The sequence below is a fragment of the Triturus cristatus genome, chromosome 8 (assembly GCF_964204655.1).
Source record: "Triturus cristatus chromosome 8, aTriCri1.1, whole genome shotgun sequence".
NCBI classification, from domain to species: domain Eukaryota; kingdom Metazoa; phylum Chordata; class Amphibia; order Caudata; family Salamandridae; genus Triturus; species Triturus cristatus.
Window position 1 is genome coordinate 1,117,461,311 of NC_140591.1, and position 938,826 is coordinate 1,118,400,136.

Below are 938,826 nucleotides of genomic sequence, written 5' to 3' on the forward strand. Positions count from 1 at the left end.
TGGCTGGAGGAGACTGGGGCCCCCTCTGTGAATATGTTTTTATAAGGACTGGTCCAAGTTCAATTGCCAGGTGGTCTTATATTTTTAACATAACCTTATTATGCAACTTTTTTCTTTTTTTAAAAACCGATTTATTTTGTTTAATGCATGATTAATTAACAGAAGGCACCTTGTGAGCAAGGAGTAGCCAATGCCTGTTTGAGATTTGCATTTGTCAATGTCCTCCTAACCGTCAAGCAACGTCCAACTTCCCAACCTCTGCCCTTAGTTTCAACTTCTCTTACAATTGCTGATTCTCACCTGCACAAGGGGGTTGTCCCATTTCTGCCCCTTAACTCCTAAATGGCCCAGTTTATTCCCACGAAAACTCCCTGCTCCTTGTCGTACAAGAACAAGCTCATCGCCCTCCATCTAGGAGAGCAAGATACTTTTAAGAGGCCCTGGAACATATAGTCAGATTGCAGCTTATATGGCCCATCAAACTGAGAATGTGCCCTATTAAGAAATATACTGGTCAAGCGTTCCAAGGCCATGATGTTAAAACATCTTTAATGCCATGAATGAATGACCAAGGTACTTGCTTCTTCGATTGGAAGCGATTGCTAATTCAATCAAACTTATGCATGCACATGTACCAATTTGTCTCTGCCCCAGCATCATAACCCCTGGCTATAAAGGCACAGGGTACTCCAAAATAATTTTCAATGCTGTCGCTATGCCTCCCCAAGAGGTTCGAAATTTACAGCACACCCATCAAACATGCATAATATTCCCTCTCCTGTCACATCCCCTCATGCCCGGCTGTCTGGTACTAAGGATGGGGCCCCACAGATGTGTAGTGATGGTCATAATGAAGGTTATAGTGGACTCCCTGATTCCAAATACATGCAGAGCTTTTGGGAAAATCCTTCCACAGGGTCTCCCAAGCCCGGTCTACAATCTGTCTACTCAAATATTCCACCACTTATATATATGGGCCTATGCATGAATGGGGAGCTAATTCTTGAGAAGAGTGTAAATTATGGATATTACACCCTAGACTCAGCCAGCTTTAGGATTATGATGTGAAATGGGACATTTAAGGATTGCAAACCCTTTGTCTGAGTTGGCCTCATCAACATCAAAATCTATTTTGCTTTGTGTAAAGGATTTGATGTCTCTTCCTTGAAAATTATATGCAATCATTTTGCAATCGCCCTCCCCAACTGAAATGAGGCGGTGTGGAAATGTATCATGGAAGGCCCATAAACATCCAGGAAGTAGAGCATTGAATAATTGTGCTTTATTTCATGCTGAGCTCCATCCACAGCTCCTGCTCCACCGGTTCCTCATCTCAGGTCTGTGGCACTGGTTGCATCTCTTAAAAAAATTCTACCCCATTCTTTCACGCATCATGACAGAATCAGAATAAAAAGTTAATTCCATTGCTCTAGATACCACAGGCTGCTCTTTAGTGCTGGGGTGAAATCATTATTAAAGTGTATCCGCATGTTTAGGGGTTGGCAAAGATCTGAGATATAGTTTCTGCGGTAGTGTACCCAATGTGTCTGAGATGGTCACCGATGGTGTGTTGGTGTGCTGAGATGCACAATGAGTGACATTTCTTTTTGTCCAGCCAAATTAAGTCCCACCACAGTCTGACAATCACTGCAAGATCCATAAATTCCCATGTTTTGTCAGATTCTGATTGTGACCACTATGTAATTATTCTAAGTTGAGCTGCTGAGTAATACATATAAAGGTTTGCAAGGGTATGCCTCCCTTCAGTCTAGATTGTTTGCAGCAGTCACAGTGGGATTCTAAGCCTAGATATACACAAACCAATATACAAGTCTTTGCAATTGATCAATTAATCTACCTTCTAATTCAGTTCAGAGAGCATAAAATATGTACAATTTGTTCATCTTTATTGTGTTAATCCTCCCCACTCCGGATATCAATATTGTCGAACATCTCACAAGAGCTTTTTTAATTTCTCTTATTTAGGGGCAATAATTGGACTCATAGAGATCAACAATGTTTGGTGTGACATTGCCCCTAAATATTTGATGTGTGACATGTCTACCTTATAGGCAACTGCTCTCGCAGTAAGTGAACTATGTCCAGTGGGAGCGTTAAGTTCGAGGTTTATTATTTCTCTGTGGTAATTTTTTAACCTGAAACTGCCTCAAAATCATGAATGTGACTTAATAAGTGCAGGTAGGGACATTTGAGGGTCTCGAGATGACAGAATCCCATAGTCAGCATAAAAGACAATGTTTTATTCTTCTGAGTCAAAAGGGATTCCCTGCATGTTCACAATTTGACAGATGTGGCATGTTGATGGTTCTATGCTAAGGACAAGGAGATAGTGGACATCCCTGGCACATGCTTCTATACAGTCGAAAAGTTTATGACAGATACTAATTCAACTCAGTCTTTGAGGTAGAGTGTTGATAATTAGCCATCACCATTGGTACATATCTGGGGCCGAAAACTACTGCTCTGAAGACCTTGGTCAGGAAGGTCCAATCCACCTGGTTGACGGGACTGGATTGTCCACTTATTCAATCAAGCATTTCTCAGGGTGGCTGAACTTAAGCCACTGGAATCCATTTTTTAAGTCAGATGGCTACTTCTGGCCACTTTCTCCAGATCTCCCTGGCTAATTGCAGCAGGCACAGTAGATGCTTTAGGAGACAATGAAAGAGAGAATGGACAGCTTTTGTACCATCCTGGCATTGCCGGTCAAAAGATTTCCCTGCAAGGGAAGTTAACAGTGCTGGTATCTCCTATTTTTTGGACCTTTACAACCAGGTTGAAAATTTGCTTGATATTAACATGTGTCTGTCTATTTTTAATAAATCGCAACTGATCACCCTGGATTAAACTATTGGCCAGAATGTTAGTGAACAGCTTCGTATGCACATTGAGAAAGACTATGGGCCTATAAGAAGAGCACAGCTGGATGTTTTTGCCCAGTGTAGGTAGCACCTTGCCTGAGGCTTTATCCATGCGAGGAGTCACCAACCCAATATCCGCTAGATAATTAAAGAAATTTGTCACTTTTATGATCAGCGGTTATATATAGGTCTTGCAAAAAAAAGTCCTGTGTAATCACATTAGTCCTCCCTCTCTTTTCGCATTTAGTTTGAGTAATTGTGTTTCTAAAATATATTGTTCTTTGTGACAGCATGAGTGGTTCCCTGCTGAGTAAAGAGTGTTGTTGTGACCCCTCAACACTAATACTAATAATTTTGCTCATCTCTATGCACTATCTTTCCATTGACTGTTATGATATCTATGATGTACACTTTTTCCCCTTTTTTTTTTTTTACCGAAGAATGTTTCTTCAATAGAAACAGAGCCATTTCCGCCCTGTTTGTATATTTGGCCTTTATTTGGCCTCTAGTTGCAGTCATCTTTTGCAACTCATGATGCATGATTTCTCCCTCTATCTCCTCTCAAACTTTCCTATCTCTTCAAATTTCTGGATTTATAAGGCTCTTAATCTTTGATGATGACAGCCAAGAATGCGGACGTGCTCCCTTGAGCTCCCGGACCCTTGTGCACGATTGCCGGAATCCTTGTTGCTGCCACTGCTGTGGGGCTCATCCACGGGTCCCTTATGTAGCTGGGGCAGCGGAGCATCACCTGATGCCTGTGTCTTCCACCAATCGACTTCCTGTGCTACAGACTGGCAGGACCCTTTTTGTGGCCGGGGTGGGGCAGCAGTGGTGGTGAAGCCGCAGTCAAACAGGCCCATCCAAACCTGAGGGGTGCGGCTTGGTTGTCTGGGTCACTAGAGGTCCTGCATCAAAGACTCCTGGTGCCTTTTCCTGCCGCCAGCTCTGGACAGAGGAGAATGGTGAGGCCTGGGCTGCTGTGAGTCTGAGCGGGCCCAGCCGTGTGGGCCCAGAGACACAACACCAGGGTCATTGTATACAGAGCCCTGATACTCAGGATGGGGTATGGGTAAAAGAATCACAGTAGTGAGGTGCATTGGAGCGTAGCTGCCAGCTCACGCTCAGGCCCAAATGAAAATGGACAGATTCACAGCATCCCTGCCCCATGCTGCGAAAAACACCAGCCATGGAGACCTGACCACACAACAGTCCAGACTTCCAGGCAGGCCAGAGATAGTCCAAGGTGTCCAAGACCCCGCTATCACCCTAAAAACCAAATCAGCGAGGTCAGAGAGGATGTGAAAAAAAAAATGTGGTGCTCCTGCTGCAGTATTTTAGTAATGTAGCACAGAGAGTTACAAGCACTGAGGGGTGCATATCCGAGTTGGAGGATTTAGTGGCCTCTGTCAAGGCAGAGGTGTTCCGCTTGTCTTCAGCCTCCCGAATCCTGGACGAGCAATTGGAAGATGCTTAATACCTCACTTGCAGGTGCAATTTTAGCTTCCTGGGATTCCCGGAGGGGATGGTCCCAGAGGCCTTCCTGGAACCATGGCTAGAGACCTGGGCCCAAAGGCTTCACTCTTCGCTCTCCGCATGCTTTGTGGTTGAGTGGGCCCACAGAGCTTTGACAGCACTGCCTCATCGGAAGCCCTTTCCTGGTCAATTATCGCCAAAGTGTTTAACTACAGAGACAGAGCCACAATCCTGAGGACAGCTAGGCGACCCAAGGAGCTTCCATACCATTCCTCAAAGATCCTCATATTTCTGGATTATATCAGAAAAAAAAGCAGCAATGCAAATCCTTCGAAGTGGTCAAACTTAAAATACAAACCCTAAAGATACCCTACGTGCTTCTGTACCTCAAGTTGCGAATGCTTCACAAATCAAGATCACTTTCCTTTGATACTCGGAAGGTGGCGTGGGAGTGGGTGGCAGAAAAGCGGTCCCATCACTGTCATTCCTCCCCCACATAGACCAGCCAAAACACAGCGGATGGGGATCAGGCGGGTGCTCTCCCAAGAAGTTGCATTAAACGCAAATGTGGCCGGGAGGCTCGGAAACGCATGGGTGCCTGCTCAGCATCCTCACCCTCAGACACTGACTGTGCAAACTCAAGCAACACACTTGCACCATAGGCTGCCAACGGCAAAATGACTTGCTCACAGGATCTTGGGCCAGTGGATCCACCCAGAGACCTTACTGGGGTCTAGGGATGGCTTCAGATACTTTGCAATAACACCCTTTGGCTCCAGCCAAACTATGGATGGCATGCTTATGATGTGGATCACCAGCAACACACAGTCTCCTACGTTTATTATGCTTTCCCAGAGGGACCAGCTGGTACACTGTAGCCTTAAATACAAACGTTTGTTCGGTATTATTGATTGTTAGGGTGAAAGATGCTTCTGTGGTGGACGAGTAGGGTGGGTGGTGTTGGGGGTGCGATGTTTAGAGGAGGTGGCTTTGACCCTGTCAGGCTAATTTCACTCAGCAATGCTCCAAAATGCCAGCCAAGGACACGCAGTCAGTGCCTCAGTCGAGCTACCAAATGTGTAGCTCGGGCTGCGCTCCCTTGGGGAGCACTGGCCACCTCTCCACTGGAGACCCGCCTCCTCGGTGTCTAGACCATGAGCACATTTAAGTTCATGACATGGTACATCAATGACCTCAATGACTGCATCATGAGGTGGGCAGGTGTGGGGCATGCTAGGGGCCACTCTCCATGATATTCTTTTAATGCAAGAGACTCACCTCATGGGCACCAACTTCCCGCTTCTGATCTGATACGGTTATGAGAAGGTATATAACGCAGGATACGATAGAGGTGCCAGGGGGATTGTTATCCTCCTACACAAATGCATGTCACTGACAATCACCCACATGGAAAGGGATGCTCACGGTAGGCACATAGTGGGAGGAACAATTGTGGGTGGGTTTTGCAACTTAATTAGCATCTATATCCCTCCACAATCGACGCGTAGCAGGCGGAGGTGCTACTGCTCTTGCACAGTCTTTCACTTATTGAGGGGGGTTTAACATGGTAATGTCCATGACCAGGACAGCTCAAGACTTCTGGGGTCCTCCCTCGCAATTGGGACATGTCTGAGGATATGGGCTTCCAGTCTTGGCCTATACAACATGTGGTGAGCATGTCACCCCTTGGGGCAGGAATACACCCACACTTCGGTGGCCGACAAAACCAGAACTTGCTCTGACCTGTTTCTCCAACCTGCAGTGCATCTGATTGGCATGAGAGGCATGTACATACTACCCAGGGGAATTTCAGACCACTCTCCTGTTATGTTCTATGTGGGGGGAGCCCAGGCTGGCCATTGATCGGTCTGGAGGCTCAACGCTTGGAGACTGGTGGACCCAGTGGTGTAGGAATGCCTAACACAAGAGCTAGATAACTTTCACAAGCTAAACAAAGGTTCAGTCCATTCCCCAGGTACCCTATAGGTGGCAGGAAAGCCTGCATGCAAGAAGTGGTGCAGTACTATCTCAGAGCATGGGACCCCCAGGTCCTACACCATGGAGGGCCAGATTACCCACCTGGAGCAGGACTCTGAAGGGGTGGAGAGGGAGCTACGCCAAGTAGCGATCAATTGAGCATCTTTCAAGCAGCTGTGTGTAGATGAGGCATGTAAATGCTAGATCGCGTTCCAAAGCCTGCTCTATGAGTGGGGCAACAAATCCGGCAACTCCTTTACTGGTTGGCCACCCATGATGCAGTAGAGCAAGAAGTCCCACATATTAAAAGCCAGACCCATGGTAGAATAACAGACACCTACAACACTGCTAATGCCGTCACAAAGTACTATGAAAGGTTATACGCAAAAAGGGATAGGCCACCTTCAGAATGCTCCAATCCCCTGATAGCGGACTTACTGCTGCTCACTTTATGTACAGCAGAGAGAGCAGGTCTAGATCATCTTATCTAACTAAATAAACTGGAGGCGGCCCTTAATTAGATAAACTCGGGCAGGACACTGGGCCCTAATGGGTTCCTGTTTGAATACTATTTATGTCTCCGGCTTCTCCCCTTGCCTGGGCTGTTGTCCATGCACACTGATGCCATATCGAAGGACCATTTCCTTGCAGGCCTCAACTTGGTCACAACTGTAGTGATTCACAAGGCGAGGTGTTCCCCCCCACCCGCCGACAACTGTGCCTCTTATCGTTCAATATCTTTAATCAATAGAAAACTCAAACTGTATGCTAAGATCCTTGCCAACTGACTTCTTATGGTTATACCATCCCTAGTGCACCTCAATTAGTGCGGCTTCATGCCCCAACAGAGTATAAGGCACTGTATCCACAGAGTTTACTCTGTGGTGAAATACCGACATTTACTACCTGGCACTAGTGCTTTCCTGCTTATTGACTTTGAAAAGGTATTTTACTCCCTAGATTAGGACTTCCTATAGGATATTCTTAAACTAATGGTCATCGGGTCCTGGTTCCTTTCCTATGTGAAAACATTCAATGCTTCTCTTAGGGTTCAGGTACAGGTCAATGCAGTCCTCTCGGACTCCTTTCTTATACAGCCAGATATGAGGCAGGGGTGCCCATTTTCCCTGTTGCTCTTTGCCCTGGCAATGGAGCCCATAGCAACCTGGGTTAGATGCGACACCCAGGTGTGAGGGTTCTAGTGGTCTGAAGGACCATGTTGCCCTGTATGTGGATGATCCTCTCGTTCGTTTCACGGCTGGGGTCCAGTGATGGCTCTTCTGCTATGACGGACGAGCGTCACCCCACTGCTTTCAAACAGTGCGGGAAGAGAAAACATAAAATGCTAATAACTTTCAGTTATTATCAATTAATGCTTGTGCTGCTTTGCGGGCGGGCGGGTAGGCGGTGCTGCTCTGCTCTTGGACCAGGGCAGGGGACAAGTGATTTGCCCACTCCTAAGTGCGCAATGACTGTCATGCCCACTTTCCCTGTTCTCCATGCAGGCTGCATTACAGCCTGTATGGAGAACATGCTCAGGCCCCTATTCCCTGGTTGGGGGTCAAACCAGGATGCTCAAAACCAATCACAATGCTGCATTGCAGCGTTGTGATTGGTCAGGGAAGCCTGGGTGCCTACCAATCACAACTCTGCATAGCAGCATTGTGATTGGTCAGTGGGGCCTGACTGTGCTTCCTGATTCCTGAGGCATGGGGCAGGGATGCAAGACATGGTAGGAAGGTAAGTTAATTTAATTCTTTTTTATTTTTGTTTTGCGGTCCTCGTGCGACCCGCCAACGACCCCCTCCGTCTCCCCGCACCTTCCTTTTCCCCTTTACCTGCCCCTTCCCCTTTCCCTTTCCTTTTCCCTTTCCCTTTCTCTTCCCCTTTCCCTTTCCTTCCCTCCCTCTCCCCCCTCACCCCCCTGCACCTCCCCCGGAAGCCATGCCGGCGGCCACTGCCAGGGTCCACTGGGCCACAGCTCCTACAGATCTTGGACCTATACAGACGGCATCAGGACTACAGGTTAGTTGGGGCAAGTCTCTTCAGGTCCCCCTGATTAGCCCTATAGTAGAGCTGCGATGGGGTGCCCACAGTCGGATCAGTCAGCTGAGCTTTCAATACTCAGGAATACGTATCACTGTATTCCCTGAATTATCCTGGTCCTCCTCGTCCTTGAAGCTCTACACCCTGGTTGCTGAGATGTAGAGACACCTGGACAAATGGAGAAGCCTACCCTTCAGCATCCTAGGAAATGTGACCCTTTTTAAAATGCTGATCCTGCTGCTGTTCTTATGTATTTTTCAAAACTACCCCCAGATGATCCCTGTTCGATGGTTTACTGCACTGCAGACAAAGATACGTGCTGTCCTTTAGGCAAACAAAGTCCTTGGGGTTGCCTTTGGGAAGTGCGTACAATCCACATTTGATGGGGGACTGGCAGCAGCAGATATATATCTGTATTACTGGGCCTCCCAGGGGGTGGTTTTGAATGATTGGCTCCATGGGGGTTGAGCTGTCAAACATGCCTTGTAAGAGAATAATGAACATTCTGTACTGTGCTCCGATACTTCGGTCCGTACCACCACTCGTGTTCAGTCCTGCTGATATGGAGGGCAGCACTGCTGCGCTGGACACTGTGGAGTAGGAAACTCACTAAGCAAACCCCTCTTTGGAGGGGAAGATGGCTGTGACATGTCTCGTCTGAGGGCTTCATTAGATGGGACCTCAACTTGAGCTCCACACTGGAGGACATGTTGCAGTCCTACCAGGACCTCAAGGCAGACTTTCACCTTCATCAGAACAAATTCTACACATTTTTACAACTTTGGCACGCTCTCACATTTTACACAGACTTACTCCTAGAGCTACCAGACTACAGCCACTTGGAGGCTAAAATACTCATGAGATCATTGGGACGGGGAGTATCTTCCAAATTTACAAATCGCTGGTTATTTATTCCCCTGACTGAATGCCCTGGGGAGGGCTTGGTTGGAGGCCTGGGTGGGCACCATGGAAGATAGTGAGTGGAGAGAGGCCCTCATGACTCCTAGGGAACAGGTCACATCAGACAAGCTCCAATGAATCCAATTAGGGTACCTACATGCCACCTATTTGACACCACAGCAGCTGTGGAAGGCACAGGATCGCGCCTCAGCTGTATGTCCCAGATGGGGGGATGACCATGGGAGTGCTGCCTACTGGGGTGCTGTGTTCCAGTTCTTGTCCTGTGTGTTGGACCGCCCTATTGTCCCCATGGTGCAGCTTGCACGGCTGGGCTCAACGGAAGACTTGTGTGTGGGGGGGTAGAAGTGACTTTGTGGACTTGGGCACCCTAATAGCTAAAAGAAGATAAAAGGCCAGCGTTTGGATCTTGGCAAACTCTCCCCACATCGATACCTGGCGCGCAGAAATGGAAGATCCTATTTAGACCGCGAGAGGTTGCCCAAATAAACATAAGAGGATATCGAGTTGCTGGTGGAATTACTATGGACTGGTTTTATTGGCGCATACGAATTGCTTAATTATCATACGTTGTATTCATACCTGGCTCTGTCACTGAAAGATTGTTGCCTGTATACTATAAATGCAATAAAATTAGTTTTATATCAAAAACAAGTGTGGTGCACTTTCCCTGAACCACTACCTAAAGCTCCACAGACTACCTCTGTGGGTGTAAACCCTGGCCACTCTTTAGTAGCGAAATAACCATCTATCTGTTCCTCTGTCTCCTCTTTATAAATCGAGTCCCGGATTAAGAACGGATGCAGCCATCACTTAAAGGTCCTAGTTAATTGCAATTCCATATCTAGCTTCAGCATGGCTGGAGCATGATCCGATACTGATGTTAAGCAGACATCAGCTGTTTGACATGGGGAATTAAAACAGAACATAAGTGCGTTTCGTGTAGGTGTGAAAAGTAATTTTATTAATTGGTGTCCTATGTAGTTCCTGCCACAAATCCCTCAGATCCATCTCCCGAAGTGTGTTCTTGAGTTTCTTAGAGAGTATGCCTGACTGCCCCCCTCCCACTCCAAACCACAATTTGTCTCATTGATTATCCCTTACTGAGTTGAAGTCCTCAGTGACTAGACTGTGTCCCTGTACAAGAGCTGTAATGGTCTTCAAATTTCACAAAGAGTCTTGAGCTGTTTTGGAGGCATACACCTAGGCAGTAGTTGTTGTCCATCCCACGTCTAGACCCCATAGAAGTAACAATCTTCCCACCTTATCCATTTTGCAGTCTGTTTGCATGAGAGGGAATCCTCATATCGTGAATATAGCCAACCCATTATGATTTGTAGCTGCGGATGAGTAGAGGGCCACTGCGAAAGTCCTACCCTTCATCCAGTTCTGCTCTCCTCTTTGTAGATGAATTGCGATTCCTTATTTTGCGCAAGCATTTAGAGAATCGCAATTTGCGATTCCCTAAATGCTATGCTAGTAGGCATCGCAAATTGCGATATTGCCTTAAGGAATCGCAAATTACCACCAACTTCAAGTTGGAGGTAAGTTGCGATTTCCTTTAAAAAAACACCTTTTTGCTTTTTTCAAAGTGCCATGTGGCACACATACATGCCCTTAGGGCATGTATGTCCGTCACATGTGCACACATGCACAATTCAGGGGTGCAACAAGGTGTCCTTTTGGAACCCTTGCACCCTTGAAATTGCGCGCACAATTCCCATTCATTCCTATGGGCCTCTTGGCCCATAGGAATGAATGGGAAGCCATTCCTTATGTGCAACTCACAATTTGCGAGTCGCAAATAAGGAATGTGTAGGAATCGCAAAAATTATTGCGATTCCTACCTACATAGCATTTTGCGAGTCCTTAACAGCGATTCCCTAAAAAGCGCAATTAATGACTCGCTAAACTGATTTTACCTACATCTGGCCCTATTTCAGGTTCAGCTGACAGGGGTGACCTTCAGATGCCTCTCCTTTTCACTAGGGCATTCAATCCTCCTTTAGAGAAACTATCATTACCATACATGGTTTAGGAGTGTGGTGTCCTCTCTAGGAAGTTTGTCTATCCTGTTTCAGGCACCTGTTGTGCAGCTCCTCCACTTTCATTAGGGTCGTCCCAAGTCTGGCTTCTATGTCTCCCATTTGGTAATCAGAGATCATCTTCAATCCCTCAAGGCAGACTACTTTTTCTTCTACCCCTAGCACTCTTGAGCCTACCAACTCCACAGCCCGCCTCCCTTCAACAGTCCTCACACACAATTCTGGATTTTGTTAACATCACTGCTGATTTTGCCATGATGTTCCTTCTTGAAGGTAATCAGGGTGTCAGCTTCAGTGATAGACATGGTGGGCTCTGAAGTTGGGGCTGCTTCTTGATTGCCCTGACTTTCCCCCTGCATCTATGTTAAGATAATGAAAGGTTCTTCACAACAGGTGATGATTCAAGCAGTCTTTAATAAGTCAAGGATAAAGACCACCAGTCCGGACGCAGGTCAGGTTATAACTGACTCTGGCAGACTCTATATTCTAAATGGAATATTCAAGTTACTAGGTAACATAACAAAGGATTATATTTAAAGTGGTAATGTTCAACGACAACACATCTCCCACCCATGAAAGGAAAAAATACAATAATAGAAAGGAAAAAAAAACATACACAAGATAACTTGAATGAATAAAACAGGGATCAATATTGTAATCTGACTAAACTACTTTAACTCAAAAGAACTCACATAAATACTTGAAACAATAGAAAAGCACAGCTTACCAATGTGAGTACTACATCATGAGATAATCACGATGCCAAACAGTAGGAGACCTTGATCTTCTAGTAGTGTGTCCCTGTTAGACCTGGCACCTTGGCGTGAATCTCCCTTCCACTTTGTGTCGCTGTGCCTCATGTGTTTTGCTGGTGTTAGCTGCTCAGAGCACTGTGCCACTGCCAACCAGTGCCACAGTGCAAGTGCTCCCTATTTAAAATGTATATGTTGGTTGGATTCCATGATTGGCTTATTTGGTTTACTGTCAGACCCCAGTAAAGTGCACCAGGAGTGCCCAGGGCTTGTAAATACAAATGCTGCTGGTGGGCTTACAGCACTGGTTGTGCCACCCACAGAAGCGGCCTGGTAAAATGTGTCTAAGGTCTGCCACTGCAGAACCTGCGTGCAGTCTGGTACTGTCATGCTGACTGGGTAAGTGCACCCACTTCCCCATCCCTAAACCTTCCCTTAACTTCATATTAGTCACCCCTATAGTTGGCCCAAGGGCAGGGTGCATTGTAAGCATAAGGTAGGACACGCCCTGATGTGTGTGGCATGTCCTAATAGTGAATTAAAGCCATTTTCGTTTTTCACTATTGTAAGGCTACCTGTTCTCCATAGGCCAGAATGGGTTGTTAGAATTGTTACATCCTATGATCCTAACAGACCCAGGGAACATGGTAGAAAATCGAGTTTAGTATGCCTGAACTCAGAATAATAAAATACATCTTTTAGTAAAGTTTATTTTAATATTCTGTGTTTGCAAATACCACTTTTAGAAAGTTGGTATTTGCTCGCCTAACCATTTCAGCCCACCTCTGCTATGATGTGTATCTGCCTGAATAGAAAGGCAGAGTCATGTCAACAAAGTGCTCAAGAACTGGTTTGGACTGGGCAAAGGCCCCTCTATCCCAGAGGAACAAAGGAATTAGGGGTATAAGTATTGGGACCCTGCTCCCAAGAAATTAGATCCTGCTTGACAAGAAGAACCTCTGCCTGAGGAGAAGGAACTGGGAAAGCTGTAAGGAGGAGTACTGTCCCTGACCTGGGAGATTGGCCTTGCTGCTGAAAGGAGAGGAGAAAAGACTACAAAGACTTTATTTCAGCTTGTGCTTAAAAGATCTCCAAGGGCTTGTGCTGAGCTTGTCCCCTGAACGAAGTCCCAGGACCAGTGGACTTCACCCCCCAGTTCCCCAGAGTCTTTTGGAAGTGCCTGCTGCTGTTGTTGGCAACAATACACAATGTCTCAACAGGCAATTCACGTGAGGGGACTATTCAATAAGTAATCAATCCTATAGCACAAGGAAGGACAAGAGAGACCAAAAAAAATTTGTGAGAAGTTGTTATTTCGCATATAGAGACACAAAAGCACAAAATTGCGGTAACCATAACAACCAAAGTGCACTGAAAGTGTAAAGTGAGTAAACGGCGCAGTGACAACTGTGGTAAAAGACAACAATCGGCGGCACGAACACTCCGAGAAATGATATAGGTCAACAAAATTATTTCACATTCACAGACATAATTTCATTCTTTATGGTTGACCATTGGGCTGGCCGCAATTGGCGTTGCGGGGTCGACGGCGTTTCGACCTCTTTAATTTGAGGTCATCATCAGGACGATGGTTAGGTGACTTATTAAAAGTGCTCTATAGATATAAAGAGATAGAAGGAAAATCAGTAAGGCACGTCTAGGGTAATGTTATAGAGATAAGGAAAGACAATAATAAAGAGGTATCAATGAATGAAGGTAAGAGAAGTGGATCGGACTGTACCGATAGCCGAGAACTAATCAAATACCAGGGTAAGGACCTAAAAGGAAAGGACAAAGGACGTCAGGTCAGCGTGGTAAAGGGCCTGGGCGGGGAGGGGAGGGGGGGGCGGAGCAGGAGGGTTTTGACACGAAGGACTTACCAATTCGAAGTCCAATTTCCAAGAAGGGAAGGAGGTGGGGTTGAATGTGCATACGGGAGGGAGGCAGTGCCCTACAAAGTAAGGAAAAAACAAGGGGAGTAAGGAATGGATACCGCCAGCAAGACAAGGCATCCGGCAGGATAATCGGGTATTGGCGCGGAACTTACCGGGGAAAGCAAGGCAGGATCGCGGGATAGGAATAAATCACGATGAATCCTACGTGTAACAGGTAACAAATACGAGTGCTGGTCTTAATCCAAGCCGCTAGATGGGATACTGGCCGGAAAACAAATATATCAGGAAATGGTTGCAGAGACCGGTCATGTGAGAGTGATGGCGGGTCTCCTACGAAAACACTAGAGCGTAAGGGCGGGGAATAAGTGCCCCGGGGGTACCGAATTCAAAGTGAAGAGAGGGGAATGGAAGAGAAAAACCAACAACGGACAGTGAGGGAAAAGGCCACAATAGACCCAAGAACCAAAAAACCGAAGAAGAAAGCACCCGAAATGTGCATAAGAATTTCTAACTGTAATATTCATACCATTAAGGATACTTTTAAATTGGAAAATTATAGTAAACATAGTAAACAATACTTTGCACTGGAGTACAGCCCTATTACATATCATTCTATTGAAAAAGCTTGGTGGTACAAACAGATTCAGTTCCATTAAATAAACAATTTCTGTTCAATCAATTAAACTAACGAGAAAAACACAGGCGGGCAGTAAGGAAATTGAAGCGGCCATAGAACATTAGAGTAAAAACATACATAAAAATTAATTACAATGCTTATTCAATTATCTACACTTAAGAGATGCATACGAAATTATAATTAGGGTGGACAGCAATTCCAATAGGAATTCAGGATACAACGGAATTATTGGAAAAGTACAGCAAGTATCTTGATAGTTACGAGAAAGGGTAGTATAGAAATATACGACAACAAAGGGTATAATTAGATCAAATTGACAAATCAATCAAAGCAATTATTTTCATTAGAGATAGAAAGGTAATAAAAATTCTGACAATATTGGTCTTAGTTACAACATGACATTATGTACAAAAGCTGGTATTATATACAAAACGGCAAAGTGTGGTATACAGATCTTATAAAAGGAAAGGATTCTACGTTGTATTAGTGAGTATTCCATTCGTCAAGAGAATTCAAGCCTTGAGCAACAGAGTTACAACGTGCAATCCAATGGCATTCAGATTTGTTAAGTAGGAGTTGCAGATTACCACCGCGGAGTGGAGATGATGGACAATCTATGACTTGCCAAGTCATCTCTGTTTCCAAATGATTATTTTCTTTGTAGTGTGTTACCAATGGGGCAGTGGTTATATTGCATCTAATGCGGCTCTTATGTTGGGAAATACGTTCTTTCACCATTTGTGTTGTTTGCCCTATGTATAGTAAATCACATGGGCAACGAATCGCATAAATTACATTTTTAGTACGACAGTTTGAAAAGTGCTTCAGTTGGTATGTGCGCTCTGGGGTAACAAAGACCTTGGTGTTATTGGTAAGTTCACAGACGTTACAATTCTGACATTTGAAATGACCAATAATGGGCGGTAAGCCCCACAGCGTAGTAACGGACTGGTCTTTCTTTTCTTTACAAGGCCATGTAATGGCATGGACCAATTTGTCTGCGAGGTTATTGCCTCTTTTATAAGACAGTAATGGTGGTTCAGAGAAATGTGTCAAGGAACGGAGCAAAGTCCAATTCTTTTTGAAAATTGTACCAACCTTGTTGCTACATGGGCTGTAGGTGGAAATTAATGGGATGCGTGTATTTTGTCGTTTGGTAGAAGGGGCGAGAATAATCTCCCTATGGCTATACCATGCACGTTTAAGTGCCCTTTTAATGAGGTGTTTCGGATAACCTTTATTGGTCAATTTTTCTGAAAGGATGGCAGCCTCACGGAAGTAATCTTTGCGCCACTTACAATTACGACGTATGCGCAAAAATTGCCCATACGGTAATCTATCCCGTAGACCCCATGGATGGTAGCTGGAGTATAAGAGCAAAGTATTGCGTTCCGTAGGTTTTCGGTACAGAATTGTCCCTATAGTACCGTCCTCTGCATGTAGTGTAAGATCGAGAAAGGGAAGGTCATTTTTCCTAATATCAGAAGTAAATGTAAGATGTGGTTGGTTGTTGTTGAGCCAAATGACAAAGGAGGACTGTTGTTGGGCCTTCTGAGGGACTGCGTGTCGCAAGGAGTTGGAAGCGCGACTCGAGAAGGAGAAGCGTGCCGCCTTCGGAGCTGTTGTCGTCGCATCTCGCAAAGGGTGTCGCCGCTGCAGCATCGCATTGAGCGGAAGCGTCTCGCATCATTCCGGAAGTATCTCGCAACGCCGAAGAAGCGTGTCGCCATCGCAGCCATCGTAGCTGACGCATTGCACCGCATCAAGAGAAGAGTCTCGCATCGAGGAAGAAGCGTGTCGCCATCGCAGCCATCGTAGTTGTCGCATTGCACCGCATCAAGAAAAGCGCCTCACATCCACGGAAAAGCGTGCCGCCGTCGGAGCTGCTGTCATCGCATTGCGTAAAGGGGTGACGCCGCTGCAGCATCACATCGAGCGGAAGCGTCTCGCAAACGTCGGAGAAGAGTGCCGCTGCCAAGGCCGCTGTCGTCGCATCGCGTAAAGGGGTGACGCCGCTGTAGCTGACGCATCGAGTCGAGTCTTCTCGCAACATCGGAGAAGCGTAACGCATCTGGATGATCTTCACGTCTTTATTTCTTTGCACCAAAAACTTCATCGCATCAGCATCGTTGCAACACTTTCGTTGCCCTGCGTGTCGCATCTAAGGTACATTGACAAGTGTCGCATTTAAGAACTTAAGAGAACTAAGCAAACTTCTACCATCTAAAGTAACAGTATTGTGTATTTTTGTCGTTTAATGGTCTTGTGGTAACTCTATATAAAGAATCCTTATTTTTAATATAAAAACCTGTTTGGTGTCCATCAGTAGTGTTGTCACTTGGTTACTGTATGTTTTCACAAATGCTTAACCTATAACGCTCTGAGATAAGCCTTGTCTGCTCGCGCCAAGCTACCTAGAGGGTGAGCAGGGGTTATTTTAGGAGTGTAACCCCTTACCCTGACTAGAGGAAAGGTTCCCTGCTTGTCACAAGTACCTACCAGTGCCAACCAGAGAACCCGGATTCTAACATTGGTGGTCAGCGGTGAGGATTCTGGACTTGCATTTGTGACTCATGTACAGTAATTGGTGAACACTACTTAGTGAGTGCAGACCTTAAACGCAACCAATACTTGTTGGTAGATTTCTTTTGGGACTGTCTATTTTTGAGCACTGCCAAGCTTAACCATGGTGGAAAAAGCAGCATCCATAGTCTCTGTCAATACTGAATTTGAATGGGAAGAAGAGAAATTGGATAGCTACACTGCACAGCAGCTGAAATTCTTCTGCAGGAAATTTAATGTTTCTACAACTGGATGTAAAAACAAGGCAGAGTTTTACAAGGCGCTGAGGGCCTGGGTAGAAGCAATGAATGCCACTGATGATGAGAATGCAGATGAGCAGCTGGATGGGCCAGTGGGTCCAAGAGGAAGGAGATCCCCTTCCCCTGCAGGTAGCAGTGTTTCTCGTAAAAGTTTATCTCCAGAGGAGTTGGCAGACAGGAAGGAAACCAGAGCTCATGAAATAGAGATGGCCAAACTAAATGGACAACTGGCAATGGAACAAAAAAGGCTGGAAATGGAAGAGAAAAAAAGCCAAATGGAGCATGAAATGAAAATGAGGGAGCTGGAGTTGAAAGCCCAGGGCTTGGGAAGCACTCCCTCTGGGGGCAGCACACCTCCAGTGCAGGTAGAGTCCAGAGTGTACATACCCAAAGATGTAGTGAAATAATTTTTTTTAAATGATGACATAGGGCAGTGGTTCAAAGCCTACGAAGTAGCCATGTCCTCCCACCTGGTCCCTGAGAAGGATTGGGGAGCGGGGTTGTGGGGGCGGTTCTTGAGTGAAGGGCGGGACACACTGCTAGATTTGCCCTCAGAAGTGTATAACTCTTACCCCCATATGAAGGAAGCTTTAATGGCTAGGTATGGGTTAACCCCTGAAATGCATAGACAGAGGTTCAGGGGTTGCACTAAGATTCCCAATAGTACGTATGTGGAGTATGTGACTTTTTTTTGCAGAGCACTGGATGGTTGGGTGAAGGGTAGCAAGGTTGATAATTTTCAAGGGCTTCTTGATTTAATAGCATGGCAGCACTTGTCCAGTAATTGTTTTCCTGAGCTATGCCAGCACCTGATTGATAGTAGGCTGACTAACCCTAGGAAGCTTGCTGAGGAGGCGGACCGCTGGGTCAGTACCAGGGTCCACAAGGGTCCCGTGGGAGACTCCGCCAAAGGTGGGCAGGGTCCCCAGCAGAAGAGCGGGGGGAACAAGGGTAAACAGAGGGAGTTCCAGAGGAGGCCCCAAAGTAATCCCCAAGGGAACCAAGGGAAAGGTTCTCAGCCTCCCCCACCCCAGAAACCGACTGGGGCCCGACAGGTACCCCTGTACAAAGAGGGCCCCCAACCTGTTACAGATGTGGTGAGCTGGGTCATTTTGCCAATCATCCCAAGTGTCGCCAGTTTGGTAAACCAGCAACCCCTGGTGCAACTCCCCGGCAGACGGCTAGTGTAGCCCTGGGTGGAGAGATGGGTGTCCAAGGTGGGTGGGGTTCAGTAGAAATGTCCCTGGTCTCATTAGGAGACCGTGAAGTGGTCCCCAAAAACCCAGGTGTCTGAGAACACTAAAAAATACAGGCAGTGGGTGACCATAAATGGCCATAGGGTTGAAGCTCTCAGAGACACAGGAGCCAGTGTGACGGCTGTCAAGCGCCACCTGGTGTCTCAGGAGCAGGTTGTCCCAGGAGCATTCTATCCGGTTGTTGCCGCCGACAACACCGAAAGTCACTGCCCGGTGGCTCAGGTTCCCTTTGAGTGGGGGGGGGTCTCTGGTACTCTTCAGGTAGCTGTGAGGCCCGCCATGCCTGTAGACTGTCTGTTAGGGAACGATCTGGAAAGCACACCTTGGGCTAAGGTGGAGCGGAGTGCTCACCTGGAGATGTTGGGTATGCCAGATTGGGCATGTGTCACCACACGGTCCATGACAGCGAGTAGAGGTGCTCAAGAGGACCTGGAGCCTGAGAGGGAGGCCCAGGAACTGGCCTTGGGGAGAAGAGGCAGGGGGCGCGGGAAACCAGCCCCCAAAGTTCCCACGGTCCAGGAGGAAGCAGACCTTGAGGGGGATGCCCTGGTACCTACAGGGGAACAGATAGCTGAACTGGGGGACCTGCCTGATATGACCCATTGGCAGCAAGAAGGAGGACCCTCCAGGGAGGAATTCTGCAGGGAACAGAAAGAGTGCCCTTCTCTCGTGGGTATGCGGCAGCGGGCTGCAGACCAGGCAAACAGTGATCAGTCTGGAACACATTTCATTTACTGGGAGAACGACCTCCTGTATTCTGAGCCTAAGGTTGCTGAGCCTGGGTCAGCCCGTGTGCTGGTGGTACCCCAGCACTTCAGAGCCTTCCTACTGGGGCTGGCTCACGATGTGCCATTAGCAGGACATTTGGGACAGGACAAGACCTTTGAAAGGCTTGTCACCCACTTCTTTTGGCCCCAAATGCGCAGTAGTTCAGACACTCACTGCAGGACCTGCCAGACTTGCCAGGCAAGTGGGAAGAGTGGAAGGAAACAGAAGGCTCCACTCCAGCCAATCCCTGTGGTCGGTACCCCATTCCAGCGAGTGGGGATTGACATTGTGGGGCCACTGGACCCCAGGACAGCGATGGGCAATAGGTTCATCTTGGTCCTGGTGGACCATGCCACACGGTACCCGGAAGCCATCCCTCTGAGGACAGTGACGGCCCCCGTGGTGGGACGTGCACTGATTGGAATTTTCTCCCGAGTGGGATTCCCTCTAGAGGTGGTGTCTGACTGAGGTACCAATTTCATATCTGAATATATGAAATCCCTTTGGCAAGAGTGTGGTGTAACCTACAAGTTCACCACACCTTACCACCTCCAAGGAAACGGGTTGGTTGAGAGATTCAACCGAACCCTAAAGGGCATGATAATGGGTCTTGAGGAACCCATGAGGCGTAAGTGGGACGTCCTCTTACCATGCCTTCTCTTTGCTTACAGAGAGGTGCCACAGAAGTCTCTGGGGTTCAGCCCCTTTGAGCTGCTGTACGGACACCCAGTGAGAGGACCTCTAAGTCTGGTCAAGGAAGGCTGGGAGCAATCTCCCAGGAAACCTCCCCAGAATGTATATAGCTACATGCTGGCCTTCAGGAACCAGACTAGGCGTTTCAGGGAACTTGCTGAGGCAAACCTGGAAGCCAGCCAGGAGGAGATGAAGCGGTGGTACGACCAGAATGCCACTCTGGTAGAGCTTCAGCCTGGACAGAAGGTATGGGTCTTGGCCCCAGTGGAGCCCTGTGCGCTCCAGGATAAGTGGACTGGTCCCTTTGAGGTTGTGGAGCGCAAGAGCCCTGTCACCTATTTGGTGAACTTGCGGTCTCCAAGGAACCCCTTGAGGGTCCTTCCTGTCAACTGCCTCAAGCCCCACTTGGAGAGGTCCCAAGTGGGCATGCTCTTAGTGACAGATGCTGGGATGGAGAAGCAGACCGAGCCTCTTCCTGACCTCCTGTCAGCCAAGGAGCAAGATGGGTCAGTGGATGGTGTCATCCTCTCTTCCACTCTGACCCCTGAGCAACAGAACGATTGTCGCCAGTTACTGGGACAATTCTCTGACCTGTTTTCCCTGATTCCCGGTGTCACTGATTGGTGTGTCCATGATGTGGACACTGGGGATAGTACACCTGTGCGGCACAAGACCTACAGGGTAACTGACAGGGTAAGGGCCTGCATCAAGGAGGAGGTCTCCAAGATGTTTGCCCTTGGGGTAATTGAGTCCTCAAGCAGTCCTTGGGCCAGCCCAGTGGTCTTGGTCCCAAAGGCTGCAGCGCCGGGAGCCACACCCGAACTCCGGTTCTGTGTCGACTACAGAGGACTCAATTCGGTCACCAGGACTGACACACACCCCATCCCCAGAGCTGATGAGCTCATAGATCGGCTAGGGGCTGCCAACTACCTCAGCACGTTTGATTTGACGTCTGGGTATTGGCAGATCGCCTTAACCGATGGGGCCAAAGAGACGTCAGCATTTTCCACCCCTGATGGGCACTACCAGTTCCGGGTTATGCCCTTTGGGATGAAGAATGCCCCTGCCACCTTCCAGAGGTTGGTCAACCAGGTGTTGGTTGGACTGGATTTGTTCAGTGCAGCCTACCTGGATGACATCGCAGTGTTCAGCTCCACGTGGGAGGAACACCTGCGCCACCTCTGGGAAGTGTTGAGGGCGCTGCGGAGGGCAGGCCTCACGATCAAGGCGTGTAAGTGCCAGATCGGGCAGGGTTCAGTGGTGTACTTGGGGCACCAAGTTGGGAGTGGCCAGGTGGCACCCCTTCAATTCAAGATAGAAACCATCCTGAATTGGGAGTCGCCCAAAACCCAGACAGAGGTGAGAGCCTTCCTAGGTCTCACCGGGTACTACAGGAGGTTTGTCAAGGGATATGGCAACATTGTTGCCCCCTTGAAAGCGCTGACTTCAAGGAAGCAGCCCAGGAAGGTGATTTGGACTGACACTAATCAGAAGTCTTTTGAGGCCCTGAAAGCTGCTATGTGCACGGCGCCCATGCTTTTGGCTCCCAACTTCTCCAAAGAGTTTATCGTTCAGACAGACGCTTCAGAGCATGGTGTGGGGGCTGTTCTTTCACAGATTAATGAAGAGGGCCTAGATCAACCTGTAGCCTTTATTAGCAAGAGGTTACTACTACGGGAACAGAGATGGAGTGCTATTGAGCGTGAGGCATTTGCTGTGGTCTGGGCGCTGAAGAAGCTAAGACCCTACCTGTTTGGGTCTCACTTCTGGGTTCAGACAGACCACAGGCCCCTCAGATGGTTGATGCATATGAGGAGTGAGAATCCAAAGCTGTTGAGGTGGTCCATTTCCCTACAGGGTATGGATTTCACGGTGGAACATCGACCTGGTACAGATCACGCCAATGCTGACGGTCTGTCCAGATTTTTCCGCCTTAGTGATGAGGAACTCCCTGGCGTAGGGTAGTTCTCCCTACTTTTCAGCTGGAGGGGATACGTGTTAGACCTGGCACCTTGGCGTGAGTCTCCCTTCCACTTTTTGTCGCTGTGCCTCATGTGTTTTGCTGGTGTTAGCTGCTCAGAGCACTGTGCCACTGCCAACCAGTGCCACAGTGCAAGTGCCCCCTATTTAAAATGTATATGTTGGTTGGATTCCATCATTGGCTTATTTGGTTTACTTTCAGAACCCAGTAAAATGCACCAGGAGTGCCCAGGGCTTGTAAATACAAATGCTGCTGGTGGGCTTGCAGCACTGGTTGTGCCACCCACAGAAGCGGCCTGGTAAAATGTGTCTAAGGTCTGCCACTGCAGAACCTGCGTGCAGTCTGGTACTGTCATTCTGACTGGGTAAGTGCACCCACTTCCCCGTCCCTAAACCTTCCCTTAACTTCATATTAGTCACCCCTATGGTAGGCCCAAGGGCAGGGTGCATTGTAAGCATAAGGTAGGACACGCCCTGATATGTGTGGCATGTCCTAATAGTGAATTACAGCCATTTTCGTTTTTCACTATTGTAAGGCTACCTGTTCTCCATAGGCCAGAATGGGCTGTTAGAATTGTTACATCCTATGATCCTAACAGACCCAGGGAACATGGTAGAAAATCGAGTTTAGTATGCCTGAACTCAGAATAATAAAATACATCTTTTAGTAAAGTTTATTTTAATATTCTGTGTTTGCAAATACCACTTTTAGAAAGTTGGTATTTACTTGCCTAACCATTTCAGCCCGCCTCTGCTATGATGTGCATCTGCCTGTCTGGTGTGTGTGAGTGACAGGGCTGGGGAAACCCAGAGGGGCAGGGCTAGGTAGCCTGGTGGTGAATAGAGAGATTGACATCCAGATGGGTGGGAGGAGTGCACCTGGACTCTGAATAGGGCTGTGCTCTGCCACCACAATGCTGGCTCCACCTCCTGTGGAGCGGCTGATGTCTCTGCCCTGCACCCTGAATAGAAAGGCAGAGTCATGTCAACAAAGTGCTCAAGAACTGGTTTGGACTGGGCAAAGGCCCCTCTACCCCAGAGGAACAAAGGAATTAGAGGTTTAAGTATTGGGACCCTGCTCCCAAGAAATTAGATCCTGCTTGACAAGAAGAACCTCTGCCTGAGGAGAAGGAACTGGGAAAGCTTTAAGGAGGAGTACTGTCCCTGACCTGGGGGATAGGCCTGCAGTGGTTGCCTTGCTGCTGAAAGGAGAGGAGAAAAGACAACAAAGACTTTATTTCAACTTGTGCTTAAAAGATCTCCAAGGGCTTGTGCTGAGCTTGCCCCCTGAACGAAGTCCCAGGACAATTGGACTTCACCCCCCAGCTCCCCAGAGTCTTTTGGAAGTGCCTGCTGCTGTTGTTGGGCCTTCTGAGGGACTGCGTGTCGCAAGGAGCTGGAAGCGCGACTCGAGAAGGAGAAGCGTGCCGCCGTCGCATCTCGCAAAGGGTGTCGCCGCTGCAGCATCGCATCGAGCGGAAGCGTCTCGCATCATTCCGGAAGTATCTCGCAACGCCGAAGAAGCGTGTCGCCATCGCAGCCATCGTAGCTGACGCATTGCACCGCATCAAGAGAAGAGTCTTGCATCGAGGAAGAAGCGTGTCGCCATCGCAGCCATCGTAGTTGTCACATTGCACCGCATCAAGAAAAGCGCCTCGCATCCACGGAGAAGCGTGCCACCGTCGGAGCTGCTGTCGTCGCATCGCGTAAAGGGGTGACGCCGCTGCAGCATCGCATCGAGCGGAAGCGTCTCACAAACGTCAGAGAAGAGTGCCGCTGCCAAGGCCGCTGTTATCGCATCGCGTAAAGGGGTGACGCCGCTGTAGCTGACGCATCGAGTCGAGTCTTCTCGCAACATCGGAGAAGCGTAACGCATCTGGAAGATCTTCACGTCTTTATTTCTTTGCACCAAAAACTTCATCGCATCAGCATCGTTGCAACACTTTCGTTGCCCTGCGTGTCGCATCTAAGGTACATTGACTTAAAGTGTCGCATTTAAGAACTTAAGAGAACTAAGCAAACTTCTACCATCTAAAGTAACAGTATTGTGTATTTTTGTCGTTAAATGGTCTTGTGGTAACTCTATATAAAGAATCCTTATTTTTAATATAAAAACCTGTGTGGTGTCCACCTGTAGTGTTGTCACTTGGTTACTGTATGTGTTCACAAATGCTTAACCTATAACGCTCTGAGATAAGCCTTGTCTGCTCGCGCCAAGCTACCTAGAGGGTGAGCAGGGGTTATTTTAGGAGTGTAACCCCTTACCCTGACTAGAGGAAAGGTTCCCTGCTTGTCACAAGTACCTACCTGTGCCAACCAGAGGACCCGGATTCTAACAGTCCCCCAGAACAAATCTCCCCAAATACATTATTAGATTGAGCAACAGGACCAGAGGCTTGGTCACTTGAAAAACTTGGTAAAGAAGAATGATTATAAGCAGTCTTAAAAAACCTGGTTTTACCACCATTCCACTTGACCAACCTGGACATAGTCCAAACCTTTCCAGAATTAAGACGTACAACATTCTTTCTCACTTCCACAATCACAAATGTACCCATAAACCTGGAAAGACCCTTTTTTTTATCAACCCTGGTCTTCTGGCCAGGACGCTATCTCCAACAGACCACTTTTTTTTACACACTCTATTTTTTCCATCATATCTGACTTTATACTTTCCTTGATGAATTAATCTTCTATACTGTATTCTCTCTTTAGATTGGCACACACTTACACTCCTCCTTAACCAAGCTGGATTCAACTTATCATGAGGTTTTCTCATGAAAAAGGTGACATCAAAGTTACATTATTAGGAGTATTGCGATGAGCCCAAAATGTCTCCCTGAGCAAGGATTTTAGAGAAGATTGGGTCTGCAAAGCTCTGTGAGCACAATTCTTCACAATTTTGTTCATGCTTTCTGCTAAACCATTAGCTTGTGGTAAATACAATGCAGTTTTATAATGTTTGATAGACAAATCCTTAAGAAAAGTACACATTTCTTGAGAAACAAATTGTACCCCGTTATCGAATACCTTCCCTAGAAAATTCTTCTGTAAGGAATTCAATCACGGTTCGAGTATTAAACATGGGCACACATTTGGTTACAACCCATTTGGAAGTATAATCTACCAACAACAGTACATAACGTTCATCCTGTCGCATAAGATCAAAAGGTCCAGCAATATCTAAACCCAACTTAACCCAAGGTTCAGTGGGAATTTCCACAGGAGAAAGAGGAGCTACGTAAATTTTCCTACTTTTATCATTATTGGAATATTCCCAACAATCTTTAACAACTTCTTCCACTTGATGATCCATACCAGGCCACCAATACCATTCACGGACCCTAGCCTTGGTCAGATTCCTACCTAAATGTCCTTCGTGTGCTAAGTTAATTAATTCACTCCAAAGACTACGAGGGGGTATCATTCTCTCACCTCTGAGTAATTTCTCATCAATTATGCACAACTCATCTTTCACCTGCAAGAAAGATTTGTAAGTGTTTGGCACCTCTTGGTCTGAAGGCCAACCTTTGACAATCCAATCTTTAAGTACATCCCATTCCTTGTCTTCTCGACAAGCTTGAGCCCATTCATCAGCATGAACAGCAGATTCATAGACCCATGCTACCAAAGAGTCTTCAACTCCATCTCCAACATCATCTAATGGCATCCTAGATAAACAATCAGGTGGTAATGTTTTTGAGCCCGGAACATATTCAACTCTAAAGTTAAACTCAGTTAGTCCTTCCATCCATCTTTTGATGCGAGGGGACAGATTTTCAGCCTCTCTACAAGAAAATATCTGACAAAGTGGTCGATGATCTGTTTTAACAAGTATGGGTATACCCCATAAGAAAAACTTAAAATGATGGATGGCCCAATATACTGCCAAAGCTTCACGCTCCACAACAGAATATCTCTCCTCAGCACCTCTCAAAGAACGTGAGGCAAATGCTATTATTTTTGTTTCTCCATCAACAACTTGAGACAATACCGCTCCTAGTCCCCTCATACTTGCATCTGTAATTAAAATGGTCTTTATGCAAGCATCAAAATGTCCAAGTGTAGGCATTTTGCCAATAATTTCCTTGATGCTATTAAAAGAAATTGAACATTCTTGAGACCATTCAAACCTAGTATTTTTTTTTAACAATGATCTTAACGGTAGATACAAGCTAGCAAAATTTGGAACAAATTTTGAGCAAAATTCAGCAAGCCCCAAAAAGGATCGTACTTGATCCTTATCTGAAGGTTGTGGTAAATATTCTATTACCTGGACTGAATTTCATACGGAGTCTTAAATAAAATAGCTCAGAATAATAAGAGGCAGAATCCGTGGTATAAGAGGTTTCTGAATGGGCTTTATTCCAAAATGGCCGACTCGAGTCGCGGCCTTCAGGTTCCGTCACCACGGGGGTTCAGGAAGTGAAGTACATACTTTATTGACAGGAAATTGCTTTTATAGAACATACATTACAATGAAACCAATGTAGAAGGCGTAACAATTGATAAGAGAAACGATACTGTAAGTGCGTAACCGAAAATGGGCGTAATAAGGAGTAAAAAGAAACATGATTGGTTATGATGTTATGCATAGGTGGATCTATAAGATAATACTTGGCATAGATGCGCGCGCAGCGGCATGACGTGTAATTGACGTGTAACTAGGGGGTGAAGGGGACTTGACATTTAGCTCTACATGTGGAGACAAAAAGTCTGGGGGGTCAAGTCAACCTAATCCCAAATCATATCTAACATCCTATGTTTAAAGAACTATGTTATCCACAAGGAAGGACTCTCGGACAGAATCTATTCTATACTGACTGTGTGTACGTGCACAAGCGTCTAAGTGTCTATATGAGATGCGAGAGGCAGAAACTTTCCATGGCAACAGGGCTATGATTTACTTGCATGAGGACAGAAAAAAACCGAGCCCTTTGCTTGGAAGCAAAAGGAAATGTTTACCTAAACTACTAGACAGGAATGCATCGGGTGAGGAGCAAAGTAGATAATTCGAAGGTGAAATACAGCTTCTTGGCAGGCAGGCGAAACTGGCCGAGGTAGGCACCGTTAGCTGCACAGGAAGTAGGACAAAGTTCATGGATACAGATGCGAGCTTAAACTGATGCTGTTAGAGGCAGAGAGCAGGGAAAGGCTTTGAGGACAGAATCGGGCCTACTCTGCCTGAACTGCAAAAATGGAGTAACTTAGCCATATAAAGTCGGTGGCCTTTCATACTTAGGAATCGAATATCCAGCCCATTGATGGCGGATCTGACAGAGGACATGTTGATGGTGGACGCACATGTGTTTGCGTCTTCGAAACTGGAACTGGAGGGAACATACATGTGTTTGCAACATGCACATAGAACCGTTGGGGTCCAAGATAGGGGACATAACTGATCAGGAAAATCCACATTTCCACATTCCCTCCTTGTCCCCTACTTGCCCGTCAAGAAACATCAATCTTCATTAGTCCATCGATTTGCTCATGGAGCATCATTTCTTCTTCTTTCTTTTTCCGGGATTTTGAACGAAAACCTTGATGTGGAATACACGATGTGGCACACAGACCACAAATCGCTGGTCCACATTGCAGGCATAAGCAGCAACTGAATAGTATAAGAAGGCCAATACCTAGGAAGGACAGAACTCTCCATCCCCAGGCTGATATCACACTCCAAAACCACCCGGACCACGTCCACGTGCCTGGATTCTCGTGTATCTGGCTCACAATCTTATGAAGGCGTGTTATAGCTTTATATACAGATGGCGAATTTTCTGGTATGAATATGCAGCAGCTGGATCCGATGACCCTACAAGCTCCGCCCCTATCGGCCAGGATGACGTCAAGGACAAGACGATTCTGGAGAACAACAATTCTCATCACCGATTGTTCCTCTGTCAAATTGCCTAGGGCGGCTATAGTCTCATTCACTACAGCTTCAAGAGTCTTGGTTAGCCTACGTATCAGCTTACTATTTGAAATTGTACCTATATAGGGAAAGATACCTTTATTGAAATCTACATACTTGTCCCATGTCGTCTCAGTATAATCGACAACTGGGAGATCTCTTCGCTCTCTATTGTGTACTAAATGAACATTTCGATAATAATCAGGAGGAGCTAGGAAAACAGGTGGCAAAAGGAATGCTATGTAACAGGTACCATCCCAATCTAGAGGCAGACGTATATATGCGGTCTGATCACATATAAAGTAGGAATGGCGAGAAGATCTAAATGAAGATTTACCTTGATCACTATATTCTACTGTAGTAACGCATTTGCTATGGCCCATATGTATGGAACCAACTTTTCTTACACATAATTCACCCTTAACTGGAAGTACTGACATAGTGGGCAGAATTAGTTCAACTTCGGATTCGACATTCAGAATCATAAGATTAGGTGTAAAATTACCTAATCCATACACTTCATTTTCTAGATCAGTTCCTGTTCTACTGGGGTGACCCTTCTTATCAGGGTAACAGACTTTGAATAAAACTAGATTCAGATTTCCCCATATCCAATGGTGTTGATAAACTGCCGTGTCTGAGTCTATGGAATTTAGTAAACTAAACCATGCTCCATAGGAGCCATTATGTGTGAACGGATGGGGGAAGAAAGGCAGAACTCCTTTGTTATTCTGATAGGGAGGGAGTCGGCCACACACCCAACAATTAGTGGCATTACTAGTCTGATGGGAATGGTGTAACATACTAATGAAAGTGTTATTACGCAGCGCAAGTCTATAGGATAATTCATGTGGGGGTAGGTCACTAAAAGAATGTTCATTAGTTATATTGAAAATATGTTTAGAAACAGGATAATACATATGCAACAATATACTTGCAGTAATTATTATAAAACTCAAGAAAAACAAAATTAATAATGTCACTATACAGTGGCTACGCAGTGCTTTACAGTATGCATGTCGTTTCAACATTGTTCTTGATTGTTCATGATTCAGACTCAAGGGATACATGTCGGGGACAGATTCAACCGCTTCACCTTGGAGAGGACTTAAACAATCAAATCGGCCGACGGCCTGGGTCTGAGTTTTAATTTATAAAGGTCTGTGCTACTGGCCTCAGCCAAAGGTAGCTTTGAGTCAATGGGTGAAGACACACGAGGAGGACTGTTTATATCCGAAGGAAGTCCATGAAATTTCTTGATGTGGCTTGAATGGATCCAACCCTTTCTTCCTTCGATCTTCACGGCTGTCCTTGTGGTCAACAGGACCAGCTTAGGTGTCTTCCACCTGGGCTCCAGTTGAGTCTTTCTGTCAAAGTTCCTCACAAGGACATAATCGCCCGGGATTACGTCATGGGGTTTCACCTCAGTGTTGTCAGGAAAAGCTGCAGCTACCTGTGAACGACAAGATTGTAGTGCAGACATCAAGGAAGCCAGGTAATCTGTCAGCATATTACAATCAACATCAGTTATTTTACGGGGTATAGGCGTCCCCCACATATTCGGTGGTCTACCAAAGATCACCTCATAAGGGGATAGCCCTGTTCGAGAGTGTGCTACCATTCTTATGTAAAATAGTGCAACTGGTAAGGCTACTATCCAGTCAACACCTTTCTCCTTACATATTTTTGACAATCTGATTTTCAAAATTTGATTATGTCGTTCCACGAGACCTGCTGCCTCGGGGTGTCGGACACAATGAAACTTCCACTGATATCCCAGCAAAAGTGAAACATGTTTCATTAATTCGGATGAAAAAGGCTGGCCGTTATCCGAATATACAACACGTGGTAAACCGTACCGTGGGAAGAATTCTCGAACTAGCTGCTTGGCAGTAGTCGGGGCAGTGTAATCCGATACTGGGTACGCTTCAGTCCATCGGGAAAGAGCGCAGACAACTACAAGAACATATTTGAATCCTCGACATCGTTCCATCTGGATATAATCCATCTGGAGGACTTCAAAAGCATGATCGGGAGGCTGAAATCCACCCTGCTCTACGGGAACACTTTTTCCTGGGTTGAACTGACAACATATCATACAGGTACGGACTTTTTGTTTAGCTGCAGTTCGTAGATGTTTATTAAACCAAATGTGTTGAATGCTGTCTAGCATAGCTTTTTCTCCTAAATGCGCCGGACTGTGAATTGTAGCTATAATGGCTTGGACCATAGAGTCAGGAAGAAACCATACAGATTTCTCCTTTGTCACCCATCCCTGATCTGTCTGGATCCCTCCTAGTTCAGTCCATTTCTTTATTTCTTCTGTTGTGGCATGTGACTGTATGTCAATTATATCAAGTGCGGGATCCTTAATCGTCATACACTGTATTGGTGTCCGAACTATTGTCTTTGTCATGTCGGATGTGCGAGTCTGAGCAGTCTGTTTAGCTGTTCTGTCAGCTAAATCATTGCCTTGAGAAATGATATCAGTAACCTTCATGTGTGCTTTACATTTCATAATCGATATAGCTGTGGGCAGATGGATTGCGTCTAACAAAGCATGAATGAGAGACCCATGCTGAATATGGGTCCCATGAGAAGTTAAATAACCCCTCTCTCGCCAAAGCACCCCGAAGTCATGTACAACTCCGAATGCATAACGTGAATCAGTGTATATGTTAACTTTCTTACTTGTGGCTTGAATACAGGCTTGTGTTAGAGCAATAAGTTCTGCTGCTTGGGCTGACAAAGTATCTATACAGTTTGTTTCAATAACCTCAGTGTCTGTTGTGACTGCATACGCGGCCACTAAATCTCCTGTACTTGTTCTCATGCACGATCCATCTACATATAACGTCAGGTCTGGATCTAACAATGGAACGTCTGTTAAGTCTTGTCTGGGTTTCGTCTTTATTTCAATAACTTCAACACAATCATGAGCTAGTGGGTCTGTTCCAATTACAGGTAAAAGTGTAGCAGGATTCAATGTATTACAACGTCGGATCTCTATGTGTGGCTGAAACAATGTCAGTTCATAACCGGTAAGTCTTGCTATGGTCAGGTGTTGTGTTTGCGTTCGGTTCACAAGAACTTCTACTGCATGTGGTACTTGTACTGTCAATGGATGTCCTAACACTATGGCATCGCTTTGTCTGATTGCTAAAGCTGTTGCTGCCACTGATTTCAGGCACGCAGGCAAAGCCTGAGCTACGGGATCTAATGTACTAGAGAAATAAGCACATGGCTTGTGTGATCCTGCTTGTTCCTGAGTGAGTACTGACAAGGCAGTACCTTTGCGTTCTGTAACAAAGAGTGTAAAATATTTGCTGTAACATGGTGTCGCTAAAACAGGTGCTTGACATAGAGCTTTCTTTAAGCTTTCAAAAGCTTGTGTGTGATCCTGAGTCCAAGGGAGGACAGTCGATGTGGCTGCCTCCTGTGTTGTCAACTGAATGAGTGGTTTTGCTAGAAATGCGTACTGAGGGATCCACTGCCTACAATATGAAGTGAGGCCTATGAAAGCCCGCACCTCCTTTTGTGTCTTGGGTATTGACATGTTAGCAATTAACTGAATGCGATCTGGTGTAAGCTGCCTTCCCTCCTTGGACAGCGAGTGACCAAGATAAATAACTCGCTGGACACAGAATTGCAGCTTAGAAGGAGACACCTTGTGCCCCTTGTCGGCTAGAAAATGTAAAACTGTCAGAGAAGCCTTTTCACATTCGGGCTCGCTTCTCGCGGTGATCAGCAGATCATCGACATATTGAAGCAGTGCAGTGTTAACTGGCATGTGGATACTGTCGAGTTCTCGTTTCAGTGCTTGGCTATAGATGCTGGGGCTTTCTGTAAATCCTTGAGGAGCGCGTGAGAATTTAAAACTGCGCCCATTTAAACTGAATCCGAACAAATATTGACTTTCCGGATCTATGGGGACGCTGAAAAAGGCATTCTTGAGATCAATTACAGTAAAGAATGTTGCTTCGGAATCAATGGCTGTCAATAATGATGAGATATCGGGGACCACAGGGAATTGTGGCACAATGCATTTGTTTAATTCGCGTAAATCAATAACTAATCGATATACTGGCGGGGCTGTAGGATCTGTTCGTTTAAGAATCGGAATTATCGGTGAATTACATACATTGGAGTCTGTTTCTACAACTACTCCTTGGGCAATTAGCTCGTCAATGATTTGTAGTAAAGCCACTACAGCATCTTGCGGTAACTTGTATTGTCGCATTCGTGGTAGTACCACTCCTGCCTTTAATGTGACTCGGTATGGTGTAATGTTCATACAACCAACATCAGTAGGGCCTTGTGCCCATAGATGTGCTGGTAAAGTCTGTAATCGGCGATCCATGTCTCTGGATACATAATGACCTTTAAAATCACGTAAAAACAATCTTACTCCTTCCGGAGAACAACAGATAATAGCCCCTAGGGCTTTCAATGTCTTTATACCTAACAGGTTTTCTGGACAAGATTTGGTAAGCAATAAATCAGTAGTTCGTGTCAAGGGACCAATCGTAAGTGGAAGTGGCTGTGATACCTCATTAACAATAGGCTTTCCTGAGAAACCAAGGGAAACATTTTGAGAGCCTGAGAGGGGTGCCCCTGGAACTTCACTACGCTTTATTGTTGTTCGACTTGCCCCCGTATCGAGTAAGAATTTTCTGTCTTGACCTAATAATTCACTATGTACATAAGGTCCTTCTTGATCTACAGGAATCTCAATAAGGGGTAAGTCAACTTCCCTCTCTAGGCTAGTTCATGCGTAACGTTGATACTCAGGATATTCATACTGTGCAGTCTGATACATTTGTCGTGTTGTGGTTTGTGTGGCAGTAGCAGGCATCGGTGGTGCAGCTGGCACAAACTGTATGGGTTGTTGTAAGGCTGGCATAGACTGTTGCTGAGCTGGCATGGACTGTCCATGCTGCGTAGCTCCTTGTTCATTCTGATCCTGTCTGAGTGGTCGTGGTCTTTCTTTCGCAATACCTATAGCTATATTACGCTTCAGGACTTGACAATCGTGTACATAATGGCCTAGTTGTTTACAGTAATTGCATGTTCCCTTTACAGGAACTGCTGAATCTCCGGAATGTGTCACACCCTTTTTGTGACCATCCGCTGGTACTGTCTGGGAAACTAGCATTTTCATTTTTGTATCCTTCATACGTCTTTGTTCGTGTTCTTGTTCATCTCTAATTCTATTGTGATGATACTGTAACATTTGTAGCATTTGTGACGGAGTGTTACTTTGCCAGGTACTCTCAAATTTCAATATCCTATTCTTCACTGGAGGCAATGCATTTTCCACTAATTTTGTCACAAATAAATGTGGATACGACTCACTACTTGCTTTTATACCACTATTTACACCAAAACATTTTTCAAATCGGGCATAATAATCACTTGTGTCTTCATCATGCTTTTGTTTACAGGCTGAGATTGCACCCCAATCTTCCTTTTTCGTAGTTAATAAACGTGGCAGTACTTGTACTAGTAAACCTGGTAATGCTTTAACTTTATCCCCGAGCCCTGAACCTGCAGTTCGGGCCCTTTCCTCTGCTTCTAATGCTGTCCAATCTATTTTTTGGTCTCCCACTTCCCACTCTTTTTCTTTCAGCTTTTCATAAATGCCAGCAGGCATTAGCACCTTTAATATCGTCATAATATCAGGATAGGTATACTCTCCCATCAGTAACATGTCTTTAATTTCTCGGTGAAAACCCGCTGGGTCTTTGTCATGACTGGGTACTACTTTCTTCATTTCTAACAATTCAATTTTTGTTATGGGTGTGTATACAAATACACGGTGAAACTGATTGTCTTCGCCTTTTATTGGGTGCACTTCTCGTAAGGGATTTTGTCTATCCATGTAATACGGCATTCTTTCCTTGCTGGGCAGCGAGAAAGGATCTGGGCTTACAAAAAGGACGTACTGTTTACGTGACACTAATATTTCTTTAATTAACTTGTTACTAGAACCTCTCCATCTATTCGTGAGTAGTTCAGTTAATATATCAGGTAAAGGACCAGGATCAGCATGTTGGCTCTTATATAATATAAGGAGTTGCTGAATCATATAGATTCCAGCTAAACGTTGTTCATCTGGACTGAGGTTAAAAAACGTGTGTGCTACGGTCTCATCACCGTATTTTCCAGGACTGTCAATCCAGTGGACGGCTGATCTGGCTAATTCTTGCTCATCCATGGAATCGAGGAGGTGGTAACCCCTTCGTTCTCGGAGTATTTTATCTGCGGCTTGAAACAAATGTTCAGGAGACTTCAGATTTATTATTGGCGTCGGATACGTCCTGCTATTATTTGGACATACAGAGTGTATTGGATCAGAAAAACATCTAGTATTATTACAGGATCTTCCTCTACCTACATAGGCTATGGTGTCCGATTGTCTTACGGAATCCCCTGATTCGGACATTTCATCTTGCTCGAACTCGTCTGTTTCCAATCTTTCTTCATGAATACGTTCTATTTCTTTACGGATCTTTCGGCACATGGCTATTATACAATTTTGCTTATCGTGTCTCCCTTCTGATATATTCTGGCTCCATCTTGTAAGAATAAGCATTGCATTCGGGTCTACCCCCGGTCGGTCTTGATTTCTGATCACACAGTTTATGAGGAAACGTAACAGTTCCCCCTGTATCTCTACTTTCTGGAATTCCATAGCTCTATTAATACATTCTGGATCTCGCCCTGTTTGAACAAAATGATATATTTTCTCTAGATGCGCAGTCATTCCTGGTAACTTCGCTAAATATCCTGCGGCTCGTCTGATGCGTAATGATGCCAGGACCATTTCGTCCTCTTTACCGACCACTGGGTCATATCTACAATCTATAAGAAGTTCCTTAAGCGCACGTTCACTTACGAATTTGGGTGTACGTGAATGCGCTGACTCTTGAAAAACAAGTTTATTTATTCTAGGTGGCGTAAAAGTATTGCTAGCACCTCCCGTGGCCCCATCTGGGGCGTCGGGTGTGAATGGATTCGTCGAACGTGACACAGCAACTATAGGTGTGGACACAGCCATGGAAGTACCTGTAGGGACAGATGCGGAGACAGATGTGCTTGCCGGAACTTGTGACTCGACTTGTTGCTGTAGGGATACGGGTGCTGGATCTTGGCGTTGGACCTCCCTGGTATGCGGTCTATGTGGGGCGGAATTAGCATACTCGGGAGCTGCGTCATCTAAATATGAGGAAAGAAAAACATCTTCCGCTGTTCTAGGGTGCCCCTTAGGATGTGCCTTGATTGGAAACAATGGGGGTGGCAAGTCTTTTGGTATCTCTGGAGCAGCCTTAGGTAATCCTTCGGCTAGAAGGGGATACATACCATTCATAAGGGCATTTCTCTGTCTATCCACTTGTTCTGATTTCACTCTGATACCTTCCTCAATTAATAGATTTTCTTGAACTTTATTTGAACTTTCTTTACTCTTCTCTTCCTGTCTACGTGCTTTTTCTGTACGTCTATGAGATTCTTTACGCCATAACTCAACAGCGTCTTTCTGTGACTGTCTGACCTTTCTTTTCCATAATTCTTCCTCGACTTTCATGATGCACTCTGCATCCCAGGTTCCCGCTGCGGGCCACCTTTGACTTTCTGGCAATCCCTTGGTGTAATCTACCCATAAATCAAGAAATAATATAGCGTCTAAGCCATGTTTGTGATACATGAAGTGCCCTGGAGTATCCCTAGGAGGAATAGGGACGGCTTCTTCGAGTACCCCTTTCCTAGTAGTGATCTGTCTTAATTTCGAAAAGAGCGGCATATTGACAACTGATCCGATACTTAATTTTGAACACACTTAATACAAAAGCACACTAATGAACAGTCATTCATACCACAATATGCAGGACGTTTTAACACATTAAACATTTAACATGTAAATGAACAACAATGATGATCGTCTGCAAAACTAAATCACCAAGCATAATTCTCGACAATAACTAGATACTTCGGAATACTTGATATACTGCTAAACAGTACATATACACTGCTAAACAGTGCAGACCGGATTTGTGTACCCAAATCCGTCTTGACCGGCACAACCTATGTGCGCGTCAACACGCCTCCCCGGCGATGGTACTCACCGGGTAGCTCCTTGAAACGGAAGGCCTCGGAGAATGGACTGGACTCGATGACTGCGGACATCGGACCCTCTGGACATCGGGACTTCGAAAACCTGGTGGGCCTCTGTATACCTCGGATCTTGCTCTCTCAGCTAGGCTCTGGTCGGGATACTTCGCACTTCTCACCGCCTCGTCTGGGTTGATCGCAGCCTCAGTCGCCCCCGCTTGACCGGAGGGAGCTACAGGAAATCCTGCTGGTACGCGTTATGGTCCGTCCAGCTGTGGCAGGAGACCGGGCCTGCAACACACCGCCGGCGCGTGAGATGAGAAAGTGTCCCTGTTCGGGCGCCATTATGTGGTAAATATTCTATTACCTGGACTGAATTTCATACGGAGTCTTAAATAAAATAGCTCAGAATAATAAGAGGCAGAATCCGTGGTATAAGAGGTTTCTGAATGGGCTTTATTCCAAAATGGCCGACTCGAGTCGCGGCCTTCAGGTTCCGTCACCACGGGGGTTCAGGAAGTGAAGTACATACTTTATTGACAGGAAATTGCTTTTATAGAACATACATTACAATGAAACCAATGTAGAAGGCGTAACAATTGATAAGAGAAACGATACTGTAAGTGCGTAACCGAAAATGGGCGTAATAAGGAGTAAAAAGAAACATGATTGGTTATGATGTTATGCATAGGTGGATCTATAAGATAATACTTGGCATAGATGCGCGCGCAGCGGCATGACGTGTAATTGACGTGTAACTAGGGGGTGAAGGGGACTTGACATTTAGCTCTACATGTGGAGACAAAAAGTCTGGGGGGTCAAGTCAACCTAATCCCAAATCATATCTAACATCCTATGTTTAAAGAACTATGTTATCCACAAGGAAGGACTCTCGGACAGAATCTATTCTATACTGACTGTGTGTACGTGCACAAGCGTCTAAGTGTCTATATGAGATGCGAGAGGCAGAAACTTTCCATGGCAACAGGGCTATGATTTACTTGCATGAGGACAGAAAAAAACCAAGCCCTTTGCTTGGAAGCAAAAGGAAATGTTTACCTAAACTACTAGACAGGAATGCATCGGCTGAGGAGCAAAGTAGATAATTCGAAGGTGAAATACAGCTTCTTGGCAGGCAGGCGAAACTGGCCGAGGTAGGCACCGTTAGCTGCACAGGAAGTAGGACAAAGTTCATGGATACAGATGCGAGCTTAAACTGATGCTGTTAGAGGCAGAGAGCAGGGAAAGGCTTTGAGGACAGAATCGGGCCTACTCTGCCTGAACTGCAAAAATGGAGTAACTTAGCCATATAAAGTCGGTGGCCTTTCATACTTAGGAATCGAATATCCAGCCCATTGATGGCGGATCTGACAGAGGACATGTTGATGGTGGACGCACATGTGTTTGCGTCTTCGAAACTGGAACTGGAGGGAACATACATGTGTTTGCAACATGCACATAGAACCGTTGGGGTCCAAGATAGGGGACATAACTGATCAGGAAAATCCACATTTCCACAAGGTACAGGTGCTTTAACTACACCTTCAGCTAGGTCTAGCTTTGGACTGATCCCTTCTCCTGAAATCGTATACCCAAGATAGTTCACAGAGGTTACACAAAATTTACATTTTTCTTTCTTGATTACAAGTCCTGAACTTTGCAATCGAGAGAGAACCTCTCGCGAATGTTTGTCATGTTCCTTCTTATCACAACCATAAATTAACATGTCATCTTGAAATACTAATACTTTATGTAAACCTTCCAGAACTTTACACATGACTCTTTGAAAGCAAGCAGCTGCCGAGGCTAAACCAAAAGACATGCGGATAAATCTGTAAGCCCCCATGGGTGTGTCAAAAGAAGTCAGATGCTTGGACTCCGGATGGAGCATCACTTGGTGGTATGCTGACGATAAATCCATCACGCTGAAAAATTTCGCATCTTTTATTAGTGCCAGAGTCTCTGAGATATTTGGTAGGGGTTGTCTATCCACCCAGATGTGTTTATTAAGTTCCCTCAAGTCCACACACATCCTGACACTCTTTCCACCATCCTTGGGCACTAAAACCACTGGAGCCAACCATTCCAAACTCTCTATCTCCTCGATGACACCAGCTTGAAGGAGTTTTTTGATTTCATGTTCTAAAGGCTCCAGCATTAAATGTGGTACTCTCCTCACTTTTGAGACAAAAGGTTGAGCTCCGTGCTTCAGAACAATTTTGTGTTCAAAATTCTTCAATAAACCCAAATTGTCACTAAAAACCGTGGGAAATTCTTCCCAAACGGCGTCAGATAACTGACAGGTAGACAGCAATAACACTTTTTCAGACGAGTTAGGATTCAAGGTGATACCCATATCTCTCTGATGTCTCCACCTCAACAAGTTATCTCCTCTTCTTGCCACATACACTTTACCAACAGTTTCTCTGTCTTTAAATTGAATTTTCATCACAACATACCCTAAAACATCAATCTTTTTACCACCATAACCAACTGGATTAATGTCAGGTGGGGAAAGCTCTAAATTCTCTTTGTCAAATTATATTTCCCAATTCTTATCTCCTACCATTGTATATGGAGACCCAGAGTCAGATAAAACTGGCAATTGTTTTCCTCCAACAATGATGTTACAGACAGGCATCTCCAAGGCATCACCATCCACTACACCACCTTCTTCTTTAACACTTAACATAAAATGTCCTTGTTCTTCCACACAATATACCACTTGAGTCTTAACACAACGACACATACGTGCATAGTGTCCCTTTTTGCCACAGTTTTTACATATTGCAAATCTTGCAAAACAACTTTGACTATTTGATAGATGTCCTTCACTTCCACACCTAAAGCACTTGAAACCATTTTGGAAACGCCCTGTATTTTGGTAATCACTATTGCCAAATTTCGTACGTACATCAGCACTGTTTTGTTTCTTAACATCACTAACCTTGTCGCAAGCACTATTTTCGAATTTTTTTTCTTGTCATCATTTTTTTTAATTTCATTGACAGCTACTTCTTCATTAGGCACTGCGTCATTCCTAACATCTTTCATTTCACGCACCCACATATTAGTGTTTTCTAGGCTTTCTACAATAGCTATTGTCTCTTTGAGATCAGGATTTTTAGCTAAAAGTTTTTGCTGAACTTTCACGTCATTAGTACATCTCACAATCTGATCCCTTATTAAAGAATCTGTAAGTTGTTCAAAATTACATGTGCGAGCTAAAGTTTTTAAGGTCGCAACATAGTTTCCAATTTTCTCCAATTTGCCTTGAACCCTCGTGAAGAATTTATGTCGTTCTAGAACAACATTTATCCTAGCTCCAAAATGCCTCTCTAACATCATAACCGACATATCATAAACATTCTCAGGTTCACCTTCACCGCGCCCCAAAACAATCTCATCTAGGCTTTCATAGACATGTCTACCCTCAATTCCCAGGTTGTGTAAAAGAACTGCCTGTTTCCTAAGAGCAGAGAATTTTTCACCACCAATGGCCAACAAATATGAATCAAATAATAGTTTCCATCTACTCCAAGGAAGAGTAGGGTCACCTTTATCAGTGAGAAACTGTGGAGGTTGGGACATGTTAGAGGATGACATAATAAGTATGCACAAGAAAGGTAAATTATCAACAACAAATAAACTGTAAAAGTTGCATACACAGCAGCAATCAATGTCACATTAAAGTAGGTGGAAAGATAGGAGTAAGAATCTTTATAATGGTAAGTAGTTACTAATTATAATGTTTAGAGGATTCAAGATTTTACCCAAGAATTATGGCATGCATAGTCAGGAAGTTTTAAATCCACAAAAGGTGTGCGCATCACCGCGCATCTCCAATGGTGAATAAATAATGAATGAAATAGATGTGTGCTTCACCGTGCTTCTCCGCGCTTCACCGCGCTTGTTGTTCATGCAAAATTGTAATTTGGTGTGCGCGTCACCGCGCATGTGCAGAGGAGTAGTGGACTTCAACTGGTGAAGGGCGCACTGCTGTGGAGGCTAAACCCAGGGTGTGCGCATCACCGCGCATGAGCACATCATGAGGAAAACAAATATGCCCCGGAAGCATAGAGTGGCTCCCTAAATGCGTAGCACCTCTTGAGAAACTCTTGTCACGTCGCTTCACGCCTCCTCACGCAGCCGCACGTCACAGAAGCTGCTAGACAACAACGCTCGCCAAGAACAGCACGGATCCGGTGATCACGAGAGGCCACGCCATTTGAAATGATGCAGGTAACGGTCAATTTTGGGAAAGTCAGATTTTTGTAGATAATAACATATAAGTACCGCGAAGGCAAGGTTTCTTGATATTGACTTACAGTTTCTATGGTGAAATTGTTGTTCCTTGAAAAATAAATGTTCCGTCAACGCTGCAAATCTGTCAAATCTTGAATTCGAATCTGTGAGTTCCTTAGGGAACTGGTGGTCAATGCTTGAATACCTGTTTTCCCGATCGTCGCCAATGTTAAGATAATGAAAGGTTCTTCACAACAGGTGATGATTCAAGCAGTCTTTAATAAGTCAAGGATAAAGACCACCAGTCCGGACGCAGGTCAGGTTACAACTGACTCTGGCAGACTCTATATTCTAAATGGAATATTCAAGTTACTAGGTAACATAACAAAGGATTATATTTAAAGTGGTAATGTTCAACCACAACAATCTACCAGTCAGTGTTTGACAGGTGCAGGCATGTAGGACAGGAGGCCTTTTTGTGCTTTCTTATTTAGCTGCATATAAATTCAATAAACCACACAAAAATATGGTGATATTAACGATCAATGAGTAGGCTGCAATAACCGGACATAAGAAAGCCAACACTTATTATATTGGATGAGGAAACCTCAGCCACACTTTTGGGGCGTGCCTTAATATAGGCAACCTTATCCTCAACCTAACAAGATGGTACTATCAGTGTGAGGGAATTCAGAATAAGAGTAGCCTGGTGATATAGGGATCCTAATTATTATATAAAACAACCTCTTTGTAAACCCAAGGGAATTACTTTAATAAATGGTACACAGGGTCGGATTAAAAATTGAAAACTGCAGAAGAGATTTGAGTACTATGTCTCTATTATCCTTAAAGGTGCAGACATGTTTCCGCCAATAAGGTAGCCCATAAAGGGTCACAGGTTTTCATCAGGGAGATGGGGATCCCTCCTATAAAAGTCCCTCACAATTAGGTAAGAATGTGTTTTAGGAAGTGTATTTTAACACCATAGCTTTGGGTTGATATAACAATCTAGTCTCGGCAGAAGAGGACACATTTTGCAGTAATACATTCTTTAAGAGGTATGACCGATGGTACACCTATCCCATCAGAGTAAATACTGATCCCCCAGAATCAGTATTGCCACAGGGTGGAAGGCTCCAGCTGGTAAAACTGGCAAACAGGTAGTGAGCACCTCACTGCTATTGCAAAAGCATACAAATCTGAGACTACTTTATTGACACTCTGTTGGAGTGGCCTTTCACCCTTGCCTTTTTGATATCTTTATTGTTTCTTTAAACATCTAACAAGAGCATAATTGTGTTGCCACATGTTGATAATTTGCAACATATGTTTTATGTACACATGTAAATAAAATACTTAGGGCCATAAGTACATAGGCCTTTGCAATTCCTAATGTGCGAACCACAATTTTGAGGTGTTAGGAAATGCAAAATACTATTTCGGAATGTACGAAAGGCATTTGTGATGGTGCAAAAGGCGATTCTTACCTAGTAGAAATTGCATTTTGAAAATCGCAAAATATGAAATCGCAAATAGAGATTTTCAGATTGCTAACCACATGTACAACGTATTTCCTAATTGCGACTAGTCACAAAATGGCCATTTAGGAAGTACCATGACCATTGATTTCGATCAGGTGGTAATCAGGTGCACACTATAAAAAAGGCACCACAAATGCATCAGGCTCTTTCACACTGGCAGCTTTGTATGCTCTGACAAGGAGGATGAGGATTTTGGCTGGGAGGCAGAGAAGGAGTAGGAGACTGAAGAGGATATTCAGGGCGAGGGTCACCCTGTTTGAACGAAATGAGGAGGAGATTTATGAGAGGTACAGACTCAGTAGTCAGGTAATACTTGATTTAATTGCTGAGTTACAACCTCAGCTACAGACCCTAACACTCAGAAGCAATGCATTCCCACCACATGTGCAGGTATTGTGCTGCCTACACCTCTTAAGCTTCTTGCAGTCACCAGGGTGTCATAGTAGTGGCATGGGGAGCTCACAAAGAGCCTTTTCCTAGTTCTTCCAAAGTTTTCTGGACATCATGGTGAGCAAAGTAAACCAATATATATTATTCCCCAATACACTCCAATTATTGCAACAAACCAAATTGATGTTCTACGCCGGTAGCACAGTACCCCAATGTATTTGACTGTGTTGATGACACGCATATTGCCATATGACCCCCCCATAAGAAACTGAATACATATCAAGGAACAGAAAAATCTCACTCTCACCCAATGTGCAGGTAGCCTGTGATGTCGCCTGTATGATAACAGACCTTGTGGCCAGATTCCCAGGCAGCACTCACAACTTATTTATGTTTTGCCACAGTGGAATAGAAAAGTGACTGTCACAGGGTGAATTTGGCGATTGTTTCTGTGACGAAGCACAACCTGCTGACCCGTACTCCCTCCCCCACTTTGTTGATCGCATACCGCCTTACCTGTCACCATGTTCCCTCCTCTATTTTCAGACTCCTACGCCTGAGGCACGCTTTCCCTTTAAGGCCCTGCTTCTCCCGGCCACCCTGGTCACTCACGAGACCTGGTCAGCTGATGTTTCTGCCTTCAAAGAGTATGAGACGGAGGAACTGGGGAACTTGTTGTGGAGTCGTTCTGCCTGCATTAGAGAAGCCGGAAGCTGAAGTGCGAACCTTCCTTGTGGCACCCGGCTTAGGAGGACTGCGGAGCTTTGCTGAGCCGAACGTGGTGCTGGAAGCCACAGCCCAACAGACGAAATGGCTGTCCAACGAGGACCAAGGAAAGAGGGAGCCGGACCCGCTCTGGCAATACGCTGAAGCCCGCCACGGCCCTGGAGGGTCGTGGCTAACAAAGGTATGGGGCCAACTGGGGGCCGTGTGGGACAAAGGGAAGGCGGGAGGAAAAGGCGGGACACCCGTTAAGCCGCCGGGGGTCATGTTCCGTGCGAGAGTAAACACACAAGAAAACACAGCACGTCACTGGTGTCGGTCGGGTGTTTGCTCCTCCACTCCCCCTATCCTGGTTTTTATGTGTTAGAAATCAACGTTCCCCTTGCAACTTCTTTTCTTTCTTTTTTTTTTTTTTTTGCTTACTGAGCCACGGACTGGTGGGCATTACCAGACTAATTCCTTCTTGTCAGTAGAAGAGAAGCCACAAGAACCTCCCGATAACACCCTACTCTCTGAGGCAAGAGAGTGACGACTGTGTCTAGAGACATTCAAGTCCCCATTGCGATCTATGGTCTGTGTTTGGGGAACGTACAAAAGAAATAAAACCCCTTGTGTTTGCAACTCAGTCCCAGTCTCCTTGACTTCTTCTCCTCTGCGCCACAGTTTCCTTCTAGGTAAGAGAATTGCAGGCTCATTGAATAGAGTGGCTAGGACAGTGTGCGTAATGGGACCTAATGGTATTCCTTCTCATGCTCTGAAGGTGGCAGTGCATATGCCTTACGGCCCTGGATACTCACACCGTACCTGAAGTGAAAGGCAGTACAACAGGGCACACAGGACAACGCGTTTTATCATAGAGAGGACCTTTGGGATCCTGAATTCCAGGTTTCACTGTCTCCACGGGACTGGCTGGGCACTACTGTACAGACCAGATACATGCTGCAAGATCATTGTCACATGTGCCATTCTGCACAATATCGCAATGAAGAAGGGACTGCACAACATCTCCATGTAGCCTGATTCTGACTGATGATGAGTTGCCACCACAACAGGTGTAGCAGGGTGGTATATGTCCAGCAGAAGAACATGCAAGTCAGACAGAGATCATCAACAACTATTTCTGAGGTAAGAGTACTCAAAACATCTAATAACGAGACATCACACATGATGGTAATGCTTGGTGCATAACTGAGAGATCAACTTTTATTCAAGTAGCAACAACATTGTTTCTCTCAAGGACCAACTGGAAACTTGTGGATGTAACATTGTTAAAAAGTAACAACAAAGCAAATAATGCCAAACAAACGTAAGGTGACTTTTTCCTCTGAGTGTATAGTGGTTCACTTCTTTCAGCCTCTGGGGTTGGGTGACTTGTCAGCAACACTGGGCTGTGGGACTGTTGACATGTCAGTCCCAGAAGTGTATTGGCTTGAGCATCTAGAACTGCATGCATCTTTAATGGACGTACCACTGAGGCTGGAGCCCTCTTCACTCTCAGGTGGGGGCAGGGTGTTGGGGATACAGAGGTTATGGGTCTGGATATTCTCAAGGGGTGTTTGAACTAGCCAATGTGCAATATCCTGACAGCAGTGGCTCATGTCAGTATGAATTTTTACAGTCCGCCTTGTGTCAGGCCTCCGGAGTATCAAGTAACAACTGTGGGGGCAACACTGGCTAAGGCTGGTAGCCCAAAAACGAAAAGACTGACTGAAAAGAATCGTTGGACAGAGTTAATTAGACAACGGAATTCCAAGATGGCCGCCGCTGCAGAAGGTGCGACAGCGGTCTAGTCTTTCTCTCCACTGATGTCCAGAACCCAGGTGAAGCGCGCGCTCCATGAAGTAATTTTCGAGTGCGCAGCAAGAGTTAAAGTTCCTGAGTATTTCGTCGGGTGTTCGCCCGGTTACGTTCCGCTTCCCGTCGGGAGTAGGATTGAGTAGAGTTAGATTCTTGAGTATAGTTTTGTAGAGCAACACAGAATAAATTCCGAGAAGACGAACTTCTCGTTTTCGGTCTTCAGTATAGTTTCCAGTATCCAGTCAGCAGCTTGTACGAAGTCATCTCAACATCACCTATGAACCGAAGAACAGTAGTCCGAAGCTAAGTATAATTAATTATCAAAAAGTCGAGAGTAAACTAATGAATTAGAAAGAGTGTATTAGTATATTATAAGTATACTTACCAGACTAGAACTAGAAGCAGAACCTAAAAGAAAAGAAAAACAAAAGAGAGTAATATTACAAGGACAAGGTGTTCATCAAAAAATATACGTAGATAAGGAAAAACTACTTACCGAAGAGCAGGAGCAGGAAGATAACAACACTTACCAGAGAGTAGTATTCAGTACCCAGTAGGAAGATATTAGAACTCTCGAAACAATTTATTTGAAGAAAGAAATAATCTCGTAGAAACAGTTAAGAATTAAAGATTCATGGACAGCCTAGATTGATGTAATCCCCAACACCGAAGCTACCTCAGAAAGTAAGTGAAGTAATAGAAATGAAACATAATATATACTATTCAGGCTAATTAGGCAGTGGTAGTGACTAAGATTCATTTTCTAGGTAATGACACAGTGAGGGGGCTTCCAAAGAAAGAAAGAAGTGATTAAATGCCAAATACATACAGAGGAGAGGCGCAGTACTTGAAAACCTAGGGTGGGTAAAACAACAGATAATATAGAGAGAGTAGAAAATTAGAGTAGAGTAGGTATTTACGTTGATGTGTTACTTGTTAAAGGTTCTCATAGAAGAAGTCTGCAGAATTGAAGACGAAGTAGACGAGCGAGAGAGAACCCAAGTTTTCAGGACCAGTCTCTTCTTGATTTATTTTTTTATCCACTCCCCCTTCCCCCTTGAGGGTAATATTGGAGTCAAGGTATCAATTCATTGATCTCCGGTTTAACTTTGAGAGGGAGTTGGGAAAAAGCGTCTCTGTTCCTGTGCAAGCTCTGAGACAGTTAAGTATTAGATTCTGACAGAGTGAAGTGCCCAAGTGGTATACTTGCACCCGGACAGAGATGACTGAAGGAATTAATTTACAGACCTTGGGACCGGTCTTAGAGACCATTCAGAAAGAGTTAGTGGTTGTAAGAGAGGAAAACCAAAACCTTAGACAGGAAGTATTAAACTCAAGAAAGGAGACAGCAGAATTAGCTCTGAGATTGAGACAGCCATTGGTTTCAGGAAGAGACACATTAAGTCCATCTGTTGAAGAGCCGAATAGAGTAACCACACAAGTAATCCATTCCCTGTCCCCAGTTATCCCGTTGGCTCCTCCAGAGCGATTTAGTGGGGATCCACAAAAGGCACAGATATTCATTACTCAGTGTTCCTTACACTTCATGTGTCGCCCTTCCATTTTCCCTGATGTGCAATCAAAGGTGGCCTTTATCTTATCGTACTTGAGTGGTGATGCGGCGTCCTGGTCCATGCCTTTGGTCTCCCGTGACGATCCTTTATTGCAAAATTATGAAAATTTCAAGCAAGAATTTCTCTGAATATTTGATAGGCGGAGAATATCCCAAGCAGTTGATAATGAATTACTAGACTTAAGGCAAGGTAACCGAGATCTAGTGGCATATTTAGCACAGTTTAACAAACTAGTAGTCGAGACTGACTGGCCGGAGAGCAAAAGAGTCGCAGTATTCTATAGAGGATTAAGAGATGAACTCAAGGATGTGTTGGCACAGATACCAAATCGACCTACGGAAATCTCGGAGTTGGTAGATCTGGTCTTAGAAATAGATTTCCGTCAAGGGGAGAGAAGAGGAGAAAAAAGAAGAGAGTTACGACCAATAATTCCAAGGTTTGATCGGGCCCGATCAGACGGAGCTAAAATCGCGGAAGGACCGGTGAGTTCAGAACCCATGCAGATAGGAACTATAAGAGGTCCTTTGACGAAGGAAGAAAAAGAGAAGAGAAGGGCAGGCAATCTATGCATGTACTGCGGTTCCAGTGGACATTTCATCAGAGGGTGCCCAAAGAAACCAAAAACTTCTTTAAGACCGAAGGAAAACTCGCAGCACCACCTGTAGCCGGAGTTGGACCGGTGGATGCTAATCAAAAATCAACTCCAGAAGAACATCGGGTGGCAAACACCTTGCAATCATCAGCCCCACATTTAATCTTATCTATGATGCTTAAGTTTCGACAGATAACATTGACAGAGGTATCGGTAATGATAGATTCCGGAGCAACAGGAAATTTTTGCGATTTGAAATTTGCTGCAAAAGTGGGATTACGAGCTATACTGAAATCGAGAAGTGAACTAGTCCGAACAGTCGACGGAACGAACCTATCCTCCGGGCCTATTGTAAGCCACACAGAACAGGTGCAATTAATTTCCAGTGATGGACACAAAGAAGTCATCCAATTTAACCTAATTGATGCACCCCAATTTCAGCTCATTTTAGGTCTCCCATGGCTCACAGAACACAACCCAACGGTGAATTGGAGTTCTAGAGCGATAGTGATGGATTCCGAGTACTGTAGAAAGAACTGTTATGGAACAAAAGAAAAAACTAGAGAGTGTATCCAGCTCAAGCTTTGTGTACGACCGGACCATCAGTGAATGTCATAGATTCCCAGGAAATACCCACTGAGTACGAAGATTTTGCTGATGTTTTTAATGAAACGAAAGCAGAGCAATTGCCACCCCATCGGGTGTACGTTTGTAAAATAGATCTGGAACCAGGTTCTAATTTACCTTGCAGTCGAGTCTATGCTCTAACTGAAAAAGAACACCATCATTTGAAGGAATACTTGGACAAATATCTGGCAAATGGGTTTATTCGCCCATCCCAGTCTCCGGTATCTTCTCCCCTCTTCTTTGTGCCTAAGAAGGAAGGAGATCTTAGGACCTGTATCGACTATCGTGCAATCAACAAGATCACCAAGAAAAATCGATACCCGCTTCCTCTTATTTCTGTCCTACTAGATCAGGTGAAAGGAGCGCAGATATATACCAAGTTGGATCTCAGAGGAGCCTATCATCTTGTGAGAATGCGTGAGGGAGATGAGTGGAAGACGGCTTTCAGAACAAGATTTGGACTATATGAATACCAAGTTATGCCATGTGGCTTGTGCAATGCCCCGGCTGCTTTTCAGCATTTCATTAATGATGTTCTCAGTGAATACATCGATCAATGTGTGATAGTATACATTGATGACATATTGATCTATTCGTCTGACACCAGCCAACATCAAGAACAAGTAAGAGTAGTCTTACAAAAGCTCAGGGAAAATAAGTTGTTTGTAAAGCTCGAGAAATGTGCGTTCAATGTTACACAAGTGGAATTTTTGGGTTTCGTTCTATCCCCAACAGGAATAAACATGGATGAGCGAAAAATCAGGGCAGTGGCTATTGGAAATCTCCAGAATGTGTCAAGGAGGTTCAGAGCTTTATCGAATTTGCGAATTTTTATAGAAGATTCATAAGTGAGTTCTCACGGAAGATACTTCCATTGACACGTCTACTTAGAAAGGGGGTTCACTTTGAGTGGAAAGAAGAATCGGAAAGAGCCTTTAAATCTTTAAAAAAAGACTTTACCACAGCTCCGATACTCTTGCATGCAGACCCTACAGAGCCTTTCTACGTTGAGACGGATGCCTCCGATTTCGCAGTAGGAGGAGTGTTGTCCCAACGACACAAGATAACTGGCCAATTACACCCAGTTGCCTACAGATCACGAAAATTAACGCCAGCGGAAGTGAATTATACTATAACGGAGAAAGAGCTACTGGCTATTAAAGATGCATTTAAGGAGTGGTGGCACTTTCTCATGGGTGCACAACATCAAGTAACAGTATTTACAGATCATAGAAACTTAAAATTTCTGAAGTCAGCCAGGACTCTAACCCCAAGACAACTGCGATGGTCATTGTATTTTGCGGACTACGACTTTGTAATTACTTACCGGCCCGGCGCCCAGAATGGGAAGGCTGACGCTCGATCTAGAATAGGGACGAATGAACAAAAGAATCAAAAAGAAAATCAGACTATAATTCCAAGTACAAAAATAATTGGAGCTACGATCTCTTCAGATCTCAAAGAACAAATAATCAAAATTATGAGTCCCATCGAAATGCAGAATTGGATAAGAGAAGAACCAGAGAGAGAAATACAACATCAATTACCTTATCATAAAGGAACTTTATACTTGCCTACCAAGGAGTTACAAAATCAAGTAATGGCGGAGTGTCATGATAATCTCTTGGCAGGACATAAAGGAGAAGCAAAAACCGAAGAACTAATTAAAAGACACTATTGGTGGCCACACAGAGACATTGAAAAGTACGTTAAGACCTGTGAAATCTGTGCTCAGGGAAAATCGGAACGACAAGCACCAAAAGGGCTACTCCAACCCTTACCCACACCACCTTACCCATGGCACACTGTCACACTAGACCTTATAGTAGACTTACCTTTAAGCCAAGGTTACAATACCATCCTAGTAATTGTGGATGCATTTACAAAAATGGCACATTTTCTGGCCTTAAAAGGGGTTCCCACTGCTAAACAGTTAGCTAACCACTTTAGTACGCAAATAGTAAAGATTCATGGGGTACCCAAGGTGGTTATTTCAGACAGGGGCACACAGTTTGTGTCCCATTTCTGGAAGGCATTTGCGGAAGGTCTAGGAATTGAGGCTAGATACTCGACTAGTTACCATCCTGAAACTGATGGGCAGACAGAGAGGGTGAACCAGGAATTGGAGCAATACTTAAGATTGTTCCTTTTGAAACAAGAAGGTGAATGGTCAGAATACCTATGGGCTGCAGAATTTGCACACCATAATGCCAGAAATACCTCTACAGGTTATTCCCCGTTTTATCTGAATTGTATCAATTCATTGATCTCCGGTTTATCTTTGAGAGGGAGTTGGGAAAAAGCGTCTCTGTTCCTTTGCAAGCTCTGAGACAGTTAAGTATTAGATTCTGACACCTTGCTAGCATTGTTGTGGTTACTGCCTAGTGGTTGATCGATTGGGTGAATGAATCAAAGCTTGGAAGGTATTGCCTGTGCCTCTGTATCTGCACACAGTGCTCCTTCTCCATTGCGGCTAGCCACCAGTCCTGCCCTGTCTCAAATTTCTGCAGTGACCTAGACATTCGTAGCAAATGCTGTGGGGTCCCTGCATTGCGATTGTCCCTCATCACTGTCCACAAACTCTGCTGGTGGTGAGATGGCTGGTCTCCTGGCAGTTGGAGTAGGGGTGATGGGCTGACGGGGGTGATGGTGTTGTGACCACATCAGTGTCAGTAGCTCTTTGGCTGCTATGGTTCCTGACCTGTTGAAATGCATGTAAATAGTTTTTGTAAATAAATGGTTAATGTTTGCCCACAATGCGTTGCGACCCTGCTAAATGTGTTTGTGACATGTTTATGCTATACATATAGGTTTGGTGTAGTCATCAGAACACTGTACAACCAGAAACTAATATGTACTACAACTCCCATGATGAATTGCTAGGGTTGGGCAAGCATCTCAATGGAGTTGTTTGTGCTGGGATGTATGATATATGGATTTGCAAACATTATGTTTTGCGAGGTAAGTAAAGGGAAGATGACTTACCCTGGCTAATGCCTGCTGGATAGGAGATGTTGATGTTAGCTACTCCCATCACATACTCCGGTTCCAGAGTCTCCTCAATGAGTGTCTGCATGGGAGTCGGAGGGGGTTGTTTTAAGGGTCCTCCATTTGATGCACATCCCTCAGCCATCCTGCTGGCCACCTTCTCCTTCATGCAAGTTCTCAAGTTATACTACCTTAAGCAGATCTCTGGGATGGTCCTCTGGATGACTCCTAGGGAGTTAACCTTCTCCAGGTTGCTGGTCCAGATCCTTGTTTGTTGGCTCTCTGGGTCGGTAAAGGAGGCCTTCCCAAACAGTTTGTCTATATTGGAGATACACTCTTCTGTAAGGAGCTCCAGCTCCTTCTCAAATAATTTTATCTTGCTCCCACAGTCTTTGTTCCCATCTTCAGTAACCATGGTTTTATCCAGGAATGGTGTGATGCACTGGCAGTGGTTTGTAAACTCCCTGGTCTGTCATCATCATTCTGCATCTTGAAAGCACGGTTTCCTAATTTGCGATTTGCTTTTAGGAAATCGCATTTTCGCGATTTCCTATTTTGCGATTTCCTATTTGCTAATGCAAATCCATAGAAATTTCTATTTGTGGAATCGGCAGTTACATAATTCCGTTTTGTGATTCCCAAATAGTGATTTCTGTGTATTCAATATTTGGAATTCACAAATCTGAAATTTCATATATATGGCCCATAGAATCACAACAGTTGCGGATTAATATAACAAATATTAAATGATATTCTATTCAATGCTAGCCTTCTTTTAGGCGAATCTTTACAGTTACATGTAGTAAGACCTGAAATAATGACATTTATGTTGTCTATAGGATGCAGTTTTGCTATAGTGAAAGCAGTGTGGTGATGAGCCTGTACTCAGCTGACCCTGTCTGGGCAGGCATTGGCTGTGTCGGCTCAGGTGTAAGTAGTATGTAGTTTGATGTGTCAGTACAATTACAGTGATACCGCTGTGGTTCTAGGAACTAGTGCCTAGTCTGGTCAATAAATCTTAAATATTCAGGGCAGCTAGTTGCCTCAGTTTCAGTCTAATTCTTATGGAATCATGTCCTATGTCAGTGCAGCTGGGGCACTTCTACCAGTTCTGTGTAGTTCTGCCATTCTTTCAGTGTCCACTGTGGTCCCCTTTGACAGATATGACTTCCAAATAGAGAGTTCAGGGACTCTGGCGGAATGCTAGTACATTATTATCACTTTTTGCCCACTAGAAAACCAAGTCAATAATTTTACATCATTATTTGTCATTCTTTGGTCCCGATATTAAGGCAGACTGGTATGTCACCAGGAAAAATAGAGCACTGTTACCCGTCAGAATTAATTCTGTTCATGGCTTCTCACTAGAATATTTGGAGGACTATATAGTAAAACATCATGTGAAAGAAATCCATTCCTTCCTACAACTAGAGCAGGTGTCAAAGACGCCTGGGTACAGTCTGTGGAGTCTGCAGGGCATAAGAGGTGCAGGGTGTACATTATTAGTTTGTAATCATTTCCAACTAGCATTGCTAGTGACCCTTTTGGTGTATGGCGCAGTACAGATTCACATTTGCTGTCTGATCGATCTTTCTCCAAATCTGCGTCTATGGGAGACGACTAAACCTCCCCTCTCCCCTCCCCCACCCAAGACTGATCGACTGATCTCGTCCATCTTCCCCGACATCTTGGGAAATATTAGTCGGGATCCTGCCGATATTCACTGAGACACATCAGAAGCATTTGAAGACTTCCGGGTCTTGCCCCAGACAACAGGAAGGATGTCGGATTAGGGGCGGTTTGTTTTGAAACATACAGGATAACACTCACCTTACATAGTCCTCAGGCCAAAAATTGAAAAAGGCCAAAACACATCAACTTTTGTACCTATAAGGAGTCGACAAGAGATGAAAAACGTTTGATACAAAAAACACCATTCTAAGCCATTAGACCTTTTGGATACTAGATTGGATGTTAATTGTATACACATGTGAACTACCTACAAGATGGATCCAACAAACATACAAAAAAAGATATGGGCTGTCAATTGGTTGTGAAAAAATAAATGAGGAAAGAGTGTACAATATATGTTTAATGATTGTATACATTTTGAAATGGTTGATGACACATTGTTTTAAAGCATGTGGTGGTAATAGACACTCATTTGTAAAAAGGGAATATAAAACATGAACAAAGTAAAGCTGCAGCTATCCGGAGCATTTTTTTTTACACAATTTCTAGAGTTGCAATTGTAATACTCCAATTGTAAATAATAGTCTATTGTTTATGGAGTAATACACACAATTTATCCCTCACGAGCCGTTTTCCTTATGGTTGCCCTCTATTTAGACTTGAGCATGCCAATGTTCACCAGGATCAATGTGCTTATTTTCTTTTTTAATATATTTCATTGGTTTTAACATTATACCTATTACAGTTCAAAATGCTAACAAATGCATATGCGGAGTACTAATCGGTGCAATTTTCAATACATCAGTTAGAAACTGGAAAGTGTGACAGGCGCACTTGTTATTTATATTTGTAATTCCGTATTCATTATTGGGATTGATCTAGACATTGTAAAACGCACCACATCATATAGGACAAATAAACACAATAAAAGTAATTAACATACCACTCTACTAACAAACACAGCATTAGCTTTAATAGACAAAAGCATACATTTCATTGTGAAACAGGAATGGAGGAGCACCTTTACAATAGCAATATGATGGTAGGTGTTAGGCGGCTACCCAGGTCAGTCATGAGTCTTGGAGATGAGGGAGGCAATGAAGTCAATGTAGGAGGAAGCAATATGATAAAGTCAGAACCATAACAGTATGGAATGCATTTTTGTTACCTCATTTAAGTGTTTAGTGGGGGGTTATAAGCTGCATTTGTCTGTTTCTAGAAGTTTTAAGAGGATGACATACCACTTCATGGAGATGGGGCATTTACAGAGGCCTGTCACTTCTTCTCGCTGCAGGGCTAGACTTTCAACTGTTGCCCAACAAATCAAAAGTGCTGTCAGAGGACCCAAGAAGGAGGGACTGCCTCCATCCAATTAAGGGTGAGACTGCATCAGATCAGCAAATCGAACTCCCACCCAATCATTTTTACAGCGCTTAAATGGGTGAAGTGCACTGGCCTACGAGGGCCCGTTTTACCATGTGGGCACACTTTCCCTGTTTATGGTACAGTTCACCTTAAAAACGGTGCACCGGGCGCAAACAGGGAAAGTGCGCCCTATTATGGTGAATGTGCTGAACTCAGGAAAGCCACAAAGTTGCGCTGCCTTGTGTGCAGCGCATTCAGGTGAAATATGGAGCGGCTGCTTAAAAAACACTCTGTATTTCAGAGTACAAGAGGGTGCCGCCTGTACATTCAAGAGGGGAGAGAGATTCCCTTGCATGCAGGTGCAGTAAGTCACTGCTACCACCTGCAAGGGGATGCCTGAGGGGTCCATGGAAACCCCTTTCTCCCCTCCAGAGAGTGGCCTTTAGGAGACACATATGCATATGAGGGAACGCCCTCTGATAGAGCTGGTGCTACATATGCACCAGCGCAATCTGTATTACAGAAGGGGCCGCACATGCCTCGGCGGGTCCTTCAGTAATACTTAAGTGCCCTGGGGGTTCACATGCCTACCTCTCTGTAATAGGGCCCCAGGTGACTAGTCCCCGATATTGTGTAATCGTATGTAAGTGTATACTATAGAGCACCAATATGTAGTTAAGGATGGGCACCTCCATAGTATATGTTGAAAATCCTCTTGGGGATAACAACAGGTGGGTACAAAGCAACTGGTTATACCGGAACATACAACTTAGCGTCTCAGGAGTAAGGTAAGCTGTATGTAAAATAAAGAATTCACTGTTTTTGATGCGCGCATTGCGAGAAACATTACAGAGGTAGGTGATGGCCTTTTCCCATTCAGTACCAAAAATGTTCTGCTAAAATCAGCTTTCCAGAGCCCATTGAGTTGTAACTGTATATGGTCCCCTAGTGCTCGGTATAGCCAGCCGATGGAATGGCGGGCCACCCCATGGTGAGGAGCACCTGTGTTAATGCATGGGTATCTTATCCACCAACGCACTGGATCACTGCATATCACAGGGCAGAACTATTTGATTGTATGTTACAAAGTGCCCTCTATGTAGATTATATTAATTTGTTAATTCATCAAAAAAGAGAAGATTACTTTATTGGAAAAGATCACCAACAGTGTGAAAACGCATAACTCTTCATTGGCGTAAGTCTTAGTTTGTTAAAAATCCCTTATCCTTAGAGAAGCCTAGCAGTTGGATTGCCAGGGCATAGGTCCCAAAATGTTTAATTTGTTAAAAAACTATAGTAGAGGCACCCATACCATGTGTGCTAAATCTCAAACAAGTTTAGCCTGGCAAAAAGAGATGTAGCGGGTGTCAATGGGCATTGAGTAATGAACGTATTATTCAGTGACAAAAAAACAAAAAAACACCCCCTTCCTAAGCAGCAAAGCAGCAAATGGCTCTATAGCTAGTGCTAAAAGCAGAGAAGACAGGTGACAGTCAAGTCTAGTCCCTCTGCAGACATCAAATGGTTTGAATATGAGTTTACCAACGTGGTATCATCCAATGCTGTAACTTTGAGCAATGCTCTCTCAGAGCATCCTATGACTCTGAGGTTCTAGAGTGTATAGGGGAGAGTGGATGGAGTCTAGAGGCAGCGACAGTTACTAATGCTGTTAGATGTTTATGATGAACTCTTTGAAACTATTCAGTTTATAAGCCCTTGCTTTGGAATCACCTGGATTTCACACCAACTCTTACTCGGGATCTGGGGAGGAGTATAACTGTAGAGTTTAATCATAGCAGTCAGCCACTAAACCCCATTTTTGCTAGTTCTCCAAATAAATATTCCCAGTTAAGCATGTCAAATGTCTTTTTTCAATTCCAATATGAGGCAAGCAGAGAGAGGGAATAAGGGAGGGCACTCTCCATTAATCTGTAGAGCGTGTGAATATTAAACAAGGCTTTCCTTCCGGGCACAAAGACATTTTGATCGGAATGGACCAATTCACTTTCTTCTAACTCAGCATATCCAATGCACTACCCTGTGTCTCACCCTATACCTTTATCAATATATTTTCTACCCCAAGTTTCTGACTCATCTCAAACTTCTTTCTTCTAACCTTTCCAATGCACAACCCTATTTCTCACCCTATACCTCTATCAATATATACTCGACATCCACTCTCTCATTTATCCCAAACCCCATTACACTACTATGATCCCCAACATAACCCTTTCTAGACTCTCCCCTACTCTACCCCTCCTCACATCATTTGACACCTCTTTTACTATACCGATCCCCAAAAACAAGCCTTTCTAAACTCTTCCCTCTGACTTTTCCCCTCCACATCCCTTTTTACTCATCCCAAGCTCCTACTGCTATGATCCCAAAACAGCCACACACAAAATCGAAATCCTTCACTTTTCTATCCCTCCACTATCCTTTTCAATCAAAATAATAGACTAACATGTCCACTTCTCAAATTTCATATTTCACTCTACTAATTCACCACTAATCCTTTATGGGTTCTAGAGTAGCATGCTACTCGCCAAAAAAGCACTTCAACACCTCATCAGGGGTAGCAAGCACTATATAAATGCAAACCTTTTTCCCTTTTCTATCCCTCGCCTATCCTTCTCAATCCAAATAACTGACTAACATTACCACCACTCAAGTTACTTTCATATTTCACTATACTAATTTAACACTAATCCTTTATGGGTCCCGTAGTGGCATGCTACTTGACAAAAAAGCGCTTGAACACCCCATCAGGGGTAACAAGTGCTATATAAATCCAAACCTTTTTCTCTCTTCTATCCCTCCGCTATCTTTCTCACTCCAAATAACTGACTAATATCCACCACTCAAATTAGTTTCATATTTCACTATACTAACTCACCACTAATCCGCTATGGGTTTCCGGAGTAGCGTACTACTGGCCAAAAAAAGCGCTTCAACACCCCATCAGGGGGAACAAGCGATATATAAACACAAACCTTTTTTTCCCTCTTCTATCCTTCCACTATCCTTATCAATCCAAATAACTGACTAACCTATCCACTACTCAAATTACTTTCATTTTCCACAATACTAATTCAACACTAATCCTTTATGGGTTCCGGTGTAGCGTGCTACTCACCGAAAAAGCGCTTTGACGCCTCGTCAGGGGTAGTAAGTGCTATACTAATGCAATTACAATACAATACAATGTGGGAAGAATATTGCTAAATATGTTGTTATCCATATTCAATTTTGCCATGGGTCTATAAGAAGTCATAAGGGTGCGATCAGAGCTAGACCAGCAGAGCCTCCTGAAGGGAATGCGGAAGCATCCCTTTGTTAATGGCTGTTTCATACAGCTCCAATAAGTGGGGGGGCCAAGATCATCGAAGGTCTGGTAGAACTCCTATGGGAAACCATCCGAGCCAGGCCAGTCCTCTTTCATCATCCACTTGGTCACTGCCATCATGAAAGGTAGAATAGTATTGGAGGTATATGTTTAGTATTTCTTGTTGAGAATAAAACAAGTGACCCTGCTTTGATCATATCAAGACTTTTGGTGTCGATATATTATCTTGTTTTGTCAACCATGCAAGCAGCCTACTCGCTCAATCAGCACTGCATGTTTGTCTTAAACAGCATCTAGGGATGCCCTTTTTTCATGGTTGTGACATAAGTGGTGCAGCGTAAATTTAGCTACACCTTTACACGTCACAAATACATAACATAAACGTGCACTTAGCACACGTTTTTTGTGTGATCTAATGACTAAAGAAAAGTGTTGCACTCAATATAATTATTAAAAGTGCATTCACTAAAGGGTTATAGACTTTACTCATGCAACTGTGTGCCTTAACTGTGTTAAATGATTTATTTTTTGAAGACTTGAATAATAAGCTATTCTTACTTATCAGATGGTTACTCACTATAAAAAACAAAAATTATTTATGTAATGTGTGCACTAATGTTTTATATATTGCATTCAAATGTAGTTCTTAGACCTACTTACACTTACACATTTGTATGCCACACATAAGATGAATCTAAGGTAGTGACATTTTATATTCATATGTGTTTAAATGTGCACACACATATTAAATGTGCACCATTGAGTTAAAATTTTAAAACTGCCTTAACTAGGCCTGTTTTCCATGCTGCATAAATAATGTTTTCTGTGTTCTGCTTACATGACTTTTTACCGTGCAGGTACAATTTTCATGCTTTGTCAGTTGAAGAATAGATACAATACTGTATAAGAAATAGAGAGAGAGCCTGAGAAGAACACCTTGATGGAGAACATGGAGAGCCGGAGCATTAACTGAAAGGTCCTATTCAGCATTCTTGCAACATAGGACAATGTCATTCCCATGTCGTTCCCATGTCCAGTGTGCGATACTTCGTAAATGTTACAGCTTGCCACGTGAGAATGGGAAAGGACAATGAAACCCGGGATGATGTGAACCGAGGGGTGTTGCACGTGAGACTTGTGTGTAATATCAAGTGTTCACACCATCTGAGTTTAGGCATTCTTCTTCCCTTTGGACGCTGAGAGGTTTAGACCTCTGTGCTTTCCCTTGATTATCTGCTAAGTGTGGTTTAGGCTAACACTTATTACACTTACCCAAGAAGACTCTTGACCAAGCCTCTGAAATGCTGACACCTTCCAATCCTTTTCCCTGCCTTGTTTTGTTTTCCCCTTCACCAAATTTTCCTAGCTTTGAGATTCTCTTTAGATGGAACCATCCTTTTAAGTCTGGACTTTAATTTAGATAATTTTAGATTTCCTCATGTATAGAATAGAGAACTAGAAACTCTTCTCTGTGCATCAAATCTATTTATTGATCTTTTGTAGTACTGTGACTGAACTTCTTCTCTGCTTAATACTGGTATGCCTAAACTTCTTTAGGAGGTTGGGTTTCTGGATTGTTATTCTGTATCTTTACATCATGGTGCAAAGATTTGCGTACCTTAATTGACTGCTACGTTGTAATAAATCTTCTTAACTATAGTTACTGATTCCTGGTTCTTACTGTGTAGCCAAACATGTTTATTGAAATTTGATTAACATGTTAACAACTCCCATCACCTCTCAGGCGACTAAAAAGGTCCATCAGAGGACCAATGGTAAGAGGGTTGGCCCAGAGTGCTGTATCACAAGCATGGGACTTGCTGGAAAAGAAAGAAGGTTCTGAATGAGCAAAGTGCCCATTGCAGATGGAGCGATCAACAGAATGGCGTCATTGCCGCCCTCGCTCCCAGAACGGGACTCTGCCTCAACTTAGCTGATTTGTGTTGCCACAACATAGCACATATTCTATTTTTCTCTAGAGCCCTCAACTGCAGGAGAAATTGTGCCACAACAGCAGATCAGGCAAAATGACCAGATGAACAAAAGCCAGCAGTGGCATACCGGGCAGACAAGAAGAGCCCATGGCGATCTATTACCGTGCCGCCCTACAAGTGACACTCATGTGGGGAGCCCCATGGCAACACCAACTCATTCAAATCTCAGTCCATAGTTGTGTAAGCCAGTGATTGTTTATGCAAGGCAGTTCTCACCCTGCAGTGCACATCAAGCACTTCAAGTCGGGGAGGCAGGAACAATAACCGGGGCCAGCACCTTCACTGCAGCCTCTTAGTCCCCCTCAGTTGAGGCTATAGATTAAATCAGCCAACAAAAACGAGTGCAGTCCAGAGCAGCCCAAACCAGTACCCTACATGCGGTGTAGCCCCAGGAGATGCCTAGCACAGCTGCTGCAATCATAGGGGCCCACTAATCACTGGTTCGAGGAAATATTTCTCTGGGGTACTCAGCAGCATTGCTCCATAGCAGCAGGGTGTTCCCCCACCCCAATGCCACAAGCCCTACAAGAAAATGCGGGGTTGGCTCTGAGCCACACTCTCTTGCCCTGTTTGTTCAGGGCACCTCAACAAAGAAGCACAATTGGGAAAAGCGGCTCTGCTCTGCAGTCCAGCAGACCCAGTTCAAAGCCTAGCGTTCGTCCAGCCAGGTCAGGCCTCCATCACTCGTCTCAGGCCCAGACTCTCAATTTACACTGTCATTTCCAACTTTATCCCTCTCGGCCACTCTGGTGTTAGGTTACCCCCAGTCACAATAAAGAGGGACTCTGGATGCCGGTAGGTGGCCAAGGAATGGCAGACAAATATGGAATTGAGAGTCTCTCGGTACGTACCTCTCTCAAAATGCATTCGCCATCTTAGATGTTCTAACTATGCCCCACCCCAGCTCCTCTTTGGTTATTGTCTTATAAAAATGGGCTACTCGTTTTTTGGCACCACTGAGTATAAACAATGCAGTATAAACAATGCATGAAAGACCATGGCTAGGTAGGTGGGTCATACATTTCATGTGCCCAGGGTAGTCAGGCTGCTATTGTCATTAAAAGGTGCATCACGATATGGTCAATGGGTATGTCTTTTTCCAATCTGAGTTCTGTTAATCCAAGCAAATGGGTGCCTGCAAATCAATCACCTTTATGTATCACCTGTCACTGACCATAGTTCTTTATGGGCACCTATGTTCCTCATCTCAGGAAAGCAAGGAAGGCACAACAATAGTAGTTTGGGAGCATAAAGTTCCTTTGATGCATCCTAGTGAGGTATCTGGACCAACAGAATCCGACAACCTGCATTAAGTTGGGGGTTCACACACCTTCAAGCTACAGTCTTTTAACAAGGGATACCCAGCCTAGGGACTAGCATTTGTTTTTAGCCTTCTTCGACCATGCCTCAGGTAGCCAACCCAACACCCACTCTAACTGGGCCACTGGTTAGTAAATTGCAGGGCTGGAACTTCTAGCACCCACTGTGAAATCTGGAGTTGCAGTTACAGACTATTAATTTGAAATTAAGAAAACCTTAGAAGTCAAGGTCTGAAATTAATCATTATAAGATTCGAAGCTGCCTCATTTTGTCATATGCTACTAACATTCTACATGGGCAGTGTGGAAGTACCGTTGAGTTTTAAGTGACAAATACAGGGTCAGCTTCCAAGGCATCAAAGGATACCGCCACTGCATCCTCGGTTGTCCTGGTGGACCCATTTTCCAGGTGAAAGTGTAGGTTAGATATGTGCTAAACTGTGGTGAGCCCAATGGCGTTTTTCTTCATCTCTGTGGCCCATCAGCACAGCTGAAACACTCCTCAGTGGGTTTACCCTGGGCATCCATGCCACTTTTAGAACTGTCTATTTATAGGACTTAATTATCTATAGATTCTCTCACAACTGAGAACATTGGCAATTTCCATGGCCATGTTATAAAGGCTTTTGACCTTATTATTGACTAGTAGGCTCAGTCTGCTGTGGGCTCAGACCTTCCCATCCACCTCGTTTGCCACCCAATCGGGGATCGCTGAATTAGCCAAATACTTAAACAGAACCACGGGACAAGTGTTCAAAGGTTGCTTCACTAGTAAAGGGTCTCAAACACCTTCATAAGTTATTACCTTTTCACTTTCTTTCAGCCATCCACATTCAAGCGCAGACATGCACCCAAGGTCTTCTACAAGATATTTGATTTTATGTGCTCACCAGAAGTCATAAAATACTGGGCATCAGCTGTGGCAGACACGATTCTTTGCAGAGTATTATTACTTTATTACATTTCCTCAAGGTAGTTAAAAAACAGAAGGGCCGGACTGGTATTATTACCTGGTAGGACATTTTCTGAACTCGTCAGTTACTTCTTTCGAAGGCTCTTAGGGCTAGTTAACAGGATAGCTGTTCCACTGAAAGGTGGGTTGCCTGTCAAGTGCACTCTGCTCAGTCTTGAAAGTGATTTTTGGAGCAATAGTAGACAAATATAAGGCAATTTCTCTTCTTTTTTTTTAAAGTCACTTGTAAAAAGATGTTTTTGGTTGTGGACTATGCAGAAAGAGATCACCAAATGTATACAGCTCGGTGAACCTTGTTCTCAAATCACAACTGACCACACAGTTCTCAAAGAACTGTTGCAGCCTATCCCCACCTCACCATTGGCACACATTCACATTAGACTTGATTGGTGATAAGCTGCAAGATCAAGGTTAAACTGTGTTTTTGGTGGTCGTGGAAAGGGTTTCCAAAAATACTCTTTTGAGGCCTCACTGATCTACATCAGGTGCAGCCGTTTCCATAGTAAATCATTTGGCTAGACAGCTTACCTTAGTGAACGGTCTCAGATCAGGAACAATAGCTCACGTCACAATACTGAAAGAACTTATGTTCAGCTTTGTAGATGTCACAGAAGTTTTCTAACAGCATCCATGCACAAACTGACAGTCAGACAGAATGAATGAATGAATGAATAAATGAATGAAAGGCCCAGTCTTTAAATTCATACCTTTGTTATTTGGAGGATGAAGCTACATAGCCCTTCCTGGGTGGCCATCCTTATGCTGAATTCGCTTTTAATATTAATGTAATCACAATTCGACACAATTTTCCCTATTCTATTGCAATTGTAGTTTATACCTTTGATCTCGTTCGCTGCACACACCGCAAGGTTCTGAAGTACAAGCATGTGAAGATAAAGTCATTTGAAAGTGCTTAGCTGACAAGTGTTTGTGGTAAATAACATGCAAAGGCAGGCCCAGGTTGTTTTTTCACCAGGCATTTCCACAGAGGGCTGGAGCTTTGGGAGACAGTTTTTTAGGGCAGAGGCCACTTTAGAGTAAAACAATTATGGAAACGGTAACTTGGTTGTGAATGCGAGATGTTAAACAAGATCTGTCTTTCTACTAAAAATCCCAAAATGTGTTGAAATTGAAACAATGCTGTACTGGACCACATGCCTACAGAAACGTTTCAGAGTATTGGGCAAAGTGGGCAATTACCCGGGCCCCCAACTCAACTCACCTCTGTCTATTTCTAAATGTAAATCCCCTTTCCTTTCTTCGCCTACCTCCACCTCTTTCTCTCTTTGCATTGTGGCATCTTGAGGACTTTTGGAGTCCTCAGAAAGAAGAATTTCAACAGTTTATGTGCAAAACCCATTTCAGAAAGTTTGTTTGGCATCATGTGGGCTACAACTAGCACAAAAGTGGGTAAGTCAGTTCAAAGTAATTGTGAGCAGGGGGCCCTAAAGTATGTGGAGCAGCGTAATTTTGATCCCATCCTAAGACACGGTAGGAGTGCATTATAATGTTTGTGTAGTCAGCACTCAAATACATTCTGTCATTAATGTTACTAAGAAAAGATGGGTTATTGTATATTTAAAGTACTCCACGTAAAACTAATTGTACCTATAAATTGTGTGCATAGAAATGTGACTAATGAAGGTCTTTGGAACATTTACATATTAATATTCGAGACAAAATTAAAGTTGAGACCTGTTTCGTAAAAGTTAATAAAATAAAGTGTATGTGTGTAGACTATTGTTCAGGCATTTATACGTGTAGCAAGAAACTATATTCATAATGGTGTACTTTGAAATAACATAATTTTCGTAAACTTTTGCAATTTATTCATGCGTTAAGAAACTGCATTTGCTATTTTTGTAGAAATGTGTACATATTTGAACCCTGGGCTGTATTAAGTTGACATGATTTGTGGGCCTCGAGAACTGTCTTAGTACAAGCTCACATTTAAAGTCTAACATGTAATTTGTATTTAACTTTCAATGTAGAAAGTGTTTTTTTTTGCTTTTTTTTGTTTCTATTGTAGGTGTGGACAAAGCCTTATTAGTTAGAAAAAAAGGGTTTTGTTTTAGATAGCAAAGTACGAAAAGATGGATTTTGGCAAGGAGAAACGAGGTAACGAATAACTAGGCGAGTTCCCATGGAGGAAGAGAAGCATGGCCAAGGACGAATGAAATAGCAACTTATCAATGTGGGAAAAATGGTGCTAGTTACCAATTTATGTTGGACTCGTGGAAAGTTACTAGAGATTAGTACATGACTTACCTTGAGTGCAACTAATGTCTTATGCTTTAACGTAGTAAGGGGCAGCAAGACATCTTAGGACTTCATGAGGTTCAAACCTCCACTTCTGCTTTGTGTGGCTTCATGCTACTTGTCCCTAGGTTGGAGTTTCTTCTACTGAAGACTCTTACATCTGACACCTTTCTATTATTCATACTTACTCAATGTTTCTTAGTTTAGGGTTGTCCCTTTTAGGGTAGTGTAGGGAGAGCGAGCATGCTCAAGCTTACCTTTGAGAATCATTTGATGCAATTTACTGTTCAATTATTTTTCCTGATTACTTGTATCGTCATAACTGAATTAAGCATATTCTTCTTGTTGTATAGGGTAAATCTCTTCAGGAGATTTGGATTCATTTGGTTTGTTCTATATTTCTATTTTGTGATGTTGAGATTGATTTATATCAATCTATTTTTGAATTTATAATTGACCCTTACTAATCTCAGTTTTAGTTGTTGAGTGAATTATTGTGTGACTAAATTTAATTACACTGTATTGAAATTGAAATTGTGATTGTTTCTTCCCTCTTACCTCTCAAGCAGCTAAAAAGACCATCTGAATGAGTAGGGATATTTAAGTGGGCCAAGCTCTCTCAGTTGTTAGCAAAGTAGAATAGTTAGCTCTTGAAGAAGAGGGAGATAGAGTTTAACTTAGAACATTCTGGACTCAACCCCAGTGGCTTTAGTCCAGAGTCCAGGATCGAGACGTGGAGAAAAGATGGAGTTCCAGTGGCGTGCGTTGAAACAGCGGTGTCGGAGGAGTGAGTACTAGTAGGGTTGTGTGTATGAGGATTATGCTTAGCTTGCTTTGAAATAGTAATTGTGTGATGTCTGGCAGTGATTTTGTGAAAGTTGTGGGAATGTGCTGTTAAGTTGTTGTTGAAGTTGTCATCGGGTCCAAGGTGACCTAAGATCCCAGGCTATTTAACAAAGGTGAAGAAGGCACCGTGTTGTAATTGTCTGCTAACTTTTTGTAGGGATTGTCATGAGACGTCGTCGACGGGTTATTTGAGACAGGGATCTTTTGTATGCAAGATAGAGTTGTGATTAGTGTGGTAGACCTTTTTGCACAGGCGGGAAACTATATTGATTGAAGTGATTCCCCGCTGGTCCATGTTTCATTTGTGAATGTGTGTGTTCATTGGGTGACTGAATTCTGATGATTCTTTTAGTGGAGGAGACAATTGCTATTTGTTGTTTTTCATGTGATTAGTGTGAACAAAAGAGCGTGAGGAGTTGTGAAGGAGGGTGAACTGCTGCAAGCAGTGAGAGTGACGTCTGAGTGTGCCGCGCTGGGATAGGTCAGTTAGTGTAACGCCACTCTGGGATTGGCTGTGCCTGTCATTTGGTGCCACACTGCTATTGGTGTTTTTGTTAACAATAGTCCCTAGAGTAATTTTGGTTAGGAAAACTAATTCTACATAGACTTCAGTGAGACCTATGTGAGTTTCTCCTGTGTCCAGCCGGACAGAGGAGCATTTAATCTTGAATATCAAAAAATTAGAATAGTGAAGACTGATGAAACAAGGGCACAATCCTGTACCGAGTTTTCAACAGAGAGGAAAAAGGAAGATCAAGAAATTAGAGGAAAATACAAAGTAATAACAGGCAAAAAGGCTTTGGAGCGATCATGGGGGCTTACAATACATTAATCAACTTTAAGTAAGCTCTACCAAATAGTATCCACAATACATTTACATATTCGGTACAGTGTGGAACTATTATAACAAGTCGACGTGACGTTTCGATCCCTAGCTCCTAGTATAATGGGATCATCATCAGGACTATAGGATATTTCAAAAAATGCCTGGTTTGATTTGTAAAGCCTGTGGACGTTAATTGAAGGAAGGAAGGGGAGAATAAAATACATAAAATCAGCATTAGGTATGATAGTACTCAAAAACATGACAACAGTCAAACGGCAATTGTGTGCTCAGGAGTAGTGCCGCATGCGACAGATGGTGATGGAAGTCATAAGTGACGATGCCATAATTTAGTAGTGTATATGGCAATGATGGAGTATCAGCACGAAGATTTCGTGATGGGTGATATCATGCTGGGGGTTGTTCCGCAAGTATCGGTTGCTTGAAGGAGTGCCTGGTGTTGGGCAGGAATTGTGAGTTCATTATTCAATAAAACCTTTGGAACGATGAAGGAAGGTTCATGCGTCGGTGCGGCAATTGGTGTGCGAAGCTGCGGTCGTGCTGTGATGGAGTGCGCGGCAAAGGAAAATGGTGGTGGTGACTGGATAGAGACGTGCAAATTGCATAGCCTGGATGTTTATAAAGGAAGTGATAATTACCTAAAGGGGGTAATGGAGTGTGAATTGTGTCAAGGTATGACAACAATTGATGGTTGCAAGTATTGCGAGTTCCGCTCTGGTGGGAGAGCGGACGTCCAACAAGGCGGCGGGATAGTTCAGCCTGGGTGTTGGATCTGTAAATAAGTCACGTATTAGGAGGTGCCTAGGTTGGTGACCGGTTAGGAGACAGTCAAAAGACGAGGTCATGCTTACCAATTGGTAGTTAGGGGGGGGGAAGAAAGAAACACGCTTGGTTGTGGGAGCGCGTCTGGTGCGATGTCTGGGCGGCAGCTAGATAGACTGTCTGTGGTACATCAAGGGCTAAATAGCTGACCGTGGATAGTTCAACATCGGTATTGAATCTGTAAATAAGTCACATATTAGAAGGAGCCTGGGAAGGTGACCGGACCAGAGACAGTCAAGTGAGGAGGTCAGGCTTACCATGTTGGTAGTTAGGGGGTAACACGCTTTTAAAACAATGGATACAGGAGCGCGTCTGATGCTGTGTCGGGGCGGCAGCTAGATAGGCTGTCCGTGGTGCATCGGAGGCTAAATGGGGCTGGAAAATTGAAATCAAAAGGCAGAATACGCAAATGGACAACGGCATAGAATGCACTGAACACAAGGCTTGTGTCAGGAGTTGCTTCTGTGAAGGGCCGGCCCAGGGTTAGTCAACGAGAGAATTTAAGAATGCTTACCGCAATAGGAGGTTGTGGCGGTACGCGTGCTTCGAAAAATGGATGGCGAAGCGCGTCTGGTGCAGTATTCAAGCGGCAGCGGCAAGGGCTGTCCGCATTCCTTGTTGGAGCTAAATGGAGGGGAAGGCTCGTTAGTTGAAGGGAAATGGGGCGGTGGGTAGCAGGGGTTGTGCGGGCTTAGCGCTTACCTCGACCGAGTCTCGCAGCCACAATGGGGAGTCCGAGTCAACCGGCAGTGGGGACTGGGCTGGAGGATGCAATGTTTGGTATTAATAGAAACAATGGTGAAAATAAAGGTAGGACTGTGTCGGGATGGTGCCGAAAACGGCGTGAGTGTGGGGGCCATTTTGGAGTGGGGAAAGAAGTGATCATGTGACTTAATAAAGTTTTGAGAAATAAGCATTAACAGTTAATTATAAGTCACATCGGTTATGAAAACATGGTAAAAATGCAAAACAAGTACAATTAGCAAACAATTTGCATGTAAGTAGTATGTTTTTGGCTGTTTTGTAGAATAATTCACTTTCAGCCATTTCAAGGGTGTACACAGAGGGAAAGTCTCTTTGTGAATAAAGTTTTAAAGGAGCGTTGTCCAATCTTCGGACCTGTTCAGGCCTTTTCGAATTGAATCATAGGTGATATTTGCTTTTAGTTCCTCTTTGTTTAAGATCTGGGCCATGTTGCCCCCACGTTGTGGTAGTTTCAGCACTTTCAACACTGTCCAGCGAATATCATCCTCATTGTGATTGGCCTCTCCGAAATGAGCGACGAGTGGCGCATTTGGAGTCTTGCACCGGATTCGGCTTCTGTGTTGGCAAATTCTCGTTTTTACTCTTTGTGTTGTTTGGCCAATATAGACCTTTTGGCATGGACACATGATGAGGTAGATTACATTCGCAGTGTTACAGTTGGAAAAGGAATTGCTGAGTGAAGTGATGTTATTAAACGTGAAACTTTTCCCTTCCATTGAAAAAACACAAACATTACAATTTCTGCATTTGAAATGCCCTAGAATGGGCGGAAGGCCCCAAGTACCCTCTAGAGTGGAAGTATTGACAGTAGAGGGTAGAGCAGCACGGATCAGGTGATCCTTTAGATTTTTGTTCCTTTTAAAGGCAAAAAGTGGTTTGTCTAATGTGAGTGTTCCTACGTTCAAAATTGGCCAGTGGTGGAGTATCATTTTTCTCAGTTTATTAGAAACTGGCGAAAAAGTAGTTACACAAGCTATTCTTTGTGTTTCTTTTTTAGGTTTGGGGGTCAGCAGGATTTCCCTTAGACAATACCATGCACGTTTAGAGGCATTCTTCACGATTCTCTTTGGGTAGCCTCTTGCTTTCAATTTTGAGGAGAGATAGTTTGCTTCTCTGAAATAGTCGGTTTTGCAAGAGCAATTTCTCCTTATTCTAAGGAACTGAGAGTAGGGCAAGGAGTCTCTGAGGGCCCTTGGGTGATTACTGGTGTAATTCAGTAGGGTGTTCCGCTCTGTTGGTTTGCGGTACAGCCGTGTGAGTAATTCACCTTCTGAGTGGAAGATTGAAAGATCTAGGAAGGCAATAGATTCTTTGTCAGTCGTGACAGTGAATGATAGGCCTGAACAGTTATTATTCATCCAATGTACAAAAGAGTTTAAGAACTCCGTGTTCTCTTGCCAGATTATGAAGATGTCGTCTATATATCTGCGCCAGAAGCAAATGCACGGAAAGAAAGGATTTGAATCAGTGAGGATGACATTGGATTCTACTTGGTCCATAAACAATACTGCCAGATTCGGGGCAAAAATTGTACCCATTGAGGTACCTTTGATTTGTTGGTAGTAGGTGTTGTTGAAAAGAAAGAAATTACGTGTGATGCAGATTTCAAGGAGTTGTAAAATGAAAGTAGTTGGAACGGCATGGGGACGTGGTCTGAAGTCAAGGATCTTTTTTATTGCCAACAGGGCGGTTGTCTGTGGTATGTTGGTATATAGTGATTCAAAGTCCATAGTACATAATGTTTCAGATGCAGGATTGTATGGATGGTGTTCAATGAGATTGATCATTGCCATTGAATCCCTAACATAGCATTGTGTATTGGGAACAAATTCTTTGATGAAGAAGTCTACATATGCGTCTAATGGTTCTAGGATTGAACCACAGGCTGAAACAATGGGACGGCCTGGGGGGTTAGTTGTGTTTTTGTGGATTTTGGGGAGTGTGTATATGACTGGGGTGCGTGGTGTTTTTACATTTAGAAAGGTGAATTCTTTTTTGGAAAGAAAACCAGTACGGAGGCCCTCTGTGGTTATCTTATGAATTAATTCCTGAATCTCTTTGGTGGGATTTTTTGCCAGTAACAAGTAGTGATCTTTATTGTCCAACTGTCGTTGCATTTCAGCTATGTAGGCTGCCTTTTCCTGAAGGACTATACCACCACCTTTGTCTGCACTTTTGATGATTAGCGAGTCATTCTCTTTGAGTTGACCGATTGCCAATTTTTCTTTCAATGTAATATTGAAAGGAATGAAATGTTTGTTGTTCTGAATAATGGCGAGATCTTTTAGGACCATTTTTTCAAAGGTGATTATTTCAGAGGGGATCATTCCAGCCGAGGGTGAGAAAGTGGATGGTGGACGGAAGGGAGTGTTTCGAATTTGTTCTGGGGTTGGGTGTAGCTGGAAAAAGGCTTGGAGGCGAATACGCCTAAAAAATCTGAGAAGTTCTGTATGTAATTCCATTAAGTTGGGTGGCACTGTAGGGACAAATGATAAGCCTTTTTTGAGGAGGGAAAGTTCGTCTGTGGCAAGTAAATGGCTTGATAGGTTGAAGATGGGAATGGTATCAATGTATTGGGTGGGAGGATGATTGCCGGTTACCATTGGTAGAAGTTGTTGCGAGTCCTGCGTTCTCCCGGTGGGTTGTACCACCTTTGGTTTCTCTTGCCCCTTCCTCGTTGTGGGGGGTCTTGGGGGCCTCTACCTAAAAAAGGCGGTTGGTGGGCACCTCCACGTCTTGTGGTGCTGGTGCCTTCACATGGGTCGGAACTGTCAGATGATTCTGTTGATGTTTCTGAAAACCCTACAAGATTTTGACGTCTGTTGTATCTGCCCCAGGGGCGATTGTTTTGATAAGTGCCGTAAGATCTATTGGTATAGAAGTCTTTATGTAAATATGGATAGGTAGCCTCTATGTTATAGGATCTAAGATCTTTTTTGATTTTATTTGACTTCTTATTTTGCTCAATTCTATGAAAGTCTGATACAGTTTTCTCAATCTGTTCTAGTAATTTCTTTGCCTCCGAAGTGGGATTAGAATCCTGAATTTGTTTGTAGAGGTCTGAAATTTCTGTTTCTAAGGCTTTTAATGTTTCTGTGGCAATATCTATACCTAATACTAGCATGTGGCGTGAGCATGTAGTTCCTATATAGCTAAAGTTTGTTATATACTTAGGGTTGTCGGTAAAGATCCCGGGAATATTGCGTACCTGTAAGCCAAGGGGGATGACTTCTGCTTTGAGATATTCTGTGAGCATTAAGACCATGAGTTGTAACCGGACCTGTTTTTTCTTAAGTTTCTCCAGTTGCTCGGGTATTGAGGTGTTAAGTGTTGTGGGTATATCTGTGGAGTCAGATAGTAAAGAAGGACCTGAGCAGAGTTGTTTGATATAGTCGTCGGTGTAAAGTGGTGCAAAAGCTGACATATTATGATCTTAAAATAGATTGAGGAGTGAAGTAGGAAGTTATAAATAATATTAGAAAGTAAAGTGGAAAACAATACTAGGTAGGCCCGACCTAAAATCGGTTGGGGAGGGTAGAGCGAACCCTTGCAATCCAGCGATTGCGCTATGTGACAGTATAAGTAACAAGGGAACCCGGTAAAGGTAGCTAAGGACCACGGGTGAATTCGTATTTTTGTTAACAATAGTCCCTAGCGTAATTTTGGTTAGGAAAACTAATTCTACATAGACTTCAGTGAGACCTATGTGAGTTCCTCCTGTGTCCAGCCGGACAGAGGAGCATTTAATCTTGAATATCAAAAAATTAGAATAGTGAAGACTGATGAAACAAGGGCACAATCCTGTACCAAGTTTTCAACAGAGAGGAAAAAGGAAGATCAAGAAATTAGAGGAAAATACAAAGTAATAACAGGCAAAAAGGCTTTGGAGCGATCATGGGGGCTTACAATACATTAATCAACTTTAAGTAAGCTCTACCAAATAGTATCCACAATACATTTACATATTCGGTACAGTGTGGAACTATTATAACAAGTCGACGTGACGTTTCAATCCCTAGCTCCTAGTATAATGGGATCATCATCAGGACTATAGGATATTTCAAAAAATGCCTGGTTTGATTTGTAAAGCCTGTGGACGTTAATTGAAGGAAGGAAGGGGAGAATAAAATACATAAAATCAGCATTAGGTATGATAGTACTCAAAAACATGACAACAGTCAAACGGCAATTGTGTGCTCAGGAGTAGTGCCGCATGCGACAGATGGTGATGGAAGTCATAAGTGACGATGCCATAATTTAGTAGTGTATATGGCAATGATGGAGTATCAGCACGAAGATTTCGTGATGGATGATATCATGCTGGGGGTTGTTCCGCAAGTATCGGTTGCTTGAAGGAGTGCCTGGTGTTGGGCAGGAATTGTGAGTTCATTATTCAATAAAACCTTTGGAACGATGAAGGAAGGTTCATGCGTCGGTGCGGCAATTGGTGTGCGAAGCTGCGGTCGTGCTGTGATGGAGTGCGCGGCAAAGGAAAATGGTGGTGGTGACTGGATAGAGACGTGCAAATTGCATAGCCTGGATGTTTATAAAGGAAGTGATAATTACCTAAAGGGGGTAATGGAGTGTGAATTGTGTCAAGGTATGACAACAATTGATGGCACCTCCTAATACGTGACTTATTTACAGATCCAACACCCAGGCTGAACTATCGCGCCGCCTCGTTGGACGTCCGCTCTCCCACCAGAGCGGAACTCGCAATACTTGCAACCGTCAATTGTTGTCATACCTTGACACAATTCACACTCCATTACCCCCTTTAGGTAATTATCACTTCCTTTATAAACATCCAGGCTATGCAATTTGCACGTCTCTATCCAGTCACCACCACCAATTTCCTTTGCCGCGCACTCCATCACAGCACGACTGCAGCTTCGCACACCAATTGCCGCACCGACGCATGAACCTTCCTTCATCGTTCCAAAGGTTTTATTGAATAATGAACTCACAATTCCTGCCCAACACCAGGCACTCCTTCAAGCAACCGATACTTGCGGAACAACCCCCAGCATGATATCATCCATCACGAAATCTTCGTGCTGATACTCCATCATTGCCATATACACTACTAAATTATGGCATCGTCACTTATGACTTCCATCACCATCTGTCGCATGCGGCACTACTCCTGAGCACACAATTGCCGTTTGACTGTTGTCATGTTTTTGAGTACTATCATACACAATGCTGATTTTATGTATTTTATTCTCCCCTTCCTTCCTTCAATTAACGTCCACAGGCTTTACAAATCAAACCAGGCATTTTTTGAAATATCCTATAGTCCTGATGATGATCCCATTATACTAGGAGCTAGGGATCGAAACGTCACGTCGACTTGTTATAATAGTTCCACACTGTACCGAATATGTAAATGTATTGTGGATACTATTTGGTAGAGCTTACTTAAAGTTGATTAATGTATTGTAAGCCCCCATGATCGCTCCAAAGCCTTTTTGCCTGTTATTACTTTGTATTTTCCTCTAATTTCTTGATCTTCCTTTTTCCTCTCTGTTGAAAACTCGGTACAGGATTGTGCCCTTGTTTCATCAGTCTTCACTATTCTAAGTTTTTTGATATTCAAGATTAAATGCTCCTCTGTCCGGCTGGACACAGGAGGAACTCACATAGGTCTCACTGAAGTCTATGTAGAATTAGTTTTCCTAACCAAAATTACGCTAGGGACTATTGTTAACAAAAATACGAATTCACCCGTGGTCCTTAGCTACCTTTACCGGGTTCCCTTGTTACTTATACTGTCACACTGCTATTGGTGGTCACGTTGTTACGGAACTTGAAAATATTGAGTTTGGTCTTGATTTGCAATTGTTCATAAGAAGGTTTGAAAATGAGATGCTTCAGAGGGATATAATATGAGGAGATGTGGATGTACCTACTAAAGTGGGCGAAGAGGCGCCACCAGAAGATACGCCATCTCAAACAATGTGGGGCTCAACACTATTATTTGGTTTAAAATTGTCACAAGATCACAGAGATGAAAGGCATTTCCACATTATTGCACATTTAATTTGAGGATATTTGACAGTCTGAGAGGAATATTGTTTGCAATGGAACCATTACCTAGACCTACACAGTTTAAAGCACTTAATGCATGGCTTCACGCAGCGCATGCAAAATGAGGAGACCATTATCAAGGGGGAATGCAAAAAGCAATGCGTGCATACACAGATGCGAGATGGGATGAACAACAAAAGAGATGGAGGGAAGATATGATCGAGGGAGTGAGATTATACCCTGCCATAACGAGTGAGGGAAGTGATACTATAAGAGAAAGACATGGTAGAGAAAAGAATAAAATGGCAGATGGGCATGAGGACAGTGACAGCGGTGCAAGTGACAGCCTTTTGAATGGACTGTTACCAGAACGTCCACCCCCTATAATCAGTTACATCTTGGAGGTCGGGGAGATATAGATGTAACTAATAGCTCTGGAGGTGCTTCAGCTCTGGTAGCTTCAAGCTCTGGTGTTGTAGGGGTCATATCAACAGGCATGACACAAGCTGTTGCGGGAGGGAATATGGAAGCATGTGCTCCTGGACCTTCGGGAATTTTTATTTTTATTTTTTTTTAATTTTTTTGTTGAAACCGTTTATTACAAGACTCAAAAATATACAAATATGGGCCTACAACCTTCCGGCCGGCCGCTAGCAGTGAAAGGAGCATACGATATACATTTATAAAACACATGGTGCTGCGGCCGAGCATGCACAGGAGGTAACATCATTGCGAGCCACACTGTCCTGACCCCACTATACGGTTCCATTTTAAACGTAAAGAACAACAACTACAAACGAACCCACAAGGCAATCCTCAATTGGAAATAGCAGCACGTGCTCCCCTGGAGGGGGGATCCTAGCCATCCATAGGAATCTCACGAGGGGGGAGAGATCAGAACTAGGGCTGGGTACACCCAATGCCCAGGTACCGGGGGGATGAGTTGGCTAAGGGGACGGGGCCGGCGACGGATCGGGCAATAACGGTGGAGCACAGATTCCCCCGCGGTAGGCGTTCCAGGGGCCCCACACTTTCACCCATGTCGCAGGCTTACCTCTCGCCACATACACCACCTTTTCCCGAAACATGCACCAATCCATATGTTCCTTCCAGGCCGAGACAGTCGGGGGCCTCTGGGATCCCCACAGCTGGGCAATATCACGCTTGGCAACCATATACCCCAGAGTCGCCCACCACGTCTGCAGCACCGAGTAATCGGTAGGCTCCCACACATTCAACAGGCATCTCCTCGCTTCGGGCAACAGCGCCACATGCGTGACCACTCGCAGCACCTCATGCACACCACGCCAGAACCCCGCCACCTCCGGGCACTCCCACAAGATATGCAGAAAAGTCCCCAGCGCACCACACCCGCGCTTACACAAGCCGTCCTCAGCGTAGCCCATACGCAGGAGCTTTGGCCCCGTCATGTAGACCCTGTGGAGTATCTTGAGCTGGACGAAGCGAAGGCGAGCCGGTATGGCCACCTCTTTCGGGGAGGCCACCGCGGAGATCCAGTCGTCGTCGTCCAGCTCCAGCCCATCGGCTACCCAAGCCTCACGGAGGGCAAACAACAAGTCTGAGCGGTCGTTGATCAGTTTTTTGTAGATCAGTGAGATCGTGCTGTCAGGGACGTGTCCGTCCAGCACTCTATCCTCCAGGGGGGAACACTCCGGGATGGAGGCAACGTCCGGAAAGACGGAGCCCAGCGCATGTCGGACCTGCAAATACCGAAAGTATTCGCTGCCCTGCAACTGAAATTCCATCTGCAGCATTTCAAACGTTTTAAATCCTCCCCTCGTCCAGAGATCCCCCACTTTGCTAATGCCTATTAAGTCCCACTGCTCAAAGCCCTTCGAGGTCCACAAGGAGCCCAACCGCTCAGACGCATATAGTGGTGACGCCCGGGTCAGACGGTCCTTCCACCCCATAGCTGCATTGGCCGCGTGCCACACTCGCACCATGACACGCGTGGGCCCCGTTAGGCGAGCGTCGGGCGCGCTAGAATAGAGCGCTCGATAATGGTCACCACCTGGAAGTAGCATCCTATCCATTTCAAACGCCGGGTTTAAGGCTGGCCCATATAGGCCCTGATTAATCGCAGCTAGCTGGGAGGCCCAATAATACCGTTTAATATCCGGGAGGGCTATCCCCCCATCATACCATGGGAGCGTCAGCTTAGCCAGGGCAGTACGTGGCCTCCCGTCCCAGAACAGACGGCGCTGCAAACTCTCCACTTCGCGGAAGTAGCGCGCCGGGACGAGGTCCATAGTGTTCTGCAACGCGTACAGGAAACGCGGCAGCGACATCATTTTAAACAATGCCGCCCGGCCGAGCGGCGAAAGCGGCAAACGCCGTCAGCGCGCGACATCCTCTTTCAGACGCTGGAGGGGGGGAAGCAAGTTCCGATCATACCGAGCCTCCGGGTCCAGAGTGATGAAGACACCCAGGTACCTAAATCCCTGCGGGGCGACCTGGATCGGACAGCCCCGCGGGAGGATAGGAGCCTCCCCGGAGAGAACATACACACACGATTTAGCCCAGTTGATGACCAGACCGGAGTTACGACCGAATGAATGCAAAACATCAACCAGTACTATGAGTGATTTACGTGGGGAAGCTAGGTACAAGAGGATGTCATCAGCGTATAGGGATACGCGGTCCTCATACTCAGGGGTCCAGCGGAGACCACGGATGGAAGGCTCCCACCGCAGCCACTCCGCCAGGGGCTCCAAGGCAAGTGCAAAGAGGAGCGGCGATAAGGGGCAGCCCTGCCGCGTGCCCCGGCCCAGCTTGAACGGAGCTGACACTCTTCCGTTCACCACCACCTGCGCCAATGGGCCCGAATACAGCAATTTGACCCAACTGATGAACCCTGGGCCGAATCCAAACTTCGCAAGCATCGCCCAGATATATGGCCACTCAAGCGTGTCAAACGCCATGGTGGCGTCTAAGGACGCCAAAATGGCCGTCTCCCGTATGAAAGGGGCACGTGCGAGCACACCATGCAAACGCCGCAGATTAAGGGCTGTGTTGCGATGGGGAATAAAGCCCGATTGGTCCTGATGAACCAAAGCGCCCACCACACCGACCAGCCGATTGGCCAGTACCTTGGCGAGAATCTTGGGCTCCGCGTTCAGTAGCGAAATGGGCCGATAGGATGTAACCCGGTCCCGAGGTCTCCCTTCCTTGTGGATGACCACGATTGTAGCCAGACGCTGGTCCAGTGGGAGGGAGCCCACCGAGTGTGCCGCCAGGAACATAGCCCGGAGGTGGGGTGCCAGCGTATCCGGTCGCAACTTGTACAACTCGATAGGGAGACCATTCGGACCCATGGCCTTGCCGGAAGCGACCGAGCGTATGGCGAGGGCGATCTCGTCGGAGGTGGGAGCGGCGTCCAACGACACCCTGTCATCCCCGGAAAGGGACGGCAGCGCGATATCACTGAGCAGGGCACGGGAATCCTCTTCCGAACAGGGAGACACCGGGGAATACACCCCACGGAAATAATCCGCGAAGCAGGAGACAATTTCTTCTGGCTCAGTTACACACACACCATCCGTTTTCTCAATCAGCGGGACCACACGATTCGCTCTCTCTTTTTTGTCCAACCACGCTATAAGTTTACCAGCCTTATCACCCACATCATACAGTCGCCCCTGTTGCTCTCTACTGAGGCCCCTGGCCGCCTCCGTGACGAGGGCCCTATAGGCCGCTTGCTTGAGTTGGAGGACATGCAATGCGGCATCCGTCACCCCACCTTCTAAATTACCCTCCAACTCGGCTATTTCAGCCTCCATCCGGGTCACCTCCTCCCGCTCGCGCCTCCGGGCGTGGGAAATAAGGGATAGGGCCTCCCCTCGGAGTACTGTCTTGAAGGCCTCCCATAGCGGTACAGCCGAAGGCACAGACCCCACATTCTCATCAAAATATCGCTGAAGGGATTTAATCAATTCGCGCAGGTACCAAGGATTGATTGGGACCACCCTACCCTCACCCCTCGGAAAGACATCTAAGTGCAGTAGGAGCGGGGAGTGGTCCGAAATACCCCGTGGCAAATGGCGCACCTCTCCCACCCTCCCAACATAAGCCGCCGGGACAAGGACATAGTCTAGTCGTGAGAGACTACCATGGGCTCCCGAGTGGAAAGTGTACTGCAGCTGCGTGGGGTGTTTTAAACGCCAGCAGTCCACTAATCCAAATGTATCCAAGAGGCCGGGTAGCCACGCCTGTGCCCTGGGGAGGTCCCTAGGGGGGTGACGATCCACAGTCCCAGATACCACCGCATTAAAATCCCCCCCCACAACTAAAAGCCCCCCCGGAAGGCCAAGGAGAAGGCGCCCAAGGTCCGCAAAGGTGGTCGACTGCAGCCCCGGTGGGATGTATACTGACACAAAGACAATCACTTTGCCCTCCAATCTTCCCACCAAGACCGTGTAACGTCCCCTGTCATCGTGGAGCACCTCATCAAGCTCCAACGGGAGCGAGTTCTTCACCATGATGCCCACACCCCTTGAGCCGGACGTGAAGCCCGAGTGAGCCACTAGGCGATAGCCACGCCGATTCATGGCGCAGAAGGAGTTGCCAATAAGGTGTGTCTCCTGCAGAAAGACTACATCGGGCGAGATTCGCTTCAAAAACTGCAGGACCACACCCCGTTTGATCCTGTCCCCCAGTCCATTCACATTCCAAGACAACAAAGTTAGTTCCCTACCCCCCATCATGTACAAAAGCAATCATTCGTCCCCCGGAGAGCACTTTAGAACTAACACAAAAATACGTTTGCCTTGTGATAAAAACGAACAACACCCCATCCCCACCCACCCACCCCAACAGAACTCCCCCCTCCCTGCACCCCTGCATGAGCCCAAACAGCCCCCCCAACGTGCAGTGTGCCTGTCGCCCCATATATAGTTAGACTAACTAAACCCCCTAGAGGAGGAGGGAGAACCCCCAATAGACCCAACACAACCTCCATAGGAGGGGAACTTACAAAAACCGACGCAGAATCAAAAGTGGCAACATTTTCGTCCAGAGTGAGGCCCAATATTAGATCCTCAGTCCCGATCCAGCGTGCCGTCTCCCCCCGCCGCCCCCCCACGCCCCCCCGATCACGATCCCCGGGCAGAGTATCCAGCCAGTCCCCGGCCGCTTCAGGACGATCAAAGAAGTGAGTGCGACCATCCACCTCCACACGCAGCTTGGCCGGGAAAAGCATGGCGTATTTGAGGTTTAGGTCCCGAAGACAGCGTTTGACGCCTAGGAAGCTCAGTCTTTGCTTCTGGACCGCTGGGGTGAAATCAGGATAAAAATTAACCTCCATATTGTCGAGCTTGACCGGTCCATGCAGTCTGGAGGCTTGCAGGATAGCGTCTCTATCCCGAAAATTGAAAATTCGGGCGATGAGAGGTCTCGGAGGGGCTCCGACCTTCGGCCTTCCCCCGGGAACCCTGTGGGCCCTTTCCACAGCGAAGAATTTGCTCAGCCCCCGTGGCTGGAGATGGGTAGCAATCAGGTCCTCCACAAAGAGATCCGCCGCCGCCTCCTCGCGTCCCTGGGGCACCCCAATAATACGGACGTTGTTCCTCCGTGCCCGACTCTCGGAGTCCTCCAGGCGTCGATCCATCAGCGCACTCGCCTGACTAAGCCGGCGCACCTCTGTTTGCAAGGCCGCCACATCTGTCGTTAGGCCCGATGCGGTGTGGGCCAAAGAATCTACTCGGTCGTTGGTTTTGGAAAGATCGGCCCTCACCAGGCCAACATCCACAAGGACCGAGTCAATCTTCTGCGCCAGTGTATCAAACCGCTGGCCCACCGAGGCCTTCATCTCGGCAATGGCGCCCATGACATCTCGCAGAGTCAGATCTGCGGGCAGGTCTGGGGCAGCAGGAGGGCTCTCAGGGGACTTGCGCGGTCCATCGGGAGATCCCTTCTGAAGGGTATAGCGGTCCATACTGTTGGCCTGATGGACGGCGCCACGCCGGGTCGATTTGGTCTTTGCCCGGTCTCCATATTGTTTCGTGGCCATGGCCACCAGTCTCCCAGTCGCACCAGCTACGTCGTGTAGGGCAGGAAAGCAGGGCCACGAGCTCCGGGGGGGCCCCCTCAGAGCAGTGGGGTGGATCACAGCCGGCAGGCAGGCAGAATCTCCCAGCAAGGCCATACCACACAAACACCAAGGGCTCCGCGACCCAACCTCGCAGAAACGACAAGGTGGTGCGAAAGCGAAAGTGCGGGGTACGCGAGTCGCCAGGCCCTGCCTGCCGCTGTTGTTGTTCACTTTGTCACTGGATCACCCCACAGCGCAAATCCGGGGTCTGGCGAGGGGAAGGCCGCAAACCTCAATCGGTGCTCACTCCGGTGTCCGAGGTCCGATTCGGAAGCGGAAAACGGGTGCCACCTCAGCTCGGGTTCACCAACATAGTCCCCTCATCCAGGACAGGATAATTTCAGGATAATCGTAGGAGGTTGCGGAGGTCCTCGGGAGCCTCGCACCTACGTGGCCATCTTGGTTGCGCGCTAGGCTCCTCGGGAATTTTTAATTCTAATTTGGCTTCAAGGATTCCAGATGCTCTTACATTACCGATTACCACAGATCCTTTAGTCCCCAAGTTTGGTTAGGAATGTAAGTCCGAATATGCCTGTTCCTACTGAAGTGAGGGCATCAGAGAAAAGAATGGACGGCCCCAATGCGAGATTTGTTCCATTAACTCAGATGAATGCAAGTTCACCTTGTGCAGCGAGGGTAGCTCCCTCTGCAGTACAGAATGGATCTGGACCCTACGGTCCTTTCCTGGATTGGCAGGTATGGATTCGCCTGTATGAAAAACACTCACATATGTATGTAACAGTACACCTCAAGAAAGCACTGCCCCAAAAAGAACTTCTAAGGGCCAACATATAATTGATGTTCAAGATTTAAAGGCAATGGTTTAAGTCCCACAATAATAATTCAAATAAGATAAGACGAGCCGTAGAACTATAATATCGGCTGTAAAGGTAGATTCGATTGATGTAGTTAAATTACAAACTGAACAAGATGAAATGATAAGTGGGAGTATAGAGCTTAATCAAATAGATACCTACCAACACAACTAATTGTTATTCATGAGTAAAGATGCTACTAGGAGAGCGAGGCAGGCTCACAAGATATTATCTGAACTGGCTCAAAGATATGGTGTTGACATAGAACGAACAAAGGCAATACAGAAGAACTATAGACTTGCATTCAGCAATCAGGACATAGAGAACCTGAGATTACCAGGGTTGAAGACCCAAATCTGAAAATTAATTTTGAGCGTTCGGATTTGGAGCTCATTGGACAAATGGGAAGATAAATGGGCTAAAAGAAAGGGTTCTAAAAGAGCAACAGGAGAACCACCTCCCTTAGGGAAAGGGAATAGGTGTCAAGGCTTTCCTTTTGCAAGAAGTACCAAGTGGAGGTTATGTGTATGTGCCTTGGAGTAGAGGTGATCTTGTGGCATTTACCGATGATTTCCCAAGATTGAGAGAGAACCCTACAGAGTGGTACTAACAGGTTGATCGATTTGTGAAAATTTGAAAGATGCTGTGGATTGATTTGAATACACTGTCCAAGATTTTAGTCCCTAGTGATTTGTGGTCTGCATGTAAAATAGCTACAGAATGGCCCGAAGGTGAGCCTGAGAGGGATTCGGTGACACATGGCCCTTCACCTATAGTGATGAAGAAATATGATCCGTTGATTACATGGTTGGAGGCTAAAGTATCCCTGCAGGATATTGATTGGGTAAAGATTGTCAGGACGACTCAAGTACCTAAAGAGATGATTCATGCATTTTATAAAAGGTTGCTGCAGGCTTTCAAACAGTATAGTGGGGTGGACACCCTTGAGCCGAAGGGTATGGAATAGTTTGTGTCCAGATTTGTGACTGGGTTGAGGCCTGAAATTCATATAAGGATTCAACAACATTTTATTTGTGGCAGAAAAAAATCAGTCGACAAAATTCTGTGTTATGCTAAACATTTTTGTGATAAGATTGATATGAAGCATAAGAAGTTGAAGGAAAAGTTGATGGTGGCACAGATGAAGGCTGCTCAAAGAGGAGGTAAAATTCAGCCTTATGTAGGGAATACTGTCCCTATGTAGAGAGTCTACCAGACAGGGGTTCCAGTGCAACAAGGTGGAGGATATCAGGGGCAGGGAAGAGGAAGAGGTGCTCCTATTGATCCAAGGACTGGAGTTGGTGTTGCCACCTTTAAGAAGTCCAATCCATGTAATTTTTGTAATAAATTGGGGCATTGGAAGCGTGCATGTCGCCTTAATCCTGCAAATCAAGAGCAGAATTGATGGTGTAGTCAATGGCAGGGTAATGGTATGCAACCTCACAAAATGCCCAGACTGAGATCTCAGAATTTAGTTGGTCTCCAAGGTCCCGTAATGCAAGTGCCACAATGCTGATGCTATAGTAAGCTGTAAATACCATTTAATTTAACCAGAACACAGACATAAGTGGGAATCAGAATATGTGCAATGGTAACAATCCATTCCAACAGTACCCCATGTTTGAGACTCCTAATGGATACGGTTCAGGTCAGTCCTTATGATCAGGGCCAGCTCTAGGGCGGTGCGATCGGTGCCATCGCACCAGACTCTGACTTGGGGTGGGGGTGCCTTGTTTATTGTTTTAGAACCAGCTGGTGCCGCGTTCCTAATTCCAGCAATAAAAATGTCAAGGTAACTCATCTGATGAATGTTCTTCCTGGAGAGAGAACGGAGCTTTGTCTAAGAAATGTTGACTCATAGACCGTGCAGAGGGTTAATATGTCTGCTGTAAATAACGTGTCCCATTCATATCACAAAGTGCATAAGATATACATTTTGACAGAGAAATACTGTTGTTACTTGTATAAGTTAAAATCCTAATATATTAACTGACATCAAAGAGCTGCATGCAAACTGCAAGGAATGTGTTAGAGCTATGTGTGTTTTTTGCCAGTCTTTTATTATCCTAATATTGCAAAAAAGGTTAATTTATGTACAAATCAATTCTTAAAATTAAAGACAACCCCTAACATTGGTGTAACATTTTAAATTCTGAATTTGTGTTTCTCCAGACCAAAGACTCTTAAACTATGCTGCCTACCAGAATGGATGACATTTTACTCCTACACTCATTTACACATGTATGGTTGTCTCTGTGTAATGTGTGTGTGATGTAAAGTGTTCTGACACCTTAAACTGGTATGAGTCGCGCTATAAAACTAAATTAATCTAAGAGACAGTGGCTATTGAGACTAGCGGAGCACTGTCAAATGGTGGTAGTGTGGGAATCTGTGGCGGAGGTGGTCATTGGGGGAGCGCCAACAAACATTGCCGCACAGGGTGCCACCAGAGCTAAAGCCAGCCCTGCTTATGATGGTGCCTGAGGGGGAGGAATACTGTACACTTGGCACAGTCTTAGAGGTATACCAGAGCCGACCATACGTTGAGGCTGATGTAGATGGCCAAAATATCACTTACTTGATCCACACTGGTGCTCACCACTCTACTGTGAGAACAGTAGAGTTTCCGAACCTACCCCTCTCATGAAAAACAATCCAAGTTGTAGGAGTTGCAAATAAAAGGTTGTCAAACCCCCTGTCTGAAGAAGTGCCTGTTAAGATAGGTACATTTGAAGATAATCATCAATTTGTGGTGTGTGATTCAAGTCCTGGGTGTCTTTTAGAACGTAACCTGTTGTGCAAGTTAAATTGCACCATCTTTTGCACAGCAAAGGGTATTGAGCTTCAGACAAAGGATGAGGATATTGCCTTCATACTGTCAAATCAAAATGGCCACGTTTCATTGTTCCCCATGTTGACGGTAGAAGACTTACCATCCGATCTCAGAGACACAATGAGAAACCTAGTTTGGGACTTTTCGGGAAAGGACATTGGACTCATGAGAGGAGTTGAGCCAATCTGTATCTACGTGAAGCCAAATGCTGAATATCCGAGAACCCCTCAGTATAACCTGATGCTCAAAACAGTTACTTGAATTACACCTGTAATGGAGACTATGATTGAGCAAGGTATTCTGAAAGAGATCCTGGGGAGTCCATGTAACTCACCTATTATGGGATTGCAGAAGCTAAGCGATAAGTACCGCATAGTACAGGATCTCCGTGAAATTAACAACATAGTGGTTCCTTGTTGTCACATGGTACCAAAATGTCTTGTAATATTGTTTCAAATTCCATGTGAGGCTGGATGGTTCACTGTTATTGATCTTTGCCAGGCATTTTTCTCCATTCCCTTACAAGAAGATAGGCAGTTTTAATTCGCTTTTCGGCTGAGGAATCGTGTTTCAACATGGTACCATGTCCCACAAGAGTATACAGAAAGTCCTTCCATATTTAACCAGATCTTGAAGAAGAATCTGGAGTCTCTGGTCATGGCCTGCAATTATGTTCTAGTCAGTACATAGACAACCTCTGGATCTCAGCAAACACTCGAGAAGCATGTAAAACTGATACCATTGCCTTGTTGAACCATTTGGCTGAGAATCGACATAAAGTGTCCCAAACAAGTTGCGGTACTGTATGACAGAAGTCAACGTACGTAGGACATAAATTGTGAAAGGTGTGAGAAAGGTGTCACAAGAAAGAATATCGGCGATCATGCAAATTAATCTTCCTCGTACGCAGAAGGAAGTCAGGATATTTCTGGGAATGGTGGGCTACTGTCACCATTGGATACCCAGTTTTTTCCTTATGGCCAAACCTCTGCAGAGGTTGACACACAAGGATGTGTCCAATCCAGTGCTCTGGGACAGTGATTGTTTGAATGCATTCCTGGAGTTCAGAGAGAGTCTATGTCGTGCTCCTGCACTGGGAATGCCTGACAATGATAAAGCGTTTTTGCTTTTCTGCAGTGAAAGAGAAGGTTGTGTTCTCTCAGTGTTGACTCAGAACCATGGAGGTGCCCATAGACCAGTTGCCTACTTCTCAGCTACTCTAGACCCAGTAGCGTCAGCATTGCCTGGATGTCTCAAATCCATTGTGGCAACAGGTGTCAGCATGGAGAGATGCGGGAATATCGAAATGGGTCAACCTTTGACTGTTTATGTGCCACACTCTGTTGAACTATTGTTGACCAGAACACGCACACAGCATTTGACGAATAGCAGGCTCACCAGGTATGAACAAACTATCTTGGCTGTCGCAAATGTAACTTTGAAGAGATGTTCAGTTCTGAACCGTGCCATCGGGGCTTCGCCCTACCGGACATTAGGGCATACTATAGAGCGGCCCATCTCATTGTTGTTAACGAATGGAACCACGCTCCGAGCGACCATCCCACATATAGGTTGGAAAGACTGCAATTTAGAGAACATACACAATTACATCATATATATTATAAGCTACCCAAAGGGTGCTAAAGGCATGGAAAGGTGCAGAGAAACAAATTAAATGGGACAGGAAAACTACCAGGGAGATCCCCCTGTGGGAGGGTACACGAATTGCCGAGATCAGAAAACTGAGAGGCTTCAAACAGTGGGATTAAATAGGGATCTCTAAAATAGGAGATATAATAGAAAGAGGTGCATTGGCTCCATTCAGCTCACTTCAGGCCACACATCAGCTCCATGACACTCAGTCCTATGCCTATCTCCGCCTGAACTGAAGGGCTAGATGCAGAAACGCTGCCAGAATATGACCCACTAGAAGGCAGACTCCTACAAGAGGAGATGCCTAAGCAAAAATATATGGCTGGGCAACTTGTGCAAACCAAATAGGTCTTACAAAAAAAAAAAAAGCAGATACAGAGCGTTTCTAAAGAAATACAAGACCGCCCTGATTAATACCAAATCTGCCTTCTTTGCCAGTAAAATCGAGTCCTCTGCTAATGCTCCCAGGGAGATATTTAGAATTGTGAAATTGCTGACTAAAGTCCCCGACCCACGGCCTGACTCGAACGAAGCTGGCAGTCGATGTGAAGAACTGGCGACTTTTTTCTGCACTAAGATTAAAAAGATCATTGATACGCTTCCCCCACTATCTTCAATCGCCTCTCAAATCCCACATGTTAGTCAGAATCTATCGGATCACCCCAGGCTCTCCTCCTTCTCTCCTCTTAGGGAGGATCTTTTGCCTACTCTGCTGAATACCATCAAGAGTGGTTCCCCGTGTGATCCTGCTCCGATGAGCATTTTAAATGCAGCCCTTTCCACCGTCAGCAAACCAATTGTGAATATGGTGAATGCCTCTTTGAATTCAGCTATTGTGCCTAGAGAATGGAAGATAGCAATGGTTAGGGCCTTGCTTAAGAAACCCAGTTTGGATCCAGGGGACTTTTCCAACTACCGTCCTATTTCTCTATTACCGGGCATTAGTAAACTGACTGAGACATTCGTCAATTCACAATTAGCTTCCTTTTTGGAAACTAATAATTTGCTGCATCCATCACAAACTGGGTTCAGGAAAGGACAGGGAACAGAAACTGCCTTGTTGAGGGTGGTGGAGGATGCCAGGAGGATTCTGGATGGTGGTGGCAGCGCAGCCATTATCCTCCTGGACCTCAGTGCCGCCTTCGACACAGTTAACCATCACATTCTGGTCTCCCGCCTCAGCAATATGGGAATCGCGGGCAAGGCTCTTAAGTGGCTGGAATCCTTCCTTGAGGACAGATTTTTTAAGGTCTTTGAGGATGATCATTGCTCTGGTCCGGTCCCTTTACAGTGTGAGGTTCCGCAGGGGTCGTCCCTCAGCCCCACATTGTTCAATGTGTATATGGCCCCTTTGGCGGAGATAGTGGTCCCCTTTGGGGTCCAGCTTGTGAGTTACGCCGATGACACTCAGCTGGTGTTCTCCCCGAATCAGTTCAGACAGTCTCCGCTGCAGTTACGTAACTGTTTAGAAGCTGTGGCATGTTGGATGGACCAATCCCACCTCAAACTGAATGGCGGGAAAACAGAGCTGCTGTTGCTGGGACGGTAGGCTAGCTTTGACAATGCGACCTTCTGGCCTTTGTGTATGGGGCCGGGCCCTACTTCTAAACCAGAAATTAAAAGCCTTGGGCTCTGGCTCGATGCGGAGCTAACGTTCAGAACTCAGGCTAAGAAGGTTGCTGCCACCTGTTTTGGGATTTTAAAAAACATGCGAAAAATCCTCCCACAACTGCCGGAAAGGGCTAGAAAAATCCTAATACAATCTCTGATCCTTTCCAGGATAGATTATGCGAATGCCTTGTATTTAGGAGCACCAGCCTCCACTACCAAACGGCTTCAAGTCGTTCAGAATGCGGCGGCAAGACTTCTAATGGGCGTCAATCACCGTACATCAGCTAAACCCGCTCTGAAATCTCTTCACTGGCTTCCGGTGAAAGAGCGGCTTTTCTTTAAATCTTTGTGTATGGCACATAAACTCATCCACGGGAAAGGTCCTCCCATCTTGGAAAATTTGGTCATCCCTCACAAATCCCCTCTAAATCTTCGATCCAATGATCAGAACTTGGTAGTGATCCCTCGAATTAAGAGATCCCGTTCTGGTGGGCGTCTCTTTTCACTAAACGCCTCCAAACTTTGGAACTCCCTCCCTCCTATGCTTCGCCAGGAGCCTTGTCTGCTTGTGTTTCGGCAGAAGTTGAAAACCTGACTCTTCCCGAGGACTTAAGCTGTTTTCTGGTCTAGTTAATGGCATTTCTATTTTTCCTTGGGTTACCTTTGTTGAGCGCTGGGATGCTTTCGAGTAGCCATGCGCTATATAAGAGCTTCTTCAATTCTTCAATTCAATTCAATTCAAAGTAACTAAACGTATTTGTAATCTTGTGGTGCTCAAAAAGAGAGAGCGGCCACTAGCACTCTCACAATGGCTGGGAAACCCAGTCTAAACAATGTACTAATAGTCCAGAGCACAACACTCCAATAATATTCAAGTACAACAAATGAAATCCATTCAATTCTTCTTAATTTCAGTCCGATTTATTCTTTTGATCTTCGTTCATCAGTAGTCCCCTTTAGCTAAAGGGAACTAGTGATGAACGAAGATCACGGAGTGCGGTACATTTATACATACCCTCCGGGAATGCAGTCAGATCTAAACATACTGGCATAAGATTGTGAGGGAGCTTAATAATATATTAGAAGTCCAACTTGAGATGGATGCTAAGTTCCTCCTATTGGGAATCCCTTCTGATGTGGATCTGCCACAGCATAAACTCATGTTGGCTAATTTGAGTGGAGAACATGTCTTGATTTATACATGGTTGCGGAACAAGTGACATATAAAGCAAGTGGTTGCCCTCGAAAATTTTGGGAGATATGGGCTCCTTGGATAGACTATTATGGTTTGGATATAGGAAGGGAGGGGGAGGAAGTGACTGTGACATTGGGAAGATCAAGATGAGAGCCTTGACAATTGCAATTCCTAACCCATTGTCTGTAATTGTGGATAATTATGTTGTGCCCCTCGGCTCTTGTATATATGTGGTGTTTGAGCTCAAATGCATGCTCTCTTTCGGAGGAAATGTGGTTAGGTTATTTGCCCTAAAATTTAGGCTATGTCCTGACTTCCAACTTGTATAGCGTTTTCATTACTTATTTGATTGTGAATTTAAATTACAAAATATAAATAATAATATATATATTTTTAAAGTTCTGATCCCTGCCACTTTACTTCCATTACCTGATTGTAATGTTGATGAGATTGAAGTAGAACATGACTGTCTTGATGTCACTGAACAGTGCACCAAGCCACGGCCCAATATAATGGACGAGCCCTTACCTGAACCTGATTACACCCTATTTGTAGATGGTTCTTGTTTGAAGGATAATGAGGGAAACCTGGGGGCTGCCTATGCTGCCTGTGTTGTTGCAGGAGTGGTGGAAGCTGCCTGGCTTCAAGGAGTATCCTCAGCGCAGGTGGCCAAATTGATTGACCTTACACAAGGATACTGTGTTTCAGACCAGCTAAGGGTGACAATATTCACTGATAGCCAGTATGGCTTGGGTGTTGTTCACAACTTCGGACAGTTATGGTCTCATAGGGGATTCATGACCTCATCAGGGTTCCCCATCCGCAAAGGAGAAAATGTGAGAAAACTGTTAGAGGCTTTACAAATGTGTAACCAGATTGCTGTTGTCAAATGTTCTGCCCATTCTAAGGGAAACAATTTTGTTACAGCTGGGAATCATGCAGATGAGGTTGCACGTTACCGTGTCCTAAATGTTTGCACTTTCAATGGTGAATACAAAATGAGGAGCAGATTAAATCAATTTCAACCTTCTGATGATCATTGCTGATATATGGGATAAAGTGAAGAGATTGCAAGAGAAAGTTACTGAGCAGGGTTGGATTACAGCTGGATGTGTGAAACAAGATGATGACATTTGGGTTTCAGGAGATGGGAGACAAGTACTGCCCAATAGTTTGTTGCCGCTGATGGCAAGGCACTACCATGGGTCAACACATGTAGGGAGGGATGCTTTGGTGGGATTGTTCAGGCAAACCTTGTTCAACCCAAAGTTCAGAGTGGCATTGTGTCATATATGTGTGACTTGTCAACAAATGTATGTGGTTAAAAAGACTGCTAATACATTGAGTAACATAAGGAGAAATGGAGGTCCTTTCAACAGGATGCAGTTGAATTTTGCTGAAATGGCAGTTTGCAATAGATTGAGGTACATCTTAGTAGTGGTGTTCATTTTCTCATGTTGGGTGGAAGACTATCCGACTAGGAGATGTGATATCCTCACGGTAGCTAAGCTGTTGTTGAGGGAAGTCATTCCAAGATTCGGATTTCTCACCTCTTTAGAATCAGACCGAGTGACTCATTTTAATAATGAGGTTCTAAGAATGCTACATGCTGCATTGCAAGTGGAGCAGAGATTGCATTGCAGGTATTGGCCTGAAGCTTCAGGCATCATGAAACAGGTCAATGGCACTCTGAAATCAAGGTTGGCTAAAGTGTGTGCTTCGACGTCTCTGAAATGGCCTCACGCATTGCCTCTTGTGCTGATGAGTCTTCGCAGTGCTGATCAAAGGACAGGATTGTCATCCCATAAGATCATCATTGGAAGGACTATGCGATTGCCTGCTGTGAATATGCTCAGAGATGATTAGGTGCTAGACTACTGTAAAGGACTGGCTGAGGTGGTTCATTCTGTATCTCACCAGGTTGAAGTAGCTACAGCCCGCCACATCAGAAGCAGTGTCATGAATCATGACCTTGGTCCTGGACACTGGGTCATTGTGAAAAATCATGTGAGAAAGTAATGTCTAGAGCCCTGTTGGCTTGGTCCGTACCAGATGATCTTGGTCACTACGACTGCTGTCAAGTGCGGTGGCCTTCCTAACTGGATGCATGCATCCCACACTCGTAGGGTTTCATGTGCCCTTGATGAAAAAGCAGCACATCTCCCAGAAGAGGCACCAGCAGGGGTCAAGAGGCTGTGTTGGTGAATGAGTCAGATCCCTACCCCAATGAAGGAATTAGTGCTGTGGGACCACATGTGGTGGTGGAAGGAAGCTGGCCAAGAAATCAAGCGAGGAGAATACTGAAGTTGTCTTCTGAAGGAACCCTTGGACAAATAGCTGAATAATCTGGAGCATCTGAGCTGATTGGAGACTAAAGTAAAGGGCCTAATCTAAGAAGGTCCTAGAGATTGAGTGTGCCTTGTAGGATATATTCATCTCCTGAGTGGATTTATCTTATTACAATGGATATGGCAAGGGAAAATTTTGGAGATTTTGGAATAATAGTGGAGATTTATCTGGAGCTTTTGGAACTTGATCTGAATGTTCTACTTACTTTTGAACTACCTTATCCGACAAGACTGGGTGCCTTGAGACACCTAGTACTGAAGGAAGCCGACTTCCCCTGGCTGGATTCAGAGAAATTTCCTGTGCTTGTTGATGGACTGGAAATAATGAATTAGACATACTCATTAATGAACTTGGTCCCTTTATCATTAGAGATGTTGAATGAATTTTGTTTTGACTTGCTTAAGAAGATTACCTAAGCCCAAGTGGAAGAACAATAAAATCAGGGTTGCAATCTAGAAGAACACGGAGCAGGGCTAGGGAAGCCTCATGACGATTGTACATGCCTTTGATAATAGTTTTTAAGCAATTAAAGACTGATCTTGCTGTTTGCACAAGTGGAGACCGACATAGAAGATTCTGTTGCTGCTATTTCTCTACTCACTTGGTCCGAGTCAAAATAGTATGAAAACTAATAATTCTAACTGTAGATGTAGGTTGATAGTAGGTGCAGTAATAACAATTATAGTGTTGGGGTTAATAATACTGTTTGTAGGATTATAATCAGAATCCACTAGCGCTGTAGAAGAAAAGCATACACCTGGGCAGAACTCATCACATGAAGTAGATGGAGGTTTACACACATTAAGGGCCTCATGTAGGTAGCCAAATACCGGTCGGTAACGGCCGATTTTCGGTAATTATACCGTTACCGACCGGTATTTAGGCTTTTGGTATGTAGGGGGACAATTTCTGTATTCGGAATTTACCGAATCGGTAAAATTACTGAATCGGTAAAATTACCGATTCGGTAATTTTACCGATTCGGTAAATTCCGAATACAGAAATGAGATGTAGGGGGACTGTGTGGTGTGTGTGGGGATTCGTTATTTACCACCAACTAATAGTTGGTGGTAAATGACGAATATGTGTGTAAATGCATTATTTTGCCCGTAGATGTGTGCAATGTGGCAGACACACATGCCCTCAGGGCATGTATGTGTGCCACATGTGCACACATGGCCGACTCAGGGGTGCAACAGGGTGTCTGTCGCGAAGGAAGAGTCTTGACTCACCGTCAGCAGGGTACAGCAGGAACGATGCGTTGCTAAGAGGCCCTCTCCCCACAGGGGTGACACCCCTGCGTGCTCATAAAACACCGCATGTATGTCACCCTTCTAGGGGGAAGGGTAAAAAGGGAGAAAAGAACAAAAACGAAATAATCTACTGCTGGCAGGCTCAGGCACGGGAGGTCCTTGCTAGATACTCTTTCTCTGGGAAGGTCCACCCCAAGAAGCCCTGCAGGTGGGACAGAAGCACACAACACATCAGACGCGCGCTCTGCTCCTAACCCCCCCCTTCTCTAGCTCCCCTCCCTGTTATACACTTACTTTGGCCAGTTTATGCTTTTCCATTAAGTCTGCAGGTTGAAGAAACAAACGTCTTCGTACAGTACTCAATGGTACTCAATGGTAGGAATGTTAATAGTACTTATCTGCAGTGCGGGAATACTGGATCTTCCTTGGTTACTTCACCAGGAAGTCTTCCTGAATCTCGGCATGCCCAGCTACCGGCGTCTCCCGGGTGTCCTTGGGGAGTCGGCCAGGTAGGGATGCACGTCCCCGAGAGGGTAGGGCGGAAGGGAACAGAGAGCCGCGCTTTCGCGGTAAGTTGGGGGGTGTGCGGTCGTCACCGCGAAGCAAAGGGGGAGTAGCGGTTTATATTCCTGTAGCAAAACACCATAGAACCGGGTAACGCGTAGAGCGCGTCACCACCAGGTAGGCGAGTGTGTACCACGCACCCGCCCTTCTCTCCGGGAAAGGGAGCAGCGCTCACCTCAGCTGGGCTCGAGGGTTTTTCGTTCCTTGCCGCGCTCTGGAAGGGCGGCAGTGGTGAACACGGGCCAACGCCCGTGATGAATCCGGGAAGTGGGGAGGTTCGAGCCGAACTTCTCGCTCCGTAGCAACGAGGCCAGTCAAAGGGATCTCCGTCTGAGACCCGGAAGTACTCAAAGTGACAAGCCCCGCGTTGCAGGTAGGCGGAGCTTATAAAGGCCCCGCGCGACTCACCCGAGGAGTCTGGGAAGTGTAGTTTCTAGTCGGGCTCAAGCCTACGCTGCGCCTCAGCTATCGCCTCCGTCCCTGCACCCTGACAGTGTCAATGTGACACCCTGCCACCCTTGCATGTGCTCCCCCATTACCGAATCGGTATTTACTGATTCGGTAATGAGGCATACCTTCCCATCAATGGGAAGGTATGCCTCATTACCGATTCGGTAAATACCGATTCGGTAATTACCGAATTTTTCCGAATCGGTAATATTTACCGACTAATTACCTACATAGCATTTACCACTTCATAAATACCGAATCGGTATGATTCGGTATTTATGAAGTGGTAAATGCCAGCCCACCTACATAAGGCCCTAAGAGAGCAGAACTTGCATGTAGATTTACTTACAGTAGATTATACATTAAACATTTACACTAGGTTGTTTAATGAGTATGTTGATATGATAGAAGCCGGAGATTGTTATGTTTGGATGCAGTTACCTGCTTCAGTAGTCAAAGGGATTACTTACCATCATATACCCCTGACATATGGTATCACTCGTAGTTTACTGTTGAGTATTTACTATGGAAAGGGTAATTTCCAGTACTACTATTCTAATTATGATTTAGTTCTTTTAGAAGTTCCTTTATTCAAACACTTGAATAGACATTCATATGCAGCAGCGGTCCCTGCAGGTAACAGAGGTGGGGCGGTGGGGCCGGGTGGGGGAAATTCCGACAGACGATGCAGAGGGAAAATTAAAAAATAATTCGTTTTCCCTCAGCATCGTCCATAAGAATACCCCCCCTCCCCCACCGCCCCACCGCTGTTACCTGCACGGACCGCGACTGCTCATAAGCTCAGATTACTGAAACTGTCAGTAGATATTTTGCCACAGTCAAAACGCGAGACACTGCTTATGCACATAGACATAATTTAACCTCTATTCTCAGTAACATTGAGAAGAAATGTATAAATCAAGTAGAAGATAGGTATAGAGAAGTAAAGACTAATGCAGCTAAAGAAACACATTTTCCCATTTGGTCACAAGAAGAAAAGGATCACCAGACAGCAGGGAACACAGGAGCATTGACATTAGATTGGCCACACCAAGGGAAGCTGTACATACAGAATGAGAAGAATGAACATGATACTATCCTTCTAGGGAAAAGTGAATATGATCTTACCTTTGAGATGTGAGGATCTTGGAAGTTGTTTTTGGATGGTGGCGATCCTGTGATGCCTGAAGTTTATTTTATTTGTGGGAAGAATGCTTATTTCAAATTGCCTAATAACTGGCATGGCACATGTTATCTAGGAGTAGTGTTTCCAAAGATCTATCATCTAGAAATTTTCGATCATCAAGTTTGGAAGGAAAATATATGTCTAAATGAGGTGCGAGTGCCGGCGAAATTGTGAGAGATATTTTTGGCACTATAACACCAAATTTATGGGTGATACTGAATGATATGAAGACTGTAGTTGATAGGTTATCCACTAATACTGCTGGAGCTCTATTGCTTGTAAATACTGGAATGGTTGCTTTTAGGTCCATAGTTTTGCATGATCAGCTTGCTTTAAATATTCTGCTCGCAAAAGAAGGCGGAGTCTGCCAGATGTTGAAGGTTCAACAATGTTGTATTTATATTCCAGATAAAAGTAAGGATTTACAGAAGTATATAAAGAATATTTCTGACATACAAAGGGAATTGAGTGGATTGGCAACCGCAGGTGTTTGGGATTCAGTTGTTAATGGGTTTAGTGCCAAAGGTAGATGATTTGTGAACTTGAGAAGCAATATATTTGGCTTCATCTTGAAGCCTCCGTTCACAGGTCAAATTCTGATGGGTCCTCTCAGCCTTTCATCCTTCTGAGGACGATAAAATGAGTACCATTGAGTTGGGTAACAATAAACACCTGTTATTCAGCGCCAAGATACCCTTGGGTGAACGTGCGCTTTACAAATACACATGTTATGTTATCATTGCTCTTTGTGTATTGGTTGTAATGTTGACAGTGAAAGTGTACAGGATTTATAAGGCACAGAAAGGAATATCCCAGAAAAGAGAAGATATAGAGTTGGAGAAGAAGCAGAGTGAATATTATAATGAAATGAAACATTAGGAGGAATTCAGGCGAAAAGCAATTGCCACAACAAGAGTTTAGATTAGTTCATCTGATAAAATCAAACAATAAGATTAAGAGATTATGTGATGGCTTGATACGCCATCAGATGGGAGAATTGAAGCAGCGTAATTTTGATCCCATCCTAAAATCCTGTAGGAGTGCATTATAATCAATGTGTAGGCAGCACTCAAATATATTCTGTGTGATTAATGTTCCTAAGAAAAGATGGGGTTTTGTATATTTAAAGTACTTCACATAAAACTAATGGGACCTATAAATTGTGTGCATAGAAATGTGTCTAATAAAAGTACAATATTTACATATTAATATTCTAGACAAAATTAATGTTTAGATTGTCTCATCGTGAAGTTAATGAAATAAGATGTATGTGTAGACTAATGTTCAGGCCTTTATACGTGTATCAAGAAATTATATTTATATTGGTGTACTTAGAAATAACATAATTTTTTAATCTTTAGCACTTTATTCATGCGTTAAGAAACTGCATTTGCTATGTGTGTAGAAATGTGCATGTATTTGTAACCCTATGCGCTATTTAGTTTACATGATTTTTGTGCCTCGAGAGCTGTTTCTGTACAAACTCCCCTTAAAGTCTAACATGTAATTCGTATTTAACCTTCAATGTAGAATGTGTTTGTTTGCATTTTTTGTTTCTTTTGCAGGTGCGGACATAGCCCTATTAGTTAGAAATAACGTTTTTTTTTCAGTTAGATAGCAAGATATGAGAAGATGGATCTTGGCATGGAGAAATGTGGTAACTAGCATGGAGGCGAGGTCCCATGTAGGAAAAGAATGGTCAAGGATGAATCAAGTATCAACTTATCGATGTGGGAAAGGTGGTGCCAGAAACCAATTTATATTGGAATCGTGTAAAATTACTGGAGATGAGCATGTGACTTACCTTGAGTGCAACTAATGTCTCATGCTGTAATCTAGCGAGGGACAGAGAGATATCTTAGGACTTTATGAGGTACAGACCTCTGCTTCTGCTTTGTGTGGCTTCATGCTATTTGACCCTTGGTTGTAGTTTCGTCTACTGAAGACTTTGACAGCTGACACTTTTCTAATATTCATACTTACTCAATGTTACTAAGCTTAGGGCAGTCCCTTTTAAGGCAATGTAGGGAGAGATAGCATGCTTATGCTTTCCTTTGAGAATCGTTTGATGCAATTTAATGTTCAATTCTTTTTCCTGATTACTTGTTTCGTCATAAATGAATTAGTCATATACTTCTGTTATATAGGTAAATCTATTCAGGAGATTTGGATTAATTCTGTTTGTTTTATATTATGATGTTGAGATTGATTTATATCAATCTATTTGTGAATTTGTAATTGAACCTTACTAATCCCAGAATTAGTTGTCGAGTGAATTATTGTGTGGCTAATCTCGGTTACACTGTATTGAAATTTAAATTGTGATTGTTTCTTCCCTCTTGCCTCTCAAGCAGCTAAAAAGACCATCTACTTGAGTAGGGATGTTTAAGTTGGCCTAGCTCTCTCATATGTCCCAAACAAATACTTAAGAAAATACTGCATGGGCGTTTAAATGTGGCTATTCACATCTATCTTGGTGCAGTAAGTATCAGAATACAAGATTAGTCAATTGTTACCTGGAATACTGTTCTTCCACGCCCAGAACTGCAAGGTCTGGACTCAATATGGTTTACGCTAGTGTCTAGAACTATTGAGCAGTGTCTCAATTTGTGTTTGTTTACATCCATACATACAGTTGTTAAAGGTGGTGCAATGCACTGGGCATTTATGGTCTTGGCGAGTGCATTCGACCTCAAAACTTTGGCTACAAATGGTGGCCCTAGGGGTAGAATTAATAATGTTTTATGCAGTTTCCTTCATGATACTACTGTCTGTGTGTTTTAGGGCATCCGCTGTGAATGTACTAATTAATTTAAGTTTGGCAGGGGAGTCCAGCAGGGGGCGTGTCTTGGCCCCTTTTCTATTCGCCTTGTATATTAATGAGTTTGAAGGTTTTTGGTATCAAGGGGCAGTATATACATATATACCCCAAATGGGATTAAGTCTGGTCCCCGTGATTCTCAATTCCGATGATTCCGTTTTAATGTCATTGTATGTCTGATGGTCTGCAACTACCCTTCGACTCATTCACATACTTTACGGAGCAGTTGGATTTACAAGCGAACTGTGCCTAATAGTTTGTGATGACTGTGGCCCTCAATCTGTTAAAACAAGGACCCATTTTAACAAGACACTGCTGTACAAAAAATAAAAACATTTCAGTATTTGGGGTTCCTTTGGATTCTGCTTTCCATTGGGATCATCTTCGGATGGTGACAGAACATCAATTTGAAAGAGCGATCAAAGTCATTTTTAGATTTTCTAATAAACTGGGTTAGATACCCTTTAGAGACATAATGAGAATTTGTAAAACAAATGCAATGGTATTTCTACCTATGGGGCCGATCCCTGGGCCAAAACGGACTTAAAGGGATTGCAATCGGCAGATAATGCCTTTTCATGTAAGCAACTATCTGTCCCTAAAAGTGCTTTTATTTGCCATGCTGTGCTAGGGGCAGGGGGGGGGGGGGTTTGGAGGAACATATCAAGCTCTGTCTTCTTGAACTTTATCTGGTCGAAGCAAGAAGCCAGTCTTAATCGTATGGTTATGTCTGACTGCTGAGCCCTGGAACATGGCTATTAAAATCCCCTGACTGAAATATGTAACGGGGATTCGATTGGATAAGGAATCCAGAAGTTTTTTCCTCCCTGGATTTAGGCAATTTTCGTTCTAAAGAAACACTAAGGGGCATATGATCAAGAAACGGCATTAAAATTATCGCCGCTTTAGCGGCAGAAAACTGCTGCTAAACCGGCGATAATGGGCTTGATAATATGCCCTTGAGAATTGGAATTCTCACGGGCATATTATCAAGCCCATTATCGCCCCTTTAGCGGCAGTTTTCTGCCGCTAAAGCGGCGATAATTTTAACGCTGTGCTTGATAATATGCCCCTTAAATTCTTATTTTCAGAATAATGCAGGGAGGCCAGGATTTATCTTTACAGAAGCTAGTAAATCCATCATGTGTGCTTATAGTGTTTTTTTCGCTCTGGTGTCCGTAAGTACGTAGACACCTAGTCCACACACCTTAGCGCGTGTGTAGGTACAAAATAACTTTTTTCACTTTCCACGTGGCTCTACTCACTTTGCCACTCACCACTTTCACCGGTCCTGAAAAAAGCCCCACCTACATTCCTCTGCAGGCTGAAACATGTAGACCTATCACATAGACAACTACAAGATAATTATTTCTGTTTTTAGTTGCACCACTAAGAATTTTGTAATCATATCCTGAGCCGCCATTAATAAAATTAGAAAGGCTAGGATTCTCAGAGATATTTTTAATCCACATCACATCACACCTTTGCACCACACCAGCTCCGCTGTAATCAGGCGTCGTAGCACAACCGGGGGGCATTCAGCCACCCCGTTGGGACCCCGATGATGAAGCATGACACCAACCAGGTTGGTGTGTGAGGGGTCTTTTAACTAACCCAGTGGGTTCCCAAACACTGCCTGGCAGTGACTGTACCACACATACTTGGGTTCGTCCATCATTGTTTATTCATATGTATTTTATTGTCAGGTAGTTTAGTTTACTTTAAGTATCTTTTGTGCCCTGTATGCCGAATAAAGATTTTCTTGATTTGACTGGACTGAAAGTTAGAGAGTGGTTGTACCATCTCCCAGGATGGAAAGATTCTCAACACTGGTCTTGGGAGGGAGGAGAGGCTGTGCCATCTCTATGTATTCTCACTACGCCACTGGAGTCAAGCTATCCTGGCTGATGACGGCTGATAGCCAGAAACCGGTCCTAGGATGCTTGATTCCGGTCCAGGGAAGACATGGCTTGGCAGTTCGGGCGGGACTGTTCCCATGAGGCACAGGGTCAAGACTGATTTGCATATGGCCATGTCTGAACTGGGGTGGCGTAGTGGGCAAAAGAACGATGGATTTAAACCAGATCTCTTGACTGGGGGAGAATGTCTGCATTGTCAGCATTCCGTCCATCATTTGTTTGTTGTAACGCTTTTCGCCCTAAGTGGGATGGGTATTCCCAGACGTGGGACCCGTGCTGACTACGCCACTGGAGTCAAGCTATCCTGGCTGATGACGGCTGATAGCCAGAAACCGGTCCTAGGATGCTTGATTCCGGTCCAGGGAAGACATGGCTTGGCAGTTCGGGCTGGACTGTTCCCATGAGGCACAGGGTCAAGACTGATTTGCATATGGCCATGTCTGAACTGGGGTGGCGTAGTGGGCAAAAGAACGATGGATTTAAACCAGATCTCTTGACTGGGGGAGAATGTCTGCATTGTCAGCATTCCGTCCATCATTTGTTTGTTGTAACGCTTTTCGCCCTAAGTGGGATGGGTATTCCCAGACGTGGGACCCGTGCTCACTACGCCACTGGAGTCAAGCTATCATGGCTGATAGCCAGAAACCGGTCCTAGGATGCTTGATTCCGGTCCAGGGAAGACATGGCTTGGCAGTTCGGGCTGGACTGTTCCCATGAGGCACAGGGTCAAGACTGATTTGCATATGGCCATGTCTGAACTGGGGTGGGGTAGTGGGCAAAAGAACGATGGATTTAAACCAGATCTCTTGACTGGGGGAGAATGTCTGCATTGTCAGCATTCCGTCCATCATTTGTTTGTTGTAACGCTTTTCGCCCTAAGTGGGATGGGTATTCCCAGACGTGGGACCCGTGCTCACTACGCCACTGGAGTCAAGCTATCCTGGCTGATGACGGCTGATAGCCAGAAACCGGTCCTAGGATGCTTGATTCCGGTCCAGGGAAGACATGGCTTGGCAGTTCGGGCTGGACTGTTCCCATGAGGCACAGGGTCAAGACTGATTTGCATATGGCCATGTCTGAACTGGGGTGGCGTAGTGGGCAAAAGAACGATGGATTTAACCCAGATCTCTTGACTGGGGAGAATGTCTGCATTGTCAGCATTCCGTCCATCATTTGTTTGTTGTAACGCTTTTCGCCCTAAGTGGGATGGGTATTCCCAGACGTGGGACCCGTGCTCACTACGCCACTGGAGTCAAGCTATCCTGGCTGATGACGGCTGATAGCCAGAAACCGGTCCTAGGATGCTTGATTCCGGTCCAGGGAAGACATGGCTTGGCAGTTCGGGCTGGACTGTTCCCATGAGGCACAGGGTCAAGACTGATTTGCATATGGCCATGTCTGAACTGGGGTGGCTTAGTGGGCAAAAGAACGATGGATTTAAACCAGATCTCTTGACTGGGGGAGAATGTCTGCATTGTCAGCATTCCGTCCATCATTTGTTTGTTGTAACATCTCTATGTATTAGGCATCATTATGATAAGGCTACTAAAATTTGGAGGATGTTATACACCATACATTGGTGATTGAAAGTGCTCTCAATTAGCTGGTGATTCAATCTGCACCCACTTACACAGGGATGGGGAAAACATGTTAATGGTACATGTTGTTCTCAATTCCAACACACATAAACAAGAGGAAACACCTGAGATCTGCATCTGCCACTGTTATCTCGTTGTGGTCATCTCCTCAGGATTAGACAGGGACGTAGCTTCCATTTGTCCAGTGGCACTAAGACCCAGAGACCTGAGGGACCCACTGAACCCTGATTACTGCAGTATTTCACAGTTCACAAAGTGGCCAGTGGGCCCATAATCATTTTCTTCCTTACATTAGGACCCATGGCACACTGACTATGCCACTGTGATTAGCAGTCGATCGTGATTGGGGTTTTTGTGGCAAGCTTTCATCGCAGATGTATGTCAGCCTCGACTCATAGTAAAAGGGTGAATGATGTCAGACTGTTAGCCATGGCTACTGCATGTTTGCTGGACCCCGGGGATGGTGTTCCCGGGGCCATAATGGCCCGTGGAGAGGGGCTGAGTGGCCCTCCCTCCCCCTCTTAACAATGCCAGGTCCCAGGGGATGAGGTTCCCGGGGCTGAAATTGGCCTTGGGATGGGGACCTGGCATGCCCCCCTCCATCTCAAAATAATACTGGCCCCAGGGAATAAAGCCGAGCCCTCTGGGATGGGGTCCCCAGGGCTTAAATCGGGCCAGGATCAGGGACCATGCTCATCCTTTTTCCCTTCAAAATGTTGCCAGGTCCCGGGTATGGGGTTCCTGGGGTCGAAATCAAGATGCCCCAGGGAGTCAACCCCCGTGTTAAAACTTTGTAAAATGTGGAGGGGGCGACCCTGACACCCTCCCTGAGCCACTAAAGGCCCTGGGGAGCCCACCCCCATAGCAGATTCCTTAAAGGGAGAGGGGCCACGTGGACCATTTCCCTGAGCAATTAATGGCCCCAGGGACCCATCCCCCGGGTCCAGCTCAGATGCTATGTTTTGGGGAACCCACCCCCGGAACATAGAGATTTCCATGCCTGCAACAGCGTGGGCAGGTAAATCTGTGTTTGGTCTCACTTGGCCGGACTATATTCAAAGCTCCCGCAAGCGTGACCAAACACCTTGGGGTATATTCACAAGATCGTGTGATAAATACTGCAAGAGTAGTGTAACGCAACTTTCAATATCGCAGCCCATCCCGGGAAAATAACCCCGTGACAACGTAGGATTCACAACAAGGCGGTAGCATGCCATAGTCTGCCAAAACCGGGGACAATGTCTGCGGTAAAACCACCTCGATGGAGATAAAAACACAAACCACAACACCAAAAAATCTGCGATGGGCCAAAGCACGATGAGGAAATCCGCGATAAGCAGTGCCAGGCCTGCAACACACACCTGGCAGGTGGGAAAAATCTCCATATAAGCAGAAAAAACACCCACACACAAACTGACCTACACCCAAGCACCATGGAGGCAGCCGGAGCAGGCGCAGAGGACAAGCGCAACCCCACAAGCACCCCGGACGACCAGCCTGGGACCATGAGGACAGGGAAGGGCAAGGACAAGAAGATGAGGAAGACGTAGTTCAGTCCGCAGGCGAACAGGATCATAGTCACGAAGGTGATGGAACACCATCAACAACTCTTCGTCACCTCCAACGTGTCACTGGGCACCAAAACTGCAATATGGCGGGACATCGTCGACAAGGTGAATGCCGTCAGAGAGCAAAAGAGGACAATGGTTGAGGTCAAGAGGCGATGGAATGACATCAAGCGTAAGACCAAGGAGAAACTCTCTGCCAACCAGGAGGCAGCAATGCAGACTGGAGGTGGGGGCCCAGCGCCACGGCAGGAGCTGGATGACATGGAGGAGCTGGCGTCAACAGTCATCAGCGTGGAGACTGTGGCCGGAGTCGGGGGACCGGACACTGTTCGACAGTACACAACACAACCGCAACAGGGTGAGTGACCACCAAGTACTGGGGGGACGGGTGGAGATGGCCACGATGGCACACATACACAATCAAGCACAGCACAGTGCACACCCACAATGACTCTGGGTCATCGCCCAGATCTACAGACTTTCACAATGTACAATGCCATGCTGTCTGAATGTCAACATGTACCATGCGTCTACACACATGTGGAAACATAGTAATACACCATCTTCCCTTCACATCGCAGGGGCACTGTCAACACCTCCTGCAGAGCAGTCCCAGCCAATCTTCATGGCTGGTGTTGACGAGGAGGACAACACCAGCATTGATGCCCAAACCATCCAAGACATCATTCACTTCATCCGCCACTCACCTCCAGGCTCAGGGCAGCCCAGCTACATCGATGAGACTCCACCCACCACCCAAACCATCCAGCAGTGGGCACCCACAGCCCCAGCACCCTCCCAAGACCTCCAGGAACAACACATGGCCTTCCAATGCCATGTGCTGGAGTGCCAGATAGAGACGGCTGAGCAGGTGCGGGTGGGCTTCAGCATCATGGCTGCCAAACTGGACGCCATCCTTGGGTGTCTATGTCCGCCCCATGGTCTCCAATGAGCCCTGACTGACATCGCTGGAGTCATGACGCAGAGAGTAGAACAGCTGTCCACTCAGAGTGGATCTAGCGATACTAGCCGTGAACTTGCACACATACAGAGGCTCATGGAGGACATGGTGCGGATGGAGGCAGAAAGGATGGCAGCCACCGCTGCACATCATCGAAATGTAGCTGGGATCTATCATGCCCTACAGACCACCATGGCACTGATGAATGCTGCTGCCCCCACACCATCCACATCCCCGCTCCCTGGTGTGTCAGTGCCTCCCTGTGCGGCAGCCGGATCCACTCAGGCCCCTGATTTGTCAGTGGCACACAGTGCTGCAGGCATATCCACTCAGGCCCCTGATGTGTCAGTGGCACACAGTGCGGCAGCCGGTTCTGCAACACCCACAGGTGGGGCAGGGCACACACCCGGGGACGAGGACGTAGATGGGACTGTGGTCAGAAGGACCAGGCACTAGCATTCATTACTGCCACCTGGCCTGTGTCTGCTTGGTCCCGCACATGGCCTCATGACCTTCCACTGACCCACGATACACTCCGCTGCACTCACCTTCGACAGCGACATGGACTGCCACTTCCGGATTGGTGATGAATGACACGGCGACCAGGCTGCGGACTGTTCCCTTCCCTTCAGCAGGACTTGTCATTCCCGGATGGACTCTGGCTGGCCCTCCACGGGCCCATAGTGTGTAGTGTGCTGGGCATTGCCCTGAACCGCCCTGAACCGCTCCGGCTGCATAACTGCACTGCATGTGCAATAAACATCCATTGACGCACTGCTGTGTCATGTCCATCATCAGTCATGTATGCATGTGTGGATGAATGTAGGGACAGTGATTTCCCTTGCGTCAATGATGGTCATCCTGTGGGATGCCAGTCAGAGGGTGCTACATTGCATTTTGTGTACCGGGTCCCGTGGACACTACAACTGAGACACACGCATCACTCACTTCCTTGTCCCAACATGGACTGAACCATGCCCAGAGCCCACGTGTCATTGTGGCAAGCCCTGCGCTGGTCTGGCGTACGGCAGGCCAGACCACTCCGCTTACGCTCCGAGGGGGGGCCCTCATTGTTCCCCGTCGCAGGCGAACTCACTTGCGGTGTGCAGGTCACTGGTCTAGTTGTCAGCAAGTCACAGCCACTCCTTGAGGGCAGGTTTGCACGCACACCACACCCATCCGGCACAGGCGTCACAGGCCATGTGACTCCTCCAACATAAGGGGCCAACGACATCACATTCTCCTCTGCCCGTGGTGACTGGATGACGGACGCCACAGAACCCAATCATGAAGGACACATGAGTTTTGTTGCGCACCGGGCTATTGCAAACCCAGGCCTGCATACAGCATGGGCCGACCACCACATGGCGCTGACTGGGGTTGCACAGGGTTAGTCGCACCCGGCGCATTGCGGCAGGCAAAGGCACCCCGCCACGGGATGGTGACTTTGGGTGCACTGAATCAGTGGCACCTTAAGCTGCTGAGCGGGTGGGCACACTGCGATGATGCCCCGTCCCGGTGGTCCAGGCAACTCAGGTTTCGTGTGCCCTGCTGGACCGCAGTGTAGGCCAGAGCCAGCGGGCAGTGTGGGTCTACCGCTACGTGGCCTCACTTCCGGGTCACAGACTTTGTGGCACCCATTGGGCTGATAGGGTGTGCAAAAGACACACAACTGATGTACGTAATGCTGAACAAATCAAAACTGAGTAGGTGTTCAGCCTGCGATGTTGCCGGGTGCACTGGTATGTCCTCAGCCATGGAGTATTCCAGACCCAGCAACACACGTGAGACCTGGTGGCCTGCGGAGCGTGGCTGCATGGTGTGGAGAGTGCCATGTCCGCAGGTCCCGGGCTTGTGGCGGCACGTGGTGGGACATCCAGTCTACATGCCGGTGGCGGAAGGTGAGCAGTGAGGCCTAGGTGTGCATGGGCGGGCATGCTCCGTGGACGGAGGGTGCCTTTGTGATGCCTCTGCCTGGGTGTGCATGGGCGGGCAGGTACTGTTGTCTTGTGCGAGTGTGTGTACTGTGCCAGTCATGTATCTGGACTCTGTTTCAGAAGATGGCTCTGACTCAGATGTGTGACCTAATGGACTGCACTACATGCCGGCAAATGGTTGGAAACACACTGGTGGCAGCAGGTGAGCAGTGTGGCCTGGGTGTGCAGGGGCGGCTCCCTCTCTTCTCTCTCTCTCTCCCTATGTTCTTCTCTCTCTCTCTCCTGCCTCTCTTCTTATCTCTCTCTCTCCCTCTCTTCTTCTCTCTCTCCCTCTCTTCTTCTACTCTCTCTTTCTCTCCCTCTCTTCCTCTCTCTCTCTCTCTCCTTCGCTCTCTCTCTGTCCTTTGATGTGCGCAGGACACACCTTCTCATCATGTTTTTTGTCTTGCAGGCTGTGACCTACGGACTGTCCCGCGGGAAGCCGCCATGTGTCTTCATTTATTTTCGGTGTTCATTTTAATAAAGTTTTATTTGTTGCTTCGAAAGTAAACGTGTGATGCTCATTTCTGTGACAACACATGCATTTCAACTGTTGTGATTGTGCGACGTCATGCAGAATATTTTGTACATGTTTTTATGTACCTGATGTGGCAGGTCTTTGTGGGGGCGGGGGTGCCAGGGAGGGGTGGTCCGGGGGGTGGTGTGGGTGGTTGTTGTGGCCCTCTTGTGAGTCTGGGCCGCATAATGAGTGGCTCCATGGCATCAGTTGCCCTTCCGATGTGGCCCTGGGCTGGTCTCCCTTTTGTGGTGCTGGCTGCTGTCCGATTTAACACCAGGTCAGAGCAGGTGTAGTTTTCCTGGTGCTAACGCGCCTTATCCCCGGTTTTGTGTTTTTATTGCCAATCTGTCTGGTGGTTGAGAATGGTGAGGAGTGGTGTGGTTGCGGCTTTTGGCACGGGAACGCCCACTCTGCATTTCATTAGCGATAGCTGCGGGGATCCTCTGTGGCGATGTTTTTTGCGGCTGCTATCGCAGGTAAACTGGTGCTGTTAACACCAGCTTGTGAATCGGGTGGTACATTTATCATGACTTTGGCTGCGATAAAGTGCAGTTAATTCGGCGATAGCTCCTTGTGAATATGGCCCCAAGTGTGCTCCCTGTATATGGGAGCTTAAAAAATGTATCTGTTTGCCTGCCCGTACTGAAGCAGGCAGGGAAACAGATGAAAATATTGCTCCCACCTGCAAGGAGCAGCATTAGTATCTGCTCCTCGTGGTGGGAGCACTGCCTGCTCCCGCTGTATGTGGGGAGGTGGCTGGGGCCATGGGGCTTCCACCACAGCCCCCAACAACAGCATGGTGGGAGGCCTGGGTGAGCAACAGGACACCAACTTCTAAAAGGTGTGGACCCCGGTGCTGGCATCCCCAGGGCTGAAATAGGCATGCACATTACATTACAAGCTTGTTTTACCTATGGCGTTGTATGTATGATAGCAGTAATGACACTTCAAAGTATTCTGGGCTCTTCTACATTTACTTTCATAGCTCTAATGACACACCCATTTACAGAGCAATGTGTATAAAAGAAGCATGAATTATGTCATCAATTATGTAATTTGATAATTTGAGATGTCATCAGTGATGTCATAAATGATGTCATAGAACATGTCATAATTAATGTCGTATGTGAGGTCAGAAGCAGTGCATGGCAGGGGCGCAAATTATAATTAGTGCTGCAAACTAAAACTGGTGAATTTCTGCATTTTATTTTTTAGTTTAAAACATTAATGTTGGGGGTGTGGCCAAACCGCCCACAAGATGGTTGCAGGTCTGTGAAGCTCCGCTCAGCGTCTGAGACTTTTCTTTGCCTGAGGCAGCAGTTTACCTTTCAGCAGGGAATGCACTTAAAGTTTCTGTGCATGAACGCGGGGAAAGGAGGTATTTTTCTTTTTCAGCTTCATTTAAGCCATTGTTATGCAGTTCCTCTCCCGCGTTGCGCACCTCAGCCTCGGTGGTCACAGCCGCCATTTTATTAATTAAGGAGCGTGGCGGAGCTTGTATTCTCCTCGCACTGTCGCACTCACTTCTTTTTTTTTCTTCTGAAGATGTAGGATGATTTTTTCCACTACTGTTTATCCTGAGAAGGACATAGAAGAGGAATGTTGTTACTCTGATCTATGGACTTCCCTGGAAAATCGGCTTTTTATGTCTTTCTCCCCTGTTTAAGGCCGTCAAAGTAATTACTACCGACAACCACTATGTTTTAAAAAAGGTGGGGTTTTTTGGGGGGGGGGGGTTTGAAGGGGTTGCACCCTTGACAGTTTGCCTTATTTGACCTCTTGCAAGTTGTGAGTTCAAGAGTACAAGTTAATCTGACTATTTCAATTCTTCCTCAATAACTCGTGTTGTGTAAATTCTTGCTTTTTGGATGCGTTTGGGATCTTTGGGCAGCGCACACCCTCCTACTGATTTTTAGTTGTGTGGCATTTGAGACTCTTCTCCTGTGGCTTTTGCTTTTGCTTTCTGTATGCTTTTTGAGTCCTCTCAATCCTCAAGCCAAAAGGCTGTCACCTCATCCGTAACTATGCCTTCTGTCTGCAAGGACTCTAACACGCCTACGAAGCAACAAAAGAAAGATCCTGGCTCTCCTACAAAGTCTCCCTTACCTTTGACTTTGGATGAATTTGTAGAGGAAATTAAGCTCTTTAAACCTTTTGTCATGGAAACTAATGCCACACTTCAACGTATTCAGGAGAAATGGTCTAATCTAGAGTCTAGAGTGTCAGATGTTGAGCAACTGATTAGTGATATACAGGATGAGGCTATCAAGATTGATGGTATAGCTAAGGAGATAGCGCTTTTGAAAAAGCAAACTGAAGATTTGGAAAATTGGAATAGGCGCAACAATCTCCAAATTTATGGCATTTCGGAAGGAGGGGAAGGGTCCGACATGCCTTTCTTAGGATCCACAAACCTAAGTTGATTGGCCTGAAGGAAGGAACACTTCTTAATTTACAATGTGCACATCAAATTATCCCAAAACCTGTCGGAGCTTCATCTTCTGGACACCCTAGAGGAATTATTCTTCTTCTTTTGGAATATACTGAGCTATTTATGGTTTTATCGGTGGCCAAGCAAAGGAAGCAGATGTTATGGTCTGGTCAGAGGGATCCCAGGATGTGGCACGTACAACTGCAGCTCGTTGAAAAGAGTTTCTCTCCTTCCGCCCTGATCTAGAATCCATAAATGCACGATATGGTCTTGTGCATCTATGCTTCTTCAAAGTCACCTATAAGGAACAAACTTTTTCATTCGACTGCCCAGATGACTTGAGGGAATTTATTTTTCAGCATAAGGGTAAAGCAATGGATCTTGGGAAAACCTGAGCATTTCTTTTATTGTTTCTTAATTTCTAATATGGTTGTATTTTATCTCCCTTACTTTGAATTTACGACGGTTAATCCTTCAGGGAGATAATTCTATTGTTAATAATGTTAATGTGTGTATTTTAAAATATTCTTGGGTTATTGTTGATACATCTGTTTAATTTGTTTTCCCACTTAACCTTATTATTTCTTTTATTTTTTCCCATTAACAGATGTCTTTTGTCTAGTCCAGATTTCCTTCCTTGGTGTGTTTTCTCCCATGTTCTTCCCTTCCTAGAACTATTGGTTATATATTATCCTCATTTGTTGGTAAGTGGTAATTATTGGTCATCTATGCGCTTTCATTCTTTGTTTATTTATTTGTATCACTTGTTTCTTTTCAGTCTTACTCATACGCTTAACTGCTGTCTCTTTCTGTATTTTTCTTTTCTTATCTATTGATAATGACTGTCTTCGTGGTCATTGTTGTCCAATTTTGCAGATTTCGGTCTGCTGTCCATCTTCTTTTTTGCGCTTCTCTACCACTCCATTTTATGTTTTTTCACACTGGATGTGTTCCACTTTCTTCATGACTGAAACCACTTGGCTTTTTGTCATCCTCTTGGTTTCTATTGGACTCATTGTTTCTTTCTCCATCCTGTTTGCTTTTTCCTATTTTTCTTTCTCTTTTTTTCTTTTTATATAGTCTCTTTATTTATTATAGATCTTTATTGGATACAAATGTTATCTTATTTCTTGTGATTGTCATTTTGAAATGGTTGTGTTGTTCTGGTTCATTTATATGGTTAGCTTAATTCAAATTGTATTATACTATGTTTTTAATGGTAAATACTCTTAAGGTTATCTCTTGGAATGTCAAGGGCTTACGTAACCCTATTAAGAAACAGAGAGTTGTCACTCACTTATACCGTCTTAAATGTATTATTGCCTTATTATAGGAAACACACTGTAAAGATGTAAACTCATTGTGTAAAAATTGGGTTGGTCAAGAAGTCTGTTCTCCAGCCCTTGCTCACAAAAATGAGGTTATTATATTAGTTCATAAATCCCTTTCTTTGGAAGGAGAGAGATGTAGAAGGGTAATAGGTCCTCATACACGCTACTATCCATCATACACCTATTTCCATTTTGAATAGTCATGGTCCTGCTGGTATTGATGTGCAATTTTTGTGAACGAATATGGGTTATGCTACGCTCCTGTCCAAACGCAAATCTCATAGTAGGTGGCAATTTCAATCAGATTGTAGATCCTTTCTTAGATAAAAATTCCCAAGTTAAATATGTTCCTAATAAGATGCAGAAAACATTTACGTGATTTATTCACTTCAGACGTTTGGTGGATGCTTGGAGGCTGTATAATCCAGACACTCTGAAATATAGTTTTTACATGCCCACTCCAATCCAGAATTGATTATTTATTTCCTCTATTTTAATTACTGCATCTACTCATTCCCTTCCACCACAACAATAGCAGGTACAAGATCTTTCCTTTCTAGATGAGACTATTTCAATTTCGGAAATAAAATCCGCACTTGATGAACTGGCCAAAGATAAAGCCCCCGGTACGGATGGATTTTCAGTTGAATTTTATTCTTGCTTTTCACATCTTTTACTCCCACATGTACTTACTCTATTTCAGTATTTTCTTTCACATAACGAAGCTCGTGGCACTTTATTGGACGTTATGATCCATTTAATTCCTAAAAAAGATAAAGATCTATCCTTGTGTGCCAATTATAGACCTATTTCTCTTATTAATTCAGACTGTAAACTTTTTGCCAAGATTTGAGCTATTAGGACTTCTCTTATTTCTTATATGGTTGGATTAGAGAACACTGGATCTGTAAAAGGTAGGCACATGACTGTGAATTCTAGAGTTTTTTTTGGACATTTTACTTAATCTATAATACGCCTATAGGTGCTGTAACTTTGGATGCCGAAAAGGCTTTTGACCATGTAAATTGGCGATTTATGATGCATGCTCTGAAATGGCAAGGTTTTAGTCCAACGTTTCTCAAATATATAACTATATTATATTCTTCTCCAATGACATCCGTCGTTCTAAATGGTATCCAGTCTTCGTATTTTCCTCTTTTATGGGGAACCAGACAAGGATGTCCTTTATCTCCTTTACTCTATATTTTGTCCTTACAACCATTTTTGCATACATTTAGATACTCCTCTTCCTTTCATGGTTTCCAATATAAAGACACTGAAATCAAATTCACAGCCTATGTTGATGACGTGATCCTTTATGTTTCTGATCCCAAATAATCAATACCTGTTTTTGCTAATCTTCTATCATCTTATTCTACGTTATCTGGATATAGATTGAATTTTTCAAAATCTGAGGTTCTTCCCTTTATTAAGTATTGTTTGAAGAATAGGTTTGTTTGCACAGGGCTTAAATGATCCCCCACAATTTATCAAGTGTTTGGGAATTAAATACTCTACTTTCCTGGCAAACACCATTCAGATTAATTTAGATGATGTCCAACACAAAATTCCTCAAATGAGGGGAAAATGGTCTTTTTTTATATTTGTCTTGGTGGGGCAGGCTGGCCACTATAAAGATTATGTTTCTGCCCGTTCTTAATTTTTATCTGTCCATGCTACTTATTAGGCATCCTTTAAATAAATGTAAGATACTTAATAGGTCGCTTGCTGTTTTTTTATGGAGTGGGGGAAAAAACGGGCATTTCTTTAATCGCCCTTCATAAACCTAAAGAATTGGGTGGCGTAAAGTTTCCAAATTTTCAACAGTATCATACTGCTTTTGTCCTACAGCAAGTCTTACCTTATATTAGGGATGAGGACTCTTTACCAAATAATGTTTAATGTAATCTGGAAGATTTGCTTATATCACCGTTCCTTTTCCACTCATTAGCACATTTTTCAAAACCTCCCCGGGCCTTTTCCACTCAGTTTATTAAATATTCTATTATAATATCTTCTCGTATTTTTACACGACACATGTCTCCAATGTAAGAATTTTTGGAATCCTCTATTTGGCATAACAAACTCATAAAAATTGCGAATTGTACTATTTTTGGGAAAGAAGGTGTTCTCAAGGGCATAATTCAAGTCAAACAATTAATGTGTGGTTTGATTCCCCTTTCTTCTTTGATAATTCAAATTAAATGTGGTCTTTCTTCTGCTTATAGCTCCAGGTATGAGTTTTTCAAGAATGCTGTTTTGCAAGCTATTTCCATGCTCAAGCAATCACAATCTCCTATCCTTTCCTGGCCTCCTGAACCAATTATTCTTGCCTTATCGCTTAAAGCATCCTATATATATATATAAATATTTGCACTACATTACCCCTTCTCGTCCCAAATCTAAAACTGAATTAGTGTGGGAGACAGATCTTCAGCGTTCCTTTCCTTTAAAGGTCTGGGGATTCATCTGGAGCAAGATACACCATTACTTCTTTTAATGCCAGTACTACACAAACCCTTTATTATTTTTATAACAGTTTGTATATTACCCCACTTTCCTTGCATAAATACAATCCAACTCTTTCAACTATATGTGGGTCTTGTAACTCCCTCCCTGGCACATAGCTACATATGTTTTTTCATTGTCCGCCAGTTACAGCCTTTTAGTTTCAGGTCTGTAATACTATTTCTACTATTTGCTCTATTAATTTCCCCTTTGTATTCAACGCATTTTATTGGGGGAGCTTCTCATGCTCTTGGACAGTTAGTTGAAAATTCAGTACATTTGCTTACCTGTCACTTGCCATTGCTTTACAAGTTATTACATCCAACTGGAAGAATGCCAAAAACGTTAATGTTACTAGTTGGTGGAATCTTCTTTCTTCTCATCATAGATTTGGTACAACATTGGTTACCTCTACATTACAGATGATTAATAGAGAACTCTTTTGGTCTCCGCTCACTGACTACTTAAACATTTTCAGCCCCCATGACTGTTTTATCCTTTCCTGTTTAGTAGAATATACAGTATATTTAACCAGTTATTATATTTAATAAGATGTTATATGACTTTAGTTTATTATATGATACACATATAGGACATGTATTCATATTTTCTGCATTCTCATCCTTTCAAGTCTCTTTCTTTGTTTCTATTTCTCTTTTCTTTTTTACACATTATATAACATAAAATACAATTTTGTGAGTGCAGAATTATGATATTATCTTAATAGGTTAATGTATACTTTATCTTTTCCTTTATTTTAATACTATTTCTTGTAAGTACTTTTTTTGGAATTACTCTATTTCATAACCTGGGAGTTTAATTTTAAAAAGAAATTCTTTACACTTTATTAAAGCTTTTATTAAACGAACAAAAAAAAAGTTAATGTCATTGACAAATTCACCTTACTATAACCTTTGGTTTTTTCAGGAGAAAAAAATAAATAAAAGATGGATTGATAGATAGATTTATATTTCCCACTGGCAGTTGCCAGTAGGTAGTTTTAGTTTGGACCTAGTTGCCATAGGAAGGGTGTTTTTTTTGTGTTGCTAATAACTTTGGCACCAATTGACGATAACGCATTAAATTTTCAAAACTAGTTTGCCATTCACTTCAGCTGCTTTCTGGAAAATGTGGAGTTGATCCATCAAGCAGGGGCCAAGAAAAAGAAAGGGTCCCAAAACACGTTTTCCCCATGCAATTTACCATAGGAATTTTCGAAAGTACTACAGCCCGAAGTGCTGAAAAGAATTACACCAAATTTTGTAGAAAGCTACATATTGGTCAAGAAAGAGTGCTTTTTAGGTCTCGCTGAGCCCAGCGCATGCGCTGGCTCGAAGAGACATTTTGAATGTGGGAATTTCAAGTGCTGCTGGCTGGCCTAACGCTTGCGTTCACGCGATCATGCACGCGCGCAGCCGGCCGCCAGCAGCACTTTGAAAACTCGTGCGTCATCGTGATTGCGATCACTTTCGCTTTCAGAGCGATCGCGATCACGATGACGCACGCGCACACACAACTCCCGCTTCTCCCCCTCCCCCACCACATATTGCATCTCCAGCCGCAATGCGCGGCAAACGCTTGTTTGTATTTCCTGGGGTAACATGCTGATTTCTGGTGCTTACCGGATCAAACTTTGCATACCCCAGTAATTACTGGGTGATTTCCCTCCCCCACGACGCATATATTACGGCATGTTTAATGTGCAGAAATTCATCAGGGATGCACAACTCCTAAATTCGACCCCTACTGCAAACATCACTTTGCACAGGGATTGCAATGTAATGCCCGTCACAACTAGATCCTTACTTTCGTTTCTTGCCAGTAACCGGTTCAATAAATGCAGGTAGCAGTAGTTTTCCATATTCACTTGTTCAACAAGGCAATATAATCATATTAGCCACAGCGAATGCTGTCATGCTGTGTAGTGTTTGTGGACTGCAAGGATACTGGTGGCTCGTCTTTGGATGTGAGATACTGGCACCATACCGTTTCAGACAGGCGTGCAGCCGGCAGCTCACCTCGGAGGACTTTAGTGCTTCTAACAGCCCCACTATTTAACAGTATTTTATGTAGCATGCCGCCCAGGTTATTCAGTTATCACATGACCCTGTATTTACATGCACTCAGTTGAATGAACATGTGCATATGTGTCTCGCTGGATTGTGTATTTTAACCGCGTCATTTTCTCTGAGTTACATTGTCCTTTTCGTCACATTTAAAATGGTGCTTTTCAAACCCCCTATACAGCATTGATAATTATTTTAAACAGAAGACTATTTTGGGGGGTAAAATAGACCACAATTACCCGAATTTAGTTAAAATTACACCTAAAGTGCCACGTTTTAAAGATTAACATCTCTGGTCATGATTTTTCGTGTTTTATGATTCTTGTTTTCTAAATGATGCCTCACCATAGAGCACAATTTCGCAAAAGCGGACAACTGTCTCTGCCAGGCGCAGCAGTAGCACTTTTAGCAAGTAACGGCTATTTATTCATTTTATTGTTGGTGGGCTTTTTTTTGTTGCTACTAGTGCCCAAGCACCCAGGACTTGAATACTGTGATAATGAAGAAAGCAAAACTGCTACCAACAGCAGGCACTTCGAGGGCGACTAGATTTTTGTAAAAACCAAAAATAGAGACTTTCCACAAACCTAGAAATAGGACTACCATTTGCATTCATGGCCGGAGATGGAAATGATTAATTAACAGTGCAATAAACACAGAAAATACAGGCAATGATGCATTAAGGGGTCGTCATATGCTCACAGCATCATCTGTGCTAATTAGTTTTCTGTTAAGGGCAGCTAACCAATTAAGTATCAGAACACATGGAAACTTGCCTCCTGTGTTTAGTCACCTGAAAACCGAACGTGTTAAATGTTGTGAAATCTGCCAGGACACATGGTGAAACAAGCATTTGCAATGCAATAGGTCTCGCATTTACGCGAGTTTAAGCTATTGGCATTGTAAATGACAATGCCTTTTATTTATGTTTTAAAAACAAAAATAAAAGGCATTGTTATTTACAATGCCAATAGCTCAAACTTGCGTAAATGCGAGACCTATTGCATTGCAAATGCTTGTTGTAATTTGGTGTAAATCTGTTTAGTAGTTTTAGAGTTTTCATGTAAAAAGTTTTATGTATATCTAGAGATGCAGAAACACCGTTGATCCACCATGGTGGATCAGCTCTCTAACAAAAATGGCGTGAAGGCTGGCCACAACCTGAAAGGAAAGTTCCAGCAGCCATTTTGCATATCTCCACTAGGTCGCCAGGGGGGGAAATAAAATGTAAAAGTCATAGAAGGAGTCAGGTTACTGGTACCATGACCTCCATGAACCTGATGGAGGGGTCTGCGAGGGGTCCCTCATGGGCAAGAACTTGCCTAAAAATATTTTTTAGTGCACGAGGGTCCGCGGATCCACCGTGGCACTGAGAGTGACCCCCTGTGTGCTCTGCGACGGATCCAGACCCAAAGTAAAAAAACATATGCACCTACTCACAGACCCACACACCTACTCACACACATACTCTTACCCACCTACAGAACCACTCACACACCAATACAGCTACTCACAGACCCACAAAACTACTCACATGCCCACTTGCAGATCCACACAACCACTAATACGCCCACACCCATACAGACCTACTCATACAGAACCACTCATACACTGACTTGCACACCCACTCACACAGACACTCACAGACCCACACAGCCATTCACAGACCCACACAGCCATTCACACACCCACTCATCCCCACAGACCCACAAGACCACTCACACACCCACTCTTAGACCTACAGCCACTCACAGACCCACACAACCACTTGGACTCCCACTCACAGACCCACAAAACCACACCCATACAGCCACTTGCACACCCATACAGCCACTTGCACACCCATACAACCATCCACACACAGGTAGTGATAGACTTATAGAATTTGCAGTAGCATATGTTTGTATTAAATGTGTTGTTGTTTTAGTACTAAAGGTGTGTGCTTTTGGTTGGGAAGGGACCAGCAAAACTATAAAATGAATGAAAAAATAAAGAAAGACTTGGTGCATTGCATTTATAGAAAGACTAAAAGGTTACCCTTCCTTAATTTTTTTATTTGCAGTTTTAAAATATATAATAAGAATGAATGTGTAAATAAAATGTATTTATAAACCTATGAAAATGTAGATTAGTAAATTGAACTGATGGGTCAAATTGTAGTACAATTTATATTAAAAAATATTAAATTCACACAAAAAAACAAAGGTTAATGGGACGTTATAGTTAGGAAATAAAATTTAAAAAACTCAGATTCACTGAAACAAAACAAATATTACACGGACGTTATACTTAGTTTCAGATTTACGCACGCAAATCCTTAGAAATTCAACAATTCTAATTACTTGAGCTAACTATAAATTTCGCTCCTTGCAATACACTGACATCACATATTACATCACTCATGACATGGACAGTGACATCACTGATGACCTCTCAAATAACATCATTTAACAAAGTAAACAATATACGTCTTAAAATACTATTTATGTATATTTTTTTAAATAGGAAAAGGAGACAGGTGAGAGACGTACAGCAGAGAGCTCACTGTAACCTTATCAACTACTACACGCACTTATCACCCAGGAGAGAGTTCTCAGCTGATTGTCCTGTCTCTTCTAAAGCACTATTCTAAATACTATTGACTAAAGTAAGACATCTAACCGTACAGGCTAGTCTTTCGTAAACATCATCATCACCATTCATCAAACTAGAAAGAGGTTTTAGTGCAGATGTACATTTTACACAAACCACTACGACACACACCCAGTAGAGAGGTCTTAATGGACAGGCCACTGTGTCCCAAACCACTAGCCAAATTATTATTCATCCCGGAGAAAAGTGTCAGCAGAGAGGTCAGTCTGTTGCAAACCACTACTACACTGAGCTATCACCCTAGAGAGAGGTCTTAGAAAACAGATGAATTTATTGCAAACTACTACTACACTCATTCATCACAAAGGAGAGAGGTCTAACCAAAGAGGCCAGTATGTTGTAAAACATAGCAATACTGAGCCATCGGTGTGAAGTAAAGTCTCAATGAGCAGCTTAGACTGTTGCAAAGCACTCCCATACACATACATCAGCAGGGGACATGTGTCAACATAGATGCTAGTTCACTCATAAATAGTAGGCCCGCTTTAAAAACTGGACTTTAGTTCAGATGATACATGCACGAAATACTAACACTCAGTAGGACAGAAAGAATAGTCATTTAACTTGTACACTGACTCAGTGTATATCTTTCAGTGTCAGAAACTTTGGCAAAACACTCACATTTACTGAATGATGTCTTTGAGATGTCATCAGTGATATTACTGATCATGTCACGAGTGATGTAATATGTGAGGTTGTAAGAAGTGCATTGTGGGGAGCGCAAATTATAGTTAGCTCAGGTAAGTATAACTGATGAATTTCTATATATACATATAGATGTCCTTTCAGCCAGCTCTCTTAACGCATTTGTCTGTTCAAGTGTAATTAACATTTTGCTTCCACCCTCCACCGAGTACAGTAACATGATGGTCATTTATTGGCTTTTTTGCACTGAGTGACTGCATTTTGTCTGATCATATGTGCACAGCCACCTGAAATGGACTGTATTTCAGTGCCATGACTGAATACCTGGAATGCTAGGTTACTTATTTATTTTTATATATTTTAGCATAATACCTGGTGGCTTTTTCTAGGGCTCGATTAATACGTGTACTGGTTTCCAGGGTTACATTTCCCAGAATTACCATCAGGTGGCGCTGACAGCATGCGTATATATACAGATACACCGTGTTGGAAATTGCTTGTTATTCAGGGTAACTAGCAGCTAGTCGATGTACTCCCTATTCTGCATACGATTCCGCAAGAATTCGGTTGTCCATTTCCATCTGGACTCTTCCATCTCCGATGCGCCCATGATGACGTCATATGCATACAGGGGCTTGCCTTGTAGAGCATTTAGAGCGAATGCAGACCTCGAGGGAGTACAATTGTTTTCATACACATGAACTAGATTTGTATCAAGTGTACACTCAAGATACAAATGCTCCATAAACCAAAAAGCTGCAATTGAGATAAAAGTACATCAAATGTTTCTTAGAAAGGAATACTTGAGGGATGGTTATATGCATGCGTACCTGATACATGTTACACCATACCACTACTTCGGTCACAACAGCTTAAATCGGATCCTGTATAAAAACAAACGTCACTCTCGTATAGTATTAAAAGATGCCACGATATGAAGATTTCCTCAAAATGCCATGCTATGACAATTGTAAGTGAAAGCCTTAAATTGTTTACGTTAAAGTTAAGTACCTATGTATATTTACAAAAATAAATCTTGAAGCGATGCGAGAGATAAGCTCCTGAAGCATAGCAGGTACTTGTACAGTTCATGAAGAAAACTGCCTCCTGCCAACAAGTATGTTTCTACTATTGAATTATATGTCTCCAAGTATAGGCAGTTAGTTAACAATTCAGCAAATAAATAATGTGATTTCAGATCTCTGTATTACTCGATTCTATGGCAGCGTGCTAGGGTTGGAAATTGTTTCACTATGGGAGACCACAAATTGGGGGGTCGAGGTGCAGCAAAGGAAAGGAGGTGGGGGTCGAGGTGCGGCAGGGGAAAGGAGGATCTAAAAAAGCAGAGTCTAACAGTCAATTTATACATTTATGAGAAAAAAGACCTGCTACAAAGAAATTGGCAGTGATTAACACAGTTCTTTTAGAGTTCTTTATTTTGTACATCCACAGTTTTGACTCAAAGTAGAAGAGGGTTAATGTGCCTGCTACAAAGCAGATTGTGTAACATGCATATAACAGATTTGTATTTTATTTAGATAGGTAAGAGGGCTACTGCTTTTCACACAGAGATCATTGTATTACTTCCAGGTCATAAGTTGCAAGCTTTCTAATATAGCACACTGACCTATTTGCCGGCATCAAGGAGCTGCTTGCAAACTTTAAGTTATGGATTTCAATCCTTATTGTTTTTTCCTAAATAAGTTGTTATTCTAAGAATGCAAAGAAGGATTCCTTTGGAAAACAAAATAAAGTGTTGTTAGGACTTATAATCGTAATCACTGTGTTACGTTTAATATATCCAGACTTTGTGGTTTTCTCAATCATTGACCCCTAACATATAATTTTTACAAGTATGGATGATATGTGATTCCTACATGTTATACCCCTCATTATATGTAACATTTTCTGTACATTGATATATAGTTGTATGATTTATTGTGCAATTGTGATTCCAGTAAAGCGCTCTGGTACCCCACACTGGGATGAGTAGCACTATAAAAGAAATAAATAAGAAATGGAATATGTGCCATTTAAATTAATATGTGTGTAATTACTCATACAGACAGATAAATATCGCATTTTTATAGTGCATGCACATCTCCTGTTTAGGACATTAAACTAAGGGCCTGATTTAGATCCTGGTGGAATTGGTCCAGCCGTCACTTATTTGGTGGTCTTCCCGCCTGCAGTCTTGGTGGTCCGCCTGCTCTATTTTGATGTTGGCTATTGCATAGATGAAAGACCGCTGCGGTTCCGCCGACACCGGCAGGAAATCTTGACTGCTTTGACTGCGGGATAGCCAAAAGCGGCTATCGGAGGGATCACCTCCAGTTTGTCCGCCGAGCCAATCACGATGGGGCTTACCGCCAACCCAACGATGGTAGGAAAACCTCCACACCAGAGTTGATGGAATGGAATGCATATAACGCACAAACTCACCTTCCCACTTCCTGTACCACCGTCGACCTGATCCTACACGTCCAGCCCCTGATGGCTGATCAAGATGCAAATCAACACTGTTGTTGCCAGAACTGAAGGTCACCTTCCCCATTACCGGTTACCTTTTTCACTTGGAAGTTCACATTTGCTCAGGAATCATGCATTAAATTACTCACACCAGCAATAGCATATCAATGTGCAACGCTCTAATGTTGACGTTTAAGAAATTTAAAGTAACACACCTGTATACCCACATTGTGTTCATAAATTTGGTGCCAACTGACCAAAACGCATCATGATATGAGGAATCTGTGAGCAAAATAAAGAAAATCGCACTATCACAAGAGGAGTTTGTGCTCTCTTTCTTTCCTCGCCAGAATGGAAGTGAAAAGGTGCGTTCTTTGAACCGTATATATATATATATATATATATATCTCAAACAAAATACTGGCTCTCCCCACTTCCAGCCGGACCAGTTAGGACCTATTTTCCATAGGCAATCCGCAACATTCTATTCCCAATAAGTCTGGCGCCGGTCGACGAATCTTCGCGAAATTTTCCAAACTTTTGGCCAGCTCCGGTCTGCTCCTATCCTGAAAGTTTCGTGGTGATTCGTCAAGCGGGGGCCGAGAAAAATGGGGGGTTCCAAAACACGTTTTCCCCATGCAATTTCCCATAGGACCTGTTGACGCAGCTACAGCCCGAACTGCTGAACGGAATTACACCAAATTTGGCAAAGAGATAGTCCTCAGTTCAGACTCTTGTCTTTTGCATAAATGGTGTAAATCCGTTCAGTAGTTCCTAAGAAAATTAGAGTGAAAAAGATAGATATATCTATGGCCTCCGAGGATCCGCGCACCCTCTGCGAACCGAGCGCGCACCCTCTCGATCACGCGCTGAATGCTAATTGGCTGTCAAGTGTCTGTCTACATTCGAAACCAAGAACTAGAAGTTCGGTAGAAGCGAGGCTGATTATGTTAGGGAAATAAGTGTGTGAAAGATGTAAAGGGGGCAGGGTAGAAATACTCTGACCCTCTAGTGTTGCTTAGGGGGTCCCAGAAGGACCCCCTGGGGCCCCCTTTTTTTTTTTAAATGGCAAAAGGCGCGCAGGGTGCGGATCCGGCCGGAAAAAAAAAACCCCGAAGCGCGGGCTTCCGCGCTTCGTTAATAATTAGCCCCCGGGGGGGCCAAATCCCAGGGGCAAATCCTTTAAGAATGAATGGGGTGGGGGGCTGTGTGGCCCCCCTCCTGGAGCCCTTGAGGGCCCTGGGGACCGTCACCCCCCAGGGCCGGCTCCTACAGTGTCCTGGGGTGCCCACCCCCAGGACACTGTTGTTTGCTATGAGAGGGCGGGAGTCCCTCGCCCTCTCATAGCAAACTTCGTTTGGATTTTGAAAGAGAGAGCAGGGAAACCTGCTCTCTCTTTCAAAATCCAAACGATATTGCTTTTCCACACGGGGAGCTGCATGTTAGCAGCTCCCCATGTGGAAAAGCAATGCCGGCTCTCAAAGGACGCGGGGAGCTGGCTGGGACAGTGGGGGCGTTGGGGCTCCCCCCACGGTCCCCAATGTTTTTTAATAAACCCCGGGGGATGGGGTCCCCGGGGATAATAAAAATTAGTGATAGGGGCTATTTTGTTTTTACGGTAAAATTAGGAGTCGCGCATCCTAACGCGTTGGGTGCACGGTCTCTCACGCATTGGGTACACGGTTTCTAACACGTTGGGTGCGCGGATCCAAGGAAAAAAAACCTGAAATTTTTGGGAGATAAATGTCAAGCTTAAGTGTTTCGTTCTTGAGTGGCTCTAAAAAGAGCCTTTGTGTTCATTGAGAGTTTTTGGCACTTATAAGTACCTATACAGAGTCTAAAGTTGTTGAGGAAGACTCTGTTTCCTTCATCAGTAAAGTGTACTCCATCTCTCCTATACATCTCTTGCATATGAAAGCGCAGATGGTTATTGTAAATGGACCCCATTCTACAGTCTCGGAGAAAAGCAGAAACAGATTTATTCACATGTTTCCTAGATTTCTCAATCTGTGGACAAAAATGATTGGACCAGTTCCATTTATGCCTTTGGCATATGTTAGAATACACAAAGGCAGTTTTGGGAAAAAGTGAAATCAATTCTGCAAAGGTGTCCTTCATTAGCATTTCCAGACCTACCCCAGTCAAAGTGCCTAGGTCATTGCCACCACAGTGCACTATTATGAGGTCAAGGTGTTGGATATGCATAAAGGATTTTACAAATGGCATCAATTGGTGCCACTTTAACCCTCTCTATCCAATCCATTTAATGTCTACATTTGGCAAACCTAGGTCTTTGTGAATGCCTTTGTTTTCTGCATACCTTTGGCTCCAGAAAATATAGCTGTGTCCCACAATCCACACTATAAGCATCTTGAAGGGAGGTCTGGATGCACTCAGATGGTCTCTGTAAATGAAATGGCAGTTTGAAAAGTAAGATTTTTCTAAAATGGTGGCTAAGATGCAGTTTTGAAAAAAGACAAGATCTCATTGGTTGTTTGACAACCTTCTACACTGAAAGGTAGGGTGCATGTTTCTGTTTTTTTAACGCATGATTCTTATTGGTTAACAAAAACTGATTGAAAGGAACATTATATATGATAAGCTAATATGTTGAAAAGTCAAGCACACTTGCTGTTTTGATTAGCAACATTGTGTGCTGAACTTGTGACCTGTGTGCTCAGTTCAGTGTTCCATGACCTGTTTCTATGGTAACAGGCAGAAGGCAGTTTGGAGATAGGGTTCAAATTTATGTCATTTGGTAAGGGTTGAAATGTTTAACCAATAGAAATGTGTGTTAGCTTTTGAATTTATGTGGAAAGGAATGTGATTTGATGTTTACATGTATATGTGTGGAAAATGAGAGGGAATCTTTGCCATTCTTTGGTTTTGCTGACAGGTGCACAGTGCAGAGATTCTGTATAAGAAAATCTGGTGTGTGACTGATATACTTCTTAATCTACAAAACAACTTGAAAGGTAAGTTATTTAATTGTGAGGGAAAAAAAAAGTCTATTTTTATTTTAATCAAACTAATGTGTTTCTCCTGCTAAAGTGCAAGGAGTACTTTTTTTTGTCTACATTCTTATTGACAGTGTGTGTGCATGTAGAAACCATTCTGTGATAAGCATTTGTGTTTTTCATGTGTTTGCAGACAGATAACTGTGCTGTTTTTATATTTTGGTACTATTACAAACCAGTCATTGTTTATGAATTTGCAAAATGAGTCATGTTTCTACACTAAAATGTAGTATTCGTAGATTAAGAAACGTTTTTTGGTATAGTGCAAAGGATATTGTTGTTTGTCTAGAATCACACAGTGAGTCTGTGTGCATTTAGGAATCATTTTGAGAGAAACATTTTGGTACTAATGTGTAGTAGAACATTTTCTGTAATGTGTGCAGTCACCTTAGATCTTGTAGACTAGTAAATGTATTTTGTACAAGGGATAGTTGGCTGTCTACAATCACACTGTGAGTCTGTGTGTATTTGGATAAGCATTATGAGAGAAGCATTTGGTAATATCATGTATTTGCTTGCAGATAATTGTTTTAAAACCGGTCATGTTGTCAAGTTTTAGTAGCATTAGAAGCCAGTCTTTGCTTATGCATTGATAAAATGAGTCAGGCTTTGACACTAAAGTGCAGTACTGACATATGTAGATTGTGTGCAGTATCCTTACCCCTTCCAGAGTAGTGAATGAGTTTTGGTAAACTCCTAGGGATAGTGTTGCTTGTCTAGAATCACACTGTGATTTTGTGTGCATTTGGGTAACCATTGTGAGAGAAGCATTTGGTAACATCATGTATTTGCTGACAGATAACTGTTTTAAAACCTGTCTTGTTGTCAAGTTTTAGTAGCATTGAAAGCCAGTCTTTGCTTATGCATTGATAAAATGAGTCATGCTTTGACACTAAAGTGCAGTACTTAAATATGTAGATTGTGTGCAGTCTCCTTACCCCTTCCACAGTAGTGAATGAGTTTTGGTAAACTCCTAGTGATAGTGTTGCTTGTCTAGAATCACACTGTGAGTCTGTGTGCATTTGGTAACATCATGTATTTGCTGACAGATAACTGTTTTAAAACCTGTCATGTTGTCAAGTTTTAGTAGCATTAGAAGCCAGTCATTGCTTATGTATTGATAAAATGAGTCAGGCTTTGACACTAAAGTGCAGTACTGAAATATGTAGATTGTGTGCAGTACCCTTACCCCTTCCAGAGTAGTGAATGAGTTTTGGTAAACTCCTAGGATGGCGTGGCTTGTCTAAAATCACACTGTGAGTCTGTGTGCATTTGGGTAAGGATAGTGAGAGAAGTATTTGGTAACATCGTGTATTTGCTGACAGATAACTGTTTTAAAACCGGTCATGTTGTCACGTTTTAGTAGCATTAGAAGCCAGTCTTTGCTTATGCATTGATAAAATGAGTCAGGGTTTGACACTAAAGTGCAGTACTGAAATATATAGATTGTGTGCAGTCCTCTTACCTCTTCCACAGTAGTGAATGAGTTTTGATAAACTCCTAAGGATAGTGTTGCTTGTCTAGAATCACACTGTGAGTCTGTGTGCATTTGGGTAAGGATTGTGAGAGAAGCATTTGGTAACATCATGTATTTGCTGACAGATAACTGTTTTAAAACCTGTCATGTTGTCAAGTTTTAGTAGCATTAGAAGCCAGTCTTTGCTTATATATTGATCAAATGAGTTAGGCTTTGACACTAAAGTGCATTACTGAAATATGTAGATTGTGTGCAGTACCCTTACCCCTTCCAGAGTAGTGAATGAGTGTTGGTAAACTCCTAGTGATAGTGTTGCTTGTCTAGAATCACACTGTGAGTCTGTGTGCATTTGAGAACCACTGTGAGAGAAGCATTTGGGTACTTCATATCTTTGCATACACATAACTGCTTAAAAACCTTCCCTGTTCTCAAGTTTTGGTAGAATTAGAAGGCAGTCATTGTTTATGTATTCACCCAGGAACTGTCCTTGTAATACTGTAAACATTCAGTTAATATCCAAGTAGTAACGGAGTGAGGCAGGCCTTAGCACATGCATTGATTCAAATGCTTATCCACTATGCATGCAGTCCTCTAACCATCTACCCAGTTCTCTTTCACACCTTTAATTCCACAGTCAGTATCCATACACTTCCAGCAAACACCCTGTCACTCCCCTTGTACTCCTCTAGTGACCCATTCAGCACCATGTACTAATCCATTCACTGCGCCAAAACCCAAACACTTATACACTCACCCAGGCACTCTCCTTGCAGTACTCTAATGATTGTCAGTACCCAGGTACTCATGCAGTGACCCACGCCTTAGCCCATGGAGTGCTTCAAACGTCTGTCCAGTATGCATGCAGGCCTCTAGTCACCTACACACTTGTCTTTCACTTGTTCAGTTAACTACTCAGTATCTATAAAGTCCACTTGCACACCTCTACTGACTCATCTGGCACTATGTAGTAATCTTTTCACTGCACCAAAACACAAAAACTTAAAAAGATTAACCCAGGCACTCTCCTTGCAGTAGTGTAATGATTCAGTCAGTACCGAAGTAATCATGCAGTGTCTGAGGTCTTAGCTCATGGACTGTTTAAACGTCTATCCAGTATGCATGCAGGCCTCTAGTCACCTACACACTTGTCTTTCACTTCTTTAATTAACTAGTCAGTATCTATATACTTCAATAAATACCCTGTCACTCATCTTGCACTCATCCAGTGACTGATCCAGTACAATGTACTAATCTATTCACTGCGCCAAAACTGAAAAACTTAAAAGTTTTACCCAGGCACTCTCCTAGCAGTAGTCTAATGATTCAGTCAGTTCCCAGGTACCCATGTAGTGAACCATGCATTACCACATGGACTGCTTCAAATGTCTATTCAGTATGCATGCAGTCTTCTAACATACTATGCACTTGTCTTTAACAGCTTCAATTCCTCAGTCAGTATCCATGTACTTCCAGCAAACACCCTGTCACTGCCCTTGCACGGTTCCAGTGACTTATTCAGTACCATGTAGTAATGCATTCACTGCGCCACAACTGAAACACTTATAAATTCACCCAGGTATGCTTCTTGCAAAAGTCTAATCATTCAGTCAGTACCTAAGTACTAATGGAGTGAGGCACGCCTTAGCACATGGATTGATTCAAACGTGTTTCCCGTATGCATGGAGGCCTCTAAGTACCAACACAATTGTCTTTCAGACCTTCAATTTCCCAGTCAGTATCTATAAACTCCAATGAACACTCTGTCACTTCAATTGCACACCTCCACTGACTCATTTGGCACTAAGTACTAATCTATTCACTGCACTAGAACCCAAAAAGTAAAAAGATTCACCCAGTCACTCTGTTTGTAGTACTCTAATGATTCAGTCAGTACTCAGATAGTTTTGCAGTGATCCAAGTGTTACTCTATGGACTGTTTCAAACGTCTATCTGCTATGCATGTAGGTCTGTAGCCAGCTACACACTTGTCTTTCACACCTTCAATATCCCAGACAGTATTCATACAGTTTCCGCAAACACCCTGTCACTCCCCTTATACTTCTCCAATGACTTGTTCAGCACCATGTGCTAATGTATTTACTGCACCAAAATACAAATACTTATAAATTCATCCTAGCACTCTCCTTGCAATACTCAAAACATTCAGTCAGTATCCAAGTACTATTGGACTGAGACAGGCCTTAATATATGGATGGATTCAAACATGTATCCACTATGCATGTAGGTCTCTAATCACCTACTTGTCTTTCACACCATCAATATCCAAGTAAGTATTCATACACTTCTAGCAAACACCCTGTCACTCACCCAGTGTCTCTCCTTATAGTACTGTAACCATTCAGTCAGTTAGCATGTAGTCTTTTAGTGAGGCAGGCTTTACGGCATGAACTGCTTCAAAGTAGTATGCACTATGCATGGAGTGTTTTAACCATTGTCACACTTGTGCTTCAGGGCTATAGTTGCTTAGTCAGTATTTATATAAAATGTGTTTGTACAGTAATAGAATAGTATAAATTTGAAAGTTATTAATATACATTTATTTGTGATTCTTTTTTACAGATACTGTTTTTCACCGTTAAAATAGAGAAATCATGCCAGAAAAAAAAAGAAAAAGAACAGAGACAGGAGAATTACTTGAAGAAACATCAACCACAAGTATTGAATGAACAAGATAATGTGGCTAAAAAGAAAAAATCTTCTGGTAAGATCACAAAGCAATTTATTAAAAATGTTTGTAGGACCAAGCAGAATGTACAGAGTGCTGAAACCTCTGAGAATACTTCAACTAGAAAAAAAATTCAAAATAAGAGGAAAAGCAAAAAAGCAAATGGACAGTCAAAGGAGACAAAGTATGGTAAAAGAAGGCAAAATCAGTATAAGGAATTACGCCAAAAATGTTTTACACGAGAGTAGTACATAATTTGCTGAAAGATGTGAAGAAATATAAAAGGAGAGCTCTATTTTATAAAAACAAGAAACATATTGAAACCATTGTTGAAAAGGCTTTTGAAGTAAAAAGGAAACTATTCATTTTAGTATAAACAGAATTCGATCACTAGATAAACCAATCCATTTAATGAAGGCCAAAAGTAGGAGAAAAAGAGTAATTAATAGAAAAAAAAATTGTGATGTTTTTTTTGGGAGAATGGAAACAGATTTCCAGTTCAGAGCCTTTCTTTAATGAAGAGAGTTATTTACAGTGCAAAAAAATATTGTATGCAGTTGACACCAGTGGTCGAGGTTATGAGGTTAGAGATGGTTGTCCAATTGAGAAAGAGAAAATGGTTGAAAGAAATGCAGAAATGATAGCTGATGAAGTTCTAGGGAGACGTCCTAAACACCCTGTGTACTCTTGGGATTGCAGTAGTATTTGTAGTTTACGACAAGAATCTATTGATAAATTATGTAGGTTTTTACGAGCATATAGTAAAAAAAGTGTTAAACAAAAGATTAAGGTGTTGCAAGGACTAGACCCTTGCAGAGTGAGAAAAAATACTGGTTTGCAAGGTCATTCTCTGGCTTGTCTTTCTAGGAAAGTTTGTCAAAGTGTTTTTCACCATTTCATGATGCTGGCAGTACATCATACTCAAATGCGGAAGTTAGTGAGAAGATTGTATTATGCAAAAAGTCCAGCACTAAAGTTAAATGAGTTGAACAGTGCTCTTTTACGTGGGTCAGTATCAGATGTGAAGAAGGTTTGTGATGATATTGAGTTTTGTTACTATGGTCCTCAGCAAGGGAGTGCAGAGACACATTAGTAGAACAAAATGTTGAAGACAATGTAGAACCTGTGATTACAAAAAATTTTGAGGATGAAATCACAAAGTTTAAGGTAATTTCAGGTGAAAGACCAAATGTTTCTTGTATTTGTTGTCGGCGAAGTCACTATAAAAATCAGACTAGGGGTGTCAATCTGTATTTAAAAAGTGAAACGGAAGATAATGATAAGTGGAAGGAATTTGCAACTTATTTGTTGGTAGAGGATTGTCTTGATTTGGGATCTGAGCAGCATATTTGCAAATATTGTTATAACAAATTAGATGAGAATAAAATACCTGCTAGAGCTGTTCATAGTAATCTAGAGTTGGTTGCTATTCCTCCAGAGCTGATAGATTTAAATACGTACAAGTCTATTCTCATTCAATGTGTGTACCCGTTGCAGGCTATTGTTCGTATGGAGCCTAAAACAGGTAAATTACCTCCATCAGAGTTACAAAGAGGATTGAAAGGAAGAGTTGTGTATTTACCGTTAGATTTAAAGAAAAATATTGAAACTATTGGTGTAGACCATGAAGAAAATGAACCACTAGTCATTCTAGTTAATAGTGTTCCTACTAAGAATAAGAAAATCTGGCAAGAGTTAGTGGATGTTACAAAAGTGCAAAAGGCATCATTGTATCCGATAAAAAATAATGAGTACTATAGAAATGTGTTTGTAGGAGAAGAAGAAATAGATTTAGCACAAGATACTGAAACATTAAGTGGACAAATTGAAAAAGTGGACATGTCTAGATGTGAAGAAATCTATGAACATTACAGTGTACATCCACTTCATTCCAAAGAGGTGATGGGGAATACGATTGAGTTGTTCCAAATGAAAAAAGCAAGAGAAAGTCCCATGAGTGTATGGGAAGAGAGCTTGGAAGCTCGTTGTTTCCCGCAGTTGTTTCCAACAGGAAAAGGTGGACGATATGATGAACGTCCTGTGCAGATTCATGCATCTGAATATCGGACAACAAGATTATATGCAGAAGATCCAAGATTTCGACAATGTATCCCTTATATGTTTCATCTTCTGTTTGAAAGTGACTTGTCTGGACTTTCATATGCAGTAAATCACATTTTATAAACTGGAATGCATCAGCAAAATGTAACTGCAAAGGATTCTATGGATAAAGTGCATTAGAGAGATGATCATTTAGAATCTCAGTTGATTAATCTGATGGCATGTCAGCGTGGGACTAATGAATATTGGTACCGTCGTCATGGAGAACTGAAATGTAGGTTACGGAACTTGGGAACTCCTACATGGTTTGTTACACTAAGCTGTGCTGAATATGCTTGGGATGATTTACTTGAATTTCTTCGACAGGCAAATTCCAATATAAAAAATAATGTATACAAGACACCTGGAGAATTGTGCTCTTTGGATCCTGTTAATGTATGCAGATATTTCAATCATAGATTTGAAGCTATGATGTCTTTCATCTGCAATAAAAAGAATCCTCCTCTTGGAGAAGTTGTGGATTTCTTTTGGAGAAAGGAGTATCAAGCAAGAGGTGCTCCTCATATACATATGTTGTTATGGATCAAGGACGCCCCCAAATTTGGAACAGATTCAGATGAAACTGTTTTGTCTTTCATTAAAGATTATGCCACATGTGCTGTACCCAATAGCAGAGAAGATAAAAATTTAAAACAACAAGTCTTACAATTCCAAAGTCATAGGTGTGGAAAATACTGTCGACGGAAGTACAAGTCAAAGGATAAGTTCTATACCAAATGTCGTTTTGCATTTCCACGTCCTGTATTATCCAAAGGAAGAGTGAACAGTTTTATGTCAGCTATGCGACATACCATCACAAGAAAGTCTCCAAAAAATACCTACAACTTAAGAAGAAGCGAAGAATCAAAATACATAAATGACTACAATCCAGTTATTTTATCTATGTGGAATGCTAACATGGATATTCAGTATGTTGCGGACAATTCCATTGCTGTTGCTCGATATGTAACGTCCTACATTACTAAATCAGAAAAGACGGAATTGAAAGAAATGTGGGAAGAGATTTCTCACGAGAAGACTATAAGTAAGAAATTATACAGTTTCAGTTTGAAGATTTTATCGCATCGTGAAATTGGAGCATATGAATGTCCAGATCGGTTATCATCTGCAAGTCTATATTCCAAAAGTAGAAGAATCATTTGGGTGAGTCTAGGACTTGTAGGAATGCGAAATCGGGTACTGAAATCTGTTCAAGAAGTTGAATATTTAGCAAAAAAAGAACCAGAAAGTACAGATATTTTGCAAACGAATATGTTGGACACATATTACCCAAACAGAAGTCATCATCTTGAGAACATGCGTCTCTATGAAGTGCTGCAAAACTGCACTTTTAAACGGAATACAGGGAACATCAATGATGGAAAACATGCAGTGATTGGTTCCGAAGGATGTCTGGTGAAACAAAGGAAAGGAAATTTAATTAATCACAGGAAACTCAGTTGCGACACTGCTGACAAAAGGGAATTTTACTATTTATCCCTTTTGCAAATGTTCAAACCGTGGCGTTCAGAACTGGAATTACTTGGAGATTTTCAGAGCTATGAAGATTCCTTTAATGCTTGTAAAGATACCATACAATGCAGTGCTTTTGCAAATTATGTGAAAATATTGAATGATGAAATTGATCAAGAAGCTACAATTGCAGCTGAGATTGCTAGAGACAGTTCTCAAGACAGTCAAAGTTCTGCTGCACTGAGTCAAGATCCACTAGGACAACCAATTGTTGAAAATGAAGCAGCGACTGCCATGAATGAGGTGGAAACAGCAATGTATCAAGCTCAAGAAGATGTAATACAGTTAGGAAACTTGGAAGGACAACTAAATGTTGAACAGAAACAAATATATCAACAAGTGAAAGAGCAGATTGACCATGGATTACTTCATGAAAAGAAATGGTGCTCATGTATATCATTTCAACCTATCCGAATGTATGTGAGTGGTCAAGCTGGAACAGGAAAACGTTTATTAATTAAAGTAATTACAAGCTATCTGCAGATAACAACTGAGTCGCATTTGTCTTGTGTTGTCACTGCTCCAACTGGGTTGACAGCACATAACATTAAAGGAATTACTTTACATCGTTTACTAATGCTACCAGTAGAGCATGAGAACAAATTGGAATACCACATGCTATCTGGAGAAGCTTGTTGTGAAGTTTTAAGAGTCCTGAAGAAAATGAAACTTCTCATTATTGATTAGGTAAGCTTGGTCTCAAACTTGATGCTTGCCTTTGTGCATTTAAGAATGCAGCAAATTCTTAAAACAAAGTATGACGTGTTATTTGGAGGAAAACACGTCATAGTTTTTGGAGATCTACTGCAACTGACTCCGGGAAAAGGACAACCGGTATTTAAAACACTTGCACATGAAGATACCAGAAAGTCTCTTGGTAGTGTTGGTAACATGAACATTTGGACTAATTTTTAATACAAAGAACTGACAACAAATATGCGACAGGCAAATGATGCTGAATATGGAAGTATTCTTCAAGATATAAGAATTGGAATTCTGACAGAACATAGCAAACAAGCTTTGGAGAGTCGATTACTTTGCAATTTGTTTCCAAATGAAAATGTAGTTCCTGAGAAAGTGTACATGAAAAATGCAGAAAATAAATCAGTGATCTGCTTAATGCCAAAACTGCGCGAGTGTTCCATATTCAACGAAGAATTATTGAAACTGGAAAATGAAGAAATTATAAAAATGGAAGCCATCGATAAAATAGAGCATGAAGGAATCACTATTATTTTGACGGGAAAGTTGAAAACAAAACTGGATTCTTTAGAAAAAAAAATATCTAAAACAGCTGATTTACAAAAGACACTATATGCATGTGTAAACTGTCGGGTAATTTTAAAGCGTAATTTGGATGTAGAAAAAGGTTTAGTTAATGGAGCAATGGGTAAAGTGGTGGATTTTGTTAATTATCAGAAAAAAGAAGGAATTGAATTTTTAAAAATTAAATTTGATCAGCTTGAAGAAGTTAAAGAAATTGGTCATTGTTCAGTTTGTTTTTTGCTTGTTAAAGATTTATATGTCGGTTAGAAACAATTTCCATTTTCTCTGGCATATGCAGTGACTATTCATAAATCTCAAGGATTAAGTGTAGACAGTGCATTAACAAACATTGGATCTACCGCATTTAAAGAGGGTATGGCATACGTTGCTTTGTCGTGAGTCAGAACATTATCTGGTTTGTTTTTGATTGATTTTGATGAGACAAAGGTTACTGCAGATGCAAACTGTGTAAAAGAGTATAATAGGTTAAGAAGGGTGTATGCTCCAAATTTAGGTAAATATCCTGTATTTGAAAAGCGTGTGGTTGATCGAAAAAGAAGGTTTGAGAATATCTGTTCTGAAGGTGTAGAGAAGGAAAAAGAACAAGATAATGTTGTGATTGCAAGTAAAAAGAAAATGGACATTATTGAAAAGATTGTTGGTGATCAGTTTGAAAATAGTTCAGGTGTCAACTGCTATGCTAATGTAGTGGTCAATGTTGTTTTTTATATTGAAGGTTTGCAAGAACAAATTATGCAGAATCGGCAAAAAAGATTTTGTTCTCTATTGCATTCTGTTTATGTAAAATAGAAACAGATACAAGTAAAATACAATATGTTTCAGATGTTCGTAATCTTTTGGATGTGTGTTCTGGTTCTACACAATTTACACAAAATATCCAACAAGATGCTCAGGAATTTTTAATGTATATGCTTTCCATTTTTGAAAATGAAGGTGTAGAAATTGAAAATATTTTTGGCCTTTCTTACAAATGGGAACATCATTGTGAAAATTGCATGTATACATGTACCACTAATGTAGGCACTGAAAGATTTCTGTATTTAACATTACCAGACTGTAAATCAGTGTCTTTCAATAAATTAGTTAAAGGTGCAAATCAAAACATGGAGTGTAGCCAATGTAAATCAGAAATGTTATCCACATTATTTTTAACAAAATATGGACTATACATAATTTTAATGATGCAACATTGTACAGCTGATGGAAGAAAATTGGATACTTTAATAAAGCAATTTGTAGCAACACAACTATCAATATCAGGAAGGACTTTTGTAGCAATTGCAATGATTTTCCATGATGGTCCTTCCACAACATCTGGACATTACACTGCCTATCTAAAATGTGACAAAGGCTGGACACTTTGTAATGATTCCCAGTTGGTTTTCAAACAACGTTTGCCTAGGGAATTACCAAATTGCAACCTAATATTTTTAAAGTCAAAGTTTTAGGAAGATAATTCACTCTTTGAGGAATTTATTATAATTTAATAGGATTACCATTGGACAATTTACATAAAAAGGAGTGCAAAAATACCATTTGGCCTCAAGGAAAGGTATATGTTTGAATTATGGACTTTTTCGTGCTCATTAACTCGGTGAGTATTTTAAAGCGACAACATTTACAGTTTTTATAAGCTAAAGTTATAAATTTGTTTTAGCCATAAGCATTTCATATATGTGTGATTTATATTTTCTGGTATTTTACTGAGAATAGCATGTTGTTTTTTTTTAAACAATCTTTTTGATTGATGAGTACGATTGAAATCACTATTTCTAGTGAAATTCAATATATTCTGAGAACAGCAAAAAAGGCAAACAAATTACTTTGTTGAAATTATGCTGTGTTGTAAAAAATGTATTATTACATGTTATAACTATTTTTTCTTTTCTTTCACAGATCCTAATTCTAAAATAAGCAATTTACATCAATTTACATTACAAAAAAAATCAGAAAAAAATGTGTACCATTTTTAATTTCTATTACTGTGAAGGTAAGTTTAACTAAGTATTAATATGCAGAATGGGCAGATCTGCAAGAAGCTACAAAGTTTGAACACGTTTTTAAAAACACTCTGTTTATACCTATGTAGTTTTGAAATCTGTCTGTTATCGGATATCATGTGACCTCCCAAAAAACAGATTGAGTGGTTCATAATATTTCCCATTGTACCTATTGCAGGACCGCAATCGTTTCAATCATTCTTCTTTGAGCATCTTTGCAGACAAAACTCTGTGCTTACCTTCTATCATTCGGAAGCAATTTTAAAAACAGAAATATGTCACTTTTTGTAACATAGTTATTGCGCAAGACACTCTTTCATCCTTACAAAGAGAGGAAAAGGCACTCTGTGTACTTTTTCTACTCCATGTAAATACAACCTCATCATACACACCACTTTGCGTTGAAAGGGTGTTCTATAAGTGTTGTTGTGCGTGATTGCACTGAATACCCATAGAACAAGACACATCTCCAGATTTATCATAAATCTCGATATGTGTGTGAATGCTGCACCATTCTCCAATTGGTGTAGAAAAGCACAACAAGGAGAATTGTTTTAACTTCTCCTCATTTTAAAATCTTCAATGCCTGCTAAAATGTTCAGCATACATTGAAGGAGAAAAATGCGTTTTCTGATTGTTTTTGTGCAGGAAGGTGTGTCTTCCTGCACAAAAACAAACAGCACATGACACAGATATCCTTGCACTATGGGGCAAGTGTGCCTGTGTCACCACATGGCTGCAATTTAAGCAGCCGTGCAGAGAGAAGCATAGATTTGCAACATATTTATGTACATATGTTGCATCCCTGTGCTTCGGAAGTACTACAGCACACTGCAGTTAAAGAGGTTACTGTGTGATGCTGCAGCACTTCCTCATAGTTCTGCACTTATACATTCACCATACGCTACTAATGCATTCATTCAGTCAATTACATACTACACATACATTCATCTAAACTTTCACACACTAACAAACAAATATAGCTCTTTTTATAAACCAGGAAAGTTAGTTCTTAGAAGAACTTTTTTTTTCTTCTTTTTTCTTTTATATTTTTGGGGGGTTTTTTGAACAATTTTTAAATTAGTTTGGTTTTTCTTGAAGAAAAAAAAGGAAAAAACAGAACTGGAGGAACAAAGCAATGAACTTCAGGGGAAAGAAAAAAAACAAAAAAAAACTAGCAATGGTGACTCTCTTGCTTTCAGCAGATAAGATCGATTGACTGCTCTCCATAGCATTTTACGCAGAGCACTTTCAGGGTTTGAAACTGTGGACTGATGTCCAAATTTTGTACAGAAGGATCCACCCTTGAAGTGCCTGGCTGCGATGGTTCTGAAGGAGCAGGAACAACTCTCATTCTGTGGCATTCCTGTCGAGCAAGGTTCACTGGATGAAGGGTCCTCAGATGCTTCATCATACTTGCAGTTCCGCAGGAATATTGTTTGTTCCGATCCCCACGGGACAGCACCCTCTGGCAGATCTTGCAGGTTACTAAGGTGGCATTGGTTTTCGTTTGCCCCTCAGGAAAGGTGAAATATTGTCACACCACAGATGAATATCGTGGTGGGCGTGGTGGTTCTTACAAAAAATCATCCTCAGATGAATGAGGAAATCCTGGAGATGCCTGCTGCCCTGAAGCAATTGTTTGTAAAAAAAAAAAAAAAAAGTTTGAGCTAAGTGTAAACTTAGTCCAAAAAAGCTTCTTCTAAGCAAAGAGATGCTCCTCCAAAGAAGGTCAAATAAGAATGATTGAAATGGGTGGGGTCTTTCAATAGTTAGAACAGGAAGTGTAATGAACCAATCAAATCTCTTTTTTTCAGGTCACATGGGATCCGCGCACCGTGCGCATAGGCAGCACGCACCCAGCGCGCATCCGCGAAATTGAATTTAAAAGGAATATAGGATTAGAAGTAAATATATATTACTTTTATGAGTAGTTTAGAGTTTGTCTTCAATTAATATTCACATGAAATACATATATATATATGTTTTTTTAAATGTAAAATATTTCGCGGGATTCGCGCACCCACAGCGTCATACACGCACATGACGGATCGCGGAAGCGCGCAAGCGTTGCGTAATGTGCATCGTACTTGTCGCGTATAGGCGTAGAGTCGCGTACTGGTCGCATTGCAATCGCGCACCAAACACGTACCCAACGCATACCGTACGCGGATGATTTCGCGCAGGGATCGAGAACGGTGCGCATAGGGTGCACGAATCCCCCCAAAAAATGGGGGAAAAAACAAACAATAAAGTATTGAAAATATAGTTTAAAAAATATTTTTAAAAATATCAAAAAAAATTAAAACATTTAAAAAACATTAAATACAATATTTTTTAATTTTTAAAAGAATTAATTGTAAAAATAAGTTAAAAAAATGGTGATAAAAAAGTATTTAAAAAAACATAATTAAAGGAATTGACACACTGAAATAGAAAAATTTAGAAATCCAATGAAAATCATTAAACATCATAGCTTTAGAGATAAGTTATAGATAGGAATTAGCATTTAAAAAACCTTTGAAATTCACTGAAAAAACCATAGGTTTCATGCACGTTATAGTTAGGAATTGGCATTTAAAAAACCTTTGAAATTCACTGAAAAAAACAGGTTTCAGGGGCGTTATAGTTAGCTGGACATATCCCTCGTACAAAACCCTAGAAATTCCCCCGTTATAGTTAGTTCAGCTAACTATAACTCGCGCCCCCGCAATACACTGCTGATGACGTCACATATTACATCACTCATGACATGGTCAGTGACATCACTGATGACATCACTGATGACATCTCAAATGACATCACTGATGACGTCATCCAGTGAGTGTGTGTTTCTGTAAAGTTTAAATATGTTTAATATATATAGGGAAAGGCCTATGGAAGAATGAGTGGGTGTATAAGTGTGTGAATGGATAATTCTGTAGGTGCGTGACTGACTATAAGTGAGTCATTAAACGTATCTTACTTCCGGCTAGTGACTAAACTGTGTGAATGTCTGTATCTGTCTGTCTGTTGGTGTATAAGTGGCTGCATGGTTTTGTGAATAGCTATATGAGTGTCTATATGGGTTATTGATTGGTTGTCTGAGTATCTGTATGGGTGCCTGAGTGTTTGTGTGGGTGGGGTGTGTGTGACTGTGCGTAGATGTGTGAGTGGGTGATTCTATGGGTGCATGGTTTTAAGAGTGCATCTGTGATGGACTGTATGGTTGGGTAAGTGTATGTATGCGTGTGTTAGTGATTGAATGTATATCTCAGTGGTACATGTGTGAGTAACTACATATGTGAAAGGCAGTATATATGTGTGTGAGAGTATATAACTTGCTATATGTGAGAGTGTGGGATTGTGAGAGTGGCTGTATGGATGAGTGTGTGCTTGTATCAGTAATTGTATAAGAGCGTAAGAATGTGGTAGTATTTTTATGAGTAAGTGAACTTGTGTGTGTATAACTGTATAGGTGAGTAAATGGGAGTGTGAATAATTATTTGCATGACTGACTAGGTGTGTGAGTACCACTATGGGTGATTGGCGGTGTGTGAGTGTCTATATAGGTGTATAAATGCATATGATAGTCCTGTACTGAGTGACTGTAAGTATGAGTGACTGCACAGGTGAGTGAGTGGATGTGTGTGTAGACCTAAGAGTCAATGAGTGGGTATGTAGTTATTGGTATTGGAGTATCTATGGTTTTGAGAATGGCCGTCTGAAATTTTGAGTCGGTGTATCAAAGGTTATATTAGGGTGTGAGAAGATGCACTAATTTATCACATGGATGATGTCATCAGTGATGTCATTTGAGATGTCATCAGTGATGTCACTGACCATGTCATGAGTGATGTAATACGTGACGTCATCAGCAGTGCATTGCGGGGGCGCGAGTTATAGTTAGCTGAACTAACTAGAACGGGGGAATTTCTAGGGTTTTGTACGAGGGAAATGTCCAGCTAACTATAACGCCCCTGCACTTATGTTTTTTTCAGTGAATATATATATATATATATATATATATATATATATATATCTTACCTACTGGCAGTCGCCAGTAGGTAGTTATAGTTAGGACCTATTTTCCATAGGAAATCCGCAACATTCTATTTGGAATAACGTTGGCGTCAATTGATGAATCTTCGCGAAATTTGCCAAACTTTTGGCCAGCTCCGGTCCGCCCCTATCCTGAAAATTTCACGGTGATTCATCAAGCGGGGGCCGAGAAAAAAGGGGGGTCCCAAAACACGTTTTCCCCATGCAGTTTCCCATAGGACCTGTTGACGCAGCTACAGCCCGAAGTGCTGAATGGAATTACATCAAATTTGGCAAAGAGGTAGTCCTCAGTTCAGACTCGTGCCTTTTGCTTAAATGGTGTAAATCCGTTCAGTAGTTCCTGAGAAAATCAATAGTAAAATCACAGATATATCTGGGTGGAGCCTAACCACACATCTCATCGTGAGATCTGATTGGCTGTCAGCACTTCATCCAAGAAGTGTTGGCAGCCATCTTGGGACCAATATACATGATAGCACCTTATTAAAAAGCATTGCAGTTAATAGAAGGTTTTAAGACTTTAGTTACATTCTAAATCATTTGTTGATGGTACCATACTCATTTTAGGAATTGTGGTGTGTTCTAAGGTGATTTTACCATGTGAAAAAGCCTTCTGCTGTGATATCATGAATCATGTTTGAGAGAAAACCATTTTCTCATGCTTTTCCCACAGAGGTTTGGAAGGTGATCTATAAGCTAAACTGAGAGCATATTTTCTGTAAATTCACATTATCTTTCTCAGTCGTGTGAGAATGAAGTCTGGCATTCTCAGTAAAACATGTACATCCAACAAGGGCAGAGACTGTCAGTTGATTCCTTTGTGTTCTACTGCAGCTTCCCAGAGTGTTCTAAAGAACAACTAGAGCGCTAACAGTCCTACTTATGACAAACGTATGGCACACCTGAAGCCATCTTGGTTGGAATAAAGTGGTAACTCTTAAAACATTTAATTTAAAAAGGAACAAAATGAGGGGGTTCATTTTGCCATAGAAAGTATGATTAGTGCTGCAGAAAGAAAAGTTAGGGCACATTTTGAGTGACTTGTCAAATTCACTTCTATTTCATTAAATAATTCGGACATGCAGACTGAAACATGCACTTTCAATACCAGCAGCAGACTTCCCTGGTGAGCAGTAGCTGTACTACAGTGATCTAATAAGCAACTAGAGTGCTAACATTCTGAATTTATGGCAAATGTGTGACACATGTGAATGCCTTCTTGATGGAATCAAAGTAAAAAACTGAAAGTATTTCCTACGGAGGAGACTGTAGTAAATGAGGAAATTAGGAAACTTCATAACAAATAAGTCTCCCAAAATGGCCACCAGAGACAAAAGATCCCAAATGTAGCTCAAATATCACCCAGATGTAGCCCAAGTATAGCCCAATTACAGAATGTCCCAGAGTGTTCTAACGAACAACTAGAGCGCTAACAGTGTTACTTATGAAAAAAGTATGGCACATCTGAAGCCATCTTGATTGGAATAAAGTGGTAACACTTAAAACATTTAATTTACAAAGGAACAAAATGAGGGGGTTCATTTTGCCATAGAAATTATGATTAGTGCTGCAGAAAGAAAAATTAGGGCACATTTTGACTTCTCAAATCCTCTTCTATTTCATAAAAAGATTCTGACATGCAGACTGAAACATGCACTTTGAATACCAGCAGCAGACTTCCCTGGTGAGCAGCAGCTTTACTACAGTGATCTAATGAGCAACTAGAGTGCTAACATTCAGAATTTATGGCAAATGTGTGACATATCTGAATGCCTTCTTGATGGAACAAAAGTAAAAAACTGAAAGTATTTCCTACTGAGGAGACTGCAGTAAATGAGGAAATTAGGAAACTTAATAACAAATAAATCTCCCAAGATGGCCACAAGAGACAAAAGAGCGGGAGGAGCCAAGATGGCGACCGGGATGGCAGCGTAGGCTCCCGGCTCTGTGAACCTCCGCGTCCTGCACAGATATCCTGCATGAGATCCTTAGTCTGCGCTATATGCCCGTGTTGGTGAATGATAGCGGCAACCGATCGTGTGACTCCGAAGTTTCTGGCGGCGGTATCGCCGGAGAAATGTCCAGTTGAAGTTTGCGGCCTGTGCAACCCTGGAACCGGGACCTCGAGTGGACAACATGGCCGGGCGGCAGTTCAACAACAGCGGCCTCTGATGACTGGGTGGAGTCAGCCTAGCCGGAGCGGTGCTAATATCGGCCTACATTTCGCCGTGGTCGTTCCTACCACGAAGCGTAGCGGAACGAGTGCATGCCCGAGGTGACTAATCCAAGATTCCCCGGTGATTGTCTCAGCCTTCGCGGGTGAGCCGCCCGGCCGCCGCCCGTAACTCGCCCGTATTTTTGCGGACTGCTCCCGGATTTTCGCGGGCGCAGGTCCGTGGAGGGGATGACTGTTGCCCGTGACCACACGCCGGATATATTTTTTGCCTGCCCCCGAAACCCTGATTCCAGTGACATGGAACCTGAGGCGCTTGTCCCTGAGTCCTGGTCCCAATCTGGGTTGGCCCTACCCGGCGGCCATCTTGACAGGACGAAGTCTACTATCCTGTACACTGGGTCGCAGCACGATTGGAAGTGTGCGACTATGAGGAGCGTCGAGGTGCGAGCGCCGAGAGCTGTGCTGGGGTATGGTGATCTTCTCGAGGCTCTCGGTGCCCTCCATTCCACCTTGGTTCACGGCGCCTGGGTATTGGGGAGTAAGCTTGATGGGGTGACATCAGCGTTGGAACAGTTGCTGCCTGCCTGTCCCCAGGTACACGGGGAATTCCTACACCGCACACAAGAGGACAGTGTCGTGGCCGCCCCTGTGGATAGTGACCAGCTGGAAACTCCGGACAGTATCTTAACGTGTGATCGGCTGGCTGTGGGTCTGGTCTGTTCCGGAGGTATTGGACATGAGTGGGGGGTGGTGGCCTTGTCCCGTGCGCGGCCTCCGGCAACCCAGGCAACATTCAAGCAACGGTCGCCTGCTCTGGCTGATTTCGCTTTCTTGGACCTTGTGTGCGGTGCAGATCCTGGGGCAGCACTGGGAAAGATGACTCTCCATACTGCTGACTGTGTCGGTGATCAGAGACTTCCACCCTACCTGTGTGTGTCGCTTCCTGTTCTCCTTTGGACGCTCCTCTTCTTTGTAGCATTGGACATGGCACTGGGTCGATGGGTATGCATGGGTAGATTCGCAAAGAGTGGCCAAGGATAAGGCTGATCCTTCAGAGGTAGTTATCTAATAGGCGGGCGGGCTCAGGGGTTGCGTGCTCTCACGGCATAACTGTTAGTGTATTAGGCGCATAATGCTCCCCATTCTTCTTTGACTTGGTCGATTCTGTGTTGCTTAATGTTTGCTTTAGGGGAAAACAAATTGTGCGGGAGGGAGAAGCCGGGGGCATGTTTTGAAGGCCCTCCTCCAGTTTATTAATATTCTCTCTACCCCCCCGTCAGGGGGGGTTTCTTTTCCTACTCCTCTTTCTCTGTTTCTTCTATATTTCGGGTCTGGTTCCGGGGCGACAGGCACGCTGCTGGGGGGGGGGGCCGTACTCATCTGCAGAGGTGCAGGGTGGGGGGTTGGGGGAGGGGATCTTTTAGTCTTTAACCTCCTTTTTTCCATGGCCTCCTTTTTCTTCTCTTATTCTTCTTTGTCTTTCTTTTCTGGGATCAGCATGGTAAAACTCCTTCGTCGTTAATCGCTGCGTTTTCACGTGTGCCACAATTTCCGTGGTGTTTTCTGGGTTTTAGGGCAGTGGACTGCAGGTGTAAATGGCCGTGATATTCCTCCACATCCTGAACTTCTTGTTTCAGCGCCATTGACTAGATAAATTGCTGTTTATTGTGGACGTTTATTATTCTGCCTGCCATTTCTTGCCGCCGGGAAACTGTTTGGCACCTGATCCTTCCATTCTCCCTTATTATAAAATGAAAACCTTTTGTATCATGGTCTCCTACTTGGGCTGTTTAGTGGCCGAGAGTATACCAGCATGGAGATTCTGCTCCCCGAGGTGCTGCCTGTGATAAATATTGATTTTTGTTACTCTGACTGCTTAGCGGCCGGCCCCGGGGGTTGTAGGCCATACTTGTTATTGGTTGAAATGTCAATAAAGGTTTTTCACACAAAAAAAAAAAAAAAAAAAAAAGAGACAAAAGAGCCCAAATGTAGCATAATATCACCCAGATGTAGCCCACATGTAGCCCAATGACAGAAGTGTGCAAAACACTTATTTTTTGTGTATTTGCAGTTTTATATAGTGCAGACTTGTCAGGTATTGTAGTGCTTTACATGAGCATTGGTTACATCACACAAGATCAAATTCATTTTGGTTGTAGACATGGGGAGATTAAGTGATTTGACCAGAATCACAGAATGTTGAGCTGAAGCAGAAACTCCAACCTGGTTCCCCAGTTGCATAGTCTGCAGTTCTGGAAGTAACACCACATCCTCTCCCCTAGGTGCAACATTTAATCAAGTGGTCAACTGGATAAAAAAACATAAAGATTACAAATAATTTAAAAGTTCTTTGTCGCTATTTGAAAACTCAGAAAATATGTCCTAATTTTAGTTTTTTAGAGCACTAACCATAATTTTGATGCAAATAAGACCCTCTCATATATGTAATTTCTAAAGGAAATACTCTAGGTATTACAGTTTTGATTACATCAAGATGACGTCAGGCGTTCCACACTTTTGTTTCTTACGCCGATGACACCCAGCTCCTCTTCACCTGTGAAAGGGGTGCGGACTTCGATGGAGGTAGGATCCAGGGTTGCCTTGAGGCTGTGTTTCAGTGGTTCCATCATAACAGCCTCAAGTGCAACTCGGATAAATCCGAGGTCCTCTTTTTTGGGTGCAGCTCGGACCCGGACTGGAAAGTGTGGTGGCCTGAGAACATGTTTCCACCAGCAAGTTCGTCCCAGGTAGCGAAAAACCTTGGGATTAAGATCGACAATGGCCTCACACTACGCTCGCAGGTGATCGGTCTCACAGGCACCTGCTTTGGCCTTCTCCGGATGCTCCGCAAGTTCCTTCCCTTGTTATCGGAGGAACACAGGAAGATCACGGTGCAGGCAATGATAGGCTCGAGAATAGACTATTCCAACGTTCTCTATCTTGGCCTGCCTGAATACCTGCTCCAACGTTTACAGGTCGTTCAGAATTCGGCAGCACGTGCTATTTTTGGACTATCTCGCCGTGCCAGAGCCTCGGGCCTTCTGGAGGCTTTGCATTGGCTTCCTGTCCGGAAGCGGATAGTTTTTAAAACTCTCACCCTGGCACACAAAGCCTTGCACACTTCTGGAGCAAAATATCTTCAGAAAAGGCTGTCATTTTACCGTCCTGCCAGATCGCTTAGGTCTGAAGCCTTGTTTCTTGCTGTAGTGCCCCGTGTGAAGAGAGCTCGCATCGGTGGCCGCTCCTTTAAACTATTAGCGCCTCAGCTGTGGAACAAATTGCCTGTGTCCCTGCGCAGCACCTCTAACTTGTTGGCCTTTAGGAAGGGGCTTAAAACTTGGCTTTTCACTTCTTAGTTTCAGGTCCTATCAGGTTTCCTCTGTTTCTGGTTCTGTTCTTTTTCCTGGTTGTGTTTTGAGATTAGTGTGCAATTCAAAGCGTCGGGACACTCTTTTGAGTAGCCGCACGCTATACAAAATACCTGTATAACATAACATAACATATAACATATAGAATGTTAGCAATATAGTTGTTCATTGGGATACTGTGGAGAGGCAGAGGCCAGGGGCACGGACTCTGAAAATTGAAGGCAGGTAGGAGAGTGCAGACGCAACAATTTGACCATACTGGGCAGGCAGGAAGGGCAGTGGCAGCACAACAGACTATGAAGGGCAGTGGAAAGGGGACAGGGGCAATAAACCAACAATACAGGACTGGCAAGAGAGGCTGTGGCAATATAATAGACCATTGTGGGCAGAAGGAAGAGGCAGTGGTAGTACAACCATACATGCCAACAAACCCGTTTCAGCCAGGAAACGTCCAATGTTTTTAAGCTCAAATGGGCTTTATTTGATCAGTCTCCTGTCTACAATCTCCTCTTTTTCAATGTAACTCAAAGGGGAAAATCAATACCCCAGTATTTTTTCAAAATGTTCGCAAGTATGGTACATTGGATCATGGTAGGCAGGAGGAATTGGGGTAGGGACATGGACTCGGATAACAGAGGACAGGAGGGACATGGAGAGGTGCCCCAAACTGACCCTACAGGGCAGGCATCAGGGTTTGCAGCAGCACAATACACCACACAGCGCATGCGGGACGGGAGTGCAGCACAACAATCCATAGAAAGCAATAGGGAGGGGACAGGACCATGCACATGGACAACAGAGAACAGAGGGGAAAGAGGCAATGGTAGCTAGCTGACCGTAATGGACAGACAGGAGAGAAAACTGCAGCATAACAGACCATAAAGGGCAGGAGGGACGGATCAGGGGCATTACAATGGAACAGACAAGCCAGGAAGGAGGGAATAGGGGTCTGCACATGGAAACAGAGGGCTGGGGGCAGGGCAGGAGCAGCAAGATGACCATGGTCGTCAGGCAGGATGGGCCCTAGAAACAAGACACACCATGGAGAGCAACAATGAGACTATGATGACATACACACAGACCAAGGAGGCAAGGTGGGAGGGGGTCAGGGGCAGCTAGCTGACCACACAGGGAAGGTGGGAGGGGCCATGGCAGCACAGAAGACCATGCATGTCAAGCGGGAGGGTTAGTGGCAGCACAATGGCTTTGATAAGCAAGAAGGAGGGTGCAGGGGCATGCACAAAGGACCATGGAGGATAGAAGGGAGGGTCAGGACTTGGGCACAGACAAGAGAGTTCAGGGGAAGGGGCCTCACAACAGACCGCGCGGGGCAGGCAGGAGGAGCAGTTGCAGCACAACAGACCAGGGAGGGCAGAAGGGTGTGTCAGTAAAATGGACCATGGAGGACAGGAGGAAGGGGATAGGGGCATGGCATGTGGACAGGCAGGGTGGAGGTGGCAGGGACAGGATACAATCATCTGACAATGCTATGCAGGTGGGAGGGGAGTGGCAGCTCAACAGAACACACAGAGTAGATAGAAGTGGCAGGTCTATGGAACATGGTGGGCAAAAAGGATGGAGCAGGGGCATGCACAAAGACATCGGAGAGCAGGGGGAAGGAGAATAGGGGCAGCAAGCTACGCACAGAGGCTAAGCAAGAGGTCAATGATGGGCCATAGAATTGGGCAATGGAGGGCAGGAGGAGTGGACTGGTACATCATGCTAAATGGAGGGCAGTGGCAGCACATCAGACCATGCATGGCAGGAGGGAGGAGGCTAGTCCATGGATTCACACAACAGAGGATAGGGAGGAGGTGGATGGGGCAGCAAGCTAACTGTTCAGAGAAGGTGGGTATTAGGAACTTTATTGTTTTTAAAATGCGTGTCTGTGCGAACTACTTAAAATATGAACAAGTATGCAGCATAATCTCACTTTTATTCAGGAAGAAGAGGACGTTTGTGACTGTGACTCTGGGCTCACTTGGCAGAAACACCCTCTGACCCTCCACCCCCCATCGCAAAATGTAATGCCCGTGAAAAGGGTAGGTGGACGCAGTGTTATATAGAACATAGTCCTGAGAGCACGATTGAAAATGAAAACTAGATATAGTATATGGTATAAACTATGCACCAAAAAGTGTGATATAAGATGAACCGGGCGTGAAATATAATATGCAATACATTGTGCGCAATGACAGATTCATTGGAGAGCGCGAGATAGCACAGGCACAAGCGCGTGCTATGCGATATGCGCCTTGGAGTGTAATATGCACAGGGCAGTGTTGTGTAACCTAACTAGTCTCTAAAGGTGTAATATAAAATATGTGCTGGGGAGTGTAATGTTGCATATGCACTGTGACAAAGATATGGATCCCAGATTGTAATATGTATGGCATAGCGCTGTGCGTTATAACATAGGCATCGGGGAAGGCACGTTAGATGGGGCAATATAACCCGTGCGAAGGCAAGTGTGGCATGACATATTCACGGGGTGGTGTTACAGTGCACATGTGCTAGAAAGTGTCATAGCATACGCATTAGCTGGTGGAATACAACACAGAGGTGTGAGACACTCGACGGGCACTGGTGGGTGTAACACAGCATTGGGCACAGCCAGGAGCACGCTGTGACTCTCAAGTGAAGTTTGTCTCCTCCCCAGAGAGTAAAATAAAAAGTATTACACATCCGGCGGTGGATGTGTGTTTTATTAACCGTAAGGGGGGTTTCTTGCATAGTTTGGTTGAATTTTTGTCGAATCCCCTTTGATTGGCTTGGTGTGGGTGTATATTAAATGTGCCCCTCAATAGCTACCCATGTTTGTATAGATAAACAACAAGGGTGTCTACTTGGAGAGTACCCACCGGCGGGGGCGCCGGGATTAGGCACGGTAGGGCGTCAGACACGTCAGAGCTTCACTAGCGGTGTAAATACATTCCATGTGGATTCATTCTATGCATAGTCACCTTTTAATGAATATCACGCAAATCGTCATGGTGATAGGTACATACGGTTTGTCCAGCATGTCCTAGGTGTTTCTATAAATATATATTTTTTTTAAATAATAAAAAACAAAGGCCGGCCCCGGGGGATGGGGTCCCCAGGGCCATAAGTGGCCTGAGGAGGGGGGCAACGCAGCCCCCTCCTAAAGAATTTGTTTTAAAAAAGGCCATGACCCGGGGGTTGGGGTCCCCGGGGCCGATTAAGGCCTTGGGAGGGCCAAATTAATTTTTTTCAACCAAAAAAATTAGGGTGCAGCCCCTGGGTGATGGGGTCCCCGGGGCCAGTAAATTAGAAAAAGAAGGGGGGCCACACAGCCCTCCTTCTTAAAAAAATAAAATAAATAAAAGTCCGGCATCGCGCCGGAGGCCACGCCCCCTCCTTGCAGCACTCTGCAGACGCGCCCCCTGGCCAGTTGTAAGTTGGGGAATTAATTCCCCTTCAATACTGAGGGTCCCGGAGGGCCAACTAGCCCAACAGGTATCTCCAGGGAGCTGCGTTGCAGACAGGTGTTCTGAGTCCACGCCCCTTTTTACACCTCTATGCAACGCCGCTCTGTGGCGCTTACTGGAGGTACCTAGTGGGCTAGTTTGACCCTAGGGACCCTCAGGATTCAAATAAACTTAATCTCCCAACTAAAAACCGCCACAGGGCGTGTTTACACAGTGGTGAAGGGAGGGGACGGGGCCTGAGTTAACGTGTGCAAACAAGCCCTGTGGCGCGTTTTAAGTTGGGGAAATAATTCCCCTTTAATCCTGAGGGACCCTGGGGGCCAACTAGCCCACCAGGTGCTTCCAGTAAGCGCCAATGCGCTGCGTTGCAGAGAGGTGGTCTAGGCCGTGCCCCTTTTTACATCTCTCTGCAACGCAGCTCTGTGGCGCTTACTGGAGGTACCTAGTGGTCTAGTTGGACCCTAGGGACCCTCAGGATTCAAGGGGACTTAATCTCCCAACTTAAAACGGCCACAGGGCGTGTTTACACAGTGGGGAAGTGAGGGGACGGGGCCTGAGGTGACGTGTGCAAACACGCCCTGTGGCGCGCTTTAAGTGGTAGTTTTAATCCCCTGCCCTATTATATACTAGGGGCTTACAGAGGAGGTCATGCTGATCACAGGGGGACCCCAACGCATAGTGTTCCCTAGTGTATGTAGGTGTTTTCACTGTATTCTGAGTGTCTTTTAACATAGCACTGGCTCTAGGACTGGTTAGTCAGATTCAGTTAACACCAGTATCCGTCTGAAAAAGTTGAGGGTACAGGATGATTTTGCAACAAGGCTTCTTTCTGCTCTTCTGTTTGTTCTTTCTGCACGTTATCCTTCTTCCTGCACTTTTCTTCGTCTTTGAGGACTTCTGTTGCTTCTTTCTGCATTTCTTTTTTTTCTTTCTGTGCGTTTTTTCTTCTTTCTTCACATGTCCTATCTCTGTAGGCATAGTTAGAAATTAGCATTTAAAAAACCTTTGAAATTCACTGAAAAAACCATAGGTTTCAGGCACGTTATAGTTAGGAATTAGAATTTAAAAAACCATAGAAATTCACTGAAAAAACCATAGGTTTCAGGGTCGTTATAGTTAGCTGGACTTTTCACTCATACAAAACCATTGAAATTCCCCCGTTATAGTTAGTTCAGCTAACTATAACTTGCGCGCCCGCAATGCACTGCCGATGACGTCACATACTACATCACTCATGACATGGTCAGTGACATCACTCATGACATCATCCAGTGAATGTGTGTTTTTCTGAAAATTACATATGTTTTATATATGTATATCTCAAGGTCGATGGAAGAATAAATGGTTATATAAGTGTCTAAATGGATGATTTGTTTTTGAAAAATTGATTGTATAACTGACTGATTAAGTATATCTCAGTGAATACATGGCTTAGTGAGTAATGTTTAAATATGTAAATATCTGTTTCAGTCTCTCACTTTGTGTATAAGTGGCTGCATGGGTTGGTGAGTAGCTACATGTGTGTCTATATAGGTTATTAGTTGGTTTTTTGAGTATCAGTACGAGTGTCTGTATGGTTCGGTGGGGGGTATTACGTAGTGCATAGGTGCATGAATGAGTGACTCACTGTATGTGTTGAAGACAGCATGTATGCAGGACTGTATGGGTAGATGAGTGTGTGCATGGGTGTGTTAGTGAGTGAATGACTGTCTCAATAGTGTCTATATGAGTAACTACATATGTTTTAAACTAGTATATGTGACTATTGGTGTATATAAGTGAGTATATGTGAGAGTGAGAGATTGAAAGAGTTCCTGTATGAATAAGTATGTGTTTCTATAAGTCATTGTTTAAAAGACTAAGTATGTGTAAGTTTCTGTAGTGGTGTGTGTATAACTGTATATGCAAGTAAATGGATGTTTGATTCTTTATTAGCATGAGTGACTATGTGTGTGAGTAACTCTATGGATGAGTGGCGTTGTGTAACAGGATGTATAGGTGTATGAGTACATATGATGAGTGAGTACATGTATGAGTGACTGTATAGGACTGTTGGTGAATGAGTGGGTGTGTATGTGGATCTTAAAATTACTGAATAGGTTTCTTGTAACTGATATTGGTATGTCCATTGTTTTGAAACTTTTAGTTTCTATTTTTGAATGTGTGTCATTTGAGATGTCATCAGTGATGTCATGAGGGATGTCACTGACCATGTCATGAGTGATGTAATATGTGACGTCATCAGCAGTGCATTGCGGGCGCACGAGTTATAGTTAGCTGAACTAACTATAACGGGGGAATTTCAATGGTTTTGTACGAGTGAAAAGTCCAGCTAACTAGAACGCCCCTGAAACCTATGGTTTTTTTCAGTGAATTTCTAAGGTTTTTTAAATGCTAATTCCTAACTATAACGTGCCTGAAACCTATGGTTTTTTCAGTGAATATATATATATATATATATATATATATTCATCAATGTAACATTCCCCCCCTGTGTAGTACAAGATCTGTATTGCATACAATGTCAATTTGCACATAATGTTACAAGGTGTAGTGGATATGTGTACATACTTATCGTTAATCATTAAATATTGTCTCAATATCTATTTGTTGGTGCTAGTGTACACTACTATAGTGAATGGCTGCACTTAAATTCTAATGACCATCACATACCATGTAAACCAGTGTATGTACTTAACATAGTAGACATTTAAAAAGTATGTAGTAGTTCCTATCATTATGCTAAAGAAAAATATGTACTACACATTTTACACTGCAACATTGCTAGGAATCAACACAAAGGATAAATAATGCCAGGATAAACTTTCTGAAAAGACATTTCTTGATTTATTCACAATGAGATTACTTTCTCAACTTGTTTCATTCAAACAAGGCAAATGTCAGTTCATATTTTGGCCACAAAGTCCTGTGCACAGGTGTGCTGTGGCACTCAGCTTGCCTCTAATTGCACTGCCAGGAGGACCTCCCTGGGAAAGAGCATCTAGTGGGCTGAGCAGGCCCCTCAAAGATGTTACCTTGAAGAGGGGCTGGGTTTGTGAGGGGTGGTCTTGGGTTAGAGAGGGGGAGTGTGTCTTTGGGAGGAATGGCCTTGCTTTTGGAATTGGGCCTCTGCCTTTTTTGTGGGCGTACTGGCAGGTAGTAGGGGTGGTTCCTGTCTTTTGAGGGGTGGGTTGGGATTTGAAAAGATGGGTTGGGGGTGGAAGAAGTAGGTGTGCATGTGGGAGTGGTGGGTTTGGGTGTGGCAGGGCTCAGGGCAAGGGCAAACAGAAGACTCACAGGGAAAATGGGTAGGCTGTTCGGGAGAGAGTTGGGGTTGGGAGGTAGAGGTAGTGGATGTGTCTGTTGTGCATGTGTCTGTTGAGGGTGCAAGTGTCTATGGGTTTGGTGTATGTCGTGAACGTTTGGATGTGTATTGCTTTGTTGGTGTGTGTTGTATGGATGAGTGTGGGTGGTTCTGTTTATTGGGTGTGCATGCTTTGGAGATGCTGAGTGTGGTTGTAGTGGATGTGGTGGTGGGTGCAGTTTCTGTGGTTGTGCTGGTGGTGGTGCATGTGGGTGTGGTGGTGAGTGTGGTGTCTGTGATAGTGCTGGTAGATATGGGTGTGGTGTCTGTGGTTGTGCTGAGGATGTCAGTCTGTTTGGATATGCGCCTGTGTTTGAGTATGCTGCTTGGGTCTGTGTGAGGGGGTGTGTACAAAGGTGAGCTTGGGATAGGTCTATGAATAGGAAAATTGGATAGGGGAGGGAGGTGGGGCACAAGGTTGGGAGGCTGCAGTCATTGAGGAGGTCAGACCTTGAAAAGTCCTCCGACGGCCAGACATAGCCTTGTTAATGCCTTCCAGGTAGGCTACCATTTGTTGCACTTGGCAGCCAAGCCCCTTGATGGCATTCAGAAGTGCAGTCTGGCCTACAGAGATGTTCCTGAGGAGGGCAATAGCCCCCTCACTCATTACAGACAGAGGGACAGGGGCAGTGGGTGAGGTGCATGCAGCGAAGGAGACACAAACCCTTTTAGGGGTGCGGGTGTGGCCAACAAGGGGGAAGCAAGAGGGAGAGTGGAGATGGTACTCTGGGTGGCAGACAAGGATGCAGGTGGGACAGGAGCAGTAGGGTCCGCCACCACTGCAGGATGGTCGCTGGAGGAGGCCTTCAAAAAATATGTAAAGTCACGGATTGTCTCCGTTGCACTCCCCTCATCCTCTGCGAAACTGGCTCCTTCGGTGTCAGTGGTGTCCACACTGGAAACATAGTGGTCAGCTGCTTCCCCACCTATGTTGGCAACTTCTCCTTCACCTGTCCTTGATGCTAAAATTACATTTACAATAGTGTTACTGGACCTATGTAAACAGAACTGATCATGAACTTTGATCACAAAACAGTTCCCAAGTTTACAAATTTCACCTGCTTCAAGTCTCTCAAACTTTGGTTCTACATTAGCATAACCTCATGCATGTAGGCAACATTTCCAGAATCCATTTGGTCACAGTTATGTCATGCTCTATGATTGCTCCTATATCATGTCTCATCTTGTCTCTTATCCATTATTACATCTCTCCAGGAACTTTTATACACCTCTGAATGGCTGGCCTTTGTAGTTTAGAATAATGAACTGATGTCACCAAAAATGATATCAGCCAAAATTACCTTTGTGCAGTGTGTTCACTAGGCCCTAGATTCTGCATACGTTCCATTTTTATTAAGTAAAATATGAAGACGTGTCAATAAATACTGTAATGTTTACCAATATTAGGATAAACTGAAAGCTGGTTACTTCTGTTTGGCCATTTCACCAGGGTAACACTTACTTCAAGTCACATATGTATATGTCATTTGTCAAAAATAAAATATGAATTCTGCACTGAAGTAGCTTAGCAATGTATCACATACTATGTAGATACCTATGCTGTTGAAGAACGTCAAACAAATATGTGGGTGGATTGCCAAATTACTTACGTAGCATAAATAAATACATAGCCCTTGAAACATTTCCAATACAACTCAGCACAGAGCAATACACATGTATCTCGGCGAAATTGTCTCACTAAATATGCTGGCTTTCAGTGTAGTCAAAAATGTATAGAACATCACATGTCCAGTGGTCCAGTGTTGTAGGTCCTCCCACGTCTTGCAACAATGGATGCTGTGCCACACCTTCCTGGCATTGGCCTTCCATATGTTCCACTTCGGGTGGGTATTGATTTGTATGGATAGAAAGAAATGAAAGAAAAAAGATATGATTTGGTGACTATGTTTGTCTGTATTGATGTAACACAATTTTTCTACATCTATCACTAGCATAACTCATAAGTTTGCATGCAGCATGTGTATTGTCACATGCTGACCAAAATCAATGTCGTAATACACACTTTTGTACTGGCCTGTTACCTACACTCATCCCATTTCATGGGCTAAACATCAATCCAGGCATGTGACACCATATAGCCCAGGGGGGCACTACATATTATGTGATATGACCTACTTCTGATCAGGGCAAGATTGTGACCTACTGAAGGCTAAGAGTCCTGAAGTTTGGACATGACACACTTTGAAATGGGAGAAAAATTAAATGAAGTGTTAGCTAAAGAAGTTAGATAACTCTCCCTTTCTAATGTCCTTTTAGAAGCATTCAGGGGTATTTTTTTAAGCACACCCCAATTTTCAACCTGGAAAGGATATATGTTTATGACAGATGTAACCCAATGCTTCAGTTTTTTGTCCCTGTGACTCAGACCCAGCCTGGCCCATTATCCTGACAGCACTGCTCATTACGGGCTCTGTTATCTACAGCCTGATGTCACATGAACACATCCTTTCCTGTCAGGAAAATCCTAGCTGTAGTCTCCCTCCCTAGGCATAGGATCAGTGTTTGGCATAAGGTTCGGAGTTACCCACGCTGGAGACGACAGTTGCCCTACCTTCAATCTCTCCTGGCGCTCCTCTTGAAGACTTTCTCTATTAAGTAGCAGTGCAGAATTCCAAGACGGCGGCTACGGCGGCGAAAGAGGTCAGCGGTCTATGCTTCCTCTCTCCCTGACGTTTGTTGATTGCTTCACCGGCGCTCGAGCGCTGCTTTGAGCACTTCAACCGAATCCTTTGGCAGCCTTCCTTAGCGCTGGGTTATTTTTGGTTACAGGAACTCTAATACTCCTTGACAGCCCTCAGTTTCTGTTTCGCCTTCTTGTGGGCGTTTTTGGTGTGCACACCGAGGGGTTCTCTCCTCTTGCCATAATTACTTTTGATATTTTTGGACAAGAATTAGACCTTCAGCAGTTTCCCTGGAAACCCGACTTTCTGCATTTCGCTTCCAGAATATTGACTCCAGTTGACATTTGCCTTCCCGGTGAGACTAACTCTGCAGAACTAAAATCCGAACCTTGAAGTAAGGTCTTGTTTATTATTTCATCACAAACTTTCTCAGTATGTAGCACTCAGAGACTGGCTTCAATTCTACCATACATATTACGAGAGAGAATCATTATTTCTACATTGTTTAAAAATTTTGTGCCGAGAGAAGAGCAATTGTCTCAGTATTAAAAGGTACCTAAGAACTAGACATTATATTCATTCATATTATCTTTATTTCGACATACATATGTCATAAAAGAATTGAATACGATCTAACAGAAATCACTAACAAATTCACAATATAAATATACATTAAATAACAAAATTAACCACAATAGTAAAATCATCGTCATTGCCTGTGGAAGATACTACTCCATCATTTGTTATCATATACAATGAAAATAATATCATTGGGAGATTAAACCTCTTCTAATGTTCCACATTGCAACTAAAAATTTACTGACAGCAAAAACAGTCAATGGAGATAAATCTGATTTTAGAATACGATATGCATCCAAATGTTTCCTAAACCCCCATTTTTTGCATATGGGAACAATCCACTTTTTCCTGGGCCTCATATAAGAGGGACAGAAAAAGATTACATGGATATCATTCTCCAACTTTTCTGAACAGGCAGGACAATTTAAGGTAGTTGGTGGGTGCCATCTACTCGTAAGAGCTCTGATTGGTAGGGAGTTGTATCTCCATTGGAGGAACAGTTTCCTGAGACCAATGGGGTTAATGTCATCTAACACTGTCTCCAACTTATAGTAATCTTTCATCAATAAGAATGAGCTTGTCATTGAGCCCGCTTTAACACTTGATAGGTGAGCAGACAGATTACATTCATAATAGATGCTGGCCAGATTTTTACTTGATATATTCATACAAGCCTCTTCCGGATTGGACCATAATAAAGGACAACCCAATCTCTGAAACTCATTCTTTATGTAATTTATCCATGGGAGTTTCTGAATAATTGGATATTTTAATAATTCCGCAAATTCTTGCCTGTAGATGGTGAGTTCTGGGGTTACCCATAGACGCCTCCAAAAAGATAGAGGCTTTAAGCCTAGTTCCTCCTTTATCGATCTAATTCCCAAGTCAAGCCTGAGAGGAAGAAGGGGGGAACTAGTAGGAAGGGACAGTAAATTCCTAAGGAACTTATTTTCCGTTGCAACAATTGCAGGAGCACAATCCTGTCCCCACAACTCGCCGCCATAGGTTACTGCCCCACGAGCCTGGATTTTATAAATCTCAAGTGGGGGACCGATAGGTTTTATCTGGAATTGATTCCAGAGTTTAATAATTCCCCCAGCCTTTTGAGATAACTTTAAATGAGATTTAATCTGATGTTGAGTCCAGGCCAAATTTTCATTTAGGGTCAGTCCCAGATACTCAAACATCTGGACTCTTTCCAGGGTTACACCATCTATAGTCGGATTTGGGCGAAAGGTCTTGGGAGGATTAAAGACCATAAACTTTGTTTTGGCTGTATTTATTTCCAGCCCCCGTTCATGACAGAATGAGACAAACCCATAGGTGACTTAGCAAGTAGCAGGGTATCATCAGCAAACATGATCGCTGAGATCCCTGTACCAGCGAGTCTTGGTGCGTCTCTGTTGGTAACCTTATTCAAGTGGGAAATGACTCCATTTACATAGAGACAAAACAGGGTTGGCGCCAGGACACAACCCTGTCTAACACCCCTTTGAACGGGGAAACTAGATGATAAATTGCCATCTCTTCCACATCTGACCCTTGCAAAGTTATTGGTATGAAGTCGTATTATAATATCCAAGAGTTGTGGTGGGATGCCTAGGTCCCGTAGTACAATCCAGAGTTTCATACGTGGGACCAAGTCAAAGGCCGCACGAAGATCTACAAAGACGGTGTAGAGGGAACCACCCTCAACCTTAACCGCCTTCCAAAAAAGCATCATTAATCTGAAGATTTGATCAGTAGTTGAGACACACTTTCTAAAACCCGCCTGATAATGGCTGAGAATCTCAAATTCCTCCACCCAATCCAAGAGACGATCTAAAATAAACCTCGCAAAAAGCTTCTGCCCGACATCTATTAAGCTGATGGGCCTATAATTTGCCGGGAGCAGAGGCGACCCCTTCTTAAAGATAGGGACTACCTCCGCTCCAAGCCAAGTAAAGGGGAACGACATACCCTCAGCAATTGCGTTAAATATTGTTAAAAGATAGGGCGCCCATACCCTGGGCTGATGTTTATAGAGGTCTCCAGGGACCCTATCCAGCCCTGGAGCTTTACCAGCAGGAAGCCTAGATATAACGGTCAAAACCTCACCCAAGGTAAAGGTAATCACTGGAGTGTCGGCAACATCACTCGTCAACAATCGTGCCGATAGAACCTCCCAACTGGAACGGTCCCCCCTATAGAGCATGCTAAAGTGGTCTTCCCATACTTCTGGAGCAATATTCGGGTTAATTGCTGGATCGGGTTCAACTGAACCAGTAGTCACGATCTGCCAAAACCTCCTTGAGTCCCTATCAGCTAAGGCAGTTGTAAGAGCAGCCCAGTTCTCATTACCCCATTCAAGCTTAGCGTGGTGAATTCGATGTCGATAAGCACGTCTCTTAAGTTGGATGACATCCTTTTTTGAGTTCTCTTTTAGCGCATCCAACAATTCACTCTTCGCTAGTCTGCATGCCTGGTTATACCAGGAATGCTTTCTTCGTACAATTCTTCTACTGGGAACTACGGGGTTTAAGATATCTATTAGGGTAAGAAATAGTGCCTTATTAAGTTCACCCAGTTTTCCAAAGGAATCAGACTGGGGTTGTTCCTCCATAAGAGCAACCATATCTTCCAGAGCTAAACTAAACCTAGCATATATTTTTGCCAAGTCATCTCGGTTACTCTCCAATTTTTCCCATCTTACCCTACGTCTATTGTTAGAGAGAGTAAGGCTGTTAGTTTTATTAGGTTGGAATAGGGCTTCACCCTTACGCAAGGCTGGTAGTAGAAAGTCCAAGATTAGGGGATTGTGGTCGCTCTCTCCTCTAGGGAGCACCCTAAAATCCTGGACTCGACTCCACTCCTTGCATTGGACAAAAATGTAGTCAAGGCGAGCCTCCCTACCAAATTTATTAAAAGTGGGCCTGGAGGGATTATCAGATTTTGTTCGTCCATTACATGCTCTAATCGAATGAGCCAGTGCTAGAGAAGTAACTTGGACGGCCAAAGGTGCCCAAGCTCGTACTGTGGGGCCTGAGACAGGTGGAATTTTCCATAAATCATCCTCCTCCTGTTTTATGGCGCCCAACAAGCCTTCGAGTGGTTCAAAGTGAGAGTTAAAATCTCCACCCACCACTATCAGAGTATCGTCCGGAATTTTGATCAATACCGTAGATAACTCTTCAATGGTCCTTGATTCAGCAGAAAGACTGACCGGTCTTGAATAAACATTAATCAAGGCCATTCGTAGGCCGGAACGCCAGTCCAAGAGTACACACTGGACGTCCTCAGACCCTGTATTTAGAACAGTAGGACTACAACCCAGATGGGTAGCGACCCAAATTGTTAAACCCCCAGATGGTCGGCCCCTTCCTCCCCACCTGGCTGGGACTGAGAATGAAGCAAACCCCAAACGATGATGCTCTTCCCTGGCCCATGTTTCCTGGAAACAGCATATGTCTTGGAGGTCTATAAATGAGCCCCAGTCGGGGCAATTAAGCTTGTTAGAGAGACCAGCTATATTCCAGGAGAGGATTTTTAGTGAAGGTGGGCAACTATGAATAGCAGGGGACTTTTCAGAAGGAACTTCAATAGTTGGGTTCGGGGTTGGTCTATAATCCCTTGTATCAAGAGGAGAGGCCACCAGGTGCAATTGTATACCATCAAGGTCAACTCTCCCACTCCCGTTCTACAACTGAAGTCAATCAACCTCCTCAAGGCAACTAAACCTGTTATAACCAGAGAGGTCATCCCAAGTAGGGGCATTGTACCTAATATACCCATGCCTTCTACTTTGGGAAGTGGATCCCACCCTTGTCCATTCTTCAATATTCCCTGAGTGGGCACCTGTATTTTGTAGTGGATAAAAGAACGATAGCGGGAGAGATTGGATAACTGAGGCTCCTGTGTTCCCCACCCAATTAGAAATATATGACACAATCTGTGGATTTCTGAAGTTCACCAGGACACAGTCACCCTTAATTTTCTTCGGGGTATTTCCCAACCAGGTAATCCTTCTAACCATCAGGACATCAGCTCTCATGGTCGGAGGGAGTGGTCTATAAATGTTCAGCCAACTGGTCACTTTATTTTTAAGCGAATCATGGGTTTCTAGATCCGGTTTAGCAATCTCAGGAACTCCGCTCAGGACTATTACATAGGGGGCTGCCTCAGGGGGGAGGTTCACAACATTTTTCCAAATTGGTCTACCCAAGTCTTGGTTGGTGATGCCACAACTCTCATTAGAGACTTTCCCTGGTTCATTTAAATTTAATTTGGGTAAAGAAATAGAGGACCTTGCAGTAGATCTTAATTGTTTATGTGGGAGTGGCGGCATGACAACAGTGGAGGATGGTTCATTTAAGGAGGTTAGGGGTACATCTATTGGGATCATTTGGGTAGCTATTGTGGGTTTTGACAGCCCTGTAGAGTTGGTAACAATAGGGAAGAGAGGTTCAGCCATGTTCGCTCGTGGGACGCTACGTATAACATTGTCCCTTGAACAGTTATCAGTAACCCCAAGGCGTGGGCACTGGAGGGTGGAGAGGGAGGGGGCTGGGGGATAGGGACTGGGGAGGGGAAGTGATGGGGTGGGGGAGAAGGGGGGAGGAAACTTCAAAGCGGAAAGCAGGCACCCTACTATGTTCGCGGCAAATGTACAGATTGAAATATGGTTCAGTACAATGATATACTTGCCACCGCTGCCCGGCCTCTGGGATGTGGGCTCACAAGCTGTGTACGACTGCCTAAATGGCCACGTAAGAGAAGGCACTGGCAATAGCGGTGCAGGAATATTATGAATGTACGCTGCTTATTATATTGTTCTGCAAAAAAAACGGTTTTACAAAAAAAAAAAAAATAATCAGTAACCCCAAAAGGCATTGCAACTTCTTTCAATCTAACCTCAATAGTATCTAATCTAGAGATTAGAGGGTCTAAAAGGGGTTTCAGGGCATTTGTGAGAGCGTTAATTATACGGTCCTCAGCTACACCACTTCCCGTTCCCGATGAAAGAGAGGGAGGCTGCAATTGATAAAGGGTTTGCACAGGAGTTGGGGTAGGTGTTACAATTGAATTTTCAGTCAATCTTGTATCCACTGAGGATGGAATTAGCATTGAAGCGTCAGAAGTACAATCTATTCTAGGCTTTTTCCCTCCCTTAAACTTCCTTGCACATTTCCTTTTAGATGCAGCTTCCTCCCGAGTCCCTCGTGCAGATACTAAATTAAGTTCACTCTCTACGATTGGAACAACTTCAGGCAAAGGGACAATTGCGCTCTCGAGAATCGGTTGAAGTGAGTCTCGTCGTGAAGTTGTACTAGTTCTAAGTTCCTGCAAAACTGATTCAATCGTTTGGTCAATGCTGTCCATTAAGGCAGTATGTGAATCATCCATACCACCCGGGGATCTAACAGTTGCAAGCAAACCCAGGGAGGATCTTCTAGTACTTTCAATGCCCTCAGAAAGACGTCTTTCGAGAATATTTAGCTCATTATTCATTACTGAGTTAGCCCTCATAAGAAAACTATCCAGAGTGCCTGACACCAGTGGGGTTAGGGGCACGATTTTCTTCCGCATACTTTTGGTTGACATTAGCACGTACTGATACCGGAGTGCCGACGGCAGCCAAGAGAGGGGGCCCGGTCCGGTCTTAACCGTGCTTGAACAGGCTTAAACGGGCCCGCCCTTTGCCCGGGCTTCGCCCCGGTCTGCGCCCCGCACGCGTCCCGCTCACGCGAGACTAAGTGTGGGTGAAATAGGCAGAGGGAGGAGTCGGGAAGAGGAACCAGGTGCAGCAGGTGAGTAGTACGCAAGGCGCCCTGGTCCTCGCAGTCCCGAATGTAGAAGGTTCAAACTAAAAACACCGTTTCCTCTAAAAGCAGCGTGTCGTCCTCAGCAGCCGCCGATCAGGTCCTCGATAAAAGCCCAGCCGATGAAGAACAATGTCAAAGCCTGCGAGCGGCACCTGCGAAGCGGGGGCCGCGAGGCGTGAAGTAGTTGACAGGGGAGGAGTCGGGAAGAGGAACCAGGTGCAGCAGGTGAGTAGTACGCAAGGCGCCCTGGTCCTCGCAGTCCCGAATGTAGAAGGTTCAAACTAAAAACACAGTTTCCTCTAAAAGCAGCGTGTCGTCCTCAGCAGCCGCCGATCAGGTCCTCGATAATAGACCAGCCGATGAAGAACAATGTCAAAGCCTGCGAGCGGCTCCCGCGAAGCGGGGGCCGCGAGGCGTGAAGTAGTTGACAGGGGAGGAGTCGGGAATAGGAACCAGGTGCAGCAGGTGAGTAGTACGCAAGGCGCCCTGGTCCTCGCAGTCCCGAATGTAGAAGGTTCAAACTAAAAACACCGTTACCTCTAAAAGCAGCGTGTCGTCCTCAGCAGCCGCCGATCAGGTCCTCGATAAAAGCCCAGCCGATGAACAACAATGTCAAAGCCTGCGAGCATGTTCAGTTGGGGAATTTGTATAAGTTGAGTTTGCTTGCGTCGCCCTCTACAGGTACTAACCAAAACTCCATCACCCAAAGATAGGAAGACCCGAAAAGCTCCTGCGAGGTGTAGGAAGAACAGACCAGAATTGAGGCAGTCTCTCTCTTCTCTCTCTTCCCATATTCCCCTTCCCCCGGTGGTCTGCGGCAGGCGTAACTTCCTAGTCGGCAGATTGCAGGGGGATTTGTAAAATACTCTTCTGCTTCTGTGGAATCAACTGGCACAAGGTTAGTCGGACATTTCCTTAGATTTTACATGCAAAAATAACCTTGTGCCCAACTAATTAATTATCTCAAGGATGTGTGCTACTCTGAAGGGGCTACTGGTAGCCCCGATACAACTGGTTGGAAAGCCCTGATATAGGCTGAGTGATATTTGGGACCATACACATAGCTAACATCTTTCCCATTATGTTTGTAGAGAAACTTTTTTATATACAGTTTTGAAGGGTATATCATGTGTTTCCTAATTTCAATGCGGTTAGTTTACAATGTAGCACATGTAAATCAATCATATAAATGGATACATCTCTCAATACACACCAGTTATAATCTAAGGCATTAAACACAAAACACAATAATGGTGTAAGTTAACATTTTGAAGTACTTTGAAATCCCCAACATTACTGTCCTCTGTAAGGAACAAAATATATGACCTTTCACATCACTAACTACACTTCACTCAGGAACTCAAAGGGACATTGTAGCCTGTGTTTGTGGGAAAAAAACAGTTGGACAGATTACTATATACATTTCAGACATGTAACTGTTCCTCTGGTGAGCCATTGAGCTGGCCATACAGGGAGAGGACCTCCTGTGCCAGCAAATCCAGCTCCTCCGGGAAGCAGGCAGGAGCCCTCTAACTGACTCGACCTGGCATTGTTGCTCCCAGAGGCAACACACACTAGCAGAAGTTTTGGTGGTCTTGATGGCAGCTGTGTTAGGAGACAAGTGAGCTTTTTTCCCCAACCGCTGCGTACATGTATGCGTCGTACATGATAGTCAGTGTAGATGGACACAGCCATTGGCCGTCGTACATTACTTTCACCAAAGTTGGCCTATGGCTGTGTCTTTGTCATGGAGTTTCCCACTTACTTTGTCTGATTCCAACTGTCCTATCGGTGAGGTCAGGCACCCATTATTTTAGAAGTTTAAATTGGTGTGTTTGAGACTGTTAAGTGCATCACCACCACTCAAAACGGGGGCTCGTTTGTTTACATATGCAAAATTTGATTGACACTCTGTTTTACAAATAAACATTTTTATGAACTGCGTTACTGAGCTGGCAAGCGATATTAGTGCAGTGTTGTTTACACCTCCATTGACGGTATTTTTAGAAGAAAATGTTAAAAATATTGTGTAGATAATACACTTTAAATGTATTATTTACAATTTTTGTACAAGTAAATTATAATAGCCTATAAATATAATTTGTGAAGAATAAATTACAAAAAGCTAATTTTAGATCAAAATATGCAGTTAAATCTAAATATTTTGTAGAACTACATGACTGTAGTGTTAATCACCAAACATGTTGCTGAGGAAAAGGTGTCAAATGTATTTTTCAATGCAGACATGTGCAGAACCCTGGGAGAGTAAGGAGATGTCCAGTGTATTATGCATTTCCAGACCTTGCCACCATGGAAGAAAAGGCTATAACCAAGAAGTTCAGATTGAATAGGCAAACTATACTGGATTTATGTCATTAGCTGGATCAGATCTTCAGTCTCACAACAGAAATCTCACTTCTATTACACCAATTGTCTAAGCCATGGCAGTACATCATTCTGTGGCCACAGGATACTTCCAATACACTGTGGCAGTATATGGTAGAATGTCACAACCAACTTTCAGTGGTGTGCTACAAGAACTTCTATCGTCAGTGATGAGACACATTAACAGCTTCATCCAGTTTCCACGGCAGCAGGTTTAGCCAATTTGAAGGGTGACTTTTATGGTTTAGTTTGCCTGCATCATGTGGCTGCCGCAATTGATGGCACATATATTGCCTTAGTGCCATCACATACCACAGGACAGGTTTAACGGAATCTGAAATACTTACATTCAACAATTTGCAAGCTGTCTGCTTACGGGATTTGTACATCACAAGCGTCTGTGCACGTTTCCCCCAGCTCTACCCATGATTCCTTTGTACTACAGAACAGACCTATATCCGTGCAAATGTCTCGAATTGGACATGAGAGGGCCTGGCTTGTTGGTTAGTATAGTCTTTCATTAGAATGTTCGGGTGCTTCTAATTGCATAATTTGGAATTATGTCGCATTATGTTGGACCTTTTTGTCTTCCATCTAGGTGATTCAGTTTATCCCAACTGACCATGGTTGTTGGCACTGTTGAGAAATACAAAAACACCAGGTGAATTTCACTTTAATAAGGCTAATGAAAGAACACAGCAGCCAGTGGAGCAGGCTTTTGGGCTCCTAATGGCCTGATTTCATTGCTGGGACACAACTGGTGGATCCCTTCTCTATTCATCTGATGAGGTGTGCCAAATCACCATAGCCTGCTGTATGCTCCACAATATTGCCCTCTGACAGAGCATCCCTTACATCACAGAGGATAGAGACCATGAAGAGCCACCGGGTGAGGATCCTGATATGCCAAATGAAGATGATAGTGGTAAAGAGGAAGTAGTTGACTTACGTTAGATGTCATTGACAACTTCTCATGAGTGTAAGTATATGTCTACATTATCTTTCACCATTACACCAACCATTGATTTGGTGATGAGAGAAGTATGTGGTGGTACTTTGTTAGGAAAGGCAAGTTCAGGGAAAATCAGGCCAAAGGTATTTGTTGATCAATGTTTTGACACATTTACTACTGTGTTCAGTTACACTGTTTATCTCAGATTTTTTGGGAAACGGACCCCCCCCCCAAAAAAAGTTGACTTTGTGATGAGGCCATTATGTTTTGTGTGATTGGTAATCTTTTTGTTTTGATCTATTTTAGGTTCTTTCACCATGCCATCTTCATTGGGACATTTCAGAGTTGTGACATCTGCAGGTATATGGTGCTGTTCCCAAGTACAAAGGGAACCTGGGCTGATTCTGGGAAAGACCGGCACTGACTTTGGGTGTACAAATCTTGTACCAAGACAACATGCACTGTTTTCGAATGGAAGATTCGAAGATTACATTGGACTTGTTCTGTCGCTTATTTGCATTAAAGCAATATGGGTGCCATCAATTGCTCAAACTGCATAGGGGAAAATGACTTTTGAAAAATCCTCTTTGTGTGTAAAGTGTAAGAAGGTGTTGATGTGTCGCATCATTGTTGGACATACTTCTTGTGGCACACTACTGAAACTTAGTTGTGACATTCCACCAGAAGCTGGAACAGTGGTTTGGAATGATCCAGTGTCTACGAAATGTAGCGCTACCATGTTCTTGTTTCTTGGTGTTATTGATGTGGCATTCCTTATGTGAGCCAGAAGATCTGGCTCCAGCTGACAGGAGTCAACAATGATTTGCCTATTCCATCTTCTTATTGTTTTAGACATATCTCCTTCCATGTTGGCTAGGTCTTGACCTGGAAATGTGCAAACTGGCACTGAGTATTAGTGTGTTGTATGGATTGTTATGTTAGTGCAAATGTTGACAAACAAGTATTGGTCAAATGGAATAAACATAGTGGTATATGATTGAATGGTATGACATTTTTGGGGGTCATGTTTGAGAACTTGAGATAAACATTACCTACAAGTAAATTATCTAGGTTTACACAATCATTAGATTTTTGTCATTGTCAAGTTATGATGGAAGTAAACAAATGCATTGATAGAGTTAAGATATACAACACCAGTCTATGAGTTTTTGAGTTGCAAAAGTATTGCACTAAATGTAATAAAATTAAAGAGGGTGAAGATACAAAATATCAGGGTGCCCATATTTTGAGGTGTGAGCCTCCATATGATGATTGAGCTCCCTGCAACTGCTTCATCTCCCGAAGCTCGATGAGTACCTGGCCCATCATGTCTTGGGACTAATGGTAGATTAACAAGACTTGGTCGATGGTGGTCTGGGTGATGGTGACCCCAGAGGCGTCACTATGCTGGGCCACAAACACCCTCCCATGACCCCTACCCTCATTACCATGTACCTTTGGCCAAGTGTGCCCCATTCAACTAGTTGCTGGGTGAGCTGGAGTTGTTGGTGCTGTGTTCTCAACATCACCCAGGACTGGGGGCCACACAATCGTTTTCACAGTGGTAGGAACACAGGAATTGGAGTCTGGTTTGCTGAGTTGTTACAGCTGGGATGGGAGGTGTCGGTGTGAGCACAGTGAATGTCAATGGAGCCGTCTGCCGATAGTGACAAGATGGACCAGGATCCTCATCATCCTCCACATTACCAGAAGTGTTGTCCTCACTGCCGGCTTGATCCTGGGCTGGAGTGGTCTCTTTAGTGGCTGATTCGTACTTATGTGCACGGCCAGTTGGCCCTATTGAGAACATTCCTGTTTATATATTGAACTTTATTGGCATTTAAGAATAAAAGACAGGCAGTTTAAAAACAGGAAGTTACCGGATATATATTTAAACCCCACCTCCACGATCACAATAAAGCAGCAAAACTGCACCTCCAGCCTTTTCCTATGACATCCAAGAATGGGGGGGGGGGGGGGGGGGGGAGGGATAGAGCACAACCACACGAATCTAATGTTCTTGGAGGATCCCAGTACTCCACCTGGGAATGCAAAAAAAATACCAGCAAATAGGATCCATTTCAATCACATTATATGTTTGGTGAGAAGATCCTCTTCCTCTGCTCTGTCCAAGGATTCCCATGCCAATATTAAACCGTTTAACTCCCCCCCCCCCCCACCACTTTTCTCCCCCCTCCTCAACACAGTGTCAAATACCTTGTGTCTCTGCCAGATTGTATTGTTTATGTGCATCCTAGATATCCAAGGGTGTCCCTATTTTCCACCTACCATCAACCATCCATCAATCAGTGCTCTGTGGGTATTAGAGTCTCCTGGTCATTCGCATCCTGAGGCTCACCCGGGGCCTGTGGTTACCGTAGCTCGGACAGAATAGATGCCCATGCTCTCACAATACGCTTTTTCGCTAACACCAGCCCCAAAAGGACAAATCTTCTACTCAAATTCAAATTTTTGGGAGCGAGCAGGAAGTAGCCCCAGTAACACTGTTCGAACCTCTTTGGGAACCACCCAACCTGTAGCTCCTTTTAAGTGTGCAAGTATAGTCCCCCAATAGGGGACAAGAGTTGGACAGGCCAGTGTCATATGCAAAAATTCAACTGCCGTCAGTCCACCGTGGGGGCCCACTTTCGAGCGGCCTGGGTAGATCCTGTTTAGCTTCCATGTGGTAAGGTATGTCTGATGTACAAAATTGTATTGGATGAGTTTAAACTGCACATTGGTGCTTACACCCAGTTCACCACCATGGACTCTCAGCCACTCCCGCTCTGTTAGAGGGTCTCTAACTATAGCATCCCACTTTGTTTGCACAGGTAGGGTCACACCCGGAATGTCATCTCAGAGGGCCCAGCACAGATGAGACACTAATCATTGCCCATGGGCCATATAGAACATTATCTTAAGTACATTGGTTCGGGGAGTTCCTTGGGGAAGGATGGCCAGACCTCCAGTGCGACCTTTAAGATCTTCTCTTACTGTAGGAACTACCCTGCCCCCAAAGCGAAGTTGGCCTCGGCCTCCCCTGCGTTATAAAGCGCCCATTTTGTAGAGGTCTTCCATCAGCTGGCACCTACCCTTTTTCCATTTACGCACCGACAAGGTGTCAGCTATGCATGAGAAGGGTCTTAACACTCACATTGGCATGTCCGGGGCATAGGTTGCGTGTCATACCACTCACCGAATCATGGCCTCCCATACAGCGGCCACCAGCTGTATTAGGTAAGGAATTAGGATCTCCAGATCCAAGCATCAAACGTTCTGGCAAGGAGTGGACACCTTGCGTGCCTGCCAGAAGTTGCTTCTCCCAGTTATCACTGTCCAACCAGTGGACCGCATTTTGAAGATAGGAGGCCATGTAATAGAACTACAGGCAGGGAACCTCAAGCCCCCCTCCACCCCATGTTCTCTGTAGTGTTGTTAGGCATACACGTTTGTGTCTGGGGCCCCACAGGAGATCCACCAGCAGCCCATCCACTGTCAGGAAATAGCACCTGGGGACTATATACAGAGAAGGTTGTAATGCTTATAGACACGTGGGCGGAATTATCATTTTTGCAGTTGCTATTTCTACCCATAAGGGACAGAGGTAAGTTGCTCCTAAATTGTATGGAGCCACATATACCCTCCACTACTCTCCGCACATTGAGATCTAAGTAAGAGGAGGCTGTAGTCGCTAGTCGGATCCCCAGGTATTTAGTCCCCTCAGTCACCCCCGGGAACCTCAACCCAGGCATCTCATCCGTCGGTCTAACTGCCAATCTCCCCAGTGGGACCAGTTTAGAATTCCCTAGGTTAATATGGAGACCCGAGACATCGCCCAACTTCTACAGCACCTTGAAGAGGATAGGCACAGAATGTGCCGGTTGGCAAAGGTACACCAGCGTATCATTGGTGTGGGACTAGGCCCTTTTTGGCTAAAGTTCCCTAAACCTTTTACTTTTCCCCTAGACCTTTTTTCTGACATTTGTTGCCAACTTAGATGCGTTGGACACCTTGCCACTGCTAAACAGTGTCAAAGTGCAAGTGCTCCCTGTGTAGAGTGTAATGGAGATTGGCTGTCCATTATTGGTATGTTTGCTTTCCTAGTAGAGTGCACTATGTGTGCCAGGGCTAGTAATGCAAATGCTACTGGTGGGCCTGCAGCACTTATTGTGCCAACCACTCAAGTAGCCTTGAGAAGGGAACTCAGGCCTGCCATTGCAGGGCCTGCGCAGTTTTCTAAACTGCCATGTTGTTCTGGTAAGTGCACGCACTTACCAGACCCTGCCCTTCCCTTTCCATACACATCAGGCACCCCTATGGTGGGTCTAGGGTACCCCCTGGACAGGGTGCAGTGCATGTGAAAGGTGGGACATGTACCAAGGTGTGTACCATGTCCTGGCAGTGAAATAATCTCCATTTCATTTTCACTGTTGAAAGTCCATTTTGCCCATTAGAATAGAATGGGAAGGCTGTGTAATATGTTTTTCAGCCTATCTTCCCAAAGGCTTAAGATGGAAAGGTGAAGTTTTGTATGACTGAACTCACCCTGCAATAACACATCTTTTTATGAAGATGGTTTTTGCATTATGTGTTTGTAAGCCACTCTTTCAGAAGTGGCTGGGTTTTTGTGCGTTAAACAGGTCTGCGTGTCTCTGCCTGGTTGTGGATTGACTGGCTGGATTTGAAAGCGATAGGATCTGGGGAATGTCTTGACCCAGGGGAGGAGGCGAGATAGCACAGGCTGACCTGCATCTGGAGTTTGTAGGGGGAGGAGTAGGCCTAGAGGTGAAGAGGCCTGGGCTGGTGCTATAAAACAATCGTCCCATCTCCTGCTGGGTGATTGAGAATCCAGATCCCCAACTAATCAAAGGAAGAAGGTGTCACTGGTAGGGAGGCACCCAGAACTGGTTTGAGCAGGGGTCAGTGCCCCCTGTAACACAAAGAGTTCAAAGCCATTGAGTGGTATAACTATGAGAGCTGAAGCCCCGGAACTTTGAAGAATGGCTTGATCAAGTGTGAACAAGACTGAAGCTACTTCGTTGATCACGAGGAACCTTTGCCAAGGAAGAAGTAACTGAAGAGACTGATGGCTAGGACTGCTCTTGCTGTGTGATCTGGGGCTGGCCTGCAGTTTGCGGTTTCAACTAAGAAAAGCCTGTAGGGACTTTGCTGTGTCCCCCTGCTTGAAAGGCTTTGAATTGTGCTGTGTCCTGAAGTAACTATCCCAAAGGGCCAGAGGTGAGCTGGCTCCCTGTTTGGAAACACAGGAACACAAAAGTTTCCAGAGAAGACTCTCAGATACGCTGTGGGTGTATGTGTTCTGTCTAGACTGAGACCTTCGCAAGTTGTGCCCTGTGATCTTGGGCACCTGGAGTTCCAAATGAGACTCAGCGATGCAGTGTGCATGTGCTCTGTGTAGCCAGAGTCCTTCGAGAGGATCGTCCTGTGAACGTGTATACCTGGGGAGCCAAGTAAGTCTCAGCGACGCAGTGTGCGTGTGCTTGGGGGCAGCCTGAGACTTGTGTGGATTGGCCCGTGATCGTGTACACCAGAGGAGCAAGTGTGTCTCAGCGACGCTGTGTGCATGTACTTTCTACCGGCTGAGACCTGCGCAAATTGTGCCCTGTGATCGTGGGCACCAGAAGATCAAGTGTGTCTCAGCGATGCTGCGTGCGGGTGCCGTGCGCAGCCTGAGACCCTCGAGGAGTTGTCTGGTTATCGTGCACCCGGAGTTCCCGTGAGTCTCATTGACTCTGAGTGCGGGTGTAGCGTGCAGCCTAGGATCTTCCCATTGCCCGGAAATTCAGAGAAATTATATTGGAGGCCTAAGTCGCTGGACGAGGAGAGGCAAGTGGGTTCGCGCCCCTCAGGTAACGTGTGTCGACTCCTGCGGCGGGGTGCGGGCTCGTAGGGAGACGCTCTCAACCTCTCTCTCTCTCTCTGTTCTGCAGCGCGAGCCTCTGCTTCAGCTCGGATTGAGGCCTGTGTGCCAAGGGAGTGGCAGCACCGGGGCCTGAGTGCGAAGCTGCATTCACTGCGTTCTAACTTACCCGTGTGGGGGGGCAACTGAAGTCGGAGATTAACCGCAAGCCAGCATGAGTGGCGGAGAAACCGCCGGAGGCACCGTGAACGGTGCCGGAGTAACTTACGTACTGCATTACTTCTGCATAACGGAGTCTCTGATGATTGTATAACACATTGCTTTATTTCTGCACGACGGATTGCCTGTTTTGTCGTTTTGCCCATTGCATTAGTTTGCCTAACGAACTGCCTGATAGATGTGTTATGCCTTGTCTTAGTCCTGCATCACGATCTGTCCAGTCTCTCAGTGTCTTCCACCAGGATGCCGTCCAGCACAAATTTTCCTGTTTGACCCCAGGGAGCAACAACTAAGCCCCGGCAGTGGTCACCACACTCCCGAGGTTACCCACATCCAGGTTGGGGGCCCTCGCTCAGTGAATGCCTCTCAATTCCAGGCTCAGGGTGCTCAGCAATTCAGGTCAGTCACACTTCTCGCAGGCCCCCAGACAGCTCTCTTCCTAGTCTTTCCCGCTGCCACAGCCACTGCGCCGTCCAACAGCCAGAGGCTGGACCCGCCTGTCTCCTCCTTTGTTGGACCCAGTCCTGCAGGCCAGTCAGCTTGGTACCACTGACCCTTCACTGCCACATTCCAAGTCTCCAGAATCACAGCAGGGATCTGGTCAGTAGTTCTCACCTCAGACCCAGTGACAGCATAGTTTTAAGCCTCCCATTTGAATTCCCGGCCTGTGCTTAAATCGATACTCTATGCTGCCCCTGCAGGTCCGTGCATGAGGGAGGGTCTCTTCGGCATCCATATCATCCGCAGTTTATGTCCTTTGCATCACGCCGCGGGCCACAACCTTCTGGGGCGCCACAGACGCGAAGCGTCAATGCTCAGCAGCAGCCGTGGGTGGACCCTCAGTCCCGGACTCGCCTTCGGCACGCTGCCTCCGCGGCACCAGGGTCACGCAGGCAAAGGTCCACAACATGCGACCGGGGGGCCTTTAGGGAGGACCCTCACCGCCTTTCAAGGCCCAGTCCTCTCAGGTTTGCGGGGCACTCAGTGATGCCGCACTGCTGCTGTTGGCTTCACCAGTCATCCTAGGGTCACACCACCCGAGGGACCAGGGCTCACAGCGGCTCCCCGGAAGGGACAGGAGATTGGTCAGGCAGCTTTCCGCACAAGCTCACCCGCATCGGTGGGGTCCGTCTCCCCAGCGGGTCTCTTAACGCCTGGGCACTCATCCCAAAGCATGTGCTGGAGGCCTCTCCCCCAGCCCTCCTAGGGAGGAGAAAATGGCGCCGCTGATGTGCTAGACCGCTATTCCACCTCAGCCAATTACACGCTCCAGGCAGTCGCTTTCAATTTCACAAGCAGCAGGGAGAAAGCAGGAGTTCACTGAGATTTACTGCAGGGGATTAGCTGCTATGGCACTTCAGGATGCTGCTAGATTCCATTCATGTCGACTCAGCCATCTTGTCAGGCCACGCCCCACATTGAGAACATTTTTATTAGTAATAGTGTGAATTGTACATTCAAATCTTTTGAAGCAACAAATGTAGATACCTAGAAGACAAAATGGATATTGATTATTATGAGGAGAGCTTTTTGTGGTATTGCACATATTACCCTAACTTTTAGCAATTTCAAAGAGTACAACTTCAAATAAACCGGTATTAAGATGTCCTGAAATGTTCATGAAGTGATTAGAAAGTATACCCAACACTTCCCAACCATTCAGCCAAACACAGTGGAGAGGTGAAATGTGTAATTGACAATTCCAAAGGCCTGTCTAACTTAAAAGCAGACATTTCCACAACTTGGCTGGATGTTTGGCATTAGTCATAATGTCAACAGTGAAAAGTCCGTTTTTGCAAGTACCAATTGTTTTCAGCATAGTAACTTACATAGCTTACAATTCTTGTGTCAACACAGTTTGGGTTGTAAAAGTCATGGCATCAATTCTATTGGCTGAGTACAGGACTACATTCAGAAAACAACACAAATCATTTTCAGAAGAGAGCACTTAATAAGGATTGATCACTACATGACACTTTACCTATGTTGACAAAAAAGTAGTGGCAGCTGGTGAAGTATGACAGTGGTGGAATGGGCTTGGCCGCGGGTGGGGGAAGGAGGGGTCACGTTAGGGGGGCATGGCATTTTTTGGGAAGCTCGTCGCCATTTACTGTGCAAATGTTATTTAACAAAAATTAGATAAAATGATGCAGCGTGTTGAAGCATGCTTACACTATATTCTAGCCACATATTCAATATGCACTGAAAAATATTAGCAACATTGAAATGTTTTCACACTATACTGTACAGATAATGTACACAAACAGTACAAACACAATATAAATGCACAGTATGCTACACAGGCTGCACAAACCCTATACAGACATGTAATCACAATAACTGTACATTAATTATATGCATACATACTGTACACATGCACAGGTCACAAGCAAATATACCGTATACAGTGTGTTTGTGTGTGCGAACTAAATAAACCAATATAATTCCGAGCACAAATACCATTGCTACTCTAAAAAATCCTCTACAAGCTAATACTGGTCACAATATGCTGAACAAGTAGGGCATTTAAACACACAGCATGCCCAAAAGTTGCAGGATACACACTGAGTGCAGTAAGACAATAGTGTACAGTGAAAGCATGCACTTAAAAAATGCAGCAAGCAGACCAGTGGCAGGAGACTGAGGTCGGAGAAGACAGAAGTAAACTATTTTAAAAGTCAATAAAGAACATCAACTACACAAAGTCTTTATAGTAGCGTCAACTATCCAATCATCCCCTGATGGGAAAGATAATTGAAGTTTTCTTTTCAATCGGATTTTACTGCAAGGTCATAGTCAGAGAGAGTGAAAAAAAAAAATGGGACAAACACTATTGCTCAAATGCAAAATAAAATCCTGAACTTTGCCTCCCCCAGGTACATACAAGCCAATACACATATTGCTCGGACTCTGAAGGGCACAACTTTCAGGCCCGGGCTTTAAGGCTTTTAATAAAATACTGGCTGCAGGCTACAAGAAAATAGATAAGTGACATTAACATGTGTCCACTTAGAATAACGGCTGTTGATGTTATGTTCCAGACCACAAACATCCAAGGACTGCATTTGCATTTGACAAATAAGGCTGAGTAACAGATTGAAATAAACAGTTTACTTGTTGCATTGCCCCATCAGACGAACGTCATCCGATATCCTGCTGCTTGAAATCAAGTGCATCACAATTATTTTACTTACAAAATGTGTCTTGATGTAAAGCGGTTGAAGGTACCTGCAGGTTAAACCTTGAGCATCGGCTCAATGAGCAAAATGTTTCCAATATACAAGCGGTCCCCAGCCTCCCGTTTTAACTCTTTGCTGATTAGAGAGTGCAACAGTGCTATAAATGGTTCTTGCTGTTTGGAGCATCCTAAATATTTATCAAGTGATTTAAAGCAATTTATTTATGTCGTAGGCTCACTGACCTTATTATGTTTGTAGAGTTCAATATAGGAACTTTCCAAGCGTTTCTGCAAACCCCACATAGATAGTTCAATAAAAATATCTGCTGCTTTCAAAACGGTCCAAACAGTATGAAGGAGGCAATAATTATCCAAGCAACCAAACGGACAAGAAATTTGAACACGCCTCCAATAGCTGCAACAAACCCAGGCCTAGCTGGCTTTTTTGCTACCTCACCTGGTGACACGGAGGGAAGCTTCAAGCCAGGCGAGTCAGCGATACGGACTCCTTCACATAGACACGCGCACCTCTAGTGCGCAACACCTTGTCCTTCGTTCCACCGTCCCCACGAGTGCTTGCTGGCAGTAAATCTGAGCACACACCGGAGCTCAAATGGCGTCCAGCTTAAACTGCAGCACAGAATGCGGACACCTCGAGTCTGCGCATTGTGTCTTCAAAAGTCCTGATGACAAACAGCGCAGACTCTGCCACACCGTTTCGTGACTAGTCACAGGATAGGGCCCCACCCCATCCTGTGACGAGTTAGAAAAGGGTGTTGTGACAATGCTCTCCACTCCCTGATTAACCTGGAGGTCAAGCTCCACCACAGGGCTTGAGAATTAAATACCCAAGGCTAACTTTACACACACGTCATTAGGGGATGGAGACTGGTTATGGATGTAGTGCCGAGCTAATGACCTGACAGGCCTCAGGGCTGTGAGATTGTCAGCCCGGCAAACACTCCAGACTTTCGGCCCGCCCAGGGGAGCATATTTAGGGACTGTCATGTCACTGTCATCACAGCAACAAGGAGTACGGTGAGTGGGAGTATACAGCAGCTCCCAGCAGAATAATTAAATGTATACACTGTGTGTACAAGTTTCTTTTGTTTAAAGAAACAGTTGTGGCATTGCTTCAAAGCTTTCCTTTTGACCATGAATGTAAAGGGGGTGGAGCCCCGACGCCCTCAAACAGAAACCACAGCTGCAAGAGAGAATGAGTAATATAACACAGCAATGTTCTTTTGAGAAAACAGAAACAGGGCCTCATGGTAGTTGTGGTCATTTCAAAGACAAACAACTTACCAACACTTGCACAATGGTTAGTGGAGCATACCTGTGGAAAATATGCACTGGAAATGGGTCAGACAATTACAATATGACGCAAAAATGGGTAATGGGTTATTTGGTGTTGCAACAATTACAGGCACCATACCATCAGGTGACTCGCAATGAAGATTAACACCTGTAATCCTAGATGCAACACAATACATTCACACAAACAATCTAAATAATTTGAAACTGATAGTTTGGGTTTCTTTGTTATGAAAATATGTGCAGAACACATTAGAAATAGCTGACTTCAAAGCAAACAGGACATTGATGTTTAGTGAGAGTCTGTAAAGTGTACCTTACCAGACTCTACTCCACCAGGCATTCCTGTCAAGGTCTCAGTATGTAGGATCTGCAAGACCTTCTCCTCCCAGGGCATAGGTTGTAAAGGGGTAATGGCAGAACAACCACCAGGCCTGTTTGCCTCCAGGTGATGCTTGGAGGCCGGGGAATGCACCCTCCCCTGCAGGTTGTTCTACCTCGTCCTAATTTCCTTCTGTGCATGCAGGTTGTTAGCTACAGCACTTACTCTGTTGACTATTCTGGCTAACATTTGCCTTTTCTGCAATAGGGGTGTATTTTGGACTCAAACTCCAAAAATTGTGGCTCTACTCTTATGATTTTATCCACCATGACAAACAACTTGCTGTCAGTGAAATGGGGATTTTTGTGGCCTGGCATTGTGCAGCAAAATAATATTTTTTTTAAATATTGACCCCAAGGTGTAAAATTAAAAAAGATGAAGGGGCAAATAACAAGGGCAAGAAACAAAAAAACCTGCCTTAACTTTGAAAAGCTCTGCTGACAAGTGTTGTGGTGCAGTGGGATGGCAAAGGGTCATGATCTGAAATGGAGTGTGCTTTATGGTATGGTATGCAGGTGTTTCCATTTGGCCAATGGCTATCAAATGTCCTCTACTGGCATCCATCCAATGGCCACATTGATGGTGCATTTTTGTGCGTGTACTGTGACGGACTCACTGTCTGATAACTGCAGCTAGAAGACCGCCAGCACAACTGTAAAATCTAAATCTTCTCAGCCAGATACTACTGCCCTGACAGCAATGGAGTATTATTCCCCAGCATTGGAGTTTTCCACTTCGGTAGCGGTGTGTAGTGACCGCAGCGGGTAACACTCTGTCGATGCAGGCGGCAAGGTAGCCAGCATGCATCTAAATATGGTGGGTCAAAAACTGTGGACTCGGCGGAGCAATAGGGACCGCAGTGGGACGGCAGTAAGAGCGCCAAGATCCTAATCAGGCCTAAAGTAAAAAAATCTGCCTCTAATAGTTTCTCTGAAGTACTTGTGAAGTGATATCAAGCCTGTGCTTTCTTATATTGTATTGGTGTTTACATGTTAGGCTCTAGATGGCTTTAGATGGCTCACAGCCAGGATGGCACTGAACAAAAGGTGATTCGACGGCCCTTTAAAAACAGGCCTTTGTTTTGTGTACAGTTCGATGTTAAAATAGGAAAGTCCCATTGCTGCTTGTATGTTGCTGCTCCGAACGAAATGCAGACAACTTGCCGGCACTGTTGAATTATTTCCAGTGCAGGAAACTGACACCAGGACAAATTCAACACGTTTCCCTGGGCCCAGAAACAGCTGCCGAAACCGGAATCCGACGGAACCCCCCCCCTTTCCAACATGCATGGAAGGCTATTCTATCACCCAATATTGGTTTGTCCCAAGCGGAAAAAGGCAAATTTGGCAATTATGGGTAAGTTATCGAAAAGTGAAATAAACATTGTTCCTATAGGAAGCAAAATTTGCTAATAAGGAAAAGAGGGTTTCATGTTCAGTAATAGAATTTAAGGGAATTGAAAAGTTCAATCTAATTTACTTGAAATATAATCAAATCAGCTTCCACAGTACTGATTTTCTGATTTGAAAGATGCTAACTTTTATCCTCAAAATCAGCATGCGTGGAAGAGTTTTACCATCCGGCTTCCTTGACAGGATCTGGCCACACTCCTTGGCTGGAGAAAACGAGGATAAAAGAATGTGAGTTCTGTCTTGTCAATCTTCAAACTGATCTGGGTTGAAGGATACATTTCCAAGCACATGCATATAGTAGCAAGTGCTATGTGAGGATAACCAAACTTGAGAATATCATCACTGTAAATGATTACATCCAGAAAACTTCTGTTGTTGCTAATATTCTAAAATTGAATTATGTAGCAGTATAGCCTAGATGTGTGGAAAAATGTGTAATGTACCGTGGCTGTAAAGTGAGTCCAAGCACCAATGAAACAGCAGATCTTATCAATGATTTATAGTCCTGTTAATATCTTGCTCAATCGATGTATTTGGAACGTGAATATTAAAGCATTCACATACCTTGTCTGAGTTTCTCTACAGGACTGCAACTAAGGAAGTTGCGTGCAGAGTTGAACCAATCATCAGATATCCTGATTCAGCAAACACAGCAGTTCTTGTTCTATCTGGCAATTGTGGTCCAAAGTACGTGAGAATGCAAAAGCATAGTGATAGCATAATTTCCAAAGTTGGGATAGTGTAGTCTTTTTATCTTTGTCCTTTACTGTGTTGGCCATCTGAAGAACTTGTGCAATTTTCTCTGCCTCGATGATGGCAGCATGTGTTTTCGCCGAGACATGAGTTAGGTCCATCTGATGAAGTTTAGGAAGTGATAGAGGCTCCGTTAACAGTTTTGTACACAATCTCAAGAAGCAGCAGCCCTCAAAGTTGTGTTATATCACCTCTACATTGTAGAACTTGTGGAAATCACAGTGGATAACTTACTTTTGTATATCTGCTGCAAAATCACACATGCAATCCTTAGGAAGTTTGCAGACCCTTTTGAAACCCAATGTTGCACTTGGAATCAAACCTTTCTCTCAGGCATTTCATCAGTTCTCTGCAAGTTAACTCTTCTGGAGAAAAGTGACAAAAGGAGCAACAACATCAACCTCAACTATAATAATGAGATAATCCCAGACATTCTCATTGGTATTCTTCATGCAAGTGGCCAGTAGCAAATTCTCAAACTTTCTGTGTTCCTTCTCCCATCTGGGGCCAAATGAGTGGAAGTCAGACGAGTCGAAAGGAGGCAAGCTGTGCATGATGGCCCCTGAAATTAAATCATCAGCAGACATATCAGTGGAAATTGATAAAAGTTATCAGACACTTTTGCCCTGTACATCCTGAATTCCCATATTGACCAATCGTAGTAACAAATTGGCAGTATGGTACTTTTCCAGGCAATTGGTACCAAACACGAATCACTGGCAGGAATGAGACTGAGCTGAAAATGTTCTGAGGTTGTTGCTTGTGGTGCACTTTCTGTAGAGTTTGATATAATTGTTGACCGGCTCAGGATAGTGGTCCACTCATCTTATGGGCATCTGGTCTACCCCTTTTGAAAGATTTGCCAACAGGCAACCATGCTTGACTGGAAATGTTCACCCCAAAGCAAGACGGTAATATTTGTGCAGAAATAGCGCCAAGTTCTAGCCTCCAATGAGGGTAATGTTTCTTTGGAAGATTGTCTAGAAAGATTGTACTATGCAATTATAACAACACAAATATCGCCATATAAAAGTCTTGGGCGTTGTGGTCCAGCTCAAAGCACCACAGGCAAACCAGATGGTGGTCTGTGAGACATCTGTCTGTGACAGGATCCTCAGTGCTCAAACCTCACTGGTTTCTTGGGGAACAGCCCTACAACACCATGACAAACTCTCCAGAAAAAGAATCTTGGCAAAACGTCAAAAATAGTTAGTCAAAAAATGACTGGAGGTAGCTCTCTCTGGATCTGCGAACTGAAGTGGAAAAAAAAGAACTGATGTCAGCCCACTGGTGTGGTGTCTATGTAGGCATCACACACGTCAACTGCTGTTCGTTGCTCAGATATTATTTTAACCATGCTACGGCTGTCCCTCTAATTCCAATATCATTTAGTCTGGAAAGCAGAATATTGTGGTGTATTTTCGCAAAATGCTTCAAAAAGGTTGAGGAGAACAAGAGCATTTGGACCTCAGGTATCCATTATCCAGCGCAAATCAACTAGTACTGAGACAACCACCAGCTGTGGGACAGTAAATTATGTTAAATGAATTCTTGAGTTTTGAAGAAAATAAAATGTTGAAATAGCTTAAATGGGTAGGGAAGAAGGGGTATTTGCCAGACATTGCTAGGGTTTGTAATTTCTTTTTTTTGTACAGGAGTTTGATTACTGTTTTTTCCCCAGTTATCTCTTATGAGTTTAGTGGGCCATGTCTATAGGGGACAGCCAGAGTGATGGCTCTGTTTTTATAATTCTGTTTAAATGGGTTTCAGAGGCAGGGTGCAATTTATAAAAAAAAAAAAAAAAATGCAATGTAAGTGGTCGAAAGGCTTGAATGAGAGAACTAATGGTGTTATACGTTTGTAAATGAGAATGTGACTTCACGTACACATTTATTTGAGGAGCAACAGTAAATATCGAATTTATGCCTGATAGAGTATGTATAGGATTGATGATGTGATTAATACCATGTGTAATTAATTACTTTGTCTTGATTCTCTATTTTTATCTTGTGAGATGTAATTACAAAAATGAAAATAATGCATATGTAGATATTATAAATATATTTTCACTTCCTCTTTATTGCCAGCGAATATGAATCAATTTTAATCTTTTTGTCCCTAAAGAATCAATAGGAAATCATGAATCATGTGTTGGCCATTACAAAAAATACTTAGAACCCACAGCAAATCATATCTATAGTTTACATAAGACAGTATTTTTGGTATGGGTAATCAGCAGATTGGTGTATTTGTATAAATGTTTATGTGGTTGTTGTACTCTTGGTGTAGGTGTTCTGTGTTTGTGGGATGTGAACTTTCTGGGTGGGTTTGTGTATGTGTGTAAATATTGTCTGGATGTGATAATCTGTGCATCTCTGGCCTGTATGTTGGTGTGTGGATGTTTGTCAGAGTGTTCTTGTGTATGTACTAGAGGATTTGTGCATCCGTGTGTGAGGAAATCTCTGTGATTGGCTGTTCAAGGATGTAGTCAACATGTGCATATGGCACACCTCACACAAAGTTCCTTTGCCTCCAAGTAAGTGAGAGAATAGACAATGGATCTATATATGTGACCAGACATATCTTTCAACCTGAAACACACACATATATAGAGATTGTACATGTATTTACTGGTGTGGGGTTTTCCTCTGTAACAACTATATTTTAGTATGATAAAAATTAACATAATGTCCTTAAGGGCTGTCCTAGCTCCCAAATGTGAAAGCATGCATAAAGATAATACATCTTTCAGTTATTGCAGTGAAAGTTCTTGATATGTGGTTTTCTAGGACCAAATATATTTATGCTCACTTAATTTAAGGGTGTTTTTTTAAAACCTATATTGAAGAAACAGTCTAGAAAGTGTATTAATTTTTTTAGTTATGTAAACGTTGCATTTAAATTAAGAGCACCAATGTTTTGGAAATATTTTTAGTGCAGTTAAACAATGATGAACAAAAAGTACAACATACAACTGCTTCATTTAAGGATTTAATTTAGACCACAAATACTGTTTTCCTTTTTGTAAGTACAATATAATACAGTTGTTATTTAACTGCTGGTGTTTTACCTCAAGCCATGAACTGAATGGCATGCTGTGCTGTCAAATCTTTCTTTCTCGCGAATAAAATGGTATTTCACCACTCCTCTCCAAAGTATAAAATCATGCAAAATCTACATTCTCTATGAGACAACCAATACAATAGTTGAAGCCAACATCCTACAAATAGCCAGAGCTATTTTGTGAGTACTGTCTTGCAATGTCCATCCTTTAGCCATTATTTTCCATAAGCTGAACAAATATGGGACTCTCATTCCGGTCAACGACTAAGCCCCATCACTGTTGAAACAGTTGACGTTGAGTGCTCAAGTATTGGCCAACAATGTCTTCGTTCCCTGAAGCAGTTCATATTGAAAGCATAGTCCAGTTTAAAATGTCTTTTTAAAACATTTTACGCTTTCCTCCAGAGATTAACGGTCGCGCGTATTCCACAAAATCATCAATAAGAACAGGCCATGCTCCTGAAAAAAAAAGTCGAGATTACAAACAAGTATATTAAGCATGTGTTTGAATAGTATACAAATAGAAAAAGTATTGTAATTCAGACTCTACAATATTATCCCACATGTACCAAAGTAACCAGGATCGCCTAGGAACAGCAGTGGTAAGAAGAATCTAGTGCATATAGCTGAAAAAAACTACAGCAAAAGAAGTTAGGGATGAATAATTACAGGCCAATAATACACCCATTCATCTAATTTTGGATTTTAAGTGGTTTTCACTATCAATGTTTTATACAAGGGTGATAAAAAAAAAGGTGACACACACAAATTGGAGGCGATTTGGAAAGGAGTATTAAAATGACATCAGCCCTAGTTTCAATGTGCTTCGTGCATGTTTTAGAGGTAAACTGAGCATTGTGCAACAAAAATGGTCACCTAAGTGTACACAAAACAATTGCATTATTTGGCAATTACGGGAAACTGTCATGGCACAACAGTAAAAGGGTAACTGCTAACATTCAAAATGTTCATCATCATCCAGCAACATTATAGACAAAACTCATAAAACTCTATACTGGATGCCACACTTTTCTTCCTTTTACAATGAACCCGATCGTTGTATGTGAATGAGCAATACAATGAAAAATGTCAAGAAGGAATAATATATTGCATATATAAACATTTATACGTTTTTTTACTTTTAACACACCACAAAGTCCTTAAGCGTTCTGGTAATCCATATTTTATGCTCTCATCTTAGTTCCATTGATCTAGTTGGATGTGTTTCTACTTGACAACTTAGGTAACTTTTTCTGCAGCCCCCACAACATCATTTCTACTTCTCACCAAACAAACCACAGTCATCCACCAGATGCCTAGTTAAACCCAGTGCTTCATTTGTAAAAGAATAAGTGCTGATGTCCAAAGTATTCCTTAAGAGCCTGCTGCCTGTGCTGTTGAACGTCAGAGTTGCCATATAACAATGATATCTAGTCTTGGTTCCATCCCATGCCTCGGTCATCCATGACCAAATGTTCCTTGTCAATTTCTATCCATTATGCAGGCTCTTTTTCATCTCAACTTTCTCCCTTTGCCATGGTTTCTCCATCTTCCTCTATGTCTGGCTCTCTGTCTCTTGTTTTTGGTCAAGATCTGATGATGAAAAATAAGACCCGATCCTAAAGAAAGAGCATTGTGGGGTCCAGCTGCAAATACTGGCTCAAATTAAGCAATGCTTTTACTCTATACCTACAGCAGATTTATGCAACACTCAATTGAGCATGGAGTCAAATGTCCAACATTCCACCTTGTACGATGCTATCAAATCATGGTCTTGCCGCATGACAGTCAGCATAGGGTTAAAAAAAATCTCAAGTGTCCATTACACCACCAATTAGGTTTCTTCAGTTCCACCTATTAGTAAACTTGCATCTGCATTGCTCTTTCTCATACTTCATTCACTTTTCAATATTTTTTCTTGCGTCATTTACCTTGCTACAGGACAACATTGAACACCTAGTGATGTTGCAGTATTCAATGGTGCCACACAAAACGAAAATACAGAAAGAACACAATCTGACCATTTTCCTGCAAAAGTAATCTAGCGTTTCTTTGGGGGAGGGGATGATAAAACAATTGTTGAGATATGCCTCAGCTTCTGAGGCCTTTCAGTGCTTCCCTGAAGTCCTTAAATATGTGTATGAACTGGAGCCTCATGGTCCTAATCTTTGTAATAACTGTAGTCCGAAGACAATGGGATGATAAGAGTTAGGACGAGCACCACTAGATGGGTCCACGTGCTCTAAGTTGGACATGTTCTTTCAAATTGTGCATGGGGGAGGCCTGCCAGGCTGTCTGAAGGATGCACTCTCAGTGAAGAGTAACCAAACAAAATGTTCTTATATCATATTATATATATATATATATATATATACACAAATTCACTGAAAAAACCATAGGTTTCACACATGTTATAGTTAGCGGAAATTTTACTGATAAAAAACCAGTGAAATTGCCCCGTTATAGTTAGTGCTGGCAACTATAACTCACGCGACCGCAATCCTCTGCTGATGCTAATACTGTATTTAGACACTTATTTGCCCATGTCTTCTTCCATACATTTTTAGCTATACATATATTACAAATATTTTTTTTTCATAAAGACACATATGTCATCAGCAGAAGATTGCGGTCGCGTGAGTTATAGTTGCCAGCACTAACTATAACGGGGCAATTTCACTGGTTTTTTATCAGTAAAATTTCCGCTAACTATAACATGTGTGAAACCTATGGTTTTTTCAGTGAATTTGCAAGGTTTTTTAAATGCTAATTCCTAACTATAACGTGTGTGAAACCTATGGTTTTTTCAGTGAATTTGTACGGTTTTTTAAATGCTAAGTTACTTTACGCCATTCGAGGCGTGCGCGCCCACTTAACGCAGTTCGTTCCGTGCACGGTTTTTATCAACTTTAATAAGCCCTGTACATTTGGTGGCCTTCGGCCACCAAAAGCACAGGGGGTGGGATCAATGTGGATAGTGTTTTTTTTATTTCGATTTTATAATTTCATGTTGCCAAAATTTAGTTTTTTTTAACTATTAATAAGCCCTGTACATTTGGTGGCCTACGGCCACCAAAAGCACAGGGGGTGGGGTAAGTGTGGATAGTGTTTTTTTTTTTTTTTTTTTTTTTACCGTACGCTTACGGTAAGCGTACGGTAAGCGTACTCGGCGAAATTGCCGAAAAAAAAATAAAACCGTTTTTGCTCTTGGGGGATGTTTGGGGACTCCCTCAACATGACTATGTGGGAGGGAGTTGTCAAAACAGCCCCGTAACATGTTTTTGGCCATCTTGTTTGATAAACAACACTCAGTGCGAGAGACAAAATGGCGGCCGCCGCTTCCTGGTTTCGGCCGATTCGAATGTTTACTAAGATCTAAGAGCCAATCAGAATCGCGCTCGCCACCGTACGCGTACGGTAAGCGTACCGTAAGCGGGCTCAGATATATATATTGATTTAAAGGCTATTTTCTCAGAATCTACTGAACAGATTTACAGCAAACCTACAAAAGGCACTTCCTTGACCTAGGGACTACCTCTCTGCCAAATTTCTAGTAATTCTGTTCAGCCGTTCGGGCTGTAGCTCGTTCTAAAGGTCCTATGGAAAAATGCATGGGAAAAACGCGTTTTGGGACCCCCCTTTTATCTCAGCCCCCGCTTGACGAATCCCCCCGAGACTTTCAGGGTAGGAGCGGAGCATAGCGCCCCACCTATTTTGAGAAATTCGCGAGGATTCATCGACCGGCGCCAAAGTTATTCAAAATAGAATGTTGAGGTTTTCCTATGGAAAAGGGGTCCTAACTATAACTACCTACTGGCGACCGCCAGTAGGTAAAATATATATATATATATATATATATATTCCAATCGAACTTGCTCCGCAATTGAAGATACCCACACAACGCTATGTTTCAACCTTCTTTATTCGGGAGGCAGCAGCGGACTCAGGGAGGACCTCACAGCGCAATGTTACACCACTTGCCTACGCGTTTCGAGAGTCAATCTCTTCCTCATGGCATGGTGTTGGTCGGGAGAGTGGAAGCATGGCCATTGATTTTGCACAGGTGATAAGCAGGTCTTAATCCCGCCCCAGTGGGCGTGTTTGTTGCAAAGCACCCTGGTAGATGTGGTCCAGAGTAATAATGAAGGTCCATAGTGGGTGCCATTACCATCAACCCCTTAGTGATTCTTGCCCATCGGGTCGCCGGCTGTCCCCTTCCGAGTTCGTTGCTGTAGTGATGCCCCTGCGAACAGGTACGTTGTTCCGTGTCTCGTGCCTCAGTTGTGGCACACGGATCTGCGGCGAGCAGCGGGGTTATCTTCGTGACCCTAGCTGGCCACACATATTCCAATCGAACTTGCTCCGCAATTGAAGATACCCACACAACGCTATGTTTCAACCTTCTTTATTCGGGAGGCAGCAGCGGACTCAGGGAGGACCTCACAGCGCAATGTTACACCACTTGCCTACGCGTTTCGAGAGTCAATCTCTTCCTCATGGCATGGTGTTGGTCGGGAGAGTGGAAGCATGGCCATTGATTTTGCACAGGTGATAAGCAGGTCTTAATCCCGCCCCAGTGGGCGTGTTTGTTGCAAAGCACCCTGGTAGATGTGGTCCAGAGTAATAATGAAGGTCCATAGTGGGTGCCATTACCATCAACCCCTTAGTGATTCTTGCCCATCGGGTCGCCGGCTGTCCCCTTCCGAGTTCGTTGCTGTAGTGATGCCCCTGCGAACAGGTACGTTGTTCCGTGTCTCGTGCCTCAGTTGTGGCACACGGATCTGCGGCGAGCAGCGGGGTTATCTTCGTGACCCTAGCTGGCCACACATATTCCAATCGAACTTGCTCCGCAATTGAAGATACCCACACAACGCTATGTTTCAACCTTCTTTATTCGGGAGGCAGCAGCGGACTCAGGGAGGACCTCACAGCGCAATGTTACACCACTTGCCTACGCGTTTCGAGAGTCAATCTCTTCCTCATGGCATGGTGTTGGTCGGGAGAGTGGAAGCATGGCCATTGATTTTGCACAGGTGATAAGCAGGTCTTAATCCCGCCCCAGTGGGCGTGTTTGTTGCAAAGCACCCTGGTAGATGTGGTCCAGAGTAATAATGAAGGTCCATAGTGGGTGCCATTACCATCAACCCCTTAGTGATTCTTGCCCATCGGGTCGCCGGCTGTCCCCTTCCGAGTTCGTTGCTGTAGTGATGCCCCTGCGAACAGGTACGTTGTTCCGTGTCTCGTGCCTCAGTTGTGGCACACGGATCTGCGGCGAGCAGCGGGGTTATCTTCGTGACCCTAGCTGGCCACACATATTCCAATCGAACTTGCTCCGCAATTGAAGATACCCACACAACGCTATGTTTCAACCTTCTTTATTCGGGAGGCAGCAGCGGACTCAGGGAGGACCTCACAGCGCAATGTTACACCACTTGCCTACGCGTTTCGAGAGTCAATCTCTTCCTCATGGCATGGTGTTGGTCGGGAGAGTGGAAGCATGGCCATTGATTTTGCACAGGTGATAAGCAGGTCTTAATCCCGCCCCAGTGGGCGTGTTTGTTGCAAAGCACCCTGGTAGATGTGGTCCAGAGTAATAATGAAGGTCCATAGTGGGTGCCATTACCATCAACCCCTTAGTGATTCTTGCCCATCGGGTCGCCGGCTGTCCCCTTCCGAGTTCGTTGCTGTAGTGATGCCCCTGCGAACAGGTACGTTGTTCCGTGTCTCGTGCCTCAGTTGTGGCACACGGATCTGCGGCGAGCAGCGGGGTTATCTTCGTGACCCTAGCTGGCCACACATATTCCAATCGAACTTGCTCCGCAATTGAAGATACCCACACAACGCTATGTTTCAACCTTCTTTATTCGGGAGGCAGCAGCGGACTCAGGGAGGACCTCACAGCGCAATGTTACACCACTTGCCTACGCGTTTCGAGAGTCAATCTCTTCCTCATGGCATGGTGTTGGTCGGGAGAGTGGAAGCATGGCCATTGATTTTGCACAGGTGATAAGCAGGTCTTAATCCCGCCCCAGTGGGCGTGTTTGTTGCAAAGCACCCTGGTAGATGTGGTCCAGAGTAATAATGAAGGTCCATAGTGGGTGCCATTACCATCAACCCCTTAGTGATTCTTGCCCATCGGGTCGCCGGCTGTCCCCTTCCGAGTTCGTTGCTGTAGTGATGCCCCTGCGAACAGGTACGTTGTTCCGTGTCTCGTGCCTCAGTTGTGGCACACGGATCTGCGGCGAGCAGCGGGGTTATCTTCGTGACCCTAGCTGGCCACACATATTCCAATCGAACTTGCTCCGCAATTGAAGATACCCACACAACGCTATGTTTCAACCTTCTTTATTCGGGAGGCAGCAGCGGACTCAGGGAGGACCTCACAGCGCAATGTTACACCACTTGCCTACGCGTTTCGAGAGTCAATCTCTTCCTCATGGCATGGTGTTGGTCGGGAGAGTGGAAGCATGGCCATTGATTTTGCACAGGTGATAAGCAGGTCTTAATCCCGCCCCAGTGGGCGTGTTTGTTGCAAAGCACCCTGGTAGATGTGGTCCAGAGTAATAATGAAGGTCCATAGTGGGTGCCATTACCATCAACCCCTTAGTGATTCTTGCCCATCGGGTCGCCGGCTGTCCCCTTCCGAGTTCGTTGCTGTAGTGATGCCCCTGCGAACAGGTACGTTGTTCCGTGTCTCGTGCCTCAGTTGTGGCACACGGATCTGCGGCGAGCAGCGGGGTTATCTTCGTGACCCTAGCTGGCCACACATATTCCAATCGAACTTGCTCCGCAATTGAAGATACCCACACAACGCTATGTTTCAACCTTCTTTATTCGGGAGGCAGCAGCGGACTCAGGGAGGACCTCACAGCGCAATGTTACACCACTTGCCTACGCGTTTCGAGAGTCAATCTCTTCCTCATGGCATGGTGTTGGTCGGGAGAGTGGAAGCATGGCCATTGATTTTGCACAGGTGATAAGCAGGTCTTAATCCCGCCCCAGTGGGCGTGTTTGTTGCAAAGCACCCTGGTAGATGTGGTCCAGAGTAATAATGAAGGTCCATAGTGGGTGCCATTACCATCAACCCCTTAGTGATTCTTGCCCATCGGGTCGCCGGCTGTCCCCTTCCGAGTTCGTTGCTGTAGTGATGCCCCTGCGAACAGGTACGTTGTTCCGTGTCTCGTGCCTCAGTTGTGGCACACGGATCTGCGGCGAGCAGCGGGGTTATCTTCGTGACCCTAGCTGGCCACACATATTCCAATCGAACTTGCTCCGCAATTGAAGATACCCACACAACGCTATGTTTCAACCTTCTTTATTCGGGAGGCAGCAGCGGACTCAGGGAGGACCTCACAGCGCAATGTTACACCACTTGCCTACGCGTTTCGAGAGTCAATCTCTTCCTCATGGCATGGTGTTGGTCGGGAGAGTGGAAGCATGGCCATTGATTTTGCACAGGTGATAAGCAGGTCTTAATCCCGCCCCAGTGGGCGTGTTTGTTGCAAAGCACCCTGGTAGATGTGGTCCAGAGTAATAATGAAGGTCCATAGTGGGTGCCATTACCATCAACCCCTTAGTGATTCTTGCCCATCGGGTCGCCGGCTGTCCCCTTCCGAGTTCGTTGCTGTAGTGATGCCCCTGCGAACAGGTACGTTGTTCCGTGTCTCGTGCCTCAGTTGTGGCACACGGATCTGCGGCGAGCAGCGGGGTTATCTTCGTGACCCTAGCTGGCCACACATATTCCAATCGAACTTGCTCCGCAATTGAAGATACCCACACAACGCTATGTTTCAACCTTCTTTATTCGGGAGGCAGCAGCGGACTCAGGGAGGACCTCACAGCGCAATGTTACACCACTTGCCTACGCGTTTCGAGAGTCAATCTCTTCCTCATGGCATGGTGTTGGTCGGGAGAGTGGAAGCATGGCCATTGATTTTGCACAGGTGATAAGCAGGTCTTAATCCCGCCCCAGTGGGCGTGTTTGTTGCAAAGCACCCTGGTAGATGTGGTCCAGAGTAATAATGAAGGTCCATAGTGGGTGCCATTACCATCAACCCCTTAGTGATTCTTGCCCATCGGGTCGCCGGCTGTCCCCTTCCGAGTTCGTTGCTGTAGTGATGCCCCTGCGAACAGGTACGTTGTTCCGTGTCTCGTGCCTCAGTTGTGGCACACGGATCTGCGGCGAGCAGCGGGGTTATCTTCGTGACCCTAGCTGGCCACACATATTCCAATCGAACTTGCTCCGCAATTGAAGATACCCACACAACGCTATGTTTCAACCTTCTTTATTCGGGAGGCAGCAGCGGACTCAGGGAGGACCTCACAGCGCAATGTTACACCACTTGCCTACGCGTTTCGAGAGTCAATCTCTTCCTCATGGCATGGTGTTGGTCGGGAGAGTGGAAGCATGGCCATTGATTTTGCACAGGTGATAAGCAGGTCTTAATCCCGCCCCAGTGGGCGTGTTTGTTGCAAGGCACCCTGGTAGATGTGGTCCAGAGTAATAATGAAGGTCCATAGTGGGTGCCATTACCATCAACCCCTTAGTGATTCTTGCCCATCGGGTCGCCGGCTGTCCCCTTCCGAGTTCGTTGCTGTAGTGATGCCCCTGCGAACAGGTACGTTGTTCCGTGTCTCGTGCCTCAGTTGTGGCACACGGATCTGCGGCGAGCAGCGGGGTTATCTTCGTGACCCTAGCTGGCCACACATATTCCAATCGAACTTGCTCCGCAATTGAAGATACCCACACAACGCTATGTTTCAACCTTCTTTATTCGGGAGGCAGCAGCGGACTCAGGGAGGACCTCACAGCGCAATGTTACACCACTTGCCTACGCGTTTCGAGAGTCAATCTCTTCCTCATGGCATGGTGTTGGTCGGGAGAGTGGAAGCATGGCCATTGATTTTGCACAGGTGATAAGCAGGTCTTAATCCCGCCCCAGTGGGCGTGTTTGTTGCAAAGCACCCTGGTAGATGTGGTCCAGAGTAATAATGAAGGTCCATAGTGGGTGCCATTACCATCAACCCCTTAGTGATTCTTGCCCATCGGGTCGCCGGCTGTCCCCTTCCGAGTTCGTTGCTGTAGTGATGCCCCTGCGAACAGGTACGTTGTTCCGTGTCTCGTGCCTCAGTTGTGGCACACGGATCTGCGGCGAGCAGCGGGGTTATCTTCGTGACCCTAGCTGGCCACACATATTCCAATCGAACTTGCTCCGCAATTGAAGATACCCACACAACGCTATGTTTCAACCTTCTTTATTCGGGAGGCAGCAGCGGACTCAGGGAGGACCTCACAGCGCAATGTTACACCACTTGCCTACGCGTTTCGAGAGTCAATCTCTTCCTCATGGCATGGTGTTGGTCGGGAGAGTGGAAGCATGGCCATTGATTTTGCACAGGTGATAAGCAGGTCTTAATCCCGCCCCAGTGGGCGTGTTTGTTGCAAAGCACCCTGGTAGATGTGGTCCAGAGTAATAATGAAGGTCCATAGTGGGTGCCATTACCATCAACCCCTTAGTGATTCTTGCCCATCGGGTCGCCGGCTGTCCCCTTCCGAGTTCGTTGCTGTAGTGATGCCCCTGCGAACAGGTACCCACTATGGACCTTCATTATTACTCTGGACCACATCTACCAGGGTGCTTTGCAACAAACACGCCCACTGGGGCGGGATTAAGACCTGCTTATCACCTGTGCAAAATCAATGGCCATGCTTCCACTCTCCCGACCAACACCATGCCATGAGGAAGAGATTGACTCTCGAAACGCGTAGGCAAGTGGTGTAACATTGCGCTGTGAGGTCCTCCCTGAGTCCGCTGCTGCCTCCCGAATAAAGAAGGTTGAAACATAGCGTTGTGTGGGTATCTTCAATTGCGGAGCAAGTTCGATTGGAATATGTGTGGCCAGCTAGGGTCACGAAGATAACCCCGCTGCTCGCCGCAGATCCGTGTGCCACAACTGAGGCACGAGACACGGAACAACGTACCTGTTCGCAGGGGCATCACTACAGCAACGAACTCGGAAGGGGACAGCCGGCGACCCGATGGGCAAGAATCACTAAGGGGTTGATGGTAATGGCACCCACTATGGACCTTCATTATTACTCTGGACCACATCTACCAGGGTGCTTTGCAACAAACACGCCCACTGGGGCGGGATTAAGACCTGCTTATCACCTGTGCAAAATCAATGGCCATGCTTCCACTCTCCCGACCAACACCATGCCATGAGGAAGAGATTGACTCTCGAAACGCGTAGGCAAGTGGTGTAACATTGCGCTGTGAGGTCCTCCCTGAGTCCGCTGCTGCCTCCCGAATAAAGAAGGTTGAAACATAGCGTTGTGTGGGTATCTTCAATTGCGGAGCAAGTTCGATTGGAATATGTGTGGCCAGCTAGGGTCACGAAGATAACCCCGCTGCTCGCCGCAGATCCGTGTGCCACAACTGAGGCACGAGACACGGAACAACGTACCTGTTCGCAGGGGCATCACTACAGCAACGAACTCGGAAGGGGACAGCCGGCGACCCGATGGGCAAGAATCACTAAGGGGTTGATGGTAATGGCACCCACTATGGACCTTCATTATTACTCTGGACCACATCTACCAGGGTGCTTTGCAACAAACACGCCCACTGGGGCGGGATTAAGACCTGCTTATCACCTGTGCAAAATCAATGGCCATGCTTCCACTCTCCCGACCAACACCATGCCATGAGGAAGAGATTGACTCTCGAAACGCGTAGGCAAGTGGTGTAACATTGCGCTGTGAGGTCCTCCCTGAGTCCGCTGCTGCCTCCCGAATAAAGAAGGTTGAAACATAGCGTTGTGTGGGTATCTTCAATTGCGGAGCAAGTTCGATTGGAATATGTGTGGCCAGCTAGGGTCACGAAGATAACCCCGCTGCTCGCCGCAGATCCGTGTGCCACAACTGAGGCACGAGACACGGAACAACGTACCTGTTCGCAGGGGCATCACTACAGCAACGAACTCGGAAGGGGACAGCCGGCGACCCGATGGGCAAGAATCACTAAGGGGTTGATGGTAATGGCACCCACTATGGACCTTCATTATTACTCTGGACCACATCTACCAGGGTGCTTTGCAACAAACACGCCCACTGGGGCGGGATTAAGACCTGCTTATCACCTGTGCAAAATCAATGGCCATGCTTCCACTCTCCCGACCAACACCATGCCATGAGGAAGAGATTGACTCTCGAAACGCGTAGGCAAGTGGTGTAACATTGCGCTGTGAGGTCCTCCCTGAGTCCGCTGCTGCCTCCCGAATAAAGAAGGTTGAAACATAGCGTTGTGTGGGTATCTTCAATTGCGGAGCAAGTTCGATTGGAATATGTGTGGCCAGCTAGGGTCACGAAGATAACCCCGCTGCTCGCCGCAGATCCGTGTGCCACAACTGAGGCACGAGACACGGAACAACGTACCTGTTCGCAGGGGCATCACTACAGCAACGAACTCGGAAGGGGACAGCCGGCGACCCGATGGGCAAGAATCACTAAGGGGTTGATGGTAATGGCACCCACTATGGACCTTCATTATTACTCTGGACCACATCTACCAGGGTGCTTTGCAACAAACACGCCCACTGGGGCGGGATTAAGACCTGCTTATCACCTGTGCAAAATCAATGGCCATGCTTCCACTCTCCCGACCAACACCATGCCATGAGGAAGAGATTGACTCTCGAAACGCGTAGGCAAGTGGTGTAACATTGCGCTGTGAGGTCCTCCCTGAGTCCGCTGCTGCCTCCCGAATAAAGAAGGTTGAAACATAGCGTTGTGTGGGTATCTTCAATTGCGGAGCAAGTTCGATTGGAATATGTGTGGCCAGCTAGGGTCACGAAGATAACCCCGCTGCTCGCCGCAGATCCGTGTGCCACAACTGAGGCACGAGACACGGAACAACGTACCTGTTCGCAGGGGCATCACTACAGCAACGAACTCGGAAGGGGACAGCCGGCGACCCGATGGGCAAGAATCACTAAGGGGTTGATGGTAATGGCACCCACTATGGACCTTCATTATTACTCTGGACCACATCTACCAGGGTGCTTTGCAACAAACACGCCCACTGGGGCGGGATTAAGACCTGCTTATCACCTGTGCAAAATCAATGGCCATGCTTCCACTCTCCCGACCAACACCATGCCATGAGGAAGAGATTGACTCTCGAAACGCGTAGGCAAGTGGTGTAACATTGCGCTGTGAGGTCCTCCCTGAGTCCGCTGCTGCCTCCCGAATAAAGAAGGTTGAAACATAGCGTTGTGTGGGTATCTTCAATTGCGGAGCAAGTTCGATTGGAATATGTGTGGCCAGCTAGGGTCACGAAGATAACCCCGCTGCTCGCCGCAGATCCGTGTGCCACAACTGAGGCACGAGACACGGAACAACGTACCTGTTCGCAGGGGCATCACTACAGCAACGAACTCGGAAGGGGACAGCCGGCGACCCGATGGGCAAGAATCACTAAGGGGTTGATGGTAATGGCACCCACTATGGACCTTCATTATTACTCTGGACCACATCTACCAGGGTGCTTTGCAACAAACACGCCCACTGGGGCGGGATTAAGACCTGCTTATCACCTGTGCAAAATCAATGGCCATGCTTCCACTCTCCCGACCAACACCATGCCATGAGGAAGAGATTGACTCTCGAAACGCGTAGGCAAGTGGTGTAACATTGCGCTGTGAGGTCCTCCCTGAGTCCGCTGCTGCCTCCCGAATAAAGAAGGTTGAAACATAGCGTTGTGTGGGTATCTTCAATTGCGGAGCAAGTTCGATTGGAATATGTGTGGCCAGCTAGGGTCACGAAGATAACCCCGCTGCTCGCCGCAGATCCGTGTGCCACAACTGAGGCACGAGACACGGAACAACGTACCTGTTCGCAGGGGCATCACTACAGCAACGAACTCGGAAGGGGACAGCCGGCGACCCGATGGGCAAGAATCACTAAGGGGTTGATGGTAATGGCACCCACTATGGACCTTCATTATTACTCTGGACCACATCTACCAGGGTGCTTTGCAACAAACACGCCCACTGGGGCGGGATTAAGACCTGCTTATCACCTGTGCAAAATCAATGGCCATGCTTCCACTCTCCCGACCAACACCATGCCATGAGGAAGAGATTGACTCTCGAAACGCGTAGGCAAGTGGTGTAACATTGCGCTGTGAGGTCCTCCCTGAGTCCGCTGCTGCCTCCCGAATAAAGAAGGTTGAAACATAGCGTTGTGTGGGTATCTTCAATTGCGGAGCAAGTTCGATTGGAATATGTGTGGCCAGCTAGGGTCACGAAGATAACCCCGCTGCTCGCCGCAGATCCGTGTGCCACAACTGAGGCACGAGACACGGAACAACGTACCTGTTCGCAGGGGCATCACTACAGCAACGAACTCGGAAGGGGACAGCCGGCGACCCGATGGGCAAGAATCACTAAGGGGTTGATGGTAATGGCACCCACTATGGACCTTCATTATTACTCTGGACCACATCTACCAGGGTGCTTTGCAACAAACACGCCCACTGGGGCGGGATTAAGACCTGCTTATCACCTGTGCAAAATCAATGGCCATGCTTCCACTCTCCCGACCAACACCATGCCATGAGGAAGAGATTGACTCTCGAAACGCGTAGGCAAGTGGTGTAACATTGCGCTGTGAGGTCCTCCCTGAGTCCGCTGCTGCCTCCCGAATAAAGAAGGTTGAAACATAGCGTTGTGTGGGTATCTTCAATTGCGGAGCAAGTTCGATTGGAATATGTGTGGCCAGCTAGGGTCACGAAGATAACCCCGCTGCTCGCCGCAGATCCGTGTGCCACAACTGAGGCACGAGACACGGAACAACGTACCTGTTCGCAGGGGCATCACTACAGCAACGAACTCGGAAGGGGACAGCCGGCGACCCGATGGGCAAGAATCACTAAGGGGTTGATGGTAATGGCACCCACTATGGACCTTCATTATTACTCTGGACCACATCTACCAGGGTGCTTTGCAACAAACACGCCCACTGGGGCGGGATTAAGACCTGCTTATCACCTGTGCAAAATCAATGGCCATGCTTCCACTCTCCCGACCAACACCATGCCATGAGGAAGAGATTGACTCTCGAAACGCGTAGGCAAGTGGTGTAACATTGCGCTGTGAGGTCCTCCCTGAGTCCGCTGCTGCCTCCCGAATAAAGAAGGTTGAAACATAGCGTTGTGTGGGTATCTTCAATTGCGGAGCAAGTTCGATTGGAATATGTGTGGCCAGCTAGGGTCACGAAGATAACCCCGCTGCTCGCCGCAGATCCGTGTGCCACAACTGAGGCACGAGACACGGAACAACGTACCTGTTCGCAGGGGCATCACTACAGCAACGAACTCGGAAGGGGACAGCCGGCGACCCGATGGGCAAGAATCACTAAGGGGTTGATGGTAATGGCACCCACTATGGACCTTCATTATTACTCTGGACCACATCTACCAGGGTGCTTTGCAACAAACACGCCCACTGGGGCGGGATTAAGACCTGCTTATCACCTGTGCAAAATCAATGGCCATGCTTCCACTCTCCCGACCAACACCATGCCATGAGGAAGAGATTGACTCTCGAAACGCGTAGGCAAGTGGTGTAACATTGCGCTGTGAGGTCCTCCCTGAGTCCGCTGCTGCCTCCCGAATAAAGAAGGTTGAAACATAGCGTTGTGTGGGTATCTTCAATTGCGGAGCAAGTTCGATTGGAATATGTGTGGCCAGCTAGGGTCACGAAGATAACCCCGCTGCTCGCCGCAGATCCGTGTGCCACAACTGAGGCACGAGACACGGAACAACGTACCTGTTCGCAGGGGCATCACTACAGCAACGAACTCGGAAGGGGACAGCCGGCGACCCGATGGGCAAGAATCACTAAGGGGTTGATGGTAATGGCACCCACTATGGACCTTCATTATTACTCTGGACCACATCTACCAGGGTGCTTTGCAACAAACACGCCCACTGGGGCGGGATTAAGACCTGCTTATCACCTGTGCAAAATCAATGGCCATGCTTCCACTCTCCCGACCAACACCATGCCATGAGGAAGAGATTGACTCTCGAAACGCGTAGGCAAGTGGTGTAACATTGCGCTGTGAGGTCCTCCCTGAGTCCGCTGCTGCCTCCCGAATAAAGAAGGTTGAAACATAGCGTTGTGTGGGTATCTTCAATTGCGGAGCAAGTTCGATTGGAATATGTGTGGCCAGCTAGGGTCACGAAGATAACCCCGCTGCTCGCCGCAGATCCGTGTGCCACAACTGAGGCACGAGACACGGAACAACGTACCTGTTCGCAGGGGCATCACTACAGCAACGAACTCGGAAGGGGACAGCCGGCGACCCGATGGGCAAGAATCACTAAGGGGTTGATGGTAATGGCACCCACTATGGACCTTCATTATTACTCTGGACCACATCTACCAGGGTGCTTTGCAACAAACACGCCCACTGGGGCGGGATTAAGACCTGCTTATCACCTGTGCAAAATCAATGGCCATGCTTCCACTCTCCCGACCAACACCATGCCATGAGGAAGAGATTGACTCTCGAAACGCGTAGGCAAGTGGTGTAACATTGCGCTGTGAGGTCCTCCCTGAGTCCGCTGCTGCCTCCCGAATAAAGAAGGTTGAAACATAGCGTTGTGTGGGTATCTTCAATTGCGGAGCAAGTTCGATTGGAATATGTGTGGCCAGCTAGGGTCACGAAGATAACCCCGCTGCTCGCCGCAGATCCGTGTGCCACAACTGAGGCACGAGACACGGAACAACGTACCTGTTCGCAGGGGCATCACTACAGCAACGAACTCGGAAGGGGACAGCCGGCGACCCGATGGGCAAGAATCACTAAGGGGTTGATGGTAATGGCACCCACTATGGACCTTCATTATTACTCTGGACCACATCTACCAGGGTGCTTTGCAACAAACACGCCCACTGGGGCGGGATTAAGACCTGCTTATCACCTGTGCAAAATCAATGGCCATGCTTCCACTCTCCCGACCAACACCATGCCATGAGGAAGAGATTGACTCTCGAAACGCGTAGGCAAGTGGTGTAACATTGCGCTGTGAGGTCCTCCCTGAGTCCGCTGCTGCCTCCCGAATAAAGAAGGTTGAAACATAGCGTTGTGTGGGTATCTTCAATTGCGGAGCAAGTTCGATTGGAATATGTGTGGCCAGCTAGGGTCACGAAGATAACCCCGCTGCTCGCCGCAGATCCGTGTGCCACAACTGAGGCACGAGACACGGAACAACGTACCTGTTCGCAGGGGCATCACTACAGCAACGAACTCGGAAGGGGACAGCCGGCGACCCGATGGGCAAGAATCACTAAGGGGTTGATGGTAATGGCACCCACTATGGACCTTCATTATTACTCTGGACCACATCTACCAGGGTGCTTTGCAACAAACACGCCCACTGGGGCGGGATTAAGACCTGCTTATCACCTGTGCAAAATCAATGGCCATGCTTCCACTCTCCCGACCAACACCATGCCATGAGGAAGAGATTGACTCTCGAAACGCGTAGGCAAGTGGTGTAACATTGCGCTGTGAGGTCCTCCCTGAGTCCGCTGCTGCCTCCCGAATAAAGAAGGTTGAAACATAGCGTTGTGTGGGTATCTTCAATTGCGGAGCAAGTTCGATTGGAATATGTGTGGCCAGCTAGGGTCACGAAGATAACCCCGCTGCTCGCCGCAGATCCGTGTGCCACAACTGAGGCACGAGACACGGAACAACGTACCTGTTCGCAGGGGCATCACTACAGCAACGAACTCGGAAGGGGACAGCCGGCGACCCGATGGGCAAGAATCACTAAGGGGTTGATGGTAATGGCACCCACTATGGACCTTCATTATTACTCTGGACCACATCTACCAGGGTGCTTTGCAACAAACACGCCCACTGGGGCGGGATTAAGACCTGCTTATCACCTGTGCAAAATCAATGGCCATGCTTCCACTCTCCCGACCAACACCATGCCATGAGGAAGAGATTGACTCTCGAAACGCGTAGGCAAGTGGTGTAACATTGCGCTGTGAGGTCCTCCCTGAGTCCGCTGCTGCCTCCCGAATAAAGAAGGTTGAAACATAGCGTTGTGTGGGTATCTTCAATTGCGGAGCAAGTTCGATTGGAATATGTGTGGCCAGCTAGGGTCACGAAGATAACCCCGCTGCTCGCCGCAGATCCGTGTGCCACAACTGAGGCACGAGACACGGAACAACGTACCTGTTCGCAGGGGCATCACTACAGCAACGAACTCGGAAGGGGACAGCCGGCGACCCGATGGGCAAGAATCACTAAGGGGTTGATGGTAATGGCACCCACTATGGACCTTCATTATTACTCTGGACCACATCTACCAGGGTGCTTTGCAACAAACACGCCCACTGGGGCGGGATTAAGACCTGCTTATCACCTGTGCAAAATCAATGGCCATGCTTCCACTCTCCCGACCAACACCATGCCATGAGGAAGAGATTGACTCTCGAAACGCGTAGGCAAGTGGTGTAACATTGCGCTGTGAGGTCCTCCCTGAGTCCGCTGCTGCCTCCCGAATAAAGAAGGTTGAAACATAGCGTTGTGTGGGTATCTTCAATTGCGGAGCAAGTTCGATTGGAATATGTGTGGCCAGCTAGGGTCACGAAGATAACCCCGCTGCTCGCCGCAGATCCGTGTGCCACAACTGAGGCACGAGACACGGAACAACGTACCTGTTCGCAGGGGCATCACTACAGCAACGAACTCGGAAGGGGACAGCCGGCGACCCGATGGGCAAGAATCACTAAGGGGTTGATGGTAATGGCACCCACTATGGACCTTCATTATTACTCTGGACCACATCTACCAGGGTGCTTTGCAACAAACACGCCCACTGGGGCGGGATTAAGACCTGCTTATCACCTGTGCAAAATCAATGGCCATGCTTCCACTCTCCCGACCAACACCATGCCATGAGGAAGAGATTGACTCTCGAAACGCGTAGGCAAGTGGTGTAACATTGCGCTGTGAGGTCCTCCCTGAGTCCGCTGCTGCCTCCCGAATAAAGAAGGTTGAAACATAGCGTTGTGTGGGTATCTTCAATTGCGGAGCAAGTTCGATTGGAATATATATATATATATATATATATATATATATCAATACCATAATTTCCAGGTTGTGGGAAGGGGGTCTCATGACTTATCAGAAGACAATTGTCTACTGACTGAAATTCTGTGGTCTACTTGAACGTGATACAAACAGATGATCTCAATTAACCTGCTATTGGATACATTGAAAAATCGCTGCTTGGGGGATTCACTGTACACCGAAACTTCCAAACCACATCAGATGGCCAGGTTGACTGTTGGATGACATTTATAGGGGACAACAATGTACTGTTTCTCCCTTGTCTAAATGAGCTGTTGGCCTATCTTGCTTTCAAGAAAGAGAATCAAACCCGTGGTTGATTTACAATCCCAATACACCCCAGAGTGTGTGACATCATACAGATGAAATAAAAGTATTGTGCTATTCAGGGGGGTGACCAAGGGATGAGTCTTTTTGTAGTTAGCGTTAACCGTTCATCCATCTAATATTTAAGTTGTATGCTTGTTAAACTTATTACAGACATGTATGGTTGAGTAACAGGGCGACGCTAGGGGAACTGGGTACAGCAGAGGAATTCCTTGGGTCACAGTGAGGCATTATGTCAGTGTATTGAGATGAATTTGGACGCACTTGTTAATCTTGGATGGGACAATTAGGCTCCTAAAAAAATGTGCAGCTGGGTTGGTCCATGTTCTAAGAGGTAAAATTCAATATGGGAAAGGTTGTAAATCCGTTGTCATTAACTTTTGGAGCAGAAACATGTAAAGGTCGATTACTGGATGGGTGATGCCTGTTTTACGCTGACTTTCAGTTGACACCTGGATAGTCTGTAAATAAACCCAGCCTGTATATTCTGAGGAAGTTGTGATAACTAATATCCATATAATGTGTGTTGCCTTACTCTTTGATTCCTGCTAAACATTGTAACGGGGTTATACACCTTTAAATTAAAATTGCACATATGTTTTTACAAAGTCACAGTCAAGGAAACGCAATCCTCAGATTAGATGAATTCCTAAACTTTGATTAATAATGTACATTATGTATAAAAAAAAGGTGGCGACCTATATACAAGCTATGACAAAATCATTCTCCTCTTTACCACAGCAGCAGCAATTTCTGAGAGAGAAAGTAGTTGGCTATTAAGCAAAACCCTTGCGAGGTGGCTGAAATGCTACAGTGGTGTTTAAAGGAGGGACGTTAACCTCTGTACTTCTGTCTAATACAAGATGGCAGGTGGATGGCACACCAAGCACTGAAAATGAGTGACCGTGCTAGACCCCGACTGCATGCACTAAAGAGCAGAAACCATCCAATGGTTGGTGGGGCTGCTTAACCAATGCCAATGGGTTCTGTGGCCACCTGGGCTGACTTGCGTACGGAGGCTGGAGCCAGCTGAGAAGAGGAAGAGGGGACACACCGCTTTACTCTGCAAGCCTTGGTGTAGGCCATGCCACGAGATGAGGGCAGTGCAAAGCAGAGTTGATGAAAGATGGTGCTGATCCACAGTGGAGGGTGAAGTAGGCTATCTTTTCTCTTCACAGTGGCGCAGCAGAGAGAGAGAGATGTGCGGAGAGGGAAATATTGATGCTAGCAACCAGGCCAGAGTGCATCAGGATATAAAGGAGACCCTTTACTCTACTTTTAAACTAGACCAATAACCTAGCTGCCTCACTCACAGGATGGGTAGTATATACCCAACTATACAACTGTACTCAACTATTGACTTCTATTTCTGACTACTCTCAAAGTCTCCTGCGAGATTGGGTTGCCCTTGCTCTGCAAGAACACAATTGTTCTGGATGAATTTTACACTGATGGTAGTAGAGAAATGGAAGTTTTGCAATGGTTGACTATTCCCCACACAGTAGATGCGGAGGCTCAGCTGCTTAAAATGGCTGGTTGCATGTCCTGCGCAGCTTCAATCCAGAGTACTGTCAAATAAGTTACACAAGCTGAAGTAATAAGAGACTAGAGTCTAAAAACTGCAAGAAATTTGAAAGTGTCAGTCAGTCAGTCAAAATATCTTTATTCGACTCAATTAAAGTCATACAAAGAGATTAAAAAAACAATTCATACAAAGAGTTAGGAACATTTCATACGTGTTAAAATATGACAATAAAATAATTTACATTAAAACAAATCTAGGCATACAAAAGTTAAAAAGGAATAACGATGGATCTAATGGGTGTGTTTTTTCATCCTAACTGCAGCTACCAAGAAATTGGCTATACAAAAGGTAATATGTATGTTGGGCAATGATTGCAAGAAGAGCAGAGCCGGTCTCACTTGTGTGAAGCCCGCCTCCTTCAAAGCTGATACCAGATATTTTTTCCTTGGCTCTAAATAAAACCCACAAAACATAACAAAATGCATGGTGTCTTGGGGTGAGAAATGATCGCAACTGCAGGGTGAGGCTATTTCCGGTTTTTCCCATGTTTTAAAAGTGCCTAAATAAAAATGTAACAAATTAAACCTGAACTTGGTTAAAAGAAACCTATGGAATGGAATTGTAACAAAACCAAGATACGGTGCTAAAGAAAATGAATTAACGAGTAAGTAATGGCCCCTTACTGATGGTTTCACTAATTCCCTTTCTTCACGAAGTGCTCTTGCCCTCCCCATAAAATGCTTTTTGACAAGATCGATGTCTTGGACCTTGATATCTTGGGGGGGAAGTAAAGAGCTCTGGTCGTCCCAAATCCGAGAATACCTTCAACAGATAGGCCAGCCAGGGGATCTTTTTACAATGGTCTAGGGACAAGACGTCGGACATGATCTTATGGTTCAGTGGAAGGTCTTCATTAAGCCACGTCTTTAACCAAAAGATCAGGGGAGCCATATTCAGCCCATCAGTAAGGAAATCTAGGCCCACCTCCAAGTGTATTGAGTAAGTTGGTGTTGACTGCGGCACAGAGAGGAGTGTCCGTATAAATCTGTTCTCCGCTCTCTGGATTGGTTCCACGTTTACATAGCCCCAAATTGGTGAACCATATAACGCAACGGCGACAGGTTTACTCTTGTAAATTTTTAACAACGCTTCCATGGGCCTGGCACCTAACCTGCCCGCAAAGCCCATGAGGGCCGACGATCTAATAACCGCCAACCTCTTCGCCCTCACTTGAGGACCCCAAGTTCCTCTCTGGTCAAAAAGTACCCCCAAGTAGGGAAAAGTGTAAACTCTAGAAACCATATCCCCTCTACACGTAAAGGTTTTTGTTCTCCTCTTACTACTTTCTCGGCCCACCAACATGGTATGCGATTTACTAGCATTTATTTTTAAATCAAGCTGTTCCATGAATGTGCCAAAGGCATTTAAGAGGCGTTGAAGGCAGACACCCGTGCGCGCAATTAGCACGGCGTCGTCCGCGTACAGGAGCGCTGGGATCTTAACTGCTCCCGCACGCGGAACGTCGACTTCCTTCTCCTCCAAATGTGCACCCAGACCGTTAATATAAAGTGTGAAGAGCAGAGGGGCCAATATGCAGCCGTGCCTTACCCCCTCAGGGATTTGAAAAGGGACGTGCACCTACCCTCATTTGTGACTTGTACGGCCGAAAAAAGCTCCTGGTGTAGGGAAGCCATAAATCTTACCAATGCCTCGTCGATCCCCATTTTCAGCAAGGTCATCCATAACTTAGCCCTGTTCACCAAATCGAAGGCCGAGGAGAGGTCCATGAATGCTAAAAACAAGGCCCCTCCTTGGCCACCGTATACTTTGATATGAGCAGGTGTAGGTTGGAGCATTGTTCGATTGTGCCTTTCCTCTCTCTAAACCCATACTGGATCTCTGACAACCCTCCACAACTCTCAACATTATCCCTCAGCCTGGACAAAAGGACTCTGCCTAAGATCTTCACCGACGAGTCCAAGAGGGATATGGGCCTATAACACCCGGGGTCGTCCCGCTGGCCCTTTTTAAAGATGGGGACGATGGTGGATATGTCCCAGGAAGATGGTGTAGGGTTGCTATCAACGGCGGTAAAGACATTGGCCAATACCTCTGCCCACAACTTTGGGGCATGTATGAAAAAATCGGCTGCCACCCCGTCGGGGCCCGGGGCCTTATGCTTGGTTGTGGCCAAGATAGCTTTCTCCACTTCTGTACTATAGAAATGAATAGGAGTGGCGTCTAAAGTGGCCAGCGACACATCCTGGGTTGCCTGATCATTAACCCCATACACATTTTTAAAATGATTCAACCACTTGTCATCTGGGATGACACAGTCCATGGCCTAGTTATTTTGGTCGGAAAAGAATGGTTGTTTAATTATTTCCCAAAATTTCCGACTGTCCTTCAGGACAGCCACGGATAGGAGATTTTCCCAGGCTTCCCGTTTGATGCTTTCTTGTCTGATTTTTATAGCTGACTTATAGGTTTTCCTCAATCTAACAATCTCGCCCCTTACCCTAGGTATTTTTTTCAAAGCTACCATCAGAGACCTGTGTGCTTTTGAACATGCGGTGTCGAACCAGCGCTTCTTATTCGGTTCTCCTTTCTTTGGTTTAGCCAGGAGATCATGCGACACCTGCCCACAGATCGACTCAAAGGCCCCTATAGTCTCACAACCCGGGGCACGAGGGTTCTGGCAAACCTCAACCTGTTCCTTAATTTTCGGGAAAACCTCAGCATAGAAGTTTTCTGGGACCACCTTAGCCCACTTAACTCTCCTACCCTGATCAGAGGTACGCAAAGTATGGTCCGACCTCACTTTCCCCGGATTTGGCCCCATGTAATCTCCCCAAGCCACTTCAAGTAAGACAGGGTTATGATCACTGTGGTGAGATAACACAGTGCAGTAGGAAAGCACCTGGTTTAGAATACCTTGTGTGGTGAAAATATAATCAATTAAGGTTCCGGGATTGGTGCCCGTGAAGGTAGCTATTCTTGGGCCCCCCTCTGGTTCGTACAAGTTGAAATTTGCCAGGAAGTCCTCTAGCTCTTCTCCCTCTGTGGTATGTTCAAAGTGAGGTCCCTCGGGACCATCACCCCATTCCTGGTTACTTAAACTGCATGCTAACGTGCAGGGATGAATGTTAAAATCGCCTAGTAGGATATACTCTGTGTCAAGCTGAGTAATCTGGCTGCCTGACCTTAATATAGCGTCTAAAGTGGCGATATTGCTACCGCTGTAGTCCCTATTCCCCGAGTTATAAAAATTGATGTATAAGGACCTCCTAGTGGGGTTAATCTCTCTCTCTACGATAAGTATGTTGTGCGAGTCAGTACTAATCGGTTTTAGGGGGCCCTTCAATTCTAGAGAGAATAACAATAACAGGCCTCCCTTAACTCTGCCGCTGCGGCTAGGAATAGCTGCCTTGGCGAAGCTAGTGAACCCATCCCACCAAAAGCTAGCAGTTGTATCCCAGGTTTCCTGGAGGGCAATAATGTTATGTCTTACAACAAAGCTTGACCACTCCTTATCATTACGTTTGGAATTAAGTCCCGCTACATTCCAACATAGTATCTTGCATGTTTCTACAGTTCTCTTCGCCACAAAATCAGTCAAGGGGACCCCATCTTCTGCTCGTAGGTGGGGGCTTCCATTAGCCGATAAGTTGCCCACTCTCTCTACTGCATTTAACTGATCATGCGAAATATCATTATCATTAACAATAACATTCTCGTTCTCCTTAAGGGAACCACCAACGATCACACCCACAATTTGGTCAGGAGCGGTTTCTCTTTCTGGAGCAACTTGCGCTTTGCGGCCTTCCAGATTAATTGTCTCAAACATGTCTATACCATCTATAAGACCTCTGCCCCTATCTTTGGTGTGGCTTATTATGCATGGGACCCTTGATCCATTTTTTAACGTATTTGGGCCCCCCATACGTCAATCGCAATCATTTAAGTTTGCCAAAACCCAATACCTATTCACTGTACCAAACCCCCAATCATAGGGTGGGGCCTCCAATCCCCATCCATTTGTTGCTACATTCCACCTTGGTAATGGGGTATTGGGACGCATCCAAAACTGCTCATCAACCGGCCAAGCTCCAAACCCATTTCCACAGATCCCGGGGTCATTTCGGTCATTTACCGGGACACCTGCCCCCCACCTATTCATTATATTCCAGTTTGATCTAGGGGTCTTAGAAAATAACACATTCTGATGATCACCTGGCCCTGCAGCGAATCTATTTGCTGGGCCAATACCATGGTCATTATGTATGGGTCCAAAACCCCCACCCCATCTGTTACTTCTTGTGACCCACCCTGGTCTTGGAATATTTGGATGGATCGCGTTTTGCTGCTCACTATAGAAAAATTTTAGGGTGAGAGGGATTATAGTTCCACTTCTTCGTTGGGGGGGAAATATATTTGACAGGACATTTGGGAGCACGTCTGCGTTTGAGAAATTTAACACTACACAGTCCCCCTTGAACTTTTTTTCCCTGTTCCCAATCCATGTCATCCTCCTCGCCATTACAATTTCCCCTGCCAACTGCTCTTTCCCATAATGTGCCATCTGCATGTTGCTTGACAGCCAGTGTAACGCCTTGCTTGTCAGAGATGAAATAGATTCTGTCTGACCAGGGGGTAAGATGGGTACATTCGCTAGTACCAGTACCAATGGTGAAGCTTCCACTATAAATTGTGTGGGGTTATCCCCTAGGGATGGCAGTGTTGGTGCAGTAGATGGGGGTATAGGGGCCTCTCTTGCTGCTTCCTGACTAGGTACAGCTGGTGGTGCCTGACCAGGCGGAATGGTCTCTGATAAGCCTTCATCTGCTACTATATCACCCCCATTATTTCCCAACACAGTGTCTACTGGTTTAGTGACAATGGTTACTACATTCTCTATTTCTTCTATTAGCTTACGTTGCAATCCACCTGACCTTTTCACCTCTGCGGTAAGCTTATCAATTTTTCCAATCAGTTGCTTAATGATAGTCTTTATCTTTAGATCTATCATATCCGCTATCCTGTCAAATAGATCATCATCTATAATTTGTCTAAGGTTATCTCCCTCATGCTCTTGTTTTTTTTCCTTAGACTTTGGTGGGGAAGCGGCCCTTTTCCTCCCTGACCGTGGTCCCCCGCGTTTAGGCTGACTTTTTCTGCAGGTTCTCACCGTGCTAGTCACAGGCACATAGGGTGAGGATTCCTCTGCTATGAGTTCCGCCTGAGACTCGGGGTCAGACTCTGCGTTTGTCTCTAGGTCAACCAACAATTCTATGCTTTGATCATGGTTTCCGACGTCAAGGGGGTAGGTGTCAGGGATGTTCGTGCTGGGGTCTTGCGATAATGTATCAGTCATTTGCGCACTAGTGGAGGGGCTTGCTAAGTGAAGGTCAGGGGATTGACTCAAACCTAGCGATTGCCTTCTGTCACTGTTTATTTTATTTACCACCTGAACCAGATAGTTATCTATGGTGTTAAACGTATCTAAAGCTCCAGAGACGATTTTCTTAGGCATAATTTCTGTTGGTAGTAAACACTGCTATACGACACAAACAAATAACAACAGAATAAGTGCGCGCTAACTACAATCACATGAAAACTACTTTGATAAAATAGGTGGTATAGTCTTACTTCAGCCGACTAGCTTTGATAATTGTGCGGGCAGAGTGGCGGGCCCAGTCCAGTCCCGGCCAGTCTAGGACTGTCTAAGACTGTCCCGGGCTTCGCCCGCGCTGCAGTCCACGCGCGTCCCGCTTACGCGCAAGGGAGCTGGGCTAAGTAGGAGGAAGGGGGCGGGAAGAGGCACCAGGTGCGCGCGATGTCCTGGCGCAAGCACCTCTGGGCCTCGCAGTCCCGCTCCCGCTAATCAGAACAGCACAGCAAAGCCAGGAATGGAGCACACGGGCTCGAAGACTCCACCAAAGTTCCTTCAATTAGGGAAATGTCAAAATAATACGGAATTCCTCCCCAGAGCCCACTTGGTAGAAGCTTCTGCGAGCGGCTCCCGCGAAGCTGGGCTAAGTAGGAGGAAGGGGGCGGGAAGAGGCACCAGGTGCGCGCGATGTCCTGGCGCAAGCACCTCTGGGCCTCGCAGTCCCGCTCCCACTCCCGCTAATCAGAACAGCACAGCAAAGCCAGGAATGGAGCACACGGGCTCGAAGACTCCACCAAAGTTCCTTCAATTAGGGAAATGTCAAAATAATACGGAATTCCTCCCCAGAGCCCACTTGGTAGAAGCTTCTGCGAGCGGCTCCCGCGAAGCGGGGGTCGCGAGGCGTTAAAAGGCCTTCAGGGAGGAGGGGCGGGAAGAGGCACCAGGTGCGCGCGGTGTCCTGGCGCAAGCACCTCTGGGCCTCGCAGTCCCGCTCCCGCTAATCAGAACAGCACAGCAAAGCCAGGGATGGAGCACACGGGCTCGAAGACTCCACCAGAGTTCCTTAAATTAGGGAAATGTCAAAATACCACGGGATTCCTCCCCAGAGCACACTTGGTAGAGGCTACTGCGAACACCTTATCTGCCCGAAGACACCCGTGTATTTCTTAGAAAACTTGAAAAGTAAAACACCAGCTAACGACGTTCTACAAAAGACACTTACTCAGGCTGTATCCCAATCTGTTGCCTCAATGAATTCCAGAAAAAATGCTCATGGAACAATGGAAACACGGGAAGCAGCGACTGCTCCAAATAATGAAACCGCTCAGTAAGCCTGGAACTCACAAGTCGGACAAAGCAGGCAAAGTAGGCTGGCCCCCAGCCTCAAGGACCTCGGGTGCCTCGACAGTCCGGCGATAGTCTGATATTGTTCCAGTATAATCCGGCAAAAAGCTTTTGAAAACAACGGAGCAAGCTTTTCCGACATCCAGCGTCCTCGCCTGCTCCCGCTCCTGCCGATCTCCGGCGGGAGCGGGAAAGTGAAAGTAAAATGAAGATGGGAACTGCAAAGGAAATGCTCAATGCTAGAGAGGTAGATTATATTCCTCAATGATGGGGAAGGAGAAGGTAACTGGGGGAGGCAAGTATTGATGCAAGGAAAATGAGGTGTGCTTGCATACGACGGTAGCCTATGGGTCTCGCAACGGGCACTTGATCTATATTTAAACATCTGAACAAGCAGTTTCCCCGACGCTGCACCACTCGGGTTGGAGAGTTTGCACAAAGGAAACAGAGGAACAGCCAGGAGGAGCATACATGAAAAAGGAACTGTAATGCATGACGTAACCAGTGTATTGATTGAACGAAACCCTTTGAAGTTTGGAGTCTAAATGTATTGTCTGGTAGTTTGTACAGGAAACTCATAGTGAAAATGTTCAAATGTTTAAGTGGGTTGATGCCCCAGAAAACATGTTTCTGGAAAGAGAACTTAATTTTTAACAATGTTCGGCTTTCCCCAGCCCACGATTCTGACAGTTGCAGGGACAACCAAGCACTGTCAAAGGTCAAAGTGATGTCCTTTCTCACTAAAGAGTAACAAGGATTCTGGGTACTCTGTCTGCGACTGCAAGTGGGCCTCCCAATCACTCCTCTACTCTACTATAGCCCAAAGGAAACGGAGTCCAAGTACAGTACAACAGCTATCGCAGCTGCATTAAAAGGGTTGACTATCCATCCAGGGTTGTGAGTACATAAACAACAAATTATTAATATCTAAAAACATAATTAAAGCAAAACAAAGTCAAATGGTGAAAAAACACACACACATTACTATGCATGATATAAATGGCAATTCAACACAATACAGTAATATCCCAGGGTCCCTGCCTATGAACACTACACATCACCTGCAATCACTAGATACTCTTGTACACCGAAACACTCCTGAAATGGAGAAATAAAACACAATACCTATGTATATATGTATATGTATTTTTGCAGCGCAAACCAATCTAAAACGCAGCAGATCACTATACATTGTCCAAGGCTAGCATAAAGTCAACAGGTAAGGAGAGCTCTGGGCTCTGGATGATTAATGCATTGTGATGGAGTGTTCTTAAAAGTGCAGTCTTCAACTATTTCTTATATTGGAGGCAATGTTGGGATGGTCCTGATGGATATGGGGATGCTGTTCCATATATGGAAAATACCTGCTCTTTTTATTTTTTTTTAAAACTTTTCTTTCACACTTCCTGTATGCAGTCTGGTGGTGTCCTGGCTGCAGGTGTGCCGAGATGATGATGCGTTTGCAAAATAAGCATGTTGTCGGTTGTGATTCCTTTCTAAATGATGCAGCTGGTTTTGAAGAAGGTGTAGGCCAACAAGCGGAGCCAATGGATTTCGAGCACTATCTGAAGTGCTGTGCAGTGTAGGATGCCTCAAAAGGATGCCAGTATGAAGTCTGGGAGGACATGTAGGGGTACTACCACCTTCCAGATGCGACAGCAAGAGGTCTTATACAGCAGTTCTGAAGTCACTTTCTGGAAGAAATGGTTTGATTTTATTCAGAAGAGTTAGCTGGTGTCAGGCTACGTTTGTTTTGGCAATGTGTTCCTTGAGGGGGAAGATGGTGTCCAGGGTGAGTCCAAGTGACTTGGCATTCTGTGAAAGTCAGGGTTTGAAGCCATCAGGGTTAATTTCATTGAGCCAGGTTTGTACTGTATTTTGCATGTTTTTCTTGGCAAACACATGATTGGGGTGAGCTTCACATGGCCGCTGGATGATGTGCAAGTAGTGTCTGAGGCATTGGATGTCTGAAGCAGATAAGACTTTTAATTAGAGTTGTGATTCATATTGGTAAATCTTGATGTGGTTATCTGTGAGTAGATCTCCAAGCGGCTCATTGTAAAGGTTTAACATAACAGACAGTATTGAACCCTGAGGGACAGTACAGGTGATAAAGATCTTTTGCGCCCAGAAGGCGCCCTTGTGAACAAACTGGTGTCTGTTGGAAAGGCAGTAAAGGACATTGCTGGTGAATCCCATTTGAGACTTTAGGGTAGGTATGATGATGGGATGGTTGACTGTGTTAAAGCCAGCTGAGAGGTCTAGCAATATCAAGAGTCAATTTTACGTGTTGAAGACTGCTTCTGTCAAGTTTGCATTTGTTGAATAAAAGTGGATTCAAAGAAACTCACAAGACTCCTGGATGACTGCATCATGACGTTTTGATCCATTACTTGAGAAATACATAATCATCTGTGAATTTTGGAACACATTATCTTTCATAAAATTTGAAGCTCCTTTTCATTTGTTGTTTTGTACTTGTGTTGAGGTGGCTTCATAGCAGTGGGGCCACAAAAGAGGAAACTGAATTTGAATTAATCACACACCAGTGCGCCTTTTTGAGCCCACATTGCTAGTGTGCTGTTTTTATATCATTGATGAGTCCACGGCCCTGACCACAAAGGCAAAAGTATCTAGACATGCTCTAATGATATGTTGGGTGGTGCTGCAGGGAACACGCAAGGATTGTATTTAGTAAAGAGCAAACTGTACAACTACCCTCTCTGGAGATGAATGGGCTGACAAAAAGGCTGTTTATCCATGTGCTGACCTGTATCCGCTTGCTATCAGGCAGTTTTACCCAGGGCTGAGGGAGCATTCTACAAGGGAGTCTTTACTTGTTTCAGAGTGCCTTACTTAAGGGCAACATGGATTCCAACAATGATATGGACGGCTGGAGGACTTCAGTCAGGATGTTTGAGTCCCACAGTATGAATGGGCAAGATGCAGCGCCTCAGCTGCCTCCTTGAGGACAGAGTGAACAGAAGCCACCTACAGGGAGGCCAGCCATGAGGGACACTCCAATTCATGGGACGTGTTCACTCCACTTGCATTCTGCAAAGCAAAGAAGTCTGTTACGTTGTAAGAGACGGATGGCAGAAAGTTGCCTGCTTCAATGCTCCTGTTTGTATTGTGCTATACCATCTCCAGCGTATGAAGTGTATTCGAATCAACACTGAAAATATAGTTCATCATCTGCCAAAAGCATTGGAGTGAGGTGGTGTCTAGCTGTTCTTCCCTATAGCTTTCTTCCTCCACTATCCTCTGGGTCCTCCCCTGCACCTCATTAGGGTAGCTTATGACTTTATAACAGGCTGCTCTTTAGAAGGCACTGGTGTTTGTACAGGAGCTCCTGGAGAGTTTTTGAGCACCATATGAGATCCTGTGATAACAGGAGGATGTATGGTGCCAGGGGAGGACCCACCAGTGAGAACCAAAACAGAGCCCAGAAAGGACCCATGGTACCCTAACGGGCACGGATGCATGTCGGAAGGAACATCGCTATCACAACATTGAGACAGAGGGCTGGATAAGCCCCAGAATTGAAAACTCCAGATGAGCTGGTGTCAAAGCCTTACGTGGTTTTGGCAGAAAAGTGATTGGCGGAGCCTCAGGGGCTGGTGCCACAGTGAGAATTTCCTTGGATGGGTTAATGTCTCCCAGTCCGGTTCCAAAGGTGATTACGCCGGGGGCAGAGTGTGCTGAAGGGACTTACTTACTGACTTCAAGCAAAATCAAGGTGATTAATCTCCATGCTTCCTCTTCTTATAGTGCATCTTTTTTTCTTCCTTAGAGGACTAGGACAAAGTAAAGGAGCATGATTTGGATGGGGCACCTAGACCTGGAGCATGACTGGCATCAAGCACCAACCTCACCATGGACCATAAATATGGTTTTGGGGTGCATGCGGATGTACTTATCGCACTACCTTGAGTAGTGCCTCGACACTAAGCACCACATATAGACTTTATGGGGGTCCGAGATGGACTACTGCCTATTAAGTATGGAAGAGGGCTTAAACCATAAATTATTGAGAGGTTACATTCCTTCAGCCCAGTACTGGGACCACAGCTAAGAGTGCGGAAAAAAGGGAATCAACGTCAGTGTACTGGGCTCCAGGGACATGTTGGCATCACTTTCAGTGCTGAGATGGAGCCAGCCCCCCCCCCCTTACAGGCATGAAAGAGCTATTGAAAATTTCTGGATGTAGCCTGACGCATGACAATTTTAAATGAGGAATTTTCTGGTACAACCTTTATCAGAAAATACTTTTCAGCGAGATGGTTCTTAAATGTGAGTGCTCGTGAAAAACGATATGCAACCTGCAAGTCAATAGAACGAATCCTTGGGTGGGCCACACCGACATTTATATTATTAAGGTCAATAAAATAAGTGATACCCCTTGATAATGAAGCACAAAGAGACAAGTAAAGTGGAGATGTGCGCTACAGGTAAATGTTATATGGTGAAACTGGCCTAGTTATATACACTTATCCAGATTAGACGATCCTGCTAGCTGGGATTAAAATTGTAATCTATTAACTTTTGTTAAGGTAACAACAATCATTACAAATGCAAGACAAGTCTGTCTACATGTCCTTAACATCACTTTGCAGCACGACTGGTGAAAACAGAAGCTACGTCACTCACGAGTAATGCCACAAACACCATAACTGCAGGACACCTTATAAACCATGGAGTGATGATGAGGGTAACAATATTTTTATGATGCTGCTTCACAAACTGAACTGTTTCAAGTCAAATGAACAATGGGGGCTATTACCAAACTCTGTGGTATTAACTTTGCAAATCAGATCATTGAAAGGCTGAGTGGGTCCTGGGGCAATTCTAATCCATGACCCCCACATTACCTAATAGGTATAAAACTCAGTGGTATATGGAACCACTCAGCAAAAAAACAAAAGAGATTCCTCAAGTAGCATTTTCTACAGACTGTATTAAAATAGAAAGAGAAAAACAATTAAAATAAAAAGAAATCCCTCTTCAGCAACACTTGGCAAACTAAAGCATTAGCTGAAGAGATAACCCATAGTTGAGCAAGGCAAAATACTGAATAATACGACAGCTTAATTAAATCATATTGCATTATTTACCCGTTAATGAAGTTGCACATTACCTTCTTCATCATAGTTCGACATATCATCTGCAATTATATTTCCGAAGTCTAAAAGAAGATTCCACGTGTCTTTAGGAATTGACCTTTTATGATGCTCCTGAATAACAGACACAAACACATAGTAAATATTCCAGATGGGGATGAGCAATAATGCACAGCAGAAATGAAGGAAATGTGCTAGTGCTTCTAAGTATAATTCGTTAGGGCTCATCACGAGCGCCCAGGTATCGAGCCTGGTATTTCGCACCATCAGAAATGAAGATCGGGAACAACGCATCTGATTCCCACAGTTATTCATCAGTTTCAGTTCCATCTTAACATTTCAGCTGCCATTGGGACCCAGCTCATGTGCAAAGGTACCAAAAAGCAGCAGTATCATTGTCAGTAACCAAATCAACAAAGGACAGAGCTTACTTTCAACTCCAGGAAGAAAAATGAATTAAACTTATATTAAATTCGGTTTGTGAAACATGCAAGTGATACATAAACGAAATTTGCAATTTTATTAAACTTTGAAACAATTCCATACGACTGCAGAGCGATTGTGAAGTTGTTTAATAGATGAAAAAATTTATAGAGTGCAACGGTTTCCCTAATCGTATTTCTATAGTGCAAATCTAGCCAAAAGGCAACAGAAGGTTGTACATGGTCAAAGACAAGCATAAAGTCAACGACAAATAGAAATATTAGGAAGTTGGGTTGTGGATGGTGAATGCATTGTGATGTAGTGACCTTTAAAAAGAGGACTCTTCAACTCTTGCCTAAATTCTAGCAGTATTTGGGCAGTTGTGACTGATACAGGGATACTGTTACTGACCCTGGGTGCATAGATGGAAAAGCCCTGTCTTTTTTCTTTTTCTTTCTTTTTTACACTTCTTAGCCTGCAGCCTGATTGTGTCCCGACTACAAATGTGCTCAGAAATGCTAGAGATGGTGAGCTTGTCTCCAAAGTAAATGTGGGTGCTATTCAAGATGGCTTTGTAAATGAAGCATCGGGCTTTGAATATAGTGTGGACTGGCAGTGGGAGCCAAATGACATTCAACAGGTTGGGGGTGATGTTATCATATGTCTACAGGGCATAGATACAACGTGCTGCCGTATGCAAGACGTGCCAGTGTGGAGTTTGGGAGGTTGTGTTGTAGGGAATTCCCACCTTTGAGAATCTGGAGTACGAGGGCTTGAACAGCGGTCTGAAGTTGCTTTCTGGAAGAAATGGTTTGGTTTTCTTCAGATGAGAGAGCCGTTATCTGGCGCAATTGTATTTTGGCAATTTGTTTCTTGAGGGCGAGGTTGGTGTCCAGGGTGAATCCAAGTGACTAGGCATTCAGTAAAAGGTGGAGTTCGAAGCGGACAACAGGTATGTACTGTATCTTATTTGTTGTACTTGGCAAATGACAGTAATTAGGTTTGATTAGGATGAAGATGCAGGTAGACGTTGGACATCCAGGCCTGGATGATGTTCATGCAGTGTTTAAGGTGTTGGATGTCTGAAGCAGAGGGGACTTTCAAGTAGAGTTGTGTGTCATCGGCATACTGCTGAATTTTGCTGGTATCTGTGAGTAGAGCACAAAGTGGCTCCACATAAAATTGAAGATGACAGGATACAGTATGGAACCCTGGGGGACTTTGCAGGTGATAGGGATGTATTGTGCCCTGAACGTGCCCATGTGAACAAACGGGAGCGACCTGGAAAGGTAGGATTAAGACCAGTGAAGGACAATACCAGTGAATTCCATTCAAGACTCCAAGGTGAGTAGGAGGGAGGAATGACACTGTCAAAAGCAGCCAAGAGCGTCAGTAATATCAGGAGACTGGGGCCATCTTAATTTCTGGTAAAAAGCGCATCAGTCTCTTTGCTGCAGCATGATCAAAAGCCAGAGTGGTAGTTGTGCAGGAGATAGTTTGCACTTATGTGTTTGTGGAGTTGAAAACAGACTGCTTTTTCAGTGATGTTGGTAAGGAATTGTCAGTGAGTGATGGGCTGGGAGGTGAAGAGGTCATCAGGGTATAGGGTAGGTCTCTTTAGGAGTGGAAGGATCTAGCCTGTCTTGAGTGAATCAGAGAAGATGCCTTAGGTAAGGGAGGCACTGACAATACTAAGTGGGAGGTAAGAGAGGGTCCCCATAGAGAGCTTTGATGAAGACTTTAATAAGAAGTGGCTTTGAGGGAGTTGAGTATGTCAATGAGATCTGGGAGAGATAGGGCTTTGTTTTAAAAGCTAACCACTGTAGGATGCAGAGGGAAGCCTGGGAGAACCTTTGTTATGTTTTTTAGAAGAAGGAAACATAGGGAGAGAGTTTTCGAAATGTGTTCTTGAAAAGAGAGATTTATATTAAAGATATTACCTAGATTCCTCACAGCAGCGATAGCAGGTGCCGGAGAGGCAAGCTTTTCTGGCAAACAATGGGATTCTGAATGGCGGGATAACAAAAACACAGAATTTCTGTTCTAGGGTGAGTTAAGCCTAAGTGAGTTGAAATGTATGCATTGAGTGATGGCAGACATACGTTTGAAATGAGTCTGGAGTAGGGTCAGGTCACCATCCAATCTCAGAATGAGTTTGGTTATCGCCAACGTATAAAAAAAAAGAAAGGCTGAACGAATAAGGTTAGCAAGTGGTGTCATATAAAGAGTGAAGAAGGTTTGGCTGAGAGCGATACATTGTGGGACCTTGCTCGGGATCTTTCTAAAGCTGGATTTAAACAGTGGCATATATACTGTTGGAGACTGTCAGAAAGAATGTATAACAATCTAAGACACAGCATCCCATGTTCACGTCTATGAGGCAGAAAGAGAGAATCTTGTAGGAGACCATGTCCAAAGCTGCAGAAAGATCAAGCAGAATTAAAACAGAGGCAGTAACCGAGTCGAGGCATATGCACAGGTCGTCAGAGACACCAACGAGAAGGGATTCTGTTATATATCGGAGTCTGAAACTGGACTGAAGGGGCTCATGAGGAGTAAAGTAGATCTTCCATCTGGGAGGATAGGAGAGGGCTAACTTATGCTTCAATAATGTTAGACAGAGAAGGTGGGAGAGACATTGATTTATAGTTGGACAGGGTGTGGGGGTCAGTTTTTGGCTACTTGAGAAAAGGGAGTATTAGGGCCTGTCTCAACTTAGTGGGGACTCATCCAGCTGACAGAGAAAGACTAAAAAGTTGAGTAAAGACTGGGGCAAATCTAGTCCATTTTTGGAGCAAGATTACCCAAGATCTAGAACGCATAGCAGGAAGAACACACATAGGAGAATTACCCAGGTGTATGTTGGGCTTGGGCCCTAAACCTAGGACCCAAAAAGCTGACACTAGATTCATAGACCTGGGGCTCGTCGTTGACAAGCAGGCAACAGCGAGGCACTGGAAATTGCCTGCCCAATAGCCTTCTTCCAGTGATTACCACGCTTATTCACCCAGACCAATGCCACTTTATGCCATTCCACAGCAATCGTCATTGTATTTGCAGAGTCCATGCTGCTTTGCCCATTATTCAATACTTTCTGAACCCAAAGCACTCCTGCTTCTCAACATTGAGAAAGCCTTTGATTCCCTACAATGGGTATTTTTTTGTTTCAAATCCCCCACCAACTGGGATTTAGATCCTGCTTTATCTCCTTTATCAAAGTGCTTGATGCCCAGCCTTGCAGTCAAGTAAGGGTCAATGGTACCCGCTAACTGACATTCCTGATTGGCCAGAATGCCCACTCTTCCCGCTTCTGTTCACCCTTAGCATCATGGATCAGATGTGATGCACAACTCTGGGGATTCCATTGGCAAGCAGGCTTTGAGGATCGCATTGCACTATACACTGACAACACCCTCATCTTCATGAGTTGCCGACATACCTCAGGACCCTGCCTCCTCCAAATACTAGGTTTGTATGGAGAAGCCTCAGGACTCCAGGTCAACTGGACAAAGACGCTTCTAGTCCCTCTGAGGGGGCAACAAAACTAAGTTTGACTGGCAATCTCTCATTCCGATCCGTTCCCTTAGCTTTCAGTACCTGGGGGGTATACATTTGGCTGGAGCCTCCACCATAACCTTACTAAGCAGGACAAGGCCAGCCTCCACCATGACCTTGTATTGATCCATACTAAGCAGGACATACCCAGATGTACAAGCTTCTCCCTTAATGGACTTGGGTGACTGTATCTCTTTAAAATGATGATCCTCACCAGACTCCTATATATCCTTCAAAACGTAACCCTACTTATTCCAGGAAACTGGTTTGAAAGTCTTCTGGCACGGATACAAGCCTTTCTCTGGGAGAATAAACCGCCAGGATAGGTTTCTAGTTCACTTATGAGGGAGGCATAGGTAGGGAGAACCCACGCCTCTATTACTGGGTATCCCAGATTCAGGTAGTTAACGACTGGCTGTTTGGGGGCGGGAATAACCACCACTTTTTGGCCTGGAGTGCCCATACACGCAACACATCAAGGGACTGCAAACTGGCAACCCTCCTCCTAAAAACACTCACAAAGCTCACTTGCGTGCCAGTCCTCTGTAGGCGGTCGACTCTTAGATGAATCTAGTGGGACCGCACAACCATGCAGAAAACCCCCTATGGCACGGCACATGGCTCCTGCAAACAACTACATTAGAGGGGCTCAGCCGATGGCACCTCATCTGAATATGGCTCTACAACGAACGAGTTGTTCACGCATTCCATATCAACGCGGTTGTTAGAGCGACCGTGTTGTTTCAACGCAAACCATTACATCAAGTCGTTGAAACAACTTGAGATGTAATGGTAAGCATGGTAACAACGCGGTCGTAACAACCACGTTGTAAAGGAACCGCGTTGTGGAGACAGCGTTGTAAACACTGTTTCCCCCTCATCTGCATCTCCAAACTGGGTGATATCTTGACAGAGCCACATATTAAATTCTTCTAGGAGTTACAGGTTGAGGTCACTTCATAAATCCAGTTCTACAAATACTTACAACTATGCCAGACTCATAAGCAGTGAGGAAAAACAAAGTAGGTAACACAAGTTCAAAGGTAATCAGCCCACCAAGCTCCAACTGACTGTAAGCTAAACCACTAGAGGCCAAGTGTGCTAGAAAATGAAGAATGTGCACTACATCTGCATCCACGGGATTAAGACTCCATTGCAAACACCAACAGGTCCATCTACCCCATGCGGACCTGTATCTCTTGACTGTGCTGGCAGCCCAGGCCTTGGACATGAAGATTTCAGCCTTTTCCAAAAGGCCCGGGACTTCCCATCGTCCCCTTAGGCCCTTCTCAGTCATACACGGAGACCGCTACAAAGGCTTCGAGCCGCCTGGACGGAAGACAGAGGCCGCCCCTGGGCGGACAAAGATTGGGAACGAATTTTAGCCAGTGCCACACATGTCCCACGTAACTCTAGATTCAAGCTAATACAGACGTACATATTACACAGGGCATACCTCTCACCAGATAAAATCAATAAATATTTTAATATAAATACTTCTGAATGCCCGCGATGCCGCCTCCTAGGTGCCAATTTGCTCCACATGCTGTGGTCCTGCCCCAAGCTTCACACTTACTGGCGAATGGTATTGGCAACGCTCACTGCGTGCACAAACATGGAAGTACACGACAACTGGGAGGTCTGCATCCTGGGGTTCTATAAAAGAAACAAACAGCATAGAGCGAGCTTCCGATTTAGAGACCTGGGACTCATAACGGCGAAGCGTCTTATAACCAAACGATGGAAACACAAGGACCCGCCAGAGATCTCACACTGGCAGAAGTCCTTAGAAGTGTGGGCACAGGCGGAGAGCAGATTGATGAAAAGAGAGGAAGCGCACTCTTTTTTGGGATGAGAATACTGTGAGAGCACGTTCTGGTTGGAAGCGTGTCACTCGAATTGCACTCCGGTGGAGAAATTAATCAAGCGAAGTTTGTATGTAGTTCATCGATTTATTCAGTTCACATGAATTTAATCATTCCTTTGAAAAGGTATCGTTATTACTGACGATTGTACATCACAAACGAGTATATTGTATTCATAACTCGGTATAGCCCAATGCATTTCGGGCCGGTACGGCCCTTCGTCAGGGGCAGCACTAAAAGGGAGGATACAAGGGAACAGCTTTTACTCAATATGAAAGTATCAACATTGTAAAGAGCAAAGTGCAAGAAACGTGAATTAACATTCCAAATTAGCAGGTTTAACTGAAAAAACAACGAACAAGAGTGTGTACAGAATTCGAGAAGTGTACTTGAAGTAAGGCGATGGTGCGTTGATGCATACGTTGTACTATGTCAAAGAACGTTTTTTAAAAAAAAAAAAAAAAAAAAAAAAAAGAATTGTGAGTAAGATGAATTCGAGTCGGTGGTGAGTCGTGTAAAACGAGTCTAGTGTTTGGCTAGATTACGTGCAGACAAAGAACAGCAATGAGCATGAAACCGTATGAGAGAAAAAGTAAATAACGTAAGTGGGAAACGTGACAAGTGCAAGTGATCAAATTGTGACGGGTATAGAGATTAATTAGGTAAGCGGAAATTACACGAAAATCAAAGGAAAGGGGTGATAGAAGAGTTTGGGTGCCAAATGAAAAAGAGCGCCAAAAGTGTATTAGTAGACGCAGAGCAGCGCGAGTATAAAGAAGCATAACGGTATCATCAAATAGCGTATTCTACTTACGTGATGCTAGATCGTTCAGAGCAGAGCGGTCAAAGGTGCCGGTTTCTCAGCAAGTCAATAGACTGTAAAACGCGCGCGGTTTTTAAAGGGTGTCAGGTGATAATTATCACTATTCAGGTGTGGGAGGCTGCATAGCCAGTCGTGTGCGTCGATGTTAGTCAATGTGTCATCCAACGTGTGTGACGCCGATAGGTTAGTTATGGGAGGTGGAGACCAATCAAAATAGGAAAATACAAGCCTGTTACAAAGTAACAGCGACTGCGTAGTAGCGTGTAAGAAGTTACGTAAATGGTAGAAAGTGTGTATACGATCAAAACGTGATAGTGAAACAGTCAAAGAGGAATGTAAGAAAAGAAAAAGTGAAAAGACACAAGTGTACAAGCAAACGTAGTCTGGAAAAAAGTAGTGAGCCCAATGGTAAGAAAAAGTCATGTCAATATGTTAATCCAACTGATAACAAAGTAATATGAAATGAGTAAGTAAGAGTGTGTGCGGGGTAAATACAGGAACCAAATAAGAAAATATAGCACATAATACGATGGTAAATGCAGACATACAGTACACTGAAGGATGCTGACATACACTACTCATAAATAATAATAACTGGTGCAACGCAAAATAAACAACTAAGGTAAAACATCAGGGGATACAAGGTTGTGGGGTCCCGGGTCTCATGGGTGTATGCCCATATGATTCATATCAAGGTGTATTCAGAATACCGGAGAACAGATCAGAGTCAAAGAACATTACAGAAAGCAACCTAGATCAAAACGATCATTAAGTCCTTTAGGATGAATCGAATCAAGTTTGTTGATCCAAAAAACTTCACGTTGTAATAGATGTTGGGTATTATTTTGTTCTTTGACATAGTACAACGTATGCATCAACGCACCATCGCCTTACTTCAAGTACACTTCTCGAATTCTGTACACACTCTTGTTCGTTGTTTTTTCAGTTAAACCTGCTAATTTGGAATGTTAATTCACGTTTCTTGCACTTCGCTCTTTACAATGTTGATACTTTCATATTGAGTAAAAGCTGTTCCCTTGTATCCTCCCTTTTAGTGCTGCCCCTGACGAAGGGCCGTACCGGCCCGAAATGCATTGGGCTATACCGAGTTATGAATACAATATACTCGTTTGTGATGTACAATCGTCAGTGATAACGATACCTTTTCAAAGGAATGATTAAATTCATGTGAACTGAATAAATCGATGAACTACATACAAACTTCGCTTGATTAATTTCTCCACCGGAGTGCAATTCGAGTGACACGCTTCCAACCAGAACGTGCTCTCACAGGCGGAGAGCACCACCCTACACAGAGAGGAGACGGCAGGGTTGAGAAAGCATCCCATTGCACAGACTTGGGATGACATGCTTAAGCAGCTGGCATGCCCCGGTACCTCACAACAGCCGTTGCCCACACAACAGGTGGGGCCTAATACTTGATCCGGGGCTAGATAGTAGAGAAGGAGTCACGACTGTGGGTTATTTCGCCCAGACTGACTGGAGCAAACCGAAACCTTACATTCCTTAAGCATGTTAAATGTTAGTAGACGGCTACACACTCGCCACAGCAATAGTAGGGGCTCTGCATGTTCACTAATGACACACCAATTGAGACACGGCCGCTCAAAGATGGCGAACACATCAGGCACTGAAGGCGTATTCCCTTAGCACACTGACATCTCGTTTGTTTTGGTTTTATTGTTGAGTATTGAAAACATTGTTCAGATGACCTGAATTCTGTCGCACTCTAGAATATTGCTGGTAATGGACAAACTGAACATTCCCAGCCTTGCATTCGATTGGAGATGATAGAATGTGCGGGCAGTTAACGCCCAGGATAATTGGCAGCTGGACAAGCATCCATACACAATGGTTAACGGCGACACCAAGGTTATGCGAAAGATATGTAAGCTGGCGGCTCTTTACAGAGTCAGAGACCAAGTAATGTTATATGGAAAGTGATGCTTGTTGATGCTAGACAATAGACATGATGAATTATACAGAAAAATGTATTAATAAAAGATATTCAAACAAAAATGAGACAACGAGCCCTCCTGAATCAATGGATGCGAAGCTTGGTCGGGATTCGGGAGGAGAGTTGGAAAACCAGGGGGGTGGGATTGGAGAATGCCAGGAAAGTTCCAGAAGAACTGGAAACCAAACTTGTGATCTCCAAATGGGAGTGATCAGAACCACTTTCGCCACCTCTCTCCTGACCTGCCCGGAGGTCCTTGTAATCATGGTGAAGGGACGGGAGGCGTAACCCTTCTCCCAGCTTCAGTCCAGGAGAAAAGCATCCGTGGCCACTGCCAGTGGGTCCAGTCTCCAGCTGAAGAAATGGGGAAGCTGATGGTCTAGTCTCGAGGCAAACAGGTTCACCGAGAAAGGCCCCCATTGGTCGCGCAGGATCGTAAAGACTTCTGGTTCGAGCCTCCGCAGACCTGAGTCCTGGAAATTGCGGGACTGGAAATCGGCCACCTGGTTCTCCTGGCCCGGTAAGTACTCCGCCATAACTGACATCTGGCGCTCTAGGCAATACTGCCAAAAGCTGGCGGCGAGGTCCGAGAGAGCTTTGGAATGAGTGCCCCTTAATGATGAACTCGGCGCCCCAACTGTACCGAAAGACTCAGTAAAAAAAACAAGGAGTCAGGTGGGACAAAGACTTCGTCCTCTCAGTCCAAATCAGGCAAGTTTTGGCAGCATGCTTTGGGAAGATGAAAACCATCAGAAAATGTACGGGCTTTCTGCCGGAAGAAAGCAGAAATACCACGGTCCATGCCCTGGTAACTTCTCATCTCGATTACTCAAATGGCCTCTACCTGGGCCTTCCTTGATTTTTTTATCAAGAGGCTCCAAATGGTACAGAACGCAGCTGCCAGGCTAATCTGTAAAGTTCCTCTGCGCCAGTATATTTCCCCACAGCTCAAACAACTTCACTTGCTACCGGTTGCCAAGAGGATTGAATATAAGGCCCTAACAATTGCTTTTCATGCCTACCATGGCATGGGCCCCCTGCTACTTGAGAAAAAGACTCCAGCCGTACCGACGTTATCTCACTGTCCCCGGTTTCTCCAAAGTCAGGCGGGGGTCAGGTCCTTCTCGTGGGGTCTGCCAAGCTTTGGAACAACTTGCCTCCCCACTTAAGCATGCTGAATTCAGAATTAGAGTTCAGAAAAGTGCTGAAAACCTGGCTTTTTAAGCAACAGGATTAACTGTGTTGGTCCTTCTGTTCTGATGTCTGCTACATTAGCGCACCTCATTTGAGGTAACCGTGCGCTTTACAAATATCTATTATTATTATTATAGATGTCTTCGCTCCCTCCGGAAGGATAGATTTTAAACCTTTATTTTGTCCTCAAATGACATCAAATATGACCATATCCGATGGTCATACATGCCCATAATGGCTAATGCCTTGGATACCTGCATAGTCATAGCTGCCATAGCAGAAAAATGCTCTCCGATGTTATCCAGCCTCCTACAATCCTGGTCAGGAAGGAGGAGCTGAACATGGCGTTACTGTTTTTTTTTTTTACCAACGTTGTGCCGCCTGTATAAACACTGAATCTAGCTTCGGATGACCTATTAGACAAGCTGGAGACTTGTATGGGGCCTTATATTTCTTGTCTAGCTTAGGTATTACAGGTGCCACTGTAGCATGGATTTTCATGATTTTAAGACCTTCTTCTTAAATATACTCCACAATGGGTAAAGACCTCACAGATTTCTTTGAGGTTTCTTTGAAATCATATAGGGAACAGTCTGTTTGTTGAACATATACTGGCAGATCAAGTCTTTTAGCAGCTCCTTCCAAGAGGGCCTGGAAGACCCCAATATCATCTGGTGACGAACTGGGCAATGGAGGCATTAGGAGGAGTTTATTGCTGCTGTTGGGGTGTTGTTTCCGTTTTCCAAAAAACTCTTATAATAATCCTTAAGCATCATGTGTAGGTATGTAACAAGGCTATAGGAGCCTGCATCATTGGTTTTTGAAATGTCTGTTCTTCAAAGGTTTCCTCATAAGGATAATTATTGTGAATCTTCTAATATGATCTTCTGTCATGGTGCCTTTCACTAAAGGAGAAATACCCTTTCAAGTAAGATCCTGATCAAATTCCAGCCCCGAAAGGTCCATCATCTTCATCCTCGTTTGAACCTCCAGTTTCTAGAAGGTGTATTAGTGGCAAAGGGGAATCCTTGCTTGGTGAGCTTTGCTCTGGTCTTAAGGGTTCAGTAATGGCAGTCGATGAAGCTGGCTTCAAGGTCACAGCCAAGGGGTTGGTATAACTGGTGCGGTCGTAGATGATGGCACCGATGTATCGGCCGGACACGATCAACGACTGTGAAGACCTCATTGGGATCAAAAATTATTTTGAAGATGCAGTTGGCACCATGGTACTAGAAGTCGTCGATGGAGACATCATAGCCCAGTTAACAGTGCCGTAGACGGGTGTGATCTGAGAGGAGGAGCTGAGGCAGGCTTTTATACATGAGCAGAGGCTAAGGCAGATTAAAAAGGAGTGGAAGGTTCCAACGTGGATTTGTTTTGATTAGATGAGCCTACAGTTGCTGTATGACCAGACTTTTCCTGTGTTGGACTCCTGTTAGCCAGTCTTATTTCTGTCTCTTTTAATAATTTCTTAGGTGGCTCCCACTCAACTCCTTACCATGTCATTCTTTCTTAAAGGCCTTTTTCTCTGGGGTTAGTGATCCTTCCTCTCCAAAGACTGGATTTTCTGTAGTTTTTCTCTTTTAAAGCCATAAGAGAAGCTTTGTTTCTCTGTCTTTTAAAGTTTTGGTCGAAAAAGTCCTTAGATTAGTGATCGGAGTATAAATAATATAGACCCTCCTTGTGAGGAGCCTCAGAAAACATCCTCATCTTACCATAAGCCTTCCAGGGCATAAACAGACAAGTTGCATTTATTTATTTATTTTAAGTACTTATAAAGCGCAGACTGTCACCATTGCAGGCATCCTGGCGCTGACAGATACCGAGGACAGAGCGAGAGAGGAACCAGCAGGCAGATGGGTTAACCAGGAAAAAGCCAGGTTTTAACCTTTTTTCTAAACGGCAAGAGTTCATTGGTGTGCCTAATCTCGATAGGGAGGGTGTTCCAAAGTTTGGTGGCAGCCACCTCAAAGGATCTACCACCAGCTCTAACCTTCCTGAACCTGGGGATGACTAACAATTTAGCATCAGAGGAGCGCAGATGTCTGGTGGGAACATACCATCCAAACTTAGTATTAAGAGAGGCCGGCCCGGTACCATGGAGGGCCCTAAAAACAATACAAAGGGCCTTAAACTGGATCCTTTGTCTGAGAGGAAGCCAGTGCAATTTGGCCAAGGCTGCTGGTCCGTGCGAACTTCTCGGCAGGCCCAAGGCCAGTTTAGCAGCAACAGTTTGCACCCTTTGGAGCCTGTCCAGCAAAAACTCAGGGGACCCGAGCAGGAGGGCTTTGCAATAGTCCAGCCTGCTCAGAATGGTACATCTAACCACTAGGGCGCGAGCCTGAGAGGGTAAGAGGGGCAGGACCTTTCTTAGAGAGCGGAGAATGGCAAAGCAGCAGGCCGATGTTTTTTGAACATGGGTCTCCATGCTAAGCCTGTGATTGAGCATGACCCCTAGATTATGGACCGAGTCTACAGGCTGAACATTGGACCCTGATTCCGGGGGCCAAAAATTAATGGGGAATGCACGAGGGATCCTTGAGCCACCGCTACAGAGCACCTCAGTTTTTCCTGCATTAAACTGGAGTGAATTATCCTTAAGCCATTTGGAAGTGTCCCGTAAACAATTATGTAGAACATCCACCAAAATAGAGTCCTCTCCATCCAAGGAGAGGATCATCTGCGTGTCGTCGGCATAATTGACTGTTTTAATGCCGAAACTTTTGATAAGAAGAATTAACGGCCTAAGATAGACGTTAAAAAGTATGGGGCTGATAGCAGAGCCCTGGGGGACTCCGTGCAGAACCGGGGAAAAGGCAGATTGAAAAGGTGGAAGGGATACTGCCTGCTGCCTGTCCTGCAAAAAAGAATGAAACCATTGCAGTGCCAATTCCCTCACACCGGCCTCCGACAACCGCCTCAATAAGATCTTATGATTTACCGTGTCAAAGGCGGCAGACATATCAAGCAATATCAAAAACGATGCCTGATTCCTATCTGCCCGCCTCTGCAGTTCGTCCAGAGCGGTGATGAGGGCTGTTTCGGTCCCGTGGGCCGGCCGGAAGCCAAATTGGTCCCCATCAAGTAATGAGTGATGTTCCAAATGGTAGGATAGAGAGTGACTGACCACCCGCTCAACTATTTTAGCAGGAAACGGCAGCAGTGAGATGGGCCTGTAATTTTTAGAGCAGTCCGGATCTAAGGATGGTTTTTTTTAACAGGGGGGAGACCAGCGCTTGTTTCCAATGAGCGGGAACAGAGCCCGTCATCAGAGATTGCTCACAGATAGGGTGGAGATGGGGGAAAAGTTCATCTTCAAATTCCTTCCAAATTTTGGGAGGCACAGGGTCCAAAGGAGACCCGGATGCAATCGTTCTTGCGGTTTGGCTAAAAATATCGTATGTGAGCGGAGGAAACCTGAGAAGTAAATCTTCGGGGGTCCTATCAAGTTCAGGAGAGAGATCTATTGAAGCTACAGGATGCAGAACTGGGGGAGAATCAAAGTCCAGAGGGGAGTCCAGATCTTTAAGGATAAGTTCTATTTTCTCCTTGAAGAAAGTAGCCAGATTGTCACAAAGGTCTTGAGACAGGACAATCGAGTTTTTGCAGGATTCCGGGTTAGTGACGCTGTTAAGGATATTAAAAATGCTCCTAGAATTATTAGTAGTATTACAAATCAGAGAGGCATAGTGATCTGATTTAGATTTTTTCATGAGAGTTTTATAAGCATGGACCTTAGTCTTCCACGCTTCTTTGGACGATCCCTTATAGTCACGCCTCCACCTTCTCTCTGCTTGTTTACATTCAAGCTTTAATAGTTTAAGGTCTTCGTTAAACCATAATGCAGAGTCTTTACCTCTGTAAGTCCGTTTTTTAAGAGGGGCATGGTTGTCGACCACCTTTAAGATCCTGGTGATAAGAGAATTGTAGTTGTCATCTGTACTATTGTTCTTCTCGAAGAGCTGTTGCAAATGGAACACTTCCCCAGAAAGGTGCCAGAGTGATAGAGCTCTCCAGTCTCTACAAGTAATTTCCTTGGTCGGTGCCTTATGGGAACCAGCCAATTTGCAAAGAAAAAATTTGACCAGGGAGTGATCAGTCCAGTCCATTGGGAGGGTTTCCCCCATGACCACCAAATCAGGTGCCGCAAAGACCAAATCGAGTAAGTGGCCAGCTTTATGGGAGGCTTTAGAGACCAGTTGAGAGAGGCCCAAGCTATCACAGGTAAGAAGTAGGTTCTTGAGAGCTAAGTCAAGGGAGCCATTGTCCCAAAGATTGAAATCACCAATTATTAATAATTTCTGGTGCGAAAGAGCGATGTTAGTCAGGGTGGTAGTGAGCGCTTGTTGTTGCCGAAGACAAAACGCCCCTGGTGGGCGATAGCAAACTATCCCTGTAATGGTTGTCCCAGAGTGAGTCTGGATCAAAAGCCCTAACAGCTCAGTACCCAGAGTAGGGTCAAGAATGAGGACTTTAATACTGCAGGAAGCTCTAAAAATAACACCCACACCCCCGCCTCTACCCGTAGGCCTAGGGGAGTGGAGAAATTTAAACCCGGGAGGGCAAGCAAAGCCAGGGTCGACCAGGCAGTCTGGACGTGTCCAAGTTTCTGGCAGAATGACTACAGGCAGAGTAAGATTCTTCTATAGATGGAAAAAGAGTTGAACTGAAGGTCACCAGAGGTGACCATAGCAATTTTCCAGCACAACTGAGCAGAGCTCAGGAAGACTTCCTGTCACACAAGGTGTGGCAAGAAATCAGTCGTGTGGTGGCGCTTCAGGAGAGGAACAAGACAAAGGCTGCGCTCTGATTGGCTGAAGTTTGGTTCTACCTAAAATTATGTGGACTGGCATACAATCTCAGGGGATTTGGCTTTACTGTTTATTGCCGTTGGTTACACTGCTAATTAGAATTACAGCATGCTCCCACCTCCACGACGGGGAAGATGCAAGCATGTGAATCTATGAAAGATTTGTATTTAACAAGGACAAAGTCTCAAAAGGTAATATTCAAATAGGCTAATAGATCAACATACACAAGTTCAAGTTCAAGTTCAAATAACTTTATTCGATTGTAAACCTTACAATCATAAAAGCACAATTCATAAACATACAATTAAAATCAGACCATCCATTTCATTTATACAGCAGGAATTTACATAATCAATATAAGACAAAAGTAACAGGCAGAACAAAGCATGTTTAAGAATATAAATAGTTATGACAGGGTTAAAAAGATTAAAAATACATAACAACAATAACAGCATAATTAACCCTCCATGCTTTTCCTGAAGGTAATTGCTAATTTCAAAAAGCTGCATACAAATAAGGTGCAGTCACTATTCAGGAGTTGAAGGTAATAAAGTGCTGGTTTGATCTGTGTAAATTTCAGTTCTTTCAGGCATGGTTTTAAAAATAGCCTCTGAGGTACTATATAATAAGGACAAATAAATAAAAAGTGTGCCAGATCTTGCGGAGACTTCCCGTCGCAGCCGCAAGCTGGCAACACTTGGCCTCGATGAGCCCCACTCGGAACCGCTAGTAAGTAATGAAACAAGTCAAAACGGAACCTTGTTAATAGGTAACGTTCGTAGCTAGACATAGGCCATGATAAATATGGTTCCATTTGTAGACAGGTTTTAAGTAAGACATGTTTCCTAACACTGTCTTTCTGGAACTCAACCTCTTCCCGGGCAAAATTCCTGGTTATCATAAATATATTTTTCACAAAAAGGGCATCTATTTTAGTAATGGAATTTGGGGTTAGAAACAGGTCCGGCCGACCTATTTCAGTAAAACAGTCTTTAATGTACTTCAACCACGGAACCTTGAGCCTACCATCCCATGTTAAAGCTTCTTTTAGTATGTCATGGGTGAGAGGTATATCATTATTTAACCAGCAGTTCAACCAGCATAATAGGGGTTTTACTGCTATTCTGTCGCTAAGGTGGGGCACACCTAACTCCTCGTGTACCGAGAAGTTTCCGGTTCCCCTTGGGAGCCTCAGTATCTTCTTCAGAAAATTATTTTCTGTAACCTCCAGGTCTCGCGTCTGGCTGTAGCCCCAGAGCTCGCTTCCGTAGCAAGCAACGGCAACACTTTTAGCCTGGTATAGTTTAAGTAAGGCAGCCACCGGACTATTGCCCATTTTTCTCGCGAAGCCAAGTATGGCTGCGTTAACGCGGGTTACCTCGCCCTTCTTCTTGAGAACAGCAGAGCCTCAAGATAATTGGTGATCAAGAAGAACCCCGAGGTATGAAAAGGTTTTGGTGGTTGGAATTTTTTCCCCATTTATGTTGAATAGATTAGGTTTTCGCGACCCTAGGCCTATCTTCATAGCATAGGACTTAGAATTGTTAATACTTAGGCCTCGAGACTCCATAAAATCAAAGAAAGAATTTAAAAGTGTCTGGAGGCCGATTGCTGTCCTTGAGATAAGGACAGCATCGTCCGCGTATAGCAGAACTGGAATGCCTTTTCGGCCTACAAAGGGGTAATCCGCTCCAGTTCTTAACAAGTATTCCTCCAACTCGTTAATATACAGGTTGAAGAGGAAAGGAGCCAGGATACACCCCTGTCGAACACCCCGATTAATTCTGATATCCCCCGTCACTTTCAGGTCTTGGGTATATCGGACATTTGCTCTTGTGTCGGAGTGCAAGTCAGCCAGTAGATTAATTAAATTCTGCTCAACGCCCATCTTTAACAAAATGTCCCATAGTTTGCCTCTGTCCACACAATCGAATGCGGACGATAAGTCCATAAAAGCCATATGGATGGTTCCCTGTCGGGCCAGGGTGTATTTACCTATAATCAAATACAATTTCAGACACTGAGTTACTGTCGAGTGACCAGGTCTGAAGCCGTATTGTATTGGGGATATAACTTTATTCTCGTTGGCCCATGCTGTTAACCTATTCAGAATTACGCCCCCTACCACTTTGGGTACAGAGTTAATTAAAGATATTGGCCTGTAGCATAACGGGCTGCTACGATCGCCCTTTTTAAACACGGGCACAATAGTAGAGAGCCCCCACGACTTTGGACATCCGTGGGCCACAGCTGCATTTATTACAGCCGTAAGCACAGGGGCCCATAATGAAGTACAAGATTTAAAAAGATCCGGGGGCAAGCCTTCCGGACCTGGAGCCTTATTTCCGGTTAACCCTTGAATGCCCTTTTCTACTTCGTTTACTGAAAAACACAAAGAATTCTCCTTAGAAGTTAAAAAATCATTTTCTGCCTGTTGTTCATTGCTTTTAAAAATTACGCTGAAGTGAGTGACCCAATGCTCCTCAGGGATATTTGTACCAAGTGCAGTATCACTGGGAATATCGAACAGGGGTTTATTAACAATTTCCCAGAATTTACTGCTATTGCCCAGGACTGATGGGTCAAGCAGAGACTCCCAGGTACAAGCCTTAATTTCATTTTTCCTCTTAACAAGTGATTTCTTATAAATCAGTCGCAGCTTTTTAATTTGACCTGGATCTCTAGGTTTAATTTTTAACGCCTTTTTCAGATCTCTGCTTGCTTTAGAACATGTATGGTCAAACCATTAAGGGTTATTTCTAGCATGTCCCTTCACTGGAACTAGTAGCATGGATCCTACTGAAGACACCACGACCTCAAAAATAGCTAAAATTTGCTCAGGTGACGTAAATGGTAACACACAAACCGCAAGTTCCTCACCACATGACTTATTAATTTCAGTGTATAGGTTTTCATGATTTACCAAATGCCATTTCAATCGGCGTTTGCCATTTTACATTTTAAAATTCCTCGGTCTTCACAATTCATTCGCTGTTCAAAAACCCCTCCACCCAATCTAATGGTTAGGGGATTATGATCACTGTAGATATTCATTTGGATGGTGCATCCAGAAGCCTGATTGGCAAGGTCGGCAGATAACAATAAATGGTCTATAAAAGATCCCTGACCTGATCCTTTAAATGTTGGAACATCAAAGACCTTGGACGCAGGCACCATGGACATGGCTACAGATAAATTATTTTCGTTCAGAAGATCGTTAAGACAAAGTCCACGCCTAGAGTGGTCAAAATGGAAACCATTCATACTATTACACCCCAGGGATCCCATAGAGGTAACTCGTGGATTACCACATGGGTGTACATTAAAATCACCTACAATCAATAAGTTACGTGACAGTGTACCTGCTCCTTCTCTCAACATCTCTTTCAGAGGCAGTATATTACATTCCCCTTGACTGTTTATAGCATTATAAAAATCAATTAGTGTCAGGGCATGTTTCCCTCTCTTCAATTCGAGCACTTGGATATTCCGATTTACATGATACCGGTTACTTATTTGGCAGGAAAGTGCCAGGTTAATAAAAATGGCCAGGCCCCCCTTAGCTCTTCCACTAGTTGAGGGGGCTGCTGGACTAAAAAAGCTTTGGTAGCCCTCAATGAAAACATTATTATCTTCCATCCATGTCTCTTGGAGGCATATAACTGCATATTTCTTGACAAATGCCAACCAGGCAGAATCACATATTTTATCAACCAAACCTGCTACATTCCAGGACACTAAACTCGCATTACAAACATCACCGTGGTCTATTCCAGTGGCGGCTTCTGTAGTTATAGGTTTTGGAAGCCAATTTTGTTCTACGTGTGTGTCTCCCATGTGTACTATTGTAGAGGAACTTGGTTCTATATGGACTGGTGGAAGAATAAGGGCCTCGGGCAAATCATGCAATATACTAATGTGCTCGTGTGATACGGAACTGTCCGTTAGAGAGTTTGCATCTGGTTCTATCTGGTTGTTAGTAACTAATTCATCAGTTGAAAGGGGAACAGTTGCTGCTTGTGTAGACCTAATTTCCCCATGCCCAAAGTTATTTTGTATGTAACCAGTATATGTTGGTAGGGCTGGAGCAGCATGTAGTCAGTCAACCCCCTCCAAACCATCCTGCTCATGAAAAACATCAAACCTATTTGAAGTAGGTACATTGTAGTAGGTGTTAGGGTATTTTGGTTGGGGGTGATCACGATAATGATACAACCCATGTGGGGCCTCCCATCTATCATGATAGGTTACTGGGTGGTTGACCTGTCTGGCCTCCCAGGATGTATCTCTCCTATACTGTCTTTGATCTCCTACAGTATAATGACCGTAGTTCCTTGATGTTACTCCATTATGATCATAAGTTTTCTCTTGCTCTGAAGTGGGGTATAGATACACTTTGTTTAAACTGTGAGCACTTGAGGGATAGAAATAACTTAGATCCATGGTACAGATCAAGCTATTAATCAGGCCATCCTTCCATCTAGTTATGTGGCTTGCTACACGATTATCCTTGAAGTTGACCACAATACAGTCACCCTCGGTGGATTTGAATCTATGACCCCACCCAATCAACCCTCCTGACATTTGTTATTTTACCACTAATGTGGGGAGGGATCGGTCTATGGGCGGTTAACCAATGGCTCACTTTATTTTTCAAATCCCCATAACTCTCTATCTTGCCCACTTCTAATTGCGGTACACCTATCATTACTATGGTGTATAGGTGGGATTCAGGAGGGGGATTAATGTGAATGGGTTTTTTAAATTGTGTCAACTTGGGTGTTTGCACTAGACGTGTGGCAATGGCTGTATTATCTATTAATATAGGCCTTTCAGGCTCAGCTTGGTCATCAAGTGAGGCAGGGAGTAAACCTTCCGCAGCCCATTCACTCTCATCGCTACCAGTTGTAGAACTATCTGGGATAGTGGGCAGGGTCGACGCTACTATTGGTTCATTATTTACACATATGGGCGTGTTTAGATCGTTATGATCTATGACGCCCAAAAGAGAAGTAGATGCCAAATTAGAACAATCAATTTCTGCGTTATTCTTGGATCGTGTCTTTTTAGTGTTAATTTGATTTCGTTTGCCATTAGCCAGTAAAAAAAACTGTCCTTCTGTGTAGGTGCAGTAAGAATTTTTAACATGCTCATAGTATCCTTTTTTTGAGACTTCTCAAACTTCACTAAAGTTTGCTCTAAACCAATGATTTTTTCACTAATGGGCTGCAAAAGTGATCTGACTAGCTGTGCCATTTCTGTCAAATATAATTTATCTAAAGTACTTGCACTTTCAGTCTGACATGTCTGGTCTATGTAAGTTTTGGTGTTCTCTGGCTGTGTTTCATTGGGCAAAAATACGCCCTGATTTGTAGAAGTGGTAATCATATTAGGTGTTCTGATGAGTGGTTTAGCCAGTCGAAAATTTAACCAAACATCCTTTGCTGAGGGCTTATGATTACCCAGGGGTCTGTATGTTTTCCTTACAATAGATTTGGTTTTTTTCCCAAAACGCCGTTTCTTCTTTTTTGGGGAGAGCGGTTTATCAGCTACTATTTTATTTGCGAGGGGTGAACTTTCAGCAAATACTTCCCCTGGGGAATGTGATGACATAGTTCCTGGTTGAAGCAGACACAAATTATCCCCGGAGTTAGAGACAAACAAAGGGCTTCTTTCTATACTATTTAATAAAATGGGTGAGCCTAGTAATGCATTTTTCCTACTACTTTTGCCACTAGGTAACCCTGAAAAGGATTGCAGCAAAAGTGATTCCTCCATATTAATAGAGGACTCCACAGTGTTATTATTAGCAGTGGTGTGCATTAAGAGATTGGGAAAACACATATTTGGGGTCAGTGAAAGACGCCTCTCTGTATTTTGTATTGCATCTGCAACTACACCTATGGTCTTTTGTAGCATCAGGTCTATGGCTGTCAGTGACGGTAATGGTGTAGATGGAACAGTTTTGTTTCTAGTCGACGATCTTGTGGCGACGGAGATCTTTCTTGCTTTAGTCATCATGTATAATGAGTCCGAGGAGACAACTATAACACTAAATGTTTATAGGACTGCGATTAGAAACTATGACAAACCACGCATGCAATATTACAACCAACCGAGACACTAGTACTGTCAATATGAGTGTTTACCCAGGATGGTGGAGATGTTAAGGGGGTGGCCCGTCCCGTCACCTTCTGTCCCCTGAGGGCCACAGAGGGCCCGCCCTTTGCCCGGGCTTAGCCCGGCGCGTCCCGTGCGCGTCCTCGCGGGGCGAGGGACCACCGGACTTTTGAGCATCTCCTGTCACGTGTTCCGCTGACAGCGTGCCCCAGGGGATCGTGGGTGGTGTAGTCCTCGTTGCCGGCGGAGCCAAGCCCGGCCGGTTCGTCGGTGGAAGCAGGGGGGGGGGGCGGAGCCAAGCCCGGCCCCAGGAACAGTGGTGCTACAGCCAGCAGCAGGCAGAGAGAAGTTCACGGAGCAAGCACACAGGGAGACAGAGGGCTCAGCACCAAGCGGACTTTTGAGCACCTCCTGTCACGTGTTCCGCTGACAGCGTGCCCCAGGGGATCGTGGGTGGTGTAGTCCTCGTTGCCGGCGGAGCCAAGCCCGGCCGGTTCGTCGGTGGAAGCAGGGGGGCGGAGCCAAGCCCGGCCCCAGGAACAGTGGTGCTACAGCCAGCAGCAGGCAGAGAGAAGTTCACGGAGCGAGCACACAGGGAGACAGAGGGCTCAGCACCAAGCGGACTTTTGAGCACCTCCTGTCACGTGTTCCGCTGACAGCGTGCCCCAGGGGATCGTGGGTGGTGTAGTGCTCGTTGCCGGCGGAGCCAAGCCCGGCCGGTTCGTCGGTGGAAGCGGGGGGGGGCGGAGCCAAGCCCGGCCCCAGGAACAGTGGTGCTACAGCCAGCAGCAGGCAGAGAGAAGTTCACGGAGCGAGCACACATACACATATAGTTGCAAAAAGAAAAGACAAGGGATACTCCAAGGTTAAAGGATGTGCCAGATGCACTATGTATTTAGAGTAAGTATCGGGAAACAGTAGTATCAGCACTGTGTACACTGAATGTGAGTGTAACCTGAAAACAGTTTGTGCACATACGTGCTAGTGACACACAGGGTGGACGACACAAGTGACAGCGATAAACGGCGCAGGGTGAACAGTAGTGAAAATTTTTACAAGGTAATTTAGATTCACAAACAATTATTTATAAGAGTTTACAGATAATTTAACACTTTGTGAACCAGACGTTAGCGCCAAAAGTTGCGCTGAGAAGTCAATGGCGTTTAGAATCTTGATAAGTCAGGGTCATCTCCAGGACCAGGTTACCGTTGTATTTGTGCTGTACAAAGCAAAGTAACGAGGTGAGAGTGAGACAAGAAGAGTAGGCAGATAGAAAGGAATATATCAGGGTGGTTTGATTTACTCAGAAATACCTGATGAGGGAGAGTGGATCTCTGGTAATGGGTCCAAGGCCCAACGTTGGTAATGTACTACCAGCCGGAGTACATGAGGGATATACGCTGAGAGAAGGTGGACAAAAAAGAAGTAGAGGTTTAATCAATAAGGAGGGGGTTGTTGGGAAGGGACAAACTCCAAGGTGGGAGGGTCAGGGTGAGAACTCACCCACAGAATTCAGCGGTTAGCACCCCAGAGATTGAGAGGATGGAAGATCACACACAGGAGTCCCGTGTGTAAGGGAGTAGGTAGCCACTTGCCGTCGATATAGGTGAGCGGCGATATGGGTGAGCGTCCAGGGGCTGTGAAAATTAATGAAGAAAACCATAAGCGGGCGTGGTGGAACAACAAGAAGCAAGCGCGGGGAAGGAAGTGCGCTTACCTGATGGAAGGCTGGGAATGTGTGTGCAACTGTATGGCCTTTACTATGTAAACAGTGACTACTGGCCTGGTAGTGGTTGGGCACTGTCGTATACTAGTCAAGTCAAAGTAACTTTATTTGGGATACGAGAACTATAAAAAGATTAACAGCATCAAAAGATAAAATACAACACATCAAAAAATAACAATAAAATCTAAATTGAATCATAAAATTCTAGCTATATCATGTCATTCTTTTCGTAAAGAGTCAGATTAGGAGAAAACTGTTATCCTAATGGTCTTCATACAGTTTTACTCATGGTGAAGAGACATTTCTAAAGCGCATGGCTACCCGGGGGCATCCCAGCGCTAGTAGCAGTGCGACTTCAACCACAGGCAGAGTTAAGGGAACAGATATGTTTCAAGTTGCTTTCGGAAGGAGAGATAGTTAGGCTCCAAACTAATCTCAGGGGGCAGAAGATTCCAGAGTTTTGCTGCAATATAAAAGAAACGACGACCTCCACTACATGATGTTCTTATTTTTGGAACTACCGCTAGATGTTTATTATCAGACCTTAAAGTCCTTGTAGAACAATAAGGTCGTATAATGGAGCTGATGCTAGGGGGGCCTTTTCCTGTGAGAACTTTGTGTGAGATACACAGGGCTTTAAACTGGATTCTCTCCTGGATGGGGAGCCAGTGCAACATTGCAAGTGCAGGTTTAGCTGATATGCGCTTAGAGGTGTTCGTGAGCACACGTGCAGCACAGTTTTGCACTACCTGCAATTTTCTGGTAGTGGTTAATGGAGCTCCCAGATAAGGAGCATTTGCATAGTCCAGGCGTGACAAAATCAGTACCTGGACCAGCAATCGTCTCACGGTGAAGGGTAGCAAGCGAAGAATTCTTCTTAGCATTCTTAAAATCCCAAAGCAGCAGGCTGCAACCTTACGAGCCTGCTCTTGGAAATCAAGATTGCAATCCAGCCATACACCTAAGCTCTTGATTTGTTCTTTAGGGACAGGAGGTTTTCCTAGACAGCTGGGCCAGAGCGAGTCGATGTTCAACATTTTTGAGTTACCCAGGAGCACTAGTTCGGTCTTAGCTCCATTGAGTTTTAAATAGGAGCTATCCATTCAGCTCGATAACTTTTCAAGGCAGAAGGCTGATCCTGAGGCATCCTGTTGATTAAGTGAAACCACCAATTGGGTATCATCAGCATAAGTGATGATCTGAATGCCAAAAGGTGTTACCACTTCAGCCAAGGAACTCATGTAAACATTGAATAGAGTGGGGCTCAAGGAAGAACCCTGGGGAACCCCACATTTAAAAGGCATTTGCTTTGAGGAGGTCTCTTTGTTGAAAACTACAAACAATCTGTCCTCTAAAAAGGACTAACCATTTTAACGCAGTACCTGCAACTCCTGCCTTTCTGAGTCTTTGGATTAGCAGATCGTGGTTTACTGTGTCGAAGGCTGCGCTGAGATCTAACAATATAAGGGCAGCGCAGCCCCCTCCATCCAATATTTGCCTTAGCTCTTCCACCACTGTTAAGAGTGCAGTTTCTGTGCCTTGGTGTGGTCTAAACCCAGTTTGTGAGGGATGAAGACAATTGTGATTTTCCAGACAAGATGACAAGATATGATTTACATGTTTTTCAGCTAGTTTTCCGATTCCTGGTAAAAGTGAAATCGGACGATAGTTTGCCATAGTGCTTCCTAATCGCAATAGAACCCCTTATATAAATAACTACTGCAGAGCATATTTCAGCGGTTGCTAATGACTGAAAAAATTTGACACTGACAGGACGTAAGCCTGTCTGACCACCCTTCTTGGCGTGGAAGTGCCAGCAGAAAGTGCCCAGAGCATAAACAAAATCTTGTTAAATAAAATCGAACTGAGAGTTGATAGAAAAAGTTAAATAGAGTAGTAAAGGGGCAGGTAACAGGTGAGGTTCTCCCATATTGCCATTGACCTAGTGAGCTACGCCTCTTTATTAATGATCTTGGCATTTGGAGGAATACTTTCAGGGTTTTCAAAAAAGTGTTCAAGACCTATCTCCTGATATTTTCTACTCAGATAATGGAATCAGGAAATCTTTAAAACTTTATCTGATTTTAAGCAGTCTTTGATGACATCTCTTGAAAACATCAAATCATCCAAGAGCCAAATCTTAACCCATAAAAGCAAAAGGGCACTGCCCATATGGTCTTCAATAAACTCGAAGTCCAATTCCGTATGGCAAAAAAGGGAAGGAGCACTTTTTGGTAGCATCAATAAGGTTTTAATAAATGTATCTTCAATTACTACGAGCTAATTGTTTTTATCATGGCCCCAAACCCCTACCCCATCCGTGGCAATAGGAAGACATTTAGCTCTGTAAAGGGCAATTAATTCCTTCACAGGCTTGTGCCCTAGTGTGCTGGCAAAACGAAATATGCATCCACAGCCCTCCTTGTCTGCTTGCGCTCTGGTGTTTAAAAGTGCTTCCCATTTCAGCTGATTATTAAACAGTTACCCTGGTATGAGAAATTGTTAACCTTGTCTATCTTCTTACCCTGGACACTAAAAGGTTTAGATTTAGTGGTCTTAGGACCACATACCATTACGAATGATTTGATAAAAATTCACTTTTAAGTCGAGAGAGGTCATAAAATCAGTAAAAGCATCCAGTGATCTCTGCAAGCTCATTGCGGTCTTTGCTAATAAAACTGCATAAGATAAAAGAGGAACAGGAGTGTTGCCTATTTTGGGGGAATCAAGTTCCCTATTTAATAAGAAAGCCTCCAGCCCATTTGTGTGAATTAAAAATAAAAAAGGGGCTAAAATACATCCTTGCATAACTACCTCCGTTGAAATGATTGGTTGAGTTTTCTCCCTTTTAATACCATATCTTATGGTGACTGTTGTGTTGGAAAGAAGCCTACGGAGGAGGGTTACTAAGGCTTTTTAAGCACCCATGCCTTCCATCATGGCCCATAGTTTATTTCAGTTGACAGTATCGGAGGTGCTAGATAAGCCCATGGAGGCCAGATGAATCGAGCTCTTAATGGACCTAACGTGCTTATTAATGATTAAGGAAAGGTTAACACACAGTTCAGTTGTACCCGGCCTCCTCTACAACCATATTGTGTATTGGACATAATCCCCTTAGAGGTTGTACAGTCTTCCAGGCATGCAGGAAGGACCCTGCCCAAAACGTTTAGTGTGGCGGCAATCAATGAGATGGGCCTATAGCATGCCGGGTCACTTCTATCGCCTTTTTCGAATAACGGGACCAGAATTGCGTTCTTCCATGACGCTAGCAATGGGCCAATAATGGCTGCTTTAAAAACATTTGTTAGCAACGGTGCCAACAACTTAAGGTTAGTTTTTAAAAAGTCAAGGGGCACCCCATCCGGGCCAGAGGCTTTCAGGCATATGCCCTGTGTTAAGGCCACCTCCACCTCCCCAACAGCGATTGATAAACTAAGTTGTGTGGCTAAGGTTAAATCAATGGGTATTACCCCTGTTTCTTCCTCTAACACCTTGTGTAAAGAATTAAAAATACGTGAAAAAATTACCTGCATGTTCTGCAGGGATTGATTACTTTCATGGAAATGGTTATAGATATGCATATTGTCCAACTACTTCAATGAGCCAATACAAGATCACTGCTTGTTGTTTTGCAAAATGACCAAATAAATCCTGTTTAAAAAACACAAATACGTGAAAAATGGGTTTCCCATGTCTCACCCGGCATCAAAGAGTTTATCTGCCTCACTTTTTTAGTAAACAATGGACGATATATGATTTCCCAGAATATTTGGGAATATTTGAGAGCCTGCTTTTTCCAGGTTCTCTCACGCCCTCCTCCTCAGATCCTTCTTTCTATCTTCAATCACCTTATTATATTTGTTCCTCGTTATTTTAATTAGCTCTCTATCACAGGGGGTAGATCTTAAAGCACCTTTTAATTCCTTATGGGCCTTAGAGCATTTAGAATTGAAGTATCACGCCTCTGGTGGTTGCTTTTGGGTAGCCTTCCTGGTCAACTTCTGGGTTACATTACAGCACAGTAGCTCGAATGCCCGAACCAGTTCTACTGAGTAGGAATCAGACTGCAAGCACACACATATTAAGTTATTGTTGGTTATAATAACATTTTTCTCAATTTTTAATGGGTTTACTTGTTCCCAATTCAGTCTAATTCCTTTGCTAGTGTTAAAATGCTGACGAGCTCATGGTTACGCACCTGCGCGCTACGAGAGGTACTTTACCTGAGAACACTTATTTTAGCAGCCTACACAGCAACCCTACACACTTACCTACTCCCTGCTGACGAGAGGCAACTACCTCGAAACACGTGTCCAGGGATGGCTAACGCTACTCTTACTTGCACTCAAGACTCGGGCATAGGCATACCCGCCGACGCTGACTTCAGGGACCACAATTCTTTGGGGCAACATGCTGGTAGGTAGAGCAGTGTGCGACCAATTGGACTTTTGCTAGTGTTAAAATGGATGGGGCGTTCATCGCTATGCCCCATTTTTGGTTTCAAGTTAAAAGTGGTAATAAGAGGATGATGATCGCTTGCACAATTTGGTCTGGCCTTAAAATCCTGAACAAGAGTGGTAATATGTGTCATTAGCACGAAGTTAATAGAGCTAGCCCTACCACCCCCTGTAAACGTTGGGTACTGCGCGAGAGAGTTCCAATCATGATTGTTTAAGAAACTTAAATCATTTGCCACAAGAACAGAGTTTAATGCTTAGCCCTGAGGAGAGTGAATGAAATGAGTCAGGGGCTGACCCTCATTGTCCTCGCACACCCGATGAGAGCTGAACTTACAGATTGTACAATAAAAATCCCCAACCCATAAAACACATAGTGGTTGCCACTTCATATGGGCTTGGGTAATTTCCATTTGCAGAGACTATTCCCTTTGCCCTACTACTGTACCCGACTGGATACTAAAGTTTCTCCCTTTGCCCACTTGAGGAAGGCACGAATGCGGATACAAAATGACAAGGGCACTGCATACAAATACGAGATTCTTTACAATAAATGTATGACCACCACCTTGATGACGGGAAAACTTTAAGCATCTTAATCTATGAAAGATTCAATACTTGAGAATATCCCTTTTCTATGGTTTCCTAATAGCATAATTGTTTAAATAATGTTTTATTGTGACTAAAGAAGAATCGCATTTTTTTCACAAAAGAGGAGTTAACACTTTCATGGTGCGTTGACTTAAGAAACCTTTGTTTTGGATGGTTCTGAGGATGAAAGTAGTTGAGGTAGAAACTTGCAGGATTAGTTTAGTAAGTGCAGCAAGCTCAGCGTTCATTGCCAGAATGTGTGTGCAACTGTAAGGTTTTTACTCTGTAAATACGTGGTTGGGCAATGTTGTTTAGTATTACTCTATTACTTTCCCTACTACTGTACCCCAGCTGGTCAATAACGTTTCTACCTTTGCACGCTTGACTTTCCAAGGAAAGCGAGTCAAGCAGCCAAGGCTTTCTGCAGAAAATGTCAGGCTGGAACTCGGATACAAAATTACAAGTTATTACATTTCAGTGAAATAAATATTCAGTAAGAGCTATACCTTTGAAAGTAATATGCATTTATTAACAGGTACCATAGGGACAGCAGTTAAAATAATGATAATGACAAAAAAAAAAGATAACCATAGCACTTTTGGGGGCTGGGTTACGATCATAAATACTATCCTAGGGCTTGCCTGGTAAGGAACTACAAAAAAAAAAAAATACAGTGTCCTGTAGCCTATGTTAGCCTAATGGGAAAGGTTTTGACATTCCCAGCAGACCTCCCAGGTTCCCAAACTCAGGATTAAAAACATGGTAGTGGACAGAGACAAACCAAGGAATCCCAGCCCCACAGTGTTATGTGCGTGCATCAATTGTAATAAGGTTTATTTTCTAGCAAGAACATACTTTTGTCGGCACTTTTTAACTCCAGAACTGGGGTTTCTAGAGGATCAGAAACCTGGCCACCACAACTAACAGAAAAAGATATATACACCAAGTGAAAGTTTCTATATTATATTTGATGGAAAACAAACACAACACATTAGTACTTTTAGTTAATTGCGTGTAGGAACAAGAAATGGGAATTACACCTAACACCTGTGATGGCACAGTATTTGCTTACTGCCCATTTTGCCAAATGGCATGCTGAGCAGCAACTAAGAACCTCTGCTTCTGTCTGTCTTGGGCAAGTTTCAGTACAGTGCCCCAGCTGTGGCTCAAGGTGATGAACTGTGGTGTAAGTGTACTAACGTGTGTGTTCACATATGACGAGTGGAATGTGGGAGGAACTTTGCTTTCTTAAAATAAGCGCTGGAGTAACAGCATCAAGGGCTATTTGTGCTCCTGAGAGCCAGCAGCACTGACACACAGCCAAAAGGCAGAAGAGTGAGGCTGAATGAAGTCCACGCAAGCTCACAACAATTACAAGGAAATCAAGTGCCACATGTAGGCTATGAAACTATCAGACGGAGTCCATATGGCTGTTAACAAGGAAATAATAAAAATGTGAAAGGGCAGGGAACGTTCAGGCAACGTTAGGCAAGGAAAACAAAGCGGTGATGGAAATAATCAGTAACTGTACCTTAATAGATGATAAAAGTAACACAGCTGAGTGAGATAGGTGCAATCAGCTCACGTAACCATAAGGGAGGCTTTACAATGCCAAACTAATGGAGGGTCCAAAGTGTGTTATCATTAATCCGCAATAGAAAGTGTTGATGATGCAAGACAGCGACGGGGAGCAGTGCTGAAACCACTGATGAAAAGGTGAGCAAGCTGGTGATTTAATAAGAATGGATTCTCAATTTTGGTTCTTGTCTCGCAATTTAAACGGACCAAAAGGAAATTCTCACACATGAGAAACAGAGGAAGGTTTGTCAAATTTAGATTCTACACAATAAAAAGCAAAGAGGAATGGAAAACATGGCAGAGGTAAACATGCACCAAATACACATTGTTTGCTACCCTCACAATGGTGAAAGGCTACTGACTGACAGGTGTTAAGCAGCACAGGCGCAGTAGCGGCAGCATTCAGTGTAGTGATCAGTAGAAGTGAACAGATTTTTTTACCCGTGTCACTGGAGTGAGGTGTATAGGCTCAATCATGTAAAGTTCCTCCACTGTGTGCTTAACTCACCCTTGGTCTACATTGAGTTAGTATGCAGTACTGTGTGGTGCATGTGTATTGTATGCATGTTTTGAGTGTGTGTGCGCCTATGAATGGTACATTACATGAAAGATCTTGGGTTCCGTTTTCAAGGCCCAGGGCTGACTGAAAGAGCATGAGGAGTTAGAGGAATTCCTCCAGCGAGATTTAAGGATTGCTACATTCCTGTGGGCTGGGAGGGACACACATTGGAGGAAGGAGAGTCAGACTCTTCTGAACACTTCAACGGGTGTTATTTGATTCAGAGAGAGGTCACTGGAAGGGGGCCTGAGGACATATTAGGAAGGAGATGGGGCTGATAAGAGAATCCTAATGAGTAGGACCGAGGTGCTGAGGTAACATTTTGATACACAAAGCTGAAGCGAACATTTAGGTGTAAACCTTTAGTCACTCCCATGGCCGGTGGTGTGAGTCAATCAGATTTGTAGTCATTCCTACTGTGACAAATTGATTTCTGAAGGGAGTGCAGAGGAGGGGGCACTCCAAAAGAAAGCACCGATCAGGTTGTTGCATGTGTGTAGGTTCAAATTGGCAACCCTGTAAGCCAGTGGTGGCCGCTGTGAAATTAGTCATGCTGATTGGCCGATTGCTCATGTGCCATGTGTAAGTTGGCGAGTCTGTATGCCAGAGGGGGCTGCCGTGAAGAGGAACCTACTGTGGTGCTGAACAGCCCATCAAGAACCAGGTGTGGTGCCCCCATACGCCAGGGGGAAGCCATCAGAAAAAGACCAGGATCGTCGACTGGTTGATACCATAGTCGTGAGGAAAGACTGCCAGGATGATCAGTGCGGTCCAGAGTCCTGACTGAGGATCTGAACCAGAAGCCGCAGGGGAAGACCAAAGGAATCCTACAGTTGCATTGGAAGAGCACCGAGAAGACGCAGATGTGGTCCTTGCAGAGCGGCATGTGCGATACTAACTAGAGACAGCCACAGTGCCAGCAAGAGAGACATTCTCGGAGACTCTGGTCAGACAATCCCTGCTGGTGCGGTTAAGACTAAGTGAAGGGACAGAGGCCCTGGGGAACTGGTCTGTCTGATAGCGCTTCGGCGCTGGAACACTTTTGACTTTTAGAACAGAGTCAGAGTAGGACTCTGGAGACTTGGACTGCTGGTGGGACCTAACCTGAATGTTGCCTATAATGAATAGGGGACCACCACTACCACGAGTGAGAGGGAAGTGGGACTTGGGGGACTTCCTATTAAATACTCAAGCCCTGACCTCAGGGGGTTATGTGTATTGTTTGTCTATGCCATATTTCACTTTGTGGTTATAAAAGAAAGTATTTGACTGGACAATCATTTATTGCTGATACTGAAGGTATTTTGAGTTGCGATCCTGTGTTCGTCTGCCTCCCCGCCATCGCAACAGTATCTACCTCCCACTAAGAATGCTTGGACTGCTCGACCCACACTACAATTGAAAGTCAACTGCTGAAGGGGTACTTGGTCCTGTTGCTCAGGACCCATAGTAGGCCGTGCCCCATGACATCAGGAGTAGAAGACCTCAACCCCCAGTGTTGGGCCCAGTAGCTCCTGCTTGCCCCATGGCCCTCTGAACGGGGTTCTGACACAAATCAAACAGTATTTCACCACAAAATATAGATAGATGAAAAAGCTGTATTGAACGAATTGCTTGCCATTCATTCATGTGCAGAAAAACTTGAAGCCTACCAGGGTGCATTGATGCAAGTTAGATATGACAAGAAACGAGACCACTTCACTTGTAGAGGATAGTTTATAAAGTGAATAAAAGCAGACAAACCCCATTGCACGACCGTGCACAATTACTGCGAAAAAGACCCATGCAACAATTGCAGTTTAACTCTGTTCAGTTTCCTGAAAAATGTAACACAAATGATCGAGTAATAAGTAAGACGTTTTCAGGAATATTTCTTTAAGAGAAAGGATTTTTGATAGGACAGATACATGGCAAAACCACTAACATGTTTTACAGTGAGATAGTAGAATGTTTGATTACTGTGGAATATTTTTGATTTGCATCAACTTATGCATTAAGAACATTTTTAATTTGTAAGTTGAGGCGAGTCATGATGTACACGTCTATGGTATATAAAAAGCAATTCATATACATATATATATATATATATATATTTTATAAGGGGCAATAATTAACTTTTGTACAGGTCCAAAGTATACCAATTCCTAAAAAATATTCAAGAAAAATATTCCGCAGTAAAGAAATACAAAAACTTAAAATAAAACTGGTTTAGACTAGTGTGGGCAGGTCATAACTAAACATCATCAACACTGATATTTTAAAAACATGATACACTGCAATAGACTGCCAGTGCCTTTACTCACTGGTCAGTGGTAAGTTTTCTCGCGTTGCACCTCAGATATATACGACAAGACCATACTCACTTTACTAAACAGTGGGACGATAATCTATGACAATTACGAAATAAAACATCAATTGCAAAAGAAACCACTACATCATAAGTTCATGATAAGTACTGTATGTGGCAAAAAATGACAAATAAAAGTGGAAGACAACGACCGTAAGTTATTTGTGCCCTCAATTTTACCACAATGAGCTGAAATAAGGCAGGTGAAAACGAAAAAAACAACAAACTAAACGGAAAATCTCCACATCTGCCTGGTGATTTAAATTCTTAGAACAATTTGCATTACATTATACACTCGACCGAGTCTTCACCCCTACAGCTTTCAAGCACTGGCAGTAGCCAGGTATAATCCTTTAAGGCAGCATAACTGTACAATGTATGTCTTAGTTCACAATAAATTCAATTTTTACTTACCAATAAAAACGTATTCCAGAGATCTAAAAATTTAAACCTTCCCGACAAAACTAAATTCCAATATGCAACTGCCATTTCTAAATCTGAAAAAAACAAAGAAATGTTTCAGAGCATTTCAAATAAAAAATAAAAAAAACAGTGCTGTGTACATGGCGGATTAATATTTATTTTTTCCATTATACATCTGACATTCTATACAAGTATGTTAGGCACTTTTAAATGTATTTCTAGTTGCCACCGCAAAACCTGCTAACACCTTCATAACTAGAATTTCAATTTGAATGCAGAAATTCACACATACCTTTACTTAAAAGATTTTAACCCATGTTTGGTTCTAACAGAAGGTGAATTAATACTCGTAAAGGGAATTGTTTGTGCGTAATATTACACTATTTTTTGGCACTCCAGGTGAGGGATGTTTTCTTAAGTTGGTCAGCACCCACTAACTTGAAAGTTGTGGGCAGTCACAAAAACTAAGCTGGTGCATTCCTTCCCTGGATGCAATTGAAGGTTTCTTACAGTCAATTGCAGGAGTAAGTTTCTATCCAGGGGGGCTGTGACAAAAACGATTGGCGATGATGTAATGGCAGGAGCTTCTTCAAGAGCAAACAGTTTACATGCAGAAAAATGAAAGAAAAGGCTCTACAGTCCAAATACCCTTGCATTATATTTCTACATACGTACTGCACAATAGTTCCATCTATACATGTGTAACACTACGCATGTAAGTAGTCTTGGAAAGCTTCCCCGCAGTAATCCTAGAAAATGCCATGTATTGTCTCCCCCCCCAAAAAGGTGTATGCCTATAACACTGAATCAGACCCTGTGTATCTACCAATGAAGCACCCACACACAATCAGGAATACAAATAGGCACACACTTTGCACACCAAAACTACTTTGCAAGCATAGCTGAAGATGACAAAGAAGGTGGGGGATTCCAGGCGGAAGTTGGAATTATTTGGGGTATAGCATGTGTGTATCCAAATACTGGTAACAGACACATCTTATGGAATGCAGGAGTTTTAATTGGTTTTAGTCACTAAATTTACACCTATATGGTACTACTGCACTTTAGTACAATTGAAAAAATTAGATTAATTATTCACTTTGGAAAATTGAACTGTGCTGCATCTTTTTTTTGTAATCACTTTTCCAATTCCTTTTCCTCAAAGGAATTTTAGTAATGGCCATATGCATGGGTAACGTTCACCATGTACCCATATTAAGCAAGGTTCTACTCTTTTTTCGTACCCACCAGCGAAGGAACAATCATTTATAGAAAATAGGGTAGAACAGTTTATCAACTACTCAGATTGTCAAAGGTTAAACCACAGTATGGCGGTGCCCTCTAAGTTAGGTATTTGTACCTTTTAGAAACTAAGCTGCATGAAAAATGTAAAATCCTTATCAATCCTTATCAAAAATACATGTCTGATCGCCACATGAAAAAGTGAATTGGAATATCTGAAGAAATAAATTAAGGAAATCCCAATTTCAGATCTGTGAAAATCCTCACTGTCCAAACCTACGAAAATGGCCCAAGTGCCAAAGACAACGTAAACTACTGCAGAATGCAGACGGTGAAAAAAATAAAAAACATTTCAAAGAAAGTTTAGAAGAATTAACGGGAGCATGGTGACATGTCAAACCCTCGAGATAGTAGGGACTTTTATCGCAGTAAGCATAATGAGTACTTCTTTCAATTTGATCTAGAATTCAGTAGGGAGCAAATGGTGAGCTTTCATGGCTGGCTTAATATTGATCCCTGTCTCTATGGATGAATTAGGTTTAAAAGTATATATTTATAAAACATTAGGAAACCTTTTTTCAAGTATCTATTTTTAATCTGGATAAAGAATCTCGAGTCTGTAGCTACTTTTTTTTCAGCTATCACACAAGAATAGAGTAAGCTTTAGGATAAATGGATGTCTCGCTACAGACAGCTCTCACAAGATACACTACACAACAGCATAAGAAATTATAGAAAAAGGGGATCTTTTTTCTATATCTGCAGCCATTTGCTTGTCTAGGTGAGCCCCTTCAGGCATTGGCTCAGTAGGTTGTCCATCACTCTGTGGATCAACCCATGCCCTTTTGAGGATGTTCACATACTCTTTGCTATACCTTTACATTGGAAAGGAAGCCACAGTAATAGAACCTCTCCGGCACAATGTGACCTGTATAAGGAGGCTTGTCTCTCCGTTCAATCCTGTTCAACGCTTACATGATTCACTACACCAGCATTCTCTGCGCACACAGCATTAATGTCCATTCCTACATCGATGGCACTGAACTCATACTCTCTTTCTCGGAAAAGACTCCCAAATCTCGGAACAAGTTCGCCGCCTACATTAATGGAATCACCAACAGGAGGAAAACTAACTGTCGCAAACTCAACACCCACAGGACTGAAGTCGTGATCTTCAGAAAACCACCTCGTCTGGGTACTCTTGGTGGCCGGTCGAACTTGGACATGTATAGCCAACCAAGCACCCATACCAAGACCCTCTGGATCATCAACAGCAGCAAATGGCGCATGACCACGCAAATCAATGCTGTCACAGCCTCCCGCTTCCACACCTTGAAGTGGTTGCGGAAAATCTTCAAATGGCTCCCAAGCAACACCAGCAAAACCGTCACACATGCCTTTGCGACCAGCAAGCTGGACTATGGGAACTCCCTTCATACCAGAATCAACAAACAACTCATTTGAAGACTAAAAGCCATCCAGAACTCAACAGCCAGATTCACCCTCAACCTCCCACACACATCAAGCTGCACCTCAAGGAGCTCCAATGGCTCCCTATACACAAGAGTGCACAGGCTCACCCTCACCTTCAAAGAACTAAGTAGCATTAGCCCTGCCGAACTTAATAGCCATATCTCCTTTCATAAACCTTCCAGACTCATCCGCTAAGCCAGACTGCTTCTCACACAGCTCACACATACACAGAATTAGATCTGAAGGTTGGGCCTTCTACTACATCCCTTCTGCATCACATCAGAGCTTCCTCCTCTCTTCTCGAGTTCCTCAAGAAACTAAAGACCTGGGTGCTCGGGGCGTGGCTAGACTCACACCTGCGCAGCTCCAGAATATCCGCCGGGTGTAAGTGCGCTCTACAAATGCACATAACATAAAAAGGAGGGCAGGTAGGTCCTCTGCTGCTTCCACTGCCTTGTGACATCCTCTGCTTTGACATAATTGCAATAAAATTATATATTTTTTTTAAAAAGACAGCTAATGGCCAGGAGCACTGGGAACCGCTAAGTACTTCATCTGCAGCAGCAGAATTACTGTAATAAGGGTTTAAAGTAATTTTGAAAGAGGGCATCTTAGAGTGGGCATAATGCATATGAATTAAATTACATATAATCAATAGTAAAACACTTTGATACTGGAAAAAAGACTTTAATTTCATATGTAAAGTCGCACAGTGAAATTAAGGAGAGGGGGAGAAAGTTGGGGGTGTGGGGACTATCATCCTTAGAAGTCACTTAGGAGGGACACCATTAAGGGCCAAACAGTGACACAAACTAAAGTGTACTCGAGGAAGCACACACAAATCATTTACAGATGCCCAAAGCCAATTTAAATATGGCCATTAGAGTCTAAGCTTCCTGGAATTAATTAATCAAATATCCTCAATGATATGCTTTTGCAGGAACAGCAGACACAGAATGGGGCTAGAGTGATTTTCTTTTGCTTAAACTACAGGACAAGTTCAGGGCATCTTCGCTCTCATGTCACAAAAATAATCATGGAACTGATGTAACGTCTGCAAAAATTAGAATTTTAAATATAGCTATGTCAAAAAGATTTAACACAATGGTGCCACTGTTTTAGAATATGGAAAACGTAGTCTCTAAGGCGTAGAATAAAACAGAGATGGGTCCCACCAGAGGCAGTGGCCAGGTACAAAGTGGTGCAGCACCACACAACCACTTCAATCTAAAAACACATGAACATCATTGAAGCACATTACCAGCTCATTTACTACTACCACTACTACTACCTGAATTACCAATCTCTGTACCAAACTCTAAGACCCCTGCTCAGTGACCACAATAAGAGTAAAACAAGAGACCTTATGACTTTAAGGAGACGAGTAAAAATCAGTCTGCATTCTAACCTCATTCATTGTGTATTCTGAGCCTTGGTTTTAGCTCTTTACAAATATAGAAAAAAAGATAAGACTCAACTGATTCTTCGGTCCTACTCTAAGTCACTGATGTATAAAAGTTTACCAATTTAAAGTAGCTAAGGAGATGTGTTGTCATTTTGGTATTCTCATTTATTTGGTTCCGTAATGCAGCAGCATGCTTTTATAATCACTTGAAACTTGAGATAATACCACCTGTCGGTTTAGTTGTATGTTTTTTACTCACCTAAACCTTTCTGTCCAGGATTTTTAGCAAAATTAAATGTAAACTGATAAAAGTCTTTGAACTTTAGTGCATCCTTAAGTTCTTGTTCTAATCTTGGCAATACCGCCTTCAGCTTTTCCGTGCTGTCGCACCTGTTGAACAAGAGAATGCACAATGGTGACATTTTTGTGACAGACATTACCCCATCGATTACTTGGAGCAAACAAATCTTTTAAAATAGCAAATTTGTGAGAGGTAGCAATCATTTTTCAACTGACGTATTTTCTTTGAAATAGATTAAATGCTCTGCGGTGCATTTGTTTCACCACCCAGCAAACCTGAGAATTGAGCCCTCGGGTTAAGCCATGATACCACGTCAACCACATGCCAGACACACCTACAACCCACTAGGAAGACAAACGCAACGCCATTAAAGCATTGTTCGCTGTCAAGGTCAACAAGACAGCCCAAAGCAAATCACCAGACAAAATAACAAAATAGCCCAGCTTCAAGAATCTCTCAAATGCAGCAATCGCTGCTCTCAAGGTAACTGCTAACCAAGATTTCTTCCCCTCGATCCTCCCGAAATGCCTCACTGGATAACTACTGAAACTATTTCTCTACACTGTAAACGATTCACTCACAGGAGTGGTCATGGCATTCACAAAACATGGGAGATTCCCACTGCTTAGACTTGCCAACTTTCAGCCAGACAACTTAGCATCCCAGCAATCTTTCTCTCACCTAACCTTCAACTGCAATACAATACAACAATCACTGAAAAAGTCAATAGGTTTAGCTACTGCACAGAGTATAGATAACAGACGCTCACGAACAGTCACCCAGAGCAATAGGCGACATGACACAAAGGCCAACTCAAAAATAGGCACCCAATGCACACAAACAACATTTACAGGTACTTTTAAAACGTAACCAAAGGGCATACAAACACCCTTTTCACACATCAACAGATACACTGGCACCCAGACAAAGAAGACATAGCAACTCCTACTCGGATAGGCAGCCACACACGAAGTTATGGACAAAGGACATAGAAGCACACGCAGCTCATAGAACAGGCCAACACGCAGAGAGCTGGATAGATAGATGGATGCCAGACAAAGTTAAAACAAGCATTTCCAAAGCAATAGGTCACGCATTTGTTAAAAGTTAGAACTGTTGGCATTGAAAATAATAATGTTTTTTACTTTTGTTATTTTATTTGCAGTGGATTTATTATATTTGCATAGCACTATTGCCAATGGTATGAAAAAAGCAAAAGTAAAAAACATTGTCATTTTCAAAGCAAACAGCTCCAACTTTAACACATGCAAGATCTATTGCATTGGAAATGCAATCGGTCTTGCATTTGTTGGAGTTATTGGCATTATAGCTGCCAATATTTTTTACCTAGCCATGTTGCAGGGTGCAGTACCATATGATGGTAAAAGAGGTCAGATGGGACCTTATTTGGCCACATTTAGTACAGCACCCTGCAAAGTTGGAGTTATTGGCATTATAAATGCCAACTTTTTTACCTAGCCATGTAGCAGGGTTCAGTACCATATGTGGCCAGAAGAGGTCCCATGGGAACTCTTTTGGCCACATATAATACTGCACCCTGCAGAAGACATGCTATATCCACCCAACCACTAATGCATTGCACGCAAGACAGAACTAAGAGGACATATATACAATTAGTTGCTTTGAAATGTGACAAAATAATTATTATATTAAATCCTGATTAGGTTGGAGCTGATGAAGGGAAATTTTTAGAAGGTTGCCAGCCTTGCTTAGGACGAAGCATGTGTCCACCCTGAAGTCCTTTAAGAAAATAGTGCTCTGAGGCTGTAATTAAAACCTAGGGAGTAACAACACATATAACAAGGGGGTGTTCTCATTGGAGTTTATAAGAGGAGACAAGGCTGTACTAAAAAGGGACTACGAAGCCTATTGAACAAATGAAAAGCCACCATTTACAGAGGACAGGGGCATGAGCCAATTAAAAAGATGGGTGGAAAGTGGGCGGAGCTTCATACCCATATCCTGAATACTGCATGTCTTGAAGAGACAGCGCTAGCGCTGTCTAGGCGAGACCTAAAAATAAACAATGGCGTGTCAACGCTTATTCAGCTCTTGATCTCTCCTAGCAGCAATCACTTTCAGTACAGTCCACTTAAAATACCCATTTCATTATGTTTCCTGCATAAAAGGTTCCATGGCAAGAAGACAAGAATCAATAACAGCAGAAATACACCCTAAAATACAATGTAAACACCTTAACAAAAAAAAGAAAGGTTTTTCGAGCATATTCAGGCCATTTTCGAAATCTCTCAAACTGAGATAGGTGACTTTTCTGAAGCTTAGTAGCCAGATATCAGCAGGCACACCTTTCAGAGCATTCTGTCTTGATATGTGGGACACAGTAGGCACAGATTTCCAAAGCACAATGATAGGTGTGGGTCCACCATGTTAAATTCAGTGTAGAGATCCAAAATGATCAGTCCTGCTGCAGCCCCACTAAATCAAGAATGTCAACAATGACACAACCCAGAGAGAGGTTTTCTGTTTCATGTCGCAATCGTTTGGTAGTTAGTTACGGATGCCACTAGGGCCAAAGACAGGCTTTCAGGAGTGGACAAACCAACCCTTCCTAAAAACGAATCTGGTACCACCTCAGATAATAGGCTAGAATTACATAGCCGTGCCGCATAGCTCGTAATACAAACCCCACTGACAAAAGAACTACTACAGGGCAGGGATCCACTGGGGAGAAAATTCGGCTGCTCGAAATGGAGGCTAGAACAACATAATCTGAGCTAAAATTAAGATAAGCAGGAAGGCTCCGATAATTTTTCTGGGAATGGATAAGTGCACGATCCGTTAGAAGAGAACATGTCCCTAAAGTTTTATGGATTTTGAACTTTTAAGAGAAACAGGAAACTAGTTGCCTGTGAAATCTATGTGAGAAGAGACACAGTTTGCTAAATGTCTACATGATATAACACAGACAGAGGAGTTATCAGACTGATTGAGTTTTTCAACAGAGACTCTTAGGTTTTGCCTATTTGGGACCTTTCCAACAACTATTTAATTGGACTGATTTTACGAATTATTTTCGCACATTTGGTTTAAGTTTTTCTCCAGGCCCACTCAGCTAGTCTAGTTTCAAATATAATCTCTCTTAAGGAATACATATGCCAGATAATTTGGGGTCGGGAACTTCCAGAGGAGGTTTTTGTTTTGTTAGTATTCCATTATTTAAGGTGTCACAAATGACTTCATTCAGCATCTCTAGCATACCATCAGAGTTGCTTGGACAGCCTTCAATCAGGCATTCTTAAAATTCCTTTATGGTACATCCAAGACCAACTTACTCTACAGGTTAAGGGGGGGGTGGGTGGGTGGTGGTGGGGGGGGGAGGGGACGGAGTGTTGGTCCTAAACTGAAAAAGAAGGCGATCAGTCCACCAAAGGTGAGGAGGGACTTGTTCCCAAAATATCTGCAGGTGAACTCACTGGAAGGAGCAAAAATTTCCAGGCTGAAAATCGAGAAATTAGAAAAAGCAAACAAAAGTCACACAGACAAAGCCTTCCTAAACTAGATCTGTGCCCGATCCGTCCAGCATTACAGAAAAGAGTTCTCTTCATGGAATGCCTCATCCATCATCAAGGAAGTTCTCAGCACTCACCAACTACTACAGTCCAAAACAGAAAAACCTTAACCCTTCTACTTTTACCGCTTTATTAGGAGGATCTCAGTACATTTCTCTCCGGACTCAAACCAAGGAACTGTGTTGCTTCAGAGCTATGACAGTGAATCATGAACACCAGCACATACATGCACACACACACATTTAAAAAACTAAATAACTTAACACCAGCTCACTACAAAACTGAGTCACACAACAGTTCAATTAAAAAGGAACAAATGTCAACTAAGATCATCTCAATAGCAGGGCTCCTGAATCTGCAAATTCATGACTGATGAAGTCAAAGCACACTCAGTAAAAGGATGCTGAAGCATATATGTGATGTACATACGCACACTGGTAGTATCCTGCACGTCTGAACAACAACAGATGTTATTAATCATAATGACCACATTCCATGCCATTTTTTTTTTATGGATCTTAACCTCTAACAGGATGAGATCACTTTTTTTTTTTTTTTTTTAAACAAACCCTTTAATTAAGGTGGTGTTTTCTACTGTGAGTTCAGACGGTTCAAGAGAGAACATATGCCTGTTAAGTAATTTTATCTTGCGAACAGCACTTTTTCAACAGTAGGAATGTCTGCAGTATATCAATAGTTACTGGACATATTTGGTACAATAGCCAGTGACCAAAGGAAACCACTACTCACTGAGAAGAAAACTCTGGATTTTCACGCTTACACTCCTTCATGTTACAGCAGCAGTATTAAGCCAGTATAGGAGACTGACCTCCAGAGGCCGCATTATACTTGCGGCGCGTATTCCTTAATTGCGCTGGGGGCACCTTTTAAAAGGTGCGCCCAGCACAATAAAGGAAAATGCGCTTTATTATGATGAATGTGCTGCCCCAGAGCAGCCATGAACTCGCACTGCCCTGGGGGCAGCGTATTCATGTGAAAAACAGAGTGAGTGCTTAGAAGCCATTCTGTGTTTTCGCAGTGCAGGCGGCAAACCGGCTGGACTTTCAAAGAGGGTATCTAAGGGTCCATGAGACCCCCTTCTCACCCTCTACAGGGCTGCTTTCAGGGGAGCACTGATAGTGCGCCACCTTTTAGGTGGTACACTGTCAGTGTGCCTCCGGAGAGTGTCTTTGCCTCTGCGTTTGCATCTGTAATAGGGCATGGAGGCAGAGGCAAAGGGATTCCCTCTTTTGCATAGGACATGCCCACATGCAAATGAGGAAACTCCCCCTGAAGATAAAGCTTGCGCTTTATGTGTGCCTGGGCTATCGGTGTTACAGAAGGGGCCGCACAAGCGTCTGCGGCCCCTTCTGTATTACCAAAGTGCCCCGGAGTGAGCAAAGCGGCCGCAAACACCTGTTGTGTCCCCATGGGTACTTTGAGTAATACGGCCCCAGATCTACATGGTGATGTCAATCGCTCATGCATCCACCCTATTTTTACCCCTCTAGGAGTCTCATTCTGTGTACCTCTACAAATGATTCTTTTGTAACTTCAGATCCGAGGTGCAACTTTACCAGAGTTGTGGTGGGTTGCTGTGAATGGAAAGAACTCAATGACTAAAGCAGAGAAGATATTTCATTGATGAATATATTGTTTTACCTTACATTCACCTTTCTAAAGCTTATTAACATTTCTCAGGAGGAACCAGGCAAACAGTAGGAAGCCACTTGTCTGAATTCAAAAAAGCGTCTTTTTATTGGCTATCCTAAATGAACAAGAGGTCTGAATCTGGAATTTATGCAATAAGCCGGGATTTCAAAATACATGCGGCATATAAAAATCGATGTGCAGCTGATACTGTATACCTATGACTCTCTGAGAAGAGATATATGAGATTAAGTACCCTCTGCTATAAGGATATTGACTGAAGTGTTCCATGACCATAGAGAGGAAAGAGGCAGAAGGCAAAGTTCCTTTATTAAGTCATGGAATTCCGAGATTACTTTAAATATCCTTCTTATAAACAAGCAGAGGGTACTTTATTCATTACACTATAAGGCCATACCATCACCCTTTCCAAAACCTGCTTAAACCCAAGGTGCCTTGATCCTGATGTTCAATGCAGACAAAAAGAATAAAAGCAGAACCCGTACTGTGAAATGAAACACGCCAAAAAGCAGTTAGTCGTTTTTGCAAATAATGTATTAGAATCTGTTGTTGTACAACAGGTTAAAGAAAGAAAGAATAAAAGATAACATCCAGAATGCAATAGAAGCTCTGTAGGTTTGTGTGCCTGGACAGGCTGGAAGGAGTCCCCAACGCCCAGACTGCTTGCATATCTTCTGGGTTGGAAACCTCTAACAAATGTAAGCCTTGACTGACGAGAAAGAGTAGAGTTTACTCGGCCAACTACAGTCCGACTTCTTTTTTGCAGTTTTATATAACGCAATCTCGCACCATAGGTATTGGAATGCTTTACATGAGCACCAGTTACATTACAGGGCACCTTAATTGTTTGTAGTCATGGGGAGATTAAGTGATTTCCCCCAAAGCACAAGATGTTGAGCCGACGCGAGACTAGAACCTGGTTCCCCCATCTCCAAAGTTGGCCGCTCTGGCCATTATGCCACATCCTTTCCCCAGAGAAAATGATCTATGGATTGAAGTAGAAATCCTAGATTTGCTTTAAAATGAAGGAAGGGAGTGTGTGGAGTGCAACACTTTCATAAAAATATATCACACTACTCAGAAGCAAGCCTGGTGCTGACTGCTGTTGTTGGCTATTGTGAGACTATCTTACAGCTTGTCTTCAAGTTAATAAACTTCACTATGAAGGCATAATTTACTGCACACTTTGGTGTCTATTATGGCTAACACCGGTCTGAGAATGCTCCTGCACTTCAGTACAGCTTCAACAAATTACCAGATGGGGAAATTGTATCAAGGAGCTTTCCAAACCAGTTACCAGGAAAGCTTTCACTGTAAATCCCTCACGGTCACCATTCCACAATTGAATCTTCTGGCCTTTTCTACTGTATCCCGAGGTGGAAAGGTGATTCGGGAAAGGACCATAAATTGAACATTCATTGGAAGATAAATGTGCTGTGCTTCCTTTCATGTGGAAAAGTCTGCCTGCCTCCACTTTCTCCACCCCCGCAGGTTAAGCAGCAAGAAGAGATGTAAACTGTTCAAGTCTTCACTTCAAAATCTCCAAGGCCAACTGTTACAGTGCTTGGTAGGCAATGATGTGATCGAGAGATTCAGATTCCTCAACGGAATAAAGTAGTAAAGAGGAAAGCATTGTTCACCTAAATACATTTCCTAAAAGGCATGATCGCAGTATGGAAATAATCCAAGGGAAGCTCTTGAATAGCAGAAATATATTTTTCTATGGCGACTTAGTGACTGCTTCATGTAGACTCCCAGCAAGGATTATGGTGGCAAAAACAAGATAAACAATGAAAAGGGAAAGGCTAGATATCAACAAAGAATATTACTCCGAAGACAAGACATTTTTGACACATTTCAAATAGGACTGAGAAGGGCAGATAGTCATCCAAGTATCATCAGGTAGTGCATGAAGAGTAGGTAACAGGAGTGGGCATCTCCTGGACCCATTATGGCCATCAAAACTTAACCCATCAAAACATGCCCTCAGGTTTTCAGTCTGGGAACCAGCAAATCATGCATTAAGGGCTAGGAGAAGCCTCATGTGAAGCCTCAATAGGAATCAATTTTGATACCAATGTTTTTTCTTTGACAGTGCATAATACAAGAATACCCCTTGCTGACAATTTGTGGAGGATAGATATTTTAGAAGACACAGTATTAAACACGCTGGTGTATATAGGCACAGCAAAAGAGATGTATGTGAGAGGCTTCTGTGTGAGAGAGCAAGCTCTATAGGAAACTTAGAGGGGAAGATGAGAGAAATCTTTTAAAGAAATAAGGCAAGACTTTATTTCTGGCGCTATTCATACTAAAGTAATACTGTAACCCTGGTAAAGAGATCTGAAGGGAGCTTTATTCTTGAAAGAATGTGCCTTCTACTGCAACCGCAGCAAGAAACCTTGAGAAAACTTGTGGGACAGAAGTCAGTCCAAAAGGAAGTACTTTCAACTGCAAAAGTTAATTGCGGACTATAAACCTCAGATAAGGAATGTGATAGGGAATTATTGGAATATGAAAATAAGGGTACTGTAAATTCAGAGACACCAGGCAGTCATGAGGCTGTAGGGCAACAAAAATGTTTAAGAGGATCATGATCTTGTATTTATCTTTTCTTAGAAATGTGTTCAATCACCAAAGCTTTAAGATAGGCCTAATACCTCTGCCTTTTTGGGGGAATCAGAAACTATCTGGAGTAACATCGTTGATTTCTCTAGTCCAAAGAAACTATGTTCACAACACCCTTGGCTAATAAGGAGACAATTTGCTTCATCAAGAGGTGTGAGAGGGTGGGACAAGCGGAGGATTGGAAATGAAGGAGGAGTACCTGCAGAAGAGCAGGACTATCCCAATTTGATTATCTGAACCCATAGATCTGGTGTTCTTCCCTGCTTTCAAGTAAGGAATTAAGTGAGTCTGGCCCCAGTAGGTGTCTTGAGATGGAGGACACGAGTCAAACCTAATTCACTATAGAAGAGGCCGAAAATGCCAACACCGACATGCCTCATTTTCAAGTGAATTATGTTCCTTTTCACTGGAAATGCATGAGCCATCAATATTCATGTCCAAATTTGGGGAATTTTAGAAGCTTTTCATACAGTTGATTACACTTTGCTCTTCATGAGTGAATTCTCGAAACTGCAGAACAATGAGATATCTCCTTTGCTTCTGACTAATGACTCATAAGGGATTCTTCAAAAGGCACTAAACCCTCAGTGGCCCATTTTCTTGTTAAACTTTCCAGAAAGAGAGATGTTTTTGCCATAGCAACCTGAACCCCCATCGAAGGCGTCTCTGCCGCTTTGTGGATCACAACAGAAAACTGCAAGTGATCTGCTGTAGGGAGATCTTCCGGTGACTACAAATCATCAAGAGAGGTATCCAAACAACTAAGACCCTGTAGATCCACAATCAGTTGCGTTTTAGTATCCAGTGGAACAACAACGTAATCTCCTTTGCGGTAATCATCCTCCATAGGGAATATACCTTGACACATTTGAATAGGATATGAATAAGATCTGCTGCAACTGCCGCCTTAAAAAAACAAAGATGAACTGTCTGTGCTTTGAGCAAAGATTGCTAATATGGCCTCCATGAAGTATGAACATCAGAAATCCTTTTAGGGAACGAAACAGGCTTCAGCACTGGAGTCTGCTTTGAAGAGGATATCCTGAAGAGGAATAAGACATTTCATTAGATCTTCAGCACCGAGCACAATGCTCAAAAGGAAAAAGTCTATAATCTCTTGTCCACCTTGTGATGGTGTTAAGGCAATTTGGTACAAGATCAGGAGTGGGCTCCAGATGGTTGTCTAAAGGGAGACCACAAGCAATTTGATTAGCCATCACTCATTTTTCCTTCCTGTCCCTGGCTGCTTTGGGATTCATGGAAAGGGAAACATCACCAAATTTCCTTTGTGCCGAGGACCCAGACACCATAATATTCACAATGTGGTTCCAATACCAATATTGGTTGCAGAGAAGTAGAGCATTCTCAATCAATCAATTAGGATTTGTAAAGCGTGGCTGCTTCACCAGTGCAGATGTCGAGGCGCTGTGAGATTATGCTGCAGCATTACGGTGCTTGTATCGGGGAGATATCCCAGAAAAATATCCAAATATTGACAAATGCCAAAACATTGGTGAAGGATTCCCCAACAACCCTAGATTCCAGATCTATAGAAGCATGGCAAAAAGGAACTGGCATCAACAGATCCTGCGCACTTTAATTGTACAAGTGTGTGTCAACTGTGTGAACACTGATTGGAATGCCACATGGCGCCCCCTAGGACTGGTGATAAGGAAAGTCTTGAAACTTTTCAAATCCAGTCTTTTACCCTGCACAAAGGTTCACTTAATAAAGAAGCAGGAGTGAGTATCCATTAGAAACACTTGCAATTTTCAGTCTGCTTCAGGGATTTGGTTCAGACCTGATCGACAAAAAGGTAACATGACCGGATTCTGATTCCAAGTAGCTAGCTGTACATTTCCAAGGTAATGTACTGACTGGTTTTGTATCGAACAGGTAATCTATTTTGAAAAGACTAAACGTTTTTATCACTTGGTACACAGACACATGCCTGTAGGAACCCTTTCTTAACCTGCAGGGACAGGTTTCATGAATGCATTGGTCAGCTACCTTACTAATACCAACGGTCTTTACAGCAGTACCCTGTCCACTGTCAAAGCCATCTTACAGGTATCTGATCTTTTGAGGTCTCCAGTAGAGTCTGCACAATACTGTTCGATACGTCTTTTACCTTTGTCACTAGTTATTTACCATGAACAACAGTTTAGTAGCTTGAGGCTATTCTAGATTAAAATGCTAGTAACTGGGGCTAGACAGGTCTTTTGTAAACAAAACGTTTTTTTTGGGGGGGGGTCAGCTTTGGGAGGGCATTGATCCTTTAAGCCATCAATACCCAATACATGACCACTATATGTGGATATTTTCCCTTATGATACTGTCCTGCCTTCTACTTTTTCGGAATTATGGCCAGGTCTACGTTTTCCAGCCAAGAGGGTGGATTGCATGTGAATTCAGAATAGCATTAGGCTTCAAAACTATTGTTACAGGTAGGTAAGTAGTTTCATTCACCTTGTGAGCCTATTCTTTGTGAACCTGTTCTAGAGTCACATCAGATGCCGTAAATCAGTTCTGCAATAAAATTCCTTCTAAACACAGAGGTTTGAAAAATTATTAGTTGCAAAAAAATACCTAAGCGGTCTCTCGCTGAACATTACGTCCTGACGAGAAGGAATTTCTTACGGAGTAATGTTATGTGGAAGTATGCATGAACGACCATGTAACAGCACCATAGATGCCAATTGATAACATTTCCGAGAAAAGATGAAGCATTCTTCTTTCACGTGTGCCTTTGGTTTTGCTTGTAAAGGCTTTCAGCTAAAGAGTATTAAATCTGAATAGTTTTCAAAATCCCTTTGGGAATCCGACCTTTGTTTACAGACGTCCCCATTCATTGTGATAAAGAATGTTGTGTCCAGTAGACTCTCTTAATTGCTTCAATGTAATACATTATTGCCCTTTTAAAAGCTGTATAGCCCTTACTGCTGTTGAGGGATTCTGAAAGAAAACCAGCAACTGAATAGTTTAATTAAAGTGAATATCAGAAATGATCTAACTCCAGGTGATTGTATCGTCAGGACTCTTATGTAAGGTGGTAACTGCTAATAAGAAATCCGCTTTCCATGTTAGATGTTTTAGAATAATTTTATGCATTAGTTTAAAAATAACCTATTTAAAAAAGTGTTTGGATTCTATATTTGAGACAGCAGTCAGTATGGTGGACATACTGTTTTTTTTTTAACGGGATCCAATACACATGCATTACTGCGACTGAAAAGAGTGATCTGTTCTCAAGTACCCATATGCCAAAACGGCTGTCAACATACTGTGACTGAAGCACAACTTAAATTGTTATTTAGTAAATCAATAAATCTCTCATCAGGTGTTTGTGTCTGTCATTATTTTTCTGACACTATGAAACAAATGGTTTCCATTTTGCTGCAGAATGCCTAAATGTGTGGGCTTTCTTGCAACATGCACAACTTCACCATCGCTGTGCCATATTTCGGGTGTTCAACTCAAAGACTTCAGGAGCCATGGTTCTAAGTTCAGCATATGTGATTGTGGATGTCTCAGCCACTCCCCCTGCTACATGCCTTATTGGTGCCTTTCTCCCTCGACATGTCCAGCAGGTGCGAGTAGCATGGTTATTAGTGCAAAGATCTTTGACAAACTCCTTTACCCAGCATTCAACTTGAATGAAATTATGGGCACCTGGACACAAGGTGGGTGATTAGTATAGCGGGCGGATCGCCACCGCCCCTATGGTGGTGGCAATCCGCCTGCCAAAAGTCACCGCCCGCATAACTCCCCCACCCACACATTATGCCTACTGGGCAGAAAATCACAGCAATATAGTCCCATTTTACTATGATGGCAAAGAAGTGCCTTTCCATGGTGGAGGCTCTGCCATGGAAAGGCATGAGGTTTTTTCTTTGGGGCCCGTTGCAGGCCCGCAGGGTGTGGGGAGGGGTGTGTGGGATGGTGCACATGGGGGGTACCTATGGTACCACTCTGCATTTGCATGCACAAGGTGGCAGGCACCGCACGGTGCCTGCCACGTTGTGCATGCAAATGCGCACCATGCATATATTGCATTGATGTGGGTGCTGCTTCCAGCACCACCCGCCACAATGCAATGTATGCGGGACGCCACCGCCACCGCGGCGGTGGCATCCTAATTGCCGGTGCGGGACCGCCGCACCACTGGCGGCCGGTCCTAGCACTGCTAGGGTGGCGGGCGGACATAAGTCCACCCGCCATCCTAATAGGCCCCAAAGTGTTCTCATTTTGCTTTTGCATATGTTGACAACAAAATGATGTTTGTTTTCCTCCACTGTGCAAGTATCTCGTCTACTAGTGGGTTGTGTAACTCCCATTAGTGAGATATTCCTATTTGCCTGCGTATGGTATCGGCAAAGCAATTTTTTTTACGGCTAAGAAGTAACCAGGTAAATCATGCAGAATTGATCACTGCCAATACTCTTGTGGTAGTTTACAGGGATGATACAATTACCTGCTCCTTTTTAAATGCATTAACATGGTGTTGCCTGCCTGTCACTGTACAAATGAACCACACACTTGTCGAAAATGCTGCTAAAACCAGAAAAATTGTCCTCAAGTAAAATCAATTTATTTATTTTGCAGTCTTCCCCGAAAGTCTTCGCTTCTTAGCGAATACCGGGGATTTAAATTCATCAGGTTTGTGTTTGCTTTGTCCAGTGAAACATCAGTAAGCCGGATTTAAATGAATTTTGAGTGACAAAATCTGTAGACAAAGAATAAGTGCTGGGTACAACTTGCCAATTATCTATTGACCATTGCAATTCAAATGTTTTTTGTGCAAAAAGGTTACTTTTTCTATTTTATACCTGTAAGACCAACAGGTAAAAAAGATTTTGAGTACCACAGCAATAGAAGCTGTAGAAGTGTGAATGCTAAGTAAGGCCCTTTAACAGGCTATTCTATTTCTTAGACCTGGGGACAAGATTGTTTAGCTTTGTGAAAAGAATAAATCATATTATGTAACCAAGAGCATTTAAAGTCTACAATAGTAATCCGTTTTTCACAGAAACAGACAGCACATGCTCCCGTTCAGTTGTATCCTTGCATGCCTCTTGGGACAGGTTTTCAAGAGTTTAAAGTTTATTGGTGTAGTGTTATAAACATCTGTCTTTTTTATATTTCGTGCAGTAAATGTTTAGATTAACAGGTCAACGACAAGCAAGAGACATGAAACAATGCAGGAGTGAGAGAAGGGAAGGAAGCGAGAGAAGGGAAGTAAGCAGGCAACAGGGGAAGAGAAAGCAAAAGTACAGAGAAAGAGTATGCTTGTCCGGCCCTTTTAGGGGGCTACAGGGCAAGCAGGGACTACTGGGTTTCAACCATCAGGGTTGAGGTAATTTGCCTCTGATGTCCAGAGGTCCATCCTATTATGACTCTGCAAACTAGGCCAAGTACAACCAGTGGCGGCCAGCACAGGTAAGAGCGGTGTGGCGGGGGTCAGGTAGGTTGACGTACAGCAGTGGGGGGGAGGGAACACCTACCTTGCGCTCATCATATCCCCAAAGCGACGACCACAAGCTAAGTGGTTTTATTTTTTAACTTAATTTAACTTCTCCCATTGTATGTCTACTTACCAGAGTCTCACTCTGCCACGCGCAGCCTCACCACTCTTACCTGTGCCGGCCGCTACTGAGTACAACCCTTTCTGCACTTGACTCTCAGTGGCAGAAATGGCGAGAAGTCATAGGCTTCTCAGAGAGTTAGTGTGGGTGGTGCTCGAGCTCAACAATACATTAGGAGAATTCCAGCACATTGCTAAACTTTACAAGAAGAGAAGTACTTTATTACACACTAAAAGGCAATACTACACTTTTATTCACCGAAAACAATTTAGTGTCTTTAGGTGCTATCTGAGTTGATGTTGCACCTTCTAACACTCCCTCCCACCCCTTCCTAGCTCTCTGGTTGTGGACACCCCCTCCCACACCCCCCCAAGGAAAATCAAGTAGTAGCATGAATAGATCTTAGGTGCATATTAGTCACCTCCAAATAATATGTGCAAAAAGTTTCATTTCAGTCTCCTACCACTTCTCGCTTAGATTCTGTCTTAACAGGTCAACCTTGCCTGTCTTGACCCCTCAAGCATGTCTGCATACTCCGGCTGAGTGGCAGGTCTTCGTCTTTTCCGCCTCAGGTGTTTGGGCCACACACAACAGTGCACTTTCTCCGAGTCTATTTCAGTGTAGGTGCTTGGTGAAGCGTGGGCCGGACCAGACTGACAGCAGGTGTTCCTGGCTTCAGTGCCATGATGCTGGGCACACACTTGTGCCGGCAGGTCCCTGAAGAAGCCTGGATAGTTATTGGTGGCGGGTTTTTAACTGCAGTCACCCTCAGTCTAGTCATAAGTTTAGTTGCTTGTTTGCTGCAGCTCCCATACTGGGACACACAGATGCAGCCAGGTTTGGGCTAGCAATAGTCTTCTGCTATTAGTCCTACATGGGCTGATAGTAGCTTGTTGTTGCGGCCATGCACAGGCCAGTCACGATGTGGGCAGATGATGACACAGACAGGCCGATCACAAATTGTGCAGATGAAATCATGTACAGGCATATCCAGACACATTATCACAGCCCTGACTAGACCTCTGCAATTGCAGTATCTGTTCTACCAGGAATTGGCATGGAGAGACTGAGGGGACTCTGACACTTGGGCCCAACAGTTCTCTCTCCAGCAGTCCTCTGTTCAGTGTGCCCCACAGGCACCGGGAAGGGACTGGTCCTTGCTCCTTGCTCCTTTTACAGTCTTTCATTCTGCAGAGTTGGCAGGCTCCTTCCCTCTCGCAGCAGGCAGGCTTCTCGGAGCTTCAGGACAGGCATAAAACTCAGAAAGAGTTCCAAAGCCGAGGTAATTTCCCCTCACCTTTGGGAGACTGCTGCCAGGCAAACAAACGCCAGCCCTGGTTGCACAGCAGTCCTCTGGGGAGTATTCCTTTCTTGATCTGTAGACTACCTGTTATGGGAACAGCTAGCAGCGTCCCACATTTACACACAAATTCAGACAGGAGACTTGTCTGAAATTGTAGAACCAGATTTAGGTGGTTTTTAGGTCTCGCCTGAGCCACCGCATGCATGCGCTGCTCTGGCGAGACATTTAGTAAGCAGGGTTTTGTCTTTCACAGGTCATTAAGTGAAGTGCATCGCGATCACTTTCACTTTCGCAGCGCACGTTAGAAAAGCCCACTTAGCCAAACAAACAAATTAACATGAAGCGCACCAGCCATCCGAGAAGCGGGCACAGTGCAACAAAAGAAAGTTTGTTTACACAGGCTATTGGATGGAAAATGCAGGTTCACGGGCGGCTGGCGTGCTTCATGTTAATTTTTTTTATGTTTTACATTTTTTTCACAGTGGCTGTACATGGCCGAGACAGCCTCACACATATGCCACACTTACTTTTTAACAATGCTTCTTTGTTGGATGTGAGACGTGGAAACTAGTAGGCTGTATGCCCGGCTTGCTGGTCGCCTGTCGACAGCTTGTGGTTGTGCACCAAAGTTGCGGGGGGGGGGGTTTCAGGATATCTGCCTCCTGCAGTTGCTACCCTGTTTACCTGCTGCACTGGAGGACGATGTTATGGAACCTCTAAGTGTCTGGCTACAGGCTTACAAAGTTGGAGAGTTTTGGGCTGGTTTCAGCATCCTCACACGCTCGCCTTTCCAGTGCCAGGAATCTCCACCGTCCCATCTGTTACTCCGAGCCCTCCCCATCAGGTAAGGCACTTTGTAAATCTGTCCATTTAAACAAACAGCCTTGGCACTTTATAGATCACCCACTGTGCTCATTTATGTGACTTACGCCATTTACAGGTTTGCTATTTCCTGTGTCTAAGGAGCTTCAACACGATGAATGGCTGAGTCGGCCTGGTTGAATTTTAACCTCCTGGCTAAACATATTTTAAATTGTTCTGGATCAGGTGTACGCAGCTTGTCCACATCTGAATATTTATTTGGCTTCTGCGTTGGGTGTTTTCACCTTTTATCTTTGTATGTGACTAACAGCTAGTGCCAGGATGCCGCCTCAGGTTGTATTTATACACACCTGATGTGGCTATTTGACAACTCTGATTTGTAGCGGCTATTCGACCGAGTGAAATTCCTTACCAGAAGGCTTCCTATGGGAGTGTCCCTCAATATAAAGTAAAATGTAGTTTCTCTTCTCACCCCTGTGCTTCTTCCTCATCTGTCTTTGTAAGCTGTCTCCGCAGCAATGAAAACAAAACACTCTGCTACCAAGCAATAACAAAATATGGTCAAACCCATCTCATATTCATTGCCACTATTTTTATTTGCTGTATGTATTATTTTTCCATTCATTGCTGCCTTTTTCCTAATACCTATTCTACATCTAGTCCACTCTACAGAAAACTCAAAGTAACAACAATGATTACATCTGAAGGAGATTAATTTTGACTGACCATGTACCAGTATTTTACTTTGACATTCAATAATAAGAATGCCATATTATCATCACATTTTTCCCATCCACTTGATAAAGCAGGTTACCTGTGCCTCAACATATTTTATGAATACCGTTGCCTATCAAATAAGCATTCATGGGCATTTTGTGAATTTCAAATGTAATGCAAATGGGGAACTATTAAAGAATGAACGTCCATAAATTAAAACTCAAGAGTACACAGCATCTTCACGTTGATGGCAATGAACAAATACTGTAGATTTGCTGCTAGCACATGTGCAGCTCCTCGCAACATGTGTGGTGGAGATTTGTGCTCCAATTAAAATATTTCTCTTTAACATGGACATTTGAAGGGTTTTGGGGGTCCAAGGCCAAACGAATTTTTGAGTCCCTGGTTTGGAACACCTTTGAATTTATGATCCTGTTTCATGTCATTTATGTCCTCTTTAGCCAGGACCCTGACAGTGCACAGGCACACTCGTTCTATTTTATTTACATTATTTGAGCAGCACATATCTAGCCATGGAAGACAGTGGAGTGTATTACACAGCACAGTAAATGTGCAATATCATGGCGTGCTTGTTAAAAAATAATGATCATTCATTTGAACACTTTATTTTCAACATTGTGATCGCCAAATCGTGCTTTCTACGACTCTAAAAATGCTATCTCCCAAGACATTACCTACCTGCATGGCTTAATGTGCAGGATAGAACTCAATAGATGGAAGTTTTTTTGTGCTACCAGTTGGTAGTCCACACCTGACTCAGTTATTGCAATAAATGACGAAAGGGAGGGGAAACTGGATACATTTTAAGCCTTTAAGTTTTAAACAATTTTCTATTATGCTGATTTTATGCATTGGCTGCTTTCGCTACAGCTTGCACAATCTTAACACATGAAATGTTTCGTTGATCTGTGAAAGGGGATTTCTGGAAATTAGAAACATGGATTGGCAAACCATGCCTTTCCGCCCCATTTCATTCACCTTACCTTTTTCTGTTTTGCTCTGCTCTCGTTTGTTATTTTCTTCTCCTGTTTCTATTTGCTTGTCTCTATTTCCCGCTTTCTTTACTTTGTTAATCTTCGGGCAATTTTGCTTTCTGTGACTCTTTTTCATCATTCTGTCTTAATTGTGCCATTTCCATTTCCCCTTTATTTTATTTTCACTCCAGTTGTCCCCTTTCCACATATTCGTTCCATCTCCATTTAATCTTCCTCCTTTCTCTTGCATCCTGTCTGTTTCCAAATTCTTTCCTCTTTCATTCCTTTGGTAGGTAAAAGACATTGTCATCTACAACGCCAATACCTCTAACTCTCACTAATGCAAGACCAATTTGCATTGCAAATGCTTGTTCTTCAAATGTCCTTGTTAGAGAGGTTGTAAAGACTGTGTTCTTACTCATTTCCATACATTTAGCTGGCAATTTAGATCATCCAATTTGTGTCCGTTTCCAATAAACAAATGTTTAGCTGATTCTCTTCGTAGACATTTAAGGGAACATGATTGTATTGCACTTTAAGGGCATCTTCTTTGTTTTATAAAAAACAAATCAAATTGTTCCATACAAAACGGACACTCTATAGCTAGTGGGTTTACAGCGGTGGTTGGTTTGTTAGGTTTGTTTTGGAGTGACATGCAGAAGAAAAATTGGGCCAACATATACAAATTAACGGGGCACCCAACAGCCCAAGCTATCCTAGTTACTCGAGAAATCCGTCACAAAAAGGGCATGCAAAATGCATGAGAAGGCACCTATGCGAGTAGATACAGTCCTCAGACCTGAAGCTTCAAGCCAGCAACTCACTATGTCTGACACACTGACTTAAAAGAGAAACACTCTTTCACTCCACTAATTGCATATCTCCACAAGCACTTTGGTGTGCGCTAGAAACCTCTGGACCGCTGGGAAAGTCATCTCAGGACTACAGAATGTGCTGCTCAGCCACAACAAAGTCAAAGTGTGCGCTATATTAACGACACAGAACAAATGCAAAAAGTCCTTTTCAGAGAAGCTGTGTGTTGCTAGGTGGAAGAGGAGACTTAAACTGTTTTCCCTTTCTTTTATTCTCTAAGCCTTACACCACCATCCATTGGCTTGACTGAAAATGACCGAGCCTGTCTGGACACAAAAGATATCTGAAAATCAGCAGGCTTCATGAGACACAAGATGGCGGACTTTGATTGGGATCCATCGACATCCAAATCCCAAATAGCACCACACTAAGACCACAACGAGAGTCAATGAAAGTAAAAGAGATCCTATGTGGAGGTACAAGTATGTAGGTCCATGGGTGATGCTGTACTTGTGAGGCTGAAATAAGCAGAGAAAGCTTTTTCAGACTTGTAGTGGTGGATGTTACATTGGAATGTGAGGCTGTACTCGTCTCTGTGCATTGCACCGAGGCATGCAATACTGTAGACTAACATAGCATGGTGTTTTTGTCATATAAAGGCGGTACAAGAGAATACTGGTGGTACATGCACTGGCCATAGGAAGCTGCTCCTGGGATATGATGTTAGTAGATAGGTACATCAGACTGATCACAGGTATATTAAAGCTGTTACTGACATATGACACTGGTACCCAGCCATAAGGATATGGTATGATCAAATCCAGCGCATAATGCTTTCCAGGGATATGACAGCAGCACATAGAATACAAGGGCATAGGTGGCCATGCAACAGTGAACTGAGACATATTTTTTTGAGGGGTGTGAGTGATGATGTATTAAATGGGCACATAAAGTAGAGCATGTGAATTAGTGTGTGGGCAAACATGGCCATTTGACTCGGTATTTGAAGCTTTAAAAATAGCATACTGGGTGACACTGTGGGTCAAAATCAGTATATCCAAAATAATTTAAGTTGAAAGTTGAGTGATTATTCATTTTGCTTTCAGGAAAAAAATAGCTGTTGTTACAGCATCATTTCCATGGTCCGAGAAGGTGCGTCCTGATTGTTATGGTGACCATGTATTGCCTCGCGGGGGAGAATTGCTCATACAAATAGCTTTTCATTACATTATTATTCCTGTTCTTTACTTTGCTATCCAAGGCAAGAGTTTTTAAGATCGGTGTAGCCTTGAGGATAAATCTGTAGTCTAAACCCGCCTCATCTCTGTAAGCTGCTATAAGATCTGCATAGCTGTTTAAGTTTTCAAGTAGATTTTCAGTTATTTATACAAGTGACAATTTACTAGTACGGGGGAACAAAAGAATGTGGTAAGTTACACATAACAAATTAAAGGAAACATGGCAACTTCCATCCTGAAACTATTTTAACAGTCAGGAACACCCATCACATCTCAGTCGATTTATTTGGACAAATGTGTGCAAAACGCAGAATTAAGACATAATTAAGTAAATAAAAAATATTCATTGAGTGGGGCGGGGATGAGTTCCAGGGAGACAAAGGTCTGGAAGTATGGGACAGAAGAGAGAATAGATCTGGCACCCCTAAACCTCTATTAGAGAGGGAACAGCCTGCTAGACAGACCCTAAAGAATTAGAACAATTCTCAAATGCCCTCTGACCTACTGGCATAAAAGCATAATTTGTCTCAATGTGTTTCAACTTCTCCTTTAGGGTATCTGTTGCCACCCCTGCTGGTAGTTCTTGCATAACAGTATTTAAGAAGCACCCATTTGAAAATTCAATAGCCGCCACTGGAGTAAGAACTGCAGAATACACATTTTGTATTCATATCAATGATGCGAATGACTGTTTACTCTAGATACATTATCTCTTAAACTTAAATAATGTCTCATGTTCAAGCTTTGTAAAATCACAGAGCCTAATAGAGGCAAATAGAGGAAATACAGTTCCTTGAAGTCATTAGCTCCGTCCAGGGCTAGCTCGATGCCGTGAACAACAAATCCAAACAGTTCTGACGGACCGCGGCGTCGTAAGCCAGCTACGGTGTCGGTAAGACCCGCAAAACAGTATGTTTAGAAATGAAGGGCGTCGGAGACCTCTTGTTGAGCTCTGAAGAGCTGGCGTCGGCAGGCGCCAGTTCCGGAGGTCGGTGCAGGAGCCGTCGGGCCCTTGAAGTCACACGCATTGCAGATCGAACTCCTCGCGGTTAAAGTCAGCTGGCATTGGCGCTGCGTGTGAAGTGCAGCGGCACAGCGTGCGGTGCCCTCATGTTGCGGTGCAGGCAGTGGCTCGATGACGGTAGTACGTCGGTGGCGGTGAGACCACGGCTGCGGTGCAAAGTGATGCGGTGCTCGTCGCGGTGATGGCAGGTCACGATGCAAGCAGTGGCGTTCTTGCGGGAGAGCCGTCGTCAGCTGACGAACAGGAGTCGATGGCGTTGGTAGACCAAGACTATGGTGCGGGATGAGGGTGGTGTGTTGTGTAACTTACAAGCGATGCCCTCAAATCACGGTACAAGCAGCGGCGTCTATGTCGGCGTGAATTGGCGGCGTTGGGGATACCAGGGCCGAGTCGTAAAGCGAGGCAAAGTACAGTGCCCACAGGTCGCACTGCAAGCAGGGTACTCGTTGGCGGCGGCGAACGTCGTCGTCGGTGAGACCAGGATTGCGGTGCAAAGTGCAATGGGACTCTCTGCAGTGCCTTTAGGACAGAAAGCCGGCAGCAGCATTGGTGATGGCGTTGTGTTGCTGTTTCTTCTGTTGCAGCACAAAACTCACCGTTCCCAGTGCTGGTAGCAGATGGACTTGAAGTCTTTGCTGTTCCTGAGACTTCTTGAACAGGGGGGCAAGCTCTACCTCAAGCCCTTGGTGAAACTCAAACAAAGAAGCAGCAGAAAGTTCAGTCCAGTCCTTTCGCGGCCCAAGACAGAAGCTGCTACTGCAGGACAACACAGCAAAGCACACATCAAAGTGGTAGTTCCGCCTCACAGCTACTCCAGCTCTTCTTCTTGGCAGGTTTCTGAGTTCAAAAGAGTTCTCTGAAGTCTTTTATCTCGCAGAGACTTCCAACAGGAGGCAATCTCTACTTCAAGCCCTTAGAGAAAACTCTAACAGCAGGATAATGAATGTACAATCCTGTCCTTTCCCTGCCTAGGACAGAAGCAGCAAGTAGCAGGCCAACACAGCACAGCACGCAGAAAAGTGGCAGTTCCTCTAGACAACTTTTCCAGCTCTTCTTCCTGACAGGTGCCTTAGTTCAGCAGTAATCTAAAGTTCTGGGGTCTGGGCCCCAAAATTTAAATGGCCTTTTCCTTTGTTCTCTTGTGGCAGAGAGTCTCTGTGCTTGTCCAAACAAGTTCAGTCCTCTCTGGTCCAGCTTCCTCGTGGGAGTTGGAGACAGCATTGTGTAAGGCAGACCAGGCCTATTCAGGTGCAAGGAAATTTCCTCCCACTACTCCTATTCAGCCCAGCCAGACTCATTCAGGAGAGGCAGAACACACCTCAAACCCCCCCCCCCCCCCCCCCCCAGTGGCTGTCTACAATGAATTCACATTCCCAGCCTCTCCAAAGCCAGTGGCAGGTCAGAGAACCCTTTGAAAGGCTGCTTGTGTGGTTGACACAATCAGTGCTGGAGGCCCACTAGCAGCATTTGATTTACAGGCCCTGGACACACACATTGCACTATACTAGGGACTTAGTATTAAATCAAATAAGCCAAACATGGAAACACTGATCCATTTACGTAATTTACCAGGAGAACACATGCACTTTAGCACTGAATACTAGTGGTAAAGTGCCTAGAGTCCTAAAAACAACAAAACAGTCAAAAACAGGAGGCCAAAAAGCAAGCAAAAAAATCTGAGGATAAACTGGCTGAAAAAGTCAAGACTAACAGTTATTACAATCATTCATATAACACCGTTTTACTGTAGACAGATGAGCAAAGACTTTAATGTGGAAAAAACAGTATGGCAAAAAAGCCAACTGCTTTGTGAATTCAAAGTTCCCATTTGCATTGTGCCAACTGTGCAATGCAACTGTGAATTCCAATGTCTACATTGCACAGGGAACACAGGGAGAAGGGGGTTGAAAGTAGTTGATCTTCATGACTAGCAAGATAATCTATCAACGTTTGAGAAGGCTAATGTGAGCACAAGGCGCTGAATGGTTACCTTCATTACAAGGCATGTAAGATGTATCGCAATGCGGATGCGGCCCATGGATGCTTTCACTGTGACTGAAGTAGGTTACTTAAATTAAGGAGGACACAGTAATATTATGGGACCATTCCATGATTCCCAGATATGCCTTTTCACTATGTGTTGCTTTCATTGTGGCATTGTGACTGTAGTCTCTAGCAGAAATAGCCATAGCAATAAGGGGGCATTTCAAATGTTAAGGAAGGTGTAGAGGTCCACTAACTCTTTTAGAATAGTCCAGACCTTCCCAGGAAAGCACAAAGAGGTGTACAGCAAAACCATGTTCCAATAATGTTCATAGGATGGGCTGTGTGCACCAAACAGCGAAAAGCCCTTTTGTCGGGAGTACTATTAGGAGTAAATTATTTTTACCAACTTCAAAGAAAACTTAAAGGGCATGGAAAATGCACAACAAAACTCAAAAGCCCCGTCCGACACTCCCCTCATCACAATCCTAGTTACATATTAAACTGAACAACTTTCACACAATTTGCGATTCTTGTTAGCAAACAGGTGGTGAATCCACCACATTATAAGTGAACTCAAAGGGGAAAAGGCCATACACAAAAGCAACATGTAGGAATAAGAATGGACAACAAAAACCCTTTAGAGGACCACTTAACCCTATGAATCTATTGCCATCTGCCTACACCTGAAGAACAGAAACACCATCCCTTCCATGCATCCCCTATACAGACTACAAATGCAACTAAGAAATGAAATCTCTAACATCAACCAGCATCTCTACTCCTTGACCCTTCTAAGAAAAGCAGCATCCTCTGGGGTGAATACATATGGTTTACCCAGGGACAGTGGAATATGGTTTCCCTATTGAATACTTCAATTTTTCAGATCACGCACCTAAAAAACCTGTTTCTCAGTTCTGGGTTTTCTACAATCACTTCATTTTCCCATCTTAGGCATGCATGCTTTCTTGGTCCCTTCACAGGGTTCTTTAGAACCTGAGAATCAAGAGACACTCAGCATCCTTGTTCCCATCCAAAAGACCCCCAAACTACCACATACATCTTGGCTTGAAAGGGATTTGCAGGAATCACAGAGGGGACACTCAAAAGCCTCAGTTTGGGATCCTCAGAAAGCTTTTTTAACACTTCCTCTCTTGTGTCCAGCTCTACCACACTGTTTGCTATGCAGCTATTGAATTACTCCACTTCCGCCAGGCAGGAGTCCCTTTAAGTCATAAACGTTTCCAGGACACCAAGTGGATTCTAAAACCAACAAGTCTTTCATTGAGACTCTACAGCATATTATCAATTGTACTGACAGTTGAAACAATGTTCTCAATTTATCAACAAGAGTAAATAGCAATTATGAATTTTTAAGAGGGTCTGCTCAACTCCTATGAGAGATGCTTCTCCTTATTCCTGGGCATCCTCAGAATCTTGCCACTTGTATCCCATAAAAGATGTGGGACCATCTGTTTTAAGAGCTGCTGCCATGTGCGCCATGCTGCTTTTACAGTAACTGAAGCAGAGATGCTCTTACAACTGTTCAGAGTTCCAACGCAAACATACCGGCACCTAGCTTGTCTCCTCGGGTATCAGTGAACTTCTAGATCATTTTCTAGTTCTGTGGGTGGATTTCAACGGCACAAGTATACCCAGTCTCTCAGGCCCAAGCTGACAGAGGAGTGGATCCAAAACCTCGAAGGGGTTGGAGAAAGTTTACCCTCTTGTTGCTTCCCCTTGGCCGTGCCTAAAGTCTGATCAGCACCCTCCAACTCTCATGGTGGCAGTTTCACAATGGGGTTTGTGTCTCACTCCTATCCTGGCCATGTGCCCTCCTAGCAACTGAACCTCTAGGTAGGACACGCCAAATCTCGCTTATGCTAGTCAACCGTTTTTGGGCAGCATGAGAGAACAAATCTGCCACAAGGCCGTTGGCAGAATTTGTCTGAAACACTGCTTTACAAGCATAACACTGAGTGGCAAAAATTCTGCCAAATGTGCTGGGAAAGCGGACTATATAACCTACCCCAAATTTAAAGGTAGCAGCAACCACTAGACACCTTTGCTCCCCATGTGATTTAACCTATATGACCACAAATCTTTAAAAAATATACTAAATTTAGTCGCTGGTTATTTATATCTGTTTGCACATTTCAATAAGGATTGTTTGGAAGACTTAAGTCACGTCTCAGGAGGTTTGATTGTCAAAGGGCATGTGCTAGCTCCCTTTTTTATAGTTAACAGCTGTCAAACTATACCATATCTACAATCAAACTATTGAAATACTGTGGAATATAAAAACAGTGAATGAAAATGCACTCATGTATTCTTGGCAGGGGCCTGCTAAAGCAACGCCAGTGTGTATTTCCAGTAAAGAACACACGATTTCAAATGAAATTGTGCAATGAAGTCAAGAACCTGATTTTCTATGTTAACAGATGCTGCAATAGGTCGTATGATGAGGACATTGATTGGATGTTTCTTTCACGCTATTCAGTTTATGGAAACATATTAAACTGGTTCTGCTAAGGTACTCACCCAAGTTCCGTCATGCCGTCCACAAATTCCTTTTTACTAAATTCACATTGCGTGGCTGCCCTGAATTTCCACGCTACTACCAAGACACTTATACTGGCTGGGTCTAGGTTTAAATCGTCGCAAAACTGCTGAATTCCATCTATACCTATTTTATTATCATCGTGAGGATCTGTTTAAAAATGGAGAAAAATAAATCTTGTCAATACATCTGCTGAAAAGTGAAAAACAAAATCATATGTCACAACATAACAAATGTCATTGCAGGTTTGTTCAATGATATATATATATATATATATATATATATATATATATATATATATATACCTGTGCACACGTCAACATCATCTGCAGAGCAATTACTCTGTGTCATAAGTTTCCTCTAAGAGAGCATTCAATGTTACAGAAATGTATTGAAAATAACGAAGACCAATCAGGAGTATTGTTTGTTCTTCTTTTAATCCTGAACGGTTGCCTAGCTAACACGTGTTTCGCCTGGGGAAGTACCCCAAGATTCTTCAGGGCTTAGGGCAATGGGAAAGAGATCAATGGATCTCTCTGCTGGTTGTACTTCCGTCCCGGCTGGCTAATGAGAGTAAGTATTTCTCAACACTACGAAGGGTCCAGAATAAAGACCAAAAGGTGGAGCCAAAGTAGGGGCTTCACTCTAAGCCGGTTGTACTTCCGTTCCAGCTGCAAAGAGGAAGTGAGTAGTTCTTGACCATGAGAGCGGTCCAGAGTATAGACCGTGGGGTGGAGCCAGAGGTGAGGGCTTCACTAGACGGAGAGTAGGCTGCTTGCATCAATGTGGTGTAGCGGTGCCTGGAGTAAGCCAGGTCCCAGACGTTGCGGTCTTCGTTTGTACACAGCGTACTCACTGCCACAGATACCCACGTTGGTTCTTACTGCCTTGAACGTGAGCAGGACTTCACACAGGCGCTCTGCCTAACTCCAGGCACCCCTACACCACATTGATGCAAGCAGCCTACTCGCCGTCTAATGAAGCCCTCACCTCTGGCTCCAACCCACGGTCAATACTCTGGACCCTTCGTAGTGTTGAGAAATACTCACTCTCATAAGCCAGCCGTGAGGGAAGAACAACTGGCATAGAGATCTATTGATCTCTTTCCCATTGCTATAAGCCCTGAAGAAGTCTTAGGGTACTTCCCCCAGATGAAACACGTGTTGGCTGGGCAACCGTTCAGGATTAAAAGAAGAACAAGCAATACTCCCGATTGCTCATCGTTCTTTTAAATACATTTCTGTAACATTGAAGGTTCTCTTAGAGAAAACTTATGACACAGAGTAATTGCTCTGCAGATGATGTTCATTTATGGAGTGGCAGAGAAGACCAACAATAGAAAAGTAAATGAAGAAACAAAAAAAGACATACATTAAGAGCATGCAAGGAAGAAACAGAAAACAGGAAGGAGAACAAAGGGCAAAAACATGGGATATTCACTTCATACTAACTGCAAGTAGTAGAAAAAGGGGGACCAAATTCCTTGATGAAAGCACATATGGTTCAACAACAAAGAATGGTGTTAGACATGATCAAAAAGGTTTACAAATATTTCACGACGGGGCAACCAACAATGCACTCTAGATGAAGATGTTTGCCCCGTGGTGATTGACCAAAGTTATTTTGTATTTACTGTAGGTGCCCCTGTTGCTTGCTCCCACCCAGATGATGGGCATTTTGCCACAACCCGTATCTGTGGTCTAGTTTATTATTCTGATCATGTAGCGAAATACCCACTGGCAGGAAAAACGCTAAAGAAAAGCTGCACATCGATCAAAACTTTACACCCAACAATATTTCAAAGGATAAATTATAGGGAAACCCAGGCCAGTACAAAGACTTCGAAAACAGATAAGCAGAAACTCGGGTCAAACACCTGCCAAGTCCAGTTTCAGAAATTTGAAAATCTGAATACATAAGAGGGTACTTTAAGAAAAGCAGACATGCAGCCTAGACCGAAGCAACCAATTAATTCACTGCCTAACCAAAGCTTCTAGAGTGAAGTGTGGAAAAAGGTAGTGGAAAATCACTCAAAATTAAATTAAGTGCCCCGACCTATTATATATGGGAGCAAAAATGAAAAGAAATATCTTGTTCACTTCATGCTATGCTGCGCTTGTAATAAACAGAGTAGGGAAATTAAACTGTCAAGTGTAATAAATTCTGGAATTGACTGTTTAAGGCGTGCCTTGTGATTTCTACTGTGCAACCAGAAACAAGAGCATGGCTCAAAGCCTCAAAAAAGCCAGACGAAAAGCAACCGCAAAGCCAATAGGTCTTGATCTGGCTGAGCTGTGGAGTGGCGGACACAAAGACAGCAATGGGGGAGAGGGGGCAGGAATAAGAGAGGAAGATAGCACGGAAACATGCATCTCGATGGAGGGCTGAAGGTAAAAAATTTTAGAGGTAATAAGTAGAAGGATGCAACTCACTCAATTATAACACTGTGTCCAAAATGCTACTGGGTCGGACAAACACAATAATAGGGAAGTAAAGCCATTGTTTCAGGAGCACCAACAGAGATAGACAACAAAGCCATCCCACGATGAGCAATGGGATGACTCAAATCCCACTTTAAGCAGTTCGGAAACAACATGGCTTTCCTACTGTTTGCAGGATCAATTATAAATTCAGACTTCAATAAAATATATCTATTCATGAATGGTGGCATTCCTCACTGTTAACATCCATCCAAACTCTGCAGCTGGCCTATACACATGACACACCCTTTGCATCTAATTATTTCCTTGTACAATCTTCATCAGTTTTCCATGAATGCCCAGAGGAGCATCAAAAGTGTCTGCTTCAAACCCAAGTGGTTCATAAAAAGCAGAGAAAATAACTATGAAGCCAACAATGAAGAGTGAGCCTGAAGATCCTAATTGTATACCTGGTGTCAGCTTTGAAGTGGAAGAAACTTTTGGAGTTTTGCTTCTTCCCTGCCACGGCTCCAAGGGGTCTGAGGTAACAAAGGGCTAGTGGGATGTTCTTTGAGAGTGGCTTGAGGCAGCTCCATTGTAATGTAAGTGGGGCAGGGAACAGCAACGTCCCACACATCTTAGCAAGATGGCTCATCCAGCCAATACCTAGTCCTACTTTGTCTCACTGCTTGAGAGGAATACACAAAGGCCAACTGCCATGCTAATCACAGTCATTGGACTCAGGACACTGGCCTAAGGCCCCAAATGGCTAGGACAAGAAAAAGCCAACTTTCTAAAAGTGGCATTTTCAGAATTGTGACTTTAAATTCCAATTCCTCAGTCACCAAACATGACATTTCGACCACTTGCCAAACAAAAGTCTTAACTTACTAAATGCAATAAAGTAACCCAATGTTATCCTATGGGAGAAATGAGCCTCATAGTAAAATACTCAAATACATTTTTCACCACTAACAGAACATGTAAAACGTAAAGGTTTTTGCCCAACTTTTTACATACACTGCACCTTGCCCCTTGGGCTATTTCGGGCCTTCTTAAGGGGTGATTTATATGCACTAAAAGGGCAAGTTTAGACCTGGCATAGTAGTTACTTTTGCCAGGACGAACTGGTAGTTTAATACTGCACACATTTCTTAAAATGCTACTTAAGTGGGTGGCCCAATAAATGCTGCAGGTCGAATAGTAGTATGTAATTTATAGGACCTGGTTACATGTTGTACCACTTTACTAGTGACTTATAAGTAAATCAGGTATAGGCCCATTTTACCATGTGTTAAGGAGTGCGCCATTTACCACTGCTAATCAGCGCTAAAGTTTTTTGTGCTCACAGTCCTAAAGCCAACAAAAATAAATTCCAGCATACAGGAGGGGGAGTAGGCCAAATGTTCGGGGTAAGACCACCCTAAGGCTGGCTGGTTAAAAAATATGTCAACAGTTTTAAAGAATTCTATAGCTAGAGTTACAGGGAATATACCTTTTAGAAATCTGACCAATTGAACCACCATAATTTGTATGGTTTATCTTCCCACCAAGTGATGCATTTGGTGACCAGAACCCAAGTACTTTCCTAATTTCAAATAGTATCTTCTCATTGAATTTACCCGTTTTTGCAAATAAGTTTATCATCATATATGCAGCACCTCTATGTACTCCAGACCTTAATGATACTGATATATAAAACAGTTTTCTTTATTAGAAACTAACAGTAGCTCCACTTACGGCACAAACAATAGAATGGTGAGAGCACCCCTGCCTTATCCTTCATTTTCGGTAGAAGGTTTTTTCCTTTTTAATAAATGGTCATTGACCCTTACGTGTACAGTAGGGTTAGAGTACAGAGCAAAACATATGTGTATGTAATCACCTCAAATAGAAACACTGTGTTGCCAATGAATACAGGAAGACCTATATACCTTACAAAAGGCTTTCTCTGATTCCAGCGCCACTACAATTAAAGGGTCATACAACAACTTTGCTTTTTCAAGTACATGCCCAAACATTCTGATATTGTCCCTCGCTAGTCTACCTTTCAAAATACCGGTTTCAGAGGGTTGAATTAGAAGGTGAAGCAAAAATTACAGCCTTGCAGGAGGGATGTCAGATTGGCTCTTACAAACAAGAGTAACAAGTGAGATGGATTGGTAGTTCTTACTTTCAAGTGGCTCTTTCCCCTCCTTTTGGATGCCCATAATGATAGCATTTATGGCTGCGGTCTCCAGTGTTAGCAAAGTGCTTGAATACGGCTTCCAGGGGCTCAAGAATGTAATCCTGACATTCTTTATAACATCTTGCAAGGAAGCCTTCCGGGCCAGAAGTCTTTCAATTCTCAATGCATTTAGCTTTAACAATTTTGAACATTTCTATGAGTCTACTGAGAACTTTTATATTCTTTTAGTTAAGAGAAGGGAGTAGAAGGGCCTTCAAATATTAGTTGCAAGCCAATGGGGAGAGAGGTTTACCACAAGTGTAGAGGGAAGAGTAGAATTTATGGAAAGTGTCAAGGATTGTTACTTTATATATTTTTACTGACCCTTATGCATCTTCAACAGGAGTTTTGCTTTTGCCCTACTGAATTGTAAGTAAGAGGCAGTCACTCTGCGATGTTCTCAAGGGGAACGGACATGATGAGAGTCTGACCACCTGCATGAGTCTTTCGGGAAAGAGGATAACCATTCAAGTTCTTGAGCATTAATTCCTACATGGTGTATGCTTGAAAGGAGGATTTCATATGACACGGTGTGGAAGGTACGGGCCATCTCTCTGCATCTAAGATCATCCTAAAACATTCCAAGATTGAGACCAAAGCCTACATGCTGGACCACAGGTGATTACCAAGCTGTGATGTACCCAAGATCAAGTTATCTTCAATAAAAGCTGAGAGATGACTATTAATGACACAGGAATGTATGTATATAATCAATCAAAAACACATCCCTTGGAAAGTTCTGACCCTCACTTATCCATTAAGTATACATGGGACAATTTATATTCGTATGTGGCAATCCATTCTATTAAATAATTTCTCACAGCTACTTTTACAAGTGAATAACTCACTATATTCCTTGACAACAGCAACAGCCAGTTAAGTGTGTCCACTTCCATATTCATAGTGCCTAGAAAATAAACTGCTACAATGAGTTAATTTAAAAAAGCACACTTGGAGTAGGGGCTTGAAGGGCTAACAAATCACTCTTCTTTTAAGGGCTTCAGCGTGGTTCTATTCCAGAGGATAGGTGCAATGGAAACGGGCCAAAACAAGATACAGCACCGAATCGTGGTGAATAATCAGAGCACATTTTGACAGACCTAGGCTATTCCAAATAGCAGGATTCAGAATCTGAGTGCTCTGGAGTCCAACTCTCTCTGATGTCAGCAGCAATGTCAGCATAAGCAGTGATGCCACCGTCAAAGCATGACCTGAGATGAGGGTGGGAATAATTAGCAAACCAGAACTAAACACACACAGATGATGATGATAATCAGGGACCCGGTCACAGAAAATACTAAATCCTGGCCCAAATGATGTTCCACTGCCGAGGGGCTGGTCCTAAAAGCCCACCTGGTATGGCAGCACAAAGATATGGATTTTTAGGGAAAACGTGAAGAGCTGGGGTTGGCATCATGACTGGATACAAATAGGGTTAGCACCTGAAGGCATTTAATTCAGGAGTAATGCAATCTGTTTGCAGCCGATTCCCCTCTTTCTCTGGTGTGGATAGAAAATGAAAATACCCATAGGAGAGAAAAAGCGTGGTAGTTTTCCACTGATTATAATCAAAACCTATGCTCCTGAAAGAAAATATACACAGACAGCCCAAAGAGATGCAAGAGTTTTTTTCAGCCCAGTCAGTCTGCTACGCAGCAGCCTTCAGGGGCAGCCAACGAAGTTGAAGATCAATGGGTAGCTTACATGACCCTGGGGGGAAGCCTTCTGAAAGGACCGACTAAAGGATATGAGTGCTACTACTAACAGTATGGAAAATCGTTTAGCAGAAATGGCCTCTAAAGGAGTATGGAAAATCCAAGTCGTGGGACTAAAACAGAAGGAATTGGAACATGAAACCTCAGGCTTACATAATGAACTGCGGCACATTGAGGCTACCAGAAAATGTGCTTTGAGGTCTATGACTTGCATGGATAATGGAGTAGAAAACTTGCAGAACACAGCAAGAGTATTAGAATAAGTGTGCTTTGTTTTCATCTGAAGGACAAATGTCAAATCCTTATTACTATGCTCTACAATACCATATGTTCTCAGCTATAATCCCACATATGCCCCTCCCCCAGTCTACCCTGCCTACCCGTTCACCATACATCTGGATGACACAAGTTGTCCCGAACAAAAGGCTCTAGGATGAGTATTACTAATGCTGGAACTCTCCTTGTGGACTTATGCAACCCACCAAAACGAGCTGCGACACATGCTCAGGCTTCACAAACTTCAATGTTTGATTTGCTGTTTAATCCAGGGGAGAAGCAATTCATTTCAATACATCAAAAAAGGAATAATTTGCAAGATGATAGCAACGTCTCCATTTTATATTTTCAGAGTTTTTTCTGTTCCAATTATAAGAGTTAAATATAAAACAGATAGCTCCAGGGTTACCACAATGCTTCAGGCAGTCTGCCACAAAAATATAGTAGCACATTAATATACGTTGACTGCTTTTGTTGAAGGGACATTAGTAATGCCTTCATCAATGTACTGATGAACTATAAAAATAACAGACATTACTAACCAAACAGAATTTGTATGAAAGAGCGATCATGGTAGTCGCAAGTCAGGTGGGATAAGGAGAGCATTAGCAAGTAGATGCCAGTCAAATAAACTATTTCTCTTTTTAATATGTGACGATATGCAAGCCCTCCTCCACCTCTGAACCTTCTGCATTGGCTGATTGTGGGTGGATGCTTAATGAGCTGTTTAGTACCAAATGGTTCCTTTGGCAGTACTAACATCAACTAAGTTAGTTTTTTATAGTTCTATTTCTCTATACCAACCACAATCATAACATACATACCAGCACTGTGATCTTGGTGTGCCCCCAATCACGTTAATAAAGGCTTAGCCTTCCTGTTTACGTTTGTGGTATTCGTCATCTCTTTGACTAAATTTCTTTTTTATTCGCAAGATATTGGTCATAGGCACTTTATAAAGTGTAGAAATGCGTCTCCTTTCACCCAATAACAGAAAGTATTATTCTCAGGGAGCTTATCTGGTAAAAAGTCACAATTAACCTTTGCAGCACTTCTCAGTCTCTGGTAACAGTTGAACTGGTCAGCCAGGACCTCAACACTGTCTTGGCTTCATAAACTTTCCAAACCAATCTATTCTTGAATAGGTTCCCACTCATCTTGCAAACACTCTTATCCATTTCAGCATGTCCTTATTACATGACTCTTTATTGAAATAATGCAGACTTTATAGTGGCATGTGTTTTGCAAACTGTAAAGTGCTTGCCCTTTTGGTGTTTATCCATAGCTGATCCCTCAGCTCCCTCCTACAACAAAATTAACTGCATTTACTAGTCCACTGTGTTAGGTACAGAGAAGGTCAAACTCCTGATCAGAGGACACCTAAATGCTCCTCCAGAGGGCTTCTGCCATCCATGCCTTAAATCAGTGTTTTGTCTACGCTATTCTCTTCTTCAATTCAATCTAGCATACACAGAAGATGGGGTGTTAAATTTTTTTAAACATAATATGGCAAGGCGGATGCCAAACTCATAACTAATTTTTCTAAACTCTTCACCTGCTATTGTACTTGGCTCAAGCCAACTTTCTAAACAATCTGAATAGCATTTTACAAGCATCCCTTTGGCATATAAGCAAGCAGACTGAAACAGATACAAGTAACATTGGAGCATGACCATTTTGGCTAATATGGCTCAGTCAATCACCAATAAAGGCAAGGTAATCCAGACTTCTATTGAGATATCCATTCCTTGTAAAACGCTCTCTCGGTTCACTTTAACAAGGTGTTCTCCAAAATTAATTTATTGTGGTGCCCTAAACCTAGAGGTCCAACCAATAAGGTCAAATGCCTTTTCTGCATCTAATAGTGCCAAAGTACAGACATAACCCCTCTGAACGATTTCTGTTATCAATTTGTTCTTCATGCATTTAAAATGTGATGATTTACTGTAGCCTCAATGCTAAGACTCTGCTAAAGATATTGGTATCAAACTAAGCTGAACGGCAATCTGTATATCTAGCAATGAGCCGCATGTTTATTAGGCTTGGGTATCCAGACAATCTAGTCACTTGTTGTCTTGGGGTTGCATCACAGTTACTGTTGAATCTTTTATGATAAGAGATGATTAGTTAACACAACTCCAGTCAGTTTGTGATTTCGTGAGCCTAAATGTAGTCAGTAAATGGAGCTGCATAATGGTAGTTGTGCTGTTCACACTGGTTATTGAGGAGTTTGATTCTCAAACGCACGCAATGCCAAAAAGCCCACTGAAAGTGCAATTTTTCTCTTTGATGTTTCTTTGACTGTTTGCGTTCAGCTCCCTTGACCTTATATTCTATAGCATATAGTAGGCTATTGTACGGTTTATGACCGGTTGAGAAGTGAAATTTGAGTGATGGGCCCTACGATGCCTGTGGCTATTCCAATTTGCTTTTGTGCTACATTCTCAGTAAAGGGATTTTAAACTAAAATGGTATGCTGTCAAATCAGCCAAATGCAAAAACAACAATTGATGGACAGAACCCATGCATATGGATGGGTTCAAACTGGAAAGGCATGGTGAGGTAAAAAACGATGGATTTAGGCACAGATCTCTGTACTGGGGTGAATGTATGACATTGTTCTGCATTCTGTCCATCAACTGGTCTTTTTGCTTTTGTCACCCCGAGTGGGACGGGTATGCTCAGACGTGAGTCGCGTGCTCTCCATGCCACTGGAATCAAGCTATCCTGGCTGAAGAGGGGTGAAACCCCGAAACCGGTCCTAGGATGCTTGGTTCCAGTCCAGGGAGGATCTGGCTTGGCAGTTCGGGCTGGACTATTCCCATGAGGCACAGGGTCAAGACTGATTTGCATATGGCTGGGTTCAAACTGGAATGGCATGGTGAGCAAAACAACGATGGATTTAGGCCCAGATCTCTGTACTGGGGTGAATGTATGACATTGTTCTGCATTCTGTCCATCAACTGGTCTTTTTGCTTTTGTCAAATCAGCCAAGGCATTTTCCACAGAGGGTGGGATAAAGTTGCTCAAATAAACATGGATACCATGAAGTGAGCATTAATTCTGACAATACTTATCCGGAGATAGGCAAGACAATATTTGAGGCCAATGAAAAGAGCTCTCGGTTCTAAATGCTTCATTAGCAGTCTGGTGTCTTTCTGAGACCCTAAGCATTGATGTCTAAAATAAAAATCCAAATTTGTCCTTTAAACAATCTATTGCGTAAGGGACTAGGGAGAAAAACCAGTTTTCAGGCATGCAGTGCACCTGATGAAGACTGAGGGTGTACGCCAAGTTAACAAAGTGAACCTATGTTTACAGCACATCCAGTAATTGGCGAGTTAGAACAGGCGATGCAAATAGTGCATCAGTGAAACATGGTACTGGCTTCACTAGTTACTTCATCTGAATGCAGAAGACGCTGCTGGCCCCTGAGGCTGGTGCTGAAAGGATCCCACCAGAGCAAATGTAGTCAAACACTGAACATTCCTTTGTAGGGGGTTCTTCAGGGCTATTCTTAGGGGCCAGGGCGACAACAAGCACTGATGCTGTGACTTCTTCTGCATTTCTGTGTCTCTACAGGGGGCTTCTGGTTTTCATTTGCAGAGGAGCTAGGGACGCAGTCCTCCGGGGGAATTGCGATCTGCGACTGAACCAGAACCCAAAGCAGGTATTCCCTCGGAGGTATAGGGATGAAGTCAGGTTTTCTGAAGGGAAATTTTATTTGTAGACAGTAATATCCTCAAGTGCACACTGACTTCAAAAATCACCCAGAAGAAATTGGCAGTCTTAAGGAAACCCCAAATCAAACCCTTGGTTTTATGACAAAGCCACGAAGACTGGTTAACAACAGCATGCATGATTCAAGAGCCTAAATGCTTCAGTGTTGCCCTCTAAAGCGTACCTAGGCCAAGCATGGTATTCAACCTAAAACAAACACAGGCTATGGCTGGTAAAGGACACTCCTGGAGGTGTTGGCAACAGCTCTCTGAAAGCTCCTTAGGCAAACCTAGAGAGTTAGGCCTCCATGATGCCTTGGTAGTGCAAGTGGTCGGCCACAACAGATCACCTAGGTGATGACTGGCAGCTGGCTATTATGGGGATCAGGGTGAGGTTCTGGCTCTAGAACACAAGGGCACCTCAGGCTGAAAGACCCAACAAAGAAGGCTTGAATGCTACCTCATAATAAAAGGTTTAGGCAACAGATTTACGGTCAGTGAGGTAGAACAGCAGCCTGTTTTATCCTGCAGAGCACCTCATTCTGAAAAGACTGGCAGGCATTTTGGAGAAACTTCTGGAGGTTGGCATCAGAGTTTGAAGACCCAGTGAAAGGCATCCATGCCCTTGGGAAAATCTCCAGCCTTATGCTATTCCCTTACAAAAGAGGTTGCCACAAAATGTGAAAACATACACCTACTAACAAAGAAGAAAAATCTGACAGGGAATTCATCCCATGATAAACATTAAAAGGGAAAATTGCAGAAATCTTCGGTTTCTTTTATATCCAGTTTAGGAGTAAAAAAATGTGTTAATCTAATCTTCAAGGAAAAAGCTGCAGGTTTCCTTTATCCCCATATTAATGTGAGTCGGGTAATCTAGTGTGACTCTGTCACAACACTTCCACTACCCGAAGAGATCAGCTGTAAACTCTGAATGGGAGTACAAATGTGTTAAACTGTGTTATGACTCACAAATATAGCTGTCAGTGCAAAACATGTCAAGTTTATGTCAGATTTATAGTACATTAACAGATGTGTTTTATTTGCACAATAGATCAATCTGCTTTGCATTTATTTGTAATATTAAAATATTTATTGTTTAATCTAAAAACTTGAGCGAGTTTCTAAACGTCTTATGGATTTTGGTAGTGAATAATTATACCGTGGCTCTCATCCATACAAATTTTTCCAAAATACATTTATAATACATCAAATAAGATATTTTCTAATCCTGGTTCTGGTCTGCACCCACGGCATGAACTAGCTCCAGAACCTTCACTGTCAAAATACCTATATGTTCACAATTAGAGCTAAAGCAATTTACACTGCCCTAACAACAGACTGATGTAATTATGAATGCAACTGTGAGGGTATTGATGCTCCTGTTGACTCTTAAAAGCACGGATATGTAATCAAAAGATTTAGGGTGTGGGAGAAAGCCACTTCAACTTGCCTTAACATCTTGAGTGATATTCGAGATACTGGTGTAACCATATATATGAATATTGCAACGGCTGTTAGCAGCTTCAATGACAGTGGAAATAATAATATATATATATATATGTATATTTTTTTGTGTTAGGGTACTTATATTTTGTGTGTAATCTTTTTATTAGATGATATATCATATAGCCTCCCGTAATACATTGGCACAGTCTGTGTGCATACATGTAAACCACCTTCCTCCTGTAAAAGCTTGCATCCCATAGTTATAGTAATAAGACTAAAATAAAAGGCAATCACATAGCCCAAATTAGCGGCCAACTGGGTCGCATGATGGTCATGTAATTTCAGCTTGACTCCAGCATCATATCCACTCCATGTAGTTTCCACCCAACCACGCTTTTATACATATTATTTCCACCGCACCATCAGTAGTACTTTCAGAGTCCACTGGCCTTCAAGTCTAATGTCTGTTCAAATAATTCATCTTTTTACCGAATTTAAAACCGAATTGTACTATCATACCTAAAATGCTTGTAAAATACCATATATTAAAAACAGCATTGACATATGAATTGCTGTTTTGTAGCTCCTTTGTCGAGGTGGATATTGCTAAAGAATAATTTACTGTAACAGGGCAAAATAGGAGGAAAAGTGTAAAGGTTGGAAATAAAGTCTTTATCAGCAATGTGAAACAAGGGATGCCCTTCATACAAGATACCATCAGACTCTAATAAATACCGTCCACGACACTCTGAAAACATCCTGTAGATGGGCCAGGGATCTATTAAAAGAAGTAAAGAACAAGAAGATTGTGAATAAAGAAATCCCTTTTAAAAAAACTTCAATGGAGTCTGTGCACTATGTAATTTAAACCAGACTAATGGTGGGTGATATATATATATATATATATATTATCTACTGGCGGTCGCCAGTAGATAGTTATAGTTAGGACCGTGTTTCCATAGGAAATCCGCAACATTCTATTTTGAATAACTTTGGCGCCGATTGACGAATCCTCGCAAAATTTTCAAAATAGGTGGGGCGCTCTGCTCCTTCCCTGAAAGTCTCGGGGGGATTCGTCAAGCGGGGGCTGAGAAAAAGGGGGGGTCCCAAAACGCGTTTTCCCCATGCATTTTTCCATAGGACCTTTAGTCCAAGCTGCAGCCCGAACGGCTGAACAGAATTACTTGAAATTTGGCAGAGAGGTAGTCCTCAGGTCAGGGATGTGCCTTTTGCAGGTCTGGTGTAAATCTGTTCAGTATTTCCTGAGAAAATAGCATTTAAATCAATATATCTATCTATAGGCGCGCTCCGAGCGCGTACCGTAAGCTTACCGTACGCGCACGCTGCCGTGCGCGAGCGCGATTCTGATTGGTTGTTAGATCTTAGTAAACATTCGAATCGGTCGAAACCAGGAAGTGTCGGCCGCCATTTTGTCTCTCGCAGTCTGAGGGGGTGAAAAACATAGGTGGATAACGTGAAAAGGGGGCTGGCTGGACAGTCCTGACCCCCTAGCCTTGGTCAGGGGGTTCCAGAAGGACCCCCAAGGGCAAAAATGTATTTTAATTTTTTTTTTCGAAAAATCGCGGAGCGCGCGTATCGTTCGCGCACGGTAGAAACGGAAAAATTCCGCGAACTACGTAACGTGGCGCGCGGTGCGCGAAGCGCACCGAGCGCCCACACAGTGTGCGAAGCGCACCGTGCGCGCACGGTACGCGCACGGTGAAAAAACTTTAAATAAATACATAAATTAGCATTTAAAAAACCGTACAAATTCACTGAAAAAACCATAGGTTTCACACATGTTATAGTTAGCTGGGCATTTCACTCGTGAAAAACCATTGAAATTTCCACGTTATAGTTAGTGCAGGCAACTATAACTCACGCGACCGCAATCCTCTGTTGATGCTAATACTGTATTTAGACACTTATTTACCCATGTCTTCTTCCATTAATTTTTAGCTATACATATATTAAAAATATTTTTTTTTTCAGAAAAACACATATGTCATCAGTGATGTAATATTTGACATCATCAGCAGAGGATTGCGGTCGCGTGAGTTATAGTTGCCTGCACTAACTATAACGTGGAAATTTCAATGGTTTTTCACAAGTGAAATGCCCAGCTAACTATAACATGTGTGAAACCTATGGTTTTTTAAGTGAATATATATATATATATATATATATATATATATATATATATATATATATATATATATATATATATATATATATATATATATATATATATATACACATACACATATATATATTACCTACTGGCGGTCGCCAGTAGGTAGTTATAGTTAGGACCCCTTTTCCATAGGAAAACCTCAACATTCTATTTTGAATAACTTTGGCGCCGGTCGATGAATCCTCGCGAATTTCTCAAAATAGGTGGGGCGCTACGCTCCGCTCCTACCCTGAAAGTCTCGGGGGGATTCGTCATGCGGGGGCTGAGATAAAAGGGGGGTCCCAAAACGCGTTTTTCCCATGCATTTTTCCATAGGACCTTTAGAACGAGCTACAGCCCGAACGGCTGAACAGAATTACTAGAAATTTGGCAGAGAGGTAGTCCCTAGGTCAAGGAAGTGCCTTTTGTAGGTTTGGTGTAAATCTGTTCAGTAGATTCTGAGAAAATAGCCTTTAAATCAATATATATATCTGAGCCCGCTTACGGTACGCTTACCGTAAGCGTACGGTGGTGTGCGCGAGCGCGATTCTGATTGGCTCTTAGATCTTAGTAAACATTCAAATCGGCCGAAACCAGGAAGCGGCGTCCGCCATTTTGTCTCTCGCACTGAGTGTTGTTTATCAAACATGATGGCCAAAAACATGTTACGGGGCTGTTTTGACAACTCCCTCCCACATAGTCATGTTGAGGGAGTCCCCAAACATCCCCCAAGAGCAAAAACGGTTTTATTTTTTTTTCGGCAATTTCGCCGAGTACGCTTACCGTACGCTTACCGTAAGCGTACGGTAAAAAAAAAAAAAAAAACACTATCCACACTTATCCCACCCCCTGTGCTTTTGGTGGCCGTAGGCCACCAAATGTACAGGGCTTATTAATAGGTAAAAAAAACTAAATTTTGGCAACATGAAATTATAAAATCGAAATAAAAAAAACACTATCCACATTGACCCCACCCCCTGTGCTTTTGGTGGCCGAAGGCCACCAAATGTACAGGGCTTATTAAAGTTGATAAAAACCGTGCACGGAACGAACTGCGTTAAGTGGGCGCGCACGCCTCGAATGGCGTAAAGTAACTTAGCATTTAAAAAACCGTACAAATTCACTGAAAAAACCATAGGTTTCACACACGTTATAGTTAGGAATTAGCATTTAAAAAACCTTGCAAATTCACTGAAAAAACCATAGGTTTCACACATGTTATAGTTAGCGGAAATTTTACTGATAAAAAAACCAGTGAAATTGCCCCGTTATAGTTAGTGCTGGCAACTATAACTCACGCGACCGCAATCTTCTGCTGATGACATATGTGTCTTTATGAAAAAAAAATATTTGTAATATATGTATAGCTAAAAATGTATGGAAGAAGACATGGGCAAAAAAGTGTCTAAATACAGTATTAGCATCAGCAGAGGATTGCGGTCGCGTGAGTTATAGTTGCCAGCACTAACTATAACGGGGCAATTTCACTGGTTTTTTATCAGTAAAATTTCCGCTAACTATCTATAACATGTGTGAAACCTATGGTTTTTTCAGTGAATATATATATATATATATATATATATATATATATATATATATATATATATATATAGCCACGAGGCAGTTATAGTTAGGTCTGCTTTTCAGAGACAGAGCATTTTTTGGTTTGCTAATAAATTTGGCACCGTCTGACAAATCTTCACAAAAGGTTCTAAAACAAAACTTAGTCCACCTCAGCTCATTCCTGGAAAGTTTCAGAGTGATCCACCAAGCGGGGCAGAAAAAAAGGGGAGCCCACAACTTAGAATCCCCATACATTTTTCATAGAGCCTTCGCTGACCCCAACAATGTAAAAAATTATTGTCCAATCTCCCTGCTTTCCTACCAGGCCAAAGTACCCGAGAAAGCCATTAACCAGAAGCTCACCAAATCTCTGGAACAAAACCCCCTACCTGACTCCTCCCAATCAGAATTCCGTGCCAACCACTGAGACCGTGCCGATTGCTGCCACAGACTGCAACAGAACACTCCACGACTGCAGGGAAACTGTGGCCCTGATATCCCTTGACCTCTCCGCGGTGTTTGACACCGTCTTCCACAACACCCTCATCAACAGACTAAACAACATAGGCATACAGCAAGCCACCCTCAGGTGGATCGCCTCCTTCTTTACAGGATGCACAAAGCATCAGACTGTCTCCATTCACCTCGCACCCAAAGACATCATATGCAGCGTACCACAAGTATCATCCCTCAACCCCACCCTGTTCAACAGCTACATGACCCCACTCACAGACTATGTCAGATCCCACGGACTCAACATAATCTCCTACACAGAGGACACCCAACTGATCCCCATGCTCACCAAGGACTCCTCCAACACCAATATAGACATCTGCAACGTTGACCAATGTAGCCAAATGGATGAGAGACAACTGCCTCCAACTCAACTCCGAAAAAAAGGAAGTACTGATCTTCGGGAAGAACAGCTCCGCATTGGACTACAGCTGGTGGCCGCAGAACTCAGACCCACACCCACTGATCATGCACGCAAGCTCGGCATCAACCTCGGCAGCCAAATGACCATGAAACGACAATTCAACGCAGTGGTCTCCTCTTGGTTCCACACATTCACTTCACATGCTCTTCAGATGGATCTCAACCAACACCAAAAAGACCGCCAATCAGGCCCTCGTCACGAGCTGCTTCAACTACAGCAACGCCCTCTAAGCCGGGATCTCCACCCAGCTTCTTAGAGAACTCCAGACCATACAGAACGCAGCAGCCAGACTCATCCTGGACCTCCCCAAATGAACCACATCGCTCCCCCCACCTGAGAGACCTCCACTGGCTCCTCATCCAGAAGAGATGCCAATTCAAGCACACCTACAAAGCAATTCACGACCTAGAATCTGCCTACATCAACCATCGTCTGAACTTCCACCAACCCGCTAGACACCTGTGCTCCTTTTCATTTGCCCTCGCACACACCCCATGCATCTGTTGCAGCCACAGAAGTGGCGGCTCTTTCTCCTACATCACTGCAATGACCTGGAACGACTTTCCCCTCCAGCTCCGTACAGCCTCCGCACTAGTTGGGTTCAGAAAGACTCAAGGCCAGGCTCTTCGATAGACACACAGCGCCCAGATACCCTAGGGGTGACAGTGCTGTGCTTTACAAATGCCATTTGAATGATTGACTGCTTTAACACAGGTTATAGTAAAAACTGCTGAACGGAATTTCACCAAATTTCACAAGAAGCTAGATCTTGGTCCTCAGATTGTGCTTTTTGTGATTTGATGTATATCCGTTCAGTAGCTTGAGATATTAAGGGTCAAAAATAATTGTTTATTTTGGCAGTTGGGCTCGCGAAAGTCCCGCTTCCAACTCAGGAAAACACAAAATCAAAAATGGAGCCCTCCGATTGGTTAAAAAGGTAATTTTTCCCATGACCCTTCACGCTCTCACAGTAGCAAGAGGCTCCCGTTAGTATCACTAGAGCAAGTGCTCTGATCGGCTGGCTGTTTGAATGTTAGAATGGCCGTCATTACTGTTTACTTTGAAAAATTGGAGGCGTTGTGGAAAGTAAACTAGCTATAGAATGGAGCAGCAGAAAGGCATGCTGTCCCCCTAGATTCAGAGAGGAGTCGTCTAAGGAATAACTACTGTGAAGATAGTACTTCGCGAAAGGCGAACAAAGTACAGCCCCCCCACGGACTCCACGCAGGGGATTGTGCACCCGACTACCACGAGCGTCTAGCAAAAGCACTTAAAAAAAAAAAATCCAACCATATGTTAATGACTATTCTATTAAAGATTAGCATTAAATATTAACTGAAAACATGATGCAAACTGTATACAATTGATCACAAAGAAATTTAGAACTCTACAGTCTTGAGTGTGTCCCGTGAGCGACTCTCGAGGTTCTCACGAGAGAAATGACACCTCAAAAATTGATTGCTGGTAACATGACTCAATATGAGAGTTAGAAAAAATGAGGAAATACATAACCTCTGCTGACATATTGCTATATTAATCTGCTTAATACTCGCCAATGTTTTAGAAACATTTTCCAAACTGTGAACCATATCCTGCTCTGCTACAATAAAAAACAATAGCATAGTCAACAGATCTTGCCTTTTGGACCTTAAAAGTGTGTAGGCATGTAGCTTTATCTTGAGTGCTGTGCCGCCAGGGATTGAAGAGCTATACAATTACTACACACCATTTTTAACATGTACTTTAGCCAGAGTGTCAACTGATTTTGTAATATTGTCCAATAGCAGAGCTGTGCCCCCAGGATCAGAATGAATTTGGATAGTATACTGTAAGTAATCACACTCCTGCGGCACGTTTATGTGGCACTTTCAAACAGTCCTGGCTTTTGAGTCAAAAGAACATTTGTATTCCGGGACCTGTACTTTTGGTTAGCTCGTCCTAGTATTGTTCCCCCCTGAAATCCAAGCATGCTGAGTACTAGATAAAAATACTGGCTGGGCTGGCCCACGTGACAGAGGGGTTACGAACACCCCTTATTTCCACTAGCACTACGAAGCCACCGATCTGTGTCAGCAAGCGCTTGAACCACAAATAGGAGCAGATATTTAAAGTCTGTACCAGCACAACACTTGATCAATGTGGAAGCTTCAGTAATACTTCATGAAGTACAGGGGATCCAGCAGCAGAGAGGTGTGGGCACAGCCCCCTTTAAACTACTGCAGCTCTGCCGAGGAGTCCTGGTTCATTATAGTGCTGCAGGCCATCTGAAAACCTCCTCCTTGGATCTCATTCATGTCTTACAGGCCGCACATAGAGGTGAGTAGGGTGCAACAATGAAGCATGGAAGTGTCTGCATTAGAGTCCCAGACACAGCACTGTTGCCAGACACAGCCGAGACTTGATGGCATCTGCACATTAAAAATACTGCAGCTCTGATGAGAAATGCAGGCCCCGATCAGGGAGAAGGGTTGGTACTGCACCACCAAAAGTCTTGCACTTCTTGGTGCTTTACAAAGATGCATAGACGTGCAGGTACCTGCTGCTGATACTTTCCAGTTAATTGGAAGTACAGCATCCCTGCTGACAAGTGGTTGTGCCCCCTGTAGCAAATAAAATGTGCCAGTGCTCAGTATCTGCCCATGTTAAGCATGTGCACTGTTGATTGATACCATTGCAAGAACTGGTCAATATGTTAGCCATTATCCCAGCCATCAATGTAGTCATCATGGACAGTGAAGTACATCCATGTTGCGAATAAGGCAATTATAAAGGCAGCAAAACATCGCCGGGGTTAATACCCCAACCTGCCCCAACAACAAACATACCCGCTGCCTGACTGAGATAAGTCATCTCCTTGGACAGTGCCAATAAAACACCCCTTACCTTATTTGCCTCGTCATTTCCCAAGGCCTTCTTAAATAATTACCTCCTTAATTATTATAAATTACTGCTGATCATCTTAAGTATACGGCCTTATAGCCATTGTAACTTTTATTGATTTTTATTGTAAAGATTTGATATAATCAAACAATAAACATACTTCCTATTAATAGTCATCATTTTCAAAATAAAAGCGCCTGGTTGTGCTCCTTGTCATACGGGCACGAGATTATGATGGGTGCAATAGGTATTTCATTAAACAAGTTAACCATCAAAATCTTTAAACGAGCCTTCCACCTGCCATGATCAGCATCGCCAGCCCTAGTCAGACTAGAACTCGGCTCATTAGATCACCATAGGGGCCGAGGCAGGCGCGTTCCTAAAGCTCTGTAATAGATTGCGCATTGCCCGGGAGGGCAGCCTGGAGGCCAGACTTTGGAACAAAATACTGACCTACCAATACAGTCAAAAACATCGGCATCATCTGGATTATTCCCTGCAGCTACTTGGTGTCAAGGAAACTTGGGGAACACATCCATCTCAGCCGGCGCTGAAGGCAGTCATCAAGAGAAGCGTCTGGCTGTGGTCTTTTAATTCCGATAGGGCAATACTATCCAGAAGGAAACACGCCTGGGCTCTTATCTCTGATTTTAAACTAGGGGCTGAATCATCTTATTTATCAAGCACATTTGTACTATTTTGGAAGCTGAAGTTTATGGCCTTGAGGATGGGTGAATGGCCTTTTTTAAAGAATTTGCCCAAATGGTGCCGCTCCAGTGTCAGTGCAGGGAGCGCGGCTACCATTCTGAGGCAATGGAGCACATAGCCTGCGCATGTCCCACTTTGCTTAATGATAGAAGGTCCTTATTGAGACACGAATGGATCAAACTCGGAGTTTGTACATGTCGACAGGCTATACAATACAGACAATACGAAGTTGAACATTTGTTTTACCAAATTTGTTATCAGAGCGGCCAAATTATTGGGAAAAAATTGAGCCGCAAATCTCCCTCAATCTGACAGCGCCGTCATGTCGCCCCAGGTTCAACATACAAACCCTTGACCATTCGGTATTGTCCACTGGAACACTGCTTCTCGCCTAATATTAACTGTTTATACTTTTTTCCAATGCTGTTCGAAATTGTAAGTCTAGTTGTTCCGCCCCAGATTTTAAAAAGTGACGTTATGACTGACCAGACAACATAGGCGTTGAACGCCATAGGCAATTAATTAATATTAGGATATTTTTAATCACCTCTCTTTCTTTTTTTGAAGTTCTAGTATCAATTGGAGTCTTTTAAAACTCTGTTTTTTGTACACGACCATTACGTATTTTCTTTTAAACAAAAATTGTAATGTTTTAAGTAATCACACAATAAAATACCTGAATTTGAAAATTTGATTTGAATTTAGTTGTGCTTTGCTATTAAAAGAATGGACAAAGGCGAGGGCAAAGTTCAGCTAAAATATTAACATGGTCAGCGACGTAGCAAGGATTCAGATTTGTTCTGTTAGCAAAAAGGGGAGTTATCATGGACTCAAATAATCAATGATGTGGCAGGATCCAAATGAGGAATATTTTTTTCGGAAGTCATCAAGGTGACAGGATCCAGAGAGCTAAACATAAAAAGGTGGACATTTAATAAATTTTATAGAAAAGGGATGGGTGAACCCACACAATCGAGGACCCTCTAAGGAAAATAAAAAGAATAATTATTCTAGAAATTCAAATGAGAAGAATATGCATTTTCAGCACAGCAACCCATATAAGAAGCACTTTGAAGGCCCAAAGAAAAGTTTTAATTGCAGGATCACAAATGATAAATCATAAAAGCGGATCAATAAATTACATCATTAAAAAAAACACAATCCTGTCACAGAGCAATAAAAGCATCAATAACAATGTAACTGCCACTATCTTGTAGAGCATTTATATGCCGAAACATAATCGGATAATAATGGTAGTGGTTACACATAATTCCTACCCAATACTATCCGTGTCGCTTCCTAATAGAAATAGCTCCTCTAATAAAGCTTAAAACTGATTAACAAATATCCAAAGGGTGCAAAGAGAGCAAATAATTAAACCCATCTATATAAGTGCATGGACGGAGAAGTCTCAACAATGGGAACAAAAATGCAGCTCTTACATTCTTATACAAAGTGCAAAACATAACAAAGTGCTCCGTTTTGTCATATTATTGCATGGACACATGACAAGCTTATCAGACCAGCTGCGTTTCTGTGGCAAAGCTACCAGACAGTGCACCAAAGGGAGACAAAATATAGTCAAGCAAAATCTATGTTGCTGATTCCTATTAAAAACCAAGTAAAATTGAGATTGGTTTGTTAGTAAACCTAGATTCAAGTGAGCCACAGAACACTGCCAACTCAAAGCTTGTGTATGATATGCACTAGCCCTTACTTCGTAAGCAGTTATAATCATTAGTTTTACATGTTGGGGCATTGTAGTTGGATTATTAAAACGATGAATTAATCCTAGATCTTGAAAGGTTAATTTAAAATACTTAAGCCATCGATTACTATCAGATTTAGACATGTAGAGACAGTCGCGGATAATTGCTCTAGTGAACTCGAATTCCGCAATGGGCCAAACCTTTGCCCCTAACAGAAAGGATGCAAGCGCAAGTCTGTCCTCTATTATATCCAAACCCTGTTCTGAATGGCAACAAAGAGTTGATTTATCTTTTAGGATCATTAAAAGTCTTTTGATAAAATTATTCTCCGCTCACTGGAGCTTTGAACAGTTGCTGTAGCCCCAAACACCCACTCTATATGAAGCAATCGATAAACACTTCGCTTTGTAAAGGGTCAGCAATTCTTTTACTGGCTTCTGTCCAAATTGTGCAGAAAAGCGAAAAAGTGCCTCAATCACTCTAGATGATTGCAAAGATCAAACACTGAGTAGGGTGTCCCATGATAACTGTGAATTAAAAACTAGTCCCAAGTAAGAAAAGCTATTAACCGTAGTAATTATATTTCCTTGAACCATGAAGGTTCTGGACTTCGTTCGTTTAGGGCCACAGATCATAACATACGATTTTTCAGGATTAACCTTCAGGTCAAAAGATTCCATAAAACTAAAAAAGGTGTCAAGGGATTTCTGTAGGCTATTTGCTGTCCTTGCAATAAGGACAGCATCAACAGCATATAGAAGTGTTGGGATAAAATCAGGACCAATTTTAGAATAATCAAGGTCCCTCCCCCCTTAACAGGTGGGCCTTCAGTTCATTACTGTATAAAATACATAGAAATGGGGTCAGGATATAACCATAACGAACACCTTCAGTTCACATTATGGATCTCGATTTCTCCCCACTGGGGCTATAACGGATTTTTACTGAGTTATCATGGTGCAACCTACGTAATAGAGCAACTAATGGTTCATCTACCACCACTTTGCCCAACTATGCTCACAATCTATCACGATTGACCATATCAAACCAAGTCCATGATGTAAAGAGCTATTCATAGACTTGGTCTATTTACTGACAACCAGTGATTGCTTGAGGCAATGTTCTACAGTACCCATTTCTCGCCTGAAACCATACTAGGCTTTAGATAGTGTATTATTTACAGCAGCCACTTCTTCTAGTCCTGCCAGGAGGAACCCATCCAGCACCTTTACTGTAAAATCCGTCAATGAGATTGGTCTAGAGCAGCCCGGATCATTTTTCTCACCTTTTTTAAACATCAGGACTACTATAGCCTCTCTCCATGAGGCTGGCAAGGATCCCACTATAATGGCTCTAAAGATGTTTATCAGTATTGACGCCCAAATGCTACTGTTTTCCTTAAAAGGGTCAATGGGAATCCCATCAGGGCCTGGTGCTTTTATGCGGATACCCTGAGCAATTGCATTCTCCACCTCTACTACAGTAATAGATACTGAATAGAACTTTTGTTCTGTGTGAAGGGACTCTTCAAATTCACTATCACCCAAAGCACCTGCGTTCTTTAAAGGGTTAAATATTTTCGTAAAATGTGCCACCATGAGTCCTCAAGGATTAAGGAGTCAATTTTTTGAGAGGAGACATCTGTAAAAAAAACACGTGTTTAACGACATCCCAAAACTTTTTTGTATCTTTGAGGGGTCCTGCTTCCTCCAAATCTGACCAGGCCTCTGACCTTAACTCTTCTTTTCTTTGTTTAATCATAACTTTATAATGCTTTCTCAGGGTCCTGACCAAATCTATGTCACGTGGGATGGTCAAACGAGCACCTTTTAAATCTTTGTGGGCTTTCGTACAAGCTCTATTAAACCACTGGGTTAAAGGCTTCCTCTTATGACAATGAGGTTTCACCCTAGGTTTATGAGAAATGACTGCGCACAGATTTTTAAAATCCCAGATAATAGCAGCTGGTAGGTTCTCATTGCTCAAACAGCTATTAACAAAGTCAAAACTTCCACTAATTATATGTTCTACAAATGGCCTTGGACATATTTGGTCCCATTTAAACCTAACACCTTGATTGGTGTTATATCCTATTGGGACATCACGCAATTGGGTTTTCCTTGTTTGCAATACAAAAGTCGCTGTAAGGGGATTATGGTCATTGGAACAGTGGGGGGTGACTTTATAATCCTCAACTATGTTACACTTTCTAGCCATTAACATGAAATCAATTACACATGCGTGCCCCCCCCCCAAACCCTGTCGTATTTTCTTACACAATCCTCTAAAAACAAAAAGTCACTGGCTGTCACAATTTTGTTTAGAGCTTCCCCATAAATAGAATGGTTAAAATGTGACAATAGTTGACCATCCTTATCATCCAGGCCACAAACGTGAGTCCCACTACTTTTACAAAGAGTACAATTAAAATCACCAAACCATAATATACATAATAGGGACCACTTAGATAAAATGTTGCTAATTCTTCTTGCAGATCATCTGCTACCTCAGAATTTCGATGATCAAAAATGTTATTATAATAATTTACAATTAATAAATCTACTGAAGTTAAATAAGATAATGATACTATATGGTACCACAGTAAAGAACAAATTACTTTTGTTTTCACCAAAGCATGTTTCACAGCCAAAAGCATTGCCAATCCACCCATCGCCCTACTAGAGGTAGTGTGATTAATTAGCTGGGATACAAAAGAACGAAATCCATTTATATGAAAATCCACTGTTGACCATGTCTCCTGCAAACAAAGACAAAATTCACCCAGTCAACATTATTCAACTTCGAGTTAACCCCAGCAATATTCCAAGATAAAGCTGTAAAGTGGGGGTCATCAATTTAAGCCAGAATGGGCACTTCGATAGTTTGGGGCACAATCAGCACTTCTCCATTAGGCACAGATTGCTTCCCTATTTGTACAACCCCTGATAAGGATTCGACTCCTCTAAACTCACTGTCTGGCTGTGGGCGTCAATCCGAGTCTGCTAAGCCTGATAGCACTTCAAATCTATTTACATGAGTAAAAGGGGGCAGCAAGCGCTGGGTTGAAATGTGCCTTTGGGTGACATTTTACCTTAATCTAAAAGGATTGTTGTAAATGGACCTGGAATTAAAATCAAGTAGTGGAGGGTAAAAAAAAAGCAACAATGGGACAAGCCTTTAGATTACCTGAATTTAAAACCATATTAGTCACACGCATCAAAATGAACATTACAAATTCAGGATCTCTGAAATTTAAAACAATGCAGTTGCGCTCCATTGATTTATGGGTGGGGCCTACCCACTGAACTCTACGAGAAATAAGTATTTTGTCCAAGATTGGAAAAAGGGGATTGGCATTCCTCGTGCACCATTGAGCTGCTTTGTTGATAGGACTGACAGTCCTCAATTGCCCCTACCGGCAATGGAGGGACACCTACAAGGATTATAGTATATGGGGTACAATCGGGGGTTAGTGAAAACAAACAGAACCAAATTAAGTTTGAGAGTTATCTTGAGTTGGTTGATAAGAATCAAAGGATTTCCTTCCTTCCAAGGCATTCGGGACACACTGTAAAACTTGCGAAGGGCTGTTAAAAAGAGTATGTGAATCTTGGAATGAGTCAATCAGATAATATGGACATATTGTGGGGAAGCCATACAAGGCTGTACGATGCAGAGACTCATATGAGAAGAGTGGTTTGAAGTGGACTTAATTGGGTGGAGCAGCATTTTCAGAAAATGACATCCACTTCCCCACTCCATGGTGAGAGACTGTTGCTCATTTGCTGTTATAAATTCCCCTCCCCGAGAAACCCACAAGGTACGCTATATTCACATCTGAGCAAACCGGGATGCTACCAATGCTCCTCAAGACCTACATCCGGAAGCGGCCGTCTACACGAGCTTCGCGTTAGACGAGTTACAACACGAGGTAGCAGAGGAACGCGGAAGAAATCGAAGATTGAAACCCGGACTCTCACGTTGAAAGGAAACTCTAAACTAAGAAAAAGAAGAGAAGCTCACTGCTGCTCCGAGACGGTCCACCCGTCCAGGACCAGGAACCATGTTCCAGTAATATTGATGACATACTTCATAGTCCTACACAAACACCCAGCCCTGAGGAAGACCTTCTTAAAATCCTCTCGGTCCCACACACGAAGGTCAAAACGCGTTGGCACCCCCACACAGAGGCTAAGGGATCCATCATGTTGAAGCGTTGAAGACATCAGATCAACAGACCTACAGGCTGGATCCAGACAGCTTGTATTGCACTTTATAAACTTCTTACAGGCTTTCCCTGACCTCTCCACTATGGACCTTTGAATCAGCTTGTATAGAGGTCTGAGTCACTCCAGAGACCCTATATCACACAATTGCAGTAGGACTGCACAATAGATCACAAAAGAAATGATAGAAGTTAATGTTTTATATGCTTGTTTTTTGTAACATTGTATATAGATCTATTCAACACATCGTTTTGTGTTGTGTATAAAGCAAATTCATTATTTGTACTGTATCATTTTGTCAATTCTGATAAGGAAAAAATGACAAGTAAATCAATGTCACTGTCAAAATGTGCACTGTGCGTTTTGGTGTTTATAGAAAGATGGGCTTAGAATAGTGGTACTGTCAATTTAAATGTTTAAAAATGAAATAAAAGAAAAATTCTTTACTGCAGACAAAGAAAGTACTCTGCAGTTGAAAATAGTTGGTAAAATTTATGGTACAAGAGGCACCTGTTCCTTGTTGAGTACCACTGCTCCTCCATGCTCCCGCCGACTCAGCCTCTTGCAGTAAAAACAAGCAATATGTCCCTTGAAAACAAGCCTGAGACATGCTTGTGTTGCAAACAGATGCCCAAAACAAACCCAACACCACATAACGCAAACGAGTTGTTAGAAAATATACACTGGACGGATGAAATGTGCATATTTATTGACTTTAATGTGCAATTTTGAAACACGCGGGTGGCGGGCAGAAAAAAAGAAAAACGCGCGGCCTCCTGAAGCAGCCCTCATACTAAAAGATGAAGCTCAGCAGGCGCCAGTCTGATCAAGGGAAACAAAACATGAACACTTGTTTGAAGTGCTTTTTCAGAATTAAAAAAAATATGTTCCTGAGCCAGTAAATAAAATGACACAAGTGGAAGGCTATAACTAATGGAGAGCTGCATGGTGGGAGTGAACAACCGACAAAAAGGAGGGACAAATAGGAAAGATTAACCACTTGGAAGTAAGTATTTTTAATGCACTATATCGGTGTACAGGTATTAAAGAGGTTATAAATGTTTGCATTCAAGTGTAACTCTGTGTGCAACTGACAGCTGACTTGCATTTATTATTCTACAAACAAATTTTGGCTATGCAGAAAAAGCTTCCAACAGGAGAAAAATTCTACATAGTTCTTCCAGAGTAGCAGTCCAGTAGATTGACAGTCCTTGTAGCAGTACAGCAGTTCCTTTGACAGATGTTCTTCACAGCTCCACAAGTGTCTGAATTGGTGGGGTCAGAGACCCAGTACTAAAAACCCAGTGGTGCCTTTGAAGTGGGGGTTATTTCAAAGAAGGTTTTTCATTGTTTATTTTATTTATTGGCACGTAAGGCTATGAACATCACAAAAGGCCATGGAATTAAATACAGTAAACACTGAAAACTACAGCAACAAGCATCGGAATGTGGGGGAAAGGGGAGGAAGGGGCAAGGGGAAAGGAAGCATTTCAGGGCAGGACCACAGAACAGTATATTGTCCCATACTAACAAAAGCTGGAAGAAAAGCAGATTAGGTTAATTAAATCTGTAATGAGAGGAAGACTTCAGTGCCCACCAAAGATTTTTAATTGTTCGGATGTGCTGCAGTCAACGAGTACTGGCTTATTCAGTTGGAGCGGGGGACGACATGCAGTCCACATCAATGTGTGTACACTTACAGGGATGCCACAGATTCTGGAGTCTCAGTCTGTAGTTGGGCGAGAGAGCGGCAGTCTGTAGTTGGGCGAGAGAGCGGCAGTTTGTAGTTGGACGAGAGAGAGAGGCAGTCTGTTCGCAACAATATATCCATTGCTCGTCTCTGATTAGTGGGTCGATGTCTTACTCAAAGAAGGGTGTTTTAAGTGCACACACTTCCTTTCTATCCAGCCCTGGGTCCAGACTTACTGCATGGGGTTAATTGGTCCTTTCTGTGGGAACAAGATACTGCCCATTCAGGTGTAAGTGTCAGCTCCTCCATCCTACCATGCCCAGGATGAGCCACCAGGATGCAGATGGACACTCAGCCACACCTGCCCTTTGTGTGTGGTTGTCCAGAGGGAATGCACAAAGTCAAGCTGTCACCCACCCTAGACATGTATTGGAGACAGACTACAGGCACACAGAGCTTGAAGAGCAGAGATATGCCAATTTTCTAAAAGTGGCATTTCGAAAAATAGTTATGTTAAATTCAACTTTGCCAGCAAAGAGGATTTATCATTCTTTTCCAATTATATGCAACATGAAATTACACTTATTAAATGTAATAAAGAATTCCCGGTTTTAACCTATGAAAGGGGGATGCCGCACAGCAGAGAAAAATGAATTTCTGCGTTTTTCACTACCAAGATGTGCAAAACTTAAAAGTACATGTCCTACCTTTTACTTACACAGCACCCTACCCTTTGGGCTACCAAGGGACTACCTTAGGGGGGACTTGGGTATGATAAAAGGGGAGTTTAAGGCTTTGCCTAGGGGTTTTAAATGTCGTCGACATTTCAGTAAAACTGCACATATAGGCTCTGCTGTGGCAGGCCTGAGACATGTTTAAAAGGCCACTTATGTAGGGGCACAATAAGTGCTGCAGGCCCACGAGTAGTATTTAATTTACAGGCCCTGGGCACTACCAGGGACTTACATCTAAATTAAATATCCCAATTGTGGAAAAACCAATGTTCCCATGTTGTAGGGGAGAAGCACATGCACTTTAGCACTGGTCAGCAGTGGTAAAGTGCTCAGAGTCCTAAGGCCTTCAAAAAGAATGAGCAAGAAAAGGAGGAGGAAGAAAAAAAGTTTGGGGTGACCCTTCAGAGGGGGCCATTTCCAAACAACCCCCAACCTCCATCTTGTTCAGTGCTACAGCAAATGGGAGCGGACGAATAAGTTGAAAATATGTTTGCTCATGATCACCCAGTTTGTCAATGGGGAGGCAGGCATTAATAATCGTTTTTCCAGTGCCCACAGCATTGTGGCTATGGCAGACGTGGTTCTTCTTATGGAAATGCTAAGGAATTACCATAGTGGAAAATCCCACTGTTGGGAGCAGTGACGAGATTTTAATGCAGTGTTTATTACAGAAAATCCTGTAAACACATTTTATTAGGATTTTCAGGTTGATACTGGTACAATAGTATTACAAACGTGCTGCCATACATGCTTTCTGGTGGTACATGCAAAGTTGTTGGTATTCAGTACAAAAATAAAAAAAATAAGTCCATGGAAGCAGTGCAATGAAACTGCCACCATAATCATAAATTCATAATAAAAAGGAAATAAGAAACAATCCCCAAAACATCCCGGCCACCCCAAGAACAAGTTTGGGTTGTCCTAATGTTGTCAAGGTTATCAATAGGGGGGGTGAGGGGCCCATGTCACAAGAGGCAGCAAAATGCCTTAGTACGTGACTTCTAGGATAGAAGAGTGGGAAATGACCATCTTTTGTGTGGTGATTTGTGCTTTGACTTTTTTGCCTGCTGTAGAACTCTGTGCACTTTACTGATGCTAACCAGTAGTAAAGTCCTTGACCCCCTTTTGAACATGGTTGAATTGGCATTCTCCTAATTGGCATATATAACTTATCTATATGTCCCTAATATATGGTACAAGTTGTACCCAGGGCCTGTAAGTTTAATGTCACTAATAAACTGCAGCACCTACTGATCCATCCACCACAGAGTAAAACTTGGCTTCGGGCCCTCCACTGTAGCCTCACTGTAGCAGTATAAAAACTGAAATTCGCCTAGTCAAAATAAACCCATTTAACTGGTTAAAACAACCCTTTTTTATAATTAATCAGTCACTCCTACGTAAGCTTTGTTCCCTAAAAGGAAGGATGCATGGTCTTTAAAAGTAAGACATGTACAAATTTAATGTTAACAAGTCTTTGCAGTGACTAGCACGCAAAAGATATTTTAACTGAGGCAGATCTAGCTGGCCAATGTGGAAAATCAGAATACAGATTAATATCCCAATACTGTATCTCACGAATAGGACTAGCTGGAAAAATAATTAAACAACTGTTTTTAATGATTATTATAAACCTAAATAAATTGTAAATTCATATTTTTAACAAATCTTAAGGAAGAATAACTTTAAGAAAGTTACCTTTTGCCTAACTAAAGTTCCTGTAGGCTAATTTGCGTTTGTTCTCTTACCTCCCCCAGGCAGTGATTAGCATTTGAATAGGTGTGAAATTCCTACCAGGAGCTACACAACAGGTCAGCTGTGACTGACATGATCGGGACAAATGAGCACAGGTGACTCCCCTGGATCTCAAAGATTATGCAGAGTGAGGGCAGTGATCATCGTTTTGACATTACATTGTCCAATACTGCTTTAGAGAGAAATCCTGCTTGACAGATCTGCTGGGTTTTACATATACCACTGAAGACGCAATTCAAAGGGCAGGGCAAAAACAGGGCGCAAAGACAACTTTTGTGTATCCACTGTTTGGTTACTGGTAGTCCTTGTTTTTGTCTTACCAGAATTCGGTCTCTGGGTTTTAAGTAGAACACTTGGGGAGCACTTTAAAGGGTGAAAACAAGATGGCTTAACAATTCTTGTGCATCCACTGTCTGGTTGCTGCATTGTTGAAAACTAAAACAGCGATATGATTAAGCATTCACTGAAGACATGAATTCTCTACAGTCAAAATGTGTTTCTTGTCTTATGTTGACTAATGTCCAGACTCCATTTTGTATTGTCATGTCTCCACGTGCTTTGCACGAGAAGAGTCCTACCTTTCGCTAGTTGCTCTTTTAATCTGCCTAGTAACAGTCTATAAATAGCTCCTTTGTCCGTCTGGCACATGCCCAGACTTGACCACATCTGTTATCAGTTAGTCCTTGTTTGACCATGTTTTTGCGGGCTCAGGAAATTGTTAACTCCGCCCATATATTGATCCTGTATTGAAAATGTCCATAAATGGTAATGAATTTTGCTCTATGTTGTATCCACCCACTTATGAGCCCCTCTGTTGTGTATAAAAGGGGACCGTGTACGCAAGTTCTTTGTGCTACTCTATACAATACTGAAGAGTGTTGTGTAGGTTGTAGGACCACCCTTAAGGGTTAATAAACTCGGTCTTTGTATTTTGCAGTTTCCGTGCCAACTTCCTTCTAGCTTTCGTTACAGGAGGGCGAACCCTTGTATTTGCGGGCCTAGCTGGGGCCTGTATTCGTCAATTGGCGCCCGTCACGTGGGGCTCATCGGCGACTCGGATGCTCGAAGGACTGGTTGTGACGAAGGTGAGGAATTTGGCCAGGGATGTGATCACTGCCAGCGGCGTCTTTTAGTCCTGGCATCCCAAGGTTTCTTCCTTCCCTTCCGAGCTGACCATCTGGGTGGCGACGGTCCTCGACTGAGACCTCTTCTGTCGGTTTGCTGTGTGATAGCCGTTCGGGCGAATTTTGGAACTTGGCAGTTGGAATCTGGACACTCTTGATTGGTAAGAACCGTTGTACGGTACTTGCTCCGAGTTTTGAAGCCTGGGTTGACTATTTGAGTTTGATTTGTGATGACCGGTCATATTTTGTATTGATTACTGTGGGAATATATGCGTTGCAACACATATAGGCAGGTAATGTGGAGATATTTCTCCGGAGTTGTTTACATCTGAACGGCGCAACGTTTAAGTGCCATTTTTGAGAATACTGCATATTTTGCATTATTTTTGAGCATGCCTGCTTTTAGCGCACTTCGTAAGTGGTGCTGCTGCTTTGGAAACCGGTTAAATCTTGAGGAATCTGCTCCAGCCCCCCCAGAGGGGACTCCTAATAGGGATATGTATGTGAAGCATGGTCTTTCCTCTATAATGTACAGCACAGTGTGGAGGAAATACACCAAAAAGGATCCTGAGGTACGATGGCCTTTGTATGGATCGTTTGATATGCGTAAGATTGAGTATGTGGAACAGTGTATGTGTAAACGGCGTGCTCGTCAAGACATGTTTGAATGTGTACGGTTATGGGTGAAGGAAGTGCGTGAGCGGGAGAAACGTGAGAAAGCGTTGATTGATAAAGAGCAATGGAAAAATGATCATGTGAGAGCGCAGGAAGCGAAGCGTCGGGAGGAAAGAGAACTGGCGGAGAGACAAGAGAAAGAGCGTAGGTTGCAAGTATCGGGTCGGGTCAATATGCTGTCCGCCAGCCACTTTATCCAGTCCTTACTAATCTTGAAGATGATTTTCATTTATTAGATCGCTCTCCGCCCCCTTATGGTGGTGCGTCTGCCCCGGGGTCACAGGATTCTGGATCGGTTTCGGATAAGGTAGACACGCGGTCCATGTTATCAACTGATCGTATGGGTGAGCTTCAGAAAATTTCTTTTCGTGCGCTTAAGGGCAAGCTATCTCTTACTGAATTATTGGCATCTTTGGACAGTTGGCAGAATAGGGAAAAGTTATATTTTGTTGAAACTTTTTCTGATGAAGTGGTTACTGCCTTTCGGAAATATTCTGATGTTTTTGAGCCGGACGATATAGTATTAGATTCTAAAGCATTACGTAATGGTGTTTTTTCTCCCTCTAAGGTACCCGATGCGGTCCGACGGCCGTTTGCATTGCGGGACGCGATGTTTGAACTTAAAGAGAGAGCGCGCCAAAAGACAGGGGAGGAGGAGCAATCGAATCCACATGTCGGCGGGAAACAGTCATCTACCTCCCATACAGATAAGAGTGAACTAGTGCATGCTAAACCGATGCGAGAGGCGGCACCTTTGTATGTTCCTCCTAAAGGAGCGGGTACTAGTTCAGACATGTCTTCCCCCGATGCTAGGGGATATTTTGTGTATAATTGGGTTTATACTCCCTGGCATAGGACTGATGTTATGGCATTGAAGAATGCATTGCCTGACCCACGCAAGAATCCAGCGGCCTTTTATGAAGAGGTCGAAGGGGCCTTGAATTCTTGTACTATGACTTTAGCAGATATAGATTTGTTCTTTGGGCTCATTTTACCACCGGATATGTGGCGATCTGTGCGGAAGGTGGATGATCAAGCCGTTTTTAAGGCCAAATGGTCTGAGATTGAGGATGAGGATAGGGAGAGAAAGCCCGCGCAAAAACCGCCCCAGCTTATTTTAGATCTTCCTGCTGCTATCTTGACTAAGTTGAAAACGATTATTCCCCCTAAAAAGATTGACTGGAATATGTTAGCTTCGTGTAAACAGAAGGTTGATGAATCAGTTTCAGACTTCTTTACGCGTTTTGAGGAAACATTTCATGATTTCAGTGGTCAGTCACTTACGGATGATACGGGTCGACATCTTTTTGTTGATAAATATGTGGCGAATTTATTACCGGGAATAGCAGCTCGTTTAAAAGCGAGTGAAAGTTCTTGGTCCACCTCGTCTCCGGCATCCCTCCTGACTATGGCTCAGTATTATGAGCGTCAGGAACAAGAAGCGAAGGGGCATGAGGAGAAGAGATCGAAAGATTTGAAAACCAAGGTGATGTTAGCACAAGTGTATGGTCCGCCTCGTCGGGGTGTTGAGAGAGGTAGAGGAGTATTTTGTGGTCCCCCTTCGGGTCGAATTGGTAACTATGTGGTATTGGCGAAAGGTGTACTGGCGCCTCATCTGATTGGCACTTGTGTTTCGTACGCTATTCTATGACGGTGCTACTGGGTGTAGAGGAACCACAAACTCTACAAAGAAAACCAACAATAATTCATTTGAATCCCTAGCACACGTGAGTAAGTATTTATAACATAATTTAGAAATTAAGAAGTATGCATATTTAGTAAGTAATTGCAGAGGACATGAGTCAGATCTTCATTCTTTTTTTAATATAGACGTGTTCTTTAGAAACTCCACAGCCAACACGTGTTTCGTCGTTACGGGAAGAATGGTCCCACGACTTTCTCAAGGCTGTACAAGCAAAGAAACATCAATGAAGAGCGATACAGTCTTTCATATATTCCCAATAAAAGGGTCAATAAATAAAGAAGTAAAATTACAGAAATCCAACAGGAAAATGAAACAGAAATGTGACCACAAATGAACAGAGTAAAACTATGATCCCAAAGGATGGAGAGAGAAGAGGAAATGAAAAAGTGAGTGAGACGATCCTATAGTATGGGTTCGAAATCGTGGTCCGCGCCATACGGGTGAGGGAGTCATGTGAGTTATGTGATAACCGAACAAAAGGCAGAACGAGACAGAATAGAAAGCCAATGACTAGCGTATTTCCAAAGTGCTATAAAATTCAAACACAACCGTGAAAACTCGTGTGAAACACCCTACGTGACCAATTGTGATCAAATACCTATTCTTTCTCGTTTCTCGTTTCTGAAATAATCAGAAATATAAAGAAAACACATCAGAGGGAGTTTGTATGTGGGATGTCAATGCCCAAACCACATTAAATTAACATCATGTGTACATACTCGAAGCGTGGTACAAATTCCGGACCACACAGGGTTCTGTTCGTGGACGATGTAATGAAATAATTTCATGCAGATCCCTCCTTCGTTACGAGGTCTATTGATCGTGCTGTAAACAAAATAAATAAATACCCGCGTCGGTTTGAGTAACAAGAACCAGTGGCAGCATAAACAGCGTTATTAGACTAGCCGTTAATCGGAAGTCCTCCGAATATGGACTGAAATTGATTAAGTTCTCTGTCAGTATATAATCAAATAGCCATCCTCCACTACGTTTCCTTCACACGCCCAACTCTCTACGTCACTACTAATTACAGTGACAAACCTTTCCTACGCGCCCTCTACACGTAAAATTCTTATCTCGTAATGGCAGTGCGTGTCTCCACATCCTATCAGTTCTTACCTTTGAGTGCAGATAATTTCTCGTTTTCCAATTACACCGTCCCTTCGACAAATTCCGTGAAGCGAACGAGCTGAGTGCAGCTACCTCTTCTCGAGTGTCGACGGCCAGTGTGTGTTTTCCCGCCAGCCGCAAAAGCCACTCCCTTAAAATCACGTCATGTCCCAGCAGACATAAGCATAAAAGACAGACTACCAGTAATCTCCTCCGACCTGTTGAACGATCTTAGTCTGTCTCGATTTTAGATTTGAGCCGGTCCATAAACCACGTAATAAATAAATTGAAAACTAGTCATCGTCGAGCACGCGGTGGAAAAGTGCACGTCTGCCGCGATCTCATAGTGGGTGCTACCCGTTGGTGAAATAATTTCACTTTATCGATGTGCTCAGTGCGTATCTGGTGTTACGTCCTGATTTCTCTCCAACAAATGCGGTCATTACAGTAGATACGTTTAAAACAGCAGTGCATCTCGTATAGGCCTGTGAATCATTAGAAACATTATGCATACTATTCAAGAACACAAACAACAGACATTAGTTCGCAAAATGGTCAATTTGCATTGCACATACACAAATCTTGGCTGTACACTACACTTTAAATATTTAACGTTATTACTCCTTGTAGGTAACAGATCCGATAGGCGCTTGGTAGATCTATCTACAAAGGGTCACCGACTCCAGCACAGTTAAGAGCCTATCTGATCACAGAAATTTCACCAGGGTCCCATGTTTCTTAAATATAGACCTGTGAATTTTATCTGCCCAAGAAATAGTGTAGCTCCTGGTCAATATTCAGGCCGCACTCTGTACTTCTCATTTTCAAAAATTTTCCACCGCGTGCTCGACGATGACTAGTTTTCAATTTATTTATTACGTGGTTTATGGACCGGCTCAAATCTAAAATCGAGACAGACTAAGATCGTTCAACAGGTCGGAGGAGATTACTGGTAGTCTGTCTTTTATGCTTATGTCTGCTGGGACATGACGTGATTTTAAGGGAGTGGCTTTTGCGGCTGGCGGGAAAACACACACTGGCCGTCGACACTCGAGAAGAGGTAGCTGCACTCAGCTCGTTCGCTTCACGGAATTTGTCGAAGGGACGGTGTAATTGGAAAACGAGAAATTATCTGCACTCAAAGGTAAGAACTGATAGGATGTGGAGACACGCACTGCCATTACGAGATAAGAATTTTACGTGTAGAGGGCGCGTAGGAAAGGTTTGTCACTGTAATTAGTAGTGACGTAGAGAGTTGGGCGTGTGAAGGAAACGTAGTGGAGGATGGCTATTTGATTATATACTGACAGAGAACTTAATCAATTTCAGTCCATATTCGGAGGACTTCCGATTAACGGCTAGTCTAATAACGCTGTTTATGCTGCCACTGGTTCTTGTTACTCAAACCGACGCGGGTATTTATTTATTTTGTTTACAGCACGATCAATAGACCTCGTAACGAAGGAGGGATCTGCATGAAATTATTTCATTACATCGTCCACGAACAGAACCCTGTGTGGTCCGGAATTTGTACCACGCTTCGAGTATGTACACATGATGTTAATTTAATGTGGTTTGGGCATTGACATCCCACATACAAACTCCCTCTGATGTGTTTTCTTTATATTTCTGATTATTTCAGAAACGAGAAAGAATAGGTATTTGATCACAATTGGTCACGTAGGGTGTTTCACACGAGTTTTCACGGTTGTGTTTGAATTTTATAGCACTTTGGAAATACGCTAGTCATTGGCTTTCTATTCTGTCTCGTTCTGCCTTTTGTTCGGTTATCACATAACTCACATGACTCCCTCACCCGTATGGCGCGGACCACGATTTCGAACCCATACTATAGGATCGTCCCCCTTCGGGTCGGACAGATGTTAATAGAAATCAATGTGCGTATTGCAAACAGTTGGGTCATTGGGCCAGGGATTGTCCGGTATTATATGCACCTCATCAGGGACGTGGTCAGGGACCGCCGAGAGGGAGAGGGGGCTTTTCGAATTTTAGAGGGAATTCCAATGATCGTGCTCGCTTTGAGCCTACCGTGCAGCAACGAGATAGACCTAATGTGTTTGATCGGCAAAATCACTATCAAATGTCTGGGAATGACCGCTCTGGGTACCATGATTCGCAGCATGCGTAGGATTGCGTTGGGCGGGGGTTGGAATCAGTTGAAGTGCCAGTTGATCAGAGGGGTCCCTATGTTACAGCAAATGTTCTGGGTTCTACTGATCGGTTCCTAGTTGATACAGGAGCTACTCGCAGTGCGCTGTCCAAACAATTGGTTCCGAGGGCTCCCTCATCTGGCTTAATGGTTACATCGGTAGGGTTTGATGGTACACTCTCTCGAAGCCCTCTATCCCAACCCCTTGCATTTCATGTTGATCAACTTTCTGCACCCTGTCCGTTTTTGCTTGCTCCGAACACGCCTGACAACATTATGGGTCTTGATATGCTTAAGCACTTCAGAGCTACGATCCGCTGCTCCCCTACTGGAGTACGTGTGATATTAAATGACAATCACCCCAAGGCAGAACGGATGTGTATGGCTGCAGAGGATACTGTATTAGCTTCTCTCCCTCGTACTTTGTGGGCCACTTCGGATACTGATGTGGGACAGATGGTGATTCCGCCTGTCCACATTAGTGTCCAGGAGGGTGCTGTGCTACCACGCCTCCCTCAATATCGTATTTCCCAGGAGGGGGAGGAGGCACTTATACAGATTGTGCAGGATTTGATCGAGGTGGGAGTAGTGGAGGAAGTTCCCTACAACGTCTGCAACAGTCCTATTTTACCCATTTTGAAGAAAGATACCGATACTAGGGTTTATCGTTTTCTTATTGACTTAAGGGAGGTGAATAAGATAGTGATACCTCAGTATCCAGTGGTTTCTGATATCACGACGTTGCTTACTCTAGTCCCGCCAACGGCGACCACATTCTCGGTTATCGATTTGAAAAATGCTTTCTTTTCGATTCCTATTCATTCTGATAGCCGGTATCTTTTCGGCTTCACTTTGAATAATCGGTCCTACAGATTTTGTAGAGTCCCTCAGGGTTATACAGAGAGTCCTAGTATTTACAGTCAAGCATTGAAAAGACAATTGGATTCCTTTGTTCTGCCTGATGGTGTAGCCCTTATACAATATGTCGACAACATCTTGTTGGCGGCCGACACTCCTGAGCTGTGTGAGAAGTGCACGTTATCCTTGCTTTCCTTTTTGGCATCTCACAATCACAAAGTGTCGAAGAAGAAATTGCAATTTTGTAGACCAAAGGTGACTTACTTGGGTCACCTTTTGTCTAAGGAGGGGCGTGCACTCACACCAGATCGTATTCAAGCAATTTTGGACACGCCAGTACCTTCCACACAGAAGGACGTGCGTACATTTTTGGGTCTTGCTTCTTTTTGTAGGCAATGGATATTGGGGTTTTCACACATAGTTAAGCCATTGTTAGCACTTTTGACAAAAGATATCCCAATTCCTCTTCCCTGGTCAAATAGTTGTGAAATTGCCTTTCAGAAATTGCGACAAGCCCTTTGCTCAGCACCAGTGTTAGGTACCCCTGATTATACAAAGCCTTTTACATTGTATGTCCATGAGAAAGATGGATGTGCATTATCAGTTTTAGTGCAGATGCACGGCGACAAGCAGCGCCCTTCTGCATATTTTTCGGCCGTACTTGATCCTGTTGCCCGAGCATTGCCTGGTTATTTTCGCTCGGTTGCGGCGACAGCTGTGTCAATACGCCAAAGCGAGGGAATTGTGTTATCTCATAAACTGTTGGTATTAGTTCCCCATGCTGTTGATGCCCTGCTTAATCAGACAAAGACGCAGCATTTGACCAGTGCTCGTTTAACGGGATATGAATTGACGCTTTTGGCTCCTCATATTACGTTAAAGAGGTGTGCAACGTTAAATCCAGCCACATTGTTGCCGTTCCCGGAAACTCAGTCTGAAGCACGAAAAGCACATGACTGTATTCTTGTGACTGAGGAACAGACAAAGGGTCGTATTGATCTCCAGGATACGCCCTTTTCAGATGTTGATGGAGAACTATGGGTGGACGGATCATGCCTGAAGCTACCAGATGGTACGACTTCAGCAGCGTATGCGATTACCACATTACAAACAATAGTGGAGACAGCATGCATACCGCAGAAATCAGCTCAAGCAGCGGAACTGATAGCATTAGCACGAGCATGTGAGCTCAGTGTAGGATTGTGTGTGAATGTTTATACAGATAGCCACTATGCCTTCGGAGTAGCGCACGACTTTGGCCTACTCTGGAAGGAGAGAGGGTTTCTAACGTCACATGGAGCACAGATAATGTATGGAGAGTTAGTTCACAACCTTTTGACTGCATTAACATATCCAAAGAAGATTGCTATAGTTAAATGTAGTGCCCATAAAAAGGTGGTTGATAAAATTGGAGAAGGGAATGCTTTGGCAGACCGGGTGGCACGAGAGACTGCGATGCAGCCTGACTCTACTGCAATGTATGTTGTGAAGTCGCAGGCAGAAAGATGGCACGATGCTAGGAGAGAAGTGCTGGAGATACAGAGGACCGCTTCCGATAAGGAACGGGAGCAATGGTCCAATGATGGACAATTAGATGATGAAGGTTGTTGGAGAAATAAGCAGGTGGATAAATGGAAGTTACCCACAGCTTTTGTACAACCTATGGTTCAGATGGCACATGGACTAGCGCATGTCAGAGCTTCCGCAATTGTAAAGTTACTCACACGAGTTTGGGAGCATCCGGAGATCGCTAGTACGGCAAAGAGGGTAGTGCAGACTTGCATGATTTGCCTGAAGTATAACCCAGGAAAGGGTACACGGACTCCAGCAGGAGGATTTGCAACACCTACTGCACCCTTTGAGGTTTTGCAGATGGATTACATTCAGCTTGAGCGCTGTAACAATCTGAAGTATGTTCTAGTAGTGGTTTGTGCCTTCAGTAAATGGGTTGAGGCATATCCTACGAAAGACAATACTGCAATGACTACAGCCAAGATGCTATTGAAGGAGTTCTTCCCTCGATATGGTGTTTGTAGATTGTTGTGGAGTGATAACGGACCCCATTTTATAGCAGACGTTATCAAGTATATCCTGAAAGGACTGGGAATTACCCAGAAATTTCATGCAGTGTTTCACCCTCAGTCTGCGGGATTGGTTGAGAAATAGAACGGTACTTTGAAGCTTAAGATCGCTAAGATCCAAGCTTCGACTTCTTTGACTTGGCCAGACGATTTACCGCTGGCATTGCTGTCAATTAGATCGATACCGCATTCTCGGACCGGTCTCACGCCATATGAGATCGTGTTCGGACGCCCAATGAATATTTGGGGTCCACCGAAACCGAAGTCAGTGTATGATGTACCTTGTGTAATGATGAATGATTATCTGGCACAGTTAACGGATAATTTGGTTTCTATTCATCAACAGGTTCGAGAAGCGCTCCCTGATCGGTCCACAGGTGAAGGACATAACCTCCGGCCTGGAGACCATGTTATGATCAAGGTGTTTGAAAGGACGAACAGTCTGGAGCCGAGATGGGTTGGTCCTGAGCAAGTCTTGCTTGCAACGAGGACAGCTGTGCGAGTCTCCAATCGGAAGAACTGGATCCACTCCTTGCACTGTCGTAAAGTGCCGCCTGGATTAGTGGAGCCTGCTGTATTGACCGACCATCGAGAAATCCTGACTGCAGAGAAAGGCCGTGCTGTGGAACCGAACGATACTGAGGAGCTCTTTCCGGACCAAGCGATTCCTGGAGGAAGAAGATATCATCTCAGACCGAGGAAGTGATTTCTTTCTGTATGAGGACACGTTGTCAGAACGGCCCTCAGGTTAGTGAAACGGAGAGCCAATGAGGCAAGGGGGGGGGGGGGGGGGGGATCAGCCCTGCATTAGTGTAGTGACACCTGTCTTGGCCCGCTGGTGAAGAAATCAACGGCTGCCTAAGGGGAAGAGTTCTGACAACCTTTTAGTTTCAAGAAGATATTGACTTTACTACAAAATGGAGAAGAAGAAGATTTTTTGTGCGACAAGTTTTATTATTATTGTAGCTATTGTTGGTATAACCACGTGGTTTGTTGAGGATGTGACTCCTGCCCGTGAGTTGCTTGTTTTGACTACTCCAGTGCCTGAGGAGCACTACTTTTACACCCTTCCGTATCAAGAATTGAAGCATCGTCAGTCTTATTTGAATAATACTTTTATCCAGATGTTACATCATACCCATGTTGCTACAAATGCTACGAACTGTTGGATATGTGGTATGATGCCAGCTCATCAGAAGAAAGGAGGAACGCCGTTTATACCTCTTCCTTTCTCTCATAATGGCTCTTGTAGAGCATGGTACACTTTGCTTTTTGCCACACGGAAACCTACAGTGGGACGACTACTTTTTAGACTTAATAGGGAATGTCATCAAGATAAAGAAGGCTATCCACAAGCGAATGGAACAATATGGGAGTGGGAAGAATATCGACCAGATAATGAATCAATCCCCTACATCTTCACGAACACCAGAGACACTGCTGGAAATGAAAAATTTGTAATTCAAGTGGCACAAGCTCAAGCGGACCTGTGTGTTCAGAGTGTGGGTCATATTCCTGTTGGTGTTAGTGACTGTATTATTGTTTTGAATATAGATGGATTAAATAATAGTACTTTCTTAGCTTCCCATAATACGTACTTCGTATGTGGGAATAAGGGTTAATATCGCTTACCAGCCGGCTGGTCCGGAGTATGTTATGTAGCGTTCTTATTACCCCCTGTATTCTTAGCGCCTGCATCCTATCATAAAGACTAGAAGTTATTGAACAATGTAACTGTAAATAGGTATAAACGTACTCTATCTATTGATGATGTTGACTAAACTGACACTAGCTTACAGCAGTATGTTGATTTTAACTTAGGATTGTTTTTCTTTGTTGGAGCTGCCCTAAATAGTAGGAAGGTTCGACGATTAATGAGAGTTGTAGAGGCTGTAACGAATCAAGCTGCTGCTGCTCTTGGGAATCTTACGGAAGAATTGCAAATCACTAGAATTGTTGCGTTACAGAATCGTATGGTATTAGATGTTATGTTAGCAGACAGAGGTGGAGCATGTAGAATTATCGGAAGTAGTTGTTGTGTATTTATTCCTGACCACACGCCATCAGTCTATAACGCTATTAATAAATTGCATAAAATCGGAGCTGAGATTCATACAGAAAATGGCACTTGGACCTTTTCTGGATGGTTTTGGGCATTGATAACTACATGGGGATGGAAAGTTTTAACTGGTCTCTGTATTATTGTAGCAGTTCTGTTTTCCTGCTGCATCTGTGTTCAGTGTGGTCCTTTACTCTGTTCTTTATGTGTGTCATTTTGTATTCCTGATAAGAAAGCTATTGCCAATGTCACCTATCAGAAACACTTAAACAAGGAGGTGGAAGAGATGATGAAAATTGACATATATGATGATTATCCTAATAAGCCGAATGTCTTCAGTAAATGCTGAAAGGGTCGTCTGTTGAAAACTAAAACAGCGATATGATTAAGCATTCACTGAAGACATGAATTCTCTACAGTCAAAATGTGTTTCTTGTCTTATGTTGACTAATGTCCGGACTCCATTTTGTATTGTCATGTCTCCACGTGCTTTGCACGAGAAGAGTCCTACCTTTCGCTAGTTGCTCTTGTAATCTGCCTAGTAACAGTCTATAAATAGCTCCTTTGTCCGTCTGGCACATGCCCAGACTTGACCACATCTGTTATCAGTTAGTCCTTGTTTGACCATGTTTTTGCGGGCTCAGGAAATTGTTAACTCCGCCCATATATTGATCCTGTATTGAAAATGTCCATAAATGGTAATGAATTTTGCTCTATGTTGTATCCACCCACTTATGAGCCCCTCTGTTGTGTATAAAAGGGGACCGTGTACGCAAGTTCTTTGTGCTACTCTATACAATACTGAAGAGTGTTGTGTAGGTTGTAGGACCACCCTTAAGGGTTAATAAACTCTGTCTTTGTATTTTGCAGTTTCCGTGCCAACTTCCTTCTAGCTTTCGTTACAGGAGGGCGAACCCTTGTATTTGCGGGCCTAGCTGGGGCCTGTATTCGTCAATTGGCGCCCGTCACGTGGGGCTCATCGGCGACTCGGATGCTCGAAGGACTGGTCGTGACGAAGGTGAGGAATTTGGCCAGGGATGTGATCACTGCCAGCGGCGTCTTTTAGTCCTGGCATCCCAAGGTTTCTTCCTTCCCTTCCGAGCTGACCATCTGGGTGGCGACGGTCCTCGACTGAGACCTCTTCTGTCGGTTTGCTGTGTGATAGCCGTTTGGGCGAATTTTGGAACTTGGCAGTTGGAATCTGGACACTCTTGATTGGTAAGAACCGTTGTACGGTACTTGCTCCGAGTTTTGAAGCCTGGGTTGACTATTTGAGTTTGATTTGTGATGACCGGTCATATTTTGTATTGATTACTGTGGGAATATATGCGTTGCAACACATATAGGCAGGTAATGTGGAGATATTTCTCCGGAGTTGTTTACATCTGAACGGCGCAACGTTTAAGTGCCATTTTTGAGAATACTGCATATTTTGCATTATTTTTGAGCATGCCTGCTTTTAGCGCACTTCGTAAGTGGTGCTGCTGCTTTGGAAACCGGTTAAATCTTGAGGAATCTGCTCCAGCCCCCCCAGAGGGGACTCCTAATAGGGATATGTATGTGAAGCATGGTCTTTCCTCTATAATGTACAGCACAGTGTGGAGGAAATACACCAAAAAGGATCCTGAGGTACGATGGCCTTTGTATGGATCGTTTGATATGCGTAAGATTGAGTATGTGGAACAGTGTATGTGTAAACGGCGTGCTCGTCAAGACATGTTTGAATGTGTACGGTTATGGGTGAAGGAAGTGCGTGAGCGGGAGAAACGTGAGAAAGCGTTGATTGATAAAGAGCAATGGAAAAATGATCATGTGAGAGCGCAGGAAGCGAAGCGTCGGGAGGAAAGAGAACTGGCGGAGAGACAAGAGAAAGAGCGTAGGTTGCAAGTATCGGGTCGGGTCAATATGCTGTCCGCCAGCCACTTTATCCAGTCCTTACTAATCTTGAAGATGATTTTCATTTATTAGATCGCTCTCCGCCCCCTTATGGTGGTGCGTCTGCCCCGGGGTCACAGGATTCTGGATCGGTTTCGGATAAGGTAGACACGCGGTCCATGTTATCAACTGATCGTATGGGTGAGCTTCGGAAAATTTCTTTTCGTGTGCTTAAGGGCAAGCTATCTCTTACTGAATTATTGGCATCTTTGGACAGTTGGCAGAATAGGGAAAAGTTATATTTTGTTGAAACTTTTTCTGATGAAGTGGTTACTGCCTTTCGGAAATATTCTGATGTTTTTGAGCCTGACGATATAGTATTAGATTCTAAAGCATTACGTAATGGTGTTTTTTCTCCCTCTAAGGTACCCGATGCGGTCCGACGGCTGTTTGCATTGCGGGACGCGATGTTTGAACTTAAAGAGAGAGCGCGCCAAAAGACAGGGGAGGAGGAGCAATCGAATCCACATGTCGGCGGGAAACAGTCATCTACCTCCCATACAGATAAGAGTGAACTAGTGCATGCTAAACCGATGCGAGAGGCGGCACCTTTGTATGTTCCTCCTAAAGGAGCGGGTACTAGTTCAGACATGTCTTCCCCCGATGCTAGGGGATATTTTGTGTATAATTGGGTTTATACTCCCTGGCATAGGACTGATGTTATGGCATTGAAGAATGCATTGCCTGACCCACGCAAGAATCCAGCGGCCTTTTATGAAGAGGTCAAGGGGCCTTGAATTCTTGTACTATGACTTTAGCAGATATAGATTTGTTCTTTGGGCTCATTTTACCACCGGATATGTGGCGATCTGTGCGGAAGGTGGATGATCAAGCCGTTTTTAAGGCCAAATGGTCTGAGATTGAGGATGAGGATAGGGAGAGAAAGCCCGCGCAAAAACCGCCCCAGCTTATTTTAGATCTTCCTGCTGCTATCTTGACTAAGTTGAAAACGATTATTCCCCCTAAAAAGATTGACTGGAATATGTTAGCTTCGTGTAAACAGAAGGTTGATGAATCAGTTTCAGACTTCTTTACGCGTTTTGAGGAAACATTTCATGATTTCAGTGGTCAGTCACTTACGGATGATACGGGTCGACATCTTTTTGTTGATAAATATGTGGCGAATTTATTACCGGGAATAGCAGCTCGTTTAAAAGCGAGTGAAAGTTCTTGGTCCACCTCGTCTCCGGCATCCCTCCTGACTATGGCTCAGTATTATGAGCGTCAGGAACAAGAAGCGAAGGGGCATGAGGAGAAGAGATCGAAAGATTTGAAAACCAAGGTGATGTTAGCACAAGTGTATGGTCCGCCTCGTCGGGGTGTTGAGAGAGGTAGAGGAGTATTTTGTGGTCCCCCTTCGGGTCGGACGGATGTTAATAGAAATCAATGTGCGTATTGCAAACAGTTGGGTCATTGGGCCAGGGATTGTCCGGTATTATATGCACCTCATCAGGGACGTGGTCAGGGACCGCCGAGAGGGAGAGGGGGCTTTTCGAATTTTAGAGGGAATTCCAATGATCGTGCTCGCTTTGAGCCTACCGTGCAGCAACGAGATAGACCTAATGTGTTTGATCGGCAAAATCACTATCAAATGTCTGGGAATGACCGCTCTGGGTACCATGATTCGCAGCATGCGTAGGATTGCGTTGGGCGGGGGTTGGAATCAGTTGAAGTGCCAGTTGATCAGAGGGGTCCCTATGTTACAGCAAATGTTCTGGGTTCTACTGATCGGTTCCTAGTTGATACAGGAGCTACTCGCAGTGCGCTGTCCAAACAATTGGTTCCGAGGGCTCCCTCATCTGGCTTAATGGTTACATCGGTAGGGTTTGATGGTACACTCTCTCGAAGCCCTCTATCCCAACCCCTTGCATTTCATGTTGATCAACTTTCTGCACCCTGTCCGTTTTTGCTTGCTCCGAACACGCCTGACAACATTATGGGTCTTGATATGCTTAAGCACTTCAGAGCTACGATCCGCTGCTCCCCTACTGGAGTACGTGTGATATTAAATGACAATCACCCCAAGGCAGAACGGATGTGTGTGGCTGCAGAGGATACTGTATTAGCTTCTCTCCCTCGTACTTTGTGGGCCACTTCGGATACTGATGTGGGACAGATGGTGATTCCGCCTGTCCACATTAGTGTCCAGGAGGGTGCTGTGCTACCACGCCTCCCTCAATATCGTATTTCCCAGGAGGGGGAGGAGGCACTTATACAGATTGTGCAGGATTTGATCGAGGTGGGAGTAGTGGAGGAAGTTCCCTACAACGTCTGCAACAGTCCTATTTTACCCATTTTGAAGAAAGATACCGATACTAGGGTTTATCGTTTTCTTATTGACTTAAGGGAGGTGAATAAGATAGTGATACCTCAGTATCCAGTGGTTTCTGATATCACGACGTTGCTTACTCTAGTCCCGCCAACGGCGACCACATTCTCGGTTATCGATTTGAAAAATGCTTTCTTTTCGATTCCTATTCATTCTGATAGCCGGTATCTTTTCGGCTTCACTTTGAATAATCGGTCCTACAGATTTTGTAGAGTCCCTCAGGGTTATACAGAGAGTCCTAGTATTTACAGTCAAGCATTGAAAAGACAATTGGATTCCTTTGTTCTGCCTGATGGTGTAGCCCTTATACAATATGTCGACAACATCTTGTTGGCGGCCGGCACTCCTGAGCTGTGTGAGAAGTGCACGTTATCCTTGCTTTCCTTTTTGGCATCTCACAATCACAAAGTGTCGAAGAAGAAATTGCAATTTTGTAGACCAAAGGTGACTTACTTGGGTCACCTTTTGTCTAAGGAGGGGCGTGCACTCACACCAGATCGTATTCAAGCAATTTTGGACACGCCAGTACCTTCCACACAGAAGGACGTGCGTACATTTTTGGGTCTTGCTTCTTTTTGTAGGCAATGGATATTGGGGTTTTCACACATAGTTAAGCCATTGTTAGCACTTTTGACAAAAGATATCCCAATTCCTCTTCCCTGGTCAAATAGTTGTGAAATTGCCTTTCAGAAATTGCGACAAGCCCTTTGCTCAGCACCAGTGTTAGGTACCCCTGATTATACGAAGCCTTTTACATTGTATGTCCATGAGAAAGATGGATGTGCATTATCAGTTTTAGTGCAGATGCACGGCGACAAGCAGCGCCCTTCTGCATATTTTTCGGCCGTACTTGATCCTGTTGCCCGAGCATTGCCTGGTTGTTTTCGCTCGGTTGCGGCGACAGCTGTGTCAATACGCCAAAGCGAGGGAATTGTGTTATCTCATAAACTGTTGGTATTAGTTCCCCATGCTGTTGATGCCCTGCTTAATCAGACAAAGACGCAGCATTTGACCAGTGCTCGTTTAACGGGATATGAATTGACGCTTTTGGCTCCTCATATTACGTTAAAGAGGTGTGCAACGTTAAATCCAGCCACATTGTTGCCGTTCCCGGAAACTCAGTCTGAAGCACGAAAAGCACATGACTGTATTCTTGTGACTGAGGAACAGACAAAGGGTCGTATTGATCTCCAGGATACGCCCTTTTCAGATGTTGATGGAGAACTATGGGTGGACGGATCATGCCTGAAGCTACCAGATGGTACGACTTCAGCAGCGTATGCGATTACCACATTACAAACAATAGTGGAGACAGCATGCATACCGCAGAAATCAGCTCAAGCAGCGGAACTGATCGCATTAGCACGAGCATGTGAGCTCAGTGTAGGATTATGTGTGAATGTTTATACAGATAGCCACTATGCCTTCGGAGTAGCGCACGACTTTGGCCTACTCTGGAAGGAGAGAGGGTTTCTAACGTCACATGGAGCACAGATAATGTATGGAGAGTTAGTTCACAACCTTTTGACTGCATTAACATATCCAAAGAAGATTGCTATAGTTAAATGTAGTGCCCATAAAAAGGTGGTTGATAAAATTGGAGAAGGGAATGCTTTGGCAGACCGGGTGGCACGAGAGACTGCGATGCAGCCTGACTCTACTGCAATGTATGTTGTGAAGTCGCAGGCAGAAAGATGGCACGATGCTAGGAGAGAAGTGCTGGAGATACAGAGGCCCGCTTCCGATAAGGAACGGGAGCAATGGTCCAATGATGGACAATTAGATGATGAAGGTTGTTGGAGAAATAAGCAGGTGGATAAATGGAAGTTACCCACAGCTTTTGTACAACCTATGGTTCAGATGGCACATGGACTAGCGCATGTCAGAGCTTCCGCAATTGTAAAGTTACTCACACGAGTTTGGGAGCATCCGGAGATCGCAAGTACGGCAAAGAGGGTAGTGCAGACTTGCATGATTTGCCTGAAGTATAACCCAGGAAAGGGTACACGGACTCCAGCAGGAGGATTTGCAACACCTACTGCACCCTTTGAGGTTTTGCAGATGGATTACATTCAGCTTGAGCGCTGTAACAATCTGAAGTATGTTCTAGTAGTGGTTTGTGCCTTCAGTAAATGGGTTGAGGCATATCCTACGAAAGACAATACTGCAATGACTACAGCCAAGATGCTATTGAAGGAGTTCTTCCCTCGATATGGTGTTTGTAGATTGTTGTGGAGTGATAACGGACCCCATTTTATAGCAGACGTTATCAAGTATATCCTGAAAGGACTGGGAATTACCCAGAAATTTCATGCAGTGTTTCACCCTCAGTCTGCGGGATTGGTTGAGAAATAGAACGGTACTTTGAAGCTTAAGATCGCTAAGATCCAAGCTTCGACTTCTTTGACTTGGCCAGACGATTTACCGCTGGCATTGCTGTCAATTAGATCGATACCGCATTCTTGGACCGGTCTCACGCCATATGAGATCGTGTTCGGACGCCCAATGAATATTTGGGGTCCACCGAAACCGAAGTCAGTGTATGATGTACCTTGTGTAATGATGAATGATTATCTGGCACAGTTAACGGATAATTTGGTTTCTATTCATCAACAGGTTCGAGAAGCGCTCCCTGATCGGTCCACAGGTGAAGGACATAACCTCCGGCCTGGAGACCATGTTATGATCAAGGTGTTTGAAAGGACGAACAGTCTGGAGCCGAGATGGGTTGGTCCTGAGCAAGTCTTGCTTGCAACGAGGACAGCTGTGCGAGTCTCCAATCGGAAGAACTGGATCCACTCCTTGCACTGTCGTAAAGTGCCGCCTGGATTAGTGGAGCCTGCTGTATTGACCGACCATCGAGAAATCCTGACTGCAGAGAAAGGCCGTGCTGTGGAACCGAACGATACTGAGGAGCTCTTTCCGGACCAAGCGATTCCTGGAGGAAGAAGATATCATCTCAGACCGAGGAAGTGATTTCTTTCTGTATGAGGACACGTTGTCAGAACGGCCCTCAGGTTAGTGAAACGGAGAGCCAATGAGGCAAGGGGGGGGGGGGGGGGGATCAGCCCTGCATTAGTGTAGTGACACCCGTCTTGGCCCGCTGGTGAAGAAATCAACGGCTGCCTAAGGGGAAGAGTTCTGACAACCTTTTAGTTTCAAGAAGATATTGACTTTACTACAAAATGGAGAAGAAGAAGATTTTTTGTGCGACAAGTTTTATTATTATTGTAGCTATTGTTGGTATAACCACGTGGTTTGTTGAGGATGTGACTCCTGCCCGTGAGTTGCTTGTTTTGACTACTCCAGTGCCTGAGGAGCACTACTTTTACACCCTTCCGTATCAAGAATTGAAGCATCGTCAGTCTTATTTGAATAATACTTTTATCCAGATGTTACATCATACCCATGTTGCTACAAATGCTACGAACTGTTGGATATGTGGTATGATGCCAGCTCATCAGAAGAAAGGAGGAACGCCGTTTATACCTCTTCCTTTCTCTCATAATGGCTCTTGTAGAGCATGGTACACTTTGCTTTTTGCCACACGGAAACCTACAGTGGGACGACTACTTTTTAGACTTAATAGGGAATGTCATCAAGATAAAGAAGGCTATCCACAAGCGAATGGAACAATATGGGAGTGGGAAGAATATCGACCAGATAATGAATCAATCCCCTACATCTTCACGAACACCAGAGACACTGCTGGAAATGAAAAATTTGTAATTCAAGTGGCACAAGCTCAAGCGGACCTGTGTGTTCAGAGTGTGGGTCATATTCCTGTTGGTGTTAGTGACTGTATTATTGTTTTGAATATAGATGGATTAAATAATAGTACTTTCTTAGCTTCCCATAATACGTACTTCGTATGTGGGAATAAGGGTTAATATCGCTTACCAGCCGGCTGGTCCGGAGTATGTTATGTAGCGTTCTTATTACCCCCTGTATTCTTAGCGCCTGCATCCTATCATAAAGACTAGAAGTTATTGAACAATGTAACTGTAAATAGGTATAAACGTACTCTATCTATTGATGATGTTGACTAAACTGACACTAGCTTACAGCAGTATGTTGATTTTAACTTAGGATTGTTTTTCTTTGTTGGAGCTGCCCTAAATAGTAGGAAGGTTCGACGATTAATGAGAGTTGTAGAGGCTGTAACGAATCAAGCTGCTGCTGCTCTTGGGAATCTTACGGAAGAATTGCAAATCACTAGAATTGTTGCGTTACAGAATCGTATGGTATTAGATGTTATGTTAGCAGACAGAGGTGGAGCATGTAGAATTATCGGAAGTAGTTGTTGTGTATTTATTCCTGACCACACGCCATCAGTCTATAACGCTATTAATAAATTGCATAAAATCGGAGCTGAGATTCATACAGAAAATGGCACTTGGACCTTTTCTGGATGGTTTTGGGCATTGATAACTACATGGGGATGGAAAGTTTTAACTGGTCTCTGTATTATTGTAGCAGTTCTGTTTTCCTGCTGCATCTGTGTTCAGTGTGGTCCTTTACTCTGTTCTTTATGTGTGTCATTTTGTATTCCTGATAAGAAAGCTATTGCCAATGTCACCTATCAGAAACACTTAAACAAGGAGGTGGAAGAGATGATGAAAATTGACATATATGATGATTATCCTAATAAGCCGAATGTCTTCAGTAAATGCTGAAAGGGTCGTCTGTTGAAAACTAAAACAGCGATATGATTAAGCATTCACTGAAGACATGAATTCTCTACAGTCAAAATGTGTTTCTTGTCTTATGTTGACTAATGTCCGGACTCCATTTTGTATTGTCATGTCTCCACGTGCTTTGCACGAGAAGAGTCCTACCTTTCGCTAGTTGCTCTTGTAATCTGCCTAGTAACAGTCTATAAATAGCTCCTTTGTCCGTCTGGCACATGCCCAGACTTGACCACATCTGTTATCAGTTAGTCCTTGTTTGACCATGTTTTTGCGGGCTCAGGAAATTGTTAACTCCGCCCATATATTGATCCTGTATTGAAAATGTCCATAAATGGTAATGAATTTTGCTCTATGTTGTATCCACCCACTTATGAGCCCCTCTGTTGTGTATAAAAGGGGACCGTGTACGCAAGTTCTTTGTGCTACTCTATACAATACTGAAGAGTGTTGTGTAGGTTGTAGGACCACCCTTAAGGGTTAATAAACTCTGTCTTTGTATTTTGCAGTTTCCGTGCCAACTTCCTTCTAGCTTTCGTTACAGGAGGGCGAACCCTTGTATTTGCGGGCCTAGCTGGGGCCTGTATTCGTCAATTGGCGCCCGTCACGTGGGGCTCATCGGCGACTCGGATGCTCGAAGGACTGGTCGTGACGAAGGTGAGGAATTTGGCCAGGGATGTGATCACTGCCAGCGGCGTCTTTTAGTCCTGGCATCCCAAGGTTTCTTCCTTCCCTTCCGAGCTGACCATCTGGGTGGCGACGGTCCTCGACTGAGACCTCTTCTGTCGGTTTGCTGTGTGATAGCCGTTTGGGCGAATTTTGGAACTTGGCAGTTGGAATCTGGACACTCTTGATTGGTAAGAACCGTTGTACGGTACTTGCTCCGAGTTTTGAAGCCTGGGTTGACTATTTGAGTTTGATTTGTGATGACCGGTCATATTTTGTATTGATTACTGTGGGAATATATGCGTTGCAACACATATAGGCAGGTAATGTGGAGATATTTCTCCGGAGTTGTTTACATCTGAACGGCGCAACGTTTAAGTGCCATTTTTGAGAATACTGCATATTTTGCATTATTTTTGAGCATGCCTGCTTTTAGCGCACTTCGTAAGTGGTGCTGCTGCTTTGGAAACCGGTTAAATCTTGAGGAATCTGCTCCAGCCCCCCCAGAGGGGACTCCTAATAGGGATATGTATGTGAAGCATGGTCTTTCCTCTATAATGTACAGCACAGTGTGGAGGAAATACACCAAAAAGGATCCTGAGGTACGATGGCCTTTGTATGGATCGTTTGATATGCGTAAGATTGAGTATGTGGAACAGTGTATGTGTAAACGGCGTGCTCGTCAAGACATGTTTGAATGTGTACGGTTATGGGTGAAGGAAGTGCGTGAGCGGGAGAAACGTGAGAAAGCGTTGATTGATAAAGAGCAATGGAAAAATGATCATGTGAGAGCGCAGGAAGCGAAGCGTCGGGAGGAAAGAGAACTGGCGGAGAGACAAGAGAAAGAGCGTAGGTTGCAAGTATCGGGTCGGGTCAATATGCTGTCCGCCAGCCACTTTATCCAGTCCTTACTAATCTTGAAGATGATTTTCATTTATTAGATCGCTCTCCGCCCCCTTATGGTGGTGCGTCTGCCCCGGGGTCACAGGATTCTGGATCGGTTTCGGATAAGGTAGACACGCGGTCCATGTTATCAACTGATCGTATGGGTGAGCTTCGGAAAATTTCTTTTCGTGTGCTTAAGGGCAAGCTATCTCTTACTGAATTATTGGCATCTTTGGACAGTTGGCAGAATAGGGAAAAGTTATATTTTGTTGAAACTTTTTCTGATGAAGTGGTTACTGCCTTTCGGAAATATTCTGATGTTTTTGAGCCTGACGATATAGTATTAGATTCTAAAGCATTACGTAATGGTGTTTTTTCTCCCTCTAAGGTACCCGATGCGGTCCGACGGCTGTTTGCATTGCGGGACGCGATGTTTGAACTTAAAGAGAGAGCGCGCCAAAAGACAGGGGAGGAGGAGCAATCGAATCCACATGTCGGCGGGAAACAGTCATCTACCTCCCATACAGATAAGAGTGAACTAGTGCATGCTAAACCGATGCGAGAGGCGGCACCTTTGTATGTTCCTCCTAAAGGAGCGGGTACTAGTTCAGACATGTCTTCCCCCGATGCTAGGGGATATTTTGTGTATAATTGGGTTTATACTCCCTGGCATAGGACTGATGTTATGGCATTGAAGAATGCATTGCCTGACCCACGCAAGAATCCAGCGGCCTTTTATGAAGAGGTCAAGGGGCCTTGAATTCTTGTACTATGACTTTAGCAGATATAGATTTGTTCTTTGGGCTCATTTTACCACCGGATATGTGGCGATCTGTGCGGAAGGTGGATGATCAAGCCGTTTTTAAGGCCAAATGGTCTGAGATTGAGGATGAGGATAGGGAGAGAAAGCCCGCGCAAAAACCGCCCCAGCTTATTTTAGATCTTCCTGCTGCTATCTTGACTAAGTTGAAAACGATTATTCCCCCTAAAAAGATTGACTGGAATATGTTAGCTTCGTGTAAACAGAAGGTTGATGAATCAGTTTCAGACTTCTTTACGCGTTTTGAGGAAACATTTCATGATTTCAGTGGTCAGTCACTTACGGATGATACGGGTCGACATCTTTTTGTTGATAAATATGTGGCGAATTTATTACCGGGAATAGCAGCTCGTTTAAAAGCGAGTGAAAGTTCTTGGTCCACCTCGTCTCCGGCATCCCTCCTGACTATGGCTCAGTATTATGAGCGTCAGGAACAAGAAGCGAAGGGGCATGAGGAGAAGAGATCGAAAGATTTGAAAACCAAGGTGATGTTAGCACAAGTGTATGGTCCGCCTCGTCGGGGTGTTGAGAGAGGTAGAGGAGTATTTTGTGGTCCCCCTTCGGGTCGGACGGATGTTAATAGAAATCAATGTGCGTATTGCAAACAGTTGGGTCATTGGGCCAGGGATTGTCCGGTATTATATGCACCTCATCAGGGACGTGGTCAGGGACCGCCGAGAGGGAGAGGGGGCTTTTCGAATTTTAGAGGGAATTCCAATGATCGTGCTCGCTTTGAGCCTACCGTGCAGCAACGAGATAGACCTAATGTGTTTGATCGGCAAAATCACTATCAAATGTCTGGGAATGACCGCTCTGGGTACCATGATTCGCAGCATGCGTAGGATTGCGTTGGGCGGGGGTTGGAATCAGTTGAAGTGCCAGTTGATCAGAGGGGTCCCTATGTTACAGCAAATGTTCTGGGTTCTACTGATCGGTTCCTAGTTGATACAGGAGCTACTCGCAGTGCGCTGTCCAAACAATTGGTTCCGAGGGCTCCCTCATCTGGCTTAATGGTTACATCGGTAGGGTTTGATGGTACACTCTCTCGAAGCCCTCTATCCCAACCCCTTGCATTTCATGTTGATCAACTTTCTGCACCCTGTCCGTTTTTGCTTGCTCCGAACACGCCTGACAACATTATGGGTCTTGATATGCTTAAGCACTTCAGAGCTACGATCCGCTGCTCCCCTACTGGAGTACGTGTGATATTAAATGACAATCACCCCAAGGCAGAACGGATGTGTGTGGCTGCAGAGGATACTGTATTAGCTTCTCTCCCTCGTACTTTGTGGGCCACTTCGGATACTGATGTGGGACAGATGGTGATTCCGCCTGTCCACATTAGTGTCCAGGAGGGTGCTGTGCTACCACGCCTCCCTCAATATCGTATTTCCCAGGAGGGGGAGGAGGCACTTATACAGATTGTGCAGGATTTGATCGAGGTGGGAGTAGTGGAGGAAGTTCCCTACAACGTCTGCAACAGTCCTATTTTACCCATTTTGAAGAAAGATACCGATACTAGGGTTTATCGTTTTCTTATTGACTTAAGGGAGGTGAATAAGATAGTGATACCTCAGTATCCAGTGGTTTCTGATATCACGACGTTGCTTACTCTAGTCCCGCCAACGGCGACCACATTCTCGGTTATCGATTTGAAAAATGCTTTCTTTTCGATTCCTATTCATTCTGATAGCCGGTATCTTTTCGGCTTCACTTTGAATAATCGGTCCTACAGATTTTGTAGAGTCCCTCAGGGTTATACAGAGAGTCCTAGTATTTACAGTCAAGCATTGAAAAGACAATTGGATTCCTTTGTTCTGCCTGATGGTGTAGCCCTTATACAATATGTCGACAACATCTTGTTGGCGGCCGGCACTCCTGAGCTGTGTGAGAAGTGCACGTTATCCTTGCTTTCCTTTTTGGCATCTCACAATCACAAAGTGTCGAAGAAGAAATTGCAATTTTGTAGACCAAAGGTGACTTACTTGGGTCACCTTTTGTCTAAAGAGGGGCGTGCACTCACACCAGATCGTATTCAAGCAATTTTGGACACGCCAGTACCTTCCACACAGAAGGACGTGCGTACATTTTTGGGTCTTGCTTCTTTTTGTAGGCAATGGATATTGGGGTTTTCACACATAGTTAAGCCATTGTTAGCACTTTTGACAAAAGATATCCCAATTCCTCTTCCCTGGTCAAATAGTTGTGAAATTGCCTTTCAGAAATTGCGACAAGCCCTTTGCTCAGCACCAGTGTTAGGTACCCCTGATTATACGAAGCCTTTTACATTGTATGTCCATGAGAAAGATGGATGTGCATTATCAGTTTTAGTGCAGATGCACGGCGACAAGCAGCGCCCTTCTGCATATTTTTCGGCCGTACTTGATCCTGTTGCCCGAGCATTGCCTGGTTGTTTTCGCTCGGTTGCGGCGACAGCTGTGTCAATACGCCAAAGTGAGGGAATTGTGTTATCTCATAAACTGTTGGTATTAGTTCCCCATGCTGTTGATGCCCTGCTTAATCAGACAAAGACGCAGCATTTGACCAGTGCTCGTTTAACGGGATATGAATTGACGCTTTTGGCTCCTCATATTACGTTAAAGAGGTGTGCAACGTTAAATCCAGCCACATTGTTGCCGTTCCCGGAAACTCAGTCTGAAGCACGAAAAGCACATGACTGTATTCTTGTGACTGAGGAACAGACAAAGGGTCGTATTGATCTCCAGGATACGCCCTTTTCAGATGTTGATGGAGAACTATGGGTGGACGGATCATGCCTGAAGCTACCAGATGGTACGACTTCAGCAGCGTATGCGATTACCACATTACAAACAATAGTGGAGACAGCATGCATACCGCAGAAATCAGCTCAAGCAGCGGAACTGATAGCATTAGCACGAGCATGTGAGCTCAGTGTAGGATTGTGTGTGAATGTTTATACAGATAGCCACTATGCCTTCGGAGTAGCGCACGACTTTGGCCTACTCTGGAAGGAGAGAGGGTTTCTAACGTCACATGGAGCACAGATAATGTATGGAGAGTTAGTTCACAACCTTTTGACTGCATTAACATATCCAAAGAAGATTGCTATAGTTAAATGTAGTGCCCATAAAAAGGTGGTTGATAAAATTGGAGAAGGGAATGCTTTGGCAGACCGGGTGGCACGAGAGACTGCGATGCAGCCTGACTCTACTGCAATGTATGTTGTGAAGTCGCAGGCAGAAAGATGGCACGATGCTAGGAGAGAAGTGCTGGAGATACAGAGGACCGCTTCCGATAAGGAACGGGAGCAATGGTCCAATGATGGACAATTAGATGATGAAGGTTGTTGGAGAAATAAGCAGGTGGATAAATGGAAGTTACCCACAGCTTTTGTACAACCTATGGTTCAGATGGCACATGGACTAGCGCATGTCAGAGCTTCCGCAATTGTAAAGTTACTCACACGAGTTTGGGAGCATCCGGAGATCGCTAGTACGGCAAAGAGGGTAGTGCAGACTTGCATGATTTGCCTGAAGTATAACCCAGGAAAGGGTACACGGACTCCAGCAGGAGGATTTGCAACACCTACTGCACCCTTTGAGGTTTTGCAGATGGATTACATTCAGCTTGAGCGCTGTAACAATCTGAAGTATGTTCTAGTAGTGGTTTGTGCCTTCAGTAAATGGGTTGAGGCATATCCTACGAAAGACAATACTGCAATGACTACAGCCAAGATGCTATTGAAGGAGTTCTTCCCTCGATATGGTGTTTGTAGATTGTTGTGGAGTGATAACGGACCCCATTTTATAGCAGACGTTATCAAGTATATCCTGAAAGGACTGGGAATTACCCAGAAATTTCATGCAGTGTTTCACCCTCAGTCTGCGGGATTGGTTGAGAAATAGAACGGTACTTTGAAGCTTAAGATCGCTAAGATCCAAGCTTCGACTTCTTTGACTTGGCCAGACGATTTACCGCTGGCATTGCTGTCAATTAGATCGATACCGCATTCTCGGACCGGTCTCACGCCATATGAGATCGTGTTCGGACGCCCAATGAATATTTGGGGTCCACCGAAACCGAAGTCAGTGTATGATGTACCTTGTGTAATGATGAATGATTATCTGGCACAGTTAACGGATAATTTGGTTTCTATTCATCAACAGGTTCGAGAAGCGCTCCCTGATCGGTCCACAGGTGAAGGACATAACCTCCGGCCTGGAGACCATGTTATGATCAAGGTGTTTGAAAGGACGAACAGTCTGGAGCCGAGATGGGTTGGTCCTGAGCAAGTCTTGCTTGCAACGAGGACAGCTGTGCGAGTCTCCAATCGGAAGAACTGGATCCACTCCTTGCACTGTCGTAAAGTGCCGCCTGGATTAGTGGAGCCTGCTGTATTGACCGACCATCGAGAAATCCTGACTGCAGAGAAAGGCCGTGCTGTGGAACCGAACGATACTGAGGAGCTCTTTCCGGACCAAGCGATTCCTGGAGGAAGAAGATATCATCTCAGACCGAGGAAGTGATTTCTTTCTGTATGAGGACACGTTGTCAGAACGGCCCTCAGGTTAGTGAAACGGAGAGCCAATGAGGCAAGGGGGGGGGGGGGGGGGATCAGCCCTGCATTAGTGTAGTGACACCCGTCTTGGCCCGCTGGTGAAGAAATCAACGGCTGCCTAAGGGGAAGAGTTCTGACAACCTTTTAGTTTCAAGAAGATATTGACTTTACTACAAAATGGAGAAGAAGAAGATTTTTTGTGCGACAAGTTTTATTATTATTGTAGCTATTGTTGGTATAACCACGTGGTTTGTTGAGGATGTGACTCCTGCCCGTGAGTTGCTTGTTTTGACTACTCCAGTGCCTGAGGAGCACTACTTTTACACCCTTCCGTATCAAGAATTGAAGCATCGTCAGTCTTATTTGAATAATACTTTTATCCAGATGTTACATCATACCCATGTTGCTACAAATGCTACGAACTGTTGGATATGTGGTATGATGCCAGCTCATCAGAAGAAAGGAGGAACGCCGTTTATACCTCTTCCTTTCTCTCATAATGGCTCTTGTAGAGCATGGTACACTTTGCTTTTTGCCACACGGAAACCTACAGTGGGACGACTACTTTTTAGACTTAATAGGGAATGTCATCAAGATAAAGAAGGCTATCCACAAGCGAATGGAACAATATGGGAGTGGGAAGAATATCGACCAGATAATGAATCAATCCCCTACATCTTCACGAACACCAGAGACACTGCTGGAAATGAAAAATTTGTAATTCAAGTGGCACAAGCTCAAGCGGACCTGTGTGTTCAGAGTGTGGGTCATATTCCTGTTGGTGTTAGTGACTGTATTATTGTTTTGAATATAGATGGATTAAATAATAGTACTTTCTTAGCTTCCCATAATACGTACTTCGTATGTGGGAATAAGGGTTAATATCGCTTACCAGCCGGCTGGTCCGGAGTATGTTATGTAGCGTTCTTATTACCCCCTGTATTCTTAGCGCCTGCATCCTATCATAAAGACTAGAAGTTATTGAACAATGTAACTGTAAATAGGTATAAACGTACTCTATCTATTGATGATGTTGACTAAACTGACACTAGCTTACAGCAGTATGTTGATTTTAACTTAGGATTGTTTTTCTTTGTTGGAGCTGCCCTAAATAGTAGGAAGGTTCGACGATTAATGAGAGTTGTAGAGGCTGTAACGAATCAAGCTGCTGCTGCTCTTGGGAATCTTACGGAAGAATTGCAAATCACTAGAATTGTTGCGTTACAGAATCGTATGGTATTAGATGTTATGTTAGCAGACAGAGGTGGAGCATGTAGAATTATCGGAAGTAGTTGTTGTGTATTTATTCCTGACCACACGCCATCAGTCTATAACGCTATTAATAAATTGCATAAAATCGGAGCTGAGATTCATACAGAAAATGGCACTTGGACCTTTTCTGGATGGTTTTGGGCATTGATAACTACATGGGGATGGAAAGTTTTAACTGGTCTCTGTATTATTGTAGCAGTTCTGTTTTCCTGCTGCATCTGTGTTCAGTGTGGTCCTTTACTCTGTTCTTTATGTGTGTCATTTTGTATTCCTGATAAGAAAGCTATTGCCAATGTCACCTATCAGAAACACTTAAACAAGGAGGTGGAAGAGATGATGAAAATTGACATATATGATGATTATCCTAATAAGCCGAATGTCTTCAGTAAATGCTGAAAGGGTCGTCTGTTGAAAACTAAAACAGCGATATGATTAAGCATTCACTGAAGACATGAATTCTCTACAGTCAAAATGTGTTTCTTGTCTTATGTTGACTAATGTCCGGACTCCATTTTGTATTGTCATGTCTCCACGTGCTTTGCACGAGAAGAGTCCTACCTTTCGCTAGTTGCTCTTGTAATCTGCCTAGTAACAGTCTATAAATAGCTCCTTTGTCCGTCTGGCACATGCCCAGACTTGACCACATCTGTTATCAGTTAGTCCTTGTTTGACCATGTTTTTGCGGGCTCAGGAAATTGTTAACTCCGCCCATATATTGATCCTGTATTGAAAATGTCCATAAATGGTAATGAATTTTGCTCTATGTTGTATCCACCCACTTATGAGCCCCTCTGTTGTGTATAAAAGGGGACCGTGTACGCAAGTTCTTTGTGCTACTCTATACAATACTGAAGAGTGTTGTGTAGGTTGTAGGACCACCCTTAAGGGTTAATAAACTCTGTCTTTGTATTTTGCAGTTTCCGTGCCAACTTCCTTCTAGCTTTCGTTACAGGAGGGCGAACCCTTGTATTTGCGGGCCTAGCTGGGGCCTGTATTCGTCAATTGGCGCCCGTCACGTGGGGCTCATCGGCGACTCGGATGCTCGAAGGACTGGTCGTGACGAAGGTGAGGAATTTGGCCAGGGATGTGATCACTGCCAGCGGCGTCTTTTAGTCCTGGCATCCCAAGGTTTCTTCCTTCCCTTCCGAGCTGACCATCTGGGTGGCGACGGTCCTCGACTGAGACCTCTTCTGTCGGTTTGCTGTGTGATAGCCGTTTGGGCGAATTTTGGAACTTGGCAGTTGGAATCTGGACACTCTTGATTGGTAAGAACCGTTGTACGGTACTTGCTCCGAGTTTTGAAGCCTGGGTTGACTATTTGAGTTTGATTTGTGATGACCGGTCATATTTTGTATTGATTACTGTGGGAATATATGCGTTGCAACACATATAGGCAGGTAATGTGGAGATATTTCTCCGGAGTTGTTTACATCTGAACGGCGCAACGTTTAAGTGCCATTTTTGAGAATACTGCATATTTTGCATTATTTTTGAGCATGCCTGCTTTTAGCGCACTTCGTAAGTGGTGCTGCTGCTTTGGAAACCGGTTAAATCTTGAGGAATCTGCTCCAGCCCCCCCAGAGGGGACTCCTAATAGGGATATGTATGTGAAGCATGGTCTTTCCTCTATAATGTACAGCACAGTGTGGAGGAAATACACCAAAAAGGATCCTGAGGTACGATGGCCTTTGTATGGATCGTTTGATATGCGTAAGATTGAGTATGTGGAACAGTGTATGTGTAAACGGCGTGCTCGTCAAGACATGTTTGAATGTGTACGGTTATGGGTGAAGGAAGTGCGTGAGCGGGAGAAACGTGAGAAAGCGTTGATTGATAAAGAGCAATGGAAAAATGATCATGTGAGAGCGCAGGAAGCGAAGCGTCGGGAGGAAAGAGAACTGGCGGAGAGACAAGAGAAAGAGCGTAGGTTGCAAGTATCGGGTCGGGTCAATATGCTGTCCGCCAGCCACTTTATCCAGTCCTTACTAATCTTGAAGATGATTTTCATTTATTAGATCGCTCTCCGCCCCCTTATGGTGGTGCGTCTGCCCCGGGGTCACAGGATTCTGGATCGGTTTCGGATAAGGTAGACACGCGGTCCATGTTATCAACTGATCGTATGGGTGAGCTTCGGAAAATTTCTTTTCGTGTGCTTAAGGGCAAGCTATCTCTTACTGAATTATTGGCATCTTTGGACAGTTGGCAGAATAGGGAAAAGTTATATTTTGTTGAAACTTTTTCTGATGAAGTGGTTACTGCCTTTCGGAAATATTCTGATGTTTTTGAGCCTGACGATATAGTATTAGATTCTAAAGCATTACGTAATGGTGTTTTTTCTCCCTCTAAGGTACCCGATGCGGTCCGACGGCTGTTTGCATTGCGGGACGCGATGTTTGAACTTAAAGAGAGAGCGCGCCAAAAGACAGGGGAGGAGGAGCAATCGAATCCACATGTCGGCGGGAAACAGTCATCTACCTCCCATACAGATAAGAGTGAACTAGTGCATGCTAAACCGATGCGAGAGGCGGCACCTTTGTATGTTCCTCCTAAAGGAGCGGGTACTAGTTCAGACATGTCTTCCCCCGATGCTAGGGGATATTTTGTGTATAATTGGGTTTATACTCCCTGGCATAGGACTGATGTTATGGCATTGAAGAATGCATTGCCTGACCCACGCAAGAATCCAGCGGCCTTTTATGAAGAGGTCAAGGGGCCTTGAATTCTTGTACTATGACTTTAGCAGATATAGATTTGTTCTTTGGGCTCATTTTACCACCGGATATGTGGCGATCTGTGCGGAAGGTGGATGATCAAGCCGTTTTTAAGGCCAAATGGTCTGAGATTGAGGATGAGGATAGGGAGAGAAAGCCCGCGCAAAAACCGCCCCAGCTTATTTTAGATCTTCCTGCTGCTATCTTGACTAAGTTGAAAACGATTATTCCCCCTAAAAAGATTGACTGGAATATGTTAGCTTCGTGTAAACAGAAGGTTGATGAATCAGTTTCAGACTTCTTTACGCGTTTTGAGGAAACATTTCATGATTTCAGTGGTCAGTCACTTACGGATGATACGGGTCGACATCTTTTTGTTGATAAATATGTGGCGAATTTATTACCGGGAATAGCAGCTCGTTTAAAAGCGAGTGAAAAGTTCTTGGTCCACCTCGTCTCCGGCATCCCTCCTGGACTATGGCTCAGTATTATGAGCGTCAGGAACAAGAAGCGAAGGGGCATGAGGAGAAGAGATCGAAAGATTTGAAAACCAAGGTGATGTTAGCACAAGTGTATGGTCCGCCTCGTCGGGGTGTTGAGAGAGGTAGAGGAGTATTTTGTGGTCCCCCTTCGGGTCGGACGGATGTTAATAGAAATCAATGTGCGTATTGCAAACAGTTGGGTCATTGGGCCAGGATTGTCCGGTATTATATGCACCTCATCAGGGACGTGGTCAGGGACCGCCGAGAGGGAGAGGGGGCTTTTCGAATTTTAGAGGGAATTCCAATGATCGTGCTCGCTTTGAGCTACCGTGCAGCAACGAGATAGACCTAATGTGTTTGATCGGCAAAATCACTATCAAATGTCTGGGAATGACCGCTCTGGGTACCATGATTCGCAGCATGCGTAGGATTGCGTTGGGCGGGGGTTGGAATCAGTTGAAGTGCCAGTTGATCAGAGGGGTCCCTATGTTACAGCAAATGTTCTGGGTTCTACTGATCGGTTCCTAGTTGATACAGGAGCTACTCGCAGTGCGCTGTCCAAACAATTGGTTCCGAGGGCTCCCTCATCTGGCTTAATGGTTACATCGGTAGGGTTTGATGGTACACTCTCTCGAAGCCCTCTATCCCAACCCCTTGCATTTCATGTTGATCAACTTTCTGCACCCTGTCCGTTTTTGCTTGCTCCGAACACGCCTGACAACATTATGGGTCTTGATATGCTTAAGCACTTCAGAGCTACGATCCGCTGCTCCCCTACTGGAGTACGTGTGATATTAAATGACAATCACCCCAAGGCAGAACGGATGTGTGTGGCTGCAGAGGATACTGTATTAGCTTCTCTCCCTCGTACTTTGTGGGCCACTTCGGATACTGATGTGGGACAGATGGTGATTCCGCCTGTCCACATTAGTGTCCAGGAGGGTGCTGTGCTACCACGCCTCCCTCAATATCGTATTTCCCAGGAGGGGGAGGAGGCACTTATACAGATTGTGCAGGATTTGATCGAGGTGGGAGTAGTGGAGGAAGTTCCCTACAACGTCTGCAACAGTCCTATTTTACCCATTTTGAAGAAAGATACCGATACTAGGGTTTATCGTTTTCTTATTGACTTAAGGGAGGTGAATAAGATAGTGATACCTCAGTATCCAGTGGTTTCTGATATCACGACGTTGCTTACTCTAGTCCCGCCAACGGCGACCACATTCTCGGTTATCGATTTGAAAAATGCTTTCTTTTCGATTCCTATTCATTCTGATAGCCGGTATCTTTTCGGCTTCACTTTGAATAATCGGTCCTACAGATTTTGTAGAGTCCCTCAGGGTTATACAGAGAGTCCTAGTATTTACAGTCAAGCATTGAAAAGACAATTGGATTCCTTTGTTCTGCCTGATGGTGTAGCCCTTATACAATATGTCGACAACATCTTGTTGGCGGCCGGCACTCCTGAGCTGTGTGAGAAGTGCACGTTATCCTTGCTTTCCTTTTTGGCATCTCACAATCACAAAGTGTCGAAGAAGAAATTGCAATTTTGTAGACCAAAGGTGACTTACTTGGGTCACCTTTTGTCTAAAGAGGGGCGTGCACTCACACCAGATCGTATTCAAGCAATTTTGGACACGCCAGTACCTTCCACACAGAAGGACGTGCGTACATTTTTGGGTCTTGCTTCTTTTTGTAGGCAATGGATATTGGGGTTTTCACACATAGTTAAGCCATTGTTAGCACTTTTGACAAAAGATATCCCAATTCCTCTTCCCTGGTCAAATAGTTGTGAAATTGCCTTTCAGAAATTGCGACAAGCCCTTTGCTCAGCACCAGTGTTAGGTACCCCTGATTATACGAAGCCTTTTACATTGTATGTCCATGAGAAAGATGGATGTGCATTATCAGTTTTAGTGCAGATGCACGGCGACAAGCAGCGCCCTTCTGCATATTTTTCGGCCGTACTTGATCCTGTTGCCCGAGCATTGCCTGGTTGTTTTCGCTCGGTTGCGGCGACAGCTGTGTCAATACGCCAAAGTGAGGGAATTGTGTTATCTCATAAACTGTTGGTATTAGTTCCCCATGCTGTTGATGCCCTGCTTAATCAGACAAAGACGCAGCATTTGACCAGTGCTCGTTTAACGGGATATGAATTGACGCTTTTGGCTCCTCATATTACGTTAAAGAGGTGTGCAACGTTAAATCCAGCCACATTGTTGCCGTTCCCGGAAACTCAGTCTGAAGCACGAAAAGCACATGACTGTATTCTTGTGACTGAGGAACAGACAAAGGGTCGTATTGATCTCCAGGATACGCCCTTTTCAGATGTTGATGGAGAACTATGGGTGGACGGATCATGCCTGAAGCTACCAGATGGTACGACTTCAGCAGCGTATGCGATTACCACATTACAAACAATAGTGGAGACAGCATGCATACCGCAGAAATCAGCTCAAGCAGCGGAACTGATAGCATTAGCACGAGCATGTGAGCTCAGTGTAGGATTGTGTGTGAATGTTTATACAGATAGCCACTATGCCTTCGGAGTAGCGCACGACTTTGGCCTACTCTGGAAGGAGAGAGGGTTTCTAACGTCACATGGAGCACAGATAATGTATGGAGAGTTAGTTCACAACCTTTTGACTGCATTAACATATCCAAAGAAGATTGCTATAGTTAAATGTAGTGCCCATAAAAAGGTGGTTGATAAAATTGGAGAAGGGAATGCTTTGGCAGACCGGGTGGCACGAGAGACTGCGATGCAGCCTGACTCTACTGCAATGTATGTTGTGAAGTCGCAGGCAGAAAGATGGCACGATGCTAGGAGAGAAGTGCTGGAGATACAGAGGACCGCTTCCGATAAGGAACGGGAGCAATGGTCCAATGATGGACAATTAGATGATGAAGGTTGTTGGAGAAATAAGCAGGTGGATAAATGGAAGTTACCCACAGCTTTTGTACAACCTATGGTTCAGATGGCACATGGACTAGCGCATGTCAGAGCTTCCGCAATTGTAAAGTTACTCACACGAGTTTGGGAGCATCCGGAGATCGCTAGTACGGCAAAGAGGGTAGTGCAGACTTGCATGATTTGCCTGAAGTATAACCCAGGAAAGGGTACACGGACTCCAGCAGGAGGATTTGCAACACCTACTGCACCCTTTGAGGTTTTGCAGATGGATTACATTCAGCTTGAGCGCTGTAACAATCTGAAGTATGTTCTAGTAGTGGTTTGTGCCTTCAGTAAATGGGTTGAGGCATATCCTACGAAAGACAATACTGCAATGACTACAGCCAAGATGCTATTGAAGGAGTTCTTCCCTCGATATGGTGTTTGTAGATTGTTGTGGAGTGATAACGGACCCCATTTTATAGCAGACGTTATCAAGTATATCCTGAAAGGACTGGGAATTACCCAGAAATTTCATGCAGTGTTTCACCCTCAGTCTGCGGGATTGGTTGAGAAATAGAACGGTACTTTGAAGCTTAAGATCGCTAAGATCCAAGCTTCGACTTCTTTGACTTGGCCAGACGATTTACCGCTGGCATTGCTGTCAATTAGATCGATACCGCATTCTCGGACCGGTCTCACGCCATATGAGATCGTGTTCGGACGCCCAATGAATATTTGGGGTCCACCGAAACCGAAGTCAGTGTATGATGTACCTTGTGTAATGATGAATGATTATCTGGCACAGTTAACGGATAATTTGGTTTCTATTCATCAACAGGTTCGAGAAGCGCTCCCTGATCGGTCCACAGGTGAAGGACATAACCTCCGGCCTGGAGACCATGTTATGATCAAGGTGTTTGAAAGGACGAACAGTCTGGAGCCGAGATGGGTTGGTCCTGAGCAAGTCTTGCTTGCAACGAGGACAGCTGTGCGAGTCTCCAATCGGAAGAACTGGATCCACTCCTTGCACTGTCGTAAAGTGCCGCCTGGATTAGTGGAGCCTGCTGTATTGACCGACCATCGAGAAATCCTGACTGCAGAGAAAGGCCGTGCTGTGGAACCGAACGATACTGAGGAGCTCTTTCCGGACCAAGCGATTCCTGGAGGAAGAAGATATCATCTCAGACCGAGGAAGTGATTTCTTTCTGTATGAGGACACGTTGTCAGAACGGCCCTCAGGTTAGTGAAACGGAGAGCCAATGAGGCAAGGGGGGGGGGGGGGGGGATCAGCCCTGCATTAGTGTAGTGACACCCGTCTTGGCCCGCTGGTGAAGAAATCAACGGCTGCCTAAGGGGAAGAGTTCTGACAACCTTTTAGTTTCAAGAAGATATTGACTTTACTACAAAATGGAGAAGAAGAAGATTTTTTGTGCGACAAGTTTTATTATTATTGTAGCTATTGTTGGTATAACCACGTGGTTTGTTGAGGATGTGACTCCTGCCCGTGAGTTGCTTGTTTTGACTACTCCAGTGCCTGAGGAGCACTACTTTTACACCCTTCCGTATCAAGAATTGAAGCATCGTCAGTCTTATTTGAATAATACTTTTATCCAGATGTTACATCATACCCATGTTGCTACAAATGCTACGAACTGTTGGATATGTGGTATGATGCCAGCTCATCAGAAGAAAGGAGGAACGCCGTTTATACCTCTTCCTTTCTCTCATAATGGCTCTTGTAGAGCATGGTACACTTTGCTTTTTGCCACACGGAAACCTACAGTGGGACGACTACTTTTTAGACTTAATAGGGAATGTCATCAAGATAAAGAAGGCTATCCACAAGCGAATGGAACAATATGGGAGTGGGAAGAATATCGACCAGATAATGAATCAATCCCCTACATCTTCACGAACACCAGAGACACTGCTGGAAATGAAAAATTTGTAATTCAAGTGGCACAAGCTCAAGCGGACCTGTGTGTTCAGAGTGTGGGTCATATTCCTGTTGGTGTTAGTGACTGTATTATTGTTTTGAATATAGATGGATTAAATAATAGTACTTTCTTAGCTTCCCATAATACGTACTTCGTATGTGGGAATAAGGGTTAATATCGCTTACCAGCCGGCTGGTCCGGAGTATGTTATGTAGCGTTCTTATTACCCCCTGTATTCTTAGCGCCTGCATCCTATCATAAAGACTAGAAGTTATTGAACAATGTAACTGTAAATAGGTATAAACGTACTCTATCTATTGATGATGTTGACTAAACTGACACTAGCTTACAGCAGTATGTTGATTTTAACTTAGGATTGTTTTTCTTTGTTGGAGCTGCCCTAAATAGTAGGAAGGTTCGACGATTAATGAGAGTTGTAGAGGCTGTAACGAATCAAGCTGCTGCTGCTCTTGGGAATCTTACGGAAGAATTGCAAATCACTAGAATTGTTGCGTTACAGAATCGTATGGTATTAGATGTTATGTTAGCAGACAGAGGTGGAGCATGTAGAATTATCGGAAGTAGTTGTTGTGTATTTATTCCTGACCACACGCCATCAGTCTATAACGCTATTAATAAATTGCATAAAATCGGAGCTGAGATTCATACAGAAAATGGCACTTGGACCTTTTCTGGATGGTTTTGGGCATTGATAACTACATGGGGATGGAAAGTTTTAACTGGTCTCTGTATTATTGTAGCAGTTCTGTTTTCCTGCTGCATCTGTGTTCAGTGTGGTCCTTTACTCTGTTCTTTATGTGTGTCATTTTGTATTCCTGATAAGAAAGCTATTGCCAATGTCACCTATCAGAAACACTTAAACAAGGAGGTGGAAGAGATGATGAAAATTGACATATATGATGATTATCCTAATAAGCCGAATGTCTTCAGTAAATGCTGAAAGGGTCGTCTGTTGAAAACTAAAACAGCGATATGATTAAGCATTCACTGAAGACATGAATTCTCTACAGTCAAAATGTGTTTCTTGTCTTATGTTGACTAATGTCCGGACTCCATTTTGTATTGTCATGTCTCCACGTGCTTTGCACGAGAAGAGTCCTACCTTTCGCTAGTTGCTCTTGTAATCTGCCTAGTAACAGTCTATAAATAGCTCCTTTGTCCGTCTGGCACATGCCCAGACTTGACCACATCTGTTATCAGTTAGTCCTTGTTTGACCATGTTTTTGCGGGCTCAGGAAATTGTTAACTCCGCCCATATATTGATCCTGTATTGAAAATGTCCATAAATGGTAATGAATTTTGCTCTATGTTGTATCCACCCACTTATGAGCCCCTCTGTTGTGTATAAAAGGGGACCGTGTACGCAAGTTCTTTGTGCTACTCTATACAATACTGAAGAGTGTTGTGTAGGTTGTAGGACCACCCTTAAGGGTTAATAAACTCTGTCTTTGTATTTTGCAGTTTCCGTGCCAACTTCCTTCTAGCTTTCGTTACAGGAGGGCGAACCCTTGTATTTGCGGGCCTAGCTGGGGCCTGTATTCGTCAATTGGCGCCCGTCACGTGGGGCTCATCGGCGACTCGGATGCTCGAAGGACTGGTCGTGACGAAGGTGAGGAATTTGGCCAGGGATGTGATCACTGCCAGCGGCGTCTTTTAGTCCTGGCATCCCAAGGTTTCTTCCTTCCCTTCCGAGCTGACCATCTGGGTGGCGACGGTCCTCGACTGAGACCTCTTCTGTCGGTTTGCTGTGTGATAGCCGTTTGGGCGAATTTTGGAACTTGGCAGTTGGAATCTGGACACTCTTGATTGGTAAGAACCGTTGTACGGTACTTGCTCCGAGTTTTGAAGCCTGGGTTGACTATTTGAGTTTGATTTGTGATGACCGGTCATATTTTGTATTGATTACTGTGGGAATATATGCGTTGCAACACATATAGGCAGGTAATGTGGAGATATTTCTCCGGAGTTGTTTACATCTGAACGGCGCAACGTTTAAGTGCCATTTTTGAGAATACTGCATATTTTGCATTATTTTTTAGCATGCCTGCTTTTAGCGCACTTCGTAAGTGGTGCTGCTGCTTTGGAAACCGGTTAAATCTTGAGGAATCTGCTCCAGCCCCCCCAGAGGGGACTCCTAATAGGGATATGTATGTGAAGCATGGTCTTTCCTCTATAATGTACAGCACAGTGTGGAGGAAATACACCAAAAAGGATCCTGAGGTACGATGGCCTTTGTATGGATCGTTTGATATGCGTAAGATTGAGTATGTGGAACAGTGTATGTGTAAACGGCGTGCTCGTCAAGACATGTTTGAATGTGTACGGTTATGGGTGAAGGAAGTGCGTGAGCGGGAGAAACGTGAGAAAGCGTTGATTGATAAAGAGCAATGGAAAAATGATCATGTGAGAGCGCAGGAAGCGAAGCGTCGGGAGGAAAGAGAACTGGCGGAGAGACAAGAGAAAGAGCGTAGGTTGCAAGTATCGGGTCGGGTCAATATGCTGTCCGCCAGCCACTTTATCCAGTCCTTACTAATCTTGAAGATGATTTTCATTTATTAGATCGCTCTCCGCCCCCTTATGGTGGTGCGTCTGCCCCGGGGTCACAGGATTCTGGATCGGTTTCGGATAAGGTAGACACGCGGTCCATGTTATCAACTGATCGTATGGGTGAGCTTCGGAAAATTTCTTTTCGTGTGCTTAAGGGCAAGCTATCTCTTACTGAATTATTGGCATCTTTGGACAGTTGGCAGAATAGGGAAAAGTTATATTTTGTTGAAACTTTTTCTGATGAAGTGGTTACTGCCTTTCGGAAATATTCTGATGTTTTTGAGCCTGACGATATAGTATTAGATTCTAAAGCATTACGTAATGGTGTTTTTTCTCCCTCTAAGGTACCCGATGCGGTCCGACGGCTGTTTGCATTGCGGGACGCGATGTTTGAACTTAAAGAGAGAGCGCGCCAAAAGACAGGGGAGGAGGAGCAATCGAATCCACATGTCGGCGGGAAACAGTCATCTACCTCCCATACAGATAAGAGTGAACTAGTGCATGCTAAACCGATGCGAGAGGCGGCACCTTTGTATGTTCCTCCTAAAGGAGCGGGTACTAGTTCAGACATGTCTTCCCCCGATGCTAGGGGATATTTTGTGTATAATTGGGTTTATACTCCCTGGCATAGGACTGATGTTATGGCATTGAAGAATGCATTGCCTGACCCACGCAAGAATCCAGCGGCCTTTTATGAAGAGGTCAAGGGGCCTTGAATTCTTGTACTATGACTTTAGCAGATATAGATTTGTTCTTTGGGCTCATTTTACCACCGGATATGTGGCGATCTGTGCGGAAGGTGGATGATCAAGCCGTTTTTAAGGCCAAATGGTCTGAGATTGAGGATGAGGATAGGGAGAGAAAGCCCGCGCAAAAACCGCCCCAGCTTATTTTAGATCTTCCTGCTGCTATCTTGACTAAGTTGAAAACGATTATTCCCCCTAAAAAGATTGACTGGAATATGTTAGCTTCGTGTAAACAGAAGGTTGATGAATCAGTTTCAGACTTCTTTACGCGTTTTGAGGAAACATTTCATGATTTCAGTGGTCAGTCACTTACGGATGATACGGGTCGACATCTTTTTGTTGATAAATATGTGGCGAATTTATTACCGGGAATAGCAGCTCGTTTAAAAGCGAGTGAAAGTTCTTGGTCCACCTCGTCTCCGGCATCCCTCCTGACTATGGCTCAGTATTATGAGCGTCAGGAACAAGAAGCGAAGGGGCATGAGGAGAAGAGATCGAAAGATTTGAAAACCAAGGTGATGTTAGCACAAGTGTATGGTCCGCCTCGTCGGGGTGTTGAGAGAGGTAGAGGAGTATTTTGTGGTCCCCCTTCGGGTCGGACGGATGTTAATAGAAATCAATGTGCGTATTGCAAACAGTTGGGTCATTGGGCCAGGGATTGTCCGGTATTATATGCACCTCATCAGGGACGTGGTCAGGGACCGCCGAGAGGGAGAGGGGGCTTTTCGAATTTTAGAGGGAATTCCAATGATCGTGCTCGCTTTGAGCCTACCGTGCAGCAACGAGATAGACCTAATGTGTTTGATCGGCAAAATCACTATCAAATGTCTGGGAATGACCGCTCTGGGTACCATGATTCGCAGCATGCGTAGGATTGCGTTGGGCGGGGGTTGGAATCAGTTGAAGTGCCAGTTGATCAGAGGGGTCCCTATGTTACAGCAAATGTTCTGGGTTCTACTGATCGGTTCCTAGTTGATACAGGAGCTACTCGCAGTGCGCTGTCCAAACAATTGGTTCCGAGGGCTCCCTCATCTGGCTTAATGGTTACATCGGTAGGGTTTGATGGTACACTCTCTCGAAGCCCTCTATCCCAACCCCTTGCATTTCATGTTGATCAACTTTCTGCACCCTGTCCGTTTTTGCTTGCTCCGAACACGCCTGACAACATTATGGGTCTTGATATGCTTAAGCACTTCAGAGCTACGATCCGCTGCTCCCCTACTGGAGTACGTGTGATATTAAATGACAATCACCCCAAGGCAGAACGGATGTGTGTGGCTGCAGAGGATACTGTATTAGCTTCTCTCCCTCGTACTTTGTGGGCCACTTCGGATACTGATGTGGGACAGATGGTGATTCCGCCTGTCCACATTAGTGTCCAGGAGGGTGCTGTGCTACCACGCCTCCCTCAATATCGTATTTCCCAGGAGGGGGAGGAGGCACTTATACAGATTGTGCAGGATTTGATCGAGGTGGGAGTAGTGGAGGAAGTTCCCTACAACGTCTGCAACAGTCCTATTTTACCCATTTTGAAGAAAGATACCGATACTAGGGTTTATCGTTTTCTTATTGACTTAAGGGAGGTGAATAAGATAGTGATACCTCAGTATCCAGTGGTTTCTGATATCACGACGTTGCTTACTCTAGTCCCGCCAACGGCGACCACATTCTCGGTTATCGATTTGAAAAATGCTTTCTTTTCGATTCCTATTCATTCTGATAGCCGGTATCTTTTCGGCTTCACTTTGAATAATCGGTCCTACAGATTTTGTAGAGTCCCTCAGGGTTATACAGAGAGTCCTAGTATTTACAGTCAAGCATTGAAAAGACAATTGGATTCCTTTGTTCTGCCTGATGGTGTAGCCCTTATACAATATGTCGACAACATCTTGTTGGCGGCCGGCACTCCTGAGCTGTGTGAGAAGTGCACGTTATCCTTGCTTTCCTTTTTGGCATCTCACAATCACAAAGTGTCGAAGAAGAAATTGCAATTTTGTAGACCAAAGGTGACTTACTTGGGTCACCTTTTGTCTAAAGAGGGGCGTGCACTCACACCAGATCGTATTCAAGCAATTTTGGACACGCCAGTACCTTCCACACAGAAGGACGTGCGTACATTTTTGGGTCTTGCTTCTTTTTGTAGGCAATGGATATTGGGGTTTTCACACATAGTTAAGCCATTGTTAGCACTTTTGACAAAAGATATCCCAATTCCTCTTCCCTGGTCAAATAGTTGTGAAATTGCCTTTCAGAAATTGCGACAAGCCCTTTGCTCAGCACCAGTGTTAGGTACCCCTGATTATACGAAGCCTTTTACATTGTATGTCCATGAGAAAGATGGATGTGCATTATCAGTTTTAGTGCAGATGCACGGCGACAAGCAGCGCCCTTCTGCATATTTTTCGGCCGTACTTGATCCTGTTGCCCGAGCATTGCCTGGTTGTTTTCGCTCGGTTGCGGCGACAGCTGTGTCAATACGCCAAAGTGAGGGAATTGTGTTATCTCATAAACTGTTGGTATTAGTTCCCCATGCTGTTGATGCCCTGCTTAATCAGACAAAGACGCAGCATTTGACCAGTGCTCGTTTAACGGGATATGAATTGACGCTTTTGGCTCCTCATATTACGTTAAAGAGGTGTGCAACGTTAAATCCAGCCACATTGTTGCCGTTCCCGGAAACTCAGTCTGAAGCACGAAAAGCACATGACTGTATTCTTGTGACTGAGGAACAGACAAAGGGTCGTATTGATCTCCAGGATACGCCCTTTTCAGATGTTGATGGAGAACTATGGGTGGACGGATCATGCCTGAAGCTACCAGATGGTACGACTTCAGCAGCGTATGCGATTACCACATTACAAACAATAGTGGAGACAGCATGCATACCGCAGAAATCAGCTCAAGCAGCGGAACTGATAGCATTAGCACGAGCATGTGAGCTCAGTGTAGGATTGTGTGTGAATGTTTATACAGATAGCCACTATGCCTTCGGAGTAGCGCACGACTTTGGCCTACTCTGGAAGGAGAGAGGGTTTCTAACGTCACATGGAGCACAGATAATGTATGGAGAGTTAGTTCACAACCTTTTGACTGCATTAACATATCCAAAGAAGATTGCTATAGTTAAATGTAGTGCCCATAAAAAGGTGGTTGATAAAATTGGAGAAGGGAATGCTTTGGCAGACCGGGTGGCACGAGAGACTGCGATGCAGCCTGACTCTACTGCAATGTATGTTGTGAAGTCGCAGGCAGAAAGATGGCACGATGCTAGGAGAGAAGTGCTGGAGATACAGAGGACCGCTTCCGATAAGGAACGGGAGCAATGGTCCAATGATGGACAATTAGATGATGAAGGTTGTTGGAGAAATAAGCAGGTGGATAAATGGAAGTTACCCACAGCTTTTGTACAACCTATGGTTCAGATGGCACATGGACTAGCGCATGTCAGAGCTTCCGCAATTGTAAAGTTACTCACACGAGTTTGGGAGCATCCGGAGATCGCTAGTACGGCAAAGAGGGTAGTGCAGACTTGCATGATTTGCCTGAAGTATAACCCAGGAAAGGGTACACGGACTCCAGCAGGAGGATTTGCAACACCTACTGCACCCTTTGAGGTTTTGCAGATGGATTACATTCAGCTTGAGCGCTGTAACAATCTGAAGTATGTTCTAGTAGTGGTTTGTGCCTTCAGTAAATGGGTTGAGGCATATCCTACGAAAGACAATACTGCAATGACTACAGCCAAGATGCTATTGAAGGAGTTCTTCCCTCGATATGGTGTTTGTAGATTGTTGTGGAGTGATAACGGACCCCATTTTATAGCAGACGTTATCAAGTATATCCTGAAAGGACTGGGAATTACCCAGAAATTTCATGCAGTGTTTCACCCTCAGTCTGCGGGATTGGTTGAGAAATAGAACGGTACTTTGAAGCTTAAGATCGCTAAGATCCAAGCTTCGACTTCTTTGACTTGGCCAGACGATTTACCGCTGGCATTGCTGTCAATTAGATCGATACCGCATTCTCGGACCGGTCTCACGCCATATGAGATCGTGTTCGGACGCCCAATGAATATTTGGGGTCCACCGAAACCGAAGTCAGTGTATGATGTACCTTGTGTAATGATGAATGATTATCTGGCACAGTTAACGGATAATTTGGTTTCTATTCATCAACAGGTTCGAGAAGCGCTCCCTGATCGGTCCACAGGTGAAGGACATAACCTCCGGCCTGGAGACCATGTTATGATCAAGGTGTTTGAAAGGACGAACAGTCTGGAGCCGAGATGGGTTGGTCCTGAGCAAGTCTTGCTTGCAACGAGGACAGCTGTGCGAGTCTCCAATCGGAAGAACTGGATCCACTCCTTGCACTGTCGTAAAGTGCCGCCTGGATTAGTGGAGCCTGCTGTATTGACCGACCATCGAGAAATCCTGACTGCAGAGAAAGGCCGTGCTGTGGAACCGAACGATACTGAGGAGCTCTTTCCGGACCAAGCGATTCCTGGAGGAAGAAGATATCATCTCAGACCGAGGAAGTGATTTCTTTCTGTATGAGGACACGTTGTCAGAACGGCCCTCAGGTTAGTGAAACGGAGAGCCAATGAGGCAAGGGGGGGGGGGGGGGGGGATCAGCCCTGCATTAGTGTAGTGACACCCGTCTTGGCCCGCTGGTGAAGAAATCAACGGCTGCCTAAGGGGAAGAGTTCTGACAACCTTTTAGTTTCAAGAAGATATTGACTTTACTACAAAATGGAGAAGAAGAAGATTTTTTGTGCGACAAGTTTTATTATTATTGTAGCTATTGTTGGTATAACCACGTGGTTTGTTGAGGATGTGACTCCTGCCCGTGAGTTGCTTGTTTTGACTACTCCAGTGCCTGAGGAGCACTACTTTTACACCCTTCCGTATCAAGAATTGAAGCATCGTCAGTCTTATTTGAATAATACTTTTATCCAGATGTTACATCATACCCATGTTGCTACAAATGCTACGAACTGTTGGATATGTGGTATGATGCCAGCTCATCAGAAGAAAGGAGGAACGCCGTTTATACCTCTTCCTTTCTCTCATAATGGCTCTTGTAGAGCATGGTACACTTTGCTTTTTGCCACACGGAAACCTACAGTGGGACGACTACTTTTTAGACTTAATAGGGAATGTCATCAAGATAAAGAAGGCTATCCACAAGCGAATGGAACAATATGGGAGTGGGAAGAATATCGACCAGATAATGAATCAATCCCCTACATCTTCACGAACACCAGAGACACTGCTGGAAATGAAAAATTTGTAATTCAAGTGGCACAAGCTCAAGCGGACCTGTGTGTTCAGAGTGTGGGTCATATTCCTGTTGGTGTTAGTGACTGTATTATTGTTTTGAATATAGATGGATTAAATAATAGTACTTTCTTAGCTTCCCATAATACGTACTTCGTATGTGGGAATAAGGGTTAATATCGCTTACCAGCCGGCTGGTCCGGAGTATGTTATGTAGCGTTCTTATTACCCCCTGTATTCTTAGCGCCTGCATCCTATCATAAAGACTAGAAGTTATTGAACAATGTAACTGTAAATAGGTATAAACGTACTCTATCTATTGATGATGTTGACTAAACTGACACTAGCTTACAGCAGTATGTTGATTTTAACTTAGGATTGTTTTTCTTTGTTGGAGCTGCCCTAAATAGTAGGAAGGTTCGACGATTAATGAGAGTTGTAGAGGCTGTAACGAATCAAGCTGCTGCTGCTCTTGGGAATCTTACGGAAGAATTGCAAATCACTAGAATTGTTGCGTTACAGAATCGTATGGTATTAGATGTTATGTTAGCAGACAGAGGTGGAGCATGTAGAATTATCGGAAGTAGTTGTTGTGTATTTATTCCTGACCACACGCCATCAGTCTATAACGCTATTAATAAATTGCATAAAATCGGAGCTGAGATTCATACAGAAAATGGCACTTGGACCTTTTCTGGATGGTTTTGGGCATTGATAACTACATGGGGATGGAAAGTTTTAACTGGTCTCTGTATTATTGTAGCAGTTCTGTTTTCCTGCTGCATCTGTGTTCAGTGTGGTCCTTTACTCTGTTCTTTATGTGTGTCATTTTGTATTCCTGATAAGAAAGCTATTGCCAATGTCACCTATCAGAAACACTTAAACAAGGAGGTGGAAGAGATGATGAAAATTGACATATATGATGATTATCCTAATAAGCCGAATGTCTTCAGTAAATGCTGAAAGGGTCGTCTGTTGAAAACTAAAACAGCGATATGATTAAGCATTCACTGAAGACATGAATTCTCTACAGTCAAAATGTGTTTCTTGTCTTATGTTGACTAATGTCCGGACTCCATTTTGTATTGTCATGTCTCCACGTGCTTTGCACGAGAAGAGTCCTACCTTTCGCTAGTTGCTCTTGTAATCTGCCTAGTAACAGTCTATAAATAGCTCCTTTGTCCGTCTGGCACATGCCCAGACTTGACCACATCTGTTATCAGTTAGTCCTTGTTTGACCATGTTTTTGCGGGCTCAGGAAATTGTTAACTCCGCCCATATATTGATCCTGTATTGAAAATGTCCATAAATGGTAATGAATTTTGCTCTATGTTGTATCCACCCACTTATGAGCCCCTCTGTTGTGTATAAAAGGGGACCGTGTACGCAAGTTCTTTGTGCTACTCTATACAATACTGAAGAGTGTTGTGTAGGTTGTAGGACCACCCTTAAGGGTTAATAAACTCTGTCTTTGTATTTTGCAGTTTCCGTGCCAACTTCCTTCTAGCTTTCGTTACAGGAGGGCGAACCCTTGTATTTGCGGGCCTAGCTGGGGCCTGTATTCGTCAGCATCCCCCAGCTTTTATCCTACCAGACTTCTGTCTCTGGGTTTATTGGGGGTACAGTGTCTGCCTGAAACTGAATTTTAGGTGTGGGAGGATTACTATAATATACTCCCCACTCAGCCTTCGCTCTAAAGTTTAATGTGATTAAAGACTTATGCCATCTTGAAATTGCCCACATTGAGTATATTTGGTCCCAGGAACTTTTACCCTGTTGTTTAGAGCATGCCCAGGAGTCATTTCTACCCACTAGCTCGTGCTAGGCATAAATGTGACACCTCCAGTCATCCTTTTCAGAGCACCTGTGGACCTGAGGAAGAACAGAAGAGGCCTGGATCTGCTATCTGTAACCTGAAAGGAACTCAGAAGGACTGGACCAGTGCCCTCTTGTACCCAGGAGAAAGAAGTAAATTTAAAGGGTCATAAGACTAACCACCTGTTCAAGCTGCAGGGATACAACAAACAACAAGACACCTTTCATGCAACTGTCCAGCTGACAAGTGGCAACTGGTCCTGAACTGGATTCTGCAGTTTGCCTCGGCCTGAAAATCTGTGAGTCTGTATGCGCCTCCACTGAGGCCATAGGGGCATTTAGAAATCTACTCCTGTGAAGATTGGGCCTTGAAGGACAAAAGTCAGAAGGTAAAATCTTTGACCTGGACAGACATGGTTGATATATCTGACCCATGCTCCATCATGGGCAGTTTCAAACTGCGTACAGGTCCCCAATCTACTGCAACAATTGTTTATTATTAGCACCTTGAGCTTTTTGAAGCTATTCCTACATAAACTGTTTTAGAATACTCTATCTGCATTTTGAGGTTTAGGAATGTCACTAAGAATTTTTTTTTTATTCTTACATTTTTACCCTCCAACCCTTGTTTGCTTGGTGCATTAGAATGCAAAGTTCATGTTTTTTCACATATTTTCTAATTACTTTGGAGAATCTAAATAACAAGAAAGCACACTGTGACTATATGCCCACTTTTATCATTATTCCGCCTTTTCAATTTAAAACTATGTGATTGTACACATTTATCAGAGCCTACAACTTGCAAACCACAGGCACTTTGTATAGGATCAATGGCGAGTCCCCAAGGCTGTCCCTGCCTATGCCCCGCTCCCCAGATATTTAGTGTCTCCTACGCCCCTGACGCAATCAAAGGCAATAGATGCAGGAGACAACACTAGAAAAACAAACCTTAAAAAGTTAAAAGTGCTATGGCCATTTATCAAACATTGTGGAGAGTAGTTGTCTGCTGATAGAAAACCAGTCTAAATCGCATGACTGTCTGATAAGAGTGTGGGAGTAGGTAGCAGAGAGTCTCTTAAGTGAATTTAATTTTAAATCAAAGAGGGCTCATGTTCCAGTGAATACTCCCTTGGTTGAAAGCTGCAAAAAAATGAACTTAAAAGCAACTAAATTGGCAGCTTAGAATTTCGAATTGGAATCTGCAGGACGCCTAACTTTGAAACAAAATCCCAGAACTTATGGACAAAATACAAAAATACAAAACTTAGGGACTAAGTACAACAAGCATTTGCAATGCAATACGTCTCACTTTAGTTAAAGTTTCAGCTGTTGGTGTTGCAAATAATGTTTCTTTTATATTTATTTTTTGTCAACAAATATCCAAGCAGTAGCATATGTAATAAAAGAAAATCCACGAAGATAGGAAAGGTCGAAGTACTATAGGCTGTTACCAGGTGTCCCTGTAGAGTTTTAAAAGGACCTCTATTAACCATAGAAGGTGCTGCACCCTCAATGCAATTATAAAGAAATTTAAGTTAAGCATATGTTTTCATTTCATTTTATTGGAAATTATATTTTTGTTAGCTTGCGTTTAAAAAAATGCACTATTAGAAAAAGAAAACAATGGTGCGTTTTTAAAATGCAGCTAACAAAAATCTCACTTCTAATAAAAACAAATGGAAACGTGCTCAGCTGCAATGGTACATCATTTACATCAATGGATGCTCTCTCCAGAGACTTCACAAAAGGGCAGGTAAAAACATCTAATATCCCGATTAACTGATTCTTATTTTTACCTTTCACACTCCTCTGAGGTGAGCTTTCACACTTCTACACATGAACAATACTTCAAACAGAGAGTGTACACACTATGCAATAATATTCTAAAGATTTCAGGAGGTCAGAAGTATCTTTCCTATTTTTGAGTATTATACATATGATTTTGTGAAGAAAACAGAAGTATCAGCAATATTAGTTTTAGGAAAGGCAATGCTCGTTCCAGAATAGCAAGGCACTTCTTATAAACAAACTTTAGGCAAATCTCTGATGCATGCAAATGTTTCTAATAAATGTTTAAGAATAGCAAACACAAAAAATATGCATAGTGAAATGTCATTCTGCTGCACCTGTCACAGCTCCATTTCAGTTGACCGACCTGAGTGGGATGTTCAATGCAAATCACTTATTATACGGACTATCTCATGTTCTTTATTTTGAGAAGTTCCATCAATTTTGTTATCTAATATTCTGTATATAATAAGGTGCAATAAAACTATATGGTGTCTATCGGCAGCAATGCAATTTCAAGCTAATACAGACATAACCACACACATTTACATTAAAAACTAAGCATGGCCAAATGTAATTAAGAGACAGCATTCAAATTAGATAGTGTAAGAAAGGGGTTCTTACCTTTGTACCGGTTATACAAGTGTTCTAATTTCTTCCTGTCTATTGAGTTTTTCATGGATTCTTTGTAGTAAAAGTCTGGGTTCTGGAAGTAGTTGTCTGTTGCCAGTTCTAGTTTCCACTCATTTTGCATTAAGCAATAAATAGAAGTCCTTTCGCCAGCCTGGGTAAATGCCATAAACTGGCGGACCTTGTCCTTCTGTGACGATTTAAGTTTATGCTTTGGGATGCAAAAGAAGCAGGAAAGCCAATGAAGCTAATCCAGAAGATGAGTTCCGCATTCTATTACTAATGCCTAGATTTTACAGGGAATTAGCTTTTCGGTGCCATAACACAGCTCACTTCAGCATTACAGGAAGACAAAGGCTTGTTCTTCTGCAGTTAAAAAGGCCACTTTTTTCCGCAAAACTGAAATGACAGCAACCTATATGTACAATTATCTTACACTTTACAAAGCAGCAAACAAATAGGATAAAACAACGAAGCAAAATACATTTAGGCACCTAGAAATGTAATTGCAAAAACAGAACACTTAGTGCAGATACAGGTTACAGGGGTAAGCTACGATTAATTCAAAAGCACAAGGAAACCATTGCAGATTGCAAATATGGCACACACTACTCAATAATGTACAAATATCCAACATGTTAACAAGCACTAATGCATTTTTTTTAATAACGAAAAAAAGTCTATTACTGTGGAGCAGATCACTTTTTTTTTTAAAGGTTAACTTCAAGTAAAGTACCATTATTAGGGGTTTAAGGATATGGTCAACGTAAACAAGCAATTTGGGTGTTTCATCAAATGGAGTGGAAATTATACTAAAATAAAAACATAAAAGGCTGATCGCGACTGACTGAAAAAAACTAATTAACCATGAAAGAAATATGAATACTGTAAGCAAACAGTGGATTAAATTTGCCATAACAGGTGTGCAATTAAAAACCTAAAAATTTTAAAACCGTTTAAAAAATATTTTGCGTTTGACCATATTTTCCTGTAGTGACTAGATGAATGCACAAAAACGCAGAGCTGCCTGTTACACAAAATAAGTGGTGTATATTAACTTCATAGAACATTAATGAAGCTATCATGCGAAAGAATTCTTCCTTTAAATTGGAACAATACATGCCTTGAATTTAAAGGGCTTGTGTAAATCTGAAATGGACTGTAACTTGAATAGGATGATTCCATTGGAGACTTTGATAATCCAGAGAACAAAACAGTTATGTAGATGCTGGAGGAACCACTGTGAATAATTTAGGGCAGTAATTTCTAGAATTGTTTAGCGCCTCTTACCTGCACTTACTATTCTCTCGGTACGGAGCATCTGGTTGCTACAGGACAACCAATTAATCAATAATTTTAGATCCATCAACATACATTTGACACCCACTTTGCTAGAAAGTTCCCTTATACAAGTATATCAACCAACTTAAGATCTGCCTCACTCTCACCCAATTTTGGATGCCCATCTACTTGAAAACAAAACCCACCAAGAACGAATTCATTCTCATCACCATCATTGCCAATGGAGTCTGGATCCAAGGCTAAATCTACAAGAATATCTGTAGGGATTCAATGTCCACCTCACTGCAATTCAAAATGCCTCAAGCTTCTCACTAAAAGCGAAAACTCCTCCATGTCTTAGGCGCTCAAGTAGCTACAACTAACCTGTCATCTTCTGTGAAAATCTAACAATACCGAACTAAGTCAACTTCAGAACCACCACCAAAGCGTTAACCATATTGAACCAGACCAATGTCAATGCCTAGCACCATCATCATCATCCTCGGTGCCCACCTGTCTCCAATGAAGAGACTGTCTGGCAAACCATTGGCTTACTCAAAGGTCTATTACTAGATCACTCTGGCAGAACATTACTAGGTACACTTACAGACCTGCACCCTCTTAGAAACTTGGTACAGTGGCTAAAGGCAGTTTAAAAAAAAAAAATACCCCGACCTACAAGCTGTAAATACTCATCACCTCAAGAAACTAATGAAACATATGCAGTCATGATATTGCCAGACAGGAAATTATGACGTGCAATAAGGAAACAAGCTTTCTTGGGGTATACACCAAGCCTGTACCATAGACTGGGCTTGGTCGTTTACGTCTACATTTCCGAAGGAAGCTGAAAAAGCATCTTTTCAATGAGAAGCTCACTCTCCTTTGGTAAAGATCATTCTGTTACTCCTGGTTTGGGACTCAACTGGAAAAGAACCTCCTCCCACCTGTCCATGATTCTAAAGCTTCCCTTTACCTGCAGATAGTAATGAGAGATATAGTAGTTTCAGTTTCACATATTTATGATCACTAGGGACCAACTACAACCAAGTAAGTTAAGCTGTGCCCCCAAAAAGGCCAATCATCACCATCTGTTAGCCCACATCAGTTCTACACATTTCTGCTGGGAAATCCACACCTTACCAGAGTTTTCATTTTATAGATTTTTGCTAGTGACTTGCGCTTCCAGACAACAAAACTATTTGTTCAGGACAGCTAATGGGAATTCAAAATACAAGCGGACAGGAAAGCCAAGACATGCCGGCATGACACTTGTGGTCAATAGTCAAACGTCAAAAAACCCACCCTCTGATTCTCAAGCAAAGAGCCAAACAGTGCACTTGGGGACCTATGTTAAGGTGGTCACTGGAGAACACACTGGTGTCTTCAGATTAGTTTCTAGATAAAGTAAACATATTGGCAAACTTTCTGCTAGAATATATTTCTATGTACTAATGTTACTAACTTTCCTGTAAGCAACCTTTGTCAGTCTACATTTAAAAATGACAGAAAGCCCTTTTCTTTATTTTGATCTAGGTCAGTGAATTCCACCAATACAGCAGAAAACAATCTACTGGGGAAGGGAGGGGCATTCTGGAAGGTCCAGGAGCTCAGTATGTATGTTAAATAGAATCATTAAACAAATTAAATGCCCTTAATTGAAAATACAGGCAATACTGAACATAAAGAATTATAGATGGGTAACAGTGAATTATAGGGATGTTTTACACCGAGGAGTTCTGAGTGGCATCAAGTAGACAACAAGATTGAAGCTCTAGTGTCAATGATGACATTCAAACCCCCAAGGGTGAAAAACATACTCTTAATTCACTTTTCACCGATTTATAATTGTATGTTATGTGTGGCCCCCTAAAATCACTGCCCCTGCTTTCTGCTGCCACGCAGGGGGAGAAGAGTAATGAGAGCCACATATAACATGGCCTCCGTTATGTATCCCTGTCCAAAAGGTTAAAAAAATACTTACCTGCGACCCTTGGCCAATCCCCACCTTTCCTGACTTCCATCCCCCTTCTGCAGCTGTGCTTTCTTCTTTCAATCAAAGTAGACAACCATAGCTGCGCTGATAGGCACTCAGAGCCCTGCATGCCTGCCCTGGAAGGCCTTATTGATGTAGCAACAGTGGGTAATGAGTTTTGTTATCAACTGTTGCTACGTCATAGCTGTGAGTTATGACATTTGGAAACTGAAAAAAACGATATAGGCTCTCTAGGTGAGCCATGCATAATAAATAAACGACAAACAAATGAAAATTATTATACACGAGTGACTAGCGAGTCTAAGTCAGTGAATAGGACTTATGAGATTTGTGGGCAAGGGCCAGAGGTCTGCCAGCAATTTGATTGCACATAATCTGATTATTATTCATCATGATTAACCCTATCAGCTTGTAGCACCAATACTATTCTGCATCATTCCAACATTGCTCCAATTTTCAAACTATTTTAAATACTCCAGTTACTCATATCACATTTTCTAAACTATCTTTCCATATTTGATTCTGTCCATTTGCATTTAGCAGTATTATACTATAAGCATACAATTGTTTACACTTACAAGAAGCAGGAGAACTGATTAGCACAGAATCACTAAACAATATTCAAAATAAAGCTGTGAGGCTCTTCCCTTATGGTAGAACCACAAGAAACATGTTTTCATTATGTGCAGTGACATTAGTTATACAATTCCACCCCAGCCCAGCTCACTAAAACCAGATTTTTCAAAACGTTTTGCATCCGCAAGTGACAATAGATCTGTATCCCTTTATTCTTGACAAGCACAGAGGAAAATGGAGGACAGCTGGAACACCATAAACTGGTGTTATCTCAAAACAAGAGCAACTGTACCATCTATTTAGCTAATCTAGTACATAAAGCTCCAGTAGCCCAAAAAAAAGTGAAAAAACCTCACAGACGACAGCGAGTAGAGAAAAAGAAGCAGCATTGGAAAAGCCTATGCGAGAGCTATTGGTTTTCGCAATGTGTTTCTGCCATGTTGTAAACCAGTGTGGCTGCTTTTCAGCATAGCTAAAAGTTAGTGACGTGATGTAGACTGTAGTGGGGTAAACTGCGTTGGTGTTGGGTAGATAGAAGTGGAGTAGACTACGGTGGTGTGGGGTAGACTCAAGTGGAGTGGGGTAGATTGGAGTGAGGTGAGTGGAGGAGAGTAGAGTGTTATGGCGTGTAGAGTGGAGTGGTGTGTTGTACCGTGGCATATCAGAGTGACGGGGCATAGTGTGGAGGCGCAAAGAGTGGAGGGGCATGTCGTAGATTGTAGTGGGGTGGATTAGTGTTCTAGAGTGGAGTTGTGTACAGTAGAGTGGCGTAGTGTGGAGTATGCATGGAGTGGTAGCACACTGGCATTACAGAGAACACATTTTCAATAAAAATGACGATTAAATTTTCACAGGCATACAGTTTTATTGCACACATAAGATAATGTGTGGAAATGTAAATACCTAGTGTACTGATGTGTTTTGATCGTATTCAAATATTTGTTTCCACTACACTTCAGAATTACAAAAAAATGTGCTTTGTATGCACTTTCCCAATTCTGACATATACTGAAATATCAACACAGTTAATGTTGTGTGCTAGAAAAAAAGCCTTTCCTTTCACAGTAAAATTGTCACAAATTCTCTCCTTTTGAAGTCCGAGAAAGAAAAGTACATACCAACCTGCCTCGGTACACAGAGTTACATTTCACCTCTGTCTTTAAATGCATAGCAAATGTGACCAGATAAAAACAAGATCTGAAGGCCTGTTTACAGAAAGCAAGCACTCTGAGAAATACAGTAGACAGGCAGAGCTAAGCTCATAGGGCAAACTCAAGCTGGACAGTCTAAAAGCAATAAAGCCAGAAAATAGAAAGAAAGCAACTGAGTTACAAACCACAAAGCCAATGGTAAGCAATGGGTGGAATGCATTCCCAGGGAAGCTTTCAGAATGCCCACAAAAAGTCGAAGGCAAACCTGAAAGCTGTGCTGTCGGATAGGCTTCAACCTAAAAACAGGACTTGCAATACAATTGGTTCTGCAGGCCTGTTATGGTTAAGGGTGCCATCAGTCTGAGTCAATACAGCAATGCGTAGCTGATATATGCTCAGACTTCAATCAGAAGAATGCTTCTGGTGAATGCAATGAATGCTGCTTGACCCTAAAGGCAGGCCTAAAACGGAGAGGCACACGCTCCTTTGTGATCTCATAGCACAAAGTAATGCAATACATACTCCATCATGGCATTATTATTTATTATTTCAATGATTTCAGAGTTTTCTGTGGCATTCTGCATGCAGCCTGGAAATTCAGGCTTGACAGTCCCTTGTTGAGAGGACCAAGACTAATTTGCAAATGGCTGTATCCTCCTACAGGCTCAAACTTATGGCTGCAATCGGCCAAAAGCAATTACCAGAGGCAGAGATTAACTCAAGAACTCTATCCATCAATTTCTGTGCGACACACTGCAATTTTGCTACTTTTGAGCACTATGAGTTAAGTCGTAATTTCACAGAACATCGCAAAATGGGTTGTATGTGGTTTTATACAAAAACGCTTTAAAGGAATACCATTACTATTCATTTAAACTGTTTTATGGAAATTTTCAAAATGAATAGCATTTACCTTTTCATAGAAACCATTCATAGAATGTCTTTTTTGGTTGAAATTATCTTTGGAATGTTTATTTTTTGAGTGTAAATGCAATGGCTGCAGCTTTTACTTTCAGGAACAGTTTTGTCAGAGAAATATATTTTAGTGCTTAACTTCAGGGGACATTATTCCATATTTATATCTTTTACATTATCAAATAATTACTTCAGACGCTTTTAATTCGCTGACCCATCATCTCCCCCATAAAACCATCCATTGCAGGTCCCATCAATCCCTGCCCCCGACAAAACCCTTCACCAAACCTAAACTATTCCCTAAAGCCTAAAAACACCCTTTATATCCCCCAAAAAATCCACCATCCCTGAACCCTAAAAATCTCTTTCTACGCCTAAACTCCACCCATCCCATACCCCTTAAAATACCCCAACACACTCAAACACTACCTATCCCTGAACCGTAAAAAACCCGCACCGCCCTTAAACACCAACCATCCATGACCCATAAGAAGGCGTGACCGGGAGCACCAACATGGCAGTTGCTTTAAGCGGAGCTCGGTCGTGGCCCTATAAAAATCCTGCGATTCTCCGGGAGTTTGCAAAAGTTGCAGCCCCCTAAGGGGGATAGCACTCCACTGTAACTGTACGGAGGTGGAACGACCGAAAGCAGAGCACTTCATACACCGAGAAGCTCCCGTGCGGAGCAACGCAGACGCAATGCGGGCCGCAGGCCTGGGACGGAAGAGAGAGGACGGAGGAAAGAAGTCTGCCTAGAGGTCTATATCGTTCACCTGAGGAGGTCCAACCCGCGGCGGGGTTGGAGACATATATAACTATCCCTATTGAGTTGTATGACACTCTCTACTTTACGCTACTCAAGTGCACATCTAAAAACTTAACGCCACTGAACTCAACATCATTGCACTGAACACCACTGAATTCTATATCTGGACCGGAGGCGAGAATTATGCACTTTATTGAATAGCAGCCATTTGTAGATAGTAAACAAACTACTATTCCGATGAACCATAGGGAATAAACAAGCAAAAACAATAGAGTGTCCATGGCCAGAGTGCCCCATCTTCTGTCCAATCACAGGCTCCCAGGGGGCTGATAGTCCTCTGTTCCTGTCTACTCCTTCTCTTTCTTCGCTGCTTGCAGCCAAGATAAGTCCTGCTTTTTGCTTCTCTGTTTATGATAATTGCCTTTGTATTTGATTATTGCCTTAATTGTGCCTAACGGCGATTCCGCTATTGTTATTTAACATGTTGTCTCACGGAGCGCTCTGCGCTGTGAGCTCTTCGTAATTATATGCCTCACGCCGTTCCCCTCACGGCTTGTGTGTTGCCGGCGCACGCGCACCACTGATTGTGGTGGGCGCGCGCCTGCCGACATTCCCGCCGTATTTTTAATTCTATTGTGCGGTTTGTTTCTTTCCCTACAGGTTTTGTTGTCAGCGTGGTTCCGCCGCTACTCGGCGGCCCGCGGCCAGCCGTGGGAGCGTTGGAGCTCCCTAACGGCTGTGTATTGGTGCTGCGGTGACGTCTGTCATCCGGCAGAGGGCGCCCGTGTACACACTCGCCAGCGGCGTGCGTGCCGATCTCGGCGCATTCAATGCGCTGCTGAGTCCGGAGCCGCATTGCCGCAGGGTTTTCTGGTCCTGCCTGCTCTAGACACTCTTGATCCGGGTCTGTTGTTTTCTGCCATTAGGCAGTTGTTATTGATTTCCACTCCCATTGAACACCCAAGGGTTTTTCCTGGGTCTGTATTCTGCCATTAGGCAGCGTGTGACGGTTTCCTACCCTGGGGGTCTGTACATAATAGGCTACTATACATTTATTTCGCTCTTGTACATCTCCGAGTTAGTATTGCAGTCAGTCTGACCCTTGTTGAGCAGGTTGCCCCTGGGCTGTTGGGTCTCGGGCTTCACGCCCTGTGGTTAATTGCGGCCTCAGTCCGCCCATATTGCTGGCTGACACCCAGCCCCCCTTATCATTGAGGCACACCACCTCATGCGGCACCCCACCCTTTACCCATAGCCGCTACTTCCCTACTATGCACCTGTCTCCTTAGCTATGGAGGGTTATGAAGAGGTCATTTATCAGGACGACAAATGGGAGGAGGACCCACTGTCTACCCTTCCATGGGACGACTAATTTTATGATGCTGTGGATGCGCCCATATACAAGGCGGTGGAGCAGGCCATGACGCCTCTTGAGGAGAGGCTGTCACGCCCAATTGATCAGGCCTGCAACAGGCTTTTCTGGTCAGCACTGCTCTTCAAATGTCTTCTGCCACCACAGGAGACGGCGACCAGGGTGATGATGGTGACAATGCAGAGCCTTTACACCCATGGCGCCTGTCTCGTTCCCCTTCTGTTCCTGATGGACAAGGTGCTCCTTCCGCTGCTGAGCAAAACCTATGCGCGGACATGCTGAATCCAGACGATATACTCAATCCAAAGCCCTCCGACTGGGCTCCCTTGGATAAAGTCGCCCAATACGTAGCCAGTCGGAGACGCCGGCCCCTTGAGCCAGCTACCCGCAATTGTCTTCCCATCCCTTGAAGGGAAAGTGGCCGCCACGCCCTACATTGATCCCAGAATGGCCACTTTTCTGCAAAAATTTGTCAAAGACCCTAAGAAGGGCATTGACAGGTCTTGGCGTGCTTGCCAAGACAAGCTGCTCGATATTTTGGGGCCAATTACCAAAATACTGGATATGGCCGAGGAGGCTAAGAGCTTTGGTTCCCTGATTTTCCCAGACAATCTTTCCTCATGGGCCCAGCGCGTGGTGGTGTTTTTGGAAAATGCCAACTGTGCGATATCCACTGAGCGGCGCAGGTCCCTGCTCATTAAGGTCGACCCCAAGTTGGGGGACCTGGCCGACTCGGAGGCGGGCGCCATTGCTCAATGTGGCCTCTTTGGTGAGCCTTTCATTAAGGAACTAGGAAAGTTTGTCAATACCTTCACCTCCCTTGACAGAGCTCAACTTTCTATTAGGAAGGTGTTTCGCCCTCAAGTTTTCCGAGGGGCTGGACGAGGTAGGGGCCACTCCATCACAACCAGCAAAGAGGTCAAGACTCCTCCGGACAGTACCAAGACCAGGCCCGCTTCGTTAACTTTTACCCCACGCGTGGACGACGAGGCAAGAACAGAGGCGGTAGAGGTGGTGGCGCCTCCAGCTCTTCCGGTAAGTGTTCTCCCTTCTTAAAGTGGGGGGCCGGCTGGTGTAGTTTTCCCGGAATGGACTTCCATCACGGGGGACGCCTGGGTTTTGCAAACCGTGCGGGGCTTCCACATAGAGTTTCATGGGGAACCGCTAAAGCCCGTGCCACGACGCGCACTATGCTTCTCCGCTGCGGAGGCCGAGTTGGTCGACAAAGAGGTTCAGTCTCTCACAAGGAGGCGATTGTAGAGTCTCAACCTCACCCAAAGGGATTTCTCAGCAACCTCTTCCTGGTGGACAAACTGGATAGGGGTCAGAGGCCGGTCATCAATTTGCGAGAGTTCAACGAGTGGCTGGTTTACCGCCACTTCAAGATGGAGGGTATCCATCTGCTTCGCGATATTCTTCGTCCCAACGACTGGATGGCGCGCCTCGGCCTCAAGGACGCTTATCTCGCGATTCCAAATCTTCCAGCCTCACCGGCGGTTTCTACAGTTTTGTTGGCGGGACAGGGTATACGAGTTTGCCACTCTTCCGTTGGGCCTGTCCTCCGCCAGTTATCAAGCGCCTCCGTGCCTCGGGTATGCGGCTCATTGTCTACCTAGACGACATCCTCCTGATGGCACAAGACCCCAGCACACTCTCTCGTCACCTCCAGATGGTGGTCAATCTCCTTCAGAGCCTCGGGTTTGTGATCAACGAATCCAAATCCACTCTGGTTCCTTCGCAGAAAGTGTTTTTTCTTGGGTTTTCAATCGAATCCGTGTAGTCCACCCTCAGCCTTCCCCCCGCAAGTTGACAAAAATCCGTCACGAGATACAGAGGGCTCTCGCCCAGCCCCAGATATCGCTCCAGCAGCCAGCTTGCATCGTGGGCCTCCTTTCGGCTTCCATCCAGGCTATTTTTCTGGGTCTGCTCCATTACAGAGCCCTCCAACGGCTCAAAGCTACGCATCTGCGACGATGCCATTCTTATTCCCACAAGGTGGGTCTTTCAGTGGACCCCACAGAAGAACTTCACTGGTGGCTCTCAAACATGGAAGCCTGGAATGGTCGAGCCATTTTCGGTTCCGCGCCAGATATCGAGTCCGACGCAAGCAGGTCCGGTTGGGGCGTGAGATGTGGCGACTTCTCCACGGGCAGTGTTTGGTCTCCGCAAGAGCGACGGTTTCACATCAACTGTCTGGAGCTTTTGGCAGGGTCGTTTGCAATCCAGTGCTGGACCAAGGATTCGGTCCTGTGTCCTTCTCAAGATGGACAACATCTCAGCGATTCGCTATATAAATCATCTCGGGGGCACGCGTTCGAAGGCCCTCACAGACATGGCGGCGAATGTTTGGCAGTATTGCCTGGATCACCAGATCTCAGTGTCTGCAGAGTATTTTCCCGGTCAGGACAACCAGGTAGCAGACTTCCAATCCCGTCATTTCCACGACGTGAGTCTTTGGAAGCTACATCCGGGAGTGTTTGCGGATCTCTAGAGTATCTGGGGCCCCTTCTCAGTAGACCTCTTCGCGTCTCGCTTGGATCACCAGCTTCTCAGATTCTTCAGTTGGAAGCCGGATCCCCTGGCAGAGAAGACCGATGCGTTCCTGCAGAACTGGCAGGAGGAAGCGGGTTATGCCTTTCCTCCATTTGCCATGATCACCCGGGTGTCGGCCCAGGTGCAGCGGCAGCAAGCGAGCATGGTGCTCATTTTGCCGATTTTGAGGTCGCACGTTTGGTTTCCCGTTCTTCTGGAAGTTTCTTGGGATTTTCCAATCCCACTCCCCCTTTTTTCGTATCTCCTTCTCATTCCGAACGGAGTTCCTCATCCGCTGATAGAGCAGGGCTCACTATCCCTGATGGCATGGCAGAATACAGGAGACGATGGGAGGTCCCGGGCCTTTCGGGAGCGGCTGAGAAATTCATGTCTAAGGCTTGAGCAGACAGTACTGTCAAAATATATCGTTCCTCTTGGAGACGGTGGTGTCGTTGGTGTCTGCGACGGAGTATCGATCCTGTGGCAGCAGATGTAACTTCCCTCCTCAATTTTTGGGCTGTGTTAGCGGAGGAGGGTTTGGCCTACAGGAAAGTCAATACCTTCCGCTCCGCCATCTCTGCCGGCCACACCATCGTGGACGGCTCCCCAGTCGGGTGAACACCCTCTGGTTTGTCGCTTCCTTCAGGGCATTCGCCTTTCGCTGCCTCCTGAACCACGGTATTCCCAATTATGGGATGTTAACCGGGTCCTGAACCTATTAGTCTTGGCAGCCGAACAGATTACTTTCTAGGAAGAAGCTCTCCGCGAAGTTAGCCATGCTCCTTTGCTTGGTCTCCTGCAGACGGGTCTCGGATGTCAGAGCTCTTGACGTGTCTGGTTGAATTTTTTCCGCTACTGGGGTTACCTTTACTGTCCGTAGGCACATCATGTGTAGGACAATGTCCATATCCTACCCGGCTTTCCCAGACACCCCGAAGTTATGCGTAGTGGCTTGCCTCAAGGCCTACGAGGAGATGAAAGAAGAATTCCGTCCTCCCGGGGAGCGACAGCTTCTCATTGCTCTAAAGAAGCCCTACAAGGCTGTATCCTCTCCCATGATTGCCCGTTGTGTTCGGTGGCTGATGCAGGAGGCTGGTATAGACCTCGGTATGTTTGGTGCTCACTCCGCTAGGGGGGCAATGGCCTCAAAAGCATTTACCCTGGGAGCTCGTCTAGAAGACATTCTCAATGCTGCAGACTGGTCTTCAAACTCTACCTTTAAGTGGTTTTACTTTAAACCGGTTATTGATATGGCTCATTTGGTTGTGAGCAAGCTTTAAACGAACATAATCCTCACCTCCGGTCTAGACATAGAATGAAAAATGTCCCAGCTATCGTAACGGAAAGTTTCAATTCTATTAAGTACTCGGAGGTGAGGATTATCCCACCCAGGGTACAAGTTCTTTGTTGGTTTTCCCTCCCTCGTATTGGAGTAAGTAAAGCTTTTTCCGTAACTTGTTTTTGACAGACTTGTGCTTGACCTTAAGTTGCTTTTTCCGCGGGCTTGATCCTTAGCTATTTCTGTCGCTCACGCTATGCCTTTGCTCCTTGCAGGTGATTCCAACAAACAAGATTCATGAAGCGTCCTTGATGGCTGACCGAGCGACGACAGAGGAGGAGTAGACAGGGACAGAGGACTATCAGCCCCCTGGGGGCCTGTGATTTGACAGAAGATCGGACACTCTGGCCATGGACACTCTCTATTGTTTTTGCTTGTTTATTACCTATGGTTCATGGGAATAGTAGTTTGTTTACTATCTACAAATGACTGCTATTCAATAAGGTGCATAATCCTCGCTTCCGAGTCCTTAAAAGAATTGAAACTTTCCGTTACGATAGCTAGGAAATTTTTTATTCTACTGTTGACCACTCTGCTGTAACCCACTCCATTGTATGGCACTCCACTGTAGCCCACTCTACTGTACTGTGTGTGCTATTTCAGTACACAATATTCAAATATATTGACCCTACACTGTAAAATACTCCACTGTACGTCAGCACAATGCACCCAAGTACACTCTAAAGTTTGTACAGGACCAGGGGTGTGGAATTTTATTTTATTAATCCACTTTTCCAATGGACAAAATGCTACAGAAATCTACATGTCCTGTGAAGAAATCCACTTGTCCCACCTTCTTGGTAAATAAATTCTATGGACTGGGACAAAAAGATTAAAAGATGTGTATTTACTCTTGATTAAACAGATCAAAATGGGGTGACTTTTTGAGTTTGTTGCTGAACCTGCCACACAGCCTACCTGCTCTCTGTGCCACGCTGTCCCTGCACCAACGGAGGACGCCCACACCTGCACACCACAGCGTCTCCCTGCCGCTGCCGTATCTTCCACCTACACGGCCGCTGTGCGCAGGGAGACTACTGCTCCCAGCAACCCTTGCGGGACGAACCCGCCCACGTCATCATAGCGCGCTTGAAGGCGCATAAAGCCAGCGGGAGCCCCCGCGACGCGGGATCGCGCGCGGGTCGGCGCCGGGCAAAGCCCGGGCAAAGGGCGGGCCCTCTGAGGCCCTCAGAGGACAGAAGAGACTGGACTGGGCCACGGACCTTGTATGTATGTATATAATACAGTCCCTGTGAAGTTTCTATACTTCGTTGTGTAACGTGGTTTGCTGCAGGGTCTCAGCATAATTAGCTGGTTGTATACCCCCCGGGAAAAACCTACCTGGTTCCTAGGATTATCGTTAGGGTTGCTAATATGTCTAATATATCTAAGGTCAAGTCGGATAAACCTACTAAGGGGGCTGGTTCTATGGATAGCTATCTGGTGCAAAAGGTGACCCAAATCAACAACACCCGCAGAGCTTCCCTAGGGCGGGGTAATGATTCTGCCGGGTGTGTTGAATTATCGTCTCCTCTGGTAGTCACAGCTCCTATAGATGGACTGGACGGGGGAAGCGGGGCTGCTGTAATTATTGCAGCACAATCACACATAGATCAGACTACAGACGACCCTGAAGTTGTATCTGAACTAACAGAGGCTGAGGCTGAGTCATCTCCCTTATCATCTCTATCGCCCCAGCAAAGACCAATAAGACTGTGCAGGAAGGTGCAAGCTAAGCGCATTGGCAATCATTGTAAGAGTAAAACTGGGAGGGGCAATAAAGTCTCTAACAGTGGGGGATTGCAAAAGAATCAAGGAGATGGTAGTGGCATGGGCGGATTGAGTTCTAATATCGCCCCTGAACCATTATCACTTCTATTTCACTCACTGGAGGGAAAATTAGAGGCAAAAATTGTAGAGTTAATGCAACCATTGCTAACCAAATTAGATACTATGGCCTCAGAAGTAGAAAGACTAGGAGGTCTGTTAAAATCCCATCTGGCTGGAGCATCTGGCAAATTAGATGCAGCAAATATTAGACCAACTGTGGATGACCCGGGATCATCAAAAGGAAGTATATCCAATATTCATTTAAACAGGCAGATTAACAAACAGAACATAGTGGTTGTTGCTGATCCTGTTTTATCGGATCCCACGGCACCAACATTGCAGAAAACCATTAATACGGGATCTCCTGAGGGAAACTTGACCCATACCCACATAAAGAAAAATCGTCATGTAAATCTTCCCCCTGATTGTGCACCTTATGTGGCTGTACTTACGAATGTCCCTCCCATTCAGCCCCATGCACATCAGGTGTCTGAAGAAAATCACGACTCTTTAAAGAATAGGACGGTTTTCTGGCTCAACAAGAATTGTGGGTTTCCCGTCAAGTATGCAGACCAAATATTAACAACAAGAAGGGTGAGCTGGATTGGATCATCTAGCAAGACAACAAATGGTGACTGCATTATTATTAACTTTAGGCATCCTCAGCATGCTGCTACAGTTCTACTCAGAGCTGCTGCATTGGCCAACACTCCCAACAGTATCTGTATACGTCCACTGGGGTTTTTTTATTCCCACTTTATTAGAAATCCACAAACCCCTGGCCCATTTAGATCACGTATACCATCACAGTCACTGCCTCCCAATGAGGAATATGTTCATAATGTGGGGTTACAGAGAGGTAACGGTTTCAACATTGCAACCCACAACAGATTTGATGTCCTCTCGGGATTGGAGCTATGTGACTGACAGGAGGTATCTGGTGGGCAGGAAATCCGTGGCTTATTGGATAGGGATTGTTCGGAATGTATTTTGGCTGCCAATAACTAATAATATAATTTCCTGGAACATTGCGGGTCTTGGTTCCAAAATGGAGGATTGCAATTGGATTGAGTATATTAAAAAGTACCAAATTATCTGTTTACAGGAAACTTGGTCAATCGATTGTAATTACTTCCTGGAAGGGTATAAGGCCTACTACGTACCGGCAGTAGTAACTAACAGGGGTAGACCTAAGGGGGGCTTGGTTGTGTTTATATCTATAGTTTTATGTTGTAAGGTTCGGAGAATTACAACAAACCACACTGGCATTATTGGTTTAGTTTTAAATGGAGATAACTGTATGGCCGGTCTGGTCAATTTTTATAACTCCACTAATTGTAGTACCAACTCTAGTCAAATAGTTACATTGCATTCCTTTATTAGTAACTCTATGAAGGGTTGTCTTTATAATCTCATGGTGGTCGGGGATTTTAATGTTCATCCCTGTGGAGACCCTCTTTTTAAAATGATCACAGAACTTAATTGCCCGGACTGTGAGAATTTCCATTTTGAGCACACAACTGAGGGGGAACATCTTAACGATATGCTCAATGAGTTAGAATTAACTCCTATGATGGCATTGATGGCCCCAAAAAAGCGCTTTGATACCCCAACGTTCAAGGGGAATGGTAGGGCAACTTTTATAGATTTTATTTTGTTAACATCTGTAATGCAGTCTTTTGTGGGATTCTTCTCTATTGAAGTCAGTGAATTCAGTGACCACAATCCTCTCACCGCTCTTATGAGGGGTCCACTGATAGCAAAAGAAAGAGTGGAACCTCTTATCGGTAGGGTGAATACCACTGATGGCAGACGCCGTCTGAAATGGTCCATGGTAACCCCAGATCAGCTGTATACCAAAATAAAAACTACTTGCGCTGACGAAATTTCGTTATGCACACAAGTGGATGCACCCCCAAACACTGTCCTAAATGCCTTCAACTGTTTAGCGGTAAAGGTATCTCAATTACTATCAGTACCTACAAAAAATTCGGGCTCCTTAAAAGGTCCAAGGTGGTTTAACAAGGATTGCTCTTTGGCAGCTAAAAATCTAAGAGCAGCATTGTCATCCAAGCCTAGGATAAAAGCTGATGTTCAGCAATGTAGAATGATCTATAAAAAAACTATTGCAAGACATAAGGAATTTCTCAGGGAAGAGGCGTGGCTAGCGATCTTAGATCCTGCCACCCTTGGAAGTAGTACAGCTTTCTGGGCCTTGATGAGAAAACCATTTCTGACACAGGACCCGGGAAATGGTACTGAAAGTTATATATCTAAGGAGGAGTGGGAAGTGCACTTTAAAAAACTATACTGCTGTACAGAGGACATGGATATTAGTACTGACTGTAGCAAAACTGGTGTACAGATTGTTTTTAATAGAGCTGAAGTTTTGGAGGGCATACAGGGAATTACAGGTGGAAAAGCTCCCGGCCCGGACGGGATCCCCCCTGATTTATATAAATCTGATCCTAGCTTTTGGGCACCGATCCTAGAGTCAGTTTTCAATGCAGCGGTAAAAGAAGGATGTCCACGGTCTTGGGGTGTTTCCACAATTGTCCCAGTTTTTAAAAAGGGTGACAAGGGCAGCCCACACTGCTACCGACCGATCTCTTTATTAGATTCTATGGTCAAGATTGTAGGAAGAATTGTACTGCAAAGACTGGTAGAGTGGGTGGAGGAAAAGAACATTATGTCTCCCTCGCAGTACGGATTTTGTAAAGGCCGGTCAACAACTACTCAATGCCTTAACCTCTTCCTGATCTTAAGTAAATATACTATAATACAGAAAGGTACCATTCATCTTGCCTTTATGGACTTGTCGTCAGCGTTTGACTGTGTCAACCGGTGTAAGCTGTGGCAGTCCATGAGGTCAAAAGGGGTTGATAGCGGTTTGGTTGATTTCTTGGTTGCCCTACACTACAATACCAGTGCCAATGTGAGATATTCCCTGGACTTGAGTGTATCTAATAATTTTAGCATTGGAAAGGGTGTCCGGCAGGGCTGTATCCTGGCCTCCTTTCTTTTTAACTTTTATATTAATGACTTAGATGGGGTGTTACAAGATGTTCATGCTGACTGTCCTAGAGTTGGTAGACGAGGAATTCCAATACTTCTTTATGCAGATGATGCAGTACTTTTATCTAGGACCGAGAGGGGATTGCAATCATTGTTAACAGCATTTAACACATTTATGAGAGACAGAGACCTCTTGGTAAATAACACTAAATCTTTTGTATTACAAGTTGGTCAGCAACCTAGAAAACCCTTCCAATTTAGGATTGGCGGAGAAATAATCCCCTTAACTAAAACATTTTCTTACCTAGGAGTTCTCTTCGACACAAAATTAAATTGGGAACCTCATCTTGCAAAGAAAAAAGGTGAAATGGCGAGGGTTAATGCATCAATATTTAATTTTGCATCTAAATTGGGGAAAAAGCCAATCTGTGCTATGATGAAATTGTACAATGCTAAGTCTGTGGCAACTGTATCCTATGGTAGTGAACTTTGGGGGTATGTTAATGGAGAGCAATTACAGATTGTTGAAAATCGTTTTATGAAGCGTTTATTGTGTGTCCCATCTGGTACGGCTAATTTTGCTGTTCATGAGGAGTTGGGGTCCCAATATATATGTGATTTGCTTTCCTTACGCCCTTTGAGGTTTTGGCTTAAAATTTGGCTAAATGAGAACATACCCCTAACACACTTAATCATGAAGGACTTTTTGTCTCTGGACAAGGCACTGAGCTCTCCTTGGCTAAGCTATCTAAAATCAAATTTTGACAAACTTGGTCGCCCTGAACTCTTTTCAAAACCAAAATCAATTACAAGGGGAGATCTGGAGCAAACCAAACAATCATTTTTGTGGGGAAAAAAGGTTATGAGAGAAGAGGTGGAGCTCCAGAAACCAAGTGTGAGAAAGTTTGTTATGCTTAAGACCACAGTGGCCGTCGAACCATATTTGGAAGGGTCTTTTTCTTCACATGAGAAATTCTTACTGACCAGATTTAGGTTTAATCAATTCCATCATCTGCTTATTCGACCGAAATGTGATATTTTTAACAAATTGGCAGCGCCCTGCGGCTGCGACGGAAAGTCTCCGCAGGATATGCTGCATTTTATCTTTTTATGTAAATTTTATGAATTTCCTCGTAAATTATATTTAGTGACTCTTTTAAAAAAACTTGGTTTTAAACAAATCAGACCGGCTCTTTTGTACTTGCAGCTTTTGCACAGTGACTTTGTATTAGATTGAGAAACTGCCTGGACCAGTGAAACCATGCCCCTCGTTTTGTGTCTATACTCTGATAGTACTGTACTTTTTTTGCATTGAAAAGGTTGGTTGTTTTTATGTGATAATGAATTGTACATTTTATGTATGTCTTTTATGGTTAGCAATAACCGAAATAAAGATTTTTTGAATTGAATTTTTGAATTGATTTGCAACACCACAAAGATCAAATGTAATTTTGTACTCCACAAGTGGCAGTACATTTTTATCAGTTATGCACGTACCTTGTGTTGTGGTGTTGTTCAGACTTCTGCACTGTCACCAAGTCTGTTTATCATCCATATTGAAACTCTAGGGCACCTCATACAGTCGCATGGTTTCTATTTTCACCTTTTTGGTGGGACACTTACCAACCCTCTTTCGATAACTTATTAAGATCGGTGTTTAATAGGTAGTCATTGGCTGAGGTCGAATTCCGTTAGTATCCCTTCAGTAATGATGGTTGGTACTAGTGTGAGACTCTGGGGCTCAAATTGTGGCCAGAAAAGAGAGAGAGCCATAGGACTGTAAAATCAGGCTAGAATTTCAGTATAAAGACTTAGGCAATCTGCATCTGATATGTTGGATCTATGCACTCTCCTTAACTTGTTTATTTCGTCGTCTAAAGCTGTTAGCGGTATCTTTCTGTGTCCCCCTTTAGAAGGCAGCATTCTGTAGTTACTGCTGCTATTGCCTTGAGGATGAATTACAGTAATGGATTTCATCTTGGCCTGGAAAAAAAGCTTGAAGTGGCACAGAACTCTGCTACTCAAACTGGTAGGTGCACATAAATTTCCACTAGCAAATCATAATCTGTTGGCATTAAAATTAATTAATATATGTATTCACAAAACAAAGATTAAAGATAAGTTATAGTTAGGAAACCTTTATTTAATGTTGGTATACAAACCCAACTTAAACTACACAAACATTAAAAATTTGAAAGTTATAGTTCTCTTAAATTATATATGTTCCAAAACAACTCCATTTTACTGGGGGCCACCAACTCTGCAGGGCGGGCTTTGTAACAGGAACGGAGAATCCTGGTAATGCAACACCACAAAGAAAGCAAAGCCCAACTCCGACTTGATTGACAAAGCTGACTTTATTCGTCGCATGCAGGCAGCCTCACAACACTCATTAGTTCCTGACCGGTTTCGGCGTCCTCGCCTTTTTCACAGGTGAGTGTCTTTATGTAACTCCCAAGTGGTCACATGACCCGTGGCAACTACTACGGGCCCCAGAATGCACTAAAATGTTCATCACATTGTCCCAAAAATTCGGTGTCTTAATAAGGTGCATAACTTTAAAAATAAAACGCATAGTGCACTTCGCTGCCTTGCATGCAAAATAGGTGCTTGAAAATGCGAAGTCCCAGAGAGAGAAAACTCCCTCTACTCCCTTTCTCCTTTACGTTACCAAATAGCTTTGGTCAATCCTGTGGCTGGTACGCAGTGAGAGCGAGTCATGCCCCCTCATTTCAATGTTCCAAAACAACTCCATTTTACTGGGGGCCCCCAACTCTGCAGGGCAGGCTTTGTAACAGGAACAGAGAATCCTGGTAATGCAACACCACAACGAAAGCAAAGCCCAACTCCGACTTGATTGACAAGCTGACTTTATTCGTCGCATGCAGGCAGCCTCACAACACTCATTAGTTCCTGACAGGTTTCGGCGTCCTCGCCTTTTTCACAGGTGAGTGTCTTTATGTAACTCCCAAGTGGTCACATGACCCGTGGCAACTACTACGGGCCCCAGAATGCACCAAAATGCTCATCACATTGTCCCCAAAATTCGGTGTCTTAATAAGGTGCATAACTTTAAAAATAAAACGCATAGTACACTTCGCTGCCTTGCATGCAAAATAGGTGCTTGAAAATGCGAAGTCCCAGAGAAAGAAAACTCCCTCTTCTCCCTTTCTCCTTTACGTTACCAAATAGCCTTGGTCAATCCTGTGGCTGGTACGCAGTGAGAGCGAGTCATGCCCCCTCATTTCAATGTTCCGAAACAACTCCATTTTACTGGGGGCCCCCAACTTTGCAGGGCGGGCTTTGTAACAGGAACGGAGAATCCTGGTAATGCAACACCACAAAGAAAGCAAAGCCCAACTCCGACTTGATTGACAAGCTGACTTTATTCGCCGCATGCAGGCAGCCTCACAACACTCATTAGTTCCTGACCGGTTTCGGCGTCCTCGCCTTTTTCACAGGTGAGTGTCTTTATGTAACTCCCAAGTGGTCACATGACCCGTGGCAACTACTACGGGCCCCAGAATGCACCAAAATGTTCATCACATTGTCCCAAAAATTCGGTGTCTTAATAAGGTGCATAACTTAATAAAACGCATAGTGCACTTCGCTGCCTTGCATGCAAAATAGGTGCTTGAAAATGCGAAGTCCCAGAGAGAGAAAACACCCTCTTCTCCCTTACGTTACCAAATAGCCTTGGTCAATCCTGTATGTGTGTGTGTGTGTGTGTATATATATATATATATCTATATCTATATCTATCTCCCCACACACAATTTGTGTTTATTGTAACTTGACACCTACTCATGAGGCCCGTCACCTCTTGGATCCAACGTAAAGGACTTGCCCAAACATCCTACCATATCGTTACACTGGTCAGACCATTTAGCAGTACAATTTGCTATTAGGATCCTAGCTATTCATTCGATAGGGCTGACTAAAACTAACAACTAAGGGGCCGATTACAATGAGTGTCAGACCGCCACCAACAGCCTGTCGGTGGCAGTCTCACCGCCATCGTTTGCATGTTTTCTGCCCGCCATATTAGAATATAATTGCGGGCGGAAGGATGGCGGTCGGAAAGCTCTACCGCCACGCATCAGACAGGCTTTTTGAGCCCCCCAGTGCAGTGGAGGCCCTCGTATTCCCTACAATGGCCAGGCACCGCCGTAGCGATTACTATGTCCCTTTCCACCTGCCTGTTCATGGCGGTTGACCTGCCAGGAACAGGTAGGCGGAAAGGGACTTTGGGGGCCTGTAATGGGCCCCCCTTCTACCCTGGCCCTAAGCTGTGGGCACTGGGGGCACCTATGGTACCCCCCTACAGATCTCTGCACCATGTGGCAGGCACCGCATCCCTTTTTTGCATTGCAGCAGGGGTTGCAGCCTGCAGCTCCCACCGCAATGCAAAATATAGGCATTGCGACCACTGTGGTAGCAGTCACATCCTAATGCCTACTGCGGGACCACCAACAGCCTGTCGGGTGGTCCTGTCAGCGACAAGGTGTCCACCCGCTATCATAAAAAGGCCCTAAGTTAGGAATGTGTAAAAACTGGATGTTTCGGCCTTGAATTTGCAACTGCTGAGCACCAAACCTGCTCTAAAACAAACAGTCGACTTTGATCAGGGGTTGATAGTTGGATCTCGAATTCCCTGGAGGCAATTCTACCGGTCACATCTATTCACTCAGTAGGAACCCACCCCCCAGCTCCCTGGTTCAATTAAATGCTTTGGCTAGAGAAAAAACGATGCAAGGGCCTGGAAAGACTCTGAAGGTAGTCTTATTATGAGGAGTCTAAAGCTTAATATAGAATAGCGATGAAAAAAACCTACCATGGACTCTGTAAAACAGCACGAGCACTATTTTATTCTGACAAAATCAATAATGCTCAAAACTGTCCTAATACTCTCCTCAATGTGGTTAAAGAACTCTCCAAACCTTGCAAAACATCCCCAGCACCCTTGCTTTCTCAGACTCAGTGCGAGGAGCCGGTCCAGTTTTTTCATCAAATAGGAGACAGATATCCATCTTCATTTGTCCACGAACATAAGGGTGGAGTGTAATCTGCAGACTGAGCGGTCTTCAGCCGCACTTCGAATTGTTCTCAAAAAGAGCATAACGACAGCATGAATATGTCTTGTCTAATCTCTAAAATGAAGCTGTGGCGTCCTCTGGATAACTTCCTTTTCCGCTATCTTAACATTAATCAAGGCAGCGCCATAAAAGACCTGTACGCCCAATTCCCAGCTGCACCTCCAACACTTAACGCCTTACAGGTAGTCCTAACTAGCACTTCACAAAGGAAACTTAATGAACATTTGTACACTATATCACAGCGAGAAAATCAGAGAACAACACAGCCAGCTTTAGTGAAATGGAATGCTATGCTGGACAGACCTCTTAGCTCCGAGGAGTGGAGCTTTTGCTGTACACTGACAGGCATGCCCACAGCGAACTGAAATCTATATATCATTCACTTTAAACATCTGCGGCAAATGTACTATAACCCCATTAGGTTGTTCCGATATGGGCTGCGGGAAGATGCCATCTGCGCACATTGTGGAGCAGAGGATGCTGATTTCCTACACATGTGAAAAGCTGCAAAAACAAGGAAATATGATTCCTCCTATTTGGACATTGGTTTCACCTGCATTGTTGTTAGTGGAGAAAATAGACCACTGTGTGTGGTTGTGGTTCCTGCCTTTGCAAATGCTACGAAGGACTGCTTTACTGGATAGTATAGCTCGTTACAAAACGCTCTGCATACAAAATAACTACCCTTTTCTCCTCCTATGTAGATTTATCCACATGCTGACTGCCATTCTTCAGTCCTTCCTTTGAAACGGGGTGCCACCTCGAGTCTCAATGGCTAAGTGCGATAAATTCACTTAAGATGGCGGCCTCGCCATAATAGTCCGTAATACCTACTATAAAGCTGCTTATCAAATCAGCATGAATGACTTATACTCTGCATAAGTGGGTCCAGCCATGGACCCCACGGTGATGGATGCGGAGGTCCTCAAATCGTCAAATTGGATGGTTTGGTAGGATAACGGGTCAAACTCCTATAAAGATTGACACTACTTTGTCCGATGCTGCAGCACTAGTGTGTTTTAGGGGGTGGGATTGATCGAGAATCTTGATCCTGGCCATTGTGGGGACTCGCCTGTACCCGTAGGCCCTTCTCAATAATCCTGAAAGAATTTTGCCTCTTACACTCACATCTTTGTAGAAACCTCTAACCCCAACATGCTATTACCCCATACCTGACAACATTAGAAGACTTTCCCACATGTAGCCCCCTTAAAGCCAAACTGACCACATCCAAGGTCTCCTATAGGGGAAACCTTAGTTATCAACTCCCCAGATACTTTGCTGAAGCTCAGAGAGGCTTGGGAACGTGCCACTGGTCAACAGGATGATGAAAAGTGGACATTTACGCTCATGATACCCAGAGAGGCATCTACCTCAATTAGATATCGACATATCCAGTTTTAATACCTCCACCGAATATACTTAACCCAGACAGACTCTGGAGTCTTCGCAGTAGTCTGGGACCAGAGTGTCTCAGATGCCAGACAGCTGTTAGGAATTTCCTCCACATTATTTGGTCCTGCCCTGTGCTCAGGCCTTTTTTGGAGGGAATAGCTCAAATATTCCAACTGGTGGTTAAATGCCCATAGAGCCGAGACCTATGCTAAAATTATTGAACATATTTGATGCCGAGGGCTCTACTCGGGCAGAGAAAACCCTTCAGAAATTCCGAGACTGGGACTCACAATGGAAAAGCAAGACATTGGTCAGAATTGCAGGAAACATCTCCCTACTTAGATCAGTGGAGACTAGCCATAAATAGATGTTGCATGATGTAACTCCCCATTTGTGAGTCCAGAGATTGCCCCCTTAAATACTGAGGGATTTGGGGGAGCTGGGAAGAATATCAAGAACACATGAGACACTTCTGACTTGTACAGTGAAAACACTGCATTTTGGGATGATACCAGTATGAAATTAGATCCATGTTTAGTTAATCTACTTAAAAATGGTACAGATAGGAAAATCAAATGATCTCTGCATATTTACGATGTATGTACTGTGAATCCTTGTATTTTCTGATTCCCCCAGTTCAAAGATATCACTTAGTATAATGTTTGAAAAATTGAAAATCTAAAAGATGTATTAGCAATAAATGCAGATAATACACACAGTAACAGAAAATTAGAAGGTGGCGACCGAATTTCCATCAACTCATAGGCTGTTTTGTACATATCCAATAACTAACAGAGCTAAACAGGCTCTGTATGAAACTGGGAGGGAGACTGCTTCCTTCTCTCACCTTTTTCAGCCTGGCGTCTTCAACAAATATTCACCCCATGCTGCACTAAAGATTGAAACTTGGCAGTCATGTCTGATGCTGCTCCGGTTTGCTAGTGAGCGTTCTTTTTGTTCAGAGTGTTTTAACAGCAGGATTTATTTATTAGTGCCAATGTGCTTTTTGGAGTGCACGCTTAATAATTACTCATTTGCCCCAAATACAATTCTGAAGCAAAGTGCCTTCTACTTCCTGTGAATTTTGCCATAAATTCCTCTCGATTGGCAAATGAGTGCAATTCCCCGAGCCTGCAATTTCTGTGTTCAACTATTCTAGTGTGTTGGAGACTCATAACAAAAGGTTTTAAAATAAGCTAAAAACTGTCAAGGATTAAAACACGATGCTTGCTTGCCTGTGACCAGTAGAAAGTTTAGGGGACATGGTCTATGCTTACCATCTTTGTCCACCACATGCACTAAGGAATGCAAGGGAATCAAAATGTGGGATTCACTTGATAGTCTTTCAAAAAACATAATTGTTTTCAGAGACAGACACTCATTTGCATCTTGATACGTCACAACATACACATATTGGCAGAAACCAAATGAGGGGAATAAGTGAGGGCTTTTGTTCACTACCCAAAGCAATCCCATATGAGAGAGAAATAGATTTTTACTGGCCGATCCAAACAATTACTATTCATGCAGGTATGCATCTGCTTAATGAATATTTTTTTTTATTCTAAATGAAATGAGCCTTTAAGTTAATTAATCTCATGCAACTCCAGAGTGCTTGGACAGAACAAGCATGGTGGGTAACATAATGGAATTTACGTTGATTTAATAAATGTAATAGGGCTTTAATAGAGGCTAAAGGCAACAATAGCAATGCATTCGGTAGAGCAGGTAGTAGAGGTCGAAGGCTTGTTCTGAAAGAATTACTGTTTATTCTTGTATAGCAAGTTGCTAGCAGTCTGTAGTTTGGTAGTTCTGTAAATAAGGTGTTACAAGATTAATTTAAAAGGTACTCGTGCCTTAACATTTACCCAACTTACTGGTACTCCATATAACCTGTGCCTGTCATGTTTCTCTTTCAAAGTCTAGATATAGGTACTTGGAGCACGAGCAGTTCAACCACTGATTATAGTATGCCAGAATGAATCCGACCCAGTGACAAACTGCTATAGTTCTAGCCCACAGAATGGACAGAGGAGGGAACCTCCCGTTCTGCGCCGTGCTTAGGTGGATATCAAGCTAGCAGGAACACTGTGGCAGAAGATCAGTTACTTCTTAGCAGGTGTTCTGAGCTGCTTCTCTGGGCAAACATATGCAAGCATTCAGGATATTGTGTTTTAGGTGTGTGTGTTCTATAGGGCTCCTAATTAGTGGTTCAAAAGAGGGATGACTGGCTAGCTTCTTCATGTATAAGACGGTAATTTGGGGAAGAGAGCAGTCTCCACTTAGGTGCCAGAAAGGCCCAAAAACGATTGCTGTTCCAAGTCTCACTCTCAAGCAAAATATTAATGCCATATTTACCTAAACTATCGTTTGGAATCAAAATGTGTTTGTGTTGACATTGCCTTTGTTGATCTAATTTTCTTTTTCCTTGGCAAGACGCAACTTTGCCACACAAATGTGTAGGCCACAGTTCTTTCTCTAGGCTACATCTTGAAAGCATGTGACAAACACTTATTCCGACAAGACCAATTTAAACAGCATGTTTGCGAATGTTTGCTTTGCTGCTCATCGTGACAGTTAAACTAGTTATGTTAGAAATTAAAGACAAGATTAAACAGTGCAGTAGTATGCAGGAAAGAAATATCTTATGAGTTATTTTCAAATGGAACCCATGTATTAGCTGCACAGTGTACCTGTGTTTGAGATTCTGCTTTACTGGGTGTCACAACTTGCTCCCTGAGTTCTCATGTCCACCACCAGGGGGCTGAACTGTGGGACTCTCCGGTGTTTTAATAAGCTTCCAGACCTACCCTTCAGGTACATACTGCCTTCCAGCCATTTGGACACTATTTGGGAATTGAAATCCATTCCCAATCCATGCTGGGTTTTGTGGAAGCCACCGCTAATGCCGGAAACTCCATTACCTAGAATTCCCTGCTCACTGCTTCGTTTCCACCCCTGCAGGCCAAAGATGGGTGGAGGAATTCAGCTCACCTGTGGTTGGCTGCTGCTAGCCTGCTCACACCTGATGCATGTGATTATTGTGAACTCTTAAGCCCCAGCTCCCTTCAGTCCAGAGTTGGTCATTGTAGCGGTGTACCGGCGAGACCGACCCTTGTTTCCAGTGTTTCCTGAGCTCTTGATATCCTTGTTTCCAGAGCTTTCGTTATTCCTTGTTCCTGAACTGAAGCTGTTTCCCTTATACCTGAACTAGCACTGCCTGCAGTGCTACCGTGACTTCTGAGCCATAGCATTACTTGTTCCTGACCTGCTGCTGGTTTCCTTGTTCCTGAATTAGCAGCACTGCCTGCAGTGCTCGCTTGACTCCTGAGCCTTAGTATTCCTTGTTCCTGAGCTGCAGCAGTTTCTCTTGTTCCTGAATTAGCACTACCTTGACTCCTAAGCTCAATTCTAGTTCCTACTCCTGAGCCTTAGCAATCCTTGTTCCTGATCTGCAGTAGTTTCCCTTGTTCCTGAACTAGCACTGCCTGCAGTGCTACCTTGGCTTTTGAGCTTTGGCTAAATTCTTGTCTTGCTCCAGCACAACCTTCAGTGCTACTTTGTTTTCTTGAGTCCTGATCCCACACTATTCTAGTATACCCTTGTAGCCACCCCTTCTGTATATCCTTTTCCTGTCCCTGCTTTTCTTCCCATTTCCTTGGTTCCAGTTCCTAGTTTACTGTCTTGCTATTCCTGCTGTCTTGCTTCTATTACCTTGTATGTTTGTTACTTGTTTTCTGCCAAGTGTGCCCTGTGAATTCCTTCTTTTCCTGTTAAGCACTCCTCCATGCTAGCTCCTTGTTTATTGTGCCTGTATTTAGTTCTACCCCATTGCTGTTACAGCCTTGCAGGTTCCTGTTTGATCGCCAGGATCCGGGGGCCCAGCTGATAACCTAAGTGGTGTTTCTTGTTCACTGTGAGTATTGTCTTTGAGTTGCATTTATAACATCACCATTGGTATCGGCTCCACAGACCCTGCCTTTGCATGCATATTCTATATGTGAGTATTTGCAGTCAGTATCTGTAAACAGCAATTGTGGGTGAGGAACTTACTGAGCTTTAGTTTTACCATGTGGAGCGCCCGAGTGCTTTACCCCACATTCCTTTTTTTGTTAATGGTGTTTTATATACAAGTGTATTTCACATCCGTCCTCGGTGTAGTGATTCTGAATGCTGAACCGCCTCATGAGTGCCTGTTCTTTTTGAGTCTTAGCCATCTTGTTCCTTTGTGCAGGCTTCCCCTTGGGGTCCCTTTACTTCTGACTTCCTGTGTGATCCTGGGCAGTGCTGTACTCCTTTTCCTGCTTCATTTTCTACCCAGTCACCAGTCTTTGCCCAAATTCCTGGCTGTGTCCCAGACAGTCCCTGACACTGGGTTATGTGTGTGGTATTACCATCACCTGCTAAGTGTATTCTGTGAAGTGTTCAGAATATTAAAATCCGTAAGGGCAGCTCACATCTCCAAATCTCACAACATATTACAATTAGCTCCACTTTTACTGCTCACATCACTACCTTCTTCATTCTAATACCTAAGTACAAAATACAGCTGTACACTTGCAGACACCCAGGGAAACTCGACAGCAATCATCTCCCTTGATCACTCACACATCACAATCCCATGGAGATTAACATCTGCTTCAATATCTCCAAGAAACCAACATATTTACCGACTGCCAACTTGGCAATCCTACACTTGAACACTAAGCCATATAACCCAATGGATCAAGGTGACACAAAAATCTGGCATCTTCAGCTCAGGTACCCTCATACCAATTAGTCAAGCCTGTCCCCTTCCCTGCCACTTTTTCAGAAAATTCACTCAGGAATTCCTTTCACAGTAATAAAACCAAAAGAGACAGCTTAATAACCACAAAATTCAGAGACAACCACTAAACCAAGATATAGATATTAGTGCTCTACCCAACTGCCTTGACAACCCCAGTCCCATTCTGTTCAATACTGAATCTCTTTCAAACCCACTCATGTCCTTCACCGTCAAACCCAATCAACCCACTTATACAACTTGCTTTAAAAAGCATTTGATAATATGGCAGATGCAAGAAGCTTTTCCCCTCCCACAAGAACTATCCCCCCTGATGACTTCATGCAATCTCTTGCCCACTCAAAAGAACCAACCACATGCATGAGTGCAGGTGGGGGTACCACATATCTCAGTCAAAACTACAGTGCTTGGAACAAGACAAAACCTCCCTCCCAGACTGTATGCAACAAGAAAAACGCTTCATCACCAAAACATGTGATCTACACCAAAATGTCGACTCAAGCTACATATCTAATTATCCTCAACAGCATTATGGCCAAGACACACACACGCAAAACCCCAAAAATCTTTGCTTCACATTGAATTTCAAGAACTATAAACCTGCCTTAAGTCAATATCAAGCCTTGTTCCATGTTGAAATTCAAAAAAAAAAAAAGCAATTTTGCTACGTACCATATGAGCATTTCTGCACTTTATTCACTTCATACCTACATATGAAAATGGAACCACCAATGTTCAGAAACACAGTGGCAAAGTAACTGATAAAAATCAAAACCGCTCTTGACCTGCTCAGCTACTGGAACTTTAAACCCATCTCCAAAATGCCATATTGTGAGAAACCTATGAACTTCACACATATAACCTGCATCCAAAAACGCAGACACACAAACAGCCAAACCCAGGTAAGTTCATTTCCAAACATTTAGGAGCACAGAATATACATTAATATCAAAATGGGAAAACATTGAGCTAATAAGAAACAAGAACAAAAGGAATCCCGAGTCAACAACATAACTCAACAGTCTTCACCATTCCGCAGTACACTGTTCTAGACCTACAACCCAACATGCAACCTCCCAAAGAACTTGCCCTTATCTCCTCCTCTTTTCAGTGTTTACATCACTCTGCTAGTGTCTTTTGTACTTTTATGCAGCAAGCACGTGAGCATCACACTACCTTGGCCAAGCAGCGTGGGGTCCATGATGGCTATAAACAGTATCATGAATCAAAGAGAGATGACCTGTCATGTTGATCACACATGTAACCAAAATATTCTTCTTCTGTCCGTGCACATTGTGCTGAGCATTTCCTTAACTAACATGTCCACACCAACAGGATAGGATTTAACTAGTCCTACCAGAGTCAACCAGCAATATCCCAGATTGGGCTAAGGACACTTTCACTTTCTTTAAATTAAAAAAAAGCTAATAGGTGGGGATTATCTTGCTATATTCACTACAGACCTATGGAACAGCCGTACTCACATGAGAAAATACAACCTTCAAGCACGCCCTTAACACATATATTCGGAGTCCTAGAGATTAAACATATCCTGTCATCTAGTCTACTACAGTCTTTCAGCTACACAACACTTAACTATTTGGCGATTACCAACTCACTAAAGGTCGAAAACTTTAAAATCAGGCTGCATCCCCAATACCTACTAAAACTCTAGTTCATGACAGGAGGTGCAAACCTGAAGAGACTCGCCAACTTGCTGCTACAATATCAGGTTGCCACCTCAGAAAGGAAACATTGTATGAGAAAAATTGCTAAATAACTACACAAGACAGCAGGCAAAGTAACCCATTCATGGGATTCAACAGCACAAATCCTAGTATCACTCATAAGCAATGCATATTCTGATACGCACAGACAGGCAGGTTGCTTTACCCAGCTCCCTCTCCCCCATGTAGACATCTACGGGAATAACCCATAAAAAGACAGAAAAAAGTACTGATTGCACCAACAAGAACATAAAGAACAAATCAATCATTTGTGACAACCATGAGTATTATGAATATGGCTCTAGAGAAGAAACATCAAAGTAGCAACAGAGGAACGTACAAGTACAGGTATTGGTATTGTCTAAGGTTAGAAAAAGACTCCCCATAAATTGAGTTAAAAGAGGACGTCATGTCGCCAGAATACCAATCTGCTTTTAAAATTCATAGTCTCTAGTTATAGTTTAGACTAACCTAACCAAAGCGTTTAGCTCCCACAATTCAGTGAGTTAATTTAGAACAGTAAGGGAGTAGATATGATGTTTGCCCGTGACATGGAGCCATCGGGGAATTTTAGGATTGGAATATCTGGGACAAACCGCCACGACACAATCAAAAGCGCTGAGAAGATTGGCAAGCTGTATATGCTGCGCTACGAAAAAAGGTCAATATCACCACAATTCTCGCATACCTCTTCCCACTATCTCCATAACCTCGCGGCTACTCAAACGAAGGTGACGATCTCCCAGTACCAATTTCGTCTCCGCTTCCCCAAAAGCGAGATCTGATGAGAGTGAAAGCAACTGGTCGGTATGGCTGAGGTCTGTAGGGGTCAGTCAGTTCGCGAGAAATGGGGATACTGTCCTCACAAAACACGGAGATAAATATCTCTGCTAACAAGACACACCCAAGACAACATTAATGCAAGACAAAAATACGTCAACCACACCTAAGAATGTCTTCTTAGTCACCGAGGGGGTGACATTAGACATGCACAAGCCCCCACCCAAGCTCTTGGAACAAACAGCTGACCGTAAAACTCTGCCCTGTTGATTTCTACATCAGGTGGGTGGGATTAGAAACTTCCAGCGGTCGATCGTATATTCATTGAATGTGTACATATACTGGGGAAGGGAGTTGTTCACCCTGTCCTCTCTCTTTTTAAGGATCTACTTTATCTTTAAGACGTGGGCAGGAATCTGCAATGAGTGCAGAGGAGAGAAGGCTGTGGCAGCACAACCTGCCAAATTCCTAAAAAGGAAAAGGTACGAGGTTCAGTTCTGAAAATACCAACCACCCTCGCCACCCTCCTCCCACAGTGACCTTCCCAGCTAGGAGGATTACAGGGGTCCCAGCCCAGGACTCTGCTGTAACACAGACCCTATGACAGCCACCCTCCCCCACTGCCATGCGCCCAGAGGCGAGGCGGCTACAGTCCACCCCTTAACACGGTTGTCTATGTCCAGTGACAGCACCCGGAGATAGTAGGGGATTTATACACCTACCATTCTATCACCCGCGATTCCCCAACTTGGCTGCGCTTGCGCTACCACTGCGCACGCGCAAAAAACACCGGCCTCCAGGAAGAGAGTCTACTGTAGTGGCGCTGCTGCCGCTGTCCGGCTTCAGCGTACATGGGTTACCACGCCTCCCAAACACAAGGTGACGAGAGAAGCAAGGCATCGTTGAACTTGTGGTCTGTATCGTAATCAGTACTCTGAAACTTTGCAGCCATTTTGAAATTGCAAACATTCTTAGGTAATTGTGTATTCCCCGCTAAAAGGGGAGTTTTGTGTTTAAGACTAATGAAAATGTCGAATCTTTCTTAAATGTATAATTACTTTTGAGAAATTATATGACAAATGAAAATCAATAATAGTCTTGTACATTGTGAGTACGAGCTTTACAGAATGTGTTCGAAATCTAACCTACTTATAGATTTTACTTCACAAACGAGATTGTAAATCTCTCGAGTTTCAACATGAATTAAGTAAACTGCGGGCTTCAGCCGTTTCTTCGACAGAACAATCGACAGCACAGTTTTACCTTTTTTTAACAGCCACCTCTTCAAGTTCTACTCTCCATAATGACTTCTTTGTAAAATGTTTTGTCAACTAGCAAAGCTGTGCCTGACCAAGACATGGCCACCGTTACTAACTTGGCCCCGCCCAAGTTTAATCCGACCTATCATTCCTATTGGTTTGAGCAGGCCGTACGTCAGGTCACAGCCAATGAGACGTTAACAAGGTTGTCGCTGTGTTACGTGTAGGGCAGCTCATCGGTATGCGTCCCGCCCATTCGTATGTCAGATATTGAAATGTGGCACCAACTTGTGAAAGGACTGGGAAGAACCGTTTGGGAACTACAAACCCCCAAAAGGCTGCGCGTGCTTGAATGGGAAACGAAAGCGGAAGCGTGTCCGTGTATGACAGACACGCAATAGTGCTAGCACATCCATATAACTGATGGAAGGCATCCTAGTGCGCACGGGGATGAGGGTGACGGCGCACCGGGCAGCAGTTGCAAGAAAGAGCAGCCAAGCTCCAGCCCAGTCCAGGTGAAAGATGTGTGAGGTTGTGTATGTGAGCATGAGCACCCAGGAGGACATCGAAAACATTTTATAGTAAAGGGGTACGGCCAAGATCACGCCCCCCCCCCCTATGCCTTTCTACCCGCATCACCATTCTGTTTACCGGCGATGAGGTTCATGCAGTTCCAGTACTAAGAAGGTGGTGTGAGTGCAACTCTAAGCTGTTGTAAATAGCAGTAAGCAGGTACATGGCAATGGGAAGCCAATTTTAAGACTGTTTGGACTGTCTTTATTTAGAAATGAGTGAGATGCATTGCGTTGATTCAAATTAATATTTCATGAAGCCCGTAAACGAAAAACTAAAAGTAGAAATCAAGCTAACATACCCCGCTGATACGATGTAATTATCACAGGTCAGCTGTATCGTCCCAAATACATTGTACATTTTTTAAAAGAAGTTGAACAATCATAGCATAATCATGTATGAATTTGGAATAGTATTCGCTCATTCCTAGAAACGATTTTACGGTATCCTCATCCTTGGGAGAAGTAACATCTTGTAAGGCTTATACCGATGAAAACTTATGGTGTATACAAGTGTCAGATATATGATGACCTAAATAATCTTACTCAATCTTGAGTAAGTTACATTTCTCAGGCTTAAATGCAATGCCTACATCTCTGAAAACTCCAACATTTTTTTGTAAAATGTTATGTTTTCTACTGTTTTTGAAAATACTAAACGTTGTCTTGATAAGTTTTGGTACCTGGTATATCGGACAAAATGGTGTCCATCAACTTCTGAAACACGCTTACTGCAGATGCTAGACCAAATTGCAACCTTGGAAATTTGTAGGCTACAAAAGGAGTGACAAAGATCATGAGGTCTTGCAAATCTGCAGCAAGGAGAATCTGATAAGTGGAGCGAAGATATAATGAACAGAAAAATTTAGCCCCACTGATGTTTGATGGTAAATCATTAATTTTGGGCAAAGGGGAGCAGCCAATCTCTAGGTTTTTATTGAGTGTGCGTAAGTCTGCGCACATTTTTATGTCCTTATTCTTCTTGCAAACTAAAACAATGGGATCAACCCACTCTGAAGAATCAGTCTGTATAATCACCTGTTCTTCAACCAGTTTCTCAAGTAATATCTTAACATATATTATTCACAAAGGCACAGACTTGTGTAAAATGCTCTAGTAAATTAACTTCAAAGGCATCCTATTTTGAAAGAAAGGGCTTCATTGATATGTATATGTTCATTTTTTCTTTGTCCTTGTAAATTAGTTTTGTACATATTGTAAATGTTTTCTGTATATATATCTAAAAGATTGATCTTTATATACTGGTACTAAAGTATTAAATAGATATACTGAGACATACTTTACCTAAATGGTCAAAATATATTTATTTCTTGGTTGGATTTGCCTTTGAAGATCACAAAAAATACTAAAAACAAAGTTTTATTTTGAGGAAATATACAACTCAAGGGAGGAGATAATTTATCTATCTTGTCACCAAAATAGAGGTTACATTATTAGTCCCCAGACGTGGTTCCTGTGCTCTCCATGTCTTTGGAGTCAAGCTATCCTGGCAGATGAGGGGTGAAACCCTGGAACTGGTCCTAGGATGCTTGTTTCCAATCCAGGTAGGACCTGGCCTTGCAGTTCGGCTGGACTGTTCCCATTAGGCGCAGGGTCAAAACTGATTTGCATATGGCTGGGTTCAAACTAAAATGGCATGGTGAACAAAAAAACGATGGATTTAGGCCCAGATCTCTGTACTGTGGTGAATGTATGACATTGTTCCGCATTCGGTCTATCAATTCCTCTTTTTGCATTTGGCAATTCTGAAGACAGGGTGCTTGGTTCTAAGTGAGAAGGTGCCCCTGCATGAGCAGTAAACCCCTGCAGCCTACGGAGTCCATTCTCCCAGGTTTTCAGTGAAGCAGCCATATAGTATATTAGAGGGGCACCGCGTAGTTATGCGATGACCATCTAGAAAACGGCTGCAACTAATCCTATCATGTTTGGTATCAAACATGTTGGAATCATACCCCTACACCGTAAACAATGTGGGAGGTATGATTCCAAGCACTGGAAGAGCCCTCTGTTTGGCTCTCAGAGTTCCAAGTGACAGCACAAACTTGTTGCTGATGACCTGAGACACATTTCTGCCTGCCTGCTGCTGAGCCAAGCTAGAGCAGAGGAAGGTGGGACACTGAGCATCCTGTCACAGGGAGGTGTGACCACCTCCCAGACAGGATTTAGTGTATTGGGACCGGGGGGTGTGCTTGCCAGCACCAGAAAGTCTGAATGAAGGGCATACTTGGTGTCCCAGTGCATAGTCCAGTTCAAACCAGTTCTGGGAGCCGTTGGGTCCCGCTCTGGCTCGAAAATGGACAAAGGACATGGGAGTAACCTCCCCCCTGCCCAGACCCTCCCCTGGGTGGGTCGCCTGCATCTTCCCAACCCTTTTCCTAGGGTACTCAAGGGCTTACCTGGCTGTAGGTCCCTAGATTCATCATGAGATAAGATTCAGATCAGACACTAAATTTACCGTCTGGGCACTCTGGACTTCGTTTGGGCCTATCTTTGTCTCCCTTCCAGTCTGCTGCATCGTCTGTGCCTGTGCATCATACAGGAACCTTGGACCTTTTTTCACAAAATGTGGTGGCTCACAAGGATTTTGTAAAAAAGGTATCTGAACAAATTGTTGTATACCAGCCATTTAAAAAAAAAAAAAAAAAAGTAAAATGTACATTTTCTTAAAGAGTAAAATCACTGTTAAATCGAAGAAATTCGAAAGTGAAATCTCACAGCTGCTGGTAACTGGATGGCCGCCATGTCATGTTGACTCAGTACGTCGGAGGCCAAAGGTCCAGTTGAAAGAGTCACGAGTAATGCGCATGTGAAGAAAGCGCGGGTAGAGGTGCGCATACACCGCGTTCTGTAGAAGCCCTCTAACGCTCAAATGAAGAGTGCGGAAAATTAAGAAATATTTCTCCTAATATAAATTAACTCACTGCCAGATCCACAGTCCCACGGCACAACAGAAGTTATAGATGGGAGGGCGTGAGGTCAAAGCAGCGGACCTGTGAGCATGAGAGGGCTTCAGGCTTGACGAGAAGAGCCGGATGACTTCAATATGTCAAAGTTGACAGTGGGCTCCTGCAAGTTTGTCGCTTGTCTCCAAATATGTTATGATGTAAATATCACCAGTAAGCATTTTATTCTTGTCCAGAGGCAGGAGCCCACTTCCTGCAGGTCTGATCTCCAGGGAATTCAAGCACATTTTGGTGCACAGTTGTGGATACCATGGAGAAGGAATGTGGGTCAAGAGCTGAAGTCAAATCATAACATGGATTAAAGTAAACATTACACAAGACACAGCTTGTCATTAACAGAATGTGAGTGTGAGGTTCACATCCTGAACATTGACAAAGGACTAATTATGCTATACACTAACACTACACCTGCCCTAACTAGAGCCCCTATTGAAACATCTTGAACTTTGCTTTCGGTCAAAGGCCGCATAGTTAATCAGCCTTAGCACTGTATATGCTCAACCACTTCAGGGATGCTACTAACTTCTCTGGAAGACATAGTTCCTACAAGGGCCTTTGTTAATAGGACAGTAACCCAAGCATCATTAGGTGAGTTGGGGGCATCTTCAACAGATAACTGAATGCTCAAGTGATGAAGCAGTAAGTGGATAATGTGTCTGTGGATATCTATCTCAAAATGCCTGTGCAGTCCCTTGCAGAATGGCACCGTTTCTAAAGTGCATTTGAGTAATATTATTAGATTATTTTAGTTTATCACAAAATGTTACCATGCTGATATCTTTTGGGAAAAAATGCTTCACAAAAGTTTCAATAAGGCTTTTAGGCTTATTCAAAATTGATTTGTTGCTTTGTATATTCAAACTATTATTATTTCATGCACTCTTATTTTTGGCATATTAAATTGTTCAGCAATCTCCACGTGTTTCTGACAGTCCACGCACTTCATCAGGGGAGTTTAATAATTTCTGTAGCAATTGCACTTGCCAATAAACAATAGCATTGTTAATTGGAATTAAAAAGTGACAGTCAACCGAATGCTACTCATACACTTGTGGATATTAGAAGTAAAGTGGCCACAATCCCAATGTAAGTAATAGCATAAGGCCTATAGCAGATGGCCACAAGTTGCCAATGTCAGTCTATGAAGAAGCATACCCCAAGATATCTAAAACTTCTTAAATGTGCCTACGCAAGCATCCTTATAAACTTAACTCAAGTGATAATATCTGTTACCTGCTGGCAGAAGCCAATTGCATGCGACAAATAACAATAAACCCCTATCCTATTTGAGGTAATTAATGTAAGTAAAACGTGCTCAGTACACCGTTAAAAGGCACACGTATCATTATCTTACACAGATGCTGAGAGCTGCATAAAGTTACTTGTATTCATAGAAACCATACTGCAAGCACAAGCAAAAATTACTACATTAAGGTACGTTTAATAGAAACTATCCAATGCAGCAGAATGCTCCCCATAACTGACGTTTTGATATCCGTCATGGATATCGGATGACAACCATACATTCATTGGTGCAAATTGGATCACTGGGAGGTTGCTTGCACCAAAAACGCCAACAGGGGTTCAACTTGAAAACACCAGACAAACCAGTAAGACTCTAGAGCATGGGTACTCACAAACTTTCTCTCTGGGGCCAAATTTACAGTGTGGTTTGTGGCCGAGGGCCGCACCGGTGGGGGTGGGGTTCGTGGTGGAGGCATGGATAGAGCAAAAAAAAAAACTGTGACCATGAGGTTGAACACAGGCTCCTGCAGCAGACGCATTAGTCCACTGAGCCACCAGACCCGGCATACATCTATCTGTCCCTCTCTCTGTCTCTGTCTCTGCCTCTGCCTGTCTCTATCTCTATTTGCCTCTATCTGTCTCTGTCCAAACAGGAAGCTTCGCAAAAGGCCCTTTAAATGTCATCTGTAAAAGCGCTCACAGCTAACTTTTAAAGGGCCTTTTGGGAGGCTTTCCAACGGTGCTGTGAGGTCACAGAGGCCGGCAGTAAACACAGAAGATGGCCGCAGGAGCATACGTAGTGAATACCTATTTAATACGTATTCACTACCTATGCTCCTGCGGTCATCTTCTGTGTTTACTGCCGGCCTCACTAGAAATGTAGAAACGGCAAGGCAAGGTCCGTGGGCCGCCGATGAAGGCCTGCCGGGCCGCTGGCGGCCCACTGGCCGTACTATGCGTACCACCGCTCTAGAAGCAAAGGTTAGGTAAGACAACAATCTGTGTAAGACTTTTATCAGGGGTCAGATGTTGCTTCGCTAACATTAATCATGTCAAATATGCAACCGTTTCTTGTTTCCTGCGGTTCTATTCCTCCAACAGGTTACAGATATTATCACTTGGGTTCTGTTTGATTGACAAGATATTTATGTATGCAAATTTAAGACTTTTAGATACCTTGGTGTATTCTTTTTCATAGATTGCTGTTATAGATAACCGGTAACCCTCTGCTATGGGACTTGGTGATAATTTACGTTGGGATTCTGACCACATTACGTCTAATTTCCACATGAATGTGAGTAGCATTTGTGTGATGATTAATTAGTTATAAACTCAAACTTCTAGTTCTTTTGTTCATTGGGTCTTACTATTGCTACAAACATTTGTTAACTCCAGTGATGGAGCTCATAGACTGGGCGAAATACCTTGTTTGGTGAACAACTTAATATCACAAAAGAAGATTGTATGATGATATACATTTTAAAATATATATATATGTATCAATTTTGAACAAACAAGTCCACCTCAAAGAACTTTTAGAGAAACTTTTGTACATTTTTCCCAAAAGATATTAAACAACATTGTTAGAAATGGGGTCGCTAGTTGGCAGTGGTTTGCACCCTGTCCAAGTAGAGACCCTCACTCTAGTAAGTGTACGGGGATTACTCAGCTCAGATAACCCCTGCTCACCTCCTTGGTAGACTTATATCAAAGGCAATGTGTAAAGCATTTATACATACACAAAGTCACAAAGTGAAATCACTTCAAAATGAGTCTACACCAGGTTACACAAGTAGCCAATATTTACATGAATAAAACAAGACCAAAACAACAAAAATCCAACATACACAAGTAAAGATATCGCTTTTCAAAGGTTAAATCAGTTCCGTCCATAAAACTCTATGGCTGTCTTACTTTTAGCACAAAGGACCTTGGATATGTCTAAATCAAAAGACGGTGCAAGGCGCAGGAGAGTTGAGGCGCCGAAAAAGCTAAGTGATGCATCGGTTCCTTACTCCCAGGGGAGCTGATGCTTTGGTTCCTTACTGCCAGTGAAGGTGATGTGTCGGTTCCTTACTGCTGCCCTGGACAGGTGATGCGTCTGTTCCTTACTGTCGGGGGAGGTGATGTGTCTGTTCCTTAGTGTCAGGGGAGATGATGTGCAGATTCTGGACACGCGGCCTCGGTTCCTTACTGCTGGACAGCATTGATGAAGAAATCGGCGCCCAGGGATGATGCGTAGAAAATCCAGATGTGCTACGCCGATTCCACAGTGATGAAGCAGGTGCTGCGTCGGAGTTGGAGCGGTGCGTAAGAGAATTCAGTGATGTAGTGCACAAAACGCATGCTGCGGCGGTTCTTCTGATGCGCTGCAATGGAAAGTTAGAGCATGCGGGGAAAGCCATGCTTGATGTGCCGATCGAGAACCACGCTCTGGTGCTGGCAGCCGCAATGCATCGAAGTTTGTAGTGATGCGTCGGTAAAAACAGACGCTGGGAGCCAATGCATTGATTTTCTCCTCTAGTTCACCAGATTCTACTTCCAAGGACCCAGGGACTGGATTTGACACCCCTTGGCTAGTCAGGACTCTCAAAAGAAGAGCACAGGCACTGGTAGGTGAACTCTTTGATGGCCCCAAGGCTTCTTAACAGGAGGCAAGCACACACATGCCCTTGGAGGCAAGATAGGGAAAGCAACGTTCAGTCCATTCACTCCCAGGACCAAAGCAGCAGACCAGCACAACAAAGAAACAGACAGAGTGGTAGTCCCTCCTACAGCATCCAGATCTTCTTCCTGGCAGAATGTCCCCAGTCTAGAAATGTTCTGATCTGAGAGTGTCAGAGGTCCAATACTTATACCCCTTGCTGCCTTTAAAGTAGGCAAACTTCAAAAGAAAGTCTTTTTAGTGTACAAGACACTGCCTTTCCCTGGCCTGGCTCCAGACACACTATAGGAAGGTGTCTGTGACAACTCCTCCCACAACTTTAGCTCAGGAAGGCCCATCAGCCTGGTGATGGCCCATCGGGATATGCAAGGCACTTATAAGCTCCCTTTGCGTGACTGTTTAGAGAGAATGCACAAGAGCCCAACTGTCAGCCAACCCAGATGTGGTCCAGCAAGTATGATAAAAGTGTAATAAATAAAAATAATGTAATAATATCTCTCCTATGAACTAAAGAAACTGCGGCATTCAGCTAGGCATTGAGAATAGATATCCACTGACACATTTGGTTCATTGAGTGCCACGTGTCAGAACACTTCATGTGTGCACCCAGATGTTAATATAGAAGTAATACATATAATAATTGGAAAAAATATAAAAATCATAATGTAGAGAGAGTGCTACCAGTGAATAGAGTCTTTTGAAGAAGTAAGTAGACCATGTGTTACATAGATAGAAGAGAGATTGCTATTGGCTCATCAATGTGAATTGTTAATAAAATGGGCTTGAAGGTAAATGATTGATTTAAGAAAAAAAGGAAGAAAAGGCTCAAATTAGATCAGAAGATTTTATGAGAAATTATTTACTTTTCTGTGCGTTGTTGTAGAGTAAATGTGATCTGTTTTGAATTTGAACATTACTTTGTGATGGATTTTAGCATGTTATTTGTATGCACCTTTTAGTCCTTTTTGAACATGATTTTAAACTTTATTGGTCTTTCTTGTCAAATTCTTCAGGTGCAATTGTTCAGTAAAAACAAACCTCTTTTTGGACTTGTATATTGGTATGTGGCTCGATTTGTTAGTCAGTGTGCTGATAATCTGCTATCTTATTTGTGTTTGCATCTGTATCGTTTAGTGTGTTAAACCTTCTTTGGATGAACTCACTATTCCAGTGTGCAGGTGTGAGAAAGCTTGCCTATGATCAATTTTCTATCCATTTGAACTACTTTGTGTTAGTATGAAATAGAACTGTAATTTATAACTCCCCCATTAGCTGTTTTATTAATCCTATGATATTTGTCAGCTTGAAAATTAGCTTGACCAGTGTTTTTCACTTTATCACAACACATTTTCTCTGTATTTTTTGTAGACTATAGATGCACATTATTTTAGTTCTGTGTAGAAGTAACCAACACCATGGACTTTAACTGTGAATAGCCTAATACTTCTCTTTGCATCTAATTGTTTTGATTTTAAAGTTCCTATGCCTTCCTCATATTTGGAGTGTACATGTTAAGTAATGTTGTAACACAAGATTCACATGTTTCCTGTGCAGCTTGCATTAACATAGGTATTGGGTTTTAAAATAAGTGATAGTAGGCTTATGATGCAGCATTTGTGATAGTGCACCTACTTCGGCTGGAACTGATGCTAGTCACTGCTGCTGGAACTGAGGCACCCTAATTTATTCTAGTCCCTGCCAAAATAACTTTCCTGATGGTATTTTTCAGTTTCTCAAATAGTTTTTTTTAACAATGTCTTGCACTTTTCAGGGGCAGCAGAAAGTCTCCCAAATCCCTCTTTTCTTGACATCTGTGAACACTCCAAGTAACTGTCTTCTCTGTTTTCTGGTGACCTCACCAGCATATGGAGAGATATTTCATGTCTTATTACATACAAATAAAGTTAGATTAGGTCACACTAACTGATGACTCCAGCTCTTCAGCATTCTCATGTGGCATTTGCCTGCAGACTTCTGAGATTATTCATAGGTCTATACTTATTTTGGTTATTCATCAAAACCATAACTAGCTCTGAACGGTTTATGGTTTCTTGTCATTATTGCCACACCTTACCATTAAAACTTTTCTGGGATGCCTGCTATCACACACACGTGTAATTATGACCCTCCCTACCTGCCTACAAAGGTTATTGTTGTTTTTTTAGTTATGGACTAGAAATCACCTTAGCTGTTTTGATAGCATCGTATGATAAAAAGTTTATACATAAAAATGCATACATGCACATACTTCTGAAGACTTTGGGGCTACTCTCTCCATCAATTTTTCTGTTAAGCTATCATTCACTTTTTGATCTCACCTGTAGGTGGGCAAGCTAGTAAATTCATAAGGAGAGCCGAGCCAAAGTTAAGCCATCAACATTTTTGTTATGGTAATCATGATTCAAAAGTTATTAAAACCTAGGATCAAGAATCTACAAAATTCAAAAAGTGTATTTCTTTGTAATTTTGAAGCATTTCACTTTAGTACATTAGATTATTTCACTGTATTGGGTGTCATTTATTGGAAGCGATAGTTTCTAAACAAGAACTTGAAATCATTCTGGGGCACCATTGTGCGGCACCTAAGATGGCTTGGAATCCGTGAGGCTCTTGACACCGGAGCCATAATAAAACAAAATAGCCCTGCTCCATCAGGGCTCAGCACTGCCAGCCATGGGACGATGAAGATGTGAAATGACCCCGATTGCACAATCGGCATCTTAAACCCAGCAGTAGGAGCCATTGACAAAAGGCATGTAAAGCAGAGGTTGGTGCAGGAGCAGACCTGACCACAGCGCTATTGGGGGTTGTGTGTTTGCTGACACTCAGCAGTGACAGTAGTGTGATCAGACGAGACTCGCTAACCCGCAACCCGCTGTGAATGGCAGAGGAGTTCACCCAATAGGAGAAGTTGCCACAGCTTGGCCAAAAGACAAATATAGGACAATCGACTGGGTGAGTGACGAGGGAGGTGGATGCTGCCTGTGACCTGTGCGTGTGGCAGAATTTGAGAAACTGTTGACATAGAGGTGAAAAGTAAGAGCTCTGAATAGATTGTGGCTTGGCGGTTACAACATAGCCTAATTGGGAAAAACTGATATGCGCAACGGGAGACACGTGCAGTGTGAGAACACAGCCGCGGGTTCCCTATTGATTTCAATGGAGCAAGTCGCGGTTGGATTTTTAAAGTTTTAGGGTACTTCTAGAGAGTCTACAAGCGAGCCACTTACAAGGTAAGTAGTTCGAGGGCCAACACCCACAGGAGCACCGGAGTGCACGAGTTACCTCACCCAGGGAAGCCGGGTGCATAGGTGTCTTTTGGTGTCGGGTCGCGTCGTCGTTTTCAATGGAAGCCGAAGATGTTTTGCTGCTTGTGAAGACTGGAGAAGTGTCTGGTGGAATCCAAGGCTGGATTCAAGATGAAGAAGACCTGAAAGCAGAAGGGACAGTGTTCATAGTCACTTGCCAGTGACCCGGGGCCAGGAAGATGGATGCCCACGGAAGTCGGTGATTTCAGGTGATCAAGGGTGTTTTGGCTCTTCAGCCACGAGGTCCAGGAGTCGTTGACGACGACCAGGAGCTGGATTCGGAGTGTCCCACGAAGTCTGCAGCTTATTGGGGTGTCGGATTGGAGCCAACAAGCCTTGGCAACAGCAAGTCTTGTGGAAGTTGAAGAAAGTCAGTGGTGCAGACCAGCAAGGTCTGAGGGACTCACCCAGCGAGGGTCAGTCAGGGCAGGCCTGGAGAAACCAGGGGAGCCCTTTGGTTCGATGAGAAAGTCTTTAGGGGACCCACAAGCCACCCGGCAAGGGATCGCGAAGACGCCTCGCGAGGATTCGCTTCACAGAAGCCCACTGTCACTCGGGACGAGGTAGGCCTCTGATTTTCGAGGGAAATCCTGCTGGAGGCTTGGACCACACGTGGTCCAATGCACAAGTACGTAGAACGTCGTGAAGGGGTTGCACTCGATAATAGTGCACGGTACCCGGGTATTGCTGTTCCTCGTCAGTCGTGGGGTCCACTCGCCTCCGGTTTGCTGGGGACTCACAATGGCCGGTGAGAAGTCAGGAAATCCACTTCTGGGGCTGCAGGGACTTCGGACTCCGGCGAGAGCGGGAAACTTTGCGACCGTTGATTCAAGTTTTTGGTGCCTGCCAAGCAGGGGAGTCACTCCTTGACTCCAAGGGAGTTTCTTCAGTCTTCCAACGGTAGTGGAACGTCGAAGGTCCAGGATTCTTCTTGTAGAGCGTCGTCCAGGGATATCTAACTTGCAATGGCAAGGGTTCCCTAACTTATACTAAAGGAAAGGGAGGGACTAGCTCTATGACCACTCCTCTGGGAGGGGAGTGGGTGGTTACACCCACTTCCCTTTGTCCAGTTTCACGCAAGAGCAGGGGCAGGTAGCCCCTGAACCGGGTTGAGCTGGCATATGCACAGAGGAGCCTACTGCTCCCCCAGTGCAGGACTTCAAAGCACTCTAGGAGTTCATCCACCGAGCCCCAATACACTAAATCCTGTCTGGAAGGTGGTGACACCTCCCTGTGACAGGATGCCTATTGTTGGGCCTCCTCCACTGCGAGTTTCAGTCAGCAGCAGGAGGGCAGCCCAGTGTCTGTGCTGGTGGCATCCATTTTGTGATTCCAGGGCTCTTTCGGATTTCTATTGTGTTTCCACAGTAGATACATGTCTTCCCCTCTAGAAGGGTGGGATCATACTCCCACACCAGTTACTGGTGTGGGGGTATGATTCCAAGTTGTTTGACACCAAACACGACATGTTTTGATGCAGTCATTCCAAAGTTAGCATTTATTGCTAGGTTATAATGCACTTAAGAGTATATGGTTTAACCGCATCCACAAACAGCCACAGAGAATAGACTCTGCCAGCTGCAGAGGGGCCCTGCTCATGCAGAGGCACCCCCTCACATTGTAAACCAAGCACCCTGCCCTCAGGATTGATAGGGCCTGCTAGGTTTATGTGTGTGTGTATGGTGAGATATAAGAACCTATACCTCAGTGAGGAGTGCTAACACTACCTCACCCAGGCTGCAGTAGCAGGCCTGCAGTGTCAGATTTAGTCTGCTTCCCAGGGGTGGCATAATACATGCTTCAGTCCCTGGTAGGCCTGTGAAGTACCTATGCCCTTGCTACCATATACTAGGGGCTCATAAGGTACCACAGTATCCAGTCACTAGTGCATCTAATATGCACTCCAAGTTGTTTAGAGAGAACAGAGAGACTGGGGCCCTGATTAGCAGGGACCCAGCCAGACTATAGCCAGAAACCAGTGTAAACATCAGAAAAAAAGTGGGGGCAACATAAGTGCAGATACCCCCCCCCCCCCCAACGCAGGGACACTAAACTGACCTTGACCAGTTGAGTCTTCATGTTCTAAGTGGAAATACCTTGAGAGTCCATCTGCATTGGCATGTTGGGTCCCAGGTCTATGTTCCACTGTATAGTCCATCCCCTGTAGGGAAATGGACCACCATAGCAGTTTAGGATTTTCACCTTTCATCTGTTTGAGCCATAGGAGGGGCTTGTGGTCAGTCTGAACTATGAAGTGAGTGCCAAACAAGTATGGCCTCCGCTTCTTCAGGGCACACACCACAGCAAAGGCCTCCCTCTCTATAGCTGACCAACGTTTCTCTCTAGGGGTCAGCCTTCTGCTTATAGAAGCTACTGGCTGGTCTTGACCTTCATCATTCAGTTGAGACAGTACAGCTCCCACACCCAGCTCAGAAGCATCTGTTTGGACAATGAACTTTTTTGTGTAGTCTGGACTCTGTAAGACGGGGGCAGTGCACATGGCCTGCTTTAGGTCATCAAATGCCTTTTGACAGCTAGCTGTCCACTGAACCTTTTTTGACATTTTCTTTGAGGTAAGATCATTTAAGGGGGTCACTATAGATCCATATCCCTTAACAAACCTCCTATAGTACCCAGTCAGACCTAAAAAGGCTCTCACCTGTGTCTGGGTGGTTGGAGCTATCCATTCCATTATGGTCTGGATTTTGCTCTGCAATGGTTGAACCTGGCCTCCACCTACAAGGTGGCCCAGGTACACAACCTGACTCTGCCCTATCTGGCACTTAGTGGCCTTGATAGTGAGGCCTGCTTTTTGCAGGGCCTCCAAAACATTTCTGAGGTGGACCAGGTGATCCTGCCAGGTGGAACTAAAGACAGCAATATCATCTAGATAAGCTGAGCAATAAGTTTCCATACCTGTCAGAACTTTGTTCACCAACCTCTGAAAAGTGGCAGGTGCATTTTTCAAACCAAAGGGCATCACCACAAAGTGGTAGTGCCCACCTGGGGTTGAAAATGCTGTTTTGGCCTTGGCATCATCAGCTAACTTGATTTGCCAGTAGCCAGCTGTTAGGTCAAATGTACTCAGATATTTGGCTGAGGCCAAAGTATCAATGAGCTCATCTGCCCTGGGAATTAGATGGGCATCAGTCCTGGTGAGTGCATTGAGGCCTCTGTAGTCTACACAAAACCTAATTTCTTTCTTACCACCCTGGGTATGAGGTTTAGGCACAAGGACTACTGGACTAGCCCAAGGGCTATATGAAGGCTCAATTACACCTAGTTCCAACATTTTCTGGACTTCAGTCCTGATTCAGTCCCTGACATGGTCAGGTTGCCTGTAGATTTTACTCTTGACAGGCAGGCTGTCTCCAGTGTCCACCTTATGGGTGCACCAGGAAGTCTGACTAGGGGTCAGGCTAAACATATGTCTGAACTGCTGCAGAACTTGTCTGCATTCAGTTTGCTGATGGTCAAGTGAGGCTGCTTGCCAAAGCAACACCATCTACTGACCCATCATCAGGGTTCTGTGAGAGCAGGTAAGGGAGAGGGTCACTCTCCTCCTCCTGTTCCTCATCAGTTGCCATGAGCAAGCCCATGTCAGCCCTGTCAACATATGGTTTCAATCTGTTGACATGGAGCACCCTAAGGGGGCTCCTGGGAGTTCCAAGATTCACCAAGTAGGTGACTTCTCCCCTTTGCTCAACAATTGTATGGGGGCCACTCCGCTTGTCTTGGAGAGCTGCTGGGGCCACAGGCTCCAACACCCACACTTTCTGTCCTGGCTGGTATACAGTCAGCACAGCCTTTTGGTCATGCCAAGTTTTTTGTAGTTCTTGGCTTGTCTCCAGGTTTTTGGTTGCCTGCTTCATGTATTCAGCCATCCGGGAGCGGAGACCAAGTACATAGTCCATCACATCCTGTTTGGGAGGTTTGAGAGGTAACTTCCAGCGCTCCTTCACCAAACATAATGGACCTCTTACAGGATGCCCAAACAGAAGTTCAAAAGGGCTGTAGCCAACCCCCTTCTGTGGGACCTCTCTGTATGCAAACAGAAGGCAGGGAAGTAAAAGATCCCATTTTCGCCTAAGCTTTTCTGGGAGGCCTTTAATCATTCCCTTTAGGGTTTTGTTGAACCTTTCAACTAACCCATTGCATTGTGGGTGATAGGGAGTAGTGAACTTTTAGTTTACACCACACTCCTTCCACATTGCTTTTAGATACCCTGACATGAAGTTTGTACCTTTTTCAGATATAACCTCCTTTGGGAAACCCACTCTGGAGAAAACTCCAATGAGGGCTCTTGCCACCACAGGGGCTGTGGTGGTCCTGAGGGGAATTGCTTCTGGGTACCATGTGGCATGATCCACTACCACCAGGATAAACCTGTGCCCAGATGCTGTTGGAGGGTCATGGGGACCAACAATGTCAATCCCCACCCTTGCAAAGGGTACCCCCACCACAGGTAGTGATATCAGGGGGGCCTTTGTTGTGCCACCTGACTTGCCACTGGCTTGGCAAGTGACACAGGAGCGTCAAAACTCCTTGGTGTCCTCTGACATGTGTGGCCAATGAAAATGTGGAACAAGCCTGTCCCAGGTCTTGTTTTGGCCCAAGTGTCCTGCTAGAGGGATGTCATGTGCTAGGGTCAAGAGGAACCCCATAAACTTCTGAGGTATTACCAACCTCCTGGTGGCTCCAGGGGTAGGCTCTCTAGCCTCAGAATTTAGGAGTCCCTCATCCCAATAAACTTTATGGGACCCACTAGCACTCCCAGCAGCCTCAGCAGTAGCCTGCTGTCTGAGGGGTTCAAGAGAGGGGCAACACTGTTGCTCCTTACTCAGGTCTTCCCTGGAAGGTCCCCCTGCCCCCAAGAACTCAACCTGATCAGGCTGAAGTCCCTCTGGGGCAGTTCCTTCTTCAGGATCTGCTTCTCCTCCCTCAGGAGGGGAATCTGAGATCTGAGACAGAGGGGAAGGTACTGCCTTAACCCTACTGCTCCTCCTCTTGGGTAGCACCTGGTTCATACTTTCAGAATCCAGAGCTGGTTCAGTTTGATGCATTTTGGCTTGTGACCTGGTCACAGCAAATACCTCTGCAGGTATGCCCAACATCTCAGCATGAGTCCATAACTCTACTTCAGACCAGGCTGAAGCCTCTAGATCATTGCCCAATAGACATTTGACAGGGAGGTCTGCACTGACTACTACCTTCTTGAGGCCAGTTACCCCTCCCCAGGAGAAATTCACAACTGCCAGACTATGGTTGGTCCTGACATTGCTTGCATTGGTAACCTGGTACATTTCACCCAGTATGATCTGCCCAGGGTCCACAAGATCCTCTGCCACCATGGTGACACTAGCACCTGTGTCCCTGAATGCCAAAGCCTGTTTGCCATTTATTACAGGCTGCTGTTTGTATTTGCCCAGATTACTGGGACTCACTAGGAAGGACATATCAATGTCTCCATCACAAACCAGCAATGCCTGAGTGGGTACTCTGACTAGGCCAGAGTCCACTTCAGAACACAGGGTCAACCCTACTACACCTTATTCTGAGTACCACCTCCACTAGTAGCTGAACTAGGGGGAACAGATTCCTTAGGGGCAGGAGTGGTGGTGGTTTGGTCTTTGGACTTGTTACAATCAGAAGTACAGTACCCTTTCTGTTTACAGAATTTGCACCAGGGCTTCTTTTGGCCTTTTCCCTTTGTAGACTGTGAATCCCCACCAGATGCAGATTTTTGGGGCCCTTGTGAAGACTTCTGGTCTTTTGACTTATACCCACCTTTCTCAGAGCATTTAGGATCCTGCTTCTTAGTGTCACCCCCTTGGTTCTGGGTTTTCTGCCTCACCCTGGTTCTGACCCATTTGTCTGCCTTCTTTCCCAATTCTTGGGGAGAGGTCCGATCAGAGTCCACCAAGTATTAATGCAACAACTGGTTTTGGCAATTATTAAGGATCTGTTCTCTCATCATAAGATTATACAATCCCTTAAAATCAGTAACTCTACTACCAACCAGCCAACTCACCAGAGCCTTGGTTGCACAATCTGCAAAGTCTGTCCAGTCCTGATTCTGTGCTTTCTGGGTATCTCTGAACTTCAACCTGTACTGTTCAGTGGTTATGCCAAACCCATCTATTAATGCACTTTTCAGGACTTCATAGTCATCAGCATCCTCTTCTCTAACAGTGAGGAGCTTGTCTCTATCTTTTATCTGAAAAGGAGAGCCACAAGATTGCTGCCCACTGTTTCGGGGGGACCTGTTGTACTCTACAGGCCCTCTCCATAGCTCTTATCCATTTGTGGATATCATCCCCACTCTGGTAGGGAGGAACAACCTTGTACAGGTTCCTATGGTCTGGAATGTAATCTCTGACTCTAGGGACACTGTTGCTGCCACCAGGGGGTTCTAACCCCTCTTTTCTAGAAGCTCTCTGGAGCTCAAAGGCTTCTTTATCTAATGCCAACTGCTTGGCCTTAAGGGCTAACCTTGCTTCCTCATACTGCAGCAGTTTGTACATTCTTTCAGTGGAGGTCTCTCTTTTATTAAAGTATGAGCTCCTCTGATGGACAGATTCTCTGCCAGAGTGATATGAGTGGTCAGATTCCGTAGACCAGGCCTCTCCTCCACTCTGTCAGATCTCTTAGGGAGAAATCCTCTGTCTTTTTCAGACCCATGTGGGTCTGGCCCTTCAACCACAAAGTCCTGGTCATCTTGATTTTCCTCATCTGACCCAGACACTGTAATTGACCCACTCCCTGATTCAGATCTGTTAACTCCTAGAGCCAACCTCAGATCATCTGCTGTCAGCAGATCTATCAGGCCTAGTGTGGAGGGACTCTGTCCTAGCTTCAGGTGTCTTGCAACACACATGGCCTTCAAGTCAAAAAAGGTCATGTCCTTCTACTGAGGCTGGGTGGACCCACTGGCTCCATCCCTTGAGGACATTCTAGTGTTGTGCAGTGTTGTACTACCTACACTAGTTTGTGGCCTACTGATCCTAGATCTGAGCTGTAGCAAGGGTGTGCTATCCCTTCACAAACCACTCTAAGTTCAGTAGAACTTATTGATACTAAGCTTGACTTTATATGTACCTTGAGTACCTTTAGTGGTTTTCAGTTAGTAATTCAAATAGAGATTTTCTGGTAAAACAATGGCAAGCTGGAATCCCACACGCTGCCCACCAATGTGAGAAGTTGGCCTGGCATATGCTGGTCACTAGTTATAGTGGCCACCTTGCACCAGTCCAATTCGACTCTTATGGTAGATAGGTTTAAGACAACCTTTTAAAGAAAGCTATCCTAGTGGTAGCTGTGGAGAGCAGCCTTCAGGCTAAGTCTCAGAGGAATGTAAAATAGCTTGTTTTACCTTATAATCTCTTGAATTACCAAATGAAAGGACACCACACAGGTATATATATGTATTTATTACTAGACACACTCTACTAATCTCTTTATGAGATTAGAAGTCAGGAACATATGCAAATATCAACGTTTCACAATAAGTTAAGCACAAATATGACTGGGGCCCCAGGGGCGTACCAGATCATATACTAAAAAAGAGGTTTAGGAATGTCAACTTGCAAGGGGACAAGGCTTAGGGCCTGTAGAATTGCTGGGGCCTCACTAATCCACCCAAGGCAGGTAAGTAAAGGACCCACGGGAGACGCATGCAGTGTGAGAACACAGCCGCGGGTTCCCTATTGATTTCAATGGAGCAAGTCGCGGTTGGATTTTTAAAGTTTTAGGGTACTTCTAGAGAGTTTACAAGCTTACAAGGTAAGTAGTTCGAGGGTCAACACACACAGGAGCACCAGAGTGCACGAGTTACCTCACCCATGGAAGCCGGGTGCATAGGTGTCTTTTGGTGTCGGGTCGCGTTGTCGTTTTCAATGGAAGCCGAATAAGTTTTGCTGCTTGTGAAGACTGGAGAAGTGTCCGGCGGAATCCAAGGCTGGATTCAAGATGAAGAAGACCTGAATGCAGAAGGGACAGTGTTCACAGTCACTTGTCAGTGACCCGGGGCCAGGAAGATGGATGCCCACGGAAGTCGGGTGATTTCAGGTGATCAAGGGTGTTTTGACTCTTCAGCCACGAGGTCCAGGAGGCGTCGACGATGACCAGGAGGTGGATTCGGAGTGTCCCACGAAGTCTACAGCTTACTGAGGTGTCGGCAACCAGATTGGAGCCAACAAGCCTTGGCAACAGCAAGTCTCGTGGAAATTGAAGAAAGTCAGCGGTGCAGACCAGCAAGGTCTGAGGGACTCACCCAGCGAGGGTAAGTCAGGGCAGGCCTGGGGCAACCAGGGGAGCCCTTTGGTTCGATGAGAGTCTTCAGGGGACCCACAAGCCAACCGGCAAGGGATCGCGAAGCCGCCTCGTGAGGATTTGCTTCACAGGAGCCCACGGTCACTCGGGACGAGGTAGGCCTCTGATTTTCGAGGGAAATCCTGCTGGAGGCTTGGACCACACGTGGTCCAATGCACAAGTTCGTAGAACGTCGTGAAGGGATTGAACTCGACAATAGTGCATGGTACCCGGGTATTGCTGTTCCTCGTCACTCGTCGGATCCACTCGCCTCAGGTTTGCTGGGGACTCACAATGGCCGTTGAGAAGTCAGGAAATCCACTTCCGGGGCTGCAGGGACTTCGGACTCCGGCGGGAGCAGGAAAGTTTGCGACCGTTGATTCAAGTTTTTGGTGCCTGCCAAGCAGGGGAGTCAATCCTTGACTCCAAGGGAGATTCTTCAGTCTTCCAAAGGTAGTGGAAGGTCGAAGGTCGAAGGTCCAGGATTCTTCTTGTAGAGCGTCGTCCAGGGATATCTAACTTGCAATGGCAAGGGTTCCCTGACTTATACTAAAGGAAAGGGAGGGACTAGCTCTATGATCACTCCTATGGGAGGGTCAGGGGAGTGGGTGGTTACACCCACTTCCCTTTGTCCAGTTTCGCGCCAGAGCAGGGGCAGGTAGCCCCTGAACCGGTTTGAGCTGGCATATGCACAGAGGAGCCTACTGCTCCCCCAGTGCAGGACTTCAAAGCACTCTAGGAGTGCACCCCCCAGCCCCAATACACTAAATCCTGTCTGGAAGGTGGTGACACCTCCCTGTGACAGGATGCCTATTGTTGGGCCTCCTCCACTGCGCGTTTCAGTCAGCAGCAGGAAGGCAGCCCAGTGTCTGTGCTGGTGGCATCCATTTTGTGATGCCAGGGCTTTTTCAGATTTTTACTGTGTTTCCACAGCAGGTACATGTCTTCCCCTCTAGAAGGGTGGGATCATACTCCCACACCAGTTACTCGTGTGGGGTTATGATTCCAAGTTGTTTGACACCAAATACGACATGTTTTGATGCAGTCATTCCAAAGTTAACATTTACCACTAGGTTATAATGCACTTAAGAGTATATGGTTTAACCGCAACCACAAACAGCCACAGAGAATAGACTCTGCCAGCTGCAGAGGGGCCCTGCTCATGCAGAGGCACCCCCTCACATTGTAAACCAAGCACCCTGCCCTCAGGATTGATAGGGCCTGCTAGGTTTATGTGTGTGTGTATGGTGAGATATAGGAACCTATACCTCAGTGAGGAGTGCTAACACTACCTCACCCAGGCTGCAGTAGCAGGCCTGCGGTGTCAGATTTAGTCTGCTTCCCAGGGGTGGCATAATACATGCTTCAGCCCCTGGTAGGCCTGTGAAGTACCTATGCCCTTGGTACCTAAGGTACCATATACTAGGGGCTCATAAGGTACCACAGTATCCAGTCACTAGTGCATCTAATATGCACTCCAAGTTGTTTAGAGAGAACAGAGAGACTGGGGCCCTGATTAGCAGGGACCCAGCCAGACTATAGCCAGAAACCAGTATAACATCCCGTAAAAAGTGGGGGCAACATAAGTGCAGATCCTACTCTCCTACAGCAAGTGAATGTACATCTACACAAAATGGGCAAACACGGCAATTAGCAAGCCAAATTAGTCTTTGGCCATAGGAAAATAAAAACAAGTCCAACAAAGAAGAAAAAGCAATCCTTAAGGTGCAGCAAAGCATAAAATCTATTAATGCAAAAATAGGCTTACTGGCTAGAAGAGTTGACCAATTTAAGAACTGTGTAAATAAAGAGGCAGCATTTTGAACAAAGAAGACAAACTAACTGCACATGCAGCAAGATTGCAGACACTGCAAAAAAATGACACTTCTCGGCAATAAAAAAATTAATTAGATTTCAAGGCGTGCTCTTGAAGAAACAACCTGCATATAATTGGGTTTTCAGAATCGCTACAGTCCCGATGGAATTCTTTAGTCACTATTGCTTCAGCGTTTGGTAAAGGTTGCTTTTCATCACTCTTGTAGTGTAACAGGCACACGAGGATTGGCACAAAAACCACCCCGAAGTCCAAGCTGCATCCTATAATTGTCCTACTCCTGAATTTCAAGGTAGAGCCTCAACACTCAAAATGGCCAGAGAAAAGCAGGCATTAATGCAGCAGGCAGATCATACAGCACTGTATTCCGGACTGGAAGCAGGCTGTACAAGAAGCATGCCATGGATTTGCAACAGTTAAAAAAAAAAAACGTACAAATGGACATCCAATATGCTTTGCAGTACCCAACGTGGCTGAGGTAGAAGTGGCAGGGTAAGCAATATTTCTTCCCAAACCTTCATAAACCTGTTGAATTTGTCAATCACCTTAAATCGAAACTGATAGCTGGATCCTCTCCTCAGTCTTTGTCATGCACTAACAGAACCATGGGCCGTTATGCAAGTTAGGTAAAGTACTGGCTTTGCTAGATGATTAGATAGGTATCCTATACATCTAATATGTCTCCCTTCTTTCTTCCTTATTCAATGAAACACAAGCACTGGGTCAGGTATTGGGGGAGTGGCGAGATGGCGCTCGAGTGAATATGTTTTGGATGGCTTTCACATTGATAGTTTATCATACTTGCATCTGGTAGTGATCTACTGGTAAACCCACGGGTTAACTACCTATTATGTTATTCAGTATGTTATTGGTAAGTTGGGTCCTGAGAGGAGGGATTGATGTATCCTGGGTCGATAGGGGATACATGTGGGAGGGGGTTAGGGAAGGGGTTGACACTATATTTTGCAGTTTTCTACAAATGTTTACAGGACGGTGTTTATAAGGGTGACCCTGAGATGCACAATTACATATACAAAGAAATGAATTTGCACACAGATAAAATAAATGAACATCAATGCTGTCACATGGAAGATAAAAGGATTAAATAATCATTGCAAATTGAGGCAAGTTCTGGCGTTGCTTCAGGAGACCCACCTCACCAGATGGACTGAACATCAGTTAGTAAATAAATAAATAAATAGGCGATGAGTCGCTGGCTTGCATCGTACTGCTTATATTCCAAAGGGGCCACAATATTGTTCAAAAGAGGAGTACAATTCATATTGATTGAGGTGATAGCTGACCCTGAGAGATGCTACTTGATAGTATAGGGGAAGTTGCAGGACAGATATCCTACATTAGTTTAACATGTATGGGTGCAATGTGGACTCGCCCATCTTTCTGAAAGCCCTTTCAGCTAGGCTGATAAACTTAATGAGCGGCCCAATTTTGTCGGATTCACAGCTGAGTTTTTCAAGGAATATGCTAACATATTGACACAGCATCTACTGCACATGTATGAAGAAGTTAGAAAAGGAGGGTTACTTTCACCCACTGTGCATGAGTCTCTATAATTAACACGTCTTAAGCCAGGCAGAGATCGAGCGCAATACACCTCATATCGCTCCCTTCCTTGATTAATTTGGATAACAAGATTTTAGCAAAAATACTTGTGGTACGATTAATGCTACTAATGTCACGTACACGGTTTGCTATGCTGCACCAATTAAACTGCAAGCTGTGGTCGTGTTTCTGGACATAGTCAAGGTATTTCTTATTTGAAAGTTTTATAGAGCGCGAAAAAGACCCTTGCGGCTATCAGAGCGCTTAACAGTAAATAAAGTTTTTATACATAAACCAAAGGCAAATTGTAGCATCTATACACAAACATGTTACAAAAGCAAAGTGATCAGGTACATCAGGACGCTATCCTCTTGCGTCAAGCAACAGGAAGATGGAATGTCCAGATTGCTTAGATGGTCCCTTGTCCTAGTCAGGGTAATGGCAGCGCTATAGTAGTTCGTTCACAAACTATGGACCTTATTCAGGTGAATTTGGCCATGAGAATTGATTTTACTTCCTTTTTGAATGAGACAATAGAGGGATTAAGTCTGGTTTCGGATGGTAAAGCATTCCAAATTCTTGGTGCCATTCCTGAGAAGGTACGGTTATATGTTTTTTTCTTGTTGAATCGCTGTGGTTTTAGTAATAGGTTTTCCGCACTTCTGGAAGATCTGAGCCCACCAGAGATCGTCAGCTTCTGTGTTAGATATCTGGGTGCTTTGTGGTGCATGGCTTTGTGCGTCATACACGCTATCTTCAAATGAATTCTGGCTTCCAGGGGCAGCCAATTCAGTGATTTGAGGTCCGGTGAGATGTGTACATTTCTTTTAGAATCGGTGATAAGTCTTGCTGCGGCATTGATTGAGGCTCTTAGTGGTGCCGTGGTAGCTTTGGGTAGGCCGCAGAGAGAGACGCTTCCGTACTCCACTCTGGGGATAACTAGTGCTTGTACTGCTTGCTTGAAGTCCTTGCTTGGCAGGAAAGGTTTCAACTTCCTCAGTGTGTTGATCTGGTAGTTAGCTCCCTTTGTAGCATTGCTGATATGTTTTTGCATATTGAGGTTACTGTCAAGAGTTATTCCCAGTGATTTGGCTGAGTCAACGATGATTGGTTGAACGTTGAGTGCCGTAAGGTGTTTTATCCACTCTTGCATTACAGGGACTTGGGCGGGTGGAGCTATAAGCAGGAATTCTGTTTTTTGGGCATTTAATTTGAGATGGTTTTTTGCTAGCCATATCTGGGTATTCCCAAGCGTTGTGTTGAGCAGTTTGATGTCTTCTAAGGTGTTGATCTTGAGGTATAATTGTGTCATCAGCGTACATGTGGTAGTGCACGTTAGATGCTTGAAGAAGTTCGGTGAGGGGTTCCATGAACAGGTTAAACAAAGTCGGAGATAAAGAGGACCCTTGCGGTACTCCTAGTGTAACTGGGACGGGTTTTGACATGGTGTTGTTGGCCCTGAATTGTTGTGTTCGATTTTGGTGAAATGAGGTAAACCAGTTTAACACTGAACCTGATAAACCCATTCTATGCTTCAGAAGATCCAACAGGTTCTCGTGCTTGACCGTATCAAAAGCTGAGGATAGGTCTATCAGGATGAGTAGGCAGGCTCCGTTTTGATCCAGGATTTGTAGCGCGTCATCAATTATATGTGTCATGACTGATTCAGTACTGTAACCTGTTCGGAATCCTGATTGGTATTTACTAAGCAAGTCAAAGTGGTCAATATGCCTTGTCAGTTGGAGGTGTACACATTTTTCCAAAAGTTTGGCCAGTGTAGGGATGTTGGAGATAGGGCGATAATTGTTTAGGTCCGTAGGGTCAGCCGTGGGTTTCTTTAGAATGGGTGAGACCTGCCTCACTTTGAGGGTGTCCGGGATGCAGCCTTGTTGAAGTGAACTGTTTATGATCTTAGTCCAGAGGGACAGAAGAAGTGGTGTTAGGTTTTTAACGGCGTTAGCGGGTAGAGGATCGGCGAAGTGATTGGCAGGGTTCATGTCACCAAGTATTTTACCTATGGCTTCTTCGGAGTATGTCGAAAAGGATGACCAGTCGGCGTCGTTTTTAAGGTTAGGCTGTGATGGGAAATGGTACAGTGCAATTGGCATTTCTGGGGAGGACTTTGTGTGCGGTCCCGTGTGTAGGCATAGATCATTGAGGAGGTCAGTCTTGATATTATCTGTCTTCAGAGTGAAGAAGGCAGAGATTTCTTCACAGTTGGGTTGCCGGCAATCTAAGTGTTGTGGACGTTGAAGTGTGTCCTTACATTGGGTTTTGATTAGTTCAAAGAGTTTTTTGGGGCGATTTCTTGCCTGGTCTAGTTGGTGGCTGAAGAATTCTGCTTTAGTGCGCTTGATCTTTCTGAAGTAAGCGTTTCTCTTTTGCCTTAGTGTATTTAGGTGATTGGCTGAAGGAGTTGACCTCCAGGTGCGTTCCGAAGCTCGGAGAGAGCGTCTGTCATTGTTGAGCATGCCATTGTACCACGGCTTGGAGTCCTTTATGGAGGCTCTCTTTAGTTGCAGGGGGGCTACCTCATTTATTATCCTGGTCATGGAATTAAGGTAGTGATTGGTAAGGTCATGGACTTCCGATGATCCCGTGGGGGGCAGGAGTAGGTTGTAACTGGACGATGGAAAAGTGTTAGGGTTTATTTTTTTCATATCTCTTTTCCAGACTTTAGGTCTTGTGGATTGCACCAAGTTCAGTTTCACTACTTCCTTGATAAAGAAGGTAATGATATGATGGTCTGACCAGTCACAAGGTTGGATCGAGTCTAGCTGAATGCAATCTCTTTTAGAGATTATTATATCCAGTATTGAGCCTTTGTCGTGTGTGGGGCTGTTACATATTTGGGTACGGTCTAGGTCTTCTAGGAAATTTTTTAGGCTATTAACCACTACATCCTTGTGGTCATTCCAGTGGAGATTGAAGTCGCCTAGGAATATTTGGGTATTTTGGCGCCCAGTGTTTGTTGATACCATGTCCATGACGTGCTCGATGAAGGCCAGGTTGTCACCTGGTGGATGATAAATTGTGTGTAAGGAGCAAAGTGGTTTGTCATTACTGGTGATGTTGAGGCATATGTATTCGCAGGAAGGGAATACCGGTGCAAGTGATCTTTTTACTGAGATACTACTCCTGTGTATACACGCGATGCCTCCCCCTGTTTTATCAGTTCTATCCAATCTGATGATGTCATAGTTAGGAGGTACTAGTATGTCAATGATAGGTGAGGAGGATTCATTTAGCCAGGTTTCGGTAAGCAGTATCAAGTCCAGATCGTGTGAGAGAATGAGGTCGGCTATATCTGCTGCGTGTCTAGAGGCCGATCTGCAATTTAAGAGGATGCATTTGAGGCGGGGCGTAATGAGGGATGAAGTAGGTTCTTGAATGAGGGGGACTCTTTTTAGGTTGTTGTCAATGATGCCTCTAATGTTATGTTTGATGGACCTGTGTGGGTGGAGGGGGATAGTTGGGATGGTCATAGACGAGGGCGTGATAGGGTTCGTGAGGGCAGGGGCATATGAGTGAAGTAGAGTATTTGACTCCATTGAGTGGAGGTATATGTTTAGAGTGCTGAAAAGGATGGAGTTGGAGGTGAGAGTCTATCCTGGATTAAACTACTATATACGCAACCTATGGCCTAAATTGCCAGCAACAGCAGATTGTTTTAATCGTTAGACGTAAGGTGAGGTACCAGGCAAGGTTGACCCCCTGTCCCTGTTTATATTTGCACTCAAGTTGGAGCCACTGTCATGCGTGCTCAGGCGGCACCATTCATAGAGAGGGTTGAATTTCATGACGTGTGGAATACTTACATCGAACTATGTGTATAAAGACCCTTCAATTGACATTTACCTGTTAATTGGGTGTTTCTGCGTTTTGGTGGGATTTCAGGTCTTAATATTAATTAGGATAAAACATTGCTGTTCCTTGTTTCAGCGTGACACGTAAGTGTGCACTAGAATAGCCACTAGTACATAGTAAATTATCTAGTTTTAAAAATACACACAGACAATCCGTAGAGTAAATTATTGGGTTGCTATAACAAATGTATTGGGTCTGATGGAGGGAGTTCCCCCTGATACTGGTTGCCAAAGTTGCATTTATAAAAATGGTAGTACTTACAGAACTCTTATACCTCTTTCATAATATCCCTATCCATCCCACTTGTGATTTTTTAAAAATTTTATTTGAGCAATGCTACTATTTGCACTATGTAGATTGGTATGGGATTTAGCGGACGGCATTACATAAACCACAGGAAGGGCTAGAAATCACAGATTTTGAATTATACTATTTGAGCACAGAGGCACAGTTTTCTCATTATTGGTTTCAGCCCGCCTCCGTTGCACCACATATCATGTTGGAGACTGATAAATCCTGCTCACCACATTTAAAAACAGTACTAGCCAAACTGCACATATCTGCGATGGGGATATTAGCCCGGTGGAGTGCACTGCTATGGCATGGGAAATACTGAGAAATACGCTGGGTTAGAAATCCTCTATACACCCTATTCGTCAGTAGGAATTAACATCCAAAGACTTAACTAGATCGGAATCACAGGCAACAACCTCAAATGGATAGAATCTTTTGTCAAAGGGCGCACCCAAAAAGTCTGTTTCACCTCCCCCCCCCCCCCCCCTCCCAACACATCATCTGCGGGGTACCACAAGGCTCCTCCCTGAGCCCAACCCTCTTCAACATCTACATGACACCACTCACAAATATCTTCAGATTACACTACATCAACATAGTTTCCTACTCTGACGACACCCAGCTCATCCTCTCACTATCAGCGAACCCCACGGAGACAAAAGTCAACTTCCACAAATGTATGCAAAACATCGCAACATCCAACTTTTTGGAGAAAACTCTTTCCTCTATTGGTTGTGACCTATTGATGAATTTTCCGTTGGATTGATTCCTACTATATTGGACACTTGATGAGACTTTTCGTTCCACTGCAGAGTGATCCAAAGTTGATGTCGTGACAATCGTTAGGTTCTGGACTGGATCGGACTACACTCCAATCCTTGCCCTGAGGAAGCCCGCTGTTGGGCGAAACGCGTTGGCTGTTTCTCTGCTGCTTGTTCAACCAACAACAATTAAAAGAACCTATTCTTTCTTTATGTATACTTGTTTTTGAAATACGCTATGTACCATCATTATTGTTATTCATTTATTGTATTGCCTCTCTGTTAAAGGATTTTGGTGTTCAAAAATATATGGTCCGTGGATAGTGGACCTTGGAGGTGGGCAATCTAAACTATATGTATCATTGACACTGTCGTGTATAGTAGGGTAGTGCAGCTGTGGCTTTCCCCAACTATCCATTTGCTTCATATTTCTTATCAGTAGGTGGTTTGTCCACTTCACTGCCCCATTTCATTTAAAAATTATGGCTTGAGTGGTTGCATTTTAGGAATTGGCCAGCCACAATAATTAATTCTGCTTGACTTCAGCGAATGACATGAATTTCCCTTCTTGATTTAGTTGACCACCCTTATTAGAAACCGTTAATCCTGATATGTTCCTGTTTCAAGTTTCAAGTTTATTTTATTTGTTTTGGTACTCTACTGAGGACCACAAATTTTATACGATAAAATTCAGTTACATATACTTTTAGAATTTCATATTAATACAAAGCTAAAAAAGGTTTTAAAAATTTATAAAAGTTATAACAAACTAGTTCATTAGGAGGAAATTTGCATACTGTGATCAAATCCTTTACGGTGGTGATACGGCAGTTAATGTATATAGGATACAGATGTTTTGTCCTAGCTGCCACTACTTTTGGGTTAGGGCATATGAATAAAAGATGTTCTACATCCTGCTCCCCTCCGTGGCAGAAGTTACATAATGAAGATCCATTTGGGTGCCATCTTGATGTTGTGGTTAGCACTGGTAAAATGCCGAGCCTTAATAGGATAATTGATCTCCTTGCTCCGTGCGAGAGATTGAAGTATATGTATTGTTGTACTTGCTTAGGTGCGATTGTTTCCGTGAAACTTTTATACAGAGTCAATTTCGCACAGTGTGAAAAATCAAGGTCATAACTGAGTCTGGGGGTGAAACATTTTAAAAAGAGTTTCAGTTGTGACGGAGTCCACGTGAGCAACAGGTTAACATTGATCTCAGCTAGTTTAAATGCAGTGGACATATTGCTGAAGAATACTTGTTTCGGAGCGTCACAGTCAAAGGTCTCGATTTTAAGTAGTGAACGGAGAGTTCCAGCCTTTGCGTGCAGCAAATTATATGCCCACCTGATGACGTTTGCAATAGCTCTTGAGTAGGAGCTCGTGATAGAGAATTCGAGGCGAAGGGCTTGCACCGGGGTGGAGTGTGATACCTTCAGCATTTTCCTCAGTATCTTCCCTTCTTTTTGGTCCAGGAATGGCCACTGTTTTATTGGAATATATTCCAAAGCAAATGATAAAACTGGAGGTATCTTTGTACTATATACTTTGAGAAGGGATGAAAAATGTCTGTTGCCTGAAGCCGCGTATAGTCTTTGAAGGGCTCCGGCGTGCACCTCAGATTTCCTAGTCAGGTTATTAACCTGTAAATTGTTTTTTAGTGTCTTAGTGAAAATCCTGCCCAGGTATGTATATTCCTCTGTCTCTTCTATTGTTCCAGCGCCGAGTCTCCAACAGAATTTGGTGCTTCTTTTTCTTCCTGAGAAGGAGACTATTTTTGTCTTGGTGAGATTCGGAATTAGGAAGTTTTCCTGACTATATTTGTTCAGAGTGTCTAGAAGTCTTTGCAGGCCGAAGGGTGTAAGATCTAACATTACAATATCGTCTGCATATAAGAGGGCGTTTATATTATGGGCTGCGATCTTTGGAGGCAGACTTGGCGTTTGTTGCAAGTGCTGAGGCAAATCACTGAGATATAGTGAGAATAACAAGGGGGCTAGAAGACACCCCTGCTTAAGACCGTTTGCTGTTGGAATTATGTTGGTCAGGCCCTTTTCACTCCCCATTTGCACTTGACACCACGTGTGCGAATGCAGTGTAATTATAATTTGTAATAATTGTTCAGGGATTCTTAACTTCCTCAGTTTTTTCCAGAGTGATGGTCTGTCTACTCGATCGAATGCGGTTGAAAAATCGATGAATGCTGCATATACCGGTTGGGATTTTCCTACAACGTATTTGTCGAGGATTGTTTGTAGTATCGCGATATTATCGATAACCGAATGGTTAGGCCTGAAGCCGGCCTGATATAAGGGGATTAGATCCTGAGAAAATGCCCAATTTTTAAGTTGGTCCAACACTTCAGCGGCGAAGATTTTCCCCGTAGCATCTAGTAATGCTATTTGGCGATAGTTGCCAGCCTGATGTCTTGACCCTTTTTTGAAGATCGGTATTATGATACTCCCCTTCCAGGATTTTGGCACTGATCCTGTTTTAAAGATGAAGTTAAAAAGGGGAGAGAGCATCTTACTCCAACCCTTAGGATCTGCCTGTAGGACCTTGATTGGAATTTGGTCTGGGCCGGAGGCTCCTGTGGATCTCGCCTTTCGGATGTGCATTTCTATTGAGAACGGGGAGGCGGTTCCGATCTGAACGTTGTTTCCTTCGCTGTTATTCCCGGTGTTTACAGCCTCTTCATTGTTCGTGTTTGCTCTGTACAAAGCTGTCAGGTAGGTTTCCCAATCTTGTGGTGGAACTGGAATGGGGTGCAGGGCCTTTTTTGTTCCGGTTTCCTTTGCGATTAATGACCAATATGATCGTTGGTTGCGCTGTTTTGCCGCAAGTTGTAGATCGACCCAGTTTTTGTCCTGTGTTATGTTCCTGTGCAATTTAATAAGATCCTGTAGAACACCACATTGGAAGCTCTTGAGTATAAGCTAATGTTGGTTTTGTCTCCTTTAAATAGCGACGCAGCATGTTATGACCTTCCCTACCAGATGTTGGAAACTAACCAGCACGGGTCCCTGGAGCACTTCTCAACTAATACCTTAGTCACCCGTTTCTGATGTCGACATCATTCTGGCCATGCAATTAAGTTAGGCGACCGGGAAATAATTATCAGTTTCTGGCACCCACAGACACCCTTCTATGACAACCTATTTAATTTTCATTTGAGAGGCCCTTTTCCTCTCTTTCTTCCATCTAATTAGGAAATTAGTAAATCTGCTTGCTTAAAAAAACGTAGTGGGCAACCATAATGATATATCTGCAAAGTAAAATAGGAGTCTGGGTAGCACAGCCATCTTTGTCAGGGCCACTCTACCCATTCTGGATATTACAAACCTATTCCAAGACATGCAGGGCAGACAGAGCCTTTTTATGGTTGCCGTCAGTTATATTATCTATTGACCAGTATACTCCTGATATTTATGTTTGTGAGAAACCCATTGTAGCCCAGTGGGAGTTAGGAATTGTGCTGTTGAGGTGATACCATCGCTCAATAAAAAAATCACAAAAAACAAGGACTTCTCCCCATTCGTTTTTAAGCCTGAGAAGTGAATGCATTCGCCAAAGCTCCCCATAACTGCTAGGAGTTCATTTCTGTGTGTCTGACATATACAGGAGTATGGCACCTGCATATTATGATATCTTGTGGTTTGTGTTTTAACCATAAGTCCTGCACAGTCTGGGGAATCCCCAACTCACCCTACCAGTGGCACCATCACTAATGCAAATATAATTGGAGACAGGTGGAGCAATGCTGACTGCACCATATCAAATCCCAGCTGTTAAGATGCTTTTCAGCCTGTCCTCAGTCTTACTATTGGTAAAGGGTCTACCTATTTCCATCAATTAAGAAAAAAATGGTCTCCAAGTTTCATACTTTTCTGGGTGAATTGGATACATTTCCAGCAAACTATATAAAATGTTTTTCTATGTCTATCAAATTCACCCCTGAATTCCTCTTGAAAGCTCAAAGTATTACATGGAAAAGTCTGCCTAGGTACGGTTCTTCTATCTGGTATAAATTAGACTGGTCTGGATGGACCGGACTTGGGAGAACCAATAGTTTAGTCATCAGAATCCTGCTCAATATTTTATAAGCAATATTTAATATTGATAAAGCGTGGTATGAAGATCCAAGAGCCATTTTGTTTGGTTTTGGAAGGTGCCTCTTTGTTGAAGTTCGACTGAGTAACTCTCTTACATGAGGTGGCATAATATTTTAACAAACGTGTAGTGAGAATCCCTGCATACAAGGCATAGCATTCAGCTGGTAGACCATCTGTGCTTAACAGTCCATATTTTCATGACACAGCTATGACTGATAACATCAGTGTGCCTAAATACTAAAGCCTCTCCTAATCAGTCCATTGCTTATGTGCAAGAGCTGGTAACATATTATCCTAATAAAAACAAGCAGGGGAGGCACCACAACATAGTGTCATCATATTTCTCTTCTAGTACTAAACTCGACCATATCTTTGTTTTTTGTCATCACTTTTAAATGGTTTACCTACCTTGTTCTGATGGCATCCTCTCATTTAAGAAGTGAGACTCGATGATTACTGTATAAAATTAGTATTTTTAGAAGTATTGTCAATACCTCGATATTCAGTATTCATGATAAAGGTTCCCATATAGTTGATGGTGTCTTATTGTTAATGGACAAAGTTCCTGTGTTGCTGCTCTCGTAACCTCCCTCAGTGTGGTTCCAAGTAAACCCATGATTAGGTGTTTTAAGCCGTGCTAACCATAGCTACAATTTAACTTTGCTTTTTTCAGTAATTTATTTTTATCATTTGCCTCGTTCAACAATGTTTCAATTTGACAGGGGTGCCAACCCACAGCAAGGTTCGTGTCCATGGACAGCAAATCTGCAGCAAGCTTATTGTACTTCTGTTGGACATCCTGTGTGCTCTGTGGGCCTGGTTTAGGTTTAGCGGAACCTACGAAAGGACCAGCCTAGAGCCATGAACCTTGTGCTAGTTTCGCAAACCCAAGCCATAATCCAAGTGACCGCGTTGGGGGGCAGAAACCCAGTTGCAGGTTCTGCTAACCATGCTGCAAAATGAAATCAATGTGAGGAGTCCATTTGCCCCCTCTTGCTCCCCCATCCCCCATAACCAAGAACATGGGCCAGCTGGTGGTCAGGGTGTACCGACTGTGCTGTGCCCCTTTATGTCCCTTTGCTTTTTCCTTGTCCTGGATTCTGGAACTGGTTGCCCATGTCCTGTAATGGCAGCAACATGTTTCCTGAAATTGTCCAGTCAATCGAAGAGCTTTGGTTCCACAGCTCTGACTTTGGGTTTATGGATCTGAACGTGATGATTAGAGAAACAGCTCCCTCATCCAATCAGATTTTAGTATTGTTTATAATTTGCTGCATAATTTAACACATTCATCCCAACATTTATTTTAAATGCTAATTACGTAAAGTTTACTGAACAGATTTACACCAAACCAAACCAAGACATTTGAGTAATGTTCTGCCTTCATGTCAAGTTTGCTTTAATTCCATTGAACTTTTTTTTGTATCGGTGAGTAAAAATTCCTTTGAGAATTAAAGTGGGAAGTGGCACTTTTTTTACCCCATCCTTTTTTAGGTCTCGCATAGCGTTGCAGTGCAACGCGCTGATCGACTTTGCGAGACCTCTTGTGATCAAGGAGATTTCAGAAGGAGACTTGAAGCCCCGCCCATCATTTTCATTGGGTCGTGTCAGCGTTTATGCTAAACGCTGGCTTCCAATTGAAAAGTATGCTTTTTCGCCACTGCCCTTCCTCCCTTTCATCCGGCCCATCCAGACTGGCTTCTCTGCTTTGCGGCTGTCGCAAAGCAATTTCTTATTTTTAGGGGGGCCATCTGTTACTTGTCTGTAGTGGCGGCTCATGTTTCCGATGTTTTCATTTGTACGAGTTTTCCTGGTGACCTGGGCAGCTGCGAGGGCAGACACTCCGCTACTTTTTTAAAGCAACCCGGCCCCCCGGACGTCATAATTGGCATCGGCTGCCTTTGTCTGAGTCTGTCCTGTTATTGGCGCCGCTGACTTTCTGATCTGTGCTGTCCCCATTTCAGTACACAGTCGATAAACTTTGTAAAATCCTTAGGAAAGTAAACATTTATGAACTGAAAGGAGAAGTTTGTTGTTTTACATGGCGTGGACTCACTGCTCCGGGCTTCAGGGCTCTAGAGTAACATGAGCAGAGGAATCAAACGGTGAAACACATTTAAGACTTCTCTGCCACGAACTTGCATACTTGTTTATGCAGTTAACCTTCAGGTTGAGCTGAATGGATTGGCTGCTGGCGAGTCACTCATGAAAAAATATGGTACAGCCTACTTTGCAGCCTCATCTGACGACCTAGAAAAGGGACTCGCTATCCAAGGTGCTGTGGTAGAGTGGTTTCAGAACTGTGCAAGCTAGGTGTGCGTGTCTGAACGTGACTGCAAATGGGCAACAGTATATAAGTGGCAGGTGTCTATTGACTAGTTCATTGAAGTTATGTTTATATTTAAATTGATCTGTAATGTAATAAAATGTTTCGTCTGGGTCAGCTTTCGATCATTGACTCACAGGGGAGAGCAGTGGCAGCCGACAGTGCGCCAGTCCGCTCTCTATGTCTACATCACGGGCTGTACTCAAAGTGTTGTCAGTTTTTTATTTATTTTCATTTAATGCATTTTTATAAAGCGCAGACTTTACCCGAAGGTGTCGGAGCGCTGTACAATAGAACCAGTTACGTTACATGATAGGAATGTTACAAAATAGAACGTTACAAAAATAGCAGGACACAGTATCAAACACAGCAGGCAAGAGGAGGTAGGGAAAAACATAGAAGGCAAGACCACAATACAAAACACAGCAATTTACAATGATTAACGAACTTCCTGGCGGGGTCTGAGAATGAAGGAATTAGTTCTGAAAGTGTCTTTGGAATAGAAGAGATTTGAGGTCAGCTTTGAAGATCCGGATGGAGGTGGTGGCACGGAGCAATGGAGGAAGCGAGTTCCAGATTCTCACTGCATTACCTGAGAACGATTGAGCCATCGATTTTTTTTTTTTCCCTTTTGAAGGAGGGGGGCTCAAGCAGAAACCTTTCCGCATTCCGAGCAGGTCTCAAGCCTCCAGAAAATTTCAGTTTGTTCGCCAGATAGCGAGGGGAGGAAGTGTGCAAGGCTTTGTGGGTGATGCAGGCCGTTTTGTAAATAGCTCTTGCCTCGATGGGAATCCATCGGAGAGAAGACAGGATAGGAGTGATGTGGTCTCTTCGTTTGGACCCTGAAATGAAGCGAGCTGCTTAAAGGAGGACGGACTTGAGGAGGGAGAGGTGAGATTTTGGTAGGCTAGTCAGAAGAGAATTACAATAATCCAGTCTAGAGAGAACAAGCGATTGGACCAAGGTTTTTAGGTCTTTCTCCGTGAAGAACCGACGAATCCCCCACAGAAGGCGCAGCTGATAATGTGCGTTCTTGGCAATGGAGTTGATGTGTGAGATTAGGTTGAGTCTTTTGTCAAGTGTGACACCTAGGGATTTAGCTCAGTCGACAATGATGGGTTTACTGTTAAGTAAATTCAGCTGATCCATCCAGGATTGAACAGGAGGCGGGGAGAGCGAGGTAGATAGGAGGAGGAATTCAGTTTTGGAGGGATTGAGAATGAGTTGGTGAACTAACATCCAGTTGTGAATAGTGTTGAGAGTGGAGTTGAGTAGTGAGAGATCTTGTGAGGAAGACACCTTGAGTTAGATTTGGGTGTCATCCGCATAGAGATGGTAAAGTATTCCAGATTTGCTTAGGAGCTTCCCTAATGGTTCCAGATAGAGATTAAACAGAGTGGGTGCAAGGATAGAACCTTGAGTTGGGGTGTGCTCGAGCGCTGGGCCTGGTCTGTAGTGGTTGTGAATGGGGCAAAGGGTTGGGGACTGCGGGGAAAGGGAAGGAGTGAATGCCCGGTGGAGTGGGGCACGTCACTCTGGCAAGCGGTGTCGGTTCCGGAGGTTGCAGCGGGGTGAGAACTAGCAGCCTTCGGACAGACATGAACTACCCCGTGACCGAGAGAAGGGAGCAGACAGAAGATTTTGAGTGCAGGTGACTGAGCCGCCAGCACACCCACAGCCATGTTGGCTATCTCTGCAGCGGAGAAGGTGAATGGATTCAAACGAAAATCCGTGCACAAGGCCCAGTAGCAGAAGCGCTCCCAAGGTTCACCGCAGTTCCGCAGTCATGGCAGTCTGGTGGAGCTCTCACCACTGCCGCACCTCTGAGGTGAGGTGCTTCCACTCCGTATAATTGTATGCCCTCTCTCCCACTTTTAACATGTGAACTTAGGGTGTCATGTGTGAGTAGTAGTTTTATTCTCTTTGTTTCTTGTACCTATAGTTTACAGCCCCTCTCAGTATCAGTTCTGGCCCGTCATTCCTAAAATACGTGAAAGAGCAGAACTATGATCTGCTCAACAATTTGAGGATCAAGTAGATTAGTGATGTAACAACTAAGCAACAGGAAGAACATCTATCATTAAAGTCTGAAAACCCTGCGGTATACGTCGTTTTTTGAGCTTGAGTGAACGGGGATGTACAGTATGACACAGTGTGCTCTAGATTCCATTTGTCACCTTATATGTATGTGTGTATCTGCATCTGTAATATTTCATGTTGTTGTGGTCAACAAACAGATGTAGCATTTTCTCTTCGGCCCCGGGTGTAGGTTTTATGTTGCATGAATACTTTGGCGCATATGTATATGATCCTCTGCTGGGTGGAGCCTTGTTCACTCTTCTGCATTCTTCCTCTTCTGTCCTTGTAGATACAGACAGGCCAGTAACACTTTGTGCTCGAGATTACCTCAGCATGTGGCTCTTGGTACTGTACATTCCTAGTGGTACTTCTGGATGAAAAGCGTCTCTGCATGGAGGCCTAGTTTTGAGAAAATATGGTGTGTGGACGATCTCCTTACTTGACATACTGAAATGGTGCTACTGGCGGTGTGTGAAAGCCTTCTTTCACAAGCACTTCTTTAAACCCCAAATACGGTTGAGTTTGTAGCGTGCATTTTAACAATGCTCTCTGCAAATAGCACGAGTAATGACAGACCTTACTGAATCCGCCTGTTTTTCATTCGTGCATGGTTCTGCCATAAATTTCTCAAACCAACGAGGTAAAGCAGAAAGGTTTACAAACAAACACTTCAACAACAACAAAATACTAACTCATAGCTCATGTGATGACCAGTGTTGTGATGTGGAGGTACTTCCAGCCGTATTATTAAAATGTACTTTGTTTGGCTTATGTCGGATTATTGTGGATCAGCTGTTATAAGGGATGGAGTCCTGTCTCCACCGTTAATGTGCTCCTGATGCGCGTGGAACACTTGCTTGCCCATCCAGTGTAATGTTTTATGTGGTGCCTGGACTTCAAATTTCAATTAATTGAGAATCCTGCTTTTGCGTTCATGTTGGTAGGTTTTTGTGCAGATCTGTTGTCACACTCATTCTTGTTCATCTGATTGTCTCGTGCCGTGGGGTGTCATTGTTGCTGGATCCATTGGTGCTTGCTGCATCTGTAATATTTCTTGTTTTTATGGTCAACTAAGGGATGTGGCATTTTCTCTCCAGCACCTGGTTGTAAGTTTTATGTTACATAAATGCTGTTGGTGGAATATATCATCCTCTAGCTAGTATTTCTAAGCCGTTGAATAGTTTGACACATACCCTTCGCTGCAGCAATTTTGACTCCACAATTACTCAAAGTTTTCTCTATGTTTTGAGTTGTTTCTTACTTTTCTTGGTGTTGTTACAAGGCACTCATTTACTGTTTTGCTATATGCCTTTCATGTGAGAAGTTTTGACTGGGTGTTAGATTCCTGCTATCATGGTCCGAAGCATAGGAAGTGGGCCAGTATTTCTATAGGGTAGTTGCCACCGGGACAGGATCAAAAAAGGTTTGACATGCCCCTGCAAGGGTACTGTGGATATCAGCTATCAAGATAGAGGTGACCAGGCCTGTTGTTATCGAAGTGTGCGTAATCATGGAGTGTGTTGTCTCGGTGATGCAATCTTCCAAGTCCAACTTTTCTTCAGCAAAGCATAAGGAGCTTCGGTGGAGCATCTCTGTATGACATCTCTTGATTCTCCTCATGGCCCTTTAGACTGTGTCCTTGTTGTGAGAGAATGTTTGACCTCGGCTGAAGGAGGTGCTCTGTTCACTGAATGATACATTTATTAAAACTTCAAACAAGTGCTCAGGGCACCTGTAATAAACAGAAGAACTAGGCGGAGCCTGCATTAATTTTTTTTTAACCCAAGCCCCTCAAAAACTATTGATAGGACTGCAAATATGCATGTTTCATTTATGCTCCACTCTGATTTTACACACATTGGTAGTTTATAGCAAGCAGTTGCAATGCAAAAGGTCTTGCATTACTGAACATATGAGTTATTGCCGTTGCAAATAATAATGCAACGTCCGTAGCTCAAACCTTCTGTAATGCGAGACCTATTGCATTGCAAATGCTTGTTGTGGGCTGCACTTGACAAGTTTGCACAAATCTTGACATGCCGTGCGCAAAGTGGATCTATTTTGATTATTACAATTTGAGTCTAGATTTGTAGAACGGCGCCAAAGTTAAGAAAACAAAACTTCATTTTCAATGAAAACTTTGCCCTAACCATACAGGGGGTATCCCCTCCTATATGAGGTAGATCGGTATTTATATATAATTATTATTTCTCTTTCCCAGAAGTATATACATGATGTGTTGATATGACCATCCATTCAAATCTCATCAAGTTTTCATTCATGCAATTCTCTGCCTTGGAAATTGTTGCACCACTGATTTCAATGCAAAAAATTGTCGACTGTTAAACTCCTTATTAGCTACAAATGTACATGTTATTTTTCTTTGGCTTGTGCTAATAATAGAATATTAAAGTAAGCTGAGGCTTTTATTTCTACAGTAGTGAATTCAGACGATTTAGGAAGTACTTCTCTTTTGTATGGTGGGTGAAGTGAATGTGATTTTCCATAGCAGGCTTCTCACAGCAGCTCATGAGCTACTGGTTGCTCTCAAGCTACCTTTAAATACCTCTCCTGTATGCCGCCTAGTACATGAGAAGCTTTTGCGTATGCATATTATTATATGTCAAAATTGAAGTGTGTGGGAGGAGCCAAGATGGCGACCGGAGCAGACGCTTGAGCGCCCGGCTCCGCCGGCCCTTGGCCTCGGACTATCATCCTGATTCCTATCCTCGCCGATTTTCGAGGTGCAACGTGCGCGACGACGCGCTGACCGCGCCGCCGCTTTCCCGGAGTCTGAGCCCGCCCGGATGCCGGAGCTCTTGGTGCCTTTGTTCTCCGCGCTGGACCCCTGCTCCATTGTGGCCTTGGCCGGCCCCCTGGAAGCTCCGCAGTCACTGGACCCCCGGCGCAAATCTGAGCCCCGCGGCCCCGATCCCGCCTCACACCACGGACTGTCGCCAGACGAGCCGGGGGAGAGACGCCCGGACACCTCCTTCACCTTTCACCTGACGGGCTGGAGCTATAGGGTAAGCCCCGGTGTGGCGGGTCTCCTGCCCCGCTCTGTGGCCCGCGCTGTGGAAGGCTGCAGACCCCCTTCTTCTATTGCCTAGTCGGCTGCAAAGAGAGTCCGAGGGAGGGGAAGCGACTGTTGGCTTTCACCTGTTGCGGCGCAGACCTGCGGGGAATTGCCTCCTTGTTACGATCCCCCCCCTGGCCACTGTACCGTTCAGCGGTAAAACATGGCGTTGATTGCCTGCTCGCTGCTGGGGGGTGATGCTCCGGTCTCGCCCGCTGTCCGCTTCGCCCTCCCTCTACCAGACTCCAGCTCCACAGTGCCGTCCCGGATTGCTGCCCATGTGGGGGCGCAGCTTCCGCTGACATGCGGCTCCGTTCTGGCTGCCCTGCGGGACTTTCGTCTGCAATTGTGTGTTGGCTTGCAAACGCTGAGTGAGCGGTTCGACTCCATACTGTCGGCTGCGGGTCGTGAGCGCCCCGTTTGTTCTCAACAAGACGTGGGTCTGCCAGTGCTTCTGTCCTCTTGCGGGGACGCAACGACTGGGTATAACCGTGCTACACTGGTGTCTGCATCTGGCTTTCCCGGCACCCAGGATCAATCGATCTCCAGCTCAATTGTGGACACTTTGTTTCCCCGTTCATTGCTGCCTGCTTTGTTGTTGCCTGCCTCACCGCGCCCGCAAGAGTATCCAGCTGAGCGACACCTGACGTCCTCGAGGAACCGTTCACGGTGGCCTACGGCTTCTTTTATGTGGAACTCCTGTACTTTACAGGCCAGGTCTGGATTTTATATGGTGCACAAGGGGACCTCAATAGATGATCGGCGGCCATTTTGTGACTCTACTTCTCCATCTTCTCCCCAGCGGCCATATTGTCTTTGTCTGCACGGGCTGCGGGGCCTTTATGTGGGGGCTAGTCTAATCTCACGCCCGCGATCGGGCCAGGGCTAGATTGATTTCTATCACCATGGTTTCACGGATGGGCTGGACTGGGACTGGAACTGTCTGCATATGTTGTGCGCACTCGTCGCGATTTGTCTGCCTTCATTATATTGTTGTGACACGTTATCTTCACACGACCGCCTTTGGGTGTAGTGGGTTCTCAGTGTGTGGAAACGTAGTTGGCCGGTGGTTTCGGGCGCTCCGAGGTTACGTGGGCTCCTCCCCGCTTTCTTCTTCTTTGTTTTCTTATTTTCTTTCCTTTATTCCTACTTTCTCTCTTGTCTATATTTCGGGTTCATTGGGCGACAGGCACTATGCTGGGGGGGGGGCAGGCCGTAGCCTCCGCATTGGTGTAGGGTGGGGGGGTAATTTACTGTTTCTTTTTAGTTCTATGGGCCTTTTTCTTCTATGTCTCTGCGCTCTCCTTGTTTCCGATTCGGGGTCCGGGTGTGGGGTGGATTGAGTGGGGCGGCTTTGGAGGGGTGCGTATTTACTCATGTGACTATCCTGTTATATAACTGCATCGCCTCACTGTCTGAGATTTTCTATGGCCGTTTTTAATGATGCTGCTGCTCTCCCGTGTGATGAAGCCATCTTGCGGACTCGAATCTCCTTGGTTCTATCCTCTACTGACTTTTTCCTCGATAAAATTATTTTGAAAACCTTAAAATTAACCTTCACTTCTCCTTCCCCTGGTGTCAAGGATCTCTCCAGTGTATAACTCCTGAATCGTTGCTAATCTTGACCATTGATGCACAGGGGATGTAATGTTTGTCTCAGTGCTTAACCGTTTTGTGGCCGGCCTGATGGTTGTAGGCCCGTATTTGTTCTTTTAATATGCACAAATAAAGGTTTTTAAAAAAAAAAAAAAAAAAAAAAAAATTGAAGTGTCTGTTTGAGAAAAAATGTGTTTTTTTCAGAACTCAAAAGATGTTTTGGGGCAAAATAGTGCAATTTCTAAAATAGTTTTCAAACTGATATTGGAATGGCGAATCATGTGGCACTGGGTAGACTTGTTACTAATAGTATTACATTAGTGCCACAAGCATTGCAGCTATGGCTGTTATGTATTACCGAAGTAAAAGTATTCCAAATTGACAAAGCCTTTTTCACGTTACTGGTAGCAACCCTGCTTGGTGCATTGAGGTGATCACTTCTGGTAATCTTGCATAGCGTGGCCACTAATATAATTGTGTGGTCATTATTACAGCACGAATATTATTAGTAGCTCGGGATAATTTTTTATAGAACATAAGTATCCCATGTTACAGAAAAGGTTGGAGACCACTGTTCTGTGTGTAGTAAAGTCTGGGAGACTTCCCGGAAATTAAAAGGCAGCGAGCACTTCTGTGGCTGGTTATTGCATTGGTCTGTTGTTTTACACTTACATAGGATATTAAAAAGAGAAGTGTTTCAAGGTGAGCAAATATTTAATAAAGGAGGAGAAATGTCATCAGTTGATTAGCAAGCCAAGTTTTACGTAGCACCTACAAAAATGAGGTGTGTTCAGCTATTGTATAACAGGACACCCTAGTTTCTATAAATAGCCTAATGGCCAGTCTGTTAATGCTAAGGATACGCTTGTCATTAAGTAGGCTACCACATCACTGCAACAGTGAAGTGTTATGGATTGTTTTATGTCTTGCTACTGATAAAGTTAATGCCATTTCTGTAGTACTTATGCTGCAATGCCAATTCTCTTTCTAAATTGTTTTTGATTGATTTTTTAAAAATACTGTTGTCAGAGAAATTGTACTTTTATTCGGATTGTAGTCTACTTTAAGGTTTAATAACTCTGTTTTTACTTTGAATTGTGATGTTTTTTTATGTGAAAAAATTACTTTTAATCCGATTCCAATTAAGGTACAACTTAATAATTACTGGCAAACTCTGGACATCTAAGTGGCCAATATTATGTTACTCCTTTCATCTCCGGATATGTGCCCCCAGTTATTTTCTAAATTCTGTACCTTAATATCCATTTTTGGTGGCTGTAGACTACTTGGGCCTACTAGAGTCCCCCAGGAATCGTGAACATTTAATTATGTGTGCTCTGCAGTGATATTTCTGAAGGCAAATCAATATTAACATGACCTGATACATGCAACACTCAAGGATCCGGTGATGTTCCCTGCTAGCTATCAGCATGTGCCCCTCCTTTTCTCTGTAATTGTCTGATGAACTCGAAGTTGTGCTGTGCTCCTGACTGATTGTTTACTAGCCACGTGGAATGGAATGTCGTGTGTTGAATTGATAACTTAAAATAATAATGGTTTTCGGAAAAATGTAAAATGACCTAAGATAAACATTTCTGGCAGTGTCAAGCCTTTGATGCATTAGATCAGTGTTTCTTGACCTTTTGACTTCTGAAGACTCCCACTTCATCATTAATTGACCCCACAGAGCCTTTATGGAAATCTGGGGACCTTGGCCTAAGCAATTTTGTGAGTCAGACTGAAAGACAATACACAAAAATATGGAAACTAAGATACATCAAGCATATAAACAGTTTCTTAACCTGTGGTCCGCGGACCCCTGGAGGTCGTGACAGCATAGAACATAAATTAATATTAAGAGATTAACAAAGTATAAATCAATAAAGATTCAAAATATAAAATTAAAAATTTGAAATGGTTCTGTAAATGTGAAGGAAATTGAAGGAATTTGAAATTGGTGGTTAAAAATTAAGTTGGTATCTTCAGATTGATTTTTGGAATGAGTGCAAGTACATCAAATGGAAAGCAGTATTGATGATGGGTGCCCCCAATTGAATTTAGAAAAGCTCCAGCCTTCCTATTGAAATTACATTACATTTTTTTAAATGTTTGTTTGTGAATTAGATAAAATATTTCATAATTTTTGAGTTTGATGAATGCTTGTGCCTATATTTTGGTATGTTGTTTTGCTGTTCAAATAACGGAAATTGCTTAGGCTAATAAGATCCCCAGCTTCCAGTATTGACTCAGTAGATGCCCCTTGATTCCAATAAAGACTACGTAGGTGTCACTGGATTTCAGTAAATATTTAAGTGGGGTCCAAAGAAGTCAAAAGGTTAGGAAACACTGCCCTAATGTCTAGACAGTAGAATATAATACGTTGCCCTGGTTTTACAGTATGTTTGTTTATATTTTTGTACCATGCTTTATGCCACATGGGGGTCTTGTCATCGTTTGCAGCATAGCTGCATGATTCTGACTGGCAGTTATTATCACCTGTCTAATAGCTCTCTCGTGGAATGGCACATTCTGTAGGGAGCCTCCTGGTGTCCTGCTCCCGCTATCTTGGACGTATATTATGTCATTACAATTTTTCTGATTAAAATACATAACCTGAGCCATTCTCAATCGAAATCGGAATAAAGCTGGTGCCCTGTATTTCACCCTGCCTTCAATTCATAACTGTGCTGTGACATCTTAAGGGTTAGTAGACCTTTAATCCATCCTGCAATATTATTATTGCAGCCTAGTGTAGAGATCTGGGGCCTGATGTTTCAAGAAATTGATTTTTATTTTACAGTCAAAAAGGTCACAGTCCAGCATTTGCGATTACAAAAGGGCTTTTTTAATTGAACCAAACCCATATTGTGATTCTGTAACATATTATTGAATCGAAAATTGGGTTTTAGAATAAATACAGATTCTGCATTTGAAAGGGTCGTGTGAAAGACGTCCCTTCCTAATACATACTATTTAGCTTATCTAGTAATGTTTTGCAACCAAACTCTGGTCACAGAACGTACATTTCTACCACCAGATCAAAAGTGGCGGTAACTATTCGCATATGTGAAGGGGGCTCCCAAGAGGTACCTTCTCCTTTGTGAATATTAACAGATTTTTTTTTACATTTATGGAGTGGTCCTTGCAACCACTACCTGCAACCAAAACAACAACAAAAATACAAATGTGTAGAAAAGTATTAATTTTCTTGTTTTTTTAACTGCAGCTCGTTTTCGTTTTAGGAAAACAGGCAGCATTAAAAAAAAAAAATGCTTTATTTAAAAGCAGTCACAGACATGGTGATCTGTTGACTCCAGTAGGCCACCGTGACTTTAACACCTTCGACGCGCATCATGGAACGGTTCCGTCATGCACGTCGGTTGCGCTGTGCGCATGACGGAACCGTTCCGTCATGGCCCCGCCCGTGCACGGAACCTTCAGCGTGGCGCGGAAATCCGCGCCGCGCTGAAGGGGTTAATCAATCGTAGAGGGTCTCAGTTTGCGACCTACCTCATGCATACTAATGAGGCTGGTTGGAATGTAACCCACTGCAAATCGATATTTTGTGAACCAGTCTATTAATACATAAGTTGGTTCACAAAATACCAATGCATTCAGAAGTCGATGTGCAAATTGCACCCACTTCTACTGAATACAATTTAGTAGATTCCTATTATGGATTCTCATGGAGTACAAAAGCAATTAAAAAGAATATTGAAGCCACCCTGTATTATGAGCTATTTGTGGCAGTCATGCTTTACTTGTCACAATTATGGCCATCTTGCATTTCCTTGCATCATAATGTTAAAAATAATCTATGATGCGTAATTCATCAACAATGCTCATTGAAATTGTAAATGCTGCCAACACTGACCACTAACAAGCAAATGAACCAGAAATTCCTTCATCATAAGGAGGCAAAAAATCAAAATGGGTACCGCGTAAGATGAAAGGGTTGATTTATACGGCCCTGGCAGTAATGCAGTGATGCACCTTAATTTGTAATCAAAGCAGGTAGGTTATATTAAGACTGAACTCCTAAATTATAGAAATCCCCACCTAACATGATGTTGGATATAGTGGTCCTTTGGAGAAAACCGTTCCAAAGTGTGGTAAATATTTCTCCTTTACCGGGACTGAATTTGATACAGGAACATAATAAAATAGCTCAATGAAATGAGAGGCAGAATCCGTGATATTAGAGTTTCAGAATGGGCTTTATTCCAATAAGCGATTATAATCGGATGCTTCAAGTTCCATCACCACGGGAGTTCAGGAAGTGAAGTACATACTTTATTGACAAGCAGTAACTTTTATAATACATACATCATAATGAAGTGAATACAGTAGGCGTAACAATTGATAAGGACATTGACGTTTTGGTGTGCGTAGCCGAAAATGGGTGTAATAATGAGTAAAAAGGAACATGATTGGCTATGATGTAATACATAGGTGGATCTATAAGATAATACTTGGCATTGATGCGCGCGCAGCAGTCTGACGTATAATTGACGTTTAACTAGGGGGTGACGAGGACTTGACATTTAGCTCTACGTGTGGAGACAAGAAGTCTGGGGGGTCAAGTCAACCTAATCCCAAATCATATCTACATCCTATGTTTAAAGAACTATGTTATCCACAAAAGAAGGACTCTCGGACAGAATCTATTCTATACTGACTGTGCGTGCGTGTACAAGCGTCTAGGTGTCTACACTGAATGCGAGGGGGTAGGAATATTCCATGGTAACAGGGCTATGAATTACTTGCATGAGGACAGAGAAGATGGGCCTTTTTGCTTGGTAACTGGAAGAATGTTTACTTAAGCTACTAGGCAGGAATGCATCGGCTGAGGGGGAAGCAGATAATTCGAAGGTGAAATACAGTTCTTGGCAGAGAATAGGCTGATGTCAGGCTTCGTGAGCCGCGCAGAGAATGAGACAAAGTTCATGGTCACGGATGCAGGCTTGAACTGGAGCTTTCAGAGACAGAAGGCAAAAGGAGTTCGATGACAGAATCAGGGCCTTTTTGCCTGAACTGTAAAATGGCATAAGTGAACCATATAAAGCCGGTAGCCTTTCATATTTAGGAATGGAATATCCAGCCCATTTATGGCGGATCTGACAGAGGACATGTTGACGATGGACGCACATGTGTTTGCGTCATTATTACTGGAACTGGAGGGAGCATACATGTACTTGCGACATGCACATAGAACCGTTGGGGTCCAAGATAGGGGACATAACTGACCAGAAAAATCCATATTTCCACATTCCCTCCTTGTCCCCTTCTTGCCCTTCACGAGATATCAATCTTCATCAATCCATTTATCTGTTCATATAGCATCATTTGTTCTTCTTTCTTCTTCCGGGATCTTGAATGAGAATCTTGATGTGGAATGCACGATGTGGCACACAGACCACAAATTGCTGGTCCACATTGCAGACATAGACAGCAACTGAATAGTATGAGAAGGCTTATACCTAGGAAGGATAGAACTCTCCATCCCCAGGCTGATACCGTATTCCAAAACCAACTGGACCAAGTCCAAGTGCCTGGGTTCTGGTGTATCTGGCTTACTATCTTATGAAGGCGAGTGATGGCTTTATATACGGATGGCGAATTTTCTGGTATGAATACGCAGCAACTTGATCCGATGACCCTACAAGCTCCGCCCCTATCAGCCAGGATGACGTCAAGGACAAGACGATTTTGAAGCACAACAATCCGCATAGCAGACTGTTCTTCTGTTAAATTGCCTAAGGCGGAAATAGTTTCATTCACTACTGCTTCAAGGGTTCTAGTTAATCTACGTATTAGCTTACTATTAGTAACAGTACCTATATAGGGAAAGATGCCTTTATTGAAATCTACATACTTGTCCCATGCCGTCTCAGTGTAATCGACAATGGGGAGATCTCTCCGTTCTCTATTGTGTACTAAATGAATATTTCTGTAATAATCAGGAGGAGCTAGGAAAACAGGTGGCAAAAGGAATGCTATGTAGCAGGTACCATCCCAATCTAGAGGTAGACGCATATATGCAGTCTGACCACATATAAAGTAGGAGTGGCGAGAAGTTCTGAATGAAGATTTGCCTTGATCACTGAATTCTACTGTAGTAGTGCATTTACTATGGCCCATATGTATAGAACCAACCTTTCTTACACACAATTCACCCTTTGCTGGGAATACTGACATGGTGGGTAAGACTAGCTCAACTTCGGATACGACATTTAGAATCATGAGATTAGGTGTAAAATTACCTAATCCATATACTTCATTTTCTAGATCAGTTCCTGTTCTTTTGGGGCGACCCTCCTTGTCAGGGTAGCAGACTTTGAGTAAAACTAGGTTCAGGTTTCCCCATATCCAATGGTCTTGGTAAACTGCTGTGTCTGAGTCTATGGAATTAATTAAACTGAACCATGCTCCACAGGAGCCATTATGTGTAAATGGGTGCGGAAAGAATGGCAGGACTCCTTCATAATTCTGATAGGGAGGGAGTCGGCCACACACCCAACAATTGGTGGCGTTACTAGTCTGATGGGAATGGTGTAACATACTAATGAAAGTGTTATTGCGCAGCGCAAGTCTATAAGACAATTCATGCGGAGGTAAGTCACTAAAAGAATGTTCAGCAGCAACATTATAAACATGTCTAGAAATAGGGTAATATATGTGCAACAACGTACTTGTAATAGTTATTAAAAGACTCAATAAAAACAAGATTAATAATGTCGCTATGCAGTGGCTACGCAGTGATTTACAATACGCCTGTCGTTTCAACATTTTTCCGGTATTTCCTCTACTTAGGTCCAGGGGATACATGTCAGAGACAATTCAACCGCTTCACCTTGGAGAGGACTTAAACAATCAAATTGCTCGACTTGGTGGGCCTAAGCTTTAGTTTGTAAAGTTCGCTTTCCGTTTTTTCCACCAAAGGAAGTTTTGAATCAGTCTGTGAGGGAGTGCAGGGCACAGTGTCTATATCTGAAGGTAGTCCATGAAATTTTTTTATGTGACTTGAATGAATCCAACCCTTGCGGCCCTCGATCTTCACGGCTGTTCTTGTGGTCAACAGGACCAACTTGGGTGCTTTCCACCTGGGCTCCAGTTGATTTTTTCTGTCGAAATTTCTCACAAAGACAAGATTACCCGGAACAACGTCATGGGGTTTCGCCTCAGTGTTGTCGGGAAAGGCTGCAGCTACCTGTGAACGAGAAGATTGTAGTGCAGACATCAAGGAAGCCAAGTAATCTGTCAGCATATTACAGTCAATATCAGTTATTTTGCGTGGTATAGGCGTCCCCCACATATTCGGTGGTCTACCGAAGATCACCTCATACGGGGATAGCCCTGTTCTAGAGTGTGCTACCATTCTCATGTAAAAGAGTGCAACTGGTAATGCTACTATCCAGTCGACACCTTTCTCTCTGCATATTTTGGACAGTCTTATTTTCAGTGTCTGGTTATGTCTTTCTACGAGACCTGCTGCCTCGGGATGTCGGACACAGTGGAATTTCCACTGATAACCTAACAGAAGTGAAACGTGTTTCATTAATTCGGATGAGAACGGCTGGCCGTTATCTGAGTAGACAACACGTGGTAAACCGTATCGTGGGAAGAATTCTCGAACCAACTGTTTGGCAGTAGTCGGGGCAGTGTAATCTGAAACTGGGTACGCCTCTGTCCAACGGGACAGAGCGCAGACAACCACGAGAACATATTTGAATCCTCGACATCGTTCCATCTGGATATAATCCATCTGTAGGACTTCAAAAGGGTGATCAGGAGGCTGAAATCCACCCTGTTCTACGGGAACACTTTTTCCCGGGTTGAACTGGCAACAGATCATACAGGTACGGACCTTTTGTTTGGCTGCTGCTCGTAAATGCTTATTAAACCAAATGTGTTGAATGCTGTCTAGCATAGCTTTTTCTCCTAGATGTGCTGGACTATGTATAGTGTTGATTACGACTTGGACCATTGAATCAGGGAGGAACCACACAGACCTTTCCTTCATCATCCATCCCTGGTCCGTTTGGATCCCTCCTAATTCAGTCCATTTCTTTATTTCGTCTGGTGTAGCATGTGTCTGTATGTCAATTACGTCAAGAGTAGGATCTTTAACTGTCATACAATGTGCCGGTGTCGGGACTATTGTCTTTGTCATATCGGGGGTTTGAATTTGAGCAGTCAGTTTAGCTGTTCTGTCGGCTAGATCATTGCCTTGGGAAATGGTATCAGTAACTTTTGTATGGGCTTTACATTTCATAATTGATATTGCAGTGGGTAGATGTATTGCATCTAATAATGCATGAATGAGGGGTCCGTGCTGAATGTGGGCACCGTGGGAAGTTAAATAACCTCTCTCTCGCCACAGCACGCCGAAGTCATGTACAACTCCGAATGCATAACGTGAATCAGTGTATATGTTGACTTTTTTATTCGTGGCTTGAATACAGGCTTGTGTCAGAGCGATGAGCTCTGCGGCTTGAGCTGACAAAGTATTTATACGATTAGTTTCAATAACTTCAGTATCGGTTGTGACTGCATAAGCGGCTACTAACTCTCCTGTACTTGTTCTCATGCATGAACCATCGACATAAAATGTTAAGTCTGGTTCTGACAATGGAACATCGGTCAAGTCTTGTCTGGGTTTTGTCGTTACAGTAATGACTTCAATACAGTCATGGATTAGTGGGTCTGTTCCGATTACTGGCAAAAGTGTGGCAGGATTCAATGTGTTACAGCGTCTTATTTCTATATGCGGCTGAAACAGTGTCAGTTCATACCCTGTAAGTCGTGCTACGGTCAAGTGTTGTGTTTGTGTTCTATTTACAAGAACCTCTACTGCGTGTGGTACTTGAACTGTCAATGGATGTCCTAACACTATGGCATCGCTTTGTCTGATTGCTAAAGCTGTCGCTGCTACTGATTTCAGGCACGCAGGCAGAGCCTGAGCTACAGGATCTAATGTACTAGAAAAATAAGCACATGGTTTGTGTGCTCCTGCTTGTTCCTGTGTGAGTACTGACAAGGCAGTACCTTCGCGTTCTGTAACAAAGAGTGTAAACTGTTTTCTGTAACATGGTGTTGCTAAAACTGGTGCTTGACATAAAGCTTTCTTTAGGCTTTCAAAAGCTTGTGTATGTTCCTGAGTCCAAGGGAGAATAGTCGATGTGGCTGCCTCCTGGGTTGTCAACTGAATGAGTGGTTTTGCTAGGAATGCATATTGCGGGATCCACTGTCTACAATATGAAGTGAGGCCTATGAAAGCCCGCACCTCCTTTTGTGTCTTAGGTGTTGGCATGTTAACTATCAACTGAATGCGGTCGGGTGTAAGCTGCCTTCCCTCCTTGTCCAGCGAGTGTCCAAGATAAACAACTCGCTGGACACAGAATTGCAGCTTAGAAGGGGAAACCTTGTGTCCTTTTTCGGCTAGAAATTGTAAAACTGTCAGTGACGCTTTTTCACATTCAGCTTCGCTTCTTGCGGTGATCAGCAGATCATCGACGTATTGAAACAGAGCCGTGTTAACTGGCATGTGGATACTGTCAAGTTCTCGTTTCAATGCTTGGCTATAGATGCTGGGGCTTTCTGTAAATCCTTGAGGTGCGCGTGAGAATTTAAAGCTACGTCCATTTAAACTAAATCCGAACAAATATTGGCTTTCCGGATCTATTGGGACGCTGAAAAAGGCATTCTTGAGATCGATTACAGTAAAGAATGTCGCTTCGGAATCAATAGCTGTCAGTAATGACGAGATATCTGGGACCACAGGGAATTGTGGCACAATACATTTGTTTAACTCGCGCAGGTCAATAACCAATCGATATACTGGCGGGGCCTTCGGATCTGTTCGTTTAAGAATCGGTATTATCGGTGAATTACATATATTGGAGTCTGTTTCCACAACTACTCCTTGGGCAATGAGCTCGTCAATGATTTGTAGTAAAGCCACTACAGCATCTGGTGGTAACTTGTATTGTCGCATTCGTGGTAGCACCACTCCTGCCTTTAGTGTGACTCGATATGGTGTAATATTCATGCAACCAACATCAGTAGGGCCTTGTGCCCATAGACGTGTAGGTAAAGTCTGTAGTCGGGGATCCATGTCTCTAGATACATAGTGACCTTTAAAATCACGTAAAAACAATCTTACTCCTTCCGGAGAACAACATATTATAGCTCCTAGGGCTTTTAACGTTTTTATTCCTAATAGATTTTCTGGACATGATTTAGTAAGCAGTAAATCTGTAGTTCGGGTCAGAGGTCCTATCGTGAGTGGCAGAGGCTGTGACACTTCATTAACAATAGGTTTGCCTGAAAAACCAAGGGAAATATTTTGTGAGCCTGAGAGGGGTGCCCCTGGAACTTCACTACGTTTTATAGTTGTTCGACTTGCCCCTGTATCGAGTAAAAATTTTCTATCTTGACCTAATAATTTACTATGTACATAAGGTCCTTCTTGATCCACAGGAATCTCGATAAGGGGTAAGTCAACTTCCCTCTCTAGGCTAGTTCATGCGTAACGCTGATACTCGGGATATTCATACTGTGCGGTCTGATACATTTGTCGTGTTGTTGTTTGTGTGGCAGCAACAGGTAATGGGGGTGCAGCTGGTACAAACTGTATTGGCTGTTGTGCGGCTGGCATTGCCTGGACATGCTGTATAGCTCCTTGTTCATTCTGGTCTTGTCTTAGTGGCCGTGATCTTTCTTGTGTTTTACCTATGGCGATATTATGTTTTAGAACTGGACAATCGTGTACGTAATGGCCTGGCTTTTTACAATAATTGCATGTCCCTTTTACAGGTCCTGCTGAATCGGAATGTGTCATACCCTTTTTATGTCCTTCGGCTGGGACCGTCTGGGAAACTAGCATTTTCATTTTTGTGTCTTTCATGCGTCTGTGTTCATGTTCTTGTTCCTCTTTAATTCTATTGTGGTGGTACTGTAACATTTGTAACATTTGTGTTGGAGTGTTACCTTGCCAGGTACTCTCGAATTTTAATACTCTATTCTTTACTGGAGGCAGAGCATTTTCTACTAATTTTGTTACAAACAGATGTGGGTATGATTCGCTACTTGCTTTTATGCCACTATTTATACCAAAACATTTTTCGAAACGGGCATAGTAATCACTAGTGTCTTCATCTTGCTTCTGTTTACAGGCTGAAATTGTACCCCAATCTTCCTTTTTCGTAGTTAATAATCGTGGCAGTACCTGTACTAGTAGTCCTGGTAATGCCTTAGTTTTGTCCCCAAGCCCCGAACCTGGACCTCGGGCCCTTTCTTCTGCTTCTAATGCTGACCATTCTATCTTTTGATCACCTACCTCCCACTCTTTTTCTTTGAGTTTCCTCATAAATGCCAGCAGGCATCAACACCTTTAATATTGTCATAATGTCGGGGTAGGTATACTCTCCCATGAGTAACATGTCTTTAATTTCTCGGTGAAACCCCGCTGGGTCCTTGTCATGACTGGGTACTACTTTCTTCATTTCTAATAATTCTATTTTCGATATAGGCGTATATACAAATACGCGTTTAAACTCATTGTCCTCACCCTTTATTGGGTGCACTTCTCGTAAGGGATTCTGTCTATCTATGTGGTACGTAGTTCTTTCCTTGGCGGACAATGGAACATGTTCTGAACACACGAAAAGAATATACTGCTTTCTTGATCCTAGAATTTCTTTAATTAATTCAGTACCTGGACCTCTCCATTTATTCATAAGTAATTCAGTCAGTATGTCAGGCAAGGGACCAGGGTCCGAGTGCTGACTCCGATACAGTATAATGAGTTGTTGGATCATATAAATCCCAGCTATCCTTTGTTCATCTGGGGTAAGATTCAAAAATGCGCGTACTACTGTATCATCACTATATTTTCCGGGACTGTCCACCCAATGGACAGCTGCCCTGGCTAAATCTTGTTCATCCATAGAATCGAGGAAATGATAACCCCTTCGTTCTTGGAGTAGTTTGTCGGCGGTTTGGAACGAATGCTCGTTAGACCTTATATTAATCATAGGTATTTGAAAATTCCTGCTATTATCTGGACACGTCGGATGCATTGAGTCAGTATGATATCTGGTCTGATTCCTATTACAAGATCTTCCTCTACCTACATAGGCTATGGTGTCTGACTGTCCTGTGAGCAGTCCTGGCCCTTCTTCCTCGTTTTGTTCGAACTCGTCTGTCTCTAATCTCTCTTCGTGTAGGCGTTCTATTTCTTTACGGATCTTTCGGCACATGGCTATTATACAATTTTGTTTATCATGTCTCCCTTCTGATATATTCTGGCTCCATCTTGTAAGAATTCTCATGGCTTCCGGGTCTACCCCCGGTCGGTCTTGATTTCTGATCACACAGTTTATGAGGAAACGTAACAGTTCCCCCTGTATCTCTACTTTCTGGTATTCCATAGCTCTGTAAATACATTCTGGATCTCGCCCTGTTTGGACAAAATGATATAGATTATCTAGATGCGCAGTCATTCCTGGTAACTTTGCTAAATACACTGCGGCTCGTCTGATACGCAATGATGCTAGGGTCATTTCGTCCTCTTTTCCAGGCACCGGGTCATATCTACAATCTATAAGAAGTTCTTTAAGCGCACGGGCACTAAGGAGTTTGGGTGTACGTGAATGCGCTGACTCTTGAAAAGTAAGCTTATTTATTCTGGGTGGTGTAGAAAAGACATTGGCAGCTCCTCCCGCGGCTCCATCTGGGGCGTCGGGTGTAAAAGGATTCGTTGAACGTGACACAGCAACTACAGGTGTGGACACAGCCATAGAAGTAGCTGTAGGAACGGATACAGAAACAGATGTGCTTGCCGAAACTTGTGACTCGATTTGTTGCCGTAGGGATATGGGTACTGGATCTTGGCGTTGAACCTCCCTGGTAGGTGGTCTACGTGGGGCGGAATTGGCATACTCGGGAGCTGCGTCATCTAAATAAGAGGAAAGAAAAACATCTTCTGCGGTTCTAGGATGCCCCTTAGGATGTACCTTTATTGGGAACAATGGGGTTGGCAAGTCTTTTGGCGTTTCCGGAGTAGCCTTAGGTAATCCTTCGGCCAGAAGGGGATACATACCATTCATAAGGGTATTTCTTTGTCTGTCTACTTGTTCTGATTTTACTCGGATACCTTCCTCAATTAATAGATTTTCTCGAACTTTAGTGGAATTCTCTTTACTCTTTTCTTCCTGTCTACGTGCTTTTTCTGTTCGTCTATGTGATTCTTTACGCCATAATTCAACGGCGTCTTTCTGTGACTGTCTGACTTTCCTTTTCCATAACTCTTCCTCGACTTTCATGATGCACTCTGCATCCCAGGTCCCCGCTGTGGGCCACCTCTGACTTTCTGGTAATCCCTTGGTATAGTCTACCCATAGATCAAGAAATAATATGGCGTCTAATCCATGTTTATGATACATAAAATGCCCTGGGGTGTCCCTAGGAGGGATAGGGACGGCTTCTTCGAGAACCCCTTTTCTGGTAGTGATCTGTCTTAATTTCGAAAAGAGCGGCATATTGAGAACTGACCTTATACTTGATTTTGACCTGATACTTGAATTTGAACAGACTTAATACAATAAACACGATAATGAACAGTCATTCATACCACGATATACTTAAACACTTCAAACATTTAACATTAAACCTTTAACTGGAACAACAATGATGATCGTCTGCATGACTAATCACCAAGCTTAATTCTCGACAATAACTAGACAATAACTAGACACTTCGGAATACTTGATATACTGCTAAACAGTACAGATACACTGCTAAAACAGTGCAGACCGGATTTGTGTACCCAAACCCGTCTTGACCGGCACAACCTATGTGCACGTCAGAAAATGCCTCCCCAGTAATGGTACTCACCGGGTAGCTTCGGAAACGGAAGGCCTCAGTAACTTGAACTTGACTCGGATTTGGACTGGACTCAACTCGATTCGTCGGACACTGGGCTTGACGTCGTACTGGTGGGTCTCTGTATACCTCGGATCTTGCTCTCTCAGCTAGGCTCTGGTCGGGATACTTCGCACTTCTCACCGCCTCGTCTGGGTGTTGATTGCAGTCTCAGTCGCCCCCGCTTGACCGGAGGGAGATACAGGAAATCCTGCTGGTACGCGTTATTGTCCGTCCAGCTGTGGCAGGAGACCGGGCCTGCAACGCACCGCCGGCGCGTGAGATGAGAAAGTGTCCCTGTTCGGGCGCCATCATGTGGTAAATATTTCTCCTTTACCGGGACTGAATTTGATACAGGAACATAATAAAATAGCTCAATGAAATGAGAGGCAGAATCCGTGATATTAGAGTTTCAGAATGGGCTTTATTCCAATAAGCGATTATAATCGGATGCTTCAAGTTCCATCACCACGGGAGTTCAGGAAGTGAAGTACATACTTTATTGACAAGCAGTAACTTTTATAATACATACATCATAATGAAGTGAATACAGTAGGCGTAACAATTGATAAGGACATTGACGTTTTGGTGTGCGTAGCCGAAAATGGGTGTAATAATGAGTAAAAAGGAACATGATTGGCTATGATGTAATACATAGGTGGATCTATAAGATAATACTTGGCATTGATGCGCGCGCAGCAGTCTGACGTATAATTGACGTTTAACTAGGGGGTGACGAGGACTTGACATTTAGCTCTACGTGTGGAGACAAGAAGTCTGGGGGGTCAAGTCAACCTAATCCCAAATCATATCTACATCCTATGTTTAAAGAACTATGTTATCCACAAAAGAAGGACTCTCGGACAGAATCTATTCTATACTGACTGTGCGTGCGTGTACAAGCGTCTAGGTGTCTACACTGAATGCGAGGGGGTAGGAATATTCCATGGTAACAGGGCTATGAATTACTTGCATGAGGACAGAGAAGATGGGCCTTTTTGCTTGGTAACTGGAAGAATGTTTACTTAAGCTACTAGGCAGGAATGCATCGGCTGAGGGGGAAGCAGATAATTCGAAGGTGAAATACAGTTCTTGGCAGAGAATAGGCTGATGTCAGGCTTCGTGAGCCGCGCAGAGAATGAGACAAAGTTCATGGTCACGGATGCAGGCTTGAACTGGAGCTTTCAGAGACAGAAGGCAAAAGGAGTTCGATGACAGAATCAGGGCCTTTTTGCCTGAACTGTAAAATGGCATAAGTGAACCATATAAAGCCGGTAGCCTTTCATATTTAGGAATGGAATATCCAGCCCATTTATGGCGGATCTGACAGAGGACATGTTGACGATGGACGCACATGTGTTTGCGTCATTATTACTGGAACTGGAGGGAGCATACATGTACTTGCGACATGCACATAGAACCGTTGGGGTCCAAGATAGGGGACATAACTGACCAGAAAAATCCATATTTCCACAAAAGTCTTACCAGTTTGAAAGTAGAAAGAATGCACCATTCATATTACTTGAAGTGTATTATATCATTAAAATAATGCATGCTGCGTGTCCATCCATACAATGTAATTTATGTTATGTGAGTGGATGTGCCTATGGTGGCCTGGTTGAGAGAGCTTTGGAAGATACCATTGTAAGCTGAGAACTGAATCAAGAGTTACATTTGCTCCACATACTCTGCGACTGCCTGATCATCCAGATATACTGGGCAGGAGTTGTGCAAATAATGGCCCGGGTACACAATATGGTGTTCCCCCTTAGACGCGAAATGGCTCCTACTGAATATCGAGGGTGAGACAACGTGACCTAGGTATCAGAGGCTCTGGCTGGTGGTGGGCACACTGCTGGCTAAATGAAACATAGCACGTGCATGGGGAACAGCTACACCCACCCCCAGGATCACGGATTGCGAAACCAACACGGATTGGTGCCAGTAGGCAGAAAAGGTGGTGTATCAGAGCTGGGGTTGCCTACAGAAATGGAATGAAATACAGGCAATTAGCATACCTATCAAGGCTACTCAGACTTCAGGGGTGTATGCGGGAGGGGGCGAGGTGCCCGGGCACTGTTGTGTTCCACACATTCCACGCTCTATCGGAAAATCTCCTACCCTGAAGACTTCGTCTCCCTCAACTCGACCCTTTTGGATAGTCAAAACTGTCTAACTGATGATCACCTCATGCTCAACGCCTCCAAAACAGAATTCCTTCTCATTGCTCTGCCTAATCACACCCCAAAGATCGACGACTGGCTTAAGCACCTTACGGCCTTTAACTACACTCCCCGCATTATCGACTGCGAAATCCTTCGGAATCATACTGGATAAGCACCTGAGCATGCAGAATCATATTAGCAATTTAAGCAAGGGGGTAATCACCAGATGAACATCCTAAGGAATCTAAAACCTTTCCTTCCACAAGAGGACTTCAAGATGGTGGTACAAGCTCTGGTACTGCCTAGGCTAGACTATGGTAGTTCCATGCTCTGTGGACTTCCCAAATATTAGCTTGGCCCCTCTAAAAGCTTCCATTAATACATCAGCTAGACTTCTCACTCATTCAAAAAGAAACGAGCACATCTCCCCAGCCCTCAAATCCCTAAACTGGCTGCCATACGAGGCCAGAATACAGCTAAAGATAGCCTGCATGACTCACAAAGCCCTACATCTCAAGAGTCCCACGTATCTGGCTCAAAAACTACAACTGTCTGGAGGTTGCAGTAAGTCAAGAATTGCAAGCTCATGGCTCTTAAAACCACAGATCTTTCACAAAATGAGAACGAGTCGCAGAGCCTTCTTAGGCGCTGCCCCAAAGATCTGGAACTCTCTTCCTCCGGATATCCGACTAATTTCTTCCACGACTACCTTCAAAAAGGAAGTAAAACAAGTCCTAATGTCAAAGTTCCTGCCTTAATCAGCTCTGGTCCACTGCTCATTGATTACCACCTGATTGACAATAAGATTGCTGGATGCCTTTGAATCTCAGTACTCGCCTGCCATGCTAATTTATGTAGCGAAGATTATCGAATTTTCTTCTCCATGGCCTGTATCCTTAACTATGTTACACGACTATTTTGTTGTATTATGTATACTCTTGTAATTCCCGCCCAAATTGTAAAGCGCTCTGATACCCACCTGGGTCAAGTTTGCGCTATATAAAACTTTCAAATTAAATAAATAAATTGGGGGGGGTGACGTCCCTCCCTCGCACAAAGTCCCCACACAGAATGACCAACACTCCTGTGACCATTCTGTTAAATACTCTGCTTGAAGTGTAAACTGTACAAATGATTTGATTATTGCATTTGTTGAATGATGAGCAAAACTTAATAAAAAGAGTTAAAAAAAAGGAGTTACATTTCCAAACTTAGATATCATGTTTGATCACTTCATTGTGTTGCGGTGCTGAGGTACTTTATGTTTATGTCACCATAGACTCTGAGGGGGGAAAAAAACTATCGACCTTAAGATGAGCTTGCTTTTGTTATGGCTATGGCATATGTAAGAACTAGTAATTTTATGATCAAGAGAGCTTTGTAGGAACATAAAATATATTCTACTATATCACACTAAAATAAATAATGTTCGACTCCACTAGAACAATGCACATGTCGAAGCTTTCTGGAGCAAATCAACCTTGGCGAAAACAAGTTTAGGCTGGTTGTGTATTTGAAGTCTCTTTCAAACTAGGTATTTATACTGACATGTAGATTCAATAACCGCAGTTATCAGATTTGATATGCCCACCTCATAGAGCTATGTTGATTTTTTTTTTTTATATGTAAAGATGGCACTTGGTACATGCATATTTCTTTTCCTTGTGTTACACAATAGTGCGCTTACAAGGGCATATAGTGCACTTTGAAGCATTGAAGAAGTAGGCTGTGCTACTTAATGATGCTGCGGTAGGCTTGACAAACAATACTTTAATTATTGATTAATGTTTTACTCTTTGTCGATTATCAAAATACACAACCAACAAAATTGATCAGTATTTTCAATACTTATAATATGCCTTTTATATTTGGTAATCATGCCAAATATGGACTTCTGGGGCAAAAAATTATCCTGCATGAGTTCTCCAAGAAGGTAATCCGTTTCCTTAGCTCCTGTAAATCTGGCGGTGATGGCCTCCTTTTAGCCAGCAGTGGTTGTATCGTATGACTTAGGAAGCCAGTGCCATGACCTTATGAGATCAGGGAAGGACTTGGGTTTATCAGGTCCAAACACCCAAGGTCTGTGGAGACTTGCGCTGAAAGCATTTCCTCCAGTTTGGCAGTGATCAAAACGGCCACTGCAGGTTGCCATTGGTCCAAGAGAATACAGCACAGTGTAATAAACAGATGCTTGGGCAAGGTGAAGGCCTTGACATGTATTAGTGCACGGTAACTGCCCAGCAGTGTTCTCTCCAGCAGTGCATAGGAGGAACCGCCAGTAATCCAGTCTTCAGCTTTCTACAGCTGTATTTAAAGGTATCTGTTGAAAATGATACACATTTTAACACTTTTGCCCCTTTAACAAATTAGAAAATGACCACACACATGTTAAAATAAATAGCAAGAAATAAGAAAAAGCAACCACTAACATACCAGAATACATCCAACAGCAACCATGAGAAAAGTGTGACATTTTGTTTAAGTATCATATATCTTCCTCTCCCATCCTCACAGGCTTTTCATTCCCTTAGCCGTTTGTGCTACATTTCCCAAGGTGCCCTCTCAGGGGTGAAGAAAATTTGAATACACATTTCATTGTACATCAACGCTCATGGCTTGCCACGCAATGGACCACCGAACATCCCAAAGGCCTCTTTATGGGTGCTTTGTGGGCCTGTCTTTTTTTTTTTCTTCTTCCAAGGAGATACATGCTCTCCACTGACGATTGCAGGCAGGACACCTGAAGAATAAGTGGACCAATTCTTGGACTTGCCGGCACCCTAGTGTCATCAGTGGGTCGTGGCCAACGTAGATGGCGGTTGCTGTGAGTCTTTCAGATGAGGCATAATGGGATCAACTACCATGATGGGTTTTCAACCAGAAAAGGAGGAGACTCAAATCTTGGAAAAGTCAGGCCAGCCTTTTGAAATGGGAGGTATTGCTTCTCGTTAACAAAGCACACCAACAAATTAATGATTATGTCTGACAGGTGAATATATCACCACACTAACTAATTATATATAGAAAGGCGGAAGTCATTGTTGGGCGTCCTACTTAACTTGTGAACAAAAAGCCTGACCATGAGAGAAGCAGGAGATATTTTCACAAACTTCACACAGAAGGCTGATTACTCCTCTCTCTCTCTCTCCATCTGGCAAGAGAGGGTTTTGAAGCAAAGGCTATATAGGAGTAGGTGAGAAGGAATGGATTAGAAGATTAAAAATAATTTATAGCCAACTGATGAGAATAAATTCCTCAGACCACTGATGTAAGGTAATTCACAAGTGGATTTATTCAGGATTCCTGAGCAAAGGGGCGGGAAGAGAATAAACCTTCAAAATGTAACATATGGGACTTTTAAAAAGAGACTCAAAACATCCATTTTCAGTAGGAGACACTCCAAGAATAGACACTGATGAAGCCTGATCCAGATTGTGCTGTGGCTTTTCTGCCTGTCAAATAAGCTTGTTAATCTTGTTAATGTAATGGAAAAATTGCGGGCCATCCTCGAGATGTAGCCTTACCCTTAATTAGTTTTAATCGTTAGTGGGTTTAAGTTTATTTTCGGGGTTCTCTTATTTTGAAGTTTCAAGTTGGCTTGAGGGGAGACGTGCAGGGTGGGGAGAACAGGGGAGTTGCTATAAGCTTTTGGAGACAGATGTTCAGGACTGGAGGGAAGGATTTGGGGGTTATTGGGAAGATGCCAGCTGCACCCCCTCCTTAAGGATACATTTAGATTTAGCCCCATTTTCACAGCTCAAAGACTCCTAATTCAGTTAGCTACATCATACAACTTCCCCACACTACACAGCCAAGTTGTCTTCACTTAGAAGGTTAATGGGCTTAATGATAAATTTAAGAGAGCTGCGTCCTCTCTTATCTCAAGAAAACTGTCCCAGACATTTTCCTCTTGCCAACAAATTCATTTACTGGGCAATAACGGCCAGTGCCCAGGTAAACGTGGTCCTACCAGCGTATATCACACGAGATACGCTAGGAGAGCGAGTGGGATAGCACTACTTCTCCCTAAATCATTTCCATTGATTCCGTCAACGGTTCACCCATTTGCCACCGGGCTGCTTCTTAACCCTCTTTATGTCTCTGATGGGATGGCTGTGGTCTGTCATCTGTGCTTATATACCCCTGGTGTTGATTGAGTCCACTATGGTGGCTCTTGATACAAAAATAGCGAATATGCCCACTGGGGTCTTGATTTTACTGGGTGAGGTGATGGATCCAACATGAGACTTATTAGATGACAGGGCAACAGTCGGAACGACTCAACTTGCATCAAGGGCGGATGAGCTCGGGCTGTGTAAAACCTGTAAGAAATTACACCAGAAACTCGGCAATTCCCATTTTTTTCTTATTACCTGTCCTCATTCTCATGCCTTCATTATATTTTATGCCTGCCATCAATCTAACTGGTGTACAGTATGTAATGATTCTCCCACATAGTTTATGGCCTTATTCCCCGATAAGGATGCATATTTGCGCAAGCCTGCTGACCGCCCTGGGTGGTTGGTGCATCAATACATGGTGGCGTACGGAGAATGTTTTGTTTACTGCCTCAGAAATAAGATGTCTGCATGCTTAGGGGTTAATGTTAGAGCAGTAGATTTGGCAGTCGCAATAGGGGAGGCCTTTAAACCAACGATAAGGGGCCAAATCACTTATTACAAGAGTAAAAAAAGATCCATGGAAAGAAGCAAACACTCTGGAGGTGGAAGTCAAGGCGATTGAGAACTCAGCCTCTCTAAACAGAAATGAGGACTTGATGAGTCAGTTGGCAGTGGTGGTGGAGGAGCTTCGGTGATGCCAATTAAACATGGTTGAGCTCACCTGGTTCTTAATTCAACTTTGGATTTGTGAGTGGGAAGACAAAGCTGGCCGGTTAGTGTATTGACCGGTGACACGAGATATGGAACACCACGTGATTCCTCATGTTCGCCGCAGTGATGGTACACTGGCCTTTGATGCAGCATCCATAGCTAAAGCATTTGCATAATAGTTCATTGACCTGTAGGAGGCCCTCACCCTAGAACATCTTAACAGTCTACCCCCATAAAAAAGAAGTAATTTTACTCTTTTTGGACATATTCCAAAGGGACTGGATGCCCCGATATCTGTAGTAGAAGGTCAGGTGGTTATTACCTCTTTGAACACTGGTAAGACCTCAGGCTTAAATGGGTTTTCTCTAGAGTTCTTTAAACGTTATTCCTCTCTCTTACCCCCCTCATTTATTGACTCTAATTGACGAGACGGCATTGGAGGACAGAATGTCATATAACATAAGTAGAGCACAATCGTCGTCATTCCCAAACTGGGAAAGACCCCACCGACTCATTATCATGGTGCAAGATATCCCCGATGAGCAGGGAAACTAAAATTCTAACTATAATTGTAGCCACACAGCTGTTGTGTGTGATTCAATCGCTGGTACATGCAGACAAGAATGGCTTTGTTCCAGATCGTGGAAGCAGGCACTGCATTCGTCGCCTGCAAGTAATCAGTAAGTAGCCAGAATGAAGGGGACACAAGAGGAGACTGCCTTAGTAATAATCGATTTTGAGAAGGCCTTCGATTGGGTCCACAAGCCTTTCATGTCCTAAATCCTGCATAGAATGAACTTTGGGCCCTGATTTGTAAGATTAGTTTAAGCACTGTATTGTGAATCCTGGGCGCAACTTAGTCAAAAGTGTGATATCGCCCCATTCCCAATTGGGAGGGGGACTAGACAGGGCTGTCTCCTCTCACCTCTCCTATTTGCGCTTGTGGTTGAAACACTGGCAGAGTGGATCTGTAGGGATGCTCAGCTGATGGGATTTCATTGGATGCTGAAACTCGAGGACCAAGTGTCACTGTATACCAATGTCCTTCAGGTCTATGTGCAGATACTGGAACAGTTGTCCCCAGATTACTGAACATGGTGTATATTTGTGGAGAGGGTTGGGCTTAAAAGTAAACTGCTCCAAATCACAGTATGTGCCAATAGTGGGGCACCAATCTACTAGCATGCAAATCTCTAAAGCTAACAGGTTTTTTAGGTCTCGCCTAGCGAACGCAGCACATGCGCTGCTTCGCCTTGGGTTTGGTGCGCGAAGGGAGACAAAACATGTGCACGCCCAGACAGCCAATGTGCACGCTCACAGTGTCTGTGCTGTTTCGCCTTGGCGAGACTATTGTTGTGGGTTTGGTGCGCGAAGAGAGACAAAACATGTGCGCGCCCGGACAGTCGATGTGCACGCTTACGGCGTCTGCACCAGCTTGGGCCCGGACAGCACATGGGCACGCGCACGGCGTGTCTTTCAGCTTAGGCCCGTACAGCACAAGAGCACGCGAACGGCGTGTCTTTCAGCTTGTTTTAATTGAAATCACTGCAGGCTACGATGCTTTCCTTCTCGCTTCCTGCTACCCATGGGATAGTTGACAGAGTGAGGTTTCAGCAGCAGTCATGTGAGACCGCTCTGGCAAAAGCGGCCCCCTCTTTGCACGCACAACGATGTCTTCTGATTGGCGGAGAGCAATTCAATGTCTACCGGGCTGCGTTTTATGTAAGGCACTTTAGCTGCTGGCGCTGATGTTCGGAAAGTAGAATCATTCTAAACCAGAGCACCGGCTTGGTGTAGCACACAGCACTATCTCTGCCCCTTTCTAAGCACTTTTATAGATCTGATAGTGTGAACCTACACCACCAGAGCAGATGCCAGCTGGGGTCTTAATTTCCATGCCTAGGCTGTGTTTCAGGCTCTATGCTCATACAGTCCTTGGCCTCTGTGCCGATGGTTTCAAGGTCAGTACAGACTTATTATCACTCAACTAAGCAGCATTAGTTTTATTGACCTTTTTATTAACGACATCCCTTATTTGTTCCAAGATGTGAAGCCAAACCCTCCAGCTTGCCTACTTGGCTACAGATGTTTGCAGCAGGCTAAACCCACTGAGCTGTATTACTAGAATTGGATCAGTGGCGTAACAGAAAATGACACCCCTGCCCCTACACCACAGAATGTGACGAGGGGCCCAGAGTCTCAAATATCTCACATGCATTATTTGACCTTGGGCTTAATGGGGGCTCCTTAAAGAGTTGGGGGCCTGCGTTATTCCCCTGAATTACATCATGTAACCAACATGTTACATAGAAATCTCTACAACTGCAGTTTAAACCTACTGAGGTGTTATTTTGGGTTCAGCCAATGCAACTTGCAAAGTGTACACCAGACGTGTCCAACGTAGGTCCAGGAGATAGAGATGTGTATATATAAATATATATATATATATCTTCGCCACTGCAATCCCTCAGTTAGATTGACAAAGCAGAACCGATATCAGTGCAAGTTTCTTTATTGTAGACCCGTTTTGTCCGCCATGACGCGTTTCAGCCTCCAAGAGGCCTTGATCACCTGACGCTTTCAAGAGGAAGTGCAAAATGTTTTTTTTTTTTGGTTAAAATTTTTATTCGAAACCGTTGGTACACAATAAAATACAGACAAGGGCCTACAACCACCAGGGCCGGCCGCTATAGAGCCCGAGGGCCCGCAGTGCAACGCCACACATTCAAATGAACCAGAGGCAAAGCTCCCGGCAGGTCGTGAGCACATGTAACAGGCCGTGGCCATAGGCCAGGAGCAATCGGAAAAAACAGTTTCATTTTCTATTAAATATAAAACACACTCAAGGCAATGAGAGTCCGAAATAGCAGCGTGCTCTTCCCAGGACGGGGAACAACGTACAGTCTCCAAAGCAGTTCTTGTCTGGAAGCGGTAGAGGGGGGCAACGGGAAAACAAAGCATGGAACACACCTCACACCATCCCGCAGAATGTGTGGCTAGGGGGACAAAGCAATATCGACCTCTAATGGCAGAGGCGGGGTGCAGATACGTCCACGATATAAATTCCATGGACCCCATACCTTAGTCCATTTCCCTGGCTTGCCTCTCGCCACATACACCGTCTTTTCCCTAAACATACACCAGTCCATATTCTCCTTCCATACCTCGATCGTGGGCGGCCTCGGGGAGCCCCACAGCTGTGCAATGTTGCGCTTAGCCACCATGTACCCCAAGGTCACCCACTGCGTCTGTGCCGCATTACAATCATTCGGTTCCCAGCCATTCAACAAGCACCTCCTAGCCTCAGGCAACAGAGCAACGTGCGTGACCTCCCTCCATTACGGTGTGGATACCGTTCCAAAATCGCACAACCTCCGAACATTCCCATAAGATATGAAGAAAGGTACCCGGCAGGCCACATCCACGCTTACACAGTCCATCCATCGAGTAACCCATACGCAGCAAACCGGGCCCCGTGACATACACTCTATGAAGGATCTTCAGCTGTACGAATCGTAAGCGGGCCGGGACCGCCACCTCTTTCGGGGAGGCCACCGCCGATACCCAGTCCTCATCGTCCAGTTCCAAGCCATCGCCCGTCCATGCCTCCCGTAGACGGAGCAGCAAGTCCGCGCGATCATTAATGAGTTTCTTATAAATCAGAGAAATAGTGCTGTCGGGCACGTAGCCATCCAACACTCTATCCTCCAGTGGGGAATACTCGGGGATAGCAGCAACGTCCGGAAAAACCGAACACAGCGCATGGTAGACTTGAGCATACCGGAAGTACTCTCTATCGTTTAATTTATATTCAGTTTTAAGCATTTCAAACGTTTTGAAAGACCCCTTCGCCCAAAGATCACCCACCTTACATATACCAATCATATCCCATTTCTCAAAGCCTTTCGATCTCCACAAACAGCCCAATCGTCCAGAGACATACAACGGCGTCGCCCGAGTCAAGCGATCCCTCCACCCCATCGCAGCATTCGCCGCGTGCCACACACGTACCGCAACCTGCGTGGGTCCTGTCAACCGTGTGTCCGGGGTCACCGAGTACAGCGCCCTATTATAGTCCCCACCCGGGAGCAGAAATGTATCCATCTCGAAGGCCGGATTCAAGGCAGGACCGTATATCCCGTGGTTCACCGCCGCCAACTGAGACGCCCAATAGTATCGTTTAATATCGGGGAGGGCGACCCCCCCCATCGTACCAAGGGAGCGTCAATTTGGCGAGAGCAATCCGCGGCCGCCCGTCCCAAAACAGTTGGCGCTGAAGACCCTCCACCTCCCGGAAATAACGGGCTGGCACGACATCTAGAGTATTTTGCAAAGCGTACAAGAAGCGAGGTAGCGACATCATTTTAAACAATGCCGCCCGTCCGAGCGGCGAGAGCGGAAGTCGTCGCCACCTCGCGACGTCGGCCTTCAATCGCTGGAGGGGAGGGAGAAGGTTTCGCTCATAGCGGACCGCGGGATCCAGTGAGATAAAGATTCCCAAATATTTGAACCCCAGGGTAGCAATCTGGATAGGGCAATCCCGTGGCAGGAGGGGGGCCTCACCCGAGAGGACGTAAACACACGACTTGGCCCAGTTGATGACCAGGCCGGAGTTGCGACCAAAGGAATTCAGTACGTCCACCAATACAATTAGCGACTGTCGGGGAGAGGTGAGATACAGAAGGATGTCATCCGCGTAAAGGGAGACACGGTCTTCAAACTCCGGCGTCCATCTAATGCCTCGCAACGACGGCTCCCAACGCAACCAGGCGGCGAGAGGCTCCAAAGAAAGTGCAAAGAGAAGGGGTGATAACGGACATCCCTGCTGCGTACCTCTCCCCAGTGCGAAGGGAGCCGACACCCTACCATTCACCCAGAAGTGCAAAATTTAAAGTGCTAAGTGCATTGAAAAGTATCACATGGTCAATGAACATAGAAGAATCTTTTGTGCATGATCGGCAAGTGCCTGAATAAAGTTCTGTTACACAATGATGGCAATAAAAAAGTCACTTGAAATAATGTGAAAAACATCATAGGATGCTGAGCATATTTCAAAATGACACTGCTAATTCAGGAAGATCAGGAAATTCATTAAGTATTTATAAATAATACTCATAAAAAATATATACCTCCGGCTGCGACTTATCCAACTTAAGATCCTTCATAGGGTGTATATCTCCTGCACTAGGCTACACGCGATGGGGAGGGCGGACTCAGTGCTCTGCAGAAGAGGATGTGGGGGCACGGGTACCTTCTTTCATATGGTGTGGGATTGCCCTAAGATTCAGCGCTATTGGAGAAGGGTGGTGCAGTGTATGGACGAGGTATGGGAGGTGGAGATTCGCCCGGAGGCCAAGAGGTGCCTCCTCAATATATGGGAACCTACGGACCTGTCAGCGAAAGGGAGGCTCTGGGTGACGCTCGGACAAATGGTGGCGAAGAGGAACATAGCCAGGCTCTGGGGCAGTCCTCTCCCACCCAAAGTGTCGGATTGGCACAGCGACATGGACTGGTGTATGCTGCAGGAAAAGACTGTATATATAACGAGAGGATGCCCCCGGAAGTGGAGGGAAGTGTGGTCCAATTGGAATGATTTCAGGGGGGGGCATATGCGAGCCTCCTCCCGAGGGGCGGGAAGGCGCAGAGGATCTGTAAACCCTAACGCTGTGGTGGCTCCGGGTGCTAATGGATGGGGTGCGGTAGTCACATCAATGGTAGACAGGCGACTTATGGTGCTACGTGATGACCTGGTTGTTTGGGGGGGGGGGGGCAATACGGCTGTTGGGCGCTGTTCACCAGTTTGGCAATAGTTCTATGTTTAGGGTCGAATATAAGGGAAAAAAGGAGTCCTGCAATATCCTCCTTGACAATGTGATACACTCACACCGTTCTAACGCCGCCGTACCTCCGGGTTGACGGCAATGGGCTGTGTGCTTAATAACGAACTGCAAAGTACATCCTCCGCGGCCGGCCCGAAGGGTTGTAGGCTGTCAGCTGTGTATTGTGTGAGTTTGCAATAAAGGTCTTGTTTAAAAAAAAAAAATATATATATATATATACCTGAAAAATTCCACAGATGCTTAAAAGCATGTGATATATAAAATAAAACCCCAGTGGGTGTTGAATCAATGTTGTAAGCAAAGGGACCAGAATTTTGCTATAATTACATAGGCTAAAACATAATTTCTTAATGAACTCCATTCACAATCAATTAAAGGTATATGAATTACTGATCGGGATAAAAAAGGTCAATACTACAATTATAAAAACTGTTTGAAATGCAAAAAAGTTTCCATAAAAGAATTGCCAATTAAGAAAAAGCATAGCCTAAAGTACCAGAGTAAACACATAATCATATAGTAAAAAGGATCCAGCCCAATTGGGCATGTTACTATGTTCTAATGACATGGACACATTGATAAAGTGCAATAGTGAAAATAAATATGTGCTAAACACCTATGGTGACAATATAAAAATAAATTTGCAAGATTGGAGGCTGCATCATAAGATGAATTCATTAAAGCGCTGTACAAAAATCAGTGCAAATCAGACAACAAATTATTACAAGCATGTATAAAAATCCTCGCTAGCATTAAGACCATTAGGTGTCTTGGTATCTAGTGTCAGGATATAATGAGTTTCTAATGCTCGAAGGCGGGCTTCGCGGTTTCCCCTCTTCTAAGTGGCATAACGGTCTCAATCACAAAGAATCTCAAAAGTTCAGAGTTGTTGTCATGAGACTCCTTAAAGTGACGTGCCACCGGATAGGAGGCATCACTACCACGGATTGCTCTTATGTGCTGGAATATCCTCTTGTGGACCTGCAACTTGGTACATATTGCAAGCCACAGGGACACTCCAGCACATAGACCGCAAACTCGGTCTTACAGGTGAGCAATCTAGAGATGGGAACCGGGGTGTCATTGAACGGGACTAATTAGGATGTTTTGCTGACCACCTGCCTGCAAGCTTTGCAGGCAGCACATTTGATAAATCCCTTTGGAGTGTTTATCCAGCTCAGGGCTACTCTTAACCAATGCATCACTCATCGACCTGGCTTTTTGGGATTTGAGATCTGGAGTAGCAGACATAAGACTGCCAATGACTGGATCATTGCGCACCAGGTACCAGTTCTTTCTAAAGATTTTACGCAGCGCCTGGTGTTGCCTGTTGTAAGTCAGTTCTAATCTTGTAACAGAATTATCCTCACTGACTTCAGTGGCTATTTTGGAACTTTTGTTAGTAAGAGCCACATCTCTAGAAATACCATTGGCCTTGCTTATGGCTTTGTCGACCATCTCCTTGGTATAACCTCTTGCCACAAACCTGTCTCAACTGACCTTTTGTGCTGCATCACATTCTGATTGTGTGCTACATATACGCCGCCACGGAGAACCCGCTCCTCCCAGAGCCCCATATACAGACAGGCGTAGCTAGGGGAGAAGCAGGTCCCCATAGCAACACCTCTAATCTGCTGGAACACCTGGTTGGAGAACATGAAAAAATTATTATTAAGACAAGTGGAGATCATAGATACCAGCATCTTGTTGTGATTATAAAACTGTATAGACCTGGTACCTAGATAATACTCCACCGCCTTAATGCCATCGTGATGGTGTATGCAGGTATACAGGGATGTAACATCCAATGTCATTAACTTATACTCCTCATGCCATTCAACAACATTTAACTTGCGTAGAAAATCACCAGTATCCTGGACGAAAGAAGGCAAAGATTTGACATGCTCCTGCAGGAAAGAGTCCACATATTTGGAGGTGTTCTTAGTAAGGCTTTTTCGTGCTGAAATGATAGGCCTGCCAGGCGGTTTTTGGGAGTTCTTATGTACTTTAGGTATGAAGTACATGGCGGGGATGACAGGGGGATCATTTAAAAAAAAAATATATATATATATATATATATATATATATATATATATATATATTTATATATTTCTCCTTTCAGGTTCAGTGTTTGCACATATATGTTATTCAAATCCGTGAAAATCTGGCTTGTATTTGACCTATGGTGGACACCAAAATTTAACACAGACCTCTGCGGTGGGTGTTTACCCCGACTAAGCTGTCTAAGTTCGACTAATACCTTTACTAGGAATTTGTTCATTCAGACCAGCTACTTAGAGCTGTCAGTCACCATAACCTTGTGAGCAGGGGTGTGCCCTCGGGGTGTGTTTGGAAACCGAGATGCTAGCTCTGGGGAAAACTCCTGCTTTTATCATGAAACGCGTTAGTAGCTGCTTCTGGCTTTAGGGAACAGCACAGCTCTGGACTTTATCTTCAAGTTTGTCTTTGTAGATATGTGCGCCTGAGGGAAAAGAAAAAATACAGACACATGGTGGGACATGCTGCACTTGATTTTAATAATTGTTGCATTCGCATTCTTTGGTTTAAAGTGTGACATCTTGTGGATTGCTTACCTAAGATTCTCTTCGCATTTCTTAAACAGGCTTTTTTATTTATTTTTAGGGAGTGCCAACATGTGGCTTTCAGCTGTTCAGAGCGCTTTGACATACTGTAAACTTACAGTTATAATGCATTTTTGTATTAATTTATCAAGAGGTTTTGTAGAGTGCTGCGACCACCTGTCTTTTACTTTCGAGCACTGCAGATAGACCAGATCTGGAACTTGGTGCATGGGGGGGGGGGGGGGGAGGCAGTCCTTATTTTACTTATTTTATTAAAGTTGAGATTTCCATTGGTGCTGTTGATCATCGTGGTTACCGAACACACCAAGGCTGCCTAGTTCCATCCTACCTCAAGTCCCTTTCCTCCACCACCTCACACTTCCTCTCTTTGTCTCATGAACGCCACGGCTGCCTAATCTTGATTCCACCTCAAGCCTATATCAACCAAAAACTAGCTCTCAATCAATTAACGTCATAAGATGTTGTTCCAACCTGGACTTGCCATTTTTAGCTCGAGTCTGGGCAGCGCATGCGCTGCTCTGTGAGGCATGCTGTATTGGAGTATGGCTTTGAAGCCCCGCCCATTCTCCGCCCATATTTGTCATTGGCTTGTGTTATTGTCCTTCCTAAATGCTGGCTTCCGATTTGTTCATAGGCTTGTTAGTCGCTCCTTTGTACCGCCTTGTCTTCATTTGTAACCTTCTATGAGGACTGGCCCTTTTACTTCGTTTTTTACATGGTACGTCTTATTTTAGTCTGTAAGCACTATTTTCTTTAATGAGTTTCTCCTACTGCAGACACTACCTGCTTTCCTGCAATATTAAGTGTGCCATGCGCTCTTTCACGAGGTGCTTTTACTAAAAAAAGCATTTGTTTGTAAAAGTACCCCATACTGCGCTTTCACTTTAATAGCGGCCGCAAACTTTTCCTTAGACACGGCTCGTCTAAAGAAAGGGGCGTGGCCTCTATTAACATGAAAGCGCACCATACAATGCAATAGGTCTCACATTTTAGAAACTTTGACCTACTTTTATTGTAAATGACAATGCCTTTTATTATTGCAGGTTTTGTAACCATAAATAAAAGGCATTGTCATTTACAATGCCAATAGCTCAAAATCTCGCAATTGCGAGACCTATTGCATTGCAAATACTTGTTTTAAATATCTGGGAGTCAGTGTTACCGGAGGCCCTGCAGCAATGCTATGATTTTTTTTTTACTTTAATGAAAAAGTTTAATAAAGAATGATACAATAATAGCAGTGTACAATGCGATGTATCAAACAGTATAATAAGTACAGTAAGATAAGCATTAATAGTATAATAAATTACTTATATAATAGAAGTATGAGACTAAAGAGAGAAAAAGAGGGAGAGGAAGAAAAAATAGCCCCGAAACAATAATATAAACATGAAAAAATAACAATGTAGAGTAAATCAATGATGAAAGAAGTAAATGATGGATACAATATGTAAGCAGTAAACAAGTGAATCAAGGAGATTTAGCAACCTCTTCAGTTGAGGGTCGCTGTAGGTTAGATTTAAAAGTACAGGAATCAAGGAAAATCATGACCCGGGACCAGAGATTGTTTCTGTTGATATGTATAGATAGTGGGTTGGTATATGATCTATATAATCTATTATTATCGCATACAACATACCACCATGCTCTAAAAGATATATCACAAGAGTTTTTCCAATTGTTTATTTTCTGGAAGCCAGTTGCATTTAATACATCTAGAAAATGTTCATTAAAATCACAATCTGGCAAATCATCAGAGAGACTACCTAAAAACAAATTTGCAAAATTGAAAGCGGAATGTGTATGAAAAATTGAATTAATTAGTGACCAGACTTTTGACCAAAATTGATTTGTGGTGGGGCAATAAAATAACATTTGTTTTAGATCTGAGAGGGGAGCAGTGCATGTTCAGCAGAATGAAGGGAAATTCGGGTTGTAAGTGTGTAGTTTAGCTGGAGTAACCATGACTTTATTATAAATGATAAATAGAGTTTGGGTTGTGATGGCGCCGCTAAAGGTTTTATGGATTTTGAGCCAAATTATGTTTCATATGGAAGGGGAGAAAGAAATCTGTAAGTCTGATTACCATTGTATCTCCATGTATGCCCAATACTGTTTTCTGTCTAATAGCCGGGGATGAGGTGTTAATATTATAAATGCAGGAGGCTGTAGGAAAGGTTGGTGGTAAAGCTGGCAGGAGGGAAGTAGCAAAAGAGGTAGTAGAAGTATGAGTGTGGAGTGAACAAAGATGTGTAAGAATTAGAGATGGTTGAGATCAAAAAAATACATTTATTTTCCTATGAGAAAAGAAATTTGAAAAGTGTTTGGGACTGTGAGAACGAAATTCAGGATTGATCTTGAAATAATTGATAGGTCGGTAATAATCCTTTATCTCTCCAGGATTTTCAATAGATAGTTCTGTTATTAATTTTAATAATGCTACTGTACCAAATCGAAGAATTATCACATTGATCTATAGTGGAGGAGCAAGAAATATAAATTGGGCATAACAATCTGCAAGCATTTCTAAGATTAGGAAGGTATGTTCAAGACGTACGTTGAGTACATGATGATAATTCTGAAAAGGAGAAGGCTTGAATACCAAACAACTCTAAATAAGGGGGATCATTTATATGTGGGTCTTTTTGATAATGTTCTGAATGTTTGAAAAAGAATGTGGTGTGATATGCTTGGAAATCAGGAAAATATACCCCTTTGTGAAATTTAGAGCGTTGAAGTCTACTAGGAAACCTACAAGGTTTGTTGGTATTCCATAACATTTTGTTAAAGTAGTATATATTTTTTTAAAACAGAAGAGGGGATATTTATAGGGACCGCAGAGAGATAGAAAGATGGGAACTAACATCATTTTGATAGAATCCAACCTGCCCCACTAGGAAAGATCCAATGGATGCCAGCAGAAGGTAAGAGTGGGTAAAGATGTGAGAATGGTGGAGGAATTCAGGAAGACAGTGTTTTTCAATAAATTTGTAAGCCAAATACGAATACCAGAGAAAATATAATGGTATAAAATCATGTTTAAAACACCATTTATTTAACAGAAGAATCTAAAAATGTTCAGAATTCAGTTTATAACCTGAGATGGAGGTGAAAGTAGACAACGTGTCTAGAAACTTTTGTTAGAGAAGATTTGGGAGAGGACACCTATAAAACCATATCTTTAGCGTATACTGAGAATTTAATTTGGCTGGGACCATATTTGTAGCCTTGTATGCTATCATGTTGTCTGATTGAGGACAAAAAGAGTTCAAGAGCAAGAATAAAATTTAAAGGAGCTAAGGAACATACCTGCCAAACCCCTCTATGAAGAGAAAAGGTAGGAGAAATTAAGCCATTGACAGATAGAAGCTTTAGGGGATGTGTATAGAAGGGATGCTAAATTAATTATTTTTTTGTCCAAATCCAAACCAAGTAAGGTTTGAAAAGATAAAATTCCACTTCATGCGATCAAATGTTTTGTCAGTATCTAGACTGATAGCTGCTAATAAGTGTTTTTGCATGTTGAATTTATTGAGGATGTCGAAAAAGAGTCTAAAGTTGTTGGAAAGGTGTCCGCCTTTTACGAAACCAATTTGTTCTCTGCAAATTAAATTTGGTAAAAAAAAGAGTCCAAACGTAAAGCAAGAATTTTTAGCAAAAACCTTATAGTTTGAATTAACAAGAGATATAGGTCCAAAATTTTGGCATAGCCAGTGATCTTTATCTTTGTGGAGAAGCCATATCAAAGCATCTTGGAATGTACCAGTAGCAGTATTAGAAGAGGCAAAGAACCTAAATAATTGTTGTAATCTAGGAAGTAGCTGTTTGGAGAAATGAAGATAAAATTCGATTGGAAACCCAATAGCACCAGGAGTTTTGCCTTTCCTGATATGATTGAGTGCAGTTTCAATATCTTGAAGTTTGATATCGTCATCCGGGGGTGTTGGGAGAATCAGTATTTAAATCGAATTCTTTATGAGTGGAGGACAGATATGATGTGATATCAGCTTGGGAAGGGTAATTTTCTGGTATATGAAGGTTTTGAAAATATTTGGTATATTCAGCTAAAATATCATTCTCTTTAAAACCAGGAGTAGAATCGTCAAGTAACATTGTATCTATTTTGACTCTCTCCTTTTTGATCTTAAGATAATTTCCTAAAAGTTTTCCTGCTTTATTTTGGCAGCCATAACATTTGGGGCTGGATTTGAGAAGAAAGGAGGCAGCTTTGTCTGGAGAGAGTTTTTAAATTCAAATTTAGCTTTTACTAATTCATCTAAACTTGACCTGGATTTGGATGGAAAGTAGGTGTGTTCTAGTGTTTGGATGTGTTTCATAATATCTAATTCTTGTTTTGAGTTTGCTTTCTTTTTACAAGAAACGTGTAATAGTAAAGTCCCTAGAAGTAGCTTTAAATAAATCCCAAAGACAATGGAAAGGGATATATTGGGAGATTCATTCAATGTAAAGAATTCAGATATGAAAGAGTTAAAGTGGTGTGTAAAAGTGGTGTCTAATTAAAGAGATATATTAAATTGCCAGAGTCTTATTTTTAGAGAAGGAAAGAGCTCTAGATCTAGCAAAACCAGGGCATGATCTGAAATTAAAATGGCATCTATATCAGCATGAGTGATATGTTGAGAAAGAGCCTTAGATACAAAAATATAATACATTCTGGACTGGCAGAAGTGGATGGGAGGGAAAGAAAGTTGATTCCCTTGAACATGGATTGCAAATTCTTCAGGAATCTCTAAGTGATCTTTGAGATATGTCTGAGATTATTTGCTTTTGCATGGAAGAAGGAATAAAATAGGTTTTAGATGGACGGTCCAAAAAGGGGTCCAGTACTAGATTAAAATCTCACCAACATTCATCAGTAATCATCCTTGAGAGACATTCATGTCTGGGAAATATTAGACCAGAATGTTTAGTCCAGTCTTGTTGGTGCATATACATCAAAGTGGATAAGTGTTCTCTTATTGATGGTTCATTTAAAGAGAAATCAGCTGCCTTCCAAATCTGATTTTTGCAATATCAGTGTGACATCCAGGGTCTTTCTTACAAAGAATCATGACACCATCACGTTTACCAGATACTGGTGAGGAGAAAGCGTGCCCAACCCAATTTTGTGCAAGTTTCTTGACTTCTAAATCTACAATATGGGGTTCCTGTAAGAGAGTCATGTCAGCCTTTAATTTGGCCAGGTGAGACAATACTCTGTCATTTAATGGGTGAACCCAGCCCTTTAACATTCATTCCATGTAATTCCACATAGTCATAAAGAACAATTTATAATGGTAGTAAAGCACTCTACACAAAGATAAAAGCTATGAAAAAATGAACCTGTATAATGGAAAACTTTCAGATCATCAACATTAGTTCTATAGAGAGAGACCGTTAAGAGCAAAGTAGCAAATATCCCAGGCAAACGACAAGTGCAATAAAAAGTAGGAAATGGATAAAAGTGGAAAACAATAAAGAGGAAAAGAAAAACTGGGCTGACAGAGGTAGTAACAGACTTTGTGCTCTCTCCATTGACCAGTCCTACCACAATCCGCTTAGAATTGTAGTCCACCAAAGCTAGCATAAACCTTCCTCTCATTCTCAAACCTCTTTGGGTCCGATAATGTCCAAAGCTAGTTTCTTCCAGGGCTTTCTCTTGAATCGCAACTGATGACAAGAGTGCCCTAAATATCTTTGGAATGCTGGACCTTAATTGGAGTTGGGAAGATGTCAGACATGTGCCAAAAAGTGGATATCCCATCCAGTGTATTGAAATTGCATTGATATCAATGACTCTCCAAATGGTGGTTGATGGGACATCCACCACATTTTGACAGATGCCCTGCTGCACTAAACGTTTGATAAGTCCCTTTATCATTACAAGCACAAACTGTGAGAAGGTGGCCTGATATATGCTGTCCACTAGTTCTAGTGGGCACCTTGTATCAGTCCAAACAACCCCTTAAGGTGATAGGTTAAAGACAACCTTTATTGAAAGCTATCCTAGTGGTAGCTATGGAGAGCAGCCTTCAGGCTAAGTCTTGAAGGAATGTCAAGCAGCTTGTTTTACCAGTCTATAACCTCTTAAATGATCAAATGAAAAGACAACTACACCAGGTATATCTTCAAAATATATGTATTTAAGATAAAACACACCCCTCTAGTCTCTTTATGAGACTGGAGTTTGAAGTACTTGGTTTACAAGTCAGCAATTATCGGTAATAGCACAAATACACGTTTGGGCCCTAGGGGCGTACCAAACCATATACCAAAAAAGTGGTATAAGAACCACGACTGGGATAGACACTAGGCCTATAGCCTGTAGAATTGCTGGGACCCCAAGGAACCACCCAAGGTAGTGACACAGGGGACCACGGGGACTGTATGCAGTGTGTAAACACAACCGCGGGTTCCTGTTATCTTCTATGGGCAATGTCGCAGTTGGAAATTTAAAGATTAGGGACACATCTAATAGAGTCAGGACCAAACCCTTTTGGACTTAAGAAGTTCTAGGGCTAGCACCCGCGAGTGCACCGGAGCACCGGAGTACTCGAGTTACCTCACCCAGGGAAGCCGGGTGCATAGGTGTCTTTTGGTGTCGGGTCGCGTCATCGATTTCAATGGGAGCCTGCAAAGAACTGCTGCTGCCGTGAAGAGGAGAAGTGTCCGAAGAGATCCAAGCCTGGATCTGGGATGGAAGGAACCTGAAAGCAGAGGGGACAGAGTCTGGGTCACTTGCCAGTGACCGAGGGCAGGGTGGACCAATGCCCACAGATGTCGGGTGCTTCAGGTGAGTTGATGGGTGTCTTGACTCTTCAGCCACGAGGTCCAGGAGGCGTCGACGAAGTCCACAAGCCGGATTCGAGCTGTCCCACGAAGTCTGTCGAGTGCTGCGGTGTCGGCGACCAGAATGGACCCAACAAGCCTTGGCAACGGCAAGTCACTAGAATTCAGAGAAAGGACTGCGGTGCAGATCAGCAAGGTCTGAGGGACTCACCCACTTTATAAGTCGCTAGTAAACCCCATCATAAGGATAATTTGATAGGAAAATCCTTCTGGTATTGCTTTTAGGTATGCCATAACCCACTTCTTAACACCTTGTCTTTGGATGTCATTGGTGACTGTGAGTAGTCTTTATTGGCCATCCCTTGCTCTGTGGTATCTGAATTTAACTTAATTTTCAACTACTTTTGATGTCTCTACACTAATGTACAGATCTTAGGTGGCATATAAACTTTGCCCATTATCTTTTGACCAGTGAAGGGAATCCAACTTACGCAACACATGCATAGGTTTACATCCAAAAACCGCCAAGGCTCAGAGTAGATTTTGCAGGGTCAAATTCCATCCCCTTCAAAATGTAAAACTATTTTTCTTTAGCTTACAAAGTGTGGGGTGTTTCAGAATCTACTACTAACCCAATAATTATTCTATTCATCTGAATAAAACACCACATCATAGATGCATCCTCATTTTTATCAAGCACTTGCTGAACCATGTCTTCAACTGTAGAAATTAAATGGGATCATTTTAAGGGCTCTAGTGTGGGCACCTGTCAATTATTTGTGTGTTTCCAAGTATTTTGGTATTTCATTCCACCCTCTCAAGTGGGTTTAAATGAAATCCCAACTCAAGGAGTCAGTGATTGATTCCTTAAAGCAGCCTGTAATCGCCCCCCCCCCTTGACAAACAAATATCCAACATTAAGGTTCAACTCCACTGAATGCTGATATCTTCTACTCAACGAAATTCCTTGAATGTGTGGTCATAAGACAACTTTGAAAATATGTGGACCAACTCCATATTCTCCACAATCTTCCTTCCGGATTCAGACTCATTACATGGGTGGTAACCTAAAGAGAAAACATCTGAGAAAGGCATTGCTTCACCCTAAGCAAGGCCATCCAACTGCTTCCATTTTCTTGTAACTTAACACAATATAAGAAATAGTGGGTCATAAGATCCTACTGAAAAAGCTGGATGAGTAGATGGGAATGACTGGCAATGTGTTGAACTGGATTCAAGCATGCATCTATACCCCGAACCAATCAAGATGAAATCCACCAAGTTGGACAAAAGACAGCAGCACTCTTCCTTGTCATTACCACTGGTGATATATATTTACTGATTGACACTTTCAACTGAATAACAAATGCTGCAATCTAAAATCCACTTGAATAGCACCCAGGGTCCGATTCACTTGGAAAATTAAGCTAGGAACCAAACCTATATCCGAGCATTTAAATTACATCTCCAATTGGATGATGGAAAATGCCCTGTACTTTAATAATACTAAAACGGAAGGTCTGCTTCTTGATGGTACCAAAGACCAGCATTTCTGTTCACTTGGCCTTCATCTCTGGTGTTGCCAGAACAGAAATAATTTCAGACCTCAAGTACTTTTAGACTCTTATCTGTCCGTCACACCGACGTGAACGTTCTAAAATAAAAAAGAAGTAAAGATCCAACAGTTTTTTGCTTGCTGAAGCATAACCACTTCTTAAAACTGAGGATCACATGGAAATGACCGGCTTCCTAATTATGACCATGCTGGTGTTCGGTAATGTAATCTACGCATGGTTATCGATGAAGCCTGTCAACTTGTGAATAAAAAACTAAAATGAAAAAAAAGGAGGCACAAGGGTTGAACTTTAATTGGATAAGACCTACCTCTACAGATCTACCTTAAAACACCCATTGGCTGCCTAGTGGCAGTCCGGATCAAATTTAAAGTTCCAAGCATAAAGTATTCTGGAACAAGGGCCTACACTACCTGCAAATACTTGGTACTGGCTAGACTCCAGCCACAAAAATGTCGATCAGCTGAGTCTCTACACCGAGGGCAGACAAGAATTGGGACACACGTTTTGCAATTCCCCATTTACCCATCCAAATCAATAAGGGTGCATCTGAGCTACCTTGTTTTCAATAAACATCTACAAACTAAACTGCTTAAACCACCATGTGATCAATATCGAATAAATTAGGATCTTTCTGTTAAGTAAATCTACTTGGTCAACTGTGCCGAATTATTGTATCCTCCTTACCCTCTAGCATCAACACCTGTATCCCCAAAACTTAAGAAGCTCAAATGCAAAATAGGAATAAACTGTCAAACTAGTCTTATGGGTAACAAGTTATGCAGTCTTTAGTTATGTATGGCACAGTGCTCAAAAGTGGCTAAAAAGGTGCCATTTTTGATCAGACTAATAGCCGTAGATGCCTCACCCCTTTGTATGTTCTCCACGCATCAGACTCCAGCACCTTGAGACTCTCGCGGATTATATGCCACGCTCTATAAATCCTGATTGATTTTTTCTTAGTACCGCTGCACACCGAGGGGTGGCGCTGTGATCCTCCATGCTCACCCCTTTCCATTATGGAAGTGCTGTGCAGGGCCACGCAAAGAGGTGTCGCGATTGTCTTTTTCCATGAGGATTCAACCCACACGTGTCTGAATTTGCCTTTCGTTGCAACTGAATTTGGCTGAAATTTCTGCACTCTCCATACCACAAGCAAAGCTGCACTCTTTACATTCCCTTTTTTTTTAAAAAAGTTTAAAAGCTTTATTTCAAATAAAGGTAGTACAGAGAACAAGAAACCAATGATAAAAATTATTTCATTATAAGAGAAAAAACAGATCAAATGAGGGGTTCATGTACAGAAGAAAAGAAAGCTATTTTACATTTTTAAGGGCATAAGGGAGAGGAAAGAAAGGGGGGAAAAGAGGGAAGGAAGGAAGGTATACATTCTAAAACTAATAAATTAAGAAATTGCAATTTACATCGGAATAAGAAAGATAAAAACTAATCAAGCTAATATATATAGTAATCAAAAAAAAACAGTAAAAGGCAAGGAATGAGGAAAATAAACGTTCAAGGAGGTTTGAAATTTTCAGCATTTAAACAAGCGTTATCAGTTAATACTAAATGATCTAAATAAGTGGTAAGGGGTAACCAAAAGAGATCTCTATTAAGCAAAGGTTTACAAGAGGAGGCAAAAGCAATATCAAGTCGATGCATATGACAGAGGCTATTCCACCAGTGTTGAATGGAGAGTTTTGTTAGTGTTTTCCAATTTAGAGTGATGTGTTGGAAAGCCAAAGCGAGCAGGAGGTCAAAAAGACCCTTTTTTATCAGGGAGAAGGTCTATGGAATCAGAGAGACTTCCAGAGAAAAGTAAGGGGATAGAATAGCAAATAGAAATATTAAATAGGCAAGACACATTGGACCAAACTTTCTCCCAAAAAGAGGAGACTGAAGGGCAGAGGAAAAGAAGGTGAAGAAGACCAGTATTGGGGGAACCACAGGTCCAACAGTTTGTAGTAGTAGAGTGAGAGAATTTAGCACTAGAGGTGGGAGTGAGATAAAGCCTATGGTATAGAAAGAACATAGATTGAGTAAGAGAAGCGGAACAAGAGATTTTTAGAGAACGGGACCAAAGTTTGTCCCAAAAGGTAATAGACCATTCACATCCCAGGTCAGATTCCCATTCGAGTTCCAACTTGGTTTTCATACGCTCTGGATTAGGAGCTGAGAAATATTTATATATAAGAGATGCTTTAGGAACTAAGAGAAGAAGTTTAAGAAGAGAATGAGAGGCAGGGGGAAGAGATGAGGATGGAAGAGAATAGAAAATATCAAGAATGACCGTCATTTGAACAGTAAATTTCTGTAGGAAGGAGCGGGGACATTGAAAAGCGGTCTGAAACTGGGGAAAAAACACGGAGTTAGACCATCAAAAAGGTCTTTGACCCAGGTTATACCTCTTGATCTCCAAGAGTTCCAAAAAATAGTTCTACCATTGATAGTAATGAGGGAGTTATGCCAAATAGGGGAATCTAAAAAGGATTCTTTAGAGATAGGATTGGGATGTAGCAAAGGTTTCAGTAGAGAACAAGTGTGTTTAAACAAAGGGAGAGAAGTAAGAGGCGTTTGGGCAGAAAAGGCCCGGACTTCCTTTAAAGAGAACGGTAATGATAAGGCTCGCTCAATGGAGAGCCACAAGGGAGTGAAAGGGGAGAAGTCAAAAAGGAGCCATTTGGAGGCTTGTCGAAGACAAAAAGATTTATGATACCCCCACCCATCAGAAAGGTCATATCCTCGACCAAGTCTGGACATCTAACCTCGACATTTCACCTCCTTCAGTTCTCCCTTGCTCCTGGTCTGACCATTACTTCATCTCCTTTCACTTACATCTGCACACTCTGTGTCCTCCCCCCCGTATTAAGAATCTTATGGCTCGCAACTGGAAAAGAGCCAATCTGCCTGAATTTCACGACTCACCGGCTTCTACTGCACCCACGTCTTTGACCTCACTAGAGGATCAGGCTGACAAACTTGATGAATGGATACGTCAGGCTAGTGACAAAGTTGCCCCTTTAAAAAAGATCAAAGCTAAGCGCCCCCACGACGCACAACGATGGTTTACGGACCAACTCAAAGCGGACAAACTTGCCCTGCGGCAAGCTGAACGCCGCTGGCGTCGCCACTATTACCCACAGCTTAAACTTGTTTACACTGAGGCTTTAAAATCTTATAAACAATCGATCCTGGCAGCTAAGACGGCATATTTCTCACAAATAATCCTGGCCTCAAACAACAAAACGAAAGATATTTTTTCAATTGTAAATGAGCTCTCCTTGCCGGATAGGGTCACCCCCCAACCCCAGCCGACCCAAACCCTCTGTGACTCGCTAAACTCCTACTTCATAGAGAAAATTACAACAATAAAAAACAACATCCCGACCCCGGCATCTCCTACTCCCCCTCCTCTTCCCCCTAGAAATACCAGCACCTTGTCGGAGTTCCCACCTATCTCTTTACAAGAATTCGCCTCACTCCTTCACAAAGTCAGTTCGGGATCCCCCAATGATTGTTGCCCCCCGCAGATCCTGAGAGAAGCCTTTCTCGCATGTCCAGGCCCCCCCCTAGCACTACTTAACAACTCTCTTGCTACTGGGGAGGTCCCTCTTTCCTTCAAGCAAGCTGCCGTCTTACCTATCCTAAAGAAACCCAACGCAGATCCCACAATACTCAGCAACTACAGACCCATTTCCCTCCTCCCCTACCTAGGAAAGATTCTGGAGACCTACGTCACCCGCTGCCTGAGCTCTTTCATAGAGAAATCCTCCTTCTTGGACCCTCAACAAGCGGGATTCAGACCCCTCCACTCCACCGAGGCGGTCATAGTAGCAGTCATGGACACCCTCAGGAAGGGCGCTGACAATAACACCTCCCAGGCCCATGTCCTATTAGATCTCTCGGCGGCATTCGACACGGTCGATCACACCATCTTGATCGACCGTGTCCATAATGCCGGCATTCAGGGAGTGGCCCTTGACTGGCTCAGATCTTTCCTTCACCAGCGATCACAGTCCGTCCATCTTTTCACTTTTTCCGCACCCTACACATCCCTTCCCTGCGGCGTCCCACAGGGCTCTGCACTATCCCCTCTTCTTTTTAATTTGTATCTCCAACCCCTCTTAGCCTCCCTCCGCAACTCCCCGGTCACAATTTTTAACTACGCGGACGACCTCCAGTTAATTTTTCCCATAGATTCCCTTCCTTCCTCCCGTCTTAACTTCCAGTCCACCATGCTTACCATTGCGGAGTGGATGTACCACAGCCACTTAAAGCTGAACCCTACCAAAACTGAGCTCGTCCTGGTAGGAGGCCCCAATCACCCATGGAATTGCACCTTCTGGCCAATATCTCTGGGGACAGCACCCACTCCTGTGAGCTCAGTCAAAAGCCTGGGGGTGATCATTTCTGAAGATCTTTCGATGAGACCGCAAATCAACGCGGTCACCTCAGCCTGCTTCTTCCACCTCAGGCGGATCCGCAAGATCAGCAGGTTTCTCACCAAAGAAGCCCTGACCCAAGTTGTCATTGCACTCATCACCTCCAGGCTCGACTATGCCAACATGCTGTACGCGGGAATTCCTGCATGCCACCTTCACCGACTACAGCTGGTGCAGAATCAAGCTGCCCGCCTGATTTTCTGCCAGCCCAAACATCAGCACGTCACTCCCCTCCTCCATAGTCTGCATTGGCTCCCTATTTCCAAACGTTGCATTTTCAAATTGGCATGTTCTACCTTCAAGGCCCTCTCGGATGCAGCCCCCGCGTTCATCTCTTCGGGCTTGACCCGTCACATCCCTTCTAGAGTTCTTCGCTCAGCATCATTTAATCTCCTTGAGGTCCCCAAATTCAAAAGAAAAAAGCACGGTGGCTTGAGCTTTTCTGTCCAGGCCCCCTCCACCTGGAACTCCCTGCCACCTTCACTCCGTCTCTGCCCAAAGTACGACTGTTTCCGCAGACTTTTAAAAACCCTGCTTTTTCAATCCGCATATGACTAACCCTCTCATCCTGGATCACGTTACCTGTCAATGAGCGCCAAGAAACCAATGGTGATAGTGCGCGTTACAAATAATTTTAACGTTTAACGTAACGTTTAACGTAACGATATAAGCGAAAATTAGGGAAATTTACATCACCATTATATTTGGTCCTACGAAGAGAAGAAAGAGAGATCCTTGATTTTTTATTTTGCCAAAGAAATTTAGATAGACGGGAATCGATTTGTTTAAAATAGCAGGCAGGAATGTGAACAGGGAGCATGGAAAGAGTCTAAATCAAAATAGGAGTAATCCTCATCATGATTGAATCCAACCGACCCCACCATGAAAGAAAGAGAGGATTCCAAGAGGAAAGTAATTTGTCAATCCGAGACAGGATCGCAGACATATTTAATTTAATAGAAGAGGCAATAGAATTGGAGAACCGTATACCTAGATATTTGATTTTGGAACTATGCCATGCAAACCCAGTGGAAGAAAAGGAATGAGGAAGACCACATTTAGTGAGGGGAAGAATTTCTCTTTTGTCAGAATTAATTCTATAACCAGAAACAAGGGAAAAAGAAGCAAATTCTTGTAGTAAGGGAGGAATGGATTTGTCAGGATCGGAAATAAAGAGTAGGATGTCATCTGCGTAAGCAGAGAGTTTTAAATGTTGCTCACCGTACGAAAAACCAGAGATGGAAGCATTGTTGCGGATTGAGGAAAGGAAAGGTTCAAGAGCAAGAACAAAAAGAAGAGGGGATAGAGGACATCCCTGACGGACCCCACGCTGGAGGTGAAAATAAGACGATATAAGACCGTTCACTAATACTGAAGCTCTGGGGGCTGAGTATAACAAAGATATAAGAGAAATAAATTTAGGACCAAAGCCATGCCATTTCAAGGATGAAAATAAAAATGACCAATCCACTCTATCAAATGCTTTTTCAGCGTCAACAGATATGGCCGCTAAAGATGTGGAGAGATAGGGGACTTTGTTTAAAACATTAAGAAAAAGACGAGAATTATCAGAGGTCAACCTGCTTTTGACAAAACCACATTGCTCTTTACCAACTAAATGAGGTAAAAGAGGATCTAAACGTAAAGCAAGTGTCTTGGCAAAAAGTGTGTAATCAACATTAACCAGAGAAATCGGTCTATAATTTTTGCAAAACATAGGATCTCGTCCTTCTTTATGAATCAGGCAAATTGTGGCTTCTTGAAAAATACCTTCTGTTTTACCAGAGAGAAAGAAGGAATGAAAAAGGTTTAAAAGCTTAGGAAGGGGTAAGTTAGAAAAATTTAGGTAAAATTCAACTGAAAAGCCATCAGGGCCAGGTGTTTTCCCTTTCTTTAGAACAGAAAAAGCAGAGGAGAGTTCATTAAGGGTGAGGTCAACCTCAAGACCAGAAAGATTAAGATGAGACTTGGATAAGGATGGTAATTTATCAAGATAAGATTGAATGAGAGAACTAGAGGGAGGGGACTCCGGGGTGTACAAATCTTCATAGAACAGTTTAAAATCATTAAGGATTATGAAGAAGAGTGCCATCCGCAGAATAAACAGAGTCAATCAATGTACGATCTTTACGGGATTTAAGGTAATTTGCTAGAAAGTTTCCAACTTTATTACGACCACCATAATAGCGAGCGCTACTACGGAGAAGTATGGAAGACGCATTGTCAGTCGAAGTTTTGTTGAATGCCAATTTAGCGCGAATCAGGGCTGGAAGAACTGCGTTATCCGATGAGGAATAACATTTATGCTCTAAAGCTTTGATGTGGGCCAGGGTAGATTTATGTTGCTGGAGAAAACGTTTCTTCTTTCTTGAGACAAAGTCTATAATGAAACCTCTTGCAGTAGCTTTAAAGGAGTCCCAAATTATGTAAGGGGTGGAAGTAGAAACGTTATTAATGTCAAAAAATTCATTAGCAAAGGTGGTGAAAGAAGAGGAGAAAAGAGGGTCAAGAAGAAGAGAGTTGTTGAAACGCCAACAGGAGGACCTGGGATGTGGTGTAAGTAGATCAAGGTCAGTTATGATTAGGGAATGGTCAGAAATAACGATGGGTTCAATAGAAGAGGATAATACGTTTTGAGATAAAGATTGAGAAAGAAAGATAATAGTCTAAACGAGAGAGAGAATTGTGAGGGGGAGAGAAGACAGAGAAGTCAAAGGAATCAGGGTGAGTGAGCCTCCAAGAGTCAACAAGATGTGTTTGGGAGATAGTATTCAAAAATTGTTTGAGATCTATGGGGTGTAAAGTGTGTTTGTGATTGGCGATCAAGAAAGGGGTCAACAACTTGGTTACAGTCACCTCCTAAAATGAAATTTTCATCTGTAAATTGAATACATTTTTGTGTAATCATAGGCCAAAAGGAGCAATCCGGATGAGTAGGACCATAAACATTAAAAACAGTCAAAGAGATATTATTAATTAACAGCTTAGCTAACAGCCATCTACCCTCTATCATTTTCTTTCGATATAATTTTACAATGTAGTTTCTTATGACATAGAATTATTACACCATTTTTCTTATTAGAAGTGGGAGAGACTAAAACTGATCCTACCCAGCTTCTCTTCAATTTCAAAGGCTCAGTTTCTGTTAGATGGGTCTCTTGCAGAAAAAACAGGTCAGGGTTATAAGAGGCAAGATGTGATAGAATTCTCTGTCTCTTAATAGGGTTAATGAAACCTTTCACATTCCAAGAAATAACTCTGAATGTAAAACCATAAAAAATACATAAAAAACGACAACAATAAAAACAAAACGTACAATATTAACAGAGATGCAATAAATACTGTAATCAAACTTACTATCCGAATACAAGTACACCATTAGAGAAAAGGAGGGAAAGGGAAGGAAAAAGGAAGAAGGGAAAGAAGGACTAAAAAAGGAGAGGATTGAAAAAAGAGACAATAAGAGAAGACAGTACATGACAACCACCAATGCAAAAAAGGAATGTAGATTGAGAAAAATAGAGAGGATGACGACTGTGATACGTACCTTTTAGGGGAAGACCAAAGAAGTCGTGCGGGGAGTGGCGACACGAGGAAGACAGCACAACTAACCGGGGAGGTAGCGTCACAGCGGGGAACATATTCGATAAACAGGAAACTGAGAGAAATGCGTTAGAGGATATGAACTTTTTTTTTTTTTTAAACTACCTATAGCAAATAGAAGAATATAAAAGAAGTACAGAAAGCAACATAAGACAAACATAGTGCTACGATACAATTATTAACAATAACCTGAAAAGATAAAACCAAGCAAGAGTAAATTCAAAATAGAGGAGAAAAAAAAAGTCAAGGTCTGGCGGTTGAAGAATCGAGAGGGCCAGAGACATCCATCGACGATGTGGAATGCGACTGGATGAATTTTGTCAGCTCTGCCGGATCCTCAAAGGTGGTGGTTTTATTTTGGTAAGTAACCTTGAATAAACATGGGTGAAAAAGTCCATAACGAGCTCCAAGTGTGCGTAAGGGAGGTCAAAGATCCAAAGATTCTTTCCACCGTTTAGCAGTCGCAGAGGAAACATCCTGAGATAAAAATAACTTAGCACCTGACCAGACAAGCTGATTTTTGTGTTTAGCTGCATTTAAAACCAGTAGCAAGTCTGTAAATTTCAAAAACAGAAAAATAACACCTCGTGGCTTGGAAGGAGCAGCTGAAGAAGACAAACGAGGACCCAACCTGTGTGGTCTCTGTATATTCAGATTTATAGATGCAGGTAGGTCCAGAAGCTTTATGAGAAAATTGTTGAAGAAGGGAACTGGATCATCACCTTCTACATTTTCTGGAAGACCATATAAGCGTAGATTGTTGCGCCTATTTCTGTTTTCCAAGTCCTCTGCAGATTTCTTTAGCCAAAGGATCTCCTTCTCAAGGACAATTAATTTTGTAGAAACAGTTTGAAGTTCATCAACTTGCTGTTCCACTGTGGAAATACGAGAGTCCATAGAAGCCCACTTAGTGTTCATAGCTTGTAAGCGTGAATTAGTCTCCTCGATAAAGGGGCGCAAAGCGCGAATTTCCTCAAAGATAGTGTCAAGAGAAATCGGATAAGCAGGCTTTGGTGGAGAAGGAGGTTCCTGTTTGAGGTGTTTATTAGCGGCAGATGAAATTTGCGTTTTAATTGATGCTGGTGACGAAGTTGACTTTGAAGAATTGGATTGCGCCATAGTGATAGTTTTCCTAAATACAGGAACAGAGGAAAAAGATACTGACACTGGAGACTGAGGTGTGGATCTCTTCTGTGTAAGTAATAGTTTCTTGCTCCTGCCCATAGGGTAGAGAAGGAAAAACTATGTGCGAGAAAATAAATAAATAAATAAATAACACCAGTGAAGAAGTAGAATGACTCACAGTGCGTGAGGTAAGCTTCACAAGTGGATGCACAAACAGTTCAAAAATACAGCTGCATTGTTATTAAATTAAAAAATATGACTGGTCAGGCATAGAATGGCAGAAAAAATAAGAAATATCAAAAATCAGGAAAGCAGCATAGTAATTGAGGTGTAATGCCAGGAAATCCTCACAGGGAAAAACAAAATGGTGGCCGCAGAGGAGATAGAACAATAAAGAGAGGTTTTACCTCAAAATACAAAGAAGTCACCCATTTCAGGCATATGAGGGTGATCAGGAGCAGTTCCGATGCCTAAAACTCTCAGTTTCGATGTGTAGAGAGTTTTTTGCCGCGAATTTTACCGCAACATTTTTGCCGCGACCCGGAGCTCCGGAGCTAGGCGGCCATCTTGTTTGGCGCCGCGCGCACTCCCCTTTACATTCCCTTTTTAAAACACTCTGATAACAATTATGACCAAGTTGATGAATTCGCTTAGCCTTATGCCAATGACAATTGGTATGAGGACTTGCAAGACGCTATTCGGCTGGACACTTCCCCCAGATTCAGCCCTTTTGGCCTAGCTACAGAAGAATCTGCGTATTATGTCATGGTTATGGATGGGGCTGCTCAAGTCCTTGACGTCCTCCCTCCTATTATGGAGGAAAAAACAACATCAGCAGACTGACAGAATTCCTGCATCCGGGCCAGACAGCTTCTTAGTCTCTCATACTTTTTTAGTGAGGCCTTCACAGATACCCTGCTGGGGGCGTGTGCTAAGCCTTGTACTGGCCCTCCTGTTACCTGGCAAATTGCCAGATGCCATCACCCTGCTCCAGGCGACCTGGCCTTTTTGTCACAGCACCCATCTTCTGAGAACCTCGTGGTGTAGTCCTCCACCTGCTGGACCAACCCCAACAATTTTTCTACCACTCCCCCTGACAGGGATTCAAAGCGAGAGGAGACATTTGGATAACTCCTTCTCTCATTGGCCAGTTCGACCCTGTGGTCAATTAATGTCTCATGTTTGCTGGGCCGCTGCACTCATGCTCTCTGGGACTCTGTAGTGCAAGTCCTCCCAGGTATTCCTGAAGATCTTCACCCTGTTCGGTCACACGACATTAAGGATGATCGTGATGCGGCAAAGTTCACAATACGTTGAGGCTTGGATGCCACGACTCAGTCTTACTGGTTATTGGCATTAGTATTGCCATTTGTCACCATGCATGGCTACAATCAGCTGACTTCACAGGCGATTTCCAGTCCTCCCTGATAGAAACAACATTTGGTGAGGCTCACGTGTTCCAGGACAAGACAAATTCTGCCCCTGAATGTTTCAAGGAGAATAGGGCTACCGCTTGCTCTGTCTTTCTAGCCAGCCACGCCAGCAGCACTTTCAGCGTTTCCTTTTGTGGCTTTGTACGGGGCATTCCTTACTGCCAGCCTGTCCCACTCCATCATAGAACAGTTTTGTCGAAGAGGCTGTGGTGCCTACCGCCCTAGCAGCCAAGGTCATTGTGCCTCTCAGCCTGCTACCCCTCCCCTTGCAGCATCACCTGCCAAACCTCGTTGGTGCCCTTTACATGGTTACAGACACTCGTGGGGGGTAGAAACCACCGATTGTGTCTGGGTTGGCAAGAGAACACATAGGTCAAATTGTCAGCAAAAGTTATGCCTTACCCGTCCTCTCTTCCCTACCAAACCTCTCACCATCACCTCGGCAAACGACAGTGAACCTCCTCTCTATTTTGTGAGAGGAAATGCAAACTGTTTTGGTCAGAGGCGTAGTTGAGAGGGTGCCCGTGCCAGAAGTAGGGCAAAGTTGTTGTTCCTCTACTTTCTGGTGCCCAAGAAGGACAGAGGTCTTTGGGCGAATCTAGAACTGCGCCCTCTCAATACCTTCCGCCATAAGGAGAATTTCAAAATGGTCAGCTTGGCCCAGGTCTTGTCTTCTCATGGCCCTGGAGACTGGATGTTGGCATTAGATCTGCAGGACGCCTATTCTGTATACCCGTCCTGCTGGCCTATTAGCACTACCAGCGATGCTTGGTGAGAGGGGAGCATTTTCAGTGTGCTGTGCCCCTCATGTGTTAACCAGAGTGATGGCAGAGCACATTTTCGGCGCACCTCCAATCATCTTTGGGGTTCACTATAAACATACCAAAGTCACACCTGGCTCCTTTTCATATGCTCCTCTTCATATTAGCCATTCGGGACACAGTTCGGTTTCGTGCTTTTCCCCGGGGGGAAGAGTCCAGGACATTAAGGCTATGATCCTGATCTTCCTGCCTTGGTCCAAGTTTTCAGTGAGGCCGACTCTGAGGCTGTTAGGACTGATGGCATTCTGCTGGTTGAGCACGCAAGGTGGCATATGCGGGCTCTGCAGTGGATCTGTAGTCCCACTGGGCCCAATATCAAGGGGACCTCTCAGACTACATTCAGATTTCAGAGGAGACTGTGAAAGATCTGGTTTGGTGGCTACTGGACCACAATTGGGTCAGCAGCAGACCTCTCTCCCTTCTCCAACCAAACCTCCCAGTGGTGACTGATGCTTCACTTCTGGGCTGAGGTGGCAACCTGGAAGATGTGGAGATAAGAGGCCGCTGATCTCCGGTGGAGTCTTAGCTCATATCACTGTTCTTTAGCTGAGGGCCATCTGCTTGGTGCTGAAAGCCTTCCTGCCATCCATCCAGTGGAGGCTGGTACAGGTGCTCACAGAAAACACTACCGATTTGTGGTACTGGAACGAACAGGGCACGGTGGGGTCATGGACTCTGTGCCAGGAGGTCTTGTCCTTCTGACAATGGCTCAACCATCATGCTATTTTCCTGTTGGTGAACCACTTGGTGGGCTCCTTAAACGCTAGGGCGTTCTGCATGGTAGCGACACCCAGATTTCAAGGTTTCTTTCGCAAATGGGGAGAGCCTTGGCTAGATCTATTCACCACCGCAGAGAACTCACAATGTCAATATTTATGTACATTGGAATTTCTCTTGCTCTGTGACACGTACCGGCTCACGTGAAACTCAGGACTCTTGTATGCTTTACCACTTATACCACTCCTGCTCCAAGTTCTCAAGAAGATCAGGACAGACCGCGTCATCATAGTGGGTCTGGATTGGGCATAGAGAATTTAGTATCCAGACCTCTGGGGCTTAAGTATATGTACTCTGATCAGGCTGCCATCCGGGAGGACCTGATGTCACAGCAACAGGGCAGGGTCCTGCATCCAAGCTTTTGCAACCTCCACCTTCATGCCTGGAGTTTGAGCGGAAACAACTTAACACCTTTGATCTTCCCCCAAGATGGTTAATGTCATCCTGGCTGCATGGCGTCCATCGACGAAAACTGTATATACCTGTTGGCGCAAATACTTGGTTTGGTTCTGCACGCGCCAGGTTGACTCCCTCCAGGTCAAACTGTCGTATGTATCTGAAAGAGACAATTAGTTATAGATTCCTCACCTTAAAATTACCCCCTCGCGTCAGACTGGATCCGGAGAATTTTTTCCCTCAGCAGTACTTCTGCGCATCGGTAGGTACCTTGCGGTATCTACTTAGACGCCGCCCTCGCGCGCTGACGTCAATGCTTTCTTTTTCCGCGCCAGCCAGCGCAGATCCGGAGAGAGCGGTACTTCGTGTAAGTTTTTGACTCCAGTTTTTGCAACTTTTGTCAACACCATTTTTTGAGTCTATCGACTCCTGGTGCACGGAGGGATGTCACGTCGGACCGGCTTCAAGGCTTGTGACTCCTGTCACAAAATGATGTCGGTCACAGACCCGCACCTCGTGGGCCTTTAGTGCCTGGAGCGCGACCACGATCCAAAGTAAAGTCGTGCACCGACTGCCAGGCCATGAATCCAGAAGTCTTTGCGGGAGCGTTCCCAAAAGCTTCTCAAGGCCTTCCCTCCCGTTCTGGGACCCGGAGCGACCCCTGCCCAGCTTCACAGCTTTTATAAAGCCTTACATTCTACCTTTGGGAAGCCCAACTCCGCCGGCTTGCCCTCGGGGCCCGCGGACTCGGTTAGGGGGCTCTAGGCCTTCGATGTCGGCAATCTGGATTCAGCTCCGGTGCCGCAGGGCCCCCAAGGATCCAGGCCTAGATCCGGATCGGTGCCGGTCAACCTCGTGGCACCTCCTCCGGCGCCGAATCTATTGACGAAACCCCCGCCACCTCCAAAGCCCATTGTGTTGCCAGATGGCGTCGACCTCAGCCTCCCCCTCATTGAGGACATGGCACCGTACTGACGTCACCCGACGTACGGACCGGTGCCAACCAGTACTTTTGTACCCCTGTTCTCTCCTGATGTTTCTTACTGCCCTGAGTGGCTCACAGGAGAGGATGAGGAGGACTGGGAGGGTCTGTGGACCCTCTTGCAGACCATTTGAAGGAACCGGACTGGAGAGAGGAGTTTGGTGAGGCCAGAGGTCTGGACACCTCCCCAGGCCTTGGCATGCTATCTGTGGCTACGGAAGAGGGAGCATCTTAAGCAGTGGTGTTGCGTAGGGCAGCCAAGGCCCTAAACCTCGAGCGTTCTATGGTGGCGGTCAGGACTAACCTCCTGACAGAGGTGGTTCAACCGGCAGCGGCCTCCTCGGAACCCCTGCTGCCATTCAATGAGGCCCTTACGGACATCCTTTTGAACACTTGGTCCAAGCCCAACACAGGCGCTCCTGTGGACAGGATGATTGACCGATGCCACCGCCCGGCCCCGGGTGACCCCATTTTCCCCTCTTCCCATCCTACCCCTGAGACCTTGGTAGTCCAAACCTCCACGTCCAAAGGCGCATTCCCTAATGCACCACCTGATAGGGAATCCAAGAAGCTGGACCTCCTTGGGAAGAAGATGTTTTCTACCTCCAGCTTGGGGCTGCGGTCAGTGAATACCGCATGCCTATTGGGCCGTTATTCCCACGAAGGAGGCCCGGGCGTGCTCTCTCATGCCATTGCCGAAGGGAGAGACGCAGCGAAATTCATCATCCGGTGTGGGCTGGACACCGCTGACTCGCTGGGCAGGACGATTTCCACGTCAGTAGCACTGAGACGCTACGTCTGGTTGACGTCCACTAGTTTTGCAGGGGATGTCCAAGCAGCGCTTTTAGACATGACCTTTGATGGCCGTCGCCTGTTTTGCGACAAGGCTGGCAACGTGCTCTAGCGCTTTAAGGATTCCAGGGCTATGGCCAGATCCTTGGGCCTCACTTCCACCTCCCACCCGGCACAGTCTGCTTTTCGCCCCTTTTGAGGCTACGGAAGGGGTGCCCCGCCACGTTAGACCCAGAGCCGTAGGCCTGCGCAAGCTGTTTGACCTCTGCGCGGCCGAGGAAGTGGATCCCACCGCTGTGGGTTGGGTGGCCAACGGACAGGCCTGTTCACCAGCGGCCCCTCTGCAGCGGCCTCCAAACCCTCCTAGTCCGACCTTTCAGGCCCATCATTGGCCAGTGGGCGGCAGGATTCGCCATCACCTCCTCCACGGGCTCAACATCACGTCAGACAGGTGGGTTTTGCAGATAGTCCAAAGGGGCTACTCCCTCACCTTCGAGACTACCCCTCAATCCATTCCACCTCAATTCCATTGCATGTCGGAGGATCAAATGGCCCTTCTCCAACAGGAAGTTAAGGCTCTCTTGGCCAAGTGAGGCATTGAGCGCGTTCCTGTCCCAGAAGTAGGTTGTGGTTGTTATTCCCACTACTTTCTGGTGCCCAAGAAGGACAAGGGCCTGCGTCAAGAACGTCAACTGCTGCTCTCGACCCTGGAGACTGGATGGTAGCGTTGGACGTGCAGCCCGCTTTTTTTCACATCCCCGTCCTGCCGGTGCTACCTGCGGTTCACGGTAGGCCACGAGCACTTTCAGTTTACCATACTCCCCTTTGGCCTTATAAGCTCCCCTCAGGTGTTCACGAAAGTGATAGCGGTGGTCGCAGCTCATCTGCGCAGATCAGGGGTTCTAGTCTTCCCCTAGCTCAACGACTGGTTGTTGAAGGCGCTCGCCCCAGGCAGTCGTCTCCCACCTTCAGACTACGGCGGACCTCCTGCATTCGATGGGGTTCCCTATCAATGTGCTGAAGTCACACCTGACTCCCTCTCAGAAGCTCCTTTTCACCGGAGCTATTCTGGACACAATGCAGTTTCGAGTTCATCCTCCCGAGCAGCGAGTCCGGGATATTCGGGCTTTGATTCCGATCTTTCAGCCTCTATCCCAGGTTTCGGTCAGAATGACCCTGAGTTTGCTGGGCCTTATGGCCTTCTGTGTCCTGCTGGTGGATGATGCAAGGTGACATATGCGGGCTCTGCAGTGGGACCTGAAGTTACAGTGGGCACAGCATCCAGGGAATCTGTTGATTGCGTCCAAATCTCGGAGGGCACTGCTCAACAATTACAGTGGTGGCTCACGAACCAGGATTGGGTCAATGGCAGATTCCTCTCCCTTATCCCACCAGAGTTTACAGTGGTGACGGATGCATCACTTCTGGGGTGGGGCGGCTACATGGGAGAGGCAGAGATCAGAGACCTCTGGTCTCCGGCGGAGTCCGGGCTCCACATCAACCTTCTGGAGCTTTAGGCAATTCATCTTGCATTAAAGGCATTCCTTCCCTCTGTCCGGGGAAGAGTAGTGCAGGTGTTCACGGACAACACCACCACCACCATGTGGTACTGCAACAAACAGGGCGGGGTGGGGTCCTGGACCCTATGTCAAGAGGCTCTCCGCCTTTGGACATGGCTGGAACATCAGGGACTATCCCTGGTGGTTCAACACCTGGCAGGTTCTCTGAGCGCCAGAGCGGACAAACTGAGTCGCAGGTGCATGATAGATCATGAATGGTGTCTTCACTCGGAGGTGGTGCAAGGTCTCTTTCAGCAGTGGGGAGAGCCTTGGTTAGATCTATTCGCCACCGAAGAGAATGCGCAATGTCAGCAGTTCTGCGAATTGGAATTTCCAAGGCAGCACTCGCTAGGCGATGCTTTTCATCGCAAGTGGAGTTGTGGTCTTCTATACGCCTTTCTGCCTATACCACTTCTGCCCAGAGTGCCGAAGAAGATCAAGCGCGACCAGGCCCAAGTCATTCTTGAGGCTCCGGATTGGGCACAAATTGTCTGGTATCCCGAGCTGTTCTACATGGCCATCGATCCTCCGATCAGACTGCCTCTTCGGGAGGATCTTCTGTCGCAGCAGCAGGGGACGGCAGCCAGACGTCCCTCCACTAAAACGGTATACGCATGGAGATGAAACACATTTATGGCATGGTGCACAGCGAAGACTGTGGATCCCCTTTCCGCCCCTCTTTCTGACGTTCTCTTCCTCCTTTCTTTGGCCCATCAGGGCTCTGCTCTGGGCACTCTTAAGGGCTATCTCTCAGCCATTTGAGCCTTTCTTAGGCTTCCTGATCGACCTTCACTTTTCAAGTCCCCTATTGTAAATAGATTCCTTAAGGATATTCCTCATCTCTTTCTTCCTATTCCTTTCATAATGCCTCAGTGGGGCTTGAACTTGCTTCTGACTTATCTTATGCTCCCTTTGAGCCGCTACATAATTGTCCTCTCAGACTTTTAACTTTGAAAACTGCCTTCTTGGTTGCCATCACCTCTGCTCACAGGGTGAGTGAGCTTCAAGCTTTCTCTTCTAAACCTCCTTTCTTGGCTGTTCATCCGAACAAGGTCGTTCTTCGCACTGGGCCTTCTTTCCTTCCCAAAGTGGTTACCTCTTTCCACATAAGACAGACCATCACTATGCCCACCATCTTTCCGCCTCCGCATCCTTCTAAAGAGTAAGAGCGGCTCCATTGTCTGGATCCAAAACGTGCGCTTTCCTTCAGTCTGGATCGCACAAGACAATTCTGGGTGGATGACCAACTTTTTGTTGGCTACGTGGAACCAAGAAAGGTCGGGCCGTACAAAAACGGATCATCTCTCAATGGGTCGTTCTTTGTATAACAATTCGCTATTCTTTGGAGAAAAAGGAACCTCCAGTAGGGTTGCGTGCCCATTCCACCAGAGCAATGGCAGCTACTGCTGCTTTGGGACGTGGAGTTCCCCTTCATGACATGTGCCAGGCTTTGCTGCACCCGTTTACCAAACACTACTGCCTGGACAGCCAAGTCCGGAGAGATGGCTTCTTCGAGCATTCAGTTCTCCAGGACTTTCTGTTGTGAACTTGGTTCGCAGACCCACCACCGAGGTTGGTATTGCTGGGGTATCTATTCTAAGGTGAGGAATCCATAACTGTCTCTTTCAGATGAACAAGTTACTTACCTTCGGTAACGATAAATCTGTAAGAGACATAGATTAGTTATGGATTCCTCACTGCCCCACCCATCCTCCCCGTTCTGCGAACTGACTTCTAGAGTAAGGGATTCACTTTCAGGGCCCTAGTTTTTGTGACCCAATCGTCAGTGTCTTGCATGGCTCTGTGCTTCTGGCGTGGAAAGTTGTGTAGAGAACTGACGTCAGTGCGCGAGGGCGGCGTCTAAGTAGATACCACGTCGTAATTCCGGTGACCATGGCGCCAACGACGAACGCAGAGTCGACCGACGCCACCTATCAGCGCACAGCGGTACTGCTGAGGGGGAAAAAATTCTTCTGATCCAGTCTGACTCCTGGGGGTAATTCTAAGGTGAGGAATCCATAACTAATCTATCTCTTACAGATATATTGTTACCGAAAGTAAGTAACTTGTTCTTTATTATTTGTTCTGTCTCTCGCCCGGCAAGGCTTTGCTCTGGGCACAGTTAAGAGTTATCTGTCTGGCCTCTCTGCTTTCTTACGGTTACCTGATCAGCCCTCATTGTTTAAATCACCAGATGTGTTGCACTTTCTGAAAGGGCTACAATACATGTTTCCCCCTTCTTCCTTTGTGATGCCCCAATGGTACCTCAATCTTGTCCTTATTACAGCTGTCCTTTGTGGCTTCTTACAATTGAACCATCACTTCTGCACAACATATAAGTGAGCTTCGGGCTCTGTGTTTTCATTCACCACACACCACCTTCTTCCCCAATAAGATGGTTCTGAGAAGTAGACTCTCTTTTCTACCGAACATTGTGATGCCGTTCCACGTCGGTCAAACTATCACCTTGTTGGCGTGCTATGCTTCGCCTCACCTAGCTACAGAGGAGAACAGACTCCACTGCTTGGATCCCAAAAGAGAGATCAGTTTCTGCTTAGATCGTACCAAAGACCACTTGGTGGATGATGAGCTCTTTGTGGGGTTTGCTGGAGTGAAAAAAGGCAAGGCTGTGCAGAAACGTACCATCTCGCACTAAATTGTTCTCCCCATTAAGATCTGCTATGCATTGGCAATGAGGCAGCCTCCGGAAGTCTTGCGAGCTTACTTCATTAGGGCCAAAGCTGTTTCCACTGCATTAGCATGCGGAGTCACTTTCCTAGACATCCGGAGGAAGCAACGTGGGTGTCCCTCCATACTGTCACAAAGCACTATTGTCTGGACAGCCGAGTTTGCCTGGGTGGGCACTTTGCTAGCTCGGTTCTGCATAACTTAATATATCTCTTCTTGTTGTTTAAGTGCTGATCTCTGGGCAACGGAAACATTTAATTTGTTCCTTGACAAGATAACACCTTTTTCGTAGCTTAAATGTTAATGCGTCTAACAGTCAAAAAAAGTGGCTGCAAACTGTTCTGTAGTCTGTAAAAGACGGTGGAACTGCATCTTTGCCACATTTATTCGTATTAAGCCATGTGGAAGTGGATGCCGGTGGCAAAGAAACGTACATACAATTTTTTTTAAAGATCTGTACATACAATTTTTTTTAAAGATCTAAAACGGAACAATTGTTTTATGTCTAGATATTCAAGCCATGACCACTGTAACAGGAAAACTGCATGTATTGATTTCTTCGTTCCAACCCTGTGACGTTATTTGCTTAGGGCATTGTCTTAGCTTACATTTCTAGCCTTTACACCGCCTCTATTGTTACTGTTTACCGAACTGCTTGGTAAACTTAAAACTAGGATTTCCTGCTTCTCTCTTTCTATTTTTTCTTACAGTCTGTTTGGCATTCATTTGATTTTTGATATCAACTCTGGGCCTTAATATGAAGATGTTATCATTAGTGCAAGTAAAGGTGCTAATTTTCATCATCGTTGTTTCTACTAAGAAAGGGGACCATTCTTAAAATGTGGTCTTATAATACCACTTCATTGCGTCAGATTTAAGAGTTCTTTATTTTCTTTTTTTTTTTTTCTTTTTTTTTTTTTTAGTTTTATATAGCGCGAACTAGACCCGAAGAAATCGGGTATCGGAGTTCTGTTGGAAATCCATATTTTCGCACTTTTTCCTTAGATTGATTTATCCGTTCTGGTACGGGGTAGTTGGTGCTTCCGACACCTAGGCAGTGAAACTGTCACAGGCTTCTTGGCTCCATGTGCTTTTTCCTAAAACGGTAACCTTTTTCACTATTTTATTGGTATAGTTGACATTTCTGTAAATCAGCTTTGTAGTGCTCGTAAGGTTAAGCTTGAAGGCAGTTGTGAACTAAGTGACGTTATAAATAAAGGACTTTTTATTTCTCACTTTTGGGTTCGGAAACGATGGCAAAGGCATTCTCACGGCCTATAACTAATTATTGAAAATAGAAATAATCATCATGGAATTATGTATATATTGCGTTGATGCTTTTATAAGGTTTCTATTTCTCGGCTGTGCCCTTTTCTTTTTTTTTTTTTTTTTTTAAATTAAGCTCCTACCTCTGGTTGACTCCCCTGCTTGAGTTCACATGTAGCAACCAGTGTTTTTTTCACATCTCTTCTCATAGGCCTTTCCAGAACAAATGGCTTCTTGCTGTCCAGCCCCCTGATCGCAGCCCTGCTCAGATTAGTCTTCCTTTGCTTCTTGGCAAGGCTCTAAAGATGGACGTTTGCCACTATTCAAAACACATTGCCAAATGTGGCCATCTTGCCTGTCATTTCCCTTATGTTTTGCAACTATTGGCCAAAATTAAACTGCAGCACTGGCCTTCCATGAAGCACATCATGGTGTATACTGATAGGAGTCATACTTCCTAGGAAGGGGAAGACGAGACTTGCTTAGATCTTAAAGGAGGCAGAGGAGCTTGACTTTTGGAGGTGGTATTGGAGTAAGAGGGAGAAACCTAGACAATGCCATGATATGTCATCTTCCAAATCTAAGAAAAAAGCATTGAGGCATTATGTGGGCAGCAAATCAGCTCTTGTGAGCCAGGAACTGGTTCATAGTGCTCTAAAGTAGTGGAAGAGAATGTGTAGTAATTCTGACATTGTTTACTTAGAGAAACTGGCCAACTACTATTCAGGTGACATTCCACAATCTGCCGACTCGAGTCATGAGGCATAGTGCTGCTTGGGACTAAGAAATCATTAGGAGACTACCTGCTTGGAAGATTTTTTGGGTGCTTAGACAAGGGATTAAAAATGTGACACCTGCTTCCTCTTGACTCTCTGGATCTAAAAAGTTGCTCTCCGGATCAGCAAAGTTGACCCTTTTGCTGACAAACTGACGAAGGATGGTCCAGCTCTGTTCCTGAAGGAGCTTGCCTGGTCTTGAACTTATTCTGGTGTGATGACAAAGTGGTGAATAGCAGAGGCAAAATGAGCTGCATCCGCCTAGTGCAAAACCACCATTACCAGTGGTTACTGGACTTTTTGCCATAGGCTGGAAGGACTTGGGGAAACGCTTTTGTAATAAAGTACTTCGAGCCAGAGATAATTGTTGGTTCTCCAGGTTTATTGCAAATAAAAGATCCCATCCACCAGAAGCTCCTGTAAGCATCAAAGGCTGGCTTCAACTGCTGCCTCTATCTAACATCATTCCATCTCATCAACCATAAACATTCCTTCTCTCCAGGCAACGTGAGGAACATTCTACGATGCCACACATCCCCTTCTCTTAGAAAGAAAATGTATGAATTACACCAGGAGTGCAAACCTATATTACAACTTAACAATGTTCAAAAACCTATTTTACAAAATCTTTTAGAAACATGGGAGGCTTGGAAACTCTAGAGGATTTGCAAATGCTTTGGGGAGCTCTGCTTACATCATCACAACCGGACAATTTTTTACTAGTCAACATATCTTTCCTTACTACCACCACCCTGTTCAAATTCCAAATGCGGTGGTCAGCAGTTTTTATAGCATTACTGAACACTTTTATTACTTTTAAACTGTTCTCCAGATCTCTTTTTGATTGGGTTCTTTATGAGAACCCAATCCCCCACTTTCACAGCAGTCCTCTTCACAGATTTCCTCACATCAAAATTCTCTTTCCTAGATATGATTTTTTCTGATTCTTTCACCCTCCAATTAGATTTATCATTTTGAGTGATTAACTCAGGTTGCATATCGTTTACCCACGGGGCAGCTACCAGAGTATTGGGGCATCTGGCCCTGAATAATTCAAAAGGGGTCCTATTCATGACAGAGTGGGGCGATACCCTGTAAGCCTCAACCTTATCCCAAATTTGGTTACGCCAATCAAGACCACTTGACCTTGCCATGTTAATAGTTTCTTTTAGCACACGGTTGAACCTCTCAACCATGCCATTGGTTTCTGGGTGATACAAAGACGATCTTTTGTGCTTGATACCATGTTTTGCAAAAAACGTCAGCATTTCTCTGGATACAAATTGCACCCCATTATCCGTTAAGACATTAGAAGGTATTCCTTCTCTAGAGAACATTTTCTTTAAGAAGCCTATCACATGTTTGGTTTCAACCCCTCTTGAAATTCCTATTTCAGGCCACCTTGAAAAAAAATCAATTAACACAAAAACATACCAGTCCGTACCTGATGACTGTATGGGGCCCAAAATATCTAAACCCACTTCTTTCCAAGGGGCATCAGGTCTTTCCCTTATCTCCATGGGTTGTGTCTTGGGTTTTGCTACCCTCTCACTCAGGGCACACTCCACACATTCTCTTATTTTCCTTTCAACCTGTATATCAATCCCTGGCCACCAATAATTGAGACGAAGTCTCCCTTTTGTCTTCGAAATACCCTGATGTGTACTGTGTGCAAGTGATATGAGATCCACTCTAATTTTAATTGGGGGAATGAGCCTCAGACCCCTGAAAAGTAGACCATCACGTTCCGATAATTGACTTATCCAATTCTACGTCATCTCTATGATTTTTTTTCCAACCACTGTTAATGGCTTCTAAGACCTTTAATAAAACTTGATCTTGAAGAGCTGCTTTTTTCCACCTGTCCTTATCAATAGTGGAATCATCCACCAGACAAACCATTTCATCGTCTCGTTCACACTCATCGTCAAAGTTGACGTCAAAGACAACTAATCTGGACAAAGCATCAGCTACCTTGTTTTCCACCCCAGGCAGATACTTTACATCAAAATTGTAATCTTGGAGCCCGACAACCCATCTTGTGATTCTACCTGAAACAGCGTCAATCCCCTTGTTCTTGAAAATTTCAACCAAAGGTTTATGATCAGACCTGACTTCAAAAGTGGCACCCCACAAGAAATTTTTTAACTTGCTTATCGCCCAATATACCGCTAAAGCTTCTCTCTCTATTGCGGAGTAGCCAAACTCAGCATCTCGCAAACTCCTGGATAAGAAAAGAATGACTTGCTCATGGGACTGATCCTTTTGTACTAGAACTGCTCCTAGTCCCTTCAAACTTGCATCTGTGATCAAAATGGACTTTTTCTTGGGGTCAAAACTACACAGTTTGGGAGCAGATTTTAACTTTTGTTTAAGGTTACAAAATTCTTGCTCACATTCAGCATCCCACAAAAATTCGCAACCTTTGCGCAGTAAAGCCCTCATGTGCACACTACATGAAGCGAAACCCTTTATAAACTTATTATAGTATTCGGCCATACCCAGGAAACTCATAAGTTCTTCTCTACTCGTAGGTGCAGCTAGATTCTGTATGGCAGTAATCAAGCTCTCCTTTGGTAACACCCCCCCTTGAGAGATGGTATGCCCTAAATATTTAATTGAGCTTTTCCTATACTTACACTTTTCAATCTTAACCGTGAGGTTAAAGTCTTGTAATCTGTCCAACACCCTGTATAACCTGTCATCGTGTTCTTTTGTGTCACATCCAAAAATCAATATATCATCTTGATAAATCTTTACACCTGTTAAACCCTTTAAAACCTTCTCCAGTGCCCTTTGGAAAACTGAGGCTGCTGATACCAGCCCAAAAGGAAGTCTAGCAAACCTGAACGTGCCAAAAGGTGTGACAAACGCCGTTAGATCTTTAGAATCATCATCTAATCTAATTTGGTGGTATGCTGACCGTAAGTCAATGGTACTGAAAACCTTTGCACCTTTTAAGAACATCAACATGTCGTTTATCTTTGGTAGAGGGTATCGGTCAGTGACTACACTCTTATTTAATTCGCAAAGGTCCACACACAAACGAAGAGACCCATCAGCTTTCTTGTCTGCGACGACCGGAGCAACCCATTGAGTCTCCTCTACATCCTCAATTACTCCTTCGTCCTTGAGTCGCTCCAATTCTACTTTGACCAGATCTCTGACTGCAACAGGTACATTTCTAACTTTACAGCAAACGGGTTTAGCATTGTCAACCATTCTAATATGATGAAGGTACCCTTTGAGGCAACCCAATTTTTTTGAAAACACATTGGGAAATCTGTTCCTCAAAACATCTGAAAACTCTTTGTTAGTAGAGTCTTAAACAACAGATACCGACTTAGACACAAAATTATCTTTTAAAATAACGGGGGGCGACGAATTTGGGTCTAACATGACCCTCCAAATCCCTCTGGTGGAACCAACTGAGAATGCTGTCTCCCTTTTGTGAGATGTATATTTTTGCACTGGCTAATCTTTCTTTGTAGTCAATTAAACCCCAGAAGTACCCAACAAGTTTAATTGGTTCACCCCCATAGGCCACAGGTTTTATGTCAGGACGAAAAACCTTTACCTTTCCCATAATATGGTTTTTGTAAAAATCTCTGGAAATAATGGTTATTTTCGCACCTGAATCAAAAATAACCTTAGTTGGCTTTCCTTCAACTAGGATTTCATCAATGGGGCAATTTTTCCCTTCTCCATTTTGTACTACCTGTACTTGAATTTGCCCACAATCCACTTCATCTTGGCATTGATAATCATCATCAACATCATAATATATTTCACTTACTTTCCCCTTGTAATTTTTTCCTTTACACATAGCAGAGAAATGACCTTTCTTTTTACATTTGCTACATGTGACCTTCCACCCTGGACATTGCCTGTCATTTGCAAAGTGACCACTTTTCCCATAACGAAAACATTTTACGTTAGACACCTTAAATTACTTGGGAGCTTCTTTTAATGCTTCGTTTTTCTGGGTTTCTTTATGATCAACAGTTCCTCTAGGGGTAGTCTTGACGGCTTGAACAGAGCTTTTTTCCTTACTTTCCCCATTTTTCTTTGACATCTACACATTTTAAAGAGTGTTCTATCCTCTTGGCAATTACAATAACTCCTTCCAAATTCGGTTCGTCTTTTTGCCACAATTCCTCTGACGCGTTCAATGCTGCAACCCAACATGAATTGACCCCTTATTCTTTCGTCGAGAGTCGCAGCAAATTTACATGAGGAAGCCAATTTCCTGAGAGAGGTGATGTAGTTCTCAACACTCTCATCTTCCAACTGGGACCTTCTGGCAAAGTGATATCTCTCTAAAATGGTACTAACTTTGGGTAAAAAATGTTTATCTAACATGGCAATGCATATTTCGTACTCATTGAGGTTACGATCAACCAGTTCAGGAAGATGGTCGAAGACTTCTTGGCCTTCTGAGCCTAGGCAATGCAATAACAAAGCAGTCTTCCTTTCTGCACTTAGAGACGCAACACAACTCTTGCGTACCTCTCAAAAACTTTCTGCCATTTTTGCCACTTTATGGGAGGATCCCCCGGTAATGACAGAAAGAAAGGAGGTGCAGTAACGTTTTGCATTGTGATAATCTTAACGTGAACCCTTTTTCCCAAGTAAAGTTGTACCTTATCCAAAAATCGAAATGTGCGAAAAAATGAGAATTTAACAATTACCCCCTTTTTTTTTTTAACACCAAACTGGTTACCACGAGGCTGAAATCAAGAGAAATGGTTTGCCTCCTTTCCCTTTTCTTTTTAAAATGGTCAGTAACAAACGTGTGCACAAATATTGCTGTTGAGTCTTATTTTACCTTGAGGTTTTGTAGTAAAGTGTGTGTATCACTGAGGGGATACACTTTAAATCATTTAGTCATGCCAGTTAAATGTACCTGTCACTCAGTATATCCGCCGATTAGAAGCTGCCGATGTCCACCTTTGTTGCCCAGCAACGCTAAACACGTGTAGAAATAAACGTGAAAGACGCGGCGCGTACATCAGCAACTCTCTTGTTTATTGCGGTTCCCTTGATAACCAGCGCATTGCGTATGGAGTGCTGGTGACGCAGCGCGCTAGTGCGTGTAGTCTCACTTGAACACGAGAACTGAATGGCAGAATGGCGGATCACTGACGGCGTTCGAAAACGGTGAGAGGCGCTGACTTGAAAAATGCTATGGCGCTGACTTGAAAAATGCTGTGTCGTTTCCTTCTCTTCTCCTTTTTTTTTTTTTTATGAGGCAAATTGCTCCCGTTAAATCAATTTACCTATAAACTTCATTTGACTCAGACTCGTAGACTTTTCATATTGGTTGCTACGCACAACGCTTCCAATCAGCTGTTGCACGCACAACGAAAGGCAAATGCGACGCTTGTGCTCAAATGTTGCCCGCAGTCTATTTTTCTCCACAGTTACTCTATTCCGGGCTACAACGCACAAACGCTGAGTCTACGATGCAATCACTTCCTTTCAAACGAGCCAAACAGCCAGATAATCCATAGTTTACTTCATTTCAAATTGTTAACAAGAAGCCACACTGCAAAGCCCATAGAGTCTATTTAAAGCGTCGAGTGAGGTTTAAAATTGCGCCGTACCTGTAGAGCAGTGTGATCAAAGAGTTCTTTTTCCTTATAGTTGATCCATTTTGAAACGAAGTAGTGTTGGGATCTTGTATAGATAAATAAATCCTTAAAGTGGAACCATCCTGCGTCGCCAAGTGTAATAAAGTACTTCGAGCCAGAGATAATTGTAGGTTCTCCAGGTTTATTGCAAATAAAAGATCCCATCCACCAGAAGCTCCTGTAAGCATCAAAGGCTGGCTTCAACTGCTGCCTCTATCTAACATCATTCCATCTCATCAACCATAAACATTCCTTCTCTCCAGGCAACCTGAGGAACATTCTACGATGCCACAGCTTTATCCTCACTTGAGCATTTAGGATAGCGTCATAAGTATTTTCTGGAAGTTTGGGAAACTTTAGAGTACCAGAGAAGGCGCTGCAGTCCTTATGATCTGAATATATACTCAAACAGTACCTTTAAAACAAGTTAATGGAGTAAATGTTTAGCTGCAAGTGAATAAAACAGATTTTTGGGGGGGCGTGGGAGGGAGTTGTTTCTTTGCCAAAAAACTCTGTCTACCACCCAGTGGCAGTCTTGGAAAGTTATTGCCATCTCCTTTAAATGAGTACTTCCCATGGTTTTCTTTGTTGCAAAAGAGTCCACACCATTGATATACTGTTAATACTCTCTTTGCTCCTTAGATTGCTTTTCTACCACACAGTGCTTCTACGTTACATATCGACTACACCGGACCGATAGTACAGATGCAATATACTCTGTTGGCTTTTGAGAATAGTTACAGACCGTATACTGTTACCACTTTAAATAAGAACTACACCGGAACTATAGAACGGATCAAATAGACTCCTCCAGCTATCAAGAATACCACAGCCCTGAAGAAGTGGTGGTATGAATTACCGAACAACGAAACACGTGTTGACTGTATCAAGTTATAAATGCTGATTGAATATACGCTGATTACGTGGATTGGATTGAATTGAACATTGGCTAAATTAGGAATTTGGATTGAACATCAGCTTTAAATGAATTGGATTTTGTGTGACCCGATCTGATGTCTCTGGATTAAAAGTGGACAACGTTAACACTTGTGTGTACAACATTATTGGCATTGGACAACTCAATGAGTGCTCGGATTGAATTTTTGCTGTTTATTTATTGCAAGAGAACCCCAAATAATTTTTTTAATGTCTCATTGTCCCTACCACAGATTTAGTTTTTCTGTTTCATTTTTGTAAACTAATTTGGAATTTATATCTTGTTTATTTGTTTAATGTTTTAGTGTGTTACCGCTTATTTATCAGACACTTTTCTTTGTAGAAGGGCTTGCTATTTGTGCCTTGCTACTAAGGGTACATGCAGAACTCACAGAAACTTGCTTTAACTTGTAATCCGAGCGCACTTGTTGTCATCTTGTGGGAACTAACCACAAGTCATATGAGTTTGAGGCATCTCTAGTGCATAATCTAAAAATCTAATTTCCTTCAGGTTGTGAAAAATCTTATAGCTCATAGTTATTGCTGCTCTCAGTACATTGCAGTTACTTACCTTTCATCCATGCGCTGCTATTAACTCTCTACCTGCTCCCATGCACCTGCCGCACCTCTTCACAGCCATTCTCTGTATACCCTTCCAAGACCAGACTCTTCACAATCTTGTGCACACTTTTGTCACCCTAGATCATGAAGTCTGTACCCTACGCCACTCTACACACCATAAACCGCCCTCCAGGGAGCCTTGCTTGACCACTGAACATCTTAAGCAATGTGTGTGAAACCTTTTGAGTAAATAATGGAAACCGTGTAGCCTGAAAGCTGGTGAATTGTTATTTTGCTTGGCATACTCATGAGTGAGTGACCGGTCACTCATGAACTTCATCTCCTTGTACTGTTGGAAGCATGGTTCACTGACAAGCGGCAAGCAGGTTCTTATTGGACCTATTACACATGTAAGCTGTGCTAAAACCGGTCCTAGGATGCTTGTTTCCGGTCCAAGGAGGACCTCGCTTGGCTGTTCCCATGAAGACTGATTCGCATATGGTTGGGTCTACACTTGGGTGGCATGGTGAGCAAAAGAATGATGGATTTAACCCAGATCTCTTGACTGGGGGTAAATGTTTTGATTTGTTCTGCATTCCGTCCATCACTTGTGTGTCTTTAGATTCCAATATATTGCTGTTACTTACCTTTCATCCATGCGCTGTTATCAACTCTCTGCCTACTCCCATGCACCTGCAGCCCCTCTTAACAGCCGTTATCTGTATGCTCCTCCAAGACCAGACTCTTCACAATCTTGTGCACACTTTTGGCACCCTAGACCATGTACTAGTTACCCCACGCCACTGTTTGCACCCTAAACCTCCCTCCAGGGAGCATAGCTTGGACACCGTACATCTTAAGCGTTGTAGGTGAAACCTTTTGAGTAAATAATAGAAACAGTGTAGCCTGAAAACTGTTGAATTGTTATTTTGCTTGGCATACTCATGGGTGAATGACCGGTCACTCATGAACTTCATCTCCCTGTACTGTAGGAAGCATGGTTCACTGACAAGCGGTGAGCAGGTTCTTATTGGACCTATTACACATGTAAGCTGTGTCAAAAATGAGTTAAACGTTGCTGTTACTTGCTTAGGACTAAAATATTTTATGCTATGATTGAGAAGGTTTTCAAGGAATCACTATTCCATGTTATTGTATGCATGAAAAAAACAAAAACAAGAAGGTGTGTATATATATACTGTTCAAAACAACGGCGAACACAGTTTAAATGCATACATAAATATGCAGGCGTCTGGTACATGAAGGTTAACAAATATGTAATGTTACACAGTATAGTGCAAGGATGTCCAAGACATTATTATACACGCATGACCTTCATCCCAAACGATCCTGTGGTACTAGGTGGGCTGGGAACTTGCCAAATTTTCTTAAAAATCCATGACCATCTAAGGGGTTTTCTTTAGATTAATTTATTGTATGTGGATAGGCTAAAAATCTGCCATGGATTAGGCCTTTCTGAACCTATGTTGGGCAGCTGAGATCCAGTGCGGGATGTGCATTGGTTGACCTCTTGACTGCTGTAGCAAAGTTAGTTAAGCTAAACTTATTTCAACATAATTTAGCATTCTAATAATTTTAAATCAACGTATGTGATGCCTTGTATAATATTGGCCAATGTTTTGTCGTAATCGCCTGTGTTTTTTTAGCGTTTTTTCAGAAGATATCCAAGCACTCTCTCAGACGACATTACTTAGAAGTCAAAGCACAAATTGGATCAGCTTTCTTTGTGCAGCTGTGTAGTTTATTCCATAGATAAAGGAATAAATGCTGCAATGTAAATGTTTTTATGCGTTAGTAAAGTCAATAGGTATAGGCTATAAAAGGCCCAGCTACTGGCTTTGCTAATGCCTTTTTACATCCATTCGCTTGACCAGCAATCTTAAGTTTCTTTAAATATAAACGAAAAATAAAATTAATATTGGACCTTCTAAATGAGAACCATTTTGGATCTATGAAACCTAAAAACAATAACCCAGGATTGAAGTGGTATTGTTTATAACCTGTTCACAGCCATTCTTTATAGAGGGGAGACTCCTCACCTCTTTTAATCACAAGAATAGCAAAGTTTCACCCTAATGTGCAGCCTTTGTGATACATTATAGGGCCCCTCAACTGAAAGTGTTTTTACAACAGCAAACCAGTGGCGGCTGGCAAAGATTGGGGGAGGCAGGGCGGGGGTGAGGGGGTAAAGCACACAGGTGTCCCTAAGCAAATCACAACACTGCAATGCAGTGTTGTGATTGGTCTGAGCACCATGGTTCGGCGCTCAGGCGGAGCCTGGGAGCCTGGGTATGTTCTCTACCCATGGTGTAATGCAGCCTGGGTGAAGAACATGCAAGGTACACATGACTGTTTGGCCATCCCAAGATGGTATCCCAAACATTCATGCGCACTTATATAGTGCCACCACTCCTCCCCCTGCTCTGAGAGCAGAGCATCTCCGCCTTGTGCGCTAAGCTGCCGCAGCAGGAACAAATAAAATGATAATAACGAGTTGTTGCCATTTTGTTTTTCCTTTATTCACGCAGCTGCAAAGCAGTGGGGCGACTCTCCTACATCTTAGCAGAGGAGCCGCCACTGCAGCAAATGAACTCTCATAAGACAACGCGGAAAACAAAGTTATGTTGGCAAGAAAGCTGCATTTATTCAGTATTCTTTATAGGTCTCGCCTAGCGTTGCTGCGCACACGCGTATTTCGCTCGGCGAGGTTTATTGGGAAAAGGGCTTGAAGCCACGCCCCTTATTTCCATTTGCTGGCGTCACCGTTTATGTTAAACGTGGCCTGCCATTTGAAATTAGGTTGTATTTTCCTGTGAAAGGACAAGTCTTATAATTTCCACAAACTCAAGTACTTCAAGTTTCGGCAATAACCTAGACAGAGTAATCAAGACGCCGTCGTATTGATTACTCTGTCTAGGTTATTGCCGAAACTTGAAGTACTTGACTTCGTGGAAATTATAAGACTTGTCCTTTCACAGGAAAATACATACTGATTTAAGTGGACACTTAGTTTAAAGAACTTTTCGGACTTTCTTATTCGTGCACCCCCATTTCTCATTTTCTATTGACGTTTGATCTGGAGCACAGTAGCGCCATTCAGCGGCTGGCGTTTGGGGTAGATTGCACGACAACTATTACATTTATCTCAAGAACTGGTGTGAGGTGCGGCAATAAGGGCCCGCCGTTGTTTCAGTTAGAACATTTGAAATTAGGTGTTTGGGTTGCCTCCCTTTCGCTTTTTGTGCCGGCCCACCCGGACTGGCTTGCCTGCTCTGCGTAGAAGAAATTTTAACCCGACGATCGCTCTCGGAAATAGAATACATCTATTTTGAGATCCGCCCGAATAAGTAAGAGGAACGCAAGCCTCACAGGGCACGGAGCCTTTCTTTCCCGGATGTCGCAAATTGAGAAGAAAAGGGAAAAAAGGTTTATTTTTAAATTCCACGCCCATCGTTCAGTCTAGGAGTCTTCTTAACATAGATCCGCCTGACCAATAGGAAGCAACGAATACCTCAGAGTGCGCGGCCTTTTGAATTCCTCCATTCATATGAGAGAGACAAATAAGATTAAGAACAAGAAGACTCTAAGATAAAAAATAGGCGAGGGTCAGAAATAGCCAAAGACAGGTGATCGGCTTTCCTAATGCTGAAGAATTGAACAGCTATCAAACGAAAAAATAAAATCAGATCCTGATTCTATAATAAATAGAGGACCGAAGTCAGGAGATAGACAAATTGGTGTCTTGATAAAGATGGTACGAATAATCTGAGGCCATCGAAACGCGTCGACGCTTTTGAAAGGCACAATCCAAGGACCAACATAGAGAAACTGAATACTGATTATATCTGTGTATCAAGGAACTATGTTTTGAAGTCCAAATTGGATGTGTATCCGTAAAGAATAGTAACTCTCTTTTTGTCTTACGTATATGTCTGTCTCTATTAGGTTGGTCATAATTGTGATGTATTGTACACTTACATTGTTGTTGAATATGAAATGCATATTTCCGTGAACGATTGTTTTTTATATTGTGATAAATTTTTTATGTGATTGTATTTTATTGTATGTATTTGGTAAATGACTAAATACAATGTATATATATATATAACTTTTAATAAAGTGTTGTAATAACATAGAAACATTGATTCAGTATTCAATCTCTCTATGAAATTACAAGTATCCACTAAACTGTAAATTGACAAGTTAAGGGAATCGCTTTCTCTTCTCTGCTCTGCGTCTGTCGCAAAGTACTTTCTTATCTTTATGAGGCCATGTGTTTCTAATTAGAAACACATGGCCCCATAAAGACAAGAGATCCCCATGCTCCGGCTGCAGTGCGGTCCTCTTTCACTTTCGGGTCCGCGCTTGTTTTAAATGGTGTGGATCGCCGGTAAAAGTGCAATCCCACGTGTTGTGTTAGGCGAAGATACATAAGGTAATATATCTTGTATATTAATGTTTTATTCATGCTGTGGTTGCAAAACAGTCCTGACACCCAGAGGCCCAAGTTTCATGCAAAGTATTACCGAGGGATCATCATCTTTTATATCCCAAATCCTTCGAGCTGTAGAGGTACGTCACATCCTTAGCTCAATGGTATATTTTGAGAGTGCTTTTCGGAAAGTGGGCCACGCGGAGAAGTGGCAATTTGCGGGCCAAGGAGGCTTTGCATTTAAGTAGCAGCGGCCAGTGTCCCTGTGCATCGGCTGTCACGGACGTGACATCCACGCCACGGCACGTCTTGAAGATGCGTATGTTCCACTCACTTGTTATTCCCCTCTCAATTGGTTAGACTGTCATTATGGGAACATCAGTGTACATGATAAGTGAAATGGCGCTTCGTCTGAGCTATATAATGTAAATAAAGACTCGTCAAACCTCGGACATCGATACGAATTTCCTACAAGACAGGGTGACGTCAGTGGTAAACACTACCCTTCCCATAATGCCCCAGGCGTGGGCTGGGCTCTGCAGCTGCTGCAGACCGATGGTATTAGCCAAGAGTTTCACTTTCAGGGCCGGATATTCACTCAGCGCTGCCGCCCTAGGTGCCACCACCAGCCCGGGACCCCCTGTGCCAACCCCACTCACCAAGGACTCTGGAGACAAGTGGAGCCCAAGAGCACACAGAGTCCGGTACAGGCGTACCCCGCGGCGGGCGTGTCTGGAGGGTGGGGTGGAGATGCACTACTGTTTGCCCTAACAACCTCGAGACTTCTCGCTGTCCAATGAGGGGCGGCGGCATCTCAGTGAGTGCTGGACTCTACTTGTAGGTCAGTAAGTGGAGCGCTCAGTCTAGAGGTGCTTTTGCTTTGCATTCTGAGACTTGTAGTGTTCCCAAACTGGACACCAGAGTGCAGAGTAAAAAACGGAAATGGATGAGCCGTTCTCATAAAACTTGACATTTGTGTGTATCTGCTCATAAATGCTTAGCAAATCATCCATGGGTCCTAAGGTAAGCAAGGAAAATGAGCCCGCGCCTCCTGCCACGATAGTACAAGGTAGCCGCAATTGGGTGCAGTAGTTCGCTTACAACATGAACCCTTGGTGCTACTTCGTTTGCGTTCTCACTGACTGAACAAACCGTAGCACCTTCTGAGCATTGCAGGTTTGTGCAACGTTTAGGTATCTTTTGAACCTATAAGGAGAATGGCACTTACTGTCTTAGCGCTTAGCTGTCCTTTGCTATTTTAAGCACCGGGAAAATGAACTGAATTGCTTTGATTCGATAGTAATAAATATAGAGGAGCAGGAGGATTTTGAAACCATGCGTTTATTTAATTGTGTATTTCTAACACAGCTGTACAGCGCATCTTGTTTTGAGTTACTTATCTAGTTCATTTATATAACTTTTTTTTTATATTGATCCCACTACTAACCGCTGTTACAGTGTCTGTGTGGAACAAAGACCGCATTTTCATGTAGGTTATTCTTGTCGTGTCCAATGCAATAAAATGAAATCCTGGACGTAAATGCACCTTCTGCTACATAGCACATGAACCAGCCCTGCTTACTGAGAATTCCACGTACTTAACACACACTTGTCACTCCGCAAAAACTGCCCTATGGAGCTCTCTCTTGTCATGGACTCCAGTACATGTGCCAGGGAGTCAGGGAAGCAAAATAAAACATTATACATTAAACTCGTTTTCCTATTGAAGGACGTCTTTTGCCAATGCAATAGGACTCGCATTTGCTAGAGTTTGAGCTGTTGGCATTGTAAATGACAATGCCTTCTATTTACATGTTGGTTTTTAAAACCTAAATAAAAGGCATTGTCATTTACAATGCCAATAGCTTAAACTCTCGCAATTGCGAGACCTATTGCATTGCAAATGTTTGTTTTCCATTCCAAGCTTGTCCCATCATTTACTAAGTATATTATTTTAACTTGCATTACTTGATGTAAATTCTTGAGTGAATGCATAATAGATAACACGAGTAATAAGGTCGTATGTAGCCATCGATGAGTTCGGATTACATAATAAACCAGTGGTTTGTTTGTAAATGCCACCAGAATCCCAGCATGACAAATCGGGACAACAGTACTCATTTTACCCACTATTTCTTTCAATTTACATGTTTATTTTGGGGCGAATAATGTTTTTATTTTTTTTTGTAAACAGAAATGTTTAATACGAACAGTAAGTGCAATAAAAGACCATAGTGTTTGGCTGGCTAAAATAAAGATGAGAAAAATACCGAATTGTGCAGCTAAGAATGTACAGTAAAAAAATACATTTTGCTTTGTTAAAAAAAACATCTGTCAGTAGAAGGGAGAGTTTGTTCAAGCTATTATCTGCAAGTTGCAGCCAACAATGGGCTCTCCTTGAAATGAGAATGTTCAGTTATTGTATACTTTTCATGAACAGACCGTAAATTAAACTGAGGACAATAATAAAGATGTAAAAAGGCATTTAGGGCTATCACTATGAGATGAAAACCCTGTTTCACAGGCATCCTCGATATATTTTCAATTTCTCACCAAAGTACACAAATGTATATTTCCAACACAGTGTTTCGCATTCCGCCTTCCTCTGGAACTGAAAGATTGCTTGCTTAGGTAGTAAGACCCCCTGAATCCTTCTGTAAATTGATTTATCTCAGTTAAGCAATGGAGTGGTGGGCAAACTAATACGCTATTTAGGATGAATGCCTCGCTCAAATGGTTTGTAGAAAGATAGGACTTCTTTTTAAATGCAATTTATTTAAAAAAAAAGTAGATTCTACATTACCATGGTGTAGCAGCTAAACACAACAAATTGCATACCTCTCTTGCTAATCAAGTAAAAAGCCCACAGTTGCTCATAGAGCATCAAGGGCCTATATTCGTATGCCTTGGAACAATTGCATGCAGGTGCTGCAAGCAGGATTATGCCAGACCTAAAACAGTGGATCATTATTTGTGTTGCTGTTCTCATCATTCACCGCAGTGCCACCAAATTATATGATCAGTTCTAAATGGCCAGGCATTGGCAGACTATGTGCTTTGTAAATATTGTTTCTCAAATTGATCACCTTACCTTATTGCTTTATTTTCGTTTCAGAAGTTGAGCTGTACTCTGAAGATGCAAGCAGTGTGTGGTGGAGGCATTGTGACTGTGTCTGAATGTACATGTCTGGTTGCTCTGTGGACAAAAACACACAATGAGGGCATCCTGCGATGTTTGCTTGCTGTGGCTTATGACCTGCCTGCTACTGTACCAGTCAGTAAGAGGTGCAGAACATAACAGTGTAGCGAAGCATGCAATAAAACTGCACCAGGGCAAAGGTGCAGCGGTAACACAGCGAAAACAATGGCTCTTTGGCAACTGCAGGAAACTCTCTACACTTCTTCACCATAAGAACGTGGTCCTCAATAAGTTAAAGAGTGCCATCAAAGCGGTGGAGAAGGCCTCCAGTCTCTCGGATGAAGAGAAGCTTTTCCAGGTGCACACTTTCGAGATCTTCCAAAAAGAGCTAAATGAAAGCGAAAACTCTGTATTTCAAGCAGTTCATGGGCTCCAAAGGGCCTTGCAAGGCAACTACAAAGATGTTGTGAACATGAAGGAAAGCAGCAAACAGAGACTAGAGGCTTTACGAGAAGCTGCAATAAAGGTGAGAGCTGAGCGGCATGGTCCCAGGATTCTCTAAATGGTTCTCTATTTTCTGTAGAGCAAATAAGAGAAAAGTTGTTTTTGTATTTGGATTATGGGTAACCACCAACGTAAAGCGTTTTCTACAAAACACTGTTCTAATGCTATTATCTAGAGGGTAAAGTATTGCTATATTTCTTGTTTCAGTTTCTATTATATACATTTAGGCATAAGTAGACTGCTTTCATCACTACTGTGAAAACAAAGTCTTTAGGCCCTTTCTGCTCAAATCTAAGGGTAGGTGAAGTTGTAATTATGGGTGTGTGAAATTATGCCTGAGACATTTACCACACCTACATGGGTGGTGCAAAATGTGCCATGCCAATGTCATTGGTGACATTACATTTTGTATTTAAAATAAATAAGCAAAACCATTCAGTTCCGGATGTGACTCAGTGTTCAGAACTTCAAGCTGCCCTGAAAGTCCCAATGAGTGCTCAGTTGAAACTTCAAGCCCAGTCAGGGCTACAGAAGGTTGTATGGGTTTGTTCAGTTGCCCCCCCTCTGACTTGGTGTGCACAGATTACAAGAATGGCTAGTGAACGTCCCTGTATTACTAGGCAACTGTGTGGGTGATTTGCTGTCCATCTGGCAGCTCTGATTCCTATGGCCTAAGGGCCTCAGGCCAGAGCTCCAGTGGGACCCACTTGGTTAGGGCTCCCCTGCATTACTGGTCTGGCTCCCCTGCTTGACCGGGTTAAGAAGCTCTGACCGTACCCCGGGTCAGAGATCTAACTGGCCTGGGGATGGAAGCCCTTTATCCTTGGGCACCATTTTCCAACACCCTGTGCAGAAAAAACAATGCCCAGGACAGGGTCCCCCTGGCACCGAAAGGGCTCGCCTGCTTAGCCGGATTAAGAAGCTGTGACTGGGCCCAAGTGCAATAGCTGCCTGGAGTGAAATAGAAGACCCTGTCCCTTGGCTCCATTCTCCAGTCCATCGCGTCATTTAGACCCAAGGGCGGGGTCCTGCAGGCTCAGATAGCTCTTGCCTGCTTGGCCAAGTTAAGAAACTCTGATTGGATCTTGGCTCAGAGCTCCGGTTAGCCCAGGGATGGAAGCACCTAGCCTTCCTTTTCCAGCCTGTGCCCCCGATGGGGTCCCTCAGCCGCCAAGAGGGCTTTCCTGCTTAGCCGGGTTAAGAGGCTGTGACCTGGTCCCGGGTCGGTGCTCCGGTTGTCCCGGGACACAATTTTCCAGCTTGCTGTGTGTCAAAGTGCCCAGGAAGAAGTCGCACATGTAAGTGGGCGGCTCCTCTACTTAGTCAAGGTGAAAACTTGTGTCTGGGTCCAGGTCAGAGCTCCTTGAAGCCACCCACAGCCCAGTGGCTGAGGCCCAGCTCGGGCTCTGACAGTCTGTCCCAAGGAGTCCCTCAGAATCTTTTCCCTATGACATGGTGTGACCAGATGGCTGATTTTCAAGTCTGGACATCTGGTCGCACACGCCAAAAGAAAGCATAAGAACGGGTCATCCAGATGGCTGGGCTTTCCCAGGTAGTTCAGTGAGGGCTCGTTTGTCTTTGGAGACCCAGCCAGGGGTGCAGGAGGTTGAATGTGGTCGCTAAGATGGCCTTCTCTGTCACTTGATGTGCATGAATCAAAGGAAGGCTGGTGGTTTTAGTCTGGATTCCACATTGGTAGGGACTAGGTACTAGGGACCGAGGGCCGGCCTGTACTAGGACCCTCGTGACCCAGTTCTGTGTCTGCATTCCAAACCCGTCCTGAGGGTTTTCACTTCAAGCCTGCCTTCCCGGAAAGCAGGCAGGGATGCAAACTGACATACTTGTTCAGGGCAGCCTGCTTCAGGATGGTCCATACTCTGACAGATTGGGTACACTTAGAGCGTTTTGGGATGGAGTGCGTGGCCAGCCTTACCTGTTGCTTAAAGCAAAGAACTTCCAACCCGTCTGGCATTGTCTGAGTCGAGGTTCTGCCTTTTTTGGAGAGACTCTTGAGCTCCCTCTCTTCCCAGCAGAGCAAACAGCCTGCCAGCTGATGCCCCCTTAGTGGTCTGTCCAGAGTGGATGGGGTTAGGTGGTGCTAGTTTTGGATGCCGTCTGGCGGCCCGCACCGATGCACCATACTGTGGCCCTTCTTTACCCAGTGCATTTTCACAGCAGTTCTGACCGACCTTATCATGGGGTGTCCACGCCGTCACCACTACTTCTCGCTCAGTCTGCACCTCAGGCCACCCTTCCGTTCTGTTATGGAGCAGGCTGGGTAGTTGGTGCATGTGCGACTGGCCTGTCCACCCAGCCCCCTGCAGGCAAGCAGGGACTCCTACAGCAGGCTGCCAAGGGGTGCCACATGGCAGTGCTGGACAGGCACATGGCTCCTCCTTCCTCCAGCAGGTGTGGGTACCTCATTGAGTCTGCCAGTAGCATATGTTTGTCTCAGAGATTAAGCTTTAAACCTGAAAGTACACAATGCCATAAACTGAAACTGTGAATGCTCGTTAAATCCGTTATGGTTCGTTTGATCACTCCATCCATTACTTGCATGACTGTGTTAATTCTAGAGCTAATACATGCTAGCACTGAACTGTTGGGCTGCATGCTTTTATCAGACCAAAACCAACTCTGGCTCGCCTAGCTGCTTTTTTTTTTTTATTTAAATCTGTTTTTATTAGTTTAAACAAGAACATTCTTTGGCATTCGACATGACAGGCAAGCAGATATTCATAGGCATGTGCAGGGGATCTCCCCGTATCAGGGTCAATAACTACAATCCCGATATGTATTCAAGTCAAATTATGATCGCTGCCCACTTCGGAGCCAGCTGCAGTCTCATGGGCAGTTCCAGGGAGTCACATCAGAAGCGACAGTAGTAACTGTGAATCAACCAGGCTCCTTGCCTGTACACGGATGCCACCCACCCCTTTCAGGGAGTGTGAACAGGCAAATTACCCTCAATTCCCAAAGGTTATCCATAACATCAAACGCTAACAATGGCAGCATGAACTATACATACATGTGTGTTACCCCCCCGTCTGTCAGGAACTCCCTGGCTCGCCCAGCTGCTTTGGTGACTCTAGGTAACCTCTGGCAGATCACACACCACTGTGACAGCGACAATCAATTCAGATGTCTGTCCAATCCTCTTTCAGTGGTACTTTCTGTGCCTGCCATTGTGACCATAGGTAGCATGACATCAGGGTTTGAAACCAGAGAGGGAGCCTGGGAAATGGCCATCACATTTGAGGAAGGTAGCAGGTGTGCAAATTACCCACTCCTAACTTGGAGATGTAGTGATGAAAAATAACAATACAGGACACTTTCAAGGCCCTGTAATTGGAATGAGTTCACTTTAAATCCTTTAACAAGAATCCATTGGAGGGCAAGTCTGGTGCCAGCAGCCGCGGTAATTCCAGCTCCAATAGCATATATTAAAGTCAGTGCAGTTAAAAAGCTAGTAGTTGGATCTTGGGAATTAGCTGATGGCCGGCTGCGAGGTGAGCCACCACCTGTACCAGGCCCTGCTATCTGTGCTCCCTTGATGCTCTTGACTGAAAGTCCTGATGGTTCAAAGCATTCAATTTAAAATAATTGAGCGTGTTCAAAGCTGGCCGGTCGCCTGAATACTTTGCCTAGGAATAATGGAATAGGACTCTGTTAGAGTCAGTATTAGAAAATCCTTTACGGGAGTTCTAATAGTGTCTTCTGTCCTAACAGAAGACCTTTCCATAAGGTATTCCTCATCCATAGCTAGTAGCAGTACTTAAGCGGATTCCCTTAATTCCTAAAAGGCTATTAACTGAATACAAGTCAGTGGCATTAAAGGAAGAAGTAACCAGTTTATTTTCGTCAATTCTCTAGAAATGCATTATTGCAAGGGGACAACTCCCTCCAATTTACCTTGGAGGTTTTATCCTCTTTGGAGATCCTGAAGGAAGTGCAAAGACCTTAAGACCTAATTTTGGGCTTGCATTTTCTATTAGGTAAGGTCCAACTCAATACGAGCTGCCTCCACCATCTTATTGGCAGGACATTTAAATAGTTGTTTCAAGCACAATTCTTTGTGCTGTTTCCAATCTGCATGGGCATTGAATTCACCTTTTTATTGTACTATTCCAACAGAAGTGTTCATGATTAGTTGCTGATCTCGATAAAATGTTGTAAAGGATTATGTAAAACAAATACATTGATCAATAGATGTTGTCAGCCTCTGATTTAAGGGTGAATAGTATCAGTGTTGAGTACCTTTTCCAGGCAGGTATTATGATCCACTGAGTGATTTTGAAGATCTCTTGGGCTAGACGTTGGCTTTGAGGAAGTGATATACTTACGAACTGACATCCTGTTTTCTATCCAAGGCTTTTATCTTTAAAAAGTGTTGCTCTCAGGTGTGTTACTTAAATTTGTTCAATGGAAGCAAACCAAAACTACATCGCCAGAAAGAATTAGGCTGTCTAATATGAGTCAGGAAAGCAAAAAAAGAGTTTGACAACATGTAATAAGATGGCAAAGCCAGTGCTTAATCTCCAGAAGGATGCTTGTTAGGGATTACGGTAGTATTCCAAATTGTGTTGTAAGCACTTTTGCATCTCAGTCCACAAAACACAGTCTAGAGTTTGGGGCACTTGATTTCATGGTTCATGCAGGGAGAGGTTGATGTAAATGGCATTGCCAATGGGCCATTCACTGTGGTAGTATGTGTCTGTAGTAGAGTAATGTTCAGATTACCTTATACAAGGTCTTATATAAGGTGTGATTGGTTAAAAAAGAGAAAGACCTTACAGTAGATGGCCAGTCTATGATGTGTTTTTTATCAGAAGTTGCTTTGCGGATCTTGTGGTATCAAGTGCAGAAGGGCATGAAACTGTCCAGCCGCAAGGAGTAAATGCCAGAAGGTGCGTGGTGGGAGCAGGGAACATAACTTTCTAGACCCTTATTTATAGATGTTTCCTTATTCCAACCATAAAGCTTTTTCATAGCTGTTTCTGACATGTAGTAGTAGTCTTTGACCAAGGAGATGAACACGGCTTGTATTCCATCATGATTTAACATTCCTACTGTTAATGTGACATTTAAAATAGTAAGCTAAGTCAAATCATTCCTTTGTTAAACCTGCTTGATTTCTGTATATTTTATTCATGTTTTACAGGAGGAGCAGGAGTATGTCGAGCTCCTTGCAGCAGAGAAACATCAGGTGAACGCTCTCATGAACATGCAGCATCAGAACAAAAGCCTCTCCATCCTTGATGAGATCCTTGAAGATGTCAGAAAGGCAGCTGATCGGCTGGAGAAGGAAATTGAAGAACATGCCTTTGACGACAACAAATCAGTAAGTGAAGAAATGGGGAACACACCTTCAGCTTTTCTTTGTTCTTCATTTCATATTCTGCCTCCTGTGTTGGGCTGTATAGTGAACATGCAAATCTGAGGTCCATGTTATCAAATACCTCATACTTTACAACACTAAATGGGCAATAGCTGTTTTCATTCTGTTTGTGATTATATCATGTTTTGTGGCTGGACAAAAATGTCTTTCAGCAATAGGGTGCTAATTGTACCATTTGATGTTTGTGATCTGGGCCCTTTTCAGTGGTACCTTTCCCATGCTAGCTGGATCCAGGAAGCCATTGACCTTATAATCCCCTATCCTTTCAACAAGTCAATGTTTTGAAATCTCTACCTTTATACAATTTGTGCAGCCCATGCAAGCTTTAGTAATCACTAGGCAAGAGGATATAAATACTACTTCAGCAAATGTCCCACAGGCCTTACTTGCACGTTGAAAGTAGTATGATAGTCTTAAAGGTGGACTGATTACTGAACCAAGAAAACTGGAAATCCCACCTTCTCCATGTGATTTACTTTGGATGCATATTTCTGCAAGAATCCAGGTCAAATTGTTTTGGCACGCTCACAAAGCTTTGCATCTGAAGAAACCACTTAATTTAACAAAGCTCCTCTCAATTTCGGACATCGTAAGTGATCCCAGTGATGCAAATATTAGAATGTTTTTATTTGAAAGAGAGGCAGTTACCTGAAAATGTTGATGGGTGAAATCCTCAGAATGAATGCTTAAAAATAGTAATTGTGTCGTTGTTTTCGTGTGGAACAGGGGAAGCAGTTAACAGCTCAATATCTAGCAGTAAGTGAAGGAAAATAGGTTACTTGAACAAAGAAAGAGCTGAGGTTCACTTGAGTAAAGAGAGAAGGGGAGCACCTGTCAGCTAATAAGAGAAAGGCACAAAAGGTGTTATGGTGGGTTTCAGAAGCCCCCTCTGCTTTGTGGTAGACTTGGGTGGCGCACAGTGTAGTGCATTCTGCGCTCCTGGAGAAGAAAAACCAGCACTCTTTCCTGTGAACTTCTCATTCAGTGACGCTGTACAGCGACTCAAGTAGATCCACATGGCCGTAGAAAGATATGTTCATGTGCAGCCATCTTGTTAGTTTGCGCAAGCTTGACCAACCCATACAGCGTTCAGGTTGTAGTGAAAAGGAAAATAATTGTGTTGCTTTTTTCTTACTGCGTCAGGTACCTCATCATCTACTTTAAGTTGACAAGTGTGGACATTTTATTCTTTCTTTTTTAATACAGCAAGTGCAATGGTATTATATTAATTAAAAAAAACGAAAACCATATAATGCATTGGTTTTGCAGGTTCAGCACAGATTGAAATTGTAGGGACAGCTAAGAGTTCTGTGTGTCATGTACTGCTGCTGTTAGGGGATGTAGTAATACATCATTTGGTTACTAGACTGCACAATGTAGCTCCACCACTATTTTTCTTGAACAGCCCTGATCCAGTGGTGAAATATAGCAAGTGGAAATGTCTTTTTGTAAACTATGCTAGGGTTCATGCAACTAATTTCAGTGCTGAGTGCAAGTATTCTCTTCTCATGCACTATTTTAGAGTTGAAAAGTAAGCATGTATTCTCAAGCTAGATTGACACTATCTGCCTCTTGGCAGTACAATCATGTAACACTATCTCTTTGACTTAGGGGAACAAGGAGAAAATGAGATAGTGGGAGACTATATGACCAGTCTGAGGAAAAAACTTCAAACTGCAAGTTTAGTGGTGCAACAGAAGAGATGATAAGGGGCCAATTGGCCTTAAAGTGTGATAGCATTAAAGCAAGGGAGGACCTTTGGATAAAAGATGAATCTCTAGTAGAGGAGGTGATAACAATGGCCTAAAGAGTAGAATACACAAAAGGCATGTGAAAGTACTGAGTGGTGCTATAAATAAACAAATGTTTCACCAAGACAAAGTGGATGAAGTAGTATGAGAAGTAAACCTTGTGTCTGATGCTAAGAAAAACAAAAGTAATTTAAGCAGTGCATTTTTTGTGTGTGCAAACAAATTCACGAAGCCAGTACGAGTGTTTGTCCTGCCATACAAATGCAATCAGTTTGGTGGAAAAAAAGGACACTTCAACAAGTGTTTTAGAAGAAAGATGAAAAAACGAGCAACGTTGGGAAGGTGATTTCCCATGATGTCGTATTTCAAGCTATTGGTTCAGACAAAGATCATTTAAGTACTACAGTAAAGATAGACAACATGGATATTCCAATAGGATTTGATTCCTGTTCACATTTGTCCATAGGTAGTAAATCCATATTTGAGGATAATTTTAAGGGGAAAATAAAACTAGGTAAAAAGGATGTGTGTCCTGTGGGTTACTGGTGGTAACTCACCTAAAAATGTTGGGTTACTTTAACGCCTGTCTGGAGCTTGGAAGGAGCTATTGGATTGCTAAATTGTATGTTTCTAACAATGGATACCATTTGATAGGGTTGCCTCATCAAAGATTGTTTGGTTAGATTAGGTTAAATTGTCACATTGAATCCTAATACTAATCGTCGGATGCAAATCCAGGAAATTGAACAAAATGTGAAACATTTTGAGAAAAAGAATGAATTAGGGTGCTAACAGTATTTATACTAGAATAAGATTGGAAAAAGAAACAGTGCCAGTTGCGGAGGTAAGACGTGTGCCTGTAAGTGCACAAGACTGTGATAAAAACCCCAAAAAATAGAACGGCTCATTGACATGGGAGTGATAGAATCTGTTGAACCAACAAAATGGTTGGCACCAATAGTTGTTGCTAAAAAGCAAATGGCGAAATTCACTAATATGTTGATCTTAGAGCTCTCACCAGGGAGGTGACAGGAGATAAGTTCTCACTTCCAAACAGAGATGAGATAGTAACAACCTTAGCCAGAGCAAAGTATCGCTTAATCAGACTTCAGCTTATCACCAAGTTTAATTGGGCAGCTGCTCTAAGACTTGACAGCTTTCATCATGCCCATGGTAGCACATAGGTTCAAGAGAATGCCTTTTGATTTGATATCCACTACTTCAGTTTTCCAGAGAGTGATGACCTACATTTTGGTGGAATAGCTAAAGTCCTTTGTTATCAAGAGCTTTTGACACCAGGGAGGGATATGATGCAATGGTGCATTTAGTTTTGGATACGTTGATGATTGCAAGCCTTACTGTAAGAAGAGACAAATGCAAGTTTGGTATGCGTGATGTAAACTATATGGGACATCATATATCTGGAATAGGTGTCTCACCCAAGAATTAGTGGATGCAATTTCTGAGATAAAAGAGCTTCACACTAAAGATTAACTTGTGTCTTTTATAGGTATGGTAGGGTAGTTCAACAAGTTCATAAAGGGATATGCAGATAAATCGGTCCACCTAAGGAGCTTGCTGAGCAAAAAGATGGATTTCTGTTTTTTTGGAATGAGGAACGTTAGAGAATTTTGTTAGCTTAAGGAAGATCTGAAGAATGGACTGAGCTTGCAGGCATATGTACCAGTCGATAAAACATGTATTGTAACAAATGCAAGAATTAAGGGTGTAAGTGCAGTTCTATTGAAAAAGAGATGTGGTGTAGAGCAGTTGATTGCCTATTCTTCACATTATGCAAGAGGACTAGAACTGAGCTACTCTGTCATCAAGAGGGGACCTCCGGCTGTTTACTGGGCCTTGAGGAAGTTTCAAAACTTACTGTGAGGTATATTTATGGTATGTTCAGTCCACAAACCGTGGTTAGAAATCTTCATGAGAAAGGGGTTAGATTCCCTCTCTTCAGGAAAAAGTAGATTGGTAATTGCTCTTCAGGAATTTGATTTCAGGTGTGAAGAATTTTCAGGCAGTTTGTCCTGTTTAGTGGTGAATGATGAGAATAGTGAAGTTCAGGATGATTTTGGGGAAGAGGACATGAGTGTGTGTGTGTCTGTGTATGTTCGCGATGGGAGCGATAGCGGAGGATGACTGGAAGTTAGAAATGGAAAAATAATTCTGGACCTAATTAAGAGTTTGGAGGCTGGGATACTCTGTCACAAACATGACCAATGTCCCGTCCGCTATTATTACAAGATCCATAGGCTATAATGGATTTGTAATTTGGTGGAGGGGATATCCGTCATGTTTGTGACGAAGTAACCCTGTCTGCCAAACTCTTAATCAGGCCCTCCTTTTTCATAAGTGTTAGAGCTGATGCTACCCGGGAAGTTTGAAGAATTAAGCAAGGCATGGTCATGGTTAAAGGAGAATGATCAGCTAATTAGGTAGTTTTGTTAAGAGGAACAAGGTTTGTACCTCCGTAAGGTTCATTTGTTTTTTTTGTTTTTTAAACAGATTTTTCTTGGTTTCCTTTACAGCAATAGCAATCATGAGCCATGGAATAGTGCGAGGGGATATGGTTACACGCTCCGGCTAAATGACATTCATCAATTAACATGCAAGTCAGTGAGGTTCAATATATCAACAGATCCTGGTGCATTTCAATGTCCGCACAAACTCATTGGTAACCGAGAAGAGTCCCGGGTCTTCGTATTGGATCGAAAGGAACCATGCACTCCCTGCAGAATACCAGTCCAACATTCCAGTCAGAGTTCCGAATAAGACCTATGCCCGTAGCTGGAGGCAAATGTAGCCTAAATGCGAACCCCAGTATTGTCAGAGGTTTTTAACGCCACTACTTGTAGTTCCCAAGCTCTCACCCTATCCATCGCCTTATCACTCCCCGTGCGGTTCGCAATCTGCATCTGAATCACTCCCTCACACTCAGCCCATTTCAAGAGGTCCGCTTTCCACTGAGCGGCACTAGGAGCCCGCTGGTCTTTCCAGTGAATAGTAATATTTCTTTTGACCAGTAGGAAGCCCAGGTCAATAAATGTACTAGTAATTTTGTTTTTGGAGGTGTGAGGAAACCTGTGTGAGATGCAGTGAGCCATGGAGGGATCCAAATCCCAATCAGTTATGTCCGCTAGCAATGCTGTCAATTCCTCCCAGTAACTATGCAATACCGGGCACCCCCACAGCATGTGTCTGAAATCTGCATTATCTGCAAAGCATCTCTGGCAAGTCGCAGGGTGGGTCGGAAAGTATTTGTGTAGCTTCTGTGGGGTAAGATACGCCCTGTGAAGAATATGGAAGTGTATTACCTGGAACCGTGCATTCCGTGTGCTTTTCCAGGCCCTCTCTACTAGTGCGTCCCATGTCTTATCGGGGATAGCAGTCTCCAGGCCCTCTTCCCACTTAAGTTTCTAAGCGGAAAGAGGGGGTAAGGATTCCAACATCATACGTCGATAGAGGCATGTCACCGCCTTGAACGTGCCTGCTGCTAGCACCACGTATTGGCTTCCCATAGACGTGGGCGGTTCTGTCAATCCCGTCCCCCAGTGCTTCCTGATGGCTGTCGTGAGGGCAGTTTACTGCAGAAAATCGCCGCCAGGCAAGTCATGCCGGCCCTGCAGCGTAGCAAATGGGAGAAGGGCTCCTCCCTCATAGAGGTCTCCCATCGTGGTTAGGCCTTCCAGTGCCCAATCCTCCAGTTTGTGCCATGTGTCTCCGTGGGGCAAGGCCCTGCACATCTGCAAAGGTATCTCTGGGGCATAGGGGGCGTTTGATCGAGGCCCTCTGCAGGTAGCGGTTCCAGCATTTCTGTGCCGTGGCAAATTCTAGGGTGAGAGGACGGGGACCCATCGGGAGATGCAACACTATGCGGGACAAAACCATCAAGGGCCCATATTCCACTCCTGGTTCCTCCCCCCCTCTAGCGACCCGAGCGACCCATTGTGTGAGCCATTGGAACTGAGCTGCCAAATAATAGGTTTCATAGTCTGGAACCGCCAAGCGCCCAGCTGCTCGGGGGCGCATACGTGTTTGAAGGGCCACCCTGTGCCTGCCCGCACCCCACAGTAAAGCAGTGATCATTGTGCGGAGTTGTTTGAAATAGGGAGCCGGAATACATATTGGGAGGGTCCCATATAGATACAGGAGATGGGGGAGAGTCACCATTTTAAGGAGTGCCACTCGTCCCATAAGAGACAGGGGGAGGGAGCTCCAAAAGTACCTCTGTAAGGTTCATAAGGTAAAATATTGGCACACATGAGGATAGCTAAGACTAAAGAAAGAATGTGCTCAAACATTTGGTGGCCATGGGTAGACTAGGAAGTGGAACATATGGTGAGATGGTGTAAGGAGTGCAACAATAGCAATTAGGTTTTGTGTGCTAGAGAGATACCCATGGTGTGTAGAACTCTTCCAAAATTTCCATGGAATTAGGTAACTATTGATATAGTTTGACCATTAAAAGGAGAAGATGATACACCTTACTTAATTGTGTTAATGGATCTCAACTCAATGTAAGTAGAGGTTGGGTATGTGCAAGAAACCTTGTTTGCAGCTATAATTAGGTTTTTCGGAAGAGCTGTTTAAGAGAGAGTTTTCCTAACTGTTTCATCTGACAATGGACTTCAGTTCTGTTCGGTTGAAATGGAAATGTATCCTAAACATTGTGGGGTACAGCATAAGAAGAATTTGATCTACCTTCCCAAAACCAATGAAGCAGTAGAAAGGATAAGCAAAAACTTGAAAGAGAGCATAAAATTGGACGGGGTAAACAGTTAGGATTCGAGGATAGCCTTGCGGGGAGCAAATCACATTATATTCCTCCTCATTTCTCCAATGTGAAATCACCCTTTGAACTCTTCAAGAGGATGGGTGGGGGGAAAAAGGGGAGCAGTTCAGTGGGCTAGGTAAATGGTTAAAGAAAGAGCTGCAGGTGAAGAGACATCAGTATTTTGACAATAGTAAGTGTGTGAGGGACATTGATTCTGTATTGAAGACTGGGTGAATGTGTCCATCAGGTCTAAGCAATGGTCAAAACTCTGAAAGGCAAAACAAAATCGTAAAAATGTTCCAAGACTCCATAAGATTGATGATGGAAGGATTTGGAACTAGAGTCCGGGTGTTGTACCACACTCATACAAAACATACATTGGTCTTTATAGAAAAGAATATGTGAACAGCCAAGCAAGTGACTTAAACAATGGCTGTCAGGATGTTGTTGGTAAGAGAAGTTGTAGAGTGAGAAAGCATCCTAGTAATTTGAGGTATTTTTTTTTAGTAGTTGATCTATATATAACTTCTGTACAACCTTGCTTTATTCATTTGCTTATTGACGTTGTTCTTGTCCTATTTCTTTTTAGAATGTTGTTTTGTTAAGTGAGGTCTTTATGAAGAAGGGAGAAGTGTGAAATGCCGTCTCCTTTCTAGATGCCTTGCACTGTTTGTTATACCATTCTAGAATCCTTTGATGGAAATATTAGAATGCTGGTATTTGGGTCAGCTTCCGTTATTTGGAGCTGGCAATGGGTGAAATGCTGAGAATAAATGCTTTTGGATTTAAAAGTACTAATCATGTTAGTATCTTTGTGTGGTACACCTAGTTACATAGACCTTATAAACCACACGTCTGTTTTATCTGCACATCTTGATATGAGGTTTTATTTGGAAAGCAACATCATATAACTAATTACTCTTTTACTAAAGCAGTTGTTTCTAAATCCTTAAACAACTTTTTTGGGGGGATTACTTTATCAGTCCTGTTTGGAAACCGGTGCCATTGCTTTGTTTGTTGGTAGCAGCCAAGGCATTACTTAATTGAACGGCACCCTATTAGAGTTATGTGGTGCTCCACAATATTTAGACCCCTGTTCTAAGGTATATTAAACAAGCATATGCAATGCAATTGGTCTCGCCTTTGGGACCTTATATGCATTTAGCAATGCAGCACATTAGCCTGGGTGCTGAAACGTCTACTGTTCTTTAACATGGAGGGAAAGTAAGCACCAAACTGCGTGACACGCCAGGTATGGGAACACATAGAAAGAAATATTGCCTTTCAGCAGGAAATGGTATAGTCCAAAGCTCTGTTTTTAATATAATCAACTTTATTGCATTTTTGATACAACAATACAGCAGTATCAAATCAAACATATCATCGGGGTGGATTACAATCAAAGCACGCTGTCTGAGACTCAAAGAGCACCGGTGAAGTAAATATAACATTTGCCCATCAGTAAATAGTTCTTCCAACAGACTCAGACCTCTCAGGCGGGCAGCAAGTTAAACCATTTGCCCCATATTTTGCCAAAAGGTTCAGGACAGCCTCGGGCCTCGAAGAGGGGCTCTTCCTGGGCTCCACACCAGTCGACCCCACGCCTCCACTGCCTCAGTCGGAGGTTTAGCCTGGGATCATAGCGTTGCTATATCGCGCTTCGCCACTGCCACCGCTGTTCCCAGGAGGCGCCTATCCGCCCGGGACCCATCTAGGCCATCAAACACCCCCAGGATCAGACGCAGTGGGTCATGGGGGACCTCCCAACCTAGAGCCCGCGTAAGCTCAAGTTCAACCCCCCCGCCAAAACGGCTCAAGAACGGGACACTGCCACACCACATAATAAAAGTCCGCTGGAGCGTGACTGCAACGCGCGCAGGCCGGGGAAGGACGCATGTGGGCGCTGTACAGGCGTGCGGGGGTGAGATATGCCGCATGGAGGTAGTAAAGTTGGACGAGACGTAATTTGGAGGAGGTTGTCAGGGTCTTAGGAGCCATAAGTGCGTCTCTCCAGTCCGCCTCCTTCAGGGGACCCAGCCATCCCTCCCATCGGGCACCGAGTCGGACGAGGGACCATTGTTCACCAGGGATCGGTATATCCGTGACACCCCGCCTTTGCCAAGGTTCCCCATCATCACCTGGGCCTCCAAGGGGCTGAATTCCGGAAAGGCAGTGGGGGAGGGAATGTGCGTGTGGAGGGCATGTCTGAGCTGCAGATACTTGTAGAATTGGGATGGAAGGAGGGAGTGACTCTGTTGTAGGTCTGCAAAGGATCTGATATGGTCCCCCACCCAGATGTCCCCTAATAACGAGACCCCGACAAGGTCCCACTGGCGCAAACCTTGGAGCGATGAGAGCCCCCCCCCAACCATGCTCCACTCCACAAGGGCGTCTGCCTGGTGAGTCTCCGGTCCCACCGTGCGTGGAGTAGGGCTGTGCGCCAGGCCATTAGCACCACCCTAGTGATGGGGGAAGATCCCGCGGCACTGGGCTCCCATATAGATAAGCTTGAATGTGCGCAAAGTCCATCGACCGGAGTTCCACCCGGTACGCCGGGTCGGACCAGCCGCCCGCGAACCAGTCGTGGATCACGATTAGTCATGTGGCCAGGTAGTAGAGGTGGAGATTAGTGACCCCCATGCCCCCGTCATAGGATGGAATACGACAGTGTGCTAGGGACATTCGCGGCCTCCCGCTTCCCCATAGAAACCAAGTGATGACGCCGTCTATTTCCCGAAACCAACTACCGGGGAGATGGGCGGTGATATTTTGTAAGATGTACAGAAAATGAAGGGAGAACCATCATTTTGGACAGGGCACTCCGGCCTAGGGGGTTGAGAGGGAGGGATTGCCATTTCCTAAGGTCCGCCTTGGCTCTGGCGACCAAGGGTGTGACGTTCAGGGCCCACTCAAGCTCCGGGATGAGGGCAATCCACACATCCAAGTACTTGAACGATTGCCTGCGCAGGGGAATAGTCGTTTGCCAGTCAAAGCACGGACTTTGCCGGGTTGAGCCTGAGGACGGAGACCCGTTCAAATGCTGAAAGAACGGCCAAACATCGTGGGCCTGTGTTCTCCGGGTCTGCCAAGAACAACAGGACGTCATCGGCGTACAGGGCTATCTTGTCGGTGTGACTTGGATCCCAGGCCCAGCCCCGGATAAGGGGGTCCTGACGAATGAGGGAGGCCAGGGGTTCCATCGCCAAAGCGAATAGAAGCGGCAAGAGTGGGCAGCCCTGGCGAGTGCCCCTCTGGATGGGGAATGCCTCAGACAGCACACCGTTAATGAGGACCCGTGCCCGAGGAGTAGAGTAGAGGACCCGGATAAGACGCCGGAAGGGGGAGCCGAAACCCATCCTCTCCAACACCTCCTCGAGATAACGCCAATCCACTGTGTCGAATGCTTTTTCAAAGTCTATAAAAAGCAATACCAGGTACGGGGTAAGGTGATGGCGGTGTGCGAGGGCGAGGTGAAGGCGGCGTATGCAATGCTGGGTACCCCGGAATGGCATAAAACCGCACTGATCTGGGTGAACCAGGTCGTGCAGGTGAGGACGGAGCCGCTGGACCAGCACAGTGGCAAAGAGTTTGACTTCCGTATTGATGAGGGAAATAGGGCGGTAATCCGCGCAGTCAAGGGAAGGCGACTGTGTCTTTGGGATGACTACAATAGTGGCCACGCCCGTCTCTGGTGGGAAGGATCCCTCCTCCACTACGTGCTTAAATAGGGCCGTTAAGTGGGGAACCAGTGTGTCGCGAAAGGCTGCGTAATATTCCTGGGGGTAGCCATCGGGTCCGGGGCGCAACAGCGAGATGGCCCGTGTATCTCTTCCGGAGTGAAGGGGAGGTCAAGAGCCTCTGAAGCCGCCTGGGAGAGGCAGGGCAAGTGGGTTCCGGCCTGGGCCAGCAACTCCGCCAAGGAGGTCCGTGGAGGTCGGGCCGCATAAAACCTGGCGAAGGTTTGAGCGATGACCTGGGCTGTGACATGGTGAGCCCCGGTCTCGGCCCGGATCTCCGGAATAATACGGTTGGCTCTGGGGTAGGACACTAAATTGTGCAGCAGTTTGCCATTCTTATCGCCCAACCATAAACGCGTGCCACCGGGGAGCGCCATAACATTTTAGCAGACTCTAGCGAGATCTGGCATATCTCCTCGCGGAGCAGCCTGAGCTGCAGAGCGGAGTCCTCACTGTTGTTGACGGCCTGGGCTTCCTCCAGCTGCACCGCCTGGGTCTCCAGCAGCGCCAGCCAGGCTGACTGCTCCACACGCTTCGCGTGGACCAGGCCTCTAGCCACACCCCTTAGTACAGCCTTGCCAGCCTCCCACAATGTTCCCAGTGAGGAGACAGATCCCGTGTTGGTAGAGAAATAGAGCTCCATTTCCCGCCCAAGGGACACGGCAAAGTCGGCGTCTTGCAGGAACCAAGCGTTCATTCACTATACCGTACGGGTGCCGTGAGAGGAGGTCCACAGACGGAGGGAGACAGGGGAGTGATCGGTGATACCCCTAGGTAGTACATGGACCCCGGACAATAGTTGACAGTCTTTGGCAGGCAGTAGGATCAGGTCAATACGGCGTGGGTGTGGTGGGCTTCCGAAGTATGGGTGTATTGCTCCTTATGAGGGCTCCACACCCTCCAAGCATCGCAGAGACCCAGGGCAGAGGACCAATCAGATAAGCGTTTTGCAGAGGCTAGGCGGGAGGCCGACAGAGAACCTGTTGTGTCGCGCGGCAGGTTGTAGGACAGCGTTAAAGTCGCCCCAAACTACCATCAGGCCCGGTGAGAAGGAAGAGATTATCGATGTGGGGTGGCGAAGGGCAGAGGCCATAGTGGCAGGAGGAATGTATGTACACAAGAGGTTAAGTGGCTGCCCCTCAATTGTACCCGTCAGGGCCACATAGCGACCTTGGGTGTCCGTCTCGAGGCCAGGGTGAAGGGAAGTCCCCGCCGCAGTAGTATGGCAACGCCCCGGGAACCCCGTGCAAAACCAGAGTGCCAGACCCGGTCAAACCCGTATCAAGTAAGGAAGGTGCAGTGTGAGCCCAGGAGGTGTTTCTTGCAGAAACAGGATGTCAGACGCATGGCGGTGGGCTCTACGAAGGCCCGCAGTACGCTTAATATGGTCAAGTAGGCCGTTAACATTCCAGGAGAGGATGTGGAGGGCCCTATTGAAGGTGGACGCCATCAAGGTGAGCGGTGTGTGGATGTATGGGTGCAAGCGCGGATAGGCCTGGGTCCCATGTGAGACGCCGTGGCAGGGTCCGAGTCGTGGAGTAAAAGGTGCATGGTTCGATGAGTTAACGCCAAAGGTGAATAGGTGTGTGGATCTACCAAATAACGCTGGGGACAGCGGCCCGTAGGCGGCCAAAAACAACAAACTGGTGGGAGACAACGGTCTAGAATTCCCCCCCCCCCCCACCCCTCCCCAACCCCCCCTCCCTATACTTCTGAAGAGGAAGCATCTGTCGCCCTGAAAAGAGAAACAAATCAAACCAACAGCCCCACAATGAGGCTAAATGCTAAGCTAAAACGATTAGCGAAACAGAAGCATGGCAGAGATGGACCCCCCTCCATTTGACCGGATAAAGATTCGTCAACAGCTGCCAATACAGTCAGGTCAACTATGCATTCGGTACGTTAAGCAAGTCTTGAATTGAGGTGGAACGTAAGGCACCAGGGCACGGCAATGGTAAGACAGCCCCCCTGCTGCCGGAACCTCGTGACCCGACACCCCGCGGATGCTGCCGGGGCGAAAAAAAAGTTCCTAGGGCAAGGCCCCTTCAAGCGTTCCATCATCACTGGGTCTACGAATCTCGGGGCTCCGGGACAGGTCAGAGTCCAACACTGTGTGGCGCAGGGTCTCAGAGGGCTCGGGAATACCACTCAGGTCGATCAATGAAGTAGTCGGGCTGGGGGAGGGGGACTTCCGAGGAGGAGTGTGGGCAGGAGGGTGCAACGAGGACGTGCCCGGCGACCGAGAGACCGCCCTCCGGTGGTAATTTTTCTTGCGGGACCTGGTCCGGCGTAGCTGGGGCTTAGGCAAAGTTGGGTGCGGCTGCGGGGGGCCCTACTGGGCGTAAGGGGGGACCGCCCCCATAAGAAGGGGTCGTTCCTCCGTGAGCCAGTTCCAGGCCGCCCAGGGGCTGTCGAAGAAGAATGTCTTGTCCTGGAAGATACCTTGGGCCGGGAAGAGGAGGCCGTAACGGAGACCCATGGAGCGGAGCTTCTGCTTGACTTCATCATAGGAGCGGCGTTGGGTTTGCACCCCCTGGGAGTAGTCCGGGAAGACCATGATTTTCTGTTTTTAATATAAAATCAGGGCCTTACGGTGGCCATTCACTGAAAATACAAGATTTGAAAAAAAATGTGTCTACGGGTGCTTGTGGAAGACAATTTCTATGGACTGGCCTATAGAGAATGCTAAAGTGATTCTGGTATTTTACTGACCTCTGCTGGTCGTTTTCTATCAAGGCAGTTAAATAGAGGTAGTTGAACAGAAAAAAAGTCCCTAAGCAGAAGCAGACAAGTCCTAGGGCTGATCTCCAGAGCCCACAAAGTACAAACACATATAAGTATATAATAAGTATATACTAAAGTATACACAAGAGGTCTTGACTGCTCGACCTAAAAAGGAAAAGGACAGAAAGGGTAGTTTCTTCCTGCATCAATCTTACACGTAATGTGGTAATGTTATATAATGTGTGTATTCTACATGTAACTTTACTGCCCCCAAGTTTCTCTGAGGAAAGATTTCGTCAGGTGAAACGTTTGTTCCCTCAAAAAAGCTTTGTAGTCTGCAATTACCAGAATTTTGTTCAGTAACACTAGTTTCCTATTATTTCCCCATACCAAACGTAAACCATTTAGAACACTGTGGTTATTTCATATCCTTTAGTTTCTAATCAAAGTATGTGGTCTTAGTTTAAAATTGCAGCATCATGATTTTCACCATTCGTTGAAAGACAAACTTGATGTTCATTATTAGTACACCACTCATTATTGCTCACTTATCATCCCTATTAGTAATCAATGCCACTGCGGGTTGTGAACTGAGCTAGTAGTCTGTGCTACTACAGGCTATGCATTAAATTAGCATTCAGTTCCACTGCTCTGCATTACTTTAATGTGAATAGCACCTCTTGTTGCTAATGTGACCTGCCATGTAGTATTTAACAGTACTAATAAAAGCATTTTTTATATGCATGCTCGTAGATTACACATCAATTCATTGTCCGATAAGTCCTTTTTCAACCTCTGGCGATTGGAAGCTCACAAGTATTTATTTTCTATCCAGTAGGTATGAGAAATCTTAAACTGCAAAATATGTCAGTTATGTTAGTAGCACCACATTACGAGTGCTAATGTGATGACCATATATTGATAACCTGTAGCACTGCAATATATTTAATGCTAATTAATAACACCCTATAAAGAGTGACATGATCCGCGTCCTATTGGCAGTCTTGGCCACTGCAAAGTGAATGCTGGTCGCCTAATCAACTATTGATGTCTATGTACCATCCAAATTGATTTCTGGTCCAGCTGACTACCAAGATTCATGGAGGAAAAATTGCCTTCCATGACTCAACACCAGAATCACTTTCTGTGCCCAATTGTGCCTCTCTAACTACCGAACTATCCATCACAAACAAAAGGCAAAATATCTGAACCGGTACAAAGTCGGACCCCAACAGAGGCCTCACAACAAGAGGGCCCTCTTGTAACTGTTACTCAAGGACAATCCTCCATTCTTCAGCTCTGACCACGTGACAAGCTCCTCTCCAGTCTTGTGCATAAACCTGACTAAAATGAAGCTTTTCAAAACAAGAGATGGCTCAAGAAAGAGCAGCCAAATAGATCTGAGATCCAAGACAATCGGTCCATTCATGACATGCCTTCAAGAACTTCACCGGCTCCCTGAAGAGTGGATACATTCACACATCTGTATAGTTATCCAAGCTGTTGGACACTATGCCTTATCCATCTGCACAAGTTGATATCCCGCTACACCACAAATTCAACAGCAAATAGGAGATACGCCATTGTGTATCTATGCATGGGAGGAGGACTGGCACAGAAGATAAAGCTGAAGGCTACAATCTGACAGGCCTAGCTGCCAACAGAGTCCTGCTGAAGACACAATTCATTTTATGCAAACACACATGCTTGTGAATTAGCCAATTGTCTATGATTTCCTTTGCATATATGTACCAGCGGATAACTAGTGCATACTAAAATATGTTTGTGTGCACTAAACAGACCATAATATGTACCAATTATAGCTCAATAGTCTAACTTAATTGCCTGTCTTGTGAACAGCCTCTCTGCCCCATACGGCACCCGATATCACCAATGATAAATAAAAGCAAAGTATATTACCTAGAAATACGATATCTGCCAACCATAAGCAATAACGTGAATGGACAATAGCCCTTCTTTCACGCACCTTGCCACATTTTCCTACTAATGTTATAACGTAGACCTGTGTATATGCCCATAAATCGGTGAACGTGTAGAGAAGTCATCTTGGTAGATTGCACTGGACACTATGCTCCACCAGGCCCCAGCCCAGTTCTACTCAAACTGATGGTAAGCACAGTCTGATCAACTTGTTTCCTGTGTGCACATTCTTCCATCATGCTATGTATATAGTTTACATCTGTTTGTGCAGCCTGAAAACTGGACATTTGCCAGTGGTTTATGCTTTACCTCAGGTGTTTGAGGAATTCGAGAGTTATGAAAAAAATGCCCATGTTTGCAGTCAGTCAGCTTAGAGTTGAACACCTGACTCGTGTTTATCTCAAGGATTACAGTTTCTTCAAGTGTGGCAGGTGGTCAGGGGTTGTACAGCAAGATGCATTTTGCCATGGGACTTTTCACGCCTGAACCTCCTGTCACGGTATGACACAGAGAAACTCACTTGGCTTGGTTTTCTCATTGTTCCCAATTCTTCACAAAACACCACTGCAGTTTTGAAGGGTGCGTCTTGGAGCGTGGGTTATTTTGTTGGTGAGGATCACAAGTCCCACAACCCTGCAATATTCGGGGGCAAGGCCATCTTGTAATATTTCACTTATTTGGTATTTTTTAACATGTAGCATTATGCAACTTCCCAGTTACACCCAACACAAACCATCAAACCCTACCCACAGTCTTTGGAAATTTGTTTATTACTGCCTGTGTGTCATACTACACTTGGTAATGTTTGTGAAACGTCTGCCTTTTCTGTTGTCTATCAACAACATGCTTGATTTCTCCCCCCCCCCCCACACACACTTCTGTTAACAATTTGGTGTACGTTAACTACGCCCTCTGCCTTTGTCCTATGTACAATCAATGTCTTTAATTACAGCATTTCTTTTGAAACTATCTTATAGTCAATAAATGATAAATAGATATGCGCACTCAGAGTGCCATTTTTAGTCTTCTAAGGGCAGTTGTAATCTGTACCCTCTCGTAGTAGGAGAAATTGTGTTTTTCAAAATGCGTGGCGCACCTCAAAATTCTATGAGTGAACGTTAATGTATGTCAAAAAAGTGAAGGGTGCTTTCATTGACTGTGATTAAATCCATTGTTCATATCTGTGTTGGTACACAGTGCGGCTGTAATTATGCACAAGATTAATCCCTGGGCCGGCTCTTGGGCGGTGCGATCGGTGCCACCGTACCGGGCGCTCAATTGGGGTGGGGGCGTAATTTTTACAAGTAATATCATTTTAAAAGCACCAACCTGCTGGCGCGTTCCTGGCCTCCAGAAATTTTTGTAGGCATCAATTAAAACATCAAGATAACAGATATCTGTTCCTGGAAAGAGACGGAGGTTTGTCTAGTGGAAGTTTTGACTCATCCTGAGGTAGAGCAGAGGATTAAAATGCCTGCTGCTAAGAACGTGTACCAAGCAGATAACAAAGTACATATAATGGAAATAGGTCAGTGGGTTACTGCTTCTGTAAGAGAGCTCCTTTTGTTACTTGTCGTTTGTAAGTCAAAATCGTAATATACAACATTGAGCTATTAACTGCCATCAAAGAGCTGTGTGTAAACTGCAAGGTATATGTTAGTTATATGTTTTTTTGCCCAGTCTTTCATTATCCTAATCTTGCCAAAAGGGTTCATTTGGGTGGGAAACAATTCTTGTTATTAAAGAGAACCCCTAACAATGGTGTTACATTTTAAATTCTGAATTTGTGCTTTTCCAGAATAAGGACTCTTTTACTATATTGCCTATCAGTATCGATGACATGTTACTCCTACACTACACCTTGTAGTCCTGTCTGATGTAACATTTCCTATACACTGATTTACACACCTATGATTGTCTCTGTGCGATGTGTGTGATGTAAAGTGCTCTGACACCACACTGGTATGAGTGGTGCTATAAAACTAAATGAATCCGAGACAGTGGTTCTTGAGACTTGAGGGGCACTGTTAAAAGGCAGTGGTGTGGGGATCCGTGGCAGAGGTGGTCATTGAGGGGGCCCAACAGACATTGCCGTGCAGGGCGCCACCAGCGCTAAAGGCGGCCCTGATCCCTATAACCAACAGTAACTAATATTCCTGGACTAAACACTAACCTTTGTTGTCTTGAGCAGACTTCTGCCCGGCGTAGAGTTTTAGAGCTTCGTCCAGGGTAGAAAGTGATATATAAATACAATTATAGTGAAATACATTACAATATCTGTATTAGCCAGGTGTGCAATTACCACCTGTGCTTGCGCGTGCATGCAAATATATATCCTATCAGTGTCCTCAGTGCTCTCTAAACAAGCTCAGCGTTTTGGATCTACCCAAGAAAAGTACAAGTCATTACCATTGCACACAATACACCGCTCACCTCATTTTCTTTCTTAGCTAAATAAATGTGTAGTAATCCATAGACAGCTGTGTTAAAAATTAATACAAGTCACTGTTTACTTTGGGCTACATTTTACACAACTCCATTAATGAGCGAGAAATGCACTTTATTAATGTGAAGGATAATGATGGAAGTAAGCTGGTTCAATGTGTTAATAACCGAACAAATAGCTGTAATTACCTGCACCAACAGCTTTTTACACTGTGAGAATTACCAGGGCCATAAATGGCTATTGAAGTTCAAGAAAGGGTGCTTACAGAATGCCAAACATTATGGTATCCAGATTCAATCATGCATACCCCTAGACTAAACATATTGGAACAAAGTCTTCAAATTGAAGGAAGTGAAATCCATAGCTTTTCTAATTTCCCTCAGTTAAACATTTTATAAACTTGCTCCATCTACCTGCAACATTTTTCCTCACATTGTACTCTTTAGACCGTAGGATCCCTACTAACCTCTCCCCTTCTGACCGCTCTAAACCTACCTCTCTATTACTTAAGTTTGACTGCAATATTTTGAAAACCGTGTTTGAGGCACGAAATTAAACTTTCTCTGCACACATCACTTATGTTGCACTGGCTACCACCTTAACTGTGTACTTGCAAATTTTCTACGTTCTACCCATGGTATGTTCTGGGGCTCCTAAAAACATTGCTTTACAAAAGTCCAATTGCAAGTCAACTGCTCTCGTTGCTCTATCTGTTTCCTAAACAAATGGAAGCAGATTAGCCTGTATGCTAATATAATAATCACGCATATTGTTAGATAGTTCATGTGACCTTTCAAATGTAGTATTATGCATATATCCAAGGTAGGTTACTTTGTGAGAAACTTAAATATAAACTATATCCATCACTAAAAGAGTCCTAAATCTTCCCCGGGTTGACTATTGGTGATCTAGATCCCACCAGCATGAGTTCTATGTTACCCGTGTAAATGTATATCACGCAGAATGTATTATAAATGAAAAGTAACTAATAATGTTTAAAATTGTACACACTTGATGACCATAACATAATTAATACATCTGTATTCAGCAATATCCAAAATCTTTGTTACGCAATGCTTTTATGTATATTCTTAATCTGATATTGTGCTGCTCTCATAAAAAAAAAACGATTAAAATTATTTTGGTGGAATCTAAAAGTGATCTGACATTCAAAATAAGGAGCTCAGTGAATGTTACAAAGATTAACTAATCTTTGGCAGGGATTTTGACGGGTACTTTGATCCTTGCACCATCTGTCTGGAAAAAAATGAGGAATAGTAGTTCTTCCGCCTAGCCCAATTTAGCAACTACAGACCTAGAGGCAAGTTTCTAGTCAATCATTTTTTTTAATTTTTTTAATATATGCAGAAAGAGATGTGCGTTGTCAATAAATTTCCTTTTATGGTGCAATTTTGTTTTAATCTGTGCTTGTTTCGTGATTTTCTTTGACAGGTCCAAGGTGTTAATGTTGAGGCAGTTCTGAGGGTAGAAGAGGGTGTACCGAATAATAAAAGAAATGCCTCAAAGCATGAAGTGGAGGAGGACATGGGGCTCAGCATGCTTATCGACTCTCAAAACAACCAGTATATACTCACAAAGCCCCGTGATTCAACCATGACGCATGCTGATCGTCATTTCATAAGGGTAATATACAAATGTATAAATATATATAGACTGCTTAACGAAACAATTGACAGGTTATTTGCATATGGAATTTAAGAAAGGACAACGTGTGCTCCATTGATCTGTGCCAATCTTTTAAAGGGTAGGTTTGACAAGATGGTGCACATGGACCAACGATTCACTAGCATATGTTACGCTGCTTTAGAATTAATGGCATTTGTATAGTGCTGCAAACTAAGTGTGCATACATGTTTTCTTCAGGTATTACATTGTTTGCATTTCTAGTGACAATAATATTGCATCCACTGCAACAACCTAACCACTATAATTGTGAGGTAGGTTTAGTAAGAATTATAGATGAATACAATACTTAATATGGTTACGAATATGATGTGAAGGTAAAAATTATGTACAGAAATATGGACAGATAACGAGGATCTTTGCCACTAAGAGATTCCTATTGACATCACATAGACTTCGAGAGTGAATGTCAAATTGTCTCGGATATCACTGTTAGGTAGAATAAAGAAAAGTCCCACTTGACCTGTATTGCTTCCTATATGCTCCTCAAGTGCTTATGGTTCTGATCCCCAAATGGAATTATACTCAGTATGCAATATAATTTATCAAACATAATTTATTCTTATATTTTTTATTTTAGCATACTTGTTAACATCAGTAAACACACACCAAGATATTCCACATTTGCATAATTTTAACAAGTCATTCCATATATTACAGCCAAAACATTTTTTTACAGCAAAACATTTTTATATATTCAAATCAGACTCCCGCATCCAGAAGTTGAAGTCACCAGATTCCTGCAGTACCATGGGAGCCTGAACACAATGTGAGCGCACCGAGAGGAATTTCTTTGAGGATGCTCTAACATGGGAAGAGGAGTCTCCAGGAGTGAACCTGGTAGTTGTAACTTTTGTCTCGCTTAAGAACAATATATTATGAAGATTTTTGCCTGACCAACAGTGTTTGCTCCAGTGAATGGAATTGATTAAAAAGGATTACTGAGGAAGTGCCAAATTATTCTGATTCCAGTGTGACTCCAAGTCATTCATCAAGATTAATGCGCTGAACAGACCTATTCCCCCTATTGACCAACCCCTGAAGGATTCCTATTGTTGCGTGGTCCTGAAGAAGGTGATTGGGCAAAATCAATGCCTACACCGAGACTTGCATTGACCGCTTTTGAAGAGTGATCCCAGCTCACAATGCTACGACGGACAAAAAACTCAACTGTATGTCTGTTGTATTTTGTTCTGTGTATGTGTAGGATAGCTGAGTTCAGGGTATGAATGTGGTGTATGGTAGGCATTGACTTTGGATTTGTGTGGGATCTCTGATTTTGATATATGAAAATGTTTTGCTGTATAAAGGATTTTGTTGTAATTTATGGAGTGACTTGTAAGATCCAGTTAGGTATCAGAACCATAAGCACTTGTGAGGCATATAGGAAGCAATATAGGTCATTTCATTTCATTTCATAAGGCTTTATTCGAACATAAAACAAGTTCATAAAAGCACGACATAAAAGGCAACAATGTTAAAGCATTCAAAGGCAGAAAATTCATCAGCTTAAAATTGTTAAAAAAGCATACTTTTCCTAGCATTAATGGATTTAAGAAGAAAAGTAGCCGTATAAAAACACACATCGGGATGATGTAGGTTAAAAACTAAACACATACAGTCACGTAGTGATCTGACCCCAAATTTTGCAAACAAGGGTTTCAGATAGGCTGTCCGGAAATGTTTATACAGCTGGCAAAGCAGAAGAAAGTGCACGGTACTTTGGGGAGTAGTGTTATCACATGGACAAGGACCAGCTGGATGTAGGTTCAAAGAGGGGAAGGCAACAAGGTTGTGGACTACTCCCATCCTAAGTCTGGTCAACACAAACCGATGTGCCTTCCAGGTTACTTGAGACAAATATGGTTGACAACCCACAAGTTCATTTAAATCGTGGTAGGAAACATAAGATGAAAGATTAGAGCTATTTTGGTGTCTCTTAATGGAAACCTGGTGCAGGAGACACTGCTTAAGGTCAGATTTAGACAGCGCATCTGCCCCATGATGATCCACAATGATATTGATGTTGAGGATCTCCCGAAAGTTATCAATAACATACTTTAACCATGGGATCCTTGTATAATAGTCCAAAGTAAGACAGTCAGAAATGATAGCTCTGCAGAAAGAGGTCTCTTCTTTGGTCCAAATGGAGCGCCATAGGGTCAATGGTCTAAGGAGAATCAAATCAGAAAGGTGGTAAATGCCCAATTCATTGTGCACTAAGGCATTAGAGACAGAGCTTGGCTGGCACAAAAGTCTCTTCAGAAATTCATTCTCCTCGACCTGAAGAGATCCTGCTGGGGCGTAGCCCCATATGCCGGCTCCGTACAAGGCGATTGAAACACACCGTGATTGAAAAATTTTCAGCATGTCATTTACCCGCCTGTCTCCCAATTTAGTAGCCATTGTAAAAATTCCATAAGCGCTCCTGGCCATTTTAGACCGTATATTCTTATGTTCATTTGCCCAGGTATTTTTATTTGAAAAAGTAACCCCCAAATATGAAAAGTTGTCAACAGCCTGGACCTTTTGACCCTCTATAAAAAAGGAGGGCTGTTTCTTTCCGTGCCTGCTGCCATATTCCATAACATAAGTTTTGGATTTGTTTAAAACTAACTTTCTGCTTTTAATAAATTGCATGAAACCATCCAGCAGCTGTTGAAGACCATATGGTGTACGTGAAATTAAAACCGCGTCATCCGCGTAAAGTAACACAGGGACATATTCATTTTTGATTTTGGGGGCATCCACTGCCAGAGATTTAAAAAAGGAGTCAATCTCATTAATAAAAAGTGTAAAGAGCAATGGGGCTAGCACACATCCCTGGCGTATTCCACGCCCAATCTTAAACATGGGTGTACATTCACCTTGCGGTCCATAACGGACACATGCTCTCAGTTTGGTATAGAGGCGTGCTAAAAAGAAGACGATACCCTCCGGGGCCCCCATTTCTAACAACTTTGCCCAGAGAATACCGTGATCCACCAGATCAAAGGCACTACTTAGATCCGCAAAGCAGAGGTAAATAGTGCCGGTCTTAGCCAAAGTATATTTACCGACGAGCAGTTCTAAATTTAAACACTGCTCAATCGTACCACTACCCTTCCTAAAACCAAATTGGCTCTCAGCTAAAATACCATTTCCCTCCGCCCATTCCTCCAATCTCACTAGGAGCACTCTGCTCATAACTTTTACAGAAGAATCCAGCAGGGAAATCGGTCGATAATTCTTGGCTTCCCCACGATTGCCTTTCTTAAAAATTGGGATTAAGATGGATTCTTCCCAGGTCGGGGGCATCTCATTACTGACAGCTACATTAAAAATATTAGTAAGCAGGGGCCCCCATAGTTCTGGGACCAATTTGTACACATCAATTGGTACCCCATCTGGGCCCTGTGCTTTTCCCCCATTACTGTCCCGTATACTATCTAAAACCTCTTGTACGGTAAAATTTAATGGAATATGCGGCCATCTATTCCCTGAAACACTGGATGCACTATCTGACTGGAAAATTTTTGAAAAATGCGAGACCCACTCTACCTGCATAACGTTGGAAGTTAATTCCGGAATTTTGTCATCTTTGAGAAATGGGGAGTTGACAGTTTTCCAGAACAGGGAACAATTGTTCAATTCAGCTGCCTTAGTCAAATTGTCCCATGCCTCCTGCCGGAGTTCCAATTTCCTACGTTTAAGGGTCTCTTTGTATCTGGCTATTAAGTCAATGACCAGACCCATGTCTCTAGGTGTTACTGATAGAGCGGATTTCAGCTCCCTCAAGGCCGAAGTGCAGGTTAAGTTGAACCAACCCCGCGGTCGATCCTCCTTATGTTTACATGTACTTGTGAACTTAGAGTTGATGGCCGCGTTAATACTGATAAAATGCTCAATGGAGCCAATAGTACCTAGATTATCTTCTAGGATCGCGATAATATCTACTAGGCAACTGGATATAATAAAATCAGACGTAATGTCAGCGTTATCCCCCTTCCATCTGAGTCTTGTGCCATTGGGGCGCTCGGCCTCAATACTATTAACAGTGTGGCTCGTGCTACGGGCACCATCATTTTCCCATAGCATAGCCTTTACTACCAGGCAGTTATGGTCACTGAGTTGAATATCTATTACTTTGGGGGCCGTAGTCCAGGCCTCAAGACCCGGGGAAATGCAGATAAAATCAATTACTGAATTCGTTCCCCGGCCTATAAAGGTAGGACAAGTCTCCCCTTTGCATTTTTCTCATTGGCCATGATATGCATGTTATATGAGGCAAGGAGGTTGTTCAGGGCATCTCCATAATAATTGTGTTGGAAATGAAGAATCCCATCCCCATAACCGTCCACCAACCCGCAGACGTTCACCTCTGAGAAAGGACAGGTGGTAATATTAAAATCCCCTGCCAAAAACAAGTCAAAGAGTTCATTAGAGTCCTTGAGAAAATCACCCAGTGCCTGTGAAAGATCTTTGACCGCCTGATCCCTAGAATCATTAAAAAGATTATTATAAAAATTGATTAAAAGAATGTTCCTACCTCCTCTTATATGCAGCCATAGAATCTGGGAGTGGGCCCCAACTTGAACATATTTTGTAACCGACAAAGGGGCTTTAACTGAGATCAAAACAAGAAGGCCCCCCTTAGCTCTTCCCGATACCGAACCAGTAGCAGGTAGCTGGTATGAATTGAAACCACTATAGCCTTTAAAATCAGTGCACCAAGTTTCCTGTAAACAGATGATATCAAAAAGATCTAAAAATTCTAACCACCCCAGACTATCTGATTTCGATCTATTTCCAGCGATATTCCAACTAGCAATATAACAACCAGAAAAACCATGGATTCCTGACCCCAAGTTAAGACAGTTACTGCCCTGTTGAGAAATGTCAATGTTGGGGGTCTCTTTGTCTAACACAGGAAAACCTACTGGATCTCCCTCCTTACCCAGAGGCATACAGACTACGATTGACCCAGGAATTTCCTCCTCCAACCCTGGCAAACATACGTTTAGGCCCGAACCCAACAGAGCTTGGTACCCCGGGGTTTCCGGGGGTACCGTACCCACCTCTGTTCGAGATTCAGAACAGACTACAGGGTTGCCCGTCTTATCCAATGATATGGGATCTTCAGTTAACCCTGAGACGACACCCACCTCATGTCAGTCATTTTGGTCCAACCCGCTCAGGCATTGAAAACGGTTAGAAGTTTCAGCCTGAAAGCTGTTTACCAAGCTAAACACCCCTTCTATCCTCAATCTCCCTCCCCCATGGTGCACTGAAAAGTGCTCTATATGCTGACTATAGAAAAAGCCAAGAGGGCGGAGTGAGATCCCTTTGTCAGTGCTGGGGCGGGACGTGGCTCGAATCAAAGCTGTCGTGGCAAGGTGGGGGGGTACTAAAATTAATGATTACACAATCCCCATGAATGTTTTTAGGGGACATTCCAATCCAATTGGTTCTGGTAGTAGCCAGAATCTGATCCACCATAGCCACAGGAAAGCCACACTCACGGTTAAGCCATGCCACGGTTTTATTTTTAAGGGAATCATGTGATTCCACAGAACGATAGGGCCCGTCCTCTCTAATAGGTGGCACATTGGTCAAAACTGCCACATAAGGTGCGCAGTCAGGCGGCAGATTTGGTTGGGAGAGGCCTCGGTTATTGAACTTCCCCCTTCCAGAAGTCTTAGTCGCATTCCCCAGAGCATAGGTAGCAGCATTAAGGGGGGTACCATTAGGGCAAGAAGGCGTGGCTGGAATAGCACTAGGTGCGTCCCCAGAAACAGGTTGTGTTAAGTTGCCAACAAAGCCCTGCTGTTCAGTAGCAGGATTGGTCCTACTCATTGACTGTGAGGGGATAATCATGCCCGCACATATCTGACCGATACTGGATGGATCTTTAGAGGGTTGCACACATTTACCAGTCAAACCCGCAGTCCCAATTACCACAGCGGGCGGTTGAGGGCTATTATTGGAATTTAATCCAGATTCCACCAATTCGCCCAATCTGTTCACTTCCCTAGATACAGCCTCGAGTTTATCTAAAAGTGGTAAGATAATTTTATCTAATTTGCTGTCAATCATACCAATTAGCAACTCAAGCTGATCTGGGGCCAATGTCATGTGGGTAAAATTAACGTCCTTATTTGAACAGATATGCTTGGGGGAGCCCGCATTAGAAGCAGAGACGATATTCTTTTTACTTTTACGGCCCCCTTTTTTGGGCAGTACAGGTCTATTTAGATGTGACCCTGATCTTAACACTCTGTGCATTTTAGGAACCACAGGGGTCAAAGCAACAGTATCATTAGGGGACCTACTAATATCAGATACCTTGGAGGGATCGTTATCAAACGAAGGAACCTGTGTTGGCTCGATTACGCATGTACCCACCCTCCCTGGAGAGTCTGTAGGAACAAATACTTGGCTATCATCAGTGGAGTGGGTCTCAACAAGGACTTGTTGGCTCATTGACTCAAGGCCACTATTACTGGCCAGACCCAGGGATAGTCTACGTTCCTTGTTGATCTTATCTACAACTTTGACTAAATAATTATCAAGTGTAGAGACAATATGGCGAGAAGTCCCAGTTGACTTAGACATGTTGCCTTAGCATTAACAATTGCGAAAACAAAAAACCACCGATTAAAATAGCACTTATTATGAAATGATTCCAACAATATAAACATAAAACATAAAATGAAAACAATTCAATACCACGGGTAAAACCCTTAAATGGAACACTGATTAGTAGGGGTGCTATGTGAATGCAAATCTGGAGTTAACCAGTATTCCTGGGACCACAAAGTGCAGAGGCCCAACTACACACCAAAGAAACACAATATGTAGCATGCAAATGGCGCGGACCTAGTCAATGCTGTACAGCAAGATCGAATCCACAACGTACGAAAGGATGCCAATTGTCCCACCGATTGCAAATATCACAGTACCTAACAACAGTGTCCGTATCACAGTTAGTTGAGGGGGTGGCCCTGCCCTGCCTCCTCCTGCCCCTGACGGCCACAGACGGCCCGCCCTCTGCCCGGGCTCAGCCCGGCGCCGCCCGCGCGCGGTCCCGCGACGCGGAGGGTGAGCTCGGATTTGTAGCGCGTCCAGTGGGCATCAACTTCCGCCCCGCCCAGGTGCTTCTGGGAAATGTGGTCCCCCTCCTAGCCGCAACCGCGAGCGTGACAAACGCGGCGGCGGGAGGGAGACACGGGCACGGGCAGGGAACGGCAGAGATCCTCGGGCACACAGGTCAGCACAGAGTCCTCCGCTAGCACTGCAAACAGCCAGAACACCCCCAATATAGGTCAAATTAGATGTTTCTTTATTGTAGTTGCCATTTTCTCGTCCTCATCCCAGACCTAGAAGCAGAATTGTAGGGGGTACCTTTTTTCTTGGTAGGTAACACTCTTGTTAGACCCGTCAGCCTTTGGGTGGTCTCTCCCCCAACTTTTGTTTTTGTTTTTTGTAAGATCTTTTTATTAAAACAGAAAACATAAAAAACAATACAAACAAAAAATCAGAAAGACTACTTTACATGAATCTAACCTTACAAAAAGCTCATTACACAGTAAAACTATATATTGGGGCGTTGGGAAACATTAAAAAAAAACATACCTCCCCAAACGTTTTGCCTGTTTACCACCTCTTTATGCAGCTCATTTTTGTTGTCCTTCAGACTCTGAGCACTTTACAACTGCTGACCAGTGCTAAAGTGCATATGCTTCTCCCCTAAACATGGTGACATTGGTGTATATTCAATTGGTATATTTAATTTACTTGCAAGTCCCTTGTAAAGTGGTATACCATATACCCAGGACCTGTACATTAAATGCTACTAGTGGGCCTGTAGCACTGATTGTGCCACCCACACAAGTATCCCTTTAAACCTCTCTCAGGCCTGCCACTGCTGAGCTTGTGTGTGCAGTTTTACTGCCACTTCAATTTGACATTTAAAACCCTTTGCCAAGCCTACAATTTCCCTTTTATTACATATGTCACCCCTTAGGTAAGCCCTAGGTAGCCCATAGGGAAGGGCGCTGTGTAAGTAAAAGGTAGGACATGTACTTTGAAGTTTTGCATGTCCTGGTAGTGAAAACCACCTAAATAAGTGTCTCACTATTGTGTGGCCAACTCCTCTCATAGGTTAGAATTGGGAATTCCTTATTGTACTTTTTAAAGCTGTAATTCCTGATTAGAAAGGATTAGCTGTATCATGTTTTATATCTTTGGAATGGTAATGATAAATCCTCTTTACTTGTAAAGTTGGATTTAACATTATTATTTAGAAATGCCACTTTAGAAAGTAGTAATTTCTCTGCTCTTACAGCTCTGTGTGCCTGCAGCCTGTCTCCAATACAGTTTGTGCATTCCCGCTAGGCAGCCACAAACACAGGAAGGTTAGGTGTGTATGAGTACTCAAAGGCATTCTGATGGCTCTTCCTGGGCATGAAGGGAAGGAGAGGCTGATAGTTACACCTCAATAGGTAGTGCCCTGTCCCCACACAGAGGGCTGATTTCCTCCTACTGATAGTCTGGAGCCAGTGCTAGGAAGACCGGACAGCTGTGCATTCCAAAGACTATTCTTTGAAATCACCACCACTTCAAAGGCACAACTGGGTATAAGTACTGGGTCTCTGACCCCACCAAATCAGACACTTCTGGACCTGTAACTGAACTCTGTCAGAAGAACAGCTGTGCTACATCAAGGACTGACACTCTGCTGGACGGCTGATCTGGAAGATCCGCTTTTCTGCTGTACTGCCCTGCTGCCTGCTAATTTGTGACCCTGCTGAGGGAAGCTGGACTCAGCCTTTCAACCAAATTGATCTCCAAAGGCTTGTTGGCTTGCATCCTGTTGCTTCAGATTCTTAGCTATCAAAGTCCCTACCTCTGCGCCTGGTTCAGTGGATATGGACCCAGATACTTGCACCATAGAAATCAACGCATCTCCAGTCTACGTGTAACATAACCGGTGCATCGACTCTGTTGCGGGAGTTGAACCCGCACATCCCACTTGGAATCGCTGCATCGCATCCGGGACCACTGCTTTAGAACCAACTCGTCGTCACCCCTGCATGGAGAAGATTGACGCATCGCCCCTCTAGCGTGGATTAATCTGTCGTATTCCCTTTGGAACTTCTGCACTCGGAACCGACGCTTTGCTCAACGGACCTGATGCATCGCCGCCACTGCGTGAAAAAAATCGACGCATCACCTTGGCTGTGGGCTCCACATTGATGCATTGCTCATCTGCACCCGCATCTCACTGTTGCGACTCAGGATCACGTTACTGTATTCACCGGGCCTGCGTGGCTCTTGTCCCCAGCTTGAACTGTTGACTTTGTCTCGGTGCAGCGCTACCAGATAAACTCCATTGGCACTTATTGCTTTTAAGCGCTAGAATTCTTTAAAAAAAATCATAACTCAACTTCTGACTATTTGAGTTTTATCATTGTGATCTTGATTTATTTATAAAATTATCTATTTTTCTAAATCTGTGTGGGGTCTTTTGATGGTGTTTTCATTATGTTACTGTGTGTGTAGCACAAATACTTTACACATTGCCTCTTTAGATAGCCCTGACTGCCTTGTTCCAAGCTACCAGAGGGTGAGCACAGGTTATCTTTTAGTGTGTATCTGACTTACCCTGACTAGGAATGTGTTTCCTGTTTGGACAGGGTGCATACCTCTGCCAACCAGAAACCCAGTTTCTGACACACTAGGAACCTTGCAGTGAAAATTATCTCCATTATTCACTGCTGCCCATTACCCATCTAGAATTTTATGTTGTGTATGACCCCAAAATAATCTGCCCCTGCTTTCACTTTCTACCAAGGGAGTGATGTGAAGCCATAAAAGAACAGAGCATCTCTTCTGTGTTCTAAATGTAAAAAAAACCCTAGCCTCCTGCCACCCTCCTTCAATAGCTTCTGTGCCTTCCCTTCCCACTCCTTCGGCTGATGCTGTGCTTGCTGCTCTCCATCAGAGCAGAGATCCAGCTCTGCACTTGCAGTCTCAAAGAGACCTCCCAGAGCAGCATATAATTCCTTTACTGTGTAAGCAAGTGTGGGAAACAACTTCCGTCTCCCTCTGTTGCTATGATTTCTCTGTTATTCTCTTTTCCCGATGTATAATGGTTTGTTTTTTATAGCCCCAAAATCCTCTGCCCCATCTTTCAGCTGCTACTTAAGGGCATAGGAGTATGGAGAAGTCCTAAATAACATGGCTTCTCCTACCCTCCCAAATGAAGAAAAACTGCCTTCCAGTCACCAAACCCACTACCATTTGTGCAATCCCTCCCCTCCCGGAGCTGTGCCCTCTGTCCTCCATCAGAGCACAGAGCCAGTGCAGCACTGACAGGCTCACAGAGAGGCCTATCAGAGCAGCCTGCAATTCCTTTATGACTTAGCAACAATTGTTACCCACTGTTGCTATATCATAGTGGATAAACAGATTTGGAACCAGGTGTTCACTCTAGTGGATCTCATTGAGAGCGTACTCTTATCGTTACAATGTTGTGTTATGGAAAGTATTGGATGCAGTATAATTGTAGGTCTATATTATTGATCTCTATATTCTGTCATACAACTTGTTTGCACAACCAACTCCTTTCTAGCTGTATCCCACAATTCACTCAGGCAATAGACAAAAAAACCATTATTTTGTGTTTTAGATTATTCTGTCTTGTCAATATCCTTGCTCCTTGTTGGGACTAACGTTTTAGGTTTACATCTTAATGTCGATTCTTCCATTACCAGATCAATAAGGGGAACAAAGTTATGCTAAACTATTTATTAGTTTTATTTATTGATTACATTTTCTGCCTGCCCACTATCCTAATTGGAGTATGCCGGGGCTGGACTGGAAACAAAAGCAGTCCTGGCAAATGTTGTCATAACGTCCCCCAATAATGCATTGAGCAAGTGTGAGCACTGAAAGGGGGGTGGGGGAAGTCTTCCCCAACAAAAAAGATGGGAGAAATGGTGACTTTGTTCTCAGCAAGTGAACAAAATGGCCCCACATCTATAAAATGCGTTAAAGTATTTAATGCGACCAAATCGAATATCTTGGTAAAGTTTGTATTGGGACGTAAAAGATTAAATACTCAATTTTCTTGGGAAGAGCCAGTCTTATTATCCCTATGGCAATAGGTTAACACCAATATTTTTTGCTTAGCTTCTTTTAAAAAATCATCAGTGCCATCAAGAAGAGGTGGTCAGCCAGTGATATATGGGCCAGCAATAAACTAGCTGCCGGTAGATAGTCGGTCACCAGTGCCCTAGGCCATACAGTGTAGTAATATATCCCTTCTGTGAGAAATATCCTTACCACACACTCCACCAGGCTGGGATGAAGTTTAGTGACATAAGATATAGCTTTGCTTGCCAAAGACATCTATCCTACTAGAGTGTTAAAAAAATAAAAGACCTTTTTACCATGATTTTCCCTCATCACTGTGATGCCAGTTATCTGCTTAAAGATTTGTAATGTGCGTCAAGATTGTAACATAGAACAAGTGCACTGTTATGGCAAGTATGGAAGAATCAGCCTACTCTAGTATTCAGAAGAATTAAACATCCAAGACACTAAATATTCACTCCCTTTATAGTTGCTTTGAGTATGGCACAGGAGCAGAGGCTGATGAATTACTTACTTATTCAGGTCCGTACCCCCAGTCACACCTACTTCTTTGTATAGCCTTAACAGCTGCCGAACTGAAACAGGTTTAGTCTTTCATTCTCCTGTTTGGTGACAACATGACTAAGCTCACGGGTGAAGTGCATGGTCAGCCTTGAAGCCTTGCCCAGCCCTAACCTCAGGAAAATGAGCCAAACCTCACTGAATTGAAAGTATGTCTGGTGCTGTTTCCAGCATTACTGGTCATGCAGGGCTTAGGGTTGGCGACGAGGGAAAAAAGTGACGCATGTGAAGGGTTACCTGTGCACTGCACGAGGATCACTCATCACAATGCTGTAACCATCTCTCAGCCATAGTGCTGTCGAGCCGTATATTGGAACTCTACATCTGCTCTCTGAGGAGAATGGGCATAGCCCGAGCCAGGGCAGGGACAGTAAGTGGGATCCACCTCTTCTGCCACGACCCGTGAGTCCAAGGTATGTGGAGAGATAGTGGAGACTGTTGGGTGCAGCAGAAAGCAGCAAGGAAACCACATGGCGATGCTGACTCTCACCCATGAATCATTGGAGGCACATATATGACGATGCAAAGTGTGGTGTTGGCACTACTAATGCCTGGCCCTGCTGCAAAGTTCCTCAGAGGTGTGGCAGGAGAGTAAGGAGGGGCTTTTATAATCCAGTCTTGGATGCCTCCCAGCTGGCTCTATCCTTTTGAGGATGGCGTCCTGCCAGTAAAAGTGACCCCTAGCCCTTTGCCCCGCATTTGCAATCTTCAATGTCCGTCAAAGAAGCTATATTTGAGATTCTGAGTTTCAGCATTCATTCTGATTCTTACTTCATTAACTAAGATGTTTATTGTCTTTTTTTTCTCTTTTTTCAATATTTAACATGCACTTGATATTGTGTATGTTCAAGGCATGTGTGGCTGTAGATACAAATGCTTTGCATGCTCCTGACATCTGGTGTTGGGTCTGGATGTGTGCAAGAAGTAATTTGAGTGGCGAGGAAAAGTGACTCCTCCTCTTGGTGATAATGTGCATGGGCATCGAATCCCTTGTTTTCTTTACGCCATCTGATTCGGACGTGTGTTAATGCACTCCGGGTCGAGACCGTTTCAAACTCCTTTCAGTTGTACTTCACCCGTACCTCACTGGCATTGTTATCAAACATGTTCCCACTTTTGCGTTTTAAAATCTGCAAAATTATCGCCCATCCGGGCTGATCTTTCTTTCCTTTCGGCTTTACCATAGAATCCCCTGATGATGGAACAGACGTCTTCCCCAGGTTTGTAACCTGTGCTTGTCTCCCGACCACAAAGACGAGTACTGCGAGACCTTCAAATTGTTTTGGTCAGACAAATCTCGTTGAGACTGAAGGGCATGTCACAGGAAGATGCAGAGGAGAGAGGTCGACGATACGCCCGACTTCTTCGGACATAAGGATGTTGAGGAGGAGGAACTCAACGAGGGCTCTGCCGCAGAGCAAGAGGTTTTTTCCATCAAAGGCTCCGACTCCGAATTATAAATTGACTTCTAGATGCAGGACCTTCCACTGGGTCAGCATACTGTGAGTACTGAAGTCCCCGTCCTGCCACCTAACAAACATTTGTCTCCGACTGAACATAAGGCTCTTGGGCCCCCACTGCCAGCAGGCCATGGTCTGCACCGAAAATCTGATTTGGGTGCCCTGCCCTTAGGCTCGGCACCGAAACTTCAGTCAAAGCCGTCCCTTTCAGTGCCTAGCCAACCAGCTCCGTCTTCAGCACCAACCATTTCGGCACCGAAACACAAATCCATCTTGGCTCTGAAGATTTCGAGATCTGGCCCTGGTACTCCAGTGGAACAGATTCTCCACAAGACTGGTTTCTGAGCCACCTCCATCCAAGTGCCAACTCTCCTTCAAAGAGGCCCTTGATCTGCCGGTGCAACCCTGGAAGAAGACTGACAAGGCCACCAGTCCCTTGCAGCCTTCTGTGCCATCTTCTCCTCTACCACCACTCTTTATTCCCCCACCTTCACACACTCCCCCTCACTCGCAGGGTGATCCATTAGACATCTCTCCATGGAGGTCCCCACATTCCTTCCCAGGTGGGCATGGTACAGGGGATAATGCCTTTGATGCACCACAGCCCCCTGATCCTTAGTTGGCCTACGACATTGACCCTACAGGGGAGACTGATCATGACTTGTACCTTGCTGGGTCCATCTCCGCCTGGTGACTCCACCTCTTATCAGGAGCTTATTGGCAGGGCTGCAACTTATTATCAGGTGCAACTTCATAAGAAGCCTTTGGAGGAGGATGTTCGCTTTGAAACCTTTTCCACTATACATAGGGCAACACAATATCTCCCTGTGCTCAAGTGTATGCTGTGACATACCAATGATATTTTTGAATATCCTGCACAAACCCATATTATTACTCCCAGGGTGAATAAAAAATATGAGGCCTTACCCTCTGACCCTATTTATATCAGAGGGCAAATTCCACCTAACTCCCTAACACCCAAAAAAGGGCTAATTCCCGGGCTTCTAGTAAAGCTCCATTTCCTGATAAGGAGAGTAAGCTTATTGATGCCTCTGGCAAAAGAGTAGCAGCACAGTCCGCTAATCACAGGCCTATTGCTAACACCATGGGGTTATTGGCCAGACATGATCGTTCCCACTGGGACGAAGTGGAGGAACTTCTCCAACTCCTCCCAGAAGAGCATAAAAAGAGAGGGCAGGAGCTTGTAGCAGAGGGAAAGCTTGTCTCTAATACAATCAGTATGGGAATCAGTGAGCGCAAGGGGGTGCGACGATTCACCGGGAAATGTCGATCGACTGCGAGACGATCCTGAGGGGTGGCGCACAAAAAGGCCGCCGCGGCCCGGAGTCCGAAGCCCGTCACCCATTTTGGAGAGAGGAAAGGAGCAGCCTGCAGAGAGTGCTTACACCGAGGAGGAAAACGGCGCTGGTGGTGGAAGTTGGCGACCTCCACGTTGGAGTTCGCCTGCCCACGCCGCGGCCTGGAGACCGTGACGGTAGGCTGTGGCGTGAGTACGGTGGGGAGTGAATCTAGAGATCGCACCTGGCCGTGATAGCGCACAGCCGTGCACACAAGGTGAAACGGAGTGAGCTGGGGGAGCACTGAACACTTGACCGGCATTCCCCTAACTGCTCGAGGTGAGAGGTATGAGACGGGCACAGGGACACGAGAGGCCGCGCTAGCAATTGGGAGCCTCAAAGTGAATGCTAAGATCCACAGCGAGAGGCCACATCAGAGGCGGAAGGAGGCCTTGCGGATTACACGCACTGACCTGCTGGAGGGAGCTCAGGCCCTCGGGGGAACAGTGCTGAGGAGGCAGATACCAACAGGGGGGCCTCGTTAGTGGAATGTAAAACCTGAGAGCAGGATGTGGCAACACTATGTAAGAGCGGGAGAACTGGGCCAGGAGGGGAGTGTATTGTGAGGCGTGGTAGTGAATGTACAAGTGAAGGAGGCCCACCCAAGTAAGCCACCATTTTGAAGACTGGGGGAGGCAATATTTGCGCGGTGCCGCAAGGACCACTGGGAGCCTAGCCTAGGTGAGGTGGCACGCAGGAGATGGGCTGTACACAAACTACAGCAATCCGTGCGCAGAGCACCTGAGTGGAAAGGGCCCAAAAGGAGAGGACAAAGCACCGCGACAGCGGGGGTGGAGGCACCCAAACGGACGAAGAGGATGACGTCCTGGACCCAGGGAAAAATGCGTCATCCTCGAAGCTCACACTGGCAGATACAATGGAAGCCATCACAGCGTCCCGAGTGATAGAAACTAAAATCGACTCCATTGGCACCGACCTTGATCTCCTGAAGAATGTCCACTGGTGGAAAGGGTCACTGGCACAGAGAAAGTGCTTGCGGACATCCCCGCAGAGGTTATAGAACTCGAGAAATCTCTCACGGAGGTGGCGGCAAAAGTAAAAATCCTGGTGGTACACGCAGACGATAGCAAAGGGAGATCTCACCGCAATAATTTGCGCATAGTAGGGGTGCCTGAGAAGGAGAAAGGCGATGATATGGTGCAGTACTTGGAGGACTGGATCAAGAAAGAAGTGGCGCCAGAAGGGCTTTTGCAGTTTTATGCAATTGAAAGTGCGCATAGGGTACCGGCCAGGCCTCCCAAGCCAGGGGCGCCTCCGAGACCAATCATAGCTCGCCTGCTCCATTTCCAAGACAGAGACCATATACTCAAGCAGGCACTGCAAGCGAAGGACTTACAAATAGGAAATAGCAGGGTGATGGTGTTTCTGGATTTTACCAGGGAGGTACAGAGGTAAAGGTCCACGTTCCTGGCAGTGAAAAGAAAGCTACGACAACTGCAGCTCCCATATGCTATGCTATTCCCAGTCAGGTTGCATGTTTTTTGTGCCCAAAGGCGTGCAGTTCTTCCAGACGCCACAAGAGGCCTAGGTTCGGCTGGATACTGTCCCAGGACGGAGGTCGGGAGACAGCTCGCCAAAATCGACGGCAGGAGATGGTGGAACGAGTCATGAACAACTGAAAGTGCCGACCTCGACAGAAGCTCAAGTCGATCGGAACAAGGCCATCAGGGCGGTTGTGGAGGTCAACGAGGAGTGACAGGGAGGATGGCAGATCAGAGAGTTCTCCAATACTGAGTGCGGCAGAAGATCCGGAAACGGAGATGCCTGCCGTGACGCCCCACACCGCGGACAAGCTGGGCTGATTGGGGAGACCCAGAACGTAGGAATTGCAAATGTTGGCAAACTTTATCCTTTTTGATGAATGCATACCCTGGAATGTATAGGGGAGGGGGGAAGATGCGGACACTGCCAAAGACGCAAGGGATGAGGGGCTGGGGGGACCAATAGTCCTCACTTGGGGGAGGTCTGGGCAGAGGGGTTTTTGAGGCTGGGTGACAGCCACTACACCCACATATTCAATATAGTTGGAGTTTGGATGGGAGGGGGGTTACTTCTACCTGTCCTGGGCCAGGGGAGTTGGGTAGTTCAGTTGTTTTGGGATTGTTCAATGGGGACCAGGCTCGTCTTGGGAACATATTTAACCAGAACTGGTACAATGTCTTTTCAATGGGACCCAACATAGAGTACAAGTGTATCTCCTGGAATGTACGTGGGATGCACTCCATGACAAAGCGGCATAAAGTACATGCATTCCTGGTGCGTGGAGGGGTGCAAATTGCATTATTACAAGAGACGCATATAAATGCAAAAGAAGGGGCCACTCTGAAATGCCGTTGGTGAGTATAATTATTTTAAACAAATTATTCAGCATTCGCCAGAGGAGTGTTGATCTGGGGGACAGCGGGGATCCTATTCTAATGCACCAGGGAATTTACAGACCCAGAAGGGAGATGTGTGGTGGTAATGGATAAGCTGGATGGGAAGGATATAACGATCGGGAGCATATATGCCCCGAATATAGAGCAAGCTTCATTCTTGGCAGATCTCTCTAGGTCACCGGCGCATGCACTGACTGGGTTGGCACTCCTGGGGGGAGATTACAGTAGTGTCGAAGATGTAGGGCTTGACCGATCTCACCCCCCACTCCATGACTCACCTGCATACAGGGCAGCAAGGGCGAGAAGAGACTGGCAACTGCAATGGGGATTGATAGATACTTGGAGGGCACAACATCCCTGGGAACAAGACTACTCATTCTTCTCCCCTATGCACGTCAGACTAGACACCATTTTGTGCATTCCTGATGTGCATGGGTACGTGCAGACTAGCGAATCCCTGGCATGCACGATTTCGACCACAATCCCTTGCTGGTCTGTTTCAGCTGGTTCAGGGTCGGAACAAGTATTCCCACATGGCGTCTTAAACCAGAGACCTTAGAGGATCAGGTGTACCAGACCGAGATCCGTACAGCCATCGAACAATACTTTGCGGAAAATACAGGAACGGCTTCCAATCTCATGATAAGAGTGGGAGGCGTTTAAGGTGGTGCTTAGGGGGTCTATGTATCTCTGAAGTGGTAGAAGTGAGGAGAACTCTACTAAGGGATACATCAAATGCAGAACAGAGGTTGCGACATATTGAACGCCACAGGCCTGAGAATGCAGAAAAGTAGAGGGAACTACTGGAGGCCAGGGAAGAGGTGGCGGGACACGTGGAGAGACTGCACCGCTTTGATTATAAGAATTATATGACCAGGGCTAATGCAGAGAGATAAACCTGGGGCTCTGTTGGCTTGGCTGGCTAATCCGGCCAAGAGGGGATCAATTATTTTGGAACTGAGAGATGACCAGGGGGAGGTCTGGTACCGCCAGCAGGATATTAATCAGCACTTCTGTGACTACTATACTGAACTTTATAAAAGCAAAGCTTCCTCTACAGTTGCAGAACTTGATGAATATATGTAAAGTGTTGAGTTGCCAACAATCTGCGAGGAAGAGACAGAAGAATTGGGAAGGGAGATAGAGCAGAGCGAGGTCAAAAGCGCCGTTGAGTCCATGGCCAGGAACAAGACGCCGGGAACTGAGGGGCTCCCCATAGAATTTTATGCTACATACATAGACCTGTTGGGCCCCCGACTGGTAGCACTGTATAATCAAGTAAAACAGGAGGGGAAACTTCCGGGGACCACTAAGGAGGCCTTGATTGTTCCATTGTTAAAGCCAGGAAAGCAGGCGCATGACAAGACAGCGTATAGACCACTGTCATGCTCAACCTAGACTATAAGATCTTTTTTTTTTTGAAACCGTTTATTGCAATCTTAAATATATACAGGTACGGGCCTACAACCTTCCGGCCGGCCGCTAAAATGACAGGAATAAATGACATATATACAATAAGGCACTTGGCGTTACAGAGACGCTAAAGCAGGAGGTATCAGCAACGTGGGCCACATGACTCTGAGCCCACAATACGGTTTCGTTTTATACAACACAACAACATAAAACCACACCCGCAAGGCAACCCGAGAGCGAAAATGACAACATACGCTCCTCGAATGGGGGGACCCCAACCATACACTAAAATCGAAGGAGGGGAAGGGGAATAGGTCTGGGACTGGGACTGGGAAAACTCTGTGCCCGGGATTGAGGGAGGGGGTCATCTAGGGGGACGGAGCTGGTGAAGCGGGAGGCAACAATGGCGGCTCGCAAATACCCCCGCGGTAGGCGTTCCAGGGGCCCCACACCTTCAGCCACGCCCCAGGCTTACCCCGCGCCACATACACCACCTTCTCCCGGAACATACACCAATCCATGTGTTCTTTCCAGGCCGACACTGCCGGGGGCCTCTGGGATCCCCACAGTTGAGCGATGTCACGTTTAGCAATCATATAACCCAGCGTCACCCATCGCGTCTGCGGAACCGAGTAGTCGGTCGGTTCCCACACATTCAGCAGGCATCTCCTCGCTTCAGGCACCAGCGCTACATGCGTAACCGCTCGCAGGACCTCATGCACACCACGCCAGAATCGCTCCACCCTTGGACATTCCCACAGAATATGTAAAAAGGTCGCCAATGCACCGCACCCACGCTTACACAGTCCATCCTCGGCATAGCCCATACGCAGAAGCCCCGGCCCCGTCACGTACACCCGGTGAAGTATCTTAAGCTGGACGAAGCGAAGGCGAGCCGGGATGGCCACCTCCTTCGGGGAGGCCACCGCGGAAATCCAATCCTCGTCGTCCAGCTCCAACCCATCGGCAACCCAAGCCTCGCGGAGCCCAGTCAGTAAGCCCGAGCGGTCATTAATCAACTTCTTGTAGATGAGGGAGATCGTGCTGTCCGGAACGTGGCCGTCTAGCACTCTATCCTCCAGTGGGGAGGACTCCGGAATGGCGGCCACGTCTGGGAAGACAGAGCCCAGTGCGTGACGGACCTGCAGGTATCGAAAGTATTCACTGCCCTGCAGCTGAAACTCCGCCTGCAGTGTCTCGAAAGTTTTGAATCCTCCCCTCGTCCAGAGGTCCCCCACTGTACTAATGCCTATCGTGTCCCACCTATCGAAGCCCTTCGAGGTCCATAGGGAGCCCAACCTCTCAGACGCATACAACGGTGACGCCCGGGTCAAACGGTCCTTCCATCCCATAGCTGCATTGGCCGCGTGCCATACTCGTACCATGACACGCGTGGGTCCCGTCAGGCGGGAGTCGGGCACGCTAGTGTAGAACGCTCGATTGTAATCGCCACCGGGCAGGAGCATCTTGTCCATTTCAAATGCCGGGTTTAAGGCGGGCCCGTAGAGGCCGTGATTAATTGCAGCTAATTGGGAGGCCCAGTAATACCGCTTAATATCCGGGAGGGCAATCCCTCCGTCATACCACGGGAGCGTCAACTTTGCCAGGGCTATACGCGGCCTCCCGTCCCAGAACAGGCGGCGCTGCAAACTCTCCACCTCACGGAAGTAACGCGCCGGGACCAGGTCCATCGAGTTCTGGAGGGCGTACAGAAAGCGCGGTAACGACATCATCTTGAACAATGCCGCCCGGCCGAGCGACGAAAGCGGCAAGCGCCGCCAGCGCGCGACGTCCTCCTTCAAGCGCTGGAGGGGGGGAAGCAAATTCCGCTCGTAGCGGGCCACCGGGTCCAGCGTAATATAGACGCCCAGGTAACGAAACCCCTGCGAGGCAATCTGGATCGAGCAGCCCCGTGGGAGAACAGGAGCCTCCCCGGAAAGCACATAGACACAGGATTTAGCCCAGTTGATGACAAGACCTGAGTTACGGCCGAAGGAGCGCAGAACATCGACCAGGACAATCAGTGATTTACGCGGGGAGGCTAAGTACAACAGGATGTCGTCGGCGTAGAGGGACACGCGGTCCTCATACTCAGGGGTCCAACGGAGACCACGGATAGAGGGGTGCCACCGCAGCCATTCCGCCAGGGGTTCCAAGGCCAGTGCAAACAGGAGCGGCGACAGGGGGCAACCCTGTCGCGTGCCCCGTCCCAGCACGAATGGGGCCGAGACTCGACCATTCACCACCACCTGCGCCAATGGGTCAGAGTACAACAACTTGACCCAGCTGATGAATCCCGGGCCAAATCCAAATTTCGCCAACATCGCCCAGATGTACGGCCACTCGAGCGTGTCAAACGCCATGGTGGCGTCCAAAGACGCCAAGATGGCCGGCTCCCGCATGAATGGAACACGCGCGAGCACCCCGTGCAAGCGCCGCAGGTTAAGGGCCGTGTTGCGATGGGGAATAAAGCCGGACTGGTCTTGGTGGACCAGATCGCCCACCACGCCGACCAGCCGGTTGGCAAGCACCTTGGCGAGGATTTTAGGCTCCGCATTCAAGAGCGAGATCGGCCGATAGGATGTAACCCGGTCCCGCGGTCTCCCCTCCTTGTGGATAACCACGATGGTAGCTAGACGCTGGTCCGGCGGGAGGGAGCCCCGCGAGTGGGCCGCAAGGAACATCGCGCGGAGGTGAGGTGCCAGTACATCCGGTCGCAGCTTGTACAATTCGATAGGAAGGCCATTCGGGCCCATGGCCTTGCCCGAGGCGACCGAGCGTATGGCGAGGGCGATTTCATCCGAGGTGGGAGCGGCATCCAACGAATCCCTGTCCTCCACTGAAAGCGAGGGCAGCGCGATGTCCCGCAGCAGGGCATGGGAATCCTCCTCCGAGCAGGGAGAGACCGGAGAATATACCTCGCGGAAATGATCCGGGAAGCAAGAAACAATGCCTTCCGGCTCAGTAATTCGTACACCATCCATCCTCTCAATCAGCGGGACCACACGACTAGCTCTCTCCTTCTTATCCAACCACGCAATCAGTTTGCCAGCCTTATCACCCACATCGTACAGTCGCCCCTGTTGCTCTCTGCTAAGGCCCCTGGCCGCCTCCGTGACGAGGGCCCTATAGGCCGCCTGTTTAAGGTGTAGAACATGCAGCGCCGCGTCAGTCACCCCACTCCCCAGACCACCCTCCAATTCAGTAATTTCGGCCTCCACCCGGGTCACCTCCTCCTGTGCGCGTCTGCGGGCATGGGAGATAAAGGAGAGGGCCTCCCCTCTGAGAACTGTTTTAAAGGCTTCCCACAGGGAGATAGCCGACGGAACGGACCCCACATTCTCCTCGAAATACCGTTGCAATGATTTAATCAGATCAGAACGAATAGTGGGGTCACGCAGGTACCAAGCATTGATTGGGGCTACCCTGCCCTCTCCCCTCGGGAGGACACCCAAGTGCAGTAGGAGCGGGGAATGATCCGAAATACCCCGCGCCAGATGGCGCACCTCTCCCACCCTCCCAGCATAAGCCGCAGGGACAAGGACATAATCAAGCCGCGAGAGGCTACCATGGGCACCCGAATGGAAGGTGTACTGCAGCTGGGTGGGATGCTTTAAACGCCAGCAGTCCACCAATCCCAGTGTGTCTAAAAGGCCCGCCAACCACGCCTGTGCCCGGGGGAGGGCCCTAGGGGGATGACGATCCGTAGTCCCAGAAGCCACCGCATTGAAATCCCCCCCAACCACCAGAAGCCCCCCCGGGAGGTCAAGGAGGAGGCGCCCCAGATCTGCAAAGGTGGTGGATTGTAGCCCCGGTGGGACGTACACAGAGACAAAGACAACTACCTTGCCCTCCATTCTCCCCACCAAGACAGTGTAGCGTCCCCTCTCATCATGGCGCACCTCGTCTATTTCCAACGGGAGCGAGTTCTTCACCATGATGCCCACCCCCCGCGAGCCCGACGTGAAGCCCGAGTGGGCCACCAAGCGATAGCCACGCCGATTCATGGCACAAAAGGAATTACCAATAAGGTGTGTCTCCTGCAGAAAGACCACATCAGGCGAAATCCGTTTCAGATACTGCAGGACCACACCCCGCTTGATCCTATCACCCAGTCCGTTAACATTCCAGGACAACAATGTCAAATCCCTACCCCCCATCACATAACAAAGCCATCAGTTGTCCCCCCCAGAGCATCTCAAAAACAACAATACAATAACGGGTTTGCCTTGCGGTAAAAAAGAACCACACCCCACCCCAACCCACCCAACCCAACAGAACTCCCCCCACCCTGCACCCCTGCATGAGCCCAAACAGCCCCCCCAAAGTGCAGTGTGCCTGTCGCCCCATAGATAAGAAAACTAACTAGTCCCCCAGAGGAGGAGGGAGATCCCCCAAGAGACCCCACACGACCTCCACAGGAGGGGAACTTACCCTAACAGTCAATTGTGACAACAACGCAGTCCAGAGCAAGGCCTACCATTAGTCCCTCAGTCCTGATCCGGCGGGCCCTCCCCACCAACCGCACCCCCCCCACCCCCCCGGCCCCGATCTCCGGGCAAAGTGTCTAGCCAGTCCCCGGCCACCTCGGGTCGGTCAAAAAAGTGCGTGTGGCCATCCACCTCCACTCTCAGCTTAGCTGGAAAAAGCATCGCATATTTGAGATTCAGGTCCCTTAGGCGACGTTTAACACCAAGAAAGCTCAGCCTCTGCTTTTGGACTGCCGGAGTGAAGTCAGGATAGAAATTGATGTCCATATTGTCAAGTTTGACCGGCCCTTGTAGCCTGGAAGTCTGTAGGATGGCGTCTCTATCCCGAAAATTGAAGATCCGGGCGATGAGAGGCCTCGGAGGGGCTCCAACCTTAGGCCTACCCCCGGGGACCCTGTGGGCACGCTCCACCGCAAAGAATTTACTCAGCCCCCGAGGCCGGAGATGGGTGAGAACCGGGTCCTCCACAAATAGATCCGCCGCCTCCGCCTCGCGTCCCTCCGGCACCCCGATAATGCGAACGTTGTTCCTCCGGGCCCGACCCTCGGAATCCTCCAGCCGACGATTCATCAGGGCGCTCGCCTGGCCAAGCCTGCGCACCTCCTGTTGGAGGGCCGCCACGTCCGTTGTGAGGCCCGTGGTAGAGTGGGCCAAAGAGTCGACCCGGTCGTTGGTTTTAGACAAGTCAGCCCTCACGAGGCCCACGTCCACGAGGACCGAGTCAATCTTCTGGGCCAGAGTGTCGAAGCGCTGGTCCACCGAGGCCTTCATCTCGGCGATGGCGCCCATGACGTCTCGGAGGGTCAGGTCCGTGGGCAGAGCGGAAGCATCAGTCGGGCCCGTAGGGGACCTACGCGGCGCCTCTGGGGATCCCTTCTGTAGGGTGTAGCGGTCCATACTGTTGGATTGCTGGGCCGCGCCACGGCGGGTCGATTTTATCTTAGCCCGATCGCCATCTTGTTTTGTGGACATGGTTTCGATCCCCAAGACGAGTCAGTCTCCTCAATAAAAGGGGGGGGCCGACAATCCAGTTCAAGGGGTCCGGGGGGGAGCGACCACTGCTCCGCAGGACGGACCGCAGCTGGCGGACCGGCAGGGCACCCCAGCGAGACCACACCACCGCACACCGCCCCGCAACCCAACCTCGCCTGGCAGCAAGGAGGGCGCAAAAGCGAAAGTGAAAGTGCAGGGTACGCGAGTCACCCAGCCTTGCCCGCCGCTGTTGTTCACTTTGTGTCCGGATCGCCCCACAACTCCAGTACGGGGGGCCCGTGTGGAGAAGGCCGCAAACCTCAATCGATACTCCTGCCGGTGTCCGAGGTCCGATTTAAAAACGGAAAACGGGCGTCACATCTGCTCGGGCTCACAAACACAGTCCCCTCATCTGGGACAGGATTCTGTCAGGATTTATGCAGGAGGTCGCGGAGGTCCTCGGGAGCCTCGCACCTACGCGGCCATCTTGGTTGCGCGCTCGACTATAAGATCTTGAGCAGGATACTGGCCACACGACTCTTGCTGCACATGACGAGCCTCATACATTGGGACCAGGCTGGTTTAATACCGGCACGAAATACGGCGATGAATGTGCGGAGATTATTAGGAGTACTGGGAGCGGACTCCTTCTGTAAAGAGGAGGCAACTATTTTGACAATAGAAATCGAAAAGGCGTTCAATAGTCTTGAATGAGCGTACTTATTCAGAGTGATGCAAGCTTTTGGATTAGGACAGGAGTTTGGAGCATGGACAGCCCTATTATATAGAGACTCCACAACCTCGGTTCGGACAGGAAAGATCATATCAGATGGATATGGGGTAGAGAGAGGAACACAACAAGGATGCCCATTGTCACCTCTGCTATTCGCGATGGCTATGGAACCGTTGGCCGCTAAAGCCAGGACTGGAAATTGGTACAGTGGGCTGGAAGTAGAGGGGCGTATACATCATATAGCCTTGTATACCGACGATCTGATTCTGTTCCTTAGAAATACGGAAGCAGAACTAGAGGGAGCTAAAGAACTGCTGTTAGCGTTGGAAAGGGTAGCACCCCTCAAAGTGAATTGGAGAAAGTCATGTTTGTTCCCTACTATGTAGGGGCAGGAGAAACCACAGACTGTGGAGGGGATCGAGTGAGAAGGGAGATGTATCCCATATTTAGGGGTTCAAATCTACCACGACAGAGCGGATCTCCTGGAGGGCAAAGGGAGGAGGGTCATACGGGGGACGAAAGCCAATTTCGACTTCTGGGTAACCCTTCCCCTGTCGCAAGCTGGTAGGACACCCTTATTAAAGATGGTGACTCTCCCGCGGCTCCTCTACGTCTTCGGAGTTCTGCCGATATGGGTCCCAGTGGAGAGGTTTAAGCAGCTCCGGACGATGGTGATGGAATTCTTGTGAGGGGCAGCAAGGCGGAGTGTAGCGTTAACGAACTTAATGAGGCCTAAGGCAGACGGGGGACTGGTGGTGCCAGATTATGAATACTATTATATTGCAGCTCAACTGCAGTGGCTGACGAAATGGGCGGCAAGCCAGCTCCGGTGAACAGTGCAGCAGGATGAAGGATGTTTGGCTCCAGACCTCCTATCTAGGATAGTGCTAAGGGTACCCGTACCATAAAGGGAAATTACTGCGGAATTACGTGTGGCTCATAAGAGCTGGGTCAGAAGGTTGCAGAGGGCTAAAGTGAGACGCCCTTATGCGCCGGGCGAGCGTTAGAAGCTTTGGAGACTTGGCTGCTTCAGTTTTGAGGTCATTTACAACTTTTAACAGCTTGGAGGTACGCAGTATCATTTATGGTTGAGATTTTTGCACACTAGCGTACGCACGGGTAGTGTTGGTTGCATGCCCTGTTATCATTGCACCATGACCTATCACAGCGCATTCTATATTTACATTTTCACACAAGGAGTTGTTGTGGATATGATGATACATTGTTGCACACGTCATTTCCTTTGACACATGCTAGTTTTTCATGTATTTTTTATGTTTTTCCACAAATTGCATGGACAGCATGATACCAGTCAGTATATTGGTCTTCACTTTTGGACGCTGGGTCAGTTCAACATGCCTGCGAACAGTGATAAATTATTTGTGTAATGTGGAGCATGTACTAAAATATGAGGTATTTAGTTTGTTCTTTTGTGTTCCGGCAGGAGGCCATTGAAGATCCGTTTTGCATTACATGTCATCCCCCTAAAGAAGGTTGTTACCTGAAATGCATTGGGGTCGCTAAAAATGCTCAACTGACAAGTTATTGATTAATTGTACAATTTGATTTGATTTGTCAATCATGTATTGTATTATATTGTTTTGTTATTACTAAGAACTAATTGAAAATACAACTGAAGAATCCAATGACCTATCTGATTCTTGTTATAGATCCTTTGTTGAACTTATGTGTGATCAATCATTGTGATGAAACCTTAGGGGCTATTGGCTCTGCGCTTCAATAGAGTACGGAGTTTTCTCCGCACCCATTCCAGGGACTTTTAGAAAGTTGCCATTTTCTTGTCCTAACCATTTGGTGCCTGTAACTTGGGTAACCTGACTAGGTTTAGCAGGCAGTTTGTGTATTGCTCCCAGACTGTGAGATAAAGGGAAGGTAGATGTTGGTAGGATGGGCCATCTCTGACTTGATAAGGGAGAGGAGCTATCACCTACCACACTTGCACATCACAAAGGCTCTTTTGTGAACCCCTTCCCCGCAGGTCTGGATCTAGGGCAGTTAGGCGGGAACTTCCAGACACCTCTCTGGGGAGAAATCTCAAGAACGTTCTCCTACCTCAAAGTGGGCACCAGGGAAAAATATTTGGACCCTGAGACCCAACTGGTCAGCACATCTCTGGACCTGTGGCAGACTCAGAAGGACTGCTGTGCTGCTCTACGAGAACGGCTGCTACTATGCTACCCTGCTGCCTGAGTGAAACAACTAGACCTGCATCTTGAATCCAAGATTAGTTAACTTGTCTCCTGATCAGAGCCTCAGGGACAGAAAAGGTTCCAATCACCTTGACCCCAGCACCTGACCTCCACTTGCTGTGAGTCCTAGCCCACAAGTGATGCCATCTCATTTCCGGACCCTTGGAGCTGGGCCTGAAGGTGCTCTGCCATTCCACACGCACTCCTGAAAGCAGAACTGTTGCAGCGCAATGCATTTTCTCACAGTTGCACAGGATCCGCTACAGTGCGACACATCCCTGATGCTGGACCTTGCCTCACAGTCCGCAGTCTCCTCACAACCACTGCTGCACGATGCATCTCTGACGCAGGCCTTCAGATCTTAAGCCCTTCGTCGATTGCCTCCTCGACATTGACCCAGGACTCCGCACCACAGCCCCAATGCTTCTTCCGAACATGCTAGGGGACGGTGTATCTTTGATGCAGGACTCTACATCACAAGCCCCTCATCGATGGCATCCTCGTTGACAACACAGGACACTGTGTTCCAACCCGCAGCTCCTTGGAACTGACCCTGCTCAATGCATTCTCGACATGTGATCGTGCACTGTTCTGCAAACCAGGATTTAAGATACTTTGTTCAGCGGAACTTACTGGGTCCCTGTATCGGGCCTTCGCTCAATCGTGGTCGGTCTGCACAATTAGCGCTTTGTGCTTGTAAGCACTGTTTTCAGTTCAATCTTTCAAATTGCATATCTCCGCTTTTACTAATAGGATTTTTGTTGTTTTGATCTCAAATAATTTATTCAATTTAACTCTATTTTTCTAAATTGGTGTGTGATTTTTCGTGTCATGTATTCACTCTATTGCTGTGAAGTGCTGCATAAATACTTTAGACATTGCCTCCAAGTTAAGCCCGACTGTGCCATGGTACCAGAGGGATAAGCACAAGTTAATTTGGGGTTTGCTTATGTTTCACCAACAGGAATTTGAGTTGCTGCTTGAGTAGGTTTTCACCTCCCTCCAACCAGTAACCCAGTTTCCTACACTTACCCTTAGTCTTCGATTCTTACCTCTTGTGAAAACCTGTGCGGGCACTGCCACTAATTGACCCATACTTACTTCCACTTTCTGCAGTGTATGACCGTGTTATGGGCCATTCACTGAAAGATATGCCATAGGGAACAAATCAAGTTTCCATTCAGCTCTCACCATGTCGTGAGTAAGGTCTGTACACATAATGGCGTTCACTATATAAGGTTCAGGATCAGTAAGTACAGAAATTTAATCAGTATGACGATTCATCTGGGGGCAAAGAAGTGTGGTTACTTTGAGTAGATTGTCGACATCTGTTATTCACATTTCGCAATCTACTTTGTCTTGTATCTAATGTTTGGTCTGGTAAATCTCAACAGGTATTCGTCCCATGTCTGAGCAAACACACATCTCACTCCCCTCCATCAGAGAATCAGAAGTGTGGTATTATCCTGCTCAGATCATCTTTGCACATCTGTTAACCAAGCAGCAACTCTGGGGAGTTGGGGTCTTCAGTCTCGTTGGCAGAAGCTAGGCAAGGTCTATACATTTAGATTTGGATTTCCTCTTCTTCAATCTATTCCTTAAAAATCATTTTGGCAAGTTATATTTCAGGGGAGAGCTATCCAAGTTAGCATTGAATATGTAATGAAAATTTGACTAGCTGAAGTGCTGGTAAGTTTAAATTCTATTAAGGAAACAAAGGCGAGGATTATGCCTTCTTCCTTCGCTTTATTTTCACTGCAGCACATTTTTTAAAACACAATAACCAACTACATTTCCCATGAACAATAGGGAAAGCAAAAGTCTCAACATGAGTCCCTCCTCGCTGTCCGCACTCCAGTCAGCTAGCATAGTCCCTTCATGCTGTTTCCTCTTCCTCTTTCTTCGCGCAAACAATTTCCTGTTGGATTTCACACTTCTTGTTTGGAACCAACATTTCCTGCAAAATAGGCAGTGTCAGAGGACTGAGCTGGAACCAAAAGCAGTATAACACCATCAAACAACAACACATGAATAACGTCATCAACTCCTTACTACATTTGTAAAGGCCCATGAATAGCTTACTTACATTAGAACGGGGAGGGTCCACATCTTCAGAGGTCATTGGGTGGGATAATCCTTGCCTCCGTGTCCATAATAGAAATGAAACTTACCAGCACTACAGCTAGGCAAATTTTAATTCTATGTCAGGACTAAAGCTTGTCGACTACTAGCCTTGCCACCTCCAGTACTGGTTTGAAATAAAACCTTTTATAGGTGGAGTCGGAGGACCACTCTGCTGCGCGCATCAGATCTTCCACCTAGGGAAAAAGCCTTGGAGGCCATCACTCCTCTCGCCGAGTGAGCACCAAACTGCTTAGTAGCAATCCCCGCCTCCTGTATCACCCAACTCACCCATCTTGCGATGGTTGGGGACGAGACTGCTCTGTACGGTTTACCTAGCACAATGAGCAGCTGCTTCTCACCCGGAGGGCGAGTTTCTTCAGTCAATTCCTCATAAGCACGGAGGCATTGCACTACACACAGTTTAGGGGAGTCCGGAAACGCTGGATACGAAATGACCCTGGTATTACTCTTGGTCCTTCTACTTACCGTAAACGATACCCCTTCTGGGGAAAACACCCTGGCTGATATGTCCAAAGCCCTCACATCTGAGACGCGCCTGCACGAGACCAGGCATAACAGCATTGCCAATTTTGCCGTTACTTCCTTACGAGACAGAAGCCTATTTGTTTGCCAAGAAAGAAAAAGGTTCAACACCAGATTCACGTCCCAAAGGACGGGATACCGAGGCTACGGAGGGAGAGAGATGCGAATCCCTCTGAGAAGCCGACAAACCAAAGGGTGTTCACCCACCCGGGAGCTCTGCACCATAATGTGACCGGCTGAAATCGCGGAGCGGAAGGTATTAATAGACCTATAAGCCAGACCATCCTCCGCCAGAGTCGCCAAGAAATTAAGGACGTGGACTACATCTGCCCCCATGGGATCGACACTCCGTCGCACACACCAACAACGCCATCTGTGCCAGGCTGACCGGTATCTCTTGGTTGTGCTGTCCGTCCATGCCTTGGTGAGCAAGTCCTCCGCTTTTCCCAAAAGGCCTGGGAGGGACCAGCGATGCCGGAGATCCGCCAGGATATCGTCCTCAACGTTCCCTCTGCTACCAGCCGAAGGGAAACGAGATCGGGATTGAGGAGAATGTGAGGAAAGTGGGGGAGTCGGATTGGAAATTCCCAGGAAAGTTCCAGTAGAACTGGAAACCAGACTTGAGACCTCCACAAGGGTGTGATCAACACCACCTCCGCCTGCTGGCGGCGAAGCAACGCGGACACTCGCGTGATCATGGAGAACGGAGGGAAGGCATAGTGGTGCTCCCTCTGCCAGTCATGGAGAAATGCATCCTCCGCCTGCAGATCTGGCCGCGAACTGAAATATCTCTGTAGCTGATGATCTAGCCGTGATGCAAAAAGGTTGACCGAGAAGGGGCCCCATTTCTCCGACAACTGAGAGAAGACCTGAGGGTCCAGCTTCCACACGCTGGCATCCAGGAGGTGACGAGAGTGCCACTCGACCACCTCGTTCTCCCGCCCAGGCAGGTATTCTGCTGTCACTGAGATCTGCTGTCTAGGCAGAAGTGCCATAAATCCCTGGCTAGGTTCGCCAACATCTTGGACCTAGTGCCACCTAGGTGGTTGATGTACCGGACCGCAGACATGTTGTCCATCTTGAGAAGGATGCACGATTGTACCCTGTCCTTCGTCCAGCATTGCACCGCAAATGGCCCTGCCAGCAGCTCCACGCAATTGATGTGCAACGACTGTTCGTGAGTGGACAAGGCTCCATCCTTGGAGAATTCCCTGCACCTTGCTCCCCAACCGGAGCGGCTGGCGTCGGAATCGATGACGATATCCGGAGCAGAACAGAATATCGCTCGACCATTCCACGCCTCCATGTGGGTGAGCCACCATTCCATCTCATCCGTCAGAGGTATCGACTGGGAGTACATCGAACCATTCCTGAGGTGATGCCCCTTCAGGATCTGCATGGCTCGGTAATGTAAAGGCCTGGGGAAAATGGCCTGTATTGAGGAGGAGAGAAGACCCACGAGACGTGCCAGCTGGCGCAAGGAAATCTGCGTCTTTGCCAAGGTTTGGCGCAGTTCGTGTCTGATTTTCGCCATCTTCCTAGCAGGAAGACTCTGAGTGAAAGACACGGAGTCTATTTTGAAGCCTAAAAAGGTTGCACAGTGGACCGGAACCAAAAGGGACTTCTTCTTGTTTATGACAAACCCCAGTCCCTGGAGGAGGGCGAACACAGTCTTCAACTGGCTGGACAACCTTCTGGGGCACTGATCCAGAAAGAGCATCTCATCCAAGTAGATAATCATTCGAACACCCTATATGCGCAGTAACTCCACCGCCAGTCTGAGGACCTTTGTGAAGCACCACGGAGCGGAGGATAGCCCGAATGGGAGCGTGGTGAATTAAAAAACCTGCCCTTCCCACCTGAATTCCAGAAAACGCAGATGAGGGGGAACGATGGGGATAGTCAGGTACCCGTCCTTCAGGTCGAGCCAGACCGTCCAGTTGAGCGGTCTGAGTACAATTAGTACGAGAGTAAAATTGTTTTAGTGTGCTTTTAAAAATACTGTGTCCGTTCTATTTTGCTGCCTACCTTGACTTCAGGTGTCCCCCCGGTCCGCCGCGGCTTGTGCCGATTTGTGCGGAGGGGTAAAACACCTAGTTTACATATACTCACTTCCGGTGAGTCTATCAGGTCAGCATTCTAGTTGTGGCTGTCGCTGTCGCGGTCCCGCCCACTCCCGGCATATAACGAGTGCGCAGAGCGGAGGCGCGCAGCGGGTGCGCCGGCGGCGCGCCAAAGGCAAGCCCGTCTGCGCTTGACCGTCGCCAGTCGCCAGGATTGCTGCTTGATTTTTCCTTTGGTCCTTCTGTAGTCTTCTTTCCATGGCGCTCCTTCAATACTCAAGTTCTGAGCTCCATGCAATGAATATTGATCGCTCAACTATCAGTCTACCTGATAACTTTTCCTCCTCCCTTTGTAACTTCCGCTCTAATCAGTCCCCCCTTCTTTGCCGACACCTACCAAAAGTGAGCACATGCATTACATCTACCCCCAAACTACCCCTTGAACCCAAGTTTCTAACCTGCCTGTACTGTAATGCTCAATCCCTCCCTAAACATCAATTAGAAATCTGGGCCCTTCTTGACGCAGATAAGCCAGACCCATGTTTCATTACTGAAACCTGGCTCTCAGACTCTGCACTACCCGACATTGCAGTAGCCTTTCCCCATGAATACAAAATCTCGAGGCTGGACAGGATGAATAAAAGAGGTGGAGGAATTGCTATCGCCTACAGATCTAACATCAAACTTCACCTCACTGATACTCATCTTGCTGATTGGGGCGAAATTTGTACTTTCACAATTACTTTGGGGAATAAAGAGTCCTGGAAAGGTGCTCTCCTCTATAGGCCGCCTGGAACCAAAACGAGCATTGTTAATAAACTCACCGAAACTATTGCCTCCCTTGCTCTCTCCTCAGACAATTTCTTTCTTCTAGGAGATTTCAATTATCATGCCGAATCTTTACAAGACCCTCACACAAACAAACTCATCACAAGTATGAACGCATTAGGCCTAAACCAATTGGTGACCGGCCCTACCCATACCACCGGTCACACCCTTGATCTTTTATTTACCAAATCCAATAAATTAAAATTGGATCAACTTTCACCGGTTCTTTGGTCCGATCATTATACCATCAAGTTCCTTATCCACCTCAATTCAATCCTTTCCCCTTCTAAGAAAAGATTCAGTTCGAGTAGACCATGGAATAAGATTAGCCCGGAAGCCTTCTCCACGCATTTTTCCCCAACTCCTATCGGACCTCTAACCGACTCCAACCAAGCTGCGATCTATCTTGACCAAGCTATTATCGCAGCTCTAGACATCATCGCCCCTAGTAAACCTAGCAGATGTCCAACTAAACTATCCCTTTGGTTCACCCCTGAACTCAAAATAATGAAATCTGCCGTCAGGGTACTCAAACGTAAATGGCGACATACAAAAAACCCCAGCGATAGAATACAATATAAAAAATCCCATCGCCAATACATGAGGGACATTGCCTCTGCAAAAAAAGTCTACCTGGGTGCCAGGATAGATCGGGCTGCAAACTCCCATAGAGAACTCTATAGAATAGTCAAAGAATTCTCTAGTCCTGCGTCCTGTCTACCTGCCACAGTTGCTTCTTATGAATGGGTCAATACTCTCTCTTCATTCTTCTATAATAAAGTCAATGACATTTATAAAACTTTTGTAAACCCCATCACCACTGACCTACCTTGCAAGCAGCCAATAAGCATAACTCTTCCCATTCCGTCTACCATTTTGAAAGACTTCCACACATTTACGGAACATGATGTATCATCTACATTGACTAGAATTACTTCTGGCTCCCCTACCGATCCGGCATCATCTTCAATTATTTCCAAAGTTGCTCCCATCCTCATTCCTTACTTGACCAGAACCCTTAATCTCTCACTCTCTGTCGACCGTGCCCTCTCATTGGAAGAAAGCCGTCATCAGACCCATTCTGAAAAAAACAACTGCTGACCCAACTCTGCCTTTAAACTACCGCCCCATTTCCCTCCTTCCCTTGTTTGGAAAGGTTATGGAATCTCTGATCAACTCCCAACTCACCAAACACTTAGAAACCAACAAACTGTTGGATCCTTCTCAATCTGGATTTAGAGCATTTCACAGCACTGAAACCGCTCTGCTTGAAATGGTGGATAATATAAGACTCGCCCTCGATGTAAAACAGCCCTCCATCTTGGTTTTACTAGACTTGTCTGCTGCCTTCGACACCATCTAAAATAGTATTCTCCTAAAACGTCTTGTGGGGGTGGGTGTCGCAGGCTCAGCTTTAATGTGGATCAAAAGTTTCCTGACGGGACGTAGCTCTAAAGTTCAAGTCGACAAATTCTCCTCTTCAGATCAGGAAGTAGACAAGGGCGTGCCACAAGGCTCCATATTAAGTCCTACGCTTTTTAATCTCTATGTGTCTCCATTGGCTAAACTAATCAAAGCACACGGTTTTGAAACCGTGTCCTATGCTGATGACACACAAATTCTTATCACTCTTGGAACTGATCCCACCAATGTTAAACTCAGATTCTAACAAAGTATGATCACGGTAAAAGATTGGATGTCAAATAATTATCTGCTACTTAATGCAGACAAAACAGAGATCCTACTTTTTGGAAACGCTCACAAATTTTGGACCGACGATTGGTGGCCTCCAACTTTAGGCCCGTGCCCCCCTCCCAAGACGTCAGCCCGAAATCTAGGGATAGTGTTTGACAACAAACTCTCTGTCTGACCATATCAATAGCATTGTGCGCTCAAGCTTCGGGCTTATGCGCAACCTCAAGAAAATTTTCAAATGGATCCCCCTTCCCTCCCGTCTGCCTTTGATCCAGGGACTAATTATTAGCCGCCTGGACTATGGTAATGCACTTTTTGCATCCATTAATGAAAATCTTTTGTACAAGCTCCAGGTCCTGCAAAACACAGCTGCTAGGATGGTCCTCGATCTCCCCTCTCGTACCTCCTCGGCCCCCAGTTTGAGCTTGTTACATTGGCTTCCTATAAAAAAGCGCATCGAATTTAAACTTTGCTGCTTGGTTCACAAAACTTTAAACGGCCAAGGCCCTCTATATCTCGCCAACAAGCTCATAGCCTATCATTCGGCTAGAACGCTCAGATCATCCTGCAAGCACCTCCTCTCCGTCCCCAAAGTACGAACTGTTAGAAACGGAGACAGATCCTTTTCTAAAATAGCCCCGATGATCTGGAACACTCTCCCTCTTCCTATGAGGCTTGAACCAAACCATTTGAAATTCCGTATACTTCTGAAAACCTGGCTATTCTAACACTGTCTGACTACCTGTTCATCATTGGAGTTTCTGCGGGCGCTTTGAAACCTACGGGTGATGTATGCGCCTTATAAATGGCAATACAAATACAAATACCCCTGAGGAGGTGGATACCCTCCATTTTGAAGTGGCTGTAAACCACCCACTCGCTGAAAATTTTCAAGTTGATGACCGGCCACCGTCGTCCTTGTCGACTAAGAAAATGTTGCTGAGGACACCACCGCGATACTCCGCCGTGCGGTAAATCGCCCCTTTTTGGAGGAGGATGGAGACCTCTTCGCGTACCAGCTCGGTATCTCGCTGAGAGAAGTAGATGGGGTGGGGGCGGCTTAGCTGACATGGACAGCCATGAAACTCCAACTGGAATCCCTGGACCATCAGCAGCACCCAAGCATAGCTCGTGAGGGAAACCCAAGCTGGGAAAACCCGCGCCAAGCGCTCTCCCACCTGCAAGCTCGCTGATGGTATTACACTCACCTTTTCCAGCACCATGTTGCTGGCCTCTTTGGCCTCCACGGCCACGGAACTTCTGTCCTCTGGTGGGGTACAAACTATTGAAGCGGACATTGTCCTGATATTGTCATCGCCCGGTGTCTTGCCCCCTGTCAGAGTTGGAGGAGTGGCCGGTCGTGCAACCCCTGCCACGACCGGCCCCTTGGAAAACACGGGGAGTAAAGCCCTTCCTGATGTTCGACTGGGCTCTGTCGAGTGAGGTGAAAGTCGCCACAAACTTTCCGAGCTCTTTGACGAACGGGTCGCCAAATAAACCCCCCTGGGCCATGGCACCTGCCTCCGAAGAGGCCAGGTCACCCAACTTGGGGTCGACCTTAATTAGGAGCGACCCCCTTCTCTCTGTGGAGAGCACGCAATTGGCGTTCCCAATAAACACGATTGTGTGCTACGCCCAGCTCAAGAGTACTTCCCGGGAGATAAGGGCACCGGACACCTTGGCCTCTTCGTCCATGTCAAGAATTTTGGTGACAGGCCCCACTGCATTCAGCAGTTTGTGCTGGCACGTGCGCCAGGAGCGAACAATACCTTTTTTAGGGTCCCTTACGAACTTGGCCAGGAATGTTGCCATCTTAGGATCTATCTTGGGCGTTAGGGCAAACTTCCCCTCCAAACTGGGGCGGGGGCACTCCGCCCGAAGGCGATTGCGAGCGTCTTTGTCCATTGGCTTGCACAGATGGCTCGCCACATATTGGGCCACTTTATCCCTGGGAACCCAGTTCGTAGACCCAGGGTGGACGATGTCGTCCGGATCCAACATATCAGAGGTCCCCCCTGTGGCAGGAGTGGCCATCGGGAGCCAAGACCTAGAGGAGCCCGCTTCCTCATCTGAGTCCCCGGGGAAATCACCATTATCAAAGGAGTTTGGGGAAACGGTGCGCGAAGGCGTTGGAGCGCAGTCCGCGGGAGCACAGGGTCAGGCTGCGTGGGCACTTGTGCCAAGAAAGCCTGCTTCAAATTGGAGAAAGCATCTACATCCACCCCTTGAGGGCAAGGTTTCTTAGCAGGGGGAGAACCAGTAGGTTGAGGCGCAGGAGGGGACTTTGGGGTAGCTGGCACGGGAGCAGCCCACTTGACACACTCTTTTGCTATCTGCACTGACAGGCGTTGCTCCAAAGGCTCCATGGCTTGGTTGACAGCCCTGTAGAATGAGTCATCCACAACCTGGTAAAAATCATCGTCCCAGGGGAGGGACGCCACGGGATCCTCCTCCTGGTACTGATCTTGCTTCGACTGCATGGTCTTATGTAAGTATATCGCCGTAAGGCACCCAGGAGCACAGGCAGCTTGGTGCTGAAAGCACAACTTTAGAGGCACTACAGGCACTCTTATAACAGGCTGGGAGGGAGCCCAGACAAATAAGAGTCGCCAAGGGCACACGATTAACGGGCAGAGCCTAAGGGACACACCAGCCCTCTGATCACAGGGCAGCCTCCCGGCACAGTGTCCCGCAGGCACCACAAGGCACGGTGCAATTACGACCCCGCAGGGTGTTAAAGGATACCTTACAGGCCCTCAAGAGGGCGTTCAAATGAAAATCCAGGCAATACAGACCCCCAAAGGGTGTAAACCGGGTGGCAGGAGGCAAGGCTGAGCTCTCACAGGGCAGCGCTCGTCAGGACTCTAATGCCAGTGCCTACTTCGCGCTGCCCATAGAGAGTGCACTATGCTCCCTGGCAGCGCGAGGACCACAATGCACCTCGTAGGGAAGCAGTCCTGTAAGGTACATTTGAAATGTCCCGTGACTGAAACGGAATCTGTGCAAAACAGAAAATAGACAAAGCGCTAGCAAACTCCACCAAGATTAGCCAAAACAACCCCCCATAACAGGAGAAGAATGAAAAAAGCTACTTATCTGCTGCTGAGCAGCGAAGAAGGAGGAAGAGGAAACGGTGTGTAGGGACTATGCTGGCTGACTGGAGTGAGGACAGCGAGGAAGGACTCCTGTTGAGACTTTTGCTTTCCCTATTGTTCATGGGAAATGTAGTTGTTTATTGTGTTTTAAAAAATGTGCTGCTGTGAAAATAAAGCGAAGGAAGAAGGCATAATCTGAGCCTTCGGTCCTGACATAGAATTCAAATTTTAGCTCACCATCTCAAAGACCATTGTGGAATGATACCATGGTCATTTGTCTCCCTAATATAGCAGTGCTGGATATGACCACATAGATGCAGAAGACAATCTCAGAATGGTATTGGAGCTCCCTGGGGCTTGCATTATAAAGTCATTGCTAGTTAAAGCATTGTTTTTGTTATATGAACCTTTCAACTTTTTAAAATAGTTCTTGGCTCCTTCTCAACACAAATTCTTTAATCGCTAAACATAATTTAGAGGGGACGAGTGCTCTTGGGCAGCGTTGCTTGGTGTGGGTGCCTGCTTTTCAGAAGTTCACCCATGTTTCATTATACCTCACCTATCATCTAAAGTTTTCAACACTAGTGCTTTTGGAAAGGTACTTCATGTAAATGTCCGCTTCCCTCACTACTCTTTTTCTGTGATAACCACCTATCCTACCTTGTCAGATAATTATTCTCCATTTTTAGAGTTCAGCACTGATGTAATGTTTGGCAGCACCAAAATGTTGCAAATATATTAGCTTTATAATCTGCCTGCTTTAATTCAGTTTTTATGAAGTACAGGGGAGGTGCAGACACCCAAGCACTGTGTGCATTGGAAGTAGGATTAGTGTGTATTAAAAACTGTTGAGATGAACACAGACTATGTTCGTGCTGCTGTGCATTAGCTTCCCTCATACTTTCAATGAAAAAGGCTATTTGTTGAATGCTTATTTCTTAGTTGGGAGCAGGGGGACATCACTAGCCACTTGTAATACATTTCAAGTAGGTGTATTGTGTTGTACTAAAAGCATGTTTTGACAAATCACATCTATCAGAAGATGATAAAAGCATTATGGGGAGATTAGTTGCCCACATTTTATGGTTTTATAAGAAAGTGAATTATTAATTGGGTGTCTGGTAGTCCACCACAAGTAATAACCTCACTAAGTAAATATTTATTTGGTTCAGTTAATTAAAATTGTTACAGAAGGTTTCACAAACCATAACTTTTGAGAAAAATGTAATTAGTCGGCCCGGTATTCCTTGAAAGGTTTCAGACAATATCATATGTGACATAAAACATAACCATAACGTGGGTTCAGTCAAATACCTTTACTATTGTATACAGTGATTATTAAAACTTGTCAGCGAAAAATACTTAGACACAGTGGCCTTTAATAGGCGCCCCTTAAATTAGTTGTGTAGATTAAGGGGTAAGGTCTAGAAAAGTGCAACGTGCAATGATGTATGACACTGTATAAGACTTGAATACAGTTTCTTTCAACAAAGGGTGATGAGGCTGTGGGGCAGTTAACTATCACCCCAGAAGATGCCAATATACCAAGGGGTCCCCAACGGGGAGAATTCAACATGTAGCTGTGCTGTGCAACCATTCCAAGTCTGTCGAGCGGCTGCTGTGCTTTTGAGTCTTTCGGAAAATGCGCAGACTCTTGTATTAGGAGTCACATTTGTAGTGCATGAAACCTAGCTGCAGCTTTCGACAGTGTAGGTGCAGCATATACGAAGTTATTCGTGCTGGGTCAGATTTATTTCGAGGCGCAAATGCATCCATGACTTAAAGTGCTAGTTGTGGAAGCACAGACCCATTTTCACTTATGAAGTTTATATTCTGAGTTCTTCTGAGTTAAGATATGTTAGCTGCACCATCTGTATTTGTGGTTGTATGAGTGGTTCGCAGGCTTTGAGTTAGGAACTATATTTGCCAAGTCTTGCCAGCTCCATAGGGATTTGCAAGCAGAAAGCAGCATTTTTGCTTCCCTGCACGTACGGGCTCCATATTTTAGTAATAGTGGCTTCATTAAAGTGTGGCACCAATAATATCACTAGCCTATTTGGTTCGGGCAAAGGTTACAAATAGAGAAAAATTTTATAAACAAAATAACAAAAATCTAAAAAAAAAAAAGGGGGGGGGGGGACAAACATGTTTTTTTAGAGATCTAAGAAAAAACACCAAGAAAAAGTAAAGCAGCAATAGAAGGTACTGTTAGCATGTGCAGATCAAAAAGGGGGACAGACAACAAGACAGTTTCTTTTTGCCCTCACACATCCCTAGGGATGTCATGCTTCATTATTGGGCGGGTGCTCCTCATCAGGCCGGTGCTGCAATGCCCTGCGGGTCCCCCAAAGGGTCACTTTGGTGGAAATCTTTTAGTTTGGATGATGTATGTTGAGTGTGAGGGTGCCCTAAGTGGGGTGATTGATGAGGTGTGATGGTACTGACCTAAAACTGACTAGGGGATGTCAGATATGTCTTTATTGTGTTGACTCCCCTGTCAGATTAAAAGATCAAAATGGTTGGTGCTACTTTTAAGGATGATAGTGTGCCCAAGTAGCTAGTGAAATAAAAGTGTGAGTCTACATGTTTCGCGCCTCTGTGGTCTATGCAAGATCTGTGTCGCTTTTTCAGGACCATAAGAGAGTGAATTAACAGCCCCATTTTCTGAGCATTTTAGGTCTCCCTTAAGCGGGTGGTACCTACTTGTTATGTAGTAAACGATCGTCCAACCTAAAAAAAAGAATGAGAAAGGAGAGAATAGTAAATAAAATTAAAAGTATTTCATTTCTGGCACTAGTGCTTTTATATACCAGAGAACGGTGGACAAATATGTGTGCCAGGGGACAATCCCTGATATTGGTACTCCCAACACATGCGGTGTTCTTTTTTCGCGAACCAATCTTATAATTAAAAATGCCACATCCATCACTATGTGTGATAAATCATTTGTGACATTCTTGCATGCATTGTCAAATTGTTATCATATGGGTGCCCTTTGTGATATATTCAATAGGCTTGTGTCGACATCAGGATTTACTCCGACTTCTGCTATGACACCAAGTGAAATCCTCACATTTGAGAAAGCAGTACTGAAAGAAACCAGTGCACTTAGACCACAGCGACCATACAATAACTTACCCTCTAGACAGAACAAGCATTTGCAATGCAATAGGTCTCGCATTAGTAAAAGTTTGAGCTTTTGGCGTTGCAAATAATAATGCAACACCAATAGCTCTAATTTTTAGTAATGCGAGGCCTATTGCCAACAGACAGCTACACAAAAATAACGATGAACACAAAAATCACTCTCAATAGAAAGCAACAAGCTCCAGACTCCAATGCCAAACAATTGCTTAACCTCAGGGTGACGGGGTGCCAGGTCGAACATTCGCAAAATGTTTCAGTTACTCTCTCCATCTCGACGGCAGGATACAGTATTGTTGCAGAATAACAAAATAATTAATCATAAATAATTTGTAAAACGTGAAAACTTGTGCCGTGGTTGCGTTGAAAGGTGGGCCAGGCGTTCCTCCAGTGATTGCGGCCTTCAAATGCACAGGATGTCTTTTTAATTCAACTGCTGATTAATATATTTAAATTCAATTAAAGAAACGAAACAAAAAGCTGAATGCTGGCAGTACTGACCCAGCCTGAATCGCCCGGGGACGCGTGTAGGTTTCCAAGAAATTTTTGTTCCATTTACTGCTGCGCTGTGAAAGGCGTTAACGAAGGGGTTGTGTGGTGCCCGAGGCGGATTCTTAGATCTTAATCATAAAAGCCTTACGCACGCACACCCAGATTGACTTAGATAGAGTGGCACAGACATCCATGCCCATGCACTTTTAAAGAAATACACAAACCCGCACACTCAGCTAGAAGGGAATTCACACACAAAGGCGGCCAAAAAGATTACATTATGGACTTGGCCCATTTAGAGGTGCTGGCAATGGTAAAATCGACCGAAAATTATGTTTTTACTAAATGTAAATGCAGGTACGTAGCTTCAGATGGGCTGTTTGGGCGGGACACCCCCTTATGATTTCTCAGTCCGGTCATGCTGCGAATTGCCATGCCAGGGTGCAAGGCGGGCGATCAATGGGCAGGTACCTCCGCCATGGCACCTCATTTACGAAGAGTCAAGAGAACAGTTAATGCTATTTACAACCAGCTCTGATAATATGAAAAGACAAGCGTGACCAAGGCGGACCGCACTGAAAGCGGACCACGCTGAAAATAAAGATACACAATACCATCACAAAACACATGCTAGCAGGGGGAGGAGAGGCTGTCAGGCCGGGGGCACCCACCTTCCTGCGCAGCCGCAGCTGGCCGGTAAGGATCGCCAGCAGGGTGGGGTCAGGCTCCTTCACACTAACGCACACATGCCAGCACGGGGTGTCAGGCCGATCACGTGCACATGCCAGCAGGGGGTGTCAGGCTTGTCCACACTCACTCACACATGCCAGCAGGGGGGTGCCAGGCTCGTTCACACTCACTCACTCACACATGCCAGCAGGGGTGTGCCAGGCTCGTTCACACTCACTCACACATGCCAGCAGGGGTGTGCCAGGCTCGTTCACACTCACACATGCCAGCAGGGGGTGTCCGGCCGATCACTCTCACATGCCAGGAGGGGGTGGGGAGGGTGTCTGCCGGGGGCACCCACCTTCCTGCGCAGCCTCAGCTGGCCGGTAAGGATCGCCAGCAGGAGCATCTTGAGCAGCAGTGTGTTCTCTATCCTCGTGGCCGTGCGAGGGCTGCTCTCTGCCGAGGGTCACCGAGCAGTGCGTTGCTGCGCTGGGAAGAGGCACTAGGTAGTCAAAGGGGGGAGGAAGGTGACTCAAAGGGCAGGGAGTAAGACAAAAGGGGGTCGAAGAGGAGGCAGGGAGAGGAGGGGAGAGATCTGCGAGGGAGGAAGAGAGGGGGCCTCAACGGGCGGGAGAACCTGAGCGTGGGCTGAAACGCCGGAGGGAGGGAAAGCGAAAGCACGCCATGCGCGCGTTGAGGGATACGCATGCACTGGCTGAGGGCGGCTGGTGCGTGTGTGTTTGTTGGCGCAGGGGGCGTAGAACTCGGCGAAGCAGGCGCTGCAGGAGTTTAGCAGGTGAGAGCAGGCCGAGTCGGAGTACAAGATGACCAGCGGGTCTTCCCGAGAGTACATGCCGGCCCAGCGACTGCGAAATATTCGTTGTTGCTTTGAATTGCGCTTGCATTAGTGGTTTGCCTACCAGGCACTAGGACCGGGGGCTCATGCCGATATGTTTAGCTGCCCGGGGACTGCCCCAGGGTAGCCAGCGATGGGGGTGGCTGGCCCGCTTTGGATTACACTCGGGCAAGACTGCCCGCGAGTTCTCTCCTCGCTTCCCCCTTCAGCCAGACCGGGTTTTCTGACAGCCGGGATCACAGATCCTTTATCCTGTCCCTAGGGGGGGTGATAGCGCGACGGCCTAGGGGTGCAAGGCACACTACACGCGTTGTGTAGAGCAACACAACATAATGGCTAGAGCGTGGGACTTTGAAGCTGGGGAATCCAGTTCGAGTCTCGGCACCGACCCTCAAACATCCGGTGATTCTGGGCAAATCGCCTAGCTCCCAGCGCTAAAAAGGAATGGGCCCGCTTGTTTACGCTTGAATGAAGAAGGCAGTATAGGGCGCCCTGAGCACCAACCCTCCCGTTCGCTATTAGCGGATGTAGCGCGGCATGTAGTATGACGGAGCGCGCATAAGGCTCGAACCTGTTAATATCTACACATTGAAATGGCGCAAGGGGCGCGAGCACTGGAGTTCGAGGGCTAGGTAATTACCGCAGCATGTGGGTACCAAGGTACAGGTGGCGCAGGTCCATCGTACCTCTCTGGTGTGGTTCTTGTATTTTTACCGCTGCGCCATAGCCATAGTTCAGGAATTGAGAGGGGCCCGAGTCTTTATGAGCGCGTTCACAAAGAAACTACTGCCTCGAGCCTAATTAACACGGCACCAAGCACCAGCTGTACACATTACATGCAAGCGGCAAAAGCCCGGCGGATGCCCAAATGCTGCGTTTTTAACGAGTGAATGTTCACGAAAGTGAAACTGCATGCTGACTTGCGAGGGAAGGGGGACAGGAGATGTGCACGCCACGTGGCTGTAAGCGCGTACACCAACTCAAATCCGCCAAGAGCCTGCGCGTGCCCATCTCCTGTCCCACTTCCGAGGCAAGTCAGCAACAATAGATCTCGCTGGCGACAGCGCTTCGCGCTGCGTTCGCCAGGCGAGACCTAAAAAAGCACTGACCACTATCGGACGACCACCTGATCACTATAAAACCAGCAGATAAAGGAGGTGCAACAGTGAGCATGAATTCAACTGATTATGACCAGGAGTGTCTGGCAGCTGGCAAATACAAGATCATACAAAAAAATTGGAAACGGATCCCACTAACACATTAACGAGACATATCAAATTCATGGTCTCCACAACAGAAACACAACTATGGATCTCCCAGCACGAAGCAGAGTTCCTAGTGAACACATCTTTAAAGATATCATACTTTATGTATTACCTAAAATACATAAAAGAGTCCCCCCTTCCACCCGGAAGACCCATCGTCTCCATCACTGGATCCCTTTTGGAACCTCTCAGTCAATTTTGTGACCATTTATTAAGTCCTTTGGTCCAAAATATACCCTCATTCTTAAAAGACACAAAAGATGTCCTCAATCTGATTGCTAAAATGGACAACCTGGAGGAGATCAACATCCTGATGACTCGATGTAGAAGCTCTATGCATGAATATCCTCCAGGATGCAACAATCGAGGTGATAGACAACTGTCTCAGAGCAGCAACACTGACTATCACACACTGGTCTGCTTTATCATGGAATGCCCAACGATGGCCTGGAAAGACAACTTCTTTAAGTACAAATCACAGTTATATCACCAAATACAAGGTACTTCTATGGGCAGCACCTTTGCCCCGAGCTTGGCCTGTTTGTACATGGTCCATTTTGAAACGTATCATATATTCACACCCCCTAACCCCTAACACATGAACATTGTCACTTGGAAACTATATATTGACGATATCCTGATCTTCTGGAAAGGTGATGAGGCCAGGTGCCATTAATTTAGCGAATGGGTCAACACCCTGTACCCCTTCCTCAAGTTCCCCAGGTCCCACTCTGATAAGGCAATACATTTTCTGGACATGATCTCCATCAACCAAGAAGAACTCCGCACAAGAAGGATACCGACTGCAGCAATCTGCTTACCTTTGACAGCCACCACCCAAAAGCTCTACGTGAGAATCTACCTTTTGGTTAATTCTTATGCAAACGGAAAAATTACAGCACTGTGGGAGATTACGACATGCAAGCCAAAACCCTGAGTGACAACCTCCTGGCAAGGAATTATCCACCAAGAGTGATCAGACGAGCAGAGAAAAGGACCTGCAATAACAACAATGAGGCCCTTTTAGAAAACGCCCTGTCCATAGAATGCTAATTCCATCCAAAACAAGATGGCGGAATCTGAAAAGTGGAGTCCACATCAGCTGGCCCGCCCTAGGGGTGCTGCTGGCTGAATGTGGGCACACCGCCAAATCTTCCTAATGTTCCTGCTTGTCTTGCTGCCAAAGAGTGGAGTCAGGGCATGGAGTTGGGCATCTCCACTATCTGAACGGCAGGGCTTTTGAAGCTTCCCACCCTGTAATGTACATCTTGCATGAAGGTGTGAACACCTCCGCCCAGAGCAGGCTTTATTCCTGGCCTCCGAGAGCGAAGGGTCTCACCTCAGGAGGTCAGAAACCTGTCTCTGGTAGCTGGCTGGTGGAGACCAGTCTGTCAACACACTAGTTGAATGTAGGTTTTCAGGGGGCACCCATGAGGTGCCTTCTCGGTGCATTGTCTGATAAATCTGCCAATGGCATCAGTGTGAGTTTATCAAGATGAGGTGTATGGTACTGAACACTTTGGGGTTCAGGGAAACCATCATGTAGCTGGGAAACTTGTTATCATGAGTGTCCAGCCCATCATGGTTTCCCTGTGAACTTGTGATATCCAAGGGTGAACTTGGATATCAAAGGGACACATAGACTCTTGCAGAAATGCCCAGACATGGGTATAGTGCACACTGCCTTCGGGCTGGTAGGTCTGCTGTAGGGGTGTCTTACCTATGCCACATGCAGGGTCTTGCTGGTATGGAAGTCAGAGCTGTGTGGCATGGCACACAGAGGGAGGTGTGTGTACATTTGATATGACGGGATGCACACCTTTCCATTTTTACAGTGTACTCATAGGCAATGTTAGCGTGCAGACTGGCGATGTGGCCTGCTCCAGCAGCACGGGGAACAACCTTTACAACGCAACTTTTACAACGCACTACCATTACAACGCATTTTTTACAACGCATAATCCATTACAACGCATGACATTACAACGCATGACACTACAACGCATTTTTAAAAACTACCTTTACAACGCATTCCATTACAACGCATACTACCATTACAACGCATACCATTACAACGCATAATATTACACTATACTATCCAACACTTACCCTACTGATGCACCCCCTGGAGTTAGAATAGTAATTTTTACCCTTATACTATCCAACACTTACCCTACTGATGCACCCCCTGGAGTTAGAATAGTAATTTTTACCCCTATACTATCCAACACTTACCCTACTGTTGCACCCCCTGGAGTTAGAATAGTAATTTTTACCCCTATACTATCCAACACTTACCCTACTGATGCACCCCCTGGAGTTAGAATAGTAATTTTTACCCCTATACTATCCAACACTTACCCTACTGATGCACCCCCTGGAGTTAGAATAGTAATTTTTACCCCTATACTATCCAACACTTACCCTACTGTTGCACCCCCTGGAGTTAGAATAGTAATTTTTACCCCTATACTATCCAACACTTACCCTACTGTTGCACCCCCTGGAGTTAGAATAGTAATTTTTACCCCTACACTATCCAACACTTACCCTACTGTTGCACCCCCTGGAGTTAGAATAGTAATTTTTACCCCTACACTATCCAACACTTACCCTACTGTTGCACCCCCTGGAGTTAGAATAGTAATTTTTACCCCTACACTATCCAACACTTACCCTACTGTTGCACCCCCTGGAGTTAGAATAGTAATTTTTACCCCTACACTATCCAACACTTACCCTACTGTTGCACCCCCTGGAGTTAGAATAGTAATTTTTACCCCTATACTATCTAATACTTACCTTAAATGTAATGTAATATTATGCGTTGTAATGGTATGCGTTGTAAAGGTAGTATGCGTTGTAATGGTAATGCGTTGTAAAGGTATTTTTTAAAAATGCGTTGTAGTGTCATGCGTTGTAATGTCATGCGTTGTAATGGATTATGCGTTGTAAAAAATGCGTTGTAAGTGCATGCGTTGTAAAAGTGTGCGTTGTAACGTCATACATCCCAGCAGCACGTAGGTATAACATCAGGAGCCGTGGAGACCCTTGGCACTCCATCCACCAGTCGCACGGCAAAATAAAGATGTATTCCACAAATTCCATCGTGAATTAAATACTCCGTTTTGGTCCATTGTAATCTTTTTTTAATCCATGTTTTATTCACAATTTTCTCTTAGCTTTTTCCATTCACATAAAAGGCTGTATGTATCCACATATTTTCAATTGCTATAGATATGCCTCAAGCCTTTTTCTGTAGCACGTGGGAAAACACAATTCATCCTAGACAGCTGAGATCTCTTGTACCCAATGCATTTCGGGCTGCACAGCTCTTCGTCAGGGGTATCTACAAATCCAAATTCAAAACCACTATCAGTATTTTATAACATTTAGACTGCATGTATAAACTGTAACATTTCGACCCATTCTTTAAACTATAATGCTTGATTGTCTAATGAAAATGAGTGCATGAAGACACAACCTCACCAGCATTGAAAACTCAAATACTAAATCTCCCCTTGCGTGTATCAATCTAAACCCACACAACATGATACATTCCCCAAACTAATCAAACTAATTTGTACCTGCACAATGTTTCTTAGCAGTGAAACTGACACCTCTCCTCTTCGCAAGCACTAGAACAAACTCACTGCTACTTTGTGACCGCAATTAATCTAATGCCTCTTGTGAACCTCCCGCCTATTCACCTGTTACTAATTGTCAGTTCAAAATGAAACCTACAAGTGCCACTAACCATTGTGTGTGCCTACTCAAAACACCCTCCCTTTATGTGAATAGAAAAAGCGAAGAGAAATTGTGAATAAAACCTGGATTAAAAAGGATTAAAATGGACCGAAACTGAGTATTCAATTCACAATGGAATTTGTGGAATACATCCTTATTTTCCTGTGGGACTGGTGGATGGAGCGACAAGGCGCTCCACTGTTTGATGTTACACAGAGGTGTATGCCATTTGGACTCTTCGTTTTTCTCTGCACCAAGACATGCAGGCTGCAACAGCAGTTTGCATGAGCTTGGTGAGGTGTCCCTTAGGGTGGCACAATTTGTGCTGAATCCCTTAGGAACCCTTGTTAGTTCCAGTGCCATGGGTACCAGGGGAAACACTTACTAGGGTCTTACAAGGATCCTATAGGGGTGCCAGTTGTGGAACAATGGTACAGTTAAAGGAAAGAACACTGCTACTGGGGACCTGGTTTCCTACTCAAGCTTTATTTGCAAAGTGTAGAAAAACAGGATCCTTTTGAGAGCAATTCCATTGATTCTGCATTTTTCTATGTGGCTGCACGTAATCCCATAATCATCAGTCGTGTTAAAAACTCCCAACGAGTCCAAAATCACTATGGCTCTACCTTGGAGTTTTAATTTACATCATTCAAAAATGATACTACAAATAATTCTGTTCTTTAAAGCTAGCCTGGATAGAATTGAGATATCCAGTCACTTGCTTGAAATTCTGTATCTCGGTGTTTACTATGTACACTATCAACTTCATGGTAAACAGAAGATATAAAATGAGTTCAAAATTGACCTAGTCATTGCTAACTTTTGGGTTACTGTTGCCATATTGAAATGGACACGGGTGGCCATATGTCCTTACATAATCTTGTTGTTTTGAAGAATTATAGCAGAGCTACCATATTAAAATTTGACAAGGTTGGACATTTTAAAAATGTAGTATTAACCTTATATTCCAACTTTGAGGAATCCGAGTGTACTGTATTAAGGACTATAGGTGAAGAGACGGTGCAGGTGTTTTCTTTAATTGTTTTGGACACAAATAAGTGTGAAACTATTTGCACAAATATGAAGATGGTGCTACAAACACTGCCAGTACATTGCATGTGCTATATAAATGAACACTGAGACTATTTATAGCTAAAATAATGTTTCTTCTCTTTTAGGATATTGTTACAATTGGAATGTTGTCTCTGCCTTGTGGTTGGCTATGCACAATGATAGGACTACCCACCATGTTTGGATATGTCATCTGTGGGGTATTATTGGGTCCATCTGGGTTAAACAGTATAAAGGTAAGACCAGTGTTCTCTGCTTTGAATTTCTTCAGTAGCCTTTTTGTACTTTTTCTAACTGCTAGAATCTATGTGCACACCTTCATAGCTGTGAGGAACAGAGATTAAAATACTCCTATTGCATATAATAAATTACTTGATTAACTTTGTTCCACTCAGTTTCCTAGATGTCCTGGGGTGAAGGTCTCTTGCTTTATTCCCAGGCAGAGAGAATATATTCAAAGGTCTGCTAATGCAGACCACTTTACTACTTTGTGGTATACTTAACTTCTCTAGTATGTCTTGAGGTTTAGGACTAGGAGTGTTGAAATTCTCAGCATCTGTGCCAGATAAATTCCCTTGAGTAAAAAGAAGTTCAATTCAAGCAGTTGAAAGAGCGGTGAAAAACTGTTCCTCAGGGTGTAAACATTTCAATCCCCATTAAATCTCTTCTCACTGATATTCAAGTTATTAAAAATGGTGTGATTTTTAAGAAACCTCTACAACTCTTTCAAATGTCTGAAACAAGCTTGATCTTATAAGCATATTAGTTCGTTTAGAAGACACGCCTAACTTAAAAAAAATACATAAGGATTTATTGACAGTTATTTATTTCGGTAGCAGATGTGATAAACGGAAGAAGGGCTGCATGGAACTCCTAGTGAATGTCTACGCGGGGAAGGGATGGCCAGGCGAACGTCCAATCGAATGTACAGAACAGCCATCTTGGGTGCCAAATTTGATGATGGATCTCCAGTCACAAATAAGGGCTATCATCAAGGACGAACTTAACGTCTTAATCACCCGGGTAGACAAGCTCACAATCTTGGTAGAGACTTATGTGGGCAAGGTAGAAGCAAATCACAGGGTGGGTGAATCCCCTCATTGGTAAGTGTTACAAACCTCGTCTACCCATCCCAGGGTTGAAAACACCTCCGTAACTAACCTGAGCCCGTCCCTTCCAATTCAGATCAATAATGGGGATGCAAATAGACATGTGACTATCCCCAATAAGTCAACAGTTAAGGATAGCGCCCAGTGCCAGGGGCCTAAACGAGGGTGGAAGGCTAGTAATAAGCACGGATCCTACCCTGAAATACCAACAGCTGCAGATAATATGCAGCATCTGGGGTCAGATCACAGAGCCAACGAGGGGCATCTGGGGGTCAGATCACAGAGCCAACGAGGGGCAAGATGCATGATCAGAAGCCCCAGTGGTGAGACCAGCCCTACCATGTATTAATCTCCCCCCGGACTCCACTCCATATGTCATGATTCTCACTGGAGTACAGTAATTAAGTATGGGGCAAAGGGAATCTCACTTCGAACTAAAAAACAAATGCAATTTTTGGCTGGCCAAGCAGCTTCAATTCTTGTATAAAGATGCAGGAGAAATTCTGTTCACTCGCAGGGTGGGATGGGTGGGTCAGAGGCCGAAAGATATACCCGGTGATAGCATTGTGATTAACTTTAGAAACCCTTGGGTTGTAAGGGCCCTTTTAGACCACAATCAACAAAGGCAGGCAGGTGGCATAAGCCCTCTCCCGTCGGGTTACTTCTACCCTCCGGGACTTGTGTCTGAAAACAGACCGTGGACTGTGCACGGGGTAAGGTCCAGGCAGCAGAGTAAGCAAAAATCCATCTTGGAACAGGTCCAACCAAGGCCGTTATTTTTTAATTTATCCCTTACACATAGATTTGCGTCCCTAGAGTCAGTAGACTGACTAAAACCAGTTCAGTCAACGACATTGGAATTAAAATCTAAGAGGGAGTGCCGGGATCCCATAGAACTGAGGGTGCCGTCTAGGAGCCCTGTTCATCCCAGACAGGAAATAGGACAGGACATAGAGGGGGGTGATGGTCTGGGAAGTGTCCAAAGCTAGGAAGTACAAGGTGCTTTTGATATTCAAATTACATCTGGTTTACCCCCTAGGCCCACGCAGGCATTTAATGGACAACTGTGGGGGACTTTAGAACCTTCAAGCCCCGCAGCTGAACACTACACCATCGGGAATGGCAAAAGGCTCTCGCAAAGGAGGCCAGCTCTGCCCCCCTCAGCAAATCAATGGCATCCCTAAGTTCCAGGTATTATAATGGAACATCGCTGGCCTTACCTCCAAACTGGATAATCCAGAGTGGGGAGCATTTATTGAACTGAATGAAATCTGTATGTTTCAGGAAACCTGGGCTAGGGTGGATACACACAGACTAGGCTATGCGACCTTTAGCCTAGCAGCCATACATGGGGGTAAGGGAAGGCCCTCAGGGGGACTCTGCACCTGGGTTGCCGTACACTTGTGGTGTACAGCAAAACAGATAGGGACATCTTCCCGTGACATTCTTTGTGTTTTTCTGAGTTTTCCGGCAAAAATCAGAGTTGCCCTGATCAATGTTTATTCCCATCCAGCTGGCTACGGCCAGGAGTCTTCAACTCTTGATCAACTGACAACCTTCCTGCTTACTATTCCGGATAATATTTTTGTGGTCCTTGGCGGTGATTTCAATTGTCAGTATGAATCTGTGAATGGCGTGAATGCAGGTAACCCCAGTGAGGATGATGCGCAATTGGCCATTCCAGAGCCTAATACTCCGCCAACCCAGGCTTGGACCCTACTGGTACTCCAAACCCTTACACTGAATCATTCACTTAGGGCGTGTAACAGGTGCACAAAATCTGACTCCCTGGCAAATTATACTTATAACAGACTGGGATGTGCCTCCATTTTAGATCATATCCTGGTGGACACAAAATCTTGCACAGGGTAATAACATTCAAGGTTGTGCCTCAACACGATAGTGACCATAATGCCCTGATTCTTGAGACAGTTCCACCATGTCCCAAGAGCGCACCTGAAGTCCAATCCCTATCCGTTCCTAGGATAATCCTAACTAGTTGCAGGAGGAGAGTCAGATTGGGGGTAATTTGCCAATCGCAGGAAAAGTTGGCTTCCCTGTACCAAACCGCCATCACATTCCTTAAGGCCGCAAATCAACTTAGCGGAACTGTTGATCTTCTTAGCTCCCTTCCCGAAATTGCTGATAATCACCAAGGTTAATATCTGCCACGGCAAACATTGTTTTCCCTATCAAAAGAACAAGAGGGGAGGGACCCTCTGGGCACCCGTGGTACAGTGATGATTGTCGCAAGGCTAAGCAAGCACTTATCTTAGCCATTAAATACAATGACAGGTCATCAATAAAAGATAATAGGATAGCCTAAAAAAATCACAAAATTGGCAAAAAGGAGCTGGGAAGGTGACAAGTGGGAGAGGCTGAGAAGTGCCTTAAGCATGCAGGACATGAGGACATTCTGGAATCTACTAAACACTGGCTGCCCACAGGGTAAAAGTGCAATAGAACCGAACATAGTGGCAGAAGTTTGGAAGACCCACTTCGAGTTCCTATACATAAGGGTAGAGGGTGACGTTGAGCAAGCCATAAATGAATGTCCCCGTTCCCAGTTGATTTGTTATGACGCCCCCATAATTACTCTAAAAGAGATAATGGACGCCTTAAGCAGGGTAACTCCATCTAAGGCTCCAGGCTTAGATAAGATCCACGGTGACCTTTTTCACAATGAACCTATTATCTGGGCCCCTTACCTATTGACTCTGTTTAATGCTATCCTGCAGGGAATGTCGATTCCTTCTACTTGGCTGGGGGCGAAAATCATACCGATCTATAAAAAGGGCTCACCACTTCTACCTGCTAACTACTGTCCCATCAGCCTCATAGATGTCAGTCAGAAAATATATGCTTGAGTGCTGCTGGGCAGACTACAGAGTTGGATGGAGGAGTATACTATTCTTAGCCCTTACCAGGCCGGTTTTAGAGCAAGAATGTCCACAATAGATCAAATCTTCAGGATGCAACTATTGCATTGGAAGACAGTGTATTTGGAGGGTGGCAGCCTCTATTTGATCTTTGTGGACTTAAAATCTGCATTTGATCTAGTGCCCAGGGACAAATTGTGGACCATTTTATTAAATATAGGGGCCCCTCCGTATCTCTGTTATCAGTTAAAACGGCTTCACGATCATAATTTTGCCCAAATCAACTATGGAAAACATGGTGAGATTACTGATTCCATACCTATAGACAGAGGTGTACGACAAGGCTTGTGCTGGCCTAACCCTCTTTTGTTTTTTTATCAATGGTCTAGTGGAGGCCTTGATTGGGGGGGGGGGAGGGGAAGGGGGGGGGGGGGGGGACATCGACGCACCCTGGCAGGTGAACTGCAAGGTACCAGCCTTGATGTTCGCCGATGATACCCTACTGCTATCTAGGTCTCCTATGGGAATACAGTGGGCCTTAGACACTTTTTATTCTTTCTACAAAAGTAGAGGGCTTGAGATCAATCTACAGAAAACCAAATATATGATATTTAATGCAGGTAACGGCACACAACCAAATCTCCAGTTAGATGGAAAACTTTTAGAGAGTGACTATTGTTAAATAACTGGGAATCGCACTCACCGAAAAAATGGTCTGGGGTGTTCAAATAAAGAAAGCAAGTCTAAAGCTGGCACAAACAACATGGGGATTAGCTAAGATGCACAGGAAGTGCACTCATAAAACAGTTGGACCGGTGGTGGAAATTTATAAAGCACAAGCCAGGGGCGCAGCCTTGTACGGGGCAGAAATCTGGGGCCACCGGCCACCTGATTCCTTATCTAAAACTGCGAATTATTTTGTCTGTTTTGTCTGGCAACTTTTGGGTCTTCCCAAAAGCACACCACTCACGCCGCTCCGAATGGATCTTGGGGTTGGACCAATTGCAGAGGACGTTACCCTCAGACCCCTTCTATTCTGGCGACGTTTATGGAGCACTCCAGAATTAACTGCTTACAGGAAAGAGCTGAAGGAAGTGCTAAGCTTACGGGGAGTGAGCAAAATCCCATGTTTGGCATATATTCAAAACTCTTTAGCAACAATGGGATTGGGCGACCTGTGGGCTAGTGCTGAAGAAAGCTGTCTGACAATATCTAGGAAGGCCTTGACAAAGTGCTTCAGGGAGCACAAACTCACCCTATTACAAGGGAATTCTGCGACAGGTGCACTGACCACGGCATTCCTAGAAATAAAGCACCAATACAGGATTGAACCTGCACTTGATGACATCCAGCCAGCTCTTGCCAAAAAGCTTTATTTACAGTTTAGATATGGGGTACTTCCTTTACGTGCTTTTACGAACAACTGGGGGGGTACACCAACACAGGGATGCCTGGCATGCAATAATACACCGGAGACGAATCAGCATGTACTATTTTTCTGTCCGGCATACAAGAAGGCGAGACACCGATGGTTACTGCAGTTATGCAGAAATCTCGGAACGAACCACTGCACACAGGCTTTCAGGATACTAAAATATGACACTAGTATGCCTATTGCGTATTGGGTTTCTCGTTATTTATTTTCCATGTGGTGTGCACGTCGAGCTATTTTAAAGCTAGGTCCTGACTGTTCGGATTACTCTATTCCACCACTGTGATTGGTCTCTTTTAATCTCATTCTGTAATATTTTAATGGTGTAAGCGTGTATTTTGTATCTATCCATTTTATTAAATTTTTTATTTTTTTAGGATTTTTATAAATAATATTGTAATGCACATGCACTTTACTAAGCTACTTGTATCTCGAATAATGAAAGTCCTACTGGGATACTCGAAAGAATGTATTGTATTTTTTATCTGTGCTTTTATGGCCTTAACGGCCAAAATAAAGAATTTTTGACTGACTGACTGACTGACTGATTTATTCTGGTAAATTCTGCAGGAAGTCAACCCTACACAAAGAATGTTTGTGCATGTAATCTACCTAACAGTGTTTTTATCAGAGCGGGCAATAAGAGTACATAAGCTTGACATTAAAACTCATTTTCAACCTTTGATTTCTGTTTTATTTGCACTTGATTTAACGTTAGACCTAAATGCAACAAATAGTTCAGATCCCATATATTCAGTGTAGATTTCCCAACTTGCTTCCCTGACCCTTTATGTCCTATTTCTAGTAAAGTCAGAATGTTCACTGCAAAAATCAGTGGCTGCTTGAATCCAACTAACCATATATGCTCCTTGAAAAGAATCAATAACATTTTTATTTTGCCATTTTCGGTTTGCTTTTCAATGTGTTTGTTTTAGCAGCTGCGGATCCCATTACAGCGAGTTTTCAAAACTATTTTGCTTTAATAAACTACAGCAATCTGAGTGAAATAATTATAACTAACGTTTTATTCTACCAGTCACAAGTTTTTACAACTCCTAAATACTTCTATACATATTTAATATTAATATCATTTTTTTTCTAACCTTGTAAATAACGTCTGTACTATTTTAATATAATGTTTCAATCTTTAGGAGTTTAAACAAATTATTAATAGGTAAAGAAATGATAGCGTATTCCATGTGAAACAAAAGACTTCCCTTTAACTAGTCGGTAAACATTACTCGCGGACAAATACCATTAATATAATTTATTTTTCAATTTTCACCTACAGTAAAACCACTTGCTGGCCTGCAAACTTAGTCCCAAAAATTACACTTTTTTAGCGTTCATGAAAATGAACCAAGTTGTAATTATCACATGTTCCTGGAAATTTTGCCCATCTTGTATGTACATTTGAGGCGTACTTTGTTTGATGGCAACTCCAGGCTATTTTGTGCAACTTTCATTTTTTTGTTTAATAAATAATGACTGAGTGAAATTTGTGTGTTATTTCTTAGATGATATTTAATTAATCTACAGTTAGGGTTTTGTGAGAATTAAGTGATTGACAGATATGTCTTAGTATGTAAAACATTGAATCCTAAGCATGGGATATATGTCACAACACTGAGTGACAAAATGTCATCATATCCTACTATCACAGCCAGCGAAGGTAAGTTTATAGCTAAGCATATATATACGGTACTTACCACTACATCTGCGTACCTTGACTATATATGCATATATATGTTAAGTATTAGGAAAAGTAAATATTTACCTTCCCCATGTAAGTACTTCACGATATTGTGATAGTCTGTATTTTGGTGCAATAATTTGGCAGTGCAATCCATATTGAAAACTATATATTGTGGTAGCTAAGGGGGTGTACCCTCCCACATCTATCTATATATATATATATATATATATCTATATAAAGAAAAGCACCCAAACTGATGCTGTGTAAAAAGCAATTGGAAGAAAATACCAACAGTCACTGGATAGGGCAATTAACTGTTGTCTGTTTTTTAGTCCATTGTACAGGTGGAGACTCTAGGAGAGTTTGGTGTATTCTTCACCCTTTTCCTTGTTGGTCTGGAGTTTTCGCCTGATCGACTGAGAAAGGTAATTTCGAGTTGCTTGTTATGCTTTTAAAAATGCTAAATAACACCCATTAGTTGTTATTGGTTTTGTGATTTCAGGTGTGTGAACCCAAACCTAAAACAAAATATGTATTAGTAAGCAAACTAAGTAGTGCTGCTACTGTACACACAAGGGGGGAAGTGGCAATTTAAGAAATAATAGAACCATTAGTATGATCAAGTGCTTGTGGTAAATATGTGCTACTTTTGTGATATGCCCCCACACACGTGTGTGTGTATGTGTGTCTATATATATATATCACTGAAAAAACCATAGGTTTCACACACGTTATAGTTAGGAATTAGCATTTAAAAAACCTTGCAAATTCACTGAAAAAACCATAGGTTTCACACATGTTATAGTTAGCTGGACATTTCACTCGTTAAAAACCAATGAAATTCCCCCGTTATAGTTAGTGCAGGCAACTATAACTCACGCGACCGCAATCCTCTGCTGATGATGTCAGATATTACATCACTGATGACATATGTGTCTTTATGAAAAATAAATATTTGTAATATATGTATAGCTAAAGATACAGTATTAGCATCAACAGAGGATTGCGGTCGCGTGAGTTATAGTTGCCTGCACTAACTATAACGGGGGAATTTCATTGGTTTTTAACGAGTGAAATGTCCAGCTAACTATAACATGTGTGAAACCAATGGTTTTTTCAGTGAATTTGCAAGGTTTTTTAAATGCTAATTCCTAACTATAACGTGTGTGAAACCTATGGTTTTTTCAGTGAATTTGTACGGTTTTTTAAATGCAATTTTTTTTTTGAGATTTTTGGTAAAATAATATATGTACTATATCCTGCATTATGGAATGGTTAATTTTTTTTTTAATGCATTTTTTGCCGTGCGCGCACGGTACGCGTAATAGTTACGCGAAGTTCGCGGAATTTCTCCTCGCGGAATTTCTCCGTTTACGCCGTGCGCGTACGCTACGCGCATTCGGCGATTTTTTGAAAAAAAATTAAAATTAATTTTTGCCCTTGGGGGTCCTTCTGGGACCCCCTGACAAAGGCTAGGGGGTCAGGAACTGTCCAGCCTGCCCCCTTTTCACGTTATCCACCTTTGTTTTTCACCCTCTCAGACTGCGAGAGACAAAATGGCGGCCGACACTTCCTGGTTTCGACCGATTCGAATGTTTACTGAGATCTAACAACCAATCAGAATCGCGCTCGTGCACGGCGGCGTGCGCGTACGGTAAGCTTACGGTACGCGCTCGGAGCGCGCCCATAGATATATATATTGATTTAAATGCTATTTTCTCAGGAAATACTGAACAGATTTACACGAGACCTTCAAAAGGCACATCCCTGACCTGAGGGCTACCTCTCTGCCAAATTTCAAGTAATTCTGTCCCTAAAGTCCCTATGGAAAAATCCATGGGGAAAACGCGTTTTGGGACCCCCCTTTTTTCTCGGCCCCCGCTTGACGAATCACCCCGAGACTTTCAGGGTGGGAGCGGAGCGGAGCGCCCCATTAGTTTTGAAAATTTCGCGAGGATTCGTCAATCGGCGCCAAAGTTATTCAAAATAGAATTTTGAGATTTCCTATGGAAACACGGTCCTAACTATAACTATCTACTGGCGACCGCCAGTAGATAATATATATATATCTCAAAACAATACCCTTTCAAGGCATAGAGTGACACACAAATTATGCAAAAAAGAAGCAGAGAACTCTGGGTAGTTCTCAAGGTTTTGATGAGTTCTTTGCTATATATATATATATCTCCAAATTGTATCGTATTCCACAATCCAAAGAAACAACACGTCACGGCATCCAAAAGTTCCTTATAGCGTGATTTTAAAATCACTCTATAAGGAACTTTGGAGGCCGTGACGTATTGTTTCTTTGGATTGTGGAATACGATGCAGTTTGGATTTATAGGGGTTCCCAACCCCGTCTCGGCTGCGAACTAGTTTGTTGGATATAGATATATATATATATATATAAGTAAATGTATTGTTTCTAATGACAACCTCAAATTTCTGTGAACCACTTAACCAGAGTGTTTGATTAGTATATATCGTTACTGGTGACCTGTTTCATTATCACTTGAAATGTCAAAGCTGCAAGTATATCCTCTCGATAAAGACAAGAAAAGCTCACCGTAAATCACAAGCACTATAAAGGAGATTCTTTTTCTCAAGGAAGAATTTAAATCAACATTACAAATAGGGTGCTGATTGAAGTAGTATACTCAGAAGTAGTATAATCATTCACAGAGGTACCCACTAACAGTTGCTCCAGTGAAATGCAATTTACGTTTCTGGTTATTTATTCAACATAAATTAACTTATGAATTACGTTCTCGTGCAGTATAAACAAATATCGGAAACAAAAACTTCGGAAAAGTTATCAATTGGGAGAGCGCTACCAAACTATTTATTATTATTTAATAAAGAGTGATAATGATATCATTACAAACAATAGCTGTTGTTTTCATCAATAGTTTTGCAATCTGTATGAACCAATGAAGTGATGAATGGGGTAGTATTCAACAATAAGAGAAATGTTGTTTCTCCTCCTGGGGGAGGGGGGGTCATGATTAATAGTCATAAACACTGAAGTGCCCTACCCATGTACAGCATCATTGAGCAATTAAAAAATATATTGCTAAATAGTCCAAAATTAATTATTTAATTTAAAAAAGAACCCAGTTCAATTTAGAAAAAAAATCACTACAATATGAAATGGTGATCAGCAAATATTCACAAACCTTTGAAAGTAAAATAAATCTAAGCTAGGCATTGCAGGGATATATACTGAAGAAACATAGACTGGAAAACTATCTCTGCACATACAAGAAACCCTGCTCCTCTGGTATCCCACCATGTTCTGGCAGTGAAATGGCATTTCTGTTTTTCCAGCTTCTGGAAGCAGGATCCTGGAGCACTGAGCTCAGCATGTTTCGCTTTTGTCACATTGTAAAGCTTTTCAATCTGATTCCTAATATTCAAAAGCTTATTTACAGACCTGTGAAATTACACATCTGATGCTTTTTTTGGGGCAATTTCCCTGCCAAGGGATCACCTGTCTCCATATCTTTCACCTTTGTCACCAACCTCTCTTCAAGTGGTTTGCCAGTGATCGTCAACACCAGCTTGTGCTGAGGTACCACCCAGACTACGTTAACCACCTGCATCTCTTCCAGTATGACCATGTTATAAAAGTCTTCACAGTCGATAAGTGTGTCCATGTACGGGTTCTAGGTTTTCACATTTGCAACATTCTAGACCTTCAAGTAGAAAATCAAGAATACCTAACCATTCACGTCTTCTTTGTACTGCATCATCGTCTTCCTCTTATTCAATCTGGGGCTATTCTCCTACTTTCATGGAGGATCCTCCATCTCGACTGTCACCTATAGATAGATGATATGTGACTTTCAAGCCCAGATTCACAAAGGACCTCCACACTCTAGGCACAGGCCCAGCTGTCGTAGCAGGACCTTAATACTGTAGTTACCCATTGCAGGCCCCCCTGTCACAACTGCATGGCTTCCGCCACGAGTTTGGAGGCCCTTTGTGAATTGGCCCCTCGGTGAGCTTCTTACAGGAGAAGCATCAGAGTAAATATTCTTATGCCTCCTCCATCAGCGACAACAGTAGTAATATTTAAGACATTCCACCATCTGGCCTTCATAAGACCTCTTCTCCTTTTGGTACCTGGTCTGCTTGAAGCAGCAATGCAGGTCTGCTTGAACCAGCAATGCAAATATTTATAATGCCTGCTTCAGACAAATCTTTTCCTACTAGGCTTTTAAAGAAGTATAAGGTTCCTTATCAAGTCCTCTTTTCCTGCCAGTGGCTCCTCCACTGAACTCAGTAAGGGTGTTCGTGGCCAAGAAATACCAGACCACAAAACCATCACCTACCATTGCTTGAGATGAATAGAGCAATCTACCGGCTTCAGTAGGCAAAATGAAGTGCAGTACTTCAACGAAGGGAATGAAAATTGCTAGCTCTGTAGCATTATCGGGCAGGTACAACAGAGCACTTTAGTATTCACTTGAATAGTTTTCTGAAAATTTGCCTAAAAAAGACAGACAAGACTCCCTTGAAATTCTAAATGATTGTAGGCTAGCCTCTAATCGGTTCCTTAGTTATGTGCCTGATTCTTCTGACCTAGCTGCTCATGGCTACTGCCATGGTTTGACTGAGAAGAAGTGTGTGGCTTAAAACCTGAAGCAAAACAGCGTATTATACATATTCCCTTCTCCGGTATTGCACAGTTCGAATCTCATGCAGATAAAGCACATGACGTTAGAGATGGGGACACTGATGGCACTTGACCAGGAGAAAATGAAAAAATGCCGGTACAAATCCTTGGAGTTTTTTGATATATGTTTTTTAGATTGGCCCCTGAGGAAGGGACAGACAGTCCGGAAATGTATTGGGCATTCGTCATCTCCAGCGGACTAATTTCTTCTGCCAAATAAGTTTTATTTTGTTGTAGTGACGTTTCAATCTTCTGTTGATTGATGTTATTCGATATCATGACATGTCGACCATTGAGTCTACCAGAATAAATATGATTTGGTTGATCATGTGTTTATAAATTGCTGATTGTGTAACAAAATATTTCAGTATAGTGGTGCACACCCTGTCCAAGTCGCCTTTCGGGACTAGGCCACTCTGGTGTACAAATCCTTTGACAGTTGTTATTGTCCTCAGAAGGTTGAAACCACTCATTTAGCACGAGCAGCGAAGACAGACTTACCTCAACAGAAGCCTTCCAAAGGCGGAGGTGACAATCAGCCATCGTCGGCTGATGGGAAGCTACAAGTAAAATAGTTCCTTCTCCAGTATTTATCTTTCATAGAATAACGTGCTTTAATCTTCCCTGTAGTCATGGTGGGAGTCCCATGGTAACAGTAATAAAAGCTGTGCTTCGACCTAAGCTTTAGAAATCACATTGAAAACAGTAGATATTGGTAGTCCATTCACATTGTTTTAATGCAACCAAACATCAACCAATCAGAGTAGAGACCCTGAAGCGCTCATCCCCTCCAGAGCCACTACATCTTGGATTTCTTACCACACGTGTGTGAGGGAAAGTCTCCCTGACCTCTGCTCAGCGTTTTGTCAACTTTTGACATTTCCTATACTCTCAAAAGTGAATCTTTGACCTTTAGGCAACTCAGAATTACAGCCTTTTGGGTTTTTTCCTGGTTACCAGCATGTCAGAGGGATCTTAGAAGAGGTGGTCTGTCCTTGCAAATCTTTTGGGAAACTAAGATTGTTTTCTGAAGATCCCCACAAGGGATGCCTTTACGGCTTACACCCTAACCATGAGCTTATGGAGTGTAAGCATTGCAGGGCTTTTTTCGTTTAAGACCTTGAAAGATCGCAAGGCCAGGCTTCTTCTTTGGCTTCAGAGGAAAAAGATCCATTCTTGACTCCAATTCTGATGATGATGATGTGGTAAAGAGTCATTCCTCCTCTGGGAAGAAGCGTTAAAGTGAGGTCTCAACCTCCTATGAAAAGGACTCCAAAAGAGGGAGATCTCACAAGAAGGATTCAGGGGCTGATAGATCTATGAGTAGTGCGCCTGCGTAACATTAGTTCTCACACAAAAAGGCTCATTCTTCTTCCTCATCGGTACCTGTTACTCCTTTTAAGGAGCATCCAGTGAAGACAATCCATCCATCGATGGATCCGTTGTCGAAAATCATCCCGTCATCGGATGTCGCACTGATGACTAAATCGTAGACACAAGCGTATACTTCCATGCCGGTGATGACAACGGCATCGGTGACTCCAATGACTAGAGCGACGACAACATCTTCCTCATCCACGAAAGTATTGTTGACGTTGCCAGGGTTGATGGCGCCACCGTTGACATCAACTTTCTCCTCGAAGTCGAGGAGACCCTCCAGTCTCACGTCGACAAAGGGACCGTCTATGCTGCCACTGTCAACTCATTCGTCGACGAGTCCGTGAACTGCCACTAAAGCTCCGATTTACATCTCAGTCAGGACACTTCTGCTTATCTGGAGGGAGAATTTTCTTTTCATGACAAATACCCGGCTGTTCAATCAATCACATAATTTGTAAAGCGCACTACATACCCGGGAGGGTTTCAAGGCGCTGGGAGGGGGGGGTTGCTGCTGCTATTGGTCGAAGAGCCAGGTCTTGAGTTGTCTCCTGAAGGTCAGCAGGTCTTCGGTCTGTCGCAGGTAGAGGGGGAGGGTGTTCCAGGTCTTGGCCGCGCGATGGGAGAAGGATCTGCCTCCTGAAGTAGTTCTCCAGATACGTGGGATGGTGGCCAGGGCTTGGTCGGCGGAGCGGAGTTTCCTGTTGGGTACGTAGAAGGAGAGTCGACTGTTGAGATAGGCTGGGCCGGTGTTGTGGAGAGCTTTGTGTGCGTGGATCAGGAGCTTGAAGGAGATTCTTTTGTCGACGGAGAGCCAGTGCAGGTTCCTGAGGTGGGGGGTGATGTGGTTGCGGCGCGGGACGTCGAGGATCAGGCGTGCAGAGGCATTCTGGATCCTTTGTAGTCTGCTGATGAGCTTGGACGAGGCTCCAGCGTAGAGAGCGTTTCCGTAGTCGAGTCTGCTGCTGACTAGGGCCTTGGTGACTGTTTCCCTCGTGTTTGTCTGGATCCATCTGTAGATCTTGCGGAGCATGCGGAGGGTGTTGAAACAGGTGGAGGACATTAACATGAAAAAAAGAGCTTTCTCTACCTATATCTTTCAAAATGTACAAGGTATCATCAATTTGTATGCGGACACTTAAACTAAACCAACAAACAAAACGTTCAGCACATAGTCAGTCAGAAGAGAATTCATTACTATATTTTATTTTTCATTTTTGTCAATCAAAAAAAATTAATTCAATGCGATGGCTAATTTACAGTTAGTGAGGAATGCATCAAGCTTAACAGTATATATACACAGGTGTTGGTCAGACTTGAAGAGAGGCCCCAGACATAATCATACACAAACAAGCTCACAGACTCATACCAATATCATACCATACCATAAATACATACATCACAAATCTACAAACGAAGGATCTAAATAACACAAAAAGGCCCTACAATCACAGCAGTCAATATATAAAAATCATCATACAGGATTTCAATACTGTGCAGAGTTGAACATGTTCAGATTTAAAGAATTGGAAAATAGATGGGCCTCATGGAATGCGCCGACGCGCGTTTCTGTGAACGCACCGAGATGTAGGTGCTAACTTCCTCAGGGCGTACAAAGACCATGCAAAATAGTTTTGGTGATGAACTGGGACCTGTATAGAATATATATATGGCGTTCAAGTCAAGCTGAGGACATAGGCAGAATCACTCTGGCCTCAGACAGGTGGCCGATGCGCTAAGTAACTTCAATCTATTTGAAAAATTGTTGACTCGGAGTCTGGGCTTAGGCTTTCAGAATAAGAATTTCAAGGGCGAAAGTAATTTCGGTTCCGGGTCGAGCTGACTGGGCAGATCTCAGTATATCAGTATTATTGATATGGAAGCACGGTCTAAAGGTCCGCAATGGCACATACCGTGGCGGTCCTTGACATAACTGGAAAAAACGCGAACAGTATGAATCGCCGCCAACCAGGGAGACTCCGAGTGAAAGATATCCTTCAGGTGGAAAAACAGCAAGCCGGTCCGAAGAAACAGGTGGAGGAGACTGCGTTGACTTGTTTGGTAATGGAGAGTTTCGAGTCGAGGATGACTCCCAGGTTGCGTGCGTGGTAGGTGGGGGCTGAGGGGGACCCCAGTGACGTGGGCCATCAAGAGTCGTCCCATGCGGAGGGGTTGGATCCGAGGATGAGGATTTCCATCTTGTCTGTGTTCAGTTTGAGGCAGCTGTCCTCCATCCAGTCGGTGACGGCCTTTATTCCCTGGTGGAGGTTGGATTTGGCGGTGAGGGGGTCCTTGGTGAGGGAGAGGATCAGCTGAGTGTCGTCGGCATAGGAGATTATGTTGAGGTCGTGCTGTCGGGCGATCCGTGCTAGCGAGCCATGTAGATGTTGAACAGTGTCGGGCTGAAGGAGGATCCTTGAGGGACGCCGCAGATGATCTCGGAGGCATCGGATCGGAACGGGGGGAGGCGGACTCTCTGGGTTCTGCCAGAGAGGAAGGAGGTGGTCCAGTCCAGGGCCTTGTCTCGGATCCCTGCGTCGTGGAGGCGCGTGCGTAGTGTGCAGTGGCAGGCAGTGTCGAAGGCGGCGGAGAGGTCTAGGAGGATGAGGGCCGCCGTCTCTCCGTTGTCTAGCAGGATCCTGATGTCGTCTGTGGCGGCGATGAGGGCGGTCTCGGTGCTGTGGTTGCTGCGGAATCCTGATTGGGACGGACCTAGGCTGTTGTTGTCTTCGAGGGGCCGGGTGAGCTGGGTGTTTACTATCTTCTCGATGGCTGTTCACTGCTATGATACCTTTCAGTAGCATTATTCTTAAGATGAACCCTTTGAAGAGAATCAGGGTTCGCATGATGACACCATTTCAGTACCTATGTCCCTAGTAACGGGCTTATGCCTCATGCTAAACGATTATTACAAAAGGTTCCCTGAGGCAAACTCTCCAGCTCAGTGTACTCTGATTCATTCAGAAACACCAGGAGTAGTGCACCTTCCTAAAACTCCTTTGGGCACACAACATCAAAAAGAGAAAACAGTTCTGCCTCCCATTACTATACGGGGTAACTTTATTGACAGTGATAGGGAGGATCAGCCAAAAGAGAGTGAGATTCCTCAGGACCCATCAAGTGATTATCAGGAATGGGATGATTATGTAGCTCCTTTATCTGTTTTGGCTGCACCATCACCTGCTAACTCACCTTTAGGAGGCCTTGGAGGTTTTTATGAGCTCTTGGAACGGGCCTCTAAATGTTTTGACCTACCTCCCCCCCCGTCCTACAGAATTAGTTTTTCTAATATGATTTTAAGGATTCAGCTCAAAAATCCATTCATTCAATCCTTATAGTCTATTTCATATTGGAGGTACGTTTGAAGCTCGTTAAGACCTCGGCTTAAGTGGCAGCTGTTGTCACCCGGCTGTACAAGAAGTGTAAAGTGCCAGGCAACTCACCTACTTGTTTAACTGGTTATCCACACCCTGACTCTGTCATCATGAAAGCAGCCCAAAGACGGTCCAAGAACTCTTCTGTTTCTTGGACCAACCCTCCGGATAAGGAGGGTAGGCGGTTGGACAATATTGACGAACGCTTCTCCGCTATGACAGCAACTTCCATTAGGGCTTCCAATGCACTGGCCAGCGATATTAGGGAGATACGATCATCAAATGTGATCTGACATTTCTATGCTTCTGGAATATTTACCGGAGGATAAAAAGAAATAGGCAAAGGAGATACTTCAGGAGGGCGAGCGAGCTTCCTCTGAAATGATAGATGCTGCAATAGATCTCTCCTCAACAGCTTTTTGTCAGATGGCTGGTGAAGTGCTTCAAAGTCGCCAAGGTTGGCTGTAGGCCACATGATTTCGTCCAGAGGTTCAAGCAACGAATCTGAACATGCCATTTGATGGCGAAAATATGTTTGACAAACATGTGGATGATGCCCTTCAATCCATAAAAGCAGACACGGATACCGCGGGCTCTCTGGGTACATTGAAACAATGACGCTTCCAGCTCTTTTGCAGAGGCAGGGGAAGAGGACAGTTTGTTCTGAGCACCTTACCAATCAAACAGATACCAGCCATATTCTTAACAAGAGTATTGTTTGCAATATTAATCCCAGCAGCAATAAAAGGCTACTTCAGCCTCTTTGTATGCATGACAGCCGGTACATAGGCGCCGTCCGGCTGGAGGAAAGACTGAGAAAAGCTTCTAGGTGCTGGTGACATTATGTGTGCACTAGTCACCTCAGATCCTCATCGATTACCTCTAGAAAATACCCTTTCAAAACATACAATCCATGGAAGATAATCTTTTTCAACAGATGGGTGTTGGTCACATCCTGGAATTTGTTCAAAAACCTCACAATCTTCTGCCTCGCAGAACATCCCACCGCCATCTGTCTCTACTGAAGCTGGAGATTAATTTGCTTCTCTCCAAGGATACAATAGAGGAGGTTTTGTTAATTCACCGCAACAAAGATTTCTATTCCAACTTCCTCATAAAGAAGAAGCTGGGAAATGGAAACAAGTGATAGATATGAGGCTCTTAAACAAATGCATAAAGAACAAACCTTTCAGAATGCTATCATTACAGGAAGTTCTCCATCTCGTGAATACATGACATCTCTGGATCTCCTAGATGTATACTTCCATATCCCCATACATGTGAGGCATCAGAAGTTTCTGAGGTTCATGGTGGCAGGGTGCAATTACCAATTCAAAGTACTTCCTTTTGACCTGCGTTCAGATGCAAGAGTCTTCACTAAATGTATGGCCCCAGTGGCGGCTTTGTTGATTATAAACGGACCCCATTCATTCCCTTAACAGGACGCCTAGCTTATAAAGGGTCCCACATTCCCCTCTGTAAAAAGGTTTTCCTGGGCCTGTCTGTTCAGAACCTTAGGTCTCAAACTTAACAGAGAAATGTCGTGCCTAACTCCTTCCAGATCAACAGTTTTTCTGGGGGCAATTATGGATATAAATGCCTCCAAGGCATTTGCAACTGTGGAAAGGATTCATTGCCTAAAGATAAAAACAGTTGCCCTCTCGGGAAAAGAGTTCACTTATGTTCCGTGAGTTCAAGTCAGTATTGGTAAGAATGTCATATTGCATCCTGTTAATACCAAATTACAGTCTTCACAAGAAACCTTTATAAGAGCAACTAGACTCACAATGGATTCAATACCAGAGAACCTTCGAAGATATAATATCAATTACCCCAGCTGTGAAATTAGCGATGGCTTGGTGGGAGGATATGGCAAATATATCTCAGGGCTTATCATTTATTCCTGTGCAGCCCCATATCGTAATGACAACAGATGGTTTTCTGGAAGGCTGGGGAGTTCATTTGCAGGACCTAGAAATCTTCTGGAATTGAAGGCGGTATTCCTCAGCCTCCTTTTTTTTATCTCTCAGACTACTTTGGAATTAGTAAGAACAGACAAAACCACAACTATATTTTAACTAACCAAGCAAGGAGGAACAAGATAAAAGTCTTGTCTGCTCAGGCCCAGCAAATTTGGGAATGGTTGATTGCACACAATTTTCCTCTAAGAGTAGAATGTTCCTGAAGTGGAGAACGAGTGGGTGGATTCTCTAAGTAGGATGACGAAACAGTGTCATTAATGGGAATTGAATCAGTGTCAGTTACTGCAAGAACTCCATCAATGGGGTGCACCAAATCTGGATCTCTTTGCCACTTTTCAGAACAAAAAATGCAGAATTTAGGCAAACAGGTTTCCACAGAGGAGTCTTGGGGAAATGCATTCCAGCTAACTTGGACAGGAATGTTCGCTTACGCTTCCCCTCCTTTTCCCCAAATTCGGAAAATTAAGCGGGAACCATGCTTCATCGTTCTGAAACCTCCAGCGTGGCCAAGGCAGTACTGGTTCTCAGAGCTTCTTTTCCTATCAGATTGTTCGCATGTTCAATACAAGCCTACGGAAAATCTTCTCTCCCTGAACAACGGTTTAGTGATTCACCTACAGATATGTTTGCTCAGCTTGTCTCCTCATGACAATGAGTGTTGTTCATTAACCTTGCCAGACGATTGTAAGTCAACTCTTCAGCATTCTCATGCGGACATCACAAGTACGTTATAAGGTGAAGCGGAAGAGATTTTGTTCTTGGGATGTCGCTAATAATCTGCATCTGCTTTCATCCTCTCCAAAGCAGATACTTCCTTATTCGCTCTAATGGTCCAACAGACTAATTAAAGAGGTATTGAAAAGTTTATTAGAGTTTTTTCTCCTGTAAAAACTATCCCTGTGGCATGGCATCTCAAAACAGTATTGTCTCAGCTCACAGGAATTCCTTTTGAAAGTATACATAAAGCAGACATAAAATATGTTTTGTGGAAAGTTGTTATTGTATTGCCTCTCACTTCTGCTAGGATGATAAGCGAGATTCAAGCCTTAACAGTTAATGAACCCTACTTACAATTCCAGGATGACAGTCATATTAAGAACTGATCCTAAATAAATTCTGAGAGTACCAACTTCATGTCACCTGAATGAACCTATTGTGTTAACAGCATTCTTCAGAAATATTTTGTCCACTGTGGAGCCAGCCCTCCATTCTCTGGATGTCAAACGATGTATAGAATTCTACATAGACAGAAAAAGACCTTTGGGAAATCGGATCATCTTCTGATTTAATTTGCTCCACCGAGAAAGGGTCACTCTTTATCGTGGACCTCTATTGCTCGTTGGGTATCTGCAGCCATTACCTTTTACCAAGAAAAACCAGGAAAGCCATTGACTGCAAAGGTTGAAGCACATTCTACAAGAAAGGTAACTGCATATTTAGCCTTGTTTGCCAGAGTTTTGTTACTAGACATTTGCAGGGCGATGACGTGGACTAATGTCCACACTTTCACAAAGCATTATTGTCTTGATTCTTTGAGAAATGTGGATACTGCTGTTGGACAGGAAGTATTACATTGCCTATTTCATTGAGGTACAGAAACTTTATATTTACTATATGTTTATAGCTGCATTTCCATGAGTATATACTTATTATGTTATGCATTGTTCTTTCAAACCTTTTTTTGAATTCATGAAAGTTTGGTTTTCATGGTGGTGTGGTTTGTCTTACCTGCCGCCATATTTACTTTGATACTGCTTACTAGTCTGATTCAAGCATGTGAATCTGTGAAATATACAATACTGGATAAAACACAAGGTACTTACCTATAGACTGTGGTTCTCCAGTATCGACATATTTCATAGATTTACATGCCATCCTCCCCGTTAAGACTCACTAAATCTTTATACCTTTTACTATCCTTAATTTGCACTGTGCTCAAAATCTGAGCTATGGTGGCTTTGCAGGGGATGAGTGCTACATCTTCTCTAATCTGATTGGTTAATATTTGGTTGCATTAAAACAATGTGAATTGGATACCAATGTCTATTGTTTTCAATGTGATTCCTAATGCTTAAGTCTTAGCACTGCTTTTATTACTGTTACTGTGGAACTCCCACCATGATGGTAGGGAAGGTTCAAGCATTTGAATCTATAAAATATATCAATACTAGAGAACCACAGTGTACAGGTAAGTAACTTGCTTTTCCACTGCCTACTTGTTCTTTAATCAACCGAGGTGAAGGAGCATAATGAAATAGCTACTAGGGTTGCATAAAATAACAGGAGACAGTTGGATGCTGAATTTTGTGCAAATTACTCTGCAGAATGGTGGAAAAGCAGGCAGAGGAGGAGGTCCCTCATAACCAAAAATTAGGATTTATGCCTATTACTTTTTGGTTAAAAAGAATGGGCTGAAGCAAGAGTTCAGACCCAACCTTAATTTCAGAACAATGAGCAGATGTATAAAGAAAGAAAATATTTGAATGCTGGTCTTTTATCAAATCTTACCACAGCTACACCAATAGGACGGGATGTGTGCTGTTGACCACCAGAACACCTATTTCTATATCCTGATTGTGAGGAAAAGCCAGGGGATCCAAGTGGGCGACGATCACTTCCAATTCAAAGTCCTTACTGTGGTTTAAAATCTGCTCCATGGATGTTCTCCAAATGTTTGGTGGTGGTAGCAGCATATCTCAAAAAAACAATTTTTTGTCTTATCCCTACGTAGACGATTGGTTCTGCACCTCTGTCAAATGCCTCTTGCCACCCTATGCTATCGTTTTTTACATGTCAGCCATGTAATCACATTTTGTTTATTGATATAGAGCTCATCGGAGATCAACAATATATACAGTTTTTAAATAATCATTTAAAATAACCTGTGCGCCATGAGAATCATAATAGAGATGCCAGCCAAGTGAAATCAACATCTGTTCCAATTCAGCCAACTTACTGTCAATGCACAGCTGCAGACACTGGGATCTCAAGAGTTTGTGCTTTAGTAGAGATTATGTCATCTATTTGCCTAATGCATCACAATCTGCTATGATCACTGAACCCAGCAGCACACTAGATATCCTCTCTAGTATTATTAATGACTTCTTGCATTTTGCTGGTTCCTCAAACTAGACTGCACATAAGCCTCGTCAGCAATGCCTAGAGGACCAGTAACACCAACTAACTGTGAGATGGGAAGACATGCTCACTCTGCCTGGTATTACTGACCACAAAACATATTGAAGGGTGTACCATTTCATCAAGAAATCCCAACACACGGTAGTCACAGACTTCTCTCTTCTGCACTCATGAATCATCTTTAAGTTCAAGTAACACTGTTCAAGAAAGAGAGTTGTCACTACATCTATTAGTAAGAGGAGTCCACCTGGATCTAAACAGGTTTCTCCCATCTTACAAGACCAAATCCTTACTTGTGCAGACAGACTATACAACAACAATGCACTATTTGAATAAGCAAGGAGGGACTGATTCCAGACTGCTTTTTCTGGAAGCACAGGCAATTTGGAAATGTCTCATAGTAAGTTCACAGCCCTTTATTCAGAAGTTACTCAGGAGAACATTTCAGGTAAATCAAAGGTGGGTTCTTCATAATGAAGTTATGCACCATGAAGTTCTGCTCTATGAATTTCTGCAAGACATCTTTCACAATTGAGGTTTTCCTTAGTTAGACCTGCTTACAGATTATGGAAAGATGAAATGCCCAGACTTCTCCTCTAGGTACTGTCAACCCATGCCAAAGAGAAATGCCCTTTTGCTATATTGGTCAGAGATGCTTTTATATATTCCTTCACACCTATCACCATGATTCCATCAGTGCTAATAAAAATGTCTTACTGCAAAACCAGGATGATACTCATAGCTCTTAGTGGCCATGTGAATGGTGCTTTACTGACCTACACCCGTTGGAGTGACCACCAGGAGGCTGTCTTGCATATCCATATCTCCTTCACAAGCTCTGATGACAGATTTTACATCTCAACCTTCCATCATTGAACTTAGCAGCCTGGCTCCTGAGCTCATACAATATGGCTTTTACATTTGTGTCAAGAATGTATGGACATTTAGAAAGAGGCTAAGCAGTTAGAGCATTGTACGCTTTTAACTGGAAGAGGGTCTGCGTTTGTTGTGTTCAGAACTGCCCCAACTGTTTCAGATGTCTAGAAAAGGCAGTATCCCATTACCTTTTTTTTCACAACATAAATTTATGTTGACATCCAATACAATACACGGGCCTCATAGAGCACCCTGTGTAGATATGCATGGTAGCAAATAAGTGAATCAACATTTTCAGCAATAATAAAGGATCGGTTCCACAAAAGATAAATTGCAGTTAAAATGAATAACAAGAAAAGGAAAAAGAAAAGAGCCACTGTGCCACATTGCCTCTATTTAAGAAACATAAGGATCCCATATAGAGAGAAAGTTTCTGCCATGATAGTCCGCGTGAATGCTAACATTATATATATGCCAATCAACTAATATCATAGTAATGATTCTTCAGCATCAGACGGGGGGGGGAGGAGGCTCCAGATATAATCCTCTATAGTCAGCCCACCTTTTCTAGATTTTGTAGTGTTTACGGGGGTATCCCCTTGCCTCGAAGACCGGAAGCTCCAGGCCCATACAACTATCCAGACCTTTCTTCCACACCCTGAGTGACGGCGGGATTCATCTTTCCAGACCCAGCCATTTCTCGTTTGGCCAGTGTAAAGCCCAGAAATAGGAGGTGGCGCTTGTACCTATTCCCACCTATGTCCTCTGTAATATGTAGTATAGAAAGTCTCGGTGAGGAAGCAATGACCCACCCCAAGACCTCCGACAAGCACGTGAACTCCCACTCCCAGAACTCTGACAATAGTGGGCATGTCCACACAGTATGTAGCAAAGTACCCTCTATAGACTTACATCGCAGGAAGTTTGGGGATGCAGTGAGCCCAGCGCACCATAACCTGTGTCTGGTATAGTAGGCTCTATGTATGTATTTACACTGAATGAGACGCAGCCGAGTCGCAATTGCTGCACTATGTGGGGACGCCTGAACCTCCACTCAGTCATCCTCCTCCAGGGGGCCCAGATCTTGCTGCCATGCCTCTTTAGTTTTAGATAGCTTGGGAGGGGTGTTGTTAAGTGTGCAATATATTTTAGAGATTTTATGGTCACCTAGATCGTCCATAAAAACCTTTGCTTCGATAAGGTTAAATTCAGGGATTTCCGTAAGATGAGACCAGTATGGGGTAAAGGCATGTCGGAATTGGAGATAACGATAAAGTTGCGTACGGGGTATATCATATTCTGTTTGTATAGCTAGAAAAGACTTGAGAGTGCATCCACGCAGTACTCCCCCCCCCCCCCTCCCCTACCGTATCAATCCCTATGGCCTCCCAACCCCGGAACCCGGACAGGTGTATTAGCTGTAGTATTTGGCCATTATTCCACAGTGGGGTTTCCCTAGTAAGTCTCCCCCACCAGCCCATCCGACGGAGTGCCGCCTTCCAAATTTTAAAAATCATGGCTGTGGCAGGTGGTAGCTCACGAAGCAGTGTTGCGGAATAAAGAACCATGTGGCGAGCATTATCCCCCAGTAGCCAACGTTCAACCGCATACGCCGGGTCCCCACGGTCGCCATACGAGCAATCATTGAGGACAAGCAGATGGGAGGTCATATAATATGCCTGAACATCTGGAGTGACCACTCCGCGGGTGTAGGTAGATTGGAAGCAAGTCCTCGGAACCACCGGCGCCGCGCCGCCCCCCAGAGGAAGCGGGATAGAATGGCATTCAATTGGCGAAACCATGTTTCCATGATTCTGTAGCTGGTAAAAGAGATGAGGGAGGTAGATCATTTTAAAAATAGCAGACCTACCAAAAAGAGATAGAGGTAGGAGGGACCATACTCGTGTCTGGTCCCCCACCTGCGTCCATAAAGGTTCGAGGTTCTTACTCCATGCCAAGGCCTGAGATGAAGAGCGATAAACTCCCAAATATTTATGTCTGGCGCCACCCATACTTCCTGCCACCAGTCACCCAGCCGATCTCTGCCCCGCAGCGGCCACAAATAGGATTTACCCCAGTTCATATAGAGGCCAGAGGTTTCGCCAAAGATCTGCATGATGCGGAGAAGACGTGGACCAGACCGGTACAGATCAGTGAGGAAGAGCAAAACATCCTCTGCATAAAGTGCTATGCGGTCGGAGATGCCCGGTGCCCACTCGAAGCTGCGCGTCTATCTGTATTCAAGCGAGCGGCTCCATAGCAAGAGCAAAAAGATAGGGAGAAAGCGGGCAGCCCTGGCGCGATCCCCGCCCAATAGGAAAGCCTCTTGATATCGAATCAGCCACTCGGACTGAGGCAGTTATGTCCGTATAGAGCAGGCGAATAAAGCTGAGCTGCCGGGGGCCTATATTAAGGCGATCTAGCAAGGCAAAAAGATAGGTCCAACGAAGGGAGTCAAAAGCCTTGTTCATGTCTGCCAAAAGAAGTGCAGCAGGAGTGCCAAGTTTGTCAACCGCGGCAATGTCATTATGGGCACGTCTGATATTGTGTCGAATAGCATGGTGCGGCATAAATCCTGCCTGACCCGGATGGATCAGCTCCGTGATGTATGAGACTAGACGGTTTGCAATTACTTTAGCTAGAAACTTAGCTTCTACATTGAGTAAAGTAATTGGGCGATAGGACGAGAAGTGTTCTGGTGGACGGCTGGGCTTCAAGATCACAACAATCTCAGCATGCCGCCAATCGGATGGAAGGATTCCGCACTCCCAAGAAGCATCCATTACCTTCTACACTTAGCAATATCTGAGCTGCACTTCTCAACGGTTTTGATATTCTTGTAGGTATTCCTGCTTTTTCTACTTATCTCTCATCTGGAATTCTCTTCATCACTGAAATCAGGATCAAACCTACCTTTCGGTCCTTCAGCTTTCTTCTAAATACTCATCTTTTCGGACTCCATTTGCCTCTGTGACCAAACTGCAATTGGTCACTTGCGTACATTTGACACTAAACTGCAGCCCATTCTGATCACTTACCTAACCCTCTCCACTGCCACCTGCTCCTTGCCTCCCTCAACTCCCCATCCTGCTGTTACCTACTAATTGCCCCTCTTGCATTACTGTTCTAGCACTTGCTCGATGTCCCACCCTTGTGTCACTGTTACTAAGTAAAGCCTTGGTGCTCAGTTGCTTTATTAAACTGAAATAAATACATTGAATGTCTCCTTCACAAGCCTTTTTCTTTAGAATGCCTGTGGTGAAAGTTTTCTTGAAGGTTATTCGGAAGGTAATTTCTCCTGTTAGATCCCCTTCATTCCTTGGGAAGTTAACATTGTTCTTTCTATGTTCATGGGTTGCCCTGTGAACGATCCGTTAGACGGCATTTCAACATCTCACTTGGAAAGCTGCTTTTCTTACAGCAGTAAAGACATTTTGGAGGGTTATGATGACATAGGGGGCCAACCCCATGACCTACCTACAGGGGACCCCACTCCCACAGGCTCCCCAGACCCATGGGACGACTATAACATTCCTGACATTCCTAACGTCCCGCAAGATGATCTCTTCCCTTCGAGACCATCCCCACCAGAAGACTCATTGGGGTTCAACCACTTACTCCAAAGGGCTGCACACTATCACGGTGTGGATCACCATACCGAATCCCGTGGAGGAGGACTTCCTTCTCGATACTTTCGACACCATGCATAGGGCCCCCTCCATACTGCCCATGCTCAAAGGAGTTATCAAACACGCGCCGGAGGTCTTTAAAGACCCGGTCAGAGCCAGGGTCATTACCCCGCGCATAGACAAAAAATATAAAGCCGCCCCTACAGATCCCGCCTACATCAGAGGGCCAGCACCACTAGATTCCCTAGTAGTGTGTACAGCACGAAAGAGGGAAAATTCCCAAGCGTCAGGCGCAGCACCACCACCTGACAAAGAGTCAAAACTCTTGGACGCATCGGGCAAGCGCACTGCTTCCCAAGCTGCCAACATATGGCGCATCGCTAATACACAAGCGCTACTGGCAAGATACGACAGGGCCCATTATGACGAACTAGAAGCCATAATGCAACACCTCCCTGACAAATACAAGAATAGGGCAAATGAGTTAATTCAGGAGGGCAAAACCATTACCAATACCTCCATTCGCAGTGCCCTAGATGCAGCCGACACCGCCTCCAGAGCCATTAATACCAGCACCCTCCTCCGTCGCCATGCCTGGCTAAGGATCTCAGGTTTTAAACCAGAAGTGCAAGCTTCCATCCTGAACCACCCCTTTGACCAGGAACATCTGTTCGGCCCAAAAGTGGATGAGGCCCTAGAAAAAATCAAAAAAGACACGGATACGGCGAAGTCTATGGGAGCCTTACAATAGCACCCTCCCAGACGCTCCTTTCGCCGCTCTTCCTTTCGGAGCACATCCAGAGGCTTCTCCTCTGACAACGCTTCCACTTGATATAAGGCCCCTACCCAATTCACCTTTACAAGGGGTTACCAAAGAGGCGACTACAGTGGCAACAATAATAAAGGCAGAGGCAAGACAAACACCGCCCGCTCTGCCTCCGCACCTACCCAATGACTCCCCTCCACTCCCCCCAGACCATCCCACTCCGGTCGGGGCAGACTCCAAAATTTCCTTCCTCTCTGTACTACCATCACCTTAGACAAATGGGTAACACAAATAATTCGGTCAGGCTACTGCCTAGAACTAACATCTACCCCCCCCAAACATTCCACCCGGACAACGCCCAATGTCACAGGAACATTTAACACTACTAAAGCAGGAGGTAATCTAACTCCTACAAAAGGGGGCGATAGAACTGGTCTCCACCAACCAACAAAATATGGGGGTCTACTCCCTATATTTTCTCATACCAAAAAGGGACGACACTCTACGGCCCATCCTAGACCTCAGGCCCCTAAACCGATACATACACTCAGACCATTTTCACATGGTAACACTCCAGCAGGTACTTCTACTTCTCTCCCACAACGATTTCCTGACCACTTTAGACCTCAAAGACGCCTACTTCCACATTCCTGTTCACAACGCTCACAGGAAGTTCCTCAGATTTGTAGTGGACGGCCAACACTATCAATTCAAAGTGCTCCCATTTGTAGTCACCACAGCACCACGAATATTTACCAAGTGCCTAGCAGTAGTGGCAGCACACCTGCGAAGACAACACATCCATGTCTTCCCATACCTAGACGACTGGCTAATAAAAGCCAGTTCATACAACCAGTGTGTACAACACACGCACGCCACTATCCAGCTACTTTACGAACTGGGCTTCACAGTAAACTACGCAAAATCCCATCTGCAACCGTCCCACGTAAAACAATACCTCGGTGCCACCATAGATACCTCTAGAGCGCTAGCCTACCCCAGTCCTGCCAGGATAGCAAGCATTCAGGCTCTACGCGCCAAATTTCAGCCAGAACACTCTCTTCCAGCTCGAGTGTTCATGCAACTAATAGGAATGATGGCCTCTTGCATATTCATAGTACCTCACGCAAGACTCCAGATGCGTCCTCTCCAAGACTGTTTAGCGCACCAATGGAACCAGGCCCAGGGTCAATTGACAGATCTGGTGTTGTTAGACGGGCATACCCATCGCTCTCTGCAGTGGTGGACCACCAAAAACCTTTCCAAAGGGCGACCATTCCTAGACCCGGTTCCTCAGATAGTACTGACAACGGACACATCGCTCTCCGGCTGGGGAGCTCACCTACTACATCACACCATGCAGGGCAGGTGGACACCTCAACAAAAGTTACTCCACATTAACCATCTGGAGTTACTAGCCATATTTTTAGCCCTAAAATCTTTTCAAACACAGATTTCAGACAAGGCAGTCCTAGTCCGCACAGAGAACATGACAGCCATGTACTATATACAAAAACAAGGTGACACACACTCTCCACAGCTCTCTCAGCTAGCACAGAGCATATGGCGATGGACCATACCCCAGAAAACCTTTCTCCTAGCCCAACATGTCCCAGGAGTCCAGAACACTATGGCAGATCTGCTCAGCAGACAAACACAGCAAATCCACGAGTGGGAACTCCACCCGCAAGTTCTTCACCTGTACTTTCAAATATGGGGCCATCCACAGATAGACCTCTTCACCACCCATGAAAACGCCAAATGCCCAAGTTTCGCCGCCAGATATCCACACCCATTGTCCAAAGGCAATGCGATATGGATGAACTGGTCAGGCAGATTTGCATACGCTTTTCCGCCTCTCCCACTCATTCCATGAGTGGTGCGCAAACTACAACAACACTCCCTCACGCTAATCCTAGTGGCTCTAACTTGGGCCAGACAACCGTGGTACACCACACTGCTGGAACTATCTGTAGAACCTCACCAAAAGTTACACCTCTCCCCACACCTCTTAACCCAGAACCAGGGAGAGATCAGGCACCCGGACCCAGCTCAGCTCAACCTTGCGATCTGGCTCCTGAAATCCTAGAATTCGGTTACCTAAATCTTCCCCCTGACTGCATGAACGTCATTAGAGGAGATAGGCGACCCACCACTAGAGCGTGCTACGCAGCCAAGTGGAAACGTTTTGTGGTCTATTGTCATAACAATACCATCAATCCCCTAGATGTGTCCATTCAACACATCATAGGCTATTTACTACACCCACAAAGATGCAATCTAGCCTATACGTCTATTAGACTGCACCTTGCAGCCATAGCAGCTTATCTACAAAACAGGCAACATCTATCACTTTTTAGAGAACCTGCCATTAAAGCCTTCATGGAAGGCCTCAAAAGAATAATTCCCCCCCAGAGTGCCACCCTCACCTGTGTGGAACCTAAATATCGTTCTCACCAGACTAATGGGGCCTCCCTTTGAACCTCTACACAAATGTGAACTTCAATTCCTGACATGGAAAACCGCCTTTCTTGTCGCCATCACTTCCCTCAGAAAGGTCAGTGAGATACAAGCACTTACCATTCAAGAACCTTTTCTCCAAATGCACCATAACAAGGTTGTTCTCCGTACTAAGCCAAAATTCCTCCCTAAAGTCATTTCTCCTTTTCACCTAAACCAATCTGTGGAACTACCTGTATTCTTCTCGCAACCACAAACCGTTGCAGAAAGCTCTCTCTACACATTAGATGTCAAATGAGCCTTACTCTACTACATCGAGAGAACACAACCCTTTCGTAAGACCAAACAACTGTTTGTTTCCTTCTCACCACCACATAAAGGCAACCCCATCTCCAAATCTGGGATAGCTAGGTGGATTGTCAAATGCATTCAGATTTGCTACCACAAAGCAAAACAAATGCTTTCTGTTCCCCTTAAAGCCCACTCTACATGTAAGATAGGAGCTTCCATGGCATTCTTAGGGAACATCCCCTTAGATGATATCTGCAAAGCAGCTACATGGTCACCGCACACTTTCACCAAACACTATTGTGTAGATGTGCACGCTAAGTAACAAGCTAGTGTGGGCCAGGCTGTACTCAAAACATTGTTTCAAACCACTGCAACAGATACTGGTGGTCGTCGCTAGGGCTGGGTGCTGCTATACAATCTATGCACAGTGTGTAATCTGCAGCTCATATGCCTCGAACGGCAAATGCTACTTACCAGTATGCATCTGTTCTTGGCATGTAGAGCTGCAGATCTACACACGCCCACCCGCCTCCTCGGCTACCTTTATCTGTTCCAGGTTATCTTTTTTAGATACAGCACACATGGGCATCTTCACTGCTATTACTACGCTCCATCATTTCCCTGCTGTCGAAAAACAATCTGAGGATGGAGCCGAAGCCCATGCGCAATACGATCCAAAGGAGGAGTCGCATACCTCGTGATTTCCAAAGACTTTCCAAGAGAAAAACAACTGGAACATCCGGGCTAACACCAGATGGCGATCTATGCACAGTGTGTAGATCTGCAGCTCCACATGCCAAGAACAGATGCATACTGGTAAGTAGCATTTGCCTTTCTACTGTTCTAAATACCCAGATTCTTAGGACTGCCACACCATTCCATTTTTTGTATAAGAGTTTCATGTGCATCAATCTATTTAGTTGTCAACTTTATTTCCAAATCCATGCCTTCCAGTGGAAATATCCCTTTATACTGTGAATGTAATGATAGTATTCAAATTCTAGCTAGACAAAACTAAAGATATTGGACAATCCGAACATTTGTGCCTAAATTATGGACTGATCATAATAGGTTTAGACACTATGGAAAAATCTGCTGCTAGATGGATAGTGTTTTTGTGTGTTCATACCCATGATCTTTTTCTTACTGGTAAAAGTGAACTGTCCTAACTGTAACCAGTAGGGCATGATGACATACTGGAGGAGAGGGACTCCTTAAAGGAGAGGTGACCATTTTCCAGTCTGTTTCTGAAGCCTTTCTCCCTTCATTGCCCTGCTGTCCTCCTTTTATTCCTTACAAAAAAATTTTTGAAGGATATTCCTAGTCACTATTCTTATGTTTGTGATATTTTAAAATGTATTTGTTTTCTTTTTTAAATGAAATTTAGACAATTTGACTTTACGAGGCTGCAAAGATATCTCCTTGTTTTTTTAATTAGCTTTTTTATTGAAAAGCATTGTACAAAGTGCTCTGGGATCCCAAGCATGGGTGGGACAGTTCAGCGCTTATCACTTTAATGAGAATTCCCCCGGAGGAGAACTTGGATTACAAATAAGTAATTTTTCCTTATCCATCAATGTCTGTTGTTGACTAGGAAGGCTCAAAAGGTCAATGATCATAGAGGTGTGGAGGGTAAGACCATTTGAAGTAGGAGACCTCTGCGATTAAAGTGGCTCTGCATTTTGAAGGATACATTTGATAAGTAATTAATTGTCATCCAGGTACCTGTAGGGAACTGAGTGGGTCATACTGATAACCTGAGTGTCCCATTGGAATAGCAAACCAACCCTGTTAAGAATTATTGCTATATATCCCGCCCCTCTAAACCCCGTTTTTAAAAGTGATTGTACCGTTAGAAAGGGGGAAACCCTAAAGTACAGTCTGCCCATCCATTTCATGGCTTTCTGTTGCAGATAAGGAATCCCCACACTCCAGAATCTACAGCTTCGAATAAAGGAGAGGTTCTGCTACATAAAACCATCACCAGTGCAGAGAACATCTGGTTTGAGGAGCCTGCAACATCCATGTTTTTAATGATAATGCAATTTATTTACACAGGGTTTCTTTCAGAACAGTCCCCTCACACATCAGTAAGAAGTAATTTCAGCCATTGGCTAGAACTAGTTCAGAAGGACCAATTAGAATTGCATTGGAGGCAGAATGCTCTACTAGTATGAGTAGTTTATAGCCAGCTAGTGGCAAGTTTGATTAGCTCAAATTCAGAATCATACAGAGGCACAGAGTTTGGATCTACTTTCTGTCTTCATACATAATAGTAAAGAAAAATGCTAAAACTGCCAAAATGATTCCCAAATCCTCTTGTCGCACCAAAAATCATAAAATGCTAAAACAAAAAGCCCAAAATAGATCTATGCCCAATTTAGGCCAGTTACATTAAACTTCTTTCCTAATCTGTCCCTATAGGTCAACTGTCACATAGGAGTGAATTCTTAGGATTAATGGTTCCAGACTGGTATGGTCTGGCATTTAGAAAGTTGAGTGTCTATCAAGGAAGGATGCTACCCTAATAGTTTTAGCACCCTCGGGTCTACAGCAAATGTGGAAATGTTTCCCTATGTTGTTGCCAATTGTAAAGTACCCGGCCTTGACTCCAATAGTAGAGATTCATGATTGTATCCCTTGTTGCAATTAAATGTTCTTCCTGGAAACTTGGGCAACTGACGTAGCATATAAACAAGAATATTTAACTTTTTCTATCTCTGCAATATAAGTATATTTATGTTGTTTATCAGAAAGCCTTCTGACCTGGACCACACACTCTTTATTTTTAAAGGCAATTTCTGTAGCATCCACAAACAAATGTCTTCAGGTAATTGTATTCACTGACCAAGTAGGTGAAAATGCATCTTCCTTATAGGATACCCATGAGTTGGCATATGGAATCTAGGTGTACTACTTGAGAGTAATGAATATTACTAATGCCCAACATATGACTGATCAACTTGTGGGAAATTTTAACTCGCCTCTAAATGTCCCTTTGCTTACAGACATCAGTCTTAGTGATGATATCTGGGCACTATCACTTCATCAATTCCTGATAGCACTGAATGTTAGATGGTCTATCAGCAACTAATATGTTTGCCTTTAGCACATGGTCTGTATGTGAGTAATGTGATTCAGCAGTAAATTATATTTTTTGAAGGAGACTGACTGTGCTTTCTGGCGATGAATGACTTGGGAAGATGTTTAAGATATGATATAAAAGTGAACCGGAAAATTGAACCTGATAAAAAACCACTGTCACCAATTTAAATTTTTTTCAAAACAAAGGAATTTTCACATCTCAATTCAGTGATATTAAACCATTGGGCCTGTTTGCGCCCACTTTGCCTGAGTCCACGGCAATACTAACTGGTGTGAATAATCGTATTAATGTCAAATGATCATCTTTGCAACCTAGAGGTTAGGTATCCAGATTTGGAGCATTACTTATGTAGAGAAACAAGACCGCAATCGCACGGTTCTTATGTTTCAGGAATGATGTGAATTCTGGCAGTGATTGGTACAGAGACCTGAGAAGACTTTGAGCAGCATTTCCAGGACCTCCTAAATAACTTGTTAACCCCTACTGAAGGACAACAATCCTGAAACAGAAGTCTAGAGATACATAGCACTGGCTGCATCAACAGGGTTGAAAACTGAAGACTTCTAGTGGAGTTGGTGGAGCCATGCACCTCATTTATCATAATGCATCCGTGCGAACGGAGTTCTTGGATGTGAGGCAGCTTGCTCCCATCCTCCTTTGTTTGATATGGCTCCCTTGAGCTGATAAGCTCTGGTTGATGCATCTGCACTCAGTGAGTGGCACAGAGACCTGAGCAGACTGTGCAGCATTTCTAGCACCTCTAAAGAAACGTATTACTCTCTACTGAAGAGGGACAACAATCCTGAAACACGTGTCTAGAGATACACAGCACTTGCTGCGCCAACAGTGTGCGAACTGAGTGCTGGGATGTGAGGCAGTGTACTCCCTTCACAAGAATCAGGCATGGGTCTCCGCAGCACCGTAGGCCTTAGTCGCTCCAGCGTTTCATCAATCTATGCTGTGATTCAACAGTCATTGGGGCAGTAAGTAGTGCAGACAGGGCTAATTATCATCTGAGTGTGGCATATATCAGAGGCAGTGTATCCAATGCAAGTTTAATATTAACTGTGCATATATATATATATATATATATATATCTATGCAGGTTACAGGGGAGGGTTTGTACTGCTGCCCACTTGCATTAACATTTATTGCAATGAATATGGAACTGCTAATTAAGAACCCTTCATTTGTTATTCAAATGTGAAATTATGCCATCGTGTTGTTCTGCATTCCATTAAGGCCTGCCTAGGAGAGGTCATTTTATTATGATTGCCTAGGATGGGTGGAGGGTGTGGTGTTCTTGATCATTACTGTTGACCCCTATGATGGAGGTTTTCTTAAAATTATATTTTGCTGAGGATGTGTTCTAAAAGTGGCACTGTAAAGGATGTGTCCTTACCCGGGGTGGTGGAAGAGAAGCGGTTTCTTCAGGTATCTTTGCCCACATGGAGGGGAAGACTGCACTAAGTGCCATTGCAATGTTTAATACAAGCACAAGCCCCTGGCATTTACAGCACAAAGAAAGGGCCGAAACACTGTATGAAAGGCTGCATAAAAAATAGGTTAATTATTTTATTGTTACTGGTGTGATTTCTGGTGTTGCTTATTTCAGTTTCCGTTGTGGTGCCAATTGGCTGCCTGCTCTTGCTTGAAGAGCTGCAGAGCTGCTTGCAGGGCATGGACGTCACTTAGGGGGCCGCTGCCGGGACCCCTGCCTGCTCCTTGCTACCCCTGGCACTGCCCTTGCGACCCCAGGCCACCTCCATCACAATGGCAGTTCAATGGACAGACTCAAAACGGGTCTCTGATGAGTATACTTTCTGTTGATACTCTCAATTTGGGAAATAATGTCATGATATTGTGCATCGCACTTCAGAATGTGTTATTTTGGGAAATAAAAACATTCTTAAGTGCATGCGATGCACACTGTAATAAATTAAAATGGCATCCTGCTTGTGGCATAATTAACCCCTGCGTTTCAGTGATCTGCCGCTCTCCTGCTATAATGCAGTGAGGGTCGCTAACAGGCCGACCAGGAACATGATTGCTTATCGATGTCCATTGTAAAAAACAACAAGCTTTGAAAAGGGTCTTCAGATCCTGTTTTAACTGCTGATCTTATGCCTTTATTTATTTATTGCCGTAAGCGCTTATTTGGATACATTATTTAAAACCATTGCATGGCATTAAAACCATAAAACCAAGCAAAAACAGTTACTTAGATCCACAGTTACATTTAAAAGCCAGTATCTCTGGCATCTGACAAAAAATGTAGTTTGAAGCAATACAGTTGGTCCTAACATTAAGAGTTCGTTTATAAGTATGCGTCTAACTTGGGTTTAATTTAGAGGAATGCCCATTGTTGATCAATTCTTCACCAGTGAACGAATCACCAGTTGGTGTCCCATCAGATCTCCATTGCTTATCCCTATCTCTGAAGCAGCGAGTGATTTTTTATTTTTATTTTTTGGGGGAGTTTTATATAGATTTAGTGCGAACATGACCCGAAGGTATCAGAGCGCTTTACATGAGCACCAGTTGCGGTACAGGAGGACACATTCATTTTTGTTAGGCACGAGGAGATTAAGTGATTTGTCCAAAATCACAGGATGTTGAGTGTCACTGCCAAGACTTGAACCCAGGTCCCCAGCTTCGAGGTCAACCGCTCTAGCCGTTAATCCACATACTCTCCCCTCTTTACCATTGCTTGTGTTCTTTAGCAATTGTTCTTGTAAAACGCTCTCATTAGGCAGCTGCCTTTGCATGCACACAAATGTGTACAGACAGGTGTACAATTTCAAATGTGTTTGGTACTAAAGTTTTACAAAGACCACCTATCTGCCCCCTTGCGTATTGGAGGACATTTTTTAACAGCTTTTGTGATTACATTCTTTAGAACCAATTAAGAGAGAGAGGAAAAGAAAAAAACATTTCGTAGAAGGCGCTGCACTCTGTAGAAAGAGATCAGTCAAGGAGCCTCACTGCATTGCAGACACCTGACACAGTGTAGCAGGACCTGTTAGCATTTTTCCATGCCATCCCTGCCCCGTGTTCTGGAAAGACATCCGGTTGCTGTGATGTCACTTCCTTTGATGTCGGTCTGGCAGTGGCGGCTCCTCCACGAAGGTCAAGGAGCGTCGCCCCACTGCCAGGAAGCAGCAAAAGAAAGGAAAAAATAAAATGATAACGTAATGTTATTATCATTTTATTTTGTCCTCCTGCTGCGGCAGCATGTGTGAAGGGACGAGGCAGGCCTGCAGAGCAGGGGAGGAGTGGTTGAACTCTCTTGTGTGCAATGACTGTTTGATGGGTCCTCTCGGGTTGCCCAAAGCAGTCATGCGCACTTCCCTGTTCTCCATGCAGACTGCATTATAGCCTGCATGGAGAACATGCCCACCCTTCAAGCCCCAGACTGAGCACCGTGTCACGGAGCTCAGACCAGTCACAACGCTGCATTGCAGCGTTGTTTTTGGCTGCGGGGAGCGTGGGAGCCCTGGTGCTTCCTGTTTCTAACAAGAAGCCAGGAAGAGGACGGGACGGGACACAGGAGAGGTGGCCTGAAGGTAAGTAGATTTTTTTGTTGTTTATCCGCTACAACACCCCAACCGCCCCGCCTCCCCTTGAATTAATAATGAACTGTTGTTGTGGTTATCTTTAAATTAGCCAGACAGAAACACCTTGTGGCAGACTGTCACTAGTGCCGGTGTTTACAATTAAGTGCCAGTGTCAAGCACCACAAACCACCGGCTCAGATTAGGCACTGTTATGTTATGTTATGTTACCTTCGGTTTATATAGCGCCAACTCACCTACAGGTCTCTAGGCGCTTTGAACCTCTAGCCAACAACTATAATTCAGGCATAAGAAGCGAGAAAGATACCCTGCAAGAAACTATTTTAGTAGGCCAAAAGCCTCTTTAAAGAGGAGCGTTTTCAACTGCTTCCTAAAACATAGGAGGTTTCCTTCTCTCTGGAGTGATTCCGGTAGTCTGTTCCATAATTGTGGGACCAGCACCGAGAAGGATCTGCCTCCTTTAGTTGACAGCCTATATCGAGGACAAACCAACAACTGAGCATTCCCAGATCTGAGAGCTCGTGTAGGCCTGTAGAGCTCCAAACGTTCCTTATTATATATACAGGAGCCTGTCCATAAATCGCCTTGTGAGCCGTACAAAGGCTCTTAAACTCCACTCTCTGCACGATGGGAAGCCAATGTAATTTGTGCAATAAGGGTGAGGCTTGAGTTCTTCTAGGGAGTCTAAAGATCAATCGTACAGCATCGTTCAACACAACCTGCAGTCTGTTGGTCAAAGACTTTGGTAGGCCTAAATAAAGGGCGTTCCCATAATCCAGCCTTGATATTATTGTAGCAGAGACAACTGTACAAAGCATAGAAAAGGAGAAGAAAGGGACAAGCTTGCGCAGCTGTCTAATTATGCCAGTACAAGTCCCTACAACAGCGGAGATCTGACTGACCATTGACAGCTCATTGTCAATCTTAATCCCAAGACTTTTTACTTTGTTGCTTGGTGTCGGCGTAGAACCCAAATCCTGGGGCCAATATAGATCACACCAAGGTGAGGCTGTGGTCGAAACCACCAGTATCCGTGTCTTATCTGGATTTATTTTCAACAGATTTGCCGTCATCCAACTGACCGTGTATCTGAGAATATTTTGGGCATTGGATTGTGCTGTCGCCGTATTATCAATACTTAATAGTAACTGGGTGTCATCGGCGTAGTTAAACACATGACAACCCATGTTGGCTAAAGAGTTGATCAGAGGTTGCAAGTAAAGATTAAATAGTAATGGAGAGAGGGCAGAGCCCTGCGGAACGCCGCACTCCAACACTCCAACCTCCGAAACACAATCCCCCAATTGGATCCTCTGTGTCCTTCCTTTCAAAAAAGACTGTAACCATTTATAGGCCAGGTCTTTTATCCCAAAACAGGCCAGTCTGTCCAGTAGCAGGGAGTGGCTGACAGTATCAAACGCCGCTGATAGATCTAAAAGTATCAGGGCGCTTGGTTTCTTACTGTCAGCCATACCTCTGAGCTCATCCAGCACCGCAAGCATCACCAACTCGATGCTGTGATGTGCACGAAAGCCTGCCTGATGCTCCTGGAGTATATGATGTGACTCCAGGAATAAGGAAAGAGACTTCAGTACATGTTGCTCCAAAACCTTGGACAGGAAAGGCAGTTGAGAGATCGGCCTGTAGTTTTTCAGAATGGTCGCATCGGCTCCAGGCTTCTTTAAAAGTGGTCTAACTCGGGCTTCCTTAAAATTTGATGGTAAAAGGCCGGTCTCCAACGAGCTATTGAGAAGGGGGATAATGTGATCTCCTAAAATGGGGCACGCCAAACGGAAGATCCTAGGGGGACATGGGTCCGCCGGGGAACCAGACTTAATTCTATTCATAAGCTGTTCAAGGCTTTGATAATCTATTTCTGGAAACCTTGAAAGAGAAACTTCCAGGGGAGTTTGAGCTTCCTGTGGTGGAGGTGGGCCATTCAAAGTGCCGTTCTTAATCTCTAAGAGAATGGTCTCCACCTTCTCCAGGAAGAAGCATTGAAACGTGTCCACATTTATTGTAGTTTCCAACGTTTCTGATTTTTTGCTCAGCTCTGTCAGAATGTTAAATGTTCCCTTCTGGATATTTTCAGCTTGGTTGATACGAGTTTCATAAAAGGCTACTTTTGTAGCCATGATCAACTTTTTGTATCTATTAAGAGAGATTTTATATCGTTCCCTGTCCGTGCCATCCTTTGTTCTCCTCCAATTCCTTTCCGGAGAACAAAGCTTTTTTTTATGGTCCCTCAAGGCCAAGGTAAACCACGGGGCCCCCTTTTCTGCTCTTTTTACTTTGTGATTTCTCAGGTGCTATTTGATCTATCGCCAGACTCAAATTCCGCGTTATGTTCTTATAGTCTTGGTCTAGATCTCCGCTAGATACCAGTGGTTGAGCGTACCCAGGAAGGGTATTGGTCAGTGATTGTGAATCAACTATTTTCCACTGACGAACTACTTTTGTTTTTAGAGGTTTTTGAACTGGGTATCCTATAATGGGGATCTCACAGTTCACCATATAGTGGTCTGACCAGATACATGGAGAAATATCCACAACAAGTACCTCGGGGTCTGAGCTCCAAATAAGATCAAGGATATTACCCTTAATATGCGTGGGGGCATTTACAAGCTGTCTAATACCAAAGGATGACATGATGTTCTCCAAGTGACGAGGTGCCGAGTCGTTATGACTTTTATCCCAGTGCATATTAAAGTCCCCGGTTATCACAATTATTTGGCACCGTGTACAAAGGTCAGATATCAAGGAGGCAAATAAATCATTAAACACCGACGTCGAATTTGGAGGGCGATAAACAGTAAAAATCGCAAGACATGAATTATCCAAGATAATCTTCACTCCCAAGACGTCAGATATGTCCAATGTTTCCGCCGCTATTTTGACAACCTTTAGATGTTTTTTGTACAGGATTGCTACCCCCCCTAGCATTATGGGCACGATTATGCCAAACCGCATCGTATCCAAGGGGGAGGGCGGCTATGATATCAGGTAAGGAGTCGTCACCCAACCATGTCTCCGTGAGGGTTAGGACATCGATGTCCTCATCCTGCAGGAGTGTAAAGATTTCTAAATGGTGTTTATGGAGCGACCTAGTATTCAAACACGTTAGCTTTAACGTAGGTGAATTGGCCCCAGACATCCCGCTAGGGACTCGAAGTAAATTCATGTCCCCAAGCCTAGCCATAGTGGTAGAATCTAGCCTCTGCATACCGCTGTCTAAGTGACGTAAATCACTGACAGAATATACATAGCGGAAAGTAGTAGTCTGCTGACCTGAGCCCGGTCGAGCGCGGACGGGCGCAGACGGGCTGAACTCAGGCGTAACTCCGGCGGAAGTCCGGCGAACCCGCTGCGCGTGCCCGCTGCGCATCAGCATGACCGCCTTAAGTACAGTTCTAGCGTCCTTGTGACGACTAGAGCATAAACAAAGATGGCGCCGCACGGCATCCTACTTACCCACCCAATATGTCCCCCAAGTAGTGGAGTGTGTTCAAGGACCCGCTTAAAGAGCGGTGAATATTACCGATTAGAGTGCGAGTATGAGGCCTGCCGATTTAAAAGCAGGGGAAAAACAAAACAAAAACAAATTAAATAGCAAACCGGGAATTATTTTGTTTAAAAAAAGATTCTTACAGGCACACTGACGCCGCTTCCAGCAAGATGCGCAATGCGCTGCTAGTGTCCGTTCAAGGTCCAAAAAGTCAGTACTTTTATGCCTTTAGACAAAGTTGATCCCAAAATGCTCTCAGGCGTAGTCTGCCTGCAACTGCTGCTATAGGGCAACAATGCCCTCTCTGTTCCTCCAAAATCACATAGAGATTTACTCTGCCTCTGTTACAAATGATTCCATCCAAAGCACTTTAAAGCACTCCTGTGCCCGAAATATCTTTTCTTTTCAAACAAGGGTCCAGTAAAGTATCTACCAGTTGTATGGTGCACTTTAGTAAGACAATAAAAAAAAAAAAACACCTTAAAACACATTATTTAGTGCGACACTGTAAAGAAGAGTAATTAACGCATTCTGTGACTCCATGGGCCCTATTATGTACAGGGCGTACTTTCCCTGTTTGCACCCGGCACGCCTTAAAACAGGTGCACCAGACACAAACAGGGGGGTGTCTGGGTGGGTCCATGGAACCCCTTTCCAGTCACCAAAGGACTGCAATCAGGGGGCATACTGAAAGTGCACCACCTTGTAGGTGAGGCACTGTCAGTGTCCCCCCTGACAGCTTCTGTGCCTCTGCGCCCGCATCTGTAATATGGCGCAGGTTCGGAGCCAAAAGGATTTCCTCATTTGCATGGGGCACACCCCATGTAAATGAGGGAACGCCACCTGCAGACAGCGCTGGCGCTTTATGTGCGCCAGCCCTATCGGTCTTACAGAAGTAGCTGCACAAGTGTCTGCGGCGGGGAACAGCCATTACTACGCGGTTTTTACCACGCGTGGTAAAAACTACGCATACCATTACATCGCATGTGCTTTTACAACGCATGCAATGTAATGTGTAATGGCGGCGGCGGCGGCTATCCAAGTCGTTGTGAGGAAACTGAGGCTGTTTCATCACAACGACGTGCACCAAGGAGGAAGCAGGAACCGGGAGCAGAGACGGCGACGCTGGAAAGGAGAGAGGTAAGGGGGTTTGCACTTGGGGTGGGGGTTACTTTTGTAGGGTTTAGGGTAGTGTAAAAGTAGTGTTGTGTGTTTAGTGTGTTTTTTATGTAGTGTAGTGTCGTTTTGTGGTGTTTGTTTAGTGTAGTGTATTAGGGTTTTGGGTAGTGTAGTAGTGTTTATGTAGTGTTTTAGGGTTTAAGGTAGTGTTGTAGTGTTTGAATAGTGTAGTATTTTAGGGGTTAGGGTAGTGTAGTGTTTTATGGTTTAGGGAAGTGTAGTAGTGTTTGTGTAGTTTAGTGATTTAGGGTTTAGGGTAGTGTTGTAGAGTTTGTGTAGTGTAGTGTTTTAGGGTTTAGGGTAGTGTAGTGTTTGTGTAGCGTTTTAGGGGTTAGGGTACTGGAGTGTTTTAGGGTAGTGTTGTAGTGTAGTGTTATTGAGTTTAGGGTAGTGTAGTGGTTTAGGGTAGTGTTTTAGGGTTTTTGGTAGTGTAGTAGTGTTTGTGTAGTGTTTTAGGGTTTAGGGTAGTGTAGTGTTTTAGGGTTTAGGGTACTGTTGAGTTTGTGTAGTGTAGTGCTTTAGGGTTTAATGTAGTGTTGTAGTGTTTGAGTAGTGTAGGGAATTAGGGTTTAGGGTAGTGTTGTAGTGTTTGTGTAGTTAAGTGTTTTAGTGTAGTGTTGTGGGGTCGTGCAGAGTAGTGTAGTGTTATTGTAGGGAGAGGGCGGGTAGGGTTGTGTAGGGGTAGGGTACTCACTTGCCTTGCAAACTTTCACCACGAGTATAGCTTTACCACGCATGCCTTTGCGTTGTAATGGCATGCGTGGTAAAGTCATAGTCGTGGTAATAGTTTGCGATGTAATGGCATGCGTTGTCATTGACATCGCGCAGTAATACCCGCATTGTAATGGCACGTGTGGTATTAGTATGCGATGTAATGACATACATCTGTCTGCCGCCCCTTCTGTAATACTAAAGTGCCCCGGAAACGCAAAGCGTGAGCAAATGCCCGTTGCGCCCCCGGGGCACTCTCTGGAATACGGCCCTATGTGTTTGTTAGTTGCACCTCTTCTCTGTGCTAAGGTGAGTGACATTAAGTTTATACTCTTTATTGTTCTTTAGTACAATGGATTGACTCAAATTATTGAAGCAGTCTGTGTGACTGTATGTGTTTGTTACTTGTGCCTCCTCTCTGCACTAACCCTTTTACATTGGTTTTATGTAGCAATAGTGTTTCTAAATGTGTACTTGCACTTTTTTGGGTTCAAACCAGTGGTTAATTTGTAAAACAATAAGTGCCGGGGCTCTCACAGAAGGCAGCTTCTATCAGCCCATCTCTCCCATTAGCGCCACCTAAAACGGAAGCTATGAAACCCTACAAGTGGGGCTAGAGCTGCCGACCTCAGAGCTGGGGAACCAGATTTGAGTGTAGGCGTCGGCAACATCATGTGATACTCGGCGAATCACTAAATCTCCTCAAGCGCCAGTGTTGATAATTAAGTACCCGTTCTGATAATTATGTGCCAGTGCTGAGCACCGGAAACCAGCTGCTCAAATTAAGCACTGGTTCAAACATGTGTGACGTAACATAATTTATCCTCAGCAGTGTCCTAGCACACAAAAGTAGGCCCCGACTAGCTGAGAATAAACTCAAGCGTAAACTAGTCTGAAACCGTACTTACAAAGTCTTTCCAGACAAGCAGTCCAGTTACATGCTTCATGTCAGGCCACCTGTAAGCAACGTAAACATTTTGGACATATATGTGCCTTTTCAAATACAAAGTATGTGGCTTTTTAAAGTGCCTCAGTTTCGGGCAGTGCGGCAGCTACTTCATTTCTCCTTAAAACGTGTCCTCGGTCTCAAATGTATTCCACTGAATGCGCTTTAAGGCAGTTTATGCTCATATGCAGTTGATGCAAGAGATGTAACCATAAGGCCACAGCTACTGACCTTGCTCATATACAACCAGGCTCTAGTCTGGTGCCAAATCAGCATACTGTGATTCTGATCAAAGCTCCTAATCTCCCTGGACCTCATACACAGAAAAAACGACACATGATTTGAGCATGTGCACTACTTTTCTGCCTGTACACAAAGGGGGGAGGGGGGAGGAGGAGGAGGTGTGCGTGCGTGTTTGTGTTAGTTAGACAAAAAATCTTTTTCTCATACGGTTCCCTGGAAACGGAACGGACTCCACCTTCTTTGTGCAAGTTTGTTTGTTTATTGTTCAATACGTGCGCTGTGCCTCCATGGCATGTTTCAGCATGTGCAGGCCTTGATCATATATATGTATATATATATATATATATATATATATATATATCGGTGGGGAGTGTCCATAAAGCAAACCGCATCGCCTTGGAAGAAGAGGCAACTCGAAACTCGTTGGACTGCGGCCTCATGCAACATTTTCTGGCGCAGGTGACTGTTTGTACCTCCCAATAAAGCTTTAGGGAAGCTCCCCGCTGTTCGAGTGCGGTTTGCTTTATGGACACTCCCCACCGAGCTTAATATAACTAGCGGCCGTCCTGCTGCTGAACCAGCACCACCCTTTGTACCGGGGGGGGACACAGAGCCTTTGATTCCAGGGATTTGTTTATGGGGCAACGAGAGAGGATAAGAACAGCGGCGTTCACCAGGGCTTATGTGGAGCCTTGTATCGGCATTAATTTTAAAGCGATTCCATTTGTGGACTGACTAATGACTCTGTCTCCCATAATGCAACGCCTATCTCATTCAGAGTTGCCAATTACGGCTGGCGATAGTAGCATATATAAGGACAGGCGGAGCCAATTAAGCTCTTGTAGGCTGCATCTCCTTGGAAGAAGAGGTAACTCGAAACGCGTCGGACTGCGGCCTCATGCAACATTTTCTGGCGAAGGCAACTGTTTGTACCTACCAATAAAGCTTTGGGGAATCTCCTCGCTGTTCGAGTGCTGTTTGCTTTATGGACACTCCCCACCGAGATATATATATATATATATATATATATATATATATATATATATATTCACTTAAAAACCATAGGTTGCACACATGTTATTGTTAGCTGGACATTTCACTCGTGAAAAACCATTGAAATTCCCCCGTTATAGTTAGTGCAGGCAACTATAACTCACGCGACCGCAATCCTCTGCTGATGACGTCAGATATTACATCACTGTATTTAGAGACTTATTTACCCATGTCTTCTTCCATTAATTTTTAGCTATACATATATTACAAATATTTTTTTTCCAGAAAGACACATATGTCATCAGTGATGTAATATCTGACGTCATCAGCAGAGGATTGCGGTCGCGTGAGTTATAGTTGCCTGCACTAACTATAACGGGGGAATTTCAATGGTTTTTCACGAGTGAAATGTCCAGCTAACTATAACATGTGTGAAACCTATGGTTTTTTAAGTGAATTTGCAAGGTTTTTTAAATGCTAATTCCTAACTATAACGTGTGTGAAACCTATGGTTTTTTCAGTGAATTTGTACGTTTTTTTAAATGCTAAGTTATGTATTTTTATTATTTTTTTTAAAGTTTTTTCACCGTGCGCGTACCGTACGCGTCCTATATATGTATATATATATATAGTCACTGAAAAAAACATAGGTTTCAGGGGTGTTATTGTTAGCTGCACATTTCACTCGTACAAAACCATTGAAATTCCTCCGTTATAGTTAGTTCTACTAACTATAACTCGCGCGCCTGCAATCCACTGCTGATGACGTCACATATTACATCTACTAGATGATGTCATCAGTGATGTCACTGACCATGTCATGAATGATTTAATATGTGACATCATCAGCAGTGGATTGCGGGCGCACGAGTTATAGTTATTAGAACTAACTATAACGGAAGAATTTCAATGGTTTTGTACGAGTGAAATGTGCAGCCAACTATAACACCCCTGAAACCTATGTTTTTCTCAGTGACTTTCTAAGGTTTTTTAAATGCTAATTCCTAACTATAACATGTCTGAAACCTATGGTTTTTTCAGTGAATTTCAAAGATTTCTTAAATGACAATTTTTTAATGTAATAAAAGTTATATTTATTTTTTTGATACTGATTTTCTCCTTTTTTTAACTATTTATTTTTACATTTTTTATTTTTTAAATTACATGATATATTTTTAATATAAATGGAAAAAAAAGGTTTTTTCAAATATTGAAACTCTAATTTTTTTTTGTTTTATATATATTTTTTAATATATTTATATTATATTTTTAATTTATTTTTTTCAAATTTTTTTGGGAGTCGCGCACCCAAAGCGTACATTTCTAGATCGCTGCGCAGAACCTAGCCACCATTTTAGGATTGTTGTGTAGGATCCGCGTAGAATGTGCGATGGGTGGTATTTTCCTGCGCGATTGCTATGCGACCGGTACGCGACTCCAGGCGCATACGCGACATATACGTATTACTTTACGCGACGCTCGCACGCTTGACGTCATATACGTGTTTGACTCGTTAGGAGTCGCGCACCCAGGGCGTGCACACCAGGGGGCCGCGCTGAGCGCCGCGCGGCTCCTAATTTGCCCGTAAAAAAAGAAATTAGCACCTATCACTAATTTCTATTCTCCCCGGGGACCCCATCCCCCGGGGCCTATATACAACGTTGGGGACCGTTTTGCACACTTCTGTCATTGGGCTACATGTGGGCTATATCTGGGTGATATTTGTGCTGCATTTGGGCTCTTTTGTCTCTGGTGGCCATCTTGGGAGACCTATTTGTTATGAAGTTTCCTAATTTCCTCATTTACTGCAGTCTCCTCAGTAGGAAATGCTTTCAGTTTTTTACTTTGATTCCATCAAGAAGTTATTCAGATATGTCACACATTTGCCATAAATTCTGAATGTTAGTACTCTAGTTGCTCATTAGATCACTGTAGTAAAGCTACTGCTCACCAGGGAAGTCTGCTGCTAGTATTGAAAGTGCATGTTTCAGTCTGCATGTCAGAATTTTTTAATGAAATAGAAGAGGATTTGAGAAGTCACTCAAAATGTGCCCTAATCTTTCTTTCTGAAGCATTAATCATACTTTCTATGGCAAAATGCACCCCCTCATTTTGTTCCTTTTTAAATTAAATGTTTTAAGACTTACCACTTTATTCCAATCAAGATGGCTTCAAGTGTGCAATACGTTTGTCATAAGTAGGACTGTTAGCGCTCTAGTTGTTCTTAAGAACACTCTGGGACATTCTGTCATTGGGCTATACTTGGGCTACATCTGGGTGATATTTGTGCTACATTTGGGCTCTTACGTCTCTGGTGGCCATCTTGGGAGACTTATTTGTTATGAAGTTTCCTAATTTCCTCATTTACTACAGTCTCCTCAGTAGAAAATACTTTCAGGTTTTTTACTTTAATTCCATCAAGAAGGCATTCAGATGTGTCGCACATTTGCCATAAAATCTGAATGTTAGCACTCTAGTTGCTCATTAGATCACTATAGTACAGCTACTGCTCACCAGGGAAATCTGCTGCTGGTATTCAAACTGCATGTTTCAGTCTGCATGTCAGTATTTTTTAATGAAATAGAAGAGGATTTGAGTAGTCAAAATGTGCCCTAATTTTTCTTTCTGCAGCACTAATCCTAATTTTTATGGCAAAATGATCCCCTCATTTTGTTCCTTTGCAAATTAAATGTTTTAAGTGTTACCACTTTATTCCAATCAAGATGGCTTCAGGTGTGCCATACTTTTGTCATAAGTAAGACTGTTAGCGCTCTAGTTGTTCTTTAGAACACTCTGGGAAGCTGCAGTATAACACAAAGGAACCAACTGACAGTCTCTGCCCTTGTTGGATGTACATGTTTTGCTGAGAATGTCAGACTTCATTCTCACATGACTGAGAAAGATAATGTGAATTTACAGAAAATATGCTCTCAGTTTAGCTTATAGATCACCTTCCAAACCTCTGTGGGAAAAGCATGAGAAAATAGTTCTCTCAAACATGATTCATGATATCCTAGCAGAAGGCTTTTTCACATGGTAAAATCACCTTAGAACACACCACAATTCCTAAAATGAGTATGGTACCATCAACAAATGATTTATAATGTAACTAAAGTCTTAAAACCTTCTATTAACTGCAATGCTTTTTAATGAGGTGCTATCATGTATATTGGTCCCAAGATGGCTGCCAACACTTCTTGGATGAAGTGCTGACAGCCAATCAGATCTCACGATGAGATGTGTGGTTAGGCTCCGCCCAGATATATATGTGATTTTACTTTTGATTCTCTCAGGAACTACTGAACGGATTTACACCATTTAACCAAAAGGCACGAGTGTGAACCAAGGGCTACCTCTTTGCCAAATTTGGTGTAATTCCGTTCAGCAGTTCGGGCTGTAGCTGCGATTAAAGGTTCCTCTGGAGAATTGCATGAGGAAAACACATTTTGGGACCCCCCTTTTTTCTCGGCCACGCTTGATGAATCACCCTGAGACTTCAGGATAGGAGTAGACCGGAGCGCCTCACCAGTTTTGAAAATTTCGCGAAGATTCGTCAACCCGTGCCAAAGTTATTCCAAATAGAATGTTGCGGATTTCCTATGGATAATAGGTCCTAACTATAACCACCTACTGGCGACCGCCAGTAGGTAATATATATATACATATATACACACACACACACACACCCCGACCGCCGCTGCAATGCTGACTTTGGCAATGATTTGTAGCCATGATGTATAGCACTGTGCCTGCTGTGGTGTTTGAAAAAATAAAAAGGACTGTGGTGCATCCAGCGCTAATGCACTTTCAAAATAAAAAAGCGCATTAGTCCTGGTTGTGTCAAAGTGCTTTTTAAAATTGGTTTAAGCCACACTGCAAAGCATCTCTGCTGCTGTACAGCATGGCTGCAAATCCTTGCCAAAGCCAATAGCTCTCGCATAGGCGAGACCAATTGGCTTTGCCAATGTGTGTTTTGCCAGCCACTGTTACAAAACTTAAAAGTAAAAATCTGCAAAAGGCCGTGGGCTGACTCAAAACATGATGGACACTTATAAAAGCAATGACTGAAGCAGCCTGAACCAAACAAGCTAATGGTTCCAGGGGGCTAACCCAAAGCCCACAATCCGTGTATATACTCAGCAAGAAGTCTTTGACTCATGCCAGAGCTAAAAAAGGTATAGATCAGTGGAGTCATAAATTTAGAATTTCAACACTGTCAGAATCCCCTTGATAGCCATGGGGAATGCAGGGGCTAGTGGGCCCAACTGTGTTGGTTGAGGTCTTTTACTCCTGATGTCCCAGGGTCCGACTTATAGTGGAAATTCTGCGCAACTGGGCCAAGTGCCCTTTCTGTACTTGACTGCCAGTGGTGGCTGTGCACAGGCAGTCAAAGTCATCCCTCGTGGGGGAAGGGGGTCTTAGTGTAGATATAGGTAAGTGAACACGACTAATAACTCAAAGTGCACACAGTACAAACAATCAGTGTCCAGTCCAATACTCACTTTTATAAGAAAAGAAGTATTTTATTTTTATCTTTACGTATGCAAAAGAATAATGACATTCAGAAGCAACAACGCATTACCGTTGAGGTCGGGGCTCTAGTAGTTGTCAGGCATATCCCGTCCCACCCTTGTCCTTGTAACGTGTTTAGAGGTTACTCCTCATTCACTGGTGGCCACATCTAGGGAATGCTTACCAGTAGGCAGTACTCAAGAGTTCTGCTTTGACTACTTAGCTATCAGTCAAAAGTGTCTGTGGTGTCACAGCACCATAAGCAGTGAGTCCCCCAAGGCCCCACCTACCCAGTTCAAGTCTTACCCGCTCAGGCAGTATGGAAGCGTTCAGTGATGCAGCGACTGCCCTATCTGTGGAAGGTCCTGAGTCCAGATCCTATTTGGCGAGTATGGGCTGCGTGCGATTCATACGGCATCCCCCAGGAGATGCAGGTATCAGCAGCACCTCCTGGAATATTGGGTTGCCACTTTACTCACTATGTGGGTGCAGACTCTTCTTGTGAGACTTCCCTCATTACAGCGGCCCACGTGGCCTACGGAGACTCTGATCTCGGCAGACACAAATCTCACACTCTTGGCCCAAATTAGTTAAACAACGGCCCCCTCTGGCATATGGGGTCACCATGGCAAAGCAGTGCGGGCCTGGCCCTTAACCAAACAGCACTCTTTATAGGGCTGAGATCACGTTGTCCCCCTTCTAGCAGACTGGAGTTGCTGGACCGTTTCTGCACACAGGCAACAACCCAATCGGTGCTCAGACATTCTCCTCACACCTCTCTCAGGGAGTCCTCTTTGTAGGGCTTCCCACTGGACCTCCCTCCTCCCTCCAACACACTCCTCTTCCTCACAGGGCACACTTGTTTTGTGAAGCAGGCAGGTGCTCCAGGCTTTAGGGCAGGCAAGCTTTGTTTTTCCTGGGTGATGTCCCCTCACCTAGCTGGGAGGCTAGCAGGCCTTGGCCCCAAATCCTGGTCACAGGTAGAAGTCTTTCAAAGCTTCCCCTTCTCACCCAGCCTGTCTGGCTGCTTGACGGATTACAAATCTTGGGTTCTACACTACCCCTTATTATAGTCCTTTTCCAGACACCAAATGTGACTTAAGGTCTGAGTCTTTTAAGTTTTATGTGGGGGTTCTACTTCTTTTGAGGTGTACAATACTCCTTTTCTTCTTTCCACTTAAAAGACTGTCACAGCAAGCAAGACCTTGAATGAAGTGGATTGTCCCACAACACAGTTAATGGGAGTGACCAGAGTTCACACCTGGATGTCAGCTGCAGTGATCTGTGCAAAAAGAACAGATAATGGCTGGAATACTGAACAAATCAAGCTCTCACCCCTAGTCATAGATCTGGGTTAAATCCATAGTTTTTGCTCCCCATGCCACCCCAGTTTGGACCCAGCCATATGCAAATCAGTCTTGACCCTGCTTCCCATGTGAACAGTCCAGCATATGGCTGGGTCAACAATAGAATGGCAAGGTGTGCAAACAAACAATGAATTTAGGCTCAGATCTCTGTACTGGGGGTGAATGTTTGATATTGTTCTACTTTCGGTCCATCATTTGTTCTTTTTAGGTCTTGCCCAAAAAAAAAATTATCATTTGCAACACCAATGGATCAACCTTTCAGTAATGCAAGACCTATTGCATTGCAAAGGCTTGTTTCATTTGTCGCCTGAGGAGGGATAGGTATGCCCAGACATGGATTCCCTGCTCTCCATGTTACTGGTGTCAAGCGAGCCTGGTTAATGAGGGTTGATACTCCAAAACTGGACCCAGGATGCTTGTTTCCAATCCAGGGAGGACCTGGCAGTTCGAGCTAGACTGTTCCCATGGGGAGCAGGGTCATGACTGATTTGCATATGGCTGGGTCCAAACTGGAATGGCATGGTGAGCTTAAACAATGGATTTAGCCCCAGATCTCTGTACTGGAATTGAAGGCTTGATCTTGTTTAGCATTCCGGTCATCATTTGTTCTTTTTGCATTTGTTGCCCTAGGTGGGACGGGTATGCCTAGACGTGGACCCGTGCTTTCCACGTGTCTGGAGTCATGCTAGTTTGGCTGAGGAGGGGTGATACCCTGAAACCAGTCCCATGAAGCTTGTTTCCAGTCCAGGTAGGACCTGGCAGTTCGAGCTGGACTGTTCCCATTGGGAGCAAGGTCCATATTGATTTGCATATGGCTGGGTCTAAACTGGAATGGCATGGTGAGCAAAAAAACAATGGATTTAGGCCCAGATCTCTGTACTGGAGTGAATGTTTCACATTGTTTCAGCATTCATCCATTGTTTGTTCTTTTTACATTTGTCGCCCTAGGTGGGACGTGGATGCCCAGACATGAGTCCCATGCTCTCCATGACACTGGAGTCAAGCTAGCCTGGCTAATAAGGGGTGATACCCCGAAACCGGGCCCAGGATGCTTGTTTCCAGTCCAGGGAGGACCTGGCCTAGCTGTTCAGGCTGAGCTGCTCCCATGGAGAGCAGGGTCAAGACTGATTTGCATATGGCTGTGTCCAAACTGGAATGGCATTTTGAGCACAAAAATGATGGATTTAGTTCCAGATCTCTGTACTGGGTGTGAATGTTTGACCTTGTTCAGCATTCCGTCCATCATTGTCGTTTTTTTGCAGCTGCAGTGATAAGTGTATCCAACGTTTAATCCTGGGCCCCTTCAGCCCTACTCTTTGTGATTATCTTATCTGCCCCATCTTCTTCCTGAGATGTGTCCAGGCCCCTTCCTTGTGATCTATCACTGAATCAAAAAGCATCCTTTTGAAGTGTAATGGGGGAGTCTCTTACTCTAGTGTGTGTCCCACCCACCTCACAGGAATGCAGCAACACACAAATGTGCTTAGTGGGGATTCCTCTACTCCTCATGTCTTCTCCAGGCAGGCCTAGGCCTCCCAAAATGGAACCCAGGGTCCTCCATGTAATGTACGATTGTAGGCATACTTGTACTCTGTGTACATTCATAGCACACTTACTCTCCAGTACTGTCACTTCCATGCATTATGCCACTGCAGACACACTTGCATTCAAAACACACATCTGTTCAGCACACACATAATTGACGCACATTGGTCAATAATGTAGCCTTTCTGTATTCTACCAGGGTGTGCTATTTGCAAACACACACTGCCAGCACACACACACCGTATACAAGTTACACAATATATCACCATTCATGTGCTGTACATCACACAGGCACACATACACCCAGCACATGCTTTCATTGCACATGCACTGCACAGCACTAAATCTCTCATGTAATGTATTACTTGCAGACATACGTACACTCAGTACATGCTCTAATCTTACTTGCACTGCACAGCACTACTCTATCCCTGTATTGTACCCTTCCCAGGCACACATACATCCAGCACAGAGCCACTGCTCCTGCGCTGTGCACCACTCCACATTTACCTGATGTAGGTCAGGGTGAGTTAAGCACACAGCAGCGGAACTTTTAAAAAGGTGAGTGAGCCTGTAGGCCTCACTCCAGTGTCACAGGGTAAAAAACTCCTGGGCATTACTTCTGATCACTACAAGGTATGCTGCCTAACCCGGGGCGAGACACTACGCTTCGCCCACGTAGTGTACGTAGCGCTGCCTGCTTCGCAGTTTTCGAAGTAGGCGAAGCAGGCAGCGCTACGCACACGCCAGGGCGAAGCGTAGCTGCCTGCCACCCACCACCCACCTCCCGCCCGCCCTCCTTTTTAAAACATACCCTAATCGTAAATTAAATAAAAGTAAAGACTCTTACCTGAAGCGCGGTGTCTCCGGGGCTCCCTCTTCCTGGTTTCCAACTTCTTCTGACAAATGCGCATGCGCGGACGCCCGCGCATGCGCATTTCTTGCGAGAAATGCGTATGCGCGGGCGTCCGCATGGGGAAGGATTCCTTCAGCGCACTGTGTAAGGGGTTGTCAACAAGAGAGCACCTTCTTTCATATCCTTTGGGAGTGTGAAATCATTCCCTTCTGGACGAAGCTTACGGACACCATGTCTAGGGTGGTGGGGGGGGACGGTCCCGATGGAGCCGAAGTGGCTGCTATTGTTTTATTTTTTTATTTTTTTTTTATTTATTTTTTTTAACCGTTTATTACAATCTCAAATAGTTACAAGTATGGGCCTAAAACCGTCTGGCCGGCCGCTAGAGTGGCAGTAGCATATGACATACATACAGAAAAATCTCTTGGCGGTGCAAAAAGGGTAAATCAGGAGATATCAGTAGTGCTGGCCACATAACTCCAAACCAACAATACGGTTTCCTTTTGTCAAAACACAACAACACAAAAACAACCACACCCGCAAGGCAACCCGCAATCCCAAGTGACAGCACGCGCTCCTTAAGTGGGGGACCCCAACCAATCGCCAAACTCTGAAGAGGGGAATGAGAACAGATCAGGGACAGGGGAACCACGTGCACATGGCTGGGGGAGGGGGTCGGCTAGGGGGACGGAGCTGGTGAAGCAGCCGGCAGCAGCGGCGGCTCGCAAATACCCCCGCGATAGGCGTTCCAGGGGCCCCAGATTTTCACCCACGCCCCAGGCTTACCCCTCGCAACATACACCACCTTTTCACGAAACATACACCAATCCATGTGTTCTTTCCAGGCCGACACCGCCGGAGGCCTCTGGGATCCCCACAATTGAGCAATGTCACGCTTAGCGATCATGTATCCCAGAGTCACCCACCGCGTCTGCGGAACCGAGTAGTCAGTTGGCTCCCACACATTCAGCAAGCATCTCCTCGCTTCAGGCAAGAGCACGACACGCGTAACCACTCGCAGGACCTCATGCACACCACGCCAGAATCGCTCCACCTTTGGGCATTCCCACAGAATATGCAAGAAAGTTGCCAAAGCACCACAGCCACGCTTACACAGTCCATCCTCAGCTAAGCCCATACGTAGAAGCCTTGGCCCCGTCACGTAAACCCGGTGGAGGATCTTAAGCTGGACGAAGCGAAGGCGAGCCGGGATGGCCACCTCCTTCGGAGAGGCCACCGCGGACATCCAGTCCTCGTCGTCCAACTCCAGCCCATCGGCAACCCAGGCCTCGCGGAGGCCAGTCAGCAGGCCCGATCGGTCGTTAATCAGTTTTTTATATATAAGGGAGATCGTGCTGTCTGGGACATAGCCATCCAGCACTCTGTCCTCCAGGGGGGAAGACTCCGGAATGGACGCGACATCCGGGAAGACGGAGCCCAGCGCGTGGCGGACTTGTAAGTACCGGAAGTACTCACTGCCTTGCAACTGAAACTCCGTCTGCAGCATCTCGAAAGTTTTGAATCCCCCCCTCGTCCAGAGATCTCCCACTGTGCTGATGCCGATCGTGTCCCATTTCTCGAAGCCCTTCGAGGTCCACAAGGAGCCTAACCTCGCCGACGCATATAGCGGTGACGCCCGGGTCAAACGGTCCTTCCACCCCATAGCTGCGTTAGCCGCGTGCCATACACGCACCATGACACGCGTCGGTCCCGTCAGGCGAGGGTCCGGCGCGCCAGAGTAGAGCGCCCGATTGTAGTCGCCACCGGGCAGGAGCATCTTGTCCATTTCAAATGCCGGGTTCAGGGCGGGCCCGTAAAGGCCATGATTAATCGCAGCTAGCTGGGAGGCCCAGTAATACCGTTTAATATCCGGGAGGGCAACCCCCCCATCGTACCACGGGAGCGTCAATTTAGCCAAGGCGATACGTGGCCTCCCGTCCCAGAACAGGCGACGCTGCAAATTCTCCACCTCTCGGAAGTAGCGCGCCGGAACCAAATCCATAGTGTTCTGGAGAGCGTACAGAAAGCGCGGCAACGACATCATCTTAAACAAGGCCGCTCGGCCAAGCGGCGAAAGCGGCAGACGCCGCCAACGCACCACGTCCTCCTTCAAGCGCTGGAGGGGGGGCAGCAAATTCCGCTCGTAGCGGGCCTCCGGGTCCAGAGTAATATATATACCCAGGTACCGAAATCCCTGGGAGGCGATCTGGATCGGACAGTCCCGTGGTAGGACCGGAGCCTCCCCGGCAAGCACATATACACAGGATTTCGCCCAGTTGATGACGAGGCCTGAGTTGCGACCGAATGAGCGCAAAACATCAACTAGGACGATCAGTGATTTACGCGGGGAGGCAAGATATAGAAGGATATCATCAGCGTAGAGGGACACACGGTCCTCATGCTCGGGGGTCCAACGGAGACCACGGATGGAAGGGTGCCACCGCAGCCACTCCGCCAGGGGCTCCAGGGCCAGTGCAAACAGGAGAGGCGACAGGGGGCAGCCCTGTCGCGTACCCCGTCCCAGTGCGAATGGGGCCGAAACTCGTCCATTCACCACCACCTGCGCCAATGGGCCGGAATACAACAACTTGACCCAGCTGATGAAGCCCGGTCCGAAGCCAAACTTCGCCAGCATCGCCCAAATGTATGGCCACTCAAGCGTATCAAACGCCATGGTGGCGTCCAGGGACGCCAAGATGGCCGGTTCCCGCACGAACGGGACACGCGCGAGCACCCCGTGCAAGCGTCGCAGATTAAGGGCCGTGTTACGATGGGGTATGAAACCGGACTGGTCTTGGTGGACCAAGTCGCCCACCACGCCGACCAGCCGGTTGGCCAGCACCTTGGCGAGGATTTTGGGCTCCGCGTTCAAGAGCGAGATAGGCCTATAGGATGTGACCCGCTCACGGGGTCTCCCCTCCTTGTGGATCACCACGATCGTGGCCAGACGCTGGTCCGGCGGAAGGGAACCCCGCGAGCAGGCCGCCAGGAACATCGCGCGCAGGTGGGGCGCCAGCACATCCGGTCGCAGCTTGTACAGCTCGATAGGAATGCCATTGGGGCCCATGGCCTTGCCAGATGCGACCGAGCGGAGAGCAAGGGCAATTTCGTCCGAGGTGGGAGGAGCGTCCAGCGAATCCCTGTCCTCCACCGAAAGGGAGGGCAGCGCGATGTCCCGAAGCAGGGCATGGGAATCCTCCTCCGAGCAGGGAGAAACCGGGGAATATACCTCGCGGAAATAATCCGCGAAGCAGGAGACAATGGCGTCCGGCTCGGTGACACATACACCATCCATCCTCTCGATCAACGGAACCACACGACTCGCTCTCTCCTTTTTATCCAACCACGCTATCAATTTACCAGCCTTATCACCCACATCATACAGTCGCCCCTGTTGCTCTCTACTGAGGCCCCTGGCCGCCTCCGTGACGAGGGCCCTATAGGCCGCCTGCTTGAGGTGTAGAACATGCAATGTGGCATCCGTCACCCCGCTCCCCAGGTCACCCTCTAGTTCAGTAATTTCGGCCTCCACCCGGGTTACCTCCTCCCGCTCGCGCCTCCGGGCATGGGAGATAAAGGAGAGGGCCTCCCCCCTAAGAACTACCTTAAAAGCCTCCCAAAGGGAGATGGCAGAAGGGACAGACCCCACATTCTCCTCAAAGTACCGCTGCAAGGATTTGATCAATTCGGCTCGAATAGTGGGGTCGCGCAGGTACCAGGCATTGATTGGGGCTACCCTGCCCTCCCCCCTCGGGAAGACACCAAGATGCAGCAGTAGTGGGGAGTGATCTGAAATACCCCGCGCCAAATGGCGCACCTCTCCCACCCTCCCAGCATAGGCCGCAGGAACCAGGATATAATCAAGCCGCGAGAGGCTACCATGGGCACCCGAGTGGAAGGTGTATTGCAGCTGCGCGGGATGCTTTAGTCGCCAGCAATCCACCAATCCTAGTGTATCTAAGAGGCCGGACAGCCACGCCTGTGCCCGGGGGAGGTCCCTGGGGGGATGACGATCCATAGACCCTGAAGCCACCGCATTGAAGTCCCCCCCAACTACCAGAAGCCCATCCGGGAGGTCAAGGAGGAGGCGCCCCAGGTCCGCAAACGTGGTAGATTGCAACCCCGGCGGAACGTACACTGATACAAAAACGACCACTCTGCCCTCCATTCTACCCACCAAGACAGTGTAACGTCCCCTCTCATCATGGCGCACCTCATCAATCTCCAATGGGAGCGAGTTCTTAATCATGATGCCCACCCCCCGCGAGCCCGAGGTGAAGCCCGAATGGGCCACCAAGCGATAGCCTCTCCGATTCATGGCATGAAAGGAATTACCTATAAGGTAAGTCTCCTGCAGGAAGATCACATCTGGTGAAATTCGTTTCAGATACTGCAGGACCACACCACGCTTAATCCTATCCCCCAGTCCGTTAACGTTCCATGATAACACAGTCAGATCCCTACCCCCCATCATACATGGAAGCCATCAATCGTCCCCCAAAGAGCATCTCAAAAACAACAATACAGTAAAGGGTTCGCCTTGCGGTGCAAACAAACAACACTCCACCCCCACCCACCCATCCCAACAGAACTCCCCCCTCCCTGCACCCCTGCATGAGCCCAGACAGCCCCCCCAAAGTGCAGTGTGCCTGTCGCCCCATAGATGAAAACTAACTAGTCCCCCAGAGGAGGAGGGAAAGCCCCCAACGGACCCCGTACGACCTCCATAGGAGGGGAACATACACGATCAGTGAATGGTAACCAAAATGTTGTCTAGAGCAAGGCCTACTATTCACCCCTCAGTTCTGATCCGGCGAGCCCTCCCCGCCAACCGCACCCCCCCCACCCCCCCGGCCCCGATCCCCAGGCAGAGTATCCAACCAGTCCCCAGCCGCCTCGGGACGGTCAAAAAAGTGCGTGCGACCATCCACCTCCACCCTCAGCTTAGCTGGAAAAAGCATTGAGTACTTAAGGTTCATGTCCCGTAGGCGACGTTTAACTCCGAGAAAACTCAGTCTCTGCTTTTGGACCGTCGGAGTAAAGTCAGGGTAGAAATTCACGTCCATATTATCGAGCTTGACCGGTCCCTGTAGCCTGGAAGTCTGCAAGATAGCGTCTCTGTCCCGAAAGTTAAAAATCCGGGCAATGAGAGGCCGCGGCGGAGCTCCGACCTTAGGTCTTCCTCCGGGGACCCTGTGAGCACGTTCCACCGCAAAAAGTTTACTCAGCCCCCGGGGCTGGAGATGGGTGAGGATCAGGTCTTCCACAAACAAATCTGCCGCCTCCTCCTCCCGTCCCTCCGGCACCCCGACAATACGAACGTTGTTCCTCCGGGCCCGACCCTCGGCGTCCTCCAATCGACGGTCCATCATGGCGCTCGCCTGGCCAAGCCGGTGCACCTCCTTTTGAAGGGCCGCCACGTCTGTAGTGAGACTTGAGGTGGTGTGGGCCAGGGAATCGACCCGGTCATTTGTTTTAGACAAGTCGGCTCTCACCAGGCCCACCTCCACCAAGGCCGAGTCTATCTTCTGCGCCAGAGTATCAAAGCGCTGGTCCACCGAGGCCTTCATCTCGGCAATGGCGCCCATGACGTCCCGGAGGGTCAGATCCGCGGGTTGAGCAGACGCCTCAGCCGGGCCCGCGGGGGATGTACGCTGTGCCTCTGGGGATCCCTTCTGGAGGGTGTAGCGGTCCATACTGTTTGACTGAGGTGCCGGGCCGCGGCGGGTCGATTTCACCTTGGCCCGGTCGCCATCTTGCTTTGTGGACATGTCGCACTCCCAAAGTCGTGCCAATCTCCTCGAAAGGGCCGATAAACCAGTTCACGGGTTCCGGGGGGGGGTGACCACTGGACCGCAGGACAACTCACAGCCGGCGGGTCAGCCGGGCACAGGGACAAGGCCACACCACCGCACCCCGCTCCGCAACCCTACCTCGCTCGAGGGCAAGGAGGGCGCAGAAGCGAAAGTGAAAGCGCGGGGTACGCAAGTCGCCCAGCCCTGCCCGCCGCTGTTGTTCGCTTTGTCCCCGGATCGCCCCACAACTCCAATCCGGGGGGCCGGCGCGGAGAAGGCCGCAATCTTCGATCGGTGCTCCCACCAGTGTCCGGGGTCCGATTCGAAAACGGAAAACGGGTGCCGCCTCAGCTCGGGTACACAGACACAGTCCCCTCATCAAAGACAGGATATAATCAGGATTAATTCAGGAGGTCGCGGAGGTCCTCGGGAGCTTCGCACCTACGCGGCCATCTTGGTTGCGCGCTCGTGGCTGCTATTGTTGATTAAAGGAGACACTGATTGGTCAAGATATGTGGAAATATGGCTGGCTCTGGCTGCGGGAGTAGCGAAGCAAAATATTGCTAGGAGGTGGGGGTGCAAGCGCCCCTGTAGTGGGAGGAATGGAAGCGGGACCTTGACTGGTGCCAAAGGTCTGAGGAAACTGTATATAAAAGTAGGGGTTGTCTTAAAAAATGGAAGAAAGTGTGGGCGCCCTTGCGGAAATACAGAGAAACGGGGGCATTCATGGAGGAGTCGTTGTATTGAAGATGGCTGATTATCCCTGTGGTTCCCTGATAATTACTTTTCTGATCTTACCTGTAATATCGCCCAATGTGATATGTATACTTTATTCCGAAATGTATGGTCTCTTGAGCTTTGTTAATAAAAAGAATTTAAACAAAAAACATTTAAGACAATGATTTTGTGAATCATTAGAATTAAAAATGTTTCAGTTCTGAAAATGAGATTGTGAAAAGGGGAAATTGCTTATTAAACATTGCAAAGCTTTCTTTAACTGGTAGTGTCCTAAATCGGTCAGTCACTCCTGATTTCCACTACACTTTCCTCTACAATCTCTCACTGTGCTAGTCACGGGCGTCCTTTTTCAATTATCTGACTTGACAGCGCAGCTGTCACCAGACAATTATGTGAGCATCTGTAAAGGGTGGGCCTTGGCTACTCCCACATGTTGGGAGCCAGGTTTACATGTTTTGATTGGGCAGAAGTTGTGTGCTGCCACAAAAAAAAGTACTTCACCTCCACACAGCTATGCTCATCTTGTTTTTATTTATCCAGCTGGGGGGTGTGAACCTTCATGGGCAAACGCATGAAAGTGTCTTGGATAGCTAGAAAGTTTCAGTTGTGTTTCATTGGCTCAAGCACATATGTGACGAGAGCGATCCTTAACCTATATGGATGTTTAAGTCTGGCCTTTTAACATGCACCAATATTATTCTACAGTCCTTTGCTTCCACACACATGCATATCCATTACCATGCTATTTGTTGGTAATTCTTCACATTACCATACAACATTCCTTTAAAGCTAGGCCTATTGGCATTATAATACTGGTTATCTCTTTGAAATCCCTCAGCTGCTTGTTCCACATTACATCTTCTTCATTGCACTTCTTTTACTCTGTATCGCATGTACTTCCATTTGTCTCTTCTACTTAATCATATTTGCTCTCTCACTCGAACCACCGCACCTGGAAATACTGCATGTTCTTTTCTCCTGGTACTGTCACTATTTCGACATCTGTGTACCTCCTTCACATACTTTATCATTGAATCATAATCACATTTGGCTCATATGTGACCAACTATCTGTGTGTTCTGCAAGAGGCTAATGACTGAATGCATATGCAGTCAGAACACCTTTGTGATCCAGGGACAGGCACTGGGAGAATCCCTTACTGCCTCCAGCCTCCACATTAGAGCTGCTTAATCGTGCCCCGTCATGAAACCACCCTCCAGAGACCTAGAGGTGCCACAGTTCATGATGCATGAAAAATACAACTACAAATATGGGAATAAGAAATACTCTTTGGAAATAGAAAGACATTAGGCATATAACTTGATGTAAAACATGTCAAATCTATATAGAGGCTGAATCGCTGGTTTGCTTTACATTAAAGAGTGTTGTTACTTGTTTCAATATCAATTTGTAGTTGCAGTATCGGTGGACGGATTTGATTAGGGACAGGAAGAAATGGCGCTCAAGCAAGTACGCAAGGAGTTAAGGATGCGGATGAATAAGCACAGTGCTGACAGGTCAGGGAGAACAAACCCAGACAAAACAACCCCTGCGAGTGTGTAAGTCAAGATCTACACAGTGAATATAGACACAAGTCTTGTGCACACGTGTGAGGGTAAAGGTTTTAGTATAGAAACGAAAATTTCGAGAACTTTTCTTGCAGAAATTATGAAGGTCGACATCAGGAGTATCTTAATGGGGATTTATATATCAATTCAGATCAATACAGAAACAAAAGACCAGCTGACACGTGTTTCGTCACAATGTGGTACAATTATGACTCTTCAGGGCTGTATTATGGCAAAATCATGGATATCGCAGTACCGGTGATAATTCGGTCCCGGTCGCGATGCTGGTTACTCGAAAATAAGAACAGGAAAGATAGGGTGGTCCTTCCCGGTGTCTCATTAATTAAGGAGAAATGTACAAGCGGACGTGTTGGTCCGAGTCAAACGGAGATCTCTGCTCCCGAGTCCGGCGTGTGAAGTACGAGTCTCGTCGATCTTCAATTAGCGGCCTCAGAACACCAGGCGGACTGTCACGCAAGCTCTCATCACCAGCACGCTGGACTATGGCAACACTGTTCTGGAATCTCCCAACAACTCCTACACAGATTGTAGACCATCCAGAATACCGCTTCAAGACTCATACTCGACCACCCACACCGCACCTACATCACAGCGCAACTCCAGAAGCTTCACTGTCTCCTCATTCACAATCGCAGCCAATTCAAACTTCTGACACACCCATACAATCCCCTACATAACACTGGACCAGAAAACCTGAACAGCTGCATACACTTTCACCAACCCACCAGATGCCTACACTCTGCCTCACTCTCACTGATGCACATTCCCTGCATCCACAAAAGCAAAACTTAAGGTTGCTCATTTTCCTTCATCACACCCAAGACTTCAAACAACCTCCATCAACATATCAGAGCCTCCTCCTCACTTCTTGAATTTCGCAAGAAGCTGAAGACCTAGCTTTTTGTATAAGCACCTTGGGGACCACAAACCTATACACCTGCCCAAGTGCCTGGATAGTGCGCTATACAAATCAATGTAAGATAACACCGGGTATCAAAACACAGAAGGATAGACAAGTACACCTTGGATGTGACTCCTCCTCCTCTCACCCCGTTCTCCCTCTGGAAATGACAGTGGCCCCTCCACCCGAAGACAAAAATAATCCTTCAAGCAATATAAAGTCCAGGGAAGTCCTCTGGCATAACATTGGGGAAGTCGGCTCAAAAGTGACACTGATGAGACAATGCTTCTGCAAGGTGTCCAAGAGAGTATCCATTGCAGAAGAGCGAATTTCTAAACTTGAGGACACTGTCAAACAGCTCATAAATACAGTATTGTTCCTTTTGACATTCTAGTCATTTTCCCTGGGACAGAGCACTCACCATGGATGTCTTCTCTCACTGCTCCTTTTTGCAGTATGAGGTGAACCATTAGCATGCTGATACAAATCGCTTGCAAAGTTCAAAGGTTTTCAAACAGATGTGCCCAAAAGAAGGCTGGATCTCGCTCTGTAGTGATGATATCCTGCTCATTTTCGACAAGCCCCAAACAACTATCCAAAACATAGGGGGTATACAATTAACTGGGAAAAGTCCATCCTATACAAAACCAGTGGCCTGTTCCTAATTGGAGAATTCCCCCCGGAATGAAAGACTCTGAAGTAGGTTTCAGATGCCTTAGGATACATGTAACACTGAACGCCAACTTGTTTCTCACTGAAAATATAGAGCAGATACCGGCCCATTTTCAGGCAGTTTCTGGGCTGTCCGTGATCACTCTAGCTTACAATTATGGAGATGATGGCAATCTTTAAAATGGTTACTCTGCTGCAACTTTTATACGTAGTACAGGATATGCCGTACCCGATTCCAGAGGCGATCTTTACCTGAATATAACTGCAGACTTTGTTGTGGGATGGAGGTATCCTGAGAATAGCAATGAAAACACCCACTAGATCCACATACTATGGTGGAATTGCTCTCCCAGGTATTAGAGCATATTATTGAACCACATACAGTTTACCTATCACTGATTGGATTTTATCACCCAGAGATCACCCTTCAGTTACACTGGAAAGATCGATGACAACACCCCTACACATGCAATACACATATGGTGGCACGGGAAGAAAGAGCTACTGCCAGCCGCCAAGACATTATTACGGGCCTGGGCTAGAGCTACACTGTGTTTAGGGTGGAAGAGGTATATCGTGAAACCACTATTGGAAGGGAGTATGCTGTCATATCCATAAGCAAGCGTTTAAGGCATGGGACATTGTTGGTATCTCCAGGGTGATGTGAGTGGCATGAGAGGGGCAATCTAAAATTATTCTCTAGCCTGCAGAATAAATACAGCCTGACCAAGAGTCAAATGTACAAGTACACTCAGCATAGACACGTCTTACACGCTGAGGAACTAGACTGGCCCGAGACCCCTGAGTTCACCACACTGGAAAACTGAGTGCTGCTGGTGGACAAGGAAAAGGGACCATCCCGTCCACTGCAAGACCCTGAGTAACAATATGGTGGATGGGCTACAGAAATTGAGGACTAAATGGGAAGAAGTATTAGAAGTAATATAAGATATAGACTGGGCAGTAGCACTGATGCATCCTGGGGAAGTTGTGATAAAAGTAAGAATGTGTCTAATTTTAAAGTAAGACTTTAAAATTATAAAATCTGGGGATGGTGGAGGGACTGCTGTGGAATATGTGAAAATTGCCAAGACTTCAGGCAGTCACGGAAATAGGATTGGAACTGTGAGGCAGGGCAGATCGGGATACGTTCTGTGTGATTTTTGTTTCTACTGCCAAATTGCTGTGTCCTATAACGAATATGCACCATCTGAATGTCCCATGTGGTTCCTCACTTAAGATTGGGAAATGATTTAGGTACTGGCTTTTATGATTTGTTACAATAAAGAAAACTTGATAAAAATATTTAATTAAATAGGGAAGTAACCATTATTTGATTACCGCATTAGAATATTTACCAACACCCTCAACTCTGTCTTTGACAGTAAGTTAAGGCAATTGTTTAAAATGTGAACTATCATTACAAAAGTATATTTTCTTTGATGATATCTTGAAAAGCCACATACATTCTCTCTAATCTCATCTCTTCTGGTTGGGGTATTATATTTCTGTCTGTACTTAAATGTAATCAAATTAAGGTCTTTTTAGCAGGGATTTGAAAAATGACAGTCTGTCCTCTTATCTAGCGCGACCTTCCCCATTTAGTGCCAATGTCAGGCAAAGTTTAAAGTTATGCACATTCCTACACCATTAGTGAGGGTAGGATAGAGAGGATGTCTAAAATGTGGCTCTCTGAAGAATAAGCATGCTGGATCTTTGCTGCTAAATGACATTTCTGTTTGTTACTTATTGTATTGAGGCAAAAAGGCTTCTTGTGTTTGATAATAGACAATAAATAACATAGGATAATTGGAAACTAAGACTGTGCAAAACTTGTACCAGAAATTGAAAATTCATGGAGGAATGAGTCATAAAAAAAAAACAAATCTGATTAGAAAATTATTTTTTTAACCCTCAGGTCTGGAGAATATCTGTGCAAGGACCCTGCTTCATGACTCTGCTAATGATTGCTTTTGGCCTGCTCTGGGGACATTTCTTGCAAATAAGACCTAAGCAAACTGTCTTCATTTCTGTCTGTTTGTCATTATCCAGTACACCTCTTGTATCCAGGTTCCTTGGCAGCAGCTCGCGGGGTGATAAGGATGGTATGTACCATTTTCTTGTGAACATCATCATTTCAATGTTATATATGGTAGAGCCGCTGATAAGTATGTGATCGTGGGTTGTAGGCGGACTGGAAAAGCAGGCAAGGAGGCCGGATATAGTGGGCAATATTGACTTTTTATTGTACACAAGTCAGGTAGTATAGAAACGAAGGGGTCCCAGAAAGGTCTCAAGTCGGGAGAAGGACGGCACTCCGAGTCAGGTTCTTCCTCTTTTCCCGTCTTTGTGGGGCTCCAGGACCTTTGGTTCGTTGACGTCGACTTCTGTACCCGGCACCCGGCGGGGGCGATTCCTCGGAAGGCAGTAAGAGAGAAAAAAGGAGCCTTTAGTCCTACTGGGATTCGTTGGTAGAAACCGTAACCATAACCAGGGGTGAGGAAAGCGAAGAAATGACCGTGAGGGCAAAGGGGAGAGAAGGGAGACGGAGCGGGACTGGCACAGGGGAAAAAGGGGTGCTCGGAATGGGGCGTGGGGGACGATATTTACAAAGTGCACGGTGCTGTATATGATGTAGACGGGACCTGTCTGGTGAAAAGTAAGTGCCTAAGGGAGAGGGACATTTACACGGGAATTTACACTATTTACACAGAGCACCTAGCGTGCTAGAAAGATGGTAACTGGTACTCACGCGCTCCGCCGTAACTCTCCTCCGAGTTACGGCCGCTCTTCAGCCACCTCTGTAGGAGTCCACCACTCTTCGGACCACTCTTCGGTTTCTCCGCCACCGCCTTCACCGTTCTCCGCACCGCCAGTCGAAACCTCCTGCCACGATCCTCCGACGCCCGCTGACTCCTTCCTTCCGTCTTTTCTCTGGCTAGCCGGCAGTATGGAGGAGGGACTTCCGGGGTCACGGGGCAGTCCTTCCGGTCCGCTGTCGTTTTGGATTGGCTCCTGTAATAAAGAGAGGGGCAGGGTCTCCGTTGTCACGGACGCTGTAGATCGTTTTCCGTAGGTTGTACCCTGGAAGGGAGAACATTGGAGGGGGAACAATCCAGGGGGGGGAACACGGGTTTTGGGTGATCGGGGACTACCTCACAAAGTAAAAGATATGCATTTAAAAAAATGTTACATGTGGCAGGTCTTTGTCTTAGCTAATTTGTTAGCAAAACATCTGGTCCTATACAGTCCACATTTTCCATGGCCTTGAGAATGCCAAGCTGGTAATTATAATTGTTTTAACAATTTTGTCAATTTGGGCATTCAGATTGTGTGTATTTTTTGCCAAACAATGTCCTTGTGCCAAGTGCCAGTTATTTGGTTTGACTTGGACACTTGTAGGACAGTTACAATAAGCGTTGGTTGACACCAGTTAGTCTAAATAATAGATGTCCCATAGAGTGGATGGCGATCAGCCAATATGTATTGACCCAAGTAGCTTCTTAATTAAATTAATTGATTAAGAAGTACCAGTTTTCATAATTGCCATCAGTTACCCCTCAGTAGTCTTTTTTTTTTATGGGCAGCAGCCTCACTTTGATCTGGAAGCCCAATCTTTGTTTTATCCTCATTGTCTCTTACATATTTTTTGATGTACCCCTCTTACATTCAGAAATCTACCTTGCAGCCAATGTTAGTTACTGATTATAAAGAGTCTTCTACTTGCGAGTAATTCAAAAACACAAAAATTGCATCTACCAGAACACAGTGGGAGAACTGGTTGAGACTTGCTGCAGTGTCACTTTTCACCCCTTAATCAAATAACTCATATTGGCATCCCAACTAAAATGGCTGTAGAATGGCTGAGTGATATAGACTTGAGCTTTGGTATGTCTTAAAACAAGAACACTCTACGGTCCTATTAGGAAACTTGCTTTGGCTTTCCCATAGGTATCGCAGGGTTTTGGGGACCTTTAACGTTTCGAACCAAATATTCTCATGCCACTAAATGACATCTACCCTGTGAATAATTGATGGCAACATTTCCATCCTGCATTACAGCAATGGTTGACAATCCAAACTCTCCTCTGGGGTCTAAAAGTGAAGTATTCTGTCAACGGAACTGCACAATACACCTCAATGTTGCATTTACTTGTATGGATGACGAAACCCCAACAGCTTTAAACCTTAGAAAGAGATTTTCTACATTACAGTAATAGATATATTACAGCACACGCAATTGTCATACTGCCTTAGGAGACATGAATTCAGAAGAGTGCTGTAAGAAAATTAACAAGAATTTGACATTTTTTCTCTCATAAATTACAACCTTGGCTGTTTCACTCCTTTATAAGCTTTAGAAGTGAAACATAGCCCATCTGTACATCAACATCACCAGAACACTAGAAGGAAGTATCACAAGAAATCTTCATTAACATTTAGTCTACGGAAGTAACAATTTCTGTATGTTCCCAGTATAAATAAAAAGGGTATAAAACATCACTGATGGTAATTTTTTACTGTACATATGAAAGCCATTGATAGGGTTCCTGTGAGATTTATTTATTTATAACGTTTTATATAGCGCGAACATGACCCTAGAGGGTATCAGAGCGCTTTACATAAAACCGCCCAGATACAATAGATAGTAGAGGGTAATATACATACATTAAATTTACAGGTAGACAGTGGTATGTAAGGTAACATATGTTGAAAAACAGTGACATGAGAAGAATTTAAGTCTTAGGATGTGAATTTGTTCATTAGGAGCATTTTCACTTCTTTTTTGAAGTTAGAGGAGGAAGGGATCCTGCGAACATCTGGTGGTAATGAGTTCCAAATCTGCGGTGCGATACCCGAGACGGTTCTGCAGTATGTTCTCTTTTTAAGGAAGGATTGTGGTTTCAGAAGTAGTGAGCTAGCGCTTCGCAAATGTCTGCAACCTCCGGACAGCTCTAGCTTTTGTGCTAAGTAACTGGGGGTTTTGGTGTGAAAGGTTTTATAGGTCATGCAGGTGATGTTTAGTTGTATTCTTGCCTCGTATGGTAGTCAGTTCAATGCTTTTAAAGTCGGAGAAATGTGGTTGTTTCTTTTTGTTCCGGAGACCAGCCTGGCCGCAGCGGTAAGTGAGGCCTTCAGCCGGGCCAGCTTGTATTTGGGAAGTCCGAATAGAGTGGTGCTTCCGTAATCCAATCTTGGTAACACTAGGGCTTGTACCGCCATTTTTAAGTCAACCTGTGGGAGGAAGGGTTTAAGTTTCCTTAGGATACTCATTTGAGGATTAGCTCCTTTGGTGGCGTTACTGATATGCGCCTGCATATTCAAGTGTTTGTCTAGGGTGATTCCCAATGATTTAGCGAAGTCACTGATGTGGGGAGAGCAGTTAAAGGTTGTTAGATACTTCAGCCAGAGGTCTATCTTTGATGTGTTGTGGGGGGGATGAGGAGGAATTCCGTTTTGTTGGTGTTGAGCATGAGGTGGTTGCTGGTGAGCCAATTTTGAGTGTTATGCAGAATGGCGTTGAGGGAGATGAAGTCCTCTGGGGAGGAGATTTTCATATACAACTGTGCGTCGTCTGCATGCATGTGATATAGAATGTTCGCAGAGTTCAGTGCGTTTGCCAGGGGTTCCATGATTAGATTGAAAAGGATGGGTGATAGTGCAGAGCCCTGTGGGACTCCTAGGGTGACCATGAAGGATTTGGAGAGGGATTGCTTCATCCTGATTCTTTGAGTTCTATTGTTCAGAAAAGAGGTAAACCATTGTAGTACGGGAGCAGATAACCCCATCCTTTGTTCCAGTAGGGACAATAGGTTGTCATGTTTAACCGTGTCGAAAGTTGAGGATAAGTCAAGAAGTATCAAAAGACATGATTCATTATGGTCTAGCATTTTTAGTATGTCGTCCATAATGTGGGTGAGTACTGATTCAGTGCTATGTCCTTGACGGAAGCCAGATTGGTGTTGATCAAGAAGATTGAAGTTCTCAATGTGGTTGCATAGTTGAGTTTGCACACATTTTTCTAGTAGTTTCACCAGAGTGGGGATGTTGGATATAGCAGTAGTTGCTGAGATCTGAGGAGAGGGAATTGGCTTTTTTTAGTATGGGTGTAACCTGCCCTACTTTGAGGCAGTCAGGTTATAGTGCCTTGCTTAAGGGAGGCGTTGACAATCTTTGACCATAAGGGAAGAATGGACATTTTTATCATTCTGAATAGGGCCGGAGGTAGTGGATCAATGAAGTGATTGGAGGGATTAATCGCTAGAAGGATGTTATAGATGTCATTTTCAGTGTAGGTCGTGAAGGTGTGCCAGGAGGCATTATTGTTTGGGACTCCCACCGGTGCAGTAAATTGGTTCTTGACCTGGGAGTAGAGTGTAGACTCATGATCAGTAGATGGTAGGAGAGCATTCTTAGATTGTATGTCTAGTTCAATGGTTTTTGTTTTTTCTAAGAAGAAGATGTCCATGTCCTCGTAGTTGGGGGTAGCAGTCTCTCTGTGTTCCGTAGAGTATGATGAGTTGAACGATTGTTGCTTGACTATTTCAGATAGTTTTTTGGGACGATTAATGGCTTGATTCAGCTGAGTTCTAAAGAAGACCGCCTTTGCCTTTAAGATTTTCCTGTTGTATGAATTCCTCAGTGCTCTAAGGTGATTTAGGTGTTCCATAGAGGGTGCTGATCTCCATATTCTTTCTGCCGATCTTAGTTTGCGTCGGTCAGAGTTCAGATTCTTGTTGAACCATGGTTTAGAGATCTTGGTGGAAACTTTTTTTGTTGAAGGGGGGCTGTTGAGTCAAGTATTTCAAGAATAGTGGAGTTGTAGAAGTCTGTGAGGTCATGGATGTCTACCATGCCTGCCTGGGGGATCAAGTCAGTGTTGCATCGGTTTGCTAGATCTATAGGGTTAATATTTTGGGTATTCCTTTTCCATTGTTTTGTTTTCATAGGTTGACATCTTTTGGGGGTTACCTTAATATTGATAGAGAAGAAGATGCTGTGATGGTCAGACCAATCGCAAGGGATAATGGAATCTAATGTGACATTGTTCATTTTAGCTATGATGAGGTCCAATGTTTCTCCCTTGTTGTGGGTTGGACTGTCACAGAATTGGGTCAGCTCCTGATCCGACAGAAAGAATTTTAGACAGTTTACAGCATGATCGTTTATATTGTTCCAATGGTGATTGAAGTCTCCTAGGTAAATCTGCAACACTTGTGGGTTGTCTTTGGATGTGATGACTTCCATTATCTGTCCCAAGAACAGTAGATTATCACCAGGGGGGTGATCTATTCTGTGGAGTTTGCTACTGATGCAGTTGTTTGTGATGTTGATGCAAAGATATTCACAGGTAGATAGAGAGAGGATGTCTGTTTGATTAATTGAGATTGTGTTTCGATAAATGCATGCTTCCCCACCGCCAGGTTTCAGATCTCTGTCTAAGCGGATTATGTCATGGCTGTGAGGAACCAATAGGTCTAGGATAGGTGAGGAAGAGCTATTTAGCCATGTTTCAGTAAGGATAACAATGTCAAGATCATTTGAGAGGATGAGATCATAGATTTCGGACGCATGTTTGCTAGCTGATCTGCAATTGAGAAGTATGCACTTCAGTTTGCTAGTGTAATGGGTGAGGTCTGTCTGCACTATGTCGATATTTTTGAGGTTTTTGCTATTTATAGATCTATGGTTGTGAGTGGGTTCTCTGTAAGGATTAGTTTGAATGGTTTGTATACTATTCGGTGGAGGCTTGCTATTATCTGAAGGACTGGAATAAGATAGGAAGAGGTTGCGTATGTCATGGTCAGATAACTCAGCAATTAGTCTCTTGGGACGAGAAGGATCGTTTGGGGGAAGGTATGGTGTTACGAATATTATACTCGGTGGGGTTTTTGGGTGATACATCTGTTCGTTTGATAATTGATTCGGTTCACTGTGGCACTAGTGGCTCTGTGAAAATATAGGAGCTCTTTGGTGATGGTTGATAGATTCTGTGTTTCGTCCTTGAGGTGTGATAGGCCGAGGGATGTCTCATTGAAGCGTGCGATGCAATCAGAATCTGAAAGAAACACGTTAGTTATAGATTCCTTGCCTTAGAATTACCGCCAGGTGTCAGACTGGATCCGGAAAGTTTTTTCATCAGCAGTACCTCTGCGCGTCTGAAGGTGGCGTTGGTCGGCTCTGTGTCTGTCGTGGTCGCCGGGATGCCGTCGCAGCAGCTACTTAGTCGCCGCCCTCGCGCTCTGACATCAGTTCTTTATTTTTCGGCGCCAGCCAGTGCAGATCCGGGAAGAGCGGTACCTCCAGTCACTTTTTGACTGACTTTTTTTTCTCAACTTTTGTTGACTTCTTTTTTGAGTCTTTGGCTCCTGGTGCACGAGGGATGCCCGGCTTCAAGCCATGTGGTTCCTGTCATCGGATGATGTCTGTGACGGATCCGCACCGAGTGTGCCTCTTTTGCCTGGAGCGCGACCACGTCCCCAAGTCGTGCTCCGACTGCCGGTCGATTGCACCGAAGGCTTTGCGGGAGGCGTTCCAAAAGCTGCTCGAGCACCGTCAGTCGGCTCCGTGCCGTTCGAGGTCCCGATTGCGAGGGAGGTCGAGGGACCGGTCGCGGAGCCACCACCATTTGTCCAAGTCTTTGAAGTCTTCACACTCTGGGTCGGGTAAGTCGAAGCATAAGAAGAAGTTGAAGAAGCATCGTCGCTCTTCGACTTCTCCACGTTGGTCGGCCGACCCGACGAGGGACACGGGTGGTGCCCCGGCTCCGCGCTTCCCTTCATTTCAGGGACCCAGAGCGACTCCTGCCCAACTTCGTACATTCTACGAGGTGATGCATGCCATCTTTGGGTGGCCCGTTCCAGCCGGCGCTCCTTTGGGCCCCGCGGACTCGGTTGGGGGGCCTAGGCCTTCTCCGCCGGCGGCTCCGGCCCAAGTGCCGCAGGCCCCCCTTGGATCCAGGCCTGGATCCGGATCGGCATCGGTTGACCTGATTACACCTCCACCGGTGCTGTTTCCTCCAGCACCACTACCACGTTCGACGCCGGTCAGCCCCCAGGCCGGCGTCGACCCCGGCCTCCATCCCGACGTGGACCCGGAGGGGTTTTTGTGCCCCTGTTCACACCTGGGGTCCCTTTTTTACCAGAATGGCACCCAGAGGAGAAGGAAGAGGACTGGGAGGGGTCAGGTGACCCTCTAACTGACCAGTTGGACAGTGAACATGAGTGGAGAGAAGAACTGGGGGTTGCCAGTGGTTTGGACACCTCCCCTAACCTTGGCATGTTGTCTCTTCCTTCTGTGGCTACGGAGGAGGGAGCGACATACGCAGTGGTGTTGCGTAGGGCTGCCGAGGCTCTCAACCTCGAGCTTCCTACGGTGGCGGTCAGGACTTACCTCCTGACAGAGGTGCTTCAGCTGGCTGCAAGCTCTTCTGAGCCCTTGCTGCCATTTAATGAGGCCTCCACCGACGTCCTTTTGGGCACGTGGTCCAGGCCCAACAGGGGGGCTCCCCTGGACAGGATGATTGCCCGAAGCCACCGCTCGGCTCCTCCGCGACCCCACTTTCCTCTCCCAAAGCCCCATCCCGGAGAGCTAGGGAGTCCAAGCCTCCACTTCCAAGAGCGCATTCCCTACCGCTCCACCGGAAAGGAAATCCAAGAAGCTGGACCATCTTGGAAAGAAAATGTTCGAGGCATATGAGCTGTAGATCACACACTTATGCATAAATCGCCATCTGGTGTTGGGCCCGGATGTTTGCACTTTGTTGTTGTCCTGGAAAGTCTTTGGAAGTCACGAGATATGTGGCTCCTCCTTTGGACAATAGTGCGCATTGGCATCGACTCCATCGTCAGATTGTTTTTTTTCCGCCATTGGGCTCGGATGTCTTTGTCACGCTCCAGTTTGGTGCTGCTACCGATCTAACTTTCAACGCGCAATCCTTTACCCTTTCACTGGTATTGTCTCGATCGCGTTCCCTATTCGACACGCATCTCTAAAAAATTTGAACTGTCGATTCCGGTCGTCGACACAGGCCCTCGGGCCTACCTACGCCATTAGACCTGGCTCATGGAAAAGACTCCTTTTAAAAAGTGTCCTCAGTGTGGATCCAAATTTCCACACACAGATCTACATGAGGTGTGTAACCTCTGCCTTTCGCCCGAGCACAAGGCCAAAGACTGTCCAGCTTGCGCCTCTTTCCGCTCCAAGAAAACGATCCGGGATCGTTGAGCTTGAAGGAACATGGCTCGATCCGCAACATCCATCCCAGACGACATCTTCCAAGAGGGCGTCTGTACCAGAGCAGAAGCGGGTCGAAGAAGGTGTCATCAGCGCTTCCGAAGCCGATGACTCAGACATCGAAGACATCACTCCAGGGCAGCGTGTCATGAGTACTGAAGTCTACCCCCACCCGCCCCCAGAAAGGCTTCGATAACACCTTCACCTTCGGGCCTAGGTGCACACCGGGACAAAATTTCCCACGCCCCGCCTTCGGGCCCGGCCAGGAAGCCGACAAACAAGCCTTCAGGTCACTCGGGATCGAGTCAGCCTGTCGTCCATGCCAAAACACCGTCCCTGGCACCCAAAAAGAAACTGCTGTCCCCCTCCGTGCCGACGACTAGTTCCACATCGGCGCATTCGGCACCGAAACCTCCTGGTACCGAACCCTCCACACCGAAAAAACCATCGGGAACAACCAAAAAACCACTTCCGAAGAGCACAGACACTCACCCTTCGGAACCAAAAAAACCCTCGGAGTCGAACAAACAATCGGTTTCAAAGACTCCTTCGGAACCAAAGAAGCCTCACGATCCCAAGTCTAAGGAATGTAGACAAGCTCCAGAACCACGTAAACATTCGGAACTGAAAAAGTCGGCACCAAAGCAACAACCTCCTGACCCAAACCAAAAAACTCTTCTAAAAGACCCCAAAACAGGTCAACTTATACTCCGGTCCAGGAAAAGGAAAATGGACACTCCTGTACCGGCTCCATTACCACCAAAGAAAAGAGACATTGCCACATCTCCTCTCAGAGTTCCTTCTCCACCTCCTCCTCCCCCTCCACATCACTCTCCTACCCCATCTCCACTTTCCTCACCATCTCCTCCACCACAGGACGATGATGATGACACCTCTGAGGACGCAGGAGATGGAGGAAACAATGAACCTTTTGAGGAACCCAGTCATCCTGATTCCCCAGAGGACCCATGGGACAACTATGGCACACCAGATGTCCCTGATGTGCCACAGGAAGATATATATCCTTCTAGACCTTCCCCTCCAGAAGACACTATGGGGTTTACACAACTCATACACAGGGCTGCACATTACCACGGGGTAAATCTCCACACAGACCCTGTAGAAGAAGATTTTTTAATGGACACATTTGACAGATCTCAAAGATCCACTTCTGTTCTCCCTATGTTAAAGGGGGTAATTAAACACGCACCTGAGGTGTTCAAAGATCCCGTAAGGACTAGGGTTATTAACCCCAGAATAGAAAAGAAATATAAATATGCCCCAGCTGACCCTGTTTATATCAAATGTCAGATCCATTGGATTCCTTAGTGGTCTCCAACGCCAGAAAAAGGGCTAACGCCCAAACATCAGGCGATGCTCCACCTCCCGATAAGGAGTCGAAACTATTAGACACCTCTGGCAAAAGGACAGATCACAAGCAGCCAACATATGGCGAATTGCAAACACTCAAGCCTTGCTGGCTAGATATGATAGGGCACACTATGACGAGCTCGAGACCCTATTACAACATCTTCCAGATAAGTACAAAACAAAAGCCAATTACCTCATTCAGGAGGGTAAACTTATAACCAATACCTCCATTCGTTGTGCTCTAGATGTGGCAGACACCGCCTCCCGAGCCATCAACACAGGTGTTCTTTTACGTAGACATGCATGGCTACGCATTTCGGGATTTAAACCAGAAGTACAAACTTCCATACTCAACCAACCCTTCAATCAAGAACATTTATTTGGCCCTGCTGTTGATTCATCCTTAGAAAAGATGAAAGAAGACACCGACACCGCCAAATAAATGGGAGCCTTACAATCGCAAGACCCCAGACGTTCCTTTCATCGCTCTTCTTATAGAGGCGCCTCTAGAGGTTATTCATCTGACAACCCCTCCACTTCCTACAAAAGTCCCACCCAAACAACCTTTACCAGAGGTTATCATAGAGGAGGCTACAGAGGTAATAATAACAAGGGCAGAGGCAAAACTAACAATACTCGCTCCGCCTCCACTCCCACCCAATGACTTCCCTCCACTCCCCCCGGACCGTTCCACTCCAGTCGGGGGAAGACTGCTACAATTCCTACCTGTCTAGAGCAACATCACTACCGACAGGTGGGTGAGACTAATCATTCAAACCGGTTATTGTCTAGAACTCACCTCTACTCCCCCAAACATACCACCCAGACAGCGCCCAGTGTTAACAGAACATTTATCGCTGCTAAAGCAAGAAGTGCTTTCCCTCCTACAAAAACATGCAATAGAACCAGTTCCCCTGCATCAGCAAAACACGGGAGTTAACTCCCTGTACTTCCTCATTCCAAAGAAAGACGGAACCCTGAGACCCATCCTGGACCTCAGACCCCTAAACCTTTACATACAATCAGACCATTTTCAAATGGTCACACTTCAACAGGTCCTTACTCTGCTCATACACGGTGATTTCCTTGCCACCCTAGATCTCAAGGACGCCTACTTCCATATTCCCATTCACCCCGCTCACAAGAAATATCTCAGATTTGTGGTGGACGGTCAGCATTACCAATTCAAGGTTCTCCCATTCGGAGTCACTACAGCACCGAGAGTCTTCACAAAATGTCTAGCAGTAGTTGCAGCTCACCTAAGAAGACAACAAATTCACGTCTTCCGATACTTAGACGACTGGCTCATAAAGGCCAAGTCACACAGCCAGTGTGTAAATCACACACACGCCACAATCCAACTACTTCACGACTTAGGATTTACCATAAGGCTCACAAAGTCTCACCTACAACAGTCACCCATCCAACAGTATCTTGGTGCCACAATAAACACCTCAAAAGCCCTTGCATATCCCAGTCCACCCAGGATAGCAAGCATACAAAGTCTCGTTACAAGATTCCAACCACAGCACTCGCTTCCAGCTCAAGTGTTCATGCAGCTCATAGGGATAATTAGCACGTCAGTGGAACCAGGCTCAAGGTCAGCTGACAGATCTGGTGTTGGTTGACGGCCGCACGGATCGCTCTCTGCGCTGGTGGAACACACAAAACCTTTCCAAAGGGCGACCGCTCTTAGAGCCGTTTCCACAGATTGTACTGACAGCAGACGCATCGCTCATCGGCTGGGGAGCTCATCTATTACATCATACCATCCAAGGCAAATGGACACCTCAACAAAAATTACTCCACATCAATCACCTGGAGTTACTAGCGATATTTCTGCCATTAAAATCATTCCAGAAACAAATATCAGGCAAAGCTGTCCTAGTCTGCACCGACAATATGACAGCAATGTACTATATACAAAAGCAAGGCGGGACACACTCCCTACAGCTCTCTCAACTAGCGCAGAGCATATGGAGGTGGGCTATTCCTCAAAACATTTTTCTCCTAGCCCAACACGTTCCAGGAGTCCAAAACAGCATAGCGGATCTGTTAAGTCGTCAGACACAACAGATTCACTAATGGGAACTTCATCCACAAGTTCTTCAACCGTTTTTCCAAATGTGGGGGCAGCCAGAGATAGATCTCTTCGCCACACATTACAACACAAAATGCCCAAGCTTCGGCACCAGATATCCACACCCATTGTCCAAAGGCAATGCGATATGCATGAATTGGTCAGGCAAATTTGTGTACGCTTTTCCACCTCTCCCACTCATTCCATTGGTGGTGCGCAAACTACAGCAACACTCACTAACACTCATCCTAGTTGCTCCAACATGGGCCAGACAACCATGGTACACAACACTGCTGGAACTATCAGTGGTCCCACACCACAAACTACACCTCTCCCCACGCCTCTTAACACAGAACCGTGGAAAGATCAGACACCCGGACCCAGCACAGCTCAACCTAGCGATCTGGCTCCTGAAGTCTTAGAATTTGGTTACCTTAACCTACCCCCTGACTGTATGAATGTTATTAAAGAGGCTAGACGCCCGACCACTAGAGCCTGCTATGCACCCAAGGAAAAAGTTGGTGATATACTGTAATACCAACAGCATCAATCCTTTAGATGTGTCTATTCAGCACATCATATGTTACCTGCTACATCTTCAAAGACGTAATCTAGCATACACATCTATTAGGTTACACCTCGCTGCCATAGCAGCTCACTTACAAAATAGACAACACTTGTCATTATTCAGGGTACCTGCCATTAAAGCATTTATGAAAGGCCTTAAAAGAATCATTCCTCCTAGGGTACCACCCTCACCAGTGTGGAATTTAAACATTGTCCTCACAAGACTAATGGGCCCTCCATTCGAACCTCTGCATAAATGCGAGTTACAATTTCTTACATGGAAAGTCGCTTTCCTTGTGGCCATTACTTCTCTTAGAAGAGTCAGCGAGCTACAAGCACTAACTATTCAAGAACCATTTTTACAACTCCATCACAACAAAGGGGTTCTCAGGACAAATCCCAAATTCCTTCCTAAAGTTATTTCTCCTTTTCATCTCAATCAATCTGTTGAGTTGCCAGTATTCTTCTCGCAACCACAAACAGTCGCAGAAAGAGCTCTTCATACTCTAGACATAAAAAGAGCACTCCTTTATTATATTGACAGAACAAAACCTTTTTGCAAGACAAAACAACTTTTTGTATCCTTCTCACCGCCACATAAAGGCAATCCTATATCAAAATCTGGGATTGCAAGGCGGATTGTCAAATGTATAAAAATTTGCTATCACAAAGCAAAACGTACATTATCTATCCCCCCTAAAGCCCACTCTACCCGAAAGTTAGGGGCTTCAATGGCATTTTTAGAGAACATTCCCTTAGATGATGTCTGCACCGCACACATTCACAAACCACTATTGTATAGATGTGCAGGCAAAACAACAAGCTAGTGTGGGCCAAGCTGTACTTAAAACACTATTTCCAACTACGGCAACAGACACTGGTAATCGCCGCTAAGGAGGAGTACTGCTATGCAATCTATGCATAAGTGTGCGATCTACAGCTCATATGCTTCGAACGGAAAATGCTACTTACCAGTATGCATCTGTTCTTGGCATGTAGAGCTGTAGATCCATACACTCCCACCCACCTCCCCGGCTACCTTTATCTGTTCCATGATTATCTTATTTAGATACAACATACATGGACATCTTTTCTGTTTCTTACAAAACTCCATCATTTCCCTTCTTGGCGAATAAACAATCTGACGATGGAGTCGATGCCCATGCGCACTGTTGTCCAAAGGAGGAGCCACCCATCTCGTGACTTCCAAAGACAACAACAAAGTGCAAACATCCAGGCCCAACACCAGATATCGATCTATGCATGAGTGTGTGGATCTACAGCTCTACATGCCAAGAACAGATGCATACTGGTAAGTAGCATTTTCCTTTCTCTTCCGCCAGCTTAGAAATGCGGTCGGTAAACACCGCATGTCTCTTGGGCCGTTATTCCCATTCGGTGTGGGATACAGTTGCGCAGGTGCTGTCTCAGTGTCCGGAGGAGGCCGGGGCAGTGCTCTCCCAGGCTGTTGCCGGCGGGAGGGATGCAGGGAAGTTTACCATCCATTGTGGGCTGGACACTGCCGACTCTCTGGGCAGGACAATTTCAACGTCAGTGGCACTTCGTCGCTACGCCTGGATGAGATCGACTGGCTTTTCAGGGGATGTCCAGAACACCTTGATGGGCTTGCCCTTTGATGGCTGTCGCCTTTTTGGCGACATAGGAGACAACGCTCTAGCGCGTTTCAAGAACTCACGGGCTACGGCCAAGTCTTGGGCCTCTCCACACGCCCTGCGCAGTCTGCTTTTCACACCTGTTTCGTGGCTACAGAAGGGGTGCCCCGCTACGTCCCGCCCAGAGCCACAGGCCGCAGCAAGTTACCCAATTTTTGCGTGGCTGGGGATGTGGGAATAACCGTCGTGGTTCCGGGGGCTAGCGGGCGGGCCAGTCCACCAACCCTCCCCCTGCAGCAGCCTCCAAACCTTCCTAGTCCGACATTTCAGGCCCATCAAATGCCAGTGGGCGGCAGGATTCACCATCACGTCCCCCACTAGTGCACCATCACATCGGACAGGTGGGTTTTGCAAATAGTCCGAAGAGGCTACTCCCTCCCCTTCAAGGTTACCCCTCCAGCCATGCCACCGCAATACCCCAGCATGTCGGAGGATCACCTGGTCCTTCTCCAATAGGAAGTTACGGCTCTTTTGGCCAAGGGAGCCATCGAGCGCGTTCCTGTCCCAGAAGTAGGTCGTGGTTGTTATTCCCACTACATTCTGGTCCCCAAGAAGGACAAGGGCCTGCGTCCTATCTTGGATCTCAGGAATGTCAACTGCTACCACCAGAAGGAGAAGTTCAAGATGTTGACGCTTGCTCAGGTCAATCAATCAATTTATTTATTATGTTTTGGCTCTCAAAAGAGGGCCACATAGAAGTTTACAATGATAAAAGCAGAAGACAAGTACATATCAAGATTATGACATTTGAGAAACATATTTAAGTACAAAAATAACATACAATGACAGATCTACAGCAGGAAGCAATGTCAAACATCTCCAGAGGCATGTTAATAAATAGCTAAAAAACCTTTAAAAAAGTTAAAAATATAGAAACAGAACATTTCATTAGGAGGCCAATAAAGTGCTTGGAGAAAGCCGTTCAAAGTGGAAATGCCCAGACGGATACAAATAGGTTTTAACCATCTGAGACGCAATATACGGAGCGCAGGGCAGGTCAATAAAACATGCATACAATCCTGGGTACTCAGTTTACATAAATTGCACATAGGAGAAGAACCGTACCATTTGGATAAAAGTAGATTTAAAGGTACTAGGTCGTAACGTAAAAGAAACCAGAATCTACGAATACCATGCGGCAAGTTCCATGTGACATAGGGTTGGGCCAACTTCATCACATAAGAATTAAGGAGAAGGTCTACATCCCTTTTTTCACAGATTAACTTCTTATCAGACTGAAAACATAGTTCCCACGAGGCCTGTTTTAATACGAGTTTTAACTGTAAGGGAGAATACAAAAACAAGGTGTTTTCATCTAATTTTAGAAGGGTTACGGCTTTTCTAAAATTCCTTACAAGTTGTGAAAACTCTTTGAAATTACCCAGTAATTCACTTCTGAGGAGAGCTCTCATCGTCCCTAGTTCAGCTCTAGCCAGGCAGGCCACCCATTTTACTAGGGCACATAGTCCCTGTACCCAACTGCTCCTGAGACCGAAATCGAGCCTACAAGCGGCCAAAGAGCACGCAGTATTCAGAGAAGATAGGGATCTTAAGAGTTTCCCCTCAATCTTATGGCAAAAGTCCCAATATTTCACCTCTATAAGTTCTATACCATACAGTATCGTTGCGGGGATTTTAGACCTGTACACCTCCAGTAAACACGAAAAGTGCCTTTTCCCCGTAGCCTGATAGAGGGAGTTTAAACCTTTGCCATGGGCGAGGGCTTTGCGTGAACTATGCTCAATATGGGGCCTCTCACTCAAGTTAGCCGTGATAATTTTCCCCAGGAAGGTATAGGAGTTAACAACCTCCAGTTTTTGGCCGCCGATATACCATCCAAATTTTACAGATCGGCACTTCTTCTTACCGGCTATGCACATAACTTTACTTTTAGATATATTAATCTTCATGCAATGGGCAGCAGCAAAAACATGAAGGGCATGTAGCCGATTTGTAAGTCCTTTAGGAGTCAAGTCTAGAATAAGGACGTCATCGGCATACATCAAGCAGGATATTGGGGTCCCCCCCATCACCGGAGCAATACCCTCACTGGCAGACAAGGCGGCGGGTAGGTCTACAGTATATAAGGAGAACAAAAGGGGAGCCAATAAACAGCCTTGTTTAAGGCCATTCAAGGACGAAATTTGATGGGAGAGCCCCCTTTCGCCCCCTTGCAAGACACTACACCAAGTCTCTGTATGGAGAGTCCGAACAAGCTCCAATAGATAAGCTGGAACACCAAGAGCTGCCAATTTTCTCCACAGCGTTCTACGATCTACTTTATCGAACGCTGTGGAGAAATCAATAAAAGCCGTATACACCACCCCCCCTCTCACCTGCACGTATTTATCAGTAACCACATGGAGAGCGGTGAGGTTATCTAAAGTACCATGCCCCCTACGGAAGCCAGTTTGTTCAAGAGGCAAGATATTATTCTCCTCGACCCAGTCGGAGAGGAAATTTAAAAGACATTTCGCAAAGACCTTTCCGATAGAGTCGAGGAGGGCTATCAAACGATAATTGCTGGGGCTATCCCTGGTTCCCTTCTTAAAAATAGGGACCAAGATACTTCCCCTCCAGGAGGCAGGTACCGTTTTAGACAAGAAACAGGCTTTAAACAATGGATACAGGATTTTACTCCACCTTAAAGGATCCTGCTTCAGGAGTGTCATAGGGAGTTCGTCAGGACCCATTGCCCCAGAGGCACGCATATTTTTTATAGCCATCTCAATTGCTTCCTCTGTGGGATAATTAATGAGTCCTTCGGGCGTTGCATCTAGGACAATATCTTCACCTGTAATACCATTCCCTGCATAGAGGTCCCGAATATAAGTGATCCATACCTCTTCAGCTATGGGGATGGGGCAAGGGCTTATTCTAGTACCACATCCCTTCCCAATTATTGCCCAAAATTCTCTAATCCTACCATGAACAACTGATTCCCTCAAGTTGATCCAAACTGTATCTTCCTTCTCCTTTTTTATTTTCGCCTTTAGTCTGCATCTCTTTCTTTTTAGTCTAGAAATTTCTTTTTCTCGTTCCATAACTCTATCTAGATATTGCTCACGGACTAGTTTATTTATTTCCTTGTTCAGGATGCGTAGTATACTAGGCACCACTACCCCTTTTCTAGGGCGGGAAGTCTTTTTTACATGTAAAATAATGTTTCGCATGAGTTTTTCAAAATTAACTATTTCTAGACCACGCCACTCATTTAATTCTATTAAAGTTTCACATAATATATCCTGGACCCCATTAATGGCAGAAGGATTCCAAAAACACCTTCCCGTGGAAGCGTGGAAAGCAGCGTCACTGCCGTTAAGGGACCATGGCGCAGTGGGCATGGAATTTAAAGAAATAGTTATGAGCATTACACTATGGTCGCTCAGAGATGTAGGAATAATCTTAAAATCCTGAATACACGGAAACAAGCCATAATCCGAGATTGCATAATCCAAGATAGAAGACCCAAAAGGAGACTTATGTGTAAATTTGGCAGGCACATCGGACGGGAATCTCCCATTTAATATAAGTCCCTCAACGGCCGCTAGTTCTTTTAGCAGAATCTTCCCTCTTTTGTTAGTCACTAACTTATCTGGGAAGAGGGGTAGGGGAACAAAATGCGCCTCTTCTTTAGATTTATTTCTAAAAAGTTTCAGACTAGCATTGGAAATTTTGCAGTTCAGATCTCCAACGAGAATGATATCCGGAGGGGATGGAACATTTTTAATTTGATCAATATATCGAAATACCTGCTTCAATATGAGATTAAAACGCTCTTCTGGAGGAATATACACATTAAGAATAACAATAGGTGACTTTTTAAAATTACTAAACAGATTTGCTATTGTTATAGCGTGAAAAAATTTACCTGGGTCGGTGTAATGGGAAAATCTCCACTGCAATTTATTTGATAATAGACAAGCGATTCCCCCCCTAGCGTGACCTTTCTTGGAAGGGGCAGCTGGCACTTCCAAAACATAGAAATCCTTCGAAACGTCCAGCATATTAATACACCAGGTTTCCTGTATACAAATCACATTTGCTCCTAAAGAGAATAAAAGGTCAAATTTCTCTGGACTACTATGAATCCCTGCCGCATTCCAAGAAATAATTTTCAATGGGGTGTTAAAGATGGTGAAACAATTTGGGGTTATCTGTGGTCTTAGTAGATAAGGCACTGTGCAGCCAATTCCACCGATTATTATCCTCTATGAAGGAGGAATTCTGAGGCAGAGGGAGTGGCTTTACCTGAGAGACCGAACGTTTCCCCTTAGAGACCCAAATCTTCAGGTCTCTAAGAGGGGAGGCTACCCCATTTTGTTTATCGCCCTTTAGTGCCATCCCAAGGGAAGGGTTGGTATTACCAAGGTTAAAAATAGGGAGAACATCAATACCTGTGCGTTGAAAATTCTCAGCTTGCTGTAATATCAAATTTACAATGATAGGTGAATAAAATTTAACCCTTATACTCAAAACCCTGTCTCCACCAGACAAAGAGACTAGCTCAATGTCCCTAGATTGAATAGGGTGAAGACTTTCAATCTGGCTAAAACGCTTAAGTAGCCATGCTCTGTTTAGGGGTATATCTGCATCGAATAAAGGTAAAAAGTCTAACACGAGAGTGTCCACATGAGCCTTTGAGTTTTTTGGATGGCGCGCAGGAAGAGAGCGGTCTCCAATCTCTGGGGCAGGAGAGAAAGAAGAGGCCAAAGGGTTAAGGGGCCCAAGTTGATATAGGATTGGGGCTCTTGTCGCAGTCGATGGAGAGGAACTCGGAAGAGGGCCCTCCATTTGCGGCAAAACTTCCAAAGACATTGGTGGGCAAAATTCACTTTCCACCTTTAAAGACGTAGAAGTTGGATCCAAGTCTATTTCTTCGTTCTCCGATGCAACTAGAGAGTTTTGGAAGATTATCCGTCGTTGTCTTTTCTTCCTGTATTTTCGGATTGGTTTCCTTTTATTCCCTTTATTATTTCTATGTTTACCGTTTTTTACCTTTACCTCTTGTTTATCTTCAGAAAGTTCTTTTTTATTTTCAGACATGAAGATTGGGAATAAATCTTGAACCACTTTAGAACCGGAAATAGATTTGTTTTCTTCCTCAATCTCTAGAACAGAGTTCTTAACACAATTGGGCACTGCGGTTAAAGGCTGAACTGTAGTATGAATTTCATGAACTATTGCTGCAGCCTTTATGCCAGTATCCACTATGGGCGCATTTATTTTCCCCTTTGGAGAACTGGGTTCAGCCTTGGAGGGGGAAACACTCCTCGTATCTGGTGATTTTTGTAACAATGTCTTCAGTATTTGGGTAACTGAATCCAGGATACAATCCGAGCTGCCTACAAATTTCCCCAGGAGAAATAGAATGGAGGCTAATAATTGTTCCAAAGCAATCATGGATTCTGATATCGGTTTATCACTAGCTTCAGCTGGACGACAAATACCAGAAAAATTGAGACCCGAGCTCCTGGAAACATTTAACAGATCAGACATGTCCTGTCCGTTTAACGAAGGGGTACTACTATATAACATTAGCCCAGAGGGAGTAGCACCCCCAAAAGGCTTAATAGGATCCAGAGTCTCCAAATTAGCTGTATTTACATAGCGGCCGCAAAGTTCCAGATCAATGGATAACGGTGAGGGATCCCCACCTAACCTGTCATTCAAAGTAACAGCTTGAGGCATAGGTGGTTGATTCTCTAGTTTTCCTTCAGATACAAGAACTCGGAGATTACTCTCCCCCTCCCCTTCAGGATGTACAGGGCAGGCATTCACCGCTGCTGCTGTTTGCGGTGGCGCGGTCAGCAAGGATGAGGACAAAGAGTTTGTAACAGCTTGAGTAAGATCCTCCTGAACTGCGGAGCGGAGAGCTTCCTTTACAGCAGAATTAGACTTCTTATCCATAGGAATGTCCCATAGCTCAAAGAGTTGGCATTGACCCTTCAATGGGGGATTATTCACAGATTTATTTCTTGTGCGGATGGTATCTATTTTAGCACCAGGTTTTCCTCCCACTAACCTTCCTGAACGGAGTTTTTTAGACATCTTCTGCAGACTTTTCCCACAAATCGATGTTATACAAGTAATTTACCTCCAGAAGAAAAAGTCACAAGATAGTACAAGGTTCTGTCCCGCGACGTGGATGTCAGACTGGATTTATGGTGCCTCCGGGCGCGTAATGCGACGTGCGCGCCGCTAAGCCCCTGGGAGTAGTAGTCCTCCCCTCGGCTGCTGGTCCGATGGTAGTGCGGTAGCGGGAGGACTACAGGGCTTTAGGAGCAAGTGGCAAGCAGGTAGGGCTTACAGGCAGCAAACAGCGGGTCCTCGGGGTCCGCAAACAGTCACACCCGCTCCACCCTCGGGGTCCGCAAACAGTCACCAGTCCCCAGGGTACCACTGAACTCGAATGACACTCGAAATTCTGCCAACTACCCTGATGGGAGGGCCGAGACTGTAGAGGACCACCAGACGAAGATTAGGTACAGGGCTGCCCAGGATGGAGAGGATGTACAAAGTTCCGTCGTAATCTGCAAGTCCAAGCCTGAAATATATAGAGGGAGCAAGAGGCAGAGTCCAATGGAATGCAGCAACACTGAAGATGCAGGCCACTACGATGATCAATGAGGCAGGAATGGCGGGCAGCCGAAATGTAAAGCGAACAGTCCAAAAGACAATCAGGATAGAGTTTCACCACTTAGTCTCCAAAGAGGAGGGAGGTTGCCTACGAGTGAGGACAAGAGAGAGGCATACCAGGAGCACACGCAGTCACAAAAGTCCCCACGTTCAGAGAGGAGTTCAGGAATCCAATAACCAACAAAAAACAAACGAGCTTCCAAAGTTCGAAACTTGCCAAAGAAAGATAAGAGCAGGGGCGCCACCTGCTGGACTTTTGGAGGAAGGAATCTAGCTCTCCTTTTATGGGCTAAGACTCGGAAAGCGAGTGACAGCAATGGATTTAGAATCGCCGGCGTTCACACCTGAATACTCCTCACGTCGTCAACAGCAGGCCAATTCCGAAAAGTATCGAGAGAGCAGCTCTACCGCTGTCAAGAGTCTCTCCAGAGACCGGGGTAGCAGGAAACAAGGCAAGAGAGGAGCGACAAGCTCCGTGAGGTTTTCCCCAGAAACCAGTCGTCACAGGTGTGCTCAGGAAGGCGTGGTCCATCAAACTCCGCTCAGGTCTTGTCTGCCCTCGACCCGGAAGACTGGATGGTAGCGTTGGACTTACAGGACGCTTATTTTCATATCTCCGTCCTGCCGGCCCACCGGCATTACCTGCGGTTCACGGTAAGCCATGAGCATTTTCAGTTTACCATGCTCCCCTTTGGCCTTACCAGCACCCCTCGGGTGTTCATGAAAGTGATGCCGGTAGCTGCAGCTCATCTGCGCAGATTAGCGGTTTCAGTCTTTCCCCTAACTCGATGACTGGCTGTTGAAGGCGAGCTCGCTCCAGGCAGTCCTCTCCCACCTCCAGACTACGGCCGACCTCCTGCTTTCGCTGGGGTTCTCCGTCAATGTGCCGAAGTCACACCTAATTTCCTCTCAGAAGCTCCTCTTCATCGGAGCGGTTCTGGAAACGACGCGGTTTCGGGTCTATCCTCCCCACAGCGAGTCCGGGATATTCAGACTACGATTCCTATCTTTCAGCCTCTATCCCGGGTTTCGGTCAGAATGACCCTGAGGCTGCTGGGCCTCATGGCCTCCTGCATCCTGGCATATGCAGGCTCTGCAGTGGGACCCCAAGTTCCAGTGGGCACAGCATCAGGGGAATCTGTCCGATTGCGTCCTGATCTCAGAGGGCACTGCACGACAACTGCAGTGGTTGCTGACGAACCAGGATTGGGTCAACTGAAGATCCCTCTCCCTTCCCCAACCAGAGTTTACAGTGGTGACGGACTCGTCCCTTCTGGGATAGGGCGGCCACATGGGGGAGGCGGAGATCAGAGGCCTCTGGTCTCCGGCGGAATCCGGGCTCCACATCAACCTTCTTGAGCTTCAGGCGATTCATCTTGCACTCAAAGTATTCCTTCCCTCTGTCCGGGGAAGAGTAGTGCAGGTGTTCACGAACAACACCACTGCCATGTGGTACTGCAACAAACAGGGCGGAGTGGGGTCCTGGACCCTATGTCAGGAGGCCCTCCGCCTCTGGACATGGCTGGAACATCAGGGCATATTCCTGGTGGTTCAACACCTGGCAGGTTCACTGAACGCCATGGCCGACAAACTCAGCCGCAGGTGCATGATGGATCACAAATGGCATCTTCATTTGGAGGTGGTGCAAGGTCTCTTTCAACAGTGGGTAGAGCCTTGGTTAGATCTATTCACCACCGAAGAGAATGCGCAATGTCACCAATTCTGCGTGTTAACATTTTTAAGGCGGCATTTGCTAGGCAACGCTTTTCGTCGCGAGTGGAGTTGCGGTCTGTTGTAAGCCTTTCCGTCTATACCACTTCTGCCCAGAGTGCTGAAGAAGATCAGGTGCGACCGGGCCCAAGTCATTCTGGTGGCTCCGGATTGGGCACAGAGAGTCTGGTATCCCGAGCTGCTCAACATGGCCATCGATCCTCCAACCAGTCTGCCTCTTCGGGAGGATCTTCTGTCGCAGCAGCAGGGGACAGTCCTCCACTCGAACCTGTCCAGCCTCCACCTCCTTGCATGGAGATTGTGCGGCGGCAGTTGACGTCTTTCAACCTGCCTCCTGAAGTCTGTGATGTAATCTTGGCAGCCAGGCGTCCCTCCACTAAGACGGTATACGCCTGCCGGTGGAACAAATTTGTGGCATGGTGCACAGCAAAGGCTGTGGATCCCCTCTGTGCCCCTCTTTCTGAGGTTCTTTTGTTCCTTCTTTCTTTGGCCCAGCAGTGCTCTGCTCTGGGCACTATCAAGGGCTATCTCTCGGCCATATGTGCCTTCCTTCGGCTCCCAGATCAGCCTTCCCTTTTCAAGTCCCCGGTGGTAAATCGTTTCTTGAAAGGCATAACTCATCTCTTTTCTCCTATTCCCTTCGTTATTCCTCAGTGGGACTTGAACCTTGTTTTAACTTATTTAATGTGCGCTCCCTTTGAGCCGCTTCACAACTGTCCTCTGAGGTTCTTAACTCTCAAAACTGCATTCCTGGTAGCCATCACCTCTGCCAGACGGGTGAGTGAGCTCCAGGTGCTTTCTTCTAAGCCTCCTTTTCTATCTGTGCATCCGGAGAAAGTTGTCCTCAGGGCTCCTACATCCTTCCTACCCAAGGTATTCACTGCCTTCCACATCGGGCAGACCATCACTTTGCCCAACTTCTTTCCTCCTCTGCATCCTTCGAAAGAGGAAGAGAGCCTTCACCGTCTGGACCCAAAACGTGCGCTTTCTTTTTATCTGGATCGCACAAAACCGTTCCGGGTGAATGACCAACTCTTTATTGGCTACATGGTTGCCAAGAAAGGTCGGGCAGTACACAAGTGAACCATTTCTCGATTGGTCATTTTGTGTATAAAAGGATGCTATTTTCTGGCTAAAAAGGAGCCTCCAGTGGGGCTACTGCCAATTCCACCAGGGCGACGGCAGCCACTACTGCCTTGGAGGAGGAGTTCCTCTACATGACATCTATCAGGCAGCTCTGTGGGCATCACTGCATACGTTTACTAAGCACTACTGTCTGGCCAGCCAAGTCCTGAGAGACAGCTTGTTTGGCCGTTCTGTTCTCCAGGACTTTCCGGTGTGATCTTGGTTCGCAGACCCACCACTGGTGTTGGTATTGCTGGAGTATCTATTCTAAGGTAAGGAATCTATAATTAACGTGTTTTTTCCAGATGAACAAGTTACTTACCTTCAGTAACGATATATCTGTAAGAAACCTTAGCTAGTTATAGATTCTTTACCGCCCCACCCATCCTCCCCGTTCTGTGAACTGATTTCTAGGGTTACGTTAAGGACATCCCTTCAGGACCCTAGTTTTGTGCACCAGTGGTCAGTGTCTTGCATGGCTCTGCGTTTCTGGTGCGGAAAGCTGTGTAACGGAACTGACGTAAGCGCATGAGGGCGGCATCTAAGTAGCTGCCGCAACGTCATCCCGGCGACCACGACACCAACGACGGACGCAGAGCCGACCGACGCGACCTTCCGATGCACTGAGGTACTGCTAACGAAAAAACTTTCCGGATCCAGTCTGACACCTGGGGGTAATTCTAAGGTAAGGAATCTATAACTAGCTAATGTTTCTTACAGATATATCGAATCCGAAGGTAAGTAACTTGTTCGTTAGGACAGCTAATTGTGTTGAGGTGTGCATTCTCTTAGGGGGGTGAGTCCGCTCGTTAGATCTGGTTGGATGGGGATGACAGTATTCGGTTCCAAAGGGGTTCGTGTATCCAGGCAGGTTGTGGGGGGGGGGGTCCATTTGGGTATGGGTGATGTCATGGACCGGTGATAGCATGTGTGGGCCTGGGACATGCGGAAGAGATATGGTCGAGGAGTGGTTAATTAAGTTGGGGGGGGTATATGTTCCGAGAGGGAGAGCGACCGTTCATAGATCAGGATTGTTGGCAAGTCGTGGTGGGCCTTGCGGGCCGGTTTAAATGTAGGTGGGTAGAGTGGATTAGCTGGAGAGGATTCATATTTGGAGTAATCTACATTGTTCGTCAAGGATGTAGGGGGTGTGTGAGCATATGATTGGCCAGTATCAGATGAGTTCCTTGACCCTTCTGGGTCTGGGGGCCCTGGTATGGTTAGGGCCGGTGTGAAGGATGGGTGGTAGTCGTTGGGGGAATGGCGAGAATTCATTACAGTTTATGTAGCCACTGACCTTTGTGGTGGAGCGGGAACACCATCAGGACAGTCGAGGTGATTTGTGATGGGAAGTGAGGTCTTCTTGCTCAATGCTTTCTTGAGGATAGGGAAGATCTTGTCTATATGAGCGAGATTGCCATTTGAGGCTTGTATACAGATATTACTGTTGTTGTATAGGGATATAATTACGGTCGCATTGCAGAAGTCTGAGGCGGATACCGACAATATGAGGGCATGAGGGGTTTTCCTACAATCGGAGTTTTGAAGCATGGTGTAGAAGAAATTCCTCCATTGTGCACGTTTTTTGGTGTGGAAGATGAGGTCATTAGTTAGTATGCCCTTGTTGGTGCAGAAATAAGGATCTGAAATATGGGTTTCTGAGTGATTTTTCATTAGCCGGTGTTTGAACTTTGTAGCCTGCATTTTTGGATAGATTGGGTGGAGATTTAATGGTGAAGGCATGTAGACCTGAGGTTTGGATCCATTTTTTCTCCTCTCTTTCCTCTTTCCTTCTTTCCCCTGTTCTCTTCTTTTCACTTCTTTTCGTCCTTACTTCTCCTTGCCTCCCTTTCTACTTCATTCCTGCCTTACTAAAAAATCTTATCTCATTCTTTTCTCCCTTTCTTTCTTCCCTTATCCCTTTTCTTTCCTTTCTGGTGAAGGCACTGGTGGGGGGTGGAAACCATTCGAAGATGGCCGCTGCTTTTCTTTCTTCCCTTTCCCCTTTTCTTTCCTTACTGGTGGGGGGTACTGGTGGGGGTAGAATCCATTCAAATAGCCGCTACTTTTCCGGCTGTGCGTGTTGGTCCTTTTTTTATTTCCATTATTTTATATCCATTTTGAATAGGGAGGGGGCACGATCTTAGGAAAGATAGAGAGCTGAGGGTGAAGAATATAGTCACAAAAATGGAGGTCTGCGCCTTCAAGGTGCTGGAGTCAGATTCCCCACAGACAGTCATCGAGGAAACATAGGTGAGACTCCCACGGAAGCGGCCACTTCGTAAGTCAGCAGTAGGGGTGCAATCGGTGTCAGCATTAGTCTGAACATACTTGTAGCCACCCCTCTTAAAACCAGCCAAGCACGGCAGGGGCAGACCGCTGCATTCCGCTCGCGATCCCCCTCCTCAATTGTTGGGGTGTATATCACGCAGCTTTCGACATCGCTGCACCTCCTTCACTACAGGCGCATCATAAATCCGCTATGCGGCGGAGAAGGACAGTCACCCTCCATCACGGTGAGCGAGGGGCAACCCAAGAGGCACAGGCTGACTCCCTCATGAGGACAAGGGACTGGTCTGGAGACATGCTCGGACACTCACCGGGAAGATCCACCAGACGCACTCCAGTTCCACCTGCTCAACGTCCGGCTCATCACAAGGGCCTCACCACAACCGGTCCACAGCGGATCCCACGGGGCATTGGGTTGCCACAGCTCAATAATTGATGACAGCTTGTTCCAGGTGGCATAGGTTCCGGTAAGTGTAGGTGCGGACACGGGCCAATCAGGAGTGTTGCTGCATCTTACATGCTGCCTCAGCCCACCAGCTAGCCAGTCCACGATCTCTGGTCCCGGTCTAAGGGGACTGCAATGCCCGGCATACACCACGTGGCGCTCAGCCACCTACGTCAGCGCTAAGCGCCAGGAGGTGCTTCAAAAGCGGTCGTGGGCTCGAGTGGTGCGGGTTCTGCTTTTCCAGGAGTGTTGCTGCATCTTACCTGCTGCCTCAGCCCACCAGCTAGCCAGTCCATGATCTCTGGTCCCGGTCTAAGGGGACTGCAATGCCCGGCATACACCACGTGACGCTCAGCCATCTACGTCAGCGCTAAGCGCCAGGAGGCGCTTCAAAAGCTGTCGCGGGCCCGAGTGGTGCAGGTTCCGCTTTGCCAGGAGTGTTGCTGCATCTTACCTGCTGCCGCAGCCCACCAGCTAGCCAGTCCACAATCTCCGGTCCTGGTCTAAGGGGACTGCAACGCCCGGCATACACCACGTGGCGCTCCGCCACCTACGTCCGCGCTAAGCGCCAGGAGGCGCTTCAAAAGTGGTCGCGGGCTCGAATGGTGCGGGTTCCGCTTTTCCAGGAGTGTTGCTACATCTTACCTGCTGCCTCAGCCCACCAGCTAGCCAGTCCGCGATCTCCGGTCCCGGTCTAAGGGGACTGCAACGCCCGGCATACACCACGTGGCTCTCAGCCACCTACGTCAGCGCTAAGCGCCATGAGGTGCTTCAAAAGTGGTCGTGGGCTGGAGTGGTGCGGGTTCTGCTTTTCCAGGAGTGTTGCTGCATCTTACCTGCTGCCCCAGCCCACCAGCTAGCCAGTCCACGATCTCCGGTCCCGGTTTAAGGGGACTGCAATGCCCGGGATACACCACATGGCGCTCAGCCACCTACGTCAGCGCTAAGCACCAGGAGGCACTTCGAAAGCGGTCACGGGCTCGAGTGGTGCGGGTTCCGCTTTTCCAGGAGTGTTGCTGTATCTTACCTTCTGCCTCAGCCCACCAGCTAGCCAGTCCACGATCTCCGGTCCCGGTCTAAAGGGACTGCAACGCCCGGCATACACCACGTGGCTCTCCGCCACCTTCGTCAGCGGTAAGTGCCAGGAGGCGCTTCAAAAGTGGTCGCTGGCTGGAGTGGTGCGGGTCCGCTTTTCCAGGAGTGTTGCTGCATCTTACCTGCTGCCGCAGCCCACCAGCTAGCCAGTCCACAATCTCCGGTCCTGGTCTAAGGGGACTGCAACGCCCGGCATACACCACGTGGCGCTCCGCCACCTACGTCCGCGCTAAGCGCCAGGAGGCGCTTCAAAAGTGGTCGCGGGCTCGAATGGTGCAGGTTCCGCTTTTCCAGGAGTGTTGCTGCATCTTACCTGCTGCCTCAGCCCACCAGCTAGCCAGTCTGCGATCTCCGGTCCCGGTCTAAGGGGACTGCAACGCCCGGCATACACCACGTGGCTCTCAGCCACCTGCATCAGCGCTAAGCGCCAGGAGGTGCTTCAAAAGTGGTCGTGGGCTGGAGTGGTGCGGGTTCTGCTTTTCCAGGAGTGTTGCTGCATCTTACCTGCTGTCCCAGCCCACCAGCTAGCCAGTCCACGATCTCCGGTCCCGGTTTAAGGGGACTGCAATGCCCGGGATACACCACATGGCGCTCAGCCACCTACGTCAGCGCTAAGCACCAGGAGGCACTTCGAAAGCGGTCACGGGCTCGAGTGGTGCGGGTTCCGCTTTTCCAGGAGTGTTGCTGTATCTTACCTTCTGCCTCAGCCCACCAGCTAGCCAGTCCACGATCTCCGGTCCCGGTCTAAAGGGACTGCAACGCCCGGCATACACCACGTGGCTCTCCGCCACCAACGTCAGCGGTAAGCGCCAGGAGGCGCTTCAAAAGTGGTCGCTGGCTGGAGTGGTGCGGGTTCCGATTTTCCAGGAGTGTTGCTGCATCTTACCTGCTGCCTCAGCCCACCAGCTAGCCAGTCCACGATCTCCGGTCCCGGTCTAAGGGGACTGCAACGCCCGGCATACACCACGTGGCGCTCAGCCACCTACGTCAGCGCTAAGCACCAGGAGGTGCTTCAAAAGTGGTCGTGGGCTGGAGTGGTGCGGGTTCTGCTTTTCCAGGAGTGTTGCTGCATCTTACCTGCTGCCCCAGCCCACCAGCTAGCCAGTCCACGATCTCCGGTCCCGGTTTAAGGGGACTGCAATGCCCGGGATACACCACGTGGCGCTCAGCCACCTACGTCAGCGCTAAGCGCCAGGAGGCGCTTCAAAAGTGGTCGTGGGCTGGAGTGGTGCGGGTTCTGCTTTTCCAGGAGTGTTGCTGCATCTTACCTGCTGCCCCAGCCCACCAGGTAGCCAGTCCGCGATCTCCGGTCCCGGTCTAAGGGGACTGCAATGCCCGGGATACACCACATGGCGCTCAGCCACCTATGTCCGCTCTAAGCGCCAGGAGGCACTTCGAAAGCGGTCACGGGCTTGTGTGGTGCGGGTTCCGCTTTTCCAGGAATGTTGCTGCATCTTACCTGCTGCCACAGCCCATCTCAAGGCGCTTGTACGAATACCGCTGTGGAACCCATCCTGGCTTTCCCTGTGAGGCGTCCACTCCTGGGCACCCCCAAGGTGGAGGCCAGGCATCCTTAGCGTTGTGGGGGCCGTTGTGGAGATTAAGCAAGGTATTGCCCAGAGTTGCAGAGTAGGACTCCATGATTGGAATGGCACCGAGGCGAGAATTATCAGGTCCGTGGAATTTTTGAGCCCAAGACCCGCCGAGGCGGGGAATTGAACCCTGGTCCCGGGCTAGACCTCTGCATCAGGGTCTGCCACTCTAATCATTGAGCCACACTTCCCCACCAGCTAGCCAGGCAACGATCTCCGGTCCTGTTCTAAGGGGACTGCAATGCCCGGCATACACCACGTGGCGCACTGCCACCTACGTCTGTGCTAAGCGCCAGGAGGCGCTTCAAAAGCGGTCGCGGGCTCGAGTGGTGCGGGTTCCGCTTTTCCAGGAGTGTTGCTGCATCTTACCTGCTGCCTCAGCCCACCAGCTAGCCAGTCCACGATCTCCGGTCCCGGTCTAAGGGGACTGCAACGCTCGGCATACACCACGTGGCTCTCCGCCACCTACGTCAGCGGTAAGCGCTAGGAGGCGCTTCAAAAGTGGTCGCTGGCTGGAGTGGTGTGGGTTCCGCTATTCCAGGAGTGTTGCTGCATCTTACCTGCTGCCTCAGCCCACCAGCTAGCCAGTCCACGATCTCCGGTCCCGGTCTAAGGGATCTGCAACGCCCGGCATACACCTCGTGGCACTCAGCCACCTACGTCCGCGCTAAGCGCCAGGAGGCGCTTCAAAAGCGGTTGTGGGCTCCCGCGGAGTGCCCGTCAGCGACCGGAAAAGGCTGGGCCACCCCTCTGAGAGCCGCCTACACTTCTAGACCGTGCGGTAAGGCTCACAGATACTGCTCTAAGCTTCTATGTTATTTGATTGGGACTTATAATTACTAAAGTTTGAACTGCTGTTAGTCTACACACCAAAGAGCATGAGCAAGCATAAAGGTGCTGCAGGCACCTTAGATGCCTTTATCACCAGGGCAGAATCCCTGTTGACTCACGAAATCCACATGGCAGAGAGGCGCCTGTCACTTGACCCTTCAAAACTTCCAATGCACCAACAAACATGCTCACTTAACCTGAGTGACTCACCACAACTGCTTCCTTTAAGTCTAACAATAACAGTTCAAAATAAGTCAGTGACACCCCCTACGTCAAACTCACCTTCCACATCTTCAACTACAGCATTAGATGATCTTAGTAGACCGGGCATAGCAACCAGACTACGTGCTCCGAAAATATTAGAAGAGCCTAAGGGGAAAGATCGCCGAGTGAAGCAGAAGCAAGTTGTTGGTCACCCAAAATCTAAAACCAAGAGTGCAGGGGGATCTCGGCCTACGGTCCAACCAACAGTTCATACAGATGACCAAGTTGTAATGTTGAAAAAATCCGTTAGTACACAGACAGAAGCAGATTCTCCTTTTCTTCCCTTAACAATGAAAGAGAGCTTTGGGGATCTAGAGCATGCTTTAACTTTGACACTAGAATATGCATTGGGATCTATGTTAGTCCAGATCAACGAACTAATTGACTAAAAATGTGGCTTACTGAATAAAAAGATAGAACAGTTGCACACTGTCGTAGGAAACTTGAGAGGTAGCGGTGGTATTATTCATTCTGATGTTGTAGAAGGGGCGAGTCAATCAACGCTAGTTGAAGAACCATTAACCATTATTCCAGCTGGAACGAGTAATAGGGGGAAAGATATACCTGTGACAAATCCCATGACATTACTAAGCAATAGGGAGAGAAGCACATGGGGTAGGGCCCAGGAACCCAATGATAAACAAGGGGATATGTACGACATACGTCCTGTACAGACATCTTCTAACTTATTGGTAAATCGTATGGGTTCGGTTGTAACAAATGGCCCACAGGGTACCAGCCCGAAATCAAATACTGATGTTTTGGGCTTGCCACCTGCTTCATGTCCCTATGTATTAATTTTAGCTGGGGTTCCTGCCCTTAAAAGTGAGCAGAATGAATCCTGGTCCAACTTACAGAACAAGACCGTTGATTGGTTGCCCAAACACAAAAATTTCCACCCACGGAATATGAAAGATATTCTCATGGTTTGTAGAGTAGGGTGGGTTGGCGAATCCCACCAAGCATATAGATGGCGATTGTGTAGTAATACATTTTCATCCGCCTCAGATGGTTCGAAGTTTGTTAAACACGCAAGAGGAGATATCTTCCCAAAGCACTTGTATTTGCGCTCTTCCTCTAGGTTATTTTTACTTTCAAATAGGTTCCAAGCACTATCTGTCCTAGACGCTTTGGATTGACAACTAACTCCTGTAGAACACGAAATATACCCTCCTGCTAACATCCAGACTAATTGTAGTATGGATCAGACATGCTTTTTAAACATACAGGGCCTAGACGAAACTCAAGGCGTTTTAAATGCTTGTGAGACATCAGAGTCTAATGAACAACTTGGGGTAGATGAGCTAAATGTTCTCCCACTTATCCTTTTAGGGCCCTCTCCTGGTTCGATGATTAAATCCCATTTGACAAATATAACCCAGCTTAAAAGGGACAATAGTTTAGACCCAGATATAGAAGTAAATAAGCAGTCGGAAATACGACTCACTTCATGGAATATTGCGGGACTCAACAGGAATCTTAGGGACACTGAATGACTGGAATACATAGAACAAAGTGATATTTGCCTCTTGCAAGAGACCTGGGCACTAGAAACCCCTCGGAAGGTTGGGTTTAAGACATTCAGTGTCAATGCTATACCATCGGCAAGAGGTAGGCCATCAGAGGGTCTTGCCATATGGATAAGAATTACTCTTGAAATCAACACAACCCAGTTGCACATACCGTCCCAGGATATGGTTGGTGTGAAAATCGGCACACGGGATAAAACTGAAATATACTTAATTAATATGTATAATAGACCAAGCCTAGCTACGTAAGAATCCTTAATAATAGAGCAGCTCGACTCTTTCCTAAACTTAATAGAGCCGAGGGCAATGGTAATTGTAGTGGGTGACCTAAACTGTAAATTAGAACCAGTGGTAGGCTTTGATAACCTCTTTGAAGATGTAGACACAGCAAATAATATCCCTACTCTAGAAAGTGGCCCGATAGTGCCTTGCACCGTAGCAGTTGCACAAATCATGAAATTAACATCAGGGCAGGGTCTCAGAGCTTGTAATGGCCGCTTACCCTCGGACAGACCAAATGCTTTCACATTTTGTAGAGGTAATGCTCAGAGTAGCATAGATGACATACTGGTATCCATTGAGTTTTGGCCTAATGTACATGATCTAATAGTAGACACCAGAACCGACTATGACCACCGCCCCTACACTTGAATCTAGCAACTCACCTTTTTTTTACCACCACCCCGAGTAATGGAGGTAATAATACCTCCATGGATGACATCCTTGTGAGGAACAACTGTCGAGCTCTAAAATGGCCTCACATATTAGGAAATGATTCGTCTATGACGCAGATCTATAATACTTGTGTCGATATCATCTCCCCCTACATAGACTTACCAGCAGTTTCCAATACTGGTCGTACATCATGCTCTGTTAGATGCTTTAGCACTGATTGTGAGCAGAATTTCCAAGGTCTTAGTGGGAGAAGAAATGATCCAAACGTAGGCGCAAACCCCTGGTATAATAATGAGTGATGTGAAGTAAAAGCTGAGCTTATATTGGCAATAAAAAATAACAATATAATGGTCATAAGGGAGAAAAGAATTAAATACAAGAGAATTCTTGCTTATGCAAAAAAAAAACTGGGATGATAATATTTGGACAGACTTAATTAGTGCAGCTAAGTCCAAAGATCAAGTAGGCTTTTGGCGACTAATAACAAAGGCAACAAGACAGTAAGGTCTCGCCTGAGCCAGCGCTTTAGCGCAGCTCTGGCGAGAGCTATAGAAAGCGGGATTTGGAAGTGCAAATGAGTGCTTTTCAGGCCGCCAACTACAGTGCATGTGCGCCGGGCGCGCGCACCATTTGGCAGCCTGCTGATCACTTTCCCGGCCGCTTTGATGTTCTCAGTGAGCCGCGCGGCCAGTGAGAACATCAAAGCGGCCGCGAAAGTGCACACCATTTGCCACCCCCTCCCTTATCTCACTTCCTGCTTGTTTTATTGGATTTTCGATCAGCCTTCATTCCCCTCTAGCACTGCGCTCTAACGCGAGACGTGTGACACCAGGGAGACTCTCGATTCCATATTTAAAGGCATGGTGCGGGATAACTTCACAGGCACCTCAAAGTGTCAGTGTGTGTGTGTGTGTGTCAGGGTTCCAAAAACTTTTTCAGGGCATGTGACTCAGGCACTCTCACTGGAATGCCATTGGCACAGGGCACTTGCTACGTTTTATTACTATCTTTACCCTCAATGGTTTAATAGCATGACTGGTCTATTTTTATGAAACTTTTTTTGAAAAATTATGCATGCACATACTTTCTAGATGGAATGTTGCTGTCAAATTTACCGTGCACCTTTTATAATTGCAGGCCCCTGCCCCAATCGTTTACATTCCCTATTCCTTGTTCTCACCCTGCAGTGAGAGCCGGGCTCGCTGCCACCTGGCCGATGGCCCACAACCTTGGACCGCTTCCGGGAGGCGGAGCCAGAGCCGGGGCTAAGACACATGATGGGCCAAACTGCGCAAGTCACCACAGGCGGTCACTGCACAAGAGAGGCGCTTTATGTTTCAGAGCTACAAGCTCACACACTCTGCACACCCGCCTTGTCGTTTTACAGACCAGAGCCCTTCCTAGAGGGCCATCAACCTCTTCATCTGGCAAGCCCCCTGACTGCCACCGTAGCTCCAAGTCCACACTTTGTACCAGCCCACCGCCTCTTCTCTCCATCAAGCTACCTCCCTGCCCTCACCCCTGGGCTTGCAAGTCCCGCAGGACCTAGAGTGCTTAATTTGAGCCGGTGGTTTGTGTGCTCAACACCAGCTTTTAATTGTCAACACCGATGCTTATGAGAGTCAGTCGCCTAGTGGCGCGGTCTCTCTTATTTACAACAACTGTTGTTTATTAATTCAATATACATTAATAATGGCCAATACCTGCCGCCCATGCCATTCTTATAGCTCTAAGGGCTTGCTAGTAATTGTGCTGGCACTGTCATTGGCAGAGATGGCAGGGACAATGAATGGGTAAGTGCACGTTGCAAAGGGCTCATGAGGAGTGCCCTGGCACTTTTTAACAAATCAAAACACTGCCGAGTACATTACAGCCACAGACTCTCGAGTACCATGCTCGCACTGGAAACAAGGCCAGCTTTGCACCCCACATAATGAGCATTTAGCATGAGGTGACCGGATTTTCAGAATGAAACAACCTGGACGGCCGCCGACATAGAAATAGGACTGTTTTGGTCGGGCCGGATCACGGTTTCAAAAGGACTGCACCAAAAATATTTAAGGTCACTTTCCCATATGCATATATTTCATAGCTCTTGTATTTATTCATTACGATACAGTTAATTGAAACCATTACATGATTATAGAACGCGCAGTGAAAAATACAAAAGCACACGCTAAACACCAGACTCCTTCAATAATTGTCCTTAATGCTACCAACGAGCTCGCGCGACGCAGATGAGAATGAAGCAGATGTCACCGGTATAGAAACGGTTAAAAGCTACAAAATCGTACTGATGGCAAGTGGACTCCTGAGTCATTACTTTCTGTATGTCTGGTGCAATTAAGGACAAAGTGCCAGTGCATGGAAATAATAAGTGAGTGAGTAAATATTACATATACACATGTGTGATGAGACCCAGGGGCGGGCTGCTATTGAGTCTGGCTTGGGCTGATGGGACACGGAGTTGCCCCCTCATTACATCCTGCTGTGCTGCCTGGGAAAGGCAAGGCAGAGGGTGGCTTTTAAACCGCTCCGCTCATGTTCCTGTGTTGAGAGAGCCGGAGAAAACGTGCGCCTGTAGTCCTGTACCACACTGTGATAATGTGCGTCCTCATCCGACCCGCTCTCAACAAGCATTGGCATAGCCAATAGGTCTCGCTTTTGGGACCTTATAAGTGTTTAGCCATGCAACAGTTGCATAACTAAATACTTATAAGGTCCTTAAAAGCGAGACCTATTGGCTATGCCAATGCTTGTTCTTGATGCTAATACTTGGGTCGACCACTTTTCCCACCTTTATGCGGCAGCTGAAACTCAAAAAACATATACTATTGTAGATTTTGTAACTAATCCGAATGTTAATCATCTACACTTTAGTCTGGAAGAAACACTGATGGCAGTCGATGCAGTTAAGCCGGGAAAGCGCCCGACCCCGACAAAACACCAGGAGATTTGCTGAGGCATGACAGCAGTGTCTGGGGCCCGTATATAAATTGTTTATGTAACGCAATAGCCTCAGGTCCACCAATACCTGAATCCTGGAAAGGGGCAGAAATTACTACGATCTTTAAGAAAGGTAATCGTAATGACCCCGCAGACTATCGACCAATTAGTTTAATTAACATTTTACCAAAAAAATTTGCTAGACACATTTTAATCAGATTGAACGATTGGCTTGAAGAGAATAGTGTGCTCTCAAAATTCCAGGCGGGATTTAGAATTAAAACTAGTACAATCTATCAGGTTTTTAGATTTATATGCTTATGCTGGAGATAAAAAAATTAAAAAAGGGTCATCTGTATATCGCTTTTGTAGACCTAAAGGCCGCATTCGATCTTATACCTCGAAATTTACTTGGGGAATCGTTAAAATGCCAAGGAGTGCCAGACTAATTACTCGTGCAAATTATAAGATTACACGAGGATAATTTCGCAAAAGTAAGATGGGGCCCGAGGGGCGAACTCACCAAGGGAATCCCTGTTAAAAAGGGGTGTACGCCAGGGGTGCGTACTGGCGCCTACCTTATTTTCATTATATGTTAATGATATTCCAAGATATTTGCTCGGGTGCATACACCATTCGCCTAAGCTAGGGGAGGACCTGGTGCCAGCTCTTTTATTTGCCGACGACACCATACTGATACAACAAACCCCTAAAGGACTACAATGCTTAATGGATTCTTTCCATACATATTGTAATATGAAGGGCCTTGAAAAAAATTCCAGCAAAACTAAGTATATGGCAATAAACCCACATAGATCTTTTAAAAAGAATTTAGTGATTAACAACCAAAAGTTGGAGTACGTGCAAAATTTTAATTACTTGGGTATAACCTTAGATACAAAACTGTCTTGGAAACCACAACTGGAGAAAAACAAGATTACCCTGCTTCAAAATTCACTTTTTTTTTTACATTTTTTTAATTAACATTTCCAATAGAACACAAAATATTTTCGGCACTGATCATCATGAGAAACACACCGTCAACACAGAGATGGTCCATTGACATACAATATATCCAGTAGATGACATTCTTTTCATTTTTAGGCTCCTGTTGCGCCCCTATTCCTGCACCTATACCTGAAATACAGAGCATCATACATCCCATTTTTGGTCAGTTAAATCACTGACTTCCGAGCCAGTATCCTCCCTCGGGAGCTCACATATCAAAATTCACTTTTTAAAATTCACTTTCTGGGCTTTTATTCAAAATATTGTATTACTCAGCTCGGATACTGGTACATTGACAACTAAGTTCCTTATTTTTAGATAAGTAGCAAGCTTTTAGTTTTTCTTGGATGAAGTACGCCCACAACTAGCCAAATCTTTATACATTAGGTTTAGATATGGTGTGAACACATCAAAATGGGCTAGTAATTATGATGGAAATAACAATGAGTTCTGTGTATTATGTCAAACTGAGACTGAGGAAAATGATTTACATGTATTATTCTTCTGTTCCGCAAATGGCAAACCCAGGAACAAATGGATCAAACCCATTTGTAGAAACATGAACACTAGGTTCCGCCTGGAGGCGGAAAGAATATTGAAAACAGATACATCCCCAAAAATTGTTTTTAGTGTTAGTAGATATTTATTTAATGTGAGTTTCATAAGAGCTGAAGCTGGGCTGAAGTTTTAATAATTTAAAAATATGTGTACTTAAGCCTATGGTTCCAAGTAAGCTATGCACACGCACTTTATGACTTAATGGTGTTACAAGGTAATTTTGTGACTTCACTATTTGCACTAAAAAGTATCTGTAGCTTTTAGAAAATCATGTAAGGAATTGCATTGGAAGGTACAAATAATGGAGGACGAGGTTACTATTGAGTAAGGGATACTTGATTCAAGTGCTCCATACAAATATTCTTACAAAACAAGTAATGCCTAGTTTTAATGTATTTATTATAATATATATTTTATTCGTCATATTGCGGCTAGGTCTTTCCATTGTCTATTTTTATTATTGCCCCTTACCTTGATGAAGTGCTACTAATTGAATGCGAAGTTGTATCAATTTTATTTAAATAATTTGAATGTGAAGGTTTTATAACCTTGAATGTGATTAATTATGATGTATCTTTTATGGTTTTAACTGAACCGAAATAAAGAAATTGGAATTTGATATTCATGTGTTTCCCTCGTCTTCATTGCCTGATTTTGCTCACAAGAAAGGGTCGTTGATATGTCACTCATAATTATACTGAAATTATGAAAATGTCACACATAGCAGTCTGAAACTTTGGCAACTATGGGATATTTACCTGAGGTTGCTTGTTTATTGTCTTAAGTGTAATTCAACCAACTGCCAAGACCAGCCAAGTGTCCCAGGTCCATGTATGTGCTTCGTCAGTCTAGGTTTTTTTATCGGAATTCTGGGCCAAGTAAAAGTTTATCATGTCAGCGTGATAGATTCTCATGTGGGAGCTCAAAGGTTGTGTGAAATTACAACTAGTAATGTCATCAAATACACGTATTAGTCCTCAGTTTTAATGTTGTTCAAAACTTGAGAAATCTGTTTTATGCTCGGTGATCCAGATGAGATGTTGATGAAGACTACATATTTTCACGGCCATCCTTGTTGTGCAAACTTACCTATCAAATTCTTCTGACAGCACGCGTAGAATCACACAAAAGTGTTATGCTCCAGACACCACTAACCTGTCAATTTGGTGTGGGAAAGTATTGACTTTATGTTTGCGCGATGGAATTCTTAATTACCACTGTTGGAGATAAAATTGAGAAAATAGGTGGCCCTTTTGAAATAAATATGAAAGATCACACGCTGATAGCTTGTACCTCCCACTCAAATTGATTATTGCAACTAATCTTACTGCAAATCTATCCCACAAACATGAGCCTCTAATGTAATCTGTGGTTATCAGCATTTGTATCTTTAGCATGGGAAATGGAGTAGACTTCACATTCCCTTTACTAAACCATGAACATCTAAAAGTTTTTTAAACAATGATTGGCACTTTGTCTGCTATGAGTAGTAACCAACAGTTAAATTGTGATATTGCTCTCCCACGCCATTTAAATGTACCACAGTCAGCATCTTCAGCATGTGACTGAAAGCATATCTTGATTCTTCCCTTGATGGAGGAAGGAAACTGATCAAGTTAAGCAGTATGAGCATAGCAAGATGACCGCTAGCCAGGGCGCAATTCTCCTAGTCCTCTTTAATTGCTAAAAATATGGATTCTATGCAAAGTTGAGGTCGGAATCCTGAGTGGCAGTGGTCAGTGAAGGTTTCTGACACAATGTGGGTATGAATCTCTTTGGTCGCTCGTTTCCACTTCTTAAACCATTAATTGGCTTGATCCCGGATGGGTTTTCTTTAAAACGTGGGCAATTACCACTCCTTCCTAATCTGACTTGCTGCTCACCATATGCAAGTGGTGAAAGTTGCATGGTGGGTGTGGGTATCCAGCCGTATTTGCTCATGCAAGGTCAATTAGAGTACTTAAAGCTTGTTGAATAGTATTAAGATCTGCCTCAGTGGTTAAGCATTATTGTGAGGTAGATGTCAAAGCATCCAATATATTTGGAACTGAGCCATACAAAACTGACCATAAAATATTCTTTTCGGTATGAGCTTTTTAGTGAGTCATTTCAGGTAGTGAGAGCCCTTTCTGACCCGTCAAACTCTGCATCAGTGACTCCCCTTTCTCAAATACACTGTGAAGAAATTGCTGATTTTTTTCATTATAAAAAGTGGCAGATATTCAGGCCAGTCTCTCCAATATAGATGAGATGAATACTCAAAATTCTGTCCCTTAGATAGACAGGATACTCCAGGGATTTCCTGTTTTGGATGAGCCATCTTTTAGGGCCATTCTTGCGTCTATTAAATCAGGATCCCTTTAAGATCCTTGTCCCCCTGATATACTTGGGAACCTCTCCCACCCATTTATGGAGCAGATTACACATATACTAAATCAGTCCTTGGTGGAGGGTGTGGTTCCCAAACATTTGGCAAACTGCTTTGATTACCCCTCTATTAAAAAAGACTGATGTGGACTCCCTCACATGGTCTAACTATAGACCTATATCTCTGTTGCCCCATCGCGACAAGGTTCTAGAGAAACATGTAAACCTTCAACTTACAAGACAAATAGAACTTAATGACTCACTCCGCCCTTCACAATCTGGGTTTCAAGCAGGTCATAACACCAAATCGGCCCTCCTTGGTGTCATGGAGTTCTTGAGGCATCAACTGGACAAGCGCGTAGCGGCTGCACTAATCCTGTTTGATTTCAGTGTAGCATTTGACATTGTTAATCACTATCCGCTCATTTAAAGATTAGAGGGCATGGGGATACAGGACACTGCTTTATCCTGGCTTAAATCTTCCTCATGATCGCACCTTCCAGGTGCATACTAACCATCAAAGATCTGAACCTCATTACTTATCCTCAGGTGTGCCTCTGGGGTCCACTGTGAGTCCTCTGCTGTTTAACCTGTACATCAGACCACTGGCAGATATAGTAGAAAATTGTAGCTTCATGCTCTTTTCCTTATGCAGATGATATACAGATTGTAGTTTCTCTGTCTTCCAAGGACAATCAGAAGAGGTTGGCCTTGTACTTTTGTCTCACCCAAGTCTCACCTTGGATGGGTGCTAATTCATTAAAGTTAAACGGGGGCAAGACGGAGGACTTGTTAGGTGGTAACCCTGCTGCCCCTCTGGCTCACACTTGTGACCTGCCACTATCGGCAATCCCCCAATCCAGTGCCAGTTGTAAAAAGCTTGGGAGTCTAGTTGTATCACAAACTCAATATGAGTCAGCAGATTGATAAGGTAGCAGCTGCTTACTTTGATATACTGAAATGACTCAAGAAGATTCTTTACTGCCTCACAAACTCTGCGTAGAGAACTGTAGTCCAGGCACTTGTTATATCTAGGCTGGACTTCGGAACATTTTGAACTTAGGGTTGGCAAAATCACTGCTAAAACACATTCAGATCGTGCAGAATGCGGCTGCGTGTCTCTCCCCCCCAGCTTTCCTCTACAGCCAGTCTGTTAAAGACTCTCCACTGGCTACCTATTGAGCAGCATGTGCAATTTAAGGCATTGTGCTCTATGCACAAATGCCCATCAAATACCGGCCCACACTACCTTAGATCTATGGTGTCTAGCTATTCCCTCCCTCATCTGTTGCACTCCACCCATTTGAGGCTGGCCGTAACTCCCAGGATTAAGAAACCTCAACAAGGAGGTTGAGCATTCTCTTATCTCGAGCAAGATTCTGGAACAACTTGCCTACAAGTCTGAGAAATTGACGGAAACTTTTAAAAACCTGGTTGTTTTTATTGCCAGATTATTTTAGATAGACTCCCTTTTACCTGATGCTTTGGAGTGACCCAGGCCACGAGTAAATTAACACTGTAAAACCTTTTTAGATAGCCATGTGCTTTATAAAACATGCATGATAATAATACTTGGCAGAGCTGAAATGCTGAGTGCAGGAGAGATGTGTTCCGGGATGTGTTTTCCACCTTTTAGGTGACCTAGCCATATGTACTAACAAAACATCCATAGAACAAGCTACAGGTTGGGCCCTTTACACACGGGAGGCTGGGCCACAGAAAATCAGACCTCAAGTGGAAATGATTTTTGCGCTATTTATATACACTCTGGTCAAAGTAATATTAATCAGTTGATCACAAAAACCGTCATACAGTCAGTACTCAAAGCACTTTTTGCTAGTGATAAGATAGTCAGTTGGTACTCGGTGTGGTCTTTCCCTCTTCTCCAGTTGAAGTACAGTCACTTCTAATGCATCATCCTTGGGTGTATTTGTGTAGAGGGAAACTATATCAGAAATCACTAGTCATTGAGGATTTTATTTTGTGTCAACTGGAAGATTCTCAACTTTTTTTAAGAGACCTGTAGTGTTCTGGATGTACAATCGGACTGATGTCACAGAAGGTTTTAGAAATGTATCCACGTACTTGGATATTGGCTCATGTCAAGATTGGCAATCGGAAACAATTGGTCTACCTGGATGATCTTCCCCATCACGGGGGGGGGGGCAAATGCTGGATAAGATGGGTGCTTCTTGAAGCAGCTCCAGTTGCCCACTGCAATAATCCCCTAAAAATCTGTAAAAATCTTTGTCAGAGCTCGGAGAGTATGCAGGATACCGTGAGAAGATAAGCAGTTCCTCAAATTCGTTGTATTTAAATCCTGCAACGGAATCGATCACCAGTGCCTGTGGGGTGGGTTAGAGCTCCAGTCTGGCGTGGCCCGAGTCGCCGTAGAACAGTGGAGCGTGGGTCCAACCGCATAGAGCCGGGTGGCTGACCCCGCAGCTGCGAGAGGAAACCACTTGCCACCTCTGCCTGGTTCTAAAGACAATCAATTTGTCTCCATTCATCACATCAAGTTACATCATGTGACCGATTCTCAACAGTAGGCCACGAGGAGTCATTGATAGTTTCCCAACTCCTCTTGCTATCATACTGGAAATGCCTCCAGAGCTGGTGAGCACCACCAAAGCTGTTTCTTCCCACCTGACGGGGGCGGATAGTACATTGCATTCAATACCTGCATCTGCTTCAACTGCCAGCAACACGACTGAAGTGCTTATTCTTCTTACTACTGCGTCTCCTGCAGTTAATGTCGTTTGTACAGATCCACCTCTTTTGGATTTTTCCGGTCCTGTCGTAGTACCTGAGGCACCAGTTTTTCGACAAACTGCTTCTGGGTACTATATGGGTTGAGATGATTTTTCTTCTGATTCTTTTGATGATTCTTCCGTTTTAGACACTCCTCCTGCATGAATCTGTGTTTTCTTTTCATGGCTGAAATGCACTTATCTGGTCTCACCTTGGATATATGTTTGGCTAACAATCTTCTTGTTTTTCTATTCCTGTGGATTGGAATTGTGACTGTTTTTTTTCTTCTTGCTGATTAATGACCATTACCTTCCAGAAAGCTCTGCAACAGAACTGTACGATGAGGTGTTGATGCCTCACTCTTCTTCCCATAAGCTAAAAAGAGACTTGTCCCTCATGAACATTTCAGCTATTCAAGTAACTGAACTGTATGTGATAAAGTTCTTTACGATGTATTTATCCTACAGAAATTCTGCAGATACCTTATGTATTTAGGGTTTCTGTGGGTGATTTAATTTTACCTCGGTTATATTCTGATGATTGGGATGTTGAAACTGTAAACTCCATGCTCTCTGAGCTTGAATTCTGTACTGTTTTCAAATCAGAGAACCTGCACTTAAATCCTGCTAACTATGTTCCCATCGTTATAAACATCAATATTTATATCGAGCTAGTGTTCAACGCACACCTTTTGATTACACACGATGAAAACATTGTCCCACTCCACCACAAGGTAGCTCAAAAGCATACAAGGATAAATTCACATATTTTTCTAGATATGACATATCTGACCTGAAGTCCTATTATTTCAAACTTATCCCTACACAACCAAAGAAGTCTGTGCTTACACCAAGAAAGCTAATATTCACAGACTCTTTTGTTACCCAATTAGCTGTAAAAGGCTATGATTATTGGAAGGATACCATTGACATGAAATTGATGTGGGGTACCAAACTTTGGTAGGTTCCGAGCACAGACATCTTGTTACGAGCCTGCATGAGTCCAACACAAATGATTTTTCTGAATGAAATCTTTCAGCAGACTAAATGTCTGGGACTGGCTAAAATTGAAGACATGAATGCACCAAACATTCCCTGAATAGCCCGTTTTGATAATTGGCAACATTTAACAAATTACACTGAAGAACAGCTTGATGGTATGTTGCAAAATAGCACATTTAATTCCACACTCTCGGATCCTCATAGGTGGTTATTATGACCAGTAGACACAAATGGTTGTTATGCTTGTTTTTTTAATTCCACACCAGGGTTTAAGTCATGCAGACCCGACCCCTGTTATTTCCAGTCTCAGCATTCAGGTGGTGTCGCCACCTGTTTGGTGGGGAGAATGTGTCAACAGAGCCTGGAACATTCCACACTGCCTGCTGTGAAACAGCGTCTTTTTCTCTTATCGGAGAAAATTGACCTATCTGATTTCTTGTTAGGTCCTAAGTCTCCGCATTCTAAAATATTTATTTATGCCACATATAATAACATTTGGATATTGTCACAAATGGAAGCTGCTGCACTCTTACAACAGATTGATCAAGATAATTTGGATAAAGTGCTTGCTGTTGTAGATAGTATTAATATCTTGTCTTCTCGGGTTTTTAAAATTTAAATAAAATTGTGTCATCTGTAATTGAAATCATTCAAAGTGACATGTCTACATTGCACCATGGGCAAAGTTGGCTTAGATCTATCATGGAGTTTAGTTGGACACTTCAAACCCTTAGAAATGGTTACGTCCCTTGGCATTAATTCTAGCCAGCTGTTCCTGCCTTTCAACCTGACACGTAAATGACTGATGGCTAAGAAAGATGCCACATACACTGTTACATCTCGATATTTTAGAGCAGCTCCCTTTCACAATAGCAGAAACACCTTCTGCTGTCTGATTAATACATGGCGTAATATCTTTGCCAATTTCAACAGCTTGCCTGAAACATTTCCATCAGTAGATATGAACCCCTAGGAGGCAGCTTTATTCATAAGTTATGGGCACTTCCATTTTCTTATAGTTATGAACATGCCAGCAAGAAAGTCTTCCTTACTGAAAGGGAGTGCGACTCTTCTGTCAGACATTCACTTGTTTTTCACTTGTTTTTAAACACTTTGCCATTCATAGCGGCTATAACTCGTCGGTAGCTAACTTGGCCTGTTTTCTAAAAGGAATACCAGTCCCTTCAATTGTCCCCCTTATTCAGGTTCTTTCAAACGTAAGCTATTTAATGTTAAGTTATCAGGATTGTTGGGGAGTGAAATCTGGGATTCCATATATTTTATCGGTCTCCCAAATAGTGATTTGCTGCAACAACGTGCTCTTCCCTGCCACTAAAAGCATTTTGGGTTTTTTAAAACATCTTTTTATTGAACAGTTTAAATAGAAAGAACATAGCAGCAGTACATTACTCAGCCCACATGGGCACAATCTTCCACTACGCCTTTCAACACATTTTGACAATAACATGTATATCCACATCATATATCTGCAGTTGGGTCATCCACTCTGCTGTCCACCCCACCAGTAGGAAATCTCCGGGTATGCGGAGGATCACTTATATATTATCTCTAAATACATTCCATTTTCCCCAGACCTGATCCCACTTAGTGTTTTTGATTGCTTGTTGTGGCCTTCCATTCCAACTTTTAAGGCAAACATTAACCAGCTAAGCAGACTCAAAGCACTATTGTTTCAAAAAGATGTAGCACTAACATCTGCTTGTGAAACCTTTGAATTACAAGCTCCAAGGACATCAAGTGAAATACAGTCCTTGTTAAACACCAACCTCCATTGCATTTCAGCAAATTAATACACTGCATTTTTAATGCATCTAATACTGTCGGCCTTGTCACTTTTTTAAAGTTATTAGTTCTGGCTTAGTCAGTTCCTTCCAAAATTCTTTGGAGTGATACCGACTTTTATTCATTCCATTTTTTTCCAGTGTGTTCTGGGGCATATCTTTGGTGGTATTCCTCATTTGTTGCATTTTGATTCAATTTTTGCTCCTTCGCAATGTATGTTTGTAGGAGGCTGGCTGAATATATGGTGCACACTTATTCAAAAGGTGCACCTTGCACTAATCCAGGCAATCCTTATGGTGATTTTAGGGGTCTTTGATAATCATAGAAAGCTCTCTAAGTGGTAGCTGTGAAGAGCAGCCTTCAGGCTTAGCTTGAAGGAGTGTTAAGCAGCTTGTTTTACCAGTTTGTTCTGTAGTGTAGATTAGATGAAAAGAAACCACATCATGTTTAGCAAAAATAAGTTATTTATTAAAGCACTATATCACTATCACATTGGTATATCTTCCTACAATACACATGAATACTTCACATGCAGTCAGGTAAGTAGCGCAGAATACAGTGGTCTCCACGGGAAGCCCAAACCATATATGAAAAAAAGTAGAATTCAAACAGCTGATGGAGTTGGGACTTGGACCAGAAGACTCAAAGGAGCTGTGGATCACATGGAACCACCCAAGGTAAGTACCCAGGAACCCCACGGAGGCTGTGTGCAGAGTGGAAACACAGCCGCATGTACAATAGAAGTCAACGGGGAAGTCACGGTTGCAGTTTTAGAGAAAAGGGACCCTTCCCAGAGGACCCTGAAGAAACCCTTTGGAAGACTGATGGTTGGAGAGTCACCACACCTGTAGATGCCCCAGGAACCAGGTTACCTACACCAGAGAAGCTGGATGCATAGGGGTAAAGTGACGTTGGAACCTGCCGTAGACTATTATGGATGACTATGAAGAAGATGTCTCTTTAGAAGACTGTGAGGGAGTCCAGTAGAATCCAAGGGTGGATTCTGGAAGTGAAGAACCTACAAGCATAGGGGACAGAGCCTATGCACGGAGACACAATGCCCAATGATGTTGGGAGGTTCTGAAGAGTAAACAGTGACGTTGTCACTGTAGCTGTGGGATCCAGGCAATGCTGAGGAAGACCAGGAGTTGTGCATGAGCTGTCCTACGCCGGATGTCTGTGACTAAGTGGTCAGGTTCTGGCAGGAGCACCAACAAGCCTTGGCAGCCGCAACTGGCGTGAAAGACGAAAAAGGAGCAACATTGGGACCAGCAAGGTCCAAGGGACTCACTAACAGCAGGAGAACTAGAGCAGGCCAGAGCAATCAGGGAAGCCCACTAAAGCAGTCGAAGACTCTCAGGAGCACCCACAGGCAGGAAGCACAGGAGTCACAAGAGGACCTTGAGCAGCTCACCAAATATGAATGCCCACGGAGCAGAGGATGTGGTGAGGATGCTGATCTTGGAGGGAAGAGATGCTAGCGGCTGGAGCTTCTTGTAGCCTGAAGATCTCTGGAATGCAGAGCCAACAAGTCTTGGGAACGGCAAGTCGACACACTGCACAGGGGTTTAGTCTCAGCGGTTCCGACGAGAGACACTGGCCTCAAAATTGCAGGACGAGACAGGCCTTGAGGGCGTTGCAGAACCACTACTTTTGTTGCTGGGCCTCGGGAAGTCCACAGGATGTCAGGACCAGCAGACCGGTCAGCTTCGTTGCGGTGCCTGTAGATGAAGTGGAGTGACTCCTTCACTCCAAGGGAGATTTGTCAGTGTCCTTGATGCCCACAGGTCTGTTGAAGGACCTGGATGAAGCACAAACGACAAAGAAGACTTGAAGAGCGGCGAGACTAGGAGCAGCAGTACTCTTCCTGGTTGCAGTATTGGTTCCAGTCGAAGTCCAAGTGTCCAGATGATTGAAGAGCAATGTAGTTTCAGGGTTGAGTCTTGTCCCACAACGAATGTGAGGGATCCAGTGAACTGGCTCAAACTGAAGTATGCAAGGAGGGCACCAAATGTGTCCTTCAAAGCAGTCTGGTGGTGCTGGTAAGCTCCCCCACCCCATCCCAATACAGGAAGTCCTGTCTGGGAGGTGGTCACACCGTCCTGTGTCAGGAAGCCTATCGTTCTGCCTTCGCCTGCTCAAGCTCAGCAGCAGGTGGGCAGAATCGGGTCTTTGGTCGGCAGCAGCACTAGCTCGCTTGCAGGCCCCATGGGAGCCCCCAGTACATGGGATCATACTTCCAACATTGGAATCTGTGTTAGGGGTATAACTCCAACATGTTGGATATCAAACATGACCGGGTTCGGTACAGCCACTATATACACATCTCATAATGACTGATCTCAACTATATGTATTAAAATGGCTGACCACACTTATAAGCCTGGAGAATGGACTCCAGGGTGTGTAGGGGTATCCTGTTTTTGCAGGGGCACCCTTACACTTGTAATCAAGCACCCTGCCCTCAGGACTGAAGAGCCTGCCATAGGGGTAACTTATAGTTTTTAAGTGCAGTGACATCAGATATAAGGGAACATATCTGTTGTGAGAGGTGCCAGCACCAACTCACTCAGGATGCAATGGCAGGCCTGTAGTCACAGTTTAGGTGGTCTCCTGTGCTGCAGCCCATGGGAGACCCCTGGTGTACCTATGCCCTTGGTACCTTAGTACCATATACTAGGGACTAACAAGGGTACACCAGTAGCCAATTGAGGAGAGACCAAAGTACTTACCATGTCAATTTAGGTGAGAATGCACAGTTGCTGGGGTCCTGATTAGCAAGATCCCAGCAGACTAAGTCAAAAACACACTGACACCAGGCAAAAATGGAAGTAACTAAGCTAGAAGGATCCTGCCTTCCTACCAAGGTCCTCCCTGGACTGGAAACAAGCATCCTAGGACCGGTTTCGGGGTTTCACCCCTCTTCAGCCAGGATAGCTTGATTCCAGTGGCATGGAGAGCACGGGACCCACGTCTGGGCATAACGTACCATTCGGTGTGACAAATGCAAAAACAGCAGTTGATGGACAGAATGCAAAACAATGTCATACATTCACCCCAGTACAGAGATTTGGGCCTAAATCTATTGTTTTTTTGCTCACCGTGCCATTCCAGTTTCAACCCAGCCATATACAAATCAGTCTTGACCCTGTGCCTCATGGCAACAGTCCAGCCCGAACTGCCAAGCCAGGTCCAAACTGGGGTGGCATGGTGAGCAAAAGAATTATGGATTTAACCCAGATCTCTTGACTGGGGGTGAATGTTTTGATTTGTTCTGCATTCCGTCCATCAATTGTGTGTCTTTTTTGCTTTCTCACCCTACGTTCGCCAGGTATGCCCAGACGTGGGTCCTGGGCTCACTGTGCCACTGGAATCAACCTATCCTGGCTGAAGAGGGGTGAAACCTCGAAACCGGTCCTAGGATGCTTGTTTCTGGTCCAGGGAGGAACTGCTGGGCAGTTCGGGCTGGACTGTTCCCATGAGGCACAGGGTCAAGACTGATTTGCATATGGCCAGGTCTAAACTGGGGTGGCATGGTGAGCAAAAGAATGATGGATTTAACCCAGATCTCTTGACTGGGGGTGAATGTTTTGATTTGTTCTGCATTCCGTCCATCAATTGTGTGTCTTTTGCTTTCTCACCCCATGATATTATTTTAGACAAAGGCTGCACGTCATTATTGGTATCAGCTCTTCTGCTGGGATTCAGTCGGAACATTTCGTACAAGGTCAAAAAGCATTGTGCCCTATTATTCTGTTCTCCATAAAGTTGCATCTCCTAACATACAGACACATCAAAAGTGCAGCTGCTGTTTTCCAGCATAGTAGAGGAGTTGGCCTAACGGCTAGGGCGGTCGACCTCGAATCTGGGGAACTGGGTTCGAGTCTCGGCAATGACGCTGAACATCCTGTGATTCTGGGAAAATCACTTAATTTCCCCGTGCCTAACAAAAAATGAATGTCTGCTCATGTGATTCAACTGGTGCTATGTAAATCGCTCTGATACCCGATTTGGGTCAAGTTTGTGCTATATGAAACTGTAAAATACAAATTAAAAAAACTAGGATGTGCCCTTTGAAAAACAGAGTGGAGGATTCTTGAAGAGGGGAAAGGTCCCAGGACGAACGTGCTAGCTTTGCGCAATCTAAGATACAGACCACCTAACTATAAATGCCAGGTATGGGAGCCGGTTCTAATCCAAGAGATCTCTGATGTATCACTGTGTTAACGTAGTGAGGATAGGCTTAGGCAGATATATCAGTCTTATTGGTAGGGCTTTTAATTGTATATAGTTTGCTGGTAATGCAGATTGCTTTACTCAGCTATATGTTTTCTCATTGCAGCACAGTTGTTTCATGATAGAACACTATAGTTTCAATAAATATTGAAAACTTTTGAAGCGTCTTTCTTTTGTTTTTTATGGACATGTATGAGTGAGAAAACATAAAGGTGACCATCTGTTTCCACGGTTCCTCTGGGGACTAGAGTTGTGTTCTGGGCTGATTATTTACCCGTTACTCTGGGAAGGATAGGAGTGCAGGTAAGGACCTATGAGCTAGTCGGATTTGGCCCCATAGATACTGATGTGGTATGGTGACTCAATCCCTATATTCGGACGTCCTGTGATCCTAGGCATAGTTCTGTTTCCAAACAGAATCCCTGCAACAGATCCAGGTCTACCCGAACCCAATGAGGCATTAATTAACCTCCTGAAAAGGTATTTGTGTATTTTAAAAATCTTATTCTGCCCCTGACCATGTTGAATTGACCCTTTTGATTTATATCTACTTGCTTGCAGAGACAACTTGCACTAGGTGAAGATACCAGTCTTTATAATCTTAAGACTACCTTTGCCCCCACTAGATATGTGTGGTATCCTGGTCTTTTTGAGATTTAGTCCTTCCTTTGTATTCTGTGCCTTGCTGCTCAGCCATTGCATGAGTGATGTCATAGAATGTTACTGTGTGTCTGTTTGAGTGAAATGTCAGTTGGAGTGTGTGGGCTGAGCAGCTGGGATGCTGCTCCTGGCGGGCTGCTACTGCTATAACTATCTTATAAGCTACAATTTCCTGTAACTATATACTCCTGATTGAACTGGAAAAAAAACTACCTTTTGGATTCACCATCAACTCTGCCTAGCCTCCTTCTTACTTTATTGGACTGGCGACGAGTGGAATCGCAGAAGCCCCACCCACACACTCCAACTGACATTTTACTCTACCAGACACACATGAACATTCTGTGACATCACTCACACTGGCTGAGCAGCAGGGCACAGGATACAAAGGAAGGACTAAACATTAAGAAGAGCAGGAAACCACACACCGTTCTCACTTAAGGAGACAATAACCAACAGTGGAGCATATAGGATGAAAATAAAAAAAAAAAACGTAAAGAGAGAGGAAATACAGAGCAAAATAACACACATGCAACACACACACTCTTCCCTTCCTAAAATGGAAATAAATGTGCCCCAAAAGATGAAACACTATGTAATGGGAAAGAAAGGTACAAGAAAGAACACAGAACAACACACACACCTTTCAATACAAGGAAATAAGCGTGACCCGAAAAGATACAACACACATGCGCAAGTAAAGAGTGGTGCAGGACCAGGGTACCAAAGATGCACTCAGTAAAAAGTAAATGAATAATAATTTTGGGCGCAAATGCCCATCACAAGTACATGCAAGGAGGTAGGAACATAACCCCGCAAATAGGTTTGAGGCCACAAGAGTGATCCATCCCCAAGAGAGATTTGCGCACAAGACTCCACTTCAAAACTCACTTTAATATTCAGGTGCCAAAATGCCCCCTCAATATGGCGTGAGCATTCAGGTACAGTAAAGCCCCCCACCCTTTAGAAAAGGTTTGGACACCACAGAGAAAATGCCTACCACCTGTAAATACACGCAAGGCACATTGCCCCCATCAGAAAAGGTTTGAGCTCAACACAAATGCTCATAAACCAGAATTTAAATAACGTTTGAGGTCACAGTGTGCCCCATAAAAATAGTTTGATCTAAGCAAACTGCTCACCGCCAGTAAGTTCAAGAAAGGTTTGGAGTAGCAATGCACCTCACCAACCACGGTTTAGGAACAACAACAACACAATCCAACACCATCAACACAGTAAGAAAGTAAGTTTTGGGAAATTAACCCCAACACCAGCAACAGCACAACCAGGCAATCCAAGTAAAGATTTATGTTGCAATAAGCCCCAACAAAAACGGTTTGAGTTCAAGATCATGCTCACCCCCATACATTTCCATTAAATAAGGGTCAAAATCTTCCAATTCCATCAGTGAATCAGAAGACCATGTAATATCCAACAATATTACAGGTACATAAAGTATGCCTTCATGTAACATTTGTGTTCGGTACAGAACTACACACATTAGTTCACACAGAGCACCTAGTAATACAGTAAGGCCATAACTTAATTACACAAATCAGTATAGGTAAAAAACATTGCCAAAATAAGCAAGCAGGAAAATACCTAAAATCACTGCCAAGCCAATACATGCAGAGTATCACCATGACGTGAATGCTTTCAAATATATGCAAGACTAGACCAAGAATAGTTAAAACAGTTACAGGTAGGCAGCAAAACTAGCACAAAACAAACTTGAATGCATGTTTAAAATTCAAATTGGCAAAATAGTATTGGTTACATATTGCATTCCTCACCATCAAATTATTGCTATTTTCAAATGTAGAAAGAAATTATCAATGCAATTAATCAGGCAAGTTAATGAAATAGGTGAGCAATGCCGGTACACGAACCTTGTACCCGAATATCCACCTCCTGGGAAGGAAAAGATTATCAAACTACATGGTAAATGCACAATCCTGGAGTACAAATGAAAATATTCCAAGATCTCACAACGTTGCTGGGATTCTTGCAATCCTGCGCGCAGCGTGCATTTAAGATTAGAAGCCAGAATAATCCACGCAAGTAGTCGTGATGAAAGATAAATTCAAAATTTAGAGAGCCAAGAAGGCAGAAAAGCGTCGCACTCCTTTAACATGATAGCATAACTCATCCCAATCTGGCAAAATGGGCCCCAAAACGTCGCTTTACGTAATTTTCTACTTGTAGTAGAAGTAATTACAAGCAATCCGTCTTGTTATACTGACGAAAATATCAGTGTGCAGGAATTGTGCACGCACCAGCAGATCAATGCGAAGATATCAGGCATTCTCCATGGAACCAGTGGAATGTCTAGGATCGCTCCACGCAGCCTCAAGGATCGAGAAAGGCAGATCGTTCTCCATGACAACAAATGCCAACAAGAGGTAAGCGCGCGTTCAAGCACTTTCTTTCTGCATAGCCTACGAGCAGAAGGGCTCTACTCTAACGCCCAGGCAATGACTTCATTCAAAATTCAGATTTGAGGCAGTGCTTCTTGTACATGAAATATATGCACGCACTCCAAGCCTGTCAAGTAAACGCGCTGGCATGTATGGTTTCCACTCCACACCCACTGTTTCAGCATGGGATAGTGATGTAAATTTCAGGACACCAAAGCAAAAATGTCTGCTTACCGAATCATGCCTCCAGGACTAATACGGCAACAAAAAAATGGTAACATATAGCCGCACTCAGTGGCAGATGCACATCAGTAAACACAACTCAGGTACTGCAAGATTGAAGTGACACAGGAAGAAGTGTAACTTGAAGGTGCCTGTTCAAATGCCCTGGGCTGAGGCTGTCTGGTGGAAACAGACACCGGTGGGGCACCCAGGCGCAATTCCTCTTAGCAGGCTTAAAATAGGCTATCTTGAAAACCCTCTTAATGTCTCCCCTCCCCTCTTGCAGCAATCATGACTCTTGAGTTTCAGTAGTGGCCTTTTCTCCACTGTAGGTCCTTTTCTGCTTGTCGCAAGTGTAATAATGTAAGAAGGAGGGTAGGCAGAGTTGGTGGTGCATCCAAAAGGTAGTTTGTTCTTCAGTTCAATCAGGAGTAATTAGTTACAGGAATTGTAGATTATAAGGTAGTTGTAGCAGTAGCAGCCCCTCAGGCGCAGCATCCCAGCTGCTCAGCCCACACACTCCAACTGACATTTCACTCAACCAGACACACGTGAACATTCTATGACATCACTCACACTTGCTGAGCAACATGACACAGGAAACAAAGTATGGACTAAACATTAAGAAGAGCAGAATACCACAACTATCTTATAAATGTACAATTTCCTGTAACTATATAGTCCTGTTGAACGAAAGAATAAATTACCTTTTGGATTCACCATCAACTCTGCCTAGCCTCCGTCTTACTTTATTACAATATGCCCTCTCTATGATACTGACTTACGGTGACATTGGGACCTTCCCTCGTTTTCTTCACACTCGTCAAGATATTTGAATAGTTCTAAATTTTTAAGAGTTGTTAGCAGTGGACTGCTTCTGGTTCCTTTTTAAACTTCACATTTAATACATGCAATATGGGTGGATTGTATCTACATGTGTACACCTAGATAGGGTGTACGTTTTGTAGTATTGTCACTGGGTATTGAAGAAGATAATTGAATAGAGGATAACTACACTTGTACCACATCCTCCTAAAATTAACTTCATTTTCTTCTCCTTATTGTTTTAGGTTACAGAGCATACGTTTAACACTGATCTGTCTGAGGGACTCATTGTAACCTAGATGGAGATTCATTAGCTAATACACTTACAGGGATCACCTTGAAATTGTAGGTAATCCAGTTCACACAGTCCTGACGAAAGCCCTAGTTCCGTAGGGGCTACATACGGCTAAAACATGTTGACCCACTCACTAGATGCGAAGGATCAATAATCTGTCCTCACAACATCGCTCTGTTATGAACCTTATCCCGATCCTTTTCTTTAAAAAGTAAATAAATTTAAATCACAGGATAGGAGGTAATTTTAAACCGCATATCACAGACATCACCACTGTCTTCACCTAGACCATTCTCCTCCTGTGCAAAGGATAATTTCACTTGAAAAACAGGACACTCGAGGGAAAGAGACTCCATGATGACACTACCCACAACATCACCCCCACGGAGGTAGTATACACTGTTCATTCTCCTTGATTATTGTGTCACTTACTAAACCTTGCCCATGTTCAGATTTGCTCCATCACTCAGTGATTCTTCCCTTTTGAGATTCCCACCAGGAAGCAATAATCCTCAATACATACCCGTATTTGGGCCATCACTCAGAATGATTGCTAGATTCCATTTGTAAGCAAATCAACGAAACAGCTACCTTTGGTAATATTACACTACTAAGCCATTTGCATATGTGAATGACGGTGTTTATGCTGATGACACTTCACCTATACCCATTTATTTCTAACATGTTGTTACCAAAGTTCCCATTGCGATTACCAAAATGGCTGCAGCACCCCAGATTGTTCTAATAGGTGACTTTAAAAATAGCAGATGGGTGCAATACCTCCAGCCATTACTAGACACCCCTCTGAAGTGAGTAGAAAGGGTGCACGGTGGTGAGAAGCATCATGGGAGCCTTCTAATTGTAGCTTGAGACAGATTGTAACATGACGCACCATTTAATGCCATCAGTTTCCAATGGAGTGTAGTTCAGTGAGATAAGCTGTTTTGCTCAGCACTGTTACCTCTTTTTTCCGGTGCTTTACTTGAAATTGTGCTGCTGCTCGATGAATGTGAAGGGACAGCAACACTGCTAATGCGTTAACAAAACATGTTTTAAAATAAATATATTTTTTCCGAAATGTCAACATGCGAAACAGGATTCTTGCTATTTCACTGTGATCAATCTTTCACTGTGATCAATCTTTCTACATGTTACTTAATATGAAAAGAGCCATAGATAGGTGGAAAAAAGCTTCACGGATGCAGTACGCTTTTTGGCTTGTGGAAAAAACATTTTGCGGCATTCCATTTAGTGCTGCTGTATGATAGTGTGATGCAGTTCAAAAGAATTTACATCTCAAGAAAACATTTTTGGAACAAAAGTCACCCATACAGAAAGAGTTGGTGGTGTTCTAAGCAGTGATCTGCCACTGCTTATTCAGTCTTTCTTTTATGGTGATTGCATTGATTTACTTAATGAATATCCAGTGAGGACACTGCAGCTAGCACCTTGTCAACATTCAGGCCTCTATGGCATCAGCTTTGGGAATGTGCATCTTGAGCTGATATTGCCTCTCCTTTAAAAACATGGACCGTTAAATTTCCTCTTCTAAGATGGCCGCTGTGTCATCCAGTAGACTCACTGTCTATTGTAGATGTGAGTGAGTTTCACTAATGACGCAGAGTTATTGTTGACTAATCAGCAATGCAAAATCACCTTTGCAAAATGTATAACTACCCTATACTCCAAGTGGGCTGGTACATAAAGTCATAGCCACTCCAAATAAGCAGTGGCTGAAGAGGGGGTGGGGGTGACCACACACTTTAATGACTGAAGGGGGCTAAACTGTTAGATGCTTGTAGAAGTTATTTGAAAGCAAAGGTGTTTACTGTTAAGCTGTTATGTGTTTTTTTTTTTTTTTTTGTAAAGCCGAAATAAAAATGTAATTGAAATGTCAAGTGCTTGACTGAGACCACGTTTTTTTTCTTCCACATTATGTTTTTGGTTGTCAGAATTCCAAGTATTGGCATTTTATGTATTGTGGACCCTTAAATGAATAAAGTCATTTTAAAAAAGACGAGAAGCTTGGTATAGAGTCTCAGAGCTTCTCATCTCCAAGCCATGTTTTTTGTGCCTGCATTTCCCCCCACGCTCCTCCCGCAGCCCTTATGATTTGAAAGTAAACCTACTCTCATTATGCTCTTGTCTAATGGCTTTGTTTTTTGTCTCTGAACAGGCGATATTGATTACAGCAGTGTGTTGATGGGAATGCTGGTCATGCAGGATGTTCAGCTGAGTTTGTTTATTGCAGTCATGCCGACACTCAATCAAGCAGGAGGCAGCTCCTACTCCAGGTAAAGACCACAGTGTTGCGACACAGCCTCCGCTTTATGGCTGGTCAAATGGGGGCTCAGGCCTACTGAAGGTAAAAGGGGAGAGCGGGAGGGACAATAACGCTACTCACACATTACTAGTCGGGAGATGAACCTTGTGCGGTTTCTCCCCTTTTATTTAACCCTGCAGGCCACCGCTGGCCCACGGATGTTGTGCACCTCACATCCGGCTTACAGGCCGGACTGCAGGACCACTGACCCACTACATCCCTCCCCAACTCAGTTCTTTTGACAGCAGTCACTGAAGCTCAGTAAGCACTGTAGCACTTTGACAGCAGTCTCTGGGGGGGGAGGGGTTTAGCAGGGAAAGTCCTAGGGATACTAATTCTGTCAAGGATTTGGCCTAAGGCAGTAACGATGGGACTGGGTTTGGAGGGTTGGTTCACCTCACTGAGGCGCAGTTAGTGGTGGACTTTGAGGCACCACCTGCGAATGAACAGAATTCGAGTCTCTGGTACTCTCGTCTTTGGGCTTGGGGGCTCCGAGAGTCTGGCTTGGTGGGTACAGATGGGACCTCTTTGAACCATGATATGTTACAGGATATTTCTTCGCTCCCTCTTCGGGTGGTCACCTTGGTGCCATTGTTGGTTACCACTGTCCAGGTGCCAGGCTCATGGGTGGTTCGGAATTTCCCGCCTGGTCGCCTGTCCTTGAGTATGGCTGTCGCTCCTGGCTGAAGGGACCTGGGCGTGGCATGGTGCCTGGAGCTCTCTTGGTCCTTCCGTTGTTCCCGTCTTGTCTGGGTATCTTGGACATTGTGAGGTGGGGATCTCCACCCCAGACATGTGGGGATCAGATCCCTCCGCGGTCCCTTGAACATGAGCGCCCATGGTGTTAGGAGCATCTTGCAGTACGGGGTACTCCCGAAGTTGTGGCGTTGTTCGGTGTCCGCTTGTTCTGTGCTGGCGATGCGCAGCATTTTGTTTAATGTCCTCATGAACTGTTCCACATCCCCTTTGGGCTGGGGCCACAGAGAGGTGATCCGCCGGTGACGGATTCCCCGCTGGTTAAGAAATGCTGTGAACACAGCCCCGTGAAACGGTGATCATTTGTCGCTCTGAATTTCAGTAGGGAAGCCAAACGTAGCGAATACTTTCTCCAGTATGAGCGCCACGTGAGTGAAGGTAGTCGAGGGGACGGTTTCCACTATGGGGTACTTGGAGTGGGTGTCTACCAAGACGAGCGTGCTCTTCCCTCCAGGGAAACCCCTGAAGTCTATACTCACTTTCACCCACAGGCGGTGAAAACCTCTTCCGTGATCACCGTGGCAGGACGCTCTGGCATACTGGTCATCTGGCAGGCCTGACAGCGGCGTACCAGGTCTTCGACCATTGTTTCTAGCTCTGGGAACCAGACCTTTTCCCTCATTCTGGCTTTCATCTTGGTGGTACCCTGGCCAGCTGGGTTGCCTATTGTCTCCGTGCCTGAGGGATCACTAAACACGGGCCTCGCAGGAGTATTCCATCTTGAGTGGCACTCAGCTCACTCCTCACCCTCCACATTTTGGTCAGTTCCTCCTTGTCTTCTGGCGCCCACGCGTTTGCTTGTTGGAGGTAGTACTTCCAGGATCCTTCCTGTACTGCTTGGAGAGTCCGGGTGTATATTGACTCTTGTTTGGCTGGTTTTTTGATGTCTTCGGATGTCGTCGCCTGAGGGCATGCGGCGACTGAAATAATTTGTATTTGTTTCTCTGACTCTTCTGTGTTGTCGGCCTCCTCCCTTTGTGAAGAAATCCGCTGGGTTCTTTGCTCCCGGTCGATAAACCACTTCCATCTGAGATGCAGCTGCCAATTAAATCTAATGTTGCCTGATGATGGGTGAGAATACTGGGAGAAGAAAAGTTAGTTTAGCGACATGAAAAAAGAGTGAGAGTAAGTGAGACAGTTGGAAATTTGAGGATGTTTTTGAGTGAGAGATGGATTTAAACAAATGTATCTATATTATTAGCATTGATGTGATACTTGAAACCAAATGAAGATATGATGGGATTGAAGGAGATTTTGTAGAGTAGGAACAGTAACTGGTCACAAACAGAGCTTTCAAGGACAGAGCGAGTTAAGGTGGAGCAGAGAACAAAGAGAATAAGAACAAGTGTTAGGAAAGGTGTAAGGAGAAGTTCTTAATAGCTGTGCAGACTGTGAAAAGTGAAGTGAGAGTATTGAGCAAAATTGTGTGTTCGACAGTACAAGATAACAATGTGTGCTCTGATGGGTGCTCCTACTTTGACTGCTGCATTGTAGAGCAGATGGAGGGGAGTCTAAAATAATAGTGGGAATGTATTGTAATGATGAATCACACGTAGTCTGTAGTCTCTTTTACGTGTTTAATCTTAACACCCACCAAATACCAAAATGAGGCTGTAATTTCCAAACAAACCAGTCTTGCCTCTCAAAAATGTACGATCGCTGATCTTCACTCTTCTCCCAAGAGTCATGCAGGCAGCCCCCCAATTCAGCTATTAATCAAGAAACAGACCTTTAACCTTGTTTCTTCTCTCGCTTTTCGGTGGCACGCTGGGTTTCCCTTGGTGGGTGTTTCTTCTAAATCGTCGCCAGTATTGTAATGATGAATCACACGTAGTCTGTAGTCTCTTTTACGTGTTTAATCTTAACACCCACCAAATGCCAAGCAATGACAGCAGACTTCAGCTCCAACTGTCCCTTCAGTCCCTTGTACACTCTAACCCCATGTCATCATATTCTATGTCAGAACTACAGCTTAAAGGGAAAGCTACAACAGAATGGTTGTCACTTTGCTTTTTTCAGTACAAGAACTGACTGTGCCTCCATTTAAAGATGTGCTGATTAGTGAGACTTCGTGCCATGGCTGATGTGAAGAGCACCTGGAGTTGCTTAGTTCTTAGGCTCAATCTTTGTCTCTGTAATTAGAGGTGTAAGGTGAATGATGTGTGTGGAATCTGAAATAGTTTGTGATGAAAACGTTTTGTTGCAAATGGAACTGGCATTCAAGAGATTAAGTAAAGAGATAGAGGAATTTGATGTTAGTGTGAACGACAAAGTTTGATGAGTTTTTAGTAGTGTGGTTAGATAAGACTGCAGGGTGAATGATGGAGCAGTGAAGAGTGTCTGGTGGGGTGAAAGTTAAGGGGAAGACATGAATGAGGTGAGGAGTAGAAAGCGAGAGAGATATATTAGACTAGTTAATTTGGGGAGAAAGACTCATTAAAATCTTAGTATATATATTTTTTTTCAGTTTAGTATATTTCTTATGACAATTCCCTACTTTATTCTCTTATGCTGGCTATACTTTTTATGGAAACCAAAAATAAAAATTAACAAACATATGCTTTCTTAGATTCCTGTAATAAACATTATAATGTACCTTAACACTCCATGGCCTTTTCTTCCCTCTAACAATGCTTTTTATGCCCTCGTCTTCAACCCCTGGAATAGAACCATTTTGAGCAGATGTTAAAATATTTTCACTATGTATTTTTGTGCCCAAAGCTTTGTAATAGTTTTTGCAATGGAAAACGGGCGCCAATTTTCTTTTTTCTTTTAAATGTTGAATATATTTAAAGGTAAAGCAAAGAAGATTTTCATGTGCTTCTCAAATACTAAAGCTGAAAAATGTGGCTTGAGATAACCCATTGTTAAAGTCTTATTAATGACCGTGGGAGGTTTAGAGTTTAGTGGTGAAGGTCAGGTCAAGTAAATGAGTCGAAGTAATTGTACAATAAGTATGTGATTTAAGAGGAATTTACAGCAGCAAGACTAGCAAGGTCTTGCCGAGCTAAGGACTAGGTAGAATGAATTTGTAAGCTCATTGTTGATCTGTGGTATGAATAACCGTGACTGTTTCTCAAAGGTGTTTACAATGATGGGATTTATTTTCTCGTTGATCGCATTGTTGTGATGAATATCTAGTGGGATCAATAAAAAGAAGAAATGTTAGAGCTCTGTTTGGACCTCATTCAAGCTTTGCCAGTTGTGTAAATTCCATTGTTAAACAGTGAGGCAGTCCATACCATGGTTCCAGTTCCTAGGTCTTCGGAGAGGGCAATGCAAGTCTTATTAGCATCTTTAGTCTTACATTATTGATTTGTTTTAATGCATTGACTATGTCTTATGAAGATTTCATGTGTAATGCTTATAAATGCACTTTGAATAACCCGAAAGGCAGCGGAGCATTATGCAGGGTCCGAGGCAAAGAATGGATGCAATTTGGATGCTAGTTTCTAAGAGCAAAAGTGGACTGATATTATCTCATGTTAAAGAGGTGTGATTTGACTACTTTACTAACTTGGAGCAGGGTTAGGGAAGTTTTGGAGGACATGTGCATGTCGATCCAGATCCTTGGTGCATAGATGGAGAAGGCTTGTTGCCTACTTTTTTACATTTTTTGGCACTTCTTTGCGTCTTGTCTAATGGTGTCCTAGCTGTGGGTCTGCCAAAAGCTGACCAAAATCATGAATATGTCAGCTACATAGGAAAGAGTGACGACTTGGCAGACGAGTCATAAATCGAGGTGTATAGTTTAGTTTAACAATTTATAGAGCGCGCAAATACCCAGGGGTGTCTCGGCGCTGCGGACTAGATAGAGGTTAGGCCGGAGGTGGAAGGTCTATTGATTGAGAGGTCTTGATCTGCTTCCTAAACGCTGGTAGTGATGGGCATGTTTTGATATGTTGGGGTAGGGTGTTCCACAGTTTAGCGGTAGCAACCGTGAATCTTTTGTCACCCCAAGCCACTTTCTTTGTTCGGGGGATGTGCAAGAGGTTGGCCGTGGAGGAGCGGAGGGGTTTACTGGGTGTGTAGCCACATAGGGCTTTCCTGAGAAATGCTGGTCCGCTGTTATGAATGGCCTTAAAGGCGAGGCAGAGGGCCTTGAACTTGATCCGGCTTGTTATGGGTAGCCAATGGAGGCTTCGTACTATTGCTGAGATAGGGTGGTACTTGGGGTGTCTGTTATCAGTCGTGCGGCTGAGTTCTGCACCATCTGTAGTCTGTTTATGACTTTTTTCTGGGCGTTGATTAGAAGTCTGTTACAATAGTCGATTTTGGAAGTGACTAGGGTATTGATGAGGGTTTTCCCTGCGTTAAGTGGAAGGAAGGGTGGAAGTTATTTGATCATCCTTAGGGTGTAAAAGGAGGAGGAAACAATAGAGTTGACATGTGAGCTGAAATTCATTTTATTGTCAAAGTACACCGAGGTTTCTAACTTTAGACACCGGGGGGGGGTGGCGGGCCTAATTCAGTGGGCCACCAAACGGAGGACCAGACTGGATAGAGATTGCCGAGTATCAAGACCTCAGTTTTGTCGGAGTTCAACTTTAGGCAGTTTTCAGCCATCCAGGAGCTGATGGCGATCATACCTGTTTGGAATTTAGCAGCGATTTCTCCTCCATTTTTATGGATTGCCAGCACCAATTGAGTGTCATCGGCATAGGAGGTGAGACTCATCCCGTGGGTTTTGATGACCCTGGCCAGGTCCGACACATAGATGTTAAAAAGTGTCGGACTCACGGAGGAGCCTTGTGGCACGCCACATGGGAGAGTAAACTGGGGGGATTTGTAGTTACCGAGGCTGACAGTTTGTGTGCGGTTGGCAAGGAAGGAGGTCAGTAGTTTTTGGCCTTGTGTTTGATGCCTGTATTCGAGACACGGTCGATCAGGGTGGAATGATCGACTGTGTCAAAAGCTGCAGATAGGTCCAGTAGTACCAGTACTGCTGTTCCCCCTTGGTCTAAGATGGATCTAATCTCATCTGATGCTTTGATGAGGGCTGTTTCTGTGTCATTGCCTTTCCTGAAGCCGAATTGAGTGTCATCCAAGAGGTTATTGTCTTCTATATAATTTGCAAGCTGTGTATTCATTCGTTTTTCAAATATTTTGGCAGGGAAGGGAAGGCTTGTGATGGGTCTGTAGTTTTTAGTGTCAAGGGGGTCAAGATGCGATTTTTTTCAGAAGTGGCTTGATGATGGAGTTTTTCCATGTGGTTGGGTAGTTGCCGGTGTTGAACATGGCATTACAGATATCCATCCATAAGTTTAGGGGCCAGAAGTTCAGGGAAAAGTTTTAGAACCGAGGAAGGGCATGGGTCAGTCGGGGAGCCGGACTTGATAGTTAGAATGAGGTCACTGATCTGTTTTGGTAGCACTTGGCTGAAGGTTGGGAAGGAAGGAGTATTTTCCTTATTGTCAGGGATGACTGATGGAAGATCTGGTTTAGCTTGGGATGCGAAGTTGACAAATATGTTGTTAACCTTGTCTTGTATAAAAGTTTGCTTAACATTATCATAACCTTAGATAAACTTGCTTCATAGAGTGAAGATGTTCTAAATAGAGAAATTAAAGCAGCTGGAAATAGTAAAGAAGGTTAAGTAATAATGCATTTTTATCTTTTCTAGTGTTGGCTTGGAAGTCCTGCGAATAATGGCACTAATAGGCCAAATTGTATTCTCTTTGGCTGCTACTTTGGTTATCTGTCTAGCTATGAAGACCTATCTAATAGGGCCATACTATCGCAAGCTGCACATGGAGAGCAAAGGAAATAAGGAAATCCTTATTTTGGGAATATCCGCTTTCATCTTTCTTATGTTAACGGTAAGGTTTGCAGTCTTTGCTTTTCTATGTGCTCTGTTCAATATGGTGATTGGAATGAAAGGAAAAAACGCATTTTGTGTTCAAGGCAATATAAGAAAGTATGAGATAAAATTTTGCTTTGTTAGGAAACCTGTATAAATATTATTCTAGGGGACTGCTAATTTACTGGTTTTTTAACTTTTGTTAGAAGCATGCCCATTCTGAAGGTCCTCTAAACAAAACGTTTGATTTTAGTAAGTGTCAGAACCCTGTTCAGAGGGCCTTGGGGCAAGCAGGGGTTACTGGAACCAACTCTGGGTGTTGAGGCCTTTTACTCTTGATATTCCATGGCCTGATCTACTATGGGTCCTGAGCCACTAGGCTAATAGGCCTTGACAAATCTACTCGCTCACTCGCTGTGGCGAATATGAGTTTTTTAACGCAAGCTATATTTAGGGCCTACTCAAACCTTCTGGCGAGCTGACAAATAACAGGTGTTCCGTTCACTCAGGGAAGTGTAGGAGCATTAAAGATGCCTTTACATCTTGTTTTTATCTTGCCACATTTATTCTGTGTTCAGAGACTGAGGCCAAAAGTCAGTTTACATCAGCAATTACTTTTCTTTCACTGACTGCAAATTTGGAGGATTTTCTAAAGTGAATTTCCTGACAAAGGTGCTGTACAAAAAGTGTGTAATGAAGGGCAGTAGGGTGCATGTTTTATTCTAACACACATTTAAATAGCTAAAACGTGAATTGTACAAACATTTCCCAATTAAATGACAATAGTTATGAAAGCCTTTGTTTTGTAATTCTCTGTGTTGAAAACTTTACCTTGTAGTGTGCAAATGATACATATTTGCTGAAACCCAATTTCTTCAGATTATTGTTTATACACTGTATAGTTTTGTAAGTAAAACTGTATTTGAGTTGAAAATGAGCTGTCTGTAAATTACAGTACACTACCACCTCATGCTTTAGTAATATATTTATTAAAAGATGAACTGAGAAATATTCCAGCCCCTGCCCTGATGTTAATGCTAAGAAGTGAACACAGAGGCAGGTCAGGATTATGTGTACCCTATATGAGGGCTAGATTCTTATTATGCATGAAGCAAATGTTAAGTCTATTAAATCAAACCCAATAGTGTTTTTTTGGAGCAGTAATGCTGAACTTACATCCTAAAATGTGCTCTCATGTGATAATGAAGAAAAAAGTGGCTCTGCAAAAAACAGATTTGCCCAGGTGACATAATAATACCAGTTTATGGATTCAGTAAAGTTTTAATGATTTTTCGAAGCCTGGTTAAGCACTCCTTCAGCACTTGACTCTCAGTGGTAGCTCAGGTCAAGCAATCCAAGGCTTCTCTGGGGCAAGGTAGACACAGGGGGGAACACAGACTCGCAATTCAAAATATCCACAGCAGCAGTAATGAATGATTGTCCAGTCAAATACTTTGATTATGAGAAATTGGTTTGTTGGTTGAGGGGGCTGTGAGACCTTCTCAAGCAACAGCCACAATCCTTGTGAGAGTGAACAGAACAAAACTTACTAAATTAACCTGTGCTTAACCCTCTAGTAGCTTGGCACAAAAGCCATCAGGCTGAACTTTGAAGCAATTAATAAATATTTATGCAGTTCTTATAAAGTAATAAAGTGAAAACACATCACAAGAAAAATCCCACACTAATTTAGAAAAATTACTAAGGCTGATCGGTCTAACACGGAATATTTATATCCGACTACAAAGTAAAATACAATGTTCACAAACAATGCAATTAAGCAGGTGCCTAGGCCCTGCCCTTGCTGGACTTATCAAGGCCAGTCCTCTGAGCAGTCAAAGCCCTTGCGGACTGGGTTCCTATACCTGAAGCTCCCGCCTCTTCTCTCACTCTCACTGCCACTCTCTCTCATGCCTCGGTGCCTTCCACCTCTTGCACTTTTTTGCTTTTCACTCTTTGCTCTTCATTTTTTTTGGCTTTCACCCTTTGCTGTTTTCACTTTTTCGACTTTTTCACTTGTGCCCTTTTGCTCTTTCCACCCTTGGCTCTTTTGGACCTTTTCACTCTTCACTCTTTGCTCTTCTGCCTCTCTTTTTGCCTCTCACTCTGTGCCCTTGCCATTCACTCTGGGCCCTTGCCATTCACTCTGGGCCCTTGCCATTCACTCTGTGCCCTTGCCATTCACTCTGTGCCCTTGCCATTCACTCTGTGCCCTTGCCATTCACCCTGTGCCCTTGCCATTCACCCTGTGCCCTTGCCATTCACCCTGTGCCCTTGCCATTCACCCTGTGCCCTTGCCATTCACCCTGTGCCCTTGCCATTCACCCTGTGCCCTTGCCATTCACCCTGTGCCCTTGCCATTCACCCTGTGCCCTTGCCATTCACCCTGTGCCCTTGCCATTCACCCTGTGCCCTTGCCATTCACCCTGTGCCCTTGCCATTCACCCTGCGCCCTTGCCATTCACCCTGCGCCCTTGCCATTCACCCTGCGCCCTTGCCATTCACCCTGCGCCCTTGCCATTCACCCTGCGCCCTTGCCATTCACCCTGCGCCCTTGCCATTCACCCTGTGCCCTTGCCATTCACCCTGTGCCCTTGCCATTCACCCTGTGCCCTTGCCATTCACCCTGTGCTCTTGCCATTCACCCTGTGCTCTTGCCATTCACCCTGTGCTCTTGCCATTCACCCTGTGCTCTTGCCATTCACCCTGTGCTCTTGCCATTCACCCTGTGCTCTTGCCATTCACCCTGTGCTCTTGCCATTCACCCTGTGCTCTTGCCATTCCTCCCTGTGCTCTTGCCATTCCTCCCTGTGCTCTTGCCATTCCTCCCTGTGCTCTTGCCATTCCTCCCTGTGCTCTTGCCATTCCTCCCTGTGCTCTTGCCATTCCTCCCTGTGCTCTTGCCATTCCTCCCTGTGCTCTTGCCATTCCTCCCTGTGCTCTTGCCATTCCTCCCTGTGCTCTTGCCATTCCTCCCTGTGCTCTTGCCATTCCTCCCTGTGCTCTTGCCATTCCTCCCTGTGCTCTTGCCATTCTCCCTGTGCTCTTGCCATTCTCCCTGTGCTCTTGCCATTCTCCCTGTGCTCTTGCCATTCTCCCTGTGCTCTTGCCATTCTCCCTGTGCTCTTGCCATTCTCCCTGTGCTCTTGCCATTCTCCCTGTGCTCTTGCCATTCTCCCTGTGCTCTTGCCATTCTCCCTGTGCTCTTGCCATTCTCCCTGTGCTCTTGCCATTCTCCCTGTGCTCTTGCCATTCTCCCTGTGCTCTTGCCATTCTCCCTGTGCTCTTGCCATTCTCCCTGTGCTCTTGCCATTCTCCCTGTGCTCTTGCCATTCTCCCTGTGCTCTTGCCATTCTCCCTGTGCTCTTGCCATTCTCCCTGTGCTGTGGCCATTCTCCCTGTGCTGTGGCCATTCTCCCTGTGCTGTGGCCATTCTCCCTGTGCTGTGGCCATTCTCCCTGTGCTGTGGCCATTCTCCCTGTGCTCTGGCCATTCTCCCTGTGCTCTTGCCATTCTCCCTGTGCTCTTGCCATTCTCCCGGTGCTCTTGCCATTCTCCCGGTGCTCTTGCCATTCACTCGGTGCTCTTGCCATTCACTCGGTGCTCTTGCCATTCACTCGGTGCTCTTGCCATTCACTTGGTGCTCTTGCCATTCACTCCTTCCGGCATTCCCTCTAATCCCCAACCACAGCCACATGCGCTCTTCCCAGCCTACAAACAGTAAACCTCCAGCTCCCACCAGCAAAACCCTGAGATAAACTATCATGCATGCTCCTCAGTACCCTCTTACTCAGCAAACATGCCATAGAGATCTGGGACATCCTGAACAATGATGCCCCGGACCTCCTTTTCCTTACAGAAACATGGCTGACTGCAGAGTCGGCAATGGACATCGACACAGCCATACTGGCGGCATACAAGATCACAATACAGGACTTACAGCACAAACCAGGACGAGTTACCGAGATAATCATCAAGGAAACAGTCAATTGTACTACTGCCATGAGAACACGATCCCCTTCATTGAGTACCTACATTTCAAACTGCAAATCTCAGCAACATACACCCTGAATGGAGCCCTTCTCTACCGACCTCCTGGACCATGAACCACATTCACCAACAACATCGCAGATTTCGTCACCCCTTCACATCGACTCAAAAACCTACATCCGGAAGACCAAAACAACCTCAACTCTATTGCAGTTCTCGAAAGCTTAGGAAACCTCAGACTGACTCTACACATCACTGGACCCACACACTCTTTACAGACACACCCTCAACCCTGTCTTCGCCACCTTCAAGGGCATCAAAATCACCACAACCTCGCCTCTCACCTGGGCTAATTTTACTGTCATCAACTTCAAAATCAACATCCCTTACCAAACAAAACCCACTAGCCTGGCCAGATGCTAGTGAAGCAGCATCTTGGAACCAAATTGGTTCCACAGTCTGTACATGAACGAGTTCAACCCTACCGACAATCTAAATAGTGACATCAAACAGCTCCATGGATGGATCACAGAATACACCGATTCCCTGGCACCCCCTAAACACAACAACCAAAAGAGAACCTGGAAGCAGTCGAGCTGGTACATAGTGGAACTCCTCTCAACACTGCAATCAACTGGGAAGAGGATGGAGAACGATTAACAAAGAAACAGATAAGGACACTTCTAAAGTAGCACTCCTATGCTATCTCCAGCAGATCAGAGGAACCAAGGAGAGGGCGAAAGAAAAGCATATAGATAATAGCTTTAGTAGTTTTAAAGGAGTCAAAGACTTTACCTCATCAGATTCTTCCACTAACAGCACCACTCCTTCACAACAACTATGCAATAGCCTTTCAGAATTATTCTGCAACCAAGTCAAAGACCTCTACAACTATTTTGACCCTCATCCAAACATCTGTAGCCTCACTTCCAGCCTACCCACTAACAAACTTGGAAACACCCTGGCTACATGGGAAACAATCACCGTGGAAGAGATGGCCAACATCATGGATACCATCAACTCCGGCATACCAGAAGACCACTACTCCCACCACTTGTACAACATGGTCACCTCCCCAATCAGGAAAGTGCTCACTCCCATCCTGAATGCTTGCATCACCACTGCAACCTTCCGGGAGGCCTGGAAATACGCAGCAGCCAACGCACTTACAAAGAAACCTAGGGCAACCCTTCCCATCTAGCAAACTACTGCTTGATTTCCCTACTACCTTTCCCAGCCACGTTTAACTAGGAAGCCATCAACAAGCAACTCGCCCACTACTGCAACACACACCAACTCCTAAACACCATGCAATCAGGTTTCAGACCCAGTCACAGCATCAAACTGCCCTAATCGGCACAACAGACTACATCAAGATGATCCTTGAGTGAAGAGAAACAGCTGCCCTTGTCCCTCTTAACCTTTCATCAGCCTTCAACATGATTTCCCACTCCACCATGATCAGAAGACTACATGAAACAGGGATCCAAGAATCCGCCCTCAATTAAATCTGCTCCCTCCTCACAGGAGGAAATCAAAAAATCTGCATGCCCTGCCACCCTGCACATCGGAAGCCAAGAATCTCATCTGTGGAGTCTCCCAAGGATAATCTCTCACCTGACCCTGTTAAACATCTGCATGACCCCACTTGCCAACCTCTTCAGATCGGATGGCATCAACATATTGTCCTGTGCAGATGACACCCAACTGATACTCCCCTGTCGTACAAAACTCCATGACATAAACCAACTGCCCCCACTTGCATGACCTCAGTAGCCACATGGATGAGATCCAACTGCCTCAAGCTCGGATCAGACTAAATGGAAGTAGAAATCTTCAGTAGAATTTTTTTTTTACTTGGGATTCCACCTTGTGGCTGGCAGACCTCGGCTGCACACCTATACCCACCATCCACGCCAAAAAACGTAGGAATCATCCTAGACAACAAGCACAACATGATCTCCCAAGTAAACGTGGTGACCTCCACCTGTTTCAAAATCCTGAGGATGCTGCAAAAAATATTTACGTGGCGTCTAGACAACACTAGGAATATGGTCATACAGACCCCGATAACCAGCAGGCTCGACTATGGCAATGTACTCTACACTGAAATCACTAACCGCTTCTGAACAGGTTCCAAACCATTACAAAACGCCACAGCAAGGCTCATACTCAACCTACCTTGTCGCATCACAACACCACACAATATAAAGAACTTCACTGGCTTCCCATAAAAAAAGCACTCAGTTAAGACACCTCACACACAAAGCATTGCACAACATAGGACCTGCCTATCTCAGCAGCCACGTGCACTTTGACTAACCTCCCAGACTCCTCCACTCAGACGTCACTTGCACATGTACCCCGCATACACAAGAACAGGGCTAAAGGTCACGCTTTCTCAGACATCTCCCCCAAAGCATGAAACAACCTCCCACATCACATCAGAGCCTCCTCATCGCTTCTTGAGTTCTGCAAGCAGCTGAAGGCCTGGCTCTACAAATAATCTCTCCTGGGAGGCAGCCGCCGACCTACTTGCAGATGTGAGTGGATACCCTCACGGGTGACTAGCGAGCTATACAAATAGACATAACATAGACACCGTCCCCTGAGATCGGGGCTCTTTTGTTTCATAGGTGGGTTCCTGAGTCCCACTTTCCTCAAGCTAGCAGTCATGGTTATTTCCCATTCACTATAGGTGACATTTAGGTTAAGCCCCACTAGTAGTCAGAGTCTCCGGTGTCCTACTCCGACTCTATGTTCAAGTCAAAAGTGTTCTAGCACCGCAGCGCTATCTGACAAGCAAGTTGCTCCAGGGCCGCCTGGCCTGAAATCAGGCTTACCTGCACCAGCAAGATCCTAGAGACCGGAGACTCTTGAGCGCCTCCTCTGCGAGCATTGGAGTTGCAGCGGCTTTCTCCAGTCTAATCGGGCAGCGCTCAGCTGTCCTGGAGTTTCCCTACACGCGGTCCAGCAGTGGGATTGGTCAGGGGGTTCTCACGGCTCCTGAAAGTTGAGTAAGCTCTTCAGTTCTTCCCACCGGTAGTGGAAGGAGTTCTGCTGAGCCTAGCGCTGGTCTTGAGTCACAGGTCTGGCCCACTAGGGTCACCAAGGAGGCCTCTCTCCTCCCATGACCATCCCTGCCAGCCCGGCCCACCCTACTTGCTTGCTACCTCTAGCATATGGGGTCGCTGTGCCTCCACTACTTACAGGCTCCAGTTGGAATGTTACAATGGTATCTTCACTGCTCCCCTCCCCACACCACTCACCCTGATATTTGGGGTCCCCAACTTAACCCCGCAAATGGATACGCCCCAGTCAGCACAGAAGCACTCTTCACGGTGGCCCCATATGGGGTCGCCCGACTTTATACTATACATGGGCAACTACCCATTCAGTGCAGCAACGTTCACAGCTCACGTCATGTCGGCCCTCCCCTGGCATACGGGGGTCGCTGACTTTCCCTGCACATGGGCAGCGAACAGTTTGATTGGTGCAGCATCTATTTCCTCACACTTTGCTAAGTAATTCCACTTGTCAGTATTCCCCACTGGACCTTGTTCCTTCCAACACTCTCCTCTTTCTCACATGGCACACTAGTCTTGGCAAGCAGGCAGGCACTAGTGCTCCAGGCTCCAGTGCAGGTGGTCTTGGATTCCCTGGGTGATGTCTCCGTATCCATCTAGGGCAGGTAGTCTTGGATTTCCTTGGTGATGTCCTGGCACCCAGCTGGGAGACTAGCAAGCCTTGGTCCCTGTCCTGGTCTCAGGCAGAACTCTTTCAGAGCTTCTTCTCCTCGCACAGCCCGACTTTCTGCTTGATAGTTGATGGGTCTCAAGCTCCCCTTCTTATAGTCTGTGTCCTGACACCAAGTGTGATTTAGAGTCCGAGTCTTTGAAGTTTATGTTCGGGCTACTTCCTTTTGAAGTGCCCACTCTTCTGTTCTCTCAGCAGTCTGTCACAGCAAAAGCGATTCCAAATGTGATAGTCCCACAACACAGACCATGGGAATGATTAGCGGTTCACATCTGTATGTCAGCCACATTGATATGTGTATCAATAGGTTACCCCAGAGCCTCAGCCCTACTCTTTATGTTTCTCTTATAAGTTCCATCTCCTTCCTACCTTCCTGAGATGTGATCTTGCCCCTTCCTTGTGACCTCTCCCTGAATCAAATATCAAACTTTGAAGTGTACTGGTGGACCTGTCTCTTCCTTCCTCCAGTGTGTTCCACCCAACATAAAAAATAAACCAATTATGGCCAGAATGCTGAACAATGCAAACATTCACCCCCAGTCACAAAGATCTGGGTTTAATCCATCGTTCTTTTGCTCCCCCTGCCTCCCTAGTTTGGACCCAGCCATATGCAAATCAGTCTTCACCAGGCCCCTCATGGGAAAAGTCAGCCCAAACTGCTAAGCCAGGACATCCCTGGATCGGCAACAAGCATCCTGGGACCGGTTTCAGGGCATCAACCCTCATCAGCCAGGCTAGCTTGAATCCAGTGGCGTAGTGAGCACAGGGCCCACATCTGGGCATACCCTTCTCACTTAGGGCGACAAAAGTAAATGGAACAAATGATGGATGGAATGCTAAACAATGCAAACATTCACCCCCAGTCACAAAGATCTGGGTTTAATCCATCGTTCTTTTGCTCACCACACCTCCCCAGTTTGAACCAAGCCATATGAAAATCAGTATTGACCCTGCTCCTCATGGAAACTGTCCAGCCCGAACTGCCAAGCCAGGTCCTCCCTGGACCGGAAAGCAACATCCTGGAGACGGTTTCGGAGCATCAATCCTAGTCATCTAGGATTGCTTGAATCCAGTGACGCAGTGAGCAGAGGACCCACGTCTGGGCATACCCTTCCCACTTCGGCCGACTAAAGCAAAAGGAACAAATGATGGATGGAATGCTGAACAATGCAAACATTCACCCCCAGTCACAAAGATCTGGGTTTAATCCATCGTTTTTTTGCTCACCACGTTACCCCAGTTTGAACCCAGTCATATGTTAATGTAAGTAAATGTGTAAGAAAGGACACAATTTTTTTAAACTGATCGCTGAATTACATGATATTATGGGTCACCCCAAATTCAGATTTGTACAAATAAACGCTATTTGTATACTCAGATTCTTGGGTAAATGTTTTAAAATGCATAGCTTTCCTTTATATCCTGTTTTCAGTCATTAGATTTCACTTTATAAATTGAAGCATGGTTGGTACGCAATTATGGATCTAGGTGTTGCATGTTTCTGGATAACATACAAACACTATGTATTCCTGCACACAAAAGAGTCTGACAGACGTAACGTTATGTAACTTTTGAAAATCGGCTATTGGGACCACAAAATTACAGCTAAAAAAATTGCCATCCAGTTCTATTTTTTCCTACTTAATTTTATTGATTTTTGGTTTCAATGATTAGGTTTTTTTGGGGGTGGGAGAAATCCACAATGGTATTTTTGGGGAAAACAATCTACACAAATAACTCTTCACTGAATTCAAAATGTTGCCTACGTTTCAGAAATGTATTGCTTTCTGGGTCCCTCACAAACCTGCAAGTAGGTAGACTCCACAGACATAGGAAAAAATTGGGCACCATTCAGGAAAATGGAAAAACTGTGATTAAATTGTTCTTTTTTTTTTTTGGTTTTCATTTTTTATTTAATCTGCTTCCTGTTCCTGAAAGCCTGAAAGAGAGTGTTCCTAACACAGCAATCTTTTTGTTGGTACTCCTATTTTCTTTAATGCATTTCTTTCTTGCAAGGCACATTGTCTAAAAAACATATATTTAAAATGTTGCTATAGTATTGCTATTTTTTGGTCCGCCCCCTGGAGATTCTCGGGTACCTTTAGAGTACAACATGCGAGTAGAACAAAGGATGTAGATTTAGCCTGGATATCCTTTTGTGTAGGGGGAAACAAAATGTTATCAAGTCTTAACCACACAATGTTCCCAAAATATCAACAAAAAAGGGCTCTGCCCCAGAAGGGGTAAAAGCATAGCAGTCAAGGAGTCAAACTCACCTGGAACTTCCTTACTTTATCTTCTCCCTTCTGCCTCTCTCTCCATCTCCTTTTCAGCTTTACTTCCTCTTTTCTCTGTACTCTCCGCTTCCTCCATGGTACGCTCCTTCAGCAATAATTAATATGCATGTTTTATCCCTTAATCCATTTTTGGTGTCTAATGTACCTGTTATAATGTTAATTCATACAATGTAAGCGATTTCTCTCAATTTGTTATCGGTCACCATTTTATTAAATAAAGGGTAGAAAACTCTGGCTCACTTTGCGATTGTCTGACAGACTTAGGAAGCCAGAATTATCTCATTTTGTTGCATCTTCTGTAGTATCCTTAAGTGTTCTGATCGTGTCTGAGAACTACTTCATTTCCGACGAAACAGACTTTCCAGTGGTACCAGGGTAAGGACTGATTTGCATATGGCTGAATCCAAACTGAGGTGTCATGGTGTGCAAAATATTGATGGACTGGGTTGCGACCCTGAGTAATTACTGTTGGATGAGATTAATTCCAGCATTTTATCCATCACGTTTTTGTGTGCCTCATTGCAGTGCCCAAAGTGTGACAGGCACACCCAGACATGGATTCAATTCTCACTGTGCCACTGGAAACCAGCTATGCCCTGCTACAATGCCCAACCAAGGGGAAACGGGCCTTGGGTTGCTTGTGTTCCAATTCAGGGAGCACCTGGCATTGCAGTATGGCCCAGTAGTTTGAGAAGTGCTGTTCCTTTTGGAGTAGGGTAAAGGCTGATTTGTATATGGCTGGGCCAAACTCAGGCGGCATGCTGTGCAAAACAACGATAGACTGGGATGTGGCCTGAGTAACTACCTGTTGCTGAGATTAATTCAAGCATTCTGCCATCACTTTGTTTTTTTGTATACGTCAGTTAGATGGTGATGGCTGACATTTACCAGACTGGCCAAATCTGAGATTCTCTTGATTAAACTACTGTCTCCTCTGTGACACCCTGGGCTGTGGCCCACTTCAGTGGATCACTGTCCTCTGAATTTTGTGATGCTCTGCTGATTGCTGTAAAGTGATTGTGCCACCCATCACTCTACATGTTCTAACTGTACCTTTAAACTCAAATGGTTTTTCAGGTGTGAGAGAGAAAACCATCTCTAGAGCCTTTTTCCTGCATATTTACAGCAAACAGATAAGGTACGATTGTATGTTTCTGAGTAGAACAGGCCTGCACTTTGTTTCTGCCAAGAGTGCATTTTTGTCCTGTTCCAGCTCCCAGAAAGATTACGGTGAGGAATCTGTTTATTTCTTTGGCATAGAACTCAAAGGTTAAAGGACTAAAATTACTATTTTCCTCATAGTACTTTGTATTCTTGGTTACCCTAAGAGCTAATATTTAGGTAGTTCCGATGCACTGTCTTTCAACCGCTAGACGTGTCCCTTAAAAGGATAATGATCGTGTCTCGGAAGAAAAAGTGCTGGTAGTAAATTACCACTTTGCTCTCAGATAAGCTAGATACCACAGTTATATCGTTTTACTACTGACACTACCTTTACTACACTGGTAATGTCCATCAATATTTTCAATTGACAGCTTTTGCTAACATTATCATTATTTCCGGAAGTAGACTAGCAGGTGTTTAGGTCTCGCCTAGGCAGCGCTTGCGCTGTCGCTTTGAGACATGCTGTATTCGGGTATGGACTTGAAGCTCCACCCATGTTCCACCCATCTTTTCAATTGGCTTGTGTTACTGTCCTTTCTAAATGGTTGCTTTGGATTCGTGAATAGGCTTAGAAGTCCCTTCTTAGTACCTTCTTGTTTCCTTTTGTAACCTCCCATAAGGACTGGCCCTTTTATGTGTGTCCTCACTCTATAGCTCGCATTAGAGAACTCTTTGCTTAAATAATGTAAACAGCACTTGCGGGATGCCAACTTCAGCAATGGCGGACACTTTTTGTTTGTATTTGCAGCGCCCCATGCGCGCTTTCACTTTCACAATGGGGCCACACACACCTCTCGTGGGACGAGCCACGCAGCTTGCCCAACTCATTGATGTTTTGTTTGTTTGTTTTTTTTTACATTAAATCATGGCGGCCACGTGTCGTCTTGTGCGCATCTAGCCCAACTCGTGTTTTTTTTTTTCTTCTTCAGTAAATCATGGCGGACACGCGTCTTATGCGCAGCTCGCCCAATTCATTGTTTTTTTTTTTATAACATTAAATCCTGTTTAAGAGGCTGCTTGTCTGCGCGTACTCTAACTTCGCCCATTTGGCTCTGTCCGGCTCTATTCTGCACTAGTGAGCGATGACTGAAGTGCACTTGAAAGCTGCTACACCATCAGTGTACGGGATAAGCTGCTGGCAAGCATCTGCATCAAGATAAGCAACCTTTCTGTCAGAATATAACTATTTTTTATCCATCTCCCTACTAATTTGGCTAGGAAGTGTTTTGGGGTGATTCAGTTAACAGAACGGTGGCATACAGCGCAGTTAATTCATGCATCTGAATTTGCTGTGAATGCTGATTTTCGACAGCTCACGCAACAGTGCTTCCATAACTTTAAGCTTCTTTTTTTGCTGGATTTGAGAGGTAATTTCTCCATATCGGCCACGTTCCTCAGGCACGTTGGAGTGCGACCCACAACTTTGTTCTGGACTACTTCCTCCAGGTTGCCAAGTTCGGGTATGCACATCTGCCACCAAGACATTGTCGCCCCTCGCTTCCATGAAGCGCTACAGTAGTTTGAGGGTAGAGAAACGCAAGGACCAGGGCGGCAATACAGAATGGCGCCAGTCGGATCCCCATAGCACTATAGGTACGAAAAGTTACTTTTGATTAAAATCTTTTACCAAATAGACTCACCAAGCGCGTCCTCAGCTGTAATCTTAATGTCTTGGATTGATGTGTAGGATGTCTGATCAACCTTTTCTTAGCTGCTTAAGGCTCCGCTTGCAGGACTTTAATCTCAAGGTTGAAGATGTTAATGCGCGAAGAAAACAAGTAGAGATAAATACAGATTAAAAAAAAAAATTGGGAACAATAAGGGCCCTATGCCTCATCACCGTTCTTTCATCCTTCAATGGATAGAACACGTCTGTTGCTTTACCTAGCAATATTGCATTTGCAGGGTGCGGTACCATATGTGGCCAAAAGAGGTGCCATGGGTCCTCTTTGGGCCACACATGGTACTGCACCCTGCAAAATGGCTAGGTAAAGAAGCATTTGCATTGCAATAGGTCTCACTTTTGTTAGTTAGAGCTGTTGGCATTAAAACTGACAATGTTTTTTACTTTTCCTTTCTTATACCAATGGTAATAACGCTCTGCAAATAGAAAAACTTAAGTAAAAAAAAATGTCATTTTCAACGCCACCAGCTCTAACTTTAACAAATGTGAGACCTATTGCATTTCAAATGCTTCTTTTTCTTGTTTTATTGGTCTGGCCTCCTATTCCTCACAGTGTTTCCTGATGCTAATATGGCATCAAGAATTAATTCCATTTTAATGTTCGGGGTGATAGTGGTCATTTATTTAACCTTCTTTTTCTCTATCGTAACAAATTCTAAAATTTGTGTTAGTGTTTATTGAGTTAGATAAAAGAAGAGCTTTTTGTTTCTGTTTTAAAATGAGCTTGATACTATCAGCAAATAATGAAAAATTTCCTAGTAACCATGACGAAAAGTTTAATTTCCATTAAGGATGCGGAGGCGAGGATTATACTGTACTTCCTTTTATTCCTACAGCCAGCAGTATTCAACTTGCAACATTTAAACAAAAAACAAGCACTCCCATGGTAATTAGGCAGTCCAACATGTCCATCATGCCCATCATGTCCACCAATCAGCTCTCTCCGCTATCCCTGAAGGCGTGTGCTTCCTGTGTTAACCTCCTCTTTCGAGACTGCGGCCAGAACCAATTCTAAAACCGTCACTCATTCTTGGCTCCGTCAGACCCTGAAAGAAAGAATCAGAAGCCCATGACTCTGTTCTCCATACTGAACAGGCAAAGCAAGAATTGAACAACCAAGGTTTAATGAGAGATAACCAAAGAACATAAATGAACATGAATCAACGTATAGTAAGTTAAATATATACATACACCATACGAGGCCTCGCTCAGCTAAGGTAAGTGAAAGAAAACAATCCCACCGAGGGCGGGAAAACAGGTGATCGTTAGAGCCCTGGGCGGGAATATTCCTCGCCTCCGCGTCCTTAATAGAATCGAAACTTTCCATCATAATTACTAGGAAATTTTTCATTCTATGTCGGGACCGGAGGCGAGGATTATGCTCGTTCAAAGTTTATCTACCACCAGCGAGGCCGTATCTGACTGGTTAGAAATAAAATCTCTTGAAGTCCGATGACCAGTCAGCTGCATTCAAAATATCCTCCAGCCTAGTTCCCAGGGAAAAGGCTTTAGACGCCATGGCTCCCCGCACTGAATGGGCGCCGAACTGCGAGACATTTATGCCCGATTCTTGCATCACCCATCTGACCCAACGTGCTATTGTTTGTGGTGCAACCGCTTTAAAGGGCTTGCGTAAGGAAATCAACAGCTGGCGCTCGCCTTGCGGGCGAGTCTCCTCGGTCATGTTTTCGTATTCTTTGAGACACCTGACCACGCACAATTTGGGAGAATGGTCGAAAGCTGGATAGGAGGTGATCCTAGAGTTTGACTTCATCCTACGAATGAGATGAAACGTAACTCCCTGAGGGGGTATAGACTCGGCCTGGGATATCCAGGGCTCGAACATCTGATACCCTACGACATGAGAAAAGGCTTAAAAGCATCGCCAACTTTGTGGAAAGTTCTTTCCTGGATAAATACCTACTGGCTTGCCAGGACTTAAACAACCAAAGGACTTTGTTAACATCCCAAAGGAAGGAATATCTGGGCTCCGGAGGGAGCGTCCGGCGAATGCCTTGCAACAATTTACATACCATAGGGTGTTCCCCAACTGGCCTGCCTTGAACCGGCATGTGTCCCTCCGAAATCGCTGAGCGATAGGAATTAACCGTTCTGTAGGCCAAACCCTGGGACACCAGGGATGCCAAAAAATTAAGGACGGGTACCACTTCACACTTCATGGGATCGTAGTTGTTCCGAACACACCAACTGACCCATCTAGTCCAAGCCAGCCTATAGCGCTTGTTGGTGCTATCTGCCCACGCTGCTCCCAGCAGTCGTTGAGCATCTTGCGATAGGCCTCCGACTCACCAGCGATGCCTGAAATCCGCCAGGCCACGAGGGGCATTCTTCCTTGCTGGAGGAGGGGGTGAGGTAGACCTTGAGGATCCCTCAGGAGAAGAGGGTCTCGGGGTAGAAGGATTGGAGAATCCCAGGAAAGTTCCAGAAGAACTGGAAACCACACTTGAGACCTCCAATACGGGGTTATCAAACCCACCCGTGCTCACTGTCTGCGAACCTAAGTCGTGAGCCTCATGATCATGGCGAAAGGGGGAAAGGCATAACACATGTCTATGGACCAATCCTGCAGAAAAGCATCCGTCGCTGCCGCTAGGGGCTCCGGCTTCCATCTGTAAAACTTTGGAAGCTGTTGGTCCAACCTGGATGCAAACAGGTCCACCGAAAACGGGCACCACGTGTCGTTCAATCGTTGGAAGAACCGAGGTTGGAGTTGCCACAAGCTCATGTCTGTCCAAGTCCTTGATCATCTGTCCCCCACCCCATTGGACACCCTAGAAGGTATTCTGCCATCACCGAGATGTTGTGAGAGAGGCAAAACTTCCACAGATCCTTGGCGAGATCCGCTAGTGCCTTGGACTTCGTCCCCCCCAGGTGGTTGATATAACGCACCGCTGAGACATTGTCCATCTTTAGTAGGTCATTGCACGAGACCCTGTCCTGGTCCAACACCGAATGCGAACGAGCCTGCCATCAGCTCCAAATAGTTGATGTGTAACTGGCCATCTGCGGCAGACCACTTTCCTCTGGAAAAGGAGTCCCCGCAACGAGCCCCCCAGCCCAGTTTGCTGGCGTCTGACTCTATGACCAAGTCCGGGTTGCATCCGAAGATGGCTCTGCCATTCCAGGCCTCCATATGGTCTAGCCACCATCTTATTTCTCTGTGCACCTCTTCCGTGAGGGGCACCTGATTCGCATACTGAAGTCCCTTGCGGATATGCACGGCCTTGAGCCGCTGTAGCGCTCTGTAATAGAGCGGACCTGGGAAAAGGGCCTGTTTCGACGAGGACAAGAGACCTACCACTCTCGCAATCTGGCGGAGTGAGGTGGAGGAACGAGCGAGGGTGTGCCTGAGCCCTCTGCGTATCTTGACGATCTTCTTGGGAGGAAGGCTCAGGGTACGGTTCACCGAATCGATGGTGAAACCCAGAAAGGTCATTTGTCTGGACGGGGTCAAGCGAGACTTCTTGTAGATGATGAACCCCAGGTGTTGCAACAAGTCGGTCGTCTCCTTGAGACAATCTGTCAGCCGAAAGGGGCACTGCTCTAGAAGGAGAATGTCGTCCAGGTAGACTGAGGCGAAGGCCCCTCGCCCGAAGCGTCTCCACGACCGGTTTGAGAACCTTCGTGAAACACCACGGGGCTGACGAGAGCCCGAAGGGTAGGGTTGCAAACTCGTATGCCTGATCCTTCCACGGGAATTGAAGGAAAGGCCTGTGAGGAGGATAGACCGGCACCGTCAGGTAGGCGTCCTTCAGGTCCAGACGAACCATCCAGTCGTTAGGTTGTAAAAGGTCGCAGAGAAGATGGATACCCTCCATCTTGAAATGACGGTAAACCAGCCACTGGTTTAATTCCTTGAGATTTATGACCGGGCGCTGACCGCCGTCCGTCTTGTCCACATGGAAAATATTGCTGATAAACCCCCGTGGGTGTAAGAAGGTGGGGAATATCGCTCCTATTCTCAATAGATCCGCCACTTTCTTGTCTACTAGGACGGCCTTGTCCCGAGCGAAAACCAGCGGTCTGGGACAAGCGTCCTGCTGGGAAGTCCCAAAAAACTCTATGTGGAAACCTCTCACAGTTTGTAGCACCCAGGCGTCTGAGGTAATGGTTCTCCAATTGCTCTCAAAAAGAGCTATCCTGCCCCCCACGCTGAGGCGTGGTGAAGAAAAGGCACTCATCTGTTGAGGCCACCGGTTTGCCCCGGCCTCTGCCTTCTCGGCCTCGAAAACCACGGCGGACTGGAAGAACTCCTGTTGACCTGAGTCCGTGGACTTCTTGCTGCCTCTCTGAGGGCCTTGGGTTATGAACTTGCCGGCCAAGCGCCCCCTGCCACGACCGGCACTGACAAAAACACGTGTGTGGAACACCTTTTTGAGGGAGGTTTGTGCTCTGTCTAGGGAGGTGAACGTTAAGACGAATTTCGTCAACTCTTTAATAAAGGGGTCACTGAAAAGGCCACCTTGGGCAACCGTGCCCGCCTCTGAAGAGGCCAGGTCCCCAAGTTTGGGTTCCACCTTCAGCAAAAAGGAGCGCCGCCTCTCCGTAGAGAGGGCGCAGTTTGCGTTTCCCAGAAAGATAATAGCTGGCTGAGCTCCGTTGGATATACGGTCCGGTGTTAGAAAAGACCCTGTCGCCTTCGCTTCTTCCGCTAACTCCAAAATCTTCATTAGCGGGCTGGTCATGTCCAAGTGTTTATCCTGGCAGTTCTTCCAGGACCGGTCAATACCCTTTTTAGGGTCTCGGACGTACTTTTGAAGAAAGGTCGCCATTTTCGGGTCGACCTCAGGAGTGGTGGCAACTTTGCCTGGAAGGGCTGGTCGAGGGCACTCCGCCCGAAGGCAAGCCCTAACCTCCTTTTCCAGGAGTTTGCGGAGTCTGCCAGCCACAAACGCCACACTTTCGGGGAGGGAGTCCAGGCCGAGGACCTGGGATGGACCAAGTCTTCTGGGACCAGCATATCCGAGGTCAGTTCAGACTGGGAAAAGGGCTCCGAAGGGAGAACTGCAGGGCTCCAAGGAGTAGAGGGGCCTGCTTCGTCCAGGGCATCCTCCGCCGAGTCATCTTCGTGCATGAATTGTGACTCCTCTGGGGCCTCCGCCGTGAACTCTTGTTCCAGACGCTGAGTTTTTGCCAGAAACGCTGTCTTCAAGCGGTCAAACGCTTCTGGGGCAGGTGTAGTGGTTAGTTTGCGCTTCTCTGCGCGTTGAGTTTGTTCAGCCTGATTGGCGTAAGCATACTTCATAATGTGATGCTCAAAGGGCCCCATCACTGCGTCTACTGCCCGGTGGATTGACCACGTTGCAGAATTCATCATCCAGGGGGATAACTTGGAGTGCTTCCTCTTCGGCGTAGTCCACCTCCATTGCTGTGTGATGGGCCACTTTTGACGCAGAGTTTGCGTTAGTATCACAGACAAAGGTCAATAAGTACTACGGTTTGGCAAGCACGAAGCGCTGAGATTTGGTACTGCCCAGCAGTCGGTCAGGCAACTGGGGCGATTCACCCTCAGATATACCAGGTGTCAGCTAGGTCTCGGCCCGCTCCCACCACAACAGTCAAGCGGCAGATTGTTATCCATTATGCACGCTGATTCTTTGCCTCACAGCACGTTGTCTGACCCGATCGGGTGTTCAGCTGTGGTGAAATAATATAAAGTCTGACCTGCGATGCAGGTGTCAGAGTTTCACGGACCTCGGCAGAAGCAGGAGGTGCGTTGTGTAATTCAAACTTGCGGCGCATTTAAACTCGATGACCCCCGCCACAGAGAACGGCACGGATCATCGAGTCCACACCCCCGCCCCCTTGAGAGCCAAAGTGCACTGCAACTGTCCCCGGGGCCGCGAGCGGAGCTGCTTGCGACATTGCTCCAGCGGCTCCACACGTTTTGAAGGAAGAGAGAAAAAACAAAATATTGACGCGGAATGAAGTGGCGATAATATGCCGATCGAAACCTGAGGGAAACCACACTTGTGGGAGCCGTAAAAACGGCGTCCCGCAAATCTCCTCACCGCCTGTAGCGGCAGAACGAACCCTCAATGTCAATGAACACAGCAATAAAACGCAGTTAACAACAATAGTATTCATGAATCGGAAATATGCATATTGCAGCAATGCAACACAATTCCAGACCAAATTATGAGAGGCAAGGAAATGCAGATTTTCCACATTTAGAAATGGGTAAAAAATAATGATTTTAATAAAGGCACGGAGGCTAATATTATGCATCATCCCTTTTATTGCTCCCCAAACAGCAGCAACAAAAAAATACTAGACTTTAAAATTCGTATAACTTCTAGAACTCTGAACATGCATATACACTGGCAGCCATCTTCCTCTTTTAGGTGCTGCGAACAAAAAAACAGAGTCTCTTTTAAAACAAAGTTCCATCAGTCAAACTCCCATCTATGCAGAATCTTCCAAACATCTCCATTTGAACAAATCTTCTTTATCCTGCATAGTAAAAACAAACAATTAATAAACTGGGTGGGAACAGCGGAGGGATAATATTAGCCTCCGGGCCTTTATTAAAATCTTGATTTTCTACCCATTTCTAAATGTGGAAAATCAGCATTTTACAGAAAGGCCCGGAGGCCAATATTATGCATGTTCAAAGTTCATCCAAAACTCTATCTAACACATTCTCCACTGGTTTAAATTAAACCCTCTTAAATGTTGACTCATTACTCCAATCTGCTGCCTTCATAATCCCACCTAAACTAAAACCTCTCAAACACTTTGCTTGCCATTGCCCCTCTAACAGAAGGAGGCCCAAAAACACTCACATCCACTCCTGCCTTTATCATCACCTCTCTCACCCATCTTGCCAACGTAGGAGTCGACACAGGCCTAAAAGGCTTCTTATAAGAAATTAAAAGTTGAGAACAACCATCTTGCCTCAAACCAATAGTCCTTCTTTCATATTCTCTGAGACAACGCACCACACACACATTTTCACTGCCCTCTAAATGAGGATAAAAAATTGTCCTAGACATGGTCTTCTTTCTTTTCCTTATCTCAAAGCATACACCCTCTGGCTGATAACACCTAGAATCCACCTCTAAAGCCCTAATATCAGACACTCTTCTACAAGAAACTAAACAAAGAAGCATAACCATTTTCCATGACAAAAACGTAATATCCAAAGACGTATTACCACCCCAACTTTCTACTTCTTTCAAAACCAACGAAACATCCCAAAGCACACCGTACTTAGCCCTAGGAGGTAAAACCATCCTCACACTCTTTACCAACCTTTTAACCAACACATGTTGCCCTACTGGCAGGCCATCCACCAAAACATGTCCTGCAGAAATTGCAGATCTGCTTATATTCACTGTGTTGTAGGCTAAACCACTCTTATACAATTCAGACAAATAATTAACCACTTCCACTACAGGTGCTGATCTGGAATCCAAATTCCTCTCAACACAGCAACCAGACCATCTTCTCCATGCTGATCTATAAACCTTGGTTGTTCCCTTTGACCATGATTCTGTGATAAGATCCTCAGCCTCTTTTGATAATCCATGCACCTGCCATATTCTCCTGAAATCAGCCATGCCACCAGTCTTAACTGACCTGTCACAACTAATTCGTGAACATTTCCCTCTGGATCCAGAACAATCTCTCTTATATTCGGTAAGAACACCGGATCCTCTAGTACCATATCCATCATATCCGGAAACCCCATTGAGCTCTCCAGAAAGGCGGTATTATGACCAACTCCGCCTTCTCCCTCCTGACTTTCATCAACACCCCCTGAATCAACGAGAATCGGGGAAAAGCATACTTCCTTCCTATATTCCAATCCTGGAGAAAAGCATCTATCCTCTTCGCCTCTGGATCCGGTCTCCAACTGTAAAACTCCTTCAACTGACAATTCAGTCTGTCCGCAAATAGATCTACCTGTAATGGAACCCATCTCTTCTCCAACCTCACAAAAACCTCTCTGTTTAATCTCCAATTGCTCACATCTTTGAGATACCTTGAAAACCTATCCGCTTCCACAATGCTCAGTCCCGGAATATACTGTGCTTGAACCACAATCTCCTTCTCTAAGCAAAAATTCCAAAATTATTTCGCTAAATCCGCTAAACCCTTCAATCGTGGTCCCCCTAACTTGTTCATGTACCTCACTGCCGACAAATTTCCATCTTCAAAAGAACACAACACTTCACCTGATCCCTCAGGAAACTCTTTACTGCAAAAGACCCTGCCAGAAGTTCCAAACAATTTATATGCATCTCTCTCTCTCCTCCTTTGATCACTTTCCCCCTGTTGACACCATATCACATCGTGCTCCCTATCCGTGAAGACTCGCATCCGACTCTGTCTCTACCTCTGGAACCTCTCCAAAAATCGCTCTCCCGTTCCATGCATCCAAATTCATCATCCACCAATTCAACTCCTCTTTCGACTCTTGATTCAACAATATCTTTTGAGAATACTTCGCCCCTCTTCTCAAATGATAGCCCTTCAATCTCTGCAATGTCCTGTAATGAAGAGGAGCTGGAAATATCACTTGAATTGATGCTGATAACAGAACCAGTAACCAAGCTAATTGTCTCAGTGTAATCCATTTTGAATTCATCGCTCTTTTCACTTCCTTTCTGATTTTCCTCACCTTCATCATAGGCAATCTCAACACACATTCCAACGTCTGTATCTGAAAGCCTAAAAATTGTATCTCCTGCTGAGGCACCACACATGATTTCTCTTTGTTCACCACAAAGCCTAAATCCTCTGTTACCCTCACTGCAAACTCCGTCTGCTCTTTTGCTAATTCCTTCTCTTCCACCATGATCAACACATCGTCCAGATAGACAATCAAACGTATCCCTCTTGATCTCAACCAAGCTGCCACCGGCTGCATCACCTTTGTAAAGCACCATGGGGCCGAAGTCAACCCAAACGGGAGACTCCTGAACCTCCATAACTTTTCTTTCCACCTGAACTGCAGAAAATCTCTCTGCTCTTTGCACATCGGAATAGTCAAATAGGCATCCTTCAAATCCAATCTTGTCATCCAATCTCCCTTCCTTAAAAGATCCCTCAACATATGGATACCCTCCATCTTGAAATGATTGTATGTAACCCAATCGTTCAACTCTCTCAGATTGATTACTGGATGCATTCCTTTGTCCTTCTTCTCCACCAGAAATATATTGCTTATGAAACCTCCTTTTACTATCCTTGCTCTTTCTTTAGCTCCTTTTTTCTCTAATGCCTCTATTTCCTTTGTCACCATATTCTCCATCTCCTCTGAGAATCTCAAAATATTCGGGGCCCTCTCCTGCACTGGTGTTTGTATGAAATCTATCTAGTAACCTGACACCGTTTCCAAAACCCAAGGATCCTGAGTGATTTCTTTCCATCGCGAAACAAATAGGGCTAGTCTGCCGCCCAACTTTATTTTGATAGAAATAGGGTCTTGTAAGCAGCTTACCTGAGGCACCCCTTGTTCGCCTCTCCGATCGCATTCCTCTGGCCCTGCTTCGTTGCCTCTGCGGGAAGAAACTTCCCTGCCCCCATCTTGATCCGTAGAAACTGGATCCAAATCCTGTCCCATATGGTCTGCTTCTTCTTCCAAAGTTTCCTCTAGAAACACCCTGTCCACGGCCGGGGAACCGACCCCGCATTCGTCTAGCCACACCAAAAACTCTCCTTAAATCCTTCTGCGCTTTCTCAAGAGAGCTAAAGGTACTCACATATCTAGACATATCCTTTACGAAATCGTCTCCAAATAGTAATCCATCACTACGTTCCCCTGGCTCCTTATTCGCAAGATCCGCCAACTTCGGATCTATTTTAAAGAGAATACTCGTTCTCCTTTCTATGCATAGCGCAGTGTTCGAATTACCCAAAAGACATATAGCCCTTTGGACCCATTGACGCATTTCAGCCACGTCAATACCTGTATTGTTTGTATGAGCCTCTTCGCACATGTCAAATATTTTCGTTAATGGTCCCAAAATGTCCAGGAGTCTATCCTGACACCCTTTCAAACCCTTTTCAAGACCTCTCCTAGGGTCTTTTCCAGAGTTATTTATGAAAAACATAATTTTTTGGTCCCGCTCTGGAGTATACGCTACCTTGCTCTCCAGACTTGGTCTTGGACATTCGCTCTTCATCCTAGTTCTGACATCCTTAGGAATCTCCCTCCTGATCCAAAACCTAACATATTTTGCTACGTGCTCCACCGGAGCCCATTGCGGAGAAAGAGGATGTTGAATCAAAAGCGGGTCGAACATCTTTTCCCCTTGAGGATCAACAATAACATTATCCTCAATTTTAATCTCTCTCTCCTCTTTCTCCTTTTTAGAGGAACCTCCTCCACATCAGATTCATCAATACTTGAACTACATGCAAGTTCAACATCTCCACTTGATGAACTGGAATCGCAAGCCACTGTTGTATGCTTAACTTTATGCGCCTTTTTTGCGCTCTCTTTCGCCTTTATAGCGGATCCCTTCAGAACCTTACGTTCTTTACCCTTTTTAACTGATTCAACTACCTTTCTTTTTTGACATGTTTTTTTCCCTTGGTTAGAACATCCTGCAACCACATCAATCTCCTTAGTGGTCCAAAAGTTCTCATCTTCACCAGACTTTTGTCTCCTTTGTATAGTTTTCTCTAAAGTATTTTCTATTTTCTTATCCAGAGATGCAGTCATCTCCCCAAACATTTTATCCATATAGGATTTCATTCTCTCTTCAAAACCTCCCTCTACATTTTCCATTGTGCTTTAAATTATTAATCACCTACAACCAAAGGTCTGTTAAATCTATATAAACCTAATATTTTATCCAAAATAAACTTCTCCTCACAAACTTCTTTTAACCTTATCCAAAATTCGATTTTTTTCTTTTTTTTCAAACTGTCAAAATCTCACTGATAAAACTCTATAACGACCTCCTCATGAACCTCTGATCGAAGTCTGTCAGAAACTGACTCGCGTTCTGACAGACTTTGTCTTGTTCCCAAAATATGCCCGTTCCACATCTACTTTACAATACAAAACTAAACCCAATCCTTCAAAATGGCTGCCGCACGCTGCGTGCGTACGGCGTCCTCTCTAGCTCAAATTCCATCTCTTTCTTATCGCGCACACGACACGTGCCAAACATTCCTATGTCAGCACTTGTCCTGCTCGAGCCCCTGAAGAGTCATTGCCTTGCGCATCGCCTGAACCGATCAACCGTCATTTACCCACACGGTAAAGGCATAAACTGTAATAGTTATTTCAAAAGCGCCGCTTCAATCCTTATTTCAAAATCTCCGCCTCAAAACTAAAGACAACAAACGATCAATGATACTGTACGCTAACCTTTAAATACATAACCTAAAGCCTCTATAATCTTTAATGCTTAAAACAATTTAACCTTTCTGTTTAAATAATATACATACTGTCCACTCCTCAAGTCTATATTAACCCAAAACTGTTTCATAATTTAATACATACTAAATATATACCAATTCACATGAAAACATTTTAACAGTTTAAAATGTGACTTATCTTAGTCTGAGCAGCAACAAAAGAGGAAGATGGCTGCCAGTTCTAAGTGTATATGCTTTTTCAGAGTTCTAGAAGTTATAAGAATTCTAAATTCTAGTGTTTTGTTGTTGCTGCTGTTTGGGGAGCAATAAAAGGGATGATACATAATATTGGCCTCCGGGCCTTGCTGTAAAATTGGCACTTAACTTGCTGGCAGCAGGAAAGAAAGAGGAGGTTAACACAGGAAGCACACGCCTTCAGGGATAGCGGAGAGAGCTGATTGGTGGACATGATGGGCATGATGGACATGTTGAACTGCCTAAGCACCATGGGAGTGCTAGTTTTTTGTTTAAATGTTGAAAGTTGAATATTGCTGGCTGTAGGAATAAAAGGAAGTACAGCATAATCCTCGCCTCCTGTCCTGACATAGAATTCAGATTCAGTCTTTGACTTTTGGGCAAAATTTGTACTCAAAAGTTGTCAAAAATGTATTTAAGTGGATAATAAACTCCATTTTCTGCATAATTTTGCTATAGATATGCAAGGCTCCTATCCAGACGGTTACAAAACATAGCACAATACTATATCCTGGGAGCGCTGGGTTTCATGGCTTGACTCAGTGCTAGCAAATTTTGTTTCAACGGGCACTGGGAAACAATGATATTTGTGCCAACAGAGCAGTGCAAAATGGTATTTGTGCAAATGCTGTTTGTGCACCAGAGCTAGGCAGCATTTCCCGTACCGGTGACATTTGTGTAATCCGACCACAGGCTTTGGAGTAATTTGTAAGAGCCAGAATTTCCTTCCTTTGTTGAGCCATCACTTTGAAAGAGTAACTGTCTGTTGTGTGTGTTACAGACAGAAGAATAAATACACTTGCCTTCAACTACATATCCTTGAGCATTGGGTTGTGAATCTACTTCTTCATACTCCACTTAAAGCACAAGTTTACCTTTGAATTAACACTGTGAAGAAAAATATCTGAGCTAAGAGCCAGTGGCATGAGCTAAGGAAGCCCAGAAAGGTGTTATAGAAGCTAATCAACAATTTGCAGGTTAATAAATGCAGTGGAACTGTTAATATTCAGAAAGCTATATTATATTTGTACTTGGAATTTGAGGCATCAGCACCATTTGCGTATTGAAAGGCTGCATTGACCTGAATCTGGAGCAGCTGGTGAGGGGTATCATTTCTTCACTATTTATCAAGGGTACGCTTTTTCTTTTGGCACTAATTTCAGGTGCACTTTTCATAATTTCTCATCTTCTCTTGGAGTTTTGCTTGTTTCCTCAAAACATCGGCTGAATAGAATGAATTCCTTGCACTGAATGGAAAGCTGTGCTTCTCCACCAGGGATCTCCATTGATAATCATAAGCAATGAATAAGCCTGCCTACGTGTTGGGACCTCGAAGCAGTTCTTTCAAAGTCACACCCACTTCGCCTTACTTTGGAAAGGCCTGTAAACATGTTACAAAAATGTAACATTTTGCAATCTTAAAACAGACTGTATTGCCAAGCCTAATGCATTACTTTAAAAACTAGAATGAAAAAGTGGTCAAACCCTTAAAAGCCACTTAAGTAAGGGATCTTTTAAAAATGTCCTTTTCAAAGGCTTTTTACTTCTTTTTAAAGTAAGATGTAAGATAATATATAGCAATGCAGCTGTATAAGCTGCAGTGTTGGAAACACTGAGAATAGGACACTGCACCTTAAGGGCCTTTTGACCCCCAGTGTTCTGCTGACAACATCCTGAAGCACAGCTCTGACTTTTAAAAATTTTTTCACCAAACCTTTTACCTGTAGCTTTTCCAAAGTTTATTCATTCGAACTCCTTTAGGGCGTAAAGTATTTTTATACTCTCCTGAATGGAATATATTTCACAAAATGCTATCTCTTTTTGCGAACTGCCCAGAATGTGGCAGAAAAATGGCAACAGACCTGCACAGGATTTGTATCTTGTGTTTGCCGTACTATCATGATCCCATGAAGTGTCACCACTGCAGTACCCTCTTCAGTAACACTTTGAGGGAGAGAGAAAAAATTCACCTCCATGGCCAAGTGGTGCATCGCAGACAAGATACCTTTCCTGGAGAGACTTCTGAGGGGCGAGGAGAGACTGCTCCCCCTACCAGCGCCCCAAGTCATGCTATGAGGACTCCTGCAGAGGAAGATCCAAAAAGACACAATCTGGAGAAAAACAATGCTCCAGTTCGATGTCGAGGACATAGATGTCGAGAAGAAGTACAGCACCTACTAGCTTTCTGTCAAGGGCTGGCTCTACAAAGAACACGACGTCGAGGAGGAAAGCACCGTTGACATCGAAAGGTTCCTCGACGTTCAGACACTATACAACGTCAAGAACTTCGACATCAAGACATCAGTCAACCTCCTTAACTAAGATGGTAGAGTGACTTTCAGGCATGCTAGCTTGCAAGCTTTCATGAGAGTCTGACACCAAGTATTCCAGAGCCTATTCGCCGTCCAGACTAACGTCTCCAGTCACCATACCCGATTCGCCAACACCTTCTCAGATTTCGATGGGATGTCCCTCTCCAGCTCCTCTGCCTGTGACGCATGCTCCACAACCAGCTTTTCCAGTGTTACTTCCGCCTCCAAATCATCCAACCACTCCTTCACATCCACCGCAGTTTTATAAGCCAGTGGCATTTCCACTGAGGCGCTCAGGTCACACCAGACCTCGCAGCTATAGGTCTAGGTCACGCTCAAGTTCAAGATCTCGCCATCATCGTTCCAGACGATCACACTCACGACTAAGAAGATATTCTTCCTCAGGATCAAGATCATCACAGTCTCGTCAAACTAATTCATCTTCGGGTCTGTACTCACCTACTTTTATTTTCCTCCACCCACTAATATCTTCTATCGTTGATATTAGAACTTTCCAGGAGGTTCTCATCAGAGGAACCAATAAGTTAAGTATGGATTTGCCAACTACCACCACCACATCGGAAATCTTCGAAATGCTCCATCAAAGGTCCACTTCTAGACCACTCCTTCCGTTGTTACCCAGTTTGTTGGAGTCTCCTGTGGATTTATTTCTGACACCAGCTTCTGTTTAGACTGTCCCATCCCTCCTTCAGAAGAAATGCAACCCTCTGGGTCAGGATCCCTCTCTGTGGCCCATTAATTAACTGCTACAGCCCCTTCATCCACTGTTCCTCCTGGCAAGGAGAGTAAAAAGCAGAACTCCGTGGTAAGAAAGGTATGCGGTACTTTCACTGCCACAATGAAAGCGTCCAGCGCTGCTGCTGTTCTGCGATTATATTGACAGATCTCTTTGGGATTCCGTCCAACAATTCATAGAGGATCTACCAGTAGACAGACATCAAGACTTCCAGGAGATCATCAATGAGGGTATGATGGTGTCAAATAAAATCATCAGTGCTGCAGTTGATACTTCGATACTTGCAGCTCATGGATATTGTCATGCCCAAGCTCTACTTAGCTCATCGTGACTCAGACATACAGGGCTAAAACCAGTAGCACAGCACCTTTTTTTAAATCTCCCCTTTTCAGGGAATACGTTGTTTGGATCTCATGCTAATGCTGAAATGTCTCATGTGAAGACGGAGCTGTGTATTTGTAATACACACGTATTGCCCAAAGGCGCTAAATAACAGATGTTTATTGTTACGCAACTCCAGGGATCGCCAATTTCGATCCTGGAGGGCCGGATCCATGCCAGATTTTTTTGCATATCCCCATTTAGATAAATGTAGTTATCTTAAAAATCTGGCATGGATCCAGACCTCCAGGACCGACTTTAGAGAACCCTGCCCAACTCAATTGTACTCATGTTATCGACCTCAGAAGGATGAAAGGCTGACTGTACCCCATTAGGATTTGAACTTGGGACCATGAGGTCTAACACTGGCCCCTACAGTGGACACATTAGTCCACTAAGCCACCAGGCCCAGCACTCCATGACCTGGGAGTGGCGTGATCGGGGCCACTTGGTTACTAGACTGATGGAGACCCAGGAGTCAGAGACCTTCAGGGCTGTTGGACTGGAGAAAAAAGGGATTATAGAAGACCTTCCTATAGACCGTATGACCGCCGGTACTGCCACCAGAGAGTTCAAACTCCTCCTTGAATTCCGGGGCATCAATAACAGCAGCCTCAACTGCCACACAGACCTCAATAGCACAGATGTCAGTCAAAATGTAGAGTAGGTCAGTAACCATCTGGCCACACCAGCAAAACAACTATCAGAGGCATACAATGAGTCAAATCTTCCCTCTCTTCCGTAATACACTCCAGTAGGGGAAAGCATAGCATCTTTCCTGCAAGAATGTCAAAGAAGAACCACTGACAAATGAATTCTGAAAATTGTAGATCATGGGCAATGTCTCCGATTCAAGTGTCCACCACCATCTGTTCCACCAAAGAAACCTTCCATATTCCACCAGGAAAACAGAAACAAGATGTTTCTGTCCTCTTGCAGAAACACGCAGTGGAAAAGGTACCGTCTCACCTGAAAGGAATGGGAATTTATTTTTGTTACTTTCTGTTGAAATAGAAAGGGCCCAAAAACAAGTACAGAACCATTTTAGACATCAAGAAAGCAAACAAGTGGGTTTGCAATGAAATATCCATCTCTCAAACACTTATCATGGAGAGTTTCATTCTTGATAGCCATCACTTCCGCTTATAGAATTAGTAAAATACAGGACCAATGTTCACATGATCCATACCCAATATTTAATAGCAACAGAGTAGTGATGAGGACCCATTCCAAATTAGTCTTGGATTTCCATGTCAATCAAACTAATATATTACCAACAGAAATTCAGAATGCTTTTTATCCTGCTGAGATATCTCTTCATACTTTTGATGTTAGGAGGTTTCTGAAGTTCTTTCTTGATAGATTAAAGTCTTAAGGAAAGTAAAAACTTTTTGTAAACTATGGTCCTTTACGGACTGGATTTGCCAACGCTTAACAATCCCTGTCTAGATGAATTGTATCCTGCATAGCAGAACCTTGCTTGGTAGACCTCGAGTCAATTCCACCACAGGCAAGACAGCTTCTTTTTTTTATTCAGAAACATCCAACTTGCCTAGATTTGCAAAGCTGCAACTTGGAGAATGGTTCACGCTTTTATAAGACAATATTGTCTTCATTTGGAGGCTAAGGCTAATGCTCAAAAAAGGTAAACCTCTCTGAGAAATGTATTTACCTGATAGTACTGTTTCTTTTTCATCTCCTCCCTCACAAAATTCTTGGAGATGAGCTTGCTAATCTGTTCAGTGCCCATGATTATCCATGGAGATCCATTAAGAGAGAAGGAATGGTTTCTTACCATTAATCCTAGTTCTCTCTCTGGGGAATCTCTATTGAAATCATAAGCAGCCTTCCCTCCTTCCTGAGGAAAGAGATAAAGGTATGAATAATTCTACGCTGCTAATTTGTTTAAGAGTAAACTGCCACCTGCAGGGCAGCATATTGGAGGTCAAGGGGCCCTTAAAGGCGCAGTGTCCTATTCTCAATGTTTGCAATGCTGCAGCCTATGCAGCTACATTGCTGCATATTCTACTATCTCTTACTTTTAAAAGAAGCAAAAAGCTTTTGAAGTATGTTTTTATTTGGTCACTTTTCATCTTACTTAAGTGGCTTTTAAGGGCTTCTTGTGGGCATTCTGAAAGCGTTCCGGGGAATGCATTCTGCCCATTTCTTACCGTTGGCTTTGTGGTTTGTAGCTCACTTTTCTGGCTTTCTATTTAATGGCTCCATTTGTCTTAGGCTGTCCAGCATGTCTTTGTCCTTCCTATGGACCAAAGCTTATTCACCATCGCTCCTAGTATTCTTCCACAAATACTCCTTTCTGTAAAGAGGCCTTTAAATGTTATTCTTATCTTGTCACATTTGCTGTGGTTTTAAATACAGAGGTCAAATGTCAGGCTCTGTCTTCTGAGGGAGTTTTGTGATTACTTTTTTTTCTCTGACTGCAAGGTGAGAGGATTTATGTGACAATCTTGCCAGGCACTGGTTTTTTTTCTAGCACACAACAAAATGTAAATGTCTGTAAATAAACTCTGTAAATATTTGAGAATATATCAGAATTAGGAAAGCACAAATTAAGCACTTTTTTTGTAGTGTGGAAACAATTATTTTAGTATGATCAAAACAAATCAGTACATTAAGTGACGCCATTTCCCCACATTAACATTTCGCTATATAGTTTTATCAGTAAAAACTGTGTGCAAATGTAATGGTCATCTCAATTAAAAATGTGTTGTCTGTAATGGTTGTACGTTGCCACACCATGCATACTTCACACTACGCCACTCCACTCTACACCACTCTACCCCACTGTATGCCCCTCTGCTCTATGCCCCTCCACTATACGACATTCCACTCTACTCCACTTTACGCCAATTCACGCCACTCTACGACATGACACTCCACTACACTCTACAACTCTACCCCACTCTTCGCCACTTCACTCTAGGCTACTCTGATCCACTGAACTCAATTCCACTCTACACCACTCCACTGTATGAAGCTACGCCACTCCACTACAACTACTCCACTGTACCCCACTCTAACTCTACGCCATTCTAATCTACTCCATTCTGCTCTACTGCACGCTGCTGTACGACACTCTGCTCTACAGCACTTTTTTCCACTGTGCCCCCCTCCCCTCTATGCCCCTCCACTCTACGACACTAATCCATGACACTCCAGTACATAACACTCCACTTTACTCCACTCCACTCTACTCTACTCTACACCACTTTACTCCACTCTACTTAACTCTATGCCAATCTCCTCTACACCACTATTTTTTTCCATGCTGAACAGCAGCCACACTGGTGTACAACATGGCTAAAACACATTGGCAAAACCAATATAGCCTGTTTTAAGGCAGCATAATTTAATATTTGTGTCGCATATGTCTCCTGGCCTTTCCGAAGTAAGGTGAAATGCATGTGACTTTGAACTACTCTAGGGTTCCCGCACGTGGACGCGACTATTCAGTGCTTATGATTTCAATGGAGATTCCAGTGAGAGGGATAACTGGGATTACAGATAGGAGACCATTCCTTTTCTGTCCTCTGTGAGTCTGGCTGTAGACAGCTTAAGCTTTTTTGATTGAACTGATTTTATCAATACAAAATGGAGAAGAAAAAAACATGTACATAGAAAGAAATGACAGCCCCCTTTGGCTGTTTTCTAGAATGGGTGAGCTATCTACATCCTTTGCTTTCCCCATGTTGGCTTCACTTTTTGAAGCATGTCCAGGCATTTTCTGGAAATGTACACATAGCTTCTAGACCCAGGAGCTTTTCTACCCCCACCACGCCATAGTACGTCCTTTTCTTTACTCTTCGAACAGCATTGCATTAGATGTAAATCTGTGTGATATAAAGGCAATTTTTAAGTATCACTGATTGATAATGCATAAATATTAGGGCGTATTCACCTGCTTTTTCTAAAACATAAAGGAGATTCAATTGGCGCTGTGATGATGACTATCAGGGTTCAGCATTTTGCAAATTTATTTAGTGTGTGTAATGGAAGCAAAATCCTCAAACTAGCAAAAGGGACTATGTAAATGTATGTATTGAAGCCACACTCTCTCTGTGATCTGCCATAATCTAGTTATTTTTCGCATTGTTCCATTTACTTCAATAAAATGAATTCAAGTGGGTCTGAATCAGAAGGGACGTACTGTAATGACTTGTGTTACTACAGGACATGTACTTCACCTGCTTGTTCTAGGGCATACTGGAGGACAATCGGAGCTGGGATAGTTACTATCGGTATAATATAAATATGTAAATGTATATTTTAAAACCCCACCCTCTCTGTGATTTGCAGTGCTCTAGTCATGTTCCCACTGTGTCATTAACTTTCAATAAATGGAGTTCAAGGGGTCAGGACTCAGGAGGGGCATCTAGTAGTGGCTTGTGCTACTGTGGCCCATGCAAGCTTTGCAGGAATCTGAAAAACTCCCATTTCCTAACTCCGAACAAAAAAATCATCCTACCTGATAAAATTATGCAGGGACTGAAGTGAGGTGAACACCACACTCTGGATATAAACCAACACATTTCTTTTAATTCTTGCAGAGCAAGGTCTTTGAAAATTTAAAGTCATTCAATACTGACTGGCATGCGTTTACAGAGGTCTGTAGGTTATAATAGGATGGCAGAGTATATTCTGTGAAGTATCAGTTGATTTAAAACTCTCAGGTTTTATTTATAATTGAGGTGAGCGATAAAATAGCCTGTGATAAAACGGAATAAAACACTTTTTATGTAAAGGAACGGTAAGGTACTTGTCACAGTATTCCAAACTGATGTATTGGGATGTAATCTTTTGAGGCTAACAGACTTTCAAAATTTGGCATGTTTGATTGGGAAGTGTGGTATTGTTTTAGAACAACTTATGGCTGGGACGTCTTAAAATTTGGGGAAGGGTTGTGGGGAAAGATGTTTTAGTGCTGGATAGTACTCTTGGTGAATAGTTCTCTTGGTAACATCTTTCTCGGTCTCACTGTTACTGCTGTCCCCCGCTCTTCCACCTTCAGTCTCTACAAGAGCCTCTGTGTATTTTATTATGGGATAGTTTTAAGTGATGTTTCAATGTAAATATATTATAGGTTAACATGGTTTGTGGCTTGGTGAATTGTCGGTGAAAGTCAACACTTTATTCTTTTGATACCTGAGCTAGCTATAATTTGTTTCGTCTTGACTATTAAAACCAGGTAGCTTTTATCAAAATTTCTTTAAGTCTCTTTAGAGGTTCAAGCTTCTTCTTTTTTTGTAAAAAAAATTTTATTCAATTTTTAACCAACCAGCAGTTACATAGCGTACAAATATTACAATCAACAATATTCAGGAGCACATAGCATTTGGTCTTATAGTCCTCAACATACACATATCAGTTGTCTCTGTTTGCAGTGCCCGCATAGTCAGATGATAATCCGTCTTATATGTGTCTACACTTCCCGCCTGCCAACCCACCCTTCCTGTATTTCCTCAGCATCCATTATATGTGTGGTACCCTAGTTTTGTTATCTTAGGTACTGGTTACATCATGAATCAGATCTTGATTCGGATTCCTGCGCTGCCTGCAGGTAACGGACAAGCGGCTCCCAGAAATCTCTGGGCCGCGAAGCTTGTGGAATATCCTCTGCATAAGTTTCCAGTGTAGTTTTACAATAGGTCATGTCCGTGATCCAGTCTTTAAGTCTAGGAGTCTCTTGCTCCCCCACCTCATCGCTATGCTCCTTTTCGCAAGCAGTAATGCTACCGCAAAAAATTTCCTGCGTCTAGCATGTTTGAGTCTCCTGACGCCCAGTATGCACACCAAAGGGGTGTTGGGGATCTGCTCCGATAACATTTCGGATAGTGTGGTTGTGACTTCATCCCAGTATGTCTGCAGATGTGAGCATGACCATGAGGTGTGTAGGAAGTCAGCGTTTGGTGCCTTGCACCTCTGGCAGGTGTCTGTCTCTCTTAGGCCCAGTTTGTGTAACTTGGCCGATGTATAGTAAAGTTGATGAAGGAATTTGAAGTGGATGATGCGCAGGTTGCAGTTCGACGTGAGGAAGGAGAGTTGTGTGCAGCTATATTGCCAGTCTTGTTCGTCTATTGTCTCGCCCAGCGCTACCTCCCATCTACCCAGTGTTGCAGTAGGTTTCTTGGCCTGTTCCTCCTGGGCTGCGTTATATAAGCATGTTACCAGGTTTTTACGGTTGGGAGCTGTCAATAATATTTGTAATGTTTACAGTTGTGGGGGTTCGTCCGGGAATGTGGTGTATAAGGACCGGACCGCCGTACGCAGTCTTATATATGCAAATTTCTTCAGTGGGAGTTGATGAGCACAAAGTGAGGGGTCTGCCCATGCAATTAAGGTATTATGAGGGTATAGTTGTACCATAGAGGTCAGTCCCATTTCTGACAGTGATGTGTGCATTTTCTGTTCTTGTGTTACAGTGAGCTTAGGGTGTCTCGCCGTGGGCAGCGCCCGAGCATACACCTGCAGCTTGCGTGCCCTGTGTGCCAGCACATGCCATGCCCTTGAGGTGCATTTGGCTGTGTGAATCTCGTCCCTCGGTGTGTGTCTTATCGGGTCAGCTATGAGCACGGACAGTGGCAGAGGAGTCACGCTGTCTGTTTCCACTGCGATGTGTGGTATGTATGCATGTGGTTTTGTCCAGTAGTGAGCATGTTGTGCTTGTGCGTAAAGATAATATAAGTGGAAATCTGGCGCCCCAAAACCTCCTAGGTGATACGGTTGGGTTAAGACCTTCCAACTGGTTCTAGCCTGTTTGCCTGCCCATGTTAGTGTCTGCAAAATGGAGCGTAGTCTGTCAAAAAATGTCGCAGTCCGCCATATCGGAATGTTCCAGAATAGGTACAGAAACCTAGGCAATATAATCATTTTCTGTAATGCTATTCTGTCCGCCATTGAGAGAGGCATTTTTATCCATTTATCCACCTGCTCCACCAACCTCATCAGCGCCTTTCCATAGTTCTCCCTGATGACCAGTTCTGAGTCGCGGTGTATCAAGACCCCCAAGTATTTAACTGGATCTGTCCACCATTGTAAAGGGTATTCCAGTTGAGGCTCCACTGTCTCCGCAGTTAAAGGTACTACAACTGATTTGTCCCAGTTTATCCGGAGGCCGGCATATTGTTCATATCTAACATATTCCCTAATAATCGGGTTTAGATTCTTATCTGGGTGCTTGGTATAGAGGACCATGTCATCAGCGTACAATGCTATTCCGATGGGGCGGAGGCCGAACTGCAAGGCCGAGTCAGTGTGTTTCTGACGAATCTTACAGGCCAGTAGTTCTAGGATTAGCGTGAAAAGCATTGGTGATAGTGGGCAGCCCTGCCTGGTACCGCGCGTTACCTCTATAGGGTTGGATGTGTAACCATTTATTCTGACCCATGCCTTAGGTGCAGCATATAGTAGCGCCATCCATTTCAGGAATGGCTCTGGGAACCCCATTTTGCGAAGAGTGACGAACATAAAATCCCACTCCACTGAGTCGAATGCCTTGGCAGCATCCTAAAGGGCCACAGCCGCCGGTATATCCGGGTCCAATTGGTGATAGAGAGCAAAAATTGTACGAATAGCAAAAATTGTACGAATATTGTGGGTGGTGGACCGTGTCGGCATGAAGCCCGCCTGGTCTGAGGTTCAAGCTTCTTATACAATTATTTCTTGAAATGTCAAGGGTTGCCCATTCGTTGCTTTTAAATATGTTTTTAATCTCTTGATGAAAATGATCTTTGCAATAAAAGAAATTGTACTGCTAGTGAAATATGTTCTGTTTTGCCACGTTAGAATAATTTTATAGTCTTTACCGGAAAAAAGTAAAGTATTGTTTGCTTTGTTACTTGCTGCAACTAACACTGATTGTCTTTGTTCTGTTACAGATCACAGAGTTGTTGGATGTTTCAATGGAACTGGGGTGCTTCTTAGCTGGGGCACTGATCTCGTCCCAGGGTCATATGGTTACTGAAGAAATTATATCTTGTATTGAACCAATTCGCGACTTTCTCGCTATCATTTTCTTTGCATCTATTGGTAAGATACATTTTTCTGAACTTAAAGCTAGGATTCAATTAATAATTTGAAACTTGTTCATTGTGAAACTTTCGATGAATGGTGTTCTTCTAAGTAACTAGAACAACCAAGTATGGTACGCTGAAAATCGGAGATGAACAAAATGAATGACTGGCAGTTTTTTGTAAAGACTGAAAATATTTCTAAATTAATTTTATTCACATGATTTTCCCTGATTTTAAAAATGTTTCTGTTTTAAAAATGTATCACGCTAATTTGTTGACCAATTGTGTTTTCTCATTAACACGTTAGTCCATTTGTGAAACCGGTTTGAATTTGAAAAAGCAGCCAGGTGGTGCAAGTGATGACAAAAGTGTAATGAATCATAAACCGAAAATAGCTCTGTAACTGATTTTAATGTTGGCATCTGGAGTGAGAAAGTTGTTTTGAAGGAGAAGTTATGACTTTTAAAAGGATGTGCCATAATGTAAGGTAGCAGATCTGTTCACGGTGAATGTCCAGAATATTTGCTTTTTTGACACACCATTTATTTTTTTACTTCTGTTATGATATGAGGTTATTCCTAAATAAAGATCACTTCATTGCCACTGAGGCTGCAGTGAATATGGGACTAGCTGGCATCAATAAGCTGACTTAGGAAGGAGACTTTAACTATAGCCAACACACTTTAACTTGACTGTAGTGCACAGTGCCATCGCTGTCTGGTCACTTAAGTGCTTACGTTATGTAGCTCAAAAGTATATATAATTTTCCTCTACAGAATTCCCCGTGGCATAATTTGTCACACCTTTGCTGAGAGATTGGCTCCATCTGATAGAGACATATAGCTGCAGATTCCTTATCAATGAACTTCCAGGCGTCAGGCTGGATCCGGAAGATTTTTCTTACCAGTACCCCTGCATGCCGGTAGGTGTTGTCTGTCAATTCCACGTGACGTCGTATGGATTAGAGTTTGTTGTTGTTACATCCATGCTGTCCTTATAGGTGCCACCTCAGTGCGCTGACGTCAGTTCTTTTCGCGCCAGTCAGCGCAGATCTGTTGAAGTGAGCTACCCCCTGTAATTTTTGTCTGTCGACTTTTTCTTGGTGTGTAGGATGCCCAAAAATACCTCGGGGTTCAAACCGTGTGTCTCCTGTCACTGCGTCATGTCAGTAGGGTAATAAGCACCATAAGAAACACGATAACTCGAAGCATGCTTCGACTTCACCCCGTCCTTCACCCGATGAGATGGAGGAGTCTCTGCGTTTGAGGCCCTGCTCCACGGAGCGAGTGCTTGGGTCGGCTCTGCGTTTCCCTCCCTTTTCGGGGCCGGGAGCAACCCCCGGCCAGTTAAGAGTTTTATGATGCCATGTGCATCATATTTAGGCCACCTAACCCTCCCGGCGCGCCTTCTGGCCCCGCAGGCTCAGCAAAAGGAGCTCCGCTGAGTTCTGTGTCGGCGGCTCCGCCCCAAGACTCCTCATGGATCCGTTCCGTTCCAGTGCCGGCCGCACCCATTCAACCTCCCCTGATGCTGCGTCTAACGCCGAGACCTCGACGTTGCCGGCACCCACCGGTGGCACCAGCCCCATTGTAATCCCAGACACGGAGCCGGTTGGGGGTCCACCGATGCAGAGACTGCCACTGAAGGAGCCTTCGGGCTCTGTAGTATTCTGAGCCTTATTCAGAAGAGCTAGGATTGGAGGAAGATTAGGAAGGGACTCAAGGCCCCTTAGAAGTCCCACCTTATACAGAAGAAATGGACTGGTATGAGGAGCTGGGTGATTTCAGTGGTTTGGATACCTCTCCAGAGCCTGGCATGCTTTACCTTCCTAACCTGGCTATGCAGGAGGAAGCTTCCTTCGCCATGGTGGTGCGTAGGGCTGCAGAGGTCTTGGACCTGCAGCTTTCTACTGTGGCAGTCATGACCAGTGTCTTGAAAGAGGTCCTGCAGCCTGATTTCTCAACCTTGGAACCCTTGCTGCCATTTAATGAGGCCTTGACCAATGTTCTTTTGGGGACATGGTCTAAACCCAGCACAGGAGAGCCTGTGAATAGAACAATCATCTGCCGCCTCTGCCCTGCACCGGGCGACCTAGCTTTCCTCACTTCTCACCCAACGCCTGAGAGCTTGGTGGTCCAAGCCTCTACTTCCCGTGATGCGTTCCTTTTCGCATTCCCGTATAGGGAATCCAAGAGGTTGGATAGTTTCAGAAAGTATAATTGTTCTTCCACCAGCCTAGCATTGTTGTCAGTAAAGAGTGCATGCCTATTGGGCCGTTACTCTGATTCCCTATGGGAGACGGTAGCGCAAATGCTGTTACAAGTCCCAGAGGAGGCCCGGGCTGTCCTCTCCTAAGCTGTTGTAGACAGGAGGGATGCAGCAAAGTTTACTATACGCTGTGGCCTTGTCACGACAGACTCGCTGGCCAGAGCGATTTCCTCGATGATGGCAGTCAGGCGCAACGCCTAGTTGAGAACGTCTGGCTTCTCGGGGAATGTCCAAGCAAACCTGATGGATATGCCCTTTGATGGTTCTCGTCTCTTGGGAGACAGGTCTGACGCAGCGCTAGAGCGCTTCAAAGAGTCGAAGCCTACGGCCAAGTCTTTGGGCCTCTTTGTATCATCCCATCCTGCTTCTGCCTGTCGCCCCTTTCGTGGCTACAGAAGGGGTTTCAAACTGCACAAGGCCGATACTAGCCAAGGGACAGTGCAAGTTCAGCATCCTCCGTGCGGTCATGGGCATGGTTCGCATTAACCCCGTGTGTCAGGCGGCTAGAAGTCAGGTCAGGCCACAATCACTCCCAGCTCAAAGTCTTCCTAGTCCGATCCTCACAAATCATGGGCGTCCAGCTGGTGACAGGCTACGCTATCACCTCCACCACTGGCAGGACATCACCTCGGACAGGTGGATTTTGCAAATAGTCCGAAGGGGTTAATCCCTCCGCTTCAAGACTACCTGTCCCTCAATGCCTCCAACTTACAATCAGCTGACGGAGGATTACCTTGCTTTGCTTCGAGAAGAAGTCAAGACCCTCCTGGCCAAGAGAGATATAGAGAGGGTTCCCGGGCCAGAAATAGGCTGTGGTTGCTATTCCCGCTATTTCTGGACCCCAAAAAGAATGGAGATCATTGTCATATTCTCGACCACAGAGCCCTCAACTACTTCCTCAGAAAAAAGAAGTTTTAAGATGCTCAGTTACTGTCTGCCCTGGAACCAGGAGACTGATTATAGCATTTACATATCCCCGTCCTGTCTGCCGTACGCTTTTTACCTGCATTTTATGGTATGCCACGAGCACTTTCAGTTTACCATGCTCCCTTTTGGCCTCACCACTACACCTCGGGTGTTGACCAAGCTGGTGGCCGCAACTCATCCAGTTTTCCCCTATCTAAACGACTAGTTATTGAAGACAGGCTCACCCCAGGCAGTCGTCTCCCACCTTCAGATGCGGGCGAAGCTCCTGCGTTCCCTGGAGTTCACTAACAGCATGCTGAAGTCACACCTGACTCCCTCTCAGATGCTCCCTTTTATCGGAGCTGTTCTAGACACAATGCAGTTTCGGGCCTATCCTCCCGAGCGGCGAGTCCAGGATATACAGGCTATGATACCAATGTTTCAGCCTCTAACCTGAGCTTCGGTGAGACTGACTCCGAGGCTGCTGGACTTCATATCCTCCTGCATCCTGTTGTTGAATTATGCCCGATGGTACATGCGTACTCTGCAGTGGGATCTGAAGTTCCAATGGGCACAGCATTGCGGAAATCTCACCGACCTGTTCCAGATTTTGGAGAGAACTGCGAAAGATCTGCAGTGGCAACTGTTGACAAACCGCGATTGAGTCAGAGGCAGACCCCTCTCCCTTCCCCAACCACATCTCACAGTGGTGACAGATCCGTCACTTCTGGGATGGGGCGGCCATCTGGGGAGGTAGAGCTCAGACGACTCTGATCTCTGGCAGAAGCCCGGTTCCACATCAACCTGTTGGAGCTTCTAGCAATCTAATTGGCACTGAAAGCTTTTTTACTATCCATCAAGGGAAGGCTAGTTCAGATGTTCACGAACAACACCAATGTCATGTGGTGCAGCAAAAAATTTAGCTGGTGGGTTTGTGGACCCTCTGCCAGGAGGCTCTGTGCCTCTGGACTTGGCTGGAACAGCAAGGCATAATCCTGGTGGTTCAACACCTGGCCGGTTCCCTGAACGCCAGGGTGAACGAAGTCAGCTGTCGGTGCCTAGCGGATCACAAGTGGCATCTCTATTCAGAGGTGGCGCAAAGACTCGTTTATCGGTGGGGAGAGCCTTGGTTAGATCTGTTCGCCTCCGTCAAGAACGTGCAATGTCAGCAGTTTTGCATATTGGCATTTCCAAGGCGGCTCTCGCATGGCGCTCCGGCCTCTTTTATGCCTTCCGCCCATACCATTCCTGTCCAGAGTACTCAAGAAGATCAGGAACGACCGGGCACAAGTCATTCTTGTGGCTTCGGACTGGGCATGGAGAGTTTGGTATCCAGAGCTTCTGCAAATGAGCATTGATCCTCCGATCAAGCTGCCCCTTTGGGAGGATCTTCTGTTGCAGCAGCAGAGGAGGGTCCTCCTCCTGAACCTGTCAACCCTCCGCCTCCTTGCATGGAGATTGAGCGGCCACAGTTGATAGCATTTTGACCTTCCTCCCGAAGTTTGCTTTGTTATTCTTGCAGCCAGGCATCCCTCCACTAAGTCGATATACTCCTGCCGATGGCAGAAAGTTCGTAAATATTGTACAGAACAGTCTATTGACCCTTTGTCTGCCTCCCTTTCTGACATTCTCCTTTTCTTCCTGTCTCTTGCTCAGCAGGGCTCTGCTCTGGGCACTCTGAATGGCTACCTTTCGGCCCCATAGGCGTTGCTTCTGTTGCTAGACCAGCCGTCACTATTCAAGTCCCCTATTGTACATAGATTTCTGAAGGTGCTTACACATTTGTTTCCCCCTTCCCCCTTCTCCGTTCATTATGTCCCAGTGGGACCTTAATTTGGTCCTCACATATCTAAATGTGTGCACCATTCAAGCCCCGGCTGCTCACCATCAAGGCAGCCTCTTTAGTGGCAATAACTTCATCCCGGAAGGTGAGTGAGCTGCAGGCGCTCTCCTATCAGCCTCCTTACTTGACCATCTTTCCAGACATGATAGTGCTCTGCACTAGGGCTTCTTTTTTGCCTAGAGTTGTGACCCCTTACCATCAAGGGCAATCTGTCAGCTTGCCCACTTTCTATGTTCCTCCGCATCCTTCTAAGGAAGAGGAACGTCTCAACCGGCTGGTCCCATAAAAGAGCATTATTGTTCTACCTTGACCGAACTAAAGAGTTCCAGGTGGATGACCAACTCTTTGTGGGGTACGTTGGAGCATAGAACGGAAGTGCTGTACAGAAGAGGACCATCTCATGATGGGTTATCCTCTGCATTAAGATCTGCTACTCTCTGTCAAAGAAGCAGCCTCCTAAAAGCCTCAGAGCTCACTCCACCAGAGCTAAAGCTGCCACCACGGCTCTCCAGCGTAGTGTCCCGATTCTTGACATCTGGCAGGCGGCTACGTGGGCATCCTTGCACACGGATGCCTTGCATTATTGCCTGGACAATCCGGTACGTAGAGAGGACCTTTTTGGCCAGTTGGTCCTACAGAACTTTCTGGTTTCAACTTTTCCGCAGTCCCTCCTCCTGGGATGGTATTGCTTGGGTATCTGTTCACAGGTAAGGAATGTGTGGCTAAACGTCTCTATCAGATGGACAAGTTACTTTCCTTCGGTAACGCCTTATCTGGTAGAGACATGCTCCTTTTGGAGATTCTTTACCAACCCACCCATCCTCCCCTCACTGTGGATCAGTTATTCATATCAAGACTGCTCCCCTTAAGGGCCCTAGTTGTTTAAACACCCCACAGTCACTCAGCTTGATTGCTCCGTTCTTCTTGCGTGGAAAGTCACGAAAAGTCTCTATCAGGTAAGGCGTTACCGAAGGTAAGTAACTTGTCCTTCTGAACAAAACGGTCCTCAATTTTATTTTGTCATTGAATTATGTTGTCTGAAATTATTAGCTACTAGAATGAATATCCGAATATTTTAGTCTAGAACATCCCATATTTCAAGTTATATTTCATTGATATCAATCCAAGAAACAGTTGAGAGAGTTATGTATTTAAATTTTAGCCCACGTAGAGGGAACACAGACTTAACTGAAAAAATGGTCTGGGGAGAGAATTCCGTTAAGAAATTCAGATAAGCCTTTCTATGACTCATCTGCCTTCCTAGCTGCAAAGTAGAACTACTCAACAGTGGGATTGAGTGTGTAGAGAATTCTTGAGTATTACTAGAAATTAACCTAAGGAGAGATGTGAAAAGAAATTCACTCCGCCTTTTGCCTCCTGTGGATTTCTCTGCACACTGTGGTGCCAGAGTGACATAGACTACTGTTGACATTTTGAGGAAGGTGTGGATTGTTGAGGCATGGGGAACCAGTGTCTGTATTTCCACAGGCTGGAAGGTCAAAACCTGGAACTAATGAGTCCTGCAAATTAAACTTGGAACTAAAGGGTCCTACACATTGTGGAAAGGGGGTATGACCTACTCTTTCAATAGAACCCTTCCTAAATCCCTCCCCCAGATCCCTTCCTTCAGAAAATCATCCCCATATCTTCCTACAGGTGGTTCAGATTCTACTGCAAAAAGCTCTAGGGGAAAAGTGATGCGTGCTATTGCCCATGCTGTCTGGTCCCAAGAAGAATTGCTGTCTTCTTCCGATCCTAGAACTCAGGGTCTTAAATTTGTTCCTGGCAAGGAAAAGGTCAAGATACCATCCCTGGCTCAGATTTTTTGGGCACTGGAAGCAGGAGACTAGATGATGTCCCTCGACGTGCAGGAAATGTATTTCCACATACTGATCCTGCAGTCCCAAAGGAGGTATCTGCCTTTCGTGGTAGGGTCATCTCACTACTGGTTAGCTGTCCCCCTGTTCTGGGTGACATCAGCACCTTGGGTCTTCATGAAGGTGATCATGGCAATTCTCTGGAGGTTGAGAATCCCAATGTGGGACTTGGCCCTCTCAGCAGGATCACCCTCAAACTTCTTGCATTAACCCTCTTGTTTTCTGACCCATTTTTGTTGACTTAGGACTCTGTGCACTTCACCACTGCTAGCCAGTGCTAAAGTGCTTTTGCTCTCTCCTTTAAACAAAATTGGCTTATACCCAACTTGCACCTTTAATTTACTTATAAGTCCCTAGTAGAGTGGCATACCATATACCCAGGACCTTTAAATTAAATGGGACTAGTGGCCCTGCAGCACATATTGTGCCACCTACTTAAGTAACCCTGTAAAACATTTCTCATGCCTGCCATTGCAGTCTGCCTACAGTTTTAAACTGCCAATTCACCTTGTCAAACAAACCTCTTTGCCAAGCCTAAACCTCCCTTTTTAATCAATCAATAAATCAAGCAGCATTTGTAAATCGCAACACTGTCACCCCTAGTGGTATCTGGGTCCTGTGTCTGCATCGAAGAGCCAGATCTTGAGTCTCTTTCTGAAGTTAGCCAGTGATAGGATGGTGCGGACCTGGCGGGGAAGGTCGTTCCAGGTCTTGGCAGCAATGTAGGAGAAGGAGCGGCTACCTATGCAACTGATGCGGGAGTGTGTGTGAAGGTGTGAAGGTGAATGAAGAGGAGTGCAGTTGTGTGGAGGGTTGGTGGAAGTTCAGTCGATGGTTAATATAGGCAGGTCTTGAAGGGCTTTGTAGGTGTGCGTGAGGATATTGCACTGGCATCTTTTCTGGATGGGGAGCCAGTGGAGGTCTCTCAGGTGGGGAACGACGTGTATTTGTTTGGGAAGATCCAGGGTGAGTCTGGCTGCAGCATTCTGGAGGGCCTGGAGTCTTCTAAGGAGCTGGATGAAGATGCCGGCGTAGAGGGCGTTGCGTCAGTCGAGGTGGCCGGGGATCCGGGCCAAAGTGACGGTCTTTCAGGTGTTGGGTGGGATCCATCTGAAGATTCTGCTGAGCAAGCGAAGTGTGTGGAAGCAGCAGAAGGTGAATGCATTGACTTGTCGTTTCATGGTTAGTTGGCTGTCTAGGATGATGCTGAGGTTGCGGGCATAGTCGGTCGGTATAGGTGTAGGTCCGAGTTCCACAGACCACCAGTTGTAGTCCCATGCAGAAGTGATCTTCCCAAAGGTCAATATTTCAGTTTTGTTGGAGTTGAGTTGGAGGCAGTTTGCTACGTTGGTCATGGCGTCGCGCAAGTTATTTTTGGCATTGGACGGGTCCTCAGTGAGTGAGAGGATCAGTTGTGTCATTTGTGCAGGAGATTATGTTGAGTCTGTGGGCTCTGACGACGCCTACGAGGGGGCTTATGTAGCTGTTGAACAGGGTGGGGCTGAGGGATGATCATTGTGGTACGCCTCACATGATGTCTTTGGGTGCGGGAATGAAGGGAGGCAGTTGAATGCTCTGTGTGCGTCCTGTGAAGAAAGAAGCAATCCACTTTTTTAATGTATATAAATCACCTCTAAGGTAGGCTCTAAAAAGCCCATAGGGTAGTGTGCATTGTAATTAAAATGTTGGACATGTATTTTTAAGTTTTACATATCTTGGTAGTGAAAAACTAAAATTTGTTTTTCACTACTGGAAGGCCTGCCTCTTCCATAGGATAACATTCGGTTGGCGTATTGCATTTAATAAATGCTACCTTTCAACTGGGAGTAGGAGGGAAAGTCAAGTTTGGTATCGGGCGAATTGAAATTTTAAATTCGGTAATGGTAAAGTCAGAATTTAAGTCACAATCCTGAAAATTCAACTTCTCTCTGTTTGAATTCTCTGATCCTAACCATTTGGTGTCTGCTGCCTGTTCCTAGATCACATGGCTAGGTGTAGTTGGCAGTTTGTGTATTCCTCCCAGACAGCATCACAATAGCGGATCTGTTTGTTGGCAGGATGGGCCATCTCTGACTTGATACGGGTGCAGAGCTGTCACCTACCACACTTGCACTTCAAAGCCACTGGCTCAACTCCCATATAAAGGACTTCACACTAGCCCCAGACAACCTGGAACCAGGACAGGAAATTCCAGATATCGTTGTAGGGGAAAACTCCAGACTCTTCTCCCACTTCATAATGGGCACTAGGTGTAAATATTGGACCCTCGGACACACTTTTCAGATCACTTCTGGGCCTGAGAGAGACTCAGAAGTAGGACTGCCCAGACGCTCTGCTGCTGTACTGCCTGATGGATGGACCTGCATCTCGAACCTAGGACCACCAGAGTGGCTCCAAGGTGTAGTTGGCTGGCGTCCTGATCAGAGTCTCAGGGACAGAAAAGGCTCCAGCTCTCTTGAGCCCTCCACCTGGACTCTGCCTGCTGTATGTCCTGTGCCCCCAAGAGGTGCCTCCCCAGTCCTGGATTCTTGAAAGGGGAATTAAAGGTACACTGCCAGCCCAGCTGTGGTCCCCATCAGAACTGACGCAGCACAATGCAGCCTGACATAGGACCTTGCATCGTGGCCCTCGGAGCTCCTCATTGAAACTGCTGTGGTGTGATTCAACTCAACGTGGACCTCACCTCGCAACTCTTGATCAGAATTAACCCTGCATGACACAACTCAACATAGGACCCTGCATTGCTCATCAGAACCAAAACTGCTTGACTCCTCTCGAGGCAGCACCTCGCATCACACTTCTAAACTGCCGCTGGGCGGTGCAACACCGTACATTAAAGACATAAGGTGCAAATCTTAGCAGGCCTAACCTGGTCGCTGTATCCGGCCTGCGCTCCATCGCAGTCAGCCTGAACTTGGGACTTTGTCCAGGTCCAGTGTAACCAGATAACCATAGTTGGTGCTTTGTTCTTTTAAGCCCTATTTTTACCTAAACTTTTAAAATTGCATATGATTTTATATTGTTTTGGTATCAAATGATTTATTAAAATGTACACTATTCTTTCTACATTGGTGTGGGATTTTTCTTGTGTTGTGTTGCCACTATATTACTGCTTTTGTGCTGCATAAATACTTTACACTTTGTCTCTAAGTTAAGCCTGGCTGCTTCTTTGCTAAGCTACCAGAGGGTTAAGCACAGGTTAATTAAGTGACTTTAGTGGTTCACCCTACGGGGATTCTCTGTTGTCTGAAAAGGGCTCACACCCTCCTCAACCAACGACCAATTTCTTACACCCAGTATTCCCATACCTGGATGACTGGCTGCTCAAAGCAAAGTCTCCAGAATTGATGTTGCACCACCTGCAGGCAACAGGATATTTGCTATTTGGTTTGGGCTTTTCTTTCATTGTGCCCAAATCTCACCTGGAACCCTCCAATAACCTCCTGTTCATAGGAGCAGTACTGGATAAGACATTGCTTCAACCCTCCCCTCCTAGAGGATTTGGGAGATTCAGGATATGATTTGTTTGTTTCATGAAGGAGCACTTCTTCCATTCCTGATGGTCTTATGCCTGCTTGATTTGCTAGCTTCCGGCTTTCTCCTGAACGCACGCTGGTACAAGAAGTCTTTCCAGTGATGCCTTTGCAGGCAAGTTGTTTCAGAATGGGGAGGGGGCTGTTGGATACACTTCTGATCACTCTGGACGCTACAGAGGACTATACCTGATGGGCAGTTGAGGACAAGCTAGAAGAGGGATGTCCTTCCAGCCCTCTCCGGCCATGCCCACGTTTGTTAAGGATGCTTCCATCCTGAGGTGGGAATTGCACCCGCTAGAGATTAGAGACCTTTGCTCTCCAGAGGAGCAGGTTCTGCACATCAACCTGCACAAACTGATGGTGATTCAGTCTTACAATCCCTTTGAGGCCAGACCATGCTGATCTAATCAGAAAACACAATCGCAGTGTGATGCATCAACAAAGAAAAGGGAATGAGAACCCACCTCTGTTGGGAAGCAATAAGGCTCTAGGCATGGGTGCATCAGCAAGGGCTTTGGCTAATTGCCAACTATCTGCCAGCTTTCTGAACGCCATCTGTGTTATCTTTCCGGCCATGAATTGCATGTCCATCCAGAAGTGGTACAGTACATCTTAACTCTGTGGCGTACCTCGTATGTGGATCTGCTTGTCACCCACAGTAATGCCCATTGCCTCAGTTCCGTGCCCTTCAGTATCCATTTCTGTGAATCCTTTGGGGGTGGAGTGGTGCATTTCAGTTGAGATGGAGTTTTCCACTCCTCTTCTTGTTTTATTCCATACCCTTGATTCCTCAGGCTCTCAAGGAAGACTTGCCAAAACTGGGTGCAATACATCTTAATCACCTCAGACTGGACAAAAAGGACATGGGTTGCAGACGTCCTGCACCACTCTGTGTTCCTCTCAGAGTAGACCTCCTCCCAGTCGGATGGGGGGAGGCGCTACACGCCAATCTTCTAAGCCTCCACCTACATTTTGATGAAGAGAATGCACCAAAACTGTATATTCTGGAAGGTGGGACAGGTTGGTCGCATGGTGTGCCAAGATTAATTTGAGTCCCTTAAGAGCACATCTGTCAGACATCTTCGCATTAATGTTGGGTCGACAGGGTTGTGCCGTGGGCACAGTCGAGGGATAGCTAGAATCAGCCTTTACAACTTTCATCTATCTTCCGAACCAGCTATCTTCATTCAAGTCCCCTTTTGTTGTCCGGTTTCTGAAGGGTTCCCCAAAAGGTTTCCTCTCACCCCTTTTGTGCTGCAGCAATGGGACTTCAATCTGGTTTTAACATGTATTTATTGGTGCCCCTTTCAAACCTCTGAATAATTGGAAGTTAAGGTTAGTCACATTTAAGACCTGTCTTCTTATTGTGTCAGCCTCAGTGAGGTGCGGCAGTGAGTTGCAAACACTGAGCGTCCTTCACCCATTTACTTGTTTTTTATTTTGCAAATTGGTTCTTCGAAGCAGGGCTGCTTTACTGCCCAAGTTAGTTTCCCCCATTCCATCTTGGTTAGTCCACTACTTTATCTTTCTTTGACCCCAATGTCCCTTCTCCCACCCATCACATTTGACCCGGGACAATGAGAGGCTCCACAGAGTGGACCAAAGAAGGGCAGTCAGACTTTATATCGACGGAATTAAAGACATCCAAAGTGAAGGACCGCTATTTATAGAGTATACGTGCAACAGGAAGGGAAAGGTGGTACAGAAGAGGACACTTTCAAGGTGGATCATCTTTTGTATTGAAGTGTTTTATGCCCTTGCACATAAGGAACCCCTGGAGGGCATACAATCTAATTTCTCCAGGGTGAAATTCATGACAGCAGCCCTGGCAGGGATGTCCTCATGGCCGAAATCTGCAACGCAGTCATCTTTCCACCACCGATCCCTCCCACCTCTGTCTTCAAGGTTGGTCAACTGGTAATCCTCTTAATAAGGTTCCAAATTAGTTGTTACACTGCACCCTGTCAATAATTATGATATTCCCATCACACTTGCCACCAAGGTACAGAAACAAACAATGGAAAACTTATGTCAGGACACAGAGGTGGAACTTTATGGCTCGAAGGACATCACTGTGGCGTCATTTCTGGCACCAGCACCTCCTAATAGCATGATAGAGCTATAGAAAAAGATTCCAGATCCAGTCTGTCCCAGGGATATTGAGAAGGTGAGGAATCTACTGGAAAATACAGTTATCCACCAGAAAGAAAGTTACAGAAGATAACTCACTCGACATTTAGTCAGTGCCCATTGAGTTTAAATAAATACATTTCTCAAGCTATCATGGGACATTTAATTTATCTTAAATAACTTTAGTGAGCCCCCCTTCCTTTTTAGTGCATTGAGATGTTACAGTGTTATTCTTTAAAAAAAACAGTTTATTAAAGTTTCCAGAGTCAAGGCATTAGACACCAGCATTTTACAGAATACAATACTCTGTGACTTCCCCTAGAAAACACATTTAGATAGCATAACCACCAGCTTTGTTTCATATACTTTAGGGTGCCTCTAATGCTAATACATTCAGCTTTTGTCAATATGCTTCCCATACACTGCATACTTTTACCCCGTAGTATTTAGCCCCCTGTAGCCCTGCCATTGCTGATACATTTTAGTCCACTTCTTTGGGCATCCTCTGCCTTCCTAACATCTTTCTTTGCCACTATGCACCAGTCCATGTCATTTTTCTAAGTGGCCAGATCCAGCATGGAAGGGTCTCCCCATTTACATACTGTATTTCTTTATGCTATCATTAACTCAATGGTGTGAAACAGTTTGATATACATCTAAGTGGACTGTCCTCCCCAAAAATGTTTTAAAGACTTGTCTTCAGCGACTTCTCAATCCAAGTATCTGTAACCTCCTTATACCCTCCCAGAAGGAACAGAAGGGATGTACGAATTTGTCCTGTTGCCCACACCCCAGGCACAAAAATCTGAGGCCACTCGCCTCAGTTCTGGTATAGTATGATATGAGCAATATGTCTAATTGTACCAACCGAAATTCTGATCAGAGTGCCATCTCTTGAAGAAACTCCAGAGCTTCCTCCAATTCCCCCTCCTCCATTCCTCCCAATTCTATCTACTGGTCCGCTTTTAACCATGTCGGGGGAATTATCAACAACTTTCTTGTAAGTGACAGATATTGCTCCCCGACCCCCCCCCCCCCCCCCCCCCCCCCCACCCCACCTCAAGAGGCTCCGTAATTAGCCAGTCCTCGAGTGGGTGGGGTGCTCTGTTATTGTTATCTTGTTCACATGTGCTAATAGTGCATGTCTTAACTGCAAATACTGAATTCCCCTTCTTCTGTATCGCTATCTAATTTTCCCCATGGAAGTTGCATGGGGGAAAAGCATTTGGGAACCCCTCTTTTGTCTCAGCCCTTGCTTGATGAATCACCTCGAAACTTTCCAGGAAGGAGTTGAGGTGGATCAACCTTTTTTTTTTTTGGGACAGTTTTGTGAAAATTCATCATACGGCACAAAAGTTATTAACGAAACAGAAAATGATCATCCTAGTGGAAGTTTGACCTAACTATAACTACACAGTGGCAACTGCCACCTTGCAATATATTATAAACCTACTTACCATGTGTGTATATATAAATATATAATATGTAATTTTGATAAAGGAAATGTTTATAACTTACCTCTGAAATCGCGATTTAAAACTACTCCTGATGCAGTGACTTCCTATGTTGACGAGATGTAATGATTCCTGATGTAAATACCTGTGCAGTAAAAATAGACCTGCTCCATCTTCGCAGGGAATACAATATTGGGTTTCTGTTTAATTCATCTGATAATTAGCAGTATTATATAATCATGCAATTTCTAACATTTAAAGCCACCCTGGTTTACACTCTGGCGCTCCCTCCTCCATTTTCTAAATAGCTACTTTTATTTCTCTTTAGGACTTCACGTATTTCCAACCTTTGTCATCTACGAGCTTACGGTGTTGATGTTCCTGACATTATCCGTGGTTATAATGAAGGTACCTTTTTATGTTTTTTATTTTTTTATTTTTTTAAAAACTATTTTAAGATAGTTACCTCATAAAACAAATTGCATGCATTTTACCTACGCACCTCTCCTGGATGTTACTTCTTTAATAAACATTGTTGTATTTGCGCTGATGTTTTTTTCCCCTGTACCACAACTTAATAAAGTTGCCAAAACATATTATTGATGAAAATAGAAAGCGATTACAAATGACACGATGGCTGGACATTGAACAGAATTAAGACCGAGATGTAAAGACCGGTTATGGATTTATTTAGTAAATCATTTTTTGCGTTAAACCCATAGATTATACATGGACTACACAATCACAATTTGTTCAGAAGAGTATGATAAAATGTCCAGCTCTTATGCCAGAGAGACCAGATAGTGCTCAACTCTACTCCGCTCACTACACACCACACACTCAAAACCATGAAAAGCATCCATTCAGGAGCCTCATCGGATCCCTGCCTGTATCGCATCTAACACAGAGCAGCCGCTTCCATCGCACCACAGCTTCTCTGCACCATCAACTCCACCATCGAAACCACCACCTACCCAGACAACTGGAAACACGCCGAGATTAACCCCCTGCTGAAGAAACCATCCGCCGAAACGACTCACCTCAAGAACTCTGAACCCATCTCCCTTTCCCAGCCAAGGTCATCGAGAAGGCCATCAACGCCCAACTCGCCGAGTCCATCGACAAGAACCACATCCTGGACACCTCCCAATCAGGCTTCCTAAGCAACCACAGAACAGAGACTGCACTCCTCACTGCCACCGACGACATCCGCTCACTCCTCGACCGGGGAGAAACCACAGCTCTTATTCTACTGGACGTCTCGTCTCCCACTGCACACTAATCACGAGACTCCACGACCCTGGCATCCGCGACAAGGCACTGGCCTGGATGCACTCCTTCCTGACAAGCTGAACACAGCGAGTTAGACTCCCCCCGTTCCTCTCAGAATTTGCAGAGATCAGCTGTGGAGTGCCACGGAGCTCCTCCCTGAGCCCCACCCTCTTCAACATCTACATGGCCCCCTCGCAGCCATAGTCAGCAGCCACGGCCTCAACATCTTCTCATATGCCGACGACACCCAGCTGATCATCTCCCTCACCAACAAACCCACAACCACCAGAATCAGTTTCACTGCAGAATGAAGGCAGTCTCTACCTGGATGCGAGACAGCTGCCTCAAGCTCAACATAGAAAAAACTGAAGTACTCATCCTAGAACCCATCCCCTCAGCCTAAGAAGGTTCCTGGTGGCTCGTTGCACTAGGAACCCCTCTCACCCCCCATGGACCACGCATGCAACCTTGGCATCATACTGATTTCAAAGCTTTTATTGATTTTGAAGGGGTATGCATGTAAAAGTCCTACATGAAATCATACATAGTCCTAAATAAAATCATACATAAAATCATATATAGCATAAACATAGGTAATTACAGATAAACTTAAAGGATAATAGAGGTAAGGAGTGAGGGAATACGTAGTCACATTAGTAGCTTTGTTTTTCTTGATACGGGGGGATAATGCTACACAACACCTATCTTTGCAGATGTACTAATGATGGGAATTGTGGAATATGACACCATGTTGATGGCAGGTAAGTGCTGATACAAATGGTGAGAACACGACGGTCTGTGTGTGGTAGTCTGGACTATATAGTGAGCCAGCAAGACAGGTGTGGAAGCGTTGTAACAACTGATCTGTGTATGCTTTAGAGAATGTGTGTGTTATGCTGTACTTAGTCCCCTGACTAGGTTGAGGACGACTTTAGGGTATAGAGACTCAAAAGTTGTGATTAGTCAAGTACCGTCTTCTGGTAATTATGGAAAGAGGGTGAGGTGAGATATATAGATGATTGTAAGCTTGGATTTGGTTAAGAATGATGGTTAAGGAGATTCTAATAAGGAGAGAGAGCTGTGAAAGGGGCGTTTCAAGGTGGCTTTCTGGTGGTAGTAGTTGTCCAGCTTAGCCCAGATGGGTTTAGAGGGTGAGTTCTATGGAGAAGTTTGGACTGAAATATTGTCCCTTAGCATCATACTGTGCTCCTCACTCTCAATGGACTGCCAGACCAATGCAGTATCCTCATCCTGTTTCTCCATGCTCTGCCTGCTTCGAACTTTAAGGTGGCTCCCCATAGAATCCAGAAAGACGGTCACCCACGCACTCATCACCAATAGACTGGATTACGGCAACGTACCCTATGCCAGCGTCACCCAGAAGCAGCTCAGAAAACTACAGAACGTCCAAAACGCCCCTGCCGAACTGGTCCGCGACAGCCCCCGCCGCAGCCACATGACACAACATCTCAGACAACTCAACTTGCTCGCAGTCAACAAGATCACCTTCAAGCTCCTTACACATGCCTACAAGCTTTCCACGCTGCAGGACCAGCATATCTCAACAACTGCTTCAACTTCAACACACCCGCCAGACCACTCTGCTCCGCCAAACTCGCCCTGGCCTCCGTCCCACGGATCCACAAGACCAGGCCTGTAGGAAGATCCTTCTCCTACCTCGCTGCCAAGACCTGGAACACCTTGCCCCTCCTCTTCGGGCAAGCTGCGTCACATTGACACAGTTCAGGAAGGACCTCAAGACCTGGCTCTTTAACTGTACCTCCTCAACCGGACGGACCAGTAGCCCCACCCCATCCTCCAAGCACCTTGAGACCCTCACCTCACAGGTGAGTAGCCACGCTATACAAATAGCTGATTGATTGATTGATTAAAAGTTGCAAGCCATGATTATTGAAGGCTGGAAAGAAAGGTGTGGGCTCCACTCTACTTATTTTCTTTGTGATTGACAATGCCTCACATTGTGGGCACTCTGAGTGGCCAATCCATTTACTTCTGGCAGTGTCGCTTCTGTAAATTGTGATTCGGGTTTTAGCACTGTTAAGGGCAGTATAGGCTTTAAGGGTGGCAAAAGGTTTCATTCATTTTTTTTGCTAAAAATGGGTACAGACCACCTCACCTAAAAAGATATTCTTGAAAGCACTGAACTATCAATCAGTTAACGTGATTTTTACATCCCATCGTGGTACAATATATCTAGCTGAATAATCAGCTAAACATGCCAGAATAACAAGCTAGTTGACAATGCATTTTTCAGTTGGTTAATATTTTGTGTGACCAGATTGAATTTTGTTTTTCAAAACTCAGTTGCTCCATTTCAGTAGTCTGTAGACTTAATATAGTTTAAAGTGTTGTTACCGGCACTTTCTGCATCCAATGCAAACATTTTTTCACTAAAAGACATACATCCTCTTTTTGTAATGTAGTATTAATGATTTTCTTGGATGTTCACTATGGTGTTTGTAGCATCTGATGGGCTTTTGCACCTGCTGCATATGAGTGTGTGCAAAAGCACCAGCAGGGCTTTCTACCTGTCACCGGAGTACTCCACAGTTGATGCCATGAGCATTAGTGACACACTTTTTGATACAGCAGCCATAGCAACCTGGTCACCAGGAAAGGCTGAGTGAAACACAGGGAGTAATGTCAAGGCACCAGAGGGTCCACCCCTTAGTACTCCTACTTTTCCTTAGGAGAACCTTTCTTCTTAAATTAGTTTTTATTTTGCACAGTAAAGGAGCATATGAAATACAGTTGGAAATATATTGAAGGCGCCACTACCATTTTCTCCAGGAAAGCAAGATGAATGCCAACAATAGTAAGAGTAAATTAAATGCAAACTTAATCAATAAAAGTAATCTCTCTTGACTGAATTACCAAGACTCCCACAAATGCAATAGTTGATCATGGTCCTCAGCTGACAGCCCATCAATATTGTTTAGTCATCAATTCCTCGGTATAGGGCCGAAGTGGCTTGCTTGGACATCCCCTCACTCTCTTACACCCGCAATTCATTTAGGCCACATGTCCAATTTGAGATCCACAGCGAAGCCATGTTTGCCAACACTGAGCCATGTTGTGCTTGGCAACGACCAGGGCCACCCCAAGGAAGATTTTTGTTATCTCGAGAGGCCAAGATCATCTATTATGTGTAGTATTGTAGTACTTGGATCTAGGAATATCCAGGAACCAATCACCTCATTACAGATCCTCTCTACTGCCCTCCAAAATTCCTGCGGGGCTATGCACTGACAGTGTGTAGTATATACTCCCCACCCGAGCACGGCATCGGAGGCATAAAAGAGAAAGGTCTTGTTTTAATATACCACAGTTTTTCTCTCATGTAATACACTTGATGCAAATATTTAAATTGCATACGGTGGAATCTGGCGGTAATTGCAATTTCCCTAGGTGCAGCTAATGCTTCTTGCCAACCTGAGTCCTCCAGGGGACCGACGTCCGATTCTCAGGCCTCCCATACCTTGTGAAATGTGCCAGGTGTATTAATTACTATGGATTTGTATAAGCCTGAAATTTTGTGTTTGTGATCCAAATAATCCTTTGTGATCTTGACATCGACTAAATGGTAGTTGGGAATTGCTATAGATCGGGGAATAAGGCATGTCGGAGTTGAAAAAAAATTGTAGAATTGGGTGTGAATTAGACTAAAATTTGTTTTGTAATTCCATGAAAGACTTGAGGGTAAGATGCATAAGAAATGCTATCTAAAGTTGATATGCCCTGCCTATCCCAGCCATTGAAATCAGCAGTCCCTTGACCTTGGAGAGCTCTGTTTCTCGCAGCAGCGGGGTTTCGTTAGTAAGCCGCCCCAGCCAATGTATCTGCTTCATGGTGTTGGACCATGGTTTTAGGGCAGTTCTGGTCACCGCGGGGGAGGTCCCTAGGTGTGAGTCCTCCATAAATATAGTGAAGTGGGTGTATCTCCCCAGTGCCCAAAGCTTGGTTAAGTAAGCCAGGTCCCCATTGGTATTGAATAACCATTCATTGAGTACAAGGAGTTGGGCTGCCCAGTAGTAAGAGAGGAGGTCTGTCACTGCCAAGCTTCCTAACATTTTGGTATAAACACATAGGGAGGCACGTTTTGCAAGGAAAAAAATTGAATTTCAGAATAGCAGTTAGAATATTAAAGAATGTACATGGAAAAGAGGAAGGATAATTTTGCAATGTGTATAGTAATCGAGGGAGTGCTTGCATTTTGATAATTACAACCCTGCCCAGAATGAGGGGAGGGAGTGGGTTCCAATGGTCCAAATTGCAATTTAGACGCTCCAGCATGGTCACTATTTTCCTGGGAAGGCTGTCGTCGAAGAGGGTGAAATATGCATATCTAAATATTTAAAAGAATTTTAAACTATTTGAGCGGATCTCCGTCTCCAGGGATTAAAGGCAACTCACAGGATGTATCCCATTTGACTCTGAGCAAAGATTGTGAACTGAACTCATTTAGGATCTGTTCCGCATTTGAGCCCGAAACCATTGGGTGAGAGAGGTGTTTAAGAAAATTGACTATATACTGAGAAACTTTGTCTTCCAATTCAGGCATGTAGGCATGGTCTCTATTGCTGTGTCTTGGTGAAGCCAATCCACCAGGTGCTCAATGGTTAACGCAAAATGTTGGGGAGATAGGGGGAATCCCTGATAAGTTCCACTCTGTACCTTGATAGGGGTGGAAAGAGAGCCATTATTCTACTTCCCTAGTAACACTAGTGTATAACAGCTTAACGTGTGCCAGAAAGTTTGATCAAAGATTTAGAGTTTGCAGAAGGAAAAAGGCGTAGTCTCAGCGAAGCCTATCAAAGACATTTTTTTTAATTTACCAGGAACAATGCCAGGAGATGATCATCAAGCCTGTGGGAAAGTGTGATGGCATTATTTACCCTTCTGACGTAGTGACTGGTGGAACTGTGAGTTATAAAATTGCTTGGATCTTGCCCAACCAGTTGTGAATTAGCGTCACTAGGCGATTGGCAAGGATTTGATCTAATATTGTGGGTTCACTATTGACAAGAGAGATTGGTCTACAGGAGGCCCTCTCCATGATTGGGCTTTAGTAATATAATGATGGTGGAATAGCATAGATTCCCTAGGAAAAGCCCTGTGTCTGTCAAAAGACTGAAAAGTTTTTGCAGTGGTTCTGCGCGTAAAGACTAAAATATTTTTAACTAATTCACCACAAAAGCTATTGTGACCCAGGGTTTTTTGTGTTTTGATCTGGGTGATAGCCTTAGAGAGCTTGTCAGTAGTAGTTTCATTGTCCAGTTTAGCACAGTCGGAATGGGAAAGGCATGTTAGTTAAGAGGAGGGTTGCTAATAAGTCCCAAAAAGGAGTCATGCTGCTCAGCCCCGTGGAAGCCATAGATAGTTGCTGATAAAAAATTGCAAATACCTGGCATAACTCATCTGGCTGAGTTACTGCCGTACCATAATCATTTTTGATCCCTATGCTATATCGATCGCTTTCATCTCAATAATAGACCCAGGGTAATAACTTGCCAGCCATGTTCATAAAATTGGCTCTGTAAGGCCTGCTGAATCAACTTTGCTGCACCAAGCATTGATTGATCATGTTGCAGTTTCATAAATTTGAGTTCTTGAAAGTTGGCATCAGAGGGCTCATCTAAGGTACTTTGCTAGCACTGTATTAAATCCGCACCGTTTGTCGATTTTGTCAAGGATTTGACGCTTAATGTAGGAAAGAATGCTATGGTTTTAAACGCCTCCCATCATGCAGTTGGAAAGTCACCGAGCATTTTTTAACAAAAAGTATTGCGCGATTTCCTCTCTTAATGGTTCTCTGAATTTTTCTTTCGAGCTACTATGTATTGAGATGCCACCTGTACTTGTGTCTATCATAACTTCTACAGGTGCGTGATCGGAAAGACTACGCAGGTGTATCTGGCATTTGGGCACATTTCTCACATCGGTGGCTGGGAGGAAAAAATGGACATGCCAGGAGAGGAATGTGTATTGACACGTTGTTAGGTACAAGTGGTGGCAAATATCACATAGATAATAGGGCATTCCGAAGGATGCTAGGAGATTAGTTGTTGCCCTAATGCAATTAGGAGGCCCCTGGGGATCTAAGTATATCCCCGTAAATCCATTGAAAATTCCCACCATTGACAGCACGGGAAGGGGGGGTAGGTTAGGGAGGCAAGGAGGATCGAACCTAATGAGAAAAGAAAATAATTTGAGGTGGCAGTGGGGAAGGGGACATGGTCATGTAATGGTGTCAGGTGGATGTCGGAGAATGGTGCCCAACACCATCACATATGAGCCCCATTGGTTAGTCTGTGTATGTGTAACCTGAAGAGGTAAAGGATTCTTTTGCATTATTCCGTCTCTCCTGGAGCCACACACAAATCAAAGTGGTATACCTTCTGATAGCTACTTCAGGCTACTAAGTTGCAATGCCTGCCCATACCGTGTGTTTCCTGGAGCATCCGGACGTCCGTGCCATTGTGCTTTGCCCTTTTAAATACTGCACTATGCTTGATCGTACCTAAGAGTACATTGATGTTCCAGGACAAACACTGAAACAGCATAGGTCTGCCGGATGTTAGCGTTTCAGCCATGACCGTGTAGTGAATAAGTGGATATGTCTAACACTGGAGAAAAATGAACCAGATACGCAGCAAATTTTCCCCCGAACATGCAGAACCCCTCCCTCCTTTCCCACCCCATATCCAGAATGGAGGTATCTGTTGTAAAACATAGATGGTTGACTCAACCACTTGGTGAATTTGGACTAGCTCCAGATTGTGTTTTGTACCAAGACCCTAACATAAATCTGTAACTTAAAAATATTACATAGAACTAATGGAAGGCACGCTAGACAATTAAGGTTTCATTTCTCCAGATGCCCTTAAAACATATTGTTGCTGAAAATTAAGTTTGGATGTTCCCAGAGTTTACCACACGCTGGCTGTGCCCAGTGCACTTATGTCAAAATATACCATCAGATGCCCAATGCACTTTGGGAAACACACCTATGAACTACTTCAGATGCTTCAAGTCACCAGCAACCTCTTCTCAACTCTCCAGATACACCCTAATGCAAAGTTGTATACATGCATGGGCAGTGGAAAGAAAAAGATATGGAAGATTTGTAGAAAGTAAGCCGAATTGTGGTACTGCAGTAGCACCTGTATTGGATTCTATAGCATTTAAAGCAGGTAGCTGGGAGCTCCTTGATCTAGTTGATGCCACAAGCAAAGGGCTCTGTGTAAAGTCTGAATCAGAGGATATGTGGGGAGCAATAGTTTTTGAGGGTTTACTTGGAGATCATCTCTTGTGGCTTCGTTATTGCTGATGTTGTCGACGTTTCGACTCTGAGTGTGTTTCTGGAAAAGCATCACAATGGATCCTCCTCAGCACAAAAAATGTGTGAACATTCTGTGCAATAGAAATAACAACATTAACAGAGTCAGACTATGTGTGGTGTACGTTATACCTGAGTACCGCAGGAGAGCTCAACTGCAACTCACCTGGATAGAGGACAGATAGTAAATGCTCACCAGCATACATACACACACACCAAACGTATAAAAAAAGAAAAACTTACTGGGCCACAACAGTAATTTCGGGTCGTGGGATGGAAGCCTCTGAGGTTCCAGGAGAATTGGGATTGCCGCCTCCACTCATCTCCTCTCTGCAGTAACCTTCTCATCATGGAGAGGGATGGGCTCAGCGGGAGTTGCTGATCCCCACCCCACACTGTGACGATCGTCCTGGGCTCTTTTGAGCTAAAAACTGAGGCGCCCAGGTCCGAGTCTATCAGTGGCACCCCCCACCCAGACATGAGGGGGAGGACCTCCAAACGCTTTGCCGGGCTGACAAGATAACGCCTGCATGGCTGTAAAATCAGCCAGGTACATTTCTGCTAAGGCAGCCAGCGTATTTAGTTCAGCCTGACAGACGGTCTCTTCATGTTTGCAAAAAAGGTTGGGAGACTTGGCCCCTCCGCCCTTAGGGATGGCCTGAGTCTGCCCAAATAATATTTCCCACTACTGCGAGGACAGCAAATACCTCCTGTCAATGCACTATGCTTAAGGCAAATAAAAGTGGATAGTATGTAGGCTAAATGACTCAGAGAAGCGACGGTTCATCAGGTGAACGCAGCTGAGCTCTCCATTCAGTTAGTAATTTAGCGTGTTTCTTGAGTGTCAAATGCGTTTCCTGCTTAAATAATATCTTTACATGCAATAGCTTAATATAAGAGAGGATTGTACGTCATTTAGTATAATTATCCATCCCTCTCACATTCCACGTTATTATTTTGATAGTTGCTATTCCATTTTTCTGTCGTTAGCCTTCTTTACATTGCAGCTTCCGCCTCTCATATGTGTAAATGCTTTAAAGGATGCAATCATTTCTACTGCACCTAACAGAGTTCTTGCCATGTGTTTCTCTTTTACTTCTTCCTCTGTTTCTGGCCTATCAGTTCTATTTTTTTGTTTTACTTCAAATCTGCTTATTGAGTTTTTGTTCAAATAATCTTTATTAATTTTTCAAAAGATAAACACACTCAAGGGCAGTTTGATAATGCAAATAAATGAGTAACCCAATGTGCCCATCACTGCAATCCATTTTACCATTGTATCACAGAACATGTCAAGCACAATCGGAGCAGGAAAAGAGGATCATAAGAAAAAGGGGAAGGAGTTAGAACTGTGCAGTAAATACATATGCTTTTCTCATTTATGACCGCATAGTAGAAAAAAAATTAGACCTTGAATTGACACACAGAGAGAATGAGTACGAGTGAGCTAAGTTGAATTAATTAAAGGATACATTGCTGAAGGTTATTAATACAAAACCCAAGTGAAATGTACACTGAGTCATGGACATCAGGCCATAGTGGGATACTCTTAGAAGTTTATGGTGGTCTGAATGATACGGGAGGGACATCAAGCGAGCCCCACATAGGTCTGTTGTTCAGACGTCCAGGGATAAGTTGTAGCAAGGTATTATCCTCTCCTCTAAGTAATGTGAGCTGTTCACATTACATATGAAATGAGACAATACTGGAGTGTTTCCAATTAGTTAGAACTCATTTGTAAGCTAGAGTCAGCATTAAGTTTGGAAGAAATGTATCTGCTTTGTTCTTTATTTGTGGATCAAGTTGTCCTAACAGTATACAGGAGAATTCATGAATGAGGTTAATAGCTAGGATACTTTTAATAAACTTAAAAATGTTATCCCAGAAATTTTGCAATGTGAGGCAATAAAAGAGCATGTGCGCAAGGTTACTTCCATGATCGCCAGAATTCCAGCAGGTAGGTACTTGTCTGAGGATAAGTTAATGTAATATTTCGGTGGTCCAGTAGGAGCTGCGAATGAGCATGTACTTAGTTTGAGAAAGCATTAAAGATATCTTATTAGTGATTGGGGATTTGTAGATATGTTTCAAATCAAATTTAATAGAACTTTTAGATGATTCTACCTCCCATTTTTGCTCATTTCACGAATGAGATTTGGACGATTTTGGTAATAGTGGCTTGTACGCCATATGGCCAACCTTGCCGAACTTATTGATAAGGCTAGGTAGTGAAGGTTTGGTCTTGCTAGTGAAGGTTCACTCTTTAACACTGGATTTTTAGATAGTTGAAACATGAGCCCTAGGAATTTGTAGAAGTCGAGGTTATCCCACTTAAATTGTGATTGCAGATTTGAGAAGGGAAGTGGGACAGTACCTACAAATAAGCCTTTAACCAGGTTAATTCCTTTCTCAGACCAATCAGGTACATTACCAAATGTCCATCAATTTTAATTTTGGGGTTGAACCAGATGGATGACGGGTTGGAGTTGCGGATCTATATTTTGAAGTGGTAGTCCATACTTGGAATAACCTTTTTAATAGTATTCATGATCTACTTAGAGTGGGGGAAGTAATAGGTGTCCATCGTTAGGCATGTGTGAATGGGTTTGCCATCTAGTAACGATTTTTCTAAATTCACCCAGACTGGTAGGTAGTCTAACTCCTCATGGAATCAATTAGTGCCTTGTTTGAACAAAATATGCCTTTTGTAGTTCCTAAAGTTAGGGAGGCCTATACCACCTTTATCTTTAGAGAGCCTACGTTTTTTGATATTCTTGGATTTTTGTCTTGCCATAGGAATTTGTTGAAGGTCTTGTCAATTGTGGCTAAGAATTTGTCAGAGATTATCATAGGGAGCACACTGATTAGATAGTTAACTAGAGGGGTGATAATTATTTTGAGGGATTTGACTCTTCCCCACCACAAAAGGAATTTAGGAGACCATTCATCAAGAAGCTTGCTGATCTTCTTGAGTGTGGACTCTTCGTTATGTTTCAATGTGGTAGTGAGATAGTTGGAGAATTCTATCCAAAAGTATTTAATGCAACTTGTTTGCCAAGCGAGGCCCGATTTACCTAGAATTTCTTCATTACCAATTTTATTGAGAAGTTTAACCTTAGACTTGTTTTTATTAAGCGTATAGCCTGAAACCTCTATGAATTCCTGGATCTAAGTCATTAAAGCGGTAATGGAACCGGGGGCGTCTTTAGTGCTAATTAAAATATCATCTACACAGGCAGCTATTCATTTTTTGTGTTGTTACTGAACCATACTCCGGATATCCTTGCATTATCCCTAAAGTGATGGAAAAATGGTTCTAGTGCTAGGAGGAACAGGGGAGGCGAGAGGGTACAGCCTTGTGTGGCTCATTGCTTCAGGCAAAATGTGTTAGAAATAGTACCCCTGGCTCTAACTCTAGCTACCGGATTGTGGTAAAGTGCCATTATCATTCGTATCAAAAATTCAAATAAGTTAATCTTCTCCAGGACCGAATTTAAGTAGTGCCAATCTTCTTTATCAATCATTTTTCCACCTCGAGTGTAATCGCTACTGTAGAGGTGTTTGATAGTGTGACTTACTCAATAACGTGGCAGAGTAATCTTGTTTTGTCGCTAAAAATTCTGTTCTTTAGAAATCCAACTTGTGAAGGGTGGATGAGTTTAGATATGTATTTTTGACGCCTAGTGGAAAGTATCATGGCATAGATATTGCTGTCTAGGTTGATTAAAGCGACTGCTTTCTCGTTTTTTGGAAGCGTAATGTCTTTCCCTTCTTTGGGGATCACAGTTATGATATCCTTAGCGGGGTGCCTGTGATTTCTCCAATATTGGCAAAGTGGGTGCAAAGTTTTAATAGGGGTGGGATAATTCCGGTGCTGCATATCCATTCGGGCCAGGTGCTCTACCTATTTTGAGCTTTTTGCTAGCGCTGGCTATTTCCTCTTTTGCTATCGGGCCATTAATAATTTTTATCTCCTTCTGTTAGTTTGGGTAAGTTGGCCTTGTTTAAGTATATGTCACATTTCTTGTGATCAATGGAAGTGTTGTTTGTATAAAGTTGCTGGTAAAAATCTTTGAAGATATCAGCGATTTTATTCGGGTTAGTGTGGACAAGACCTTTGATGTCTTTAATTGCGTTTATGGAGTATCTTTGTAATCTGTTTTTTAGGTATGCTGCTAGAATTTTGCCCTCTTGGTTCACTTCGCAAAGTCTAATACTTGTTTGTTTGTTGACCCAGATATTTGCTCTAGTGCTTCAAATTTTGTTGTATTCATATTTTTTATCATTTAGTATATGTTTGTCTTTAGAGGTGGTATGGCGCTTCTCTAATTTACTCATTTGTTTCCCTAGGTCCAGTAGCTTGCTTTTACCCTCTTTGCTTATATCAGATATAATTTTAATAATCACATCTCTTAATGTGGCCTTAAGTGCCTCCCATCTAGTGAGGTCATAGGAGTCATTTTCTTTATTTTCATTGAGAAAGTTCTGTAGGGATTTTTCAATAATCCGCACATTATGTTGATGTTTAAGTATTTCGTCATTAACTCTACAATGCGTATGTTTTATGTCCGGTGAAGTGTCCATGATTGACAGAGTAATGCACGAATGATCGGAGATCACTCTTGGTTCAATTGTCGTTTGGTCAACCCTTCTAATGGAGTTTCCTGATATTAGTAAGTAATCTATTCAGGAGTCGGGAGTACGAGTTGTGTGAGGTTAAGTAGAAGGTATTATCCCGTCCATCTGCACTTTGTGTTCTCCAAGTGTTATTTAGATTGTGTCTAGAGCAGAGGTTCTTTAGGGCCCTATGGCTTTTGTTAAGTCGGTATGTATGGTGTGAATTTCTATCTAATGTTGGGTACATTGGGAGATTGAAATCACCTGCAAAAATGATTGTGACAGTATCCGGGATTGCTTTAGGTTGGGTCGAAAGATCATTCTGAAGGTTGGGTCATCAGCCGCAGGTGCATTGACATTGACCACAAAGAAGTCATTATTGTTTTTGCTAGGTTTTGAGATAATCCATCTCCCTTGTTTATCAGATAGATTGAACACCAAATCTATATTTGACTTATTAGAGATCAAAGTTAGGACCCCTTTTTTCTTCCCAACTGTGGGGGAAGCATGCTATATCGCTAAATTGGTCTTTTCTGAATGATGAGCCATGTGTGGAGTCAATCTTGGTTTTATGGAGCAGCATGAAGTCCCCTCCTAATTTGTATAAGTAGTGAATGATTTTCCTTTTTTTTAAAGGATGATTGATACCTTTTACTTTTAGTGATATCTTTATGTTCTGCTTAGAGTTTGCCATAAGTGTGGGTCTTAGTTTTCATTGCTCCTTTACGGCACATATTGGGTTTATAGCGTTGAAGTGTTGTTTGTAAGTGAGAGGGAGAAAGTTAAGTGTATAGTGCGATTTATTTAATAATGCGTGTTAAGAGGTTGCGGTGTGACTGATATGAATGCAGATCCACATGTTGTACCCTGTATTGCAAAGTTCTACTAACAGTTGAGTTCTGTTATGTCCATTGTGGGTGGAATGCTCACTCCTAAGAAGTAGGACTTCCTTTTGAAAGTGTAAACAAATAATAATAGTAATAGTGAAGGCAAACAGTAGCTACTCAAGAATAAATAAAATAAAAATGATCAAGCAAACCCTCCCTTTGTCGCTGGGACTGCAGAAACCGCTACACACATTAATCACAGAACTGGATTACCAGCCACAACCCTCTGCCTTGAAAAAGCCCTCAGGCCAAATGGGCGAAACACGTGTCGGCTGTCTTTTGTTCTATGTGTGAAAAAATGAATAAACACACTATTTGAACCAACCAATGAATTCGGGAGATCATTCCACCTACAAGAAACTCACTAAGAAGGCACAGTCCTCCGCCAACTACCTAAACTTGTACTTCGTAATGGCTTTTGAGTGTAGCCATTTGTGAGGGACGTGCCACAATCAATATTGGATCCTGACTACTGTAGCATTAAACCCAAGAGTCTGCCACCCATCTCAGTAACCTCCCATGTATCAACCTCACCCACCCCCCAAAGTGTACAACAGGAATGGCGAGAGGAGAAAACGCTTCCCCAGGTAAACAGATGGTCACAAGCAAAACAGAAAAAAGTAAATACTACTATTATCGAAATAAGTTTATGAACTTCACATCATACAACAGTTATAACTTAGAACAGAATGACTAGGAGTGATTAGCTCCCATTTCAGATAAGTGAAGATATTACAAAGTTTACATTAAGCAATGTGAGGGGCTGATAGGGAAGGATCTCCTAGCTGTACTTCTCTAACCATAACATTAGTGGTTGTAAAACAAGCAATCTGACAAAATGAGCATTTAATATTAAATAACCTGAGAAACCTTAAGACTGGAGAGCATACCATATCAAGGCATTGATTTAGCAATGACTCTCACCTTTCGTTTGGTAGTAAATATTCATACCTTATATTTGCAGTCAGCAGTTGGGATATTGAAGTAGCTAATTTTGCATCTGCTTTATTGAGGCAATTCCACACAGAGTGTGTTGGCTAGAATACTTTAAATTTTTAGGTACTTAGACACCAAGATTAATCAGGCAGGACATCAAAGTTCCCTCTTTGTGGACATAAGCTTCTGGAAAACAGCGACAGGAAGAAAGCAAAAGTAAATACTGTTGGTTGAAACATTTCAGCATGAGGCACTTGGTAATCAGACTTCAGCGATTTTGCAGACATTATTGAGTGAGTGCTTGTCTGCTGAGGATGCCACCTTGTGTGAGGAAGTGTCCATATCCGATTCAGCTTTGTCATCCGGCAATTTTATGAGGGCATTATGGTCGGTGAAGATTTGAGAAATACCCTGGTATGTTACTCCGTATTTGGCTGGGCCTGCAAAGGAAAACTGACCGTTTGTTGCCTTCAGGCTTGGTCACAAGGTGATGAAGTATTTCCTTGTCTCTACTGCGGACTTGGAGTAGTCTTGTGAAATGAAAACCTTGTTACCCTTCCATTGTATGTGATTGTGTTTCCTTATGAAAGTTAGTATTTTTTCAACATGTTGATAGTGAAGATGTTTGCATACAATGGGCGTGGGTGAGTTTGGTTAGGGAACTTCCTTGTCGGCACTCTATGCGCTCGAGAGAGTGAGTTGTGAAATTAAGGGATGAGATAGCTTTATTGAATTTGATTTCGAAATCCTCAAAATTGCTTATCCTATTTTCAGCTTCCGTTATACTGCTGTTGGTTTGTTTGATGTCTGTTCAGATGGCACAGATTTCATTCTTTATAACGTCCATATTACCTTTGTGGATTTGTTCACATGTTGAACTTATGCTAATTTCTTGAGAATCATCTCCATTGTAGCATTGATGTCATTTTTGTTTTTAATGGCAGAATCATGATTGGGGGGGGCTGCTTGACTTGTTTTAAGCTCGCTTTGGTTTCTTTGTCTCCCATGTTGTGTCAGGAATGACCACCTAGGCGATCTTGTGTACCCCGACAATGAGGTTATGGATGTTATACAATCCCACTGTTAGACCTGTCAGCCCTTTGGGTGGTCCCTCCTCATCATTATTTATTTTGTCCCACTTTTGCCTCAAACCCTGTTAGAATTTTTCCTTTTTGGGAACCACCAGACTTTTTAGTATTGATGCAGATTCAGGGAGCCATTTTATCTACCCCTGGAACTTCTGTCTGAGGGCCTGGAGCACAAAATGGTGGCCACCTGTGACATCATCAGAACCCACTGGAACCTACTAGAACCTTCTGCAACATTCTGGAACCCTGTGACAGTTGGAGGCGGTTTGGAATGTTGGGAAGCTAAGCCAGAGTTGACAGTTGGAGCGGGCAGTTGGCACCTTACTGGTGAAGGGAGAGCAGCAGAAACCTGAAGGAGGAAGGAGTGAGGCAGCAGGGGTGGAAACTTGTGCCTGGAGTGGGGTCCATAAACCCACCCTTGATACTAGTCCCTACTGACTGAGCCCAGCCTGGAGCCCTGTGTGGGAGAAAGCAAGAAAAACCATCTTGAGGACCTGGACAGCAGGAACAGGCCTTAAAAATAAAGAACAGCAAGTACCTGACCTGGTTACTGGTAACTACCTGAAGTCCGACGTCGAGAAGCCTAGAGACCTGGAGCCCGAGGTGGAGAAGCGGCGCTGACTGGAAAGCAGACGTCGTACCCGGAGCCGCCAGAGGTCGAGAGAGGGCGCCGACGGAGGTCGTGGAGAGTACCAGAGGTCGTGGAGGAAGTCACCCGAGGTCGAGTGAGCGGCGACGACGGGGGAGTGAAGTCCGCCCTCCGGAGTCGCCGGAGACCGAGGTGAAGCGTGCCGGAGGTCGGGAGTGGAGATCGCACTCCGGAGTCGCCGGAACCTGAAGAGAAGTGTGCCGGAGGTCGGGAGTGGAGGTCGCACTCCGGAGTCGCCGGAACCTGAGGAGAATCGTGCCGGAGGTCGGGAGTGGAGATCGCACTCCGGAGCCGCCCGAAGTCGACATCAAGCCCGGACTGCCCGACGTCATCGAACCGGAGGTCGACATCGAGCCGAGGCCGCCGACATCGAACCGGAACCGCCTACCGGCGTCGTCAAGAACTGACATAGCGCCGAGGCCGCCGACATCGAACCGGAACCGCCTCACGGCGTCGACACGACTCCAGCGGCGTCGGAGCTTCATAAAAAGGGCAGTAAGTGGAATAGAGGGCGCCTAAGGCCCTGTGGAGCCCTGAGAGACTATCCTAGGGGCTAGAGAGGTGCTGGAACCAGCTTGATTGTGCCAGGGGTGAGCTGAGACTAATACAGAGGGGTGCTGGAACCAGCTTGATTGTGCCAGGGGTGAGCTGAGACTAATACAGAGGGGTTGTGTAGTGTGGGTGAGCCAGATCTCTAGATTCCCCCTTGACCTACCTCAGTTTAGGCCTCAGCCTTGTCCAAGCCAGGGAGTATACCCCTCAGGCCATCCACCTAACCACAAGCTGTGACTGGGCCAAATCAGCCCATGGTATTTTAAATGTGATCTGATGTTACAAATGTCATTGTTGGCTGATATTATTTATTGAGGGTACTGTATTTATTGTATTTATCTAAGTTATTCCTGTGATGTATTTATTGTCCTGAGCTAACTTATTCCTGCACAGTATTTATTGCCTCACAGTATTTATTTGACCTGAACCTATTTACCGCACCTGTAAAGTGTTACTATTTATTTGACCTGCACTTTTTAAGAAGAAGCCTTGTGTACTGTGATTGTATTATTATTTATTTAATCAGCAACTAAGAGAAAAGAAGATAAAGAGATATATTTTCAGTATAATTTTTAAGGTGTAGTGTCGTTTTTGGAACGGATGCACGCATGGTTATTGTGTGGGTATGTCGTATGCTTAACACGGTGCCTGACCCCTGACCACTCGAGCCAAGCTACCACAGTGTATGTCTGGGAAGACCCCATTACCACCACCCTTCCGGTGTGGGAGTGGGGGTTTTCTAACACCCACCTATAAATATTTTTTTTCATGATTTTTGGGGGGGTTTTGTTGACCTATCCTGGCACATAGGCCGATGCACATGAGAAAAAAAAAGCTTACAAAATTATCATAAACAATAACATAAATCTTGCACAGAAAGTTCCACTTTACCCACCCCATCCCCCACCAGTCATTCATTTCATTTCATAAGGCTTTATTCGGAGCAAAAGACAAGTCCATAAAAGCACAGCATAAAAAGACAACAGTATAAAACAACAGTCAAAAGCAGGAGATACAACAGTTTAAAAAGGTTAAAAAAGCATACTTTTCCTTGCATTAATTGATTTAAGGAGAAAGGTAGCCGTATAAAAACAAACGTCGGGGTGATGTAAGTTAAAAATCAAGCTCATGCAGTCTCGTATTGTCCTGACTCCAAATTTAGCAAACAGGGGTTTCAAATAAGCAATCCGCAGGTATTTGTACAGCTGACAGAGCAAAGGAAAGTGCACAGTGCTTTGGGGGGGTGGTATTGTCACACGGACAAGGGCCAGCGGGATGTAAATGCTGAGAGGGGAAAGCAACAAGGTTGTGGACTACTCCGGTTCTAAGTCTAGCCAACACAAACCGATGTGCCTTCCAGGTCACTTGTGACAAATACGGTTGGAAACCCACAAATTCATTTAAATCGTGATAAAGAACACAGGATGAGAGTTCAGAGCTATTTTGATGCCTCCTGGTGGAAAGCTGTTGTAAAAAACAGTGCTTAAGTTTGATTTTAGACAGCTCAGTAGCCCCACATCGATCCGCAATTATGTTAATGTTAAAGATCTCACGAAAATTATCCACAATATACTTTAACCATGGGATCTTTAAATGATGGTCCAAAGAGAGGCAATCAGAAATAATGGCTCTGCACAATGAGGTCTCTTCTTTTATCCAAATGGAATGCCATAGCATCAGTGGCCTAAGGAGGATCAAGTCGGCAAGATGGTGAATACCCAGTTCATTGTGCACTAAAGCATTAGAAACAGAGCTTGGAAGGCACAAAAGTCTCTTCAAGAATACATTCTCCTCAACCTGAAGAGACCCTGCCGGGGCGTGGCCCCAAATGCCCGCTCCGTACAAGGCAATCGAGACACAACGGGACTGAAAAATTTTAAGCATGTCATGGACACGCCTGTCTCCCAGTTTCGTAGCCATTGTGAAAATTCCATGAGCACTCCTCGCCATCTTAGCCCGGACATTCTTATGTTCATTGGCCCAAATGTTATTATTAGAAAAAGTGAACCCCAAGTACGAAAAATTGTCCACAGCCTGGACCTTCTGTCCCTCTATAAAAAATGAGAACTGTTTCTTTCTGTTCCTTCGCCCGCATTCCATAACATAGGTTTTAGATTTATTTAACACTAACTTTCTGCTTTTAATGAATTGCGAAAAGCCGTCCATCAGCCGTTGAAGGCCGTTTGGGGTGCGTGAAATTAGGACCGCGTCATCCGCGTAAAGTAACACAGGGACGTTGTCCTCATTAATTTTGGGAGCATCCACTGCCAGAGATTTGAGAAAAGAATCAATCTCATTGATGAAAAGGGTAAAAAGCAGTGGGGCCAACACACATCCCTGTCTAATTCCACGCCCGATCTCAAACTTAGTTGTACATTCCCCGTTGGAACCGTAACGGACACAAGCACGTAGTTTGGCATAAAGACGTGCTAGAAAGAACACAATGCCCTCGGGTGCCCCAATTTCGATTAGCTTTGCCCAGAGAATGCCATGGTCCACCAGGTCGAAGGCACTACTCAAATCCGCAAAGCAGAGATAAATAGTGCCGGTCTTTGCCAAGGTATATTTACCGATGAGCAGGTCTAAATTTAGACACTGCTCAATCGTACCACGACCCTTCCTGAACCCAAACTGGCTCTCTGCTAGAATGCCATTATCCTCCGCCCATTCTTCCAACCTTACTAGAAGCACTCTACTCATTACTTTTACGGAAGAATCCAACAAGGAGATTGGACGATAATTCTTAACGTCCCCTCGGTTTCCTTTCTTAAATATTGGGATTAGGATGGATTCTTCCCAGGTAGGGGGCACCTCATTACGGACTGCTGCGTTGAAAATATTAGTTAACAAAGGCCCCCATACTTCAGGGACCAATTTATAAACATCGATTGGTACCCTGTCTGGACCCTGTGCTTTTCCTCCTTTACTGACCCTTATGCTATCTAAAACCTCTTGGACGGAGATATTCAGTGGCGTATGCGGCCACCTATCCCCTATATCCCTGGATGCACTGTCCGAATCAAAGATTTTAGAAAAATGAGAGACCCACTCTTCCTTCATAACGTTGGGAAGTTAATTCAGGGATTTTATCATCTTTGAGGAATGGGGAATTAACTGTTTTCCAAAACAGGGTACAATTATTCAATTCAGCAGCCAGGGTCAAATTGTCCCATGCCTCCTGTTGGAGTTCCAATTTCCTCCATTTAAGGGTTTCTTTGTATCTGGCTCGAAGATCTACAACCAAACCCTTATCTCTTGGCGTAGCTGATAAAGCTGACTTTAGTTCCTTTAGGGCCAGGGTACAAGCTGAATTGAACCACCCCCGCAGGCGTTCCTCCTTGTACTTGAGTGTACTAGTAAGCTTAGAGTCAATGACCGCATTAATACCAATAAAATACTCAATAGAGCCAGTGGTACCTTGATTGTCTTCTAAGATCCCTGTAATACCTGCCAGGCAACTAGTGATGATTGAATCAGACATGATTTCAGCATTATCCCCCTTCCACCTGAGTCTGGTGCCATTAGGGCGCACAGCCTCAATGTTGTTAACAATACACCCTGGAATGCGGGTCCCTTTGTTTTCCCATAGCATGGCCTCTACTATCAGGCAATTGTGGTCACTAAGCTGGATGTCTATAACTTTAGGTGCCGTTGTACAGGCCTCAAGACTCGAGGAGATACAAATAAAATCAATAACAGAATTCACTCCCCGACCTGTGAAAGTTGGGCAAATCTGCTCCTGTTCATTTTTCTCATTAACCATAATATACATGTTATGTGAGTCAAGGAGACTGTTTAAGGCATCTCCATAATAGTTATGTTGAAAATGGGGGACTCCATCTCCATGACAGTCCACTGCCCCACATACATTGACATCTGAGAGTGGGCAGGTAGTGGCGTTAAAGTCCCCTGCCATGAACAAATCAAAGATTACATTGGAATCCTTAAGGATGTCATCCAATGCACTTGATAGTGCTCTAACCACCTGATCCCTAGTATCATCAAAAACGTTGTTATAAAAATGTATTAAGAGAATATTCCTACCTCCTGTTTTGTGCAGCCATAAAATCTGGGAATGAACCCCAACTTGTACGTATTTTTTGACCAGCAGAGGAGTTTGGACAGAAATCAAAATCAAAAGGCCCCCCTTAGCTCTACCTGATAGGGAACCGGTAGCAGGTAGCTGGTAAGAGACAAAACCATTATATCCTTTAAAGTCCCTACACCAGGTTTCCTGTAAACAGATAATATCAAAGAGAGCTAAAAATTCAGTCCAACCCAGACAATCTGATTTGGACCTGATACCCGCAATATTCCAACTGGCAATATAACAGCTGGAAAAACCGGAGACACCTGACCCCATAAAAGAACAGTTACTACCCTGCTGGAAAATAGCGATGTTAGAGGTATCCGATAATAACTCCGGGCAACCTACTGGATCACCCTCCTTGCCCATAGGCGTACAATCTACAGTTGTCCCAGAAATGTTAACCATAGGCCCTGATATACAAAGACTTTGACCCATACCAGACGAGACCTGTCTCTCCGAGATTTCTGGGGGTACCGTACACAGCTCCAGTAATGACTCCGAGCAACCTACTGGATCACCCTCCTTGCCCTACTGGATCACCCTCCTTGCCCATAGGCGTACAATCTACAGTTATCCCAGAAATGTTAACCATAGGCCTTGATATACAAACACTTTGTCTTATATCAGACAGAGCTTGTCTCTCCAAGGTTTCAAGGGATACCGTACAAAACTCCAGTCAATCGTTTTGATCCAGCCCACTAAAGCATTGGAAACGATTAACGGTGTTCACCTGGAAACTATTTGGAAAGCTATGCAAAGCTTCTCCCCTCGTTCTCTCCCCCCCGTGGTTACTAGGATGATGGCTAGTGTGTTGTCTATAGAAAAAGCCCAAAGGACGGAGTGAAATGCCCTGCTCATTACAGGGGCGAGAAGTGGCTCGAATTAGAGCTGTCGTGGCAAGGTGTGGGTTACTGAAATTAATAATAACGCAATCCCCAGAGATGTCCTTCGGAGACGTGCCAATCCAGTTGGTTCTAGTTGTGGCCAAGATTTGGTCCGCCAGGGCCACTGGAAAGCCACACTCCCGATTGAGCCATGCCACAGTTTTGTATTTAAGGGAGTCATGTGATTCCATAGAGCGGTGAAGCCCATCCTCCCTGATAGGTGTAACGTTAGTCAGGACTGCTACATAGGGTGCGCAGTCCGGTGGGAGGTTCGGTTGAGAGAGGCCACAATTATTAGACTTCCCCCTTTCGGTAGTCTTCAACTGATTCCCCGGGACACGGGTAGTGGGGGGGTTCAAAGGGACATCACTAGAGCATAAAGGTGTTACTGCAATGACATTAATAGTGTCCCCTGTAGACGGTAGTTTTGGTTTGCCAGTTACGCCCTGCTGCTCGATAATTGTTATGGGACTACTGTTTGGCTGTGCAGGAAAGCTAGAGCCTGCACAGGCCACTCCAACACTGGATGTGCCTTTGTTGGATTGCACGGGCTTACTAGTCCTGCCCCCAGCCACAGCAGCCACAGCAGCTGGTTGCGGACTGTTGTTTAGTTTCAAGCCGGATTGCACCAACACACCCAATCTAATCACTTCCCTAGAAACAGCCTCGAGTTTATCCAGGAGTGGAAGGACAATTTTGTCTAACTTGGCATCAATCATACCAATAAGCAGCTCAAGCTGATCCGGAGCTAGTTTCAAGTGGGTGGAATAAACGTCCTTATGTAAACAATTTAGTTCAATGGGGCCCCCATTTGATACAGAGACAGTGTTCTTTTTACTTTTACGACCCCCCTTTTTAGACAGTACAGGTCTATTTAGATGTCTCCCTGACCTCAACACTCTATGAGTTTTGGGGGCCACGGAACCCGGGGCGTCAGAGTCATTATGGGACTCGTTTGCATCGGATTCCTCTGCATCAGATTCCTTGTGAGGGTCCTCAACGTCAACGTCAAGGATATCCTGTGATGGCTCTATTTTGTTGGTTCCCTCTCTAGTTAGACAATCCGGACAGGCCGTTACACAACTGTCATCAATGGTGGGAATCAACAAGGGGGTAGGCAAAGGGACAGGGACTGGGATCTAGGCAGAGACTAGTTGGATCGTGGGGTCAGGGACACTTCCTAGACCCAGGGACAGTCTTCGTTCCTTATTAATCTTGTCTACTACTTTAACTAAGTAGTTGTCAAGTGTAGAGACAATGGGGCGGGAATTCCCGACTGACTTGGGCATGTTGCCTTGGAGAAAGGTACAAAGGTACAAAATAACCAGCACAGATATTACAATAAAAAAATAGATATTCAATCCGAATAGCACTTAATATGAAATGACTTAAAAACACGATTATAAAATAAACGACAACCAATATCAGACCCCTAGATTGGGAACTAGGTTTAGGGATACTGTTATTTACCGGGAGTAGACCAATGTTCAGGCAAACGGCAGAGTCTAAGAGTCCAAATGCGCTCCAAAATTATAGAACGTGTGACGAGCAGGGGCGTGGCTAGCAGGGTGCGCAGGCCGGGTCAGACAGATCTCGCAGGGACTTCTGGACTAGCGAGTCCCTGCGGCGCTCCACCCCTGCTGCACTTGCTGAGTTTGTTTTTCTGCCCCAAACACCACCGGGAATGTCCCGGTTCCACGGAACAGCACCCGCGAAGCCGCGAAGCTGCAAGGCGCTGGCGGGACAGGACAAGCTCCAGAGGACAGAGCTTCAGGGGTAAGTCCGCCTGCAGGAGTCACACTTGAGACCCACCAGTAACCCACCGGTGCTTCGGCGCACCTGACCGCTTGCTTGTGTTGCTTGTATAGCTTCTTGGTTGCCCACACCGCCTGCACCGTAGTCCAGCCGTAGTCCGGCCTCAGGTCCACCTCCACCTCCGCCTCCCGAAGTCTCTCCGAAAACTCCTCCGACCCCTGCGTTACCCTCGTGGATCAGCCAACTCATCGGCGTCAGTCAGTCAGGCGAGTTGACTGCTAAGATCCGTTTCAGTGGTGTGTTTCGGAAGGGTGCGCAGTCCGGTCCACCAGTCAAATCCAGGATTGTTCAGAAATGAGAGTTCAAGTTTGCTCCCTTTGTTTACTTCCAGCATTCCCAAAGGTTCAAATTTCTTCTTCAATAGATGAGTAATGGGAACTATCAAGTTCTAATATGATACCCCTATAGTCTGCCCATCTCTACCAAATTGTGGTATGTTTTTGGGGGCATCCCCTCGCCTGGTACACCGCGACCTCAAGCGCCATACAGTGGTCTAGATCCTGCTTCCACACTGCTAGAGAAGGGGCGTGTTCTATCTTCCAGGATTTGGCACTATCCCTCTTTGTCAATGTTAAGCCTAGGAATAGGAGTGTGCGTTTGTCTTTTATCACTAAGTCCATCTGTAATGTGTAATAGAATCCGTTTTGGGTTCAGGAGAGAACCTCTCTAAGACAAGAGGTCACCCCCCACCAAAAGTATGTCAAGACTGTACAGCCCCATACTGTGTGGAGGAAAGTGCCATCCTCGGTTCAGTAGTGGAGACACAAGGGAGAGCCTATCCGCATCATTTGCCATAAGCAGTATCTCGGGTAGTAAGCCCTGTGAAGGTTTTTAAAGTTGGATAAAACGGAGACGGGCCGAAATGGCTGCTTCTCGAACTGCCCATAGCTCATCAGACCAGTCATCATCATTTAGAGTGTTGATGTCCACCTCCCATGCACTTCTAAGGGCAGAGAGTGTGTGTGTGTGTGTGCTATGCAAGACCAGGAAGCAGTATAGCTTGGTGATCTTATGCGATCCAAGATCATCTCAAAGGAGTTTGCCCTCCAGTGGATTGAACTCTGGGAGGGAATCAAGGTGTCTGATGTAGGGGCTAAGGGCGTGTCGAAGCTACAAGTAACAATGAAATTGGCTGCAATGTAATTGGTATTCAAACTATAGCTCTCGGACCGACTTCAAGACCATACCATTCATTACATCTAGTGTGGAAATACATATAGTATCCCATTTCCCTGAATCTCTCCACCCAGACTACCTGCTGTAGCTGCCGTCTATGCAATAGCAGTGTCCGCTCTGTTAGCCTACCCCACTATCCCATGCACCACAGAGAGCTATGCCAGATATTCAAAACTACCCCTGTCGCCAGGGGAAGAGAACTCATCCCTGCTGCCCCATATAGGTAATCAAGTAGGGGGTAGCGCCCATAGCCCATTTTTCAGCTGCGTATGCCGGATAACCATGGAAATTGTACAACTATTCTTTAATGGTCATTAATTTTGAGGCGGCATAGTAAGAGTAAACTTCCTCAGCCCTAGTGTAGGTAGACTGAAAGCATCTGGTGAGAGCAATGCGGGAGTGCCTCCATTCCACAGAAACCCTGAAAGGATGGAGTTGATCTGTCGGAACCAGCCTCGGGGGATGGTATAAGGATGATTTTGTAGTGTGGCACAAGTCAGGGCAGGGCGACCATCTTAAATATAGTGGAAGAAGTGACCCTATTCTCACCTCCTTCACAAGCTCCACCAATGGTTCGATGGCTTTGGACCATGACCACTGCACGTCTGGTGATATATACACCCCCAGATATTTAATGGCACCCTCTACCGATCACAGTCACGCAGTACGTCCTCTGTACCCATTTAAGGGAAGGACCACGGATTTTGAATCATTCATGTAAAGGCCCAATGCTTCGCCAAAGATATGCATAAGTTGAATAAGACGCAGTCCTGTGAACTCCCCATTTGTCATAAAAAATAAAATCTCTTCTGCATTTAAGGCTATTAAGTCGGAGCCCTTTGGCTTCAGTCGAAACCCAGCACATGAGCGTCCATCCTGACCATATCACCAGGGGCTCTACTGTCAGCACAAACAACAATGAGGAAAGGGGGCACCCCTGTCGTGTCCCCCGCTGAACAGGACATTTCTCTGATGTGAAACATGCCACACGCACAGATGCCGTCAAGTCAGTATATAACAGGCGAATGTAAGAAAGGAACTTGGGAGCGAAATTTAGTCTCTGAAGCAGAGCGAACAAATAGTCCCAACTAATTGAATCAAATGCCCTATCTAGATCAGGGAGGAAGACCGCCCCTAGCCTTCCCAGATGACCCACCAGGGTAAGGGCGCTCAAAACCCGCCGGATGTTATGGTGTATGCCAGTGGTTCCCAAACATTTTGCTTCTGGGGACCCCCACTTAATCATTACTGGAACCCGGGGACCCCACCTGAATAATTATTCGAATCCGGGGACCCCCCACGAGTCATTACTGAAAGTCGGGGGCCCCGGCCAAAGCAATGTTGATGATTTGAACCACTAAACAATACACAAAAACACAGTAAAAAAACATTCATCAAGCAAATACACAAATTACATTTTAGTTAATTAGAAACCACATATAATTAAAAAATAAATCAAAATGTAATTTTAATAGAATGGTTGGAGCTTTTCTAAATTTAATTGAGGCCACTCATCATCCACACTATATTCTGTTTGATGCACCTGCACTGCTCCCATGCATCAATCTGAGGATACCAATTTAATTTTTAGCCTCCAGTTTCAAATTCCTTCACATTTACAGTATGTTTTAAAATGTTAAATTGTACATTTAGCATCTTTATAAATTTACACTTTATTAATCTGTTAATATTATTTGATTTTCAAAGTAGTCGCGGACCCCCTGAGGAGGCTTCAGGGACCCCCAGGGGTCCCCAGACCCTAGTTTGGGAACCGCATTATGCCGGCTTGATCCAGGTTAATCAAGTCTGGAATATAATGGATCAATCTATTGAGAGCAGCAAAGTATTCCCCAATAAATCATGTAATGTGTAATCTATATGCAGGGAGTTGTAGGTTCCACTGCCATAGTCGTCCAAGCCCCCCCCCCCCCCCATTTTATTACGTTTTTATCAAACATTACAGGGTTAAGCAGTAACATTTCTTACAGCACGTGTCAAAGCCGAATCTTACATAGTAGGTAGAGTAATCACAATATGGATAGAAAGTAGCAGCAAACACGTGGTAAGGGAGTGTAACAAGGAAGAGAACAAAAGTGGTTAGTGGCATGTTCGGCAAGGAGGAGGTAAAGAAAATCCATTAATTGCATCTTATGTGTAGAAAACGGGGTGCCATGCCCAACATTCAACACCTAAAATCCCTTACAGGAGAGAGGAACCCCAAAGGGGTGGGGGATGTAACAGGAAACTGCATAACTCGGCCCAGCGACATCCTGATGTGAGAACGAACAGGCCTAACCAAGTGGGAAATAAAATAAAATCAGAAACATTTTTTCAGGTGTGCCTCAAAGGAAGCAGCGAGGGAATATTGGAGAGGGGGTGGCAGTATGAGTGTGGCTTTAGGAGCGAAGACGGTGCCCCAAGCGCCACAGTCCAGCAAGGCCAGAGGGGGGCTCCATGCTACAGCACTGGCCAATAATCAAACAAATGGAGGGCCGAAGCCTAGGTGGGAGGAAACAGAGGTACTCTGTCTGTAACATGTAGTCAACTAGGGGCTGCCAGAGGCATGTAAATTGCTTTTAAGAGAAGTTATGGGGTATGTGAACATGGCCTAAGTGTGCCAAAGTGAATCCTGTCGATATTGGAAGGGCGGTGGGGGACTTCAAGCTAAAGTGATGAGCTGCTGCACTGCTCCCGTTATATGACGTACAAGGTACCAATCAACATGGATCATCGCTGCCCTGTCTTTCTGACGTAGATAGGGATGATCTGGATGGAGACATAACGGTCGATGAGGTGGCGGGAGCTATCCGCGCGTTGAACTCGGGCAAGGCCTCGGGCCCGAATGGCTTGCCAATTGACCTGTATAAGCTGTTTCCGGATAGGGTTGCCCCTCACCTGCGCGCCATGTTCGTGGAGGCGCGGGGGAGTGGGACCCTCCCGTTGGATCAGCGACTGGCGACAATTGTTGTTATACACAAAGATGGTAAACCCCGAGATAAGTGTGCCTCATATAGGCCTATCTCACTCCTTAACGCCGAGCCGAAGATTCTGGCTAAAATCCTTGCGGCCCGATTGATCAGGGTACTTGGAGACCTGATCCACCCGGATCAATCCGGTTTTATTCCGCATCGTAACACTGCGTTAAACCTTCGGCGCCTTCATGGTGTAATCGCCAGGGCGGGCACGCTGCGTGAACCAGCTGTTGTGGCGTCTCTCGATGCCACGATGGCCTTTGATACGGTGGAATGGGCATATTTGTGGGCCGTGCTGGCCAAGTTCGGCTTTGGCCATGGTTTTGTGAGCTGGGTGAGGTTGCTGTATGAGGGTCCCCTTGCGAGTGTGGTGGTAAATGGCCGGGCGTCGACTCCGTTTCAGCTTGGGAGGGGCACTCGGCAAGGTTGCCCCCTGTCGCCATTGTTGTTCGCCCTCGCCCTTGAGCCGCTGGCAGCGTGGATACGCTGGCACCCGGATATACGGGGACTTAGATGGTCGCCCGAACACGAGGACCGCATTTCGCTATATGCTGATGACATCCTGTTGTATCTCGCCTCGCCCAAGAAATCACTTATAGTGGTCTGTGACGTTCTTACATCTTTCGGTAGGAATTCGGGTCTGGTCATCAACTGGAGTAAATCGTATTTATATGTTCTGAGTGGCGAGGTTCCACCGATCCCGCGAACTTGTTCGATCCAGATCGCCCAGCAGGGCTTCGTGTATCTGGGGATCTTTATCTCCACGGACTCCGCTTTGCGGTATGAGAGGAACCTGCTCCCCCCCCCCCCTAGCGCGCCTGCGGTGGGATGTAGAGGGCTGGCGGAGGCTGCCGCTCTCCCTCGTTGGGCGCGCTGCCTTGTTCAAAATGATGTCTCTTCCCCGGTTCCTCTACGCATTGCAGAATACTTTAGATTGGGTACCGGCCAACTACTTTCGGGAGATCGAAAGCCTCCAACGAACGTTGTTGTGGGACGGGCGGCCGCGAATAGCAATTGCTAAGTTGACGCTCCCTTGGTATGATGGGGGTATTGCGCTTCCAGACATCCGACGCTACTATTGGGCCACCCAGCTGAGCGCGATTAATCATGGTCTCTATGGCCCTGCCCTCAGCCCTGGTTATGCCATGGATAGGTGGTTGCTGCGTGGTGGTAACTATCACAGGGCGTTGTACTCGCGGTCCCTGGACTAGTCCCTCACGGGGCCCACTGGGGTGGCGGTGCGTGTGTGGAAGATGGCAACTGACTCGCTGGGCTGGAAGGATAGGCTCACCCTCGCTACCCCGCTGTTTGAATCTGAGAGATTGGGTAGGCTTTGGCATACAAAAGGTTTTGATAAATGGGACTTGATCGGCATCTCCAGGGTCGGAGATGTGCTGATTAAGGGGAGGGTGAAGTCCTTTGAAGAGTTGCAGAAGGAGTATGAGCTGGGGACATCCGAGTTTTTCCGCTATGTTCAGGTGCGTCATGCCCTCCGGTCAGTCCTCGTGGAGGGTGAGAAGGTGCCCGAGTCCTCTCCTTTGGAGGACCGGATCCTTGATGGCCATATGCCTGAGAGCACGATCTCGCTCATCTACAAGAAATTGATAAATGTCCGGGCGGATATGCTTCTGGGGCTGCGGGACCAGTGGACTAGAGATGGACTCGAGTTGGATGACGAGGATTGGCAGTCTGCTGTTTCCTCTCTCAAGGAGGTTGCGATCCCGTCGCGTCTGAGGCTGGTGCAGCTCAAAATACTGCATCGAGTGTATGTGACGGGGCCAAGGCTGGTTCATATGGGATTCTCTGAGGAAGGCCTATGTAGGAGGGGATGTGGTATGGTGGGTACTTTCCTGCATATCATTTGGGAATGTGGTGTCTTCACGGAATTCTGGAGGAGAGTCCATGCAGTGATGGGGGAGGTGACGGGCAGTGCTATGCAGCCGGAAGCGCGGTGTTGTCTCCTGAATGTCTGGGGGCCCACTGATCACGATGAGGCACAGACCCAATGGGTGACTCTGGGTAACATGGTCGCTAAGAGAGATATCGCGCGATTGTGGGGCTCCGTGGGGCCCCCCACATTGACCGCGTGGAAAGAAAATATGGACTGGAGTATGCTCAGGGAAAAGACAGTATACTGCGCTAGAGGCCGCCCTCGGAAGTGGCACGCCATCTGGGGGCGGTGGAATCAATACAGGGGGGGAATATGTCTTGCTCCTGATTTGGATCCCCCCGAGGAACAGCTTTCTTCTTGACATTCTTTCCAGCTCAGTATATAAGATGTGATGGTTAATTGACTTCTTGGGCCTCTGCTGTCCCCCTTCTTCCTCTTATCACAGTACTGTGACTGTTAGATGATTGGGGTCCGGCCTCCCCTGGGGGGCTATCACCATGGGCATTCAGTGTTCTTGCCTTGCTGGGGTTTGTTGTGTGTTTGTGTTTATTTAAAAATGGAATCTTTTCACTGCTCCTTTAATGCAATGTGGACGCTTCTTTGTCCTTCTCTATCGATGCTGCCGAACCTCCGGGTTGTCGGCTGAATAGCTGTGTCCAGACTCTTGAAGAAATAAAGGTTTTTAAAAAAAATTAAAAAAAAAAAAACATGGATCATCGCGTCAAGTGTTACAGGCCGTATTCTCTAAAATGAATGTGCAGTAGTCTGACTGGGATCAGGTACCCTGGAATGTTTTTAATGTGTCTCAAATTTTCTTTCCAGAAAAGGGCGATGAGGGAGCCGGACCACCATATGTTTTGGAATTGACTAACCTGTGTGCCGCATCTTCAACATGTGGCTGAAGTTGTTAGAAAAATAGAGTGTAGGCGCGCAGGGGGATAGCACCATTGTAGCATAATCTGGAATACAGTTTCCTGCTGGGGAATGCTTCTATGAATCTTGGAGTTCTTGCGCCATATCATTTTCCACTGCTTTTTTGAAATGCCGTGAATACTATTAAATTCCCATTTTGGTTGGTATGGATGACTAGAAAGCAGGGGTGGCTATTGCAAGACATGATGCATCTTGGACCGACCCTTCAAAATTTCAGACCAAAATTTCGAAAGGTGTGAGGGGTCAGGTGGCCCCTGAGGGTGTTGGGAGGAATCCACGCCCAGTAGTGCAGTTATATGTATTGCTGTCACAGCATGTCTGGTATATTGAAGTCAGCCTTGCATTGCTCAAAAATCTTAACTATTTGTCCCTAGAGCAGGTCTTGAAGGATCCTGCAATTTTCTTTCTCCCACCCTAGAAAAGAGCTTGGAAAGAGGGCTGGTGTTAAATCAAGGTTGCTTGCTATCGGGGTGTTGGGGGAGTGGTTGGGCCTCTCACCACTATGAGCCGATCCCATATTTCCAGGACCGTCATGGTCGGGGTCCCTATACATGCACTGCGAGGACAGTGCTGTTTTGGGTGCTAGGCCAGATCCCACAATGGTATACAAGCCACCACACAGTCCATGTGAAACCAGTGCTCTTCGCTCTCTGACCACTCACTCTGAAATTAAACGCTATTTTGATGACAAAGCAAGATGACGGGAATGTGCCAGAACAAGGGCTCTCAGCCATTGATGCAGGCATTTTTCCCTGAAGGACCCATTGCAGCACCCGGGAAATCCCACAGACAGAAGGTTGTTCCTCCTTGCTCATCCCTCATCAGCCTCCACCGGAGCTGCCAACCTTTTAGTCGTAGTTACCAACTGCGGGATTGTTCACTGCATGTCAGTGAAATAGTCATCCATGTTAGAGACGCGGACCTCGGCTGCCTTTATCCTGCCCACCACCTTGTGCAGGTCTTGACTGAGCAGCGTAACATTTTTACCCCACCCCAATTTTCACCTCCTGAGCATCACAGGATTGAGCGATAGCAGCCAGGATAATTTGGGTATTGGGTCCGAGAAGGGATCACACCCCCCTCCGGTGGGTCACTCTGAGTCTTCTTGACAACCTGCACGAACTTCTCCAACGTGCCCTGTTTAGAGTGAGGCAGTTTGGCTTTGGCCATGGCGAGGGGATTTTGGTCAGGAGGTTACTGCAGCTCGGGCCTGCCAGACCTCCTCTTTGCCTCTAGGGGGCAACAACCATCTGAACCATGCACTCAAGCCCCTGCCACTCTGTTAATGCTAGGGGCCTGCCCCTGGTGGTGCTCAGCCCCTGGCGTGCGGTGACCTCGAGGAGTTGTCTGTGGTCTCTTCACCACCCCGAGTCCGCACCTGCAGTCTCTTATGAGGCGGCAGTAGTCTGACCGCATGCCCCAGTCTTCCACAGCATTCCCCGCCATGCCTCAGGCTTCGGGAGGTGACCACAAACTACCAGAGCCCTTGCTGAAAAGACTCAGGCACACCCCGCAGTCATGGGGCAGTGAGCAGTAGGGTGACCAACCGTCCGTAAATTTCACGGACTGCCCGTTATTTGGGCATCTTGTCCATTGTCCGTCAGGAAAGCTTTCACAGATGCCTTTTGTCCGTAATTCTGGGCGTTGGTGCAAGCTGTCCCCCCTGCAAGCAGCCTGAGAGTTCTCTAACTCTCACTGCAGGGGCCAGCTTGCGCTGGAGCCCCTCGAGGCAAAGATTGCTATCGGCTATTATCATTCTGATTATCAAACACAGAATGATAATGGGCCACTCTGTACAGATATTGCACTTGCGGGGCCTCCTCCTGCCAGAGGTCTTCATACAGTGAGGCGCGATCCCTGGGGGTCTGTGACTGCATTCCCGGGAGTTTCCTGCTGCTAGAACGGCGATAATTTTATCGCCGGTCTTGCTAATATGTCCCTTGAAGTGTAAAATAAACAAATCGTGCTATGGGGGCTGGGGTCATTTGGAGTGGTGGCAGGATCAAAGAGGTGGCTGAGAAGAACAAACTTTTCTGTAAGGACTTTGGGGCATATTATCAAGCACGGCGTTAAAATTATAGCCGCTTTAGCGGCAGAAAACTGCAGCTAAAGCGGCGATAATGGGCTTGATAATATGCTGGTGAGAATTCCAATAGAAGCCCATGTTGACACCAGAACATGGGCTTCTATGGAATTCACAAGAGCATATTATCAAGCCCATTATCGCCGCTTTAGCGGCAGTTTTCTGCCGCTAAAACGGCGAGAATTGTAACTGTCATTTCTTGATAATATGCCCCTTTGTTCTTTCATATGCAGTTACGAAGGCAAAAAAGTAACCCACACACAATGAAATAAAAAATAAATTCAGGTTTAAACATCGTGTTATTCTGGCAAATCCCTTAATCTCCGGTGCCTACAAACTAATGTGACCTTGTGTAATGTAATAGGTGCTCATGGCATTCTGCTTCTGTTCAGAAACTAGTGATAAATAAAGGCGTCCAAAGGTATTAATGTAAGACGTCTGATACTCATCAGAAGATACTTGTACTATGTCACACCAGTAGGTACACTGAAGAAACCTGGAAGGGTCCTGAAATAGAAAAAATACCGATGGGTATTTTACTCTTAACCTCACCTGGTGGGGTTAAGGAGCTACAACTCCTGCGTGAGTGGAAAAGGAGGAGCTCGCAGATGTTTTCTTAGTCTTAGCACCCTAAATGGACCAATCTCTATAGTGACTGAAGCTGCCTAACGTGTGGCGGAACAACGTGAAAGGTGCAGTGTAAAGGAATAGTGTATTAAAAATGACTATCTAAGGAAAATTATGTTTATTAAGTATCATTAGATGACAAGGGATAAAAACATGGTCAACATGTTTCAGCCATTAGCGATCATCCTATCTGATCATGGCTTTCTTCAGGACCAAATATTACTACTGCAATAAAGGCTAACCAATGAGGACAGGGTGAGAAAAATCTCAACCCCCAGCTCAACTGGAACGATACCACCTACAGAAATACCTACGCATCTAGTAGTAAGTGGAACTGCAGGGGTTCTTATGCATCACCCGTATTAAATCGGGGATAAATGCCTCCACTCCTGGCAACAACTCAGGGCGTGAGGCAGCGCTCTGACCGTCGCTACCCCGGGCGGTCTTCCTGGTTGTACCGAACGGTGCCAGGAGTGGAGGCACCGTTCCAGTTGAGCTGGGGTTGAGATTTTTCTCACCCTGTCCTCATTGGTTAGGCCCTGGTGTGAGGGGGAGGCTATTTCGTAATATGCCTTAATTTATGGCGGAGAAGGCGAGGAATTCGTAATATGCCTTAATTTATTAGTTTACTCAATGCACACGCGGTTCTCCATTTTGATTGTGTTTGCCAAATTCCACTGCAGGAGCCATTCGCGCCAGCATTGTTTGTGGTACCGCGTAGGCGGTTCCTAGGTTCTGACTCCCCTGGGCAATTGATCGCCCCTCCCCGGCCTCGAGTTGGGTCGGGGTGGGCTTGCTGTCGCGGGAGTAGCTCTATACTATGTAATGGCATACGAACTATCAATCCGGGAAGGCCGAAAGGCTGTGACAGCCCCACCAGTTACATGCTAAATGGTCTGTGCTGGGGATGGTCTCCGGTGCGCCACTGCCCCCCGACCCCACTCCACTCCAAGATAACACGATAACCTCTATGATTCACAGGGAGACCGAGAGGGGTGGGGCAGTCACCGGTATGTGCTTTGGAAAGCAGCGTATTCCCCCCTACCCTTCCTCGGCGCGGAAGACCCGTCAGACTGTCGCAGCTGCGCTGCGGGGCTCGGCGTTTTTTACGTTTCCAGGCTGCGCCTCAAAACGACTCGCTCCTTCCCCACAAAAAACGCACAATTCCTTCTTGCATTCTCTACCGAACAGGACCGCATTTCGGAAAATTTCCGCCGTACTTCTACTCGTCAGGAACAGGGACTGCTCTAGTAGACGGCATCCCTCGCAGGCCACCGCATCATCTTGCTAGCAACTTGGCTTGCCGCTGCAGTAGCACGGTAGGCACAGCTCGGTCTCCAGAACTCGGGGCTTCAGGGGTGTATGTATCGGGGGAATTTGGCAACGTGCCGTGGGTACCGTGTGTTAGAACGTCTCTAGACACTTTCCCGCTGAAGCACGCAGCAGATGAGCAACCTCCCTCTCTGAGTAGTTCTGCCTCCTGAGAGTTTCACTGATCTCTGCCGTATACAGATAGCACTTCCAAGTAAACAGCACCCTTGTGTTATTGGCATATGGAATAGCTGGGGTCCGTTCCGAGATTCACAGCGCTCATCATATGTGTGTCCTCCGAATTTAGGAAGAAGCGAAGAAGGACTCGTCTGTGATGTATTGCTACAAAAGTTAGTCGTGGAAACATAGGCTACCAGGGTTCGAGTCTCGAGGTCGCGTCCACAGCTGTGACTCGGGGCAAATTACTTAATCTCCCCGTGCTTCAATCTAAATGTAAATACGGTACTATGCAAAGCGCTCCAATACCTTTAAATCGAGTTCGCGCTATATAAACATGCACAATAAGAACCCTTCTGTTAGCGCAGGTTGCGAACCTCTTAGGGGGGTCGCGTCAATGACAAACAGCTTTATGCAGGTAGCCTGCTCACCAGGCGCAGTCCAGAGGTAGCATCTTTAATACGTGTCATGCGCAGAGAACTAATTATACGGCATGTTTAGCAGGGTAAGCAAGGGCAAGAGGGGATGCACTTTCTTTATCAGGTGCAAAGCCAATTCCGACCCCCGTGTCGCTGGCGGCGCGGGGGGCATGCAGCGGGCCGCGTGGTCCTGGGCAATGGATGCGCTGCCACTGAATGCGTGAATGTGTAATGTAAACACTGTACTAGGTAAAGCGCTTCAATGTCTTCTAGACTACTAGACTACCTCCTGCTCATGCATCGGCTGCAGCGAGATAGAGGTTGGCGGCCGCATCGATCTAGGGTTTGGGGGGTTTCGCGGGCAAGGTCTAAACCTTCCCCTGCCCAAGCGTCGCCGCAGCGAGTTTCAGTGTAGGCTAAAGCGCTCATTACACACTGTATCGATCGTGTGTCCGTCGGCCTTTTGCCCACGGGGCATACTTTTCAATGGCAGCGGCCCTCGCGAGCAAAGTAAATGGATGGGGGTGCGGCCGGCAAAGAAGCCGCACACCCTGCGCCGGGGGAGCCGTTAGGAGTTTAGCGTGGGTTCATGGCCCTAATACACCAGCACTGCAAGGATGGGAGCTGCCTGGGTCCCCGCGGATCGCGGGCGGTGCAACCCCCGTGGCGCTCCCTTGATACGGTTATCGCCCCCCCCCTCCCGCGGCTATGCTGCCGTTGAGGGCGGGAGGGGGGCATGCAGTGGGCTGCGTGCGGTAGGCATGGTGACCTGCAGAGGGAGGGTAGTCCGACGACTGCGAGCTGGATGCTGGTTTAAGGAAGCCAGGTTCCGCCCCTTGAGGTCGCGTCCGCATTATGCGATTACGGGCATTTCAGACCCCCGCACCTCAATGGTTAATTGGTACGAACCTTGTAAGCTCCCCGTGCTTAAATGTGTAATGTAAATAAGGTGCTCATGTAAAGCGCTCCAATACCTTTGGGTTGAGTTCGCGCTATATAATAATGCAATAGTACGATTCTCTTAAGCACCCCCTGCTTGAAGGTGTAATGTAATTACGGTGCTCATGTAAAGTCCTCCAATACCTTCCGGTCGAGTTCGCTCTATATAAATATGCAACATGTAATTGCTGGCTTCCTATAAGGCAGTTACATGACACAAGTACATGCATTGTTCACATTACGCGATTACAGGCATTACTAAACACCCCGCACCTCAATGGTTAATCGGGTGCGGTGCTCGTGTGAGTTGGCACGGGGATCGTGTTATATGGTACGAATCTCCTACGCTCCCCGTGCCGGCATGTGTAATGTAAATACGGTGCTCATATAAAGCGCTCCAATACCTTGGGCGGCGAGTTCGCGCTATACAAATATGCGGTACGTATTTGCTGGCTTCCTATAAGGCAGACACTTGATACAAGCGCAGGCATTGTTCACAAGATTTTGCTCCAATACCTTCGGGTCGAGTTCACGCTAGATAAATATGCAACATGTATTGGCTGGCTTCCTATAATGCAGACACTTGATTCGAGTGCATGTATTATTCACAAAAATTTGCTCGTACTCACATTTGCGCGCATTAGGTGATTACGGGGATTACGACACCCCCTGCACCCGAATGGGTTATTTGGTCGGTGCTCGTGTCCGGCGCTCTAATAATTTTGCGCGCTTTATGGTTTGAGCTAATCACTAATCCTCCGTGCCCGAATAGGTATGTAAATACGGGGCTCATGTACTGCACTCCAACACCTTCGGCCGGGTCACGCTGTGACTCTGGGCAGATAATTTAATATCCACGTGCCCGATGATGCATGTTTATACGGCGCTCATGAACTGCGCGCCTTTACCTTCGGATCGAGTTCGCGCTGTGGTTGTGACTCTGGGCAAATCACTGACCACCCCATGCCCAGATATGCATGCGTGCTGCTGGGCCTGGTCTATCTGGGCCCCCGAGGGTCGCGAATTTTGGCGGCTCATGATCCCACTTCCGTGCCCGATTATGTATGTAGACACGGGGCGTATGGACTGCGCTCCTTATACCGTTGGGCGGGTCGCGCTGTGACTCCGGGCAGATCACTTAATCTCCCCGTGCCCGATTATGTATGTAAATACGGTGCTCACGAAGTGCGCGCCAATACCTTCGGATCGAGTTCGCGCCGGGTTGTGACGCTGGGCAAATCAATGAATATCGCCGTGCCCGAATATGTATGCGAGCTGCTGGACATGGTATGCCTGGGTTCCCGAGGGTCGCGGACCTGGCGGCTCATGGTCTCACTCCCGTGCCCGAATATGTGTGTAAATATGGTGCTCATGCACAGCGCTGCTATACCTTTGGGTCGAGTTCGCGTGATATAAAAGTGCTATTTACAGCAAGGGTCGCGCAGTCCGATCACGTGGAAGTGACCACGTGTCCCTCGTCTCCAACCTTTTGCTGAAAGGGGGCTCGGGTCGTTGTCGTTGTTGTTGTAAAAGAGGTATGCTTAAGCCCGCAACTCTGCCCCGCCAACACGCTTATGTAGGCCGCCTTCAACGGTCACTCATAGTGGCACAGATATGGGGGAAATCACACATATCGGACTGTAACCTGGACACCCAGGTGGGTGCCTAGTCGGGAAGGGCAACGCAACTGAGGTAGAATGGTAGTTATTATCTACTGATAAGGGAAGCTTGGTTTAAGCCACTAGATGGGTGTAGATATGGGTGTAGCTCAGTGCCCCAATCGCATTGAATATGGGGACGCACTGACATAGCGGCGAAAGAATAAGGGATCTCCACATAGCGCCTCACTAGGGCCAAAATCACGGCACAAGGTTCCCGGCGTGCTTGACCAAGTGGCTGCGGGTGCGCCGCTCGCGAGCGGATTGCAACCACGGCCGGGGCAGCCTGTATATAGTTGAGATGACCCAACGGGCTCGGATTTATGCAGTGGTTTATATCCAGCTGAAGAAGTATACAGGGTTTCGTAGAACTGCCTGCGGTGGAAGCGCGCGCGTATACCAGTATCTAGTTTTGCGCAGTCTGGTTCTCTATGTACGTCTTGCCGTGATCAACTCTAGGTCGGTGGTCGTGTGTCACTTGGCCTACAGCTGGCACTGCAGTACCCCTGCCTCGGGGGTGACTGGACAGGGATTTGTCCCGTCACCCCTGTCTCAAATCCACCGATAGTTCACTGTTAAGTCGATTACTTACTAGACACCGGTCCGTCTCCCAGACCGCCTCATGGCGCCCGAATTAAATCTTCGACCATGTAGGTTGCAATTATTCAATACAACTTCTGTCTGGGCAATCAACCCGATCGGGTTGCAAGTGACCACTCAGTTGGTCATTGTTTCCCAGGCCCCCCGCCCCAGCATCCGTGCAGGTCAGTGGGAATAAGAGGGGCCTCTAGAGAGGGCAGGCTGTAAGCACAGCGCCCTTGGGGGTGTCAGGCAGAGAATATTCGCATGGGACTACCCGCATGCCACGTTACTTAGCTTAACGTTGGCCGACTGGCATCACGGTGCCCGCAGCACATGCCAGGGGCGAGCTTGCTATTCACTGAAGGGAAACACCTAGGCTAACTCACAAGCCTCGTCAAGCCATCGGCACCGGGGGTTGTAGGGGTAGTGTGATCTTGAAATGTACATTTAGAGCCCATGTGAGAGGACGCTCGACACCAGCCTGCAGCTCACTGAGCTGGGCACCATAACCAAAAGTTAGGCCTGCAGGAGGAGTAGCTGAAAGAACCATATAGAAATAGGTCCAGATGTACTTTGGGGGGCATTCCCCTGCAACCAAAGACAGATTTCGGGTTGCTTCAATGAAGACCTATCCACCCGCGCTTTAGCCAGGGCGGCTTGTGGGTGGTATAGTGTTATATAGCAAGGGTGCGGTCGTTCAAAAAGTTTGGTAAACACCACGTAGACTTGGGAAGCTTACCCTTCTCGCCTTAATAGCCAAAGAGGGCAGGCCCAGAATTGTGAAGATGTGTAACCTTCCTGCTGGGGGGCGAATAGTTTTTGGCACATCTTCGCAGGCCCAACGGGTCCTTTATTTCAGCAGACCCTATCCGATTGGGATGGCGTCTCGGGCTTTAGGGACATAGATGGGGCCATCTACAACACCAGGACCTATAGCTCACTGGTAAGTCTTGGGCCTGTGGATATAAGGGATCTCACAGGGTTTGAGTCCCTAGCGCTGTCACACTTTCATGAGGTGGCAGAATTTCAAACTCTTCTTTCTGCTAGGATGGTTCCCTTCCAGCTAGTTGCAGGAAGCCCTAGATAGGAGAGGTTGCAGGTAAGACTATAGCGGGTTGGTGGGGGGCCCTGGCTGCGACGGTGAGCCACCTCCAGGGCTGTGGCGGAGTTACAGGGCGATCTGGAAGCAGGCCGGTACAAAGGGTACCTCTGCGCGGCACCATGGGGGGTGCCCGAGCCAAAACCGAGGAGCCTCAGGGGAGGTCCCGGAAGCCGTGTCGGCGCCCCGCTAGTCCTGCGGGCGGTTGTGGGCCTGAACAACCGGGGGCTTGCTAAGCGACGCTCCGCCCCGATAGGGGGGCGTGAGTAGAAGTTACCAACGGCACGTGATCGTAGAAAGAATCACATGGGTGGCAGCATCAGCGGTTATCGCTCCCGCGCTGCCCGGCTCATCAGGCGGGCAGGCGACCCAGTTGGTTGCCTGCCCTTGGATCGCCCGTAAGATAACCCACCCATTACATATTCTAGAATTATGTAATAAACCTGCAGCATTGTTACCCAACACCAACTGTCTTGTGTGTGTCATTTGGGTAACCTACTATGGGGGAGGGGGGACAGCGGGGTGCCCCTGGGGGTACTATGCATATATATCTGCATGTAGAGTGCCTGTCCTAGTTATTTGCCAGTGGCTACGTGGGCATCGCTCCAAACGTTCACAAAGCAATACTTCCTGGACAGCCAGATCTGTCGAAATGGGCATTCGACTGTTCAGTCCTACAGGAATTTGTGGTTGGAGCCAGTTCACAGGTGCACCCCTGGGAGGTACTGCTTTTCTTTCTATTCAAAAGGTGAGGATTATGCAGTTAGAAGTTTCTATCAGAGGAGCAAGTTACTTGCCTTCTGGAACGCTCTTTCTGGTAGAGACTCTAACTGCAGATTTCTCACTTACCCTACCGTCCTTCCCTTTCTGTGGACTAGGCTGTTTTCCACATAAAAAAGGTCCCAAGTTAGATTTCTGGACGCTGGTCACAACTAATCTGTTTTTGGCTCCCTGTCTGTGGGCGCGGATGCGTCAGAAACAAATGGTTGTCAGTGTGCATGGATGGCACCTATATAGACCTGTGCACGTAATTTCGGGCACAAAATGACATTGACGCGTAGCTGCCTGCCCCATCTGCGGGTGCTTAGGGTTACTGCTGGCGATTTTGTGGATCCAGTATTATGCCTGGGAGAATATTGAAAAAGTAAGGAATCTGTTGCAGATAGTCTCTACCAGAAAGAGTGTTACCAAAGGTAAATAACTTTTTCTGCTCCCCTCACACCTCGTCCTTGCTCGTTGAACCTTCCTGTTTCATTCTTTTTTTCTCAGAGTTTGTTTTTTTATTTTTTGGAAGGGTTAACAGCTTCAGTTTTCTACTGTGCTGCTCGTTTTTCTTTAATACACTTTTTTTTTTACCTACAGCTCAGTGATTGTTTAAGAAAAAATGGCTGCTTCATCATTACACATACGCGTGGGTAGTGATGCACACATTCATGTCATCTCGCTATGCAAGCTTTTTTTTGTGCCAATTTTGTTTTGCATAATCAAACAAGCATTCTTCTTGCCGATGCGGAACCACATCTTCAAAAAAAAAAAGGCAAAGTCAAAAGGTTAGGTAGCGCCATTGAAAGGCGGGACTTATTGGCTTTGTCAATATTTGTTTACTATTGTCCTAGTAACTGTGTTGTTGGTTGTGAATGGCCTTATTCGTTGTTGATGTGAGATTCAAGTAGAGATTTGCAAACAAAATTTCTAGATCATTGGAGTGAGTGTCTTGCTACCTTTTTGTCTAAACTGTAAGTTGTACTAAACGTCTCTCACCGATTATTTTTAATAGTTATCACTGTAGGTGGTGCTGAGCTACACATGCTGGTCTTGAGTTATGTTGGGATTCTGATTATAGTTGTAAAGTCCTTATAGGATAACTTGCATGTGTTTACATTTGCATATTTATTTTCTAAGCTTGATAACACAGAAGAATTGCAAAAATATATTTGATAGCGACTAATATATTTTCTTTTTCAGTTTGTTTTGGCAGTAGTCGTTCTTACTGTATTTCTGCCAAAAAGTAGCCAGTACATCAAGTGGATCGTGTCTGCTGGGCTTGCCCAAGTCAGCGAGTTTTCCTTTGTCCTGGGAAGCAGAGCAAGAAGATTGGGAATCATCTCAAGAGAGGTGAGATACATTTGGACATTTAACTTCTTAGGTGTTTTTCACCACAATCCATAAAATAGTTAGACCTCCTTCTAAGTGCCTTGAAAAAGAAAGCTCTCCACATACATTCTGAAAGCACATTGACAATACATACCTACAACGGCAAAAAGAGGCAATACAAATTAGTTTTTTCACTGTAGAGTATTGGGTCAAAATACTCTTGAAACCTTCTAGCCTTTTTATAGCATCAACTTGATTCCATTGATTGAAGTCAAATTATTTTTTACACCTTAAACCCTGATGATGTGCGGTGGGTGAGTTGCACTGGTCTTCAACAATACCTGAAAAACTGATGGTTTCTGATATTTGGCAAGCTCTGTCTGAATTCTGTATTTATATATCTGGTGCACTTACGACAACTAAGACTTATTATTATGAAAAGGAAATTGACGTTTTAAGACAAGGCTCCCTCCAACGGCAATAGTTCTGTTTTTTAGAACTATAGTTCTCTGTCAAGAACTTTGAAGATAGTCACCGGTGAGGTCTGAAGCTGGTACTTGTGCCTTTAGCAGAGGTATATCTAGGGCAAAGTACCATAAGTCTTGGAGAGCTGGATACAGATTTTCCCGATAGGCATAACATGAATATAAACAAACTCCTTTACATATGCAGTGTTTATCCAGAAAACCTGCCATCAATCCGGGTGACCTGGACCTGTAGTGGACACCGTTACTCTAGGGCTACAGGTATAAGCCATAGTTTTACATTTTATTAAAGTATGCGTTATTCAGCGAATTGACATTTTGGGTTCTTATGTTCCTCCTGAACACCCCAGGTAACCTTTATCCTATGCCAGACAGCTTTTCCACAGGTAGATAACCAACATGCCACTTTAGGTTGCAGCTTTAGGTTTTACGTGTCTAACACACTCCAACCACCTTTTTCCCTGCCCTCACATCTAGCTTACTCCTACAGAAAATTCCAGACAGATAGATGGACTTAACGTTAGAATCAAGTTGATTTACGGATTTAGAACTATTGATTCCTGATATCTTTGAGCTGTTCTGTCTGCATGGTTTCTGCGTGCATATTCGTCTACTTGCACTTGCAAACACATTGTGAATTTGGTTGTTTGAGTGTACTACATTATTTCTTATGCATTCTTCGATGTTAAGCAATGTTTTTTTAAGGTGGAGTATGGATCAGTTTAGCTGATCCAAAGATATAGCTAAGTATTGGTGACATTTGTCTGAAAAGTGAGGCTTAAGGTCCATAATTGATTTCACAATTAAGTTAATTATACTGCCTGGGCAGAAGCCTAGGAGATTAGCAAACGTATCCTGACTCCTTTTAGCAGATTTGGCATGGGCAAAATCTAATGCTCTACTGAAACCCTTTCTAACATTTACAAAACCATGACCTGGCAGGTTCAGCAACATCTTCAAAGTCTCCTTTCGATCATCAAGAATGGATTGACATGTTGACGGCTGTGATGGGTCGGGCATTTACAGCTGTAAGTCCATGGCTATCCCACGATTGTCACCTCACATAGCAATTGTACTATGTCTGTACTCTCTGTGGAGCAAACACTAAACTAGAGCAAGACATAGAAATATCTTTCGATTGTCCTGAAGCTTCCTGCTACAAACTTTGTCAACAACCTTTGAGACTTCTGCTGTCATTGAACAGTGGACGTTTTCTCAGAACCTGAATGTATTCTATACTCATGTCCAGAGAGGAGAGAGGGGTGCCATAGGGCAACATCACTATGCCATTTATAACTTGGTTTTGTGCGAAACAATCTATAGAGATGTTTTTTGTTAATTTCTATTATTCTGATTTACATTTTTTAATTTGGCATTTGTCACCTGCCATTTGATAGTGCAAAGGAAGTTGTTAACATCTAGCCATGTTTAAAATTATTTACGTTGTTTTCGATTTGATAGGTAACGTTGTACCCCAGGAGTTGAAAACATTACTTGAAAGGAATAGAATGATTCTAAATGTGCCATTTGATTCATGCTTAGTGCACCTACCATAACACATTATAGTACAGTTTAGGAACTATGAATATCTTTTAGATTCTTTACCTTAAGACTCACTTATTGAATGTATTACTTCTGTTAGAGAGAGGCCATTGTGAAACGTATTTTGGAAGTAGCTTTTATTTCCATTTAATATTTTCTACAGTTGAGTAGTGATAAACTAGTCTTTTGTTAATCTTTATATGTAATTTATTGTAACTTGTTCAACTCTACTCTCAATCAAATCAAATAAACTTTATTCGGTTTCACAAAGATAAAACCATAAAAGTTGCATAAAATCCATATTACATTAAAACATGAATTCATTAAATAGCACACTTTATAAAATATGAAGTGAACCCATTGCACAACCTCCCATTTTAATCTATAACAAAAAAATACATAATACCATAAAAGCATCTCCCTTAGGTTGGTGTTACCCTTCAAGGATGAGCTGGCCCTCCTCGAGCTCTAAGTCCTTTGTGATTCATCAAGCAAATGGCTACTTATCCATGCAAGCCCTGATTTTCACAATGGATTTTAGGTAGCCAGCAATAAAAAATATACAATCCTCCTTCAGCAGTTGAAGATACAGAAGGGCGGGACGAGCCTTGGTAAAATTCATCCTGTTTAAAATAGGGACTAAAAAATACCTTCGAGGGATCACAAAAAAACTACAGAAAAGCATAAAATGTAGCAGATCCTGTGGAGACAGACCGTCGCAGCCACAAGGTGCCAACACTTGACCTCTACTGCACCCTTTTGGCCTGGCTAGCAGGAGGTGAAAAAGATTATTGCGAAACCTGGTCAATAAAAACCGCTCATGTGTAGATAAAGACCCCAAGAGATAAGGCTCGGTAGAAGGAGTTGTTTTGAGCGTCAAAAAAATGCGAACACTCAGTTTCCGTCGTTCCCGCTCATCCCTTTCCAGTTTCCTTAGAGTAAGGAAGGATTCCCTAATTAACTCCACATCCTTTTTTACAGTGGTTTCAGGATTAGAATCGAAGTCAGCACGCCCTAACCCTTCGAGGCTACTTTTAATATATTTAAGCCACGGTATTCGTGATACATTATTAAAGGACATACACTCTTTTAAAATCAGGTGTTTAAGAGTTAATGCCTGAGTCAACCAACACTTCAACCAAAACACAAGTGGACATAGTGCCAGGGTGTCACTTAAAAAGGGGACCCCCAGTTCCTCATGGGCCGCCAAGTTGGACAGACCACGCGGAACACACAAGAAGCGTTTCAGAAAATTATCCTCAGCCACCTGGAGAGAATCCTCAGCGATATGCCCCCATATTTTGCTTCCGTAACTAGCTATAGCCACACTTTTCGCTTGGTACACTTTCAGCAAAGCTGCAATTGGTCTCTTCCCTAGTTTAGAGGCCAAATTAAAAATTGCTGCGTTCATCCGGCCCAGGTCCTCCCTTTTCCTAAAAATGAGTGACCCCCATTTTATTTTATTTTCAAATAGGACCCCAAGGTAAGAGAAAACAAAAGTGCAGGGGACTTTAGCGGGGCCGACTGAATTGAAAACTATTTTGGGGTCGCGACCCCACCTGCATTATATAAGATTTCGAGTTATTGATTGATAGGTCCCGGTCCACAATAAAGTTGGAAAATGCATCTAGCAGGGATTGCAGACCTATAGCTGTCCTTGATAAAAGGACGGCGTCGTCCACATAAAGTAGGACAGGAAGACCACGCCGCCCTGCATTCGGGTAGTCTACCCCTGTAGCTCTTAAAGCTCTGTCATTAATGTAAAGATTAAACAAAAATGGGGCCAAGATACAGCCTTGCCGTACTCCCCTCTTTATCCCAAAGTCCCATGAGACGCGGAGGTCCTGGGAGAATCTAACATTGGCCTTGGTTGACTTAGGAAGGTCCTCTAAAAAGTTCTCAATGTTATTCTCTTCCCCCATTACCCTCATGGACTGCCACAGTTTAAGCTTATTCACGCAGTCAAATGCGGAGGACAAGTCCATGAAGGTAGACAGTACCTGGACGCCCAACTGTATATTTGATCGCCCAGGACGAAATCCAAACTGAACGTCAGACAAAATCTTACTCTCCTCCGCCCAGGTGGATAATCTTTCTAAAAGTACACAGCCCACAACCTTAACCATTGAGTCAAGAAGTGAGATTGGCCTATAGCAATGAGTGCTATTCCAATCACCCTTCTTGAAGATGGGGACTATAGTAGAGGTGGCCCAGGACTCAGGGCAACCGTTCGAAGCAGCTGCGTTAAACACAGCCACGAGGACCGGTGCCCAGAAAGATGGGTCAGACTTAAATAAATCCGGAGGAATACCGTCTGGTCCTGGAGCTTTGTTGCTGGTTAACCCTGCAATGCCAACCTCAACCTCTCCCTGTTCGAAAATCACTACAGAGGTGTTCATATCACGGCCTGGCTGTCCAATTTGCTCCATTGGGCTTTCAAATATTGATTTAAAATGGAGCACCCATTCCTCCTCAGTGATATGCGAATCTAGAGCCCCCCACTACTTCATATTCAAAGAGTGGTCTATTAGCGATGCTCCAAAACCTAGAGCTATTCCTGAGGGTACTTGACTCAATCAACTCCCTCCAAGCCTCCTCCTTCAAAACGCCCTTCCGTTTGGCCAATGTTGTTTTATATTTCTTGTGACACGCGCAAACCTGGGATTGGTTTCTGGGATTAGCTGACAGGGCTTCCCTCAGCTTTTTTGCAGCCTGGGAGGAAGAAGAATCAACCATCTGGGGGTAGAGGTCTCTACTCTGCGAGCCGGTGCGCTTAAAAGTTCACCAACTTTTGAGGGCGTGACCTGAGGCGTCAAGATGGCGGTCGCACTCTAAGAGTGCTCCTGGACCCCTCTGTCATTCACTTCGCATCCTTTCTCTTTGGCAACCATCCACCACTCCTACATGCCTGCCCTGAGTCCTGGGGTACGGGGCTGTCTCCAAAGCTGTTTGTTCCCCGTGCCGGAAGGGACACGATAGGGTTTGGCACTCGGGCTTTGCTGGAGGTTCTCGAGGTGTGGCCATCATATTGAAACGCACCCTTCCCTTTGTGCTTACACAAGTTATTCATGACTTGCAGGGCACGTTCGTGATCATTTGCGGTACACTGGGGGGCATTCCCCTTAACCTTATGTCCATGTACTCCACCCCCCCCCCCCCCGATGCTCACCACGACTCTAAAAAAAATCCACTACTCTGCTACCCACCCTCCCCCTGGGGTCCACTGTTATTGGGGGCGACTTTAACGCGGTCTCTACCCCGCTTCTCGACATGACAGGTCTTCCATCTACTTCCAGGCTTGTGCAAGCGAAGCAATTAACCCCTTCGCTGCTAGGCCTTTTCCCCCCCTGTGCTAAGCCTTTTTTGGGCTATTTGGGGTAGTGCGCGCTTAGGCCCCTGTAACTATTTGACCACATAAGGTATCCACGCCAAATTTGCATCCTTTTCTTCCAACATTATGGGGATTCTAAAGGTACCCAGGGTTAGTGGATTCCCCTGTTGGTGTCCCGGAAATTAGCCAAAATACAGCAATTTTGTTTTTTTGGGGGGGGGAATGGGAAAACGGGCTGCAAATGAAAGCGTCTGGGTTTTTCTCTGCAAATTGTGTCAAAAAAGGGTTTGTGAGGCTGAAATCACAGTTTTCACAGGTTTTAGGGAATGACAGACTTTTGTCAGAAAACCAAAATCTTTTACACAGTTTTGGCATTTTTCTGGGACATAGCCTTTTTTTGCTAATTTTTGTGCTTTCAACCTTTTTCCAGTTAATGGTAGAAATGGGTGTGAAAGCAATAATGGATCCTAGAAAGCTATACATTTTAGAAAAGTAGATACAATTCTGAATTCAGCAAGGGGTCATTTGTGTAGATCCATCAAGGTTTCTTTATAGAAACTAACAGTTAAATATAGGAAAAATTGAAAATTAGTTGAAAAAAACTGCTTTTTGTGTCAACGTTTTTACCTGTAACTTCTTCTAATTATGACAGCTCTTTGAAAGCAATATACCGTTACATCCGCTGGACCTTCCTGGTTGTGGGGATATATAGGACTTGTAGGTTCACCAAGAACCCGACGAACTCAGAGTCAAAAACTGAGCAGCAATTTGCAATGCTTTTTTATTATGTTCCGGGTATATAGCAATTATTGTGGGAAAATGTATACATGGAAAAATCGGTATGAAAGACACCTATGTATTTCTGAAATGGGAACAAATTATAGAGTTTAGAAAAAGTGCATATTTGCAAATTTTCGAATTTGGGAATACTCATACTAGCATGAGAATTATCTGTCATTTTTCAAAATGACTTCTTTTTTACACAATGTCTTTCATTTGGAAGGCAGAAATGCATCAAAATCAATAGGTAATAACAGTTGCTTTACAAAACTGAATTACCCTAAGTCTCCCGATAAAAATGGTACCTCACTTGTGTGGGTAGGCATAGTGCCCACGACAGGAAATGGCTCAAAACCCAACGTGAACACACCACATTTTCACAATGAAAATTGACCCTTTTTTTGCGAAGTGTCTAGCTGTAGTTTTTGAAAACTAGCTCTGCCGGCACCTAGGGATACATAGCAAACCTATACATTTTTGAAAACTAGACACCCAGGGGAATCCAGGATGGGGTGACTTAGCTGCCTCCCACCAGGTTCTGTTACCCAGAATCCCTTGCAAACCTAAAAAACTGTCAAAAAATCCACATTTTCCCTACATTTCTGTGGTGGAAAGTTCTGGAATCTGGGCGGATCAACAATTTTCCACCCACCCCGTGTTCTCCAAAGTCTTACGAGAAAAATGGTACCTCACTTGTGTGGGTCAGCCTAGGGCCCGCGACAGGAAACGGCGCAAAACGCAACATGGTCACACCTCAATTTCGCAGTGAAAAATTACCCTTTTTTGGCAAAGTGCCTAGCTGTAGTTTTTGAACCCTAGCTCTGCGGGCACCTTGGGAAACCTAGCAAACATATACATTTTTGAAAACTAGACACTCAGGGGAATCCAGGATGGGGTGACTTGACTGCCTCCCTCCAGGGTCTGTTACCCAGAATCCCTTGCAAACCTAAAAAATTGGCCAAAAAAAACACATTTTCCCCACATTTCTGTGGTGGAAAGTTCTGGAATCTGCGTGGATCCACAATTTTCCACCCACCCCGCGTTCCCCAAAGTCTTACGAAAAAAATGGTACTTCACTTGTTGTGCGGGTCGGCTTAGTGCCCGTGACAGGAAACAGCGCAAAACGCAACGTGGTCACACCTCAATTTCACAGTGAAAAATGACCCTCTTTTGGCAAAGTGCCTAGCTGCAGTTTTTGAACCCTAGCTCTGCAGGCACCTAGGGAAACCTACCAAACTCACACATTTCTGAAAACTAGACACCCGGGGGCTTCCAGGGAGGTATGGCTTGCATGGATCCCCCAACTTTTCCTTACCCAGAATCCCCTGCAAACCTCAATTTTAGCTGAAGAAATCACTTTTTTCACACATTTTTGTGTGGGAAAGTTGTGGCATCACCAGGCTCACTCAAATTTCCCACCACCCAGCGTTCCCCCAGGTCTCCCGGTAAAAATGGTGCCTCACTTGTGTGGGAGGCCCAAGTACCCGCGACAGGCAAGGACCCAAAACGTAGTGAGGCGACATCAAAATTGCCTATCTCAAAACCACCTGGTTTTGCAAGGGGGGTCACCTGGGTTTTTGGCCCCGTGCTCGGCGACCATCAGGGAAACCTACCAAACCCACACATTTCTGAAAACTAGACACCCGGGGGCTTCCAGGGAGGTATGGCTTGCGTGGATCCCCCAACGTTTCCTTACCAAGAATCCCCTGAAAACCTCAATTTTAGCTGAACATATCACTTTTTTCACACATTTTTGTGTGGGAAAGTTGTGGCATCACCAGGTTCACTCAAATTTCCCACCACCCAGTGTTCCCCCAGGTTTCCTGGTAAAAACGGTGCCTCACTTGTGTGGGAAGCCCAAGTACCCGCGACAGACAAGGGCCCAAAACGGGCATGCCAATTCCCCCACCCTAATTAAAATTTGCCCAAAAAATCCCTGGCGTCTAGTGGGCTTTTTACCCCCGGGGGGGCAGATTGGGGGCTACTGCCCCATATGCCCCCCAGAGGGGGCAGAAAGACTAATTTTGTGCCGGGGGGGCATCGGCATGCCCGTTTTGGGCAGCCCCCACCCCTAATAAAGTACTTATTATAGAATCCCTGGTGTCTAGTGGGCTTTCTACCCCCCCTGGGGGGGCAGATTGGGGGCTACTGCCCCCATCTACCCCCCCGGGGGGGCAGAAAGGCTAATCCTGTGCCTGGGGGGGGCATCGGCATGCCCGCTTTGGGCAGCCCCCACCCCTAATAAAAAACGTATTAGGTATTCCCTGGTGTCTAGTGGGCTTTCTACCCCCCCCTCCCCCCCCCCCCCCCCCCCCGGGGAGCAGAAAGACTGATGGTGCCAAAATAATTTATGGGGGGAGCAAATGCCCTTGCTCAAGAGGCCGCTCCCCCCTCTCTGGTGCCTAGTGGGTGGATCCCTGCTTGGGGCTTCTCCCCTTTCCAACGATACCTCTCCTGAGTTTCTACGTGCTCAGGGGGCTGAGATAGCCCCCTGAGCACGTAGGAACTGAAATGAGCCTCTTGGCTCATTTCAGTTTCAGTTTCACTGAAATGACGTCGGCGCAACGTGCGCGACGATCGTCATTTCAGGGAAACCAGGGTGGGACCTCGGGAGTCCAGCTCGTCATGAGTATCGTAGGGGTTAACAAACTAGGCTGAATCCCTGGGCGTTTGCGATGCATGGCGAATCTGGCACCCACACGCTAAACTGTTCACGCACACCTCTGCCGCACACCACACCCAGGCGCGTATAGACGCAATTTTCATTTCGTCTGTGGACTACACCACGATCCAAGATGTCCAAATACTGAGAGGTATCTCCGACTATTCCCCGCTGCTCCTTAGTATGGGGGCTCCTCCCCCTTATTCATGCCCAGTGTGGCGGTTGAACGTGTGGTTCCTTCAGGACAAGGAATTCAAGAAGGCGGTGGTAACGGAACTGAAGCAATACTTCATCACGAACCCTGTGGGAGGTGGGTAAGGCCACTATTCGTGGATTTGCCAAAGGCCACGTCCAACGTCAGCGGCAGGCCCAACTGCTGCAGATCACTTCACTGAAGGCACAGGCACTACGCCTTGAGCAATCCCCCCTCCGCTGATGGCGACGCAGCTCATGAGCGGTGCCTCACGAGCATTCAAGCTGAAATCAAACAGCTCTTGTTGGAGGCCACCAAGCTCCTGTGGAGATTGTCCGTGGCCAGAGTTTACGGCTGGGGTGATAAAAACGGCACAATCCTTCATAGGCTCGCCACGTACCCAAGAGCGAATCGTATTATCCCAGAAATACTGGATCAGGAGAGGGTGACACAACGGTCCCCGGCAGCTATGGCCAGCGCATTTGCTGCCTTCTACTGTCAACTCTATGCCAAACAAATGCCGGCACGATCACTCTGCGAGCTGAAGGACGCTTCTGCTCAAGCCGATCTTGACCGCCCGATCTCCCACGATGAGATCGAGGCTATTGCTTACACCTCGTCCGGTAAGACTCCTGGCCCGGACGGCCTCCCCCAGGAATACTACGCAGCATACCGTGAGGCCCTCGTGCCTTGCCTCTGACCTGTATGCCAAGGCCTTGGAGAAAGGTTCCTTCCCGCCCGAGACGGACATGGCCACCATCGTGGTCCTGCTGAAGTCACAACCGCCATCTCCCCACTTTTCTTGGAGAAAGGTTCCTTCCCGCCCGAGACGGATATGGCCACCATCGAGGTTCTCCTGAAGTCACAACTGCCATCTCCCCACTGTGCGGACTATCCTCCCATCCCCCTCATTCATGCAGATGTTAAATTGTAGGCCGCAATTTTTGCCCAACGGCTGAAGCCCTACCTTACCACGTTGGTCCACCCGGACCAATGTGGATTCATGCCCCAGCGAAGCACCAGACATTGTCTCTGGCGGCTGCACCTGGCCCTGGCTCACCGCCAGGTGCTTTTCCCTTACTTGGCACTCCTGCTCATTGATTTTGAGAAGGCGTTCGACTCCGTGGACTCGACATACCTAGATGATGTGCCAACTGCAATGGGTTTCGGCCCTCGCTTCTGTCAGCTGGTTGGGGTTCTGTACACCCGGCCTCAAGTGCGCATCTTGATCAATGGGGTTCTCTCCGATGCCTTCCCCATTCAAAGGGGAACGAGACAGGGATGCCCCCTCTCTTCCCTTCCCTTCTCTTCACCTTGGCGACCTTGATTCGGTCTGAAAGTCTCGTTAGAGGATGGGAATGGCCCAACTCTGCAGTGAGTCAAAAGTTGAAATATCACGCACACCAGTTCTTTCTCTGGATATTGTTAGATCTTAACAGGTAGTGGCGTGCTGCAAGAGGAGCGACCCCTGAACCAAGGTCGGTAAATAATGATAGTTGCACTGCCCCATCAGGGGTGGTGTCCCTCTGTGCGCACAGCACTGTGGGGTAACTAAGTTACCAAGTCTTCTCAAACGAAAGTTGATACAAAGTTCATTTATTCATAATGACAATTTTTGCTGTGTTAAAGATTTCATATGTTGTGTCAACAACGGTACCCACGGATATCCTCAATGCATTTCGGGTGGAAACCCTTCATCAGGAGGAATCCTATAACAAAAATAGGAGATAATGTAGCATGTCCCCTCAGGGGATTCAATGATTGAAATACAAAAGAGAATCATAGACTTTAAAACTAAAGCCATAAACCAATGAGTATGTGACATATTCCATCCAAATTACCAAATACTAAAAAAGTGCACAATAAAACGTAAAGAAACTCAATTATGAAGAATCACCAAAACTGTTGTAGTTACATCCAAAATAACGGCTGTTTTAAGTTTCACGTGTGTAGAATGTGCGCCAAAGTAAAACATGGTAACGGCTATTCAAAGAAAGTGCGCAATAGAGAGTAAAGAAACGTGATAGTAACAAGTCACCAAACGTGTGAGGTTGTGTCCAAACTAAACACTGTATTGTATTCGACGCATGTAGAGAGTGCGTCGTGATGAAACGCAGTAACGGCAACAATGAGTGAGATAAAACCAAGCACCAAGATCAGAGAGGTTGATTAATTGGGGAAGTTACCTCGGTTCGTTAGTTGAACGGGCATCTCCAAAATGCTCCGATCCGGAAGGAAGTTTGCTGTGAGTGTAACCGTGTTTAAGTATGGGAAACAAATAGTCAACAGAAAAAGAGGACTCGTAGTATAGCGGCCATCTTCAAGAAGAAAAATGGGCTTAAAGTTGTAACGATGTCAAATCGTAAGTGTGATGCACATAAATAAAAAATAAATCGAAGGAAAAACGTGTACTTTTTACGGATAACGTGAGATTAGTTAGGTGTAACATAACTACATGTGAATTCAGTTTCTGGTATTCAATGTTGGTTGGAAGGAAGTTGTGTCGGGAACAATAAAGTTATGAAAATTCAAAAAAATCAACAAAAAATCCAGAGATATAATAAGGAAGAAATAGCTGAACGTATAGGGAGGAATAGGTTGAAAAAACAAGAATGTTTGGAAAAACGAAGAAAAGGTAGGAAAGGATCAAATTAATTAGCTTTGGAAGCATTACAAAATTAATTAGCTCTGAAAGCATTACAAAATTAATAAATTTAAAAATAAAGTAGAGATGTTTATACATTCACGTAGGCATCAATACAAAGTCAAATGAAGCAACTGAGTTCGAGGCGGTCATTCAGTCCAAGGGGTACCATGGAGTTCATTTTGTATATCCAAGAGGTTTCTCTTTGGATCAGAATTTTTCTGTTGTCACATCCTTCTCTTAATGGAACTGACTCACACACTAGGAAGCGTAATTGACTGACATTGTGTTTGTGTTCATTGAAGTGTACTGCTACTGTGGATTTTGGATTGTTATTGCGAATATTACTTTTGTGTTCATTTAGTCGAGTTTTCATCTTTCTTTCAGTCTTGCCGATATACGGCAGGCCGCATGGACACTTCAACATGTAAACAACGTTTTTGGAATCGCAGGTCGCTGAAACAAAGAGTTTGATGTTGTGGCCCTTGGTTGGATGCTGTATGTTGTTGCCTTTGATAATGTTGTTACAGTTACCACAGTTGTGGCAGGGTATGGTACCCTTATATTCGGAAAGGCGCTGTGAGGAGTGTGTTGGTTTTAATAACTCCATGAAGTTCTTGCTCCTTTCATAGGCGAACAATGGTTGATCTGAAAAAATATGATTAAAATCAGATTCCGTTTGTAATAGAGGCCAATGCCTAAGGATGGATTTCCTAATGTTGAAACTTTCAGTTGAAAATTTTGTGACCATAACCATTCTCGGTGGTGATTCAGAAGATGTTGGTTGTTTATCCAGTAATGATCTCCTTTGTTTGTTTAGCGATTTTTCAATGGCCTTTTCAAAGATTTGTGATGGATAGCCTCGCTCAACAAAGCGTCGTTCCATGTCCAAGGTTTGCTGGGTTAGTTGTTGTGGTTCAGAGATGATTCGTTTTATCCTGAGAATTTGTGAGTATGGTAGGTGACGTTTAAGTGATGGCTGATGGAAGCTGAGATAGTGTAACAAGTTGTTTCTGTCTGTATCCTTCCTGTAAAGTGTAGTTTGGATGTGTTGATCAACAATGTACATGGAAACATCTAAAAAATTTATGTGTGTATCGCTGATATGGAAAGTAAATTTCAATCTGTCGTTGATGGTATTAAGATTCTCAATCGCTTCCGTCAATGTGGTCTTAGAACCTCTCCAAATTAAAAAAATGTCGTCGATGTAACGAACATACAGTAACAAATGATTCTCCCAGGGTGTAGTGTGCAAAATGTGGTCCAACTCAAACTTATGCATGAACAGGTTGGCGTAGCAAGGGGCTGCGCAATTGCCCATGGAAGTTCCGTTCAATTGAAGAAAAAATTGGTTGTTATGGCAAAAATAACTGTGATAAAGTGTAAAGTGTAAAAGCTCCATTAAGAAGACTTGCAAATCATAAGGAGTCTGTGATTGTAAAAGAAAATGTTCCGTGGCCTCTAACCCCATATCATGGGGGATTGAGGTATAAAGGGAAGTCACATCTATCGTGCAGAAGTACATGTCAGTTTCCCATGGAATGTTGAAATTAAGAAGAATGTTAAAAAAATCTGTAGTGTCTTTTACAAAGGTAGACATGGACTGCACAAGAGGTTGAAGGTGCCTGTCTAGGTATTTGCCAACAGGTTCATGGAGCGAGCCTCTAGTTGAAACAATGGGCCGCATGGGAGGATCCAGTAAGTTCTTTTGTATCTTGGGTAACATCCGTAAAGATGGGCTTCTGGGAAATTTAGAAATTAAGAATTTCTTTTCTGTGTCACCAATGGTGCCCGATAGGACTGCTTTATCCACCAGGTTCTGTAGTGTTTTCAAAATGGCCAATGTGGGATTGTGATCAAGTTTAGAATAGGTATTCAAATCTAGCACATGTTCATCGAGTTTTCGAGTGTAATGTACGGTATCCATAGCGACAAGTGCGCCGCCTTTGTCAGCATCGAGGAAGATAATGTTGGGATTGTCAGCCAGTTGTTTGAGCAAAGCTTTATCCTTGGATGTAATGTTCGGATGTCTGGGTTTGCGATGTTTAAAAACTGACTGGAGATCTTGCTTAACCAAAGTCTCAAAAGTATCGAGAATCTTGTGACTCACTGGGGCTACGAAGGTACTCTTGGATGTAAGGCCTTTAAGTGTGTTTTCTGTTCTATTCATGGGTTCAGTAAGAACATTATCAAAAAAATGTCTAAGTCTGAGTTTCCGCATGAATTTATGAAGGCTTACTTCTGCTTCCATGAGTTTGCTTGAGTAAGTTGGAACAAATGATGACCCCTTTTGTAACAAGCATAGTTGCGATTTGTTAAGAGTGGTTGTAGAAATGTTGATGACCAAGTTATCACTGTCATTTAACGCTGACTCCTTGTGGTTCTGTTGAAGTGTCCATGCGGCCTGCCGTATATCGGCAAGACTGAAAGAAAGATGAAAACTCGACTAAATGAACACAAAAGTAATATTCGCAATAACAATCCAAAATCCACAGTAGCAGTACACTTCAATGAACACAAACACAATGTCAGTCAATTACGCTTCCTAGTGTGTGAGTCAGTTCCATTAAGAGAAGGATGTGACAACAGAAAAATTCTGATCCAAAGAGAAACCTCTTGGATATACAAAATGAACTCCATGGTACCCCTTGGACTGAATGACCGCCTCGAACTCAGTTGCTTCATTTGACTTTGTATTGATGCCTACGTGAATGTATAAACATCTCTACTTTATTTTTAAATTTATTAATTTTGTAATGCTTTCAGAGCTAATTAATTTTGTAATGCTTCCAAAGCTAATTAATTTGATCCTTTCCTACCTTTTCTTCGTTTTTCCAAACATTCTTGTTTTTTCAACCTATTCCTCCCTATACGTTCAGCTATTTCTTCCTTATTATATCTCTGGATTTTTTGTTGATTTTTTTGAATTTTCATAACTTTATTGTTCCCGACACAACTTCCTTTCAACCAACATTGAATACCAGAAACTGAATTCACATGTAGTTATGTTACACCTAACTAATCTCACGTTATCCGTAAAAAGTACACGTTTTTCCTTCGATTTATTTTTTATTTATGTGCATCACACTTACGATTTGACATCGTTACAACTTTAAGCCCATTTTTCTTCTTGAAGATGGCCGCTATACTACGAGTCCTCTTTTTCTGTTGACTATTTGTTTCCCATACTTAAACACGGTTACACTCACAGCAAACTTCCTTCCGGATCGGCGCATTTTGGAGATGCCCGTTCAACTAACGAACCGAGGTAACTTCCCCAATTAATCAACCTCTCTGATCTTGGTGCTTGGTTTTATCTCACTCATTGTTGCCGTTACTGCGTTTCATCACGACGCACTCTCTACATGCGTCGAATACAATACAGTGTTTAGTTTGGACACAACCTCACACGTTTGGTGACTTGTTACTATCACGTTTCTTTACTCTCTATTGCGCACTTTCTATGAATAGCCGTTACCATGTTTTACTTTGGCGCACATTCTACACACGTGAAACTTAAAACAGCCGTTATTTTGGATGTAACTACAACAGTGTTGGTGATTCTTAATAATTGAGTTTCTTTACGTTTTATTGTGCACTTTTTTAGTATTTGGTAATTTGGATGGAATATGTCACATACTCATTGGTTTATGGCTTTAGTTTTAAAGTCTATGATTCTCTTTTGTATTTCAATCATTGAATCCCCTGAGGGGACATGCTACATTATCTCCTATTTTTGTTATAGGATTCCTCCTGATGAAGAGTTTCCACCCGAAATGCATTGAGGATATCCGTGGGTACCGTTGTTGACACAACATATGAAATCTTTAACACAGCAAAAATTGTCATTATGAATAAATGAACTTTGTATCAACTTTCGTTTGAGAAGACTTGGTAACTTAGTTACCCCACAGTGCTGTGCGCACAGAGGGACACCACCCCTGATGGGGCAGTGCAACTCTGCAGTGGACAAGATCGTTCTTTACGCGGACGATGTCCTGCTCTTTTTAACCGAACCCGCCAAATCAGGTCCTCGTTGTCTCCAGATCCTGCGCACTTTCGGGCAAACTTCCGGCCTCCGCATGAATTCTAAAAAGTCGCTCCTGGTCCCGCTCCATCTCTCCAGAGAATGCTACGACTGGCAGTCCACAATACCACTTCGGCGTCAATCTTTTAAGTATCTTGGGATCTGGGTTGCTCTCCTCCCAGAATTGGGATGGTCCCTTAATGTCACCCTGCTTGTGAAGAAAGCTAAGGCGGATCTCCACAGATGGCAGATGCTACCCCTGAACCCCTTGGGGGGTGGGGGGGGGGTCGCCTTGTTTAAAATGATGATTCTTCCCAGATTTCTATACGTCCTCCAAAACACTCCCTTCTGCTTTCCACGCGCGTGGTTTCGGGAGCTAGACACTATGGCTACTAAATTCCTCTGTGGGGGAGGGAGGGCCCGACTGGCGTTAAACACCTGCCAGATTCCATCATTCAACGGGGGCATGGGGATGACACATTTATACCTATACTATTTGGCGACTCGTCTGTTGATTATACATGACTTGTTCAAAGGGGGCTGGTCTGACTCTGCTTATAGGCTTGAACTCAGGAAGCTTGGCCTGCCCAAAATCCAGTCCCTAATGTAGGGGGAATCCATCCCATCCACCTTGCCCGACGTCACGCGCTCCGCGCTCTTAGCCTGGAGGGCTGCTCTGCGACATACTCAGTGGACACACAAACTCACCCAACACACGCCTCTATGGCATGGTACATGGCTCAGGGAGGTCAGCGCACTACAGGGGTTCCGAACGTGGGATCTTATAGGGATCTCTCAACTCGGTGATGTGTGGGCGAGCGGCCACATGCGCTCTTTTAAAGACCTCCAGTCCAGATACTGCCTGCACACATCACAATTTTATAAATATCTGCAACTGCGACACGCCCCCCACGTACACATACTGGACTATATCAGGATCCCTGAATACAGTCCCCCCCGAGGCACAGACAATGCTAGGCGACTTGGGGAGGGGGGTTATTTCCCGCATCTACTGGACACTGGTCAACAACACCCTGACCTCATTAGACCGACTCAGGGGCCAATGGGAGGAGTGGGTCGGTCCTTTGGACGAGGAGGACTGACGTGATGCCATTATGTCACCCAAGATCGTCACCACATCCGCTAAACTCCGCTTGATCCAATTATACTATCTGCATACAGCCTACTTAACCCCGAAGCGCTTATATCGAGCCGGCCTCTCTCCATCCGCCTCGTGTACGAGATGCGGTCAGGATCCGGCTGACTTCTTCCACTTGGTGTGGGCATTGCCCCGACTAGCTCAGTTCTGGGGTGAGATCGAAAGCGAACTGACCGAGGTCCTGGGGTGGGAGGTTCCTCGCGATCCACGTCATTCCCTTCTCAGGATTACAGATGGGCTAGACGGGTCCAGAAACGAGAAATTACTTTACAATACAGCCATGGTTGTGGCCAAGCGGGATATAGCCGCTTCCTGGAAGCTTCCTATACCACCAAGTTCTGAGAGGTGGCGAAAGGGGGTGGATTGGTGCGCGGCACAAGAAAAACCCATGTATGAAGCATGGGGGTGTCCTAAGAAATACCGGAGGGTATGGGGCAAATGGCTGGGTGCCGTGGAGTAACCTGAACTTTATACATGATGTTTGTATTTACTGCAGCATGGTGGGAGTTAACGGCAATGTCTTCGCTCTTTCAATTGTCTTGTTTTACTATTGGTGCTATCCAATGTCGTATTGCTGGTGCTTGTTCTCTGAAAAAAACAATAAAAGTGTTTATCAAAAAAAAAAGTTCACCAACTTTAGTGGAGATGAATTTATAGGCACTGATAACTTCGTCAGGGGAAGTACCTGGAGAGGTACACAGCGCTAACTCGGAAGCACAGGATTCTCTTACTGCACAATAAAAATCATCTGGAGAGATCTGGGACCATTTAAGCTGTCGTGTACCCTTAATTGCCACACTGCTAATTTGCGCTAAAAACGGACCACACATTTGGACACAGAGCGGGTTATGGTCACTGTAGACACTTTCCACAAAATAAAGTTTGTAAAGAAGATGAGATTAAAATGCAATCTATAAAAAAAAACACTACCTCTCCCTTTAAAGGTGGGGATGGGAGATGTACTATGCGGATCGGATAAGGACATCAGGGACATCAAATCGAGTTCATTTTGTAAATTATTTAATAATTCACCCTGAGCAAGATGTTCAAAGTGAGGCCCCCTCATCCGAGGGCAGCCTAACACAGGTTGTCCTTGGGTCTCCACAGGGGTGGATGTTAAAATCACCAAGAACCAGGTTATGTAGAATAGAACCATAGGACTGCCTTATAAATGAACCCAGGACTGTAATATTAAAGGCACCTGAAGGGCATGCCACGGAATTGTAAAAATTAATGAGACCCAATCTAGTAGCCCCCCTTTTTAGTATCAATGCCAGTATTCCTGGGCTTGGAGACGGCACAACCTGAATCTGGCAGACAACAAGTAACAAGGCCACCCTTAGATCTTCCACCCACCAAAGTGGAGGCTGGCGCAAAATAAGCCTTATAACCTTCCAAAAACAAGTCACAATCCACCAACCACGTTTCCTGTAAACAAATCACTGGGAATTGATTCACAAATTGCAACCAAATTGGATCGTGAAACTTGTTAGCCAGGCCCGCAATGTTCCATGATAGGATATTATTAGCAGACACACAAGAGTCCCCCTCAACTACCACTGGAGAGTGCTGCCTATTGGAATCAAGTTTGATACCAGAAAGTGAAGGGCTCCTGAGTCAGTCACACTCCTCCAACCCTGCTAATGGGGAGAATCTATTAATTAACTCCAGCGTGGGAGGGGCAATATACTGACAGCCTGGCAAAGATGTTGCGTGAACCGCGGGTGTAGGCAGTTGCGCAAGTGCAGGCTTTAATCTTTGTGGCCACCCACCTCGGGGAGCTTCCATAGAAACGTTCCTATAAATATCCCCTAGGGAGTCGGGTTTATAAAAAAAGCCTAATGGTAAGACTCTAACAACAGATCCAGACTTGAGAAAGGCGGGGTATGTGTCCCCGAACAGTATCCTACCAGCAAGATGAGGATTATCAAAGTTGATAATAACACAATCTCCCGTGCCCATTTTACAAGAGCTGCCAATCCAACTAACTCTACGGACCATAATGATATTTTTAGCCACCCGTTTACCCAAATCGGAGTTATTTGAAAGCCAGTGGAGTACTTTGGTTTTTAACTGCCCATAATCCTCGTTGAGTACACAAGGGGTGAATTCAGGCGGTAAGTCAGTTACTGGTAAACTCAATAGCTGGGCCTCTCTACTAACCAACCATCCGGCCCTTAGACAGTGACTTTCATCCGTGGCTCTAGCATGTACATATCCCTTCTCTCGCTTGCGTCTTTATTCTTTGCTCCAAGCCACCCCCCCCCCCGTGCTACAGACTTTTTCTGTGGATGATTTTGTGGCTGGTCCAAGATGGTATTCGTCAGGTTTGTCCGCACACCGGAGTCCCGTACAATTCTCTGAACCAAGTCGACACTTGGCTCTCCTGTTAGGGGCGGTACGTCATTAATATTCCGGGATACTATGGTTTTCTCGATCCGAGTCAGCCTCTCAAGGATAGGACCCAGTTTCAAGTCCAGCAAGCTGGTCATCACTGCATGGAAAGCTTCCAGTGCCCCGGGAAGATCCAAGGTAGGGATAGTGGTAGGGTGTACTGTGGCGGATGACGGGGGTTTAGAGACCAAGTTGAGTTTCGGTTTCTTTGCTTTACCCCCAGTAGATTGAACTTTCCTTTTAGAGTCAACTCCCGACCGTAAGTTCCCTTTAGCTGCCGGATTTACATCTTCACTTACATCTTCGCTTCTACAGGCTGGGGAAGTTCAATCGGCTTACTGTTCATATGAACGGCATTTCCCTGTGTAGAAATAGTAATTACCCCCCTTGTTGCATATTATAGTGACAGGCTAGAGAGGCATTGGCGTTTGCTTAGAATGGGCAATTAACACACTGGTTGCCCCAGCGCCGATCTGCGAGTCCACAAGAATCTCAGAGCTGCTGGACAGGCTCAAGAGTTCGTCGTCACCCTCTATCTGGGACGCAAGAGAATCTATGAGGGGAGGATGAGAAATGCTGGTTGGAGACCTCGAGAGGCGCCTGTTCACCAACTCGATCTCCTTATCTATCACTGCTACAGCCCTCTGCAAGAAGGAATCCATAGTAGAAACCGTAGCAGTGGAGCCAGTCTTTCCCTTCGCTGAGGCTGTAGCTGGCGCAACCTTACGCCTAACCATGACTAAATGATCAGGAGATAGAAGCAAGAAACTGTAAAGCTGGATAACACTGACAAAAGAGGGGGTAAAGCGGACCCTCCTATCCCTCTAGACAAGAGATCAGCCGCAAGCACTGTTGTCTGGGTATTAATCAGATCAGAACAGAACAGTCATGACACGTGCCCAGTCTACCACACTAAACAATCCTACCTCCTTTGTCACTGTTAATATCACACACAATGACAGGTAACAGGTACTGGGGCGATGCACAGCTCCTTCGGTGGACTATATCACTGTGGTTACTGTGGGCAGAGTCGAGCAGGAATCCCAGGATGACAGACTAAGGGTGGGGTGGCCCAGCCCAGCCTCGACCGGCCGTGGACGGGCGCAAACGGGCCCGCCCTAGGCCCGGGCTTTGCACGGGCGCGGCCCAGGCACGCCCACGCTCGTCCCGCGCTGCAGGAGCCCTGGCCCGTTTTGAGCGTCTGCCGACACTTGGACAGTGTAGGCGGCGTGCGCGCCGTGAGGGCTGCAGGGAGATGTAGTTCCTGCCCTCCGGTACACCTCCGTTCCTCCGCAACACCGCTAACGTGAAAAAGCACACCAAAGTCTAGAGGATACAAGGATTCTTTAATTAAGAGCTGTTGTTTGCTCTACAAGTTAATGCAGTGCCACAAGATGATTGGTCTCCAGTTTTACAGACTACAAAAAATTGTCCCCTTACTTCAAACTGATCATTGGGTGGAAATACCCAGAGCCATTTATTGAGACACAAACCCAACAACAAGCTTTTTAGGAAATTCCCAAAAACTTAATTATTCAAATGTTTGCCTTGTAAAGGTACAATATCAAACTCTTGGGTACCAGGATCTCAGAACATCTGCTGTGATGCTTTCTCCCCGTTCACGACTCTTTTAGGTCTCGCCTACCAGACAGCTCTTAACTGTCTATAAGCGCAACATTTAAAGAGGGCTTATAGCCTTCCCATTGCTTACCTTTAGCTGGCTTTATTCACTCTCATTTGTTTGCTTCTTATTTGATGGCTTGCCTTCTTCTTTGCTGGTTTGTCCCTCCCATGGAGAATATCTTTTATACCATGCTTTTAATTGGCTGAGTATGTATCTTTCTACTGTTTGCATTTTGAGAACTACATTTTTCATTTTCATCAAACACTCCAAGAAAAGTGAATGTGCAAGAGCTCGGCAGCTGCCATTTGCTTTGGCATCTGTCGGTCCCTTATCCCCATCCAACTCTGTTTCTTCCCCGTTACTTAAAAACCCACTCCTCCTCTGCTCCACACACACCCCTCTTACTGATTTTAGGTGGCGTTTGCCATCTTGGCTCGGGGTGAAAGAAAAGACGACCTCATCATTTCTTTTGGTACGTGAATCAGTAGTGTCGCAAGCATGCGCATTTGTGTTGTTTTTTTTTTGTGGTTTTCAGTTGAGATCAGAGACAGTAGTATAATCGCAATCAAGTAAGCAAGACAATGTTAAACATCAAGGCATGCACATATTTCTGAGGAGTATGCGTAAGGAGGAAGGGATATGGCGAGGCATCAGTTTTAACGCCCCAGTTCTAGGTGATCAGCGAGGGGGATTGTGTGTTGTTGCCTGCCTCTCAGGTTGCCCAAAACATTATTAATTCCTCCCAATAGTGAAGCATGACGTTAAATAAAAAGTGTTGCGGCAGAGGCCAGGGCGATGTTTTGAAAAGTTATTAACATGAAGGTGGGGTTTCCCGGTTTCCCTTTCCTGCCGCTGCTGCCCTGCAGCCCCTCCCCCCGCCGGTTCCCACATCCCAGCTGCGCCCCCTTCCCTATTTATTGGCGGCCGCGCAGCGGATGCGTGCAACGGGCATGCCAAAGGCAAGCCCGTCTGCACCCGTCCCCGGCCACGAACATCCCCAGAGACCCTGGATCTCCGACCACCCACTGCTACGATTCAGCTGCCCTCCTCGCACCTAACCCCGGAAGTAACAACAACTGCCAGCTGTCCATGCCGAACACCACCCACGGACAGTTCTCCTGCCTTCACGGACGTCAAACCTTCATCACCCTCCGCACCACCACGACTGCTGCCGCCACGCCGAACGCCAACACCACTGAAGCCCTGAGGTGCATCCTCCTCAGCATGCGCTCCCTGCACAGGCACGCTGTAGATCTCTAACCTCCTCGACACTCTCGCCAGATGTCACCTTCTTCACAGAAACTTGGACCAACTCCACCTCCTCCCCCGACATCGCCACTGCCATCTCCGACAGATACAAGATCCAGTGGAAGGACTGCCCCAACCACCCAGGAGGAGGACCTTCCATCGCACACAAGAGCTCCCTCCGACTCACGACCTACAGCTCGAGCGGCAGCCCGCCCGCCACCGAACACCGAACGCCTCCACTGCCATATCGGCCCCAGAACGACCCTAAGAGGTACCCTGGCCTACAGACCTTCCGGACCTCAACTGCGATCACCACCACCATTGCTGACCTCCTTGCACCCCACGCCATCACCTAAGTGCTCATCGTAGACCTCAAATTCCACCTCGACAACCTCAGCGACCCCCAACTCCGGCACCCTCCTGGACAACTTCGACAATATCGGACTGAAACAACTCGTCACCACCCACCCACAAGGCAGAACACACCCTCGACCCCATCTTTGTAACAACACCCACTTCAGCCACACCACACAACCCCCCTGGACGGACCACCACTGCGTACACTTCCACGTCGACAAACCCACCCGCCCAAACCTGCACCCCGCCCTCAGGGAAGAAACTGGAGCAAGGTCACCAAGGAGCAGCTTAACTCCACCATAAACCGCGCTGCCCTCTCCACCTAAACCAAAGCCAACCTCGCAACCAAAGAACTCCATAGATGGATCACCAACTGCGCAGACGAGCTCGCACTCCCACGTAACCTGACAGACAGCGCCCCAGAAAGGCCACATGGTCCACCACCGACCTCCAAGAATCCAGATGCACCTGCAGACGTCTCGTGAAGAACTGGAGAAACAGCAAATCCTCAGAAGACCGCACCACCTACAAGAATGCCATGACAGAATACCACCAACGCATCAGATCCACCAAAAGGACCTTCATCCAGGACAAGATCCTCGCCAACTCCAGCAACTCTAAGGAACTCTTCAGCATCATCCAGGAATTCACCAAACCCCCCAGCGAAACCACAGACATCACCCCTTCCCAGGACCTCTGCAACAATCTTGGCTTCTACTACCATCTGAAAATCCAGGGCCTCTACGACAACTTCAATGACCAGACACCTGACTCCGAAACCACTCCCTCCTCCAGCAACGCCAGCCAGGCCACCATCTCCTCCTGGACCCCAGTCACCACCGAAGACACTACATCAACCATGAAAAGCCTCTACTCAGGAGCCTCCACGGACCTCTGCCCCCCGCACATCTTCCACAGAGCCGCCATCGCACCAGAACTACGACACACCATCAACTCCATCTTTGAAACCGGCATCTTTTCCAACGACTGGAAACGCCCAGAAGTTAGACTCCTACTCAAGAAGCCCTCAACAGATCCCACAGACCTCAAGAACTACCGGCCCATCTCCCTCCTCTCCTTCGCGGCCAAAGTCACTGAGAAGACCGTCAACGTCCAACTAACGAAATTCATTGAAGAAAACTCCATACTCGACCCCTCCCAATCAAGATTCCGCAGCAACCACAGCACTAAGACCGGTCTACTCGCCGCCACAGACGACACCCGTACCCTCCTCGATCAAGGACACACCTCAGCCCTGATCCTTCTCGACCTCTCTGAAGCCTTCGACACCATCTCCCACCGCATACTCACCACCAGACTCCACTACGCTGGCATACAGGGAACCGCCCTCGACTGGTTCCACTCCATCCTCACTGGCAGAACCCAAAGAATCAGACTTCCACCCTTCCTCTCCAAACCCACAGAGATCAACTGAGGAGTAACCCAAGGATCATCGCTCAGCCTCACACTCTTTAACATCTACATGGCCCCCGTCGCCGACATCGTCAGACAGCACGGACTCAGCATAGTATCCTATGCCGACGACACCCAGCTCTCCCTCACCAAGGACCCCCTCACCACCAGACTCCGCTTCCAGGAAGGAATGATGGGTGTCGCATCCTGGATGAGCAGCAGCTGCCTGAAGCTCAACTCAGAGAAGACAGAGGTCCTAGTCCTCGGACCTTCCCCCTCTGCATGGGACAACACCTGGTGGCCCACCACCCTAGGCAGCCCACCACCCCCATGGACCATGCCCGAAACCTCAGAATCGTACTCGACTCATCTCTCTCCATGACCCAACAGGTCAACATTTCACCTCCACCTGCTTCAACACCTTCCGCATCCTCCGAAAAACCTTCAAAGGGATCCCCCCCCCCTCGAATCAAGAAAGACCGTCAGCCATGCACTCATGACCAGCAGACTGGACTACGGAAACGCCCTCTATGCCGGTATCAACAAGTCTCTGCTCCGCAAACTCCAGAACATACAGAACACCGCAGCCAGACTCTGCTTCGCATCCTTCGACACAAACACATCTCCCAACACCTGCATAACCTCCACTGGCTCCCCATCAAAAAGAGAGTTACTTTCAAGATACTCACCCATGCCTACAAATGCCTCCACAACACCAGACCCCAATATCTCAACAATAGAATCTCCTTCCACGTACCCAAGAGGAACCTCTTATCCGCTGACCTCTTCCTCGCCGAACCCCCACGCATCCACAGGGCAAGAAACAGTGTAAGAACCTTCTCCTACATCGCAGCCAAGACCTGGAACGAACTCCCGATCAACATCAGGCCTGCTCCCACCCTGCACTTCCTCAAGACCTGGCTCTTCGACTGACCGGAGATGCCCACCTTAAACACCCCCACCCCAGCGCTTTGAGACCCTCACTGGTGAGTAGCGTGCTTAAAACTCTCTTATTGATTGATTGTGGGGGGTCAGTGGGTCGGAGTTCAGCATTCACTTCCGCACTTGCCTGGACTTGGTTTAGGTGAGGTTCTGGGTGCCGTCGTGTTGAGGCTCCGGCTGGGGTAGCGAGGCACCTTGCAAAACATGCCAGTCCATTGTGGATCTGTGATGCCCGACTTGCAGTCCCAGATTGGTGCAGCCTACCTCGGGATCTAGTCTCCTAGCAGGGTGGGGGAGAGGGGCGACTGGCAGGCAGGGCGACTGGAGGAGCTAGGGAGTGGGAAGGAGTAGGTGCAGGCTGATTATATGAATACCAAGGTACGTCTCGAGGGATATATGGTGGAAGGTTGTCGTCGTATGTAGTTTAAGGGAAGTGATGGAGCAGGGCATCCCAGTCCTGTGAAATCAGCTTTTTACAGAGGTGGCGAGCCTCTTCATAGTGTAGGGCCTCTTCCTCTGCCCTGCCCCCATTTTCACAGAGGTCCCTTCCAGGCGGAGACCAGGGTAGCTTGTGTAGCTCTCCAGTGTAAAGTTACCATTCTTTTGGCCAACAGGAGTGCTAAACCAGCAAAGGGCACCCACACTTTGAGTTGTTTCCTGCTTTTGAAGACACCAAGTGTGCACTACTCAGGGTCAGGAAGTTCAGTCACCTCCACTGTCGCCTTATGGATTGCATGCCAGTAAATAGAAAGGACAGGGCAGGACCACAACACGTGTCGCAGATCAGCAGACGCATTGCAACAGTGTGGGCAGCACAATTGAGCAGTGGGAAAGAACCGATTGAGCTAATCAGGTGTCAAGTAGGCGCGTTGTAAGATGTGGAATTAGATGGCTTTGAAGACGGCTTTCCTAGGTACCTATTGAGGGAATTCTAGTGCCTGTTCCCATTCTTTGTCATGTATTGTCCGGCCAAAGTCATCCAACCCACCTGCCCCTCACGTTGTCAAGGGGGGCCCCAGTGTTTTCCCATATAGCCCTGTAAATCCATGTTATTAAGTGTCTCCAGTCACCCATGCATAAGAGGGGGTGTGTACGACAGGGTGGGTTAGAGGTTCTTCCTCATGTATGGACTAAAGGTTGTGGCAAGAGTGGCGTAATTGTTGATTGATCATGAACTGTCCTCTGGGGAAAGTGTAGTTTCAAAGGAGTTCACCAAAGGATAGAAGCCAGCCAGCCGCAAAGAGGTCACTGATTGTGAATAGGAAGTTCTTGTGCCATGTCCACATCTTGGCAAAGGTATAGTAGCCGGGGAAGAGCGGGAGGCCTTGCAGGGAAAGGCCAGGATATACAGGATATGTGTCATGTAAGGAATGGGGCTCTGGCCAGGCACTTAAGGGCAGTGGTGACCTTGAGTGGCCATGTGGATGGGGGCGTAGCATTGGGGAGCAGGTACTTTCGTGCTGTAGACGGGCAGAGGGATCCGCTGCCATTGCCACCTCGAGACCCTTTGCCACTGCTAGGTAGTACACTTTGAATGAGGGGACTCCAAGCACACCTCCTCCCACTGGCAACTGTAGTTTCTTCAGAGTGACCCTGTGACATTTGTCACACCATAAGAGCTCACCTTAGAACTTGTACAAGTCCTGGAAAAAAAAGTCCGGGGGTATTCACAGGGACGTTTGCTAAATAATATAGGATCCTAGGTAACATTATCAGTTTAGAGATGGTGATCTTCCTGGTGGTGGCAAGGGGTAGGTGTTTCCAAAAATTTACTTGGGGCTGCAGGGTAGAGAGGAAACCTCTGCAATAACGAACTGTCTTTCCTCCAGAACAAGAGGGTGCCGCTGAGCCTTACGTTGTATGGTGTTGTGGTGAGGCTGAGTGGATACAAGCAGGAATTGGCCCAGTTGATCCCCGAGGCCTGCTGCCTGAGATGAAAAGTGGAGTGTTGTGTATGGGGGAGAGGTCGGAGCAGATGTCTTGGAGAGACAAGAGTACCTATAGGGATACCCATGGGCCGCACCATCTAAAGCAATTTCCCCGATTTCCCCCCCTTGACAAAATAGGAGAGCTAGAGTTTCCATGGAAATAATGAACAGCAGGGGTGACAGCGGGCTGCCCTGCCGGTGTCCCTGCCCACTGAGAAGTGTAACGAGCCGGATCCTGGAGGTTGGTTTGGCGTAGCGTAGGTTGGTATATGCCAAGATGTGTGCTCCCACTCCCTTCTCGGCCAGCACCCTAAAGAGGTATTCACAGGTAAGGGTGTCAAAGGCATTTTCAAGGTCAAGTATCAGACATGCTGCATTCGGGCAGCTGCAAGGGGCCTGATTCATGACGTAGAAAAGGCGTCAAATGTTCTGGGCCGTACTGTGTCCTGGGATGAAGCCTTTCTGGTCTGGGTGTATTAACTTCGGCAGAAATTGTGCTTATTTGTCCACTAGTTTTTGCCCCGATAATTGGTGCCTAGGATGATGATTGGTCTGTACGAGGAGAGGTGTGTGGGATCCCAGTCTGGTTTCTGGAGGGACACCATGAGGGACTCCCAAAGGGATCGGGGAGGAGCATTCCGATGCGTAGGGCCTCGATGTACATTTCGGGATGCTAGGCTCTCGAAGAAGGTATTGTAGCATTCAATCGGGAATTCTTCCAGGCCAGAGGTTTTGTTTCTGGCCAAGTTTCGGATGGCCTCTTTGGTATCCGGGGCTGTAATGTAAACACCTTTGCTGATTTTTTGTGCTGCGGGGACACAGGGGAGAGCAAGCCCTGAGAGAAATGTGCAAATGGCATCTGCTGCCGACAGTGGGGATGCCTCGTTGACTGAGGAGTTATAGGTGCCAGGGCCCAAAAATCATAAAATTGTTAACTTAAAAAATCTACTCGACCTAACTGTAATGCGCTTGACCTCTCTCTCTGAAAGCTGAGCCAATGTGACAAGTTAACAAGATTTAAAGGCATTTTTATTGCTCATTCACTTTGTGAGCAATAAAGTTGCCTTTAAATCTTGCTATCTTGTTGTCACATTTGCTCTGCTTTCAGAGACAGAGGCCAAAAGTCAGTTTGTCTTCCTACTTACAAGAAAGGGCGAGTAGGAGCTAACAATAGCTTGTCCTAATTAAATCTGGCTTGCAACAGGTGAGTGGGTTTTTCGTGCCCTTGGTATGAAACGCATTCAGGATGCCTGGTCCTACTGTCTGGGGAGCCATGCCAGGAGTCTGCAGGACTGATCGCCCTCTTGATTGTAACTGCGCTATATAGGCATTCAGGTTGAAGCAGTGCAGATGCTCCACCAGGGCGGAGTGTTGGGTTTTGGCTTTGGCCAAATACAAGTGTTTGGAGAGGTCAGAGGTCATGGTGGTCTCCAATGTGGGTATGGGTATGCGTGTTTCTGCCTCACAGCCCTCTCTCTTCAGCACCCTGCCTATCCCTGCCTCCTCCTGCAGACAGATTCCCATGGTAAGTAACTTGAATGCATCCCATTCCATCAGCCTAAAGTTTCTGTGGCCTGGTTCTTTGTGAAATACTGCCTAATGTGCTCTTTTTGTGAATCGCAGAATGCAGCATCCTCCAGATGGTCCTGCAAGAGACACCACATGGGCACTGGAGGGACCAGCGCGCTCCATGCCAAGTTTACTATGTGCGAGGCGTGATGTAAAACCACCAGCCCTAGGTAGTCTGCATGTTCTATTGTGTCTGATGGAGGTGGAGCAGAGGACTCGGTCAAAGCAAACATGCAGTTTGTGTGGTGTTGAGTAGAAGGAATAGATGCGGGTGTGGGGATATAACACCCTTCAAGCGTCTCCAAGGGCCAATTAGCAAGCCCAGTTAGAGTAGTTTTTGGACTGTGTGTGCAGAGGAAAGCGGAGGATGTGAGTGATCAAGCTATGTACGCAATTGTAGTCAACACCTAATACCCACAGTGTGTGCTTCCTATGCGCCAATGTCCCTGTGAGCTCGGTTCAGAACCCCTTTTAGTCCCCCAGGCGTATCAGCCTCCGTATCTATGATTGTGTTGAGTACTTGATAGTATAAGCCCAGTCAGATCCATATAAGTGCTGTACAGTCATAAGCGGAGTAGGTGGTGGCCATTATGGTCCCCCGCCATTTCCTGCATATGCGCTGCAGTTCTGTAGTTGTGAGATGGGTTTCTTGGAGAAAGATGATTTGCGCATTCTGCTGCTTAAGGTAAGAGTAAATGGAGTATAATTTCCTGGCCGTGTGCATGCCTCGCATGGTCAGCCTAATCGTGTTTTAGTGGGGAGCCCTGATATGGAGGGTGCACCCAGGGATGTTCGTCCCAAGGTGCTCGTAGCCAAACTGTAGCATCTAAACTTTGGTGTAACAATGGGGTGGTAGCAGCACATTTGAGTTGGATGCGGGAGCACATATCAGCCCAAAGTTGACACTGTGGTTGTGTGATGCCCCGTAACATTGTGGTGAAGTGTATGGGTTTTCTCACCCCTGTCCGCGCCTAGTGTAGCAGCAGCACTTCTAACATGGCTGGTGGCCCAGCTGCCAATGCGGGGCTCCACTGTATGGATGTGCGGATGAGGGGGGTGGAAACTCGGTTATGAGGTGGTGAAAGCTATGGCATGAGTCACAAAATGTCAGCCGTCTGCAGTCTCACCAAAGGTCGGGTCTGTGAACCCTCGGTATTCCACAGATGCCCTTGCCCTCAGTGCCCTGCATCAGTCTTCAATGATTTGTTCCAGGGCTGGCAGTTGGGGGCCCCCGTAGGGGAGGGCCGGCTTGTTCTGTTGCACCTCTGGTGTCTCTTGAGGGCGAGAGGAGCCCCCCCCAGCTGGTGTTGGTGTCTTGCCGTGTTGTTCAGTGACCCAGTCTCAAGCGGCATGTGGGTCCATCAAAAAGAGATTTGCCGTTTGGTAGGATCCTAAGGTGAACAGGAAATAGTAGGGAACATTGGACTCCCAACTGACGGAGCCTCCACTTTACCGTCAGAAGGAAGGCACATTGGTGTTGAAACGCTTGGATGTAGTCTGGGAAAAACATTATAGAGGCATTTTAAGCTACAGTGTTCCCGCCTGCCTGGCCGAATTAAGAATGGTGTCTCGATCTTTAAACTGTAGAAGTTTGACCAACATTGGATGTGACTGCACCTCAGGGACAGGCCTGCATGCTGGCACCCTATGATCTCATTCCAGCAAGAAGGGCATCAGGCTCAAGAGGGGAACAAAAGATTTGAGCTATGTCTCTAAGATGGTCAGAGGGTCTCGGCCCTCCACTTCTTCTGAGAGTCCTAGGATTTGGAGGTTATTATTACGGGAGTAGCCGTCTGCATCCTCCGCTCTACCCTCGATTGTTCTCATTCTGTCGATGAGGTCTAGTATTGCCATGTGGTTAGCAGTGGATTGCGGTTGCAATTCGGCCTGTGTCTTTACTCCCTCCGTGACCCTGTCTGCAAGCTTGCGATGATCATCCTGTACAATGCGATGCTGTTGAGGGAGGCGGCGTGGCACGCTGGGCTAGGCGGGGATTGTTCCACAGGTCCTGTCCATGGAAGTGACCAGGCGTTGCTGGTGCGTAATCCGGCTGCCGTGCCAGGTAGCTGTAGGTTCACTGCAGTGGTGCCCAGAAGGGACCCCTGCAGTCCCCACGCGGTTGGTCTGTTGCTCAGGTGGGCCCTGATGCGGGCCCAGCGCAACCACGCAGGCAGGTCCTGGTTTCACTCGCTGTGCCAAGTAGGTCCCCGGATCTTCCGCCCTTCCGGGGGATCTGTCATGAACGCAATGACTCTATTGCCGCTTCCCCACCAGGTCTCCCTGCCTCGTGAAGCGCAGCACAATGCCGGCCGCATCCTTGAGCAGACCCGATGGCTGTGGGCTGGTCGCAATCCCAGCAGTAGCTCGCTGCTGCAATCTGTAGCTTCCAATCAGGGATGGTTTAGGGGCATCCGCCCCCTGTCGTCATGGAGATTGCGGTCTGGGTCACCCAGCTGCATTTATATCTTATTGTGGCATATTTTGGGCGTAGTGTCCAGAACTTTAGCTACGAGCAACCACCATGTTGGTTGGCCAGGCCACGCCTCCGCAAGCATGCACATATGTTACCATGCACGCACGCGCTAGCGGAATGACGTGGCTGCCCGGCAGCAGGCACGTCATTGCACATTTTTCCTTTGTTTCTGTTTTTTGGGGGAGACTAAATGCATTGGCAAATCCAATAAATGAACAGACATGACCTCTTATCTTTGCTAAGGATTATTTCAGACTGGCACTGTTCCAACACCGTAGTGTTTTGAAGTAACCGAAATGTCACATATAGTGCAATATAAAATTCCTAAATAAATATACATAACCATCAAGCTGTCTCGTCACACTCTCGGGCAAGCTTTCATTTTTCTTTTACCTGCGTGCTATAAACCAAAGGAAAAGACACACAGATGATAGATGGAAAGCAGAGCAAATCAAACATTCACTCCCAGTCAATAGATCTTGGTTAAATTCATTGTTCTTTACCTCACCATGCCACCCCAGTTTGGACCCAGCCATATGCAAATCAGTCTTGACCCCGTGCCTCACGGAAACAGTCCAGCCCGGACTGCGAAGCCAGATCCTCCCTGGACCGGAAACAAGCATCCTGGGACCGGTTTGGGGCATCACACCATATCAGCCAGGCTAGATTGAAACCAAAGGAACATCTCCTTTTCATAATTCTGTCTGAAATAGGCCATTTTCTTGCTTTTACGAAATAGCTGCATCTTTAAGACAAAGGAACAGTTAGGTTTGATACATGAGGAGAAAATGTTTTTGCTCATTATTAGAATTTTTACTAGAACAAAACAAATACTGTCTTGCTGATTGTTTCCCTTGTTGCTGAAATGGCAGACCCGTTAAAAATGGTGCTATCCTTTGAGAAGAAGCTTTCGGATCCAGATTGTAGGAAGCTGGCTCTCTATATAGTGTACTAGAAAAAAAGTACACTGTGCAGAGAGTCCAGTGGGTCCCCAATTGGTTTACAGAGGCAAAGGTAGATAATATTAATGCTCTCTTTTGTGGTAGTGTGGGCGAACAGTTAGGCTTATCAGAGGGTAGTGCTAAGCATTCGTTGTACTCACGGAGGCTATAAATAAGACGCACATTCAAATAATACATTTGAGACCAATTTAGGAAAAATAACACTTTTTATATATATTTCAAACTCAAGAACTTTATTTCATGGTTAGTACAGTTTTCTATACAAATATTCACAGGTAAGTAAACGTTCAAACCTGTGCTGTGCGCTTTTTACTCACTATGCAATCCTATGGGAGAAAAAGTCAAAGATGCCTAGGTACAGTCGGTTTCAGGGATTCACCTTCTGGGATCGAAATAGAAGTGGGCAAAGGTTCAAAGTACTGCCAGCAGTTCTTCATGAATCACCCAGGTTCTACTGGGAACAGAGTGCTGGTGAGGCTGGTAGCTGGTGCGCTATGGAGAAGGGGGACCACCTGAAAAGAGGCTGCACAGGTGGACTTGCGGGCAAGGCCAAGGGCTCCCAAACGGGGGTTTTAGATCACAAGGGGTCTTGAAGCATGGAGGCACAGCCAGTTTGTCGGGACCTGAGCCTGGAGGCTCGGGTGCAGAGTAGGTAGGTCTGCTAGGCTGGGTGCGCAAAGATGCACGTCGTGATCATGGACAAACAGCTGGCAGGTACAAAATCAAAGCAGCTGGGCCACTCTTGCAGTGGGTCTCAGTGATGCTTACATCCCTCGATGGCTGCTCGGTCCTGGTGCAGTGAAAATCCGGACTGGACTCTCACTGTTGGTATTTGGTGCAGGGTGTCTGGTCCCCTGGGGGTTGGTGCTGAACGGCTCCGGTTGGTACTGGAGTCTTCACACTCGATGGGGAGACAGATCTGACCTTCCAGAGCACGAGTACCTTCTCCTGGTCATGTGTGGGATCAGTCGGGCCGAGGAACTACAAGGCGGTGGACTGGACTCTGCTTGTCGGCGCATGAAGACTGCAGGGGAGTAGTTCCTCTTCTCCAAGGGAAACCCTCTGTGCATTGTGAAAGTGCTGGCAGGCTACCCAAGTTTGGTAGTTCTGCAGCTCGCAAGACCAGTCACTCTGTTGCGATTGTCGAGAGAGGGCTGAGGAGAGCAGGGGTTTGCGCCAAATTTCTCCTGCAGGTGTCGCCAGGCAGTGACTTCTTCGTCCTTCTTCTGTTGATTCATCGAATCAGAGTTCTTAGGTTGAGGAGTGCCACCTAAATACTCAATTTAGGGGTGTTTACATGGAGTGACAGGTAGTAGCCAATGGGCTACCTACCTTTAGAGTGTCTACACCCTCTATATGACCACTTTCTGTGGGAAGTGGGCATAACCCGGACCCTAGAAGGCTAATTTTATCCAAACCAACATGGAGGAATCTAAAATGTGGGATCTACATCAGCTGACCCATCCTAATCTTACTAATTTTCCCGCCTGTCTGGACGCCAAAAAGTGGTGTTAGGACAGGGGGCTGGGCACCTCCGCTATCTGGAGAGGCCCGTGGTGACATAACAAAGGTGGCAGGGCCTTTAAAGCTTCCCACTCTGGAATGCCCATCCTGCATAGAGGAGGTGTGAACAACTCCGCCCAGAGCAGGCTTTGTTCCTGACCTCTGAGAGCAAAGGCTGTCGTGTCAGGAGGCCAGAAACCGGTCTATGGTGGCTGGCAGGCCAAGACCAGTCAGTCAACACACTAGTAGTCGGTCGGTTTTCAGGGGACACCTCTAACATGCCCTCTGCATGCATTTATTAATAAATACAGCACTGGCATAAGTGTGGGTTTATTAGGTGAGGTATTTGGTACCAAACACCTTGTGGTACAGTGAAGCCATCAGGTAGCTTGGGAACTCGTAATCATGAATGTCCGGCCCATACACTCGTTATGGCTTCCCTGTGCACTGGTAATATCTCAGGGTGAACTCCTATATCACTGGGACACATCCACTCTCGTAGATATGTCCTCACATGGGTATAGTACACCCTGCCTTAGGGCTGTAAGGCCTGCCATAGGGGTGACTTACCTATACCACATGTAGTGCTGGTAGGCATGACAGGAGTGAGACGTCACGCCTATGAAAATGACACAGGGATGTGTGCCATGTCGACTCTTCGGTTGTCTCTGCACCAAGACATACAGGCTGCAAAGAGTAATACAGGAGGCATTGTGGTAAGTTAGGGGGGAAGGCCCCTTGTCCAAACTGCTTCCCCCTAGATCTTTTTTTAAAGTTTTGGCAGACATATAGGGGAACCTCTGAGACATATTTTTTATGATGCCAAGAGTAAAGGGACTCTCCCAAGGAATCTAAGGACTGCCACTGTAGCACTCGTCCCCAAATAATGTTAACCAGCCAAGTAGTGTGCCTCATACAGGTTGATTGTGCTGCTTAATACAGAGCGAAGGTGTTAGCCAAAGTTCTGACTAACCAATTGCTATGGGTGATAGACAACTCATTGCGCTGGATCAGTCTGGCTTTATGCCTCACCGCTCGACTAGACACAATCTCTTAAGGTTATTCGGATGTCTAGCTTGACGACAGACCATGCAAGTACCAGGGGTCTTGATAACACTATATGCCAAAAAGGTCTTTGACTCAGTGAATGAGACAACCTATTGCTGGTCCTGAATAAGATGGGGTTCAAGCCGGGATTCTCCACTTAGATGCATAGATTATACACGGACCCGGTGGCAGCAGTCAGGGTCAACGGAGTGACATCGAGGGAATTCCGACTGGGTAGAGGAACGAGACCGTTGTGTCTGCTTTCCCTTTTGTTGTTCGCATTAGCAATCTAGCCGCTGGTGTGCTGAGTAAGGGTGGACAAGCAGATCAGGGGCCTACATTGGGATGATGTAAGGAAGGACACCATCTTCCTTTACGCAGACAACATTTTGTTATAACCGGCAGATCCACACACCTCCATACCAAGGGCGCTGGAGATGGTCAACGTATTTAGGAAATACTCTGAGGTAGGCATTAACTGGCACAAATTGGTGGCTCCTCGATGACTACAAATAAGACGTAGGGCACTGAAGGAAACTCTTGCTGTCCCTGATGGGTAGAGCAGCCCTATATAGAATGATAGCACTGCCCAAATTCTTATATATGCTGCAGAACTCACTATGCAGAGTCCTGGTGGGATTCTTTGGGGCAGTCGAAACTGCTGTGGGACAAAGGGACACCATGCATCGCCCTGCAAACACCGACGAGAAATCTATAAGCGGGTGGGCTGACTCTTCCTGACCTTCAACTCTATCACGGGCAGGGCAGCTTCACGGCTGGGTCTTCTGATCGTTACAGGAGTCCTTGTTGATGGCAGCAATTTGCGAGATGGTGCGAGCAGAATATTTCCAAAGGTTATACGGCGGCTCGTGCCCCGCACTACCCGTCCCAACCGAGTCGGTGATACACCACTGGAAAAAGGCTACAAGGGGATTGGGATTGAGGGGAGCAGCTGGCACTCAGAATCCCTTCGTGGGAATCAGAGGCAGACCTAAATACTCTGGAGGGCATGAGGCGATGGGATCTAATAGGGATCACCAAACTGGGAAATGTGTGGGGCGCAGAAGGTCTCCGCTCCTTTGAGGAGCTACAGGCGGAATATGACTTAGCTGACAATCAGCACTTTCGATATGCAAAGATGAAACCTGCCTTGGCCTGCTATAGGGAGGACCTGCAGGAAGTGGGAGAGGAAACCCCACTCCAGTATCAGGTGCTTTTGGCCCCCTTCATAAACATGCATTCTCCCTGATCTAAAAAACTTTTCAAAACCACAATCACCTCTTGATAAACTACGCGTCAAATGACACTGCATTTTGGGGAGGATGAGGACTGGGGGAGGCCTTTCGATACCCGAGAGAGGTAGCCATTAAAGCGGGCTTTTGACAAGGGCAACTCAAAATATTACATCAAGTTTACTATACGAGGACTAGATTGTATAGAATGGGGAAGAAGAATGACACCAACACATGTATACAGGGCTGCAGGCAACGTGGGACACTATGACACACCCTGTGGGAATGCCCTAGGGCACAGGACTACTGACACCATGTGTGCCAATGTATTTCTGAAGTTCTGGAAGAAAACAATACAGGTTAGTGGGGTATTGGATACATTGAGAATCTGGGGGATCAAGTCTGGACTAAGTACACTAGATTGTTTTGCGATGTGGCACTTGCAGTAGCTAGTAGAAACATTGCCCGTTTATGGGCAGCAAAGAATCACTGACAGTAGCGTTATGGAGGACAGGCGGGCTGAAGCCACGGTATATGAAGCACAGGGGTTCCCACAGAAGTTCAAAAACGTATTGGGCACCCCATGCCCATTCAAAGACATGGGGTGAAAACAATTAACAAGTAGTTCGAGGGGACCTGCGACTGGCTTTGTGGAACCCACACACCTAGATGTGGGGCGTCGCCGCGTCGGGGTCCATGTTATGCTGCAATACTGTAATTGAGTTGGTGCGGATTATAAAAATAATAAAATGTTTTTAAAAAGTTTTAAAAAATTAAAAAGAACCGTCAGGCATGCAAGTATTTTACTTGTGAACAGTGAGCAGTTTTAAAGAAGCAGCTCTCAGCAAGGGTATCCTCTAAAGTACAAAATACAACTGTCTTTGTTGATGCCGAGACGATCCTTGAACAGGCGTTGAGAATAACACTCCTTAGCTTTCTGCAGAGGCAAGAGGGGAAAACTTTTATAATATGGGGGGGAAACATATTTATCAATTTTTTTCACGTGTGCCCGGTGCCATTTCTGAAAACGCCAGTAGTTTATTTTATTGGCTTGATACCAAAATCAATCTGCTTTCATGATCCTCCCCCATAAGAATTTCAGCTGTGGAACCTGTATCTTTTCAAGATTGCTACCTTCTGAAAAGCTTTAATGCACTAGATTACTTGCCAGAGAAGAGCGTCCAGAAAAGGATGACCTATTCCCTGAGCCCATCATCATAAACATTTCTTTGAGGCAGCATTGGAGACATGGGATTCATCTCTCCACTTGTTAACTCCTCTGCCAATCCTGAGAGGTATTGTCTGGCACTTACTTGAACAGTAACCTAGCCCTATTGGTCGAGGGGTGTGTGAGGAGCTGTCAGCCCAAAGTGTTGTGGAATCTCCAATATCGATAAAGAAGCTTTTACCTAGTCTTCCACTTTTAATTTTTGGTACAGATATATAGCCATATTTAAAAAAAAAAAAAAAAAAGATTTTTCTCTTAAGCTTGCACTGCCTTATAAACGAAATTAGAGTGTTTACATTTGCTTTTGTCATTTCAGGTCTACCTCCTCATTTTGAGCGTGACTACTTTAAGCCTCTTGCTTGCCCCAGCACTGTGGAGAGCAGCCATTATGAAATTTGTGCCACGACCGGATAAACGCTCAAGCGCCCTGCAGAGGCTACCATAGAAAGCGGACTGCCTTCATGACAGCTGGGTGGGGGACCCAGTTGGCACTATACAGTTTCATGACAAAGGGATGTGCACCCGTTTTCCTCCAAACGTGCACTTGGTTGTAGGCCATAAGCTGGCAAAGGGTAGCATTACTTTAAAATTGTTGACTCAAGGTTTGCACAGCTTTTTGATTCATGTGAGGTTTGCATTACGTGTGTGGAAACTTGGTGACAACTTCTATGTCTTTCAGTAAATGCTCTGTTTGGGTTTAGTTTATGAAATCTTAATAGCAGTGGGTCTGTACAGGAACGTGTGTATTCACGCGCTGTTTTGCACAGTTCAAAACTTCGAAGAGAAAATGTTTTGCCCCAAATGGGGCGAAAACGTTAGCAGCTAAACCTGGAAAAATGTGCAAAATCAAATTGCTTCATTTTTGCTTGGGCCAAAAAAAGTACTGTATTGATTCTGTAGTTCTCGTTTGTTATCCAGTGAATGGATAGGTACAGCACAGTTTATTTTTTAAACAAAATCTCGTTCTAAAAATAGCCTTTAATACGTTTCCTCAATGTGCCTTTTATTGATGTTGATTTTCTTTTGCGGATGGTTTTTAAGAATGGCATTCATTTGTTTACATTCGTTTTTAATGGTTCGCGTAGACATTTTTGTTAAAATTATTTGTTCCGTTATGAAATAACGAAACTGGTGGGTTAATAGAGTCTGTCGTCTGTCCTGATATCAGTCTTAAAACACATTTTCATTGGTACATAAGCCACAGCCGTTGTAAGCAGTGATAAGGCTGCGCACTGTCATTCTCATGGTTTGCAGTAGAACAGTTTCCTTAATTATATAGGGACACTGTATGATATGCTAATATCCAAGAATACGTGTGTCCTGTTCATATTTGTGCCTCTTATGTTTTTTTTAACAATGTAAAACAAATTGAGACCTTTGATTGTCATTGAAGATTGGGTTTCTTCAAGTTTATATTGACACTTAATGTGTTCTCTTTTTAATTATTCTGTCTTTTGTCCAAGTTACTCTATGAAGTTATGCATCACTACAGTGTACTGACTGCTTGTGCATCAATGCTGCTTAAGTTTGTGAATAGTTTTTTTTTCCCTCTGAAGAAGTAACCCTATTCACAAGCATGGCATTCTGTCCTCCTGTCGATTTTAGCGTAATCCCTGGTGTAACATTCCAAAGTTCTTCGTTGGAATACTAGTCAAACAGCAAAATGAACCTTACGTAACACGGTCGATTATAGTGCTACATTCATCAATGAAAACGTAATAAAATTAAGTATTCTCTCCAAAAATATTTAAGAGATTATATTTCTGCATTGTCTTTCAGTTTTATAAACGTCAAGTTATGGTCTGAATAGCACATACTCTCAAAAGTCAAGAAAAGCACATTGAAGGGATTTCACTCTCCATCCAAGAACTTCAACCATAACTCACTAAATGTTACTCCATAGTTTGTTGTGCAAAGAGATGGCGCATTGGACCGTTGTTGAAGGGGCTAACGAGTAATAATTTATTTTGAGAAAGTACAAAAAGATGATACTGCTCAAAGATATTTGGAAGGTGGTGGTGCCTTCTGGTGACACCATTATATTGATGTGCCATACATTGCAAATCTGTTTAATTTAGGACACCATCTAATTTCAAATAAAGTTAATCAATTGAGTCATTGTGAATCTGATTTGTGTTTATAAAAGTTTGTGGTTTTTTTCAGGAATACGTAGAAAAATTATTGGTTGGTCACACTCCTCTAAAGCTCTTTCGTGCTTGTTGTGATAAAGCCTTTATTCCAAACAAAACTCCAGGGTATCAGAATTAATTTGCACTTAGTATACAGACGTTCACCAGCATGCAGTATGTTGCGATGGTCATTTCCTGAATGTTTTATTTACTCCTATTGATGTTTTTAAATTTAAAAAAAATTGTAGAAGGTGATCTAGTTGCAGTGTGTAAATGCAATCCTATTTCATGCTCGATATCACTTCTATTTAGTTGAAAAATAGAGTTAAATGTAGCCATTATATTAATACAGTACAACAATAATGATGATTAGAATAATTGTTATTTTTTAACTAATGCATAATCAAAGATTAATTAAGGAACGTAGAGAAGGAAAAACGAAAGTAGAGGTGAATAAGGAAAAAAAAAAAATTAGTGAGCCATTCTTTCAATGTTTTTGTTACAAACTGGAAAAGCGCTGATCTGGTAATCTAGAGTCTGCCAGCTTGACATAAAACCAGTTACCGGTAAAGGTGCCAAATCTGAATTTCGCATAAAGTTGCCTGGTAATTGGATGGGTAATGTCACCAAAGAGCAGGGGAGAACCCTGAGGGAGGTTGACCAAGGAGTGCAGAAATTTGTTTTGAAGAGTTTTCAAGATGACTAACTGTGATGCGCCCAACAGTTCAACCCCATTTAGTGTACCACCCATGGCTTTGACATAATGGATATTAAGAGCAGGAGTCACTGATCTAGCTGTTGTTGATTTAAAACCTCTTAGTATTCCAGAGATGTTGTCCTGTAGTTTTAGTTCACTGTTGCTGATGTGTTTTTATCCAGAATGTACTATCCGTCATTTGGATTAGCAGTTAGTCGAAATTGCTGACCCTTTCGAGGCTTTCACCACCTATGGATATCTTCACCCTACATGATTTGTGCAGATTGACTGTCATATTTCGTCTTTGATGGATTCACCTCCAATCCACGCTCTCTACAAAAGCCAATGAAATGGTCAATTAAAATTTGCAAACCTCTGGCGGTTTTTAAAAACTAACAATGTGTCAAATGTAAAACGTAGGGTGGGGACTTTCTTGCCAGTCAGGATTGTGGAATCATTTTCACATGCGTCCAAGTGTGCAATTTCATAGTTTAACTACAAGCAAAATAGGGTCAAGCAAGGACACATCCTTTCCTCACTCCTTTTTCGATGGGGATGCGTTCAGTTAGTTCGCCCTGGCCACCCAGTGCACCTGCGCATAATCCCATTTTGGAAGTGGATTAATATTATTTGAATGCTGCCAGGGACCCCCATTCTCTCTAAAACAATCCAAAATTTCTATCTGGGCACCAAGTCCCAAAAACATTTTAGGTCCTCAAAGGCGTCATAAAAGTGGCCCTTATTTAGAACTACAATTTTCCAGTACAAGGACAATCTCGGTCTGTTGTGCTAATACCATCCCTGATTTGTTGGGTAGAAAGGATGTTTCTATCATCCATCCATTGGTGTCATTTATCAAGTACCTGCTGGCAGAAAACGTATTGTAAGCTGTTGATTAGGCTGATCGGTCTACAATTGGATGTGATACTTTGGTCCCCTTTCTATGTATTGGAACAATTTCCTCACCAGACTTGGTGTAGGTGTGTCCCTTAGAATTACATTAGTTAGTAGGTTTGTATAGGTTGCCCATTTATTGAGATCTCTTAAGGATACATCTCCTGGTATCCCATTTGTCCCTGTGCTTTCTCTGGCGTTATACTTCTGATTGCTCCTGATATGTCTTGGGATTCTATCTCAAGCTGGCCTCAGCGTAGGTCTCTATTGGTGTGCCCCAGGCTTCCTTACCTTCACTAGTGACCTTGGGCTGTTTACATAGTACAGGAAAGTGGTTGAACCAGGCTTCTGGCTGGATATAATGATCAGTTGTGTTACGCGAATTATGACTCCCTTTAGCTGCTATGTGCCAAAATGCTTTACCATCTCTAATCTTTGCCGTTCTAAGTAGATCCTCCCGATTTTTATCATCCTATTCCCTTCGGGCCACTGCCAATATCAGTTTGTTCGAGGCATGTGGGCTGCTGAATTCATATCTGTGCATAGATCGCCGCCTAGTGTTGGGTCCGGATGATTGCACGTTGTTGTCCTGGAAGAGTCTTCGAAGTATCCTGGGATAGGTGACTCCTCCCCTGGACTACAGTGCGCATGGGCATCCTCTCCATCCTCAGATTGGTTTTTTCCGCCATTGGGTTCGGATGTGCTTATCTTGACTCAAGTTAGGAAAAACTTTTTCTAGGCCAAAAGGCCTTTAGCTCGCGTCGGTACTGTTCCCGATCGGTATCGATAGTATCTTGTTAGTTTACTAACTTCCAGAACCAACTTTTTCGCTTCCTACCCGACCATCGTCCAGTCATCGACGATGGAATCGAGGACACCATTCAAGCGGTGTCCGGTATGTAATGCGAAATATCCCCACATCGACGTCCATCCGGTGTGCAACAAATGCCTTTCACCGGATCACGACGAATCTACATGTATGGCCTGTGCCCGATTCCGATCCAAGAAGACTCTCCGGAATCGACGAGCAGCGAGACTCGAAGCGCAGCAAGCGGCACCGGCCCCGGCCGACATCTTCAGCGCTGAGACCGAAGATGTCGAAGACGTGGAGAACCTACCCTCCAGCCCCGTTTTCGAACACGGCTCCGGCTCGGAAGACGTCGAAGAAGGCCTCTTTCGCAGAGACGAAGACGACACCGAGGTAGGAGACTACAATGAGGCCTTAGGGGCCGAAGAGAGTAGCTCTGATGACGAGCAAGGCCTACCCGTACAGACTGAGGACATCCCAGTGCGCCAGTCTATGGCTCCGGTCGAGGGATCGCCTTCGGGCCTTACCCAAGACCTATCCCGCAGTTCTTCGGCCCCGCCCTCTGGCCCGGCCTCGGACATTCAGCGGCAGCCATTAATACCCAAACCGGCTGGTTTCCCTTCTTCGAAACCGAAACCGAAAGCTGTATTGGTTCAACTGAAACCGAAACCGAAAGTAACGCTGGTCGGATCGAGGCCCACCACACCTTCGACGCCAGCAAAACCCATCGGCACCGAGCGCACCAAACGAGACTTCGGTGCCGAGCTTGCAACGGCCGACGTCGGCGTCGACATACGGAAGAAGACCTTCGGTGCCACCAAACCTACTCGGCTCCCGGCACCGACGCAATCGACTCTGACCCCAAAGGTCAAACTGCCTGCTGCGTCTCACACCGCTTCGACAGCACCACCAAAGGCACACTCATCGAAGACGTCGACGGCCATTACCGCCCCTCGACTCGATGACTCACCGGCGCCGAAAAAGTCCACGCCCGCTTCTACGGAACCGGTCGGCGCAAAGGAATCGATGGCGCTCCAGGTGCGGCCCGTTGCTGCGCAACGCACCAAACACAAAACAGTCCTCCAGGACACATCGGGCTCCGAGCCAATAAAAGCTCCAACAGCCTCTTCGGCACCGGCCAACATTACTTTTGGCCTGCCGCCATCCACGGCCCCGAAACTGTTCCAAATCAGGACACGGGTCACCCACACCACGATCACGCCTGCCGAACGTTCTCCTGCGGAGACGTCTCCGTCACATATCATCGACGCCGACACCGGCAGGATGCTGCTCCACAAAAGGCGAATAACTTCAGAGCCAGCTTTGGACTCCTTCCGGATCCCACTTAAAAGAAAGCTGCCAGTGGTTTCGGAACCGGTTCTTTACGAACCTCTCCATTCCCCCTACCAGGATCCACTGTCCTTCTCTCCCACACACTCCGACACAGATGTTTTGGAGGACTACATGGGTGACCACGTCCCCTACCCCGGAGGGATGGACCCTCAAGGCCAACAGGACCCTGATCAAGCTTGGGATGACCCTGTCGACTCCGGTGCACCTATAGATGCACAGGACCCGCAACTCTATGGAGCAAAAACATCTCCCACAGAGAACACTGCCGCGTTCAACGCCTTAATTGAACGTGCTGCGGCCAATCATGGGGTGCAACTTCACTCTGACACCGTAGAGGACGACTTTCTCATGGACACTTTCGCATCCTCAGAAAGGAACATTAAAACTCTACCTATGTTGAAGGGTGTCCTCAAACCAGCAAAGGACATCTTCAAGGAACCCACCAGGGCAAGAGTAATAAACCACAGGATCGACAAAAAATACAGATCGGCGCCTGGGGACCCCACCTACATTAGAGGCCAGTTACCTCTGGATTCAATTGTAGTTGCGAATGCTCGCAAGAGGGCACACTCGCAAACAACAGGTGATGCTCCTCCCCCGGACAAAGAGTCCAAGGTGCTAGAGACCTCCGGCAAACGGGTTGCCGCACAGGCGGCTAACATATGGCGTATTGCCAATACTCAGGCGCTCTTCGCTCGCTACGATCGAGCACACTACGACACATTAGAACAACTACTCCAACATCTCCCTGACCAATACAAAGAAGGTGCAGAGATCCTCATCAGGGAGGGACAGCTCCTCACAAATGCATCCATTAAGTGTGCACTGGATGCCGCGGATACAGCTGCCAGAGCCTTAAACACTAGCGTCATGTTGCGACGACATGCCTGGTTGCGAATCTCCGGATTCAAACCTGAGGTACAAAATAACATCCTCAACCAACCTGTCAACCCCGACTACTTATTCGGGCCGGAGGTTGACACCACCCTAGAGAAAATAAAAAAAGACACGGACACTGCAAAGTCCATGGGGGCTCTACAAACGCAGTCCTTTCGGAGCGGCTCCTTTCGTCGCCCCGGAAATAGAGGAGCAGGTAGAGGACAGGGGTCACAGCAAACATACAACAAAGGCAACACACAGAGCACCTACGACAAAAACACCCGGGGTGGATATCGTGGCTCCAGCACAAAGGGCAGAGGGCGCGGCTACGGCAACACCAGGTCCTCCCCCAAGAACAAGCAGTGACGCCCTCTCCCTTCCTCCCGACCACATAACACCTGTCGGGGGAAGGCTACAAAGGTTCCTGTCCACGTGGAACTCCATCACCACGGACAGGTGGGTCAAAGATATTGTCAAATACGGTTACTGCCTAGAATTAACCTCAACTCCACCCACAATACCTCCAAAAAACCGTCCTATGTCCTCAGAGCACTTAACGCTCTTACAGCAGGAGGTGCAAAGTATGCTACTAAAAGGTGCAATAGAGGTCGTACCCGTCCACGAGCAAGGTACGGGGGTGTACTCCCTGTACTTTTTAATACCAAAAAAGGACGGGTCGCTCAGACCTATATTAGACCTGAGACCCCTAAACCGGTACATTCTCTCCGAGCATTTTCACATGCTCACTTTACAGCAAGTCCTCCCGCTGCTCAAGCAGGGAGACTTCCTGGCCACACTGGACCTCAAAGATGCGTATTTCCACATACCCATTCACCCCTCACACAAAAAATACCTCAGGTTCACTGTTCAGGGGCAGCACTACCAGTTCAAAGTCCTTCCCTTCGGCGTGACAACAGCACCCAGGGTTTTCACAAAGTGCCTAGCTACAGTAGCGGCACATCTGCGGAGGCAGCACATACACGTCTACCCTTACCTGGACGACTGGCTCATTCAAGCAAAGTCAGCCCAACAATGTGCCAGCCACATATCCCGCACCATTCACCTCCTTCACAGTTTGGGGTTCTCACTAAATTACCCAAAGTCCCATCTCCAGCCCGCACACGTACAACAGTACCTAGGTGCGACCATAGACACTCTGGCGGCCACAGCTCAGCCAAATTTAGTGAGAATCAACAGCATACAGATGCTGATTTCCAAGTTCAAACCACAACACTCCCTGCCCGCGCGAGTGTTCATGCAGTTGATAGGCATGATGGCCTCCTGCATTTTCATAGTCCCACACGCGAGACTACATATGCGCCCGCTCCAGGAGTGCTTAGCACGTCAGTGGATCAGGCTCAAGGACAGTTGAAAGACCTAGTGTTGGTGAGCGGTCGGGCATACAACTCTCTGCATTGGTGGAATCCACAAAACCTTTGCAAGGGCCGACCGTTCCAAGAGCCTGTTCCACAAATAATACTGACAGCGGACGCGTCTCTCCAGGGATGGGGAGCTCATGTACTCAGTTACACAGTGCAGGGACTATGGACAATACAACAAAAGAAGATGCACATCAACCTTCTAGAACTGATGGCAATCTTCCTAGCCCTGAAGGCATTCAAAGTACACTTGTGCAACAAAGTCGTGTTGATCCGGACGGACAACATGACCGCCATGTACTACATACAAAAGCAGGGAGGAACACACTCTCCACAGTTGTCTCATCTGGCTCAGAGCATGTGGAAGTGGGCCATTCAGAGGAACATGTTCCTCATGGCGGAACACCTCCCCGGCAAGGACAACCAGATGGCGGATCTGCTCAGCAGACACAGCCACCAGATGCACGAGTGGGAGTTACACCCATCAGTTCTCCAACGTACTTCCAGCAGTGGGGTCATCCAGACATAGACCTATTCGCCACAAGCGAAAACGCAAAATGCCAAAGCTTTGCCGCCAGGTTCCCACATCCGCAGTCGCAGGGCAATGCGATATGGATGAACTGGTCCGGCAGATTTGCGTACGCTTTTCCCCCAGCACCACTAATACCGCTGGTGGCACGCAAACTCAGACAACACTCTCTGACACTCATCCTGGTTGCTCCAACGTGGGCACGCCAGCCGTGGTACACCACCTTTCTCGAACTCTCCGTGGTGCCGCATCAACGGCTGCGGGTCAAACCCGAGCATTTGATGCAGAACCATGGAGAGGTTCAGCACCCAGATCCGCAACAGCTGAACCTGGCAATCTGGCTCCTGAAGTCCTAGAGTTTGGCTACCTCAACCTGCCACCTGACTGTATGGACATCATTAAGGAGGCCAGGAGACCCACTACCAGAGCTTGCTATGCAGCCAAATGGAAGAGGTTCGTCATTTATTGTAATAATAATGACATCAACCCGCTAGACGCATCCATCCAAAACATTATTTGTTACCTATTACACCTCTACCGATGCAATCTGGCATACACCTCAATACGTGTCCATTTGACCGCAATATCCGCCTATCTACAGACCAGGCAGCACCTCTCTCTATTCAGAGTGCCTGCCATCAAAGCATTCTTGGAAGGACTCAAACGAGTCATTCCTCCTAGCCACCCACCAGCCCCAATGTGGAACCTCAACTTGGTCCTCACACGCCTGATGGGTCCACCCTTTGAACCTCTACACTCATGCGAGATTCAATTCCTTACCTGGAAAGTAGCTTTCCTAGTAGCAATAACTTCTTTACGAAGAGTTAGTGAACTCCAGGCACTAACCGTCCAAGAGCCATTTATACAAGTTCACGCCAACAGGGTCGTACTACGTACCAACCCCAAGTTCATGCCCAAGGTGGTATCGCAGTTCCACATGAATCAGACTATTGAACTGCCGGTTTTCTTTCAAAACCCACAGACTGTCGCTGAAAGGGCACTCCATACCCTAGATGTAAAGAGGGCCCTCATGTATTATATCGACAGGACCAAACCCTTTAGGAAAACACAACAACTTTTCGTTGCCTTTGCCCCACACCACAAAGGTAACGCTATCTCCAAAGCAGGTATAGCCAGATGGATCGTTAAATGTATTCAAATTTGCTATCAAAAGGCTAAACGCACTTTAACGATTCCCCCACGAGCCCACTCAACACGTAAGTTAGGGGCCTCCATGGCTTTCCTAGGAAACATTCCTTTGCATGATATATGTAGAGCAGCCACCTGGTCCACTACACATACATTTACCAAACACTATTGTGTAGATGTACAATCAAAACAGCAGGCAGCTGTAGGACAGGCTGTTCTCAAAACTCTTTTTCAGACCGCTGCAGCTGGCACTGGTAGCCGCCGCTAATAGAGGGCACTGCTATGTATTCTATGCACAGATATGAATTCAGCAGCCCACATGCCTCGAACTGAATATGCTACTTACCAGTATGCATCTGTTCTTGGCATGTAGGGCTGCTGACATTCATATCGCCCTCCCTCCTCCCCGGCGCCTGTAGCAGCTGCAGCTCTCAGAATTACTGTAAAGCATGGTCATCACTTTCTGTATCTACTCCATCACTGCCACAATGGCGAAAAACAATCTGAGGATGGAGAGGATGCCCATGCGCACTGTAGTCCAGGGGAGGAGTCACCTATCCCAGGATACTTCGAAGACTCTTCCAGGACAACAACATGCAATCATCCGGACCCAACACTAGGCGGCGATCTATGCACAGATATGAGTGTCAGCAGCCCTACATGCCAAGAACAGATGCATACTGGTAAGTAGCATATTCAATATGTTTTTCTTGCTTCTCTTATATTAGTCTGCCATTTGCTTTTTATTGCCTGGACTAAATTAGATTCAACTGTTTTGCATTCTATATTATATCAAGTACTACTTGTATTTTTTTATTTATTTTTGCCGTAGATCTTAAATTTTTCTGAAATGTCTCTCAAAAAAGAGAATATGGTTGTGTGTATATTAACAAGGTCATAAGCGGCATTACTGCCATTGCGTAGAACAAGGATTTGTTCTGCGGCCTCAGTCTGTGCTCTTGGATTTTATCTAGCATTTCTGGCTGTCTCTCCACTTGAGCCCATTTAATAGATCACTTATTATTCGAGGACCATAATTCCTTAGCTAAGGAATGTCTATCTGGGCCACAGCCAAACCTGCCAATGCCTTTCATGGTGAGATTTAAATCGTTATGGCCATTATCTGATCTTTCTGTCACCTTCATGTCAATTACATTGCCCCATAGACACACTTCTACCAATATATAACCAATTCTACTTGAACCACTATTTTGTTTAAAAGTTTGTCGCTCCCCAGTGAGCAAATGCGGCCATTACAAGCCCTGAGTCCATATGACCATGGTTGCACGGTTATTTATAGAGCCAACGAAAACCACTTTTTTAGTGGAGGAAGGGCGAGCTTAGGTATTGACCAGTACTCATCTTCCTCTTCTATTATGGATTTTTCATTGTTATCCTGAGGTTCAAAGGTGATATCGAAGTCGCATGTGACTATCATAGGTCCTTGGTCCTGCCTCGTGTCCATAGAATGTTCAAGTTTTTTTTAGTGTGCTCGATTCCCCTCTTCCATTAGAGGCCAAATATATATGTTAAAGTTGCATCCTCTCTGGGGGCTTATAATGACTCCCTGAATACCCCAGGAGGAGATATTTAATTGCTTTATTTTGAAATTTTGTGAGGCTCTTATCCATATATCTAAGTCAAAACAAAAACATCAAAATATACTTTATTCGGCTTTAGAGTTAAAACCATAAAAGTTACACAATTCCATACAATACATTAGATGGCAATAAAAACAAGGGGAATTAATCCTATAGAAAAAGCAGCAATATGTACATTTTGTGCAAAAAATTAATCAAGCGGAAAAAGTACACAATGAAGGGTGCCTACCAACATTAAAGATTTACTAGCTCTCCATACAGATCCTAGATCTCAATGAAGATTTCAGAAAGCCTACTATATAAGATACACATCCTGGTTTCAAAAATTGTAAATAAAAAAGAGCTGGGCGGACCTGGATAAAATGCAACTTTTTAAAAAGAGGTTTTAAAAATATCTGCGAGGTACTTCATAAAATTTACAAAAGAACAAAGTGTAGAAAGTCCTGAGGAGACACTCCGTCGCAGCCACAGGATGCGAACACCTGACCTCTGCAGCTCCTTTTTGGGGCAGCAAGCAACAAATGAAAATAATCTAAAAGAAACCTCACCAATAAAAACCGTTCATGAGAAGAAAGTGGCCACTAAAGATAGGGCTCAATGGATGGCGATGTTTTGAGCACCATATGTTTGCGTACACTCGATTTTCCAATTTCTGTAGCATCTCTACCGAACCTTTTCAGAGTAGTGAAGGTATACTTTACAAATTCCACATCCTTCGATGTAGTAGAATCAGGGTTTGTAAAAAGGTCTGGCCGTCCCAGCTCTTCAAAGCAGTCCTTAATGTATTTTAACCATGGGATGTGTATCATATGGTCGAGGCTCGTGATTTCTCTTAATATCTGGTGATTGAGACCTAGATCTTTATTTAAACAACAATTGTGCCAGAACAACATTGGACATTGGACGCATAGCCAAGGTATCCCCTATAAATGGCAACCCCAATTCTTCGTGTACCACCAGATTTGATGTTCCGCTGGGCACTCCTAAAAGACGTTTTAAAAAAACATTCTCAGCCACCTGTAAAGCGTCAGTTGATACATAGCCCCAGATTTCACTCCCATAGCTGGCAATAGCAACACTTTTGGCCTGATATATTTTCACCAATGCCGCTATTGGGCGCTTACCCATCTTTGTGGCAAAGTTAAAAATCGCGGCGTTCGTCCCTTGTTACCTCCCCTTTTTTCCTCTTAATCAAGGGCCCCCAGCATAACCGATCATTTACAGAGACACCCAGGTAAGAGAAAAACGTGGTCACCGGAACATTCTCATTACCCACTTTAAAAGGGTGCTGTTTTTCGGGTGAATCCTGACCTGTTTGAAAAGTCTTTTCATATATCTAAGTCTCCAAAAGGACGGCAGGCATTTTTAACTTGTGCCATAACACAAAAACTGGTAATCCCTGATCTAAATATCAGTGAGACACTCCATGTCTTTTGAAAGATGCAAATACCATGCTGATTTGTATAAGTTCCCCATTCTGGGACTGATATTTTGAATTTAACTCCTGCAAGGTTCCACAACAATATATTTAAAGAATCAGTCTGTACTACGGCTTGTGGTCTTCGACGGTTCAGGGACCTCCTTGGGTCAATAGCAGGCAGAGTGTGTTCTGCCCAATTCCTGGGACTTTGTATTGGATGGAGTGGGTCGTTAACTACTAGTGGTGCTTGGGTACTTAGGCAATTGCTAGAATCTATATTTACGCCAGCCAGTAAGTCCAACGGGAAACAGCCTTTACCACGAAGCATTTTCTACGCATTACGTTTACAAAGGTACACTTACCTCGTAAACGTCTTCACAACGCGTAATGCTACAACGACCATCTTTACCACGCAAGCAACGTCATCGCGGAACAACGTCTTCCTAATCCGAAAAAATGCGTCAGTCCGTTTTCAGTGTCGGCGGAGACCTGCGAAAAAGGCAAAAGAAAGGGAGGTTGGGGGGGTCTCCCCCCCAAAAAAAGAAAAAAAGGGGTAAAGGAAAAATCGAGGTAAAGGCAAAGCGTAGAAAAAACATTCCGTTGTAACGCATGCGTGGTAAAGGCATGCGTTGCAACGGAATGCGTACTAACGACATATATTCAGTCCAACCTGTGCTAGGGCTGTGTCCTGTGATAGCTTAGCACTCATGTGTGCTTGCTGAAAAATTATGTTGGCTAGTGCATGTGGTGTCTAGTGGATGCTTAACCTCAAATTGGATTGAATAGTTTGCGGGAGGTGTCGTATGTTGAACCCATCCAGCTAGGCAATCTGCCAACTCCCCACTTTTTAGCCTAAGCTAAAAAATCTCATATGTGCTTGCGTGAAGGAACAGCTGAGGGTAATGTCTAGCCCATACAATATCTGAACGTATCACTGAGTTACGGACTGAACAAATCCAATGTATGCATTGATTAATCAGGGGATTTATATCCTCTCTGCTTTTAGCAAAATTGTTGGGTACATTAAGCATGAATACAGTAAGAGGTTCATAGCTAGTACTGGGTGTTTCTCCGTAGGCCATATCTGAGCTCATGTAAGTGTTTTGAGCCCGCTTCTTAGCCTCCCCTCACTCCTCTATAGAGTACTTATGAGTAGAAAATTAACTTATTATGATGGCCAGGTCTCTGTTATCCTTGTTTATAAACACAATCAAGTCTGACCTCTATTGAACAGAAACTTTCATATTTTTAGGATCTGTAGGGAGTTCTACAAAAAAATTTCAACTTCCCAAGCCAGTTCAGACTACTATCCATGAACTGCAGTTCCTTGCTTTCTTATACATTTAAAAAGGAAATGTCAATAACCACAACATATACACACAACCCAGTGGTTTCAAACCATCACATAAATGTGTACAACAAAAAATTTGAAACGAGGCCAGAAAGCACCTCACGTACGCAAACCCAAGGAGCTGCTGGATGGTACTCGCCAGTATGCCCTCGTTATCATCATCGGTTGCTTTCATGGCCTCAAAAAAAGTGTGTGCCTAAATTTCCTCAGAGGTGAGAAATCAAAACAGTGAAACACGAAAATTGTGTGTGACAGCCAACACTGAGAGTATAAAACTCCCTCAATGCCCACTGGTCCCCAACCGTGAAAAGAGAACACTTATTCTCGCAAATAAAATGGGGTACCACTCACATACAAGACATCCTTTATTGAGTGTTGTGAGTGCCCTCAAGTTAAAAAAATAAATAAAAAAAAGGCTGGTATATGGCCACTTTCACTCACAGAAGGTCTGTTATACTTAATCAAATGTTGCAACATTGTTGTTCGCTGCCTGGGGAATCTTTGTGTTTGTTATCAATTCCGAACATAAGTGTTGTGTATGGTCTCTTGGCTGATGTTGCCGTACCCCTCTCCCCATTTGTTCTAAATAATCCAGAGTAAGCCCTCGTTTTTTCCAGTTATCCCATTTCGGTTGCTCCTGGGCAATATGTAAAGTCCTTATTAGGCTCACTAACTCATTGACTCTAGTTGATAGGGAGGCCACCATTACTTATAATTCAGAGACTTCCTGTCTTAGGCACAGCTCAGTCGAGTCATCTACTATTGGTTTGTTTACATCAGTCTGGGTTATTTTATTTAAACCAACTCTGCTAGCATTATTATTTGTCTCACATTCTACTCCTTCTTTATCCTGCTCTAGAGAGGCAAACCTATTATTGCATATAATTAAGGCTCAAGTGGATTTTGCGCAGACATTACAAGAGGATTAGTTGGTTTACTAGCTGGTAAATTAGATGTCACTGCATTTACAGTAGTTTCAGGAAGCATAATTTTTATATGTGCTACAGCAAATGTTTCATTTTTCTTCCTTAATATACCTGGCACCCTAGGAGAGGATCTGGGCAATTTTAGGTCCAGTGCCTTGCCACTGCTTAACATTTATTCTACTTCTTCAATGAGTGTGTCAATCTTCTTTGACGTGCTGTTTGCCCATGCTTTTAGGGTAGCTCTTTTTTGCTTCTTGAGCACCTAGCAGTTCCGCGGCCTTCCATTTCCCCATTTGCATCGGTTTGATACCTAAAAAATGAAAAGGAGTGGAAAAAGACTAAAAACTACCATTTGCTTAGGGAGAAGATCCAGTAAGGGACAGCTCTTTTAAAACAGTTAATTGTTTCGATCACAAAGGCTCCATCCCATTAATCTACATGCTTCATGAATAAAAAATCTTACTGCCAAGCAGGCCAAGAGCCCCAAACGGCAATCTCGTTAGATGTGGCCCAGTCATTTCCTGAGCGATGACGGGTGAAGAGGGGCCAGCCCCAGATGCGGCCTGTGCAGCCGGTGTATGAGAAATGCTTTATAGCATTGCTGGACGCCAGGGACTTCTCCTTCCACTCCCAACCTTCCTTATCCTCTGGAAATTCTGGATCTTGTAGTCACTTGTTACAAAGTGTACACGGCATTCTGCTCAGTGGGCATATGAGAAATGCATTATAGTACTGCTGGACACCGTGCCTCCCTCTTCGGCCCCCTCCTTATCCTCTGGGAATTCTGGGACTGGAAGTCACTTGTTGCAGAGCGTCCAGGGTGTCCCCCGCAGCAGTTGTATGAGAAGTGCTTTATAACATTGCTGGACGCCGGGGCCTTCTCCTTCCACTCCCTCCTTGTCCTCTGGAAATTCTGGGACTGGTAATCCCCTGTTGCAGAGTGTACAAGGTATTCTGCTCAGTTGGCGTATGAGAAACGCTTTATAGTACTGCTGGAAGCCATGGCTGCCTTATTGTCTTCTGGGAATTCTGGGATTGGTAGTCTCTTGTTGCAGGGCGTCCCATGTAGTTGGTGTATGGGAAGTGCTTCATAGTGCTGTTGGACACCGGGCCTCCCTTTTCCTCCCCCTCCTTGTCTTCTGGGAATTCTGGGAGTGGTAGTCACTTGTTGCAGAGCGTGCAGGGCATCCTGTGCAGCAGGTGAATGAGAAACACTTTATAGTATTGCTTGACGCAGCGGTCCCCTCCTTGTCCTCTGGGAAATTCTGGGACTGGTACTTCCCTTTTGCACAGCGTCCAGGGCGTCCTTCACAGCAGGTGAATGAGAAGCACTTCATAGCACTGATGGACACTGGGGCCTCCTCCTTCCGTCCCTTCCTTATCCTCTGGGAGTTCTGGGACTGGTAGTCCCTTAGTTGTAGAGTGTGCAAGGCGTCCCATGCAGCAAGCTTGTGAGAAACTTTTTATAGCACTGCTGGATGCCACAGCTTCTCAGTGTCCTCTGTGAATTCTGGGACCAGTAGTCCCTTGTTCCTGAGCGTGCAGGACGTCCCATGCAGCGTATGTCTGAGAAGCGGTTTAAAGCGCTGCTGGACACAAATGCCTTCACCTTTTCTTCTGGAAATTCTGGAACTGGTAGTCTGTTTTTGCAGAGCTAGGAGCACTTTCATTTTGCAGCGTTTCCCATTGGGCTTACTAGCGCCCCTCGGACGTTCAGGAAAGTGTTGGCAGTGGTTACAACCCATCAGCAGAGGTCAGGGGTTCCCCTACCTCGACGACTGGCTGTTTTAGGCGGGCTCGTCCCAGGGGTCGTTACCCACCTCCTGTCTATGGTGGACTTCCTGCATTTTCTAGGGTTCACTATCAACGTGCTGAAGTCACACCTGATTCCCTCTCAGACGCTTCCTTTCATCGGAGCGATTCTGGACACAGTCCAATTCTGCAACTATCATCTGTAGCAAAGAGTCCAGGATATTCAGGCTATGATTCCGATGTTTTAGCCTCTATCATGGATTGCGATGAGACTGACTCTGAGGCTGCTGGGTCTTTTGGCCTCCTGCATCTTGCTGGTCAACAAACCTGCTGGCATATGCAGACCCTGCAGTGGGACCTGAAGTCCCAGTGGGCGCAGTATCAGGGGAATCTCTTGACCTGGTCCGGATATCGGAGGGAACTGCAAAAGACTTGCAGTGATGTCCAACAAACCGCGATTGGGTAAGCAGCAGATGCCTCTCCCTCCTCCTCCTAGATCTCACAGTGGTGACAGATGTATCACTCCATGGCTGGGGCAGCCACCTGGGAGACGGGGAGATCATCTGACTCTGGTCTCGGCTTAAGTCTCAGCTCCACCGCAACTTGTTGTAGTTAAGAGCAATTTGTTTAGCATTAAAGGCTTTCCTCCCTTCCATCTAAAGAAAGCTTGTTCAGTTGTTCACAGACACCACTTTTGCCATGTGATACTGCAATAAACAGGGCGGGGTGGAGTTGTGGACCCTGTGCCAGGAGGCTGTGCACCTCTGGACATTTTGGAATGTCAGAACATTTTCCTGGTCGTGCAACGCCTGGTGGGGTCCCTGACACCGGGGCGGACGAATTCAGCCATCGATGCCTCGCGGACCACTAATGGGGTCTACATCCAGAGGTGATGTAAGGTCTCTTCCACCACTGGGGAGAACCTTGGTTAGATCTATTCACCATGGTCAAGAATACTCAATGTCCACACTGCCTCACATTGGAGTTTCCAATGCAGCTCTCACTCAGAGACTCATTTAGTCTCAAGTGTGGCTCAGGCCTCCTGTACACCTATCTGTCAATACCACTCCTGCCCCGAGTTCTGAAGAAGATCAGGACAGACTGGGCCCAAGTAGCCATTGTGACTCCATATTAGACATGGAGAGTATGGTATACAGAACTCCTGAGCTGGACCATCAGTCCTCCGATCAGACAGCTTCTTCAGGAGGGTCTCCTGTTGCAGCAAACTGTAGGGTTCCACCACAAACCTGCGCACCTTCTGTCTTTATGCTTGCAGATTGAGCGGCTGCAGTTGTGTCTTCGGACCCCCTCCCGAAGTCTGTGAGGACATCTTGGCAGCCAGGCATCCATCCACAAAGACTGTATACGTCTGCCGTTGGAACAACTTTGTGGCTTGGTGCACTGAAAAGAATGTGGCCCTATTTCTGCACCCTTTTCCAAGTGTTGATGTTTGTTTTGTCATTAGCCCATCAAGGCGTTGCTCTGGGCACAGTTAAGGGGTATCTTTCTGCCATCTTGGCTTTTTTGTGGGTGCCAGATCAACCGTCCCTGTTCTAGTCACCTGTTGTGACACGTATTCTGAAAGGTCTTCAACATCCTTCTACCCCTCCCGCTGACATTTCCTTATGCCCTAATGGAACCTTAATTTGGAGTAAAATTTCTTAATGTGTTCACCCTTTGAATCCATGCATAGATGTCCCCTAAGACTCTTCATGATTAAGGCAGCCTTCTAGGTGGCCATCACATTGACCTGAAGAGTCAACAAGCTGCAGGTACTTTCTGTTAACCCTCCTTACACCAAAACAAACCTTGGCCACACCTGTTTCTCCTTTTTGACAAAGGTGGTGACATCTTTCCACATCTGCCAAAGCATCAGGCTTGCTACCTTCTCTGTCCGCCTCGCCCTACTTTGTTTGCTGCACCTCACCTCTCCAAGGAGGAGGAGAGACTCCACTGCTTGGACATGAAAAGAGCATTGTCATTCCACATTGATCGCACAAAAAACACCAGGTGGACAATCAGCTCTTTGTTGGGTGCACTGGAGCCAAGAAGGGGATAGCAGTGCACAAACTGACCGTCACCAGATGGATTCTAGCTTGCATTAACATCTGCTACTTACAGGCTGTTAGAACTGGGGGTCTCTAGTTGGCAGAGGTAGGTACCTATGACCAAATAGGGACCCTTGCTTCTAGTCAGGGTAAGGGGGTACACTTCTAAAATAACCCCTGCTCACCCCCTTGGTAGCTTGGCATGAGCAGACAGGCTTATCTCAGAGGCAGTGTGTAAAGCATTTGTGAACACATACAGTAACCCAGTGACAACACTACAGATGGACACCACACAAGTTGTAGTATAAAAATAAGTATTTTTATATACACTTAACACAAGACCACAAACGACAAAAATCCACAATACTGTACATTAAAAATGGTAGAAATAGCTTAGTTCTCTTAAGATGTAAATTGCGACACTTTGATTTCAATGTACCTTAGGATACGTAACGCTATACAACGAAAGTGGTGCAGGGAAGGTGATGCGTCGGTTCCTTACACGCAAGAACGGTGATGTGTCGGGTCCCTACTGATGCGTAGGGGATGCGTCGGTTCTTCTCTGCGAGGGGAGATGATGCTGTGTCGGTTTCTTACTGCGCTTCCGTAGCGATGCGGCCCGTAACGCCGTGATGCAATGAAGATCCGGTGCGATGAAACAAAGATGGCATCTTCTCCTTGTTACGACACAATGCGTGTGCGCCCGACGGCCATGCGTCCACTCAACGCTTTTTCTGAGCCGCGACAGGTCCTGCGACACGCCTCCCGGTGATACGGCGGCGTCTGATTCGACGTCGATCCTCTTCTCCGGTGATGCGAGGCGCTTCGGCAATGATGCGACAACTGCATCGGCGACACGCTTTCCCAGCGATGCGACAACAGCGGCTGTGGCTGCGACACGCTTCTCTGATGATGCGGCGGCGTCTGATACGACGTCGATCCTCTTCTCCGGTGATGCAAGGTGCATTCGCGTTGTGAACCGACAGCGGCAGTTCGGCGACACGCTTCTTCATGCGTCGCGCTTCCAGCTCTTTGCGACACGCAGTCCCTCAGAAAGCCCAACACAACTGCAGGCACTTCCAAAGAACTCTTGGGGAGCTAGTGGGTGAAGTCTGTTGTCCCTGAGACTTCAGCAGGAGGCAAGCTCTTTCTCAAGCCCTTGGAGATCCTTTCTCCTTGCTTTCGCGTTGTGAAGTGGCAGTTCGGCAGCACGCTTCTTCTTCGTGCGTCGCTCTTTCCGCTACTTGCGACATGCAGTCCCTCAGAAAGCCCAACACATCTGCAGGCACTTCCAAAGAACTCTTGGGGAGCTAGTGGGTGAAGTCTGTTGTCCCTGAGACTTCAGCAGGAGGCAAGCTCTTTCTCAAGCCCTTGGGGATTCTTCGCAAGTGGAATAAAGGCAACCACTGCAGGCCAATCCCTCACACTTAGGGATAGTCTCTCCTCAGTTTCTCTGGTTCCTCTCCTCAGCAAAGGTTTCTTCTTGTTTCCCAAAAGTGATCTACAGTTCTGGGATCTGGGTCCCCCTTTTTATACACAGTTTCTCTTTGTTCTCTGAAGGCAGAGAGGCCTTTGCCTAGTCCAAACCAGTTCTGGTCAGTCCTGGAGCACTCTGTTTACATGACTCCTTCTTTCCTTTCACAGTGCAGGCCAGGGACATCAGACGCACCACAGGAGGTGGAGCCAGCATTGTGGAAGGAAGGCACAGCACTAATCAGGTCCCATGTGCAACTCCTCCCACCCATCTACATGCAGATCTCTCTATTCAGCCCTGTGCTGACTCACCCTGTCTTCTGGAATCCCCCAGCCCCTGTCACACAAACTCCAGACATGGAATACACAGCTTAGCAGAGGCAGGCTTGGATGGTTAGACAAGAAAATACCTACTTTCTAAAAGTGGTATTTTCAAACACAGAATGTCAAAACCAACTTCACTAAAAGATGCATTTTATCATTCTGATTTCAGGCATACTAAACTCGAATTTCTACCTAGTTCCCTGAGTCAGTTAGGATTATAAGATGTAATAATCAAACTGCCCATTCTGGCCTATGGGGAACAGGTAGCCTTGCAATAGTGAAAAACGAAAATGGCTGTAATTCACTATTAGGACATGCCACTCACACCAGGGCATGTCCTACCTTATACTTACAATGCACCCTGCCCTTGGGACTACCATAGGGGTGTCTGGTATGAAGAAAATTGAAGGTTTAGCACCAGTCAACATGGCAGTACCAGACTGCACACAGGCTCTGCAATGGCAGACCTGTCACACACTTTTACAGGCTGCTCTGTGGGTGGCACAACCAGTGCTGCAAGCCCACCAGCAGCATTTGGTCTACAAGTCCTGGGCACACTCAGTGCACTGTACTAGGGTCTGACAAGCAAACAAAACCAGCCAATCATAGAGTCACTAATCCATACATCAATTTCCAACAGGGAGAGCATATGCACTTTAGCACTGATCAGCAGTGGTAAAGTGCCCAGAGTCATAAAACCAACAAAAACAGGTCAGAAAAAATACAGGAGGAAAGCAAAAAGTTCAGGGATGACCCTGCAAAAAGGGCCAAGTCCAACACAACCCCTTTCTAGCCAAAACGCAGGGTAGACCAATCACTACCTTTATGGGCTTCCCTGCTTTGGACGATAGAACATGGACCTGGCCCGCAACTGCAGGGGCATATTCCAGTTCTATGCCAATCTGAACCCATTTCAATCCCTCTGTCCATACTCTCAGGGACCACCAAGCTAACCCATGGGGAACCCTTCTCCTCACCTGTGGACACCATCTGTGCAGCACCTAACCTTAGCCTGCTCACAGGTGTGTCCTAACAGACAGACAGCAAGCCATAGTGGCCACTGACAGTAGTCAGTGATGAGACCCAGACCTTATGCCTCTCAAGGCTCTCAAACCTCTGTGGCGTCAGAGAGCGGGGGGTAGTAGCCCCAGGTGCTTGCCACCCTTTGTCCACTCTCCCTCCTATCAGGTCAGGTATGACATCCTGACACTGACCCACCAGCCCTGGGCCTGCACCCGGCAGCTGGACAAGAGACTGGGGTGGGCTCTCCCACACCCGGTCCTCCTCCTTGGGGCTCTGTACCCTCCCCCCTGGAGCGGTACCCCCTTCCAGAATGGTCAGGGTGCATGTAGCTGGCATCCTGCACAATTCGCCCACCAGTTCAGGGGTTCTATCCTGCAACTGGGCTTCCAGGTCAGGGGGAGCACCTGAACCTGGCCCTCCAACCTAGGGTCTAAACCCTCAGGCTGCACCGGGGTCAGAGGCGAGGACTCCCTCCCACTGCACCCCCTTCCAGAGCACTGCACCCTCCCAATTGTAGTGGTACCCCTAATGCTACATTGGTCAGGACACTGATTACAGTTGCCCCTTCCTCCAGGTCAGACAACACCTGAACCTGGCTTCCCAACCCAGGGACCAACCCCTACGGTTGAATACTTGCCTGGCAAAACAGGACTTCCTGGGGAGTGCATATTCTCTCCCCGAGGGTGACACATAACTCATGTGTCGTGTGACAGTCTGCCCGGCACAGATCTCCCGACCCCTGTCCATCTGACAGGGCGTGAAGATACCCCAGGACAGAAGTGGTGTCACCATGGTCATTCACCGGTGACTCAGCACTTCTGGCTGGCCCCAGACCCACTGGTTCTTTCCACCGGGGACTCTTTCCCCCTCTCACCCCTCAATCTGGACTTCTGCACCCTCCACTTAGGAGTGGCACTGCCAGACGCTAGAACTGATGGAGGCCTGCTTACAGACACTCCCAGTTCACAAGACACTAGAGGATCCTCCTCAACAGGCTGCCCATCAGGACAGCCTAAGCTCCCTACCTGGTATTCCCCCTTGGGACCATCCATGCCCTGAGACTGGGTTTCGGGCACCTTGGGACACGCAGCCCCACACTCACTCCTTCTCCACTGAGACAGGACGCGAGTCCCTACACCCCGCCCACTACACTGGGACCTAGCTGGGCTACACTGAACCACTTCCACCACTCTGGTTTGGAAGATACCTGAGCCACTCCCCTCAGGGTCACTCCCTAATGCCTTTCCAGACCCTCTGGAATCCACCAAAAGGCCTGCCTCCAATGTGAGCTCCCTGGGGTCAGAGAACTCCCTCTCCAACAGGTGTTGGCATAGCTCTGGAAAACAGGGACTTACAATATGCTCTCCCACGACTGGATCACACCGCCCCCTAAAAGGGTTAACCAAACTGTCTTTCACCTCACCATCCAGTGCCTCACACACGTACTCCACACCACTCTCCTGAGATTGGCAAGACAGTATCTGTCTCTGTCACTCAACCCACACTCTTCTGGGCGGTCTTCACACTCACACACAAGGCCTTTCCACCATGGGGTAAACCCTCTCCCTGCACCTCTCATCTAGAGTCAGTAGAGTGTCCCTCCCACCACTAGGACTATGAACCCCTTTGCCAGTTCCCCAATCCACCTCAGGGACACTGAACCACTGGAGCTACCTCACATCCTAAAACCCCCTGGTGTATGTTAACCTCCTCCTTCAAGTCAGGCACATCTCTGGGTGTATGTACTGCTCCCTCAGCACTAGATAACCCAATTTTGCTGCCACCATCTGAGCTGGATTCCACCTCCAACTCAACAAAGCTCACTTCCTGAGCTACATACATTTCTTTTCTCTGGGCTGAGACACTCATGGCCTCCAGGCTCTCGAGCTCCAAATCAAGCTCCCTCATTCTCAACTCATGCTCAAACTGCATCCTCTTTTCCTCTAGGGACAATTTCCTAATTTCTAACTGCCCATTCATTTTGGCTAGCTCCAACTCTTGCATCCTATTCCTCTCCCTGTCCTCCAGCTCCTCTGGGGACAGGGCTTTGGCAGAAACACTGCTACCCACTGGGGAAATTGCTCTCCTTCCCCCTGGACCAAATGGCCCATCCAGCTGCTCCTCTGCATTCTCAACCCCTTCCTCATTCTCAGGGGTACTCCTTGCTGCGACCCAGGCCCTCAGCGCCTTTTGGAACTCATCCTTCTTGGAGAGACTGGTCATTGCAACTTTAAATTTCCTGCAGAAGTGCTTTAGCTGTTTTACATTGTAGCATTCCAGTTTCTCCTCTTCCCACTCATAATCAACAGATGCTATGGATACTGCTTTCTCCATGGTGGTTAAACTTGGCAGTTCTTTGCAAAAATAGAAAATTCCAGGTAAAACAATCTACCAAAAGTATGTGGTCGCGTTTTGGTCTGCACTCACTAGTAGTGTTCACCACTCACTGTATATGAATCACAAATGCAAGTCCAAATCCTCACCGCTGAACACCAATGTTAGAACTGGGGGTCTTTAGTTGGCAGAGGTAGGTACCTTTGACCAAATAGGGACCCTTGCTTCAAGTCAGGGTAAGGGGGTACACTCCTAAAATAACCCCTGCTCACCCCCTTGGTAGCTTGGCACGAGCAGACAGGCTTATCTCGGAGGCACTGTGTAAAGCATTTGTGAACACATACAGTAACCCAGTGACAACACTACAGATGGACACCACACAAGTTGTAGTATAAAAATAAGTATTTTTATATACACTTAACACAAGACCACAAACGACAAAAATCCACAATACTGTACTTTAAAAATGGTAGAAATAGCTTCGTTCTCTTAAGATGTAAAATGCGACACTTTGAGTTCAATGTACCTTAGGATGCGTAACGCTATGCAACGAAAGTGGTGCAGGGAAGGTGATGCGTTGGTTCCTTACACGCAAAAACGGTGATGTGTTGGGTCCCTACTGATGCGTAGGGAATCCGTCGGTTCTTCTCTGCGAGGGGAGGTGATGCTGCATCGGTTTCTTACTGCGCTTCCGTGGCGATGCAGCCCATAACGCCCTGATACGATGAAGATCCAGAGCGATGAAACAAAGATGGCATCTTCTCCTTGATGCGACACAATGCGTGCGCGCCTGACGGCTGTGCGTTGACAACTATTTTTCTGAGCCACGACCGGTCCTGCGATGCGCTTCCCGGTGATACGGCGGCGTCCGATGCGACGTCGATCCTCTTCTCCGGTGATGCGAGGTGCTTCGGCAACGATGCAGCAACTGCAGCGTCGACAGGCTTTCCCAGCGATGCAACGACAGCGGCTGCGGCTGCGAAACGCTTCTCTGATGATGCGGTGGCGTCTGATGCGACGTCAATCCTCTTCTCCGGTGATGCGAGGCACTTTCGCGTTGTGAAGCGACAGTGGCAGTTCGGCGGCACGCTTCTTCTTCGTGCATCGCGCTTCCAGCTCCTTGCGACACGCAGTCCCTCAGAACGTCCAACACAACTGCAGGCACTTCCAAAGTACTCTTGGGGAGCTGGTGGGTGAAGTCTGTTGTCCCTGAGACTTCAGCAGGAGGCAAGCTCTTTCTCAAGCCCTTGGAGATCCTTCACAAGTGGAATAAAGTACACACAAAGTTCCTTTCTCCTTTCTTTGGCAGTCAGGCAACCACTGCAGGCCAATCCCTCACGCTTAGGGATAGTCTCGCCTCAGTTTCTCTGGTGCCTCTCCTCAGCAAAGGTTTCTTCTTTTTTCCCAAAAGTGATCTAAAGTTCTGGGGTCTGGGTCCCCCTTTTTAGGTCTCGCTGAGTCAGCGCATTTGCTGCTCATCGAGAGATTTAGTCAGTGGCTTTTCGAAGTGCTTCCAAAGGCTGTTGCTGGCCACAAGCTTTCGGTTACGTGCGCGTGAACGTGCATGCAAAGCTGCCATCTGGCTTTTGTCATGGCTCCTTAAGCCTTACAATGCTCCTCCACCCCCCTCTCTCTCTCTCTCTCTCTCTCTCTCTCTTTCTGCTCTCACTACCCCCTCCCTCCTTGTAAGTTTTATGGCAGCACGTGAATCCTCGCTCCGCCTCTCCAATCACTGATGCGCGCGCATCCCTTGCGTGCTTAGCACAGAATGCGTCATCGCGATCACTTTCGCTTTTATCGCGATCACTTTCGCTATCACGACCGCGCGGCATTACTTGATTCGCCATGTTTCTATTATGCCAACACTTATTGTAATAAAAAGAATAAAATTCAGCGCGATGGAAAGTTTTTGCGGCTCATCTATTTACAATAAAAAGATTGTTTTTAGTTCATTTGTAACATGAGCGCTGCACAATGCCTGCAATCAGCAGCGTCATAAGCAGTCCTTGCCGTTTATACATCCACCGTGGAAGGTTTCTTATTGCCAATTAACTCGTAACGTGAGCCCCACACATATTAGAAGTCACTAGCTTATCACGATTGGTTTAACTCTTCACACAAAGCTGCATTCTGAGGCCGGCAGCCTGCCTTAGTGTCTTCACGAAATCACAAGTCATCACAGTAGCTTCCATCCTTGTCTTTTACTGCGACTGCTGCCAACCATTCTTATGTTCCTAAAGGAACAGTAATGCATTGCCTCAGAACAGCGCTCACCTTTTTTTATTTCACACTGCTTGAACCTTCAGCATGTGCGCCAATCAGTATCCAGTTCCTTTGGATTCACTGCTCAGCCGTTAGCCCTCAGCAGTGCCCGACTCCACACACCTTCATAAATCAAACGCAGGGGCATATATATTCCCAAGGAGAAACAATCTCCAGTTGGCTGCTCTCTTTTTAAATGTTAAGTGCATCAACACTGAAAAGGGACTCAAAATGGATTTAAACAACCACGATGATGACAATCGCATTCTAATGGCATGCTGGAGTTTGGAGAGTGTAACCTAGAAATATTTAGTGGTGACGCCTGCTTATATATACGACCGCGCACACACGCACACGCACCTCTCCCCCCCCCAATCCGGAGTCTGTATTCGTTCATCCATGAAGAGGGTATTTTCAAGGAACAAAGGATTAAGTAATCTACATATATATATACATATATACACATATATATATATAAATATATATATATATGTATATATCGTGCTCTCTCTCCGTCTTGGTTCCCTGCACTCGCGATCGGGTGCTCTCATGCACGGTGACAGAAACCGTGCGGATTACGAATCCCCAGCTCACGGCAAAATACCAGCACTCACAAGAACGTACCTTTCAAATTTTTATTCGAAAGGATTACACACACAATAGACGCGTTTCGGCTTGCCGCCTTTGTCAATAGAGGCCGGCGCCAGTTTCTCACAGATTTAAATACCATTACATTATGAGACATCAACATAGGACACCTACACTTGCTTCAGAAAAGGTGTCGTCCATCTTTGAATGGGTTAGTAAATATACATTGTGCCTTGTAGAAACACAACTATTTTGCCCTGAATGGGCTAAATCAAATATAGAGAACATAATATTGTCCTTAAACACCTGAAAAACAGAAAACATCAACACTGAAAAGGGACTCAAAATGGATTTAAACAACCACGATGATGACAATCGCATTCTAATGGCATGCTGGAGTTTGGAGAGTGTAACCTAGAAATATTTAGTGGTGACGCCTGCTTATATATACGACCGCGCACACACGCACACGCACCTCTCCCCCCAATCCGGAGTCTGTATTCGTTCATCCATGAAGAGGGTATTTTCAAGGAACAAAGGATTAAGTAATCTACATATATATATATACATATATATATATATATATATATATGTATATATATACATATTCACTAAAAAAAACATAGGTTTCAGGGGCGTTATAGTTAGCTGGACATTTCCCTCGTACAAAACCCTAGAAATTCTCCTGTTATAGTTAGTTCAGCTAACTATAACTCGCGCCCCCGCAATGCACTGCCGATGACGTCACATATTACATCACTCATGACATGGTCAGTGACATCACTGATGACATCTCAAATGACATCACTGATGACATCCAGTGAATGTGTGTTTTTCTTAAAAGTTTAAATATATTTTATATATTTATAGTGAAAGTCCTATGGAAGAATGAGTGGGTGTATAAGTGTGTGAATGGGTGATTTTCTAGGTGCGTAACTGACTCTATAAGTGGGTCATTAAATGTATCTTACTGCAGACTAGTGACTAAACTGTGTGAATGTCTGTATGTGTCTGTGTGTTGGTGTATAAGTGGCTGCATGGTTTTGTGAATAGCTATATGAGTGTCAGTCAGTCAGTCAGTCAGTAATACTTTATTCGATAAAAATTTTCATCATAAAAGTAAGTATACAATAACATGACCTAAATAAACACATGTTAAAAAAACAGTATAATCGCTAAAATTTATACCACATAAACGCATAAAATTTCACATTAAAAAAAACATGTTAAAATTCGTCAATGGCTCTACATTTGCAGCATAATAACTCATCGGTAACCTGGTCCTAAGGCCAATCCCTCATTATGACACCCCGGTCTACATAGTAAGTTGGAGCCTAAGTCTCCTCATGCGGATCACCCAAGCACTTCCAATAAATTTAGCGACACCACACACCAATGAAGAGGAGGATGTATCGGTACAGAGTACTCGCAAAGCCATTGCGTGACAGCGAAGGCCCAGGCCCCTACATAATGGTTTTAGCCATATCCTCCTGGGTACTTTGTAAGCCGGGCATGCAAACATAAGGTGTGCCATGGACTCGATGGGGGCTGCACAACACGGGCACGCCTTTGTTGAACTACCTTGCGAGTTCCACCCAGAAGTAAAAGCATTTACAGGAAGGGTTCCAAATCTAATTTTTAAATATAGTGATCTATCAAGGGGTTTCTCGATGTAGTCAAGGAATAGTTCAAATAGCCTTGACCCCTTATGATCCAAGAACCGCTCAGTGAGAGAGCCCCCAGCGCCACTACGAGAAGTCTCCAGCTGGACCCACTCCCAATAAAGCTTCTTAATAACTAGTTTAGGTGGGGGAGATTGACTCTTCCATAGATCGCTTAGACCCATAGATCCCACCAGCTGCCGCAGGTTACTCAACCACTTAATCCTGTTACCTTTATCCAACAAGATAAGTTCGTCCAGTGCAGCAGCATAGTTCTTAAGCTCCTCAGTTCTTCTCAGCCGGGCCCAAAAAAGTAAAGGGCGCAAGCGCACAATATCCTTAACGGGACGCCTGCCCATGTCTAAACGTAAAGGTATCAATGGGGTGGAAACTGGTAAGGCAACCAAATCTCTCAAAAATTTGTTTTCAGAGGTTATTAAATCCGGAATATTTTCGAACCCCCAGAGCTCAGAGCCATACAGAGCACTAGGCAATATTTGGACTTCGTAAATGGCCAAGTCCGGGGCCACAGGTTTACTCACTGACACTCTATGCTCACGCATTACCGCCCCTGCAACTCTTTTAAAGTTTAATGACATTTTAGCTAGATGGTCATTCCAGCACATCCGACTGTTCACCCTAACTCCCAGGTAGTCAAAGGACTCCACCATCTCCAAGGACTCACCATTGAGCGAAAAATTATTCCAAATTTTTCTAGAAGGGGATATGGCCATAAGTTTGGTTTTCGAGGTATTAATTGTAAGGCCCCTATCATTGCAAAAATCACGAAATCGGTGCAATAGCTTTTGGAGACCTGCCGGGGTTTTTGATATCAGAATGGTGTCGTCCGCGAAGAGGAGCGTTGGTATTTTTTCCCCAGCCAGGGATGGTGCATCCGCCGGCTCGTCCCCAAGGTGGTCCACCACACCATTCACAAATAGGGAAAATAGAGTCGGCGCCATGACACAACCCTGGCGGACTCCCCTCCTCACGGGCACCCTCTCGGTCAATTGGCCTTGTGTACCCCATCTGATTCTTGCGTAATTACCTTCATGGAGCTTAACTATAAGGTCCAGAAGGTAGCCTGGCAAGCCCATCTCCTCCAAAACTTCCCATAGCCTAGCACGGGGGACCAGGTCGAACGCCATCCTGAGATCTATAAAGGCCAGGTAAAGACTACCATGATTAATTGACACGGTTTTCCAGTAGATCGCAAAAAAACGGAAGACCTGGTCCATTGTACCTACTTTTTTCCGGAACCCGGCCTGGAAATGAGAAAGAACCTGCTTCTCATCCATCCATGCACAGACTCACAGAATGATGACCCTGCCGACCACTTTCTGAATCACATCTATCAGACTGATTGGTCTGTAGTTGGCAGGGTCATCCCTGTCCCCCTTCTTATAGACCGTAATCACTTCGGCCCCCGTCCACGAATCTGGGACAGGATGTCCCTTGGATATTAAATTCATTATTAATGCAATGACTGTAGCCCAAACTACTGGTTCTTTCTTAAGAAGATCCCCCGGAATACCATCTTGCCCTGCTGCCTTCTTAGGGGTTAGGTGTCTTATGGCCTCTACAACCTCGGAAGGCTCATATGAGTTCTCAAACGAGAATACTGGATCTCGGAGAGGAGATTTGGGTGCATCATGGTCACCGTAAATTGTTGAAAAATGGGAAAACCATTGTTGGCTGGTAATATGGTTAGCCATCAGAGGCCTATTAAAATTTCTGGGTTTGTTGATCAGATCCCAAAACAGTGAACCATTTTTCATTCTTGATGCATTTTTAAGGTCCTGCCAATACTGTTCCTCCCATTCTTTTTTAGCCCGAGCTTGTTCGTTCACATACTCCCTCATAACTATTCTCACCAGTGATTGGTTCTTATTACGAAGGGCAACAGTTAGCTCGCGTCTTTTTGCCCGACATTTTGTAGAATACCAGGGATTGCTGGGTTTAGGAGCATTTTTTTTTGAGCTCCGGGTTAAAAATAATTTGCCAACTTCTTAAATAGCATTAGTATAAATCTGTGGGAAGAGCGAGTCGTGGACCACCCCTGTCACCATAGTTATAGCCTCCAGCTCAATAATCAGCCCACCAATGTGCGTCTTAATCTTTGCCAATTTATCTGGGTGAGAGCCTACCTTATCCCATTTCAATCTTCGATTGCCGTCATATGGGGTCACCTCCTTTGTTATCTTCAATTGGGCTGGGTTTTGGCCACTTTTTAAATCCCTCCACCTCAACGACATACATAAGGGATTGTGGTCACTATCCTGCGAAGGGATCACCTCCATGTCGACCAGGTCACGCCACATAGTGACGTCCAATAAAATATAGTCAATTCTGGACGGGCTATTGAGTCTATTAAACGTCATTGCCTCGTCCCGATCGGAAGGGGATCTACCGTTTACTGCTCTTAAATTGTAGTCCACCGTAAGGGCGTTAATCTGTAGCGCTTTTGCAGACCAATTTTTAATCGGGGGTAGTGCCAATGCAGGAATAGACCAGCTAGCATCGTCCTCCTCTAAACCCAGGGGGTCATCCTCACTTAAGGGTTCAAATGTACAATTAAAATCCCCCCCCACAAGTATTTTAGAATTTGATGGGCAGTTAGCTAGTGACTGGTCCAAAATTGTAAAAGTACAAGACCTTTTTCCTCCCTGGGTCCCTCTAGCGTAGATATTAAATAACTCCATCTTGCTTCCCCGCACCTGTCCTGGTAATGAAAGATGTTGAATATCCCTACACCCTGAATCATGTGCTGAAATGTTCCAGTTTAGATCTACTTTTATCCAAATGTGTAAGCCCCCAGAGGGTCTGCCCTTACCACTACTGTAGGCAGGTACACAAAAGGTAGCATATCCCGTTTTATAAATTGGTAATAAACTCCAGGTTTCTTGGAACATACATATATCAAATTTTTCGATAAAGTTGTTCCAGTCCGGGATAGTCAGTTTTCTTTCTAACCCTGCTATGTTCCAGGATAACAGTCGAATAACGTCTCTCCCACTAGTGGGCGGAGCTGGAATAACTCCAATTTCCATATCCACTATCCCTAAAGTGGGTGTTTCAAATTGCTCTACCTGGTTTACTAGCTGGTTGTTATTACTAATACTGGCTCCCGCAGACGGAGTGTGGGTAGAGGGAAAGGAGCAAAAGGCAACCCTGGTTTCCGGATCCAGAAGAAACCCGTCACTATTTTGGGGGTCAACAACCTCATTTGTTGACACAATAACGTTTCCCTCTGTACTACCTGCACTTTGGCTTTCCCTCTTACCCTGCCCGAACTGTAACCTTCAATCACAATCATCCATGCCAGAAAAAACATCAAATCTATTCCCTAACTCTAGAGGTGTAAAAGGCCTCAGGTGCTCCAATCTCCGGTTGTTATACCTGGGGCCTCTGAAGGGTATCATGTTCCAACCTTGATGGTCGAATTGCAAATTCGTAGCATGTAATGCTGTGGGAGCGATTGGACGAACTATGCGGTTTTTCCTTGCATGGGTTGTGGGGAACACCAGGGACCTAGGATAGAAATAGGTCAGGGCTCGAGGGGAAATTTGGCTATTGCCATTACCCAAAGGCCAATTCAATATGAAAGCTACCGCTTCTGGATCTCTGAAATTAATCAGAACTATATCTCCGTCAACATCCTTAATTCTACTACCAAGCCAAGGGAGACGTCTAACATGCAGTATCTCACCATTTACATTCTTATTTATAGGTCTATTTATTCTTAACCAATGTATAATTTTGTTTTTTAGCTGAGAAAAATCTTCTCTCTTGTTATCAGCCAATACAGGGACCCCCGTCAACACCACCACCAAAGGCACAGCTTCTGGGGGTAAATCAACCTGTGGACCATGGATCCCAGGGCCCCCCTCCCAACTGGAGTTACCCTGCGCCTGGCATGTATTCCCCACTGGGGCAATACTGACCTCCTCCACCGGGACAGTGACAGGCTTACTAACTAGATGTTCCATGGGCATCAGAGGACCCTTTCTAACATGGTCAGGAAGTATGTGGCCCAAGGTCTGTGTTACATTCCTACTAAAATCAGGAATTTCCTTAGGTAAATTAATAGTGGGAACTGCAGCTTGAGTACTAATGCCATTCGCTGGGGCCTTTCCTACGGCAGTCATATTTCTCAATGTAGATTCAATATTCTCTAGCCTATGCTCCAGCCTCCTCAAATTATCAGTAATGGGCAATATAAGAGTACTAAGCATGTCCCCCAGTTTGGCTAGAAGGGCACTGGGGATAACTGGCGCCTGCGGGAAGATATCGGCTGGCAAAACGGGCTCTGGGGTGGACACAACTGGGTCCAGGGCCATTGGGGGAGTGCAAATGGCCGATATCGGCCTACAGTCTGGCCCAGTTGCCAGCCCAGAAACAGATCCATTTAGAGTCTTTGTAAGTTGGCCAAACTCTGAATGATGGATCCTAGGGATAGGGACCACTCCCTCCTTGCGTCTTATTTTCCTGGGAGGAGGGCCACGAGTTTTCCCCCTAGTCAAATTCTTAGCCCTTTTTCCTTTATATACCCCCCGGCCTGAAAGTCGTGTGTTGGAGGTTTTAGGGTATCTTTTGACATTAGATGGGAGAGAGTCGCTAATAACATGAACACTAGAAACACAGTTTGTGGGAGAACAATCATGTAATAATAGCGGAACACCCTCTTGTGAAGGGGGGGTATCGCTACTACCACAATCGACAACAGGAACCTGGGAGGTGTGGAAATATGGATTTTTATGGTCGGTTATGTCCCCTATCTTGGACCCCAACGGTTTCATGTATAAGTCACAAGTACATGTATGTTCCCTCCAGTTCCAGTTATGAAGACGCAAACGCATGTGCGTCCACCGTCAACATGTCCTCTTTCAGATCCGCCATGAATGGGCCGGATATTCTATTCCTAAGTATGAAAGGCCACCAGCTTTATATGGTTCATTTATCCCATTTTACAGTCCAGGCGAGTAGGCCCTGATTCTGCCATTAAGCCTTTTCCTGCCTTCTGCCTCTAAAAACTCCAGTCTGAGCTCGCATCTGTATCCATGAACTTTGTCCTACTCCCTGCGCGGCTAACGGTGCCTGACTCGGCCTGTCGGCCTGTCTGCCTGCCAAAAACTGTATTTCACCTTCAAGATTATCTGCTCTGCTCCGCTCCTCATCCGATGCATTCCTGTCTAGCAGTTTAGGTAAACATTCCTCCAGCTACCGTGCAAAGGGCCAGGCCTCGCTGTCCTCATGCAAGTAATTCATAGCCCTGTTACCATGGAATATTCCTACCCCCTCGCATCTAGTGTAGACACTTAGACGCTTGTACACGCACTAACAGTCAGTATAGTCAGTATAGAATAAAGATTCTATCCTAAGAGACCTCTCTTTTTGGATAACACAGTTCTTTAAACATAGGATATTAGATATGATTTGGGATTAGGTTGACATAACCCCAGACTTTTGTCTCCACATGTAGAGCTAAATGTCAAGTCCCTTTCTCCCCCTAGTTGCACGTCAAATCACACGTCATACTGCTGCGCGCACATCTCTGCCAAATATTTTTGCTGACATTGCGAAATTCTTTCATGGAACCACCCATTTGTGACATCATACCTAATGACGTTCTTTAGTTACGCCTAGTTACACCCATTTTAGTTACGCATGTATGTTTCTATCTCTGTTATCAACTGTTACGCCTCCTGCATCTGTTTCACTGTAATGCCTATTCTATAAAAATGATTACCTGTCAATAATGTATTGTCCTTCCTTCCTGAACTTTCGTGGTGATGGAATAGAAGGCCCATAATTCGAATTATGTTCCTTTATATAGGAATAAAGCCCGTTCCGAACCTTTAATACCACGGATTCTGCCTCTTATTTTATTGAGCTATTCTTATTAATGTTCCGCATCAAATTAAGTTCCGGTAATTAAATTATTTACCACATATATGGCGCCCGAACAGGGACACTTTCTCATCTCACGCGCCGGAGGTCTCCTCATGCAGACCCGGTCTCCTGCCACAGCTGGACGGACAACAACGCGTACCCACAGGATTTCCTGTATCTCCCTCCTGCCGAGCGGGGGTAACTGAGGCTGCGATCAACACCCAGACGAGGCGGTGAGAAGTGCGAAGTATCCCGACCAGAGCCTAGCTGAGAGAGCAAGATCCGAGGTATACAGAGGCCCACCAGGATCCGAAGTTCCGAAGTTTCGAGTCGAGTCCAGTCCGGTCCGAGTCCAGTTCAAGTTCAGTTCCGAGGCCTTCCGTTCCGAGCTACCCGGTGAGTACCATTGCCGGGGAGGCGTTCTGACGTGCACATAGGTTGTGCCGGTCAAGACGGGTTTGGGTACACAAATCCGGTCTGCACTGTTTCAGCAGTGTATCTGTACTGTTTAGCAGTATATCTAGTATGTCTAGTATATAATTCAGAATTACCTAGTTAGTGCCGAGTATTATGCTTAGTGACTAGTTCCCTAAATGGCCATCATTGTTGTCCATTAAATGTTAAAATGTTAAATGTTTTAAATACGTTCTGCATATTGTGGTGTGAATGACTGTTCATTATTGTGTTTTGTTGTATTAAACGTGTTCAAAATTAGGTATCAGATCAGTTCTCAATATGCCGCTCTTTTCGAAATTTAAGACAGATCAAAACTAGAAAAGGGGTACTCGAAGAAGCTGTTCCCATTCCTCCTAGGGACACTCCAGGGTACTTCATGTATCATAAACATGGCCTAGACGCCATATTATTTCTTGATTTATGGGTAGACTACACCAAGGAATTACCAGAAAGTCAGAGGTGGTCCGCAGCTGGGACCTGGGATGCAGATTGCATCATGAAAGTAGAGGAAGAATTATGGAAAAAGAAAGCTAGACAATCACAGAAAGATGCCATTGAATTATGGCGTAAAGAATCGTATAGACGTACAGAAAAAGCACGCAGACAGGAAGAGAAGAGTAAGGAGAATTCAAATAAAGTCCGAGAAAATCTATTAATTGAAGAAGGTACCCGAGCAAAAGCAGAACAAGTAGACAGACAAAGAAATGCCCTTATGAATGGTATGTATCCTCTCCTGGCCGAAGGGTTACCTAAGGCTACTCTGGAGATACCCAAAGACTTGCCACCTCCGTTGTTTCCGATAAAATCACATCCCAAAGGGCATCCCAGAACCGCAGAAGATGTTTTCCTTTCCTCTTATTTAGACGACGCAGCTCCCGAGTATGCTAATACTGCACCACATAGACCGCCTGCCGAGGGGGTTCAACGCCAAGACCCTCCGTCTGTACCTCCGCAACAACAAACTCCGACACAAGTTCCGGCAAGCACATCTGTTTCTACAGCTGTACTCACACCTATGGTTGCTATATCACGTTCAACGAATCCTTTCCCATCCAGCACCCCAGGCGGTGCTACAGGAGGTACAACAAACATTTTTTCCACGCCACCCAGAGTAAATAAACTTTCCTTTCAAGAATTAGCCCACCAACGTACGCCCAAACTAGTAACTCCCGACATGCTTAAGGAACTTCTAGTAGATTGTAGATATGACCCTGTGCCCGGCAAAAAGGATGAAATGCTGCTGGCCTCATTACGTATCCGACGAGCTGCAATATATTTGGGGAGGCTACCAGGAATGACTACACATTTAGAAAATATATATCACTTTGTCCAGTCAGGGCGAGATTCTGAAAGTATTAATCGAGCCATGGAGTACCAGAAAGTGGAGATACAGGGGGAACTGTTACGTTTCCTCATAAATTGTGTGATCAGAAATCAAGACCGACCAGGGGTAAATCCGGAAGAAATGCGAATTCTTACCACATGGAGTCGGAATATATCAGAGGGGAGACATGATAGACTATTAAGTATAGTAGCTATGTGCCGAAAGATCCGCAAAGAAGTAGAACGAATACACGAAGAAAGATTGGCGGTAGACCAGCCTGAACAAAACGAGGAGGAGGAAGAATTAGAACTGCCCACAGGACAGTTAGAAACTATGGCCTATATAGGTAGAGGAAGATCTTGTAATAATACTAGAGGCTTTACTGATCCGATACGTCCGATACGTCCAGATAATAACAGAAACTTCCAAAACCCTATAATAAATATAAGGTCCCCCGAACATTCGTTCCAAGCCGCTGACAAATTACTCCGAGAACGAAGGGGTTATCATATACTCGATTCTATGGACGAACAAGAATTAGCCAGGTCAGCCGTTCACTGGGTTGACAGTCCCGGAAAATATAGTGATGATACACTAGCGCACACGTTTTTGAACCTCACCCCAGATGAACAGCGTTTAGCTGGTACCTACATGATTCAACAACTCCTTATATTATATAAAAGCCAACACTCCGATCCTGGTCCCTTACCTGATATATTAACTGAATTACTCACGAATAAATGGAGAGGTTCAGGTACTGAGTTAATTAGAGAAATACTAGAATCCAGAAAGCAGTACATTCTTTTTGTATGCCCCGAACATGTCTCACTGCCCATCAAGGAAAGAACGACGTATTATATGGATAAACAGAATCCCTTACGCGAAGTCCACCCGATAAAAGGTGATGACAATCAGTTTAAACGCGTGTTTGTATACACACCCATATCTAAAATGGAACTATTAGAAATGAAGAAAGTGGTACCCAGTCATGACAAAGACCCAGCGGGTTTCCACCGTGAAATTAAAGACATGTTGCTCATGGGAGAGTATACCTATCCCGACATTATGAAAATATTAAAGGTATTAATGCTTGCGGGCATTTACGAAAAACTCAAAGAAAAGGATTGGGAGGTGGGAGACCAAAAGATAGATTGGACAGCATTAGAAAACGAAGAAACAGCTCGAGGTCCAGGTTTAGGGCTTGGGGAAAAGACCAAAATACTACCAGGTTTATTAGTACAGGTACTGCCACGTTTATTAACTACGAAAAAGGAAGACTGGGGTGCAATCTCAGCCTGTAAACAAAAGCAAGATGAAGACACTAGTGATTTTTATGCCCGATTCGAAAAATGTTTTGGTATAAATAGTGGAATAAAAGCAAGTAGCGAATCGTATCCACATCTGTTTGTGACAAAATTAGTTGAAAATGCCCTGCCCCAAGTTAAGAATAGAGTATTGAAATTCGAAAGTACCTGGCAAGGTAATACCCCATCACAGATGCTACAGATGCTACAGTACCATCACAATAGAATTAGAGAGGAACAAGAACATGAACAAAGACGCATGAAAGACACGAAAATGAAAATGCTAGTTTCCCAGACAGTTCCAGCTGACGGTCATAAAAAGGGTATGACACAGTCCAGTGTTTCAGCAGGTTCTGTAAAAGGGACATGCAACTATTGTAAACAGCCAGGTCATTATGTACACGATTGTCCAGTTTTAAAACATAATATCGCCATAGGTAATACAAAAGAGAGACCACGGCCACTTAGACAGGATCAGAACCAACAAGGAGCCCCGCAGCATGCACAGGCCATGCCAGCTCCGCAACAGTCTATGCCAGCTCCACCACCGCAGCCTATTGCTGCCACACCAACAACGACACGACAGATGTACCAGACTGCACAGTATGACTACCCCGATTATCAACGATACTCATGAAACAGCCTAGAGAGGGAAGTTGGCTTACCCCTTATCGAGGTCCCTGTAGATCAAGAAGGACCTTATGTACACAGTGAACTATTAGGCCAGGACAGAAAATTTTTACTTGATACAGGGGCAAGCCGAACAACCATAAAACGTAGTGAAGTTCCAGGGGCACCCCTCTCAGGCTCACAGAATATTTCCCTTGGTTTTTCAGGAAAACCTATCATTAACGAAGTATCACAGCCTCTTCCACTTACGATTGGTCCCTTGACACGAACTACAGATTTATTGCTCACTAAATCATGTCCAGAAAACCTGTTAGGTAGAAAAACATTGAAAGCTCTAGGAGCTATAATATGTTGCTCTCCGGAAGGAGTAAGATTGTTTTTACGTGATTTCAAAGGGCACTATGTGTCCCGAGACATGGATCACCGACTGCAGACTTTACCCACACATTTATGGGCGCAAGGCCCTACAGATGTTGGTTGCATGAACATTACACCATATCGAGTCACACTAAAGACAGGAGTGGTACTACCACGAATGCGACAATACAAGTTACCCCCAAATGCTGTAGTGGCTTTACTGCAAATCATTGACGAGCTTATTACCCAAGGAGTGGTTGTGGAAACCGACTCCAATGTATGTAATTCCCCGATAATTCCGATTCTTAAACGAACTGATCCAAAAGCCCCGCCAGTATATCGATTGGTTATTGATCTGCGCGAATTAAATAAATGTATTGTACCACAATACCCCGTAGTCCCAGACATTTCTTCATTACTGACAGCCATTGATTCCGAAGCAACATTCTTTACTGTAATTGATCTCAAGAATGCCTTTTTCAGCGTCCCAATAGAGCCGGAAAGCCAATACTTGTTCGGATTTAGTTTAAATGGACGAAGCTTTAAATTCACACGCGCACCTCAAGGATTCACAGAAAGCCCCAGCATCTATAGCCAAGCACTGAAACGAGAACTTGACAGTATCCACATGCCAGTAAACACTGCCCTGCTTCAATATGTCGATGATCTGCTGATCACCGCTAGAAGCGAAACTGAATGTGAAAAAGCTTCACTGACGGTTTTACAATTTTTGGCCGAAAAGGGGCACAAGGTGTCCCCTTCTAAGCTGCAATTCTGTGTCCAGCAAGTTGTTTACCTTGGGCACTCGCTGTCCAAGGAGGGAAGGCAGCTTACATCCGACCGCATCCAGTTAATCGCTAACATGCCAATACCCAAGACACAAAAGGAGGTACGGGCTTTTATAGGCCTCACTTCATATTGTAGGCAGTGGATCCCTCAGTATGCATTTCTAGCAAAACCACTCATTCAGTTGACAACACAGGAGGCGGCCACATCGACTGTCCTCCCTTGGACTCAGGAACATACACAAGCTTTTGAAAGCCTAAAGAAAGCCTTATGTCAAGCACAAGTCCTAGCAACACCATGTTACAGTAAACAGTTTACACTCTTTGTTACAGAACGCGAAGGTACTGCTTTGTCAGTACTCACTCAGGAACAAGCAGGATCACACAAACCATGTGCTTATTTCTCTAGTACATTAGATCCAGTAGCTCAGGCTCTGCCTGCGTGCCTGAAATCAGTGGCAGCAACAGCTTTAGCAATCAGACAAAGCGATGCCATAGTGTTAGGACATCAATTAACAGTACAAGTACCACACGCAGTAGAGGTTCTCTTGAACCGCACACAAACACAACACTTGACTATAGCGAGACTCACCGGTTACGAATTAACATTGTTTCAGCCACATATAGAAATCAGACGTTGTAATACGTTAAATCCTGCCACACTTTTGCCAGTAAACGGAACAGACCCACTAGCACATGATTGTATTGAAGTTATTACTATCACGACGAAACCCAGACAAGACTTGACAGACGTCCCATTGTCAGATCCAGACCTGACGTTGTATGTAGATGGTTCATGTATGAGAACAAGTACAGGAGAGTTAGTGGCCGCTTACGCAGTCACAACAGACACTGAAGTCATTGAAACAAATTGTATTAACACTTTGTCAGCTCAAGCAGCAGAGCTCATCGCTCTGACACAAGCCTGTATTCAAGCCACAAATAAGAAAGTCAACATATACACTGATTCACGTTATGCATTCGGAGTTGTACATGACTTCGGCGTGCTGTGGCGAGAGAGAGGTTATTTAACTTCTCATGGTGCCCACATTCAGCACGGACCCCTCATTCATGCCTTATTAGATGCAATACATCTACCCACTGCAATATCAATTATGAAATGTAAAGCTCATACGAAAGTTACTGATATCATTTCCCAAGGCAATGACCTAGCTGACAGAACAGCTAAACATACTGCTCAGAATCAAACTCACACATCTGACATGACAAAGACAATAGTTCTGACACCAACACATTGCATGACGGTTAAGGATCCCGCTCTTGACGTAATCGACATACAGACACATGCTACACCAGATGAAATAAAGAAATGGACTGAATTAGGAGGGATCCAAACAGATCAGGGATGGATGACGAAGGAAAAATCTATATGGTTTCTTCCCGACTCAATGGTCCAAGTCATCATTAACACTATACATAGTCCAGCGCATCTAGGAGAAAAGGCTATGCTAGACAGCATTCAACACATTTGGTTCAACAAACACTTGCGAGCCGCAGCTAAACAAAAAGTTCGTACCTGTATGATCTGTTGTCAGTTTAACCCAGGTAAAAGCATTCCCGTAGAACAAGGTGGATTTCAGCCTCCTGATCACCCTTTTGAAGTCCTCCAGATGGATTATATCCAGATGGAACGATGTCGAGGATTCAAATATGTTCTTGTAGTTGTTTGTGCTCTTTCCCGTTGGACAGAAGCATACCCGGTCTCAGATTACACTGCCCCGACTACTGCCAAACAGTTGGTTCGAGAATTCTTCCCACGGTACGGTTTACCACGTGTTATCTACTCAGATAACGGCCAGCCGTTCTCATCCGAATTAATGAAACACGTTTCACTTTTGTTAGGCTATCAATGGAGATTTCACTGTGTCCGACACCCCGAGGCAGCAGGTCTCGTGGAACGACATAATCAAACTCTGAAAATTAGATTGTCCAAAATATGTAGACAGAAAGGTGTCGATTGGGTAGTAGCCTTACCAGTTGCACTCTTTTACATGAGAATGGTAGCACATTCTCGAACAGGGCTATCCCCGTATGAGGTGATCTTTGGTAGACCACCAAATATGTGGGGGACGCCTATACCTCGTAAAATAACTGACGTTGACTGTAATATGCTGACAGATTACCTGGCTTCCTTGATGTCTGCACTACAATCTTGTCGTTCACAGGTAGCTGCAGCCTTTCCCGACAACACCGAGGTGAAACCCCATGACGTAGTTCCCGGGGACCAGGTGTTAGTGCGGAATTTTGACCGGAAGACTCAGCTGGATCCTAGGTGGAAATCGCCTCAACTTGTACTGCTCACCACGAGGACAGCCGTGAAGATCGAAGGTCGCAAAGGTTGGATACACTCGAGTCATATCAAGAAATTTTATGGACTACCATCCGATATAGAGACTAAACCCTGTATTTCCTCAAAGACAGACTCAAAGCTCCCCTTGGTTGAGCAATCGAACTCAGAACTATATAGACTAAAATTGAGGTCCAGTCAGTCAGACAATTTGATTGTTTAAGTCCTCTCCAAGGTGAATCGGTTGAATTTGTCTCTGACATGTATCCTCTGGACCGGAATAGAGAAAGAAATAATCGAATGCTGCTCAAGAAGCAAGCGTATTGTAAATCATTTCGTAGTCATTGTACAGTAACATTATTAATTTTGTTTTTTCTAAGTCTTTTGATCATCATTGTCAGCATCCTATTGCACATGTATTACCCTATTCCCAAGCATGCTTATAATATAACTGCAGAACATTCTTTTAGTGAATTTCCTCCGCATGAATTGTCTTATAGATTTGCGCTGCGCAATAACACTTTTATTAGTATGTTACATCATTCCCATCAGACTAGTAATGCTACAAATTGTTGGATATGTGGCCGACTCCCTCCCTATCAGAACTATAAGGGAGTTTTGCCCCTCTTTCCATATCCGTTCACACACAATGGCTCCTGTGGAGCATGGTTTAGTTTAATTAATTCCTTAGATTCGAATTCCGCAGTTTATCAAGACAACTGGGTATGGGGAAACCTGAACTTAGTTTTGCTTAAAGTCTGCTACCCTAACAAGGAGGGACTTCCCAAAAGAACAGGAACTGATCTAGAAAATGAAGTATATGGATTAGGTAATTTTACACTTAACCTCATGATCCTGAACGTTGAATCTGAAGCTACACCCATATTGCCCGCCATGTCGGTATTCCCAGTAAAAGGGGAACTATGTATAAGAAAGAATGGCTCCATACACATGGGCCATAGTAAATGCACCACTGTGATAAAATTCAGTGATCAAGGCAAGTCTACATTTAGAGCTTCTCGTCATTCCTACTTTATATGTGGCCAGACCGCATATATACGCCTACCTCTAGATTGGGATGGTACCTGTTACATAGCATTCCTCCTACCACCTGTTTTCCTAGCTCCTCCTGATTATCATAGAAATACTCATTTAGTACACAATAGACAGCAGAGAGATCTCCCAATCGTTGATTACACTGAAACAGCATGGGAAAAATACACAGATTTCAATAAAGGTTTCTTCCCCTATATAGGTACAGTCACTAATAGTAAGTTGATACGTAGATTAACCAGAACCCTTGAAGCAGTAGTGAACGAAACTATTTCCGCCTTAGGCAATTTAACAGAAGAGCAGTCTGCTATGCGGATTGTTGTGCTTCAGAATCGTCTTGTCCTTGACGTCATCCTGGCCGATAGGGGCGGAGCTTGTAGGGTCATCGGATCAAGTTGTTGCATTTTCATACCAGAAAATTCACCGTCAGTATATAAAGCCATAACCCGCCTTCATAAGATTGTAAGCCAGATACACCAGAGTCCAGGCACCTGGACTTGGTCCGGTTGGTTCTGGGGCGTGTTGTCAGCCTGGGGATGGAGAATGCTCTCCTTCCTAGGTATTGGCTTTCTCATACTATTCAGTTGCTGCTTATGTCTACAATGTGGGCCAGCGATTTGTGGTCTATGTGCCACCTCATGTATCCCACATCCAAGTTTTCGTTCGAGATCCCGGAAGAAGAAAGAAGAACAAATGATGTTATATGAACAGATCGATGGATTGATGAAGATTGATATCTCCTAAGGGCAAGTAGGGGACAAGGAGGGAATGTGGAAATATGGATTTTTATGGTCGGTTATGTCCCCTATCTTGGACCCCAACGGTTTCATGTATAAGTCACAAGTACATGTATGTTCCCTCCAGTTCCAGTTATGAAGACGCAAACGCATGTGCGTCCACCGTCAACATGTCCGCTTTCAGATCCGCCATGAATGGGCCGGATATTCTATTCCTAAGTATGAAAGGCCACCGGCTTTATATGGTTCATTTATCCCATTTTACAGTCCAGGCGAGTAGGCCCTGATTCTGCCATTAAGCCTTTTCCTGCCTTCTGCCTCTAAAAACTCCAGTCTGAGCTCGCATCTGTATCCATGAACTTTGTCCTACTCCCTGCGCGGCTAACGGTGCCTGACTCGGCCTGTCGGCCTGTCTGCCTGCCAAAAACTGTATTTCACCTTCAAGATTATCTGCTCTGCTCCGCTCCTCATCCGATGCATTCCTGTCTAGCAGTTTAGGTAAACATTCCTCCAGCTACCGTGCAAAGGGCCAGGCCTCGCTGTCCTCATGCAAGTAATTCATAGCCCTGTTACCATGGAATATTCCTACCCCCTCGCATCTAGTGTAGACACTTAGACGCTTGTACACGCACTAACAGTCAGTATAGTCAGTATAGAATAAAGATTCTATCCTAAGAGACCTCTCTTTTTGGATAACACAGTTCTTTAAACATAGGATATTAGATATGATTTGGGATTAGGTTGACATAACCCCAGACTTTTGTCTCCACATGTAGAGCTAAATGTCAAGTCCCTTTCTCCCCCTAGTTGCACGTCAAATCACACGTCATACTGCTGCGCGCACATCTCTGCCAAATATTTTTGCTGACATTGCGAAATTCTTTCATGGAACCACCCATTTGTGACATCATACCTAATGACGTTCTTTAGTTACGCCTAGTTACACCCATTTTAGTTACGCATGTATGTTTCTATCTCTGTTATCAACTGTTACGCCTCCTGCATCTGTTTCACTGTAATGCCTATTCTATAAAAATGATTACCTGTCAATAATGTATTGTCCTTCCTTCCTGAACTTTCGTGGTGATGGAATAGAAGGCCCATAATTCGAATTATGTTCCTTTATATAGGAATAAAGCCCGTTCCGAACCTCTAATACCACGGATTCTGCCTCTTATTTTATTGAGCTATTCTTATTAATGTTCCGCATCAAATTAAGTTCCGGTAATTAAATTATTTACGACAGAGGTAAAAACCTCTGGGGCTCTACGTTTCATGTTCTCAATAGAGCGACGACGTTCAGATCTGCGCTCGGCCAAGGTAATATCCTGATCCTCATTCGTTACAAATTTCTTCTTAAAATAACTATCTAAGGGGCCATTTACCACGGCCCTCGGTTTATCCCCTATCATAACATTCTCGCTTGAAGCCATAACAATAATTAGATACAACAAAAATCCAGATAAAATAACTCCAGGCCCAGCCCAGCCTCGATCGGCCTCGGAGGGCCTTAGAGGGCCCGCTCTTTGCCCGGTCTACGCCCCGCGCTTAGGCCCGCGCGCGTCCCGCTTGCGCGCGGGTGCAGGGCCGCGTTATGTATGTAGGAGGTCTGAAGGGGAGGAGCCGGGAAGAGGAACCAGCTGTGAGCGCCGCCAAGCAGCCTGGTCCTCGCAGTCCCGGTGGATGTTTGTTCCAAGTTGATATCGCCCTCCAAAAACCACAGCGCCCTCAGCAAGCCCACAATGTTCACGCAGATTGTCACAGCAGCCCAGGTCGGGTAAGTCCAAAGGCAAACCTACGAGCGGCACCTGCGAGGAGTTAAGTGCTTGTGAGGGGAGGAGCCGGGAAGAGGAACCAGCTGTGAGCGCCGCCAAGCAGCCTGGTCCTCGCAGTCCCGGCGGATGTTTGTTCCAAGTTGATATCGCCCTCCAAAAACCACAGCGTCCTCAGCAAGCCCACAATGTTCACGCAGATTGTCACAGCAGCCCAGGTCGGGTAAGTCCAAAGGCAAACCTACGAGCGGCTCCCGCGAAGCGGGGGCCGCGAGGAGTTAAGTGCTTGTGAGGGGAGGAGCCGGGAAGAGGAACCAGCTGTGAGCGCCGCCAAGCAGCCTGGTCTTCGCAGTCCCGGTGGATGTTTGTTCCAAGTTGATATCGCCCTCCAAAAACCACAGCGTCCTCAGCAAGCCCACAATGTTCACGCAGATTGTCACAGCAGCCCAGGTCGGGTAAGTCCAAAGGCAAACCTACGAGCGGCTCCCGCGAAGCGGGGGCCGCGAGGAGTTAAGTGCTTGTGAGGGGAGGAGCCGGGAAGAGGAACCAGCTGTGAGCGCCGCCAAGCAGCCTGGTCCTCGCAGTCCCGGTGGATGTTTGTTCCAAGTTGATATCGCCCTCCAAAAACCACAGCGTCCTCAGCAAGCCCACAATGTTCACGCAGATTGTCACAGCAGCCCAGGTCGGGTAAGTCCAAAGGCAAACCTACGAGCGGCACCCATATTCTTATTCTTCACAAATTAGCTGATCCATCCATATTTTCTGATCAAAAAGCACATTTCATACACTGTCAGCCTAAGCGTTTTGTCCTAACAAAAGACTCGATCAGAACGTGCACTCCTTTCAGTTGAAACGTATCCGATTCACTGCTTTACTTTGAATGCCGCATCCCTTGCGTGCTTAGCACAGAATGCGTCATCGCGATCACTTTCGCTTTTATCGCGATCACTTTCGCTATCACGACCGCGCGGCGTTACTTGATTCGCCATGTTTCTATTATGCCAACACTTATTGTAATAAAAAGAATAAAATTCAGCGCGATGGAAAGTTTTTGCGGCTCATGTATTTACAATAAAAAGATTGTTTTTAGTTCATTTGTAACATGAGCGCTGCACAATGCCTGCAATCAGCAGCGTCATAAGCAGTCCTTGCCGTTTATACATCCACCGTGGAAGGTTTCTTATTGCCAATTAACTCGTAACGTGAGCCCCACACATATTAGAAGTCACTAGCTTATCACGATTGGTTTAACTCTTCACACAAAGCTGCATTCTGAGGCCGGCAGCCTGCCTTAGTGTCTTCACGAAATCACAAGTCATCACAGTAGCTTCCATCCTTGTCTTTTACTGCGACTGCTGCCAACCATTCTTATGTTCCTAAAGGAACAGTAATGCATTGCCTCAGAACAGCGCTCACCTTTTTTTATTTCACACTGCTTGAACCTTCAGCATGTGCGCCAATCAGTATCCAGTTCCTTTGGATTCACTGCTCAGCCGTTAGCCTTCAGCAGTGCCCGACTCCACACACCTTCATAAATCAAACGCAGGGGCATATATATTCCCAAGGAGAAACAATCTCCAGTTGGCTACTCTCTTTTTAAATGTTAAGTGCATCAACACTGAAAAGGGACTCAAAATGGATTTAAACAACCACGATGATGACAATCGCATTCTAATGGCATGCTGGAGTTTGAAGAGTGTAACCTAGAAATATTTAGTGGTGACGCCTGCTTATATATACGACCGCGCACACACGCACACGCACCTCTCCCCCCCAATCCGGAGTCTGTATTCGTTCATCCATGAAGAGGGTATTTTCAAGGAACAAAGGATTAAGTAATCTACATATATATATATTCACTGAAAAAACCATAGGTTTCACACATGTTATAGTTAGCGGAAATTTTACTGATAAAAAACCAGTGAAATTCCCCCGTTATAGTTAGTGCAGGCAACTATAACTCACGCGACCGCAATCTTCTGCTGATGCTAATACTGTATTTAGACACTTATTTGCCCATGTCTTCTTCCATACATTTTTAGCTATACATATATTACAAATATTTTTTTTTCATAAAGACACATATGTCATCAGCAGAAGATTGCGGTCGCGTGAGTTATAGTTGCCTGCACTAACTATAACGGGGGAATTTCACTGGTTTTTTATCAGTAAAATTTCCGCTAACTATAACATGTGTGAAACCTATGGTTTTTTCAGTGAATTTGCAAGGTTTTTTAAATGCTAATTCCTAACTATAACGTGTGTGAAACCTATGGTTTTTTCTGTGAATTTGTACGGTTTTTTAAATGCTAAGTTACTTTACGCCATTCGTGGCGTGCGCGCCCACTTAACGCAGTTCGTTCCGTGCGCGCACGGTGCGCTTCGCGCACCGTGCGTGCACAGTAAGCACGCGGTGCTTACTGTGCTTACGGTGCTTATAAGCCATGCACAAATGGTGCGCTTCGGGCACCATTTGCACACGGGGTGGAGAGAGTGTGGATAATTTTTTCTTTGATTATTTTTGTTGAAAATATTGTGGTTTTTTACACCTCTGATAAGCCATGCGCATTTGGTGGCCTGCGGCCACCAAAAGCACAGGGGGTGGGGAGAGTGTGGATAGTGTTTTTTTTAAAATATTTTTTACCGTACGCGTACGGTAAGCGTAATCGGCGAAATTAGCGAAAAAATAAAAATGGCTTTTTTGGCCTTGGGGGGTCTTGGGGGACTCCCTCATCATGGCTATGTGTGTGTGAGCTGTCAAAACAGCTCCTTTACATGTGTATTGGTTTTAATTAAACAACCTAACTCTCAGTGCGAGAGAGAAAATGGCGGCCGCCGCTTCCTGGTTTCGGCCGATTCGAATGTTTACTAAGATCTAAGAGCCAATCAGAATCGCGCTCGCGCACGCCACCGTACGCGTACGGTAAGCTTACGGTAAGCGTACCGTAAGCTGGCTCAGATATATATATTGATTTAAAGGCTATTTTCTCAGAATCTACTGAACAGATTTACACCAAACCTACAAAAGGCACTTCCTTGACCTAGGGACTACCTCTCTGCCAAATTTCTAGTAATTCTGTTCAGCCGTTCGGGCTGTAGCCCTGTCCAAAGGTCCTATGGAAAAATGCATGGGAAAAACGCGTTTTGGGACCCCCCTTTTATCTCAGCCCCCGCTTGACGAATCTCCCCGAGACTTTCAGGGTAGGAGCGGAGCGTAGCGCCCCACCTATTTTGAGAAATTCACGAGGATTCGTCGACCGGCGCCAAAGTTATTCAAAATAGAATGTTGCGGATTTCCTATGGAAAAGGGGTCCTAACTATAACTACCTACTGGCGACCGCCAGTAGGTAATACATATATACATATATACATATATACATATATATATATGTATATATATACATATTCACTAAAAAAAACATAGGTTTCAGGGGCGTTATAGTTAGGAATTGGCATTGAAAAAACCTTTGAAATTCACTGAAAAAACCAAAGGTTTCAGGGGCGTTATAGTTAGCTGGACATTTCCCTCGTACAAAACCCTAGAAATTCTCCTGTTATAGTTAGTTCAGCTAACTATAACTCGCGCCCCCGCAATGCACTGCCGATGACGTCACATATTACATCACTCATGACATGGTCAGTGACATCACTGATGACATCTCAAATGACATCACTGATGACATCCAGTGAATGTGTGTTTTTCTTAAAAGTTTAAATATGTTTTATATATTTATAGTGAAAGTCCTATGGAAGAATGAGTGGGTGTATAAGTGTGTGAATGGGTGATTTTCTAGGTGCGTAACTGACTCTATAAGTGGGTCATTAAATGTATCTTACTGCAGACTAGTGACTAAACTGTGTGAATGTCTGTATGTGTCTGTGTGTTGGTGTAGAAGTGGCTGCATGGTTTTGTGAATAGCTATATGAGTGTCTATATGGATTATTGATTGGTTGTCTGAGTATCTGTATGGGTGCCTGAGTGTTTGTGTGGGTAGGGTGTGTGTGACTCTGTGCATAGATGTGTGAATGGGTGCTTCTATGGTGCATGGTTTTAAGAGTGCAACTGTGATGGACTGTATGGTTGGGTGAGTGTATGTATGAGTGTGTTAGTGATTGAATGAAACTCAGTGTATATGTGTGTAAGAGTATATAACTATCTATATGTGAGAGTGTGTGATTGAGGGAGTGCCTGTATGGATGAGTGTGTGCTTGTATTAGTAATTGTATAAGAGTGTCAGAATTTGTTAATATTTTGATGAGTAAGTGAACTTGAGTGTGTTTAACAGTATAGGTGAGTAAATTGGACTGTTTAATTATTTGCACAACTGACTAGGTGTGTCAGTACCTCAATGGATGATTGGCGGTGTGTGAGTGTCTATATAGGTGTATAAATGCATATGATAGTCTTGTACGGAGTGACTGTAAGTATGAGTGACTGTACAAGTTGAGTGAGTGGAGGTGTATGTAGACCTAAGAGTCAATGAGTGGGTATGTAGTTATTGATATTGGAGTATCTATGGTTTTCAAAATGGCCGTCTGAAATTTTGAGTCGTTGTATCAAAGGTTATATTAGGGTGTGAGAAGATGCACTAATTTATCACATGGATGACGTCATCAGTGATGTCATCAGTGATGTCATTTGAGATGTCATCAGTGATGTCACTGACCATGTCATGAGTGATGTAATATGTGACGTCATCAGCAGTGTATTGCGGGGGCGCGAGTTATAGTTAGCTGAACTAACTATAACAGGGGAATTTCTAGGGTTTTGTATGAGGGAAATGTCCAGCTAACTATAACGCCCCTGAAACCTTTGGTTTTTTCAGTGAATTTCAAAGGTTTTTTCAATGCCAATTCCTAACTATAACGTGCATGAAACCTATGATTTTTTCAGTGAATTTCAAAGGTTTTTTAAATGCTAATTCCTATCTATAACTTATCTCTGAAGATATCATGTTTAATGATTTTGATTGGATTTCTATATTTTTCAAATTCAGTGTGTCAATTTAATTAATTATCTTTTTTTTTTTTTTAAATAGTTTTTTATCACCATTTTTTAAACTTATTTTTTCAATTAATTCTTTTAAAAATGAAAAAATATTATTTGAACTTAATGGGTTTTTCAAACATATTGTTTTATATTTTTCCCAACATTTTTTTAACTATATGTTCAAAACTGTATTTTATATATTTTTTTCAATGTTTTTGGATCCGCGCACCCTATGCGCACCGTTCTCGATCCCTACGCGATAGCATCCTCGCATGGTATGCGTTGGGTACGTGTTTAGTGCGCGATCGCAATGCGACCGGTACGCGACTCCCAGCCTATACCCGACACGTTCGATGTACGTAACGCGACGTTTACGCGCTTCCGCAATGCGTCATCTGCGTCTATGACGTGGTGGGTGTGCGGATCCCGCAAAGTATTTAATATTTAAAAAAACATATGTATGTATTTCATGTGAATATTAATTGAAGACACACTCTAAACTAGTCTTAAAACTAAAATATTTTTACATCTAATCCTATAATTTTTTTTTATTCAATTTCGCAGATGCGTGCTGGGTGCGTGCTGCGTGCGTGCTGCGTACGCACAGGGTGCGCGGATCCCATGTGACCTGCAAAAAAAGAGATTTGATTGGTTCATTACACTGCCTCTTCTAACTATTGAAAGACCCCACCCATTTAAATCATTCTTCTTTGACCTTCTTTAGAGCACCATCTCTTTGGAGAGAAGAAGATTTTTTAGACTAAGTTTACACTTGGCTCTAACTTTTTTCAACCAAAAATGGCTTCAGGGCAGCAGGCATCACCTCATACTTCTGAGGATGAATTTTTGCCGGAGGCACCACCCAAAAAACGTTTTTCTTCAGTGGTGTGGAAATTTTTTACTTTTCCCGAGGGGCAGAATAGGACCAATGCCACGTTGGTCACGTGCAAGATTTGCAAAAGAGTCCTGTCGCGAGGGGATCCTAACAAGAAATACTCTTGCGGCACGGCAAGTATGCTGAAGCACATGAGGACCCTTCATCCGAACAATCTTGCACAAGAAGAGTGCCGACGGATGAGAAACACTCCTGCTCCTGCGCCATCCACCTCATCGCAGCCGAGCACATCAAGAGTGCATCCATCAGCCCAAACCTTGGACATCCGTCCTCAATTTCAATTTTTAAAAGTGCTCTGCACTAAGTGCAATAAGACTTTGTGCTATGGTGAGCAGTCGATCGATCTGATCTGCCGCCGGCAAGAAAGTCACATTTGCTAGTTTTTTGTTTGTTTTTATTGTTCCCTGAAGTTCATTGTTTGGTTTCTCCTGTTTTGTTTATTGTTTTGTTTTTTGCTGAAAAACCAAAAAAAAAAAAAAATTGTTCAGAAAACCCCAAAAAAATTATAAAAGAAGAAAAAAAAAAGTTCTTGTAAGAACTAACTTTCCTGGTTTAAAAAAAGAGCTACATTTCTTTGTTAGTGTTAGTTTAGATGAATGTATGTGTAGTACATAATTGACTGAATGAATGCATTAGTAGCGTATGGTGAATGTGTAAGTGCAGAAGTATGAGGAAGTGCTGCAGCATCACACAGTAACCTCTTTAACTGCAGTGTGCTGTAGTACTTCCGAAGCACAGGGATGCAACATATGTACATAAATATGTTGCAAATCTATGCTTCTCTCTGCACGGCTGCTTAAACTGCAGCCATGTGGTGACACAGGCACCCTTGCACCATAGTGCAAGATTATCTGTGTCATGTGCTGTTTGTTTTTCTGCAGGAAGACACACCTTCCTGCACAAAAACAATGAGAAAATGCATTTTTCTTCTTCAATGTATGCTGAACATTTCAGCATGCATTGAAGATATAAAAATGTGGAGAAATTAAGACAATTCTCCTTGTTGTGCTTTCCTACACCAATTTTAGAATGGTGCAGCATTCACACACACACATCGAGATTTATGATTTATGATAAATCTAGACATGTGTCTTGTTCTATGAGTATTAAGTGCAATCATGCACAACAACACTTATAGAACACCCTTTCAACACAAAGTGGTGTGCATGATGAGGTTATATCTACATGGAGTATAAAAAGTGCACAGAGTGCCTGTTCCTCTCTTTGTAAATATGAAAGAGTATCTTGCACAATAACTATGTTACAAAAAGTGACATATTTCCCTTTTTAAATTTCCTTGCGAATGATAGAAGGTAAGCACAGAGTTTTGTCTGCAAAGATGTTCAAAGAAGAATGATTGAAATGATTGCGGTCCTTCAATAGCTAAAATGGGGAATATTATGAACCCCTCAAATCTCTTTTTTTGCAGGTCACATGATATCGGATTATGGTCAGATTTCAAAACTACATAAACAGTATTTTTAGAAACATGTTTCAACTTTGTAACTTCTTGCAGACCTCTTCATTCTGCATATTGAGACTTAGTTAAACTTACCTTGACAGTAATAGGAATAAAAAATGGTATACATTTTTTTCTATTTTTCATTCAAATATAAATTCATATAAATTGCTTATTTTAAAATTTGGATCTGTGAAAGAAAAGGAAAAAAAAATTATAACATGTAATAATACATTTTTTACAACACAGCATAATTTCCACCAAGTAATTTTTTTACCTTTTTTGCTGTTCTCAGAATATATTAAATTTCACTAAAAATAGTGATTTCAATCGTACTCATCATTTAACAGCTGGCAAAAAAAACACAATCTCAAAGATTGTTAAAAAAAAAACAACATGCCATTCTCAAAATACAAATCGCAGATATATAAAATGCACACAGCTAACACATTTTTTTAACTTTAACTTACAAAAACTTTAAATGATGTCGCTTTAAAATATTCACCAAATGTAAAGATGAATTTTTGCAGGATGCACCACGCCCACAACGTTTTCCTTCAGTGATGTGGAAATTTTCTACTTTTCTCGAGGGGCAAACAAAGACCAACGCCACCTTTCTCATGCACAAGATTTTCAAAAGAGTTCTGTTACGAGGGGATCCTAACAAAAAATACTCATGCGGCACAGCAAGTATGATGAAACACCTAAGGACCCTTCATCCAAACAATCTTGCACGAGAAGAGTGCAAACAGATGAGAAACACTCCTGTTCTGTATCTGTAAATAAGAATCACAAATAAATGTATATTAATAACTTTCAAAATTATACTATTCCATTACTGTACAAACACATTTTATATGAATACTGACTAAGAAACTATAGCCCTGAACCACAAGTGTGACGATGGTTAAAACACTACATGCATAGTGCATACTACTTTGAAGCAGTTCATGCCCTAAAGCCTACCTCACTAAAACACTACATGCTAACTGACTAAATGATTACAGTACTATAAGGAGACACACTGGGTGAGTGACAGGGTGTTTGCTAGAAGTGTATGAATACTAACTAGGGAATTGAAGGTGTGAAACACAACTGTGTAGGTGATTAGAGGACTGCATCCATACTGCATAGGCATTTAAAGCAGTCCATGTGCTAAGGCCTGGCTCACTGCATGACTACTTGGGTACTGACTGAATGTTTAGAGTACAGCAAGGAGAGTGCCTAGGTGAATTTATAAGTGCTAGGCTTTTCGCACAGGGAATGGATTAGTACATGATGCTGAATGGGTCACTAGAGGACTGCAAAGGGAGTGACGGGGTGTTTCCTGGAAGTGTATGGATACTGACTAGGGAATTGAAGGTGTGAAAGACAATTGTGTAGGTGGTTAGAGGACTGCATGCATAGTGGATAGGGGTTTGAAGCAGTCCATATGCTAAGACCTGGGTCACTGGATGAGTACTTGGGTACTGACTGAATGATTAGAGTACTGCAAGGAGAGTGCCTGGGTGAATTTATTAGGGTTTGGGTTTTGGCGCAGTGAATGGATTAGTACATGATGCTTAATAAGGTCACTAGAGGAGTGCAAGGGGAGTGACAGGGTGTTTGCTGGAAGTGTATGGATACTGACTGGGGAATTGAAGGTGTGAAAGACAAGTGTGTAGGTGGTTAGAGGACTGCATGCATAGTGGATAGGGGTTTGAAGAAGTCCATGTGCTAAGGCCTGGCTCAGTGCATGAATACTTAGGCAGTGACTGAATCATTAGAGTACTGGAAAGAGAGTGTCTTGGTGAATTTATAAGTGTTTGGGTTTTGGCACAGTGAATGGATTAGTACATGGTGTTGAATGGGTCACTAGAGGACTGCAAAGGGAGTGACAGGGTGTTTCCTGGAAGTGTATGGATACTGACTAGGGAATTGAAGGTGTAAAAGACAAGTGTATAGTATGTTAGAACACTACATGCATACTGCATAGACATTTGAAGCAGTCTATTTGGTACTTAGAAACTAAATCATCAGACTACTTCTAGGACAGTGCTTGGGTAAAACTTTTAAATTTTCAGTTCTGCCACAGTGAAGAGAATAGTACATGGTACTGCACCTTAGTGTCAAACCCTGACTCATTTTATCAATGCATAACCAAAGACTAGCTTCTAATGCTACTAAAACTTGACAACATGCCAGGTTTTAAAAGAGTTATCTGCTAAAAAATACACGATGTTACCAAATGCTTCTCTCACAGTAGTTCCCAAATGCACACAGACTCACAGTGTGATTCTAGACAACAACCACTATATCTAGGAGTTTACCAAAAATCATTCACTACTGTGGAAGTGGTAAGGGAACTACACACAATCTTCATATTTCAGGACTGCACTTTTGTGTCAAAGCCTGACTCATTTAATCAAAGCATAAGCAAAGACTGGCTTCTAATGCTACTAAAACTTGACAACATGACCGGTTTTAAAACAGTTATCTGTCAGCAAATACACGATGTTACCAAATGCTTCTCTCACAATCCTTACCCAAATGCACACAGGCTCACAGTGTGATTTTAGACAAGCAACACTATCCTAGGAGTTTACCAAAACTCATTCACTAGTCTAGAAGAGTTAATGGTACTGCACACAACCTACATATTTAAGTACAGCACATCAGTGTCAAAGCATGACTCATTTAATCAAAGCATAAGCAAAGACTGAATTCTAATGCTACTAAAACTTCACAACATTACAGGTTTTAAAACAGTATCTGTCAGCAAATACATGATGTTACCAAATGCTTCTCTCACAGTGATCCCAAATACACACTAACTCATTGTGTGATTCTAGACAAACAACACTATCCCTTGCAGTTTACCAAAACTCATTCACTATAGTGCAAGTGGTAAGGGAACTGCACACAATCTACATATTTCAGGACTGCACTTTTCTGACAAAGCCTGACTCATTTAATCAAAGCATAAGCCATAACTGTCTTCTAATGCTACTAAAACTTCACAACATGACAGGTTAAAACAGTTATCTGTCAGCAAATGCACAATGTTACCAAATGCTTCTCTCACAGTGGTTCCCAAATGCACACATACTCATTGTGTGATTCTAGACAAACAACACTATCCCTTGCACTATACCAAAACACATTTCTTCATCTAGAAGAAGTACTACATTTTAGTATAGAAACATAACATAACTCATTTCACAAATTCATAAACAATGACTGGTTTCTAATTCTACCAAAATATAAAAACAGCACAGTTATCTGTCTGCAAACACATGAAAAACACAAATGCTTATCACAGAATGGTTTCTACATGCACACACACTGTCAATAAGATTGTAGAGAAAAAAGTACTCCCTACACTTTAGCAGGAGAAATACATTAGTCTGATTAAAATCAAAATAGTCTACATACATCCTCTCACAATTAAATAACTCATCTTTCAAGTTGTTTTGTAGATTAAGAAGTATATCAGTCACTCACCATATTTTCTTTTACAGAATCTCTGCACTGTGCACCTCTCAGAAAAAACAAAGAATGGAAAAGTTTCCCTTTCATTTTCCACACATATACATGTAAACATCAAAACACATAAACTCAAAAGCAAACACACATTTATATTGGTTAAACATTTCAACCCTTTCCAACTGAAATACATTTCAACCCTTCCCCCAATCTGCCTTCTGCCTGATAACATAGAAACAGGTCATGGAACACTGCACTGAGCACACAGGTCAGAAGTTCAGCACACAATGTTCCTACACAAGAGAGGAAGTGTGCTTCACTTTTCAACATATCAGCTTATCATATATAATGTTCCTTACAATCTGTTTTTGTTAACCAATAAGAATCATACCTTTTTTTTATGTTTGAAAAGCTTTATTAAAGAATTAGTTGACAAGTAAAGACATCAGCAGAAATATGAATTAAGCTCAAACATAGTATAAATCAATAACAATGCTAATATCAGTGTTAAAGAGACAAAAAACATTTTATGGGGATTTTAAAGATAAGGGAAAGAAAAAGGGAGAGCTAGGGAGGGAAAGGGGAGAGGAAGGGGAAAAATGGTAAAATCACAAAGGTAAGGTTTACAAAATATGAACTCTAAAAACACAATTACGGCTTAAAATCAAGTGAATAGATGAACAATATAAAAATGATCAGCATGAGAGATGACATAACATGAGGAACTAATAAAAGATAAAAAGGAGAGAGTCGGAATCCTTCAAGGAGGTCTAAAATTTTCTGAGGTAATATGCATAGGTTTCTTCAAAGCCAATTGATCCAAGTAGGTAGTGAGGGGTAACCAGAAAAGATCGACATTACGTATTGGTTTGCAGGAGGAGGCAAAAGCAACATCAAGTCTATGAAAATGACATAAAGTGTTCCACCAGCCCTGTATGGAAACATTTGTGAGAGATTTCCAATTGGATGAGATGTGTTGGAAAGCAAGAGCGAGATCGAAAAGGCCATGTGAATGCACAGGTAAATCTAAAGAAACAGAAAGACTACCCAGAAATAAAGAAGTAGTTGAGAAAGTAGCAGAAAGAGTAAAAATATGAGAGAGGTATAACCAAACCTTTTCCCAGAAAGCAGAAACAGCGGGACAGAAAAAGAGCAGATGGAGAAGATCACCAGTAGGAGCACCACAAGTTCAACATTTAGAGTCAGAAGTGGATAAGAAACGAGACCAGGAAAGAGGAGTAAGATAAAGTCTATGATAAAGATAAAATAAAGATTGGGTAAGAGAGGCAGAGCGAGAAATTTTCAAGGATCTGGTCCAGAGCTTATCCCAGAGAGCAACAGACCCAGTGCAACTAAAATCCGCTTCCCAGGAGAGCTCCGTCTTAGTTTTGGTGCGATCAGGATTAGGAGAGGCAAAACATTTATAGATAAGAGAAGCTTTAGGGAGAGTAATAAGAATACTAAGAAGAGGAGATGGAGGTACTGATGAGAACGAAGAAGGAAGAGATTAATAACGATCAAGAATTATTGCCATGAGGGGAGGAGCCAAGATGGCGACCGGGACGGCAGCGTAGACTCCCGGCTCCGTGAACCTCCGCATCCCGCACAGATATCCTGCACGAGATCCTCAGCCTGTGCTATGCGATTGTGTTTCTGAAGGAGAGTGGCACCCGATCGTGTGACTCCGAGGTTTCTGGCTGCGGTATCGCCGGAGAAATGTGCTTTTGAACTTTGCGGCCCGTGCAGCCCTGGAGCCAGGACCTCGAGTGGACGCCTTGGCCGGGTGGCAGTTCAACAACAGCGGCCTGTGGTGACTGGGTGGAGTCGGTCCACCGGAGCGGTGCCAAACTCGGCCTACATTTCGTCGTGGTCGTTCCTACTGTCAGGCGTAGCGGACCGAGTGCATGCCCGAGGGTGCAATTCTCAGATCCTCCGGTGATTGCCCCTGCCTTTGATGGTGAGCTGCCCGGACGCCGCCCGTATCTCGCCCTGATCCTTGCGGGCCGCTCCCGGATTTTCGCGGGAGCTGGTCCGTGGTGGGGACGACTGTTGCCCGTGACCACGCAACGGATAACTTTTTGCCTGCCCCCGGAACCCTGTCTCCAGCGACGTGGACCTCGAGGCGCTTGTCCCTGGGTCCCGGCCCCAATACGGGTCGGGCATACTTGGCGGCCATCTTGTTGCGATGCGGCCTACCATCCTGTCCACTGGGTCGCAGCAGGATTGGGAGTGTGTGACTTTTGGGAGTGTGGCGGAGCGATCGCAGAGAGCTGTGCTGGGGTACGGCGACCTCCTCGAGGCCCTTGGTGCTCTTCATTCCTCCTTGGTTCATGGCGTCGGGGTCTTGGGGAGTAAGCTCGACGGTGTGGCATCAGCGATGGGACAGTGGCGGCCCGCCAGTCCTCAGGTACACAGGGACTTCCCACACTGCGCACAGGAGGACACTGTTGCGGCCACCCCTGACATTAGCGCACAGCTGGACACTCCGGACAATATGCTACCGTGTGATCGGCTAGCTGAGGGTCTGATCTGTCCCGGAGGTATTGGACCTGAGTGGGAGGTGGTGGCCTCGTCCCGTACACAGCCTCCGGCGACCCGGGGACAATTCCAGCAACAATTGTCTACTTTGGCTGCTTCTGCCTTCCTGGACCTCGTGTGCAGTGCAGATCCTGGGGCAGCACTGGGAAGCCCGTCCCTCCATGATGCGGACTGTGTTGGTGCTCAGAGACTTCCACCCCACCTGTGTGCGTCGCTTCTCGGTCGTTTTTGGACACTCCTCTACCTTGGAACATCGGACATGGCGCTGGGTCGAGGGGTAGGCATGGGCAGAATTGCAAAGAGTGGTCAGGGATAAGGCTGATCCTTCAGGGGTGGTCATCTAGTGGACGGGCGGGCTCAGGGGTCGCGTGCTCTTATGGCATAGCTATTAGCATAATAGGTGCATAATGCTCCCCATCTTTCTTTGATACGATCGATTTTGTGCTGTTTATTGTTTACTTTGGGGAAAACTTACCGTGCGGGAGGGAGAAGCCGGGGGTATGTTTTGAAGGCCCTCCTCCAGTTTATTAACACTTTCTATACCCCCCCCCGTCTGGTGGGGTTCTTTTCCTACTTCTTTTTCCCTATTCTTCTATATTTCGGGTCTGGTTCTAGGGCGACAGGCACACTGCTGGGGGGGGGGCCGTACTCATCTGCAGAGGTGCAGGGTGGGGGGTTGGGGGAGGGGATTCTTTAGTCTTTCACCTCTTTTTCCATGGCCTCCTTTTTCTTCTCTGATTCCTCTTGTTTTTCTTTTTTGGGATCAGCGTGATACATCTCCTTTGTTATGACTCGTTGCCGTTTCATGTGTGCCACAATTTCCGGGGTGTTCTCTGGGAGTTCGGGCGGGGGACTGCAGGCGCAACTGTTTATGATATTCTTCCCCATCCTGAATTTCCTGTGTCTGCGCCATTGATCCAATAGATTGCTGTTTATTGCTTACGTCTATTACTCTGCATATCTTTTATCGCTGTTGGGAAATTGTTCGGCACCTGATCCTTCTGTCTTGTTCCATTGTAAAATGAAAACCTTTTTTCTCCTGGTGTCCTACCTGCGCTGTTCACAGTATTAGCATGAAGATTCTGCTCCCCGAGGTGCTGCCTGTGTTTACATTTGATCCTTGTTGCTCTGATTGCTTAGCGGCCGGCCCCGGGGGGTTGTAGGCCCATACTTGTTCTTGATTGACATGTCAATAAAGGTTTTTCAAAAAAAAAAAAAAAAAAAAGAATTATTGCCATAAGGGTGGAGAATTTCTGTAAAAAAAGATCGGGGGCATTGAAATAAGAGTTGAAAATGAGGAAAGGAGCAAGATAATGAACCATCAAAGAGTTGATTAACCCACATGACGCCTCTCACTCTCCAAGATTTCCAAAAAATGGGTCTGTTATTTAAGAGGATAAATGAGTTATACCAGATGGGTGTATTTAAAAAGGAATCACATGTAAATGTAGTAGGAAGGACCAAGGGTCTTAAAAGCGAAGAAGTATGTTTAAATAAGGGAAGTGAAGAATAGGGAGTCTTGGCAGAGAAGCGTACTACTTCATCAAAGGAGAAGGGCAACAGTAATGTTTGTTCAATGAGAAGCCAAAGAGGAGTGAAAGGAGAAGGGTTTAATGATAGCCATCTCAAGGCTTGTCGTAAAGAAAAAGACTTATGATAGAGGCGAAAATCCGGGAAGTTAACTCCACCATTAGGTTTGGGTTTACGAAGAGATGTGAGGGAAATTCTAGACTTTTTATTTTTCGAGAGAAACTGCGTAAGGAAAGAATCGACACGCTTAAAATAGAGTGCAGGAATATGAACAGGTAACATGGAAAAGACATAGATTAGAATAGGGGATATCATCATCTTAATTGAATCCAATCGACCCCACCAGGAAAAAAAGAGGGGATTCCAGGAGGAGAACAATTGTTCAATTCTAGAGAAAACTGCAGACATATTTAATTTAATTGAAACAGAAATGGAGTTAGAAAACCAAATACCCAGATATTTAATCTTTGAGCTATTCCAGGCGAAGCCAGTAGAGGAGAAAAGATGGGGAAGACAGGATGTGGTGAGCGGGAGGATTTCAGTTTTGTCTGCATTGATCTTATATCCTGAGACTATAGAGAAGGAGTCAAATTCAGATAGTAAGGGGGGAACAGAGGTTTCTGGGTCGGAAATAAACAAAAGAATATCATCTGCATATGCAGAGAGTTTCAATTTATTGTTACATAAGGAAAACCAGAAATGGAGGTATTGCAACGAATGGAAGACAAAAATGGTTCAAGAGCTAATGCAAAAAGAAGTGGGGATAAGGGGCAGCCCTGACGAACGCCCCGCCGAAGAGTAAAGGGCGAAGAGAGTTGACCTTTTACAAGCACCGATGCTTTGGGAGCAGAGTATAACAGAGAAATAAGGGAAATAAATTTGGGACCAAAACCATGCCAACGTAATGAAGCAAACAAAAAAGACCAATCAACCCTGTCAAAAGCCTTTTCCGCATCAACAGAGATAGCGGCTAAGGGAGTTGAAAGAGATGAAACTTTATTGAGAACATTAAGAAACAGACGAGAATTATCAGATGTAAGCCTGCCTTTAACAAAGCCACATTGCTCCTTGCCAATGAGATGGGGCATAAAGGGATCTAAGCGCAATGCAAGTAATTTAGCAAACAATTTATAGTCAACGTTAACTAAAGAGATCGGACGATAATTTTTACATAATTGGGGGTCGCGACCCTCTTTTGGGATAAGACAGATGGTAGCATCCTGAAAAGTGCCATCCGCCTTACCAGATGAATAAAAAGACTGGAAAAGAATCATAAGTTTAGGAAGTAAGAAATCAGAGAAGTGTAGATAAAATTTAGTAATTAGTAAGGGAGTTCAGAGCAGTGGAAAGTTCATGTAACGAGAGGTCAAGTTCAAGGTCCGGAAAGTTGAGATGAGAATTAGTAGGTTTAGGGAACTTCTCAAAATAATTCTGAATAAGAGAAGGGATAGGAGGAGATTCTGGGGTATAGAGATGTTGGTAAAATAATTGGAATTGATCAAGAATTTCCTTATCCTTATGTAGGAGAGTATTATCAGAAGAATAAATAGATTCTATATAAGTGCGTTCTTTACGAGATTTAAGATAATTAGCTAAGAGTTGCCCTGACTTATTGCGGCCTCCATAATAACGAGCACTAGAACGAAGAAGAATTGAGGATGCATTATCGGTAGTAAATTTGTTAAAATCTAGTTTTGCTCGTAAAAGCTCTGGGGACATAGATTTATCTGAAGAAGTGTAAAACCTGTGCTCTAAAGATTTTATATGCGCTAGGGAATCTTCCCGCTTTTGTAGATATTGCTTCTTTTTTTTTTTAGAAACGAAATCAATAATGAAGCCTCTTGCGGTAGCCTTAAAAGAATCCCAAAGGATATAAGGAGGGGTACTGGTGTCGGAGTTAAGTAAAAAGAACTCCTTAGCAAAGGAACGAAAAGAAGACGAGAAAGTAGGGTCGCTAAGAAAAGTACAATTGAAGCGCCAGCGAGAGGGCTTGGGGTGTGGAGGAAGTCAAGGACAGTTACGATAGGGGCATGGTCCGAGATAACTATGGGTTCGATAGAAGAAGACAGTAAGTTTTGAGATAAAGATTGGGAAAGAAAAATATAGTCGAGACGAGAAAAAAGATGAGTGAGGAGGAGAGAAAAAAGAGTAATCCAAAGTATCTGGGTGCGAGAGTCGCCAAGTGTCAGTAAAGCATGATTGCAAGATAGTATCAAGAAACTGTTTGTGAGATTTGTGTGGTATGAAACGGACCGCAGATTTATGATCAAGGAAAGGGTCAACAACCTGGTTACAGTCTCAACCTAGAATAAACAATTCATCTTTATATTGAATACATTTGTTCGTGATAATTGGCCAAAAAGAACAATCCGGTTGCGTAGGACCATAGACGTTAAAAACAGTTAAAGGAATAGAGTTAATTAACAATTTAGCTAGTATCCATCGACCTTCAGCATCCCCTTCTTATAACAGAACAGTACATTTTAGTTTTTTGTGACATAAAATGGCAACTCCATTCTTTTTATTATTGGAAGGTGACAATAAAACTGAGCCTACCCAGCCCCTCTTTAATTTAAGGGATTCAATTTCGGTAAGGTGGGTTTCCTGTAAAAAAAACTATATCAGGGTTGTAGGAAGCTAAATGGGAAAGAACTCTCTGCCGTTTTATAGGGTTAATAAAAACTTTTACATTCCAAGAAAGAACTTTGAATTTACAAGTAACATAAAATCAGTAAAGGGGGGCGTGGCCAACTGGCGAACATGGCGGCCGCAAGTCCTTGAGGCTCCGGCCGTTACCCCCGTTTTATCCTGCTAGTTATCCTGGGAAGCGGGCAGTTCCGATCGAAATAGCGCTGGTCGGGCGCAGGACGACGGCGGGGACACCTCCTGAAGTCTGGGAGCTGCGAGGCGATCGCCCCTGACCGCAATCCGCGAGGCAGCCTACGAGGCGAGGCTGCTCGCTAGCGGCGGTCGCCGGCTTGAGGGCGTGTCCGGCGAGCGGAGGACGGAGAGCGCGGTGCTCAGGGAGGCCCGGAGTGACTGCGGCGGAGGCCTCCCGTCGGAGCCTGCGAGGTGCCTGGTGCGCCGAGGCGCGGAGGAGTGGAGGCGGTGGCCTGGGCCGCGTCGCGCGTCCCGCGAAGACACCGAGGACGGCAGCAGGCGGAGTTGTGCCCCGGGGGAGCTATCCAGGGCGGCCCGTGAGCGGTGCGGCCTACGGAGGACACGAAACAAGGTGCCGTGGGTCGCTGCGGGCCCTGAGGAGGCGGCGATTGCTGAAACGCCCGACGAACAGTGAGTGGCTGGGGGCTGCGGGGCCCGCGAGACGGTCTGCGCCCTTGCTGTGGGGGTGTGTGCTTGCGCCTGGGCAGGTGCGCCCTGCGAGAGGTGGAGCGGAGTGACAGGCTCACGGCTGCGGGGGCAGAGTGCGACGGCGATCGGACGGCCTGGCGGACCCGGCGGTTGGAGGACGCCTACTGCCGGGGGCCAGTGGATGGATGCGGGCAGCTGCGGGCGCCACGTTGCGAGGGCCGCCATCTTAGGTGGGCCGGCAGCGCACCCCTGGGAGAAGGTTCTCGCTGAGGAGGACAGTAGTGCGACCCTGGCGCCAGGGTGGTAGGGGCGCCCCTGAGCGGCTGAGCGAGGCGTGCTGGAAGCGGGAGGACCCCCGGCCGCCCCTGGTGGCTGAAACGTCAGACCAGAGCCACTCTACGCACGCAGCGGACCGCCGGCGGGCACCGATCGGGTGTACCCGGCGACGTCAGACGGAGCGCCTGCCTCCGCGCAGCCGGAGCCGCAGCGGGGGGCTGAGGGCGCCGGTCGGGCGCGCCTGGAGCGGCTGGAGGGTGTAGGTCGGAGGCCTGGCTGGCCGTGGACGGCACTGGTGAGGGGAGCCACGGAGTGCCCTGTCGGCTGGCACACCCCGGTAAGGAGGGCGGTGGAGCGCTGACCAGGGGAGAGGGGCACGACACACTGGCCCAGGAGCCCTGAGGACTTCGGAGTCTGCCGCTTGCCCGTACCGGCGGCCGCACGGAGGGGCGCGCAGCACAGGAGTGGAGCAGCAGCCACCGAGCTGCGCCTGTGTCACCGAGATCCGGCCTGCGGATGCCGACGGCCCAACAATACGCGATGGGCCGGCTCCGGGACAAATCACAGCAGGGACAGTCCCGCACAGGGAGCGTGGACACGCAATCCCGTCTAGGGGGAGACGCGGAGCCACAATCTGCAGCCCTGTCGGCCAAGATGGACGCTATGCTCGCGGCGGTGGAGAAACTCGGCGCCAGTCTGGAGCAGACGAGGGAGTCCTTAGAAGTCAGGATCGACAAGGTCACCTCTGACTTCACGCTGCTCCATGCAGATCACCGCAAGCTGGCGGAGAAGGTCACGGTCCAGGGCCAGACGCTTCGGGAGCTCCAGCCAATCACCCACAGCCATGGGGCTGCGCTGCAGGATGTGTTGGACAGGGTTAATGCATTGGAAGACCGGGTTGACGAAGCAGAAGGGCGCTCCCGTCGCAATAATGTACGTGTCGTGGGCCTTCCAGAGGGCGTCGAAGGCAGGAACCCGGAGCAGTATATCGAGCGCTGGCTGACGGACCTCTTGCCGCAGGGGACACTATCTCAGCACTTTGTGGTGGAGCGCGCACACAGGGTGCCAGCACAGCAACCCAAGCCGGGAGCCTGGCCCCGCCCGTTCCTCTTCAAGCTCCTGAACTATCGCGACCGCGATGCGGTCCTGAGGGAGACGCGCGAGTCTGGTGACCCGACGGTTGGCAGTAGCCGTGTCATGTTCTTTCCCGACTACACGGCGGCGGTGCAACGGCGCAGGAGCAACTACCTGGCAGTAAAGAGGCAGCTTCGGGAGCTGGCGCTACCCTACTCCCTGCTGTTCCCGGCCCGCCTGCGCGTGGTGGCGCAGGAGGGGACCCGCTTCTTCGACTCCCCGGAGGATGTCTGAAACTGGCTGGAGGAGACGGGGCAATGGAAGGGGGAGAGACCCGCGGGCACGGCGCCTGATGGCCGCCCGGAGAGAGGGCCCCGGAGGCGCAGGAGGCGGGGGGCTCGACAGCAGTTGAGGATGGGGCTGACAGCGCCTAGTCCGGAGAGGATCAGAGTGGAGCGGCAGGAGGTCCTTGACGCGGTGGCGACTCTGGGGACGCCGCCTGGTGGAGACTGCATGGAGATTGGCGCGAGCAGCGCCCCGGGGACTAGTGGTGCCTCGTCCCCATCCACGATGATATCGGAGGACCTGGCCTTACCGGTGGTGACCCCACAGACTGCTGACTTGATTACGTGATGGCACACTGCTGCACCGCGCTGCGGTGGGCGCCATGCGGGGGAGGGTATGCCCACGCGATTGGCCTGCAACTGGGCACCTGGAGGGGGAACGGGGCCTAGAGGGTGGGGGGGTCCTCCCGTGGGGGGCGCGGGCTTAGCGTGGGGGGTGCCTGGTAGTACAGGAAGGCCCGACCGTGGCGCGCACCGCTGACGGTCTAGTGGGGGGTCCCTACTACCGCGTACTAGAGCCCGGACAGCGCGACAGTTTCCTGTTACGATATGCTGCTGCTTTTCCCTTCCCTTAGAGGTGGTAGGGGAGGGGGGACATTGCGGCAGCTAGTCGACACTCTTGCGCGTACCCCATCAGGCACTGTACTGACACATTGCATAGTTAATTGGTTCCTTTGACGTTTGGACGGATGCCCCGTTGGGAATACGCCCCTCTTTGTTCATTTGTTCTATTGTTCACGGCAGTTACACTGTTCACATGGCAGCGCAATTATATGCTCCCCTGGGTTGGGTGGCTGGCCCCTCGTCCCCCTCCCCGGGTACGGATGTCCTACCTCCAGCCCGGCTGGTTTTCCTACCTTCACGATGGCGCACACTAATGTGATGACTTGGAACATACGGGGCATGCACACACCGTCCAAGCGCTACTCCATCTTCGCCTACTTACAGCGTCACTCTGTCGGGATCGCTCTCCTGCAGGAGACGCATATGTCAGGGCCAGAACTGGACAGGCTTGCCAAGCGGTGGAGGGGGCACACATTTGGGACCGTTTATTCGGCGCACGCGCGCGGCACATTGATATGGGTGCGAGCGGGGGTCCCCTGCCGATGCGAGGAGGCGGTGGTAGACGGCGAGGGCAGGTACACGCTGGTGCGGGGAAAATTGAACGGGCAGGAGATCTTGCTGGGGTCGATATACGCGCCCAACGTAGATCAGCCGTCCTTCCTGGAACGCCTGACACAAGCCCTGCACCCCTACGTGGGGCTCCCCTGGCTACTGGGAGGGGACTTCAACATGGTGCTAGATGTTCAACTGGACAGATCCTTCCCTCCTCTGCGCGCTGCGGTGGTGGAGTCTAACGCTAGGGCGCTGGGGGACTGGCTTGCGCATTGGGCGCTGCAGGACCTGTGGCGCACCCTCCATCCGAGAGACAAGATATACTCTTATTATTCGGCGGTGCACGATCTCCACGTCCGGCTGGACAGGTTGGTGGGCTCGCAGTCGCTACTCCCACTCATAGCCCGCTCTGAATATCTGGGCCGCACGCACTCCGACCATAATCCCCTGTGGCTCCAGCTTAGCTGGGTGGTGGAGCGGCAGCCGGTGCCCACCTGGCGGCTCCAGCCGAGCGCGCTCGAGGATCCGGAATTTAGATCTTCCCTGGGCACGGCCATTCTGGCGTACTTTGAAGCGAATGAAGGAACTGCGAGCGATGCGCTGGTGGAGTGGGAAGCCCATAAGGCGACCATCCGCGGCCACTGTCTGGGGGCTACCTGGAACATACGAAGGGGCCTCGCGGACTCTCTGAAGCGCTTGGAGAATGACCTCCTGCGGCATGAGAGGGAGGGAGAGGGAGGGCGTCGTCACTCACACACCCTGGCAGACCTTCGGGAAAGGCACGCGGACCTTCTGGAGCGGCTCCGGTGCCACAACTACGCTGCGCACACGGCCAGGACGCATGCTGGAGCGGATAGGGCGGGCCGCCTTCTGGCCTGGCTCATACGACAGGAGGACCGGCGTGCCCCCATCGGATCGATCCGCAGAGCGGATGGCACACTAGTCCACACACAGCGTGAAATACACCGGGCCTTCACTGACCACTACAGGCAGTTGTACGCAGCGAGGGGGACTGGCCCCCCGCAGCTTCTTGGGGACTTTCTGGCCTCTATCCAGCTCCCTGAGGTCACGGCGGCACACAATGAGGATCTTGCCGGACCCCCCTCTCTGGAGGAAATAGGGGAGGCGATCCGATCGATGGCATCTGGGAAGACGCCGGGGCCGGATGGCCTGCCCGCGGAATATTATAAAGCGTACCGCGAGTCCCTGGCGCCAGTGCTGAGAGAGCTCTATAACACGGCACTGGAGGTAGGGTCGCTCCCTCCTTCTATGCGGGAGGCGTTCCTGGTCTCCCTGCCCAAACCTGACAGGGACCACACGGAGCTAGGCTCCTACCGACCCTTAGCGATGCTGAATGTGGATTATAAAATCCTCGCCAAAGTGCTGGCGGAGCGGCTGGCGCCGGTGGTCCCCCACCTGGTGCACACCGACCAAAATGGCTTTGTCCCAGCACGGTCAACGTCCCTGAACCTCCGGCGATACTTCAGGGTGGCGACTGAGGCAGTGCACAGGTGGCCCAGGGCAGGGTGCCTTATCCTGGACTTAGAGAAGGCATTCGACAGCCTAGAGTGGGGTTACTTAGCCGAGGTGCTGCTACAATACGGGTTGGACCGGGAATTTCTGCAGATGGTCGACCTGTTGTACAGGCGACCCACGGTCCGTCTGGGCCCTCACGTCTCGGAGGCGATACCGGTGGGCCGGGGCACACGACAGGGGTGCCCGCTCTCCCCGCTCTTGTTCGCCCTGGCGATTGAGCCCTTGGCTGTGGCTCTGCGGGCGACACTGGGAGATGGCTTACAGTTGGGGGACGCAGTCCACCACGTGTCGCTCTATGCCGATGACCTGCTGGTCTATGTACAAGATGTGGGGCGTGTCCCGGAGGAGCTGCCGCGGCTGCTGCGGAAGTTCGCCGCCATTTCGGGGTTACGTGTGAACGCCGCCAAGTCATGCCTGTATGCCTTTAACGCCGGCATTTACGACCCGCGATACTGCCTGGATGGCACGCTGGTCCAATGGAAGGCAGACACCTTCCGCTACCTGGGGATCCAAATCTACCGCTGCCCAGCCGACCTCTTTGATGGGAACCTGGGGAGGGCGGTCACGGCGCTCAGGTCGCAGATACGATTCTGGAGCGCGCTCCCATTGACGATAACAGGCAGAGTGGCGCTGGCCAAAATGGTCATGCTCCCCCGCCTCCTGTATTACTTCGCCAATCTCCCGCTGTACATCTCCCCCGCATTGTTTGGCAAGCTTAGTCAGCTGCTGCGGGACTTTGTCTGGGGTAGTGCCCGGCACAGGCTGGCGCTCGCGAAATTGTATTTACCAACAGACAGAGGTGGTCTAGCCGCCCCTTGCTTCGAGCACTACTATCTGGCCGCTCAACTACAATGGGTGGCCCGCTGGCTTGCTGATAAGGGCAGGGATGACACGGCCTCGGGGTTGGCACCCTGCACACTGGAACACTTAACGAGGACCTTCCATCCCCTTCACAGGGTCGCGCGCCCGCTGCCACTCCTCCTGGAGGTGGCGCACAGGTGTTTTCGGAGGGCCTTGTTCCTCACGCGTGCTGTTATCCCGTATGTGCCGGCGATACCACTTGAGGGCTCCCCTGGTGGAGGGGGGGTGCTCACGGCTCACATGCTAGCGGACTGGTGGGGGGCCGATGTGCGCACGTTGGGAGACCTCTACCGGGAGGGTGAGCTGGTGCCATACGAGACCCTGGTATCGGAGGACGGGCTCCCGCCCGGGGGGTTCCTGCAACACCGCTCGCTGCTGGCGGGCATGACTGCCCAGTGGGGGGATATGACCTCGGAACCCGCCCTGCATCTGACCATGCAATACCTGCATGTCATGGGGAGAGGAGGGCACTTGATACGCTGGTTCGCAGCCTCACTGAGGGAACTGACGTCCGTCAGCCTGGACCGCCTCCGCGCTAAGTGGGATCTGGACCTGGGTAGACCGCTAGAGAACAAGGAGTGGGAAAGGATACTCAAGGGCCCAGTGCGTATACCCCGAAACTTGCGATTCCGCCAAATCCAGTTATTTATCGTGCACAGAGCTTACCTCACGCCGGAGTTAATCAATCGGTACTTTCACCGCACAGATGCGGTGTGCCCTAGGTGTGGCGAGCCGGGGGCGGGTTTCCTGCACATGCTGTGGAGCTGCACACGGTTGGGTGTCTACTGGAGATCGGTCAGTGGGCTGCTACTAGAGAGTGTGGGTCGTAGCATTCCATTTGACTGGCCTGAACACATATTGCACCACTTTAAGCGACCGCGCAAAGATAAGGTGACGTCGCGGTTCATTGACCTGGGGCTGGTGGTGGCGGCGCGACTCATCACGAAACGGTGGAAAGCGCATGACCCGCCGCGCGTGCAGGCTTGGATCGCCTCGTTTCAGGCATGGGCCGGGGCTGAGGGGACCGCCATTCAGAGGGAGGAAACATTGGGCCTGCGGAGGGAACCCATGGCGGACCGCTGGAAGCAGCTGCTGGGGAAGCTCAGGCACCTGGGTGCGGAGGGCGATGCGGAGTCGCAGGGGGCGGCGGACGGCGCTGGCGCGGGTGGGGGTGGAACCGGGGATGCCCCCCTGCAGTGCTGACATGCCCCGGCTACTTCCTGCCTCTCTTGGCGCCACGACACCCACACTTGCATAATGCCGATCGCAACCGGGGCACACACACACGGGGGTTCCCGGGGGGGGGTGTGGAGGGGCGGGGGGGACTAGACGACAACCGGGAGGGTATTGGGCCTGTCTGTACAGTTTATGCTGCCATTGTTGAGGTTTTGTTTTGTATAATCTTTGGGCCTGGCGGGTATTTTGCCTGTTCTTCACTGTCTGGATGAGGCGGGTAGCGCCCACGCATAGTCACGGAACCCAGTTGAGGTACGGTTAATGCTGTTACTCCTGTTGAGACCAATACGAGACTGTCAGCGAGACTGTGGTTGGCTCCGCTGAGGGCGGCGCTCGCACGCAAGACTGATTGCAAGTCCTGGCGCAGGGGTTGGGGGTTCTATTGTGGGGCGCTCCCTTGCCTATGCTATCAACTCTCTGCTTGCCTATTGTGTCACATGCCAAAGAATGTTTTTTGTTTACTTTAAAACAATAAAAACAGATTTCAAAAAAAAAAAAAAAAACATAAAATCATTAAAAACAAGAGAAAAAGACATACAAAAATGTATATATGTACTATAAAGCCGAAAAAATGAGAAAAAGAGGATAGAGAAAATAGGGAAAAAAGAGAAAAGAAAGAAAGAGGAGTTCAACCAGTGAATGAAAAGGAGGGAAGAGGAAAAGAAGGGGAGGAAAAGAGGATACAAATACAAGAAAAGACAGCACATATCCAAAAGGATGACTGAAAATAACATACCTGAGAGGGACAGAAAAAAAGGGATATTGGCGCAATGGCGACACTCGACAAGACAAACCTCCCGAGAGTTGGGAGTCCAACCGCACCAGGACGAAGACGTAAAAAGGGAACCTTATGGATAGAAGGCGAATATGCCGACCACTCTGTATGAATCAATACAAAGAAAACAATTAACATCCAAGAAACATATAGGCATATAGAAACCAAATCAACCAACAAACAACTTAAAAAGATACACAAGATCCGGAAAAGACCAAGATGTCAGGAGGAACAAACATAAAGAAGAAATGTACAATGAAAGGAACCATGAAAAATCTCAACAGAGAAGAACCACAATATAACAGATATCTGACGGATAAAGATCAATGTCAAATACTTCCAAAATGAAGACCTGTAGGGAAAAAAGAGAGAAATGAATACATTAAATAATCAACCACAAGGAGAGGTGGAAGTATCCATGCCACTGTTAGTTTGATTATGAATAAAGTTCTTAAGTTCTGCTGGGTCTAGAAAAGTCCTTGTTTGGTTCTGGTGAGTAACTTTGAAAATACATGGGTGAAATAAACCATATCTAGCTCCAATAGAACGTAAAGGAGCACGGAGGTTTAAGAATTCTTTCCTCCTGGAGGCGGTGGCATTGGAGACATCTTGAGACAAAAACACTCTCTGACCCAACCAGGACGCTTGACGTTTAGCTCTAGCCGCAGATAAAACTGAAAGAAGATCCGTGAACCTCAAAAAGAGAATGATGACACCACGTGGCTTAGTTGAGGCGGATGAGCGAGGGCCAAGCCGGTGCGCTCTTTGAATGTTGAGAGATGTAGTAGATGGCATGTCTAGGAGTTTCGGGAGGAAAGAGGAAAAGAACATCACAGGGTCATCACCTTCCAGGGATTCCGGCAAACCATAAATGCGTAGGTTGTTCCTCCTATTTCTGTTTTCTAAATCCTCAGTGTGCTGCTGAAGAGCAAGGACCGATTTTTTCCAAAGAAGAGATGCGTTGAAAATTAACTTCCAGGTCTGAAACTTGTTGTTCTACAGATGACACTCTGTTATCCATTGATGACCATTTATCCTCAAGGAACTGCATTTTGCTGTTTGTCTCCTCTACAAATGGGCGCAGAGCGCGAATCTCCTCTAAAAGTAGTTCCATGGAGATGGAGCTTTGTCTGGAGATGGTGGGTCATGCTTCAAGCGTTTAGATGAAGGGGGCTGTGTAGAGGGAGAGCGACCAGGAGCAGCTCCCGCCATTTGGCTTGTGACAGGAAAAACAGAAGGATGAGAAGATGGTGACGCAGGAACGCTCTTTGATGGTGTAAAGACGAACTTCGGTTGACGTAGCTTGCCCATAGAAAATAGAGTCCTCGGTTAGAAGGGTAAACGAAAGGCTGTTCTAATAAATGAGGAAAAGAGTACCAAAAATAAGCCTTCCAAAAACGGTAGAAATTGACCATGTGGAATAAGTGAGTATGTGATAAAGGCAGAAAAAAATATTATGCACCAAGCAGATAAGGCATTTATTGTTGTAAAAAAGCATTCAGCGCCATAAGAAAATAAGCATACAGCAGCAGTGACACAGAGGACTTCAAAAACATCAGGCACGGAAGGGCAGAAGTACAGTTGGCAGTTCTGTTAACAATCCAGAATATAGAGTGCGTCAGTTGGAGAATTGCAGGAAGACCAGTATCTGAGGCGGCAGTTATTATGAGGAAACAGATAAAGTCATTGTAAAAATTGAAAGGCGACGCAATTTATTCATCCAAGAGCATAGCATCACATCATAAAAGCATGGCAGGAAGTCCAAGGGGACAGAAGAGAAGTCACGCGTGTTGAAATTTTATGAGGCAGTAAATCTCTGAGAATGAACCGGCTCGCGAGAAAACAAAATGGCGGCCATTATGTGGAGGAAATACAAAGCCCTGGAAATTGCCCAAATACAGCGCATTGGAGGTAGCAAATAAGCTCACCAGAGGCAGTCAACGCTCCGATACATGATGTGAGCGTTTGTGGACAAAAAGCCTCACAATAGGCGCCGTAAACGTTCCGATGCGCGTCCCGATGCGGCGGTGAAAACTCTTCAGGCGGCCATCTTGCGCGGCGCCTTAGCCACGCCCCCAAGAATCATACATTTAAAAAACAGAAATATACACCCTACCTTTCAGTGTACAAAGTAGTCATACAACCAATGATTTCTGGTCTTTTTTTAAAAAAAATCCGAGGATCCGCGCACCCAACGCGATAGGATGCGCACACCGTGCGCGCAGTTTGCCGTTTTTTTTTTTTTTTAAAGTGGGCCCCAGGGGGTCCTTCTGGGACCCCCTAAGCACCTCTAGAGGGTCAGAGTATTTACACTCTGCCCCCTTTATATGTTTTACACACTTTTTCCCCTTGCTTCTTCAGCCTCGCTTCTACCGAGGCAGAAAATGGCCGCCAACAGTTCCTGGTTTCGAATGTAGACAGACACTCGACAGCCAATAAGCATTCAGCGTGCGATCGGGAGGGTGCGCATTCGCTTCGGGGAGGGTGCGCTTACGGTGCGGGTAGGGTCCGCGGATCCTCCCCGGCCATAGATATTTATGTACTTTTAACTCTAATTTTCTCAGGAACTACTGAACGGATTCACACCATTTATGCAAAAGGCACGAGTCTGAACTGAGGACTACCTCTTTGCCAAATTTGGTGTCATTCCGTTCAGCGGTTCGGGCTGTAGCTGCGACAACAGATCCTATGGGAAATTGCATGGGGAAAATGCGTTTTGGGACCCCCCTTTTTTTCTCTGACGTATCACCACGAAACTTTCAGGGTAGGAGCGGAGCGGAGCTGGCCAAAAGTTTGGAAAATTTCGCGAGGATTCGTCAACCGGCGCCAGACTTATTGGGAATAGAATGTTGCGGATTTCCTATGGAAAATAGGTCCTAACTATAACTATCTACTGGCGACCGCCAGAGGATTTTATATATATATATATATATATATATATATATATATATATATACATACATACATACATACATGTGCACATTTAAATATATAATACCTGTCTATGTATATATATCTATACATTTTTTTTTTTTTTTTTTTAAACCGTTTATTACAAAGTTCAAAGAATATACAAAGATGGGCCTACAACCTTCAGGCCGGCCGCTAGCAAACAAGAGGAGCATATGATACACACAGTAGAACGCATGCTGCGGCAAAGGGAAACGTACAGGAGTTAGCAGCGTTGATGGCCACACCATCCGGACCCCACATAACGGTTTCTTTTTAACATAAATAACAACAAAAAATCAAACCACAAGGCAACCCACAATCGAAAACAGCAGCATGTGCTCCCCTAGAAGGGGGACCCTACCAATCCATAGGAGTATCAAGGGGGGGAGAAGGTCAGGACAGGGACTGGGTGGACTCAGTGCCCGGTACCGGAGAGCTAAACCGGCTAAGGGGACGGGGCAGGCGATGGATCGGGCAATAACGGCGGGGCACAGATTCCCCCGCGGTAGGCGTTCCAGGGGCCCCATACTTTCACCCATGTCCCAGGCTTACCTCTCGCTACATACACCACCTTTTCCCGAAACATGCACCAGTCCATATTTTCCTTCCAGGCCGAAACAGTCGGGGACCTCTGGGAACCCCACAGTTGAGCAATATCGCGCTTGGCCACCATATATCCCAGAGTCACCCACCACGTCTGTGGCGCCGAGTAGTCGGTTGGTTCCCACACGTTCAACAGGCATCTCCTCGCTTCGGGCAGTAGCGACACACGCGTAACCACCCGCAGGACCTCATGCACACCACGCCAGAATCGCTCCACTTCTGGGCATTCCCACAAAATATGAAGAAAGGTCCCCAAAGAACCACACCCACGCTTACACAACCCGTCCACAGCATAGCCCATACGCAATAGCCTTGGCCCCGTTATGTAGACCCTATGGAGTATCTTGAGCTGGACGAAGCGAAGACGGGCCGGTATGGCCACCTCTTTCGGGGAGGCCACCGCAGAGACCCAGTCCTCGTCGTCCAGCTCCAATCCATCGGCAACCCAAGCCTCACGAAGATTAGTCAGCAATCCCGAGCGGTCATTAATCAGTTTTTTATAGATTAATGAGATCGTGCTGTCCGGTACATGTCCATCCAGCACTCTATCCTCCAGAGGGGAGTACTCCGGGATGGAGGCGACGTCCGGGAAGGCGGAGCATAGTGCATGACGGATCTGCATATACCGAAAGTACTCCCTGTCCTGCAACTGGAATTCCGTCTGCAGCATCTCGAACGTTTTGAATCCCCCCCTCGTCCAGAGATCCCCCACCCTGCTGATGCCTATCATGTCCCACTTCTCGAAGCCCTTCGAGGTCCACAGGGAGCCCAACTGCTCAGATGCGTATAGTGGTGACGCCCGGGTGAAATGATCCTTCCACCCCATCGCTACATTAGCCGCGTGCCACACTCGTACCATGACACGCGTGGGGCCCGTCAGACGTGCGTCGAGCGAGCTGGAGTAGAGCGCTCGATTATAGTCACCACCCGGCAGTAGCATCTTATCCATTTCAAAGGCCGGGTTTAGGGCGGGCCCGTATAGGCCGTGATTAATCGCAGCCAGCTGGGAGGCCCAATAATACCGTTTAATATCCGGGAGGGCAATCCCCCCGTCATACCACGGGAGCGTCAGCTTCGCCAGGGCGATACGCGGTCTCCCGTCCCAGAACAGGCGGCGTTGCAAACTCTCCACCTCGCGGAAGTAGCGCGCTGGGACGAGGTCCATTGTATTCTGCAGAGCGTACAGGAAACGCGGCAGCGACATCATCTTAAACAATGCTGCCCGGCCGAGCGGCGAGAGCGGCAAACGCCGCCAACGCGCGACATCCTCCTTCAGGCGCTGGAGGGGGGGAAGCAAGTTCCGATCATACCGGGCCTCCGCGTCCAGGGTAATGAAGACACCCAGGTACCTAAATCCCTGCGGGGCGATCTGGATAGGACAGCCCCGCGGAAGGATAGGAGCCTCCCCAGAGAGAACATACACGCACGATTTAGCCCAGTTGATGACAAGGCCGGAGTTACGACCAAATGAATGCAATACATCAACCAGTACTATCAGTGATTTACGTGGGGAAGCCAGGTACAGGAGAATATCGTCAGCGTACAGAGATACGCGGTCCTCATACTCGGGGGTCCAGCGGAGACCACGAATAGAAGGTTCCCACCGCAGCCACTCCGCCAGGGGCTCCAAGGCAAGCGCAAAAAGGAGCGGCGATAACGGGCAGCCCTGCCGCGTGCCCCTGTCCAACTCAAACGGAGCCGACACTCTACCGTTCACAACCACCTGCGCCAGTGGGCCAGAGTACAAAAATTTAACCCAGCTGATAAACCCTGGGCCAAACCCAAATTTCGCGAGCGTCGCCCAAATATATGGCCATTCAAGTGTGTCAAACGCCATAGTGGCGTCCAAGGACGCCAAGATGGCCGGCTCCCGTATGAACGGGACACGTGCGAGCACCCCATGCAAACGCCGCAGGTTAAGCGCTGTGTTGCGATGGGGAATAAAGCCGGACTGGTCCTGGTGGACCAAGTCACACACTACAGCGACCAGCCGATTGGCCAACACCTTGGCGAGAATTTTGGGCTCCGCATTCAATAACGAAATGGGTCGATAGGATGTGACCCGGTCCCGTGGCCTCCCCTCCTTGTGGATAACCACGATGGTAGCCAGACGCTGGTCTAGCGGGAGGGAACCCACCGAGTGGGCCGCAAGGAACATAGCACGGAGATGCGGCGCCAGCGTATCCGGTCGCAGTTTATACAACTCGATGGGAAGACCATTAGGACCCATGGCCTTGCCGGAAGCGACCGAGCGTATGGCGAGGGCAATTTCTTCGGAGGTTGGAGCGGCGTCCAACGACACTCTGTCCTCCTCCGAAAGTGAAGGCAGCGCGATATCTCTGAGCAGGGCATGGGAATCCTCTTCAGAGCGGGAAGACACCGGGGAATACACCCCACGGAAATAGTCCGCGAAGCAGGAGACAATTTCCTCCGGTTCAGTGACACACACACCATTCGTTTTCTCAATCAACGGGACAACTCGACTCGCTCTCTCTTTTTTGTCCAGCCACGCAATCAATTTACCAGCCTTATCACCCACATCATACAATCTCCCCTGTTGCTCTCTACTGAGGCCCCTGGCCGCCTCCGTGACGAGGGCCTTATAGGCCACTTGCTTGAGTTGGAGAACATGTAATTTGTCATCCGTCACCCCACATTCTAGATCACCCTCCAACTCGGTTATCTCAGCTTCAACACGGGTCACCTCCTCCCGCTCGCGCCTCCGGGAGTGGGAAATAAGGGACAGGGCCTCTCCTCGGAGTACTGTCTTGAACGCCTCCCACAGTGAGACCGCCGATGACACAGACCCCACATTCTCATCAAAATAGCGCTTAAGGGATTTAATCAGCTCTGCGCGAATGGTGGGGTCACGCAGGTACCAGGGATGGATCGGGACCACCCTACCCTCTCCCCTCGGCAAAATATCAAAGTGCAACAAGAGCGGGGAGTGGTCCGAAATACCCCGTGCCAAATGGCGCACCTCTCCCACCCTCCCCACATAAGCCGCTGGGACCAGGACATAATCTAGCCGTGAGAGACTACCATGAGCCCCTGAATGGAAGGTGTACTGTAGCTGCGTGGGATGTTTTAAACGCCAACAATCCACCAGCCCCAGGGTATCCAAGAGGCCAGATAACCACGCCTGGGCCCGGGGGAGATCCCTAGGGGGGTGACGATCCACAGTTCCGGAAACTACAGCATTAAAATCCCCCCCCACCACTAGAATCCCCTCCGGAAGGCCAAGGAGGAGGCGCCCCAGGTCCGCAAAGGTGGTCGTCTGCAGCCCCGGCGGGACATATACTGACACAAGAACGACCACTCTGCCCTCCATTCTGCCCACCAAAACCGTGTAACGTCCCCTATCGTCATGGCGCACCTCATCAATCTCCAACGGGAGCGAGTTTTTAACCATAATGCCCACACCCCTTGAACCAGACGTGAAGCCCGAATGGGCCACAAGGCGGTAGCCCCGTCGATTCATAGCGCAAAAGGAGTTGCCAATGAGGTGCGTCTCCTGCAGAAAAACTATATCGGGCGAAATTCGCTTCAAGAACTGCAGGACCACACCTCGTTTTATCCTGTCCCCCAGTCCATTAACATTCCAGGACAACAAACTCAGTCCCCTACCCCCCATCATAAACAGTATACATTTTTTTTAATGGAGGACTTCCCACCCCATTTTTTTATTATAAAAATATTTTCTTTTTGGGGAGAAGGCTCCCAGCCCCATCTGTCTTTTGTAACCTTACCAACCAATATCCTTACCCATCCCTAAAACCATCCTTACTACCTCTATACCTCTCTCTCTCTTCCTCTCTCTCTACCTCTCTAGCTCTCTGTACCTTTCTAGCTCCCTCTACCTCTCCCTCTCTCTCTCTACCTCTCTCTCTCTACCTTTCGAGCTCTCTACCTCTCCCTCTACCTCTCTACCTCTCTCTACCTCTCTACCTCTCTCTCTACCTCCCTCTCTCTACCTCCCTCTATCTACCTCTCTACCTCCCTCTATACCTCTCTCTACCTCTCTACCTCTCTCTCTACCTCTCTACCTCTCTCTCTACCTCTCTCTGCCTCTACCTCTCTCGACCTCTACCTCTCTACACCTCTCTCTCTCTCTGCCTCTCTGCACCTCTCTACCTCTCTCTCTACCTCTCTATACCTCTATACCTCTCTCTACCTGTCTACCCCTCTCTACCTACCTCTCTCTCTACCTCTTTCAACCTCTCTACACCTCTCTCTACATCCATCTCTCTACACCCCTCTCTCTACACCCCTCTCTCTACACCCCTCTACCCCTCTCTCTACCCCTCTACCCACCTCTCTCTACCCACCTCTCTCTACACACCTCTCTACACACCTCTCTCTATAAACCTCTCTACACACCTCTCACTACACACCTCTCTACACCCCTCTCTCTCTCTCTCTCTCTCTCTACACACCTCTCTCTCTCTCTCTCTCTCTCTCTCTCTACACCTCTAAGTGGCAGCCGGAGCCTGATAGCACTGCATGTCCTTAAAAGAAAAACAAGCATTGGCATAGCCAATAGGTCTCGCATTTGGGACCTTATAAGTGTTTAGTTATCCAGTACAATATCCTTGGTGCAACAACATCAAGTGTTGCATGGCTAAACACTTATGAGGTCCCAAAGGCGAGACCTATTGGCTATGCCAATGCTTGTTATGCACAGTTTCTCTTTGTTCTCTGAAGGCAGTGAGGCCTTTGCCTAGTCCAAACCAGTTCTGGTCAGTCCTGGAGCTCTTTGTTTACCTGACTCCTTTCCTTTCACAGTGCAGGCCAGGGACATCAGACGCACCACAGGAGTTGGACCCAGCATTGTGGAGGGAAGGCACAGCTCTATTCAGGTCATGTGTGCAACTCCTCCCACCCATCTACATGCAGATCTCTCTATTTATCCCTGTGCTGACTCACCCTATCTCCTGGAAATCCCCCAGCCCCTGTCACTCAAACTCCAGACAAGGAATACACAACCTAGCAGAGGCAGGCTCGGATGGTTAGTGTCAGGATCCCGTTACCCGTAGTACACTGACTGCCGTTTTAATGTGTAAAGCGGCTGCCGAACACAGCCTTGCTGAGACTACACGTCCTGGCAGGCTTTGCGAGGCACGCCTCACGTGACCAGCGTAACGCTCGTTGCGGAAGTAAAAGGGCGACGGACGACTCCTTCATCGCCGATAATTCTTTCCGAAGTGCTGGTAACGGATTCCTTTGACCTCCAACGTTCTGGACGGTAAGAGTGCAACGCACTCCTGGAGACCTCGCCCTTCACTGAGGTAGGCGAACCTATCTGTTACCTACATTTGCTCCTCTGTTGGCAGAGACCCGTTTCGGTCGGTCTCGTGCAGAGGGGCGTTCTTGTTCCAACTCCCCAAAGCATCATTACTCCTCCGTTGGCTGAGCCCCGATTGAGAGGTCTCATGCAGAGGAGCATTTTGTTTGGATTCCCCAAAGCCTCGTAACTCCTCCGTTGGCTGAGACCCGTTTTGGTGGTCTCGTGTGGAGGAGCATTTCGTTTTGTAGTTCCAAGTCTCGGCATTCCGTGTGTTGACAGAGAGAAAAGATAACGATATTAATGGCAACTGCTTTCCCTGGCAAGTATCGTCTCTGAGCAGTAAGGGAACAGCTGCTATGTTACGTGGATTACTTTACACATGTGATACTGGCGATGTATGACTAATATTGGCAGAAGCTTACTCTGGCGGAAGCAAGGCGTTTATTGCTTCAAGGTCCAGAAGCCAGCCTTCACTATTGTTTTTCATGTGTTCTATACCTATTATAGGAGAGAGCTTCCAGAGAAGGGGTGTTGCCACACAGGCTAGGCATATGAGCCTCACTTCAAGTACGAGTTGGTAGGTGTACTAGGAGAAACTGAATCCGGCATTGTCTACTGTATTGTAATCATTGAAGTGCCTATCAAATCCGTATGTTCTTCTGTTTCTTTTGTCTTAAAACACTAGTTGCCTGAAGTGGACTTGCCACTGCCCCTTGCTCTCTTCTGTACGTTAGGCTACACCTTCTTTGCTTTTCAGGTGAGGTGAGGGGGACATTGTGTATACTGTTTGTTTCCGTTTAAACTGTTAGTGCACTAGTATATTCAGACACTGGGCTCATATTGCGTTTGTATCTTTTTCAGATCTCCCTCCCTGCAGTCCCAACCCTTTCCTTTCCCCGCTCGATTACCCTAACAATCTGTGTTGTATTGTAAGCCGGACTTGGGGTCGTCCAGAGGTGGGCCCCTTTAGATCATCAACACAGCCCTGGGGATATCGGAATGGAGGAAACTGACAGTTAGACAAGAAAATACCTACTTCCTAAAAGTGTTATTTTCAAACACAGAATGTTAAAACTAACTTCACTAAAATATGCATTTTATCATTCTGAGTTCAGGCATCCTAAACTCGCATTTCTACCTAGTTCCCTGAGTCAGTTAGGATTATAAGATGTAATAATCAAACTGCCCATTCTGGCCTATGGGGAACGGGGGTAGCCTTGCAATAGTGAAAAACAAAAATGGCTGTAATTCTGTAACGTCCTGGCTTTCTCGGGGTTGGGACAAACAGACAACGGACCAGAGAAAGGGAGGTTAAGGAGGATTTAATAAACAGATAAACAACTACAGACAACAAAGAATACCGGTACTGGAATCACCAGTTAAAGTACGATACCCATTCACAGCTCTTCTAACCGTCCTCCGCATGCACACCGGTCCCGGTATGCTCCAACGGAGGGCACAGTGCTAAGCAGTGGCCGACAATGCCACTCGACCGCTGTGAAGGGTAGTTCCAAGGTTGTGGAATATACGGGGGGCACGTGGGAGTCACCCGGCCGGGCTCTCTACCACCTGGGAACAGCCGCTCTACCAGTTTCCCCCAGAGTACTGCCACAACACAAAGAGGCTGGGAACACCTCCTAGTGTGCGTCTCTTGTATCCGGGTTTAAGTGATGATACCCAAGGTGGTGCAGAGAATGGATGGGAGCAGCCGCTCTACCTATCCCAGTTCTCCTACGAGTGTCGATGGCTAAGACGCGGAAACACCTCCTGGATAGCGTCTTAGCTCTAAGCGTGTGTTCACCCAAGTAACGAGGGTTGGGAGCTTCGGCTCGCACCAACCTCGATTTCTCCAAATTGTCAGGCCGTTGGGAGCTTCGGCTCTACCAACGGTACTTGTGCCCAATGACGTTGAATACGGCTCTCAGAACGGGACAGGACACGGGCAGGAAGCACACGCCAGCACCTCTCCTCCGCTCCTTAGAATGTTCCTTCCGCCGCTCCACTCTCCAACGGGTCCGTGTACCTCAACCAGGTACTCCGGCAAAGATCAGAATATCCGACGCCGAGTCCCAGTGATCTTCTCCTTAAGTAGTACTCTCGGCGTTGTATAACCATGACTTTTGAGTTGCATAACAGGAACACTAGGCGTTACCCTTGGTGTTATGTAACCAGAACTCTTGAGTTGCATAACATGAAAACTAGGCGTTCCCCTTGGTGTTATGCAACCAGAACTCTTGAGTTGCATAACATGAAAACTAGGCGTTTCCCTTGGTGTTATGTAACCAGAACTCTTGAGTGGCAAAAGGCAATTGTTGCCGGAGGGAATTCTGGGAGTTGTAGTCCGCTCTCCTCCAAGCGCACCAGGTTCACGGAAGTGGCATCGTGGGAGGGAATCCATGTGCGGGAGGGGATTCCTGACAAATTCACTATTAGGACATGCCACAAACACCAGGGCATGTCCTACCTTATACTTACAATGCACCCTGCCCTTGGGCCTACCATAGGGGTGTCTGATATGAAGAAAAGGGAAGGTTTAGGGACTGGCAAGTGGGTGCACTTGCCCAGTCAACATGGCAGTACCAGACTGCACACAGGCTCTGCAATGGCAGACCTGAGACACACTTTTACAGGCTGCTTCTGTGGGTGGCACAACCAGTGCTGCAAGCCCACCAGCAGCATTTGGTTTACAAGCTCTGGGCACACTCAGTGCACTATACGAGGGTCTGACAAGTAAACCAAATCAGCCAATCATGGAGTCGCTAATCCATACATCAATTTTCAATAGGGAGAGCATATGCACTTTAGCACTGATCAGCAGTGGTAAAGTGCCCAGAGTCCTAAAACCAACAAAAACAGGTCAGATAAAATGCAGGAGGAAGGCAAAAAGTTCAGGGATGACCCTGCAAAAAGGGCCAAGTCCAACACAGGCCAAGAAGCAACACCTGTTGCAGGGATTCTGCACATACACAGAACTATGCACAGAATTATGGGACCTCGGTGTATAGGGGCTAAGCCTTCCCACCACCTTAGTGCCCACGAGCCCAGGACCGACTAGCTATAGTGTCTCACTCGCTCTCCTACACACTCACAGAGAAACAAATGATTAGACATCTCAGAACACAACACTCCCGACTCTCTCAGAAATCGCGGTAACAAGGCAAAATCCTCTTGCTCGCACTCTTGTTATCGTCCATAATAAAGTCGGACAGAGACACAAAATAGTTTAGAATATTTATTTGAACTATTGTTTTCTTTAATGCAATATATGTGCCACAACAAGCAGAAAAATGCATAATACGAATATTGTCAGCATAGCAACAAGGCCATATATCATGAAGGGAGATTTCATAATGAAAAGACAATAGAGAGAAGACAATTCAGTCTAACCTCCCTCCCCTTGCTAGGAATGTGAATTATTATATAACAGAAGATCTCTGGGTTTCGTCAGCAGACCCCATACCTTAGTGCCCAGATGGTAGATCTACATCACAGGAACCGCATTGCTCTTAATGTGTGTTTTTCATGCGTGCATCCCTGTAATATCAAAATGCTAGTCTCCCACCAGCTGCATTGGCATGTTGTGTCTAAGTGCTAGGGCCTAACCAGAACAGAACAACAAGGGGCATTGTTTACCGACCTTGCTCCCAATGTTCAGACTAAACTCCAGGAACAGGCAGAGAACGAACACAGCGTACAGTTCCCATGTGAAAAGTACGGATAGAGATGTTGTAAAATAAAAGCAGCTAGTAACGTGTGCAAAGCTAAATCATGGCTGAAGGGCTCATGCTAACTTAGTGATGTCGACAATGTCCACACTGGCCACGCAACACCCTCCCCTTGGCCAGGTCAGTAGCACTGATGGTAAGAGAACATGTAGGTAAGCAGAGCCAAAGCTATTTGCCATAAATCAAATATCCCAAAACTTTTTGGGGGTAGTTTAAAATATATGAAAAAGCTTTCAGAAGTTGCTGTTAAAAAGCTCAAAAGACCGCCTTGTAGGTGGTTCCCCAAGTCAGACTATGACTGTCCAAAAAAAGCGAAAAGATCACGTGTACTGTAGAAGGCAATCAGTTCCAAAACGGCATCTGCACCTCCTCCTCCAAAGAGGGCTGCCATCCAGTCAAGCAACACGAATGAACAGACTTGTTTGTCATAATCCTGTGCATCAAGGAGCATTAGAGGGCAACCTGCGTGAAATTCGATGACACTCTGTTGTAAGAGGCGTTGAGCAGAGGCACAGGTACTCAAACCAGCCAGGACTCCCAAGAGTAGCTGCATACATCAAGCAGTCGTCCCCGGAACAGCCCTGGTCGTGGGCAAACAACGGACCTACCACCAGCTCATAATCCAGGTCAACGACATGTATTGGAGAGACATATATCCAGGGCCCAATTAAAGGGGCACCGGCAACAGTAGAACACAGGTTGCACACAGGTGAAGTAAGAGTAGCAGAAGTTGAGCCGAAAAAGCTGCTGCATTCGTTCACGGTACAGCTGCAATTGTAGGGGGCTAGGCTGAACCATAGGATGGGCAGCCGTTACGTAGCAGGCAGAAAAGAAGCACTGCAAAGCCAACCAGCAAGAGCAGCAGGGGAAACCCACCAAAGGCACTGGAAAAATTGAATGAATGAGAGCAGGTATAACACCAAATATAGTCTGAGATGATGACACCAGGCCAGATCCCACAAGTTTAAAGAAATGAGCCAGTCCTTCGGACGCATTAAATATTTGGTGTATTAGCTCCCCAAAATGGAGTGGGAGATTTGTATTCAGCAGTGACTGAATCTCACTTGAAGTTCTAGCCACCTACAGTTCGAAGGTCTCTCTAGCCGATGTGAGAGTGACTTCTTGTTGAAACAATAGCTGCTTAACTTGTTGAAGTCTGTCTTCAAAGTTGGAATTGAAGGCCACAGCGAGGTATCAACAACTCCCTGTGGAGGTGAAAAGAGAACATTGCTGCAATATGTAACACGTTGTGAAACAGTTACTACATACGGTATGCCTGCCCATAAGCCGCAGTAATTGTGGTTATTCAGGATAAGATAACTACGGTTAGAAAGTCAAGTTAGTGTGGGAATTATTGCAGGAAGTGGAGTCCCTTTAAAAAAACAGGCCAAATTAGGGGCCGACACGTTGCAAGCGCCCTGCAAATTAACTTGTTTACATACTAAGGAATGTCCAACGGTAGAATCACAGCCCTCCCCTCTAAGGAATACTTCCTTTTCCTCCTGTTGACAGCGGAATCGAAAGGGTAACAACCATAATTTATGAAGAAAAGTACTACCAAGCGGTTTGTACCTTCCAATCTGATAATGCTTCATGCATTCTGGGAATTGAAACAGTGAAAGGGGTAATGATATAACCCCATGTATTAACCAGACCGAAGAGTCGATCTCAGCTATAGTGAAAGGTAACTGATCTAACTTTTCAATGTGTAACATAGTATATGTTGCGTCTTTCATAGACATCAGCTTCTGTTTATCTGTCAGATTGAATGGTAAAAACAAGGCAGAATCATTCAAATAATCCCATGTAATTTATCCACTTTTCAACGTTTGCAATGTCCAACCAAACTGCATTACAGACCGTAACTGATTTTGACCATGGAAGAGCACAGATACATCATTTTGTACGATATCAATCACAGATGAGACAATATTATCCAGTGTGTAAATACGAGAAGACAATGCGTTAATGCTATTATCAACTACATCAAGAACTTTGTGTAAATTATCCTGATCAAGTTGTCTTAAGTGGAAGGCAGCTTTCATTTGGGACAATTTCCAAAATTCATTATATGCAGCATACATAAATCGTTTCTTACGAGGGGGATTTAAGCCCTAAAAGGAAGACGGGCAACTCTATGTCCCCGTTTAAAAGAGACAAATGTTGTTTGATGGATGACAATGTGGAGTGTCCCAACCATTGCTGGCATAATTTACCTACTGAGTACTTAGTAACTGTATTTGACTGAGGAAAGCGAGGGTCAGGTCTGCTGAGCGTAAACCCAGTGGAAGCATTAGAAAAGCGCAATTGTCATGCATTGGTACTCATTGGCCACATCAACCAGCTGATTTGATTTCTGTTGGTGGAGTTAAGAGTACCATTTGGAACCATGTCATATAGGTCTTGCCACAGGATAATTATTGTATTGTGGCCATGGGCCATAGGCAGACAATTGCGGAACTGAGGGAGCATTCACATTTTTAGTAGTAGCTAAACCAAACCATGTAGTCTGTTGTACTGTCATTCAAAAATATCAAATGTGATGGAATTAAACATGCATGATGTAATGACTCCGTACTCTGGACCTGACAAATTTTAGTACCCCAGTTTGATTTCAGATCAATGGTGTCCTTCCAGTAATCATACCTCTTCAGGGACAGGTCGGTTATGAACGAAGAAGAGTATATCAATTTAGTTTGGGTCAACATAACTTTTGAACGTGTTTGTGTATTCAGTTTGTAGTAAAACAACGTTGGGTCTGAAAGATTATAACCAAAAAAGTATACAAACTTGTTTTTCTGTGTTGGTGAACTCCCTTTAAACGGTGTTGGACAATGTTCCCACTGTGTATAATTCACTACAGTTCTGAGAGTATTTGTTTTGTGTAAATAATGATGACCATAATGTTGGAAACAGAATAAGTCAGCATAGTTTGTAAAATTTAAATACAAATCTTCAGTCTCAAAAGCGATATTTCAAATCTGAAAACAAAGAATGGACTGTGTTGACATCCCAGTCGTCTGAATGTATTCCTGGTGTGATTACGTCACCTAAAGAAACATGAAACACATACGGAATTTGAATTCTAGTCAGACCATATATTTTGAATTGAATTTAGTCCCAAATGATACCATCACTAACTGGAAATACTGAAATATTGAAAAATGTTTGATCCGGTTTCATTTTATGAGACAAAGTGTGTGGGGAAACACTCCATCTACTAGATGGGCTGCAGAACGTTCAGGTAAGTAATGGACATTTATTAGAAGGGAAAAAACTGCACAAAACCAATCCCTATAAAGAGGAACATCATTGTTCGCACCATCCAGACGTACGTCCAAGGAGGAACTGGATAAGCTCTACAAAACCAGGAGTTGAAAATGCAGATCCGAGTAGGGGGCTCTTTTTAAGTGGAAGCCAAAGATGGAGTAGATGTTGAGAAAAAGCTATATCTGTCCATATAATACCCACTGGTACCCAGGTGAAACAACAGAGGCTGTTCTTTTAGTAGAGGAACGGATTTGTGTACTAGGCAGTTGAACTGTAAGCTTAATAGGTGGAGAAACATATTCATGCGCGATTGAAGCTGGTGGAGGTACAGCCGCCAAATTGACCGGAGTCTCCACATCACTTTTCAATTGTGTAGTTGGCGATGAAGGAGGCGAAGTCATCAGACTCAAAGAAACATCCCGGCGAGGAATGCTTGTAGACCCACCACTCGGAATCGGCCATATGGTGTAGCTTGACATTCTCAATGTAAATAAAAGGACTTTCCTTGCGGCCAGGCAAAGGAGGCAAAATCACTGTATGAGTACCCTTTAACCAAAGAACTGGGACCGGTGCACGATAAGAGGAACCAAATTCTTTTTTGTTCTCGAGCTTTTCTCGGACCAGATAACCAACTTTAGGAAGCCAGCCAATAACTGGAATCGTCACCGCTGCTTCCGTGGACAAGGGCGTATGATCTTTAGCGAGTGTGTCACGGGTCTTTTGTAGTTTCTGTAACATAGTAGAATGGTTATCTAGGTCAAATGTTGCAGCCGCCGCTGCAACGTCTAGACCATCAAGGTCTGGCACAAACATTTTAATGCCAAAAAGCATTACGTATGGGGTCCGCCCACCCAGAGATCTTCTAGGGAGAATAAGTGCACGTTGGACTCTGTACAAATAAGTTAGCCAACTCCTGCCAGTACCTAAGACTCTAGCTGTCAAAGATTGCTTTAATTCACTATTCATTCGCTCCTCTACTGAATTGCCCTCAGGCCTGTATGAAGACAAAAAATGCACCAGCACCCCCAGAAACTTCATTGCATCCTTGTAAGCCTTAGAGGCAAATGCCGGACCTTGGTCAGAATGGAAGATGCCACAGGCAAATGTCCATACAAAGACACGCAAATCTCTAATGACATTTTGAGCGTCTGCACTACATTGTGACTAAACCCAAAGGAATCTAGTGCATGAATCCACTGCAACCCAAAATATGTTTATATGCAGTGTCTGACATCAAAGGACCGCAGTGATCAAGATAAATACAACAAAACGGTTGATTTGAAATGTAAAGTTGTGTATGAGGTGGACGTGTAACCGTAGAGGGCTTAATTTGTTGACAAATGTCACAAGAAAGTACATAATTACGAGTGTCTGTATAAGCCACGCCACCAAAAACGCTGCTGTAAAAAAGAAACAAACGCAGAGACTCTGCCTTGAGGAGGCTGTGTAAAAGGTCGAACTTCCAAACTATTGCGGCCCAATGATTTATATACATCCGTAATTATAAGACGCAACTCCTGCTGCTTGTCTATGTCCGCCGTAGCCGACAGGCGTTGACGTACTTGTAAGCTAATTGCCTCACCTTTGACATTGGCAAGAATCATATCTGAGACTATAGGGAACATACCCGCTAATCTCATTCCTAATTCAAGGGCTGACGCAGCACCATGCTAATCCTGAACCGTCTTTGGAACTGTCAGTAGAACTGTCATGGAGGGGGTTTCCAAAGCACAGCGAATAAACTGCAGCAAACACCGTTCCCCGAATGGTGCAATCAGTGACATTGGGAGTTATAACTTTTGGTAAACTTATCGTCAGGATCCTGTGTTTCTGGAGAAAGGCCAAAACGGGGAGGAAGATGGCGACCGACTGACAACACCACTGTGATGCTCCGCTGAGCACTCCCCCGCAAACTAATTTACTCACGGCTCGAGACACGAAGTGTATGGAGTAAAGTACGAGACAGAGCTTACCCCCGATGGAAAACGATTGTCAGGAATGCTTCGTAAAAAAACCTCCAGACATCCATGTGTCAGTTTTACCGGCGTTCCGAGATCGGAGCTTCAGCATCTCCTCCGCTGTGAGGACGCTCGTACTGCTCCGGCATCCCGGATTCACGCTGGCCTGCGTGCGTCCCGTTCAGCTCCAGCAACCTCTCCGAACAAACGGAGCCACAGAGACGTTCTTGGAAGCAGCTACACGCTCTGTCTACACACTAGAAGCCGAAGGATTTTTACCCCCGATAACTGCAATAGAGGTCCTGGGCGGATCGGTATTATTGTAGTGCAGCTTTTCCTCAACGCTTGCGATATACAAGCGAGCATGACAGGGAAGGGGGCGCGTGGAGGCAAAGCGAAGAATTCTACTTCTCAGGTGAGCACTGTGTCAGCCGCAACGCGGCAGAAAAGAGCGGATACCCTGGGAGGTCAAACTAAAGATGGGGGAGAGAAAGGGGAAAAAGGGGAGAGGATGGATGGTTCTGTAAGGAAAACTAACAAAAGTGAACTCATTAAAACAGTAACCATCAAAAGGATCCCCTCACGTTTGATTAAAGATGATGGAAATCTGCAACCCTTAATTACTACAAGTTTTGGTATTGCAACAAGGGCAGAGAATCTTACTACAAAATGCCCGGGAGGGATTGAGGCAGTGCAGTGGCTGAGCGATAATGGGCAAAAAGAAAATCAACAGTCTGCCTCATCAGAAGCTTCAAACGAACCACAATCTTTAGATTGCGTAGCACCCACGGTAGTCACAGTTCCACCAATACAGATAGAAGGGAGCTTGACGCAACACAATGGCTCTCCCTGCAGTGACAGCAGTAAGGCAAACTGCAGCACAAACCCCTTAGAACTCCTGAATACATCTATCTCGGGGCAAGCCAGTAGCCATGGCCAACAAGAATATATCCTGAAAACGCCGGACAACCAGGATAAATTTTTCTCCCTTACTGAGGAATCTGAATTATCCGATATAAGCATTTCGGTTTCAAGTGGGGAGGAGGGAGCTAAGGGGTACAGCAGCTCAATTACCGACTCTCTAAAGCATAAACATCTCTCTAAAAAATGCAAAAGGAAAAAATATCGAGCCCAACTTAAAAGAAACTGTGACTCCACTGATAAAGAAGATGAAACAGATTTGAACTGGGACTATGAAGATACCCTCTTACTATATTTTCCAAGCCTGTTTCAACCTCTGGCAACCAAACGATTACGGACAACATTAAAGTGGTTGAGCATTGTGAACAGAATAAAGAGTTAGCGCTAACTGATATCCTGCAATCCATCAAGAGCTTCCAAGCAGAAGCTAAAATTGACAGCCGCAGATCTCGTCTGGCTGCAAAAAAACTACAGGGAGCTGTCCGGAAAGTAGGAAAGACATGTGCCGAAATTGTTGACCGCATGGCTTCAGTTGAAATAAGAACGGAACAATTGGAAAAGGATTTCACCATGTTAAAAACACAGAATGACGAACATGATGGAATTGTCAAAGACTTGATGTGGAAAGCCGAGGAGCAGGAAAACCGGCAGAGGCGCAATAATCTTCACTTTCTGGGGATTCCAGAAGGTATCGAAAAGGATGATTCAAGGAGATTTATGATAACATTTCTTAAAGGGGCATTTCCAGAATTACAAGATTGGGATTGGGACAAAGAAGTCCAGAGAGCTCATAGGTTTCCTTTATTCCCTAGCAAGCGCGCCCCGGCAACTCAACAACATCCAAGGGCCATGTTGTTATTCTTTGGTAACTTTTTGCTTCAACAAGCTCTCTATGATTTGGCCAGACCCACAAACAAACGCTCATTTGAAGGAATAACTTTTTTCACCCGCTCTGATTTTGCGCACGTCACGGTGGAGCGCAGGTGGAGACTTCGACAGCTCTTCGACCCTTTTCAGAAGCTGGGGGCAACGGTATACTTGCAGAACCCGGCCAGGCTCAAAATTGTCCATCAAGGAACTACTAGAAGCTTCATTTCAGAGATACAGGCTAAAAACTATTTAGATGATATTGCAGGGCACAAACAATGAACTTAATTGTAACGGTGTTAGCTCTGCTAAGGGATGCATGGATGTTGACATCTTGATTAGTACTGCTGGGATGGGGTATTCATACTTGTATATATATTCAGTTTTATATTCACCATTGCTCTTCTAATGGATTCTATCACTGAGGGGTGAGCGCTCAGCGGGTTCACGGGGGATCGGATGACGGACATCAAACGCCTGGCCCCGTGGCGGCCAGGTAACTTCCATAAATGGTGGAGGGTGGGGGAGGGGGAGCAGGGGAGGGTGGTGGGGAGTGGCTGGGTCAGACAGGTTGTTCAAATTATTGAGAGAAGGTATATTAGGCAACACTAAAAGGCAAAACAATAAGCGGGCTTTTGGCAAACTACGTGTAATATATAGTCCACTTATCCTAAAACTATGGGGGTGTTAAAAATATTATCCCTAAACATCTGTGGATTAAACGATATTAAAAAAAGACAAACAGTTGCAATAGGATTACGCGCCTGGGGGGCGAATATTGTGTGCCTCCAAGAAACTCACATAGAGGGATCTCAGAGCTATATTTTAAAGACACTAGGGTATAGGTTGGTGTGTGCAACATCACAGGGGGAACGGGTTCGGGGGGTTGCAATCTTAGCCAAGGGCAGAGGGTATGTCTTTAATCACTTTAAAACGGATACATTTGGCCAATGGGCTATTACGGAGTGCCAATATGGAAAAGGACAGAAGCTAACACTGTGTGCCCTATATGGGAGTAATGGCGATGACTCTGTTGTATATGACCAAATCTCTAATGAGCTTGCACATTGCCCTCTACCCGTAATAGTATGTGGGGATTTTAATATTAATCTTCCATCGGATTGGTCTGTGAAAAATGACTGGATTTATAAAGGCCGCAAACCTAAAGTATTTAAGTCTTTGAAGAATATGTGTTATGTACATGGATTAGTGGATGGTTGGCAAAGATCCAATCCTAGTGACCCAGGGTATACCTTTTTTTCTAATCCACACTCTACTCATGTTAGAATAGATTATGTATTAACGTCAAACTCACTCAAAACTAAGTGTCAAATAGAGAAGTTGCCTCGAATATTATCAGGCCACAACCCTCTAGTTTGCACCCTGGAAATGGCACCTGTAAACACAGAAACAACACCCTGGACTTTTGAACGATCCCTGCTGCTAGATGTTAACTATTGTTCCCATATCAGAGGATGGATCCCCAACTTCCTAGCTGATAATATTGGCAGTGCCTCAATTGAAATAGTATGGGATACTTTGAAGGCAGGGATTCGGGGAGAGACACTGCAGTATTCATTGAGGGCTAATAAATTAGAGAGGGAAAGTATGCGGGGTTTACAGGAAAACCTTAGGTTGGCCGAAGAAGAGCTGATAAGAGCAACAAATGGGATTAAAGTGGCAGGAAAAAATATTAAAATCCAAAGTCAGGTTGCAATCGCTAAAGCAGCAATCACCAATATCTTTACTGATAAAGCTGTCAGGAAAGCAATTGTGCGAAAAGAAATGGTCTATGAAGTCAACGAACAAGTGGGTCATCAGCTAGCCGTACGAATGCGTCAACAAACTACATCTAATCTGATACGCGAAATACATGACACCGTTGAGGGCAATCTATCCGATTCAGAACTTATTAGAGAAGCTTTTTGGCGATTCTACCGAGATCTGTACACTGAAGAAGGTAGGGAGGTTCATCCGAGGTTGATAGAAACCTAGACTGTGGCAATTATGATAAGTTTGCTGAGGAAGATCAGAGTATGTTGGAGGAAACACCCAATCTAGATGAAATCTTAATCACCACTAAAAATCTCCCGAAGGGGAAAGCTACCGGATTGGATGGTATCCCTTCCGAATTCTACGTAACGTTTCTAGAGCAAATTAAAAATCTTCTATTAGAACTAATTATACATATTTTTAAAGGCGGCCAACCCCCAAACTCTTGGTCTAGGGCAAAAATAGTCATTTTCCCTAAAAAGAATAAACCTCCGGAACAGCTAGGCTCATACCGCCCTATCACCCTCATCAATGCAGACTCAAAAATATATTCAAAAATTCTAGCTAATAGGGTAGCCCCCATTATTCACAAAGTGGTTTCTAAGTGCCAACATGGCTTTATTTCAGGGCGGTCAAACATTAATCACATTCAGAGAGTGATTACCCTATTTGACGGTACGGAGGTTGCGGGAGACCCTATGGCATTGATCCTTCTCGATGCCGAGAAGGCGTTCGATAGGGTCTCCTGTCAATTTCTGTGGAGATCTATGTCTAAGGTTGGGATCAAGGAAGGCTTTATGCAGGCAGTACAAAAACTATATATTAATCCCAGAGCCGTGGTATTGGTGAATGGAACCTTAACTAAAGAATTAATAATCTCCCGTGGAACACGCCAGGGCTGTCCATGCTCACCATTGCTTTTTGCAATCTACATAGATCCCTTTATCGAAGACTGGAAAGGAATAGGGAAATAATACCTATTGTATTACAAATATATCCAACTAAAACATTGGCATATGCCGATGATATAGCTATTGTCACTGCCGACCCTATTACAGCAATGTCTGTTATTGAGAGCGAAGTTAGTAAATTTGGTCTAGTTTCCGGCTATGCGCTCAAACGTGGGAAGACACAGATTGTTTTAAATAAAAAAAGCAGAATGGATGATCCTCGGGTGGTGGAAAAAGCTACATACCTGGGAATTGCCATCTGCTCTAATCTTGATAATATGGTCGACATAAACCTAAAACCGATTATGGGCTCAATGCAAAAAGATCTACCCCGATTAGACAATCTTCATCTGTCTATAATTGGAAGAGTGAATGCAGTGAAGATGGTGTATTTCCCGAAAATGTTGTACTTGTTTAGAGCAATCTGTCTTGAATTCAATAATCACTGGTTTAAGTCTATAGAACGTATGTTCTCTAGCTTTATCTGGGCATATTCTCAACCTCGGCGTGCTTACAGTTTTCTCACTCTCTCTAAGGATAGAGGAGGCCTAGCTCTCCCTAATCTAAAAGCTTATTATTGGGCATCCGTACTACTCTATAGCATTGAGCTATTACAAAATATGGGGGTTGAAGCAATGTGTGAGGATAATACACCATCTATTTTCCAATTAATTCTTGGTAGCAAAAGCAGAGGGTATCTATGGAGACACCTACACGATAGTTATCACAAAAAAGTAAAATTTTAAACCCTTTACAGTGGGTTTAAGGTTTGGAAGGCGGTGAGGAAAATGTTAGGTTTAGGGCAAGTGTCTCATTATACCCCCCTAATGGATAATCCAACTCTTCCGGGCGCTATTGTTAGAGACAATTGCATAAACAGATGGAATAAGGCAGAAATAGTACAGTTAGGATGCCTCTTCTGCCCATCCGGGATCAAATCTTTTGAAACTCTGAAGAATGAGTATCATTGGGATTGGCGTGATTTTTTAAAATTTCTACAAATCAGGGATTTTCTTACACATAAACCAGGGGGGGGGGGGGCATTGGGTGAAAAAATATCCATAGTGGAAACAGTTATACATACCAGGAATCACACTATAGGAGAAGTCTCTTATCACTATGTTTTCGGATGATTTGGAGAAAATTTCACAGAATTGGCAGGGTAAGCTAGAGATATCTGCTGATGGATTTAACTATGCGTATCTTCTTAATCAAACTATACTCATCTCTACCAAACTTCGGGCACAGTTCTACAAAACCTGTGTTTTTTTATACTACACCCCAGATAAAATAGCTAAATGGGGGAGTGGCAAGGGAACATGTTGTCCCAGATGTATGATGTCTAATGCTGACTCTATTCATATTTTCGCTACTTGCATTGGATTAACAATATTAAAACTAGATATAGAGAAATTCTTGACTATTGTATGGCATAGGGAGATAAAGCTAACTAGTGGAATAATTCTATTAGGGGTAGACGACCCTGATAGCCTTAGATTCGGCAACAAGTTTATTTTTATCGCAATGGCGGTCTTAAGATTGTGTATAGCTTCTGCATGGCTTGATCCTATAGCACCATCCTTCCAACAGTGGTTAGCCAGGCTATTAGCTATGTCTAATTTGGAGGTTGCCATCTATAAGTAGAAGGGCAAGCTACGGCGCAAAAGGGGCTTGAGGATTTGGAGTCCTCTTCTGCAATGGAACCTAGCTCAAAGCTAACCGCTAAAAACATTGTTTTTTTGTTGTTTTTTTTCTTTAAAATTAACCAAATGTATGCTAAACAAGAATGCTTTTGCCGATTACTTTGTTTGTTCTAAGGAGTATAAAGAATTTGTCTGTATTTCTGTCTGACTCCGGAGGGTGGGGGGTGGGGTGATAATTGCTGGAAAAAATGTGAATAAAGATATTTTTTTTTTTAAAAAAGGATCCTGTGTTTCTCAACAGGGGTTGTGTGTGGAAAAACAGCCTCGAGTTGCTCAACTTTTACTGCTAACCAGAAATGTAAATCATCCCTATTCTGAGGACGCTTGCCCATCACAGAATTAACCATCACGGGGCTAATGACTATACCACCACCATGTCCTGGCAGTTGTGGAGCAGTTCCAGCTTGGGCCACTTGTAAATTACGAGACATATATAACACTTCTGTGTATATGAATCAGAGATGTATGTAATTATCTATGCTCTGCGAGTGTAACTCCAAAATAATTAGGATGTGGTGTAAATCCTGCCAAAACGGGCCATGTTGCCCCGTCGAACGATAAAGGGCCTAAACGGACCACAGTAACAGGGTGAGGAAGGGGCCATTAAATCATATGGTATGCTCCCAAGCTGACAACGGAACTTCAAGTAAGTGACAAGGCGATACTGTTGCGGAACCGCGGCTCGTGTATATTCATGAAATAAATTATCATTTCCATCCACTGCCGGAAATGTAACCGATGAGTGAAAAAAACCACGAAGCGGTAAGCTGTATCCGCCTTGACTTCAAATATAAAATCAGCTCTCGCATTGGGGACTCCATGCTGAGTCAAATGTGCTGTGACCGGCACCCTATCATGTGCTTCAATAGCTACAGCCTTAATCAAAACAGTATAGAAGAAAATAGGAAAGGTAGCGCAAAATTGGGGTTAGATGATAATGACAAAACCTTTTAAACTTCAAGCTTGAAAAACTATAAAACTCTAATATAGGATGTGAAATCCGCACACCACGGACAACTCCGTAAACGGAGGGTATTATGGACGAGCGCAAGCGCTACTCAGGTGCCTGGTGAATACGAACCAGACCCAACGTTGGGCGCCATGTTGCAGGAAATCTGCACATACACAGAACTATGCGCAGGATTATGGGACCTTGGGGTATAGGGGCTGAGCCTTAACACCACCTTAGTGCCCACGAGCCAAGGACTGACTAGCTATAGTGTCTCACTCGCTCTCCTACACACTCCCAGAGAAGCAAATTATTAGACATCTCAGAATACAACACACCCGACTCTCTCATGAATCGTGGTAAAAAGGCAAAATCCTTTTGGTTGCACTCTAGTTTTTGTCCATAATAAAGTCTGACAGAGACACAAAATAGTTTAGAATATTTATTTGAACTATCGTGTTCTATAATGCAGTATACATGCCACAACAAGTAGAAAAATGTATAATACAAATATTGTCAGCATAGCAACAAGGCAATATATCATGAAGGGAGATGTCATAATGAAAAGACAATAGAGAGAAGCCTAACCTTCCTCCCCTTGCTAGTAATGTATATTATTATATAACAGAAGATCTCTAGGTTTTGTCAGCAGGCCCCATACCTTAGTGCTTAGATGGTCGATCTACATCACAGGAACCGCATTGCTCTTCTTCCTGGAAGGGTCCCTCTCCAAGTGTGTGTTTTTTATGCTTGCATCCCCGTATTATCAAAATGCTAGTCTCCCACCAGCTGCATTGGCATGTTGTGTCTAAGTGCTAGGGCCTGAACAGAACAACAAGGAGCAGGCAGAGAACGAACACAGCACACAGTTCCCATGTAAAAAGTACGGACAGAGATGCTTGAAAATAAAAGCAGCTAGTAACGTGTGCAAAACTGAATCATGGCTGAAGGACTAATGCTAACTTAGTGATGTCAACAATGTCCCCACCGGCCATGGGACACACCCTGAGGGCTTCCATGCTCATTCCTCCTGAGCCAAAGCTGTGATCACTGCATTAGCTCGCGAAACTCCTGTCTTTGACATCTGTCAGGCTTCTACTTGGGCATCCTTGCACATGTTCACTGAGCACTACTGCCTTGATAGCCTGGTCTATCGTCGCAGGCACTTTGCCCGATCAGTCACTAGGACTTTTTGGTCTGCACCAGGTTGAAGACCCACCTCTGTGGAGGTATTGCTTTGCTATCTATTCTATGGTAAGGAATGTGCAGCTAGTAGTCTCTATCAGATAAACAAGTTACTTACCTGTGGTAACGCTTTATCTAGTAGAGACTCCATCTAGTCCCAGATTCCTTACCGACCCTGCCAGACTCCTTGTTTTTGCAAACCAGTCTTCCTACCTAAAATGGTCCCTGTAGGTCCTCAGTTCCTGAACATTGGTCAGTCAGCCTTCTGACGTGTCTCCGAGCTTCCGGTGCAGAAAGAGTTATGTAAAGAAACTGATGTCAGCACACTGAGCTACCGCCTATTTAGGCATCATGCACGTCACATCCAGCGTGGATGACAACGAAACAGAGCAGATCGGCATCACCTACTAGCGCTCAGGGGTATGGCACAAGATTTTCTGGATTCTGTCTGATGCCTGGGGAGTATTCTGAGGAAAGGAATCTGCGGCTTGATAGTCTCTACCAGAGATTACAGAAGGTGAGTACCTTGTTACTAACAGATGCCTTAAAAGAATCCCATATAATGTGAAAAGCAATACCTTCCGTAGAATTATCATGAAACAAACAGTAAAAAATAAAAGTAAAGGAAGAAATAAAGTAAGATTCTAATAATTTGTTTTAAATCTCCATCATTTTGGTCCATTAGGTTTCTGTAGAAAACCAGGTGTATAATAACAGGTGCATGATCAATTATCAGGGTTGAATTGACTTTCACAAAATTCTAATTTTGAGACGAATTGTAAGAAATGTAGATATGGTCTATTCTGAGTGTGATGGCCCGGAGAGGTTACACAGCCTCCAAGCATCTACTAAAGCTCTGTTATTTGCACTGACAAAAAGCTTTTGTGATTAATTTTTTGTTCTAAGGATAAATTTGGGATTTGGAGCATCTGTCAATAAAAAGATCAACAATTTGGTTACAGTCACCTGTCAGTATAAGATTATCTTCAGGTCAAATTCATGAGCTCTAGGGAAATTGTAAACCAAAAAATAATCTGTGTGAGTTGGACCATAAATATTAAAAATGGAAATTGGAATACCATCAATAATGAATCAGGTGGGGGAGGAGCCTAGCGCGCAACCAAGATGGCCGCGTAGGTGCGAGGCTCCCGAGGACCTCCGCAACCTCCTACGTTTATCCTGTCTTCATCCTGAATCGGTTGAGGGGACTGTGTCGGTGAACCTGAGCCGAGGTGGTACCCGTTTTCCGTTTTTGAATCGGACCCCGGGTGTCATGATGAGCATCGACTGAAGTTTGCGGCCTGCTCCTCTCCTGACCCCGGACTTGAGTTTGGGGGTGATCCAGTGGAGAAGTGAATAACAACGGCGGGACGAGCCTGGCGAGCCGCGTACCCCACACTTTCACTTTCGCTTTTGAGTCCCCTTGCCGTCATCGCGAGTGGGATCACGGCGCTTCTTTGTGTGGTGGTTGCCTCGCTGGGGGATCCTGCCTGCCTGCGGGGACCTGCTCCGCCTTCCTGAGGTGACCTCCGGGGTCCTCGGCCTCGATTGCTCGTTCTCCGCTGCATGACTCGTGGGGGTGCGAGATACAAGACGATGGCCACGAAGCAGGATGGAGATCGGCTGAAGGCCAAATCGACCCGGCGTGGCGCCGCACTTCAAGTCAACATCATGGATCGCTACACCCTACCAAAAGGTTCTCCCGGCGGGTCGCATAAGTCTTCCGAGTGCCCTCCGGATGCCCCGGATTTGCCGACGGATCTGACTTTGCAGGACGTCATGGGCGCCATAGCTGAGATGAAGACCTCGGTGGGTCAACAATTCGACACCCTGGCGCACAAACTCGACGCGGTCCTCATCGATGTCAACCTTATTAGAGCAGATCTATCCAAGACAAATGACCGGGTTGACTCTTTGGCCCATACCGCGTCGGGCCTCACGACTGAGGTGGCGGCCCTCCAGACGGAGGTGCGCCGGCTCCGGCAGGCCAGTGCGCTCACGGATCGGCGACTGGAGGACTCCGAGAGCAGGGCCCGGAGGAATAACGTTCGCATTATCGGATTGCCTGAGGGACTGGAGGATTCGGCGGCGGATCTCTTTGTGGAGGATCTGATTTCTACTCATCTCCAGCCCCGAGGACTGAGTAAATTCTTTGCGGTGGAAAGGACCCATAGAGTTCCTGGCGGCAAGCCGAAGGTCGGAGCTCCCCCGCGGCCTCTCATTGCCCGTATCTTCAACTTTCGGGACAGGGATGCGATTCTACAAGCTTCCAGACTGCGGGGGCCGCTTAAGCTGGAGAACATGGAGGTGAACTTTTATCCTGATTTCACGCAGGCGGTCCAGAAGCAGAGACTGAGTTTCATGGGCGTCAAGCGGCGGCTTCGAGATATGAACTTAAAATACGCAATGCTTTTCCCGGCCAGGCTGCGTGTGGAGTCTGATGGTCGCACTCACTTTTTTGACCGTCCTGAGACGGCCGGGGACTGGTTGGACACTTTGTCTGAGGGACATGATCGGGATGGGATGGGGGCAGCGGGAGAAGAGTGCCCACCGGACCGGGTATGAGGTATTGACACTGGGGCTCATTCCTGATGATGCCACTTTTCGGCCAAGCTCAGGGTTCCTTGACTGTTGTGTCTCGTTCCCCCTCCATTGGAGGTTGTGCGGTGTCTCGAGGGGGTTCTCTTTCCTCCTCTAGGGGGTCTTTGTAGTTTAGTTCACACAGGGGCGACAGGCACACTGCAAGTTGGGGGGGCTGTCTGGGCTCATGCAGGGGTGCAGGGAGGGGGGAGTTTTGTTTGGGATGTTGGGTTGGGGTTGGGTATTGTTTGTTTGTACCACAAGGCAGAAGTATTGTTGTGCTATATCTAAAGTGCTCTCTGGGGGGAGACTGATCGGTTTTGGCTGTGATGGGGGGTAGGGGACTGAGACTTCTGTCCTGGAATGTTAATGGATTGGGGGACAGGATAAAACGGGGGGTGGTCCTGCAGTTCTTAAAACGGATTTCACCTGACATTGTATTTCTGCAGGAAACACACCTTATTGGCAATTCCTTTTGTGCCATGAACAGGCGGGGCTATCGCCTTGTAGCCCATTCGGGCTTCACCTCTGGTTCGAGGGGTGTGGGCATTATGGTTAAAACCTCGCTCCCGTTGGAGGTTGATGAGGTGCTCCATGATGATAGGGGACGGTATACGGCTCTAGTGGGCAGATTGGAGGGTAAAGTGATTGTTTTGGTTTCTGTTTATGTCCCGCCGGGGTTGCAGACGACTACTTTCGCTGATTTGGGGCGCCTTCTTCTTGGGCTGCCGGAGGGGACTCTAGTGGTTGGGGGGGATTTTAACGCTGTAATTTCCGGAACTGAGGATCGTCACCCACCCAGGGATCTCCCCCGCGCCCAAGCTTGGTTGTCTGGCCTCTTGGATACCCTGGGACTGGTGGATTGTTGGCGGCTGAAACACCCTACGCAGGTACAATACACCTTTCATTCCGGGGCTCATGGCAGTCTTTCGAGGCTTGACTATGTTCTGATGCCAGCAGCACAGGCGGGGAGGGTTGGGGAGGTGCGGCATCTAGCTCGGGGTATTTCCGACCACTCCCCGCTCTTGTTGCACTTCGATATTGTCCCGAGGGGGGAAGGGAGGGTGGTCCCGATCAACCCCTGGTACCTGCGTAACCCCACAATCCGCGCAGATTTCGTTAAATCCCTTGAGCAATATTTTGGAGATAATGTGGGATCTGTGTCGTCTGCTGTTTCTCTGTTTCTATGTGTCAGCATTCCGTCCATCATTTGTTTGTTGTAACGCTTTTCGCCCTAAGTGGGATGGGTATTCCCAGACGTGGGACCCGTGCTCACTACGCCACTGGAGTCAAGCTATCCTGGCTGATGACGGCTGATAGCCAGAAACCGGTCCTAGGATGCTTGATTCTGGTCCAGGGAAGACATGGCTTGGCAGTTCGGGCTGGACTGTTCCCATGAGGCACAGGGTCAAGACTGATTTGCATATGGCCATGTCTAAACTGGGGTGGCGTAGTGGGCAAAAGAACGATGGATTTAACCCAGATCTCTTGACTGGGGGAGAATGTCTGCATTGTCAGCATTCCGTCCATCATTTGTTTGTTGTAACGCTTTTTGCCCTAAGTGGGATGGGTATTCCCAGACGTGGGACCCGTGCTCACTACGCCACTGGAGTCAAGCTATCCTGGCTGATGACGGCTGATAGCCAGAAACCGGTCCTAGGATGCTTGATTCCGGTCCAGGGAAGACATGGCTTGGCAGTTCGGGCTGGACTGTTCCCATGAGGCACAGGGTCAAGACTGATTTGCATATGGCCATGTCTAAACTGGGGTGGCGTAGTGGGCAAAAGAACGATGGATTTAACCCAGATCTCTTGACTGGGGGAGAATGTCTGCATTGTCAGCATTCCGTCCATCATTTGTTTGTTGTAACGCTTTTCGCCCTAAGTGGGATGGGTATTCCCAGACGTGGGACCCGTGCTCACTACGCCACTGGAGTCAAGCTATCCTGGCTGATGACGGCTGATAGCCAGAAACCGGTCCTAGGATGCTTGATTCCGGTCCAGGGAAGACATGGCTTGGCAGCTCGGGCTGGACTGTTCCCATGAGGCACAGGGTCAAGACTGATTTGCATATGGCCATGTCTAAACTGGGGTGGCGTAGTGGGCAAAAGAACGATGGATTTAACCCAGATCTCTTGACTGGGGGAGAATGTCTGCATTGTCAGTATTCCGTCCATCATTTGTTTGTTGTAACGCTTTTCGCCCTAAGTGGGATGGGTATTCCCAGACGTGGGACCCGTGCTCACTACGCCACTGGAGTCAAGCTATCCTGGCTGATGACGGCTGATAGCCAGAAACCGGTCCTAGGATGCTTGATTCCGGTCCAGGGAAGACATGGCTTGGCAGTTCGGGCTGGACTGTTCCCATGAGGCACAGGGTCAAGACTGATTTGCATATGGCCATGTCTAAACTGGGGTGGCGTAGTGGGCAAAAGAACGATGGATTTAACCCAGATCTCTTGACTGGGGGAGAATGTCTGCATTGTCAGCATTCCGTCCATCATTTGTTTGTTGTAACGCTTTTCGCCCTAAGTGGGATGGGTATTCCCAGACGTGGGACCCGTGCTCACTACGCCACTGGAGTCAAGCTATCCTGGCTGATGACGGCTGATAGCCAGAAACCGGTCCTAGGATGCTTGATTCCGGTCCAGGGAAGACATGGCTTGGCAGTTCGGGCTGGACTGTTCCCATGAGGCACAGGGTCAAGACTGATTTGCATATGGCCATGTCTAAACTGGGGTGGCGTAGTGGGCAAAAGAACGATGGATTTAACCCAGATCTCTTGACTGGGGGAGAATGTCTGCATTGTCAGCATTCCGTCCATCATTTGTTTGTTGTAACGCTTTTCGCCCTAAGTGGGATGGGTATTCCCAGACGTGGGACCCGTGCTCACTACGCCACTGGAGTCAAGCTATCCTGGCTGATGACGGCTGATAGCCAGAAACCGGTCCTAGGATGCTTGATTCCGGTCCAGGGAAGACATGGCTTGGCAGTTCGGGCTGGACTGTTCCCATGAGGCACAGGGTCAAGACTGATTTGCATATGGCCATGTCTAAACTGGGGTGGCGTAGTGGGCAAAAGAACGATGGATTTAACCCAGATCTCTTGACTGGGGGAGAATGTCTGCATTGTCAGCATTCCGTCCATCATTTGTTTGTTGTAACGCTTTTCGCCCTAAGTGGGATGGGTATTCCCAGACGTGGGACCCGTGCTCACTACGCCACTGGAGTCAAGCTATCCTGGCTGATGACGGCTGATAGCCAGAAACCGGTCCTAGGATGCTTGATTCCGGTCCAGGGAAGACATGGCTTGGCAGTTCGGGCTGGACTGTTCCCATGAGGCACAGGGTCAAGACTGATTTGCATATGGCCATGTCTAAACTGGGGTGGCGTAGTGGGCAAAAGAACGATGGATTTAACCCAGATCTCTTGACTGGGGGAGAATGTCTGCATTGTCAGCATTCCGTCCATCATTTGTTTGTTGTAACGCTTTTCGCCCTAAGTGGGATGGGTATTCCCAGACGTGGGACCCGTGCTCACTACGCCACTGGAGTCAAGCTATCCTGGCTGATGACGGCTGATAGCCAGAAACCGGTCCTAGGATGCTTGATTCCGGTCCAGGGAAGACATGGCTTGGCAGTTCGGGCTGGACTGTTCCCATGAGGCACAGGGTCAAGACTGATTTGCATATGGCCATGTCTAAACTGGGGTGGCGTAGTGGGCAAAAGAACGATGGATTTAACCCAGATCTCTTGACTGGGGGAGAATGTCTGCATTGTCAGCATTCCGTCCATCATTTGTTTGTTGTAACGCTTTTCGCCCTAAGTGGGATGGGTATTCCCAGACGTGGGACCCGTGCTCACTACGCCACTGGAGTCAAGCTATCCTGGCTGATGACGGCTGATAGCCAGAAACCGGTCCTAGGATGCTTGATTCCGGTCCAGGGAAGACATGGCTTGGCAGTTCGGGCTGGACTGTTCCCATGAGGCACAGGGTCAAGACTGATTTGCATATGGCCATGTCTAAACTGGGGTGGCGTAGTGGGCAAAAGAACGATGGATTTAACCCAGATCTCTTGACTGGGGGAGAATGTCTGCATTGTCAGCATTCCGTCCATCATTTGTTTGTTGTAACGCTTTTCGCCCTAAGTGGGATGGGTATTCCCAGACGTGGGACCCGTGCTCACTACGCTACTGGAGTCAAGCTATCCTGGCTGATGACGGCTGATAGCCAGAAACCGGTCCTAGGATGCTTGATTCCGGTCCAGGGAAGACATGGCTTGGCAGTTCGGGCTGGACTGTTCCCATGAGGCACAGGGTCAAGACTGATTTGCATATGGCCATGTCTAAACTGGGGTGGCGTAGTGGGCAAAAGAACGATGGATTTAACCCAGATCTCTTGACTGGGGGAGAATGTCTGCATTGTCAGCATTCCGTCCATCATTTGTTTGTTGTAACGCTTTTCGCCCTAAGTGGGATGGGTATTCCCAGACGTGGGACCCGTGCTCACTACGCCACTGGAGTCAAGCTATCCTGGCTGATGACGGCTGATAGCCAGAAACCGGTCCTAGGATGCTTGATTCCGGTCCAGGGAAGACATGGCTTGGCAGTTCGGGCTGGACTGTTCCCATGAGGCACAGGGTCAAGACTGATTTGCATATGGCCATGTCTAAACTGGGGTGGCGTAGTGGGCAAAAGAACGATGGATTTAACCCAGATCTCTTGACTGGGGGAGAATGTCTGCATTGTCAGCATTCCGTCCATCATTTGTTTGTTGTAACGCTTTTCGCCCTAAGTGGGATGGGTATTCCCAGACGTGGGACCCGTGCTCACTACGCCACTGGAGTCAAGCTATCCTGGCTGATGACGGCTGATAGCCAGAAACCGGTCCTAGGATGCTTGATTCCGGTCCAGGGAAGACATGGCTTGGCAGTTCGGGCTGGACTGTTCCCATGAGGCACAGGGTCAAGACTGATTTGCATATGGCCATGTCTAAACTGGGGTGGCGTAGTGGGCAAAAGAACGATGGATTTAACCCAGATCTCTTGACTGGGGGAGAATGTCTGCATTGTCAGCATTCCGTCCATCATTTGTTTGTTGTAACGCTTTTCGCCCTAAGTGGGATGGGTATTCCCAGACGTGGGACCCGTGCTCACTACGCCACTGGAGTCAAGCTATCCTGGCTGATGACGGCTGATAGCCAGAAACCGGTCCTAGGATGCTTGATTCCGGTCCAGGGAAGACATGGCTTGGCAGTTCGGGCTGGACTGTTCCCATGAGGCACAGGGTCAAGACTGATTTGCATATGGCCATGTCTAAACTGGGGTGGCGTAGTGGGCAAAAGAACGATGGATTTAACCCAGATCTCTTGACTGGGGGAGAATGTCTGCATTGTCAGCATTCCGTCCATCATTTGTTTGTTGTAACGCTTTTCGCCCTAAGTGGGATGGGTATTCCCAGACGTGGGACCCGTGCTCACTACGCCACTGGAGTCAAGCTATCCTGGCTGATGACGGCTGATAGCCAGAAACCGGTCCTAGGATGCTTGATTCCGGTCCAGGGAAGACATGGCTTGGCAGTTCGGGCTGGACTGTTCCCATGAGGCACAGGGTCAAGACTGATTTGCATATGGCCATGTCTAAACTGGGGTGGCGTAGTGGGCAAAAGAACGATGGATTTAACCCAGATCTCTTGACTGGGGGAGAATGTCTGCATTGTCAGCATTCCGTCCATCATTTGTTTGTTGTAACGCTTTTTGCCCTAAGTGGGATGGGTATTCCCAGACGTGGGACCCGTGCTCACTACGCCACTGGAGTCAAGCTATCCTGGCTGATGACGGCTGATAGCCAGAAACCGGTCCTAGGATGCTTGATTCCGGTCCAGGGAAGACATGGCTTGGCAGTTCGGGCTGGACTGTTCCCATGAGGCACAGGGTCAAGACTGATTTGCATATGGCCATGTCTAAACTGGGGTGGCGTAGTGGGCAAAAGAACGATGGATTTAACCCAGATCTCTTGACTGGGGGAGAATGTCTGCATTGCCAGCATTCCGTCCATCATTTGTTTGTTGTAACGCTTTTCGCCCTAAGTGGGATGGGTATTCCCAGACGTGGGACCCGTGCTCACTACGCCACTGGAGTCAAGCTATCCTGGCTGATGACGGCTGATAGCCAGAAACCGGTCCTAGGATGCTTGATTCCGGTCCAGGGAAGACATGGCTTGGCAGTTCGGGCTGGACTGTTCCCATGAGGCACAGGGTCAAGACTGATTTGCATATGGCAATGTCTAAACTGGGGTGGCGTAGTGGGCAAAAGAACGATGGATTTAACCCAGATCTCTTGACTGGGGGAGAATGTCTGCATTGTCAGCATTCCGTCCATCATTTGTTTGTTGTAACGCTTTTCGCCCTAAGTGGGATGGGTATTCCCAGACGTGGGACCCGTGCTCACTACGCCACTGGAGTCAAGCTATCCTGGCTGATGACGGCTGATAGCCAGAAACCGGTCCTAGGATGCTTGATTCCGGTCCAGGGAAGACATGGCTTGGCAGTTCGGGCTGGACTGTTCCCATGAGGCACAGGGTCAAGACTGATTTGCATATGGCCATGTCTAAACTGGGGTGGCGTAGTGGGCAAAAGAACGATGGATTTAACCCAGATCTCTTGACTGGGGGAGAATGTCTGCATTGTCAGCATTCCGTCCATCATTTGTTTGTTGTAACGCTTTTCGCCCTAAGTGGGATGGGTATTCCCAGACGTGGGACCCGTGCTCACTACGCCACTGGAGTCAAGCTATCCTGGCTGATGACGGCTGATAGCCAGAAACCGGTCCTAGGATGCTTGATTCCGGTCCAGGGAAGACATGGCTTGGCAGTTCGGGCTGGACTGTTCCCATGAGGCACAGGGTCAAGACTGATTTGCATATGGCCATGTCTAAACTGGGGTGGCGTAGTGGGCAAAAGAACGATGGATTTAACCCAGATCTCTTGACTGGGGGAGAATGTCTGCATTGTCAGCATTCCGTCCATCATTTGTTTGTTGTAACGCTTTTCGCCCTAAGTGGGATGGGTATTCCCAGACGTGGGACCCGTGCTCACTACGCCACTGGAGTCAAGCTATCCTGGCTGATGACGGCTGATAGCCAGAAACCGGTCCTAGGATGCTTGATTCCGGTCCAGGGAAGACATGGCTTGGCAGTTCGGGCTGGACTGTTCCCATGAGGCACAGGGTCAAGACTGATTTGCATATGGCCATGTCTAAACTGGGGTGGCGTAGTGGGCAAAAGAACGATGGATTTAACCCAGATCTCTTGACTGGGGGAGAATGTCTGCATTGTCAGCATTCCGTCCATCATTTGTTTGTTGTAACGCTTTTCGCCCTAAGTGGGATGGGTATTCCCAGACGTGGGACCCGTGCTCACTACGCCACTGGAGTCAAGCTATCCTGGCTGATGACGGCTGATAGCCAGAAACCGGTCCTAGGATTCTTGATTCCGGTCCAGGGAAGACATGGCTTGGCAGTTCGGGCTGGACTGTTCCCATGAGGCACAGGGTCAAGACTGATTTGCATATGGCCATGTCTAAACTGGGGTGGCGTAGTGGGCAAAAGAACGATGGATTTAACCCAGATCTCTTGACTGGGGGAGAATGTCTGCATTGTCAGCATTCCGTCCATCATTTGTTTGTTGTTTCTCTGTGGGAGGCGTTCAAGACGGTAATCCGGGGGGAGGCCCTATCCCTCATTTCCCATTCCAGGAGGCGCGAGCGGGAGGAGGTGACCCGTATCGAATCTGAGATAACTGAGTTGGAGGGTGATCTGGATTGTGGTGTCACAGACGACAAACTGCATGCTCTCAGACTCAAACAGGCGGACTACCAGGCCCTAGTCACAGAGGCGGCCAGGGGCCTGAGTAGAGAGCAACAGGGGCGACTGTATGATGTGGGTGATAAGGCTGGTAAACTGATTGCGTGGCTGGATAAAAAGGAGAGAGCGAGTCGAGTTGTCCCGTCGGTTGAGAGACTGGATGGTGTGTGTGTCACTGAGCCGGAGGAAATTGTTGATTGCTTCGCTGAGTATTTTCGCGGGGTGTATTCCCCGGTATCTTCCCGCTCGGAAGAGGATTCCCACGCCCTGCTTAAAGATATTGCACTGCCTTCCCTTTCGGAGGAGGATAAATTGTTGATGGACGCGGCTCCGACATCTGAGGAGATTGCCCTCGCCATACGTTCGGTCGCCTCTGGCAAGGCCATGGGTCCTAATGGCCTTCCCATCGAATTGTACAAATTGCGGCCGGATACACTGGCTCCGCATCTCCGTGATATGTTCCTCGCGGCCCGTTCGGCGGGTACCCTCCCGCTGGACCAGCGTCTTGCCACTATTGTGGTTATTCACAAGGAGGGGAGTTCGCGGGATCGGGTCACGTCTTACAGGCCCATTTCGTTGTTGAATGCGGAGCCGATAATTCTGGCCAAGGTGCTGGCTAATCGGCTGGTCAGCGTGGTGTGCGATCTGATCCATCAGGACCAGTCTGGCTTTATCCCTCTTCGCAACACCGCGCTTAACCTGCGGCGTCTGCATGGGGTGCTCGCGAGGGTCCCGTTCATACGTGAGCCAGCCATTTTGGCGTCCTTGGACGCCACTATGGCGTTCGACACGCTCGAGTGGCCGTATATCTGGGCGACGCTGGCGAAGTTTGGGTTTGGCCCGGGATTCATTGGCTGGGTGAAATTGTTGTATTCCGGACCGCTGGCGCGGGTGGTGGTGAATGGTAGAGTATCGGCTCCTTTTGAATTGGGCAGGGGCACGCGGCAGGGCTGCCCGCTGTCGCCGCTCCTCTTTGCGCTCGCCTTGGAGCCCCTGGCGGAGTGGCTGCGGTGGCACCCTTCGATTCGTGGTCTCCGATGGACTCCTGAGTATGAGGATCGCGTCTCCCTTTACGCGGACGATATTCTTTTGTACCTTGCTTCCCCGCGTGAATTGTTGATTGTGTTAGTGGATGTATTGTGTTCATTTGGCCGCAACTCCGGCCTGGTCATCAACTGGGCTAAATCCTGTGTATATGTCCTCTCAGGGGAGGCTCCTCTCCTTCCGCGGGGTTGTCCTATCCAGGTTGCTCCGCAGGGATTTAAGTATCTGGGTATCTTTATTACCCTGGACTCTGCGGCCCGATATAAACAGAACCTACTCCCCCCCCCTCCAGCGCCTGAAGGAGGATGGGGTGCGTTGGAGGCGCTTGCCGCTCTCGCCGCTCGGCCGTGCGGCGCTGTTTAAGATGATGTCGTTGCCACGTTTTTTCTACGCTTTACAAAACACGATGGACGTCGTCCCGGCTCGCTACTTTCGGGAGGTGGAGGGTCTGCAGCGCCAACTGTTTTGGGATGGGAGGCCGCGTATCGCCCTCGCGAAGCTGACGCTCCCGTGGTATGACGGGGGGGTCGCCCTCCCAGACATCAAACGGTATTACTGGGCCTCCCAGCTGGCTGCGATAAACCACGGGCTTTATGGGCCCGCCCTTAACCCGGCTTTTGAAATGGACAAATTGTTGTTGCCGGGTGGCGACTACAATCGTGCGCTCTACTCTAGATCGCTCGACGCACGTTTGACGGGTCCTACACGGGTCGCGGTACGGGTGTGGCACGCGGCAAACTTGGCGATGGGGTGGAAGGATTGGTTGACCCGGGCGACGCCATTGTATGCATCTGAGCGAATGGGCTGCTTGTGGACCACGAAAGGCTTTGATAAGTGGGACACGATTGGCATCAGCAGGGTGGGCGATCTCTGGACGAGGGGGGGATTTAAAACGTTTGATGTGCTGCAGACGGAATTCCAGTTGCAGGACAGGGAGTACTTCCGGTATATACAGGTTCGTCACGCGTTGTGTTCTGTATTCCCGGATGTGGCGTCCATCCCGGAGTGCTCCCCTCTGGAAGATAGAGTGCTAGACGCGCATGTACCGGATGGCACTATCTCGTTGATTTATAAAAAGCTCATCAACGATCGCTCGGGACTGCTGACTGGCCTTCGTGAGGCATGGGTAGCCGATGGATTGGAGCTGGATGACGAGGACTGGGTATCTGCGGTGGCCTCCCCGAAAGAGGTGGCCATACCGGCCCGCCTTCGTTTCGTCCAGCTCAAAATACTCCACAGGGTATACGTTACGGGGCCGGGTCTGATGCGTATGGGATATGCCGTGGATGGGATGTGTAAGCGTGGGTGTGGTTTGTTAGGGACCTTCTTCCATACTTTGTGGGAATGCCCGGAGGTGGCACGGTTCTGGCGTGGTGTGCATGCGGTGTTGCAAGCGGTCACGCATGTGACGCTGTTTCCCGAGGCTAGGAGATGTCTGTTGAATGTGTGGGAACCGACTGATTACACGGTGCCGCAAACGTGGTGGGTGACACTGGGATATATGGTGGCCAAGCGTGACATAGCACAATTGTGGGGCTCCCAGAGGTCACCAACGGTTTCGGTATGGAAGGACAACATGGATTGGTGTATGTTTCGGGAGAAGGTAGTGTATGTGGCGAGAGGTAAGCCTGGGAAATGGGTGAAGGTGTGGGGCCCCTGGAACTCCTATCGTGGCGGGATTTGTACCCCGCCACTGACGCCTGACTTGGCAGCGGCCCAGTCTCCCTAGTCTGCTTGTTACCTTGATTCTGTGTCGTCATGCCCACTTTGTTTCTGTCCCGGCCCGTCCCCCCCCTATTCCTGTGGATCGGTGGGGTCCTCCCGAGGGGAGCACATAATGCTGCTTAGACTTCTGCTGCCTTGTGGGTTTGTTTGTAGTTTTTCATTAAAAAATGGAACCGCCATTTGGGGGGTCTGGACGGTGTGGCCGCGAACGCTTCCTTCGACTTCTGGGACCTTTACCACTTGCCGCTTGTGTTTTATAACTGTGTTTTATGGTCCCACTGCTTGCTAGCGGCCGGCCTGAAGGTTGTAGGCCCATACTTGTATATCTATTGCATTCTGTAATAAAGGTTTAAAAAAAATAAATAAAAAAAAATAATGAATCAGGTGAGCAACCATATGCTTTCAGATTTTGCATCTTGAAAACTCAGTTGTATGGAAAATCTGCCAATAAAAGGATCGACAATTTGATTACAGTCACCTGCCAGTATAAGGTTATCTTCAGGAAAAAATCATGAGCTCTAGGGTAATAGCACACCCAAAATGGGTTAGTGTGAGTTGGACCATAAATATTAAAAATGGAATTTGGAATGTCATCAATAATGAATTAGGTGGGCAACCTTGTTCCTTCAGATTTTGCTTCATTAAAATGCAATTATATATCGAGAGACATATTCCATAATGCTATGATGCCACTTTTTATAATTCCCCGGAGAAAAGAAAACTTCACCTACCCAATCTCTTTAAAGTTTTAGAGATTCACATTCTGTGAGATGTGACTCTTGTATAAGTTTACTATCCGCATTAGGTTTATGTAAGGAAATGCATCTTTTCGTATGGTTACCCCAGGTTTTTTTGATTGGTGCTACTGGTTTTTTGACTCAGAATGCACTGAGGCCTGCCAAACAGACCTCGGTGCCAATGCCCTGATCCTAAAATGTGTATGTCAAATTGGCTCACACCTTATTGGCTACCCCTAATTTACCTGTTAGTCTCTAGTATATAGTACCCAGGGCATGTACATTAGAGTGATGCTCCAGGTATTGCAGCAACGATTGTGCCACTCTGGGGGTGACACAAATAAAACGCGTCCCCCAGGCCACCATTGCAGACTGAAAGAGCAGTTTTTTAACTGCTGGCCCGACATTGCCATTTAAACCAATGGCACAGCCAATTCGCCCCCTACACTAGGTGTAAGTCACTCCTATGGAAGACCTATCGAGCCCTAAAGGCAGGCTCCAGCATATTGCACTGGTAAAAAAATATTTTACATGTTTTTACAGTAAAAACGCTAAACAGTTGTTTTTACTGTGGAAAATCCCTCAACCTTTTTTCTGTGGAAAGTCCCTCAACCATCCCAGATCTTGCACACCGCTTCCCTGCTGCTTCCCTCTAGCATAGAGGTTCCAGCCCAGGTTCTCAAGCCCCACTCGAACCGCTGTTCGAGCCTCACCCTCGCCGCCACTATTGTTTGTATTTCTGTACTTCTTTTTTTTTTTTTTTTTAGGGATCTGCTATTTTACAGGTATTTCAGCAGCTCCTGGGTGCCCAAGTGTAAATTTGGTAGTGCTTGCAGGCTTGTTTTACCATTCTTTACCACTGATGTTGAGCCTCATTCTTTTTCTGTTGCGCCGATTTTACCTGCCGACTCAGCCTCAGCCTTCCTGCCTCCCAGACAGTCCTGCCCACCTCCCAGGGCTACTTATGGACACTGCTGCGAAGCCGCGCCCAGTGTGCGTACCTCTGGCACACTGAAGACAAGCCTGTCTGGGCCTCGACCACACCTGGACCGCGCCCAGTGCCAGGAACCCTGGCCCTATGCACAGATACTCCACCGCAAAACTCCGTAACTTGAACCAAAGACACAACATCAACTGCTGCCTCGCATCACCACACTCCACAGCAGGACCTTTCACCTGCAACCAGTGCAAGTTTACCTTCACCCGCCTCGACCACACCAACCAGAATCAAGTCAGTTCAGGATGACAACACCCCACATGGACAACTCAGCTGGCTTTTGTTCAATGCCAGATCACTCATGCCACTGAAATCTGGGACACCATCTCCACCCTTACCCTTCATCACGTGACCTTCATCACGTAGACCTGACTCTCCCCCACAACAGCCCCTGACATCGCCACGGCCCTCCCTGCGGCTACAAGATGAAACATCACGATTGCACCAACAGGCACCGAGGAGGCATCGCCATCGTACACAAGGAGTCAATCACTTGCACCATCACTGATGACGAGACTGCACCAGTCATGGAGCACATGAACTTCCAAATCCATGCCGAAGCCCAATCTACCATTAAAGGTACCCTCGCATACAGAACAACAGGACCGCGAACCAGCCTCAGCGACGCCATTGCTGAATTCATCACCCCAATCACCATCTAAACCGAGCACTACAGCTTCCTGGGAAATCTCAACTTCCACCTGGACAACCCAACCAACACCAACTTCACCAACCTCCTGGAAAGACTGCACAACATTGGCCGCAGACAAGTGGTCACGGACCCACCCACAAAGCAGGACACATGCTCAACCCTATCTTCACGTCCAGCAGCAGAATCAAATACAGCCACACCTCAGAACTCACCTGGTCGAACCACTCCATCATACACTTAACCCTCACTGGACCGCCCCACACAACACCCAACCAACACAGCGCCCCCTACCGCAACTGAACCAAGGTAACACAGCAACAATAGACTGACGCCCTCAGTACCATGCAGCCCCACACCATAGTGAGGTAGCTTAGCGTTAGAATCATGCAAAATGTGTTAACAACATGAAACTTTGCACTGCGCCTAATAATAAGGTAAACAATGAGTGATGATATAGACTTCAGACATCGTATGGCTACTTTGCCCGTATAACGTCATAATAGAAAATGGCCATCGCTAATATTTTTATATAGCGGTTGTGAATCTAGTGTCGGGCACCCATCACATCATTTCACACGTTTTTCTGGTTGGGAATGCCAAAAGTGGTACAAATTCTGCATTTTAGTTGACCCCTGACGAAGTATGGCATAGGCTTATTATGAATAGGAGGAGGCTGGAAGGCATTGATATTACTTTTGGCTGTTTTGGCCTTTTTGTCATTAAACATGCTAACTGCAAATACTACTTTGTTAGGGATGAAGTACATTTCTTGGTCCACTCGTTTTCTTCAATTTTTTAGGAAGGATGATATACCCTGTGCATCTGATGGATGGCTGTTCTGTAGAATGACTGAGTGGATGATGATGACAAGGGATTGTGATCAGTATTGTATATTGCAGCACAAGTGTAAGTGGAGAGTTGAAGGTCTGCTGGACACACAATCCTGTCATTGCAGAATTGCTTGCATTGTTTTTTAGCTGTTGTTGCTGACATTTCTCGAACATGCTCATATGACACTCATACGCCCAATTTGTGCAGTTTGTTACACACTATGCCAGATGAATGCCAGTGTTCATTAAAACGCTTGTCGAGCTGAAAACATGAATTCCACATTTTTATGAAGAATTTTCAAACTGATAATTTCTTGCTTTTAAAAGTGATAGACTTTATTCCTGCATATCTCATGATCAGAAGCGTGAGCGGTGTAACAAGGATATAAAATCAGATGGCGGGGCAGTTGGTATTCTTGATAATCCTAGTGCATTGATGAAATGGATGGTTTGTGGACCTCTAATTGCCAACTTACTGGTACAATTCGATGAAGAAATGGGATTCAGTGAAAATGAAAATAACTTTGTTCACCATGAGGACAACGTCTCTTGCAAAACTTGATTTGTAAATGAAGTTAAGGAACTTACACAAGTGTTTTCGCATGATAACAGAAATCTTTATGCCTGTGATATTGGCGAAAACCTTATGAATGTTGCATCCAACTTAATCTTGAGTGATAATGCAAATAAATCAAGATTATCCCCCATCAATTTCTGAGGGAGGATTGCTAAGAAAACGAACAATTCTGACATCATCTCTTGTTATGAAAAGCTTAATGGTGCAGTAGATAACATGAATAACATTCCAGACACTGCAAGTTGTGTTACTATGGATGGATCGGCAATAGTCCATTTCTTAAAACCCGGAACGTATGCAATTTTCAAGATTACAGCACCTATATATTCCATCTTATGTAATGAACATACTTAACAAATCGAAACA

The 938,826-nt window shown here is 45.2% G+C and overlaps 2 protein-coding genes across 20 annotated transcripts; one reads left to right on the top strand and one right to left on the bottom strand.

Moving 5' to 3' along the window:
* Positions 1–177,359: 177,359 nt before the first annotated feature.
* On the bottom strand, positions 177,360–382,950 carry DCUN1D2 (defective in cullin neddylation 1 domain containing 2). 17 transcript variants are annotated; one of them, XM_085622716.1, is made up of 8 exons: positions 381,827–381,909; positions 381,486–381,578; positions 351,015–351,231; positions 271,055–271,223; positions 246,142–246,272; positions 241,754–241,836; positions 209,327–209,423; positions 177,360–177,903 (listed from the first exon to the last, which is right to left on the bottom strand). In XM_085622716.1, the coding sequence occupies exons 3-8, from the start codon at positions 351,187–351,189 to the stop codon at positions 177,824–177,826; spliced, it is 735 nt and encodes a 244-aa protein (XP_085478842.1). In that variant the 5' UTR covers positions 351,190–351,231; positions 381,486–381,578; positions 381,827–381,909; the 3' UTR covers positions 177,360–177,823. The 17 variants fall into 17 exon arrangements, with proteins under 17 accessions (XP_085478842.1, XP_085478834.1, XP_085478837.1 ...); XM_085622708.1 differs by lacking the exons at positions 381,486–381,578; positions 381,827–381,909 and adding an exon at positions 382,841–382,950; XM_085622711.1 differs by lacking the exons at positions 381,486–381,578; positions 381,827–381,909 and adding an exon at positions 382,841–382,901 and having other exon boundaries at positions 351,015–351,435.
* Positions 382,374–826,832, top strand: SLC9D1 (solute carrier family 9 member D1). Of its 3 annotated transcripts, none has more exons than XM_085622704.1 (13): positions 382,374–382,490; positions 496,516–497,065; positions 502,205–502,384; positions 521,273–521,464; positions 569,962–570,090; positions 577,303–577,395; positions 633,693–633,879; positions 689,181–689,298; positions 695,707–695,902; positions 731,715–731,865; positions 746,192–746,271; positions 787,846–787,995; positions 825,034–826,832. In XM_085622704.1, exons 2-13 carry the CDS (start codon positions 496,616–496,618, stop codon positions 825,160–825,162), a joined length of 2,055 nt encoding a protein of 684 aa, XP_085478830.1. In that variant the 5' UTR covers positions 382,374–382,490; positions 496,516–496,615; the 3' UTR covers positions 825,163–826,832. The 3 variants fall into 3 exon arrangements, with proteins under 3 accessions (XP_085478830.1, XP_085478831.1, XP_085478829.1); XM_085622705.1 differs by lacking the exon at positions 382,374–382,490 and adding an exon at positions 382,533–382,552; XM_085622703.1 differs by lacking the exon at positions 382,374–382,490 and adding an exon at positions 383,082–383,351.
* Positions 826,833–938,826: the final 111,994 nt, after the last annotated feature.

Bases quoted from the DNA above. Each gene is read 5' to 3' on its own strand.
- DCUN1D2 (XM_085622706.1), bottom strand. The intron at 246,273-271,054 runs GTGAGTACCTTA...CTTGTTCAACAG, and splicing joins GACGGCATGACGGAACTTGG to GTGCGACAGCACGGAAAAGC. The intron at 209,424-241,753 runs GTAAGTAAAAAT...TCTGTTATTCAG, and splicing joins TCTGGAATACGTTTTTATTG to GAGCATCATAAAAGGTCAAT.
- SLC9D1 (XM_085622704.1), top strand. From the start codon at position 496,616: ATGAGGGCATCCTGCGATGTTTGCTTGCTGTGGCTTATGACCTGCCTG. The intron at 497,066-502,204 runs GTGAGAGCTGAG...CATGTTTTACAG, and splicing joins TACGAGAAGCTGCAATAAAG to GAGGAGCAGGAGTATGTCGA. The intron at 633,880-689,180 runs GTATGTACCATT...GTCTCTGAACAG, and splicing joins CTCGCGGGGTGATAAGGATG to GCGATATTGATTACAGCAGT.